The 1,153,433-nt window shown below is 42.6% G+C and overlaps 2 protein-coding genes across 6 annotated transcripts; one reads left to right on the top strand and one right to left on the bottom strand.

Moving 5' to 3' along the window:
• Positions 1-248,019: 248,019 nt before the first annotated feature.
• On the bottom strand, positions 248,020-726,103 carry SUPT3H (SPT3 homolog, SAGA and STAGA complex component). Of its 5 annotated transcripts, none has more exons than XM_070418486.1 (13): positions 725,827-726,103; positions 710,336-710,436; positions 501,205-501,289; positions 415,649-415,735; positions 412,568-412,658; positions 400,730-400,869; positions 365,893-365,968; positions 360,261-360,373; positions 359,151-359,258; positions 355,498-355,604; positions 343,553-343,663; positions 268,457-268,541; positions 248,020-248,967 (listed from the first exon to the last, which is right to left on the bottom strand). In XM_070418486.1, exons 2-13 carry the CDS (start codon positions 710,434-710,436, stop codon positions 248,875-248,877), a joined length of 1,197 nt encoding a protein of 398 aa, XP_070274587.1. In that variant the 5' UTR covers positions 725,827-726,103; the 3' UTR covers positions 248,020-248,874. The 5 variants fall into 5 exon arrangements, with proteins under 5 accessions (XP_070274587.1, XP_070274590.1, XP_070274592.1 ...); XM_070418489.1 differs by having other exon boundaries at positions 248,916-248,967; positions 355,498-355,665; XM_070418491.1 differs by lacking the exon at positions 248,020-248,967 and adding an exon at positions 266,634-266,667 and having other exon boundaries at positions 355,498-355,665.
• Positions 665,282-889,290, top strand: RUNX2 (RUNX family transcription factor 2). The gene is made up of 9 exons (XM_070418485.1): positions 665,282-665,419; positions 665,622-665,745; positions 766,594-766,943; positions 775,388-775,544; positions 781,264-781,368; positions 836,728-836,901; positions 854,560-854,721; positions 883,245-883,310; positions 885,029-889,290. Exons 1-9 carry the CDS (start codon positions 665,282-665,284, stop codon positions 885,505-885,507), a joined length of 1,755 nt encoding a protein of 584 aa, XP_070274586.1. The 3' UTR covers positions 885,508-889,290.
• The last annotated feature ends 264,143 nt before the right edge of the window (positions 889,291-1,153,433 follow it).

Below are 1,153,433 nucleotides of genomic sequence, written 5' to 3'. Positions count from 1 at the left end.
AGACGGAGGGAGGACAGGAACTCCTAACGTGCCGCACATCTGACTCTGGCGCTGGAGCATTTTTATTGTTCACCGGGGAGCGCACACGCGTGGAGAGCCGTTCCCTGGCTTGCTGTAAAGCTTGACCACGGAGCGCAGTGGCTGGTCATGAGTCCCTCAGGGGGCTGTGCCCTTACCACCCTGGAGCAGCCGGGGTCTTTCTGACACGCGCTGGAGCTGGCACTCAGTGACAATCGGTGGGGACGCTGTGCCCTGTGGGCTGTTTAATGTCACCGGGCACATCTCCTTGCCCTTGGTTACTCTCCCTTCTCTGGGCCTTGGCGCTGGCTCTGCAGGAAATGGCCTTTTAAGCTGTAACTGGTCAGGCCCACTCATCAGGGCTTGTTCCCCATCGACAGGTGACTAGATAGCATCTCAGAAGAAGACACACCCAGGTGTAGCTCCCCAGGTCTGAGTAGTTGGATGACCACCTTGCTGGGTGCTGATGCTAACAGCTACCCTTCACTGATCACTGCCTGTTGCAAAATCTCATTCTACCCCTAACAAGAACCCATGCGGCCCTAAAGGTCTGCCCGGCTCACTGCGTGGGCTCAGTCCATATTTGTGGTTTAGGGAAGGTGGGGTTCAAACCTGGCTCTTCCTGTGCCATGAGGCAGGCTCTGCCCTCTGCCATGCCCACCCTGCATGGGGTTTGTTTCACCCACTGCAAACAGCACCAAAAGGCAGGGCTCCGAGCCTTTCAGGTCGGGTCAAGTGTGGGCAGGAGAAGCAGGCAAATGAGTGAGGAGACGTCATCCGTGTGTCCGTGTGTCCGTGTGTCCGTGTGTCCGTGTGTGCTGTTTCTCACGCCCTACAAACAGCAGCAGAGCTGGGGAGTTCCTCTTGCCAGGTGTTGGGGCCACATCGGTCTGGGCTGATATTCTCTTTAATAAACTTGACAAAAGACAGCGTGAGACGGCGAGGAAACCAGCCTCCAAAAAGTCACCCCGCTCCCCGGGCGTTAAGGAGGAGACTGTGCCCACCGTCCCCTCCTTTTGGGCTCCCCCAAATCTCAGTACTGCCGACTGCCCTCTTTTACACTCTGGTCAGCGATGTTCAACCTTTTTCATCTCGTGGCACACGCAAACTCATTACTACAATTCTGCAGCGCACCAAAAATATGATTTTTGTCAATCTGACAAAAAGTAGATATAATTATGATTCATTTACACCAGACAGCTATTGCTGTGTTAGCTGTTGTGATTTTTTTACTTAACAATCTAAGGCAGCGCTTCTCAACCTGTGGGTCGCGACCCCTTCACAGGGGTTGCCTAAGACCATCGGAAAACACATATATAATTACATAGTGTTTTTGTGATTAATCACTATGCTTTAATTATGCTTAATTTATAACAATGAAATTGGGGGTCACCACAACATGAGGAACTGTATTAAAGGGTCGCGGCATTAGGAAGGTTGAGAACCACTGCTCTAAGGGAAAAGAGGTCAGTGCCCCTGACTAAATAGTCAAGTATTGCGTGTTTTATAAATTCTTGCGACACACGGGTTGAAAATCACTGCTCTAGATTTAAGCTTGTGGAAAAAAATCCCCTTTCTCTTTCCTCTTCAGTAAGGCCAAGAGAGCCGACATCTCTGGAGGAACTTTACTAAGAATCCGGGGATAGAGCACACGCCTTTGCAGGGTAATAATAAAAACAGTCAGCACCTACGGGCCCTCTCCTAAGCTTTTCACCATATTATCTCATTTAAGCCTCACAAAAGCCTAGGATGAAGTGATCAGGGATTTCCCGTTTGTAGATGAGGAAAATGAGGCTCAGAGCGGTTATGTAGACATGGCCAAGGTCACACAGCTAGTCAGCGGGGAGCCGGGATTTGCAACCAGGCAGCCTGGCTCCTGCATGTGGTAACCCCCCCCCCCCCACCCCCCCCACCCCCGCTTTTCCAGCCTCCTCGCTTCCACCAAGCTCCCTAGACTCTACACCCAGCATCTATTTCCCTTTTCTGAAGACCCCAGGCTTTTTTCGCTTCCTGACTTTTGCATGTTTGGGCCATTCTGCTGGTGGGGGATCTTGCTGGCTTTGGTGTCCACTCACCTTTTGGGACCAATAGAAATGTCTCCTTTGGCCACAGCCTTTCCAGCCCCCAGTGGGAGGAGTCATTCTACTGTCCCCTGGCTTCTGGCGGCCGTTCCACCCACTAATGGTACGTTCAGGAGTGGCTGTTGGCTTGTCTGTCTCCCCTAACAGCCTATGAGGCCTGAGGGCAGAGGCCAAGGCTGGACAACCTGACTCCCAGGCCTGAACTTGTATCGTGTTTGGTTCTCTTCTCCTAGTAACCACCGTCTCTGTGGCAGAGAAGGCTAATTGTCCCCTAATATCCACCTCTCCCCCACCCCTTCTTCCCCCTCCTGCCTGCCTTTTTACACTGTTAGAGGCTTTTGGATGCCACTTCCCTGTCTTCTCTATAGCCAGGTGCACCCATGTGCCAAGTTCTGGCCAATGGAATATGGGAAAGCAATTTCCAGGCCGTGCCTGTAGAGGGAAGTGAGGGCATGCCCTCCTGCTTCCGGCCGGCTGCATTGTGGACAAGGTGGGGGCCATGTGGCTGGTGGCCACACTCTATAGATGACAGAATGACAGGATGGGAGGAGGCTGGGTCCTGAGGCGCACAGCCACCACCCTAGCTCAAACTTCTACTTCAGAGAGAAGTGGACATCTACCGTGGTGTTTAGCGCTGCGAGGTGAGGTCTCTGTCAGTCGTGGCCATGTCTACATCCCAAATAACATAACTACTTGCCCATGAGGAGAATCATCTTCAACCTTCTCCAACTGTTGGAGGTCAGATGAAGGCCATCTCCTTGCTGCTGTGTGAACATGCCATGAGTTCACATTGGAGGGACACGGTCAGACCCTGACCAGAGCCAGAGCAGTGGCTCTCAAAGCTGGTCAAGCTCTAGCACACAGCGGTTTGGTCCCTACCCAATGCCCAAATCTGGCAGTGGGGGGTCGGGAGGAGAGAGCACAGGACCCAGAACTTGTGCTTTCAATAATGGTGACATGGCCCCCTGAGATTTACAGATCAGTCTGTTAAGTTCATTTCTGCGTCAGGATTGCCCAGCTTGGGTTCCCAACATGGCCCACTGTATTTATTCAGTAAGTATTTATTGAGCAAGTGTCCATTGTGTGCTGGGGACTGTGGAAATATAGCAAAGTCCCCGCCTCCGTGGAGCTCCCCTAGTAATGGAGAAAGACAATGAACAGCTTACACATGTGTGTGTAATTTCAGATAGGGGCACGTGCTTCAAAGCAAAAGAAAACAAGGTAACGTGATAAAGAGTGAGGAGGGGCCAACTTAGATGGACTGCAAGGGAGGGCTTCTCCAGCAAGTGCCATTGGAACAGGTCTGAATGATGTGAAGGGAAGAGCAATGTGGATTGTATTAGTTATATGTTGAATTGACATAATAAATAGACCCTCAAAATCAAATGGTTTAAATATCAAAAAGTTTATTTATTTTTAAAAAATATATTTTTGTTGATTTTTAGAGAGAGCGGAAGGGAGAGGCATATATATATAGAGAGAAACATGGATGAAAGAGAAACAACATTGATCAGCTGCTTCCTGCATGCCTCCTGCTGGCGGTTGATCCCACAACCCAGACATGTGCCCTGACCAGGAATCTAACCAGTGTCTTCTCGGTGCCGGAAGCCGGTCCATCCTTGCTGCTTGACACGGTCGCTGCAGGAAAGAAACATCTGCAAAGCATATGTTTCAAGGGACCTGGCATATATAGCATACTGTTCTTAATGTGTTTGCTCCCCTTAGCACTATGTGTTTTGGCCAAGATCACCTCTCCGAGAAAGGTTGTTTCCTCAGGTGGGGATTTTCCCCTGAAGTTAGGGAGGGAGTGAAACCCCTTAAGTAAGTGCCAGGTGGGTAGTTAATCACTTTAACTACGAACAATCACGCTTAAGCTACATAATCTTTTACTCCCTGGAATGGAGATAAGAAACGCCCTAACCTTTGGAATAGAAATTGATAGGATTAAAATCAACTGGTATAAATACAGATGTAACAAGACAGCAGAAGACAGAACCTAGCAAGAAAATGGCAAGAGAACCAACACACAGAACCTAGAGACAGGACTTGGCTGGAGATCCTATACAGAACCTGGACAGAACCTAGAAACAGAACCTAGCGAGAGAACCTAGAGAGAGAACCAAGAGACAGGACTTGGCTGGAGATTCTAGACAGAACCTAGAGACAGAACCTAGCCAGAGAACATGGCAAAAGATCCTGGACAGAACCTGGCTACAGAACTTCAGGGGAGAACCTAGACAGAACATGGCAAAAGAACCTGGATAGAACCTGGCTAAAGAACCTGGTGACTGAACCTGGCTGGAGAACCTGGAGAACCTAGCGAGAGAACATGGCACCAGAACTTGGTTGGAGATCCTGACCAGAACTTGGTTGGAGTTCCGAACCAGAACTTCGCTGGAGATCCTGGAGGGAGAACCTCGCTATGCCGATGAACTGAAACCAGTTTCCATGTCATTCATTCTTCGCCGACTCCGTCCACACCTTTGGGGACCCCTGGACCTGCTGGGGTTGGACCCTAGCATCTCGGTTCATGGGTTGATGCTCACCAGCTGGGCTCTTTCTTTCATGCATAATCCTTCAGGGTGGGTGTTCAGGATGGTGAGATGGCTCTCCTTTGTACAGTCATCCAAGGACCCAGGGGGGTGATAGCTGCTCTATTGTCTTCACATTTTGACTTCCAAGGTCTTCCTGACATTATCATCTCGATTGGCTGGAAGGGCAAAAACCTTGGAGGAACATATTGGGAGTTTTCTATGGGCCAGTCTGAATGACAGATATAACTTATGCTCATGTTCCACTGGAGTGAATTTGATCACATGGTCACCCAACTGCAAGGGAGCCTGGGAATTGTAGTCTAGTCATGTGCCTAGGAACAAAGGGACGATGGATTTTGGTGGATAGCTTAGTGGTCTCTGCCAGAAGCAGGGGGAATAGCAAGTGCAAAGCCTCAGATGGGCAAGTGAGTTTGGTGTGTTCAAGGAACAGTGAGGAAGCTAGTATGGCTGGGGCAGAGTGAGACTGGAGTAGGGGGGGTAGCAAGTAAAGGTGGAGAGGCAGGCAAGATCTACTGCCTAGGCGTTCGCTTGTTCCCACTCACTTTATTTTTATTAAACATTTATTTTTCAATTACAGTTTACATTCAATATTATTTGTGTTGGTACAGCATGGTGGTTAGATAATCATATACTTTATAAAACGTTACCCCCGATATCCCACTCACCTTAGCAAAGGTTTGACAATTACATTTTTTTGAGCATAGCATTCTTCCAATGTACACACACACACACACACACACAAAGAGAGAATAACACAATAAACTTCCAGGTACCCATCAGCTTATCAATGTTTGGCCATACCTATTATAATTTTAAAATAATATACAAATTTCTCAGGTAGCAAGAAAAGGGGTAAGTCTCTCATAGTCTCCTACTTACCCCACACACTCTCTCAGGGAACATTGTGACAGATATGTGAAAGCATTTGGACCTCTACAATAGCTCAATCATTACAGTTCTTTTGTCTAATTGGTCAGAGGAAGTGGGTCAAATGCCATCCTAAGGTACTAAAAGGGAAGTTCCAGGGAGCCATCCAAGAGGTGTCTATGGTGCTCCACCAGCAAGGCTTAACCTTGAATAGTGTACAAGGTCATTCCTACCCCCGTGCTACACAGGAAACCAACATCCTTAACACCGCTATGAACTCACTTGTTTTTACTTCTTTTGAGCTTGGAGCTTTGGGACTCCGGCCAATACCTTTCCCTTCTTGGGATTTAGCTTCTCATCTGTAGAGGGAGGGGATTGTCCCTTCAAGTTCTAATATAGCCTGCTGACTGTGGCAGCGCAGTAGCCCCCTTCTCCTGCCCTGGCTGGGCCTCACACTGGGCATGTAAACACATGCAAATATATGTGTGTGAAAAATGGCCTCCAGGAGGGTATCATCCACACTGTGTACTCAGGCACCTTCTAAACTGCAGGGGTGTATATGCTTTTCCCCAGAAAGGACCAGGTGCCGGTTGAGCTGGTCATGTGTTGAGAGAGAATCATCTGAATAAATTTTCCAAGCAGAAAATTCAAGGGCTGGTGTATCTCTCCTGACAATATATAATTGTTGGTGTAATTTAGGCTAGAATTGGAATTAGAGCTTTTTCCAGGGATTGACTGATAGGAACTACAGCAATAAATGGGGGATGGGAAGAGATAGGTGGGTTTGGGGTAGAGAGGGAATAGGTGACTGAGAGGGAGACTTCATTAAGTCTCAGAGGCCCCTTAAGGGTCAGTCGGTTCATGGACTTAGATGAATGAATAAAGTCTGCGAGAGGCTTGTAGGAACCCTCCAATCATCAACAATTGGGAAAATTCAAATCTACCTTATGATTCATCTAGGACTGTGACGGTGGTGATGGAAAGGTAGGTGAGGCATGTGCCAATGAAAAGGACCCGCCCCAAGCTGGGAAGCAGCTGTCACCAGATTCTCAAACATGACCCCAAGTTGGTCATTCACAATGTGAAGTCCAAATAAAAAAAATGGGGCCTGAACCGTTCCAATTTTTCCTTAGGATCCCAAGTCAACATCTTGGATTTAGACCATGACGACCAGACAGTCCTTAGAGAGAAAAAAACTTGATCTCAACACTTTCTCCCCAGGTTCTCCTCAACTTTCCAAGTTGTGTCTTTGGCAGGTCCTCACTTTATTCTTTGTGGTCAACTAGTTTTTCACCCTATTGGCTGCTGCAGAAACAAGCATCTCACCCTCATACAACCCACCACATTCAGAGCACATCGCTTTTATCATGAGATAGAATCTTTCCCAAACCCCCAACAGACTTTTTATTTTGTCTAATTGGTAAGAGGAAGTGGGTCAAATGCCACCCTAAAGCCAACCATTGTCAAGGAATACTCCATTGTCACTCCCACCTCAGATTAATCCTGCTTCATCCTCTGGGGATGGCGGTTGGCAGCTTTCCCCAAGGCCATGGCTGCCCACCATATGTGTATACAGCACTATGGTGAGTAGATGTGTGCAAGGTGGAACACAGGAGTGGGGGGCAGTGGCTGACATGAGATGGCACCCAGGTTCGCCATCTCATCCATCCTTGGACTCCTGAGTGGCCTGCCTGTGATTGCAAGTACGGTTTTAAAAAGCATTTATTTGTGTGTGTGTGTGTGTGTGTGTGTGTGTGTGTGTGTGTGTGTAGCAGACGTGTGCATATGTGACAGAAAGAGAGTTATGACCCAAGGCCTTATAATGTTCCTTCCTTAATTAGACGTGCGGAAATGCACCATTTTTGCTTTAAAAGAAGTGTAATGAAGATGGATTATAGTTCAGACTCTGATTGGAAAGAGCCAGGAACTAAGATTAATTAGCGGCAGCATGTGGTTTATTTTCAAGGTTTTTACTTGGCTTCCAGAAATCCTGGCGTAAGATCTTCAAACTCTCACTGAACCTTTCGTGCTCAATGGGGTGGAGGATTTTGTTCTTGTTTGATGGGGAGCATTGGCCCTCCCGTAATACTCTCTGGGCGGCCAGCCCCTGTCACTTGCCATGTCGGATGTCTGTGGATGGCCACCCCAAGCTAAGCCAGCCCCTCCCACTCCTACCCAGTATGACTTCAGTAGGAACTGCTTTCCAGCTGACATTTATCAGGAGGTGTGTGGGCGTTGGACTTGAGGGTGGTTTTTTAATGGTGCAAGCTGTTGAAAGTCTCCTAAAATTCCTCAGCATCTTTTCTTTTTATTAGTACTTACAATTTCCAAGGATTTTTTGGGAGACAGAGAGATCTTTAAAATAGCTCAATCATCACAGTGCCTGTGCCCTTCAGAGGGCTTAAGCACATTATGACTAATTCCTTGGTTAGCATTTGGAGACCGCCCCACCTAGCCTTTTGGCCTCTATTTTCTCCCATGGCAGCTTTGCCTTCTCTTGAAAGGCTACCTCTTCTCCTACCCAAGGACTAGCTGTCACCACCTGGTAGACCCATTAGTAGATTCTCACTGCTCTTGGGATAAAAGCTAAACTCCTCACCATGGTCCACAGGGCCCGGCCTGTTCTGGCTTTCAGCTTTCTCCCTTCCTCCCTGTGCTCCAGGCACACTGATTTTCTTTGGATTCCTTAAATAACTGAATCTTTTTCCTGGTTCAGAACTTTTTTTTTTTTTTTTTTTTTTTTTTTTTTATATATATTTTATTGATTTTTTACAGAGAGGAAGGGAGAGAGATAGAGAGTTAGAAACATCGATGAGAGAGAAACATCGATCAGCTGCCTCCTGCACACCTCCTACTGGGGATGTGCCCGCAACCCAGGTACATGCCCTTGACCGGAATCGAACCTGGGACCCTTCAGTCCGCAGGCCGACGCTCTATCCACTGAGCCAAACCGGTTACGGCGTGGTTCAGAACTTTTACACTTGCTGTTCCTTGAGCCCGGAACATGCTCCCCATTTGGTTGTTGGCTAATTCTCACATTCTCACCTTCCAGGTCTCAGTTTATTTATTTAATTTTAGGGAGAGAGAGAAATATCGATTGGTTGCCTCTTGCATGCACCCCCACTGGGGATCGAACACACAACCTGGGCATGTGCCCTGACCAGGAATCAAACCCACCACCTTTTGGTGCATGGGATGACGCTCAACCAACTGAGCCACACCGGCCAGGGCCCAGGTCTCAGTTTAAATGTGACCTCCTCACGGTGGCCTTCTTTGACTCTTCCTTCTTTAAGTCTTTACTGCAGCATCTTGCCAGCATGTTCAGCATTGTCTCCCCAGGGCAGAGCTCCGTGGGCTCTGGGTCAGAGCTGGTGTCAGGGAGTGAAATCCTGTCGCTGGGGAAGGGGCCACACATTTGGGATGGCTCCTCTTGCAGGATTGGCTCCTCTCCCAAACTGATCCCCGAGGTCCTCAGAAGTGGTGACCGGGTTTGACAGTTCTTTATGACCCTCCAAGGCTCTTGCCTCTTTTGACTCCTTCATAGATAGCTGTAGACTGATTAATTAAATGAACTCTGTTTCTAACAAGAATCTTCTGCCCAACTGACCACATGAAATGAACTCAAAAGTAATAGCTGTTAAGCATGTATGTCACTTAGGATACATTTGGCTGCAAATAATAGAAGTTGTAGTCGTTTAAATAATAAATATATTGAATGATCTCACATCACAAATGTAAACCCTTATGCAGTACTTTCTACCTGCCAACCTTTGTTCTATTCACTTTCTTCATACATTTCATCAGAACATCCTTCTTCTGAGGGAAGTGCTGTACTGCAGGTGAGGAACCTGAGCCTCAGAAAGGTTAAGCACTGTGCCCAAGTTCAAGTGAGTGGTAGAGCCAGGACTTGACTGGTGCCAAGGTGGTGTGGCTCCAGGGTCTGTGTTCTCCTGCTGCTTTATCATGCCGGGTCTTGAAGTAGGGGTTCTGGGTTAGACAGGAGCCCAGTGATGTCACAGTGTTGAGTCAGTGAGTCGGAGATTCCCTTGGCCTTCCACTTTTGGCTCCCACAGCTTAAGTGTCCCTCCCCCGCCTGACAGCTTCTAGAACAGAAAGCTGGGGGTGGGGCCACTAGCATTTTCCCTCACACTGCCCTTACCTTTTACCAGGGAGGAAAATCTGGCCCAGAAGCACCTGGAGAGCTCCTCTTATAGCTCATTGACCAGAAAGGGGGCCAGGGCATCCCCACTGCAGCCCTGGCAAAGGAAACTGGTCAGCCATAAACTGGTTTCAGTGGAACCAGAGTTCATCTCTGAGAACCAAACACACTGAACCAAACTGGGTTCCGTCAGCTCAAAGAATGGGGTGGATGGTGGGGAGACCCCACCAGGCCTGGCCCAGCATGTCTGCTTTATCAAGGGATGGGGAGAAGACTCAGGTCAGGACCCTATCCTTGACCCTTGGGTGGCACCCAAGGACCTCAATTCCCTTTGACTATTAACCACCAAAAAGTAAGTCCAGTGTTACTCCAGAAACATGTGCATGTATTTGTGAGTGTGTGTGTGTGTGCGTAAACGTGCTGGGGGGGGGGGGGGGGGAGAAGGGATTGGGCAGGGGACTGTGGTTGGAGGTGGGGAAGGGGCCCAGCATGTCCTCTCTCCCTTCCTTCTGGATGTGCAGCTTATCCTGGGAGTTCAGACTCAGCTGACAGTGTGTGGGTGTGGGGTAGGAGGGACATGAGAAGGGGTAGCATTTTCCTCCCAATACAGGCCCTTCACCCCTGCTTGGGCAACCTGAAAATGCATACTGAGCACTTGCCATGTGTCACAATTGCTAGTAGGTGCTTATACCTGTGTCTCAGTTAATCATCGCAACTGCCCTATGAGATCAATGCTATTATCACCATCCCCACTTTGTTTGATCACTTCTGGCTGTGTGACTTTGGGCAAGTTACTTAACCTTCCCGTGCCTTGGTTTCCTTCTCTGTAAAATGAGGATAGTAATAACTTACCTTACTTATGTAAAACATTTTAAAAAAGTCTTGACACATACTAACTAGTGAATAAATGTAGTATTATTATTAATGCTGTAGGTTTTCAGATTGGGAAAATGAGTTGGGTTAAATGAGTCACAAATGTCTAATCATGTTCTAAGAGGGGCTGAATCAAGCTCTCTTGCTGGTGATATGATGAGATGATGATGATGATGATGATGATGGAGAAGGAGGAGAAGAGAAAGAAAGAGAAGGAAGGAAAGGAGGAGGAAGAGAAGGAGGAAGGAAGATGGTATTAGTAATGACAATGATGTTAGTGATGATGTCAGTGGTGATGATGATGAAGGAGGAGGAGAGAAAAAAAATGAGAAAATAAGGTCAGTGATTATGATGATGGATGTGGTGAGAATGTTGGTGATGATAAAGATGATGATGTTGGTGAAGGTGAGAAAGACAAACAGGGTGAAAGCCAAAATTATTGAACATTCATTATATGCTAGGCACTGTGCAAAACATCTCACACTCATGAAGGAGGGATGGAATGCAAAGAGGATAAGGGCATAACAGCATCGCACAGGTGATAAGCGCTGAGCCAGGACTCAGGCCCAGGTCTGCTGACTCAACAGCTCATGCTCTTCACTCCTTATGGGCATCACAGTTTTGTGGAGGAACTGGATTGGAAGCTCAAAATAGTTCTCTTATTCTTCTCCATATGTCAGAATCAACTAAAGAGCTCTTTAAAAATACTGAGGCCTGAGCCCCAACTTTAGAGATTCAGGACCACTCTAGGGTGAAGCATGTTTTATTCAGGTAATTTTGAAAACCAAGTAGTCCAGAGGATCCCTAAGGTTTACCTGGCACTAATGTCTTAGGCATCTCTGACCATCCTCTCTTCTCCTGACCAAGGAGTCTGCAGGGTAGGCTGGCAGAACACCTCAGTAGGAAGTGAGGAGAGCTAAAATGGTTCAATGCAAGCCAGTCCTGGGGCAGGCCAGGCTGTGAACCAAGAAGGCTGGAGCCAGGAAAGCCTACTGAGAACTTGAGACTTGGGCCCTGACAATCATCACCATTTCCTTCCACTTTATGGCCATCTCTGCTGATAGTGGGGCATCTTAGAGATAAAAATAATATCCCCCACTGTTTCTCCCTTTAAAGCAAGGCAGTGTGATGTCCTGGGAGTGACTTTAGAAAGAATAGCATCCTTCTATTTTGAAACAGACACAACCTTAAAGCTCTTTAAAAAAATCTTCACCCGAGGGTATATTTCCATTGATTTTTTTAGAGATAGTGGAACAGAGAGGGATAGACAGAAAGAAATATCAGCGTGAGAGAAACACATTGATTGGTTGCCTCCTGCACATGCTCCAACCAGAGCCAGGCCGGGCAGGAGCCTGCAACCGAGGTACCTGACCTTGACTGGAATCAAACCCGGGACCCTTTGGTCCGCAGGCCAATGCTCTATGCACTGAGCCAAACTGGCTAGGGCTAATGCTCATTTTTATCCAAGCTTCCTATTTTATAGTGAGGAAACTGAGACCCAGACAAGGACAGTGGCGTGCTCAAGGCCATGTGACCAACTTGCTCATCACCCACAGGAAGCCCCTACCTGGGGAACGGGAGCACAGCAGGCTTCTTGCTCGGAAGGCTTCATAAAAAACCAAATCAATCCGCTCAACATCACCTTTGTGCATCTCTTTGAAAGATGCAATGTGGCAGTAAAGTCCACTGTCAATATTTTTATGAACTCTGTGGAAAATATGATGTTAAAGGCTTTTGGTAACCACTTCATTAAGCTTGGCTTTTCTAGGCCACCACAAAAGGTAAATAAACCCTAATGAGTAATATGCCCAGACTGAGATCCTGTAAGTTATACAAAGAGTCAGTGGCTTAAAACACACTCATCCCCCCGAACCAAACCCCAGGGGAGTCTGAGAAAGGTGATCCGCGCCCTGTGCTGTGCACAAAGACCTTCAGACAAAGACTTATTAACCCGCAAATTAGATACTAACTAAATAAAGCCAGAATTTCCATAGTCTGAAAAGAATTGCATAGCATCAGTGATACTGAAAGTGAGCATTCTGCCAGTTGGCCTCCCATCAAAGGAAAATTCCCTGGTAACCAGTACACAGAGATTAATGGGGGCTGCTGGGCCTAACAATGACCCCAAGCCTTATTCTTTCATTCCTCCCACAAATCCTATGCTTGTTGTTGGGGATTCAATAATGATTAAGGCGAAGTCGCAGCCCTCAAGGAAGTCATTGTCTTTTGGGGGAGGAATTGCAGTATAAGGAAACAGACTCTAATCCGCGTTGTACAGTGGACCTTGTAGAAGGAGTAACTGCTCCATATTGGGGGGGGGGGGGGGGGCAGGGCCAGGAATACTATCTTAGAAGGACTGTAGGGTTGAAGGAAAGAGTTCCTTTTTAACTTAAGATGAACTTGAGTGTGTTTACGAGATGATGGGAAGGAACCACCACAAAGAGAAAGGACTGAAATCAGTTATAGGCCTAGGTTTCTTGAGAAGGTGGAAGAGGATGGAGCCAGGTTGGGAGAGGAGCCAGAGGAACAAGAATCCTGCCTGTGAAACAGATGGGAAAGAGACAAGGGTGAACACAATGTGGATGAGCTGGCAGACAGGAGAAATGAGGAGACAAGACTGCGCTTTGTGAACTAGGAGGTGTGGGCATGTGCTGAGAGAGTGGGCATGGTGAGAAAGTGAAGGGCTTCATGAGAGGGGAAAGCTTGGTGAAGCTGCTGGGAACAACTGGCATGGAGGCTGACTGTGCCATAAAGAGTGTTCCCCATTCCCAGCCAGCGTGGCTCAGTGGTTGAGCATCGATCTATGAACCGGGAGGTCACGGTTTGATTCCCGGTCAGGGCACATGCCCGGGTTGCAGGGTCGATCTCTGGTGTGGGGCAGGCAGGAGGCAGCCGATCAATGACTCTCTCATCACTGATGTTTCTATCTCTCTCTCCCTCTCCCTTCCTCTCTGAAATCAATAAAAATATATTTAAAAAAGAATGTTCCCTGGGTGGTGATGGTCCCAGCTGTCAAGGACCATGAGAGAAGAGAGGCACCAAAGTGAGTGCTCGGTGCTTTCCTCCAGAGGTTAGCGGCGTGAGTACAATAGGAACAGGGAAGGCTGGTTCAATTTAGATTATGTTTTTCCAGGTAAATATGAGGGAAGAAAAACGGGGTAAAGGGATTAAGAGTTTTTGTAAGATGGAGGCTGGAGTGATGCATCATGGGGTATAAGAAGGGAGTGGAGAAAGAAGGGGTTGATAGATTGGGAGAAATGAAGTACCCAAGGGCCTGGAGGTTTTAATAAGTTTAAGTACAGATGCTGTGGGATTAGTGGAGGAAAAGTGCTGGAAGATACATGGAATTAAAAACAATCCTCATCACTTGAGGATATGCTTATTGATTTTATTTTTTGAGAGAGATAGAGATAGAGATAGATAAACATCTGACCAGGGATCAAACCCACAACCTATGCCTGTGCCCTGACCAGAAATTGAACCCACTACCTTTTGGTATATGGGACGATGCTCCAACCAACTGAGTCACATTAGCCAAGGCCATGTAATTGTTGATAGAGAATGGACTATTAGAACTTTGGTTCTAGGAAATGGTGAGTTAGGTTATTTGGACTAATTTGCCTGCTGTAAACAAACAAGGATGCTGAATAAAGTGTAAAAACATCATAAAAGTGAGACTTTACAAGATTTTAAGGCATCACCAGACCAACATTTAAAGAAAAAATAAACCAGAGAGGTAAGGAAGCACAGAATCTGCTTTTGCCTTGAAGAAATGTGGATTTTAGCAAATCTGAACTTTTGTTTTGTCTACCAAAATCAAAGTCAAACACCACCTCAAAGTGTAGCGTGTAGTACAGCCGTGGGCAAACTACGGCCCGCGGGCCGGATCCGGCCCGTTTGAAATGAATAAAACTAAAAAAAAAAAAAAGACCGTACCCTTTTATGTAATGATGTTTACTTTGAATTTATATTAGTTCACACAAACACTCCATCCATGCTTTTGTTCCGGCCCTCCGGTCCAGTTTAAGAACCCATTGTGGCCCTCGAGTCAAAAAGTTTGCCCACCCCTGGTCTAGTAGGAAGCTTTCCCTGTTATACACTGGGCTTCCTAAGAAGCCTTAAAGCAGGGTGAACTGAATTAAACCAGCTCCTACATGGTCTTGAAGCTCATATTTGCACAACCTGGGTGGTCCAGGGAAACTCAAGCCGTGATTTTGGATTAAAAGTGGGTTCTACGCTAAGGTTACCAGGCACATATCCTCTATAAATAATTTTTCAAGTGTAATGGCCAGTATACAGTCAAAGATAAGTAAATAGCATGGAAATAAGTTATCTTATGATCCCAGAGATGTAACAGACCCATAGATTTTAGATATTATTATTAGACACAGATTATGAAAAAAATGCTTATTATGTTTAAAGAAATAAAATTCAGCTTAAAATATCTGTGGGGAATAGGAAACTATAAAAATAGCACATCAGATTTGAAAATCAAATAGAATTCTTAGAATTGAGAATACAATAATCAAAATAGAGAATGATCTACCTTCAGAGTTAAAGCCATTACTGGGTAGGGTCTGGGATTGTCCAGAGTGTGGCCAGGAAGAGTTTGTGGCTAAGCTGGAGGGGAGGGTTCTTTCAGAGGAGCTGACACTATGAAGAAACTGAGAGGCCAAGGGGTTGGTCATGTGATCTGTGAAGTCATCCGAAGTTATGGCAGGACTTGGGGTGGGGAGGCAGGTACCAACAACATCACGGGATGGTTAGTAGATGACAGAGATGAAGAGTGGTCTTGCCAGGTAAGACCGAAACATCATGGAGCAGGAATTCTATTAGGAGTGGAGAAGAAATCATCTGGAAATGGCATGGGGAGTGAGGAGATGGATTCCTCCTCTTTGTCAAGAACTGGGGAGGGTCTGGGATTTAACCCCACTTACAAGCTACCAAGCTAGCCTGACACAGGTTCATGGGTGCTGGAGGAGACTTGAAACTCCTGGGTCAGAGGGCAAGGACAGGTGGTTACTCACTGGGCCGCGCCAGCACAGCCAAGGGTGATCCTGAGTGGGGGGGGGGGGGATGAAAGGACTGAGAAAAGATAGACAATAGAATGAAAGCTGGGTCTCGGTGGGACTCTGCTCCCTGATGAGAAGACAGCGCCCACAAGCCGTGTCTTTATTTTATAGCAGATGCCACGAGGCAAAGTAGGGGCGTGATCAAATTGTTTACAGCATTCTTGTGAGTTTCAACCTCACTTAACTACATGCACCTGAACTCTAGCTTAAGGCACTTGGGGCCACGTGTTCTGACCATAGGTTCAGGCTTACAACTATAGCTGTTGGCTATAATTGTGCTGGGAGGGCCCTGCCCTCTAGCTGGGACTTGCATGTGGCCATGAGAGGACTGTGCCCTCTCATCAGTCCGAGGCTTGAACCTGTCCAAAACACTGTAGCCGCACCCCATAACTCACAGTATTGGCACTTGCATTGACTCTTTGAGCCTTAATTCCTACAGGGTCATGTGAAGAGGGTCAAGTGATATAAGCACAGGAAGTCGGTTATGTTTCAGGAGAGGAACACTGAACTCAGGGACTCCGAATTGTTTATATTGGTCAATCAGCAGGCCTGCCCTTTGCTCCTGAGGGAGACATTGTCTATCTTCTCAGCTTGGGCACCATACAAGCACCTTGAAAAGCAAAGTTCAGAATGAAGGTAGTCAGGCCTCTGCTGGCCAGAGGAACAGAACTGGGAAGAGCCCATGAAGAACTGCTAACACTTTCAAGCCACAGGTCCACTGGGTGTGAGGATGAATGTTTTTTACTCTAAAAGGCTCAAAATAAGTGGTGTCCTCAGAGGCCAGCAGGAATTTAGGGGCAGCCAGGGATGAAGGACTTTTATGAGGAAGTGAAGAATTTAGGGAATTAGTTCCTACCTATTAAAAACAGAAGTGCTGCCCTAGCTGCTTTGGTGCAATGTTGACCCAAGGACTGAAGGGTCCTGGGTTCGATTTTGGTCAAGGGCATGTACCTCAGTTGCAGGCTCAATCTCTGGCCCTGGTCAGGGCACCTGTGGGAAGCAACCAATTGATGTGACTATGTCACATCAATGTTACTCTCTCTCTGTCTCTCCTCCTCCCTTCCACTCTCTCTGAAAATCAATGGGAAAATACCTTCAGGTGAGGATTAACAAAAAATAAAAACAGAAGTGTTTATCGGATCCTTAAAATAAAAGTTTGTACCAAAATTATGTTTTGTACAACATAATACAACGTTGTGTTGTAGTGCGTTTCCGAAAAGGCAGAGCTGGGGAGGGGCTGGGCACTGGCTCAGGAAGGAGGAGACGTGGATGGGGGTCCAGCTCTCCACCAGCTGACGGTGGGGACATCATTTCCTCATCGGTAAATAGAGGAAGATGGAGATATTTAATCATTTTGAAATCTCTCTCTCTCTCTCTCTCTCTCTGATAATTTGTTATTTATTTCTTAAAAAACTGGTAACCCCAAAATGTAATACTTAAAGAAATTCTCTATTAGCCAGAAAACCCTGTTTTCCAGAGAGGCTAAGGACATAATTTACTAAAAAGAGGATAAAAAAGAAAGTGGTGATGGGGGTGGTGATAACAATGACTATTAAGTAGAAAATGGAAAATACGCCTCCCTGTCTAGGGTTGTTCTTTAGCTGGCTCCTGATACCAGAAGTATTCCTAGACAAAACGTTTGTTTCAGCTTTCTGGAGAGGCTGACTGGCCAACTCTGCTTCCCTGACGCAGGAGTAGACATTTAGAGCCTCAGAGAGGCAGCATGTGTCAGAGAATCAATATAGGCTTTGGAGCCCCAAAGACCTGGGCATAAATCCAGATGGAACTGGACTGTGCTACTACTTGTGGCCTGCACCACACCGCTGTCTTTTGGGAGCTGTATACTCACTTTCTGGAGACTGCCCACACCTCTGTTCTCTCCATGCGGTTCTGTGGGAAGTTTCACATCTCACACGGCCACATCCCCCTGGCCATTGTTGATTGGTTAAGGGGTGGGTATCTGGTCCGAACTGAGCCAATCGGAGTCTTTCCCTGGGATTTCTGAAACTGAAACGGAGGACTGGAGATAGTTCTTTTCTTCTGGCAAAGGCTGTGGATGACAGGCATTTGGGAATGTAGGTAGACATACTTCCTATCACACGCAGAAAGCCGGTCTGCAGTGACAGCAAAGAGAATGATCTACCTTGAGAGTTAGAGCAGTTACTGGGTAGGGTCTGGGATTGTCCTGGGTAGAGAAAAGCCGGGTGGAATCTGAGCCATGATTCTAGTTGCTCAGAGGCCGGGTTGACCCATTATGGTTTGCTTCTTAAACACTTTGTTGTGCTTCCTGAAGCAGTGAGACCTTTTTGTGCAGGGTTGACCAAGTTGGCTCTGATTACTTGCAACCAAAAGAAGGTCTGATTCATTTAGAAATCCTGGGCAAGTCGCCGTCACAGTTCCTCAGTTTCCTGATTTATAAAATGATAAAAACTGGGATTAAAATGTATAGGTAGCCATAGGAGTGGCTGAGCAGATCAAGTGACATAACGTGGGAGGACACCAGGCACCATGCCTTGCCAATGAGGGAACTCAAGAAACACTATTTTCTTTCTTTTTGGCTTTATACAGGCATTCAGGGTGCTATTTTTAAAGCTAATATTTATTGTGCACTTGCTCTGAGCCAGGCATTGTACTTGGTACTTAGAATGCATACTCTCATTTAGCTCCCACAAAAATCCTAAGAGGTAGCTACCATTTTTTCTCTTTTTAAAAAAACTAAAGTATAGTTGACATACAATATTATATTAGTTTCAGATGTACAACATCATGATTTGACACCTCCATACCTCACGAAGTGGTCACCACAACTAGTCTAGTAACCTTCCGTCACTGTACAAAGCTATTACGATATTATCGACTGTATTCTCTATGCTGTGCATTACATTGTTAATTTATTAATAGTAGAACTAGCTAATATTTATTCCACTTTGCAGCTGTGGAAACCATCAGCAAGGAAATGGATAAGGGGCTATAAACTTATTCAGTGGAGTCAGATACCTCTTGCCCCACCCAAAGCCTGCATTGCCTGAGCCTCAGAGGAGGTGGGTGTGGACAGTGGAAACACAGACGTGAGAATAAATGTTGACAGCTTGCTACCTTGACAAGAGGTTTAGTCTGGAACCAGAGATGGATTCAGGAAGGCATGCTGAGACACCCACGGTCAGGGACAGCCTGGTCCCAGCTTGGGCGCAGGACAGGCGGGGCTGGGAGGAGGCTGGAGCTAGCATCGGAGGGAAATGGACAGCTGGGCTGGGGCAGCTACCAGGGTGGCGGTGGGGATGGGATGAGAGCTATTTTTAAAGATTTGTCTGGATTTGGTAAACAACCGGACACAGTAGGCTAAGGAACTCGAGACTCGCTGCAGTCATATCAGCTTTGAAATAAGGTCGTTTCCTGGAAAGACTGAGGAGGGTTGAGGAATTTTACTACCGTTAAAGAAATAAAGAACTAAACTGCAATGATCAGTTACTGGCATGGTTAAGAAATGATAGCCATTCTTGATTTTGGAGGCCCAGTGTACGTATACATGGGACCTGTCACCTGTCACATTGCTGGAGCTTACAGCTCGTTCTCTCTGGATGCTCTGTAGTTCTGAGACCCCAGGAACAGAGCATGGTGACCGCCTCTTCACTGGCCTGGTGTGGAGTTCGGGAGTTGGAGACAGAGTTTGGCGCTAGGATGTCTGAATCCTGGGTCTGTGTCTAGAGTCGCTGTTAACTGACTGCGTGATCACAGGCAACTCCCTGCTTCTCTCTGAGCTGAGCAAGGAACAGTTTCGCCATCCTCCTCACAGCTGTCTCCAGGCCTCCTGCGTGGGTGTGGGGCCCCCAACTCTGCCCCTTCTGACTTACACCCTGAGAGCTAGAAATAACATTTCTTTCTTTTTTTTTTAAACAAGGCTTTTCAAACCAGTGGATGAGACTATATACAGTCACATGCCTTACAGCAGCGTTTGGGTCCACGATGGACCGCATGTATGATGTTGGTCCCATAAGATTACAATGGAGCTGAAAAATTCCTGTCTCCTAGTGACGTAGCCTTCATAACATTGTAGCGCAACGCATTACTCACACGTTTGTGGTGATGCTCGTGTAAATAAACCTACGGCACTGCCAGTCATATAAAATTATAGCACGTGCAATTATGTGCAGTACATGTACTTGATAATGATTATAAATGACCATGCTACTGGTTGATGTATTTCTTAGACCTTACTTTTGTTATTTTAGAGCAGTGGTTCTCAACCTTCCTAATGCCGCGACCCTTTAATACAGTTCCTCATGTTGTGGTGATCCCCAACCATAAAATTATTTTCGTTGCTACTTCATAACTGTAATGTTGCTACTGTTATGAATCGTCATGTAAATATCTGATATGCAGGATGTATTTAGGCGACCCCTGTGAAAGGGTCGTTCGACCCCCAAAGGGGTCGCGACCCACAGGTTGAGAACCGCTGCTTTAGAGCGTACCCTTTCTATTGTAATAAAAAAGTTTGCTGTAAAACAGTAGCGTGTTAACCCTGCATTAGCCTCGTACATCCATCTCATGTTTACCACATCTCTTGATTGCATCAGATCCTCTTGTGCTCAATTTAATCTCTTGTTTTATAAACGTCGTGTAGCCTGAGTGTACATTGTTAATAAAGGCTACCGTTGTGTGACCTTGGCCTTCACATTCGCTCACCATTCACTCTGACTCACCCTGGGCAAATTCTAGTTCTGCAAGCTCCATTCCTGATAAGTGCCCCTGTAAAGATGTACCATTTTTTATCTTTCATATCATATTTTCACTGTATCTTCCCTATGCATAGACTTGTTTAGATACACAATACTTAGCATTGTGTTACAATTGCTCAGTGTATTCAGTACAGTAACATGCTGGGCAGGCTTGTAGCCTGGGAGCAATAGGTTGTAGCATATAGCCTCGGTGTGCGGTAGCTATACCACGGAGCTTTGTGCACTCTACGATGTTTACAGAGACAAAATCACCTAATGACGCCTTTCTCAGAACGCATCCTTGCTGTTAAACTGGTGCATGACTTGTACTTAAGGTTCTTCCAGCTCTCCCATTCATGGATTCTCTGACCAGGCCAGAGAATAGCAAGAGCTAAACATGACTTCACCAGGTGCTAAACTGGGGTGCTCCTCAAGCCCCAACGTTCTTTGTGTAAATTAAGAGCCCCAGTGCGTGCAGGTGGCCGGCAGTGCGGACAGGGCCTGGATGCCGCAGACTTGGGCAGGCTGAGCATTCGCACCTGCATCTGGTAGCCATTACCGCTCGCAGGGCGATGGCTCCCTGGGAAGCATTCGCCTGCTGCTAGAAAGGACTTGATTTTGCTTTCAGCATAATAATGTAGACGTCGTAAGGTTTAGAATTACCCAAAGGAGTAAAAGGGGAGGAATGCCATCTGAAATTGAGATTCTAAGAATCTTTGGTGGATTTTTGATATGCTGGTTGGATCCTGGCTGTTGGCCCAGCCAGAGCCCCTGGCGCGGGCCCTGCCCAGAGGGGTTGGGGAGCTAGAAGGAGTGGTTCGGGGCTCCTGGCTGGGCTGGAGAAATGGTTCCCTTCAGAGCGGGTCCTGTCTCAGTGAATCCTTCCAGCGCAGTCCCAGGACCTGCTGCTGAAACCCTCCCAGGGTCTGTACACTTTGACTTTCTTTTTCTTTTTTTAAATATATTTTTATTGATATCAGAGAGGAAGGGAGAGGGAGAGAGAGATAGAAATATCAATGATGAGAGAGAATCATTGATCAGCTGCCTCCTGCACGCCCCACACTGGTATCAAGTCTGCAACCTGGGCATGTGACCTTCTGGTTCGTAGGTCGACGCTCAACCACTGAGCCACGCTGGCTGGGCTACACTTTGACTTTCTTACCCCACGGGTGTGATGAGCTCTATTTCTGCACGCCACCTGCATCTTCTCTGGGATTCTCTGCCACATGGTGTCCTCTCCCACCTGAACTGCCTGCGAGGCGAAGACCTTCCCTGGTTGGCCTACCCTCCCTGGCCTGTGGCACCAGAGTGTGGCCATCTCCAGCTCTTCTCGTGTCCTCCTGCTCTGGTCTGGCCTCCACTGTTGATAAAACCACAGGGCCTCAAAGCATCGCTCACCTACTTACTCACATTGGCCAGATGAGTTGGAGATGAGGCCATATGAGAGCTAGAACTCCTGAGGGGTCTGTCACAGCAATTCCCCATGTCCACAGCTCTGAGCTTATTTCTTCTGTTTAAATAAAACTTTAAAAAATAGCCCTTTGCCAAGACCGGTTTGGCTCAGTGGATAGAGCGTCGGCCTGTGGACTGAAGGGTCCTGGGTTCGGTCCCGGTCAAGGGCATATACCAGTAGGAGATGTGCAGGAGGCAGCTGATCGATGTTTCTCTCTCATCAATGTTTCTAACTCTCTATCTCTCTCCCTTCCTCCCTGTAAAAAATCAATAAAACATATTTTTAAAAAATAGCCCTTTAACTTGTTCCTATTTTCTGATGAATTAAATACACACTTCTCAGTCTGGAATTTCAGACCTTTTGCAATCTGGTCCCAATCTACTTTGCCAAACTCTTCCCTCCTCCACTGTGACATGTGGCTTTGCTCCCACCTCTTTGCTTGGAGACCCCTTGCTGATTCCTGAAAGTGCCCTGAACCCCTGCTCAATTGCGTCATTCCTACTGCTCCCCTGTCTGAGCGGCCTCCCACCGCGTGTGCTGCGTGGGAACCACACTCCCAGTGCATCCCAAAGCTGCTCCCTCAGGTGCCCCCTGTGCCCTCTCTGGGTTGGTTGTACTCATTCTAGCCCGCATCCGGAGGGCGGGGCCTGCCTCTGCACTCCCCACGGCACCTGTGCATAGAAGGGGAACCTGCATTTAGCGACGACGTGGAAATGGGAGGACGGACCCCACACTCAGGCTGCCTGCAATCCCATGGTGTGAACCATTGGCTTGAATGCAGCACAGTCGTTCCCAAATTCGTTCCCACAGAGACCGCCGTTATTCAATTTTCTACCTCATAGACCATAGGATTGGGAATATTTTATCTGCCAAGCAAACTGCATGTATCTACTAATTTATTTTGTTGTCTTTAACACCCACAGGCCCGCGTGGCTGTCACTGGGAGCTTCAAAGCAGAAGGCTAGAGAGACTGCAGGGCACGCGCAGGCACCTCTGACGTTATCACAGACATAGAATGCCTCCACAGTTTTAGGAGGAGACGAAGGGCCTTCCTGAACGTTTCCTTGGAAATGTCTGGATTAAAGATTCTTGTTCTCTGTGAAAATGCAAGTCCCGTGGGAGGGAGGAACAATTTGACGTGATTACTTACACCTTAGTGAATGGGCTTTAGGGTCTTCCCACGAGCAGGTTTCCATGGGGACTGGGGAGGAGAGGACGCTGTGGGGAGACAGAGCAGCCCCGAGGCCAGTATTGGAGCTGTTTCCTCTCACCCTGCCTGACTGGGTCAGGTGCGCACCCCCAAACCGCGGTGTGAGGGACCTCTGCAGTCAGACCCCCTCCTGCTGCAGAACCCCATTTCACTCAGGACTGGGTGTGGGCATGTGATCAGTCTGGCTGATAGGATGTAGGGGATCGTACCATCCCTCCCTCCCTCATAAGAGAGGAGAAAAGTCCTTTCCCCCTGCAGCTGCCTCAGTACGCCGTGTGAAGGTGGAACATCCGGGCTGTGACAGCATCTATGACCACCAAGAAAAGCCAAGATGTGCCCCCAAACCCCTTGACCTCATTGAGGGGCTGAATGAGCCCACATGGGGCCGCCAACCTCTATACCTCTTGTCAGGAGAGACTGTGTATCCTACAATTGAAGCAACTATGGCCAGGGGTTTTGGTTCCCTTGGCTTCTAAAGGCATCGTTGGCGTCATGGAGGGGCCTAGTGGGGGTGGTGAGGGGAGAAAGCCACTCACCCAGTTTTCTCATGCACAGCCTTCTTATCCAGCAGGCAGCCCAGAGTGGGTGGGGCTGGGCCCTCCAGGAGTGGGGGCTCTCTGGCCTTTCTCAGCCCCAGGAACCGTGTCTGGGTCCACAGAGCAAAGCCTGGGGGCATCTGGCAGCATCCCTCTCACCCAGCCTTTCCTCCCACTTCGCATGAACCACAGATGGTCTTTTCTGTGACAATCTTGCACATTCCACCATTGGTCCAAGCCTTTTTAAAAAATGACTGTCATTCTTGTGTGGAATTTCCTCTCTTCCTTCCCGAATCTCCGAATTCTATGGATTTCCTCAGACAGCTCAGATTCCCTCCCCCACCCCCAGCCCCCTCACTACAGCGCTCATGGGACCGCCCGGGTGCCATGGTGGGAAGGAGAGCTGGATTTCCGCTTGGTCGCATCTGTAGGGACACAATGGGTGTCTTGCCCACAGCCCCCGGCACTCACCATTCCCACACGCTGGTGGTGGCTGCCTTCGCAGCACCTGTAACTCGGCCTGGGGGCTTGGCTGGAAATGACCAGGCACTTACACTCCATGGGTGCCGGTGGCATGTAAATACCCCTGCGCCCTCGCCTCTTAGGTGGGACAACTCTGAGGCAGGACCCGGTGGCATGGAGTCCCTGATGCCCTCAGTGATAACCTGCTCATAGACCACACCCCAAACGGGCCTCCTTCCCTTCCGTGTCTCACCTCCCTACTCTTTTCTGGGTGCTTTCTGGGGGTCACCTCCCCAGTAAACCATTTGTATCCAAACCCTCCTCTCAGGCCCAGCTTCCACCCAAGGCAGCATGTAATTCCCATGGCCCATGGGGCCAAGACCCCATCTTTCACAAGCCCCGCCTCCATTTCCAGCCCAGTGGTGGGCTTGGCTCCTTTTGAAGGGCAGACTGGCTAACATCTCTCTGTTCTAGCCTTTTCTCTGACCACCAGCCCACGGACATGTCATATCTATGAGAGCTGCTCCGTCTTCCGGGAACAAGGGCAGCCCCTCCCATTCCTCATTGGCCTGCACCTCCCACAGCACCCAGCACCGCCGGGAGGGCGCCCACTGCTCCAGTCAGAATCGGGGGTGTCCCTTCGCCCCTCAGGATGCATCGAGCCCCCACCACACAGCTGGTGACTGAGACGTGTTCCTTCTGTACCTGGTGTGTGAACAAGCAAATAGCTGCCCACCTTCGCCACAACCTTAGAGAGAGACGGGGCCCGGATCCCGAATTCTTTGTGTTCCCTGGAGGCACCGGCTCAACGAGAACAGATTGGGGTCCAGAAAATTCTCATCGATGACTCAGCATCCCCTGGACAAAGGGAGACAGGGTGAGGCTGGTCTCGAGGGGCGGTGGACTTCAGAGAATGAAGACCAGAATAGAGCAGGAAGGTGGGGGTGGGGAGAGAGGAAACCAAAAAATGTGCAAGTCCTCAAGCAGCAGGGAGTCCTGCAAACCATCAGATAATTAAGCCAAGTGAAAAATCAGAAAGCGGCGTTGGCGGCCGGTACTGGGCTGCAGCTGCTTTTGGAGTTTGATTGAAAAAGTATTTTTATTAACTTCACATTTTGCCTCTAATTTCTCCCCTTGTTCTTTCTCATCCTGGGGCCCTCATGTTCCTTGATTCCCAGACTTGCTGATAGGCAGTGGCAGGAGCGCCCGCCCCACTCCTCCGGCCTTCCCTCCCCGCCTCCCCCGCCCCATCCTCACTCTGGTTCAGCTTTCTCTGTGCTCTGAATACCTGTGCTCACAAACCCTCTCATCTCCCCCCTTCCCCCCGCCCCATTATGGCTTCCATTCAATATTATTTTGCGTTCATTTCGGGGGTACAGCTTAGTGAGTAGACAATCATATACTTTACACAGTGCCCCTCCCCCCACATTTCCGGGGCCCACCTGGCACCATGCATAGTTATTACCACATTATTGCCTATATTCCTTATGCTGTGCTTTACAGCCCTGTGACTATTTGGTGACCATCTTTGCACCTTTTTGGGCTACAGACCAGTCCAGAGGCAACTCCTGGGGTGTGACTGTTCTCCTCCCAAACTGAGTGTGTTCTGGAACCTCCAGAGCCCTGACCTCTGGCCCAGGCAGTGAGGGCGGGGTCCCCGTGGGCAGCGTGGGTAGGCCGGGAGCCTGGCTACTCAGGCTCCATACTGTCAAACCCAGCTTTCCCGGGGTCTCAGCTTCTTCCTCGGCAGCCTGGGATGACAGGAAACCCTCGTATGGAAAGTAAAGAAACACAAATGAGAGGAGCTGTGCATTTCCTGCCTGCCCACACTTAGGCACACACTGTGAGATTGCTCTCCCCACAGTGCTGTGTCAGGGGCATGTACTGATGAGGGAAAGAATGCAGGATCAGAGAGATCATCAGATGGCAAGTAGAACGATGAAACGTGGCAGGGCTCCCACCCTGGCTATGTGCATCGTTACAGATGCAGCGGAAGGAGGCCGCTGGAGGCCTGTCCGGGAAACGGTGAGAGATCAGGGAGATGTTCCCAGAAAGGCAGGCAGGACCAGACCGCGAGAGCTTTATTTGGACTTGAGTTTTTGGACAATAGGGAGGTTTGGAAGGGTTTTAAGCAGCGACCGTTAATATCAGGTTTGTTTTCTGGGGAGATAACCATGGATGGAAGGGGAGAGCCCAGCTGCGGGACCCGAGGGAGAGCCAGGGAGGCTGGGTTACTACAGTCTGTCCTTGAAGGGGGATGCAGATGGGACACGATAGTGCCCACCACAGAGGGGGTCCGAGCACCCCGGAGCATGCCCCACTCTGCTCTGCTCCTCCACACGTTGCACATGCTTGGATTCCAGCATCTGTGGCCCGGGCTGTGGGCCTGCCAGCCATGGCTGGGCAGAGATGGCGATGCCACAGCCGTGTGAATGTCTCCAGCACTGAGCCCAGGAGAGGGTCAGCGGATGCCCCTGTGCTTCATCCAGGTGTCCCCACCCCTGCAACGCGTGTAGAGCACCTGCCCTCCCCGCCCCCCCCCCCCCCCCCCCCCCCGAGCTGTTCCCTCCCCATGGCCCCGCTCCTTCCTCTGGGCCGTCCACTCAGCCCGTGGGGCACTCACACTTTGCCTGCCTTCGTTTTGGCCTCTGACCCTGTAATTTCAAGATCATATTCTTTTCTGGGCCTCGGACCCAGGGAACCCTCTGGGGTTTGGGAGTGATCTGGAGAAGGGGTGGGGGTTGCTTATGGGCACTCGGATGGGGAGGCTCCAGCCATGCAGGGCTGGAGTAATGGTGAGGGAATGTGGGCTCAGCCTGCGTCAGCGTTTCCTTCTGCAGGGAACAGGCTGTGGACAAGAATGCATTGTTCTGGGGGAGTCCCCTCACAGCCCCTCAGCCTCTGCCAGGGAAATGCGTTTGGTCCTGGAAAGCACCAGCGAGCCCTGTGGCTGTGCAGGTCGCTCAGGGCTGGTGCCCGGAGGGGCTTCGGGTCCTCGTGGGGAAGCTGCAGAGGCACCGGGTGGTGGCGGGAGGACCCTGGGCCAGGGGGAGCCCAGATCGCCTGCTCGGCACATCCTGGCAGAGCCCTGGGAGGAAGGCCCCTGCCTGGTTCTGACCTTGGACACATCTCAAAGCCACTCCAGTCTTGGTTTCCTCCACCTTCCCAGCCCACCTGGCTGTGGTGGGGGGTTAGTCGTGCACTTGGGGGCCCCAGTGTTCCGTGGCCATGGTGTCTGAGCCGCAGTCTGGGACCCATGGCCTGACAAAGACAAATATAATTTAATTAGGGGCCGTGCTGAGAAACCAAGGGCCGGAGTGGGCGGGCGTATCCATGTGGTGTTAATTGAGGGAAAATGAGAAAGTCCCCCCTTCTCTCCTGAGCACCTACAGGCATTAGGGCTCCCCCGGGCGTTACCCCCCTCGGAGCCTTGATGGGCCGTTAGCTAAGGAACTGTGGAGCAGTGCAAAGGGCCCAGTTTTTTTTTAAGAGCAGGTTCTCTTTGTCTGGTGAAGCGATAATCCTGTGGACCCTTTTAGGGCACTGTTTTCAAAGGTGTAAGATAGAAACAAAAGATTGCAAGGACACCAATGACATTGAACGAGTTATAAAAACTGTACGAGAGCACTACGCATGCTTCATCTCTAACACGCTCAGTGGGGAGACTAGCAGCATGCCCTAGCAGTGATGGCGAACCTATGACACGCGTGTCAGAGGTGACACGCGAACTCATTTTTTTGGTTGATTTTTCTTTGTTAAATGGCATTTAAATATATAAAATAAATATCAAAAATCTAAGTCTTTGTTTTACTATGGTTGCAAATATCAAAAATTTCTATATGTGACACGGCATCAGAGTTAAGTTAGGGTTTTTCAAAATGCTGACACGCCGAGCTCAAAAGGTTCGCCATCGCTGCCCTAATGCATCCCGAGGAGAGAAAGCAGCACCTGAGACCACCGTAGGGACTGTCCCCTGGGGTGACAGTAGGAGGGTGTCCACAGCCGACAACGTCCCAGGCGCCCCGAGCAGCGTGGGGTGCCACATGCTAACCTTCAGAAGGAGATGAGTGAGGAGGACGGTGTGCCTTTCGCACGCAGGGAGCCCAGCTGAAGAGGCCTGGTTCAGAGCCGTGGGCATGTGACTCACTGGTGAACCCGACAGGTAAGCCCGCCTTCCTGAGCCTTGTGTTTCTTCTGGAACGTGGGCATTACAGCCCCAACAGACTTAGTGTTTCATGAACGTTGAATGAGGGGCTGTGGGAGGCTTGAGCTTCTGGAAGCTCAGGCCAGAAACCTGGGTGTCACCCTGCCATGTAGTCTGCCTCACCCCCATCCAATCGCCCCTCAAGCCCTGTTACTTCCCCCTGGAAAATGTCTGTGCAAGTTCCCTTCCCTTCCCACGCTCACCGCAGCACCTGAGCTAGGCCCTGGCCCCGCCCCTTCAGCCGGCTCCCTCCAGATCCCGGCCTCTCAGTGTGGCCAGCGTGTGCTGCACACACAGGCACCCTGAGTCGCTCTTGCTTTAGACTTTCTGAGGCTCCCAGGAACCTTTGGGTTGGGGGCTCGATGCCACAGGAAGATTCCCTGGGTTGGATCTCCCCCTGCCTCCCCACCTCCCCAGGGACCACACCCTGCCTGGCATGTTGGGTTAAAGGCACCAGGCCTGCTCACCTCTGGCCCTCACGTGCTGCTCCTCGGCCCGGCACAGAGCCTCACTCTCTTCTCCTTGTTCCCCTGTCCTCTGGCAGCATGATCTCAGCTGTTGCCTCCTCCGAGAAGCCCTCATTGACCCCCAGCCCTGGGAGTCACCCTGACGACCACGCTTGTGGCATCTGTGACTATTTCTGTCATAGGCCTCACTGTGTTGTCTGTGCCTTCATCTGTTCTGTCCCAGACCTCAGGGGGCTCATCACTGCAGTCAACGTTCCCCAGGCCCCCTCACCAGTTATGGCTTCTGGTGAAGTCTGGTCGAGGGGCAAAGTCGGGTTGGAGGGAGCGGAGCGGAGGAGCCAGGCATTTTTTACCTTCTTTTCTGGTGGAGCCCAAAGTTCCTCCACGGCCTCATCTCCCCTGGGCGGCTCCGGTTTCCGATGTTGTGAATCAGGTGGCTTCCCTGTCCTCCCAGGGTCTCTGCTTCCCTGATTCCCCCAGACCATTCACTTCTCTTGCTCCCTCCGGACTACGTATCACTCACCTTTGAATCCTCAGGGCCAGCAAGGAGATGCTGCATCCATGTGGTGCCCCGGGCTCCTCTCTGTCCCATAAGCACCCCACACCCATTCCTGCCTTTGTGGTTTCATCTGAATGTTTTATGCCCCCTGCTTCCTCTCTTTACCAGGCTCATCCCAAGTCTGCCCTTCAAGGTCCTACTCAGATGCCACCTCCTGCATGAAGTCCACCTTGATTGCTCCAGCCCAGCCGGTCCTGGTTCTAGTGAATGCCAGTAGGGCAGAGCACATGATTTGCTTTGGTTTCAAGGCATGTTCATCCTTTTTCCCAGAGGTTGTAACTCTTGATGGCAAGAAATCACATGAGAATAAAGACAATAATAGCTAGTTGAGGCCCAGAGAGGTTAAATAACATGCCTAAGGTTGCACAGCTACAAAGCGGCAGAGCCGAGGCTGCACTGGAGCTGCCTGGTCTGAAGACTGTGCTCCTACCTGCTGTGCTTTCGCCCTGGGCCACTCGTACTGCATTAGGCCCCTGACAGAAACCACCCCCCAGGTGTTCAGGTTGGAGAGTTGGTGTGAGGGTAGGTGAAGGGATTTTAAAAGGTAGGCAAAGGGGCTTTCTGCCCATCACATCTCAGGTTCTCGTGCAAAGGAGACTTGGGCACCAGGCCCCCGAGGCCGGATGCACACCCCCTATTTTTTGCTTTCTTCCCTTTCGTTCTGCAACCCAAGAACTTGCTTCATAGCTTGTTCTCCGCTCAAACGTTCCTCCACCCGTTTCCAACAACTTGCTGCTTCACATGAAACCTCATCCAGGTAATTTTCCACTTCACACTGCAAAGACTAATAGCCAGGGGGCTATTTTTATAGGAAAAACTCCTCAAAGCAGAGCAGCCCTCCACTCCTGGACAGACAGCAGAAGCCTGCAGGCCCGCAGCGCCTGGCGGAGCTGGAAAACATTAACTCCGCGTATAGATTTCCACTCATCCCTGGCTACTCCTCGCCGTGCTGAGTTCCGATACTTCCTGGCCATCTGAATCCACTTCTGTCTCTTTAATCACAGGGCCGGGTGTCTCCTGCCTGGCCTCTCGGGGAACTCGGCATGTGGTGTTCTCAGGGCTCTCCTCCCCGGTGGGAGAGATTCAGCAGAAAGTGCCTCCACAGGGCCTTCCGTTCACGCCCATTGCTGGGCAAGGAGGGAGTGAGGTCTCTGAGCACCTACGGAGCTTTTGGGTCAGAAATGGTGATTCTCACAATCTCTGCGTGGCTTGGTTTCTCAGAAGTGGATGCTGAGATGGAGTTCGGGGCGCAGGTGTTTATCAGGATTAATACCTGGGAAGGGTGGGGAGGAAGCTGATGTGCTGAGGGTGACGTTGGGCTGTGACGCAGGAGTGGTGGGGAGCACAGAGCGAGATTTGCCCACCAACATGTCCAATGTTGGGCTGAAATGGCCAGGTTATATACGGCCACCTAGCTTTGTAACCCAATGCAGGCTGTGACCTTGGGGAAGGGGGTGACCTAGGGCCGTGGTCAGCAAACTGCGGCTCGCGAGCCACAAGCGGCTCTTTGGCCCCTTGAGTGTGGCTCTGCCACAAAATACCACGTGCGGGCGTGCACGTACAGTGCGATTGAAACTTCGTGGCCCATGCGCAGAAGTCGGTTTTCGGCCTGGGCGAGTCTATTTTGAAGAAGTACTGTTGATATTTGGCTCTGTTGACCAATGAGTTTGCCGACCACTGACCTAGGGGAAGGGGGCAGTTCTCTGCAGCATAGCCAGATCTTGAGAAGCCAGCTGCTGGAGGCTGCCTGCTGACTGCACCCACAGCCCAGGGCAGGGATGTGTCCTTGAAGGGGACCCGGGTGGCACATCTTTGTGTCTACCATATAGGACAGCCGTGGGCAAACTACGGCCCGCGGGCCGGATCTGGCCCGTTTGAAATGAATAAAACTAAAAAAAAAAGACAGTACCCTTTTATGTAATGATGTTTACTTTGAATTTACATTAGTTCACACAAACACTTCATCCATGCTTTTGTTCCGGCCCTCCGGTCTAGTTTAAGAACCCATTGTGGCCCTCGAGTCAAAAAGTTTGCCCACTCCTGATATAGGAAGTAGCCTTCATGTTCTAATTTTATGGATGAGGCTTGTCCCCTTGCTGCTTGGCACAATGCCCACTCGCACAGAGAGGGCATGACAATTGCCCGAGGTCACACAGCTAGTAAGCGAAGCCTGGATTTGAACTCAAGGCTGTTTGAAGCCAAACCTCATGCCTTTCCCCTGATCCTGTGCCACAGGGCCCCGGGGAGGAGTAAGGGAAAGAGGGATGTCTAACATTTGTCTCTAGGGTTGCAGGTGAAGGCGAGGACAGTGCCGGTGGTGACGAGAGTGGTAACAGGAGTGACAGAGCGGTGAGGGCAGGGGTGCCGTGGGAGGTGGTAGCAGTGATGGGGACTTCCCGAGAGTGATATGGACATCGGTGCCAGGGACTCGGGGAAGTGCTGTGGACCTCCCGCCTCCTTTCTCTCTAGGCAGGGCAGGCTCTTCGAGGTGCAAGCCGGCCTGAGAGGAACAAGACCTCGCCTCAGGAGGCATTTAATTGTCTCCTGTGTAGAAAGGCGGCCCTTCCATTTCTCCATAAATCAGCCCCGTAAACTTTCCGCTTTGCAATTTGCAGGTTGTCAGCCCCACAAGCCACTCCTGCCTGGAATAATAAGTAAATCACACTTATTATTCACGTCAGCAGCAATGTCATCATTGCGGGGAAGTCCGGACCTGGGCTGACCTGCCCAGGGGACACGGCCGCCCCCTCAGCATTGTTCAAGCCAAGTGCGCCATGATTCAACGCCGGATTCCTAGACAGAGGCCCTTATATCAAAGTGACATCGTTTACTAGCACTCTTCTCCCTCACGGAGCAGGCCTCACTGGGTGCAGGAGATATACGGCTTCACGGGGAGAGGGGGAAGGACTCTCAGAGGCAGGTTCATGCCCTTCCTCTATGAGAAGACCATTGTTGGGTCCCGGACCGATAATTCACTGGGCCCAGCCACTGACATGTTATTACACGTACCAGCACAGCACAGCGCAGCGCAGCTCCCCCTTCCTGCACGTGTCGACCCCACCGATTTGAAGGAGGAAAGATGGCTCAGCCTGGCCTGTGTCAGGGTGGCCCCCCCACCCTAAAGGTGGAGAGATGGGTGACGGCTGCTCCTAGGTAGATTCTCCCCCAAAAGTGTGTGTGTGTGTGTATATATATATATATATATATATATATATATATATATATATGTTTACATTCAATATTATTTTGTATTAGTTTCAGGTGTACAGCATAGTGGTTATACAATCATGTACTTTAAAAAGTGTTTCCGCTAACATTTCCAGCACCCACCTGGCCTCATACAGAGGTATGACGATAGTATTGACTATATTCCCTGTGATGTACTTTACGTCCTGTGGCTGTTCTGTACCTACCAGTGTGTACTTGTCTGTCCCTTTACCTTTTTCACTCATGCCCCCAGTCCCCCTCCCCTCTGGCAACCCTCAGTCTGTTCTCGGTGTCAATGAGTCTGTTTCTGTTTTGTTTGTTCATTTGTATTATTGTTTAGGTCCCACATAGAAATGAAACCATATGGTATTTGTCTTTCTGTGACTTATTTCACTTAGGACGATGCCCTCTGGGTCCATCCAGGCTTTCGAAAGTGGTAACATTTCATTCTTTTTTTATGGCCAAGTAATATTCCATTGCATGTATGTACCACAGCTTTTTTATCCACTTGTCTATTGCTGGGCGCTTGGGCTGCTTCCATATCTTGGCCATTGTAAACAGCGCTGCAATGAGCATTGTCTCTTGTGTAACACACTCTGGCAGGATCTGCACAGTTATGATCTCAGGCTTGTTATTTGTGGATGAGGGCTGTTCCTGGACGGAAATGCTCAGCCAGGCCCCCCGCCCCCCCTCCAATCCTTTGCATGGATAGAGTGATCACAGGCATCCACAGCTTTCTTGGCACGAGTCTGAAATCATGGCAGCAGTGTAAAGCCATGTCCTCTTGTTCCTTCATGTCGTTATGCACTGGGGCGAAGGGACAGTGGGGTGGCCCCTTTTGCTCTTCTCTGGAAGGAATTATTTGTTTTATTCTGTTTGGTGTTTTTCTAGGAGTGAAATAACTTCCCAGCAACCTCTGGGAAACATCCAAGCTGGTTAGCAGAGAGTTAAAGCAGGCGGAACGTCTCATTCGTAGACGTATCAGGTATTTTTCTATGACCCTAAGTGGTGCGCGGGGTCCTTTGGGATTCCAATTAGCTGGCGTGTGGGGCTGTGGGGGAGACAGCTTCTGTTTTCATGTTCTAGAAATGAAAGTCTTAGGGGAAATTTCTGTGGTTTAGTAAATTAAAAGTTCTAGAGCCTATTGGTTTAGATATTTTTGGGTTGGAGTATAAATGTGCAGCATAGGGAGAATTTATGTTTTGGGATCATTTTAGGTGTAATTCCAGAAGGCAGGGCCGGTGTGTGTCTGGGATCACAGCACAAGCGTTTCAATAAAGGAACAGGTGACACATGGGATACACCACTGTCCTCAGTGGTTAAATTCCAACGTGGCTATTGTTTTGAAATATGTCAAACAGTATACAGAGAGGTGACAAGATGATTTTTGTAAGTTCCCGTTGCAGGAACATTGTGGTTGACACCCCAGATGATTAAGCAGCCTAAGTCAGCCATGCTACCTCCACCCCCATTCCAGCGACTGGCTCAGTGCCAGGCAGGTGTAAACCAATTTGGGCGGATGAGACGGTGGGGAGCCTGGCTCAGGCTCCTGCGAAGGAGCAGCCAGGCCCATGTGCTTCTCCCACGAGGCGGCCACGAGGGTAAACGACATTAGGATGAAGCCAGCACAGCTGCTGATGGGGCAGAGAAACGAGAAGAACCTGGGCTGAGAGGCTGAATCTACCAACGCCGACCCCTGCCCTGCCTCTGGACTTCCATGAATGCCATGATTATTTAAACGAGTCTGAGAGAGCTTCTGTTCCCTGAGGGGAAAGCATTCTGGCACAGCTCCTTAATCATTGATGAGTATTCGTGATTAGTGGCATTGTGACAAGCAGCAAGGGGACACGATGGGACACAGGGCATGCACGGGCCCTGCTCCTAAGAGTTCTCGCATGTATAGTGGAGAGATGAGATATAATGCAGACAGGCACAAAGTCCTGGTGTTTACCTTGTGATGGGAGACACTCCATGGCAGGACGCAGACAGCTCTTCCCATAAAGGGGCAGATGGAAAATATTCTGGTCTCTGCTGTGAAGACTCAGCTCTGCCCCCGTGGCACAAAAGCAGCCCTAGACAAGATGTAAATGAACGGACATGGCTGTGTTCCCATAAAACTTTATTTCAAGGAAGGGATGGCAGGCCGGGTTTGGCCTATGGCCATTGTTGGAAAGGAGACATGTGTAGGGAGTGGGGCCATGGTGGAGTCCTGCAGGATGTGGGTGCTGGGCAGGCAGGGTGGACGTGGCTTGGCCACGCCTCTGCACGGGTGCCTGTAGAGACCATGCGATTCCACTGACTGATGTGACTGCGGAAAAGAAAGAGCCAGAGCACATATCATAACCACACCCGACAGGCCCCCTGGAGGCCCAGCCAATTCTGCAGTCCCTCTCCCTCCACTTCCTAGTGGATCAAATGTCAGGGTGAGGGGGCACACCCAGAAAGACCCCTGCCAGGTCCGCCCCCTACTTGGAGGGCCAGAGGTGGGGCTGGGCACGTACAAGCACACAGCAGGCAGTCCCAGCAGTATAGCCACGAGACTTCAAATCGGAGTGTGGAGACCACAGTCCACGTGGGGATCCCACGGGAGGTGAGCTCTGGTCCTTCCCAAAGCCAGAGGCTCCTGGGCCTCACCTCCGGGGGCAGGGTCTTGGGAGCTGGGGCCAAGTGGCTGGTGGAGACAGCTGCCTCCTATCACCCTGCCATAGAGTATCTCTCACCACAACGTGACCAGGACTTCGTGCCTGTCTGCGTGGTATCTCACCTCTCCGCTAAACACATGAGAACTCTCAGGTGCAGGGACTGTGCGTGGCCTGTGCCCTGTCATGCACAGGGTTTGAATAAGAGGCAGGTATGCATGGGTGGGTGGGAATAGTGCTGTGAGCAGAGACTTGGAGGGGACCCACTGAAAAATTTATAAATACCCCATATCCCCGCTTGGAGAAACACAAATAGAGTGTGTGAGGGAAGCTCATGAGTGACACCCACGCAGGCTATGCTGGAGGCCTGTTCTCTGGACACCTTGAGGCAGGAGGCTGAAGTTTCGTTTGAAGAAGTATCTAGGACAACAACACCCATCAGTATTGACCTACAGGCAGAGTCTGGGAGCTATTAAATATGAAAAACAGCAGTGGGGTTTACAGGGTTTGTGGATGAGGTAGATGGGAGCAAAAATCTACCTTTTCTTATTTTATTTCTTTTTATTGATTTCGGAGAGGAAGGGAGAGGGAGAGAGAGAGATAGAAACATCAATGATGAGCCAGAATCACTGATCGGCTGCCTCCTGCATGCCCCCTACTTGGAATCAAGCCTACAACCCAGGCATGTGCCCTCGACCTGAATTGAACCCAGGACTCTTCAGTCCGCAGGCTGACGCTCTATCCACTGAGCCAAACTAGCCAGGGCAATCTACCTTTCCCAAATGTGGAGCAAGAAGTATAATGAGAGCCCCACAGGAGGGTGGCAGGGAGTGGGCGGGCGGAGAAAGGCCCAGGGAAGGAGGGCAGGCGGCTTGTTCTCCAGGACTGAGTGCAAGGCCATCCTGAGAGCAGTCACGCTTCAGGGAGCTGGAGGGTGGATCTCATGGTAGAAAGAGATGCTTTTAAAAAAAACATTTTTTTTTATTGATTTCAGAGAGGAAATGAGAGAGAGAGAGATAGAAACATCAATGATGAGAGAGAATCTTTGATCAGCTGCCTCCTGCACGCCCCCTCCTGGGAACTAAGCCTGCAACCCGGGCACGTGCCTTGACTGGAAATCGAACTGTGATCTCCTGGTTCATAGGTCCATGCCCAACCACTGCGCCACACCAGCTGGGCGGAGAGGTGCTTTGAGGAGTCTGGAGTTTGCGGGGGAAGGATTAACTTTTCTGAGATGGACAGCATGCTCCCCACCCTCAAAGCCTACAATTTAGGGACTTAAAAATATTCCACTCGTGTTTTCTTACTTTGATGTGCAAACACGAGGCAGTGGAGTTGGAGAGAGGAGAGAAAGAAACCAAACTGCTGAGTAATATCCTTTTGAAAAGAAATCCGTATTTTGAAAAAGGACTGAAACAACTTGTGGACGCGTTAGCGGGCTGTTTTCTTTACTCATTTTTAAAGGCTCAAGGGTTTTGGGTGAAATCAGTGTTGTTTTCTCAGGCTCCAAAACACATGAACAGATGATGGCTCAGAGAGACAAAGGAAACCACGGAAATAGCTTTCTAATAATTGTCCCCAAACATAACTGTCGAGGGCTGGTTGGTGCCAATCACAATCGCTAATCACAACTCAGGCCGTGTGCCGCTCGCCTGCCCTGAGGTCCCCTCCAGGCCCCGGGTTTGCTCTCTTCCCGGCTCCAGCACCCCCTCCGGCCCTGCTGCCGGGCTTCAGCAAACCTTGCATCTGGTTTCCCTTTTCTTCCTTTTTGCTTTTGTCTTTGTTTACTTTCATGAGGAGACGGTTGCTTTTATTACCCCTCTTTTGTTTTCTTTCTGTTTTGCAGTTTCTTTCATCTCCTGTTTAACTGTCCTCCGGTCTGTCCATGTCCCTTCTTTCTGCAGGGCGGTCTGTGACTATCTGTCCACGTCTCTTCCTTCTGCAGGGCTGTCTGACCGGCTGTCTGACCGTCTGTCCACATCCGTTCCTTCTGCAGGGCTGTCTGTGACCGGGGCCAGTAAGGTACTGGCCTTTGTCTCAGCTGCTGTGCAAGCAGGACGGGGGCCCTCAGAGTTGTGTGGCTCCCATTTCTCACTGAGAGAAGGTCCCCCCACCCCACTCCCCAGTTGGTGTTGTTTTGTTTTTTCTTCTCTTCTATTTGTGTTTCTCCAAGCAGGGATATTGGGTATTTATAAACTTTTCAGGAGAGCTTACGTTTGAAATGAGAGAATTGCTTCTGAATTTCTCGGGCTGCCTGCTGAGATATATTATCTGTGAAATTCCTGCTGTAATGACCCGCAGAGTCTGAGCAGGGGGCTGCCTTTCAAACCTGGCCACTCCTTGTCCCGTGAGCTGTTAATGTCTGCAGGGCCTCTTTCTAGAGCAGGACAAGAGTTAAACACGAAGCAAGTCATCTGCACCACACCTTTCTCCTCAAACCTTCTTTAAACTGAAGTGATAACACAAAAGATCAAAAACAGGGAAGAACTAAAAAATCTCAATTATGTCACAAGCAATTCATAAAGTGGGTGAGATATTGCAGTTATGTGCTGTAGATGAACACTTATTACTCTTAATACTCGAAATCTTCGCTGTTCAAAATGCGGTCGTTGGCCGGGCAGCACCAGTGTCCCCTGGAAGCTGGTTAGAAATGGGCTGGGGGCCCCACTCCAACCTCCTGAGTCAGAATCTGCGTTTTAAAACGAGCCCTGGGTGACCCCTGTGCACATTAAAATGCGAGAAGTCCTGCTTTAATAACCTTTCAAAGACTTAAATGGAGCATTAAACCAAGTAAAAAAGAAAGCACCCAATTGCTTAATCACAACATAAAAACTGTGGTCAAATATCTAGTTTCAACCTCTACTCAGTTTGGATGTGACACGTAGGATGACAAGAATGCCTGCCCTGTTGACCTGTTAGGGTCCACGCAGGGAGTATTGTGGGTAAAGATGAACGAAAAACAATGGGCTAACGCAAGTTGTGAAGCATCATAAAACGTCAGCTGTTAGGGTTTACACACCGCTTCATGTCAATTTGGGAGCATCTTAGTTCTTCCTTTTCCAGAGCCTAAGGCAGATGTAAATCGTGAGGGCGCAAACACCAGGCGGGGAATATCAGACCAGCTCATCCATAAACGGGGACAGCAATACCTGCAGCGGTTCTCAACCTGTGGGTCACGAACAATGAAAATACATCCTGCATATCAGATATTTACATGACGATTCATAACAGTAGCAACATTACAGTTATGAAGTAGCAACGAAAATAATTTTATGGTTGGGGGTCACCACAACATGAGGAATTGTATTAAAGGGTCGCGGCATAAGGAAGGTTGAGAACCACTGTCTTAGAGGGTGCTTAGCAGGTTTTTGCCTTTGCCCAGCATCTGAAGGTGCTTCCTACGTTCCCTCCAGGTCCTGGGGTGGGGAACTTTGACCCATATGGGCCTGGGGGGTTAGGGAGGTGGGAGCAAGGCTTCAAAGTAACAAAGCCTGAAAGCAGACGCTTGCTTTTCCCTGCTGGCTGGGCTGCAGCCTCCCCTCTCCCTGCTGGCCCAGGACACCGGCACAAACCCTGGGCTCAAGGAACCTTCCTGCCCAGGACTCTGAATCTGGGACACGGCTGCAGAGAAAGGGATGGGGGAGGAGTTTTTAGCGGCAGCAGCTGCAGGGGTGGCAGTGGCAGCAGGCGTGTGGCCCACTGAGCGGTGGCATTAGCTGCTCATGATTTGAACCCATGTTCTGGTTTCCCCCGGCCGCTGACCATTTTCTGGTCATTCCCTGTGATTCTCTAGGATGCCCAGAATCTTTTTGTAAACTGCTTCTCTGCTAAAACAACCCAGAGTTGGTTTCTGTCACTTGCTGCCAAGAGGCCTGAGTGATAACCCCGCCTACCTGACTAGCTTGCTCTGGGAAGTGAGGAGACAGGGGTGGCCCCTGGAAGCACCCCTTTAATGACAGCAAAAATGAGCAATGCATCTACTCTCATTTCACTTTGATTAAGCCCCTTCCTTTGATTATTGAATTACAAGCTGTGGCTCCTACTCATTCATGGGCAGCTGGCCATCTTTACGTTACCATGGGAAGGAGCCCCGCCCCCTGGATGCCCTTGGTCAGAGGCTGACTGTGTGTCCTGATCCTGTTCTTCTAGGTCAATGCTAAGATCCACTCTTCTTCCTTATCAGCAAAACCAAGGAGGCCAGGTCCCCAGACCTCTCCACGCATTTCATCCAAATCTCCCATGAGCCATCGACTCCACAGCTGTTTGGACCATCTCTCGATTTTTTTCTTGACTTGTCAAGAGGTGGGTTACCACATTCCCTCTCTTGCCCCAAGACATTGAAAACAAACAGTTTTCATCAAGGCTATACTTTCTTGTTTCTGGTCGAAGCTAACATGAGGAATCCTGGTAGGAACCAGTAGGATAAATGACGTGATTAACATTATTCCTTCGTTAGCCTAGGTCAGACTCTGCCGCCAACAGCCTTATTTCCCCTGCTCCGTGCATTTCCTTCCAGGGCCATATGCTGGTGATTACCGATCTTTGGGGAGTTGAAATACCTTGTCATTATTTCTTTGATTCCAAGACATGCCTCCCTCCAGCAAAAAAGGAAAAAAGATCACAGTATGGCATTTATTTATTTTCAAAATGGAAGCAAATGAAAATTAACTTTGCACTGAAATGGTCTGAGGACCAGGTTGTCTCTTGAAATGGTGATATCTGCACATTGAGGAACATTGCCTTAGAAACTACAAAATACGTGAAAGGAACAGATAATTGGGTTCATCGTTTGTTTCTTCTTTGCAGATGTGCAGTTTTATGCAAAAACATTTAATCTCCGACTTTCTTCCTCAGTCCGACCTGCGCCTGGTTGAAGAATAGCATACAAACCTGTGATCGTTCTGCACCCTGGCATTTGCCGGCTTTCATTTGCCTTTTCTTTCTTTTAATCATGTCCCAACCTTCCTTTGCAAAACGGAAAAATGCCAACTCAACACCTCCCACTTTTTGCTTCTCTCTTTTTTTCTTTGCTCTCTCAATAAAAAAATTAGCTTTAAAGAATCTGAACAACACCTGTCAGACTGGCTATCATCAACAAATCAACAAACGACAAGTGCTGGAGAGGATGTGGAGAAAAAGGAACACTCGTGCACTGCTGGTGGGAATGCAGACTGGTGCAGCCACTATGGAAGACAGTATGGCGTTTCCTCAAAAAACTAAAAATGGAACTCCCATTTGACCCTGTGATCCCACTTCTAGGAATATATCCCAAGAAAACAGAAACACCAATCAGAAAGGATATATGCACCCCTATGTTCATAGCAGCACAATTCACCATAGCTAAGATCTGGAAACAGCCTAAGTGCCCATCAGTAGATGAATGGATTAGAAAACTTTGGTACATCTACACGATGGAATACTATGCTGCTGTAAAAAAGAAGGAATTCTTACCATTTGCAACAGCATGGATGGAACTGGAGAGCATTATGCTAAGTGAAATAAGCCAGTCAATGAAAGAAAAATATCACATGATCTCACTCATTTATGGATAATAAAGACGATTATAAACTTATGAACAAAAATAGAAACAGAGGTAGAGCTGCCTTGAACAGACTGTCAAACTACAGCGGGAGGGGAGGGGAGGGTTGGGGGGCAGGAGGGCGGGGGTAAGAGATCAACTGAAGGACTTGTATGCATGCATATAAGCATAACCAATGGACATAAGACACTGGGGGGTAGGGGAGGCCAGGGGATTGTCAAGGGCAGGGAAAAAAAGGAGATGTATGTAATACTCTTTGTAATATTTTAAGCAATAAATAATTAAAAAAAAGAATCTGAACAACCAGTGCCCTGGAGAGACTCCTAGACACGTGCACCAGCATACCTGTACCTGATAGCCCTGCTGGTCATAGGTAAAGCCTGGAAACACCAATGTCCCTCAATTGGAGAACAGGCTCAACATTGAGACATGTCACCCACACAATGGACTAATATATAATAGTGAAAATACAGCTCCTTACAATAACATGGAGAAATCTTAGAGACATGGCTGTGAGTGAGTGAGAAAAAGCAGGTTGCAGAGCATTGTATGATACTAGAGGCCCGGTGCATGAATTTGTGCACGGGTGGGGTCCTCTGGGTTGCCTGCAAGGATAGGGCTGAAACCTGCAGTCCAAGGCCGCCTGCAGCTCCTACCTGTTGCTCCTGCTCATCTCAGCCCCACTGTGCCCGCCGCAGGCTTGTGCCCAATCAGTCCCAATCGGGAGAGGCTTGTGCTGCTGCTGCAGTGCTCACCAGCCATGAGCCCTGCATCTGGCGCCCTCGCAAGGGGAGTGGCCTGTGGGATTGGGTTGAAACCGGCTCTCTGACATCCCCCGAGGGGTCCTGGATTGCAAGAGGGCACAGGCCAGGCTGAGGGACCCCACTGATGCATGATTGGGCCGGGGAGGGACCGTGGGAGGGCTCCAGGGCATGTCCGGCCCATCTCGCTCAGTCCCGATAGGCCTGACCCCAGTAGCAAGCTAACTGGTCAGAGCATCTGCCCCCTGGTGGTCAGTGCATGTCATAGTGAGCGGTTGAGCTGCCTTAGCATATCATTAGCATATTACTCTTTGATTGGTTGTTTGGTCTATTTGCATATTACCCTTTTATTATATAGGATATATATTTTATAAAGCTCACAAACTAAAGAAACCAGAGCAAAAGCTAACCATATGTTGCTTGGGGGTAACATAGGAGATTCCTAGTGTTCACTCCTATCCCATTCTCCTCTCCTCCTGGGCAGATGGAAGGATCCCTTTGCAGTGAGTGAGGCCATGTGACTAGCTCTGCCAATGGGCTGTGAGTAAAAGGGGCCTGGGCTACTCCTGCCTGTGCTGAAGCAGTCCCTTGCTGACGAGGTGATCTTGGGAGGCCTTATGCTTAGATGGTCACACCATAAAATCAAAGCAACCTGGACTGTGGAGTTGCTGCGTGGAGACAGCTGTCCTGGAGAGTCAGATGGACCTGAAGTAGGTTTTGCTTGAGCAAGAAGCAAACCTTTGATGATGAGGTAGGCTGCTGAGATTTTTAGGGTGCTTGCCTGTTACTGCAGCATGACCCAGCCTGCCCCGGCCAGTGCCGATGCACACGAAAACTGTGTGAAAGGTGAGGAGGAACAGTGCTTGACCCGCAGTTCAGGATCTGGCTACTCCTGGAGGAAGGCGAATGGGTGGGGAGCAGGACAGAGCGCCCAGGAAGATGTGAGACTGAGGGTGATGTCTGGTTCTTCAGTTGGGTGATGGGTTCCTAGGTCTTCATTTGTAATTAGGCTCATAATTTCCATATGTTAATGTAAGCACCAAATATTACATAATACAAAAGTTTAAATCATTTAAAAATAGTTTGGAAACTAAGCAGCGTTAGAGGCAGGTGAATGGGTGGTTACTGTAAAATTCTCTCAATTTGCTGTGTGTTTGAAAATTTTCATAATAAAATGTTGGGCCCTCGCTGGTGTGGCTGAGAAAGTTGGGCATCATCCTGTGCACCCAAACGTCACCAGTTTGATTCCTGGTCAGGGCCCAGGCTCGGGTTGCAGGCTCGATCCCCAGTGTGGAGCGTGCAAGAGGCAGCTGATCGATGTTTCATTCTCACATCAATGTTTCTCTCTCTCTCTAAAAATCAATTTAAAAAATCTTTTTTCTTTTTTAGAGAAAAGAGGTTGCTGGGAATACATTCATTAAAAAAAAAGTCGGTTAATGGAGAAAAAGAAGGACCTATGTAATACTTTCAACAATAAAGATTAAAAGAAAAAAAATAACATAAAAATGGATAAAAATCCTGAATGGCCAACAGTTACATTAAAAAAAGAAAAGCTTACCAATAATTTGACCACTTCAACACAACTATTTTACTTTTAATCCTTACCCGAGGATATGGTTGTTTTTTTTTATAAATATTTTAAATTTTCAAAAACCTTTATCACTAAGAATATGGTGTTTTCAAAGATGTGGTCATAGTACACATAGTACTTTATGGCTTGCTTTTTTTTTCATTTAATAATTTCTTATAAAAATTCCCCCAAAGTCATGGTTTTTGGTGAGTACATCCCCAGTTGGGGAACTCCTTCTAGCTCCTGCAAATGTGGGCATCCCCTTCAAAGCTCAGTCACACCCCAAAGCCAAAGACCAATGAACTCGGTGGCAGGAGTGACCAGAGCTCTAACACGCCACTCCCTCTACAGTTTCCGTAGGGGAGGCTGTGTCTGCCTGCCAACCACTGTTTTCTCGAGATAAAGGGAAGCTGACGGAGTTTAAGATATACTGGGCAAGTAATAGCATGCCCCACACCATTGTGCATCCTACTATGTGTTAGGTCCTTGCTAGGGAAGTCTGTTACCTTTCCTCCTGTCCTTTTCTCTTTTAGCCTCTAAGCTCCTTTCATCTCACAAAGAGCCCCGAGTGAAAGTCTCAGCAGGTATTAACTTACAACCTACTTTAAAAATGCACATGTGTTTGGAAGCATACATCATTAGTGTTTTCCTGGTTATAAAACCTATTCATGTTCCTGGTAGAGAACTTAGGAAATACATAGAAATAAAATCCACCCATCTTTCCACCCCCCCCCCCCCCCCCGCCACGACTAGACCGCTGCTAATATTTCAGTCTTTTAAAGAAAAGTTCACATTTTAACAGTCTCTCTGCCTGGAGGCAAAGTGTTAAAACTATTCTACTTGTTCAATCTCTCCCTGTTCAATTTCTCCCGTATGCCTGCGCATCCGTAGCCCAGATAAAATTAACACCAGTGCCATAGGACCCATCACTTTTTACCCACGCAGTAGCTGTAACAAGAAGTCTTCCCAGTCATCATTAAGACATGATTTAATATGTCGTCAAGTATATAAAAGGCTCCTCCACTCAGAATAGCAAACAGCTGTTCACCATCTCCAGCGAGCTCGCAGCCAGAGGAAGGAGACTATGTGATTGGAGCTCTGGGCAACTTCTGATCCTACCTGGGGAAGACAGGCAGTTCGTGGAGGGTCCTGGCCGAAACCCATTCCCTGTGCCACCGGGACTGTCCGTTTACCTGAGCTGTGGATAATTGGGCTTGAAACTATCGAACAATGACTTTCTCTCCGTCTCTGACTTTTCAGGACAACATGGTTGGTAGTTTATAGTGGGAGGGCCAGGAGTTGGCTAGTTCTTTGTAGGTCTTTAAAAGTTGCCTGTGTTGCCCAACTGGACATGGCTCAGTGGCTGACCATTGACCTATGAACCAGGAGGTCACCGTTCGATTCCCGGTCAGGGCACATGCCCAGGTTGTGGGCTCAGTCCCCAGTGTGGGGTGTGCAGGAGACAGCCCATCAATGATTCTCTCTCATCATTGATGTTTCTATCTCTCTTTCCCTCTCCCTTCCTCTCTGAAATCAATAAAATATATTTTTTAAAGATGTTGCCTCTGTTCTCATGGGAAGGGCTTAAGCGTGCTCTTCAGTGGGATGGATTTTGTGACCTCTGAGGGTTCTGGCCATGCAGGTCTGCCGGTACCATTTCTGCCCTCACCTTTCTTTCCCCAAATTCAATTCTCCTCTGTTCAGCTTCTGCTGACTGCCCTCTTGCCCGATAGGCCTCTCTGGGAAGAGGGCTGGGTCTCTTGATCGCCGAGCTGGGGGAGTGCATAGCGCCTCTGGGTGTCAGCCGTGCGCTCCACTTGGCTCCAGGGGCTTGAGAAGGTAGCACACAGCCCCAGAATCACAGGGCAGGGAACTCTGAGGCCGGCAGAGCAACCCTCTCAATGTTACAGCTGAAGAAGCCAAGGCCGAGAGGGCACACCACTCGCCCAAAGTCATGGAAAAAGAGAACCGTAAGAAAAGTTGCTGCTTTAAAGGATTTTGCCACCTGAGTTTGTATTGTGCATGTCTCAGTCATACTACTCATTTGGAGCTGGAAGATTTGAAAAGACTAGAAGGAGATATAGGCAGGAACTCCATGTAAACAGAGGCCCAAATCCATCCAAACCCAAGCTGAAATGCTGTGCTGAGAAGAAATTCCATGTAAAGGGATACACATGTGCTATTAGTACCCCATCCATGGCCTTTGGTCCTCCTTTCAAAATGTGCCGAGAGCATCCCACTGTTTCCAGCACAGGCGCCGGCAGCTCGGGGCCTGAGGCTCTTCCTTAGCCTGCTCGGCAGCAGATGGGAAATGCCTAGAAGTTCCCATGTGCGGGAGCACCCCCAGCCAAAGATAGGGGAGCTGGAGGATAGCGACCCCACTCCCTCAGCCCTAGGGTGGGTGACGAAGGTGTGTTCCACAGTCTCCCCAGATTCCCCTGTGGGACTGAGCCCCAGCTGCCCAGCTGCCCCTGTTAACATGCGTACCCACACGCCCTTCACTGGCTTCTTTCCCTCCCCTGCCCACGTCTACTGGGCTTACCTCCCAAACAACTCTGCAGGACTGGTTCCTCATTGCAGACCAGCCTCTTAGGGAACCCCAGCTAACTCAGGAGGGCTCGTCACTCACTGGTCCATTGAGTGTTTGCCCAAGACTGTGCCTCCAAGGAGAAATGGTTGTATCATACAAGGTTCAAAGTGGAAACCCACAGAAGGTGGTTTCCACGTCTACTCTGCGCCCATACAACTGGGCAAGTGACCGCAGTCTTCTGTGTGTACACAGCCTCATGCAGCTGTCCTTGCAAAGGGGCAGGAGTGGGTGGATAAGGAAGCACTTACTGAGCACCCATTCTCTGCCAGGCTGCATGAACCCTGTGAGGTTGAGACTCATTGCTCACCCCATTTTACAGATGGGAAAAGTGAGGCTAAGCTCCCTGCTGAACACTGCCGGAAACTGGCAGAGCTCACACGTGAATCCAGTGCTGTCTCACTCCAAATCCGGTGCTCTTCCATGCTGTCTTGTAGCAGCCTAGAGCTTAAAAATATGCCCACCAGCCACGACCCTGGACTGGCAGCGGCATTCTTTTTTGAATTTTTACTTTCCAGTTACAGTTTACATTCAACATTATTTTATATGAGTTTCAGGTGTACAGCATAGTGGTTAGGTAATCATTTACTTTACAAAGTGTTTCCCCCCATATTCCCAGCATCGACCTGGCACCATATTTAGTTATTACACTACTATTGACTGTATTCCCTATGCTGTATTTTACACCACTGCAACTATTTTGTAACTACCAATTTGTACTTCTTAATCCCTTCACCTTTTTCACCCAGCCCACCCCGCCAAGCCCCCTCCCTTCTGGCAACCATCAGTCTGTTCTCTCTATGAGTCTGTTTCAATTTTATTTGTTCGTTTACCTTGCTCTTTAGATTCCACATATAAATGAAGTCATATGGTACTTGTCTGCCTCTGACGGACTTATTTCACTCCACATAGAACCCTCTGGGTCCCTCCCCGCTGTTGTAGATGGCAGCGGCATTCTTAACCATACACACCGCTCCCCTGCCCCTTCCAGAACAGGTCCCCACAGAGGGGACCCCGCACTTTCCCTTCCACATGCGTGTGCCCCAGCTCCCCACAGGTCCCCCCTGCAGCCCAATCTGTCTTGTTTTGTGGCGATGTCGCCTGGGTCTCATTTCCACTCCTGCTTCTTGAGGACAGGGGCTTAGTTGACTTCACCATAGAATGGAGAACATTTCCCTAGCAACAGCAGACAGCTCCTCGATGAACAACGTGACTATTGTCCCAGAACTTAGCTTCATGGGCATGAGCTTTTTTAGGAATAAGCTCTAGATCGCGATTAAACTCTTTGACTATTTTTCATGAAAATGTTCAAACGATCAGAAAAGTATAAAGCACACTTTTGAATATAATGAGTAGTGTAATGAACGCCCCTACACCCATCGCCTGGATTGAACAAAGGGCATTGGCCATATCTCATGGAGCTCCCAGAACCAGGTTTCTCACCTGCTCTGGTGGCAGTGAGAGACCGTCTTGTGCAGGACATCCTGGCCGGCACTCACAGAGGTTGCATTTGCAGGAGCTGAGCCTCAGCACCTCCAGAGCTGGCCTTCACCGAACTCCGCACAGCTCCCCGAGGGCGCTCGATGTGCCAGGCCATGTGGAGGGCGCCGATGACCTTCTCTTTTTAGATGAAGAAGCCACGTCCCCATCCTGGAGACATTCACCTCCAGCCTGGAGTGCAAACAGTCAGATGTGTAAACCGATGATTGCATTATGATGGGCTAAGGCTAACGCTCCATTCTATAGATGGACAAACAGAGAACCCGAGAGGTCTGCAGCCTCATCTCCCGTGGACAGCACTAGTTCAAAGTTGAGACACTATGACCAGGACCTGGGCCCTGGCTCCAGCTTTGTTGTGACGTGGCTGTGGGACCCTTAGCCAGTCCCTGTCCCACTCCGGACCCTGGTTTTCTCATCTGTAAATGAAGAAGTCCGGCCGGACTATTTCAAAGGCCCCCTGCAGCTCCCCGTTTCCGGCATCTTCACGGGAAAGTGTTTACCCAGCCTCCTTCCTCCCTCTTACTTGCCTCTCCCCTCTCCTCCAAGCCAGGGCCTGCAGGGATTCCTACGACGGGTTCTAATTCCACTCCGCAGTCACCGTGCCAGGGGTAATTCTCCCCGTCAGGAGTTCCTCTGGTGGAACTAATTCGTGTGCCTATTGCTGCAGTTTCCATTAATTTCCTCTGACCTGTCCTTGGGGGAAGCTCATGATTACTGATAATTCTAGTTAATCCTTTAACTAGAAAAAGGAAACTAACCATCTAATAGGCAGAATGAGGGAACGACTTGGCACACCATCTGCCAAATAGAAACCTAAAATATTCCAGAGTGTTCTCTGGGAGGCCACAGCCATTAACGCCCGAGAGCCGGCTACTGCAAGACCTCGTCTCCTAGTGGCGGGCACACTGCTCAGCCGAGCCAGCGGCGGGCACAGGCGTTGGCAGCCCCGCCCCTGCTCCCTGCCTGCGTGCTGGTGGCAGAATCATTTCACTCGCTAAGGCAGAACAAGTCCGAGCTGTGAAGGGCTTTCTGACGTCTCTCGGAGCAGCTGGCCCTCCCCGCTGGCGGAAGATGTCATGGTTTATTAATTCTTCGCAGAAGCAATAAGAACTGGGTATTGGCTTAATTTGGGGGCAATTTACTGTTATGGTAGAAAAATTGGCTCTGTCTCCTTTTATTCAGCACAAGGGCCTGTAGTTCTTAACCCCTCCTGTACAGGGCTCGTCCCCTTCCCTGTATGACCTTGGGCCAATGATTTAACCTCCCAGTGACTCAATTTTCTCAGGATAATGTCAGGATAACCACAGCATATATTTCATAGGATTCTTTCGAGTGAATATTAAGTTATTGGGATCGTTTAGGATCTCTCTGCACCAAAGGCTTTATACTGACACACTATTTTTAATAATCTATAAATTTCACATAAATTACAGTGTTTCAGCTTCTTATGAAGCAGATCCCTCTACTAAGCAACGGGTGACTAGGAGCACTTCCCTGCCCCTCCCAGGGCCTCAGATGCTTCTTTGACACGTTGGGGAGGCCTCCAGTCCCCCTGCAGGGATCTCCAAGGCCCTTCCGGCCCTGACCACGGGGACACACCAGGCAGGACCCTGCAGGTGAGGCTGGCTCTGGTGGCACAGCTTTCGGAAGCCATGGCACCGGATGTCCACAGTCCCATGTGGCACTGTCTGGAGCTGAGCAGAGGTGACTCCCTTTAGAAAAGTTGTCCTGGGCTGCCCAGGTGCCGGGCCCGCCTATCCCATCTGCATGGGGCTGGGGCCTTCCTGTATGTCTGGCCCTGAGGGCTTGAGTCTGTGGTCTGGGTTCCCCAGGCTGGGCTGGGTAGAGAGCCACATACTAAGTTCTGTTCAAGAAAGGCTGCTGAGAGGTATAGTGTGGGTGCTCACCTGCCCAGAGAGCCTGCAGAGCAGATAGTCGCAACCACAGAGACATGCCCCAGGCACATCTGGCAATGCTTGGAGGCACCTTTGGTTGTCATGACTGGGGTCGGGGGCATATGACAGCCCCTCAACAAAGAATTAGCAAAACAAACTTTCAGTAGTGCTGAGGTTGAGAAAGCCTCTCGGAAAGCCAATTCAAGTCCAAGAGACTGGTTCTAAGATGGATTTGAGGGTCCCCAGAGCCTGAAGTACCATCTGTAATCATCTTGTCAGGCCTGAGCCCTGAGGCTTCCAGGAAATGTGGACATTATCTGGAGGCGGATTTATGAACAACAGAGAACGTCACGCTTGGAAGGGAGATTAAAGGTTATCTAAGCAAATCCCTCAGTTGTACTGATGAGGAAACTGAGGCCCAGAGGAGAAAGTGTCTTGCTAAGATGACAGTTCGCTCAACTAACAGGTCTGGCACTTCGCTTCTGAGGGGCTGGAGCGTAGGCATCAGATGCAACCCTGGCCAGGCGTAGGCATCATTCCAGGGGAATGCAGGTGCAGTATCTCCTCCACTGGCTCTCAGCTTCTCCATCTGTAACAGGAAGTGGAGGGGCACAGGCCTCGGAATTTCTAGGTCAGCATGGACACCGTCCAGGGCTGAGGTTCCTGATCTCCAGCAGGCGTCAACACCACTTGGAAGGTTTGTTCCAGCACAGCTGCCCTCCCCCTGCATTCCCAATCTAGTAGGTGTGGGGTGGCACCCAAGACCCTGAATTTCTAACCAGTTCCCAGGGGATGCTGATGCAGCTGATCCGGGGACCACACTTTGAGAACCGCAGTTCTGGGAGGATGGGTCAATTTGAGAGATGTCTATTACTTGAAAGGTAGAGGACCTTGCCTCAGACCAGGCAGCTGCAAATTAGATGGGGGATGTCAGAAGACCAACTTCTGTTCCTGGGAAGGCCACTCTGCCTAATGGGGAGAGTCACCATCTATCATCTTCCCAACAGGTCACACTTGAGCACGAAAGGAGGCGGTGCTACATGTATGTGGGGGACAAAAGGCACATTCTGGGCCTGTCTGTGGAGAGATGAGTCATGGGAGGTCAGCTGGGCAGCCTGGCCTCTGCGAAAACGGCTGGGCCCACATGGAGCCTTAAGCCTCCTTCCAAAGCCTTTTGATGTGGCTGCGTTGTTTCCACTGGAATCGTAGGAAGAGAGGGGACCACCCCAAAGGCTTCCAAAATACGCAGAGCAGAAGCCAGCAGAGCCGTGACCATGCAGGCAGCCCAGGGCCGGCTGGTGGGCGCCTCGGGGGCCAGCCGGGGCTCCTGCTCCGAGCCCTGGGGAAGCTGTGCTGCCACCTGCCCTGTGTGTCCCCATAGTCAGGGCTGGAGGGGCCTTGGAGATCCTGCAAGGAGGGCTGGGGGCCTCCCCACTTGTGGAGGAAGAACTTGAGGCTCTGAGAGGGGCAGGGCTGTGCTCCAAGTCACCAGTTGGTTAGCAGAGGACCCGAACCAGGCTTTCCAGGTCAGAGATCGTTTCATTTACCTCGATATGTACGCACACTGAATTGGGCACGTATGTAAATTCAGAGGGACGCTCTGCTAAATGTTTGGGGGCATGTTTCACCCCAGGGCAGGCATCACCTACTGCTCATCTGGATAAGGAAGACGGCGGCATGATGCCTTGTTGAAACTTTGAGGCAGTAGTTCAGAGAGGACCTGTGTGTTGTAGGTGAATGCCCATACTCCTCTGCCTTTGGTTCATATTTCCTTCAAATTGGGAATGTTTGGGTTCTTTCTTTTTTCAAATATATTTTTATTGACTTTAGAGAGGAAAGGAGAGGGAGAGAGAGACAGAGACATGAATGATGAGAGATAATTACTGATCGGCTGCCTCCTGCATGTCCCCCACTGGGGATTGAGCCTGCAACCTGGGCACGTGTTTTGACTGGGAATCAAACTGTGATTTCCTGGTTCATAGGTCGATGCTCAACCACTGAGCCACACCAGCTGGGCATGGGGTCTTTCTTATATGCTTTTCACCACTTTTATTCTTCATGGTGGGGTAGAGAGAGCAAGGAGGCCAGGAGGGGAGCACAGCCCCTCCCCTCACCCTCTGGAAAGTCTGTGTGTTCTGGACCCAGATCAGGGCCACACCAGGAAACCCAGCCATGCTACCCAGACACCGGCATGGACGAGCCAGGGTTGGGGGACAGGGGTGAACCCTAGGCCTGGTCAGCACACCATGGGAGATGGGGAACTCCGGGACAAGACCTGGGCAAGAGGGGGTTCGGATCACAGGACCACACAGACAAAGGGAGGCTTGGGAATCCAACATGTCAATCTCCTATTGTGCAGATGGGGAAACTGAGGCCCAGAGCGGGGAGGGATTTATGCATTCCCACAGAGTCACACTGCCAGGTCTGCAGCCCTGGCCCCCGGCTCTTTCCAGCATTGCATTGGCCAGACCGGAATTTGGGGTGGCTCTTCAGGTCCCCCACACTTTCTAGAACTATAAGGTGTGAAGAACATATGTGGCTTTGAAGCTGTGACTGTGGGTCAGGGACAGTGTTTTATTCATTTCCGAGTCACCGTGAGATGGCGCAATGCCTGCCACATGGGAGGGGCTCAGTCCATGTCTGCTAATCGAACCATGTCACAGTGTTGCTTCCAAAAGCATCTAGATGAACTTGTAATAACGTTAGCCTCCCTTGTAATGCACCCGAGAGCAAGGCAAGGGGTAGAAAGAGGGGTCTCGCGTGTCCTTGATGTGAACCTTCTTTTAAAGACATGTTAGTACTGCGTGCATTATATAAGTAGTACATATTTACTGTAGAAAAACTCTAAGTGAGCTCAAAACATTAGCACTTCAACAATGATGTAGCCGTGGGCCTCCGGAGAGCATGCTTGGGGCTGGGATAGTTTGGATCTCTCGGGTCTCTCCCTGCCGCGCCAGACCTCGCTTCTGTGTCCTGATGCCCCGTTCTCTGTGTCCTTGGCTTTAGCGTCTGTGAAGGAAGGAGCCCCATGAACAAACCCCGTCCCAGCATTTCATCTTGTTTCCGCAACAGGCCCAGCTCAGGGTGGGGCTGCAGCGAGCCTGGTGTTTAGCGCAAATGCACATTCCCATTTTCTGCAGGAGCAAAACGAACCTGTCCTGAGAGACCACTCCCCGCTTGGCATGCTCACAGACGTTGCCCAATGCCACCCTCCCCACCACGTGGAACCTGGGGCTTAAAAGAACTAACAGGTCCGCTGGGAGTGGAGAGTGCACCCAAACCATCCCAGGCACTGGCAGTCACTGCCCGGGACCCGTCCTAGGCCGAGGACACTGGAGCCACAGAAGTCAGAGCAGCTTCCATCCGTTTGTCACATGCTTTCTTGTGTGCCGTTCACCAGCAGTCCTGAAACGAGAAAACAGGCCGTCAGCCAGCCCTCGGCAGCTGTGTGCTCTGCTGGCACTGGCTGGCCCCATGTGTGATGAGAGCTTGGCGGACGTGGGCGGAGGACTGGCGGTGTGACCTGTGACCTTTCCTAGCTGAGCTCCTTCTGCAACTCGGGGCAATAACCCGGCCTTCCCTGTCCGCTCTCTGGGACGGGTGGGAACCAAGGGCATGAGAGTTGATGGTGCTTTGGAGGGAAAATGCCACCCAAGAGGCTGTTCTTTCCATGTGAGCAGAAACCTGACTTAGCTCGCGTTGTTCTAGGACGGACGGCTCTTTCTTTCCTTCCTTCGCCTCCGGTATCTCGCTCGGTTCCTCCCCCCAGTGCCGGCCTCGCTGGCTCTCCAGGAGCCCCCCTCACGGCTCCCGACTGCTAATGTGCACGTCTGTGGAAAATGATAGGTGACAAGTTGCTCCCCGAGACCCCCACCATCAGATAAGCCAGGAGGGAAAGTGAGTTCTTGTAGAAGAGAAACAGCCTGCACTTTGGAAATTAAATATTCCTTAGAGCGGAGCAGGAAACTTCAAATTCCAGCCACGGTTTCCGAGGAAGGCTCCCCGGAGAGACGGCGCGTTCCCGGGGCGCGGGCTGGAAGGGGGGAGTGTTGCTCCCCACATCTGCAACTGTCACCCACGCCACCCCACCCAACCCCACATGGGCAATGGGGTCAAGTCCTCGCTCTCTGTGGGCGCCCGGCCCCTTCCACTCACTGAACAGCCAGAGCGCCAGGCACTTTCTCAGAGGCTCGAGGTTGACAACAAGAGGGGATGTGACAGGCACATTCCCACCAGTCCCAAGCAGGGAAACGGAGGCACAAAAGGGTGAGCAGTTGTGTGATGCCACTCTAAACAGAGCTCCGAATGTGCTCTTTTCACACACACACACACACACACACACACACACACTCATGCGCACTGAGTTTTACAGCTCTCAAATTTATGAGGAAAGTCGAGTACCCTAGATCTCTTAATTATGCGGCCTTCCCCTAGGAGAAAGGAAGTGGGCTTCCATAGTCTTAGCACCGACATCGATTGCATGATTTACTGCCCAAGGCCTACATTCCCCCCCAAATCAACCCCTCTATAGTGCAAACATCTATCACTTTGAAGGCTGGTCAAACGCCACCTTCCCCCCACCCCTTCCTGGTGCCCTCCAGGCCTCAGCATTTCCTCTGATCTGCCCCCTTCCCCCAGAGGTCCAGGGTCAGGCAGAGCCCCGAACACACGCCCTACTGTAGCTGGGCTGGGAGAGAGGGGACGCCCTGAGCCCAGGGCTGGCACCGAGGGGCTGCCCTCACTGGTGTGGGCACAGGGGGGCCGGTGCCCGGGACTTCCCCGCAGCCCGCTATGGCTGCTGATGGCTGCCATGAAGATATATGATTTTAATCAGGCCCCTGACAGGTAAAGACCCTAACAACGAGGACAGTTTGTTCTCCCAAACTGTTGAGTATCTAAGCCAATGTTTACTTTGGAATTGAATGAATAACATTGTTCTGGGAAAGGAAATTTAAAAAAGCAGGCTTGTAATTTACAGTAGAGAGAACAGATCTGGAGGTCTTGTCCCCCCCCCCACCCCCCCCCCAGGCCCAGGCTCCCCTCCCGAAAACCCTCGCTCTGTCTTTTTGCTGTTTTAAACTTCTAAACACACCACAACCAACCAGCTCATCTTCTCAGCCCTGCCAGGAAAGGTCTCAGCATTGCCAGGCTTCCTAAAGCTGCCAAGAGAAATCATTGCTTCAAGGCAAAGGGGTTTTTTTTCTCTCTCCTTTTAAAAATCAAAACCAAATGCCACTGAAATTCCAAATGCTGAGACCCATTCAAAATGTGGAGGGGCGGGCAGGGGTGGGGTGGGCCAGAGATCACCTGCCCCCCCACCCACCAGGGCAGGAGTGGCTTTCTATCAGAAATAAGGGGGGAAGCCCACCAACCCCCCGCAAACCAAACCTCATACCCCTTCAAAGAAAGTCGATTTATTTTTAAATTCTTGGGACGAGATCGAGGGACAGTTCCTGTGTACCCCACATCTAGAAAACTCCAGAGACTTCCTCTGAAGAGAGACCAGCGCAGGCACTCTGCTAAGGCCTGGGGTGGTGGTAGTCAGCAGTGGATGCCCTGGCCAGCCAGAGGGTGCTGGAGACCAGCCTGTTTCCCTCAAACAGATGAAGCTCTCCTCTTCACAGATCCCAGCCCCAAGAATCCTAAAGCTCTCCCCGCACCTCCCCCTCTGGGGTCGCCCCCACATGGAAGTCAGGAGGAACTGGGCTGTGCACACAGATGGCTGAGCTGGGGAGGGGTCCCCTAGAAGGAACCCCCACCCCTGGGCCTGGCCACAGGCTGCAGCAGGGCCCTCGGGCTGGGACAGCTACCTCTCCAGTCCTCCTCCAGAAACCAGGCCTCGCTGCCCGCCGACCCACCTCCGATGCCTCAGATTAGCTAATTGATGGGGGGAGACGACTTTGAACATTTCAAGGCCTGGTCAGAGGCCAAGTCTCATTACTTAGCTTCAAAGTCAGAAACTCCATAAAAAGTTCATTGGTGGAGCCGATTGTTCCAGATTGTCCCAACGGAACTGAACCCACCACGGCACCCCGGGCCTCATGTCTTAAAGTGAGGCGAGAACACGTGTGTGGTACTGAGCCATGGAGGGGGTGGGTGGGGGGCAGGGGCCCCAGACCCAATTTGCATTATCTTTTCTCTTCTCAACCACTTAAAAATTACAAAAGAACTATAACTGCATTACGCAAAATTTGGAAAAAAGACAAGAGAAAAAGAAAATATTCCAGAAGCCCATGCCTTAATACAATAATATTTCTTTCTAAGCATTTTTCTTATGTGCAATTTTTATATACTATTAACCAGTAGTATATTTTCTTTATGCATTAAATTATAAGCATTTCCCAACCTCTTCAAAACTAGTATTTTAAGCACGATGTGATATTCTGTCCCTGGTAATGTGGAATAATCATTAACATTTAGGTTGTTTATAGTTTCAGATTTTTAAAAAAATATATTTTATTGATTTTTTACAGAGAGGAAGTGAGAGGGATAGAGAGTTAGAAACATCGATGAGAGAGAAACATCGATCAGCTGCCTCCTGCACACTCCCTACTGGGGATGTGCCCGCAACCAAGGTATATGCCCTTGACCGGAATCGAACCTGGGACCCTTCAGTTCACAGGCCGACGCTCTATCCACTGAGCCAAACCGGTTAGGGCTAGTTTCAGATTTTTATAAATAACACGAACATATTTATATTTCCCTATGATTGGTTCTTGAATTTTCTTTTTAAAAGATGTAACATTTTTCTGATTATGAAAGTCACTCATATATATTTTTTTTAAAGTGTGGAAAATCTGGGAAAGTATAAAGAAGTTAATAAACATCACCCATAATTGTTCTGTCCAGAGTCACTGTTAATCTTCGGGTGTATTTCCTTTATGTATACCTGTGTATGTATACACACACACACACACACACACACACACGAAACAGGATCCCGCTGCACAGAAGTTTTGTGGGTCCCTAGGGCCGGGAGAATAAAATTGGCAGAGGAAATATTATTTCCAGGAGGGATTCAGTGTGGGCTCCGTGCGGATTGGAAACAGGATGGCATTTTTATTCAGGACGTTCGAGGTGGTGCGGACGTGTGTCCAGCCCCGAGGGCGAGGGCGGCGCAGCTGCCCCCAGCGCTGTGGCCTGGCTCAGGTGTGGGGTCAACGGCAAGGCGTGAGCCAGCGCGCTTTCCTCGTTTCTTCTGACAAGCGCCGTGGAGCCCCTGATTTATGGCCACACTTCATGGGACAGTAGTAAATGTCCCATAGTATATTTTGTAAGAGTAATGAAGTCCCAGTAACCCCAGCCCTCCCGGCAACCTCTGCTAATAAATTTCTTTCTGGCAGAGGGCGAGCCTGCCAGGCGCTTGGCGAGAGCCCCGGGCTGCGGATTAGCAGAGGGGCACTAGGGCCCCCCAGGGCCGCTGCTCTCAGGGTCCAATCTTTCTGGAAGGAAGCGGAGGGCTTGGCTGTTCCCCCCATCTCCAGGCACCCCTAGAATGCAGGCCCGGTTTGCTCAATGCCCAGCTCTCAGAAGGCAGGAGAAAGATGAAAAGTGAGCCAGGGAGCTGGAAAAGAAGGGGGAGAACCCCAAACCATAATTACCCCTTTCCTCCTGCAGCTCGGGTTACTGGCCAGGGGCCTCAGGGCCTCGGAAGACTGTTTCTTTTTTGACTACTGTTTCCCTTGAGTTTGGAGATGAACTATGGGATGAAAGAAGATGCCAGGGGCGTTTGAGATGGGCTGAGTTGGGGGCCTCGGTTTCCTCAGGCAGCAGAAGTGGGGTGGGGCTGGGGGTGAGTGAGGCTGGGACATTATATTCCACTGCCATCCCATGCCAATCCAGATGCCTCAGAAGGCTGGGGACAGGGGATATAGTACTTGCCCCCACCCCGCACTTCCCCTTCCATATATTCGGTTAGGAGCTAGATATTTTTTTACTCATTGTTTTAGTTCCAGCAGCCCTGCCAGGGCCCACACCAGGTGCTGAGGGTACAAAGATGAGTAAAGACAACAACCCTTGTGGGCATAACCAAAGTCTGAATTAATACTTAGTGGGTGCTTAGGGCATGTGCTCCACTGTGCTAAGCACATGCGTATTCATTCATGTGCTCCTCACAAAATCCAAAGAACCAGGTGTTTTATTATCATCACTTCCTGTTACTCAGGCACCATGGGCTCTCTGGTTCCCGAGTCCAGGGCCTCAGGGACCCCTGGGACCTTATGCACCCCGAGCACGAAGGCCACCAGACTTCATGTCCAACGAGCAGGTGATTCTACGAACCAGGAAACTGAGGCCCAGAGAAAAGTAACTTGCCCAAGGCCACACGGCAAAGTGGCGAGGCTGGGATTAGAGTTCCCTCATTCATATTTGGAGAACTCAGTGAAGTGAGAACAGTTTTCTGATATCTGGGAACCTCCTCTGTGTGATGAACTCCACAGGGACCCACCCAACAGCCCTAGAAGGGACCATGAAGAGGGTTAAGGAAAGAAAAGGAACCCCAAACCAGCAAGCTGGGGGAGCATTCGAGAATCGGTGGGTGGGCATGAGTTTTTCCAAGTTACAGACATGTTTCAGTAAATAGGAATTTCCCATGTATGTCATATGGAGCTTCCCAATTCCCCCACCCAGATGTGAAGCCTGTGGCACGACCGCCGGGAGCAGGGCACCCCCGAGGAATGTCGGCCACCAGCAGACGCTCTGGTGCACCTGTGAGAAGCGCTGAGAGCCATCGGCTGGGTTCTCAGCCCGACTGCTGTGCACAGAGGAGCCTCGGCCCTGAGCTTCTTCTGGTGCCTCCGCAGGATTCCCAAGCCCTAAACGCAATCGCAAGTGCCCGGGACATGCTGCTTGGAGAAGCAAACCCCACAAATAAAATCTGGGGTTTCGAAGTATAATGCCTGGTCTAATTAGACGGTGGTTGCTTTCCAAGTTGGCTTGTGTCGGGGGACCGGGGCACCGGGGCCTGGAGCTCTGTTTCTCGTTAGAATTTCCCTGTGCTTCTCATTCAGGGAAAACCTGCACTGCAGGCTGGGCCCACCACAAAACAGGGAAAGGGCCCTCAGCTGGCAGTCAGGGACTTCTGTGTCACCGGCCAGCAGTGGCACGCCATGTCTCTGTGATTTGGGCAAGGAGATGTCTTGCAGCCTAGAAGTAGAGGGTGGGTGTTGCAAGACCCTGATGTCACTGATCCTCACAGCAACCCTGGGTGGCAAGGGTGGTCATGGCCACTTACAAATGAAGAGCAAGAGGCATTAAGGGGTTAGGAGACTCACCGAGCTTGGAGGGTGGGGGAGAATGACCCACAGATAGGAAAGGGCCATGCAAGGGTAGCGTGCAGAAGGCTGTAGTTATAAACCCTCTCCAGTAAATGGCCTGGCCCACAGCTGGCGTAGTCCATGTTAGTTCCTCTCTACACCAGAGGACAGACGAAGGGGCTATGTGGTGTGGTGATGGACCACTGGGTTCTGAAGATTTGGGGGACCTGGGCTCAAGTCTTGACTCTAGCATTAACCGGTTGACAGAGGCCTTTTCCTCTCTGGGAAATGAGAGGCCTCCCCAACTCTTCCAGACCCATAGCGAGAAGTCATGTAGCCACGTGGGCTGGCTCCCTTGGGCGTTGAGTGTCGTGCCTGGCTCACTAGCCTTCAGTGAGTATTTGTTGAATTAAGTTGGGCTCCTGCCGGGCTCACAGAGATATGACAAGGCTCACAGAAGATGAGGAGGATGGAAGTCATTCCGAATTCAGCGGGAGGACTCTTTGTTGCCTTCTTGAGAGAAGAGGGGGAAAGGAGACGCCGGCTCACCCTTCTTGTATTCTCTCTCCAAGGAAACGTGAGTGTGGGGAGCATGCCCCCAGCAGCAGCAGACACGTTTGTGAGGATTTCTCAGCCTTTCACACTTGGACCCCGTCATCACGAGCGTTAAAAAAATCTGTGCCCTCTCTTGATGTTTTTTGAAATTTCAAAATAAATGAAATAGTGACTTAAAAAACAAAATCAATGGTAATTTTAGAACATGCTTTTTCCAACTTCTCCTGTCCCCTGGAGAGTCTGATAAACATGAGGCAGGCACTGAAAAGTGTTATTTCTCATTCAAGGCAGTGGAAATTGAGTTTGTTGGGCATTGCCTGGGCTTTAGGTAAGAAGGAAGGCTCCTCTCCGGGTGACACCTCTCACTGTGAGACTTTTAGGGCCAGTGGAGTGAGTGTGGCCCCAGCCAGCTCCCAGGCCATGATGGAGAAGCTCTGTGACAAAATAGTGTGCCATGCAACGTGTGTTTTTTTGTAAAATATATTTTTATTGATTTCAGAGAGGAAAGGAGAAGGAGAGATAGAAACATCAAGGATGAGAGAGAATCATTGATTGACTGCCTCCTGCATGCCCCCTACTGGGGGTTGAGCCCTCAACCTGGCATGTACCCTTGACTGGAATCGAACGTGGGACCCTTCAGTCTGCAGGCCTATGCTCTATCCACTGAGCAAGATGGGCTAGGGCCCACATGTGTTTTCTGATATTGTTATTAATATGACTATAATTATTTATGGCTGTGCTTTTCCACTAGACCAAACTGCTTTTTAATTTTGGCTTTGACTTCTCAGCAGGAGTGACTGTAGACAACTTCAGCGGTGCCTCTTGGCTCATGGTTTATTCTCTTCATTGCCTAGGTTCTTCTTTCCCCTCTATTCGTCTATTTGAGCCAGCACTTCCTGGGTGTTCGTGACACAGAGGATCTCGGAAACAGCCATCCTTAAGGACCTTAGGATTGCCTAGAGGAAAACAGATGGAGACCAATGACGGGTAAGTGATTAGGTGCCATTGCATGCTTGAGTGCCTTGAAACACAGGCTTTCTGTCCAAGGTAACTATTTTTTCAACTTTCTCTTCCGTTCTCTAAGGCCAGAACAAATCTGGCTTAATTACGACCATGGGCAGTTCACCTAACCTCTTTGAACATCAGTTGACTTGAAACCAAGGTTGGGTGCGATGGTGTTTAAAACCCCTTCCAGGTCTGGCCCAGGGGACCTGGGGACACCTGTCAGCACAGGAGTGGGCCCACCGCCCGTGAGGTCTGAAGGTCCTTGTCCCGGAAGCCCTCTGGCCCCACCCTGTCTGGCTCCTCCCAATGGGGCCTCCCTGCTCACTACCTGGCTCTGTGTCTTTTTTTTTCCCCCTTCTGTCTTTAGGGAAAAAGTGAAAATAGAAGAGCTGGCATTTCTAGGACATTGTGGGTGGCCTGTAAGGGGATAATGAGGTAGAGGACTCGGGGGAGGGGCACTCAACTCACCAAACCATTTCACACCACCACAGCCCTGCCCACTGCCAACAGACAATCACCATATTTGCCATGGACTCGCTGCCAGCTGGCTGGGCCCAGCGCCCTGCAGGAGGCCTCCCAGGAGCTCAGAGTGATGCTGGCTGTAAGAGGCAGGAGGATGGGTAACCGATGAGGGCTGTGGAGACCCTTCATCGGGAAGACGATGAAGCGTTCTATGGGGCTGGGGTTCTCATCGGGTCCAGGCAACTAGCCAAGAAAGCCTCCTTTCTCCAGTTCCAACTCCCCCCACAGTGCCCCCCCCCCCTAACCCCCGGTCCTGCAGACCAAGAAGCCCCACGGGCCACACCCTGGCACGTATTGGGCACTCAGAGTAAATAGCTGCTGCTTAGCATGGCGCCAGGCCACATGGCTGGTAGGCGGCCAGTGAAGGTCAGTTTAATGAATGACTGCTTCAAACCTACAACGTATTAAGCTCAGATAGTTATTAAATGAATAACAATTGACAAAGCACTTTTTTACACGTCACTTATTTTCTTATTGAGATTGATTTATTGATTTTCCTGTCCAGCACTTGTTTCAAAGGCCCAAGGACGATGAGGTGCACTTGAACTGGGACCAAGAAAGCCTGGGACCAGTCACTGCACCTCCCTGTGCATCCGTTGCCCGACTGTGCAGCGGTGATGAAAACGGCACTGCGGTCTGGCTGGGGATCAAGCCCACGGGTGGGTAGGGGTGGCGGGGGACGGACCCTTACAGCGGCTGTGATAGGCGTGAGATGTTCCGCATGGACAATGACGTCCAAGAAGAATGTCTCCCATTCTCTCTGGCCTTCCTTTTGTCTGGCATCATCCAGCAAAGCTTTCACCCCACCTCACACCACCATTCCTGCTGCAGGCGATGGGATTCTGAAGGAGGGAGGCCCATTTCCCTAAGCCAGTGGTCGGCAAACTCATTAGTCAACAGAGCCAAATATCAACAGTACAATGATTGAAATTTCTTTTGAGAGCCAAATTTTTTAAACTGAAACTATATAGGTAGGTACATTGTTATTAACTTAATTAGGGTACTCGTAAGGCTTAGGAAGAGCCACACTCAAGGGGCCAAAGAGCCGCATGTGGCTCGCGAGCCGCCTTTTGCCGACCACGGCCCTAAGCCATCCAAGGTGCAACTTCCATGGTTTTCCTTAGGAGCCCAGCTCAAATGCCTCCCCCTCAGGAAGCCTTTTCTGAAAAGACTAAAAGGGTGAGTGGAGCAAACAGAGCACCCGCAGAAAGAGAACTCTAGACAGAGGGTTAGCAGGGCCTAAGTGAGAAGGGAGGGTGGGCAAACAGCTTAGTGGGCGGCCACAGCTGGTTGCACAGGGCCTCGTGGACCATGGGGGACCCTGGGTTTAATTCTAAGTGCAGTTAGAAGTCACTGGGGAGTTCTGCGTGGGAAGTGGCATGGCATGGCTGTTGTGTGGAGAGCAGTCCTGGGGGAGAGGAGAGAGAAGACAGAATTTTCTGGTGGATTGAGTGTGGGGGGCGAGGAAAGGAACAACCAATGACAAGTCTGAGGCTCTCAGTCTGAGTACTCAGAAGAGTGGTCAGTCTGGCTTGCTGGAACCCAAGTCCTGCCAACAGTACCTCACAAGATCTCTCATCCATTCCTTTCTGTCCCTTGCCACTGCCTTGTTGAGACTCCCATCACTCCTTGCTGGGGGGTCCTACAGAGGCCCCTCACTACCAGTCAACTGAATTGTTAAAGATTAGGTTTGATTATTTCACTTTCAGGCTTGAAAACTCTGAGGGCCACCTGTACTGTTTATCTACTGCTGAGTAACAAATTGCCCAGCAGCTTAAAGGGACACATATTTATATTCTCACAGCTTCTGAAGATCAGACATCAGGGTGCAACTTAGCTGGACCCTCCATCTCATGGTCACAGAATGCTGCAGTCATGGTGGCAGCTGGGCTGTGGTCTCATTTGAAGGCTCAACGGGAGGAGGACCCACTTCCAAGTTCATGCATGTGGTTGTTGTCAGGACTCCGCTCCTCATAGGCTGTTGGACTGAGGCCTCAGGTCCGCGCTGGCTATTGGCCAGAGATGTCAGTTTCTCCATCCAGCAGCTCACGACACAGCACTGGCTTCCCTTGGAGTGAGCCAGTGCGAGAGCAAGAGCGAGCACCCAAGAAGGACGTCCTGGTCTTTTCTGCAACCTCATCTTGGCAGTGAGATTTCCCACAGGTTCAGCTTGCTAAACCTCCCTCAGTATTTCTCTTCCCTGACCTGCTCCAGCCTTGAATAGGCCTCTGGCCCTGCCATTGCCCCTGGATGTTCCTACTCTGCTCTCCTGTGCTCCAGCTGTGCCCTTCCCTCATATTTCGGTCACACCCAGCTCAGTTCCACCTGTCGTAGGCATCTCACCCAATGAAGCGCTTTTAGGGAAAAACTCCAAGAGTTACAGTGGTTTCTAAGTTTTCTCCTCTGAATTCCCACCACCCCTCAGTCTGGGACCTCATGAGGCATCTGCTGTTATGGCGCTCTAGGAGCAGGTCTGCTCTCCCTAAGAGCGGGTGAACTCCTGGAAGGCGGTTTTGACCCTTCACCTCCTTCCAGTCTTGATGTCACCTTCTTAGCGAGGCCTTCCCTGATCACTCATGTAGACCTCACTTCTGCCTCCTACACACCCAGTCTCCCAAACTCTGCTCAGTCAGTCTCCCCCTTGGCACCCACTTCCTTCTATTCATGAAATCACTTACTCGTTCTCTTTCTCATCTCTCTCCTGACGATTGAGTATAAGCTCCCAAAGGGCAGAGTTTTGGGTTTCCTCTGTCCCTGGTGTCCCCCCAGGACCTAGCACAGAGCCTGACGCAAAGCAGGTGTTGCAGAAAGATGTGCCGAATGAATGACTTTCGAGCAGTGCCCTTGCATGCAGGGGTGCTCTCTACATGCTCTTTTCGTTGGTTGCTCGGTTAATTGAGAAAGCCTGCCAAATTCGAGCAAACCCGTCCCCTTGGACAGACAGCCGAGGCTTGGAGACTCCGATTTCTTCAGAGTGAGCCTTGTTGAGACTGTCACGGCCTTCCTCGCTGGGCTGAAAAATGCCTTTGGAATCAGCGCCGGGAGGCGATGGGCCAGCTCCAAGACTTCCCAAGGAGCCGGAGTCAGGCCTGGCTCCGCAGCCCGCTCGTCAGCCCCAGCACGCAGAGGAGAGGCCTCCAGCTGCCAAGGACTTTGTTTTATTGTCACTGCCGTTGGCTTCCCTCTGGACGGGAGCTGCCAGGGCAGCAGCCCTCAAGCCCTGGACACCGAGCTGGGGTAATAATAGCAATTCCATAATTCTCACCGGAGCCACGCTGAAAGGAGGAACTGCTGGAGGTGGCTGAGCAAACAGGGCCCAGCGGCAGCAGGAGGCGGAGCTGGTACTGGCTGTTCTCTCTCACTTCCTTGCAGACCTGGCCGTGGGACGTGGCTCCCAGACCTTCTTCCAGCCCCGTCTCAGCTCAGTTTTTTCCAAAGCTTGTCGCAGAAAGAGGGCTGGGATGTTATTCTTACGTCTTGGGGGACATAGCAGAGGACTCGCAGGTAGGAAATTCTGATACCATCTTGTAGATCCTGCCACAGACAGCCTGTCTCACAGGTGAGGGATTGCTGCGGAGATGATTTGAACTGCTACTACTGTTGTATGTGCCTCTGGCCACTGGGAGATGAGAAAGTACCCCAGAACTGTCTTGTCACCCACGGGCTATGAGGCCCCCACGTGTGTGGGACAGTAAAGCTTTGCACCAGCCTGGGCTGAGATAGCCCTGGCTTCTGGCCTTGGAATGGGCGGCCTATTACACACACGGCGTCTGGGAATCGCTGAGCCATTGCAGTGCACTCCTGTTCCGTATTCAGGGAGAGAAAATAACCGGTGTCCTAAGATCTGCCTTGTCAAAGAGCCTCCCTCTGGTGCCAGAAGGTAAAGCCAGATCTGAGAGCCCAGGAGATTCTCCAACCCAAGTATCCATCTCAGGCACTGAGCAGGGAGGCAATGCAGGTAGCTCATGCGAATATTAGACATATGATTGCACACAATCCCTCCCTCCAAGACCATATTTAAGGCTAAATAACATTCCAGTGCCCCGCCCCCCCCCGCTTCCCCCGCCTGCCCCCCCCCGCCCCCCCCCCCCCACACACACACTCTGGCATCACCTAGACCAGTGGTTGGCAAACTGTGGCTCGCGAGCCACATGCGGCTTTGGTCCCTTGAGTGTGGCTCTTCCACAAAATACCGACTTATGCACATGGGCCACGAAGTTTCAATCTCACTTTGTGGCCCATGTGCAGAAGTTGGTATTTTGTGGAAGAGCCACACTCAAGGGGCCAAAGAGCTGCATGTGGCTCGCAGGCTGCAGTTTGCTGCCCACTGACCTAGACCAATCTTTCATGAAAACCATTCCCTGGCACGTGAAGTCTATAAGATGCTTCATGAAAAAGGTCTCCGAGGTCCAAAATATATAGGAAACGCTGCCTGTCTTCTTGGAGATTGACAACATGCTAATCTATTCAATGCTCTGAGACGTTCTGCAATGAACTAATCTGTTTCATTTTACTTAATCCAATGCTTCCCACACTTAAACCCTTTCCCTTTATCATCTTTTATATTTCTATGTACTGGGGTTCCCCATATAGCTTATTGGGAGACACAGGTTTTGAGGATGAGCTTCCAGAAATGCTAAAGGTTGGTTGGGCCTACTTGGCACCACTAGTCCAAGGCCTGTGTGATGTTCATTCATGGCCACGCAGCCTCCCAGGGAAGCCCACTGGCCTGGGCCAGGAGCACCTGATGGCTCCAGCTTCCTGTAGGGCCAGCAGCACAGACTTGAAAACTAAGCCTCTGCTCTGAGCTGTTTTCAGGTGGAGTGTTTCCAACATCCATGCGGTCACACAGATGAGCCCAGACCCTAGTGATGTTGAAATGCGTATAGGTTTTGGCTTTAGGATACCATCATCCCTTCCCTTTTCAGCACTTTGTCTGGCCCTACTCTGGTGCTGCCATCTGCTCACCTTGCCAAGGAGAACCTGTGGCCCAGATTATGAATTCTGTTTCCCCTTTGTCCAGAAAGGCAACCAATTGACAAGTCACCCGGTGTTAGTAATATGACATGTCCTCCTTAGTGTTCTAATCTTATAGTTCAGTGAAGATAACAAATCATTATCATGTATGTTTGCTACCGGACCTTACTCGTTACAGAGACTTCCTGAGTTACCCGAGTACCCCTCATGTGTGTGGTGCTGCCTTTGGAGGTAATGGATGGTGCCAGGCCTCCTTCTGAGGCGGAAGAGATGTTTGTGCAAGGGATGGGGCAGTAAAATCATAGCCCCTCTACTCTAGGATAGGCTTGAATATGGCCGGTTGGGCAGGAAGTTATTATATTAACAGTTGCTACCAAGAAGGCAATAACCCTAAGATCTCAGAGGAAGGACTCATAGACATCGTCACAGATCTGAAACTCCAATCTCACCACTGGCTGACTCCATCTGACTCTGTGTTTACTCATTCACATCTTGGGCAGAGAACACTTGATCCCATCTGGGAGGTGACCAGAGGATGCCTGCTAGTTTCGGCAGCTTCTTCTGTCCATGGAATTGTCGTCTTTCCTCCTTGAAAGAATTTCATTTTTCAGATTTTTACTAATACCTCACCTTCTTTCCAGTGTTTCAGTTGGTATGTTTCAGTTTTCAGAGGTCCGATGGATACTCTGGCCTTGGTCTTATTTCATTGTCTTTACCCTTTAGACTTTCAGACATCTGATGATTTAAGTTCAAGAGAGGTTAGTATTTTAGGTTACTGGCTTAGTTTATTTCAGCTGCTTTTGGTAACACACACACACACACACACACACACACACACAGAAGCATTCATCCCCCAAAAGCTTTCAAGATGGCAGTTAGTTGAGTATAGTAGTCAAGAGAGGCCCCAGAGTACCCAAACTACTCAATGGAGAAGAAGAAATAGTCTTTTCAGCAAATGGTACTGGGACAACTGGATATCCACATGCAAACACATAAAGTTAGGCCTCTACCTCGCACCATATCAAGACCTAAATATAACCCTTACGGGTGGCTCAGTTGATTAGAGTGCTGTCCAGATATACCAAGTTTGCAGGTTCCATCTCTGGTGAGGACACATAGAAGAAGCAACCAATGAGTGCATAAACAAGTGGAACAACAAATTGATGCTTCTCTCTCCTCTGTTCTCCTCTTCCTCTTTCTCTAAAAAAATTAACAAATAAAAAGAACTAAATATAAAACCTAAAACTTTAAAATGCATAGAACAAAACATAGGAGCACATTTTCATGACCTTGGGTTGAGTAAAGCCTTTTAAAATATGACACCAAATGCATAAGCCACAAAAGAAAATGACAAATAGATAAATTGAACCTCATGAAAACTAAATATTTGTGCTTCAAAGCACATCATCAAGAAAGTGAAAAGGCAACCCACAGAATGGGAGAAAATATTTGCAAATTACTTATGTGATAAGAGACTTGTATCCAGAATATATAAAGAAATCTTACAAGTCAACCATAACGAGACAGATAAACATTTTTATGAGCAAAGTATTTGAACAGACATTTCTCCAAAGAAAAAAAAATACATGCAAATGGCCAATAAGCACATGAAAAGATGCTCTCATTAGGGAAATGCAAATCAAAACCACAATGAGATACCACTTCACATCCACTATGATGACTATAATCAAAACAATGAAAAATAATGTTAGTGAGGATATGGAGAAATTTGACCTCATACATAGCTGGTAAGAATGTGAAATGGTGTAGCTACTTTGGAAAACAGTTTTGCAGTTCCTCAAAAAGTTCAACATATAGTTAACACATGACTCAACAACTGCATTCCTAAGAAAAAAGAAAATATAGGCCTATAAAAAACTTGTACACAATGTTCACAGCAACGTTATTCATAATAGCTCCAAAGTGGCAACAACCCAATCCATCAATTGATGATTGAGTAAACAAAAATGGTATATCTATGCAATGGGATATTATTTAGTCATAAAAAGAAATGATGTATTGATAGATGATACAACACAGATGAATCCTGAAAACATTATGCTATGTTAAAAAAGCCAGTCACAAAAGTCTGTGTATTGCATGCTTCCATTTATATGAAATGTTCAGAACAGGCAAATCATGAAAGTAGACAGGCAGTAGATTAGTGATTGCCAGGGGCTGGAAGAAGCGGGGAATGGGGAGTGTCTGCTGAGTATAGGGTTCCTTTTGGAGGTGATAAAAATGATCTGGGATTAGATAGTGATGATAATTGCACAACTCCGTGAACATATGAAAAACCTCTGAATTGTACACCTGAAGAGGGTTGATTTTATGGTATGTAAATTATATTTATTTCAATAGAGCTGTTTAAAAAAGAGAAAGAGAGGAGGTGTCTGGAGCCAGACTGCTTGGCCTCAAACCCCAGCTCTTTTGGTTACTTTATCTTTTGATAACTGTATCACTATATAATCTTGGGCTAGTCGTTTACGCACTCTGTGCCTCAGTTTCCTCATGTGCAAAATGGAGATAATGGTAGTACCTTCTGCATAGGGCTGTAAAGATCACATACATTAATGCAATGGTTCTGGCACAGAGCAAGCATTGCATATAAATTTGCTGTTGTTTTAATTATTAATGACCTATGTCATGAGGAACAATGATCCCAGTCATCTGTACATAAATCAAGGGCCAAAGAAGACTTGTCGACAGGGAGGGCTTGGTCCCCGTTGATGTCCACAAGCAGGACCATGGCTTAGAGATCTGGGTAGCTCCCACGTTGAAAGAACCACTCACAAAACTTGTAGAGCACTTAGTACATCCAAACATACATAAATACAGAGTTTGGCTCAAGGTTTTTTGGCTGGAGTCCATCGAGAGTTATGAATTCCTCTTTGAACAATGGCAGCTATTATTAAAATCTAGAGACTTTGAGTTGGATGTTTTCTCCAGCCCAGACACTGATTCAGAGCTGCAGCATTCTAAATAGCAAGGCTAGAAATTGATGCCGTTTTGGAGTTGATTTATTGAGAGGTTTCTTGATTTGGGTCAGGTTCCTGCAACATTTGGAAAGTGACGACTATAGCATCACTATTTCCCCCAAATGACCAAAATTATAGCCGGTAACTTGAGGCCAGTAAATTTCCCTGCAGCAGATGTTAAACTCTTTTAAAAGATGATTAACAATGGGAGACTTGGGCTCTATGGCAGAGCAACCAATCGGGTGGTGTTGCTCTCAAGTCAACGTGTGAGGTATGGGGCACATCCGGCCCCCCAAAGCGTGATGGGGAGCCCAGGTTGGAGACTGTAAGAACCCACAGGTTGTGGTGTAAATCAAGCCTGTGGTCCTGGGTGGCTGGACAGGCGGTACTGTGACAAGAGACCTAGACTGGGAGTTTGGAGACCTGGGCTTGAAGCTTGCTTCTGCCGGCAGTGTGACTGAGGGCAAACTATTTCCCTTCTCTGGGATACAGTTTCCCCATCCTTTAAAACAAGAAGGAACCACATTTGGTGGTCTCCAAGGTAATTTGTGAGTTTTAGACTGATTTGTTCTATTACTTAAGAAGAATGAAAGTAAATCATTTGTTAACCTCCAAAGAATCTGTGATTCTTAGAGGAAGCAACCACAAAAGAACCAAGATGGGTTGTAAAATTATGATGATGCTCGATTCACAACACCACCGCCAAAAGTGTGGGAAGGAAAAGGCATGGAGATGGAGCCAGAGAGGCCGCTCCTGGGATACCCAAACCAGGTTGCTGGGACCAGATGCAAATGTTTGCTGGTTGGAAACAAGGCTCCATCGAAGTCCTCTTGAGAAATGCTAAGCAGCTTTTATTCATCTGTCCAGCAGTTAAGTTCTCCACCTATTCATTTCTCCTCCCCTTTCTTAAAGGTTTGTCATCCATTCATGAGATTTGTGGATCAGCTATTCCATGTGTATACTTACACAGATTCACATGTACACCCACGTGTACACAATTGTTAGGTAGAGTTGAATGGTGTTCTAATAAACTTCTCCAATACGGGTGTCTCAGGATCCATTCTTTATCAGTTCCAACCTTTCCAACCATGCTCCCAGCTCAAGGTGACTGGAGAGTGGAAAGGGACCACTGAGATCCTTTAGGAAAGTCCCAGAGGGTTTTTGACTTTTGCATTCCTCCATATCTTCCCCTCCACACTAAGGGGAGATGGCTCAGATTCTGCACCTCATAACACTTCAGTCATGGGGCTCTGGGAACTTGAGTTCTTCCAAACTCTATCTGCCATGTTGTAAGACAATGTAACACACTCCTCAGAAGAATCATCCATTCATCCACTCATTCAATCAATATTTATTGAGCACTTACTGTCAAGTTTGGTGTTAGTCCTGGAGACACAATGCTGAGCCAATAGTTAGGAAAGAGCTTAAGATATTCTAGGAGATGAAAGAAGACCAATGTGAGAAGTACCTTAGTTCATTCGTTCAGTCTATTATAACAACACTAGAGGCCCGGTGCATGAATTTGTGCACGGATGGGGTCCCTCAGGGTGGCCTGCGGAGATTGGGTCCCAGATCACCCCCACCAGCCTCGCAGCCCCAGCTCGTACCTCCAAGCCTCGCAGCCCCACCTGGCACCCCACCTTGGCCTGGCACTGCCCCCTCACCTGCTCCACCATCCTGTCTTGGTCCTGCTCTCGTCAGGGCCCATCGGGGCCGGCAGTGCCTCCACTGCCGCCTGCTGTCAGTGCCAAGTTGCCAACACCCGCCATGTTCTGTGCCGCCCCCTGGTGGTCAGCGCACGTCATAGTGAATAGTCAAACTCCTGGTCTCCAGGTTGAACTCCCAGTCAAACGACTGCCTGAGGGGACAATTTGCATATTAGGCTTTTATTGTATAGGATACCACAGACTGGACAGTTTATGAATAAAAAACATTCATTTCTCAGACTTCTAGAGGCTGGAAGTCCAAGATCAGGGTGTCAACATAGTCTGATGAGTGCCCTCTTTTGGGTTGTAGACTTCTTGTTGTGTCCTTGCCTGGTGGAAGGTCAAGGGAACTTTGTGTCTCTTTAATAAGAGCACAATCCCATTCATGAGGGCTGCACCCTAAAGACCTCAGCACCTCCCAAACACCCCACCTTCTAATACCATCACATTGGGCATGAAGATTTCAACAAATGAACTTGGGGGTACACCAACATTCTGACCACAGCAAGGAGCAATGTAAGTATGTGTGTGGGACAGTGATATAGAACAAGTCTGGAAAGGTTAGGTAGGGCTCAGGCCATGCAAGGTCTAGGCATCCCAGAGTTCAATTTACCAACCCACACTTCTGAGGGAAGTGGACACAGAAAAATATGTTGAGGGAAGCCATGTGGCATTGGGGTAACCCATGGTCATTTCTTGGATTCATCAGATTGAATTCTTAAATCAGTTTTAAACACAATAAAACAGCTTTTTAATAAAGTGAATTATTGAACTCACATGAGAAATATTGAGCAGAATACAGCATAAGCTTTATTTTTTTATTTTTTATTTTTTAAATGTTTTTATTAATTTTAGAGGGAGAGGGAGAGAAACATCAATGACGAGAGAGATTCATTGATCGGCTGCCTCCTGCATGCCCTCCGCTGGGAATCGAGCCTGAAACCCGGGCATGTGCCCTGACTGGGAATTGAACAATGACCTCCTGGTTCATGGGTCGATGCTCCACCATTGAGCCACACCACAGCATAAGCTTTAGATTCAGACTTGAATTTGAATCTGGGCTCTCCTAATTGCTGGGTGACTTTGGACAGGCTACCTAACTTCTCTGGTTTGAGTTTCTGTCATCTGTCCAGTGAGATCAGCAGGGCCTATCTCATGGGCTTCTTAGGAGGTGATACACAGGACCATGTCTGCACTATCTACAGTTCCCGATGCATGGTACTCCCTTTTCCACCAAGCTCCGCTCTATCACATAATCACCTACATATAATGGTCCTCGGTTGCAATAGACAGAGTCTAGTCTGGCCAGTTTGAGCAGAAAAGGATTGTAGTAAGAGATAGTGACTAACTCCCAGACTTGGTGGGAAAGCAGGAGAAACACACTCAGGACCACACTTCCCGGACACTCCCAGAACCATGCTGCAGAACTGACCCTAACTGGAAACTGCTTCCCTCACAAATGACCTGGAATCACTCCACCTCTGCCATCACCCATGCCAATGAGGGTGGAAATCCCCAGTCTACAGAAGTTTCTGGCCTTAACTGGTGATCCTTGGTTCTAGACAACATTCTGTTCACCAAGTAATAAATACCTAGAGGCCCCCTGCTATTTCTGGTCACAAAAACTTTGAGCTACCACTGTTAGCTCTTCTCAAGCTGTGTCGTCTGATTCTCCACAAACTGAGTTTGGGGTGGCACATTCTCTAACCAAAATTTTTATTTTTCTATACAACTTATTGATGTCAGTCTGTCTTAGAACTCCTAATAACCTCACTTTTTCAATCTCTAGTAGGAAATAAAGGTTAATTGTACTGAGGGCTGTTTTTTAAGCAGCTGTTCTCTCTTCTCCTCCTCTTTCTCTTCCTTTCCCTTCCCTTTCTCTCCCTCTCTCACCCCCCCACCTCCATACACATGCATACACACATCTTCTGTCTCTCACTCTTTATTATTTTTATCATTCTTTATTGCTTTAAAGCCAAATAAAATCACAGACTTTCACTTCTTGAGAAAACTTTCAGATCATGGAATCTAACCCTGTATCTAGCCCAGAGCAGGGCTGTGGGGCTGTGGCTTGTCTGAGATCACTCAGCAAGCTGAAGACCCTTGCGACCAGAGGAGATGGAATCAGAGGCTCTACATTCTTGTTTCAGCCTAGCTACTAAGAGGCTGAACCCTTGCCTGGTGGCATGGCTCAGTGGTTGAGCATTGACCTATGAACCAGGAGGTCACGGTTCGATTCTTGGTCGGGCATATGCCTGGGTTGTGGACTCAGGCTGCGGTGTGGGGCGTATGGGGGACAGTCGATCGATGATTCTCTCTCATCATTGATGTTTCTTCTCTCCCTTCCTCTCTGAAAAAAAAAAGAGGCTGAACCCTTGACAAGACACTTCCTGTGCTAGTCAGGACTCCAGGCTGTAAGTGAAGAAGCCTAACTGGAACTAACCATAGCAAAAAGGGACTTTAATCACTAGTGCACTCTGGAAATGCAGGGGTGGGGTTGGGGAAGGTAACAACCAGGGACTTGCAGTCACCAGAAGTCTCCTGTGTTTGCTCTACTTTTTCCTGCCTCAGTGAGATTTCCCACACACTGGGCCATGGCTGCCTGATCCTGACTCATATTTCCCACATTTTTCACTGAAAAGGAAAGGACTTCTTTCTTCTGCTTTAGCTTTAAAGGGCCTTTGGTCATGTGATTGCCCCCTTGGGCCCTCCTGGACTCCTCAGGCCCTCAAGTCTATTGTCTGATATTTAGTTTGCATTCCCAGCCATCTTTTGTCTTTTCTTCTCTCTTTTCTTTTCCTTTCTTTTCTTTTCCTTTCTTTTCTTTTCTTTTCTTTTCTTTTCTTTTCTTCTCTTCTCTTCTCTTCTCTTCTCTTCTCTTCTCTTCTCTTCTCTTCTCTTCTCTTTTCTTTTCTTTTCTTTTCTTTTCTTTTCTTTTCTTTTCTCCTTCCTTCCTTCCTTTCTTTCTTTCTTTGTACTTTGAACCTTTCTGTGACCTTATGTTTTGGGTGTACTTTTTTTATAAGCAGCATGTAGTTGATTTTAAAAAATTCCAATCTGATAATCTCTGCCTTTTAAGTGATGAGTTCAGTCTTTTTACATTTATTGTTAGTGCAGACTTTTTGGACTTGTTTCAGTACTTTTACTTGGAACTCTCTATTCGTCCTTTCTTTTCCTATGGTTCTTTGTTTTCCTTTTTTTTTCTCCCCTTTTTGGATTAAGTTTGTTTTCTTATTCCATTCCCCCAACCTCCCACTCGTTTGGATGTTGTACATGCCTTCTATTATTTCATTGATATTTTATAATGCATATTAAAAGATTTGAAGTTAATCGATATCTTAAGTCTCTACACAAATAATACAAGAACCTTGCATGTTATTAACGTTTTGTGCACACCTTCCAGACTTATATGCATTTATGTTCAGTATACAATTCTGTCTCTTTCTGTTCCTCCAATAGATACTATTACAATTTCTCTATAAAAGTGTTTGGTTGGATTTATGTACATGATTATTAATCTCTTTGTTCATCAATTCTTCTTTCATCCTAGACCTTTTACCTGGGATTATTTTTCTTCTTCCTAAAGTATGTTCTTTAGAAGTTTTTCTTTAAACTAATGGCTTGTTGGGTTTGCTATTTCTATATCAGAAAATATTTTTACTTCACCCTAGTTCTCAAAGATAATTTTTTCAAGTACACAAACCTAGGTAGACAATAATTTTGAAGATTATTTCTATATTTGCTCTTGAGAATTATGCTAATTTTTATGCCTTTTTTGATAATCAGTCTTCTCTTTAGCTGCTTTAATATGTTTAAATATCTTCAAATCTTATATTTCTTGTTGATGTTCTATGGTTCACTATCATATATCCAGGTGTGTGTGTGTGTGTGTGTGTGTGTGTGTTTAAACCTTGCTTGATATATTTTGTGCTTCTTGTATCTGTGAATTCAGACTTTTTATCAGTTCTAGAAAAAGTGAGGCCATTATCTCGTTGGAAATTGCCTCTTCCCCATTGTTTTTTTCTTCATTCTAGAACTCTGATTAGAAGTGTTAGCCGTCTTTATTCTTTTTATTTTATTTATTTATTTATTTATTTTTAAATTAAATCTTTATTGTTCAGATTATTACATTTGTTCCTCTTCCCCCCCCCCAACTCCTCTCCTCCCAGTTCCCACCCCACCCTCCGCCCTCACTCCCCACCCACTGTCCTCATCCATAGGTGCATGATTTTTGTCCAGTCTCTTCCCGCATCTCCCACACCCCTTCCCCCCCCCAAGAATAGTCAGTCCATTCCCTTTCTATGTCCCTGATTCTATTATAATCACCAGTTCATTCCGTTCATCAGATTGTTTATTCACTTGATTCTTAGATTCACTTGTTGATAGATGCATATTTGTTGTTCATAATTTGTATCTTTACCTTTTTCTTCTTCTTCCTCTTCTTAAAGGATACCTTTCAGCATTTCATATAATACTAGTTTCGTGGTGATGAACTCCTTTAGCTTTTTCTTATCTGTGAAGCTCTTTATCTGACCTTCCATTCTGAATGATAGCTTTGCTGGATAAAGTAGTCTTGGTTGTAGGTTCTTGGTATTCATCACTTTGAATATTTCTTGCCACTCCCTTCTGGCCTGCAAAGTTTCTGTTGAGAAATCAGCTGACAGTTGTATGGGTATTCCCTTGTAGGTAACTGCCTTTCTCTTGCTGCTTTTAAGATTCTCTCTTTGTCTTTTGCTCTTGGCATTTTAATTATGATGTGTCTTGGTGTGGTCCTCTTTGGATTCCTTTTGTTTGGGGTTCTCTGTGCTTCCTGGGCTTGGAAGTCTATTTCTTTCACCAGGTAGGGGAAGTTTTCTGTCATTATTTCTTCAAATAGGTTTTAAATATCTTGCTCTCTCTCATCTTCTGGCACCCCTATAATTCTGATGTTGGTACGCTTGAAGCTGTCCCAGAGGTTCCTTACACTATCTTCATATTTTTGGATTCTTTTTTCATTTTGCTTTTGCAGTTGGGTGTTTTTTGCTTCTTCGCATTTCAAATCTTTGACTTGATTCTTGCGCTCCTCTGGTCTGCTGTTGGGAGTCTGTATAATATTCTTTATTTCAGTCAGTGTATGCTTAATTTCTAGTTGGTTCTTTATCACAACATCGAGGGTTTCATTAGATTTCTTGTAGATCTCATTAAGTTTATCAGCAGTTTCTAGAAAATTATTGAAGGACCTTAAAAGTGGGGTTTTGAGCTCTATATCCTCCATTTCTGACATTTGTGTCCTGTTTCTTTGTCTCCACATTTTTTATGCTTTCTTGGTGCACCCCCTAGTGGTCTTTGTGTGCAGTCTTGTTGTAGTTAAGCCTTGATTGTTGTAGGTAGTACTGTGGGGATTTGACCTCCAGGCCAAGTGGCTGTGAGAATCAGCTGTGTCTGCAATGGGAGAACTTCTGCCTTCTAGGGAGGTGCTAATCTAGCCTTTGCCTGAGGCTATCCGGCAAATGCCTCTGTGCAGGGCTTGGGTGGGGCAGGTCCCAGGAGATCTACAAGGCTGGCGGAGCGAGCAGTTATGGCTGCTCTCAGGCCCATCCCCAAGGGCTCTGCCTCTCAGAGTCCCAGCAACCGCTGCAAACCCCAGAGAGAAAGCTGCCCTCGAGTTCTGACCGATGCCAGACAGTCCCACTTCTCCCGTTTGAGTCTGGGTCCCTAGAGACTAGCCCGGAACTGGAGCTCAGAGCCTGAGACTCCCTCCCGATTGAAACAGACAACCGCGCCCTCAGCCGCCAGCCCGCTCGGTGCGCACCTCCGCACCTTAGTATTTGACTTTTGCAGTGCACCTCCTCTGAGTCTCGGTATGCTTTCCTCTTTCCTCCTAGTTGTAGAATTTCCCCTCAGCCAGCCTTCCTGTGGTTCTGGGTGACGTCCATTCTGTCTTTTAGTTGTATTTTTGAAGTGGTTGTGCGAGGCAGCAATCTCCGGTGTTTACCTATGCCGCCATCTTGGTTCCTCCTCCGTCTTTATTCTTTCTTCCTCATCTTTTAACTGCTTCTGGTCCCTGTTGGACTTCCTTTGCTCTGTACTCTTGCACAACTTCTAATTTATGCTACAGAATTGAATACAAGCATTACTTCTGTTTTAGTCCTGTCTTCTTAACTAGACTGGAAGCCCTTTGAGGACAGTGTACCTGTCTTATGTGCCATTTGTATTCCCACAGCACTTGGTCCAGTGCTTGACATAATAAGTGCTCAATTAATACCTCATCACTACAGGCCTGTTCATTTATGCTCCCAAATTGCACCCTCACCTGAGTCTCATACATGTGGCCTCTGAGGAGCCAGATGAGTGCATTGGACCAGGGCACTTGGGAGGTACAGTGCTTGGCTCCATGGGCCTCGGCGGACTTCCTAGGATTTCACCTTTTACCTTCAAGGTCTTCCAGTCCCTGTGCCATTTGAACTCATGTCTTGTCACCTCTATCTGGTATTTTCAAGCCAGTCCTGTTTGGCTGCCACCCACAGTCCAGAAACACAATTCCAAGGGCAGACCTTGGAGCTGTGTGGGAAAGAGTGCAGTTTAAGTTGGGAATGTCAGGGCTATGTGGCCCTGGCTCTGAGCCTCAGTTTCCTTTCTGGAAAACGGGAATGATGTGGTGGTGAACAATAACGGAAATAACAAAGGTGAAAGTGCTTACCAAATGCTGGGTACTGTGATTGTCTGCAAAACAGCATTGAACAGTGGCCACAACCATTAGACACAGGAAATATGGAACATAGTCCATATATCAGCTTTGGGAAAAGTTAAATTATATTATTAAGTCTGGTTTTTAAAAGATTACTTTAAGAAACTCTATCAATCTGACTTTAATCAAAAAGTGCTGAAAGGAAAAAAATTCCCAGATCTTTTTTTTTTCTGGGTTGCAAAATAAAAATTAAAAAAAAGGGGGGGGGTTGAGTGGTTTATTTAAAACTCTGAGCACCTTGAAACTATTTGAAGTCCTGCTTCCCCTTTAAATCACGTTGCTCCTGAGTTAATAGGTGAGATTACAGTCAGGAAGAATAGGGTAACAGGAAATAAGGGGGAGGATTTAAAACATAAAAAGTGTCAGACTTCAGAACTCCAAGAATGCTGCATTTCTTCTCAGTCCCAGCATCCTGCCCCTTAAGCCTTTGGTGAGGCCACCCTGCATTTGCAAGGATCATCTTCTCTATTGCAAACTGTTGAAATCAAAGCCACATGAATGCCTTGCTGCTCCACCCCATGACCACCCTCCAGCTCTGTGCCTGCTCTCCCTGGGGTCTGGCAACACTGGAATCTGAAAGCCTTTGTAAGAAGCAGTTTCATCCTTAGGCATTCTTATGGCAGCAGAGATAGAAGGGGTGATGTCATTATAATAAATGTCTCTTGTCTTTTTTTTTTTTAATGAGTCATTGTTACAGATATGGGGTCATTTCTTCTCAACCCACCGAATGCTCTGGGGCGAAACTGGGAGTGACTACATTCCCATTTTATAGATAGGAAAACTGAGATTTGCTCAATGTCACACGGCTTGCAAATAGCTGATATGGAATGGCAGTTCAGGTTTCCGTCTCTATTATTCTCCCAGGAGCATGCAGGGCTGGGGCAGTTACAGCACCACTGCCCATGAAAAAGGACCCCAAGATCATGGGCCTCTCAAACATTAAAAAAATGCCTTTAAGAGAAGCCATTTCTTCAGCAAGAACACTGAGGCCCGAACACTTACCCATGGACCTACCCACAGGGGGTCGTTTCCAAGCCTGGGTTTTGTGACTTCTATTCTACATTCGAAATGAATTTAGTGTTGCAGATTCTGATTCTTTTAAAAAGCAGAAACCCATATTCGGTGTTTCTGTTAACTAGAGGATTTAATTAGCAATTGAAACTATATGTTCAGTCACTGAACTCTGTCCATTCTACAAAGCACTTTCACATCCTTTGTCTTATTATGTCCAGACACCCCAGTGCGGAGTGTGCCAATTACCAGGCTGTCACCCCTCCATGGAAGCCCGTGTTCCATGGGTATTACTACAAGCGCTCTCCTGTTACAGATGGAGAAATTGAATCACAGAAAGCAACTTTCCTAAATAGAGTTGACCCAGAAGTAGAGTTGCTCCTTTCTCGCTCTAAATCACTGCCCATATCCTGTGCCACTGGATTCTCTTGGTGGAAACACAGTTCATGAAAAGACCCTTGCTTTGGGATTCAGGAGACTTGGGTTCAAGTCCTGCTATTGATGCTAACTAGCTGAGTGACCCTGGTCAAGCCACTTTCCCTCTCTGAGCCACTTACTTTTCTCATCTATGAACGGGGGTGAGGGGAGTTGGAGTGGGTGGGATGAGGGGGGGGGGGTTGGTGGGGTTAGTATCTACCTGAGAAAATATGTGACTGTGCTCAGTTCAATGCCTGTCCTGTTCTATAAACATCAGCTTAATCTTTCTAAAAGTTAATTTTCTTATCCGTAAAAGAGGGATAGTAGTTTCTGCCTGCCTTCTTCATAGGGTGGTTAAGCACCTCAAATGGGATCGTGGATACAGGCTACCTTTGGGAAATAATGGGTAAAATGCTTAATTATGAGAGCTTTATTAGTTAAAACTGCAAGGAAATTGCTTATGTTCATTTATAAGTAGGATCCTGGACACCCGTTGGCTTTTGCTCATGCTCCTCTCAAACCAGAAGATGTAAAATTGGCCCCGTTCTGCAGACAGAGCCGTTGAGGGGTGGTTTGCGGGTGTCAGTGCAGAATGCAGACTTGGCGTCTTACACAAGTGCCCAAAGGCACGAGGAGGCAGGAGGGTGCACATTCTCCCCGTCAGGGAGCGTCCAAAGAAGGGCAGTGTGTGTGCTGGGTCTTGACAGGTCCGTAAGATGGGTACATGGGAACAGTGGAGGACAATGCCAGGCTGGGGAAACACCGGGGCACAGGCGAGGAGACGGGAGAGCAGGGGAACTCGGGAGAGACAGCGAGTCCTCTCATCGGGGAAAGTGAAATTCATCAGAAAGTGTCTGGACCAAAAGCCCAGCCTCTCTCCAGTGGTCGGCAAACTCATTAGTCAACAGAGCCAAATATCAACGATTGAAATTTCTTTTGAGAGCCAAATTTTTTAAACTTAAACTATATAGGTAGGTACATTGTTATTAACTTGATTAGGGTACTCCTATAGCTTAGGAAGAGCCACATTCAAGGGGCCAAAGAGCCACATGTGGCTCTCGAGCCTCAGTTTGCCGACCACGGCTCTAGACCATCAACAGAATGGACTAGAACAGGGGTGGGCAACCTTTTTGTGGTGCGTGCCAAAACCAGCAAAATCTCTGACTCAAAATTCTTCTGCGTGCCAACCCTAATTTTTTGAGAACATGTTACGCCTACTTGATAGCTCTTGAGGTGTACATATGTGAAGAACCTTGAAGAAATAATAAAATTCATTTGAGCTACAAAAACACAGTATATGAAGATGAAAAATACATTTATTTTTTAATGTATACGTATACACTGATAGTCCAACAGAAAACTTTATGACTCCGTTTGATATTATCAGTGGGACTTTTGCTGCTGCATCACTGATGACAGAGATTTGACATCAGGTTTATATTTTGTGACCTTCAGAGATATGCACGAGCTACTACTTTCATCCATCAGGCTACTCCTATTATGAGACTTAACAAAATTCATCACTGAGAACAAAGATTCACAAGCGTATGTGGATAAAAACATGGAGAGTAATGCTGTTGCAAAGTTTTTTAAACAGGAAAAATTTTCTGGAATGGCATTCCAAGCCCTCAATAGTTCGTTTTTGACACTATTGAAATTGCTCTTCCCCTCTCTCGTCAATCCATGTCTATGGTCTTTAAGATAACTTGTTATGTAAAATTATTTATTTATCTCAGATGCACCTACACTGAATTTATCTGAAAAATAAAAAAGTCGATATTAAGAAAAAAATTGTAAATGGAAGATTATAAGAGATGGTTTTGCGTGCCAGCAAAAGTTACTGGTGTGCCATGTTTGGCACGCGTGCCAGTGGTTGCCCACCCCTGGACTAGAAGGTTCTGTGAGTGTGACAGGAGGGAGAAGCTTAAGGATCAGATCTAAAAAGAATGTAATTTCAAAGGCTCAGGAGGCATCTTCATACCACTGAGGATGAAACTGGGTGACTGTCCCTTTGGTTTACCAAAACAGGTGGGTGAGTTTTCCCCCTAGAATTACTACTTTTAATAAAAAAGTAAGTTCAGATGACAATAAGTCCAATGCTAAGTCCAAAAATTAGGTACAGTCATAATAGTTGCTAACATTCATTGAACATTCCCTACATGGCGGGTGCTGTTTGAGTAGTTGTATTTATTTCCTAGCAACTGCCACAAACTGGGTGGCTTAACATAAGGGACATGTATTCTCTCACAGTTCTGGAGGCCAGGAGTCCAAATTGAAGGTGTCAGCTCTGAGGGGAGAGTCCTTGCCTGCTTCTTCCGCCTTCTGTGGCTTCACATGTGCCGTGGCTTAGGGATGCATCACTGTAGTCTCTGCCTCTGTCTTCACACGGCCTTTCCTGCGTGTCTTGTCATTGGATTTAGGGTCTGTTCAGGCAACCTGGGGTGACATCACCTTGAGATCCTTAACTTCATTCCATCTGCAATGACCTGTTTTCCAGATAAATTTATGTTTACAGATTCTGAGGGTTTGCATGTAGTCATATCTTTTGGGGACCTACCATTCAGTGATTTACATGAATCATGTAATCCTCAAAGGATTTTTCTCCTATGGGGTAAGTAATGTCATTATCCTGCTTTTATGCAAGAGGACATTGAGGCTCAGAGAGCTTAAATAACTTACTCAAACTCACATGGCCAGGAAGTGGCAGAGCTGGGAGGTGGACCCAGTGGTCTGGCTCAGCGCTCTGTGTACTTCTAACCATCATGTGATTCCACCTCTTCTTGATGTTGAGGAGAGAACTCACTCTGGGTGATAAAGAAACCTGGAGTTTGGAACCTTTCCTTAGTGGGTGGCGGGGGGGATGCTGGGTCCTAGAAAGGAGAGAAGATGTGACAAGAGGACAAGGCTCTGACAAGAGCAAGAACAGATGCAGCCAGGCCCAAGGAGAAGGGCACAGCCCACCAGAGACTGACCGTGCGTGTGCACGCTCGCGTGTGTGTGTATGCGTGTGCTGGGTGTCTGGGTTGTTATCTCATCAAGGCCCTCTGGAGCAGTGAGGTCTCATGCTGGCTAACACGTTGGGTCCTGAGTTGGTGTCTCTCCACTTCATCAGTCACACACGGCAGGTGTGGATCTGTGGTTCCTTGGGGAAAGGAGGAGGAGCCATGGGGGTCATATGGGGCTCAGGAAGAGGCCACAGGAGGGGTGACCCTGAGGGGTCTTGGGGACAAAGGTGCTGACCCACATTCACTTGTGATGAGACTGGAGTCACTTCGTTGGCTGTCAGAGGAAGGCCAGGGTGGCCCAGGCTGCAGGAAGTTGGAGAGGGAGGATGGCTTGGGATGTGGAGGGAGGGTGCTCCTCCCCAACGTGCTGAAAGAGTCAGCGCCCTCCCAGGAAGCGTGGTGGGGACTTGCCCACAGGAGAGGAAGCAGCCCCTCACAGCTGGCCATGGGGGCAGCAGGCAGCTGCTGGGAGTCGTGGTGGGGCACGGGGGGGGGGGGGGGTGTGGGGGGGGTGGGGTGGGGGAGGAGGGGACGGTGCCCTTCTCCACCCATTTCTTTCTTCTTCCCCAAGGCTATTCTGGGAAACAGACCAGTTCAGAGCCCTTTGGAGGCAAGGGGGGCCCTGTGTGAGGCCCCGAGCACCAGGGAGGTAGAACCAGAGAAATATGACCGTGGGGACTCTGTGCCTGATTCTAGGTGTGCGCTAGACAGCAGGGCGAGTGGCAATAAAGCCACCGAGACCCTGCACAAAGCTAAACATGGCAGAATAGAGACGTCCAAGGAAGGCTCTGCCCCAAAGCTGCCCATCATTCCAACCAGGCTGCTGTTTGGGGTGTGCCTGCCTGCTAGCCACATCCTTTATGGTTAAGCCACTTAAGTGCTGGTTCTGTTTGTTCCCTTTCTGTATTGTTTTCAATGTATTTTTAAATAGATGAGATATGTAGGATTCAGAGATTTAAAAACATTAAAGGTATACAGTAAAAGTGTGCTCTCCCACTCTCGTCCCCTCTGTTCAATTCCCATTCCACCTGACAGGGAACCCTGTGGCTAGTTCATTATGTCTGTTCATATTTTGTTTTGTTAATTTGCAAGATGATTGAGATGTGCCTTCTTTTTATCCCTATTTTTCTCATGGATTGTGTCACACTAGATAGCATCCTGCTTTTTTTACTTAATACAGCTTGGAAGTATTTCTATCTGATAATGAAGAGTATAAAGATTGCTTTCTCTTTTCAACAGATATATAGTATTCCATTAAAGGAAGTACCACCATTTATTTAACCAGTTCCCTATTAATAGACATAAGTTGTTTCCAACCTTTTGCTATTACACAGAATGATGCAATGAATATCTTCTACACATGCCATTTTGCATATTTTCAAGAGTACCCGAAAGATAAATTTCTTCAAGTGGAATTGCTGGGTCAAAGGGTACAACATTTTACACTTCGATAGGTGCCAAATTGCCCTCTATAGGGCTTTATTGTGACAATATTATTCCTATTAGCAGTATATAAGAGTGATATTTCCTGTACAGTTTTACCAACAGAATGCATGTTCAAACCTTCAGACTTTGTTATTCTGACAGAGAAAAGTAGAATTGTTTTAAGTTACATTTCACTTACTATAAGTGAGATTGCACGTATTTTTAATGCTTATGAGAGATTCGTAGTTCTTTTAAAAATATTTTTTATGATTTTTAGAGAGAGAGGAAGGGAGAGGGAGAGAGAGAGAAAGAAACATCAATGCATCAGTGTGAGAATGGAACGTCGATCGACTGCTTCCTGCACACCCCCTACCTGGGATTGGATCCCAAAATTTGGGTATATGTTCGCACCTGGAATTGAACTGTCAACTTTTTGGTTTACGGGACGACAACCAATCTGAAACACCCTGGCCAGGGTGATTTTTCTTTTCCTTTGCCAATTTTATACTGTTATTGGTCTATTAATTTGTAGGAGCTCTTTATTTATCATATAGATCAGCTTTTTGTCAATGAAATAAGTTGCAAATGTTTTCCCCCCGTTTGATATTTAAAATACAATTTTTGCTTAGGATGTTTGCTTTCTTTTTGTTTGTTTTGTTTGGTTGTCATGCAGAAGTTTTTGATTTTTATGTAATCAAATCAGCCTTTCATTTTAAAACATGAATATTTTGTTATAGTTAGAAAGGCCTTCTCTACTCCAAGGTTTTAAAATAATTCTTCAAAGTCTTTTTCTAACATTTTTATGGTTTTATTATGTTTTGTTTAAGTCTTTGATCAATTTTGAATGATCTAATTGAGGCCAAGTTTATTTTTATCTACTTGCTAGTCAGATATCTAATACCATTTCTTGAATAATCTATTTTTTCACCAATTATTTGAAATACCACCTTTATCATAACAAAATTCTATATTATTTGGACTCATGTCTGGTCTTTCTATTCTGTTCCATCGGATTATCTGTTTATATGCCGATATCACAGTTCTTTAAATTATTGTACATGTTTTATATCTGGTAGGGTAAGACCTTCTCATCTCATTTTTCAGAGTTGTCAGGGTTTTAAAAATTTGTTTATTTCTCTGTATAGAATTTAGAATCAGACAATCCAGTTCAAAATATATGTTAGCATTTTATTGGAATATCCTGAAGGGTAATTGAGGAAATATTGACCTCCTATTTTTACTTTGAATCTTCCTATCCAAGATTGTGGAGTCTCCCTTTTGCCTCTCCACCCGTTCTGGTCCCGCTAACAGCTGGGAGATGGAAACATTTCCAAATCCACACGTAAGCTTTAGCGTTCGCAATGACAGCAGCAACTAAGGGCCTGCTTGGCCTCCACTCACTCCCTCTGGGCCACCGCTCACTGGCCTCTCCCTCACTGGTGTTGGGTTGGAGGTTGAGGTGGTGGGGAGAGGGGAGGTTGTCACCAACAGATAGCGAGATAAGGGAGGGGGCTTGGACCTGTGGAGAGAGGCACCATCTGTGTATCCAGAACTGAAAGTCAGCAATCTCGGACAAAGATAGAAAGAAAGAGGCAGGCGTGGAGGACTGCGGGTAACTGGCGAGGTCTGCAGGAAGGCAGTGAGGAAGAGAAACCATAAGGGCGGGCAAGAGTGAATGTGGGTTTGGAGGAGGAGGAGGAGGAGGAAGAGCAGGAGAAGGAGGAGAGGGAGAGGGAGAAGGAGGAGGAGGAGGAGGAGGAAGAGCAGGAGAAGGAGGAGAGGGAGAGGGAGGAGGAGGAGGAGGAGAAGAAGGCATCTCAGCAAGTGTACGTTCTAGCAAGACTTTAAAGAGACAGCACTCTCTTCAAGAGCTGGGGCAATGTCTTCAGTGTCAACATCTTTCTTTTCTTTTCCTTTAAAAAATATTTTTTATTGATTTCAGAGAGGAAGGGAGCGGGAGAGAGAAACAGAAACATCAATGATGAGAGAGAATCATTGATTGGCTGCTTCCTACATGCCCCACGCTGGAGATCAAGCCTGCAACATGGGCACGTGCCCTGATTGGGAATCAAACCATGACCTCCAGTTCAATAGGTTGACGCTCAACCACTGAGCCATGCCGGCAGGACTCAACATCTTTTTTTTTTAAAATATATTTTATTGATTTTTTTACAGAGAGGAAGGGAAAGGGATAGAAAGTTAGAAACATCAATGAGAGAGAAACATCGATCAGCTGCCTCCTGCACACCCCCTACTGGGGATGTGCCTGCAACCAAGGTACATGCCCTTGGCCGGAATCGAACCTGGGACCCTTGAGTCCGTAGGCCGACGCTCTATCCACTGAGCCAAACCGGTCAGGGCTCAACATCTTTTTTTAAATGCAATATTTAGCATACATATAAAATGTACAAAATATATATGTGCTGCTTACTGAGTGGCTATGAAGTCAACTCCCTTTCAGCCACCACCAGGTCAAGAAGTGAAGCCCTTGTCAGCACCCCAGAAACTCCCTCTCAGGTGTCTCCTAGAGGTAACCAAGGTCCTGATTTTTTATCATCAGAAGACAATTGCTATTATAATAAAGAAAAAAAATTTGAGAAATGAGAGACCAGGATTGAAATGTGCTAGAAAGAGGACTGAAACCTAGGCCAAGAAAGGAGACCTGTAAGACAAATCAGGAAACGGAGGCAAAGGTGCAGGCCTGCAGACCAGGCCCCTGGAGCAGGGGTCCAGAGCAAGCCAATACCATGGGTATGTGGGTCATGGCAGCCCGAAGGCTCTCCATCTGCCTGGCTCCACGTGTGCAGCCCAGGCCAGCCCGACAGCTGGGAGCAGCAGGTGCGCACAAACATTCAGGGCTTGGGGGGCCAGCCTGAGTTGGGGGGTGGAGCTGTGCCTCCCAGCACTGAGGCCACCAGTGAAGCCCAGCTGGTCCCAGGTCTCCAAGGGGGAAGTTCAGAATGTGGATTTCTAGAACTCTGTGAGCCGCTGGTCTCCTTCTATGCTTCTGTAGGCTCCATTCCTCTCTTGCTTTTTGGGGGTACTTTGTCCTCTTGCCCAAGACCCAAGAGAACCCTTCTTTATGCACCAGGACATTTTTCAGTCCTGAATCTCCAGTGCCCTCCATGCCTTAGTTCCCTTCCCTAAAAGAAGAAATTTGAGAGCTCTCTCCATCAGTCCCACCTAGTTTAAGTGGGGTTCTTTCCACTCCTCAAAACGAAGATAATCCTGCACTGTGTCCCCACCCAGACCCAGAATGACTGTGCAGTGGAGAGTGGGGCCCAGATTCCGGGGGAGGGGAGCATGAGTAGGACTTCTGGCAAATTGTCCATCACAAGGGGTACCAGGCACTTGGTGTCCACGGACAGAGCATCTGTAGTTTCCAGGCTTGATTCCTCCCCGGGCCAGTAACCAGGAGATTTGCGGAGCCTCCATTTGAATGGCCTCTGCTTTCTCTTCGAAAGAGAAAGTGCTCCTAATAGTCTAAAAGGCGTTCCCCTGGAGTGGAAAGACAGATTCAGAAAACCCATGGTTCTCAATGCCTGGGGCCTGTAAAAACCCTTTGGAGTCTGAATATTTGCGAAGGTCAAGGGCATCTGTGCTGGACCAGCCAGGAGTAAAAAAGGGTATGGCCCATGTGAGGCTCAATCAGAGTGGAGCATGAAGCCAGAAAGTGGTGTCCGGGCAGGTCAAAGGTCAAGGCAACACAGGCTGAGGCTGCAGAGTGTGAAGTGGGCAAAGGTTTCTCTCTATTATGTTCATGGATACACCCCCAGTGCCTAGAAAAAGTGTCTGGCATGTGGCAGGCACCCAGCAAACATCTGTTGCATGAACTGAAGGTCTATAGCCTGAGGATGCTGACAGGCCAAGGCTGTCCTATGCCCGGGCGACAAGGCCATCTTCAGTGGCTCAGGGGATTAGGGGCAGGCATTTCCTGGTCCCTGGAAGCATCACCTCTGGGCAGAGACTGGGGTTCCTGGATGCATTTGCAGTGGGTGAGGGACACTGCAGGCCCTGCAAGTGGTGACCACGTGTTCCTTGCCAGGTGGTTGATGAGAGGCCGTCCCCTAATGAGAGTGTGAGAGAGAGTGCTGTTTGAAGCTCAAACAGAGACTCCAGTTCTAATCAGCACTTTAATTCCAGGACATTTGGCAAACTGAAAACAGCTGTGAAGCGGGCCAGTGGAACAGACGGGAGAGCCACATCCTTGCCTTTCAACCGCAGCTTTGGGAGACACTGGGCCATCTCAGCCACCGTTCCTCTCCCTCTTCTCTTTCAGGCTTGCCAGGGAGCATGGTACCTGCCAACAGGCGAGTGCCCCCACCCTCTGACCCTCCAGGTTCCGGGTGGGGCCCGTTCCCTTGCACTGCTGTGTATGGGTGTCTGTCCTTTCACATGGGCTCTGTGACCGGACAATCCCACAGATGCGATCCACAGGGATGACAGTGGGTCTATTTTCAAGACATGGGGCTTGCAAGCGAGTCCCAAACAAAACCAGAGAACACAGCCCATTGCCCCAGACACCACTTTTCAGCTACTGATGGGTTTGGCCTCAGTCCTCTTTTTTGTGGGTCAGCCGAGAAGTGTCCACTTACACAGGATGTAATTTTAAAGAGCTTTGAGATGTCCAACCATCCTTTGGCCTGAAATAGAAATTCTCCTCCTAGGAGACATGCCTTTGGGTTGAGAAGGCTCCTGCGAAAAAGAAACAGCTAACCAGAGCGGAGCAGCCTGCTTTACCCACTCGCAGGCACCAGCACCCGAGTAGGCTTTTATATTGTTGGAGGGGAAGGCCCATGTAAATGGCATGTAATATAAGACAGGTGCCTTTTGAAACAGTGGCAGGTATAGGAACATGTGGGTGGCCAGGGGAGGAAGTTTCTGGTGGGAGGAGCAGCATGGGGACCTGGCCTCTACAGAAGTTGTAGTGAGAAGTGCAGAGGCAAGAAGCCCTGGTTCCACTGACTTCACTGTCTTGGCGACTGACTGGATCCAGGACCACGTGGTTGGTCCAAAAGTTCATGGAGCTAATCGTTCGTTTATGACTCTACCAGTGCTCTCCTGTGATCCTTCTATGTTCTACAAGGGAAGCAAAATCCTGCTCCCACTTCCCCCAATTGAATCCAAACATCGGGAACAAGGCCTGGCAATCTTCTAGCTAGGCTCCAGGCTGGAGAGCAGGGCCATGACTTTGCTCATTTGAATATGCTGAGGGGGGTGGGAGGCGAGTCAGATGCAACCCGTGTGTCAGGCTCTCTGGTTGATGAAGGACCTGCAGCCCGGTTTTGCTCTGTCTACCAGGGACCCTAATTCAATGCAGACAGGCTACTGAAGAGGCTACTTCTTTGTTGCTGTAAAGTGAGACAATCTCAAAATGAAGGTTGTTTATGAACTTGGTTCAGCTGACAAGTGGGAAGAAAACCCAACAGGCAATAAAATACTTAATATTCTTCATGTTTTTTATGTGCCAAGTTCTGTGCTAGGTCCTGAGGGGATATAGCAGGGACGTAAGTGAGGGACCACACCTCTGGGGCAGTTCTGGCTGTTGTGATGTAATTCCTATAGCTCCCTCTCTGAATCTCAGGAGCCCTGGATTGGACAGTGCAGTGTATGTTCATCCTCAGAATAAAAGCTCTGCTGGAGATCTCACAATCTAGTTAGAAAAAGTAAGTAGCTCATGTGTTTGGGATGAGTGAGGTGGGATAAAGCTGGGCTGCAGATAGGGAGTTGCTTACTGGAATCCATGCATGTCCAAAGAGTGAGCTGACATTTTGCTTTCATCTGCTATTTAGGTTCCTGCAGTAGCTCCAGGTGGTATGGCTATGGGGCATCATATGCACCATTCCATGTAGAAACTTACTCGGGGGACATCCCTAAGGTCAACTTGGGAAGGATTGTGCATCACAGCTCCCTGGGTCTTGGGATTGGAGGGGCTGAGAGGTCATTGTCTTATTCCAGCTGTTCACGCTCAGCTGGAAGCCTGCCAGCACCCCAGGGAAATAGCTTTACCTTCTTCATCTTCACATGCCTTGACACAAGTTTATGCAACAGAGAAGTTCTCCAATACCTGTGGGTTGATCTGAGCCAGAGTTAGCCATCAACCCCTAACATGGGCCCCTGAAGACCTGCATGAAGATGGTCTGACCCAGTGGTTCTCAGCCTTGACTGGGGAGACCTTAAGATGACTTGGGTGCCTGAACCCCTCACAGGTGTATGGCATCGGCATCTCGGTGGTGGGGCCTGGCATGTGTGGGGTCTGACGTGTGGGCTGGGATCGGAACTTCTGGTCTCTCCTCTCTGTAGACCTGTGGTCAGGTGGGAGGCCAGAACCTTCTAAAGGGCCAGTGCCATGGTGGGTGGCTCTCACAGCCTATGGTTTATGATGTGCATTGGTTGGGTTCTCTTCAGAGGTGCCGATTCTGATATAGAGAATAAACCCAGGCTATGGGGCTTCTGCTGGGGGCAGGTTGCAATTCTTGGAGTTGCTAGTGAGAGGGGAGGGGCTTCTGATTGGGAGAAGAGATAGCTGGGAGCAGGATGGGATTGGGATGTGGCTGTATCACTCTGTTCGAGGACCTCACTACAGGCACTAACATCTGATTAAAATGTCCCCATCTCAAACTTCTCCAACAGCGCTGAGAGCAAGCAAGAGGGAAGAGGTGAGGGAGTGCATGTCACCAGCCTTGGTCTCATATCAGGCCTTCTGAGGGTTGATTGCAGAGTGTTAATCTTGGGATTGGCCAGGGTATTTCATCGGTTTAGAAAGAGAAGTGTGAGCTGGAGGCAGGGCTGGTGGGAGGATGGGAAACAGATAGGAGCATATCTCATCCCAGGACAGGTCGTGGGGACATGGCTACACGGAGGCTCCTTATATAAGGACAAGTGGTATTTGATAAAGTAGCCCCACACCCCAGCCTTCTGCCCAAGATGAGTCAGAGGACTCATGGGGTGGGGGTGGAGCGGGGCCTAGAGCAGCAGAGGAAACATAGGGCATCTCCTCAGACTGGGCAGAGGCGCCGTGTGGCCGGCCCGGGCTCCTGCTGACGGGATAGCTGCGTCTAGGACAGCAGAGCTTCTCCCCAGTGGGGATCCCCTGTGGTGGGGCCAGAAGGAGAATCTGGGAATCAGTTCTGATGTTTCGATCAGCTTTCAAAAAATTTATTGTTTTAATCCCCAAAGCGCTCTGGGAGGTGTTTCTATTTGCTCTGTATCATTTTACAGGTGGGGAGGCGAGAAATAGATGGTGAAAACAGATGAACTGGGACAGAGGGATTTCAGTTCCCCATAACCTGCCTCCCAAAGTGACCATAACATCGTGTGCCCTGGCTTCTGCTCTTGAGCCCGATAATAGAGGGTCCAATCCCAGCTCAGTCACTTTCTACCAGGATGGCCCTGAGCAAGTCATCCCACTTCTCTGAATCTTGTTTTTCTCAGCGATCGCATGGCGGGCTGTGTGAGGATCGAAGATAAGGGGTGTGGCCTGGCTCTGTGCTCAAGAAATGGTGGCTGTTCATGTGGGTCTGAGCAATAATAGGGAGCACTTACCAGGTGTCAGGAGTCCTGCTAAGCAATTTACACACCACAGCCCATTAGTGCCTTCAGCCCATTTCACAGATGAAGGAACTGACATACAGGGTGGCCCAATAGAGTACAGAGAGGTTCAATAGCTTGCTAATGTGTAGAGGGCTGGGATTTGACCCCACATGGGCTCCCGAGTCCACTCTTGTTCTGCTGCCTCTGTCCACTGGCAATTTATATCAAGGCCAGAAATAAACCCCATCCTTCCTGTCCTAGTAAACCTCATGGCATTGACACAATTTGCCATGGAGGAGTCCCATCCTCTCTCCCTGGGCTGTCCCTTTTTTTGTGGTGGTCCAGACACCTAGAACCCTTCAACCTTCCCATGTTCCTGCCCCTGGCTCCTGTGTGCCTGGTGTGGTTTGAGGTGCTCTGACTACATCTTCTCATCGCATCCTCCCTGCAGCTCTGGTGAGCATCCTTTCCCAATTTACAGACGGGAAATAGCACTCTCTGCACCCAATGTGCCCTCCCTTCCTCAAGAGTCCTGATTTCTGGGGGAGAATGTTCCAGCTGAGGGAACAGCATGGGAGGAAGCTCTGAGGCAGCACGGCCCTATGGGGAATTTACAAGTGTCTGCGTGGTTGGCATATGGTGAGAGGAGGATTCCAGGAGACGTGAGGCCTGGACTATCTTCTCTTTGCTGAGCCCAAGCATAGAAGACCGTGGTGACCCTGGTGGTCCTCATACCACTATCGTGACAGTATCTCACGCATCTGCTCCAGTTACGAAGCCTTTCCATTTACTTCTGAGTCTGCTGTCAGCGTGGGCTCAGGGAGACCAGTGGTCCCATGAGTGGGGGTATGGGAAGTCAATAACTTATTTTCCAGCTCCTCCTCTGAACTAGAGTGGATGTCACTCGATCTCTAGTGACACTGTGTCCCCAGCTATAAAGGAGGTATAGGTGTAAGGGTAGATGTGCTCTGCTTGATGGGGAGGGCCGCTGAGATTCAGGAAGGGGCTTCTTGGGAGAGAGGTGGTGTGTCTAGGTAGCTTCCAGGAGGAGGCTGGGCTCCCTGGGGGCAATAAAAAGGCAGCTGGAGTCATGATGAGGCACAAGAGGGCTGGTCTCTGAAGGGGAAGAGGAAGACACTGGCAGAGAAATGGAGGTGGTCGTGGCGCCCTCGCCACTCTTACTCCTGGGATCAACAGGCTGAGCGAGTTGAAACCAGCCAATCCATCCCCACTAGCTCCTGTTTGAACTCACCTCTGCGGGTTTCCTTCTTGGCTTTCCAGCGAGAACCTGTGTTGACATCCAATTCTCTGAGAATCTTAGCCTCAGTGGAGAAGGTTCAGGCCCATATTCTAGATTTGTGCTTCACAAACCCAAATTTTCCAGATTTCTGATTACTAGTCCTGCTCTGAGGCAGAAAAATCTATAGGTTCCAAATATCTATTATTTCCAAAATGCCCATAGCTCCCTTCCATCTTCTCAGTCCGGAATGAACACAAGAATCAGAGACAGTGACCTTTGTCCTGGTGTCTAAGCCGAATGAAGCCTGCATTTTCAATTGAGAGGGACCCCAGGGTAGCAACTCTGTGTCCCAGAATTTCTAAGAAAGTCTTGATTTCAAACAGCCTGCTGTGTTGGGAGGCCATGTGTCAGGCCAGTGCCAGATGAATGTGTCCTGATTTTTATTTCAGAAACTATGGTCAGCATAACCAGAGAAAGAAATTGGAAAGGACAGTAATTGGAGCCTGGTCCTGGGCATGAGATGGAAACCACAGAAAGGCTCCATTTCAGTTTGCTTAAGCAGCTGTAGCTATCACAGCCTATCAGGGTGGAGGGGCCCGTCAACGTCAAGGTCATCTGGTTCAGCCTCAGTCTTTCCATAAACATGTCCTGGTGGCTTTGAGTGTTGGCTCAAAGTCAGATATACGCAGGTTTGAATCCTGGCTGAGCTACTTCCTAATTGTGACCTTGAGCAAGATGCATAACTTCAATCTCCATAGTGTGCGAACCTGGAGGAATAATAGTTCCTCTGCTGCAGGGTTGTTTTTAGGGTTAAACAAACAAATGAATGGAAATTGATTAGCCCAGCCCCTGGCTCCATAGTTGTTACCATCCTCTTCTTCCTCATCATGTGCCTGGAGCTGTGTTGGGTATGGGGACTCTGGAGTGAACTACCCCTGGCCTGTGGGAGACACTGCGAATTGCCTGTTCTTTACCCATACTGTCCTCCACCCTGCCTCCTCTCTCTTTCCCTTTCTCTACTCTTCCTTCCACAATGAGCCCTGGTTTATTCATAGTGGCACAGCATCCCTCTATAAACAACCACATCCCATTTTTTTTCCTGATCTAGGTGGTCATGTGATGTGGTTTGAGCCAATGAGATGTAAGTGGGAGTGACTGGGTAGGATCTAGCAAGATGCTTTAAAAGAAGATGATGCTAAATGTGGGGTAGCCACTTCTGACAACGATGGGATAAGCATGATGACCGAAGCCACGTGTTAAGGCAGAGCAGGAAGAGAGAGAAAGAATTGAATCCTTAATGGCATAGTCAACAACATAGGACCCACAGGCCAAACCCAGCCTGCTGTCTTTGTCAATAAGCTTTTTTGGAACACAGGCCCGGCCCTTTCTTTATGCATTATCTGTGCCTGCTTTCACATTACAATGGTAGAATGGAGTAGTTTTGACAGAGACTGTGTGGCTCTATTTATGATCTGGCCTTCGAAAAGAAAAAGAAAAAAAAGAGAGAAATTATTCAACCCCTGCTTAATGGGATCCGTGTGTCCTGTACAACTCTGGATTGCTTACCCTTGAGTATCTTAGTGATGGCCATATAAATCCTTGCATAAATCATTTCATTTAGTGGGCAGTATGCTTTCTGACTCTCCAATGTAACACTAGAACATGCACGGTCCTACGACAGCATTGTTTCTGCTTCTTCCAAGATATTGCAACTTCTGCTGGAAGACTCAGGGACAGTGTATTATCTGTGAGGGGTCATGGGTTGTAAGCAATAGAAAACCCCTGTATTTCTGATCATCACAGAAAGGAAATTTTTGGAATGACAAGGAAAGGTTTGAGAACTGGTATGAGAAAGGGCAGGTACTAGGCATTTCCAGGGGTAATGGGGATCAGTCTTTCCCTGAGGCTGGAGGTAGAATGAATGATGGAGCTCTTGGCTATGGGAGAGCAGCATCTCCATTAGTAGTCTCTGCAGACAGTTCCGAGGGAGAGAGGTCCATCCCTGAATAGGAAATCAAGGTGCTATTGGAAAGCCAAAACAGTGAGGGTCCATCGCAGACAGGAAAATTCCTTTGTCCAAATTAACCAATCATCACTATGCAGAGCCTGCTAGTTGCCTCTCCCCCAGTCTCAATTCTCCCTTCTTCTTCCAGGGTAATGGAACTTCCAATTTTTTAGCAGGTCACATAGTCACCCAGAATAAGGATGAGTTTCCCAGTTTCCTTGGCAGCAAGGAGAGGGCATATCACTGTGTTGTCATTGGACTAAGAGCAAAAGTGATGTGCACTTTGGGATGTGAACTTAGAGGCTGTCCCCTTCCCCCTTACTGTTTCCTGGAATGTGGATGTGGTGTTTTCTGCCTCGGACCAAGTGGGCAAGAGCATCAAGCCAGGGAGGCAGGGCGTCAAGCGAGAAGGAGCCTGGGACCATGACATCGTAAAGCCATCAAACAGTCCTGCACTGCTCACCTCCAGAGGCATTTACCAGGATAGAAAAGACACTTCTCTCATTTAAACCACTGTTTGTTCTGGTCTCTGTTATTACTAATTGATACAATCATAGACTTCCAGGAAGGAATTACTCAGAGTGAGCTGAGTGTTGAGTTCCAGTAGATTTTACCCAATAGATTCACCCCTTGGGACTGTATACAACATTTCTAAGTTCTCTTTCAAAAGACAGCCCATCAAATATTTCCAAACAGCTCTATCCAATTCCCACATCACAACTGTCTTTTCAGCTCTAGATTCTCCACTGTTCTCTGTGGGACCTGCTAGTCTCCTTTGGAGCTGCCCGGTCTCCATGCTCCGTAGGCCTCACACCAGGCATGCTCAGGCCATGCGGGGTGGACAGAGGGGACTTTCACTCCATTTTAGATTTTCCACTTCACAGTTTTTCAATCAGCTTTTGTAAATGGTTAGTAAATCAATATATTTTAATCTTTCTCTTTAGTCCCAATAAAATACATATTATATTTATTTTCTATGGATGCTGTAACAAATTACTACCAAGATAATGGCCTAAAACAACACACATTTATTATTACAGTTCTGGAGTTCCAATGTCTGAAATGGGTCTCACTGGGCTAAAATCAAGGTGACAACAGGCCCCTGTCTGTGTGTGTGTGTGTGTGTGTGTGTGTGTGTGTTTCTGGAGGCTCCAGGGGAAAAATCTATTCCTTGCCCCATCCAGTTTGGCCACATTCCTTGCCACCCACATTCCTTGGCTCTTGGTCCTCTTCTTCCATTTTCAAAGCCAGCAATGTTGGGCCAAGTCTTTTAAATCCGCCATCTCTCTGGTTCTGAATCTTTTTCTTCCCTCTTTCCATCTTTGAAGGACTCTTATGATTATATAAGGAGCTGATCCACGATAAACTCTCTATTTTACAGCAACCTGATTCCATCCGTAACCTTTACAAATCCAGGGATATTCACAGGTTCCAAGGATACCTTCACGGCCCATTATTCTGCCTGTCACACATCCTATGACTTCTGCTCATTGAGGCTTCTGTGGGCCACGTGCAGGAGTCGGCACTTCACACACAGTGTCTTGTTTGATCCCGGAGCCCCAAGGCAGGTGGAGTTCTCAGATGGCCCCCGAGAGTCCTGCCCGCTGGTGTACAGGTCCTACATAATCCCCTCCTCCGGGGTGTGGGCAGGGCCTGTGAATGTCACTCTCGTGCTTGGGTTCTGTAATAAGGCAAAGGTGATGGGATCGTTAGCCCCATGAGTAGGTATAAAATGCCATCTTTTGCAGATGGAGAGAGATTCTCCTGTGGACCTTGAAGAAGTGCCTGCCCTGTTGGGGGGCTGCCAATGGAGGGGCCGTGGCAAGGAGTGCGGGGCAGCCTCTAGGAGCCAAGAGCTCTCCCGTCCAACAGCCAGCAGGACGAGGGGACCGCAATCACACAGCTGCTGGGAGCCGAGATCTGCCAACCCCTGAATGAGCTGGGAAGCAGATTCCTTCCCAGAGTCTCCAGATAGAATGTGCACCGTGATTTCAGCCTCAAGAACCTACAGAAACGATGAGAGGATGAATGGGTTTGTTTAAGGCCCACTGTTTGCGGGTAATTTGTGCTGCAGCAATAGAAAACAAATACACTTCAGTCTGAGAGAACTGAAGCTCGGAGAACCGAAGAAACCTGCCAAGGTCAGAGAGCTGGTATTCAAACTAAGGTCTGTCTCCAAATCTGAATTCTGAACCACTACTGCTTCCCCACTGACAAGCATGAATAATAGATTTGGTGCTGTTTTTATTTTATTTTATTGTTAGCTCTTCATTAGTTGTTTTTATTTTGTTTTATTGCTGATAGAAAAGAAATCTTTTCTGGCTCTGGAAAAAGAATGATGACTTTTCTCTTACCTGCACTGAGCTAGATACCTCACCTGCTCTGTGTCATTGGGGCATTTCTGTGCTTCTGCTGGGCTTCCCATTGTAAAGTGATGTCCTGTTTTTGAACACCGTGGCACCAAAATTTAAATTCTGAAATAAGCTGGATGTGTGACAAGATTTAAGGTAGAAACTTTCATCATTTCAACCAAACTTCTTTTTTAAAAAAAATATTTTTATTGATTTCAGAGAGGAAGGGAGAGGGAGAGAGAGAGAGAGAGAGAGAGAGAGAGAGAGAGAAACATTAATGATGAGAGAGAATCATTGATCGGCTGCCTTCTGCACGTCCCTTATTAGGGACCAAGCCCACAACTTGAGCATGTGCCCTTGACTGGAATTGATCCAGGGACCCTCCAGTCCGCAGGCCAATGATCTAACCACTGAGAAAAACCAGCTAGGGCTCAACCAAACTTCAAATTCAAAAGCTACCAAGCTGTGCCAGTGAGTTCGCCAGGTGAGTCAGGCCAGTGTTTGACACGGACTGGAGAAATATTGGTGTTGCTCACACACATGACAGACGCGGGTCCTGTTGTGAGGAGTGAAATGTAAATTAGTTGAAAAATGTTATGAATTTTTAGTGGTTTTTCATCTTTAGGAATTTTCTCTACCACAGATATAAAAGCATAACTACTTCCAACAACTTCTACATTAAAAAGGGGCCCTCCTGCCCTGGCCGGTGTGGCCCAGTGGCCCATGCACTGAAGGGTTATGGATTCGATTCCCGGTTAAGGGCACGTACCTGGGTTACTGGTTCGCTCCCTGCCCCTGGTTGGGCACATGTGGGAGGCAACCAATCAATGTTTCTCTTTCACAAAGATGTTTCTCTCTCCCTCCCTCCCTGCCTTTCACTCTCTCTCTGAAAAAGCAATGGAAAAAGGAGCCTCAGGTAAGGATTAACAAACAAACAAAAAAGAGGGGCCCTCCTACTTGAAAACTAGGGGCCTCACTTCTCAGGGAGTCGTGCAAGCTCGCCTCTGCTCCATAGCCCGGAGCTGCTCAGAAAAGCACAGGTGTTCTGGTTCCTCTGGGTTCCTTGCCTGCGCCATGTGCCCTTTCTCCATGTGGGATGCTCCCATAGCCCTGACACCAACACCATCTCAGTTTTCCAGAAGAGACATTGGAATGAAGTGATTGGGTCATCCTGACTGAGGTGTGGTTTACTTGTTGAGGCGACTAAGAAGCTATGGGTGGGGGTGGGGGCACAGCTCCCCAGCTACTGGCTGTGATGTTCCGTGGCCTAAATGTAGCTTCCCACTAACTTTCTTGGGCCTGAGGAGAGGGTGCCCTTTGGACCAGAGGTGGTTTAGTTGGGTCTTCTGTTCTCAGGGCACAGCAGGCGAAACATAGCGAAGGGCCCTGCCTGACAGGCGACAGTCCTTGATCAGATAATCCCAGTCTCCTCAGCAGAGAAGTGGACTCGCAGCACCGAGGCGGGGAGCTCACTGAGGAAGAAGGTGGGAAGGGTGCATTGTCAGCCTGGCTTGGACGCCAACAGCTGTTAGCTTTGGGCAAATCCTTCTACTTCAAGAGCCCAGTTTTCTGGTGCCCAATATGGGTAACATCTTCCTCACAAGCCTGTGGGGAGGACCTTGGAGAGCTAATGTGTTTAGTTTGCTGTTACCACATCACAGATCACCACACACACAGCTTAACAAAACAGTTTTCTTTAAAAAAAAAAAAAATACACATTTTTATTTATTGGCACTACCCTACAAAGCACAACGAAGAGCTTCTGACTTAATAAACGACGGCCGTGTTTTGCTCGGGATACTATTGCACACATGCCCTAGAGCAGCGATGGTGAACCTCTGACACGCGTGTCAGAGGTGACACGTGAAGTCATTTATTTGGTTGATTTTTCTTTGTTAAGTGGCATTTAAATATATAAAAATAAATATCAAAAATATAAGTCTTTGTTTTACTATGGTTGCAAATATCAAAAAATTTCTATATGTGACACGGCACCAGAGTTAAGTTAGGGTTTTTCAAAATGCTGACACGCCGAGCTCAAAAGGTTCGCCATCACTGGTCTAGAGGCTGTTTTGCAGCAGGTACTAACCTGCTGAACTTCAGACGGCAGGATGCTAAGCTATGGGTTTGATATTGTCCAGCCAGTTGTCTCCTGTCGCCCCGCAGAGTCTGGTGGTGTGTAAATGTTGAGAGACCACCTTGTCACCACCACTTCCTTTCCCACAGGTGACTCCACTGAGGTAGAATCTCAGATCCTTAAGATGCAAGGAGGCTCGCAGAAATCCACCGGCTATCACAAGGTTCTGTTTGACAGATTCTGATGCCTCTTCGATTATGTTGTTGATTTCAGGTGCTGCCTTCACAAAACACATTTCTTACCTCCGTTTCTGTGGGTCCGGAGTCTGGACATGGTGTGGCTGGGTCCTCAGCGTGGGGTCTCACAAGACTGCGACCCTGCAGTCAGCCAGGACCCAGAATTAAGTTCCTGGAGGCTGAAGGGCAGAAGGCTTCACTTTTTCTGTGGCTGTCAGCTCGAGTCCACCCTCAGCTCCCAGAGGCCGCCCTCAGGTCCTTGCCACAGTGGGACTTCCCACCAAGGCAACCACCACCTGGCATCCTGCCCCTTCTATGAGTTAGTGATTATGACTTGATTCCCCAGGGTTCATGTGCCCCTGAGTGAACCGAAAAATCAAGGTGTGAACCTGACTGAGCACCTTGGGGTGAACCTGACGGAGCTTGGGGCTCCCCTGGGAAGCAGCCTGCAACACAACAGCAGGAATGGGTCATGGGCCTTCAGCCTATTTCCAAATACTTAATCCATTTGGCTCCATTTTGTCTGCCCTTCCAGCCTCCTCGGTTTTACTTCCTTTGATTGCTTGGTGTGCCCCCCCCTCAGGATGCTGGAGTGGGGGTGGCACTGCTGATACCCATGGCAGCCTCAGAGGATCTTCTGGAGGACCCCATCCCGGTCTCACATTGCAGAGACATCACTTCTGAGGGTCAGGGAGGGCCTGGCAGAAGATTTCATCCATCACACACATGCACACAGAGGCACAGTCAGCATCTGAAATCTCTGAACAATCTCCCTGCAGCCAGGGGTGATCACAGCCCTCCCCTCCCACCCCAACGCCTCAATTTAGTGGGCTTGCCTGTGGGCTCCTTAGGGACAAGCCAACCTCACCATCCACCTCACCAGGACTGAGAATTAGAATGTCAGGGGTAACAGAACCTCCACAGAGCACGACCTCAATGGCCAGATTTTACTTTTAACTGCTAGAGACTTGAGCCTATGTGGGTAAATTGACAGCTGTGAGTGAAGGCAACGTATAGAAATTGTTGCCTTTGGTACCTTCTGTTTCTGGATTTCTGTTGACCCACTTTTGTGGCTCCATCCCACAGGGTGAACTTGTTGACTTTGCACCTGTACATGATTTAATCCCTGGGCTAAGGCCCCGGGTGGGGGGAGGGGTTAAGGCAGGCTATGGTGCAGGCCTCACAGGCAGCTCCCCTGAATGGAGCCCAGTGCCTGGCACACGGTAAGTGCTCAATGAACCCAGCCCGGGAGAGTGACAACAGAATGGAAAACCCATCTGAAGCACAGCAGCCTTCGTCTTTTACCCACAACGGGGAAAGGAGCAAGGCTGTTGTACACTAACGATAATTAAGGGACCCAACCCAGCTGACTTCCTTTGACTTTTGGTTCCTCTGTTTAGAAATGTCATGTTTGTGGCTTCCAATACATCAAGAGAATTGAACCTGAAAGATAGGCAATTTGGCCAGGTTTCAAACCCACTGAACACTCCAGCTCTAAATTTAGACGTGATCTGGAAACTTGAGTTTCAAGTTCCCCTTGACTTGGGCAAAGCCTGAATTTCAAGTTATTGCACTGTTTAATTTTTCTGTTCTCATCTTGATTTCCCCAAACGTCTTCCTCCCTTTTCCAAACCCGTTGCTCTGGTTGTCGTAGCTTCCATGTGGCCATTGCTGGACTTCTCTCACATGATTGGCTGTTACCGTTACTCTGACATTGCACTGTGCGTCTCCCTTTAATCTTCTTTCCTCTGCTGAACTGGAGGCCCCTTGTGGCAGGGGCTGTTCTCAGACCTCTTTCCTTTCCCTCAGGGAAACTAACCCAGGGTCCAGTAAGCCCTGGTCACAGTTGGGGCTTGAGGGCTGCTCTGTTGTAAAGCTAGAACCTGGGAGAAGATGCTTTCCAACCAGATTTCCAGAGCCTTGACTTTCTGATTTGGTTAGTTATTCATTGAAAATAAACAAGTAAATAGCAATGTAGATGCCTAGAGAACAGTGGTTTGAATGAAGAAGTTTACACAATTTAAGAAAAATTTGATAAGACCCACACCATGATGCTGGGCAAAATTCAATCAATTCAGAATAGCGTTCCCTTACCCCTGCCATGCGGGTACTGCCTGGCTTGTTTATCTCCATGTTGTGGGAGGACTAAAGGAATAAAGGGATAGAGTTTGGCACATGGGGCAGAACTAGGGTTCAGATGTCAAGTGTCTTTTCACCCCTATACTCTTCCTTTGGAGAAAGTGGGGGTATTAGTTTCCTAGTGCTGCCTTAACAAAGTGCCACAGACTGGGCGGCTTCCACTATAGAAGTTTATTGTCTCAGTTCTGGAGGCCAGACCTCTGATCAGGGGAAAAGCTGCTCCATGCCTCTCACCTAGCTTCTGGCGGTTTGCTGTACTCTTTGGGGTTTCTTGGCCTCTAGGGCTCTGCCTTCATCTTCAGATGGCATTCTCCGGGGCGGAGGGGAGAGAAGGTGTCTGTATCCACATCTCTCCCTTGTATAAGGACAACAGTCGTATTGGGGCAGGGCCCCACTCTACTCTAGGATGACCTCATCTTAAGTAACCATTTCTGCAGTAACCCATTTCCCAATAAGGTCACGTTCTGAGGTACTGGGGGTTAGGACTTCACATATGAATTTTTTTGTTGAGGGGCAGGGGATACAATTCAACTGATAACAGAGAACATAGTCTTATTTAAGTTTATTGTTCTCCAAATCAGGGTGTATCAATTTGATTCAGTCTGTGCTATGACTATGATGAATTTGGGTCGTAAGCATCTGGAAGAACTTAAAGATGGGTTCTTTTCTCTCCCCCTCCACCCAGTCATCCATCCATCCATCCATCCATCCATCCATCCATCCATCCATTCACCCACCCATCCAACTCTTGTTACACACACACACACACACACACACACACACACACACTTTATTTGGCTGGGACTTTGGGAGTTCCTACTTGGAGGTCCCTGCCATGCCAGGGCACTACTTGGAGTCCTCTCTGCATGTGTCCTATGAGCCACCTCAGAGGAGTGAAGTGGGGTTCAGAACTCAGCCTGTACTTACCCCCTTGGTGACCTCAGTGACCTCTTCCTCTTGGAGTCTTGGTTTCTTCATTTGCACACAGCAAACACTAGAGCAGAGCCTGGGGCTTAATAGCTGCTGGAAAAAAATGATGGCCATTATTAACATTATTACTGAATGGTGGTAGCTATTAATGCTATTACTGTTGAGTGAGGTGTGGAAAAAGGGAGAGAGAGTGGAAGCATGGTGTCTGCCAGCTTCCAGGAGCTCAACACAATACATTCCCCCAGACAGAATCCCAAGCTCTCTCACAGACCTTGTTTGGTTTATCCTTGCAACCATCCCAGAGCTGTGGTTCGTTACTGTTTTGGGAACTGGAGCCCTCTGAGAATCTGTGCACTCTCTTTCCCAGACAGCCGTGTGTGTGGACTGCCCACACGGATTTGTGTGTGATTTCAGGGGGCCATGGCTCCTCTTCAGTCCATCCGTGGAGGCTAAGAACCCTCACTCAGGAGGCAGCAACCTCTGAAATTCAATTGTTCACTCAGTGAACATTTATTGTGTGGCTGTCACATTCTGGGTGCTGCAAGGAAGGCCAGGGAGTCAGGGACAAGTCAGACAGGAGACCTTTCCCCAAGTGGCTCAAAAGCATCAAGAACCGTAATCAGAAGTAGAAATGGTTTAATCTTTCAGGAGAAGTACACACAGAGGAATCAAGAGGGGTTTGTGGAAGGAAGGACGTCTGAGCTGGAAAATGAAAGCTGAATGAAAGTTTGGCTTGAAACAACATGTTGGCATTCCCAAGTACCCTTCCTGACAGTTCACACGAGTGTGCATATGTCAATCTGCTGGCATTTGCCTTCACTTCAATGAAACCATTTGGTAGATTCCTAAAATGCTGCTCCACTGATAAGAAGCCAGATATAATTCATGTCCTGCTCTTCAGATGCGTTCTTCCTAGATCGATACACCTCTACAACACGATCACAGTGAACCATTTCTACAAAACACACAAGACGTTGACATGCTGCCTGTCTTCAGTCTTCACCTTTGTCATGAGGACTCCCTGAGGTCTCTGACCCTCATGGGGTCACTGCTACTGAGGCTGGGTGGAAGGTAGCTCAGCTTTCTGTCCTGCCGCATAAACAGGAGCCTCAGATGCCCGACTAGGGCGTGAAATGGGGAAGTTCACATTGTGGGTAGTTGGCCACTAACTTCTATTTTCTCTCTACCAGGAGAGAGTTTTCTCTCTGCCCCACTCCCTCTCTTTGTCCACAGCACTCTAATGGCCACAGGCTGGAACTTCCAGGGTCAGAAAGTCCTGAGGTTCCAGGCCCTGTTCTGCTTTGGCTGCGTTGAAAGCGAATCCATGTGGTTCTGGCTCACAAGGCTCCACTAGGAACCTTTCTGAGGGACTGGAGTTTCTTTTGTGGTTCAGTGAAAACACTGGTATTTGGGTTGGTGGCAGATTAGGGTTAGGCCAGGGGCGAGGTTCATTCTGGTTTGGGTTTTATAGGGTGATCATTTTTTAAAATTTAATATATGTTTATTTATTTCAAAGAGGAAGGGAAAGGGAGAGAGATAGAAACATCAATGAGAGAGAATCATTGACCGGCTGCTCCTGCATACCCCCTATTGGGGACCGAGCCCACAGCCCGAGCATGTGCCCTTGATTGGAATGAAACCCAAGGCCCTTCATTTCGAGGCTGACGCTCTATCCACTGAGCCAAACCAGCTAGGGCTACAGGATGATCACTTATGAGACCCTGTCTCAAGCCAGCCCAGCTGCAAAGGCAGTGGCGTGTGGCCTAGGAATCCACTTCAGGGAGCATCGTCCATAACTGCACCGAGAGCACAGCCTGTCCTCCCCTGCCCAGCAGCAGCCGGCAGCCTCCGAGGGGAAACCGGGCCTGCAGTAGAGCTTAAGGTTCCCAACGTCAAATGAGTTCAATGTAGCAAGAAGTCAGGAAAGTGATTTCTGCTTCAGGCTTGGGCACAAACTTGCCATGTGATCCCAGGTAAATCAATTCCCCTCTCTGGGACTCAGTTTTCTTATGTGTAAATAAGGAAATTGGACTGGAAACTAGAGGATGGTTGAGGCACCTTTCAGAGCTAAAATGTTATGATGCTATGAAAACAACTTTATTTTAAATTAACTATGCCTCTAAGGAGAAGACTCAAAGTCTCCTTTCCCCAGTCGAACACCCAGTTCTTCCTTCATTGAAATTTATCCCTCCCGCGTGCCACTCCCTAACACGATGCTCATTAGAGAGCTAATGTAATAGCTTAAGCAGCCTTCCTGGACACCATTTATATGTTAGCAGAGGCCTTGTTGTCATTAGCTGAGGCTCCCTCAGTGACAGGCTGTGTAATAATAGAATCGTGGGCCCACACATCACAGAGCCTTCCTGCCTCCCTTCTCCCCTCCCTCCCTGCACCCCACACCCTCTTTCCTTTCAGCAGACCTTGTGTTGGATGCTTCCCTGGCATGAGGCCCTGTATTGGGGCAACATCAGGCCTGATCCACACAGAAGGGAATGCACTGCGTCCAGGTGCTAGAAGGTCCTCCAACAGGGGAGGCAGAGCGTTCCCGTCCTGCTGTGACCCCTGCACCCTCAGGCCGAGGGCTGGATAAGTTCATGGCACCCGTCTTGTAGTCACCACCAAGCACTGCAAGGTGTTTCACACCTGAAACTCGTCCTTTAGATGAAAAAGCTCTCATTCATTTTAGCTATTTTACATGGAAATATGCCCACTTTGGGGTTCTTGCCTCTTGCTTTAGCTGGATATCATGAACAGAATGGAACCCTCACCCTAAGGAAAATCAATTGTCATGCTTCAGGTTTCCATGGGTAAGTTGAGGAAAAGCATACCATTTAAAGCCCAGAGATTTTCTAACGAAAGCACCTGCCTGGAAAGAGGTATGAGCTTAGTTACTAGTAATTATTATTCTAATCACCAGTTGAGTATCCTGTATAATAAAAGGGTAATATGCAAATTTTCCCCTCAACCCGGAGTTCGACCAGAGTTGGACTAGGGGGTGGGGCCAGCCAAGGGGGGGTGCCCTGGGCGGTTGGTGGGGCGGCCCAATCGGCCCTGATTGGGGCGGGCCAGCCAGACCCCACTCGTGCACAAATTCATGCACTGGGCCTCTAGTATGGTGATATATTCAAGACTGATTTATGTGGAGCCATTTGCCCTTCTAGGAAGTGGCTTCTAGACTGTCAGGCATTTTGAATTTTTGGATGTGAATTAAATAGTTTCTCTTCCTTTCCCCCATTACCCGTTACATGGCTTGCAGCTGCCTAACCTAACCTTCCTTTTCTTTCTCTCCCTTCCTCTTTCCTCATTTCTCTTTTTAAAAGTTCACTGGGAGTTCTTCATTATAAAAGGACTGCACACTCATTACAGAAAATTTGAAAATGGGAAACTATGACAAAAAAAGTAGAAAGGAAACAAAATCACCCATGGCATTCAGAGAAAACCACATTTGGGTATATTTCTACTTGATCTCTCTTTTCATAGTTTTGAGTTTTGTTTGCTTGTTTGCCATGTTGAAGTCCTACTGTAGATATAATTTTAACCTGCTTATTTTTATTTTTAATATATTTTTATTGGTTTTATAAAGGAAGTAGAGGGAGAGAGGGATAGAAACATCAGTGATGAGAGAGAATCATTGATCAACTGCCTCCTGCACTCCCCCCTGCCCCTCCCCCAGAGCCTGAAACTGGGGCATGTGCCCTGACCAGGAATGGAACAGTGACCTCCTGGTTCATAGGTTGATGCTCAACCACTGAGCCACACTGGCCAGGCTGTCCTGCTTGTTTTTAGTTATAACGATCATATAAGCACTTCCCTATGTTAACTTGAAATTCATCACTAACATCATCTATATTGACTGCACATGTGGCTGGGCACGATGCTATGTTTTGACTTCCACCTCCCTGCAAGGTTGATATTAACTTGGTTCTAATTTGTTGTTGCTAATGGGCTGTGGCTGGGAAACCACCCACCAAGCCTGTTAGAACTGTGTGTAAAATAAGAGTTAATCCGTTTTTTGTGATCTTTTGGGAAGGCCTGAGGGGCTTTCCTTGGGAGTCTTTGGATTTGAATTTTGTGACATAGTCTTTAGTCTCTCAAAGGCCCCTGTTTCTTACATTTTCAGTTCTTGATTGAGGCCTGAATGGTTGAGACTATCAAATAATTGACTTCTTTATAATGGAAAAACTACTGCACTAATAAAAATGATAAATCTGCTTTCCTCTCCATTTCAGAGGTAGAGAGGTAGAATCATGCAATTGTCGGAGCCCTAGTGTTCAAATCCCATCCTTCCATCCTGGCTGGGGGACCGCAGGCAAGTTTCAGCCTCTCTGTGCCTCAGTCTCCCGCAGAAGTGGATGATATAATATTCGCCTCAGGTTGTTGTGAGTAGGAAAGGAATGAATCTGTGTAAGGTCTCAGGACAGTGCCTGGTGCTTGAGACTCTCGCTCTAGTGAATGTTTGCTATTATTATGGCCTACTAGTATGGAGAGCATTTTAAAGTTTCTTTTAAACATTTTGACCTGCTCTTTAGGCCTTTTGTTTTTTTAAAGAGGCTCAGGAGTGAAGGAGGGAAAAGAGGAGTAGCAGGGACGAGAGCAGGGGAGGAGGGAGCCAGGCTGACCCCTGGGCACCTCAACCCCCCGAGGCTGGGGAGTGGGTGCTGGTCTCAGGGCTCCCTAGATACTGTGCAAACTGGGCCAGGTAGTGACAGAAGGGAGGGGAGGGCAGCAAAGCTACAAACTAGAACCTGAAGGAGAAAGGGGCTGGGGAGGGCCTCCCCCCAGGGCCACAGCCTAGCGGGCTTGCAGGGTCTGCAAAGAAAGCCCGAGTTGGGGGAGCGGCAGTGAGGGAGTCTAACTATAGAATTTGCAGTTTTCCTTACAAGAGGTGCAGCACAGTTACACTGTGGTAACGGAAGCGAAATTAAAAATATGAGCAGGAAATAAAATTAATTTAAAAATATCTGAAAACACATATTCTGTGGCTTGTCCAACTGGCTGAGCGTGGCTGGCTTGTTTCCCCTCAGCCTGACTGATTAATAGGACGGACATGAGGAGGTGTGAATTTATTTTGGACCTGGGTGGGGAGCCAGGGGGGTTGGCATCAACCCACTTAGGCTAAACCTGCGTTTTAAAGTCCAGGAGGGGTGCCCACCCACTGGAGAGCCTGAGGGGTGGGGGCGTTGGAAGGGAAGCGCCCGGGGCCTGAGCTCCTTCTTAGCAAACTTCTAGAAGCAGTTTGTTCTTCCCCATCTTTTGAAAGCACAGTCCTGCAGGCCCAGAGGCAGCCCTGTGACTAGTGGACGCTGGGGGCCTTTTCCTGGCCAGGCCCCAGGCCAAGGACACAGAGCTGCCCCTGGAGGGCAGAGAGCCCAGCAGGTTGTCCAGCCTGAGCTGCGCCCGGGGACGAGGTGGAGGACAAGCCGGCATTCAGGGAATAAATATAACATCCTGCGGGGCTGTCTTCTTCACTGAGCACGGAGAATCATTTAGCGGCATGAAAGGTGGTTGAGAAGCAATAAATAATCTACACATGGGGAAAGGCCTCATTTCAACTTTTTGCACGTATCTGTCTAATTTTTCCCAATGCCATTTATTGAATAGCCTATCTTTTCCCCATGGTAGGTCTATACCTCCTTGGTCAAATATTAATTGACCAAAAAGGTATGGGTTTCTTTCTGGGCTCTCTATTCTGTTCCATGGATCTGTATGCTTGTTCTTATGCCAGCGCCATGCTGTTTTGATTCCTATGGCCTTGTAGTATAGTTTGATATCAGGTAGCATCATTCCTCCAACTTTGTCCCTCTTTCTCAAGATTGCTGTGGCTATTCAGGGTCTTTTGTGGTTCCATATAAATTTTTGGAATATTTGTTCTAGTTTTATGAAATATGCCTTGGTATCTTGCTTGGAATTGCATTGGATCTATGGCTTGTTTTGGGTAGTATGGACATTTTGATGATGTTATTTTTCCTATCCATGAACACAGTATATGCTTCCACTTATTTGTCTTCATTTCAATTTCTTTCTTCAGTGTCTTATAATTTTCTGAAGACAGATTTTTTACATCCTTGGTTAAATTTATTCCAAGGTATTTTTTAAATGCAATTGTAAATGGCATTTTTTCCTTAGTTTCCTTTTCTGATAGTTCATTATTGGTGTATAAAAATGCAACTGATTTCTGGGTATTTATTTTGTGTCCTGCTACTTTACTGAATTCACTTATCAGTTCTAGCAGTGTTTTGGTGGAATCTTTAGGGTTCTCTATAAAGAGTATGTTATCTGCAAATGATGATAGCTTTACTTCCTTTCCAATTTGGATGCCTTTTATTTCTTTTTCTTGTCTAATTGCTGGGGCTAGGACTTCCAGTACTATGATGAATAAGAGTGATAAAAGTGGACATCCCTGTCTTGCTCCCAATCTTAAGGGAAACACTTTTAGTTTTTGCCCATATGATGTTGGCTGTGGATTTGTCATATATATGGCTTTTATTATGTTGAGGTATGTTACCTCTATTCCCACTTTGCTGAGAGAAGTGATTCCACTCCTGAGAATATGTTCGTAGAAACCTGAAACACTAATTCTAAAGACTATATGAGAATATATGCACCCCTATGTTCATTGCAGCATTATTTAGCCAAGATTTAGAAGCAGTCCAAGTGTCCATCAGCAATGAATAGATTTTAAAAAACCTGTGGTATTTACACAATGGAATACTACTCAGCTGTAAAAAAGAAGGAAATCTTACCCTTTTCGACTGCACGGGTGGATCTGGAGAGTATTATGATAAGTGAAATAAGCCAGCCAAAGAAAGAGAAGTACCATATGATTTCACTTACATGTGGAATTTAATGAACAAAACAAACTAACAAACACAATAGAGCAGACACATAGCTACAGACTGACAGCTGTCTGAGGGGAGGGACATCGGGGCGATGGGCGAAAAAGGTGACGGGATTAAGCAAAGAAAAGACTCATAGGCACAGATACCAGTAGGCTGATTACCAGAAGGAAAGGAGGGCGGGGCAGGGAGAAGAGGGTAAAGTGAGGCTAAATGATGATAGGAGACTTGACCTGGGGTGGTGGACACCCAAGACAATAAACAGATGATGTGTTATAGAATTGTACACCTGAAACCTATACAATTTTATTAACCAATGTCACTCCAATACATTCAATAAAAACTAAAAATTAAAAAACTAAAATTACAAAAATGGGGGAAGGCTGCCTTCTGGGAGGTAGAGAGAAGGCTGCCACGCAGAGCATTTTATCTGAGTTTAAACTCCAGAGAGAGGCTGATTTCACTGTGGCCCAAGATATGGATAATTAAAAAACAAAGACATCTTTAAGACGGATCTAAGGCAGCCCCCAAGTCCCGCCCACCCCCTTCTCCTTTTCCCGGAAAAGGCCGGGAACGCCCTCAGAAGTAAAATCATCCTAATGAGAGAAGACGTGTTCTTGAAGAAATTTTGACTTACAGTTTACAGCTTTATAAGCATCTCAGCAGAGAGATGTCCCGCACTTGGGCACTAAGTCAAGGGCGCATAGTTTCAATGCTAGGGAGTCTTCTGTGTGATTATTTTTACAACATTTGCAATGAAATGCAGATTTTCTGCTGCTAGATTCTGACTGCACAGGGGCTCTGGTGCTCCGAGGTCTCTCAGCACACACTCAGGCACACAGGCAAGGTCAACACCCACTCACAGCACACACAGGGCAACCTGCCCGGACACACACGTGCCCTCAGAAAAGCCCCTGTCTCCAAACCTTCTTCATTCGAAACAGATCTGCTCTGCTGCTCTGTTATTTCATTTTGATGATGGGAATGTTCCTCAATCAAAAGTGAAGGAACAATTTTGGTCTCAGGAGGAACTGGTGTGTGTGTGTGTGTGTGTGTGTGTGTGTGTGTGTCAGGAGGGGGGAGCCTGAGAAGAAAAAGGCGAGGAAGATTCTGCAGAGATGAGAACATGGTGGGTCTGACAGGAGGCGTAAGGAAGTAGTAGTTGCTACTGTAGAAGAGAAACAATGACAGGAGATGAAGTGTGGAAATCTGGGGTACTCCAACAAGTCCCTGTAAACTTGAGGACTTATTGGACTTCCAGAAAGTTCCATATTGTCTTTTCTTCTGGGATGGCCCATGCTGCCCAGTATCGATTGGGAGCAACTTGCAGGAAGAGAAAAGGTTGACGTTAGGTCTGCACAGCCCAGCCCCTGCCCAATCTGCATATTCTGGGTCCACCAGGGCGTTGTATTTTGCTTCCCAAGGTCAGTTTAGGGGAGGTCAGAGTCCACCTGACCTCTGAGGCAGGCAGGGTAGGTAGTGGAACAAGCCAGGCCTCAAGTGGCAGAAAGACCTAGAGCTGAATCCTGCTGCCCTGACTCTCTCAGCCTCAGCTTTCTCATCTGTAAATTGGGGCCAGTGATCACCATAATATGTGATTCTTGTGAGGCTGTGAGGCGATAGTGTAGGCATAGTGGCTGGTGCGGGGTGAGTGCTCAAGGGATAGAGGCCCTGCTCTCCGCTCCCACCAAGTCCTCCAGTCTGCTGTTGGAAACGGACTTGGCCGAAGGAGGCTTATTCCCTTTTAGAAAGCCCCACCCCATCTTCCTACACCCTGGCTGCCCCCTTGGGCGTCTCCTCAGCACTTGGAGCTGGTAGGTTTCAGTAAAGGGAGGAGGAGGAGTGGAAGGTGGGCACTGAGGCAGGAGGGGGTGGGCCAGGCTCAGGGGACAAACTCCCACCGGCTGCCCAGTTTTGCCCAGAGCCAGCCCTGGATACGTGGAGTTCACCCATTTCCAAAACAGCCAGTTCAGATGCCTTTGGCCCCCAACAAGCCCGTGTGCAGACTCCCTCTCTTCTCTGGACAGCTTCCTTTGTTTTCCTCTGATACCGTCTTTGACTGCCCTGAGCAGCGCCACAGTAGTTCTGACGCGGTCCCTTACCAGTCGGCATTTCGGGATGCCATCATTATTTGTGCCGGGGACTGCCTCTTTGCATCTCGCCTGATTTCTCCTGGAGCCCTGGGCATCTGCACCATGCCTGGCTGTGCTAGCCCCGGGAGCAGGAAGCCAGAGGGAAGAGTCCTTAGCCAGTTCAAGGGCAGAAAGCCACACCGGTGCTCAGGCGAGGTCTGTGAGGTTGACAGCACTGATTCAGGAGTTGAAAGCTGGACCTTTGGACATTGAAATGTAATCGATTGTCAAGTATGTTCAACCCACCTTTTTTTTCACAGGAAAATAACTGGATGGAAAACATCCCTCCCATCCCGCACCCGGAATTCTCCGAAGTTGGGCTTTTGACATGGATTTTCCCAGCTCCAGATCAAGGGTAGCATCACGGGAGATCACCAAACTGCTATTTAGACATTTTAAAGATGCAATTTGAGTTCCAGGCTGGGGAAGGGGGCGGATAAAAGAGATTATATGATAATGACATGGCGGTGGGAGCCTGTCAAATCCAGTGCCTTTCCTCCGCTGGGCTGGCTATTTCTGGAGCTGAGCATGGCTCGCCTCACTGAGGGATGTGTTTATCCTAATGGGAAGCAGGACCGAGCTCGGCCACAGATTCCGGCACAGCTTTTAAAGCCTTCAGATACCGCAAAGACATGTGTGGTGTCCAGAAGGCACGGTTGGCATGCCCTGGCCCCTCCGGTGTGTGCTGACTTGGCTCCGACAGGGCCAGGGGAGGGAAAGGAGGCGTCGAACAGTGGAAGTGGGGGAAAGTGTGTCCGTCCAGATGTGCCCATTAGGATGCTTTGGATAAAGGGAAAAGTCATTGTAAGCAACTTAAATAATAAGGAGTTTACTATACAATCTAACAAGTCACCCAGAGCCAGGTTACAGGTAGGGTATGATCAGGGAGCTAACTTTGTTTTCCTGTCATTCTTCCTGCTCTGCCTTCTAATTCTGTTCCTTAGGCTGACTTCCCTCAGGGCTGCAAAGTGGCTGCCTGCACCAGCTCTGACACTTGCTTCTGAGGTCCTGTCCAGGCAGGAAGAGGGGACCCCCCTTTTCCCTTCAGTCTAAACTGGTCAGTTTGAGCCACCACCACTAGGCTGACATCCTGGGCTGAGTGGCTAACTCAGGGTTAGGGGCCCAACACAAGCAAGGAGATTTGAGTCACTCTAACTGCTAGGATGAGATTCCCCAGAGACACAGGCATCACATGGGTGCGGGGGGCCGGTTTTACTTGGGCTTTGTAAGGAGAGCAATAAGGGAGTGAGTTGGAAATGAAACAGTCAAGCAACCAACAGGGTTCCGGGCCGGAAACAGAGGAACCGTGTGCTAGCAGAGCTATGCCGTGGGCTGAGAGGCGGTCAGCCTGGCCTTTTGACCTCCCAGAGCTGCTGGGGATCCAGAAAGGTGAAGGAAAAGAAAAATATGGGAAATAGGTGTAAACAGCATTGTATGTAATGTAAAATATATGTGCATGAATAGTATTAATACTGAAGCCGTGAACTTCACAGACGAACCTCATACCTCGGTTTTCCCTCCCGTAAAACGGACGCAGTAATTCTGACTTATCATCCTTGGCAGAGGCTATGGAAGCTTCATGCATTAACTCCAGTGCTCTTAGAGACCTGCTAGGCCCCGAGTGGGTTGCCCTCCTCCATGGTGGAATGGTGACAAGTCCAGTCTCCTGATACTGTCTCCCTGCCTCCCATTCACCTGAACCTATGAGGTTTCGGCAACATTCTCTCTGGAAAGTATGAAAAACGAACTTCCCCACAGTTGTCAGTCACTGCCCTGCTCAACATGGCGGGGCGGGGCCTCCTGGATCTAAAACACCTCGTCACAGGACTCCAAGGAGGAACCTGCCTCTTTCCATGAGTCCCGGGGTGGCTGATCGGGGACAGTCATAGAGAGAAAGCCTGGCTGTGAGCGTGAGATCGGATGGACAGGGATGGGGATGGAGCCTGTTGGCTGGTTCCCAGAACAAAGCAGCGCTGGTGACAGAGGGAGTAGGAGGGTATTCTAGGGTGATGAGGAGTGGGTAAGGAGAGTATTCTAGAGCAATGACACAGGGAGTAAGGGGGGTATTCTAGAGTGGTGAGAGAGGGAGTGAGAGGGGTATTCTGGAGTGGTGAGAGAGGGAGTAGGAGGGTATTTTAGAATGGTGATAGATGGAGTAGGAGCATATTCTAGAGCAATGACACAGGGAGTGAGGGGGGTATTCTAGAGGGTGACGGAGGGAACGAGAGGAGCACAGGAAGACACAGGGTGACATCTGCTCCTTTTGTCACAGACAATACAGTATCCAGAGCTGAAACAGTGGCTATGAAGGCTGCAGCGTCCAGCCCTGAGGACAGCCCCTGAGAAGTGGACTTGATTGCTTCCCCAGGCCCAGCCTGGATTTTCAGGAAGAAAAGCCAGGATTTGTTTCCCCGAGGCCAGGAGCTGCTCTGCACCCTCTGTCTTCCCTCAGGCCTTGTCTCTACTCCTATGGGAACAGACTCTGAAATATGCACCTGCAGGAACATGCACATGTTACAGGCGCATGGACACACAGGCACACACATGCACACACAGGCACACACATACACACATACGCACACATGGGCACACACACACTTTCTCTATGCCTTTTCCCAGGTCTGTCCCTCTGGCCACCAGACATGGAAAGGTTGTATTCCCTCTCTAAGTGCAGGGAAAGAAAGCACTTACTAAGTGCTTTTTCCTTACTTACTAAGAGGGACTGACTGGGGAATTCTTAAAGGAGAGCAGTAAAGGTCCCTACCACCTCAGGCCCGTTCGGGGCACAGTCTCTCAGCAGCCCCAACACGATGCTAAGAGCTATGAGGGGAGAAGTGGCTGCCATCACTTTCTGGGTCACCCACGGTGCCTTGTATAAAGCAGTGATGCAGTATAAACCGCATGTAAGAGCTGGAAGGGATCTTAGGGGCTTGCGATGCCAGGACAGCTTTACAGAGGAGGGATGGTCCCAGATAGGAGTCTCCTCCAGCACATGGCTGATCTCCTGGCTCCTGGTCCAGGCCCTGGGGTCAGAGGAGGTGTTGGGCAGCCAAGCCCGAGGGAAGGACTGCATTTCCAGGAACATGGGTAAGCCCCTGGGGAGCTTGTTACTTAAGAAGAGCCTGGAGAAGTCAGCGAGGACTCCGAGGCCCACCTCTGCTCACCACAAGATGGCAATAGCGCTTTGTATAATCCCTGGTGGGGGAAGGGTGTTCAGGGGGTGGGGGGGGGAAGCAGTATTCTCTGGGGACTCACACATCCCAACCCTGATGGCCTGAGTATTCCTTCCATGTGTTCACCTCAGGCTGAGAGCACATCTGCTGTGGGCCTGGGTATGGCTCCGCATGCTGCGTTGTGCCCTGGATCGCTGTTCTGACGCGCACCCACTGACCGGTTCTGATTGCTGTCCCTTAGCGCCTCTATAGCTCTGTGGCTGTGTGGGTGGCCGGATGGCAGTGTGGGTGGCAGGAGGACACAGTTTTACTCACAGGACTTTAAAAGGCCCTCGGGAAGACAAGCCAAAGGTTGAAAACCCCTTTAGACCATCGACAACTAGATATAATTTAATACCTTATGCAATGTGAATTTGCATTTTCCACTTTGGAGAAGAGATTTAAAGTGGCTTTTCCAGCTGGAAGCAATATTGCTCAACTTGTGCACCTCTTTCCAGCAGCCCCCCAGGCTCCCATTCACCTCTGCTCTAGCGCTCCTTCCCATTGGGCCACGTCTGGCGGCGGCAGGCACACTGGCTGGCAGCTCTGGGAGGAGGTTGGGAAGCTGGAGTGGGGGAGTGGATGAGCCACAACATCCCACCCAGGATCCCGCTCCATTGGTCCCTTCACTGCCAGGGGACTCTTGTGAGCTGGCCAACCAGGAGTCCATGGAGGAATCCATTCCCTTCATGCTGATCAGATAGTGCTTATCACTCCAACTTGGCCTTGGAAGGCTGGGTGCCGAGGGAACGGGGTGTGGGTGGGGGTACAAAACAGAACAAGACACTCTGCCCCAGATAAAGGTTTATGAAGTAGATGCAAATGCATGGTGTGAATAAATGCATGGTGTGAATAAATGAATGGTGAATAAACGGATGGTGTGAATAAATGAGTGAATGAAGACATGGAAGTCCTGGTGAGGAGAGACGATCTTCACCACAGGCCTGGCTTGCCCAATGGTGTGTGCTACCTGTGTTCTCGTGCCCTGGAGGAGGCATGCATCTTTGCCAGCCCCCAAGAAGCAGCTGTTTATAGACACCCAAGAAGTCAACCCTTTAACAATAAGAAAGGGTTGACATGTTCTCTGCTTTCTGCTGTCTCTGCCCTATTGGGGGTCTGATGAAAGATTGGCTCCTTTCTGTAAATATGAACATCTCTACCCATTAGAGGGCTGGTTAGAGACTCTGCATGCTGCCGAAAGGCAGGCTTTGGGGGCAACTCTGTGGTCAAGGGCAAACATTACACATATTCTTATTGATTGTTTAAGTAGAAAAACACTGCATATCTATAATAATAAAAGCACACTATGTTAATTAGACCAGACAACCAAACGACCTTCTGAACGTCATTCCAGACATCCTTCCAGACCAGTGATTCCCAAAGTGGGCGGTAGAGCTGCAGCGATCCAGGGGGGCGGTGATGGCCACAGGTGCATTTGGGGGCGATGAGTAAATGCTATTAAAATTTTTAAAAAATTAATTTCCAGGGGCTGAGTAATATTTTTTCTGGAAAGGGGTGGTAGGCCAAATAAGTTTGGGAACCACTGTTCCAGACAAAGCCGCGGTGGCAGGGGCTGAGGCAGAGGCGGTTAAGGGTGATCAGGCAGGCAGGTGAGCTGTTAGGAGCGAGCAGTCCTGGATTGCGAGAGGATGTCCAATTGCCAGTTTAGGCCCGATCTCACAAGGATCTGGCCTAAACCAGCAGTCGGACATCCCCCGAGGGGTCCCGGATTGCAAGAGGGTGCAGGCCGGGCTGAGGGACGCCCCTGTGCATGAAATTTGTGCACCAGGCCTCTAGTGTGTGTGTATATATATACTGGTATATATACACTAGAGGCCTGGTGCATGAAATTCATGCATGGTGGAGTCCCTTGGCCTGGCTGGTGACCGGGGCTGATCGGGGCCTGCAGGAGGGAGGGGCCGCCAGAGATTGGCTGGCTGTGGGAGGTTGGCTGTGGGAGTGCACTGACCACCAGGGAGCAGCTCCTGTGTTGAGCGCCTGCCCCCTGGTGGTCAGTGCACGTCATAGCGACTGGTCGACTGGTTGTTTGGTCGCTTAGGCTTTTATGTATAGAGGTATTTGATTATCCTTCTTCATCAATTCCATATTTACTAATTTACTGACTCACTAAAATTTGTTTGTAAACCACAAATCAATACATGTGGTGCTTCTGCAGCCCTCTGTGCACATGAGCAGATTGGCAAAAAATTTGATCCCAGCTGAGGTCAAACAAGGTTTCAGCTCTCATAGTTTAAACAAGTATCCCTTTCCCAATCTATTTAGTGCCATGTTTTTTGCATTTTTATGTTTTATGTTGGTGGTTTTGTTGTTTAAAATGCTCCCCAAGTGGCCCTGGCCACGAGGCTCACTTGATTGGAGCATTGTCTCATATACCAAAAGGTTGCAGGTTCAATTCCTGGTCAGGGCACATATCTAGGTTGTGGGTTTAATCACTAATCAGGGTGCATAATGGGAGGCAACCGATAGATAGCTTCTCTCACACAGCAATGTTTCTCTCTCTCTCTAAAATCAATAAAAAATACATATTTTTGGGTGAGGATTAAAAAAAAAAGAAATCACATTGATGGATCTTTTAGTTTTGCCTTTTCCAGAATGTCATGTAATAGGAATCATACTGTATGCAGCCTTTTCAGATTGGCCTCTTGCACTTAGTAATATGCATTTAAGGTTCCTCTATGTCTTTTCTTGGCTTGAGAGTTCATTTCTTTTCAGCATCAATAAAATTCCATTGCCCAGATGTGCCAATTTATTGATTCAGTCACCTACTGAAGGACATCTTGGTTGCTCCCAAGTCTTGGCAACTATGAATAAAGCTGCCTGTGTGCAGGTTTTGGTGTGGACGGAAGCTTTCAACTCCTTTGGGTAGAGAAATTTGTTCAGGAGCTGCACCTGAAGCAGGGGCGCTGAGTGTTGGCAGGGGGAAGCGAGGGACGAGAGGGCCTTCCAGGCTCAGGAAACAGCATGAGCGAAGGCGCAGGGGGAGGGGCAGCTGGGTGCCTGCTGGAGCCCACCCAGCAGGGTCCAGGGTGTGTGTGTGTGTGTGTGTGTGCACGCGCGCTCACTCGCAGGCTATGGAAGGTCTTGTTAAGGAATGTGGGCTTTTTCTTTATCTAGTGAGGAGCCATTTGAGGGTTTAAGGTGATCCACCATCCAGTTTTAACAGTAAAACCCTTGCATCCCAGGAAACCCCTCCATCCTGGGCAGACCGAGATGGTTGGTCACCCTAGGTTTAAGCAGGAGAGGGAGCAGCATGGAGGAGATGCTGGGGAAGAAAGAGTGTGGGGACCTCCTGAACTGGTGCAGGAAGGTTGTGGATGTAGACTCGATGGGGCTCCTAGATTGACACTGGCTGACGAATCAGTCTAATAGAGCGCACTCGAAATGCTCCATGTGTCACTTGCTCCTGCATTTTACCCAGCAGTCTGTGCAGCACCTACCAGGTGGCGGGCACTGATGTTCTCTGGACACATGGCTAGGGTTCCTCCTGCCACCCTCCCACCTCTCCAGCTCTCCCCTGCTTTTTTTCCTTTTCACAGCCCCCACTAACTTCCGCTGCCTGTGAATATGCTAACGCCAAACCCAGCTCCTTAAAAGAAGTTCAACCCTAAAAGAATTTCGCAGCCTGTCCTTACTGCTGCCAGAATATATATTCCCAATTTCCAGTGGGGGCTCAGTTGTCCCTCTGTACCAACCTGGCCACTGAGCACTGAGCGGAGGGGTCACCACAAGCTGGGACTACACCCAGGGCCCGCCTGCCATGCTGCCCAGCGAGAGGTGTGGAGGGAGGCAGGCGTGAGGTGGTGATGGGGGTGCTTGAGTTGCAGCCCAGAGTTCAGAAAATTCAGGGAAACCCTGGATGGCATGCTTGTAGCCCAGATGGGACAGAAAAGGGCAACCTGCTCATGGGTTCCAAAACCAACACAGGAGCAGTGCCTGCTGCCAGCACATTCCACGTGTGTTGGCACGTGCAGCAGAAGAGAAATGCATTCGCCCAGTTGGGAAGGGGAAGACAAGACGACGGACGGCTGTGGGGAGAAAGCAGGGTGCTCCTTCCAAATGACAGAGCAGGACTGGCGGGAGCCAGAGGAAGGGGCTCAGACAGCCAGGCGACAAGGCACCTCGAGATGGGGGGCTCTGCGGGGCTCGTGGCTCGTCAGCCTGACCCCCTCCCCTGTGTCTCAGCCACTCCTCGCCTTTCTGCACCAGTTAGGAGAGACGTCCAGTGTACACATTCTTTCTGGCCTGGCCCCTCCTGCATGCGGCTCGCTCTCCTGACAGGGCTCCTTCTCCTCCATCCTCGGCTTATTCACACGGGCCCCCTCTGTGGCAGGCGTTTGTCACCTCTCTGCATACTGCCCCCACAGTTTGGATAGCGCCTGCATTCCAAACACCACATTATGAAGGGAGAAGGGAGAAAACTTGCATCTCTAGATCCCTGTGCTCTGCATTGTGTCCACATGAGAGCTGGATTGGAGGCGGTGTCCCCGTAAAGGAGGTAGAGAGATACTTGGTTCCTGAGGATGTGGAAAGATTGAGCCTCCTGATTCCAGTGCAAAGGGTCCCAGGTGCCAAGGGGCTGTGAGGTCTTCCCAGAAAACCCCTTCGTGCACTTGGGCACGTTATGGCTAATGGCTTCAGAGATTGGCTCACCTGGACATTTTGTGGCCTTGCTTAAAGTCCTCATTAAATCCTCTTTTTTTTTTTTTCTTAAATGAACAAGAATGGCTTCTTTTGTTGGCAAGTAAGAATTGTGACTATGACACCATCTTAGTCATTTTGGGCTGCTATACAGGACACCATAGACTGGTGGCTTAAACAACAGACATTTATTTCTCAAAGTTCTGGGATGTCCCAGATTGGGGTGCCGGCAGGTCCATGTTGGGGAGGGCCTTCTTCCTGGTTTACAAAAGACCATCTTCTCCTTCTATCCTCACTTGGCGGCGAGAGGTCATCTCTGGGCTTCTAAGTGCACTAATCCCATTCACGGGGGCCCCACCCTATGACCTAATCACCTGCCAAAGGCCTTGCCTCCTAACACCATCACACTGGGGGTTGGGCTTTTAACATATGAATCTTGGTGGACACAAACATTCAGGCTATAGCACCATCCTTTAGGAGCAGCTGAAGATGATTTTTCCCTGTCTGGGCCTTAGATTCTGTAGATGTGGCTGTCTCCAAATACACCACTCCAATTGACACTATTGCTTGTTGTACTCCAGTGTTTGCAGGGTTGGGTCAGCCTCCTCATTGGTTTGGTAACTTCTGATGACAGTGAGTCTATCTCTTCTTGTCTTGTTAGCAGCATCCCACAGCTGGGAAGAGATGGAGAGCATGTGGGCCAATCCACTCATTGTATAGGCAGGGCGAGGTGACTGCCCAGGGGCTGGAGGGGCCAGAGAACCACAGCCGGGCCTTTCCCTCCCGTTGCCTTTGGGGAGCGCGCTGAGCTTACACAGGGTGTTTATGAGGAAGATGTGTTGGGACAGTACTTGCGTTTAAACAGGATCTTCTGTGGGATTCAAAGTGCTTTATCAACGTGCAAGTTCCAGGTTGTAGACTTTATACTCCTGGGAAGTACGAGGAGCAGAGAAAGGCTCTTCTATGTATAGTAGGTAAACCTGAGGTCCCAGAGAACTGAAGTGATTTGCCCAAGATCAGTATTAAAGTTAGGCGTCTCCAGCTCTTAGATTCCCGTATCTGTTTCAGAAAAACCACAGGATGTGGGTGCCAGTAATGGAAACACTTTCCAAGATGCATTTGGGCTTGTCCTCTGGGACCTCCTTGATTAATGTTCAGTCTTCAGGGGTTCCCTGGAGAGGAGAGGATAGAAAGCCCTGTATGCGGTATCTTTACTTCTTAACACACTGTCCCAATGCTTAGTGGCTTAGAATGACCCTGGCCATTTATGACCTCTCAGTGTGTGTGTCAGGGCTTTGGGAGCGTCAGTGCCTCTCGTGAGGTTGCAGTCACTGGACGCATGTGGCCGGGATCATCTTGAAGGCGCCTCACTAATGAGCCTGGGAAACTGGAATGGGTGGGGCCCTAGACATCTCTCACTATCTCTGTCTCCATGTGGCCCCTCCAGCAAGGAGGCTCCAGGCGGCTGAGCTCCAGAAGTGTGTGTCTTGAGAGAGCACCAGGCCTACCCTTGGAAGCCACCGCCCTTGTACGTCAATGAGTTAGAAATGAATTCGTTGAATTATTGCATTCAGAGGGAGAGGAATTAGGCAACATTTTTTAAATACACTTTTATTGATTTTTTAGAGAGAAAAGAAGGAAGAGGAAAAGAGAGAGAGACATCTATGAGAGAGAAACATCCATCGTCTGCCTCCTGCATGCCCCCCTACTGGGGATCGAGCTGGTCACCCGGGAATGTGCCCTGACGGGGAATCGAACCAGTGACTTCTCGGCGCATGGGTCGCTGCTCAATCCACTGAGCCACAACAGCAAAGCAGGCATCATCTCTTTATGGGAAGCATTTGTGGACCTGTTTTAAAACCGCTGCAGACCCCACGTTTCAGAGAGTGAAGTGATCTTCCCAAGTTACATGGTGAAGGGTGAGCAGGACCAGGATCCAGCTCCTTGTCTTTTAATGACCAGCATTTAAATATTGAGGGAGCCAGAGAAAGGGGTCTGGTTTGGGCAGCTTTCTTCAGGGTGTTACCTCATTTTTAAGCTGTTGCAAATCCTTTGAGGAACAAGATACCTGAGGGTAGCTAACACACAAACAAACAAGCCCACAGACAAAATCACCCGCTGGAATGACTGCTAGTAACAGCTGTAACACTGCCCCTTTACATTTACCGAACCCTTGGCCCGGACACACGTTGAAGGACTTGTCCAAGATCACACGGAAAGTCAGGTCTAAAACGGAAATGAGAACCCAAACCTCCGTCTTGATTTCTCTTGGCTCTGCCGTGTGGGCAAAACTCCCTGGAAAAGCTCCTACTTAATGAGAATACTCTCATTTCATCTTTCCTAGAAATAGCAGCCAGGAGACCATCACTGACTCGGGGCAGCGTGGCTCTGGCTGGTGCTGGGCAAGGTTTCGCCCAGTTAGGGGACCCGCAGGAGGCACTGGAGATAGCTCCCCGGTCACACAGCTTCAGAAGCCAGGGTGGGGTGGGCTGCTGGGGTATTGCTTATGTCCTTTGATGAGTCACACATGAGACGGGTGGCATTCAAATCCAGATCTCTTGACTGTAAAATCTAACTTGCCTTTCTCCCCCGACCCACACCCCTGCCACCTTGATTCTTGTGTTTCTGAAATGGAAAGCAACCTGGTTCTACAAAGTGGCTTGGATTTCATCACCCAGAGGTTTGCTCCTTGCCGGGGCCCTGGAAGAGTTCTTGCTATACTCCGGGCAACTTACAAAATAAATCTGTCCACGTGCAATTACTGAGCACTCTCTGTTTACCTAGCATTGGACTTGCTATGGCTGCTGCTGAATGTAAAGTCCTGGTGTATACTAAGTGTATGGTGATGGTTCCAGATGTCAAATAACTGTATGAACCGAACCCCATAGAACATGCTATTGAACCAAATATTGATCACGCGAGTGACCCAAAATGGTCAAATTTCACAGAACTAACCTTAACCAGTACTTTCTAGGAAAAACAAATAATTAATAGCCGTGTATTTTATTTTAAAAAACACACAAATATATGACGGCAGTGAACTTAAGCACTATTGGAAAATCCGAAATGTGTGGCAGCCTCCTAATTAAAAAGACTATTTCCTGCAAACTCAGATGGAATATCCGCCCCCTGCCTCTGTTCTTTTTTCCATAAAACAAACTCTTTGCAAGAAATGTGAAATTTATTAAGAGAGGGAACATGCTAACTTTCCAAACAGCCAGTCGGTCTGAGGGAACAAGACAATGATGGCTTGGAAAACGCCCCCTCTACGCACACAGCCCTTCACACGTGTCCAGGCACCGCCCGTTACTCGGCCCCAGTCGGCCCCCAGCAGTGGGGCTCTGACAGCAGGGGGCACATCCGGTGAATCAGAGCCCTGCCGATTAAAATCACCTAGTGGGCCTCCTGCTCCCGCCACCAGACTGATCCAAACTCCAGCTTTGTCTATTGTATATCCTCCGCGACTTTTCCCGGCTAAGGTTTAAATGACTCAAGTCCCACCACGTTCCCTGGAGGGCTGATATTGCAGCCAAACAGAACGAACTCACCATTTGGAAATGTTTCCCCCTTTTATTGAATCTAATTTTTCCTTCCTTCTTTTCCCACTGTCATGTTCTTGCTGGATCCCTTTGGACCACCCACGGTGCCTGCTCTTCAAACGTGTACAATGGAATTTCCCAACATGATTTGGTCTATGACACACTTTTGAATTGTCGGCAGTCTTGGCTGTGGCACTGGGGTCCCATTCCTTAGATTCAGATACACCCGAGGTCCCGCCATCTAACCACACTGCCGATTCTCTCATATGCACACATGAAAACTTCATCTCTATGTGCCAGGGTCCCATCACCTCACTCTCAACCCCTTGGGCCACATTTCGCACAGTGGGGCAAGAAAGTGGCAAAACAGGAAGGATGTGTTTGAGACCCAGAAAAAGGTTAGGCTGACCAGCTGAGAATCACCACTGAATACGAAGCTAGAGAAAGTAAAACTCTTAACTCACTCACTTTTCCCCACAGGCACGTTTACTCTTCCTTTTAACATTCTTGCCACTTGATTTTGAAATTCTATGACAAGTTTCTAAGTCCTCCTTCAAAACCTCAAGCCCAAAGCAACCATTTGTCTAATGATAGGCAAATAGAAACTCCTGGCTGTGTAATTCAATCACTATGTGGGAATACCAGAAATAAGCTTGATAATAATATATTTTTAAAAAATGTATTTTATTGATTTTTTACAGAGAGGAAGGGAGAGAGATAGTTAGAAACATCGATGAGAGAGAAACATTAATCAGCTGCCTCCTGCACACCTCCCACTGGGGATATGCCCGCAACCCAGGTACATGCCCTTGACCGGAATCGTACCCGGAACCCCTCAGTCCGCAGGCTGACGCTCCATCCACTGAGCCAAACCGGTTTTGGCAAGCCTGATAATAATATTTATCATTTATTGATAAATGTATAAAGACATATGCAGTCTCATTTAATTCCAACAGTTAGTTCAGAGCCCATTGTGTGGGTAAAAAAACTGAGGCTTGGAGATGCTAAGTAACTGTGACAATGATAGGCCTGGGATTGGACTTGAGATGAGCTGGAGAACACAACCAGGGCCAACAGTGTCTCCGGCTCTTTAAACGAAATCATCTTGGAGTGACCCGGGAGAAGGTAGAGGTGGAGGTGGAGGTGGGGTGGGAACTGACGCACCCACACAATCCAGCACCGCTGAGTTTCTCTTTCCCCTCACTGCACGCAGAGCAATATGCGTCAGACCCACTTTCAGTTCCCGGTGACAGCTGCTGTGCCCAGCTTTACTCGCCACTCACGTAGACGTCACCACGCGGCATGGGCGGGGCCTCCGTCATCAGGTGTAGATGGTCGTGGGTAATTGGGGCTTTGCTTGTGGAGAAGGAATCCAGACCTGGGCCCAGGAGAGACTGTTGCACCACAACATCCTTTTGTGGTTTAGTTTTACTTTTGAGAGTCCCATCGAGGCTCCATCCGTCACTGAGGCTCGTGTGCCAAACACAGTGAAGCAGAGTATCTGTGTGAACCACCTAGTGGCGCCTGCCCTGGAGAACAGCAGAAAGGCCAGGTCCCAGGGTGCCACCTAAATGCCCTTTGCGGCTCTGTTCTTCGTGCTTCAATTCCCCAATCCAAACAGCGGACATACACTCTCTCTTCTCTCTCTTTCTCAGAAGGATACTGCCCCCGAATGATAAAACAGAACCACCCTGCTGCTCCTGCCACCTCACCCCGGAGCAGGCCGTGTTTTCCCCGGGACCTCCACCAGGGGGAATGGCACCTCTCTGTGCTTCCCATCCTCCTCAAAGCCTCCTGGAGGCTGGGAGCCTCTGCCTGTTCATAGAAGGCTAGTTCCCAGGTGCTGTCCCATAGGCGTACTCTGAGGCCACCCTGCTTCCCACACGCCTCATCTCAGAGCAGCCGAATACCACGCTTTCTGTCTTGGCAACTCAGCTCAGATTGTGCACCTGCTGCTTGGTGTCAGCCACAGGTTCGGAGACATTTTCAGCCCTTGTGCCGTCAAATCGCCCTTTAAAACACCGGTTAGACATATCTTGGATCTTTTCATTCTGTACTCTATGGCTTTTATTTAATCTATTTTACATTTTCTGCCTCTTTATCACTCTGGGATGTATTCTGGATAATTCCTCCAGGTCTCAAAGTGTCTCTTCATATGGTATATAGTCTGCTGTTAAATATATCCATTGAGTTTTTAATTTCCATTTTATTTCCAGACTTTTATTTCCAAGAAGTTCTGTTTTATTCTTTTTACAAATCTGCTTATTCTTTCCTCGAGTTTTAAAGATTATCTTCCATTTATTGGAAAACATTTATATTCTGTTTGATAATTTCACAACCAGAAGTCATTGCAAGTTGGTTCTGCTGCCTGCCCCTTCCGCTGGCTCTTGCTCTTGGGGCCTTGTTTCCTTACATTGGTGGTGATTTTCAGCTGTGAGCTTCTCATCCTCCTAAGAACTTGCTGGAAATTTTTTGAGGCCTAGGGAAAAGGTGAATTTTTTTCAGAGAAGATTTCTGTTTGCCTCTTCGGGTGCCTATTAATAGTCTAATCCAGCGGTTCTCAACCTGTGGGTCGAGACCCCTTTGGCGGTCGAATGACCCTTTCACAGGGGTCGCCTAAGACCATCCTGCATATCAGATTTTACATGACGATTCATAACAGTAGCAACATTACAGTTATGAAGTAGCAACAAAATAATTTTATGGTTGGGTCACAACATGAGGAACTGTATTTAAAGGGCCAGAAGGTTGAGCCACTGGTCTAATCTGATATCATTTAATCTAAATTTTCTGCCTGCTTTTTTTTTTTTTTTCTGATGACCCATGTAGCGTGAATTCCAGTTACAATTTTATAAGAAGTCTTGGTTGTAGTTCTCAAGAAAGATATTTCTGCCTCCACTCCACTGCCAAGAATCCAGATAAGAAATTTGCCTTGCAGGTGCTACCTGCTCCCCAAATCTAAAACAGAGGTTGGGTTTATTTCTGGTCCTTTCTTACATGGGGGGTGGGTGGATAGCCCTTGGAGAATCTAATTTTATGAGACATCTTTTATTAGACAGACCTGGCTTTGGTTTCCTGTCCACAAAACCTAAAAAGGTTCCAAAAATATAAATTCTCAAGTTCACTAGATCCAGAAAATTCCTTCAAGTGCTTTGCAATGCTCTTCTTGCCTTCTGAGTTCTACCTTCATTTATTTCCTTGGCCAGAGTATTCAGTACTTTCTTGCTAATTCACGGAGCATTTGAAGATCATAAACATATTTCCCCTGCATTTGTAGTTGTTTCTAGCAGGGGGATATTCTGGACACCTGGTCTAACACATTCCTAGTAGCAGGAATCTCAGTTAGTGTTGACCTTTTCCAAGAAGCATTCTACAACCGTTTCATCTGACAGAGCTTCTTACTCCTCAGAGATGCGATAGAGCTAACTAAGGTGGTCATTTAGCATTAGAGACAGCTGGAGTCCATCTGAGCCTGAGGTTTTTTCACTTTCTGTCCTATCCAAGACCCAGAGCTGACCAATTGACACAGGATGCTGAGCCTCTCATTCTCCCTTCTGTCTCATGTGCTATAGTTTACATCTCCCTGTTCCTTCAGTTCCTCCCTGGGTGCTCCCCTCCAGGTAAGTGGGCATATGACTGTCGCTGAGCTAAAGTCATTCCCTCTATTTGGGTCTCAATGCAATACTTTCATTTGAGCCTGAGGAGAGCAAAAGCTCTTTTTTTCTGAACTGAAGGAAAGAGTTGGTCTGGGGTAGGAAGTACATTTAGATACTCACATGATTATCATTCATAGTCAGTGTGGAGACCTCTGTGTTAAAGTACAAAGTGATGTTTCAAATTCTAAATGTGAAGAAAAAAATTAATTCAACAAATATTAGTCCCCTAGTGACACTATCATGCTATGTGAAAAGTTGTCATTCAATTAGGAAAATGTAAGAGCCTTGCCTAAACTCTTTCCAAGATAGTCAACATTTATTCATTCAAAAAAATTCATGGTGCATCTACTACATGCCAGACCCTATGCTAGTCATGGTGTCTAGGGGTGAAGAAGACAGACATGGTCTTTGCTCTTTAGGGCATGCAGTGTGTGTGCATGTGATGAAGGTTGGAACATGAGGCTGGACCAGGATTGGGGGGTGAAAGGGGAATATTGTGTGGATGAGGCATCAGCAAAAACAGCAGGCTTTCCCCAAAATACCCACACCCAAGCCCCACTCCCAGGGAGTGTGTATGGCTTAAGCATAGGTATCTTTTAAAGCTCCCAGGTGATTCTAATGACTACCCAAGTTGGAAAGTACCGATTTAATCAACAACTTAAGACAGAATTTCCAAAAATAGGGTCTGGGGATGGGTCACGAAGTGTGGAAATCTTAGTCCATTCACCCCTCGCTGCTGAGCCAGATGTGGGGCTGCCAGAGCCCCCAGTCATGTCACACTTCCATAAACAGCAACATCTGTTTGCTGCCCCATGCCATACAAATGTTATGCTTCCTATGTGTGCCATGATATGGGTGGTCCTGAATTGGAATATCTGTACCATAGGATTTGGTTGGCAATGTGATTTAGTGAAAAAAACAAACAAAACCAAAACAGTTTTGGGTCAGGTAGACTTAATTTTATACCCCTTTCTCAACGACTGACTTACTGTGTGACCTTAAGCAAGTTTTTAAGCTTCTTTTGGCCTCAACTTCCACATCTATAAAGTGAGAATATCACCTATTCTGCATGGTTCTTATGAGGATAGAAATAACGCCTGTGAAGCAGTTAGCCTAGGAGCTGGTTTGTATGGACAGATGTTTAATAAGTGGTAGCCATTGTCATCGTCTAACACAGTGCTTACGATTGCTAGAGAGCTTCCCAAACCTCTACCAGGGCCAGGGCCAGAAAATTAAGAATGAAAGACAGAAAGGTAAACGTGGATGGGAGCTTGGGAAGTGGGTGACCTCGGATCTGTCAGCTAGAGGTTGTCTATGTATCTCCCTTTAGGGCCCTTGTGGTTTTCAAGATGGGTGAGGCAACATCAAGTCAAACCCACTGAGGAGCATTTGAGCATTTCTGCCCAAACATGCTGCTTCTGGCTCCTCCTGGGGCCCAGGCTCCCTGCACATTCTTGTTTCAAACACACTGGGGGATCTCAAAGGTCCTTTTCTTCTCTGGGCTGAGTCTGGGGGCTGTGGCCTGTCCTGAAGTCCCCTGGGATCTTCCAAGCCAGGCTCCTTGCGGTCAAGGGAGGATGGATGAGAAGCTGGGCAGGAGCTGCAGAAAGGGCCTGGTTCTCCTCCCTGGGACATGAGAAAAGACAGGAGACACAGCACAGCCTTGCCCCAGGCCTGCTCCAGGAAGCTGTCGGGTCCACTTCCGAGGAATGACCGCCCTGAGACAGCAGGCTTCCTGGGCCGTCAGGTCTCCTGCCCAGACTCCGACTGGAGGTGTCCTTAGGGTGATGAGGACCTGAGAAGTAGAGCGAAGCATGAATGCCAGGACACCTGCCCTATGCCTGAAAGGACTATTGGCTGTGTCCCCAGGGAGTGACCGCTGCCTACTTTGCAGAAGGAATTGTTCACATTACAACCGGATTGATGTCAACGGCGAGCTGACCCTCTGCAGCCCATTTAGGAAGTCATTCATGAGCTTGTCCTCTTTCCATTCCTCATGTCCCACCAACCCCTCTTGACACATCCTTGGTCAGTTCAACTGTATCATGAGGAAGATAATAATGACATCACCTATCAGATGCTAACACACACACCATAAATAGCCCAGCTGAGGCTCCAATCCACACTATTGGATGCCTCCCCACCCCCCGGGCTGTGCTATTTCCCAGGCAAGATTTATCTCTTCAGGAAGACGGTCAACTCATGGATGGCAGGGACCGTGTCTCCCTTGTCCTGTGCTGCCCTGGTACAAACTCCTATGGGAAACAGAATCAGCCATGAGCATTTCCTGTTCGCCTGCTCATGGCGACCTACCAGAGAGGACAACCTTCAGTCTCTCCCACCTTCACAGAACCCAAGGCATCTCGCAATAAGGCTGCCGGGCAGAGGAGGCCCCTTTGGCTGGGTTGGCCAGGTGGGTTCCGTCCTGTGGGGCACTGGTCAGGAGGGGGAGCCACACCTGGCCAAGTCAAGTGCTCAGGAGTATTCTTCCATTTACATGTCACCAACTGCGAGGTTTCAGGCGGTTGATCTATAGACACTCTATTTGCATCTCATCCATCTTCCTCTTCCTCTCTGATGGTCTGAGTCCCAAGGTTCACATATGGTTCATTTTGGTATTAAATGTCCTGGCCAGAGGATTCAGTTTCCAGGAAGGTTCTCCGTGGCCTGTGGGAGTCGGAAGCGGCCCGAGGGGCCTGCCTGTGGTCAGGCTGTCTGCTCTCTCTCCGCCTGGAGGCCATTCTCTTTGACTCACGTCTTCTTCCAGTGTGAGTTATTCTTGCCTTGACCAGCCAGACCACATGGGAAGAAGTCTTGGAGAAGCCCATGGCTTCCAGTTAGCTGGAAGGACACGTCCAGAGGACTTGGGTGTGCCCTTGGCCAAGCCTCCCTCCAAACCAGGCCTGTCCCGTCAGCTGCCCAAATCTGTGGGTCAGACTAGGCTGAGTTTCCATATTCCATTTATAACCCATTTCACCTTCTGATAAGTATTAAAATCATGGAACTTCTTCTGCTACCAAAGGATACACTGAACAGCTTCAAGTAAAAATAATTATTTTACGTACATTGACCTTGTAGATAGATTCTGGCTAGGCATATACTCACTAGCCAAGAAGATTTTGTATAACCGTCCTTTCTGTCTCTTAATTTGTGGAAACAATACTCTTTTGTTCTTCCCACAGGATGTCCAACAAGTGTTTGTGGGAGGACAGGTGCTCCTTCCTCACCCCATGCTCTGTCTTCCTGGAGAAATGCACATAAGGAGGCCAGGACAATGGGGCACTGGGTGATGTGACTCTAGGCCAGCGGTTCTCAACCTGTGGGTTGCGACCCCTTTGGGGGTCGAACGACACTTTCACAGGGGTCGCCTAAGACCATCGGAAAACACATATATAATTATATATTGTTTTTGTGATTAATCACTATGCTTTAATTATGTTCAATTTGTAACAATGAAATTGGGGGTCATCACAACATGAGGAACTGTATTAAAAGGTCGCGGCATTAGGAAGGTTGAGAACCATTGGTCTAGGCAGAGAGGATCCCCAGATCCTTATGCTCCAGCTGTGCTCGGAGAGGCCAGGTAGTCACGGGTCTGCTCACAGGATCTAGGGCCCACTCACCTCCTCTCCCCGCCTGCTCCCTGCCCTCAGACCAGTGGGCGGGGCCAGAATGAACAGAAAGCTTGAGACCCCGCATGGGAAGCCCAAGGGAAGGAAGAGACAGGATCTGGGGAAAGGAAAAAAGGGCCCAAAGCACCATGAAGCCACGGAGAGAGAAAAGAGGGCTGCCCACAGCTCTTTGCACTCCTTACAGGATGGAAGAGAAGCCTCAACCTGGAGTCAGGATTGCTGGGCACATCGGGGGACTCCCTGTTCAGGCCTCACTGATTGGTACCTCATCCCCATTAACGTCAGAGCCTGTGATGGCACAGTTTTACATCACATTTTGTTCTCCACCTCACACATGGGATTTCAACTTACCTGTGTTCCCCTCCCTGCAAATAACACGGGGCCCACAGCTTGAGAAAGACCTGGGCCTCCACAGCATCACTTTCCCAACCACATGATGGCCTTGGTGGCCCAGGATTTTACAGATGGGAAGCGCCTTGAAATCACACATCTAGGTCACCTTGTCCACATCCCTCACCCGTGGGGCCCCCCTTTCCTCCCCCTGCACGGGCAGTGGCTTTGCCACAAATCACATAGCCTCTGTTCTTTCTGCTTCCCACTGGCCATGGCCTTCATAGAGACCAACCCAAACCAAAGACCCCTCGATGTGTCTGTACCTCGTGATCCATGTCCCAGTTGGAGCCCCTGATCCACAAATCAACCCCCAGCTCCCATTCCAGAGCCGTTCCACTGATGAAAGCAAAGTGGGTATTTGAGCAACAAAATACATAACACACTGTTGTATTATAAGCCAAAGTCTAACATATATATCCATGAGTCCATCCTTGCAGATGGCTGAATAAGTAAGTAAGTGGTGGAAGAGAGGCTAATCTTTCCACAGAAGAAATCCAAATCATGTGTCCATACTCCCTCCTCCTTCAAAGGGGCTCCATCTCTCCCCACTTGGAGTCTGAGGGGCACATAGTGACTTGCTTCCAAAGAATAGAGTGTGGAAAGGGGTTCACTTTACATGGAAAAACCTGCAAACCCTCCCTTGGCCAGGTGGTCAAGGTCAACGTCACCAGTGATAGGTTGCTCCGACAGCATTGCCCCTGGTACGATGCAGTGAAAGGGCACTTCACCCTGTGGTTTTCTCCCAAACTCACAGCCCCCGTCTAGTCATGAGAAAACACCAGACAAGCCCAAATTCAGGGGATTTCTGTGAGATGCCTGCCCGGTACTCTTCAGCAGTGAGGAGGGCATGAGAAACAAAGGCAGACTGAGGAACTGTTACAGCCAGGGAGGCCCAGGAGACAGGATGACTAAATGCACTGCGGTGTCTCGGATGGGGTTCTGGAACAGAAAAAGGATATTGGAAAAAAATCCCAATGAAGCCTGGAGTTTAGTGACTCCTAATGCATCAGTGTTTCTTAGTTTTGACAACTGCACGATGGAAATGTAAAATGATAACATTAGTGGAAACTGGAACTAGGTGAGAGGCGTGAGGGAACACGCTGTGCTATTTTGCAACTTTTTTTGGGGGGGAGGGAGGTAAATCTAAATTTATTCCAAAATAAAAAGTTTATTTAAAAAGATGAGGTGGGCCCTGACCAGTTTGGCTCAGTGGATAGAGCATCGGTCTGCAGACCTAAGGGTCCCAGGTTCAATTCTGGTCAAGGGCATATACCTTGGTTGCAGGCACATCCCCAGTAGGGGGCGTGCAGGAGGCAGCTGATCGATGTTTCTCTCTCATCGATGTTTCTAACTCTCTATCCCTCTCCCTTCCTCTCTGTAAAAAAATCAATAAAATATATTTTAAAAAAATAAAAAGATGAGGTGGGCTGAACCAGAACATTTATTTCTTGTGTGTGTGTGCTTTATTATACAATTAATAAATAAGTAGTGTCTCATTATATAGGCTTTAAGTAAACAGGACTTTACAGAACAAAAGTTTCCCCTTCCTGAAAGTCTCCCTTCCACCCTATATCCCTGCCTTCCTCCTCGGAGCAAATAATGTCAGTGATGGCTCAAACCTGGCAACTGCTTACCACGTGCCAGGCTTGGCCAGAAATGCTTGATCTCTACTAAGTGATTGAACTTAATCTTCAAAACAACCCATTGAGGTCGGCACTGCAAATTCCATTTTACAGATGAAGAAACTGAGGCACATGGAGATTAAGGACACTGGCCAGGGTAGGTCATAAGTGGTAGAGCTGGGGTTGGGGTCCAGGTAATCGAATGCCAGCATCCAAGCTTTAACTGCTTAGAAAGGGGATACCACTTCCGCGGTTTTGTGTTACGAGGGCACACAACCCCCGTAAATACACACACACACACACACACACACACACACACACACGCCTTTTTATTGGGACTGATATCTCTGCCGTTGGCAACTTACTTTTCATTCTTAAACAACACATGTCCGTGTCCGGGCTTTCCACCCTCTTCCTTAATTGCTCTCTGCCGGTGGTTTTCAACCAGAAGTGCTTTTGTTTCCAGGGAACATTGGGCAAAGTCTGGAGGCATTGCTGGTTGCCCCAGTTGCGGGTGCGTGATACTGGCAGGCAGAGGCCAGGGATGTGGCGAAACACCCTACAATGCATAGGACAGCCCCCAAATTATTATTATCTTGGTGCTGAGGCTAAAAAACAATCCTGGTGCGTGGTATTCTGTGGAAAAACCAGAAGGTTCCCAGGTCCTTCCACCTCTAACACGTCACTCAGGCCTGCTCTCTCAGATCCAGCCCTTCCTGTGTCTCTCTCTGCTCAGTCCTGTCCCATCCCTTCCTGCTGGGGACTCACCCCCTCAGCTCCCCTCACAGGACACGGTCACTTCTCAACACCACGATGTGGACCCCCTTGGGAGGGCTACACAGAAGTGGTCATGGTGCCCATTTCTGTATCATGGCGACGCCCAGCACGCTGCACATGGTGGAGGAGTCAGAAAGCGACAGGACTCCCATTCCTAAAGCGGCCCATTTATGATGGCGATATTTTCTCCGGGGCCCAGTAGAATGACCGGGATAAGAAAATACCAAGGCCAGGGCCCCTCCCCAGACACCAGTTGAATCACAGTCTCGGGTTGGTCCCGCACATCCACTTTTTTTTTTTAAGTTCCCTTGGTGATTCTAACACAGCCAGGAAAGCAGTCCACTGGGCCGGGGAGTTACCCCTGCAGAGTGATCACAAACATCTGAACCGAATTCCTGCAGTTCTTAAGATAATGCCTGGTGATAAATTCGTGTCAGAGGAGGGGTCACGTCCAGTTTCTGTTCTCTAATCCAGGGCTTCTCAAATGGTGGTGTGCACATCGATCACCTGGGATCGTGTTAAAATGCAGATTTGGACGCAGGAGGTCGGAGTGGGGCCTGACACCCCACGTTTCCAGCGAGCTCCCCAGGGCCGATGCTGCCGCTGGCCCCGGGACCACACTCTGAGGAGCAAGGCTTGCCGTGCAGTTCAGAGGCTCAGGGTTTTCCGCTGCTCCCCACCCCCAGGCTCTGAACTGTTTGCCTGCTCCCTGGCCAACGTGTGCACCCAGCCACCCTCTGGGAAAACTCCACTCCAGCAAAGTTGAACTGAAACAAAGGCTCCTGGAGAAATGGCAGATGTTTACTGGGAGTCAGAGAATAAAATCCAGGAATAAAGTGAGAACGTGACAGCTCCTGAAGCTTAAAAACAACAACAAAAAACAACCAACCCCAAGCAACCCAATCAGGAACCCGGGCCCCTTCCCTTGTAGCAGCGCGATTTGATGACCATTAGCGTGTCAGCTAAGATCCATCAAGAGCGCCATTTCCTCCCGCAGACCAGGGGCCTGGCCGTGCTGCTCCAGCCGCACTCTGTTCTCCATCAGTGGGATTTACGCATATGGAACCGAGTGTGGAATTGGGCCCCATTACATTTAACTTCCTTTATCTGACATATTTAATACCTACTTTTCAAATAAATGAAATCCCCGTTTAGCGCCGGCCAGGAAAGGTGCCGTTGGTTGAAATTTTTCACGGCGGGTCTGTCAGCCCGCAGCCTCCGGAAGAGAGTGCAGAGACCGAGCCTCCTGAAAGCTGGGGGGTGGAGCGGGGGCAGGGTTACGGAGTAATAGACCAACTTTTATGACAAATGGGCTGATGCATTTTTTTTACAAAGTCTCCCTAAAAAAAGAGCTGCTTTGTGTCAGAATTACGATCACGCTTAGCAATGTATGTGTCTCAGACTCGGGGCGGGAGGCGCTTGCAGAAGGCACCGGATCTATGCACCTACCTCCATCAGGTGCGATCCAGGGAGCCTCGTGGGTCCTGAGTTGGGAAAGCATAACAGCAAAGTTACACGTGGGCCCGGCTGCGATGGATCCTCCGGGTCCTCATGAATGTTCTGAGCTGATCGCCGATGAATGATAGCGAAGAGATCGGGGCTCGTAAGTGAGGGGCTGAGACGAGAGGTCAGAACCCACACACAGGCTACTCTTACCCACCGGCTACCTGGCCCGCAGGTGTCGAGGTGGCTGTATCACAGGGTATCTGGGCTGGGCCAGCGCGGAGGGTCCAGAAACTGGAGCTTCTGGAGAGAAGGCACCCCCATACCTTGCTCTCCACCCCGAGGACCCATGGGCAAGAGCTCACTTGTGCAGGGTCTCTTGGTCTGGGCGGATAGGGAAGTGGCATGTGTGCAAGCGAAGGGATAGTTAGCGGGAAAATAAAGATAATGGAGGGGAGGCTGTGTGTTTTCTAGTCTTGATGGCGAGATGGAGAAAAGCTGAGAAGCTCTTTTGAAGACCTGCTTCGTGAGCGCCCACAGTGGGTGACCGGATGGCAGGGGCCGGGCTCAGCCATTCTCGGCCTTCATTTCCAAAACCCAGACTCTCTAGCCAGAGTCACCGGCCTGCGGCGGCAGAGGCTGCGACATGCCGAAGCCTCTGGGTAAACCCATTCTCTGGGTTTTGGTTCTGGAAGTGGCCAAGTAAAGGTCAGGCGAGGGTGGGGTGCCATTAGCGTGTGCAGGAGGAACTATGGTGAAGAATTTGGCTCTCTGCTTTACAGTTTTCCCTTTGGGCCACTCCTCTTAGCTTAGCACACAGCAGAGCTCCTAAGAGCAAAATACCTTAGAAAAGTAAAAAAGAGAACCTGGAGAAAAACCCACAGTTGTGATGTTCTCATTGCTGCAAATACTCTCCGGTCCTCAGTTCGAGGCCAGGGCTCAGCTCACCTGTCCTCCAGGCCGGCTCTCTCCCTCCACAAGGTTCTGTCAGGCCCCGGCCACCTGGGCGTCAGTATTGGGCTGGGGCTGGGCCTTTCCTGGCTCCTCCTGCTGTCGGAGGGGCAGGGGCCACGTGAGCGGCTCCCGCTGGAAGACAGATGGGTGGCGTGCTCCTCCCTACCCCCATCTCAGCCCCGACACAATAACAAACAGGCCTGTAAAAGGCACTTACGTTTATGAACTGTTTATAAATTTACCGACATTGATTTATGACCCTTGGCTGGACTTGACATTAGACTCTTAGGGGTATTTCGTTCTCTCTTCCTTTTTTTTTTTTTTTTTTGACTTTTTTAAGTGTTAATGTTACGGTTCACATTCTTAATATAGCCACACTCCAGGAGCTACGCGGAAGACAGCTGGGAGCCCAACCAATGACCCATGGGCAGGAACCAGGCTGTGATTTATGCCGGGGATGGGGCTGGTGGAGAGAGTAGTGTGGTTGGTGGAGGGACAGGCTGTCGCTCGGGGGGAAGGCCCCGAAGAGGCCGCTGGCTCTGAAGGGCAGTGGGGGAGAGGCAGGAAGAGAACACACTGGACCTGGGACTGTGCGGATGTGCGGACCCCACTGCTCCTAGATGTGGGTCCTCAGGCAAGTGACCTGATTGCCCTGAGTCCCATCGGTGTCATAGAACAGCAATCCCGACTTCAGGGGGTTGTAGACTACCTGGCCATGCTCCCCCAGGTAGGCGCTCAGTCAATGGTGACGGACATGAAGTGGATCTGCGCTGGGCACACTGGGCCCTGGAGAACGTTTCCCAACAAAGCTTAGCCAACAGTGACTGGTCTTGTTACTTATTAACCAGCCTCGTGTAAGGTTTGGAGCGGAAAGGAGCCCTTAGCTTCTTTGACGGAGCTGAGCACAGAGAAGCGGTCCGTTCAGACGCCCCTTCCCAGCCCTGCAGACCCAGGACCATCTACGGTGGTCCGTGCCCATGAGCTTTTGTTCATTTGTCTTGTCTGTTCATTTGTTGCTTTCAGTTTTATGTCCCACTTGAAATCTACATAGTTTCATGAACCAATGTCACCCCAATAAAATTCATTTTAAAAAGAGTTAAAGACTCTGGGTGTTGGAGGAAAGTGAGAATGCAGAGGTTCCCTCCATCCCCAATTGCTCTGCACGTTACCCCGCACACCCCGAGAAACAGATACTACTGTCACTGCGTCGCGAACTTTTATCATTACCCATATTTTTATTTACGTCTCCTTATGCCTGCGAAGAAAAGAAGATAGCAGCATGTATTGAGCAAGAACAAGCTGTCAAGAACCTGGGAGGACTTCTCTCATTTTAAATCTCACACAGCCCTCTGAAGTGGGTATTGTCCTTCCAATTTCACAGTTGGAGAAAGGGATGCTACGAGAGATTTGAATAACTTGCCCAAGATCACACAGCTTGTAAGTGGCTGAGATAAGGCAGAAACCCCACCTGGCACCCAACCAATCCCTTATCCTGGAATCCCTTCTCTCTCGTGCATAGTAAAAGCAAAACACACCTCTGGAACACCGACTGAGGGCCTCAGAGCTCCTGGTGAAAGCCGGCCCTGACCATGGCTAGTCCTTTAAGGCAGGAAATGTCCCTTCGTTAGCTTGTGCCTGCTCAGCTGCTGGAATCCGGACAGACCCCAGCGTTAACCACTGAGCTTTTCTGGGCCTGAAAGAAGAGCAGGAAAAACAAAGACAAATGCAAAAACCACTTGCGCTCTTGCCCTTAGGCCGGAGCCCACCCGCAGGGACCCTCTTGGACACCAGGTGGCGCCCGAGTAAGGCCAAATGGGGAGTTTCACGCCAGGCTGATTTCGGAGGGGAAGCGGTGCCTACATACTGTCAACTAGAGTGGGTTAGACTGACCACCAGCGAAAGAGGTTTCCCGCCTCTTGCCGGGTGGCATTTTGGAGAGAGACTACATGAGGGCACCCAGTCTCAACACTAAGCCATCCTGGCTGCGCTCCTGCTGCTATGACAGAGCGGCCCGGCAGGAGTTGTGGCACTGGGTTGGAGGGGCCTGCCAGGCAGGTGGAGGGACAGACCACGGAAGGTGTGTGGTGGTGGGGGCTGCTTCTGATTATGGAAGAAAGGCACCCTCAGCTCTGGGTGGCCCTAGAGAGCGCCCTGGGTGGGCACCAGCCGATGTATGTGGTCACATTGAGGAATCCCTAGACCCCCAGGGTCTGATGGCAGCGAGGGGAGGGGGGCTCTCTGACCTTGGGGCTGCCCACAAAGGCTGTGCCCTTCTACCCACGGCCCTGCCCCCTCCCCCGTGGTCCAAGGAGCCTTGCTTGATCTCAGTGTGTACAGTGTTTCTGTGAAAACACGATGCCTGGGGCCCAGGGACATGGACAAGCCCAAACCTCCGCATCGTAGCCCAAGAGGCCAAACGGATACGGGGTCTGTCACTATCATCACCCCCTTCTCATTACGGGCACTATCTCAGGCCTTCCAGAAATGTCCATCGCAGTTTTTCTCATCAAATAGCCTAGAAAGCCCCATAGTCCCCATGGCATTTCCCAAACAGCTTCTCTCGGCCAGAAGTGGGACGAGACATTTTGGGGGTTCGATGTTCGGGGTTTGGTTTAGATGATGAGGTCACCCGCGGTGCCTCTTAACCCCCTCGGGCTGCGGGCTGCTGGGCAGGGGCGATGGCTCTGTCCTGTGCGCGGAGTGCGGGCCAGGAAGGCCCCTGCCTCCCAAGCGTGGCGCCTGGGGCCCTGCGTTCTCCTCCATCTGTCTGCTGTGGGCTCCAGGGCCAGAGCCTAAGCTTCTGGCCTCGAAGACAGAGGTGGGGTTCATTTACCTACACGACCAAGGGAAGGAAGGGGAGGAAAAAAAACCCCATGAAAATGTTCATTTGAACTTAATTGCGGCCCATACTCTCACTAATTGAAGTAGCCCGGTTGGTTTTCACTTATGTACCTGTGTGTGTTTAAAATGCGATATTGTACAGAATAAACTAAGCCACATCACAGCCTAACGATCTGGAAAATCTCAGTTTAATAAACAAAGCTGGCTTTGAGTTACTCAGGAGAAGCGTACATTCGCTCACGCGTGCGTACACACACACACACACACACACGCACACACACGTGTGAGCACACACATGCACACATGCGCAGGCACACACACAGCACCGGATCTCAGACCTCCTGTTCATGCCTTTCCCTCCGTAGTTCAAATTAAACACAGTCTCAGTCCCTGGCGCTCTCTCTCCCTCTCTCTTTCTCTTATTAAAATTTATTTTTAACACACCTTAAAAAAATAAACACACCCCTCGGTGCCACTCCTATGCCAGGTGCAGCCAGGGGCACATTTTTACAGCTGAATTACATGACCTGAAAAAGACGGAGCACATAATGAGGACATTGAGAGGCACCCATCTCGAGCGCCGGCCACCGGCGGGTGCAATAACATTCCTGGAGAGAGCAGTAGCCGGGCAGCTCGGGAGTCAGGCCTGCAGCCCTTACTCAGCATGAGGGATTATATATATCTTGGAACTCTTTCTTGAACCTAAACATTATTGCTAAGAAAGGGATAACAGTGTGAGCGGCCCTCGCTCTGCAGCGGGGTGCACACAGGGGTGTGTGAGTTTCCACACAGGCTGGCGGGGAGCCACCAGACCAGCTCTGCCCGGGGTGGGGAGTCAGCTCTGGAGCAGCGCTGGCCCGGCCATGCCCGTGGGACGAAGCTTGGCACTCTGCAAGCCCAGGCGTCATCACCTGAGGGCCCCTAGAAGGTGTCATGGGTTTTTTTTAAGTCTCGGGGGCCCCTTCGGTGTAATAGCTGATGGCATCATCCTGGGGCCCCCAGGATCTGGAGCTGAGAGCCGAGCCTCCTCAGCCTCAGCTTCCACGACCACAGCATGAGCCAGGAGGGACGGCCGAGCTGCCAAGCTGCAGGGATTGCAGCAACAAAGATGGCTTTTAGACGGCGGCCCATCCTACATCACTTTCTTTTTTGAGGTAAAATCCACATAGCATGAAATTAACCATTAACCATTTTAAAGGGAACGGCTCAGTGGCATTCAGTACATTCCCAATGTTGTGTAAGCGCCACCTCTGTCCAGTTCCAAGACATTTCATCACCCCAGAAAGGAAACCTCCTACCCATTAAGCAGTCACTCCTCACCCTTCTAACCTCTGGCAGCTTCCAGTCTGCCGTCTGTCTCTTCGGATTTACCTATTCTGGGTGTTTTAACCATTGGGGAACTGTTAATGAAAGATAGAGATTTAAAGAACCTTTTATTGATGTATAATATGCATAAAGGACACAGACCCCAACCATACAGCTTGGCAAATTTTTCATAAACAGACCACACCCAAGTCGCCACCACCCAAATGAAGACCCAGAACATGGCCAGTCCCCAGAAGTCTCCTCATCCCACCTCCCAGCCCCGCTCTGCAGGGAGAACCACCTTCTTGCCTCTTGTGTTGTGGGTTACTTTTACCCGATTTCCTACAGTTGTGTGTGGTTTTCATGTGTCCCATCTTCATTGCTGTATAGTATTCCATTGTGTGCCTGCACCACAATTTTTATATCCATTCAATGGTTGGTGAACATTTGGGTAGTTTCCAGCTTTCAAGCTATATATTTTAATTGACATTCAAGCCCAACAAAGCTTTGGAGTGTATTTTTTATTATATATATCATAGCAGATAAAAGCATCAAAATAGAAGGTATGGGGACATATTGGGGCAGGGGGTTGCACTAAAGGGCCCCTGAGGTTTTCAATAGTTCAACATACTATGATTTGAGGCACAGTGAGGGAGGGTAGAATAGCAGCAAAGCACCCCTGAGTGTCCTCTCTCTAAATAACTGGAGAGCCCCAGCTGGTTTGGCTCAGTGGATAGAGTGTCAGCCTGTGGATTGAAGGGTCCCAGGTTCGATTCCAGTTAAGGGCACATGCCTGGGTTGTAGGCTTGATCCCCAGTTGGGGGTTATGGGGGCTCGTGCAGGAGGCAGCCAATCAATGATTTCTCTCATCATTGATGTTCTCTCTCTCCCTCTCCCGTCCTCTCTGAAAACAATAAAAATATGTTTAAAAATAAATAAACTTGAGATCTTCATGGGTAAAGGGTCATGGAGTCAGAAGAGACCAGACTAGCTTCCAAAATTCATAAACACCTGTCTTCTACCCCCATCTTGGACCCCAAATGGACAGCGGCTTCCTCTGCCCATAAGGGCACACCTCAAGGCCCACCTGACCATTTCTTCCTCTATAGTCTGTGTCATGCAGAAGTACAGAGAGCTGGGCACACAGCAGGGAGAAGGTCTGACTGGACGATGGTGGTCTGGGGGCTGCTCGAGGCAGTCCGTTATGGATCTGGGCTTATGCGGGGCTCACCGTCCTGGCACCCAGCAAGCTCCAGCTTCCCTCCAACCTGGCCACTGCCGTCAGTCTGTTGTCCAGCTGACCTGAGGCCAGACCCAGGAGAGAGGCACAGAAGGAGACCTCCAATACACCCATGTACCGCTTGGCCGAGGCGCATTCCCAGAGTGCTCCTCTTCAGAAATCAGCAGCAGATCAAAATATATTTCCCTTTGCACATATACTGAATTGTGCCTTTTCTTGTTCCACTGTCTGTCCTGCTACCCACTCCACTAAAGCAGATTTTTTTTCACTTGTTTTGCTCTATTTCTGGGATGAAGATTTGGGGCAGCCTCCTCGAAAACAAACAAAAGATTCAGGTAAAAGAAATGCAGCTTGCGGGCACCCAGACTTCTTACGTCCTGTGTTTGCGCAGTTAAAATTAAGGGGACACCCCGGTCCTTTCATTTCCATCTTCGGTGCTGAGCACGGCCCATGTGAGGAAATGGGTAAGACGCTCGCTCACCGGCACACTCCGTCCAGGGGCTGCCTTTGTAGGGAGAAAGGTGCCTGGGAAGGCTGATTTCTTCATTTCCTTTCCCAGTAAGGATGCTGTTAGGACAGCTTACCACCTATCGTCCCCATGGACATGCCATCGCTGGGGAAACGGGTTAGGAATCGAGCTCTCTGCAAAGCAACAGAGCTGAGGAGGCGGCTCACTGAGGAGACCCCTGAGAGCAGAGTGAGGGCCCCGAGCAGGGCCCCATTTCTGGGTGACCGTGGCTCTTCTCGCTGCTTTGTCTGCTCTGCTTATTCTTCAAGGTTCCACTCAAGTCTCCATTTCCTGGGAGACCTGTTCCAACTGCCCCCAGCCCCACACACACACACTCCCCCGTCACCTCTGCCTCCTGCAGCCCACTACCCGTGGTCGCTCCCCTGACCTTGGTGTTGCACTGTGGTTTGTCTTGCCTCTCTCATTTCTGTCTCCCTATCCAACCTATAAGCCCCATAAGGGAGGAGGGGGTGCACGGGCCAGGTCTTCTGTCGGCATCTCAGCTCCCATCTGGACACTCAGGGAGCCTCAGTGTCTCCATAACTTTTTGGTTGCCGACGTCAACGGTGCGAAGTCGTTGTCTGCTTGGCTTTCCTCTGTTGGCGTATTCTCGATCAGGGCTTTTTTACCCAGCATTCTGGGAAATGGGAGGTCAGAGATGACGAGGAGGTTTGAGGCAAGCATCAATTCCCCCCCATGGATGGTGGGTGCCTGGAATGCTCTGCAGAGTGCAGCAGCATGGCTGGCTCATGGGGAAGGGTGCTTCGATCAATTAGCAATGTCTGCTGCGGGCTCAGAGCAGGCAGGAGTAGCAAGTGTGCCACCGATTTGCCATGCTTCATCTCATCCAACCGCTTCGTCTTAGTAGAAGAGACTGAGGTGCAGAGAGGGGAAGTGACTTTATCCAAGGAAAATCAATTTCCTAAAAGGACTCCGCGCTCCCGGCGATGAGCTAACACATTGGCACCAGGCACATGCGGCCGCCTTGAGCGCGGTTGGTCTCCGGGAGGCCATCTTCCGCTTCCCTTTGTGGTGGTGGATTTTGACGGGGGAAGACACACTGTAGTAGGAAAAGGCATGACTCAGATCTTCTGAAGCCGCTAAAGAGCATATTAAGCCATCGACAGCTTTTTCTGATTTTCGGTTTTCTTGTAGTAATTGAACTGATTTTTTTTGCTTTTTAATGTAAACAGACTTTCCCCTCTGTAGCCAGCCAAGTCCCCCTGGCGAATCTGGTAGAGCACGGTGGCTTTTATGACTTCACAACTGCAAGAGTTGAAAAAAAAAGCAACCGATGTCATAAGAATTTGTGCTGCTTTTTCTGAGGTCAGTCCCCAAGGTTTTAGCTGGAACTTGGCTCTCCTAATTCCTAGGGATTGGCCATGGCCTGTCACATAGCATCTACTTAGCATTGACTCTATTCTGAATGGTTTCCACGTCAGTTGTTCAAACATCTCCAGCCCGTGTTCACAGTGAACTTCCCCAGGGCAGAGACCATGACTTACTTATGACTGTGCCCCTCCCACAGCCCAGCCAACACCTTGAACTCGGCCTTTCATACATAGTCCATTCATTCACGTGTGCCCGCATACAAACCTTTCGTGGAGTGCCCGCTCTGTACTGCAGGACTCCTTATGGGGAGAATGGCTCGGGCAAGGTGGGTCATGCAGACACCGGGGACCATTAGAATTCTCTTGGAGCAAGGACTCAGCCGGATGTGACTTTTCATTGCACAACTTGATGCCTTTAGGGTGGTGGACGCATGACACCGAGTTCCAGAGGGATCTGATTAAAGGGCAGCTTCGGAAAAGTTGGGGAGGAGGCGGTAGCTGTTCTTTGAGGAGGAAAAAAGTACCTCCAGCTTCAGAATCCTGGCCACCGTTTCCCTTCTTCAATTTGTTTTCTTTTTTTGTACATATTTTTTTATGTGAAAAACTTCACAAACACCAAAGTGAAGAGTGTAATGAACTCCTTGACCCCATCACGCACCTATAACCTTTAACTCACGACCAGTCTTTCATCTTTGTTTCACTCTCTGTCCCCACGTCTGGATTATTTTGAAGCCAAGCCCAGATGTCATACCATTTTATTCAGATGCTTCAGTATTTATTGCCAAGAGATAAGGGATTTGAAAAAGGTACCCAATTAGAGTTTTAAAAATTAATAATTCCTTAATAACATCAAATATACAGTTCTGCAATTGTCTCACGAATGTTTCTTTTTTATTTTAAAATATATATTTTTTTGATTTTAGAGAGAAAAGGAGAGGGAGAGAGAGAAAGAAACATCAATGATGAGAGAAAATCATTGACCAGCTGCCTCCTGCAGACCCCACATTGCGAATCGAGCCCAAAACCCGGGCATGTACCTGATCCGGAATCGAACCATGACCTCCTGGTTCATAGGTTGGTGGTCAACCACGGAGCCCAGGCCCTTTTTTATTTTTATTGTTAAACAGTTAAATTTTTACTTGTTTGGTTCAGTATCCAAATAAAGTCCATGAATGGTGACTGGTCGACGTGCTTCTTCAGCCTCTTTTAACTTGGGGCGGCAATGCTTGCCTCGGGGCAGTCTCGCTCCCGGGGGGCCTCGGCAGTGTCTGGGGACATATCTATTTGTCACGACTGGGTTGGGGGTGACACTGGCATGCGGGGGTGGAGGCCAGGGGTGTTGCTAACACCCTCCGTTGCCCAGGACAGCAATTGTGACAAAGAATTATCTGGTCCCCATATCAAGGGTGTTGGCACGGAGAAACCCTGACCTAGAGGTTCCACTTTGCTGTCCTTTTCTTTGTCGAGAAAACCAGAGCCTGTGGAGGCCCTGAGTGTCCCCCACTCGGGCCTGGGCTCCTCACACCTCGGTGCTTCATTTCAGCACGTCCCTGGCTCTGAATTTCCTGTAACTTGCTGGTTCAATCTCCCCACATTTCCTCAAGGCAGATCCTGTGTGTGGCCTCTCACACATGGGCATTTTCCTGAGAGGGTGCCCCCTGCCTTTTGCTGGGTCTTGTGTTGGCGGCTGACCTGCCCCACAGACAGGGCCGGCTGTGGGAAACGCTGCGTGAGGCCTGCTGTCCCCGGAGAGGCGTTGTCAAGGGCACGGACTGTCCTGGGGACCCCAGCTGGCCTCCTGGGCATCCTTCTCTCCCGAGGGCTAGTCATCCCTCCGCTTAAGCAAAACATCTCTCCTTTGTGGTTTTGAATTTGACACTAAGAAACTTGACATTTACACAGATGCAAGCTCTGAAAGCAGGTTCCAGGAATTAAAGTTATTCTTAATCAAATTAGCCCTGGAAGCCATACGGAAGCTCTGGTTTCTGCCGTTGGCATGCTGTCCACCACATTCCCCAAATCTACACGAGCTGAGGTATTGCACATGCCCACATTGCGCCCCCCGCCACTTGTCCAAAGGCCAGATTCCTGCCACGCCAAGGGCTGAGGGCAGAGCAGAGACAACGGTGAGGAATAAGACCCCTGCATGGTGGGGAAACAGCTCAGGGCCCTGCAATTTAATTTTTAAGACAGGCAAGGCCCTCGCCCAATAATTGTGCATGAACTTAGGTCCACCATCAGCAGCCAGAGCTGAGAACTGACAGCAGAAGAACAAACAGGAGTATTTAAAACCCCAGTGGCCTGGGCCCACTTAGGGTGGAGATACAGAGCTTCATTCAAGTAGCCCCTGGGGTGTAATCACCAGCACCACTCCCAGCCTTGGGGTCACAGTCTCAGGCAAAAGAGTAAGAAAGGAAGCAAGACGGAGCCTAAATGGGCCCAGGCTGGCTGTTCATCACCACCACTGTGGGCACTGGGAGCAGAGGGAAAGGACAGCCCAGCCTCTGGGAGCTTCATGTGGGCACACAGGCGGGTGTTAGTGGGGTGAGAAGAATTCCATGGACAAGGGAGCCCTACATAGGTGGGCCTAATGCCATCTGGGAAAGCTACTAGGATCGCTTAGAAGAGAAGTAGCCAAGCAGAAGGGGGATCAGAGGACCTGGATGCTCTGATCTGCGAGGACCGTGGCCTGGAGTGCAGTGCCCAGGGAGGGGGGGATGCCCTGGAGCAGTGCCCTGGGAGGGGGAGATGCCCTGGAGTTCAGTGCCCAGGGAGGGGAGGGATGCCTTGGAGTGCAGTGCCCTGGGAGGGGAGGGATGCCCCAGAGTGCAGTGCCCTGGGAGGGGAGGGATGCCCTGGAGTGCAGTGCCCTGGGAGGGGAGGGATGCCCTGGAGTTCAGTGCCCAGGGAGGGGAGGGATGCCTCGGAGTGCAGTGCCCTGGGAGGGGAGGGATGCCCCAGAGTGCAGTGCCCTGGGAGGGGAGGGATGCCCTGGAGTGCAGTGCCCTGGGAGGGGAGGGATGCCCTGGAGTGCAGTGCCCAGGGAGGGGAGAGATGCCCTGGAGTGCAGTGCCCTGGGAGGGGAGGGATGCCCTGGAGTGCAGTGCCCAGGAAGGGGAGGGATGCCCTGGAGTGCAGTGCCCAGGGAGGGGAGGAATGCCCTGGAGTGCAGTGCCCTGGGAGGGGAGGGATGCCCTGGAGTGCAGTGCCCAGGAAGGGGAGGGATGCCCTGGAGTGCAGTGCCCAGGGAGGGGAGGGATGCCCCAGAGTGCAGTGCCCAGGAAGGGGAGGGATGCCCTGGAGTGCAGTGCCCTGGGAAGGGAGGGATGCCCCAGAGTGCAGTGCCCTGGGAGGGGAGGGATGCCCTGGAGTGCAGTGCCCTGGGAGGGGAGGGATGCCCTGGAGTGCAGTGCCCAGGGAGGGGAGAGATGCCCTGGAGTGCAGTGCCCTGGGAGGGGAGGGATGCCCTGGAGTGCAGGGCCCAGGAAGGGGAGGGATGCCCTGGAGTGCAGTGCCCAGGGAGGGGAGGAATGCCCTGGAGTGCAGTGCCCTGGGAGGGGAGGGATGCCCTGGAGTGCAGTGCCCAGGAAGGGGAGGGATGCCCTGGAGTGCAGTGCCCAGGGAGGGGAGGGATGCCCCAGAGTGCAGTGCCCTGGGAGGGGAGGGATGCCCTGGAGTGCAGTGCCCTGGGAGGGGAGGGATGCCCTGGAGTGCAGTGCCCAGGGAGGGGAGGGATGCTCGGAGTGCAGTGCCCAGGGAGGGGCAGGCAGAGTGAGGGAGGCCCGGCTAGGACGCTCTGCAGCAAAAGAGGGGCTCAAATCAAGTTCTCAATGCTCTAGAGAATTCTGAAGGTTTTAAGCAGGAGGGAGACATAGTGTGATTTACATTTTGGAGAGGTTTTTTTGGTTGAAAGCATCAGGGAGAGGACAGGAGAGGAGAGGGGAGGGAAGGAGGAGAGGGGAGGGAAGAGAGAGGAGGGGAGGGGAGGAGAAGAGAGGAGGGAAGGGGAGGGAAGGGGATGGGAGGAGAGGGGGACAGAAGCTAAAACAAAGGTTTATTTAGTGGTTGGCAGTAACTCAGGCAAGCAAGGGGGAGTGGAATGTGCAGGAAGGTGGTGGAGACAAAGAGGAGGGAAAGGGGGTGATTAAAGGATTATCTCACTTAATCCTTCCCACACCCCCCAGAGGTCAAAATCCTCTCTTTGTTAAGAGGCTGTCTCCTGGACCTGTCAAGGTCATAGGTAGTAAGCGATGCCCTCTGGATCCGAACACAGCTCTGACTCCTGACTCTAAGCTTGGTCCCAGCTACCAGAGTCATCCGTCATTTTATGTCTTCTAGCGAAATAGTGCTCAACACAATGTGCATTGGTTTTTTTTTTTTTTTAGGTTGGAAAGCACAATAAGTTTTAGAAAGATTCCCTTAAAATATCAGAGTGCATTGTCTGGGGGAGAATCTGGTCACTCATGAAGCGGGTGTTCCCATGCTGAGTGGGGACTGTAAAAACTTGTCTCCCAGCCACTGGGGACCGGCTCTCAGAGAGGCCCATCATTCCCTGGGAAGAGGGGCGGCGCCAGGGCAGTGAGCTGGTCCCCTAGAAAAGTCGTGTCTGACCTAGAGACTCATGGGAAGGTGAACGGCCTTTGGGAGAGAAGGATGGTGGGCAGTGTAGACCCAGGGCCTGCTGCCATGAGCAAGGGACTTGCCCGGTGAAACTTGCCAACATCAGAGCCACCTACCATATGGCTCTTACTGAAAAGTGTGGTCTCCTTGCTGGGAGAAGAATGGTATATTTCAGTCTCTCTCTCTCTCTTTCTCTCTCTCTCTCTCTCTCTCTCTCTCTCACACACACACACACTCGTTTAAAATGTAAAGAGCAAGGGGAAAATGTCTATTTGCACCATCTGGCTTGTTCTTTAAATAGCTCATTCCAAGAAAGAAGTATGTTCTCCTTGCCTTAATTTATGTTTCTACCTTTTTCTTCCAACTGCCCTGCAGAAGGAACAAGGCGGGGTGGGGGCGGGGGAAGGGGCAGCTCTGATGCCTTGCAAGGATTCCGCAATGGCTTTGGTATGCTGCTGCCTACACAGCAGTATTTAACCCAATTACAGGATAATAAGGGCTCAGACAAATTATCTGCAAATAGATATGTCTATATGTAAACCCTCGCATTTGGAACATGCGTCTGGAGCCAAAGAAAAGTTAAGCGCTTAGCCAGAGAGAGGCTGAGCTCACAGTCCTGTGTGTGGAGAGTCTTGAGTCAGATAAATAAGAAATCCCAGGTACAGACGAGATGGTCCAGCCTCAAAGCTGAGCAAGTGAGCAGCGTGGCTCCGAGACCATCAGCCTCTGGGGTCTGTGGCTGCCCAGGGACCCGGGGACACTGGGGGGGCTCTGCGTGGTCCTCTGGGTCCTTCCCAGACCAGGGAGGACAGACCGCCCTAGAGAAGGGCTCCCAGCCTGGCCCGAGGCAGCTGCTTCCCGCCCAATAAGCAAAGGCTGAGGCGGGGCTGGAAGGGCATGGGGGGGGCGGGGGCGCGGGCAAAAGGGTAATTGCAAGGAACTGAAGCTTGCGTTTAATGGCCTAACCACCCACCAATGCTCACGCGCTGAAATTCCACTTTCCAGCAGAGCAGGAAACTGAGGTCCAGGGAGAGGGACTTGCCGTGAGGCCACCCAGCTGGCTGGCGGGGAGGCCAAGGCAGAGCCCAGGCGCCCGGCCCAGCTCGGGCCTCGCGGGCCAGCCTGCCCTCACAGCAAGGCTGCGGGGCTGCGGGTGTTGCCACGATTCTCAGCCATAGGACTCTTCCCTGAGAACACAACCTAAAAGAGAAAGTGGGATTCGTTTTCTTTCCCCCTAATAACTGGAAATTTAAAAAATCCCCACGATGCATAATGTGTACAATGAAAGTTATAGATCGCATGACGCAGAATTCCTTTGTTGCCAGGTGGGGGTACATTTGCACGTGTGTGTGCACCGGCTCTGTGTGTGGGTCTGTGTGTGTCTGAGCGGCGTCCCCTTCAGCCCAGCACTAGGATGCGCTAACCAGCCTGTGGGGTGACGGTTCCCACTTGGGGCCCGTGTCTCCATCACCCTCCCCCCCCACCCCCAGTGGCTTGCCCGTCCACAGTTTTCTCCCTGCTGGGTTGTGCTGCGCCTTAAACCCTGTCTGCTTCGGGCAGGGTGTTTGCTGTTTTATATGGGCATTGGCACTGGCCCAGATCTAGGCCTTGGAAAATAGTTTTGCTTCCCAGGGAGAGGGAGGTACACCAATCCCAGCGGCTGGGGGTTCTCTGCCAGGCCTGCCTGAGACACCTTGACAGTTTCCCTGTCACTCCCGGGAATGTCTGCCATCAGTCTGAACATCTGCGAGGCTTTGAGGACCATGTGGCAGGGTCTGGGTGAGGCTGTAGAAGGAGATGGGGGAGGGGAGGCCGGAGGAGGGAGACGGGTAGGGAACAAGCCCAGAGGCCCAGCCTCAAAAGTCCCCCCTCTGAACTCTTGCAGGGCACCCCCATCGGCCCGGCCCCCGCCTGCCTGCTTCCACCACCTGCGTTTAGTACCTGGGTTTTTCAGTTCCCAAAGATCAGGGGCAGCTGAGCATGGAGCAGGGCCGGGAGCGGGTGTTGTTTTTGTAGCCCGGAGGCCTGGTTTTCGTCGCTGTGAGGAGGTACCCAGGTGTTTTAACGAAGGCCCCAGTGCAGGCCTGGCCGGCTGGCTGGAGTGGATTTCGATTCTCATTTGCCCAACTACACTTTCAAGAGGTGTCAGATATCGAAAACCTTTCCCCCAGGAGCCAAAGCAAGCATCTGGGGGAGGAGAGGTAAGGAGGGGCTGGAGACGGTAGGAGAAGATGCAAGTTGAAAAAAAGGAAAAAGCCGAAACAACAAGAAACGTTCTTTCACATGGGGTTCCAAGTTGGCTGTTTCTTTTTAAAGTCACTGGGTAAGCTGTGCAGAAAGCCAGGTAAGTCTGTTCTGCATTGCAAAGGAGCCTGGGCAGAGACCGTGCTTCCTGGCACAGGTGGGATTTTGGGAACCAGGGCTTCGTAGGACAAAGGAAGGGGCTGTGTCCGGTGACCCAAAGTGACCTTTCCACTCAGGGACAGCGAGAGGGAGAGAAGTAGGAGAAAGGGTGTGAGGAAGGGAGGGAAGAGAAGGGGAGAGGGGATAAAGGAGGAGGGACAGGCCTCCTAACTGCCTGGTCTCAGGCCTTGCATGTCTGATGGGAACGGGTGGAAGGACCCCGGGGACCCTGGCTGGTGTTCTCCCATGTGGGTCTTCCTGCCTCAGTCCTTGCTGACGGCTGCTGCTTCCACGGGGTTTAGAATGCTTCTCTCCAATTACTCACGAAAGCCTAAAATGAAGACATTCTGGGAAGCCAGAGGAATCTGGTTTACAATGTGCGTTTGGGGAATGGAAGGCATTAGAAGAATGCTCGCGTCTGGCCTCTTCGGTTGTTTTCTTCCCGTTTCTCTTCACATTAATGAATGAGTCACGGTCGTCTCCAGGCCCGGAGAACGCTCCAGAGGGGGAGGCCGGGGGCTGACAATCTCATTTTCTCCGGCTTCTTGGACTGTTAGACTGCTGCTGGTTTTCTCCTCCTTTTCCTGTCTCTCTCCAGAGAAAGGCTCCTTCCCATTAATAAGCAACACGACTTGAACATCTTTTTCGTCCCTCCTCCCACTCCCAGGACAAGCCCACCGTGCCTCTCCTGGATACAATCCAGCCCAGTCCCAGGGGTGTGCACGGGGTGCTCCCAGGATCTGACCACGCACCTCTGATTCCTCCCAAAGCGCCTGCCTTCCGTCAGCTCCCCAAACCAAGGACCCCCCTCAGGATGAGTAGAACTAGCCCAACCATCACAGGATTAAAGAACAATCCTTTAGCTTCCAGAAAGCACAGAAGACCTCCATGTTGCTTCTGGTGCCTTCCCCTCTCTCCCTCCTGTACCTCCATGACCCACCGATCTGGGCCCACAGTCCAGTTCCCTTCTCCCTGCCCAGCAGGCCTGCCTTCTGCCCACCGGGCCTGACCCCTGCCCATCTGGCCTGCCTCCCTGCCCTCCAGGCCTGACCCCCTGCCCACCAGGCCGCCTGACACCCTGTCCACTGGGCCTGCCCCCCTGTCCACCAGGCCTGCCTCCCTGCCCACCAGGCCTGCCTCCCTGCCCACCGGGCCTGCCCCCCTGCCCAGGCCTGTCTCCCCTGCCCAGGCATCACTTAGCCACAGGACACCTCAGAAGTAGTTCTTGCTCCATAATTACCTCTTGAGGGAGCAGCCTCTTTCCTCTACTCCAACAAAAGCTCCTCTTCCCTTAACATCAGCCTCAGGAATTACTCTAACAGAAGGAGGAGCAGGAGGAGGGACTCCCATTTAAACAGCTCCTTAGAGGACCCCTCATTGGAGCCCCCTGAAGCCCAGACAGCTGCCGCTGATGGGTGGGGAACAGACATCCTGGACCTGTCTCCTTGTCTAGTGCTCATGGGCTTCTATGTCCTCCGAGGAGAGAGGGTGCCACAGACTTACTTTATGGAGCACCTGCTGTGCACCCAGAGACTCTGAGCTTGAATCATGAAGACTGCTGAGGCCTTTGCAGGCGAATATGCAGCCGAAGGTCACATGCCCAGCTCACACCGGACGCTTCAGTCTTCTGGGCAGGAGCCACCTGTCTCCTGGGGGCTCCAGCATCTGCCCAAGTTCTGACTTTGCTTTTTTTTCCAGGAGACAGAACTGGCAGCATCCACAGCCCGCTGTCCTCAGAGGCCCGGATCATAGGCTCCGCACTGGGGGGCGCATCTTAGCTTAGGACTGGACTGCCTCCTGTGTCCAGCTCAGAACTGGAGGGAGGCAGTGACAGGGAAGAGGGCTGGTGGGCCCAAACACTTCCCCATTCCAGCCTCCTCCCCTCCCAGCCGATCTCCAAAATGCTTGAAGTTGCTGTGCCCCGGTTAGGTGAAGAACACGCGTGCCTTATCACCAAGCCACACAGCAACAACCATGTCAATGATTGAACATGCGTCAGATGGACGTCCCTGTAAGTTTGATTTAATCGCAACACTAAAATTCTACATTTATTTATTCCGCTTCTATAGCTTCTTGCTTGTTGAGCATGGCCCTTTGCTCAAAATAAATGGAGGGAACACTGTTTATGTATGCCCGTTTCAGAGCCAGAGGAGAAAAGCTGGTGTGTGTGCAAGATGTGATTATAAAATAATGACTGTGTTTTTTCAGCAAACAGGCGAGGACTCCAGAGACATTCCACTGGAAAGCTCCAGCCCCTTCCAGAGACGCTGCCATCGCGCCGGGGCCTTGAGGCATCTCGTTTTGGAATCACCTTCAGAGTCCGTTTGTGTGGGCCACATGGAAAACAAAATAAACCACCCCACCCCACCTCGCTATTGACCGAAACATTCTATTACCCAGTTTGATTACTCACCTAATTCCCCAGGATTGGCCTCAGATGGCTTTCAATTACTTCTAAATATCAGACTGACCAACGTGAGAACTAGCAACCTCGGTGGGGCATTTCCAAGAATGCTGAGCAGGCTCTGGGAGCCCTTCCAAAAGAATGGAGGCCCGGGCGGGGCCGGAGGGTGAGGCCGGTGTGGAGGGTGTGGAGCTGAGCCTGGAAGGAGAGGAAGGCTCTGAGTAACGTTAGGATCACGCTGCAGTTTACCAAGTGCCTTTCCCACCGGCTCCTTTTTTGGAGCCTCACACCAGGGGCGGCATGATGATGACCACCAGGTTGGAAATCAGGCATGTGAAGCCCAGAGGAAACCGGGCGTCCTAGGCACACACCTGGCACACAAGCCCCAGTGTTGGGACTTGAAATCACGGCTTTGTGCTCCTGCGTGCACAGTGCCCACTGTCCCCTCAGGGCCATTGGTGTCTCAGGAGGTGGAGGCTGGGCTGCCTGGAGGAGAGGGCACCTGTAGAGAAGAGATGGAAGGCAAGGCCCACACAGTGGGTGGGGCTTGCTCCTGGAGGCTTTGGAGCAGGTCAACAGTATGGCAGGGCCTGAGGCTGGAGCTACTGGCTACAGACCAGTGGTCGGGACAGCGCGGGGCCCGCAGCACGACATCTTTCACCTGGACCTGCAGGCTGGGTCTCTAACGTCTGCCCCAACCAGTCTTCCCGGATTCCAGGGGCTGACCCCTTGCAGCCAGAGTCCTGCCAGGTGGTGGTCCCTCGTGAGGGTGGAAGGCAGCAGTGAGCAATGTGAGGTGGCTGCTGGTGGTGGGGACGGCAGAGCCCTCGGGGGAGGCATTTATTTGTTCTGCCGCCATCCCGACTGGCCCCCGCCGTCACAGGTGTGGAGTTGCTGCTGACATCGTCCCGTGGTGTGGTTGAGTGCCTGCTCGGTCTGCATCGTTCCCAGCGTGGTTCTTTGGCCTCCCGAGACATTTTACAAATTCCCCAAGGCTCTACTAAATCCCTTGCACCGATATATAGTCTTTTCTTCAAACAATTGATTCAGCATCTACCATGTGTCAGAATTTATGCTTTGATGCATTTTTCTTATCTCATCTGACAACTGCCTTGTGACATAGTTATACCAACTTAGAGAAGAATAAATCGAAGCTCAGAGGGGTTAGGGAACATAACTCAGGCCACACAGATAGATTTGGACACGATTTTTAAAAATGTGCCCACCCCTGCGTGACCTAAAACTTTCAGGATACTTTTGAAATAAGGGTGGACTGGTGTTGGGATGAAGGCTTGTGTGTCTTTAGAAAGTGAAGGACCAGCATGCCAGTCTGGGGCATTTTGGAGGCCCCGGCTGAACAACGTTTGGAAAGGTGAGATGCTGAGGTGCTGAGGAAGGGACTGGAGGGAAGGCCATTCTCCTGAGGAAGTCGCCAGGGCTCCCTGTTTTGGGGTGTGCCTTGCTTTCCAGCAGTGATGATTCTGTAACCCGGGGACCAGATTTCTGTAAATTGAAACTTATTTTAAAGACACTTACACGGCTCACTATTCACAGGACTACGATGCAGCCTGTTTTGTCACAGGAAAGGCCTTTTGTAATCATGCTGGATGCTCGGCTCTCCTTTGTCCTTCGAGATTTTCATAAAAGGCGTCTACAGGCAACGGGGCCATGTCTGCCCCTGGGACCCTCCCAAGCTCGTCCCCTGCGCACTCTGGACAAAAGGCTGAGGCAGGAGGGCTGGGAACATTTTAACTCCAAAGTTTTCTCTCTCCTTGAAGCAGGTGAATTCTTATCGTTAGTGCTCTGCCACAAGGATCTTAAAAACCTAGGTTTGCTTCCTCTAATTAAGTGACAAAGGCCTGAAATCACAGAAGGTGAAGATTTGGGTCAATGGGCTCTGGTCTGACCACCATCCCCAGAGAGGCAGGTTCCCCCTGCCCAGCAGACAGGGGTTGCTTCCAGCTGTCAGCTCACGGGAACAGTCCTTGGGAGGCACCACCTCACCCTCATCTCCCTCACTTCCTCTACTGCTTCAGTTTCTCACCCCCTTCACTCCCTTGCCCTCGGCCAACATCATAATCTTCACCTCTCTCACCCCCTCATTCTCTCATTCCTCACCTCCCTCATCTCTACCTCCACTCTCTATTCTCCGTCATCCCCCTCCCATTTCATACTTTTCTAATGTCTCCTACCCTTTTACTCCTTGGACCCCTCACCCCCTCAGTCCCATCAGCCTTCTCACCCTCACCTCCCTCATCCCTCACCTTCACCTCCTTCATTCCTCACCTGCTCATACCCTGCTCCCTTTGCTTCCCTGAAACTTGGGTGCCCCATATAGCTACTTCTCCACTCCTTCCAAAATCTTCTACTAGAAGTAACAAACTCAGGCCAACTTCTTGGAGATTCTGAGTGTGATAATTTCTACTGCAATTAATAGAAAACTCAGCTCAAAAATGACTTGAATGTAAGGAAATAATACATTAGGAAGGAGTGGTTCAACCTTCAGGAATGGTTTGATCAGGGCTCTGTCTCCATTTCTCTGTGATCCTCTAGTCTTTGCCCTTTACGGTGGCTTGGCTTCATAGCAGCCCGATTTCCCAGATGGTGGCAAAACAGCTGCAACTGTTCCAGGTCTCAAATCCACATACCACACCATGGAGAGAAAAAGAGAGAGCTCTCCACCCCACCCCCAAATATTCCAGGGGTCTCACATTTTTCTCTGATTGGGCCAGCCTGAGCCAATCACTATGGACTGGAGAAGGTTGAGCACCCATTGGCTTAGTCCTGGTTTACTGCCATTCTTGAACAAATCACCATGGCAAGGAGGATGAGACTATGCTGATGGGCTCATGAATCTGGGAAAAAGATTAATGCTCCCAAACAAGCACGCTGCCCCATTGGAGAGGGGCTGGAAGGCCATCACATTATCTGCCTCTGCAGGGAGCTGGTCTTGAGCCACAGGGCAACCTGGTAAGAGCGTGGGCTTTCGGTCCTGACAGACCCAAATCATTGGAGCTCAAAAAATTTGGTCAGCTACTTTCAGGTTAAGGAACCTTTAATACATTAATCTTAATGAGCCTCTGTTTTTCCAGCTGTAAAATGGACATAATTCTACCTGCTTCCAGAGGAGTAATATATGCAAAGAGTCTGCGTGATGCCTGGACACCATGGGCACTTTATAGGTGGCAGCAATGCTTAAGATATGAAAAGTTTTAAATTCCTGAGCTCAGGAGCAGGCTCTGTCTGTCCCCTGCCCACCCACCACTCCCCCTGCTGGGAGAAGGCAGCTCTTGGGTAGCATCTGAATCAGAGGCCAATACAAAAGCCTCAGGAGACCGTCAGAGCCTCCTCCCTGGCCCTCTGGTTGTCTGTGAGTCAGGACCCAGGGAGGTGCATCTGATGTCCCCAGCCACTGGCTCTGGGCAGCCAGGAGAGGTTGTGCCAGGTGACACACTCAGAACTGGCAGGCACAAGGCTTTGAAATCCTTCTTCCAAAGTTCCAAGCAAGATTCTGGGAAGAAATCAAAGACAGTGTTGACCCCGGACATTGGTGACAGGCTTTAGGGGATGAGATAGGCTTTGGAGTCAGACCGCCCTGTTCCAATCCCCATGCTGCCACGTAGGAGTGGTTGTATAATAAGGAAATAAGAATCGGGCTCACTTCATGGGTTTGTTGTAAGGATTGAGTACAATAAAGTGTGCAATCAGCCTAGGACTCTGTCATGGAGTAAAAGATTGTAGATAAACTAGAGGCCCAGCACACTAAATCGTGCACAGATAGGGTCCCTAGGCCTAGCCTGCGATCAGGCCCATCTTCCGCCTGCTCGCCAGTCCCCGGTCCTGCCCTGCCGCTGCCACCAGCCAGCTGGTTCCCCTCGCCGGCCCCCCACCTCATAGCGACTGGTCTAGCAGTTGTTCCAGTTGTTACGCTTATGGTCGCTGGCCTTTTATTATATAGGATATTATGACGATGATGATCAAATGCCAACAAAATATTTGTATTTGAAGAATCTCCCTTCATTATATCTCTAATGTTCAAGGGCCTTTTGATTATATCTGGGGTTCACTATGCTTTGTAGGATGTTCATGTTATCCTCTGTTAAAGTTGCATCAACATGTTTTCATTGAGCCCATATTTACTGATTGCCTACTAAGTGCCAGGCACTCTGCCAGGAGCAGAAACACTAGGGGCTGCCCTGCATGGCTGTACAGGTTATACACTGCACCATTCCAGGCATCCAATCACATCCCAATCACACCGGGTGCGGCACCACCTCCCTGCATGGCCACACAGAGCATCTATCTGCTCTCTGTAGTGCTCACACCATCCCCCTGTATATAATTGAAAACTCAGATTTGTGCAGTAAAGAAAAAGGAGTAGGATGAGATTTTTATCAAAGGAGGGCTTGGCAAACCGTGAGGGACCTCAATGGCTGGGTTAAAGAGTGGAATTTTATTCTTGAAGCAAAGAGAAGCCATTGAGAATCTTTAAAGGGAGCAACACGATCAGATTTGCATTTAAAAACATCCTCCGACTGCAGTGTAGAGAATGGGTTCTCGGGCAAGTGTGGGAGCAGGGAGTCCTCCAGGAGGCTTTTAGGGGAGAGGGATGGTCATGGCTTGGACCAGGGCGGCAGAAGAATAGAAAGGAGAGACAAAGTCAGGTGCTGGGGTGGGAGAGGACGGTCTCCATGGAGGCTGGTGAATTTTTCTGAGACCCGGGGGGAAGCTCATGCTTGCCCCAAACTTCCTAACAGAACCTGTGAAGGCCTTTCCGGAGAGCCTTGTCTTTCCATGCGTTGGGACACAGGCAAGAGCTGGGCTCTGAAGGGTAAGCAGACAAGGCAGCGTGGAGAAAGGGGCGTGGGGACAGAGCCCCAGCCCAGCGGCTCTACTCAGAAAGGTGCTGTGATCTCAGAGTCCAGGGCACGCCTCTGCCATGAACTTCCTGGGATCCTCAAAGCAGAGCAGCCATCCGCGCCCACAGGTGACAGCAAACCCAGCATTTGAATTCCACAAAGGAAGGTGCCTGTATGGAAAGCTGCCCCGGGGCCCTGGAGAGATGAGTCAATCCCAATCCCAGGCACCAGAAGCCTGGGTGGATTGAACTGGCCTCAGGAGTTTACCTGTTGGAAAGCCTATTATTAGACCTCCCAACTGCCTTAATCCACCCCAGAGGCACACCCTGCCTGCATGCAAATCTCCCTTCCACCCTTCAGTGGGGAGCCATTAGTCACCCGTGTCTCCTGGCTTCCAAACGTACTTCTGCTCCACAGAAGTGACCCAGGGTGGAGCTGGCGCCCCTGCGGCAAGGGTTCCACACAGACCAACTGCCCCTCTTCTCCACCACAAGGTTCGACAACGGGCCGCCGCCCCGGCCCCAGGCAGACAGGCCACCTTCCCCTGGAGGATAGCTGCACTCTGAGCACCTCTCTCCCCAGGGCTCGGCTATGGAGACACAGACCCAAGCCTAAGAGCTGTGCTTGGCGCTGAGGGACCTTCTGGATGCCAAATAACCCAAATGGGTAATATTTGCAAAATGGCTTGCACTCTGGTACCTCTGGGAAAAGAGAAATCTCCAGCAAACCAGAAGCAAGCTTTACCAACAAGTTCAATCTCTCAAAAAGAAAGACAGAAAGCCTGGACAGCTTAGCTCTGTGGTTGAGCATTGACCTATGAACCAGGAGGTCACAGTTGAATTCCTAGTCAGGGCACATGCCTAGGTTGTGGGCTTGATTCCCAGTGTGGGTCATGCAGTAGGTAGCTGATTCATGATTCTCTCTCATCATTGATGTTTCTATCTCTCCCTCCCAATCTCTCTGAAATCAATACAAGTATATTATAAAAAAAAAAAAAAGAATGACAAAAAAAAAAAGACAGAAAGATGTAGGTTTTCCATTGAAAGATTCCAAAGCACTTGTTTTTGTTGTGTACTATTTCTCAGTTCATTGGTTCATTCATTCATTCATTCATTCACCCATAAAATGTGAATTGAGCATTGGATTCATACTGAGGCGGCTCAACTCCAAAACCTGTGCCCTAACCACTGCACCCCTCTCCATCTGGTGAGAGCTTCCTGGGGAGGAGCCTGGCCCACGAGGAGCAAGTATGCCAGTCCATCCATGCTGCTTTCCTCAGGCAGGTTCCAGGACGAGAGCATCAGTGAAAGACGGTAGGACCTGTGTTTCTGCACAAGGCCGAGAACTCTGCCCACATGAAGACACAATTGGGTAGGAGGGTAACTGGCTGACCAACTGTATTCAAGGGGTGCAGACTGGGTGGGTGCCCCCCTGGAGGGCACTTTCCAGAGGAGAACCACATTCTAGAACGTTGGGGCCAAACATCTGAACAAAGCTGCCCTCAGCTTTGTCCTGTTGAGCGTTTTCCCCGGTGACTTGGATGAACAGTGAGTGGCTGTGCCAATGAACGGGCAGCAGCGGGATGGAGAGCCAGCGTGGCCCATGGTGGTCTTTCGAGAGGAGGTGATTAGAGGCTTTGATGAGACAACTTCCGGGAAACAACAGCAATGAGCACTAAGCAGAGGGAGGCTTTGCCTGCAGGTCGGCCCTGGCTGGATCCAGTGAGGATGCTGATTTTGTGGTCTCCTGTGCCCATCCTAGACACCCTGGAGCCTTGGGTTCAAATCCCATAAGACCCTGGCTGACTCAACCGGAAAGGGCTCCTCATCCCGCCTGTGGGCGGTTTCCTGCGACTGGATCCCTGGGAGGTGACGTCAGTTGGGAGATGTGTAAGCAGAACTGGAATCTGCTCTGCTGGCTGGCTCGCACCGTCACCCCGGACTCCCGTGAATGCCAAGACTGGATGTCTCCTACTCAATCCACTCCAAAGCTCAGCCAGGAGACATCCTGCCACCGCCATTTTCAGATCAGCAGGAATTGGTTTCTTGGTCCCCAGGCCAAGGACCAAGGAGTGTAGAAAGGAGAGCAGGTAGTATTTTTTTCCTAAGGGAGAGGAATAAGGAACCAGCCAGGAAATAGGCTGCATCCAGGGGCCGCAAAGGCAGGCGGGTGGATGTATCAGTTCTCATTGCAGCAGTGACAAGTCACACAAACTTCATTTATCATCTCCAGGTCTATGGGTCAGAAGTCCGGCGTGGTGTGGCTCAGCCTAGGCCAGTGATGGCGGACCTATGACACGCGTGTCAGGTGACACGCGAACTCATTTTTTTTGGTTGATTTTTCTTTGTTAAATGGCATTTAAATATATAAAATAAATATAAAAAATATGTCTTTGTTTTACTATGGTTGCAAATATCAAAAAATTTCTATATGTGACACGGCATCAGAGTTAAGTTAGGGTTTTTCAAAATGCTGACACGCCGAGATCAAAAGGTTCGCCATCACTGGCCTAGGGTCTCCAAGGCCAAACTCAAGGTGTCCACTGGTCTAGGCTCTTATCTGGACTCTCTGGGGGTGTTTCACTCATTTGGGTTGCTGGCGAAATCCAGTTCCTTGCTAGATCTCAGCCAAGAATCTCTCTCAGCTCCTTAAAGTCATCCACATTCCTCATCACCGTGCTCCCTCCACCTCCAATGGCAAGAGCAGATGGAGATCTTTTCTTTCTTTAGATCTCTCTGCCTTCCATCTCAAGCCCCACCTGCTTCATGCTGGCCTCTGGGCCTGCCCCCCTGAGCGTCACAGTCCCGACTGGTGATGCTGTGTGTCATGAACCTGCGGTTCTCTTTGTCAGAGTGACATTGCTGAAATAAATTGGCATTTCCACCTCAAATAATGTATGTGGCAGAAATACAGTGACTCGCCCACACATAGGTTAACTAACACAAATGATTCCACCACTGGAAAATGTAAAGTATCTGCCAGTGTGTTTCCATGTAATCAGTGGCAAGTATTTATTTTATTTTATTTTATTGGTTTTTTAAAAAAATAATATTTGTTGAGCTACAGCTAGAATTCCATGTGTGGGCTTAAAAAAAAAAAGAAGAAATTTATCAAAAGACAAAGGGTAGAGAAGAAGTAGTAACTGATTATAGCATCATTGCCTGTCCTACACACACACATACATACATGCACACATATACGCACATATACCTAAACACAAACACACGCACACTTTTGCACACACGTGCACATATATGTGCACACATGAATTTACACACATGCAAACACTGGGAGTCCACACGCACTATTTCTGGAATATAAAATGAGCTGAGTAGATAGCAGGGTTACCATCAGAACTCACACCAACCTAGGGTCCCCAATAATAGTGACGAAATAGCATTCCCTCACTCATGCAGTAACTGTGAGCAGTCTCTCCTCCTGAGGGGCCACTCACAACTTAGCAGATGAGACAAACAAGCAAACCCTGGAACACAGTGTGGGGAGGGGCACGACAGGAGTCAGAGGGGGTGTGCAGCCCCACCACAGAGGATTGAGGGGACGTCCCCAGTTGCCACAGGGTCTCTAGGCACACACACTTCTTGCATCTGACTCCAGCCACCCTCTCCACAACCCCTCTTCCCGGCTTCATCCCACTGGAGCTGCACTGTCCCCTCCCTCCCACGTGCCAGGCCACATCTCTATTTCCAAGATGCTGTATCATCCTTGCAAGAGACACATCAGGGCCTGATGCCCAGTTCCCTGTTGCCCTTGCTCTTCTCGCTTGTCCATCCCTCACTGGGCCAGCGCCCCTGGTCCTCACCCTCCATGGCTCACTTGTTTCAGAGAGAAAGAGTGAGACAGAGGCCTGCAGCCTCCGGTGAGTGGGTGGAGCTGCCTCATGCCCAGGTTCCCCATCACCCCCCTTCTCTCCTTCCTCATTCTCCTACCCAGTGGTAAAGGCTCCATCCAAGCCCAGTCCCTGCCTACCCAGAGGGGCCTAGCAATGCAAACCAGCAGCATGAAGAAGGCCCTCCTGAGTGTTAGAGGCATTTGATTCCACTTAATGGGATGCCCCCGTTACAAATGGTCTTGGCTATACATTATGACACCCAACTTTCAAACAGCTTCACCCCCAAAGACATCTAATTATCTCACAGAGCAAGAAGCCAAGACAGGGAGTCCCAGGGTAGAGCGGCTCAGTGGTGTCACTGAGACCCAGGGTCTCCCCAGCATCCTACCCTCAGCCTGACTTCACTGGGTCTCCACATTGTCACACAATGGCAGCCACAGCTCCAGACATCACATCCTCAGAGCATAGCATTCAAGGCAGATAGAAGGGTGTGATACAGGGGCTTTCTTTTCACGTTGTTCCTGTTTCAGGTCTGAGGTAGCTTCAGATCTGGCAAGCCAACGTAACCAAGAGGGATCGCTACAGCCCACAGTCTCACATGTCCTTGGCTCCTCTGTCCCTAATGTAAATAAGTTCAGAGTCAAGATTGAATGCGCTCGACTAATTTGCCAAGAAAGGTCCGTGTCCTTTTTCCTACTTGTTCTCATCAGTCGTGCCTGCTCCCTTTGCCTCTCTTACTCCTATTCCTATGAACCTTCTCTGCCCACATCTCTATGTGGCAGCCCGAGAGGTGGGAGTCAAGTTTACCCATAAGCAAATGAAGTGTTCAGCAAATACGGAATATTGGTTTGTGATTCCTTCATTGAACAATTGCATATTAGTCTTATATAAGTGCCAGGCACTGAGCTTGAGAACAGACGTAGCCCTGTCCTCATGAAACTTATCATCTAGTGGGAGGCAGATAATAACAGAATCACACAAATAAACATATCATCACACTTTGTGGTAGATGCTAGCCAGGACAATGACAGGGTTGCTGTGGGCTCTGAGAGCGTCTGGTCTGGTCTGGGGGTAGGGGGTGTGGGTGGAGGAGTGGTGAGGACAGGCCAGATTTGAGAGAGGGCTGGGAGTTAGCCAGGCCAGTGGGAAGGCCACAGGCAGAGAGTGCTGCAGTTGGCCGGGTGGGTAGAAGCTTGCTAGAGTCTATGGTGGGCATCTCTTTCCAAATCTGCTTTCGGTAGCTTCCCACCGGTGGCTTGAAATAAGCCGCAGTAGGAGTATTTACACTGCAGAAATTGGCAACTGCTACAGATCAGGGCTGCTTTTCCTGGAGAGCCAGGAGCATTTGCCAGCATGCCACTGGGAAAAAGGGCGACTTCTGGGCACATGCAGAGACCAGGTGCCCATAGTCATATTTAAAATCATTTCTTCAGCCGAAACCGGTTTGGCTCAGTGGATAGAGCGTTGGCCTGCGGACTGAAAGGTCCCAGGTTCGATTCCGGTCAAGGGCATGTACTTGGGTTGCGGGCACATCCCCGGTGGGAGATGTGCAGGAGGCGGCTGATCGATGTTTCTCTCTCATCGATGTTTCTAACTCTCTATCTCTCTCCCTTCTTCCCTGTAAAAAATCAATAAAATATATTTTTTAAAAAAATCAAAAAAATAAAATAAAATCATTTCTTCACACCAAGTTCTGCAGGCTCGTGCAGACGAGGCACAAATTCTCTCCTGTCAGATGCCTCATGAGCACAGTTCTGAACCACTCCACATTTAGGGCTGTGAGGCCGAGAGCACTGAGGTCTGATGAGAAAGAGTGAGTGGACATGTAATGCTGATTGGCCTGATGGCTTCAGCCCATCAGAGGATGGCCTTTGACCCACAGAGTGCTCTCCAGGTCTCCCCAAGACTCACAGCTCTCCTCCAAGTGCTACTGCAGTCTCCCCAAGCCCATTCCTGGTTATTTTCTTTGGCAGATCATCTGCTCAAAGTAAAGCTCAACAAATTCCTTCCTATTCAGCCCCTCCCCCTTACCCTGCTCCCCAGATCCTTCCTTCTTCTGTGACTAGCTCACACCTTCTCAGAATGTAGGCTTCTTACATCTCCAATAATTAGGCATATTGTAACCCCTAAAATGTCCTTTAAAACCCACCTCTTCCAGGAAGCCTTCCCTGATTGCCCCAACTCCACCTTGATGCTCTATTATTTGGTTTCCATTAGCAGATGTGCTTTTCATCCCTATCTGCAAGGTTGGTGGCTTTGTAACCAGCCTCAGGTTAATTCACAGGTGTGCAATCAGACTTCCTAATAGATTATAAGTTCCTCCAGGTCAGAGAGTACCAGTACATTTCAATATTACTATGATTATTATCGTGTGTAACTTGTAGAGAACACGAAAATGAGACTGGCGCTTGGAGACAAATCCCAAATGCTTAGTTACTTATTGTAAAAGTGTAAAAGAGAGTTCTAGAAAGTAGGTGAGAAGGCAGAAGAGGGATGGTGTGAGCCTGTTCTTTACCTTCCTATCCAATGTGAGATACGATGCTGGAGATGGACTTGTTAAACGAAGTCAAGCACAGGCCTCCCAGCCCCTCCAGTGACCAGCTGAGCATAGTATTCTAATCTCTCTCTCTCTCTCCCTCCCTCTGAGCCTCTCATTTTTCATCCCCAAAATGAGGACAACAAACTCACCTGAGAGGCAGGTGTGGTAGTTAAATGATAAAGAGTGCACGTAAGGGGCACAGAGCATCACAGAATCGTGCGCTTGGCCCTGATGTGTGGGTTGAAACGGGTCTGTTACCCACAAGACATTACATTGTTCATTCTTGGACTTCGTCTGCTTTGCTCGTTTTTGTTTCCCCAACACCTAGAACAGGCTCTGCACATAGTAGGTGCTTACTACTTCTGGAACGGAGACACCAGTTGTGGCGTATCCAGCTGTCCGAGAGCAGTTACTTACCTTCATGGGAAAGGGGAGATTTTCTGGTAGCTCCCCCTCCCCGACACTCACACCCCTCCTCTGCCTGCAGTAGCATATTCAGCTGGGTCCTGTTATTCACTCTCTGCTGTCCACAACCCAGGAGCTCCTGGGGTTCCTCGCTGCGATTTACACCCCCACGGCTGCCCCGGCCTGACTCCTGGCATGCAGTCCCCTTGCGACAGGAGGCTCTTCCAAGTCTACGCACATTCTCTGACCCTACTTGTCCCCACTCTCCAATCCCAGCCCTGTGGTCTCTGGGTCACCCTGAGGTTTGTGGAAGGTCAAACCAAATGAGTGCAAGCAGAATCCAAATGCTGCGGAAGGGGTGTGGGGGGGGGGGCGGGGGGAGGGGGTCAGTGAAGTATGCCGAGTGGGCCACCCCTCCCAAGCTCTGGCTCCTTCCTCCAATGGGGGCCCACCCTCACGCACATATGTAGGAGGCACCCTGTGTTGAAGGGTCCTTCTCCTTTTAGTGTTTTATGCTTCAGCTCAACTATGTATCAGCCAACATCTTGACGTGGGAGAAGCAGTCGGGGCCAGGAGACCTGGGTCCATTTCAAATCCCCATGTTTTTCCAGGCAGAGTCATAGGAGGCCCAGCGACCCCTGGTTCCCCAAAGGAAAGGGGGGCCAGCAGAGGTAGGCCATTTGCTCACAGACACTATGGCAAGCTCCTGGCTGCACTGTGGCCCTGTCTACCCTGAGGACATTACCTCCAGACACTCCTTGGCCAGGAGTCAGCGACCCTGGACCCCCAGGCCTAGGATTCCCTGTGGACCTGGGCCATCCTCTCCAGGGGACAGCTGTCGCCCCTCTAACCCCCTCAGCAGCAGGCTTCAGGGATGGGGGCCAGGACACCAGACCTCGGCGCCCGTGTTCCAATTCCTGCCGTGGCGTTGCTGCCCTGCGCCTCCTCCCTCCCCTCTCCGCTCTCCCTGTGGAAGCTGAGGCTGGACTCCAGCCACAGCTCAGAACTGTGACCAGATGACCATGTAGCTGAGGGGAGCTCCAGGCAGTTGTGACATCACCCTTGTTCTAAAACCTCCACTTTGGCTCCTCTGGTGAGTTCACATCCACTTTAGGGTTTGGCTCCCAAGTGGCGGGTCTTACTGCCTCCATGTTTCCTAAACCCTCCGCCCCAGCTCAGCTGCAGCCCGGAGCCCTGGTCCAGGGCTCCCAGGGTTCCAGGGAGGGACAGAGGCCAGGATGCTCTTGGCTCCCTGGAGTCCTGTGGAAATCCCTGCAACCTACAACCAAGTACCATATTTTTCTGTGTATAAGACATTGTTTTTTTCTAAAATTCTTAGACTGAAATTTGAGGGGCATCTTATGCATAGAAGTTAGCCGAGGAGGGAGCTGCATGGATGCATAACTGCCCATACCTTGTCAAACAGGCTTCCTCCAATCACGAGCCTTATTGTTACTGGCATAAGCTGCTGCTGTAATTGGAGGTGGAGAGTGCGCAAATACAACAGGGACAGGAGCATTCTGAGCCCATAAAGGTGTCAAAAAATAAAAAGATAAATACCAGTAAGTGATTGTCTTACTCTGCAAAATTCAAACTGAATGTAATCAGATATGCAAAAGAGCATAGGAATAGAGCTGCAGAGAGACCATTTGGACGTCCTCCCACTGAGTGTCTGATCAGACAGTGGAGAAAACAGGAAGAACAACTCCTTACGATGCCAAAAAAGAAGAAGGCCTTAAGAGGAAAACCAGCAAAATGATTAAAACATCGATTTCTTAATTTGGGGTTGGAAAAGTGGGTGGCATCTTATACATGGAGCGTCTTATACACAAAAAAATACGGCATTTCTCAAATCCCTTTTAAATATGCTCATGCTTTCAAAACATAGAGCAACAGCTGCTCATGGGCTCATCAGGGGACAGGGCAGGATGCACCCCTCGCCACGTACATCCCTCCCGTTTCTGCCAGGAACTAGATCGCTGTTCGTGTAGTAAGTGTCATATGGTGGGGTTCTTGGATGGTGAGGTTTGATCCTTGTCTTTGGGGTGGGGGCCATGAAGGCCACAGTCATAGTAATAACACCACATCTGTAGCACAGAACTGTGGCAGCCTTGCCCAGTTCCCTCCCCCAGCTCCTCAGTCTCAGGCCTGGCATCTTCTTGCGACTCTGCTGCTTCGGACGGAGCCTGCGGGACACAGTGGCTCTTTACTGAGGCCCCATCTCCTGACAGTGGCCTCTGGCGCCCACATCGCTGCAGCTTCCACACTCTCTCCAGCCTGTCTCAGTTCTGAGGGCTGATGGCCTGAAAACATCCTTCGCCCCTTCAACAGCCGAGGTGATCAGCCTCGAACCTGGTCACAGCCCTTTTCCTCTCCTAAAGTCCTTTCCTTGGAATGAACCCCAGCACCGGTCCAGGTCACTTGCGTTGGAGGGCTTTGGGGGCAGGAGCCTGCGATAGGAGAGGGTGATGAAGTGCACATATATGAATTGTTTAAGAATCTCGCTGTCCCTCTGGAGGCAAACCATGGCCCTTGCATCAAGCATGTGCCTTGCTACCTCTCTTCCCTCAGAGAAGTGAGTCTCAAAGGCGGCCCTGGGGGGATTTCCAGCCCTGTCTCTCACACTGAGATTCCGATGCCTCCACTGTGCATGGGTGTCGTGATAGCTGCCAGCTGCCTACTGTGCCATGTTGACTCTGCACCATTCAGGCCCCACCCTTTGTCATGCAGGGGCTGCACACCTGGGCACCGCATTCCCGGGAAGGCATTGCCAGAAGGCTTCCCGTTTAGACTCCCAGTGAGGGGCACTCATATGAGAATTGGAAGGCAGAGGGGAGCACAGGTCATGTTCTTTCCCAGCAGTGGTGGGAAGACACCTTGGTTTGGCAGGTGTGGGGTTGGCAGCCACCTCTGGTCCTTCCCGTGTGAATCACCTGCCTCAGGGCTACAGGCCGTTCTAGTAGCTGGCAGCTCTGGAGTTTGTGGTGGGCACTGTGGGCGTAGCCTCCTGATGTCCTGAAATCTAGCAGGAACCCTTAGAACCAGCACCGGCCTTCCTGCCTTTAGCCCTTTCAACACAATTCCCCGAATCAACTTCCTTTCTGCTGTAACTACATGAATTGGGTTCTGCTTTTCTAACTATCCTCTATACCATCTTCCTTATGAATAGAATCCTTGTTGTGACAGGGCAGCCATTCGCCTTGCTGCTAAAATGTCCAAATGTGATCATTCTGACTGATAAACCATAGCAAAAGTCAACTGGGCATTTGGGAAAAATACTTTGCTTTTCTGATACAGGTATTGCCCCCTTTTCTTTGCTTTTTCCCCCTATTCTCTACTTCCTGGTTAGAATTTGGAGTTCGTGGCTGGAAGTTCAGCAGCCATTTTGTGACCATGAGGAAAAGGCCAAGGAAATTGCAGAGACCGCAGCCTTGGAACCCTAAACCCCTGGACTAATACTAGGCATCGCTTCTTCTGGATTTCCTGCTTTGTGAGGGAAAAAATTCCCCTTAATCCATGTTAACCACTGTTCAGTTATGATTTCTGTTACTCTTAGCCAAGAGCAGTCCTAATTACTTTGGTAGAGGTACCTATGTACTTCACCTCTGGGGATCACTGTTATATGAGCCACCTACGTCAGGTGTGTTGAGATAGAACACTGGTTGCAGAGGTCTGTGTATGCAGAATTCCTTCCTTGCCTTCTCATGCAAATTCGGGGCTCTCGGGTTGCTTTGATAGCTTCTGAACATGTCCAGGCACATCTGCATCCACAGGATACAAACATCTTCGACAAACCTTCTAGCATTAAAGCATGCATGGGCTTTATCTAGAATCTCTTAATCAAACGAACTCAACTCTAAAATATAATGTGTTTCTTTTATCTTCATAAGGCCTACCTAAAACTCACAATAATCTATTATATGTAAACTAGGGTCATGAATTCACACACACACACACAAACACACACACACACACAGCCTTCCAGGTGTCACCATAGAACAGAACTGGCTTACTTTGGGAAAAGCTCTAACTAACATGGTGATAGAGACTATCCCACAGGTAATAGTGACAGAGAAGTAGTGAGTGGTGCTTTGCTAATTAAGGGGGGAAAGTAATTGTGTCCTAAAATAAAGAGTTTGATAGTTCCAGAATTCGAAGAGGATAAAACCTCTATGAATATAAGAAATAGTAGAACTTTGTGAAAATGGAATTTTATTTGCCTTAAATTATAATACCTACAATTAATGAATTTCAAAAAAGGCAATGCAATGTTAAATCTTGCCAAAGCTGGCCAAGTTTTTATGGGAACCCTTAATTCATAAGATTTTTAAGAAAATGAAATTGTTAAGCATTTATGCCAAATATATGAATGCAAAAGTCAGAATTTTGCTTTCTCTCTACTAAAGTGATAAATTAGTTTGCTCTTAACAACTAGAAATAAAGGATTTTTCTTTACTTGGACAGCAGAGGTTCCGTACTTTAGAGTGACTTTCTGTGCTTTCTGCTGTTTTATTTTTCAGCTTTTTATTATTATTATTGTATTCAAGTATAGTTGCCACACAATATTATATTAGTTTCAGGTGTACAACATAGTGAATCGACATTTATATACCTTACGATGTGATCACCCCGATAAGTCTGGTAACCATCTGTCACCGTATGAGGTTATTACAATATTACTATGTTCCTTGTGCTGTATGGCATATCCCGTGCCTTACTGATTTCATAACAGGACGTTAACATAGCAAACTACAGAACTTTCTTGCTTTTGAAAAAGCTGAGCTTCATTAAAAGAGTTGTTTTCAGGGTCTCAAGACCATCTTCAGGTTTGCTGATTTGCTAGGAAACTCACAAAACCTGATAGCAGGTTATAATCACAGCTAAGGGTTAGTTAGTACAAAGAAAGGACACAAAGCAAGCCGACAGGAACAAGGCTACATACTATTGATTTAGCATAGTTCGTGGTTCCCTAAAGATAGGTGCTAACATGTAGAAAACAGAGAATGTTGTAAATGAATCATGTCCAATCGCGATGTAAGTGAATTTGGTTAAAAGGATGGGCAATTATTTTTGTGAGGTAGAAAAGATAACTCTAAAGGTTACAGTGTTAGTTATTGTTCTGTGGAATATTAACCACTGATGTACCTAAATTAGCAACGATACGCAAACATTCTTTCTTTTAGTCAGTATGGTTTGTTCACTCCAATTTTCTTTGAATCAATCTTTCCATCTTGCTGGTTCCACTAATGATAACCTGCCCGCTCAAAAACAAACACTCAGAATGAAGAAACATCAACGTTGAGATAGGTTTTTAATATTCTTTTTAAAATATCATGAATGTTAATCTTCTGACTCTGCAGGAAAGCAAAGAAGATATGATATTACTCATCAGCTGTAGCCTGGAACTCCTCCCCACACCATGTCAGCAGCCCGTACAGCATGTCATGGGTCCATAGACGTACTGGTACAGAATAAACCAAGTAGGTCATATTTCTGGGATGAAAAACAGCTCACAGCTTGAATATTTCAACAAAAAATGAATAGTTTACTTTGCTAGTAATGGAAGTGCGGGATACAAATAATGCTCAAAATTGTATCATTAAAAGTTGAACGTGCAGCCAAAACCGGTTTGGCTCAGTGGATAGAGCGTCTGCCTGCGGACTCAAGGGTCCCGGGTTCGATTCCGGTCAAGGGCATGTACCTGGGTTGCGGGCACATCCCCAGTGGGAGATGTGCAGGAGGCAGCTGGTCGATGTTTCTCTCTCATCGATGTTTCTAACTCTCTCTCTCCCTTCCTCTCTGTAAAAAATCAATAAAATATATTAAAAAAAAAAAAAAAAAGTTGAACGTGCAAAGCACATGTTACCAGAGTGGCAACCCTGTTCCTGGGAAGCTCACAGTCCAAATCGTCAGTGAATAAAAAATTACTGTGAGTTAATTTTGCATAAAGTAGCATTTGAAATCATCGAAATGTCTGAGAACAAGTTCACCAACGGCCGTCCATAAAGACACCAAACATTTAGAAAGTACTACCAGGTTTCATAACAATATCAAGTGGTTAGTTAAAAACAACTGAGCATTCTCAGGTATAAAATCCTTAATAAACTACAAAAAAATAATAATTTCAATATGGATGTATTATTATAGATTTATGGTACTGCTTGTTATAAAACATTTATCCACTAACACAGGAAAACTGAATTTTGGAAAATTTATATACATCAAGGCAATAAGATGTCAACCATTACTGACAGAACCTAACTGTTTCACGTGGGAGTGAATAATTTACTTATGGGTGGAATTCAAGATTTTGAAACTATTTCAATAAATTTTGTTTATCTTATCGAACTGGAAGCAGTAACATTTGAGATAATAAGTTTATCATCAATGCTTGAGAAAAATAACTTCTCACTGAGCAATATAGGGTTCCCCCCCGAAAAATGTGAACATACTTTAACAGCTGATAGCTCAATTTTGAAAATGAAATGTATTTTAATAAACACTGCCTTCATAATTATTCAAAGTGTGTGTATACATCTTTTGGGGATACCCTTTATTTATATGAAAATCTCATTGGATTTTGAAAGTACCAGCATACTGGTAATGCTAGAAAGAATGTTTGAGATTTCAACCCAAATTTTAGAAAACTTTCTAGATGTTTTAATTTGATATTGTCTAAGTCACTGTGCTCTTTGAAAGATATGATGGAAGATATAATAAAATCAATTGCCTTAAATCTCTCTTCCATAAATTTTATATTTGCCACCATTCTTCAAGTAAAACGTTTTTAGGGATTAAATAATACATTGGAAGAGCTTTGAATTTAAATAATAAAAACTGGAAAGCTATTGAGACCTCAAGAGCAGCCTGCAGTGTAAAATTCCAAAAGCAGCTTGGAGATTGTGTCAAGGTTTGGATATTTGTTTTAACAGAAATTATGAATAGCACTGGTTGGACATTTTGAAAATATTTTTTAGGGATTCAGCTTTAATAAATGATATGCTAACAAAAATATCAGTTCTTTCTTGAGCTTCATAAGAAAAGAACATTTCTGTGACGGTGGGTTGGGGACAGCAGAGACGGAGGCAGAAGGTGTTACAGACCCCAGGCAGTGGGAACACCTGTCCGCCCCACAGACCCCTCTCCTTCCTGCTCGGCTCTGCTCTCTGGCCAGGCAAGGCTGACCAGGACGGGTTCACCAACGGGCTCCCAGGCTTGGCAAACTGGAGGATCGGCAAAGTCTGAGAACGGGAGGAATCTGAGGTCTGAGGGAGGTAGCCAGGCTTTCTCCCTCACTGCTTTCTAACAAGGGCCTCGGGCTGCCCTTCCCCACGGCTCTCTCTCTGAAGCTGGGAACCGCTCACTCCCCACCGCCCCAGGGCTGAGTGAGGACGCCCTACGTAGGCCAGCCCTTGTGCTGCACTGTCCCTGGCCACCCTTCATAAGAGTCCTTTTTATCAAACTCTCCTCAAATTACCAAATTCGACTGATTTACATCCCATTTGAAACAACAACAACAAAAGAATATCTAGGCCTGGCCGAGTAGCTCAGTTGGTTAGAGCGTTGTCCCCATATGCCAAGGTTTCGGGTTCCATCCCGGGTCAGGGCACATACAAGAATCAACCAATGAATGCATAAGTAAATTTGGCTACCTCTGTTGGCTAGCTCCCTTCTTGAAAATGCCATTTTTAAAAAGCAAGGTCTATATTTTTATAGTTGCTATGAATGTGTGTATTTAAATTTCTGAACTAAAATATAAGTTGATTTAAAGTAAAAAAAAAAAGTGGAACAAATCGATGTTTCTCCCTCTCAAATCAATTTTAAAAAGTTAAAAAAAAGAGTATCTACTCCGTGAAAAAAAAATTAGATTAAAAAAATGTTTATTTTTTGACAACAAAAAAATAAAAAAATATAATAAATTTTCATGTTTGTTTTTCAATTTATGGACTCCTGAAGTATGACTAAATGATATTTGGGTTAAATGTAAACAAAATTAATAAAGTTAGGCCAATTAATTAAATATGACATTCCAATAAACGATGCCAATAATGGAGATGTGGAATGTATAAAAGTCAATGTTTTAATTTGTAATATATAATGAGTGGTTGTATATTTTTAATAGTGGCCAAGCCATCTGCCACAATGGAGGGTGCGCCTCATATAAATAATGAACAGTAGAAGGTAGAAACCAATTTAACTAAGGGAGAACTTAAATTACATTAATACAATCCAGACCTTACTTATTTGTTTTTAACAAAACAATATTTTGATTTCCTTTGGTCATTATCTGGGGTTGAATCATAACCAGTTTTGTTTTTTTTCCATAAAACTTAGAAAACAGCAAAGGAAGAGGATTCACGCTTTTTCCCAGCTATTGCCTCCCTGGGACATCTTAGCGGGGACATCAGGACAGAGCCCTGGCCTCAGCCCAGAGCGCTGTGCCCAGTTACAAGGACACAGGGGTCTCTGGATGGCGGGCAGGACCCCGGAGAGCGCTCCTCCCGGCTCCCTGGGTCTCTGGGAAAGAAAAGCCGGTGTCATCCTCTTCACCACCCACCCGCTGAGAGACCCAGGCACAGGAGTCTGGGAGGGCGCACACGCCTCCTGAGGAGATAGTCTCCAGCCTCAGAGGTCTTGTCGGCAGCCCCACCGGACTCACAGGGGGACCCTGCTATCCGGAGTGAGACAGACATGGACACAGATCCCCACAGAGTGAACACCCAGAGTCGTTGCAGCCACTGCACGAGGCTCAGCAGGACCTGTCAGGTCTAAGAAGTTCCCAAGTGGGAGAGGGCTCCGACCCCAGGGCCTGACACACCCAGAGTGGGGGCCGCGGGCTGCGGGCAGGGCACAGGGCGGAATGCAGCATCCTGGGGTCAGTGGGGCCAGTGGGAGGCGGGCACACTGCTGCCAGCTAGGCCCAGCTGTGCCCGCCTTCAGGCCGTGGCTCGCCTGCAAGGCTGGGCTCCAGATGTGCCTTTGCCAACAGCCCCTCTTGGACCACGGGATTCCCTTCATGCCGAGGGCCTGGGGAGGACATTTTGAGAGAGAAAAAGTCCTCCGTGGCCAAGAAGTGGACAGGACCCTAAGGAGATTTCATTCACTGCTTCCACCCTTTCTTTCTCCCACCCCTGAAAACCCACCCCGGGAGATATATGTGCTATATTCATGGCTTAGAGCCTCTCTCTCTCTCTCTCTCTCTCTCTCTCTCACACACACACACACACACACACACACACACACACACCCACACATGCACACAATCAGTCACGCTCCAGGTTTGAAAGTGTCACTTGTAAGTGTTTTACAAGTGGCTGCGACAATGACATCCTGACGCACGAGAAAGGCATTCTCAGCGCAGAGGCAGCGGGGGAAGAGCACGCGGCAGACAGCTGTAATCCTCCGGACTCTCTGGCGTGCACAGGAGAATCCGTCAGCCATTTAGGAACCACAGTGTCAGGCCGTGGCTGCCCCAGCAGGAGGCTCAGAGACAGGTCACACCCGGAGGCTGAAGCCGTGGTTTGGAGATGTGTCCCGGCTAAGCCGGCTGTCGGCGCCCAGCCCTGAGCGTCAAGCCGCCTGGAAAGTGGGCCCGGGCCACGTGGGCTCCTCTTCTCAGGTTGCTAATTCTGACGTCAGCCCTGGAAAGAAAGACAGGCATGTACAGCCAGAGCAGTATGGTAAGAGCAGCGGGTTCCTGGGCGTGACTGCCGAGCCTGGTGTCGTCTCCCTCTTAGGTAAGGGGAGTTGGGAGGTAGACAAGGCAGCCAGCTGCCTCCACTCCTGGGTGATGACCATGAACGTGGTGCCCCGCCCAGTGGGCATACAGGACAGGCCTGGAGCAGAGAAATCCAACTGCCTTCCCCCACCTCGGCCAGGAAGGCTGGCCTTCCCCTTGGGGGCTGTGGTCGTCACCTCTAGGTTCTTCCCTAAGACCACAGTCTAAGCCACTACGTTCATGACCACAATTTACACCCATGGCACCATGGACCACCAATTCATGTTTCTCTCCTCTGCCTGGTCTACTTTCACTCTGCCCATTCATTTTCTCAGCACATTTATTGAGCATCTACTACATACCAGACCCGGGGCTAAGCCGGGAAAGTTAGACTAAATGATATCATGAAATCAGGCAGACCTAGGTCCCAATCCCAGTTTGGCCACTGACATCACTCAACCTTCCCGAGCCTCACATTTTGTAAAGGGGGACACTTGCACATGCCTTAGAACAGTGATGGCGAACCTTTTGAGCTCGGTGTGTCAGCATTTTGAAAAACCCTAACTTAACTCTGGTGCCGTGTCACACATAGAAATTTTTTGTTATTTGCAACCATAGTAAAACAAAGACTTATATTTTTGATATTTATTTTATATATTTAAATGCCATTTAACAAAGAAAAATCAACCAAAAAAATGAGTTCGCGTGTCAGAGGTATCATAGGTTCGCCATCACTGCCTTAGAATGCGGTTGTAAGAATTAACTGAGATCATAATTGTCAGGTGCTTAGCACAATAGGCAACAACTCTAAGTCTTCTCTCTACGTCTCTCTACCTTTTTAGAAGGTAGTGGGCTTGCTTTGTGCTCCCCCAATGGCCCAGCAGCACCTGGCAGACAGGGAGCTCTCCCCAAAGACGGGGAGAGATGCCAGACATTGCCTGGTGACGAGCTGGCACACAGGAATCACCCCGTGCCGTGTGCGGGGGTCTCACCGTGTCTTGCCCTCCTGGTACCAGTCTTCCAGCTGCAGATGCCTTAAAGACACTGTCATTGTTTCATTTTGTTTTAATTTTTCTCTTTTGTTAGCAAATGAGCAAACCAAGACCTGAGGAGGTGGCACCTGGCCAGCAGGGAAGCTGAGCAGAAGCGTGGGGAGCACGTTGGATGGGCCAGGAGATCTGGTTCAAATCATAGATTCATCGCGGACCACATGTGTGCTGCTCCGAGGCTCCTAAGCGCTCAGTGTCCAGCCCTGCCTCCTCCGAGGTCGTGGGGCGCATCCTTGCCCAGTCTGCTCTGTGAGGCTGTTGGCAAGGACTGGGGCCTCATACAGGCATGACTAGGATGACAGAGTTCACAGAGCTGGGACAATAGGGGCTGGCACCGTCACTGCTATTGCTCCTCAAACCACACACACATTTGTGCTAAACAAAACCGCTGTCATGTCGGAAAGAACAGGGCACGGGGGCAAGGTATTGGAGTCCCCAGTTTAAAACTGGGCATGGCTAGTAACCCGGTGTGTGACCTTGGGCATCTCCTGCCCACTCTGCAGACCTAGAGTCTGTGCTCGGTGACCTGTCACATCGCTTTGGGACTTGAAGGCTAATGACTGTGAACAGACACTAATGCCTTTGAAACGCAGCAAACTCACTCCAGCGCGTGATGCTTTGGAGAGTGACAATCTGTTGACAAAGCTCTAGTTGGCTGCTTTAGGCCAATGCTCTTGGCAGTCCGTCACCCTGGAGGTACCTGGAAGGAGTGGGGGGCTGCCCACGACATGGCTACGGCCCACGTGCAAGGCAGCTGTGGGGCTGCAAGCACATATTTGAGAGGGAAAATCATTTTCCTTCGGCAATAAATCTGGCAGCTGCAGGAGATGTGGATCCCGGCCCAGGGGTTTTCCAAGCCCTATCAGACTTCTGGCTCCTACCCAGGGTGCTTTTGTGCCAAAGATGCAGGAGGGAAACCTGATTCCCCCACTCCCAGGCCCGACAGGCCTCCGTGGGGACTCTCCACACACTGCCCCGCAGAGCCCACCTTGGACCTGCTGTTTGGTGCTGTGTTGCCTCTCAGCAGTTCCACATCATATACGAACCCCACAAGGCTTCACAGGGGACCAGGGAGCCACAGAGCCTCTGCACTGGAAGAATCTAGAGAAACTTGATTCCCCTGGTCTTCCAATCTTTTCAGTAGTTTCATTAAAAGAAAAGGAAATCACCGCAAATGGTAGTTTTAAAGTTCAGTTTTATAACATTGGCTTATTATAGAGCCAATAAATGAACACAGTGATGCAGTTTAGATGGACTTTAAAATGAAAAATTCAGGATTAGGGGTGACAGTTATAATCACATTAACATCAGCACACTATTTATTTCTGCATGTGGTGTATTTTGTTTTTGTTATTTAAAATGTATTTTTATTGATTTCAGAGAGGAAGGAAGAGGGAGAGAGAGAGAAATATCAATGATGAGAGAGAATCATTGATCGGCTGCCTCCTGCACATGTCCTACTGGGGATCGAGCCTGCAACCCGGCATGTGCCCTTGACCGGAATTGAACCTGGGACCCTTCAGTCCGCAGGCCGACGCTCTGCCCACTGAACAAAACCAGCTAGGGCTGCATGTGATGTTGTTGCAGATCATTAAGAAGATAAGCAGCTGAAAATGATAATATGTTTTAATTAGCCTGCAATCTTAGGATACCCTTCAATTAGAGATGGCTAAGAAGCATCATTTGAGTCTGCTTAAGAACGAGTTCACCTGTCTCTCTCTGGGAGTTGGGGTGGATTGGCAGGTTTAGGAACTACAGACTAAGTTACTCAGTCATGCAGCATGCTTTCCACATCTGTGTATCTCAGTGCCAGCACAGCACCTGGCTCATAATAGGAACTTGATAAATGTTTGTTGAATGAATGAATCAATGGTCAGTTTACCTGATGTTTTAATCTTGAACCTTCCTTCCTGCCAAACTTTCTAGCATATTCTCAGTGAAGACGGATGGATGGATGGATGGATGGATGGGTGGGTGGATGGATGGAAAGACAAGGCTCTAGTAGTGACTCAGAGTCATCATTCTAAACGGAAAGCCCGCGTTTATATTTTCATACAGAAAGATTGCCTCCTGCAGTGGCAGACGTTCACCTTGCTAGAACCGCATTGCTCAGTCTCCCTAGCAGCTATGTTTGGCTATTTAACTAGGTTCTCATGGATGGAACGTGAGCAGAACCAAGGCCTGTAACGTCTGCATCACTTGCTTATACAGTGCCCTCCTCTGCTCTGCCTTGCTCCCTATGAGCAGGGACGCTGGTGTGGTGGTGGCCCAGCTCTGACCACGTGGCTGAGGACGGCTCTCTAGAGGACAGCAGAGCAACAAGATAGAAGAAGCCTGGGTGCTGAGTGACCGTGTGGAGCAGAGCTTCCCGACTGGCCTTGGCATTCACCTCCAGACCATCATCCACAGAGAAATAGCGAGCAGTCTGACTAGGGTCTCTGTTCTAGCATCTTACACAGCCTGCGTCCTACCTACCACCTCAGTCTAGGATTTACTCCTCAATTATTGTCATTTTTTGCAGAGGATGTATTTTGCTAAAGCCATAAAAGGTCAAGCCAGGGTATGGTATGTGGAGACCTAAAAGGGAAAATTAGAACCATCTCCTCCAGCACCCTACCTTCCAGGGACACACGCAGCAAGGACCAGCGTGGTGAGACACCAGTGGGAGAGGGAGCAGTTCCCAGTGATGCCGAGGAGAGACACCAGGGCCTTCCATGTCCACAGCTCCGACCCTCACCCTCAGCTCCAACCAAGAGGAGCAGCCTTTCAAAGAAGCAGTGTCTTCAGGTCCTCATCATCCCACGACACACCTCTGACTGACAATTTCCATCTTCCTTCTTCAGGAAGAGTGTATGTGTGTGCATGTATGTGTGTGTGTGTGTGTACACGTGGGTGCATGCATGCATGGATGGATGTGTGTGGGGGTGCATGCATGCATGGATGTGTGTATGTAGGCATGTGTGGGTGCATGTGTGCATGGATGTGTGTGTGCGTGTGCATGCATGTGCAGTGGGCAAGTGTGGTGCTGTGAGGCCTAGACAGAGTGGGTGGACGCTGAAAAGTTAAACAAGGCCCCATCTGGAAGACATGCTCTAACTTCCATTCTGCATGTTGTGCCAACGGCCCAGCTGTGATGGATGTGACTCTCACACCAGAGTTAGCTTTTCACCTAGACCTCAGGGTACAGTCAGTACTGGCTTGTGCCCACCCCAGGGTGTAGGTCTCCTCTACCTGTGAGCAACCCCTCCTCGGCCTAAGCCTTCGGTCTCAGACTCCAACATGAATGCCACAGAGCCAGTAGCCCCGCTCGCTCGCAGTCCCTCGCTGCTGCTCACTGCCACGGGCCTCGGCTCTCTCCCTCTTGATCTTCCTGAAGCTGGCACCCAGCGCCAGGACTGCAGTGGGACTTTGATCCGAGTAATAGAACCAGGCAGAGGGAGACAGTAACATATGCTGAAAACCCTTTTCGGCTGGCTTTGGGCTTAGATGTTTAATGAGGGCAAATTCTGGAAAGCCCGGGAAATAAAAACTGAAAGATGTAAATAGGGAGAGATTATCACTGAATTCTTCCAACTGTCTTACAAGCCCCTCTGGAGGGTAGACAGTGACTAAGAGGGACTCTGCCATGGATGACGGTTAGGGCTTGGCAGGCAGAGGTGCGGTTTACAGCTGCTCCTGAATGGAGCTAAACGTTCCAATCCGGTTTTTTCTATCACTGGTTCTGTCAGCTTTCCTCCTCCCACCCCCGCCCCGCAAGCTTGTTAGGCTTGAGTCAGGGAGAGGATGCTGTTCCTGAGGAGCTGGGGAGGTGGGCTGCCTCCCCCTCCCGCCAGGAGCCCTGGGTCCTGCTGAGGCAGGGAGGCAGGAAGCTGTAAGAGCCACGCAGGACAGGCCAGGACTGCATGGTATTACTTATATATGGGATCTTTAAAAAATCAAACTTGTAGGAACAGAGAGTGGAAAAGGGGTGGCCAGGGGCTGGGGGCTGGGGGGAGGGGGGCACAACTGGGGAGAGGTTGGTAAAAGGGTACAGACTTGCAGCTGTAAGATGAATAAGGTCTGAGGATCGCAAGTATAACATGGGGACTGTAGTTGATGGCAGCGTATTGTATAATTGAAATTAGCTAAGCGAGTAGAACTTAAATGTTGTCATCCAAATATATGTAGTTTTATTTGTATCAAATCATCATGATGTACACTCACTTTGAATACCTCACAATTCTGTTTGTCAGTGATGCCTCAATAAAGCTGAAAAATGGGAGGTGGGAGGATTACATTAACAGTTTCTTGTAAAATGCTTGGTGACCCTAATGCTTTACCAGGTGAGCACTCAGTTCACATTTCCTACTACTACTCCCTCCCGACTTCCTCTCAGGCCAAGGTTCCCTGCTGCAATAGCCCCGGCCCCTGGTCCTTGGCTGCCCCATGGCCTCTGACTCTGAAATGCAGTGTTGACCTGAAAATGGTGAGACTTACCCATCTGCGGCGAAGGAGGCACATCTTTAAAAGACTTCTCTCCCGTCAACTGCCACCGGCACCGCCACTCCATTGTGCGTACTTATTTCCAATTCTCTTAGCACTCTTACGGGGAAGGCATCACGTTCTTCATTTTACAGAAAAGGAGGCCGAGTCTCAGTGAAAGTAACTGAATGGACCAAGTTCTGGAGCCAAGATTTGCACCAGTTGGGTCTGGTGTCAAAGCCCACAGAATCCCATGCCCACATGGGTACCAGATGGGCCCTCCCAACTTCACCTCACCCTCTGAGACCAAATGCCTCAGCCAAGTGGGCAGGACCAGACCTATGAGTGTGAGTGGACAGGGCAGCCAAATGGGCATCGTGCTCCCGACAATGGAGCCTCCTGAAAACACCTGGGGAAGAAATAAAGACCAATTGGAGACTCCCAGTCACAGTTATGAAAAAGCTGGATTTTAAAAAAATATATTTTTATTGACTTCAGAGAGGAAGGGAGAGGGAGAGAAAGAGAGAAACATCAATGATGAGAGAGAATCATTGATCTGCTGCCTCCTGCACACCCCACATTAGTGCTTGAGCCTGCAACCTTGACTGAGAATTGAACCGTGACCTCCTGGTTCATAGGTTGATACTCAACCACTGAGCCATGCCAGCTGGGCAAAAGGCAGAATTTTAAATTTGGACAGGGGCTGGAATGAGTCTTGTTGTTATCTAGAGAGAAAAAACTTGCCAAGCAAATTAATAATGTAAACAGGTCTTCCCAGAATCTTTAATCCATATAATCCTGTTCAAGTCAGTGAACATTTCGTAGAGAACTGAATGAATCAGTCCCTTTCAAAGGGAGCGCACAGGCCAGCCCAGAAGCAAGCTCTAAGTGCTCACATACACACCCAAAACAAATTTTAAAATTTTAATTTAAAAAAAAAAAGAAGTTCTGCATGAGCCCAGCAACAAGAGGGATGAATTGAGTTTGGGAAGGTCCAAGAAAGTATAAGACTCAACCAACTATTTTCAGAAACCCATTTCCTTCAGAAGTACCTTCAATTGGAAAGATTAACCTACTGATTAAAATGATTCTCTTCAAGTTATTAAAGCAGGATATCAAAGGGTTGATACCATCTCAACATTGGTAAGCCTAGTGGAAACTATTACAGAAGCTTTAAAATACTAAGATTTTACCTCTTCCAGAGACATTTTAGAATTTAGATATATGCTTAGTTCAGGTGTGTGTTCCTCTCAGTTCAAGTTAGTCCAGCTTCTCTGTGGGCTGTGTGTTGAAAGGTTATACATTCCATTTCTCAGGGGGGGTCCCAGCACGTTTTTGCAATGACATTTACCATAAAAAATGGGGAGAATGTGGTACAGAGGGATGCAGGGTTAAGATGAAAGGGAGGGCGCAGGCGATGGCACCAAAGGGAGGGAACCGGTGTCCATGCACTTGGCATTGAACCAGATTTCCTGGAGAGGCAGGGGCAGAGGGACCTAGTCAAAGAATGGCAACGTTCAGAGGCAGAACTGGCAAGCAACAAAAAAGATGGAGCAAGAAGGGCCTTGGCCTGGAAGGGTCTACCCTGGAAGGAGGTTGTGAGGCCATGAACCCACCATGGCAGGATGTTGGAGCCATGGGAGGTCAGCAGCAACCAGTAGGCGCCCCAGCGGTTACCCCACAGGGCTGCTGAGCCTGCGGAGGCCCGCTCCGCACACCCCTACTCAAAACCCAACAGGCCGCCCCGCAAGCTCACCCAACCCCAACTACACTGACTCAGCAGGCCCGGGAAGCACCGAGAAACCCTTTGGGGGAAATCCAAAGCCCAGATCTTCTTATTCTGAGAACCTTCCACCACCGGAAGGAAGAAAAGATCAGGAGAGTCAGCACTTTCCAGCTCGCCATCCCTCTCCACCGTGGGGGCACCAGCCAGGGGCTGGCGGCGCGGTAGCTATTTTTACCCTCAGATTTCCGGCATTGCAGACCAACCTTGGTTACAGGACACCACAGTCAACTCAGCTCCGTCCACAGCAATCACAAGAAGCTTAGCCACAATGCGCAGCTGTGCATGGCCACACTCATCCTTACACCAGACACCCGGGCCCCAGCTACTCAGCCAACGTCCAGGGCCCACCCTGGAGAAGCGAGGCGGCGGCTCCCTCGGGCTGTCCAGGCAGCGATCCTGTGAGGCCCGCTGTAGCCAGCAGCCTCTGCCTGTGGAGGGGGACGCCAGGCTCAGCGTTCCCGTTTGAATCCTTCAAAGGGCCTCTAAGTTGAATGTTCCCGTGGTTTGTGGCGGACCCGGTCCAGGAGAGTTCTTTATAGCCACAAGGAGCGACTTTGTTGAAAGCTGTCTTGCTGCAACCCTCTTTTGATGGTCACCCACTCAACATGGTTCCTTTCCTTCTCTTCTACACCTCTCACCTGGGAGCCTCCAGGCAGACTCACCTTTAGTTTTCCATCTCCCATGTGTCTCTCAGTCTATAGACTTCTTTCAGGGGTTCCAGGGGCTGGCATGTTTTGAGAAGGAAACACTTCCTCATAATGTAGACAAATAAGTAGTGTTGATGCCAGAGAGAAATTTTCAAACCGAGATAGGACTTCTCTTCTGCCTGGAAGACATGTGAGAGGATCCTGTGAAGTGTCAAGTCCCACCCAAGGCTTTTTCAGGCCACGGTGAGGAGGGCTTCGAAGGGTAAGGACATGATCACCACGTCCTCTATTCCAAAGACGGCCAAGGGCTTTGGGAGACACTGAGGTGATCTCTAGGAAACAGGAGAAGAAAAATCTCTTATAATTGTTGTTAAGCGATGGCACTTATGGTTGTTGTGACAAAGAGATTCCTGCCTACAGGCCAAAGGCTAGGCCCGCTGAGCTCCCAGGCTTCTCTCGGGAGAGGGCCTCACATTGAACATTTCTAACTCCTGTGATCAAAATGTTGTCAACTGAAAGCAACTGAATCCCCGAACTACCGTTTTCTTCTTCGTTATGGGCCAATATTTTTTAAGCCTCAAAACACCACTAAATTATGAGGCTTTTCCCCATCAGATTTCCTTCAGAAAATTAACTTGGATCAAGAAGGATTCAGTGTGGGTCGGACTCTAAGTCTGCCCGGCTCAGGGAGCTCAAGTGCTGGCCAAAGGCCCCTCCTTCGCAGGTCCGGCTTCCGGTGGCCATTCATCAGGGGATTTGCGGCAGCAGTATTTTCCATTTCGGTTACTGAGCGGTGACTCACCGGCTGCAGAATTACCCGCCCACCGGCAAGGGCACCGCAGGGTTTAGAAGGCCGGGCTGAGGGTGGGAGAGGGGTGAGCTGAGGTGGGAGGAAGGCTGAGAGAAAAGAAAGTTACAAAAATAACAGACTCCATAGGCCCACTATTTCATCATGCAATATTCAAATATTAGACCCTGGCCCAAAATAGCTGCTCCCTGACTGCCTTTCCCCTTTGTGTTGGCTCCAAGAAACACGGAGCGCGCGGTAGCTGAACAAAATGCCTCATTCATGAGAGTCTGGCGGATGCCGGTGAGTTCATGACTTGATAATCCCTGACAGCCCTCATTAAATCTGGGAGCTGCAGGTGTGAAGGCCGCTGGGGTGGGGGCTGTAATCCGGCCGAGGACTGGGGCTCTGTCAGTGGAGGGACCTTGTCAGGTGAGGGCAGCTGTCCAAGTCGATGAGGGAACAGTGCCAATTCAGCAGGAAGGCTCAGGCAGAAGTCTCTTTTCATGGCCAAACGTCAGGCTGTTCTCTGAGTTCCTTGTGTGTGTGTAGAAATGCTTGGTTTCTTCAACAAAATTGAGCTGCATGTACCCCAAAAGGGAAAAAATCTCCCAGTCTCGACTCTCATCTACCCGCCCCCCCCTCCCAAAGCTCTTACCTCCGTCTCAGGGATCAGTCCTAACTGCTGTTTCCTGTGGACCAACTTCAGGGGCTGGAGCACCTGGGAGATCCCCCCAGGGCCATCTCTGCTTGGGGAGGGGAGTTTCCCTGGAGAGCTCTCCCTCCTCGACCATCTCAGAGTTTTATAAGGGAAGTGAGTGCACCTCAGGGCATGTTTTTCTGACAAAGGAACAGGTTTAGGTTCGGGCAGGATCAGCTGCCACGCTGCAGTGTGATTTTAGAAGTGCCTTTAAGAAAGTTTGAACTCCAAAAAATTTCTCCCACACTGATCCCTGAAATCCCTCAGTTAGGAGTTTATGAATTTTGGTAAACATTTTATTCTATTGCAGGTACTATTGAGAGTCATAACGCATAATGTTGTTTCTGATATTACAAGGTACCGAGAGGGGACCTTAAGGAGAGAAATCACTCAGGTCCTGCTGCCAGTGGCTGCACCAGCAAACTCTTGATTGGCTGTCATGCAAGAGTACTGACAGGCATGGAAGCTTGTGATGATCTTTGACCCTCATCTTTCAATGGGAATGATAACAAAACCAGCACCTAACTCCAGAGGTTTGGTAGGAAAATGTAATGAAGTCCAGAAATCTGTATGAGCACCACAAAACTATAAAAACAGTCAAGTGGAAACTTCCTAAATGTAGCATTTGTCAGAGGATGGGGTCCAGGGAAGTGCAACTCTGTTAGACCCTTCTAGGTGGCTTTGGTCCTTGACCTAGCAGAGGACAGGCTCTCCAGGACGGAGGCCACAGTATGTGCCCCAAAGACTTGGCTCTGTGAGGTCTCAGAGTCCTTAGGTGCAGAGAGGCAATATTGGCCGCTGGGGCTCCTGGTAGACAAGTTGTCTTGTATCTACGGGAACATCTGTTTCTAACTTCAATACACACATTTAAATCTATGCTTCGTGGAAATACCTACGACTAATTCACTCATTCACCTGGTCACCTAGATAGCAACCAATATTTGAGGAATCGGGAACAAAAACACAGAAGTCATTCAAAACAATCCAAACCATTGAAATTCAACCACCGTGTCAACACACTTTGCAAGCAGACAAGAAAAATGTAAAACTGAAGCTATTTCAATGGCTTTAGCTAAGCAAAATAAACCTAGAGGGGAAAATAAAATTATTTCTTCCAACTGGAGTTTTTACAAGGGGAGAGAAATCAAATGCTTTCCTTAGACTCTACAAAGCAAACAAAGCCTTTCAAAAGTCCACGAGAAATGGCAGGTATTTAGGTGATTAAGTTTGAGTGGATATGCAAGAAATGGTTCTGGAAAACCGTGGGGCAAGCGTCGGGGACAGCACTCATCAGAGTTATGAGGATTTGACAGCGTTAGACATGCAAGCCTGGAGCTAAGAACTTGAAACCCAGGGCGTGGAAACTGAATCCGTTTCTGACTCCCCGCTACCCTCACCTCCCAACAGAATAGAACCCTAATGTCTTCAGAAAACTGTAGTTGTTGAGAAATCACAGGCAAAATATTTGAAATCATTAACATTTACTGGGGCCTTCCTTCTCTGTTTTTCTAATTGGCCTTTCTCTGTAGTTCGCTAGGGCTGCCATAACAGAATACCACAGACTGGGTTGCTTAAACAACAGGAATTTATTTTCTCACCATTCTGGAGGCTGGAAGTCCAAGATCAAGATGTTGGCAGGTCTGGTTTCTCCTGAGGCCTTGCTCCTTGGCTTGCAGACAGCTGCCTTCTCACATGATTGGGGTGTTGTGTGCTTGCATCCCTGATGTTTCTTTGTGTGTCCAATTTTTCTCCTCTTATAATGACACCGGTCAGCTTGGATGAACACCTACCCTAACTCATTTTAATTTAATTACGTTGTTAAAGGCCCTTCGTCACACTCTGAGGTACTGGGTTAGGACTTCAACGTGTGGATTGGAGTGGAGAGGGTGGGTGGGGGGGCACAATTCAGCTCATAACACTGTTCTTAATCTCTACACCTTCGCACTGGGAAGATTCTGCTATTAGCTCTCTTGTCTCTTGTCTAGTCTGCCTGTCTCATCTCTTTGTCTTTCTGATTCTCTATGTATCCTCAGTTCCTCTATGGGTGTTCTTCTTTGGGTATCTTCCACCCTTACCCCAGGCCCTCTCGCCTACCTCATTCTATTGGTCTTTCTTCAAATATCTTAAGAGTCATTCCGATGTGCCTGTTATGACTGATGGCAACAGAAAAATGCTGTCCCCGCTCTCAGGGAATTTTTATTCTAGAAATTGAGAGGAAATTTGACCTCAAATAACCATAATATCAAGACAGCCTGAGATGAACTCTATGAAAGGCTAGAGCAGAGTTTGGCAAACTGCAGTCATGAAGTTTTTATAGTTTCTTGCAACACAGCCATGCCCATATGCATGCCCATTTATTTATGTATTATTTATGGCTACTTTTGCAGATTTGTGTAATTGTGACAAAGACTGTATGGCCCACCAAGCCAAAGATATTTACTATCTGGCCCTTTAGAGTAAAAATTTTATGACCCCTGGACTAAAGTCAAATTACATAGGAGATAAGAGCCAGGAAGAAGCCCATCTGACTATTGTCTCCTGGGATATGTCACTGAGAACATGTGATTTAAGCTGGGCTTTTAGGGATAAATAAGAGTTCAACAGGGAGAGGTGGGAAAGGGGGTTGTAAGCAACATCAATATTATGAGCAAATGTGTGAGGCAGCAGGAATTCAAGGCACAGTTGGGGCTCTAAGCAAAGAAACCTCAGACAGCAAGATAGGGGCCTGGCCCTCAATGTGAAGGGTGGGGGAGCAGGGGTGGACATATAATCAGCAGATGCTGTGTGAGGGGCGCCGCATGGAATGCACAGATGATCAGACCCAATCCCTGCCATCAGGAAGTGTCTGACTCTAACAGAGGGAATAAGACAGGTACCCAAACAATTACGGTACAGGGTAGATTAATACCTTCATGGGGGAAATTTAAACCAGGAAAGTGATCAAAGAGAGGTTTGAGCAAAGTCAAAGTTGATGATCAGGTGGAGGATGGATTAATGATTGCGTCTCCTCTGATAAGTGCGTTACACACACCTCTCATTTAAGCTCATAACAATCCTGTGAGCAAATATTCATCCCAATTACCTGGTGAGGAAGTGGAGGCTCAGACTGAGCAGGGATTCAAACCCAAGTTAGACTCTCCCACACTCCAAACATACATCTTAGATTCTCCCATCCATGCTCTTCACCATCTGGCTGGGAGGCCTATTAAAGGACTTTTGCAAAAGTCTATCATTTCGAGAGAAGCAAACAGGAGGATTTAAGATGCACAGTTTATAGTTAGTATTTGAGGATGTTCCAATTTTTTAAAAACAATGTCGAAGTGTAGAAGAATGACTGCTCTGCCTCAGCATGTGTACTTGGCTCTGGTGTGTGGCTTGTGAAGGCACAGAGTCCCTGCAGCTCCTGAGTGCAACGTGTGCCTCTAATGCATGGACCGTGGGCCACAGTGCTCCCCAGAGAGGCGCAGAGATGAAGAGCTTGTCTTTCCAGGAGGGAGTCCAAAGAGGTGCTGTTCTCAGTACCAGGCCAATCATGGGTGCTCATACCATAATAATGAGTGCTTGCATTTAAATTCACCATAAACTACTCAAAGAAGAAGTCCCTCTGACCCACCCCACCCTCCCGGGGTGGTGGTGGTGGGGCACAGTGGATGCTGCAACAGCGCTAACAGGGCTCCTAGCGCTGGAGAGAGGCCGATGCTACTCAGAAGCACATCCAGAACCACGGCGGACAGGGGCCGGGGCATCAGCAGGAGCTCTCCTTGGGCAGCGAGTGTAAATAGATGCTGTACAGTCCTGACCACCGGCAGGAAGACAGCAGACTTCTTGCCTACACTGGGGTCCTGATGGGAGAGGTCGGGCGCTACCTCCCCGGGTCTGAGGGAACACAGAGTGGATTCAACACGGGAACTCAGTCGCTCTTGGGCACCCCCCTCCCTGCCTCCTGGGTTCCCCACATACCACTAGGCCCTAGCTGACAAGCTGCAATTACAGGAAAGTGCTAAAGTTACAAGTTGTTCTAAACAGCCTTCGACAAAGGCTACTCAGTGAAAAGGAACCCTGGGCGGTTAGAAATCTTTTTTGCTGGGGAGAAACCATAAGGTTTGCATCCAAGAATGTGTTGTCTGTTTGAGGCTGGCCTTTATTCTTTCCGTCGGGTGCCAGTGGCATGCATTTCAAATGAGCAGTTGTCTGTGGCCCGAGTCTGTGGCCGAGGCATATCTAATCAGGTTAACAGCCGTTCATCCCGGCTGTCAGCTCGCTGGAAATCAGGACATTATCTGCAACCACACGCAACTCAAATAGCAGGTTGGCACTCGGAGCCCTGCATCTCCAGCTCCCTCCTGACCTGGCTGTGGCGGCCCCTGGTTGTTTCTTTCCCTACACTACGGTAGAACAGTAGCAAAGCTATTTTAGGGATGAAAGCAGCTAATTGCAGATTTCCATCACGGCCAGCCACTCAGAACACAGGTTTGGAGAGCACGCTGGTGGTCTTTGACTGTGGGAGGGTTTTGGCTTGTTGGCCCGTGTAGTTGCTGGTCCACACCCTGGGCCCACAAAGCTGTTAATTGGAGGCTCTGCCATGTGGGCCACTTGGTTCTGGGTGTGAGGAATTTGGTGGGATTTCGTGTGAAATAGCATGCGATGTTTTCTTGGCCTTAAAAGCACGGCTAGAAGGGCCTCTGAGAGCCCTCTTCTCCTCCTGCCGACTGGATGGATGAAGAAGCTGTGGCTCAGGAAGTCCCCTAGCCAGTCGGGGGCCAGAAGTGGTGAGACCCTGTGTTTCCAGGCTTCCTTTCGGGGGCTCTCTTTTCTGAGATGTCTGCACAACTCCAATATGTTGCTTAAAAGCTTCAGGAAGGCAGTGACACAGGCTTCATTAAGGCCAGGTTCGTTCAAATCCAAGCGCCACCACACACAGAGGTATGATCTTGGGTGATAGTTGCCCCATCTGTATACAACGGGGATCATGAGGCCTGCCTCTCGGGTTGTTAGATAGGACAGGAGTCTCAAGGTCTGAGCCATTCCTACTGAATGCTATTCTTGATAAATGTTAATGTGTAGTACACTATTTTGCAGACCAGCTGTAAACAGGATGAGCTTGACAGGAACTGAACTGAATAAATGTAGCCAACTGCACAGAAGAAATCAACATGTAATTGACCAGATAAGCAATGGCCAAGCCTCCCTTGGTATCCTTTGGATAGAAATCTCACCTCTCCTTTGCCTGCTGCAGGTAAATAAAACTACCCCGGGACGACCACCTCTTATTTTTGAATAGAGCACCCCAAGCAGTGAACCCCTTGAGTTCAGTAACAGGTTGGTCAGTTCAATGAATGAGATCATGACTTGATCATGCCTGGAAGGTGATTTTCCTGTGTGACCCCCTCCAGCTTCCTAAGCACTTCCTGTCATTTCTCGGAGGTGGTGTCTGCAGGGTCAGTGGAACCTAGTACTGGAAAACATGGGGACTTGGGTGGGATCAGAAATTCGGTAGAAAAATACCTATTATTTCCCATAAATAACACTTTTATAAATATCCAATGGAAAATAAGACCTTTGATTATGGTTCTTCCTTCTCTTTAGAATGGAGTGAGGATGGCATGCTCACAACTGCTCAAGGTCCTTGGCCTCTCAGAAGAAGCTGTTTGCGTCTCTCCACCATTGGCCCCCAAGGATACACTGCAGGGAACAGCTGGCAACGGCCAGGGAGCGCTTCCCTCCTGCAGGGAAAGAGAGCGAATAGGACAGGCTTTGCTGGCTCCTTCCTCTCGCACTGACCTGGGGCCAGAGAAGAGTCAATAGGTCTGAGGAGCCTCGAAGGCCAGGGCAGGAGCCACACAGGGTGGACACTGCCAGGCTCCTGCAGATACTGGGGGTGCCGAGTTTATCTCTCTGCCGAACCAGACACCTGTCTGTGGAAATTGAAATTTCTTGGCAATCTTGCCACATCATTGAGAAAGATTTTAAAAAACGAAGCACTAAAAGAAAAAAAATGTTTGATTGGAAAATCATGAGACCGATTATTTAAAATCATAGCTGGAAAAAGAAAATTTGATGCTTTCAGAGATGAGCAGGGAAGAAATAGCTGTCCTTAACTGCAAATAAGAAAAATTTAAAAACCCCAAGTAACCAGCAGATTTACAGAACTGATAACGATCAGAACTGGTAAGGATAAGGACTGATAAGGATGTTTAGCAAGGTTGCTAGAGACAAGTTTAACTTCCAAAAAACTCAGCTAATAACATTTTTTTCTATCTTGGCAATAGAAAACTAAAATGTAATATAAAATGTTATTGTTACTAATAGATAAACTGAAGTATCCAGGATTTATTTTAAAGACTACACCATGGAAGCAAGTTAAAATTCTTCTACAGGATACCAAAGAAAATCTAAATAATTGGGAAAGATATTCCACACACTCAGATGGGATGGCACAACATTATAAGGTTGAAATAGCCCCTAAATGATCTACAAATGCAGTATAATCCTAATATAAAAATACACTGCATGTTTAGAAACTCAATATGTTTATTCTAAAATATTTATGGAAACATAGAAATCCACAAATAATTAGTCTATAAAAGATTTGTCTTACCGAACATCAATAGAAAGCCAAATAGAAAAAGATGGGCAAAGGATGTAAACAGGCAATTTACGGAAAAGGGAGACCCATCTAGCTAAAGAAGCATGTGGTGAGGTGCTCAGATGCTTCAGAAATGAGAGAATTCCAAGTGAATCAAGAATTCTGTATCACTTGACACACAATGGGATGTTGAAATTGAAAAGTTGGATAGAGCCAAGGTTGCATGGAAGTTTGCATGCTTCTGGTAGAAGCATCGTTGGGGGCACTCACACTGCAAAGCAACTGGCCACACTGTCAGTGAAGTGTGTCGGTGTGTTGGTGTCTCAGCAGTGCCGCTCCCGCACGCGCAGCTCCTCCAGATCTATAAGGGAATATGTGTGAGCAGGTTCACCGCAGATTGTTCATGGCAGCGGGAGGCGGAGGAAACCTCAGTGTAACAAGTAAAATGGAGTGGACGTGTGCTATGGAGTACCGAGAAGCAGAGATATATCATAAGAACATGGTGTGTACTGAGGGGGAAACTAAGAAACAGAATGAGGTTCATAGGACCATATATTTACACAAAGGAAATACTTGCACGCTTAATTATCATGCTAAGCATTGAAAAGTACGTGTAGAAATTCAAGGAAACATAGGAAACACATTAGAGAGGTAGCCTATGGGGAGAGAGGATGAGGCAGGCAATGGGCATCAATGGGACAAGGGCTAGACCTTGCAGACTGACAGGTGCTGTGAACTGAGTGTGATGCTCTCCACCTGTGACCCACATGCAGGTAAGAGAGGAAGAGAAACCTGTTGTGTGTAAAAGAAAGTTCCATGCTTGGCTTTTATTTTGAGACTAGAGGCCCGGTGCATGAATTCGTGGGGTCCCTGGTCTGGCTGGTAGGATCGGGCCAAAACCAGCTCTCCAACATCCCCCAAGGGGTCCCAGATTGCGAGAGGGTGCAGCCCAGGCCATGGGACCCGCCAGTGCACGATTGGGCCCGGAGGGATGTGGGAGATTGGCCAGCTGGGAAGGGACCGTGGGAGGGTTCCAGGGCATGTCTGGCCTGTCTCACTCAGTCCCGATTGACTGGACCCCAGCAGCAAGCTAACTTACTGGTGGGAGCGTCTGCCCCCTGGTGGTCAGTGTACGTCATAGCGAGCAGTTGAGTGGCCTTAGCATATCATTAGCATATTACACTTTGATTGAACAGCTGACCGGACGACCAGACACTTAGTATATTAGGCTTTTATTATATAGGATTACATGGAAGCAAATTTGGAGTGATTATCCTCCTAAGGAGATTCTGGTGAGTCCAGTGGGATTTAGTACATTAGACCATGATTCACTATGTCTTCAACATCTTGCCGTTTTCATTATGTCTTAGAAAACTAGGGCCTGAGGTTGTTTCAGGGTTGGATGTTGGAAAACAATGCTGCTAAGCATGAATATTTTAGCAAGAGTTGATCATTTTGAGAGGTTTTAACAACAAACAGGCAAATTGGAGAAATAACTCGAAGGCCTCACTTTAGAGATTGCTAAAAGGATAAGAGAGAGAAAAGAACAAAAAACAAAACATAATTTAGGATTGATGCAAATTTGTATTTTTAAAGTTTTATTCATCTTAAAATGTATCCTGGAGAAATATTATCCCAATATTTCTTTCTAGATCTTAAGTTCCTTTTCTGTGAAAAGAATGATAAAAAAAAATGATCCATGCATACACTGATTCATTTCATTCTCTAACAATCCTATGAATGAGATATCATAATCTCACTTTACAGAAGAAAAAAACTGAAGCTCATGAAGGTTAAGTCACTTTTCCCAGGCCATGAGAGCAGAAAGGAAAATGATTCAATGCAAATATGGCTGACTAATTCCAAAGCGCCTGCTCTTTCTTTTGCTGTCCACTAAAAGGTATTTGAGCTTAACTTTGCCTGTAAAGAGGCCTATTTTTGACATTTATATGGTATGCAGTACAGGAGAACAGAAACCACTCTGTATTTTAAGTGGAATGGCATTTGACAGCATGAAGTAGTTGCTTATGAAATCATTGGAAGAGTTGAAGGGGCAGGCTCTCATCTGAACCACCGTAAAATACTCCCAGAAGACTGCAGAGATGACCTACCAGTCAGGAAGGTGGGGAAGATAGGAGACCAGGAGATCAGGAACCCCTCAGTAACTAAAGCAGGAATCAGGAAACCAGTCCAAGAAGCTGTCATTCTGACCAATATTGCTCCCACACACCCAAGAAGCTGGTGATTGGACACTGGAGAGCTATGTTCAACTTCACCGTGCTTTAGCTGCCTTTCCGAGACCATGTAAATGGATGGGCCCTGCATCTTCACGACCTTGCTTACTAGCAGAAAAAAAGTCAAAAGCTCTGGAAGGAGGCTTCTATCTCATTTCTGCACCCAGGTGGCAAAATGTAACTGACATCCAACTCTGGCTGAAAGGGAGTCTGGGAAATGTAGTTTTTAGCCTCCCAGACTCTGTCGTATGGGGAGGCACACCAGAAAGGTGTGTTTATGGGCAGTGAGTCCACAGGTATAATTTTATTTGAAACTCTAAAGTCATACCACTAAACATAAGAAAGTCAATGAACTAACCTTTTTAAACTCAAGAATATCACACTCCCTGCCAGAATCCTGCATGACCACCATCATCTATTATTATCTGCTAGCAGCATATCAAAATATAAGACAGTGACTAAGAAAAAAATCACCCTCAGTGTTGATCCAAGTGAAACTTCTATAAATAAAATTTTTTTTAAAAAAAAAAAATCCAAAAAAGCCAATGTTCAGGTGAAACAGCAGATTAAATATAGTTGAAGAGAGAATTGGTGAACTAGGAAATAGTGTTGAGGAAATTACTCAGATTGAAGCGGAGAGAGACAAGGAGTTGGAAAATATTAAAAAGAGTGAAGAGTCATGGAAGATAGATACTGTACAGATTATAGGAGCTTCAGAGAAAGTCAACTCAGAAGGGAAGAAAATGTTTGGAGTTAATTGCTAAAGTATTTCTAGGATTTATTAAAGACATTTATGTTCAACTTCCAAGCAGACCAAATAAAAATAAACCCACCCCTAAGAACAACCAAAGTCAAAGAAAATTTAACAAAAACCAAAGAAAGGAAACATAGATCACCTTCAAAGGAATAACAGATTGAAGGTAGACTTCTAATCAGCCACAATGGAGGCCATAAAATATGCAATAATATTCTCAATGTGCTGAAGGGGAACAACTCCACCTAAAATTCTACGCATAAACTATCGTAAGGAAGTAAAAGAGAGATTTTTCTAGTATTGCAGAAACTAAGAGAATTTATAACTCACAGACCCTGACTCAACGATCTAAAGGACAAACTCCAGGAAATAGAAAATTGAATCTGAGGAAAGAAGAAGATGCAAGGAAAAATGGCAAGCAAAGAAACTGGTACATATTGATTAAGTCTAAATAATTACTGACTTTTAATATAGTAGTAATAACAAGCAGGGGGAATTAAAAACAAAAACATAATAGAAAATAATGACAGAGAAGATGAGAGTAGTAATCAGAGTTAAAGCCTTTCAAGGCCCTTGTTTTGTTTGGCAGGAGGGAAAGGATACTGATTAGCTTCAGGCTTTGCTAGGTCAGGATATGTTCTTGGCATGTTTAGAGCAGCTATTTAAGGGATAGAAAGAAAATGTGTAACAGGAAAACTAAGGCCTCCTCACCACTTGTCTCCAAGAGAAGAGGAAGGGTTCAACTGCAGCCTACATTTCAGTGTGAAGGACAAGTATTACACTTAAAAAATACTCTCCTGTTTTAGTCCTAAGTAAATACAAGACACAAGGAGGAAATCGACAGATTTCCTTGCTGAAGATGTGCTGATTCAACCTTTGTTCTATGTCACCCAGCAATTGGAAAGAGTCACATAGCAAGGGTGGCTCGGAACCCTGCCCTCAGCCTGGCCTCTCCTCCCCGGGCCCTGGCTGCCAGCTCAGCTCTAGCTCCTGTCTGTCTCCCACGCACCCCGCCCATCTGCATCCCAGTTCCGCCTTGCCTTGCCCTTCTTCCCTTCTAGAACCCTGAGCTCATCTCTGCCTCCTGCTCAGCTGTGGGAGCAGGGTCTGTCCCCCACCCCCAACCTCATCGCATGCTGCCTGCCACAGCCTGCCAGGTTCAGACAACATCTTGACATGGCAGGAAGTGCCCCTTACTGAGCATTTGTGAGCCATCCTCATGCTAGGCATCTCCGGACAAGTTACTGAACCTCTGGGACCTCAGTGTTCTCAGCTATGAATGGGAATAACAGTAGCGCCTACCTCGTAGTGTTGCTATGAGGCTCAATGAGTTACTGTATGCAGAGCACACAGAATGGTGCCTGGCATTAAGTAAGCACAATGTACGTGTTGATTAAACAGAAGGTAGTTCGTCTTAGTCCCCAGGTTACACGTGAGGAAACTGAGGCCTTGAGAAGCTCACGAACTAGCTTGTGCCCAAATGTTGTCCTGCTGGCTGAGGCCGGAGCCCATAAATGGACCAGTGACCCCTACAGATCAGCCCTGTCCCATGAGGGGGTCTCATTCCAGGTCCCAGGTCTTGGATCATGTCCCTGTAACTGACCAAACCACGCTTAGCCCTGGGCACAGTGGGTTGCGCCACCATAATGCAATGGGCTGAAAACCTGGAGAGGAGTGCTCCGCTCAGGCCAGAGCGCTCTCTCTCTCTGAGTGGCAGGAGGAAGAAGCTGTTTGGATGAGACTGCAAATGCAGGGGGCAGGTGGGGGGCCAGGTGACCAGCGGCAGCCAGCCCGGCGACAGGCCCCGGGTTTGGCTGTCTCCCAGAGAGGGAGCAGAGCCCACCACCCTGAGCAGCTCCCAGGGCCTGCAGACACCTCTGCGCTCTCCCTCAGCCCGTGGAGCCCACAGCTCACATCGCCACAGGTGCTCAGCTACTGCCGAAGAGGAAGCTTGACAAAGTGAGCCACGTGGCCACAAAGACGCAGCTCAGACGGGCTCTGAGGGTGGGTGCCAAGGGCGAAAGGGAGGGAGAACCAGGGCCATGAGCGCGTCTTGTTTAAACCGCCTTCTGCAGAAGAGCCTCGACAAGACCCTGTGGTGCCCCTTGGGTGCTGCTCAGGGTGGATCATCCTCGTTCTTCAGATAATCTGAGTGAAACATGGTTCATCCACACCTTAGGGTTCAGCATGGCGGTTGGTGTGTCCCCTCTGGTCCCACCCCTTCCTGGGAGTCGGTCTCAAAGGGCTTTGCGAAGGCTAAAGGGCTTACGCCACGTAAGACAGGGAAAGGTGTGCACGCTCAAGAAACATTTGCTCTTATTTCTGGGAGGTGCCAGGTAAAACAGCGGAGGTGATGAGCACTTGCTTTAGCATCAGGTGACCCGGGCTTGAATCCCAGGTTTTAATTCTCAAAAACCAATCTAGTCTCCCAGAGCCTCAGTGTCCTCATCTGCAAAATAGGGATAAAAACGCCCACCCCTTGGGGTGTTCTGAGGGTGAGTAAGGTAAGGTGAGTTGAGAGCTTAGCACGGAGTCGGCGCAGGCCAGCCTCCATACGAAGAAGGTATCACACTAGCGATAATGATGACGTTCTTTAAGGACGCTGAAGCTGCGGGCGGTAAGGTGACCTGTCCAAAGTCACCTGGGGGGTAAGGCAGGCCTGGGTCTAAGGCGGGTTTGCTGACCTCCTTCGGAGCTCTTCTCCCCGCTCCTGGCACCTGCCCTGGACACCACCATGTCCTGCGATGCCCAGCGTCCTGGAGTTTCGTTTTGTGGTGAAGTAGGATGTAGGACCTGTTTTGAATCCTGAAGACCTGATGCTTTTAGCCTGTAGAAGCCTTTCCAGCTCAGGAGGCCCCAATCTGAGCTGATTTCAGAAGCGTGAGTTTCCAGATTAGGGACAAAGGCAGACACCTTGCTGGAGAAGGGGGGTGGGGGGGGGGGGGGAACAAAGCAAGGCTTTGGGCAAGGACCTGACGGGGGGGGGTGGTGCTGAAGGAGAGGCCCCCCAGCACAGGCAGCGGGACCCAGGCCAGGGGCGGGCCGTGGGGCCGCCCTCAGAGTCTGCCCCTCGCTCTGGGAAGCCAGCGGAAGCGCTACCTGGTTTGTGCTCCTCGCATTTTTTCCAGTCGCCATGTGGACCTGCCAACATTTTCCACATTAAGAACAAATCAAAAGAAATGTTTCACTAGGCATGAGTTAGTGCAAGGGAAGGAGAGCAAATCAAATTCGTGCAAAAATAGAGGAAATTAATTTTTAAAAAGTCCAACCAAACACCCTGTAATTTTCAGTGATTTCCTTTCAGGGAAACTGACCACTGTCACTATAAACAAAGACGAGAATAAATAAATAAAAAGGGAAAGAAGGTTGTGTTTTTTCTCCGCGCCTCCCTGATGGATGGTTTATGGAGGCCTCAGGATAAAAGTCAGCCTCTAATTGTTCCCAGATGAGGCCGCCTCTGCCCGTGCTGTGGTGTTTCCCCGGCCTCAGCCGGGCCTGCCAGACGGGCTGCTGGTGACGGGAGCTGGACACTGGTCCCCGTGGCTCTGGCCACAGCCAGATGGAGAGGGGCAGCAGGAGGTCAGGGCCGTTGGTGGGAGGAGCAGACGGCCAGGAAATACCCATCACCGCCATGGAAATGAGGCTCTGCCCGAGCCAGCACCCATGCCCCCCTTCTTTCAGAGGGCTCCTGTGCCTCCTTTCTCTCGGGGTCACCTCTCTCACTATCTCACTGCCATGCTCTGGGGCCCACCAACGTCCCGTCACCGAGGAGGGCCTGGCTGGGCGGAGGTCCTCTCCTAACTCAGGAGGCCGTGGCCCCTCCAATGCGCAGCCAGCGTGGTTACTTATCCTCCGCAGCCTCCAACCCTCCTGAAAGGAGGCAGGTGCTCGTCATCATGAGAGAGCCTGCCTCATGCCATCTTTGTTCCTCTGGGGTCTCTGGATCGCCCTCAGCTGGCTTCGCTGCCCCATCTGCTGAGAGTCCCCTCACCTCGCGTTGCCATCCTCACTTCCTCTGCTGGTCTGGCTCCCTGAGCCGGGGACTCCAGGGACCACTTGGGAAGTGTCTTCTGTCTTCTTCCCCCTCCCCCACCTGCACCCCAGGAATGAAGCCTGAAACGCCCCATGAACGGGTCTTGTCCTCATTTCTCCACAAGAGGGATTTACCAAAAGTGGGGTCGGACATGTGGCCCGATTCCGAGCTTCTGTTCTCACCATCTTGGCGCCTCCACTGGCTCCGTTTCAGGGACCCCAGCACTTTCACAAGATCAGACATTCCCTTTGCACAAGAGAAGACATAAGGCTTTCTCTCCGAAGAACTTGAAAATAACTTTTCAGTTGTTGAATATCTCTGGCAAAACAAACATCGTGATGAGTTGGGGTAAATGAATCAGAAACAGATGGATAAAATTTATCTGAAACACAGAATTTCAACCCAGAGGAAGGGGTGGGGGGCGAGCTTGGGGTTTCCATGAGCCCAAAATATAAGGTAAGGGACTTGAGCCACGTGACTGATCCAACCAGCTAATCTGGGAGCGCCCAGTCCAGCCTCAGAGACGTGTGTGCGGCCGTCCAAGGAGCCCAGATATCAAGAACACAGAGCTGCTATCGGGTTTCCAAAATGTAGCTTCTGAAAATAAGCTGTTCTAATTTACAGTGTACCTTCTAACGTCTCCCCTGGAGCACATGGCTCCGTGGAAGATGGAAATTATTTTGGAGATAACCAGTTGCTGGGTTTGGCATCCATTCTGCAACAGTTACATGTGTGGAAAGAGGCCCTGATTGGTGGGGTGGGAGTGTGCTGGGGTGGGGGGGGTGCGGGGGTGGACACATCAGTGGTTTCAACAAGAATGCGAAAATACTGTATTCTGTGACACCGTGGCTCCAGGGTAGGCAGATTACTCACAAATCGGTTACAGATTTTCTTGAAATATGTAGGGCCTTCCATGCAGGAGAAAGGGAGTTGGGGCCCAGATGCCTTTGGAGTTTTGCTGACCTTCAAACATGGGGATGGAGCTGGAGAAGGTGATGGGCCCGGCAGTGGCTCCTGGGCAGGTCCTCGCCCTTCCAGGCACATGGCCACGCTAGTCGCACCTCCGAGGGTGGCTTTGCAGGATTCGCAAGAGAAGTTGCTACCCATGCGGTTCTCCGGCCTGCTTGCTTTGGTGTCAGTCTCTCCAAAACTGGTCTGTTCACAAGAGGAGTCTACTTCCCCGTCTGGGACCTGCTATCCGACACCAAAAGGAAGAGCAATTGGGGATCTGTCCTGAATTGAATGTTCCCCTGAAAAATTTAGACACTGCATCACAGGCCCAACTGCGGTCCTTCCCAGAGAACCCAAGGCACTCATTAATGTGCCAGTTCACACGCATCTAAAAGGGGACTCTGTTTCTATTACCATCTTGACATTCTTATTTCAGCCAAGGCAATGGCAGCCACATAAGCTGGAAATCTCAGGTTCTTCTTTGATTGTTCCCTCTTGTTCATCCTCAGACCCAGTCCATCAGGAAGCCCTGGAAGTGGAACTGCCAAGCCCAAAACATCCTCAGATCCATACAATGCCACTGTCCCCCTCGAGGCCACCAGCACTTCTGCTTGGACAACCTCAATCACCCCCAAGGTGGTCTCCACGGTCTCCACTCACTGTCCCTCCTGCCTTTCTGCCAATCCAGCCTCCGCTGCCTGCCCCAGCGGCGTTTTCTTCTCAAAACATAATTCAGATCATGATGCAATTTATACATTTCTCCAAAAAACTGCTTCATGGCTTCCCATTGTAGTTAGAATTAAATCCAAACATCTCACCGCAACCTTTAAGATCTTGCACGATCCAACCCCGGCTTCCCTCAATTCCCTCTTATTTTCCCCTCTGCATACCACACTGTCTTCCCTGGGGTTCTGCTATACCTGCCAACCCCTCTTCCCACCCCCCTCCCGCAGAGACCCACATCTATCTCAAGCCCTTCATAGACACAGATCACTGATTTTTTTCTCCTGCTTTAAGTCTTAGCTTAAATATCTTCTATTTGTTCACAGATAATAATACTGATCCAGGCACCAACACCTTAATGTAAGTCAGCCACTGATTAGAGTAGAAAATAGAAAAGTTTCCTGGCTGCACATCTGAATTTCTGTTCAGGCTTTGACACTTGTTAGCACAGGATGTACGTTTGCGTGCATGTACACATACATTCACACACAACACAAACATTAACACCGGACCCTGGCAAGGACTGCCCTGGTGAGGAGGGGCTGACAGGAGCAATGAAAGAGCAATGGTAACCCTGGACCCCCCCTCCCCCTCCCCCCCGCTCAGGTACCCCTGCCAAGGTGGTTCTGTTTCCCGGCAGCAGAAGATGACACTGCTGGGTCTGTGGTAAGTGAACTCGTAAGCAGTGCATCTGGGGTGTCAGGCAGATTGGCCTCTGGAGCAGGAAGGGGAGAAAGAAAGTGCAGGAGGAAGGTCTGATTTAGGACAAACAAGGGCTAGGCTCTTCTATAACCTATAACCATCACACAACAATGCATGCTCTCTTGGAAACTTTTAAACATTACAAAATAGCCTGGCTGGTGTGGCTCAGTGATTGAGTGTTGACCCATGAATCAGGAGGTCAGGGTTCAATTCCTGGTCAGGGCACATGCCCAGGTTGCAGGTTCCATCCGCAGAAGGGGGCGTGCAGGATGCAGTGGATCGATGGTTCTCTGGCTTCATTGACGTTTCTCTCTCTCTCATTCTCCCTTCCTCTTTCTGAAATCAATAAAAAATGTATATCTATAAACATTACAAAATATTAAGATCTAGGGGGAACAAATCTCCTAGGGTTCCCTTATTCAAAGATAACTATTGCTGTCATTTTGACGCATTTATTCCTGTCCTTTCTCTGTCTGGGTTTTTTGTCTTTTTTTAAATTGTTTTGCTTCTTCAGAGTTGCACAGCAGCCCTCATACTATATATACGTCTTCCTGTCCTGCTTTTTCTGTTTAACTTAAGTTTTGTTGTGTTGTTTTTTTAGGTTGTTACCTAGTCACAGAGAATATAATTTTTAAGGGGATGAATATACCCAAGATTCTGTTTATCTTTTCCCTATGAATGAGAATTTACTATCTTTAGTAGTCAATTATTGAACATAAAGCAGTGATTAACAACTTTCGCATGAAAGATTCAGAATGACTTCCTCGGGATAGATTGATGGATTCTTTAGGTTGGGCTAGTCGTTTTAACCTGTAACTTCAGATTTTCTTAGTTCATTCACTGTGACCAGTAATCATTTTAAAGTCTCTTTCTCTCTGGATCCCCTTTTGTTTTCCCTTAGACTCTTTACCAAGTAACTTCTAAATGGTTGTAGGAGGTCTCACCTATCTATAGGTGTCTGACAGCTGCTCAGCAAAGTCCTTCCCCCCCTTCCTCCTGGGCACACAGCTAGATCCAATCAGCAGCTTCTCTTGCTGCGAAGGTGTGTATCGTGGTTGAGTCTTAGCCAATGGAAGGTGAGAGGAAGTGAGACGTCTTGCTCTCAGGTCTCATCAAAACGTCTCTCATGTGTGATCCAACCACAGTTTTCCTTTTCCATTCACTGGATGCACACTGCCTTAGAGCAGCGGTTCTCAACCTGTGGGTCGCGACCCCTTTGGGGGTCGAACGACCCTTTCACAGGAGTCGCCTAAGACCATCGGAAAACACATCTATAATTACATATTGTTTTGTGATTAATCACTATGATTTAATTATCTTCAATTTGTAGCAATGAAAATACATCCTGCATATCAGATATTTACATGACGATTCATAACAGTAGCAACATTACAGTTATGAAGTAGCAACGAAAATAATTTTATGGTTGGGGGTCACCACCACATGAGGAACTGTATTAAAGGGTCGCGGCGTTAGGAAGGTTGAGAACCACTGCCCTGGAGAGGCAACCCACCCCGGAGGTTCCCGGGAGCTCTGGAGTAGGGCCCATGAGTTTTGAGTTTGCAAGACTGCCATGCAGGCCTTGCTCAAGGGAGCCTAGGGCCTTCCAAGGTGCCAAATCTGTTTAAACATGTGCCCCAAATTATAAGGTGCTATTTCCTGAGCTGCCTAATTTAAAATCCCACATCAATGACCGAGTAACAAAAATATCATTTCATATTCCACATACGATGAAAGCTTCCTCAGTGCTAATGTTTCCACGAAGGAGCCTCCTGCTCTTGAGATGGTCCCACTTGCATGTTTCAGAGTCTGCTCTGTCACGAGGGGAGGTGCCATGAAGTCATCAAACCCCAGCTCGGTGGCTCAGGGGGTCGAGGGCAAGTTCCTCACCTCCCTGTGCTTCCTCCTCGGCAAGGTGGGGACAAAGTGGGACCTGTCCCACAGGTAACCGAGTCACATGACTGCCTGGAAGAGAGGTTATTATAAGAAACGGCTTTCTCCGGCTGCATCTACAGCGTAACATGGAGAAGGACCTTCTATTTACCAGACACCTGAACTAAGTCAAATCACTATCCAATGTGGAGAGCACTTCCATGCTTTGTTTTTTGTTTCAGTTCAGGCTTTTTTGTTTGTTTGTTTGTTTTTTAATTTTTGTGAGTTTATTTGAGCCAAACTGTCAACAATTGCCGGGAAGCAGTGTCTCCACGGATTGGGACAATGCTCCAGAGCGGCAGTCGCCAACCGGTGGTCCAAAAGGTTGGCGACCGCTGCTCCAGAGAATGGCGGTTTTTTCATCTATTTTATACATTGCAATCAAAGGAAGGGACATAGGTGGGTTACATGAAACCCACTGGTGATAGATGAGAGAGGCGGGAGAGATCAAAGCGGGGAAACCTCTGGGATTGGATAAAAAGTAAAATGATAGACGCATACTTAGGTGGGTGCAGGATAGTTAACAGTCAACAATTAACATGATAACAATAACAATGAAGGAATTTGTATTGTCTGTCCTGGTGCCCAGGCACATTAGGTTGTGCCCCAAGGGGTCCGGGAAAAGGGAAGTTACAAGGTACCCTGATATTTCAAGGATGTGTTATCATAGATGCAAAAAGACAGATAGGCTCAGTTAAGGTAAAGGTTGACCATGTCAGTGAAGATACCAGCCTAGGAGGTGACTACCCACCATAACTGCTTTTAGTTAAAGTTTAATTTCAGACCATCCTTTGTAGTGACTTTAGGTCTCTGAGTTTGCAAGACTGCCATGCAGGCCTCCTCTGAGCTTGTCAGGTCAGCATGTGGCCCCTTTCGTCCACACATGCCCCTTTTGGTCATAAATCAATCCAAAGGATGCATGGAAGACCAACCTTTTGGTTGGATAATGGAGTCCCACGGAGCTAGGAAGGCTCATTCAGAGGATGTCTCAGTGTCAGCATTTCTTGCTGAACAGGGTAGACCACTAGAGTCAGGTTTTTTTGTTGTTATTTGTTAATTTAAAATTTTTTAAAATTTTTCTTTTTAAAAACTTATACAGGCCTAATTGTTTTTTCAAACTAGGTTTGCTGGGCTTCTGGAAAATCTTTGGCTTGGTTAGCGGCAAATGTTGAGAACTAGCATTTGGGTTTGGCTTGGCTTTTCGTGGAAGAGAGCAGCTTGGGCTGAGATGGGTGCACAGTTGGGCTCGGCTCCAAGACTGACCTTGGGATTTTTTGTTGACCTTCTAATAATCAATTTTTCCATTGATTATTAGAGAGAGTGGGAGGGAGGGGGAGAGGCACACAGAGAGAAACATCAATGTGAAAGAGGCATAGCGATTGGTTGTTTCCTGCCTGTACCCTGACCAGGGCCAGAGATTGAGCCTGCAACCGAGGTATGTGTCCCTGACTGGAATCTAACCCAGGACCTATCAGTCCACAGGCTGACGCTCTATCCACTGAGCGAAACTGGCCAGGGCAGACGGTGGGATTTTGATTCTCTTTCTCTGTTGCCCTCTGGGATGTGCATGAAAAGAGGTAGTGATGCCCGTGAGGTCAGCGCATTTGCACACTCTGCAGGGCGGTGGGTGGTGGGCACGGCATAAAAAGAAATTACTTGAAAAGAGTGGCTCAGGAGTGTCTTGAAACAGGACCATCCAGAGGTCTCAGAACCACGCTCCTCACAGTGCAGGACTATGGTGGAAACAGGTGTCTTTCTTTCTTTCTTTCTTTCTTTCTTTCTTTCTTTCTTTCTTTCTTTCTTTCTTTCTTTCTTTCTTTCTTTCTTTCTTTCTTTCTCTCTTATATGTAGCATAACAGCTTTACCCAAAATGCACAGGCAGTTGGAAGGGCCTGCAGCAGAATCAGGTCTTAACCTGAGAGTTCAGCAGATATTTGCACTGAGTTCCTGTCCCCTGATGAGTTTTGACTTCCGGCCTCACACTGTTTGAGAACCACTAAATTGGTAGGAGATGCTGGAGTCATCACTGAAAACTGCTTTTAGACTCACTCCCCAGCTACTTTCACAGAGAGGTCACGTGAACTTCCAAGTGGCCTGACGGCACAGGAGGGCCTGAGAAATGCCAGCGGGAGCCGCCGTCTGCTGACCGGCCCTGACCTCCAGGATTCCTCGTCTTCAGGAAGGCGGACACAGGTCTCAGTGGGACCCCTTAGTTCCCGGGTAAGTCTGTGCTCACCCATTGCTCAAGTAAATAGGGAGTTTTCTCACTTTCCCTTTGGGCAGTGGTCGGCAAACCACGGCCTGCGAGCCACATGTGGCTCTTTGGTCCCTTGAGTGTGGCTCTTCCACAAAATACTGGCTTTTCCACAAAATACAGACTTCTGTGCATGGGCCATGAAGTTTCAATCGCACTGTACGTACGCGCCCACACGTGGTATTTTGTGGAAGAGCCACACTCAAGGGGCCAAAGAGCCGCATGTAGCTCGCGGGCCGCGGTTTGCCGACCACGGCCTTTGGGTATCTCACAACCTGAACTTAGGTCCATAATGCAGAGCGACAATTATGAGTGACTGTGCCCTGCTTTTATTTACGGAGCTTTTCCAGAACTGATCATTTCCCCTGGGGTCCCAGTCTCCCCAGGCTCCAAGCTCATTAACGACAAGAACCGCATCTCACTGGCCCTCAACGCCCCCCCCCCCCCCAGGATTTCTTTGGTCATCCCTGTAGACTAGGGGTCCTCAAACATTTTAAACAGGGGGCCAGTTCACTGTCCCTCAGACCGTTGGAGGGCCGGACTATAGTTTAAAAAAATACTATGAACAAATTCCTATGCACACTGCACATATCTTATTTTGAAGTAAAAAAACAAAACGGGAACAAATACAATATTTTTATTTGCATGTGGCCCTCAGGCCGTAGTTTGAGGACCCCTGCTGTAGACACAGCTCCTGGGCTGTGGGGAAGCAGCCTTCCACTCAGCGCTGTCCTCCAGATCTTTCACTGAAACAGCGTGTTTGCCCTCAGCCTTCTATCTCCTTAGGTCTCAGACACGAATCCACGAGCGATTCAGAGACAGCACAGGTTCCAAGTAAAACTCTCCTCAGACCCAGGCTGCCCTGGGTGAGGCCTGTTTGCTTGGCTCGGTCACGTCGGTCCCTGGGGCTCCTGTCTCCAGGGCTGTGTTCTCTCTCCCAGGTGCGCCTTGCTCCTTTGGTCACAGGTGCTCCTAGTGACCCTGCCACGGCAGTTCCCGTGATGGCGAGAGAGGAGGCCTGAGGGCTCGCTCCCAGGTTATGGACCTGAGTTCAGGTTGTGACCCTGCCCCCGAGCGTCCCAGCCACACCCGGAGGAGTCCACTTTCCGGTGGAGGCCTTGTCTGCCGTCTCAGATAAACAGTGGCCGAGGGTGAATGAAAACGTCGTGAATTAGGGTTTGAGCTCTGGGTTGATAAGCTGGGTGAGTAAGTGACGGGAAAGCACACGACTCCACGTGCCCCGCGGACAGCAGGCAGCCTGCGTGCTGCCCATTCCCCGCGCCCGCCCTGCCTTTGGCCAGGCCCCACGACCTACTGACCAAGTGCTGTTTCTCTGAACTACTTTCGATGTTGATGGTGGTTCACACTGCGTGAGGCGGTTTCCACAGCCTCGGAGGGCATTTTCTTGTTTTAGTTCCAGTTTTGCTGAGGCTTCCCAAAGCCAGTCCCTGAGCCGGCGAGTGGAGAGGGTCCGGAGAGCTGCCTTTCAGAGCAACGCTGGTGCCCCCCCGAGCCACCTTGCCCCGCAGCTGCCCCTGTGCCCTGCCCTCAGAAACATCTGGGAGCGAGCCCTCATGGCCCCTCTCACGCCATCATGGGAACTGCCAGTTTGGACTGCAGCTGTCATTTCTGGAAGATTGTCCAGGGATAAGACTTATTCTAACTGGGGCAGACTGTCTGCAAACACCACCAGTCACAATTCTTCCCATCCCTTCGGGCATTGAATTGAAAGGTTGGGTGCATTCTGGGCTGACCAGTGGAAGGAACATTCTGGAACGCCTGAGCGCAGGCGTGAAGAGGCCTGGCAGCTTCTGAGACCTAAAACTCTGAGCTGCTCCAGGGGCAAAAGTCCCCCCAGCTCTGGGCTGGTCCAGCCACAGCCGCTGAAGGACCAGGCGTGCAAGCGTGGCTTTTTTGATTTATTCAGCCTCAACACAGCCTCCAAACTGTAGCATCCTGAGCAAATAAATGGTCGTTGTTTGAAGCCACGATGGGGTGGCTTGTTACCTAGCAAAGATAACCGGTACACCCTCTGCAGCAAGCTGATTACTTGGGCAGCTAGCGTATGACTGGCAGGAAACATTGGGAAGATGTGAGCAAATTTGCATAAGGGGCTCGGGTCTTCTGGGAGAAACCTCAGTCCCGCCTGGAGATTTCAAGCTGTGGACATGAGTCAGGAGGCATCTGAAGCCCAAACTCTAATCCTAAAATAAAACTGGGCGAGTGGCTGTGACCAGAGCTCAGGACCCTTGTTAATAGCCAGAAGTTCCTGTACTGAGTCAGGAGCCACAGGCAGAGGGACTCAAAATCCCTACAGAGCTGGGTTCATTGAGAACAGCCAGAGTGGAGTTTCTCTAAGAAGGGGGGGTAGTGGGGGGGGGGGGATGATGGGAAGGAACAGAGAGAGAGAGAAAGACAGAGAGAGAGAGAGAGAGAGAGAGAGACATTGCAGCCTCAAGCACTGCCCTTCAAGACATTTTGGGGATTATATTTTCACTCCCAAACTGTGAAGTCAGATAACCCAGGTGTATTAGGTGTATTGCTATTATAATTTTCAGCTTAATTTTTCCATCTTGAGGAAGAAAAAAAATTGTTGGAAAAAACACACCAGTAACAGGAGTTGTAAAGCAATATTATTCCTCCTGTTCAGTGTCGCTTTCCTTTCAAATACATACTGTGTGTAGCAGAACACAAAGAAATAATTTTTAGCATATGAGGAAAATTGTTCATAATATTCCCCAACCTAGTGTTTGAAAATAAGCTCTGACCCTCACTGAATATATGAATGGTTAAAATATTGATTTTTTTTTTTAAATAAAGGCTCCAAAAGATGACTGATTTGGTTTTTTTCTGTTCTTTCCTTTCGGTTTTCCTCCCCCAAATCAACAAATCAGTACACACCTCCACCTCGCTGAACTTGAACTCCAAGCCTGTGCTCAAGAGAGACAGGGCTGACAGCCCAGGGACTTGGGGTCCCATTAGCAGTCATCCACACCCCTTCCCCTGTCTCTCTGGATTTCCTTTCATGCCATGGTTCCAACACTCTCTGCAAAAGAGAACCGGCAGACAGATTGTGAAATTTGCATGCAGATCCTTCTTGATAGTAAAAATGCTTCAAGATGTGGCGGGGAGGGCTGGGTGGTTGACTTCTGGGCTCTGAAAGACCCTCTGGCTTCAGCCTCATTTCTCACAGTGGAGTGACCCTCTGGACAGAGCAACCCCTCACCTCCTCTGCAGCCAGGGGTTCCCAGGGGACCATGTGACCTGGAGGGTGACGTTCTCCATTCTCCAGAGCACTTGGAGGTCAAGGTTCAGAGTGGTGGGGAGGGGTAGCGAGGGGCTGTAGAGGGTAAGTGTGTGAATATGCTGGGTGTGCAAACCCTGTTCAGTGACTGTCCTCAGGGCTCGAGTTTACTCCTGGCCATGGGGGGAGGGGAAGACGTTTACCCAAGTTATGCTGCCAGGTCGTGGGGGGCTGGGGGCTGGGCTGCCACTCTAGCGGCTCTTTCCCTGTAGCTTCAACCCGTCAGGTTTCCGGATCCTCCCCCAGGAATCTCTCTAGCACACGTTTTCTTAACCTGGGGTTACGATTTGAAGCGACCCACGGATTTGGATGAAAAGAAATTACATTTTTACTTTGACTCTCTTCAAATTGAAATTCAGCATTCTCTGTGTGTGTTTATTCATCCTCACCCAAGCGTATTTTTTCCATTGATTTTTTAGAGAGAGTGGAAGGGAAGGAGGGAGAGAGAGAGAGAGAGAGAGAGAGAGAAATATTGATGTGAGAGAGACACATCAATTGGTTGCCTCCCATACATGCCCCGATTATGGCCAGGGATTGAACCTGCAACCCAGGTTTGAGGGCCAACGCTGTAACCACTGAGCAAACTGGCCAGGGCAGCATTCCATTTTTTAAAAAATTGAGATATAATTGAAATTTAACATTATATTAGTTACAGGTGTACAATATAATGATTCGATGTTCATACGTATAGCAAAATGATAGCCACAATAAGTCTAGTTAACATCCATCACCATAATTAAAATTCTTTTCCTGTGATAAGAACTTTTAAGATGTACTCTCTTAGCAACTTTCAAATATGCAGTACAGTATTGTTAGCCATAGCCCCAGTGCGGTACATGACATCCCCAGAACTTCCTTATCTCAGAACTGCCAATTTGTACCTTTTGCCCCCACTTCACCTGTTTTGCCCAACCCCCATGCTTTAGAGTTCGTTTTAAACATAGTCTCTATCATCAGCGAAAATCACAGGTACTTTTATATGACAGTTGTGTGTATCAAGAAATACTATTTACAGACCATCCACATAACTCAGTGGTTGAACATCGACCTATGAACCAGGAGGCTAGGGTTCGATTCCTGGTCAGGGCTTATGCTGGGTTGCGGGATGGATCCCCAATGTGTGGCATGCAGGAGGCAGCCGATTAATGATTCTCTCTCATCATTGATGTTTCTCTCCTTCCCTGAAATCAATAAAAACATATTTAAAAAATACTATTTACACCCATCAGTACTTCAGCATTATGGTCGTCATTAGGCCTACCACCAACGCTTGCTATTTAAGGTCTTAATGAAGAAGCACATATAAAACTATGCATCACACACCTCACACCCATTAGGATGGCTACTATTGAAACCCTGCCTGAGGACGCAGCCCCAGGTCCTGGATAAATAAGGACGGCCCTTCGAAGGTCAGTTTCATTCAAGTGTGGCACCTTTCCAACATTTTTCTGTGAAAGCAAATCTGATGCACTCTGGGGTGGAAAGCACACTTTTGGGGGACTTTGGGGGGTGAACCCTGACGTGTTGAAAGCATCTCCCGTGTGGCTGACTGTCTGGACGTGCCTCCACACCTTCAGAGGCCGCAATCAGCCTCCTCCCCATCTTAGGGACAGATGTGCTGCCCAGCGTGGCCCAGCCCTGAACGTGCCAGCCAAGCCCTGCTGTGAGGAAGGCCACAGGTCCCCTGCACAGAGTGGTTGAAAAAGAAAACATGTTTGCAGGAGATAAACTTGGGTTCAAACCCGAGCTCTGCCTGCAAGGAGCTGTGTGACGTGGGCACGTTCCTTACCCTCAGGGCTTCCCCATCTGTAAGCAGAGGTAGCAATGTCTACCTCATCAAGATATAAGACACCTGCTCCCTAGGGGGCTCAATACATCTGAGCTTCCAAAAAGCAAGGCCAAGTTCCTTTCTGCCTGTGGACCCACTCTGCTAGGGATTTCATGGCCCGGGCACCAGTTTTCATCTCACCTCCTCCCTCCAACCCCAGCCCCAGGGAGGGGTCCAAGGAACAGGGTTGGGAGAGGAGCCTGAGTTGCGTTTCCTTCTTTCTCAGTCAGACCTTGGGGCCCTCGGTCTTTTCTAGCTGCATCCTCTCAAGTGCTTCCAATTGGCTCACAAATCCAAACTGGCTGAGCACAGCCGCAGCGGAGCCATGGGAAGGCCGCAGAGCTGAGGGGGCCCCCATCAGCGCCCTGGAGAGGCCCAAGCGCCTGTGGCTTTTTACCGGGACAGAGATCAGCACCAAAAAACGTGTCAGCCGGTGAATGAGGCCACAGAAACCCCAACCCAGGCCAGAAAGAAGGCCCTCAGACAGGCCTAAAGCAGCGCACAGGTGTGGTGGGTGCCTGTTCGAGAGGCAGCAGCAGGTACCCCCTCTCTACACGTGGCAGCCCCTGGGGCCCAGGAGAAAAGCTAGGAGTAGGGACCTTGGACCAGGCCACAGGAGGAAGGACAAGATCAAGGAGCGGGGCGGGGGAGGGGGGGCAGAGAGTGGAAGGGAAACCAGCAGCCTGAGCAGCGGTGAGCCGGCTGCGTGCCTGGGGCAATGAGTGGTAGGAGCCCTGGAGGACTGCGGAGCAGATGAAGCAGCCCGTCTCCGCTCTGTTTCTCTTTGAGCTCCGAGGCCCTGCATCCTCTAGTCCCAGGGGCCTCTGTAGTCTTGTGTCTTACTCTCACTGTCACACTCAGCTCTAGACATCTCCCTGGGGTTGGGGAAGATTCCCCAGTACCTGCACCCCAGATCGAATGTCCTAGGCCTGGCTCCGCCCTCTGGAAAGGCTAAACCACCTGAGAAACTGGGAGTAGATGTAGGGTCACCTGACAACCCCCCCCCCCCCCCCCCCCCCCGGGATTCCCACTCCACTGTCAGCAGCGCCTCAGTCAGGGCAATCATCTGGAATTGTCTGGGAGAAGCTCTGTGCTCAGGGCAGAGAGCGCACCAGACAGGGGGTCAGCCTGGGTTCTCTCCTAGCTCTGCCCCTTCCTGGGGGTCATAAATCATTTCAGAACTCAGTTTTCTACCCTGTAAAATGGGTCTGATTTTATATCTGCCACCTCTCTACCAGGGCTGTAGTGAGAATTGTAAAAGGAAATAGAATCAAAGTCTTATACCCTGCAAAGCTGTATGAAAGCCATTGTCATTGTTTGGTATTTGGTTGCTGTGCCACCTTCTGGGGACCCCCTCCCTCATGTTCCAGAATAGCCAACTCCCCCTTCTGCTGGCGACCCGCCCAGGTTCCCACAGGTGGGGTGCGCCCCCTGCGGGCCAGCCCTGTGCCGGAGGAGAGCGCACAGGCCAGGTAAGGGGAGCTGGGCTTGTTCCCTGAGGCCAAAGGATGGGCTGTGGTCAGCACTGGTGGGATGTTTCTCAGATGTTCTTAGTGAACTAGTGTTAATACTGTAAAATAAAAGCGTAATAACACCCTAGATTTGTTATTTCATTTTTCATTTACAGTTGACATTCAATATTATTTCATAATAGCTCCCGGTGTACAGCATAGTGGTTAGACATTTACATACTTTTCGAAGTGATCCCCCTGATAAGTCTAGTACCCAGCCAGCACCATATAAAGTTTATTATAATATTATTGACTGTATTCCCTATGCTGCACTTCACATCCCCATGACTATTTTGTAACTACCCACTTGTACTTCTTAATCTCTTCACCTTTTTCACCCAGCTCCCCAGCCCTCCTATCTGACAACCATCAGCATGTTCTCTGTAGCTATGACTCTGTTTCTGTTTTGTTTGTTTATTTTGTTCTTTAAATTCCACATATAAGTGAAATCACATGGTATTGTCTTTCTCTATTTGATGTATTTCACTTAGCATCATCCCCTCTAGGTCAGTGGTTCTCAACCTTCTGGCCCTTTAAATACAGTTCCTCATGTTGTGACCCCAACCATAAAATTATTACTTCATAACTGTAATGTTGCTACTGTTATGAATCGTCATGTAAATATCTGATATGCAGGATGGTCTTAGGCGACCCCTGTGAAAGAGTCGTTCAACCACCAAAGGGGTCGCGACCCACAGGTTGAGAACCGCTGCTCTAGGTCCATCCATGCTGTTGCAAATGGTAAGATGTGATTCTTTTCTATGGCTGGGAAATAGTCCGCTGTATATATGTACCACAGCTTTTTTATCCATTTGTCTATTGATGAGCACTTGGTTTACTTCCAAATCTTGGCTATTGTAAACAGCGCTGCAAAGAACATAGGGGTGCAATGCCCTACATTTGTGCTTTCAAGTCTGAAAAGCCCTTTCATCACTATTATCTAATTCAATTCTCACAGCAATCTTATAAGGCTAATATTATCCCTATGATATTATTTCCATTACTGATGAGGAAAACGAGGCACAGAATTGTCCAGCAACTTGCCCAGGTCATGGGATCTTTTGTTTTGTTTTGTTTTCTGTTTAGGTTCCTGATTATAAGCCTTTGTGGTTAGACTGGGGGTAGAGGGTTAAAGAACAGTCACTGCAAGTATCACACATAGATACTGTCTGGTCCAAAAGTTCATCCCATGCAAGAGAAGGCTGCCCCTGGGCCCTCAGGGCTGCCACCAGCCTGGCTTATAAATGGATCGGAAGCTAAATGAGACCTGAGATGTTGGGGCTGGTGTAGAGGCGGAGACCGTGTGACAGACAAAGCTGGGGCTGGGGGTTGGTCAGGGGGAGTCCTTGGTGCTCCAACACGGGTACCGCCATGTCTGCTCCAGCCAACCAGAGTGATGTCCTGACTGATCCTATAGTCCAGCGTCCCCGCCTCCTGCCCCCAGAAGTCCCGGGCAGAGAGGAAACTCCAATTCAGCCATTCTGAACAGGGTGGTACCACCAGCCGGGGCCCCAGCTGGCATTTTAGTCAGTGGGCCAAAGGACACCATTGCTGAGACTGTCTTATAAAATAAATTATTCCGTGGCCTGCACAGCTGGCAAATGCCCAGCTTGAACAGTTGTTCCTGGAAGTGAAAAGCCTGCTTTTCTCACCTTATACCAGAACCCAATAAAATTATTTTCGCATGGTTTTAGAGAGCATTGACTTTCCCCAGGAAGGCAACATGTACATAAATTGAGATAAGATTACACTTCAACAATATACAGGATTTAGTTAAAATTTGTTGTCCACAGAAATGCTACAGATAGCTCTTTTCTTTCCTCTTCCCTTCCCTTCTCTTCCCTTCCGTTCTCTTCCTTTCCCTTCCCTTCCCTTCCCTTCCCTTCCCTTGCCTTCCCTTCCCTTCCCTTCCCTTCCCTTCCTCTTTCTTTCTTTCTTTCTTTCTTTCTTTCTTTCTTTCTTCTCTCTCTCTCTCTCTCTCTCTCTCTCTCTCTCTCTCTTTCTTTCTTTCTTTCTTTCTTTAAATAAATATATTTTTATTGATTTCAGAGAGGAAGGGAAAGGGAAATAGAAACATCAATGATGAGAGAATCCTTGATCGGCTGCCTCCTGCATGCCCCCTACTGGGGATCGAGCCCACAACCCAGGCATATGCCCTGACTGGGAATTGAACTGTGACCTCCTGGTTCATAGGTCGATGCCCAACCACTGAGCCACACCGGCCGGGCGCTGCTGGTGGTTTTTGAATCCCAGTATGACCTGCCTGCATCCCTGGGCATTGGTGGTGTAGCAGGCACAGGGGTCTACTCACCGGCCGCTGTGCTTTGCCAGGGCTCCAAGAGTAGTCGTTCTGGGTATTTGCACATGGAAGTACATATGAATGCATCTTAAATCGCTTTCTTTCTGTTAGTTATGATGTTGACCTTCTAAAATTTTGTGTGTAGATACATATTACCATTTCCTTTCATTTCAGAATAATAAAGGAGCATATGAAATACTAGTATTTGTAAGAGAGAAGGTTGAGTTTTCTTCTTTTCCTAAGAACCACTCAGGGTTGGAAAAGACCTTTAAGGTCACCCAGTTCTGCCCCTGCCTCCACTGTGCTCAAACTGTGCAGCTGGAGTAAGGATGCAGGGACTTCACACACCTCCTGCTTCCTTCATCCTATGATATGACCCCCTGTGCGGACTCAGGATGAGGCAGAACAAGAGATGGGCCCGGAGTGTGAAGGACCCAGACTCAGCAAGCCTTATGGGTCCAGACAGGAGGTGCTATAGATGCTGGGGTCCCCGAACCACTTAAGTTGTCCACTTAAAGCTCTGGGCATCAGCTCGGTGGGAAAACGTGGACCTGCATTCCAAGGAGGAATAGTCTCCTCGCAAAGTTCAGTCCGTACCAGGATCCCAGAAACGCCGAGCTGGGGGTACACGCACCGTGTCTCAGAACAGATGCTGGTGCCTGCGTTCTGAATGACACGGTGGACATCTGATTCTCATAGAGACCTGGGCTTGCGGAAATGAGAACACAGATGGCTGAGATCAGCCCAGACCTAGAGAACAACTAGGCAAATGTGTCCGCTCTTGGCAGGTCATTCCAGAGTCAAGCATCCGTGACTCCATATTTCGCTGATAAAGGGACTGTGTTAGAGGTGGGGCTTCCGCCAGCCCCAGCCCCAGGGTTTCTGCTGACTCAGTGTCCCCACAGCTGCTCCAACAGGAGTAAGACCCGAAGAGCAGACGCTGGGATAAACCAGCACCTTCTGCTTTCTGACCGTACCACACCCCATCCCACCCCCCATCCTTCCTCCCCACTGCACCTTCTACCCCACGGGTTTGCTCGTCCCTTGTCCTGCCCTTTGCCCCGTTCCCTCCCCACTGGGGGCTGGACAGCCTTCCTCCCCCTACTCCGCGGCCCCAGGCTGACACAGAGCCCTCTGTCTTCCTGTGGAATGCAGTAGCAGCGCTGAGCGCTGAGCGTGGTGTTGGACAAGGAGCCGGCTCCCCCTATAAACTTTTTATAGCTTAGGAAAACAAACATGTGGTTTAAGGTCTTTGCATAGGCAGTGCTTGCCGAGTTGGAGCTTGCTCTACAGATCTACGAAAGAAAATACTGGAAGCGCCAATAAATCTCCGAGCCAGCCAAGGGACAGTAGTCCAGAAATCTCAGGGAGGGTTTGATGGTTTAGGAGATAAAAGAGGAGTTATCACTGCGGCTGCCACTTCCCTCCCCTCCCTCTCAGAATCTGCCTGCCCGAGTTCCATCCCTGCGAAGGGATGGGGGAGTCGCAGCCTTTCCCTACTGTGGGGCCCCTGGAGATGACTTCACAGATGAGGAAGCAGGGCCCAGCGAGAGGAAGTGGAGGAAGTGACCTGCCGGGTCACACAGCTCATTAGAGCTGGAACAGGGGCTCTCTTCACTCAGGCGTGCTCCCTCCAGGCGTGTGCTGTGTGCTGTGTGCTGCGTGCTGTGTGCTGTGTGCTGAGTGCTGCGTGCTGTGTGCCGAGTGCTGTGTGCTGAGTGCTGAGTGCTGTGGGGTGGGATGCAGAAGCCCACTCATGCGGGCGTGCCTGGGGCAGGGCAGCCCGGAGGGCCTCAGGGGCCACTTCTGAGGTTTCACTTCTGGGTTTGGGAAGGAGCAGAGAGCCCAGAGGAGATGGAATGATGAAGAGGTTTCCAAATGGAACCCTGGGTAGTAACAGTAAAAAACAACAACATTGCTCTTGCTACCATTTATTAAGCATTGGCTCTGTGCCAGGATCTGGTCACCCCATTGAATCCTCACAGCCCCAAGAGGCCGGATGACAATCCTGTTCCTCAGCTGGGAAGAACCGCAGCCACTTGGCTGGAAAGTGGCAGAGCCAGAAGTCGAACCCAGGCTGCCCGAGCCCCGGAGCCCGTGCACCTGCCCAGGCAGCTGCTCCAGGAGCAGGTTATGGGGAAGGCAAGGAGGTTGGGTTAGGCCAGACGAGTCTGAGGACCTGGTGGGACAGTCAGGCAGACACACAGGTCCGGATCCGAGACAGGCATCATAGGGGGGCATGCGCATTGGGGGTCACCAGCTGGAGAGTCGATATCAAAGCCAGGGAAGTTCCTGCAGAGGGAGGGGTGCTGGAGGGTCCGGTGGAGACCTGAGCACATTAGGGGTTATGGCAGACGGAAGGTTCTGGAGGTGACTCCAGCCTTGTGTGCTGCCACGGGGAAGGCCAGGCCACAGCAGATGCCCCTGCTCAGGGTATCACGGCTCTTGAGGCGGGCCAATTGCTCTCCAGTGAGAAAGGCTGACCCCATGGCCAACAAGGACATGCGCATGTTCCTCGGCCGTGGTGTGCCTTCCGGAAGGGTCACACGCTCTCTCCAGGCCAGTCCCGCAGTATCTGAATCAAACAGCCCTACAGCGGGACATGCCCTTCACACCGAGTGTGTCCCCTCCTAGGAATTTATCTGAGGACATAGGGCCATATATGAGGATGTTCATCACAGCATCCTTTACATTTATTGTCTCACAGTAAGTGATTGGTTAAACCAGGGGGGTCCTCAAACTACGGCCCTCGGGCCACATGCAAACACAAATATTGTATTTGTTCCCGTTTTGTTTTTTTACTTCAAAATAAGATATGTGCAGTGTGCATAGGAATTTGTTCATAGTTTTTTTTTAAACTATAGTCCGGCCCTCCAACGGTCTGAGGGACAGTGAACTGACCCCCTGTTTAAAAAGTTTGAGGACCCCTGGGTTAAACAATGAAATGCAAGCAGTCAGTACTAGTAAGATCAAATCATAGAATAGCATTTATGGCCAATGTTTTTGACACATTGTTAAGTTTTAATTGACAGGCTATGAATGGTATGAGTAGCTAGGTACAATTTTTTTGTAAAGACAAGAATGGACATGTGTGTATATTTCAGCACACGTGCCGTGCAGTTGGTAGATCCTGGGATCGTGGTGGGGAGTTTGCTTTTTTTTCACTTTTCCAGACTCTGCAAGGATGGTTTGTTTCTTCTTATATCGAGCAGACAGGGGTGGGTGAAAGTAGGTTTACAGTTGTTCCTATGGAAAAAGGCATATGGTGATGATGATTACAATACCTTTATTAACTCTGTTCTGCATACTCACAACTGTACACCTACTCTTGCGCACCCCTGTATATAATTTTTGTGATTTGAAACAAAGTGCTTTCTGTAAGGATGCAACGTGAATATTAGCAACTACTTGCCTGGTGGTTATTTCGTGCCAGGTGCTGTTCTGAGCGCTTTACTGGAATTAAAGAATGAATCCTCAAGAGAATTCAGATGAGGGAACTGTGGCTCAGGAAGGTCAGGCAGGTTGCCCGAGTTCACAGAGCTGGGATGAGGCAGAGCTGGAACCTGAAGCCACGCCCTCTGCCTGCAGAGTCCATGCTCTGAACTACTGCAAGACACGACTGCTCCCCAGTGAGGAAAAAGGTGGTCCCGTGGCTCACAAGAACGTAGGATGGCATGCATGTGCTACTATTGGTAGCCAGGGCTGCCTTGATACCCCTTGACCTACTGAGTGTCCCTTAATGGCAGTGCGCAGGCTCTGTGAATGAATGAATGAGTTAAGGAATGAATGCATGCATGCACGTGACAGCCACTGCTTATCCTCCACGATCTGAAAAGGAATCCCAGCAAGAAGGAAGATGGCTCCGGGTGGCATGGCTCTGTCCGCACCAGGAGGGACTCGCCAGCTGTGGTAGATGATTGCATTGGTTGCCTCCAATGGACCACGTCTTCCAGAATTCACACTTTTGTGAGGTCCCACCCACATTGACTCTGGGGTTGGTCATCTGGTTTGCTTTGGCCCATGGGACATTAGCAAGTCTGAGGCAAGCAGAAGCTTGGTACAGTCCTTGCACAAGGGGCTTGTCTCCTCAGAATGATTCCTCTGGGAGCCCAGCCGCCATGCTGTAAGGAAGTCCAGGCTAGACCACCGAATAATGCGAGGCCATGGAGAGAGGCCCTGGAAAGTAAGAGGTCATCTTGGGCATTCCAGCCACAACCCAGTCCCAGGTGCCTGCAGCTGCTGAGTGAGCCCAGCTAAACCGCCCAGCTGAGCCCGGTCAACCGGCAGATTCATGAGAAAGAATAGATCGTTTTTACTTTAAGCCACTACATTGTGGGTGGTTTGTTTTGCAGCCACAGGTAAATGACATACTGGTTTTCCTTTCCTGGGACAACTCTTGGAAACAAAGTCACACACATTTATTAAAACCTACTCTGTGCCCAGCACTGTGGGTTAGTAATGAAAGGACTCTAAGACAGCTGCTTTCCCCACATTTCACCACACGGTAAAGCTGTTCTAGCCAATATATTTGGTGAACAGGGATGGAATCATTGGATGTATTGACCTTTGACTTCATTATAGCCACAGTCTTATTGGCAGTCCTGGATCCCTGCTTTGCTAAATGCTTTGATCCCCCGCCCCCCCCCCCCCCCCCCCCCCCCCGCACTTAGAAGGGTCCTGGGCCCTCAGAACAAAGAGGAGCGATGAGATGGGGAGCTAAGGGGTCTGCCCAGCTGTGTGTGGCCCACGACACCATCATTGCTCTACATAGAGCGGGTGGGTTGTGCTTCTTGGCTCTGGCTGGGTCTGGCCTACCCAGAGCTTCATGAATATGCAGCTGCTCCCTGAAGCCCATAACCTAGAACATGGAAGCTGGGGAGACTCAGAGATCACCTGGTCTGAGGTCCTCATTGTAGACAAGAGGAAACTGAGGCCCAGAGCTGAGAGGGGCGCACAGGGTTTCTTTTGTCTCGCTGGCCTTCCTCCTAGCCAGAGCTCAGCTGCAGCCCACTGGCCTCTGGGCTCTGCGCTCCCTGCTCTCTCTCTTCATGCCCCGCCCCCCTCCTGCTCAGGGCTTGCTTTGGTGGCCAAGCCAAGATGGGCTGAAGGGGACAGCTTCAAACAGGGGCTGAGAAAGTCCACCTTGTGAGCAAAGCTATAAATGTTAACCTCCACTTCAGACAATACCCTGAAACCGCACACGTGTGTGGAGAGAGAATCCCACTTAAGACAAACTCTGCAAAGGCACGGGGAGCAGCGGGGGGGGGGGGGGGGGGAGCAGCGGGGGGCGGGGGGGGGGAGTCCCGTTAGAAACCAGCCACAGCCATCATTTTGCTGTCCTTTGACTTTTAATCTGGGTGTTGCTTCCAGGGAGCCACACTTTGCATTGCACATTGGAGGGCAGGCCCGGTGTGCTTGGAATCCTGTGTTCCCGGGAGTCCTTGTTTCTTACTGACCCAGCCTAGAACGGTAGGGGCACCGGGCACCTCACTGCAGACATCGGCCTGTCGGGCCTCACTGAGCTGGTCACTTCTTTTCTGTTTCCCAGTTTCCTCCCTGGGACCAGGTGAGGAGAACTAGGACTGAAGGGAAATTCTGTGACTCCAACATCCATCTGGAAGGAGCTGGAGAGCCTGGGAGGCCAGTCCAGCCAAGTGTCATCATCTCGCAATCCCGGGAAGTGCAGGCGTGGATAGGCAGGGGGAGCCTCGAGGCCTGGGGCTGGTGGGCTCGACGCCAAGAAGAGACAGGGGGGCGATGCTCCCAGGCGGAGGGCAGGATGAGTCAGGCCCCGAGGTGTTTTCCTCACATGGTTTCAGTTCTCAGGTCAGGATCTTGGCACCCGCGGGGAAAGCCTGGTCCAGGCCTTGAGGAAATCCTGAGCGGTGCACCATCACGCTCGGATCAGGCGTGGCTGGGAGGCGAGCGGCTGCCAATAAGTGATTTACAGCATGTTCCTCATGTTTTACATTTTCATCATTTCATGTTGCAGCCCGATCTCCAGTAATGGGATCTGCAGAGGTGTCCGCTCGCAGATGGCTGCCCGCGGAAGGAGCCTGAGTGGGGAAGGCTGCCCAGTCTCGGGCCTTGGCCTTGATTTTCAATGCAGCTCTGTCATGTCTCAGAATTCTGTGTCTCAAAACCTTCCAAATGACCACCTTTCTAGTCCCCCTCCCTCCCTCCCTCGTTCTTCACGCCTCAGACCTGAGGGCCTTCTCTGAGTCCACACTGCTCTGGGTGCTGGGGGTGAGAGACTTGGGTGCCCTGGGAGCACCAGGAAGGAGCCCCCCATCTTAGCCTCCCCCACAAAATGTGAAACCACCAGGTGAATCTTCTACCACTTGCTGTCTGAGGATTCTCCACTGATAGGAATGTAAATGACACAGCCCCTGTGGAAAACAGGCGGTTCTTCAAAAAGTTAAACATAGAATTATTATATGACCCAATAATTCCACTCCAAGGTGTATACAAATTGAAAGCAGAGACTCAAGCAAATACTTGTGAATGCAGGTTCATAGCAGCTTTATTCAGAATAGCCAAAAGCTGGGGAAAATGTCCCACACCAGATGAATGGATAAACAAAATTTGGTATACACATAAAATGAAATATTATTCAGCCATAAAAAAGGAATGAGCTACAACATGGATGAATCTCAAAAACATTATGCTAAGTGAAAGAACCCACACTAGGAGTCAACATTGGGTGTGACTCTGTGAAAGTGAATAAGGGAACATCATTGAAAATGGAGTTGGGAATCATGAAAGGGGAGCTCTCACACGCCACCACTCACGGCACCCTGCGGACTCCAACAGAAAAAAGCTTACTGCACTACTCTAGCAGGAGAAAGGATGATTTTCTACTTGCCTAGCAACAGACCCAGCCAGTGAGAAACCGCCATGACTCAATCAATAGGAAGTGACTACACTTCGAACTGTGGTTTTCTCCAATGCACGTTTAATTGAGAACAGCTCCTCCCAACCCAACTCCCCTTTTTCTCCATAAAGTGATAGTCCCTCTTCTTTGTTCTTTGACTTGCTTGTGATTTGCCATCATTTCCAGGTCTCAAATTGCAATGCCTCTGCCATTCCCGAATAAAGCCATTTTGCTGGTAAAATAACTGGCTGTTTTATTTTTAAGGCCCACAACTGCATTTATTTGAAATGTCCAGAGGCAGAAAGCATATCAGTGATTGCCAGGGCTGGGGGTGGGGGTGGGGGTGAGGGGAATAAGGAGTGACTGCTTAATGGGTACGGGTTTCCTTTTGGGGTGATGAGAATGTTTTGGAACGAGATAGGAGTAGTAGATGTATCACATTGTGAAAGTCCTCCAACCTCCAGTGACCCCTCCCTCCCCCTCCCTCCTGAAGTAACTGTCCGGGCCTCTTCCTTGGAACTTACTCTACCCAGGTGTGGACAGAGGTCGGGCATGTGAAGCTGGTGTTTGGCAATTCAAAAAAACCCAGCATCAACCATGCTTTGCATTTGCTCTTTGAGCAAGTGACCTGCATCTTATGCATTGGTTTTTATCTTTTGCTCCTGGTCCATATTCAATAAATCATAGTTGCTGTTTAAACACAGACCTGCTGCACGTGGATCTTTCAAATTTGACACCAAGGACTTGACCAGTGTGTGAGTTGACCCTGGCTTGTCCCTGGACTGTGGAGGAGAGCAGCTGCCTGCGGGGCTGTGGTGACAGGCAAGGTGGAGCAGGGGCTCTGTGGATGGGGGAGGGAGGGTGCCAGAGGCACCCAGTGCCAGCCAGGGCAAGCCCTCTGGGCAGAGCTCCCACCTCCCCAGGCCAGACCAGCTTCTGGGACGGCTGAGAACCAAGCGCCCTGTCCTGACCCCTCCCAGGCTTCGGTAGAAGGTCCCCTTAGTTCCCTCTTTATATTGTTACTTATGCTTCTTAAGACTTGAGGCTTCGAGGCCTCAGGCTGAAGATGAACAGAAATGCAGATGGGGCCTGGCGGGAGGTGGCACATCCAGAGCGTTAGGATGAGCCCAACGCCTGGGCATCTTCCCTCTTGCCGTGGTTTTGAAATTGCTTTTCCATGAAGAAGAGAGCCCTTTGGATCCATTTGAAAATAACGCTGAGGAGGCACCTCATCAGGAGAAGGGTTAAGACAGGCTGCTCTGCCTCTCTTTGGCTCTGAGGATAGGGCTTGGGGCTGGGGAGGCAGAGAATGTCCATCCAGGTGTGGCGGCTGTCACTGGGAGGAGGGGCTCCCGCCTGGGGAGAAGATCATGGGGGTGCAGAGCACCAGGAGGTGGGTCGGCTCAAGAGCAGGGACAGAGAACAAAGAGAGTGAATACCCTCACGGAGAGAAAGGGAAAAGAATGGGGGGAGGGGACCAGAGCGCAGAGGAGGCCTCCCCCCTTCTCTGCCCCTCCAAACGCTGAGGTTCTCCGCTTCCCTCTCACATATGGGCCTAATTCAGGTGGAGTGAAATCTCGCATTGCTCTGGTTTAAAATTATTGCTTCGGATAATGAAATCTTTGTCATTGGAAACTCCAAAAGGAAAAAAAAGGGCCTTCAAGCCGTGACTTATGGGCAGTGTGGTGATGGAAATGAATTCATCATCCCATTTTCCTGCATCGTAACCGGAGGACAAGCTTGATTCATAACCGCCATGTGCCTGGGTCCCTGAGGGCAGGGTGGTGGCGGGGCCTGTGGAGCGGCCAGCGGGGAGCTCCTGGGACCGAGGGGGTGTGGGAAGTGAGCGATAAGCATCTCACTGGCACGCTCCGGCCTCAGGTTTTCCTGAGGATTTGCCTGAGCTGTCAAAACATTTCAGGGCTGCGCAGACTGTCTGCTCCTGCAGGGAAAGCCCGTAATAGCCTATGGAGCGAGCTGTGCTGTTCTCTTCAAGCCTTAAACTTCACAGCCACATAAAACCTCCAGACAAAGCCGTGGATGGCCGGGACTCTCTCTCTGATGGTGGTGCTTTTCATCTGAGAAGCGCAGGGCAGTTAAAGGAACAAGTGGCTGAATCTGTTTAATAGAAGAGGAATTTAATGGGGCCCAGGGAAGGCAAGCGTGTGGCACATGGAACCGGAGCCTCGGGGCCCAGGTGCAGGTCAGGGTCTCCTCCTCAGGCCACCAAGTGGCTCCCACTCTGGGCCCTGCATTCCTTCCGTCTCATGGTGAGGGTTTGGCCACCTGGAACCAGGGCCTCTGGGGCAGGGTTGGGATGACCCCACAGGGCGGGGTCAAAGCCTGGTCAGCCAGCACGGGGGCTACCAGGAGGGTCTTGGGTTCCTGGGTGACATCTGGTTGAGATGTGATTTCCCCCACAGCAATTTCCATGGGGAAATGGGGCGGAAAAGTGACCATTGAGGTGGTTGTGGCTGCAGAGACAGGAGCGCCGGGATGGACACTTGGCTGGTGTTCAGAGCCTGCCCCTCATTCATCCTTCACCGAACGTTTAGCGAGAGCCATGACCCAGGTGCTGGGGACGCAGAGAACAGCACAGGTTTGGCCACACTCTCACGCTTGGGGAGGGGGCAGATGATAAATAATAATTGAATAAAGGAAGGAAGGAATGACAGGAAGAGCCTTGGAGAATAGATGGCGGGTTGAGGAGGTAGAGAGGGCTGACAGGCTGCTTTGGGTTGGGAGGTCAGGACTCTCCAAGGAGGACCCACCCACCTGAACTGAAGCCCAAAAATGGGACGGAAACTGCCAGGTTGACATCTAGGGAGAATATTCCAGAACAGGGCAGAGTCCCGGAGGTGGGAATGGACAGACCCGATTTACCAACCACCGCCAGCAACTGAACATTTTCCTGGAGCCAAGGTGGCAGACCAGACACTGGTCAGCAGCAGCGGCCACCCCAGGCGAGGATTGGGCTCCAAGACCTGACCTGAGCTCTTCCTCCCGGCACCAAGGGCCCGATGAGCTCAGCCCCGTGCCCCTGTCTGGCTCGGGCGATGCCGAGAAGAGGACCAGTGGTAGACCTTAGGGGCAGACATTCCTGATGGGGGCCCAAGCTGGCTGTTCACTGGCCTTGGCTCTGAGCAAGTCACCGACCACTGTGAGCCTCAGTTTCCCTATCTGTAAACTGGGAGGATACCTGCCTCTCAGCTTGCTGTGCGATTAAGCAATGATGGCTGTAAAGGCTTGAGCATGGCTAACCCTCCCAGGCCTGCTGCTTTCTGGACCCTGCCTTCTGTGCCAGCCCTCACCCCACACTCTGGCCTGGTATAGGCCCAGCCACCCCACAGTCTCTCTGGCTCTCAGGACTCCAGGCACTGCTGCTGGAACTGTGACTAGGCGTAGCACCACTACTTCCTGCCTGGCCATGGGGACCCTTCTCAGAAGCACACGCTCCTCCCTCTGCAGACCCCTCCTGGAGGCCAAGGCCTCGGCCACGCCCACGGTCAGCCCAGGAGGAAATGCCACGTTGAGTGAAGACAGATCCCCGTGCCATCCCAGCTCTGATTCTTATCTTCTGTGTGACCTCGGCAGTTACTCAGCCTGTCTGAGCCCCAGCGTCCTCATCCCTAAGGAATGGTACTTTCAGAGGAAGAAAAGGACCGCTTCACCACAACCTGCACCAGTTTCAAGTAGGAAAAGAATGATCTTAGTTTAGGAAAAAGGGCAGGGAGGGCTGGAGCAACCGGACCTGAAGCTGAGGGAAGGAAACTGGAGCTTCTTGAGAACTTCAAAGCCCACTGTCTATTTCCTCTGCATCTCGGAGTAGAGGCTCGCTTCTTGCTGTGGCCCACGAACCTTCAGAAAAACCTCTCCACTAACTTCCCTGCCTGACTGAATACAGAGGGAAAGGGCCGTCCCACTCCGGGTCAGTGCTGGGGAGGTGTCAGAGGAAGAGCGACAAAATACAGAGAGGACAATTCAGCAGAAGCCGGGAATCGGAGCCCGAGGAAGCCAGAGAAAATTCGAACCTCCCTGAATTCCCAGGAGTCTTAGGCCAGGCACTGGACATGCCATCGGAGGGGGTCAAGCCTATCAGGTCTGCATCTTAAGGGGCAGGTGGCCCTGGGTGACAATGGGGTTATGCCACCTTGCAAGTCTTGGGGGAGATTCAGTGGCATCCGTGAAGGTTTGTATTTAAAGGACACAGGACACAGTCATGGTCCCAGCTGGCATTCTGGGGGCTGAGCCCCATCATGGTCTCCCTCACCGGGCCTGGCCAGGCAGAGGGGTCTGGTGAGTTCTGTGAAGGAGAACCAGCTGGGCAGCTTCCCCAGAGCTGGGGAGGCCTGGCTGGTGCCTTCATGTCACCGGACAGCTCAGCACCCCGCTGCGGGCCATGAGGGTCAGAGACCACGCCTCAGGAGATGAGCCGCGCACACGGCAGGGATTTCTGCTCCTTTCTGCTCGGAGCGCAGGCACTCTGCAGACCAGCCAGTTACCTGAGTGAGCCAGCGCTGCCAGAGCACTCCCTGCCTTTGCTCATCCTGTGCCCCTGAGCCACCAGGCATCTCACTTGGTCTAATGGGGACAGGAGAGAGGGAGGAGGAACAGGCAGACAGCTCTTGGCAGAGAAAACAAACCCACATCAAACTGCATTATCTGCTTTAAGTGAAATCAAGTCTGACCCTGACCCCCATTGCCAGTCGGGGGCCCTCTCCTGGGATGGCACAAGCATCAGGAAGTATGTGGGGCAGAAAACGGCAGCCTTACTCTCAGTTCCTCTTGGTCAAGGCTCTGGGCAGGGGCTCTCACACTGGGTTGGTGGGACCTCTGCTTACCCCCGGGGACCAGCCTGGCCTGGGTTGCTCAGGACTTTCTCGGCTGTAGCACCGAGAGTCCTTTGCTCTGGGAACCCTTCCGTTCTGGGCAACTGGGAGGGCAGGTCACCCTCTTCTCACCTGCATCACTCAGGTGCGCCAGGTGGCCACGCCCCGGGAGGCCTGTCACCTCCCTAGGGAGTGGGTTGCAGGTCCTACAGACCAGGGAACCCCATGGCTCCTCTGCGTGGGTCCCCTGCCCCCATCTTCTTGCCCTTGCCCCCACTGCATGATCCACTTAAGCTTCTCCAGCTTCCGGAAGGCAAAGGCCCGGAGAAGGGTGGTCCCAGTAGCTCTTCCCCCAGCCTGCACCAGGGGCCTCCCCAGTGGAGCAGGAGCACAGCGACTTCTAATGCCACAGAGACCTCAGCCTTCATGGACATCTCAGTGCTGTCGCCTGCAACAGTCTGCATGTGAAGGCCTTCAGGTGCGAGGACCAGGGGCCGCCAGTCTGTGCTGCCGCGGCAGGCTCCTCCCAGAGCTCTGGGAGCACAGCTCCTTGAACCCAGGGCTCAGAGAAGGACCTCAGGCTGTGAGAGTGCAGCCCCACGGACCGGACCACAGCCTTCCCCGCCCCCCCAGCACCTTCACCTGCAAAGGCTGCGGGCTCCCTTCAGAAAGGCTTTCTCCACCCCCGCCAGCTTTCCCCACAGGAAGAGTCTCTGCCCCCAGGCATGATGCTTTAAATTTGCTGAAAATCAAGACCAGGAGCCTCAGACATCTGTGTTTGCTGCTGATTACAGAAATGCTCTACAATTTAAGGCAGTTCTGGGCAAGGTACAAGAACCAGCCGGGAGAAAATGACGCTCATTAGCCGGGTAGCACCACGGCTGCGAGAACCACAGGCAGGGAAGGGGCAGTAACGGGCCAGCGGCCAGGCCTGAGCATATCTGTTTTACCAGCTGCAGAAAGACGTAAAAGAAAGAAAGAAAGAAAGAAAGAAAGGAAGGAAGGAAGGAAGGAAGGAAGGAAGGAAGGAAGGAAGGAAGGAAGGAAGGAAGGAAGGAAAGAAGAAAAGAAAGGAAGAAAAGAAGAAAGGAAGAAAGACAGAAAGGAGCTGTTTAACCCAGGTAAGAGAACAAATAGCTTTAAGCACTTCGGACATGCCGTCTACGTGTAACCAAGTGATGCACTAAGTCCACCTCATTCTTCATGTTGTACAGAGGACGCTCCAGAACTCCTGGCCAGTAGCCCTGTCAGGCTGTTTTCTGCCCTCGGAGGGAATGAACCGTATTTCTTTAGACAGTGTTCGATTTCTTTAAAACAGTCTATAGTTGGGAGTTTTAATACATTCTGTTAATTGCCAGTGCGTTCCCAAGCAGCAGGCCCGTAAGCATTGCCATCCAGGTCCCCACAGGTGTGTCTCTGACTTCCAGGGCCAAGGGCAGGGTGAGGGGGACATGGCTGAGGGAGGTGGTGACATCCCCCTTGGGAGATGAAGGACCTTTCTAAGCCTCTAGAGCAGCGGTTCTCAACCTGTAGGTCGCGACCCCTTTGGGGGTCAAACGACCCTTTCACAGGGGTCGCCTAAGACCATCGGAAAACGCATATATAATTACATATTGTTTTTGTGATTAATCACTGTGCTTTAATCGTGTTCAATTTGTAACAATGAAATTGGGGGTCACCACAACATGAGGAACTGTATTAAAGGGTCTCGGCACTAGGAAGGTTGAGAACCACTTCTCTAGAGCGTCCTGACTGCTGGGCCTCCCTCTGTCACCTAAGCAACGCTGTGTGCCTTATTGTTCAGCTGGGAGAACCCGGCCACACGTTCCCACCGACAAGATGCCTTCCTCTCGTTTTCCAGAGCTCAGCTCTGCAGCCTCACCTGGCAGGACTCTCCTGTCGGACTCATGGGGGTGGGGCCTGTGCTGGGGATCCAGGTCCTGGTCCATGCTCCCTGGATCTCAGCCTTCTGCCTTGTGGCCTGGGGACCGGGTCCCATGTTCAGGCTCCCTTTTCCTCTCCCTCCCCGCCCCCCACCCCCGCTTCCTCCCGGTTAAAGCTGCCCTTCGCTGCAGCTCCTCCAAGTGAACCAAATGCCATGTTTTGGAGGGCTGGCCTGACTTCCAGAACCAGAGGAAACTCACTCAGCACAAATGTCACTCACCCGGGATTTCCAATTCTACCTCCACACGGTATTATATTTCCCTGCCCCTTGGAACCAGGCTGGCTATGTGACATGCTCTGGCCAAAGCAATGTGAACCAAAGAGGCACCTGTCACTCACGGCTGGGCACATACATGAAGAGCCAGTGTATCCACTGTGTGGATATACCATTTTATTTAGCCAGTCCCCTTTAAAGGGGCACTTCTTACTATTTCAAACAATGCTGCAAAAAGTGGTCTTAAACATGGACCCATTACTGGGCCGAATGGAAATTAAAGTTGTAATTTAGTTAGATATTTAAATTGCCTTCACCAACTTCACTAACTTTATCAATTAAGGACCAGGGTGATCCTCCAAAGAACAGTAAATAAGCAGGAAGCGGACAGGAAGCAAAATCAGAAGCAGGGAGTTACTTCCCTCTCTTCCTACCTGCAGTCTCCTTCTAGCGCCCCCTAATGGCAGAGTCTGGTGGGGGGGCAGCTGGCAAAGCAGAATGGTTTGCTGCATCCCAACCAAAGGGTCACGAAGCAGAAGCGAGAAGGTGAGTTTGGAGCTGAGAGTGAATAACATTCATTGGAACACCTCAAGGTGTGTTGTCAAACATTTGCACTTTTGCCAACCTGACAGGTGAGGAATGGTACCTCGATGGAGTTTAAACATGCATTTCTCTTATTCTGAGTGCGGTGGACCAGTTCTTTACAAGTTTGGGGGCCATTTCTATTATCTTTCTGTGAACTTGCTGGTCATACCCTTTGGCCATTTTTTCCGTTGAGTTGTCGATCTTTTTCAGCAACATCTTAGTGCCAATGAGCAGTTAGCCGAGTGATTGTCTACCAGCGTAAGTTCATAGGTAGAGAGGAAGAGGAACCCAGGGGAATTAAGTTTCTGGGGGAATCTGGGGCACAGCAAAACCCAGCCTGGCTGACCATCAGGCCTCTGAGTGACCCTCACAGCACACTCTTTAGCTCTAAGCAATATCCCTGTGTCACTCGGGCCCTGATCTAGCAGCCACCTGGGACTCTGGCCACCTTGGACTGTGGCTTACACAGTTGTTTGTGCACCTGTGGTCTCCTTGATGGGCCCTTGGGCCTGCTGAGTCCTTATTTGTGCCTGAAATACAGGTGGTCACTGCCAATGCCACTTCCTCAACGGACTCACCCCAGGTGGGAAATGCTGTCACCGAGCAGTTTCTTCAAAACCTGGAAAGTACTGGAGAGTTGGCTTGCCTTCAGGGTATGTGACATTGGACGTGAAACACCCTTTCCCAGGGGAACAGGAACCTGCATAAAATGGGTCAGTCATGAAACGGGTTGGGAAGCCCCACAACTACGCACAGCTGAGAACCAGGGAGGAAGCAGAAAGTCCTGGAACCTCCCAGAGGTCATGCGCTGGGCTCACACGGCTGAGCTCCTCGGGCCTCCGCTCACAGCCTGCTCACGCCCCACAGGCAGGGGGAGTGAACCGCCCAGGGAAAGAGAGGTTTGGCTTTGACTCGTACTAGCTGCTTTTTAGTGAGTGACTGCTACTGAGCGGCACCTGCTTTGTGAGTTCTATGTATTTCTAATGCCTACAACAGCTGGCCAGGCAGTGTGATTATCCCCATTTTACAGATGAAAAATGGAGGCCCACAGGGATCAGGTAAATTGTGACAGGGTGCACGCGTGTAGTAAGCCTGGAGCCGGGTTTATTTACTGGGATGCAGGCTGAGGAGTTGAGTCGTGTCCTAAGGCAGGGGTGGGGTGGGAGAGACCAGAGTCAAGGCAGCCCGAGGAGACTTCTCGAAGACAGTGAGGCTTGAGCTGGGCCTGGAAGACTGCAAGGGGTGAGCAGTGGGGAGAGAAGGTGAAGGGCAGTGGCATTCCAGGGAGGGGAGCTCACTGGGGCGAAGGAACGTGGTGGCCCAGATACAGTGGGGACCTCTGGCTCCGTCGGCACTTCATTGCCACCTCTGCAGTGACAAGCCCGTCGCCTGCCCACAGGTGCTCCGGTGGAAAGAGTTCCTGCACAGCCTGTACTAAGAGACTGGGCCCCAGGCGCTTGTAGAACCAGAACAGGAACCCAGGGGGCATGGTGTCCTGAACCAGTCCTGATCGAAGCTGCAGCCAGGGGTCCACCCAGGTCCTTTTGGGTCTCTGTGTTTTCTATTTGAAATGAAAAGGTGGTGACACCCAGACCCCTTTCCAGGTCAGCAGGAGAGTCTGGGGCCCCCACTCCGAATCCCCCAAGGAAACGCCTCCTAATCAGCCCCAAGTGAAACCACTGTTCTTTGCTCACACTTTAGAGGATTCCCCCCTTTCTTGCAAATTGAAGTGCATTCACTGATTCTTTGAGGCTTATTTACAAATTCCACGCAGTATAGAAAGCACCCACTACATATTCTATAAAACAGGAGAAAGGAAAGAAAGAGTAAAAGGAAAACATTTTCACTCCTCAAAGCTGTAAAGGGATTTTCAGTCAAGGACACAGTGAACGGGTCCAGGTGGAAGCAGGATCCCTCCCTCCCCAGGGCAGCCACTGGGGATTTCCTGGCGCCTCCTCGGGAACTGGAATGTGGCTAAGGAAGTGAGGGTGGAAATGCAGTCAGAGAAGAAAGGGAAAAGCCAAGTTGTCTGTAAAGGATCCAAGCTATAGAAAATGCTGCGCGCTGCCTCCCCTGGCAGTCCAGATGTGGACAGCTGCAGAAATGACTGCGGCAGGGGCCCTGGCCGAATGCTGCAGCTCCTGCCTTGGCATCTTCTAGGGCAAAGCCAGTTTGGACGACAGAGCTGGCCCTGGTCGTGGATTCCTGACATGGTGCTAACACCCTCCAGCTGAAAAGCAGGCAGCCCGGTGGCACACGGGGGACAGGCTTCCCCGGACCTTTGCCTTCGCTCTGGGATGTTCAATGCATTTTGGGAAGCTTCTACGTCAGTATGACCCACCTCCAGCACCAGATCCTGGCCGGGGGCCCAGGGTAGCAAGGGCACAGGCAGTGAGCGAGTGGCCCCATGCATATGACTATAGGGGTGAATCCCCTCCAGGCCCCTGCCTTACTGCTGACCCAGCCATCTGGGAGCAACAGAGGCGTCTGCCAGCTGCTTTTAGTGAAGAATGTTGACAAGTGATTCCATCTAGTAATATTCCTGGCTCGGTGGACAAGAGTGTACGGTAGCTAAGAACCAGCCACATCACTCACCACCAGGGAGACCTTTGGCAAGTTACTTACATTCTCAAAATATCACTTCGTTCACTTGTAAAGTATGGATGATAAAGCATCCTGAATTAGACAGAGGGTGGCCCTCTCATCCCATGACTTCATTCCTCCACTTTGCTTCGATCAAAACCTTCTAGATCTTGACCCTTCTCTCAGACTCCTTATCCAATCCATCAGTCAATCTTATCAGCATTGCCTGCAAAATATAAACATAAATCCAGGATCTGAGCACCGGTTCTTTTCTGGTCCAAGCCATCGTCATCTTTCATCATTTTATTAGCTTCTTTATAAGTTCCCCATCTCTACCTGTGGCACCCTACAGCCTCGTCCCCTCACAGCCACCAGAATGATTCTTGTTAAAAAGTAAAGGTAGACTCTCCCTTGTATCACTTGCTCAGGAGGAAGCCAGCTGCCATGTCATGATGACACTTAAGCAGCCAATGAGGAGGGCCATATGGTGAGGAACGGGGCCTCCAGCCAACACCCCTGTGAGTGAGTCATCTTGGAACCTGGTCCTCCAATCCAGGCGAGCCTTCCAATGGCTTCGACTTCTGCTAATATTCTGACAATCACTACACGAGAGGCCCTAAGCCAGAACCTCTCAGCTAAACTGGTCCTGAATTCTTGAGTCCTAGAAACTGTGTGATAATAAATGTTTGTGGGGTAGTTTGTTCCATATCAATCAGTGACTAATTGATACAAGTTTTTGGTACCTGGAAGAGGAGAGCTGTCCTAACAAATACCTATAAATATGGCAGTGGCGTTGGAACCAGGAAGAGAGTAGAAGCTAGAAGGACATTGATGACAGGGCCAGTAAAAGCCGTAAGTGCCTTAAACAGTCTGGATGTGGAGGAGGCTGCTGGTGTGGGCTTAAAAGCAAATAAGAAATTTATTATTAGAAACTGGATATGTAATGGCTGAAAGCTTAGCAACAGTGCCGCCTGTAGTTATGTGGCAATAGAAAAGGCACCAGATAAATTGGGTCATCCGGCTAAGATATTTCCAGCCAACACGTTTACAGTCTCCCTGGTTCTTGCTACTTGTGCAACAGGAGGGAGATAAGCTAAAGGAAGCGCTGTTAAGCAAAAAGAAACCAAGACTTGCTGATTTAGAAGCTTTCCAGAAACTCCAGTGGCCAAATGATGATAAAATTTGGCCAACTAAAGCTGGGGCTATGGCTGTAGAATCCTTTGTTAAGATCCCAGAAAGTTTGGTCCATTAGAGGACCATTCGAGGACCACTCAGCTAGGTAAAAGGTGCTCTAAAGTGTCTAAGAGTATCTCAGAGATTCTCTTAATCAAACAATAGGGTTTCTGAGGAGCTTACAGGCAAGCTTAGCCATTGCAGTAGGCGCCCAAGGTTGGAGAAGGGCTTATCTCAAAGAGATTTATGTGTGGCTTTTGTCTAATGGAGAAAACCCCAGGAACATTCATAGGAAAACCACCAATTTTAAAAGATAATTAAATTCACACAAAAAAAATCTCCAGATTGGACTGAAAGAGACAGATACAGTACAAAATAAATAGAGGTTTGGACCTCCATGATTTTACTGGCAGGACCCAGACAAAGGGGGGGGGGGGGGGGGCGGGGGTAAAGGATGACTCAGGGAATGAAAGCAAGAGCCCCAGAGGCTAAAATGAAGAGCCCAGAGAGTAGAGTCAAAAGCCAAAGAAAATTATTTCCTGGCAGAAAGAGAACTAAGTCCTTACCCAGGAACTTACACAATTCCATTGGATTTCAGAACTGCTATGGGCCAGTGACTCCTTTGTACCTCCTGCCTTTTCATCCTTTGACTGCCTCGAGCAGTCAACCTAGCCATGCTCCAACAGCACAAGTTGGAGGGGATAATTTGTCTGTCTTGTTTGGAGCTTATCTAAGGAACTGCACTTGAGGAGCCTCATTTACACCTAGACAGGTGTAAATCTCCTAAATGAGGAGATTCTGGACTGTGAGCTGATGCTGTAATGGAATGAGATTTTGAGGGACCTTGGGAAGGGGGGAGGCAGAGGGAAGCCTGTGTGGTAGCTAGCCTCAAAGATGTCCCCCTATTAGGAGTTACCTTGGGAAATGCCTGGGAGTTTACACCTGCCCCTGGGTGTGACCTACAATACCCCCGACTGATACTGGGATGCATAAGGATAGTCTCTTTGCTTGTAAGAGGCATACCTTTTTGTTATCACTCATATTCCAGAACTCCCATGGGATCAGACTGAAGCTAGACTTCAGTTGAACCCATTTCCTTGCCAAGCTTCTCCCACTGTCCTATCATGCCTTCGTTACTCACTCCCTTAATAACATACTTACACATAGAATCCTTGTCTCATGTTCTGCTTCTAGGAAATTCAATCAAAAACACCTAATAATTATGAAGAGATATTCATTCAATATATGCTCACCTTATAACAGAAATCTGGGATGTTTTGTGAAATCATCATGGATACCAGGAAAAAGAAGAGTAAAATAGCCTTGAATGTCAAATTCAGGGACTCCTAGTTGAGGTAACACTGACAGCTTTTATTTGTTTTGTTTTCCAATAGTAGATTTTAAAAGCAGAACAGAGATATCATATGCACTAGTTCATAGTGCACTATCTTCACTAGCTTGAGCAAGATACTTCTTTCATTTTATTTTATTCCATTTTCTTCTTCTATCTGACTCACATTCTCATTTATTTCCAACTAGAGGCCAGATGCACGAAGTCTTGCATGGGTGGGGTTCAGCTGGCCCACCTCTATCGAGGTGATCAGGGCCGGGCCGGATGGGGGAAGGGGTCAAGGGAGGTTGGCTGCCGGCCCTGCCCTTACTCCCGGGCAGGTTGGCTGGCTGCAGTGCACATCATAGCAACTGGTCGTTCCGGTCGTTCCGGTTGCTTGGCTTTTATATACATATATATAGATAGATAGTCCTACCTTGGTCAGGATGTACTACATTTTAAAATATATTTTGGGACTTGATTACTAACTAACCTTTTATTCAGGATCTATGTATCTGTGTTCAGGAGTAAGCATGTCTTGTAACTTTCCTTTCTTGTACTATCCTATCTCGCCTTGGTGAAGAATTGAAGAGGAAGAAATAAATTTTTCTTATTTGTTCCTCAGTTTATATTGGAATTATTAATTCTTTAAATGAGTCATAGAACTCACTGTAAAGCCTTCTGGACTGATTTTTTTTAAAATGGTTTTAAACTTGTGATTTAATTTCATTAAATAGTTACAGGATTACCCAGATTCTTTATTTCCTCTTAGGTCATTTTTGTCAAGTTGTATTTTTCTAAAAATTTATCTATTTCTCTAAATTTTTAAATTTGCTGACATAAAGTTGTTCATAACATCCTCTTATCTGCTCAGTCTCTCCAGCACAGTCTATGTTGGTATGCTCTGGTTTTCATTCCTAAACGAGACCAGCTGAGTCTTCAGGTGGCATTGAATGCCTTCACAGGTTTCTTTCCACTACGCCAGCTGGTTGGCATCCCAGAGGAGACTCGCCACACACTGACTGCCAGCCCTCGGCAAAGGCTGTGATGGGGGAAGGGGCAGCAGAGCCAGTTTTAAAATCTGGAATCTTTGTGGAGGGCCCGATGCCTTGCTCGAGGGTGGAGAGGGCTGTGTCGGGGATGGAGCGGGAGCTCAGCACTGGCCACTTTCCTCTTGTCTGGTACATCCAAGGACTGGGTGACGGGCCGCATCTCCCCCTCATGGTCTCCTTGACACATCAGTGACCCTAAACTATCTCCTATGTCAATGGTTGGCAAACTGCGGCTCGGCAAACCGCGGCTCGCGAGCCACATGCAGCTCTTTGGCCCCTTGAGTGTGGCTCTTCCACAAAATACCGACTTCTGCGCTTGGGCCACGAAGTTTCAATCGCACTGTACGTGCGCGCCCGCACATGGTATTTTGTGGAAGAGCCACACTCAAGGGGCCAAAGAGCCGCATGTGGCTCACGAGCCGAGGTTTGCTGACCATGGTCCTATGTCACCCCACTCAGGCTCCCCCCAACTTCCCACTGTCACTGATGAGTTTGCACAGGCCCGATACCCACTGCGGGGCCACTGGAGGTCCAGCAGAGGGGCCGTGGAGATGACAGGGCTGCCCCTGGGCAGCTTCCTGGAAGATGTTTTAAAGACAGAGCCCGACTCCCAGGCCAGGCTCTTGCGATCCTAATTTGTGGCTTTGTCTGATGGGATTGGCTTCCCTCTGGCTGTTTATTTGGGTAAAGGATAGTCTTCTCCCTTTCATGTCTGAGCAGCTTCCTTCTGCGTTTGTTCTGTTCGCTGTGAGGTCTTGTGTGAGCCTGACCCGCAGGGAGGGGAGAGGGTGCTTCCCCTATGGAGGGAGCCCTGGGCAGGGAGGTCGGACTGACCCTCCCTGGGGCTGCCCCCAGGGGCCACCTCTGCCCGGTAGGCCATCCCTGCAGGTCCTTGCAGCCCTCACAGATTTCCTTGGACTTGGGCTAATAAGATCTTTCTTTTAAAAGGAACTTTCCATTGTTTGTTTTAAAAGTGAAATGAGCATTTTTTCCAACCACTGAGGCGATGCTGAAGGAGCCTGTAATTTCTAGGATCCAAGACGGGAACTTAAAAACAAGAAGAAGAAAAGGAAAATTTTAAAAAGCTTTCCAATTAAAACGGGCTCTCTCTTCCTCCCCTCAGGCATTCTCTCATCCTCGGTCTCCACTCTGGGCATCAGCAGGGCTCTTACTTTCCCCTCCTACCCCAGCTCTAATGAGCTGGTTCTTCCGTCCTCTTTGCCACAATAAAGAGCTACCTGGGTCGAATCTCAAACGGAAAATGGAATTTCAACGCCTCCCAGTTCGATGCACACCTACTGGGGAAATTTTGTAAAAATCATATTTGAAAAGAGTTCTTCTATTTTTACTTTGCAAAGAGTTGTTTTCCATTGTGAATTTTTAAATTTTACCTAATATTCTATAAGGAATTCAGTCGCCCACCCCCCTCTCTTCCCCGAATATTGCCCCACAGTGTGGCCCCTGCTCTTGGGGGATGCACAGGTGAATAGAAAAACTCCACTATCTTTTTTTTTTTTTTTTTCCTACAAGAGCGGTAGCAAATAACGGTAATACAGAGTGACGAGAGCCACAGATCGTGACGGGAAGGGGCAGAGGGAGCACGAGGAAGGCCTGATTAACTGTTGTTTGTCTTTCTTATTTTCTCCCGGAGCAAGCCAGTCGGTGAAGGAGCCAGGCTGAGGAAGATGGAATCCTGCTTTCAGGGGACCACAGCCTTTGGGGACAACAGGGCCACTCACAAGACCAGGACGAGGCAGCCAGCTAGGCAGTAAGTACCTGACCTAGTGAGGAGCCGGGGCCCCAAGGCCGAGGGCGGGGAGGGGTGAGTCTAGCCTGCGGAGGAGAAGGGCCCAGAGACTGGGTGACCCAGGAACCCCAATACCTTTAGGGGCAGAGATTTCTCTTCGATAAACCCCAGGGGAAGAGGGATTCTGGCCTGGGTGGGTAAGGAGGGTGCGGAGCGGCCGAGTGGCAGCGTTGGGAGGGAGGGATGCGAGGTCCCTCCCCGGCAGTGAGGGGGGCTGCCAATCAAAAGATCTGGGAGCTGACCTGGCCTGAGTGCTTAAGTTCATTACCAGCCTGGATTCCACCCGCCAACGTTTGCAGAGCTTGGCTGGAAAGTTTATGAGAACTGGCTTATTCTCTGGTGTCTTGGCACTTTCCCTTCATGTCCTGATTGGAACCAGGGAGGCTGTGAGTGCAAACGTTTCTGTACCTTAGAGTACATTAGATCTGCGTTCCCGGAGAAGCCGTGGTGAAAGTGTCTCTTGTTTCCAGTGGCCCCCCGCCTCCCCACCCCCACCCCCCCTCAGGAGACCTGAATTCCAAGCCGGCGCTACTATAAAGTTGATGAATGCGTGCCAGGCCCTAATCCAATATGCAATTGCCCTTCTTTTTCTCCTCTCCTTTCTGCAACGAAAGGAAGCTGGATTTTTTAATAAGGTAATAGCACCTCTTTTATATTTTCCTTCCATAAATTATAAGGAATTGAAAGCAGAATAAGGCAGCAGCTTGGCATAATGGAAAGATTACTGAGCCGGGTGGGAGTGTAAATTGGTACAACCACTTTTGGAGAGCAAATTGGCACCATCCAGTAACGCTGAGGCCATGCGTGTCCACAGCTCAGCTCCTCCTCTTGCGACGGCCGGAGACACCCTGGCCGCGTGTCCAGGAGATAATTCAGCACCGGTGGAGTCAGCACACGGGGAAGAGTGCTTCCCTGGGGAATGAAAAAACCATGTCCCGCAGTGCTTATGGCAACACGATTGGAAACAGTAAAAAAAAGTAAAAAGAGCTTATACATCCATCGATGAAAAGATAAGTAAATTATGGTATCTGAGTAGCTCAAATGAATGAACCGGCCCTCCATGTATCATCATGGTTATATCTCAAGAACATAATAGCAAGTTGCAGGACTTGTCCAGCATAATGCTGTTTATATCAAGTTCAAAAACATACAAAATGCTTCTATGTACTATTTATAGATATAGAGGGTGGAGCAATGGTAGGTTTACAGTTGTGAGTACGTGAAACACAGAATTTATTCTTGTGTTATTATTTATTCATTATTGTACTATTTTCCATATGAACAACTGTATACATATGTTGGGAAAGTATCAAAATGTGTGGGAATGATATGCACCAGATTCAGGTGGTGGTAACCTCTGGGGAGGAGGAGAGAGGAATGGAATCGGGGTAGGGTATGGGGGGAACTTCAACTCTGTCATAATATTTTATTTAAAAACAAAAACTGTTTTGCAAAATAGGAGAATTTGGCAGAGCTGGGACGGGGGTCCACTATTCACCTCGCTCTTCTGTCTGCCGAGGGCCTGGCTGCGCCCCAGCTCTGCGCTAACTCCCCGTGGGACTCTGGGCAAGTCGCATCCCTCTCCGGGTCTCGTGGCTTCATTTGCAGAATGAAAGGCTTGGGCCAGGTTATCTAATGTCCCCTTTGTGGCTCAAAGCTCCGATAGGAAGTTTGGGGTAATTATGCAATGAGATCCTGAGCAGGCGTCGCATGAGGCTGAGGACAGTCGCCATGGAAGGCCTCCAGCCGGAAGGAGGCCCGGGGGCCCCCTCCTAAGCTCGCCTGTGTCCTCAGACTGGGGAGCCACCCAGAGCGCGGGACACTCAGGTGGTTTACTGCTCAGCTTCCTCAGAGGCCCCAGAGTAGGACAGCATATGGGACGTGGTCGTGAAGGAGCACTGAACTGATCCTATTAATTGGCTGTGTGACCTCGGGAAATCACGTCACCCCTCCTGATCCTCTGATTGGTGGGAAAAAAAGAGAGAGGAAAATGAGGGATTACTGTTGTTCTCCCTTAGGATGGAGTTTGTGACAGCCAAATGAGCCAGTATCTGGAAAAATGCTATAGAATAAAGGGCACTGTTATTTTTGTCATTTTTCCCAGATCCTCGGATTTGATTTTTCTTCTATAAACACCCAGCCCGGACTAAAGATTCCTTCCGTGCTCTGCTTACTCTTGTTTTCTCCTTGTAAACCACACTTTCTTTCAAAACAGAGAAATTGACCCCGGCTATATATAAGTTTGTGGGCTCATTATTTCAATAAATATTTATTGAATGCCTGGTACTGTGCTAAGTGTTGGGGACACAAGGTCCCTGCTCTCATCGAATTTATATTCTGGTGAGAGGAGACAAAATAATCAAGTAAATTAACGAGCTAATGTTGAACGATATAAAGAAAGGAAATAGTGTGATGGTGCGATGGGGCAGAGCTTGAGTGTCAGTGAGGGGCAGCTACTAGAAGTCCAGTTAGGACTCTGAGGAGGTGACACTGAGATGAGGTAGAAATGACAGGAGGGAGCGGGCCACACTCTCTCTGTAGGTGCCGGAAGTCAGTGAGAGAATCCAGGAGCTCAGTTCGGAAGTAATGGGGTCTTGGATTAGGGCAGTTGCTGTGGAGATGGAGAGACGTGGATGAAGAGGGGGCATATTTTGGCTTGATGTATTGGATATGGGGCTTGGAGAAGAGAGGATGATTAAGGATGACCCATTACTTTGAGTTCAAGTACCTGGAAGATGTTGGGGCCATTTACTGAAATTGGGAAGAATGTGTTTCTGGCATACATTTGATAAAGAGTTATCTTTTGACCATGCAGAGTTCGAATTCAATATCCAAATGAAGACGTCATGTAAGCAGCTGGGTATATGGATTTGGTGCTCCTTGGAGAAGTGAGGGCCATGAATGTGGGAGTCCCTGGCCAAGAGATGGTGTTCAAAGCCAGAGGACCAGATGTAATCTTCTAGGGAGAGCCTGTGGGGAGAAAGACCTAGGGCCACTCTCAGGGCCTCTCAACATTAAATGTGTGATCAGAAGAGGAAAAGCCATCAAAGGAGACCAAGAAGGAACAGCAGCTGGTGTCGGGTGGGGTGGGGAACCAGACAACAGGGGGTCACTGACATCAAGAGACAAGAGTATGAAGAAGGGGGACTGGTCAGCTGTGCCACAAGCTGCTGAGAGGCCAAGAAAGGAGAAAAAGCGAGAGTGGCTTTGGTAGGGTCACCGATGACCTCAACAGCGGGGGCTGGGGTTTGGAGGAGGACAGATTTTGGAGCGGGAAGGAGTCAGAGCACGTGACCCAAACGCTTTAGGGAGGGGGCTGCGTGCCACGTGACTCCAGCCTCCTGGCCGCAGGCGAGAGGCACAGGAGTAGACTCTTGACCCACCTGAGCCAATTGGATTGGCTGAGACCTGGAGATGCAGTGACTGCAGTGGATAGATTGGTGCTCCCGGGTCTGGGGGGACTGTTTTTGTTGTAAGTATAAGAGAGCAAGTTTCACCATGGTCCTTGCTTAAGGAAAGATCCTAGGCCATTCAGTCCCCGCAAAGGAAGGTGCGGGAGGGCAGGGGCTTCACTTCCACACTAGGCCTCCTTCTGTGCATCACTTCACTTTCGTGTGAGGAACCATAGTTGATGCCATGAGAACGAGAATGAGCAGTGTCTTGGGTGCCAGAACAGTCACCAGGCCTCGTGCTGGCTCCACCAGTGGGAGACACATGTTGACTCAGTGAGACTCCCCACTGTGCTTCGAGTTGAGTGGAGAATGGGGCCCAGGAGGCTGTGGGTGCTGCCTTATCAGTCTCTAGGTAATGAGCCTCCTTCCAGCCTCTCCTCCGGACCCTGCCAGTCCCCCTTTGTCATGTCCCCTTTGTTTGACCCACCCATTCCCCGGCTTGTGGCACAGCTGATCTCTGGGATCTGGTGGTCTCTGCTTCTCCTAATCATCCAGGCCACCAATCTATGGCATACAAGGTCCTCAGGATTTTACCTCTGCGTTGCCATAATCTGGTGCTTAGAACTCAACAGACTCTTTGCTCCCACAATAGCTTGGCTTTTGCCAATCAAAAGCCCTGTCTTTCAAGACTACTGCTTTGGCTGGTCATGGCAGAAGTCTCTTTTTCAAAAATGGGCATTGGCGGTTTCTGTCTATTTCCCTTCGTTTGGGTTAATAGCCCCAGTGCTCCCTGAGACAATGGAGGCCACCGAATAAGTAGGATCAGGTCCAGAGAAAGCACACTGTTCAGGATGCTATCCCACCACGTCAGGGAGAGAATGCTGGTGGCCAGAACTGGCAGGGAGAGCGGTTCCCATGTTTCCTGTCGCTAGCCAGGTTCCAGGTGCAGTCCTTGTTAGACCTGCCCTATTTCCTGCCCTGACTCCTCACACCAAACCCCTCTTCCTTGAGGCAGTTGGGAGGGTGTTTATCTTTTCCCACCCGAGGAAGTGCGTAGGGTCCAGGGAGCTCATTTGGCTGGAATGTGTGCCAAGGAGGCTGCTGGCCACACGAAGACTTTTCATGAGTGCGGGCGCGGCCAGTGGTGAATGGACACGAGTTACTCTCACTCTTAGACACAAGAGGGACCTCACAATTACATCCACCGCCAAAGGAGTGTGTGATTTCAACGAATAGGCCTTGAATTCTCCCACCTCCCTGGTTTTCTTGGTTATTTCTTTTGTAGAAGCCAACCTCTTGGAGAGGCTTGTGATCAATGCCACAGTAGATGCTCAACAAACATCCAGTAAAGAAATGACATATAATTTATTTTTCTAGAGCAGTGATGGCGAACCTATGACACATGTGTCAGAGGTGACACGCGAACTCATTTTTTTGGTTGATTTTTCTTTGTTAAATGGCATTTAAATATATAAAATAAATATCAAAAATATAAGTCTTTGTTTTACTATGGTTACAAATATCAAAAAATTTCTATATGTGACACGGCACCAGAGTTAAGTTAGGGTTTTTCAAAATGCTGACACGCCGAGGTCAAAAGGTTTGCCATCACTGGCCTAGAGAGAGTCCTTTACGTCTGGCTCAGTCCCCATGGAGAGCATGCAGCACCAAGCTGGTGACTGGGAGCCACCCCTCCAGGCCACGCCACGTGTCACTCTTGAGCCCTCCACCTCAGGCTGCACCACAAAACCGGCCTCCCACCCTGTCCTTTAAACCCTCTCCTTCTCCCTTTGCCCACTCTCTCCTGACACCTGTAGTTTTTCAAAACCCCTTTATTAGGGAAATTTTCAAGCATAAGGGTAGACAGACTAGTATAATGAATCTCATAGTACCCATCTCCCAGTGTCCACATCTTTCATCTATCCTCCACCGCTGTTTTCCTAAAGCGTTTTAAAACAGATCCCATATGTATTAGTTTTTTTATAACGACTGTAACAAATTACCCAAACCTTAGTGACTTAAAAGAATATAAATTGACTATTTTATAGGTGTTGGCAGGGCTGGGTTCCTTTCTAAAGGCGCTAGGGGAATATCTGTTTCCTTGCCTTTTCCAGCTTTTAGAAGCTGCCCACATTCTTTGGGTCCTGGCCTCCTTCCTGCATCACGTGTGTGATTAGATTAGGCTCACCGGATGGTCTAGGCTATCCCTCCACCTGAAGATGCTTAACTGAATCACAGTGGCAAACTATATATCACAGTTTCTCTATCCATTCATCCATTGGTGGACACTTAGGTTGTTTCTCCTCCCCCCACCATTTTTAAAAAAATATATTTTATTGATTTTTTTTTTACAGAGAGGAAGGGAGAGGGATAGAGAGTTAGAAACATCAATGGGATAGAAACATCGATCAGCTGCCTCCTGCACACTCCCTACTGGGGATGTGCCCACAACCAAGGTACATGCCCTTGACCAGACTCGAACCTGGGACCCTTGAGTCCACAGGCTGATGCTCTATCCACTGAGCCAAACCGGTTAGGGTCCCCCCACCATTTTAATGCCATTGATTTGGTGGAGAAATCAGATTATTTGACCTGCAGGATGTCCCACATTTTTAACTTGACTGATTGCTTTCTCGTGGATTTGTTTGATTTCTTTCTCTACCCCTTGGATTTCCTGTATCTCGATAGTTAGAGCTACAGGATCAGTAGGATCAGATTCAAGTTTGTTGGGCTTTGTATTCAAGCTTTGTAGGAGCACATCACATGACACACGCCATGTTCACATGTCCCACCTTTAGCGAGGGTAGGGTTAATTGGGGGATTCAGGTGGTGCACCCTGACTCTTCCATCACAGAGTTCCCCATCAACCTTTTGCCCAGTGATTTTGGCACCTTTCAATGATTGTTGCTTAGATATATTATTTCATTAGGAGTTGTAACATGGTGACTTTTATACTGCTGTAAGTCTTTCTTGCATTTATTCCCTGGAATTCCTCCACAAAAAAAATTTTCCCCTAACAACAATTTGGTTAAAAATACAGTTCATGGCCTGGCCAGTGTGGCTCAGTTGGCACCAAAGGGTTGCTGGTTTGATTCCCCATAAGGGCGCTTGCCTGGGTTGAGGGCTCAATTCCCAGTAGGGGCCTGTGGGAGGCAGCCAATCAATGTTTCACTCATATCAATGTTTCTGTCTCTCTCCCTTTTCCTTCCTTTCTCTCTAAAATTCAGTTTGAAAAAACTCTTAAAATATATACAGTTTACATAGCAAAGATGGAATAAATGTTTAATTCTTCCCAATTTTAAAAATAAAATTTCAGAATAATAAATTGGTGGCTCAGTAACTTGCGAAAAGGTAACATGTGAATTTTCATTTTAGAATTGTTTTGAGCTCATGTATATGCTTAGATCTTTTTGATGTTCAAATTGTCCTCAGGCCAACAAGAGCCCCTTCAAGTAGTCTCTGTGTCTTATGTTCTACTGCGTGGACTCATTAAAATTCATCTTTAATGTTTACTTTCTTGTATAAGATATCCAAGCCTCATCCTGTATATCTCTTGTCCTAGACCTGGAATCAACCATTTCGTCATAAAATTTTGGTTCCTTTTGATAGAAAAATCACATTTAAAGTCCATAAAACTAGGAGTTTATTGCTAGTAGTTTGTCAGCTTCTAAGCCTTTTCAATGGATAGAGCTAGCAAATGTTACTTTTTAAAAGAAAAATGAATTATAAACTTATAGTGGTTTTCCAACATGAATTAAAAATGATAATAAGGCCACTGAATAAAATTTAAGTTTTTTTGTTTTGTTTTGTTTTTCTCCAGGGAATATATCTTACTAGCAATGTATAAATAAAAATACTGTAGTTGAAATGACCTGAAGTAATTATTTTTTCTGTGTATCTGTATCACCAACTTTATATACAATTAAGATTATTCGCTCAGTTTAAATAATTTTTTATACTCATGTATATGCTCAATCATCTATCCCCATAGCAGTCATTACTCTTCGGAACTTCTCTTGTTCATTATTATATTGTTTATTACCTACCTCCCCCTTTAGCAGGTAAGCTCCCCTCCTGTCTTTTTTTTTTTTTTAATATATTTTATTGATTTTTTTACAGAGAGGAAGGGAGAGAGATAGAGAGCCAGAAACATCGATGAGAGAGAAACATCGACCAGCTGCCTCCTGCACATCTCCCACTGGGGATGTGCCCGCAACCCAGATACATGCCCTCGACCGGAATCGAACCTGGGACCCTTCAGTCCGCAGGCCGACGCTCCATCCACTGAGCCAAACCGGTTTGGCACCCCCTCCTGTCTTATTTGCTGCTTAGCCCTAGCACCCAGACTAATTCCTGGCATATAATACACAAGATGCCCACACTATGGAAATACAGATGTATGAGAATTCATCATCCCAACAGTGAGCAGTAGGCATTATTATCTCCAATTAACAGATGAGGAGACTGGGGCTCAAACAGGGTAATTCCTCACCCAAGCCTTCACATGTGGGAACAATGGAGACTTGGGTGAGGGTGGCTGGTGGAGAAGACCCTGGACTTGCCAGGACTGCAGATTGGGACTAACCCCACTGCTGAGCATAGAAACAGAGGCCCCACCTCTGTGCCCCTGGAAGAGAAAGCCACAGGAAGAGTCTCCCAGCAAATACAGGAAGCAAGGCAGGCCGCGCCACCCTGACCCCACTCTCACACCCAGGGCCACAGTGAAAAGCCTTCCCTGCCTTCGATATTCACCAAGAGAAAAGGTTTCTCCCAGAAGAGACTCCTGGTGTTAGGAGCACTGACGTGGAGTCAGAGGCCTGCTGGCTTCACTTATCACTGGGCGCCCCCGGCAAGCCGCACAATCTCAGTGAGCCTCAGTTTCCCCATTTGTAAGACGGGCTGGCGGTGGGTCTCAGCTCTGACCACTCCTCAGGTTGCAGTGGCCGGGTCTCCGGCAGCAGAGAGGAAGCACTTGGTCTGTGAAGGGCTCTCCAGACAGAAGGTGTGTGGCTGCTCCTCCCTCCAACCTCCTTCCTGGTGGCGTTTGAGCAGAAGCGGCTGCTCTCTGCCCAGGCCCTGAGAGCTGGCCAGAACACACTCACCCGGGAGACAGGCAAATACTTTTCTGGAGGAAATCATCAGATGAAAAACAAAAAACAGGGAGCAGATGGAACATTTGGCTTTTGGTGACTACTCACTGTGGTAGGAAAAAAATCTTCAGCATAAACAAGAGAGTAAGAGATACGGTGCTGAGGACTGGAGGAGTAACAATGGGTGCATTCACGGGCCGGGCTCTGTGCCGCCGCCGGCACCGCCCCCGGGCCTGCCAGGTAGCAATGAGCACCTCCACGTTAGGGATGAGGAAACTGAGCTCCAAGAGGTCCGGTGACGTGCCCAGAAGCAGACATCTGACCGGGCCCAGAACCAGAGCTCTGAGCCGGGGAGGGGCTCGCTGGGTCTTCAGGCCTCCTCGCCCAGGGAGGGTCAGCGAACTCGACCGGGCAGTGGGGGGGAGAGAGTCGCACAGTTAATACTAACTCCATACCAGGTACAGCTTCACTCCACTCGCCTGCGAGGCCCTGAAACAGCTGCCCCTCCCTGTGCTGCTGTGTGGGGCACAGAGCTGGGCACCGGGGGCTCAAGGAGGAGAGAAAACAGGCTGTTCCAGAGGGTCTTAGCCGGTCGGCAGGGAGACGAGCAATCGCCACGTTTGGAGACGCTGGTAACAGCCACTGGATTAGGGCTGGGCCAGCGGCCGGCCGTGTCTGGCTTCGTGGCTCCGGGGAGAGAGGGGTCCCGGCAACTCCACGAAAGGCTACACGGGAGGGGCAGTGCCAAAGGCCAGCATGTACCTTCTCCGCCCCAGGGCCAGGTAAAAATGCTGGTGCTCCTCCTGGTTCCGTCACGTCGGTTTTACCAGAGCCGGCTCAGCCGGCGTGGGAGGCCTGCTCCCTCGCATGCTTCAGGTTTCTCCACGCCAATGGACAGAGAGGGACAGTCACCTCTGAGCACTCCCTGAGCCCCAAGAAACGGTCCAGAGTCTTGGCCCTGTTGGATTATTTTCTTGCCTTTTCGCCACCTGGTGAAAGTGCAGAGGTTCGCTCCTGCGATGTCACTGACCTCCGGCTTTGCCTCCCTAACGGCTCTGAGCCCCCTTTCCTGTCTAGAACCACGTGGGGATTCCCAATTCAGTCCATGGTCCCATCGGGCATCCTCAACCCCTCGGCACCCAAGATTTTCAGCTGAAAAATGATCACAGTATCCATGCCGTAGGGTTGTGGTAAAGATGACGTGAGGTCTAGATAAATATAGATGCATACGTATGTGTATTTCCGATAGCACTGAGTGCGATATCCTAAGCACTGTTAGACAGCCTATTCTCTTTTCAGTACAGGAAATTCTGTCCCGCTCTCTGGTTTCCTTCCCCGTCCCATCATCAGAACAAGATGACAGGAGTCCATGGAAACCTGGAACTTCTAATTCCGAAATCTTAACCTGAAACCACAGCAGGGGGAAGTGTTTTCCTCGGGTTTGAAAGAAAGTGCAAGAAGAGTTACGACTGCAAGTTGCCGGAGTTTAATTCTTACATATAATTATATATTTATTACATATAAATGCTTTTGTTACTTTTATTTTGCCCGAGAGGGAAATAAAAGACTTAATTCTCTTTCCGTTCTTTTCCTGATTGGAGTTTTTGCTCGCGGACTTCCCTGCCTGTTGATCCCTCATAAAACATATCTCAGGTGATGAAGGCCTGGAGCAGGATGAACAACCTGAGGGAGCCCGGCTTCTGCGGAAGGCAGCTCGCCGTTGCTAGGAGGGCCGCGGAGTGTTTGTTTAACATCCTTATTCCTGCCTTGTCGAGTCCAATGGCGTGTTATTTCCACTGGGTGGGAGCCAGCGCTGAGTTCCTCCCTGTTGTGTCCAACCTTGAACGTTTCTCTGCGATTAAGTTTCATCCGGGGATTAGCAAAATGCAGAGGGGAAAAAACCTGAGAAGGTGTCTGGCACGGGGCTCAGTGCTGCGTTAGCAGATTTCACACAATCCGCGGGCATTCTCGGCTAATTGGCGAGCAGCATCGCACAGAAGGGCTCAGAGCTCAGCTGCCTCTGAGGTTCCTGCACATGGTTTATTTATGGAGTGTCAAGCTTTTTGTGTGTTTTTGTTTGTTTGTTTTTTATCACCCCCAAGGAAATTCCAAATAAACAAGCAGTTCTCACTCCCTGGCGGGGCCTGGCTGTGTCCGCACCACCACTGAGCTACCAGAAAATCCGGGAGCAGCAAGTGAGAAGCTAAGCATTTTTCGCGTCAGACTTGCCAAGCGTTGTCATTCCCGAGCAAGTCTTGAAGATTCATTTTTGCTTTCATAAGGGGACATCCCTTACTTAGCTGTTAAAAGCAGAAGGCGTGGCCATTCCCAAAGATGCTCCCGAAAGAGAGAGTTCTGCTCCCCCCAAATCTGCTTTTTTTGCAACAAAAACCACACAAGTACACAGGGGGGCTTTCTGAGTCAGCCTCAGTCTGCACATGGTCACCCCAAGTCTTCAGGGCAGAGCTGGGAAGGCTGGTGGTGCCTGTGTGAGGGGAAGGGCAGCGTCCAGGGCAGCCCCGAGAACCCCGCCACCCCGCTCTCCACTCCCAGCCTGGCCGCCCTCTGTGCCACAGCTGGTCCTGAGCACAGAGCCCTCAGCACAGGGCCGGCAGAGCAGCCAGTGTGTGTGTGTGTGTGTGTGTGTGTGTGTGTGTGTGTGTGTGTGTATCGGGGGCAGGAGAGCGGCAGCCAGTCCTCTCTGGGCCCAGGAGCCCTGTGAACAGCCTCTGTCCAAACGCTCAGGGCCCTAACCTTTTACAATCCTTCTGCGGGGCCGGGGGAAGCAACACTTTAGCAGGTACGGAGCTGCCACCAAGTTGCTACAGAACCAGGAGCTCCAGGTCAAGTTTCTTAATAAAACTCCGGGGCCGGTGGTTGCGTTTAAAGAGTTTGCAGCGCAGTCGAGGAGCGTGTGAGGTCACCAGCCGGTCCCATAAAACCTGGATGAGGGCTGTAAGTCCTGGGGAAAAAACAGCAGCCCTGAGATAGGAAGTCATCAGAAGAGGGAGGAAAACGGACTCAGGGTGCAAGCGGCAGGTCCGAGGTGGGATACTCGGCCAGAGGTTGAAGTGGGAGGGTGGAAACGGACACCAGTCCTAAGGTAGGGCCAGCTGGGAGACCGGATTTAACAAGAAACAAGGACATTATTAGAGTGAGCCAGGTCATGGAATCACTTATCCTGGAGGGAAGAGTCTGAGGATGTGCAGAATACAGCCTCTTGCTGGGATTATTTGCTGAGGGGGTGCCAACACTGTCCCAAGGAGACACAGGGGCCAAAGCACAGGGCCAGGCTCTGTTGGGATCCGTGTGCCCCACCCGTACCCCATCCCATGGCCACAGATTGATTGTTCTCTTCTTCGGAGGAAACTATTTTGAAATGCATGCCATTAGGCCGAAGGGGACCATCTGAGGGGAGTGTCGGAAATGACTGAGCTCGACATCGGAGGCCCTGGCTGTAGTCCTGGGCAGCACTCACCCGATCTCGGCCGGCCACCCAGCCTCGCAGAGCCTCTGGTGTCCTCAGCCAGCAGGTTATGTAACGGAATGCAAGATTGAGAGCTTTAAAATTATAAAGACATGTTGTAGCTTAGATTTAGAGTAAAGAAAACAAAAGCTCTTCACGGAACCTGGGTAGTTTGATGCCAAATAGCCACACGTGGTCACTCTTCCCTGTCCACAGCCTTCCAAGTGACACTTTGCAGTTCCTCTCATAAAGAGCCGAGCCCTGAGTGGTGTGCTCAGTGGTTAGAGTGTCAGCCTGCACACTCAAGGGTCTCAATTTGATTCCTGATCAAGGGCACGTACTTGGGTTGCAGGTTCAATCACCGGGCTCCAGTCGGGACTCGTAAGGGAGGCAACCAATTGATGTGTCTCTCTCACAGTGATCTCTCTATCTCTCTCTCTTTCTCTCTCAAAGTCAATAGAAAAAATATCCTCGAGTGAGGATTAACAACAACAAAAAAAGGAGAGGTAGAGCCATGTTCTCACCCCTTGAGTCTTGTGATTTGTTTTGGCCAGTCGAATGTGGCAGAAATGACACTGTAATCAGGTCTGAGTCCAAGGTTCAAGAGACCTGGTGTGCTTCCTCTCGCTCATGGAACCCGGCCACATCTCTAGGATCAACCTCGGATGGAGGGTGAGAGGAGCCCAGTTGTTGCCACCATGATACAGGCACCTGACTACCAAGTGTCCAGACAGAAACAGCGGAGCTGCCTACCAACCCCCAGCTGACCACAGACGCATCTGTAAGCTGGCTGGGACTAGAACACCTCTGAACTCAGTAGTGATAGCAAGTGCTTTTTGGTTTAAGCTACTGAGTTTTGGAGTGTTTCTGGGGGAAAGCTAACTGATACAGAGCTTGTGGAGAACTTTGCACAAATAAATCAGACAGAACTAATCGTCAGGTTGAGGTCAACACCTCAGACAATGGCAGTGGCGTTGGCGATTGGTCGCAGAGAGGAGCAGTGTGGAGGCCAGCTCTCCTACCCCCCAGTCATACTCTTGGGCAGGAGGATGGAATGGCAACCTCAAATGATGTATTGTCAGGTCTCAGGGGGTTGGTGACATTGCAAGAATCATGGCATGTTAGTATGAGATGCAGTCTCTGAAAGGGAAACCAGTGTTTATTGAGGGTGTATAAAAGCAGGACTGTAACAAGTGAATGCTTTCTGTAGAATCGGTTGCACTAATATGCAGCATTGTAGATATAACAGTTCGAAGTCAGAAGCCCCATTCTTGATTTATAGATTTACCAAATTCACATCCTTCTTGCAAAGACAAAGAAGCTTCTGGGAGTGGGTTCGATCGCCACCGTCCTCTGCAGAGCAGCCCTGCTATGAGCATCGGGGACCTCAGGGGGGCTGCATGGGAAGAAGGAGCCCACAAGCACGTGCTGGAGTTTACAGAGAGTGCAGGGCTGTCCCGTGGAAGACAGGCACCAGGCCCTGTCACCCTCTGAGGAGCGTGGTAAACGGGGCTGCGGGCGGGGGTATCTGCACGCGTCTGGGCTGCTGAGGGAGCCAGCGGGGTCTTCACAGAGGCAACAGTCAGGAGCTGGCTCCAGGGGCCTCCTCTACCAGCGGGAGCTGGATCTCCCCAGGGAGACGGGGTAGGACACAAGGGTGACCTGGAGGAAGTGGGAGGCGGGCTTGAGAGGATGGGTCCCTATATCATCGCAGTGGCCTGGAAAGGCCCCCGGGGAAGCCAGGCAGTCACATAGGCCTTTGGCGCTGCTGAGAACGGCTGCCACGCAGGCTCGGTTGGGACGGGGGCAGGGCCTGGGCATGGCTGGAGGTTGATGACTCCGAGTTCCTTTGGAAGCCTGTGGCGATCATGGACGGCCAGGGAAGAGGGCTTGAGCCATCATGTCACTCTGTGTCATCAATGGCAGCGAGGCCTTTCCCCGAAGACTTGTAGAAGGAAGTGGGCACGAGGGGTTAATGGCCACGAATTGGAATCCTCTCCCCAAAGTAGAGCATCGGGCTGGGGAAGGAATGCATGTAGAGGGGGAGCAGGCTCCTGGGCGGAGAAGATACCACCTGTGGGTGAACGGGGGCCGTGCCTCCGCTCCTGGGCCATCCTGGAAAGTGCAGACTGGATCTCACTAGGTCCCAGGCTTCCTCAGCTCCGAAGTTCAGTGAGCCTGTGACTTTATGACAGATTCAGAGAGAACCGTCAGGCCACTGCGCACGCTCATTTCCCCCAGAACAGAACCAGACTGGCCCCTGATTTAAACGGAACACACCTCTCTCTGTCGACACCGGTCCCGCAGGCTTTGGGCTGAACCCAGTCATTCCTCCCGTAGCGATGGCGGGTCCTGAAATGCTGAGGGGCGCCAGACTCGCTGTCCAGGGGGAAATAACTTATCGGGGGGCACTCTTCCCATAGTAGCGGCGACACCATTTACACTCACGGCAGACTCAGCCAACTCTGCCCTGTCGGTGTGCAGCGTCCTGACCCTCCAGGGCCGGGCCCAGGCTCCTGTGAACGTTCACAGTGACTCTGTAAAACCCCCAAAATGTGTCCTCTCAGGGCAGAAGAATTACAAACTAGTGCCTCCTCTGGGTGGAGAAGTGAGAATCAGTGGTCCCTCTGAGTGACCTTGCTCTAGGCCAGTGATGGCGAACCTTTTGAGCTCGGCGTGTCAGCATTTTGAAAAACCCTAACTTAACTCTGGTGCCGTGTCACATATAGAAATTTTTTGATATTTGCAACCATAGTAAAACAAAGACTTATATTTCTGATATTTATTTTATATATTTAAATGCCATTTAACAAAGAAAAATCAACCAAAAAAATGAGTTCCCGTGTCACCTCTGACACGCGTGTCATAGGTTCGCCATCACTGCTCTAGGCTGACACATGTCCCCAAGCCGGACGCCAGGCTCAGCCCCCGCTGGTGAAGGCCCCACGAGGGCCCCCAGGCCTGCTTGTGCGCAGGGCACAGCCTGTGCAAGTCACCAGAACTGAACAGCCAGACGCCTCATTCCAATGGGGCCTGTGCCCACTGAGGACAGGACACGTAGGATTCAGATTGGGTGGTGAGGAGGCCGCAGGGACAGTGTGCGTGAGGACATGCGGACAGGCCTCCTTCAGGCTTCCCTTCCCCTGTCCTCAGAGTTTGAACTTCTGGTCCCTTGCCATTCAGTGCTACCAAGGGGACTCAGGTGAGCAGGAGGAAAGCCATGTCTTTCTCCAGCAGCTGGAACAGGTGGTTCTTCTCTGGAAGACAAATGCGGGTGACAAACAGAAAAAGGCCAGCGGGGGATCAGGTCCCGTAAAAGCACACACGGACAGCGTGCCCTTCTGTGACACAGGCTCGCAGAGATGGCAGACCCAGCGCGTGAGACGTGCCCTGGGCGGGGACACACGTGGCCCTCAGAGCTGTAGGGAAGGCGCAGGCCCGCAGACTTCTGGGGTCTCTCTGGAGCCTGCTGGCAAATGAGCGATTCTACTGTTTCTTGCTTCTCAGCACCACTGACATCACCACTATAAGTCGGGGAATCACAACCACATTTCAAAGAATCATTCAGTTTGCTCGTTAAGATTCTATAGGAATTTCCCCCCCACAGCAGCAGCCTTGCCAAAACAATGTTAAGCATAGGCCTGGTAATACTTTTCACATTTGTCAGCAGTCATGAGCGTTTAACAGGGTGTATGTCCAGCAGATGCACACAATTTCGGAATCAGGCACTGGATTTTACACAGTAACTCGGAGGATGTGTATTGGCCAAAAGAATTATTTAAAAAATGAAGCAAAACACACACCTTGGGCATGGGTTACCTGGGGGAAGAGAAACGTGTTCGCCACTTCATCTTCTTGTGGGAAAGTGTTCGATGCAGAGGATATCAAGAGTAAAATATGTGTGTGAAATTAAATTCAAAAGTGATTAAATCTGGACATTTTGCTTCCGTCAGCTCCTACGGTAAATTCCCCCAATTCAAGGGCCTGAATTCTAAGCATGGAATTATTTGTGACATGGCGGCGCCCTGTGCTTGTCTGGGCTGCAGCGGGTTGGAAAGGGTCCCGGTCTGGGTGCAGCTGGGACACAGTCAGGGTCAGAAGTCTCCTTGCTGAGCAAATGGACGGAGTCCGACAGCCTGGAAGTTTTCAGCCAGGTAAGATAAGGCCCGTGGAGAACGAGACGCTACCTAAAAAGAGGTAATGAAGTAAAACTTAATTATAATGATTAAAAAACCTAAGTACCACACATTAGTAACTTTATTTGGGGAGTGTCCGTAGCGAGTTCCAAATAAACCGCTGGCTGCCAGCGACCGGGCTGCGAGCACTGGCCTAATTGGCCTGTAAAGAATCCTTCCAGGCCGGGCCCTCGACGTCCTGGAAGCAGAGAAAATGGGCCTCGGTGCCTCTGGAGGCTGGAGACACGGATGTTTCCCGAGCCCCCAGCTCCACTCTTTGTTAGTAGTTGGAACTGACCAACGGATGATAAAGAATTGATGGCTCTTAACTGTAACCATAACGTTCTAATTTAGCCTCGGCTGGAACTTTTTAATCGCCAGAGGTACATCTACAAACGGAATTTTTCTTGCTTTTTGGGCAATCACGTAGATGGAGATTAACCCTCTTCTTCCCCCAGGCCCTAAACATTATTTTGACCGAAATGTTTAAGTCAGGGGTTTCGTGTAGACACAGCTTAAATGAGTCATTAAGAATTTTATTGGTTAGAGTAGGCATATTTTTTCCTAGTAGACATAATGACATAACAGTAATAAAAATGTAATATTCAAGTAATTGCTGTAATGTAATTATAGCTTGGTCATAAAGTAAGATTAGAGGTCTGGGATGGCTGTTCTGTGGGTGTGTGTTTTAACGTCTGAATGCAGTCTCCGAGGTGCCTGTCCCGTCTCCCGGGGCTGCTGGTGCAGTCAGTTCAGCACATACCCAGGTGGCCGGGAGCCCAGCTGAGCCAGCACTATCTGGGCGTCCTGTTTACCCGGTCTGCCCTCGCTGGACACTGGCATCCTGCCTGCCTCGGATACCTCATCATCGCAGTAACTGAACACAGTGTTTCTGGTCTACAGACAGCGAAAGGGGGCGGGGGTGGGACAAAGAAGGCCAGGTCCTCGCGGGGGGGGGGGGGGGGGTGTGGGGGGGCGCCCAGATGGGGCCCAGGTGCCAGCCGGGAGCAGCAGCATCTGCCCACAGGGCGCTGGGAGCTCTGCTCTCAGGACTGTGCCGGGCTGCCCGGCTCTGGCTCTCTGAGGGGAGGACAATTTCCAGATTGAGTCTGAACAAAAATAGCTGGATTAGGCATTTACCCCAAGTCTATTTTATCAAAGGGCTTGTCATCGCTGGAGATATTCTTTGAACTGTTATACATTTCTGTCTGTTGTTTTTTTTTTGTTTTTTTTTTTAAATCTAAACACAACATTTAAGCAAAAGAAGTGCTTAAACATTTGCAAACCAAAACAAAAACAATATGTTGATTAACAATATTTACAATGAATAATTAAAAGAGGATTAGGTTTGTGTCTGTGGTTTGTGGGGATGTGATGTGAGACTACGTGAATGTACACGCCTGTCCGTCTTTCCCCCGTTGATGGTCTTGCAGTGCCGTGATTCCGTCTGTTTGTTAGCTGTCGTTCTGTGTCAAAGAAGAGCTACCACTTTCTCCTCCATTTATCTACTTACTACACAGTGGGGACTCAAGGGTATTTATTTTATTCTGTGGGTGATAACCCGTTATTGTCATTTACGCTCAAATTGTTGCAGATTTGGCCAGTTGGGAGTCTCTACAACCTTCCATTTCTGACACGTACCCATGGCTCTTTGACCAGCTTCTTACTTTCTGGCGAGTTAAGATGTTCCAGGTTCATTTTCCCAGGCTCTTTCCCTGCCCTAGTCCTGGAATCAGCCGTTTCTCCAAGGAGCCTGAGTACCGGTGCAGAATGCTTAGAAGCTAAGATCTGGGTTCCAGGTAAGAACATCACTTTGTAAACGTGTAAAATTTACTTCCAGAGTGATTGGTCAGCTTTGGAAGGATGTAGGGGGTCTTATAAAGAGCCGGGCATGCACCAGAGGCGAAGGATCCTGAACGAGGTGGAAAGTGAAGAGGAAATCAGCCCCCTGGCCTCCAATAATACACACCTGTCACGCGGTTTCTGCTAATTGCTAAGATCCGTAGGCTTTTTCTCCCTCTAAGTCTAATCACATACTGTTCTCCAAGCCTCTGATAGCTCTTGACGTCTGCTGACCCGTGACTCAGTCACACATCAACTAGGCAGAATATTCCACAGACTTCACCTCTTGCCATTATCTGTAACCTTAAGTACCCATGGTCTCTGAGTGCAGGTGTGTAAACCACACACCTACAAAGGTCAGTCACGAACACAAGTGGCCACCTGCGGCATGTCTGTGCCACCTCGGCAGACTGTTTGTAGAGTCTCTTTCTGCGCCTTGAGTCTGTGGTCTTGTTTTCCACGATGGGGACAGCTGGGCTCAGGCCTCAGGGAACCGGGAGAGCCACTGAGTCAGCGGTGGCAACAGTGGCCGGAGCAAGGCTGGTCAGACAGTTCCTTCTTTTCCTTAATGCCTTTGAGCGAGGTCAAGGGAAAGCAAAGCTTGGGATTTGACGGATTCGGGAAAGTTGTTGGCTTTCACTTGGCATCTGCATTCCGACTGCTTGAGGAATGCTATTTCCCCCCTAAACGTCTATCTCATTAATCTTGTGTTAAGAGTGTTCTAACCCTATTAGTGGGGTAGGCTGCTTCTGTTCCAATCAGCGTATGTTTCCGTAAGTGTTGAGTTGGGGAAGGAGGCGGAAGAGGCAGAATTTCTAAACTTTGACCTGGAGGGACTTGTACGAAGGTGTGTCTGACATGAGTGTAATACAACTGAAAAGGCTCCGGTAAATGGCAAGCTGTGGTCGGCTCTGATGATTTATGCTAAGCAGAATAAACTCTGATGGAAACATAAAATATTTCTAAGCTTACATTTTAGTCACTCAATACACAGAAAACGCATTTTTCTTCCTTAAAAATAGATATTTAGAGCACTGAGAGTCTCAAGAAGAAATCAGGTTATTTACTATCTTTGTGGTCGCCCATGTTACACACTTCAAGTTTAAGAGTTGACAATGTTTTGATATTCTCAAATGAAAGGCACTGTATGATGCCCCGTTTAAATCCTATTACATTCAGGGACTCTCCTTTCCACTGACAATTGAAGGGGGGAAGGTTAGGACAAGGCTTCGATAGCCAAATTGTTTCATTGTTTAAATATCGTCAGGCTGGTTGCCTAACCAGAAAATGCAGACTTAAACCAAGGAAGCTTATTTTGCGAGCAGGCCTGTCACCATGTACAATATGTATTACCAGGAGGTAAACAGGAAGTGCTGAGCTGGCTTGGTTTACTCCTACAGGCACAGAGAGAAATAAAATCAGTGTTTACCAAATGGAAAAGCACAAAGTTGGTACAGGGAGAAATGCTATTTTCATGCTTCTAAAAAGGTATTACAAATAACAAAGTTTCGAACCTGTAATTAAAAACTATTTTAAAAATGCTTTGATTAGGTTCCCTTCAAAAATAGACATTCTTGGTTGAAATAAATTTCTTAAAGGTCTGACTTCCACTTAGGCTTGTTTCCCTAATCCATACCCTATAAACGTCCCTCTTAAATAAGAGTTCAAGAGTAAAAAGTGTGCCTTTGAGTCATTTAGCAGAAGCTCAATGCTCCCACTTAATGGGTGGAGAATCTAAGGCCCCAAAGTTAAAGCAACTTATCAAATGCCACCTAGCCAGTTGGGGCAGGGAGAATTTATGATCCAAGTTACTCATGAAGCAAAAGTCATAGATGAACTGAGTTTCTTAGTGCCAGGCCCAAGGACACAAACCTTGGGGTGAAGGGGTTAAATGCCTTGTTGGTGTAGTGTTGACCAGAAGCCAAAATCTTGGTCCTATGGGCCCAAAGCTAGTGGACTCTTCCACCTTCAGAAAGGACAAGACCCTTTCCTCTTTTGATGTCAATGGCTTCAACTGAAAAGTGAGGCGATTTGCAGTTCTAACATTGTGAATCTGAGAAAAGAAAGGACTGAAAATGGTGATATGATCTAGGGAAGTAAAGAATAAACGAATAGGAATGAGGATAGATTATTTTGGGCAAGGGTAATTCATAATATTTAAACCTAGTAGGGTTGTCTGAGGTCAATTAAACTTTAATAACCCAGATTTCAGACCAACATCAACACTCAAACTAGGAATAGCCCAAGACAAGAATGGGCAAAGGACAAGATTAGGCGATTCAAAAAAGAACATCTACGCATGGCCAATAAACACATGGAAATTGTTCAACCTCAACGGCATCCAAAAATGCAAATAAATTTTGCTTTAAACTGGAAAAAATAAAAAAGGGTAATGTTATCCAGTGTTGGGGAAGGCACAGAGGAACTGACTTTCAAACACTGCCGATGAGAACGCAAACTAGTAAAACCCAAACACAGGGCCTTTTGGGTATGTGTCAAATTTTTTAAATGAAAACTAACTTCGATTTAGCAATTCCGATTCTAGGAATTTATAGTAAAGGAAATAAACAGATTTCCACAACCAGTTCAGTGGATTACAAATGGGCACGAATTCTTTGCTGCCCTCCCCAGCTCCTCTTGGCTATGGTAGTTCCTCTGAGTTCCCCTGTTCCTTATCACCTGCACAGCTTGGAGCAGTACTGCTCAGGTATTTGGTAGAATGTCTCTCCATTGTGGCTTGTTTGATGCTTTTCTCATGATTAGACTGAGATAACGGTTTTTTAAGAAAGACCACAAAGACATTCATGCATCATGTTAGGTAGGAGCATTTTGCTATTGTCTTTCTTTGGAGGCGCCCTAAATACAGGTACAAAGGGTAGACTGTGGTTGTTGGTACTGTGTCACCGTGGTGAGACTGAAACTACTTTTCCACGATCCCCTGACCTCTATGGTTGGGCAAGAGAAAAATCTGTGCAAGATTTGGGGCTGGGAGTGAAGCAGGTACTTATTCATTGGGGTTGTGCAGACATGGAAGCGTTGGCAGTCCCAGCTTGTCCTCACCTTCCTCTACTCTATATCCTCTTCCTGGCTGAACACCCTGCTTACCCACAGTGGCTCCCACTCTCGACCAGCCACGTGGTAGACCCCAGGGTAGCAGGTACATGGAAGCATGGCTTCCTACGGGCCTTCCTATGCAGCCTCTTTTGCCAGGTGGTTGTGCTTTGCTTCTCAAATTGATGGGTTAGTGATGTTTTTCTGATGTTTTTCTTCTTAGGCCTTCACTTTCCCAGCTCCTCCAATAACTAGGTAAGATCTGTAATAAAATCTTTATCCCACAAAGGACAGTGATTCTGACTCCGTGACTGAACTCTCGACGTGTACAGTGAGCTACAAGAGGCTCATCTTTGACCTGAGAACAACTGTAAAAGCTGGACAACATACAGAACAATTGTGTAATAGTTTTCTATACTGCGGTGACAAATTACCACAAATTTGGCAGCTTACATAAAACAGGAAGGTAGGTCAGAAGTCTGGTGTGGGTCTCTTGGACTAAAACCAAGTCTTGTTTCCTGGAGGTTGTAGGAGAGAACGGTTTCCTGCTCATTCAGATCGTCAGGAGTATTCAGTTCCTTGTGGCTGTAGGACTGAGGTCCCATTTCTTGCTGGCTCTAAACTAATAGCCATTTCAGAGGCCACCACATTCCTTGGTTCGTGGGCCCCTTACTCCACCTTCAAAGCTGGCGATGTCAGGTCCTCATGCCACATCTCTCTTACCCACTGTTCTGCCCCCCTTTTCTGTTTTGAAGAGCTCATGTGAAGGGCCCAGCTGAATAATGTAGGGTCATCTCCCTATTGTAAAGTCACTTGATTAGCAACCTAATTCCATCTGCAACTTTAATTCCTATTTGTCGTGTGATGTAAAACATCCGCAGATGCTTGGGATTTGAGTGTGGATGTCTTTGGCGGGGCACACGGAATATGAGGCATCAGAAAAAAGCCAAGGTAGTCAGGTATTGGAGAAAAGGAATGCTCTTTTTTCCTCCTTCAGGGAATTTGCCAATAAAATGTGAGAGGAAGAGAAGCCAAGCAGAAAGAGGGGTCTGGAGCTTGCGGCAGCCTCGCTGGGCTGGGGAGGCAGAGGTGGGAGCTTGGGGCCGCCAGGGCAGCTGAGAGACTGCGATCTCAAAGAGGAGCAAACTGCAGGGATGTCAGCTTATAATTCTACATGCAATTTCCCCTTGAGTATATGTCAGCTCCAGGGCTGCACATGTGTGTGAGCAGCATCTGGGAGGTTAAAGTGAGAAGACATCTCATCAATCTTGAGGGGGTAGGGGAGTCAGAGGCTAGATTTTAAGGATCACCAAGATTAAAGGGGGTTGGTGAACCCCACAGGCTCTCAGCTCAAACCCTAGGGATACTTTCCAGGAATAAGGGCAAAACAGAAATATATCCACCTTTATCCGACTGTGGCCCCATCTGTCTGCCAGAGAATTAAATCCTCTTTGGAGGACATCATCAACCACTGCTTCTATATTTTTCCATGTACAATGTCTGGCCTTCAATAAAAACTCCTAAGTACAGCAAGATACAGAACCTAGTGGCTGTAAACCAAGAATGTTTCCCCATAAAACCAGGATGTTTGTTCTCACCACTCCGATTAAACAGCGTGGCAGTGAACTCTCACTTAACCGCATCTGTAAGTTCTGTGACTTTGAGCAAACCAAGGTATACCCAAACCAACTTTACCATCGGCTAACTGATACAAACAAGATTTAAGTTCCTACAGCACCTCATCAATGTTATCCTATATAATAAAGAGGGAATATGCAAATTGACTGTCATTCTGCCACAAAGATGGCAGCACCCATAGCGGAGGCGGGGTTTCCGTAACACAATATGGCTGCACCCACAGCGGAGGCCGAGTTCCCGTAACGAGACTTAAGGAGCAATCAGCAGGGACCTGAGGCTGCGCCCCCCTCCCCCGGCCCCCATGGGGCTTGACAGGGACCCTCAGGCCGCACCCCCCACCCTGGTGCCAGGCTGAGGAACCTCAGGCCACGCTCCCCACCCAGCAGAGATTGATGGGGGACCTCAGGCCACGCCCCCCCCCCCCCCCCCCGCCTTGCCACCAGGCCAGGGGACCACAGGCCATGCCCCCACCAGTAGGGCTTGACAGGGAACCTCAGGCCACGCCCCCTGCCTGGCAGGGCTTGATGGGGGAACTCAGGCCGTGCCCCCTGCCCCAGCCCCAGCACCAGGCCAGGGGACCTGAGGCTGCGCCCCCCGCCTGGTGGGGCTTGATGGGGGACCTCAAGGTGCGCCCCCCCACCCCGGTGTTGGGCTGGGGGATCTCAGGCTGCTCCCCCCGCCACAGCGCCAGGCCAGGGGACCTCAGGCTGTGCCCCCTGCCCCAGCATTGGGCCATGGGACCTGAGGCTGCACTCTCTGCCTGGCAGGGCTTGACAGGGGACCTCAGGCCACGCCCCTCAGCCAGCGGGGCTTGACGGGGGACCTCAAGGTGTGCCCCCCCATTCCCTGGGAGGGGGACCTCAGGCTGCTCCACTTGCCCTGGGCCAGGGGACCTCAGGCCGTGCTCCCCCCAGCAGGGCTTGACAGGGGACCTGAGGCTGCGCCCCCCTCCTGGGACTGAGCTGGGGGATATGAGGCTGTGCCCCCTGCCTGGTGGGGCTTTACGGGGGACCTCAAGGCATGCCCCCCACCCAGCAGGGCTTGACGGGGACCTTAGGCCACGCTTCCCACCTGGCAGGGCTTGACAGGGGATCTCAGGCCACCTGAAGCTGTACACCCCTGCCCGGCGGGGCTTGAAAAGGGTGGGACCGTCCAGGTCTGGATCTAGCCCAATGGGGGGTGGCTGGCCAGGTCTGGGTCTCGCACGATTTTGAGGCGCACATGGGTGGGCAGGGATTTGACTCTGGGTCCTGTGGTGCACCCCAGACTCTGACAGGAGGAAGATTTTCATATATATTTTACTAATTTTCTTTCATCTCTGACACTTCTATTATAGAGAAAGGGAAAATAGCAATATTAAAATATTTCCTCTAATTAATCCCCTTTTAATGTGCATGAATTTTGTGCACCGGGCCACTAGTAATGAAATAATGCTGAACAAAATGACATTATCCGAGGACATGCTGTACTGAAAATCCTAGTCAATGTACTGGGGCAAGAAGAAATAAAAAGCATAGTCCTGGCCAGGAGGCTCAGTTGGTTGGAGTATTGTCCTGTACACCAAAACGTTGCAGGTTTGATTTCTGAGCAGGGCACACACACAGGTTGTAGATTTGATCCCTAGTCAGGGCACATACAGGAGGCAACTAATCGATGTTTCTCTCTCTGTCTCTGAAATCAATAAAAACATATCCCCAGGTGAGGATTAAAAGAATAAAAAGCATATCTACACTAATAAAAGAGAAATAGCAAATTGACCATACCTTCATGATACCCACTAGCCAATCAGGAGTGAGTATGCAAATTAACCCAACAAAGATGGTGGGTTAATTTGCATACGCAGGCACCCAGCGGCTGGGGGTGGGGTGGGACGCTTGCGTTGTTGCCATGGTGATGACACAGGTGTTCCGCACTGCCCTAGCCTCTCTGGGCCTCTGGGCAGTGTGGGAAGGTGGAAAGGTGGCTCTGGGCCGGAGCAAAGGCAGTGCTGGCAGCCAGGGGAAGGAAGGCCCATTCTTGCACAAATCTTTGTGCATCGGGCCTCTAGTAGATTAGAAAGAAAGAACACTGTCTTCATTTGAAAAACATGATCATCTGTGTAGAAAGTCTCAAAGAATATACAGAACAAAGCAATAACAACAAAAAAAGCGTGAGATTGTCAAGATTGCAGGACAAAAGTTTCCTATACAATAGATTTTTTCCCTTTATATTAGCAATGAACTGAAAATGGAAAATAATTTTAAATCTTTCTTATAGTATCAAACATAAAATATCCATGGATAAATATAACAAAATATATACTAGATTTATATTCTGAAAATGATAAAACATTGATGAGGGAGATTAGAAAATACCTGAGTAAAGAACTATGCCATTCTCCTTGGTTAGAAGGCTTACTACTGCCAAGTTCTCCCCAAATTGAGCTATTGATTCAAAACAATTCCAATCAAAATCCCAGAAAGTGTTTTGCAGAAATATGGAGAAGCAAAGAATCTAGAATAAAAAATAATTTTGCAAAAGAAAAGCTGAAGTATTCATTAGGCTGATTTCATGATTTAATAATCAAGACAGTGAGGTACTAGCATAAGAATAAACATATAGGCCAATGGAACAAAATAGAACCCAAAATAGACCCACACATATACGGTCAATTATTGGTTTCAGAAAAAGGTGTCAATTTAATGAAGAGAGGAGATAATCTTCTCAACAAATGGTGTTGGGACAATCAGAAAACCATATATAGAAAAGGAACCTCAACCCTTACTTTGCACCATATATAAAAAATAAACTCAGAATAAATCAAAGACTTAAAAGTAAAAGTTAAAATTTAAAATAACAAGAGTAAAATATTGGAGAAAGCCCTTGTGGGCTTGGGTTAGATCAATATTTTTTAGCTAAGACACAAAAAGTATGAGCCATAAAAGAATAACAATTGATAAATTGGACTTCTTCAAAATTAAAAACTTCAACTTTCCCAAAGATACTTTAAGAAAAGTCAAACCTCAGACTTAGAAAAAATATGTGAAAAACACATTTCTGTCTCTAGAATATATGAAGAACTCTTATGTTGTAATAAGAAGACAAACAACCACTTTTTAAATAAATGGACAAAAGATTCAAACAAACACTTCAACAAGGAAACAATATAGAAAATGAACACATGAAAAATGCTTACTATCATTAGTCATCAGAGGAAAGCAAAGTAAAACCACTGTGAGATCCACTATCCACCTATGGGGATTGCTAAAATTAAAACTAAACCATCCAACCAACCAAACAAAAAAATAGGTTATACCAAATGCTGTCAAAAATATGGAGCAACTAGAAATATCACATTTCTGGTGGAATATCAAATGGTACAGCAATTTTGGCAATTAAATATTCACTTACCACATGACCCAGTCCATACAAAGCTCTGTCCATCCATGTTCATAGCAGCTTTCTTCTTCTTCTTTTATTTTATTTTATTGGGCCTTTATTCTTAACTAGAGGCCCAGTGCACTAAATTCATGCACAGGGGTGGGGGGACCCCTTAGCCTGGCCTGCATCCTCTTGCAATCCGGGACCCTCGGGGGATGTCCCGCTGCAGGTTTAGGCCTGATCTCTCAGGGATCCCTGCGGGATAGGGCCTAAACTGGCAGTCTGACATCCCTCTTGCAATCCAGGACCACTGGATCCTAACCGCTCGCCTGCCTGCCTGCCTGATCACCCCTAACCACTCACCTGCCTGCCTGATGCCCCTAACTGCTCGCCTGCCTGCCTGATTGCTCCTAACCACCTCTGCCTCGGCCCCCACTGCAGTGGCTTCATCCGGAAGGACGTCCAGAAGGTCATTCCACTGTCTGGTCTAATTAGCATATTAGATAGCCAGTCATCCAATGGAAAGGTCCATTAAATACTGAATGAGTAAACACACTATGGTACATCCATACAGGGCATACTCAGCAATGAAAGGGAATAAACTACTGATTCACACAGCACCTGCCAAATCTCAGAAGTATTCTGCTAAGTGAGAGAAGTCAGACAACAAAAAATCCTTGAAATCCAAATTCATGTAGAATTATTCCTTTTTATATGCTATTTTGGAAAAGGTAAAATTATAGAGACAGAAATCAGGTCAGTGGTTGCCAGGAGTTAGTGATACCATGGAGGGGGTGAGGAGGGGTCAATGACAAAGAAACAGGAAACAACTTTTTGGTGTTCATGTACCTTCACTGTGGTGGTGGTTACACAAATGTGTTTATTTGTCTAGAGCCTTGAATTGTACTGTACGTAAACTGATATCTAAAAAAATATATATTCTATGTGTCCTATCTAAAAAACACTATGGCCTGGCCAGGTAGCTCAGTTAGCTGGAGCAACATCCTGATACACCAAAGTTTCAGGTTCAATCCCCAATCAGGGCACATACCAGAATCAACCAATGAATGCAAAAATAACTGGAACAAAAGATAGATGTTTTTCTCTCTCTCTCTCAAATTAATAATTAAAAATAAAAATACTATTGTAATATATGAAGTCATAAATAAATGCACTAAAAACATTAACCTGGAGTTGCGGTAAAAGGAAAAGTTGAAGAAGTTGTGAAATAGATATATCAAAAATTCGCCATATCATTAAAGAAAACCTCACTGAATCATAACTCGCTCTTGCTTGTGGTGGCCAAATTTCTTACTCTGTTGAAGATGCACTGTGATTTAGAAAGTACTGGATGGAAAGCCGTTTAAACAGAGTGGTGTTGAGGAACACAGTTGAAGTTCAGAGGAATTAGGGAAAGCTCCCAGCTGAGGCCGGAGGAAAACAACAGCAGCCAGGACAGAAGTGAGAAGAAATGAAAGACCAGCATCATGGGTCCTGTGTTGTGAAAAATTGCAGATTAAGGACTGATCAATCCATGAGTCACCCAGTAAAATACTGACCAAGTGCACTATGTGTCAGGCCCAGTTCCAAGTGCTGGGCATGGGGCAGTGGGCAAAATAGGCCGCATCCTTAATCTTAGGCTACGTTCTAGAAGGAAGAGACAATAAACAAAATAAATAAGTATAGGAAATGGTATGCGTTCGAGTGAACAGCAACAACAAAAAGCAGGGAAGGGAAATAAGTGTGCTAAGGCAGAGGCTGGAGTTTCAATATTTAAAAGGGTGGCTAGCGAAGACTTCACTGAGAGAGTGACAGTTGTGAAAAGACGTGAAGAAGATGAGAGAGCCATGAGGGTAGGCATTTAAAGGGGGGTGCTTCTGAACACGCAGTAATCATGGGGTGCTCGGCTAATATCATCCACTTTGTTGAGACCCACTTAGTTCCCATAATAATCACATAAAAAGATACCACTTACTGTGATAACTGGTTATGAGAGCTTATAAACGTGATTTATAGAATACTTATAATCTTGATTTCAACTGAACAAGAAACATTTGAAATCCAGCTGAAAGAAAACCACACACCTCAATTTATTTTTAACTCCGACTAACCCTCCACTCTCTAACCTGCCCCTCTTTCAATTTTCATTATGCCTGATTCTGGAAAAGCTGAATGGCACAGTTTCATGTTAATACATTGTTGAGTATTATTAGTTGGGAAAGGGGTTTAGAAAAAACAGAGAGGAAATAACCTATCCATATGAAAACAATAATCACATAATATTTATTGTCTGGGATTGAAATGTTTCAAATACGCAAAGCAATAAAATGCCAGGAAACACAAAACTTCCTAATGTTAAAAAGATCATAAATTTTTCCAAAAATAAGATGACTGAAATAAGTTCAGGTGACATGTTATGCCGAAGGAAAAACACCCTGAATGCTGAGTGAAACGGCCCCAAACCTTCAGGAGGCACAGCCCCTCGCTGCTGAAGAGCTGAGGCGACTGGCTGTTACTGTCAAGCACAGAAAGCAATGGGGCCTGTGCTCTGAGCCCGACAGTCACTTTCTTTCTTTCTTTTTTTTTTTTTAAATATACTTTCTTAATTTTTTACAGAGAGGAAGGGATAGAGATAGAGAGTTAGAAACATTAATGAGAAACATCGATCAGCTGCCTCCTGCACACTCCCCACTGGGTATGTGCCCACAATCAATGTACATGTCCTTGACCGGAATCGAACCTGGGACCCTTGAGTCCGCAGGCCAACGCTCTATCCACTGAGCCAAACTGGTTAAGGCCCAAGAGTCACTTTCAACAGAAACGCACTCACTAACCCATGCATTCAATAACTTGCATTTTTTCCACCTTGTGAATTAAAAAAATGTGTAATGTTAAAAAGCTACCAGGATTCTATGATCACTTTTAAATGAACTTATATTTTACAAATCACAATGGTGCATATGTATTTAATGTATATTATACATCATATATATTATATATATTCAAATATATATATTGAAAGGCTGTTAAATCGCGTTGACTACCCATATCTTCAGAAAAAAATCACTTCTACTGTCATGGTAAACAACCTGCTTCCCTATTTATAATGGTCTGGCCCTCTAGCAACTTCAGCGCGAAATTATAGCTAATTTGCCTACAAACGTCAGGTGGTCATAATAATCTGGCCACTCTGTGTATGTTTGAAACAGAGTGGCACCTATGTGGGCAAAACATGTGTAGTTAATCTACACATAATTTAATCTAAGTAGCCTCTTGAGCCCCTTTGAAGATTTCCGAAGTTCCCCACAGGCCCTTGACTCATTGTTTGGGAATTTATAGACTCCATAGTGATTGCTTGGCTTTCATAGGTGCTAAAGTATTTTTTTTTAAATGAAAACAATGAATGAATGAATGAATGAATGAATGAAGAGATACAGAAAACAGACATTTTTATCGCAAGCTATTCTTGCGTTATAAACTGTTGCTTCCAGTTCACAAAAATTTCATTATTTTCAGTCTGAACAGATCATCGTATTTACTTTAAGGTTGGTGGAAATGTTATTTCCATTACCTTTAAGAAAATTTTATCCTAAAATGGTTCATTGTCTTTACAGGAAACAATGGGAGAGCTAGCAAATTTTCAAAGATTGTGCTATATACAAAAGTAGCGAGTGAGTCTATAATTCTTTTTTACCGTTTGTGTAGATTATGTTTGTATAGGACAGGATGGTTCCTTAAATCTTTAGCAGGATAAGTGAGATTGAGCCCTCTCTTCCTGAGACCATTAACTTAACAATGAAAAGGATTCTGTGCTTCTGTTTAAAAGAGTTTTTCTGTTAACCAACTAACAAATGTTTATTGAATAGTGTGTGCATGTGGTGATTACAAAGATGTGTAAATTCAGGACTTGCCCTCAGGAAACTCTTAGTCTGGGGCAGGCTGCAAAGCCCAGGGAGAGATGATCAGGACACTCAGGAAGGATGGAGACCAACAGGGACTAGAGTTGAGAGCAAGCAGCAGGTCTGTGCACTGAAGTGGGCAGGAGGTTTACTTATGGGAAGGGGATCACCATGGAAACCTAGGAAAGAGGAAGTGGGTTGATTTTTCATCCTGTTCACAGAAACTCGCACTACACATTACAGGGAAAAGGCGCCCAGTGATGTCGCACGTCCCCACACAGGCCGCCTGGGTAAGATCCCACGGCTCTGTGATCACTCGGGGAAGTGGCAAGCCAGCCAGTCTTGGGAGGAGCTGCCTGAGGTAGTTTCTTACCTGCCTCCTGGTTTGCGGGGATGGAGGGGAGGCATGGCACAGTCCATCGCCATCTCCTTTTGGGTATGGATGCAAACTAAACACTGCTTGGCTGCCATTCAGGACGGGAGCCTCCCTGAATCACGACTCCGACTCTGTCATCGGCCCCTCCGGCTGGGCTGGCATCTTCCCGTGAACTAGGAACATGGGAGACGCCATGCGGGTCTCGCTGATGTTGCTGCGCCATGTGGAAGTGTCGCTGCCACTGCCACGCAGGGTCTGCTTGACGGATGGGTACAAACAGGTCAGGGAGGAGGGACGAGGACTGGCCACTGCACTGCTAGGTGGACTTACTTCTCCCAAGGAAAGTGGCTGGAAGAAGTCAATCAAGGCCCCTCAGAAAAGACAGCTGCAGGCCCGCAGGCCCAGGGGCCGGAGCGCTGCTAGGGGAATCTCAACAGGCAGAAATCAGAAAATGACTTGTGCTGAGACAGCACAGACCTAGGGTTTGGAGGGAAAAGGCTGCCAACCTCTGATGAGAGGAACAAGGATCACTGCTAACTCAAGCTGTGCTCCACCGCCTTCTTCTTGACCTCTGCTCACTGCGCCCCTCCAGCACCCGGGCCTCCTGGGCCTGGAGAAACGATGACGTAAGTAATGAGCAAACACCCGCAAGGGGCTGTGGCTGGAGCTCCAAGCACATGCAAACAAGGTGGGGACTCATATAACACGAGCTACATACCTGCATGAAAGAATACAACAGCAGCCTAAGTAATGAGAACTTTCTGGAGAGATCTCATCTTCGCAAGGGGAGGCTTGATACACGTGGACCTTTGAGGACATTTCGTTCATAATCTGTATAATGATGCTTAGTATGTGCATTCATCATATTTATTTATCTTATGGCTTAAGACATGATAGAGGACTTGGCATCAGTCTATATAATTATATTCTATTATACATTATATGATATTCTATTATATACACAACACTTGGCCTTAAAGAAGGAAAGTTAAAATGGAATTCTCTTGTAATCAGTTTTTTTGTGCTGAGAAGTGCTTCCAGGTTTGGGAGCAATCCTCTCTGACAAGCCCCTAGAATTCTTTATTCGCGAAAACTCCATGCTGTGTCTTAGTGGTTATGAGCGTGAGCGTTGGGGTCAGCGTGCTGGGCATGGACGCCAACTCCACCGTGGGTACCTCCGCATAAGCACTGAGCCTTCTGTTCCTCAGTTTCCCCACTACTGCCCAAAGGCGACAGGGAGAGAATGTGTGTGTATTTAGTGAGACAACCCACACAAAGTGTTTGGCGCACAGGGTGGCATAGGGTGTGCCATAATTGTGTCAAACTTATTATTAAAATACTGATACAATATATCATCATTTTCAATAGCAAGTACAGTTGGTATAAGTGAAATTATGTAAGCAATCATCTTGATTATTAATTTTTCCTATATATTTTTCTATTTCTATTTTCCTTTGGAAAATAATGAGAGTAGCGGATATTGTTGGGTGGTGATGAGCAGAAAAGAGAACACGAATATAGCGCTCCATACAGAATCACCGTGGTTTCCAACAATGAAATACTGTATGTGGGCTTCTCGTGACTTTGTAAGAATTAATTGTTTTAAAATCAGCTTCAATTGTCAAAATTCCCATGACTTATGACAGCTTAAATATTTGCTATTTTGTTCCAAAACACAAATGCCAGTTTCTTTTTCTGGTTCTCTTTTTAAGTGCTATGATATCACTGTCCTATTCACAATACGAGAGACTTGCTTGAAGAGATATGACTTTTTAATATCCGAGCTTTTAAAGGCATCTGGCCCTTATTTAGCTGTCACATTTCCCTCCGGCTCCTGCAGGCACGGTTCTGTTGCTGAAGCTCGGCTGGCTGCCTTCTGCAGAGCCCCTGCTTGATGAACACAGCTCCCCTCAAACCGCCGGACCCCGCCCCTGCCACTGCACAATCAGAGCACACAGTTTCACCATGGCTTTCAAATAAGAAGATAAAAATAAGAAAATAAATTGCTGGACACTCAGCTTTAGTGGGGCCACTGCCATGACATGTTCAGTTTGATGCCTGATATTATTTGCAGAAGTGTTTATGTACTATGAAATGTTCAGCCAGAGCATACAGGAAACTGTAAAATATTTTATGAGATGTGTACATGGTTGATGGTAAAATTTTAAACGCAACCTGGGACAGTTCTATCTAAATTCCAGGAGGGCAGATGAGGGAATAGTTTCTCTGTAGTGACTCAGTTTTACACAAGGGTTTACATGAACTGGGAAGAAATATCTGATATGGGAACTATATAAATTCTTTTTCATAAAATTAAACTTTACAATTTCTAGACAAGTAAACATATTTTCTTTTAGAACAAGAATCACCAGTTATGTTTATTTGTCTTCTACATGGTAAAAGCATTAAATGTGAATTGTTTATTATTTTATAGAAACAAAGGACAAACAGTAATAAATGAAGAATGCTCCCCACATACAGAAAGTACATACATAATTTAAAAAATATTTGTGCTTTTTTTTTAATAAAAATTCTTAGTCCTAAAATTGGAACATTATTGTTTATTGATGTACGAGAGAAAAAGAGAGTAAGATCAATTTGGTTCCACTTATTGATGCACTCATTGGTTGATTCTTGTGCCCTGACCAGGGATGGAACCCAGAACCGTGGCATATAGGAGGATGCTCTAACCAACTGAGCAACCCGGCCAGAGCTGGAACATTATTGTTGGATCTCAACTATTGCAATGTGTGAAGACAGGAAGGTTAAAGACATAGCTTTAAAATGACATGTTCAGAAAGTGGAATTTTCAAATTGAGGTGAAGGGAGAAGTATTTCTATTTCCTTTACTCTCAAATCTATGAGGCAGTGTCAATCTCCCACTAGAGAGGCTATTCACTTATTTTCTGGTTTTATTTTCAAACTTCATCTCCAAAACACAGCCTACAAAAATAGAAACTATTTTGTGTATTCACATTTGATTTAGAGGTGAGCATGATTTTTGTGTTTATTTTTTGTTTTGTTTTATAGCATGTACCTCATTAGGTCATTGTGAAGACAGAAGAAATGCCAGAGGTCTACTTCCTGACACAAAGTAGGTCTCAAAGTAGGTTAATTCCCCTCTCCCTTGCTTGCAGACTTCTTTTAAAAAAAATTGTTGTGTAATTGACAGATTATTTAATGAATACCAGTCCCTTTGAAGAAAATTTTAATGTAACACGTCTAAGGCACACATGCCATAGAAGCAACGTGTCTTGGTAACATCATCGTAGCAAGCCCAGCATGGAGCACGCCGCTAGCCTGGGAACGTCGGTTTCCCTCCCTGGGCCATGTGTTTTTATCTGTGAAACTAGTGGTTATTTCAATGATCTTTAAGAGCATCTTCTGCTCTAACATTTATGAATCTACGTAACATTTTAATCTTTAGAGAGAAGTTTATTGAAGTCACATTTTCTGAAATGTTCCTTCTTTTTTTCTATATTCACTGCTTAAGGAAATTTTATTTCACTTCTAATTTAGTGTTGTGGAAAGAGTCAGAGAAAGAACCTATGGGTAGAAAAGAAAAAAAAAGAATTAAAAATATTAATATTGAGCAATTATGGGGACATGTAGGCTGGTTCAGGACAGACATAAATGATCTTGTTTTATTCTAAATTCAGCTCACTGGCTTATGATGGAAAGTGAAAGGTTATTATATGGACTTACTGGGCAAAACCAGATTTTATAAATAATTACCTGTCAGACTGTTCAAGATAGACAAACATACGCCAGACCAACAAAAACACAGACCTGTCATATTTCTGAGAGAAATGTACGTTGAGTCTTCCTTCTCTGGGAGTATAAGGAGATCAGGTAGAATAAAATGAAGGGAAAACCCTAAACCCTATATTTTCTGCCTTGTGCATACTTTAAAATGTATAATGTGGGAAGAGAAGGAATTTTGATGTAAAAAAATAGCCCCTGAAAATTTTATACATCAATAAGCCAGGCAGATCGAAACCAAATACAATAAATGCTGTAGTTTTAAAAGTTAGGATGTTTACTGCAAGCTTATAATTTTCTATGATTAGGGACGCCAAGAAAAATAAGAATGATGATAAAAAGAAAAGTTTAATCATACATTTTAACAACACAGATGGAACATCAAAACCCTTTGGAAATTTCTGATATTATATATCTGCACTTTCTGTCCTTGACATAAAGATTTTTTCCAGAAGGACTAACATAGAGCAGGTAAGTGATAGTTGACAAACGGGAATAACGTGGCCCAATCATACTAACTGGGCTGCACAATGATTTTGGTCACCAGACGAAACCTTTCATGTTTCTCATTTCTGTTTCTATTAATTCTTTACAAAGGCTGTCTCAGTGTGAGTAAAAGCCATGATAAAAGTAAAATTACACCAACTCCTACGAATTTAAAGGAATAACTTCCTGTGTTCTTTTGCAATTCAAGTCTAATCAGGAACCGGACAATTACGTCTGCTCTATTTTGATTTGTTCCCGAGGGTGCCAGTTCCTCGCTTACTGGAGAAAGTATAGATGCCAGAGGGTAGCTCAGCTGCTACCGGCAGTTCCTGTCCACATGTGCAGCCTCAGGGTGGCGGTGCAGGGAGAGCACCTCCTCGCTCCCCTGCTAAGACTCTGACCACTCTGTTCCTGAAGGGGAGGGTGCGTGTGAGAGCGGCGGCCTGGGACGACAGGGACAGGGAAGGAGAGAGCTGATGATGGGGAGAGGGTCTGGATGCGGAAAAACACACGCCAGGCAGATATGCAGAGAGCTGGGAAGAAGGCACGAACATGACATACACTGTAAGTGGGAGCAGGGAGGGGAGGACGGGAACAGAGTTCATCAGGTCCCCTCGATCTTTGATTCCTGTGAGTTTATAAAATAGACATTTGTCTCTAAAGTCCCCGTGGATGTAGTCAACAAAGTTGGAAAGTAAAGTGCAAGGGGAAAGCTGACTGTCCTTTTAATTTTGTTTCCTTTGTCCCAAACTTGGATTACTAAATGCATCAAGTAAAACATAGACTAAACACTGAAAAAAAAAAAAAAAGACACTGCTTTTAAGATATGTGAGCTGAGGGCAGTAAATCCATTCCAAATTAAAATTTCAAAATTGTGTGATCCGCATTCTTGTCCACCTACACACTCTCCCAAACATCCTGCCATTAATTAGCCAACAGCCCATCCAGTAAACAAGACTAGGCGTTGAGGGGGCTGGGGAAGGGCTGGAGTCAGCCCCTCAACAGTCACAACAAACCAGCCCACTCCTGAGGGTGCAGAGAAGGTCAACGTGTCTTTACTTAGTCCACACGGGGGAACAGACATCACCTTCACAGAGCAGCGCCTTTCCCGCGGTCCAGGCCCAGCCACGTCAGCAGGCCAGGAAAGCCATCCCGTTCCTGCGGTAGGCACTCTGCGGAGAAGAAGAAATCTGCAATGAATTATCACAAGTCGACCAGGAAAGGAGGCACGACGCAAGGAGAGCTTCGTCCTGGGCTGTGGCCGGCCGGCCGCACTGTAACAGGGGCTTAATCTGAACAGTTCTGGTGGCAAAGCTCTAGCAGCTGCTTTGTCTATTAAAAAGTCAATGTGGTTTAACAAGTGGCTAGGGATCCTATTTTGGGGGAGTGGGAGATAGGCAAAATAAGACATCTTGTGTTGTTAATTGCCTGGACTTGGTTAGGTTAAAAACATGTTGTGTTGAATCTGTTTGTCCTTTGTAAACATGTGTTCTCTATTGGACATGCTCAAGAATCATTTCTAACTAAGTATCTTAATAGTCTATAAATTACTGGCTCATTATAGCCTTCCAAGGCCTAATTTATAGTCTCCATGCAAAGCTCTGGGAACAGGCACTAATAGAGGCCGTTCCTCCCCCTGAAAACGGTCTCTAAGGAGTTCTGTACATTACAGATGTTATAGAAAGCTCGCATCTCACATAACTTCATATACACGCATGCACATGCAGTGTAGCTGTGGATATTCATGATTGGATAAACAGTCCCATGAAAGAAAATGGGAAAGTGGATACTAATCACAATATATTTCTTCAAAGTAAAACGCATGACTTTTCATCCCAAGAGCTGCCTGCCTCCGGAGCTGGAAGAGCTGGGCTACCCAGGCCTCTGTGACTCGCCCTGAGCCTCGCAGCGAGACCGGCGTGGAGCAGAACTGAAACCCACGGCGCAGGAGTAAAATGAGCCCTTTCACCACCACAGCGCTCAATATTTACACTATGAAGTCACATTCAGACAATTCATAACCCTCAATTAGATGCCACTTTTCTATAATGTTTTCAGAAAAGTGGAAACAATTACAAAATCTGTACCAGGGACTTTCCCCTCTAAGCTAATAGCTCTGGGCTATTCTGGAATCTGGACACTTTCAGTCCAATAAATGTACCTTCAACAGCATCTTGTCGGAAATGCAGAATGAGCTTTTACGATGAAGCTAATGCCATGGACGTACTGTACAGTTTAATTCTAAAAAAATGACTGAAATCCATTTTTAACTACATTGCAAAAAAGGTAAGTGAACCCCAAGCTTTTGAAGACTTCTACCAACACGAGGTGAAACAAAAATGCTTTTTTCAATAACTTTCTGTTAATCATAAAACCAGTTCACGGCACATGCATCCCTTCCAAACTGCCGGCGTGTACGGGATTTCCTGTGGGTGTCAGGTTGGAGCGGGGCTGCAGTTCCATCAGCCGCTGCCACACAGCTCACTCCAGAGCAGCGGCTCAAGGATGAGAAAACGGGCACATCCCCCGGCCACTCCTCAGGGCTCTCCGGTGAGTTCGTTCCTGACCCCAGGCTTTTTGTGCCAGAGGACACCTCTGGGCTGGAGCAAACATCCGAACAGGAACTAGAAAGTTCCACGTCCACCCCTGAGAGCCTGCGCTGAGAGCAGTGTTAACTGCACTCCTCAGGGAGCCACAAATAACTCGCAGCGATGGATAGAGTGTCTTCCCGCAACCACAGGCGGGAGCCTCCGGCCTCTGCACAGCCCACCACCAAGGCTGCCTGAGGCCTTCCGCCCAGTAACACTTTGTTTCTGGACCTTGATATTTTAAATTTTACAACCACAGCGACAACCTTTCACATAACATAATATTTAAGCACAGGGACGGTTTACATGGAGGTAAATGGACCTGGAGTGAAGCCGGATTTCTCTCCCAGGTAAATGGCTGAGTGAGCCCTGCTTGAGAATGAAGTTTGGCGCAGAAGAATCTTGGCTGAATGTACCTACGAATTTACCGAGTTTAATCTTTCCAGGGTGGGCCGTATGAAGTGGTTCTCCCTAGGGCTGAAAAGGTCACGTTTAAGAAAATCAATTCACCTTTGCAAACAGTGAAAAGATCGCAGGCTTATAGTCACAGATCCCCAGTAGCCAAGCTGACCCAGATTTCTGGACCAAGGTCTTCCTATTCTAATTCTAAAATAGAGGAGGAACAAACATGCCTGTGTAATTAGCGAAGGGCAATTTCAGCAAACCAATCCCCCAGGGTCCCTCACCCTGAGTCACTGCTGTTCCTTTTGATGTACAAAGGATGTGTGCTGTCTGTGTAGGGTGATTATGGGAACGTCGAAAATTTGGCATCTTTTCCAGAGTAAGCAACTTTAAAGGAAGATGGATGAAGACAACTCATCTTTGTGTCAACTGTGAATTTCTCTTTATTTGTGTTGCAAATGTTGAAACTAAATTTAAACATCGCTTGGTGTGAGGGCCTTCCAGAGGCCACATTCTCACGAAACACATTGTATCCCACTTACTCTCTACTGTCAGATCCTATGACTGATTCCCAGTTCTATGTCTTCACAGACACTCTGCAGACCCTGACCGGGAATGGCCAGGACCACACCTCACTACTGAAAAGAATAAATCAATCAATAACCAAATCGGGCTTCCCCAATAAACCAGCTTCTTCCGTATGCCACTTAAGACTTATTATTGGTTTAATAGAGGTCTGCACTCGACTACTAGCTGCTCCTGTGTGAATCTGTTGAATAGCTCAGGCATTTTAGCATGTTACCAGTAAAGTAGCAAAGATAATATTTGGGTTTCTTTTTTTAAAGGACCAATTGAAGTTACTATGCCTTTTTTTAAAAAATTGAGGATCAAGTGAGCTCCCAACTTTTACATTCATTTATTCACTCAGCACCAAATTATGACCTGTTACCAGAACCTCAATATACCTGGATAAGCAGACACAGATGCTATCTATTGCATGGGCATGGGTGGGGAAATTAACTCATGACTGTGCACTTTTAAAGTATGACTTTTTTTTGCTTATTTGAATATGGATTAACTAGAGAAAACATTTAAATCTCAAATTGGTTTACTTCTGCTTTGTTGTGGGTCACCATAAATTGCACATTTTAAAGAATACACATTACTATGACAGTAAAAGATTAATATTTATCTTAAGCAAAAGAAGACATTCTATAAAACATATCCTGTTATTCCAACTTGAATATACTTGCGTGTGTTGTTTATGCCACAGTCTAAACCTGTCCTCCACCCAGTTCAGATGTACATTTTATTCTCACTACCACCTTTCCTGACTCCTTCCTACTTTCTCAAACTTGAAATAAAACAAGAGTTTCATTGTAGGGACTGACCTCAGCAAGGCAGGCTAGAGAGTCCCAAAGCTCATCTCCCACAAAAACAATAAACAAACAACTACCAACATGCAGAAACAGCTCTGGGAAAGCTCGCAACTACAACAAAGAAGCAGAACCCTGTGGAGCTGAGGAACAAGCCTGGCCACTTAGAAGTGTGGGAAGCATTTTACCTGCGTCACCCCACCCCCAGGTCAAGCAGCTCAGTGCAGAGGGACTCCCTCAGGTGAACTTTTCCCCAGGGGAAAGGAGAGCAGGAGCACCTCAGAAAGTCTCATCACTGCCATGGCCATTTGCAGCCTCGGCCACAACACTGGGCCCTGCTGCTGGAGCTGCATGGATCCTCACTGCTGTCTCCTCATGGTGGCCAGGCTGCTGCTGCTGTGAGACCTGCCCCCGGGCCCACCTGATGCTGTGCCCACTCTCTGGGTTGGGACACCACAGCACCTCACCATCTATGGATGGGGAGTTGCTGCTGCTCTCTGGCCCGGTCTCTCAGATTCTAAGTCACAGCTTTGATCCAGCACCACTGGGCAGTGCTCCTGCAGCTGCTGCTCTCTGGCTCACTCTGTGAGTCTGACGTCATGGCACTCACTTGCCATCACTGGGCAGTACTGTCGCAGCTCTATGTCCCATCCTTGGGTCCTGAGTCATGGCTTTGACCTGGCATCACTGAGGCTGAGCTGCTGCTGCTCTGCCCCCTGCCCCCGAGGGCAGAGTCGGGACTTTGACCCACCATTCCAGGGCATCTGCTGCTGTACCCTAGCCACTGCTGGGGCCCCCACCCTCGGGCCCAAATACTGTGGTGAGTCTCAGAGACTCAGACCGGGGTTCCCCAGGAGACCTGCACATGTCTGCATCTAAGACACTAGCATTACCATTGCAGCAAGTGCACCTATGCCCTAGGACCCAGGCACTGCGGTAGTTCCACATGTACCTGACCTCAGCACCCCAGCTGCTCTGAGTGCCTGAAACCAAGTGGGATAGCCTTGTCTAGCACATCCTCCCACAGGCAGAAAAGGAGACCAGGAAGACCCCAGCAGCTCTGCCACTGAGGACCCCAAGAGTCCTAGGCACCACTGCCACTTGCAGGACCTCCACAGTCTTGGCCACCAAAGACAATGCAGTCTTGAACAAAGTTGACCTTGTTGATGGATGTATGGAAACTATGCCACTGTGCTCTCCCCAGAATCAGAGATGCTGCATCCACCCAGCCAAAGCCCTCATGGCCACCTTCAGAGAAAAGTCTTTCCTAACCAATGTTAGTCTTTAAAAACAGCAGAAGAGCTGACTGCTCCCTCAAAGGCACAGGCATCAATGTAAAGCCACTAGAAACATGAAAAAGTAAGGAAACATGATACCATCAATAATTTTCCAGTACCCAACGCCAAAGAAATAGAGATCTATGAGTCAACTGAAAAAGTATTAAAAATAATTATTTTAAGGTAGTGCAGTGAGATTCAAGAGACCATAGAGAACCCAATGAGCTTAGGAACTCAATGCATGAACAAGATGAAAAGTTCAACAAAGAGAGAGAAATCACAATGAACCAAACAGAAATTCTGGAGCTGAAGGACGCAATGAATAAAATGAAAAAAATGCAATAGAGAGCTTCAAAAAAGGCTTAATCAAGCAGAAGAATTAATCTGCAAACTTGAAGACAGGTCTTTAATATTACACTCAGAGGAGAAAAATAAATAAGAATGAAAAGGAGTGAAAAAAGCCTATGTGAATTCTGGGACAACATCAAGTGAAACAATATTTGCATTATGGGAGTCCTAGAAGAGAGAGAAAGGGTCTGAAAAGTTAACCAAAGAGAGATTTTGAAAGAATTGAGTTTAAAAAGAGTCATCACATAGAAGGAAACCCAGACAACATTCTCAGCAGGTTTCTCAGAAGAAACCTTGCAGGCTAGGAGGGAGTGGGATGATATATTCAAAGTGCTCAAAGAAAAAAAATCTGCCAATCTAGAATACTTTACCCAGGAAAGTAGTTCTTAGGTAGAGATATAGATAAAAACTAAGGGAATTTATCACCCCTAGGCCACCCTTAGAAGAAAGGCGAAAAGGAGTTCTTCAAGATGAAACAAAAAGGATGCTAATTAGTAAGATGAAAACATATGAAAAATATAAAATCCATTGATAAAGGTAAATACATAGATAAATTCAAAATAATACTGCAACGGTAGTATGTAAATCACTTTGGACTCTAGTGTATAGGTTGAAAGACAAAGGTGCTAAAAATAACTATAGCTAAAATATTTTGTTAGAGCATAGGGGATATGCTCCTTGATATTGGCCTTGGCAGTGGTTTCTTAGATAAGGCACCAAGAGCAAAGGCAAAAAAAAGCTAAAATACAATATAAAAAGATGAAAATGGTGAGATTGACAACATAAAGTGTGTGTAGGGAGAGCAAATAAATGTGTAGATCTTTTTAAGGAAACTGAAGTTAAGTTGTTATCCGCTTAAAATACACATATAAGATGTATTATAAAAGCCTCATTGTAAACACAAATTAAAAACCTATAATAAGTACACATATAATAAGAGAATAGAATCAAAGCATACCATTATCAAAAAATATCACCAATTCTCAAAGAAAGACAGCAACAGTGGAAGAAAGGAATGAAAAAAGTATAAAACAATCAGAAAACAAACATTTATAAAATGACAATAGTAAGTCCTTACATATCTAATATAAATGTTTTTAATTTCCAATTAAAAGACATTGAGTGCCTGGATGGATAAAAAAGAAAAAAAGAGACCCAAGTACATGTTGCCTACAGAGACTCACTTAAGCTTTAAAGACATTCACAGGCTGAAAGTGATGGGATGGGAAAATGCTAATGGAAACAAAAGAGAATAGAGGTAGCAATAAAATAATTAGAAAAAATTTAACCAAAGATGTGAAAAACCTGCACACTAGAAACTGTAAGACATTGGTGAAATAATTTAAAGAATACATAAGTAAATAGAAAGATATCCCATAGTCTTGGATTAGAAGAACTAATGTTGTTAAGAATATCAATACTACTCAAAGCAATCTACAGATTAAATTCAACCCTATAAAAATTCTAATGGCATTTTTCACAGAAATAGAAAATATAATCCTAAAATTTGTTTGGAACCACAAAAGACCCTGAGTAGCCAAAGCAATCTTGAGAAAGAACAAAGAAGAACGCAACACACTTTCTGCTTTCAAACTATATTATAAGGTTGTAGTAATTAAAACAGTATGGTATTGGCATAAAAACAGGCATAGATCCATGGAATAGAATAGAGAGCCCAGAAATTAACCCACATATATAGTCAATTTTTGACAAAGGAGCCAAGAATATATCAGGATAATCTCTTCAATAAATGGTACTGGGAAAACTGGGTAGCCACATGCAAAAGAATTAAACGGGACCCCTATTTTATACCATATAAAGAATCAACTCAAAATGGATGAAGGACTTCAATGTAAGACCTGCAGCTGTAAAACTCCTAGAAGTAAACATAGGGGATATGCTCCTTGATACTGGCCTTGGCAGTGGTTTCTTAGATAAGGCACCAAGAGCAAAGGCAAAAAAGCTAAAATAAATTAGCAGACTATATTAAACTAGAGAGCTTTTGCATAGTAAAGTCAATAATAAATTGAAAAGGCAACTACAGAATCAGAAAAAATCTTTGCAAACCATATATCTAGTAAGGGGTTAATATCTAAAATATATAAAGAACAAATGATTCAATAGCAAAAATGCAAATAATAAAATTTTAAAATTGGCAACAAAAACCGGATAGACATTTTCCTGAAGAAGAGATGGCCAATAGGTACATAAAAAAGGTGTTCAACATCACTAATCATCAAGAAAATCCAAATCAAAACCACAATGAGATATCACCTAACACCGGTTAGGATGGGTATTGCAAAAAAGACAAGAGATAACAAATGTGGAGAAAAGGAACTCCTTATGTGCTATTGGGGGGAATGTAAATTGGTACGGCCATTATGGAAAACAGTATGGTGGTTGCTCAAAAATTAAAAATAGATCTACAGTTGGACCCAGTAGTCTGACTCCTGGGTATGTATCAGAAGGAAATGAAATACATATCTCAAAGATATATCTGTACCATGTTCACTGCAACATTATTTACAATCACCAAGATACGGTAACAACTTAAATGTCTTTGGGTGAACCCGGAGGGCTTTAGGTTAAATGAAATAAGCCAGACAGAGAAATACAAGTACTGTTTGGTATCACTTGTATGTGGATTATAAACAAAATAAAAACTAAAATCAAAGCAAAACACACACACACACACACACACACACACACAAAAAAAAACCCACAAAAACAAAACAGAGTAGAATTGTGGTTGCTAGGGGCTATAGGGACAGAGAAATGGGCAGATGTAGGTCCAAGGGTACAAACTTTTGGTTACAAGTTCTGAGGATCTAATGCACAGCCTGGTGAGTTAGAAATATAGTACTGTACTGTATACTTGAAAGTTGCTGAGAGTAGATCTTAAGTGTTCTAAAACACACAAAACAAAACAAAGCAAAACAAAACAAAAAGAGTTAACGGTGAGGTGATGGATGTGTTAGTTATCTTGATCATGGTAGACATTCCCCAATGTAAATGTGTATCAAATCATCATTACATACATTAAATACATACAATTATATTTGTCAATTACTCCTCAAAGTTGGAAATAAAAAAATAATTTCATTGTAGCAGGTCCTAAATTCACTTACAAATATTTCCTTTCTCAAAGTCCTAAGACAGAAGATTTTGGTTCCATTGCCTGAAGTGCTATACATTTGTATGATTTGATTTTAGAAAATCTGAGTTCTTACTCTATGTAAACCACTCTGCTTGGTGTCTAAGAACAAAAGCTAAGTAACACAGTCCCTGCAGTCAGTAGACTTCCAATTTATAGTAATGTCAACAGCTTACGACAAGTAAAATGCAAAGAGAGTCATTCGCAACGGTGGGAGGAGGGAGAAAACATTAAAAAACTTATCTTTATTGTTGAAAGTGTTATTACAGATGTCTCCCTTCTTCCCCCATTGACCCCCTTCACCCTACCCCTGCCCCCCCCAGGCCTTCAATGCACTATTGTCTGTGTCCATGGGTTATGCATATATGCGTATAAATTTTTTGGTTAATCTCTTCCTGCCCCCCCCCCCACTTTAATCACAATATTTAATTTCAAATAACATTTAAAAGGGCACAAGATTTGTAGATTTCTTAAGGCAACGAGAGAGGGGCAAAGATTAAAAAACACTACATGGTTTTATGGGTGATAAGTACTTTCATGCCCATATCTAATTTACCCTTACCACAACTAGTAAAAAGGGTCTTATTATTCTCTTTTTTAAAGTGACATACTCCAGTGAATGGTAGATTTAGCATTAAAAACCCAGGGCCTGTATTCTTTTCATTATACCACATTGTCTTACACTAAACAAAAGGAAAAAAACCTCTGAAATCTGGCATAATTCATTCCGCCCGGATCACTGAAGACATACACAGTCTCCTAGTCCTGACAAACTCAATTCTTGCTAACTCAACATCACTTAAAGGCGAAATGAAAATTTAACTTCAAATTTAAACTAAATCAGCCTGGTCCGATACTTCAAAGTGAGGAGGGGGACTTAAATGTAAGTCATCTTCAGTTTGGAGGCATCTCAACTAGTGCCTATTTCCCAGGCTAATTTTAAGAATAGTATTTGGTAAAAAGCACTGTGCGACCCAATCGCCGAGGGGGCTTTGAAAAATCACAGATCCTCTGGCTCTGCGGCCTCTGGAATGTTTCCAAAGCCTCCAGGTGACTGGCTGCAGCGCGGGCCGAGAATGGTGGCAGAGAGGACGAGGACACCAACAGCAGGACCAGAGACGGTTTGTCAGTAAGGGGAACCATTTCAGTATATGTGCTGCCGAAGCGAGCACAAGGGGAACCATTTCAGAATCTGTCATGATTATACAGGAAACAACATCTCTTGGTGGAAATCAATACTGGCATTTAATTGAATACAGCAGAAAGAGAAATTAAGGTTTTCAGACCATGCCTTTCTACCCAGACAGCAAGTGGGTTACCTGTGTCTCTCACATTTCTCACCTGCAGTCCATCTGTAGAGTAGTCATTGTTCTTTTTCCTTCCTAGATGCTGGGATGCCACTCTTAGGGACATAGTCCTTCAGACTGTCTCACCATATTTAATTCCATCATGAAAAAGGAATTTGGAAACTGAGCCTATTAACCCAAGCTGAACCAAGCCTTTGCATATATCAAGGAATAGAGTTTGAAATTGGAAAGTGTCTTTGTGAACTCCTCAAGCCCAATTCCAAATTTAACAGAGAAAACGAATGCCCCGAGAGAGAGACCCATCCCTGGTCACGTGGGGGGAGAACCTGGGATTCCTGACTCAGTCTAGGGCTCTTTATGGATGGTTCTCATTCTGTCCAAAGCTATGTGTTTAGCGTCCCGGACCTTAATGGGGAAAACAGATGCAAAGGGAAAATTGTTTTTCCGGATTAAGAGCCCTTGGGAGCAGAACAAAAGTGAAGGGACTGGGGAAGGGAGAGACTTAACGATGTCCAAACAGCGCAGCTGAGGAGTCAGAACAAGGCAGACGGTTATGAGCTGCTAGCTCTACTTCTGGCTCTTCTGCTGCATGATTAGCTCTTCCTTGGAGAATCACTAATTTCCCCAAGTGCCCCAAATAATAACTTAGATAAATGGACGAAATATCAAAATAATTAAGATAAACCCGTCTGGAAAGTTCTGTGGCGAAAGCACACATCTTTAGGACCTTCAAGGGGCGACACACCATGTGTTCCCATTCAAGCCTTCCTAAGGCTGTGCTCCGTGTCTGACTGAGGGCTGAACAAATAATGTGGCCTGCCTGGATATGTTTGGAGTTGGCCATTTGGATGAAATCCAGTGAGAAACGGACAATAAAAAGATTTGGAGCATATATTCTCTCTCCCAAACTACTCTTAACTCCCAATTAACTAAGTGTAGGGCAGACTTTCTGCAGAGGATGACTTGTGGGCCACAGGACCCACCCTGGTTACCAAGGGCCCGGTGGTTTCCCAAACGTTCTCCACTCCACAGAGACTCGGAGGGCACGGAGGGCACAGAGGGCACACTGGGGCTCTCCTGGGAGAAAAGGCAGGGAGGCAGCAGAGTAGACTGAAAGCAACTGCCTTTCACTAGTCCTTACCAATCTAGTTAATCTAAGTGACTTACTGGAAGGTACATACATCTCTGAATTTCATGTATAAATGCTGTTTCACAAGCTACATGAGCCCTCCTCTCTGCCCCGCCTCATATCCAAGTTTTCCAGGAAAAGCCAGTTGTTCTTGTATCTGGCCTTTCCCTCCCTCTCTTCTGGCAGCCACACTGGAGACTGCATCAAGCTGTCCCACACGCCCCAATTCAGCCTTGCCCTCTATGGAGCCACTGGATTCAGAGACCAAGGCTCCCCTAGACCTTCAATTGCCTCAGGAGGTATCTATGCCCCAGAGACATACTGCTTTGCTTTCATACTGTACATCTCTGAGGCTCTGGATCTTCATATCAAAGCTGTGCAACAGCTTTTTAAAAGATAAAATATGACACCCCCCCTCCCCCAGGCCTTTGGCTGCCCTTGTGTCTGTGTGTGGGAAGAGATTTAATTATAATGAATAAATCTGAATGGTGGTCTAAGACTCTTAAAATCAAAGTGGGAATCATGGCTGAATTTCATTAGCAAACATAAATACAAATAGGCACATCTTGTTTGCACCAAAGCCATGTGACTTTTCCCCTTTTGATAATGTTATTCTAACTCTGATATTTCAGAGAATCTAAATTGAACCATATGATGAATAGCAATGCAACACGCAAAGCTCTTCATTAAACATCTTCCCTTTGTATACTCCCCAGTGTTAGAAACATCCTGTGAAAACCTGGAGGGCAGTTCGTTGGATGGCAGGGCACTGGTTTAAGAATAGGAACAGGGAGGGAGCCCTGCCCTTTCAATAAGAGGTCTTCCAGGGCGGCAGGTGGGAAAAAGACATAGCATTAACTGTCCTTCTAGTCCAAGTAATTGGGAGCCTATATAAATTTTAAGAAGTTGTCATTTTATGCATGTTTTCCTGTATGCCTCTGTTACATTCTTATTACCAAGTTATTCCAGCATTCTGAATACAAGACTCTCTAAATTAAAATTTAGTTATTAAAAATTGCCATTTCTAATTGTTCAAGACATCTCAATCAAATTATATGAGAGATGTGTTAATTCTGTTGTTAAGCAAAATCATTAAGTAGCTGATAAAAACAACATTGTGTTTTTAGAACAAAAGTTTTTTGTGAAAGTTATTTTTAGCAATTTTATATGAGACTAAAAGTATACCATTTCTATGCATAAATTATTCTTTCCATGATATCGTATGTACTTAAACACAACTATGGTTAATAATAATTTAATGCCAATAATGTTAAACTTTTCTTCAGCTACCTTATATTAAGAACAGTCAAAACACAGATGTCTGAAATTATTCCAAGCTGCAAACACATATAACTCTATATGAAAACAGTGCTAAATTGGCAGAATTATTAACTGAAATCTCCTCCTTGGGGGGTGGGGTGGGGAGGCGGGGCTAACAATAGTTAATTTCATTTCTCCATAGCCTTCAGAAGGCAGGGACCTTACTATTTTATCTATGTGTGCCCACAGTATTGCCCAATGCAGAGAAAATAAGTAGGTGCTCAATAAATAATCATCTTGGGAATGAATGCATTTGATTAGCAAGTAGGTTAGTTTCCTCTGGGCAACAATGAGAAATGCTAACATGTGTTCTCCACCAGAGCAGGGGCTGGGATAGTCTCAGCTCTTAAAAATTAGGCTTAGACCGCACACTTATCATTTTACAAGATAACCATCAGTAGCAATTGTTAAGAAAAATAAATTAGTGACCTTAATAATTCAACCATAAACATTGCTGCAAAAAAAAGTTACTGTGATATGAGTTCTCAGTTCCCACTGGGAGCATTTCTGGGCTTCTCCTGGCTGTTATCTGCTAGGAGTAAAAAAAAAAATTGGCTCCCAAATGCCTTGTTTGCCAGAAAAAGAGAGTCCAAGTTATCTAAAACAATACTGTTAATTATATTGTTGAGTCTAAACATTTGAAGTTCAAATATACTGCTATTAAAAATTATAATTAATAACGAATTTACAGTAGATAGTATAAAATAAAAGAGTAGAAAAATGGCTTACAATCTTGGTTATATGGCAGTGATACTTAATTGTGTTTATCTTCAACAATGATACAAGATAAAAATAAACATAAGATATTGCCTCAACAGCCTGTGCTACATCAAAAAAACACAACACAAAAAAATAACAGTGTGGGTAGCAATACCTGTTTACCAATGGTCAAGACACCAATTTAGGGTAGTAAATAAGTTATGATTAAGACAAAAAATTCTAAAAACTATGATACAAAACAGTCAGGACATAGTAGTTAATAATATCAATCATGTATGGTAGCTACTTGAGAAGGTGTATTTCTGTATGAACTGTCATTCATTCAACAATACAGACTACAAGGTTCAGTGGGTACAGCAGTGATCACAGCTCCTCATTTTCTTCTCCTTTCTAAAAAAAATCCTGAGGCTATGTTTTTACTGATTTTTAAAGAGAGAGGAAGGGAAAGAGAAACATCAATGAGAGTAACATCGATCAGTTGCCTCTAATATGCATCCAAACTGGGGATGGAACCCCAAACCTGCAACCAAGTTATGTGCCCTGCCCTGGAATTGAACCCTCAATCTTTTAGTGCATGAGACGCCGCTCTAACCAAATGAGCCACCGGGCCAGGGTCTGCCTTTCATATTCAACAGTCTAATAAAGAAGACATATTGAATGAGAAATGACAAAAGTGATACAAGTTTAAAAAATGAGTATAGCATATAATGGGACCATATAAGAAGGCAGTAGAGGTGGGTATTGGTGATCAAGGCACCTTCTTAAAGAAAAAGACACTCAGCTGAGGCCTGAGTTGGGGATGAGAGAAAAATGGTGAGCAGGATAGAGAGTGTTCTAGGTAAGATCCAAAGGAGGGAGAGCTTTAGCTTGTTTCTAAATGCCAGACTATAGGCTATGTCTGTCGCCATAATATTAAATCTGAGACACCAATCCATACTACCTACCACTAAAGGGTTTATCAAAATTCAGGTAAGGCCGAAACCGGTTTGGCTCAGTGGATAGAGCGTCGGCCTGGGGACTGAAGGGTCCCAGGTTCGATTCCGGTCAAGGGCATGTACCTGGGTTGCGGGCACATCCCCAGTAGGGGGTGTGCAGAAGGCAGCTGATTGATGTTTCTCTCTCATCGATGTTTCTAACTCTCTATCCCTCTCTCTTCCTCTCTGTAAAAAATCAATAAAATATATTTAAAAAAAAAAAAGAAAAAAAAATTCAGGTAAGAGCCCAGCTAGTGTGGCTCAGTGATTGAGCATCGGCCCATGAACCAGGAAGTCATGGTTACATTCCCGGCCAGGGCACATTCTTACCATATGATCCAGCATTTGCACTACTTGGTATTTACCTAAAGGAGTTGAAAACTTATGTCCACACGAATACCTGCATAGGGGTATTTATAGCTTTATTCATACTTGTCAAAACTTGGAAGCAACCAAGATGTCCTTCAGTAAGTGAAAGGATAAATAAACTATGGTAACATTCAGACAGTGGATTATTCAGGGCTCAAAAGAAATGAGATATTAAGCCATGAAAAGACACGGGAAAAACTTAAATGCTTATTACTCAGTGAAATAAGGCAACCTGAAAAAGTTACACAATTTATGACTCCATGTTTATGACATTCTGGAAAAGGCAAAACTTTGAAGCCAGTAAATTGTGGACTTAGGGTGAAAATGATGTGTCCTTGTAAGTTCATAAACTGTAACAAAAGCATGATTCTGATGGATGATATTGATAATGGGGGAGGCTGTGCATATGTGGGGCAGGGGATATATGGGAAATTTCTGTACCTTCCACCAACTTTTGCTGTGACTCTAAAACTAGTCTAAAAAATAAAGTATATACAAATTTGAAATACCCTCTCTTGGCATTTATTTCAAAATTAAACTGCTCTGTATTGACAATGACAGGGATGCCTCCTTCATACCTTTGTGTCTCCTCCCTAATAAGGTGTATTTGAGCTCCTGCGAACATATTCTTTTACCTTGTACACATAGAAACACCTGCATTTCTATAACAGAGTTGTGTTAATGGAATTTGCCACAGACATTTACAATCTGCCTTAACCATTTTGAAAATTTACCTCCAAAATAAAATAAACAACCAGAGTATGTTCACCAGTGTGAAAGATTAATTTGAACAGAATTATCATATTAAATGGCTAAACCTCCTGAGGTTATGAAACTATCCTGTCAGATATGATGTATTATTTATATAGCAGTGACAGTGCTCACTTTATTGGGTATTATCCTGATTAACCCTAAAAGGTTGGCTATTTGGGTCATAGTAACTGGGACGCTGAAGAGGCCAGATCACCCATCACACTACTGTTCAAGTTTACTGTTTACTGTCACATTGCCTCTCAAAGACAATCAGAAGGTTTAGGCTTAACACCTTAAAAAGAAATGTTCTTTTCACTTCTACTTTCTTTTCAAAATATTTTGTTTTATTATTCACCAATTTTTTTTAAATAGATCTTTCAAAGGCCTATAAAAAAATTAGCACCAATTCTAGACTAAAGAATTATGAAAGAAGGTGGCTGTTGTGTGTTTCAGTAACTCTTACCATGACTTCTTGAGGAAGGACTGAATGGATTCTGTCTTTATGTATTCTATTCATTTAGCACTCAAGGTAAGCAGGCCTCCTAGCCTCAGGATGTATAATCTTCCTGCTGAAAATAATTCCATGAATCATTTCAACTAGCCTTCAAGAGAGCCTTTGCTAATGAATCTTTCTCTGCCTGTCCAGTCCATGTGGTGGGGTTAGTGATGGAGTAGGCTGGTCCCATCACTCTCAGGGCCCCTAGGCCCCCTGTGCATGCAGCCAGCCCCTGCTTCAGCACAGGCCTGGGAGGTGAGAGGAGGTAAGCTAATGCATGAGTAGCTGCCAGGAGAAAAGATGGGAGGAAAAAAGCTAAAGAAATATACTATTTCAATCAAAGTCAGAAATTTGTAGAAGTGGTTTTGGTCTCCATATAGTAAAAATATTTATCCAAGAAACTCCTACTCGGGTGTGAACATCCTACTTCTAGTGGGATTTTGTTTGGCAAAGGGCTGTGAAAGAGTGGAAGCTAATACAGAACATGTCTATAAACAAATTTATTTAGTTAGTACAGATTGACACATTCACTAGAGGATTTCAGCAATTACATGTGTAAAACTATTTCCTACAGTGGTTTCCTTTTGTGATTTTGCTAATTTATTCAATCTAGGCCATTTTCATGCACTGACTGTTACAAGCCATTTAGCCACCCAGGCTAAAATGAACATATGGGGACTCCACACCTTCTTTCCAATGCTTCACGTAAACATAATTATATGGCGACATTAGAGAGTCACACTTCTAATGAAAGAAAGTCAAGCAAGGTTATAATACCTTAAAACATGATGCTATGATCTAACTTTGGAGAAAAGAGCTTTGGCTATGATGTACACGAAAGTTTTTGGTAAAATGCCAAGCGCTATATAAGTATAATGTGTTTATATTTGTATTCAAGATGTATTTGTAATCTAGTTATAAGTATAACAACATATAATCAAATCATATTCTTGGGAGAATTTTAACTTTTAGCAAATGTACGTTTATTGAAATTCATATTCTCAACTCCAGAAATATTTTGATTATAATTCTCTACTGATGCATACTTCTATTTGTAAATGTTAGTATAATTTATTACATTAATTAATAGCTTCTATCTCTTGAACTCTAAGCCATTATTATAGTTTGTATAAATGTCTTACTTTAAATGCTCAATAAATATTTGGTACATGAGTAAAGACTATTCAAGTTTGAATAGTCCTCATGTAAAGAAAACCAAGCCTAGCTAGTTTGGCTCAGGGGATAGAGTGTCAGACTGAAGGGTTCCAGGTTCAATTCGGTCAAGGGCACATGCTCGAGTTGCAAGCTCAATCCCTGGTAGGGGGCATGCAAGAGGCAGCTGATCAATGATTCTCTCTCATCATTGATGTTTCTATGTCTTTCTCCCTCTCCCTTCCTCTCTGAAATCAATATATATATCTGCAAAATAATTTATTTCATAAATTAAGAATTTTAATTTCTGAAGCATATATTATCTTCAAATATATTTGCAATTAATGAAACAAAATCCAGAGTAGCTTTACTTAGATAAAGGGTTGCACAACTGCTATCAGTAGGGAGAGGGTAGGTATCCCATAAAAATATTTATGTGAAATGGGGTCTTCATACTCAAAACAGTTGGGAATCACTGGCCTTGCCCCAGACCTTAGGTGGGTGGACCATCCAGGCAGGTATGGCAGGAAATGGCAGGGTCCTGGCAGTCAAGGGCAGAAGGAACTTGAAACACCTGGTCCCTTGAGTAGGCTGAGTGACAAGCTTCTAAACCACCCCCATCGGGATTCTCGGGTCCCTAGGCCACCGGAGAGCTCTCTCCATTGAGTGCAGAAATGAGAAGATCTCAAAGACCAACCTCTACCCCAAATGAGAAAGTGGAGGGGAGGTATTCTATTACTTATTGTTCTCGAGGTAACATTGAAATTATATTTTTCAAACATTTTGAACATCCTTACCAGTAGTGGAGAGATAATAATGGGATATTTGTTTACCCCTCACTTTGATGTGTCCTGTTGAATTTCTTTTGTTTCTCTTTCTTTTTTTGGTGATTTGTTTCACCATAAAAATTAGTAAGTCCATTTTTATGGGGTTTATGCTGGGGCTAGTTTTATTTACAATTACTATCTTGTTATAATAGTAATTAAATGATGTTATGGGTTGAACATGTCTTCCATAAAGCTAAGTTGAAGTCCTGATTCCTGGAAGAAGTGACTGTGCCCTGATTTAGAAATGGGGTCTTTGCAGACAGGATCAGGTTAAGACGAGGGCATTAAGGTGGGCAGTGGTCAAATATGAGTGGTGTCCTTGCATGAGGAGATAAGAGACACACAGGACAAAGACCACCCCTAGCTGGTTTTGCTCAGTGGATAGAGCATCAGCCTGTGGACTGAAGGGTCATGATTCCAGTCAAGGGCACATGCCTTGGTTGCGGGCTGGATCCCCAGTAGTGGATGTGCAGGAGGCAGCTGATCAATGATTCTATCATCAATGTTTCTATCTCTCCCTCTCCTTTCCTCTCTGAAATCAATAAAAAAAAAATATATATTTTTAAAAGAGCAGAGACTGGAGCGATGCATCTATAACCAAGGAGCGCCAGGCATGGCTGGTCATCATCAAAAGCTGGGAGAGACATGAATCAGATGCTCCCTCTAAGCCCTCCCAGGAACCAGCCCTGCACACACACCTTGATTTCGAACTTCTAGCCTCTGGAACTGTGAGATAATAAATCTGTGTTGTTTTAGGCCACCCTGTTTGTGGCACTCTGTACAGCAGTCTTAGGAAAGTAGTACAGGTGGTAACGCACCTACTTTCACTCTTTTCTTGTATGAATCTTTTTTCACCACATAGTCTGGAAACTAAGGCAGTGCTGAAGTCCTCTAAAACCGAATCAGTCCGTAAAGTAGAAATAGCTGCTTGGCAATGGTGCAATCACGGATTTTCTGGGCTGAGAGTGTCAAATGAGATCAGTTCTGCTTCCCCCCGGGCAGGAAATGTTCCCTTTCTGGCTTTTTCAGGAGGTACAGGGATGCACAGTACCTGAAACAAGGACTGGCCCCAAAGTGTACCATTAAGTAAGGCTTTTCTAAACCTGAAAAAAACCTAGAGGGGAAAAACTTAGGGTGCATTCTCGAGACTGTGGCGCTTTCATCTCAAACACTGTGTGAAAGTATAAGAGAAAATCAAGTACATTCGGCCTCCCATGTCCACGTATTAAAAAATAAAAAGGTTATGTTGCTGCTGACGTGTAGTATGTAGTTAGGCCTAAGGTGGCTGTATCTCTACTGAACATGTACAAATTTTTCTTTGGTTATTATTCCCTAAACTGTTTACACAGCATTTTACCTAGTATTGGGTATTTTAAGTTATCTAGAGATGACTTAAACAGGAGGATGTTCATAGGTCATATGCAAACACTGCATCATTTTATGTAAGAGAAGAGCATCTCTGAATGTTGGTATCCCTGAGGGCTCTCTCCCCTCTCCCGCCCCTCTAGCCCCCATACCAAGAGATGACTGCATTGGCCTTCAAAGGAAGGAGTCTGAGATACTTTAAAAGCTAAGTTCTTGATAATGGCATTCACACCACAGTCTTTTTGCTTTAAGGCAAACCTAAGTTACTAAGTTCAAGTTACTTTATATTTGGCCTAGTAAACCCTAAAAGTAGTAATCCCCATCTTTATAATGTATAAGGGAATGTTAAAAACATACATTATGGTGAAAAAAATCTGAGGATGAGGAAATATAAAAAAATGTAAAAGTACTCACATGGGAGTTATACTTCTGGTAGCCACTGACTGAGGAAATATGTAATGATAAAAAAATCCTTCAATGACGTATCTAAATGAATTTTATTAACACAACGGTATCTACATATAGTTGAAAATATATCAAGACATATTAATTATCTTCTCTACAGACAATGCTTAATGCACCTTTGGGCCTGGCAATGACCTATTCTTACTGTAAGGCTCCTGGCTAACTCAGATTCACAGGTTTGAAAATGGCTTGCATTTGTTTCTTCACTGATTTACATGTAGTTATTGAGTGCCTATGATGTGCCATGCAGTGTTTGAAATGTGGGGAATGCATCGTGAGTACATTAAATTGAACTTTTTAGTGGGGTGACACAGCCAATAAATAAGTACACAATCTGACAGCAGTGGAAGTGCAATGAAAACAACTAAGGCAGCGTAAGGGGACAGAGAGAGATGGGGTGGGAGTCCTGCCCTCCGATAAGGTGACATTCAGAGGCCTGTGTGAATGAGGCACACACACCTCCACAGGAAAAGACAGCCTGAAAACAGTGGTGCTCCTTAGTCTGAGAAAAGACACCTAAGAAAAACCCAATTATTAATCTTAATTGTGAAAATCTGAACACTTTCCCGATAAGATCAGAAGTAAAGCAAGATGTCCACTCTCACCATTCCTAGTCACCATCAATGATGAAGAAAACAGAAATACAAATTGGAAATGCTAAAATAAAGCTGCCTCTATTCACGGAAAACACAACTATCTACATAGAAACCAAAAAAGAATCTAAAAACATTATTAGAATTGAGTTTGGCAAGGTGTCAGCATATGAGGTCAACATAAAAATGAATTTTATTTATATATCCTAGCAATGAACAAGCAGAAACAGAAATTAAGAAATTACAAAGGCATGCAAAATATAATATACTTAAGGAAAATTTTAACAAAATATGTGCAAGATCTGCACAATGAAAATGACCAGATGTTGATGAGAAAAATTTTAAAAGATCTTAAAGAGAGATATACTGTGTTTATGGATTAGAAGACAATCTTGTTAAGATATTCTCTACAAATGTATCTATAGATTCAGTGCAATTACTTTCTCATCCCACCAAGCTTTTTTGTAAAAGGTGGCAGACTGATTCTAAATGAAAATGCAGAGGACCTTGAACAGCCAAAAAATTTTGAAAAGGAATGGAGGACATAACACCACCTGATTTCAAAGGTTAGTAGAAAGCTAAAGTCATCAAGTCAGTGTGGTAACAGCACACAGATAGAGATGCAGATCGATGGAATAGAAGTGAGAGCCCCTAAAGACACCCACATGTATGTGATGTATTTATTCTCAGCAAAGGTGCCCGGATAGTTCAGTGAAGGAAAGGAGAGTCTTGATAGTCTTTTCAACAGATGAAGCTGGGACAACTGAACATCCATATACAGAAAGGAAAGGAAAAGAATCCTTATCACACACCACATGCCAATATTAGTAATGAATGATGGACCCGAACATTAGAAACTATAAGACTTCTAGAAGAACAAGTAGAAAATCTTTCTGAACTTGTGATAAACAAAGATTTCTCAGCTCACACATTTATACAAACTAAAAAGAACTGAAAAATTGAACTTCTTCAGAATCACAAACTGAAGAGAAAAAAAATATGCCTATACAAAGACTTAAATGTGAATGTTAACATATTTTAAAAAGAACTGAAAAGTTGAACTTCTTCAAAATACAAACCTAAGAGAACTAAAACATGCCTATATAAAGACTTACATTTGAATGTTAACATACTTTGATGTAAACTCTATTCATAATTGTCCCCAACTAAAAATAATGCAAAATGTATATTAGCATAGATAAAGTATGAGCTATTGATGCCTGCATGGATCAATTTCAAATGTATTATGCTAAATGAAAGAGGTCAGACTCAAAGCAGTACATATGTATGATTTCCAATCACATGACATTCTAAAGGCAAAACTGTAAGGTCAGAAAATAGATCAGTGGTTGATAAGGCTGGTAATAGAGGAAGAAGATTGATTATAAAGGGCCATGATACTTTTTTTGCAGCAATGGAAATGCTAAATTTCAATTGTGATGGTAGTTATATGACTATATACATTTATCAAAATACATCAAATTATATACTTTAAAAGCATAAATTTTATTGTATGTAAATTATAATTCAGTATATCAAAACAAAAAACAATTATGCTTTTCTGGGGGTGGTCAGGATTTGTATATCACAGGCAGGAAGAATATCTGAATTGAACAATGCTAGGAAATGAAAAATAACACTTAGCAAGTTTCCAAGTTGTTGGTCTTCATTAGAAAGGTCTAGTTGAATACAAAAATTATATGGCTAGAATTATTTTGTTAAAACCAAAGTTAAAAGTGTACATATCTATAAAATCAATTTACTTTGGCACACATTTATTGAATGCCCTCTCAGTACCAGGCACTGGACTAGGCACCATGTGAGAGGAAAACAGATATATGAGACATAAAACAGTGTCTTCAGGGACTCACAATGTGGTAGATAGGGGCTATCCATTCATTCGCTATTACTGGAAGTGATCAGCAATCAATAAAAAGCTTTAAAATGGCATTTCTCGCAAAAAAGAAAATACAAATAAAAAATAAAATGGCATTTTTCTGTGGAGGGCCTGGAACAGAATTCTGCAGCACTGCCCTTTGATAAGGTGCATGAAGTAGCAGGCTTTGAAAAACTGTTCTGAGGCCATCTCTGACCCTTGGTGCCTTTCATCACTTTGCTTTTCCACTTGCTCCTTTTCTGCACTATAACTGTAGACCTGACAATCATGATATAAGCAGTTGGGTTCACTGATCTCTTCAAGAGCTAAACTTCTACCAATCTCAACAAGCTAACCACAGAGATAGCGACAAGTGGTTCCAGACTAGTAAAGACACCAGGAAGCCGTTGGGAGGAACTTCAGAGCCCTTTGATGAACCCTGTGAAGCAGACAACAAAACAAAGGGAACTTTGCGAAGGGAACAGTGGGAAAAGGAGCAGGGCTGAGACTGACATGTATGTTGCTGGGAAATGGACAAGGGTCTTTGGAGAGAACATGGGAGGCCTGACCTTTCTGAACATTTTTGTCTTTTCCAAATTGAAAATATTTCTGAAGAGTAAAGAATAACTTTCCACACCGGAAATAAAGTTTTTAGGATTACAGTTTCTTCAACTTTCTTGGCTCTTTCTGGGTTTAAAAACAGAACTTGAAACACACGTAAATGGCACTTTTTCTTGGTTTCTGACACTAGGATCCGATTGAACTCCTGTGCTTAAGCCAGAACAATGCTCTGGACCCTGTGCACGTGATGAAAGGCGAATACTTTGTTTCTTGCATTGGGACTGTGCTAACTACCATATACTTTTCCAATTGCTGATACAGTTATTTTGCTAAGCATAAAATGCCACTTTCTTTCTTACAGAAAGATTTTTTTTTTGGTATTTCTGTAAATGACCTGAGACTACAAGTCTAGTCACAATCAAAGTGTCTGCACATTAAAGGGAACCAGCCATGATTAGTTATAACAACTCAGATTAGCCATTATACAAATATTTACTACAGGGAACAAGAATTGTGAAAATAACACTTAATGCTCATGTTTACGTACACCTATTGCCACTCCACTCACTCTGTAGCTATCATATTACTGGCTGGAAACTCATTTTCAAATGGAAACTGTAACAGTTATGGAAAGCTTTCTATAACTGTCTTTTCCTCTGCTCTATTTTCTTTTACCTGGTGAGATGTTAGCCTAAGCTACTATATATAAGAGGCCTGCGGGTCCCACTAATTTTCTCTATCATTCATTAGACACATATATTCCTCCACTGTTGACAGTTATCTCTTTGTGTCCATAAATTCTATCGTTATGACTAGACTTCTGGAGGTCTTTCTGTGATTTCTAGCACAGTGATTTTTCTCAACACCGGCTGACTGTACATTAGAACCACCTGGGAATCTTAAAATACCTTGAGGCCAGACGGCACCCCCAGACCAATTAATTTCTGCAAGTGGGGCCCAGGCATCCATTCTAATGTTCAGTCAGAATGGAGAGCCACTCATATAGAAAAAAAATCCAACCTTCATTTGTCTCTCAGGTTCATTCTGAGTTTTAATTCCCTGTAGCCTTCATCCCTTGTGATGAGAAAAATGTTACAGTTATATTCTGTGTACATATGCTGTGTGGATCATTGCGACTGGCCTTTTCTAATCAGGATTTTTTTGTCGGCTTGCTTATACATTTACCTTTTCTATTAGACACTGATTGATATTACAGAAGTCCAAACTGCTTGCTCTTGATACATTGTCCTTGATTTGCCTTCATCATTTCCTTTCAGCTGGCATCAATAACAACATGTTGTATGTTTGCACGGTGGTTTATGGTTGACAATGTACTTCTGAAAGTATTATCTCATATGAATCTCATTACAATTCTGGACAGCAGGCAGGATTACTATGCCCATTTTAGATGAAAAACTGGTGCAGAGAGGTTAAATGACTTATCTAAATCTCAGAGTTCAGTGACAGAGGCAGGACTAGGAGCCAGGACATCTAACTATTTCAGCACACTTTCCACAATTGCACTCCGTCTGACTTCCCTTTATAGAAGAACAGAGAGGTGAGTGAAAGATGACTTCCTTGTTAACTTGTGAGTAATTTCAGTTCAAATGTGATATTAGAGACTACCTTATAGCTGAAGCTCTGGGTACCTTATCTGGAATCAGTTCAACACAATTTACTGAGGTGCCTGGAATATATAGTATATGATCATCAAATATCTGTTGAATGAATAAGTGTACATAACCCTATTTATTTGTGGCAACATATGTAGCCCTTCTATAGAGGATGATATAGAGAAAAGCACGCCAAATGAATCCCAATTTTCATCTTGGTCTGACCTGCCCATAATCGTAACAACCTGGAGTCCAGCAAAGTACTTCAGCATTTAGGCTGAACCAGTCTGGGAGGAAGAACGAAGCAGACTGATGGACAATAGGACTCACAAACACAGTCCTCTATTCTTCCTGTCTGGAAGAACAGTCTCAGAAAGTAACTAAATAGTGCAGGATAAAATATTAACTGACAATAGCTTATAAGACCTACACATTAAATGAAAATCTCTGTGCAGGAAGAATAAAGGTTAGCTATTCCAGTAGGTCAACCAGATGGATGCCCAGAAGTACAGCTATCGAGGTTGCATAGCTGTACATTTATAGAAGCTAATTCGCAGGTTTGGTGATGTATTTAGCTGGAGAGAAGACAGTTATTACGTTTTCGTAACAATGCTTCCCAACACCCCTGGCCCGAGGACCACCCCTGGTTGACATGGGAGTAATGCACAGACACCACTTCCTCCTTAGACGCTCAAGTCTGAGAAGCTGCAAGGTGGATGAAGCCAAGAATTGGTCAGAGATGATGACCAAACACTGAAAAACAAAATGCGGGCAACAATCAACACTTCTTAAAAATCACTAAAGTAAGAATGTATTAATAATGTTCAGATTAGATTTTAACAAAACAAAAGGTTTACAGAGGCCTAAGGGATAATCTCATTGCTGAAAAATAAAAACTTAAATAAAATTAGCAGAAAATCGTTTGACTCATAGTCTCTCCACTTCTCCTTGCTCTTTTTCCCCCCTTCTGTTCAGTCTCTTAGAAAGTCCCTAGTGGGGCTTTGAAGGGACACACACTTCTTGACATATATTAGGCAGGTCAAATCCAGATGTATGTTTTTTGAATTAAGATAGCTTATTTAAAGCAATAAGAAGCTGCCACAGAATAGCCAAAATTATAGATATTAGGAATGGAAAAGACCTATTAGATCATCAAGTCTGTCCCTCAGGGCCAGTGCCGGAGAAGCAATTGAACAAAAATGATCCACTCGCTCCAACTGTTCTCTGTGGTTAGCAAGACAAAACACTCAAACAGAAACAAGTCTTGGAAATTTATGACCGAAATACTGAACTCTTTCTTTCTCTCCAATTATTTCGCTCTTTGTCAAGAGTCTTGGGAAGCTGGGTTTATTTTGCTATTATTTTTACCCACCCACCCATCCATCCATCCATCCATCCATCCATCCATCCACTCACCCACCCACCCACACAGCCACCCACTCACACATCCACCCACCCACCCATCCATCCAAATCTATCTGTATTTGTGTGTATGTTCAAAATACATATTGTGCTGTGAAGCCACCACTATGGCTTTCAGTTACTTCCTGCACAGCCACATTTATCTTCTTAATCAACTACTGATTCAGCTAGCGGTACAGATTCAGATTATGTTCCAGATTTGCTAGTGTATGAATCGTGCCCACAGACTACATCTCCTCTTTTTTGGGAGTTTAATCTAATGAGGAGTCTGTGACCACTGACAGATGGTGGACATGGACAATGAATTTAGTTCAGGAGATGGAATTCTAGATGTAAGCTTCAAGGACTTGAGGATTTTTCCATATGCAGAGACCATAAGAAGGGAATAGGAGCTTTTAGCTTTCCTCATTGGAATGGTTTCAATAATTTTGAATAATACCTTCCATTAGACTGGTTAGATATATTTTGAAGTGTTCGTATATAAAATTTGCCTACGTACAGGAGTAGAATAAGGCCACATCAGTATATAAAGAACAAAAAGAGTTTTCCAAACTGGCTGGGATGGGTAGAATGTGGAGATACAAGGGCCTCTTTCCCAGGGAAACAGCAGTCTTGGAGGGACACAGGTGGGACTCAGTGACGAGCAAGCTTGTGCTTGGTGTCCATCTCAGTTAGGGCTGGCAGCACACCTTATAAGGCAGTTATGAGGGAATGAACCCAAACTCAAATTGATCAACCAAAACACTCATTCTCTAAAACTTGTGCTGGCTCTTAGTAAAATTAGCAATGAGGAAAAAGTGTGATTTCTTTCTTTATCAAAGAGTCATCATTGAATGGCCATACATTTCCTTGAAGAAACTTATTAAAATATTCCCCAAAGAGCCTTTTACATTTCCATACTAATATAGACAGGTTGTCGCCTTCTAGTTTCCTTAAAATAAAAATGTAATAGAAAAAATTTTTAAAAAAGATTCCATATGGTTTCTTATGCCCTGACAGTAAAAATACATAAAAGTCTTAACTTGTGAAATACTAGAGTGCCTTCTTTAATTGATTTAGTTGATGAAATCTTGGTGTCTGGAGTTATTTCTATAAAAAGCTGGGCATCAAGCCCTTGGTCAAGAATATAAACCCCTACTGAGAACTGTTTCTATGGGAAAACTGAAAACTGATTCACACCATTTTGACTTGTCAGGCCTTTTCCAGGAACTTAACCTGCCAAAGGGATGAAGATTGACTCCTTGTTTAAAAAAGAGGGACCCCTAAGGCATTTCCTATACATTTGGGTGCCAAAGGGAATGGAAAATCCATCATCCTTAGACATTTGAAGACCCGTTCATGGTAATGATACCAATATCTTCTATTTTCCAGCCTTGGGGAAATTCAAAAGACTTTGCTTCTAATTTTTACTGTATTCTAGTGAGGAAGGAAGAGCTTAGAATCAACTATTTTAAAAGTATTTAAGCCAGAATTAGGCAAATGGGCACCAGAGGGAAAGTGATTATTGGTGACACCAGACAAGCTCCCGACGGTAGTTACCTTTTCCCTTTGGCTTTCTTTACCTCTCAACTAATCCCACTCCTCCATGTTCCCCTAATTACACACTCTGCTTGGCTGTGACATGCTTGGACCTTGCTCGGCTTCATTAACTACGCCATCGAGCTGTGAACATATGATATGGCACCCACCTCGAGAGGTCAAATTTCAGCAAGGCTTCAAGTTTACATTTTTACTTAACATCTGATTGCAAGGCTGTTGAAGGACGTACTCCTCTGAAAACCCGAATGGAGCAGGAACCCTCTCATCTCCCATGCCTCTGCCTACTTTCCCTGCCCTCCCCTCAAACCCTCACACGAGAAACGGTGTTCATGAACATTAGAAGAAAATGAAAACATTAAAAATATTTCTGCTATATTTATCCACTCTCCTAATTTGGAGATTATTTTTTTTTTTAATAGAAAAACAGCTATGTTAAATTCTCTGTACTGTTTACCTTTTAGTGTTTTACGAATAAAATAGACTATCAACTCACACATACTCTTGTTCTCCCCAAAACTATAAGTTAATTTGCATAAAATGATGCTACTTCTTACATATTTGTCTTTGTGAGCTAACCTTGGGCAAGGCATAAGGAAGGTGTGTTCAGGCATAATCTCACTGGGCAACAATTTGATTTCACATTTCGTCTTTAGGAGGTTCTTCAGTGTAATTCAAAACAATTCTACTCTCCCTTCAAACCCCCTGAGAGTTTTAAATTGATATCTAAGATTTCTAAATAATATCCTAGCAGCTGTAGAAAGCATTTTACTTAATGCTGCCTTCCTTTTCTGGAGATGAAAGAGAAATAAGCTTTTGTTTCTTTATGACCATCACAGAGGCTCGCACACCACGACTACCCTGGGCCAGGCACTGTGCTAAGCACTGTACTTGCAGTGACACATCTACTTCTTGTAACAATTCTGTGAGGTGGGCGCTGTTAGAAAGGCTACGTAACTCCCAAGGTCACACTTCTAAGTGGTAGAGGCATGCTGTGAACCTAGCCGGTTGCTCCAGAGCCTACGTTCTCAAGCTCTGCATCAGACTGGCCTTGGACTCACTGATACCCTCAGGAAGTTCAAAGTCACCACAGAAAAACACACACTCAACGAACGGGTGCATTAATGAATACATGCTGCGTGTCTACGCTGTACCCAACCTTGGGCTGTGCACTGAGATGGAAGAATGAACAAGACACAGACATCACTGGCATGGCATGCAGTCATTTAAGCAAATGAATGGTTATACTGTGCTCGGGGCTTAGAAATAAAGGCACAGAAAGCAGAATTACAAAAGTGAAAACAGAGGTGGCCCCCAACAGGGGAATAAAAAGGAATGCAGGAATGGTGATAACAGGCAAAAAAGAACTGGTTGAAATCAACTTTCCCGAAGCAAAATACATTGTACGATCATCCCTCTGTGACCTCTTGTAATAACTGTCGTCTAACTGGCCTCCCAGCTTCTCCACCTGCCTATAGGACACTCTCGTCGATGCCGAGTGATCCTTTACTATCTACTTGGGAAAGAAGCAGTCAATCAATTGGGAAAAACTAATACCGAACAGTAGCTACTGTAAGTCATTCTGTTCCTCTGTTGAGCTCGGTTCTGGAGTGGGATAGCTTAGTGGGGTCAATGTCACTGAACAGCCTCCCTGTCCTGCGGCTCCTTTCCGTCCCCATTTGCTGCCTCCCCTGTCCAGTCTTTTTCCTTCTTCTTTTTTTTTTAAAAAAATCCTCACCAAGGGTATTTTTTCCATTGATTTTTAGGAAGAGTGGAAGAAAGAAGGAAAGACAGAGAGAAACATCGATGTGAGAAAAACACATCGACAGGTTGCCTCCTGCATGAGCCCCGACTAGGGCCCAGGCTGGGGAGGAACCTGCACCAAGGTACATGGCCTTGACTGGAATCGAACCTGGGACCGCCAACGCTCTATTCACTGAGCCAAACCGGCTAGGGCCTCTTTTCTTTTCTTTAAGCCTCTTGTAGACTCAGCTCCAATCAGCTTCCACTAGCCTCAGTCCCTGCTCAGCACCAGGAACACACTACAGTGACATGCAAGCATTCTAATATATCTAAAGTGTGATTAAAAAACATTATTCATATAAAAAATAAACAGAAACTTATTTACTATTTAGATAATTCTCTTTTCCTTTAAAGATTTTCTAACAGGATCTGGACACAGAATAGCTATATTCAAATACCTGAAGTCTCTCTTATGAAACAGGATTAGCTCTACCCCTTAAGTTCCAAGAAAACCCCCAGAGATAAAACACAGTATTTCCTTATCTAAAAGATAAAAATGAAAAGGAGGAAGCACAGAATGTGTTCTTGATGAGGTACGTATTAAAATGAAAACAACCACTGAGTTCATTTCTTTCCATTCAGTTCTGCAACTTGAACTTCTTGGGTTATCAAAGAACAGTCAGATCTGAATGAAGAACTTACATTTTCTGATTTGAAAGCTTAGGTTTTTCCCATCACAAGGAACTGTGTATAAACATGTTGCACTCTCTAAAGAGGGTCATGTAACACAGTGTGCTTAACTCTGCCCCTCCACCCGGGTCTCTCTGCCATGGAGGAGGGAGGTGCTCATGGGCTGGAGCCCCACTTCTGGGGCTGGCCAGTTTTGATTGGCAGATGCTTCTACTGAGGCAGCAGTTTTTCATCTCCCAGGCTTTATGGCCCACACTGTAACAGATAAGGGGTAGCAGACATCCTGTCTCTAGTGCACTCAGAAACGAATGCAAACTAATGCAAAACAGAATCAGAAGGCACAGTTTTCCCTACTTTGCTCTCCTAATGAAACTGTCATCTTTATTTGTAGAATGGTTTCTTCATATCTCTCCACTCCTCCTACTGTGCACCCACAGGTATCGACCTGAAATGTGTTGTATTTGACCCTTGATCAATGCCAGTTTTTCAAATATTGCAGGGAATCAAAAGTTAATATACAGCAAAGACTACTCTGACAGAGATGACATGAGCATGTATGTACAATGTAGATAAGTATCAGATACATTCTTGCATTATACACACTCATTATATGTGTGTTCACATTCTTTTTTCTATTTTGGTTCAAGGACAGCCTTTAATTTTTCCCCACTTCCTCTGATCAGGAACAGTTTTTGACTGTCTAGAAGGCAGCCAAGCATTTACACTCCCATTACTCTTATTTAATAACAAGAATGAAAAGCTTCGTAACTGCCTGCCACTGTGCCTATATAAGCTGATTGTCTTTTAATAGCTTCAGTGAAAGTTGGGCAGGAAAATAATATTCTTCAATCTCGGGTCTCCCGGGAAGAATATGGCCATTCCCAGAGGTGAGCGAGCCTTTGCTGAATCTGCTTCTTTGACTGAAACAGGAAGGTCAGTCCTCTTTTATTGTACCCTTTTCATTTTTGAAAAGCTGCCCAAATAGTTCCAAGTAGAGTCGAAGCAAAGTTATTAATGTCAAGAAGCCAAGATCTTTCTCCTTGGTTTGCTGAATGAGGAAGGAAGAAAACTGTTTGTACTCTGCTGTCCTTTGCTTCTTCTACTTGAGCCAAAGAAGCAGGAGGAGAGGGGATGAATAAGTGAAAGAGATGGTGTTTACCCTTTAACAAAATCACAACGTTCTGCAGCACTCAGCGCTGGCAGTCAAATGTGGTCATTGCACCTTTAAGACAGATAGTCTCTTCTCTGGGAGGCGACACACTAATTACAGTGCTCCTGCCAGAGGGAACTCACACATGCAAAGCATTATGTAAAATATAATTTCTTTTCCTCTAAGAATACTCAAGATCATTAGACATGGTTCCTTCAATGCTGGAAAGTCAGGCCCCAAATGAAAACAGTTTCAAGTATTTGCAATGTTGCATTTACGGAAATAGAGTAAAGTGCTCTAAAACATAGTTTGACATTTCATGCGACACTGTGCTTCTATTTTTCCAATTCTAACATGTGTCCTCTTATCCTGTATCACTGTAGTTCCCCTGTATTTCAAATATTCACACAGCAACAGCCACAGCTATTATCAAATAGCTGGGCTTTGAGGGAGCTAATGAATAACAGGACGAAGTCCAGAAGCTTGTTGTAAATTAAACAAACTCCTTATAAATTAAACATGGTAACATCTGAACACAAATGTAGGGCATGGCAACATGACATAACTTTTAAAAACAGCAATTAAATGTATAGCATTGCTTTCCCTAATGATGTGCTATGCTAATTTAAAGCTAAGGTGATGATTCCGTTGATTTAACAGTTTAACATGGAACTCATAAATGAGAATAAAATCTGTAATAAAGAAATCATGGGGATTTTAGCATTTATAAGCATAGAATTATAGGTATGTTATTAGATGGGTGAAAGATATACATTTCAATTCAATCAATTTTCTAAATCATAAACTAACCCAAACTTAGGCTGAAGAGTTAGCAATCTTTTTAGATTCAAAGAAATACACCCATTTATTAAATAGTCAGATTCTCAAAGGAATATTAATTGGTAAATTATTGTCTTCATTTTTGTTGTCTAGGTTTTGCTTCTTTTTTTCACACTGTTTACAGTTTTAATCTTTTTTTGGCAGATAATCTGAAAATAGAAATGTAAGGCATCACTTATAACACTTTTATCAAACATAAAGTAGCGTAATGGACATGTGAGTTCCATGTAAGAAGACAAAGGAGAAGAGCAAAACATATCTTCTGAACACATATGGGCTTGATGGAGCACGGGACGTTCTGTTTGGGGGGCAGCTTCCCTGGAAGGGCCTGACTGTTGCAGTCTTTCACGCTCACTTGTTTACTCTGCTTTAGAGAAAAAAAGATCCAGATCAATTAGGCAGATAGTTAATGTCTATGTTTAGCTCAATGTTAACTGGCTTTGCTTTTTAAAAAATGGACTTTTTTTCAGAGAAACAGGTAATTTAGCTTCTACAATCATATTACTGTTGCTATTATGGGGTGCTGTGAATAGATTTGTTTAAAAATACTTTTTTATTCTGGAGGCCAGATTGTTTTAGTCCATTTTTCCCATCTAGGACCTTTGCTATACAGAGATACCTGTATAGAAGAGCCACTTCCATATAGACAAAAAGCATTATGGTTAGTAAGCAACTCTCAAGCTATCCAAACTGGCAACTGGCAATAAGTTCATCACATCGGTAGAAATCACACACACTTCTGCTGTTGTGGCAGGCGAACTGCTGATTTATGGCGCAACAAATGCAAAGCAGGAGGAAAGTAGTGACTCCACTTTTGGTTCCCTGCTCCTGCCACATTCAACTACTTGCAGATCTCAGAACAAACCTATCACGCTCCCTCCTCCTCAGGCCTCTATACTCATGCTGATGAGACTGATCTTTCTGGTTCATTTGCTTAACTAACTTCCAGTCCTTTAGGTTTCAGTTTAGATGATACTTCCTGCAAGAAGCCTTCCCTGACTGTTACGACAAAGTTAGGCTTTACCTGTGTTTGTCCAGAGCACCTGTTGACCTAACAGTAGCATTTACTACATATTAGCTGCTATACACCTGCTTGTGCACTCCGTAGGGCAGGGAATACAGCCTGCTCAGAAATTTGGTCCCAGTGCCTGATACTCAGCCTACCATGTAGTCAGATGCCAATAAATATTTGTTGAACAAACAAGTAAAGGTGCTGACAATGATTACAATGCCAATAATGGCCCGATTTATTGAGTGCTTATTATGTGCCAAGCAATATGCTAAGACCTTCACATTTAATCTTCACAATAATCCTACAAGGCAGGTACCATTTTTATAGATGGAGAAACTGAGGCCCAGAGAACCTTCTGTATCTTTCTGAGTTGCTTTGTTTTGGAAAATGGCTTGCTAACTTAGGTGGATTTAATTTATGCAGGGAGCAAAGGTGAACTGAAGGGTCACTGGTAACTGATAACAGATAAAAATAATTACTAGATTGAATTATATGAAACAGTTGACATTCATTTGGTTTTGACTTACAATTATGGCAATTTCATATGGTTCAACCTCATAGAGTGAGTTCAGATATAGCTTAGTCTTAATCCATGTGCCCTACCTCACTTACCCCCAGCTGGAAAAACGCCACACTCCTACATATTGTTATGCCAGGCAGTGAGAGGTACATGCATAGGGACCAGAGAGAGCATTTATGTATTATGAATTCTTTTTAACTGTGTCAACAGAGCCTTGTTTCTATGGTTACCTGAGCCTGAAGGATCTCTCTGCATGTGTGACCCCTTTGTATACAGTGATGTTGGCTGCAATATATTCTGTCTATGTAGAGCAAGTCAAGGGTTCCAATGAGGCAAAATCAGTGATTACTTATTTTTCCATAGTTTTAACTCATATATGATGACATAAAGCCAAAGGTAAAAGAAAAAAAGAATTTGGAACTGAAAATGATTTAAATTTGCCAGTTCCCAGCACTTTCGGAATACTGTTGGGTTAATTTGGATCGGGCCTTTCAGAGTCTTCATCGCACTAACCTGATGTAGCCTAAAAAACAGACTTGATAGAAAGAGGTAAAAAAAGTGCACCTAACGCAACACAAGATAGTCTGTCCTCAAGTTTCCCTGAGCCAGAATGTTTTGTTTGCTTCACTCCAGAAGAGGGGGATGCTGTGTCTCTCCGTGAAAGGTATTTGTGATGAAAATAACTTATAGGCTCATCCAAAGCTATGCAAGGCAAATGCTCACAGGAGGGAATAGGGCCTGTTTTTAAGGTGGAAACATTTTTAGAGTTCACTGCAGATTTTTATTTCGAAATCTCCAAATTCAACAATTCTTTAGCCTCTGTAAACTTTCAAATGGAAAGCTCCAATATTTAGAGTAAATAATGTCCAAGCTTCCCCTTCATAGCAAGTTTTCTTTTTCTCCCCTGTCATAAGAGTGTTATATCCTGGCAAATGGAATACAGAACCCCTTTGTAGTACAGCTATCATACTATACTACTCAGAATGTGTTGCTAATGAGGTTATTGCTTAATAGAACCATAGAAGAACTTTGAAAAAAGAAAATACCCTGACAAATGTGTTGACCAAAGGATGCCAACAACTCTCCTAGGGTCCTGTCCGAAATTCAAGGATTTTCAAAAAAATAAAAATGAACTTTAGTGTATGTGAAAAATCATAACATTGAAACATAAGTCCATTTATCTTTTAAGTATTTTTCTAGTTCTCTTCCAAAATTTTACTGGTTATTAAAACACTGCTGTGTAAATAAAAATGTTCTGCTTTATAACTTACCCCCTATTTCTTGTCCTTACAATATAATAATGTCGTTGTTTATTATATCACACTTATTCTTAAAGTAATAGGCTAGATGCGAAGGACTTTCAACAGTACACTGAAGCAGGGCTTCTGCAGAAAAATATGGAATGGGGAGTTCAGAAAAGGACTCTGGACTTCTATGACTCTGAGGGCCCTTAAAGAGTTTATATAGCACAATGTTCACTGAGCTGAGCAGAGCTCTTCAGAAGCATCCTCCTACCTGCTAAGTGGGCTGTCCAAGGCTGGGCTGTACTGACGAGATTATGGGGAATGTATTACCCGAACTGCATTACCCAAAGCTACTCAAATGCCCAGATTGGAAATATAGTTGCAAATAAAGTCACACACTGCATCAGCACATATCTTTTGCACTGATGAGTAAATGAATAAACAACGACTTCTCTTTGCAGATATTCACAATTTACTGCTTCATGTACCCAACTATCTTGAATCATTAGGACCACCAAAAATGAGAGCTTATGACAGTCCATAAAATGTCAACACTTTCAAAGATAAAACACAACACATACTGTAACTAGAGTCTCAGCCTGGAGGAGCTGGAATGGACCTTTGAGGTAATTTAATTCAACCTTCTCACTGCACAGCTGAGCCTGAGTGACTTTTCCAAATGTTATTCAGCCAGTTAATGGCTGGCCTGGGAGTAGAACCAGGTCTCCTGACTCTTATTCTACTGCTTTAGCCATTAGAGCAGGTTTCAGCCAGGATATACTATTCAGACGAGGTCAGGCACTATCAAGACTTAATGGGAAGGTGTCCCATTGACAAGAGATCCTAACAGAAAACTCCCTATATCTAGTTCCTGTACATTTACATTGAGGAATAACTTGGCATTTTCTCAACATAAAAAAGCCAAGGGAACTGTATGAACTAGGACACAATTCTAAAAGAATCTAGTATATGTAAAAAACTGCATAATCTATAATAATAAAAGCATAACATGCTAATTAGACCAGACATCCTTCCTTCTGGACAAAGCCACAGCGGGGGGTGTGGGGGGGGGAGTGGGGGTGAGGGGGCACGGCAGAGGCACTGGCAACAGAGGCCCCCAGCCTTATCGGTGGCAGGCTGGGGTCGGGGCCAAGGCCCTTGCACGAATTTTGTGTATCAGGCCTCCAGTGATTAATAAACATGTACTACAGGCAGAATATTTACTCTAACTTGAACAAATTTTATCTCGTATGTTGCACCTGTGCAACAGGAGCAAGGAATTTCTATTGTATGAAATAGTAAATTTTTCTCCAATGACAGCATTTTAGACTAAGAAAAAGGGCACTAAATTAGGAACCAAGAGACTGGTTCTATTCTGGGCTCTTTCATTAATTCATTGAGACACTCTAACTTTCTGAGTCATAGTTTTCTAGTATAAATGGAAAGGGTTGTTGTTTAAAGTGTGTGCAGAGAAGCCCTGGAGGTTCTGGAAGGTGTCCTAAGAGTTGACAAAAGTGGCCAGGAGAAGAGTGATGGGGAGGCCAAGCTAGGATGTTCTGAGTTTTCCAGCCCAATCTCAACTGGGCAGCTCTGCTTTGATCTAATTTTGATATTAAGCTAATATGTAAGATTTTGTTTGAAGAACAAGTTATGTGGTAAAGTTTCAAAACCACTGAGAAGTTGAAAGCACTACAATATTCCTTCTAATTCTGATGTTTGCTTCCCAGCTTTAAGGCCCTCGAAAGACACCCACCAAGGATTAAGGCCAAGCTCCCAACTATGGCATCTCCGTGCCTGAACCCCCACCCTTTTCTTCTCATCTCCAGCCATTCCCCACCATGTACTTTATGCTTTAATAATTTTAAATTGTTGGTAGTTTCCCAACCATGCAATGCTGTTTCACACCTCCTGGGAACTCTACTTTTACTTAGGTTCCCTCTACAGCTCCTCCCCCTCTGCTTGGCTAAACTCTTCTTGTCCTTCAAAATGCAGCTCCGGCAACTCTTCCTCCATGAAGCCTTCTCTGAGCCCTAGAATGAAGTGAAGTACCCTGTACTTGCTTTCATGTCATCCTGTGAAGGATTATCACAGTAAATAAGTATTATAATAAAACTAGAGGCCCGGTGTACAAAATTCGTGCATGGTAGGGTCCCCAGGCCTGGAAGGTGATCAGGGCCGATCAGGGCCTTCCGGCTGCCAGCAGGGGCCTTCCTTCATTCTGCGCCACCCCATGGTGGTCAGCATATGTCATAGCAAGCAATGGAACTCCCAGTCTCCGGGTCGAACTCCCGTGGGGACAATTTGCATATTAGGCTTTTATGTATATACAGATAACACTATACTGTCTCTTTCAAGTGGGCTGTAAAGACTTATTGGAAGATGAAATTAAAAAAAAAGAAAATCTCAGACTTGACCAAATATTTTAATTAAAAAAATTCTGCCAACAAAACAAAAAGGCAACCAACTGAATGGTAGATGATATTTGCAAACAACAGGTCTGACAAGGGGATAATATCTAAAATATATAAAGAACTCAGACAACTTAACACCAACCAACCAACCAAACATCCAATTAAAAATGGGCAGAGGACCTGAACAGACACCTACCCCAAGAAGACATACAAATGGCCAACAGATATATGAAAAGATGCTCAACTTCACTACCTATTAGGGAACTTCAAATCAAAACTATAATGAGATACCACCTCACCCCTGTTTGAATGGCTATTACCAATAAGACAAGTAATAACAAGTGTTGGAGAAGTTATGGAGAAAAGGGAACCCTCATTCACTGCTGGTGGTAACAGCCACTGTGGAAAACAGTCTACCCCAAAAAACTCAAAAACATTTATTTGAAAAGGTATATATACCTCTATGTTCACTGAAGCATTATTCATGGTGGCTAAGATGTGTTCTGTGATAGAGGACTGGGTAAAGAAGATACAATGGAATACTACTCAGCCATAAGAAAAGATGAAATATTATCATTTGTGACAACATGGATGGACCTTGAGAATATTATGCTAAGCAAAATAAGTCAGCCAGAAAAAGCTAAGAACCATATGATTTCACTCATATGTAGGATATAAAACTGAAATTCATAGACACAGACACAGTACGATGGTTACCAGAGTAAAGGGGTGAGGGAACTAGTAACGGGTAAAGGGGGCCAAATATATGGTGATGGAAGATTTGACTTTGGGTGGTGAACACACAATACTATATACAGATGATTTATCATAGAATTGTACACTTGAAACTTATATGACCTTATTAACCACTATCATGCCAATAAATTTAATAAAAAAATTAAAAATTCTGAAAAAGCCCTTGACAATGCACAGCTTACCTCTTTGCAGGCTTATTTTCTTATTGTGAAAATCGTAACTCCAAGCTAAATGAAGAAATTAGTCTCAACAAGGATTTGACGGTATGAATTGGAGATAAAAATAATTCAGAAAGCCTTCATTAGACTTGGTATCTGTTTGCTATAAAGAAGTAAAAGGGTATAGCCAGAGAGAGCAGCACTCAGTTAAAAAAACTTTTAACAACTTCCTTCAAAGAGAAATCATTAATTAAACAAACAAACAAACAAACACCCAAGTTAACCAGAGAAAGGGTCAGTACATATTTTTAGGATATTTCTGTATATCTATACTATATCTTTCATGCAACCATTCATTAGTTATTTATCAAGTATCCAGTGCTTTTAATAGTCACTCTTCTAGATGCTGAGGATGCATCTGTGAGCAAAACAGGCAAAGTCCATACCCTCATGCGACATATTATAGTGGGAGACATATACGACAAACATACAAAGAAATATATAGCATGGTCGGGGTACACGTGCTGTGGGAAAAAGTTAGGCTGGGAAAAGCAATGGGGACCCAGCAGACGGGGTGGAGAGACTGTTAGAGTAAAGGTTCAGGAAGGCCTGTCAGCTGAGGTAACATCTGATCAGAGGCCTACGGGAACTGAGGGGTAAGCCATCCAGACTTATGCAAAAGAGCAAGTCAGGTACCAGAACTGCAAGTGGCCGGGCTTTGAGGCAAGAGCCTAAAGGAGTAGGTGAGGCTTAGGAGAGAGGCCAGAGTGGCTGCAGCAGAATGAGCAAGAGGATGAGGAGTGGGAGATGAGTTAGGAGAGGTTGTCAAAGTCAAGATCATGCAGGGCATTAGAGGTAAAGACTTGGAGTACATCACTTGTACGAGGTAGAATGTTCTCCAACCTTCTGAGGACTCTGATGTAAAAGGGCAGTTAGAGTAATTGTGAACTGAACTGTCAATGACAGGACTCAAGATGGCAAGACCTGAATCTGCTCATAGAGAGAGGAGGCAAGGAGCAGAGTGAGAGCTTGGGGTGAAAAAGTAAAGTTCAGGCACCTCGCTTGACAAAACAATGAGTACTTCCTCCTCAGAAACAGGTCTAAGAGAGGTCACTGTAATGACTGAATTGGGCCACACATAATTCAATCTTCAAAGGAGTTTTTGGATAGTTGCTTCTAAAGGAAGATGCAGCTTGCATTAATGATGTTTTTGTCACAACAAAGGGCTACTGGTCAATCTTCAATTCAGAATAATTGAAATTAAGTATCTTCTACTACAAGTAAGATTCACTAACATCTAAGGCAGGTTCAGCTAGTCAGAATTCCAACCTCCCTTGCTGACCTCTTCTAGCGGGTTCTTGATTGTTATTTTTTGTTTGTTTTTAGAAAGCAGTAATAAGCAATCCCATCCTCAATGCAGACTTACAGCCTGTATGTGCAAGCCCGTAACAAATGTGTATGACACATGGTAGAATCTCATTGATTCACACCCCTGCAAAAACCACAACCCCCCAACTTTCAATAAAGCGAAGGCCTCCTTACCTAAGTGCACATTAGCTGCTGGCTTCAGCAGGCTGTGACATGGCTGCCTCCCCAGCGGGCAGGCGCACCACAGCAAGGCACTCATTAAGCTATTGGGTTTCATTCCAGTAACCGTTCAAATACATTCTTCATTGTACCAGAAAGTATGTTTGTTTGATGCTGGAACTTTGATTTCCCTCTCCCACTCTCCCTCCATTCCTCTCATCCCCTCACCCGTTTTGGTATTTGTTCTCATGCTAAACATCCTCACAAATATTCAGTAATTCTCAATGGGTCTCTTGGTCATTAGTGCAAATTAGTGAGGTTTTACTGAGTATGGTCAGATTTGATTTGCCAAGTTCTTTTCCCTTAAGCCCATGTGTATTTCAAGGGAAATCTAATTTGTAGGTTTCAGATTCATTTACACTCAGCTCACAAGCCTGGTTCTGTGAGCGCCTCCATAGCTGGTGCACAAGAAGCCACAGGGGCTGGTTTCCCTTCCTTTTAACAAGTTCTTGGTGGAATGTTTGCTTTGAAGTAGGTATTTAGACCATGCTGGAAGCAAATATAACTTAAACCCCAGAAAAATGTAAAGTAAAATTTGAAAACCAAGTTCAAAACAGTTTTTCTTGCCCCAATAATTATACTTTTTAAAGAAAAAACTCTAAGCATGGAACCATCCATTTCAGCCTTTTAAAGATGATGTCACCACCCGCCTGCCTAGTTGAGGCTGCGTCTCACAATGCTTCTGCCTTGTAGAGTGTAAAACCACCTGTGAGTAGGTGGCTTTCTCTGCTGCGACCCTGCCCAGTCTACTTTGTCATTTCATTTCACTGACTCATTAACTGCCACCCCTCCCTCCTTCCCACTAGGACTCTGCTGCTGGGATTCCTTTCCCTTCAGGTGCCATTTCTGTCCATGGGCCCATCCCTACTGACTCTGGCCCGGCTCACCTTCTCTGAGCTCCTCAGTGCTTGTTGCCTGTTTCTTGTACTCCACCATAGCCATTGCTTCCTAAATTTCCTGATGTTTGCTCCAACCTCCTCCCAGGATGGACTGCCTCCTCATCACAAGTCATAGGTTTCAATGCTACTCTGTGGCTGGGGTCCACAACTGCAGATGACCGTTGCAATGCAATCGTAGCCCCTATGCTTTGCCTTCAGGCTGGGCTTCTGTGATCAAGACTTGCTTGGTATCTATCCTGCCCCAGATAGAAGACCTGCTGCTGATTCTGGCTCCTCTCTGTCACTGCATCGCTCTGAATAAATGGGCCAGGTCTCACTGATGAGTCCATCTATTGCCCGTTTCCATGGGGGACATCAGCAGTGGGACAGGAGACCACGTGACCTTGCAGATGGCATGCGCAGTGCTTAACAAGGCAGACCATCTGCAGCAGTACCAACCCTTGTCCAAACATCAAAAGCAAGTCACTCTCAATCTTGAGAATATGTTGGTTTGCCTTTCCCCGCCCCCCTTCAAGAGCGCCTGCTTGGAAAGACAAATAGCATATCACACCCCAAGGATGGGGCCAATACCAAAAAATATCCTTCTTGACCAACTGTCCCCTGCACAAACAATTCCTTCCAATGCTGGGAGCGCCCTGTAAGTGACTTTGGAGAAAAACAGCCATGGACACTGCTAAATGCTGGGATAACTGACTAGGACAGTGGTGACAGAAGAAAAAGCTGAGACATAAACCACAAAGAGCAACTACGGCTTCAGTGGATTCAGACAGACTTTAACTTGTACATTTTTGAGAAATTTACAACAAATTCAGAGACTGGCAAAAGAAGCTCAGTGACAAATATTCCAAGTAAGCTCAGATAACGTTGGTGTGTCTGTATATGTAAATACAAATGTGTATATGGCTCTAGTTCTATGTATTATATACGTATACATATGCAAAGACATCTAAATGGACTTTGCATTCCTATAAGTGAGAAAGGCCCGTCGTAAACTGCCTGGTATTTCTCCTTCTAACACTCTGGAGAGCACAGTGCTCCATCCATGGAGGATCTGTCAGAACAGTCTCCTAACCACCAATTACGGAGCCCCAGAGAGGACCCTCTGACTGCTGGAGTGGTCATTCATTTAAACCAGTGGTTCCCAAACTTATTTGGCCTACCGCCCCCTTTCCAGAAAAAATATTACTCAGCCCCTGGAAATTAATTTTTTAAAAATTTTAATAGCAGTTACTCATCGCCCCCAAATGCACCTGTGGCCATCACCGCCCCCCTGGATCGCTGCAGCGCCCACCGGGGGGCGGTAGCGCCCACTTTGGGAATCACTGATTTAAACTCATTCACTAACTAAACCATCCATTCTTAACAACCATGTGTCAGGAACCACCAGAGATTCTCTCCCTTTAGTGGAGAAAGAATTTCTAGGGATGAGAGCAGAGAGGAGAAACAGCATGTCTTTTTTTTTTTTTTTTCCCATTTCCCTGACCTTGAATTTACAAAGCAAAACAAAGGTAGAAAGCAAATTACTTATATATGTATGTATGAAGTATCCAGAGGCCTCTAACCACCTGTCAATTTGCCCTTAAAAAAAAAAAAAGAATTTTGAAAATTTTCTTCATGCTCCCACTTCGGAGCTCTGTCCTTTTAGCGATTTAAATAGTGGTGGTTTCAACAACTAGCATAAACTATAAATAGCTTCTACCCATGGAACAGAATTCCTTTTTTCACAACATAACTCTTTCAACTAACGTGTTAGAACATGGCAAGATTTAAAATGGTGATCTGAAAGAATTTCATCAGAATGATACACTTAAGATTTGTGCATTTCATTGTATAAAACTTTTATCTTAAAAGAAAAAAAATTTTAGTTAATATGCATGCTTAAGCATTGGTGTCTGCAACTTACTTTGAAATAGATTTTTAAAAAGATGGTTGATGGATGAATGGAGGATGAGTAGACAAAACAAGAATAAAATACTACTTGTGGATACAGGTGGTAGGTATATGGGTGTTCACTATAAACTTCTATCAGCTTTTCTGTAAGCCTTTGTGTTTTAGGTGACAAAGTTTCAATAATAAAGTGCTGAAGAAAAGTTTCATCAAAATGCCATTTCTACTTCTACTTCTTTCACACATTTGTTCGTAGTATATTTATTATTTCTCTAATTTTGGAAGCTCATGAAATTTTAGCTTTTTTCTTTTTATCTTAAAAAGGAGGATAATGAGTATGAGCCATCTGGAGTAAAAAGAGTGAAATATAAAGGGGAACTGCTGCAGCATATATTGTGTTTCCCCCACATTCATATGTCGAAGCCCTAACATCCAATGCGACTGTATTTGGAGGTAAAGCTTTAAGGAGATAATTAAGGTTAAATGAGGTCATAAAGGTGGGGTCCTAATCTGATAGGATTGCTGGCTTTATAAAAGGGAGAGAGAGATCTTTCTCTCTCTGCATTCTCACTGAGGAAAGACTGTAGTAGGAGACAGCAAGAAAGTGCCATTCGTGATCCAGGAAGAGAGCTCTCACCAGAAACCAAATTGACCAGCACCCAGATCTTGGACTCCCAGCCTCCAGAACTGTGAGAAAATAAAGTTTTGGTGTTTTGTTATGGAGCCTGAGCTGACTAATACAAATTCTCAAAATTAAATACCTGTGGATATTCAGGTAGTCTGCATGCGAGTAATACAGAGGAAAAAGACCTGAACCAGTACATTCAGAATTGGAATGACAGAATGTGAATGCTGGAAGGTGTTTTAGCAACCAAGTCATCCAAAGTCCTCATTGTGATGAGGAAGCCCACAGAGGTCAAGCAATCTGTCTTGGCCCTTCACAGAGATTACTGGTAGTGGCAGAGCCAGGGACTTTTAAGTCTAAGCCTCTTGACTTCTGCTCTTTTCACTGCACATTGTGGCCTCACTGAATCAAACCCCCTGAGTCAAGTGTCAGCAGCCAAAAATCTAATTCCTTTCCTTCCACTGCAATCTCTTTCAAGAATTCAACTCCATTTTTCTGACTCTGTACCCTTCACTCTCCTTTTATTTATTTTTATCACAAATCAATGTACCCATACAGGGTAAAAGCTAAAGAGAAGTCTTCTGAACAAAAACAAATGTGTATAAGTATACAAAAGAATGAGTACAAACACAAAAACTAACATTTAAATTTGGACAAATGTAGAATAAATTATGCATTTACAGAAGAGGCCTGTGTGCCCAAAGATAGCATATGTGCACATAGAAGGCATCTTACTTCCTAATAGTTGCCCATTATAACATATAAAGATATTCTAGAAAAAGAATAAAAATGTATTTGTTTTCAAATTAATAATTTATAGTCTAATTTAGCACAGTATTGCATCTTTATAACATTTAAAATATCCATTTTGATAAAACATTCCTATAAGTAGACCAAGAAAACCAGGTTAATAAGCTTGTGTGTTTTATAGGGCAATAAAATAATGTATTTATAATATTTAAAAATAATATAAAATATAAAAATTAAACTATATAATAACTAAACATTATTTTGTTTAAAAAGGTTCTTGTAGAACTTTTTATTTAACTTTTCCACTAGGTAAACTTAGAGTATATGAAGATAAATACTTTTTAAAAAATATGTTTTTATTGATTTAGAGGGAGAGAAACATCAATGAGAAACATTGATGAGCTGCCTCCTGTGCGCCCCCTACTGGGGAATCAAGCCTGAAACCTGGGCATATGCCCTTACCAGGAATCAAACAGGTGACCTCTCAGTGCATGGGACTACACCCAACTAACTGAGCCACACCAGCCAGGGCTGATGATAAATACTCTTAATGTTGGTGATACAATGTAAATGTGCCCAATGACATCCAGAAATGATAATTATCCATTATTACCAATCAATACTTAAATTTTTTCCTTTAACATTTCTTTAATTTTCTGCATTTAGTTTCATTATACATAGCCACTGAATTGAGCCACTACACACATTCTATAATTTTTCTTTTTATATTTATATCAGTAGTAGTTTGAATCTACAACTATCTGGTGTGTTAATAAAATAATGTGATTGATTTGTCACCCCTGAGTCTTCTCTAGAGAATGTGTTACAAGCTCTGAAGATAATTTCTAGAGAGTAAGTTCAAAAATATTTTGAAAAAAGGCAGCACTGTTTGAAATTGCAGAGCTATTCAAGGACATTTTGTTTTGAAAAAAACTCTGAGAAATAATGGTCTGGTTATATTTGAAAATAAAACGAACAACAAGAACAAAAAAAACTAGTAAAATTACTTTCTAGTCCCATCTGTCTTTTTAAAATGGCTACAATGGCGTTTGCATTGTCTGGGGCCATGGGCCACCCTGATGCAATAACTACATTGGAGACCATGAGATTTCACTTTTTGTGCATTCACCCAAAGCAGAATCACAATTAGTGGCAAAGATTGGAGAATTGGAGAGCAAAAATCCGTTTTAAAATCAAAGCATTAATTATTGCTATAGATTATAAAATAAAATTCATTTTCTTTATCCAAGTAAATGAGAAATGTGGAGACATAACTAAGGTAGGGTAAATAAATGATTATAGGCAGTGCCAGCAGAACTGAGACAGAGTCATTGGGAATGAGGTGGAGTTCTTTTCCACCTCCTTAGGTGGTGAGGACTTGGTGGGATTTCTAAGTTTTGAAGGAAGCATTCACCTGTGTCCCACAGATATCCAGAATCCTGAGAACAAACAATGCCACATCTTCTCATTTTGTATGTTTTCCTGTAAAATGACCTTGGCAGAGGGTGATTGGGGGGTCTAGCTGTTTTGATGCTGTGATAATCAATCAGATATTTCAAAAATAGATAAATAATAAAGTTTGAAAATATATCTATCTATCTATACATATATATATAAAAGCCAAGCGACCAGAATGACCAGAACAACTGGAATGACCGGTCATTATGACGTGCACTGTGGCTGGCCAACCAGCCGTCCAACCTCCCGCAGCCGCTCCCCCAGCCAGCCCCTCCCCCGATCAGCAAACCTCCTGCATCCCCTCCCCCCAGCTGGCTGGCCCTGATCGGCTCTGATCAGGGTGGGCCAGCCAGACCCCACCCATGCATGAATTCATGCACTGAGCCTCTAGTGTGCAAATAATGTGGATATTAGACCTGCATTCAAGTTCCAGCTCTACTACTATGTGACCTCAGGAAAAAAATAATTAACTTTCATGAATTTCAGCTTCCTCATCTGAAAAATCATCATTATGGTCACCGAGAACACTTAGAGCATGCTTACTACATTTCAGGCACTGTTCTAAGGGTTTCAGATATATTAATTAATTTAACCCTTAGAAAGCCCATGAAAAGGCATTATTACTAGTCTCATTTTCTACATGAAGAAACTGAGTTACAGAGAGGTTAAGTAACTTGCCCAAAGATAACATTCCATTGGGTTGTTGTGAGAAAAATACAAAATCAATGAGATGATTAGTGATAGAAGGAATCTTTAAGATCATCTAGTCTTAAACTATAGCTGTAAATGTGAGGCATCTAAGGTTCACAAAAGAGCTGGTTACTGAAGACAATGAATCTCTTTGAGATCTTACTCTAGTGGCCTTTTAAAAGAACCTCTTTCCTATTTTCTTTTCTCTAAGTAATTTTCATATGTTCTTCCACTTATATGTATAAAATTCTTCTAGGCTGTCTTTCCCATTTTTTAAAAATTATACTTCAAGGTTAGTGTGTAGTACAGCTAGACAGAAGGTCAAGGTCAACTGCATGACTGATGATGAAGATGATGAGATTAGGATGGCTGTGATGCCATCTCATTTATTGCATCCTGATTCTCTTTACAGCACTGTGCCAAAGAATCTTATATACATTACTAGAGGCCCGGTGCATGACATTCGTGCACTGGGGGTTCGTCCCTCAGCCTGGCCTGTGCCGTCTTGCAGTCCAGGACCCCTTGGAGTCCTTAGTGCTACCGAGGAAGTGGGAGAGGCTTCCTTCACCACCACTGCGCTCGCCAGCTGTGAGCCTGGCTTCTGGCTGAGGGGCCCTACCCCTGTGGGAGTGCACTGATTACCAGGAGGCAGCTCCTGTGTTGAGCATCTGCCTCCTGCTGGTCAGTGTGCGTCATAGCAACCTGTCGTTCCATGTTTGGTCGATTTGCATATTGGGTTTTATTACATAGGATCTCATCTAATGCTAAATCTACTTCTGAGCATATAACTTAAAATGTTACTAGTTTTAAAATCAGAGAATGGCTAAACCTGAGGTTTAAAAATGCAGACTTTCTGGAGTCCAGATTCCAAATCCCAGTTGTGTTGACTTAGCCTGAGGTCCTACTAAAGAGGATAAACTGAAGGCCAGGCTGATTAGTTAGTGTGAGTTTGGGCTAGAAATGGAGAATGGAAGCCTTCTCTTCACAGGGAGGACACACACAGGCCCCTCAGTACCTTTTTGAAAGAGTGGGCGTGAACCTCAACTCTTTCAGCAGAATCTCAGGTTTATTTGCCAAAATGGATTTTTAAAAACAATGGCTGAATTATCCTACAGTCCATTAGTCATCCTACAGAAATCTAATGTTAGATACATGTTCACTTAGGAGTTAGTGGGGGAAAAATCTGAAGTATGTTCAGCAGTTCTTGACTGTGGTCCCTTATTCAATAGAAATTTCCTCCTTTAAAATCATCAGTTATTGAATGTAATATAACTTAATCTTCAGTATTTGTGCTTATGGAGAAGAGATGAAGCTCTTGACTTTGCCCGCCCCCACCCCCTTTTCCTAAATTGCTCTTTTTCTAAAAACTAGATCCTGCTTTAGCTGCTATGGTAGCCAGCTTCCAAGCAGGTTCTCAATAATCCTTGCCTCCTGGTATCCACACCCTTGTCTAGTCCCTCCCACACTGAATCAGGGTTGGTGACAACAGCATGTGACCTTTGGGGCTAGGTCACAGAAGGCACTGAGGGTCCCACCTTGCTCTGGGATAAGCCAGCTGCCATGAAATATGAACACTAAGGAGTCCCATGGAGAACTGAGGTCCCTAGAGGCCAGAGCTAATCTCGTTAGTCATGTAGTGAGCCATTTAGAAGGGCATCATCTCGCCAAAATGAAGCCCTGGTTGACTTTCGACTGCAACTTCATGGAGAACCATAGCCAGATCTGCTAAAAAATTCCTAGCCTATAAAAATAATGATTACTGTTGTCTTAAGACACTAAGTCCTGAGGTTATTTGTTACAGATATAATAGATATGAAACAATAGACAATGAATACTGCTACTAACACTGAGAGCATGCAACAGCTTTCTGGAATCTCTTATAATTCCTAAACCACCTTCATTCCATCAGCTATTACAGACTATGTTGTTATTAATGATCATAGTGGGCTAAAGGCCAACAGTTATATTATATTCTGATTTATCTCTGATTGGTATAGGCATCATTGCTTTGGGGGGGGGCAATTTTTTAAGAATAATCATACAGTATTTATGACATGGCTGTTTCCACCGTGTGAGATGCTGACTTCATAGGCTTGCAAAATTCCTGATTTGATAAAATTATTGGTAATATATTTATCTTTTCTTCAATGTTACATTTAAAAAAGATAAAACTTGCTTAGTTTACTTTTTGAAGATAAGTTTTGATGTCGTGTCTCTGACTGTGGTGGAGTGATAAACTGTGGAGGATCAAAACAACAGGGAGGATTTGAAAGAGCAGCAAGAAACAAATCTCTCTGCTGAAATCAATCAAAGTGACTTTCCAACTGCAGGAAATTTTAACAACTCCTAATGTGTCCAAAGGAATTCATTTCAACCAGTGCAAAAATGTAGCCAGATTTCAGAAAGATAATTTTAAAAAATCGAGGCACTGGGCATTGGACCACAATTCTAAATAGAAAAGAAATGCTACACATGAATTCTTAAAACTTGCCTGGCTGCCAAAAGTATGATATTTCACACTGGAACTATGGGGAAAGTATTTAGGAGGACTGCCAACTATGCAATCCTGCTTCCTAAATTAGACCCATTCCATAGTAAAGGAAAGTTACCTGCACGCTCCAGAAAGTCTTTACTATAAGCCTACTCTGTGTCCAGGACTATCTAAAGAAGTGCAGAAAGGCAGGTTTATACAAATCCTGATATATTAGATACCAGGACACTAAAATAACGGAATGAAAAGTTAAAAAAAATAATTGACATACTTGGTTTGTAGAACTTCCTACTGGCCCTGCTTTAAAATGAGCTAATATTTTCTTTAAACAATTTTAAAATAGGTAATATTTAAAATTGGTTTAAGAGCTCCAAAATATAGCAAAGGGTAATATTAAATAGTAAGCCTCCCTCTCATCTCTAAACTCACTGACTGATAATTACTTTTACCAGTTTCATGTGTCCTTGGAGGTAATTCTTTGCATATAAAATACAAGCATAACATAAATGTGTGTTTAGACATGGATTATATGTATAGATAGGTGTTTTCCCCGATTATCCTCATAATGTAAATAATAACATAATATGCCTTTCTGTTACTATATATCATATTTTTTAAATTTTTTAAAATTTATTTATTTTTATTTTTTTTCTTCTTTTTTTTTATTGCTAAAAGTATTACAAAGGGTATTACATATGTGTCCTTCTTTTTCCCCCCCGCCCTTGACAATCCCCTGGCCTCCCTTACCCCCCAGTGTCTTATGTCCATTGGTTATGCTTATATGCATGCATACAAGTCCTTCGGTTGATCTCTTACCCCCCCCTCCCTCCTGCCCCCCCCCCACCCTCCCTGGCCTTCCCGCTGCAGTTTGACATTCAGTTTGAGGCAGCTCTGCCTCTGTATCTATTATTGTTCAAAAGTTTGTAATGGTCTTTATTATCCATGAATGAGTGAGATCATGTGGTATTTTTCCTTCATTGACTGGCTTATTTCACTTAGCATAATGCTCTCCAGTTCCATCCATGCTGTTGCAAATGGTAAGAGTTCCTTCTTTTTCACAGCAGCATAGTATTCCATCGTGTAGATGTACCACAGTTTTCTAATCCATTCATCTACGATGGGCACTTAGGCTGTTTCCAGATCTTAGCTATGGTGAATTGTGCTGCTATGAACATATGGGTGCACATATCCTTTCTGATTGGTGTTTCTGGTTTCTTGGGATATATTCCTAGAAGTGGGATCACAGGGTCAAATGGGAGTCCATTTCCAGTTTTTTGAGGCAACTCCATACTGTCTTCCATAGTGGCTGCACCAGTCTGCATTCCCACCAGCAGTGCACAAGTGTTCCTTTTTCTCCACATCCTCTCCAGCACTTGTCGTTTGTTGATGATAGCCAGTCTGACAGGTGTGAGATGGTACCTCATTGTTGTTTTGATTTGCATCTCTCGGATGATTAGTGACTTTGAGCATGTTTTCATATGTCTCTTGGCTTTCTGAATGTCCTCTTTTGAAAGGTGTCTATTTAGATCCTTTGCCCATTTTTTGGTTGGATTGTTTATCTTCTTTTTGTTAAGTTGTAAGAGTTCCCTATAAATTTTGGAGATTAGGCCCTTATCAGATATGACGTTGGCAAATATGTTTTCCCACACAGTGGGTTTTCTTGTTGTTTTGTTGATGGTTTCTTTTGCTGTGCAGAAGCTTTTTATTTTGATGTAGTGCCATTTGTTCATTTTCTCTTTAGTTTCAAGTGCCCTAGGAGCTGTATCAGTGAAGAAATTGCTTTGGCATATGTCTGAGATTTTGTTGCCTTTGTATTCTTCTAGAATTTTTATGGTTTCCTGTCGTACATTTAAGTCCTTTATCCATTTTGAGTTTATTCTTGTGTATGGTGTAAGTTGGTGGTCTAGTTTCATTTTCTTGCATATATCTGTCCAATTTTCCCAACACCATTTATTGAAGAGACTATCTTGGCTCCATTGTATGTTCTTGCCTCCTTTGTCAAATATTAATTGAGCATATTAGTTCGGGCTAATTTCTGGACTCTCTATTCTATTCCATTGATCTATATATCTGTTCTTGTGCCAGTACCAGGCAGTTTTGAGAACAGTGGCTTTGTAATACAGCTTGATATCTGGCATTGAGATCCCACCTACTTTGTTCTTTCTCAGGATCGCTGCAGCTATTCGGGGTCTTTTTTTATTCCAGATGAATTTTTGGAGAGTTCGTTCTAGATCTGTGAAGTAGGCCGTTGGTATTTTAATGGGAAGTGCGTTGAATTTATAGATTGCTTTGGATAGTATGGACATTTTAATGATGTTGATTCTACCAATCCAAGAACATGGTATGTTCTTCCATCTGTTTATGTCTTCCTCTATCTCTTTTTTCAATGTCCTGTAGTTTTCTGAGTAGAGGTCTTTTACCTCTTTAGTTAAGTTTATTCCTAGGTAGCTTAATTTTTTTGGTGCGATGGTAAATGGGATTGTTTTTATAATCTCTCTTTCTGAAAGTTCACTATTGGTGTATAGAAATGCCTCAGATTTTTTGGGGTTAATTTTGTATCCTGCTACATTGCCAAATTCATGTAGTAAGTCTAGTAGTTTTTTGATGGAGTCTCTAGGGTTTTGTATGTATAATATCATGTCCTCTGCAAATAAGGACAGTTTTACTTCCTCTTTTCCAATTTGGATGCCTTTTATTTCTTCTTCTTGTCTAATTGCAATGGCTAATACTTCCAGGACTATGTTGAACAGGAGTGGTGAGAGTGGGCATCCTTGTCTTGTTCCTGTTGTTAGGGGAAATGGTGTTAGTTTTTGTCCATTGAGTATGATGTTGGCTGTGGGCCTGTCATATATGGCTTTTATTATGTTGAGGTATGATCCTTCTATTCCCACCTTGCTGAGAGTTTTTATCAAAAATGGGTGTTGGATTTTGTCGAATGCTTTTTCTGCGTCAATTGATATGACCATGTGGTTTTTTTCTTTCAATCTGTTTATGTGATGTATCACGTTTATTGATTTACAGATATTGTACCATCCTTGCATCCCTGGGATAAATCCTACTTGGTCATGGTGTATGATCTTTCTGATGTACTGCTGGATCCGATTTGTAATGTAAATAATAACGTAATATGCCTTTCTGTTACTATATATCATATTTTTTTTATTTTTTGTTTTGTTTTGTTTTTTTGGTTACCAACATATTTTAGAGACTATTTTTATATCTTTGTTATATTTGAGTATATTTCTGGCCTTTCTTGGCTGCTCAATTATTCTATGTATCTAGAATTTTACTATTTATGAATGTTCACTTTTATCACCTCCTTTAATCTTCTTAACCACTCTGGGACTATGCTGGACATATATTGTGACTCTACCTTATAGAGGGAGAGAAGCTCATGGACTTGTCCTTAGGACTGGGAGGTAAGGGCTTCTCCCACCACATCAAAGGCAGAGAGCACTGGCAGTCTCCAAGGAACATTTTAAAAACAGGGATGGTTTTAGTTTTATTGCAACGCTATATTTTAGAAATGCTGGCAGACTATCAAATTATTAAAGTTCTAATGAAGTTTAAAACTTACAATACTATAGGCATGTACTCAGTGAAGTCTGAACTTCCACAGACTGTTGGTGGGAGAGTAAAGTGGCACAGCCCTGTGGAAAGTACTAGTATTTGGGCAACACACACCAAAGGGTTTTAGAGCAGGAAGAAAGCTGCTTCCAGGATTTCTGGGCTGCAGCCTCCAGTGCCCTCCACTCTGAACTCATAGCCTTTGCTCCAATGTCGTCCTGCAGTGCCTGTGATCATGCTCATCTTCCTGCCTGTCTGCAGATTGCTATTTCCCTTCCTTTCTCCTTCTTTCCCCTCCCTCTAAACCAGCGGTTCTCAACCTGTGGGTCGAGACCCCTTTGGCGGTTGAACCACCTTTTCACAGGGGTCACCTAAGACCATCCTGCATATCAGATATATACATGACGATTCATAACAGTAGCAACATTACAGTTATGAAGTAGCAACGAAAATAATTTTATGATTGGGTCACAATATGAGGAACTGTATTTAAAGGGCCAGAAGGTTGAGAACCACTGCTCTAAACCCTGAACCTTAGGGCTGACAAGGCCACACTGAAACCCTACCTCTCTTGATTCTCAACTTCTCCCATTAGCTTCTAATTCTTACTCCTCCCTTCCCAGTCTGAGATGTCCTCCTAAGTTTCTCTCTTCCACATAATCTGATGGAGCCAACTATTTATTTCATACTAGAGGCCTGAAGCACGAAATTCATGCAAGGGGTTTGGCCCTCGCAGCCGCGGTGGCTTTCCTCGGCCCTCGCAGCCCCAGCTTTGTATGGAAGATTGTATGGCTGTCCAGTTTAATAAGCATATTACACTTTTATTATTATAGATCATTTATATTTCATAATTAATTTTGTTCTCATTTTCCAAATTAAAATTAAATGATAAAGTAGAAACTTTTTCAAACAATGCATATCCCCTCACTCATCCCACAGCATTTAAGTAACTTTTCCAAAAATAACAACAAAACAAATAAATTAAGAGATTCATTGAAATGGTTTTCTTAGAATAATACACCTTAATCAGAACACATTCTCTATAGAAATTACCTTTAAGATTATTTGTTTGTGAAATTTCCCCTTCACAATTAAAAAATAGGCAAATGTTTTCATTTTCTTGTTCAAATTTTCCTGATTTAGAAAAACTATTTTCCCTTAAATTAAAAAAATGATAATTCCTTTTATAAGTGAAATAACCAAACTTATATTTGTATGCTTTTGCTAACACCATTTGTAACAAGCAATAGTTTATATCAAATAACTGGATAGCACAATTTAAAATTGATTTCATTTCCCTCCAAAGACTTTGGTTTATTCTTCATTTGAGAAATTTCTGTGGTTCTAATTTTTCTTTTGGTTCATCTTGTATCTTTTCAAAATTAAATATAATCACTTTAACTGTTTTCAGTCAGCAGCATTCCCAAGGTCAAATTTGATATCTATTCATCAAGATGATCTCCCTTAGGGCTGATGCAGAAAATAACATAAATAACCTTCAAATTGTTCCAAAGAATGTCATCGTTATTGGCAGAGCTGTGACCACAGCTTCTAGTAACAATTTCAAAAGAGTATGCATTGCTCAAAGCACAAAAAATACTTCTGGAATTTTGGCCAAAATTCTGGCAGGTATACCTTTTCCTCTGCCAGCACTGTTAACACCATTATGATGGTCTTGCCCTTAAGATGCTTTACAATTACTAAAAAGCTAAAATTTTTATTTTTTGAAAATTTAATGAAATTCTTAAATATTTATTAAAGTGTAATTGCAATTCTAATGCCCACGTAGTTGCCAACGTAAAGAATGACTATCCTACATCACATACTTTACATCCAGACCTACATATACACACATTTCAAAGGAAAATGAGTCGTCACTGGTTGTCAGCCTCCATGTGCAACTTTTGTAGGTATTGTGTCAACTCATGAGTAGATTAGAACATAGAGGATCTGATGAGGTAATTTGTCGTTTCTTTTATTTACAAGCTTCTGCAGCCCAATCCTCCCCTTACCCTCACTCCAGCAGTGTCCCTTCAGACTCTGGGGCAGCATAAGCCACAGACTTTCATAGGATCTGGCAGTGGTTGCCTTTATGGGGGTGGGCTGGGGAGAGTGTAAAAATATATATAACATAAAATTTGCCATTTTAACCATTATGGCATTAATGACATTCACAATATTGTGCAACTATCACCAGTATGTATTTCCAAAAATTTTTCATGACTCCAAACAAAAACTCTGTACCCATTAAGCAATAATTCCACCTTCCCCCCACCTGTGGATATTTCAAATATACTTTCTGTCTCTATAAATTTAACCATTTTAGATCTTTCACATCAAGAATTCCTAAAGCACCTGCAATCAATGAAGAAGAGTTTAACAATTACCTACAAAGTGAGCTGCTATCGCCGCCGCCACAATTAAATGTCAAGCTCCCTTTCTGTTCCCAGGTTTTGGTGCTGGTGGTTAATAGGGATGAACAGGAACACTGGCTGTGTGTGCCAATTGCTGTGATAGCCATGGAGCTCCACAGATGGTCACTACTACTTCCCCAGTGTCTATCATATACTAATCACATTACCGATTAACTGATTGGAAAATGAATTCTTCCTAACAAAATACGTGACTTACTCAAGACCTTTACTTTTCCTTGCCCATTAGGGGAACTAACTTCCCTGGTCAGTGAGAAGAAGTAAACCAATTATACACTCAGGGAAGGAGAACTGGGTTTCCTGATTGTACATGGGAGGTGATCTCTTCTCCTCTCCTTCCCAAGTCTTATCTCTGCCTGTGGAGCAGAATCACCATCCTGCCATCAGGACATACCCCATTGCACTATTTTCTCTTTGTTACAATCCTGAGAATTCTTCTATTTTCCGCCAAGGAAAGTAGAATCACAGCATCCCTGTAGATATCTGCTTTTCTTTGGCATAAAAAGAAAGATGAATTCTATAGCAAGGAAAGCCCCATCTTCAAACTGAAGCTGTCCAATGATTTTATTGGGCTATATAACACAGATATTATATGCTGGGAACTGATTTCTTAATGGAGCGAGAGAAAAGCTTCTCAGTCTGTGTGGGAGCCTGACATTTCACAGCAGCATGTGAGGTTGTTATAAAAAAAACAGTAGTTCTTCCAAATCTGAAAACAAGATGTCTAGACTCTTGTCCTAATTGATGGCCCTGCATAAAAATGTATCATAAAAATGTGTCTGAAACTATACAGGAGTATAGCACTAACAAAGGCACTTCTTTCAGAAAAACTGGAATACATAATCATCTAACAAAAAGATGTCCCATAATAGCCAAATAATTCTGTTATTTTGGGTTTTTCAAATCTTGTTTTCCCAATGGTTACTTCTGGTGCCTATTATTTTACAGACAAAAGCTTACTGAATGGATAGTGATGATTTGGTGCTATTTCTAGTCCTATATTTATAATTGTTGTCATTTTTAAAACAATTGCTTGTTAACTATCAACTTTAGTCCTCATTAAATGTTTTCAGTTCAATAGCTCATAAAATCATACTTCATCAAGTACCATCCTATCTAATAATAGACAAACATGGTAATTGACCTTACCTTTGCTATGCCGCCCATTGGCTAATCAGCGTGATATGCAAATTAACCAACAAAGACAGTGGTTAATTTGCATATACCAGCTGGGAGGGAAGCAAACCAGGCGGCCGAAAACAAGCCGGGCAGCGGAGGCGGGAGCAAAACAAGCCGGGCGGTGGAGGGAGGTGGGGGTGAAACAAGCCAGGTGGCAGAGACGGGAGTGAAACCTGCCTCAACGGGTTTCGCTCCCTTCTCTGCTTCGCTCCAGCTGTAGGAAGCCCTATTCTTGCAGGAATCTTCCTGCAACGGGCCTCTAGTCCTATCTAATAATACACAAACATGGTAATTGACCATACCTTCGCTACGCCTCCCATTGGCTAATCAGCGAGATATGCAAATTAATCAACAAAGATGGCGGTTAATTTGCATATATAGGCGCGAAGCGGCTGAGCGAAGACTGAAGGCGCCTCCGGCCGGAGCAGGGAAGGCTTGAAGGCGGCTCTGGCCGGAGCGAAGGCCTGGGTCCTGGGTGCTGGAGGAAAACTGGTGCCGGCAGCCAGGAGAAGGGAAGGCCTATTGCACGAATCTTTTCATGCAATAGGCCTCTAGTTATAAATAATACTTTTCTATAACAAGGCTAGTTCCAGAGTCCAATAGTTGGACATTGCTCTCCGGGATATGTGTGTGTGTGTGTGTGTGTGTGTGTGTGTATGTAACTTGTTATCAAGAGCAGTCTATATATATAAAAGGCTAAGTGACCAGCCATATGTCCATCCGACTGTCTGACTGGCTGGTACATATGACATGCACTGGCAATTTAAAAATAAACAGTGACTCACACTTGCGTGATACATATAAAGCTCACACTGGCGCCAAATGCATGTGACGCCAGAATGTATCTGAAGACCAACTATTGGCACAATGTACCAGGCTTTTTAATATGAAGCTGTATGCTCTTTTAAATGATATATATAAATTTGATTTATTTGGCAAACTAATAGCTAAAATTCATATCATCGAATTTCAGAAACGCTGACTGCCTCATGCATACATATTATTGATATTAGACAGTGAATCCAAATTATGAATGGAAGATGACATTGACCATATAGTTAAGGCAGAAATTCTGGATGAAGACCAGTGTCCTCAACTTTTTCAAATTGTAAAATCAAATATGGTACATGGACCATGTAGAATACAAAATCCAAATAGTTCATGTATGGAACATGGAAAATGTTCAAAGGGATTTTCACACCTATTTGAGTGATGATCCCATTGATTCAACGGATGATGCCGAAAAGGAAAATTTTCCCATCGAATTTCTTAATAGTGTTACTCCTTCGGGAATGCCGTGTCATAAATTAAAATTGAAAGTAGGTACGATCATCATGATACTGAGAAATCTTAATAGTAAATGGGGTCTTTGTAATGGTACTAGATTATCAAAAGATTGTGACCTAACATAATCGAAGCTGAAGTGTTAACAGGATCTGTGGAAGGAGAGGTTGTCCTGATTCTAAGAATTGATTTGTCCCTGTCTGACACTGGCCTCCCATTTAAATTAATTCGAAGACAGTTTCCCATGATGCCAGCATTTGCAATGACTATTAATAAATCACAAGGACAAACTCTAGACAGAGTAGGAATATTCCTACCTGAACCCATTTTTGGACATTGTCAGTTAAAGGTTGCTTTCTCTCGAGTTTGAAAAGCGTGTGACGTTAAAGTTAAAGTTGTAAATACTTCATCACAAGGGAAGTTAGTCAAGCACTCTGAAAGTGTTTTTACTCTTACTGTGTTGTACAGGTAGATTTTAAAATATGTTTAATCAATTTATCAGTCACTGTTTTTATCATTGTTGTTTTTATATCACATTTTTGTTGTTTTTATATCATGTTGTTATTGTTTATTTATTAATCAATTTATATGTTATTTTCATATACATTTTACTAATTTTCTTTCATTTCTGACACTTCTATTATAGAGAAAGGGTGAATAGCGATATTAAGATATTTTATATTTTATGACACTATATTATGTATACTATTTTGACATGTAATTTTTTGCAGTAATGTAATTACCACATGAATCTTTCTTCCAATTAATTTTCTTTCAATGTGCACAACTCCGTGCTTTGGCCACTAGTTATATAAATAAGATTGGTTTCTGTAATACAAATAACAGCTGTGAGGACTGGCTGTTTTATACACATGATCAAATTTGCTAAATACCACTGCAAAATAATTGAAGAGTGATGTAAAAATACTTGAAGCCTTATAACTGATAGCGAAGTTCCTTCTTATTGGTTGAGAATGTGAACCTTTGTTCCTCAGTACCTACTGGGGTGCTGAGTTCCAAGGTCAATCAATCAAACATATATATGTCAGCTCCAATTATGGTTCCAGCATGATGCTACAAGGTGAGCTTCATACTTTTCCCAATATGCTAAGGATTCAATATGGCAGATTTTCTAGAGGAATCAATGATTAATATTAGATAGTAAAAATGAAGCAACCATATCAATCTTTTTGCTGCCCTGCAGTGACACATAAACTAATCATAGGTAGGGAAGAGTCAATTTATATAGGGCATACTAAGTTCAGGAGGCCTAAAACTGATCAAGGAGATTGAACTTTGTCCACTGGAAGGTTGTTCTCTCTTTAGACCATCATTCCACCCATCTGTCCATCCATTCATCCATGGGCTTATTTGGAGCCCATCTTTTGTGTTGGGCTCCAAATAAACAAAGATCATTATATTTTGCTGAGGGGAACACTAAGAAAATTAAAGATGGTCCCTTGGTCTACCTGAGGATACATCCTTATTAGGTTTGGATCAGACCAGGAAGCACAAAGCATCTTGGAGGAAGTGGGTCAAAGTTTAGGACTTGGTTCAAAAGGAGAGAAAAATCAAAAGTAAGTCTGGGAAATAAGAGGTGGGATCTGGACTCCTCCATGCCTTCTATTACCAGGAACTTCCTGGGCTTAGATCTATCCAGTTTAATAAGGATTCTTTCTCTAGACCCTGACCTCTAAGAGAAGTGTAGTATTCAGAAGCTGTCTTGAGATTAAAATGGAGACACTGACAAAATTTTCCCAAGCAAGTATCTGAGAAATACTGTTACCAAAATTAGGAAGAGCCTTGGAGAGTTTGTTCATATAACATTATAGTATTTTTCTTTCCATTGAGGAGAAATAAAGAAAAAATTCAATTTAGGTTGGAAGAAAAGTGTGTAACTATTGGATACTGAAATAACTTGGGAATAGAGATTTCACAGTTAAATTCTTAGGAGATTTTTTGAAACACTATAAATTCTCATTTGTCTTGAATAACAAGTAAAATTCTGCTGAAATTGACCAAAGATCATACTAGTCACCAACTTAAATATCATCACCCAACAATCTTGTTGAATTATGGATCCTCTCATCTAGATATTTGAAACACTGAATTTTCATAAATATACTTAAGAGAGGACGATAACTCTCCACTAGTAGAAGTTTAGGAATCAGTGAAAGCAGGAGTAAAAATCTTTTCTGAGTAAGGGTCCTTCCCTGATCCTCAAGTTGGAAACTTATAATTAAAGCCAGTTTGCAATGGAGTACATGTTTCATTCTTTCCTTTTAATCTAAGGCTTCCAACTTCTCTAAGCTCTCATTCCTGGAAAAGCTTTTGGCAGTCAGTTGTTGTAACCCACAATCTCTGTAGCTTTTCATCTTTTTACCATACTCTTTCTGCATCTAAGCCTCACTTCCCATATGTGGTCAGTAATGCCACCACCACCGGAAGTAAACTGGTCCTCAGCATGGGCCTGTTTGCCCACACATGGGCAGAATGAGGGGCAGGAAAGGAGTCCAGTGTTCATGGATCTCAAGGTATCTGAAGCTATAAAGAACACATTATCACATTATTACTCATTTTATACACATGAAAACGGACACAGAAACATTAGGGAATTCTCTGAAGGTACAAAGCCCATCAGTGGGTCTGGGTTTCCATCCCACACTCAGACGTCACGCTGGGTTTCCCTGTGCAGTTCTCAGAAGGGCGCTGCTGGCCAACTAGCACTGTCATCTCTACTTTTGAACTCTATTAGGATGATGAGGATTTTAAAATAAAACATTCCACTTGCATTTTTTGAGCATGCTCTATATTTTAGGAACTCTGCTAGAAGCTTCCAAGTGATAGTACTAAATATTTACTAAAAATTGCTAATTTTTATAAGTGATTAAACTGGGGCTTAGGCCAGTCAGCTGATTCAGAAGGGCATTTTTGGCCAACTAGCTTTTTCATCTCTGCTTGTGAATTCTATTAGGATGCTAATGATTATATGTAACAGTATCAGTGAAATTTTGGTTTATAAGACAATCTTCCTTCCGTCCCTCCCTCCCTCCCTCCCTCCTTCCCTCCCTCCCTCCCTTCCTTCCTTCCTTCCTTCCTGATACTCATAATCATACTACTTTTTAGGTTGTTGTAGTAATTACATGATATCCTACTTTTAAAACCCTTAGAAGACAATCTTTTAAAATGAGACTATATACATATATGTATGTGTATGTGTGTAGTCACACACACACAATTATACCTCTCTAAAAGGTTATATGTACATGCATAGTTATTACCTTTAAATAAAAGTGACATCTCAATGGAAATACAGTGCTCACACCTCTGGTGCTGATTTTCTAACAACAGCAGTCCTCCACATGATGCTTTTCTGAAAAGCACTTCAGTACCATGACTGACTAAACCATGCAAATATGACTGCCACACTCCTGAGACATCTTTCACCTTGATAGAACACAGGGAGTTGCACATAAAAATTTTAAGAGTATAAATGAAGCCTCCTGAGTCTTTTGGAATAAATACCTCCAGGCGTAATGGGACCACAGCCAAGCAGCCTAGAAGTTGTATCCTTTGCTTCCAATAGTCTGTGAACTATGATACCAAGATCTGTGTAATCCAAGTATTTTAAATGCTTCCACACCATTTCAAGTACAATCATGAAACTTAAAAATACTCCTCTACCATTATATGGAACAGAAAAAGAGCAGTGCTTTGCAAAGCTCAAGTGAGATAATTTGAAACCTACTTTAAAATTACATCATTAATGCCATGATCTATCAGCACACTATTGGCTCTCTCATTAGCCAATTCACATGAAGTATGAAGGTTACCACCAGTGGTGAAAGCTGGTCACCTACAACATCGAGTTAAATGGCATACTTGATGGCAAATGAACTCCTAGAGAACCAGTTCAAACTGATGCATCATTTTGTCAGAATTAGCTCTTTAAGATCTCTCTTTAGAAATTAGAAACCACTATCACAACTAGCCAACATCTATATATATATAAGGCTAATATGCAAAGTGTCCCCTTGGGAGTTTGGGAGTTCGATTACTCGCTATGATGTGTGCGCAGAATGAAGGAAGGCCCCGTCTGGCAGCCAGCAGCCGGGGAAGGGAGGCCATGGCTGTCAGCCGGAAGAAAGGCCCTGGCTGGCAGCCAGAAGACCCCGATCGGCCCTGATCGCTGGCAGGCCTAGGGACCCTACCTGTGCATGAATTTCATGCACTGGGCCTCTAGTTTTAAATAACTGTTAACCCACCTGCTTTTCCCTAGGAAACATCAGAAAACTCACAAGTTAGTAAAGTTCTGTAAAGCCTACAAAGTCTCCATCTTTCTGATGAAATTTACTTATGTTGTTTGAGATACTTTATTCCCCCCTTTCTGAGAAATATAAAGTTCCCACATCAGATTCAGTTCAAGGGACAGGCTTATTTAAAAGAAGATCTAACAGAAGTGGGTGCCAGAGAACACTTCTCTGTCACTTTAGTTTTGACTTGGCATAGAGTTTCAGATGGTATTCATTTGGAATAAGGAGATCGATGACATAACATGGCCAATCTTCCTCTCTAACTGGCTCCACTAGAAGCGGGTAAGGGCAGAAAAATATAAATTCATCTGTCTATAGGCAACCAAAAACATACCAACTCATCTTGGAGCAATTTAACCAATAAGATGATTTAGAGGACAGTTCAGTGGCACCATTTTTGGAAGGTAAAAGCTTAGCAGAAGGAATATAAATCAAAGGTGACTGGCAGGTAAAGGATATATGCAGCAATCAGCCAAACCATGTGCACACTGGCACAAATTCAATGAGATCATTTATAAAATTTTTAAGGCAGGAGTACACAAAAGGGGGTCTGGTGCTAACTAAATCCACAGATAGCTTACATGCCACTGAAATAAACACTTCCAGATGCGGGTGTACAAAAACCTTTCACAGAAAGAAATGCTTTCTTTCATAAATCTGAAGGAGGGACTCTTAGCAGGGAAGGGCAAAAACTCTGAAACAGAGTTTCAGAGTTTCGAGTAGGCTGGAAGTGCTTGCTGAGGTGGAATAACTGTGCGGGAGCTGATGGACGGCATACGGAGTGTCTCCACTAGAAGCATCTCTACAACCAGGAAGAGTTCATTCCCCTTAGACCAGGGGAACATACTAACAACGTCTCAATACATCAGTCCTGGAAATGCGATGTCTGAGTCAGGGTTGCTCTCATTACTTTCCTTAGAGTTCCTGTTCCTGCAGGTTTATGTGGTGGCAGAGACAATGGATTCACACAGAGATGAAAGCCTCTACTCAAAGTTTAGGAAACTGATGCTTTGGAACTTACACTAGCACAAAGCTGTTGCAGGCGTGGCTTTTATGATGCAAACATTTTTAAAAATCTGGTTAGATTATAGTCATCTTTCAGGAATGCATGGCCAAGTTCATTAATGCTTTCGAAAGTCAATTTGTTCATCAACACAGCCTAATAATACCTGGGACTTTCTGGCCACAAATATAAACTCTCCCAGAAGTTCAAACAGAAAGCTAGAATGTCTTTTTTTTTTTTTTAAGTTCAGGTGATCTATCCATTGAGGTTCCTCCACCCCTACCCCCATCCCCTGGGAGATCCTTGAAAGTAGTTTCCTTGATGAATCTTTCAACTGCATGCAAATTCTTTGTAAGCATCTGAGCACTAAATTTATTCTTGAGACTATTTTTAATTGTTTCTTTTATGTACTGACCCAAATTATAAACTTGTCATCTTTTATTCTTCTTTCATTCAAGGTCTTATTTTATTTACTATTTATGCCAAATAGCTTTTGAATACATTCCATCTTCTCTATCCTCAATGCCATTGCTTTAGCAGAGGCTTTTCCGGCCTCTTGCCTGCAATATTGTGGTAGCCACCTAATTGGTCTCTCTGTCTATTATATGTCCTAACTCCAGTTTCTCCTCTACACCATCACTGAAATTATTTTTCTACAATACAGATCTGTTCATGTCAACTCCTTGTTCAAACACTCTAAAATAGCTCCTTGATGACCGTACTAGTTGCCTAAAAAGAAAATTTCCGAACAAAATCTTACCCAAACCCCAATATATATCAGAGAAAAAAATTTATCTGTATTATTTGCAGAACACCTGTAAAATACCTAAGGGGTTCTGAAGAGCAGTTAGATAACTGCAGGTCTACACCATAAAGTCTAGGTAAGCTGGCTTGGCATTCAAAGCCTTCTCCAAACACCATCACTCCACCTTTGATGCTTTCTTCATCTCCCTTCAATGTACTCTGGACTCAGTTCCTCACCTTGGCCTAACAGCCACAGTGCTTTCAGACATTTACCGCCCCCCCCCCCCATTTTATTCCAGCTTTTCTTTCTGCCTAAATTGTCTTTTAGAATTCCTATTCATTTCCCTCACCTCTGCCTCATAAACTCAGTTCCATGTTAATGACCTCCCAAAGCTTCTCTGATCCCGCTCCTTCTTCAGTGACAGCACCAATCACAGGGCACTGCTTACAGGTGCATCTCTTTTGTTACCTTGGAACATGCTGCTACTTATCTCCCCCACAGGCCATCCCCCCACTTCAACATATTTCTAACACATTGTTTGGAAAATGCTTATTGAATTAATAAATGGAGATATCAGAGCCATAAGGACCCTAGGACATGTTAGGGATGTTATTACTGGTCCTTCCACTTCTAAATCATGTGTAGTTCAATTGTACAAATATGGGTTCTGCCAAATGGACTGTTATTACCTAGTCCAAACTTGGAAAGCCAGTGCTGTCCTATGTCTGTGAAGTGTGCTTTCATCCTACCAGGAAGGCATGTGCTTTGAATTGTTTTTCCAGCAGTGGTGGGTGATAGATTGACTGTAGCAGTACAGTTTTGCCTGGCTTTCTTCTTCATTTTTTGTTTTAACCGTTTGTGAGCTGATTGTGTGGGTTAAAGATATTGCTTGCCACCTAAAACTGAAGTGAAGTTAGTTTACCCACATGAGGACCAACTCTAATATTGTCTTCTTTAGATAGTAGAAGAAACGCACAGTGCAGAGCCCAGCCTGGTTTTCTTTCCCTTCTCCTCTCTCCTCTCCCTTCTCCTCCCCAGCTCTGCCCTTTCTCCTCCACTCCCCTCCCTTGCTCTCCTTTCCTTTCCTCTCCCCTCTCTCTTTTTAAAAAATACCAACAGCTTGCTTGGATGAGGAATGCTTGTCAACTATAACTTATTTACTTATTAGGCGCTTACCTAATTAGTCTAGAATCCGGGAATGGGTGTTTTAGGTTAAATCAGGAATGTAGAATTAAATCAGAGCCAGAAATGTAGTCTCTAACTTCTCCACTGGAAACTATAAAATCTGCACAAGTGTTTAAATTGGAATTGACAGGGACTTGTAGGCCAGGCTGCAAACTTCTGGAGCCAGAGAGTCAACTCAAATACCCCCTCCCTGGTATTTCCACCAGGGGTGCAGCTGCCCAACTGTCACCTTGAATGCACCTGGGCAAATTCAGAGCCTGACATTGGGCTCTGCCCTCATGACCTTTGCCAACTAATCAACCAAAATATATCGAGATCTGGAGCGCCTACTCCACAATTTGGGTATATGCCCAGAACTGCAAGTGTACTCCAATCAGGTGGGAGAGCCTATCCAGGTGCCAGGGCAAGAATCACCATCTGACTGACATATGGGCTATGAATTCTCTTCTCACAGCGTGGGGTCACACACAGGCGCTGTGTAGGGGTGGAATATTTGATCTGTGCATACATAGGCAGGGGGTTTGGTTTAAATCAAATCATGACTAAAACACCAGGCAGGAAAACAATGCATAATAATTTTTTCCTGCATATTTTCCCCACCTTGAATATAGCCTTAAATATATAATAAGAGTAAGGTATCAGTTTCATTTTGGGAAGGTATAAATTTTCCACTTAAAACAATCCACTTATTATGTGGGGGGATTAACTTTGCAACTATATCAGTAAATTAAATGACAGTTCAATGATATTTGTGCAACTAAAGTACATAACACTATTTAAGAAATCATTAAAAAGTAAATCCTCACCAGTGTAAAAGGTTCTCGTCATGGTTGAGAAGGGATTTTTGTCACACTACCAATTAAAAAGTACGCAAATGTTTAACTTAAACCATGATTACAATGCTAGGTGTTTCTGGCAATGGTAAATAAAAACTCTATCTTAATAAAATTAATGAATTCTTTTCTAATATTTACGTAGTTTAGATATAAAATCTTAACAGAAAAATGTAAATAGTATGTTTGCTAGGTGAACATAAGCAATTTAATATATTGACTGAGTTATATGTCTAATTCAGTGATTTTCAACCTTTTTATCTCATGGCACACATAAACTAATTACTAAAATTCTGTGGCACACCAAAAAATATATATTTTGATGATCTGACAAAAAATAGGTATAATTTTGATTCATCCACACCAGACGGCTATTGTCATTTTTTAATTTGACAATCTAAGGGAAAAGAGGTAGTGCCCCTGACTAAATAGTCATGTACTGCATGTTTTAAAATTTCTTTCGGCACAACAGTTGAAAATTGTTAGTCTAATTCTGATACCATTGTAATTAGCTAGTTATTAATAACAGGAAAGGAGCAAATGGGAGGCTAGACATGATAAGCATGGCCATTTGAGCAGCTTCACCAGGGAGCTGCAACTTTGCACTCCCCAGGGAACCACTGGACCATTCCCTGTAGATCACTGAGGGCAAGGGTCCCACAAAGGGGAGATGGATGCACGCACAGTGAAGTTGGGATGACAGAGGGAAGGTACTTGTCTGTCAATCTAACCTGGGGAACCATGGATTGGCTAGAATGGGCATGGTCAATGCAAGTCAGAAAATTTGGGAATACATAACTTCCTAAACAAAGGAATTCTTCCTTGGCTCTTGGGGCTCTCTTGGCCCCGTTTCCTTGCATTTGCCCGATGGCCATGCAGCCCCTACAGGAAACGGACTGATGGATTACAGCAGGAAACATAAGCTAAGTGAGCCTGATGATGTACTGGACTGCTCCAACATGGAACTGTAACTCTGGTCACTGGCTTTTATTCTAGCCCTATTCAAGCCCCTACACTTCTTCCATGGCAGGAAGGAGGGAAAGAGGATCTTGGGAACTCAGGGGTTTGATTCCTGGGAAATAAAGCTTTCTACAACATTTCCTCCCCCCATGTGAATCTCAGAAAATTCTTTTTCTTGGGATATTATAAGAAACCCATTACCACAACAACAGTTGCAGACATGAACCTCTCCCCACTGGTAACAATTCAATACTTAAAATCTTCTTGTTTATTCATAGACTTTAAAAGGTTCCTTCCCATTTTTTGAGAACAATACTTAAATTTTGAGACATCTCAGGTTAGTGTAGTTCTCACAATTAATCCTTTTGCTGATTTCATGAATTTATGAGTTAAAAGAATCCTGTGATTTTTTTTTAAAGAAAAACTAATTTCATCTTGGGAGTCACTTAAAATATTTTCTATTCTGTCCCAATTCCTTCAGAAGATTGCAAAAACCTAGAAACTATAGTAACACTTTCAAATCTCAAGATTTGGATCTTTTAGAATAGTCTGCTAAAAAAGTTTGTCTTTGTTGCTAATTACTCCTCTTTCCTTGCTCTCATGTTCAAATTCTTCCTCCACTCTCCAAGATATCTAGCCTGCCTTTCACAATGAATGTTCACTAACTTATTGAACTACTTCAAATTTAAAAAGACTTTAAAGGATTCAAGCTTGGAGAGAATACACAGGGCTAATTAGGGTATCACCTTTCATTTCTATTCTGACTATCCTCCCATTAGAAAAGACTGCTTTTCTCCTTTTCAAAACATGTACCTGAAAATTCTAGGATTCTTTGCAGGATTTCTAGGGGCCTAAGAGATCTTTGCTTTGAAAGTCCATTTACAGTTTTTTTGCTACTCAACATAAAAGTTCTGTCATTTCATGTTTTACATTTAAACTTCTTGTAAAAGTTTTGCTGATTAGAAAGTTATGTTTTGGAATTTTGGGTTATTAATTTTTTTTACATAATTTAAGCAGTCCAAATAAAAGCTCTACATGACACTGTGCAGTGAGCACATCATCTTTGTATTAGACCCCACGCTGAACTAAACGTGAGGCCTTTACTACTGATATAAAAGTGAAAGCAGAGAACAGCAAAATATATTTGACTACTTACTGTGTACTGTAGAAACAAACCGCTTGTTAACAGTACCAGAATTTTTCAAAATGGAGCTGGATAATTCCTTATAAATAGTTCAATGATTGTGCCATTTTAAGGTATTGCTTCAGAGAATTCAAATGAGAGATCTCTCTTCACTTCTCCCCAACTCTGCCTGATAACTAAAAACAGTTTAACAATGAACTTAGGGGTGCTTTCAAATTAGTGCTTTCATTTTCTTTGCACAAACACCCAGAATCGTTGCTGAGTTATAAGGCATATCTACCTTGAGTAGTCTCCACACAGTTTTCTATAGGAGGTGCACCAGATTACAGTCCAACCAACAGTGCCCAAGGGTTCCCTTTTCTTCACATCCTTGACAACACATGTCAGTGGTAGACTTTTTTGGTAACAGTCATTCTGACTGGTATGAGGTGGTATCTCCTTGTGGTGTTGATGTGCAGCACCCTAGGTGCCCAATGATAGGTGAGTGAATAAATAAGATGTGGGGTGTGTGTGTGTGAGACAACATAAATGAATCTAAAGCAGTGGTTCTCAACCTTCCTAATGCTACGACCCTTTAATACAGTTCCTCATGTTGTGATGACCCCCAACCATAAAATTATTTTCGTTGCTACTTCATAACTGTAATTTTGCTATTGTTATGAATCATAATGTAAATATCTGATATGCAGGATGTATTTAGGCGACCCCTGTGAAAGGGTTGTTCGACCCCCAAAGGGGTCGCGACCTACAGGTTGAGAACCGCTGATCTAGGGGTATTCTGCTAAGTGAAATAAGTCAGAAGAAAGACAAATGTTGTATGATTTCACTTACATGTGAAATCTAACAAAACAAAAACAGACTCATTGAAACAGAGACCAATGGGACAGTTACCAGAAGGGAGGGGGTGGGTAGATGGACAGAAAGGGAAAGGGGAATATAGTCAATATTATTGTGATAAATTTACACAGTGACAGATGATTACTAGAATTAATGGGGTGATCACACCGTAAGGTATAAAAATGTTGAATCACTATATTGTATGCTTAAAACTAATATGACCAATATAAGATATATTTAAATAAAATAAATTTAAAAACTTAAAACATTTTGTAATATAACACGATTGTGCCATACAGACTCAAGATGCTATGCATACAATAGCAGTATCATAATGATGTTTACTAAATTTGGATTCCACAGGTAAAGGAAAATAAATTTAACCCAGAAACTTTAAGCAAGTATTTGTCACAGAAAAGTCTGCCGGAAACTGAGATTTTCTTTCTGACATCTTTGAGTAGCTTATAATGCTTCAAGGTACCTTAAAAATATTTTCCAGAAAACCATGAAGAGTTATCCTAGGTAAGGAATCCTATATTGATTTCCTATAAACATTCCCAGTTTTAAAATGTGAACATTTGTTAGATATTGTTAGTGAAACAACTTTTAAGCAAAAAATTTCTCTTTTGAGCCATGGGCATTGCGGCTTGGTTAGAACATTATTAAATACTGCTATATTTGTGACACAAAACTTCTCAATGCTGTGTAGGTAAAATAAAACATGGAAATAAAGTAGACACTGTGATGGTTATATTACAACTGTTCCCATAACTTTGTGAAACACTTTCACTTTCCTGCTGAATGACATTTTAAGAGATCTAGATATAACATCTAGATAGTCTGAAATATTTGATAAGGAAACCTTTCCTGGTAGAACATCTTTTAATACCTCTTGCGATACTTGTCTTCTATACAATGTAGTTTGGGAAATGCCACCTCACATTACAGGACAACACCACGCAAAGAGTTAAAAACAGGTCAGTCTGTAAAGAGGAAGTTTAATGAGTAAGTTAGTGAGAATTCACTGAAGCCCTAGTCCCAGGGAATCAGAGTATTTAGCTCCTGTTCACAGAAAGAGCTCTGGTTCTTACTAGGCAACCTTAAGCTAGTTACTTAACTTTCCTGTAAATCTTAGTTTTCTTATCTATAAAAAAGTGGGGATGATACCCGTTTTGCTGTGTTGTGAGAATAGATAATATAATGCAGGGGGAAAGTTTCTTTTAAAGTATTATATAAGTTATTATTGTCTCAGACTCTAATGATTTTCTCTCCCAAGCTCTTCCAACTTCTTTATTTTCACATTTCAAACATTCTCTCCCTAACTAATCCTAAACGGAACACTGTGTTAAGAAGACTCATGTAAAATTTCTGATATTCAACTGTTTTTGACCCATAGAAACTGTAATTTCATATAATATGACATTATAAATTGGTTCTCTCTTTTTTAAATATATTTTTATTGATTTCAGAGAGGAAGGGAGAGGGAGAGAAAGATAGAAAATTAATGATGAGAGAGGATCATTGATTGGATGCCTCCTGTATGACCTCCACTGGGGATGAGCCTGCAGCCCTTGACCGGAACCTGGGACTCAGTTTGCAGGCTAATGCTCTATCTACTGAGCCAAATAGGCTAGGTCTGACATTGTAAATTTTGTAACTGCAACCCTCCACCCTATATTATTTATTTTTTGTTAATCCTCACCGGAGGATATTTTTCCATTGATTTTTTAGAGAGAGTGGAAGGTAGGGGAAGAGACAGAGAGAAACTTCGATGTGAAAGAGACACATTGATTGGTTGCCTTCTGCAGACTCCCTGAACAGGGCCAGGGATCAAGCCTGCAACTGAGGTATATGCCCTTGACCGGAATCAAACCCTGGACCCTTCAGTCAGAGGGCTAATGCTCTATCCACTGAGCCAAACCGGCCAGCTCCCCCCCCGCCCCCCAACACACACACACACAATTTTAAAATTAAAAACAGCTAAATTAAAAGTTTCACATTTTTTTTCTAGAGAACACTCACTTTTAGGTTATTCTTATAAGTATGCTACATATTATTTTTTTTCCTGAGAATCAATAGCCCCAAACTATAAAAAGGTACTTGGCTCCAATCTATAATGATAGATTTATTACTTACAAAAAATTTGCTGAGAAAATTTTTATTCCCAGTAAAAACACAAATATTTAAGAATTCTTACCCTATTTCTAGTTGGTATTTACATTTGAAAAGTATTCTAATATTTTGTGACATTATATTTTCCAGGTTGAACACATAAGACACAAATGGTAATGTGCTCATGACATAAGAATTATTCATGAATGTGAAATTCTAAATCAAAACAGTCAAAGAAATCTGCTATGCCATTTTTGTTTTAACAGTTTAATGTGAGAGATTCTTAAGGAAACTTCCTATCTTTGATCTTATTTGTCTCTTGTGAGTACCTGAAGAACTGATGATCTAAGAGTATCCCTATGTAATAGATGTATACACATCAGTGAATGGCCGCAGTGGAAGAACAGTAACTGCGAGTCCGGACTAGGGTGCCCTGTCATCCCCTACAAGGTGCCTCTTGGTACAGTGCAAAGCTTCTCAGAAACCAAGACTAATTAGCTTCTTCAGGTCTTAGCCAGCTCCAAATACTAAGAATTTTAGATAGCTTAGTGGATATTGACCAACTCAGCTCGAGGGATGCACATAAGGTATTTAGGTTACTGACCATGCTTAAGTGAGCAATTTTATTCTCTTACTATTCCAGTTCAGTAGAAAGCACCTGATAATATGCAAGTTCATGGGGTTAACATATTTTTCTACTCTATCACTCAAGAGAAACAAAAATAGATGTAGGCATTACACATAGGGTTATGTCACTCAGTGAACACAGTTTCCTTTCTCTGGCTTTCAAAATTATAGACCTGGTTTAAATCAGCCATTCACAGCACTTCCCACTGAGAGCTGGGATTGAGCTTCGGAGTAGGTAACCATGGGCACCACCCACTGCTTGTAAATAGCAAGGATCTAGATAAAACATATGTCTCACCACCTTCCATCATGATAGACAACAAATATGGTGGGTTGCTCTGCAGGTATTTTCTCTAAGAGAAAAAACAAAATGCTCTAAACTATAAAAATCCACTTTATTCACAAAATTTTAAAATGCTTTTTACATCTATGAGAATACTATTTTTTAAAAGATTTCTTAAAAATAGATTTTTAGAAAGAAAAGAAAGGAGAGGGAGCAAGAGAGAGAAACATTGATGTGAAAGTGAAACATAGATTGGCTGCCTTCTGCACTCCCCGTACTGAGGACTGAGCCCTCAAGCCAGGCATGTGCCCTGATTGGGAATTGAACAGGCAAACTTTCAGTGCATGGGCCAATGTCCAACCAACTGAGCCACACTGGCCAGGGCTCTAGAATATTATTTTTAAAAGACAATTAGCAAAAGCACTTGAATTTTTAGGCTGCAAAAAGAAAATACTTTTCAAACAATTAAATATCAATTAATTTTCTAATAGAACAATTCACTTAAAGCTTTGGCCACACCTTGTTTTGAGTCCTGATGTTTTTCTTAATGTAAGTTTTTTGCCTTTACTTCTCCATATTTTATTAATTTTCTAGCATACTAACACTACTTTCATAAATAGTAAAATGAAGAAATTTTAAAAACTGAGGAAATTTTTATTTTTTTAAAAATTATTACCAACTTTGATTTAGTCATTGGTCTCTGAAAACCTTTTAAATTAACTTATATAAGTTATGAACAGATGAAAATGGAATTTTGATGAAGCTTCATAAATTTGAGACCATGCCATTTGTCCTTTAGATTTCTGCTGCATAAGAGCTAGTATACAAAATCTAGCTATGCAAAAATCTATTGGTAACTATATGCATTTAGTTACTGAGACCTCATTTTTTAAGGTGATAATCGTGATACAAAAATCATTAATGTTCTTCAACCATTATTAATCCCCAAAGTAAAAATGAATATTTATTCTCAGGAACAATAATCTTTAAATGGTATTTAAACTTTACTGGTATAAACGATTAGTCTGTAAGAAAAATCACATTATTATTCAGGTATTTTTCTATGACTACAAAGTGAGGCGTGTGTGTGTGTGTGTGTGTGTGTGTGTCTATGTGGTTGGGTGGTGGGAAGAACCGCTTCTACTTTCATCTGTATATTTATCTGATCCCTTTTAGAAAATATACTACAGCCACTAATGCTACTTCTACCACACATCAAGTTCATAGTACTCCTGAAACTCTATCATGAGGAATATTCTATTATTATACCCATTTTATAGATGGGGAAACTGAGACATAAAGAGGTTAAGAATCTTCCTTAAGGCTTCTTAACTAGTAGGTGGCAGAGCTAGTATATAAACCCTTGTCATTTATCTCTAGGATCAAATCAATCATCACACAATCTAAGCTCACCTAATATCAACTACTATGAGTAAAAGGACTATATAAGATGTCAAGCATCAAAATAACTTAGGACAATCTAGATCACATAAGTCCTCTGAAATAACTACTGTAAATTACAAACCCTGAAGTGATTTTCAGAATTACTAATCGCTTGCAATGTTCTTCAGCATGTGCATCCAGAATATCAGGCACATAGGGGTGAGGATAGCTGCAAAGATTTGTGTTTTAGGAGCAAGTTTTTGAAGCTAGGAGTTGGAAGCCTGAATTTTAGCTTTGATTCCATCACTTAATCTAATCAATAGCTTAACCTCAGGAAAATTACTTAAATCTTCTAGGTATGATACTTTCTTTGATCTTCTGCACAGAATTGAAAATAAATGGGAATAGTGCATGAGTGTTTCCTTTTCTCCGCATCCTCTCCAGCACTTGTCGTTTGTTGATTTGTTGATGATAGCCATTGTGACAGGTGTGAGATGGTACCTCATTGTTGTTTTGATTTGCATCTCTCAGATGATTAGTGACTTTGAGCATGTTTTCATATGTCTCTTGGCTTTCTGAATGTCCTCCTTTGAAAAGTGTCTATTTAGGTCCTTTGCCCATTTTTTGATTGGATCGTTTATCTTCCTTTTGTTAAGTTGTATAAGTTCCCTATAAATGTTGGAGATTAAACCCTTATCGGTGATAACATTGGCAAATGCAGACTGGTGCAGCCACAATGGAAGACAGTATGGAGTTTCCTCAAAAAGTTAAAAATGGAACTCCCATTTGACCCTGTGATCCCACTTCTAGGACTATATCCCAAGAAACCAGAAACACCAATCAGAAAGGATATATGCATCCCTATGTTCATAGCAGCACAATTTACCATAGCTAAGATTTGGAAACAGCCTAAGTGCCCATCAGTAGATGAATGGATTAGAAAACTGTGGTACATCTACACAATGGAATACTATGCTGCTGTAAAAAAGAAGGAATTCTTACCACTTGCAACAGCATGGATGGAACTGGAGAGCATTATGCTAAGTGAAATCAGCCAGTCAATGAAAGAAAAATATCACATGATCTCACTCATTTATGGATAATAAAGACCATTATAAACTGATGAACAAAAATAGATACAGAGGCAGAGCAGCATCGAATAGACTGTCAAACTACAGCGGGAAGGCCGGGGCGGGTTGGGGGGGTGGGGGCGGGTAAGAGATCAACCAAAGGACTTATATGCATGCATATAAGCATAACCAATGGACACAAGACACTGGGGGGTAGGGGAGGCCAGGGGAAGGTCAAGGGGGGGGGGGGGAAAGAGACATATGTAATACTCTTTGTAATACTTTAAGCAATAAACAAAATTAAAAAATAAATAAATGGGAATACAGGAAAGAAAGAACTAATCAATAAAAACCAATATGCCAAAAACAGTACAGGCATTCCTTGGAGCTATTTTGGGTTTGGTTCTAGACCACCACAGGAGAGCGAGTATCACCAAAAGTCAGTTGTAATTTTGCTGGTGGAGGGTCTTGCCTTCAATATGTACAAAACACATCTATGGAGTCCTTCAATATATAAAAAACACATCTATAAAGTACAATAAAGTAAGGGCAAGAAAATGAGGTATGCCTGTACTGTTACAATTGGTTGGGTAGGGATAGTTTACAAGGGTCTCTACTGTACTCACATGAGGGGCAGGCAACTGATGTTCACATTCCGCCCCTCCTTCTCTGCTCTAGCAGCTACACAGTGCAAAGCATTATTGCTACTTTCTCCTTTCCTCCAATTAACATGACTTTAATCATTGTTTCTTCTATCATTTCAACTAATTCCCAAGGTGAAGAACTCACAATTCTTTATACAATGAGTGGTATTCCCAAAGCAAATCATGTTGTGATTTTGTAGAGAATTATTTCCGAAGTCATACAGAGTACAGAATGATGCCTCACTAAAAGCATTTCATCAGTTTACTGATTAATGCTGGAGTTAAGTTTCTGTGTAACCTACTGTTATTTTACTTCTTCAAATCAATTTCAAATTATTGGCTTCATACGAGTCAAGTTATAGATACTCTACGTTAGATTATCACATTTATATGTACATCAGACAAGCATTCTAGATTCAGAATGACATGTTGCAAAGTCAAGATCTCTATGTTTTATAAATATAAACTAGTTGTTCATGGGCACTTTAGTTTACAAACGGAATTTTACATTGGAGGTAAGTTAGCTTAGCTATTCTGTATGAATATTTAGGTCTCACTCAATGTCTACTGTAGAGGCAGCTCATATGCCTCCTTTCCTCTTAGGAGCTGCAGCTTGCAGCCTAGGTAGCAGAATGTTCCTAGTGCTGTATAAAGTATCACCTCAGGAAGTGGCCTCAGGGACTGAGAATCAGCACTCCAACATCAGGGACTGAGCATCAGCACCCCCAACATCAGGGACTGAGCACCAGCACCCCAACATCAGGAGCACCTCCATTTGGTAGTGAAGGTATGTGAAAGCCAGGGCAGGGTGGCCACACTGTCAGCATAAATGGTCTGCAAAGCTATCCCACTTTAAAGAGAATTTTTAACTTAAAAAGGCAGATATATAGAAACTGTGTCTAAAATGGAATAGGCATACTTATTCTCTAAGGCCGGGAAAATTCTTATAGCTCTAGCCAACCTTTCAAGGTAGGTCCTTCCTGAGGAGTAATAACACTGGGTGCCCCTTCCTGGTGGAGTTCTTTACCCCGGGCTGTTGATTTAAGCCATCTGCTCTGGCAGTGGCCAAGTAAACCTTGTAGGTCATGGCTTATTTGTTCTGTTTTCCAGATCTATTTAAATTAAGCATTTACAAATGGTATCATTAGTTTTAAAAGCATATTGGTTATATATTTATTAAGTAAAAATTAGCTTAAACTCTATATATTATACTTATGTGTGTATGTATAATATTATACATAGATATTCTGCTTTAGTGTAATAAAGCAGAAGTACATAAAAAAAGGAAACGGTAAATTCTACTATTCCTCAGTCACAAATCAAACCTCACTTTCTGAAAATCAAATCGATTCCTTATAATAAGAGGATTTGGAGATAGTTCTATTAACATGAATAAAGATTTTTTTTTTAAAAAAAGGGCCACAAGATGAGCATTTAATTAACACACACACACACACACACACACACACACACACACACACACACACACACTTTAGGCTATTGAAATATAGTCTTTAATTCTCTATTTAAAAACAAACACAACACACACTGATTACAAGCTTTAAAACCATTTGAAGATGTGAAAGACTGTCTGCATTTCAGCCTACTTCAAAGCCAGTAAAGAAATCATTTCTTCTTCTTCCAACTCAAAGTATGTTTAGGAGCAGGAGGACATCTGATAGAAGTGGTATTGCCAATCTAACCAATTTTAAAATATAAAGTGCTTCTAGCAATATTTGGATACATATAATTTGACAAAAATGTTTTATAAACCTAAGCTTTGAAAAATAGAAAATATAAGCTCCAACAAAAAAGCATAATTTGTGATTGAAAGAAAATAATATTTTGTAGAAAAAAATTGTCCTTCCAAAAAGAGACAAAAATGACTAACTTTTATTTCCCAAGAGAATTATGCCACTTTTATACAACAAAATTACAGTCACCACAAATTGCTTTCAACAATTCCATTGCTTCTTCATTTGACCACTTGAAAATCAAAATTCTTTCAGATTATAAATATAACTTTTTATAACTCTGTTATTACGTACTGTGAATGGGGAAAGGGGGCCAATCTTGTGGCCGTAGCGCCGAATGGCCTCTCTGATGTGGCAGGGCTGGATGGCATCGCTGTGAGCCTCAACACCACAGGCCGCAGTGCTCTGCAACAGAAAAACACATAAATTGTTACTAAATCAAAAACACACAACAGAACTACAGTGTATAAAATATGAAAATAAACTTTTATAAAAATGGACATTTTTTTCCCTTAGGATGCACATCACTGCTGCCATACACTACATCTAAAAAAATTCCATGAACAAGTCAAAGATGACTTGCACATGACCCCTTCTGAGCAGACCTACCAAATGCAATAGCTATGCTCACGATATTTCGCCTAGGCCCACGTCAAGGTACAGGAGAATGCAGCCACTTGCGCGCACGTGGAGTCTCAGCGGCTTGCTGAAAGAACCACAGGAAGCTATTTTTTTTTTTTAACATTCAAACATATAAATGTTTCTCTGGAACTTGTGCATATTTCTGAAATAACTTAAAGTTCATCAATTTTAAAATGAAAAAATTGCTACATATTTATTTCTAATATGAGGACTGTCATAAAAGATCATTTCAACTTGGTGCTAATTTCTAGGTGTTCCTCGGGGCAAAAGCAAAATAAAATAAAAATATTCTATTTTAGTCTGTCTCAACTGTAAAAAATAGTACAAAAAGACGAGAGAAAGACTATTTGCAATGAGAATATGGATACCAAGTCAAGAAATGTATATAATATGATTAAAAAAATTTAAATGCACAATAGGGACATGATAGTCTCACGGTTCAGTCGCAGGCTCCAGCTTCCCAACCAGTTGGGTCTGTATCCTGTCAGTTACCAACTCTGTCAAGTTATGTAATATCTCTGCACTTCAGTTTCCTTGTTGCAAAACTGGGATAATTACTATAATTGTTTTATAGTATATTGGATACCAGATGTCATCAACATTAAAGAATCAAGAGAAGGAAGCGGTAGCTTGTATATTACTATAAATATGGTCTAGAAATCATTTGTAGTCACATAATGAAGAGTATTTGTTTTTCTGATAATTACTACAATTACCACTCTCATAACTCCTCGTAAGGATATAACTAATACCACCTCCATGTACAGTAATTTGGCAAAATCTTATCAGCCTGACCAGTGTGGCTCAATGGTTGAGCATCAAACCATGAACCAGGGGGTCATAGTTCGATTTCTGGTCAGGGTACATGCCCAGGTTGCAGGTTCGATCCCCAGTAGTGGGGGTGTAGGAGGCAGTGGATTGATGATTTTCTCCCATCACTGATGTTTCTATCTCTCTCTCCCTCTAAAATCAATTAAAACATATTCTTAAAAAAACCTTACCAAAATGAAAAAGCACAACTATTTTTGATCCAGTAATTTCACATATAAGAATTTATCCAACAGATATATCACACCAGTATAAAATAATATACATATGGTATAAGGATCTTCACTGGATTGATGAACTAAATCTTTATTAATGAGGAAACACTGAAATAAATTATATGTTTTCAATGAAACAGAAACCACCAAAAAGAATGAGGCAGTTGCAGACAGTTTCCTACAGAGCTCTGTACATATTCTATCTCTAAGATTTATTGTGTGAAACAATGCAACATATACAACTAGGTGGTACCATGTTACCAATTGTTTAAAAAAAAAAGCAAAACAGGGCTAAACATGATATAGTCATAAAAGCATAGAGCATTTCTGCAAGGGTACACCAAAACTCAGTAATAGCGCTTGACTCTTGGAGGGTAAATGTGTGGCTCGAGAACAGGGGTTAGAGGAGAAACTTTTCAGTGTATATCCTTCTGTACTTCAAAAACACACTTTCTGTACCTTGTGCATGCTTTTCCTATTACAAACTAGTAAAATAATTTAAAAATTCCTACAAAACGAGAGCATCTGCTAATTATCCAAGCTGAATCTGAAATAAGACTTAAAATTTCAAACAAAATACATCTTGATTATTTTTACTATTTTCACAAGATTTGAAATAAGCCAAATAGAAATTTACTCTAGGGTACCTTTCTCAATTTCAATCCAACAATATCCTAAATAACATATCTGCTATGCCCACAATAACATGGATTAAGTTATATAACAACACAGGTTAAACCCTCACTTTGGCACTGATATAGAAGTGCACAGGGTTTTTATTGAGTGCTTTCTCAATTCTTATTCCAAATACTTTGTTTCAGTTGGACTATATTAGAATAATGCAATTATCAGGTGCCTGACTAAAATAAAGACACTTTTGAGAGTTCATTTGGCTCCAAAATGTGAACAAGACTAATATTCAGAGGTGGAAAAAAGTAGATTTACAGTTGTAATTTAAATAAATAACACAATAATCACATCTAAGAAAAGACAAAAAGGGTAATTAACCGTACTTCCGATACGCTTCCCATTGGCTAATCAGGGCGATATGCAAATTAACTGCCAACAAAGATGGTGGCCAGCAGCCACACAGCTGAAGCAAACATGAGGCTTGCTTGCTCCAGTGATGGAGGAAGCCAAGGTTCCCCGCCTGCCATGGCCCGGCTCTGAGCTCCAGAAGCAACAATGTTTCAATTATAGAAGCTAAACAAACCCCAGATACCTGCTTTCAGCAGGCCGTGGCCTCAGAGTTGGGAGTGCCAGTGACGGCAACAATGTTTCAATTATAGAAGGTAAATAAATCCCAGAATAAAAAGAGAAAGAAAAAAAGGAGAGGCTGGGAGCTTCAGTCGCCCGCCAGCCTGAAAACGGCCCTCAGCCCCTCACCCAGACTGGCTAGGCACCCCAGTGGGGACCTGCACCCTAAAGGGGTTGTGGCCAGCCTGAAAACAGCCATTAGCCCCTCATCCAGGCTGGCCAGGTACCCCAGTGGGGACACCCACCCTGAAGGGGGTGTGACCAGCTGCAAACAGCCATCAGCCCCTCACCCAGGCTGGCCAGGCACCCAAGCGGGAGCCCCACCCTGATCCAGGACACCCTTCAAGGCAAACCAGCCGGCCCCAACTTTTGCACCAGGCCTCTATCCTATATAGTAAAAGGGTAATATGAAAACTGACCCTAACAGCAGAAAGACTGGGAATGACTGGTCACTATGACACACACTGACCACCACGGGGCAGACGCTCAATGCAGAAGCTGCCCTCTGGTGGTCAGTGCGCTCCCACATGGGGGAGCTCTGCTCAGCCACAAGCCAGGCTGATGGCTGCCAGTACATCGGGTGGTGGTGGGAGCCTCTCCTGCCTCCTCAGCAGCGCTAAGGATGTCTGACTGCAGCTTAGGTCTGCTCTCCACTGGCAAGTGGACATCCCCTGAGGGCTGCCGGGCTGCCAGAGGGATGTCTGACTGCCAGCTTAGGCCCAATCCCTTGGGGAGCAGGCCTAAGCCAGCAAGTGGTCATCCCCCGAGGGGTCCCAGACTGCAAGGGGGCACAGGCTGTGCACTGGGCTTCTAGTCCTATATAATAAAAACCTAATATGCAAATTGACTGAATGGTGGAATGACCAGTTGAGACATGAAAAGTGCCAACATCCTGCACATGAAGTGGGGTGGGAAGTCCTTCCTGTGCGTTCCTGTATGGCTTCTCCATTCTCCCTGCAAAGTGAATTTATTTTTCATTTCTTTTTTCCCGGGTCCATGGAGAGTTTACTCTTTCTATACTTTCCAAAACAAGTTTGGTTTTGGTATAGAGCACTTAGTCAAAATCTCTCAGAACCTCCGCATGGCAATCAGATAGAATTTGCGAAAAATGAAGTAGGAAGCATAATTAGAAACTACCTGTGACTCCTACATGTATGATATGAAGACAGTTATGTCAGCCTGGTTGAGTCATGTCATCTATGCTAAAAAGATGAAGTTGACTTATATAAAAATAAAAATACTGAGTTTTGTGAAAAATGTCTTTAGATTTCCATTTTGCCAATTTCAGGTTTACCTACTATACATCAGAAACTGCAAACATTAGCATAAAGTTACCATGTACACTTCTACATTATACTGACTTGCCCACTGGACTCTTTGGAAGGAAATCTTTAAATCACAAATGTTTATTCCCAGTATTGTTTCCACTTCAACACATATCTTTACATTTTCTGTCAACATCCAGTCTCTCACCAAGGTACTTATAACTGTTCAAATTCCAAATTCATACCAAGTTTAGAATTTTTAATTTAGAAGTGATTCTAGCACTTTTGCAATGTTCTTCAAAATGTTTTCAGAAGAACTAGCATTACATTTATATATTTATAAATAAATATTTTTAAAATCTTATATATGCTGAAAACACATATAAAGAGTATTAAATTTTTGCATCATGTTTTCTATTCAGATTGTGCCCATATTGTAGAATATTCTTTACATTTTCAAAACTGAACCCCTGTGTTTGACAAAATACTGATTGCCATAATCTCTGTGGGGACTAACTCTTTATTTCTTTGCGTAAAGTACAAGCTACTGGTAAAGTTCTTCATTAAGTCAGGTCCTCTTCCTCTTGGCTGCATTCCTAGTCTATTCTTGTATTCCTCTATTGCATTTCTATTTATGTCTCTTCATCCAGAAATTGATGCTGGGTAATGGAGGCTGAAGTCCTATATATTTCCTGGATTTTTTTTTTTTTTTTTAACAATAACCCACAACCGTCGGACCAACTATTTTCCTGGATTTGAGTATTGTCCTTTTACTGGTCCTTTCTGTCTTGCATCAAATAAAATCTCTTGCTGTTTGAACGCTCATTTGTGGTACAAGAAGTTATATTGAAATTTCTGTTGCCCCTGAATCTCTTTTAATGTCTATACCTGTCCTGACTCTTCTTTTCCAACTTAAAAGTTGTTGGCAAGGAAAAATATCCTATATATCCTATCCTTGTTCAGTCTTCCCCTTGCCAGAGTAATCCAATGTTTAAGAAGGACCTGGAATCTCAGATAATTGCCTCTTAGTCTTTCCCCACCCAAATGGTGGCTAGATCTTTTGTTACACTTGAAATATTAAGTCTTACAAGGGAGTAACACATATCTCAGATGAGAGCAAATGAAAGGTTAGTACTACTATTAATAATACTTCTGTCACTCACTGACCACAGAGGTTGACATATAATCTGACTGGCCAGGCGAGTCTTTCTCCTCAGATCTCTGTGCTTAGAGGGGATTTCTTTTCAGAGGAAAGTGGGCCATTCTTTGCTCAAAGGTTACAGTATATAATGTAGTTAATTTATTCTGTTCAACTGATTTTGGGTGGTGGGCACATGGTGAAATATAGAGATCTTATAACATAAAAACCCACACCTGAAACCTATATGATCATGTTGACCAATGTCACACCAATAAATTTATTATAAAATATAATAAGTTTAATTGAGATGTTAATTTTTTAAACTGCAGTTCTATATAACTAGGAAAAACTTTTCTTTAACAAAAGAAATTAAAAGAAGTAATGGGGAAGAGAAGAGAGCATCACTGAATTCGAGGATTTATACATTATTAAATCCGGAAGGAACACAAAATATCATCTATTCTAAACTTTCCCAACTTTTATCCCCTTTTATAGATGAGAGAGTGAAGATAAGGAATGTGCTCAAGATTATAATGATAGCCCTAGACGGTTGGCTCAGTGGATAGAGCGTCGGCCTGTGGACTGGAGGGTGCCAGGTTCGATTCCGGGCAAAGGCACATGCCTGGGTTGCAGACTTGATCCCCAGTAGGGGACAAGCAGGAGGCAGCCAATCAATGATTCTCATCATTGATGTTTCTATCTTTCTATCCCTCTCCCTTCCTCTCTAAAATCAATAAAAATATATATTAAAAAAAAGATTATAATGATAGAATCAGAATACAGCTATACATAAAATCTCTTGGCTTCTAGTACACAAAGTTGATATATAACAGAGGCTTTATTATTTTATGTACAATAAATTTTACCATGTTACCACCATAGCTGAAGTTTAGAGTGAGTTAAAATATAGCAACACTGTATACATGTAGAAAGATGTGAATGAGTAAATAGAGAAATAAAGAATAGCTTTGAAGTGAGACATTATTCATTTTGATGCCAGTAATTTTGAATTTAGGGAAATTTAGACATGCACTTGTCTAATACTTCATTCAGGAAACCTTTGCTGTAAAATAGCTCCAATTCAATAACTTGCAACAAGATTTGGAGTGAAATGTTTAAATATTTAAGAGAAAAAAAATTTCAAAAATATTCATACTTATAAAGAATTATTTTTTGTATATGTAATTACCAGGTTAATTACAACTTCTTACATACTTTTTAAAGTAAGTCAATGAAAGCGCCGAATCCTAGCCACTAGACCACCAGGAACTCTAAAGTAAGTCAATGAAAGAAGTTTTTTAGGGAACATTTTTTCAGATTTCCCCTTAATAAATAAGCAGTGAGCTGTGTCATTTTGCAAATGAAAGTGGAAACTGGATGAGGTGGAAATTTAAATTTACTTATTATCAATTATGAAATTACTAGAGGCCCGATGCACAAAATTCATGCACAGGTAGGGTCCCCAGGCGTGGCCAGCAATCAGGGCTGATCTGTGGGGTGACCGGGGGCAATTGGGGCTCCCTGCTGTCACCTGCCTTGGCCAGACTGGTGCCGCCACTTGCCGGCCCCGCCCCCCACCACTGCTGCCCCACTGCTGCTGGTTGGATCCCTCTGTGGGGCAACTGGCAGTGTGATCAGGGCCCCCCGCCTCACACCCACCTTGGCTGACCTGGGGCCTGTGGGCTGGGGGCAGCTCCTGCATTGAGCGTCGCCCCCTGGTGGTCAATGTGCGTCATAGCGACCAGTTGTTCCGCCTTTCGGTGGATTTGCATATTAGGCTTTTATTATATAGCATATTTTGGCCTGGTTCCACTACTTGCATTGGCAAATGGCTCTTATTGTACCAACCTAGTTGTAGATGAGAGTATAAACTTTGGACAAATTATAAAAAAACAAATACCTGAAAGTAATAGAGATTGATCAAAATTAGGTGGAAAGTGGAAAGGGTGTGTAAGAAGAATGAAATGGCAATGAGATGAGTTTTCTGTTTTTAATGTTTTAGCCTAAGGGCAGACTCCAGTCAGTATAGTGAGGCACACAAACTTAGCAGCTCAATACCTATAAAGTGAATAAGGAAATCCCAAAAAGGACAGAATCAAGAATCAGTGTATAAACTACCCAACTCTTCGACTAATCCCTAAACCATTCCTGTATGATACCGAATCCAAGAAACCCTGCTAAAGCTAAATGAAGAGAGATTCTAGCTGTTGCCATGGAAGAGGAATTTGAAGTTTAAGGAGCTGAATCTAGTAAATTGCCTGCTTAACACCCAGCAAGGAGAACTTTCTTCTTAGGAATATAACAGAATCTGAAATCTCTACAATGTTTTACTCATAATGTCCAGGATATAATTCAAAATTATTAAACATGCAACAATCTAAGAAAGTGTGACTTATTCACTGAAGACTAAAAGAATTCATATATTTAATTTATCATATAAGAATTTTAAAGCAGTTAATATAACTTCATTCAAGGATATAAAATAAAATAAACCTGTAACAAATGACAAATAAAACATAAGGCTAGATAAACAGAAACTATAAAAAACTCAAATGGAAAATATAAAACTATCAGAAATAAAACATTACTGGATGGATGTAACATCAGATTGGAGCTGACAGAAGAGTCAGGACATAAAGCAAGAACAATAGAATTTATCCAACTTAAAGAATAGAGAGAAAAGATTGAAAGAAAAATTAAACAGTCTCAGGTACCTGTGGAACAGTATCAAAGTAACAAATATGTACTTGGAGTCTCAAAAGTGAAGAATAGAAAGAATAAGGCAGAAAAAATATCTGAAGAAACAAATGCTGAAAATTCCCCTAAATTGGTTAAAGACATAAATCAATATTGAAGAAGCTCAGTGAACTCTAAGCAGGACAAATTCAAAGCAAACCATGTATATGTATATCACGGTCAAACTGCTAGAAACCAAATTTATAGATAAAATCCTGAAAGCATCCAAAGAAAAATAACACCTTACATACACAGAAGCACAGTACAAAATCTACAGGCATATAATTACACATAATAAATGCCAGAAAATAGTGGAATTATAGCATTAAAGGCCTCAAAATAAAACTGCCAATCCAGAATTCTATATCCAGTGAAAACATCTTCCAGGAATAAAAGAGAAGTAAAGATATTTCCAGAAAGATGAAAACTAAGAGAAACCATTACCAGCCAACCTGCACTATTAGAAATGCTAAATAAAATCTAGTAGAACAACAACAACAAAATGATATCAGAAGAAAATTCTGATAATAAAAAAGAAATGAAAAACAGTGGAAATGGTCGATGTTAAGGTCTCTTTTTCCTCTTAGTTTTACTGAAATACATTTGATTATTTAAGGCAAAAAATAGTATTATGGCTTATAACATATGTAGATGTAAGTTGTTTGACAATTATAGCTTAAAGAGCAAGAGTAAAGTAATGGACCTATACAAATAGTCTTATATTATACATGAGTAAAGTAGCACAATAACAATTCCAAGTACATGGAAAACTTAAGAATGTATACTAGAAAAAATGATGTAAGGAGACATCACTAAGACATCAGTAGATAAGTTCAAAAAATTTTTAAAAGAAGACACAATGAACCCAAAAGAAGATAGGAAAGGAAAACAGAGAAACAGAAACAGGGAGAACAAGCAGAAAAAAAAAGAGAAAAATAGTTGATCTCTATCCAACCATTTCAATAAATACATTAAATATCATGGAATTAAAGACTATAATTAAAAGATACACAAAGGAAAAATAAGAAAAAGCAAGACTCAATTATTTATTGTCTACAAGAGATGTATTTTAAATATTAAAGATAAAGCTATAATGAAAGGAAATGGATAGAAAAACATATCTATGTATATAAAAGGCTAAGCGACCATCTGACCAGCTGGTAGGTATGATGCACACTGACCACCTGGGGGCAGATGCTCAACGCAGGAGCTGCTGAGCTGTGGTGACTTGGCAGCGGTAGTTCTCAGGTGACATACCCCAGAGCCAGAGAGGAGGGAGCCCGATTCCTCACAGGGCTGTGCTATTCCACCTTCAGCCATGGGTTATGTTGTTGCTGGGGCACTGTTGGCCCCAAATCTGGTTTACTGCCAAGCTGCGGTGACCATAGACACCCTTTGAGCTGCAGTGCTGCCCCAGATGCGCTGGCCAGGTAGGGACCACAGGAGGTTGGCTCCAGGGTGTGTCCAGCCCATCTCACCCAGTCCCACCCCGCCAGCCACCTTCTAATTAATTTCCTTTCAATATGCACAAATGCATGCACTGGGCCACTAGTCTATATATATAAAAGGTTAATATGGAAAGTGTTCCTGTGGGAGTTCGACTGGGAGACCGGGAGTTCTATCGCTCGCTATGACGTGCGCTGACCACCAGGGGGTGGAGCGGAATGGAGGCCCCGATTGGCCCTGATCGCCAGCCAGGCCTAGGGACTCTACCCGTGCACGAATTTTGTGCACCCGGCCTCTAGTATCATATAAATAGCATAATAAGGCTGTAATGGCCAAAAACTGGAAACAGACTAAATGTTTACCAAAATAGAGTTCAGAATGAATAGTATTTATAAAAGAGAGATTTTATAAATATAAATAAGTGGGGAGATATGCCATGTTCATGGATTATAATACATACTTGGTATTGTTAAGACATTCAGATCCCCAAATTGAGTAAGCATTCAATCTAATCCCTTTCAATTATTTCATATTATATTTTATTTTTTTCTATCACCATTTATCCCTTCTATGCTCTCTCCCCCCTACATCTATTTGCCTCCCCTTTGCAAATACCACATTGTTGTCAATGTTCAGAGTTCTCTCTCCTTTTCTGCTCAATTCCTCTACCCCCCAACACCACCTCACAGCCTGCCACTGCCAACACCAGAGCTGTCTGCCTGCTCTCTATCCCTTTCAAAATCCCACTAGGCCTTTCTTTCTCTTTTCCCTTCCTGCCTTTGTCTCTCTCCCTCCCTTTCTCTCTCTCTCATTCTTTTTGATAGAAACTAACAAGTTGATTCTAAATTTACATTCATGCAAAGGGCACAGAAAATCAATATTAAACCTGAAAAACAAAGTTTGAGAACTTACACTACCAAACTTTAAGTCTTATTAAACAGCTATAGGAATCAAGAAAGATGATACTGACAAAAGGATTGACAAATCAATGAAACAAAACTGAAATTCTAGAAATAAATCCACATAGATAGGTAGTCATGGATTATCAACAAAGCTACCAAAGCAATCCAATGGGAGAGAAGTGTCTTCAACAAATGGTTCTGCAATAACTAGATATCCATATGTGAAAAAGCTAACTTGGCCTCAATTCATACAATATGCAAAAGTTAATCTGACTTGATTAATAGAACTAAATATAAAAATTAAGCTATAAAATTTCCAGAAGAAAACATAAGAGAACATCATCATGGTTTGGGAGTAGCTAAAGATTTCTTAGGACACAGAAAGCAATAAAAATAAAATAAAGAATTGGATAAATTAAACTTCATCAGAAGTTCAAAACTTCCGCTCATCAATATACACAAAGTCTTGTTACATAGGATACATAAAGAACTTCTACCAGTTGGTAATAAAAGATAACTCATCCTCAAAAATACTGTGTAAAGGATTTGAAGAGACTCTTCCCTGAGGAATGTGTATGAATGGCCAATCAGCACATGAAAAAAATGCTCACCATCATTACTCACTTGGGAAATGCAAATTCAAATTATAATGACATACTATTAAGTATCCATTAGAAAGGTTAAAAGTAAAAACAATGACAATGCCAAATGTTGATGAGCACATGGAGCAACTGGAACTCTCAGATATTGCTGGTAGAGGTAAAAATGATAGAACTATTTTGGAAAAAAAAGTCTTTCTTAAAAATTGAACATAAACCTACTCTGTGACCCAGTAATTTCATTCTTAGCTACTTACATAAGAGGAAAAAAAGCATTTTTCCATGAGGACTTGCACAATGTTCATTACAGGTTTATTCATAATACCTTAAAAACTGGAAACAGACTAAATGTTTACCAAAATGAGAATGAGTAGACTGATATATTCATACAAGGGGACATTACTCAACAATAAAGAGAAATACATTATACTTCTACTGAAAAATATAAATTTCAAAAATATCCTGAGTGAAAGAAATTTCACACAAAAGGTATACACACTATCTGAAGTTTAGAACAGAAAAAAATTCATCTGTGATGGAAAAAATCAATCAGACCAGTCATTCCCTTTTCGAGAAAGATGGCAAACACTGACTGGCAGGAGGCATGAAAAAATTTTCTGAACTGGTGGTACTGTTTTATACTGTTGAAAGGGCCTAGAAAACAACAGTCTTATATATTTGTCAAAATTCATCAAGTGGCATATTTAAGAACTAAGTGGTTCACTGTGTATATGTTTTACCTTTAAAAAAGAACCATAAACAAATTATACATAATGAAGTATTTAGGCATGAAGCGTATTGATGTCTGCAGCTGTCTTTGCAATGCATCAAAAAAATCGAACTGACGGATAGATAAAGGAACAATCAGATGCATAGATATAGTAATTGTAAATATATAGTTAACATAGTAAATATAGTAAAATATTAATTGTAGAATCTAGATGGCAGATATATGGTATTCATTCTACAAGTCTTTCAACTTTTGTATGTTTGAAAATTTTAAAATAAAATGTTAAAATTTCCAGTATCTTGCTTTATCCAGAAGAAAGCTGTTCAAGTTTGAGTAGAAGTCATTAAGTATGATTAAGTATAAATTGGCTGCTTCTGAAAATTTGAATTATGAGACAAACAGCACATTTTCCCTATCTCTGAAAAGACTCAACAAGGCTTTTCTCTCAAAAATAGAAAGAGAGAAAAAAATCACTGACCTTTTTTCTTTTTCTTTGCTTGGTTTTTGCTGAGTCTTGTCCAGCACTCCCATTCCCGAGGGATCCTGCTGTGGCTTTCCCTGCATGCTGTGGTCCAGAGGATGGAGCTGTTGGTGTAGGAGGAGGTGTATTCTCAGGGGAGTCTGGATAGGACTTCATGCAAGATCCCTGCCCAAAGAGATGTGGCTGTGAAATCAAGTGACCAGGACTTCTCCTAACATTTGATTTTGTTTAGTATCTCATGAATTTAACACTAGTTGAAGCTTACAAATATACAAACACAACTTACTATCACCAAGTTCACAGGAATGGTGCCTCCATCTTGCCCCTAAAGGGTCTAAATATCTTCATGTATAATTTGTCTAATCATTTAGATATAATCAGGAGTCCTCAGATACAGCTTCTAAACTTCCTGTGGACTTTGTCAGATATAGACATTTCTACCTGGAAGTTTTGTTAGCGTTTAAAACTTACATGTTTCAAAAGGAACCTCTAAACTTTCCCCCCAAAACTGGGCACCTTTCAGACATTTTTTTGTATCAGTGTTGACCAGCCCTGTCCCAGTGTCTCAGGGTCACTGTAGAGACCTCGCTGGTTCCTCCCACATCTAATTCCTTCCTTCTCTCAGAAACCCCTCATCTATCTGGTTTCATTGGCTATGACTGTAAGTCTATTCTCTCTGCTATGTAGAAGTACTTCAAACATTTAAAAATCATTATACTTCACAGCCTTTTCTACAGGTCAAACACCTCTGGTTCCTTCAACCACTGGCACATGTTTTCAGGTTCCTTCACTCCCTGTTCACTCTCCTTAGACATCCTCCACTGTGTGTCAACCTCCACCCTATAAGATGGTGCCTAAACACTAAATCCAAACAAAGCAAGCTTCCTTACTGTAACATCATAATATCGGCTCCTAAGAAATTTATAGGCAAATAAGAGTCTCTTTTTTACATATGGTATTAATAACCTGTCATTCTATCAACCATACATACTAACCATACTATCTACTCGCTACACTTCTCTATAATTTAAAAAAAATTACGCTAAACTTTGTAAAATGTTTTGCTGAAATTCAGATATTGGTTTCTTTGATCTGCATGCCTAGGAACATTACCAAACAGGAAGGATAAAGCTAATCTGGCATAAGGTGTCCTTAGGAAAAACAAGATAGCTCCTAAAAATCATTGCTTCCTGTGCATAAGCCATATGCTAGAAAAAAAATCTAGAAAATTAACTTGAATTACTATTAAACTTGCTAATTTAATATGAGAAACCCAAACTGAAATAGCTCAGTTCTTTATAACACTTAATGCTTAAGAAATGATAATCATTAAGATAGAATGCATTTTGTATTAACTTCATGCCTTAAGTTTCCAATTCCAATTCACTGTACATAGCACCTCCACTTGGATTTTCTTCAGACACCTATTTGAGCCAACAAATCTTCAACATTTCCTTCCTTAATAGCTAAGTGTCTAAGGCCTTAATTTTCTAATCTGACTTTCTACTACCCCTCCCCAGTGAGTCCTTTCCTTGAATATTTTAATCAGAGATTTTTCTTTCTTTGTACAATTATACTGATGCTGCCTCTGAGGCCGAGTATTCTCTCCACTTTTACTGTCTCATCAAAGTCCTATCTCTCCTTCAACACCCAGCTTCCTCTTTGAAGTCTTCTTTGATTATAATTAGGAAGTGATTTTTACCTTCACTCTGTCTATGCCACGCATTTGGAAATTAGTATATGCCATCTTGAACTGTGTGTGCTTGCTCATTTCTTTCCTTGTTTGTTTACCTCCCTGAATAGAGATCATATCAGTCTCCAGAGTTCCCGTTTGCATCCAAAGAGGTTAAGTCCTTAAAGCTGGCCCTGATATTGGTTGCTGATTTGTAATGGTGATGAGTAAGACTCTGACTTTGGAGTGGCCATTCTCTTTGCGTTTAGTGAGGTGACCAGCGCTCTGAATACTCCCAGTCCCCCTGAATGTTCATTTTGACTACCAGTCACCTAGGAGGATGGGTGTCTGATGGGCAAGAGGAAAGTTTGGGGTTTGTACTAACATATGTAGTCAGGATGCTTTCTGAAACTCCTGATTGCACCTCCCAGAGAGCCCAGGAGCCCAGCACACATAGACCATTTTTCTAACTGCTGGTAGCTGGGAACAGCGGCTGTGGTTGCTGAGCAGCTGCCCAGGGCTGCTCGGCCACCCTGGAGAACCAAGAAAGGGAAGAAATAGAGAACTTTCCTAGCCATGCAAGCAATCCTTGAATGTTAAGAGAAAACTAGGCTTGTTATGTTCACTGTACATTTCTTCAATTAGAAATGTTACAACAAATTTGTGTGATGTTAATGAAAAGCATACTTATATGCATATTCATAAAGGGAACATGTACCAAAGACCTTTTAAAGGGTGTTCTTTGACATCATAATTTGGGCTTGTAACATAAACAAATAGTGTTTAATCAACCGGGTAATCTTTAGGGACTTTAAAAGTATGTTGACTGATAATGATGTATGAACTTTCCCAAGAAAAAAAGGATTTTTAATAGGTGTAAACATTTTAATTTCTACTTGGATTCCAAGCCAATATGATTCTTTAAGGAGCATAAAAAGATGTCAAATTTTTGGCCTGTAATAATATGCTGTATAGACATATATAGTCATGGGCTTACTAAGTAACCTAGAGCAGGGTTACTTAAAGTTGGAGTCCCTAGGGTTCACAGATCCCTTAGATCCATAGAATGGTTTCAGAGGGTCTTTGAACACCCTGAAGTTGTATACAAAATCTGCAAATGTGTTTATGAGGAAAGGGTTTATAGTTTTCATCAAATTATCAAAGGGGCTTATCCATTTTTAGGTTATATGTTTCACCCAACTTAATCTACAGCTTACTTCACAATTATACTTGTAGATGTTAACCTAACTTCTGTGCTGCCTTCTCTATGGTTCTTAGATTGAATTATATGAAACTGCTAGTAGAAAAGGTCAAATATTAGTAAATTCATTCAATGGATGATACTACATTTCTGGTTTTTAGGCACAGGCTGCTTTACAGAGAATATTTTTTATACTGAAGTTATACAAAGCCTTAAAGTGGGCACGAAGACTGCAGTCCCCATAGGTGGGGATCTCAGCAAGAGAAACTGGGTCAGAAGAGATGTGATCCTCACAGGATAGGGCCAATCTACACCAAAGGATAAATGGAGCTGTGCTTCTATAAACCATGTTTAGAGATGGTTCAATAACTAGAATGTAAAATCATCAATAAATGTCAGGAACTAATATTATATGACTAATAATCCTCTCACCCGTGAGGCACAAAGAGATAGATAACTTTTTTCAATGGTATTCAATTACCAAAACCAGTGGTTCATCTCCCATGGAAATGAGAAATGCCCTGTAACAATCTCTCTTTAATTGAAGGGCTAGGAAAGTGAAATAAGACAAGGAAAAAGTTCATAGTATTAAGTGGATGTTAGGATCAGGCACATAGCAGGTTCTCAATAAATATTTGTTTGAATGTTGACTGAATTCAGATTCTTTGAGTAAAGGCCATAAATGCCAACATAACCTTTTCCAAAGAACTATTTGTATAAATATTGGAAATGAGGAAAAAATCCATAAAAGTGCCAGACAGATTTTTCGATACTTACCTCGGCAGAGCTGTGATACTGAATGAAGGCGGCCGAAATGGCGTGGCCGAACGGGTCTCCTGCCTTGGTTCCCATGTCCTGCCTCACAAGTAGAGCCAGATCCACTAACTAGGAGATCGGAGCAATGGAAACAAAGTCAGGTAACTGGGAACAATAACCTGTCACTGAAGTGGCAAACAAAACGCAGTCCATTCCAAATGTCATTGAGAATACTGTCTGCCTAAAAGTCTGTACTGTGGACATGAACGCATGCTTTCATTGACTGGTATACGGACTTCCCATGGACAGAAATGATATATGCTGACCTCCAGTGGAGTGGTTCACAAACTTTATTTCATAATCACTAGACCAGTGGTTCCCAAACTTGTTTGACCTACCGCCCCCTTTCCAGAAAAAATATTACTCAGCCCCTGGAAATTAATTTTTTTTAAAATTTTAATAGCAGTTACTCATCGCCCCAAATGCACCTGTGGCCATCACCGCCCCCCTGGATCACTGCAGCGCCCACTGGGGGGCAGTAGCGCCCACTTTGGGAATCACTGCACTAGACAATCATTTTAAAATAAAGATTTCTGGGCTTTAGGCATATGCTGCTTTACAGAGAATATTTTTACTACTGAAATTATACAAAGCCCTCATACTCTAATTCAGTAGGTCTGCTCTGGGGTGTCACCTAGGAAATTACATTTTAAACAAGAACCAAGGAGATTCTAATGCTTGTGGTCTAAAGACCATGTTAGAGAATGGAGTCTAGACTCAGATTTTTGCACCCATTCCAGTAGATTGAACATATTTAGAAAAGTATTTGGAGATCGAAAATAATCTCTAAACATGGCAGATGTGTGCTTGGAATTCAATATTGAGAAATACTATGTAGGGTTTTATTTCTGGTTAGAATAAAGTTGCAAGAAATAGTTACTTTTACCCTAACCACCAATAGAGCTGAGGAAACAAAGAAACACAATTGAACTAAATCTCCGAAAATGGTAAGATTGTCATAGCAGAACTCCTGGGTGTTCTCATCCCTGGTGGAGCAGCAGGTGGAGTCATGGACAGGGCTAAGGAGAAAGCAGCCATGTAAGGGCTGATATGACAGATTAGAATTCTTACCTGTGCCACAGTTTCATACGCTAAATATGCCAAAATTTCCATAGCGATAACATTGGGTTTTATCTCCATACTGCTACAGTCCAACCAATCTCGAAATTTGGAGGCTTTTTTGGCTAGTTAGTAAAAACAACAACAACAAAAATAAGTATAGAAAATTTAATTTTTGAAGTGCTTTTTTTTGTTTTGTTTTGTTAATCCTCACCCAAGAATATTTTTCTATTGACTTTTTAGAGAGAGTGAAAGAGAGAGGGAAAGACAGAAAGAAACATCGATGTGAGAGAAACACATTGATTGGTTGCCTCCTGCATGACCCGCTCCCCCCAGGGCTGGGGAGGAGCCTGCAACAAAGGTTTGTGCCCTTGATCAGAATCGAACCCAGGACCCTTTGGTCCTCAGGCCAATGCAATGTCCACTGTGCCAAACCAGCTAGGGCTTTAACTGTTTTAATACTGCAAATTACTATCACAAAGTGAAAAATGTCTCTTCAAAATTGCATATGAAAGATAATGCATACAATATACAATGTTTTTGAAGTTTTATTAATCTAGATATTCTAGCCCCAAGAAATTTCTTATGCATTGGGTCCTTTATTTTATATTCATGATACATAACATAGTATACAAAGCCACTTAATGTTTAGCACTTTTCCCAATATGTCAGAAAGTTTTCAGTTAACAGTGACCATAGCTTATGTTACAACAATAATCAAAAGAGTTACTTTCTTGCCAAAACTTTAATTTATTATTGTGGGGGGAAACCCTGCAAGAAAAAAAAAAACCTGTGATGAAAAAAGGAATGTACAGAAATTGTACTTATAATACCTTTCAACATGTGTCTCTTATTAGAATAGGCTTAAGGTAGCGAATTTAGAATTAAATAGAATAAACTGATACCTGGCCCGATCTAATACTGTGGTTACATTTTCCTTGTTACAAAGATGTCCAAATTCTTAAACCTGACTCTCAAAACCATTTGGACTAATCCAACCTGCCTTTATATTATTCCCTATGAAAATGTCACCTGGCCTTGAGTATAATCTTCTCTCTGTGTTCAACCCTGTTTCTTTCCCTCCATGGATTGCCCTCCTATCACTCTTTATTCATATGAATCCTGCCCATACTGACCAAAGATATAGTTCCCCACTCTACTGAAAACTTATCAGCTATCCTTTCCTGTCTGCTTATAGTTTCTCAAACCGTATTATAAGTTCTCTGTGGGCAAACACCATGGGTCTGTCTCTCAGTATATCTAACAATAAAGGGAATCTTCCATAAAATCTCTCTGAAGTGCCACAGTGCTAAGCAGAGTCTAACTAGATACAGAGCCTTCATTAGTTATTACTAATTTAACTATTAACCTAGAGGGAAAAGATTGATAATGAAGATTTTATCATGTCTGTAACATAATCGTCTTTAAAAAACCCCAACAATTACTCTTTTGATTAATCTGGTCCCACAGGTCTATAAAACACTTAACAGTAACTCAAAGCATGATGTTTTGATCCTCACAGATATAGTCTTCATGGATTCCACATACAGAAGAGTTTTTTCCTAAATAAATCACAGAAGACCTTCAGTCCTGCTATCGAAGCACATATCCAAAGTTGTCAACTGTGGCAGAATTATGGTAATCCCCCTTAAAGCTATCTCCCTAAAGTAACCAATCTTCCAAATGCTCTCTGACATGCAACATTCCATCTAACTAGTAAGCTGCAATAGCTCACAAACACTTGTTTAACATATGTGGAATACTTCTGAAGTTAACGTTAACAGGCAGCAATTTGGCAAGATCAATAAAATGTACCTTATTCATTTCTCCCTCTGACAGACTGTTCAAAACACAGAGACAGATATCTTGTGACTATGCTCTAAAAAATTTATTTTAAAAGTGAGAGAAAGAATAGTTCTTAGTATTCCATCAGACCTGTTCACCTAAGCAAGAGCATTAGAACTTTCTCTCTAGATTTTAAGCACTGAGAATACAGGGACAAGAATCATGTGTCCACCATTATATCCCAGCACCCAGAACAGTGCCTGGCATTAGCAGACTCACAGTAAATATTTCTAGGATAAATTAATTAAAGAATAAACAAACAAACAAATGAAAGATATTTTTCAATAGAAGGGTAGGCTGCAAACCTTTTTATACATCTAAAAAAGCCACAGGGGTCCCATACACCCACTTGGGTAACTGCTATTCCAGCAGGAGGTGAAGATGCTCTGAGCTAATTCCCTCCCTGTCACCCAGAGCAAAACTGCTCAGAGATGGACCCTCTCAGGGTATTGTTGGTTCTAGAAAAGGAGGCACAGATGCTCTGAGTCATGATAGTTTGTTTCCATCAAGAAGTGAGGGGGCATCAGAATGGACGAGTTCCTTCTCCTTCACCCCTCTTCTCAATATCTGAGGAGAAAGGGCAACCCTGGACACTGATCAACAATTTAAATAGAATCCTGAAAGGTTGAAAGTTCTTAGGATTATTAGCTTTCTCATACTACCTGGGTTTTCAGCCCATGCTGGACAACCATATATAATAATTTCACATAAAAATTTTAGTTACTTGAGAACAGTCTTCCTTAGAGGGCATGGTTTTCCCTAGGATCTTTTATAGTAGAAGTTCTTTCTTTCTTTCCTTCTATAAATATTCATTGGTCAGCTTCGGATTGCCAGCCTTTACATTTCCCCATATACCAGAGGGCCTGGAGGTCATATATCTTCATTCTCTTAGTTTCTCCGACAGGGAAAATATAGAACAAGTAGATAGAATTCTTACCAATAATACAGGCTACAAGACAATGGAATCATGTTTTAACAAATAACTACTAGTCTACAATTTTCTACCCAACTAAACTATCATTTTAATATGAGGAAAAGTTCAGCTGGTGTGGCTCAGTGTCTGACTATCAACCTATGAACCAAGAGATCACCAATTTGATTCCCAGTCAGGGCACATGCCCAGGTTGCAGGCTCGATCCCCAGAAAGAGGCGTGCAGGAGTCAGCTGATAGATGTTTTTCTCTCATCGATGTTTCTGTCTCTCTATCCCTCTTCCTTCCTCTCTCTCAAAAAAATTAAGAAAAATCAATAAATATGAAGGGAAAATAAAGCCATTTTAAGACAAAAATGAGTGCTTTAACAAGGCTGAGAAGGCAAGTTTACATACTTATCAACTTTAAAAAATTTATCTCAGGGATGTATATTAAAATATTAAAGGTGACAACTAAAATAATCAAATAGGATACATAATATCCAAATTGGTTAAGGAAAATGGAATGAAGAAAACTCAATTGGTCCAATAGAACAAAGAAAAGGAAGAAAAGTAAATTAAAAAAACACAGTAAATTTAAAAGAGAAAACAAGACAGCATATATAAACCCAGATTATAATTACATCTAAATTAAATTCATCAATTAAAATACAAAGAGACCCTTAGACTGACTAAAAAGAAAGCCTAGATATTTGTTTACAAAACCCACAAATTAAACAAAAGATTGAAAGGAAGGGATTGGAAAAAGATTTATAAAATTATAACTGAATTAAAGTTTTTTAATTAAAATTAATATCAGACTTTAAAACACTTTAAGGGAAACAACTATTGACATATAAATATAAAACAAAAGACTAGTGAATTTGACCAGTATCCCAATTCTACAACTTAACCTCATCCTATAAAGTTCTAGATTTGTTACCTTAAAATGCATCAGTAGCCCTGGCCGGTGTGGCTCAGTTGGCTGCAGCACTGTCCTGTACACCAGAATGTGGCAGGTTTGATTCCCGGTCAGGGCTCATACCCGTGTTGCGGGTAGCAGGCAACAGATCTATGTTTCTCTCTCACATCTCTCTCTCTCTCTCTCTCTCTCTCTCTCTCTCTCTCTTTCTCTCTCTCTCTCTCTCTCTCCCTCTCTCCCTTTCCCTCCTTGCCCTTTTTTCCCTTCCTCTCTCTAACATCAACTACAATTTTTTTAAAGAGAGAGAAAAAAAGATAAAACACACCAGTAGTCCCAATTCATGAATGCTATGACCAACTACTTCAGAGGACATATCTATCACAGTTCCTATATCCCAGTAGTTTATCAGAAGGGGAGGAAGGAAGAGAGCTCAACAGTCTGACCAGTGTGGGTATCAGCTCTGAATCTGCTGGCCCCCTTGGATTCAGCATTCCCAACCACAGCACTTTGGCATATAAAACAGATTCTCCCACTAAGGTTTCATAATGAAGCACCCATGGGTAACATATAAAGAAACATTTTTAAAGGCTCTAGTCTCTCTTCTCTAAATTAAAAAAAAATTAAGCATAATATACTGTTTATACTATAATTATTTTGTAAAGAAAGGAAAAATATTAACTTTTAACCCGATACAGTTTATTATTGAGTTACAAACAAGAAAATGGAGTTATTAAAACTCTAATTATCAAATAAAAGATGTATTAGAACACTTCAATGACTATATGTTTTAATGTGAAAATAGCACTTCTGTTCCTTTAAGTGAATTAAATTTAAAATATGATTTTAAAAAATAGTTCAATAGCACTAAATGTTACTTTATAAACTGGAAATTTATACTTATAAAAGACTTGAATGCCATTTTTAAACCTAAAAATTACAATACAAAAACCTTTCATTTGCTGAAATTGCCATGATCTGAAGTGTCATTTACTTAATGCTTCACAGATGTATGATGCCAAATTGTTAGTCAGACTGCAAAGTATATTTAGTTAGGAAAAAAATCTTCCAAAACATGTTTTCCTATATTTTACTGACATTTACATGCGGCACTATTTGAAATGTGTCATTTATTTGCACTTTATGATCTATAAATGAAGCTCTCATTTTCTTTTTCCAAATCAAACACGTTGTTATTGTGACCACATAACAGCTCTTTGTTTAAAGACACCATTGTGTGTATAATCCCTCAAACCAGGGTCATGTGCTACTTTGTCAGATTTTCAACTGGACTTCTCATCACACTTACTCTTTGACCTTTACCCCAAGAGTCTTAGTCATCACCGAACGGTTGCTGGGAGGATGTTTTGCTACACAATTGAGCCCCCTATTTATCACGAGCCTTAATGTGCTTGTAGTAAGCCTGGGTGCATTGTCGGGACAGCACTAATTTACCACCAGGTCAGTATTACAAGAGCACGAATAAAGAATTTGGCTAACAGTTCTTTGGTCTGCCTGTGGCAATATGAGTATGTGTAAATAAATGGAAAATTTGGTATCTATTAATATGTATAAAGGGCTTTTAAATGTCATGACTGTACCAAGAGAGTCCATTATGGATCAAGTACAATCAGCAATACTAGAGTAAATATGACTAAGAAACTGAAATGAAAATGGGAATATTAAGACAAAGGAATTTTTCTGACTAAAATCTATGTGAATAATTAACATAGCTCTCTGTGTATTACTCAGACCCTTTAAAATCTCTTACTACATTAATTGCAAAACAGTAGAGTGGGGTAAAACCTTTTATAGGCTCCCCAACAATGCAGAGGCTGTTTCTGTAGCAGTTATAACTATGCATATATTAAATTCACCAATTTCCAAGGAACAGATTGTGTCATACTTTGCTATATCTGTAACACACACTCTCTTAAACATATAATGAAGTAAAGTTAAAGGCTTACTTACAGAAACTCAATTGTCGACTTTCACAGAATTCTGCATATTGGGCTGAATCCATAATTCGAGTTTGTCTTTCTGCTCTCTAATAGACAAAAATAAAAAAAGCACAAAAACACTTTGAAAGCAACTAGACTATTGTATATGTTTTCACAGCTAAAACTTAGAACTGAAGTTCCATGTTCCTTGCCTTACTCTTGGCGAATAGATTAGCACTACCCAAAATACCATGACACATAAAATTAAAAGTAACCGTTTTGAAGCTTGTTTCTTTTGGAAATAAAGTTTAAAATACCATTTTCCACTCCTCTGTTATTGTCATTATAGTGGAAGAAGAAACCAAAGGACCTCACTTCTCAGATTGTGCGCTTCTAACTTTTCTAAACTGTACCATCCTTTAATTTAAAAAAAAAAGAAAAGAAAGAAAACTGTGAGAAGACAATAACCAGTCACATAGGAAAATTGTTATTAATGATTATGGTCCATCTGCCCTAAAGCTGGGATTTTTAAATATTAAATAGGAGTCAACAAATGGGATCCATAGATTTCCCTTCAGTTAGAACATGGAGCCAGAGCTAACAAATCCATATTTTAAATTGCAAAGAAAATAAAGAAAAAGGTAAACACAACACAAATCCTTTCATCTGAGTCCAGGTATGACTCACAGTTTGGTATAGCTTCACTCGTGGGTTTCTGATTCAGTAGAGCAGATGTTTGCTGCTTCATTGTCCCACACGAGGTAGGATAATTATAATTCACCCACAGTTTGGTGGGAAAGAATACGACCGCTTCCGCTTCCTTGGCAAGGGAAGCATTTTGAAATGAGACAGGCTGGTACTTCTTGGAATGAATTTCTGGCCAGTAAAGGAAAAAAATTCCCTGAGATTTTAATTTTTTTCTGCTTTGGAAGGACTTTCAGCAAGTTTTCTTTATCATAATTGTTGGACTACATAAGTACCACTTACAATGTCTGTGGATATTTTTATATTTTTTAAACTAAAATTATTCTGTTTTTCATTTCATTTGATTGGGGGGAGTGATCAACTTAACTCCAATGATATATCAGGTGATGGGATGAGCAATGGTACACTAGTTTCAGCCCAATACGGAAAAGATATAGACGGGGTGGTGGGAGGCAAGTTAACATTTACTAACTACTGTGGTTCCTTCTAAGACCACTGAGTACATTTTCCCTTCTTTCTCTTCCTTCCCTCCCTCCGTCTCTTTTTTTTCCTTTCTAATCTCCCACACACATACAAACACATATATGCACTGACACAAACCAAGACTTTTGTTTATTTACTCTATAGTTCAAGTATCCTTTCTGAGCACATGCATGTAAATATTACACACGTGTGTGTGTGTGTGTGTGTGTATGCATCCTTGTGTGTGGATACGAAACATCATGGTCCTTAAGGGTACGATACTTTGTGAATTTTATGTACTTAGAAGTATTTTTTGATATGTGAATGCATGACTTAGTTTTGTCCTTTTTAAACGTAACTGAAACAATTTTTTGCTACTGGGGAATAGGAAATAAGGATGGGATAATTTTTGTGTTTTGAACATAAATCAATTACTATTGTGCTTATTAAAACTTCTAAGACTGATAATACTCTATCATGTCTGTCTGTCTGAGTTTGACTATAGCAGGAACTTCTCAGGTTTGAATTTCTAGAAAATATCTGACATGGTAAATAAACAAACATTCACGAATGAACAAGTGCTACCATTTTAGTCTGAATCAGGGAAAATGGCTATCACCATAACGCGGCCAGTCTTTTAAATAGTGATTGTCTAGCATTACTATTTGTCTTCTTTGCTACTTTTCAGCGAGGCAGCCTCATCCACCCAACACATGCTGGACAGAAAGGGCTTAGATAAGCACGAAAAAGACAAAGTTCCGAACGGGATTCTTAAGATGAACTTTTCTTCTACCAAGTTGAATAATCAAGATTTGACTTATACATCTATGCTTAGGTCACTGATGTCCCAACAGTAAGCATTTCTAGAAATGGGAGTTGGGAGTACTTATCCTAAGAGGTTAAGGCTGCCAGGCTTCCAGCTATAATTGAGGTGTGTAGCTAGCTGGAAGATTCTGAGCCACGAAGCCTATCATCTGATTACATTTAAGAGACACTAAAAGCCTTTCAACGATTACAGCTAGCTTCATTCCTTCTCGACACTGTCTTCAGTGTCTGTTCTCTTTTCTTCATTCAGCATCTTAGTTTGATTTCAATTCCTCTGTCACCTAAGCAGTAACCTTAGATCTCGGGAGTGCCATGAAGCTGGCCCTTGGGCATGCATGGAACCATTCACTAAATGCCTAGCACACAGCAAACAGTGCAAAGCAGTTGACTCAACAGCAAAGATTTATAGGCATACAAAATGATGGCATGTTAGAGCTAGAGGGTGGCTTAACCTTCACCTCGTTCCATCCTCTCATTTTAAGGATAAGGAAATTGAGGTCCAGGGAGAATTCAGAAGTCTAGGCCTACTGATTCCTGAGCCACCTAGTTTCATTATAAAAAGCTGTCTCCAACCTGTAGTACTTTATACCTCCAATAATTTTCTTTGGAATTCTGTAAACTCTATACATTGTGTTACTAAAACATGTCCTGTAGCCCCTATAATTAACATGCCCAAACTATTCATGAGAAAATAAAATTAGTGGGGCCCTGGTTCAGCAAAGAAGGCACAGCCCAGGGAGTGCCGAGGGCACAGGTTGTGATGAACCTGACAGTGTACTGGATGCTGCAAAGGTGCCACAGGTGTGTGGAGTCACTGTTTCTCTTCCACCTTCTGGAAGCCACAAAAGGCGGGGGTGCAGGACCCCAGAGGTGGTATCTGGCTAAAAGTTGCCTTGTCCATTGACCTTGGTGGGGCATGAAAATATTACCATTTTCTATGTGAGCCGTGGCCTGGAAAAGCATGCACACTGCTCGGAGCATGGTGCAGTGAGCTCAACGTGAAATCAGACATAGCCGGGGAGGTGAGGATGATGAGGGCGACGCCTCTCTCTTCCCCATGAATTGTTTCAAATAACCAAAAAAGAGAGACCAATGTGCCTTATAAAACAATTACCGCCATTCAGCATCTGCTTATACTACCTCCTGTCCTTACACTATCACCTTAAGTCCTGGAGAAGAAAGGAAATACCTAACCTTCATGGACTCTGTGTTCTTTAAAAACAGTAACTATGTTTTGCTTCTATAATCAAGTATTGGCCAATGTTTAGCTTGGATTTACTGGGCCTCGGTAAATGTTTGCTGGCTCGCTGAATGACTGGGCAGATGGATTGACGGACTGAGGCAAAAGAAATGCATATAAATTCTTGCTGATCTAAAATCAGAAACTGTAATATCAGTAATCAAACTGTATGAATTCCAGAGAGGGTAGGTAGTCTTTTTAACCAAAGACCCATAAAAAATCAAGACACTGGCCAACGATTAAATAAGTTTGGCTTTTATTTTCTGTGTTGTCCTATTTCCACTTTCCCTCTGCTCTATGCAGATGACCTGTTCTAATCCCCACGGAAGCACACACTGGCCGTCCTGTTTTACTCCTGCCACAGTAAAAACATCTCTGGAAAAGATGCAAGAGGTAAAAATCACACACCTAGTAAAGCAGCAGGATCAGAATAACAATGCCTACTCTTTACATACAGTGACATCATAACCTTTAAGATAAACAGTTAATTTAAAGCATACAGTTCATAAAGTAAAACTTGGGTCCTAAATGACCTAGTCTGTGGTATATCACTGAATCATCAGAGTAGGTTTATCATAGTGTTTATTCATACTGAACATTCTCAAATTACTCAATGTTCTTCTGATCTCAGACTGCCACATGAATGTAAGGTCACTGCTGGGTTAGTCAGCTCTCGTATCTGCGAGACCAGTTGTCATCTGTCAGCTCCACCCACTCCGTGACTTCTTTAAGCATCAGCAGTGCTCTTTTTCTTTCTTTCTTTTTTAAAAAAATTAAATTTATTGGGGTGACACTGGTCAACATCAACATATAGGTTTCAGGTGTGCGTTTCTATGTTATAAGATCTGTATATTGTGCCGTGTGCCCACCACCCAAAGTAGCAGTGCTCGTGAACACTCAAAAATGTGCTACACGCTCAGAGGTTTTTCTGAAATGGAACTTCACTAGTGTTACCATACGGCAAAGGATTACCATATAGGGGCAGACATAGAAAAATTACTTTTGAAAGAATTACTCCTAAAATTTTCTAAACACTCAACAATATTTTTAACATGAATTGGAATGGCTCTTAAAAATATAAACCAGAATAAGTTATGTTGTTAATTGTTCACTCATCTCACTACCAAGAAGTTACAGCCTTTTCTGGTTATTGTAAAACAAACTGAGAAGGCGAATGCCATGCCAGATGAACTCGTCTCGGGGTCCTACCGAAATGAAAACAGGGAAGCAAATAGCTCTACGATGCAGTACCTACTACAATTTGTGTGTTTGTTTAATCTTGAACACAGCAGATGCTTAGTATGTATTTGTTAATTTAAATTTTTGGTTTAAAGTTTTTATTTCAATTAATGTGAAAGTGGTTGTGTCTTTGAATAAGCCTTTCAGCATGACAGGCAGCGTCTGCCCTGCCAGCACCAGTTTGTGTCCTCGCGTCTCAGGCTGGCGGACTTGCGCAGCACGCAGTTCACTTCCATCCTCCACAGGCTTTCAGTGAAGCGTATGAAAGGTTATAGAAGCTCTGTGCTGGCACATCTCTTGGCAGCTTTTCAAGACACATGACATTTATCTTTCCTCAGCAATACTGAATCAGAGAACATAACTTTAAACTGAGATGAAAGTTTCTCTGCTCTCACTTCCATCTCAGATTTTTTAAAAAATCTTATTTTGGTTACTCTTAGAAGTCTTACATTGGAAATGCAAAGTCTTTTCTGCACAAAAAAGGCAAAATGCCAATGTAACCTACCAGCTTCTTCATGTTAGACAGAAACTGGTTGCTGGACTTGAAAACTTCGGATGGAGTGGTGGGCAGCGGCAGCCAGCAACCTGGCAACATGAGAATTACGGCATGGCATGCGTGTTCATGTACGTTGTGGTCTATTGGCAGCAGATCAGTGAACATCACAGAACACTGAACAAACTGAGAAACCATATCCCCAACTCACAGTAAAGAAGAGAACTGAGGTGCAGGAAGGTTAAAGCGTTTACCTAGATTGTTGCAGAGGCAACCCAGTGCCCAGGAGGGTACTGGTCCTGCTGCTGGGTCAGTTCGTAACGGAAGATTCCCTTACTCAAGAGTCAAGTGAGTCTCCCTTGAAATATTCGGTGAACTTTCATTGCCGTTATGCCGATGCCCAGCTCATCATTTGGGCCTGGAGTGCTGCAACAGGTTCCTAGCTGGTTCTTTCCACATTTTTAAGCTCCCAGCCCACCTGGGCACAACAATGTTAAATAGAAACAGAGAAAAGGCCTCGGCACACAGCAGGCCCTCCCCCCCCACCCCCCGCTCCATCCCACACCATTCTCACTTTCTGCATCATAAACTGAAACAAATGGCTCTCACCATCAAATTCAAGTTCAAATGCTTGGTCTACAAATGCAGACATAATCTGACCCATTCTAGATAGGCAGACATTATTCTCACTAAAAGGTGACATTTTCTTTGCTTTCTCTCTGTCAAGCTTTGCCATATCCCTCATTACTGCCCCCTGCTCCTCCTTCATGACTGTGCTGGCCATTTCCTCTCCCACCCACATGGCAATTTAATGCCTTCCCTTCCAGGATAGGTACCACCTCCTCTAGACAGTTTTTCCTGAAGGTCCCAGGTGACATGATTTCTCTCTTCTGAAACATATTTGTTCTTCTAGATAGCATTATATGGACTTTTCATGTGTGCTACTTTTGTCTCTCCTAAAAAATTATACCTATAAGAATGTATTAATGGAAAAAGCAAGTTAATTAGAATGTAGGCACCTAGATCCAGTTTATGTTTAAATACACACCGACACACCACACACGAGTGTGCAAATGTTTAGAAGCATATACATTATACTTTTAATAGTATTTATCTCTGGGGGTAGTTCCAAGAAATTTACTTTTGCAGTTACACATTTCAGTACTGTTTTAATTTTTTTTCTTAAGTGAATTACAATCAGAAAATAACTTTAAATAAAGAATCTTTCCCCTTGAGTTAATTTTGCTTGACTTACAGAGGTCATTAAATAAATGTCCACACACAAAAATAATCAAGAGGCAGAAAATCACAGAGAAAAGCACATGCTTGGGTAGATGTTCAGAGAGACAATATGAATATGTTACTGCGATATTGAGTGAGTCAGCTAAGAATCCTGACTGATGTCATCTTCAAATCAAATGTTTAAGTTTGTCCCAGAATTTTCTCTGAATTATATAATTGAATAAACATATTTTGTAGTCTAAACAGTAAAAGTTTCCATTGGTGCTAATTTGTTCTCCCAGTGATTGTTATAATTTACCAATTTTGTGTGTCTAAGGCCGTGGTCAGCAAACTGCGGCTCGCGAGCCACATGCGGCTCTTTGGCACCTTGAGTGGCTCTTCCTAAGCCTTAGGAGTACCCTAATTAAGTTAATAACAATGTACCTACCTATATAGTTTAAGTTTAAAAAATTTGGCTCTCAAAGGAATTTCAATAATTGTACTGTTGATATTTGGCTCTACTGACTAATGACTTTGCCTACCTCTGGTCTAAGGTATTAAGAATGTATTAGAGTACTCATATGAAGTTTCCTAAAGAAATAACTGTGGAGTCTAGGAGGACATTGAAAGGATTTAAAAGGAATTTCATGCTAAAAATAAGTGAGTAATTCTCAGCAAGTACAAAGCATCAGTGATTAAGAAACACACAAAGGGATATTTGTGAAATTAGTTCATAACTGAGTTGTTTCAAAATATTGGATTTTGGGGTCTATATTAATCAATGTAACTATAAGAGTTTTTTCTTTTGTCTATATTTTAAACTATCAAGAGTGAGGATAAATTGGTTGCATAAGGAAAATACAGTTTTTATTAAAATAAAAATACATTTAAAATTGGCATAATGTCTGTTTAAAAATTTTAAATATGGATTTATTAAACTAGTAGAGGGGGAAATTATACGCAATAAAATATTTCCTGTCCTGGGATAGAATGTGTGCTAAGAAAAGTGTTGTTTTTTTTCAATAATCTAGTACCATACAACCCAATACCGAGTTTAGCTGTCAATCTTCATGTGGTGTTAGTACTAATTTTTACTAATGTTCTCCTAAAACTGTAAACATGCTCTATAATAACTAAGCTGGCAAATAATATGAAAAGCTATATGCATTTCTGCCCAAACTAGTTCTCAACGTAATAGAAGACTGACATCTTTTTTTATTTTCCTAATTGAGGACACTGTAACCCGTTCTTGTGGTTTTTACTTGGCTGTATCTCTAAAAGTGAACATGCTAGGTTAATATGTGTAAGCTCTTGAGGTATTCTGAACGACGTTCCTAAAAATCCTCATTGTTTATGTCATATCCGGATGAGCTGAGATGGCTTTAGAGTCTAGCAAATATACAAGGGTACAGTTAAATATTTTGGTCATTAGGGTAAAGCTTCACAACACTGCCTGAAAAATATGTATAGGAAGCTACTATTACACAAAATTCAGTTCATACTTTCTCTTTATTCTTGAGTTAGACTATAGACCGTTGCATTTTGATGTAGCCAAGATCACATTCTCAAGCCGTCTAAGACGCATACCGAGCGGAGGTTGTCTTCACTTAGGCACAGGGAAGGTCTGGCTCCTTTAAAATAAAATGCTGCTGAGGGGAAGCCTGTCAGTGCAGCCTGGAGGGCTCTCACCATCCTCCCCAGGGAGGCATGGAGCTCTGCACACAGCAAGAGAGGGCCCTGCTGAGTTTTTCCATAAGGATTTTTTTCCTTTGAAAATAAAGTTTCATCTTATATTACTTCATCAATTTAATTCCCTCTAAGCAAGTCCAACCAGCTGTACCTTTAAAATATATCTGGAATAAACCAAGTCATCTCCTTCCACCTTCACTGACTCTGCTCTGGTCCAGGCCATCACTGTCCTCTCTCCCCTGGATAACTGAATAATCTTCCAATGGACCCTCCTGCCTCCACTTGTCCTCTTCTGCTACCCAACACTGCACAACAGCCAGAGTAATCTTTTAAGAAATGAAAACTGGACCATACCATTTATGATATAAACTTCAATAGTTTCTCCTCGAACGTAGAATAAAACCCATCATCCTCAGAATGGCCTATGAAGTCTTATAGAATTTGGTGCCCAGTTTTCAATCTGATGTCATCTTCGTTCACTCTCTCATTCCATTCCAGCCACACTGGCCTATCCTGCTGTTTCATGAAAATGCTAAACACTTTCCTATCCTAAGACCTTTGCATTCCTCTCTCTGTTCAGAATCTTAATCCCACATCACTGTCTGTCTTGCTCCCTCACTTCCTTCAGGGCTCTGTTCAAAGATCACTTTTTCAGAGAAGCTTTATGGCCACTTTATATAAAATAGCAGCCCCCCCCCCCCCCCCCCAAGTCACTCTCTATCCATTCTCTGGGTTGTGAAAACCAGAATTGTCTTCAAACATTGCCAAATGTTCCCTGGGGGCAAAAATCACGCCCAATGAGAACCATGAGTCTAAGGGGCAGGGGACTAACACTGGGCAACTCTACCCTATGTGCCAGATGCCATGCATGGTCCGTTACATGACCTCTTCTAATTCTTCCAGATAGGACTGAATTGCAGGGAAATACTGCAGATATGATTCCTATTTTTATTTATTTTTTTATTTTATTATTATTTTTTAATTTCTTTATAGATTAAGGTATTACATATGTGTCCTTAACTCCCCACTGCCTCCCCCCCCCCCCCCACTCATGCCCTCACCCCCTTGTTGTCTGTGTCCATTGGTTGGGCTTATATGCATGCATACACGTCCTTTGGTTGATCTCTCCCTCTTACCCCCACCCTCCCCTACCTTCCCTCTGAGGTTTGACGGTCTGATCGATGCTTCTCTGACTCTGGATCTGTTTCTGTTCATCAGTTTATGTTGTTCATTATATTCCATAAATGAGTGAGATCATGTGATACTTATCTTTCTCTGACTGGCTTATTTCACTTAGCATAATGCTCTCCAGGTCCATCCATGTTGTTGTGAATGGTAATGATTCCTATTTTTAAAGTGAAGAAACTATGGCTCAGATATATTAGGTAACTTGGCTAAGGTTGCTAAGCAGGTAAGGTGTGCTGCAACTTGAAACCAGGTCTGTTTTACTCTAAAGTCTATGCTCTTTGTTCTGTGTGAACCTCATAAGTGAAAATGTCCAAAGCAGAGATACTCTGACAGAGGTGAGGGAAGGGGATTAGAGTCCTCCAATTTTCTTTCTCCTCTGACAGGTATTTCTCAATGAAACACCCAAAACTGTAGAACAGCATGAAAACCACTGGCGTCCTATGCTGCCTGCCCTTCAAGGAACCAGCACTGCCTGCCTCCCTGTATATCTGGTTTCAAAACAGAGGCCATTTCACAGGGGGGACGCACAGCATGAGATACTGAAGGAACAACTAATACCCACGCCTTAGAGTGATCTTTAAAATGTAATCATGCCCTATCATTTCTATCAACTCCCTCCTTGCTTCTGATATCATGGCCTGTTGCAACAATGACAGGCTTATCTGTGGAGCACGTACGAAGGAGTGCTCCTGACACATAGACCCGGACAAATGCTGCTACTTTCAACCTTCCTGAGCCAATATAGTAAGATGTGCCCTTACCTCTAATCATAATCCTGCCCCTGTGTGAAAGCTGCAATAGCGCTGCCAGAAATGTTTAGGGCTGTAGAGATAACTGGCTCAAGGAAGGATTACAATGACCAGTTATAGTCTTCATTACCTATAATGCATGTTGATAGTTTCACTCTCTCAGTTTATAAAATATTTTAAAAACTGGCTCTTCAGATATTGAACCTTAAGTATTCTAACTAAGAAGGTATTCATTTAGAAACTTTCCATTGCAGGAAAATACAGCTGTAAACAAACTCTAAAAGATGAAGATGTCAAAAAATGTTTAACAGTAAATCTGAATCACACATGTTTTAAAAAATTCAACAAGAAGAAAGATGACACTATGAAAAGATGAACAATGAAGTCCATTACATTACGCACCAGTGAAGAAATGAAGTCACCAGTCTAGAAAAATCCTCAAGGGAAGATATTATGAAGGAAAAATAGGCTTTTACAACTGGACACCATGTGAGTTAAGATTAGAAACCAAAGAAACCAAATGAAATTGTTTGTTCCCCCAAAGAGAATGTTCTTAATCATTTTAAAGCTGAAGTTTTTTTCTCATGATTAGCTGAGTTGTTTTCATGAGTCAGAAATGAGCAAGTTCATCAATAGAAATCTGCTACAGAGACTGATCTAGCTGAAAGCACGAGTTATCACAAAACAAAAGAACACGATTTCCTGAGTATGCCAAAGTTTAATCGCTGAACAACACACACAACAGAAACAGACTTGACCAAATATGACTATAGTGAGACTACAATAGAGAATAATGAGATACAACTGCTATTCTAATTGTGTTGCTTCAAATGTAATAAATGCAAATTCCTCAATACTTAACAGGAAGTAGCAGAAATGTCTACACATTCAGAAAATTAATGTCTACTTTCAATTCTTATCTTTAAAAGTCTACCTAATTAAAAATAAACAAAAACAGAAATCATCTTGAAAATAATTGTGGGTTCAAAATCCTTGAAAGATAAAGACCTGGGGAAACTTATCTCGCAGAGAAACCCTGGCTGCTCCTCAACTGGGTCTTTCAAAGTAGCCTGAATACTGGGGCAGCCTCTGGGGCTTCAAAGAATGCAGAATAGCAAAATCCCCTGGAATCACAAATGCAAAACCTGTAATTATGGTTATTTAACAAAATGGTTTCTGTTAAGATATTTGATGATGAAATTCCCTTCCTCAGATGTCAGTGCCCAAATGTTAATCAGCCTTTACTCATGAGTAAATGTATTCTAACTGTTATTTGATTAAATGTCAGTAGCCATTAGGCCCAGTTCTTAAGTAAGAAGGCTTAATGAAGGCATGACACAGAGGGTGTGGAGTGGATTACAAAGAAAGATGAAGAAAGGAGAATTGTTTCAGTAACTCGGTGCTGTGAGGCAGTGCTTCACCTTAAATAAAGTAACCACACAAACTTTAAAGAAGCAGAGGACAACTTTGGCAGCGAGAAGAAGGGAAGGTCAGAGGTGGTAAAAAGGGTGAAGTCAAGTGAGGAAGAATCACAGCACAGAAGTTTTGAGTTTGATGTATGTTGCCTTGTTGATCTTCTCAACAACTGTGTGTGGTAGAAAGAGCAGCTGTTATTATCTCAATTCCTCAGATGAAGAAACTGAAGCTCACTGACTCTTTGTGGTTTTTAAAAACTTATTTTAATTTATAGAAAATTTGTAAAAGCAGTATAGAGAGTTCCTGTGTACTCTTCACCCAGCCTCAGTACCCCAAACACTCCTCATCCTTCTGATCTCAGAGGCCAAGCAGGGTCAGGTGTGTTTAGTACAGGTGTGGCTTTGCATCAGGGTAAGATGTATTACTAGAAAGATTTAAGATTACTACTCCCAAACCACTGTATCACGGACTCCTGTAACAAAACTCCTTACTCAAATATAAAAATTTCTATGTGGATACAGATAGAATAACCCAAGTAAATTTTACCCAAATAGAACTAACTACCCAAAGAGTTCATTCAGGGGTGGGGAATGTCTGGCTTGCGGGTCTTATAAGGCCCAAGAAATCACTTGGTCTGGCCCTGCCATGGCATCAGGGGTGAGTTAATTAAATGCTTGACCAAATATAGCAGGCTCAGTTCTAACTTGATAATTTTGTATGGACTGTCAATTATCTTATAAATATCCAATTGGCCCTTGGCAGAAAAACGGTTCCTCAGCCTTGAATAATTTACTAGACATTGATACTTCATGTTACAGCTCTAGAGATCTATAAGACTGGCAATAATTCAAAAAATTCTACCTGTAGAAGATAAGAAACAGGCTTAGTTTTTACAGAACTCAAAATCCTAAAACTTTGAGCTTATATGCAGATTTAATAAGATTTAGAAATGTATTCTAATATGATTAAGTTATTTAATAAGATATAAGTGGACAAATGTTACAGAATTATCTTAAATAGTACCTTCTGAAGATACATACTACATTTTCTGAGCCTTTTTTTTAAAATTAGGGGATAGCAGTCAATGTTAGACAGATATTCCAATAACTTGATCTCTCATATATGCTATAATTTCTTTGACTAGCTCTGAGTGTATCTAAACTAAATTCCATTTGTATGTATATCTATTGGAATTCAGCCATACTGTACATTTAATAAAGAGTAGTTTTTCAAAGATAGCTACTATTTCTTAAAGACAAGTGTTGGCCATTGAGCTAGGTACATAACATATGTCATCACAAATCCTTCCCAACAGTTCTAAGATACTGATCCAATTAAGGAATCTGAGATTCAAAAACATGAAGTAACTTGTCTAAGGTAACAAGGATACTGTGAACAAGAAGAGGGATAGAACTGTGATTTTAGGTGTGCCAGTCTAATCCCAAATGATGCTCTGGTCATAATATCATGCAGTCTAAAGAGAATATCAGACAGAAGACAGGCACATCGAGCTTGGTAGAAGATAAAAAAAAAAAAATCATCATGCTATAATGAAGACTTGATACTCTTTTGTGATGAGTGACATTGATGATTAAGAAAATGATGCTAAGGGAACATATACATTGGCTAAACACTTTGAGAATATGTACAATGTGTGTTTGTTGTTAGTCTGTAGCTTTTACATGAGAGCACATTAGTGTGACATGAACATGCTCTCATATGTCTGGGAAGGCCATCTTCTTCCAAAGATGGTCATTGGGAGGAGCTGGTGAGGGTGAAAGTGGGAAGAGCAGAGTTTAGTTAGCCAGCCAGCCCAGTCCAATAACCCCGATGGTCACTGGGGCAACAGGTTTCACAACCAGATTCCTCCAATATTGCTGGTGAATTAAAAAAGAAAACATAAGCAACACTGAAATGAATGATAAAAGCCCACATGCCAGTAATGAAAATTTGACCTTGCCAAAATAATGAATCAAGATTCTGCATTGCACAAAAATAATCCTCCTGGAATTCTTTTATATTGATGCTCTCCTGGTACATTCATGACATAATGAAATAAACTATCATTTTATACAACTTTGAGCATACTACTGTACCACACCAGGTATTCCCTAAGTATAGCTAAAGGAAGCATGCCCTGATACTTTGCATACCCTCTTTGCATAGTGTTCTTCAGAGGAGGTGGAAAAACACACAACCCAGATGGTACTTATTTTCTATAGCACAGTATTTTAATTTCTTAAGTAGCAGGATGGATATTTTGATTAACAAAAAAAAAAAAATCAAATCCTTTCTTCTATTTTCCTCTGGACTTTAAGAGACAGGAAACATACTAATAAAAGCTGAATGATTTCTTTAACCTCCTGATGTTTATACATTTTGATAAACAAAACTCTTTAAATTAATATGAGACTTAGGCTGAAATACATTAAGACATTAACACTTGTCCTTTGGCTATGATAGTCCTTTGAAAATCATAGGCTGCGTGACAAAATTTTCCTTCAATATTTAAAAACCTTAATTTATCAATTATCTGGGAAAGAATTAACAAGGGGGGAGGGCGGGAATCAATGTTCTATGTTAAAGGGCTTATCCCTGTCCCAAGTGGAGCCTTGGAATGGACAGTGAGTCCACACAGAGCGTGTTAGAGAGCTAGGACAAGCCATCCCACAGCTTCCCTAACCTGTTAAACACGGTGAGTTCACATGACAGCTCAGAATGATCAACTCCACGATGCAGCACAAACAAAGTCTGTTTCATAACTTATGAGTTCATTGTAGTGGCATAAACTAAAAACAGACTGTATGTGAGCACCTAGATTTCTACCAGCACCAGGCAAAACAGACTCCAATCCCTGCAAATAGATTGGGACTATCAAATGTCTTCCACTTGTGACTGTTAACTAAAACAATTTTTACATCAGACTAGGTATACTCTAAGATACTAATTACTCTCTAGAAGTACATAGTGCCCACCCCCCACCCCCAGTGCATATACACTTTAATAGCTGATAGCTCAATTTTGAAAATGAAATCTATTTTAATAAACACTGCCTTTATAATTATTCAAAGTGTGTGTATATACTTTTTGTGTCACCCTATATTTTATCGACCTAGGAGGCTCATTTACAGGTTTTACTAATTAAAATATTTTGGTTACATACAATATGGCCCCAAATTACAGTTGCTTAAGCAAAACAGAAGTTTATTTTTCCTCATATAAATTAAGTCTGGGGACAAGTTATTTAGGCTTGACATAACCACTTGCTGAAGTCACGAGGGCCTCAGTCTCCTCCAGCACCTGCTCTGATATTTCTAGGCTGTTGCTTCCCTGCCTCCACTATTTTTAAAAGTTATTTAATTATTTCATGCGCCCCCCCCCCTTTATTGAGATATGACATATAACATTGTGTGACCTTTGTCTTGTCTTCATAATTCAGAATGGCTTTTAAAGCTCCACATCTGCATAAAGCAATCAAATGTAAGAAACTAGATGGCCCCAGCCAGTATGGCTCATGGATAGACTGAAGGGTCCTGGATTCGATTTCAATCAAGGCACATACCTAGGTTGCAGGCTCGATCCCCAGCCCCTGGGTGCGTGTGGGAGACAACCAATCAATGTATCTCTTTCACATCAATGTTTCTGTCTCTCTCCGTCCCTTCCACTCTTTCTAAAAATCAATGAAAAAATATCCTCGGGTGTGGATTAACAAACAAACAAACAAAAAGAAAGAAAGAAAATAGATGTACCCTTCTATTTTAAGAAAAATAATAGGAAGTTCAATTTAATATTTAGGCATTCATTTCACTGGCCACAACTCAGTCATATGATCAAACCTAGCTGCAAAATAAGAAGAGGAATGTGGCATTTTCTCTGGATGGCAATATTTCCAGTTAAATATCTGAGTTTTGTGACCAAGGAAGGAGAGGATGGATATTGTGTGGCAAGTAGCTGTTTCTATCAGTTGGTATATGGTTGAAGTAAAAAGTTGTTACATTTATGGGACCTATCACATTGATTTCCAGACCTGACTTTTATCTGTCATTACCTGGAATGTAATTAGAGTGAGAATTCTCTGCCATCACACTCACCAGCATTTTAAAAAATGCAATTTATATCTTTTACCTTCATGGAGTTATTTCAGGGGATAAGAGGACAACATTAAGTCAAATACTAGTAAATAACCAATAATATTATCCTAACTCCAATAAGACTGAGATAGCTGCATTTAATTTACTCATGTATTAGCTTAGCATAACCACAACTCAAGGAAGGTGAGTGTTATGAAAAAGGCTTGACAAATGATTCACTCCAATGTGTGCTTAAATCTATGCTTTTGCATAAATACTGGCTGGCAGGATGGGTACAGTGCCTTTGACATGTTTTAACCCTTTACTGGAATCCTAGATATACCCAATGAAAAGCCATCAATCCCAAACTTCATCAAAGACAGAAAAGATGATTGAAGCTGGCCGGGGGTGGTGAGGGCTGAAGTGATCCCTAGAACATTTAGGCACTACTTTATCTTGAAGAGAAAAATATAAACAAAAAGCACATAAGGTGGCATTCAAGATACATTTGAAGAGGAATGGATAGGGTACATTATAGGGTTCATACCATTCCAACCAATCATATATTCTAAATTAACAGTGTTGAACAGTAATAACCGTTTTCATCATAAGCTCTGAAATATTCTTATACCATTCTGAGAGACATTCTATGCTATCAGAAAAAGACTGGAGTGACTGGTGAAGAGATTGCTGACCGGGAATCAGATGATCTGCACATTAGGTCTTGTTTTGCCTTAAACACAGACGGGAACTCTAGATTAAGTTGCTTCAGCTCACTGTGACTGAGTTCTCTCTTCTTTAATACAGCATCATGTGCTGTGTTCTGCATATTACTGTATCTTAGGGAAGTCCTGAAATCTTTAGAAAGGTTTCAGTCATGGGAACTAAGATTTAAGAGATTAGACAACCTATTCAAGTTCACACTGGAAAATAGTCTTAGTCCATTTATGATTATTATATAGAAGAAATATCACTGGGAGATGCTATCAGTTCCTAACTTCTGGGAAACAGACATTTCAAAACTATAAAAGTGTGTGTGAGCCACCTCACCTGTAGCAGTGATACCGCTATTTAATCAACTGCATCTACTTTCTCTATGTCTCCCAAGCCTCACACCGAAGGGCACAGGAGCTAGGAAATCAGGAGGCCTTGTGATACTGGTAAAGAAAGAGAGACTGTGGCATTCATAAGAATCCGCAACTTCCATAATAGATGGAGAAAGAAAAAGAATTTCAGGTACTAATTTTCAGGGAAGTTAAAGGTCAGAAGATCACTGCCACTGTGACCTCAACTACCTCCTCCTCATGCTGTTCTTTCCTGCAGTAAACCAGGGCCAGCACCAGACACCTAAGTGCTACTGAACTTTACAAAAAGTATGAACCACTATGCAATTCCCATGAATGCTAAATATGAAATCCGTCTTTTAAAAATAAATGAGATATACTCTAAAAGCTATTAGCAGTTTTCTTTAGAGAAATATATCTAAGGGACTGTAATAGTCAAAGGCATGTAAATGTTCTTTAAAAGCAAGAACCTGAAATGGGTATTAGAGTCACAAAGACACAGACAAGCAGTAGAAAAGGGAAACCTCATAAACAAATAATGGCAGTTATTTGTAAATCACCATACCCTAGTGCTTTTTCATTGTCCTGGTCTATACAGAGTCACTGTTGGGTAGAACCAGATATTCTACAGTACACGAAAAGTCTCGGTATCCTGGTTTTAAGAAAATAATAGCAAGGCTTCAAAAATGTAGGTGCCATTTAGTGGACATGTTTTAAACCTCCTTCAAGAAAGTTAGTGTCTATTTTCCAATAGCTAACGAATGTAGTAGGCACCTTCGGTAGCTAGGGATTGTGAACATGCCTTTGCTTATTCCTTAAGAGAAGCACATCCTATACCATTAACTGGAGGAAAGAAAAAACCTGAGTATGTCCCTAATAAAAAGAAATCAGGTTTGGTATGCGTGTGACACTTCAAAGAGCACACTATGTGGAAAAACAAAATAAACATACAACCTGGCAAATGAAAATGGACCTGGCGCTTCAACATATTTGGCAGATGGGGAGAATTAAATTCAAGTCATGTATGCAGAGGGACTAATACAGTGTATAAATATTTGCTTAAGTGATATAGTATTTAAAATAACATATTTGGAGAAATGTTTTACAGTTTTAGTGAGGATATTTTTTAAGAGAAAAGGCTTCACTAAAGAGTATTTTACTTTCTTGGTTGTTCTGTGAACTTTATTGGGATATTTTGTATTTACTCTTTCATTAGCCATTCTCCTTTAAGTCTAAGATAACTGTATAGTATCCCATGTATCTTTTAAAAGGAAGTTAGTTTTAGATTATGAGATCATTTTTGGAGTAGAATGTTTTGAAGAAGATAGTCTCACAGTCAACTCCAGTACTGGATGGGTGGTCCCCTAGGACAGGCGGCTAATGGCTGTATCCCTCCTAGTGCTGCTCCCATCCCTGCAGCCACCCTCAAGTCGCCTCATTAGAGTGATACAGCGTGGCTCTGCCTTTTAGCCACACTGCCAGCTCCAGTCCTGGATGCCTGGTATGAACTGGGCCAATCAGAGGCCACTTTCTGAGATTTAAGGTTATAATGCAGAGCATTGGGTCTGCCTCCCTCCAGGTGATGGAGCACCTGCTGGTGGCACGTTATCTATTCATCAAGTAAGAAATGTAGCTTAATAGTAAGCCTATGTAGAGAGAGACACATAGATCAGAAACAGTGAACCAAAAATTGATTTCATTGGTGCCTGAGCTATAGTTCCATTCTTGAGCTCCTTAAAAGATAAACATACTTACATGAGGAATTTTTCAATATGTAAAGTATTTTTTAAATGACATATCTAACGGAGTATAGTGAATTTATAAATTTATCATGTTTGTCATGCCTAGTCTCTAAATGCATCCATGATCTTTATATGATCTGTGCACCAATCACAGAAAGAACAATGGGAACTCCCACTGAAATACAGCTCCTCTGAGAATTCTGTGTCATCATCCTGAAAAAAACGTGACCTCTTTCCCATATGGAAGCAACACTTCTTTTATTTAATATACATCTTTAATTTACCATCAGGATACTGTCAGTAGCTGGACATAAATTATATAAAAGCCTAAACAAAATCATTAAGTTCTTTACTCAGTAGGAAATATGTTCATCCTAAATAACCCTACAAGAAACCAGGCGAAGGTGTGGAATTTTTATTGAATACTGATCTCTAATACCAGTAGTTGTTTGTTTCCAGAGAAAATCAGCTTGATAAGAGTTTCTAGAGATGACAAACAGTTCTGCCTCACTTAAAATTTGTATAACTTGTAAAAAATTCACATTTAAAACTAAAATACAGAATCCTCCAACTTACAAATATACTATTATCCTAAAAATTTGTTTTAAATCCAGAATGCACCTTTTCATAGAAATAGTCTTAAATGGTGGTTAGGTTCCCAAGTATTCTGCAAAACCCTCTTTAACCCACTTGCAGCTGGATTATGCTCAGTTTATTTAGAGATCAGAAGGGGCATAATTAATTAAGAGAATTCTGTCCTCTTTCCACATGGACAAAACTATGCAAAATCAAGAAAACACAGTTGGTGTTTGACATCTCTCACTGAAATCTCAACTTCCTAGTACCTCTCTCTTGAGTTTTCTCTTTCTCACAAGCACATAATAGAGCACATCACTTAATGTTCTCCACTCTTCAAATTTCTCTAAGGTTTAAAATTACTTCACCTCTATTCCTTGCTGATCGAAATTCTTTAAACAAAGTTCCTTTTGGCTAATACTTAAAAGGTAAGCAATCTGATTCACCTCAATATGTAAATAACTGAGTGTCCTTGGCCCTTCAAGTGTTTTGTAAAAATTTTGAAAGCTACAGGAATCTCTTATCAAGGATGGTTTTGAAAATTGTGGATTTACGATAATGAGACTTCACATTTGTAAAACAAATATGATAAAGCTGTTATTATTTTAAATGTGTGATTCAATTCACAAAGGACGTGAAATGGCCAAAGAAAAGCAAAATATTTTTATCAGCTTTGAAGTAAGGGGCTCTGCTTTATTACTATTATGTCTATTTTTCTGGTATATTACACATTCTGTGGAGGAGAGAACTACTGCGAACACTACTCCGTGTTCCCGGATCTAGTACAGTAGCTGGCATCCAGTGGATGGTCAAAGCATATTTATCAAATGGGAAAAAACAAACAAACACTAATTCATTTTTAAAGTTGACAAATTGAGACATAGAGATTTAAGTTTCCTCAGAATTTGAAAATAACCACTGAAAGATTTAAATGCAGGTAGACACTGAGAAGCATAAAAAAACACACAGAAGAATAAGTAAGATAAAATATATGTGCTAGGTCAATAAAGGTAAATAGGGTAACCTCAGAATTTGAAAAACATTAAAGAAAAAGTATTAATATTTGGGGCAAAACACAAAACTCCATTGTATATGGTGTTAGCAATAGTTACATCTAAACCAACTAGCTCAGAAAGAGTAAAAGTAAATACAGGCAAAACTGTAAACAATAAATAAACATATAAAAGATTGATGTTAAATACTACGAACAAAAGATAGTAGAGTAAGTGAACAGAGAAGGATTGGGTAGGAGAGGTACTCCTTTTGTCTTAGTCTATTCAGGCTGTCCTAACAAGATACCACAGACTGGGTGGTTTAACAACAGAAATTAATTTCTCACAGTTCCAGAGGCTATAACTAGCAAGGTCAGGTTCTGGTGAGGGCTCTCTTCCCTGCTCACAGCCAGCCAGCTGCCTTCTATTGTGTTCTCACATGGCAAAAGTGCTCTGGTGTCTCTTCCTCTTCTCAGTCAAGACTACTCAGCTTGACTGTGTTTGTCTCTAGTCATGTTCTGTTACTGGGGGATAGACATTATGTAGCTATGAAATAAGCAACAAATTGGATTTAATCAGGATAAAGATTTTGCTAGGGCAGGTGTAAGTAGGAGCTCCCAAATTTTAATAATAAGGATCTGTAATTAAAAAAAGGATAGATTCATGATAACAAGGAAGTGAATACTATTAATAATCATGAGCTAATCTATATATATAAAGAGGTAATACGCTAATTGGTCCTAACGTTGTCACAGTCACACCCGCTAAGGAGGCTGCCTGTGAATGTGCGGTGGGGCGTTGCTACCAGAGACGGAGTGGAAGCGGGGGAGGCGCCCAGAGGAGGCCCATGCCTGGTGGGGTGGGGGTGAGAACCCGTAGCATCCCCCTCACCAGTCCTTTGCCACCCACTGCTCGCACTCAGAGCGCCCTGTCGCTCACCTGCCTGGGGAAGGAGCACAGCACAGCAGGCGGGAGGTTTCCACGCTCTCCTCCACCACCATGATGGGGTGAAGTTGCCACATTGCTCTGGAGATGGGGCAGAAGCAGGGACCAGCCAGAGGTGACTCAAGAAACTGAGGGCGGGGCTTGAAGCGGCCAGAGAAGGCCAGAGGGGTCAGGGGGCTGGGCCAGGCACCCTGGAGCTCTGCATGGAGAGGTTAGGGCAGGGGTGGGCAAACTTTTTGACTCGAGGGCCACAATGCGTTCTTAAACTGGACTGGAGGGCCGGAACAAAAGCATGGATGGAGTGTTTTTGTGAACTAATATAAATTCAAAGTAAACATCATTACATAACAGGGTACGGACTTTTTTTTTTTTTTAGTTTTATTCATTTCAAATGGGCCAGATCCTGCCCACAGGCCGTAGTTTGCCCACGGCTGGGTTAGGGTGTCAAGGCAGGGCGGCGGGTGGGTGGGCGGGCCGCGTGATTTTGCACACTGGGCTCCTAGTATATACATAAAAATCTCCCAACCCTGTTCATGAATAATTTATGAAAAGTCATCACATATTAGATCACTAAGTAAATTTTAATAAATTCCTAGCACTAAAAATAATATCTAACAATCTGACTACTATGCAATAAAGCAACTAAAACATCTAATAGAGGCAGAAACAAATGAAACATCCAGACACTGGGAAAACATATATGTATATACTAGAGGCCCGGTGCAAAAAAATTTGTGCACTCGGGGCGGGGGGTGGTGTCCTTCAGCCCGGCCTGTGCCCTCTCGCAGTCTGGGACCCCTCGGGGGATGACCACCTGCTGGCTTAGGCCTGCTCCCCAGGGGATTGGGCCTAAGCTGGCAGTCAGACATCACTCTGGCAGCCTGGGAGCCCTCAGGGGATGTCCAGTTGCCAGCGGGGAGCAGGCCTAAGCTGCAGTTGGACATCCTTAGTGCTGCTGAAGAGGCAGGAGAGACTCCCACCACCACCGCTGTACTGGCAGCCATCAGCCTGGCTTGTGGCTGAGCAGAGCTCCCCCATATGGGAGCGCACTGACCACCAGAGGGCAGCTCCTGCATTGAGCGTCTGCCCCTGGTGGTCAGTGTGTGTCATAGTGACCAGTCATTCCCAGTCTTTCTGCTGTTAGGGTCAGTTTTCATATTACCCTTTTACTATATAGAATAGAGGCCTGGTGCACAGGTGGGGGCCGGCTGGTTTGCCTTGAAGGGTGTCCTGGATCAGGGTGGGGCTCCCGCTTGGGTGCCTGGCCAGCCTGGGTGAGGGGCTGATGGCTGTTTGCTGCTGGCCACACCCCCTTCAGGGTGGGTGTCCCCACTGGGGTGCCTGGCCAGCCTGGATGAGGGGTTGATGGATGTTTTCAGGCTGGCCACACCCCCTTTAGGGTTGAGGTCTCCACTGGGGTGCCTAGCCAGTCTGGGTAAGGGGCTGAGGGCCGTTTTCAGGCTTGCCGGCGACTGAAGCTCCCAGCCTCTCCTTTTATTCCTTTTTTTTTTTTAATTCTGGGATTTATTTACCTTCTATAATTGAAACTTTGTTACCATCCTGCTCGCTCCAGCTCTGAGGCCACGGCCGGCTGAAAGCAGGTATCTGGGGTTTGTTTAGCTTCTATAATTGAAACTTTGTTGCTTTCGGAGCTCAGAGCCGGGCCGCGGCAGGCCGGGAACGTTGGCTTCCTCCATCACTGGAGCAAGCAAGCCTCCTGCTCGCTTCAGTTGCGTGGCTGTCGGCTGCCATCTTGGTTGGCAGTTAATTTGCATATCGCCCTGATTAGCCAATGGGAAGCGTAGCAAAGGTATGGTCAATTACCCTTTTTGTCTTTTATTAGATAGGATTTTAAATATTCTCCTACATAAATTAGGCCAAAGGGAAATTCAAACTTGCAATTAAAGAATATTTACAAAATAATTTTTAAATAATAGAAGTGTATCATATTTTAAAAACCCGTGTGCTATACCAAATCAAGGCTAAGAAGAAACTTTTCAATTTGAATATTTCCATTGTTTAAATAAAAATTTTCCTATTAAATATGAATACTTTTAATTTTTTAAAAAGTCACTGTTTAATTATTTCCTTAGGATAGTATCTAAAAATGCAATTTCTATCAAAGAACATAAAGTTTTTTTTCTTTTAAAAGAGATTGTAGATCTTGCTATACTTCTCTCCAGAAAGCTGTAACAACTTAAATTTCCACTAATACATGGCATAGTCTACTTCTCCACACCCAAGTAAACACTGAATAATTCTTGGTTAAATTTAAACAAAATACATTTTCTAGCTTAAATAAAATTATATTTTATTCCCGAGCATGGTTTGGTTTGGTTTCTGGGGGTAAATGGGATGGGGTAGGGATTGAGATTCAATATTATTAAAATGTATTATAAATGGTTTATAAATTTTCTTATAGTTGTGTTTTGAATCAGAGAATCTACAAGTTGTTGAATGACTCAAGCTGGACTGCAATCATTAAACTGTATGAAAGTACCCAGATCCCACAAAATTGGAATGGTTTAAAATAATGCCATGAGACACTAATAGAAGAATTTTTAGAAGAATTGATGAGTTTGAGATAGCAGATATCCCTAAGAAATAATATCCAGGCCACCAAGATAACTTATTATGCTTTGGTTACAATAAATTAAAAACAAAACCTTCATAATGACTTGCTGTGACTCAGGAAAAGTTTAAACAATACTTGAAAAAGTCTGCAAGTGGCAATGTGCATTATTTATTTTAAAAATAATGTACTACATTTTCTACTTAAAAATATGGTTCATTATCAATAAGAACTGCTTGAGATGATGGAAAATATTCCCCAAATTCCACTTGAAGCGTTTTGTTTTTTTCAAAAATGGAGAACGGTAACTGTCTTATTAGGCTATTATATTTTATTCTATTACTTGTACTGAACTCATTGTCAGGCCACACAAAAAAATTCTTCCAAGATTCTAATATCCCCCCTACCAAACCACTGGAAAACAGGAATTTTACACAGAGCTATTGTCTAGGGAAAAGGGTTTCAATCTTTCTCTGCCTTTCTCTTTTTTCCCCACTTTTCCCTCCCTCCTCTACTCTTCTCCTTCTAGTCCCCCCGACCCCCTCACTTAGAAAATATCTTCAGATTTAGTAAAGAATACAGTAGTATTTTTGGAGATATTTGTGTATGAACTGAATTTTGGTAAATAAAGCTTAATTTTAAATTATTTAAATGCTCTGGTACGACTTTTATATAATAAGACATTTAAAAAAATAAAAACAATTACCCCAATGATTTTGAATTTTTCTATAATGTGTTGTCTACAAATTTGGGATATTGCAAGTTAATTCTGAAGCACTGTGGTCAGAGGACTTCTATAGCTAGAACTGTGGAAAAGCCGTGACTATAATTTGAACAGGAAGTTATTCAAGCAACGAAAACCGTTAGCAAGTGGCAAGCACCTCTAAAAGATTTGTTGAAGAACTCCTAATACATACATTCATAAAGTACATAACCAAGTGCAATATCTCTTAGCATTTCTATGTGAGTCAGAAGAAATGACTGAAAATTCAAATCATCCAAAGGATAGATGAATAAATTCACATATAACAGCTATAAAATTATACCTATTTTATTCACCTTATTTGGACAAATATTTGATGAAAGTTTATACTGTTCAAGGAACTGTGCTAGGAACAGAAGATATAAAAGTAAATAAAATAATTCCAGGCTCTCAGGAGCTTATTTAGTAAGTTAAACTAAGCAAACACAACTAGTTATAAATTATCACATGCTAAAATATTTCAACTGAAATGTTGCCAAATGGTTCAGGGGAAAGGAAGAAAAGTGAATGCCTATTTAGGAAACTACAAATATATGATGGTTACTTAAGTAGTGTGCGTGTGTGTGTGTGTCTGTGTGTGTGTGTGTCTGTGTGTGTGTCCCGCATGGTTGGTGTTTTTGAAGGAAATATGGGAGAAGACGGAGAACAGGAATGGAGGAAGATGAGGATAAAAAGCCTGCTTGGGACCAGATTACAAAAGATGTATTACTGCCATGCTAAGGAGTTGAGACTCTTCTGTAAAAAATGGAGTCATGAAAAGCAGAAGCTTAGACTAACGCTTATGAAAAAGATAGTTCCCAACAAATATACAAACAATGGATTACATTGATCTCTAAGTATTATAGCTTAATCTAGAATTCTTATTTCTACATGAGAAATACAATGACCTAGAAATGAGCCTCACTGAATTACATAGCTTGCTTGCATGACTTACCATTAAGTGGTAGCAACAATAAGAACTGAACTAAAGGTAGCTCCTTAGCATGGATGAAACAAAGGAATAAAGGGACGTTATCTATACCAAACAAGCAATGATCTGTTAATAAACTAGAGCATTACAAAGACAAAAGTCTTGTCACAGAATACATTTACTTTCATATTTAGAAGTACTAACTTATTGCGATCAAACCAATTAAGATAAATAAAATTCAGACTATGTAACAACAATCTGCCCACCTACTGTGGGAAATGTGGGTGAAGGAGAAAGAATAGGGAAATATAATCCACAAAATATTCAGGGCAAAAATATTTTGGTTATTACAACAACCACAATTTGAGAACTATAAACATTAAATGTAAATTAGTGGTAAATCTTGTGGTGTTCTTAAATTCGATGATATTTTAAAACACTTCCCTGCCAAGGTGTTTTATAAACAAGTTAGTATACTGATCTCTAAGAAAACCTCTGAAATGTATCTTTTAAAAGAGAAAGATTTCATTTTAAAAAGAACAAATTAAAATTATTTGAGCAAGAAAATATTGGTTCTATAAAAAACTTAATTGAACAGTATAATCAGATGTGTTAGTCAAACATCCATTTATGCAAGACTAAACACTGCAGCCCAGGAAGGCCTGCAAGCATGCATTCCCGCTGGTAGTCACAAATGTTTAGTTAACTTACTTTCCATGTCATTAATTGAGAAATGTCTTTTCCAGAAGACACCTTTCCTAAGTTTAGACAAGTTTTTACAACAATGAAAATATACATGTTCACCACTACGTAATCGGAAGACAGCTACAGGTGTGGAGAAAAAGTAATTTGGTAGAGTGTATCCAGTCACAATGGAAATCAGGTTCAGAACTACACATTACTCCTACCTTTGGGTTCTCTGAAAGTCAGGTAATACTCCCTGTTCTGCAATTTCTAGGCCAAAAAGAACATATACTAAGTTACTTTAATTCTGCTTTGTATAGCTAAAAATGCACGGGTTTTTCCCTGAAGAATGATTTTAGAGTACTTTTAAATTATCCAAACAAAATTTACCCCCAAAAGAATAAAACAACAACATAGTAATGTTTTCTCCTGATGAAGCTCTTTCAGAAACTAACCCGGACACATTACACTGTTTCATGTTTTAAAATATACATTAATTCTGTTCTATTTTACATTGTATCCTCTTTAGCAAACCACACTGAAACTAATTATATGCCCCTATCTAAAGTTAATCCTAAAAAATTCTTTAAAAAGAACAAACTTTATTTCAAATAAGATAGCAAGTGAACTAGAAAATTTGTGGCTTCATCACACAACCAATAAACTACTAAGGAGATTCAAAATCAAGATAAAATATAATAATAAGAATAGCAATTATTTACTGAGCCTGCAGTTCCCTTACCAGAGTAATTAGTTATCTTTTGATTTGCCAGTTATGTCTATAGATTGTGAGGGCAGAAACCATATTTTTTGTGTCTTTTTATAGTCCTAACCTCAGGACCTAGTACACTGACTGCTTTACAAACAACTCTGATAAGTAAATGCTGAGTGAATTCAAGAGTAGAAAAGGCTGGTGGATGGATGACTGCTTGAATCCAAAGAAAATGATTTCCACTCATTCTACCATGCTGTCTCTTTGGGAAAACCTCCTAGAGCTCTGAGCAGAGTCAGTTATAATGCACCACTTTATTAACTCTCATGTCATAATGTGGAGGGCCTTGCACGTAAGGACCTTCATGGCTGACTTTCCAGCATCCACTCCTTCTTCCTAAGTAAGGCTCCAGGGATCCATGGTTCTGGGAGAGCATGCTGACTCCAGCCCTCAGCTTTAAGGATGGAGCATATGATTTAGGCTAAGACAATCAGAACACCTCATTTTACTAGCTACTGTGAGTGGGGGCTTCAGGAGATCCTGTTACCTAAGCATTTTCAGAGTAAAATCTTGGGACAAAGGCATTCTCCCTGTTTGGACCTGGAACTTTTATAGCATGAGTTCTCCTAGGAGGTTATTCAGTCTAAAGATTAGGCCAATAAAACAGAAAAGGGCAGGAAAAAAGAGAATTATAGGGAAATGAAGCTACAAATCCAATGAACCTCAATATCAAACCCTGTTTAAAGCTAAATCCACTTTTGGTTGTGTACCTGAACTTATACATTTCTCTGTTTAATTTAATTTCAAGAGGGCTCTTAGGTCATCGCAATAAAAAACGTCATATAAAATGCTCTTTTAAAGTTCTTACATCATTGTAAGAGCTCTGAATAGAGTCTGTTGACACTGTGCAAAGTTATACTCCTCTATTCCTTAATTGCATAACCCGAGTCTATTGAATTTGCTTCATAAAGCCTATCCTGCAGTGGTACATATAAACTAAATGCTTTGGGCAGGAAAAAAAAATGCAAAGGAAAACTACTGACTTTCAAACTAATAATATATTGTGTGTCAACTGTAATTGTAAAATAAATTAACCTTTAAAAATTAAAATAAGTAGGACAAACTAAAAAATAAACTTGAATAATGGAAATCAATTGAGAATTAAGAGAAATATAACATAAACAATAAATATGTAAAATCAAAACACCATTAATTTACATATTTAATTTACTTGTAATCTCATCATCTAATGACAACCACTGTTATTTAATAAGTTGGTATATTCTCCCTCAGTCTAAATTTCTATGTGTGAGGGAATATATACATTCCCTGACTATTGGGTAAACAGGGTTCTCTAGTCCCATTCCCACTATTATAAATAACACTGTGATGAAGAGTCTTGTGCACATGAATGAGCGTGTGAACAAAATTTCTGACTATATTCTTAAAGAAAAAATTACCAAATGTGGGTTGATTTGGTTGAAGTATATAAATACTTTAATGCTTCTATTTATACTTTAAGATAGTATGGTTTCTGCTTTTTATCAATCTTTATTTCTACAAACAGTTAAAGTGCATCCAATCCCACCTTACTCTTGACCATTTTATAAACAGAAATGGCAGTGGTTCATTACAGGTAAGCAGATATTTACTCTCTCCCCCCAAACTGGGCTCTGAGTATCCTTTCAGACATTTTAATAGATTCAATTTCCTCTCTTGAAAAAGTCACAATACACATTTACATACAAAAGCCTCTCAAGAAACCTCTTAAATTTCTTAATTCAGGATTTCACAAATCTATTTGAAAATAGATCACTGCTGCTCCCCCCTCCCTCCCCACCCTACAGTGCGCTATTAACATCTTGCTAGTATTTCTTGAAAAGCTTGTCTAGAAAGGAAAGCCTAGAAAAACTTTCCACATCCCCACATGGATTATTTACCTGTGTTTGTTTCTGTTTTATAAACGGTATTACTTTTTATACCTAATTCTTTCATCTATCTAGAATTTATTTTTATGCAAGTATAAGGTTAGAAGCAATCTTTATTTTTTTCTTTCCAAATAGTTATCTCACTATTTAGCATCTTTCTCTCACTGATCTATAATTCTACCTTTATTGTGACTAAATTATTCTTCACACTTAATTATGTTATTTATTTTCTTCATTGGGATGCTTGTTGGGTTTTACAGCAGTACTACACTATTTTTATGTTAGTAGTTTTATGGAATGCTATAACTGGTAGGATAAATTGAATGTTGCCCTCCACTCTTTATTAATAAAAATTTCTTGGTTATCCTTATCTTTTTATAATTTCAAATAAATTCTAACATCATTTTATAAATTTTTAAATTCTGCTGACATTTTTGTTAAAATTACATTAAACTAATATATTATTTTGGAAACTGAGACATTTACAATACTGTCTGTGTCCAGGAAAATAATGTTTCTTCACTTATACACTCTTCACATCTCAGTACATTATTAAATATTATTTCCATATTTCGCTTACATTTCTTAATATGTTTACCTCCAAATAATTTTTCTTTATTAATTTACTGAATTCTTTCTCCTTTTTATTTACTATTACTGAAATATGAGGAATACTATTGTTCTTTTAAGTATTTTATATGATTTAAGACTTTAATTGGTTCTAATAGTTTTTAGATTGATTCTCAATAATTACCTAATAAAAATACATTATCTGTATATAATGATAATTTTTGTCTCCTAACAATTGCTTCGCCTTTTATTTTACTGGCCAGTGCAACTTGAACTCTGGCAAATAAAGGTGATAACAGTAGGAATTTTAGAATTTAATGAAACTTAATATTTTTAAAACTACAATGATGTCTGTTCATTTGCATGAGATATTCTTTATCGAAATATGAGATACTTTTCTATTTCTAGTTTATTGAAAATTCTAAAAACAATAGGAAGTGAATTTTGTCCAATGCATTTTAATCATCTACTAACACACTCATAGCTATTCTCCTCTGACCTATTTATTATCTGGTATATAACAGTAATCTATTTTCTAATATTGCAGCATACTTAAACTCATGAAAAAAGTCTTGTTTGGTCTTGGTACATCACTCATTATATATGCAACCAAATGAAAATTGCTAATATTTAAAAATGTCTGCATCTATATTCATAAGCAAGATTATATTACATTACTTTGTAAAAATTAATGAGTTTTCCTTTTCTTCTGTGCTCTAAGATGGTTTACATAGCACAATATTTAACTGTTTTATAAATATTTAGAAGAGCGCTCCCATACCCTGGCTTGGATTCAGAAATTTTTGAAGAAACAATACTTCAAAAACATTTACCATTTCTTCCAAGGTTATTGATGTATCCAGGTTTTCTACTTCCCATTGAGTAAAACCAATCATTTATATTTTCTTTGAAAAAAAAACCCACAAACGCATTCCATCAAGATTTACAATATACTATTAGATAATTATATAAGAATTGATTTCTTAGTCTATGGCTATATTCTTACTCATTACTAATTTTTAGCAGCTACCTTTGTTGGCTTTTCTTACTTAGACTTGTCATAAATTCAAAGGATTTATTAAATTGGTAAGTTCAATAATTTGTTTTTTAACTCAATTTTCTTTTATTTTTATCTTTTTCCTTTTTATTTGGATGTAATATTTCTAATTTTAGTTGACTATTTTTTTTCATTTTCTCAATTTAATAATGAACAGCTTAAAAGCTAAAACGTTGCCTCTTTTAAATAAAGCTTTGTTCATACTTCTTAAATTTTATATGTATATTTTTATTACTATTATCATCTAAATAGTCTGTGGTAGTACTTTTTAATTTATTTGTTATTGGTCCATTAGTTGCTTATATGATGTTTGTTTTTCTTTGTAAATTTTCAATTTATTAGAATCCTGTTTTTTTTACCTCTGTTATTACTTTCTGGGTTTTTTGCTCTGGTAATATGCTCTATGAATTTGTACTTTTCTGGAATTTGTGTTTGTGTGAGAAATACTCCTCTTGGGCAGTTAAATAATGGTGTTTTGCAATGATTTTTAGTTAAAAAATAATGAAACCTTTCTTTATTGATGATATACAGATTCATTATATAAAATCAAAGTTCTTCTGGTTGAAGATGTAGGGGGAGGATAGAGGCTAGAGTCCTACCAAACCTCTCCTCACCTTCCCCGAAGAGCACCATGAAATCTTTGGAGTTACCTGGGTAAGATTTTAAAACTGCTGCTGCCCTGGCCAGAATTGCGCAGTGGTTGGAGCATTGGCCTGAGCACTGATGAGCCTCTGATTGAATTCCTGTTCAAGGGTATGTACCAGGGATGCAGGTTCCATACACAGGGGTGTGTGCGTGAGGCAACTGACCTTTCACATCTATGTTTCTCTGTCTCTCTGTCTCTCTCTCTCTCTAGCTATCTTTTTCTCTTTCTAAAAATCAATGAAAAAACTATCCTTGGGTGAGGATTAACAAAAAACAAAAGAAAAAAAAACTGCTGCTCATTTCTAAAATGTTTTATATGCATCTATTAGAAAAACATAAATCTTTATTATATTTTTCCCCAAGTCAATCTGTTAAATACTGAGAATGTGGTGTTCCAGTCTGTATAAACAAATGCATTTCTCTGACCTCTCCTGCATCAATCAAAGCTTTCTTTTGATTGGAATGTTTCAATTCTTGGAATTTGATGATTAACATTTTGTATTTACTATCTTCATTATAGGCAGCATCTCTTAGTAACATAAATTATCAACTTTGTTCCATTTTAAAGCTTTTCCCTTTTAATTCTTTTTTTCTGTAAACTAAATTACTACCACTAGTATTTGTGTTTGATATCCTTTGATTGCTCTTTTACTTTTACATTTAAAAAAATCTAGTAAAATCATATTTCTGTTCTTATAGATATAGGTCACATGCATATATAGGCAAAGTATGTGTATGTAAATGTATATGCATATTTGTGTATATAATGTATGTATCTTAAACTATAGTTTTCTAGTATATAAATTCTGTATATTTTAATCCTATATTCATTAAATTTAAACTTTTTAAGAACCTTTAAGTTTTTAACTCAAGCTTTTCAATTTCTTGGTAACTGAAGATTTATCTGACTGGGATTAGGCCTTTTTATGATAAATTTTATCTAAATAATACTTTTGAATTCTTACTCTTAAGGGAATATTATTTTACTTTACTTTATAATTTTAAAAGGTATCATTCTAGGCAGAAAAAAGGAATAGGAGAAATAACACACTTCAAAAACCGGGGATGTAGAACCTCTACGCAAGCATGTCAAACTCGTGGCCGGCAACCATTCACCTCTCTGGCTTCTTCAACTAGTTTTCCAATCTCTTTAGGTCCAAAAATTATAACAATGGGACTCAGAAACACCGGGGATCATCATAACCTCATTATATTGGGGCATAACTGAATGATATACCTCATTTCTCTGGTTATTCAACCTTTATGAGAAACTCTGTGTTTTTAAATCTATGGCCAGTCACTTCAGGTTAAATTCAGACGGCCACCTGGGATTTTATTCCATTTAAAAAAATTTTAAGCTGCCTTACATTTTACATATTTTATTCTGCTTTTTCTCTAGACTCCATACTAGGCCTCTGACTTGGAAACACAAGATGAACAGTCACTGGGGATTTTGGCACCACAATCTGTGTAAAGGCTGCTCTCTCTGGTGAGCTCCAATCTTGGTTCTCTTGTTTACTTTTACCGATGAAGGTTAGTCAGAAGGTAAGAGTTCACCCAAAATTTTAGGCATTTATTTTTATGTCCCCTTCACAAACCTAACGGTTTGTTAGACCAGATATTTAACTTGGTGAGTAATAAACTTGAGCTCCTGAGGTTCTTTAGCAGAAGAGCAGCTGGGTCTTAGGCAAAGCTCCTCTGTGAGTGACCACGGTTCCTCCGTTAAGAAAATCCAAATGCGGCTTTTAGCGATCCTTTCTTGGCCTCTGGTTGACACCGCTGATGTCAGTGGATCAGATCTCAAAATTTAGAATGTGAGAAACAGTAAACACACTTGTGTCATTCTGAGGTGGGTTTAAGTGAGGATGAGAGGTGGTTGGAGGGGAGTGTCTTTATATGTATTATTATGCCCACCATTTCCCTGCTTCTCTTTCCCAGTCTCTCAAATACTCTAAAGCAATTATGAATGCTATTTAACCTTTATTTGATAATTTAGAAGGATCTTCAGAGATCACGGATCATAGCTCTCTAGTAGACTTACACCCAAGTATTAAAAATTTGGTGCTGGAGAGAAAGAAAAAGTGTAAGAGTTAACTATCATGATATTGGACTAGCAAGTAATGGATATAAAAATTTAGACATTTTTATATTTAAAATCACATAATACTTAATATTAATGACATAAATTCTGAGTGGAATACAGAGCCAGATTAACACAGAAATCAGCTGAAAAAAAAAATAGAAAAGAACTTTGCTTTTTTGTATGCTTGCTCAATGTTTTAAGAAAAAGCTAGGGTCCCAAGTGAGTTTTTATGTATGTCTGTAAAATTTTTCTCTTTAAAATTACACTTAAGTGAAAATAAAAAGAAGAAAGAAAGAAAAACAATAATAAGCTTTGCTGGTAGGTCTCTACCATTTTCATACATCCTAGAAGAGAAGGTAGTAAACAAAGTTTCTGCAACCGTAAGTGATGCTTAGAGGAAAATTAAATCACTGAGTGATGCCAGGACTGATTATTCTACTGCACTTTAAAAGCAAGAGATTGCAGTCTGTGAGTCCAAAGTGGTTTCATATGGACTGCCACAGTTGTGGTTTACGCTTGAAACTATAACCTGTCAAATTAGAAGCAGGCAAGGCCTGTGCTCTTAACAGTTCCACTTTCTACTGTCTACAGTTATGTCTACAAGTTCAGCACTTTTATTCAGTACGACTGTGTTATTTGGAAGAGTAGAATCTCGAAACTGCTCTTTTTAAAAAACCTTGGTTAGAGAAGATTTCAGTTAGGATATAAAGCTTAGAGAAACTACCAATCTAATTTTTATTATATAGATAAAGCTGACTTTCATTGCAACTATTTTTATCAACTATTGATATTTTATTATCCTGGTTAATTCTAAGTAATGTATAATGCAACTACAGGTATGTAAACTGCATAAGTTCCCAAGTTTATTCAACCCAGCATTGACAGAAACGTTACTGACTCTAACTTGTGCCTTAATGACTCATCATCTTTCCGGGCCTACAGTAGCCTGCTATGATGCTCAGTGTTTCAACACGCTCCACTTCTCTTCTCCTTGATTGGGGAATGCCCTTCCAGGCAATGGGCTTAGTTCACAGAGATTTTCCCATCAAGAGTGAAAAGCTACTTGTTCAATTTTACTAATGTTTTATGTAGCATTCTTCCTTAATGAATCTTCCTTCATGCTCATTTGTATAATGTAAAAATGTTTTTAAAATAAAGCATAAACAATATTTGCTCTCTGTCATAAGTGAAACCATGCCACTAAACAATCATATCCTGTTTAGGCCATAATGACATCAGAAATATATGTTTATCATCTGCATGGGACAACTGAGCATGTTTTTGGCCCAAGGCAGAGTTGAACTAAAACCATTTGCAGTTGCCCCAAACCAAGATAACCACACATTTCTAAGGTAATTGATACCTAAGAAGAACACTGCTTTTAGATCACAGTTCCTGATCTAAGCATACTAATTCTTTAAAGAAGGCTGTTAAAGTTTATAAACCATGTATGTCTATTGGACTTCCTCCAAAATTTAACATGAAATAATTATATTCTTAGCATGCATAGAGACTATGATAAAGTGGGTACTTAGCGCGATCTTTTGGAGTTCTGAAATTACCTCTCTTGCCCAATTTAAAGAGAAAAGGGAAAATGGAAATTTTTTTTTTAACATGTAAAAGTATAATAATAATAAGTATCATAAGAATAATGCCTTGTATTTTGGATGGCATTCAAATGAAATCAATCATTACTTTTATTTTCCCAAAGTATTTAAGGAAACAATTTTATGAATAGATAAGCTGAGGTAAATAGAAGGCATACAATTTTCATATTCATTGTTAAAGCATATCCAGGGAATCCAAACACATGTCACTAACTTTGTGTTAGAGTGACATATAGCATGTAATTGCCCTGGATACTACCTTAGCTGGTGAGTCCAACCATAGCCTGGAACTACAGCCTGAAATGCTATATGCCAACACAAATGCAGTTAAGGATTACCTTTGCTCACAAAGCTAACTGGATATTTGGAACAAAAATAAATAAATATTTAATCATGAATTAGCTTTTAAAGAATAAAATATTATCAGTAAAACTAAACCCCCCGCCCCAAAAAAAGGAAGCTGAGGGAAATCTATCTATACTCAAAGAAGGAAACAGAGAAACAGGAAACTGAAGTCCTCTTTCCACATCAATTCTGAAAGCAGAGTCTGACATCCTCTCCAGGCTGCTCCACTGCACAATGCTGTCTTCAGACATGAAACCACTGATTGAGGCATTTCAGACGACACGTAAAGAACATAATAACAGAACCAAATAGCATAGGTAGGCACTGCGAACTGCAATGTTATTCTTTAATGTAAAAAGAGAAGAATGAACTATACCTCCATTCTTTCTTGTTTAACTTCATCAATTTCATCATCTTCAAACATCGCCAAGAGTTCTCCCGTTTGGTCAATAGAGTTGAGAAAGTCCTGTGCGGTTTTCTGTCTTTTGTTTGCATTATTACTGCCACTCAATTTGTCTTCATGGAGATAAAGGAAAGAAAAAAAATGTTTAAAAGGTTACATCAGTATTGAATACTGAATATGAAATTACATGTATTGAATACTGAATATGAAACTCAGAATTAAAATTCTCTCAAAATAATTTTTAAAAGAATCCTTGAAATAATTTATTCATCTCATGAGATTGAGAGAATAAAACCAAATTATCAATTACCACAATAAGTGTTAATGGATTGATTAAAATTCCACACCCCTCTCCCCCCAAAAGGGGGAAAGGCTCTCAGATTTGGAAAAAGAATCCTGTTATAGCAGGCCCTAGTTAAAAACAAAGACATTAAAAAACCCCATCTGAATTGAGACATTAAATTAAAAGAAGAGATTATTATACCCATTGCTGTGGCAAATATTTGAAACCGAAAGGGATGAGATTTTATTATTTTTCTTTTCAGAGATAAAAACTATCATACTTATTTAAAAGCAAAACATAAGTCTGAGAAAGTTATTACAATATTGCAATAGGTAATTAATAAAGTTTAATGCATTAAAGTATCAGTCTGAATTAGTGAGTAAATTAGTGAGAATGAACTAGATTATTTTTTAATGTGATAAAATATCTCTATTCCAAATAAAGATAACCCAACATCTTAGAATGAAAGCATCCATTTTTTTCACTGTTAATGATGATGTGAGCTGTGAGTTTTTCATAGATGGCTATATTGGTCACTTTGGCTGCTATAGTAAATATAGTATAGACTGGATGGCTAGAAAACAAATATTTATTTCTCATAGTTCTGAAGGCTGGGAAGGCCAAGACCAGGTGCTGGTAGATCTGGTGTCTGAGGAAGGCCTGCTACCTGGTTTGCAGGGGGCAGTCTTCTCATGTCCTCCCATGGCGGATTACCCAGACCCAAAAGTCTCTCATGAGAGGAACACCCAACAATCTAGGAAGAGAAGGGAACTTTCTCAACCTGACAGAGGTCATTGTTGTGAACTGAGTGTCCCCCCCTAAAATGCATATGTTGAAACCTAATCCCCAGTGTGATGGCATTTTGAGGTAAACACTTTCAAAGGTAATTAAGTCATGAGGGAGGAGCCTTCATGAATGGAATTAGTGCCTGTCTAAGAAGATACACAAGAGAGCTTTGAAAAAGGTGAAGGGATTGAGAAGTGCAGATCAGTAGTTACAAAATAGTCATGGGGATGTAAAGTACAGCATAGGAAATATAGTCAGTAATATTGTAATAACTATGTATAGAGCCAGTTGGGTACTGGAAATATCAGGGGGAACACTGGGTAAAGTATATGATTGTCTAACCACTATGCTGTACACCTGAAACTAACACAAAATAATATTAAATGTAAACTATAATTTAAAACATTTAAAAATTTGAAAAAAAGTAAAAAATTAAAACAAAGAAACCAAGACTCTTGGATTTTTTTCAAGTGATTTTTCCATATTTATTAAGATGATCATGTGATTTTTGACCTTTATGTTATTAATATGATGAATTACACAAATTGTTTTTTAAGTTTAAATCAATCTTCCATTTGTGAGATAAATCCCACTTGGTAATGGTGTATAACACTTTTTAGATGTTGCTGGATATGATTTACCAGTATTCTGTTGAGAATTCTTGCATCTATATTAAAAAAGACATTAGTCTGTAGTTTTTTTTTCCCCTTGTGATGTCTTTGCATGGATATCATATAAGGTAATACTGACCTTGTAGAGTGAGAAAGTATTGATATTATTGTTCTTTAAACATTTGTTGAAATTCATCAGTGAAATCATCTGGGCATGGGTTTTTCTTTGGAGGAAGTTTTTAAATGACTAATTCAAACTATTTATCATAGGTCTACTCAGATTTTATATTTCTTCTAGATGCAGTTTCAGTCTTTATAGGAAAGAAAGTAAATATATATTTATTAACCAAGTCTGTTTCTTTTTTTAAAATATATATTTTATTGATTTTTTACAGAGAAGGAAGAGGGATAGAGAGTCAGAAACATCGATGAGAGAGAAACATCGATCAGCTGCCTCTTGCACGCCCCACACTGGGGATACACCCGCAACCAAGGTACATGCCCTTGACTGGAATTGAAACCGGGACCCTTCAGTCCGCAGGCCGACGCTTTATCCACTGATCCAAACCGGTTAGGGCCCAAGCCTATTTCTTTTCACTTCTTGTTGCAATTTGAACAACCACCTTGTGTCATTCCTGACTCCAATATAGCTCTGTTACCACCCACTTCATTTATGTTAATATTAAATATGCTAGAGGCCCAGTACACAAATTCTTGCACAGGTGGAATCCGGCCTCCCGTCCCCAATCGGTGGATCGGGGCTGGACCTGTCAGGAGGAGGAGACTGCAGGAGGTTGGCCAGCCAGCCTGCCCTAATCGGGCTGATCAGGGTCAGGCTGGTTAGGGAGAGGGGCTGTGGGTGATTGGCTGGTTGGCCCCACCCCTGATTGTGGTGGGGGGCTGATGGGGGCGGGGCTGGCTGTGGGGAGGGGCTTTGGGTGGTGGGCCAGCTGGCCCCGCCCCAGAATGGGGTGGGGGGCCAATTGGGGGCCAGTGGCCTGGGGGAGGGGCCATGAGTGGTTGGTCAGATCAGAATGCAGGGGCTGAGCTGGCTGGGGGGAGGGGCCGCAGGCTGATCAGGAGAGGGGCTGCAGGAGGTTGGCTGCCAGCCCCACCCCTGTATCGAGGTGGGAGAGGCCAATCAGGGGTGGGGAAGCTGGTGGGAGGGGCCTTGGGAGGTTGGACAGCCGGTCCCACCCCCCGATCTGGTGGTTTGCTGACTGCAGTGGGTGTCATAGCGACCGGTCATTCCAGTCATTACAACATACCAGTCGCTGGCTTTTTATATATATAGATTACATACCTACATGTTACAGACCCAACATTATAAATATTGATATTGCTTTATATAATTGTTTTTAAATCAATTGAGAAGAAAAATAAATATGCAATTATATCTTCTCACATTTACCTACATAGTTATCTTTATTTTCTTGTGTATGGGTGTGTGGATTCAAATTGTCATCTGGTACAACTTGCTTTCAGCCTGAAGAACTTCCTTTAACAGTCTTCATATGAGTCCACTATCAAGAAATTCCTCCAGTTTTTGTTTATCTGGACATAGCTTTATTGTGCCTTCATTTTTGAAAGGTTTTGCTGAACATGTTTCTTGATTGACATTTTCTTTCAGTTCTTGAATATGAAACTCTACTATTATCTGACCTATCTATATATATATATAAAAAACCAGTGACCAGAATGCCGTAATGACCAGAACGACCATCGCTATGACACCCACTGTGGCCAGTGAACCGGCCCGATTGGGGGGGTGGGACCAGCCGGCCAACGCCCCCCTGCAGCCCATCCCCCCTGGCCCCACCCCCGATGAGCCCCCACCCCCCCAATCAGCCAGTGGCCTCTCCCCCAAGCCAGCTCCACCGCCGATCAGCCCCCCCCCCCCGACTCCAATAAGGAGCAGGGCCTGCTGGCCAACGACCTATGGCCCCTCCCCCAGGCTACTGGCCCCCGATCAGCCCCCCCCCCATTCAGGAGCAGGGTCAGCCGGCCCACCGCCCACAGGCCCTCCCCATGGCCGGTGCCACCCCCAGTCATCCTCCACCTTGGCCCACGGCCCCTTCCCCCAGCCAGCTCAACCCCTAACCGCCCCCCTCCACACCAATCAGGAGTGGGGCTGGCCGGCCAACCTCCTACGGCCCCTCCCCTGGCACCATTTGGGGGTGGGGTTGGCCAGCCCACTGTCCACAGCCCCTCCCCACGGCCAGCTCTGTTCCCAATCGGCCTCCCCACCCCAATTGAGGGTGGAGCCAGCCGCAATCACCTGCGGCCCCTCCCCGCAGCTGACCCAGCCTTGATCAGGCTCTGATCAGGACGGGTCTGCCAGTCAACCTCCTGCTGTCTTCTCCTCCTGACAGGCCTGACCCCGATCCGCTGATTGGGATTAGGCTGCCCAGACCCCACCGTGCAGGAATTCTTGCACTGGGCCTCTAGTATCTATACTAATAAAAGGGTAATATGCTAATTAGACTGGATGTCTTCTTGACTTCCTTCCGGACAAAGCCACAGTGGTGGTGGCCAAGGCAGAGGCGGTTAGGGGAGATCTGACCGACAAGGTAGAGCTGTTAGGGGTAATCAGGCTGGCAGGGGAGAGCAGTTAGGGGTGATCAGGCAGGTATGTAGAGTGGTTAGGGGTGATCAGGCAGGCAGGTGAGCGGTTAGGAGCCAGCAGTCCAAGATTGTGAGAGGGATGTCTGACTGCCGGTTTAGGCCCAATCCCACCGAGGGGTCCTGGATTGGAGAAGGTGCAGGCTGGGCTGAGGGACTCCCCCCCCCCTACCATGCACGAATTTCGTGCACCGGGCCACTCGTTGTCAATAAGAAGTCAGCTGTTAATAATATTGTTAGGGTTCTGTTGTATGATGAGGTGCTTTTTTCTTGTGGCTTTCATGATTTTCTCTTTGCCTTTTCTTTCAACACTTCTACTAAAATGTGTCTAAGTGTGGATTGCTATGTGTTTTTCCTACCTGGATATTGTTGAGATGTTTGGATGTATACATTAACAGTTTTCATCAAAGTTGGAAGCTTTTCCATCATTATTTCTTTGATTATTTTTTCCTGCTCTTTTTCTCTTTCTTTACCTTCTGATAGTCTTATTATGTATATGTTGGCTCACTTAATGGAGTCTCATAATTCTCTGAAGCTCTTTTGATTTTCTTTCATTCTTTTTTCTCTTGGTACTTCAGACTGCATAATCTTTAACAATCTGTTGTAGTTCACTGATTATTTTTCTTCAAATATTTTTCATTCAAAGTTACTGTGAGCCACTCTACTGAATTTTTCATTTGGGTTTTATACTTTTCAACTCCAGAATTTCCATTAGCTTCTTTTTAAAATTTCTAACTTTTAATTGATATTCTCTATTTTATAAAACACTGCAATCACACTTTCTTCTGTTCTTGAAACATGGTCTCCTTCAGTTCTTTGAACATAATTATAATATGTATTTTGAAGTGTTTGTCTCCAAGTCCAACATCTGGGCCTTTAGTGTTGTCTGCTCCCCCACCCCTTTCAGGGATCACACATACCTATTTCTTTGCATATCTAGTATTTTGTTATTACGGCTGTTGAAAATGGAGGAGTATACTACATTAAGGTAGTATATTGCAGCAACTTAGATAATAATTCCCTTCCCTGCCTGGGGCTTGTTGTCATCATTGGTTTGTTTATTTGCTCAGTGATGGCTGAACTAGTTCAATAGAACCTCTTTCCCTCCTAGTGTGCCGCCTCACAAGTTGCTCGTCAGAGGCACAGACTTGAGCATGCAAACAGTCTTCTCATTTACCAGGGATGACTGCTTTTAGTCAGTTTCTCTTTGGCATTCGCTTCTCCTGATCTCTCCACTAAGTTACTGACTAGTCCAGTGATGGCGAACCTATGACACGCGTGTCAGAGGTGACACGCGAACTCATTTTTTTGGTTGATTTTTCTTTGTTAAATGGCATTTAAATATATAAAATAAATATCAAAAATATAAATCTTTGTTTTACTATGGTTGCAAATATAAAAAAATTTCTATATGTGACACGGTACCAGAGTTAAGCTAGGGTTTTTCAAAATGCTGACACGCCGAGCTCAGAAGGTTCGCCATCACTGGACTAGACTGACTCTATTGGTTGATACCACATACAGCTGTTACTTCCACTAATTCCTGGCTGACTGCTCTATTGCTTTTGTTAATACTCTTGAGCATGGATTGCTCCACAGAATGATCTACATAATGCTGGGCCTCTTTGCAGAGTTAAGGTATCGTCAGCTTTTAAGTTTAGCTCTGACCCCAGGAGGTCACTTCTTATCTGTCTCTTTCCTATGTTTCCTCTGTTAAACTTTTAGCTTATGCACTGTTTATGCTTGTTGCAACTAGTATCAAGAAATTACCAGCTTCCTCTTAATTGCTCACCACAAGGATCTCCACTGTTTTTTACCTGCTCTGTTCCAAAAAGTCAGTCCCTTAGGGAGGGCTACAAAGCTATCCAGTTATTGTCCTGCCTTTCCCTCTGGGCAGAATCTTTAACCACTATACTGGAGCTGGGGGTGGAAACAGCCATCAGTGTGTCCTGGCAAAACTATCTTGGATTCAAGAATCGGGAGTTGAGGAATAACCAAGATGGCGGCATAGGTAAACACCGGAGACTGCTGCCGCAAACAACCACTTCAAAAATACAACTAAAAGACAGAACAGACATCACCCAGAACCACAGGAAAGCTGGCTGAGGAGAGACTCTTCAACTAGAAGGAAAGAGAACAGCATACTGAAGCTCAGAAGAGGAGCAGTGTGGAAAATATAAAGGTACTGAGGTGCGCGCGCAAAGCGGGCTGGTGGCTGAGGGCGCGGTTGTCGTTTTCAATCAGGAGGGAGTCTCAGACTCTGGGCTCCAGATCCGGGCAAGTCTCTAGGGACTCAGACTCAGACGGGAGAAGCGGAATTGTCCGGCATCAGTTGGAATCTGAGGGCAGCCTTCTCTCCAAGGTTTGCAGTGGCGGCCAGGGTTCTGCGAAGCAGAGCCTCTAGGACCGGGACTGAGAGCAGCCATAACTGCTCCCTCCACCCGCCCTGTTGATCCCGCCCCACCCAAGCCCTGCGCAGAGCCATTTGCTGGATCGCCTCAGGCAAAGGCTAGATTAGCACCTCCCCAGAGGACAGAAGTTTTCCACACAGCTGTTCTCACAGCCGGTCAGCCTGGTGGTCAAATCCCTCTAGTATTAACTACAACAATCAGGGCTTAACTACAACAAGACTGCGCACAAAGACTACTAGGTCTATATATATATATAAAAAACCAGTGACCAGAATGCCGTAATGACCAGAACGACCATCGCTATGACACCCACTGTGGCCAGTGAACCGGCCCGATTGGGGGGGTGGGACCAGCCGGCCAACGCCCCCCTGCAGCCCATCCCCCCTGGCCCCACCCCCGATGAGCCCCCACCCCCCCAATCAGCCAGTGGCCTCTCCCCCAAGCCAGCTCCACCGCCGATCAGCCCCCCCCGACTCCTTGGTACTAGGGGGTGTACCAAGAAAGCGTAAAAAATGCGGAGACAAAGAAACAGGACAAAACTATCAAGGGAGGATATTGAGTTCAGAACCACACTTTTGAGGTCTCTCAAGAGGCTTCTAGAGTCTGTCGATAAACTTGATGAGATGTACAGGAAATCTAATGAGACCCTCGATGGTGTGATAAAGGACCATCTAGAAAGTAAGCATACACTGACTGAAATAAAGAATATTATACAGACTCCCAACAGCAGACCAGAGGAGGGCAAGAATCAAGTCAAAGATTTGAAATGCGAAGAAGCAAAAAACACCCAACCAGAAAAGCAAAATGAAAAAAGAACCCAAAAATACGAAGATAGTGTAAGGAGCCTCTGGGACAGCTTCAAGCGTACAAATATCAGAATTATGGGGGTACCAGAAGATGAGAGACAGCAAGATATTGAAAACCTATTTGAAGAAATAATGACAGAAAACTTCCCCCACCTGGTGAAAGAAATAGACTTACAGGTCCTGGAAGCGCAGAGAACCCCAAACAAAAGGAATCCAAAGAGGACCACACCAAGACGCATCATAATTAAAATGCCAAGAGCAAAAGACAAAGAGAGAATCTTAAAAGCAGCAAGAGAAAGAAACTCAGTTACCTACAAGGGAATACTCATACGACTGTCAGCTGATTTCTCAACAGAAACTTTGCAGGCCAGAAGGGAGTGGCAAGAAATATTCAAAGTGATGAATAGCAAGAACCTACAACCAAGATTACTTTATCCAGCAAAGCTATCATTCAGAATTGAAGGTCAGATAAAGAACTTCACAGATAAGGAAAAGCTAAAGGAGTTCATCACCACTAAACCAGTATTATACGAAATGCTGAAAGGTATCCTTTAAGAAGAGGAAGAAGAAAAAGGTAAAGATACAAATAGTGAACAACAAACATGCATCTATCAACAAGTGAATCTAAGAATCAAGTGAATAAATAATCTGATGTACAGAATGAACTGGTGATTATAATGAATCAGGGACATAGAAAGGGAATGGACAGACTATTCTTGGGGGGGAAAGGGGAATGGGAGATGTGGGAAGAGACTGGACAAAAATCGTGCACCTATGGATGAGGACAGTGGGTGGGGAGTGAGGGCGGAGGGTGGGGCGGGAACTGGGAGGAGGGGAGTTATGGGGGGGAAAAAAAGAGGAACAAATGTAATCTGAACAATAAAGATTTAAAAAATAAAATAAAATAAAGTAAAAAAAAAATTAAAAAAAAAAAAAAAAAGAATCGGGAGTTGGTCAAAGATGGGAATTCTGTCTTTTAGGCTTATCCCTTCAGACATGGATCTTTACTCCCTATGAGAAAGCTAAGGTGGGGGCGATCAGGGCCCAGTATTCTCAGCCTGCTCTGTCTGGGGTGGAACTTCCCTATGAATAGAGGATGAGAAGCAGCTCCAGTCCATGTTATGCCTGCCTAGAATAGAGCTTCTGAACGTGGAGCCAGAGGAGATGAGCGATGCTGACCTCCTGCCCCTCCTGGGGTGAAACTGTTACCCTAGACTGGGAGCTGGAAAAGCAGGTGTCCCGTGTTCTTGGCCACACTTGCCCAGAGTAAAGCTTCTATCATACTGAGATGGGGTGGCAGGGTAGGCTGGGAGGAGAGGAATGTTGGGAGTAGGTCATGGCTCAAAAGCAACAGACTCACTGGTCTTAATGAGATTTAGTAGATTTTCTTGAACATGTGTTTCTTCATTTGCTGTATGCTCTTAGGACAATTTCTAAAAAAAAAACCCAACTTAAACTATAATTAAAAAAATTTTCACTAGGTAAATGTCTTTCACTAGGGAAGAGAACCACACTCTTCACATGGCCATTACACAAATCCCACCTCAGTAGATGTGTTTTACTTGAGTAAATAGTTTATTATATACATTATATCAACTTTTTAAAAATTTTATATAAGACACACAAAATTAGAAAATTTAAATGAGTATAAAGAGGAGATATTTGAAATTAATAAGAGAGGACAGAGAACTGATATGACGATGCTAGTGCAACTGATACTAGTCTTACCATTCTGAGCATCGTGGTGTTCAAAGCACCATATTGACAGCTATCATTTATTCAAAGCATGGTATTGACAGCTATCATTTATTCAGTGGCAGAAATGTATCAGGAGCTTTTCATACATTCGGTTGAAATTTCATAATAATTACACATGGTAATTGGTATAATTTCTGACTTATAAATAAGAAAACTGACCATAAGTGTCTTACAGAGAGAAAGCAGAGAACTGGGATTAATTGAAATTCAAATCTACTTTACTTCAAGTCTGTACTCTTTATGCTCTTCATAAAAGGGAGCATTTAATTTAATCTGGAGAACTATTTTCCAGGAATTAAATTCTATGAGAATTTCAGGAATATTAAATAGACAACACTGACTAAACATTTGATGAGAATATTTTTTTGCACGGCTATTACAATTGCTGATTTGTTGAGGTAAATGAAAGTAGTTTCTTTCAAAGTCTGTTAACTCTTCAGTTGGTTTTGAGTAGTTTTCTGGAATTCTTAATCCAGTAGAGTTTGTTTAGATACTTTATCAATATATACACTGAGTGGCCAGATTATTATGACCACCTGACGTTTGTAGGCAAATTAGCCGTACACTGCATCATATGGGATATGGAAGTCGAAGACCTGTTCGAACACCTTTGCTGTCTGCAGTTACCAAGATAAAATGTCTCCAATTCGCACAGGAACACAAGGATTGGACATTTGAGCATTTGAAAAAAGTCATGTGGTCTGATGAATCACATTTCCAGTTGCATCATGCAGATGGCAGAGTGAGAATTTGGCGGAAACAGCATGAAAGCATGCACCCCACATGCATGAGTACAACCCTTCCAGCTGGTGGGGGCAGTGTTATGGATTGGGGCATGTTTTCCTGACATGATTTGGGCCCTTTAATTCGTGTGGAATAACGTCTGAATAGCACAACATACCTAAGTATCGTTGCTGATCAAGTTCATCCTATCATGTTGATGGCGTATCCCAATGGAGATGGCTTCTTCCAACAAGACAATGCACCATGCCACAGTGCTCGTATTGTGCAGGAGTGGTTTCAAGAACATGAGGGAAACTTTACCTTGCTTAGGTGGCCCCCACAATCACCAGATCTCAATCCAATTGAGCATTTGTGGGACGAAGTTAAAAGAGCCATCAGGCAGCTGGTTCCACAACCATCAAATCTCACAGACTGGAGAGTATTATTCATCAGGCATGGTGTCAGATTCCTTGCATCACCTTTCAACATCTTATGGAGTCAACGTCAAGAAGAATCGCCGCAGTATTGAAGGCAAAAGGTGGCCCAACGAAGTACTGATGGGGTGGTCATAATAATCTGGCCACTCAGTGTATAATGTAGTGTATATATGCAGTGTATACATGCAGTGTTAAATCTCGTTGTTTACCCATATCTTCAGAAAAAAATCACTTCTACTGTCATGGTAAACAACCTGCTTCCCTATTTATAATGGTCTGGCCCTCTAGCAACTTCAGCGCAAAATTATAGCTAATTTGCCTACAAACGTCAGGTGATCATAATCATCTGGCCACTCAGTGTATATGTCGGCAATAAATACCACTATGCAGTCACTGTGTTAAATTCAAAATATATGTTATTTCTAAAAACATAATATACGTTGAACCTTGAACAATGTAAAGTTTAGATGTGCCAAACACAGTTCAGTCAAAAACTCACCTGTAACTTTTGACTCCCCCAGCACTTAACGATTAATAGCCTACTGTTTACTGGAAGCTATACTGATAACATACATTGTCATTAACACATATTTTTTATATTATATATATTATATACTTCATTCTTACAATAAAATAAACTAAAGAAAATGTTAAGAAAATCATACGAGAAAGTATTTATATTATTTATCAAAAAAATCTGCATATAAATGGACCCACAATTCAAATCCATGTTGTTCAAGGGTCAACTGTATTTATTTTAATTCAACAACATTGTTTAGTAATTATCTATTTTGGCTTAGCATTTTTAGATTCTGCAACATTAATACTTTTTCTAAATATTCCAGAATAGGGAATTGAATTGGAAAATCAGATAAGGAAATTTTTCTACTCTGCATTAGGTTTTTTTTTTTTTTTTTAGTGGATTTCAAACAGCATAGAAATACACACCAAAACAAGGTGATTTTATATCATAAGACATACTTTCTATAATAAATTAAGAAAAACCCATATGTATCAATTTCAAAGACATAATAGATCTGTCTGGTTCTCTACATCTATAAGAGAAAAATTATGCTTGCTAAAACAATGTTTTAAATCAACACAATTTTCTTAGTTTCATGATATTCTGATGTAAAGCAGGTTATACTATTAAAAGAAAGAATTTAAATACCAGATTACTATTAAGTCATATAAGTAGAAAATGATAAGAATTAGCTGTCAACTAAATAAAATTATTGTTAATTTCTAAACTACATTATTTAACAGAAGTACATATATTCTACTCTGACTGGAATATCTTCATTGACAGTGCATAAATGTGAGGTCCAGCATACCTGTGTCATTGTTCTTAGTTTAGTATTTTGTTTAGATTACCTTCAAGAAGATCATCCTCGTCTATGCCTTTGACAATCTTTGATTTGTAGTCTCGGAAAAACATGTATTTTAACAGTCTTCTAAGTTTTTTCTATTAAAAATATGAAATCAGTAAATAAGAAACCTTATACATATATTCACTTTACTGAGTAAAGACTATAATAACTAAATTTAATAAAGTAGTACCCTAGAATCACTGGGGGAAATACGCCAATTCTCAGCATAATATTATGTAATAAAAAGAAATGTAGTCACAAATTAAACATAAAAGTTGAAACACAAGTATTTTTAAAAGCACTTTTCATTTACAAGTATCCAGATGCTCCAGAATCACAATAATTACCTTTATATTTTGGTCTTATAAAGAGCCTTAAATTCTTTCTGAAGACTGTGAGAAATATCACACTCTCCATACTAAGCTATTTTATTTTTTTAAATGATTTATAAACAATCCAGACAACTGCTTTAAAAAGGCATGCACTCTCCTTTTATTGTTTTTTGTTCTCTGATACTTTTATTTTATTTAGAAGAGCTGGTTTATATTTCTGGAAAACATTCAGTAATATGAGAAACATATTTTTATGAAACTCAAAGCTGATTAATGATAGTTGGGTCTTAATGATGGCTTTCCTTAGGTTTATTAGAAAACCATAATACTGCTTAGCTTTAAAAGTAACTTATAAATACTTTGTAATTTGTTGTATCCTTACACTTGGAATGTATTATTACTGGTTCTTGACCTTTAAGTTTAAGATACCATATCAGCTGAAAACTATTGCATTTTACAAAGCTTTTTTACATGCATTTTATTTGATATTTTCAGTAGCCCTGAGATATAGACAACTATAATCATCTCCTCTTTATACATAGGGAAACTGAGGTTAAAATTAGTCTTGCAACTAGACCTTAGCAGGGTCACACGTAAAAGATAACCTCTGAACCTTAGTTTCTTTATTTACAAAGTAAGTAAAGTACCTACATTACAGGATTATTGTGAGGAATAAATAAACTGCCTAGAGCAATACGTAAAACATAGACAGTCAATAAATACAGCTTTATATAATCTGAAATTATGACAAGAAAAAAAACAGGTCTTTTGCTATCCTCTTCTCTTTGCTGATTCTGTTCAGTACTTTAGATTGTATTTTTGTCTTATATCACTCCTATGTAAACTACTTTAAACCCTGTTTAGAAAATATCATCATATAAAGAAAAGTATTATTTTGAGGAGAAAGATGATAACAATGGCAACTATAATATTATAGGTATGTTATCAGGTGCTAAAATGATTCTGATTAAGAGTCCCACTGGACAGTAAAGGGCATTGTCAATTAGTGTATGCTCCTGAAGTTTCAATAGGATTTTAAATTTTACTTTCCCCAAAGGCAGGAAAACGTACCAATATGGACTTTGTGTGTGTATGCTAGCCTCTTCACCTCTGTCAGTGAAAAGGAAAACTTGACTAGATACATTCCGCTAACTCCCTCTTCCCAGATGCCTTCATAGGGAATCTTAGCTCCAGGTCCTCATTTCTGCCAACAGCACCTTTCGGCTCCTTCCTCCCAGGACCACTGCTATGTAAGCCCATTTTTCCTTAGTCCTCCAAGTTTAATGGTCACCAAATCCTGCCTATTTTGACTCTTCACGATTTCTTTGAATTCTTCCTTCCTATCCAGTTCCAGAGCCATCACAATAATCAGATTTTGTCTAGATTACTCAACCAGAATCCTGGTGAGTTCTTCTGTGTTTGGTTCGGTTCTAGCTATACTTGCATGAGTCTTACCCCAGGCAGAAACCTCCACTGCAAAAAAATCCTACAGCTTCTACATCTAATCATATAATCTTAAAATTCTGTGAGTCTTTTTTTTTTTTAATTTTCTTTTTAAATATGTTTTTATTGATTTTTTACAGAGAGGAAGAGAGAGAGATAGAAAGTTAGAAACATCGATGAGAGAGAAACATCGACCAGCTGCCTCCTGCACACCTCCTACTGGGGATGTGCCCGCAACCCAGGTACATGCCCTTGACCGGAATCGAACCTGGGACCTTTCAGTCCTCTGGCCAACGCTCAATCCACTGAGCCAAACCGGTTCCGGCTTCTGTGAGTCTTAAAAATGCTTCTTTCAACTAAATCATACTGGTTTCCCAAATTAAAGTATATCTTCTTGAAAGTGAAGATATTTCTTTCTTTTCCTTTATATTCCTCAGACTACCGAAGAGGTAATGAGCCAAAAGTTTATCCAAAAGGTCAAATGGGAAGGCTTTTGATAAAAAATAGAGCCACAAGCATACAGAAATGGTGGCAGAGGAGTGGGTGAGTATAATAAAAGGCCAGGAAAAATCAGTGGAGAAATGAAAGATGGGACTGACATTGGGAACTAGGCATTGCTTGCTCATTTACAATAGTATCTGTCACAACACACTGTGATTATTTTTTACATGTAACTTTTACATGCAACTTATTAAAACATGTAAAATTTTATAAAATATTTTCAACTAGCTACTCATGGAAGAGAGTTATGACAAAATTAGACATGTAAATACCCGCTTAGATATTTTTATAACAGTGTTCAAAGAATAATAAAAGTAGATCTTTAAGTATAAAAAACCCTAGACATTATGGTATATATTTATCCTAATGGAACATACATTTTGATTGATTTTCTATTTCCTATAAACTAGTGTCACAGAATAAACTTTGTATTTCAAGGTAAAAAATTACTCTCTGAAAGCCTGTAATACTGTATAAAATTAGAAGAAAAGTAAATATGCTACTCACTTATCAGAACACTAAATATTTAATGACTATTATGTAGCAATGAACATGTCAAAATAGGTGTGTACAGATATGTGAGAATTAGTTGTCAACATAGTTTTACATACATGCCTTTGCCCATGTTAAAAAAAATAAATTATCTTATAGTAAGCCATTCTGTCATGCAAATTATGAAGACTAAAATATCAACTCAATAGTCATGATACCAATTTGAAAGCTTTGTGAAAAGGGTATTTAGTTTCTTCATATAAGTATAGTTAAGCACCAAATATGGCATTTTAATTCAGTAGAAAATTTTAGATTACCTTATCTTTGCGCATCAAAAACAGAAGATCTTCAGGAGATATTACCCTTGCTCCCCGGAGCTGAGAAACTTCAGCAGCTTGGTGTAACTGACAACAACAAAATTTAGGAATTTTTCTCAATATAAATTAAAGACATGACAGTCATGATGTCTCAAGAAAGAAAAATACATTAAATTAAACATTTTGGGGAACAATTCAGCCATCACATTACTATTTTTAAAAGTAAAATGTCTTATGTTTTAAGGCATAAAAAATGCAATTAAATTAACTTATAAGCCGATCTGTAACTGATACAATAAACAGAAATCCTTGATTTCTTTCATGCAAAAGAAAAATCATGTGCGGCTTCCAGAAATGCATTAATGCACCTGAAAATAATTTTATGAAATTGTATCCTCATATCCATGTGAGCAATGGTTTCACTCAGTATCACTAGTTGAATAAGTATATTATTAATCTGAGCTCCCATGCTGGTATGATTTGAAATAGGCCCATTCAGACCTTTAAAAGATCAACAAAAACAGTAGCTGTTTCTAATATCCAAAGGAAAAAAAATAGTTTTAGTTTTGGCAAGTCTTCAGTGGGCAAAGGATTCAGTCCATAAATCATAATACGGGACTGCATTAATTTCTTTCCACACTAATCACATGCACACAAAAAGTTAACTGTATCTGGAATGCACAACACAAAACACACTGCATGAAAAGTTAGAGTCCCCCTGAAATGTTCATCTGGGCCCTTATATCTACAAAGTCGGGAGTTTTCTGGAATTCAGAAGTCCTAGAAACACAATCTTACTTGAAAATGACCTGGAAAAGAAAAGAATGTGAAAAATGATAGTCCTATTTTTTGGCACAGGCAATCACTTTCTTATTTTGATTAGTTAGAAGGAACATAAAATACATCCAGCTGAAAAAAATAAAGATGCTGCAGAAAACTCTACAAAAATGTGCCTGTAACTTCTTTCAAACTTGATTAAACCATAGTGATTGCACCAAACCAACTTTATCCAATATTACAAAAATATTTACATATAAAAGCTATTTCTGAATGCACCGTTCTTTGAAAGGAATAAATCTAACACATATTACTGAGAACTAATCTTTATAAAGTGACACACTGTTATCTTAACAATTATAAGAAATCAAATAGAGCATTTGTACTAAAGAAATTCTGCTTGAATGTTTAAGCGATTTTGCTAGGTAAGCTTCAAACCTTGTTTAAATACACAGACTACAAAATAGACTACAAACTCCCTATGTGTCAACCTTACCACTGAACTTCCTGGATACTGGTGGTTGGTATATAAACATAATTCTACCTAAATATAGAAATTTAAATTTAACTGTGAACCATTTAAAAAGAAATCTTGGGGGAAGGTTTTTTAAAAAGATGATGTATTTATTCAGAAAGAATCTAAATGTTTTCAGCAGGAAAAATTTAAACATTTTTTCTAAAAACTGGAAAAGTACCAGGGAAATAGGTATACACATGTGTGTGTTTTCCAAATAAAAACATTTCTATCAGAGTCTAAAATACATGCAATCGGTGTGAAGAAGAATATGGACTCAATATCCATTCATCTGTACACATACAGAGAACAGGAGGCAGTGCTGTCAAGTACTACACAAATATTAGTAACTTAACTATGTTAAGAAAGGGTCAGGATAAGTATATATCCCTAAACAGCTTCCCATTAGTCAGTTATTTATCCACACTACATCTATATAATTTGTATTTATAACACTCTCAAAAACATTCATTTACAAACAGATTATGTGGGAAAAATGAGAAAATAAAGACGAAGAGTTAGACATTTAATTTTTTTATTTTTTAAATATATTTGTATTGATTTCAGAGGGGGAGAGGGAGAGAGATAAAAATATCATTGATGAAAGTGAATCATTGACCAGCTGCCTGCTGCACGCCCCACATTGGGGATGGAACCCACAACTCGGGAATATGCCCTGACTGGGAATTGAACTGTGACCTCCTGGTTCATGGGTCAATGTTCAACCACTGAGCCACACTGCTGGGCGAGTTAAACATTTTAAAACATCTTTTCAAAACCAGTACATAACTAGTGTAGGGATCAGAAATTTATGTCTTGGTTAATTAGCAGGAAATCTTTACCTTTAGTTTTCATTCACCCCATTTGCTAATTTCCCTCACCTAAGTAGAATCCTTACTAGCACTAGTACGCTAATTCTCACTAATATGCCTTGAACTCCTGTGAAGTGAATCCTCTGGACTGAAAGCTACCATTGTGTTACTCACCAAGCCTATCTGGCCCTCATGTGACCCTTGTCTCAAATTTACCTCTCCCAAACTCTTATTTTTTACTAAGTGAAGAGAGCAATTTAATTAGCTAATTACAGTGATCACACTAAAGTGTGTATTACCCATTAGCTTACTTCTAGAAATATTTCTCTACATCTACCAGAAAGAATAAAGAAACACCTCTTCAACAACACAAGCTTAAAACATGGGTGAGCAGCTTTGGAAATACCAAAACCAGAAAACCCAAAATAAAAAAAAACCCTCTTAATATCTTCAAGCGCTTAAAACAAAAGGTTGATTCTATATTCTAAAAAAAATCCCTCAAATTCTTAATCCTTGAAAATAAATAGAAGTTATACTTCCTTATTCACTGTAACAAGTCAGTCATTAAAATATGAAATAGTACATTCATACTTTTTATTATAATAAAAAATATACAATTAATTATAAAATATGCAAGAAATGATAGCGTACAGAAATACTTTAAGACCAATCTAACTTCAATGTGGTCTTTAAAGCATGACTGACTCACAGATTTCCCTATATGCCTTCATTCTCATTATGTTTTTTGTTTATCTCTTATTTTTCTACATTTAAGCTCCAGTAGTTTCAGTTTTATCTTTATGCCTTTGTGTGCTTGTGGTGGTTACTTCTGTCAACCAGACATTTAGTCAAACGTTATTCTGGGTGTTATTTTTGAGGGTATTTCTGGATAAGGTTATATTTGAATCAGTAGGATGGGTAAAGCATATTGCCCTCCCTAATGTAGCTGGGCCTCAACCAATCAGTTGAAGAACTGCATACAGTCATGCACTACTTAATGGCAGAGACATGTTCTAAAAAATGTATTGCTAGTAAATTTTGTTTTTGTGCAGATATTGAGTGCACTTACACAAACCTAGATGGTTTAGCCTAATACACACCTAGGCTATATGGTATAGCCTATTGCTCTTTGGCTACAAGTCTGTATAGCATATTACTGTACAGAACAACACAAGATTAAATCACCACGAGAGAAAATGATGCGACCAAGAGATTCAGTTAACACAAGATGTATGAGGCTGCTAGCTGGTTAATATGACTTGCTGTTTTACAGCAAAACTTTTAAAAATATATATATATATATATTTATTGATTTCAGAGAGGAAGGGAGAGGGAGAGACCGATGGAAACATCACTGATGAGAGAGAATCATTGCTCAGCTGTCTCCTGAATGCCCCCCTACTGGGCACCGAGCCTGCAACCCAGGCATGTGCCCTGACAGGGGATCAAACCATGCCCTCCAGGTTCTTAGGTTGATGCTCAACCACTGAGCTACACCGGCTGGACAGCAAAGCTTCTTCTTTTTTTTATTTTAAATAAGTAGAAAGAGTACACTTTAAAATAATGACAAAAAGGATAGTACAGTAAACACATAAACCAGTAACACAGTCATTCATTATCACCATCAAGTGTTTTGCACTGTATAATTGTATGCACTATGCTTCTGCACATCTGGCACCACAGCTTTATTTCCCCCAGCATCACCACAAACACATAATGTGTTATACTATGACATTAGAATGTCACTAGGTGATAGGAATTTTTCAGCTCCACTGTAATCTTACGGGACCACTATCATTGGTGGTCTGTCATTGACCAAAATGTCATTAGAACAAAAAGGCTAAAGAAGAGAGAACTTCCTTCTGCCTGTCTTGAAGTAGGGCATGGGTATTTTCCAGGCTTCTGACTTAAAATGAAACATCTCATTGTTCTCAGACCTTTGGACTGGATCTGGCACTAAACCTTGCCTCTCCTGGGTCTTCAGCTTGTCAACTACAGAACTTGGAACTTCTCAGCCTCCATAATTATATGAACTAATCCCATCTAGCTATCTAAATGTCTGTCCATCTATCATCTATCTATCTATCGATCGATCGATCTATCTATCTATCTATCCACACACATATAACCTATTGGTTTTGTTTTTCTGGAGCGTCTTAACTAATAAAGTAATTACTAAATAAATTATGAGAAATTCTTGATTCTTTCTTCTTTAAAATACAGGCTTCAAAATAGTTTTCTCAAAGAAAAAACATCTATAATTATCTTCATACAAAATAGTGTTTATGACCTAACTTAGGCATGGCAATCAGTTTACAATATCTTAACTGTAGTTGTCAATAAGTTTTTATCTTCCTCAACCAGTTACCTAACATTCTCACTTCCAAACTTCCTTTTGAATAATATCTCTAGGTCCAAGACCACCATTCCCAAAAGGCAGTTTATAAATCTTAAATGTTGACATTCTATTTCCCCTCGATGATTTTCAGTTTTACCAGCTATAATAAAAATGAATTGAGCTACGTGAAGTCAATAACCCCTGCATTTGGCTGTGGCCCACATAAATTCAGCAGGAAGATTTCTCTAAAGTTTCAAAAGGTTTTAAAAGTACAACAAAATAAAAAGAGAAAGAACTCATGGACATGAATAATAGTGTGGCGGTTGTGAGGTGGGAAGAAGTGGAAGAGGATATAGGGGAAGATAAATGGTGATGGAAAGAAGTAAAATAAAGAGAAAATAAGTAAATAAAAGTACAACAAAATTAATTTGATGATTTAATAATCATTAACAGCCTGAAAGTATTCCTTTTTAAACACGTTAAGTTGCACTTTCCCCCTGTGGTTTCTGGCTAGCTTCTTGGATCTTTCCTTTTTGAGGATAAATAATACATACATACATTCATACATACTAAGAGGCAGGAGTTGTTGAAAGTTGTGTCACAAAGTGGCAAAATCTTAGACTAGGTAGTCACTTGGCCTAAGATTTATTTGTTTGTCTTTCTACCCATTTGTCTATCACCCACTACTTACAAGACCAGATTCTAGGTTGGACTACGAAAGCACAGCTCTGTTTGCAACCCTACTTGACTATAGATAACCTCAAAGATCCTCTCTGAATCTTTCTTGTTGAGCCTGAAGCAACTTGTAGTTCAGAAATCTGGACTACAGTTCTAGCTCTACCACTAAGCAAGTGTATAACTTTAGATATACTAAATAACTTTTCTAGATTTATATGTTTCTTTTCCATTTGAAATGGATAACCAATGTTTTTACTGACTAGCAGAAGAGTTAATAATCTTAGTAGTAATAATAGCTATCATTTATTGAATATCTAAATTGTACCAGGCACTCTGCTATGTATGTTACAAATACGTAACTCTAATTTTAAAAAATTTTCTCTCAGAATGTATGCAAAGTGTTTACTTTCTTTAAATAACCAGCTCTGTAATAATTCTTTATGTTTCTAGAAGTCTGTGTAGGTTTCTCACGGTTCTGGGGTTTTCTTGTTTTTAGGGTGGTAAAGTTTCTTCTTTTATTTTTTTCTTCCCTAAAATCAATGCAGGTGAAAGAGTGGGTGGGGTCAGGGCTGTTGTTTTTATCTAGCATGTTAGATATACTCAGGTGGGTGGGAGGATTGTTAAGTTTTTGTTTGTTTGTTTGTTTTTAATGAATCTTGTTTAATACTGCCCATTAGCTGTCATGCCCGGTCAGCAAATGCTTTAAGTGTAGAACACATTACTCAGTTGAGTTTGAAGTTGTTTTTCTTTTGTGAGAAAGGTAAATGCAGAATTGGAGAAATTAACATGGGCATGTTGCTTGATATTAGACTAAGTATACTTTTTTTGTTTCCCCAAGGCAGACATGCGTAGGTAAGGAATATGCAACCCCAGCATATCTGTCCGGGCCACAGAAACTAACTCCAAGCCCATCATGGGGTGCTGTCTGCCTCTGGACATTTTTCAATGGGCGTCCCAGCAGTGGTGCAGATCCCATCAATGACTAGTAAGTGGAGAAGGGGGAACAAAAGTTTTCCCTCAAACCTTTCAAGTGGGTGTTTGCTTAGGGTGGGTGTTTTTGTTGCTTTGTTTTGATCCCCCCCCCCCCCCGCCCGACCCCCCGTGGATTTTAACTTTAAATCTTAAATGTTATACTGCAGACCCCAGGCATGACAGGCAATGAGCAGGTGAAGAACCAATAGATACGGGTTCAAAAACTCCTGTGTTGCCTAACGGGCTTCTGAATGTATTGCTGTGGTCCACAGAGAAGGCTGGAGAAGGTAGCAAGGAGATGCTGTATCAGCTGCTACAGCCTTAAAACAAAGTTGGTGTCTCTTTGGACTTTAAAATTGTTCCTATGCAGCTTATTTTATTTTTGTTTAATCAAATAAACAAGAGGGGTTTTTTTTCCCCATGGGAAAAATAAAACGTATGTGACATTAAAAATCAAATAATACTTTTATAATGATAGACCTTGACACATTTCTTTCTAATCTATAATTCTTCTTCCAGAGGCAACTCCTTTCAATTTTTTTTCAGCTTGTTCTTCTGTTATTTTCATCCATATTTGAATATGCTTATGACACTTGTTTTCTTTATTTTTCAGCTTTAAATCTAGCAGTTGACTTCTTACTGAATGAAAATTTAGTCTCATATACCTCATATTTAACCATTTCCTTCCTCCCTTTTGATCTTATTTATAAATTTCATTTTTTTTTTTGTTAAATTAGCATCCAGTTTACATTATTGTGACTGGTAAACACTCTTACAGTTTGGCCACTATGATCAAACTTCTTTTTACAAATAAAAAATTTTTTCCAGTAATAATTTCCTTGGTTTGATTTTTGCCTAATTTTATGTGAAAACTATTTGCATCCAAAACTCTATTTCATTGTTTTTGTTTTCCTTCAGAGACATCTCAATTGGAGCCCTCCAACTCTTCAACAATTACATTTTGGAGTCTTTATTTCTTGATTTCATTTCTTATCCCTTTTTACTTTACTTACTAATGTTGGTAAATCACATTCTGGAGAAGTTTCCTTTTTCATTCTTAAGCATAGTTATAACAGCTGCTTTAAGAATCCCTGCTGCTAATTTCAACAGCCTTGTTATCTTGGAGTAACTTCCATTTTGCACTTTCTCTTGAGTATTGGTCAAGTTTGCCTGTTCATCTTTTTAGGAATCTGGGATTTTTATCTGAGATATTGTGGATGATACATTGTAAGGACTCTGGATTCTGTTATATTCCTCTAAAGAATACTGATTTTTTGTTTTTAATAGGCTGTTTACTAAACTCCATCTCTATCCCCCAGTGGTAGGTTACAGCTAAAAATACCTCTGATAATTTTCTGAGAAATGGTGCCTGGGAAATAAATTTTTAAAGATCCTGTATGACTGAATATTCATTTTTGCTACTCTCTTATTCAAAGATAATCTGGTTAGGTATAGAATACGATTTTAAAATCATTTTCCCTCAAAATTTTAAAGGCATTCCTCCATTGTCTTCTAGCCTCGAATATTGCTATTAAGATGTCAGTTTTTGATTGTGGTTGCTGTTTTTATTCCTAAGCCTCTGTGAGACTCCTGCCCGCCCCCCCCCCCCCCCCCACATGAGGGACTGTTACTATTGCTCTCTTACTGGTATAAATGAAATTCTGAAATTTTATGGTAGTGTGCCTTGATGAGGGTTTTTCTTAATATATTTTCCTGATAGTTACAGAGATACTGTAACCTATATATTCTGTCCTTTACATCTGGGAAATTTTCTTAGCTTACTACAAAAATTTCAATCATGAGGAATGAGGAAAACTGATTTCTAATTTTATAGGTTCTCTCTAGAAAGTCTTTTAATTGAATATTGGTGGTCATTTTACCTGGGATCTTTAATAGCAGAGTCCCTTTTATTCAACCTTTCCACAGTATAAACTTATATACTATTTTGCCAGAATAGCCAAGGGGTAAGCTGGCTGCTTATATGGTTTTGATAGAGTACTGGGATGAAATTGCTCCTTTGCTTCTTACCAATCCTCCTATTTCTCATCCACCCAAAGACTTCTTTCTTTAGAGGAACTTTTAATTCTGATATTCAGGTTCCAATGCTTCATTTCTCTCAGATCTGTGAAACCTTTACCATTTCTATCCACTTTTAAGCTTCCATAATTTTTTTATATCTCTCATCTGATATTTTATCCTCTCTCACTTTGTCTTTGTAGGTTTATACCTTGTAAAATTATGTTGTCATTTAGTAGGGGTTTAAGAGAGTCTCAAGGTAAGGACATATCACTCATATTTAAACAGCAGCTGATACTCCTTTCATGCTAACATTTGTTGAATGTACTGTCCTATGCTTCATGATTTCTACATATTATCTCATTTAACCCTCACAGCAAACTATGAGAGATGTTTAGGTACAGAAACTGGAACTGAATAATAAATGCCTAAAACCAAGCCATTCGTCTTTCTCCCCAAGATTAATTTCTCATTCAGAATAGAGGAAAGTAAGATCACTAAATCAAGCATTACATCCCATAGAAAAGTCTAACCACAAAAACATTTATTTGCCTTTCAAAACATTTTCATTGCTGGCAAATAAATGGTTGCCAAAAAAGAAGGTTTGGATCAAAACAGTCAAGCCAATTGCTTCATGCAGATCCAGCTTAAGGACTGAGAACTAAACAAATGTTTGATGACGGGTCTTCTACTGTCTTAGACATTTGAAACATAAACAAGTATATAAATTGATAAAAGATGTGCCTAACTTTTTAGAGTTTCATTTTAACTCTTCTTTTTCAGAATAGTAAGTCAAACACAGTTAGGTCAAGTTTTAAAAAAATATGATAAGGCTATAATTATCAGTATCTCATGGCTCAAGAATCCATATGTATATAGAAAAGAATTACCAAGCCACAATCAATATAAGCCTGCGAAGCTTAAAAACTTCCAATAAACAATGACTGCATTTATTGTATGAGAACAACAACCTTGACAAGGAACTAATTCTTTGGTTACTCTTATTTAAATGTGAAATTAGTTGAACAGCAACCATTTGAAAGTTTTCTTTTAAAGTATTCTGCATATAAGTTATTCATAAGCAACTTTCAAATCCAAACACATCAAATTTTGAAAGCAAGCAAAAGGATAATTTGGAAAATTTTTAAAGTAATTTACTACATTATAGTTTAAATGACATACCTTAAATTATTTACTATACTAAACTATATTATAGTTTAAATACTGTTTAAATAAATTTAACTATTTACTATTTAACTATTAAAACTAAAATACTACTAACTATTTAAGCTAAAATATAATTAAAATTATAGAAAGATGGCAGCATATCTTGAATTTGTTCAACATTATATATAGCTACCTTTCTGTTACGTGTAACTAAAAATAATAGTTTGGAAGCCCAAGGATGTACATTTAAGGTGCATTTCTTAAAATTTTAGAAGCATAATTTTTTTTTCTTTTGAAGCATAACATTTTTAAGTAGCCTACAAAATGTGTACTTTCCTTGTCCATATTTAATAATACCTCTTTTTCCTCCTCTTATTTTTTGGCATCTTTGTGCCTCTAACCATGTTCTCTTCTGTTCACATTCTGTGAGAGTTGCAGCCATTACTTATTTCTCCACAGGACTAAAATCTAACAGGTAAAAGACTGAGCTGATTACTGTTCTTTGGAAGGCTGCCTAATTTTTCATATGATATTCTGACTTCATTTCATCCTAAAATGTTTAGGAATAAACATAGGTCTTACACTGCATTTTCATGGTTACATGAGGATATCAAAAGCGCTGAATTACACCAGATCACACACAGACCAATGTAATGATTAAAAAAATATCAAATACAAAGAATAGTAATTCTAAAGAATAATCATGAAGAATGAGGAAAACTGATTTCTAATTTTATCTCTATTACTATCACTCTTGTTTTGGCAAAAGCATTTTTATAAATTTTTTGTTTAGAAAATAGATGGAGAAAGTACCAACTTTAGAATTTTAGAATGGCAGCTTCCGATGCTGGGTCTTAGAGCTTGACCCACGCACAAGGAGGGCACGGGTCTGCTGTGACCTGCAGTTACGGGTCGTTTCTCCTATTAGTACTATGTATCCTGAGGTGTGTTCCAGAGCATTTAGATTACCTCCTCTTTATGGTAGAACTAACTCAGCAAATTATCTTCACATATAGCACTATACAAATTGATTTCATGAGTAGTTTAATAAAAAAGCTTTAAATGATCATTATTTGAAAAAGTTTCCAAAACCATCTTAACTTTTTTCCTCTCATAAACATTTTAAAAATGCCTATATATAGGGTGTCTCAAAAAATATAGACACACACTTTGAATAATTATAAAGGCATTGCTTGTTAAAATACATTTCATTTTCAAAATTGAGCTATCAGCTGTTAAAGTGAGTAAACATTTTTGGGGAACACCCTGTATATCTGTATTTATATATACACTCATACACGTGTATATATCACTAGAATCACTTCCTTACAAGTTTTAAGAAAGTTAGTGCTCACCTAAAATTAAAGGAAAAAGTATATGAGCTTCTTTTGATAAAGAACTAATAGCTTCTCTTATCATTTCTCATGTAGAATCACCTAAACATAAAGTATAACGCATGGCTTAGTGTGAATATATTTTTGAAGATATAGTTTTAAACAGAATAGTTTAGCTGGTATTTCTGGTCCTCAGTTTCTTTAAGTGGGAACTAAAGAAAGGTGGACATCAAATGAGCTCCAAAGGTCCTTTCGGAGCTTACATTCTGATTCCAGTATTTAACCCTAGAAATAGTTTACTTTAGGCTCCAAAATTAATCACTTACATCTATGAGAGAAGAAATAAAAAAGAAGAATCACAAGAAAAAATAGTACAACTTAGTGAGATGCAGATGGGAGTCAATTTTCAAAGGAAAATCTACTTAGCTATACCAGTGACAACAGCCATATGTTATTATACCCCAATGTTTACCATGGTACACAAGTCAGCAGGTGATGTAGTTATTTATTCCAGTATCCTACCAAACAGTTCCAGTTACATTTGAAAGCCAAAGATAGTTGCAAAATGGGATTAAAGTAATGCAATTACTAATGCACAGAAGAGATTGGTGCTTATCCATTTCCAATTTTCCCTATGCTTTTATCATCTGATGAACAGAGATAATTTGTATATACTTCCCCCTCAGTTGTCAGAGAAAGTTGCCCTTATTCAAATTTTGTATCCAAATCAATGCTCTATATAGTATTTGTCAAATTAGATGTAGTATATGTAAAGCTAAATGAAAAATCAGGTTTCCAAGGCTCACATGTCAGTCCTATATTCCATTTAAGAATTTAAAAGGTTACTAAACGGGTTCAAAAGGTGATACAAATCTGGTTACACTCACAGGTCTCTGTGAAGATCAAATGAAATAATGTGGTGCAGGCAGCTGGAAAATTAGAAAACACTGTAAAAGCACAAGGTATTGCTAGGGATGACTGACTCATTCTTGGTTAGAAATAGAATAAAATAGCAATCTATCCAAGAAAAGGGGCCCTGCCAGTGTGGCTCAGTGGTTGAGCGTCGACCTGTGAGCCAGGAGGTCACGGTTCGATTCCAGGTTAGGGCACATGCCCCAGTTGCAGGCTTGATCCCCAGTGTGGGGTGTGCAGGAGGCAGCCGATAAATGATTCTCTCTCATCATTGATGTTTCTATTTCTCTCTCCCTGTCCTTCCTTCTCTCTGAAATAAATAAAAACATATTTTAAGAAATTTAAAAAAAAGAAAAGGGGGAAAGAGTTTACTGATAATTTAGTAAACAGAGGAAATGTTTTAGATTTGTTACTAATGTCAAGACCAGGATATTCTTGAGATTCATTCACACCAGGATAAAATGGTACAACCATCCAACAACACTGACAGTCTCATTCTGAGAAAGAAGACAGATCCAATATCCTTCAAGAGTGCATCTGAGGTGCCATACTTCCCTGGGGTCTCCTCTAAATTAAGCTCAGACCAAATATCACCTCCTTTCCAAGTGTTTCCTGGGGACCTTGTATATAACTTCAGCCAGCTTACCACTTACCACCCTCTTTTGTTGTGCTTTTTAAAAATATATTTTTATTGATTTTAGAGAGGAAGGGAGAGGGAGGGAGAGAGAGAAAATCATTGGTTGGTTGCCTCCTGCACGCCCCCAACTGGGGATTGAGCCTGTAACCCGAGCATGTGCCCTTGACTGGAATCGAACCTGGGACCATTCAGTCCACAGGCTGATGCTCTATTTACTGAGCCAAATCAGCTAGGGCTTACCACCCCATTTAGTAAATATATCTTTACAATAAGGCTTCCATTCTAGAATGCAAACTCTCAATGTGTGCCAGAAAGAAGTGAAATGGTAGCTAAGCCATTTGGCAGGAGCCATGTAAGACAAGAAGCTGTATGACTGGTACATGGAAACAGGCCCAGAGACTAGAGGAGAAGGCTGAGGATTATTGGAGCCTAGTACGGGCTCTGTGTGAATGTGGCCAGTAACTAAACATACAGAGAAAGAAAGAAATACAGGAATTATAGCAGCTGTCTTGCAGGGATATAAAAGAAGAACTGAGGAAGAAAAAGTAAACAGAAAAGATGATGCCTAAAACATAATATCTGCCCAACAATATTGGTTTTTTTACTTCTTTGTGTGGATTTTCAGGGCAGTGATTTTGCTAAAAGGGAAGCTACATATGGCAAATCTTCAAATGACAGTCTTATAGGTGAGGCTAGAATGAAGCAAGCAAGCATGGTGGCTAAAAAATTACTATTTTTAATTGAACACTAGGCCCTGGTTTGTTCAATATATATTTATTGAGCACCTAGTAGAGATGAATCACTGGGCTTAATCTAGAAATTATGCTAATCAGAAGCAAAGCAAAGCAAGCAAAAAAGAGGAAGAAAATGAAAACAATTCCTAATCTCACAGAGTTTATACATTGTGCTTATTTTTTAGTTAAGATGTGCAATACATCAGTAGGTGTTATGATTATTATAAAAATTTTATTTTAATAAGTTAAACACATTTATGCTGAAAATCAAAGAAGTAAGGTTTATACTGAAATAGAAATAAATAGGAAATAAGCACTATAATTTATATTCTATGATGAAGAATATACTAAGCTAACACCTTTGCAAATGCTCCACAAGGAAGCCACAAACTACCTTACGGTTACTACCTGAAAAGGACCTCATAGACATTACTACAGATTATCTAAAATGCTTAATTAAAAGTATGCTGACTCATCTCATGCTAGTTCAATTGTATTTTAGCCATGATGAATTTCCAGCCTAAAGGTAAATCAAATTGTGCCTTCTAGTCTCTAATCAGGATTTAGGAAAAAACCCTCAATTTTTAGAATTTATCTGGTTGAATCTCAGCTGATATATGTATGTCTGGGGATGACCCAAACAGGATCACTGATATTTATTTAAATATGTATTTATCAGTCAGTGTCTTAGAAGGAAAAAATAGCATAGTTAAACTGGGTAATTAGAGAAGAGTTTACACATAAACTATTTACAAAGATGTAATGAGGGTTTAGGGATAGTGTGGTACCCTCCCTGATCTAACAACAAGAAAAAAACTATTAAAAAAAAAAAAAAAAAAAAGAATGACAACAGCCAACACAACAAAAGCCATCTGGTGTTAAGGCCCTGTAGAATCTTAAATATATAGGTCCTATCATAGAGCTGCATTTTATTGGTCAAGTCATATAATAAGGTTGCATCTGATTGGCTAATTCTTGGTACTAGAAATCCTCATATACTGCAGAATTTTAGTAACTAGATCATGTGTGCCATGAGATGAAAAAGGTTGAATATCACTGGCGTAGAGAGTTAAGGGGAAGGCAGCTGACCCCTGAACCTGAAAGCTGGAGAAGCCAACCTGGGCCTTTCATTTATCCCCTGCTCAGCTCTCCTGCTGGCACCTTGCACAAACTCAACACAAGTCAGAGGGCAAGAGAGATGCTGGAGATGAGCCTCCCAGGATACAGAAAAAGAGGAAGGTGAAAAGTGGATCTGGAGGTACAAACATTGCATATCCATTAACATAAGAGTCTAGAGACTTATCAAGGATAAGTTAACCAGGGCCACTTTTCCCCTAAACACCTAAAGTAGAATGTTTTTTATTCCCTTTTAAAACTATTTTTGTTTAGATAATTTAAAATAGAAATGGGTGAGAAGTGTCCTCCTCCAAGTAAATAATATGAGCCAGTGGTGGAACTTGTCATTCTAGATGCCAAAACTGAATTTACTAGTAAGAAAGGGTAACACAAATAATAAGAGTAACAAGAACATAAACTAGCATTTACTGAATACACTACAAGATATCTGAAATATTTTACATATTTTAAAAACTGTTAGTTTTTCTAATCTTGATAAAACTTCTATGGGTTAAGATATATTACTATTTTATAGATGTTTTTATAGATAAGGAAACAGCTGCTCAGAACATTTAAATGACTGAGATGGGATTTGAACAAGTCGGTCAGACAATAACTCCCTGTTTCCACTGTATCCCACATCCAGTAGAAAGCTAACTTCTCCATTTTCCTCACGTAAACTAATATTTAATAGTTTCCTCATATAAACTAATACTTAAATATGTAAAATTCAGTAACTTGACCAATAAACAGAAGTAGCAGTTTAATATAGTTTTATGGGGTTTTAACAGTCTGATAAATTTCTGTAAATATCCTTATGTAAGCGAGTTTTATTTTTTGAAGCAGGGGAAGAATTTTTCATATGGTCCATAACAGATCTACTCTTATACACATAGCAATTATTTTAGAAGTCTTAACATGCTATTAAGACTTTAATTAAATTCAAAGTTATCAGTTGATGTTTCAGATCTAACACTGGCTGTGTGAGCTTGTGCTAATTAATGCATCTTTGCTTCAACCCATTTTAACATGGATAAAATGACACTTGTATTTTAGAATTATGTAACAACCATATTAAATTACATGTACAAAGTGTCTGGCACAGTTTTTGATATCAGATTATTAAGAAAAATTAATTCCTGTCATACCCTTACCATTTTCTGTCGAAAAGGATGTATGTAGGAGTTAGTGAGAAAGGTATTAGCACAGAGCCTTACTAGAATCAGTGCTCTCACCTCCTTATAGGTAAGGGTACAGGTAGGAAAAGAAATTTGCACCAACTACCTGGATTCAGGTGTCATATATTTACGGATTCTGGTGTTTCTCCTGCCCCCCATAAATATTTATGCCATGTATTTGTTCAAATAATTTGTTTAGTTATGTATTGTCATTGGCATAGCTATGAATTAAAAGCAAAGAACTATGAAAAACAATGTACTTTTTTGGTACTGACAATCCTATATAATAAAGAGGTAATATGCAAATTGACCCTCACTCTTGCACACCGTCACAAGATGACTGTGCCCACAGCGGAGGCAGGGTTCCCATAACACAGTGGTTCTCAACCTTCCTAATGCCGTGACCCTTTAATACAGTTCCTCATGTTGTGGTGACCCCCAATTTCATTGTTACAAATTGAACATAATTAAAGCATAGTGATTAATCACAAAAACAATATGTAATTATATATGTGTTTTCCAATGGTCGTAGGCGACCCCTGTGAAAGGGTCATTCGACCCCAAAGGGGTCGTGACCCACAGGTTGAGAACCGCTGCCATAACACAAGATGGCTGCGCCCACAGCGGAGGCGGCGTTCCTGTAACGAGCCGTAACAAGCGATCAGCATGGACCTGAGGCTGCATGGCGCAGGACCGAGGCGGGGGACCTGAGGCTGAAACCCCCCCCTCCCCTCCCCTCCGCGGCGGGGCTTGATGAGGATGGGGCTGGCTGGGTCTGGATCTCACCCAATGGGGATAGGGCCGGTTGGTTCTGGGTCTCGCGCAATTTTGAGGTGCACGCGGGTGGGTGGGGACTTGACTCTGGGTCCCGTGCCCCAGACTCTGACAGGAGGAAGATTTTCATATACATTTTACTAATTTTCTTTCATCTCTGACACTTCTATTATAGAGAAAGGGCAAATAGCAATATTAAAATATTTCCTCTAATTCCCTTTTAATGTGCATGCATTTTTATGCACTAGGCCACTAGTTTGCAAATAAATGTCAATAATTACTACAGATTCACAAGAAACTATAGGTTGAGAATTTCACATTTTTATTTCTCCAAAGCACTTAAACCTAGTATATAGTATAAGTAATTAACTAAGACAAGAAATAAAAATAAGAAGGGATAAGTTGGAGAATTATTCATGTTCAACATCCCAAAATACAACTTTCTGAAAGAGGAAAAGGAGGTAAAGAAGTTATTAAAAAATAATTTAGGAAAATTTCTCCAAACTAAAGACCACAAGATTCAAAACTGAATCTAATTGCTGACATAATGGATGAACAAAAAGCATACCAAAGTCACATACACTTACTTATTCACTAACATTTATTGAGAACCAGGCACAATTCTCAACAATGGAGATACAACATTGAACAAAACAGACTAAGTCCATGCTGCCATGGAGCTTAACTTTTAATGGTCAGAAGACAAATGAATATATCATAATTATTCCTATGCTAAAATAAAAATAGTAAGCAGGATAAGGTGTGCTAGAGGGGTTGTGGTGGGTTATTATATATTTTTTATACAGGGTGTTCAGGGAAGTACTTATTATTAAAACTAATCACAAAACTAGTGATTGGAGCAGAAACCAGAAGGGGGTAAGCAATGGATATCTGGGAGAACATTGCATGCTGGGGAATAGGAAGCACAAAGGCTCTGTGCAAGACTATGCTTGAATATGATCAAGGAAAAGAAAGGAGGCTAAGCTAGCTACAGGGAAGAGAATGGTTAAGGATGAAATCAGAGAAGCAATCAAGGTGGGGTGCGTGTCACATAAAGCATCTTAGGTGTAACATTGTGAAATTTCAGAATTCTGAGAACAGACAGTAGATACCAAAAACTTATTGGAAAGAAAAAAAAAGCCATCTCAGTTGTAGCAGGTTTGGCTTAGTGGATAGAGCATTGGCCCACAGACTGAAGGGTCCCAAGTTTGATTCCTGTTAGGGGCACATCCCTCAGCTGCAGGCTCCATCCCTGACCTTGGTCAGGGTGCATGCTGGAGGCAACCAATCCATGTGTCTCTTTTACATTGATGTTGTTTTTTTCTCTCTCTCTCTTCCCTCTCCCCGTCACACCCTTCTACTCTCTTTAAAAATCAATAAATAAAATATCCTTGGGTAAAGATTAAATTAAATGTGTGTGTGTGTATCCTCATAAAAATTATTTACAAAAACTACTCAAGTTTTACTTATAATATGAACAGTCCAAAATTTTTCTTCCTGGGCTTGATAGAGAAAATGCTAGTTGGCTTATTCAGAAGGTACTTAAATTAATTGTTCAGTTATCTCCCTCAACAATCTATTTTTCATACAGGTTTTACTATTTCTAAAAACAAAGAAACCTATAAAACCAAAATGAAAGAGCTGTATGTATACTACCTACCAATAGCTCATACAAAGATGGATATGGGAACTGTTAGTGAAAACATCCAATGATTAGAATAGCTATACTATATAATAAAGGGGTAATATGCAAATTGACCATCACACCCTCGCACAAGATGGCCATCCCCATGTGGGCATAAGATGGCCGCCAAAAGATGGCTGGCAGGGGAGGGCAGTTGTGGGAGATCAGGCCAGCAGGGGAGGGCAGTTGTGGGTGACCATGCCTGCAGGGGAAGGCAATTGGGGGTGACCAGGCCTGCAGGGGAGGGCAGTTGCGGGGGGGACTAGGCCTGCAGGGGAGGGCAGTTGGGGGACACCAGGCCTGCAGGGGAAGGCAGTTGGGGGCGACCAGGCCATCAGGGGAGGGGAGTTGGGGGCGATCGGGCTGGCATGGGAGCAGTTAGGCATCGATCAGGCTGGCAGGGGAGTGGTTAGGGGGTGATCAGGCTGGTAGGCAGAAGTGGTTAGGGGCAATCAGGCAGGCAGGGGAGCGGTTGGGAGCCAGCAGTCCCGGATTGTGAGAGGGATGTCCAACTGCCAATCCCCTGTGGGATCGGACCTAAACCAGCAGTCAAACATTCCCTGTGGGGTTCCAGATTGGAGAGGGTGCAGGCTGGGCTGAGGAACACACACCCCCCTGCACAAATTTCGTGCACCAGGCCTCTAGTCTATATATACAAAAGCCTAATATGCTAAGTGTTCAGCTGACCATTTGACCAGTTGCTATGACACACACTGACCACCAGGGGGCAGATGCTCTGACTGGTAGGTTAGCTTGCTGCTGGGGTCCAGCTGATCGGGACTGGGCGAGATGGGCCAGACACACCCTGGAGCCCTCCCATGGTCCCTCCCCAGCCGGCCAACCTCCCATGGTCCCTCCCTGGCCAGCCAGCCCCGATCGGCCCCGTTCGGGACTGGGCGAGACGGGATGGACACACCCTGAAGCCTTCCCACGGTCCCTCTCCAGCCCCAATTGTGCAACAGTGGGTCCCCTAAGCCTGGCCTGTGCCCTCTCACAATCTGGGACCACTCGAGGGATGTCAGAGAGCCGGTTTCGGACCGATCCCTGCAGGCCAGGCTGAGGGACCCCACCGGTGCACAAATCCGTGCACCGGGACTGTAGTTTATATTATAAGGGTGCATTTTGCTTTTACATAATTTTTCATAATAATCAGAATTGAATATTTTATCAGAATAAAAAGTCAAACTTTAGAAATTTCCACCTCATTATATGTAAAATCGCTGAATTAAATTGGCTGGGAAAGTGCCTGAGTTTACTTTTGCCTTCAAAATATATAGAAAGAGCTAGCACATTCTATGCAAATATGAAAGAATAGCCTGGTTGTTATTTTGTTGAGACAACAGGACTTCTTTATTCTAATCCATAATTATTTTTATGATGCTAAAAGGAAATTATTTCTCGAGATAAATAAGTTAATTGAATATAGAAAACATATAAATACAATCTGAAGAGAAGGTATGATTTTTAAAAGGTTTAAACATTTAGCATGATATAAAAATCAAAACTTACTTGATAAGGACTAAGTTGTCAACTAGGTAAATTATACTTCACTGTGTATATATTTTATAATACTGATTTTTAGATGATTGAATAGTTATGAAAAATTTTGGTATTATTTTCAGAGCAGCATCTAATTTAGATTTAACCATCAGATATTTCCAGAGAAAAATTATGTTTCTGTTCTTTAAAGTGTATTTTTTAATTAACATTTATTTCCCCAGAACATTGATTTGAAAGGGCTATTTCACTTCCCTTAGTGCAGAAAGGATCCCATTTAAACTTTAGAAGGGCATGGAAAAAAATAAACAAGTCTGCTGAACATAATTTCCTCTTTATTCCTTCTGAGAAGTTATGAAATAAAATCTATTATTTAATTACATTGGATCAAGAAACAGGAAGAAAAAGATGCAGTTAAGTCACAATACCACTAAAAGGACCAATTACTATACTTCCTCTGGGAAGAAAAGTGTTTTAATATGTGGATGGACATTATCTAAATATTTCAAATCTACTTTTCTAGATGTGTGAAAGGCTTTAAACAAAAATCAACATTAAAATACCAAATGTCAAAATTGAAGGCAGAAATAAAATTTAAAAAAACTACTTGCTAAAATGTATATATGAGTATTTCTGTAATATTAAAAAAATTAGTTTCTGCTCTGAAATCTGTTTCCATCAATTAACTTTAAAAAAAATTCTGACATGCATAACTAAGAAAATTTTATTGGACAAGTAGGATTTATCTTTCGTATGCTTGAATAAAATTTACAAGATGTTCCAAATTTTAGTACAATGGCTATGGAAATAAAAATAAAGGCTTTCAGCTTTTTAACCTCCAGTAAGATTTAGAAGTTGGTCAGACTCCATCAGGCTACTAAGAGGCTGAAAAGTGATAAACAGATCAGACACAGTCACTGACTTCATATGGTCTGCAGCAGAGGTCAGCAAACTTTCTGTGTGAAGGGCTAAATGGCACATATTTTCAACTTTGTAGGCTAGACACCCTCTGTAGCATCTTCTCAGCTCTGTCACTATAGCATGAAAACAGCTATATATAACATATACTGGAAATGAATGAGCATGGCTATGTTCCAATAAAAATGTTTACAATAATAGGCAAAGGGCCAAATTTGGCCCATGGGCCATAGTTTACTGGCTCCTGACCTACAGTATCATGGGGAAAATATGACAACTATATTGTGTCAGGAAAAAAATACTATGCTATAAAGTAAAACAAGACAAGAAAAGAAGCCTCAAAACTCAACATAAATTTAAGAGTTTAAGTATGCAATCCATATACATGTACATGTAGATAAAGAATAGTTGGAAAACACATTAGTTATATTAACTGTTTAAAAGTTTTGATATGACTATAAACTCTTTTATTAAAACAGCATTCAGTACTTTGATAGTTACTTGCAAAGTATATACTTGCAAAGGCCTATTGCCTCCTAATACTTTGATTCTTACAATCACAGACTAATAGCTCTTAAAAGAAAGAACAACAAACAAACAAACAAAAAAACCACACACAAAACAACAACCATCTTCCTTGAATAGAAATTCATATCCTTGAGCAATACACTAAATATTGTATTTGCACTCTATTCTCAGGTGCTCTCAAATAATGAACTAGGTACTACTGATTCCCAACAATCCTGCTGAATGACAGAGAAGCCCCACAACTTTAAGGTGTATAATTAATTAAAGATATTGATAGTGCTAAGGAAATCCAGAATACAAATACACAATAAGCCCCACACTTTGAGTTTGTGATATATAAGTGAAATAATTTTCCCTTTCCTCTCCTGAGATATTTTTCCCTCCTTCGTATGTGTGATAAAAAAAAACTGGGTATAAATCTCTTGATATGCAATTTATTTTTTCCATTTCAAAAGAGGATTAGTATTGATTTTAGCACAGAAATCTCAAAAAGAACAGGTAGCTACTTTGATTCTTGTCCTACAAAAGCAAAGATAAAGCAAGTTTTGGCTTTCAATTTGTCTTCATTCATTCATTCATTCATTCAATAAATACTTCCTGGGTGCTTACTGTACAATATGCACTTTTCTAGGAGCTAGGGCATCACATTGAAAACAAACAAACAAACATTGTCTCTGCTTTCAAGGAGCTTTCCTTACAATAGAAAATAAATAAAGGGGTAGTGCTTGACAGCACTGGTAACAGAAAGTAGTAGCTGAATTTGAGATATACTTTGGAGGTAGATACAACAGAACTTCTTGATATCTCATTAATAAGTTTATTCATGGATAAAAGTGATAAAATGGAGGTAAAGTACTATTAATGGGGATGAAGTGTATGGGGTATAGTGATTTACTGTACAACATTTTAGAACTTTTTTAGATATGACTCCACAAAATACTACAAAACATTATTAAACTATAAACAAATATATACCTATTATCTTTAAGTTTTCCTTTTAACTAACCCATTCTGTACTCATCAAAAGTAAGTAAACATTTATACAAAGTAATAGTAAATGTTGATTTTTAAAACTAATAATGTATTTTAAAGAAAAGTGGTATCTACTTCCCTAGTTTACAGAGGCTCATATAATCAACAGATAAGGTTTTAACAGAGTTGCAATATTTTGTTAATTTACAAGTCTATAAATCCAAAGTTTAACTGAGAGGCATTTCTTTATAAAGCTTCAAAATTAATGAATAAAAAAATTAACGAATAATAAATGTTAAACTTTCCAAATCAGGAAATGATTACTTATAAAATGGAATTTCCAAGAACACAAAATGCAAAGAGAAAACATGCCCTTCTTCTTATCCCATACCTTTTCTAAAATTCTAAACATTTCCTCCTCAGTACTCAAAAGTCCTGAAATCAGGTAAAAGTGTCTTGTGCCAACAGGACATTCTAAAGATATTTGCATATTCTCAGGACTCAGTCTTTTTGGGCTCCAGTTTCCTCATTTAAAATGAGATAATAATAACTATTTCTCCTTAGGGTTATTATAAGATGATTATGGGCTTCTCTTACAAGTGTACACAGATACCACAGCATGCAGACCTATTCATTAAGGTAAGAAAAGCTAAAGAGTAAATGTACAACACATCTTCCTGAAGTGCTGACTGTATTAGGTAGAAAGCAGTTTATATCTGTTTTAAAATATACAAGATACATTTTGGTATAGAATACTAAATTTGAATAAAATTTTCTTAAGAGACTTTTTAAAAGGTCAAACTTACCTTTAAAACCATTTAGTCTAATCCCTCCTGTTTGAATGCATGCAAAGTGCAGGAACATGGAGAAGCTGCTTACTGTGTGTCTGGAACAGAGCAGGCACTACGTACATGGTATTATAGGGAAAACCAGGCCTATTCCTTTTTTTAAAAAGAATTATCTCTTTCTCAACATTATGATCAAAATAGAACTTTACAAAATTGTCATTATCATCCTGTAAGTGTGGTATATACAGCCCACATGAAAAGAATCTTTTCTGTCTTTTGGTTATTTGAATTGTCCCATAAAACACACACTTTCTCAGGAGCCTTACATCTAAAAACAAACAAACACAATGGAATACTATGCGACTGTAAAAAAAGAAGGATCTTTTACCCGTTGAGACAGCATAGAGGGACCTGGACAATATTATGCTAAGTAAATTAAGCCAATCAGAGAAAGACAAGTATCATATGATCTCACTCATATGTGGAATGTAATAAACAAAATGAACTGACAGACAAAATAGATCCAGAAACATGGAAGCATGACACAGACTGACAGATCTCAGAGGGAAGGGGGGAGATGGGGACGGGAAGAGATTAACTAAAGAACTTATATGCATATATGCATAACCCGTGGACATAGACAATAGTGCCATGAAGGCCTGGGGTGTGCAGTGGTCAATGGGGGGAAAAGGAGGATATCTGTAATACTTTCAACAATAAAGATTAATTTTTAAAATAATAAAGACAAACACACAAAACCCAGGCTGATTACAAAGAGAATGTAAAAATCTTTAACTCAATCAATTCCTATTTAATTTCCTTTTATTCCCCATCCATGACAATGAGACACAACAACACATGCACATGAACAGAAATAAGTACTTGCTATGTTGGTTCTTTTAACACAGGCCTTCTCCTCCAGCAAAACTCCCACAGGGAGCAATGACCAGACTTACATGGAAGCTAAAAATCCTTTTCTGACAAACTTCTGAATATTTGTTTCATTCTGTGTAGAACATTATGTTAGATGCTATTTAGAGTTACAAATACAATGATAAATGAGTGAAAAATGAAAAGCAAAAGTCCCAGCTTGCCTTTAAGGAGCCTATCTCAGTGTAGGAGACCATACCTGCATTTCAAAAGCTGAAAACAAACATATGGAAATTCATAAATAAGTGTGACCTGATCATAGCTACGAATAACTATCATTTGGTAAAATCAATTCATTCATCTTTCATTAATTTCAAATTTTTAATTACTGGGGCACACTGGGCATCATTGAAATCCAGTTTTTACTCATTGAAGAAAATGGATTTGCTGAATGTTGAAGCTACAGACAACTCTTACAAAGTGAAAGTGCTCTCAATAAGTACTCATTGCCTTTCTAAAAAAATGAGAAACTCAGAAATATGAAACTTAGAAACAGAATTTATTTTTTTCAGGAATGTGAGTTAAGAAAAAGATATTTCTTCTACTTTTATTTGCCAAGAAGTGAGGTAAATTATTTCATTCCTGTGCAGTTGCCATCTAAAATGACAATACTAACAGTAAAGAGTACTGATAATGAGAGAATCCATTTATTGATGTCTTAATCCTCTGTCAAAAACAAACCTTTATCTTCCTCTCCTACCCATCTCCCTGCTACCTGGCCAAAAGCTCTCCACACAAGTCCTGCTAGTCTGTCTTTGAATCTATTGTCCCATCAAGCTGAAATATTCTTCCCAATTTTGTCTAGCTAATTCCTACTCAATCCTCAAACACAGCTCAGATTTCATATCCTCTAAGAAACGTTTCCTATACCCTGTTCTCAGAATGCCCAGAGCACTACTGAATAAATGGCACTGAACCAGAAGGTTAGATTTCTTTTTCTATCTCTACCACCATCTGCAAAGTCATTTGAGGTCTGGAATCACATCTTATCCTATTATGTATCTCAAGCAGCCAGCATGAGAGTAGAAACATAAAATATTTTCTGTTGAATGTTGAATGAATGAATGTGTCAGGCAGTGTTCTAGGAATTTAACTATGGTATATGAATATCTTAAGATTTTACCAATTAGTTTCAGAAATGGAAAATAACCTGATAAGGCCTCACAGAATCAGGTGATGAAGTCAGGAATAAATCCAGGCCTGCTGGGTTCCAGGCCAGGTGACCCTATGCTGTTAACTGAAAGTATTATCTTAGAGGTTCTTAGATCTGAGGTTCTTGAACATTATCTGTCCCAGTATGAAAACAGAACCAGCCACCACCCTTTGGCGAACTGAAGAGTCATTTTAGAGCATGCAAACTGGGGTTTCAAATTAAAAAAAAGAAAAAATTAGTGCTTCCAACTGCCAGTGAAGGAATTCTCAAAGCTTTAATAATCATATAAACAGTCAATATCTCTAAGGTAACAGTTCTGAATTTCACATTGTGGACTCTTTTACCAGAGGAAAAAAAAAATGAGTGGACCACCAACTCCACCTATACCCACTTGCCACTAAAAAGAAACCTCATCATTACTCATGGGAAGAATGGCATGTGAGAAAATACTTTAGAAATGCCATTAAATTATTAATTCCTGCCACTGTCATATTATAAACCTTGGAAGAAAAGAGCTAGCAGACCACCCAGAGATGCCTAGTAGCCCATCAGCAGTCTGTGGGGACCACACTTTGAGAATTACTGTTAGAAGAAATCAAACTGCTTCCTCTTCAGTAATTCAGGACTCAACTTTTGTTGTTGAGGAATCACTGTCCTTGTAAGCCAAAAACATCAAAGTATTAAGACTTCTAAATTCTTCTAAAAACACCATCATAACCCCAAATTACTGTGTTTATGGGATGTAGTCAAGTAGTTTTATTCTAATATGAGTGAGTATTTATATGTGTATAGAATATATATACACCCTAACACAATTCATATTTAGCTTTTTTTCATTTCTTTCTTTTTAAACAATGGAGCCACCAATCATTTAGGGGAAACAAAGAACTTGCTACTTTTCTTCTTTAAGTTCTTACTTTAAATAAATTAATTTTATCAGATATACCTAATATCAGTATCTAAACTGAACCAAACCACTATGTCATTTAAAACAGTCTGCCTAGATGGTTATATCTTATATCTATCATCACTGAGAGCAATTGCAACTGCCTTCTCAATTAGTTCATGAGGCACAGAGGGAGCAGTCTTGATACTTTGCAGTAAGAATCCAAATACTTATTGGTAACTGGTTACATGCCAGGACATTTTAGAGAAACTGAGAATACAGGAGAGGGAAGGAAAACTATCTAAAATTGCCATTATCACCTTAGGACTTATATTATAGTAAGAAAGTCAGAAGAAGGAGATAAATCTATAATAATAAAAGCATAATATGCTAATTAGACCAGATGTCCTTCCGGATGACCTTCCAGACGAAGCTGGGGCTGCGAGGGAAGCCTGGGTCCCAAGTGCCTGCCAGTGGTCAGAGGGAAGCCCGGGTCCTGGGTGCCAGAGGGAAACCAGTGCCAGCAGCTGGGGGAAGGCCTACTCTTGCACGAATTTTGTGCATCAGGCCTCTAGTAAATAAAGACAGAAGTGTGAAGGTGATCATAAGAAGTGCCCGTGGGATGGAGGGATACTGACACTTTTGATAAAGTAGTCAAGGAATAATTCATTGAGAAGGTGCTCTGTAGAAAGTGAGGGAGCAAGACACGTGGCTATCTAGGGGAAGAATGTTGTAGGCAAAGGGGGTAACAAGTACAAAAGCTTAGAAACGAAAGCAGCATCAGGGAGGCCCATAGGCAGCAAGAGATAGGGTGGAAGATATGTGGGATACTAGATCTTGTAGGGCCTGACTAGTGACTAGGAGGACTCGGGCTTTTACAGTGAGGTGAGATCACGCTGAGGATTTTGAGCAGAAGAGTGGTGTTGTATGTCTTGTATCTAAGAGAATCATTCTCTCTGCTGGGTTGAGATTAAACTCTAGGGAAGACACATCAGAAGCAGAGACACTAGGCATCAAAGGGCATTATAAATGGGATATACAAGTTTGAAGGCCAGTTATTATGTCTAGGCTGGAGATATAAATTTGGGGCTTATCAGCACATATGTGGAAATTAAAGCCAGATCCTACAAAAGAGCACCCAGGAGGAAGTAGGGAAAAATCAAGAGCGCTAGGGACTGACTTCTGGGGAACTCCAGATTGAGCAGATCCGTATATTGCACTGTGTGCCCACCACCCAAAGTCAAATATTCTCCTGTCACCTTATATTAGGATCCCGTTCTCCCTCCACCCCCTTGCCTCTGGCAACAACCAAACTGCTGTTTGTGTTCATGAATTTCAGTTTTATATCCACATATGAAGGAAATCATATGGTTCTTAGCTTTTTCTGATTGACTTATTTCAGTTAGCATAATGTTCTCAAGGTCCATCCATGTTGTTGCAAATGGATGCAACAACATCCTTTTCAAACTTTCAACATCTATTTCAAACTTTCTTATGGCTGAGTAGTATTCCATTGTGTATGTATCACATCTTCCTTATCCAGTCCTCTATCATGGGGCACTTTGGTTGTTTCCATGTCTTTGGCCACTGTGAATAATGCTTCAATGAACATAGGGGTGCATATACCTTTGTGAATACATGATTTTGAGGTTTTCAGGTATATAGCCAGGAGAGGAATTGCTAGGTCATATGGTAGCTCTATTCTCAAATTTTTGAGGAATTGCCAGACTGCTTTCCATAGTGGTTGTACCAGTATACATTCCCACCAGCAGTGAATGAGGGTTCCCTTTTTTCACAACCTCTCCAACACTTGTTATTGCTTTGTTGATAATGGCCTCTCTAACAGGTGTAAGGTGGTATCTCATTGTAGCTTTGATTTGCATTTCCCTAACTACCAGTGAGGTTGAATATCTTTCCATATATCTATTGGCTATTCATATGTCTTCTTAGGAGAGTTGTATTTTCAGATCATCTGCCCACTTTTTGATTGGGTAGTTTGTTTGGTGTTGAGTTTTATTAGTTCTTTATATGTTTTTGGAGCTATTGTTTGCAAATATCATCTCCTCTTCCATCTGGTTGGCTGCTTCTTTGTGTTGTTGTCATTTTCTTTTGCTGTGCAGAAGCTTTTTAGTTTGATATAGTCCCATTCATTTATATTTGCCTTTACTTCCCTTGCCTTTGGGATCAAGTTCATAAAATGATCTCTACGACCAAGGTCCTTAAGTTTGGTATCTATATTTACTTTTGTGTAACTTGCTAGAGGCCCGTTGCATGAAGAGATTCGTGCAATAGGCCTTCCCTTTCCCTGGCTGCCAGCACTGGTTTTCCTCCAGCACCCGGGACCCTGGCTTTCGCTCAGGCCACAGCGGAGAAGCCAAGCCTCTTCAGTCTTCAGTCGTCTTCAGCCTTCAGTCTTTGCTCTGCTGGAGCCTTCAGTCTTCGCTCCGCGTCTGCATATGCAAATTAACCATCATCTTTGTTGGGTTAATTTGCATACTCATCTGATTGGCTGGTGGGTGTAGTGGAGTGACACCAATTTGCATGTTTCTCTTTTATTAGTGTAGATTGTTTTGGGCCTTATATTTAGGTCTTTGATCCATTTTGAATTAATTTTTGTACATGGGGACAAACTGTAATCCAGTTTCATTCATTTGCATGTGACTTCCCAGTTTTCCCAGCACCATTTATTGAAGAGCCATCTTTATTCCATTTCTGACTCCTTTGTCAAAAATATCTGTCCATATACATGTGGTTTTATAGCTGGGCTCTCTATTCTGTTCTTCATTTTCTTAAAGGTATATTTAAAAGAGTAGTGTTCAATGTTGAAGTTCAATTTATTATGTTTTTCTCTTATTGTTCTTGCTTTATGTGTTCTACTGAAGAAATTTCTGTCTAGCATGAAGGTTATGAAGTTTTTCCTACAACTTTTATAAAGTTAGATTTTATGTTATTGTTTATACAAGGCAAAAAAAAGGTAGGTTTACATTCATTATTTTTCTACATGGATATTTAGTTTTTTTCAGCACAATTTGTTAAAAACACTATCCTTTCTTCATTAGATTACCTACCCAGTTAATTTGCTGAAATTCAATTGAACATACATCTCACTCTATATCTGCACTTCTTATTCTGTTCCACTGATCTCTGTCTAACCTTGTGCTACACCACATTGCTTTGATTATTGTAATCTTAAAACAAAGTAAATCATCTAACTTGTTCCTCTGTTTCAAAGGTGTTTTGGCTATTCTAAGTCCTCTACATTTCCATATGAATTTCAGAATCAGCTTGTCAATCTCTAAAATAGCCTGCTGGGCTTTTAATTGGGGTTGCAATAAATCTATGGCTCAATCTGAATTAATTTGATTCTTCCAATGCATGAACAAATTTTATCTCTCAATATATTGAGGTCTGCTTTAACTTGGCAATGTTTTTGATATACAGGTCTTGAACAAATTTTGTTAAACTTATCCCTAGGTACTTTATGTCTTTTATGCTATTTAAAAGGTATGTGTGTGTTTTTAATTTATAATACTCTCAACAATAAAGATAAAAAATAATAATTACAAACTTTTAATTACATTGCTAGTGTGTAAAAATACAACCACTTTTTTAAAAAAACTGACATTGTGTCCTTGAGCTTGCTAAAATCACTTATTAATTCTAGAAACTTTTAAAAATAAATTTTATAGAAATTATTATGTACATAATTATGTTGTCTTTAAATATAGTTTTCCGTTTTTCTTTTTATTTGCAATGTCTTTTTTTTTTTTTTTATTTTACCTTATTGCAATGGCTAAAGCACCCTGTACACCACAGTCAAGATATACAATAAGAGAAGTACACTTGCCTTCATCTCATTCTTAAGGAGAAAGCATTCAGTCTTGAATGTTACTAAGGGGGTTTGTTTTGGAAGAGGTTCTGGCATAGCAAACCTGTAGCCATTTTTTTATGTATTAGAGGACTAGACAAATAAGTAAATATATTGAGGTTGTTGGTAAGCTGGTTCTTACTGTGAAATGAAGGAGAATAAAATATGAAATAAAAGAGCAAGAATTTCACTGTTAGATTATACTAAGTGAAATAAGCCAGTCAGAGAAAGATAAATATCACATGATCTCACTCATATGTGGGATATAATGATCAACATAATTTGATGAACAAAAATAGGTTCAGAGACAAATGGCAGGGAAGGTGGGGGGGTTAGAGAGCAACCAAAGGATGTGTATGCATACATATTAGCATAACCAATGGACACAGACACTGGGGTGGTGGGGCTTGCCCGGGGTGGGAATGGCTGGGGGGGAGGGGTCAATTGAGGAAAAAGGAGACATATGTAAAACTTAAGACAATAAAAAAATAAATAAAAAATTGTGCTGTTAGAAAGAGAAAACCGGGAAGAAGGAACTGCAGATGGCCTATATAAATAACTATTTTGAGGAGTTCTGCTGTTAAGGAAAGCAGCTTGAGAAAGAACATCAAAAAGAAAAGTGGGAGTTTTCAGATAGGAAAAACAGGAGCATGTTTTATGCTGATAAAAATAATTCATAAGATTATAATCTATACAACAGTGGAAACGTGATGAAATACAAGAAAGAAGTGCTAGTGATCTTGTGTGGGTGGGTGGGGCTGGGGGGCTGAAATTTAAAGCACCAGTGGTGAGGTTGGCTATAGCCTGGAGAATGGATAATTAAGCCACAGCAACAGGACAGAAAGCATATGAGAGTGTACAGCAGGAAAATGTACAAATGTGGCAGAAGAATGGGCCTGATTTACTTACATCAACTTTCTTAAAGAAGTAGGAAACATGCTGTAAATTGTGAATGGGAAAGGAAAAGAAATGGTTAGAGATTTTAAGAAAAAGGTATCATACGTCATCCAGGAGACTAGAAAAGTGAACGAATTAGGAAAAAAAATATCTACATTAATGTAATTAACAGTCAGCATAGTTGTACATTTTTCTCCAGTGATATTTACTTGCATGGGTGCAGAACGAGAGCTAGTGAAAAGCAAAAATTAAGTAGCGTTGGGTTTGTCAGGTGAACCGACAAAGGAGAAAAGGCTAAGGGAATTAAGCACATATACAGGGCAATAATTATAATTACTGACCATGAAATCCAAAATTTTGTGAAGGATAAGGGAAGGTGGTAGGTGACTGAAGAGAATACTTTAAAATGAAGTTGTGGAGGGGTTGCACTAATTAACAAGATCTTGGGTATTACTCTGGGAATTGATGGCTGAAACGAGCTGGGGAACAGTGTCATTGGAGGAGAGGAGGAAAAGACCATGAAAGACCAGGGTATTGGTGGGATCATTAAATAACTATTGAAATGACCGAGAAGTATAACATGAGTATGATTGAAAGAAGGAAAGTGAACCAGACGATAAGGTCTTTTGAGAAGCTAGAGGAAATGTCCTAGGCATTGTCTGATGAAATGATATTTTAGTTAAAACAGGGAAGTGAACAAAAAGCTCTTTTGAAGTGAGTCAGTGATAGAAGATTTAAAATATATTTTCTGAAATGGGATCATTAATGGGGTGGGAGAATTATGCCATTAGGGAGTTAGGAGTTTGCAAAAGCATACTTAAAGTACAATTGTTATGATTTCATTTGTCATATTTAATTCACTCTGAAATTTAAATTAATATTTAAAAGGTCATGAGACTTGTTTATCAGAGGTGACAGGAGCTAAGAAAGATACACACTTAACTCTGAAGTTTCACTGAAAGGCTCTATAGGAATGTGCTGAATATAATTTCCAAATGATGGCAGAAATAACTTTCAATGCTTTGCAAAAAATCCAATTACACAAATGGTAGAATTTTGTTCAAACTGCATTACTCAGTAGATGACGATTGTCAATATAATTAAATACCTTTGACTCAGACACTCTTATCTAACCAAATTTATAGCAATAGAAAAAATAATAATCCTCCAAACCACCACATAAATATAGCTCTTAGAAAATGCCCCCTTATTACTAACAGACATTACCTTAGTTCTACTGCCAAGAGAGACAAATACATAGACTTATAGCTCACCCCAAGCTCTTGAGAGGATGACCAGTGTACCAAACATTACACCAGAGTCTAGGAATACAAAAATGACTAAAGTGTGGTCCTCACCCTCAGGCAGGTCATATTTAAGAGGCAACTTAGACCATGAAAGGAGGGGTGGGGGAGAAGAGTATGAAAGAGAAAAAGGACATTTCAGGCAGAAGAAAGCATAGAAAGGCAGAAGGAGAGAAAAAGTGTGCATGAGTGAGTGTGAGAGGTAAGGGCAGAGGGAGTGGGGAGAAGGAGGAAGAGAGAGGGAGAGAAATTAAGAAAACAAGGATGGATTATGGTTTTTAGTTGTTTTTTGACTGGGTAGAAGGCACTATCCACACATGAGAAATAAAACATTGGCAGTTAAAGACAAATTTCAGGGATAAGCTAAGAGTTCGGTTCAGATGCATTGCTGAAACTAGAGGCCTGGTGCACAAAATTCATGTATGGGTGGGGTCCTTAGACCTGGCCAGTGATCAGAGCCAATCAGGTTCCCTGCCTCCTCCCCTCCTCCTTCCCTTGCTGCCCCTGTCCACTGCCACCCACCCCTGGTTCCCTGTCCCAGCCCAGGGACTGGCCCCAATCAGGCAATCAGGACCTGCTGGCTGGGGGGGGGGGGAGGGACTAGGAGGTTGGCCACCGGCCTGAAGGAGGGAACCAGCCTAAAGGAGGGAACCAGCCCTTGGCCCACCTGGGAAAGGGGCCGTGTCCACTGTCACCCACTCCTAGTTCCGCATTCCAGCCCTGGGGCCGGCCGGCCAGAGGGAGGGAGAGGGGAGGTTGGCCGGCAAGCCCCATCAGCGATCGGGGCCTGCGGGCTGGGGGCAGCTCCTGCGTTGAAAGCACCCATCCCAGGTGGTCAGTACATCTCATAGTGATAGGTCGTTCCAGTCATCCTGTTGTAAGGTTCACATGGGTTTTTATTTTTATAGACTAGTGGCCCGGTGCATAAAATTCATGCATGTGGGGGGGAGTTCCCTCAGCCCAGCCTGTACCCTCTCCAATCGGGGACCCGTTGGGGATGTCCGACTGCTGGTTTAGGACCGATCGCAATCTAATCTGGGACTGCTGGCTCCTAACCGCTCACCTGCCTGCCTGCCTGATCGCCCCTACTGCCTCTGCCTGCCTGCCTGATGGCCCCTAACTGCCCTCCCCTGCCAGCCTGATCTCGACCCCATCTGCCTCTGCCTGCCTGATCACCCCCAACTGCCCTCTCCTGCTGGCCTGGTTGCCCCCAACTGTCATCCCCTGCAGGACTGATCTTGCCCCCAACTGCCCTCTCTTGCTGGCCTGATCTCATACCCAACCACCCTTCCCTGCTGGCCTGGTTGCCCCCAAATGCCCTCCCCTGCTGGCCTGATCACCCCTAACCGCCTCTGCCCCCACCACCATGACTTTGTCTGGAAGGAAGTCGATGTCTGGTTGACCCGGTCTAATTAGCATATTACCCTTTTATTAGTATAGATTACATAGGATAGGATTGCTTAAATGGGGGGGGTGGGGGGGGTGGTCTTTTCCAGCAGGAGGAGATGCTCTTGGCAGACAAAAATACATAATCCCTATATCTGGACCGATAGTCAGCCATACGCACTATACTGCCAAACTGTCATTGAAAAATTGAACCGCTTTATTACATCTATACCTGTTGCCCTTAAAACCCCTCCTCAGCCCCCACCTTAGGTTCTGCCTTCCCAGTTCAGATTAGGTTCTGATTGGTCGGTTTCTATGCCAGTCAGTGTCAAAAGCTCCGCTTCCTAGGTAGCCATTGGCTCCTTGCAGTTCACCCAGATTTGGTTCTGATTGGTCAGTTTCTATGCCAGTCAGTGTCAAAAGCTCCACCTCCTAGGCAGCCATTGGCTCCTTGCAGTTCACCCAGATTTGGTTCTGATTAGTCCGTTTCTATGCCAGTCAGCATCTCTGTGGAGCCTGATCAGAGAGGCGGGGCTGATCAGCAGCCCCTGCGGAGGCCTGGAGAGAGAGAAAGAGGCGTGGCTGCTGGCCAGGTATGAAGAGCAAGTGAGAGGCAAGGGCTGATCAACAGCTGCCACGGAGGCTATGGATCACACCCTGCTTCTCTCTCCAAGCCTCTCTCGGGGCCTGATCCACAGCCCCCTCAGCAGTCAGTGCTGGGTCGCCACGGCAACCCACCACTGACTGCAGGACTGACTTCCGGTCGTTCAAACCTTTGGTTGTTTTGGACATTATGGACCCTGGGTTTTTATATATTAGGATGTCCATTAGTATCTAAGATTAAGGAGACAAACTCAGACCCCTCATAATACAGGTGGTGTTAAAAACATGAGCAAGGAATGCATAATGGCATCACTTGCTTCCAATCCAGCATCTGAATATTTTTTATTTGACCTGTATAGAATTGTTGAAATTTTTAATTGTTTTGCAACATTTAAAAATCAAGAAAGATTTCATATAAAAATCCAGACTTTCAATTTCTCTTGGGAAAAAAAAGATAATACTAGGTCTACTTGGCAAAATCCACTGCAGCTCAATAGCAGTGCTTACCACAATTCCTACTATTCAATCTTTTAACATGTTCCTGTTGCAATTACTTATTTAGATTACCTGATTGGATTCCAAGTGCTTCTGAATTTACACAAGGACTTGAATTTGCTTGAGTGACTACAGATTAGTAGTTAAAAACATGGATGCTGAAGTCAGTCTGCCTGAGTTGTTAATCTCAACTTTACCATTCACCAAAGTGTATGGTTTGAACAAATTATTAAATACATCTTTGCTTCAGTTTCTGTATCTATATATGAGTTAATATATATAAGATGTGTTAGGCCAGGACAGCGTGGCTTAGTGGTTGAGCGTCGACCTATGAACCAGAAGGTCTCAGTTTGATTCCTGGTCAGGGCACATGCCGGAGTTGTGGGCTCGATCGTCAGGGCGGGGGGGGGGGGGGGGGAGGAAGGCTTGTAGGAGGCAGCCGATCAATGATTCTTCCTCATGATTGATGTTTCTATCTTTATCTCTCCCTCTCCCTTCATCTCTGAAATCAATAAAAATATATTTTTAAAAAATGTAGTTATTCTACTAGAATGTAAGTTCCATGAAGGTGATAATTTCTATTTGTTTTCCATGAAATATCCTATGCACCTGAAATCTCAATAAATATTTGGTGAAAGAGTAAATGAATGGCAATTATTGTTGTTACTGATATTAAAATAATCAACCTTTCTTACATTACATATGAAAATAGCCTAGGCCCGTGGTTGCCAAACTGCAGCTCGCGAGCCACATGCGGCTCTTTGGCCCCTTGAGTGTGGCTCTTCCTAAGCCTTAGGAGTACCCTAATTAAGTTAATAACAATGTACCTACCTATATAGTTTAAGTTTAAAAAATTTGGCTCTCAAAAGAAATTTCAATTGTTGTACTGTTGATATTTGGCTTTGTTGACTAATGAGTTTGCCGACCACTGGCCTAGGCTCTCAAAATTTTCAGTGTGTATTATTTAACATTTTAGAGATCAAATATTTCATTCTTTAAAGGAAATCACATATATTTTCAAAGTACAGATAAATTTTGGTTATAGTTTATCCCTATATACATTTCTTGAGATGGCACTGGGACATATTTCTGGACAATCCTATATAATAAAGAGGGAATATGCAAATTGACCATCACTTGGCCACAAAGATGGCGGCACCCACAGCGTAGGCGGGGTTTCCGTAACACAACATGGCTGCACCCACAGCGAAGGCCTAGCTCCTGTAATGAACCTTAACGAGCAATCAGCAGGAACCTGAGGCTGTGCCCCCCCAGCCCCCATTGGGCTAGACAGGGGACCTCAGGCCATGCCCCTAACCTTGCACCAGGCCGGGGGACTTCAGGCCACGCCCCCCCCCCCCAGCAGGGCTTAATGGGGTCCTCAGGCCATGCCCCCCGCCGGCAGGGCTTGACGGGGGACCTCAAGGGGCACCCCTTGCCCCGGCCCAGGCTGTGGGACCTCAAGCCACGTCCCCCGCCCTAGCACCGGGCCAGGGGCCCTGAGGCTGCGCCCCCCGCCCAGCGGGGCTTGACAAGGGTGGGACTGGCCAGGTCTGGATCTAGCTCAATGCGGGGGTGGGCCAGCCAGGTCTGGGTCTTGCATAATTTTGAGGCACATGTGGGTGGGCAGGGACTTGCCTCTGGGTCCCATGGTGCACCCCAGACTCTAACAGGAGGAAGATTCATATACATTTTACTAATTTTCTTTCATCCCTGACACTTCTATTATAGAGAAAGGGCAAATAGCAATATTAAAATATTTCCTCTAATTAATCCCCTTTTAATGCGCACGAATTTCGTGCACTGGGCCACTAGTTTTCCTATAATCAGCATGCAACAATCAATGTTATTAGTTATTACTCTTTAGATTATAAAGATATTGTTGATGAGAGTCCCTCCTAAAAAAAATCTCAATAAGAAGAGTTGGCCATTCTCCAACACCTATCTCTGATCGCAATTTTTGTAAGAATTTCTACTGCAAATTAACTTTCTTAATGTTTATTTCACTCAAGAAGTTTTTAAAATTAACCTTTATGATATGAAGTGAAACTGGGGGTATAAAGTTTCACAACACTCTTATACAATATCATTCTAAGGTACCCTAATATTTCCTAATATTAAACATAATGAACAAGACCTGAGGAATGATGAGTGGAAACCTTGGCACACACCCTCTGTCTCTCCCTCTCAAAACAAACAAACAAACAAAGAATAAACAACCCTCCAGCAAAATTATTGAGAACAAACATTTCTGATCTCTGGAAGGATCCAAAGGTATACAACAAATTGAAAACATTTACCTAAGGAAAATGATTGAATTGTCCCAAGAACAACGGGATAGGTGGTATATTAATTTGGGGTGCAAACATCAACTGACACTCCGCCCCTGCCCCCACCAGTCCAAGGCATGGTTTAGCAGTATCCTTGCTGCTGCTAGAGAAGGGCCATCTATCTGATGTGGAGCTCTGTGGAAAAGACTCTTTCCCAGGATAGTGCTGTCAAAAACAAGAACAATTGGTGGCAAATACTCAGGAATACCAGCATCAGAGCTGTCTAAGGCAGCAAATGTGGCAAGCAAAAAAAACCCCCAGCCTTTAAAATGGCAATCCGCAGAACAAGACAGCCACAGGAACTGGAAAAGCATCAGCATATCCCAGGGGATCTGAAAGGCTGATATATGCACAGGATTGCTGCACGCTTTGAAAGCCAGAAAGGACCCCAGATATCCATCGTACACCATGAGGTCCTGTGCTTCTGCAGGTGACTGAGGAAATAAAAACAAATACAGACTTGTAAAGCATCTGATCACTACTCACAGAGCTCCCTCAATAAAGGTGGAAGCCTATTGGAAAACTGACCAATCACTGCCTGTCCACTCAGAGAAAAGCGCAGCCATCACACAGTAAAAAGAGCAATCAATAGAAAATGTCCCTGAGGGAACTCGGGTGTTGGACTTAGTAGACCACAATACAATAGTGTTGGATAAACTATTTAACATAGAACTAAATAATGTATTTGTAAGTATATTACTATACATATACCTTTATTTTCTATTCTTTTAAGAGTCTAAGCCTCTTCATTTAAGGTTTTACCCCTTCCCACTGTCATTGAGAAACACTGCTCTGTAGTATGACTCCAGCCGCCTATCTAGTTTCATTACCCTTTTGCCCCATCATTCTTAGTTCAGCAAAACTCATTATTCACTATTTACTACTTCGTGAAGTTGCCCAAGTGCATATGTTCACACTTATCTGCTCCTCTTGGCCTGGAATGACAGTCCTTTCCACTTACCCATCTTTCCACTTGAAATCCTATTTATCCTTCAAGACTCATCCAAAAATTCCAAGTGCTTTATGAAGCTGTGTTCGATCTATTAAGCAGATCTGATAATCTCCCTTGGTTGAATATCTAAGCACCTGGTATTTCTTTATGGCACTTATATTTATGAAGTGTCATAGATATGAGACAGGAAGCCTCAGAGGGGAGGGTCAGTGCTTTGCTCATCCTTGCTTTGGGATCTGTCAGCATTTAGCATAGTGTTTTTTACATGGTATGGAACCAATTTTTTATATAATGCATTGGAACACACCTTATTCAGAAATTAGAAATTGTTTATGCTTTTAAGACTAGAGTTTATTATAATGTAGATCCATAATTTTTATTATTTTAAGCTTTTGCCATGTTATATATGTATAGTAGTTTTAAAAACCCATTATATATAGGTATGTAAATCAACATTAGCCTAATATTTTAAACTAGAGGCCCAATGCATGAAATTCAAGAGAGGGGCTTGGCCCTTGCAGCCCGGCTTCATCCAGAAGGTCGTCTGGAAGGACGTCCAGAAGGTCATTTGGCTGTCTGGTTTAATTAGCATATTATGCTTTTATTATTATAGATGATATTCATCTCCAAAGAATTCTAGTCATGCTGTCTTTGAAAAGGCACCCACTGTTCTGAGTTATTAAATTCAGAGTTATGTTCCAAAATTGACTGCGGTAGTCAGCTTTTAATCCATGGGGTGTTTTTGTTTTTTTGGCAAAGATACAAATTCAAACTGGAGGCGATTCAATACAAAGTAAGCAAATTTTTATATGAATATTCATCTTATGTAATATTGACACTGGAGTCAGATATGGTAAAGAACACAGATGCCTCTTTTAATCTAATCATGTAATCCAACCCATGATAAACTCAAAGCTGTTGAAGCACTTTTGTGAAAAGGTAAACCATATATCTTACAAAGTAACTTACAAAGTAGTCATTACAAAGAGCCCTGGCCAGGTATCTCAGTTGGTTAGAGCATCATCTCGATGCCCGAAGGTTGTGGGTTGGATCCACAGTCAGGGTACATGCAAAAATCAACCAATGCATGCATAAATAAGTAGAACAACAAATTTACATTTCCCTCTCACTCTAAAAATCAATAATTAAAAAAAGTTACAAAGAAAAGTAACACACACATTGCAAAAATAAATACAAATTATGAATTTATACTGTAATAAATTCTATTTTTAAAAGCACAAATCAGAGCCTGATGATGAATATTATAAAATTATAATTTCTGGACAAATTCCTCAGCAGTATGATATGAGATACCAGCCAACAGTATAGCCAACAAACATTATACTGAACAGCAGAGTAGGTCAAGCTTCTAAGGAGTATTATTTTATAGCTTTATCTGTGATTTCTCAATTTTACAGAGTAGACTGTCAATAAATATAGAATTTTTAATTATAAAACACTAAACTAGAAGCTGGAGGAGAAAGAAAAACATGGTTTCTCTCACCAGTGTGTGTGTGTGTGTGTGTGTGTGTGTGTGTGTGTGTGTGTGTTAAAACAAAGTAGCTAATTGTGAATACCAAAATGACAGCGCCAATGAAAGGTATTAGAAGAACCAAAGTAGAAGGTGTTAAATAATTTCCCAGGATTCTGAGTTGTGTTTAGGAATTAACAGTATTGTTACAAGGGGAGGAGGCAGGAGAAACTGGTACTGAAACTCGGTATCACCACATGAACGAATTTTAGAGTTGTAGGAAGATAGTGAGAAAACAGGATGGATCTGTGGTCCTAATACTAGATTTGCAGCCCCCTATAAATTAGCACAGAATATTCCGCTTGGTTTAGAAAGTTTTACAGGGAAAAATGTAAGTATGATTCATGTATATACATGTAAACTAATGGAAGGAAACAGTATACTTGTAATTGTCTCCATATTTCTTCGAAAGTTCCTAAGAGTTTTAAAGATTAACTACTTCAGCATTATACCAAAAAATCTGAGATATACGAGTGGGAGGAAGCCAGCAAAAAATTGACAGTTTAATAAAATTACATTTTGTAGAAAACCCTGACTATAAAAGTCACTGAATTTGTTTTATTTTTTGAAATATATTTGAGTGGAAATATTAAGCTACTTTCTCCTTTCCAGGTCTTAATTTCTCTGATAAGAAGGAAAAACACCTTAACTCTATTCCATGGTCTAAATATGCCTAGAGAGGAGACTACCAGTAGCTACTATAGCAGCATTTATAACTCTGGGAGGGGAAATGGCTCTACTAACCAGCAAAGGTATGCAACAAAGTGGCTATCAGTGGCAGAGCCATCAGATTAATGCAATATATAAATACATTATGGTCATTCCCCAAAAAGGCTTCTAACAGAGCCTGCTTTGAAGCCTCCAAAGAGATAGAAGAAAATCTGTTTATTTTCATTGGCTATGAATCTAATAATAGCCTATCAATCATTTTTCACTTCATAGAATCTAAAAATTTAAGGGGGAAAAGACCATTGCTATCCAATAAACCCATGTTATCCAAAGAACATTCACTATCCAGTTTGGAGTTAAAACATTGAAATGTATGATAATTTATAAAGCATTTCAGGTCAAAACATAGAAATCTGATCTTTACAGACTACTACAAAGCCAGTCTGTAAACTATTCTTATTCAGTGTCCAGAGATACAAGTTTCTGCTGAAGGGGTTGCATGCATGGACAGCAGCTAGGAAAATGAAATCCTTTCATTTCAAAATGGAAGCAATTTCTTTTTACAAACTGGAGTGATAACATGAGGCAGCCGTCACTACCAATGTATAACAAGCTGCCCGTATCACCAATGAAATCATGAAAAATAAGGCAACAAACACCTGAGCCACAAAACAAATTTCCTGTTCCTTGTCTTTTTCTGCCATTTATTCCTAAAATAGCCAGTATCTTAACTATATTTAAATAAAGATAAATCTGTTTTTTCCATGTCTTGGCCACCATGAATAATGCTACAATTGACATAGGGGTGTATGTATCTTTGCAAATAAATGTTTTCCATGTTTTTTGGTAGATACCCAGAAGAAGGGTTGCTGGGACATATGGTAACTCTATTTGTAATTTTTTGAGGAACCTCCATACCAGCGGTTCTCAACCTGTGGGTCGAGACCCCTTTGGGGGTCGAAAGACCCTTTCACAGGGGTCATCTAAGACCATCGGAAAAAACATATATAATTACATATTGTTTTTGTGATTAATCACTATGCTTTAATTATGTTCAATTTGTAACAATGAAAATACATCCTGCATATCAAATATTTACATTATGATTCATAACAGTAGCAAAATTACAGCATGAAGTAGCAACGAAAGTAATTTTATGGTTGGGGGTCACCACAACATGAGGAACTGAATTAAAGGGTCACGGCATTAGGAAGGTTGAGAACCACTGCTCCATACTGTTTTCCATAATGGCTATACCTGTTTACATTCCCACCCGCAGATTACATTCTATAAGCTCTCCAACACTTGTTAGTACTTGTTTTGTTAATAATAGCCATTTTAATAGGTATGAGGTAGTATCACATTGCATTTTTAAAAAATATGTTATTAAACCTTTTATTGTTGAGAGTATTACAGATGTTCCTCTCTCCCCCACCCCCATTGACCCCTTCACCCCATTCCCATCTACCCCTAGGCCTTCACCATCCTACTGTCTGTGTCCATAGGAGATAATGCACATGTGCATTAAGTTCTTTGGTTTATGTCTTAAAAGCTCTCCCTCTCCCCTTCCCTCTGAGATTCGTTAGTTTGTGCCATGTTTCCATGCCTCTGGTTCTATTTTATTCATCAGTTTATTTTGTTCATTAGATTCCTTGTTCATTTATTGTGATTTTTAGATTCAATTGTTGATATGCATTTATTGACATTTTACTGTTCATATTTTATCTTTTATTTCTTCTTCTTCTTCTTCTTCCTCCTCCTCCTCCTCCTCCTCCTCCTCATCATCATCATCATCATCTCTTCCACCTCCTCCTCCTCCTCCTCCTTCTCCTGTCCTTCTTCTTCTTAAAGAAGATCATTTAACATTTCATGTAATACTGGTTTGGTGATGATGAACTCCTTTAGCTTTTTTTTTTTTTTTTTTTGTCTGAGAAGCTCTTTATCTGATCTTCAATTTTAAATGATAGCTTTGCTGGGTAGAGTAATCTTGGTTGCAGGCTCTCACTTTTCAACACCTTGAATATTTCTTTCCACTTCCTTATGGCCTACAAAGTTTCTGTTGAGAAATCAGCTGACAGTCATATGGGTGCTCTCTTGTAGGTGACTAACTGCTTTTCTCTTGCTGCTTTTAAGATTCTTTCTTTGTCTTTAACCTTTGGCATTTTAATTATGATGAGTCTTGGTGTGGGCCTCTTTGGGTTCATTTTGTTTGGGACTTTCTGTGCTTCCTAAACTTGTACATCTATTTCTTTCACTGAGAAAGGGAAGCTTTCAGTCATTATTTTTTCAAATAGGTTTTTGATTTACTGCTCCCTTTCTTCTCCTTTTGGTACCCCCATAGTGTGAATATTGGAACGCCTGCAGTTGTCCCAGAGGCTCCTTACACTATCTTCATATTTTTGGATTCTCATTGTAATTTTGACTTGCATTAATAGCTAGTGAAGTTGAGCACCTTTTCATATATCTGTTGTCCATTTGTATGATTTTTTGAGAGAAGTATGCATTCAGGTCCTCTGCTCATTTTTGGTGTTGACTTGTACGAGTTCTTTATATATTTTGGAAATTAACTCCTTGTTGGAGCTGTTGTTTGTACATATCTTCTCCCACTCAATTGCCATTTGTTTCTTTGGGTGGTAAACATACAATGCAAAATACAGATGATATATCATAGAATTGTATACTTGAAATTTATATAATTTTATTAACCAAAGTCACTCCAATAAATTTAATTTAAAAATCTATTAGAAGAGGGCCCTAGTTGGTTTGGCTTAGCGGATAGAGCGTTTGCCTGCAGACTGAAGGATCCTGGGTTTGATTCTGGTCAAGGGCACGTACCTCGGTTGCAGGTTCCACCCTGGCCCAGGCCCTGGTGAGGGCACATGCAGGAGGCAACCAATCAATGTGTTTCTCTCACATCGATATTTCTCTCTGTCCTTCCCTCTCTCATCTACTCTCTCTAAAAATCAATGAAAAAATGTTCTTGGGTGAGAATTTAAAAAAAAAAATCTATTAGAAGAGGAGTAACTACTTGACATGTTCTTCTTCCTTGAGAGCATCCTAATACCACTCTAGAAATTGAATATCTATACTAATAAAATCCTAGGTGGTCATCATGCACTCATGTTGTCACACCATCACAATCCATCACCAGGGTGGGCGGGGCTTGACGCTCCGTGCATGCCACGGGGGCAGGTCCTGGTGGCTGCTCCGCATGGCTTCTGCTGGGAGTCCCGCGGCCCCACGCCCACCACGGAGGCAGGACCTCTGGCTCAGGCCTCCCTCTGGGGGCGATTGATCGTGGGGCTGCCGCACTGTGAGAGGCACAGGCCAGGCTGGGGGACCCTCCCCCCGCCCCGAGTGCACGAATTCTGTGCACCGGGGCACTAGTCTCTATTATAAAAACCCCATGGCCGTGACACCGTCACTCCATAATGACCAAACACCAAAAGGCACCTGCTGAATGTCATATGATTTCTTCATGGGAACAAGTAAGTGTTGCTCTGTTCAATACTCATCTTCCAACGAAGGTCAATTTAAGTGCTCCTGAGAAGGAAAGGTTAGGGCAGGAAACTATTCTTATCTCAGTCCACAACTGTCTTCAGGTGGGCAGGGCTGCGTGCGCACACAGCCCCACCGACCTTGAAGACAGTTCAGGGACTTGACACTGGGTCCTGCAGTGCACCGGGCTGGGTTTCGCGCAGTTTTGCGCTGTGGGCCTCTAGTGATTATACAAATGAAGACATAATAGTTCTATAAAAAATCTGAAAAAGATTAATAAACCCTATACAGAAAAATAAATTTCTCAGTATTTGTCTCAGTTAGCATTCTGGAATATGTAATTGAAGACAAATGAATATAGTAGCAGAAAGATATGTATCTTCATTTTAGGCGGATTTCTGTTTGGCAAGACTTTGAAGTTTATTGAGAAAGGGAAACAATGAAGACATGGTTAAGAGGCCCAGAAAATCCAAATTTGTATTGATCCCATAGGACAGTGAACTGAGGATTCCCTAGACCAACATCAAAAAGATCTAATCAATATTTTAAAATTATTTGTTAGAAACATTTTTTAAAAGCTGCAAAGTCACATGTGAGAAACCTACCTAATCAAATAACTAATTTCAGGTACGGGTATTTCCTGTCTTTGTTTTGCTTTGTTATATCTGTCAAAAATTATTAACCTACAAACTCAGTCCTTCCTAGACATGGAGCCAATGAGCCAATGAAAATGAGTCCAAAGCCAAAAAGGACAAAAAAGGAATCTGTTATATAAGTCTGATTACCCAATGTGCCTGGTATCCAATATAAGTTCTTATACATTTATATGTCAGGTAAAACATGTTTCCCAGAACTCTGTCATGTAACATGATACCTTCTGACTGGGCACCTGGTTCTGGTTATTAGCTTATACTCCAGTTTTCTTTTCAGTCTCTCAAACTGAGTCCTGATGACCTCGCTTAGCTTTTATCTCCCTTTCCCTGAGAAGGCAGACTGTGATTTTTCTATCGATTGCTTACCAAAGACCTACTTCAACCCATACAGACTTCCCTCTGTCAATATGACAGAGATTCCTGCTGACTAGACCTATTCAAAAATACATAGGCAGTTAGTATTCCCTGAATTAAACCTGAGTTATTGGCCCTTGGTAGCCAGCTTATAAGGAGAAGTAATCTTCTGTGACCTTCCCCAAGTGACCTGTCATTGAGTTCCCAGAATAAAAATTCCCAGAATGACAACATGCATTAATATATATGACAGTCCTATTATGTCATGCCAAGCAATTCCCATTACTGTTTTTATTTAATTATTACAACAATGCGGTGTGGTAGGAACTAACATTAACCCCATTTTATAATGAGGAAACTGAGGATTAGAAAGGATTCAAGACTTGCCCCAAAGCTAACTAGGCAGTCTGACTCCAGAAATTCTGCTTGTAGAGAAATTAAGCAACATATTCCAAGTATTTCATCAAGCCTCTCACACCTTAGTGTAAGAGCACTAAGAGAAAAACAATACACTGCCAATTAAACTGATAAGAAACTTTCTTATCAGTGCCACTCAAAGTCTGGGCCCTGACCAGTGCCAGATCATAAACTGTTATGGGTCTATAGTAAGATAAGAACGGAATATGGGACTGTTTAGAAACTTTTATAACATTTTGATGTTGCTATAGTGGTTTTTTTAAAATTATATTTTATAAAAGTGGTGAAGGTAAAAAAGTAATAAACAAAACTAGATCTTACTTCAAATAGCATGAGAAGCACAACTTCTGACTCTTTGACACAGAGTCTGTGGTATTCATGCTCCTCTGTGTACTAAGGCTGTGCCATCAGCTCTTGGTGTTACTCCCAGAGATGGACAAGCACTCTTCCAACTCAGACACTGACCCTTTCTCTATTTTACCAGAAGGACTCAGGCAATAACAGCTGCATCACACTACACATTTAAACATTAGATAGTTAAAAAGTTGAGAGAAAAATCATTTTAGACTTCATAAAACAATAATAGTATGGTTTCTCGGTAATTTCTAAAATTTCTTGATGCTTTTTTCTATTTATTTGCCCAAGTATAAATTTGAAAGAAATTACTTTTTCTCTTATACTCTGATTTTTGTCCCTTATCTATCTATACCCCAAAAGACCATTTGGCTGATACTTTGGCACAAAGTCTCCATTATTTACACAGAAGATGTGAGGGTAGTCCACAAAGCAGTATTACTAAAAAATACAGATTTACATAGCCAAAACACATCAACTAAAAGCATTCTAGATGGTCCATTTTCTCCATATCTCTTTACATTAACTTAAAAATTCATTAAGCAAAAATACCCAATATCTAAATATGTCCTGTTAGTTGATTGGGCATTGCTAAAAGTTTAGAGAACATATTTGAACATTATCAATGGCTACTCTTTCTTTCCTGCTTATAAAAGTAATATATGTTTACCATGGAAAACTTAACAATAACAATAAAAATAACAGAAAAAAAAATAGGAGAGTATCTTCATGACTTTGGGATATGTAACAATTTATAGGACAAAACATGGAAAAGATCAATGACCCAATAAAAGCAGGCAAAAAAAACTGAAGACACATCACAAAGTCAGATATGTATATACATACACACACACACCCTATGTGAAGCTCATTAATCATTAAAGAAATAGAAATACAAATCACAGTGAGATTATACTATAAAACAAAAACACTAACAAATCCAAGGAAGCTAAGCACTGAAGAGTACACTCTATATGATTCCATTACAAATGGAATGAATCCAGGAACAGACAAGGAATCTATGGTGATAAAAATCACCTGGGGCAGGTGGGACTGGAAGAAGAATTGTGAGAGAAGAATTTTGTAAATTAATGGAAATGTTATTTCTTGTTTAGAGTGGTGGTTACATGGGAGTGTAGAATTGTCAAAGCTCCCTGAAATAACTAATATCTGTGGGGTTGTTTTTTGTGTACTGATTTTATATAAACAAATATGTCTATTTACATATATAACACATGTGTATTTATATATGTATTCTGTATATATATAGTCTAAGAAAAAGTGTGAAATTTAAAATAAGCCTTCTTTGTACAATGAGTAACTTAATATACATAATTTGAATTTGTAGCCTGTGCTATGTATTCTAAATTATTTGTTTTTGTGTTAAAAATGAACATATCTTAAATTGACTTAAATGTTTCAACACAAGCCCTGACCAGTTTGGCTCAGTGGATAGAGCATCGGCCTGCGGACTGAAGGGTCCCAGGTTCGGTTCCGGTCAAGGGCATGTACCTTGGTTGCGGGCACATCCCCAGTAGGGAGTGTGCAGGAGGCAGCTGATGGATGTTTCTCTCCCATCGATGTTTCTAACTTTCTTTCTCTCTCTCCCTTCCTCTCTGTAAAAGATCAATAAAATATATTTAAAAAAAAAAAAAAAAAAAATGTTTCAGCCGAAACCGGTTTGGCTCAGTGGATAGAGCGTCGGCCTGTGGACTTAAGGGTCCCAGGTTCGATTCCGGTCAAGGGCATGTACCTGGGTTGCGGGCGCATCCCCAGTGGGAGATGTGCAGGAGGCAGCTGATCGATGTTTCTCTCCCATCGATGTTTCTAGCTATCTGTCTCTCTCCCTTCCTCTCTGTAAAAAATCAATAAAATATATTTAAAAAAAAAAAAAAAATGTTTCAACACAAATACTACGATTAACACTATTATCCTAAGAAAGGGTAACTTGTCAATTCTTGCATGATAGTATGGTTTGGTGCCTTATCTTTTTAAAATAGAATATGCCATTATTTTCAGAAAAGAAATCTTTAATTACAATATTTTAAATTGCTATCAATTACTTTCTACTTGTGTGCTTGTACATTTTAGAATATATTCCTAAAGCTGGACGGTTAACCCAGGCCTGAGAAAAGTACCTGCACAACAGTGGCACTAATACCAGTATGGTCACACCTGATCTTATCCTATACTTAGTCTGAACTGTCCTTGGCTTCTCCACCCGCATGGTATTTGTGAGCAAGCCTTATGTCTCTCCAGACTAGAACATTTCCAAGAAAACAGTGTTAATCACTTGCAAAACAACCACTGAATTTCAAAATGTTTCTTTGGGACAGATGCTTACTGTCTTCTGCCTAGATTGTTATGCCTGAGTCATTACATTATCTGCTGCATTTCCTTATTACAAAACTCCAACTCATGATAGCAAATCCTCAATACTGTTGATACAGATCTTTGAAAAGTATGGGTTGTTATAAATTCACATGCTTCTTTCTGTGATTTCAAAATTGCTATTTATATTGGAACTGCAAGTTCTAGGCAGAGGAAACTATTATTATTTAACATACAAAATGTACCAACAGTTCACAGAACACTGCCCAGAATGTTCGGATTCTTCCAAATTCCAGAGTACTTCTAAATCCAATTAAGGGAAGAAAAAAACGTCTTCTTGATTTGAAATTCTTTGAGTCATTTCTTATCATAAATAATAATGGTCTAAAATTACTATGTTTGCATGTACCTAGGATTATAATAAATACCATGTGTCAAAGGGGGTATTACTAGAGTAATTTTCAATATCTATATAATTAGTTCACATAATATATTTAATGGCCTGTTACATGTTTAGCTGGCAAGTTTCTACATTTACTAACCCCATAATTTTAAATTAGAAAATTATATTTCAACCTACTGTTTTTATTTTGACTGCATCCAAAATATATTAATTGTGGAACATGTAGTCAATAAATGAGCCATTATTTCTCCAAGGTGTGTAAAATATATACATAGTGATGCCAATTGCATTCAATTTTCCTGCCAAACAGGGAAACAATTAAAGTTGTGTTAACTATAAAATCAGGATTACATTAATTTTAATAAAAGGAAAAGGTTTGCCTTATTATGTTTTTTAAACTTCAGACATATAGTCATGTGAATGGTAACCTAATGCTGACTGTATAAAATATGAACTATGCAAAGGTTTCACAGCTGGTTTTGATCAGCTTCCTTTGTTTAACATTAAAAGTTAACTTCCAGAAGACACATACAAGCTACAGGTAATGATTACCAGATGGAGATGTTCTTCCTGTTACTCTGTCTGATATCACACAAAAATATACTATAAGAAGGGGGAAAAACAACTTGAGCAGAGATTCTGATGTTTCCTATGATAAAGAGAAGGCTTTTCCCAACTTACACTAGCCAGCAAAGTCAAAGACTCTTTGGCATCAAAATGCTTTTATACTTTTATAATAGAAGGAAATAAGGTTAGAGTCAATATATATGGCCAAATATATTTTAAATTTCATTCAACACTTAATTATTAGCTCCTTTTTTCTGTCAAAATGATTAAGTTGCATCCTACTGAATAACATTAGTGACTTGCTACTCACAGTCAGCTCAAAAGAAAGGTTTGCTCCCCACTACATAGGCTACACTTCCACTCTTTGTCCCATAACCATACAGCCTTTTTTCATGCCCTGGGAGTTTAGATGCCCAGTCTCCTAGCAGGGCCCCTGGCAACGGTCTCTCTGCCCCAAACTATTCCATGTACTGACATCAGGTTATCACCTAAAAATAGCAAGTGAAAAATAAGCTCAAAACCTTAAAAGGCTCTCAATTTCTATTAAGTGTGATCTGGTAGTTTAGAAAAATTTTGTTTCTCCTTGTTTCTCTTCACGTATGCTGTATTCCCCTGAAAATGCACTGTTCATTTTTCTTGAACTGTTCTCTTACTACCTTCCACTACCTAATTCCATAATAAATTCCAATATTTACAAGACTAGACATCACTACTTCCAGCCCAGCATAAAGATTATTTCCTCCAGGATTCTTCCACTGATTCTTAGAGGAAGGACCACTCTGTCCCTAACTGAACTACTGTCATATCTCATACAACATTATATCTTCATTAATAGTACAGCTGACCTTTGAACAATGTGGGGGTAAGAGTTGCTGACCCCATGGTCAAAAATCCACATATAACTTTTGTTCCCTATAAGCTTAACTACAGTACCTCAGCATCCATGGGGGATTGGTTCCAGGACCTCCCATGAATACCAAAAGCTGTCGATGCTCAAGTCCCTTATGTTAGAAGTAGAGGTCCGATGAATTAAATTTGCGCAGTGGGGGGGACCCTCAGCCTGGCCTGTGCCCTCTCACAATCCGGGGAACCCTCAGGGGTTGTCCAACTGCCAGTTAGGCCCGAACCAGCAGTCGGACATCCCTCTCGCAATCCGGGACCCCTCACTCCTAACCACCCCCTTGCTCGCTCCTGACAGCTTGGCTCGCCACTCCTTAGCGCTGCAGTGGAGGCGGAAGAGGCTCCCGCCACCACTGCTGCACTTGAGCCCGGCTTCTGGGAGCACACTGACCACCAGGGGGCAGCTCCTGCAGTGAGCGTCTGCCCCCTGGTGGTCAGTGTGTGTCATAGTGACCAGTAGTTCTGGTCCTTCCACTGTAACAGTTGCTGGGCTTTTATTATACAGATACAGATGGCATAGAGCAATGCACCCATGGATCCCCAACCACAGACCAAAAATAATTTTCAATCTGCAGTTTGTGGATGCAAAACCTGGGGATACAAAGTGCCAACTGTATATTTAGTTTAAAACATTCACATATACGTGGACCCATGCAGTTCAAACCTTGTATTCATTTCAACATTTATTATATCCACTACTGGGCTGTTACCTCTTTGCCCTCCCTAGTACCTAATGTAGAATGTTGCTTATGGTAGGTACATAAGAAATGTTCACAGATTAAATGAATAAATGCCTAGATTTCTGCAGGGCCAAGTGCAATGTTGGTATGGAAGATGCTAAGAACAACACCCTCCCCCCAAAAACAAACAAACAAAAAAACCACACACAAAAAAACAATACCCACAAACATTTTTCACTTAATCAAATGTCATATTATCAGTAAAAAAAAAAAAAAAAATGCACTGAACACAAGCATAAAATAGGAAATTGAAATAAAAAATATCCATGCTGTAACTTTTCTTCTTGCCTAAAATTTCATGAAATTTTTCAAATGTATACTATATTTGGGGAAGGGGGGAGAAAACATCAAAAACATGACAAAAATAAATAATAACATCAATGGGCCAAAATTTTTAGGAAACTCCTAAAAGATATAAATTCAACAGAAATAGATGGGTGAAAGATTGGTCGAGAAACACCAAAATCCAAACATAAGAAATAGAGGTAGAAGAAATTCCTGGGAGGCTCCAAACTCAGAAAGAAAAGAGCAAGAGAGAGGCCTAAAGCAATCATCTTGTGATTAATGGAGGAGCAGTGGAGACTTATCAAGAAAAAGTAATCAGGATTTTCATCAGCAGAGCTAAGACGAATTCCATGGAGGGTAGAGTCCATGGGACAAGGAGGTAGGTAGGTCTATTTACAGCCTGTGCCCCACACCCTAGAACCCTACAATTCCCCGGTCAATTTCAAGCCTACAACTCTAAGATATGAGTGGACTCTCCACACACAAATATGACAGACCCTCCGACCCTCCATCATGGAGCTAGAGTTTAGGAAGAGAAGGGAGATGGGCTTGAGACTCTCATAGTTTTCAGATATGAAACCCTGTAAAGTCAGATATTTCTAAATTTGAACTGCCAGTTCAGGTTGTTAAAAAGATACCTGTCAAAATAGGGGGTGGAAGATACTTCATGTAATAATTAGATTGATTTTTAACTTAAGTATTTAGACATATAATATATGAAGATATATATTGATTCATTTTCAAAATCACAACTCTATTTTATTCTTCACAGAGTAAAGGAAAATATTCATAACATACAAAGTATGCAAATATAAAACTTGGAAATATAAAACTTTAGTCAAATAACAAATTATTTATAACAGAGATATCTGAGTTGAAGTAGAAAAAGAAAATAGGGCAACAAAAACTTTGCTAGAATTAATTAAATATGATTAAATAGAATTAGGTATTGATAAAGACTGTTAAAGATTCTTGAAGTAGAAGAAACATACTGCGAAGAATACTATGGATTTAAAAATATTTAACTAATTCAGTAAAATTTAGGAATTCAAGGAAACAAAGGAGGAAAAAAAATCAGTTAAACAAAAAGCTGGTTCCGTGAAAAGATCAATAAAACAATAGTATGCTAACCAGGATAACTAAGAAAAAAAGATAGAGAACACAAATGACAAAAATCAGAAAAAAAATTGCTACAGAATTAGAAATAAAAAAATTATTGTAACTGCATCTAATACTTGGTACAGTCTCCATAAAGCAAAGAAGAAATCTAACCTCTTACTGAAAATTACATGGATAGCAAATGAAAACAGGAAGCTATAGGTCAGAGTTAAAACTGTAATTAGGAGAAAATTAATAGCCATGAACCTAGTTACCAGTAAAAGATTGAAAATTAGTAAAGTTAGTTCTAATCTTAAGAAATTAGGAGGAAAAGAACAATAAACCAGAAAGAGGGACAAAGAGAAGAAATTAATCAAAGAGAACCAGAAAAAACAACATAGAACCAATAAAGTAATCCATGTGCTGATTCTTTTAGAAGACCCCTAATATAGGTAAACTCCCTTGGCAATTAACCAAGGAATAAAAGAAAGAGAATAAATATAGACAATATAAGGAATTATTCTTTAAACTTTCATACTCCAAACACAGAAATAAAATCCATTAGGATAAACTTTCTGATAAATCTCTCACTATCAGAAACCCAGAAGCAAGCAGAACTTCCTGTGAGAACCTGAATTATCTAAATTCAGGAACTGAACAGATTTGGGTAACAAAAAATATTCTTATTCTAAATGCAAACCTCTGGCTATTGCATTCTTCGTGACTAGGTTCCCCTGTACAAAAAGGACACGCCAGAATAACAGCATTTTAAATAGAACATAAGCTTATTTTCCTCTCATGCGAAGAAAAAGAGCCCAAAGTAGGTAGTCTAGTGCTGTTATGATAGCTTTGCAATGTCATCTACAACCTACTCTCTGCTCTGCCATCCTAGTGTGTGGCGTTCATCTTCAAATCATTTTTAAAACAGGGGGGCTGCTGGAGCTCCAGTAGCTCCTTTTAAGCAGGGTTCTCCCAAACCTCAAGGACCAGTCACAGGGAGCCTGGAAAATGAAGACTTCTGTTTAGGGCAGCACTGTGCAAAAATAAAACAGTTTTGTAGCTAGGAATGAAGATGAGAATGGATGTATGATTAAGCAACTATTAATTACTGCCACTGCAACAAATCTGAAAACCTAAAGAAAAATAAAAGTTTCTCTAGCAAACCATAAATTATAAGATTTAACCTTAAAAGTAAACATCATGACCAGACCAATTGCCTTAGAAGAACCCAAGAAATTTAAAAAGGTCAATCATTTAAAAACAACCCAATGTCAAGAAAATTTTTACATATTATTTCAATCTAACCTTTAAAGAACAGATAATTCAAATTTTAATTAAACTATTCCAGAATATATGGTTCATTTTATGAAATCAGGATAATCTTAAAAATTAATCTGATACAGATAGTAACTAGAAAAAAAATTGCAAAAATACTAATAACATAGAATGACAAATAGAATCCAACAATATAATGAAAGGATTACAAACTATGATCAAGTAGTTCTAGTAATACAAGAAAATTTCAATTTTTAAAATTTTCATTTCAAAAGTTCAACTTCAAAAATTTGAAAATTTCAAATCAGTTGTGGCAGTGAAGCATCTCTGTAAATAATCAGATAGGCAAACAATACCGGTGCGAATAAACTGTTAAAGCATCTCTGAAAAAGTACCTAGTAATGTCTATGAACACATATTTTGTTCAGCAACTCCAGTCTGGGGAATCTGCTACAAAAGGATGTGTTATATGAAGAACTGCTGCAGCAATGTTTATTTAAAGCAGCAAAAAATTAGAAGTAAATGTCCTTCAATAATGCAATAGTTTAATAAAATATAATCATTCCATACCTTGGAATGTCATAAAACAATGAAAAAAATGAGGGGTTGACCGAGTAAGTATAAAAAGTAAGCAGCAGAAAACTATATAAGTAATATAATTTCAACTGTTCAAAACAATGACAAAAGATCACTAGTATGGTTTTAACTTTTCTCTATATATTTATGAAGAAGGGGATGGAAAGTTATATAGCAGGTTGTAAACAGTAGGTACTTAATAGGAAGGAATGGGAGAGTCAGTTAAAAAAAAGTGGCCACAAGCTGCACATACAATTTATTTCTTAAAATTATAAATTTGCATGCATGCACATGGGGATATGAAGTGCAAAAGGATGATTATCAAAATGTTGATAATGATTATCTCAAAATGGATATCAGTTCGAATTCAGAAGATTTTTACTTTCCTCCTCACGTTTACATACTTTACAGTGAGCATGTGTAAAAACAAAATGAAGACAGGTGCCAGAGGAGACGACAGGCACCAATGTTTAACAATTTCAGTGAGAGAGAAAAAAATTACTAAACAAAACTTGATTAACATATATTAATAAAATTTAAATGTGTTGACTTCAAGTTTTCAATAAAATGACTTTTCCCATAAAATATATATAGTTTAAGTTCTAGCTCATGCATTTGTAAAAAAACAAAACAAAAAAAAAACACCAAGAAGCTCAAAGAGTCCCAAACAAAATGAACCCCAAAAGACCGACGCCAAGGCACATTATAATTAAATTGGCAAACACCAACGACAAAGCAAGAATCTTAAAAGCAGCCAGAGAGAGACAGAAAGTTACCTACAAAGGATCCCCCATCAGACTAGCGACTGATTTCTCAACACAAACACATCAGGCAAGGAGGGAATGGAATGAAATATACAAAGTCATGCAAGGGAAGGATCTGAATCCAAGAATACTGTACCCAGCAAGGCTATCAATCAAAATTGAGGGTGAAATCAGGAGCTTCACAGACAAAAAAGGACTACGGGAGTTTATTACCACCAAACCAGCAATGCAAGAAATGCTAAAGGGTCTGCTGTAAAAAGAAAAAATAGGAAACAAAGAAGGAACACAGAGGTAAAGAATAAAAATGGCGACAAACAAGTATCTATCAAGAATAACTTTAAATGTAAATGGATTAAATGCCCCAATCAAAAGACACAGGGTAACTGAGTGGATAAGAAAACATGACCCATATATCTGCTGTCTACAGGAAACCCACCTCAGAGAAAAAGACACACACAGACTGATGGTGAAGGGATGGAAAAAGGTTTTTCAGGCGAATGGAAACGGAAAAAAAGCCAGGGTAACAATACTTATATCTGACAAATTAGATCTCAAAGTGAAGGACATAAAAAGAGATAAGGAAGGCCACTTCATAATACTAAAGGGAGCAATCCAACAAGAAGAAATAACTCTGGTAAACATATACACACCCAATATAGGAGCACCCAAATACATAAGAAATCTTCTGGAGGAGATCAAGGGAGAGATTGACAGCAATACAATCATAGTAGGGGACTTTAACACCCCATTATCACCATCAGACAAATCCTCTAAACAAAAAACCAGCAAAGAAACATCAATCCTAAATGACTCACTAGATCAGATGGAAATAATTGACCTCTTCAGAACATTTCACCCCAAAGCCACAGAATATACATTCTTCTCAAGTGAACATGGGTCATTTTCAAAGATAGATCATATATTGACCATATATTGGGTCACAGGCAAAGTCTCTTCAAATTCAAGAAGATTGAAATCATATCAAGCATCTTCTCAGATCACAATGACATAAAACTGGAAATCAACTACAATAAAAACAATAAAAAAAAAATCAAACACATGGAGACGAAATAGCACGCTATTAAACAAAGACTGGGTTACCAGAGAGATCAAAGAAGAAATAAAAAACATCATGGCAACAAACGACAATGAAAACACAACAATCCAAAACCTATTGGACACAGTGAAAGCAGTCTTGAGAGGGAAGTTCATAGCTCTACAAGTCTACTGGAAGAAACAAGAAACAATGAGAATAAATTATCTAACCCTACAACTCAAAGAGTTAGAAAGAGAGCAACAAGAAAAGCCCAGTGTAAGCAGAAGGAAGGAAATAATAAAGATCAGAGCAGAGATAAACGACATAGAGACCAAAAAAAACAATACAAAAGATCAACAAAACCAAGAGCTGGTTCTTTGAAAGGATAAACAAGATTGATGAACCTCTAGCCAGGCTCACCAAGAAACAGAGAGAGAGGACCCAAATAAATAAAATCAGAAATGAAAGAGGAGAAATAACAACAGACCCCACAGAAATACAAAGGATTGTTAGAAAATACTATGAACGACTCTACTCCAACAAACTAGACAACCTGGAGGAAATGGACATATTCCTAGAAAAATACAACCTTCTAAAACTTAATCAGGAAGAATCTAAAAATCTCAATAGGCCAATAACTATGGAAGAAACTGAAGCAGTAATCAAAAAGCTTACAGCAAACAAAAGACCAGGGCCAGATGGCTTCACAGGGGAGTTTTACCAAACATTCAAGGAAGAACTAAAACCTATCCTCCTCAGACTACTACAAAAAATTCAAGAGGAAGGAACACTTCCAAGCTTGTTCTATGAAGCCAGCATCATCCTAATACCAAAACCAGATAAAGACAACACAATGAAAGAGAATTACAGGCCAATATCCCTCATGAACATAGTTGCCAAAATCCTCAACAAAATCCTAGCAAATTGGATCCAGCAGTACATCAGAGGGATCATACGCCATGACCAAGTAGGATTTATCCCAGGGATGCAAGGATGGTACAATATCCGCAAATCAATAAACGTAATACGTCACATAAACAAATTGAGAGATAAAAACCACATAGTCATATCAATTGATGCAGAAAAAGCGTTTGACAAAATCCAACACCCTTTCTTGATAAAAACTCTCAGCAAGATAGGAATAGAAGGATCATACCTCAACATAATAAAAGCCATATATGACAGGCCCACAGCCAACATCATAATCAATGGACAAAAACTAAAACCATTCCCCCTAAAAACAGGAACAAGACAGGGATGCCCCCTCTCACCACTCCTGTTCAACACAGTACTGGAAGTACTAGCCGCTGCGATCAGACAAGAAGAAATAAAAGGCATCCAAATTGGAAAAGAAGAAGTAAAACTGTCCTTATTTGCAGATGACATGATACTGTACATAGAGAATCCTAAAGACTCCATCAAAAAATTATTAGACTTAATAAATGAATTTGGCAATGTAGCAGGATACAAAATTAATACCAAGAAATCTATGGCATTTCTTTACACCAATAGTGAACTTACAGAAAGTGAGACTAAAAAACCAATCCCATTTACCATCACACCAAAAAAATTAAGATACCTAGGAATAAACTTAACTAAGGAGGTAAAAGACTTATATGTGAAAAATTACAGGACACTGAAAAAAGAGATAGAGGAAGACATAAACAGATGGAAGAACATACCGTGTTCATGGATTAGTAGAATCAACATCATCAAAATGTCCATACTACCCAAAGCTATCTATAGATTTAATGCAATCCCCATTAAATTACCAACGGCATATTTCACAGATCTAGAACGAACTCTCCAAAAATTCATCTGGAATAAAAAAAGACCTCGAATAGCTGCAGCAATCCTGAGAAAGAAGAACAAAGTAGGTGAGATCTCAATACCAGATATCAAACTGTATTACAAAGCCACTGTTCTTAAAACAGCTTGGTACTGGCACAAGAACAGACATATAGATCAATGGAATAGAATAGAGAACCCTGAAATCGACCCAAACCACTATGCCCAATTAATATTCGACAAAGGAGGCAAGAGCATACAATGGAGTCAAGACAGTCTCTTCAATAAATGGTGTTGGGAAAATTGGACAGATACATGCAAAAAGATGAAACTAGACCACCAACTCACACCATACACAAAAATTAACTCAAAATGGATAAAAGACTTAAACGTAAGACAGGAAACCATAAAAATACTAGAGGAATCCACGGGCAGCGAAATCACAAACATATGCCGAAGGAATTTCTTCTCTGATAATGCTCCTAGGGCAATGGAAACTAAAGAGAAAATAAACAAATGGGACGACATCAAAATAAAAAGCTTTTGCACAGCAAAGGAAACCATCAACAAAACAACAAGAAGACCCACTACATGGGAGAACATATTTGCCAATGATATGACTGATAAGGGTTTAATCTCCAACATTTACAGGGAACTCATGAAACTTAACAATAGGAAGATAAACAATCCAATCAAAAAATGGGCAACGGACCTAGATAGACACTTTTCGAAAGAGGACATACAGAAGGCCGAAAGACATATGAAAACATGCTCAAAGTCACTAATTATACGAGAGATGCAAATCAAAACGACAATGCAGTATCATCTCAAACCTTTCAGAAAGACTATCATCAACAAATCAACAAACAACAAGTGTTGGAGAGGATGTGGAGAAAAAGGAACCCTTCTGCACTGCTGGTGGGAATACAAACTGGTGCAGCCACTGTGGAGAACAGTATGGAGCTTCCACAAAAAACTAAAAATGAAACTCCCATTTGACCCAGTGATCCCACTTCTAGGAATATATCCCAAGAAGCCAGAAACACCAATCAGAAAGGATATATGCACCCTTATGTTCATAGCAGCACAATTCACCATAGCTAAGATTTGGAAACAGCCTAAGTGCCCATCAGCAGATGAGTGGATTAAAAAACTGTGGTACATCTACACAATGGAAATCTACGCTGCAGTAAAAAAGAAGGAACTCTTGCCTTTTGCAACAGCATGGATGGAACTGGAGAGCATTATGCTAAGTGAAATAAGCCAGTCAGAGAAAGATAAATACCACATGATCTCACTCATTTGTGGAATATAGAGAACAACATAGACTGATGAACAGGGACAGTTCCAAAGACAGAGAAACAGCGATCAGACTATTAATCCCCAGAGGGAAAGTAGGGGAGGGTGGGGGTAAGGGGAAGAAATCAACCAAAGGACTTGTATGCATGCATATAAGCCAGACCAATAGACATGGACAACAGGGGGATGAGAGCATGAGTTGGGGGGGGGGGGGGGGTTAATGGGGGGGATGAGGGCACATTTGTAATACCTTAACTAATAAAGAATTTAAAGATTAAAAAAAAAGACCAAATTACTGAGTTTGGCTAGATGAAGTTATGGGCCAGAAAGAAATAGAGAACCAAATAACTTTTAGCTTTTCCTGGGTCAGTCCTTACTAATTACTTCCATAACTTTGTTTTCAGAAGAAAAAAAAAACAAATAAAAGTATTACTATTGACACTGATGTCTAAAGTTGCTTTCCAAAATGAAATACAAGTGATTTTTTAGTTCCCTGCCATTTTGGATTAGCTTTATTTCTGGAGAATGAGATCTGTTATTAAATTTCTGATATAAAATAAACTCAGCAGCTAATTTTAAAACTATTCCTAGAAATAATACTGTACTGGTGTGAAAGAACAAATCGAGTATTTTATATATGACAGAGAGTCAGATAGTAAGTTCTGCCAATTTCTGGCATTTCCCCTTCTCTTTTATACTTCAATAAATATTTTATAAAAAGTTAATCTACTTTGACATAAACTTTAAGTGGAAATAGAGGTCATTGTTAAAAAAATAAAAGCTTATCCTTATCTCTACAGCAAGAAATAGATGTTTTCTGCTTCACCTGTCTATGCACTTGAGAAAAGAAACCAAGTCACAGACTATACGAGGTCGAAGGGATCTGTGATCTTGTTAAATATAACATATGCTGTAAGGTAAATTGCCCCCTCACATTGTAACTTCAAGTCTAAGCCTTCCAAGGTTGGCAAAAGAAAGTCTCTAGTTCAGTGGTTCTCAACCTTCCTAATGCCGTGACCCTTTAATACAGTTCCTCATGTTGTGGTGACCCCCAATTTCATTGTTACAAATTGAACATAATTAAAGCATAGTGATTAATCACAAAAACAATATGTAATTATATATGTGTTTTCCGATGGTCTTAGGCAACCCCTGTGAAAGGGCCATTCGACCCCAAAAGGGTCGAGACCCACAGGTTGAGAACTGCTGCTCTAGTTAATGAGGCTAAAGAGCTATAATTCTGGATCTCAGAATGCATCCTTCATTGTTAATACTGGAGGAGTTAGATGTGGCCTCATAAAGAAAATCATAAAATGTCCTACATATGAACTCATGTACACCGTGTGAAAGACATGAACATTTTTGTTTCGTTCATTCCCATAGTTGATAGAAAAAGTCGTCTTCTGCCCTGGCTGGTGTGCTCAGTTAGAGTGTCGGCCTATGCACTGAAGGGTCTTAGGTTTGATTCCCAGTCAAGGGCAGGTACTTTAGTTACAGGTTTGCTCCCAAACCCCAGTTGAGGCCCAAAAGGGAGGCAAACAGTTGATGTGTCTCTCACATCCATGTTTTTCTCTCTCTCTCTCCCCCACTTTCTCTCCCTCCTACTCCCTTTGTAAAGCAATGGGGAAAAAATATCCTCAGGTGAAGATTTTTTTAAAAAGGTCCTTTTCCTATAAATAATTATTAATGATTTAAAAACTATAAATTCAATTTTTAAAAATATATTTTATTGATTTTTTACAGAGAGGAAGGGAGAGGGATAGAGAGTTAGAAGCATCAATGAGAGAGAAACATCGATCAGCTGCCTCCTGAACACCCCCTACTGGGGATGTGCCCGCAACCAAGGTACATGCCCTTGACTGGAATCAAACCCAGGACCCGTCAGTCCACAGGCCGACATACTATCCACTGAGCCAAAGCGGTCAGGGCTAAATTCAATTTTGATAGAGTTGTTATTTTGGCAAATCAGATATCAGGTTTGAGTATAATGTAGATGGATAGTACTTCCAACTGCCTCTGAACCCAATGTGCATATGATAAAAAGGTATAACTTTGACTTTATATTTAAACATTTGAATTATAGAGAAATTACCTGTTTAACAGCATTGTAATAATCAGATTATTACAATGACCAACATCTCAAGCTGTCCTAGATATTATATTTCTGTACTTCAGGTTAAGTCCCATACTCTTGAAGGTTTATTTCATTTACGCAAATTTTAAGTCAAATTAATTTAAATAAAATCCCTGATCAAATATTCCACAGAAATTTATTCAGCAGTAAATACACTTAAAGAATTAATAATATATTAATGGCTTTTACAATTAAGTGAAACAAACTACCTGGTCTCTCTATAGCTATCATATTTTTAATTAAACATTGAAAATCAAAGTTCAGAAAGAATAATTTGCCTAATAAATATACATAGTGTAATACACAAAAGTAAATAATTATAGGGCCTGCTTTTGAGCATAAATGTCTGTTATTAAATATATTATATACACTATTACAATGATTATAATACAAATTAGACTATTATGGGATGTGAATTCTAAGAAGGTTTTAGCTATTATTGTATCCCTAATGTCCAATATTAAGGCAGTCAGTAGACCTTAAAATACGTGAATAAAATGAATGGCTTAAAATCAGGTTTTGTTTTGTTTTATGATAACCTCTAAATTATAAAATAACTTAATCATTTTGTATTAAACTAGCCTACCTTGTTAAAAGAGTATTAGAAAAGCAAATCCTACTGTATTAAATAATGCTAATGGAAAGCTAAATAATATTAATACACTGAATTATACATTTAAAAAAGAACATAAATTTTATGTTATGTATATTTTACCACAAAAAATACTGCAATAGACATACCCAACAGAACCACTGAAATAAAAAAAAGTCGGTATACCAAATGACAGCAAGGCTGTGGAGTAAATGGAAGTCTCATACACAACTGACAGGAATAAAAACTGACATAGCCACTGTGGAAAACTATGTCAATATTTGTTAAAGTTGGAATTTTAGACACTATATAACACTGCCCATAAAAATACCCCTAAATGTGTGCCTTATGTTCATCAAATACCTGTACAAGAATATTCATGGGAACATTATTAATAATAGGTCTAAATAGGAATAATCCAAATGTATATGGAAAGTGAAAAGGATAAATAAACTGTGGCAAAAGTATAGAATGAAATCAATCACTATTACACATAACAACATGATGAATCTCACAAACATGATGTTGAGTAAATGGAGCTGGACTCAGAAAAATATACGCTGTAAGATTTCATTTATATAAAGTTCAAACATGAGCAAGATTGTATTTATAGTGTTAGAAGTCAGAGTATTCTGTTCAGAGAACAAAGATAAAAGACACGGACTGGGATAAAACATTTGCAGATTACATATCCAAGAAAGACCTTGTATTCAGAACAAATAAAGAGCTCTCTAACCTCAGTAGTAAGAAAACAAACATTGCAATTAAAAATGGGCACCAGACTTAAAGCACTTCATCAAAGAGGACACACCTATGGCAAATAAGGAACAAAATTAGTTTAACATCAGCTATTTGGGAAATGCAAATTAAAATCATAAAGGGGTACTGCTACACACTGATAAGAATGACTAAAATAAAAAATACTGGCAATATCCAACGCTGATGAGGATATGGAAAGACTGGATCTTTCCTGCATTGCTAATGGGAATGCAAAGTATAGCCAATTTGGAAAGCAGTTTGGCAGTTTCTTTTTTTTTTTTTTTTTTTTTTGCCTTTGTCAATGAGGCTTTTTATTTTTTTTTCCTTTATTAAGGTATTACAGATGTGTCCTTATCCCCCCGCCCCCCCGCATAGCCCTCCCTCCCCCCGACTCATGCCCTCACTCCCCTGGTGTCTGTGTCCATTGGTTAGGCTTATATGCTTGCATACAAGTCCTAAAATTTTCAGGAGGGTTTTTGACTCTTGAATCTAAAATGCACTTCCCGTACAACCCAGGAACCACAATACCATGGCATTTATCCTAGAGAAGTGAAGACTATGTCCACACAAGACTTATACGTATACATAATAGCTTTATTTGTAATAGCTCAAAAGCAGAAACAATTCAATGTCTTTCAACAGGTGAATGAATAAACGAACTGTGGTACATCCATGAAAAGGAACACTGCTAAGATGTAAAAACAACATACTTTTGATACCCAAAACAACTTGGATGAATCTCAAGACCTTGATACTGAATTTAACAAGGCAACCTGAAAAGGATATATACTACATGATTCCATTTTAAAAATGAGAGAAATGACGAACATTAGTGGTTGCCAGGGTATGGGAAGAGGGGTGGATAGGGAGGAGTTGTGAAAATTTAAGGAGTAACATGAGTCTGTATCCTGACTGAGGTGATGGTCACACAGATCTCCACGTGACAAAGGGTCACAGACATACATACGTGTGTGCATAAGTTCATGTAAACACTGGAGAAATCCTAGTTAGTAATACTGTACTAATGTCAATTTCCTAGTTTTGATCATTTACTCTAGTTGTGTAAGATGTTACCATGGTGAGAAGCTGGATGAAGGGCTCATGGGAATTCTCCTTTTGCAACATTTTGTGAGTCTATAATTAATTCAAATTAAGGGTTCAAGTACTCTTTTTGCAATATTTTGTGAGTCCATAATTAATCCAAATTAAAAAGTAAACTACAACAACAAGTCATAAAAGTGGTTATGCACGGAAAGGTTGTTAGTATCCAGGAGGCATGAGAGGGGCTCCTGTGCGCTGGTCATTCTGTTTACTGGGTATGTGCTGTTTACCTAGGGGAGCTCACTTTGTGAACATTCACCCAGCTGCAAATACTTATGATTTATGTGCTCCTCTGTGTCCATGTTTCACTGAGGAAGTTTACTAAACATGAAAAAATAAGCGTAATCTTCATTAGCCTATAGTTGTTAACTTCATTAAAAACTTTCCTAAGGAAGTTCTAGTTAAAATACACATTTGAGTCCTAACTGGTTTGGCTCAGTGGCTAGAGCGTCCGCCTGCGGAGTGAAGGGTCCCAGGTTCAATTCCAGTCAAGGGCATGTACCTTGGTTGCGGACACATCCCCAGTAGGGGATGTGCAGGAGGCAGCTGATTGATGTTTCTCTCTCATCAATATTTCTGACTCTCTATTCCTCTCCCTTCCTCTCTGTAAAAAATCAATGAAATACATTTTTTTAAAAAATACACATTTGAAACAGTACATGTGTAAATCATGTTCAGACATAGTAAATATACAACAAAAGTATCTTAATTGGGGTACAGTTGCTTTGTCCTTTTAGAACCCTTCATATTCCCATAATTTAAAGTCTATGACATAACAATTGTGTTACTAGATTCATCAGAATACCACTCACTAGGGTCAGTGAAACCCTCTCATGGTACGCACCCTCCCTCTTTGACAGTAGAAGGAGAGCTGATGGTGATCATGCTGGGATGATAGGCACAAGCCAGGTTTTCCTGAGCAACCATGACATCTGTTGACACCACCCTCTGGAACAAAATTTCCCTAAAAAATTGACTATCATTTCTGCCTTCGTTTTCTCATCTCCAATTCTGTTATTAATTCTAAAAGACTTTTTGTCCCCACCACTGAAATAAAACTACTCTTGCCAAACCTCATTAATTGCAATTAATCAGCTCTCTATCCTCATTTTACTCAACCTCTCAACAGGATTTGAAACGCCCTCTTCATTTGGCTACCAGGATACCACTCCTCCTGTCACACCCCTCCTTGCCAGTGTTTTCTCTCCAACCTGTGAATGCTGGACTATCTCCAGTCTTCTGTCTTTTCCTTCTCTTCCCAGGTGACCCCTACCATCTTATGACTTTAAATCCCATTTGTATACCAATGACTTCAACATTTTTATCCTTATGACAACCTCTCTCATGAATTAAAATCATAAATTAAACTGTCTACTCGATTTCTCAGATGTCTTACAGGCTTCTCAACTTTAACACAATTAGTATCAAATGCTAAATATTTGCTGCAAACCATTATTCATCTAGCTGATCAGATAAAAAATATAGAGGTCATCCTTGATTTCTTCCATACCTTCACATTTCATATCCACTCTGTCAGAAAGTCCTGTTCCTGTAACCTCAAAAACAAACAAACAACAACAACAACAACAAACAACCCATATTGGACCACTTCTCTCCATCACAACAACAACAACAACAACAACAACAACAAACAACCCATATTGAACCACTTCTCTCCATCACCACACCAGTGTGAGCTACCACAATGCACTACAGAATCCCGTTAACTAGTCTACCTGCTTCCACCCTGAAACTTCTACAGCCTAATCACCTCAAAGCAGCTGGAGTGATCTTTTAAAAACCTTAAATCATGCAGGGGGGTCTGACGATCTATTACACAACCATGGGCATGTGGTTGAAAATACTGTATCATATACTCAGAAATTGTTGGCATCGTGAAAAAGAGCCTTCACTTGGACAGAGATACCATTGAAACTGATGTACTTTTACTTGAAAGTCAAATATATTTTTAAAAAACACACTTAAATCAGAGCACATATCACTCTCCTATTAAAAAACTTTAGTGGTTTTTCTATGAGACTTAATGAAATTCAACTCTTTAACATGGTTTATCTATCAATGTAAATCAAACCTTTTAAAAATGTCTGTCCTGTACAAAGTCAAACAGAGTGGAAGTGACACAGAGAGAAATACAATGCCTACATAATCTGACCCTTTTTCCCCTTTTACACTTCATCTCCTACCACTGGATCCATCACTCACTCCACGCCAACACACTGGTATTTCTCACTGTTTCTGAAGTACATTCCAGTCTCAGGGCCTTTACATTTCCTGTTCCCTTCTTCCCCTGGATCTTCTTAACACCATTTAATTTTCTGTGCAAAGATAATTTCCTCAAAAGTAATCTAATTTTATTTCTCCCTCTCCTCGTCCTGCATTATTTTCTTCACATCAGGTAACATAAGCTTCATGAGGGTAAGGACTATATGTTTCCATTATATCTGCTATGCCTAAAACAATGATTGGAACATTTACCAACAAAACTTTGATAAATGATGAATGAGTGAATAATGGAGCCCCTGTGTGGCTAAATAATCCAACTCTATCTCCTAAACATCCAGTATAATTGAGGAGACAGGATTTTACTTATATTAGAATCCACATAATTGTATACTATTTTTAACAGGGGTCTACATTAAGAGTAGCAATATAAAATTTCAGTAGTTGCCTATTTTACTCTTGGGACTGATAAAACATTAAACCAGAAACTATTCTAAAATAACTGCCTGGCCCAGCAGTTTCAGCCAATTTTTACACCTGGAACAAAGGGGGAACCAAAGATGAACTTCCACTAAGTTATATGTAAGTGTTATGCCTTCTTTAATATTATTTGGGCTTTTAAATGAAATAAGCAATTTTAATAAAATGAGAGCCAATGAACTTGTAAATTAAAAAAGTATAACATCTGCTCTAACCAGTTTGGCTCATGGATAGAGGGTCGCTTGTGGACTGAAAGGTCCCAGATATGATTCTGGTCAAGGGCATGTACCTTGGTTGAGGGCACATCCCCAGTAGGAGGTGTGCAAGAGGCAGCTGATCGATGTTTCTCTCTCATCAATGCTTCTAACTCTCTATCCCTCTCCCTTCCTCTCTGTAAAATATCAATAAAATATATTTATTAAAAAAGTATAACATCCATGCATTTTCATTAAGTACCTGAAAAAATATGTGATTTGAAATTTCACTCTGTTCTGTCTTATAAGGGGCAGAACTAAATATCTGACTAAATATCGATAAACATAGATTCATAGTACTTATGCACATTATTTACTACTGCTCCAATTTTAACTCAACATAACTATATGTTGATATTCTGAATTATAAGTTTCAAACCATTTATTTTTTTTTAATATATTTTATTGATTTTTTACAGAGAGGAAGGGAGAGAGACAGAGAGTTAGAAACATCGATGAGAGAGAAACATCGACCAGCTGCCTCCTGCACATCTCCCACCGGGGATGTGCCCACAACCCAGGTACATGCCCTTGACCGGAATCGAACCTGGGACCCTTCAGTCCGCAGGCCGACGCTCTATCCACTGAGCCAAACCGGTTTCGGCAAGTTTCAAACCATTTAAGCCAAGGAAAACCTATGTACTCCACAACTGTTACCTACTTTTTTCATTTTTGTTATATTTGACAAGTTCCTTTCAGACCTTTTATGTCACATGTGCTAGAGTAGAATTAAAGAGATTGAATGTGTGTGTATATGTATATATATATGTGGATATATATATATATATATATATATATATATATATAGAGAGAGAGAGAGAGAGAGAGAGAGAGAGAGATTGGCACTTCTTTTCTAGGAACTTGGTTGATTTGTGGGTGAATTTGAAAATCCTGAAGACATTAACTCAGAAATATACTGAACCAAAACAGGATCATGTGAGAAATATACTAGAATTATTAAAAATGAAGAAATGGTAATAAAAATTCTTTCTAATTGTTTACAACATTACTTTATTATTATCTTTTCTGTTAATGAAAATAGTATGAAAGATGACCTCATGAAAAACTTACCTCCTGCATCTAAAACAGTGAATATCAAATAGCAGATGATAAATACTAAATATATCAAAGGAAGGATGATAAAATGTTTGCTCATCTTGGGAAAAGTTATTACATGAATTATAAAACAACAGCTTATGAGATATTTCCCCCTTCAGAGTTCTTAGATCATAATTAGTATTAAACCTAATTAAATTATGACTTATCTTCCTACATTTATAATGCCTGATTTTAGGTATGTGAAAATCATACTCCATTGAAAGATACATTTGAATATTCAAATATTCTGAAGTTTGCAGCAATTCTATTGGAAATTTCTTGAAATTTAGCTTTGTCACTGATTTTATAAATACTTAAATTAAATGTTCAATCTAAAATAAATGGTGAGTGAATATACTGTACACCTGAAACTGACATAATATTGTATACCAACTATATTTAAATAAAAAAAATTATTTTCCACTTTAATGAAAGAAATAAAAATTGAAATAAATGAATTTTATATGTGTAACAGCCTCCTGGATTTTTGGTTCAACAATGGCTTACTGCATAAATAATTCTTTTCCAACTTATATATACATTTTCATTTAATTGCAGATAATCTCACTCTAATATAGATCTTTAAACTTGATTACTGGAAAAATTGGAGCACTTAAATCACCCTTAGGAATTCACAAGAAAATAGTAAACATATAACATCACAAGGTCACCCATTTCAAAAATTTGAAATGACTTAATCTTGCTTTATTCCCATACAAGCAGTAATATCAAACTCTCAATGCTAAGAGGACCAAATGTGATTTGTTATCTCTATCACCCAGGAGCCAGGCTCACAGAAAACAAAATCATCCACTTGGACTTGCAATTTGAAGGAACTGTGGACATGACTAAACACTGAGGTTTTAAGAATTTTAGTTTTGAGAACTCCCCCAAGTTCCTTCTACTTCTCAAATTCTATGCTTCCTGGAGTCCTGCTGAATCAATAGTCTCAGCAATTGATTCATAATGGTGTCACCTCTGTAACTAGAAAAACTTGGTCGAACGGGTATTGAAAATAGGAGTTATTTATCTGTTAACAGGTGCAATGCTAACAAATGTTTAATGTAAAGCTAGTTCCATAGCTATTAATAATTAAATTCAATATTTAAGATATCAGGAATAGTGAACACTAGGTGTCAGTGTAAGAAGTGGAAAAATATTTTTCAAAACTTGTTTCCTATCAGGTATATAACAAAGAAATCAAAAGCAGCTGTGACCACATCTACTCATAATTACATAATTCAGTTAACAAGCCAATCTTTCTTTCAAACAAAAATTCCTGTTCCAAAACCATCAAGAGTTTAAAATCAGATTAAGCTGATTATTAGAAGTTACAAGTCTTTTGTAAATTCAGCTGCATAATGCACAAAAAATAATTTTACTTTTAAGAATACATATTTTGAAAAATGCGGTTAAATGCAGGTATAAGTCTGAAAGTATTATGTTACATGATTTTAGCTGGTGGAAAATAATCATTTTAAAAATAGTAGTGCCGGATGATTAGTAAAGGATACTGAATTATAATCCACCCCCCCCCCTCCCCAGAACAGAAGTCTCCTACACAAATGTCAAGGTATGTTAAAGGGTTAGTTCACAAAAAAACAACAACAACAAAAAAACACAATCAAACACATGAACTCAGGAAGGGTAATTGACTCTCCCAAAATTCTGGTAGCTAGAGTCTTAAAAATATAATCATCATTAGCAATAACAATTATAAGGAAAGGGTAACATTAAATATTGACTCACATTTTAAAAGTGCATTCATAGGAAATACCTAATTTAGGCCCAATAATGACTTAATAAGTTTATACTCATTTTAGAACAGTGTTCATTAAGGGGGCTTGACTCTCTTCTATCTATTGAACCTTCTCTCACCTACTCATATATCCATTTCTCTGTTCCATCTCTTAAACTCCAAACCATTATTTGCTTATTAAATCTTTCCATGTGTTTTGCAAGAATATTGGGAAACTTTTTCATACAATATTCTGAAAGTCATTCATTCGTGAGAAAGTAACAAAACTAAATACAAAAATGCTGGGACTAAAAAAAAATTATTTAGGAGAACATTGAGGATTTGCTGGAGAAAAATAAATGTTTTAGTGTTCTCGTTTCACTGATAGTTAAGTTATATTCAAATTATAGTAATAATATAAAAAAGTATGAAGTTTATGAAAAAACTTTAAAAATCAGGATTGAAACAAATTAATGAAGGCAATTTAGACTGCTCTGTGTCTGCAGGTTTCTTAGGGACATAAAGCCTAAGGGGACAGTCAGTAGGGAATGGGGAAATTCACAGATAATAAATTATTTAAGCTGATATCTAAGAATTTTACATTCTACTCAAGTGCTCATGGGACAGATTCAAAAATAGACCACATATTGGGTCACAAGCAAAGTCTCCACAAATTCAAGAAGATTGAAATCATAAAAAGCATCTTCTCAGACCATGATGGCATAATGTTAGAAACAAACTACAATAAAAACAACCCAAAATACTCAAACACTTGGAAGCTGAATAGCATATTATTAAATATTGATTGGGTTACCAATGACATCAAAGAAGAAATTAAAAACATCCTGGACACTCATGACAATGAAAACACAACAATCCAAAACCTATGGGACACAATGAAAGCAGTCCTGAGAGGGAAGTTTATAGCTCTACAGGCCTATCTCAAAAAAACAAGAAAAAATGGTAGTAAATCATCTAACTCTACAACTCAAAGAATTAGAAAGAGAGCAACAAGAAAACCCCAGAGTGAGCAGAAGGAAGGAGATAATAAAGATTAGAGCAGAAATAAATGACATAGAGACCGAAAAAACAATACAGAAAATCAATGAAACCAAGAGCTGGTTCTTTGAAAGGATAAACAAGATTGACAAACTTCTAGCCAGGCTCACCAAGAAGCAGAGAGAGAGGTCCCAAATAAACCAAATCAGAAACGATAGAGGCAAAATAACAACAGACCCCACAGAAATACAAAGGATTGTTAGAAAATACTACGGACAACTCTACTCCAACAAACTAGACAACCTGGAGGAAATGGACAAATTCCTAGAAAAATACAACATTCCAAAACTCAATCAGGAAGAATCTAAAAATCTCAATAGGCCAATAACTATGGAAGAAATTGAAGCAGTCATCAGAAAGCTTCCAGCAAACAAAAGCCCAGGACCAGACGGCTTCTCAGGGGAGTTTTACAAACTTTCAAGGAAGAACTAAAACCTATCCTCCTCAGACTACTACAAAAAATTCAAGAGGAAGGAACACTTCCAAGCTCATTCTATGAAGCCAGCATCACCCTAATACCAAAACCAGGTAAAGACAACACAATGAAAGAGAATTACAGGCCAATATCCCTCATGAACATAGATGCCAAAATCCTCAACAAAATCTTAGCAAATCGGATCCAGTACTACATCAGAGGGATCATACGCCATGACCAAGTAGGATTTATCCCAGGGATGCAAGGATGGTACAACATCCGTAAATCAATAAACGTGATACATCACATAAACAAATTGAAAGAAAAAAACCACATGGTCATATCAATTGATGCAGAAAAAGCATTCGACAAAATCCAACACCCATTTTTGATAAAAACTCTCAGCAAAGTGGGAATAGAAGGATCATACCTCAACATAATAAAAGCCATATATGACAGGCCCACAGCCAACATCATACTCAATGGACAAAAACTAACACCATTTCCCCTAACAACAGGAACAAGACAGGGATGCCCACTCTCACCACTCCTGTTCAACATAGTCCTGGAAGTATTAGCCATTGCAATTAGATAAGAAGAAGAAATAAAAGGCATCCAAATTGGAAAAGAGGAAGTAAAACTGTCCTTATTTGCAGACGGCATGATATTATACATACAAAACCCTAGAGACTCCATCAAAAAACTACTAGACTTAATACATGAATTTGGCAATGTAGCAGGATACAAAATTAACCCCAAGAAATCTGAGGCATTTCTATACACCAATAGTGAACTTTCAGAAAGAGAGATTAGAAAAACAATCCCATTTACCATCGCACCAAAAAAATTAAGATACCTAGGAATAAACTTAACTAAAGAGGTAAAAGACCTCTACTCAGAAAACTACAGGACCTTGAAAAAAGAGATAGAGGAAGACATAAACAGATGGAAGAACATACCATGTTCTTGGATTAGTAGAATCAACATCATTAAAATGTCCATACTACCCAAAGCAATCTATAAATTCAATGCACTTCCCATTAAAATACCAATGGCCTACTTCAAAGATCTAGAACGAACTCTCCAAAAATTCATCTGGAATAAAAAAAGACCCCGAATAGCTGCAGTGATCCTGAGAAAGAACAAAGTAGGTGGGATCTCAATACCAGATATCAAGCTGTATTACAAAGCCACTGTTCTCAAAACTGCCTGGTACTGGCACAAGAACAGACATATAGATCAGTGGAATAGAATAGAGAGTCCAGAAATTAGCCCGAACCAATATGCTCAATTAATATTTGACAAAGGAGGCAAGAACATACAATGGAGCCAAGATAGTCTTCAATAAATGGTGTTGGGAAATTGGACAGATATATGCAAGAAAATGAAACTAGACCACCAACTTACACCATACACAAGAATAAACTCAAAATGGATAAAGGACTTAAATGTACGACAGGAAACCATAAAAATTCTAGAAGAATACAAAGGCAACAAAATCTCAGACATATGCCAAAACAATTTCTTCACTGATACAGCTCCTAGGGCACTTGAAACTAAAGAGAAAATGAACAAATGAGACTACATCAAAATAAAAAGCTTCTGCACAGCAAAAGAAACCATCAACAAAACAACAAGAAAACCCACTGCATGGGAAAACATATTTGCCAACGTCATATATGATAAGGGCCTAATCTCCAAAATTTATAGGGAACTCATACAACTTAACAAAAAGAAGATAAACAATCCAATCAAAAAATGGGCAAAGGATCTAAATAGACACCTTTCAAAAGAGGACATTCAGAAAGCCAAGAGACATATGAAAACATGCTCAAAGTCACTAATCATCCGAGAGATGCAAATCAAAACAACAATGAGGTACCATCTCACACCTGTCAGAATGGCCATCATCAACAAATCAACAAACGACAAGTGCTGGAGAGGATGTGGAGAAAAAGGAACACTTGTGCACTGCTGGTGGGAATGCAGACTGGTGCAGCCACTGTGGAGAACAGTATGGAGCTTCCTCAAAAAACTAAAAATGAAACTCCCATTTGACCTGTGATCCCACTTCTAGGAATATATCCCAAGAAACCAGAAATACCAATCAGAAAGGATATGTGCACCCATATGTTCATAGCAGCACAATTCACCATAGCTAAGATCTGGAAACAGCCTAAGTGCCCATCAGTAGATGAATGGATTAGAAAACTGTGGTACATCTACACGATGGAATATTATGCTGCTGTAAAAAAGAAGGAACTCTTACCATTTGCAACAGCATGGATGGAACTGGAGAGCTTTATGCTAAGTGAAACAAGCCAGTCAATGAAGGAAAAATACCTCATGATCTCACTCATTCATGGATAATAAAGACCATTACAAACTTTTGAACAATAATAGATACAGAGGCAGAGCTGCCTCAAACTGATTGTCAAACTGTAGTGGGAAGACCAGGGAGGGTTGGGGGGGGGCAGGAGGGAGGGGGGTAAGAGATCAACCGAAGGACTTGTATGCATGCATATAAGCATAACTAATGGACATAAGACACTGGGGGGTAAGGGAGGGCAGGGGATTGTCAAGGGCGGGGGAAAAAAAAGGACACATATGTAATAACCTTTGTAATACTTTTAGCAAAATATAAAAATTAAAAAATATATATATCTCTAATCATAGTAGTAATGAGAAGTAATAGAGATAGACTGTATATGCTGAGATATTCAAAGGCAGGAAAGAGGCCCCAGAAATACATATAGCTTATGGCTTTATTTTTTTAGGGATTTCTTTTTTTTTGCCTCTATATATTCTTTTTTTAATATTTAATTTTCAATTACAGTTGAAGTACAATATTACATTAGTTTTGGTGTACAAACATAGTGATTAGACATTTGCATACATCATAAAGTGATCACTCTGATAAGTCTAGTAACCATCTAACATCATACAAAGTTACTACAATATGATTGACTATATTCCCTGTGCTGTACTTTACATCCCCATGACTATTTTTATAACTGACTATTTGTACTTCTTAATCCCTTTCAACTTTTTCACCCATCCCCCCCCCCCCCATAAAGAAGTCAGACAGAGAAAGGTAAATGCCATATGTTTTCACTTATATTTAAAAAAAACCCAAACACACAAAATAAATAAACTTGTTAGAATGGCTATCAACAAATCAACAAATGACAAGTGCTAACAAGGATGTGGAGAAAAGGGAACTCTAGTATATCTCTGGTGGGAATGCAGACTGGTGCAGTCATTATGGAAAACAGTATGGAGTTTCCTCAAAAAATTAAATATGGAACTGCTGTTTGACCCAGTGATCCCACATCTAGAAATATATCTTAAGAAACCCAAAACACCAATCAGAAAGAATGTATGTACCCCTGTGTTCATAGCAGCACAATTACAATAGCTAAGATCTGGAAAAAGCCCAAGTGCCCATCAGTAGATGAGTGGATAAAAAAGCTGTGGTATATTTATACAATGGAATCCTATGCAGTAAAAGAAGGATCTCTTACCTTTGAGACAACATGGATGGACCTGGAGAGTATCATGCTAAGCAACATAAGCCAGTCAGAGAAAGACAAGTATCACATGATCTCACTTACATGTGGAATCTAATGAACAAAATAAACAGACTAACAAAATAGATCCAGAGTCACAGAAGCATGCAACAGACTAAGGAATCTCAGAGGGTGGAGTGGGGGAAGTGGAGGGGGTCGGGGTAGAGATTCATCAAAGAACTCATATGCATATATGCTTAGCCTATGGACAGACAATAGAGCTGTGAAGGCCTGGGGAGAGGGTGGAATCAGGGTGGAGGGGGTTAATGAGGTGGGGGGACGCATTTGTAATACTTTCAACAATAAAAATAATAAACTTTAAAAATTGGAATTCTATTCCTGACAACATCATTTAAATCCATTCTGAAATCCAAACATAGCTTTAGTTATTAATGATTACTAAGTGTCTTATCCAAGCATAAAGACTAAGTTAAAACAAAGCAACAATTGGCTGTAAAATTTAAGTGTAAATTTTTAAAAAGTATTAATTATCATTCCCTCTTTTGGAGAGAAGCCATTTGGTCTTTCATACTGACAGATAAATAAGTTCTTTCTTGCTTCCAAGGAACTTTCATTTCCTGAATAGCATTAAAAAACACCCACAAATAAATTAGATATGTTAGAGGGAAAAGGCTGAATTCTAGTATTTTATTTCCACAATCGAGACATTTAAAAATAGTAACTGTATCAATGCCTGATCTCTGATCTATATGAAAATTCAGTGGCTTTACTTTATATCCAACATGATAGAAAATACCAAAGTTATTTATAAAAAAAAGAAGAGTAAACAGTTTTGCTTTTAAATGAAAAACAAAAACAAAAAACCACAAACATTTAAAAATACTGAGTCCTACCATGGCTCGTGTTTTCCAGTGGTTAGAGTGTGGCCCCAGGTGCCAAGGTTAAGGGCAAATACCAGGGTTGCAGGTTTGATCCCAGGCCCTGTTTGGGCCATGTGTAGGAGGCAACCAATCAATGTGTTTCTCTCATTTCGATGTCTGTCAGTCTCTCAATCTCTCTTTCTCTTCCATCCCTCCCACTCTCTTTAAAAATCAATGGGAAAAATATCCTCAGGCGAGGGTTAACAACAACAAATTGAGTTCCTAGTAAATACAAGGTACCCATAACACCTTATTCTTTTTTTTCTTAATTTTTAAAAATTCTCACTCAAGGATGTTTATTGATTTATTGATTTTAGAAAGAGAAGAAGGGAGGGGGGAGGTAGAGAGGGGAGGGGAGGAGAGAGACAGAGAAAGAAAGAGAGAGAGGGGGAGAGAGAGAGAGAGAGAGAGAGAGAGAGAGAGAGAGAGATCAGTTACCTCCCATACACACCCTGAACTGGAGATCCAATCAGCAACCTGGGCATGTGCCCTGACGAGGAATCGAACCCTCAACTCTTTCGGTGTACAGTAAAATGCTCCAACCAACTGAGCCACCAAGCCAGGCACAATGTTATTCTTAACAATAAAATCAAATGCTTGTATATTTAGAAAAAAACACACAATTTTTTTAAAGCCACCACAGATAATATTATTGAACGGAATAAAGCTGAGACTTCTATGATGAAAGTAAAAGAAAATAGGAGAAGAAACTGAAAAAATTTTTTACTTTTTCTTTATGTGGACCATAATAAATTTGTTAGGAACACTATTTTACTTCTCATAAGATCATCAGGTCTTACTGAAGTCTAGTGATTGGACACAACAGTCTTCAGGAGGAAATTTTCAAGGAAAAAAGCATTACCAGAACTTTTCTTTTTGAAGCCTATTACCAGGGCAAGCAGAAATATGGTGAACTTCTAAACAAGTTCATTATTTTGACTATATTTTTCAACTAGTAGCTCTGTGCATGAATCCATGCTCAAGTAGCTTGCTGCCGCTTGCCTCAGCTGGCTACCCGCTGACTGCTGCTGGTAGCTCTCCACTGCTCATAGCTCACTGCCCCGCCCTCCTGGACCTTCCCCACCCACCTCCCCCCTCTCTCCCTCATAGCTTGCTAGCCTGCCCCCTCCTGCACCTCTCCGTGCCCGCCTGCTTGTACCTCATTGGCCCACCCTCCTGCTGATCCGTGATCTGGTTGTGACGCGCTTGGTCTTTACAGCTCAGTGTGTAATGGCTAATTAGCATATTCCTCTCTTATTATATAGGATTACGTTTAAACCTATTCTTTTTGATACATTTAATTACCTTGTCTGGAGGTCTATTAAATGATGCTTATTTTAATGTTATCAAATTACCCATTATGCCTAAGACATTTTGCTGGCAAAGACCATTTTCATATATAAGAATATAACTTTTTCTCTTTATAAACTTCAAGTCTGGTAAATCTCTATCAGAGACTTGAGATTGAATTTATATTTTCCATACCAAATGAAGATTCTGCTTCCCTTTCTTGGGATTTCTCTTTTTCTTTTCTTTTCTTCTTCTTCTTTTTTTTTTTTTTTTACTATTCTCCACAAAATATAAATCTTACTCGCAAAACAATACTCTTCACTTCAGAGGGCCACACAATACTCAAGTTTAGAAGGGATCTTAGAGGTGTGTACAGTCCATTCAGTCACATAAGTACCCATTAGTACCTATACACGAATAAGCATATTTCATTTTAAAAACTCTTCAGCTACATAAAGAAGAAATGACTTGAATTCCACATCCACTGCTTATAAGCTGTGTGATTTGGGGCAAGTTGCTTAATTTTTCTGTTCTTCAGTTTCCAAGTCTATAAATGAAGATATTGCCTTCTAACTCTCTAAGTTTACTGTAATATTAAGTAAAATGTTTGTTACAAGAAATGCCATTCTGTCAAAGTGTGTGCAGATTGAAAGTTTAAAAATCAAATATTTGTATTTTCTTAAGTGCATTTGCTAAATCAAGGAATCTTTACATAAAATTTTTTGGGAAAAAGTTTTTGGTTTCAAGAAATAATTGCTATACTGTATACATTTATATAAAAAGCAGACTTCATTATTGAGAGATATCTTTATAAGTTTATCATACACTATCTTTAGTTTCTAAAAAAATACCCTGAATATATCAACTTTTTCTAATGAAGCCTTCACTATGAATATGAATCATCATATTGTGTTATTTACGAGTGATGGTCTCTGCAACCAAAAAACTATATTAGGAGACTTTAGACATTACTGTATATACTTTCTGGAACATACTTTATAAATTTTTCTCCTAGACCACCTAGATACCTATGATTTTGTTTATTTGTATTTTTAAGCAATTATTTTCTCCTGGCTACTTGTGGTTTCTTATCAATGCCTCACTTAGTAAATAATCACCATTCTGCTGCTTCTACTCTATTGTGAAGAAGAAAAACAGATAAATTTTTAAATTAAACATACTGAATAATGAGCAGCATTTTTATAGTATCTATTTACTTTTATTGCTTACTGTCAATTCTTAGCTGGATTAGAATGGAAAGTCAGTATATTTTTACTGATAATAAAACATCATTTTAAAAATTAGTCTCAAAATATTCTTATGATTTTTTCTTAAGCCTTTTTTAATCGATACCCTTATTTAATAAACCTTATAGCTCCTTCCATTAACTTTAAAAAACTGAAGTCAAATTTATATCAGTGCTTCATTTAGAAATACCTTATGAATTTCAGATTATATACATTAGCATTTCAGAACAACTTACTCTAGAAAAGTATGTAAGGATAGTTAATATATTTGGGGGAAACTAAGAATATGATTTACACATTCATCAAGATATATAAAAATGACTAGAAATGAATAGCATAAACAAATTGGTCCCTATCCCAATATATTAAAATTATCTAATATAACATCAGGATGGATGCAAATATTTGAAGGGACTAAAAAATCACACCCATCTTTTAATAAAGAATTATGTATTCTTCAATTATAGAATACTATATAATACTGGGATCTGAGAAATAAAGTCTCTTAATTATATCTACACTAGAGGCCGGGTGCATGAAATTCATTCCCAGGGGTTGGGTGCAGGGGGGGGAGGTCCCTCAGCCCAGCCTGCACCCTCTCCAATCCAGGACCCCTTGGGGGATGTCTGACTGCCTCTCACAATCTGGGACTGCTGGCTCCTAACTGCTCACCTGCCTGCCTGTCTGATCGCCCCTAATCACCTCTGCCTGCCTGACTGATCATCCCTAACAGCTCCCCTGCCAGCTGATCTCCCCTAACCGCCTCTGCCTCGCCCTGTACCCGGGACCCAGGATTCCTTCCTCCAGCTGGTTGCAGGCACCTGGGACCCGGGCTTCCATCCCTCTGGCTGGTCGCAGGCACCCAGGATCTGGGCTGGTTCTGCCTGGGACAGCTGCAGCTCCAGGCACCCAGAACCATGGGGAGGCGGCTTGTCCCTCTCCTTTGCCGCAGGCGCAGGTGCAGGTGCCTGGGACCATGGGATGGGTGGCTTGTCCCTCTCCCGGGCCGCAGGCATAGCCATTGGTGCCCGAGACCATGGGGTAGGCGGCTTGTCCCTCTCCCGAGCCGCAGCTTGGCTGGTCCCCATTGCTCTTTTATGAGCTCATGTGTGCCTGGCTGGTCCCCATTCCTCTCTCCCCAGGGTTGAGTGTCTGAGTCATTACAGCATGACAGCATGACAGCATGAGGGAGTGATGACCATTTGCATATTAGCTCATTATTATATAGAATAACAAATAAGGCAATGTGAACTCGTTAAAATTTTGCAACTTAAATCGCTAATACAGAAATAGTAGTTATTTTTTAAAACCAGGAAAAGGCCTATATATGTACAATAAAAATATACATATAAAATTTTATAATTAAATCTAAAACAAAATGATTACAGAAAAAGAATCATATGTATACAGAGGGGGAGAGAGGAAACAAGAGAGATGGAGAATGGAGAGAGGGAGAAAGGGGGACAGGAGGAGAGAGTGAGGGAGAGAAAGAAAGATGGGAAGATACTGTCTTATACCCATGCTAAGATGTGAGAAGAGAAACACTGCTTGGTTGCCTTCTTACCTGCCCCAAGAGGGGATGGAACCCTCAGTTGAAACCCTCAGATGGAACCCTTTCAGTGCACAGGACTCACTCCTGCTGGATGACTTACAATTTTTGACTTTACAGTGGTGCAAAAGTGAATGCCTTTAGTAGAAACCATACTTCAGATTTAGAATCTTGATCTTTTTCTGGGCTAGCAATGTGTGATGTGATACATATATGATGCTGGGCAGAGGCGGAGGGGTGCAGCCCCAATCAGCCCCATGATCACAGTCATGGAGTAAACAATAGACATTCTACAAGGTATACTTTGCTGTTAGCAAATTTTGGTATTCTGTTTTGAGCTTTTGAATCCCATCACGTCTACAAAACACCCATCTGTGTCTTCTGCTTCTAGTGAGAGGAAGAACAGGAAGGCAATTACTCTTGAGATGAAACTCAAGGTAATTGTCCACCAAGGGGCAGCAAGTCATAATCACATAAATTACATGAAATATTCAACACTTCATTATAAAATGGACTTTGTGTTAAATGATTTTTCCCAATACAGGCTAAATGTAATTGTTCTGAGCACATTTGAGGTGGGCTAGGCAAAGCTATGATGTTTGATAGGCTAGGTGTACTAAATGCATTTTCGACTCAGGATATTTTCAGTTTACAATGGGTGTATCATGATGCAACGCCATCATAAGTTGAGGAGCATCTATAGTTCCTGCTAGACTCATATAGCAAAAATCCAATGATTTTAAATTAAATGGTAAATAATTATACTCTGTGTATAAAAAAGAGATTTTTCGCCGAAACCAGTTTGGCTCAGTGGATAGAGCGTCGGCCTGTGGACTGAAGGGTCCCGGGTTCGATTCCGGTCAAGGGCATGTACCTGGGTTGCGGGCACATCCCCAGTGGGAGATGTGCAGGAGGCAGCTGGTCAATGTTTCTCTCTCATTGATGTTTCTGACTTTCTATCTCTCTCCCTTCCTCTCTGTAAAAAATCAGTAAAATATATTTTTTAAAAAAAGAGAGAGATTTTTCTAATATTTAACTTTGAGTTAAATGGAGAAATAAAAATAGCCATAAAGCCATCAAAAATCATTATAATTTTTGAACTTCACTGCAAATGGATATTAGCAAAAAGGATATTATTCTCAGCATAATATCAATTCAGCCACATGATTTCCAATTGGTGCAATTCTCTACCTATTTTAAGTAATGCAACTCAATCTTGAGTGGGAATTTTATAAAAGGTTTGCATCTCTTTGGTAAATGCAAAATTCTTGGAAACTATACATTAGGTATTTATAAGATGTTTCAGCCAGAACTGAAACATTCAACACAGGTCAGAAGTCCAAGCATGATATAGGATCCCAGCAGCTAGTACAGTTTATTGAGGTGAAGGGAGTGTAGCAGACCAGCAAAGGGAAGGAAAAATAAAGAAGCCTAAAGAAATATCTTTGACACATGAAGAAAAATGGGAAGATACTGTTTTGTTTTGATACCCTTGCTAAGAAAAACCAAGTAACCTGAGACACTACATATAACTTATCAGTACTGTGAACAACTTGTGCTCTGAGATTTTCTTACCTTGAAGAGTTGAATAATTGACTATTAGTGAGATATTCTGCTGTAGGATAAAAAAGACATGCTAAGGGAGGGGGCAGCGTGGCGGTGGAGCCGGTGGGGGGTGGGGGGGGTGGGGATTAGAAATCCCTTCCTGGTTGATCCTCTAGGTTATGCTGTAGCAAATTACCCAGGGGAATTCAGAGAAAAAGTGGTTAACGAGGTTTTCTACTTCAAATATGCCCATACTGTGTCACAGATTAAAAACTACTTATCTGTTAACAACATTATGAACTTATTTCTTTTTCTAAAAGAGGAGATGCAATAGTATTTCTTGAGGCATGAGGTGGTAACATATGAAAGAAAACAAGATTAATTAAATAGAAAAATTTTTAAGGCCAATCAGAAATACATGCTATTCCAAATCAGTTAGAAAATTATCACAATACATTCACAAGAAAAGAAAAGAAAGTTATAAGTACAAACAAATAAAAGTCACCAGTGTTTAGTAACACAATGTTTTATATTTTGAACCACCCTATATGTGGACATGGGCACATGTGTGTTTTCCACAAAGTGGGTGTGTTTTCAGTCTGTTTATACTATATATATATATATATATAGTACTTCACTTACTACATAGTAGGACAGTGATGGGGAACCTTTTGAGCTCAGCGTGTCAGCATTTTGAAAAACCCTAACTTAACTCTGCTGCCGTGTCACATATAGAAATTTTTTGATGTTTGCAACCATAGTAAAACAAAGATTTATATTTTTTTATATTTATTTTATATATTTAAATGCCATTTAACAAAGAAAAATCAACCAAAAAAATGAGTTCGTGTGTCACCTCTGACACGCATGTCACAGGTTCACCATCATTGCAGTAGGACCAGACAAAACAGACCAAGAATTTTTTTTTCCCCAGATGGTATTTGTGAACTGTATCCCATGCACATATACACAGACTGTGTTCCGGTTTTCTGAGTTACATATACATTCTGTGACTCAGTACAAAGTCAGAATGTTTAGTTAGCTAGAAGTCTGCTTCCATTCTGTGATTCATGAGGTCCCCCTGGTACGGCTACTTCCTTTATTTTATGCAATCACAAATTATATTAGTTTGTCCTATTTTGATAACCCTTATAATTGAAGTTCTGCACAAGAAATTTTATGACTATTTTAAAACATACTCATAAACCATGACTGAGGTGGCATAAATGACGCCTCACAGAACTGATGATTAGGATTAAGCAGTGCCTTGCATGAGCTCCTTCTACCAGGTTAACTGCCAAGTTAAAAAGTATTAGAAGTAGAAGGGGGATGGGGGAGGGATAGACAACTCAGTGCATGCTGACAAAGATGGGAAATTTAAGCAATCAATTTTCACACATATAAATTTGTTACTAATTTTCACAATTAAAGATTATTACCATGACCCTGAAAAACTGGTTCTGATAAGAAAACACTACAACAGATTGAAGAACTTATTCATTACCTGGGAAACTAATATAGTGAAAATCTGATAGAATTTTGAAATGAAATGGTAATTATATTTTATGCATAAAATAAGACTCTCTGACAAGGAACTTTGAATGAATAGCAAATAAAAGCAGCTATATAGTCATCAGAAATCATGACAGCTTGGAATGTGAAAGGATATTATTACTGAGAGCATTATAAGAGCAATTTATTTATTGTTGCTGCAAAACTGAGTATAGTTCCCAGGAAGGAGCCTGGTATAGACACTCTCATTGCTCTGGGTACTGCTGCCACTATAATGGCTCAATACAAAACAAAACCTTAACACTATTTTCCCTTTTTGTCTTTTTTTGTAAAAGTCAAAATCCTCACCCTAACCGGTTTGGCTCAATGGATAGATCGTTGGCCTGCAGACTCAAGGGTCCCAGGTTTGATTCTGGTCAGGGGCATGTAACTTGGTTGCGGGGAACATACCCAGTGGGGAGTGTGCAGGAGGCAGCTGATCGATGTTTCTCTCTCATCAATGTTTCTAACTCTCTATCCCTCTTCCTTCCTCTCTGCAAAAAATCAATAAAATATATTTTTTTAAAAAGTCAAAATCCTCTTCAGATTCATCAGGTTAGTGAAAACAGGTACTGAGGTAGGTCTTTAGTAAAAGTGAAGTGGTAGAACACAAACTTTCAAAAAGCAGGGGATACCTATATGTACAAGGTGTCCCAAAAAATGTATACACACTTTGAATAATTAATTCAAATGGGTTAAATCTGAAAAGAAAGAAACATCAATTGAGCTATCAACTGTTAAAGTATATAGGCATTTTTTGGGGGACACCCTATCTTACATCACATATCAAAAATTAGCTCAAAATGTCTTAAAGACTTAACTGTAAGACCTGAAACAGTAAAATTCCCAGAAGAAAACAGGGGAAAAACTCCTTGACATTGGTCTTGCCCGTGATTTTTTTCTGGATATGATACTAAAAACACAAGTAACAAAAGCAAAAATAAACAACTAAAACTTTATCAAAACGAAAAGCTACTGCAAGCAAAAGTAAAATAAAATGAAAAGGCAACCTATAAAATGGGATAAAATATTAGTAAACCATATATCTGATAAGGGGTTGATATCTAAAATATATAGGGACCTCATACAACTCTACAGCAAAAGAAAATAAAAAAGAAATAACTTTAACAATTGCAAAGGATGGGTGTCAGGAAGCCCCAATTCTGGTTCCAACGCCACCACTTAATAAGTCTGTAACTTTGGGCAAATCATCTTTCTTCACTTGGCAATTCAAATTAGGAATAATAATATCCTCACTGAGATTTTATAATAACCAAATAAAACATACATGAAAGCATTGTTAAAGTTTAAAAAAATGAGAAAAGGGTCTAATAGACATTTTTCCTAAGAATTTATGCAACTGGCCAACAGGTATATGAAAAGATGCTGAATATCCCTTATCATCAGAGAAATGCAAATCAAAACCACAATGAGATATCAACCTCTGCCTGTCAGGTGGCTATTATAAAAAAAGACATAAGATAGCAAGTGTTGGTGGGATGTGGAGAAGAGAGAACCTTGTAGGCTGTTAGTAGAAATGTAAGTTGGAAAACAGTATGGAGGTTTTTCAAAATATTAAAGATAGAACTACCATTTCCCTATAGTCTCCATGTTTTCTAATGAGAATTCGGCTATGTTTCAAATCATTGTTGCCTTATAGTAAAAAATCTGGCTACTTTCAGTTTTATATTATGTCTTTAGTATTCAGTAGTTGGACATGCATTTTGGGGGGTTACCCTGTTTAGAGTGGGCTCAGCTTCTTGAATCTGTAGATTTATGTATTTCAGAAGTTTTCAGTCATGATATATTATTGAGAAAGCCCATTTACAATAGCACCAAAGAAGATTACACTTAGGAATAAATTTAACAAGAAATACATGAAGCCTATAGAAGAAAAATGTTAAAACACTCATGAAAGACACAAAAGTAGTCTTGAAAAAAAAAATGTTAAGACAGTCCCTATTCTTAAATTGATTCAATATTCAAAAGATGTAGTTCTCTCTAAATTTATGAATTCATGCAATCTCAATAAAAATACCAACAAGCTATTTTATGGAGCTACAAAATTTAATATTAACATTCACTTGGAAAAATAAACATACAAGAAATGCCAGGAGCACATTGAGAAAGAAAAATTACAAGGTAAGACTAGCTGTAACAATCTTTAAAATATACTATAAAAGCTGTATAATTAAAAATGTCATATTAGCACATGCATAGACAAATTAACCAATGTCATAGAATACAAAATTAGAAATGTACCCTAAAGCATATACTAATTTAGAGTATGATAAAGGAAATATCTCAAATGGATCAAAAAGATTAGATCCACAGTTTGCACAATAACAAAAATAATTTAGATGAATTAGAGATCTAATTATTAAAAAGGAAAGAAGGCAAGATTGGATGATTACCTCTTTAAACTTGGTATAAGGAAAAGCCTATGATTCTAAATCCAAAGGCAATAAATAATTAATTAATTTGAATCTGTTAAAATAACAAACAAGTAGAAAGAAAACTGACCCACTGCAAGGATATATTATTAACATATACCACAAACAAAGAACTAATATATCTAATATATATCGACAATAGGACCAAAAACCGGATAGAAAAATGGGGAAAGAACATGACAGTGTTTTTCATTGGTACAACTTGAGCAATAAAAATAACTAATATTACTGCATAATACCCTAAAAATAAAATTTAAATACACACACACACACACACACACACACATACACACACACACACACACATACATACACATTAAAATTAAATAAATATGTGGTGGTAAAGAATGGCTATTCCTTTAAGAATAATTGAAATTAAAAAATAGAAAAGGAAAGAAGGAAATAGAAAACCATTATTAGGTAAATATCTATATACACTGACTGGCCAGATTATTATGACCACCGCATCAGTATTTCATTGGGCCACCTTTTGCCTTCAATACTGTGGCGATTCTTCTTGGCATTGACTCCACAAGATGTTGAAAGGTGATGCGAGGAATCTGACACCATGCCTGATGAATAGCACTGTCCAGTTCTGTGAGATTTGATGGTTGTGGAACCAGCTGCCTGATGGCTCTTTTAATTTCGTCCCACAAATGCTCAATTGGATTGAGATCTGGTGATTGTGGGGGCCACCTAAGCAAGGTAAAGTCTCCCTCATGTTCTTGAAACCACTCCTGCACAATACGAGCACTGTGGCATGGTGCATTGTCTTGTTGGAAGAAGCCATCTCCATTGGGATACGCCATCAACATGATAGGATGAACTTGATCAGCAATGATACTTAGGTATCGTTGTGCTATTCAGACGTTTATAATGATCTGGCCCTCTAGCAACTTCAGCGCGAAATTATAGCTAATTTGCCTACAAATGTCAGGTGGTCATAATAATCTGGCCACTCAGTGTATATAAAAAGCTAATATGCAAAGTGTCCCCTTGGGAATTCGACAGGGCAACTGGGAGTCTGATCACTCTCTATGATGTGCGGTGACCACCACATGGAAAGAAGGAAGGCTCCAGCCAACAGCCAGCAGCTGGGGAAGGGAAGGCCCTGCCGGTAGCTGGAAGGCCCCGATAGGCCCTGATTGCCGGCCAGGCCTAGGGACCCTACCCATGCATGAATTTCATGCACCAGGCCTCTAGTACTGTAATAATTGTCTTAAAATACACTGATGAATGCTAAAATTTATGGACAAACATAAACCTGTTGATATGATACCCTAACTTCTATTAATAAGTTACTATTTTTTTTTTCATTTTGTTGTAAATAAGTATCTTAGGGAAAATATTTTGTGACCATGCAAATATTCTTTTTATCCTGAATTGGCTCCTGGAAGAGAATAGGGATATTAATGGGAAAAAAGATGAAATTCAAATACGGTTGATAATTGTATTAACAGTATTATACCCATATTACTTTCTGGTTTTGATAATTGTACTACAGTTATGTCAGATGTTAACAGATGGAATTGGAGACTATTTAGGAGTTTTCTGTACTATTTGTGCAATATTTTGATGTCTATTATTCAAAATGAAAAAAGTTTTAAAAAGAGTTGTGGAAAAACTATGCTTGTATAGTGATAGAATACAGACAAAAGCTATTACCAGGGGTCAAAGGGCAAGTGAAAAAACTGATTTATGCAGGAGACCCATGAGAACTTTTATGGATGATGAAAATGTCTATATATCATGATTGTGTTGGTAGTCATATGACAATAAGTCATCAAAACTGGTGAAATTTTGCTATATGTAATCTGTAACTCAATAAGACTGACAAAAATATTCCCAATGCAATCCCCACATAAGCAGAATGCAGAGGAGTGATACCAAATGAGATTATATATGTTCTTACCAGATTAATTAACTGAGTGTGTACCACATCTTCTACCAAAACTGCTGTTTCATGAAGAGGCTTCCTAGAATCACCTAAAGAAAACCTGCAAAAAAATAAAAAATTAATCACACCAATATCAAGAATTGCAAAGCTAAGAATGGAAAAGGTGAAAGATATTTACTACAATAATTTGTTTAATAAAGTACAAATTGTTCTCTCAAATAACAGAGTACAGGTACAGTCTCCTATGGATAATGAGTTGCACCTCTTTTACACAGGTGAAAAGCAGTGTTATCTATGCTATTTCTTGATTTGTGTAGTAATTTTTAGGGGTATTTACTTTTTCAAAATGTAAAATAATAACAACCATTTAACACTGATAATCAGAAAATCATATTACCACATCCAAATTGCCAATACAGTTCTATAGTAGCCATACAGAAAATTATAATAGCATATAATATAATTAAAATAAAAGCTGCTAAGAAAAATTTATGTAAATGCTATAAATCATCATTTTAAAGTATATACAAGCGGATTATCAAGAATGGATTATAAAACTGTTCTTAAAGTCCTATTCTCAACTTTGAAATGGTGGACCAGATGTACAGAGAGTCACTTCCTGGTAGAGAACATTTAAAAATGCACAATACTGTATTAAAAACTTATATTTCAGCAGTAGGGAAAATAAAACAGAAGTCAGACATAATGATAAAATACAGTTCCACAGGATAAGAGACCCTGCAGCAAAAATTTATTCCTAGCATCCTACAGCCTGGACTTCACCTAGCATGGTACTCAAGGTATAGGAGAGAATGCCAGGACCAAAAGCAAGGTAGGTCAGTTTGCAGAACCAAATATGGAGAAAAGTTGAGAAAACTAACACCCAGATGGTGATAACTTCCTGTGTGAACTAGGAAAATACCTATTCCACAGAAGGCACTTTGCCTAATATCACCCAAGGCTATCAATAAAGAGAAAAAATGTGGTACTCTCCTAACATAAAATGATGAAAAATAAATCCTTACATATATGTTCAATTGATTTTCCGTAAGAATGGAAAGAACACCTAATTTGGAAAGGACAGTCTTTTTGATAATTGGTGTGGGGGAATGAAATCAAAATAGATCAAAGACCTAAATTAAAGAGCTAAAACTATAAAACAGAATTTTTCATGACCTTAGATTTGGCAATGGTTTCTTAAGTATGGCACCAAAATCACAGGCAACAAAAGAAAAAAATACATTGGACTGCATCAAAATAAAATCCTTTTATATATCAGATACTATTCAGAGAACCTTCTGTTTTGTTCACTGATATATTCAGTATTGAATTCTTTGGACTCCATGAACAAAGTTTCCCTCCCATTTTTTTTTTAATTTACTTCAAATCTCACTATAGAATAAGTAAAAAATTATCGACTTGAAATAACTGACTAATCCAATTGACTAAAAGATAAAACATCAAATTCAATTAATAACTCTAGTAAAAAGAGCATTTTAAAAACATGTTAATTGGATTGTTTTTAACATATGTTTTTAAAATGTTCTTTTCACTAGAGATTTAAAGTTGTTGTTTTATCTTTTAGTCAATTGGATTGTTTTAGTCAAGTGAATTGTTACAACTTGAGCAATAAAAATAAATAATGAGGAGAAACCAAGATGGCGGCATAGGTAAACACCTGAAATTGCTGCCTCGCACAACCACTTCAAAAATACAACTAAAAGACAAAATGGACATCATCCAGAACCACAGGAAAGCTGGCTGAGTGGAAATTCTACAATTAGAAGGAAAGAGAAAAGCACACTGAGACTCAGAAGAGGTGTGGAAGTAAAGTGCAAAGGTATGGAGGCGCGCGTGGAAAGGGCTGGCAACTGAGGACGTGGTTGTCTTTTTCAATCGGTAGGGAGACACATGCTCCCACTGTGAACTCCAGTTCCGGGCTAGTCTCTGGGACCCAGACTCATACGGGGAGAAACTGGACTGTCTGGCAGCAGGCGGAACTCGAGGGCGGCTTTCTCTCAGAGGTGCTTGCAGCGATTACCGTGGGACACTGAGACCTGGGACCTCTTAGGGCAGGACTGAAGATCAGCCATAGCTGTTTGCTCTACCCTGTTGATTCCCTGCGACTCCGCCCCACCCAAGCTGTGCCCAGAGGTTTTGCATATGAATGACCTGGCCCTTTGCAATATAAAATTACCTAACAAACTGCAGCTGAGTCACAGAGACCCAGAACATCCAAAAGAAAGCCCAAGGCCTCACAGCAGCTTGCATTCTTCACAGCTGGGCGTCATCTGGGCATCTCCAAATCCCAAACAAAGAAGAGGAATCTCCAGATCTCTCCGTAGTTCCTGCTCAGTAGCTTCAGGCAGAGGCTAAATAAGCACCTCCTTAGAGACCCAAGTACCAGTGTACCCAGTGGTCAGAGTGGGACCATCCAGATTACAACTCCTCAGATCCATAAGGGACACACTCAGGGGGCAGACTCAGTGAGCACCAAAGCCCCACTGAAGCATGTCTTGCCACATAAGGGTGTCTCCAGCACAGAAGTTCTCCCACCATAGACACAGCTGATTCTCACAGCCAATTGGCCTGGAGGTCAATTCCTCCCAGTGATACCAACTACAATCAAGGCTTAACTACAACAAGACTGTGCACAAAGACCACAAGGGGGTGCACCAAGAGTGTCCACCTCAGGTAATTGGGGAGGCTGAGCCACTGGGCTCTATAGGACACCTAGCACAGAAAGCCACTCTACCAACACAGGGACGCAGCCAAAATGTGGAGACAAAGAAACAGGTCACAAATGACAGAAATGGAGGAAAGCAAACTACTGGATATAGAGTTCAAAACCACACTTTTAAGGTTTTTCAAGAATTTTCTAGAAACCGATGATAAATTTAGTGAGACCCTCAATAAATCTGGTGAGACCCTTGAGGATATGAAAAAGGACCAAATAGAAATTAAGCATACACTGGCTTAAATAAAGAATATTATACAGAGATCCAATAGCAGACTAGAGGATTGCAAGAATCAAGTCAAAGATTTGAAATACGAAGAAGTAAAAAACACCCAACCAGAAAAGCAAAAAGAAAAAAGAATCCAAAAATATGAAGATAGTGTAAGGAGCCTCTGGGACAACTTCAAGCAAACCAACATCCGAATTATGGGAGTGCCAGAAGAAGAGAGAGAGCAAGATATTGCAAACCTATTTGAAGAAATAATGACAGAAAACTTCCCCTACCTGGTGGAAGAAATAGACTTACAAGTCCAGGAAGCACAGAGAACCCCAAACAAAAGGAATCCAAAGAGGACCACACCAAGACACATCATCATTAAAATGCCAAGAGCAAAAGACAAAGAGAGAATCTTAAAAGCAGCAAGAGAAAGAGACTCAATTACCTACAAGGGAATACCCATACAACTGTCAGCTGATTTCTCAACAGAAACTTTGCAGGCCAGAAGGGAATGGCAAGAAATATTCAAAGTGATGAATACCAAGAACCTACATCCAAGATTACTTTATCCAGCAAAGCTATCATTCAGAATTGAAGGTCAGATAAAGAGCTTCACAGATAAGGAAAAGCTAAAGGATTTCATCACCACTAAACCAGTATTATACGAAATGCTGAACGGTATCCTTTAAGAAGAGGAAGAAGAAAAAGGTAAAGATACAAATTGTGAACAACAAACATGCATCTATCAACAAGTGAATCTAAGAATCAAGTGAATAAATAATCTGATGTACAGAATGAACTGGTGATTATAATGAATCAGGGACATAGAAAGGGAATGGACTGACAATTCTCAGGGGGAAAGGGGTGTGGGGGGTGCAGGAAGAGAATGGACAAAAATCATACACCTATGGATGAGGACAGTGGGGGAGGGTAAGGGCAGAGGGTGGGGTGGGAACTGGGTGGAGGGGAGCTATGGGGGGAAAAAGAGGAAAAACTGTAAAAATCTGAACAATAAAAATTTAATTTAAAAAATAATAATAAATAAATAATGATGTTACTACATAATATCCTAAAAATAAAACTTAAATATAAATTAGTCCATACATACACACACATAAAATACTATTCAGCTATAAAAAAGAATGAAATTTTGCCATTTGCAACAAAATGTTAGACCTTGAAGGTATTACTCTAAGTGAAACCAGAAAGAGAAAGACAAATACTATACGATCTCACTTATATTTGGAATCTGAAATACAAACAAAAAAACATAGTTGACAGATACAGAGAACAGATTGGTTGTTGGGTGTGTGTGTGCAAAATGTGTCTAGGGACTCCACAGGTACAAACTTCCAGCTATAAAATAAATAAGCCCTGGGATGTAATGTACAACATGATGACTATTACTAACTAAAGGCCTGGTGCAAGAAATTCTTGCATGGGTAGGGTCCCTAGGCTGGTGATCAGGGTCGATCTGCAGGGCAACTGGTGGGGCGATCAGGGGGCCCCCTCTGCGGGGCGACCAGCAGGGAGATTGGGGGGGGCCCGCTGGCACCTGCTTCCTGGTCAGTGCGCATCATCGTCACCGGTTGTTCTGCCGGTTGTTCCACCATTCAGTTGATTTGCATATTAGGTTTTTATTATGTAGAATAATACTGTATTGCTTATTTGAATTTTGCTAAGAGAGTAGATCTTAAAAGTCTTCATCACAAAGAAAATATTTTTTGTAACTATGTATGGTGACAGATAACTAGACTTGATGTGGTAATCATTTTTCAGTATACACAAATACTGAATCATTATTTTGTACACCTGAAACTAATAGTACGTCAATTTTACTTCAATTTAAACAAAAAACGTGCCTTTTCAGATAATCTTTAAATCCTAAAAGTTTCTGTCTTCAAGAATTATTTTAAAGTTGTATTTTACAAAAATCACTTTTATAAGAAATTTCTTGTAAGAAATTAAACTATACTAAATTGAGTAATTGGATACCAATTATGAAATTAAGAGGAAATGAATGTTTTTATATGTATAACATTGAAAAAATGAATAAAAATAAATGCAGGAAGGGTAATAAGGACACAAACTTATTTTTATTTCAATATGTGAAAATATTCCATTTCTCTTAAAGAATTTTTTTTTAAATGGTTGCACTTCTGGATTTTTTCACAGGATTTTATATTATTCTTTCTCAGTGTATTTAATAGGGTCCACTTTTGGGTTTAAAATAAGTCGTTTTTAAATTTTCAAGCCCTGTTTAAGATCAGAGTGAAGGACTGACTACGTTTAAATGAAAGGGACCCTATAATAAAGGAGATCCTTTCACAATGTATACACATACCAAGTCCACACATTGTACACTTTAAATAACTTAAAATTTTATTAGTCAATTATACCTCAATAAAGCTGATTGAGTTATGGAGGAAAATAGATTCTGAAAAAGAGGCCAAGAGGGTAATTTTGATAAAAATCTGTGACAAAGAACCTGCTAGGGCCGTCAGGGAGAACACAAGGACACAAGCAGACCTGCTCATAAAGCATCCATGAACCCACCAAAAAGAAAGGACAGAGAGACATTTCTTTATGGCCATGTATGCGTCTTCTTGGACGCTGAGCTGCTTTCAGTACTTACTACTGGCTACAAACTCTAATGTGGTTAACTTATTCTGGATGCTGCGGTTAAGTAATTGCTGTGGTCTTGGGAGTTACTTTTTTTTTTATTACTTCTGGTTTTTGGACATTTTTCTACCTCAGGTAACTGACATTACTTTGGAATGGACACCAAGTGACTACTGCTTGTTGTAAGAAGGTCCTGGGTGCCTTTCTGTCCCCAAAAGAAAGTTTCCTTTTCCCCTTCAAACTACTTATTTGATTATACTTTATAAACCAGGTATTACTATAATACCCAGGAATTTCTCCTAACTGGAATTAGAGTGAATAGCAGGCTACAGCCCTCACTACACTCTAGTCAGCTAACCTGGCACTAGACAGCACATGCAAACACAGACATCATACTGCTTATGTCATTCTTACCCAATATTTGTTGAGAATGATTTACCCACTGTTCAAAGGGCTGGTGGAGTGTATAAGTTTCCTATGATCATTTATTTAAGGCAATCAGACAGTTATAAACAATGCAAATTATCCTTGCTCTTCGATTTTTATTACCTCTAACTTTCATATACCTCTATGATTTTATCTGTTTTTCAAAGGAAGAAATTAATTCAATTAACATTGGTTCTGAAAAGGTCAAAGTGATAAGTAAATTAAAATATCAAATGAACACTAGGATAACAGTTTTTCTAGCAAGTATAAATATCGAAAAATATAAGAAAAGCAAGAGTATAAAATTATCAATCATGGTCTATAAAATTTATAATATACCAGTGTGAAAAACACATATATCTACACTAATAAAAGAGAAACATGGTAATTAGCGTACGACCGCTACCCTTCCCATTGGCTAATAAGCATATCCTTATGCAAATTAACTGTTAGCCAAGATGGCGGCCTGCAGCCAGGCAGCTGGAAGCGAACATGAGACTTGCTTGCTCCAGTGACTGCAGACTGCAACGTTCCCCACCTGACTTGACAGCCTCTGAGTTGCAACTCTAAGCAACTATGTACTATGTTGCAAATGTAGAAACCAGCTTTCAGCCTGCCGGGATCTCAGAGCTGAAGTTATACATTGTTTCAATTATAGAACGGCAAACAAACCAGATACGAAGCCTCAGAGCTAGAGCCAGAGCTAAAGCTGGCCCAGAATAAAATTTAAAAAAGAGAAAAAAAAAGGAGCGGTTGGGAGCGTCAGTCAACAATTGCCAGCCTGAAAGCAGCCCTCAGCCCCTCACCCAGACTGGCCAGGCACCCCAGTGGGGACCCCCACCCTGAAGGGTGTGTGACCAGCTGCTAACAGCCATCATCCCCTCATCCAGGCTGGCCAGGCACCCCAGTGGGGACCCCTACCCTGATCCAGGACACCCTTCAGGGCAAACCAGCCAGCCCCCAGGCCTCTATTCTAAATAGTAAAAGGGTAATATGCCTCCCAGCACCGGGATCAGCGGAGCCGCGAGGCCTCCTGGCACCGGATCAGTGTGACAGGGGGCAGCGCCCAAACCCCTTGATCGCCCTGCAGCTCTGTGCATGACAGGGGGCGGGGCCACAACCTCCCTATCCGCCCTGCTCTGTTCATGACAGGGGAAGGCGCCCCAACCCCCTGATGGGCCCTGCTCTGTGTGTGACAGGGTGCGGCGCCCCAACCCACCCACCCCCCCACCGGCCCTGCTCTGTGTGTGACGGAGTAGAGCCATAACCTCCCCATCGGCCCTGCCCTGAGTGTGACAGTGGTGGTGCCCCAACCCCCTGATCCGCCCTGCTCTGTGCGTGACAGGGGGGAGCTCCCCAACCCCCTGATGGGCCCTGCTCTGTGCGTGACAGGGGGTGGTGCCACAACCTCCCCATTGACCCTGCCTTGAGTGTGACAGGGGGCGGTGCCCCAACCCCCCAACCGGCCCAACCCTGAGCGTGACTGAGGTGGCATTGCAACCTCCCGATCCGCCCTGCTCTGTGCATGACATGGGGCAGCGCCCCAACTCCCCAATCAGCCCTGCTCTGAGCCCTACCAGGGGCTGCACCTAGGGATTGGGCCTGCCCTCTGCCACCCAGGAGCAGGTCTAAGCCAGCAGGTCGTTATCTCCTGAGGGGTCCCAGACTGCGAGAGGGCACAGGCCAAGCTGAGGGACTCCCCCCCCCTCCCCCCCCCCCAGTGCACAAATTTTTGTGCACTGGGCCTCTAGTATTTGTATAAAGTAAAATAAAAGTTAAGACAGGGTAAAACTTTGAAAAAAGTAAACACTTATATCACCTATGTGTATTAATTAAACAATCAATAATTGCTTACGGTCTACCTAGTATGTTTCAGGCACTGTTGTAGTTATTTATGATCATCAATGAACAAAACTCATTAAACAAAAGACAAAAATGAGTAGAATTTGCATTCCAATGAGGAAAAAATACAAAAATAAATATAAATAATATAATAAATTACTAAAGAAGTGATTTTTATGTTAAAAATATAACCTAAGATAAAGGAAAACATAGAACAGAATCAGGAGATGGGAAGTGTGGGATAGGGTAAGGGAGGCAGTGTGAAATATTAAAATAATCATGTATTAATCTTGATGTATGAGAGAAATAGCTTTTAAAAAATGAGAAGAAGAAAAAATAAATTAGACAATTTTGCAAAAACCAAAGACTTACCTAGGAAAGTTCACCTAGAATTATCACAGCACAAGGCATGAAAATGTGCATCTGAGGAAGTTTACACAAATGACATATGCATATGAATTTCATCTTACAATTCAGAGCAATTTCTTCTTATATCTTATATCCCCAAGAAGCAAATATCCCCATATTCAAGCTGTAATAAGTAATAGCATAAAGCAAATGATTCCTTATTAGAGGAATAAGAAAGATAATGGATGAATGGTAGGCCAGGGATAGAGCGAAAAGATTTACTCCATTTATCTTATTTTAATAAGAAAAAAAATGAAGGTCAGGGAAGTTAAATAACCATCTCATGGTCACTAATCTAGTTAAAGGCTTTTATTTCACCTAGAAATAATTTTCTGCAATTCTATGTTAAATGAGCAAAAACTGTAACAAACTAGACACATTATTCTTAAATGCTTATTTACCAAAGATTAACAAAATAATATAAAGAGAATCTGGTTCAACTACTTTGCAAAACTAATTTCTAAGCCTTGCAGTGCAGAAGCTTTTTAGTTTGGTGTAGTTACATTTGTTTATTTTTGCTTTTGTTTACTTTACCCTCGAAGACATACTTTAAAAAAAATTTAATATCAATGTCTAAGAGTTTATTGTCTACATTTTTTCTAGAAGTTTTATGGTTTCAGATCTTACATTTAAGAGTCTAACCCAGCCATGGGCAAACTATGGCCCGCGTTTGAAATGAATAAAACTAAAAAAAAAAATAAAAAAAAAAGACCGTACCCTTTTATGTAATGATGTTTACTTTGAATTTATATTAGTTCACACAAACACTCCATCCATGCTTTTGTTCCGGCCCTCCGGTCCAGTTTAAGAACCCATTGTGGCCCTCGAGTCAAAAAGTTTGCCCACCCCTGGTCTAACCCATTGAGTTTATTTATGTATACGGTGTAAGAAAGTAGTCTAATTTTTTTTTTTTTTGCATGCATGCATGCATCTGTCCAGCGTTTCTAACACCATTTATTAAAGAGACTGTGTTTTCCCCATTGTATATTCGTGCCTGTTTTGTTATATATTAACTGACCATATAGACATGGGTTTATTTCTGGGCTCTCTATTCTGTTCTACTGACCTATGTGTCTTCTTTTATGCCAGAACCCTGCTGTTTGATTACTATAACCTTATAGTATAGTTTGATATCAGGTCGCATGATACATCCAACTTTGTCCTTATTTCCCAATATTGATTTGGCTACTCGAGGCCTTTTGTAGTTTCATATAAACTTTTGCATTATTTGTTTCAGTTCTGTGAAAAATACAAGGAAACCATCAACAAAACCAAAAGATAACAAAATGAATAGAAGATAATTTGCAAATGATACATCTGATAAGGGATCCAAACTATATAAAGAAACACAAACACACAAAAAACACACACAATCCAATTAAACAGAAGACATGAATAGACATTTCTTCAAAGAGGATATACAAATGGCCAACAGACACATGAAAAAATGCTCAACATCACTAATCATCAGGGAAATGCAAATCTAAACCACAATGAGATATAACCTCACCCCTGTCAGAATAGCTATTATCTGCAAATCAATAAATAAACCTTGGAAAAGATGTGAAGAAAAGGGAACCTTCATGCACTGTTGGTGGGGTTGGAATTGGTGCAGCCACTATGAAAACAATAATAGAGGTTCCTCAAAAAAAATTGAAAATAGAACTATAATATGATGCCCAACAATTCCACTTACGCATTTATCTGAAGAAATCCAAACACTAATTCAGAAAAATATATGAATCCCTAAATTCACTGCAGCATTACTTATATAACCAAGGCATGGAAACAAACCAAGTTCCAAATGGATAAAGATGTGGTACATATATACAAGGCAATATTATGCAGCTATTAAAAAAGAATAAAATCCTAGCACTTGTGAGAATGGAAGGACCTAGAAGGGATTAGGCTAAGTGAAATAACTCAGACCGAGAACCACCAAAAACATATTGAATCTATAAAACAAAATAAATAAGCAAAGAAAACAAATTCAAAGATACAGAGAAGAAATTCAAGGTGTCTAGATTGGAGGAGTTTGGGGGAAGAAATGAAAAAGGTAAAAGGAATTGAGGAGTACCAATTGCCAATTATAGAAACTGTCACAGGGATATAAAATACAGAATACAGTCAATAATATTATAACTATATATGGTGCTAGATTATCAGTATGGTCACTTCATGTAAGATATATAAACGTCTACCAGCCGTGGGCAAACTACGGCCCGTTTGAAATGAATAAAACTAAAAAAAAAAAAAAAAAAGACCGTACCCTTTTATGTAATGATGTTTGTTATGCCCAGATTTCAAGATTCCCAAGAAACCACATCAGGGAGCCAGCCAATCCGATGCAAAAGCCTAAGAATCTGTATTTCAAGTTAGCTTGAGCTCTCCATCCACCAGACTCACTGCCACAACGGCAAACCAAGTGGCCGAGAGACCGAACCCCGCCTAGAGACGGGTTTAAAAGGGGGGGTTGGAGTAAGGGGAGGAGAAAGGACTGTGCTCTGCCGATTGGCCAGGCGCAAGTCGATGTCTTGTTCCTGGGTGTGGCTAGCAGAGTCTTAGACTTCCGGGAAGAAGCTCCTTGCCAAACAGGTGGCCAAGGTAAGATGGCCCTTACCCTGGGGCAAGGTGGAGGGTGTAGCCCTCGCCCTTTCAATGTTTACTTTGAATTTATATTAGTTCACACAAACACTCCATCCATGCTTTTGTTCCAGCCCTCCGGTCCAGTTTAAGAACCCATCCTGGCCCTCGAGTCAAAAAGTTTGCCCACCCCTAATCACTATGTTATATACCTGAAACTAATACAGGGTGGGGCAAAAGTAAGTTTATAGTTGTGAGTAGGTGAAAGAGTTCTCCCTGTATTATTATTTATTAATTGTTATATTATTTTCATACAAACAACTGTAAATCTACTTTTGCCCTACCCTGTATAATACTGTTTGTGAACGGTAACAAAAACATAAATTTAAAATTTTACAAATAAATAAATACAAAGCCCTGACTGGGGAGCTCAGTTGGTTAGAGCATTGTCCCGATACACCAAGGTTGTGGTTCTGATCCCCAGGGCAGGGCACATACAAGAATCAACCAATGAATGCATAAGTAAGTGAAACAAACAAATCAATGTTTCTCTCTCTCTCTCTCTCTCTCTCTCTCTCTCAAATCAACAAAATCAAGCAATCAATAAATACATTTAAAAAATCTTAAGCTTTTTAGAGAAATAAGAAATAATTTTCAAAAAGTTGTTTTAGTCCCTGTAGGCCCTACAAATATTTAATTACACAAGAATTTATCTTATTGTTGCTGAAAGTTAACAGTCAAAAATTAACTTCTATAACATTGGATATAGACACACTATAATCACAAATTTCACCCAAATTTTTAAGCACATTTCATGGACTGGGATTCAAAGACCCAAGAATGTTAAGAAATTTGCCCATGGCGTTAGCGAAAATAAGCTTATGAATTACATACAGTGAGAACGTCACTTAAAAATAGAATTTTGCATTATACAGATTATTTAGAAAATTAAAATGAATAAATGTGGCAAACTTTACAGAAAAATTGATCTTATCCAGAAAAAAAGTATTCTGTAGTTAAATGAGTTTAGGAAATGCCTTATATTTTAGTATTTCCTAGATTTGCAATGCATATTACCATATTAGACACTGAGTAGTTCTGAAGGAAAGAAACTTTTGGTTTTCAATGTATTTACTGTGTATGTAATTATTTTTCTAAGTCCACTTAGTTATGTAGCATTGAAAATCAATTTAGGCAACACTGACATAAGGAAAAGGATGCCAATATGACTTCAGACCTTTAGTGAGAGGAGCCAAAATAAGCGGCAGCCTCAGGTATTAGAAGTTTAAAGTTCTTCCGTCTTAAACAATGAGATGATAATGTGTAATAACAACAATTGTTTTTTTTAACTTAGTAATCATTGAACAAATATTTATTGTGGCCTATATATCAGGCACTAAATTTTACACTAGCTGAGCATTTTGAAAGTTGCACAAATGAGGGAGTTTTCAGTAGCTATGGTTAGCAGTCACCCTGCCGGTATTAAGCTGGCCCCTGGGCCACCTCACAATGGCAGCTCCTCACTGCTGGAAGCCAGTCAGGAACAGAATCATGCCAATAAACCTGCCTCTGAGTGCAGCGGTCTCATCTGAGTCCTCGCTTCGAGATGACATCCTCCTCCAGAACAACACCAACCCCTGAACGCCATGCTTCCCGCACTAGTACGATGAGTAGTTTTCCTGCTAACAGACTGTATGACCAGCATACATTTTTCTTTAATAAGAAACAATAAATTCATTTTTTTCTATTTCAGATAGTGAATGATGCTTTCATTAAGTTTCATAGGGTTTAAGAAAATCTGCTCTCACAGCCCTATCAACCTAACCACGACTCCTACCTTTTAATTTTTTATTTTGAAAGATTTCAAATCAACAGGAAAAAACAAAATAACGGTACAATGAAAATACACATTTTTCATATAGATGCACCAACTGTTATCATTTTGGAACATTTGCTCTCAAAATTATACATACACATTTATATACAGTATATATACAAACACATTACAAACATAAATACTTATATACTTGTACTTTATCTACATCTATTTTTCCTTGAAGAACAAACATTTATTGAGTGCTTTACATGTGCCTGGCATACTTAGGTAAATTGTCATTTAAACCTCTTAAAGAACCGCCCAGTCTCTCCCACTTTTGGAGAGCTATTCCTTAATAGTAAGTGTAATTATGTCTATCTGTTAACTTGCATACATGAGGCTTAGTTTTGTCACCTAGAACTAGATGAAATATCACATCTATCTTTTACATGTGACAGGTCTTAAAAAACAAAAAAAGCTGCTTAAAACTTTTTTAGGTAAAGTATCATTTTAAAGTTTTATTGAGATAGCACTTATCCTATACAATAAAAGGCTAATATGCAAATTGCCCCTCAACCAGGTGTTCAACTGGGAATTCGACCAGGGGGTGGGGCAGGCCCACCAACCTCCCGTGACTCCTCTCCCTGGCCGGCCCTGCCCCTGATCGCCCCCACACCCTCACCCTGATGGGGGGTGGGGCTGGCCAGCCAACCTCCAGTGTTCCTGGCCTGGCCCGATTGGCCCCAATGGGGGCAGGCCAGCCAGACCCCACCCGTGCATGAATTTGTGCACCGGGCCTCTAGTATACTATAAAATCACATGTATAAAGGGTTTAATTCAGTGACCTTTAGTAAATTTATACAGTTGTACCACCATCACTACAGTTCAGTTTTAGAATATTTCCATCATTCCAAAAAGACATCTCTCGCCCATTTACAGTTAATCCACATTCCCATCCCCAGCTCACGGCAATCGCTAATCTACCTGAAGAAACCATGCCTCCTCGCTAGTCTTCAAGGTTAGACTCTTCATTTCTTATCCTTTAATAAAGGGTACTTAAATGGCATACCCTTAGATAGGCCTTTTGCAACTATCACCATTTCTAATCCTCACTGAAACAGAACAGCTTAGCATTTATTTGGTTTATATATTGAGGTCCCACTCAAAATAATATCTAAAGAAAAAAGGTTCCAAAACTTTTAAATAAACAAAGGAAATGAAAACCTCTAATGTACTAGTAAGTGTTGAAGAAGTCACAAGCCCAATATGAAGCCCTGTAGCTAAGAGATAACCTTGAGACTACAGATCAACACTTCATGGGCTAGGAATTGGTGAACCAACTATCAAGGTACCTTTGTCTTTACTCCAGTTCTCAAACTCACTTGTAAGAACATCTCACTGAATTTTTGTACTATTCTGCCGTGGCATTACCCTATCATAAAGGGAAGTCATTTTACTCTGATACGTACTGTGAACTCATGCAATTTCCTTTAATTAAAAATGCCAGATTTATTTGTTGAGATTGATGTCAAGTTCACTAGAGTGCAAAGACTAGAATCCCCCTCCCCCCACCACTTTAAAATAAAGCAAACTCATGCCAAAATTATAATTTAATTACACTTCCTTAAATAGCCTTCTAGAAAAACCACCTGGTAATAATTAATACCACTGTTGTAACTATATTCTCTCCTAATGTACTTATGTTTCCAGGATTTAATTTGTCACCTAAAATGATAGTTTTAGTATCATATACTATAATACTAAATGAACCTATAAATTCAAAAATATGGAAAACAGTGCAAAGTTGTAATATTATCAATTAAGTAAATTAATTTTGCAAATATTCATGACTGCCAACAGGAAAATGCATAAATATTCCAGTTGTAGGATATAATACATTCCATTTGCTCCTTCACAAAGAGCTTCCATTTTAATCAGGAAATGTACAAGACAACTGTCTTTCTAGAATATATAAACTAGACAATGATCTGACACTTTTGTTCTGAGAACATTAAGAAAAAGTTTATCTCTAGTTCCCATAGTTTTCCTCAAATCAAAATAAAATTGAGTATTGCCAGAAGAAATGCATTTCAAGTCTGTTCTCCAGAAAATGGATAAAAAAGTGGTAACATGAGAAAGATGTTAAAAATTAATTATATACAACAATTCTACTAAAGAATAACATGTAGGATATATGAATGATCTTTTGGCTCTATTTTAGATTACCCTCTACAACTTTTAAAGTTTGGCATGAAATAAAACTCTTTTATTGCTGTTTACACACAGTGTCACTGAAACTCATATTAATCTTTAAATGAAAAGTTTAGTTTATATTTCTAGTAGCTTACAATGAATAACATGTGCAATCTTCTAAATGTACTAAAAATGTTCATAAAACATCTATGTACCTTCAAAACACCAGCCTATATATTATTAAATATATTCATAAGGACTGTGTTGAAGCAAATACAAATATTAATAATAATTAACATCAACCACCAACTTACACCATACACAAAAATAAACTCAAAATGGATAAAGGACTTAAACCTAAGACAGGAAACCATAAAAATATTAGCGGAATCCACAGGCAGCAAAATCTCAGACATATGCCGAAGCGATATCTTCACCGATACAGCTCCTAAGGCAATGGAAACTAAAGAGAAAATAAACAAATGGGACTATAACAAAATAAAGAGCTTCTGCATAGCAAAAGAAACCATCAACAAAACAAGAAAGCCCATGCCAAATATGGGAGAACATATTTGCCAATGTTATCACCAATAAGGGTTTAATCTCTAACATTTACAGGGAACTCATACAACTTAACAAAAGGAAGATAAACAACCCAATTAAAAAATGGGCAACGGATCTAAATAGATACTTTTCAAAAGAGGACATAAGGAAGGCCAAGAGACATACGAAAACATGCTCAAAGTCACTAATCAACCAAGAGATACAGATCAAAACGACAATGCGGTACCATCTCACACCTGTCAGAATGGCTATCATCAACAAATCAACAAACAACAAGTGCTGGAGAGGATGTGGGAAAAAAGGAACCCTTCTGCACTGCTGGTGGGAATGCAGACTGGTGCAGCCACTGTGGAGAACAGTATGGAGTTTCCTCAAAAAACCAAAAATGGAACTTCATTTGACCCAGTGATCCCACTTCTAGGAATACATCCCAAGAAACCAGAAACACCAATCAGAAAAGATATATGCACCCATATGTTCATAGCAGCACAATGTACCATAGCTAAGATTTGGAAACAGCCTAAGTGCCCATCAGCAGATGAGTGGATTAAAAAACTGTGGTACATCTACACAATGGAATACTACGCAGCTGTAAAAAAAGGAATTCTTTCCATTTGCAACAGCATGGATGGAACTGGAGAGCATTATGCTAAGTGAAATAAGCCAGTTAGAGAAAGATAAATATCACATGATCTCAATCATTTGTGGAATATAATGAAAAACATAAACTGATGAATAAAAACAGATCCAGAGACAGAGAAGCATTGATCAGACTGTCAAACCTCAGAGGAAAGGTAGGGGAGGAAGGGGGTAAGGGGGAGAGATCAACCAAAGGACTTGTATGCATGCATATAAGCATAACCAATGGACACAGACACCAGGGGGGTAAGGGCATGAGTGGGGGGGGGGGGGGGGGGGGGCAATGGTGGGATAAGGACACATATGTTATACCTTAATCAATAAGGGGAAAAAATTAAAATAGTAGCTAACACCTAGCCTTCGAACGGTCACAGAACCCTATAACTCTCTAGCTCCTTTGCTTATTATATGAACAGTCTTTGAAATCTGACTTCTGCCTTTGGTTCTGGACTTATTTCCAGCCAGACATGCTTCCTTCCTGCCTTACATATCAAACTACCTATAGACTGCTGACCATACAATGAGTTTCACATCTTGGGCCTTCGTATGTGATACTGTCCCTGACAAATATGTCTTTGTTTCTTCTTTCATTCAACTAATTCCTTCAAAATTTAGGTCAAGGGATACCACTCTTGGGAAATATTCCCTAATCCCCAGTTTAATTTAGATGTTCCTCTGCAGTATATTGCATTGAGAGCCCTACTTCTTCATCACACACTATATCAATTCCCATTGTCAAGTATCTTTAAATGCATCCACACTGTAATTCTGAGCTTAATCATGTTATATACTTTGGCCAATAAGATATTAGCAGAGGTCAGCTAGCAGAGGCTAAGAAGCACTTATATTTCAACTTTTGCTCTTGCACTGTGCCTCTGCCATGAAAACATGCCCAAACTAATCTGCTGGAAAACTACAGACACCTGGAGCAGAGCTGAGTCAGCTCAGTTCTCCAGCAGAGGCATCCCAGGATGGTTGAATAGGCTGATAGTCAGCTGACGCTCAGACAAAAGACAGAACTCAGTCAAGACTGGTGGGGCTGCCTAATCTACGATGCTAGACACATGAACATAATGCTGAGGTTTCACTACTAAAGATTTATGGCTTTTTCATATACAGCATTATTGTAGCAACAAATAACCGATTTATCCTCCTAGATGCTTCCATAGCAATTATCATAGAGGAAGGGAAGGATCAAAAGTAAAGTCTTGTGGAAGAAGAAAACATTCTTATGGAAAAGGATACAGGTGATGAAGAAGAACAGCCATTTAGATGGATTCACCTCCCACTGATTTCACTGGGATCTCAGATTCTAAGGAATTTTCCCCAGAGGGTGCAATTGAAGGGAGAATACACACTAAATACTGGTAGAGCAGATTAAAACCCTAAGGCATATAGGTAGCTGTGTATTAGATGAGAAAAATAAAACACCTACAATTCACGTGACTTGTGGATACAATGTTAGCAGAAAAGAGCCAATAATTGTAGTACTTTGGCTGACAACAATATGGGGTTATGCAGTAGAAGATAGCAGGGCAGAGAATCAAAGAGTGTATTCTTAAAAATCTTAACATTCTCATAGTAAGAGGTAATTGGCAGAACTTCAAAGATGGAAAAGAAAAAGGGCCCCCATTTTTTCTTTTATCCTGTAATCCCACATACATTTCCCATACTTCACTGCTTCTGCACCTTGGCCTCTCTACCTAGAAGGCTTTGTTGTACCCCTTAATCTGCCAGCACCTTTCATATCCTATTTAATACCATCATATCTCTTAAGATCTTGATCAAATGTTTCCCCTTCCAGAAATCATCTCTAACATCTGTCACAAGAACTAATTATACACCCTTAGAATTTGTACATGCATATGTATAACATAAAAAAACATTAGTGCTAATTAGGTGATGATAGAGACCTGACCTTTTTCATCTTTAAGAAATGAAATAGCATATAGTGCAAACCCAATAAATGCTTCCTGAATGAAATCACAGCATAAGGAAAAAATATTCAAAATCTTATTATATTTGGTATGCTTTTGTGAACAGTTAAAAATTATTCAAAAAGGTACCAAATTAATGCTATTTTTTTAACATCAGTAAATATAACAAAAGAAAAGAAATGAATCTGAAAGGACGTAAAATTTAGAATCAATATAACCAATAATAGTAATGAGGAAAATGATAATCAGTAGATGATGATATTTACATACTGAGTATTTACTATTTGCTAGATACTACTGAACTGATTTAAATGTCAAAATGACCCTCTGAGGTAGGTACTATTATTACAATTTAGAGCAGTGGATCTCAACCTTCTGGCCCTTTAAATACAGTTCCTCATGTTGTGACCCAACCATAAAATTATTTTCGTTCTACTTCATAACTGTAATGTTGTTACTGTTATGAATCGTAATGTAAATATCTAATATGCAGGATGGTCTTAGGCTACCCCTGTGAAAGGGTCGTTCAACCACCAAAGGGGTCGAGACCCACAGGTTGAGAACCACTGAAGAGGCATGGACAGGTCAACTAGATTACCCAAAGTCATATATTTAACTAGTGAAACAAATTGAATTCCACCTCTCACCAGTCTAACTGTAAACTCTAAATATCAAATCCTGACTACTCTATATTGTCTTTCAAAGAAACTGAAAGGGCCTCAAATGCAATTTATTTAAACTTCCACAATTAAAAATTAAATTAAAAATTTAAGACCACATAAGCATATATCCAACTAGCAGGTAGCTACAGTAGGTTATTGGATGACACTTAAATTACAAATTACCTTTTTTAAATTAAGTGTGGAACATGCAGAAAAGTAAACCAATGTTTAAAGGCTACAGTTGAATTTACAAGATTAAGAGGAAAAATCTGGAGAATTGAAACATCAAATGCTATCAGAAGGATAAAAAAAATCTTCCAAGTCAAATGTAAATAACTAGCTTTCTTTCTAATCATTCAAATAGCTGAGTTTACCACATGAAATTCATATTTTAAGTCTCAAGCATTAACTGTAAATATTAAAACTGCATAACTGGGAAAATCCATAGTATATTTATGTATAAATCAATGTAGTTCTGGAACAAAAGTCAGAAATCATTCCAGTAATTAATGTAAAACTTCCAAGGCTAAAACTTGGTCAAATTTATGCTATCCAATGTAGAAATACCAAAACAATAAGAATAGAATCTCATCACATATGATTAAAACTGATACTTGAGCACAGGCCAGTTAACTAGATACATAATTATTATATTCAGAGTGAAATTTTATTCCCAGTTTAAAGGCACCAATACCATGCATATACCATGCACAAAAAGTTTGATAAACAGAGAAAAATCACAGACCTGGAGTTCCCCAAATAACTTCAGGAATTTGGGATCTCTAATTTCCACAATCTTATGTTCCTATAGAATAAAAACTAGAACAAATTTCAAATCTCAAATCCCTTGGTGAATCTCCAGTATGAGGGAAAAAGGGGAAAGTGTGATGCCCTATGACATAGGGCCCAGAGGATACCAAGATTCAAACAAGTGTAATGTCTCCCTTAGTATTGATAAGAAGCTAGAATATTAGATTTACAACCTGCATTCTCTTAGCTTCAGGGAGTTCCCTCTCCATTCTTCCCTCTCATTCCAAAGAATCAAAAAGCTATGAAATTATATTCAGGTGATTGTCTAAATATATATTTCACAGCTGGATGACTCAAAATAATATTTAATACTTAAAATTAATTTGTTCAGATTGCACTATTCTTCATTAATTCAGCTAGCTAGTTTCTACTTATAGATGTGGTCCTAAAACCCTAAGTGAGAAAAGTTAAGTGAAAGAAAGACTATTGTTTAAAAACAAAAGAAGAGAATAGAGAGTGCCAGAGTGAGGAAATACTGTTGTTGTTTTGTTAATCTTGACCTGAGGATGTTTTTCCATTGATTTTTTAGAGAGAGTGGAAAGACTGGGGAGAGACAGAGAGAAACACTGATGTGAGAGAGACATATGGATTGGTTGCAGGGGATTGAGCCTGCAACCAAGGTACATTCCCTTTACTGGATTTGAACCCATGACCCTTCACTCAGAGGGCCAATGCTCTATCCACTGAGCCAAACCTGCTAGGGAGGAAATACTATTTTCTATACACTTACCCTTTAACTTTAACTAAAAAAGAAAGTGCCAAAGTAATCTGTTTACCCTCACTATTTTTTAAAAAATATATTTTATTGATTTTTTACAGAAGGAAGGGAGAAGGATAGAGAGTTAGAAACATAGATCAGTTGCCTCCTGAACACCCCCTACTGGGGATGTGCCCGCAACCAAGGTACATGCCCTTAACTGGAATCGAACCTGGGACCCTCCAGTCCGCAGGCCAACGCTCTATCCACTGAGCCAAACCAGGCAGGGCTACCCTCACTATATTTTTACACAGGTGTCATTTCAATTGTGCTGTTAACATGCAATAGCCTACAACAATCTATTCCAGACCTGGAGCAGAGTGGGGGTGAGGAATCTGTGAGGGAGAATAAGACTAACCAGGTTGTCTTAGCACTTTTAGTACATGTTATAAGAATAACAGAACAGAAAAACCTTGGTTCCATTCAGTATAACTACCTCAATTTTTTAAAAATCACATATACTTGAGAGCTAAGACCCCTATATATTTTCTCTCTAAAAAACTTAATTTTTGAACATTTGGCAGCACCTTTGGAATAAGAAAAATATTGATATTTATAAATATATACTTATATTTTTTAAATCATGAAACATTGATATTTATATCATCTAAATATTCTAGATTGCTATTAGTTAAGAGGTTATTGATATCCACCACATGCACATATGTATATATATATATACACACACACCTTAATTTAGATATAAATTCAATTATGTTTAACAATATTCACTGAACATCAAGATGTAAGCCCTCTCCTAAAAGCTAAGGAACACAAATATGAACAACATCAGTTCCTTGTGAACTCTAACAATAATATAGAGTATATTGGCAAATGAACATACCCATATACAAGTATAACTGTATCTTTTAGTAAAACATAAAATTATATTGATTATCTACTTTAAAAAAAATGTGTGAGGTAGTCTAACAGGTTGGGAATAAACTACTGGCATAGTCCAGGGTCAGCAAACATTTTCTTGAAAAGGTAAGATAGTAAATATTTTCACGTTTGTGCACCATAAGGTCTCTGCTGTAATTGCACAAATATACTTTAGCACCACAGCAACCATCAACAATCCATAAATGAACAAATGACCATGACTATGTTCCAGTGAAACTTTATTAATGATTATTAAAACGTGAATTTCACATAATGGTTCTGTCACAACGTATTATTACTCTTCTGATTTTCCCAACCATTTAAAAATGTAAAAACTGGGGAGAACCAAGATGGCGGCGTAAGGTACAGACCTGTGCGTGCTGCCTCCCACAACAACATTGAAACTACCAATTATAAGACAAACAGCTATCATTCAGAACCATGGGAAGCTGGCCCAGTGGAAGCTCTACAACTGGAAGGAAAGAAAGAAGAGCATTGAGACTGAGTAGGATGTACAGAGGTGCCAAAAACAGAGGTACGGAGTCGCACGCCAGGCGGGCTGCAACTGGATGCGCGGTTTTTTTCAATCGGAAGAGGTTACAAACTCTCCAATCCACTCAGCTTGTTTGGGGCGGGATTCTGAGGTCCCAGATCCCTACGGGGAGAGGCGGGACGGCCTTGCAGCGGGTCAGAGAGCGAGGGTGGTTTTCTCACAGAGCTGCTCGCCGGCACTTGGGGATGCAGAGACATGGAGTCGCGGAGAAGCCATTGCTCTTTGCTCCACCCTGGTGATTCCTGGAGACCCCGCCCTACTCAATTTACATCCCCGCCCAAGCTGTGCCAGTGGCACATAAGGAACCACCTGCGCTTTTGCAGCCTAACCCAACAAACTGTAGATTTCAACTCCTTGCATACATAAAGAACACACTCAAGAAGCAGAATCAGGTTCGGAGGAAGCTGGAGCCGGACCCGGCTGGGCCGGCGACATGGAACCGCTGTACCAGCAAATGCACAAGCAGGTCCACCAGACACAGTGTCACATGGGACACTGGGAGACGGCAGACAAGCAGTCTGTGCACTTAGTAGAAAACGAAATCCAAGCAAGCATACCAGATATTCAGCCACCAAGAACACCTGGAGATTTTGTCCAGCAAGGAGCCGCCCAACAAAAGACAGAATGCCAAACTTCATGTTGACCAGTTAAAGTATGATGTCCAGCATCTGCAGATTGCTCTCAGAAACTTCCAGCATCGGCGATATGCAAGGGAGCAGCAGGAGAGACAGCGAGAGGAGCTTCTAACTCACACCTTCACCCCCAACGTGGGATGTGGCGCCCCCTGCGAGGCTGTGACGGCCCCTGTGAGGCTGAGACGGCCCCAGTGAGGCTGAGACGGCCCCTGTGAGGCTGAAACGGCCCCAGTGAGGCTGCAACGGCCCCTGTGAGGTTGCGACGGCCCCTGTGAGGCTGCGCCAGCCTCTGGGAAGCTGAGAAAAATACCATATGATCTCACTCATTTATGGATAATAAAGACCATTATAAACTGATGAACAAAAACAGATGCAGAAGAAGAGCAGCATTGAACAGACTGTGAAACTACAGTGGGAAGCCTGGGGAGGGTTGGGGGGGTAAGAGATCAACTGAAGGACTTGTATGCATGCATATAAGAATAAACAATGGACACGAGACAATGGGGGGTAGGGGAGGCCGGGGGAATGTCAAGGGGGGGGGGGGAGAGACATATGTAATACTCTTTGTAATACTTTAAGAAATAAAAATTTTTAAAAAATGCAAAAACCATTCTTAGTTACCCATGTACAAAGCACAGGGCTGTCAGCATTTGGCCCTCAGGCCATAGTCTGTCAACCTCTAGTATAATCAAACACCAATACCAAATAATGCATGAACTTAGAGTGACTCCAGTAGGTACTGCTACAAGTATTCAGAGAAGAGAGAGGAAAACATGTTAGAATAATCAAGAAAGACTCTTTGAATAAGAAGTACTTGAGCCAGGATCTATGAATGATGAGAACTCCTACCGTAGTTACCATCTAATTAGTATATGCAAGAAAGCTGCTCCACTCTCTGAAAAAAAACCCAAAACCTGCTATTTTGTCAAAATATGTAGAAAACAGCATGCAATTAAGTGTATACTGTTGTTTAAGCTGCACAATACAGCTTACCAATTTTTGAAATATTGTATACTCTAATTTAAAATGGTAAAAAACAGTTACAGGTTATCAAAAATGAATGTGGAAGTCAACCCCCACTGTATTTACAGAGGCAATGGAGCTAAAACAAGTCATTAGGGTGAGCCCTAATTCAATATACCGACATCCTTATCAAAAGGAGAAATTTGGACACAGACAGACACACAGAAGGAAGACCATGTGAAGACACACAGGGAGAAGCAATGTGACTGAAGTGATGCATCTAAAAGCCAAGAAATTTCAAGGACTGCCTGCAAAGACCAGAAGCTAGAGCAGACAAGAAAGGATTCTCCCCTCGAGCTTTCATGGAGATTATGGCCCTGCTGACTCCTTCATTTTGGACTGCAGTCTCCAGAACTGTAGGAAAATATGTTTCTGCTGATTTACACCACCCAGTTTTGGGTACTTTGTTACAGAAGCCCCAAGAAACTGATACACACACATCAAGTACTAATGTTTTTCACTTTGTAAGACTATTACTATAGTACTCAAGTAACCATGTCACCATTTAATGAACAACAAAAATACGATGTCTGAAACAAAATGAACAATGAGTTAAAATTGTCATGTTAAAATGAAATTGATTTCTTTGCATGATATGGCTAGCAAACAAGTCATTTTTTGTCTTTTCCCCTCAGTACCTCAAACCAGATGTTCTTGGGCTGGATAGAAAGCTAACACGCAGAAGGAAAGATAGACTCATACTTATTTATCTGCTGCCACTTGGTGTCAGGGTGAGTTTCCTAAATAAAGCAGAGGAGTAATTAATTTGGTTGTTGCAATTAGGAACCCTGGTCTCCTCAATGTTCATATGGTATATCTCTTCTCATTACGCCTAGTGTGCTCCTCAGTAATTCAAGAAATGACCACTAAGCCCACCTTCTTTCCAAATGGAGGAAACATAAGCAACCAGGAAATTGATTTGGATCCATGTCAATTTTTCTTCTTTTTCAAGATGGAGCTTTACATTAAAGAATAAAAGAAACCATATTTTTCTTAAAGCAAATGAAAGCATAACTACCTTACTCAAGAGCTCTTTCTTACAGTTGTTATGCTTTAACATTTTCATTAAATGGTATGCTAATGGTTTAAATGTGAGCACAGTCTCACTTCTTTAGAAAAAAAAAAAAAGAATAATTGGGGCATTGTCTTGGATCAAGGCCATTCAGTAAAAATAAAGTAGGTCAGCAACATCAAGGCTACCACAGAATTGTTAGATTACCTTTTTATATATTGATCATTTATTAAACCATAATTCATACAATCTAGGATATTTTAAAAATATTTTAAAAAACTCAAATTATAGGATATCAATTATTATCTTCATTCTATGTTTTAATAGAACATCTCCGAAAATGTGAGTTTACTAGGAATATGAAAGAAAACTTAACCTTAATTTGAGTTTCTTTACATTTGCCTGGAGGAAGCTGATTGATCTAGGACATATTTAACTGTTACAACTCCTTATTTTGTTTTTCCTTCTAAGGCTTCCAATTTATACAAACACTTTATCTGGAATCCTTTCTAATCCTTTTCCCCAAAGTACTCTTTTGTATAATGTGTAGAATTAAAACAAGGTGGAGGTTCTAATTCAAGCCGTTAACCATAGTCCTAAGATTATAATGACCTATAATGTACTAATATACTAAAAACTTGTTTGGGCAAAAATTAGTTTGGAGTTAGGAAAACGTATTAAAAGATCCCTTTGGCCCTGGCCGGTGTAGCTCAGTTGGTTGGGCGATGTCCCTTGCACAGAGAGGCTGCTGGTTTGATTCCTGGTCAGGGCACATGCCAGGGTTGCAGGCTAGATCCCCAGTAGGAGGTGTGCAGGAGGGAGTCCATAAATGTTAAACACTCACACTGATGTTTCTCTCTTTTCCCTTTCTCTCTCTCTCTCTCTCTCTCTCTCTCAAAAATCAATTAACTATTCTTTAAAAAAAAAAAGACCCCTTTGGTAGTAAATTAGGAGAGGCATACTGGGTACCAATTTTGAGACATGGGTTCATTTTATTTATATTTAAAGCAGAACTTAAGATTTCTACAATCAATCAATTAAACTTATACTTGGTTTTAACACTATTACTTTAAGATGTGGTAAGAGAGAAATCTACCCTGAGCCTTGAATGTCACTAACATGACAACTTCAACACTCATCACTGGCACATAACTCATATCATCTGGGCCCTGGGGAGATACTTCTCCACATTTCTCAAAACAAAAGGCTACTGCATCAAAATGCCATGAAGGTTTGTAGGCTGTGTTACTACTGACCTGAGAAATGCACACTGCTCTAGGGAATTGGCAGGATTAGTGGTAGAAATGCAGAGGTTCTCAAATCCTCCTCTGAAATAGCATGTATGCAAAGGATTCTTGCATTACAAAGTACCATTTGCAAATACTGCCAAGGATCCATTTCCTTCCTTGTCTTCCAGTTATGACTGGTGATTTCAGGGATATTTATGATGACATCAATTGGTTGTCCACCTCTCTCCTGTGGGGAACCCTCCCCTACATGGGCTTTCATTTAAATTCTTGTTCTTTGCCCTGCAAATTTTGGGGGGCAGGCTTGAGCAAAACTGGATCAGACACACTAGGGTTCAAATAAAATATTTCTAACTCGTTTCTAGCACAGACTTATTTTTTTGTAATAGAAAAGAATAATGTATGTTTGGAAATTCTGGTTAAAATATTAAGAACTATTAACCCTAACCTATTCCAAAAAAGTGGACATCTTTTCTATTTTTAAAGCTTTACAGTAAAAGAAAGTCCAAAGCTATATTATTGTTTATGTTAAAGTTTCCATTTTCAGCTTATTTGTATTTTTATCCATTACAAACATGTTTTGAAAAAGCAGATTCGCATACAATGTCAGCCAACTTTTCAGAGACCCAAACACGATCTCTCAAAATATGAACTTACAAATTTCCTAATGTCTCTGAGCCCAGAGGTGTCAATGTCATCTAGGTGCCTAAAATTTAAATTTCAAGGCTGCTTATCAAGCACAGTAACTGAACACTTGAACTAAACCCGTAAGTGTGCAAAGAAGTAAATATCCATTGGGAAAAAAAAATCCTGATTTACAGGGTGGCCCATTTAAAACAGTTCCCATTTAATAATGTGGCTGTGTACAGGGCCTCTTTTAAATGGGCCACCCTGTATGAAGCTTAAGTCCAAGATAAAAAATGTCCTCCCTTGAGAATTTTTAAAAACCAGAAACACTGTAGGTTTAGTGGTTATTTTTAAGGTTTTAGATGGTTTCTTTGGACTCCTTTAGAACTGAAAAAAGATGGATACACATTTTAAAAATGAAATGTTACAACCACACATCTGTAATGAGAACCAGTGCCAGTGGATATTTTTAAAGCAAATTAAAACGGTCAACTTTTTTTTTTTTAACATAGCCAAACAGCTGCTATACACACAGTGCACAGTAACTACTTTTCAGCAAAAGTTCAGAAGGAATTTCCTAATGAAGATTTATGGGATGTTCTGGGATTGATAATTAAAGGTTCCCCTAAAAAGATATGAATGACAGCATCAAAGATGTGAGGGTTAAGGGCACTAAGCATGCCTGTGCTCTAAGGGAAGGGCCTGGAATTTAAAATAGAAAATAGACAAAGTAGTTACCACAAAGGGAAATGAGGATGAAACTGACACAGAGCAAACCTTTAATGTACGTCTTTTCCCTACTGACTTTAAAGTGTTTTGTAAAATTCCAAAGTGATTTCTAATGTTTAAATGCCTCTATTATTTAGTTCGGTTTTTGAAATCCTCACCCGAGGATATGCTTTCATTGATTTTTTTTTAATTTAATTTAATTTTTTTAGAGAGAGAGAGACAGACTTCGATGTGAAACATTGACAGATTGCCTCCTGTACAGACCCCGACCAGGGATGGAAACCCGCAACCCAGGTGTGTGTTCTGACCAGGAATAGAACCTGCAACCTTTTGGTGTATGGCATGATGCTCCAACCAACTGAGCCACCCAGCCAGGGCTAGTCCTTCTTTTATAAAGGGGAGGGGAGAAAAAGGGAAGGGGCTTGTCTAAAAAAAATTACACTGATAAAAGAGATTATAGGCTCTGAAGATATTTGACTTCCACTCTGTATCTGACTTGAATAATGCTATTTCTCCTCTAAAATCAATAATAATAATAATAATAACAACAACAACAACTATGAACCCTCCCATTATCCTATGTGCCAAGTACTCTTCCTAGACACCTGACATGATAAATTATTTAATCCCCACAATAATACAATGAGGTTGATAACCGTTATATCCATTTACAGGAAAAGAAAGTGAAACACTAACAAAGTAAACTGCTCAAGGTCTCAAACATAGTAAAATTGCCTGTTGTGATTCAACATATGACTCAGGTTCCAGGGTCAGTGCTCTAGATCTTCAGAAAGAACAAGAAACTGCATAGTTCCCCAAAAGTATCATTTAGTAAGGTCACATTCTGAATATTACATACCATCCCCCATCACAAGTGTAACAGCCACATTCAGCTTCATCCTCAGCAGTAGCTCATTCATTCTACAAATATTTATTGACCACCTTATTGGACAAGTATTGGTCTAGACACTGGGAATAAAGCAATGAATGAAATAGACACTTTACTGATAATCTGGCTACTGGGTCATAACAAACTGGGATGAGCATTTACTCTAAAGGCATATATTTATTGACAAGCCAATAGCTAATAACGTAGACCAACTAATAGCTTTGTTCTACAATACAGTGTAACAGATTATATTTATTTTCTTGGAAAATTGACATGAGTTAAAGAAAGTTTTTTAAAAATTTATAAGTACCACGAAAGAGCAGTGGACAGAATCAAGAATCTGAGTTATGTTTTCAATAACTAGATTTTCAGCTCCATGATCCTGATTACATTACTGTCCCTGAAAGGATCTCAGTTTCATCATCTGTGATTGAGGGATGCTGGGCTAACTAATAATAAATGTTATATTATGTTCTACACTATTATGATTTAAAGTTAAAGGTCTCATTGTAGCAGATATAGTGAACTAAGGCAACATAAAGGAAAGCTTTATATGATTTTCCCACTAATGTTATGCCTGATTAATGGCACAAAGTCTATAATAAAATAGAAACTTATTCTTTCTCTAATAACATATTTTACCCATAAAGCAAGAATAATTCCTCAGTATCATCAAATATCCCGTCCATATTTCACCACCCATACTACCAATGTCCTTTTTACTTCCCATCCCTTCCCTGGGCCCCTTTTACTGTCCTTTACTTGCTTTGTTTAACAGTTTGCATTGGGATTCAAACTACGGTATCACTCATATCTCTTAATCTACAGGGTCCTCCTCCATCCCTTCCTTTTCTCCTTCCTTGTAGTTTCTTGCTGATGATGAAGCCATGATATTTGACCTTTAGCAATTCCCCCAGTCTAGATGTTCTTGGTGAACTTCATAGTGTGATTCTACCGGTCCCTCCATTGCCAGTAGGTCCTGCTTGTTAGATCCAGAGGCTTCTAAGATTCAGGTGTGGCAAGACTCCTTCCTACGTGGATGAGACAGGAAATATGTCTTCCTAAAGGATCGATCAAGGCAGGGAGAATGTAATGCCACTGTCTCTCTTTGTGGTACGAGCAGCCTTTCATGCTCAAGGCCTGGGTTCATTCTTTCATAAGGCATTCATTCTTTCAAAACGATGGCATTCCTTCTGCATTTATTCATAGAACAGTTCTATTAAAAAGAACGACTTCTCTCTATGATGTAGTTACCCTGAGCTACATTTTTCATGACAGGCAAATACATAATTAATTCTTTTCCTTCATTAACTAGTTTTTTGTTAAAAAATGATTTGTTCCTTTATTATCCTTCAAAAATGATTGAGGGTTTCTTTTTTATTTTCTAAGTGTCATTATAAATTTATTACACATATTTGATGGTTTTAAACCAATTGTAATTTTGCTAGTGATGCTTACATTGTCCATCATTGGCTGGTGAGAGTCTAATAGGTTGGCTCTTATGTCTTTCTGACACAATCCCATGGTCCTTCTGGCATGACAAGGTGTCCCAGACTCATGTCCATTTCTAGCCCCAGATAAGGAATCAGACATTTCTCTAAAGAGCCTAGTTCCATTTAGTCAGTATTTCAACATGTTTTAATATCCTAATCTATATCCTATATAATAAAACTATAATATGCAAATACATTGGTGGAATGACTGGTCGCTATGATGCACACTGACCACCAGGGGACAGACGCTCAATGCAGGAGCTGCCTCCCACGTTGAGCATCTGCCCCCTACCCCAGGGAGGCGACCGGCAGAGGCAGTGGCAATTGGGGGGCAGGGCCGGCCAGTGGGCGGTGCCAGCAGGGGCCCCCGATCACCCCACCCACCAGTCGCCCCACAGATCGGCCCTGATCACCAGCCAGGCCTAGGGAACCTATCCTATATATTGGGAACAGTCTCCTAGATTTAAAAATTAAAACCTAGCAAGGCTACTCTAACACTTAAAAAACAGGATGATCCAGCGATGACATGCATGGACTCTGGCTTGCACATTTTGTGGTCAGCCCTGATTCTGACACTTATAACTTGTGACAAAGCCAATTACTTAATTTCTCTCTGCTTCAGTTTTTCTACCCATAAGATGGGGAAAATGGTACTACTGCCTCAGAAGGATCATGTTATGTACTGCTTTTTATAATCAGGGCAAAAAATGTAGCTGCCCATACAACAGCAAGATGCCTTTCACCTGTATGAAAAGTATGGTCACTGGTGCATACAGCGTTCTGGATTGCAAGAGGGATGTCCAACTGTCGGTTTAGGCCCAATCACAAGGACATCCCCTGAGGGCACAGGCTGGGCTGAGGGACACACACCCCCACCACCATGCACAAATTTTGTGCATCAGGCCTCTAGTATTGTAATAACCATCTATGGTGCTAGATGGCACTTGAATTATTGGAGGGAATACTTTGTAACCCTATATGAATGTCTATCCACTGTGCTACACATCTGAAACTAATACAAAACAGTATTAAATGCAAACTATAACTAAAAAATAAAATACAATAAAGTAATTGAATGGAAAAATAGTTCTATAACAATAGTAGAATTCAATATCCCTCCCACAATAATGTTTAGAACAACCACACAGAAGATAAGTAAGCAAATAGCAGACTTAAACAACATAAATTAGGAAACATCTAACAGACATTTACAGAACACTCTATCCAAGACTACACTATATACATTCCTGTCAGATACACATGGGGCATTTTCCAGGACAGATCATATGTTAGGCAACAAATTAGTGGATTTTTAAAAAGACAGGTATCATACAAAATATCTCCCCTAACAAAAAGATGAATTAGATAGCGATGACAAAACAAAAACAAAAATAAAAGCAAACAAAAAACACTGAAAAATTTACAAAATTATGCAAATTAAATAACCAATGGAAATAAAGAAATAATAAAGGACATTAGAAAATAATTAGGAAGTACTGAAAACAAAAACTCAGCATATCAAAACTTATGGGAAACAGCAAAGGCAATACTTAGAGGGACATTTATAGCTATGAAAGCTTACTTACATTAAAAACAAGCAAGATCTGCCTGGCTGCTGCAGCTCAGTGGTTGAGCATTGACCCAGAAACCAAGAGTTCGCCAGTTTGATTCACAGACACGGTACATGCAAGGGTTGTGGGATCCATCCCTGGTGGGGAGCGTGCAGGAGGAAACCAATCAATGTGTCTCTCTCACTCATGTTTCTATCTCTATATCCCTGTCCCTTCCTCTCTAAAATCAATAAAAATATTTTTAAAAAGAAAACAACCAAGATCTCAAATATACAACTTCCCTTTATAACTTAAGGAACTAGAAAAATAAGAACAAACTAATCCCAAAACTAGAAAGAAGGATATAATAATAATTAAAGCAGAGACAAATTAAACAGAAAACAAAAAGAATAGAGAAAAATTAATGAAACTAAAAGTTGGTTAATTGAAAAAAAACCCACAAAAAGTTGAAATTTTTTTAGGTAGAAGGACTCATTAAAAAAATGAGACACCACTGAAAATTACTAAAATCAGAAATGAAAATGTGGACATTGATGCAGATTCTACAAAAATAAAGATTTTAAGAGAGTAGTGTGAATAAATAGTATGCCAACAAATTCAATAACCAAGATCAAATATAAAACCTACCAAAACTACATCATGTAGAAAAAAATCTAAATAGACCTACAACTATTAAAAACATTGAATCAGTAATCTGAAACATCCCAACAAATAAAAGCCCTAGACCTGATGGCTTCCCTGATGAAGTCTATGAAACATATAAAGAACTAACAGAAATCCTTCTCAAACTTTACAAAAAAAATTGGAGAAGACACACTTCCTAAATTATTCTAGGAGGCCAGCATTACTCTGATACCAAAACCAAAGACACTACAAAAGAAGAAAATAATAGACCAATATCCTTTATAAACACCATTCCAAATAGTAGCAAACAGAATTCATTAGCATATTAAAGGATTATACCTCATGACCAAGTGGGATTTTTAGTGGAATGCAAGTGTGGTTCAACATATGAATATCAACCCATGTTATATGCCACATATATATCTAAAGAAAATGAAAATAAGACCTTGAAGAAATATTTTCACTCCCCTGTTTACATAGTATTATTCACAATAACTAAAATATATAAACAAACTAAATGTCCCTCAAAGAATTAATGAAAAAGATGTGGTGCGTATATACAATGGAATATTATTCAGCCATGAGAAAGAAGGAAATGCTGCCATTTGCAATAATGTGGATGAAGCTTGAGGGCATAATCCTATATAATAATAGAGGAATATGCAAATTGTCCGTTACACCGTAATGGCACAACCGGATCAGCAGGCTGCATCCCCGCCCTCTGCTCAGGCAGCTGCATGGCCCGGGGTAGGATGGGATATGATAGGAGGGGATAAGAAAGGAGAGGGAGAGGAAGGCAGGCCTGCACGCAGACAGGCCGAGAGGAGAAAGAGAAATACAGAAAGGGTACAAGAAAAGACGCAGGGATGGAAAAGGGAAGGAAACGCGGGGCTGCACGCAGGAGGGGGTGGCTACCGCGGGGGTCGGGGGCCGGAGCAGGTGCGCATGAAGAGGGGCGGGACACAGGCGGTACAGAGCGGGGAGCCCCACCCAGACGTGGGAGGAGGGTGGTGGCTCCTGGTGCTGGCCCTTGGCAGGTCCTGGGACGGCGGGATGGAGGGTCCGAGGCCTTCCGGGTGGAGGCACTCCTGCTTCATGGCAGCAGCGCCCGGGCCACGCGGGCCTTGGCCACCCTCACTGGGCCAGGCGTCCCGGGCAGGGAATGGGAGCAGGGAGGCCAGGGAAGGGGGGGGCGGTGAACACCTGGCTGGGGCTGAGCCCTGGGTTGGGGGTTAATATCCCCCACCCCCGAACGGAAGCTTTAACAAGGGAAGGAGGGAGGGAAGAACTTTATAAAGGAGTCAGTAGAGAGCAGAGTTAAAGAAGGAAAGAGGATGTATGAGTGAATTGTAGGAGCTATAATGAAAATCAAGTATAGTTGTGTACTAGGGACAGATTTTAAAAGTAGGAGTCAGAGAAGAAAAAAGATAAATAGTAGTGAATAATTAGGCAGGTAGATAGATATTAAAACAGTCTAAGTAAGTAGAGAAGAATGTATAGGAAAGGTAGGACCAGAGAGAAAGAGGGAGGGAAGAAAAGTTTTAAAGGGGAGCCGGTAGAGCTTAAAAGAAGGGAAGAAGGAAGAAATGGATGAGGGAGCAAAGCAGGTCCAAGGGAGGAAGTGAAAAAAAAACTTAAGGTGGGAAGGAAGGAAAAGGGGAGGCACGGGTAAAGATAAAGGAAAAAAGGAATGTGGGGAGGGAGAAAGATGGGAAGAAGGATGATGGAACAGAAGAGGAAATAAGGAGGAAAGAAAAGTTAATAAATGATGAGTCAGTAGGAAAAAGTGTTACATAAAGGAGAGAGAAAAATTGTGTGAGAGGGAGAAGCCAATAAGGAAGTCAAATACAATTGTGTGTGAAGGGGATAAGATTTAAAAAAAAAAAAAGTTAATAGGGGTGACCAGGCCGGTAGGGGAGGGCAGTTAGGGGTGACCAGGCTGGCAGGACAGGGCAGTTAGGGGGATCAAGCCAGCAGGGCAGGGCAGTTAGGGGGATCAAGCCAGAAGGGCAGGGCAGTTAGGGGGATCAGGCCAGCAGGGCAGGGCAGTTAGGGGGATCAGGCAGGCAGGCAGAGTGGTTAGGGCAGGCAGGCAGGTGAGTGGTTAGGAGGCAGAGGTCCTGGATTGCGAGAGGGATGTCCAACTGCCAGTTTAGGCCCGATCCCTAAACTGGCAGTTGGACATCTCCCGAGGGCTCCCGGATTGGAAAGGGTGCAGGTTGGGCTGAGGGACACCCCCCACCCCCATGCATGAATTTCGTGCAACGGGCTTCAAGTGTGAAATAAGCCAGAAAGAGTAATAAAAATACTGTATGATATGAACATGTGGAATTTAAAAAAGCCAAACTTGTACAGAGAGTAGAATGGTAGTTACTGGGGCTTAAGAATGGGGAAATCAGGGAGATATTTAAAAATACAGACTTGCAACTAGTAGGTAAGTCCTAGAGAACAAATTCACATCATAGTTATTATAGGCAACAATGCTGTATTATAGCCTTCAAAGCTTCTAACAGACTAGATCTTCACTGTTCTCACCATAAAAATGAAATAATAATTATTTGAGGTGATAGAGGTGTAGGTAACACTATAATGATAATCATTCCAATATGTAAATGTGTCAAATTAACATGTTGTACACCTTAAACCTATATAGTGTTATACATCAATATCTATTAATTAAAAGATCCAGATGTGTGTGTATGTGTGTGTGTATACACACACACACACACACACACACACACACATATATATATATATCAAAAAAGGGATGTGACTTTAGACAGTAAATCAAATCTATCAAAAGAAGAGTGTCAAATATAGTAAATATGTGGATAAATATAAAAGATCCTTTAAATATACTGTTTCTTATTTCTTCTCTAAATTTGTTTAAAAGACATGATTATAAAAAGCAACAATTATAACATTGTGTGCTAAGTTTACAATGTGTATCAATGCAGCCTACAGGACAAGAGAACAAAGGAGAGGAGGAAAAATGATATATAGAACAAACTTTATATTGTTCCAGAATTAAGGTGGTATTATTCTGAAGTAAACTGTAATTAGATGCATATTGTAATTCCAAGAATAATCACAAAATAACTATTTTTCGAAAATATTTAAAAAATAGAGAAATTAAAATGGTAAACTAAAAATATTTATTTAACAGAAAGGAAGACAGTAAAGGAGACACAGCAAAAAAGAGCAAGAGACAGAACAAATAACAAAATAGCAGGTATAAATCCACCCATAACTATAAAGCCAGCCGTGAACCTGGCTTCTGACTGAGTGGCGCTCCCCCTGTGGGAGCGCACTGACCACCAGGGGGCAGCTACAGTGTTGAGCGTCTGCCCCCTGGTGGTCAGTGCACGGCATAGTGACTGGTCAACCGGTCAACTGTCTGCCCCCTGGTGGTCAGTGCATGTCATAGCGAGGGGTTGAGCGGCCTTAACATATCATTAGCATATTACGCTTTGATTGGTTGAACGGACAACCAGATCTTAGCATATTAGGCTTTTATTATATAGGATGTGGATATATTAAGCACCTAAGTCCCAAGGCATCAGCAATAAAAGACAAAATTGATAAAATGGACTTGATGAAACTTAAAACTGGTTCATTTCAAGAGAAAATTAACAAAATTAAAAAAGCCACAGATAGGGAGAAATTATTTGCAAATCACCTATCTGATGAACTTGTATTCCGTATATATAAAGAACTCTTAAAACTCAGTAAGATAAATAATCCAATTGAAAAATGGGCACAGAATTTTAATAAATATCTCTTCAAAGATATACAAATGGACAATAAGATAATAGCATGATGTTCAATATCACTCATCATTACCAAAATGCAAATCAAACCCACATTGAGATACCACTTTACACACCTACTAGGATGACTATAATCATAAAGACAGACAATAACAAGTGCAGGCAATGATGTGGAAAAATGGGAATCCTAATATTTTGCAGGTGCAAATGTAAAATGAAACAACCAATATGCAAAAATGTATGAAACTTCCTTAAGAAGTTAAACATAAACTTACCACATAATCAGCAATTTTTCTCCTCGGAATCTATCCAGAGAAAACATATGTCCACTCAAAGACTTGTATGCAAATGTTCATATTGGCATTGCTCATAGGAGCCCAAAATGAACATAATCCAAATGTGTATCCAAATGAGGATAAACGATACGTGGTTATGTCTACACAATAGAAGACTGTTTACCAATAAACATTCAGGAAATACTAATCCATGCACAATCTGAATAGCCTCAAAAACATTATATTAAAGTGGCAAGATGGAAAATACTACAGGTAAATGATTTCATATGAAATATCAAGAAAATGCAAATCTATAGAGATGAAAAAAAACAGATTAATGAGGCTGGAAGTGCAAACAAGATCAAAATGTTAGAGGGGATTAGAAATGTTTAAATCTGGATTATAGTGGTAGTTATACAACCCTATATATTTAGTGAACTTAACACTTACAATACTGACTTTTATACTATGTAAAATATACTTCCATAAAGTCTGAAAAAGCTAAATAAAGAATACTGTCAACACTAACTTTTAAGTTCAACTCATGTCAGAGAATAACCCAATCTCTTAGTGATTGACATATTAGGCAGCAATTAAGTACTTATATTATTTGAATAAAGAAATTTATCATTAGAGAAAATTAAACAATAATCACATACCAACTTTGTACCCTGTAGTACCATAGTAAAGCAAGGAATTAGTGTTGGTAGCAACTGAATTACAGGCATAGTAAATCATGCTGGCAATAATTTAAATCACCCTAAATCATCTATAGAAAGCTAAATCATCTATAAAAAGCTCAAATCATCTATAAGAGCTAAATCGATATATCTGTGCCTAATTTGAGAAATAGATGTCACAAAAGCATATATTTTTACATTATTAATGTTGCTAAGGGCAATTTCTAAGTAGGGAAGTACTTAATTTAAAACTAATATATACCGTCTGGCCAGTGTTGCTCAGTAGTTAAGCATCCACCCATGAACCCAGGAGGTCGAGGTTTGATTCCTGTTCCAGGCACATGCCCAAGTTGTGGGCTTGGTCCCTAGTCAGGGTGTGCTGGAGACAGCCGATTTATGATTCTTTCTCATCATTATTGTTTCTATCTCTCTCTCCCTCTCCCTTCTTCTCTCCAAGTCAATAAAAACGTATTTTTAAAAACACATAAATATATGCCATATTCTAGCCTAAACTTGCAGTATACGGTATATTCACTGTAGGAAACCGTTTATTGTCTTCACTATCTGATAAGTGTAGACAGAGAACCCCTGCCCCCCGCCACCCCCCCCCCCCCCCCCCCCCAAGGCTGGGTGCCTTTGAAGCCCTAGCAAAGGTAGGAACTAGGCACCACCTCTGTTTGTCCAGACAGTGGTAGCTGAAGCAACTTCCCCATTTATTATTATGTAAATCCTTGCTGATGGGCTAGTCTGCCATTGCTGGGGGGTCGCCTGCCTAAGGGCTATGCTATGGGTGTATCCCAGATCAATAAAAGTTTGGTGAGGCCTGAGCACGAGTGGAAGTCCTTCCTCCTGAGTTGGACTTACCCGCCTGGTCCCCCAATATTTCCAAATTATCTCGTGTCTTTTCTCTTTCATTTGTGTGCAGCTCCTCTTCCAGACCCTGAACCCTGAACCACGTGGGACGTGGAGGGAAATACACTCAACAATTCACCTAATCTTTCCCCAATCCCTATGAGGTTAATAATTATGCTTTTTTTACACATGAGGACATCCAGGCTCTGAGAGGTTAAGTAGTGTGCCAAAGATGACTAGATGGCAGTTAGTTCTGCTTATTTAGAAAAGGTAAATTTATTCCAATGTAATTGATATATTAGGGAACAATGTGAGCATAATTCAAATTTTGTATTTGCTTATGAACAATTTCATTCACAACAAATATAAGGTGAATGCAGAAAACTTAACCCAGCTGAACTCTGCCATGTAAAAACACACAAAAAGCCCATATTTTGCCCTGGGCAGGTAGCTCAATTGGTTATGTAGTCCTAATATGCCACAGTTGCGGGTTCAATCCCCAGTCAGAGCATATACAAAAATCAACCAGTGAATGCATAAATAAGTGGAACAACAAAAATCGATGTTTCTCTCTCTCTCTCAAATCAATTTTCTTAAAAAAGCACACACCTCAAACATCTACCAGCTACCTCAATTCACCTCAGTTCACAATATGAGGTGTGCATCACATCCATTCACATCTGGTTTTTCCACAAGGGAATAATATATTTTGCAATATAAAGTGCCCAACAAATTACAGTCTTTATTAGCTAAGCATTTAACATTTATGATATTTTTTAATGTCACTGACAAGTTTTTTTAGTATTGTGCCATAATCTAATTTTCCCATAAATCCTGTGATTTTTTTTCACCGTATGATTTTGCATAGTACAGTGATATTTTAGCAATAAACATGTTGCATTATATCAAATCTAACTCTAAGTAGTAGAGTGATATCCAGGTTTGCTCATTTCATATCAATGCTCTTAAGTTACAAGGTCTCCCATCTTTATTTATGTAGTTATCCCAAACTGTTAGTACACTATTGTGTTTTTGGATACCTTACATTTCCAATTCTCTTTTACATGAACTACTGTGATTACATATATTTGCTCACTCAGTACTTTGGTCGAAAGCCTTTAGAATTCACTGACTTCTTTTTTTTTTCTTATGTTCCACATCTGATTTATGAGCAAACCTTGCCAGCTACCTTCAAAATATTTTAGAATTTGACTTTTCACATCTCCAACTGCTACTGCCCTAATCCAAGCTACCATCATCTCTAGCCTGAACTGTTATAATAACCTCCTATCTGGTTTTTCTGCTTAGATCTTTGTCCCATCTAACACCTTTTTTCCACACAGCAGCTTGAGTAAGCCTTTTAAATCTAACTGTGTCCCTCCCCTAATGAAAGTCCGCCAATTAAATATATAAATTTATTTAAATAAAAGCATAGCTCCTGACCTCAGCCTACAAAGTTTGGCTTCTGTGCCCTTATCTATCATGTTCCATCTAACCTTAGCAAACAGCCTTCATGCTATTCCTTGAACATACCAAATCTGCTCCCACCTAATGGCTTTCACATTCACTATTCCCTCAGCTGTGAAATGCTCTTTCCTCAGACATTGGCATAACTTCACTCAGATCTCAGCTCAAATAGCATCTTTCAGATTGGCCTTTCTTGGCCACCATATTGAAAATATCAGCTTTACGCTGATTTATTTGTCTCCCTAGGACTTACCACTATCAGACACATCATGTATTTATCTGTTATCTACTTCTGCCATGAGAATGTAAGCTTCATAAAGACAAAGTCCGTCTTATTCACAACAACATCAGTACTGGAACAATGCATCAGGCATGGCAGATATACAATACAATTAGTTGAAAGAATTAACTCTATAGGGACAATAGGAGTTAGTTACTTAATAGAAACAAAAGAGATATTACACTGTATTTCTCATGTTCATTAAACAACATCTAATAATAAAATAAAATGGATAATAGAACAATTAAAAGAAGATGATGACTAAATCTGCATAGGAACTATGATAAATTAAATATCAAATGGAAAATGACTCTGCATATTTGTGTTACCAGAGACAGGTCAAAAGTTATTGCTAAACATTTACAAAGGACTACATTGTTTGTGGTGCCAAGTCCCTAGTTTCATAAAATAGGATTCAAAAGCTCACATACTCTATTAGGTTTAGTTTTTTTCTTACTAATATAAAACGGGAATTTTTCTATACCTCTGTCTAACTATGTATTTCCATGAATCACCCTACACCATACAAAACATATTCATACAATTACTCGTAAACACAAAAATCCTTTATATAATTCATCTATTTGGTTTTTGTTAACATAAGAGTGTTTATCATATAATTTAAATTTCTATAATAATTCAATTTCATTTCATATCTACAATATCTCAGAATGAAAGAATTTTATTTTGAGGAAATAGTGAAGAAGGGAAGAAGAGACTTTAAAGATTATCAAGCCCACTGATTTAAAACTATATTTTTTCTTTTTTGTAAGCAGCTAGAATATTGTCCTTAAATGAAATTTACATGAAAGCCCAATACATACAACTTGAAATGAATCTACTTTAGGCATGAGGGTGGAGGGAAAAGTGTGGGTCTGGAAAGAAGAGGGACACTTAAATCTTGACTGCTTATTTGCCTAGGATTTAATATCCATCCTATTTATTTGAATATCTCTAGGAAACTCCAAAGGGGAAAATGCCACTTCTAATCAAAGAGCTAATTTACAGACAAGGAAGTGGGGTTCAAAGATGACTGGCTGTAGGAGTTAACTTTTAGTCAGTTAATAGTGAAGATTAAATTTAGTATAGTAATCAATTGCATTAAAGGCATTGTGTGCATTTTATAAAACAAATGAAATTTCCTGAACAAAATCATTTTCTAGGCTGAGAAGTAATCTTTTGTTCCTTATCTACAGAAAATTAAGTAGGACCTTTTATTTCACTTTGCCAGAGCTGAATATACCATAATACATTCTGGTGACAATATAGCCCACTTTTTCTATGTACATTTGTATTTGTCAAATATGTCCTGTTTTAGGTTTGTAAAACTGACCTCTTTATCTATAGGGATAGGGAAGCAGTTCCTTCCCTAGGTTAGAACTAATTTCAGATGAAGAAATCAGTAACACCTGTTGTCTTGCCTACTTGGTTCTTGATATCTGTATTGTTCATTCACTCAGATTATTTAATTCACACCTACTATATACAGCAAAGATTCCAGAAATATTAGAAACCCAGTGAGCAACAAGGTCTCTGCCTTAAAGAGATCATAATGAGCTCATAGTAAAAGTGATATTTAATTTCTTTTTCTCTGCATTTGGGCACATTTCACCTAGCCATTTGCAAATAGACAACTGATGTCAAAAGTTATGAGTACTGTAAAGACAACCTTTTCACAATAGGCAAATTTCATCTTAAGTATGTGACTATTTAACAGATACATAGTGGAAACTCCTTTATTATTTTTTTAATAATATTATTTTTATAAAGATTAGAGGCCAATCTGTATAAATGAAGGAATAAGTAAGCAATGGAAAAATAAAAGAAGGCTTACGAGAATGTCATCAGGATAAAGAAAGATAACATCGCAAAGTATGTGATATATGGACACTGAATATGACTTCTCTGGAGAAGGTAGTTTTGATCTACAATTTGGAGCTTGTAACTGATTATCTTATTAGAAGAAAGGTTTAAAAAGGATAACACACTAGAATTAGTGCAAAACAAAAGAAAACTAAAAGAAACTCACTTGGCTGATTAGAAGCTTGATTAAGTTGGTTCCTTCTAACTTCCTATCTATATATATACACAAAAGGATAATATGCAAAGTGTCCCCTCAGGAGTTCGACTGGGAGAGTGGGACTTCGATCGCTTGCTATGATGTGCGCTGACCATCAGCGGGCAGCGTGGAACATGGTAGGTGACCAGAGGCGGCGGCAGGAGCTGAGGGAGCAAGGGAAGGAGGAGGCAGGGATACCAGGGGGAAATGTGCGGTGGTGGCGAGGGAAGGAGGCGGGCCTACCCATGCACGAATTTTGTGCACCAGGCCTCTACTATATATATATATATATATATATATATTTTGAACCATACATTTTATCATAGATAGATTTTGCATTATAAACAAGTGATTGAGAATGTTGTTTTTAATGACTAGAACAAAGTAAGTAGGAAAAAAAAGAAAGACTAAGGGACTAAACTAAGAGATTCTAGGTCACTGTGTTGAGGAAAAAACCCATGGGTTAGGGCAATGGAATAACTAGAGGCTACTGTGAGGCATTCCACTGAAGAACATCAGTAAAAGTTCCCTTGTATACATCATAGGCCACTCTATCGAAAGGTAGGCAATTTTCATTAGTGAAACATATATGAGAGCAAATAATTTATCTGATACTCAAATACAATAAGAATAAAGCCAAAACCATTATTTCTATCTTATAGAAAACAATGTATTTGTAATTCCTCAGCATGATCCATCCACAGTAGATAATAAAACAAAACAGAAAAACAGCTTGTCATAAAATGGCCAATGGAACAGATTCCGTGACCAATAATTATGTTACCAAGCTACAGGGACTTAAAAAGTAGCTCGTTTTGCATATGTAACTTGTTTCCTCAATGTCTGAGACAAACAGAATCAAAGAAACCCACATCCTAAGCCACAGAATAGAGCCACCTGGCCTTATTCTTATCAAAGGATGACAAAATAATTTCTGCAGACATCCTCACATTTGTATAGTATTTTTTTTTTTTTTAACAAAACTGTTGCATCCTTCCTGAATTCTAGAATGGTCAAAAAGTTCAATGCAAACACTTTTTCAGATAACCTTTGCTACCACATTTAAAGGCATAGGGCTCAATGACTGGAATACATTTCAAAATACATCTCCCTTTTCTTTCCCATTTCTGTTCTAGAATCTTTGCTTCTAAAAATGTTTAAATCAATGCCAGCTATGCAGTATTCATCAATCCACCAAAAAAATTAACAATTTTATGATCTTGACAAGAGACAGTTAGTCTGAGTAGGAGCCCAGGCATCAATATTTTCAAAACAACATATTAGGTAATTCTAATACTCAATCAAGGGTAAAAATCATGTTCATATCATGATCAGCATTCTAGAAATTATATATCTAAAATTACAATGTTTGTAAACTAATATAAGTATTTTAGAAATTCAACTCTTAACCATACTTTTAACCCCAAACCCTGATCTACAGTATTTGTTATTAACCTATATATTTTTCTTGCTTTATCAATGATTATCAAATAAGAAATCCTCCAAGTATCCTTTCTCAATTACTTTCTACAGTGTACACGTTTATGTATCTAAGGTGGTTCCATAACTTTTATCTAAAATTCTTTTGAAATTCATTTGTCATAATACCATTAAAACTTGCCTCATTAAGAATTCTAATCCTACAAGAAATCTGAGGCATTTCTATACACCAATAGTGAACTTTCAGAAAGAGAGATTAGAAAAACAATCCCATTTACCATCGCACCAAAAAAATTAAGCTACCTAGGAATAAACTTAACTAAAGAGGTTAAAGACCTCTACTCAGAAAACTACAGGACCTTGAAAAAAGAGATAGAGGAAGACATAAACAGATGGAAGAACATACCATGTTCTTGGATTGGTAGAATCAACATCATTAAAATGTCCATACTACCCAAAGCAATCTATACATTCAACGCACTTCCCATTAAAATACCAATGGCCTTCTTCAAAGATCTAGAACGAACTCTCCAAAAATTCATCTGGAATAAAAAAAGACCCCGAATAGCTGCAGCGATCCTGAGAAAGAACAAAGTAGGTGGGATCTCAATGCCAGATATCAAACTGTATTACAAAGCCACTGTTCTCAAAACTGCCTGGTACTGGCACAAGAACAGACATATAGACCAGTGGAATAGAATAGAGAGTCCAGAAATTAGCCCGAACCAATATGCTCAATTAATTTTTGACAAAGGAGGCATGAACATACAATGGAGCCAAGATAGTCTCTTCAATAAATGGTGTTGGGAAAATTGGACAGATATATGCAAGAAAATGAAACTAGACCACCAACTTACACCATACACAAGAATAAACTCAAAATGGATAAAGGACTGAAATGTACGACAGGAAACCATAAAAATTCTAGAAGAATACAAAGGCAACAAAATCTCAGACTTATGCCAAAACAATTTCTTCACTGATACAGCTCCTAGGGCAGTTGAAACTAAAGAGAAACTGAACAAATGGGACTACATCAAAATAAAAAGCTTCTGCACAGCAAAAGAAACCATCAACAAAACAACAAGAAAACCCACCTCTTGGGAAAACATATTTGCCAACGTCATATCTGATAAGGGCTTAATCTCCAAAATTTATAGGGAACTCATACAACTTAACAAAAAGAAGAGAAACAATCCAATCAAAAAATGGGCAAAGGATCTAAATAGACACCTTTCAAAAGAGGACATTCAGAAAGCCAAGAGACATATGAAAACATGCTCAAAGTCACTAATCATCCGAGAGATGCAAATCAAAACAACAATGAGGTACCATCTCACACCTGTCAGAATGGCCATCATCAACAAATCAACAAACGACAAGTGCTGGAGAGGATGTGGAGAAAAAGGAACACTTGTGCACTGCTGGTGGGAATGCAGACTGGTGCAGCCACTATGGAAGGCAGTATGGAGGTTCCTCAAAAAATTGGAAATGGAACTCCCATTTGACCCTGTGATCCCACTTCTAGGAATATATCCCAAGAAACCAGAAACACCAATCAGAAAGGAGATATGCACCCAGATGTTCATAGCAGCACAATTCACCATAGCTAAGATCTGGAAACAGCCTAAGTGCCCATCAGTAGATGAATGGATTAGAAAACTGTGGTACATCTACACGATGGAATACTATGCTGCTGTTAAAAAGAAGGAACTCCTACCATTTGCAACATCATGGATGGAACTGGAGAGCATTATGCTAAGTGAAACAAGCCAGTCAATGAAGGAAAAATACCACATGATCTCACTCATTCATGGATAATAAAGACCTTTACAAACTTTTGAACAATAATAGATACAGAGGCAGAGCTGCCTCAAACTGATTGTCAAACTGCAGTGGGAAGGCCAGAGAGAGTTGGGGGGCAGGAGGGAGGGGAGTAAGAGATCAACGGAAGGACTTGTATGCATGCATATAAGCATAACTAATGGACATAAGACACTGGGGGGTAAGGGAGGGTAGGGGTTTGTCAAGGGCGGGGGGGAAAAAAGGACACTTATGTAATACCCTTTGTAATACTTTAAGCGAAAAATTAAAAAATAAAAAAAAAAAGAGAAAAAAAAAAAAAAAGAATTCTAATCCTAACCTATATGGAACACTTTAAAAAGGATTTTGCATTGAAATCAGCTCCTCCATAACTACATACCAATAAAGTTAAAGCCTCAATAAAATGAAAAGTGCTTCATGTTTCATAAGGAAAAACAAACTAAAAAAAAGTATTAACTTTTTTAAAATTATTTTTTTATTTTTAGAGAGAGGGGAAAAGAGGGTGAGAGAGAAACGAGCGGCACATCAATGGGCTGCCTCCTGCAAGCCCCCTACCAGGGTTTGAGCCTGCAACCTAGGTGTGCCCTGACCAGGAATTGAACCGGCAACCTCTTGGTGCACAGGACAAGGCTCCAAGCAACTGAGCCACACTGGCCACAGCAAGTAACATTTTTTTAAAAAATCTTTATTGTTTAAAGTATTACAGAGGTCCTCCTTTTTCCCCCCCATTAACCTCTTCCAGCCAGCTCCCTTCCCCCCGCCACTCCCCCCAACCTCGCAGCAAGTAACATTTTAAGAAGTATCATCTCACTTGGTTCTCAAAGGCACACCATCAGTTAGCAAGTGGTTAAATGCCTCACTGAAAATAGTATGGCTGCTGTGGCTAATGCAGAATTGCTTTTCTTTAATCTATTTATTGGCAGAATTTCAAAGAGGAAAATGAGATTTATCAAACAATGATAATCTGCCAAACAATGATAATCTTCCTCTATCACATTTCCCTCTTGTTGGGTGACTATAGTCCTAAACCCTAGTACCTCACAATGTAATCTTATTTAGAAAAAGGGTTATTATAGATGTAATAAGGTAAGAGAATGTCATACTGCAGTAGGATGTGCCCCAACCAAATCCAATATGACTGGAATCATAATATGGCCATGTGAAGGCATAAGGAAGACACCATGTGAAGATGAAACCGTTATTAACAGAAGATGACCATGTGAAGACAGATATAGGGAGAACACCATGTGAAGATGGAGGCAGAGATGGTGTGGTCTAAAATCAAACCTTTCCCAGCAATTGCCAGCAATCTTCAGAAGCTAGAAGAGAAGGAAGGGCCATTTTGCTCAGTGCACTCAGAAGGAACCAAGCCTGCTCACACCTTGATTTAGGACTTTTAGTCTCTAGAACTGAGACAAAAATATTCTCTTGCTTTAAGCCACTCAGTTTGTAGTGCTGTGTTGCCATGGCCATAGGAAACCACTTTACACTTTATGAAACACAGTATGATAAAAAGTGTTTCATTATTTACAAAAGAGGAAGAAAACTTCAAAATTTTAAAGAAAAAAGATAGTCTAGTGACACGGATCTTGATCCTAGCTCCAAGATTTATTGGCTAATTTTATTTCTGTAGCTATAAAATGATTTCTCTTGGGGGTAGTTCAGAGAGTTTTGAGGATAGCATGATTCTCATACACAATACATACACAGCTATTAGATATAACTATATTTATATTTATCTTACACATGCATATCTTAAATCATTTCATGTATGTATATCTGATTATCCCAACAAGATGTATGAACACCCTGCAGATATGAATTATAGTTGTAATTCCAATAGGGCCCAACATATGCCTGAGTGAAGATTAAACATACTAGGATTAAATTAAAAATCAGTACAGCCTGGCCGGCACAGCCCAGTGGTTGAGCGTCAACCTGTGAACCAGGATGTCGTAGTTCTATTCCCGGTCAGGGTGGTCAGTGCACATGCCCAGTTGAGGGATCAATCCCAGTGTGGGGCATGCAGGAGGAAGCCAAGCAGTGATTCTCTCTTACCACTGATATTTCTCTCTCTCCCCTCCTCCCTTCCTCTCTTAAATCAATAAAAAATATATATATATACTAGAGGCCCAGTGCACAAAAATTTGTGCACTGGGGGGGGGGGGGGGGGGGGGGCGGGTCCCCCAGCCCGGCCTGTGCCCTCTCGCAGTCTGGGACCCCTCAGGAGATAACGACCTGCTGGCTTAGGCCTGCTCCCGGGTGGCAGAGGGCAGGCCCAATCCCTAGGTGCAGCCCCTGGTCAGGCTCAGAGCAGGGCCGATTGGGGAGTTGGGGCGCCACCCCATCATGCATAGAGCAGGGCGGATCGGGAGGTTGCGATGCCACCCTCAGTCACGCTCAGGGTAGGGCCGATTGGGGGGTTGGGGCACCGCCCCCTGTCACACTCAAGGCAGGGTCGATGGGGAGGTTGCAGTGCCACCCCCTGTCACGCACAGAGCAGGGCCGATCAGGGGGTTGGGGCGCTGCCCCCTGTCACTCACAGAGCAGGGCCCATCAGGGGGGTTGGGGCTCCGTACCATGTCACACACAGAGCAGGGTCGATAAGGGGGTTGGGGAGCTCCCCCCTGTCACTCACAGAGTAGGGCTGATAGGGGAGCTGGAGCATCGCCCCCTGTCACACACAGAGCAGGGCGGATCAGGGGGTTGGGGTGCTGCACCCTGTCACACTCAGGGCAGGGCCAATGGGGAGGTTATGGCTCTACCCTGTCACACACAGAGCAAGGCCCGTGGAGGGGGGTTGGGGCGCCACCCTCTATCACCCACAGAGCAGGGCCAATCAGGGGGTTGGGGCACCGCACTGTGTCACACACAGAGCAGGGCCGATCGGGGGGTTGGTGTGCCGCACTCTGTCACACACAGAGCCGCAGGGCAATCAGGGGGTTGGGGAGCTCCCCCCTATCAGGCACAGAGCAGGGCTGATCAGGGGGTTGGGGCACCTTCCCCTGTCACGAACGGAGCAGGGCGGATAGGGAGGTTGTGGCTCCACCCCCTGTCACACACAGAGCCACAGGGCGATCAGGGGGTTTGGGCGCTGCCCCCTGTCATGCTGATCCTGTGCCAGGAGGCCTCGAGGCTCTGCTGATCCCAGTGCTGGGAGGCATATTACCCTTTTACTATTTAGAATAGAGGCCTGGGGGCCGGCTGGTTTGCCCTGAAGTGTGTCCTGGATCAGGGTGGGGGTCCCCACTGGGGTGCCTGGCCAGCCTGGATGAGGGGATGATGGCTGTTTGCAGCTGGTCACACACCCTTCAGGGTGGGGGTACCCACTGGGGTGCCTGGCCAGTCTGGGTGAGGGGCTGAGGGCTGCTTTCAGGCTGGCGGTTGTTGATTAAAGCTCCCAACCGCTCCTTTTTTTCTTTTTTTTTTTTTTATTCTGGGCCAGCTTTAGCTCTGGCTCTAGCTCTGAGGCTTCCGCTGGTTTGTTTGCGTTCTATAATCGAACAATGTATAACTTCAGCTCTGAGATCCCGGCAGTTTGTTTAGCTTCTATATTTGTTAGAATGTTTCAAACTGCCAGCTCAGAGGCCGGCAAGGCAGGCGGGGATGTTGGAGTCCTCCTTCACTGCAGCAAGCAAGCCTCATGTTCGCTTCCAGCTGCCTGGCTGCCAGCCGCCATCTTGGCTGACAGTTAATTTGCATATACTCACTGATTAGCCAATGAAAAGGGTAGAGGTCGTACGCTAATTACCATGTTTCTCTTTTATTAGTGTAGATTTTAAATCAATTCAGAGCCTTTACACATAGCTTATTCAGCAATCTATCTACACTAATAAAAGAGAAACATGGTAATTAGCGTACGACCGCTACCCTTCTCATTGGCTAATCAGCATATCCTTATGCAAATTAACTGTCAGCCAAGATGGCGGCCGGCAGCCAGGCAGCTGGAAGTGAACATGAGGCTTGCTTGCTCCAGGGACTGCAGACTGCAACATTCCTCACCTAACTTGCCGGCCTCTGAGTTGCAACTCTAAGCAACTATGTACTATGTTGCAAATAAGAAGCTAAACAAAACCCCAGAAACCAGCTTTCAGCCAGCCGGGATCTCAGAGCTGAAGTTATACATTGTTTCGATTATAGAACGGCAAACAAACCAGATACAAAGCCTCAGAGCTAGAGCCAGAGCTAAAGCTGGCCCAGAATAAAATAAAAAAAGAGAAAAAAAGGAGCGGTTGGGAGCTTCAGTCAACAACCGCCAGCCTGAAAGCAGCCCTCAGCCCCTCACCCAGACTGGCCAGGCACCCCAGTGGGGACCCCCACCCTGAAGGGTGTGTGACCAGCTGCAAACAGCCATCATCCCCTCATCCAGGCTGGCCAGGCACCCCAGTGGGGACCCCCACCCTGATCCAGGACACCCTTCAGGGCAAACCAGCCAGCCCCCAGGCCTCTATCGTATATAGTAAAAGGGTAATATGCCTCCCAGCACCGGGATCAGCATAGCCGCGAGGCCTCCTGGCACCGGGATCAGCGTGACAGGGGGCAGCGCCCAAACCCCCTGATCGCCCTGCAGCTCTGTGTGTGACAGGTGGCGGGGCCACAACCTCCCTATCTGCCCTGCTCTGTTCATGACAGGGGAAGGCGCCCCAACCCCATGATGGGCCCTGCTCTGTGTGTGGCAAGGTGCGGCGCACCACCCCCCTCCCCCCCACGGGCCCTGCTCTGTGTGTGACGGGGTAGAGCTATAACCTCCCCATCGGCCCTGCCCTGAGTGTGACAGTGGTGGCGCCCCAACCCCCTGATCCGCCCTGCTCTGTGTGTGACAGATGGTGGTGCCCTAACTCCCCTATTGGCCCTACTCTGTGCGTGACAGGGGGGAGCTCGCCAACCCCCTGATGGGCCCTGCTCTGTGCGTACCAGGGGGCAGCGCCCCAACCTCCTGATTGGCACTGCTCTGTGCGTGACAGGGGGTGGCGCCACAACATCCCCATCGACCCTGCCTTGAGTGTGACAGGGGGCGGTGCCCCAACCCCCCAATCGGCCCCACCCTGAGCGTGACTGAGGGTGGCATCACAACCTCCCAATCCGCCCTGCTCTGTGCATGACAGAGGGCGGCGCCCCAACTCCCCAATTGGCCCTGCTCTGAGCCCGACCAGGGGCTGCACCTAGGGATTGGGCCTGCCCTCTGCCACCCAGGATCAGGCCTAAGCCAGCAGGTCGTTATCTCCTGAGGGGTCCCAGACTGCAAGAGGGCACAGGCCGGGCTGAGGGACCCCCACCCCCAGTGCACAAATTTTTGTGCACCGGGCCTCTAGTATATACATAAATAACAGAAAGCAGCTCAATATTCACAATACTATACTGATAAACTCATATTGTTTTATCTGTCTGTATTGTTTTCTTGATCCTGTAATAATTCTGATGTTTATTTTACACATACTTTTAACAAACACATATAAGTGGATTTACCATGAAGTTAATGAGGTTAAGCTTCAGATCTCCTCATTTGGCCCTTTCCATGGCCCTGGAGAGATATAGGATACATGGTCACATAGTTTTATAAAAAAATCATCTAAAATAAAGTACTTTCATTACAGTCAGTGAAGAAAGCTGTCTTTTTCTATACGGAGTTCCCTCCATCACATTTCTCTCTTGTTGGGTGACTATAGTAACTGAAGGCAGTTTTGGAATACTGTTGAGAAAAGGATGAATTCAGGATACCTTTAGACTGAGGTTAATGTGATAAATTTAATGGTTAACTACCACTTTCTTAAATGGTTCTTGCTAGTTGTCATGGTATAGAAATGGCCTTCAGAAATATTCCTATTTCCCATTGTACCGACTCACCTGTTTTATGTTATATAGGTGCAAAACCAGAGGTCATATCCTGATACAAACACATTATACAGCTCTTGGCACTAAGAATATGTAGATAATAGGAAAACGACAACAGATATTCCACCACTACTATTCACTAGGAAAAGTGGTTAACTGATTAAAGAAACTAGAGAGAGCAAAAGAGCTCAAATGCTATGCCTCTCAATTCAACTGACTGCCCATCTCTATTGCTGTGTTCCATAATCTATATGGGTATGTCAAAAAATTTATGCAATTGTGTTGGGGTCCTGCCTCCACAGTCATACTCTCACACTCCCAATGAAGGGCATGAGCAAACTGTCCAGTTCTCCAGTTATCTTTACAGGTGGTCAAGCTCTATCATTCAAGGACAGTATGACAATATGCGAGATTGCTCCACTTGTTCGCAATGCAACAGGCCCATTTTCCTATGATGCAGAACAATACTAGATGCAGTGACTTTGAATCTACCTTTGCAGAGATGAAAGACTACTGGGCATGTTTGAATGCACCTGCTCAGACTACTCATGAAGTCATAATTCCAAATTATTTATCAGCTGCCTAACGAGGCGTCTAAGGCTCCGAAATAATGAAATCCATCAAATATCTGAAGTGCAGATCAAAGTTTCATCCCAAGGAAAGGATCATAGCTAGATCTGCTGCCATAATTAGCCTCACCCAATAGGTAAACATCACACTTTCTTCAGAGACAAGAGTCCTGGAGCCTAGTTAGACTGATGCAGACTCACCCATAAGCCACAACTAATCTACGAAGCTTCTGAACATTCAGTGTTTCCATGTTTCAAGCAGACAATAACTCTTTAGTTTCTACACAACTCTATCAAAAATTTGTAATTTTTTAGTTCAAGTATTTTAATTCTTTTTTTGTGTAGCACTGAGATCCATATTTACATAGATTTTTCTTAAGTTTTCTGTTTGTTGGTTGTTTTGTCTAGGTCTTATTTTATTTTCTGTTTGTTTCAGAAATATAAGAATAAAATATTAATACATATCATTTTTCTTAGAAATTTTCAAACAACATTTATTAAAGTTTTTTTTTTCTTTAAGTAGAAACCAGGAGCCACAGTTTAAACACACACACACACACACACACACACACACAATGGTCCAACATCCCAAAAATTAGTTCTAGGTTTTAACAATAGAAATTTGGGTCCAAGTGATTAATTTTTTAGTCATCAGATAAATAAAATATCACTTGAAATGTAGGTACCATAAGGGCAATTATAAAACACGGTAGTTAAAACCAAGATCACTAGTAAGTATGCCAATGTGTTTCTCTTAAACAGCCATTTGGCAGGCTGGGATGTGACTCATTTTATGTTCTTGTCAATTCAAATACAAACTCACTATATTGCTTATTTTAAAAAATTGTTAGTATGAGGCAGGTCTCCTAAAAAGGCAGTTAAATTTTTCTGGTATATTAAAAGAGAGTTTACAAAAAGATAGATCTGTGGCAAATATTCAGAGGAATCGCCCAACAACAGTAGGGCTTCGAAGCAGAAGAGAAAACATTTTAAATGCATGACCAAATGTTTTCTTGAAAATTACTCTAAAATTAGGTGACCAAAAATATAAGTACTATGTCTACAGTCTATAGATGTAAAGATTTTCCATAAAAATGAATGAGCACAACACACATAGATCCTGCAAGCATAGCAAAATCTGAAACTAAAAATATTGTTTTAGCTGGTAAAAACATTTTTTTATATGTAAGTGAATTATGGTGAGTTTCCTAACTGCCTGAAATGAATACTGAATTGAAACAAAAATCTGTAAAATTTGTATGTTTAAATGAGGCTAGAATAAGAAATAAGTACAAAGGAAAAAATAAATGAAACTGTAAACTATCAATAGAAACAAAGGAAGTATAATTGTAGGAGATATAATGCTTTCATTATAAAAGGAAAAATCTAGATACCAAAAGGTTCTATTCTAGGTCTTGATAAGAAGTTCCGTCTGTAACAGTCTTTAACCAGTCCATACATTTTCCTGCCTACAGAAAGGGTAATGGTGTAACTGACAAACTACAGTGTCCAGACAGAAGCATTACCTGGGCCCTGTTAGATTACTTGGGGTTGACTCCACCTCACTCCAGGAGACCCAAATTCTATTGCGGGGCAATACTCTTCCAGAACAGAAGTTTCTAAAAGTACAGGCAGAAGAGAAGTCTCCCTATTGTCTAAAATCCTATTGTATTTTCCCTTTTCTACAACAAAATGTGGGTGGGATCTTCAGAAACAACATTTTTAAAAGCACATTTGAAAGCATCATCCTGCCAAAGGCCAGGATACTTGATTGACAGAAGAATTCCATGAAGGCAGGAATTGTGTCTGGCTTGACTTAACCCTTCCTCTCCATTCAAAGCCTGTCTTGATGCCTTGATCACAACTGGCAATCACTAAATATTACAGCAATGAGGACCTAGCATACCTCTCGGGGCTTTTTCAACATCACACAAGTAGACACTTTATTTTAAAGTACTTAATTTAAGCTCAGTTTATTTACTATTTCACTAAAATGTCTTTATCACCCAACAAGATTGCAAAGCCAGCAAGGTTAAAAATGATGCCTTTTGTTTCTGGTTTGTTTGTTTTTTAACGTGAGCAAAACTTTACCTTTTTATTTGAAGACTTGCTGTGAAAAAAAAAAAAAAGTCTTTGTTTATTTTGTATCTCAGAGATTACCTTGAATAAAGGTTTAATAACAACCACAGTATCCCATGAAAATATATAGGAATGAGTGTAACTCTTCAGAATATGCTTTAAAAAAACAAAAAACAAAAAAGTAACACTATAGTTTACTTTTAAAGGGCATGGATATTTTTATTTTTCCCAACCCTACAGAAAACTAACAGGATCTTAATTCCACATATTTATAAACAATCATATAATTTTCCAAAATAACTTCATATTAAGTGACTTCACCATAAAATGAGACTTTTTAAAAATCAAAACAAAACATTAGATAATTCAATTCAACAAATGGCTATGAAACTATTTATAAGGCCCTGTGCTAGAGGTTGAGTAAGATATGACCTTTTGGGTTCACAATCTATCTGAAGACTTGACAGGTAGTTCAAAGGACAAATCCAGCAACAGCCCCAAGTCCCTTGATGCTTATTGAGGAGGCTTTTTCATAGTGATAAGTACTACACAAATTATTTTTATAACAAGAATAATGAAATACCTGTAATGAATAATCAAATAAGGGGAAACTATGGGCAGAAGAGATTTCACTCAAACATAAGATTACTTAATCACCTAGGAAGAAAAAGACTGGATGTATTCCAAAGACTGTCTTCATCATTGGAGATGTTTAGGTTATGAACTGGAAATTACTTTCTTATTTTGATACCTGCCTGAAAGTAGGGTACAGGAACAACTGATGTGTCAAGGTCTTTTGCTGACCTAAGAAATTACAGAATAATATTTATACTGGAAGAGAAGTGAGGAAGATTACATATCTAAACTGGTGATTAACAAAACTGTTGAGCACTACTCCCAATATTTCCAGTCTTTCTGGGTGAACTACAGACATAAGAAGAAACAGTAAGCTTTACACTGCATTATTAATAACTCAAAGTAATAATGCCACCCAAACCCAAGTTCAGGTTGGTACAATTCATGTCACTGCTAATTGCTTTGTAGTTTGTGATGATACAAAGACATGTGGTAAAATACTACACTAAACTTTAGGCAAGTATTATCTAAACCTGGCCATGAATAGAGCCAGGTAAAATAAATTTTTATCTAATACTATACACATAAATATCAAATACCTAAAGTGGTGAGCATAATTAACCACCAATAAGTACATTAAAATCCCATGTTTCAAAAAAGAAAAAAAAACTACATAAAAATTGAATTATTGCATGGCTCAGTGGTTGAGCATCGACCCAGGAACCAGGAGGTCATGGTTCAATTCCCAGTCAGGGCATATACCAGGGTTTGAGTTACCCAGGGTTGTGGGCTGAATCCCCAGTGTGGGGCATGTAGGAGACAGCTGATCAATGATTGATTCTCTCTCATCATTGATGTGTCTCTCTCTCTTTCTCTCTCCCTTTCTTTCTGAAATCAATAAAAATATATATTTTTAAAAATGGAATTATTGTCTATATCAATTAAGAATTCATTCTGTTCCAAATAATAAAAAGTCTAATCAACAGTGGATTAAATGGGCAGGGAGTTATTCTCCCTCAATTAAAATGATTGAAGGTACGTGACTGTTAGGATGGGGTTAGGTACTCATCAGGTACAATCAATGAGCACGATTTTTCCACCTTCCAGTTCTGCTTTACATCCTCATGCTTGTCACCTAGTTGTCAGAGGACTACTGCCATGCTTCCCAACTCATATCAACATTCAAATGAGAAAGAAAAGGTGATGCAGCACCTGTCATTTCACCTTTTATGGAAAAGTTATAATCCATAACAGTTTTACCTACTTCTCATTAGCTAGAACTCAGTTACCTTCCCAGCTCTATTAGGGAGACTGGAAAAGCAAATGCAGTTGAACCCCATTATTCACAAATTCTGTATTTATAAGTTCATCTACTCACTAAGATTTATTGGTAATCCCCAAAGCAATGTGTTTTCATGATCACTCATGGAATGTGCAGAGTGGCAAAAAATTTGAGTTACCCAACGGACATATTCTAACAAGGTGAGAATCTGCCTTCGAGTTTCAGCTCTCATACAGAGGTGACCAGAGGATGGACACTCCAGAGGACAGAACACTACAGTGCAAAAAGATCCTGCTCTAGGGCCGGTTGGATGGTGTTTGAGTCTCAACTCTGGGACCTGTTAGTGGGTGGTACCAGGCAAGTGAGTTCACATTTTAAACCTTGTTTTCTCTTCTGTAAAAAAAAAAACAAAAAACAACTACGATGTTTTTAGGATTTAAGATTATGTCCATGTGAGGTATCAGTGTGTGTGTGTGTGTGTGTGTTTACATATTTGCCCTACAACAATGGTACAGTGATTCTGGCAACTTTATAGGACCCAACTACTGTCAATAACAAGAGTCAACTGGATTTGCCTTTTCCAGGATTCTCTTTATAAAGGTAGACAAGAAAGGGGTTTGGTAATGAGTAGCCAACCTACAGGTGTCTATTTCATTGAAGATACACCATTGTTTTAAGGTGTGTGTTTTGGTCTTTGTTTTTTGCTTGGCCTAAGATTTAGTATTTCTCAAACTTTCCACAAAAGATCCCCCAGTGTCAGAGGAGCAGGGAGCGGGCCTAAGCCGCAGTCTGGCCTCACTCTGCAGGAGGTGACCAACAGGCCATTTGTGGGGGATGGCCCCTGCCAGCAAGCAGCCGGCCCCACACCTCATTACCCCTCCGCCCCCGCTGGTCGCCGCTTCCACCCCCCTCACCCCCCACGCTGATCGCCATCCCCTCCCTCTGCCCACTGACACCCACCTTGGCTGGCCTGGTGCTGCCTGCTCACTGGCCCAGCCCCACCCACCGGTCTTTATGCCATTCAGTCAATTTGCATATTAGGCTTGTACTATATAGGATTACACAGTCACTAATGTCTAGCATTTAAAAGAAACAATACCAAGCATTGGCAAAGTTTTGAAGTAACTAGAATTCTCATGCACTGCTGCTAGGTGAATGAGTTGTACAACCACTTTAAAAAATACTTTGACAGATTTTTTGGTGTGTGTTTTTTTTAATGTTTTTTTTAATTGAAAGACAGACAGAAAATTATCCATATGCCTCACTCCCTTGTTTTTTTTAATTTTTAGAGACAGAAAAGGAGAGGGAGGGAGAGAGCGAGAAATATCAATGTGGGAGAGAAACATAGGTTGCCTCCTGTAACCCACAACCTGCGTATGTGCCCTAACCAGGAAAATTATGACCTTATGGAAACAGGATGTTGCTCAACCAACTGAGCCACACTGGCCAGGGTAACAGGTTTGGGGGTGTTTGTTTGTTTGTTTGTTTTTATACAATTAAACAGTTTTTTAATATAATTAAACTGAGGAAATAGTTCCACTCCTAGGTTATTAACCCAGTACGGTAAACAAATAGTTAAAAAGCAGCCTTAAATTGAAAAGGCCAGTTTATTAGGATATCTACATATCCTAATACAACCATATAGTTTAAGACCGCTCCTAAGCAGGATTCTCAAACTGGGTTAAATGTTTTGTATGGATAGGAGTTGCAGACACTATAAAGCCTAGCCAAAGTCATTACCTTCTTTCCAACTTAATGCTATGGCAAGAAGAAGAAGAAAAGAAGTGATGGCAACGAAGTGTATATTTCAAGTATCCTGACATCTGGATCCACTGCTCTCAATGAGCTTACTAAGTGATAACTAAGCATCTGTCTTTCCTGTTAGAATCCTTAATGCTATTTGGAAGATAGTAACACAGTCATGTTAACAAATTTTTAAAGAGTAATTTTTGGTAATGCAGCCTATTAATAAAGGGTGATGGATATTTTTTCTATCTTTTCTGTCTTTCCTCATGTGCTAACTTAGCTAGGTTTTTTTGTTGTTGTTGTTGTTGTTTCTTCATTATTTTTAAGTCTTGAGCATCTGTATCTTTTTGTTAGACTTTCATTTATCACTTTAGGGATTTGGGCAAGGAAGAAACTGGTGATTTTCCCTTGCCGGTTGGAATAAAGAAAATTTAGATGATGATGAAAAGATGGAAAGAAAATAGTTACTGAACTTTTGATGAAATATGGCAATAGCTTGCTCAGGTTTAGTTTCTGACATTGACAGAGTTCAAGTTCACTTCTCACATCACATGAAACTGTACCCTGATCGTAGTAAATGATATATTTTGGTTTTAGTTTGTAATTAGAGCATTGTTTACCTGTGTTTCTCAAGGAACTATTGCTTTCAGGACTTCCACAATTTATGTTGGGAAACCTTTCTTTACAGCTGGAATTGTTCATAAATTAACTATCATAATTAGCATAATTAACTATCCTTGAGAATTTTCTTAGCCCCATGCTTCCCAAATAGGAACAGAGGTACTTCTGTCACCAAGGACAACAGAAAGTGACAAGACAGAATCAAAGGCCTATCTTCAATGGGTATCAGGTTTACTTTATATTACTTTAAATAAAGGATTTTTAAAATCCTATTTAATATTTAATGAGGTATAATTTCTTTTTTAATATATTTTATTGATTTTTTTTACAGAGAGGAAGGGAGAGGATAGAGAGTTAGAAACATCGATGAGAGAGAAACATCTATCAGCTGCCTCCTGCACACCCTCTACTGGGGATGTGCCCGCAACCAAGGTACATGTCCTTGACCGGCATCAAACCTGGGACCCTTCAGTCCGCAGGCCGACACTCTATCCACTGAGCCAAACCAGTTAGGGTGAGGTATAATTTCTATACAGTAAGTTTTACCCTATCTGAATGTAGAGTTTAAATTTTGACAAATGAATAAGTAACAGATGTGAAATACCAAGGAGAAGTGAAAGTCACAAGATAGAAACTAAGGTATATCTTCAATAGATATCAAGTTTACTTCATATTACATTTTTACAAAGGGTTTTTTAAAGCCTATTAAATATTTAAAGAAGTATAATATACATACAGTAAATATGAATGTATAGTTTGAATTTTGACAAATGAATAAGTCACAGATGTATAAATACCATCACAATTCAGATAGAGAACATTTCCATCACTCCCAAGTTTCTATGTGCCCTGTATAGAAAATACTCTCACCGGCCCCCCAACCATCCCCATCTCGACTGAGCTGTTCTGTTCTTTTTCTAGAATGTCAAAATAATGGAATCATAAAGAGTATTCTTTTACAGCTGGATTTTTTTTTTTCATGTAGCATAAAGCTTTTCAGATATACCTATGTTTTTTTGTATATCAGTAATTTGTTGCTATTTATTGCTGGCAAGTATTCTATTAAATACATGTACCATAAGTTATTTATTCATTTACCAGGTGATGGACATTTAGATTGCTTCCAATTTTGACTTATTATGAATAAAGCTGTTATAAACTTGCATTTCCCTCTGCCCCGAAGATATCCATATGACTCATTCCCTCAGTTTCTTCAGAACCCTGTCCCAATGTCATCTATTCAGAAAGGCCTTCCCAGACTACTCTCTATCTGAAATGGCACTTCCTATCACTCTCTAGTCACCTAGCTCCTGATTATTTCTTCATACCTCTTAGCGTTACCATCATTTACATTACATATTTCATAAGAAATAAAGACAAAAAGATTATATTAGTCAATGACCTTCAGAGAAACACAGCCAATTGGGTATATTCATAATTTTAGAGTTGAAATCTAGCCCAAATCAGTTATTTACAGATGGAGGAAAATAAGCCCAAGGTAGTGATGTAATTTGGTCTTACAATAAGTCCATTATTCTTTTTACTACTCAAACACAATCTTATTTTCAGAAGCTACTGTGCTTTGTAACACTAAAAAAATTATTCTGAAAAAATAAAAAGCATTCTAAATTATGAAAATTATACAGAAATTGTGAAAATGGAATTCCTACCTAAAATTATAAAGACTTCCTAAAGATTAACATTTACTCAATAAATGTTGAACATTGCTCATGAAGCAAGTGTGTGTGGCACTAGATCTACATTATTCCAAAATAGAATTACTCATTAAATAAATACTTATTGAGTGCTTATAATAAGAGTAAACATTGCTTGGGGGTTAAAAAAATTACTATGTTCAGTTCCCATTTTAAAGTTACTTACAAAATATTGCAGCTAGAATCTGTAAGCATTTCACATAACCACAATCTCACAATTTTGAAACAGGTCAGAAAAGAGGGCTTTCCAGTATTAGTGTAAACATGCAAATTAGGAGGAAACTTTGATAAAGTGGAAAAAGCCGTGGAACTGCAGGCTGGAGACGGGAATCTGTTCTGGGATCTGCCTTCAGCAGTGTCTGGGCAAACCAGTTCACGTCTTTGGGCCTCACTAGACACAGTAAGATGATGGGCTTCCATAGTTCTTCACTATGGATAGGGATCAGAATCACTGCCCAGGAACTTATGAAAACATGCCTAGATGCTGCCTCAAAACTATCCAATCAAATGGCCAGGAGAAATCTGTTGAAAAGTTCATCAGATTATAATGCTATTGCTCCTTGATCAGTCATCTCAGTGACCTAGGGTTCTTTCTAAGGACTCATTCTGTGAAATTTAGTTTTAATATTTTCTAGCCAGCACAAAAATTTAATTAGAATATCTTTACTACTTTTACAGTAAATAAGACTCAGTCTAGTACTTCAAGAACTGCCAAGTATATGGAAAGTAACAATTATCAGTTAAGAAGGATAAACTGCTTGCAATGTAATTTATTTTTAACTTCCAATTTTACGCTTCAAGCCAGTGTATAAAGAAGATGATAAATAAAATTATTTACTTTGGGTCTAGCAGCTCAAAATATACCCATGGGGCAAAACCCCAGGAGGCAGGAGTGGTTAACAAGAACCAAACCCCTGCAGCTTGCTTTAATACGCCCTACACCTATCTTTCAGCACAGGAAGTTAACAGTTGTCTCACTTTGATTTGGAAAACACCTCTTCGTAGACCTCTATGTAGGAAATTTACCTTTTTGAAGGGCATACTGGCAATATGTTTATTAGCTATGGATATGTAATTGTTCCTGTGACTGTTGGAAGCCAAAAAAAAAAAGTCATTTTTGAACAATGCTGTAGAAGCAGCGCTACATGGGTACACATGTGAGCCTTGTTGAGTTAATGGCCAGGAAGACTACAGGGAGTACTTTGTGTTTCCTTAAACTTTTTCTGATTTAGACAAAATCATATCATATGAAATGTTCCTCATTCTCCATATGTAGAGAATTTCCCCTCTGTTTCCTACAGAAAAACCTTTCTGCCATCTCAGCCAAATGAAATGTTTATGTTCACTGACTGCTGGCTATGTCCAAAAATCTCTGTTAGTGAAATGAGTTCAGGGAATTTGGAAAAAGCCCAAGTGCCCATCAGTAGATGAATGGATAAAAAAGCTGTGGTACATTTACACAATGGAATACTACTCAGCCATAAAAAGAAGAAAATGTTACCTTTTGTGACAGCATGGATGGACATGGAGAGTATAATGATAAGTGAAATAAGCCAGGCAGAGAAAGACAAGTACTATATGATTTCACTGATGTGTGAAATATAATGAACAATATAAACAAACAAAATAGAAACAGACTAATACATAGAGAACTGACTGACACCTGTTGGTGGGGGAGGGAGGTGCCTGACTGGGTAAAAAAGGTGAAGAAATATTAAGAAAACAAACAAACTCATAGACACAGACAACATTATGTTGATTACCAGAAGGAAAGGGGGTTGGAAGATGGTAGGAGAGGGGATAGAGGGGATAAATAGTAATGGAAGGAGACTTAACTTGAGGTGGTAAACACACAATCTATACATATAAAAGCCTAAGCAACTGAACGACTGGTCGACCGGTGGCTGTGATGCATAATGACCACCAGGGGGCAGACACTCATTGCAGGAGCTTCCCCCTGGTGGTCAGTGTGCTCCCACAGCCAACCTCCCATGGACCCTCCCTCCGGCCAGCTGGCCAACCTCCCACAGGCCTGCGCCCCTGCCAACCAACCTCCCGTGGCCCTGGCCAACCTCCCGCGGCCCAATTGGATCCCACCTGTGCACAAATTCATGCACCAGGCCTCTAGTACAATATACAGTTGGTGGATTACAGAATTGTATACCTGAAACCTATATAATTTTATTAACCAATGTCACTCCAATTAATTTTTTAAGTAAATAAAAAAAAAAATTCTGTGTAAGGGAACTAAAATACTTCTGTGCAGTTTATCATAAACTTTAAAAGGTATACCAGTACATCATCAGTACCTTTAAAAGGTGTTATTAGTACAGCATCACCACAAGAAAAACTGGTGTTTGGGTTAGTTTTCCTTTTGTTTTTACTTTATTGTCCTTTATAATTTGAACCTGGAATTCTTAACTTGGTTCTGTGTTCACAATGTGAATATAATTTTCTTTTACTTAATTTAGATCATACAATTACTTTCATTTCCATAGGGCCTAACATTTCCCTAGTAACTCTATAGTTGTCATTTCTGACTAGGAATATAAGAATGCTAGCTTAGGCAACTCACCCTCCCAGAAGCACCCCAGTGCCTTTCCCTCCTTTTCTCCCCCCCCCCCCCCGCCCCAAAAAGGTGCTTTACTTCAGCCATCTCTCTCCTAAGCTCCAAGGGTCCTTCTTTTGCTTCTGTAACTTGTTTCCTGAGCCCATTTCTTCTACAGCTCACTTCTATCTCTGTGACTTTCTAAATAAAATTTATCTTATAATTTGAAAAAAATAGAATGCTGGCTTAAACTGTTAATTTTTTTTTCCAAAATTCAATGGAAGATAATATAAAATAATTCGAAGACATTGTGAGTCCAATAATCATTAAGATTAATTTAGAATCAAGACATTTCCTTGGGGAATGTAGAAAAGGACATGGACTCTAGAGTCTAATATCTTGGTGTCACTATGTGTTATAATTATGGGAAAGTCAATTAAGTTCTCTGAGATAATAATGCCCCTTCAGCAAATGTACGGTAGGATCAAAGACACCCTGCACATACAAGGCTCAAGTATTACATACATGCTGGCTTCTGGGGGTGTTTTTTCCCTTTTAATTGAATTTATTGGGGTGTCACTTGTTAAAATTATACAAGTTTCAGATGCACAACTCCACAACACATCATCTGTGCACTGTATTGTGTTCCCCACCCCAAGTCAAGTCTCCTTCCATCACCATTTTCCCTCCTTCACCTCTTCCCCTCCCATAGCAATCCTCACACTGTTGTTCCTGTCCATTAGTTTTTTGTCTTTTTTTTTCTTTTATTGCTCAAACACTACATCACCCCCATCTAGTCCTTTCAATCCCACCCCACCCCACAGCTGTCAGCCTATGACCCTGTCTCTATTTTGCTTGTTAGTTCATAGTGTTCATTAGATTCCACATATGAGTGAAATCATATAGTACTTTTCTTTTCTCTGACTAGCTTATTTCACTTAGCTCCAAGTGTTTTTTAATTTATATTTCAAAGTACATCTACAAAAGTCTTTGTATTTAGCCAATGAAGACTATCAACAATAGGCTCTTCCAGATTTGCTTCAAATCTCAACGTTAGCCTAATGAATCCACTCCTGTCACATCTGAATGGATCGATTGTGAATGTTAAGTATTGAGATCTCCAACAGAACAGTTCATGTTTATAATAACTTTAAATTTCTAAAAAGTATTCATTTTTGTACCTATTTTAAGTATCAGCTTTAAGATGATGAAAACAGCATTAAGTTTTATTTAATCTTAGTGCTCTAATTTATCAAGAGAAAAGTACAGAAAGAGGCAAAGAAAAAAAGGCAACTTCTCTGATGTTATTTTCTAAAATGAATACCGTATTTAACATGTTATAAAATGTTTATAAATTTACACCTTTAGTTTTGCTTTTTCTATTTTATAACACAAACAAGACAAAAATACACTTAAATATTTGCTAGAAATAAAAGCAATACCAACATTGAGTAAATGTAAACAAAAATGGTAAGCACACCTACACAAAAATCAGCACACTCTATTTTTAATCAAAACCCCAAACCAACATGGCATTTTTACAGCTTATAACTAAAGAGGACCTTTCAAACCAGTATCCCCAACTCGAACAGTGAATCACTTCAAGATAGATAAAAATTAGATCATAATCTAATGTAAGACTACTACCTAGCTGTTATAAAATGTAGACAACTCTGAAATCATCCTCTCCTAGAAAGGCATTTACAAAAATTCCACACTTGCTTTTTTAAAAGTAGTGGAATGGGATTCCAATTGAATATGGTCATTTATTTTCTTATTTTTATTAAGTTACCCTGTATATATTTGTATTAACCTTCTCCATTTAAGATTTTAAATTCCTTGAAACTAGGCATCACAACTTTCTTATGATTAACAATTGAATGTAATATGTTCCAAAATAGAAGAAGAAAAAAAAATCAGAAGATATTAAAAAAAAAAAAAGAAAAACAATCAGTAGCTCAGCACATTGTACTGGCAATCCTTCAACAATGATAAAAGAAAAATCTAAAATTACTAATGAAACAAGAAATTTCCTAATCAAGAACTTCTTGGTCCAAAGATAGGATGAAATGAAGATGCACATAAAGCACATAGATTTCCAAGTACCACAGAAGATTCACATCAACAACCAACGCTGAACACCCTGACGCTACACACTGAGGAATTCAATGGGGCAATTCTTTGTGGTTTCCTTAGAAAAACACTGTTCATTATCTATTTACCAAAATAGGACTGCTCTTAATTCTCATTTCTTCACAGGTGTTTAAGTTTATGGTTATAACTAGAAATATTATTATAAGTTTACATAAGCTTAAATAAAACATTTTCTTAACTATTTTAAGCACGAATTTAGCACCAAAGTAGCATGTACTGACATTATATTTTTGCAAACAGTTAAGGCTCCTTTTTAACAAAAGCAGCTAAGGCAGTACTCAGTACATGCCAGGCCCTGTGCTATGAGTTTTGTGAATATAATCTCATTTGATCAATGAAACTGTAGAGTCCCTGTTTTATAGATACTATCCCCTTTATATGTGGACTAAAAACTGTAGGAACCAGATTTCACTCAAATTAGGCCTGCTAATTCCACAGCTGAGCTCCTATCTCCACAAACTAAGGTATTTTTTATTATTATTAAATGTCACTACCATGAACATCTCTTATTTACAGAAGTTTGGTTCTTTTTAATGGTTCAAAACCAACAACTATAAATTGTATTTTCTAATTTGGGGTTTACAATCTTAGTAGAATGGGGAATACTGTTGTCAGCATGCAACGGAGATATTTCAAAAACCTTTGACTTAGATACTTGAGACTTTAACACCACCTTAATGATGCCAATAGCAAAACTGAACTAAAATATCACTAGAAAATAGGATATTTGTACCATGTTATGATGCCAGTGGCTAGGCTGGGGATTTGACCACATAATTCTAGTATTCAGGAATAAATCTGGTCTACTGGGCTCTGATCCTTCATTCTAGATCACTTCAGCAACTGGACTTTAATATCAGGAAGGGAAGAAGTCCAGAAGAGCTCCCCATGTGCAGGCCTTCCTTCCTGAGTGGTGAAGAGTCCCCACTTTTAATCTGGATTCTGACAGGAACTTCCTGAGTGATCCTGGGCAAGATTAAGCATTTCTTTAACTCTCTAGTGCAGCAGTTCTCAACCTGTGGGTCGCGAACCCCTTTGGCGGTCGAACGACCCTTTCACAGGGGTCGCCTAAGACCATCCTGCATATCAGATATTTACATTACGATTCATAACAGTAGCAACATTACAGTTACGAAGTAGCAACAAAAATAATTTTATGGTTGGGTCACAACATGAGGAACTGTATTTAAAGGGCCAGAAGGTTGAGAACCACTGTCAATAGGTAAATATATGAAGAGTGGTTATAGTAACAAAGTAAGAGCCTAATACTCAGTTTTGCTTTTCTCTTAGCAAACAAAATAAGAAATTAACCTTGAGAAATTGACTACATGTCTAGAGTTTGGTTCCTCTTTTATAACATAAGGGTATTTAAATATGTTACCTTAAAGATTCTAACCCATTCTTTGTTAATCTATACTATATGCTACAAACTTAAGATAAACATCATGAGGCATTTTAAGAATCACTGGCCATAAAAATTGTGAATAGGAGGAAAACTGAACAAAAAGAACATCAACTGCCATAACAATGAATACTTATAACTGCTTAAATTGGCTTTAACTCTTATGAGTTATAAATCGAAATAGCACCTTTGCAAAATGCTCTAAAAGAATATATGAATGGTCTGTAGCAATAGGTTCTACTTAAAATGAACATTCATTAAAATGGTTTATACAATATATTTCACCTTACTAATGTATTTAAACAATTATATCCTCCAAATATTCTAACTTTTTAAAATGTATAGATATTTCATGATAGTGAATTTAGTAAAAAGATAAGTGGTTGCTAGGAGTTGTGGGAAAGCAGCAGGAAGGGATGAATGGGTGGAGCACAGAGGCTTTTTACAACAGTGAAACTATCTGTATGACAATGGAATGGTGGACACATGTTACTGTACATTTGTCAAAACCCACAGAATGTATGTGGGTCATCAATTGTAACAAATGTACCACACTAATGCAAGAAGCTAAGAATAGAGGAAAGAGGAATACAGGAAGAGAGTACATATAAACTTTCTACTATTCATTTTTCTATAAACCTAAAACTATGCAAAAAAGTAGTCAATTAATAAAAACAAACTTTTGGAAATAGATAATGATGACCATTACACAATACTGTGAATGTAATTAATGCCACTGAACTATACACTTTAACAATGGTTAAAATGGTAAATTTTATGTTATATATAATTTACTACCAATAAAAGGTCATAACACTCCTTGTTTAATTAGAAAATAATTCTGTGACCCCTGACTAGGTGACTCAGTTAGTTAGAGTGTCATTCCCTACAACAAAAGGTTGCAGGCTCGGGTCCTGGTCAGGGCACACACCTAGGTTGAGGGTTTGATCCCTGGTCCAGGTGCTTATGGAAGGCAACTGATCAATGTTTCTCTTTCTTTCTCCCTTACTCTCTCTAAACATATCCTAAGGTAAGGATTATAAAAAAGAAAGAAAAAGAAATCTAATATATCAGTTTTAAAACTGTAATAAGAACTTACCATATAATGTTTCCTTTTTTTTCTAGCTTCCTTAAGAGACATTCATGAAAAAAATTATTAGTGTTATTTTAGATAGGGCATTATTTTTATTCTTTTTCTCACTAAGAACAAAAGAAAAACCCACATTTTAAAAGAAAAAAGTAAGTTACAAACAGCCCAAAATCATGCACTTGTATATTGCTTTAAATTTTTCAAATGTAGGAAAAACATATAATCTTCACAAAGCTTTATCACAACATTTAGGTCTTTGAATTAAAAAGCTGATAATTTCATTTTCGCCTAAAAAATTAAAAGGAAGTTCAGCTACTTGGCCCACATAATAAAAGAAGATGGTGGCAAAGACAAAATCAAATTCAAAGTTTACTAGCAAGTCTATATCCAGTATTTTTCTACCACTTCACTTTCTTAGTCATAATTCAGAGGTAATATGGTTCCATAAAATATGTTTCAAGCTTATATTCTGTTAATAGTTAATTTAAAAAAAAAAAAAAAATGTTGCCCAGCCAGCATGGCTCAGGGATTGAGCATTGACCTATGAACCAGGAGGTCATAGTTCAATTCCTGGTCAGGGCACATACTGGGGTTGCAAGCTCAGTCCCCAGTGTGGGGAGTGCAGGAGGCAGCTGATCAATGATTCTCTCTCATCACTGATATTTCTAGCTCTTTCTCCCTTCTCCCTTCCTCTCTGAAATCAATAAAAATATATTTTTAAAATAATAAGAATTTAAAAAGAAGTGTCTGATTTATATTACCATTGTGTTCTCTATTATCATTGTGTGCTTTATTTTGTTGCGTTTAATTTATAAACATTACAAAAATTACTTAAGAGTACACAAAATGTAGAACTTTCTAACTAAACTTTAATATGGGATTTAAAAATTATTTTTTAAATAAACTCCCATAGAATAGGCAACTGCCATTACTCCTTAAATCTGAGATATTGAGTATAAGAAACCACTGATTAATAAAAGTTTAGGAGGAAAAACTATTGCTGTAAACATATTTATCAATTTAAAAAACATCCTACCTTTAAGAAGTTAAAATACAAATCTTAGAATCAAGATATCTCAGATAGCAAAATCCTATAAGTCTAGGATAGTTTTCAAAAAAACTATGATCTCTACTCTAGCCAAATGTGGACATGAGACTTAGATTATATCACTACCCAGTCACAGTTACAAATCAATTAAAAATTAGAATCTGAATCTCTTGATTCCCTGAGTTCAATGGAAATTTTTTTATGAAACAAATAATTTTAACGGTACACCTCAAAATGGTACAAGATAGCATTTTAAAGTACTTCCTAGAATATATTCTTAGTGACCAAGTTCTATTAAGTGTTCTAGGAGTTTCTAAACATATACACACACACACACACACACACACACACACACACACACTCTAAAGGCCCGGTGCACGGATTCGTGCACCAGTGGGGTCCCTCAGTCTGGCCTGCAGGGATTGGGCTGAAACTGACTCTTCCACATCCCCTGAGGGGTTCCGGATTTCAAGAGGGCAGTTCTCCGGTGACGCACCCTGGAATCAGGCTCTGGGTGCGTCACCTGAGAACCGCAGCTGCCAAGTCACCATGGCTCGGCAGTTCTGGTGGTCAGTGCGCATCATAGCTACTGGCTAGTTGGCCAGTCAGCTGGTCGCTTAGGCTTTTAGATAGATAGATGATAGATAGATAGATAGATAGATAGATAGATAGATAGATAGATATAGATATCGATATAGAGATATAGATATGTAGATATATTTAGATATAACACATCTTTTTTTTTTTAATCCTTACCCAAAGATATGCTTTTTCATTGATTTAGGAGAGAGGAAGGGAAAGAGAGAGAGAGAAAGAAACATCTATGTGAGAAATATCAATGTTGCCTCCCTCCCGCAACCCAACTGGGAATCAAACCCGCAACCCGGGTAATGCTGGTCTCCAAAAATGAGTTTGGAAGTGCTCCCTTCTCATGTATTTTTTTTAATAGTTTGAGAAGGACTAAAAATTCTTTTTTAAATATTTGGTAGAAATCTCCAGTGAAGCCATCTGACTATAATGTTCTTTGGTGGACAGTTTTTGAGTACCAATTCAATCTCTTATTATTGGTTTGTCTATGCATTCTATTTCTTCTTGATTCAGTTTTATGAAATTAAATGTGTTCAAATGTTATCCAACATCCCTGGATTGTGCAATTTGTGAGGATATAACTGATCATAAAAGTCTCTTATAGTTCTTTGCATTTTTAAGTTATTACTTTTAATGACTTTACTATCATCTTTCATTTTATATTTCTGTCCTATTTTGCTTGGTTAGCCTACCTAAAGGTCGGTCTATTTTATTTTCAAAACACAAGGTTCTTAGTTTCATTGACTTTTTTTTATTGTCTTTTAGTCTCTCTTCCATTTATTCCTATTCTGATCTTTGTTATTTCCTTCCTTCCACTAACTTTGTGCTTAGTTTGTTCTTTTTCTACTTCCTTCAGATATAAAGTTAGGTTTATTTGAGATCATTCTTAATTCCTAATGTAGGCATTTATTGCTATAAACTTCTCTCTTTGAATTGCTTTCATTGTATCCCATAAGTTTTGTTGTTGTTTCCATTTTCATTTGTCTCAAGATATTTTCTTATTTGCATTTTTATTTCTTTTTGACTCATTGGTTGTAGAGAATAATGTTACTTAATTTTCACATGTTTTCCAATTTTCTTCTTGTAACTGAATTCTACTTTCATACCATTGTGGTTAGAAAAGATATTTGATAAGATTTCAATCTTCCTAAATTTATTAAGATGTGTTTTGTGACATAATATATGATCTATCCTTAAGAATGCTTCATGTGCCCTAACTGGTTTGGCTCAGTGGATAGAGCATCAGCCTGAGGACTGAAAGGTCCCAGGTTCGATTCCGACCAAGGGCATGTATCTTGGTTGCAGGGACATCCCCAGTAGGGGGTGTGCAGGAGGCAGCTGATCGATGTTTCTCTCTCATCGATGTCTCTATCCCTCTCCCTTCCTCTCCGTAAAAAAATCAATAAAGTATATTTTAAAAAAAAAAGAATGCTTCATGTGTACTTGAGAATATGTATTCTGCTACTGTTGGGTGGAATGTTCTGTAAATATATGTTAAGCCATATGTTAAATTTCCTAATAGATTTTTCTGTCTGGACAATCCATTGCTCACAGTGAGGTATTGAAGTCTCCTACTATAATTATATTATTGCCTATTTCTCCCTAAAGATCTGCTAGTATTTTCTTTGTATACTATATTTAGGTGCTCCTACATTGGCTTCATCAATATTTACAAATATTATACCTTCAATGAATTGACCTCTTTATCATTATATAATGACATCTAGCTCTTGTTGCAGTATTTGGTTTTAAGTACAATTTTGTCTTATATAACTACCCACTTAATTTTAGTTTCTGTTTGCATGAAATATCTTTTTGCATCCCTTCACTTACAGTCTATGTGTGTCCTAAAAGGTAAAGTAATTCTCTTGTAGGCAGCATATAACAAGAAAAGAAAAGCTAGCATCGAACAGACTGTCCAACCTATGAGGGAAGGCGGGGGTGAGGGAGTAAGAGATCAACCAAAGGACTTGTATGCATGCATATGAGCATAACCAACGGACACAAACAATAGCGGGGTGAGGGCATGTGCTGGCGGGGGGAAGGTCACTGGGGGGAAAAGGAGCCTCGTGTAATACTTTAAACAATAAAGAATAAAAAATAAAAGCTACTTGTCCCTTCACATTCCAAAGAACATACATGCATAACCCATAGACACAGGCAACAGTATGGTGATAGCCAGAGGGTCAGGACCTGGGTGGAGGCAGGCAAAGGAGGGGGTGCGGGGAAGGGAGATGGAGACATCTGTAATAGTATCAACAATAAAAATAAAGAAAAGCTACTTATCCACAATCATATAACTAACTAATCAGGAATAATATTTGAACCTATGTGTGTCTGACATCAAAGCCCTTGCTCTAACCATTACATAACCAACCAGAAAACATTTTTGAATTTCTATACTAAAAGATTTAGAAGGAAAGTAAACTTTCAAAATGCTTTCTTTTTTTTTTTTTAATATATTTTATTGAGTTTTTACAGAGAGGAAGGGAGAGGGATAGAGAGTTAGAAACATCGATGAGAGAGAAACATCGATCAGCTGCCTCCTGCACACTCCCCACTGGGGATGTGCCCGCAACCAAGGTATATGCCCTTGACCGGAATCGAACGTGGGACCTTTGAGTCCGCAGGCGGACGCTCTATCCACTGAGCCAAACCGGTTAGGGCTCAAAATGCTTTCTTAAGAAAAATTTGCATGTGTGTTTATAGGTTAATATCAAATGTACTTTACTGTGCTGTAAATCTTTGAATATTAGATATTCAATGTATGTTAAATCTTTGTTAACCAGAATATTTAATCTATTGCTCTTGCCAGATAATGGGATCCATATGAAACAAAATATTCACACAATATGCAAGATTGCATACTGGATGCCAAAGAGAACAAGATGAGTAAAACACACGAGAGTAGCTTACAATATACTAGAGCAAAAGACATGCAAATTTAATCACAATGAAATAAATCACTTAGTGCCATAAAAATAAGTTACCAAATTGATGTATAGAAAAGAACAAAAGATTTCATACATGAAATGGAAGGGAACAGTGGAATTTGATCACATATTTCAGCCATATAAAAACAATAGCCTAAGAAGCTACAGGATTTACCAAAACTCATTAATCCCATTACTCAAAAATGTTTATGTATTAGGTAGGCAGCCTTCTAGGTAAGCCCTTAGGGATAAAGCAAAGGCAAAGAATGGCAGTGTACTCTTAGCTTACATTCTAACAGAGAAAACAAAAGAAGGAAAAAACAAATAAATGTACACTATAATGACAGGAAGAAGTGCAATGAAATAAAATAAGGCTGAGTAAAGAAGAGACTAAAGGATGATGAGTGCTACTTTAGATACTAGAAGCCCAGTGCACAAAATCTGTGCATAGGTAGGGTCCCTAGGCCTGGTCAGAGCTCAGGGCCAATCTGTGGGGGGGCCCCCCACTGGCATCCGCCTTGGCTGGCCTGGTGCCTCCCGCTTGCCGGCCCCGTCTCCACTGCTGCTGCCTGCCAGGGCCTGCAGGCTGGGGGCAGCTCCTGTGTTGAGCATCTGCCCCCTGGTGATCAGTGCACATCATAGCGACAGGTTGTTCCACCATTCGGTCGATTTGCATATTAGGCCTGCAGGATCGGGCTAAAACCGGTTCTCTGACATCCCCCGAGGGGTTCTAGATTGCAAGAGGGTGCAGGCCAGGCCGAGGGACCCCACTGGTGCATGATCGGGGCCGGGGAGGGTTGCGGGAGGGCTCCAGGGCCTGTCCAGCCAGTCTTGCTCAGTCCCAATCCACCGGACCCCAGCAGCAAGCTAACCTACCAGTCAGAGCATCTGCCCCCTGGTGGTCAGTGCACGTCAGAGTGACTGGTGAACCGGTCGACTGTCTGCCCTCTGGTGGTAAGTGCACGTCATAGCAAATGGTTGAGCGTCCTTAGCATATCATTAGCATATTTACGTTCTGATTGGTTGAATGGCCAATCACACAACTGGACACTTAGCTTATTAGGCTTTTATTATATAGGATGGTGGTGGCCAAGGTAATAATTTCAGATGGGGTAATATTAGAAGTGATCTGAGTAAAATGATGTAAATATTAGGAGGGGTAGGCTAGGAAGAGAAGTTTCGGAGAAAAATGTAGCAAGGGCAAAGGGTTATCTGATGAAGTAAAATAGATGTATTTGAGGATATAAAAAACAACTTACTTACATTTGGATTCATACTGCTTTCCACTGTAGCATATACTTCATACCTCAATGCTTACCACTATTAAACCATGTTATTTATTCTTACAAGTAATTTGAATTCATCTCATAGCAATCTTTCTATTCCACTATATGAGTAAATTATTCACTGTACAATAACTTCTCTTTATAGTGACAAATATCATTGGTACTTTCTTAGGAAGGAATTTTTTTTAAAATGTCAGAGATCATATGTCTTACTTTCCAAACAAATAAAATTAAATTGGGCAAAAGCAAATTTTGTATGTTAAAAACACTGAAGAAAAAAAAGAAAATTCTTCAGGTAATTACTGTATCCTCAAAACTCTTACATAATTATAATACCCATTCTCTGTTATAAAATAATTGGATTGAAATAGCTTTCTCCATTTCCTCCTTAATTTTAAGAAATAACAATTTTTAAAAGCCCATTACGAACCATCCTAAACTGTATCCTAGAACTTGAAAATAGCTAAGTACATAATGTATATACTAAAAAAATTGTATGCAGCAAATTCAAATATTCAAAGAAAGAAGCATATGATAAAATGCACAGAACGCTAGGTAGAAATTTAATCTGTAAGTTACAAAAGCCAAAAACAGTTTAAGAAATAATTAAAAGCTAAAAGGAAGATACTTTTTTTTCCTTCTTGCCATGCTCATAAATCATAAGTTGGCATTAAAACTCACATTTTTAAATCAGAAACAAAGCCTTTGAAATATCAGTCTCTAATATGAAAAACATATTTTTATATTTCAGTTCAACGAATAAAAATTGTTAATGTTCTCATCAGTCTAAAATGTCAGAGAAACATGGTTCCCTTCTGAAAAATAAGCTTTAGAAAAGCTCATGTGCCAGTCCTACTCTAGATCTATAGAGGAAACCATAAGAAGGTATTTGAATGAGAGCACTGCAGTGGTTATTTATCAGAAAAGGTAAATTAAGATTTTTTAAAATCAATTCCCAAGCTAAAAGACCACCAAAGACACTTGCAATGGTCCAGTCATACAAAATCAAAGAGGAAGTCCTCACCACCAATGAAAATAATATTCCTTCCAGGAGAATTTATTTGTGAGACAAAACAAACCCCTAAGTTTGAGACCCCTTTTTTCACACAGGAATAGCACAAAGTAATTTTATTTTGATTGGAAAGCCATTAGTAGTAACCCTATGTTCCTTGATGTCACAACTATATATAATACAATTGGCCAGTTTTAATAGGTAGAGGACTAGAAACACTTTTTGAAAAGTCATCACAGAAAGATCCCTTTATAATCATAGTAAAAATTATTATTTTAACTTTTTATCTTCCCTTTGGCACTAGGCCAAGGGAATTTCCCACTGTATGCAGCTTTAGGGCATCATTTTCCTAACTTTGGCTCTGCACAAAGGTATTCTGAAAGTTGTGGGTTCCACTATCAAAGACTTCTGTAACCATTACATTGAACATATAAAATAGGTTTCTTTAGTATAAAAATTTGAAAAGATGAAATCCTGCCATTTGAAACAGGGATGGATTTTGAGAATATCATGCCAGGTGAATAAGTCAGAAAATGTTAACAACCATATGATTTCACTAATATGTGGGATATGACTGAAATCAAGATATGAACAAATAGGAAAAACAAACAGCCCTAGCCGGCGTGTCTCAGTGGTCAGGACATCAAACTGTGCACAAAAGTGTCTTGGGTTCGATTCCCAGTCAAGGGCATGTACCTTGGGTTACAGTTTGCTCCCTGCCCCCGGTAGGAACATATGTGGGAGCCAACCAGTCAATGTGTCTTTCTCACATTGATGTTTCTCTCTCCCCCTCCCTCCCACTCTCTGAAAAGCAATGGAAAATAGATCCTCAGGTGAGGATTAACAAAACAAATAACTAAAAACTCATAGATACAGACATCAGTATGGTAGTTACCAGAGGGAAGGGAGTGGGAACAGTAAAGCATAAAAGGAGTCAAATATATGGTGATAGAAGATTTGACTTTGGACAGTGAGCACACAATGCAATATATAGATGATGCATCATAGAATTATGCAATTGAAACCTATATAATCTCATTAACAATTGTCTCATCATAAATTATTTTTTTTTAATTTGCTTTTAAAGCTTTAATATGCACTGCACAACTCCAACTGATGACATATAGTATGAAATAGTTCCCAAAATATCTTAAGAAATAAAATTGGTGGGTGAAGAAATCTACATACATCTTTAAAATTTTTCAAGCATTTAAGAAATGGTATTGGAAGTTCAAATTAAGATGAATGAAAAATTCTAATAGGCCCACAGAAATCAGTGGGTTCAATATAAAGCATCCCTAAGCAAGACAGAACACATGTCCCGTGCTTTCAAACCTGACATTAAACGTCAATGAATGTTTTTACTTATTTAAATTCCTTAAACAGAGCAATTCTTTGTGCTGAGACATTATGAAAAAATACATCCCTATTTAATTAAGTAGACGAATACTTAATAGACAGAATATATCAATATTGGCTTGTCAATTGTAACAGAATCAGGAGGAAGAGCAGTGATGGTAGGAGCATGTGGGAACCCCTGTACTTTCAGCTCAGTTTTTCTGTAAACCTAAAACTGCTCTTTAAAAAAAAAAGACTATAAACTTTAAAAGAAGACAATAAAATAAGGTAGGCATTTTAAGACAGAAAAAATTATCAAAAATCAAATTTTATGAAATTTTTGTTTTTATTAAATCACAATTTCCAGAGTATGACCAATTTAAAAATAATTATGTCATCTACTTTAGCAAAAGAGGAGAGAGTAATATATCAGGACTCCCAGTGTCCGTGGCTTAAGACAATGCAGGTCATGACTGTAAAAAATATTAATATACTCAGTGTCTTAATTGATGGCATCAAATTTTACACATGCTTCATGTCTAACATATTTTACTGCAGTCACCTCATATTCATTTATGTTACTAAGTAAACTGATGTCAGAGAGACTGTTGTCCAAGAGGCAACATTAGCTCATGGGAAAGCTATGAGAAGAAAATAAATTTCCTTAGTCCAGTACTCCTATTCTTCAAATCTCTTCAATTCCGATTTCTTAGAAAATTGCTATCCATCCCCAGGATATGCCTGATTATGTTTCAGAGGCAGTCACTTGAACTCTTAGTCAATTTAAATTCTTAGTTTTGTGATGAAAGAAGTCAAGGTTCTCATTCAGGTATTATAATCCTGATTCTGATAGTAAGTTTGGAGAGACAGAGAGAGAGAGAGAGAGAAAACACTAAAAAATAATCAAAATGAAACACATTAACAACATTTTAAACAAAAAATTGATTAAAATGCAAAAATATGACTAAAATTAAGAATCATTTGCTTTGAAATGAGAATGGAGCCCTGAAATCATATGAACTTTAGTTACTTCAAAAAAATAAGTTTAAATTTGTTTTTCAGCTTTAATTTTATTTTTTTACAAGAGGACACATTTAACTATATTCTAAATAAGAGTCTTACAAGAGCAAATAATTAGTCAATTTTTTGTATTTGTCATTTAGAGAGTTTATTAATAAACTAATACTATTTAAACGAGTGTTCTTGTCTCAGGAAAAGAATATTTTGAATATTTATAAGCTTTTAACACACAAGGATACAAAATTTATTCAATATTTTTCTGCTTTAATATTTCTAATCAAAGCAAAAGAGTTATTGGCCCTGAGAATAAAAGGTATAATGAACTGAACATCTTGATTATGACATCCCATTAAGTTAGATGTCTACTGCAGAAATTTTACATACAACACATGTGGTAAGTCAGAAATATAAAATTACATAAGGCTTAAGACAAAAATAAAACAAAAAAATTTAAAGCCCTCTTACTTCTAGTATCCTAGAATATAGGCAAATAAGAGCAATGTAAAACTTTAAGAAAATGTGTCCTATGTGTCCTATTCTTCCAAAGATTATTAGAATTTTTGGAGAAAGTGAGTCCTCATGCATATGTAAAGACTATGATAACCACTAAAGAAAATTAACTTTAGTTCTGTGAGTTAACATGTAGCTTTCGAAATTTTAAATAATTTATCTCTATGTATAAAATCTGTCTTGGTTTAAACAGACATTGAACAAATATCTCTTCCACATCAGAAATTTAAAATATCAACTATGTCACCTTCCTTTACTAGTTCATTCACACATTAGTTCTCCAAATCAGCATCAAAGCTACTATGAACATATATTTGGTTCTAGAGAAAATATACTATGGTTGTATGCAATAAAAAGAATTAAGTTGCAATAGAAAGTTTAAACTGAATCTGCTATACATTTTTTATTCCAATGAATTAATAAATCATCCCTATTTTAACCCAATCTCATCCAGACTATTCATCTAATCTCATACTGCTTAAAAATTTTAACTCCAAAAGAGGTTGGCTATGCCGAAACCGGTTTGGCTCAGTGGATAGAGCATCGGCCTGCGGACTGAAAGGTCCCAGGTTCGATTCCGGTCAAGGGCATGTACCTGGGTTGTGGGCACATCCCCAGTAGGAGATGTGCAGGAGGCAGCTGATCGATGTTTCTCTCTCATCGATGTTTCTAACTCTCTATCTCTCTCCCTTTCTCTCTGTAAAAAATCAATAAAATATATTTTTAAAAAAAAAGAGGTTGGCTATTCATTTAGCAAATTTATACAAATTTTCAGTAATAATTTTACAAGATTAAATTTTGTTGTCAAAAAAACAATGAAGTGGCAGCCAAAGTCTCTACAATTGTAACAGGATGATGGGGAGTCAGGGAAGAGGGAATCTACTTATATAATAATAGACAAACATGGTAATTGACCGTACCTTCGTTATGCCTCCCATTGGCTAATCAGAGATATGCAAATTAACCGCCAATAAAGATGGCGGTTAATTTGCATGCGCAGGCGCGAAGCGGCAAAGCAAAGACTGGAGGCGGCTCCGGCCGGAGCAGCAAAGGCTTGAAGGCGGCTCTGGCTGGAGCAAAGGCCTGGGTCCCGGGTGCCAGAGGAAAACCGGTGCTGGCAGCCAGGGGAAGGGAAGGCCTATTGCATGAATCTTTTCGTGCAACAGGCCTCTAGTCTACTTATATAAAAATCATGGGTAGTGTTCATCACAACCGGGGTCTGGCTGGCGACCAACCAGAAGGAAGTCAGTCCTGCAGGGGTTGTCTTGGCAACGGCTGCGCCCTCCCCTGAACTGTTTCCTGGAGCTGTTTCCAGCAAGGATGGGGTTTGAGGCAGGAACCCGCCCTCGGAGTGTGGACCACTGAATCCTGGGTTGCAGGAACCCGCCCTCGGAGCGGGAGCATGGACCACTGAATCCTGGGTCGCTTTGCCAAGGGCTGCACCCTCCCCAGCTGTTTCCCGTGTGGCCTGAGGGAAGAACCCACCCTCAGAGAACCAGGAGTGCCCAGCAGCAATCAGTCCTGGGTTGCTGAGGTGGAGGCCACGGCGTGGTAGAACTCTGGGTCTGGCCCAACAGGGGGCATGGCCAACCTTCAAACCAGACCCTGACAGTAGAAAGGAGGGAGCCCCATTCCTCACAGAATCCGCTGTTGGATAGCTTGCTGTCAGTGGCCTACCAGCCAGGAACCCCATTCTTCTGCACCCAAGACCCTGACAGGAGGGAGGAGGGAGCCCCTTTCCTCACGGAATTGACAGGTGGCCAGTTTGCTGTCAGGGGCATACCAGCTAGCAATCTTATTCACCTGCACCCTGGCCCCTGACAGCAGGGAGGAGAGAATATGTTTAAAGACCAACTATTGGAACAAAGTACCTCTGAAGCCAGAAGCCATTGTTGGTGACAGAATATATCTGAAGGCCAATTGTTGGCACAAGGTATCTCTGCAGCCAAAAGAAAGCATCATGTGACGTTAAAGTTCTAACTTCAGCACAAGGGAAATTAGTCAAGCACTCTGAAAGTGTTTTCACTCTTAATGTGGTGTACAATGAGATATTAGAATAAGTCTAATCCCTTTATCAGTCATTGTTTGCATCACTGTTGTTTTCATATCACGTTTTTGTTGTTTTCATATCATGTTTTTGTCGTTTTTATATCATGCCTCTGTTGTTATATCCTTTTGTTACTGTTTATTTATTAATAAATTTATATATTATTTTCATATACATTTTACTAATTTCCTTTCATCTCTCACACTTCTATTATAGAGAAAGGGGCAAATAGCAATATTAAAATATCTCCGCTAATTAATTCCCCTTTAAAAAAATATATATATTTTATTGATTTTTTACAGAGAGGAAGGGAGAGGGATAGAGAGTTAGAAACATCGATGAGAGAGAAACATCGATCAGCTGCCTCCTGCACACTCCCCACTGGGGATGTGCTCACAACCAAGGTACATGCCCTTGACCGGAATCGAACCCGGGACCCTTCAGTCCGCAGGCCGATGCTCTATCCACTGAGCCAAACCGGTTAGGGCAATTAATTCCCTTTTAATGTGCACAAATTTCATGCACCGGGCTACTAGTATGGAATAATGCTAACTAACTATAAAAATAACGGCCAAATAATGCCAGTATACACTATACATAGCTTTCATAGCTAGTATAGAGAAAAGCCACAGGTAATTGAATTATCACAAGGAAAAAGAGAGCAATGATCAGAGCTTTCCAACCCATGTTTCTCGGAAAAAGCCGCCAAGTAGGTACAGGTGCATAGATTTCAATCCCCTCAGCCTGTGGGCTGGCTGCTGGGGCTAAGGGTATTTTGGATGCCCCTAAACTATTGTCTCCTAAGAAGCAACCTAATGCTTTTAGAGCCTGTGGTCCTATGAATACTAATTGTTGCTTGTGCCCTGATGTGAAAAAAGATTGCAAACCACTAGAAAAACATTAACAAACTCTTATGTCACAGCAGTCACACTGAGGAAAAGGACTTATTTTCAGAGACTAAAGTCTATCAGATTAAATTAAGATCATTATTCTGTTATTGGTATTAAGGATTTGTTTTTAATTTCTAAATGTTTTGATTTTAGAATTTCATTAGATTTAAATGCAATAAAAAGTTGCTACCAAGGTTTTTATGTTTTTACATATTTCAGTAATGTTAGCATAACAGTGCTTTAAGTTAAAATGGATCTATAAGACTTTCTTTTCCCCTTTCAATGGGATCTGCACAAAACACAAGGTTGAAAAACCCTGGGATCAGTGGATCTGGAGCTCAAGTCTCGCTTGAATCAGGTCTACCACTGAGAAACTTTGTGATTCTGGGCAGTGACTGACCTTCTCTTGAAGCCTGTTTCCTCATTTGTAAGATAAGGATAGTTCCTGTCCACGGAGGGGTCTTTGTGAGGATTCAAGTCTATGAAGTGATTAAGCTCAGAACAGTAACAAACATTTGCAGGTTAGCAAAAAGAGTTGAATCTAAGGATGCTAAAACTATTTTTCATAGCTAACAAAAGCATACTTTTAATTTTGTTCATTTAATCATTCATAGATAAAAGACAATGGAAACCTAACTTTATATATGTGACCATATTCCATCTTTAAGGGGGGTGGGAGACGGTTCTATTGCCTTAGAAGGAGGACTCCTACCCTTCTAAAAATACTGTCCCGCAGCTGTTTAAAATTTATTTTTTTAGACCATAGCACCACTGTTTGGTTGTTTCCAATTTCTAAAACCACAAATAGTAAAAGTGTACTCAGTCTACTGCAAACATAAATAGCAAATGCACGCTTCAGCACTTTTTAAAGGATATGGAAATTGGCAACAAAAATGCAGTTCATGTCGAAAATTTATGACAGCCCTGCCATATTTCTTCAGAAATACAATCAGGTAAAAATTAGGAAGATCTCTACCAGCTGGGTGGTATTTTTATGTGTTTTTACTTATATTTTCACTAACTGAAAGACTTTCATTATGCAACTTCTGGCACTTGATAAAATAGAGCAATAGTACCTTTGCTAAAACCACAGTTTCTTTGGTTATGTTTAGCATTACACAAACATCTTTCACCTTAGATATCCTTTTGCATTAGAGTGTTTAATTTTAAATTGACTAAAGGGAATTTCTTTTTTCAGAATATTATGCTTTCTGGATATCATTAAGCACAAGAATTGTATTTTCATAACTTTTTAAAAGACTGTGTGGTGTGCTACAATTATTAGGCATTTGGTTCCATAAAAATATTTGTGAAGACTACTGCTTAAAAATGAGAATATGAAAGTGATTCAGGGAAACATAGAGAAGATTGATTTACTGTGATGCTATAAATCAAAATTTTAAAACGTCCTGTTTTTAAAAAATGTAAAAAGGAACAACATGGATTTAGTGTCTCTTCCCTGATGCAGTTTATCTAAAAGAACCCATCCTCAGAAACATCCTGGCAAAAAAAGGTAGAAATAAATAATATTGACTGTTAAACTTAACAATGGATAAAAAAAAGTTTTGTCATTAGGAATAATTCTTCAACACTCTATTTGTCATTACAGTGTTAGAATTCCTATTGCAACATATTTAAACTGGATTTTAAGAACCATTGCCAGAAATATTGAAAGATTGTTAATCTTTGATGAAATCAATTAAAAAGTTGTTGAATTAACACCAGAGTGAACAACAGATTAAATAAATGGGGGAGAAAATGGCACGTGGTCATTTCAGGCAATTTTTGCTTTTAATGAATGATTCAAAAGTTGATGAACAATTAGCCAGCACTATCTTCTAATTACTAAAATGATCTGAAAAGAAAATAAAACTACCAAGGAATTTTTAAATGGCTCCGGTTTTTCACAGTGGTACCTCTTTATATACATTTTTACTAAGCATGCTTAACTAATAAACATTTTCAAAGATTCACTAAATAGATGCTTATTGAATTGGATGAAAATTTTATATATCCCTTATATGGTTTTATAAACTAATAAAAATAATATAAGGAATTCATATTAAAATATGCAATGTAACAAAATTAAGGTATATTGAATAACAACAGTTCTAAGGTACTTGCAGAAAAACAAACTGGATGTTATTTTTTTTTAATTTACTGAACAGAGAAAAAAAAGTCAAGACTATAAAATTATTATGCTTTGTATTTTTAAGTCCCTATATACCTTAGGTAAGTAGTGGCTTTCTCGTATCTTTTCATAGACATTTGCTTTTTCCCAGATAACTGCTTTGCATTGAATTTACAAACTGAAAAGTGAACCTACTAAACAAAATCTATAAAATACCCAAATTACATGTTAAATTAAGAAATTTAAAGATGTATTTGTCTCATCTACATTTAACATCTATTCAGCCTGTGAACTTAGAAAAGCATTCAGACTTACATTCTCCCTACTATGAATGTTGTTTCAATCAAACTTGATAATCCTACACCACTGCATTTCTACAAATTATCTAAAAGTATCTCAAAGTTCTCAATTTATCTTTTATCTTGTCTGCTGACCAAGATCTCATCTGAAAAATTAGATATTCTGAATTGCCCATTATTACTTTAAAATGATACTTAATCTCATTTTCCTAAAATAAGAGATGATATAATCAATATGAAAGCTAGAAACAAAATATCTTTAAAGTAGCTTTCCAAAATAGGAACATATATTCTAGTGAGGCAGTTTTCTGATTTGAAATAGGATCACTTTTACAAAAATTGAGTGTTATTTTGTACTCAGCAAGAGTAGAAAAAAAAAAAGGAAAGTATAAATATCTGCCTCATTGGCCATAATCACAAGTTCTGAGATGGGAAGAAGTTAAGAATTGAACACTAGGCAGCTTTGGGGGCATATAAAACTTATGATTTTAAACTAGAAAGTTTCCTCCTAATACTTTATGATAGTTCAAGTTAAAATTAATTTTTTAAATTAACCATAAGAAAATGGAGAAAAAAAGAATCAGTCTCTAGTATATTACAATAGTTTACTGAAAATTTCACTTGTGAAAAAAAAAAATCAAGCTTCAGAATTTAGGAATAACCACAATATAATGAATCAATGTGCCATCTATAATAACATTGATATACTTAAAAGAACATCGATTTTAAGCTGCAAAAATAATTAATATTTTTTTAAAAATAGCTTGATCCTAAGTTAGTTATTAATAGCTGACAGGAATGATTTTTGACTAAGTGCTATAACTTTTTAATTCTATACACACAGTCTGTGAGTTCTGACTTAAGCCATGCTACCTGAAATTATAACACCAAGAACACTAATGTCTTAGTTGTTGAAACAGTTACCTATTGTGTTTGAGTAGACACATTAACTTCAAATTATATCTGTTATTTTAAGCTCTGAATAACATGAAACTAAATCATGTGATTGAGGGTATAGAAAATTGTAAGAGAATAGCTACAAACTCACCGATTATAACACTTTAGTTCCCCGTACTGTTACTTCCTTTACAAATATTTGTGTTATTTCATAAAATTTTTAAATCTTAAGAAAGAAATCATTACACTTTCTATTAGTGCCTATAAAGGCTGTTGTCATCCTCAAGGATAGAGTCTCCTTAAATTAGTAATACAATTTTATGTTTCAAAATTTATTAACCCAAGATAATAAGATACATTGATTTAAAAAAATACTTTTAAAATGTTATGCTGCATTAAATTATGTATACAGTTAATGAATACCTCTAATATAGAGGTAAGTCTGTTTTCCCTTGCCAGAAAATAAATCTGCTTAATTTTAAATTACTTTATCACACCATTACAAACTTAAATTATGTACAATTAATGTAACCTGAGACCTACTCTTGTCACCTGAGGAATTACCAATTAAAGCAGAATCTTCACAATTCAGCAGCACCTTAAATAATTTGATGAGAAAAATTATTTTTTGCATATTTATCCTTAACCACATGAAAATCATTTCCTTGGCTTCTGACAGTGAAAAAAAAAATCACTTGTTTTGGAGCAAAGTATACACCAAAATAACTCAATAGACTATTTTTCCTACATTATGGTCAGGCAACAAACCCTACCAAATACTGAAGATTGACATTTGTAGGTAATTCAATAGTAGAATGATGAGTCTTCAGTATTTTCACAGTAGCATAATTTTTCACATTACTTGAAACTACTGCTAAACCTGTAACACATTTTCTGTTTGCTATGGATATTTTTCTCTATCTTTAAGCCTAAAAGGAATATCTTTTATTTGCTTGCAGTACAAAAAGCATTAATATTTCATCAGTGTTTTCCATTTTTGCAATGCATGACTTTGAACTCTAGATTTTTCAAAGATCAGTTAAACATTGTTTCCTTAAGACCAGAACCTTACTTGAGTCTGCAGCTTGACTGACAAGAATTTTTCAGATTGTATCTTAAATACCATAATCTAGCTTCAATCCATGTAGACAACTACAAGGGGAGGCACTCAGTCATGTTACATCCCGCATCAACCAAACACCTATAAGAATCATTTCTCTATGCAACAAAGGAAAAAGAAAAAGAAAAATAATAGGAGGAAATAAAACACTAATTAGCAACAACACATCTCTATATTAACTTTTTTAATTCAATTCAGCAAATCCTATCTAATAACAGACAAACATGGTAATTAACCGTACCTTCGCTACTATCGCCATTGGCTGATCAGTGTGATATGCAAATTAACTGCCAACAAAGATGGCAGCTAATTTGCATACTGCAGGCAGGGCGGGACACCGGGAGCCGCCATCCTGGCCCCCGTGTGCGACCTGAGGAGCCGCCGGAAAGCCGGGCTGCAGGCAAGGCGGCCCCCCGGGACCCAGGAGCCACCTTGCCTGCGGCCAGTGATCATGATCATGATCGGAAAGCCGGGCTGCCGGCAAGGCGGACCCCCAGGACCCAGGAGCCCGTCAGCGGGGTCTGCAGGCAAAGCAGCGATCAAGCTATGAGGGGGAGAGTGGGGGGCAGAAGGAGCTACAGGAGCAGCTCTGGCCAGAGACTGAAGACTCCGGCGGAGCGAGGAGCAAAGACTGAAGGCTCCAGCCGCAGCGAAGACTGTGTCCAGAGCAAAGATGGAAGGCGGTGGCCAGAGTGAAGGTCTGGGTCCCGGGTGCCAGAGGAAAACTGGTGCTGGCAGCCAGGGGAAAGAAGGCCTATTGCACGAATCTTCGTGCAACGACCCTCTAGTATTTAATAAAATGTCAATATGTGAATGTAGCGAGTGCCATGTTTGATCAGATGCCAGGAGCCTCCAGATGATAAGCATTTAGAAATTTGTTCTCCAACTGTATTATTGTATGAAGTATTGTCCATATAATTGCCATGTAATTTTATTGTCTATTTCTAAATGGTTACCAGTATTAAATGACAGTAAAATTTTCTAATGTTAAATGCAAATAAGTATACATGAATACATTAATGAGAAATGAATGTATAATCAAAATGGCCAGTAAAATAGTTAAAGCACAAACCATTTTGACTGATTTTTTAATCAACAAACTTTCAAGATTTCAAAATCACGTATTTGTATAAGTCCAGCTAGTATAATAATCTCACATATATTATATGCTAATTATCACTTACTACATGGAATGTACTGTTGATAAGCACTTTATATTTTTGAACTTAATTAATGCTCAAAACTCCCTTCACTTTATAGGTGATGAAAATAATGCTCAGAGGGGTTAAGGAAGTTGCCAGAAGTCATAGTTATTAAGTGGTAGATAGTTGGTTCCAAAGTCCATACTCTTGTAGCATCAGAGTAAAATATGACTTTGTAAAATTTGAAAAAAAAAAAGTGTTACATTCACTGATATAATATCTGGATGAAATATGTACAAGATTATTATACTTTAAGCCTTATATAAAATTATTGAACTTGTAACAAATGGTCATTCTATAATTTATTTATCTTCTACTTTCAAAGGAACAAAATCAAATTCATATTTACCTATTTTAAAGTTTGAATACTCTTGATTTGATTTAAACAGTCATAAGCACATGCCTACAAGTCTCCTTATGGAAACAAGATGAGGAGTTCAAAGTAAGTGAACTCATTAAAAACACGTATTAAAAACAAGTTTTAAAAAAAGCACAATAAACTATATAATAAAATAATTAAATATATATTAAGCTGTATTTTTTACTGTAATTTTAACATTTAAATTTAAATAAATAATAATATAACATTTATTTTACCTTTAATGTGAACAAAAAGCTACCCGTTTAAACTGGCTCAATTATCTCTCATTTTAAAAACTGAATGTCATTCTAGAGTTTAATATAAGAATTAATAAATGCAAATAATCTTGTTAAGCAGCTTCCCAATTTAAAATGCAAGAATTAATTTCTAATTGCATGACTTATTGTTCACTCAGGCTAGTTTCTTAGTTCTTTTTCAGTGAGTAATGTTTCGTGCTTGGTCAAATACAGGAAGTTACACCATGAATAGAATGTAATTATCTGTAATGAGAGTAAGTTATTCCATATTCCCATTTTGAAAAATAAATTAATATATCAACACACTCTATAACATTTATATAAACATTAAAATACTAGCTAGCTGAGAGTGAAAAGAACATAATCAGGATAATTTCAGACCATGCATAATCATTCTTCACAGAATTTTTATTACACAGTATGGAATGGATTATAGTAAATGTATTTCACACATGCTATTTCTTATTCAAAGGGAAATAGAGAATAGGATATAGAAAAGTTTTAGCCAAATCTTTATTCATATCCACCATTCATGGACGCCACTGTAATTGAAAGACATTTCCAAACAGATAGCTGTGGACCTCATTTTCCTTTAAAATAATATGCCTTTCACATCTGTTCCAACTAAAACATTCATGTTCTTAAACTTTACCAAACTGCCTTATGCTTAGTTTTTAAAATATTGTAGTTTTATTTTGCTTTACTTTAACTTACAACTAGTTAAGCACATAAAATATAGTTCAAATTTTCAAATTATGTTAACATATTAAAAATAGTATAGTATGTATACTAATCAACATTTACATCAGTTATTTTCAAAGTTCCTGAAACTTCACGTTTTTAACTGATCTTCTTGCAACTTCTTAAATGGGATAAATTCTGTATTTTGTCATTTTAAGATTAATGTAAATTCATTTTTAATTTCATTTTGAATATATCTTACAAAATAGTCAAAGTTCTCAAACTCAGACATCAAAATGAATACTATTAAATGTTCAATATTTCACTTTTCTTTTGACCTACTTAAAAATTAAAAATATACACACGCTATTAAAATATGATGTAATAATCTTTGAATTAATGATGATACTCCTTGGAACGGCTACTAAGTTATAAGATTTCAGATAATTCTGAAATGAGCTAAAAGAAGTTTCAGATACAGGGCATATTAAAACAAAATAATTATAAAAGGATGAATAAATAGAGGAAAAAGAGAAGAAAGGAAAACAGTAAATTCCTTATGTGCTTCTCAATGAAATATATTTAAAAAGCAAAAATCTACAGTAATAAAAATTTAGGATTACTGTCAATCTAACAATAAATTCAAAGGTATTTACAAAGTTGATGCAAACAATCTAATGCTTTTAACCAATGATCTTTTGCATAAAGTAGTCAGATGTCCAGTTTAGAAAGAACTCCTGAATAATTTTATTCATGGGCTTTTCTTAACATCTAGCTTTAAAGATCTTGTAAACTATCACCACTCCTCTCATCAAAATTCCTATTTTGAAATATCTTTGCTATTCAATTTAGATTATTTATCTAGAACAGGCACTTAATATTTCTCAACAAAATAAACGTAACATTTTTAACAATGTAAAATTCTACTGAATGTACTGAAGAATGAAATAATACAACTGAGGGGGTACTCATACTTTTTACTCTGATTTTCAGGTGCAAACATTCATAACATAGAAGGAAATGACAGCATAAATTAGGAACATCTATAAATGTATGCACATGCATAAAAAAATAGCCTGAGAATAACTGCAAAGCAACACCAAATACAAAACAGGAAGGTACAGCCCTGGCTGGTTTGGCTCAGTGGATAGAGCATCGGCCTGCGGACTGAAGGGTCCCGGGTTCGATTCCGGTCAAGGGCATGTACCTTGGTTGCAGGCACATCCCCAGTGGGAGTTGTGCAGGAGGCAGCTGATTGATATTTCTAACTCTCTATCCCTCTCCCTTCCTCTCTGTAAAAAATCAATAAAATATATTAAAAAATTAAAAAAAAAAACACACACAAAAAACAGGAAGGTACAAACTACACACAAATAGTGATAAACTATAAAATAAAGATAACATAATCAAGGATGAGATTATTGATGGGAGTCTCCAAGGACAAAGTTTTGTACCATGGTTAGGAGGAAGGTTTGAGTTTGAATTTAAAAAAAAAAAACAGAAAGAGCAGTCATTTTAAATGTGTAGAGAGAACATGAAGGCATGGAGAAGATGGTGATGAACAAAGGCAATGAAGGGACAAAAGAAATAGAAAATGAGAAGTGAAGGCAACATGAAAAACTAAAATATAAAAGGTATAATCCATAACTTTAATAAATGGCATTAACATTTATACAAGTATTCAGATCAAAATCTCAGGTGTCATTAGTGACACTTTCTCTCCTTTATACTCTGGAGCTAAATAATCAACAATTCCTTTTACGCTACCTCCTAAATATATCTTGAATTAATTTCCTCTCTAGTTCCCCAGTAACATCATCCATTATTAAGACTAACCATCTTTCACCTGAACTACATCTGTGGTCTCCTACGTGGTCTCCCTGTATCCCCTTGCCCCCATCTCCACCTCACCCTCACTTGAAACCTACTCTCTACTAGGTTGATAGGTTTGAAATGTAAATGAGTTCCTTACTCCATTACTAAAAAGCCTTTCAGTGGTTTACCAATGATCTCAGAAAAAAGCCCAGAATCTTTCACAAGACATACACTGATTTGGTCCTTACCTGTGTTTCAGTTCACCTTGCCCTGGCCATGAAGGAACCTGTCCTCTCTCTCTCTTCAACATCAGGCAATCTCAATTGTAACTTTCCCAAGGAAGTCTTCCTTGAATTCTTCTCCTCAACCCCCTCAGGCTGTGTTCTAACAAACTCAGATCAATGGATATTTATCACAGCCCCGGATGGATTATACTTATAATTATTTGATGACTTTTAATTGTCTTTTAAATGGTGGCTTTCTACAAGGAGCTGTAAATTCCATAGGTGAGGGACAATATCTTTTGTGTATCCATTCTCCATAGTCCAGACAAGAAAATAATGGCTAAGCCAAGAAGACACAAATGTTGCCACCCAGAAATTTCACAGGATATAACAAACTCTCAGGTCACCAAATAGTCAATCTAGGAAAACACTTACACATGATCTGCTTCATTGATTCCTGACTATCCTCATCAGAGCCCTCAGATTCAAAGAAGTGCTTCAAAGAATAGGTGAAGGAACCAGCCAGCAAGATGTTGGTACCACCTACCACACACCTCTGCCCTTGTGCCAAACAAATAAGCTTCATTTTTTACTATTAATTTTTAATTAAATTTATTGGGGTGACACTGTTTAATAAGATTATATAGGCTTCAAGTGTACATTTCTATAATATGTGATCTATATATTGCATAGTGTGCCCACCACCCAAAGTCAGATCATCTTTCGTCACCATATATTTGACCCCCTTTACTCTTTATTACCCCCACCCCCTTCCGTCTGGTAACCACCATACCATTGCCTGTGTATGAGTTTCAGTTTTATACCCCACATATGAATGAAATAATACAGTTCTTGGCTAATACAGTTCTTGACTGATTTATTTTGCTTAGCATAATATTCTCAAGGTCCTGAAGTATCCTTCAAAAGATGATTGGATAAGTAAGATGTGGTACATATATACAATGGAATGCTACTCAGTCATACATAAAGATGAAATACTGCCATTTGCAACAACATGGATGGAGCCTGAGAATAAGCTTCATTGTTTTTATGTATTTTTACATATTGGATCTTCACATAACATTTCATTTAGAGAGAAAAAAAACGTTTTAAAACCTCTATGCTCAGTAATTTCCAAATCCTGACCTGCAGTCCATCTAGTCATATAAAATACTTTCCTCCAGCTATCACTCATAACATATGGATAAAAAAACACCCTACTAACCCTGGCTAAAACACAAAATCATCTTAATTCTTCAATTCCTTGATTCATCCCTTCTAACTTCTTTCTATCTCCCCTTCCCCCATTTCCATTGCTTTCAGGAAATAACAGATTCAGATCCTTTTTGTTCCTAGAATTATTATACCAGCTTCCCCCCCGCCCCCAATGATTTGAGAGACAGAGAGAGAGAGAGAGAGAGAGAGACAGACATTGATTTGTTGTTCCACTTATTTATGCATTCATTGATTGATTCTTTTATGTGCCCTGATGGGAGATTAAACCCACAGCCTTAGCCTGTTGGGATGATGCCAACTGAGGTATCTGACCATAGCAGCTTTTTCATTTGGCTTACTTAACTCCAATCTTTCCTTCCTTAAAAAACATCCATGTTGAACTCATCTTTTTCAGATGGTACTTTCATTTTACAGCAGTGAACAAAACTGACTAAAATATCCATCTGTGTAAAGAATATACTTTAATAGGTGAAAATGATAATATATGAATAAATAAATAAGTTAGGCATTTACAGTGTCAGTGAGGTGGTCTTTGGAGAAAAATAAGGTAGGGAAGGGATCTCTTATTCTTTAGAGATCCAGGAGATGAGAAGCAACCAGCATCTAAGGAGTGAGTGGATATAACTAATGAGGTAAAGAAAAACCAGAAGAGTGAGGTTCTAGTAGGCAAGTAAATAAAGTCTTTTATAAAAAGGAGGTGATCAACTGTGTCACATGCCAGTGATAGGTCAAGGATGATGAGCATTGAAAAATTACCAGTAGATTTAGCAATACATAGACGTCACTAGTGACCTGGAGAAGATCAGAAGTCTGAATGAAGTGGATTCAAGACAGAAGGGTATGAGAGCTGGAGAGAGAACAGACAACTCTTTTTGAGGAATGCTGCTTAAAAGAGAGCAGTGTAATGGGATGGTAAATGGAGAGTGATGGAGAATCAAGATGTGGTTGTTCCTGCTGTCTGTTGTTTTTGATGGGAAATTTTATGCAACTCTATATGCTGGATCAAGTAGAAACAGAAAACCATGGGTCCTCAAACTTTCTAAACAGGGGGCCAGTTCACTGTCCCTCAGACCGTTGGAGGGCCGGACTATAGTTTAAAAAAAAAACTATGAACAAATTCCTATGCACACAGCAGCAGCAAAAACACCCGGCGGGCCAGATAAATGTTTTTGGCGGGCCACATGTGGCCAGTGGGCCGTAGTTTGAGGACCCCTGCAGAAAACACAAAGAAATTCTGGAGTAACGTTCTTGAGGAGGTGAGACAAATCGAATCAAATGCACATGTACAAGGGCTGGCCTTATATACAAGGACAGGTAAGTTCATCCATAGTAACAGTTGGGAAGTAGGCATAGATTGATGCAGATGGGTATGTATATTTAGTGATGGAAACTTCAGTAAATTTTCTGTGACTAGTTATATCCTCTCAATGAAAAAGGGAGTAAAATCAGCAACTGAGTGAGGATATGGAAGAAGGTGCTGAAGGTTTAAGGAGAGAGGAGAACATGTGAGATGGCTGTCTAAAATAATGAAAGAGTAAATAGACTAAAAGAATGAAAGTTTACAAAAAAAAGTATAAGTAGCAGTCAGTGACCATGATTTAAACTAGAAAAGCATTATGTTTTTTCTTCAGACACATTGACTTGTGCCTATGCAAGCACAGAGTAGGCAGAAAGCTGAATTTAATCAAGGGAAGAAGAGAGAGAGAAGCAAAATAACTGAGGGAGAAAGGATAGAGAGAAAACGAAGCTAAACAGTTGAGGATATTTTTATTGTGATGATTATAATAACAAACTTCAGACTATAGATGAGTAAAGGAGGGAGGTAACAATTCCAGAATGGCAAGAAAATAAAAAAGGTCCAATCATTGGATTTGGAGTTGGAATAGCAAAGAGGTGTGCTATAAAAAGAAACAGTGGTGATCAAAAAGAGTGAAAGTCATAAAATTGAGATTATAAAGTGGTTGCTGGTATTGATAATAACAAAATTAAAAGTAGAATCAGGAGAATTCATACTTAAGGTATGGTGCAGAACAAGATGTTCCAACAAATATCCATTCTCCCTGAGAAAACCATCTATGAACATAGTTTCAACTGCCAGTCATTACGTTGCTAATTTTAAAACATCTATCTTCAGTCCCCAAATAATCTGGACCCATATTTGACTGACTACTGGATTATCAATTTATGAAATCCCAAAATGTATCAAATTTCACTTGCCTCAAACAAAAGACACCAAATCATGCCCCAAATCTGAAACTATTTTTACCATCTCCTAAGCCCAAAACTCATTCTAAACTTCTGAGTTCAGAACCTCTCATGTCCTATGAATTCTACTTCTTAAATATGTTTCCAATTTTTGTACTTTTCTTCAATCCCAGTGATGTCAACTTAGCACAACCCCTTAGCATGTCTCACCTTGACTATTGAGTACAGTCTCATGATTGGTCTTCCTGTCTCAAAAGGCAAATACTGCTGCCAAATCAATCATTCTGAAAACTCTGATTTTGAGCATTCCATTCCTCTAAGTAATAATTCTTCAATACTTCTTATCACCTATAGCAATACTTCCTAAAATTTATGTTTATTTCATGAACAGCAGACGTGACCAGTATTTTGGCACTACTGTTACTCTTTCACATGCGCCAGGATGATGGGGAATATTTATTGGGAAGCTCTGTCCTACAAATGAAGTCCAAATTCTATGAAGGTATTCCACATTTTGTCTCTGTTTACTGTACCAGTCTTATTTCTCCCTGCACTGTATATTTCAGCCTCTATCAAAAAAAATTAGTAATTCTCTCTCTTGCCTTCATATACACATTCTCAAGCCTTTACACATTTCCCTCTGTCTAAAATACCCCTCCTCACTATCTACAGAGCAAACATGGTAGACTTCTTTTGTCATCTAACATCACCATTTTGAATACATCTTCCTTATTTAATGCAGAGCCTTTTAAGGGAAGGATTATATTTCATTTTCCAGAACATAAGAGGATGTTAATTAACAACAGAAAAATAAAAATAAGAATGAAATTCTTGCTTCTTATATATTACTTCATGTAATCACAATACCAAAAAGCATTAATGAAAAATATTAAGAGTGAAAAGGGAAATGTAAGTATACATATGAAAAATGAAAACATATCTATTTATATATTACTCAACTATACATAGAATTATTATCTCACACGACTTTAAAATCCAAAGGAGAACAACAATTATCTTATTTTATTAGTGGAAAAAGTAACATTGAGGGAAATTAGGTAATTTGATAAGGTTACACTTGTGAATAAGTGGATAATATAAAAACCTCATTCTCCAATTGAAATGCAATTAATTTTGAAACAAAAATGTAATCCAAACTCTCAAATGTTGGGAAATTTAAAATATAATGCCATATAAACATCTCAAAGAAGAAATCAAAATATATTAGAAAATATTTAGAATTGGATGATAATGAAGGCTGATATACCAAATGTGATATTGTGATTTATAAGAAATATATATTTGATCTTAATCACAGTTCATGGCTCATTGCTCCTAAAACTCATAAAATTTCTTAAGTGATCACAGCAATAGTAATGTCTTTTGTTATGCTAATGAGGTGACTTTTGGAAAGTCCCTAGGTAATTAAGGACTGAAGATGGTTGCTAGGAAAACATCCTATCAGCTTATCCTCCTCCACCCCATCCCTCACCCCTGGTAGGGAAGAGGGCCTGAAGATTGAGTTCAATCCCCACTGACTAATGATTTCATTGCCTATGTAGTGAAGCCTCCAAAACATACACACACACACACACACACACACACACATGCACACACATGCACACACATGCACACACACTCTAAAAGGACAAGGTTCAGAGAGTCTCCTAGCTGGTGAACACATGCAGATTCAGGAAGAGGTGCCTATTCAGTGAACATGGAAACCTGCGCTTCCCACATACCTTGCCCTCTGCATTTGGCTGTTCCTAAATTATATGCTTTTATAAAAAAAACAGGCAATCTTGTAAGTAAAATGTTTCCTTGAGTTCAGTGAGCCACACTAATAATGGAATACAAGGAGGGGGAATTACTAGAACCATCTAACTGGTCATCAGAAGCATGGGTAACAACCTAGACTAGCCACTGTCAAGTGAGGTGAGGGTGGGGCCAGTCTTGTAGGACTGAGCCCTTAACCTATGGGATCTGGCTTGGTGGTGTGGGGAAAACCAACAAGCAAAACACACACACACACACACACACACACACACACACACACTGAAATTGGTGTTGATGCCCTTGTAATAACCTGGTTATCATTTAAAAGGAAAGGAATAAAGGGGAGACTAGATAATATAGGCATGCCATTTATAGGTTGGCTAATTTAACACTCTCCAGGTCTGTTCCCCACTGATCAATGGGGGGAAAGGACTGGACAAAGGCAGTTTGGACCCATGCTCAGTAAGGTCCCAGTGTGGAAAGGTGTTTGCCCATCAGTCACACCTGGAAGCAAGTCAGTGGCCAGAATAGGCCTGGACACTGCAAGGGCACAAAACCTGAATATTTGAACTTCTGAACAAAGGAGCACACTCCTTTGCTCTTGGCCTTTGGCCCTCTCACACACTCCCCTGCACTCACATGGCCCACACAATGGACTTTAACTACCCTGAATGCTGAACTACGCCTGGCTGCAACATGGAACAGAAGCTCTGGACACGGGCCTTGCTTTTGGCTCTGCTGAAACCCCACCTGCACCCCTTTCAGGACTGGTCTAAGGTGCATGGGACTTTGGAACCCAAGAAATGTAACTCCACACAAATAAAGCCTTTCCTACATCTCATTCTTCAGTGGGATCTTCTGAAAATTCTTATTTCAGCGGTACCTCAAGGACCCCACTCCCATTCGTGTCTGAGAAATCTGACCCATTAATTCTTTAGGCAACAGTGTCAGAATCATACCAAAACATGTGGGATACAGCTAAAGCTACAGGGTGGGAAGCATACATTGGAAGACAAAACATCAATGTGTTTATTGTTTAACTCAGATGTTGCAGAGGTAAAGAGTGAGTCCAAACAAAGGCAAAGAAACGAAACAGTAGTTATAAGAGCAGAAAACAATGTAAAAACAAAAAAGGAAAAGCTATTTCTTTTTAAAAGTTTACACAAGATTGATCAAGGACAAGAAATACACAATATTAGAAATGAAAAGGTCATTATAACCACACACAGAGAAAATATTATAAATACATTTATTGAGATAAATTTGAAAATGAGATTAATTAGACAGCTTCATAATATAATAAAATGAATTTAAAAATATAGCAAACCTAAATACACTGATGACTGTTAAACAAATTCAAAGTGTAGTTTTAAAAAAACCCCACTTCATTCCTCACCATGCACATACACGCACACACACATACATTCCCAGCCCGGCTAGATGATTTTACAGCTGAGTGAAATAAAACTATCTATAAACAGATATTCTTGTCCTAATATCAATGGTTCTACAAAAGAGATAAAGGTGGAAATTACTCTTATGTACTAGGAAATATAAATACCTGCCTATAACAGATCCAACAAGGAAGACTAAATACATAAGGATTTTGATTGGTTTGTTTTCATGTAATAAAAAGTCCAGACGTAGGTGATTGCTGATATTGGTTTAATGGTTTTATTAGTTTCCTATTGCTATTGAAATAAATTACCACAAACTGGGAGGCCTGAAGCAACACAACTGTGTTATCTTATAGTCCTAGAGGTTAGAAGTTGGAAATTGGTTTCACTGGGCTGCAATCAAGGTCTCCACAGGCCTGCATTTGAAGCTCGAGTTACCCTTTCCAGATTTTAAAGCTGCCTATGTGTAATAAAATGCTATAGAAAACAGAATACGGTTCCTCAAAAGATTAAAAATAAATTTATCACATGACACAGCAATTCTACTAAAATAAATTTATCACATGACAGAAAAATTCCACTAAGAAGATTGAAAGCAGGGTCTCAAACAGATATTTTACAGCCATGTTCATAGCTGCGTTATTCCTCATATCTAAAATGAGAAAGCAACCCAAGTATCCATCTAAGGATAGATGGATAAGCAAAATGTGAAACATACACATAATGATATATTATTCAGCCTTAAAAAGATGAAACTTTGAGGCAATTATGCTAAGTGAACTAAGCCAATCACAAAAAGACAAGTATGATTCTACTTACATAAAGTACTTAGAGGAGTTAAAACCATAAAGATAAAAAATAAAATAGTGACTGTCATGTGCTGGGAGAAAAGGTTAAAAATTACCTTTTAATGGTTACACAGTTTCAGTTTTATAAGATAAAAAAGGTTATAAAGATGGATGGTGGTGATAGTTATACAACACTAGAGGCCTGGTGCATGAAATTCGTGCACAGGGGGAGGGGGTGGACGGAAGGGGTGGGGGGAGGGTCCCCTCAGCCCAGCCTGCACCTTTCCAATCCAGGACCCCTCAGGGGATGTCTGACTGCTGATTTTGGCCCAATCCTCGGGGACTGGGTCTAAACTGGCAGTCGGACATCCCTTTCAAAATCCTGGACTGCTGGCTGCTAATTGCTCACCTGCCTGCCTGTCTGGTCACCCCCAAATGCCTCCCCCTGCCAGCCTGGTCACCCCTCATGGCCCCCCCGCCAGCCTGGTCACCCCACACAGCCTGCTGTTCAGTCGTTTGGTCGTCCCTCACTAACCCCCCTGCCAGCCTGGTTGCACCATGCAGCCTGCTTGTTCAGTCTTAGGGCCGTTCCCTCACTAACCTCCCTGCTGGCCTGGTCATTGGCAGCCATCTTGTGAGGATGTGAGAGTTAATTTGCATATTATCTCTTTATTATATAGGATTATGAATGTACTTAATACCACTGAACTGAACATTTAAAAATTAGTAAGACAGTAAATTTTATGCCATATATATTTTACCACCAAAAAATGGTGGGGGAGGGGGTGGTGGGATATAACCAGTTAACTGCCATGATATTTTGAATTTAATTTAAAAAGGTCCACCACTTGCATCTATAAACACTTATGGTGCACAAATGGTTAAAATATAGTGCGTCCCAAAAATGTATACATACATCTTGAATAATTGAAAAGGCAGTGTTTATTGAAATACATTTCATTTTTAAAATTGAGCTATCAGCTGTTAAAGTGTATATACATCTTTTTCGGATACCCTGTATATATATATACAGCTTAGATTATACAAGTGCTATTCTCCCTAATATTACAAAACAAGAATCAGAAACAGAAAATAATTCTTCTGGCCACACAATTCATATAGTATATGCCCTGAAGAGAGAAATATATCTATTTATTGCTTTAATCTAAGTTTCATTATGATTCCTTTAGCTTTTGTATCTCACCACACTTATCTTTCTAGAGGGTTTGGGTATCATTGTTCAATCACAGAACCCCTAAATATAAGCATTCTAGTGCTCAACTAAATCTAAAGCAAATTGCTGGATGAACAATACAACAAGCATCTGTTCTAAAATGGGTTAATATCTGTAATGTATAAAAAGCCATTTAAATGTAATATGAAAAGGTCAATGCCTCAAAAGAAGAATGACCTGTTTGTAACTCACAGAAGAACAAACACAAATGTCCAAAACCTTTGACAAAATGTTCAAGTTCACTAAGAGAAATGTAAATTAAATAAGCTATCATTCTACATTCGTAATGATAAAAGACATAAATACTAGTGCTGGTGAAGCTGTTGGAGAAATAAATATTCAAAGCCAATGTTGCAATGAGTATAAGTCAGTACACTCAACAATTTGGTGATATTAATCATAACATTAAATGATCAGTCCTACTGAAACAGTGGTTTCACTCTAGGTAGATATCCAATAATAAAAGACTGAACAAATGATTAAGAATAAAGATGTTCATTAAGTGTTCGCTAAATATATAAAAGCTGGAAACAATATAAATGTTTACCAACAGAAACTACCAGAATAAATAATAGGATTATGCAGATATAAAAATAACAAAGGAAACTGTAAGTACTGACATAGAAAGATGTCCATAACATATCACAAGGTTTACAAAAATTTTGTCTTTTGTTGCAAATTAAAATAGTTTGATTCATCTTTCTGATTATAAAGATAATTCTGAATCACATCAAGTATGTGTGTAATACAGAAAAGATTAAAAAAATCCTTTTAGCAAAAAAAAAAAAATCTTCCTATGTCACACTAGAAAGATTTTTAGGCTCAGTCATATAAACATTACTCCAAATTCACAATTAAAACAATAGTCTTTAGTACAAACTTTCTATCATTTTAACCTAAAGATCTCTTAAATTCTTATGCTATACCATGAAGAACACTGAAGTTGGCACTAAAGAGGATTTATTTAGAAGTTTCTAACTCATTTAAATTTACACAATATACCACTCAAAGGTGACAACCAAGTCAATAATGTAAACAATCTTGTCAAGATAATAACATTCAGAGGACTTAAGATTGTGGGGAAAAAAAAAAAAAAAAGGTCTATAGACTGAAAGCAATTAACTCTAGGAAGTAATTTTAAACAATAAAATAATGTACAAATGAGCAAGCATAGCTCACAGCTTATAGTATCAAACGATTCAGTGACCACCCAAGTACATAACAGCTCAGGAGGAAGAAATGGGTTTTCTACAACACCTTATGAAAAAAAATTAAATATCTGACCACACACATTCCAAATCCATGCAGTTATAGAGGAGTGAAAAAACAGGAAAAATGATATAAAAATGAAGAAAAAGTAAAAATTATGCCAAAAAAAGTGTTTTGATTGCCACATTGAAAAAAAACTAACTATAGTAAAAGCTAATAAAAGGAAATCAGCATTATAAGAAAGAAATACAGAAACTTTTGTCGTGATTAATTTACTCTATTAATTTAAAACACTAAAACTACATAAGCATTTAAATGTGCATCATAAAGAATAGACTATTTTAAAATAAAGACTAAATGTTATTCCATTGCAGATGTTTGTGAATATGCAGAAAAAAGAATAAAATACATTTATGAGAGCTAGGATAGTCAATAGTATCTGTTTACAAAACTGCTTGAGCCAGTATAGTAAGAAGCTAGGAAAATTCCTTGGCAAGTGGAATGGAGAAACTGAGATAGATAGCTGATTCAAACTGGCCCAATCCAGTATCCTGACTCACCTGCCTCCTTCTCCCTTGCAGGACCATTCCCTTAATCATTAATCCCTCAGGACAATGAGGTTTCCATCAGCATCAAATAATCTTAGAAACAAAGCCTCCAGTCTGTGGACCACAGAGTTTTGGTCAAAGTATAGATAACCTCTAGGCCTCAGTTGTATTTCAGCTCCAGGCCCAGAAAAACAGCAAAACCAGATGAAGCCATGCCTGGCTGGCATCAGGACCAGACACAATGACTGATGACCCCTTACCCTAGTGCCAACCAATCAGTAATGACCACGCCCCTGAAAGGACACACCTGGAAAGCTGATGAATATTCTATTGAGATCCTCTTCTGAGAGCTCCCCTAAAATTCCTGCCTTAAAAACAGATAAAATCCCGTTAGGCAAAGGACCCACCATTCTGGTTCTTTCTTTTTCTTTTTTTCTCTGCCTCTCTCTCCCTCTCACACCTATGCCTTCCTCCCACTTCTTTGCTAGGGCATGTATCTTTGCTTTCTTTCCCCAAGGACCTTTCTTTTGCCTCAGTAACTTGCTAATTTATTCTCACAATAACCCTACACATTATTTCTATAATTTCATACCAGATATAGCAAATCCAAACTATAATGATATATTTGAGTTGAGTGTATTAAAACCATAAATTTGTTTCAGAAAAAAAATAGTTATTTTAAGGCAGCAAAATTGTTTTAAATAGTTTTCTGCCACTATTGGGTATACACTATAAGTCTATAACACATCTCTCTATATTTATATAGAGAGATGTGTTATAGACTTATAGAATATACCTTGTTTACTCAAACACAGGGAAAAAATAAGAAAATTTCAGTTTCCATAATGACAAAATGTGCTGATAAAATACGCTTAATAAATTTTCATATTTTTAATATTTTTAATGATTTTTAGTTTATAAAATGAAAGAATACTGAAAATGCTCTCTATTTACACTACCATCAAGCCTATTTAATTAATTGAAAAGGAAACAGTGAAAAAAAATTATATTAAAAGTAGAGCGAACCTGGCTGGGTGGCTCAGTTGATTGGAGCATCTTCCAGTACACCAAGAGGTGGCAGGTTCAATTCCGAGTCAAGGCACATACCCAGGTTGAAGGTTCGATCCCTGGTCAGGGGCATACAGGAGGCAACTGATAGATGTTTCTCTCTCTCTCTCTCTATCTCTCCTTCTCTCTTAAAAAAATCAATAAAATATTTTAAAAAGTAGAGCAATCTGAGGACTAAGGACAGTTCAACAGTCTCTGTCCATATAGTTATTCCTAAAAGCCAAGTTCTAGCATCATAAAATATGTTCATACTGTAATTACATTTAAAAGGCAATGCAATGATTGGAGATTACAAAGATGTCTTTATAACAGAATTTCTAAAATTAAAATAGTTACAAACATTATTTGTATTACATATCCTAAGAAAAAAATCTATCCTCAGAAATTCAGCACTTGTAATATTAATTTAATGAATTTCTTAACCCTATCAAGTATGCATGTTTATCCCTTCACAACTGTGCTTAACTTAACACAATTCTACATCTCAGCCTTAAAAATACACAAATGATTAATTATAAGATACTTCTCATAAAAACATAAAATTCATCCAGTTTCAATGATTATCTTTTGCTGCTAGTTGTAGACTAGTAACAAGCTTCCCAAGTAAATGAGTATTTATACTTGGGTTTCATTTTCCATTTTATATTTCAGTTGCAAAACTTATCATTAGGTAAAAGAAAGATGGACCAATACCTGTTGCATTTCCAGAGATATAGGATACCCAGAGCCAACTGGCAGCTTTATGCTATGAATAGCGAGAAACAAAGGCAGGAAATAAAAAAAGGTAAAAACTTGAGTATGGCTACTTCACTGAGCAACTGAACAGTAGTACCTTGATTTAACATTTTGTCTGCCAAGACAAATTAAAAAACAAACTGAGGTTATAAAGCACTTTAAGGTAACACAGCTAATGTTTTTAAATGGGATGGTGGGAAGTTGGTGAGGAAGATAAATATATTCCAAATAATAAAAATAACAAATTTTTGTATCTCACTTTTCTCAAAATAAGGATAGGAAAGAAAAACTAAAACACAACTTCATATATACACTCAAAGTATATACTAAACATTTGACCATTTGAAATAGAGAATTTGAAACACAGGCTCTTCCAGCCTGAGAGCCTTCAAACTGAAACATCACCTGATTCTGATTCTACAGCAGCTTCTAGCCTTACTTGCCAACCTCCATAATCACATGAGCCCATTTCTTTATAATCTCTCCCTCTCTCTCTCTCTCTCTCTCTCTCTCTCTCTCCATACACACACACACACACACACACACCTAATGGTTCAATTTGACTGGCAAACCCTTCCTAAACATCTTCCAACACTAAATTCATTATGATCAATTTACACCAGGATTATTGCATATATGACATCATAGAGAAGAAATAATCCTACACAAAAGCATTTTATTTGAACAAATTAAAAAAACACTTTAAAATGTGCTAAAATGAATACTAACATTTTTGAAAATCACATGTAAAATCAAAATCATGGCCTTCTGTTTTATAAAAGTTATGAATTTTAAAAAGAGTAAGTAACTTTAAATGTTACTGGTTTCTGTTATTTATCATTTTCATTTTTTTACTTATTTTTATTATTTAATTTGCTATTATTGCAATAATCATATTCCTGAAGTTACTTTTCCTAATGAACTTCTTGGGACTGTGTATGTCCCAGCAGGACAAAAGCCTTTAAACGTATTATTTCCCCTAGGAGAACTATAAATCAGCTAACGTTGAAAAAACAGGTTTCTGAGTGAGCTGGATTTTTCATTCTGAGAGGTGATACTGTCTACTTAGCATGTAATACATGGAATGAAATATAAATATGAGCCATGAATTCTGCTATACCAAACACCATAACAAAAATAACAACATTTGACATGTACTGAGTATCACTATGTTCCAAACATAGATGGCACTCTAAATACTTTATATGTGTTATATGCCACTGCATCTTTCCAAACAGCCTCTTTTGTTGATATGTTCTCACCCACATTTTGGATATGAGAAAACTGAAGCCCAAACACCTCAAGTATTCCAAGAACGCACAAACTAGTAAGTGGCTAACCCTCCAACCAAGTCCAGAGTGACTTTAAACCCAAATTCTTCGCCACCACACTATCCAACAGCTACTCTAAAGGGAAATGGTTTACCTTCCAGTAGTAAATCTTTCGGAACAGTTTGACTGAATCTATAAGTTACATTCAAAATAGCTGCTTCATTGTGATACTGAATAAAATTATATGCACACAATCTCAAATTCTTATTGTTCAACAAAAAATGGTTGAGCAGTCCTTGAAAGATATTCACAGCAAATGTACCAAATTCTAAATCAACTATGATGTTCTAATAACTTCCCTTTTTAAAGTCATAAAAAGCCTAAACATTTTTTTAAATGTTACCTCTACTGATAAAGAGTGATATTTTGTTCAATTATTTAAAGTTCTCTAATCCTTTGCTAAGCCACATCAACATTACTGAATAGAAGCAGGAACAAGACTTCAAATTTCTAATTCCTATTTGGGATGAACAAATACTTATTTTTAAATTAAACTACTGAAATTTTTTAAATCTTTGGTAAAAATACTATATATTTTCTTCATTTACCTAATATAATCACTCTTCCTGCAGCATAACAACTTATAATTATTACACTTGAAGACTTTGAAAGTATAAAAATATGTAACTGGATATCAAGTTACTACCTTTATATCAATTTATAATTTTCTTTATTTAAGTAACAAATTTTCCAAGGAGCTCTCTGCTGATTGGAGGCTCCTCAGGGTACAATGGATTTGTACAAAACTGAATAGTCTCAGGTTCTTAAAACCCCTAGAAATAGTTCAATGTGATTCGATAGTTCAATAGTTCAATGTGTAATAAAATATAACCACCAAATAAACCTGACATTTTGCCAAATTCTGTCTAACCTCCCAAATGTGAAATTATCTCCTTTGGAAATTATTTTTAGATTTAAGAAAAAAGACACAAAAATTATCTTAGATTAGAAAGCAAAAATGGGAAGAAATTAAAATTAATCCTCAGAAGAAAACCCATTCCAAAGATCAACAAAGGCCTTATATAAAATTAAGAATTAAATGTTTTAATTGCTGTTAAAGGGGAAAATTAAGTTCAAACAGATTTTTCAGAGCCAATATAAAAATTGTAATGAGGCTACATTTTAAACTAATTAGTTAAAAATTAAAGACCCCTCCATATAGTTATAAATAGTTATATCTTAAAAGTTTACACTATTGGTAAACAACCAACTACATCCTCTTTATAAATGTCTTTCTTTTCACCAAAAGTATCAAAATCCAAAATAAATTCTCTTCGGAAATCTGGAAGGCTCAAGTAGCATTACTGAGAAATAAGTTTGCAGATACTAATCCAAATATTATTAGGGGAAAGAAGTAACTTCTTACCAACAGTAGTTTATTGTTAATGTTTGAGGAACTACCACACAGTTTTCCACAGCAACTGCATTATTTTACATTCCTATCCGCAATGCACAAGCATTCCAATTTTTCCACATCTCACCAAGGCTTGCTATTTTGTGTGATTTTTATTTTTTATAATAGACTTTTTAATGGGTGTGAAGTGCTAACTCATTGTGGTTTCGATTTGTATTTCTCTGAAAATTGGTGATGTTGAGCATCTTTTTGTATTCTTAATGGATACACACACACACACACACACTGAGTGTCCAGATTATTATGACCACCTGATGTTTGTAGGCAAATTAGCTATAATTTCGCACTGAAGTTGCTAGAGGGCCAGACCATTATAAATAGGGAAGCAGGTTGTTTACCACGACAGTAGAAGTGGTTTTTTTCTAAAAATGGGTAAACAACCCAATTTAACAGCCTATGAATGTGGGATACATATTATTATGACTGACCAGATTATTATGACCACCCCATCAGTACTTCATTGGGCCACCTTTTGCTTTCACTACTGCGGCGATTCTTCTTGGCATTGACTTCACGAGATGTTGAAAGGTGATGCGAGGATCTGACACAATGCCTGATGAATAGCACTGTCCAGTTCTGTGAGATTTGATGGTTGTGGAACCAGCTGCCCGATGGCTCTTTTAACTTCGTTCCACAAATGCTCAACTGGATTGAGATCTGGTGATTGTGGGGGCCACCTAAGCAAGGTAAAGTTTCCCTCATGTTCCTGAAACTACTCCTGCACAATACGAGCACCATGGCATGACGCATTGTCTTGTTAGAAGCCATCTCCATTGGGATATGCCATCAACATGATAGATGAACTTGAACAGCAACGATACTTAGGTATGTTGTGCTATTCAGACGTTGTTCCACACGAATTAAAGGGCCCAAATCATGCCAGGAAAACATGCCCAAACCATAACACTGCCCCCACCAGCTTGAAGGGTTGTACTCATGCATGTGGGGTGCATGCTTTCATGCTGTTTCCACCAAATTCTCACTCTGCCATCTGCATGATGCAACTGGAAATGTGATTCATCAGACCACATGATTTTTTTCCAATGCTCGACTGTCCAAGCCTTGTGTTCCTGTGAGAATTGGAGATGTTTTATCTTGGTAACTGCAGATAGCAAAGGTGTTCAAACAGGCCTTCGGCTTCCATATTCCATACGATGCAGTGTAGAATATTAAAGGATATTTTAAGTAGTTTGAATTTTACTGAGTGAAATAGAAGCCACTAAAATGTTTTCTGGGCATAGGGATGATAAAGAATGGAGTATATTTTTTTAAGTAAAATATGACTACACCTTAGAAAACAAACTGAGGGAGATATGCATATTTTTAACTATGCAAATATGTAACACTGTTCTAAGAATATTGTAAATATTATTAATTCTTTAATTCTCATGGCAACTCTATGAAATTAGTATAACATCCATATTTTGAAGTGAGGAAACTGAGACACACAGAGGTTAGAAAACATGCCAAAGATCACACAACTAAAATACTGTACCGCTAGAATTTTACCTTAAGTAGTTTGGTTTTCCTTGTCTAGGATCATAACCACTATCCTCTGCTGAATCTTAAAAAAGGTGGAAATATTTATAAGTAAAAGCTCTTGAGTTAAAGAATAGTAGCCTGATTTAAGCGTATCTTGAAGACACAGGTTAGAGGATTTGCTGATAAAGTAGATGTGGAATATAAGAGAAAAAGAACAATTAAGAATTATGCTAAGAAGTTTGACACCACACTGAGATGAAAAAAATGGGGGGGTGTAAAGAATGTTTGGTAGAGAGAACCAAAGATGTTTTAAAATATTAAACATCCAAATGAAGATGTCAAGCAGGCAACTGAATATAACAGTCTGGAAACCAGGAAAATAGTGTGGACTAAAGATATAAATTTGTCATCAGTATATCAATGGTATTTACAGCCATTTGAAAAAATGAGGAAATCTAAAGAAAGATTATACATAATTTACTTAAAGCCTTGATAAAGATTATAGACAAAGTAAAAACAAGGGAAATTATTTCTCTATATCATTAATGTACAAACATTGAGATTTGCCTTTGAAAACCTAAAGTTCCATTTTCAAAAAGAGAGGAATATTTTTATTACAATATACTATTGTGATTTGTGTGTGTATGCCCAGAAAAAATAATTCCTGGGATACTGAATGTTTGGGAGTGCAGATGGAAGAGAGTAGAAATAAAGGCAGACACAGGCTCTGAGCTAGAATTAATATGATTATTTTAATGGTAACGTAAAAGAAATTACAAATGACAGAGCATCAAGAGAAGAAGAAAAAGTCATCAGTTTCATGCAACTTTTATTTACTACCAAAAACCATACCCCTCCCCAAATATCTAGACATTATCCATCAAACTGTCAGTGATCCAAACAGTCCTGAACCTGAGAACTGACAGTGCTTATTGGATTAGGGATCCAAGGAATGAAGAGTGCTAAAAGGGGTTTTACCCCAAGCCTGTAACCAAGGCTCAGAACAGACAAGCTGGTAACTGCTCCCAGAGGAGTTTTTATTCTTTTTATTACTTTCCTGGGCACTGTGGTCCAGTGGTGCAATCCAATTACAACCACATATTAAAATAAAAATCTAGTAACAACCTCAATTCCTGGTTAATCCCAAAATATCTCTTTTTACTTCATTTATGGATACAAAAAGACAAGTTTACTCCTAATCCATTAAGAAGATGAAGGCATCAAAAATAAAGGCTTAAAACACCTTAACTGAAGTGACAGAGATAAGTTAAAAGTAAAAAGATGAAAGATATAACAGGAAAACATGGATAAAAAAAGGGAATAAATTAATATCATAGAAAGTAGACTCCAAAAGAAAATTACAAGGAATAAAGAACATTACTTCATCATGAAAACATAATTTCAAATGTGTAGGCACCTACCAACAAAGCATCAAAACACATAAAGCAAATACTGATTGAACAGATAAGAAAAATAGAAAAATCTACACAGACATGAACAATTCTACATACTTATCTCAAGTAATTAATACAAGAAATTGATAGAAAATCAGCCACATGTCTATGACCTAAACAATGCCACTTAACCTGACCTAAAGGACACTTACAGAATACTGAACTCAACAGCAAAATAAACATTTTTTTCAAGTGCACATGGAAGTTCACCAATACAGACCACATTCAAGGTCATAAAACAAAAGAGATATAAAACTGAAATCTTACAAAGTATGTTCTCTAATAAATTGAAGCAGAAATCGATAAAAGAAAGGTATCTGGAAAATCTTCTTAAGTAATAAGACATTATAAAACATAATTCTAAGCAATCCATAGGATGTCTTAAGGAAATTAAGAAATATTTTGACTATATAAAAATGTAAATACAACAAACCAAAGTTTGTTTGATACACCTAAAACAGCAATCAGAAGGGAATTTATGGCATTAAATGCAAATAGAGTCTTAAATCAATAATCTAAGCATCCCATCATAAGAAATGAGAAGTAAACCATAAGCCAGCAAATGAAATATATAATAAAGAGCAAAAATCAATGAAACTGAAAACAGAAAAGCAATAGAGAGAAATCAATGAAACTAAAAACTATTACTTTGAAAAGATCAATACAACTGATAATGCTCTAGCCAGTTCTTCAAGCAAGCAGAAATGCAAGAACTATCACAACAGATCTCACAGATACTGGATGATAAGGGAATATTACAAATAAATCCATGAACACAACTTTGACAAATTAGAAGAAATGGACCATTTCCTTAAAACATACAAACTACCAAAACTCACTCAACAGAAACAGATAACTAAAATAGTCCTATATTGTGCAGGAAAGAATTAATGTAGTGAGCCTGAAGCTTCTAGGGTTAGGAGGGCCTGACTGTGGACCTGGTCTTTGGCTAACATTAACAGAACTTTCCTTTTAGGATGATATCCATAGAGCAGGGCTGTTTTGCCTGCTTGTGGCACTGAGCCCTGCTATACCAGCCTGCATAGATTGTTTTACAATACTGCAATTTATGGTAAATATCTGCTTTCCTTCATGGGGTCTGAAAATTGGGTAGTTGTGGCTAATCAGGCAGACACAGGGTGTGCCTACATGACCAGCACTCAATAAAAACCCTGGACCTTGAATCTTAAACAGGCTTCTGTAGGTAGAAACACTGCACATTCATTACTGAAATTCACTGGTGGAAGAGTAGTTCTTTGTGCCCACTGCTCTCAATAGGGAAAACTTTGAAGCTTGAGTGTGGATGCTTCCAGATTCTCCTTGAATCATTTTCCCTTACTGACCTGTAATAAATCATAGCTGTGAGTACAATTACATGTTTAGTGCTATGAGTCTCAGTGAATCACTTAATGTATAGGTGGTCCCTGAAACCCTGGAATATAGTGCTATTAAATATATTACATGTGTATTTTAAAATCCCATCCCTCACACACCGCCAAAAAATTCCAAGCTCATATGGTTTTACTGGTGAAGTCTATCCAACATTTAAGGAAAGCATAACACCAAATCTACACAATTTCTCCCAAATAACAGAAGATAGTTTCCAGTTTATTTATGGGGTCAGCATTACACCAGAAAAGAACAATACAAAAAAGAAATTAATAAATCAATATCCCTCATGAACATAGGTGAAAAATCCTCAACAACATATCATCAAATTGAATCCAGCAATACACATAAAAAAATAATACATCTCAATCAAGTGTGATTTACCCCCCGGAATATAATGCTGGGGGTAAATCACATTTAAATATCAGTGAATATAATCTACCATGTTAATAACTAAGGAAAAAATACCACATGGTCTTCATCAGCTGATACCAAAAAAGTTTTACAAAATTCAACACTGTTTCATAATAAAAATTCTCAACAACCTAGAAATCAAAAGGAAAGTCCTCCATGAAATAAAGCACATCTACAAAAAAACCTATAGCTAACATCACATTTCAGTGCTTTCCATATAAAACGGGAAACAGGCAAAATGTCTCTTCTCCCCACTCATATTCAACACTGTACAAGAAATCCTAGACAATGCAAGAAGACTAAAGAGGAGGCAAGAGTACAAAAAGAAAGATCATACAATTGAAAAATAATAAAACTGTCCCTATTTGCAGACAATTGTCTACAAAGAAAATCACAAGATATCGATTAAAAAGCTCCTAAAATTAATGTGAGTTTAGCCAAGTCACAGGATACATCTCACCATACAAATAGCAATTGGATTTCTACCTATTAGCATTGAGCAATTGAACACAAAAAGTCTTTAAAACAGTACCATCTAAAATATCTCTACAAAAATAAAATATATAGGAATCAATTGAACAAAATATGTGAAAAACTGGTACACTGAGAACTGTAAATTTCCAAGGAGCTAAAAAATGAACTTTAAAAAAAAAGAAGAAACCATGTTCATGGTTTGGAAGATTCAGTATAGTTAAGATGGCAATTCTCCCAAATTGACTACAGATTTAAGTCAAATCAATCAAAATCAGAGCAGGATTTTTTTATACACATAGACAAACCAATTCTAAATTTCATACAGAAAGGTAAGGAACAGCCAAAACAATTTTGCAAAAGAACAAAGTTGTAAAAATCACCTTAAGAGATTTTCAGAATTATTTAAAGCTATCGTAAACAAGGCAGTAAGGTTATAGAAAAAGGCTGGACTCAAAGATCAATGGAAGAGAAAAAAGGGTCCAGAAATAATCCCAAACAAGAATGGTCAATTGTATTCACAAAGGTACAAAGTCAAGTCAATGGAAAAATGACAGACAAGTAAACAAATAGTGTTAAAACAATTGAACATCCAAACAGAAAAGAAGTGAATCTTAACCCACACTTCACAACTTATTCATTCAAAATAGACTTAAATGTAAAAAAAAAAAAACCAACCAACTCTCTGAACAAAACAAACGAAAAATCTGTGACTTTCAGATAGCCAGAGTTCTTAAATATAATACCAAACGCATGATATATAGAAGGGAAAAATTAATAGACCTTCATCAAAATTAAAAACTTTTGCCCTGCAAAAGATATTGAAAGAATGAAAAGACAAGCTATAGACTTAAAGAAAATATTTTCAAATCACACGCATCAGACACAAGATTGCCCAAGGACTAGTATCCAGAATATACATATAATTAACCACTAAAACTCAAAAATAAGAAAAAAATAATCCAGAAAAAAAAATGGGAAAACATCTGAACAAATATAACATTTATGATGACAAATGAGCATCTGAAAAGATGCTCAACATTATTAATCATTAGGGAAATGCAAAATAAAATCACAATGAGATACTACACACCCATTAGAATGGTAAAATTTAAAAAACACACCTAGCATGCCACATACCAATGAGGATGCACAAGAACTAGAATCCTAATACATTGCTAACAGGAATGTAAAGTACAGGACATCTACTCTGTAATACAATTTGGCAGTTTCTAATAAAACTATTTGATCTGACAATTCCACTCTTAGGCATTTACCACTTAGAAACCGTACAATATCCTTACAGCAATAAGAAATGAGAATCAAACAATGGTATTCTTTCCCAGTTGTAGGAATATTTAAATAACTGGTTTGTTGGACTAACATTCAAATATTATTTCCTCATTCTCCAATTTTACTAACTCATTCTTTAGAGATATTTATCTTTGCTTATTGTTCTTTTAATTTGCTTTTAATTTCTCCGTATTTCATTTTTCTCTATCATGTAGAGAAAACTATATGCAAACATTACATGTTCTACCCTAAAAAGTCAATGGAATGTCTACTTTAATATGACGTTTATCAGTGGTCAATCTTGAAAACTAAAGTGGTAAAAATGCCAGTCTTCTACTTTGGTAAAAATGCTAAAGCAAAACGAAATGGACAAAAGAAAAAGGAAAGGAGATGACAGCTGACAAGAATGTTAGTACTACTTTGGAAGCTAGAAAAGAGACAAAGTCTAGTCCTAAGCTATCCTAAGGATGTCAATAAAAATCAAAGAGTTTAGTGCGACAGAACATACAAAGTTTGGAAGCTGAAGGCAGGAATGCACAGTGGCACTGAAAACCAGAATACGCTGTAGTTTCTACAGGGAGCAATTAGAACTCCAGATCCCTTTCCAACCTCATTCAAGTCATGCCACCATTCATACACCATTCTTGCCGAAGAATGATTTCACTTTTAGGGAAACTACTTCAGAGAAATTCTGTGCTTCTGAACACCAAGTGTGGCGGGGAACAGGTGGGAGATTGTGGGGAATGTCAAATGCATCCTTCTGAAAAGAGAAAGATTAATGAAGAGTTTACAAACTAAATTACAAGAAACACACATACACACTCATCCCAGACTCCTCCTCCTGCTCAGCTAACAAAATCCTCACAGCCAGGTTTAAAAACCCTGGGCAGAAGACTAAAAGGTTTCTCTTTGGAGAAATTTTCAATCTAAAATTTTTGTGATGCTCCCACAAAAATGGCCAGAATAACATCTGATCATCATAAAATAAAAACCTTCCTAATATACATTTTGGTGCCTCAATCTTAATTTTTTTAAATCATCAGATAATAAGAAAAGCCTATAATATAAAAGATGGAAACCAAAACAAAGAGAATAAAAAGGAAACCAAATGAAGCAGAGAAAAGGGGAGTAAAAGAAAGCTTCATAGAATCATAAATATTCTGTGAGGATGAGAAATTATAGCCACAAAAGACACAGGAGGATTTTTTTAAAAATAAATAAATAAATAAGTAAAAGAAACATCCAGAGAATAATAACAACAAAAACAGCTTTGGAAATTAAAATTATGACTAGAAAAATAAAAAAATTAAATGAAAAGTTTAAAAGATGAAATTAAGAATAATCTACTAGAAATGAAACTAAAACCATAAAGGATAAAAAACGGGATAGAAAGGTAACAAATCTGAAGAACCATTTCAATAGTCCAACCAGCTAAAAGCTGAATAACAGCAATTTAAGCAAGAGAGAAGGAAGGAGGGAGGGAGGGAAGGAGAGGGGGAGGGAGGGGAAGACAAACAGAGGAAGAGACACAGGGAAAGACATGGAGAGGAAGAGAGACAGAGAAAGAGGGTGAAAGTAAGAATTATCAAAGAAATAATTCAAAAAAATTTCCAAGAACTGAAAACCAAAGTACACAGCATAAACCCAAATCATAAAATATCAGAACACACAGATAATAGATCCTAAAAGTGTCAAAAGTGTGTGTGTGTGGGGGGGGGGGGGGGGAGGGGGTAGAGATGGTCATATATAAAGAGTCATAGATAAGAATGGAATGGGACTGTCAACAGCAACAATGGTAGCTAGAAAATGTTAGAAAGGCTTCAGAATTTTAAGAGAAAATGACTCGAAACCCAAAAATCTGTTGTCAAAAGATATGCAATTCATACACGAACGGTCTGAAATGTATGCATATGTAATCCATTCATTGTGCTTGACTTTAGAATTCTTTCAAAAATAGTTAACATCTAAGTTATGTTTTTCTATAACCAATGATGAAATGCTTTTCTTTAAGAGCATTCTAAATGACTCTGAAGGAAAGTTACCAAGAAAAGTGCTCAATGCCAGCAGAAAGCAGAGTTAAAAATTCGCTGTGAGTAATCCCCGTGTACAGTTCACTAAAAGAAATTTATGCCTGTCAGTTTTAATAAGAACAAGCTAGCGACAGAATTTTCAAATCCTAAAATTCCTCTTAAAAAAGAGTAAACTAAAATAGAAAAATTAAAATGAAAAGATAGATGTGATAGAAAAGATTAACTTTTTAAGCAGAAAAGGATATGCCTCATTAAAATATCACTACTGCCTTGGCCAGTATGGCTCAGTTTGTTGAGCATCACCCTATGCACCAAAAGGTGACTGGTTCAACTCCGGGTCAGGGCATGTGCCAGGCTTGCACACTTGACCCCCAGTAGGGGGCATGTAAGAGGCAGCTGATTGGTATTTCTCTCTCCGTCTCCCTTCCTCTCTCTAAAATCAATACAAAAATATTATATATTTATATATATTTATTTATATATATTTACATATATATGTGTGTGTGTGTGTATATATATATATATATATCTACACTAATAAAAAAGAAACATGGTAATTAGCGTACGACCGCTACCCTTCCCATTGGCTAATCAGCATATCCTTATGCAAATTAACTGTCAGCCAAGATGGTGGCCAGCAGCCAGGCAGCTGAAAGCAAACATGAGGCTTGCTTGCTTCAGTGAAGGAGGACTCCAACGTTCCCCACCTGACTTGCCGGCCTCTGAGCTGGCAGTTTGAAACATTCTAACAAATATAGAAGCTAAACAAAACCCCAGAAACGAGCTTTCAGCCAGCCGGGATCTCAGAGCTGGAGTTATACATTGTTTCGATTATAGAACGCAAACAAACCAGATACCTGTTTTCAGCAGCGGAAGCCTCAGAGCTAGAGCCAGAGCTAAAGCTGGCCCAGAATAAGAAAAAGAAAAAAGAAAAAAAGGAACAGTTGGGAGCTTCAGTCAACAACCGCCAGCTTGAAAGCAGCCCTCAGCCCCTCACCCAAACTGGCCAGGCACCCCAGTGGGGACCCCCACCCTGAAGGGTGTGTGACCAGCTGCAAACAGCCATCATCCCCTCATCCAGGCTAGCCAGGCACCCCAGTGGGGACCCCCACCCTGATCCAGGACACCCTTCAGGGCAAACCAGCCGGCCCCCAGGCCTCTATCCTATATAGTAAAAGGGTAATATGCCTCCCAGCACCGGGATCAGCGGAGCTGCGAGGCCTCCTGGCACCGCATCAGCGTGACAGGGGGCAGCACCCAAACCCCCTGATCGCCCTGCGGGTCTGTGTGTAACAGGGGGCGGGGCCACAACCTCCCTATCTGCCCTGCTCTGTTCGTGACAGGGGAAGGCGCCCCAACCCCCTGATCAGCCCTGCTCTGTGCCTGATAGGGGGGAGCTCCCCAATCCTCTGATCGCCCTGTGGCTCTGTGTGTGACAGGGTGAGGCGTCCCAACCCCCTGATCGGCCCTGCTCTGTGTGTGACAGGGTGCAGCGCGCCCCCATAGGCCCTGCTCTGTGTGTGACAGGGTAGAGCCATAACCTCCCCATCGGCCCTGCCCTGAGTGTGACAATGGCAGCACCCCAACCCCTGATCGGCCCTGCTCTGTGGGTGATAGAGGGCGGCACCCCAACCCCCTCATCTGCCCTGCTCTGTGTGTGACAGGGGGCGGTGCCCTAATTCCCCTATCGGCCCTACTCTGTGCGTGACAGGGGGAAGCTCCCCAACCCCCTGATGGGCCCTGCTCTGTGCGTGACAGGGGGGAGCTCCTAAACCCCCTAATTGGCCCTGCTCTGTGCATGACATGGGGAGCTCCCCAACCCCCTGATGGGCCCTGCTCTGTGCATGACAGGGGGCAGTGCCCAACCCCCTGATTGGCCCTGCTCTGTGCGTAACAGGGGGCAGCGCCCCAATCCCGATTGGCCCTGCTCTGTGCGTGACAGGGTGTGGCGCCGCAACCTCCCCATCGACCCTGCCTTGAGTGTGACAGGGGGCGGTGCCCCAACCCCCCAATCGGCCCCACTCTGAGCGTGACTGAGGGTGGCATCACAACCTCCCGATCCGCCCTGCTCTGTGCATGACAGGGGGCGGCGCCCCAACTCCCCAGTCAGCCCTGCTCTGAGCCCGACCAGGGGCTGCACCTAGGGATTGGGCCTGCCCTCTGCCACCCAGGAGCAGGCCTAAGCCAGCAGGTCGTTATCTCCTGAGGGGTCCCAGACTGCGAGAGGGCACAGGCCGGGCTGAGGGACCCCCCCTTCCCCTCCGAGTGCACAAATTTTTGTGCACCGGGCCTCTAGTGTGTGTATATATATATATATATATATATATATATATAATCACTACCTGATATTTTTCTTTAAGAAAAGCAAAGTACTTTCACATAACTCACATACTGATATAATGAAGCCAATTCTCACTTCATTTTACCATTGACAAAAGCCAAGTGAAGTGAATGAATTACCCTGATAAAAAATTTTGTTCCTTCCACTAGATTATATGGTCTCCAAAGTTTTAGATATTAACTGTTCTTAAGTATAAAAGAACAGGGCCCCAAGATAATAAAGATTATCTAGAAAAGATCCTAATTCATACTGCTATCCCAAATACTCTACTTCATAAATTACATTTAAATTCAAAACAAGATTATATATATGGAAGAAGAGAATGGAAATGAGTAAACAACCCAGTTGACCTGAAGATAGAAGAAGGGGCATGTACAAATTTAGCTCTTCATCTCAAATTTTAAAAAGACTGGATGACAATATGTAAATATTTAATGATTCTCAACTATGTACCACATATCATATTACAGACATATCCTTTAATCCTCATCAACAATAGGCATTAATTCCATTTTATAGACAGGGAATTATGCTGAGAAAGGATAAATAATTTGCCCAAGATTACAGTGAATAGGGAGAGGAAGTGCGTGATTTAATTCTACAGTTGATGTTCTAGTCCAAAACTAAGTTATACACAATTTTAAAATTGAATTTTATATTTTTGCTTGAATATGTTTCTGATGCTATGAAGCCCATAATACTTCTACCAAAATAATGAAACAATACAGATTCAAGGAAAAAGGGTATTTGCCAGTTGTCTCTATGCTGTCCTGCTCAATTTACTTATTAATTCAGCTTAATAAAGGACACTGAAATTTAAAACATAGGAGAGAAAATGGCGGAGGCTTAGACGGACGTGTTGGTGCTTTGTCCCGGACCAGATAGGGGCGAGCAGCTGAAACGGGTAACAATCAGCCTGATCAAGCTGGGGAGGTTCAGCTGAGAGACAGTCTGCAGCCAGGAAAGACAGAAAACTCCTAAAAAATGCGGATGGTTAGAGATTGAGGCTGAAACCTCCCTCTGGGTGCCAGCGCAGCAGCGAGACCGCGCCATCTCAGGCAGCGTTTACCGGCATCCAGAGATCGGCTACTAACCCGGAGGCAACGATTCGCAAACAGCACGACTGCAAGAGCCAAGGGGAGACCTGCACCCCTCCACGGAAAGGTTAGACTTACCTCAAAGGTGCGGTTCGCAGTTCAGGTTGGAGCGAGGAACGCGCGCGCGGGCGCAGGGGGAAATCTGCGTCCGCCAAAATCTGCGCTCTCCAAAATCCGTGCCTATAGAGGCCAGCGTGTCTCGCAAGGGGGGAGGGCTCCCGCAGGGCTGCTGCCAGAAGGTAACACTATAAATGAGCCCATAGTTGGACTGGATGCAAAAGGGCTGCCTCAGAGTTTCCCTGATAGCCGGCTACTTGTTGGTGCCAGGGGCTTGAGCGCGCGCAGACACTCCGCGCGGTTCTGGAGGGTGGAACCCTGCGAGTTCGAACAGCTTCCCAGGCTCTTGTTTGCACACTTCCTCTTACTTCTGTGAGTTTGATTGTTGAGCCCAGTGCATGTGAGTGCCCAGTTGGGGTCACTAGCAGAGCTTGTAGGGGAAGATTGTTTTTGGGGAGCCTGGGAAACAGAGCTGGGAGTGGCGCCGGGGGAACCACCTCTGGGCGGAGCTGGTTCAGGTACAATAGAGGACTGGTCGGAGAGAACTTATAGCCTCGGAGGTCAACCCAGACACACTGCCACCCAGAGGCAGAGCCACGAACTGACTCCTCTGTAAATACAGATAAGGCAATAAGGACTGTGGCTTACAACAAGGAGGAACAGTGTATCAGAGGGAAAGTCAACATTCTCCTGAATTCCGGGCGTGCCAATAAGAAGAGTAGAAGATCTGAAGCACCTGCATTAATGCACATTTTTATTTTTATTTTTTTAAATTACTTTTTCTCCTTTTAACTAAGAAAACATTTTTCTTTTTTTTTTTTCTTTTTTTCATTTTTCTTTTTCTCCATCACCCGATTTTGCCCTTTCAGCTACTACATTTTTATTTTTAACTAGTATTATTACCGCTACCATTTTACCAGTTTTTAAAGTGTCATCTTATCTTGTCTTTATTTTATTTTGGGACTAATGTTCTCCATTCTATTTTCATCGTTCCTTTAGCAACATTTTTCTCTACCTCAATTTGCCTCTGTGCTAAACAATCTTCCCCACTTTTTCCCTTTTGCTGTCCTGTTTCTCTTACCCTACTCCAGCTTTAGATCTTCCCTATTCTTTTTACCCTCTGTCAAAATTTAACCCTGCTTAAATATCCTATGTCCAATCCCCTGTTCTAAATCCTTATACACCTTTCCCTTATCTTCCTTCACTATCCATTTTTTTTTCTCTCTCTTCTTCTTCTTTTCTCTCTCTATTGTTTTATCGTTGTTTGCCTGATTGACGAGTATATTGTTTTTCTTTTTTTTTTCTTTTTTTTGATTGTTTGTGAGGTGAGACTGCTTATTGTTTTTATTTTCCTGCCCCTCCCTCTCCCCCCCCCCCCCCGGTTATTTCTGCGCTTCTCTGTCCCCTTGCGTCGCTTGATATTATTGGTTGTTTGTAGTTTGTATTCATCTCCAGGAATCTGTTGCTGCAATTTGTTGGTATTAGTGGCGGACCTATAGGAGTTTTCTCCTCACATAAATAGTCTCTCCCCCTTTTACACTTCACTCTCTTTTCTCTCTTACTTTTTTTCTTCTTTCTTTTTTTTTTTTTTCTTTTTTTCCTCCTCTTTTTCCCCTCCCTTTTCCAATCTCATTTTTGCACTCCTTTTTTTCTTTCTTTCTTTTTTCTCTTCTACCTTTTTCTCTTCTTTCCCCCTTATCTCCCAACTCTCTTAGCTCGGGTGGCCACCTTTATTTGGGGTTAGTAATATCGTAAATACAATAGTGTTCACTGCCTGGTACGTTGTGCCTTGTTGTGTTGTATTTTGTGCCTCTAAATCAACGCAACAGATTCAAGCAACAGCGGCCTCCTGATCACCACACGCTCTGCCTGGGGAACAGTTGCTGCGTCTGAAGCCTCCCTCCACCAGCCAGAAGAGCCACCACAACTGTGAACAGCACCCATCAGAGGCCCTGCTATCAACAGAGGAGCCGCTGCTACCACAACCGCCCAAGGAGCAACCACAGCCCGAGGAGCCACTGCCACCCAGGGAGCAGCCACTGCCACCCAGGGTCCAGCCACTGAACGATTCAACAACTAGTAATGTCAGTGAGATCAAACATGGGTAGACAAAGAAACCCCCAAAGGAAAGAAAAGGAGGACTCGCCAGAAAAGCAGCTAAGTGAGACAGAGATATGCAACATGACGGAAAAAGAATTCAGAATAAGGTTCCTAGAGTACATGCACCGGATGTTCAAGAAGCAAGAAGAAACAGATGAAAAACTCAACTACGTATGCAAGAAGCTAGAAGAAACAGATGAAAAAATCAACAACTTAAGTAAGTCCCAGGAAGAAATGAAGAGCGACATAGCTGCAATAAAAAACACCATTGAAAGTATCAACAGTAGACTGGGAGAAGCGGAGGACCGAATCAGTGAATTAGAAGACAAGGAAGCAAAACACACTCAAACTGTACTGCAAATGGAGAAAAAAATTAAAAGACAGGAGGAGAGCCTAAGGGAACTTTGGGACAACATGAAACGAAGCAACATACGAATAATAGGGGTGCCAGAACAACAGAAAGATGAACATGGATTAGAAAACCTATTCGAAGAAATAATATCAGAAAACTTCCCTGAGGTGGGGAAGAAAAAAGTCACACAAGCCCAGAGAGTCCCAAACAAGGTGAACCCGAAAAGACCCACACCAAGACACATCATAATTACCATGGCAAATGTTCAGGATAAAGAGAGAATCTTACAGGCTGCAAGAGAGAGGCGGAAAGTAACATACAAGGGATCTCCCATTAGATTATCAAATGATTTCTCAACAGAAACACATCAGGCCAGAAAAGAATGGACGGAAATCTACAAAGTGATGCAAAGCAAAGGACTGAATCCAAGAATACTCTATCCAGCAAGGCTATCATTCAAAATTGAAGGGGAAATAAGAAGCTTCACAGACAAAAAAGGGCTAAGGGAGTTTATCACCACCAAGCGAGCCATGCAAGAAATGCTAAAGGGACTGGTGTAAAAGAAGAAATATCAAGCTCAGAAAGGAAACAGCCACACACACACACACAAAAGAAATGGCTACAAACAAGTACCTTTCAATAATAACTTTAAATGTAAATGGACTAAATGCTCCAAATAAAAGACATCGAGTGGCTGAATGGATAAAAAAACATGACCCATACATCTGCTGTCTACAAGAGACCCACCTCATTGGAAAGGACTCACACAGACTGAAAGTGAAGGGATGGAAAAATATCTTTCACGCAAATGGAAAGGAAAAGAAAGCTGGGGTAGCAATACTTATATCTGACAAAATACATCTCAAAGTGAAGGCCATAACCAGAGATAAGGAAGGCCACTTCATAATACTAAAGGGATCAATACAACAAGAAGATATAACCCTGGTAAACATATATGCACCCAATGCAGGAGCACCCACATACATAAGAAAACTTCTGGAAGATATCAGGGGAGATATCGACAATAACACAATCATAGTAGGGGACTTTAATACACCACTGACATCACTGGATAAATCCGCTAGACAAACAATCAGCAAAGAAACAGCAATCCTAAATGACTCACTAGATCATATGGACTTAATTGACATCTTCAGAACACTACACCCCACAGCTGCGGAATATACAATCCTCTCAGGTGCTCATGGGACATATTCAAAAATAGACCACATATTGGGTCACAAGCAAAGTCTCCACAAATTCAAGAAGATTGAGATCATAAAAAGCATCTTCTCAGACCACGATGGCATAATGTTAGAAATAAACTACAATAAAAACAACCCAAAATACTCAAACACTTGGAAGCTGAATAGCATGTTATTAAATATTGATTGGGTTACCGATGACATCAAAGAAGAAATTAAAAACATCCTGGACACTCATGACAATGAAAACACAACAATCCAAAACCTCTGGGACACAATGAAAGCAGTCCTGAGAGGGAAGTTTATAGCTCTACAGGCCTATGTCAAAAAACAAGAAAAAATGGTAGTTAATCATCTAACTCTACAACTCAAAGAATTAGAAAGAGAGCAACAAGAAAACCCCAGAGTGAGCAGAAGGAAGGAGATAATAAAGATTAGAGCAGAAATCAATGACATAGAGACCAAAAAAACAATACAGAAAATCAATGAAACCAAGAGCTGGTTCTTTGAAAGGATAAACAAGATTGACAAACCCCTCGCCAGGCTCACCAAGAAGCAAAGAGAAAGGTCCCAAATAAACCAAATCAGAAATGATAGAGGCGAAATAACAACAGACCCCACAGAAATACAAATAATTGTTAAACAATACTACGGGCAACTCTACTCCAACAAACTAGACAACCTGGAGGAAATGGACAAATTCCTAGAAAAATACAACATTCCAAAACTCAATCAGGAAGAATCTAAAAACCTCAATAGGCCAATAACTATGGAAGAAATTGAAGCAGTCATCAGAAAGCTTCCAGCAAACAAAAGCCCAGGGCCAGACGGCTTCACAGGGGAGTTCTACCAAACATTCAAGGAAGAACTAAAACCTACCCTCCTCAGACTACTACAAAAAATTCAAGAGGAAGGAACACTTCCAAGCTCATTCTATGAAGCCAGCATCACCCTAATACCAAAACAAGGTAAAGACATCACAATGAAAGAGAATTACAGGCCAATATCCCTCATGAACATAGATGCCAAAATCCTCAACAAAATCTTAGCAAATCGGATCCAGCAGTACATCAGAAGGATCATACACCATGACCAAGTAGGATTTATCCCAGAGATGCAAGGATGGTACAACATCCGTAAATCAATAAATGTGATACATCACATAAACAAATTGAAAGAAAAAAACCACATGGTCATATCAATTGATGCAGAAAAAGCATTTGACAAAATCCAACACCCATTTTTGATAAAAACTCTCAGCAAGGTGGGAATAGAAGGATCATACCTCAACATAATAAAAGCCATATATGACAGGCCCACAGCCAACATCATACTCAATGGTCAAAAACTAACACCATTTCCCCTAAGAACAGGAACAAGACAGGGATGCCCACTCTCACCACTCCCTGTTCAACATAGTACTGGAAGTATTAGCCATTGCAATTAGGCAAGAAGAAGAAATAAAAGGCATCCAAATTGGAAAAGAGGAAGTAAAACTGTCCTTATTTGCAGATGACATGATATTATACATACAAAACCCTAGAGACTCCATCAAAAAGCTACTAGACTTAATACATGAATTTGGCAATGTAGCAGGATACAAAATTAACCCCAAGAAATCTGAGGCATTTCTATACACCAATAGTGAACTTTCAGAAAGAGAGATTAGAAAAACAATCCCATTTATCATCGCACCAAAAAAATTAAGATACCTAGGAATAAACTTAACTAAAGAGGTTAAAGACCTCTACTCAGAAAACTACAGGACCTTGAAAAAAGAGATAGAGGAAGACATAAACAGATGGAAGAACATACCATGTTCTTGGATTGGTAGAATCAACATCATTAAAATGTCCATACTACCCAAAGCAATCTATACATTCAACGCACTTCCCATTAAAATACCAATGGCCTTCTTCAAAGATCTAGAACGAACTCTCCAAAAATTCATCTGGAATAAAAAAAGACCCCGAATAGCTGCAGCGATCCTGAGAAAGAACAAAGTAGGTGGGATCTCAATGACAGATATCAAACTGTATTACAAAGCCACTGTTCTCAAAACTGCCTGGTACTGGCACAAGAACAGACATATAGACCAGTGGAATAGAATAGAGAGTCCAGAAATTAGCCCGAACCAATATGCTCAATTAATTTTTGACAAAGGAGGCATGAACATACAATGGAGCCAAGATAGTCTCTTCAATAAATGGTGTTGGGAAATTGGACAGATATATGCAAGAAAATGAAACTAGACCACCAACTTACACCATACACAAGAATAAACTCAAAATGGATAAAGGACTGAAATGTACGACAGGAAACCATAAAAATTCTAGAAGAATACAAAGGCAACAAAATCTCAGACTTATGCCAAAACAATTTCTTCACTGATACAGCTCCTAGGGCAGTTGAAACTAAAGAGAAACTGAACAAATGGGACTACATCAAAATAAAAAGCTTCTGCACAGCAAAAGAAACCATCAACAAAACAACAAGAAAACCCACCTCTTGGGAAAACATATTTGCCAACGTCATATCTGATAAGGGCCTAATCTCCAAAATTTATAGGGAACTCATACAACTTAACATAAAGAAGATAAACAATCCAATCAAAAAATGGGCAAAGGATCTAAATAGACACCTTTCAAAAGAGGACATTCAGAAAGCCAAGAGACATATGAAAACATGCTCAAAGTCACTAATCATCCGAGAGATGCAAATCAAAACAACAATGAGGTACCATCTCACACCTGTCAGAATGGCCATCATCAACAAATCAACAAACGACAAGTGCTGGAGAGGATGTGGAGAAAAAGGAACACTTGTGCACTGCTGGTGGGAATGCAGACTGGTGCAGCCACTATGGAAGGCAGTATGGAGGTTCCTCAAAAAATTGGAAATGGAACTCCCATTTGACCCTGTGATCCCACTACTAGGAATATATCCCAAGAAACCAGAAACACCTATCAGAAAGGATATATGTAACCAGATGTTCATAGCAGCACAATTCACCATAGCTAAGATCTGGAAACAGCCTAAGTGCCCATCAGTAGATGAATGGATTAGAAAACTGTGGTACATCTACACGATGGAATACTATGCTGCTGTTAAAAAGAAGGAACTCCTACCATTTGCAACATCATGGATGGAACTGGAGAGCATTATGCTAAGTGAAACAAGCCAGTCAATGAAGGAAAAATACCACATGATCTCACTCATTCATGGATAATAAAGACCTTTACAAACTTTTGAACAATAATAGATACAGAGGCAGAGCTGCCTCAAACTGATTGTCAAACTGCAGTGGGAAGGCCAGAGAGAGTTGGGGGGCAGGAGGGAGGGGAGTAAGAGATCAACCGAAGGACTTGTATGCATGCATATAAGCATAACTAATGGACATAAGACACTGGGGGGTAAGGGAGGGTAGGGGTTTGTCAAGGGCGGGGGGGAAAAAAGGACACTTATGTAATACCCTTTGTAATACTTTAAGCGAAAAATTTAAAAAAAAAAATCAATAAAATATATTTAAAAAAAAAAAAAAAAAAAAAAAGAAATTTAAAACATAGCCCATGCCCTCAAAGAAGTTTTAATCTAGCAATGACATACAAGCTAAAAATAAACATACACTCTGGCTAGTGTGGCTCAGTTGGCTGGAGCATTGTCCCCTATACCAAAAGGTTATGGGTTCGATTCCCAGTCAGGACACATACCCAGGTTGTGGGTTCTGTCCACAGTCGGGCCCATATGGAAGGCAACCAATTGATGTTCTCTCTCACATCAATGTTTCTCTCTCTCTTCCCCTCCCTGTCTTCCTCTCTCTTTTCTCCCTCTCTTTTTCCCTCAATTCCCCCCTTCCCCTCTCTCTAAAATTAATAAGCATATCCTCGGGTGAGGATTAAAAAAAATAAAATAAAATAAAAATATCTATATATATAAAAGCCTAAGTGACTGTCCGACCATTCGACCATCTGATCAGTAGCTATGACATGCAATGACCACCAGGGGGCAGATGCGCAACACAGGAGCTGCCGAGCTGCGGTGACTTGGCAGCTGTGGTTCTCAGGTGATGTACCTAGAGCCTGATTCCAAGGTGTGTCACCCCAGAAGCACCCTCTTGCAATCCAGAACCCTTGGGGGATATAAGAGAGCTGGTTTCAGCCCAATCCCCACAGGCCAGGTGAGGGACCGCACCTGCCAGAGGGACCCAACTCACTCTGCAGATGACCTTCAAGCCACGGTGCCACCCCAGGTGCAGCAGGCCGGGGAGGGACTGTGGGAGGTTGGCTCCAGGGCGTGTCTGGCCCATCTTGCTCAGTCCCGCCCCGCCGGCGACCTTCTAATTAATTTCCTTTCAATGTGCACAAATCAGTGCACCAGGGCACTAGTTATTATATAAAAAGCCAAAAGTGAGATGCTTTCACAGCTACAAGAAACTAAGTCCTGAATCACACAGCTGATTTCATCCTATATAGGTAGTCCCAAAGCAAGGCAGACTGAGTCCTTTCCAACTCTAGACCTTGCTTCTTCTACATATTGTCTATTTACCTGATCAGCTCTTCTTGGGGCTATAATTAATTTTTAGCATGCTTACCATTATTTAAGTGTTTGCTGAGCCAAGACTATTCTAAGAACTTAACACTAATTAATTTATTTAATTCTTACAACCGACAAGTTAGATACTATTATTTTTAACAACTTTATTAAATACCAGGGGCCCAGTGCATGAATTCATGCACCTTGAAAGGAACTGTGGGCCATGAGGCTGTGGTGGGCACAGGGGCGGGTCTCGGCCCATCCTCCGCGCCCCTGCCTGGCCCCTCCCAACAGGCAACCCTGCTCTTGCCACTGATGCTTCCACGCAACTATTGGGGCCAGTGGTGGGCACCAGTAGCAGGTGCCCGATGGCTCCGGACCCAGCAGTATTGCAACCAGGGCCGGCGTCGGCAGCAGGTGCGAGCACCGTTGGGACTGTGGCACGTGAGAGCAAGGAATTTTCAGAACCACCAGAGGCTCACCCAGATGACAGCGACTGGCGCCCAACCTTGTCTGACATCCCTGCTCACCTGCTCCACCATCCAGATGCGGCTGATGCCCACCACGTTCCGTACATGCCCTCTGGTGGTCAGCGCACGCATAGCAACTGGTTGTTTGTTGTTCACTTATTGTGCCATTTGGTCTATTTGCATATTAGGGTTTTATATATATATAGATAACTCACATACTGTATAATTCACTCATTTAAAGTATACAATTCAATGGTTTATAGTATAGTCACAGACATGTGCAACCATCATTAGTCAATTTAGAACATTTTATCACCTGAAAAAGAAAACTAGTAACCTTAAGCTATCACTCTCCATCCCCCATAACTCTGAGCAACCACTAATTTATTTTCTGTCTCTATAAATGTCTCTTTTCCAAATGTTCATATGAGTGGAATAACATAGTGTGTGGTCATTTGTGACTGACTTCTTTCACTTACCATAATGTTTTCAAGGTTCATCCATGTTGTGGCATATGCAAGTATTTCATTCCTTTTGGTGGCCAAATAAATCCTATTGTATTGATATATTATATTTAGTTTACCTTTTCATCCATAAATGGACATTCAAGTTGTTTCCACCTTTTGGCTATTAGAATAATACTGCTATAAACATTTGTATACTAGTTTCTGTGTTGATTTATGCTTTCAGTCCTTTTGGGTTGATACCTAGGTTTGGAACTGCTGGGTCACAATGTTAGGGGCAAAAATAGAATATTGGGGACTAGCTATGGTTATGGGAAATATTAATCATGCTCTGTTAACCAAGATTGCCTTGTATTGGTTAGAGAAAGGACATTCTGACCTGGCTGGGAGTTGTGTGCCCCCAGGACCTGGGAGTCAAACTTGGACCTGGGAATCAACCTTGAAACCATTCTCATTCAAGAACTACTTCCCCGTGCCTGTAATACCTGCTTGCCCACATAATCTTTGTCCTACCCTATATAAGCAGCTGGTTTATGGGGGGTTGCAGAGCAGATTCTTGTGGATGACCTGCTGCTCTCCCATACTGCTGGCAGTATTGGAATAAATGCTCATATACTAGACCAGTGATGGGGAACCTTTTGAGCTCGGCGTGTCAGCATTTTGAAAAACCCGAACTTAACTCTGGTGCCATGTCACATATAGAAATTTTTTTTGATATTTGCAACCATAGTAAAACAAAGACTTATATTTTTGATATTTATTTTATATATTTAAATGCCATTTAACAAAGAAAAATCAACCAAAAAAACGAGTTCGCGTGTCACCTCTGACACGCATGTCATAGGTTCGCCATCACTGTGTATGATTCAACCCCGTCTCTGCTTAATTGGCTCAAGTAGTGACAGGCAGCACGGACCCATTGACTGTCCAGTTACATGACTAACTCTGTTTAATCATTTTAAGAACTACCATAGTTTCCAAAGCAGCTGGACCATTTTACATTCCCACCAGTAGTGGGATTTGATTCTAACCATCCTAATGGGTATAAAGTGGTATCTCATTGTGGTTTTGATCTGCATTTCCCTAATTACTAATGATTTTTCTCTAGTAACTAATGTTCCCTGTGTATATTAACCCCATTTTTATGAGAAAAACTGAGGTACAGAGAAATTAAATAACCTGCCTACTGCCACAAAGCTGGTAAGGGAAAAGCTGGGATTCTAACTCAGGCAGCCTGACTTGATAGCCCAGAATCTTACATTGTAATGAATGCTGCAGGAGGTAGTACTTGCATTTCACCCAGTGGAAGAGGACAAGCCTTTTCCAGATAATTTGTTTTATCAGTTAGAAAATCTTCCCAGAAGCCATTCAGACTTCTCTATCTCACAGACTAGGTTTGGGTCACATGACTCTTTCTAAACCAATTACTGATAAAAACAGGGACATCATAATTTGCTTATATTATTCAGGATTTCTATACAAAATCAGAGCTCTTCCAGAAAGAAAGGAGATAAGAATGGCTCTTAGTCAGTTGCATAATAAATGTCTGCCACAGGTGTATATGAAAACAAAACTTGATTTTCTTGGTTATACCATCCTAGAAATGAGAGAAATGATCAGATATAAAAAGTTATCATTTAGTGCTAGTGTTAGTCGTGTAAATATGAGTAAATGGATAATAATAATGTCAGTCAGTCAGTCAATCAGTGACTTAACAACAAAGAAAGCAACCATTTCAATAAAGCAAAGAAAATAAGACTTGATATAGGCTAAAGCAGGTGTGGGCAAACTTTTTGACTCGAGGGCCACAATGGGTTCTTAAACTGGACCGGAGGGCCGGAACAAAAGCATGGATGGAGTGTTTGTGTGAACTAATATAAATTCAAAGTAAACATCATTACATAAAAGGGTACGGTCTTTTTTTTTTTTTTAGTTTTATTCATTTCAAACGGGCCGGATCCGGCCCACGGGCCGTAGTTTGCCCACGGCTGGGCTAAAGTCTACCTCTGAGAAATTAAGCCTTGACTATAGGAGCAAAACATTAAATAAGGAACATTTACTTGCCCATTTCCAAATAGCCAAAATATAAATTAACTGCAGTTTAAAACTGAAAAATGGCAAATACTCATTAATTGAAATATAGCATTTTTAATTATAAGATTTCAAAATACCTCTTCCAATAAAATATCATTATAACAAACAAAATTTTCCATTCACTTTAAAGCTTTGTGAGGCTTAGCTAAGCTTTTCTGGAAAATGTAAAATTTAATTGAAAATAATTTTAAGTACACCCTAGCTGGTTTGGCTCAGTGGATAGAGCGTTGGCCTGTGGACTGAAGGGTCCTGGGGTTTGATTCTGGTCAAGGATACATGCCGGGTTGCGGGCTCCATCTCCAGTAGGGAGCATGCAGGAGGCAGCCAATCCATGATTCTCTGTCATCATTAATAGTTCTACCTCTCCCTCCCTCTCCCTTACTCTCTGAAATCAATAAAAATATATTTTAAAATAATAATAAGTTTAAGTTCTATTTTACATTATTTTTACAATTGTACTTGCAAAATACAATTAGATTTCACAAACCATATTTTAAGCACTGTACTCATTCATAATGAATAAATGGTTTTAATTTCCCATACTTTTAAAATATATTACTTATAAATTAGCATGTATGCTCCAAAAGTGATATAATACATATTAGTATTTGCTTCTTGTGGAGAGATTAGAAGATAAGTTTACCAGATCATTTAAGTGTGCATTAGAAACACTTTCAAAGTATCTATGCTGAACCCTAATTTAAAAAAAAAAATTTAATGATGAGGCTTGACTTGGGGTGGTAAACACACAATACAATATATTATAGAATTGTATACCTGAAATCTGTATAATTTTATTAACCAATATCACCCCCAATAAATTCAATAACAAAAATAAAGGAATAAAAATTTTTTAAATGTGGGGGAGCAATTAAACAAATAATTACAAACCAAGCCTGCCTTTAGGTATAGGGTTTATCATGTAATTATAATACTGATCATTTAAAATTATCCAAAATGTCTCCAGCATTTTAAAGAGCTAAGCAGAGTTATTTTTAAAATCAAACATATGTGCTTTTTCTGTTTATGTCTTTGGAAAGAACATTCTGTATAATGAAAAACACGACCAAATTTTTCACAGTACATAACTATAAAACCCTATAATTGACTTTTGGGGTTGGTTTACTCTATATCTATTTTTGACCATGTAGAAAACAGCAATGATGTGGTAAAAAGCCCAAAATGTAAGTCCCATTGCAGGATAAGACTCCATCCTGATTAGTATAGAAGTATCATGTTTATGCTGGGAAATGTGCCCATTTTCAAAGAGAAAATTTCAGTGCATAGGAGCCACCTCTTTTTTAATCAAGCCATGTGAAAACTAGTAACTCTGGTGCCTGGTCCAGACCTTGGATAGAACCTGGATGTTGTATGTGCTGATCCCCTCCAGTAAAGACAGCTTATGTTGATGTTCTAACTAGTTGTTTGAAATAACAGTTAATCTAATGGAAGGTAACACTGGATATTACAATTTAACACTATAAATTAACCTTTAAAAATACAAATTAACAGCCCGGTCAATGTGGCTCAGTGATTGAGCATCAACCCAGGAACCAAGAGATCACCTGTTCAATTTCTGGTCAGGGCACATGCTGGGGTTGTGGCTCAATCCCCAGTATGGGGCATACAGGAGGCAGCCAATCAATACTGTTTCTCTTTCACCAATGTTTCTATCTTTCTATCCCTCTCCCTTCCTCTCTACCCAAAAATCAACACAAACAAATTTGTAAAAAAAAAAAAAATACAAATTAACATTTTAAAGTTACTATTCTCATGTCTTAATAAAGATTACATTTTAAAACTTAATCTCCCTGTAAAAGCTATGAACTCAGTTATTCCGTGACAAAACTAATTTGTCATCCCTAACAAAAGGAATTTTTCTTCATTAAAAAGTCAAAAATATCTCTGAATGAGCCCTCCTGACTTCATTAATAAAATTTACATATTAGCAAGTAAAATAAACTAAAAGAGGGAGATGGTGTGTGGTTTAAAAATCAGCCCTGTAACACCTACCACAGATTTATCTCCTGTGAGTTGACTCAGCCATTCCTTTTTCTCAGTAAATAAACTAAATTCTAAGAAGGGTACTGCGGTAGTTTTTCAAGGGCCAAGTGAAGGAATATGTTTTAGATGGAATCTTTCAAATTGACAGCCTGCCCACTTTGGGTAGGTATTAAAGGGTCCACAGCACTTTATGAATTAGTTGTGGTTTACCTAAAAAAAAGTATGACCCAAGTTGCCACGGTCACTGCACCTTCAATTTATTCCTATCAGAAATCAATGTGCTTTTAAAAATTTTTAACATGTTTAAAAAAAAGACAAATTGACAGCTTTCTAGTAGCACTGTTGATTGAATGGCAGTCACAATATATCATTTTAAAACCTAAAAGTATATTTAATATGTCAATATTTTTATTACTATTTAGGTCTTTCATAATGCATTACCTTTTATCCCTATGTTTTAATTGAACCATTAAAACAATGAATTAGTATTAACTGCCTAAGACTGTTTAATAGTTTTGCCAACTTCCTGAGGAGCTGTGCTACAAAGATGTTCACAGAATCCTCACTACTTTATGGTAAACAAAAAACTCCTGAAAATCCTTATGTGGATTACCTATAAAAAAGATCAGCTGAGCAACAGAAGAATCCCATACCAAGCTGACTAGAGAAATAAAGTATCACAAACAGATATCTGCTCTCACAGTAAGAAATATGTGAAAGCCTTAGCTGAGCAACACTGGAAGTCAGCAAGATCAGAATTAGTGGCAAAGGCTTGACCCAGATGTGTCACCGTCCTAGTACAGTATCTGGCAATAAATTTCTCATCCAAACAGATGAAACTGTCCAAAGTATTTTACCTGCATCTCTACATGAGACAGCTTTTAGACACTATTAAATTGTTATGGCAAAGGTAAACAAGAAAAAGTTTCCCAGCCAACTTTTTCTTTCATTGGCTAACTTTCTCAAGAAAATTAAGCCTATGTTAAGGGAGGGAAAAGGAATTACCTTCTCATTAAGTCACCTAAGAAGAGTAATAAGTGGGCCTAAATAGTTTCTTCAAAATCATTGCACTGATCCTTTTACTGGAAATGTTTCCCAACCACATTAATCGTCTGTTTGATAACTAAAATTTGATTATTAAGCTCAAATTATTAAGGCAGTAGTAAGCCTTAAATTAGAGGCCTGAAAATGTCTAAATTTCAAGTGAAAAAAAAAACCCACACAAATCTAACTGCTGCAACTTGCAATGATACCAAGATATTGTTACTTTCTCCAATACCTCTTATATAAGTTCAAAAGTACTCACATGGTAGACTGAACCAGCATAATCTGGCTCGGAAGTCCTCCCCGTCATCTCCAGTTAACTGGATATTATCTACAGTTACTATCTCCGGTGGAACACAGGGGATACACTTGGCATCCAGCCTCTGATGTTTACCAAATGTGAGACTTTAAATAAGTAACTCCACACCAGACTTCTTCCCTTATCTCTAAAATAGGGACTATGATATTAAGCCCAGAGGAATGTAGTAATGCTATAATTAAATAATTCAATTCATTGAATAAACTTTTATTAAGAACCTACCATTTGCCAAACACTGAAGATGAGAGTCCCTATATCCTCACGTTGTAGTATGCATGCCACAGACTAAAAGTCAAAAAGAATACCTTCTCAAGACTCAAAATCCTTACAATAGGGCAGAGACAATATCTATAATTAATTGATAGGCAATGTTATAAGTGGTACAACGGCTCCAGATGTAAGAATGTGGGAAGGTATTTAGGAGGGATGATGATTGACTAAAGTTTTGAAAGTAAAAATGTTAACTCTTTTTTTTCTTTTTAAATATTTTTATTGATTTCAGAGAGGAAGGGAGAGGAAGAGAGAGATAGAAACATCAATGATGAGAGAGAATTGTTGATTGGCTGCCTCCTGCACACCCCACATTAGGGAACGAGCCTGCAACCCAGGCATGTGCCCTGACCGAGAATCGAATCATGGCCTCCTGGTTCACAGGTCGATGCTCAACCACTGAGCCATGCTGGCCGGGCAAGATGTTAATTCTTAAAAGAACAAAATAATTTTGATAGCTGGAGCAATGAGTACATGTTGGGAAGTAGATGATAAAACGAAAGGGGATATATAGGAATAAAAACGTTAACATACTCTGCAAGCTGTAATAAAAAATAACTTATACAGAGTATCGGAGGAGGAGACCAAGATGGCGGCGTAGGTAAACACCGGAGACCGCTGCCGCAAACAACCATTTCAAAAATACAACTAAAAGACTGAACGGACATCACCCAGAACCACAGGAAGGCTGGCTGAAGAGAGACTCTACAACTAGAAGGAAAGAGAACAGCAAATCGAGGCTCAGAGGCGGCGCAGTGTGGAAAATACAAAGGTACCGAGGTGCGCGCGCAAAGCGGGCTGGTGGCTGAGGGCGCGGTTGTCGTTTTCTGTCGGGAGTGAGTCTCAGACTCTGGGCTCCACATCCGGGTGAGTCTCTAGGGACCCAGACTCAAACGGGAGAAGCGGGATTATCCGGCATCAGTTGGAACCTGGGGCAGCTTTCTCTCCGAAGTTTGCAGCGGCCACCGGGGTTCTGAGAAGCAGAGCCTCTGGGAACGGGACTGAGCGTGGCCATAACTGCTCCCTCCGCCCGCCCTGTTGAGCCCGCCCCGCCCAAACCCTGCGCACAGCCATTTGCCGATCGCCTCAGGCAAAGGCTGGATTAGCGCCTCCCCAGAAGGCAGATGTTTTCCATACAGCTGATTCCTATAGCCAGTCGTCCTGGTGGTCAAACCCCTCTAGTGTTAACTACAACAATTAAGGCTTGGCTAGAACAAGACTGCGCACAGAGACCACAAGGGGGTGCACCAAGAAAGCATAAAAGATGCGGAGACAAAAAAACATGACAGAAATGGAGGATATGGAGCTAAGAATCGCAATTTTGAGGGCTTGCCATAAATTTGTGCAAAACCTCACGAAAACTAATGAGACCCTCGATGCTACGATAAAGAAATTAGAAAGTAAGCATACACGGACTGAAATAAAGAATATTATACCCAATAGCAGACCAGAGGAGCACAATAATCAAACCAAAGATTCGGCAAAAAACACCCAATTGGAAAAGCAAAATGAAAAAAGAATCCGAAAGTGTGAAGATAGTGTAAGGAGCCTCTGGGACAGCTTTAAGCGGTCTAATATCAGAATTATTGGAGTGCCAGAAGATGAGAGACAGCAAGATATTGAAAACCTATTTCAAGAAATAATGGCAGAAAACTTCCCCCATCTGGAGAAAGAAATGGACTTACAGGTCCAAGAAGCGCAGAGAACCCCAAACAAAAGGAATCCAAAGAGGACCACACCAAGACACATCATCATTAAAATGCCAAGAGCAAAAGACAAAGAGAAAATCTTAAAAGCAGCAAGAGAAAGAGGCTCAATTACCTACAAGGGAATACCCATACGACTGTCAGCTGATTTCTCAACAGAAACTTTGCAGGCCAGAAGGGAATGGCAAGAAATATTCAAAGTGCTGAATACCAAGAACCTACAACCAAGATTACTTTATCCAGCAAAGCTATCATTCAAAATTGAAGGTCAGATAAAGAGCTTCACAGATAAGGAAAAGCTAAAGGAGTTCATCACCGCCAAACCAGTATTATATGAAATGCTGAAAGGTATCCTTTAAGAAGAGGAAGAAGAAGAAAAAGGTAAAGATACAAATTATGAACAACAAACATGCATCTATCAACAAATGAATCTAAGAATCAAGTGAATAAATAACCTGATGTACAGAATGAACTGGTGATTATAATAGAATCAGGGACATAGAAAGGGAATAGACTGACTATTCTTGGGGGAAAAAGGGGTGTGGGAGATGCGGGAAGTGACTGGACAAAAATCATGCACCTATGGATGAACACAGTGGGTGGGGAGTGAGGGTGGAGGGTGGGGTGGGAGCTGGAAGGAGGGGAGTTATGGGGGGGAAAAAAGAGGAACAATTGTAATAATCTGAACAATAAAGATTTAATTAAAAAAAAAAACAGTATCGGAAAAAAAAACTAATAACTTATACAAATATAAGGTACTATTTTATCTCAACTAAACGATTCCTTATGCCATATTACAAAGATATATTTCTATATCTGTTTCCTGAACAGTGAGCTCAGAGGTAGAGGTGGTAGTAAGGTGATCCATGCAGTACTTGTCTCTGTATCTCTGATCCTTTACTATCCTCAAATAAGTACATTTTTTTAATTTAATGACATTCTTAAAACAAAATCTATCATAATACATTTCACTGCAAAGTAACCACATGGAAACCTACTTTTCAGCACATTTCACTTATTCTTTCTTTCATTCTTACTTTTCAGATTGGGTCTAAATCACTATCTGCTCTTTCCTAAACTTGAAAATCAGAAGACCTCAGTGTGGATTCAGGGTTTAACAGTAAAAACACACTGAACAAAGTACTAAATCTTTATTGAACATCAATTGTTATATTCCATTACATGTATTTATTACCATCTACTGTGTCTGTCTCATGGGGTTTTAATAAGGTTCAAATTAAAAATTGAGTTAGACATGTACATAAATACTTAGTTCATAAACTATAAAGGACTTTGCCAATATAAGATGTATTCTCCAGAATGATGCCTCTGGAGTTTCTCCTCTTCTACACTCTAGATTTTAAAAGATAACCAAATATTTCCCCTTTCCCAGCTAACCCTAATCTCCCTAATGCAGTGGTCAGCAAACCGCGGCTCGCAAGCCACATGCGGCTCTTTGGCCCCTTGAGTGTGGCTCTTCCACAAAATACCACATGCGGGCACGCACGTACAGTGCGAAGTTGACTTAAAACTTTAAGTAAAGTTTATTAAGTTAATCTTAGGGAACGTTGTGGAGTGAAAGAAGATGTAGTGTCAAGGATTGAGAAAGGTATGTTGAGATGGTTTGGACATACAGAGAGGATGAATGAAAGGAGATAGACGAAACAAGTATACAAGACGAGTGTGGATGGGAGAGTTGGAAGGGGTCGACCTCAGCGAATGTACCTCAATCAGATTGAGGACGTTTTTAGCAAAGGCCAGCTTAGGAGTACCCTAATTAAGTTAATAACAATGTACCTACCTATATAGTTTAAGTTTAAAAAATTTGGCTCTCAAAAGAAATTTCAATCGTTGTACTGTTGATACTTGGCTCTGTTGATGAATGAGTTTGCCGACCACTGCCCTAACGAAATGAATATAAATACCAATGTGGCAACCCAGGGGACAATCTGTGCTCCACTGGAAACATAAAGTTCAAAGTCTTTCACAGCATCATGGTAGACAAAATTATATCATCTCTCACTTGAACTACTCCAAGAGCTTTCTAAAATGCATTGTCCTGCAGTTTCCCTAATCTGCCTCAACTTCCATCTGCCCAAATAGTTTTCTTCCAAAAACATAAAACTCAATCAGTCACCTGTTTAAGATCCATGTTGGCTCAATAAAGTCTATGCTCCTCAATATGGTACCCACAATCCTTAATTACATGACCCCTAACTACTACTAATATCTTCTTATATACTCCCACTTCCTACTCAATGTCGCCCACAATAAAATCAGCATTTCTTGGACATAGACACTTTCACAATTCTTTCCTTGTCTCCCTTTACCTCCCAGGTTTCTACTACTCTCTTGCCTACCTCAAAGGTCTCTTCCTGAATAAAATATTTCTAGACTTCTACAAGCAAAATTAAGCCAAACTCATCCTTGAAAACACAACATTATGCATGCATCTCTAGTACTGCATTTTCCACATTGTAATGATCTCTGATTCTGGGTTGCTACATGCAGAAGAGAATATAGGGAGAGCAAGAATAAAAACTGGGAGAGGGGTTAGGAAATGTATAAAAAGACCAGGCAAGAGATAGAGACCAGAAGTTCACATTAGACATGAGAGTGAGGTCAATAAGTCCTCTTGTGAACTAGACAAAACTGTCAAAAAAAAAAACACCATTTCAGCACTGTGGAAATCAAGCAAAAGAATACAACAAACTGAGAAGCATTTATTTGTGAATAGTATAGAACTCTAATGGGCAATATCATGTGTCCATGGTATTTTACTAGATATGCTTCCATTTACCAAAGCCCTATCAGCAGAATAAAGCAGGGCCAAAGAGGCTGTAAAAACCACCAGCTTTTCTGCTATTGCTAAAGTGAGTTTACAGTGACTCTGGTGGTAGGCACATAATGCAATCTACAGATCATGTACCATAGAAATGTGCACTTAAAATCTATATAATCTTTTTTGGGAATTTTTGTCACTTTATTTTGTACAGAGTTTAATTTATGCATTTATATCCTTTCATTATTTTTTATTGTTGACAGTATCACAGATGTCTCTCATTTTCTCCCTTTATGCCTCCTCCACCCAACCCCGACCCCACCCACGCCTTCCCCATACTATTATCTGTGTCCGTGGAGTATACACATATGCATATATGTTCTTTGGTTAATCTCTTCCTGTTCCCCCACTCCAGTGAGATGTTATTCTGTTCCATACATCCATACTTGTGGATCTATTTTGTTAATCAGTTTTTTTTGTTCATTAGATTCCACATGAGTGAGATCATGTGATCCTTGTCTTTCTCTGACTGGCTTATTTCACTTAGCATAATAGTCTCCAGGTCCCTCCATGCTGTCTCAAAGGGTAAGAGCTCCTTCTTTCTTACAGCCACATAGTATTCTATTGCGTAAATATACCACAGCTTTTTTATCCACTCATCTACTGATGGGCACTTGTGCTGTTTCGAGATCTTAGCTATTGTAAATAATGCTGCTATGAACAAATAGGTGCATACATTCTTTCTGATTGGTGTTTCGGAATTCTTAGGATATATTCCCAGAAGTAGATCAAATGGCAGTTCCATTTTTAACTTTCTGAGCAACCTCCATACTGTTTTCAATAGTGGCTGCACCCATCCACATTCCCACCAGCAGTGCACTAGGGTTCCCATTTCTCCACATCCTTGCCAGCACTTGTTGATTTATTGATGGTAACCATTCTGACAGGTGTAAGGTGATACCTCACTATAGTTTTAATTTACATCTGCCTGCTGATTAGTGACAATGAACATTTTTTCACATGTCTATTGGCCATCTGTATGTCCTCTTTGGAGAAGTGTCTATTCAGGCCCTTTGCCCATGTTTTAATTGGATTGTTTATCCTCCTGGTATTGAGTTGTATGAGTTGTTTATATACTTTGGAAATTAACCCCTTAGCAGATGTACTAGTATCATTGGCGAATATGTTTTCCCACAGAGTAGATTCCCTTTTCATTTTGTTGATGGTTTCTTTTGGTGTCTAGGAGTTTTTTTTAGTTTGACGTAGCCCCATTAGTTAACTTTTTCCCTTACCCTAAGTGATGTATTGGTGACAATACTACTACATGAGATGTCTGAGATTTTACTGCCTATAATTTTCTTCTAGGATTTTTATGGTCTCACGACTTCCATTTAAGTCTAAAATCTTATATAATCTTATTAAACAATGTCACCCAATAAATTTAATTAAAAAATAGAAATTAAAAAATAAAGTAGGTTCACTTAATTTGGAGCATTGTCAGCAAAGTGGCAATCCCAGTGAGGCTAGAAAAGGAATGACCAGAAGCTCACCACATCTCAGGCTATGATCATGTTTAAAACAAGCAATAGACAGAGGGACTAGTGAGGGGTTTAACAGAAAGTTCCAGAAGGTGAGACTGACAAATAGGGGCTGACAAGCTCTTCACATATCCTAGGCTGACCAGAGATTGTGTACATGCATAATAGAAACTGAAGTAGAAACAAGTTATCTACACATCCATAACCTATAGTGCCTACATACATGCAAAAAAGAGACACAAGACAGAACAAAAGAAAAAACAAGGCAGACTTAAAAAGAGCCAGAATAGGGAATGCTCTCCAGCCCACAGATCCATCAGCAATGAGCAGAAGCTTTACTACCTCAAAATGTTTGAGTATGACCGCGATCCAAATACTGACGGAACAATAAATGAGTAATGTAGATAAAGAGATGATATCTCATCTTTTACTTAAAAGCAAGAAAAAATGAGAAGAGATATAAGCATTCCCATATTTTGAGGGAAACAGACTTCACAAACAAAGACATTTTTTATGGGGAAAACATCAGAATGCAGACTTGCTCTATTACCTTAAATGTCCAGTATTCAAAAAACAAGTACTAGACATGTAAAGAATGAGAACAAATGACCAATACAAAAGAAAAGGGGAGTGGGGGGGGAGGGGGGGGGGAGCGCAGTCAATAGTAACTATCTCTCAGTGTGCCAGATATTAGATTTAGCAGGCAAAGACTTAAAATTAGCAATAAAAATACATCTAAGGAACTAAAAGAAACCATATTTTAAAAATTAAAGCCCTCAGTGTGGCTCAATTGGTTAAGTGTCATCCCATGCACTGAACCGAAAGGTCACCAATTTGATTCCCAGTCAGGGCACATACTTAGCTTGAGGGTTCAATCCCCAGTTGGGGTGCATACAGGAGGCAACTGATCGATGTTTCTCTCACAGCAATGTTTCTCTCTCCTGCTCTCTCTCTAAAATCAATTAAAAAAACATTTAAAAATATGCTAATAATTCAATGAAGATAGAACATCAATAAAGAGGTAAAATTTTTAAAAATGTAAATACTTGAGTTTCAAAGCACAATAATTGAAATGAAAATTTCACTAGAGGCACTTAACAACAGATCTGAGATGGCAGGATAAAAATTTACTAAAATTGAAGACAGTGAAAGTAAAAATTACTCAATCTGAAGAAAAGGGGGAAAAATGAACAAAGCCCCAGAGATATGTGGGACAAAAACAAATATACAAAATGCATGTGATAGGAGTCTCAGAAATAAATAAGAGTAAAAAAAGGGAAGGACAGATATTTGAAGAAATGGCTAAAACTTCTTAAGACAATATACAAACCAAAGGACATCAATGAATGCAGACAGACATTATTTAACATTTATTTTTGTTTTGTGAACCTTAAATTCTAAAATGCAATTTGGTCTAGTTTGTGGCTCTCCAATTTATCCCATTGATCTCAAATCAATTATCATCTTAAAGATAAATTCTAATAGCTCACAGAAATAGTTCTATTTTATTTTTAAGAGAATATATCTTATTGATTTTTTACAGAGAGGAAGGGAGAGGGATAGAGAGTTAGAAACATCAATGAGTGAGAAACATCGACCAGCTGCCTCCTGCACACCCCCCACTGGGAATGTGCCCGCAACCAAGGTACATGCCCTTGACTGGAATTGAACCCGGGACCCTTCAGTCCACAGGCCGATGCTCTATCCACGGAGTCAAACCGGTCAGGGCCTCACTATTTTAGAGGTGTCTTTCTAAATGACATATAACTGTTTCTATAATATTGTATAACACAACACTAGCTATTTTCTTTTACAAAGAAAAGGACAATTGAATGAGATAATTATTAAGTATCTACTATTAGCTCTTGTGATATGTCTGGAATCCTGGAACTAAAATGTACAGGTTATATGGGCTATAACTCATAGGAAAAGATAATTCAGGTACTGGTAAAAAACATAGATGGAAGTGATTATGGTACGATCTCTACTACCCATAAAGTTTCAATCACAAGTGGGTGTGGAGGGCAAAGGACCAAAAGAGAATACATAGTAATATATGGTAAAGCAACAGAAATTCAAGCAGATAGAGACTACATGGCTCTGATTACATCATCAGCCTACAGGGTCTCAGTAGAACACAATTCTTGGTAGAATTCATATTCTGTGTGTTGAAATTCACACATATATAGCGCACACTACTTGGCTTTCCCATTAGGAAATATTAATTAATATATCAAGTCTACAGAGGTCTTTTTCTAACTATGGTATAAAATACAAATTACATACTGACAATGTTAAGTAGAAACCGTTGCCTTTAAAAATTCCATCACTATCTTACTTCATAATATTATAACTATGAAAATAAGTGTGTGTGTGTGGGGGGGGGGATAATTTGAAAATATTTGGTCAAAGAAAAAGCCCACTATGACTAAAATAAGATGGCTAATGATTTCATCTTCTTTTGGAAAATGACCTCATCATGACAATTAGCTTACCAACTAGCTTCCAAAGCCACTAACAGTAGCTTACAAAGTCACAGCTGTTACTTTTTCTAACAACTAGAAGTTGATTTCATTTTAAATGTCATTCCACAAAATCTGAATGATTTCTTCAAAGTATTACATCTTATGAGCAAGAATTACATTGAGGAGAGTACAATGATAAGTCTGTGACTTGCTTAATAAAGATAATTATAAAGAATGACAGAACAATCAGTTAAAAACACTCTACTGCAGCATTCTTGTCCAACAAGCAGACATATTTAAGAGAACTGTGCATCATTCATGAGTAAAAGCTAACATAAAAAGTGCTTACTTTAACCTTTAGGCAATATAAAAATCATTTAATTGATAGAGAAAGTAGGATGTAAATTTTTGATAACTAGTTTATGTCAAAGGAAAAGCAGGTGAGTATTTGAATCATGTTTCTGGAAAAAATATTCAAATAATTCATGAAATTGAAAACTTTCAGATACCAACTATAATGAAAAAACTGTCACTAATGAAAATTCTTGTGGAATTCCTGTTCTTCAAGTTTATTACCACATCTTATTAAAAGCTCTACATGAGGAAGCCCCTAATCTGTCTTTGAATTCTGACTTCTATCTACTACACTCCCCAGCCCACCTCTACTCACTCCATTCAAGTAGATGTAAACGAAGGTAGATGTGGGTTCTCTAAGATACTCTTAAAACCTACCCCTTAATAAAGACTCATAAGAAAGAGCACAACTTTTTGCCCATCCTCTATTCATCAACCCATCTTATATCTGTCATTCCTCTCCTCCACAGAACTGCACTTTGGTGTGACAATATCAAGCACTGTGACAATCCTATATAATAAAAGGCTAATATGCAAATAAACCGAACTGTGGAACGACCTGTCGCTATGACGTGCACTGACCACCAGGGGGCAGACACGCAATGCAGGAGCTGCCCCTTGGTGGTCAGTGTGCTCCCACAGGGAGAGCGCCACTCAGCCAGAAGCCGAGCTCACAGCTGGCAAGCGCAACAGCAGTGGCGGGAGCCGCTCCGGCCTCTGGCAGCACTAATGATGTCCTACTGCCAGCTCCCCACAGGGAGCAGGCCTAAGCCATCAGTTGGACATCCCCTGAGAACTCCTGACTGTGAGAGGGTACAAGCCAGGCTGAGGGACACCCCCTGAGTGCACAAATTTCGTGCACCAGGCCTCTAGTCCCTACATATGCATTCTGTACTTATGATATAGATAATGCACATTAAAATTATGTACTTTCCTCCCTATAGGATCCATAAAAGAAAGTTCTAGTCTCAAAAGAGGAAAGAATGAATAACACACTTATTTAACCTTGTAGGAAACCTTGGTGCTTTCTAATGTGTTTTTCATATTCCATCTTCAACATACTTTTGCACTTCCATTTACTTAACATTTTCTTCAAAAACCTTAAACCCTTTCTTACTTAAATTTAAAGGGGATCTTTTAATTCACTATCATAAATAAAAATCCAGAATCATTTACTATAAAGAAAAGAGAACCATAAAAATTAAAACAAAACTGTCATTAAATCCTGATGATATATTGCTACTTGCTTTTTGCTAAAACTTTTCATGTTACCATTTTTAAATTATGAATTACTTTGATAGAACATGACTGAGAATATAATAAAAGTCACCATTTCTTTTTCAAATATATTATTTGATATAGTTGAAATGCCTTTTGTACTATATTCCCTCATTGTACTTCCCTTCTCAGAAATAACTTCTATTCTATAGTTGGTGCGCATCCATCTCACCACGTTTTGTATTCTTATGCACAATATATAATATGGTTTTGTTTTCAAAATCTGCATCAGCAAAGTCATTACTGTACATGTCCCTCAAGTTTGCTTTTGGCACTCAACTTTGTTTTCAGAATGTATCCATTCATATTGACTTCGTTCATTTAAACAACTCAATAGCCACCACTCTGTGTACAGTGGGGCCTTGACTTACGAGTTTAATTCGTTCTGAGGAGCTCGTTAAGGAGCTAGTTAACTCAAATTACTCTATCAACTCAATGCAAAAAATCGGCCGAGAGACAGCTGGTATCTCAAAAAACTCGTTAGTCAGGACACTCATAAGTCAAGGCCCCACTGTATTTGTTTCCACTTAACCATTCTCTATTTGATATTTGGATTTCTTTTTATTTTTTATATTAAAAGCAATGCTAAAATGAATACTTTATGCATATTTCTTTGTGCTCAGTTTCCTTGCCCTATGTATGAGGGTCTCAGGGAATTTATTATTTTAGAGTGGAGGTGGGAGTTCACTAGCTGACAACACAAATTTACATCTAAGCTTTAACAAGAGTATTAAATAGAACGATGAATTTTTCATACAAACCTGACCCCTGGACATCATCCTATTTTCTTACCTTTATATCTCATCTATCTCATTTTATTACTCATTCTTAATTTATTTTATCTTGCAATGCTGTTGCCACTTTTATTAAAGTATAGTTGACACATAATAATACATTAGTTTCAGATGTACAACATAAGTGTTTTAACATTTACATACCTCACAATGTGATCACTACGGTAAGTCTAGTAACCATCTATCACCGTACAAAGTCATTAGAATATTCCTGCTGTTTCCACTTTTAAAATTTATTTTGCATTCTTTTTTGAATGAGGAAGAGTATAAATAATGCAGTTTTCATGAAAAGATCATCTTGGACCAGAGATCCAGTCCTAGCTCTGGGAATTACTTACACAATGGGACCTGATCACTTAAGCCTGGGGTCTTAGTGAGCCTCAAGAATCTCATAATACAGAGGAGGAGGGGTGTGTAACAATTTGCTCTCACAAATAGCATGTAAATTTTAAGAATGTGAACTATTAAATACTATGTAATCATTAGTGGTATAATATTTAAAAGATATCAAAATAGTAATTTATTGATAAGTCAGATAATATATTAACATAGATTTTTAGAAAACATTTATGCATAACTATCTGTATTTCCTGAAAAAGAGACAAATATAAGAAAACATCCATCAACATCAATCATACCTGCATTATGTCATGCGTATTAAGGTTCATCGCTAAGGATGAGATAGTTACTGAATATGCTTGCTGAAAGGTTTCGAAAAAAACCTGTATTAGTAAGCTATTAACACCAGTACAAGGAAGACTCAAGTATAAATTATTTAACAGCAATAATTTTTCATGCAAATATTAAAACACTAGAGGCCTGGTGCATGAAATACATGCACAGGGGGGGCGGGGGGGGATCCCTCAGCCCAGTCTGCACCCTCTCCAATCCGGGACCCCTTGGGGGATGTCCGACTGCCGGTTTAGGCCCGATCCCACAGGGGATCAGACATCCCTCTCACAATCCGGGACTGTTGGCTCCAAACCGCTTGCCTGCCTGCCTGCCTGCCTGATTGCCCCTAACTGCTTCTGCCTGCCAGCCTGATCACCCCCTAACCACTCCCCTGCCAGCCTGATCAACGCCAACGCCTGACTGCTTCCCTGCCGGCCTGGTCGCCCCCAACTACCCTCCCCTACAGGCCCAGTCGCCCCCAACTGCCTTCCCCTGCCAGCCTGGTTGCCCCTAACTGCCCTCCCCTGCTGCCTGGTCGCCCCCAACTGCCCTCCCCTGCAGGCCTGGTCACCCCCAACTGCCCTCCCCTTCCAGCCATCTTGTGGTGGCCATCTTGTGTGAGGGTGTGAAGGTCAATTTGCCTCTTTATTATATAGGATTTCTCCTTTGAATAAATTCAATCTAAATTTAAAAATTATTTGTGACATGAAAAGACTATGGTATTACTATAGTATCCTAGTTAGCAATGACAGTAAAACCATCTGGATTCAAATCTTACATCCACTGCTTATTAACTGTGTGTACTTGTCAATTCACATAACCTTTCACCAGGCTTCTATTTCCTCATATGAAATGAAGATAAAAACGGAACCTCCACAGCTAACAATTAAGATAATGCAAGAATGTCCCATTTACTATGAACTAAGCATTATGCTAGAAGGAATTAAACTTAATCTCATTTTTGAGTGACAATAATCTTTCAAGATATAGTGTTATCACTTGTAATGATTAAGGATAGCTTCTCAAGAGGTTATGTAGTCATAGTTATTAAATGACAGAAGAATTTGAATTATGCCCTTCAAATTCTGAAGATAATGTATCTTTCCCCTTATATCAATGGTATCACCAAATAGAATAAAGAGTTCTCAAAAAGAATATTTGTCCTCTTAGTTAATCTGAACCACAATGAGATTATGAATTCACATAACCTTTCAGCCATCTAATAGCAAATCAAGACATATAGTGTTTCTCCAGATTCTCTAGACTCTTTACCAGCAGCAAATACTATTGATATGCAACTTGCCATCAACCAGAACAGCCAAGGAAAATACACCCTGATTCTCTCCCCTTGTCTGTGCAACAAAGATCTTCATTAAAAAAACATGGTCAAAACCTTGGTGATACCACAGACCACAAAGTCACAGAGAAGAATGAGAAAAGTAGATGGAAGTGGCAGCTGATTTTGCTGCCATTACTATTAACAGCAAGACTACAAATAAGTTACTTAGCCTTTCTGTCCTTCCATTTCCTTATCACTTAATGGAAAAGTAATAGTATTTTGTGAGAATTAGCAAGAAGCACTGCGCTAATTTGTTTATATACATTATCTAGTCTGATCCATATAAAAGTCCAAGGGGCAGAGGAGGGGTGGGTACACTCCTAATCCTATCTGGATGAAGACAATGAGGTGGAGGTTTACCCCAAATCACATCATCCTAAAGCTGCATTAGGCAGAACAGATGTAAAGATGAGTGCATAAACATTTAATATACAGTCTCTTAAGTTGTAGTATTATACCTAGGAGTAGGCCCTCTTGCCCCTCAAGCATAGGGATTTTTGCTCTTATCCTATATAATAAAAGCCTAATATGCTAAGTGCCCAGTCGGCCATTCAACCAATCAGAGCATAATATGCTAATGATCTGCTAATGCCGCTCAACTGCTCCCTATGATATGTACTGACCACCAGGGGGAAGACGCTCCAACCATATATATATGAAATAAGACACACACACACACACACACACACACACACACACACACACACATATATATGTATATGAAATAAGAGAACAGAAAATAGACATCCAGTATGTCTTTACTAAATGAATGATTCATCAATTGCTTACCAGCTCCTTGTATTAGGTATTTTACTAACGCTATCTAGTTGAATACTCACAATATCTACAAAATGACTATTATGCCCACATTAGAGATGAAGAAGCAGAAAATCATAGAAGCTGAATAACTTGCTTTGGGTTACAGGGTTGATAATTTGCAGAGTCAGGGCTGCAACATAGCTGACAAACTCCAAAGCTATTACATTTTTACAGCCTCATGGTATTCTCATTCTAAAGTTAAATAAAAAGTTTTATGGAAAGTAGCACTTGCAATAATTTGAAGAATTATCAGGACCTCAGAAAGTGGAGACAAGGCAACCATTACAAAGGATTGAACAGAAGCAAAACACAGCCCTAACCGTTTGGCTCAGTGGATAGAGCATCGGCCTACGGACTCAAGGGTCCCAGGTTCAATTCTGGTCAAAGGCATGTACCTTGGTTGCGGGCACATCCCCAATGAGGGGTGTGCAGGAAGCAGCTGATCAGTGTTTCTCTCTCATTGATGTTTCTAACTCTCTATCCCTCTCCCTTCCTCTCTGTAAAAAATCAATAAAATATATTTTTAAAAAAAGAAGCAAAACACAGAAGGCAGACAGCAAGACATTTGTTATCTAGTATACTTACCTAAAACAAGCATTTAACATAAGAGAAGGTATATAAGAATATAAGAGGTTTGAAAAGATTAATATAGTAGCAAAAATAAAAATTAAAAGTATTAGAGTGGATAAAACTTGAGACAGAAGCTAAGTATGAATTCACATGTGAAGGGGTAGTAAAGTTTAGGTTATAAGCCAAGATGGAAAAATCGAAGGGAAAGACAGGATATAGGAAAACAAAGAACTGACAAGAATCTACCTATATAAAAAGTTAAGTGACCGGCTGACCATACATATGACGTGCACTGACCACCAGGGGGCAGACGTTCAACTCAGGAGCTACCAAGCTGCGGTGACTTGGCAGCGGCGGTTCTTGGGTGACCCACCCCAGAACCATAGAGGAGGGAGCCCGATTCATCGCAGGGCTATGCTATTCCACCTTCAGTCATGGGTTATGTTGTCGCTGGGGCACTGTAGCCCCCGAATCTGGTTTATTGCTGAGCTGTGGTGACCTGGCAGCAGAGGTTCTTGGGTCATGCACCCCGGAACCAAAGATAAGGGAGCCTGATTCCTTTCAATGTGCACGAATCCATGCACCGGGCCACTAGTCTACTATAATAATGGAGTCAAAAAACAAAATTGCAAATCTGATGAATGGAAAAATGATGGTGTCATTAAGAAATAAAAGTGTCACCCTGGTCAGTATAGCTCATTTGACTGGGCATCATCCAGTGCACCAAAAAGTTGCTGGCTCAATTCCTGGTCTGGGCACATGCCCAGGTTGCAGTCTCCATCCACAGTAGGGGGCATGCAGGAGGCAGCTAATTGATGTTTGAGTTGCTTTCACACTTGATGTTTCTCTCTATCCCTAACCCTTCCTCTTACTCTAAAAAAATCAATAAAAGTGTTTCTAAAAGAAAAAGAGAAATAACAGTGTCATTAATGACTGTAAATTGGTGTGGCCCCTGTGGAAAACAGGATGGAGATTCCTCAGATAATTAAAAATCCAACTACCATATGACCCAGCAATCCCACTTCTAGGTATTTATCCAAAGAAATCCAAAGCACTAATTTGAAAAGATATATGCATCCCTATGATCACTGCAGCATTATTTAAAATAGCCAAGATATGAAAGCAACCTAAGTGTCCATTGATAGACGATTGGATAAAGAAAGTGTCGTACATATACAAAATGGAATATTACTTGAGCATTAAAATAAAGAAAAGTCTTACAATTTGCAATGACATGGTGGACCTAGAGGGCAGAGATTTTGAAATTATCATACTGGAATTTAAAATAACTATGACTAGTATGCTAAGGGAGCTAATGAAACAAGTGAACAACATGTCAGAACAGATCAATAATATCAGCAAAAAGATGAAAATGCTAAAAAGAAATGGTAAAAAAGGAAATGATTAAAAAAAAAAAAAAAAGCCAAACCACTGTAAAAGAAATAATTTTTTTTGGTTTTCGTTTTTGTTTTTGTTTTTGTTTTTTTTTGGGGGGGGGGGGGGGGCGGGTAGAAAAAAGAATCACCAAGAATGAAGATATGTTACAAGCTTCTATAACTGAAAGGTAAGAAGAAAAAAATGATAAATGCAAAAAAAACATATTCCAGTACTATGGAAAAATTGAACAAAAGTAATACACATGTAATGGTCATACCAAACAGAGAAGAAAAAAAAAAGATTTATTTGAAGTGACATTGGCTGGGAATTTTCCAAAATGAATGACAGACACCAAGAGATCCAGAAATCTCAGAGAACACCTAGCAGAATAAGTATCAAAATACTGACACCTTAGGCACATAATTACCAAACTATGGAAAATCAAAGACAAATAGAAAATCTTGAAAGCAGCCAGAAAAAGCAACAACACAAAAGAGCTTACCTATGAGGTCAAGAAATTACATTCAGAAACTATGCAAACAAGAAGATAAATAAATGAAATATTTAAAGTGTTGAAAGAAGCAACATATACACACCAACATAGAATTCTATCCAGCAAAACTATCCTTCAAAACTGAAGGAGAAATAAAGACTTTCTCATGAAAAGAAGAAAAAACAAACTTACAAAACTTGAAGAAATTCATTACCAGTAAACCTGTCTTGAAAGAAATGTTGGAAGAAATTATTCAAAGAGAAAGAAAATTATATAAGTCAGAACATAGACTTATATAAAGAAAGGAACAGCATTAGAGAAGTTCTTGTCTAATAAAATAACACTTGTGTTATTTCTTCTTAAATAATACTAGCAATGATATAGTCAGTGATTATAGCTTTTAGATAAGTGATATGAATGTCAGCAATGCCATAAAGAGGGCATACTCTTTTATAAGATACTTGAAGTACCCGTGAAGCCATATGGTATATTGCAAAGCAGGCTTGAATTAATTTTAAGTGTTTATTCCAAACTTTATAATAACTACTTTTTTTTAAAAGAAGGAAAAAAAGTATAATTGACATGGAAAGGGAGAAAAGAAAATGGGATAATATAAAATGCTCAATTAAAACCAGGAAAGGCATAAAAAGGTGGAAGGCGAAAAAAAGAAATAAGAAGGGCACTGACAAAAAGACAAAAGTTACAAAGTTACAAATATGAGAGATGTTTAAGTGGTAAAAATAAAATGAAATAAGCATTGCTAAGAGTGTCACTTAAAATGGAAATGGTAGAGAAAACAATCAATGCTGGGAAGACATTGAAGATTTGGGGCCTGTGCACATCTCATGTCACAGTCTCAGAACAGCTACTAAATTGCTGACCTGTTGCCTAACTCAGTTAAAGGACAAATCATAAACATCTTGCATCAAGGATTGCTACATGGAAATATATGGTCATTACTTCCTCCTTACCATGGCAACCAGATTTATTATTCCTCACCTTGAAAGGACCCAATCCCTGTTAAGTGAGCCACATAATTTATTTGCATAAATAATTTAAATAAAAACTGTGCCAGTGTTTTGCTTTTATATATCTTGCTTTTCTTTGTTCTCTCTGGAGCACATTTTAGGTTGCTACCTGAATCTGTGTGTCCTGGATTACAATTCCCCAACCCCTTTTTTCCTGTTCATATAAAAGCTTTTTACTTTTTATTACAATCTGAACCTTTGTTTTTCTTATTTTTAATTAACAATATTGATCCAACTATATCAAGAAACACACTGTTGGGAGACCACCAAGATGGTGGCATAGGTAAACACCGGAGACTGCTGCCGCAAACAACCACTTCAAAAATACAACTAAAAGACGGAACGGACATCACCCAGAACCACAGGAAGGCTGGCTGAGGAGAGACTCTTCAACTAGAAGGAAAGACAACAGCATTCCGAGGCTCAGAGGAGGCTCAGTGTGGAAAATTTAAAGGTACGAAGGTGCGCGCGCAAAGCGGGCTGGTGGCTGAGGGCGCGGTGGTCGTTTTCAATCAGGAGGGAGTCTCAGACTCTGAGCTCCAGATCCGGGCGAGTCTCTAGGGACCCAGACTCAAACGGGAGAAGCGGGACTGTCTGGCTACGGTCCCTCCGAGGTTTGCAGCGGTTGCTGGGACAGAGAGGCAGAGCCCTAGGGACGGACTGAGAGCAGCCATAACTGCTCCCTCCGCCCGCCCTGTTGAGCCCACGCCGCCCAAGCCCTGCCGCAGAGCCATTTGCCGGATCACCTCAGGCAAAGGCTAGATTAGCACCTCCCCAGAGGACAGAAGTTTTCCCACAGCTGATTCCCACAGCCAGTCGGCCTGGTGGTCAAATCCCTCTAGTATTAACTACAAAAATCAAGGCTTAACAAGAACAAGACTGCGCACAAAGACCACAAGGGGGTGCACCAAGAAAGCACAAAAAATGCGGAGACAAAAAAACATGACAGAAATGGAGGATATAGAGCTAAAAAAGGCAATTTTGAGGGCTTGCAATAAACTTGAGGAGAGCCTCACGAAAACTAATGAGACCCTCGATGCTATGATAAAGAAACTAGAAATTAAGCATACACGGACTGAAATAAAGAATATTATACCCAATAGCAGACCAGAGGAGCACAAGAATCAAGCCAAAGATTTGAAATGTGAAGAAGCAAAAAACACCCAACTGGAAAAGCAAAATGAAAAAAGAATCCGAAAGTGTGAAGATAGTGTAAGGAGCCTCTGGGACAGCTTCAAGCGCACTAATATCAGAATTATAGGAGTGCCAGAAGATGAGAGACAGCAAGATATTGAAAACCTATTTGAAGAAATAATGGCAGAAAACTTCCCCCACCTGGTGAAAGAAATGGACTTACAGGTCCAAGAAGCGCAGAGAACCCCAAACAAAAGGAATCCAAATAGGATCACACCAAGACACATCATCATTAAAATGCCAAGAGCAAAAGACAAAGAGAGAATCTTAAAAGCAGCAAGAGAAAGAAACTCAGTTACCTACAAGGGAATACCCATACGACTGTCAGCTGATTTCTCAACAGAAACTTTGCAGGCCAGAAGGGAATGGCAAGAAATATTCAAAGTGCTGAATACCAAGAACCTACAACCAAGATTACTTTATCCAGCAAAGCTATCATTCAGAATTGAAGGTCAGATAAAGAGCTTCACAGACAAGGAAAAGCTAAAGGAGTTCATCACCACTAAACCAGTAGTATACGAAATGCTGAAAGGTATCCTTTAAGAAGAGGAAGAAGAAAAAGGTAAAGATACAAATTGTGAACAACAAACATGCATCTATCAACAAGTGAATCTAAGAATCAAGTGAATAAATAATCTGATGTACAGAATGAACTGGTGATTATAATGAATCAGGGACATAGAAAGGGAATGAACTGACTATTCTTGGGGGGGAAAGGGGAATGGGAGATTCGGGAAGAGACTGGACAAAAATCGTGCACCTATGGATGAGGACAGTGGGTGGGGAGTGAGGGCGGAGGGTGGGGCAGGAACTGGAAGGAGGGGAGTTATGGGGGGGGGGGGCGGAGAGGAACAAATGTAATCTGAACAATAAAGACTTAATAAAAATAAAAAAAGAAACACACTGTTGAAAAAAATTCACAAGTTTAACAAAATTTCAAACTAAATGAAAAGGAAAATACAACCCATCAAAATTTGCACGTGCAGAAAAAGAAGTGTTTAAAAAGAGAGTTGTAGCATTATATGCATTTACTAGAAAAAAGTTCCAAAATTAATCATCTAAGCTTCCATTTAGGAAATAGAAAAACAAAATTAAATCGAAAGTGGGCAGAATATATAAAATTTAGAGCAGAAATCAAATAAACTGAAAATAGGAAATCAATAGAAAAAATTAATGAAACCAGAAACTGATTCTTTGAGAAAAAATGAAATGTACAAATCTCTACCCAGGTTATAAAACAAAACAACAACAAAAAAACATGAGAACACAAATTACTAATATGAGGAATGAAAGAAGAGGACATCATTACTTATCTCATGGACTTTTAAAAGATAATAAAGGAATAGTACGAACAATTGTATGCCCCAAAATTTAATACCATAGATAAAATGAACCAATTCCCGAAATACACGTTACCAAAACTCAGACAAGAGAAATAAATTATCTGAATAGGCCGATATCTAATTTTTCAATTGAATCAATAATTAATAACCTTCCAGAACAGGAAGCACTAGTCCTACTCACTGGTGAATTCTAGCAAATATTTAAGGAAGAAATTCTCTACAACCTAATCCAGAGGAAACATGTCCTAACTCATTCTATGTGGCCAGCATTACTTAATACTAAAAGCAGACAAAAACATTGCAAGTAGGAAAAAATACAGAACAATATTTTCCATGAACATAGGTGCAAAAAATCCTCCACAAAGTATGATCAAATCATATCCAATAATATATAGAAAGAATTATACACCACAGCCAAGTGGGATTTAGTCCAGGTATACAAGGCTGGTTCAACATTTCAAAATCAATTGCTAAAATCCATCATATCAACAGGTTAAGAAGAAAGACCATATGTTCCTAAGCAATACATAAAGAAGAACTAGCTGAAAAATCCAACACCCATTCATGATAAAAATTCTCAGCAAACCAGAAATAGAAGGGAACATCCTCAAATTGAAAAAGAACATCTGCAAAAAATGTACAGCAAACATCATACTTATTGGAAAGAAACTAGATGTGTTCCTCCCTAAGATCAGTAATAAGACAAGGATATTCTCTTTCACCACTTCTATTCAACTTCATCCTGGAAGTTCTGGCTAATGTAATAACAACAAGAAAACAAACAACAACAAAAACTAAAAATAAGGTGAGAGAGCTGAACACCTCCCAAAGAAGATCTATAGATAGCAAATAGGCATAAGAAAAGATGCTCAACATCATTTATCATGAAGCAATTGCAAATTAAAATGACAAGGTGCCACTCTACACCTATTGGAATGGCTGAAATCCAAAACACTGAGAAAAGCAAATGCTGACAACTATGTGGAGCAACAAGGGCTCTCATTCATTACTGGTGTGAATGCAAAATCATACAACCACTATGGACATTTGAGCAGTTTCTTACAAAGTTAAACATAGTGTTACCTAACAATCTAACTAATACTCTTAAATATTTACCCAAATGAGTGAAAAACTTAGGTCCACATAAAAACCTGCATTCATATTTACAGTAGCTTTATTTATAATTGCCAGAAACTGGAAGTAACTGAGATGTCCTTCAATAGGTAAACATATAAACAAACTGTGGTACATCCACACAACGAAATATTATTTAGCAGTAAAAAAAGAAATTAGTAATTAAGCAACAAAGAGACATGGAGGAGCCATAAGTGAATACTGCTAACGAAGGAATACAGTCTGAAAAGGCTGTATTTTGTATGATTCCAACTAACTGACATCCTAAAAGAAATACAATACTATATACAGAGTAAAAAGACCAGTTGCTAAAATAGTTGAGATCCTAAATTTTATGTTATGTTTAATTAAACAAAATTTTATGAGGGTGTTTAGAAAAAACTATTCTGAATGATACTACAATAGAGGATGTATAAAATTATGCATTTGATACAACCTACAGAACTACACAACATAAAGAATGACTCCTAATATAAACTAATGACATTAGTTAACAACAATGTATCAATATTGCATCATCAATTAAGGGAGGACACCAGTGCAAGATGTTGAGAATAAGGAAACTGAGGGCTGGGGTATAATAAAACTCTTTACATCCTGCACAATTTTTCTATAAAATTATATCTGCTAAAAATAAAACCTATAAATTTTTTAAAATGGGTTCTTTTTGATATCTTCAGTATTAAACTTTATTATGATTTCATGCAGTAAAATACTACCTAACAATTCTGCTGTATTTATCAACTATCTCGATAATGCATAACTTTTTCCAGAAATATGCAATCTTTAGAATTCTTAATTTTAAAAAATGGATTGATAGGTACAAAGGACAATAGTCCTATAAATTTAAACAATACAGAGGTAGCAAAATAATACTTATCCATTAGTTTGGGGGCCAGATTCTATTGTCAATGGTTAATTTTCCTACTAAATGAACATTAAAATTTTAAATGCCAAAACTTTTTAATTTTGGATGAAAATATTTCCTACATTAATATTAAATATTTCCTTATCTTTTTAAGTAAAGTATGTTTAGTATCATATTTCTCCTGTCAACTAGTTTATTAAATTGCTACAGTACAGTGGTACTTTTTAAATCTATTAAGGTAGGTAGGGCAGGCTTAATTTACATTAAATAACCCTAGATGATGCTTTTTGAGTTTCTATGTTAGTTGTTTGTGTGTTGCCTTCCCAGGAAGGCTGTTACTTACAGCGATTTATGTTTCTGTTCTATAACTAAATATTAAAGAAGAGAGGTGTAAAAACAATCATGTTAGAACTTTATCATTTATGAAGGTAAACAATAACCAGTGCTTCTAGGGGAGAAACAGGAGGAGGATTGCTCTTTTGTGATGAAATTATGAGTTATATATTTTTTTAATTTTTTATTGATTAAGTTATTACATATGTGTCCTTATACCCACATTATCCCCCACCCCCCCAATCATGCCCTCACCCCCCTGTTGTCTGTGTCCATTGGTTAGGCCTATATGCTAGCATATAAGTTCTTTGGTGGATCGCTCTCCTGTCTGATCCTTAGCTGTGTATGTAATAACTGGAATTGCCTAAAATGACCATAGATAATATATAGAAATTATTTCAAAATAAGGTGCTCAACAATATAAACTATAAATTTCTGCTTGAAGTCATCTCATTTACCTGTAGCTCAACCTAAAACCTTAAGTATCCTATCTAATAAAAGACAAAAAGGGTAACTGACCGTACCTTTGCTACACCTCCCATTGGCTAATCAGGGTGATATGCATATTAACTGTCAACCAAGATGGCAGCTGGCAGCCACACAGCTGAAGTGAGCAGGAGGCTTGCTTGCTCCAGTGATAGAGGAAGCCAAGGTTCCCCGCCTGCCGCGGCCCGGCTCTAAGCTCCAAAAGCAACAAAGTTTCAATTATAGAAGCTAAACAAACCCCAGATACCTGCTTTCAGCCTGCGATGGCCACGGAGCTGGAGCTGGCTCTCAGCTCCGGTGACATCAAAAAAGTTTCAATTATAGAAGCTAAACAAACCCCAGATACCTGCTTTCAGCAGGTCATGGCCTCAGAGCTGAAGCCAGCTCTCAGCTCCAGTGACACCAACAAAGTTTCAATTATAGAAGGTAAATAAATCCCAGAATTTAAAAAAAAAAGAAAAAAAGGAGAGGCTGGGAGCTTCAGTCACCGGCCAGCCTGAAAACAGCCCTCAGCCCCTCACGCAGGCTGGCCAGGCAGCCCAGTGGGGACCCCCACCCTAAATGGGGTGTGGCCAGCCTGAAAACAGCCATCAACCCCTCATCCAAGCTGGCCAGGCACCCCAGTGGGGACCCCCACCTTGAAGGGGGTATGACCAGCTGCACACAGCCATCAGCCCTTCACCCAGGCTGGCCAGGCACCCAAGCGGGACCCCCACCTGATCCGGAACACCCTTCAAGGCAAACCAGCCGGCCCCCACCCGTGCACCAGACCTCTATCCTATATAGTAAAATGGTAATATGAAAACTGACCCTAACAGCAGAAAGACTGGGAATGACTGGTCACTATGACACACACTGACTACCAGGGGGCAGACACTCAATGCAGGAGCTGCCCTCTGGTGGTCAGTGCGCTCCCACATGGGGGAGCTCTGCTCAGCCACAAGCCAGGCTGATGGCTGCCAGTACAGCGGTGGGGGTGGGAGCCTCTCCTGCCTCCTCAGCAGCGCTAAGGATGTCTGACTGCAGCTTTGGTCTGCTCCCCGCTGGCAAGTGGACATCCCCCAAGGGCTGCCGGGCTGCCAGAGGGATGTCTGATTGCCATCTTAGGCCCAATCCCTCAGGGAGCAGGCCTAAGCCAGCAGGTGGTCATCCCCCGAGGGGTCCCAGACTGCGAGAGGGCACAGGCCGGGCTGAGGGCCCCCCACCCCCGAGTGCACAAATTTCTGTGCACTGGGCCTATAGTCCTATATAATAAAAGCCTAATATGCTAAGTTTCCAGACATCTGGTCGGCTGTTCAACCAATCAAAGTGTAATATGCTAATGATATGCTAAGGCCACTCAACAACTCCCTATGACGTGCACTAACCACCAGAGGGCAGACAGTTGACCAGCCAACTAGTTGCTATGATGTGCACTGACCACCAGGGGACAGAGAGTCGATTGGTCGTCCAGTTGCTATGATATGTAAGCACTGACCACCAGGGGAAAGACACTACGACCGGTAGGTGAGCTTGCTGCTGGGGTTCAGCCCATCATGTCTGAGCGAGATGGGCCAGATACGCCCTGGAGCCCTCCCGCGGTCCCGCCCTGGCTGGCCAACCTCCTGTGTCCCTTCCTAGCCTCAATCATGCACAGTGGTATCCCTCAGCCTGGTCTGCGCACTCTTGCAATCCTGGACCCCTTAGGGGATGTTGGAGAGCTGGTTTCAGCCCAATCCTGCAGGCCAGGCAGAGGGACCCCACTGGTGCACTTATTCGTGCACCGGACCTCTAGTTAATACATAAAGGTCTCAAATTCAGATCAGGATATGAGTTCATTTGCTCCTTGCTAATATTAAAAAAAAAAAAAAAAAAAAGGTTATTTTCCTGCTAACTTGATGTAACCATCACCATCATCCAATAAATAGTACTCAGTCTACCTAATGTAGGTGAATCCTCAGAAAATTAATTTATTTTGGATATTATGTCCAATGGTGAGTACAATGAATGTTCTGGAGATTAAGTAATACCAAAAATAATTCCTTTTCTACTCAAATTTAAATTCAAATATAAATGTAAAAGAGGGGAAATAGCTCATCACAATCACTATGAAGTATTTTATGCTTGAGCATTAAACCAAGTTTATTGAAAAAGAAAACATTTCTGTGGATGAAAGGAATTTTAGCATATTTATTGATAATAATGAACAACTAGGTAAATTCTCAGATTTAAGATAACCTGGAAATACACTATAATCAAGATTATTTATTCCTTATATCCCAAGAAACCAGAAACACCAATCAGAAAGGATATATGCACCCATATGTTCATAGCAGCACAATTCACCATAGCTAAGATCTGGAAACAGCCTAAGTGCCCATCAGTAGATGAATGGATTAGAAAACTGTGGTACATCTACACGATGGAATACTATACTGCTGTAAAAAAGAAGGAACTCTTACCATTTGCAACGGCATGGATGGAACTGGAGAGCATTATGCTAAGTGAAATAAGCCAGTCAATGAAGGAAAAATATCACATGATCTCACTCATTCATGGATAATAAAGACCATTACAAACTTTTGAACAATAATAGATACAGAGGCAGAGCTGCCTCAAACTGACTGTCAAACTGCAGTGGGAAGGCCAGAGAGGGTTGGGGGGCAGAAGGGGGGGAGTAAGCAATCAACCGAAGGACTTGTATGCATGCATATAAGCATAACTAATGGACATAAGTCACTGGGGGGTAAGGGAGGGCAGGGGCTTGTCAAGGGCAGCGGGGGGGGGGGGGGGGGGGGGGGAGGACACATATGTAATACCATTTGTAATACTTATTATAATATTTTTTTTAAAAGAAGTAAAAAGAAAAAAAAGATTATTTATTCCAACCTTATCTCTAAAAGAATTTTAGAGTTACATAAAGCTATTCACAATCCTATATAATAAAGAGGTAATATGCAAATTAACCCTCACACCCTCACAAGATGGCTGCCTACAACCAGGCCGGCAGGGGGGTTAATAAGGGACAACCAAACAACTGAACAAGCAGGCTGCATGGGGCGACCAGGCTGGCAGGGGGGTTAGTGAGGGACAACCAAATGACTGAACAGCAGGCTGTGTGGGGTGACCAAGCCAGAGGGGGCGTCGTGAGGGACGACCAGGCCGGCGGGGGGAGGGGGATTGGGGGTGATGAGGCCGGCATGCGGGGGGGGCGGGGGAGTTGGGGTGACCAGGCCGGCAGAGAGGGGCAGTTGGGAGCGACCAGGCCAGCAGGGGGGTGGGGGCAGTAAGAGGCGACCAGGCCGGCGGGTAGGGGCAGTTAGGGGTGACCAGGTCTGCAGGGGGGGTCAGTTGGGGCAATTAGGCTGGCAGGGGGGACAGTGAGGGGCAACTAGGCTGGCGAGGGGAGCAGTTGGGGTGACCAGGCCGGCGGGGGGTGGGGGCAGTTGGGAGTGACCAGGCCAGCAGGGGGAGGTGGGGGCAGTAAGAGGCGACCAGGCCGACGGGTCGGGGCAGTTAGGGGTGACCAGGCTGGCGGGGGGGGTGCAGTTGGGGGCGACCAGGTCTGCAGGGGGGGGCAGTTGGGGCAATTAGGCTGGCAGGGGGGACAGTGAGGGGCAACTAAGCTGGTAAGGGGAGCAGTTGGGGGTGACCAGGCGGGCGGAAGGGGGGGCAGTTAGGAGCAATCAGGCCATCAGGGAGGGAGCAGTTGGGGGTAACCTGGCTGGCAGCTGGGGGCAATTAGGGGCAATCAGGCCAGCACACAGAAGCAGTGAGGAGTGATCAGGTCATCGGGGGGGGGGGGGGGGGCAGTTAGGGGTAATCAGACAGGCAGGCAGGTGAGCGATTAGGAGCCAGCAGTCCAGGATTGTGAGAGGGATGTCTGACTACCGGTTTAGGCCCGATCCCCAGGATTGGGCCTAAACAGGCAGTCGGACACCCCGAGGAGTCCCAGATTAGAGAGGGTGCAGGCTGGGCTGAGGGGACCCCCCCCCCCCCACCATGCACGAATTTTGTGCACCTGGCCTCTAGAATTTAATAATTACATGATCAAGATGAAATAGCACTATTCAATTCAAAAAAAAGTTATGAAGGACCACGGATGTCATCTTTCACATAAAAATAAACAAACAAAACAGATTTTCTAAATACTTTAAGAAAAAATTCCATTATAATATGTAAAAGTTTGATCATTTTTCAAACTATTCATGCCTTTTCTATAAAAGAAGATGTCCACTGGGCCACACATTTCTATACATGAAGTACAGGTGGCAGGAGTGGGCAAAGTACAGCAGGCCAGCTGCCTGTTTATAAAGTTTTACTTATTGTCTAACGTACTGCTTTCAGACACAATGGCAGAGTAGAGCAGTGAACAGAAACTCTATGTCTCATAAAACCAAAAATATTTACTATTTCTCCCTCTAGAGAAAAAAATGTACAGACCTCCATAGGATATTAACTAGCATAATACAAATTCAGAATTAATAATTTGCATAGAGAATATAGGCTCCTGCCCATTAAAATACTTCTTCAAAGAGTACAATTGAAGTGAATAGTATATAAACAATTTAGTAGCAGTAATATTCAGTAGTATGAATTTAATGTGAATGAACTTTTTAAGGTACTTTTATATAGAGGGTAAGGCAAAAGTAGGTATACAGTTGTGAGTACATGAAACACAGTGTATTATTATTAATTATTGTATTATTTTCCATACAAACAACTGTAAACCTATTTTTGCCCTGCCCTCTATTTTAAAAGCATCCAGTTCAGAATAAATAAATGACAATATCATAATTGTTTTGGTCCTCTAGAAACCTCTAGCATACTGGTCTAGCTCTGAGGTACTGTTACACAAATGTAAAATTTTAAAAGTTGGTATTTTCAAAAATATTATACTATTTATTTTTGCCATGTATAAATTTGTGAAAATTAGATTTTTTTATGGTGAATAGAACAAAAATGTAAAAAGTAAAACTATAAAATCTAAAAATGTTATGCACAACCCATCATATTCACTTAATTTTTAAAAACTATACAAAAAAATGAATTTCCCCTATCTGATTTCACTTTGAAATAAAATAAATCTCTATACACCTTCTCCACAAAATGCTTCACCTTTCAGAAGTCACTGTTTAAGGTGAAAAATAGTAAAATGAATGTCTGTATACCCTTTACCTGGACTCACTAATTGTTTATTTATGCCATATTTGTTTTATGTATATTTTTGTTTAATCATGGTATTAACTTCTTAAAAATATCTCATCATTCACCTTTTTTAATAAGGATATTTTCCTATTATATACATGCAACATTATTATCACACTCAATAAATATGCCATAGTATCACTAATAGCCATTTTCCTCAAATATCCTAAAAATAACTTATAAAACTTTTTTAAAAATATAGCATCCAATCAAGGTTGCCATACACGACCAATTTCTGAAAGTTAAGAGCCAAACTTTTCTTTAGACAACCTTTTTGTATATACTTTCTCTCTTCTTTCCACAACTTGTGCTCTTGAAAAAGCTGTAGGAACACAATTTCCCCAGTAGTTTCCTGCCAGACCACTCAGCAATGGAAGGGTACTGCAATAATAGTAGAGAGAAAACTGAATTTCCAATTATCTCCATAGATTCTGTTTTCCCTATAAGAATATCTACAATGAAACTGTAATCTTATCTTAGCTGCTTACAATATTTTATAAATACATAACTAACCAACATGCATTGATCATCAAGTGAAAAGTCTTGTAACTAATTACCTGCCAAGGCTCAAGAAGTTAAGCTGCTTAAGCTTAAGCTTCTTATCACTAATAACTTAAGAATCATAAATAATTATACAAATGTATTTTATAAAAGGAAACATTTTATAGAAGTCCAAAGAGAGATCTTGACTAAAATAGCCAGTTTTAGAAGACTAAACATACTTTTTTTAAACATACAATTTCACAGTTCACTAAGTTGAATAAAGTTTTAATCATCCCATAAAAAGACTAGATGGCTTGCATTTTATGATTATGCATTAAGAAATTGACTTCTCTGGCCATTTGTTTCGATGTTTCAAGCTTTTACTAATGTGTAAAACTTACATTTTGAACAATACGTTATTGTATCAATATTATAAAAGCTGTACTTCTGAATAACAAGAACCATAAATTTTTTACTATTAATGTAATTGAAGTAATATGAATATTTTAACATTCTCTCCTAACTTATTTGATCTAAAAGTTCAAATTGGAGCAATTTTTGACTACTAAACTATCTTGAAAATTGAGATTTCCAAAGGGAATACTGTCAAATTTATAAAAGCAAAAAGACCAGTATTCTAGTGATTCATTTTCAATATATTTTCTATATTGTTAATTATGTCTGAATTCAAGAGTATTTTCCAGTGTAAATTATACACAAGGCTTAACAAATAGAGACTAAATGTGCAATCGCCTTTACTAAGACCAATGAAAAATCTATACACAGCAATGAAATTGGCATGCAAATAAAAGAACTGTCAAGACATGTAACCCTAAAAATAAGCCTACAATAACTATTTTAAAGGCTGTGTGTGGTCTCACCCATATATTTTGGCAAGATGCACTCTCTCCAACCACAGCTAGATTCATCCAAAAGCAGTGGCACTGGAGAGCCTCTGTCTCACCTGTCAAAGTTGAAGAACGTTGTTCCAAAGACCACCATGAGTCCATGGAGAAAAGCCACAGTGCCACAGCTGGTATTGATAAGCAGTCTCTGAAGGAGAAACTACTTCAAACAATTAAGCAAATCATCCTTAATAGAGATATAGACAGAGAGATAATATATTAATCTTTAAATAATGAGATGACAATTACCATGCCAGATCTGACACAGTGGTAATTTATATGCCGGAATACTAAGAGGGGATCTTTCACAACTAACACTAATTTAATAGTCTTTTCTATTTTTCCTCTGATAAAATTTCTATACATTTATCAATCCAAAACTCCGCTATGTTCCCTTTTTAAATTTTTAAAACCTCCCTTTAAAGCCGCATAATTCATCTAAATTACTAAGGTACTAAATTCATCAAAATTGCTATAGTCTGACAGCTAAGAGCACAGAAGATTAAGATTTATAAACAGAAACCCTAAGTATATTAAAATCTGACCTTTTCAGAAGATACCATAATATCTTTTTCAACCACATTATAAAAGCAGTTTACATTTTGCTTTAGGCTAACCCTCTTTAGAGTAAAGCATATGGGTTGATCAGGTAAGCCATAGGTAGGTTAACGTAAATAAAAAGACCAAGAAAAACAATTACTCTGAAAAGAAATATGCTTCAGTGGACAATTCAAGCCCCACCTCAAACCTGGCAATAAAAGACAACATAAAACAAAATGGAAAGAAATATACCTGGGCTAGATAAAACATTTAACTAATCATGAATGTCTCATTAATTTAACTTATTTTACCTACCAAATGACAATGTCCTCTAACTATATTTCATACTGCAACAATTCAATTAAAAAAGAAAGGGGGTGCCGTTTTGTGCCTTTCCCTGGAAAGTTAATATCCAAAAGGTTGTCATTATAGACAGTTTTCCTACAACCAAGTCCCACAGCACAAAGTTACCACAGAGCTCCAATGTACTATGATGCCCGGTTTCATTTACTATATTCTCTAAATACAAAGTTCCAAAAAGATTAGTTTCATTTTTCCCTAGATAGATTTAGTATGTTAACTAGCATAGTTGGGATATTATTTTTCTTTGGTTTTGTCAGTAGCATGTTTGATATAAATTTTATTAAGTGGTAGTATATGTAACATTGCATTGTGGGTAGTAGTTTCCTGCTTTAGCCTAGCCACATCCTCAGCTGTCATATGAGCATGTTTCCCATATTTTCTACAAGTTCTCGCCTTTTTTTTTTCTTCTTAGAAAAATGACAGCATTAGAAGATGAATTGTTCTAATAATTATAAGAAACATGAGTTATTTATACAGCTACATTACACAAGTATGGATCACTCTGCACTTTGAAGAACAGTCAAAGGTGGAAAAACAAATCCTCATAATTAAAGTGCCAATGTCATGTGAAACAATATGTTAAAGTAAATTAACATAGAGGAAGGAATTAAAAACTGTTAAAAAGGAAGAAAATCACTGTAATCAGATGCCAATACCATCTAACAAATGAGGTGTACATATAACAGTGTAGACATAACTATGATTCGCCTTGAAATCTTAGGTGCCTCAAACCTGCCAGGTATTCATTAGTGAGAATTAATGTCAATATCTACTACTAGAACCTTAAGAATCTACTTTGAGACACTATAGAATTATCAAAACAGTGATAAAGAAACTGAAAAGGCCTGGAGGAGAGAGGGAGGAAAAGAGGGAAGAAAAAAGGGGGAAAAGAGAGGGGGAGTACGAGGGAGATAGAAAAGTTAAGTATTTTCTCTTTTGGCATCTCATTTCCACATAATCTCACATTTAGACAGATAGCTGCTAATACTAACCAAATGAACTTGTTCAAACAATCATGGACATGGTGGTGCTTTGGGTTTTTACATAATTTAATTAAAACAAACTGAGGAGCCAAAACCGGTTTGGCTCAGTGGATAGAGCGTCGGCCTGCGGACTGAAGGGTCCCGGGTTTGATTCCGGTCAAGGCATGTACTTGGGTTGCGGGCACATCCCCAGTGGGAGCTGTGCAGGAGGCAGCTGATCGATGTTTCTCTCTCATCGATGTTTCTAACTCTCTATTTCTCTCCCTTCCTCTCTGTAAAAAATCAATAAAAATATATTTAAAAAAAAAAAACAAACTGAGGAAAAAAAAGAATACTCATTACAAAAAATAACACAAAATAATCCCTGAACACACGATCACAGAAATATGCATGCAGTTGTGTACACAGACATAATACCCCATTAAAATAAGAAAGTAAAATTAATATCTCATAATCATCGTAATCTAAAATACTAATAATGTATTTAACTAATATAAAAACTTTTCAAATCATCAATATAAGGCCCAATAAATGCTATATCAGCTTAAATAGCTATACATCAAATCCAAAAAAAAGTCAAAAAATAAATTGTCATATACCAAGCTAAAACAATAAATTAAGTGTCTTCCTAAAAACCTCATTATCAGTGAGAAAAATTTAAGCCAAATTAGAATGTCTACAATTAATAAAAAACCTACATCAAATCATTTGGCCTTGTTGTTTTCAATTAAGAGAAAAACAGAACAGCACCAAATAGAAGTTAAAACAATAGAAAACAAACATAGAAATAAGCACAATATTGACACTGATAAAACTATTGAATCTAAATAGGATCATTAGTTCAGAAAATAAAAAAAAATAATGAATATACGTAACATTTAAAAAACTAGTATACTGTTATATAGTCTAACAGCATACAATATAAAAAGTTTGACCAATGTTGACAAATTTAGTCAATACAAGGTAATGGGGGGAGCAAGATAACTAATGTCTTTACTTATTGAAATTGATTTCAAGTTCAAAGGAGTATTTCACATCTATGGCAATAAAGTACATAATTTATACAACAGACCTAAATTTGTTACTTACGTCAACATAGAAAATACTAACATAATCCCCAAAAATGAAGTTTTGAGGGTCTTTGAAAAACAACAACCAAAAAACTCTGTGGTTTCCATTTTTCATTTTAAGCATCGTATAAATCCATAATCAAGAGCTTTATTTGCAGTGACTTTTCTGAGTCAATCTCTCTTTATTACATGTGGTAAGTTACTTCTAATTAAACTCTCAATTATCACATATGTACCTTGATCACTTGTTTTTTAATTTTTATCACAAAGTAATATTTGCTCCAAAGTGGATATATTTTCAATTTAGAAAAAGAATGTGTGGATAATGAATATACAATCTTTAATGACTTCACTGTCTTCTGCCAGAATTTGACGGGTCTCACACAAAACATAAAAGTCCTATTTAACAATATCTACTAAACTCTTACATAACATGAGTGATTATCCTGACCCAAAAATTATGTGCAGGAGGGCTACCCGCAAATAGAGAAAAAATGGGTAATAGATACATAGATGTTGAAAATTATTCAAATGCTTACAAAGTTAGGTTAGAGGGCCAACGTGCACACATTTTTTAAAAAACATTAAAGAGAGAAAATATTTAGCTAATAGTTAGGGTTGTAAGATGTCAGAGAATCCTCACACAGACACTAAAAAAGCATTTATTTACCACACTACAGCGGCTACCTAAATTTTTTCAACTGCCTGATTCTGCTGCTATTGTAAGTGCATATGGAACTACGTTTGGAAATTCCACAAATTATATAAACAAAGACCTCCTTTAGATATAGATCATACCAGTACACCATAGTCATTTAAAACTGTAACTAAATAACTTTTCTCTTTTGTATGAATGATTACATTAAATGAAACCTTTTACTTTTCAATGTAAAATGTTTACATACACAATGAGGCATAAATATATATTTAAAGTAAAACACTAAAGTGCATGTTTAGTGTTTTATCACTAAAAGTTTGTTATGGGAAAGTTCTGGACATGTGAATAATAAAGGATTAAAATCATGCCCATGTCTTCCTGGTGCATTTTGGGCAAATCAAATATTTTGTGAAGAAACTTATGAACATGTCTGCACATTTATCTTTATCTAATATAAACCAAAAGCAGATAATGAACTGTGCTGGAAGTCCATAGGCAAGGATATTTTGGCTCTAACACCCTCCTTAGTGTTTCCCAGCCCTTACCCCATTATCTACCCTAAATAATGTTTTGTAATTCACTGTCTCCGCCCACCCTCCTAGTCATTTACTCTATGCCACTCCTAGTTACTATCACACTAGGAAGAAGTCTAACATGCAAATTCAGAGTGGCTGATAAATGGGAAAAAATGCCTAGAAGATTGGTCTGTTCAGCTTTATAATTTTTGTTGAAAAATACCCCATCGCTCCCAACTGATGAAAACAGGAAGCTCTATTCATAAATATGAAATTCTCTGCCTATGATATATAATCATCCTAATAAGAAAATGAGTTCTATACATACATGTCCAAAGGGGTAAAAAAGGAGATAGTTTCCCAAAGATGTTTCCAATTTTCTTCTGAATCAGAATTAGCAAATCGAGACGACTAACATACTCTGTCTGTGTGCATTATTTCTTGCTACACACAGCATTTTGCAATTTATTTCAAAGCTTTCATTATAAACAAAAAATACAGCTTCTGTTAACCCACTCTATTCTGAGTTTATAAAACCTAATATTGAACAATCTAAATTACGACATAAGAATTTTACTTTATACATGTATACGATTTGCTAGCAAAGCCTCTGTTGTTAAAGTTAAAATCCAAATAAACCAAAGAATTATGCAAAATGAATACAATTCCTTGAAAAATAAAAATCATTACAAGCATAAAGAAAACTAAAATTCAGCCAATAATCTGTTACAATTCTTATCATTGATTTTTATAAATCCTTAAACTAGTCATAAAAGAAAGGTATAAATAATATAAACGATACTAATTACATTTAATCCATACTGTAGGAGCCGGCATCTAATATTGATCATACATAAACTAGACAGACATGATTTAACATTTGTAAAAGGAATCCCCAGACTAACACTTTCATGACAGCCAATTACAGTCAAGCCCAGCAAGCAGTTTGCAACCAGACCTTAAGAAAGGTAAACTTTTTTACAATGAGTTACAGATTCACAAGTTTAAGAAGACAGGAAAAAGAAAAACAGAAGGACTCCAATCACCCAGCAAATATGAAGCAGACCCCAGAATGTGATACAATCCAAAGATGTAAATTATTGTAAATCATCACTGTTGTTCAGAATTTCACAGAGCCTCTTGAGCCAATTTTGCTCACTTTTCCACAGACACAATAATGAACTAAATAAAAGGAGGAGGCAAAAAAAAAAAAAGTGGGGGTGGGAGGAATAGAAAGGAAAGCCCTTAACTGCAGAGTTCTGCTCTACAAATGCTTAACCTTACAGGAGTTTGAGCTCCTTCAGCATTTGTATTCTATCCAAATCCTCATGAGTCACAAAAATTAAATAGCTATATCCTTCTGGATGCCAGGAAGGGCCTTACCACAAGCCTTTTGTCAGAGAGAGAGAGAGAAAGAGAGAGCAAGAGCAAGGGGGGAAAAAAGCCACAGTGGTAGGCAGTCCCACTTCACTTTGAGCACTGTGAGGTCACAAACCACATGATTCTGTCTCTCCAGTAATAGTGCTTGCAAAAAAAAGGAGTTTTAAAGCTTTTGCTTTTTTGGATTGTGTGAATGCTTCATTCGCCTCACAAACAACCACAGAACCACAAGTGCGGTGCAAACTTTCTCCAGGAGGACAGCAAGAAGTCTCTGGTTTTTAAATGGTTAATCTCCGCAGGTCACTACCAGCCACCGAGACCAACAGAGTCAGTGAGTGCTCTCTAACCACAGTCTATGCAGTAATAGTAGGTCCTTCAAATATTTGCTCATTCTCTTTTTGTTTTGTTTCCTTGCTTTTCACATGTTACCAGCTACATAATTTCTTGACAGAAAAAAATATAAATATAAAGTCTATGTACTCCAGGCATACTGCAAAACTAAAACAAGGTTTGGGTATGGTTTGTATTTTCAGTTTAAGGCTGCAAGCAGAATTTACAACAGAGGGTACAAGTTCTATCTGAAAAAAAAAGGAGGGACTATGGCATCAAACAGCCTCTTCAGCACAGTGACACCATGTCAGCAAAACTTCTTTTGGGGTAAGTGTTACCATATTTTAAAATCCTATAAGAGATGAACCTGTTAAACATAAAGGTATGTTTCTTGGATAAAGTAACTGCTAGCTTTCCGGATGACATTATATTAATGAAAATAATAATAATGCTATTTTGTTGCACTAAAACTTGAAAAATGAAATTGCTGTACATATTTGCATTTGGCATCTGTAACTTATCTACTTCTCAGAGTAATGACCTGAAATAGAAAAAAATTAAATTATCTCATATGAGTCAAAATGTTTTTCAGAAGTATAGAAATGAGGTAGTTAAAACAATAAAAAGGTTTAATATTCTCATTATCCCTTACTGAAATAAAATTAGATACTAAATTAATCAAAGTATTATGAAGTATTCACTCCGGCAGCTCCCAATATTTGAGCAAACTTCAAAAAGGAAGTAATTTTACAAAATAACAGACCGCAGAATTATCTCAACATTATGCTCTCCCATGTAAAACAGAGAAATAAACCTGCAGTGCAGCTAACATTTTAACAGTCCGACTACAAGAAATCTATTTATAATTTGAAACTGCATCATATCATAAGCTATCTGTATAACTTTGTTTCTTAGCAACTTTTTATAATTGAAGCATATGTTCATCTGAAATAAAATTATATTAAGTATGTAATAGCCATTTTTAATAGATCTTTATAGTTAAGCAGGATAGCCAGGATATTTAAAAGTTTACAGAAATCTTTAAAAATTCCATGTAACTGTGCTTTTCCATATAATTTTAACTTCACATCTACACACTATTACCCATGTGTAGAACCTGTTATAAAAACAGAGCAAACATTGAGACGACTAGGATTCTTTTAATCATATTCTTGGACCTACCAAAATGAATACCATTTAGTTTCATGAAAAATAAAACTCCGTAAGGATACCCTGCATGATTTAAAAGAGCTATACCTACTAAATCATGCTGGACTTTTAAAGAAAAACAGCCATAATATAGTCCCTTAATATTTAATTTCAAATTAATGTTGATACACAAAAATAAACTACTTCAACATTCATCTGCTGACATGGTATTATAGCAAAATATCTAAACACTTACAAGATTTTCTTTATGATGTCCAACATGTCCCAACTACAAGGCAAGTTTATAAAGTTTTCTTTTATCCTTTAAAATAAATCTTTTGCTGTGTATACCTATATTAACTTTGCTTTATAACTTACAACTAACGATTGGAGTTTCGTTTACTCCTCCTACTTCACACATTTTAACTGGCTATCAGAGGATCAGTCTTAGTTTAGGTCAAAGAGAAATAAACCTGCAGGGGAGAAAAAGGTTTCTCTTAAAAGGGTGAGGAAATGTACTTTGTATTTTACCAACAAAATGTAAAACTGCTGTAGTGATTCCTTCAATAGTTGTAGTGGGTGCCCTCAGTTATAACACATACAATATAATAATCACAGATTTTTTTTTTTAATTTAATGGTAGTCAACAAGAGTTACTCTAAATTTTTCTGCATTAAGGAAGCAGAACATAGAATTAGACTGCATTATAGATCATATCATAATTATAGCTTATAAGTGAGAACTTTTGCTGTTTCTATCCAAAAGATGAGAAAAAAAATGGCTAAAACTATTGTTATATGGAGGGATAACTTAAAACAGGCATCGCAAGCAGTTAAGTTACTCTTTCACAATATTATTCTGTTTAAAAATAAAATATATTTTTCTAACCAGATTGGGAACAACACAAGTTTCAAGGATTATTTCATCATTACAACTCAAGTTATTGATATTATCACAAAGAATATGTTAAAATGCTCTTTATTCCTATCATATGTGTGGTCTTATATTTCTGTGACACCCTTAATAACTATTTCTATAGTAAAATTTCTAAAACTTCACCATCTTCTAACACAACAAGGCACCATAGTGAACTAAACAAAGATCTTCTTCTATCAAATATCATATATTTTTAGACAACATAACAATTATTTTCTGAAAAGTGGAATTTATCCTCTCCCAACCCCAAATAGTATTTTAGAGCCTGGATAGAGATTTAAGATGAACCCACTACACTGAACTAATTACAGGTGAGTGGGTAGTGGACCTTATGTATAGGTTATCATCACACTGCAAACATTTCACAAATCTATAATCTATTTGAAGTTGAAAATCTCATTTAGGGCTTTAACTTCTTATATGATGATTATCAAAACAACCTCCTGAAATGAAAGTATGTGTTCTCATTTGATCAATTTGTTTTTAAAAGTTTAGGCTTTTCCTAGGTGAGGGACAAAGCACACACCGGCCCATTGCCTCAGCCACATATAATGAGTGAAAAGGGTGTGTGTGAGAGACAGACAGAGACAGAGAATGCATTTCAGTGTCCTAGCTATCCTAGCATATCATTTATCTTGAATTAACGAAGAATTTTCAATCTTCACTACTCGAAATAAGCCCATTATTTATCATAAAGTCTGTTGAAAGTGATAGATGTGACTCACAGAGTATATTACAATTAAGAATTTATGAAAATATATCAGTTGACTAAATAAAATTTCTACATAAAACCTTTTTAACTGACCCTAGTGACTGACTGCAAATGATGTGTGAACACTGATTTCCAAAATAATAGTTGTGGTCCATACTAGTAATGATAATTTTAGTTTCAAGGTTTAATAGTGACAAAGTATCACAACTTACTTCCAAAATAATTCCAAAATCCAGAGAGAGAATTTTAAAAGTCAAGAACAAACACAGAAGACCACTCCAACACAAATTAAGCTAAAAATATCTATGCGATTCCCAAAGACTCGTATTATAAATTATTTTAAATTGTAAAAAAAAATCCTAATTTTGCATGAAAAATTGTTAGATTTCACTTTTAAATATTAGAACTCTATTAAAATGTTAAATATTTCAAAGAAATTGCATAAAAATATTTTGGTAGTCTATATGACCTCTTAGTCTCTAAATTACAAGGAAAGCATGAAATATATATGATTACATTATTATTTTAGTTATTTTTTAAAAATTAAAAATTAATATATTCAATTACACCCTTCAAACTAATCACTGATAGTTTGACTTGTTTAAATCAGTCATGCTAAAGTTAAATTCAGTAAGATAGAAATGTTCCAGTTTGTTAAAACAACACTGAAATATTTGATGGTTAAATAAACTGCAGAGGGGGTAAAGCTAACTCATTGAAAGCACTAAGATTTTATCAAACACACAGAATTAATCCTTATTGAATAGAACCATTCACAAATCAAAACTCACTGTTCTTCAATACTTTCAACCAGCACTAATCAATTACAAACCTTTTCTAGTGCTTCAAAAATCATATGCTTTCAATTTTATCCACTGGTGGTCCTCAAGTACTGTATTGGGGCTGAGTTAAGACATTCTGTATCACAACTGTTTTTTTCAACAAGTATTCATCTAGAGAGCTTTTTCTTCTTTCTCAAGAGCTGCTCACATGAAAACTGTGGTAATATTTTTATACTGTACTTCTTTGTTGAAGCAAAAGGTTAGGGGTTACCCAAATACCTCAACTGTATATACAAAAAAAAAGGGAAAAGGTAAGTATTCATATAAAAAATCCAATTGGACTGAATCATTATTTATTTTTGCATTTCCTATGATTAATGATGCACCCATGCATACTTGAAAATTGATGGCAAAACAGGGTAGCATCTCAATACCGCTCCAAAGCATACAAATACCAACCTCCCATGCTGCTCTAAGCTTTGTCCAAGGATACTAATATGTGACAATTCTGAGTCAATAGAGAGGTCATACCAAAAGCTCCTCAAAAAGCATTAGGAGTGCAAATGCTATTAGCTAAGAAAAGGTTCACTGGAACAGTCAGTCTACCTATATAGTGTCTCTTTAAAAATATTATATATATGGTCAAATAGACAAATACCTTCAATATGAAAAAATCCTTCCTTTGAATAATAAAACTGTAAATGTGACAAAGCAAAACTATTTTTTCTAGTCATATACCATGTAAGGCCTTATTAAATGGGTGCTAACTTCACAATGTTACCTTAATGCACTATTTTTTTCTCCTAACAACTGAATTTCACTAAAGATAAAATTCTACAAAAAAAAAAAACCACGTCATTAAACTCCCATAATAAGGATAACGATAAACACCAATACTTAATATTTTCAAAGAGTAAATACTGTAAGATAATTGTCTAAAGTGTATGAAAAACCTTCATGAAATCTGCAGTGTTTAATATTTTAAAACAAATCTTGAGAAAAGTCTCACATAATGAAAATATACACCTGAATACAAGCTATTGCTATTATAAATATTATGAAATTCATTGGACGTGTATTTTGATTAATGTGCTATAATTCAAAACAATAATAAGGAAATTCTACACCTTATTCAAAGGGAACTTCCTTACAATTTCAACAACAGTTGACCACAAACTTGTCCACTCAAGAGCAAACACACATAAAACAGGCCTTATATCCCCACATAACTTTTTAAAGACCTGTATAGCAACTGAGATTAGGTGCTCTTTAATTACAGTGAATATAATATACTCATCTAATGTTGAATTCTTAAAAACTTCCTCCCCCGTATACTATTTATTAAGGACATAGGGTTCAAGGTTTGGAAAAGGGTTAGATGGATATAAGCAATACCATATTAACCATTTTACGTGTTTATAGTGTTATTGAATAGGATGTTAACTCTGAAATATATTTCTTCATAAATATGCTTTCTTCTACTAATAAATAAAAAGCTTATCATTTTCCTGATGTATAAAACAGTTCCCAAATAAGATGAGCTGCAGAATTAAGAGTTCTTTAAAAGCTAGTTGCTACATAAGCATTTAATACTACTTGCAGTGAAAAAAAAATTCATTATTCATTCTATTCCCTATATTCCTATTAATACTCATAAACATAATATCTAATATACAGTCTAGTAGCAAAAATCAAACCAAGTGCGATTTTGGCTATAATAAAAAGAACATAAATGTTACATTTATCTTGATTAAATGATTTTCATTTCTTAAATAAATTGCCCACAAAACAAGGAATTCCTCACCATATAAACATAGTAAGCAAATGCAATTTTTTAAAAATGTTTAAGATATTTTAAAATGATTATATTGATGTCAGAATATGTATAAAGTTAACAGTATTCTAAAACATGTATTTAAGATTATTGTAGTAACGGTTAACACTCTAATATCTGCATTATTTCTATGCCATCCCTTAAGAAATTAGAAGAGTTACAATGGAGAAGTGACTTTCCTAACAAGATACATCTAAATATCCTTTGCAAGACAAATAATTTTACAACAACATCAAATAAGTTAATTTTCAGTAAAACTGGCATTTTTTAATTTTTTTTTTTACAGCAATGGTGGTCTACTGAAATCATTATACCACCAACTATAAAAATATATTTATATAAAAGACTTTTAAAATTCAAAAATTAAAATACACATTTATAGGTTCCTCTAAAATTATATGAACCATGAGTCTGCCAAACCATTGTTTACATATTCCTTATAATCAAATATCTTACAACTAAGTCCATTTTGTGGTTCAGTAAAAAAAAAAAAAAAAAAAAAAGCAAATAAAGGAAAAATATTAGCTAACTCACAATGACAGGCATCAGAAAGGTTTTAAAAACATATACAGTTATATGCAGTATTTCTTTGAAAAATGAATAATGATGCTATAGAACTATATATGAACATGGACATATTTTTATATAGAAACAAAGTATTTGCCACATAAATATAATTTTAATTTCTTTCAAATATCAGTCCAGATCAAAATTTTAATTCATAGTATATGCTTTGGCATGTGCATATGCATACGAATGCATACACATAAGTGACGACCGCACTTGGGATAATGACTGCAAATCAGGGAAAAACAGTCGTAAATTATTGAACCCAGGTATTGTTTGTAGCTCTTTTCTGAAAGATAATTACTTTTTTGCATGTATACTAACAGAGAAATGTCAATCTGTAAAACCAATAACAGAGATCCAGCATCTATTGGGAAATTCAAGATAAAAACAACCAAAAACTATGTCTGTAAAACTCAAGACTTTATTTTCCACGTGTAAACTAAAAAATTTAAAAACTGATATCAGTTAAACAAATTATTACAGTTCACAAGAACAAATATGAATGTAATTACTCTGCTAACAAATAGCTATTTATGGACATGACTTCAAAGACCAACTCTAGTCTGGAGTTAAACAGTATATTTTCTATATGTTTACTCATTGCCCATGTAACCTGAGTAAATAATTTAAATTAGGCATTGTGATTTTAATTTTGTTATTTTGTTTCATTAGCAATAATAATTAATTTTATATTTAAATTTCTCTACTGACTGCAATTTAAATTTCAAATTTCAGGATAAGTGAAAATGTAGCATTATTTCTACCAAATGATTAAAAATTATTTAAATGAATCTCAACAAAATAAATTCATTATGAAGTTGAAAAGAAAAAAATAAAGTGCTACATTTTACAATTAATATTTTAACCCATTGGCTTAACTTGTATAACTTGATCCTAGAAAACAGACACATAAGTATCCAAAAGACAAAAGGTGCAGATTTCCTTTAATCAACAATAATTTTATTGTAAGACTTTTCTGTATATACAGCTCAAAGAAAAACTATTTTTTAGAAAAAAGTGAATTCTCACTTTATTTCATACATTTACAACAGATTAAAGAAATCTGCAATAATATAATAGCATAGAAAAACTTCTTTACACTGATAATCTACCTTATATCAATTACTGAGTTTTCTATAAAATGGATATAAAAGTATATAGTTTCACCCAAAGGATCTTACCACCCAATTCAGAAACATTAAGACATTATAAGATGATACAAGAAAACTTCCATCAGAACAGTAGCATCTTAACATTAGGTAAAATAATTGGTTACAAAAGGTAATCTAGTGAGATTAATTTTTACCTGTCATGAAATTGGAAAAGCTTTTAAGTAATTCAACTTTTGACAAAATGCAGAAAAAATTGCTCTGCTCTTACAAATATAGAGTTCAAAACTAAAAATGAACATATTATAAAAAACAGTCCACAATGCAGATACTACTTATAAAGTCAATGTACTATAGTACATTTGTAAAGCAATATAAACTTAAAGTCAATGAAATCCAAACCTTTGATCATTAACTTCTCTCTATAGTAGAAACTCCTCTTTTTCATATTATTAAAACTCCAATGTTCACACAGAATTCTTAACATTCCCCCAGTTGTTAAAACTAAATACAATAATGTGTGCTCTCTCCCTGTCTTTCTCCCTTTCTTTCTCTCTCTCTCTCATGAATTTTAGGAGAAAAACTTAAATAACATTTTCAAAACTATTTGCCACTAGTAGGCACCTCATTTTAAAAAGGTTATTATCTAAGCTAGATAGGAGCAATCACTATTGTCAGAGGTATATCATTCTTGATTTAGTAATAAAGGTTTAACAGTATATTTCCTTTACAAAATGCTTAAGCATACTACAGAATACTTTCGTACACCAGTAAAACCAGAGAAAACATATGAAGAGATTTTTTTAAAATTATCATTCACAAGTATCCAGGAAAAAAATTGAGTCATATGCTAATTATTAGGCTTATTTTTACTTTTATAAATATTACTTTTAAAAATATAATGATAAACCATAATATATCAGGACACACAACACTTTTTAAGAGAGCAAAATATTTGGTATCTAAATTGTTTAATTATTAAATGGTTAAACTACTCTATGTGTTTACAGATGGGAAAATTTTTTTTGCTGAGACATGTTCAAACCATTTTCTTATCTATGAAATAAAATCATGTGTTCCAACAAATAACATAAATATTTTCAATAAAGTATTTATTTACAAGGTAATTATATATTACACATATAAAATGATAGGAAGAAATTTTCTATAATGAAGCTACATTACTATATGTAACTCAAATTTCCCACTTTTATTTAAACCTATTCAACCAAATGCATTGTCAATTCACTGCTTTTCCATGATCCAAAAACATCTAATACTCTCAATGCTATTTTTAGGAAACATTTAAGAAAAATCATATTATTATAAGCTGACAAAAAATTTTTTGAAAAGTAGCTGTGAAAACTTACATATGCACTTAAAACTTGCCTACTCAAATATATGAAAACAGCAAACAAATGCATAAAATAAAACTCTACCTAGCAACAATACCATACTAAGAAGTTCAACCCTGAGCACAGAAGAATACATTATGTTTTTTAAAATAAATGCTAAAATTAAAGCTTGCCTTTTGAACTGCTCAAAGGAATATATAACATACCAGTGACTACAGAATTTTCTTCTAAACTGGCAAGGCTAAAAAGAACCACATCTAATTCCTGAATTTGCAATTATAATTTGTGATACTTTCTTTATTCATAAGACTATCATTTATTCTAAACTGGCTGGAAAGGCTTGCCCATTGCATTTTTCCTGTACGTACCTCTTCCTTATCAATTATGGTTTATCTTCAGCATTCGGAGGGAAAAAAGCTTCAAAACTTTAACTGAGTTTATAACACATCATTAAATCAATACACATAGGGCTACTTTAAAAATATTCATTTCTAAAAGACCAGAAAATCTTACTTTTTAAAGCTGATGCGTCTACACATAGAAAGCAACTTTTAGTAAGTTCTTTGCTACGCCATAATGATCTGCTCCAGAAACTCAAGGGTACCTAAAACAACGGGCTACCTGTTCTAGCCATGCTTAGGAATGTGTCCAAATCATTTTTATTGATTTAACCTTTATAGGAATGCTACATATCCTCAGAGCAAAACATTTTGAATGTATTTATAATATGATACACTTCTGAGAAACCATGAAAAAGAAAGCTAAAAACAAATCTAGAGACTTCTTCACCCTTGGTTGTTATGGGTTTATTTTTGTTTACTTTAAACACTATCAACAGAACTAAATATTAAATAATTCTATTTAGGCAAACTTACTTTGGCACCACTATAAGTAGAAATAAAATTTGTTTGGGGGGAAAAAGGGCATTTAAATAAATTCTAACTTTAAGAAATAAAATGCCTGACTTGACAATGATATCACATCTACAAATTTTAATGGATTCTAAATACTCCTTTCATACTATGTTACACATTAATCATGGAATCTACAAACATATCAAACTTTAAAACTTTAGTCCTTATTGAATAAACTAAGTTGTACTCTAGTTCACATTCTGAGAATTTACAGAGAAAGTTCTGTGTTGCCTATCTCTAGCTTTCTGCAAGTGGCAGTTTATTAATGGCTTCAGCAGCTAATGCCTGCATTAGTTATGTTTGCCAAATAATAATTCACAATATTATGCTTCCTCACATTATGGTTCATCATTCGTTAACTTGAACCTCACCTCTAAAGAACTTATACTTTCACTGCAAACTGTTCCTTTAAAAAGGCAAACAACATTTGAGCATTTCCAGATGTAGCACTCAAAAAAAAGAAAAACCATAGGCAAATTCTGAAAGAATTCTAAAACTATTAATAAAAATGTAGTAAAACTGGAGTCACTACTTATTATTTCAATAATCATCCATAATTGTAAGAGTTGAATATACTATATGTTAAATTAAGAAGCTTATGGTAGAGAGCACTAATGATTTCAGGTAACTGCCAATAGATAAAACAATCCAGCATATTTCAGTGAGACAAAATTATACTAAACTTAAATTTCTGAAGCTCTGACAATTACTGAACATGCAAGAATAAAATCATAGCCCTAGATGGTCTGGCTCAGTGCATAGAGTGTCATCCTGCAGACTGAAGGGTCTCAGGTTCGATTCTGGTTAAGGGCACATGCCCGGGTTGCGGGCATGATCCCAAATGGGAGGCACATAGGAGGCAGCAGATCAATGATTCTCTCTCTCATCATTGATGTTTCTATCTCTCTCTCCCTCTCCCTTCCTCTCTGAAATCAATAAAAAATATATTTTTTAAAGCATAAAATCATAATGTTATCTTTTTAAGTCGTTAACTGATTTTTTTCTAGAAAACATAAATTTGAGTTTGGCTACATTATTTTCATCTTGTCATTAATCCTATATAATAAAAGGCTAATATGCAAATCAACCGAACTGCAAAACGACCCATCACTATGATGCGCACTGACCACCAGGGGACAGATGCTCCATGCAGGAGCTGCCCCCTGGTGGTCAGTGTGCTCCCACAGGGGGAGCACCGGTCAGCCAGAAGCCAGGCTCATGGCTGGCAAGCACAGCGTGGTGGTAGGAGCCTCTCCCACCTCCACAGGAGCACTAAGGATGTCCAACTGCCAGCTTAGGGGAGCAGGTCTAAGCTGGCAGTCGGACATACCCCGAGGGTTCCAAACTGCGAGAGGGCGCAGGCCAGGCTAAGGGACACCCCCGAGTGTATGAATTTCGTGCACCGGGCCTCTAGTTCTGTATAAAACAAAACATCTAAGCATGCATGAGATTATGCTAAACTAAAATTAAAATAATTTATATGCAGCCTACTTCTCTGGGGCAGGGTTGGGGCTAGAATGAGGCAAGCAGACATCTAGGGCACAAAATTTAAGGAGGCACTGACTCCTACACAACAGTGGAAGTAAGTGCCTACCTAAATGTTGTGCCCTAGGCACTTTGCTTGCCTCACCCTGGGCCCAGGTCCTGTTCTGGAAGCACATTAGTGTAAACCATTTCATGAGACATATTCTAAGCAGGATATCATAAACCATAGAAATATGGTAATATAAAAATAATACAATAAAAACAAGAATTTTGTACATTTAATGTCCTATCTTATTTAAAAAAGTACTCACTCTAACTTAAATGTAAATAAACATTTAAAATATTCTAATCGGTTTGAGTTCTGAGATGTTACAAATAGTTGACAAAGTTTCTTTAAAGGAGATTTACATTTGTTATAAATATAAGTAAACTAAGTGGCTTTGTTATTTGACCATAAGACTTTAAAAAAAAGGACTGAGCAAGTATGTTCCATTAAAGGGTTCAGAGGGCTACCTACCCATGACTTGTTATAGCCCAATTGTATACAAACCTGGTTGATCAACAGAATCACCCAGGAAGAAGTCTTGGGGAGGGAGGGAGGAAGAAGAGAAGGCCTTGGAAAATTTTTTGAGCAAAGCTCTCTAGGTAAATTAGCCAAGTTTAGCAGCCAGTAGATAGCCAACTTTAAAACACCTAGAAATTAAGCTAAAGTTAAGATGCACAAACAAAAATACATAAATTTCCAAATGATCTTCCCTTAAACATGTATAAAGCCAATTCACAAGAAATAAAATATTAACATTTTAGTTCCTTTTCTTCCTTTTCTTCTAGTAGAGATGTTAGCCAATGCTGATGTGTCCACAAGTAATAGTAATAGAGAAAATAAAGTCAGAAGCATAGATAATTCAGTACGATGATTATAGCCAAAAATATTAGTACTTTTCATTTTCGTTTTTATTTAAATCGCTACTATAAATGTATACTCAGCCTATTCTAACACCTCAGTATTTTAAGCTTTAAATTCATTTAATTAAGCTCATAATAACATTCCAAGAAAATAAAGTGGAGCAAAAGTAGGTTTACAATTGTTGGTATGGACAATAAATAATTAATAAATAATAATACAAGCATAAACTGTGTTTTGCGTACTCACAACTATAAACCTACTTTTGCCCCACCCTGTATATGTGCCTAACAACATACCTCCATGATTTTCAGAATATACCTTAACTGAAACAGTACTTTGTTTTTGCTAGCTTTTCTTTGTAGACTGTTTATTGTGCCAGGTACTGTGCACAATAAGTATATCTTTAAGTAATACTGATCCTTGAGAACTAAAGAGATTAAGAAAAAAATAAAACCTAAGAGTATACCAAAAGATAAGATTTAGATCACGATTGATCAGAAAATTAATTTCCAAGGAATTAAATACTTCTTAGCCAATCATACATCAATAATCCTATTCAATGTCCATATCACATAATATATACTTCATGTGATATGAAAATACCATTTTAGGAGTAAAAATTAAACTCTTAAATTAAAAACAAGGGTTTTATAATCCTCATTATTTATAAAATAAAAATATTAATAGTGTCAATGATTGGCTTTGGTGTCAGAGCTAAAGTCAAATCCTAGTTCCTATAATTATCTATAACACTCCCTTTACCATGGTCTCACTGTCTTTACCTAAAAGGGCCTAAATGTCCACACTTACGCTAAGTGACCAAGACAACCCTAATTTCTTAATCTTAATTTCTGTATTTCTTAAATCCTTATTCTCTTAAATATTTGATGTTTCCAAAGATCCACTGCTAAGGATACATTTTTCTTATGCTACCAAAAAGATTATGTACATGATTCTATAAAGTAAATCTCTGACATGCACTACTGTTCCAATTTCATCCACAACCATTTCTACATTATTATTCAAAACAAAACTCTCAGAGAAGCCACAAGAGCTCTAGATCCTTTTTTTTTTCTGGCAGAATGTAAGAATAAAGCTGAGATTATATTTCTCACTCTATATGGATCCACTGGGCTGACCAGAAGCCATAGAATAAAGAACTGAGAAGAGAAAGTTGAGTATCTACAGATGTCAGCAGACCAAGCCTGTCATTCTGTGTGAATATTTAATTTTATAAGTAATGTCTTAATGCTCAAACCAACAACTTTAAAAAGCCTAAATAAAGTAGAATCACTCATTAAAGTTAAATATATATGCAAATATAAAATCTCAGATACGACATTTTAGAAAAGGAAACATGCAAACTGGCACCGTATCTGGCAATGGAGTCAAGTGGTTAGAAAAAGAAGCTGATAGGGTAAGATACTTCCCTGACATAAGTTTATACTCCGTAAGTGTTCACACTTTTTTCATCAGAAGTCAATGAAAAAGGTGAGGAAAGAAAGACAAAAGGTTTTGTGTGCAACCAGAACAGTCAACCAATGAAGCAGAGAACTTTAAGAATGACATGGTGATTCAGGAGTCATTAATCTCATAGGAAAAAACAAGCCTGAAGGTGAAAAATATGGGCAAATTGAAGAGATAGTACAAAGAAACAAGCAGAAGAATCTGGCAGCAGTAATTGGAAAAGGCAAAGAATAGGGAAAATGAGATTGCAGCCTAGAAGAGAATGGTGATATTGCCAATAAGGGTGAAGTACAAGAGTTCTATTTAGTCATTATTAAAGTTGTGTTTAGTGGGAAAAAAGGATACTAATTATATACAACACAATCTCTTTTTTTTTTTATTAGACAGAAGTATAAGTGTGTACCAGTGGAACTTGAAATAATGATCATTATGTTCAGATAATATAATTCTGAAAGACTGTTTTTTTAAGCTTGTCAATATTTTTCAACTAAAAAATAAATAAACGACAATTTTTAAAATTTAGTTAATAGCCTTGGTTGGTTGAAACCCTATGTTCATAGCAGCAAAATTTGCAATAGCTAAGATTTGGAAACAGCCTAAATGCCCATCAGCAAATGAGTGGATTAGAAAACTATGGTACATCTACCCAATGGAATACTAAGCTGCTATAAAAAAGAAGGAATTCTTACCATTTGCAACAGCATGGATGGATCTGAAGAGCATTATGCTAAGTGAAATAAGCCAGGCAGTGAAAGAAAAATACCACATGATCTCACTCACTTATGGATAATAAAGAACATTATAACCTAATGAACAAAAAGATAGATACAGAGGCAGAGAAGCATCGAAAAGACTGTCAAATTACAGCAGGAAGGCTGGGGAGTGTTGGGGGGGTGAGGGGATAAGAGATCAATCGAAGGACTTATATGCATGCATATAAACATAACCAATGGACACAAGACACTGGGGTGGTGGGGTAAGGGCATGTGCCGGGGAGTAGGGGAGGCCAGGGGAGGGTCAATGGGGAAAAAAAGGAGACATATGTACTACTATTTGTAATACTTTAAACAAGAAAATAAAATTTAAAAAATTTTTAAAAAAATTTAGTTAATAGCCCTGGTTGGTTGCACAGTGGTTAGAGCATCAGCCCGTGGACCAAAGGGTCTCAGGTTCAATTCCAAGTCAAGGGCACATACCTCATTGTAAGCTCAATCCCCAGCCCCAGTCGGAGTGCATGAGGAAGGCAACCAATTGATGTGTATCTCTCACATCAATGTTTCTCTCTCTCTCTCTCTTTCTCCCTCCTCCACCCCCATCGCCCTCATCTTCACTCTCTCTAAAAAAAGAATCAATTGAAAAAATATCCTCTGATAGGGATTAAAAAAATAGTTAATAGTATGCTTTAATGTTTATAAAACTTATTTTTCCGGAACTCACACAACAAATTTGGTATTGGGAACTAACAATTTTGTGTCCCCCGCCACCTCCCCCCCCGCCATGCTCAAGTTGTAAAAAATAGAGCAAATTCCTGCAATTACAAACTATTTTTATGTGGGAAAATCAGTTTCACACACAAAAAAAAGAAAAAAAAAACAGAATCAACATAGAAAAGGTTTATGTGTCCTTTAAGTTTAAATCCCAATTATATCAATTATTATAAAACCTTAAGCAAGCTCCTTGTGTCTCCACTTGTAAATATATTATCACCTATAAAAGAATGACTACATGCCTTATAAGTTTTCTAAGAAAATTAAATAACACATGTAAAGTGCCTATACCCAATCTGAAAAAAAAAAAATCATTGCAGCTACTACATATAATAAACTTTCCAATCCTAAATCCTCTTAAGAGTTTAAATCTGACTACTCATAGTGTGGCTCAGACAAGTAACTTCAGCATTACCTGAAAGCACGTATATAAATGCAGAACCTCAGGCCCCACCCCAGACCTTCTGAATCTGAATCCGAATTTTCACAAGACCCCCAGGGAAAACAATGTTTGAGAAGCCTGTTCAAAACAACATTTCATTAAGACAGCGTCCGACTTGCTTATGGATAGTATAACCAGCTCCCTGAAGTTGTCTACTTCATCTCTGCTCCAGAGTTCTTTCTGATGCTGAAGGAGAAGCACCTGACAGTTTACTTCTAATTCTGAATTCTGAGAGATTTTTAAGAAACTGACAGAAAGTGTAATCCACTTTCACTCCAAAAGACAACTTAAAACCTAAAGAGAACTCTCCTGTTCACCCCTCAATTTATCCACACAAGTGAACAAGAAAGAGGGTCCTTTGGTGCATAACTCTGTCTTGTAAAACAATGTCTTCAGCAATTTGAGACATTTTGTAAATCATTAAGCTGCACAACTGCATTAACTAGCTACCAGTTTACATTTACCCATGTTGTCACTGATGTCTCACCACAAACTTGTCAAATGCCTTATGAAGTCGAAAAGTATCTGCCCCATGTTCCTCAGAGAGTGATCCAGTAGCCCTGACAGCACAGATATTGTGAGACATGGCTACAGATGAGTAAAACCATTCGCTCCTAGTACTCACCACAAGTGATGGCTCATAAATCATGCCTTTAATAACCCACTTTAGAGTCTTAGCCGGCAGAGGCTTCCAGCTGACAGGTCTTCAGACTTTTCATTTTGCAACTAATTCCTCTTTTTGATATTTTATACTAATTGTTTACTGTTAAGTATTTTACAATTTCAGGTGCCTGTTTTTGTCTTTTTTCCATTTCACAACTACTGACTGAATAAAATGGGAAATATAGGAGACACTGTAGATAGGAAAAATCGTCAAGCCAAATAATTCAAATTTCCTAATTTAGAGAAATAAAAGGTGGTGTGAAGTAGATATGACAAAGAAAAGAACATCTGCTAGATTCCGAGGGATCTAAGAATCAGACTATTTCAGAGCTCCTAGACATTTATCTCCTCTGAAGGGATTTCTCAGACTGCTTTAAGCAGAACTTTCAACTTTTATTTCTTACACTATAGAGAACTCCCTCATTTACTTAGCCTAAATTTCCTCCTACCTATATTCTGACTCTCTGCCTTTAAAAAAGACATGCCTTTAGTTGCCCATTCATGCACTGCTTAATTCTTTCATTCTACTATTGAGCTTTCTTCTCATAGACAGAGGAGCACTCCCTTAGATTCCAAACCTCCAGTGGAGAAGTAGCTCTCCCTTTGAACACCTTCAATAGTAACATAACCAATTAAGTACTTAATTGCTTTATGATAAGCAAACCAATAATGATTAAGAGTACACAGAAACTTGCTTGCCACAAATTTAAAATCCATTAAAAATTACAAACAGAGAAAAAGCATGTCAACTTTTTGGATAAAGAGGTTGTATATGAACCAGCACTTTACTCTTGGCTGGGAAGTGTTAGAGATAAAAATCTGAATATAAAAAGTGAATTGGCCTCTAAGAAAAAAAAAGGGGGGGGCGCTATACTTGGTGAATAGAGAAAGAAAGGCCATTTAAGAAATAAAGAATGTGCTAAGCCAAGACTAAGAGCTAGGACACGGGAGATAATAAAACAAGAGGAAGGAGAGTGGTTTTAAGCAGAGTGATTTAGTAGTTACCATATACCATTCTCTAAAACAGGCTTCATTCCTGTGACTTCAAAATGTCTCCATTGAACCTAATTGAATCAAAATCTATCAAACTGATTTATGTTAACAAAAGAACTGTATATTAAATTATTCTTCATGGCCAATATCTACTTGCTCAGAGTACCCAAATAACTAATGGGTAGCCCTAGAAAAGAAAAAATCTTAAAAATAAAAAGCATGATAGCCAAGAAATCAAAAAGTCAAGTGACACATTAATTCTAGTCACAGGACATATTCTTAATAAATTATTCCTCTTGAATTTTACACATTTTATAGTTTCCTTGATTTTCACCAAGCTTTCCACCTCTCCCCAATTTTTCTAACATTTTATGACTTTTAAAAACTATGCTACAAGTCAGGAGAAATAAGACCTAGTTACATAGGTATCTACAATAAAAGGGTAATAAGCTAATTAGACAGGACGTCATTCTAGACATCCTTTTGGACGAAGCTGGGGCCAGAGCAAAGCCCAGGTCCCGGGTGCCAGAAGGAAGCCGGTGCCGGCAGCTGGGGGAAGGAAGGCCTACACTTGCACGAATTTCATGCATTGGGCCTCTAGTCATGAGATAGAAGACAAAACTCTACGTTTTTCTGAGCTTCAGGTTCATCACTTACAACTACTGAACTATATGTACGCTCTAAGCCTTTTTTAAATTCTGTGTTTCTGCCGTATTGATTATGTTCTAGATAAAAAATCATTTCCAATAGTATCTCCGTAAGACCACCAATAGCAGACATCATGGTGCAAGGCATTTTTTCCCACTGAGACCCTGCATAGCCATAATTCTCAACTCAGGTCTTCAGGGAGCACTAACAATAGGAATATGCAGGCAGAAAGGTTTTTGTCATCCATGTCTGAGGGTGTATATTTCCAATCAAATTTCTTCTTCCTGGCTTTCATCTATAAGCTTATTTCTATAGAATCCTTGACATCTTTTACTTTGGGTCTTTGCCTCTGCAGCCCTTGATTCATGTTTTCAGAAGGCACTAACAGGGTGTGAGAAAAGGTAGAAAAAGCAATTTTAAAAAGACCAAAAAATGGAAGACCTTTCTGCATAGCTTTATTTAAAAAATAATAACAATAAATATCTTGTGCCTTAGTTTCCTCATCTGTGAAACAGGAAGAAAAACTGCGCGCCTACCTGCCATGCTTCACATGGATATTTTGAGATTTAGATAATCTAAAATATGTTAAAGCACTAATAAAAATGTCGAGTGTATCAAGTGTAAGTTATTACATTTTAGTACTATTAAACAAAAAAACAAGTTGAAACTTCTATTCACTCGACTAAAGAACATGCTTGCACCTTTAAATGAAAATCCAGGATAAGGGTCGGCCGATTTGTTTTTCCAGAGAATAAAACTTTAAAGTCTTTAGCAAACCAAATAGCTTTGAATGCTAAACTTTGTGAAGCAATATTTATTACAAATTATCTCAAAGTACTGTCTATGCATTCCTCTAGTTCACTGGGGCTCACCTTTTGGACAATATAGCCCATTAGTAAAATACACACGTAATGATGAATGCTGTTTATTGTTTATAAATTATATACATTTGTTACCTTTCTAACACATTATTTACCTTATAAATTATTCATAAAAATAGAAATTTTAAGGTATAAAAAAGACATATAAATAGAAGTCTTAGTATTTTTTTCACTGAACTCTACTAGAGAATACTGCTGTAAGTCAGTGGTTTCAAATCTTTTCAAGCTGTGGCACTCTATTCAAACAATAAATTTTAAAATGTTAGCCCAATCTGTAAAACAAATAAAGACAGACCTGCTCAGATTACAATGGGAATAAGAGATCATGAACCTGATGGTCCATGATGAAATTGCTATGGTTCCAATAAGCACAATTAGAAACCACTAATCTTGAGGTCAGACTTTCCATTTACTTATAGTAGTGCTGTTTCCTTAGCTTGAAGTCAAAGGTGTTATAAGATTCAACTGAATACTCGATGTTATATTTACTTTAGAAATACAGTTAAGGATGCTGTTGATTACACAATAAAGTGTCCCCAGAGACTTACATGGCAGAAAATCCTCTCAGGCCTCAGCACCATAAATTATTATACTCCTAACAATTGCTACGTGATAGATCACAGACTGTGAATGCAGCTTCTTTTGAAACAGTATAGTATACAATGCTATGTTTTTCCATTTGCTACGAAGTTTTACAGTAAAACTTTTGCCCCATTTCAGCAACCAGAGTGGGAGTTTATATGTGCATCTCTGTGCACTTTTATCTCCTGGATTAATTTTGTATCTCTATTCCTTTTAGGCTTCACCTTCATTTTCTGTTTTTCCTATCCTATTTTATTATAAACACTTATGATAAACTCTTCATTGAAATCTTTTTGAAATCAGCTAAGATACAAAAGATCAAACTCAAACTTGCCACTTGGCACCATTAATTACCCATTCCTACAAGATAGAAACCTTGGAATTATTTTTGGTAACTAATTTGCCAATTCCATCAGTCCTCAATACCTAATAAGCTAGCGGCCTTTGTATTATGCTTGTTTCCCATTCTTCATTCCACTGCCATTACCTCTCACCTAGACTACTACAATAGGTCTTACCACAGCCAATCCATTTTGTATGCCACTTATGATCAATTCTCCATAATCATGTATCACACCTTTAAATTTTCAAACACCTCTTAAAGAATTCCCAAACCTATGGAAAGGACCTAACTCCTGTTAGTCTGGTATTCAACACTTGCCATTCTGATAACAATCAACAGCTTTGGCTGTACTTCCCACAATCGAGTTTCTCTGTAGACACACTAAATTATTTGCCCTATATGCCTCATCTTTGCCTCTAGGTCTCCAATCATGGTTTTCCCCTTTGTTTCCTTGTTTTCTTTTCCTTTGTTTCCCTTTCTTGCAGTGTTCCTTACCTATCCTCACTACCACCCTCCTCTCAAATTTTTCTTTTTTTTTAAATATGTTTTTATTGATTTCAGAGAGGAAGGAAGAGGGAGAGAGAGAGAGAAACATCAATGATGAAAGAGAATCATTGTTCAGCTGCCTCCTACATGCTCCCTTACTGGGGATCCAGCCTGCAACCCAGGCATGTGCCCTTGACTGGAATCGAACCCAGGACCCTTCCGAAGCTCTACCCACTGAGCTAAACTAGCTAGGGCTCCTCCCCTCAAATTTCTACAATGCCAAATATTACCTATTCTTGAAGGCAGCTCAAGGAGCATTATTTTCACAAGTTCTCATCAAACTGAAAATTCTCTTACCTTCCCATAATAGTATATCTGTAACTCTTTTCACATATTTATCACCATCATTCTCTCATTCATCTCCTATCATTCTGTCTCAGTGTCTGGCTGTGTATAAGAACATCTATCTACTTATGCATATATATAAACATATATTAATTCGTCTAGCCAGTGACTCTGAAGAATTTTTCTTTTTAACTACAAAATCTATTTTTTACATAAAATACTATGAGAAAGCCCAACAAATAAAATGGATTTTTAAAAGGAGCCTCTCTGGCTCCAAGGGAGAAGGCTAGCTAGCACCTCATGCCCTCAGAGAGACGGTACACTACACCACACACTCTATCCACATAAGAAGTGTATTTACTTTATTTACCTGTCTTCCATGTAGGAAGGCAATATTAAAATCAGATATTATTAGAATCAAATCATAGCTCTGTTGTTTATAAACTATGTTCTCTATGCAAATCCTTAATCTCTCCAACCCTAAATCCTCATCTGTACAATGAAAATGGTAAAATCTACATGTGATGACCATATAAGAGATCATCAGAAACATAAAAGTGATAGTTCATAGTATTGATAGTTTAAATACAAATGAATTCCTATTCCCTCTCTCCTCCCTTACTTTCCACATGATGTAGCAAATGCCTAGAATATAATAGGAATTCAATAAACATTTATTTTTATTTATTTATTGGTTTCAGGTATACAGCTTAACGGTTCGACAATCATATACTTTACATAGTGTTCCCCTCGATATTTCCAGCACCCAACTAGTACTACACAGATCACCATATTTCAATAAACATTTATTGAATTAATTAATGAATAAGTGGATGGACAGATGAATGAATGAGCAACAATGTGTAAACAAAAAATAAAAAGTCTCAGAGAAGGGATCTGATAACAGATCCCAAAAAAAAGACATGCTAAAGAAACACTATGTAAGAAAAAAGAAAAAAACACTTTAAAAATAACTTCTATGGCTGGAAAAGAATGAAGGTGGTACTTTATATATATAAAAACTGAAGTTCATTTCAATAAAAATTTACTACCAAAGAAAGAAGCAAAGGTGAAAGGAGTATTTACACACATCATTTTAAGGCTTATGTGTGAATAATATGATATCTGGCTAATATATCAACTCAGTTTACTTCCACAGCTTAGAAATAAGAGTTATAGTAAATTAAACTATAGTGAATGATTATCATGCTTTTTAAAATAAATTTTATTTCACTGATTTATGTATGACTTATGGAAAGGTGCTCTGATTTTCTTTTTTAAATGTGTTTCCTTGTTTCTCAAGTTACAAATGTAAAGTTCTGCAATTGTATTTAAAATCTTCTGGTGGTAGATGTGCACAAAAGAAATACCTCAACACAAATCACTATGACACATAATGAACCCAAAAGGAATAGGCATGTATCATTAAAGGCAAGATGTTAAGTTTGATAAAAAGAAAATCTGACCCTTAGTATTTTTAAAAATTGGTTAATAAACAAAAAATGGGGCAAGGATAACGCTCCACATGTTTTTAAACTCTTCTGGCATCCTTGGGGTCTGTCTACAAATGCAAAGGGGTATGTAGAGATAAAGTATGTCAAGTAAAAGAAACAGAATCCTATGGGACTGTCCTTTATATAGAGGCTGAAATCTACTAGTAAATGGTTTTTTTTCTATACTCACAAAACAAACTTCCTTCATGAAATGGATGAAAATCAGTGTGAAAAATCTACTTATATAAAAACCATGGGTGGTGTTCATCACGACCACAACCACCGTGACCAAGTGGAAGGAGTCAGTCCTGCAAGGGTTGTCTTGGCAACAGCTGTGCCCTCCCCCCAAGCTGTTTCCTGTAAGGGCGGGGTTTGAGGCAGGAACCCGCCCAGGGAGGTGGAGGCATATCTTTCTAAAGTGTGCCGCGCCAGCACGGCCAGGGGTGAACCTTGGTGGGGGCGGCTGAAAGGCTTAGAAAAGACAGACAAGAGAATGAAAGCTGGGTCTCGGTGGGATGCTACTTCTCTGAGAGACAGCAACCACGCCCACAGCCATGCCTTTATTTTATAGCAGATGCTACAAGGCAAAGTAAGGGCATGACCAAGATGTTTACAACATTCTCCTGGGTTTCAATCTTACTCAACTACATGCACCTGAACTCTATCAAGCCTACATCACTCAGGCACATGGGGCCACGTGTTCGGACGATTGGTTCAAGCTTACAACTACAGCTGTTGGCTATAATTGTGCTGGGAGGGCCCTCCTGCCCTCCAAGCTGGGACTTGCACATAGCAATGAGAGGAATGTGCCCTCTCATCAGTCCAAGGCTTGAACCTGTCCAAAACACTGTAGCGGCTCCCCACAATAAAGTTTTAATTCTGTTTCTTCGTTACTAATGTTGTGGCCCCACCCAATAACAAAGAAACAATTTCCGGAGGATGAGGCCCAGGAATCAGGATTTTAAAAAGATTCACAGGTGATTCTAATGTGCAGCCAAGGTTGAGAACCACTGCTATGGATAATATTAAAAATATATCTAAACGTGCAATTCTTTGTCCAAAAAATGAGCATGTTCAAAAATTAAATGAAGAAAATTTGGATATACTCAATGGAGATTTTCACACATATTTGAGTGATGATTCCATTGATTCCACAGATGATGCTGAAAAGGAAAATTTTCCTATCGAATTTCTTAATTGTATTACTCCTTCGGGAATGCCATGTCATAAATTAAAATTGAAAGTGGGTGCAATCATCATGCTATTGAGAAATCTCAATAGTAAATGGGGTCTTTGTAATGGTACCAGATTTATTATCAAAAAATTATGACCTAACATTATCAAAGCTGAAGTATTAACAGGATCTGCAGAGGGAGAGGCTGTTCTGATTCCAAGAATTAATTTGTCCCCATCTGACACTGGCCTCCCATTTAAATTGATTCGACGACGGTTTCCCGTGATGCCAGCATTTGTGATGGCTATTAATAAATCGCAAGGACAAACTCTAGACAAAGTAGGCATATTCCTATCTGAACCCGTTTTTGCACATGGTCAGTTATATGTTGCTTTCTCTCGAATCTGAAGAGCATGTGATGTTACAGTTAAAGTTCTAAGTACTTCATCACAAGGGAAATTAGTCAAGCACTCTGAAAGTGTTTTCACTCTTAATGTGGTGTACAGGGTGATATTAGAATAAGTTTAATCACTTTATCAGTCATTGTTTGCATCACTGTTGTTTTTATATCATGTTTTTGTTGTTTTCATATCATGTTTTTGTTGTTTTTATATCATGTTTTTGTCGTTTTTATATCATGCCTCTGTTGTTATAAACTTTTGTAACTGTTTATTTATTAATAAATTTATATGATTTTCATATACATTTTACTAATTTCCTTTCATCTCTCACACTTCTATAATAGAGAAAGGCAAATAGCAATATTAAAATATCTCTAATTAATTTCATTTTTTAAAAAAATATATTTGATTGATTTTTTACAGAGAGGAAGGGAGAGGGATAGAGAGCTAGAAACATCAATGAGAGAGAAACATCGATCAGCTGCCTCCTGCACACTCCCCACTGGGGATGTGCCCACAACCAAGGTACATGCCCTTGACCGGAATCGAACCTGGGACCCTTGAGTCCGCAGGCCGATGCTCTATCCACTGAGCCAAACCGGTTAGGGCAATTAATTCCCTTTTAATGTGCATGAATTTCGTGCACCGGGCTAATAGTAATACTATAAAAAAATTAGTGACACTATTAGCACAATATGCTTTAAAGTAAATGGCAAACTACAGGTCAAAACTAGGTCATATTCATTTATGGTCCCTCAAATTGAGAAAAACAGAACAGAAATTAGATTATAAATACTTCTTATAAAAACTTCACTCAATTAGAGAAACAAGCTTAAAGAAAGATTTCCCACTTTTGACTCCTAAAGATGACTATTACAGAATGCTTTTCATCTGACTTCATGAAATATGTGAAACCTCTTCCTTCTTACTACATACAGAAGACTCAAGTCAACATATTATGAAACTATTAAAAGTATTAGTATTCCAAAAAACAGTTGTATATTTCATTTGAACACTGTAAGTCTATTTATTTGTAAATAATTTTGTATATGTGGTCTGATTACAATTTAAAAAAAATAAATGACCAAATACTGAAATAATGAAATATAATGTCAATATGGTTATCTCAGGGTGATGACATTATTTCTCTTGTTGTTCTATAGAGTCCAAAAATTTCTCAAACATGTTACTTTTACAATCAGAAAAAGTTAGTTATACAAATATAAAAAAATATATATATATATAAACATGCATGTATGTGCATATGTGTATTTAAATATATATGTGTGTATGCTCCTAACCTGCCTACTTATGTCTAGTTTCCTAAAACTCTTGTGTAGCCAAAATTCCTGCTTCCTTAGAGAGGCTTTCCATAAATTAAGTTCCCACATTCCACTATTTCCGTGTTCCCTGCACATTGTCGTTCATAGTCCTTATCACAATTCATAATCATTTACTTATGCAAATGTGTGTCCACAGTGCATAGCACATCATATGTACCTAGTTTTATGAATAAAGATGTTTGTATTTAGCCCTGGCCTGTGTGCTCAACGGTTAGAGCATCAGCCCAAGCACCAAAGGGTCTCGGGTTCAATTCCTAGTCAAGGGCATGTACTAAGGTTGCAGGTTTGCTCACTAACCCCAGTATCTCTCTCACATGGAAGTTTCCTCTCTCTCTCTCTCTCTCCCCCTTCCTCTTTCCCTTCCACTCTCCCTGAAAAGCAATGGAAAAAATATCCTCAGGTAAGAATTAACTACAACAAAAGTTGTTTGTATTTATAATCTCCCCACTGATATAAAATTTTGTCTCTACTTTATAAGTGGCATCATAATTATAAATGTTATTGACTGTAATATGAATGGAGTATCTAAATTTCCATTGAGTACTTCTGGGGACAACTGTTCTGGGGAGAAAAGAACATCACTAGTATTTCAGTATCCTCTACAAATTTAAAGTCAATAATAGGTTCACAGTAATTCTCTACACTTTGTCCTTCAAACTTCTATTAATGAGTCTACTAAAAATAAGAATTAAGAAAAATGTTACGTTTCTTTCTTGGCTTTTAGATTACCTGCCAAGTTTTCTCTCAATCACCATCCAATGCAGATGTGATTAAATCAGGGGGGGCACTGCTCAATACTATTAGTGCACTGGCTCTCAAAGTGTCAGTCCCTGGACAATCAGCATCACCTGGGAATTTACCAGAAATGCAAGTGATTGAGCTCATCCTAGATTTACTGCACCAGAAAGCCTGTTGGTGAGGCCCAGCATTCTTAGAATTAGCAAGGCTCTCAGGGGATTCTAATGCACCCTAAAGTGTAAGAGTCATCATTTGGATTTATTTCTTATAAGCCATAGGTTGTTTCATTGGTTTTCATCAATTTAATCTGCCAGTATATTTCATCATTAAAATTCTACTACTACAGTGTAAAACACTATCTCAATGAAGGAAGCAGGGGGATTGGTTTATAATTGGGCTCAAACTACTTATCTCATAAAAGACCCATGACAAGCAAGTCACATACTGGCTATGATGGGTGGCACTGCTTTAGACTAAATGTTGGGAGTTGAAATGAGAGGGGAAAAATTAAGTACAAAGAATAATTTGTAAAACATAATGTCTGGCTGCTGAAATATGGTCAAAATTAAATCAATGTGTCTTTTAAAGGAAGTGTTGGAAACAAAACAAAACATTTTTTGAAAGATAAGCTCTTTTGTTAGCTAAATGTCAGGTTCTAATCAGGAAATTTAGACATTCCAGCAGTGTCTTAATAAATGAAATCTATACACTCAAAGGAGTCTATAATAGATGATCACAGATATTAAGGCACATAAATAAGCTATGCTCTAAATACACATTAACACTTCAAGTATATACATCAGTCATCACTTTAAAGTGGGTCCAACATTGTAGTAGCATCTCAAATATAAAAGTAAAACAAATAACTGAGTCAGGGGTGGTAGTTGAAAAATTTAGAAATAAGGAGAAATAGTCAATACAATACTTATAGCAGAGAGGCTCTAAAAAATGAACTGAGCTGATATTTTTTAAAAAGGTATATATCTACACTAATAAAAGAGAAAGTGCAAATTGACCGTACCTCTGCAACACCCACCAGCCAACCAGGAGTATGTAAATTAACCCAACAAAGATGGGGGCAGCCCCGCCCCCCCAGCCAATCTGGGCCTCTGGGCAGCACGCATGTAGGCGCGGAGCAGCCAGGCAGGGCAGGACGCCAGCTATGAGGGGGAGGGCGAGGGGCAGAGGGAGCTACAGGAGCGGTGCTCGGGCCGCAGCAAAAATGGAAGGCAGCAGCCAGAGCGAAGGCCTGGGTTCCGGGTGCCGGAGGAAAACCAGTGCCGGCAGCCAGGGGAAGGAAGGCCTATTGCACAAAATTCATGCACTGGGGGGAGGAGGTGGTGTCCCTCAACCCAGCCTGCACCCTCTCCAATCTGGGACCCCTCAGGGCCTAAACCGGCAGTCGGACATCCCTCTCACAATCTGGGACTGCTGGCTCCTAACTGCTTGCCTGCCTGCCTGCCTGCCTGATTGGCCCTAACCACTCCCCTGCTGGCCTGATTGATGCCTAACTGATCCCCTGCCAGCCTGATCACTCACTACTGCCCTCCCCTGCTATGATCCGCCTCCTCCACCGGGCCCCACCTCTGCTGTGCGTGTGGCCATCTTGTGATGGTCATCTAGTGACAGTCATCTAGTGACAGCCATCTTGTGACGACATTAGGCAGTGATGCATGAGGGCGTGATGCATGACAACCACCTAGGCTATTATTAGCATAGATATTCCTAAACCCAAAACTAACTTACTACACATCCTAGGGTAAATAACCTCTGCTCTTCAGATTTTTCATGAGTAAATAAAAGACTACCCTAAACAATTTCTAAAGACTCTCAGATTTTCCATTTAAAGTAATTAATACTACCAACAATCCTTTGTTTTTGAATGAAGGCAGATAGTTGGTCCTCTAAAAATATGTTTTGGTTTAATTCTATCTATAATCCTAAGAAGTCAAACTAATTTAATAAAGGTATAGACATTTATATAGATTTGCACCGAACACCTACCTATCTGCTATGTAAATGATTTACATCACCTCATTCAATCCTCACAAGATACCTAGGAGATGAATACGGCTAACTTTATAAACAATAAAGCCCTCACAGCAATATAAAAAAAGAGAATTAATGAGATTCACTCTTGTTTGTAATGCCTCCTTCCTTCCACAAAGCAGACACTGCATATACTAGTATATTACATTTTCTAAAAGCAATAGTTTATAAGTAAATCAGAGACACCCTAATAGAATGTTACACCTTAAAAGTGTTTTTCATGCCCTGACCAGTTTGGCTCAGTGGATGGAGCATTGGCCTGTGGACTGAAAGGTCCCAGGTGCGATTCCAGTCAGGGGCATGTACCTTGATTGCGGGCACATCCCAGTACGGGGTGTGCAGGAGGCAGCTGATCGATGTTTCTCTCTCATCCATGTTTCTAACTCTCTATCCCTCTCCCTTCCTCTCTGTAAAAAATCAATAAAATATATATTTTTTTAAAAAGTGTTTTTCATGCAGCAAAGATTAAGAAGAAACAATTGCAGAACTTTATATTTGTAACTTTACATTTGTAACATTCCTTGAGAAACAAGGAATCACATTTAATAATAGGAATAGAATGCCTTTAGTTCTCGCTCAAGTTATTAGTAAGTAAGCAAAATAAAAACCTGATGTGTGATATAAAAATGTTCAAAACCTTAACAAATCAGGAGATGACCAAAATAAAGCAGTAATCTGCACTTCTAATATGAATGTATAAAGATAGATTACCCAGCTCCTATTTCCTACCTTTTTCATTTTGAAGACTTCTGACCTCTTGTTTAATTTAACAATTCCTAAACTATACTATCATACTATAAGCACAACTTCCTATTCATTCTATTAAATTCAATACCTACTAGGTACCTAATAGATACTAGGGACTGTAAGATAAGAAAATTAAAAATCTCTGTACTCAAGAAGCTTATATTAAGGAATAGAGATACACAAGTAAATAGAACTCTGTAATGCGGTAAAATAGGAACTTTTATAAGAATACAGTACAAGGTGCCACAGGACAGAGAGGGAATAACCAAGACTGGAAAGGTCAGGGAAGTCTTCCAGGTGGATAACATGTCCTAGAGTCTAATAGACGATGCTTCTATTTTCTGTTACGTTTCCTATTCTTCCAGCTCTCCTAATTACACCTTCTACTCTTCTTAATTTTATCCTTCATTGAAATATCCAAACCTTCTCCTCCCATTTTTCTACAAAGTGATCAACTCCTTCATACTTTTTATTCCATTCCTCCCCACCAGCCTAGGCTCAAAGATCAGAAAATTTCAATATTCTTCTACTACATCTGTCCCTCAAATCCCTAAATCAGTCCAATCATCTTTCTTTTCCAGTCCTATACCCAGCAGAGCTGAGCACTGTTAAGAAAATTATACAACCTCTTGCTGTTAGAGTTCTTATAAATGCTGACTAAACTCAGCTGAGTCCTTGATAACTTAGGCAACACTAAGCATGTTCCTAATTAGCTTTGTCTCCCTAACTCCACTATTGCCACCACAAAAAACCTTGACCACTCTCTTCAAGCTTCCCTACCTCCCATCCTTGCCAACCCCAGCTGGTGGCCTTGCCTACTTCTTCAAAATGGTATAAATGATCACTAGGCATAGCTAAAAATATTACTTCAAACTTTTTTTATGAGAAAAAACGTTATGTGTTTGTACTGAACCCAGCAACTGAACTACAATTCCTAACACTGTTTTGTTGAGAAAACAGATGCGGTCCCAGACAAGAACTTACAAATAAACTTTGACCTGTTTGCTACCTGACAATTTCAGCTATTAAAAATACAGGCAAAAACCAGAACTAAGAAGTAAACTCAGCTCTCAAAACTGATACTAAGTTTATGCACCAAAGATCACGTTATTTTTCTATGACTTGGGAAAGTGTGTCAGGCTTTTCTAGCTTTTGAACTCCTATTTTAGATACAAATCTAATAACTTTGATTACTGGCCTATCATTGACTGGAAGCAGCATTTAAAAAAGGGGGAATATGAAACACTGCCAAAGTATGACACAATGACAACAAAACTATCAGTTGCAAAGGAGAGAGAAAACATAAAAATTCTACAATATATATATAAATTATGACAGCAAAGAAAAGAACAATTTACCACAGTAGTTTAAAATATACTGCATGCCTCTATGATGCCCTAGGGCAGTGGTTCTCAACCTTCCTAATGCCGCGACCCTTTAATACAGTTCCTCATATTGTGGTGACCCCCAATTTCATTGTTACAAATTGAACATAATTAAAGCATAGTGATTAATCACAAAAATAATATGTAATTATATATGTGTTTTCCAATGGTCTTAGGCGACCCCTGTGAAAGGGTTGTTCGACCCCCAAAGGAGAACCGCTGCCCTAGGGCATCACTATAGCACAAGTGGATTGCAACACCTAATATATACAACAAATTTTCAGTTAAAAAAAAGATGAGCCCTAGCCAGTTTGGCTCAGTGGATAGAGCATTGGCCTGTGGACCAAAGGGTCGGTCCAGGGTTCAATTCCTGTCAAGGGCGCGTACCTTGGTTGCAGGCTCCTCCCCAGCCCAGGCCCTGTTTGGGGATCATGCTGGAGGCAACCAATCAATGTTTCTCTCTCACATCAATGTTTCTCTCTGTCTTTCCCACTCTCTCCCACTCTCCCTAAAAATCAATGGAAAAATATCCTTGGATGAGGATTAACAAAAAAAAAAAAAGATGAAATTATACCTGGTAATCTGTTCATACATAGTCATAATTGTGCATAATCTACTATAGAAATGTTTTCATTAAAATGGTCAAAATAAGATCCATTCGATCACTCAGATTAGCTCATATGCTTATAAAATGAAAATATATATATTCCTAGCCCGAGCTAGTTTTGGTCAGTGGTTAGAGCATCAACCCTTGCACCAAAGGGTCTCAATTGCAATTTCTAGTCAAGGGCATGTACCTGTGTTGCAGGTTCACTCCCTGCCCCCAGTGGGGGTGCATAAGGGAGGCAACCAGTGGATCGATGTGTCTTTCTTATATCGATGTTTCTTTCTCTCTCTCTCTCTCTCTCTCTCTCTCTCTCCCCCCCATTACCTCCACTCCCTCCCTCTCTCTGAAAATCAATGGAAAAAATATCCTTGGGGGAGGATTAAAAATATTTTTAATATATATAAAAATATATTTATTCTCTATGATTTATATTGCATAAACACCCTTGTATATAATCCCATTAGTCAGGATACAGTTTAACATACATATAAAAATTAAACTAGTTTTTTGTTTCTAATCATGCTCACCATTCAATCATAAGACAATAACTACATAATTTAAAGTTGAGAGGATAGTTTGGTTGATTTTTACATGCTGTGGACACAGCACAATTCTACACTTAAGCAAGAAAAACAAATATTAAAGAAAACTGAGAAGTTCTTCAGAGTCTCTAATCATATACTAGTTAACCAACTCACTCATTAATCAGTATCTATCCAGTGTTGTTTCAAATAAACTTTCTAAATGTAAAATTATTTCATTAATCAACTTTAAAAGTAAAATGAGTTGCACAAACCAATGTCTGAAATCTGAGAATAGAGCAAAAATCAGAAAAAGAAAAATAAAACTGCTTAAAATTTGCACTTAGAATTTGTTTTGGAGCTTGTTAAAATGATTCCTAAAAATTCATCTGGAAGAACAAAAATAGGAAAAAAGAGAAGAAATATTTTAAAAAGCAAAGTTATGCAGACGACCTTGAACTATAATACCAAATACTAAAACATATTAAGAAGCTATAATAACTAAAGTAATGCAGCACTGGCAAAGGAATAGACAATTCAATGGGACAGAGAAGAAAGTCAAAAATAATAATTTATTATCTCATGAAGGCAGCATTTCAATTATGATAGGAAAGGAAGGCTTATATAACTGTCGTATTGATACCACTGGTAAACCAATTCAAAGTAAAACTGACACCATACAACAAAATAATGGATTAAATATTAAACTGTAGAAAATAAAAGCCTGAAATATAAGAAGTACACATTATGATGTATAAAATTGAAGGTAGGTCTTTCTGTGGAGGCAATAAAGAAGTATAAGTCTAATTTAACTCTACATTACAAATGAAAACTCACATATTTTAAAAAAAAAAGAATTATAAACAAACCGTAAGAAAACCAAAAGATGGAGGGAAGAGGTGTAGAAAGACTGCCAAACATGATCAACAAAGGATCAATGTCTTAAATATATTAAAAACCCTTAATAAACAATAGGAAAAAACAAGAACTCGGTAAAATTGTGCCAAGAATATGAACAAACACCCACAAATGGAGAAATATAAATACTTTCAAACTCAGTAGTCAAAGAAGAGCTATAACACAACATAATGTTTCTATATCAGAGAGAGATGGAGAGGGATGCTCTCATAACTGTTGACAGAAATGTAAATCAGTCCAACTTTCCTGGAGGAAAAATTAGAAAGAACTATCAAAAAAGCTTTTAGACTCAAAAATTCTTCTTCTAAGACTTCAATATAGGGTAACAGGTATCAAGATTTCATTACATCATCTTTTAATAATAGCAGAAAAACTGGAAAAACAATATGCTTCAATAACAGGGGATTAATAACATATTGATACCCATAAAATAAAATAATTTTCTAATAACATAGAAAATTGTTCACAGTATATTAAGTGGGGTAAGAAGAAGGCAGCGCACAAAAAAACACACACACAACAATGGTTAAACATTACTAAGAACTTAAAAAAAAGATTGTCAGACACAAGGACACCTACCCCAAAGTATAAGACTCACTGTTAGTAAGGGATTACAGATAGCTTTTATTTTCTTCTTTTTGCTTCTGTGTGTGAGGATCATATTACCTCTCCTGACTTAAGGAACTCATAAACAAGTTGCCTTAGTTTCTTTGAATAATAAAGTCCTCCCTTGTGTTTATTTAGGTTCCAACGTTCATCAAACAGAAAACTCAACTACAAAATGCTATAAAGACTTTAAATTAAACACATACATATATTCTTTCTCTTTCTCCCTTCACAAGTATAAGTTTTTTACATGTAAATAATATACACTGAGTGGCCAGATTATTATGACCACCTGACATTTGTAGGCAAATTAGCTATAATTTCCCGCTGAAGTTGCTAGAGGACCAGATCATTATAAACGTCTGAATAGCACAACATACCTAAGTATCGTTGCTGATCAAGTTCATCCTATCATGTTGATGGAGTATCCCAATGGAGATGGCTTCTTCCAACAAGACAATGTGCCATGCCACGGTGCTCGTATTGTGCAGGAGTGGTTTCAAGAACATGAGGGAGACTTTACCTTGCTTAGGTGGCCCTACAATCACCAGATCTCAATGCAATTGAGCATTTGTGGGACAAAGTTAAAAGAGCCATCAGGCAGCTGGTTCCACAACCATCAAATCTCAGGACAGTGCTATTCATCAGGCATGGTGTCAGATTCCTCACATCACCTTTCAACATCTCGTGAAGTCAATGCCAAGAAGAATTGCCGCAGTATTGAAGGCAAAAGGTGGCCCAACGAAGTACTGATGGGGTGGTCATAATAATCTGGCCGGTCATAATAATCTGACCACTCAGTGTATATTATATATGTCACATTACTCAATATTGGCAAGGCATACATACAGTATACTGTTGGTGGAATTATAACACATTAAAACCTTCATGGAAGGTCATCAAAAACCTTTACGGAATTAGTTCTAATACTTAAAGACGGGAAGGAAAGAGGGACTGTAGCTAAGTATGAAGTCCATTGCAATCATATATGTAACACTGAAAAATGAGAAAAAACCTAATATATTTAACAAGACTGCTTAAAGACATCATAATGGAATACAAACTGTTGCAGCTATAAAGATAATGCCACATATTTATCAACATGGAAAGGGCTTTTGATATAATAAGCAAAAACCCAAGTTATACAATAGCAGGCTTCTGATATATATTTTTATATGCATTTGAAAGGAACTGGAAAGAGAAATCCAAAAGCATTAACAATCCTTTAACTCAGTCAGTTTAAAGTGTTCATGATCTTTCTCTATTTTCTCATTTTTCCTTTTCAGGAAATAATATGAACTGCTTCTATATAAGGAAATATAAAAAACTCTTCATTTGAGAAAACTAATGATATAACATTTCTCCTTCCCATAACATTTCCCTGTGTTGTTTTTGTTGTTTTTTAGAAGGGGGGATGGGGGGACATTTTGTTCTAGACATATAAAATCCACCATTACAGAAATGACTAAGATCTTCTGACTTTGAATTTATAATCCTTTGCACTGTATCATGCTATCTTAATCATTTACTCACGTATATATATATATATATAGCTTTATTGTCCTTTACATTAACTTATCCTTTAAAATACCTACCTTTAATTACAAATTCTAGATACATGAAGTTTATTGTACATTAAAAACAACCATCCGCTCTGTTCACATCCTTCTAAAGAATTAGAGGGCACTGTTAATAATCCTATATAATAAAAGCCTAATATGCTAAGTGTCTGGTCATCTGGTCAGCCGTTCAACTAATCAAAGTGTAATATGCTAATGATATGCTTACGCCGCTCAACCACTTGTTATGATGTGCACTGACCACCAGGAGGCAGTCAACTGGTTGACCAGTCGCTATGATGTGCACTGACCACCAGGGGGCAGACAGTTGACCAGTCACTATGACATGCACTGACCACCAGAGGGAGACACTCCGACTGGTAGGTTAGCTTGCTGCTGAGGTCGGCCAATCGGGACTGAGCGAGATGGGCCAGACATGCCCTGGAGCACTCCCGCGGTCCCTCTCCAACCGGCCAACCTCCCATGTCCCTCACCGGCCTCAACTGTGCACCAGTGGGGTCCCTCGGCCTGGCTTGCGCCCTCTCCCAATCCAGGACCCCTCAGGGGATGTCAGAGAGCCAGTTTTGGCCTGATCCCACAAGCAAGGCCGAAGGATCCCACAGGTGCACAAATTCATGCACCAGACCTCTAGTAAATAATAATAAAGGACACAGTTAAACCTAAATTCCAGGTTGGAAGAGGCATAATACAATCAGTGGTTTACTTAAAAATGGTTGTACTCCAAGTTTGACTGTTTAGAAGTAATTCTACACAAGAAGAAAATTATTTTTGTTATAGATATAAGTACGTATTAATTGCCAGGCCAGTAAAAAAGTTTAACCCATAATTGGCAAAAACATATTACTAGTACTAGAGGCCCGATGTGTAAAATTCGTACAAGGGGCTCAGCCCTCGCAGCCCTTCCTGGCTTCGTCCGGAAGGTCGTCCTGAAGGACGTCTGGAAGGTCGTTCAGCTCTCCTGCCTAATTAGCATATTACACTTTTATTATTATAGATATTGTTATCCATATTAAACACACATTACCAACCAATGTAATAAAGGGATAGAGAGAAAGCCACAAAAGGCTAGTAACACTCTACCAGCCATGGCAAAAACTGGTCATAACATGGTTCTTTCAAGATAGAAAAACCTATGAAAAGTAAAAGAGGAAGAAAGCAGTCAGTCAAAGATAACAGATTAAAGGCTAGATCTCACTACTCTTCACTAAAAAAGTGGTTTGTGAACCCTATGCATTCTGTCTTGGGAAAAAAATGTTATGCCAATCAGAAAACCTAATGACTATAGTATTTTTAAAAAGGTTTATGGAGTTTTGCTTAAGATGAAATCTATGCAGAGATATAAGAAAATTATATTTTCCAAAGGTGACATAATCATACCAATATATAGTTTTTGTAATGTATTTTCATATGTTAAAAACATACACACATATTAATATATATTATGCTAACATATTAATGCATATCATAGAATAAGACAATTCCAATTGTTTTCAATGTAATGTAAAACTGCATGTGAATCTCACATGTAGAGAGAATTAAAACTGTGCCTTGGCAAATTTAAAAACGGTCATGGACCCTTAGACTCCACAAATAGTCAAAATCAAAGCGATGCATCCCTCTATATAAAGAACCTACTAAAGGTGTAAAATTATACCTTTTTAATTTTAGTTGCTTACATTCTATGTCAATAGAATTTATTGTAATCAACACATAATCAGATATCAAATTTAATTTTTTACCCAAATTTACTAAATGCTTTTTAATATATTTTCTATATAGAATAATCTATTTTTATCTAATACTTTTTTTAAAGATTAATTTTGAACTTATACATTTAAAAATAATTAGTTTTCAAAATCTCAGTATATTAAAAATGAAATTTTGAATTAAGAAAATACTGCCTAACATGCTACTAACTTCATAGTTCCTGGAAACTTTGCAAATCTTGCTGCATAAAATTGAGGACACAAAACTTGCAATCCTATATAATAAAAACCTAATATGCTAAGTGTCCGGTTGTCCGCTCGTCTGTTCAACCAATCAAAGCATAATATGCTAATGATATACTAAGGCTGCTCAAACGCTCACTATGACATGCACTGACCACCAGGAGGCAGACGCTCCAACTGGTAGGTTAGCTTGCTGCTGGGGTCCGTCCAATCAGGACTGAGCTAGACAGGCCAGACACATCCTGGAGCCCCCCCATGGCCCCTCCCCGGCTGGCCTATCTCCCATGCCCCTCCCCGGCCCTTGATCGTGCACCAGTGGGGTCCCTCAGCCTGGCCTGCACCCTCTCACAATTCAGGACCCTTCAGGGGATGTCAGAGAGCCGGTTTTGGCCTGATCCCACAGGCCAGGCTGAGGAACCCCACTGGTGCACGAATTCATGCATCAGGCTTCTAGTATTACATATTCAATTACACATGCTGGCATGATAATCAAGTGCAATACAAAATATTCAGAAGTATAGTCATAGAAATTTCAGAAAGACTAAATATCAATATACCATGTAAATGCACAAGTGTTTTTAAAAAAGTAACACATTTCAATATTACCCAGATTTTCCAGAGAATAGAACATGAATGCAGTATTAAACTTACCATTCATCTCTAAACTGCCAAAGTAACCACAAATAAACACCCCCAAATCTTTAAAGAACTGTGGAACAGCCTGGCCGGTGTGGCTCAATGATTGAATATTGACCTATGACCCAGGAGGTTGAGATTAGGTTCCCAGTCAGGGCATATGCCTACGTTGCAGGCTTGATCCCTGGTGTGGGGCATGCAGAAGGCAGTCGATCAATGATTCTCTCATCATTGATGTTTCTATCACTCTCTCCCTCTCCTTTCATCTCTGAAATCAATAAAAATACATTTTTAAAAATTTCAAAAAACAAACAAACTGTGGGACAATGACAACCAAAAAAAGAGGAAGTAAAAAGTAAGTCTATGACTGTTAAAATTAAATCTATAAATATAAAAGCCTAAGTGACCAAATGACCGAACAAAATAAATGTTTGTCTCACATTAATATTTCTCTCTGTCTTTCATTCTCCCTTCCACTCTCTCTAAAAATCAATGGAAAAATATCCTCGGGTGAGGATAAAATAAAAATTAAAAATCACACAACATGTAAAATATATTCTCCCCAATTTCAATAAAAATATAACATAAGCCCTAACCGGTTTGGCTCAGTGGACAGAGCATCAGCCTGCGGACTGAAGGGTCCCGGGTTCAATTTCGGTCAAGGGCATGTACCTTGGTTGCGGCCACATCCCCAGTGGGAGGTGTGCAGGAGGCAGCACACCTCGATGTTTCTCTCTCATTGATGTTTCTAACTATCTCTCTCCCTTCCTCTCTGTAAAAAAATCAATAAAATATATTTTAAAGTATATATATATGTATCACATAAATGGATGGAACTGGAGAGCATTATGCTAAGCGAAATAAGCCAGTCAGAGAAAGATAAATATCACATGATCTCACTCATTTGTGGAATATAATGAACAACATATACTGATGAACAAAAACAGATGCAGAGATAGAGAAGCATCGATTAGACCGTCAAACCTCAGAGGGAAGGTAGGGGAGGGTGGGGGTAAGGGGGAGAGATCAACCAAAGGACTTGTATGCATGCATATAAGCCTAACCAATGGACACAGACACCAGGGGGGTGAGGGCATGAGTGTGGGGGTAGGGTGCAAGGGGGGATAAGGACACATATGTAATACCTTAATCAATAAAGAAAAAAAAATTATATATATATATATATATATATATATATATATATATATATCATAAGCAACCCGAAAAGAAATATTCCTTGTATGTTATATTTTCAATATTTATTCTGTTGTCCAATATGGTATCCACTTAGTATGTATGCCTATTTAAATTTAAATTAAACTAAAATTTAAAATCCAATTGTTTAGTTGCCCATCTCATTTAATGTGCTCAATAAGTACACAGGGTTAGTGGCTATCATACTACAAAATACAGAAATTTCTATCACGCAGAGAGTTCTACTAGATAGAATGCTATGATGTAGACAAATAATTTTATCATTATAGGTAATTATAAAAGTTCTTCCCATAAAACTGCAAACATTTCTCCCTGCACTTGACACATTCTTTCCAAACTTCCTATGTTAATGATGACAATTACTTTTTTAAAAAAGGTAACAACTAAAAGAATAGTGTTTACTATGTGTGGGGAACAATACGATATGCTTTGATTCAATATCTCATTTCATCCTCATAAACCCTATGAGGTAGAAACAAGTTCACAATCCCTTATCTGAAAGATGTATTTCAGAATTCAGAGGTTTTCAGGTTTTATAAAGTTAATACTGTACATAAACCATAAGCTACATAACATCCTCAGTAGGGTCTAGGAAAGCACTTAGCAACGCAGTGGAATGAATGAGTATTAACACTAAAGTGAAGACAAACATAACTGCATATCACTTAGGTCCTGGTTCTGCCATCATATCAGTTCAGAACAGATAGTCCCATCCTCCAATGTGCTAATTTGCAACTACATTGCAATTTTAGAATGACAGATCTGTGCATTTTTACCTATTTTTCATCACAGAACCACTAAAATGACTCCATCTCCCTGAATTTCAAGAAATTACTTCTAAGATTGAACAACTGTTTTTCCCCGTGGTAATTAATTATGTACACTGTATCCTTAAATAAAGGTCCCATTTATTTTCTTTACATGAGAGAACTGATAGAGATATTTAAGTACAAATTCAAAACTATATTTCGTCACATTTACCAAATGACACATTTCTTTTCAATGCAGGCCATTAATTCAGTTGACTCTAGCAACTTAAACATTTCCTTATTCCATTTCTGAAAGGAAAAAAAGTATAACCAACTTTCAGTTACACAGCACTTTTATGTTCTCAATCAACTTTTACATACATTTTCTCACTGTCAGGAAAGATTGTGACCAATTTAGTATTATAATTTGAAAATCTTCCTCAATCGTGTTATATTTATAAACCAGTGTATATCTTAAAATATTATACATAGATGCCTCTCACAGAAAGTAAAAGGATAAATTTATCCACATATTTTTAGTGTAATGTAAATATCAGGAATTAAAATAAAATATTTAATAGTGACATAATATAAATATAAGATAAACACTTAAATATTCAATAATAATGTGGCCATATTTATATCTAAAATTATGAAATATTGCAAATATAAGCAACCAATATGGAGTATATTGAGCACATCATTTCTAAGAAAAATTATGTTTTCTCTTGGTTACTGATATGGCCTTGCTTAAAGATTTGGTGATTAGGAATAAGACATTGAAAAAAATGCTATGATAATATGAAAATAACAACTTAATTCAATACTTCTTATAAAATTAGACCTCATTTCTAATAACAGTAATTAAGTGAACAATTATTTCACTTTCACATTATTACTTCATTATTGCACACTAGTCAAACATAAACTAGTAAAAGTTCATTTGTTCACTAATTTTATACATAAAAATAAAAGTTTTATTGATTAAAATGTAGCTTAGCATAATTTGTCAAGAGCACTGACTCTGGAGTTAGACTTCATGGATTCAATCCAGGTCTTGCCAATTTGTATCTCCATTTTCTCATCCATTAAAGGGAAATAACAGAATTTACCTCATAGGGTTATATAAGGATTAAGTGATATGGTATATGGAAATACTCAGGTATATGGTACACATTATGTTTTATACAAGCATTCACTATTATCAATAGAATTGTTAAAGCATCTTTGAAATTATAATGTATTAATGTTAGCACTTTTTACCTTTAATAATTTTTCTTTGCTCCAATTTTCTGAAAAACTTAAATGTACTATGTAAACTCAATAACTGAAGGGACCTTGTGTCAGTTTAGTAACTTTCTACTACTAACTCATATATTTAAATTTTTCTATTGACTGATTTTAGAGGGAGAGGAAGGGAGAGAGAGAAACATTAATTTGTTGTTCCACTTATTTATGCATTCATTGGTTGCTTCTTGTATGTGCCCTGACCAGAGACTGAATTAGCAACTTGGGAGTACGGGGACAACACCTCAACCAACTGAGTTACCCGGCCAGGGCTATTAACTCATATATTTAAATATTAAATCTCTTTAAAGTTAGACTGAGGTAAGGGTAGAACTGGGAATATATTCTTACACAACTCATAACTTCAAAATGCTAAAAGGCCAAATTATACCATTTCACATATACAATTATGCACTAGTCTAGTGCACAATAAATAAATGGCTGTTGCTAATTATCCCAAAAATTCCCAAGAGAAGAAGCAAATCTTACTGAGAAAATTATTAGTTCAGTTTTGGACATACCAAGGTTGAGGTGCTCATGGGCATTCCAGGAAGCAATCAGAATTAGACCTAAAGTTAGCAAGCTTACCCTCAGAAGTTCATCACTTCCTCCTGTGTACTGCTATGGAATTTATCACATCCTACCACACGACAATTATGTCTCCATGACCCTCCTCTACTGACAGACTACCTTAAAGGCACTTAGGTCCTGCCATGTATGGGAGGACCTACATGCAGAATTTTCAGAACCGTACAATTAAAAGACTAAATTTTATCGTATATAAATAAAGGTCTAATTTTTAAAAATTATTTTTCATCTGTGGATTTTAAATAAGGCTGAAATTTTCATTTGGCAGAGTTCTTACAAAATACAGGTAACATGTAAACAAAATCTTTTTTTTTTTTTTTTATTTCACCACATGAAAATTACTAAATGTTACCAAGCAGTGAAACTCTGGCATCATTACTGGGTCTATAAGCCTGAAAAAGAGTAAGATAAGTCCAGAAGCATATAAATAAGGAAGAGTGAATCCAATGAAGACTTCTTGAAGGGCATTTAAATTAAAATTCTTACGAAGTTTGTTAAAATAACTGCAATGTGAATTGAAAAGATTTCACTTTTTAATTTAAAGGTTACCTGAGTTCAGTAACTTAAAATGAAAGGCCTCTGGACCCTGCCAGCACACGTTATTAAAAAAGCGGTGATAAGTAGCATCTAGCAAATGTGCACAGTTGTAAGTTGCTGCCATCCCCAACCCACTAGCGTTAGTTTGACTGCTAATCCTTTCACTTAAAATTTGTCAAAGCACTTCCTAAAGAATGCTTCACTGGCAGTATTTACCACCTACACTTTAAATATGGTCAATTCTATCAAGGCTCCAACAGCAGAACAGACTGGCTGCCAGTTCTATATTTAAAAGCAAATCATGACAATTTCATTTGTGCTTGACAACTAGATACCTGAAACCATTCCCTGGAAATGTCACTATAATATTGTTACTTATTTGGAGGGATAGGACCCAAGAGAAAAACAGGTCATTAGTGGTGAATGGGTGAAGAAGACAGTAGCATTAGGGATGGAAAAATAGCAATACAACACAAACATACTTAAGAGAACTGTGAAACTGCAGCATTCACGGAATGAAATTCCTACAACACAAAATAAACACAGAGATGTAAGCCTACACTTTCTCATTTGAAATCACATAAGCAAAGATCAAATGTATATTGATTCTAAGTTAAATAACAAAAGCCTGAAAACTTTATACCAATAGAAAATATTGTTAAATTAAAAAATATTCCCCCAATTTTGGCCCTACTTTTTTTGCTCTATGAAGCAATTCATAAGGGAAAAAAAATAACTTCAGACTATAAATGATGAATGTAACTATTAGGAGTAGCCTCTCTATGAGGTCTGAAATAGAAGGAAAATGTATATTTCTTCCAAAGCTGTAGCCAACAATAACTTTTGCATTCTGAATCCAGCTTAAGCACATTAGTAGGGAAGATGTTTGCAAAAGTATTTAATAAGAAAGTGCTGAATTTAGCTTTTATTTTATTTTTTTCTCAGTTTTCTTAAGTGGCCTGCAGTCTATCAAATGCATTAAGCAGAACCTCTCCTAAGCATAAATGATAAAAAGGAAAAAAAGCTTTATTATTATAGAGACCTGTTTCTATAGATAAAGGGTCATCAAACTTTTTCTGTAAAGGGCCAGATAGTAAATACTTTCAGCTTTACTGGCCATGTGGTCTCTATCACAAATACTCAACTCTGCCATGAAGCATGAAGGCAGAGATATATAATAGATAAATGAGTAAAACCTTATTTTCAAAAACAGGCAGCCAGTCTATGAGCACATGGCCATAGTTTGTTGATCACTGCTGTAGAGCATATTAATTATGTACCAACAAATATATTGCTTTAATAAATAACACCAAATTTAACACATGATGTCTGAAATTTGCTTTAAACTGTTGCATTAAAAACAAGTGGAAAGTAGGGAAAAAGGTTAAATAAGACTGGCAAAACACAGTTATTGTTAAAGCCAGATGATGGATGCATTGGGTTCATTATACTCTTCTCTATAATATATACTAGTGGCCTGGTGCACGAATTCATGCACAATGAAAGGAAATTAATTGGAAGGAATAGTTTAATATCGCTATTCGCACTTTCTCTATAATAGAAGTGTCATCCAAATTCACAATCGACAATGACAAATCGAAACACATGTGTGCGATTGGCACCAGCGAGAGCTTTATATGTATCATGCATACGTGAGTCCACTTAGCCTTTTATATATGCAGAATAAACTTGCTTAATTAGACCTGCTTTCTGATTTAGCTAAACTTTTTCCAGCCCAGTAAAGCACCCCAACTTCCCTTTCAGGTAACTGTCAGCAACACAGTAGTAAATATCAACATGAAGCAGATTATTATTGTAGATCACTCAGGGAGAAAAAAGGGTAAAATATTTAACTGCTGCAGTGTTTTACTATATTCTGCACAGTGAGAAAACCTGAAGTCGTTTTCAAAGTCCACCATTTCTTACTTCTTTTCAGTCGGGTCAAGTATCTACGCTTTCTAAATCTCCGTTTTCCAGCTAATGAAAAGAAAATAGGATTCCACTGAGTCTCCTATCCACCTACTCCAGGACTTCTGTGAGGATCAAATGAGATGAGGCACGAGAAAACATTTCACAGATATTTGGTTACAGTGTGAAATGTTTGCACCTGTCTATAAAGCAAGTCATGTTCCTGGACTGAAGAAACTACAAGGAGGCTAGTTGTTACTAGGGAGAGGAAGCCGGGCATTGCTATGTGCTGTCATTACCCGGATGGACACTTAGCATATTAGCTTTTAATATATGTAGATTATATATAATATGTTTTAAAACACAAAGTAAATCGGTGGACTGGCTCTCTACAGGAAAATAAATTTCCGCACTTTACTATAAACCTTCTAAAACACATTTGACGTTTTTAAACATAATTAACATAATACAACATAAAAGATTCTGTTTTGTTTTGTTTTGTTAATCCTCACCCCACCCAAGTATATTTTTCCATTGATTTTTTTATGGAGAGTATAAGAGAGAGGGAAAGACAGAGAGAAACATCGATGTAAGAGAAACACATTGATTGGTTGCCTCCTGCACAAGCCCTGACCAGGATCTGGACCAGGGAGGAGCCTGCAACCAAGTACATACCATTGGCCGGAATCGAACCTGGGACCCTTTCGTCCTCAGGCTGACGCTCTATCCACTGAGCAAAACCGGCTAGGGCAACATAAAAGATTCTTAACATAAAGCTACTAAACTGTAATGAAAAAACTTAAACCAATAAACTATATATACTAAAAGTGTATAAAGCGTAAACCCTTAACATTTTCCATAATTTAAAACACAAGGCCCTGGCCAGGTAGCTCAGTTGGCTAGAGCACTGTCCTGATATTCCAAAGTTACGTGTTCAACCTCTGGTCAGGGCACATATAAGAATCATACAATGAATGCATAAATAAATGGAACAACAAATCAATGTTTCTCTCTTTCTCTCTCTCTTTCTTCTTCTCTCTAAAATCAGTAAATTAGAAAAAAAACCTGACTCACCTCATACAACTCCTAAGTTAGTACATTTATTTTATTCTCATCTCATCCAATCTCTGGTTTTTTAATATAATTACTAGAGGCCCAATGCACAAAATTCGTGCAAGGGCTCGGCCCCCACAGCCCTGGCTTCGTCCAGAAGGTTGTCCGGAAGGACATCCGGAAAGTTGTCTGGTTGTCCGGTCTAATTAGCATATTATACTTTTATCATTATAGATTTTAGGGCATACATATATTATTTATGTTAACATATAATAGGTTTAATTTTCAAATGAACTAAATAATTTTTTCTCAGTTTTAAACTCTAGGCAATAAATATTAATAGATACAACCCACATAAACAGACGCTGATCAAGGTCTCCAATAATAGAGTGTAAAGGAAGCCTGAAACCAAAAAGTTTAATAACCTATGACCTAAATGTCTTCAATGTGGTTTAAGGTATGTTCACGAAAAAGTATTAGATATATGCTCAAACGCATTTTTTCTTGGGACAATAAATACCACACAGTGGAGTCCATCCATTATGAAGGCTATCAATACACACCCACAGGAGGAAGACACTTAGACCTTCAAAAGAAACATTCTTTTAAAATTGCTGGACATGTCAGGAATAATGCATCCATGTCAGGAAAAGAAGAGTTCTAATGTGTTGTCCCTCATGCAGATAATTGTCTCCTGAACCAATAATAAAGAAAAACTAGTATGTGCCAACTGACATTTCCAATAAATATGCTATTAAATCAAGATACGCAGTCTCACTCAATGCAGGAAGCCAGAAATCAAGCAGAGAAGAGCCTTAGGCAAGAAATCTTAATGACTGTGCAACTTTTCAAAAACTGAGTGTGTTTTTTAAATATTCTAATTTTTTCCTCAATCTTCCGAAATACAGTGATTTCAAATATTATCAAAACTAAAAAGTAAATTACATTAGGCAAATAGAATTATTGTGACATTTGAGAATAATTGAGAACTCTGAAAACACTGCAACTACGCTAGGATATAATCTATATCAAAATTTTCTAAATCTAAAATGGCAATAAACAATTTATAACAGATAATTAGAGCAAAAAGATTTACATAAATGTTCATTCTTTTATAAATATAAACCAATACTTATTTTCCTAATACAGTACAATTGTAGCATTTTTAACTAATGCTGCCCCTTTTGTCTGCATATTGTTATTGAAAATGTTATCAGACAATTTCATTTTTACTTTAAGTACAAGTTTCCCAGTTAAGTTTTATAAATGTTGTTATTTCTATTGTCTTTTATCAACATGAATAACTTAACATAGTAATAAGTAAGATGCAGAGACATACTTACATCATACTCTGCAATTCTGAGGCAAAGCTTGCAGACTTTCCTGTACTTCTTCCACTACTTGAAGTGGCAGTAGACATTGGGCTGGCTGCAGTATTATTCATCTAAATAGAAAAGAGAAATAACACAAAATGTATTTAATTATAAATAAATGCAAGGAAAACAAAAGCAATTATAAATTATATCAAAAAGTATAGAAAATTTTAAATTTCTGATTTTTTGTGTGTAAATCTGATTTTTTTATACTTAATGTTCTTTATTAAAATGAAATAGTAAGCCCAGCTGGTGTAGCTCCGTAGTTGAGCATCAACCCATGAACCAGGAGGTCACAGTTTGATTCTCGGTCAGGGTACATGCCTGGGTTGTGGGCTTGATTCCCAGTAGGGGGCATGCAGGGGACAGCCCATCGATGATTCTCTCTCATTGATGTTTCTATCTCTCTCTCTCTATCCCTCTCCCTTTCTCTCTCTATAGTCAATAAAAGTGTATTTTTTAAAAAAGGAATAGTCAGGTGGGAAAAAATTGCTTAGTCATGTACGATATAAAGAATTACTCCCTTGAGTGATAAAACATTTCAGTACATATTTTATAAGTAATGGAAGAAAAGTAGTCATTAAAATATTTTAATAGAGCTCAGTGGTTTTCAAAATGTGTTCCAGGGAGCCCTAAGACTCACTGGCACTATTTCAGGGAGCTCCCAGTGGCCCCCAAGCATATAGCTCATCAGTTCCATCCAGAACACCAGAACAACTCAACATATAAATAGAGTTCCAAGTGAGATTTCATTTAAAGAATAAAATTGTACAACTGTAAGACACAAAATTAGAAAATGCCAGCACAATCTAATCCCTATATGAACCAAAGCCTTAATACAAATAATATAAAGTCAATCAGTAGATCAGAAGAAAGCATTGTGATACTTTATAATCTTACTAGAGTCCCAGCGCAGGAATTCATGCACAGGTGGAATCCCTCAGCCTGGCCAGCGATCGGGGCTGATCAGGGCCAATCGGGGCCAGTTGGCCAGGGGGAGGGACCGCAGGAGGTTGGCCAGCCAAGGGAGGTTGGCTATCGGAGTGCACTGACCACCAGGGAGCAGCTCCTGCATTGAACATCTGTCCCCTTGTGGTCAGTGCACATCATAGTGGCCAGTCAACTGGTTGTTCAATCACTTAGACTTTTATATATATAGACTAGAGGTCCGATGCAAGAATTCATGCATGAGTAGGGTCCCTTGGACTGCCCAGAGATCGGGGCCGATCGGGGCCATCTTGCCCAGTCCTGATCGGGCTGATTGGGGCCAGCTGGCCAGGTGGAGGGACCACAGGAGGTTGGCCGGCCATGGGAGGTTGGCTGTGGGAGCACACTGACCACCAGGGGGCAGCTCCTGCATTGAGCATCTGCCCCCTGGTGGCCAGTGTGTGTCATAGTGACTGGTCATTTGGTCGTTCGGTCACTTAGGCTTTTACACACACACACACACACACACACACACACACATATATATACACACACTAGAGGCCCGATGCACAAAGATTCGTGCAAGAATGGGCCTTTCTTCCCCTGGTTGCCAGCACCGCTTTCACTCCGACCCAGAGCCGCCTTTCTGCCTTCACTCCGACCCGGAGCCACCTTTTCGCCTTCTCACGCTGCCCAGAGGCCCTGAGCGGCTGGGGCGGTGTGGAACGCCTGTGTCAATGCAAGCATCCCGCCCCCGGCCGCTCAGCGCCTGAGTATGCAAATTAACCCGCTATCTTTGTTGGGTTGATTTGCATACTCACTCCTGATTGGCTGGTGGGCGTCGTGAAGGTACGGTCCATTTGCATCTTTCTCTTTTATTAGTGTAGATCGATATATAGAGATGGTTAAGTAACTCATCAATTTTAAATTGTGTGACTTTTTTCCCAATAAAATTAAGCTGACACTAATGGGAAACTAGATGCTAATCCTAATATATCCCATTTTATTTAATAACTGTCCCATGAATAAGGATTAATAAAATAATATTAAAATAATGCAAGTAGATAAAAGCCTTATTACACAGTAAGTGCTCAATAAATGTTAGCTATTAATTCATGGTCATATAAACCTTGCAATACTATAACTTTCTTTAAAATAAAAATACTTTGCAAATTCTAAAGAAGAATTACATTTAGAACAAATGATAAAATAAAGCAGTGCTAAGAACTTTAATTATAGTAAACTAATTAGGAAGAGTCCAGAGTCAGACTGCCCAGGTTTGAATCCCATCTTTGCTACTTGGCTATACTTTAGGCAAGTTACTTAACTTCCCTGTGCTTCAGTTTCCTCATCTGTAAAAAGGGAATAATAATTTCACCCTCTTAGTGTTGTTGTGAGGCTTAAATGGACTAATATGTTTACAGTTCTAAGCACACAATGTTTGCTTTGTTATAAATAGAAAGATCTTAAAAAGTCTCTTTCTTGATTTGCTAACAGCTTTTTTATGACAAATTTAGATTACTCTTATTTGATAATCACAAAAATTTAAGAAACTTGAATATTTTCACTGAAAGAACTTAATGCAATTCAACAAATAATAAGTAATTTCCTTATAAGTTCTGTTTTCACTACAGACATCACTACTGTTACCGGTCACCCTATCTCAAAAATCTGTCATTTATCTTTGACTCCTTCTCCAGCACCCATAATCTATTGAAAGCTAAATAAAGTCTACTTTATGTTCTTAGAGGTCAAGTAAATTCTACTTTATGTTCTTACATTCTTCCTCTCTTTTTCTACCCTATGGCCCTTTATAAGCTCTATTTATAGCTTCTCTCTTTCCATCTCAATTCATTCTCCCCATTGCTGCCAAATTTATCTCCTGATACATTCTCTAATATGACCACTTCTATGGGTAATGTTGGCTAAAATTGATAAAGGAAACCTGAACCAGGGCCATTCACCAGGAGCTGGGATGGTAGGGCAGGGCCTTATGAAAGGCGGCTGGGGGAAAAAAACCTACTACCAACCACTGCCTACATAGGCCATATATAAAGCTTTTGAGAAGGCAACAGGACAGGGATCTACAACAAGAGCACACTAGCTGAGTGGCTAGATGGGAAATATCTGAAATAACCTTCTGTGGCAGAACCAGCTATCTGCCAACATAAGCCCTGGCCTAGTCCAAAGGCTGTAAGGGCCAGGCCAAAACCACCAGACAGAGAATGCAAGAACAGAGAAAGAGAAGGAAAAAAGTTTCACTTAAATTGAGCCTGAAAACCAAAATTCTAAAACAAATAAAGAAGCTAATGCTATGAAACACCACCATTATTTTTTTTAAGTCTAAATTTGCTTTATTTTCAAAAAGCCTTTTGGAATAAGTAATTTTCTACAAATAATATGGGAACTCAGCTTTAAATAAAAAATCACATCACCAATCCGAGATTGGGAAAATAGACAAGAAACCAAGAACTTCCAGGAACAGTCCTGAAGAATCAAGACAAAGTGCTAACAAAGAAACCTGGCTTCCTCAAAGACCTTAGAAAATGTTTCCCTTATTGTCCCAACAGAAGACTGACAGAGAGGTATGATATCCCAGAGAAAAAGTTAAACTCAAAGATTGTGTATTAACGCCAGGCTCCAAAAACAGTTATGACTTAGTTCACTCGTGTTGGATTTAAAGACATGCCATTCTGTGGATTTTCCTGTGGCCAAACGTCCTGAGACATTGTTGAAGGAATCTGCCCTTTTTTCATTTTACAAATCCAGTCACCCTGCTTTAACACTTTCTAAAGGGAGACATTTCAGAAAGTAAATTCATATTAAAACCACAGCTTTCTTCAGTTGTCCTCCTACTGCAAATGTTTCACATCAAGAGTATTTATTGGTAAGAGGTAAAAGGTCCCAATCCTAGTTTATTATAACCACGATCATCCTTTCCCAGTCAAGTTATTTAACTTTTAAATCAAACAGGTGAATAAGATTTTTCTTGACATGATGAGTTGATAGCTCATTAGAATCTTTAAAATAATTATTTCCCATACCCATTTTGTTTGATGATTTAGATAATTAACTTCTTTCAACATTAACTTCTTTACACATCAAAGTCCTATCATTCCAGTGCTTTATTTCCTTTCTCCCAGACATTTAAAAAAAAAAATGTCGGTTAAAAGCAGAAGCACTCAAGTCAATTTTCTCTAATAAATACAGTTAACATGGAACTGAAAACCTACTGTAATCTTCTCAATGGGTTAATGTCCTACAGTTGTTTTAGCTTTCCATTGAAATGCAGCTGTTTGCCATATTTTACAAAATGAATTCAGATGTGCAGATGGAGACCTAGATTATTTCAACATGCCACAGTTTAAATGTGAACCCAAGGAATAAGTTCATCTCTGATTAATACTTATATTTAAACCTGAACACTAAGCCAATAGCCGATACTATGTTACACCTGTAAAATCCTGTTCCAGAATAGAAAATTTGGCATCTTTTAATTTAACATAGTGAGATTTAAGGATATACTCCTTTCCTCAGAAAATACTGCAACAACAACAAAAATTAACTACGGTAAATCACAAATGTAAATTTTAAAAAAAGGAATGGGCATGTTCTCTTTATAGCTCATATTTTTGATGATTAAATGACCAAAAAAGAAATACCATGAAACATCTTTAGCTTAAAATAACTCAGAGACTTGGAAGTATATTACTAGTTTCAGCACTCTCAAAACATCAAAATCTGAATTGTGAAATCCATCACTCTACCCATTCATTAAAAGACAGTAGAAATTTTTTATCATTTCTACTATCTCATGCTGAGGAAAATCAATTCAGCAGGCCTATATACCGATTCTGAGCACCCGAGTCTCAATTTCAATCATTCATAACTTGAACATTTCACATAATATAAATAGAAAACTGTTATACTCAGAACATTTTCATTTTCATAAAACTCCAAAGGCAGGAAGCAATTATGGTTAGGCCAACATTACTATATACTACATTTTAGTTTTGTAAAAAAAAAAATTCAAGTTACATTATGATCTTAATTTCTCCTGTTGTAAAAAAAAAAAATACCAAATGACCACTCAATCACTGAGAATTCAAAGAAAAATAAATTAAAATGTACAAATTTTAAAACTCCTATACCTAGTATTTGGGATAACAATATGGTAATCTAATATATTTATATATGACCCATTTCAAGTGAACTTGGAAGGTATAAAACTCAAATGTCCATTCAATTATCTGCTAAAAGAGAAGTACCATGAATAATCCAAAGAACAGATGATTCACATATAATTTATAACTTTTTTGAAAATAATCGCAATTTTTATGAAACAGCTTCTAGTTGCATTTTCATAACTAAAACATCCATCATCTGTATTCACCTACCATACAAAAAAAATGAGCTCAGATCCTGAAATAAGATGTATCTATCATAGCACTTCTTATACTGCTTAAAAACAGGAACAGGAACATTGTAATTTCGATAACTAATAAACTGCCTGACATAGCTGATGTTCAATAAATGGTAGGTAAATTAAAAAATGACTGAAAGATATAACAAAGAATACAAAGATAAGAAAAACACACCCCCGCCATTTAGTAGCTTATAACCTACTGAAGTTAACAGATATATATACCCAATGCAATGAGCTTAGAGATACTGTAATGCACAAGATACTATGAGAGAACAGGAGGAACATCAGAACCAATTATTATTGGATAATTGTACTGAAATTTAACACTTCCTATAATCTGAAAATAAACCAAACTTAACTGTACTTAAAAAAAAAAACACACAGAGATAAGTGAATAGCAAATCCAAACTACCCATATCTCAGAAGTGAAAGTACTTTCAAAATTGTGATGCACCATAGACAGCAATATATGATCTAAGGAAATATTCTGCCTTACCAGTCATTAATTATTTTTCTTAGAATCTAATGGAACAGGAATAAGTCTTCCCAATCCAAATCAGTTTGATTCTAATTAATATGTGTAAGAAGCTATAAATATTCATAAGAAACACCTAATGATCAAAATGACAAGTTACTAGGAGTAATATAAGTAAAGAACCACAATTTGAAAACAATTATCAAAGACTTCATATTTAGAGACAGAAAAACCCTTCTCTGTAATATCGGATACTACCACCACACCTGTTTCCATGTCCAGCAGTTCTATAAGAACACGACTAGTCTTCAGTCACACAAGGTCAAAAACTCCAAGACATTTAAATTGTTCAGCTCCTTCCCTGCCTCCAACCAGGAACTCTGGTCCTGACATTTTTTCTTATAAAAAAGCAACTCTAAATCAATCCCTTCCTTTTCAATTTTACCTTAATGCCTTTACTGCATTATCTTTTAAACCTCCCATCTTTCTAATTAATTCTGCAAAATATCTCCAGAGCACTCATTCTAAATATGTTCCTCCTCTACTCAGAAGCCTCCAATGGCTCCCCTTTGCCTGGAAAACAAAACTTGTCACTGGACCTCTCCAGCTTCCTTTTCTATAGCAGTCAAACCAAACATTCGATATCTCCCAAACCATCCCAGGTTCTTTTGAATCTTTATTGTTTTTCCTGCTTGCAATACCTTGTTACCTCTCCACCTATCCAAGTCCTAGTGGTCTAGAAAAGCCTGACCTAAACTCATTATCACCAAGAAGCCTTCCCAGTGACACAACCATCAAGAATTATTTCTCTGACATCTAATTGTTTCAGCTTACTAATTCTTTTGGTTTAACATTAAATATTTGAGTACATACTAATTATTTTAATTTATTAATAAACCTCTGCCCCATAACCTCTCCAACTACTGGCAGGTGAATATACCTCCTACTTCATAGAGAAGTAAAAAGCCTTTATTTAGTAACTTTCTCCATTCTCCTCTAATAAAGCTAATACATCCTTTCTTGATTCCCTCCTCTTACAATAAAGGCACCCTCTCATTTAAAGCCAGTGTATCACCTGTACTTTGGTTTATTCATTTATAATTATTTACTGGGTACCTACTACAGGCCAAACACTGTTAAAAGAGCTAGGGCTAGAGTAGTGATTAAGCTAGACAGAAGAGATACAACATAATGCAGGAGAAAAGCACAAAAATATACTCTGAGGTAGTGACAAATGCTTTGAAAACTAATTAAACAAGTTGACTTCAACCAGAATATAAAATCTTAACAAAAACCAAGTGACTTGAAATGTTTTAGGTTTTAAAAAGTTAACTCCAGATGCTGTGAGGATATACTATAAGGAGGCACTAGTATAGGCAAGGTAATCAGCTAGAAAGTTATTGAAATTATATAGACAAACAATAACAGAGGCTTGAATTAGTGAAACAAGTAAAGATGATGATAAGTGGTCAGATTTCTGGAATATATTTTGAAAGCAGAGCTGACTTACTGATGGATTAGACATGGGTGTGAGAGAAGAGCAGTCAAGGATGACTCTGAAGTTTGGGACCTGAGCAACTGGTTGATGGTGATACCATTTACTGAGATCAGGAAGATTGGAAAGGATAAAAAAAGAAATTGAGTTGGGGCCAAGTTAAGTTTGAGACAGCTATTAGATATTCAAGTGGAGATGAAATCCTACAGATGTTATAAGGCAGAAAACTGAAATAAAAGTCATGATCATAGAGTTTTTGTTAAGGAGAATAATTAATTTAGTAGAACCTGGTAATAAGGATCAACTAATCTCTCAAGTTCAGTTTCTCCACCTGTCAATAATTTTTGCCTGTCTCAGAGGGGTGTTATAAAGACAACAGACCCAACCAGCATGGCTCAAAGGTTGAACATGGACCTATGAACCAGGAGATCATGGTTTGCTTCCTGGTCAAGAGAACATGCCCTGGTTGCAGGCTTGATCTCCAGTGTGAGGCGTGCAGGAGGCAGCCAATCAATGATTCTCTCTCATCATTGATGTTTCTATCTCTCCCTCTCCCTTCCTCTCTGAAATCAATAAAAAAATACATATATATATTTGTTTAAAAAAAACAATGGCCACCACATAATGAGCACTCAAAAAATATATCTGAAATGAAAAGAATACCACCTGTAAACTATAAAATTCCCAATAGACAAACAGACATATAAACTGTGTTTCTACATACACTAGTTGGCTTTATAGGCAATTTTTTTTAACCTACAAATAACAGGATCTTAGTGACAGACTGCTCAGAGAAGTTGTATTATATTTTCCTTTAGTCTCACATTAATGTAAGTTTCTATTCCATGTGCTTTCATATCCAGTACTCTTATGAAACTACTAGAAGCCCAGTGCACGAAATTCATGCACTCTGGGGCGAGGAGGTCCTTCAGCCTGACCTGCGCCCTCTTGAAGTCCAGAAGCCCTAGGGCAGTGATGACGAACCTTTTGAGCTCGGCGCATCAGCATTTTGAAAAACCCTAACTTAACTCTGGTGCCATGTCACATATAGAAATTTTTTGATATTTGCAACCATAGTAAAACAAAGACTTATATTTTGGATATTTATTTTATATATTTAAATGCCATTTAACAAAGAAAAATCAACCAAAAAATTGAGTTCGCATGTCACCTCTGACACACGTGTCATAGGTTCGCCATCACTGCCCTAGGGGGAGACTGCCGCAAAGGCCGGAGAGGCTCCCGCCACCGCCGCTGAGCTCGCCAGCCGTGAGCCTGACTTCTGACTGAGCAGCACTCCCCCTGTGGGAGCACACTGACCACCAGGGGGCAGCTCCTGCGTTGAGCATCTGCCCCCTGGTGGTCAGTGTGCGTCATAGTGACTGGTCGTTCCACTGTTTGGTTGATTTGTACATTAGCCTTTTATTATATAGGATTGAGTTATTTAAAAATTTTCTTTTGAAAATAGTTCTTAAATGTATCTACCAGATCATCCTAAAATACATAAACAACCAAACCCTAACAAAATGGCAAGTTTATTTTCCCAATATTGTAACAGTTTTTACATAAAATCTATAATAATAAAAGCATAATATGCTAATTAGACCGGACGTCCATCCGGACCTTACGGACAAAGCCAGGGCTGCAAGGGAAGCCCAGGTCCCAGGTGCCAGAGGGAAGCCAGTGCTGGCAGCCAGGGAAGGAAGGTCTACTCTTGCACGAATTTTGTGCACCAGGCCTCTGGTATTACATAATTGAATGACCTAATAGCTAACTTTTCAGATATGTGCAAAATTTTGGAATCAATTATACTTCTAGTAGTAAAAGGTAAGTATATTTGACAAGAATCTCAAAGAAGGAGATCTTTTAACCATCAAAATTCTCTTCTAATCTAGACTCACATCTTAGAAATATTAAACTTATGAGAAGTCTATATTAAATATAAACAGTAAAATCTGATGTGATTAAAAACATAGTTCATCAGAGGGGGTGGGAGACAGATGGAGGAAGGCACAGGGAGAGAAATGGGGGACATCGGTAATACTCTCAATAAAAATAAAACATAGTTCATAGAACTAAAAATTAAAAGGGATATTTACTCCCATGTAGGCATGTAAAATATAGATGAATTTGTATAAGCGTTTCAGAGTTTATAAAGGGTCTTTAACTTGTATTAACTCACATTTTTTCATAATCACCTTATCAGGCAACAAATACTTCTCCCCTGTTAATGAGGAAGCTAAAAGTAAAAATACTGGGTGAAGGTCACAAATCTAACAAAAAACAGGCTTTGATTCTGGTAGCTGATAACTTGAAATATCTAGTCCATGTACATACATATTTTAATAAAAATTCGCCAACCTTTTTGCATTTTAGTATCTTTATTTACAAAAGATGCTTATCTCCTTTAGCAACTAAAATAATGTGAAATTACTGAGAAGTTGTACACATAGTGGTCACTGGACTTGTCATTAAGTTACCTTAGAGGCTGATGACTTTAAAATAGGGGTGGGGAACCTTTTTTCTACCAAATAGATATTTATAATATCATTCTCGGGCCATACAAAATTATCAACTTAAAAGTTAGCCTGCTATATTTCATCAAACATTTAATTAATGCACCCCTAATGCCTTGGCAGAGCCAGATCAGATGAGGTTCTCCACCCCTGCTAAAAGCAAGTTCATAAATTCCTTGCTTAAAAGTAAAGCTCAGCCCTGGCTGGTTTGGCTCAGTGGACAGAGCATCAGCCTGAGGACTGAAGGGTCCCAGGTTTGATTCTGGTCAAGGGCACAGTGGGGGTGTGCAGGAGGCAGCCGCTCCATGACTCTCTCTCATCATTGATGTTTCTCTCTCTCTCTCTCCCTCTCTCTTACTCTCTGAAATCAATAAAAAAAAAATTTTTTTTTTAAGTAAAGCTTAGACAGATGGATAAACAGCTATAACAGACAAAAGCATAACTATGCAAATTGTCGGGAGGGGGACCTAAGACATCTGAAATTCAGAACTACAGTTTGAAAATCACTAATTTCATCCAAATCCCTCATTTTTCAGGTGAGGAAACTGAAGTCCAGAGGGGTTTCTTGAACTGCCCAAGGACACATCACTATTTAGTGATACAGCCGGGACTAAAACTGAGGTCCCCTGACACCTGGTCCAGAATTCTTTCTACTATCCCACAAGGAACATACAAATAAAAGTTGATCATAATTAACTCAGAAGACCTCCACAATGTGTTTGTCATAGTGAACTTTGTTGTGAAATACCTGCCTATGCTGACTCAGTTTAGCAGTGAAGAGCTGGGCTCTGGAGTTCAAATACAGGCTCTAACATTTACCATGTGACCTTGGGCAAGTCGCATCACCTCCCTGTCTCAGTTCCCTCATCTTTAAAGTAGAAATTAAAAATACTCTTCTCATAGTTTACATGAAATAATGTCTATAAAGCACTTAGGACAGTGCCTGTATATGGAAAGCTCTCAATTCATGATGATGATGAATAAGCAGAAGAATCATCATCCAACCAAAAGTATAGCTTCTTGGAAACATGTCACAAAGTATTATCATTAAACATGTATATTCTCCAAGAAAGAATGGTATGATTAGTAGTAGCTGTCTTTTAAAGATTCAGAAACAAATATGAAAAAAGTAAAATACTAGTAGACAGGATTCAGTCATAAAAAACCTCTACAGCATTTAAAATAGCAAAAGTGCACTTCGAGATTTTAAAATAATTTATATTTGTATTGTACTTACAATTTATAAAGTACATTCACATTTCAACTTATTGTCCCATGAATTCAACAAACACAGCAATTTTTTCAACTACTACATATGCCAGATAGCATGCAATTTACATATTCATTATCCTCCTAACATTCAATAACCACTAGCTGTTATTAGAGGCAGTAGTATAATGTAAAAAAATAACCTGATATCAGTTCCAGAAAGAGCCTCATCAGTACCACCTATTAAGTGGGAATGTCTTAATAGTTTGGATAAATAAATAAGATGTAGCATTTAGCACAACGAAAGGAACACCTCAAGTGTCTGTGAAAATGTGGGTTCTCTCTTAGCAGTAGAAAGGAATTGTTTTGTGTAGAGAATATTTTGTAACCAGATCAAGAAAGCACCATTACTGTTACTTACAGTACGGTTGGTTAAAGAAAATAATTTTGGGTAGTGGTGCCTATTATACTCTATGTGCTGTTTCACAAATTAAAATTTACAACAATTTTTGCAGATATAGCGTCAGTCTTTACTGGAGGTAGTAGGTAGACAAGTTGAAACAAAACCACTTAAATATAAAATATGTGTAACACACGACAATTTATATAATTCTCATCTGAGGCCTCCGACTACCCTGTGAGGACGTAAGATTAGGTACTAATTCCATTTCACTGATGAGGTAACTGAGCCTCAGAGAAGTAAACAGTTAAAATCACAAAGAGAAATTATAGAAGAAAAGGACTAAACCTTGGTTTTCAGAATTAGTTTTAAGTGCTCTTTTGAACCCATCCACAATGCATTTCAGAACATTAATATCTTTTCCAGATCCATTATTCAATACCCTTAAGAGTAGAGCAAGTGACCACTGGCCGGTGTGGCTCAGTTGGTTGGGTGTCATCCCATGCATCAGGAGGTTGCCGGTTCAATTCTGGTCAAGGGCACATGACCAGGTTGGGGGTTCTATCCGGGTGTGCAGGAGTGCAGGAGGCAGCCAATAGATGTTGCACTCTCACATTAATGTTTCTCTCTCTTCTCCCTCTCCCTTCTTCTCTAAAAATCAATAGGTATTCTAAAAAAAAAAGGACTATAGAGATGGTGATATTTATGTCACTATACCCAACACATCACATGAGTTACTTCTTTATCCATCAGAGAAATGAGGGCTCAAGCAAAGTGTGTCTCTCAATAAAATATTGTATTCACTATAGTATAAATTCAAATCCTATATAATAAAAGGCTAATATGCAAATTGTCCCCTCGACCAGGGGGCGGAGCCAGCCGGCCAACTGCCCATGGCCCCTTCCCCCAGCTGGCCCCGCCCCTGAATGCCCCCACCCCCACCCCAATCAGGGACAGGGCTGGCCGGCCAACCTCCTGCATCCCCTCCCCCTGGCTGGCCCAGTCCGATTGGACCAATGGGGGCGGGCAGGCCAGATCCCACCCATGCACGAATTCGTGCATCAGGCCTCTATTAATATAATAATGCATTTGGCTTACTATTTAAGTGAACTTTAAGCAAAATTTTTCTTTAACATTCTAATACATAAGCAGATTTCTGACTGATTTCACTATTCAACCTCACTGTAAAATAAAAACAGGCATTATTTTCAACAACAAAACTCAATCTTCTGATTTAACTGACATGGCCTAACTCTTTGCAACCTCCCACACCACAGATCACTTTTTTAGAGAGAACCAAAAATCAAGCTGCCCAAGATTTAAGGAGAAAAGCAAAATCTTTAAATTACCAGTGGCTTAAATGGACAGGTCACTTGCTAGTCCTATTCTAGGTATCTCATCTATTATTTAAGCTCATAAGCAATAACTTTGTCACTACTTAAAAGCAAGTACATTTCTAAGACTGCAATATAGTTAATCCTCCTAAAATTACATATTACAATTTTCAACAAACCTAAAAGTATAGAAACCATATTATTATGTGGTTCCAATTGGGGCATTTTTTATAGTAAAAGGAACTCTATTAATAACTATGCTGGGACAAATGGGCTCAAACATGGCTGTCCCAGAAAAAGTGGGGTATAAGTCACCCTACATAAGAGCAACTATTTTGAATTGTATGTAATGACTTATTCTCTGTATATGCTTAATTCATGAGCTTTAAGTTTTGTTCCAGATCTAATGATTATCTTCAACCTTGAAACAAAGGTCACCATTTTACAGACCTCGGGCCACAGTTAAGTTTTATTTTCAAATAAACATTTGCTTGAAGAAAAAAACAGATCTACATATTTCAAAGAAAATAATCTTGCAAAATATCACCAAATTTCAGACTTATCTCTTTAAAAGTTCTGAATACTTATAAACTGATAACCACAGAACTACTTCTAAGATGGCCCAATGCTCAAATGTTAAAAAAAAAAAAGACACTGTCTTTCAAACGAAAAACACTTCAAGAATAAAAGTGTTGAAAAGTTTTTGCTAAAAACTAACCAAAATGATAAAAGATAAGAGGAAACCATGGTCACAACATAGTACAATAATGATTAAAGGAAACTCCGGTTAGTACTGTTATGGCTCTCCAAATGAATCTGGCACTAGCTGTACAACCTAGGAGACAAAAGAATGCTTTGTTTTAATTTGTCAAGCTGTAAATAACTACTAACAGATCCATGCTTTGAACTAGAGTACTTTAATGAAAGGCATTATTTGAATATAATTATGATTCCCTAAGGCAGCGATTTTCAACCTTTTTCATCTAGTGGCACACATAAACTAATTACTAAAATACTGTGGCACACCAAAAAATACATTGCATTTTTGCTGAGCTGACAAAATAAATAGGTATAACTTTGATTCATTCACACCAGACAGCTATTATTGTGTTGGCTGTTGTCATTTTTTTATTTGACAATCTAAGGGGAAAAGAGGTCAGTGCCCCTGACTAAAGAGTCAGGTATTGCGGATTTTAAAAATTCTTGCGGCACACCTGTGTGCCTGCGGCAGGCAGCACACCCACTGAAAATCGCTGCCCTAAGGCAACAGGTGTTCCAAGAGTTGGCTTCTCTGATCTAAACTCAACCAAATCACAAAGTGGAAGGGGTCTCAGAGTCTAGAGATTCTTGACCTTCTGCTGTCCAATAAGGCAGCCACTCACCACATGGGGCTATTTGTATGTTAATTCATGTAAAATTAACAAGTTCAGTTCCTCAGCACCCCAGTCACATCTCCAGTGTGTAAGAGCCACCTGTGTCCAGCGGGTACCACAAATCATTACAGAGTATTTCCATCGTGGCAGAAAGTGATGCTCTCTAGAGTCTACCTAGGCTGCTCTGGATCTCTGCTTGAACATTCCCAGAGGGCAGGAACGTGCAATGGCACAATAACACGCATTCTGCTTTTGCAAGTGCGGTTAGAAATGTTTCCTCACCCTCAGTCAAATCCGGCTTCTATGGCACATCCACCACACCTCCCCCAAATCCCGTCTATCTGGTCTTCAAGTCAACCTTTGCAGAGCTAACTTCATTCCGCGCACATAGACTAAGCCCCGAGGTCCTCCCCATCAACGATCCACTTTCCAGGGAATTAGCTCAAAGCTTCCACCAGCCTCGTGCTGCTATAACCCACGTGCACATGAATAAGGGATGTTCAGAGCGGCCTCTCGGTGTCGGTGCTGCATCCCACCGTCCCTGCAAACCCACCCCGTGGCTTGTCAGACCACGTGTCTTGATTTTCCATTTAAAAAAACAAGCTCACCGTCACTCTGAATTATCTGAAAACGCGGAGACGGAAATTAATTACACTTCACGTGTAACTGACCAGTGCCTGGTGCTGTTCTGAGCAATTTCACGCGGATCACCGCGTACAGTCCTCACGAGGCCGAGCTACCCTGTTACTGTCCCCATTTCACGGGCCAGAAACACCCAAAGACATGCGACAAGAGTTCCCTGGGGGGTCACAGCTGGGGCTTCACCCCACAGAGAAGAGCCCCTCTTTTCCTTTTTTTTTTTTTTCGGATGTTACACTTCTAACGCCACCTAACTCTTCTTCCACCCCGCTCATACAGCAAAAAAATCCCTTCTTTAAGGATTCCTCCTCCCAAAACACTGCCTAGGTGACCCCAGGAGGTGCTGCTTCCACCCCAGCACACCCCGCTCCGCTCGCCGCGCGCTCCCCTCGCCCCACGCCCACCCGCCCGCCCGCGGGGAGGAGCCAAGAGCCAGCTGCACACCCGCGGGAGAACCCGGGCCGCGCCGGGCGGCCTCTCCCTCTCCCTCACCCTCTCCCCACCGTCCTCCCTCACCCTCCAGGGCGGCCGCCCTCGGTCAGAGGCCAGGGCGGAGCTGGCGCCGCGGCCCCGACACTGGGCTCGCAGCGCGGTGTCCGCCCCCCCCCCGCCCCCCAGGTTCCCAGTCTCGCCCCCGCCCGCCCCGCCCCCCCACGCCACCAACAACCTCTGCTTTAAGAACACTTGTCGGCACGGCTGCGCGTCCCGCGTGGAGAATGTGGGGATGCAGACGGTGCGGTTTCTGCTGCTGCGGCCCGCCACACGCTGGGATAGGGGCGGGGTGGGGGTGGGGCCGAGAGTGTAGAAGGGGGAAAAGTGGTTCAGCGGGAGCGGGGGTCGCGGCGGGGGTGGGGGCAGTAGCGTGAGTCCGACTCTCTCTGTGGGGCGTGGGTGGCGGAGACCCAGGAAAGAGCCCTACAGACGCCCCCACATAGGCGGCCGGGGCGCTGGCGTTGGCGCATGCGCGCTCAGCCAGGTGGCGCGCGGTCTCCTTCCCTCCCCCCTAACTCCCCCACGAGCCACTTCCGCCACGCTCTCTGGGGGCGGGGCGTCGTGGAGGGGGCGGGGCGTCGTGGAGCGCGCGAGCTGCGCTCTCCCAGCGCAGTGGGCGTGGCCGCTGGGCCCCGGGCGGGCGACCTTGAACCTAGAGTCAGGTCTACAGCGGGGGCTTCTGGGAGAGGAGTGGGTCTGAGTTAAGAACCAAAGGGCGCTCCAGGGCCAGGCTTGGATTCTGTAAGAGTGGAGCTGAGAGGGAATCAGTGGCCGACTCCTGGAAGTTTGTTTTCAAGTTCAGGTCAGAGATCGGCCCCTGTAACTTTGTCTTCAGGAAAGGAGCCGGAGAGGGCTTTTAGAATGGTGAATTGAGGCCAAGGGATGAGACAAGACCTGCCGCCCCCTCAGCAAAGCAGTGCCTGGGGTGCACTGGAACCCTCTCTGGGAACTTGAAACACCAGCTTCTTCGCTGCACCACTGCCCACCCTGCCCCTGCACAGGCATTAGAGAGGCAGGATGGGGGGGGGGGGGGGGGGCGGGGAGATGGTCCACAAAGAAGTCTTTCACTCTATTCATGTTACCAACTCGGGCATTTAAGGACCCACGTTTTTATGATTGAAACTTTTTTTCTGTATTTTTCCTTAATTTTGGCCTGTTCCTTCTTATTTTTAAGTCTTGCACCCCTCCCCCGCCCCCCACTATTAAACTGTACACCCTGTTCGCTCGCATTTGATTGATACAGTGTAGTTCTTTAAATTTTATAGGATCGTAAGACAATGATTTTTGGTTACTTTATTCTTTATATTGTATGGTCTTGCTAGTTATATTAACATTCTTTTCAGCTGCTTAGGGAAGACGAATAAGCATGCTTATGTCTACTCCTATGATGTCAAATAGTATAACATACTTCATAGAGATTCAACTAACCTTCAGGACTTTTTAAGCGTTACTGCTTCAGTTTTTTTTCTTGCCTATAAATATTTGTGTTCTAAAATAACCCCTTCCTTCCCTTATTTGCTTACAATGTTTAAAATAGCAGTTTATTTGGTTATCTCCTCTGTGGTTGTAGCTCTGTGTCGTTGTGTTGTAGTAGCTGCCTAGTTTTTGTGTTTAGTTTACACTCATATACCTAACATTTCAATATTTGTTAAATACTTCAAGTTCCAAAAGAACCAATATATTTAGGATGTGAAAGCTCACTATAATGTATAAATCAGCTCAATTCGATGCTGTGCGAAGTGTAGAACATAGGGAAAAGTAACAGAATTGTCGTTAATTTCTTACAAAGGAAGACTGCTTTATACAATAGTTGAAAAGCCCTTTCAAATACATTACCAAGAAAATAGAAAATTATTACATCTAAGGAAATATCCAAAGCAGATCATTTCAGTTAAAATTATGTTCAATTAATGTTGCCATAGTAGTTCTTGCACAGGAGTTCTACCTGCATCGCATGGAGGCCAGACTTGACCTAGTTTTTCAGAATCGAACGCAGATTTTCTTACTCTCAGGCTTCTGGTGTCTAACCAACATACAATCACACACAACAGGAGTTAATGAAAGTGAGCCATGGAGAAAGGAAACTGAGTTAAATAAGACTCTGGTTGAAGGAGCTAAAAAAATCACTCTTAGGAAATTGTAAATTGTGCTGTTGGCAGAGATCTTAGCTTTGAAGTCGCATGCGTTATTCTAATGTTCCTACCTCCTGGAATCTATTAAAATTCATTTTTAAGATTTTGATGTAGCCATCACTTTGTAGTTTGTGAGCACTGCTGTACACAAAAGGTCAAAAATATTTTCCATTAAAAAATAGTTTCCATTAGATTAATATCAACTATCCTGAACTATCAATGCTATTAGTGTATCTTAATCATAACAAAGCTAAAACAAGCTGTGGCTGAAATTAAGACATTGAGGACTGCCACCTCTCAGAAAAATATGTGATTTCCAAAGCTTGTGGAGGAAACACATCAGGAGACCAAGTGAATAGATTATACCACAAGGATGCCTCCATCCCTTGAACAAAGCTGTTAAAGGAAAACGAAGCATTGTTACTGTAGACTTTTACATTCCCCTGACATAATAACCTTCCCATAGATTCACTAGTGCAAAGAGAGAGTAAACATACCTAAGTAAAAATGCCCCTTGGCATCTTAAAAGAATGGCCAGATTAGGTAATAAAAGAAGCCCTAATTCTCCAAAGAACAGCAGAAGTCATGCCTAATATGGAACCATTCTTGTGATAAAGTGGTTTCTTCTCCCCATGTAATTGCCATAGGGATAGTTCACCTGCAAATTTTAACTCTTGTGGTCCATAACTCTTATTAGGATACGTGTAGAGGCATTTTCTTTCCTACATATCAATTATTTTACCCTTTTTTATATTTGCCTTAGATTTATAATGCTTATATAGTAACCATGGCTAGAGCTGCATATTGTTTAGACTTGCATATTGCATTGTTGCTATATTCAGTTAGTTTCCTGATTTAAGAACTATTTTTCTTGCCATCTCAAAGGTGCCTTATTTTAGTTTTAGAACAAGTTGTTTCAACAAAAAAGATTACTGAGTTCTGTGGTACCTGGATAAGTCACTTAACATTGTTGGGCTTCAGTTTCCATATCTGTAAAATGAGGTGATCAAACCAGATAACTAAAACCTTGCAGCCCTAACAGTCTATGCTCCTTTAAAACAAGAATGACCAAAGTTGTACAGAATAATTTCAGCATTCATATTTGTGCTACCAAAAATTACATGAATATATATGCAGGGCTCTTGCTTTAGGCTGATTATAAGTGTTCAACTAGTAATATGCATTTCAAAAGAAAGACCATGTGAAAAAATATGTACTAATCAAATACACTGATATGTGGGAGGGTACATTACGTAATTATTCAGAGTGTAATCAAATCTGCTACTCATGCCCTGGCCAGTGTGCTCAGTGGTCAGAGCATCTGCCCTTGCATGAAGGGTGGTGGGTTCGATTCTGGTCAAGGGCACATACCTGGGTTGCAGGTTCAATCCCTGGCCCTGGTCCAGACATGTGTGGGAGGCAACCAATCAATGTGTCTCACATCAATATTTTTCTCTCTCTCCCCCACGCCCCACCTCCCTTTCACTCTCTCTAAAAAAAGTCAATGGAATAAATATCCTCATCCGCTGGTAAGGATTAAAAATAATAATTAGCTTCCCATACCTTCCAATTACATTTATATATTTCAAAGTAGGAAGAGCAAAACATGATGAGAGAAGAAATGTTAAGAATTGCAGTACTGCCCTAGTTGGTTTGACTCAGTGGATAGAGCGTCGGCCTGGGGACTAAAGGGTCCCAGGTTCAAGTCCGGCTAAGGGCACATGCCCGGGTTGTGGGCTCAATCTCCCCAGTGGGGGTCGTGCAGGAGGCAGCCAATCGGTGGGTCTCTCTCATCATTGATGTTTCTATGTCTCTCCCTTCCTCTCTGAAATCATTTTTTAAAAAAGAATTGCAGTACTGAGCAGCTTGTAGAACTATAATCATGATCCATCCTCTTAGGAACCCCTCATTGTAGGTTTAATACTCTGGGGTCTTTTAAAATTAGTGCTTAGCTGCTGAGATTCAGAGTAAGAAAGGAATCTTAGAATATCAAGGTTTCAAAGGGCCCTGAACTCTCTAAATATGTGGAAACTTTGTTGCTCCCATTTCCATGAAATCCAATATGTAATATACTTCTGTGCTAAAAACAAACAACTTTTACTTCCCCCCAACTCCCGAAGATAAGGTCTACTCACTGAGTATGAGTGATGGGTGCTCATTATTTCATTCATTCAACAAATATTCATTGTAGGTCCACCGTATGTCTGAGATCATGCTAGGAGTTGCAGATATAACAGTGAACCAAACAAAAATCCATGTCAGCATGAAACTCATATTCTAGTAGGAAAAGTTGGACAATAAACAAAATAAATACCTAAATTATATGAGTGTTACAGGGGGGAAAAATGATACAATGGGGAAGGGATATAGAATGAGATGAAGCACAGGAGAGTTGGAGGATTGTGGATTTTAAATTGAGGAAGGGGTGTTAGAATAGTGACTTAAAGAAGATGAAGGAGACAGCTGCAGATAGCTAAAGAAAGAGCATCCCAGGCAATGAAAATGACCCATGCCAAGGCCCAGAAGTGGAAACAGGCCTAAAAAGTTGCAATAATGGCCAGGGGTCATGTTAGCTGAAGAAGAGTGACCCAGGGAGAAAATAGTGTAATGTAAGGTTACAAAGATATTAGGGGGGCAGATGGCAGAAGGCCTGTATGCCTGGGACTGGGAGCCTACTAGCAGAGGATTGACATGATTTTATTTTGGCTTTAAAATAACCTGTAGAGTTACGGGTCCTATTGCAGTAACTCAGGCAAGAGATGATGATAGCCTGTATGTGGGTTGTTAAAGTAGATGCCAGAGACATGGTTGGATTCTGGAAGCATTTTGAAAATCAATACTATTTACTGACAGATCAGAATCAAGGTTCTTGAGAAAGAGAGGAATCAAGGAAAACTAAGTCTGAGAAACTGGAAAGATGAATTTATGTGAACTCAGATGAGAAAGACTGAGGATGGAGTGTGTTGGGTGGGTGTAAGAGATCAAGAATTCAGTTGTAGGCACCAATAAATAAGTTCAGTGTTCATATTATCTGTAATGTTTTTATCATGATAAGTGGGTTCTCATAGAAATGAAGGAAAGCCTGGTCGGCATGGCTCAGTGGTTGAGCATCGACCTATGATCCAGGAGGTCATGATTCAATTCCCAGTCAGGTCACATGACTGGGTTGCCGACCCAATCCCCAGTGTGGGGTGTGCAGGAGGCAGCCAATCAATGATTCTCTCTTATCATTGATGTTTCTATCTCTCTCTTTCCTTCTTCCTTCCTCTCTGAAATCAATAAAAATATTTTTTTAAAAGAAATGAAAAGTTTGTATTTGTAACTTTTTATAATAATAATTTAATTATATTCTAATCCTGCTCCCAGAGTAGAGGTCTGTCTAGACCTGTATAACACATGTCAAGAAATAATTTACTTTTGTTGTAAGAAGACATGAAGAAAGTAGAACATCCCCTGTAAAAAAAATAAATAAATAACTTTTGGGGGGTAAGTCAGTCAGTCAATAACTGGAAGTAAAGGAGAGACAAAGATGTAGAAACATCCAGTCCCCCAAAGTATTTTCATTGAAATATTTGGATGTAAAACTGAATATATTTAGTGATTTTTTTTAAATTACTGCCTCCATTTTATTGCATATGCATTTTTTTATTGCGCATGGGAACAGGGCCAAAAATTAATCAGTGCCAGGAGTGAAATAAACCGCAGTATGGTTAATGCAACCTGTTATTCCTAGTTCACACTCTGAAGCTGGATGCAATAAACCTATTTTGATTAAGGAGTGCTCAGATCAATTGTTAAATAGTGATCAGGGAACTATATCCCCATAGTTGACCAAGTCATTTTTATTTTTAGCTTTTTATAGATGCAGCATAAGCTGTATTTTCCCTTTTCTGAATATATTTTAAAAAACCATATTAATTTAGTCAGATATAGTGAAGAAAATATGGGCTTGGGTGCCACTAACTAGCAATAATACCCTCGACAAATTATTCAACCTGTCAGAAAATATTAACTATTACACTGTAAAATACGAACAAGAACACCTATGTGGGAGAGTTGTTATCAGGATTTAAATGAAAAGTTCCTGACACATTGGAAATGTTCAGTAATTTATAGTTAACATTTTCCAGTTTTTACTTAGTTATTGAATAATTTTATGATGTTTGTATTTTTGAGGTATTAGACATCAAAATATATTAAATACAAGATCCCATATCAAGTTTCAGGGTTTTATGTCGAGTAACACTCCCTCCACGTTCTGCGTGGAGTAGGGTTCGGTATCTGAAAGTGGAGCCGCACAACAAATGAAAGAAAAAGACACGAGATAATTTTGCAATATTGGGGGACCAGGCGGGCAAGTCCCGAAGGACTTCCTCCTCTGTGCTTAGGTCTCACCAAGCTTTTATTGATCTGCGATGCACTCATAGCATAGCCCTTAGGCAGGTGACCTCATTAACAGGCAGACTAGCCCATCAGCAAGGATTTACATAATAATAAATGGGAATTAAGGGAACTAAGGTGGGGATGCTTCAGCTATTATTACCTAAATTAACTGGGTGGTTCCTAGATTAACTGGGTGGTGCAGTTCTGACCTTTGCTAGGACTTCAAAGGTTACTAGCTTTTGGGGGTCTCTGTTTAAACTCAGCTAGTGAAGACAATGAATGGACTCCGGCAGTTTTATATTTTCTGAATTCAATAAATATATGTCAATATGACAATTATTTTTTTAACAAACATTTATTGAGGACGCTTTAAGCACATCAGTCATTCCTAGGCCTTGGAGAAATAATGATAAATAATACAGAGTTTCTGCCCTCAAAAAGACTTCTTACTGATAAATTTAGGAGTGAAAAAGGTATATAAATGAGAGCACTGGTGCTATGATAATACAGAGTGGCCAAAAGTAGGTTTACAGTTGTCCATATGGAAAATAATATAATAACTCATAAATAATGCAAGAATAAACCCTGTTTCATGTACTCACAACTGTAAACCTACTTTTGCCCACCCCTGTATGTACCCAAGACTCAGCTGAGATCTCTGTGACTTCTCAGTTCTAGGTTGAGATTGGCTCGCCTCCATTCCTCCTCATTTGCAGGCCCGATGCCCAAATCAAGATATCTGGGGAGCTAATGTTCACACAGTCCCCCTCTGGCTCTGAACTTCCACTTGTGCTAAATTCATCAAGTTGTGGGTGACCTGCCAACTGTCCTTGTTCCACAAACATTCACTCCTATGTGGAACTTAGACCTGTTTCTAGATTTCACCCCAACGCCTTTTCACAGAGCTCTGTATGGGGAGAGCTGATTTTACTAACATTTTGAAAAGATGAAAAGTGGTTTACATCACAGAAGCACAATATAATGTAAATGCCTATTGTAAAAAGTCGCTTGCCACACACTATGTTTCTCTACAGCACCCCCCTTTCTTTCCATTCTCTTTTCCTGCTCTTCGCCACCCGCAAATTCTTAGTCATTTCTAGTGCTGAGTAGTTCGGTTATCTTTTTTACTTTTCTTAGATTCCAGCAGCCCAGACCTTTGAAGGCTTACTAATATTTTTTTCATACAATTTGGAGATCATTTCCTTCAAAACTATCATCTGTAATATAAATGATCTCACTTCCTTATGTGTAGATTATAACACAGACACAGAGTAAGGAGTAATTATTTGAAGGCATTACGTGTTGACTGAAAAGAAAAGGTGCCAAGACAGGCAACCTCTCTGAGCCTCACTTGCTTCATTCATGAAATGAGGACGATACAAACTTCCAAGTCTTATTGTGAGGATTATGTGAAAATATAAAGAACCTGACACATAATATGCACTTAGTAAATGTTGGTTTTCATTATTACTACTGTCAGGAAGATGGCTCAAAAGCTGAGTCTTGAAAGATGAGTAACAGTTGAGCACAATGAGGAAGGATAATTTAGGCAGAGGGAGCAGCATGAGCAAAGCCACAGTGTGTTAGAGGGAATTTCATGTTACTCAGCATGATAGGATCATAGCATCTAAGAAGGGAAGGCAGAAACTTGGTAGAAGCCAGATCAAAGAAAGTCTTATGCATTATGTTAAAAAATTATACTTTAATTTTTTAAAATGTGGGACCTTGGAAATAGGTTTTTTTTTTAATGCAATGACATGATTAAATTTACTTGATAGTAAGTTGGCAGTAACGTGCAACAAAGGGTGGAAGGGTAAAAAATTGGAAAGAGCTAACAATTCAGGAAAGAGATGATATGGGCTGGTGCTATGTCAATGCAGTAGGAAATGATAGAAGATGACAGGAAAAATACTAAGTTGGAAAAATACTAAGGAAGTAGAATTTATAGGACTTAGCCATTGCTATGGAAGTAAGACAAAGAGAGCAAACGCCAGGATGATTCTAAGGTTTCTCAACTTACTGAGTGGCAGGTTAGACATTTTGAGGTTAAGCTGGCCACACAAAATGTCAGGTGGCTATAACCAGGAGCAAAATGGACTAGCAGACAGAATGGTAGAGATGGAAGCTAAAATGATGTCTGGAGCCCAAGAGAGTAGCTGGACATCTAGATTTGGGAACTAGCAGCATATAGCATACAGCACACAGCATTCTACACACATCACTTAGATATGGAATTTAGCCCTGTTCCTAGATTTGGAACTAAAAATATTCTCACAGAATCTGTGTGGTCACAACTGAAGCCAATAGGAGGCAATGAAATGCCCAAGAGAGCGTGCTTTGAACAAAGAGAAGTGAATGAAAGGTTGGGTTCTAGACATCCATATTCTATGGGAGAGGGGAAGGAAGAGTCTTACAAAGAACACTGAGAAAGTGGTAGTGCAGTGATGGCAAAACTTTTGGGCTTGGCGTGTCAGCATTTTGAAAAACCCTAACTTAACTCTGGTGCCGTGTCACATATAGAAATTTTTTGATATTTGTAACCATAGTCAAACAAAGACTTAACATTTTTGATATTTATTTTATATATTTAAATGCCATTTAACCAAAAAAATGAGTTCGCGTGTCACCTCTGACACGCGTGTCATAGGTTTGCCATCACTGTGGTAGTGTCACAGAAACCAGGAGAGCAGAGAGATTCAGAGTGAATGGTACTCAAATGAGAATTAGGGTTAATTGGACTTAGCCGGTTCAAAATAACCTTTGGCAAAGCAGCCTCAATAGAGAGATTAGAAACTTGGTTGTAGTGATTTGGAGAGAGAAAAGTGAATAAGGGAGTTGAGAAATCAACTGAGTTATTCTTTCCAAGAAAGTGGCCTGTGAAAATAAAGAGAGTAGCTAGAGAAATATTCAGGATCACAGGACAGATTTCCAAGATCAAGGACTTGATCTTACTTACAAGCTTTGGAGAAGAAACTGGTAAAGAGGGAAAAATTGAATGAACACTTGAGAAAGAAGAGGGCCAATGACAAAATCTCTAGGATATAAAGGGAATTAGATACTGGAAGACATGGGAAGGTTTTTGATCAAGAGACTGGGAAGTAAGATGAGCCTTAAAATGGAAATGGGATAGACTGGAGAAAGGAATAAGAACTTGAGGCAGTTCATATCCAATGACTCCAATTTTTCCTGTAGGAAAGTGGGGATGCTGAAAAAGTAGGAATGATATAGTAAAATGAATATGAGGTGATAAAGTTTTGTTGAACCACTGGGTTATGGGAGAGAGATAACCAAGGACTTCGAAGTTGAACATAGTCAGTCCAGGGAGTAGAGCAGTGGTCCTCAAAGTGTGGTTGCAATATCTACATCTTGTTAGTGAAAATTTCAGGCCCTACCCCACACCTATAGGATCAGAAACTCTGAAGACTGACTTAAAAAATCTGCTTTAACAAGCTCTCCAGTTGAATTTGAATTTCACTAATGTTTGAGAACAGCTTCTCTAGGGCTTGTGACTTCCCCAACTAGCAAGTAAATGATAAAGCATAAACTATGCCACTCAATCATAGTCTCATCATCTTTAGTATCATTTTCCATATTATAGTAAAATACATTTATTCAGAAAAATATCCTTAAGGATTTAAAAAACTTTGCTGGTTTCTCTCTGAAAATGGATGCCATATAAGGTTTAAAAATCTAAGCAAAAAGAATCCTTTCTTCCAAATTTTACAAAGCAGATATGTACTATAAAATATTTTTGCTTCTCTACTCAATTTGTACATTTATAATAGAGAAAAATAAAATTATTGTTCACTGCATCAAAAGTATTCAGTAATTCACTGTACAGTAGCAGTTCTCAAATTATACTCCTGCATTCGTACTATCCCATTGTAACTAAATAGTAGTGGTCATTTCTCAATTCATGGGGAGAGTGTTTAATAATTTTCTCAATTTTAAGTGTTCTCCCATGAATTTTTCTTAAACTTTTGGCCCTTGCAACTGATTATCTTGCAACAAGTGCTAATAGATTACAGAATAAATGTACAAATAGTAAGTGAATATTAATGAAACGTGAAGGGAGCCAGTCAAGCTTAGTTTGACAGTTTTTCTGTAATTGTTCATGGCTGTGATTTTTATATTACCTACTAATAATACAGTCATTTTCTACTACCATTATCCCATTAATGTTGCCTTTGCACAAATATTGGGAGCTTAACTTGGAACTATTTTCAGGATCTGAGCAATGTTATTTTTATTACCCTAAACAATGGACAAGCTAACAGTCATAGTCTGGAAGTATCTTAAAGACTTATGTTATAGCCAAATATGTAGGTGGGTGATTAAGAGGAGAGGTTAGTTAGTCACAAAGCCTAGAAAAAGCAGAATTAGAACAACTTGGCACGACAGGTTCCTATACTGTGGAGAAGAGTGGGAAAAGATAGATGGGTCAGGCTACTAGAGTCCTAATAGTATTCAAGAATTCAAATTAGGTACCTAACTCCCTTTATTTTGATAGTCTGGCTTCCGTGAAACTTCCTCAATGATATGATGATCAGGCTGATAGGAAGATTCCTTTTGCCCAACAGTTATGTTTCCTCATGCCAATCAATAACTCAGCATTTGGGATTTTATGTTGGGTCTCTTATGAGTTAGAGTGAGTCAGCTCTGGAACAGTGATAATGTTGCCTGGCGACTGGGGAGCCAAACCCCAAACTCCAACTTTACCATTAGAGGCTCAGACAGCCCTCCTTGGCAGCACCCTAACCTGGAAACCTGTCTGTCTTACAGGAAACAGATAAATTAGCGTGTATTTATTCACTTCATAAAGGATCATTTGCTTTATGAAAGTATTTTAAAACACAAGGAACTTAAAGTGGATGAGAAACTGAGAAATGACTTTTGAATTGAGTCAGAAATTCACTCCTGTGTAGTAACGTTGACATAACGAGGTCTTGATGATGTAGTGGGGTTGTAATTGTGAATGTATTGAACAATCGTGCGCTTGAGTTTAGCAGTTAGAGGAAGGAAGAAAACAAGATGGAAGATGGGAAAGGTAATTGGATAAATAGAAAGAGGTTTGGTTGTTTTGTTTTGAGATTCTCCCCTCCATCCCCTCCATCCCCGCCCGTGAAAAGGACACTAGATCAAAAGAAGCCAATGGAAACAGAGATATGGAAGTCATGTGGTAGAAGGGGGATGAGAGGCATCCAGACTCCCCAAGAAGATTGGATTATAGGGCAAAGGAGCAGGTTTTGTTTGTTTGTTTGTTTTTTCTGGGGAAGGCTCCTTCTCTTTGTTTTTCAGTTTTGAAAGTTTCTACTGACATATTTTCAAGCTCATTGATTTTTTCTTTGTCCATGTTATTTCTACTGCTGGACCCATCAAAGGCATTTTTTATTTCTGTTACAGTGTTTTTTTATTTCTAGCATCTTTTTTATTTTATTTTTTAGCATTCCCATCTCTCTGCTTACAGTACCATCTGTTCTTGAATTGTAGTTCACTTTTTCTATTAGAGCCCTTAACATACTAATCATAGTTATTTTAAATTCCCAGTCTGATAATTTCAAAAACGCTGCCATATCTTAGTCTGATTCTGATGCTTGCTTGTCTCTTTGCATTGTGTTTTTTGTTTTGTTTTTGCCTTTTAGCATGTCTTGTAATTTTTTGTTGAATGTCAGACATGATTTATTGGGTAAAAGAAACTGAGGCCTTCCGTGTGAGGTTTTGTTTGTCTGTCTAGTTAGGCTGTGTTTACTGTTAATGTAGTCATAGTGTCAGAGGTAAATTTCCTCTAATGTCCTTTTTGTCTCCCCTAGAGATTCCTTCCTAAGTCTGGTCTGAGGCTTGCAGCGTTTTTTGTGTTGTTTTTTTTTAGCTGTCATCCTTATACAGGAATCTGACTGATGTGGTGATAAAGTTAGGGGCAGGGAAGTGTTCTATAATCCAATGATTAAGTTTTAGTTTTTTAGTGAGCCCGGGTCCTTTTCCTCCCCATTCCCCCTTTCCTCTATTAAATTGGATGCAAAGGCTAGAGGGGGCTAGGATTGGGTATTTCCCTTCCCCCAGACCAGTTGGGCTCTGGTAAAATAGTTCCTCCTGAGGGCAGGTAAAGGCAGAGCAGAATAAAGCTGAATAGAGTGCTCTGGGTGTATTTCAAAAACGTCTGCTTTTCCCTTTTTTCTGTGGGAAGTCCAGGGTAATTTTCCCTGATCTTCACCTGAGAACCTAATGGGTCTCCTGGAGGTAAAACTGGTGAATGTAGCGGGTCCTCCTTTGGGTGGGTCCTAGGAGTTTTTATTTCTCAAGCTGGTCCACAAGCTTGGTCCCCAGCAATTACAGATACCCTTGAAGTGCTGCTCCCGGGCTCCATGGTGGTTTCTGTTCCTGGTGCGCTATGATTTCCTATACTTTTCTGTCGCTCCAGTGTTTGGGGCAGTAGTTTGCCCTGTAATCTCAATTCTCTGATGGATCTAAGAAGAGCTGTTGATTTTTAGTTTGTTCAGCTTTTTTCTTATTGTGAGGATGGAAGGGACAACGTCTAAGCTTTTGGACTGGAAACTGGAAGTCTACTTCACTTTCATATAGAAATAATCTGTGAATATTAGAACTCTAATACCTAGCAGTTGAAGCCACTCTAGTGTTCAATGGTAGAACGACACGCTGTTTAATGTCAGATATAGTTGTTAACCCCCCTGGGTGTTAGGTTATTTTAGCTGAATCACCCACCCATCTGAGTTCATACTTACTCATCTGTAAAATAAGAGTAATACCCCATCCTTCTTAAACCATAGGCTTAGTGGGAGGTAAACTACAAATACACGAAAAAACATTGGACAAGAAACAAGTGTCACAAAAACTCAATGAACAATGAAGCAATTTCTGTGCTTCTTTTCCTCATACTGTAGCCTATTAAGTAAACATTTCAAATGAGTCATGCACTGTTCAATCCAAAACCTTTTTAAACCACTGTATTAATTACAAAAATATTCTTTGCTTTTAAAATATATTTCTTAACTGAGTAATTGCTTTAAAACTAAGGTCGAGTTTAAATCTGAATAGGTATGATCTAATGACAGGCAATTGTAAAACTTTAGTGTAGAAAACTAATATTATATTATATATTATTGAGTGCATTTGTTAAAATAAATATTATATAAAACAGAAAGAGATTCCATATGAATAATGAAAATACCAGATTTTTAGTCATATAATTGTCTAGGATTTTTAAAAACTTTATTGAGGTATAATTTATACATTACAACATTCACTTCTTTTTATTATATGGTTTTAGTGAGTTCACTGAATTGTGTAACTATCACCATAATCTAGTTTTAGAATGTTTTCATCATCCCCCCAAAAATTCTTTTTTTAAAAAAATTCTTTATTGTTGAAAGTATTACAAATGTCCTATTTTCCCCCATTGACTCTCTCCAGCCTGTTTCCCCACCCCTCACTCCCCACCCAAGCCTCCAGCCCCCTATTGTCTGTGTCCATGGGTTATGCATATACATACAAGGTCTTTGGTTGATTACCTCCCACCCACCCTCCCCCACCTTCCCTCTGAGATTCCACACTCTGTTCCATGCTTCCATGTCTCTGGATCCACTCCTTTCATCAGTTTATTTTGTTACTTAGATTCCACATGTGAGTGCAATCATGTGATACTTGTCTTTCTCTGACTGACTTATTTCACTTAGCATGATACTTTCCCAGTCCCTCAAAATTTCAAGTTATACTACAAAGCCACTATAATCAAAACAGCCTGGTACTGGCACAAGAACAGGCATATGGATCAATGGAACAGAACAGAGAACCCAGAAATTTACCCAAGCCATTATGCTCAATTAATATTTAACAAAAGAGGCAAAAGCATACACTGGAGTCAAGAGCATCTCTTCAATAAATGGTGTTGGGAAAACTGGACAGATACACACAAAAAAAAATGAAACTAGACCACCAACTTACACCATACACAAGAATAAACTCAAAATGGATAAAAGACTTAAATGTAAGTCAGGAAACCATAAAAATCCTAGAATAAACCATAGGCAGCAAAATCTCAGAATAGGTTTACAGATACATCTCCTAGGGCAAAGGAAACTAAGGAGAAAATAAACAAATGGGACTACATTAAAATAAAAAGCTCTGCACAGCAAAAAACAAAAAACAAAAAAACAAACAAACCATCAACAAAATGAAAAGAGAGCCGACTGTATGGGAGCACATATTTGGCAATGATACATCAGATATAAGGAAGACAAACAATCCAATTAAAAATTCTTTATATTTATTTACAGTTAATCCCCACTCCATTTCTCAGCCCTAAATGAACACTAATTTACTTTCTCTTTATGTAGATTTGCTTATTCTGAACATTTCATATAAATAGAATCATATATTATGTGGTGGTTTGTGTCTGGATTCTTTCATTCAGCATAGTGCTTTCAAGGCTCACCTTCTAGCATGTTTTAGCATTTCATTTCTTTTTATTGCAGAACAGTTTTTATTGAATCGATATACCACATTTTGTTTATCTATCTACCAGTTGATAGATAGTTGAGTTATTTCCACTTTTTGACTATTTTGAGTAATGCTTCTATGAATAATACATATACACATATGAGTATAATTTTTGTGTAGATATGTGTTTTTATTTATCTTGGGATAATCCTAAGAGTAGAATTGCTGAGTCATATGGTAATTTTAAGAAACAGTCAAACTTTTTTCCAAAGTGGCTGAACCATTTAATATTCCTACCAGGACCCTGGCAGGGGTTTCTCAATGGTTAGAGCACCAACCTGACCACTGAAGGGTCATGGGTCTGATTCCAGGTCAAGGGCATATACCTCTGGGTTGCAGGTTTGATCCTGGCCCAGGTCAGGTTGCATGTGGAGGCAATCAAACAATGTGTGTCTCTCACATCAATGTTTCTCTTTCTCTCTCTCTCCCTCTGCCCCCAGTGAGGATTAACAAAAATTTAAAAAATAAAATAAAACATTCCTACCAGCAACATTTGAGGGTTCTGGTTTCTCCACATTCTATTTTCTGTCTGATTATAGGCATTTTAGTAGGTGTGAAATGATTTCTCATAGTACATTTAATTCATATTTTCCTAATGACTAATGATGCCAGACTTGTGATACTTGTTAATATTTCAAGAACGACATATAAAGCCACTTATACACCTTCTTTGGTGAAATGTGTATAACACCAAAATTAAAGAATTATAGATACATTATTTAGATTCAATTTGTTTTTATTAAAGAATTGCACATATACATTAAACAATTGTAGTATGCTGGGGTCCAACCCCAGCGGGTCCAGGGGTCCCCAAAGGTGTGGACGGAGTCGGTGAAGAAGGAATGACATGGAAACTGGTTTCAATTCATCAGCATAGCGAGGTTCTCCCTCCAGGATCTCCAGCGAAGTTCTGGCTAGGATCTCCAGCGAAGTTCTGGTCAGGATCTCCAACCAAGTTCTGGTGCCATGTTCTCTCACTAGGTTCTCCAGCCAGGTTTAGTCACCAGGTTCTTTAGCAAGGTTCTATCCAGGTTCTTTTGCCATGTTCTGTCTAGGTTCTCCAGTGAAGTTCTGTAGCCAGGTTCTGTCCAGGATCTTTTGCCATGTTCTCTGGCTAGGTTCTGGTTAGGATCTGATGAGGATCTGATGAGGATCTGATGAGGAGCTGATGAGGAGCTGATGTGGATCTGATGAGGATCTGATGTTTATTGTCTTGTTACATCCATATTTGTACCAGCCGATTTTAATCCTGTCAATTTCTATTACAAAGGTTAGGGCGTTTCTTATCTCCATTCCAGGGAGTAAAGATTATGTAGCTTAACTACCCGCCCGGCACTTAATTAAGGGGTTGTATCCCCTCCCTAACCTCAGGGAAAGATCCCCACCTGGGGAAACAACCTTTCTTGGAGAGGTGACCTTGGTTAAAACACATGGCGCTAAAGAGAGCAAACATATTAAGAACAATATGCTATATATGCCAGGTCCCTTGAAACATATGCTGTGCAGATGTTTCTTTCCTGCAGCGACTGTGTCAAGCAGCAAGGATGGACCGGATCCCGGCAGTAGTACAGTTGATTATATTTAAACTTATTAAATAACTAGAGGCCCAGTGCCCAAATTCGTGCACTGGGGGGGAGGGGCAGGGAGGTCCCTCAGCCTGGATTACGAGAGGGTGCAGGCCAGGCTGGGGGACCCCACTGGTGCATGATCAGGGCTGGGGAGAGACATGGGAGATGTCAGCTGGGGAGTGACCATGGGAGAGCTCCAGGACATGTCTGGCCTGTCTCACTCAGTCCCGATTGGCCAGACCCCAGCAGCAAGCTAACCTATTGGTCAGAGCATCTGCCCTCTGGTGGTCAGTGAGCATCATAGTAAGTGGTTGAGTGGCCTTAGCATATCATTAGCATATTATGCTTTGATTAGTTGAACGAATGACTTAGCATATTAGGCTTTTATTATATAGGATAACAACACAACAGAATATCAACATTGATCTGCTAAAGTCCTCACAGCAAGGATCCTGTCTCATCTTGGTATTCCCTGCATCTAACATTGAACCTAGCATTGTGCCTAAAACATTTCATGGGTTTAATGGATGTTTATTAAATGGTTTACATTCAAGTTTAAAAATCCAGACTGTGTGAAGTTGTTTGTTTGTTTGTTTCTTTAGCATTGCCAGGGGTTCCAGTGAGCTGACTCCTTGGCTTTGGGACACATGGCAATATAATACAGTAGTTAAGGGTGCAAGCTGTAGATTCAGGTTGCCTGGCTTCACTCCTCTCTGTGTGCACTTGAGAAGATTACTTAGCCTCTTATATTAGGCCCAGGTTCCTCACAGTAACCATACTTGCTGCACAGAGTTGTAATGAGAAGTAGATGGGGATATCCACGCAAAGCTCTTAGCATAGCGCCTGGTCACAATTAGAGCTATTGAACATTAGTTACTATCACTGTGATTGTCAGCGTCTGAACAGCCAGACTTCAGCTATAGCTTTGATTAACAGAGAGATAAGTTAGCTGCTTTCCCTCCTCAATTTCCCCTTAAAATATGTTTATATGTATATACTTTCTTTTGAAGCCAATACACATAACATTACAAATATTCAAAAGATGATATGTAAAGAGAAATGTTTTAAAGAGATTGCAACTAAATAAAATGTGGTATCTTTATCACGAATCCTTGCATATTAACACGTATTACTTTATTACGTTCTAGCATATAATCCCCGAGTATAACTTTTTTTCCCCTAACGCATCTTAAATCTTCATCTCAAAGTCAGGCAGTCCCTCAAAAGAGCTCCTCTAACTTTCACACCAATAGTCATCTAGAGTTCCAACTTAGTCTTTCCTCCTTGTATCATGAATAGCTATCTTTTATTGAGTGCTTATGAGGCATAACACACTTGATCCCTAATCCTTACAATGACTTAGAAAAGTGGGCATTATTTGCCCCATTTTACACACAAGGAATTTGAGACTCAAGGTGGTTGTATAATTTTCTCAAGTCACACAGCAGATAGAGCTTAGATTTAACCCAATGTTTGTGTGACTCAAGAGGTATCTTCTCTTGCAGAAAAGGCGTTTCAAGTTTTTGTTCACCAAAACACACTGTAAAGAAATTTCTAATTGGGCATAACAAGTCACTGAGATACCTGGACTGTGAGATGGAGTTTGGTGGACTGAATATGGGATTATGTGGATCGGAATGATGCTTAGAAAAATTAGTGATGTTCTTCACATGAGTTTTTCCTCCTCTTCCATTTTTCTGCGACTCCTCACCCCACAGTTTCCGCCTCTGTTTATCTTTATCTATGGTAGTGAGTGGTCCAAAGTAGGAGCAGAAATGAACAAGATCAGCATTGGAAGCAGAGAGAGGTGCCCAGATCCTAAAATTACTTCTTTTTCCTCTTCTCCTTTTCCCTTTCTCTTTTTCCTATTTCTATGTTCTTGTTCTTTCTCCTTTCTATGTCTCCTGCTTTCTTTCTTTCATCCTCCAAATAAAGGAGGTGAGAAAAGGAGATACACAGGAAGGGAGGGAGGGAGGAAAGAAGGAAAGAAAATATGGAGTTGGGAGGATGGAAAAAATGGGGAGAAATGCTGCCAGTGGTTAGGCCTTAGGGTACAAGTCAAGGTTTTCTTTCCTCTTTCTTTGCTGCTACCTTCCCATCACTGGTTATGTCTCTACTAATAGAACCTCTAGTCTCAGTAAATGGTAACCGAGAGAGTGGGTAAAGCTACTTGTCAACTGATGTTTGGTCATTAAAGGACCTAGATAAGATGGGCTCAAATCCCTACTCCCAAGCTTCTCTAAATCCCAAGGAGTTGATAGTCTTGTGGTTACCTCCAGTTCTAACTTCCTGATTCCACTCAATTTTTGCCTCTCCCCTCTGTCTTTTATGTTCTTCATCTCAGTTTCTGCATCTCTTTACACCTGGAACTCAGCCCCTTTCCTTGATGTTTATTATTTAAAAACACCATTCTCACAAGGCCTCTTTGTGTAGAGTGAGCTTTACGGAAGGTAAGGAGAAATGAAGAATTACAGGGCAGCACAAACAACTTAAAATTGAATACAATACATCCCTGTTTTTAAAATGCTTGCAGCTGTCCTAATTCTTGCAACCTTCTTTGAAATTCTTTTTTTTTTTTTTAAAGATGAATTTCTGGAGAGATAGGACAATGATAGATGTACAGTTATGTGATAAAGCAAGTGTAACAAAATATTAATGTAGAATATAGGTGGTAAGCAAATGGGTGTTCACTGTAAAAATTCTTTCAACACTGCTGTTTGTATGAAAAATTTTATAATAAAATATTGGGGCAGGGGGGAGAATCTCTTCTGTCTCTCTGCCAAGGCATTCAGTCATCTATCCTACATACACTCCCTCTCTTCAAGTCTGGATTTTCTCCACAGTAGGGAAACCCTGCCAAAATTTCTGTTCATTTCTAATGGAAAACAGTTCAACTCTCTTTGTTGCATTATCTCCTACTATTCAGACCTTTATTATCTTCTCACCCAAGCTGCTTAAAGTCTTCTCCTAAACAGAGATCTCCTTAAGAATTCTTTAAGAGCAGGAACTATCTCATATATATATGTATGTACTCTTTAATGCATTTAATAGTGCCTGTCCATAAGAGATACTGAATACATACAAGAGGGCATATGAAGCTGAGAAAAGTAGGTGTAAGTCCTGGATCTCTCACTAACTATGTGACCTTGGACTCACTGTAATAACTTCTCTGAGTCCATTTGCAAGTTTCCTAATCTGAAAAATACATATGTTTTTTTAAAAATGCCTACCTTACAGGATTGCCATGAGAATTAAATTGGATAGTGTGGGCTTTTTAAGATTATAACCAGTAATTGATCAATTGGATAATGAAAAGAGAGCAAAAACTGTTTATGTGACTGACCGTTGGGGGGTCCCTGCCCTTCTGGTTAATGAGCAACAGGCAGTGCAGCCCAGCCGGGGTGGCTCAGTGGTTGAGCATCAACCTATGAATCAGGAGGTCACGTTCCATTCCTGGTCAGGACACATGCCCAGGTTGTGGGCTGGATCCCCAGTGTGTGGCATGCAGGAGGCAGCCAATCAATTATTCTCTCTCATCATTGATGTTTCTATCTCTCTCTATCTCTCTGAAATCAACAAAAATATATTTTAAAAACCACCACCACAACAATAAAAAACAAAAGCTAGTGCAATTTTCTAATGTGGAAGCTCAGCTTCTCCCAATGGCCTTCATTCTCCCATTCCCAGTTTCTTCTTCTTTTTTTAAAAATATATTTTATTGATTTTTTACAGAGAGGAAGAGAGAGGGATAGAGAGTTAGAAACATCGATGAGAAAGAAACATCGATCAGTTGCCTCCTGCACACCCCCCACTGGGTATGTGCCCGCAATCAAGGTATATGCCCTTGACCGGAATCAAACCTGGGACCCTTGAGTCCGCAGGCCAACACTTCACCCACCGAGCCAAACCGGCTAGGGCTCCCATTCCCAGTTTCAGCCGTGGTGGCAGTCCTCTTAAATGAACCACAGTCCAGATGGCTTTAGTGCTGCTACTTTCTGTAGTGTCCGTGTGGCACAAATAAAATGCAGGCATCTTTGTCAATGCAAACAATAGTAATGTGGATACCCAACTTCTCTATGTCTTCAGCTTTGGGTCCTAGTGCCTTGAATTCTAGTAGTTACTTCTAGAACCTCAATAAATGTCCCATTCAACATCTGTTACACTATGAGAAATGAATTAGATAATTCAAGGGGGGTTGGTTAATTATATTCATAGAGTATATAATAGTATTTCACTGGGAATTTTTATCTTCCTCTCCACACATTTTCTTTACCCATTTTAAGAGTTTCTTTACCACTTCACTTTCTTGAAAACAATTTTTAAAAAAATATATTTTATTGATGTTTTACAGAGAGGAAGGGAGAGGGATAGAGAGTTAGAAACATAGATGAGAGAGAAACATCAATCAGCTGCCTCCTGCACACCCCCTACTGGGGATGTGTCCACAACCAAGGTACATGCCTTTGACCGGAATCGAACCTGGGACCCTTGAGTCTGCAGGCTGATGCTCTATCCACTGAGCCAAACCGGTTAGGGCTTGAAAACAATTTAAGCATTCCTTGTCCTCTTTTTTTCTTAAATCCTCACCAGGGGACATTTTTTCATTGATTTTTAGAGAGAATGGAAGGGAGGAGGAGAGACAGAGAAAGAAATATCAGTGTGAGAGAGACATTGATTAGTTGTCTCCTGCATGGGCTGATGCTCTATCCACTGAGTCAAAATGGCTAGGGCCCTTGTCCTCTTTTTACTTGTCTACTTCCTTAGTTGAAGGTGATATCAATGGGAATTTATTTAAATATATGTATTTTTACTGATTTCAGAGAGGAAGGGAAAGAAAGAGATAGAAACAGCAATGGTGAGAATTATTGATTGGCTGCCTCCTGCACGCCCCCTACCGGGGTCGAGCCGCAACCCATGCATGTGCCCTTGACTAGAATTGAACCTGGACCCTTCAGTCCCTAGGCCAAGGCTCTATTCACTCAGCCAAACCGGATAGGGCTATAAATAGGAATTTAAAAATAATCATTTCCTTAGCAACTGGCAAATTTTGCAAATTGCCTCTTACTGAGTTTGGAATTGCAAAAATCATATACCACAAGCTGAATTTTGAAAGATCAGTTAATATCAGGATGTCTTCCAGAGCAAGTCATTTGAAACCAGTATTTAAACAGAAGAATATAAAGGATTTTAAAGACCCCTATAATGGTTTGACCCATATTGATTAATTATTAACATTTTATTGGTTTTCAGTGAATATTTTAGGAATTTTTATAGAGATTCTTATAAAATGCCAAAAATAATAATCAGTTATATAAGAGATATTATATATATATATATTATATATATAATATTATATATATAATATATATATAATATTTTATTGATTTTTTTACAGAGAGGGAAAGGAGAGGGATAGAGAGTTAGAAACATCAATGAGAGAGAAACATTGATCAGCTGCCTCCTGCACACCTCCTACTGGAGATGTGCCCGCTACCAAGGTACATGCCCTTGGCTGTAATCAAACCTGGGACCCCTCAGTCCGCAGGCCGACGCTCTATCCATCTGAGCCAAACCAGTTAGGGCTGTATAAGGTATGTTTAAAAAATATTGGATATAGCCTGGCCAGCATGACTCAGTGGTTGAGCCTTGACCTATGAACTAGGAGGTCATGGTTCAATTCCCTGTCAGAGCATATGCCCAGATTGTGGGCTTGATCTTCAATGCTGCCCGCAGTTGATCAGTGATTCTTTCTCATCATTGATGTTTCTCTCTCTCCCCCTCTCTCTGCCTCTCTGAAATCAATAAAAAATATATTTTAAAAATATTGGGTATAATAATACTTAAATATTCATTTAATATTTAATGGTTCTTTTTAAAGAAAGACATAAACATAAATTTTTAAAAAAATACCTTGCCCTGACCGGTTTTGCTCAGTGGATAGAGTGTTGGGCAGTGGACTGAAAGGTCCTGGGTTCGATTCTGGTTGAGGGCATGGTACCTTGGTTGCAGGCTTGATCCCCAGTAGGGGGCGTCAGGAGGCAGCTGATCGATGTTTCTCTCTCATGAATGTTTTTAACTCTCTATGCCTCTCCCTTCCTCTCTGTAAAAAATCAATAAAAATATATTTAAGGAAAACTTTACTGCAATGTCTGCAAAACATCTGCAGTTTTAAAAAGTAATCCACACTCATAGGCTATTTTTCTTCTCTTGACTATAAAACACAAGTAGTTAAGCACAACAACCTTATAGTAAGGATCCAAGTTCATTGCATTAACTGTGTCATTAACACAAAATAGGATTTAAGGATTTCTTTTGTTTTCCTTCCATGGTTGGCAGTGGGCTTAAGCTGTCTTTTTCCATACTTAAACAATTTGATTTTTCCTTATAATCAACAGAGGTGGGTCAAATTTAGCTTACCAGTGTTGGAAATGTAGCCTAATCAAGGAACTAGAACAGCTCTGCTACCTTTGATCACCATTCTTCATTTATTGGTATTCAAACTCCTGTTTATTGAGTGCCTGCTGTAAGGTGCTGATGCAGGTGCTGGGATTAGCAGTAAGCAAAACGGAGAAGCTCTCATGGCTGATAACCTAATACACTGTATGTGTGAGTTGGGACAAGAAGGAAGACAGACTATGAGCAAATAAAAGGGTAAATATATACCAAATAGTAAATTACTAGAGAAATGGAGAATAATAAAGCAGAGGAGGAGACATAGGAAATTAGGGCCATTTGGGGGAGAATTGCTATTTCACATGCAACATCTGGGAAGACCTCACTGAGAAGGTGACATTTGAAAGGATATCGGAGTAGATATTCTGGAAAAAAAAGTGTTCCAGGCATAAGGAGCTGCTAGTGCATCTCCTTGAAGCCCTTTCCTACTCTGAAATGTCTCCATCCACAACCCCGCCTCTCCACTCCCCTGTCCTCGATGACCTTCTGTGGTGTTTCTCCTCTTCCTCCCTGGTGTGGAAACTGCTGCCTGCTTCTCTTTCTCTATAATAGCTCACCCATTCTTTTTGGTAGTGTTGTCAATTGACATTTATTAATTCATTCTTTAAAATATCCATGCAATTGAACAGAATTTACAATTCTCAGGAGGTCTGTGAGCAACATATTAGACATCAACATAGACTGACCTGTTTGATTTCTCGCAGTTTAGGGGCCGGGGGGGAAGGCTGTGAAATTCATATTTTAGCCAGAGGAAGATGTGCACCAGCCCAGAACCAGAATATCTCATTTTGAAGGATTAGATTTCAGTGCTCTCCTTATTAATACATTTCTGGAAAAGCAGCAACAGAGACTAAGATCAGGAAGGCTAGTGTGTTATAACTGTAAGAACTAGCAAATTTGGAAACGATTTCAAGAGGTCAAATGGTTCATCTTCTTGCCTCTTGTCAGATCAGTGTTGAAACTGATTCAGGTCCCTGGAAAAATTTCCATGAGTGAGATTCTACAATTTTTCTTTGTAGTCTGATTTAGTGAACTGAGCTGACTTCAAAGAAAATTAATTCACTTAAATAGCACTTTCTGTTCATGTTCTTACTCCCTGTTTCAGAACGCTTTCCTCCTCACCCATGCAAACTCTGCAATGACTTCGTAAGTTGTTAATGCTCCGTAAAACCTTACTTGTCCATAGATGCCACTGCTATTTTCCACCTCTAAATTAATATCTATAACATTTGGCAATTAAATGTGAATTTTCATTCCTCTTATAAAGTTGCATTATATGTTTTATTCAATATTTCATGACTGTAAATATTGTCTTTCCATTCATACCTTCACTTCCATAAGGCAAGAACTGGAGCTTAAACATATTTTTTTCTGCTTTAGCAAAGTACTTCTTATACATAGTAAGCACTGGTAGATCTTTGTTCAATTTTGCACAAAAGCTGGCTATTATCAGTTTGCTAGAACCCATTGTGCATATCTCTTCTCAACCCAGTGTTTGGTGGCATCATGCTGGTAGCTTAAAATCAACTGTAACAAGAATATTTACGCCATAGAAATTGGCAGATGCTACAAGTCAGTAGCCTGGGTTTACATCTGGTGTTACCATTTGGTGAAATACTATTCTGTCTCTCAGTTTCATCTGAAAATAAGGATATTAAATTAGCTACTTCATAAAGTTGTCATGAGGAGTATATAAGTTTATGCATGTAAACTACTTAGAAAAATGCTTAGTACATAGTAAATATTCAGTAACTGGTAGATTATTTCTTATTAAATCATCGCTCTACCTAAATCATAAATTCCAAACTGCTCTGTGAAGCTTTCAAGGAAGTCTACAGTGTGACTATGGTCAATATGTACATTATCTCCCACAACTGCTCTGCTGTACAGAGGAGCAGACATCCTTGTTGCCTCAGTGGATTCTTCTTCACCCACCCCTACAATAAAGAACCTGACTGTGGGATGGAAATCTCTTCCTCTATATTCTGCAGTAGAAGGACCACTGACTCTCTGAGAGGCTGGCGCTAAAGTCGTAGCTAGCATGTTCTGGTATTCTGACTTCTCAGTTAGAAGTTATGCCTCATTTTCCATAAAATCACAGAAGAATATAAGACTCTTACTATAGCAGTTAGTTATATTACACGTTAAATAGGCTTTCCTGGACCAGATGGGAGTTTGACCAATATTTATAATATTGTTTTATGGGGAAAAAAGTGTTCCAAACTCCCTCTACCCCCAACCAAATCCTTTTGCAAATAAAATTTAGGAATACAATTCTTCTGAATTGCTAACTGTTTGTACTTGGAAATTGACCAGTAGATTTTTTAAAATAAGTGATTCACATGGAATTTAACTAGAAACTTATGCTTATCTAATATCTTGATCCCAATAAGAGAATAAATAATAGTATTTAAAAATAAGCCAAGCTCAGCCAGCCTATGAACCAGAAAGTCATGGTTGGATTCCAAGGTCAGGGCACATGCCCAGGTTGCGGGCTCGATCCCAAGTGTGGGGTGTGTAGGAGGCAGCCGATCAATGATTCTCTCATCACTGATGTTTCTATCTCTCTCTCCCTCTCCCCTCCTCTCTGAAATCAGTAAAAATATATTTTTAAAAATACTAAAATGACATAGATTTTCTAAACCAATCTCCAGCCTAACTCAATACCAGGAAATATATGTGCTTTAAGTTATAGATTTTGGTATTCAGAACCATAGAGTTTTTAAAAATAGTTTTTATTAAATATTGAGTAGTATCAAAAGAATATTTGTAAAATATTGTTGAATATAAAGAATAGCAATACAATGAATATTTATATACCTACCAAAACCACATATGAAATAAAACATTATTAATACCTGTGAAACCCTGATCTGGTCTCTGATCTACTTCAGAGGTAACCGCAAGCTTGATTTTGGGGTTTATCGTTCCCTTGATTTTATTTATAATTTTACCAAATATTAGTTTCTCCAATATATTATTTAATTTTGCATGTGATTAAATTTCATATAAATGGTTTCATACTTTACTAATTCCTTAGCAACTGGTTGCGTTCTTTTTGAACTTTTATGTGATATATGAAATATATACAGAAAAGTGTACACACTATAAGTGTGCTACTTGGTAAATTTCCACAAGAGAAATGTGTGGTATGTGCTAGCGTCCTGACTTCTCAGGTAGAAGTTTAACCTGCACTGAGATAAACAGCATTATCAACATCCTAGAAGCCGCTGTTGGCCACCTTAGAGCCACTGCCCTTCTTTCTGCCTGGGGTAACCACTATCCTTACTTCTAACCTTACAGATTAGTTTTGTGTGGTTTTGAATTTATGTGAAGAGAATCATACAACACACACCCTCTCGCTTCTATCTTTTTCACTTAATATTATTTTTATGAGACTCATTCTTATTGTTACATGTAGCTGAATTCTACTCATTCCCATTGCTCATAGTGTTCTATTGTGTCAATAAAGCACTGTTTATCCATGCATTCTCTTGTTGTTGTTTTGGTAGTTTCCTTTCTGGTTATTATGAGGAACATTGCTATGATCATTCTCCTACATGTTTTTATATTCAACAGATTTGTTGCTTTAGCTCAATATTAGGTTCTTGAGATTCATCCATGATATCGTATGTACTATTGTCCACTCATTGTCACTGCTAGTAGTATTCCTTGGCATATAATATTCCATGACATATTTACCTTTTTACTATTGGTATTTTCCTAGAGTACACATGTACAGGTTTCTCTAGGAAATAATTTACAACGGAAGTCCTCCTTCTACCCAATAGAGCTCTGAAAAACAGTGGACCCATGCAGTCACTGAAAAAAATTTTAATTTAATTTTTAAAAATTGGGATATAATTTCCACACCTTTTAAAGTGTATAGTTTGATGGTTTGGTTTTTTTTTTTAGTATATTCACAAGGGTGTGCAGTGATCACCACTATCTAATCCCAGAACATTTTCATCACCCTATAAAGTAAGCCCATGCTCATTAGCAGTCTCTCCTTTTTACTTCTCCCACCAGGCCCTAGAAACACTAATCTACTTTCTTTGTGTCTGTATTCTGGACATTTCCTATAAATGAAACATGCAATATGTATGTAGTCTTTCGTGTCTGGCTTCCTTTACTTAGCATAATGTTTGCAATGTTCATCCATGTTGTTGCATGTGTCAGTACTTCTTTGCTTTTTAATCTATAATAATAAAAGCGTAATATGCTGATTAGACCAGACATCCTTCCTTCCAGACGAAGCCACAGCAGATGGGGGCTGAGGCAGAGGTGGCAGAAGCCCCTGGCTGTGGCAAGTGGGGGCCGGGGCTGCGGCCAAGACCCTTGCATGAATTTCATGCATCAGGCCTCTAGTGATTTAATAATATTCCACTGAATGGATATACCACATTTATTTCTCCATTCCAATTAATAGAAATTTGAGTGGTTTCCACATTTTGGATATTATGAACAATGCTGCTATGAATATCTGTGTATAAGTTTTTTGTGTGAACATCTGTTTTCTTTACTCTTGAGTTTAATTGCTGTGTTTTATGGGAATACCATATTCCGTTTAACTTTAAAGAAACCGTCAAGCTGGTTTCCACAGTGGCTACACCATTTTGCATTCACACTAGCAATCTCTCCATGTCTTCTCCAACACTTGTTATTGTTTATCTTTTTTATTATTGCCATTCTATTGGGTATGGAGTATTATCTCATTGTGGTTTTGATTGGTATTTTTCTAACGACTAATGATATTGAGCATCTTTTCATGTGCTTATTGGCCATTTACATTTCTTCTTTGGAGAAAAGTCTACTAGTATTAGGATCCTTTTCCTATTTTTAAATTAGATTGTTTGCCTTTATTTATATTTTTGGTGTTGTTGAGTTACAAGAGTTCTTTGTATATTTTGGATTTTAGATCCTTATCTAAAAACATACGACTTGCAAATGTTTGCTTCCATTTTTTAAGTTATATTTTTTTCTTAATAATGTTCTTTGAACACAGACATTTTAATTTTGATTAAGTCCAGTTTATCTAGTTTTTCTTGGTTGCTTGTCTCTTAGGTACCATATCTAAGAAACTACTGCCTAATAAACTACTATAATCCATAGTCACAAAGATTTAGACCTATGCTTTCTTATAAGAGATTTATAGTTTTAGCTTTTACATTTAAAACTTTGATCATTTTGAGTTACTTTTTGTATACGGTGTGAGGTAGAGATCTCACTTTATTCTTTTGTATATCGAATACCCAGTTTTAGGCTGGTCACTTGTCTCTTCTCCCTTACCATGTTCTGCTTGTGTATTTTAGGGAATTACTTTTCTCGGGCTTCCTTACCAACTGGCTCTCAGGTTGTGTGAGCCAACGGAGGCACTAATGGAAGATTAGAGGACAGATCTAGAGGGGAAGCCAGGAAATTTCTTTCCTTCTTATTCAGTCTCAGGTGGTGTCTTCAGCAGTTGCTGCATTGCCTCTGTGGCTCCATATTACACTAAATAACTCTCCTCTCTGTGGTTCCCAGATCCTCAGTGTGGTCCCACCATGCTTCTGGCTCCTAGGTGGTCCTCCCTGCTTTCTGAGTTATGATAAAGAAACAACCCTGCTGGTGGTGTTCCTATGGTTCTGGATGAAAGTAACTCCAGCTGTTGCTAACCTGTGAACTGCTTCATATCCCCTGTTGACTTCCTAGCTCTTCTACAGCCTGTAAATATGCTCTGTTAAATTCCCTCTGTTAAAAGAATAATACCTGGAAATGTTTTTGTTTTCTTCATTGGATTTGACTGATAAAACATCTAGCATTTTTTCATTGTATGTTAAAATACTTGCCAAAGATGTAATTTCTACTGTGTTGTAATTATTAACTTTTACAAATAAAACATATATCTCAGATGTATTCAGTTCAAGCTAACTACTCTAGTGATATGAGACCACCTTCATCCATTTAAAATATACATGATCAAAATCCTCATCAGTTAAAAGTTTTACATTGTTTTTTTAAAAATATATTTTATTGTTGGGTATGTGTGTGTATTTTTTTTGTTTGTTTTTTTGTTTTTTACAGAGAGGAAGGGAGAAGGATAGAGAGTTAGAAACATTGAACCTGGGACCCTTCAGTCCCTAGGCTGACGCTCTATCCACTGAGCCAAACCGGCCAGGGCAACATTGTTTTTTAAATTCCACTTCTATTCCACTTCCCCGCCCCCAAAGTATCTTAATATAATGTAATTTTATGCTTTAAAGTCTAGACTATTTCACAGTAGCAAAAATAGGTATATATAATTAGAAATGTTACATTTTCTAGGTCCATAAGTTTCTGTTAAAATGCCTCTTCTGGTTAGAGGTACTATAATTGCCATAGTCTATAATTTATGAAAATAATATAAATACATTATAATCTTTATTACCAATTATTGAATATAAAATTTAAACTTTTTTGGAAAATGTATCTAAGGATTTGAGTAAAGTGGTGCTTTTGGTGTCTTGATTAATGGAGGTCCTGTGTGGCAGCCAGATTTTTTTAATGACCTGGGTAGTGCACAGTAGGGAAAAAAGTTGGCCAGGAGGTATTATTTCTTTTGGTAAGTGGGAAAAGGGAAATATAAAGAGAGAAAATGACAAGCACAGGCAAGTTTGCAGGAAGATCACTTTTAGGAAGGAGTATATATGATTTTGAGGATTTGGAAATTAATTCTTAAAACTATCTGTGCTCCTGAAAGTTTTCATGTCCTGTTACAGATACATGCAACACAGATTTCTGTGGGAAATTACCTTGATGCAATGGTAGCCTCTAAGAACACCAAGGCAAGCTATTTGTCACTGAACCAAAAGGCTTACAGACCAAATTAGGATTCTCCAATAGAGCAATTTATTGAATTAATTGAAAACAGAAGGAGAAGCAAGGGGATATACACTTAAGTGTAGATTAATACACTTAGGATAGGGTGCAAGCAAGGTGGAAGGATTACACTACTTAAACTGTGGATTATGCCAAGTTCATAGGTTTCATCTCTTTCTCTGATGTATCAACCTTCCCCCAATAGCACAACTGTCGTTGAGGTTTCTGCAAGAGAGCTCTGTTGAAGACAGATGTCTAGAACCAATACACACTTACTTACGGCACTCTAGAACACAGTTGTAGCTTGCAAATTAGATAAATGAACAGCTACAGATCTTATTGAGCAGAACACACATGGGCCAGAATGTCATCAATGGGATGCCAATTTGAAGATCTTAGTAATATTGAGTCCCCCAGATGTGCTTAGTGTATTATGAATATTTGATGCTCTTAGCCCTCCTATGCCTTCCAATTGATGTTAGGCATACATATGCTCTGCTTCCTTTATGTCATGCATGTCTCACAAGCTACTTGCTTCTATATTTAGCTTTATTTATCTCCCTTATTTGTTTTTCTCATTTTCTAAAGTGGAATGAATATTCTTCAAAAAAATTTTAAATATGTTTTTATTGATTTCAGAAAGAGGAAGGGAGAGGGAGAGAGAGAGAGAAACATCAATGATGAGAGAGAGTCATCAATCAGCTGCCTCCTGGGTGCCCCCCTCCTGGGAGCCCTGACAGGGGAATCAGACATGACCTCCTGGTTCATGGGTCAATGCTGAACCACCGAGCAACACCAGCCAGGCTGGACTGAATATTCTCAAATAATACAGTAAACCACATTACACTGGGTTTGAAGACCACCACTATACCACAAATGCTGAGATATTGATCCCTGAGTGCTGAGGGCACAGTGTGGGCTGAGGTGGCTGGAGCAGGGCCCCCTTGCTTCCAAGTACAAGCCTCTCATTTCTCTAGTCCAGTATGACACAAAATATTGTCATTCTCCATGTCTTTCATAATTAGATAGTTACTTAGGTGTGAAATCGCAAAGTCACAGAGCATATGCAACTTCAACTTTACTAGATAATGTCAAACTATTATCCCAAGTCTTTCCCCCCCAATTCACATTTTCAATAAAATGCAAGAAAGTTCCCATGGCTCCACATACTCATCAATATTTGATAATTTCAGACAGAGCCATAAAATGTAATAACATGAAAAGTTTTACTTTAAAGGACAGAAAATTCAGGTCAAAATAGAATTTTAAGTAAGTTTATTTATTCATTGACTCATATAAACAAATATTTGTAAGCTCTTTTGTATTCTATACATTATGTTAAGTGCTGAGGATAAAAAAAGAAATAAAACCAATTACTGACCTCAAGGAACTTACACTCTATTTGGGCAAAGACATGAATTAATAGAAAAAGAACTGTATTGGCAGAGGAAAGAACACTGGCCAAGTAAAAGCTTTTTTCTTTTTCTCTCTTTTTACAATATCTTGTTTTCCCCCACTATGGTGTTAGTTCACCTTTACAGTGGCGCCAGTAGGGATTGTCTCTTACAAACCTCTTGTAAAGATTTGATAATAAAATCCATTAATTTTATTTAAAGAATCCAATTAATTTAACACCAAAGATATACTTGTGGAAATGAAAAATAACAAGCTTTAAATGTATTGTGCTTGCAACATACTTTATTTAAATAAAATTGAAGATCTAAAATGGAATCAAACAACAATGAAGGCACATCTTTGCCGTTTAAAAATGACATAATAAGAACCAGATGATCTGTATTTTTGTTGCCAAAGAGTGATAACCAGGCACACCCCCTCACACACACACACATGCACACACACACACACACACAATTACCCATACACATTATTGAAGGCCAAACTCTTCTGTTTTATCTGCTATTGAAATCTCAGTTAGGTACCAAAAGTTACGTGTTCTTTTGTGGAATAATATGGACTTATTTCAACTTGTGTTTACATTTAGTAATAGATTTTTAAAAAGTAAAAATAATCACGAAGCAAGGAGGCTAGGAATCACTCTGTAAATTCTGTGTATCCCCAGCACGAGGGCTGAGCCAGGAGTAGGATGAAATGAATTGAGGTACTGGCCTTGGGTGAGAAATTTAAAAGGGGTTCCAGGAAGCCCATTATTTAAGATAACATTTCAATGCAATATTCTCAAAAATCTAATTTTATATCAAAAGATCCCTGGTGAACAAAGTATCAAAACTTTAAATAAAGACAGGATGCGACCCTGTGCTTATACAATTCTTTTGCCTCACCTTTCTACTGGCTCTGCCCAGAGAAACTTCCATTCGACTCTGCTGTTCAGACCGAGGAGGGCAATGAGCTGGAACAGTGGGACAAGGCCCAAGAAGCAGCCTGAACATTCTCCCTCATGTGAATGTGTACAAAGTAGTAATCATCATACCAGGGCCCTCTGTGGCCCAGCTATAAGTAGTCTAGCCAACTTTATTTCCTGACTACATTAAAATATTCCCTTCCAGAAAGGATGGTCCCTTTAATGTTCCAACAAATTTTTTTCCACGTAGATAGCTCAGTATTTTCTAAAAATACTTCAAAGACTTTAAATATGGTCAAAGGCAATACTTAAATAAATTTAGGAGACAATGTATTCTAGGTTCTTTTTATGGAGACTCAAGATGCATCTAGCATATTAAAGGCTTGGAGAAAATTAGCAATGCTAAGTCTATTTATTTTGTTTAATCCAATATTTTACTGATTTATTTTACTGTAGAGCCATAGCATTGCCTGGTCTCTGAATTCAAGTTCAATAAGGCAGCATCATCTAATCCTGCTCTCCCCTCCTTTCCTGAGTGGTAGTAGCATTTTGCTTCTCTGATCCTGCAAGATAGCCATCTACTTCCCTGGCCCTGGCTTTTTATCAAATCTAGGCATGGATCAGCTCTGGAATTATTGCATATGATTTTATTTATATTTGTTTTAATAGAAGTTTTGACTATGAGTGTTCATGGAAGATGTCAAAAGGACTCGGGGTTTGGGGGTAATATTGACCAATTTTATCTCTAATCTCTGCCTACAACTTTTTCTCTTAAGAATATATGTCTTCTAAGTATATAGTTATTATATCTATCACATAGAGATAAATCATGTAATAGGTGTGATGTAGTTAGTGTTGGAAATGCTTACCTTATAGTGATCCAAATAAGGCGGCCTAACATGGAAACCAATGTGAATAAGAACATCTTAGCGGCCAGATCTCTGAAACCATAGCATTACCAGTTTGAGAACAATGAGGAAAAGGACCACACAGTAATTTGAACAAGGAAAGTTAATATAAAGAATTATTGATCATATCAAGGAATTGGAGTAGGAAAGAGTTGCTCAGGAAGAAGTAAAGAGGACTCTAAAGACTCCAGGAATAAGAGCATCCACTACTGACAGGGCTGAAATAGAGCCACCGAGGGATGAGAAACAGACCTTGTTGGGAGAGCACAGCCTCTGCTCTCCATGGCAGAAGTTGCATTGGTGGAACTTGCCAGATATCTGCCCTGTAGGGTGCTGGGGAAAGCTGGTCCCAAGTAGGTTTCTCACCAGAGACACACTGCTACCAAATAGCCAAAGGCAGGGTGAGGGTGCTGGGGGAAGCTGTGCACCGCAGGGCCTGGCACTAGTGAGGCTCCTGCTGCAGAGCTGGCTCTGGAGAAGCTACCCGTGCTGGGCTGTAGAAACCTGTTGCTTCTGAATAGAAGGGAACCAGGAAGCAAACCCCTTTCCTTCTGCAATGTTTCTCCTACGCCCCCTACTGACTAAATGTCAATGCCAACTGGTAAAGAGAAATACTTAAAGGGCCCAGATCCATTTTCTCAGAGCAGGTAAATAAGGTGAATTTGGATCCCAGAGGCAATTAGTTGGTAAATTGGAACACCTAGGAAAATGATCTGGAAGAGAAATAATGACTTACAGGAATATGATTTAGGATCAGATCCCGCCCAACAAAAAGATAAATCATTTGAAGTCAAAGAAGAGAAAAGAGTCATTGCTTCTAGAGCTTGATCATGGCTAGATGGGAAGAAGGAAGTGCTTTCTCTGAGAAAAGCTTAGAAGCTTGGTTCAGGTAAGCACAGGGCAGGGGGTGGGGTGTACCCTGGAGGAAGAGTTTCTGAATACGAAATGCAAAGGAGGGAAACACTTAGGATGGTTCCCTGGAACTACATCCCCTAGAACTAATAGGACCAAGCTGGATTCTTGGTATTTTTTTTCTCTTCTATTTTTCCTGCTTTTCTAGTTTGTAATTCAAATTTCTCATACTGTGCAAATTCTGATTCTGTCTTTGTTAGGTGAATTGAGAGTATTATGATTTACATTTCTCATCCTGATGGCAGGGTGTACGGTGGGATGAATAGTTCAGGCCACCATCCCAAAGTCTAAAGTGAAGCTTTAGAACTCTGAGTAGCGGGATTACAATTAGATAGCACCTTCCTTGATGCCTTATGAAAGCACATCCAAAAAGGGTGGTGAGATTACTGCAGGAGACCTATAATTTTAGGATATTCTTAAATGTTTCATCAAAATATATTAACTTCTGCATTTCATATCCCACTACCTCTCAAAGCTCATTGCTACCACCACAGGACAATTGCCAACACCAAAATACCAAAGTGCTGCTTTGGGAAAATTAGTCCTATTTCTCTGACCTGTGGGTAATAAATTAGAACCTTAAAAAAAGTCTTTCCATTAGCTTTGTTTTTTTCTTTTAAAATTTTATCTTTATTGTTTAAACTAAAGTATTACAGATGTCCCTTTTTTCTCCACATTGCTTGCCCCCCCCCCCCCCAAATTAGAGCCTTTTAAGAAGTTACATTGGTTTTTCAGGTAAATAGGATGTAATTTAGTAAGTTGGTCTTTTAGTCAAACACGGCATAAGTCATTTTAGTCGGTGCCATTCCTGAAGACCAGTTTGACAGGTGCTCCATAAACGTGGTTCTGAAAGATCACATGTTGAATGTCAGCCTTTTTATGACAATGCTGAGCTCTCTTATAAATGCCTGAAAATGGCCCATGGGGATGCTAACCAGAACAACAAGGCAAGGTTTACAATGCTAAGCCCTCCAATACAAACATTTCATCTCTTGTTACAGCCATGCAAATTATTATAGGTCCATTGACAAAGGGAAAAGTTTACTGAGCTTAAAACAAATCAGACAGTATTTAACTGTATAAAAAATTAAAATGGGAAACATGTCAGAAGGCTTTGGGATCACTTAGCTTATTAAGCTAACTGTCTGAAAAGTATATATAGGACTTGTGAAAATATTGTATTCCAGAAAATTCTTGGTAAGCTTGTTTATGCTGCTTGTGTAATCAATCTGTAAAACAGATGGAGTAAACCCATTAAAACTTTACCTGTTTTTTTCATGCTCAGACTACATGAAAGTTTTTTAGTCTTTTCTCAGCTATGTAGTTAATGTGCTCCCACTATGAAGGGCAAAGAAAATGCTGACATAGAGAGACCTATGTGACAACTGTTCTCCCCTCCCCCCCTACTTTTTATTTATTTATTTATTTATTTATTTATTTATTAAATTTTTCTTTATTGTTGAAGGTATTACAAATGTCCCCCTTCTTTTCTCCATTCCAGCGCTCCCACCCTCCCCTCCTTGGGCCTTCACCACACTATTGTCTGTGTCCATAGGTTGTAAGTTTTTTGGTTAATTAATCTCTTCCCGCCCACCCACCCACCCCAGCCTTCTTAAGGAGCGCATAAAAAAGCACGCCTCGTTCTTTTCTGTCTGTTTTGGCACATCCAAAATTATTAAGTGAAAAATATTAGTCTACGTGATTAATGTTTTACACAGAAAAGAATAAGTTAAATGATGTATTTTTAATTTTTTGAGAACTAATCTGGACCTCATACACACTCCATCCCAATATCTTCTCTTAATATCTACTCCTTTCTGCTGTCTTATTCTGCCCCATCCTTTCACTTTAGGGCATGGCTAACTTTTTCTATAAAAAAACAGATATCAAATATTTTAGGCTTTACAGGCCGTACAATCTTTGTCACACTATACAATTATGCTGTATTCGGTGAAGGCAGCTACAGACAATAGATAAACACATAAATATAGCTATGTTCCAAAAACACATTATTTATGGACATTGAAATATGAATTTTATATAATTTCAAGTCTCGTATTCTTCTTTTAATATTTCCCTAGTACTTTAAAATACAAAAATCATTCTTAACTAGTGTGCCAGACAAAATAGACTTTAGGCTAGATTTGGTCCATGAGCTGTATGCAGTATGACAACTCCTGGTGTGTTGGCAGTACTGCTTCTTCAAGGGTGAGGTATCCTTAATTCAATCACCGTCCAAAGGAAAACTCTCCAAAGATGGTTCTGTTTATAACGTTTTCCAATATTACACCGAAAAACTTTAGGGATCATCAATATGTCCATGATTTTCTATTGCACGTCTGAAAAGGTTATCCAACTTTAGCTGGTCCATTGAAAGCAATTTTAAGATTTTACAGTGACTTTTTCATTTTTCTTTTCTTTTATATCCTCACTGAGGATATGTTCTTTTCACTGATGAGAGAGAGAGAGAGAGAGAGAGGAACATCAATGTGTCGAGGTATGAGAGAGAAACATCCATCAGCTGCCTCCCATAAGCACCCCAACCGGGACGGAACCCACAACCTGGATATGTGCCCTGACCAGGAATCTAACCTGAGACCCTTCAATGCATGAGACTGCTTAGCAACACCAGCCAGGGCAACGTTTTCACTTTTCATCAAGAAAAAAGTATATATAAAATAATGAGTAGGGCTTAGAAGATGAAACCTGAATGAAAGAAGCATGGGTTTTGTTCCCAATTTAGGGATTCAGTTCTTTGACTGAATAGCTTGATCATTTCACATCTCATTTACCAAATGTTGTTACTAAACAGTGATATTAAGTGTTAAAGGACATGAAGGGAAAAATTATGTTTGTATCTTCTAAAGTAGCCACATTTTCAGAAAAATGTTTGTTCTTTTTTTTATGTCACAACATACAACAGAGAAGATAAATATTTCTGAAGAGGAATGTAGTGTTTGATTTGTTCCAAATACTTTGGTGTGAAGAAAATCTAAACCTGAGATCATGCAAACTACAGCACAAAATACTCAGATGTAAAATGTCCACGTTTTCCTATGTGCCTACTATTACCAGGAGAGGTTTGGTTTAGGGGGTCTGTAAAAATATTTTCTTCCTTTAAGTATAATGCTCTGAGCCAAGACATCGTCAGTTCCAGGCCCAGTCAATTCCAACTGAAAGCCTGAATGTTCAGCAAGTGGACATTTTGGAAGAAGGCTGAAAATCTGCTGCGCCAGATACCTGAAATGCTGTGAGGGTATTTGGTGGAAAATTTCATTTCCACATTATAAATAACTGTAGGATATTTTAAGGGATCCAAGACTAGTAACTTCCAAGAGCTGCTTATATTAGTTCCACTGAAATGTGAAGTGGGAGGGAGGATACCCAAGGAAGGCTTTAAAGGTGAATTACCAGATATGATTGGTTAAAATAAATAATTTACCATTGATTAAATTGCCCTAAAAATCCCTAGTCACAGTACTCCACCGCTGAGGCCTGCATATCTTGCTGTCCACCAAGTAAATCCAAGGACAAAACAGCAACTGAGCAAGAGGGTAAGCCCCCAAATGATGATTGAAATCCAAAGAGCTCTAGAATATCTCGTTCAAAAAAGCCTCGTTTGGTTGCCCATAACTAAAATATTGATTATTACTTAGCGTCTTCAAATTTTCTGGGAGTTCCCTGTTCTGTGGACTTCCTGGGATAAGGACAATCCCAGAGAAGGTGGCGTATCACCTACTATGGTAGTTACTAAATGTCTGTCTCCCTTTGACCACAGAAATAATACACTTCCTGTAACTTATTCCCTCCTTTGCAGCCGCCACACCTTTAAAAAAAAATACAGACCAAGTCAGAAATCTTGGTTAGACAGTGGTATAACGTGCCCCAAATAACGCGGCCCGGCTAAAAGGCAAAAAAAGGCGAAAAGGAAAAACAAAAATCCACGTGTATGAGTTGTGTGTGTATGTAAGAGTGCTAGTGCGTGGCTGTTGGGGAGTGTGTGTCTGAGTGCTGGATGCAGCCTCTTCTGTGCTATTCTCTTTGCGGGGTAAGCCGCTTCCCCTCGCAGGTTGGCTGCCTGCGGCTGGGGCACACGCTGCCCTGGTGCGCGCAGGCGGCGCGGTGCCCGGGGTTAGAGCTCTCCCCTGCGACGGAAAAGATAATTAAAAATCGCACGCGCTGCAGACAGCTCAGCTCCTCGCTGCGCAGGTTCGTTTCACGCCCCTGCGGCGGCCGGGAGGCCAGTAGACCCGGGCCGGTGTCACAGTGGGTGGCGCAGAATGCTTCTCAAAGTCTATGAGGGTGGCCGGCGGCTCTGGGAAGGCCGAGGTGTCTGGAGGAACGAGGCAAGGAGACTCGCGTCTGGGATGGGGGTATTTTGGGGAGAAGAGGAAGGGCAGAGTGGTGTCCCCTGAACCCCCACCCTAACCCCGCTGAGGATGCACGCCTAGCCACCCTCCCCTTTGCTCCCGTGGCTGAAAGCCCCTACATGGGAGGCGCATCTCTTTAGAGAGGCCAATGCCGGTGTCCAAGTCACGCAACGACAGCCCTCCAAGTCCATCTTGCGCTTGAAATGGGTTCTGAATCGGCGACAGGCTCCAGGTCCCCTCTTCCGTGCCCCCCCCCGCCCCCGCCCCGAAGCTCTTCCAGAACCCCTTCAAAGGCGCAGACCCCAGCGCAGGCTAAGCGCTTTAACAACCCAGAGGGAGGGTCGTGGCCGGTCGCTACCCGGGTGAGAGAGGCGTTTATGCTGAGCAATAAAAACACCAATTAATGGGTAGTCAATTGTTTTGAATAAGATGGGGGGGGGGGATATCTATCAACTACCTTGCTTCCTTAATACTCCGAGTTGGAGGCATTCTGATTTCTCATTTATTTATAAAACCACTTATTACTGTGTCAGCTCCCCTATTAGGAATCTCTGAAACTTTGACAACTGATGATTCTTTTTGCAAACACGTTTTCAAACAGCTTTGGGAGGTTTAAAGGAGTTTGACAGTAAGCAAGGAGCGTAGCACCGCGCAACGTGGAGGGCAGCCGGCCTGGTGCCCCCTTCTTAGGGGCGCAAAAGCCTCAAGCGGATTTCCAGGCTTTTGCGGGCGCCGCACATTGTTGTATTTGTTTTGAAGACTCAGAGCTTGAGGCTGGTCGGAGACACCCACGTGCTTCTGACTCTCATCAGCGTAATGATTGCCTCAGCCAGAGCCGTGTCTATATAAACCACAAAAACCTAATCATTAGAAATCCCAGCCTCCAAAAACCACATTTTAGGTAAAACTGCCGCTTTCCCCCCGTGCTCCTTCGTCCTTTCGACCACAACTTTTTGGGGGATCCAAAGTCGCTTTTTAAACCCACATTGGGAAATAAATACATAAATAAATAGCCATCGAAGCTTTTTGAATATTTTATTTTGCGTTTTTACTTTTTTTTTCTCCCTGGGAACGGTGGGAAAGAAAGTTAAGACATTCATTTTAGATGCAGAATCGACTTAATAAAAGATTGAAATTGATGGAAAACTGTTGGAGTTTCTCCCCAGCAAGGGTTTTTGCAACTTATTTTAATCACCAGGATGACAGTTTTCCAGTCCTTAAAAAAACTCATCCTTGTTCTCTAGGAACAAGTTTTAATATAGAAGAAAAAAAACGGTCCAGCCACCCACTTGAGTTTCTAAAACTATTTTGACGCGTGCACCCCCCGCCCCCATTTTTCGTGTCACTTAAAACAAAAAAACACCCAAACCCTGCAAAATCTTCTTCCCCCCCGGGAGCCACTCAGGCAGCGGTGGGGGTGGGGTGGGGGAAGGGTGACGAGTGCTGAGAAGTCAGCACAGACACTCAAGAATTTTCCTTCCTCCTCTCCTGAAGTTACAACGAAAAATACTGACAGTCAGATCAGCCGGCAGCTCTCTGGCGTCGCAGCTTCCACCTCGTCGGACCAAGAGGGGGTTCCTTGCCCTGAGGGGGGGAGGAGGCGGGGAGAAGCAAGAGGACGCGACCAGGCGAGATCCCCCAAGACCCGGGCGCCTCTGGGCTTCGGAAGCTGCGCTCGGCGTTCCGGGGGCTCCTTCTCGCGGCCGGCGGGCGGCGGCAGCGGCTGCGATTCGAACGCGAATGCTCCAGATCCGTTGCCCCGAGATCCGCTGCCCGAGACTTACCTCCTGGCACCTCGAAGCGCGAGGGTCAGGGGAGCTTTGCAAGTAGCAGGAGGGAGTGGACGCAAGGAGGTGGCGGTGAGAGGGAGAGAAGGGAAAGGAAGGAGCGGAGCCGGGGAGCCTGGCCGGCAGCCGCCGCGGGAGGACTCTGAGCGCGCAGCCGGCGCGGGGGGAGCAGCGGCCGCGCGGAGGCGGCGGCGGCGGCGGCAACAGCCCGAGCCCGCGGGCGGCGGCGCGGGCGCCTGCAGCTGGGGAGCTGCGCGCGGTGCGGCGCGGCGGTGGCGGGCAGCGCTCGACTATGCCGGTCCCGGGGCTGGATTGAAACCACTCGGCTCCACCGCTGGACTCAAGCTGGGAGGGGGCGCCAGCGCACCCAGGACGCTGTGCCCAAAGAGACCCTACTCTAAGCTGCAAACTAAAGCCCCCCCCCCCCCCTCCCCGGGTCAAACACATTCCCGCACCCGGTCGCAGCTGCCACCCCGGGTGTTCCAAAGGCTCTGGCAACGATCTGCGCCTCCCGGGTCTCCCCACCCGCCAACCTGATTGCACCGAATCGCTACCGCTGGCCCCCGTCAGACTTCGCCTGGCAGTCGGCTTCATCGAACTTGATTTCTCACCTCCTGAGCCCCATCACCTCCATCCTCATTCCCCCGTCTCGCCTCCACCCCCCCCAATTTCCTCCTCCTCGCCCCTCATTTCCACCCTCCTCCCCCTCCCCCGGCCACTTCGCTAACTTGTGGCTGTTGTGATGCGTATTCCCGTAGATCCGAGCACCAGCCGGCGCTTCAGCCCCCCCTCCAGCAGCCTGCAGCCCGGCAAGATGAGCGACGTGAGCCCGGTGGTGGCTGCGCAGCAGCAACAGCAGCAGCAGCAGCAACAGCAGCAGCAGCAGCAGCAACAGCAGCAGCAGCAGGAGGCGGCGGCGGCGGCGGCAGCGGCGGCGGCGGCGGCGGCGGCGGTGCCCCGGTTGCGGCCGCCGCACGACAACCGCACCATGGTGGAGATCATAGCTGACCTCCCGGCCGAGCTCGTCCGCACCGACAGCCCCAACTTCCTGTGCTCCGTGCTGCCCTCGCACTGGCGCTGCAACAAGACCCTGCCCGTGGCCTTCAAGGTAAGAAGCTGCGGCTGCTCCCCGCCCCCGGCCGGGCGCCGCGGGACCTGCCCGCCGGCGTCTCCTTGACCATTGGGGCCCGGGCCCGGATACGGTCTAAGGCCTCCTACCTTGGAGGCTCAGACCCGAGGGACCCCGGATGGCCCTCTTGCTCCGGATCTTCCAGCGGGCTTGGGCGCAAGGACCCCGCACAGATCCTTCTCTCTCCCACCTGTGCCCGCAGCCACCACCTCAGTCCTTGTCCCCCTCAAGCCTCCTGGGCAAAGTTCTAACCCACTCCTCTGAGCCGCCCCCCTCCCCCCAGAGCCTCCAGGTGCCCACTCTTGGCGTCGCCACCCCCGCCCCCATTCCCCAGGGGTGAGGATCCCCGGCATATTCCCCGGATCCCCGCGTTCTCCTCCCAGGGCATCCCGGCCGGCCCCTCCCCGGGATTCCTCGCGTCCGGCCGAACGCCCCTCCGCCGGTCTAGGAGTCCCAGATCGGATCCGCTAAGTCTCAGCGGCCCCGGCCCATCCCGGGCTCGGGAAGCGGTGTTCCTGGGGTGACGACTCCGGGAGTTTGCGCCCAGGGCGGGGCGCCCGCTGCGGCGCGTGGGCCGCATTACCGGTGCCCCCAGAGGGTCGCAGGCGAACCTCGGACTCCGGGAGCATGTGAGGTGGGAGGCAGGACGGGGGTATTCGCCCGGCTTGCAGACTCGCGCCAGTTCCCTTGACCGGGAGGAAGGCGGGGCCGCCGGGGTCGCAGCGCGCCCCGAGGCGGGGGAGCCCGGGAATCGCGGGCGCTGGACCCTCGAGTGCGGGAGGCGCGGGCCAGCTGAGGGGGCGGGGGCTCGGGCCGCCTCTTCCCGCCGGGACTGCGCTCCCGCCTCGCCCAGCCTGGCGGGGACCAGGGAAACCGGTGAGATGCCTTCCGTTTACCAGCCTTGAAATCGGAGGTGAAATTTTGCGGATTTGTCTTATTACTTCTAAAGGACTCAGATCCCGAAGCTCCCTCCGGTTTCTGTAAGGTCGCGGGAGGCTCGGGAGGGTGGCCTGGCCGCAGAGGGAGTGATCCCGGGGTTTGGGAGCGCCCTCCGCGGCCTCCTCCGCCGCCGGGCGGTTAGTTGGAGGGCGGGTGTCCGAAGCGGGTGTCGCCGGCCTGGGCTCGGCAGGTTGAGGGTTTAGGGTCCAGAACAGTAGCCTGATGGGTGTCAATAAAGCGACCCGGTTGGCTAAGGCAGCCCTCGCCTGGGGGAGACGCGGAGCCCCCAGGGCGGAGCTGGGTGGAAGGGAAGCGGGTTCCTGGGCAGTCGCGGGACTAGACGCCGGCATGGAGGGGACGGTGGAGCCATCCACGGAGAATAGCCTCCGAAAGCCGCTTCTGGCCGCATCTAGCCTGGACCCTTGGGCGCTGGGATCGAAGGAGAGCAGGGTAGCAAGGGCATGGGGTAAGGGGAAAAGAGGAGGAATCATGCCAGATTCTTCACTGTGGACCCTGGGGCCAAACTCCCAAGGGCCACTGACAGTTCCCCGTGGTTGATTCTCCCCCATCCTCCCCCGTCCCCCCAGGCATCCGTTCAGATTCCATGTGTGGGTGGGGTGGAAAGAGAGGAGTCCAGGTCAATTAGAGCTGGTTATCTCCCTAGGTCTTATATCAGAACAGAAATCAGAATGGACTGTGATGGAGAGGGGATGCTGCATTCTGGGGCAAGTTCCATTTTGCACTTGGCTCCAGAAATGTATGTGTGCGTTTTTTAACCGTCCCATTTCTCCTTTTATAAACCACCCATTTTTGTAGGTTGTTTTCTTCTTGAAACACGAAAAGCTCAGAATATTGTAGAAATTTAAATTTCTGTACAGGAGATATCTTCTACAATGTTCGTTGTCCAAGGGCCCAGAATTTTCTAATTAGCCTTTATTTCCAGCTCTCTTCCCGCAAAAAAAACCCCAAACACACACACAAAAACCTGTCTAATAAGCATATATATTGTTTCTACCATGCCACAAGTCAGGGTATGTGAAAATTTAAGGATAAATGCCTGCATTTTAAAAGATAACATTTAGATGTTTGATGGTCTGCATTCCGTTTGTTCTGCTAAACGTGCTTAAGTATAACTGTTTTGAAATATTCTTTCATATTTATGGTGCTGAATTGATTTTGAACTTTAGTATTTTAGATAAAAGGATGTTTTTGGCATACAGATAGGATGCAATTTAGTTTGACCTATTCTCAGATTTTGGTTGCACTTAGGGCTCTGTGCCACCACTTTTTAAAAATTACTTTTGAAAAGAAATTGCTTTCTTTGCTATTAATCATATTTATTGTCAATTAGGGTGATTTTACTTGTAACCAGCAAACAAAGCCATAGTTAACACATGACCATACTAAAGTAAATATTAAATACATGTTAACTGAAAAGGAAATTGAGTTAACCTAAAACGTGAACGCGCATACCTGTGCTTAACAGAATTCAAATAGCAGGTGACAGCTGAGATCCACTTAATATAGAAGTTTTGTCTCTGCTGAAAAGGAGGTGTAGATATTTGGAACATCCAGATATAGACAACAATTTCTGTTTCCATCAGAATGTTAGTAACAACAGACTCTCTTTACCTTTCTTTTGAGGTAAGAGCCTGTGAGCAGTAGACTTTCTACACTTGCAACAAAAGCAAATACATCTGTAATGAAGAAATAATATGAAGAAGTTTTAAAAGTGATGAGAACAATTTGGCTATGATAGAGCCATATACAAAGTAAATGATAGTGTTTTTGGGTAGATAACAGACAGGTAAATACTCTGTCTTAAAACACACAGAGAACTGAATTGTTGAGAAATCTGATATTCAAATTAATACAATATTTATTGAGCCTGTATTTTATGTCTGTGATACTGAGCTCACCACTGTAGAGAATCAGAAATGAATTCAATGAACTGTGTTTTGGTATGTCCATTTAAAATAGTGCTTCAAAGTGATATTAACAACGTATTGTATTAAGCCCTAAGTAACGTGTTAGTGTTGTCCATCTGATCTTGTTCAGGGATTATACAAGAATACTTCATTTGTTGATACTCAACTCCAGCATACTTTAAAATATGTCAAGTTGTTTATCAGCATTGTATTTTTAACAAAGTTCTGCAGTTTTGAAATGTTCAGTCCTCCCAGGTGTCAAGGAAATGGAAATAAATATTTTTAACATTTCTTTCAGGTGTATCTCACCGAAAGCTTAAAATAGTTAAGACATACTATTAGAGGATCCCAGGCCTTTCTGTCCTTGAAATTCTAGTGACAAAAAAGCAGTTTGCAAATTCATCACTTTAGTTAATGGTCAGATAGAAAAAGAGAGAGTACGTCAACCCTGCATCCAGTAGCACCCTTGTAGTTAGGGGTCTGTCAGCATTTCCACCATGAAGCCTGGTGTTCAGGGTTCATAACTCAGTTGCTTTAAATAGCTTCAAGCTGAAACACTATGCAGAAATTTTAAGTCCAGATGTATATTTTAAAACTATAGTAAGCGCACAGTTACTGCGCTGTTTTAAGTTAGAGAACATTGCACTATATATTTACCAGTATCAGATGTTTTTCTGGCAATGTTAAAACGCATTTTTAGATATATGATCTATTACTCATAGTTAATTCTGTATGCTTAATGATAGCTTTCAGTATTTGTCATAAGTAGGGTTTCAAAATGATGGAGCAATTTCTAGCTGAAAATAATTTTTTTGACATAATTGGCCTATTTTCAGAAACAAATATGCAACTAATAAACAGTTGACACTAGTGAGTTGTATTTTCCTTATATATTTAATGATCAGATTTTTATGTTTGTGTCTTTTTAATATAAATATACCTAAACAAAGAAAAACAGGTTATTAAACTGGTTAATACCTTATTAAGCCTACCATGAACCGTTATGCAAAATTATATAAATCACAATAGATTTCAAGTTGTGTGAAGATAGACACATTTTTGTGTTATGCCTTTAAATACAATCCAATTATTTAAAGTTAAAAATGTTAGGTTTGAATATATGAAACTTATTGGTAAAGTAATTGAAATAAAAACTTTCAGATGGAAACAAATATTAAAAAAATGTTAGAAAACTTACATTTGAAAACAGGCATGACAAGATATCTTTCATTATATTTTCCTTTTGTCATTGCTGTGTTTATATCCTTTCAAAAAATTTTCAGAATATCCATTGTTAGATGATCTAAACCAGCTTAAAACATGGCACATATATTCCTGGTTTAAATTGGAATAATTTTAATCAATTTCCTCTTTGACAAATATTTTAAAAATTATGAAATGATACTTTATATTGTATTTACTTTTTTTCTCTACAATTCAATGGTTGTTCCTAAATTCTAGGTTAAACTTGAAAAATTAACTTAATATTTGTGAAAGTTTTTGATAGTTTATTTAAAGTTATCTTTAGATAATTACCATAGGATTAAAATTTTTCTTGTTGCAACCATTTCCTTACCTTGCTTTTTATTCCAAAGAAAGATTTGATCAGATTCTATCTTGAAAAATAATTATATTTCAATTTTCCTGCAAGTACAACATGCCAGATCATATTGGTCTGTAAGAGTAATTGATTACTTAAGACTAGACTTCTGTTCATGGAAATGTAATGGGCAATTTTTATTTCCGTATAATAAGACCACAAAAACAATTTTAAGAGTCTGAGTTAATTCTCCATTGCTCCTCTTTCAGAGTAATTTACAGATTTAGTCATAAGGAATCTTATACAAAATTTCAGTAGTGTTTCTAGAGTTAAAGAAATACCCTTTATTTTGTACAAGCTGCATATCATGTGATTTAAATACTGGTTATAGTGAGGTGTGCTAAATAAAGGAACTTCTTTCTCAAGTCTGAAATGTCAGGACGTAAAATTACTTCTCTTTCCCATGAAGTTTCTTAAATTTGTAGAATTTATGTTTTAAAAACGCTTAAAAATGTAGTTGTTAAGGTTTCATCACAAATTATTCTTTGTAGAACAGAACTTTTGTATTGGGTAGCACGGAAACAAATTTTAATGTGTGCTTACTCCTAACTGGTTAAGGAGCAATTTTTGTCTGCTCTCTCTCTGCCCCTTAAAATGTTTTCCATTGCTTGGGTTTGGTACAGATGAAATGTGCAAAAATTTCTTGATTCTTTTGGTTTTCTTTTAGATAAACATAGTTGAAAATCTTCAAGGGAAACTTTTTAGCTTCAGAAATCTACTATAAAAAAATCTCAAACATATAATTTCGCTTCTGACTGATATAAACTCAAATACAGTACTCCCTTCCCCCTTTTCCCTCAGAAAAACATTAGCCAATGTGATTTGGTAGAGTATATAGCAGAAAAAAATAACCCAACATATTTAACCATTAAAATAGAGTTCAGCCATAACAGGAAAAGTTGTCACTATATCATTTTAGTTAGCATTTTTCTTTTTTTTAGGCCAAGTTCTAAGCCTCATAGAAGACTCATAATTTGTGATTACCTATTTGTTTTCTTATTAAATATAATGCGTAAGACATACCAGTATTTAATATGGCCATTATTATGCTGCTTAAGCAAAGTAAAATGGATTTATGTATTTCACTCTTAGGGATCTTTTCTTTCATATTTTCCCATATTGAATCAATTTTCCTTTTCTTCTAACTTAAAAAAAACACAAAACCCATTATGTTAAAAATATGCAGTAAAATAATAATGTCCCAGAGCTCTTGAAAATCTTCATATCGGGGCAGATTTCTTTACTTTCTTCTGAAATTTAGCCAGACTGGAGTGAAACCCATCAGCAGTTATCCTTTATCTTTCAACAGCAACAAAAAACATCCCAGGACATGAAGAATTACATATTCAATAGAATCCTTTAAGGATGCTCATAAGTAAAAGCCTGTATTTACCACATAGCAGACTTGGAATAGAAGTGAGCCTCCTCATCTTACAAAAAGTACATCATTATAATTACACTCTATACTTGTGTAGTTTCTTTTACATTTTACAGACTTAAAAAAGTTATTTCCAATTTATATTGGAAAACTGTGGTTCCTGGAGATGAAGTGACTTGTATGAGATCATAGCAGAGGTGGGAAAAAAGTGGGGCCTCTTGAGTTTTGGTGTATTCATTCTCTTCTAAACAGTACAACTTTTCTGCCTTCATTAATACACTTACTGGTTCCATATTTACGTTGACATAGAATGCCACACACACAGCAGGTGTTAAAACGCAATATGCTGAGTGTAAAAAATGTCAAACATCGAGATGAATCCTGGCAAACATAGTCAATTATTTCAGTATTTTCAAATTGTTCACATTTTTGGCATTGTGAGTTTGAAAAATTGAAAAGCACATTGCCCCCATCAGCAATACAGCATTACCTAGAGAGTCGGTAGCCACTTGAGGCACTAGATCAAGTATGCAGGGAGGAAGTCGTGTTCTCAAGGCATTTACCCTTGGTCAGGGACTCTTCTCAGGTTGAAGAGAGTAACCATATACTGTGAGTAAAGGATCTTTGGCATGATTCCCCCTCCTCTGGGATGGAAAAAGTTGTCAGAAAACTAGTTTGGAGCAAGGGCATATTGCCTCTAGTGAGGCTTGCTGACTCAACCTTTAACGGGGTCTCTCAGAGTTTTACCGGGTAGCCTCACAGACTATTGGCTGTGGGACATGATGCTTTTTTTGGTGCTCTTTAATTTGTTTATTTCAAAGATATTTATCAAACACTTACTATTTGCCAAGCAGCTTTGGGAATTGGGCATATAGTACTGAACAAGACAGATAAAGGCCCTTCCCTCTTGTAGTTTTCAAACTAATATAAATCTGGACTTCTAGGAGCGAGTCTCACAGTTTTGGGCTAGTGTATGAAAAGGAGTAGAAAAATTATTAATATGTGCACATTGAAATGAGGATCATTTGAGCACAGTGACATGCTGTGGAAGTGGGCTTTGTCATTTAAGGAAAGCTCTAGGATTTTAAACTGAATAACAAAGTGCTAAAGAAGGAATGGAATTGAAAAATAGCCTAAGAAAAAAGTATGCGTAAAAAAACATATTGACAAGTTCTTTTGTTTTGTTTTGTTTTGTCCCGCCCCCCCCCCCCCCCCCCCCCACCCCCTGGGCTGAAGCAGAGGGTAGAGTAAAGGAGTATTGGGTTAGGGTTCATGGGTAGGGGAAATTAAGCCCCAGAGTATAGTTACAGTGTCTGTTTTATCATAGTCTGAGAAATCTGCTTTGATGAGAGCAAGTACAAGTTGTATTGGGAGCAGGGAATTAAATGCTTAGGTTTGCCCTTACAGAAATCTTGACAAAAGAGGGAGTAGCTCTAAAAATAGGAGGATAGAGGAATGGGATATTTGCCAAAGAGGCAAGCACATATGGAGGTTAATGTCAGAGAGTGAGGAAGAGATGGAAATAATCTGAATATAGGATCCTGGAAGTTAGTTGAGAGAAAGGGCATTATCAAGGGTCAGTGTCCCAGTAATGGATTAAGAGTATTGTGTTTTATACATGACAGCAAGGGCTCTGCACCAGCATTCCCTTACCAGGCTCCGTGTTAATCCGAGGCCCCCATTTGGAAGTTAGCTGACCCTGGTTAAAAGTGGGATCCCTCGCCTTGGAGCAGTGAAAATGTTTATTAGCCTCAAAGACTGATTATGCTGGGTCCTTATTTGCCTGATTAATCTGCCAAAGGTTAACTGTTGAAGGTTAAGGAGGTGAATGTGTCATTCCAAGATGTCAGATGGGAAAAAGACAGAACAGAAGTGTCTTTTCTGTATATACCACTCATTTGTCAGTCATCGTTATCAGCCTGCTTTACTTCTTTATGCTGGACCTAGACTTCATGCTTCTTGGTGACTTTGTATATCCCACCGAATCCTAGCAGAGTGGACATTTAGTAGCTATTTGCAGTATGATTAACAGTAAGTACATCTAACCCAAAGTAAGGAGATGAAATGTAGTCCCGGATACCACACCATGTTTAGGCTCCCATATGGTCAGGAGCTCCAAGGTTTCACCTAAATGTCATCTCCCATAGAGCCGACTAGACTTTCCTTTCTAGCCTGTGACCGGGATGAGACCACACCTCAGGCTGCTCCTGGCTGCAGACAGGCGGTGCCTTAATATGCACAAAGCAATCTGCAGATGGGGCATCAGCCTGCCTTCTGTGGCATAATTCCTATGGACAACCTAACATGGGGATTCAATAAAAATGTACATATATTCGGTGAAGAATGCAACAACAAATGAAGGAAACCCTTGCCTGCCTTTGAAATGGGTGGACCCTGCAACATTGGTCTGTTTGAAGTGGCATCCTAACCCATATGCAGATGCTTCATTTCTGTCTGCCATTACTGGACAAGAGCACTAAGTCCTGATAAAACACATCATTCGCCATGAGCATATCTTCTCAGTTTTTAAGCTTTCCTGATGTGCCGTTATTGCTGCTGTGTTTTCTATTTTATGTAGGTGGTAGCCCTTGGAGAGGTACCAGATGGGACTGTGGTTACTGTCATGGCGGGTAACGATGAAAATTATTCTGCTGAACTCCGAAATGCCTCTGCTGTTATGAAAAACCAAGTAGCAAGGTTCAACGATCTGAGATTTGTGGGCCGGAGTGGACGAGGTAGGTCTCTGATTTTTAATATTAGTAAGGGAATAAACACGTTAGGATCCTCTGATGACATGTAGACTAGTCTGTATACAAATCAGCACCCTCTTCTACTGAACTGAGTTATTGAAGGTTTTACTTAAATATGTCCAGATGAAGTGGGGTGTTTTTCTGAGTACTCAGGCCTTTTTCATTTGTTTTATGATATTGAATATTCAAACAGGGTTTTCAGAGAACTCTTTCCTAATTTCATTGGGTGTGAGCGCATAAGGTGGAGAGAAGAATAGTTGGAGGTTCAAGCTATAAATTATGAGGAGCCAAATAACTGAGTAAATTTAGTGGCAAAGGGGAAAGAAAAAGGAATGCATTGGATCAATTTCCTCATAATATCACTTTTGCTCTAAGTGGTAGCAAGGACAGTTGGTATACTGCACTTCACTTATCACACATGTTACCTCTGTATGAGTTAATTTATTCTTATGATAAAACTCTTTAAAAATCATAGTTTTTTTTAAACAAAAGTCTTTTCATTTGAATAAATGAATAATGTGTTACTTGTGTTAGAATGACTATATCGTCGCCTAGACAGATGAATGATCAGGACTTGAAATATTTCCACATTATTTAAGGGTCTACAACACCATCTGAATGCTAATATTCAAATGTTAGGAATCCTTTAAAAAGATCATAAAACAGAAAATAATCCCTTTTAGGTTTTTTATAGCTATTTTATAGGAATGTTTTTAAAAAAGTCTCTAAGGAAACTGATTTTTGGCTTTATTTACTTATTGTATAGAGAGACTTTTAATAGTCATTCTTTAGAAGCATTATGTTCATTTATTTATTTATTGAATCTAATATTTCCATTTTAAATATTTCAATAATAAGAGAGAAAATAGACCACTTTAAGATTAAGGTGAAATAAATTATAAAGACCTATAGAGTTACTCCAACCCAGGTTTGAATTAGGAAATGAGAAGCATCAATTTTTTAAACCATGTTCAGTAATTGCTCTTTAGTTTGGATCAGATGTCAAATTATTACCATTGTAAAAACTTGATAAGGGAAATTCAAGCAAGACTGTTTCCGATGAGTAGTTTTAGTTTACTTTCTAGGAACAGGGCCAAGAAGTTGTACTTTTTAACTTAAAATAAAATGATGCATGCTAATGAGATACTGTCACTGAAAGTTTGAAATGAAATGAAGCTCAGGGCCTATGGTAGGTAGAATCAAAATTAAAGGGGTTATTTCTGCATCAGGGTTAGTTTACTTTCATAAAACAAAGACACTTCCGCTCTCACTATTGACTGATTAGGTGTGAAGTGTGTATGTGTATGTGTTCATTCTTTTTTTTCTCTCTCTCTTTCAGTTATTGGTGCAGGTCCATAGCACCATTAAGCTTTTTTTTTTTTTTTTTCCTAGTAGGAATCAAGAAAGATTTGAACATGATGATATACCTGTATGCTCTGAAGTACATTGTTCTTCTTATGTAATATTACTTTGTTGTTAACTAGAGTAATGAATTTTAGTATCTCAAAGCTTGGGCATTGTACTTTTTTTTACTTTACAGATTCAAGCTAGTGCTTTCATTTATCTTGCTTTTGTATTATGTAGATGCTGCATAACTTTTCTCTGATCAATTTGAGTAGAAACTATGGCAAAGTGATAGTGTACTTTGTAAACCCTCAACATATTTATTTAAGGAACTTCAAAGAGAAACAAAGGGTGTGCACTGTTTTACTATATTGGCTTTCTGAGTTTTGGCTGGTTTCCCAAATAGCAATTTTTATATTTAAAAAAAAAAAAGACAGACTTAACTGCTTGCAGACTTTTCACGCATGGAAGATGAAGAAAGCTTCTTTTGATGAAGTGTAATTATGTCCAAACAGAGCTGACCCCCTCCCCCTATATTTCTTATGATCTTAACTGAAGAAAGTAGGATTTTTCCTTTGAAGCAGCCGGGACTTGGTGGAGGATCTGAAATGCTACAGTCTGCTGCCAGAGGCAGGATGGAGAAATTGGTCCAGACTTGTCTTTGAGACTTAGATGGGGAGTGGGGGGAGCGGGTGGAGAGAGAAAGAAAAATTGATTTATCACTAATAATAGATTTTTATATCACTACATTAACATTATATGAAAGGAAACAGTAATATCAAGCTGAAATGAAGAGCGAAATAGGACAGAGAACATTGATAAGGGATACCACTCTTTGGGGAGAAAAAAAAAAGGTCAGTTTTTCGGTGGCAGGAAGCTCTTTAACCTGCCTGTGTACCTGACCTGCTTTCTAACAGACTCTTTCTAGCGTCCTCTTTGATTTTCACAGTTCTGTATTTCTCTTAAGTTATTAAGTCTGGATCAGCACGCTGCTACCACTGTTATTTTCCCCCAGCTATTTAAACATTTCTCTTTTCAGTAGCATTTGAAAAATAACACCAAGTTCCCCAAATCACTATAGTTTTTCTTTCCACTGGTAGAAATAAAAACTCTCAGAAATTGAAAACCAGTTTTGGATTTATCAAGGCGTCATATCACTACTTACTTTGGCTTTAGGGGTTATCTCCTGACCACAACTTCTGGAAGTGCTTTGGAATAGAAGTAGAACATCAGTGAAACAGCTAGGAGTGGCTTATGTGTTCTCCTTGTCTTTTGTATTTTAAACGGAAGAATGGAAAGTGCCTTGGGTCCTTAAGCTTTCTTGGTGTGCATCCTCACTTTGGACATCAAGCGTGCTGCTTTTAATTCACAAGCATTCTGAAAAGCACCTATGGTATACAGAGCCGGGGACTTTGTCAGTTTAGGCTGCAATCCCAGCTTACAGTCTTAGCCCTCCTGCTGACTGTTCCTGACAGCCCCTCAGGTTAGGTGGGAATTGACTTTTAATGGCAGTTCCTATGTTTATTTTAGAAAGAAATATATGAATGATACAGTAAGAGCCTGCATTTTAAAGTAGGAGCCTGAATTGTTATCATTTTATAGAAAGTGATAAAAAGTGGGATTTGGAAAAAGTTTTTTTTTAACATTAAGGAAATAATAAATACTCACATAAACAATTGACTTAGGAAATGTATTATTATGTATAAGGTGGAGAACCAATTACCTAGATGGGTGGTAGTTTCTGGAGCACTACCTTCATGTTCTTCCTGAAGGAGCACAAAGCAGGGGAAAGAACCTCCTTGATTTTTGTTTTAGTTGTTAAAGTACATCTTGATCCTTAGGATTTGATTTTAGAAGACTGTAGTCATTTCCTCCTTCCAAGCCCACTTCTCTTAAAAAGAGGTCTTCATAGAAAACTGGTTCCACTTTGAACACTTAGATGCTTTATCCTTACAGAGTGAATTCTGTATTTGGCTTTTGTCCCTCCATGAGGTGTTTCTCTGAATTTGGATCAGCATCAATGACGTTTAACATCCTATGTTAGTTCCAAAGGTCTCAAATGGAAATATTCTCAGAACCAGTTGAAATAAATTCATGGACAGTAGCTCTAGCAGGTTATTTACAGACGTTAAAGACACTTGGGATATATACTAGTACATCCTCGATATATTGAGATTAGCCAGGGATGACAACTACTTTCCAAGAGATGCAGTTCTGACTCACAACCATTGATATAACCCAGGATGGCATCTTTTTATGGTTTCATGTAAATTAACTTTCGGGCCTAGGGATTCCGCCTGTTCACTCCTCCAGACAGATCTCCGCATTGTGTTGAGGTCCTGACCTGGATCCAGTGGCTTTCTATTCAACTTTCTAATCTTGATTTCTGTGGGTTTTAAGTTTTCTGTAACTAGTTTAGACTCCTGGCTGTCTTATTCTTCTGGTTAGTTTTAATGTATATAATAAATCCTGTTCTCTAATGAGATAATTAAACCACTTACATCCATGTAACATCCAGTATATAATAATGAGCTATGATATATTAATGACACTAAGAATAAATGCTTTCATCATCTTGGCCAAGATAGGGTGTTAGTAGATTTATATTTACTGTTTCTTGGTCTTATAGAGTATATTGGGACACATGTAGAAATAAATTATCTATTAATTTTTTTAATGTTTTCTGGCAATGTTAAAAAGTAGAGCATTCATTGTGGGGTCTGGAAGAACTAGGTTCAGATTCTGACTTTATCCACTTATTAGCTGTGTGGGTAAATGACTAAAGCCTTTTCATATGTGAAAAGAAGGTGATAAACTTAACTGATAGGATCAAATGAGGTCGTGTGTATGAACCTGGCACTTCATAGGTTTCTAATCAATATTCATCTTCCCCTTCCTTGCATTCCTGTGTTTTCTTTCTTTTCCCCCCCCCTTCTCTTGGGTATAGAAAAGTATAGCTAAAGAGACTTAAAACTATATATCCTGAGTAACAAATGATGTGTGTCTTAAACATATTTTAGGAACTTATATGGTTTGGGTTGAAAAGAAAACCCATTCACTAGACTTGACAGTCAAAGACCTGTTCCACATTAAGCCTTGTATATAACCTGTTCCATATTAAGCTTTGAAAAGATTGCATTAAACTTTGCATTGATACATATTGTTTCAGATTTGTGTTTTGATTTAATACCCTCAGCTTTCAGTAAAGGGAAAAAACAGTCTCTGACCAAAAAACAAAGCAAAGCAAAATGAGCTTTTTAAAGGTCTGTTACAGACCAGGCTAAATGAGTACTCTGGCCTGAGATTGCTGAATGTTTTATTGAGTCACTGTTTCACGCCCACCTTTTCCTGTCTTGTAACAGTTTGCAGTTTTGACTATCTGACATGACTAACCGTTGCAAATCTAACTGATTACAACTGTCAGTGAGTCTGTGTAACAGAGTCTGGTATCCTCTGCTGGAGAAAGAAAGAAACCCTAATCTGCTACCAAACTTTTCCCTGTCTTTCCCCCTCCATTCATCACTTGTAGTTCATTAATGAGAAACATCAGATGTAATATTTCCATGAAGCACACCCTCTGCTAAAAGCAAAACTTCATATTTATATTGGGAGGTGTCCTGTACATTTAGCAAAAATAAGTCACTGTCAGGGAGTTATTTGAAGATTTAGCAGCAAGGATGTATGTTAGGGGAGGGGTGGGCAGGGAGGAGAAAATCTTTGTTCCAGTAATGATGAAATCATCATACCACAGGCACATTAAGGCCCGGACAGGAGACACTGGCTCCTGTTAAAATGATTCCCATAAGAACCTTCCTCTTTCATCTTCTTATTGTAGTGCAGTTGAGCAAATGAAATGCTAAAGCCATGTGAAGTAAATAACATAATCAACAGTGATTTACTATTGTTCTCTCAAGGGGTCATGACCTAATCCTAAATAAAGACTTCTAAAATTGTCTGTGCTTGGATGTGTTCCTGATGTTGGAGAAAACTGAAAGGAAGAGAACCTCTTCAAGTGGACCAGGGTTTTTGTTTTCATTACAACTATTGCTACTGAGCAGGTTTTCCTTTCCTTTTTTTTTCTTTCTTTTCTTTTCTTTCTTTCTTTCTTTTTTTTTTTTTAGATTGGAGCTGCCTTGTATGGTACTACAATGAAGATGAAGCTCTCAACACTCAATGAGTTCACTAACTTCCTAGAGTGGCCATCAAAGAGATTCTATCTTAGAATAAGGCGCCTTATTTGTCTTTGTTTCATTACCAACTCAGAGATAACTTAGATGAAGTTTGCAGATCTGTGCTGTTATATTGTCATCGGTATTATCTTTTTATACTCACCATGGATTTTTCTCTTTTACATCTGCAGGCAAGAGTTTCACCTTGACCATAACTGTCTTCACCAATCCTCCCCAAGTAGCCACCTATCACAGAGCTATTAAAGTTACAGTGGATGGACCCCGGGAACCCAGAAGTAAGTCCTTGCCTTCCTGTTGGAAATGGTAATAGAGTTTGCACAGACCCTTTGAGGAAATTATCCCAAATAAGGTAGTGCTACTTCCATGTAAACAGTTTCTTTGTGAAGTTTGCTATCTGCATGTATTTTTAGTGAGGGACAGTTAGTACAACTTCACAGATGGTAGAAAAAGAAATCATACTCTTAACCTTTGCCACAAAATTGCTAAGGCCTACATAACTTTGAGAAATGAGTAACTATTTTCTAAGAGATTCTACTCATCCACTGTACCCACTATTCAGGGCAGATCAGACCCATGAGAGCTGAGGAAGAAAATAATAAACTGAAAACTCTTGAGCTTAGTCAAAAAGCATCTGCGTATGTTTCCCATGGTCTAAGAATGTGTTTTAACTTTTTACCTCGCCCACTCAATTCCCTTTATAAAGAGCACACTGCTTAATTACAAAGAATGTATTTGCAAACGATAACTTGCTTGATTGTTACAACACTGTTGTTTGGTCATGTTCTAGTAATTGTTATAGATAGTTTCTTTTAACATATAGAGTCCAACCAGGTTTAAATCCATCTTGGTTTATTTGTCTGTCTGGGCATCCAGAAGGTTTAATTAACCAGCAGCAGTTTAAGGAAGTGCACATAATTCGTTTGGGCTAACATACATTTTCCTCCTAAATCTGAATTGAAACTGGTTTGGTTTCCCCCTCCCCCAAACTGATTTGAACAGACTTGACATAGCAGCATTTAAATGTATTTAGAGATTAACGATCATTTGCCATATACAACATTAAAAATTCTGTGCCAATGGAAACATCGCATAGGACTCTGCCTTTGATGAGTGAATACATCGGAGACCTAGCCATTGTGTTCAGAGTTTAGTTTGGTTTGTGTGGGGGTACACCTGGCAGAAATATTTGTTATATAACAATACACCTGCCTAGACAGGGAGCGTGGCATCTCCTTTCTTCCCCTAAAACCGAGAGAAAAGGGCTGGTGAATGGTGCCTCGGCCCAAGTGGGAGCATACGGTGCCTTCCGTTCCTCCTGCGGCTGTCTCTCTTCACAAAAGCTGACTGCTTGCCTGAACGAGGGAGGTTTCCTGCCTCAGAAGCCAGTCTTTGAGGTTTTTCTTTTCTCCTTTCATGTGTATGGCTTTCTTCCAGGTTACAATGTTGGGTCAGTGCTGGCCCTGTCTGTTCAGTTTGAGAAGGTCCGATTAGGCGCTAGCCATACACTTGTCTCCGGCTGCACCAAGTCTTCATGCCTAGGGGCCAGTGGTTACGCAGTGCAGGGGAACAGAACAGAGCAGGGCTGTCTTGCCCGGTTCGGGGACTTGCCTGACTTTTCTGGACTGCCATAAACCTGGGGTGATGCCTTACGATGGGAGACATCTTCTAACATTTGATCTAATTAGCCCTTGAGTTCCTGAAAAGGCAGGGACATCCATTTTAGTAAGGCACAAAGCAGGAGAGTAGTCTTTGAACATTTAGCCCTACGAATACTTATCTTTTAAAGATGTTTCCTGCCGATCTCAGCTGCTTTTCTTAGTTCTTGGAAAAACCATTATTGTGCATGTGTGTGCGTGTGTCTCTGTGTGTGTGTGTCTCTGGGTATGTATCTGTGTGTGTTCATACACTCAAGACTTGATGCTTAAAAGCTGATGAGTGGGAGAGGAAACAGGGAAGGGTGGGTGCTGCCACATTCTGAAAGATGTGACAGAAGGCAGCATTGGGAAAGTTACTTCTCTTTCAAGTGAGGATAACATGACTTTGTTCCAAAGAGGCTGTTGGCAGTATTAATTAGTGGATGGGCTCAATGCCCTGTAAAGGCAAACAAGTGAGGATTAGGGGTAGCAGCGGTAGATGGTATGTGTGTGACCTGAGATCAAGCTGTGGGTGCTGCTGAGGGTGTGAGGGGGAAGCAGATACAGATCTCGAGTGGCCGACTACTGCCCTAGATCAGCCTGAGTGACATTTCTCCAGAACCAAAAGTATCTGTGAAAATGTGACATCATTTCTCTGACATCATGAAGTGACTAAGTGTCCGGATATAGGGATGGGTCTGGTATCAGTAACATCTTAACCCTACAACCTGGACCTGCCGTGCTGGGTTATTTCCTTCTGCCCTGCTCTTGGCCACCCTGGGCACGAGATGTAGTGTTGCATGCTTCCCAATATCGTTCTTTAATTTTGAGACTCACAGATGTGGAAAATGCCCAAGATTTTCAATTTTTTCAACTGTGAGCATAGTAGGATTTTGATGGATTAGTGTGTGTATATAATGTTAAATGATAAAACTTCTAGAACAGCGGTTCTCAACCTGTGGGTTGCGACCCCTTTGGGGGCTGAACGACCCTTTCACAGGGGTCGCCTAAGACCATTGGAAAACACATATATAATTACATATTGTTTTTGTGATTAATCACTATGCTTTAATTATGTTCAATTTGTAACAATGAAAATACATCCTGCATATCAGATATTTACATTATGATTCATAACAGTAGCAAAATTACAGTTATGAAGTAGCAATGAAAATAATTTTATGGTTGGGGGTCACCACAACATGAGGAACTGTATTAAAGGGTCGCGGCATTAGGAAGGTTGAGAACCACTGTTCTAGAACATGGTTTGGCAAACTTTTTCTCTGAAGTGCCAGATAGTAAATACTTTCAGTTCTGCGGCCATATGATCTCTGCTACGAGTACTCCCTTCTGCCATTGTAGCTCAAAGGCAGCCTTAGCCAATACATAAATGAATGCTTGTAGCTGTGTTTCAATTAAACTTTATTTATAAAACCAAGCGATGGGTCAGACTTGGCACACAGGTTGTCGTTTGTCAACTCTTGCTCTAGATCAGCGATTTTCAAATAGCATGCTACAAGAATTTTTAAAACATGCAATACCTGACCTCTTTTCCCTTAGATTGTCAAATAAAAAAAATGACAACAGCCAACACAACAATAGCTGTCTGGCGTGAATGAATCAAAATTATACCTTTTTTTTTTGTCAGATTGGTAAAAACATAATCTATTTTTTGGTGTACCACAGAATTTTAGTAATGTGTGCCGTGAGATGAGAAAGGTTGAACATCGCTGCTCTAGATTTCAGAAAGGTTTATTTTATTGATTGTTAACCGAGAAGGGCTATAGAAAAAGGCTTTTATGAGGGGGGGAAAAAAAAGACAATTAATGCAATTGTTTTAGCTCCTCTCCCACAAAATTATAATTCTTTAAGTAATGGTTGTCATAGAAATAGTGTACATCTGTTTATTACTCTAATGGTTTGAAGTTGAGGATCCTGCACTATTGATTCCTGTAAAGGAATTTCACTCTTTGAAGAGACTCCTTCTGGTAGATCAGCCATTTGAACAAGGACAAGTTCTGGGTTAACTGGCTGGGTCTTTATTCGGCATAGCTTAGTGACTAAAGGTGTGGGCTTTGGTGTCCAGCTGTCTGGATTGAAATCCCAGCTCCACTTACTAGTAGTACGGTGGTAGGCAAGTGACCCAACTTCTCTTTGCCGCAGTTTGCTCATCTGTTCAAAGCAGAATACTAATAACAGTATCTTCTCCATCAGTTGCTGTAAAGATGTTAAATGCTGTGGTGCATGTGAGATGCGTAGGGCAGTGATGGTCATGGAGTGGGTGCTCACTACGTGTTGGCTTTTATTACAGCAGTTTCCTTCAGTGCCAGGCGCTTGTTGAGGGTTTTGCTTATAGCCTGCGTCCAGGAAATAGATACCATCTAAATTCAGTTCTCCAGTGAATTATTTTTTTTTTTCCCTTGCAGATGGCTTTACTAATTTCTGCTCATTAGTACATGACACTAATAAGTGTTATACATTGTGTCTTGAGCAGGGATCCATGCTGCCTGGAGACAGCTGTGCAGAGCTGATGACTTTGCAGCAAGGCAAAGTCCGAGAGAGGATGCTAGGGCCCCAATGCCCCCTCTGAGGCCCTGGTTATCAACACATCTGCCAAAACTTGCTTTTCACTCAAAAATCAGAATGGTTTTATCCTTCTGTGTTTTCTGTCTCTGGCAGCTGAACCGGCGCTGTCACATCACAAACAACTTCTCTTCTTAATATACACATCTGGCGTTGGCAGTTGGACTCACTTCATAAGAGCACATGATCATCACTCATTACAAGATTAAAAAGTACCCCATGGCATCATTGATGTTTTTTAACTTTGATCTTTCGCAGTTGTGATTCATCTCAGTTATAAAACTTCCCTTTAAAGGAACATAGCCGATGACTTATTAGAACCTTCATCTTAAGTAGCGTAAACATGAAAACGGTGCACATCTTTACAAAATGCCATTTATTTTCTTTGCCAGCTTATCATTTTAAGACATGACATCATACTTAAGATCCCAAATTTGTAAGTCTTGTGTTTAGGCAGGGGGTGTTGACCTCCTGTTGGCAAGTTAGCTCTGAGGAGCAACTGCCGTGTGTTCGCCAGCCGGAGAAGTGCGCGGAGCAGCGGCAGCAACAGTAATGCATTTGGAGACCTGACCCTTTTACACATCCGTTTCTATTAGGATCCTGTGTTGCATGGATGCACTGGCTTCCAACTGTGGTCTGATTGAAAGGATTTCTACCAGAAGGTGAAAACTGGGTTAGCAGTGTCCTATTCTATGTCGAGGGAAGAGGACTGATGGTAAAGGCGTTGTTGGCTGTGCAGGGGATGGAAAGATAAGCTGCCTTACACGGTCAGCATCCTTTTACCTCTCTTGCCTCTTTTCCAGTTATCTATTGCTAGATAACACCCATCCCAAGACCTAATGGCTTAAAACAACAACAACCATTTTACTATTTCTCATGATTCTGCGGGTTGACGGATTCATCTGGGTGGGCGTTCTGCAGTCTCGCTTGGGGTCTTTCATGTGGCTGCGGTAAGATGGTAGCTGATGCTGGAACATTCACGATGGCCTCGTTCACATGCCTGGTGCCTTGGTGGGGTGTCTTCAAGGATAGGCTTGGCTGGAATGATGGACAGCGGGGCCTTTCTCTTTCCACGTAGTCCTAGAGCCTTTCTCTCTCCACCTGCCTCTCATGTGGTCTCTCCATGAGGTATGTCCGGCAATGTCTGACTTCTTACATGGCAGCTCAGGGCTCCCTAAGGTGCAAAAGTGGGGAGATGTCAGGCCTTCCAAAGCCTTCTTAAGGCTCAGAACTGTCATGGAGTTACTGCCTTCAGACGCTGGGTAAAGCCAGATACAGGGGCAGCCTAGAGTCAAAGGGAAGAATCCCCACAAAGATGTGAATGATGGGGGTAGAGTTTCATTGAATCTCCAATAACAGCAACTTCCATAAGTGCTTCGATGGCAAATGTCATTGCTGCAACAGGAGAAATAATTGTTTTGAGGTGCCATTCTCTGAAAGGCCTCTTGACTTTTTAATCTGGGGGTCATTTAGAGTTCTACAAGGTGACTCCAAGTTTCCATTATAGCAGCTTCGTTCTTAATTTGGTAATTATCAGACAAATTACCTTGAGGTGCTTGGTATTAGCAGGTCAGTATCAAGCTGAGCCAGATCAATACTCGTGTGAGAGGAAAACATTAGACATTTGAACATAGGGAGGTTATTAGCTTGCCTGGCAACATGGAAAGCCTGTAGCAGAAGTATTTTAGGAATCCTCAAGTGGACAAGCCCGAGGTTTTATACTTTACTAGAGGCCCGGTGCAGGAAAATTCGTCCCTCAGCCCGGCCTGCACCCATGAGCCTGGCGTCTGGCTGAGTGGCGCTCTCCCTTTGGGAGCGCACTGACCACCAGGGGGCAGCTCCTGCACTGAGCGTCTGCCCCCTGGTGGTCAGTGCACGTCATAGCAACCGGTTGTTCTGCTGTTTGGTTGATTTGCATATTAGCCTTTTATTATATAGGATGTCACCCAGCTTTGAAAATTCTCACTTGCCAGCACACCTTCAAACTGGATACCTAACACAGGTGAGTGGGTTTCTAAGAAATTTGTGTCATGCCCCAAGGAAGGAATTCATAGTTACTGCCACAGAGAGACCAAAGCCAGCATCTGTGTACTTACTGCTGGGTTCCTGCTGTTCATCACTGACCAGCCATCCACTGGGACCTGGAGAAGCCCCGCCTTTTCTTTCCCAGGGACCTGGCTTCTTTACTGCAGGCGTAGAGTGCAGGGCTGCACTGCTGTTCTGCTTGGCCCCGCTGTGACTTCAGCAGGGCCGACACGTAGGTGAGTGAGCGGTTACCGGGAAGTGCGAGGTGATGTTTGTGTATCTAGGACAGCCTCAGCACCCGGCTTCACTCAGCTTGTTGGGCTGAAGGCCCTGCAGCCAGGCTGTGCTCTTTTCCTGTTTGCTTCTCCCCACCTGTGCCCAATTCATCAACGTATTTTTATTTTTATTTTTTTAGAGAACATTTTATTCTTCCCTATTCGCGAGGCACTTCCGCTTGCAGACATTTTACCGCCTCAGCTGAAGGTAGCAGACTTAAACAAAGCAGGGTGGTCTGGACACAGCATCGCCTCATTTTCTCTCATGCTGTTCCACCCAGCTCTGAGGCTGTTCTCCAGCCCAGTAAAGGGTGGGGAGAGTGAGGGCTGGGCATGCTCTCTTCCTCATTCCAGACGATGTCAGTGACAGCTCGCTTTCCTCCTGCACTGCTCTGCATCCCAGCTGGGTGAAGGCGAGGCTTCGCATGGTGGCTGGATACCTACCTCACGCCCTTTGTTTGTGCGCCCAGGGTGGGTGTGTGTGTAGAGGTTGGTCATGTGTAAAAGAAGGCAGAGACCATCTAAAATGTGTTGGATGGAGGGATAGCAGGAGAATATTTTTAAGGTTATTTGATACCTCCGGACACAGTTCTTACATTCACATTCTTGCTGTCTGTGAAGACAATTTGAGAAAAACTTGATAGGCCTTGTACCATACTTGTGATGCCACAGGCCTGAATTTTAGTCCTTAGCCTAAAATTGGAAAAAACCACAGAAAAAAAGCATTGGAAAAGCCCTGAACTTCTCGACTTGCAGACTCTGGTTCCATACTGTCTCTGTGCCCAAGGAATGGACATTGCGGGTAAAGGCTGTATGTTGATATTTACAGGACAGCAAATGTAAGCAGCAGCTTGATTGTCATCAATATTAATTATTTGGTCCCTAGTATAGAAAACATTGTTGAAAACCTTTGACTTGAGAGGCGAATAACAGTTAAAAAAAAACTGCCCCCCTTTCCCCTTTCTTTAAGGAGAATGGAGAAGGGGGGGTCAGAGCTCTGGTGGAGGTTAGGTCTGGTGGTCGGTGGAATGTGCTCTTGAGAAGAGCAGTTTTTAATCTCTTTCAGTACTTTTGGTTGTTGACTGCCTGTCAGGAGCTGGGAAGATGGCCAAGAAGGAAATGACACATCGAGAGGCATTTTTGTGTGTTGTGCAACAGTCTGGATCTGATGCAAGGATATATGGCCTGTTTACACATTCCTCCGCGAGCAGACTGCATGGCAGTAATTTAATTCAGCAGCACATGGCATGCTGTAGCAAGGAGCTGTGGCCCTCACATCCTTTCATGGCAAATTATCACAGCCGTTAAAACATGCTCGTGGCCCTCCTTTGCACTCTCCCCTGGCTCCCCGGTTCTGAATGTGCTTTCTCATTGTATTGGGCTTGTGTTAACAAGGAGCCCTGGCTTTTACAATAAGAGCACACTTTCCACATGCGTGCGTTCCAGCTGATAGATTTAGTCTAAATATAGCTCGGCAGCTTTTCCAGCGGTGTGTGTTCTCTGAAAACACACGTATACTCCATCCAAATGTGTCAGTAGTTTGTACCTTGGTGTAGTCAGAAAGCATTCATTCTTTTTTAAAAAAATATATTTTATTGATTTTTTACAGAGAGGAAGGGAGAGGGATAGAGAGTTAGAAACATCGATCAGCTGCCTCCCGCACACTCCCCACTGGGGATATGCCCGCAACCAAGGTACATGCCCTTGACCGGAATCGAACCTGGGACCCTTGAGTCCGCAGGCTGACGCTCTATCCACTGAGCCAAACCAGTCAGGGCGAAAGCATTCATCCTTAAAAGAGTGTTAGGGACTTGAGAGATTTGTTTGTTTGTTTACTTATTTATTCATTTGAAAATAAAATTTCCTTCCCCAAAGAGATCATTTCTGCTAGCTCACCGAACTACTTTGCTTCTATTTTGTTTGTCCTGAAGCATTTTCTTCAGGACTGGAGCAGAGGCGAATAGGATAAACTTAGAAATAACAGAGAAAAGGGATTCATTGCGTTGCTCTTCCTCTTTGCACTGTCCCTACCCAGCATATTTATGGGATACACGAGGATGTCAACGAAAGCACATCTTTGGTCTTCACATAAAATCGCAAAAGTTTTGTAGAAAATAATTGATCATGCTTTTCGAGTCACTTTTGAAAATTAAGAGAGTGCGTAGAAGCCATTTAGATGAAGGATATTAATTTAAGGTCATATGCAGCAGTTCGAGTAGGAGACTGCATTTGGGATGTGTGCTGAAATAGCAAAGGAAGGGCTCTCTGTTCCTCCCCAACTTTCCCTGCCACTGTGCAAGGGTGGCTACAATCTATGTGCTAGTAAACAAAAGCACAGCATTAAAATTTAGGATAAAGGCTTAAATCCAAGGACCCCTAGAAAAGCTAACTCAGACTTCAAGTCATAGTCAGGTAAAAATAAGTGACCTAGAATCCTTTGTTGGGGCCAGGTTTGGGGAGATAAAAGGAGAGGGAAGTCCTGGGCCCCAGAAGGTGAACAGTAGGTCAGGTGTGCAGGGAGGGCTCTTGACGGCCTTGAGGGCAGTCTTTGCCAACCGCGGGCATCACAGCGTTCCTGCAGGTCGGCCATAGCCGTGTGGGGTCCTGATGCTTTTCAGAGCTGGTGCGCTACTAAGAGCACAGGATGTAATTTCAAGTGTCAATTTTTGGTTTTCATATTCCTGTATTTCCCTCATTTTGCTAATAGTTTCTTTTTACTGAGTATTTCTTACCCAGCTTTGCTCTAGATACGGGCCAGCTTTCTTCTCTGCTGGTTTGAAAATTATTTATCGTAATAAAATTACTCACGATCTCTGCCCACCTCTGGAATAATTTAGCATCTTTTAAAGCATCGTCTAACCCTCTCTTCTAATGTTCTGGTCTTATATTGTCATCCTTTTTTTTTTTTACAGTCCCTGGGTTAGGCATCACCACTGTTCAAACTGTTTATTTGCTCTTTGTCTATATGCTGATTGAGTTGTTTGCTCACTGTTCCTTCTTGCACCTCAGTTCTTCCTTTAGGAGGCAGTTTTCTTTCTCTTGAGGTAGATCCTTCGGTGGTTCTCCAGTAAGAGCCTGTTAGTGTAGCCTCAGCGTTTGATCCTGCAAGTGTCAGCTCTGTGAAGACCAGCTGCCCGCCTGAGGGGAGTGGAGGGGCGCCCTGCTGCAAGCCTGTCTGCTCCGAGTGCCCGAGAACCACACTGCTGGTCATTCCTTTTGTGCTAACATTATCAGGCTCGTTGGAATGGTATTTAAGGGAATGGAACACAGGACAGATCTATTTTCATGGGAGATGGATGGAAGGAAATGTCTGCTCGCCTTTCACCCTGGGGAGCTCTGAAGAGTCCAGGGCCAGCTGGTGTACAGGTGGGAGGGAGTGTTCCCGCAGAGGGGGAGAAGGCAAAGAAAGGGGCGTACGCGGAGGAGATGAAATCCCCCACTTTACCGTTTTTCCTTTGGGCAAGCCCTAAGCCGCTTTGGAACTTTCTATCCAAATCTGTGTTAAAGAACTCCGTCGCCACGCTTGATCCTCAGAGGTCGCCTGCCTGTTGGTTGCTCATTGAACAACCAGAGCAGCATTTCTTAGAGGTTGGTATCCGCACATTTTCTGACATTATAGTGGGAGTACAGAGCTCAGAAACAAAAGGTACTTCTTTTATGTGGTAAGTGAATCACTGAATGAAGCAGAGAGAAGAAAATAGAGGTGTGGGCTGGAGGAGCAAGGTTTAAGAGAGTCGGAGGCCATGGTGAGGGTAGGACTGCGTCTGGGCACAGTGGATGGTGGCTCCCGAGTTGGCTGTCATTGGAGCTATGCAGAAGGGGGCAGGCGGGGAGGAGGTCAGCGGACACTAAACCCAGGTGGCACTCTCTGCCTTTCCTCTGACCCTCGCATTGCGTACGCACCCTCCGTGACATGCCTCTTCTCATTCTTCACCTACTTGGCATGAATTTTCATGAGCTACAACTTGGGTAAAAATGCTACCGTGTATTTTGGTGGTTTAACCTGGGCTCTATGCCTCCTTAGGATTGGCTCTGGAAATTAGTAGAAAAATATGGGCCCTTCAAGGACATTATGAAGACACCAAAATGCAGGCTACTGTACTGGAAGGGAGGTGAATTGTAGATGTGCAAGAAAGCGAGGTGATTGTGAAGACCAGGTTCCTAATTTTAGAGGTTTGGTTTCTGTTTCACCTCCTCACCATTCACTGTATCCTACAAAAACAATTCACAATGTGTTTTGTACCATGAAACATCACAGTAGCTTAACAGAGAATTCGTCTGTATGGGTCGTTTGTATGTTAAGATGGGGGTTCAGTTATGGTTAAAGGGATTGGAGGACTGGAAATTCCTCTCTTGAGACTCAAGTGCTATCTTAGTGATCTTAAACGAATCACTAGACTTCTCTCCAATACAATTTCTTCATCTTTTAAATGGAAATAGACATGAAGACAACTTCAGAGTAGCTGAGAGTAACTCCTAAGGAATGATCATAAAGTACTTGGCACACATGAAGGGCAACTTAAATACCAAATAGTAATTATGTAGCGCCTTTCTGCCAAGGACTTCCAAACACTTAGACATTACCTCACTGATTCTCTTTACATCCCTCTGAGGGATGCATTATGCATTTTACAGCTGGGTAAACCGAGGCACGGGCATTTGAAAACTCATGTTCTTTGTCACTCTGCAAGTCAGCACATGATTATGGGAGCGGGCAAGGAGCCCAGGTCTCTTTGTGTTCAGTTACTCACTACTCAAACTCCCTGATGCTTTGTCAGTAAAGTGTGGAAGCTCCTGGTGTTGGGCCCAGGATATTCCTGGTTGATGTTATGAAGTAGGGTTACCCAAGAAGCAAGTTTTACTATTGGTGATGTAGCAGTGTTATGACATAGCAGACTAGACGCCTGGTGCATGGATTCATGCACCAGTGGGGTCCCTCGGCCTGGCCTGTGTCCTCTCGCAATCCAGGACCCTTTGGGGGATGTCGGATAGCCAGTTTCAGCCAGATCCCTGCAGGCCTGATCCAGACAGGAGGGAGCACGATCCTGTGCGTTGCATCTGTCCCCTGGTGGTTAGAGCGCGTCATAGCGACTGGTTGACTGGTCGTTCGGTCATTCGGTCGTTTAGGCTTTTATATATAAGTTCCAAGGTATAAGACCTCAGACAGAGAAGGCATATACGTAGTTTGTGTGTGTGTGTGTGTGTGTGTGTGTGTGTGTGTGTGTGTATGTGTGTTTTTCTGTTTCATCTTCAATTCATTAAGGTGAAAGTTTAACAGAGCTGAAAACACTGCATTTTATGAGATGAAAATAAGTTGTGTAAGGTAACCGTCAATAGAATTTCATTTTGAATATCAGTGAAGTAAAGTTAGTACTTGAACACAAGTGTACTTTAAAAAAAATCACACAAGTAGAAAATGGAGGCAAGTACATGGTACAAAAATTAGAAAATAAAAATTAATCAAAAGAAGAAAATAAAAAAGTGTCCCTAATAGCATCTCCAAAGATGACCACTGCTAATATTTTGATGCATAATCTCCTGAACATTTTCTATGACAATGCTAGTATTTTTGTGAAGGGAACAGCAGTGAGGAAATAGCATCAGGAAAAGGATGGAAAGCTACAAGTGGCCTGATTACGTTGAATCTGAAAGGAGGGAGAATAACTGGAAATGAGATGAATTGCTTTAAGGAGCAGGAGGAAGAGAGTGGGATTCCCAGCATTTTGTGATGGGAGGGCTAGCCTTGCCCGAAGGCCCAGGACTAAATGGATCCGAAGGACCCCTTCCTCCCACTACCCCATTCTCCCCCACCCCGTCCTCCTTTATAATAGTTGACAGAGCCTTTTTAATGACAATTCAAGATATGCTTTAAAACACAAGTATTTCTGGCAGTGGGGACATTTATTCACTCAAAAATTATTTTTGAGTGTGTACTGTTAGCCAGGTGCCAGGCTCCAGATCAGAGCAGACATGATCCCGCCGTTGAGGAGCCTGCGTTCTGTGGAGAAGACAGACAAGAAACGAGTAAATGAACATTTATCTATAATTGCATCTAATTGCGAATTGTGGTAAGTGCTATAAAGCGCACTGATGTATTAATAAAGAATAATGGGGCATTAGGGGACAGATAGGAGCCGATTCCAAATGTGCAGGGAAAGGCCTGTTTGGGGAGGGAATGTTAGAGCGGAGGGAAAGCCAGCTCCACGGAGAACAGGGCAGAGGTTTCAGGCAGAGGGTACATATCTTATGCGGAGCCCTGATGCAATCGGTGTCAGAATAAAAAAATAATAATAATAATTTGGATAGAAGAGAGAGCATTAGAAATGCCCAAATGGTTAAGAAAAGGTTGCAGAAAGAGTTGAGTAGACTCAGCGCACCCAGAAGTTGCCTGTTGTATGATTGTAACCAAGGCTGGTGTGGCATGATTGAGGAGCACGGAATTCTCCATGTCCATCCCCACTGGCCCCACACCTCTCTCATTTGATTTTTACCAAGGCACCTGAGGTCCTCCTTGGAGTCAAGGCTTTGAGGACAGGGCCTTCATCGTGGTCTGCAAAGGATAAAGTGTTTTAAGGCATTGATGGCTCACCACTTGGTTTAAATAAGTGGGCCAGGTCAGATTAGCTAGTCAGCGGTTCTCAATCTATGGGTCGAGACCCCTTTGGTGGTCGAACGACCCTTTCACAGGGGTCACCTAAGACCATCCTGCATATCAGATATTTACATGACAATTCATAACAGTAGCAACATGACAGTTATGAAGTAGCAACGAAAATAATTTTGTGGTTGGGTCACAACATGAGGAACTGTATTTAAAGGGCCAGAAGGTTGAGAACCGCTGAGCTAGATACTCATTTTATAACAGATAGTTTAGGGAAAGTGGGTCGGGAAAGACCTTGAAGAGCTCTGGTGAGGAAGACCGCAGGGCATAGGTGGAGGGGGAATGGCTCCTCTGTTGCTCAGTAAGAATCCTGGGTTCCGAAGAACGTGTTTTTCTTGGAGAAGGAGCCATAGAAGCAGGTTTGTATTAGAAATAACCCAAACAAAGCAGCAGGTTACCTGCTGGAGGAGATTCTGTGGACTGTGTGAAATGCACCGAAGTAGTCTTGGGCTTTCATGGACGAGGAGCAATTGCAAAGGTGAGCAGGGTTTCGAAACATAAGAGCAACTTGGAAAACTGAAGAATGTTTAGCAAAGAGCATTGATGTTGATTAAAGGATTGTAAAATTGAACCTATAAGGATAAGTTGAAAGACTTGAGAGATTATTTAGCTTCAAGAAGAGGAGACTGAAAAATGACTTAATAACAGACTTCAAAATTATGAGGAGTTATTAAGGAGTGTATGGTGACCAGCTGTTCTGTCTCTGGCACCGTCAGAGAGAGAACAGGTTTTTAACTGAAGCATGATAGATTTAGGTTAGATTTCAAGAAGGACTTCTTGACTACAAGAATTGTTAATAAAAGGGGTTACTGAAGGCTGAGGGTGTGACGGGAGGGCTTTTCATTCAAATCCCTTCCTTGTACGCGATTCTGTGTGTGTTTATGAAGTTCAGCAAAGCCCCACCTTTCTGCTTTTTAAAATCAAAGGCACGATTTCTGTTTCCCATTATAATTCTGAAGCTCAGAGTCACAGAGGTTTGTAGACATAAATGATGAGGGTAATTTGTCTTACTTCAATGGCCATTAGAATCTTTAATTGAGAAAAATATGACCAAAAAGAGGAACAGATCTGCCACATGATCAAAAAACGTTGTTATTGATAATCAGAATAGATGCATTAGGAAGAATTTGGGTCTGAGTGAGGGTGAGACTGTTTCATTGTTAGAAAAGCTCAGGTTTATTTGACTTGAATATGCCAGATAGAAAAGGTAGGGCTTTATGAAGTTGGGTTCTTTTTCTCTGTTCTTTCTCTACCAGGAGGAATTGAAAACAGTTCCAGGTGACACCAGAGTTCATATAACCTGGGGCTGTCTAGGTGCAATCCAAAAATCACCCTCAAGGAATGTATCGGCCCAGAGAAGGAAGGAGAGGGGAAATGGGCCGGATTTATTTTTGAAAACAAACCTTTCATGCATTTAAAAGCAGGTAGAGCAGCGAAGAAGCTGAGCAGAGCAGATCTGAGAAAGGCTGGCTGCATGACTATCCATTCCTTTCGACTCCAGCCCTGCTTCCTGGGTTAACCTTTCTCAGTGAAGCCAGGCCTCAGAGGTTTTGTGTTTAAATTTATTCTTTAATCTTCTCTTTTGCTTATTAAATACCTGTCCGAGCGACTTTTGTAATAATCAATTAGCACACTTTGCAGATGGTTTGCTTTAAGTACTTACAGGTTCCTGATGAAACCAGGAAAAAACAAAGCACACACACACATGTCGTGTTCTCAGAGGGTTTTTTTTTTTTTTTGAACTGAGTGGATGTAATTTTCTCTAAAGGGAAAAAAATAATCAAAGAGACTAAAGAAGCAGACTTTGAAACAGGTGACACGACTGGGAAGGAGGCGACATGGGTGTGGTGCTAAGCGAGGGGAAAGGAAAAATACTCAGGAAACATATTTTTCTTTCCTCCCAAAATAACCTGGGCTCCTTGGTTCACTAAGCACATTTAGACCCTTGAGCCACTGCACTTGGTCTTTCCACAGCATCGGCTCCGTTGGAGAACCACCCACAGCCATGGCTGGGTCAGAAGTCACAACCCACTCCCTTCTACTGGCTTGCTTCCTTCCTTGTCTGGGCGCTTTTCTTGGTGGCCTTGGCACTTTGGGACCACATTTAGTTCCTTCATGGTTTCTACATTTGGGTGTCTCCCACCCCTTACCCCCGGATCATTTATTTTCAAAGCCCCCACTAAGGGATCTTAAAAATGACAGCTACCTTCTCCGTAGGGAAGGGGAACTTCAAGGGATGTGTGTCCTTTCTTTTCTGTTCTTGAGGCCAAAAGATTGCTACCTGGAAGAGAAACAACCAAACAGAGAGAGATGTGGCTCACTGCTCTCATGAAGAGGAGCCCTCCTCTGCAAACCTGGTTATGGGAAAGTCTCTTCATTACCCAGATGGGCACAGTGGAAAGGCATTTGTCCTTTATTGTCTGCAATCCCTTTGAGATACCGTGAACCGAGGCTATATTTCCCTGAGGAATAAGCTGTGACACTGATAATACTGGTTTATCCGAAGCGACAGAAGACCCATTGGTGTGGCCACAAAAACTGGTTGTCTGTTCTTTCCTGAGTTCTTTCCTTCCTTGAGGTCTTTACGTAAGACTTAGGAACCAAGTTCCCTTACCTTAGAGAAGCTGTGCTAGAGAGTGGAGCTTTCTGTGCTCAGGGCTTTCTAGAAGGTGGGACACATGGTCTGACCATGTCTAATGTGTGATCCCGAAGGACAGAGGTTTCATAAAGGCCTAAGAGTCCAGTGGTTCTCAACCTTCCTAATGCCGCGACTCTTTAATACAGTTCCTCATGTTGTGGTGACCCCCAACCATAAAATTATTTTCATTGCTACTTCATAACTGTAATTTTGCTACTGTTATGAATCATAATGTAAATATCTGATATGCTATATGTGTTTTCCGATGGTCGCGACCCACAGGTTGAGAACCGCTGCAAGACTTAAGGGAGCAGGAGGGGGCGATTTGGGTGGCCTGTCAGTGGAAGGCCCTGGGCTTTGATCAGTTCTCAGGGGATTCCCACAAGGACTCTCCGTGGGTATTTTTAGAACTCTACGTTGGTGGCACAGATCGGACGTAGCAAGGAAATTTGCTGGGGCCTGGGATGCAGAAGTTTTGGGATTCTATAATTAGGAAAGCATAGATGGACAAAATGTAGAATACAGGCCCATTTTATTATTTACAGACCATATTTTTGCCCCTTTTTAATATGATTTCTTGGTAGAGCCAAGTAGCTGGAATAACCCAAAAGGGAGCGATGCCTTTCTCTTTACTTTTCTCCAAGTTGTCTAGGATCTGTGCTGAGGTTTGATGGTAGTTCGTTGGTCACATACTAGTCCAGTGGTGGCATATGGATAGAAGTTGGTTAATAGGAAGGGACTTGATGAGATGGAACAGCACCAAGCATCCTTTTTTGTGGAGGGTTCATCTTTTATCATCAAGTGACAGCTAGGAGAAGCCCTCATGTACTATGGAGTCACCATGTCAATCTCTTTTCGTTAGGAGAACTCAACTATGAGTAAATAAAAATTTGCAACTGAACTGGAAAGACTCTGACACTGGAAGATGAAATGTAGCTTTTGCAGCGCGAGATTTGTGGCACACACTGACCAGAGGAAGGAAATCTGATGATCTAGATAGATGCCTCTGGTTATTACCACTGTGCTGTGTGCCTCTGTGCTAGGAACTCAACAGGATGAGTCAAATATAGCTGTAAATAAAAACTTTTATGGTGAAGGGAGAGATCCTTGTGTCTGAAGCAGTAGGTAGCATTTCTAACTAATAAAGGCCTCCTTTCATTCTTTTTTAAATGGAATACATTGCATAAAATGTCTATTGGACGAAAACCACCTCTTTTTTCTCTTCTCTTCTCTTCTCTTCTCTTCTCTTCTCTTCTCTTCTCTTCTCTTCTCTTCTCTTCTCTTCTCTTCCCTTCCCTTCCCTTCCCTTCCCTTCCCTTCCCTTCCCTTCCCTTCCCTCCTCTCCTCTCCTCTCCTCTCCTCTCCTCTCCTCTCCTCTCCTCTCCTCTCCTCTCCTCTCCTCTCCTCTCCTCTCCTCTCTCTTCTTTTTCTAATACTGCAAAGAGCTCCTGAAGCCGAGCCATATCTGAGTTCTGTCCCTAGTTCTATCCCTGGTACTATTTGGCCAGTTCTTAGAATGGATTTTGATAGTTTTTACATCAGGAAAATGTCACGCTGGCCTCTTGCACATTTAGCAAGGCTACTGGAAGACTCACGGTTTGTAAATTATTTAAAATAACTGCTTCAACAATATTCTTATTTATATTTTAGGGTCTTAAATTTTAAGACCTCTGCACATTGACAAAGTCCCTATAGTAACTGAGTGAAATTCTGATGTTGATACTTAGACCCTTTTATTCTCTGTGACTTTGGTAATTAAAATAAGCTAACCTGAGGAAGAAAAGTCAGTTTGCATGAAATAAATAAATAAAGCATACTTGTTTCTACATTGATTTCCACATTAGTTGGGTGAACATTTACAGCAAGCCTGCTCTGTGTCAGAGCCTTGGAGCGCTAGGTGTTGAGGAAATAACTTTGAGAACCTAACTTGAAAGAGCCACAGCAAAACTGGAATAAAGCCAAGGGTTGTACCCAGTTTTATTTTTAACATATCAGGAGATAAAGGGCTTATTTTATAGGGAAACGTGTAGAGCTCCAACTTTTATTTTAATAACTTACAAAAGTTTATGACTAATAAATTGTACGTGTCAGTTGTCAACTTTTTGGCCAAAAACCATGTCTCCTTACAGTTTTCAGTCCCCTTGTCTGCCCCACACCTGCTCTCTGCCCCCATGGAGAATCCATCCTGCAATCTCCTATTTATCTCAGTTTATCTTGTATTTCCCTTCTCTTCACTTTTTTGTCAACCACTAGATCTATTCTCTTTATGAAGCTGTCTTTCCCTCTTCCTTCTAGCAGACAAGGTGAGCACAGCTGCAGCACAAAATGGGCTTCCGAGTACATTTTGATTTGCAGGAAGGGTTCCAAAGCTAAATCGAGTGTAACAAACCTCATCCAATTTAAAGTGTGTGTGTGTGTGTGTGTGTGTGTGTGTGTGTTGTGGTGGTGTGTGTGTGTGGGGGGGGTAATAGGAGGTGTCAGAGAATAAAACTAAATTCTGAGTTCCTGAGGCTCTGCGCTGGATGTTATCTATCCATTAACTTCTCTTTTATAAATGAGCAAACTGAGGACTCAAGAGGTTGCATTACAATAGGGAGTCAACTCTGTTTTCTGACTTCACATGAGGAGTCAGTTCTTTTTCTGCTGCTTGATGACAAAGGCTTTGAATATCTGTGAGTAATTTTTAGGGGAAAACTTTATATCAGAGGTTTAGTCAAAAACTTTATATCAGAGGTTGAGTCAAATCTAAACTAACTTAGAGCCTCAAATATAATTTGTGGTCCTTTGGTTTGTCCTTAGCACAGTGTGCTAAGGTGAGGGGCCAGGGTTAAGAGGTCTCTTAGGACAATCAGCCATGTAACTCTGGGCTCCTCTGGGTCTTGTTCATCTTTACCTAAGTCATCTTTTCCTCTTAGAGAATTTAGAGTTACTATTAGTCACAAAAAAAATGAATATTCTTACCTACTATACAGGATTTGTTTTTTCCTGTCAGTCTTTAATGCCACCATGGGTAAATGCCCTGCCAGTGTAGAGAAGTAGTAATACTTTTAGTTTCAGTAGTTTGTGTGGAAAATACCCTGGTTTGGTGAAAATACATTTGTGGGACTAGTAACAAAGGCATATGTGATGTTCAGTACCGCTCCATTGTTCTTACATTTTCAGTAACATTTGTTTTTCAGATATAATATATTAAGAGCAGTTTTAGGTTCATAGAAAAATTAAGAAGGCACAGAGATTCCCTTGTCCTCCTCCACCCACCCCACGTGCACAGCCTCTCCATCATCAACATCCCCCACCAGAGTGGTACGTTTGTTACAGTTGATGAGCCTACATTGATTAACACATGCTTATCACCCAAAGTCTTTATTAGGGTTCACTTCTGGTGTTGTACATTCTATGGGTTTGGACAAATGTATGATGATTTGTATCTACCATGTTGGTAGTAGTTTTACTTCCCTAAAAATCCTTTGTGCTCTGCCTGTTCACCCCCTACTCCCTGGAATCCCCTGATATTTTTATTGTGTTCATAGTTCTGCCTTTTCCAGAACGTCATATAGTTGGATCCGTACATCTGTAGCCTTTTCAGATTGGCTTCTTTCACTTAGCAATGTGCATTTAAGGTGTCTCCATGTCTTTTCATGGCTTGATAGTGCATTTTCTTTTCTTTTCTTTTTTTGAGGGTTTATAACAAAATGTTATTGGTCTTTCATATTGGTGTTTATATTAATTGGCTTCTTACGAGTACCAATGCAATTTGGACAGCAAATGCTTTCTTTGGCTAAATTTTACACTGAATTTACTGAATATGTCTGTTGAACAGACAGTGCATTTCTTTTTAACACTGAATAATGTTCCGTTGTCTGGGTGTACCACAGCTCATTTATCCACTCACAGTAACATTTGTTTTAATTAATTACTACCTAAGAAATGCATTTGTTACAAAAGTTTCAGAAAATTTAGATAGCATAAAGAAGAAAGTAAAAGTCACTTGAAACTCAATACCAAAGATAACCCCAAGTAATATTTTGATGTATTTCCTTTTAGTATTTGTTGTAAGTGCATATTTGTGTGAATGCATGTATATTCATACATACTTTTTATTTGATAAATTTCAGCTCATAGCTTCTAAGCTGATTTTATTTTTTAATTATTAGAAGGAATCAGACTATACTCTAATTCTTAATCTCAAAATGGTAAATCTTCTATTTGGTAAAGGCAAACATTTTAAAAATCAGTTTATAAAAATTAGTATAAAATTTCCTATCTTAGTTTTTAAAAAATATCATAGCCTACAGGAGGACTTATTTTTTTTTTGTTATCAGAATATAACTTATGATTGATTGTACATTTTCCTCCTTGCTTTTCTTTTTGTTTCTTTCCCCTTTCATCTTTATTCTGTTTTGTAGCTGCTCATGTGATGTCTGGTGTGCTAAATGACCAAATATATGTTGTGCTGGGTGCCTTAATCTTGCTTTGAGGGTCCTCTGGGTCTCTTCTTCCAACCTCTCTGAGGCCCCATCTCTGCATGTCCTTCTTTGGAGTGGTTCTGTGTGCCTTAGCTTAGAATTTGCAGACCTGCCTTTGAGAAAACTATCATATTCTATATTTGTGTAGTTTATAAAATTTGTTAACTCTGTTGATTTCACAATAACCCTGTGAAATGGGCAGAAAAAATGCCATTTTGCAAGTGAGGAAGAAGTCTTGAGAAGTTAAGGGACTTGCCCAGCGTCACACATCTCTGTTGAACATTTCATATTTACAAATGGTTTAGTATGACTCAAACCAAATGCAAGAGAAAAGGTTCCAGATGAGGATTTAAAGGAAAGTGAGGAAAATATTCCTCTAGCCAAAATAATTTCAGGTTACTCTAACTAGAAAAGCTAACTGATTTTTATATACTGTGTGTGTGTATGTGTGTGTGTGTGTGTGTTTGTTTTTGTTTTTGTTTTTTGGCAAAGTTAGTAGGAATCAAGTACAAGTGAAGAAAAAAATTTAGGTCAATTAACATGGAAAAAAAGATGTAAGAAAAAAGATTGTCTCTTTAATGTAGCTGCTCGTCATTACCAGGAATGGAAGGAAAAGGTAGTTTTCACTTTTCCCAACAGAAAAAGGCTGTGGACCAGCAATAGCTGAATCAGTGGGCAGAGTAGTTCTTTCTGGTCCATCTCCATTGGAGTCAGTAGAAGGAAGATCCAAAATCAGACAATGGTTTTGCCTATTTCTGGAGTTCTAGAAACATAAAAGATGACAGAATGTAGATTCAAGATTCTTAAAGAATCCCGAAATCTACAATGTATCCTCAGTTCATAAGGAGATCTGGAAAATAAGAAGCATCTTGCTCAGCAGATACCTTGTTTTTTAAGCTACTTAGTCTACTTGGAAATGTAATCTGAATTACTATTATTTTTATTCAAAACTTGTGAAAAGGAAACCAGCCTTTCCTGTCTGACTTCTAATGCTGGGAGGAGGGGGAGGAGGGAGGACTAAGTGAAGTAGAGAAACAGAAGCAAGGACTCTGTGGGGAGTCTGCCCAACAGAACAAGGCAGAAGAAAGAAACCAGGGCAATGGTGACTTGGCTGAGGAAGGTCTGTGACCGAGAGGAAAAACTAGAGGCTCAGTCAGCCATTGGGGTCAAAAGCTCTGAATAGTCTGCAGAGGTGATTCTAAAGTGCGTTCTTCCCTGTTACAAGACAAGAGGCTTACAGGCATAGACTAGGACAAATGGAGATGCCCTGAGTACATGGGAGCTCAACAGAGGCAATGATATGTTCTGGGGTAGGAAATTAAAGCAACTTACAGGAGATGCAGAGTATTCGTTAAGCATCTTAATGTCTTGATGAAACTAGAGTTCATATTTCACTTTTGTAACAATGAAAAAAATCAGAAATACTGGGTCACTAAGGAACCAACTATGATTACTTAAATAAATTATACATTTATTCAGTGCCAAAAGGTGTTAACTGGCAAGTACAGCATGACCTTCTTTGGTTTCTAATCCTTCTTACCCTGTAAATAAATTAAGTCAACAAAAATAATTTCATGATTTTTTTCTCTCTGGTATAAAATTTCCATTAAAAATACATGAATAACAGACTGCTAACAGAATATTCCAGTTAGCTCAATGAACCTGTCAGGTTTCACATATTCATCTTATAAATAAAACCTATAGGTTGTAATCTGTGGCAGGAGAGAGAGATTTATTTTAAAAACTAGAGGCCCAGTGCACAAAATTTGTGCACTCCTTGGGGGGGGGGGGGTTCCCTCAGCCCGGCCCGTGCCCTCTCACAGTCGGACATTCCTAGCACTCCTGCCACCGCCGCTGCGCTCACCAGCTTCGAGCCCTGTGGGAGCCCACTGACCACCAGGGGGCAGCTCCTGCATTGAGCGTCTGTCCCCTGGTGGTCAGTGCATGTCATAGCAACTGGTTGTTCCGCGTTTGGTCAATTTGCATATTAGCCTTTTATTATATACGATGATTTGGACATATTACAAAACCTCCCAATACCCTGAAATTCCAGAGCTCTGCTACTTTTAATGTTTTTGATTTGAGATGTGGGTGCTACTGATGCAAAGTCTGAAGGTCCATATTCCATCCTTTCCGAACAGACTGTCAATAGAGACAGGTCGCTGTTCTTTGTTTCTAAAACCTGACAGAAACCTGTAGCTTTGAACCACTTCCTTCTTCTTTACCATTTCCTGATTATCCTTTCACCTTTTGTATGGAATATTTTTCAGTTCTTATTTCTATCTTCATTTCTTGAGTTAAAATGCCATATCCCCTCTTTGCTCTCAACCTTTACTCTTCTATCTTTTAGGTGAATTTACTTCAGCTTGGGTTCTTGGCATAGGCTTGACATGTTTTTATTTATTTTTATACCTTTTTATGTCTACATACATGACTTTCCATTTTTTTTTTTCATTGTAATTTTTTTTTTATTTTTTGCTTAAAGTATTACAAAGGGTATTACATAAGTGTCCTTTTTTCCCCCCCGCCCTTGACAAACCCCTACCCTCCCTTACCCCCCAGTGTCTTATGTCCATTAGTTATGCTTATATGCATGCATACAAGTCCTTCGGTTGATCTCTTACTCCCCTCCCTCCTGCCCCCCAACTCTCTCTGGCCTTCCCACTGCAGTTTGACAATCAGTTTGAGGCAGCTCTGCCTCTGTATCTATTATTGTTCAAAAGTTTGTAATGGTCTTTATTATCCATGAATGAGTGAGATCATGTGGTATTTTTCCTTCATTGACTGGCTTGTTTCACTTAGCATAATGCTCTCCAGTTCCATCCATGATGTTGCAAATGGTAGGAGTTCCTTCTTTTTAACAGCAGCATAGTATTCCATCATGTAGATGTACCACAGTTTTCTAATCCATTCATCTACTGATGGGCACTTAGGCTGTTTCCAGATCTTAGCTATGGTGAATTGTGCTGCTATGAACATCTGGGTGCATATATCCTTTCTGATTGGTGTTTCTGGTTTCTTGGGATATATTCCTAGAAGTGGGATCACAGGGTCAAATGGGAGTTCCATTTCCAATTTTTTGAGGAACCTCCATACTGCCTTCCATAGTGGCTGCACCAGTCTGCATTCCCACCAGCAGTGCACAAGTGTTCCTTTTTCTCCACATCCTCTCCAGCACTTGTCGTTTGTTGATTTGTTGATGATGGTGACTTTCCATTTTTAATAAGATAGAACTATATCCCCTCAGGGCAGCGACTATGTAAGTTAATTTTCTTTGGGGAAATCTGCATACATAGAATAACCTAAAAATAACTACTTGTTGAATATCCTTGAAATCCGGATCCCACTTTTCTTTGCATTGCTCAAATCAGTCAATCAGGCATCTACATTTTTTCTTGAGCATCTACTAGTACTGTGTGTCCATAACTCTGCCAACTACATACAAATTTGGAACACAAGGCACAAAGTTCTGCCCTTAAGGAGTTAAAATATGGTTCAGAAAATAACATTATAATTACCAAATAATTAAATAAATGGTATTATTTATTCAATTGTCTGATGCTATCACACATTCATTCCTTCAACAAGTATTTATTGAGTCCTGCTCTATGCTAGACATTCTTCTAGGTGTTAGGGATGTAACCTTTAATAAAACACACTTTTCCCTCCTCACGGAGCTTGCATTCTGTTGGAGGTGCAGTTAATGAGGAAACATAAATATATAACATTCAAATATGCAGGTAGTGATAAGTGCTTGAAAGACAAATGAAGCAGGATAAGGGGATAGAGATCATGGAGGGGAAGTAGATGCTCTTTTATATAAATTAGGTGGGCTTGCTGAGGGGCTGATATTTGAGCGGGGACCTGAATTAAGTTAGGAAGTGGGAAAGAATCCAGGCAGTGGAATGTCAAGGGCAAAGGCATTGAGGCCAGGCTCCTCAGTGTGCTTAAGGAGTAGCAGGTGTGGCCAGTGAGGCTGTAGCAGAGCAAGTGATTGGGCAAGTGGTAGGTGATGAGGCCACAGAGGGATTTGGTGGCAGGGAGTGGTGCCTGAAGGCCCAGATCGTGAAGGATCCAGAATGTGAGTCAGGTCAAGGCTGGAGTGGTATTTAAGCCGGGGGACTGGAAGAAATACCTTTTAGATAGAGAAGAGAAGAGGACCAAGGACAAAGTCCTGGGGTAATTCCCAACATTTGAACATTATAATTGAAAGGAGGAACCAGTGAGGGAAACTGAGCAGGTATAGTCCGTGAGTAGGAGGAGCCCAAAAGAACATGGTATCCAGGAAGCAAGGGACTCAGTGTTCAAGAATAATGACATCAGCTGAGTCAAATTCTTCTGACCAAGCGCTGCCCCTGGGTCTGGCAATGTGGAAGACATTGGCAATCTCCGCAAAAGAAATGTCAGTGAAAGGACAGGTTCAAAAGATCGTTTGGCACACACAATACCATACACAGATGATGCATTATAGAATTGTGCACCTGAAACCTATATAATTTTATTAACCAGTGTCACCACAATAAATTCAATAAAATTACAAAAGAAGATTGTTTGGTGAAAGTTTAAGAGAAAATGGAGGCTAGAAGGTGGGAAAAGGTATTTAGAAAAAACCCATTCAGTGTGTTTTCTATGAGGGGATTAGTGAATGGGGCAGAGACTGGAAGGGGAATGGCATAATGGAAAGACCAATTGTACTCAGTTGCAAAACTGGAGCCCTGGTGCTGACCCCTCATGAATGAGTGACCTTGGAAAACCATCTTGTCTCTCAGGGCCTTGGCATCTTTAACAGAAACATGGGAGTAATCAAACCTACCGGTAGAGAGAAAGGCCAGATTGGAACAGAGGGTGACTATTGGGAGAAGAGGACTTCAAGTCGAATTGGGCTGATGATGCAGGGCTGTGATGGTCATTCAAGAGGGTCTGAGTTCATGGGCCAGGTTGGAGGGTGGCCCTATTGGTTCTCCTGCAGTTTAGTTGAAAGTGGAGGGCTTTGGATTTCTATATGAGGTGGAATTGCAGGGATTAGAGAAAATTCTACCACTGTCTGCAGAAGACCTCCAGTGTTGGGATACAATTGGGATATTTTACTTTGGTGGGGGAAGCTGGAGGAACCAAAGGCAAGAAACAGGAGGTAAGGAGCCTATGGAGGCAAGGAAACCACCTGGAAAGGTACCTTCACAATCCACGTGTGATGAGAGTCAGGATTGAACCTTACTGTTAGGGAGTTCATGTGCCATTCAAGTAAGTGTTAACACCCCAGGGAAGGAAAGTGCACAGGGATGGAGTGTCTGAAGAAGGGGAAATATTCGTGAAGTGAGTCCTAGTCAGTCAGTTAACAAGTCTTTTTTGAGTACCTACTATGTGCCATGGCACTCCTCCGGGCACCCTTCCAAACTCTGTTCTAAGCGTGGACTGCAGCGCTCTTAATGGCAGGAAATGTGTGGGAGGAAGCCAGACTGTGACAAAACTAGGTTTATGTTTCTCTTTCTTTCTGTTTTGTGAGGGATTACAGCTTACTGGATTTTGTATGTTTTTCTGTGGCTATCACATAGTTTGCTAAATGAATTTGTAATATTTAGTAAATACATTAGCAATATTAATCTGTTGCTGCAGTTTCTATAAAAAACGTGATTTGTTTACACACATTTCTAGCCTTAAAAATATTCTCCCAGTACAGCTGTGGTTAGAATGCATGACCAGAATTGGCTTGCCCAACTGCAAAAGAATACTATCAAATTCGAGCTCTCCCCCACCTCCAGCCATTCATGTGACACTCATAAAAATGAATCATCAAAATAGAAGGTATTAAGATATAAGCAAAACAGGGATTAAGAATAAAGGGAAAGGGGGTTCCATTTCTGATCGTCTGTCTGGAGGAAATTGGTTTAAATACTCTGCAGGATTTATTGTTATGATCTACACTGCAAAGTTATTTATATCAGTGACAACTGCACTGTTTCTCCTTGGTACTGATGTTCTCCTGGGTCTGAGGTATATTTGGATGAGCAGTCCACCTAGCAATGCAGCTGGGGATAGACGGACCATGAGTGAAGGAGCTCTTGAGTTGGCTAAAATCTAACTTTAAGCGTGAGATAGCGAGTGCTCACTAATTTATGAACTATAGTTCTGAGTAATTAATTCATCAGGACTAAGGCTCTGGTTTTAATGGTTTGTGTGGTGACGATATGCCACTATTCACAATAGCGGTTTAAAAACAGTATGTTTTAATTGATGGCATTAGAATGATGGACTTGGGTTTGGGTTTTCAAGCAGATGTTCCGTGGTTACGATTAATTTCTAGCAATGGTTTTGGAGGTTGAAACCAAAATGTGTACAAAAGTAAACATTTCCCTTTCAGAGCAAGTGATTTGAACGAGAATGAAATGTAAGCAAGTGGGCACCCACTACAAGTTAATTTTGACATAGATGTCTGGAAAGCATCACCAATTAGCATACTTTTTTATGAGCCATATTGTCTCTCTGTGCTCATGTCAGAAAAGAAACAAGTTATTGTTTGAGCCCAGACGTGTACTGGCTGGCCAGGACCCGAGGCTGGAGGCATCCCCATCTGGACCTGCGTGAAGGATACAGGCGTTGGCACAGGCCGCTTCGCAGAGCGGCAGCCGCTTATATATGTGAAGTGGAACAGGCGCAGGCCACAGCCAGCTTCTCTGCACCAAATGCTGATCAGTGAGTTTTAAAGGGAAGGAGTCTAGCAAATATTTTGGTTTCTAGGTCACTTCTTTGTCTTTCCTTCTGCTCTTAGGCACACAGGAAATAAAATACACGCTGATACTTTCTAATGGAAATAAAATGCGTACCATTGCTTTCCAATAGAAATAAAAATTTTCCATAAAGAAACGAGGAAAAGCCTGTATGAGGAAGCATTTATCATCCTCAGGCAATATTACAGAGTGAGTGAGTTGACTAAGTAATAATAGTAAAGTAATGCTATAAGGTGGGCTGTATTGCTAAATAGGCTGACATTAAGGCATTTTAAGTTTCCTTATTATTCCAAAAGGATGGCGATATTTCCTTTCTAGCTGGGGAGGAAAAAACCCTTTCTCACATTAATCTTTATTTCTTTTGGTATATGTTGGGTTTTTTCCTTGTGTCTGGCCAGTAGAGTTAAGAGTGATGGATTCCCTCAGCATAAGTGTCCTATAGCAGTAAACCAAAGAAATGTATATCGTGATGCTCACATTTATTTAAATGCTTTTAAAAAAACCCACACATTAATTCTCTATCCTTTTATGTTTGTTCCCTTTTTCCTTTAGTTTAGTTTCCCTGGCAAGCACAGGGAACTCAGTTTATTTGTTCCTCTTCTTTCTCTGGATCACGCTGCTTTGAGACAATACACTGAAATATGTGCAGCCTGATCCTCACGTTATCCTGGAAATAAATTAATGGGAATGTTTTTATCTTATTAATTCGCAGGATAAGACCAATTAGACAATGAGTTGAACTCATGGATTGTGTTCAAAATTAGAACAATGTTCTCCACAGCGGAGGTGGTTGGGCTTCTCAATGAATATCAGGGTTCTGTGAGGCCCTCTCTTTCCCCCCTAAGAACCAGCACCCGGCTTGTGGTGTCTGTCGGGTTCACAGGGAGTAGAGTTCCAGGATGAGTAAGTGAACTGTTAAGTGATTGCTAAACCCAAGAAGCAATCACTAAATAAACACAAACATGTTTTTCCCTCCTTCCGTGGACTAAGATGATGACATGAGAATAATGTAAAAGGAAACACAAACCCTTGACTTCGTTTTGAGAAGTGCCAGCATCCTACAGCTGTGTCTGCCATGGCCCTTGGGTGGCATGAGCTGCCTGAAACCAGATTATTGTGTCTTTACTTTGTGCTCTACGGAGCTGGAAAAACCAGCTGGGACCTGTGTCACAGCATTTATCCAATACTTTCTTGCAGGAAATGGAAGAACTTCCTCCTTCAGAATCAGTGAATGATTGAGCCGAGAGATAGCCTGTTCATTCATTTTCTCATTTTACCCTGATGCATGTCCTCAGATCATTCGTTCCATCAGAAGGTGTTGCTTTGATAGCTGCAAGCACCTGTGTCTTAGTCCGATTTACAGTGTTTTTAAGTTCTCTGGACAAAGCCCCTGGGTGTGAATCACAGTACCTCTTGTTGCACAACGGGATCATGGCAGCTCCCTAACTATCTGGAACATTTATCTATCACGTGGCCGCAGCACTGCTGTAACCACAGGAGAGCTCTAAGGGGAGTGACAATGATACTTGAGTTTGCAAGATTTGCCATCTTTTGTGCCGCGTAAGATAAATGTTTGTAAACTGGAAGAAATGCTTTAGGGTTTATGGGTGGCTCTCTTTTGTCTCGACTGTAGTTCCTTATAATTCACCCGGTGGCTCTGGGAGGAGTAGCATGTTTCTGACATAAGGTGACCTGTGTTGTGACATGTTTATAAGGCTGGGCCAAGCCATTTCTTGTGGGCATTCCACAGATACTCGGAAAACTCCCAAGTTCCTATTATGATCGTAGGGGATCTTTCAGAAACATTGCTCAGTGAGGTTTCTCAGCCCCGAAAAAACACACTGGTCAAATGTCTATGACATCTTCAAGTGGACCCGGTGCCAGCCCGCTGGGCTCCTCCCTGGCACCAGATCCTGGGCGCCCTTTCATGCTCACACTCAGTGTTTGCCTGATGGGTAAGGCGGGTAAGGTTTCTGAAACCAAAAGAGGGCAGTGAAATGGAAACATCACGGCTTTTAATCCATTTCTCTGAAATGTTAGTGTTTCATGGTTCATTACATGATCTTTGGGGGTTTTGTATGATTTCTTTAGCAGCAGATGAATATGATGGGTCACAAGAATCTCATTCTTCAAGGTCTCTAATTTTAATACCTTGTATAGTGAATATTGACACTTAATTGATGGGAGCTGGTACAGATATTCGGTTAAAGAAACAGCCTGGGTCTGGTTGATATGGTCACGACGCTGTTAGCTTGGAAATTTGCCTTTGATTCTGTATCTGCAGCAACTTAGGAAAGCCACTTCACCTCTCCACACCTCAGTTACTGCAGCAGTAACTCTAATCTTGAGATAGTGAGATTACCATGAATAACAGCTCACATAATATAATGTTCATGACAAACTGAGGACACTGTAGTGACAATCATCTCAATTAAAATGTGATGAAGAAAAGGCTTGGAGAAGTTAAGTAATGTGCTCAAGTCCTCAAACTCTACTATTACCAGTTGCAAAGCCAGGGTGGGAACTGACGTCGGAGCCTGGGTTCTGGCCGGTGTCTGCGCCGTGTCTCTCAGGTGGTTGTGCAGTGGTCTCTGAGGTCTGCAAGCAGGGCGGCCAGTCTGGCTTCTGGCACCTCTCCATGGGTGGGCTGTGTGGGCCCTTCAGGTGGTCTAATGCCTGGTATTTTATAGGAGGAGCCTCGGAGGAGTGGGCAGTTTATCTCTTTCCCTCTTTAAATCTCACGGAGAGATAAGTCCTGTTTGCAGGAAGCATATTCTTGTTGGAATACTTTATTTCTTAACCATTATAATTTGCACATTCGAGCAGCTCAGCATAGACTCTTAGAGTTGTAACAAAGGCCACTTGGTCTCAGTTCATTTATTTGACATAAGGAAACGGACAAACAGTCCTTGCAACATGTTGTTATTTACTTGATCAGTTTATCATCCAAAAACGTCCCTCTTCTTTACCCCTCCTTTGAACAAACACCTTATTTCTAACCACCAAACTTCTTGTCACCTCCACTTCCTCACGCCCACTCACTCCCAGCCTCCTGCTGTCTGGCTTCCGCTCGGGGCTTGAAGGTTGCTAGCAACAGCCCACGCCTCCTCTGGGCAGCCTTTCTCTCAGCATCCGCCTTGACCCCTTGCAGCATGTAGCACTGGTGATTACCTCCTCTGCCTCTGCCTTTGGCTGCTGTCGTCTTGTCTTCTTATTTCCTCCTCTTTCTCTTTTGCTTTATGTTTTAAACTCCCACTTACCTCCTACAAGTAGACGCCACTAGAAGTTCTGTTCTTAGTGCTCCTCTCTCTGTTTCCTTGCTTGCTCATTTATGGCACCATCACAGAAGAAATCATCCCGATTTTATGAGTAACTCCCAAATCTTTATCTTACGTCCTATCTTCAATTTCCCCATCCCCCTTAGCCCTAGAGCTAGTGCCACGCAACCCGTTTGGTCTTTGATCTTTCAATAATGTTTCTCTGTAAAAGTTATCCCTTTCTTACCTTAAAATAAGGAACTGCAGTGACAAACCAGGGTTACTGACTGTTCTTCTAGCCACCCGTCTCTTTCCCCTTAAAGTTCTCTTTACACAGCACTGCAGCTCGGCCTTCTCAAGGCTCATCTTTGATCATGTTAACAGGAGGGCTTCATCGTGTGGAACCCACAGTGGTACCCTAGACGCTACCCAATCAATTACAGGCTTCCCAGGAGCCTCTCGGCCCTCCATCACTTGGCTCCTTCTTATCTTCCCATCTCCAATCACTTTCACATGAACTCTAGTCCAGTGGTTTTCTAATGCATTGGAGCCGACACCTTTTTTTATTTTTTATAACAAATAATAGTGTTCCTTTACTACTCTGAAAAGGAATCATAACTTTTCTATGTCTCTCTGTTTATCCACATAATTTCTAAAAGATTAATATAATGCCATGATTCTAGCATAACGGACAAATAAAGGAACTTCATTTAAAACATATAGCGACATATTTTAGTGTCTAAATACTTGGAGAAGAGAGTGCTAGAAAACATAATGGACTCTCCAGCTGCTTAGCCATGTGTAGACTCATCTTGAATGTGACAGCTGCAAATTGAGATTGATGCAGGTGTGCATTAGCGGCTCAAATGCCAAAAGTGATGTTACTGCAGGTGAATGCTCTTGGTAAAATTCCTAACAAAACAAACTATGCTCTTGTCCTGGTTTCTTGGTAGTTTTATTTTTAGACAATCCAATGTATTAAAACTGTAGGAAAAATACTTTCTGTTTATATTTAAGTAGAGTTTAGGTTCTAGGCTCAGGTAACTCCAACCAGATTTTTTTTTTTACCTACTTGAATGCCTGATGGGTTTTCCAAAAGTTGTGAGGGATGTGGAAAAACTTCTTTGTGTAGGACTGTCCATGCATCAGCGGGCTAGCATTGTTAGCCTCTGACCACCCAATCATAGTCCTGCACCTCCAATCATGTGACAATCAAAACCACCTGCACAAATTCCTGAAACTCGACCAGCGGTTGGTCCTATCTGTGTTGAGAATCACCGTTCTAGCCAAACAGTTCTCACTGCCTTGCCCTTCCCCAGCTGCGTGTCTCTTCTCACACTCTGCTTTTGCTTCGAATATGCTTCTTCCATCTTTTGAAACCTTGCCCACCTCTGTAGCTCAAATGGTATATATTCCATGAAGCTTTCCTTCAGGAGCGCGGTCTGCCCGTCTAAAATCTTGCAGCACTCCCCCTCTGACACTACAATTCTTAAAACATATTGCTCCATGTTAGTTATTTATGTATAGATATTATCTTTCAGCTTGTAAGAGCCTTGATGATATAGATCATGCATTATGGGAGGTTATATTCCCCAGTATTTCCAACAAAGTGCCTTGCACATAGTACATGCCCAGTGAATGTATACTGTGTAAATGAATGGGTAGCTTAAAAAGAATATTGGTAGAGAAAAACAAAAGGAAAGATTTCTTATGATTTTATCACTTAAACCTTACTTTTAAAGTGATATTTTCATTTTATCTTCATGTCATAAGCTTCTAATGATACCACTTCATATCAGAAAAGTTTATAAAAAGTCTATGGGTTTGGTCTGTATATATTTTTATATGTGTTTTTGTTGGAATTATTATTAAAGATAAGACCTTATTCACTATCCATAGCAAAAGTTTGGAACAAAATTAAATCAGCATTCAAACATAGTAAAGAATGTGTGATAAATGTGGCTACGTGCCTCTTTTCACTCAGTTCTGAAATGTACAGATAAAATAGACTTTTGAAGTCAATCAGGATTGCCTGTGCAATTTCCCTGTTTTCCCCCTTTATTCAAAAACCTCAAAACCACTGTGGGTAATTCCCTCAAGATCTACTTCTAACACATGCAGTCTAAAGAGTAAGCAGGATTTCCAAGAACTGAATGCTTTTAACTTTTACTCTTTATACTCCATTCTCGAGCATCTCCCTCCAATGACATGAGCGAGGAAAGCCCAGGGCTCCCTCCACCCACCTTTCATCTCTAACTAGAGGAGCATGGAGCATTTGTGCAGTCTTTCCTGCCATGGCTTCATTTTCTGTCATCTTAACTCCATCACCAGTCCTCCGCCTCCTAACAATATCCGTATGAAAGAAATCAGACCCCTTCAACAATGAAAAACACATTTAAGCTACTGCATACCACCATTGCCACTGGAAAAGTAGGCATTATTTTTTCTGTCAATCTAAACGCAGCACTCTGGCAGTGTGTAGTTTTGATGGTTGTGTTTTCATGTATTAAATAACCAGGCACGCCGTAGTTGCTACTCAACAAAAGTATTGTTTCTGTGAGAAACTTCACAGCGCTTTGTTTATCTGTATTTTTTGAAGTAGGAAGGATTTGTCTTTGAATGTAGAGACCATGGAAAGTGATCCAAGAAAATGATATGGCCAAATGACATGATTAATTTTCATTACTTTCTTTCCATCTCTTGCCTCAGATGCATTTGAGCCTTGCCCAGATTTGATCGAAAAAAAGCACAGACTTTGGACAAATCAGCCCTTCTTGTAGTTTGGGAGACAGTGGAGTATAAAGATGTGTTTTGCCTTCAGAGATTTTTTTTTTACATAGAGATGGGAAGTTTAGAAATACTAGTACCTGCCAGAGAAGATTACAAAGAAATATATGGTAGCCCTGGCCGGTTTGGCTCAGTGGTTAAAGTGTTGGCCTGAGGACCGTAGGGTCTTGGGTTCGATTCCCAGTCAAGGGCGTGCATCTCAGTTGTAGGTTTGATTTCTGGCCCCTGTCCGGGAGGCAACCAATCGATGTGTCCTTCTCTCTCCCTCTCTCTTTTCCCATCCTCCCTCCCTGCCACTCTCTCTAAAAATCAATGGAAGAATATCCTCTGGTGAGGATTTAAAAAAAAATGTCAGATGAGGAAACAGATAAGAGTACCGCAAAATTCTGGGACAAGATCATTGTGGACCCTGATTCTCAGAAAAAGCCTGCTGGCCCCTTCTGAGCCCAAGATTGTCTTTTGATCAGATTGTCCTTCTTTGGTGCCAGAATATCTTTTACTTCCCTTGCTTCTGTTTCATTAAAATGTTTCCTGTTTCCCTTTGTAATTCACATCTTTGAAGAAATGCCCCAAACTCCGTAGTTCTTTTTCTTTTTAATATGTATTTTTATTGATTTCAGAGAGGGAGAGAGTGATAGAAACATCAGTGGTGAGAGAGAATCGTTGATTGGCTGCCTCCTGCATGCCCCGCACTGGGATTGCGCCCTCAACCCGGGCATGTGCCCTGACTGGGAATCAACTGTGACCTCTTGATTCATAGGTTGACGCTTAACCACTGAGCCACGCCGGCTGGGCCATACTCTGTAGTTCTTATATTCGTTAGCTCAAGATTCTGGCAGGTACTGTGGCTTTGGGGAAGGCAGAAAGTTTCCATAGAAATGAAGCAGATTCATTTTAACTCACTCTTTTCACAACTCTGTCCTAGGGAACTTTTTGTAGGCTTTGTGAATTCATGTCCCCAAATTTGAGATTTAACAAAACTTACATAATAATGGCATTGTGATAATTAAAACACTATAGCTATTCAGTTTTGCCAATGAAAGCCAAGGATACTAGAAACCCAACCCAGGATCCATATGAAGCCAGGACACGGAGTGTTCCTAGTGGGAGTGGGGGATTACCATGTCTCCCCCTTCTTTTTAGCAGAAGCACCTCCACTTCTCAACTTGGTAAATGGATTCTCACGCATTGGCTTCACCAGATGTGTTACATCAAAGAGCAGGTTCAGACCGGAGGGTTTCCTGACTGGGAGGAGTATGCATGGCTTTCATACAGAATGCTAGTGTTTGGGTGATGTTTATGGATATAAATCAGAGAATTGTTCTATTTTTAAATTGCTAAAAAGCAGGTCTGTTTTGTGCGTGATTTTTTCCCTCTGGAAACTCAAGCAGTACCTCCATCCCTCACCCCAGGATAGATGTTGTCTGTTAACACTCACTCCGCCAGGCTCACCACCCTTCACTCAGTTGAGTTCTGACTTCTTGCTTTGGAGAGCGAACAACAGAGGCTAGTGTCTATATTTAATAGACGCCCTTGTTTTGTTGTCTTAGCCAGCATACCATCGAAGTGAAACTTTGGTACTGCTGGTCTTTCAAAGAAAAAAGGCCGATAAATGATGGTATGTAGAATTTTTTTTTTTTTAATTCGAGAAAATTCAACGGAAACCTGTTTAGCAACATTGTTCTCATGCATGGCCATGGCAAGGCCGTTGCCAGTTGTTTCTGTTTTTAAGAAATTTCAATATTTTCAGGTTTTTTTTTAAAATTTAAACTTTCTCCTGGATTGTCAGAAGCAAAAACGGCTTAGTGTTGACTGGTGCAAAAAGGAGATGGAAAGGTATGGAAGTGAAAGTGAGCAGAGAGATTGCTCGGCCCAATCAGTGTGGGCATCAGAAACATTTACAAAAGTGAGAAACCAAATTTAAGTCTGGAGTGGCAGCAACAAAGCCAAAATTTCGATCAGTTGGGTGAGATGTTGGAATTATTATTCCCCTCGCCCCCCCAAAAAGAACATCCTTAGGTTTTCTCCTGTTCTGCCAAGTCTTCCTTCCCAAGCTTTCGATATGTTCTACAGGCCACACACACAGGAGCAGGGCTGTCTGTCATAGAACCCAGATGCCCAGCTGTGGAAGATATTCTTTCAGCAGCATCCGTCTGTTTCTTGGCAAGACTTTTCGGCAGTCTAACGAAAACAGCCCCGGAGCAGCCTCTGGGCCTGCCTGTGGTTATGCTGTGCCGGCGGGTATCTGGTTCCTGCTCCGACCTTGAGGCCTGCACGCTTTCCCTCTCTCCTCCGTCTCTCTCTGTCTCTGTCTCTTTCTTCTCTCTTACTCTTTTTTCTCTCCTCTCTCTCTTTTCTCTCTCCTCCCTCTCTCCCTCCCTCCCTCCCTCTGTCTCTCTCCTCCCTCTGTTTTCTCTCTCTTCTCTCTCTCCTCTTTCTGCTTTCTCTCTCTCTTCTTTCTCCCCCTCTCTCTTCTCTCTTCTCTCTCTCTCTCTCTCTCTCTCTCTCTCTCTCTCTGTCTCTCTTCTCTCCCCACTCCTCTCCTCCTCTCCCTCCTCCCAAAGGATATTTGTGATTTTGGTGTGATTTTCTGAAATTCCTGTGGACATCTAGAGAAACTTTACTCTTTTTTGGGTTGTTTCTCTACTGATTCAAACAGAGGTGGGTAGGTATTAGAAGGCAAAGATCTTAGGGGAAGAAAGGAAGATCTTTCTGCCGGGCGCCAAGTACGCTGGCAAACTAAAAAGTAGCTTTCATGGGTTCACTTTCAAACCCAGTTAATAGTCTGAGAGGGAGAACTAGTTCATTTCATAGCCAACTGCTATAACGGAATTCAGATTCAGGGGCAAACTGGTGTAGATCAGCGTATTCTGTTCTTAAGGGAATATTCTTAGGCTTAAAGGGTGGTCTTCTTGAAAGCGCTGTTTAAGAGTTGTATTCTTTGGTTGAAATCTTTATTTTTACAGCATTTTTGTTGCTCCATTTTTGCGCTGAAAGGGTTTTATTTCCCCATTCTCTTGATTATTTTAAGGTTAGCAGTTTAATGTTGCTGAAATTTACACAAAGGAATGGTTCCCCCTACTCCCCCCCCCCAGCTCCAACCTCCCCTAGTCCTCCTACCTGCCAATTGTATCTGAAGTAATTTCCCAGCAGTGTTGTTGACTTTGGGTGATGCAGTATTTTTGGTTCGCTCGTGTGTGTGTGTGTGTGTGTGTGTGTGTGTGTGTGTGTGTGTGTTTGCCCTAATATCTGACTGGTAATTGATTGTTACGCAATTTGGAAGTTCTGTTCATCTCTCTCCTCTTTCCTGACCCACTCAGAGAATTAACATGTGATAGTCAGAGTGTGGGGGGTGCCATATGCGTGACGACAGGTGTTAATCTTCAAGGAAATTTACCTTGCATTCCACCCATTAAGGGTATGGTCTATAAAAATGGCTTAATGTCTCTTTGAAGGTGTCAGCAGGCATGTGTGGACCACACAGAATGGGTTTCACTGCAAGTAATAGAGTGAAATTGTCTGCATAATTATTTTCGTTGGATTGAGAATCAGCAGCCCTCTTTGGGTTCAGGAAATAAACCTCTGTTAAAACCATATGGCACTATTCTCAGAAGAGATGTTATTACAGGGCCACTTCCCTCTGAATTTTTGAGTCAGGAATTCTTGAAAGGAGTCACATATGTCTGAGAATGAATGTCAAGTTTTCTTCCTCTGGTGTAGTTGTGAAAGTCTGATGTTTTCGTGCCCTTTTCACAAATGCCACCACAGCCCGCAGGTATCAGGTCCCTGGGAGACTACCTGACCTGCACCAGCACGGCCACCTCAGGTGGACATGTTTGAATTATTAACTGGGCCAAGGGATTTTGTTCTCAAAAGAAAATACGAATTTCCCTTAATCCAGTGAACCATGTGATTTGTTAACACTGAAAACACATCTTAAGGTCAGCTTAATTACACTCTGTCTACCCAAGCCCTTAATGCAGATTTAGTTGGCTTTGCTATTTTTTTTTTCTCTTGCTCAGCTATAAAATTTTCCTCTGAACTACTGTCACTAGTAAGTGTGTTCCAGAGTAGAAGCTAAAGTGAGGAAGAGTGAAGTTTGCAATATTGGCTGGGTAATATTTTGCGTAAAACCAACTTAGGTAAATATATAAAACCAGAGGCCCGGTGCACGAATTCGTGCATGGGTGGGGTCCAGCCGGCCCGCCCTGATCAGGCTGATCTGGCTGGGCCTGCTGGGGGGAGGGGATGCAGGCGGTTGGCCAGCTGGCCCTGCCCCCTTGTTGAACTCCAGGTCAAGGGGACAATTAGCATATTAGCCTTTTATTATATAGGATAACACCCACAATATTTTTATGTGATATATATATATATATATATATATATATATATATATATATTGTGTGGGATATATTTTTATATAATATATATTAATTATGTGCTAAATATATATATATGTACACAATATAACATGTACATTGTGATGCAGTCTTCTGTTTAGTCTTTTCTATAGAAGGAATATAAGCAAAAGTTAATGTCTGTTCATTTCATTTAATAAGCCTGGAAAATTATTAGAATCTATAAAGCCTAGTCTGGTTATTGGTAAAGCTAGGAAGGTAAAATGCCTCCTGACTATCAGACTTCCAATGAGCACTTACTAGGTATTAATGTCCAGCTTTTCATTTCATATTCAGGAGAGGAAGAAGGTAAGATCCCTATGACTGAATGGTTAGAAAGCTTTTCTAATGCCTTACGTGTTTTCATAGTGAGAACTGTTTTGTTTTTTTTACTAGATAAGAAAGGTTGCTAACATTTAGATTTCTTCAGTCACTGATACATTCTGGATTCACTCATTTATTTATTCAACAAACACTTATTGGGTAGTTCCCATATGTACTTAAGAAAGGACTGTAAGAATTCAGAGATGTCTTAGTTGTCTATATGGTCCATTAGAAACTCAATCTAATAAAGAGATAAAGCATGGATGTTCATGATTGTGTGATAGAAGTGATGGAAAATGGGAAAGAGCCTGAAAAAGTGGCAGGTGAAGTGACGTGGATGTTTAGAAGCAGTCTTACTTCTGTTTGTGGGGAGGGATGTTGTATTGAATTGAAGCCATTTAAGCTGAATCTTGAATATCAGTAATTAAACTCACTGGAAGAAATTCTTGAATGTTAAATTCTAGATAGATAGATAGGGAGTTTCAGAAAACACCAAATCTCTTTTATTTTTATGATAAACTCCCCCAAACCCTCCATCTTAACCCTGGTTCCCTTGGCAGAGGTGCTGATGGAAATTCCAGCATGGCTCAGTGCTTTGGCTCAGGTGGTTCTTCTGACCTAAGCTCTCCTCTCTGTTAATCTGGGGCCTACTCAACATTTGCGGCTAAGTTCAAATGCTGCCTTCTCTAATACTCTAATGATTCAATCTTTTTTTAGTTCTGCATTTGTTGATCTCCTCCATTAGAGTTGTGTCAGGACCAATGTGACAATGTTTTGTTCATTATAGGTACCCAGTTGAATGTAATTCAGTTGAACAAAGTAGATCAGGTAATTGAATTAACTTTTCAAATACATATTGAAGTTTGTTTTCAATTAGAATTAAGGAATAAAAATGTATACTGTGACCTGGTACATAAAATTATAGACCAGCTTAGGGCATAATTTTGAATTAATAGAAAAGAAGCTCCCGTTACAAAATCAGTAGAGGTGATAATCGTATTTTTTTCAAGGGAAATCCTAAATTACTCTACAATGTAGCAACTTCTGGAGTTGAGTTTTCATACAGGGAAAAGGAAAAGATCTAGCAATTATCAGGCCAGGTTGGTGGTTTTCAAAAGTCCTTTTATATGTGTTTATAAGTCAAATTGCAGTTCTATAAATGATATCACTCTTACAGATGGATTCTTTTCTTCCATTCCATATACATTCTTCAGGGTTTGTTACTTTCTGATGGATTGGACTTGCAACTGGCAGGATAAGAAGTTAAATACACTGCTCCATGGGATTCAGAAACCTTTCTCAGAAGATAGGTTGGGAAAGATGGTTGATTTTAGAGATTGTCAACTGTTGTTTTATGTTTTCTTTTGCTCTCCCTCATCTTTATGCTAACTCCAATCTTGGCATCCCCAGTGTAATATTTAGACTAGAAAAAATGTTGCTTGCTCTCTGACCTGTGCAAGTGATAGGTACAGAGCCTCAGTCTGCCTTGTGACTTGACCCAGAAAGGGCTGGTTGCCACGAGGTGGGAGGCTTTGGGCCTGGTACTCTCCCATTCCTTTGAAATAGCATGACCACGCTTGAACTCAGAAGGTACTGTGCATGCTTATAAGCACCATTAAAGGTGTTCTTATTGAAAAGATGACCAGGAGGCACCTGGGCAGTTCAGGAGAGGCTGCGGATGCCTTTTTGGATAGTCACAGGAACTGGAAGCCATTGGTGTTGATGAGGTTGCTCAGGGAATGGGTACAGAACAAGTGGAAGAGAGTTATCCCTTTTTCCATTGCAGCTGAATTTACTCTGTGCCCTTGGCCCCAGAGTAGAAGGAGAGGCTGCTCTCTGCCCTCCCCCTCCCCCCCTGCCCCCTCACACACACACCTCAAGGCCCTACAGGAGCTGAGGAGCAGCATCAGGACTGACTGCTTCAGGGACCAGGGCTGTGTCACCCAGGAATGCTGGGCTCCCTGACACCAGGGGGTCCTCCTTCTCCGCCTTCCTACATCTCTTCCCTGGCTCCTCTTCCTTATTTACTCCTTATCTGTCTTAGGCTCTTTCACTCATTCTACATCCATTCTCTGAGTGACCATGTCATTCACACCAATGGCTGCCAGGTCCCTTGCCTCCTGAGAATGTTCTCCAGCCCCTCCTGGGACTCAGACTTATTTCTCTAGTTTGCTTTCTGGGTATCTCCACCTGAGAATGCCCCACGGGGACTTCACACTGATGTCCCGCACAGTATTCGGCTTTCCCATCTCCACTTCAACCAAACTTCCCTACCCAAATAGGAGCCTTCTCCAGTTTTATCCTTTTTATTGAATTTATTGGGTGCCACTGGTCAACACAATTATACAGGTTTCAGATGCACAATTCCACATCATCTGTACCTTGTATTGTGTGTTCACCACCCCAAGTCAAGTCTCCTTCCATCGCCATTTATCCTCCCCTACCTTCGTCCACCTCTTCTCCTCCCCTCTTCCCTCAGCAATTCCCACACTTGTGTCCATGAGTTTTTTCTTTTTTTTTCTCAACTCCTCCACTCTCTCCACCCAGCTCCCCCTGACAGGGCCCCACAGTTCACCCATTTGACCAAACCAGAAACCTCTCTACCTTACTTCTAATTATCCTGTTATACACTGTTGTGCAAACCTCTGCTCTGTGTCTCCAATGCATTCCCTTATACCCACCAGCACTGCTTTAGCTTAGTTCACACTCCCAGTGTTTATCTCCTGGCCTGTAATATAAAAATAATTTCCTAACTGGTTCCATGCCTCTGCATTTCCTTCTAGAACAGGGGTGGGGAACTTTTTTTTTTTTTTTTTTGCCAAGGGCCATTTGAATATTTATAACATCATTTGCAGGTCATACAAAATTATCAACTTAAAAATTAGCCTGCTGTATTTGGTCAAACATTTAAATAACTCACTCCTAATGCCTTGGCAGGGCCAGACCAGATGATTTCACAGGCCTTACATTCCCTACTCCTGTTCTAGAACACTTTTTCCCTGTAAGTACAGTGGTCCTCCTAAACTGTACGTCAGCTCATGGCATTCACTTGCTTAAAGTACCTCAGGGGTCCCTGTTTAGATGAAGGTCAGACTTTGTGGATGGTGGAGAAGGCCCTTCGGCCTCTGATCTGCCCCTGCCTCTTTCCCACACCCCACAGCTGAGCCCCAGCTGGGCCAAAGTGTTTCACTCTCTACACTTGTTAAATCTCTGTCTTTGCATGTGCTGTTCCTTCTACTTGGATTGCCTTTTTTCTTCTGAATGTGCTTGACTGAATTATATTCTTCTTTTAAGTTTACTTCTCCTCTGTAGCCCTTCCTGACTGCTCTTGGAAGTTAAGCATTTAATTCTTTGGTTCAGCTTTTCTTGATCAGACCTTGTCACACTGTTGTAATTATTTGTTTATATGCTGTGCCGGCCCCCCTCCTCCCCCCCCCTTGCCCCCCGCCGCCGCCAAGTATGCTCCAAGCCTCTTAGTTTAGCATATTTTATGGTACACAATAAGTACTTAGGAAGTTTTAATAGATAAATGACTATTGTATTCGAATAGTGGTTGTACCTGTGCAGGACATTTTCACTTCTAATACATTTCATCCCGATGACGTCCCTGTGATACAGATACTTTGATCCTCACTTGACAGATGAGGAAGCTGAGTCACAGGAGGAAATTGAGTCACAGAGGTGATAGTTTATTTGCCTGCAGCTCCACAACCAAGTTAGCAGCGAAACTAGGAACAGACTCCAGGATTTTTGCTCCTTGTATAGTCAGGCCCAGATTTAGATAGGGGATTCTCCTTTGTCAGACACTGGCTTGGCCTTTTAACTATTCCATTAAGTTCTGTGTGTGTGTGTGTGTGTGTGTGTATGTGTGTGTGTGTAACCCATAGTGACAGGTGAGGCTGATTTTTAGAATTGGAAGTTAAGTAGTCTATTGTTGTGCAGACAGGACAATTCTGTACCTGAGAAATTCACCACTTATCATTAGTGGCAAAACCCACATCTCCTGACTTACAGTGACACGCTATCTCTCTTACTACATGTTGGGCAACCATCAGTTCTATTGGACAGAGTTTTACTGTTGAATTTCAAGGGTTGTGAGTAGGGTTTGTTGAGCTTTTAGGCTGGTTAATGCTTGGGAAGAGACCACCCTTGTAGCAGAAAGTATCATTTCTGTGAACATTCTCAGTGAAGGTCCATGAAAGAGATAGGACCCAGAAGAGAATCAAATGATGATGTTCTTTCATTGGTTACCCCATTCGTCCAGATTGTATTACTTCTTTTCCAGTGAGTTTTGTAGATTCTTGAGCATATGCCATTTCAAAATAAAACAAAGGTATTTAATTAGGCTGACAGAGAAGAATTCCATATTGCAAGAAAAGGTGTGTTCAGTAGTGAGAAGGGTTGTGGTGTCACGGTGTAAGTCTGTTGGGCCTTGAGAGGACAGCATCCGAATTACCTGGAAAGCGATGTGGAACTCATTAGTAGTATTATGTTCCTTTGACTAGACTTTCCTCCTCTGCACAAATATATGCATGCATACAATAGAGATCCTATAAATTTATAACCATATATATTTGGTTATAACCAATTTTATTAAGAGGGTTGGTGTATGTATATATAGAAAAGCCAATCAATACTTTATACATTTCACATGGACAAAAGAAAAAAAATTTCACCAAACTATCCTTACTGATTAAATAAGTCAGCAGGAAGCCAGCAGATAAAAATATTCAAACCTTTACACTTGCTTTTGAAAACAAATTAGTTTTAATCATCTGAAGGGTTTCTTTGGAATATATATATTTTAAAGGCATTGAGCAGTTTCAACACTCTTCTTTAATTGAGGTAGCGGGTGTTGAACTCCGCAAAATGAGTGCCAACCCATGTCCTTCAGTTAGAAAAGAATGCACTTTCCTAACCTGCTGTGCCTTGAAAAAAAGGGGAAAACTTGCTATCTTCTAACTCCATTTAACACTGTTTTAGACTCCCTTTTACATAACAATAACTTGATCCTACTCAAAATACTTGGCACCTTTAGTGACAGAGTGGAATGTAGGAACACTTTAGCAGATCTGAAAGTGAGACAACTCCAGTAATTCTGGAATGAAGAGGTGGAGTTTTCAATTCCTTATTCAGAGTTCACAGAAGATAAGAATCCCGGGATTAACACAATAGACTCCCTTCATAACACATGGCTGAATAAAGCAATTATCTGTCTATCAAGACTATAGTAAATTGTGCAACAGCATTAGGGAGTGTGGATGGATAGGTGGATAAATGCTATTCCATCAGAAAAGGGTGCTGAAATATGAAGGAATCCTTTGAGTTTAACTTGTAAACTGTTTTATTTTGGAGTTTATATCATGTTACCGTTGCAGCTTGGAGTGAAATGATCTTTTTTAAAAAAATATACTGTTGACGGCATTTTTCAGTTCCTTACCCATCTGAATTTTATTAAGAGGGTTATTTCAAAGACATCTCCTGTTTAATCATGTTTAAACAATCTGTTTAAGACCTGTTGTGTAGATATAAACACAATAGCCCTTTAATGTCGGAAAACAGACTTCTGACAGACACAGCACCGAACAGACATCCATCCATTATTGCTTAAGCTGCTGTTCCTTCCATGCCTGACCCGAAAGGGTAACCACAGCTCAGCTGACAGAGTTCCCTGCACAGAGACACTGACAGGCGCCCTGTTACTGTCTAGCAAGCAGAGAACTGCAGAGAGGCAGACAATTGGAGAGGCCTTAGACTAGATTAGAACTAAGCACCTTAAATCTGTTTTAATGGCTGTGTTTACCTCTCCTTCTTCTTCATTCCTTTAAGAAAGTAATCAGGTTTCGCAAGCGTTAAGAAAACCACCTCTTCTTGCCAGCTGGACGAGGTCCAGTTTAAGCAAGAAATTTTCCCCCCTTTTTTTCCTTCTGTCTTTTTCTTTTTTTTCTTCCTGTATGATCGTCACTGCCATTCAGCACAGCAAGACCAGGCTGCGGGAGCTGGCTGACTTTTTTCTGGTTATTACTTTTTAACATTTTCTTCCTGTTACAGAAATGGGCAAATTGAAAATGATGTGCTGCTGCTGTAGCAGCAAATGTCAAGAGAGGAGTCCTTTGCACAGTTTAATCACCGCTGTGTAGTGTGTTTTTTCTCTGCCTAACACACACACACACACACACACACACACACACACACAGTCATATAACATATGCACAAGGCCACGATAACAGAGAAACAGAGAAGATCACATGGGAAGGAGATGCAGCCAGGATCCAGGAATTGCGTGACAGCGTGTAGGCTCGTTGTCACTGGACTCTTTGAAGAATAATGCCATCCATGTTTGGCTGGATTATTGGCAAATAAACAGTGATGCTTTTTGTTCAACCGTGGAAACTACCATTTCCATTGCTCAAAACGTGACCATTAAAGAATCTTTACATTTCTCAGTGGGGTCTCTATAAATGCTAGTAACACAACACTGCGTGAATATATCAGAATAAAGAAGGCAAAGGAAATGTTTCCAAAACTAAAACACTCAAGTGTTACTAAGTTTTGGGAGTAACGTGTAGATACAGAGAAAGAGATCTTTGTTCATTTCCCAGAAACTGAAGATGGAGAGTCAGATGGCCCAAGATGGTTGTGGATGTTGGGTTATAGATAAAGGAGACCAAGATGCATTGTGATAAAAATGGAGGCAGAATTGTCAACTATAATGTAATCAAACCTCAGAATTAGGCCTCTCTGCTTTTTCTTCTTCTGTCCTTTCTAGGTCTCTTTTCCTCCACATTTTTTTTTCTCCTTCGCTGGTCTGGTAGCCTGGTACACGAAAAAGAGGGCCGAGGCAGGTCAAGGGACTGGCTTCCAGTGTCGCTGCCTACTTCCATGATTTCAAACCAGATGTTTTTCTGGGCATCAGTTACTTTTCTAAAATGAGGAACATGGTCTGGTGTAATCCATCTTCCCTTCCAACTGAAAAATTCTAATTCATATAATTTTACTTTGAATGGGAGGAAAAGGGGAAAGAAGTGTCCCTTGGAAACAACAGGCAGGAAAAGTCAAGGGCAGCAGGACTGGAACTAGTAGGAAAGTGCCAGAGGATTTGGAGTTAAAGAGACAGAGTAGATTAGTGCTGTGTTAGGACCTGGGGGAGGCCCTACAGTGAAGTCAGCCAAGGCCCTGGTAGCACTTTTTCCCCCTGTCTGCAAAATGTGTTACATCTCCTCTGGTATATTTCCATTATGCTTTCATCTGGTCTTTCTTTAAAAATTTTAATCCTGTTTTTCTTCATACCTCCCATGAGTTGTGTTTTCTTCAGATGTCTCAAGCCTTTTTTTTAAAGTCCATTATTTCAAGAAAAGAATTATATTCTAAGATATGTTTAGTAGAAGTTCTCCCCTGATGTGTGACTGATTCAGGCATAGCCTGATAGCCCCATCCTTTCTTCCAGATACTTGGGTTGCTTGATTGTGGTGATTTGCCACAGACTAACATCTAAACGTTATAAAGGAACTTGCATTTATGTACATGCAAATGAAAATTTCCCAGTTCTATCATTTGTATATTTATTGAAAGATCTTGAATTCTTTAACCTTTAGAAGCCTAAATTGCGAAAGAGGCTGTCCTTTCAATGGTCTCTCTCATGCATCTAATTGTATCTTAAAAATGACTATGAGTTTGGGAGAGTGAACTTTTTACTCACTGATCTAAGCTGGCGCCTTTTATTATTAAAAGACAGCAAATTCAGCTTTCACCATTTCTTTTCTATGAACTGGAGTTCCTAGAATATTTCTATGGAGTCTATGGCTTAACTATGTAATTATGTCTCTTGAGTAGATTATGTTTTTCTTTCCATAATTATGTTTTTACCCGGGAGACTGGGAGGCTTCAGACCTCTCTTGGGTGAAATTGTTCTTCCTCTCTTCTTCCTTGTTAAGCTTTGCATTCTACATGCCCGACTGTGTTCAAGGGCTGAAAGGGGCTCTTGAAGATATGTGGGAGTGATTATGATTTTTTTCCCCTTGAAATTGGTTTATATATATTAAGAAGGGCCTTTAGTGAGAAGCTCTGTTAGTTCATTTTTGAAATGCCATCGGAGAAGAATCTCCTGGAAGGAGGTTTGTTTATGATCTGTGGTCCTCTGTCTGAGCCACACACTAACATTGCTCTAGGGCTGTCTCCTCTCACAGGCTGTCCTGTGTGAGCTCTGGGGCCCCATGCACACGTCATATTGCATGGTTGCTAATTTCCAGTGGCTCAGAGGAGCCAGAGGCCTCAAACATGAAGATAGTTTCTTAGTCTAGCTCAGTATTTTAGTCCAGAAATAGTTTTGACCTGAACCAGACAGAATACTCTTAGGAAAAAAGATGACTCAGCAGCCTTTCCCAGCAAAGATTATAGACTCATCAATTTTACTGTGGGAAATGTTTCCCAATAACCAGCCTTTCCCCCCCTTCCTCTCTGTCTTTTACTGCACAAAAGGAGAGATAATGTGAAATGGAACAATGTTCTTATTTGTCAATTCAACAAGCATGTGTTGTCTGCCTTCCCATTACCTAGGCTCTAAGTTATGTGCTAGACTTAAGACATGACACCCATCCTCAAGAGGTTCATAGTCAAGTCCAGGAGAATCTAAGATATTAGGGTTTGAAATTTTATAGAAAATTTCAATTCATAGTAAGTTAATGCTTACTGAGCGCGTACTATACTTAAGTAGAACCACATGTAGTAGACAAAAAACAGTTGTAGCTGCTCTCAGCTCGCTGAGATAGAAACCAGAGGGATCACTGAGGCCCTAGGGACAGGGAAGACCAGAACAATGTGATGACTCAGTTGAGTCTGGGAAGGGGTTTGGCCAAATGGAGGTGGTGGGGAGAGGGCCGTCTGTGTAGAGAAGACGGCTTGGGCTCTGAAGAACTCTGGATAGTCCAATGTGAGTAGACATGGGCTGGGAGCAATATAGTTGTAGCCATTGGAAATGAGAGTGACAGGGTTCAATTGAGACCATATTTTCCAGGCCCTTGTTTGCTAGGCTCCGGGGGGCTGTTTCATTCAATAGACAGCGCAACATAATTGATAGATTTTGAGAAGATAAGTTACATTAATGTTAGGATTTAGGAACTGAAAGGATTTTAAAAAGTATGGAAACTAGCCCTTCATTTTTGTTAGGTTCAGAGGGTTCCATTAAATCCTTTCTGTGCCCTTTCAAATATACGAGGCTGCTACTCCAGTGTATTAGCCACAGTGAGAGGTTAGGAGTGGTTCTAGTGGGAATGGAAAGCAGGGGCCCGTCCTTGTAGAAACTTTAGGAATGGGCTTCGCTGGGTGATGGGCTCTAGGAAAGGGAAGTGGAAAAGGTACACCTGAGCTGGGTTTTGAGCCTGGGAGACTAGAAAATGGTGATATTGAGCCCTAACCGGTTTGGCTCAGTGGATAGAGCATCAGCCTGCGGACTGAAAGGTTCCAGGTTCGATTCCGGTCAAGGGCATGTACCTTGGTTGCAGGCACATCCCCAGTAGGAGGTGTGCAGGAGGCAGCTGATCGATGTTTCTCTCTCATTGGTGTTTCTAACTCTCTATCCCTCTCCTTTCCTCTCTGTAAAAAATCAATAAAAAATATGTATTTTAAAAAAAATGGTGACATTAATGGAAATAAAGAAATTAGAGGGGAAGCTGATGAGACTGTTTGTAGTGGAGAGTATGGGTGTGTCAGGGAGAGGCAAAAAGGCTTAACTAAATAGTACAGGCTTTACAAGAGGGTAGGTCTTGGGTTTTTAGATTTTTACAACCCCCCAGTAAAATGTATCATCCAAATGTAACCAGAGAAGAGTTTCACTTTTGTCAGTAGTATTTCCATCCTCACACATATGTAGGAATGCAGAAAATCAAGGTTTTTAATCTAGCGCCTCCATAGTTATGAGTTATTTGGGTCCAAGGTTTGTATGGCTTCCCTAAGAGCTCGAGCCTGTAATCTTCTTTGTTATATTGCTTTTGCTGCAACCCATGGAAACTGAACTCTCTAAGATATTCCAAGGTTCCTCCTTTGTAGGAGAATCCAAGTCATTTCATTAGGAATTGAATTGCAGCTTTAAAATGAGTCAGCCTAGTCCCTTATCCCTTCCTGCAAACTCTCCTTCATGTACCACTTTCAGGGTAGAGAGATTAGAACTGAAGGCGTCATCTCCCCACCCCTGAGCTCCTATGGAATAAGCAGCTCTGTTTCTGTATTACCAATTTACTCTGAAAAATGGTCATTCGGATGCAGGCCCTTTCCTCTCTTCCTTTTTACTCCAAGGATTATTGTCACAACATTCTTAAATGGTTATATCCTGTGGCTTAGCCCCAGAGTATTGGACCAGATTTCATTCTTTCACATACTTGCTGACAGCAAAATTAGCTAATGTCTCCCTGGTCACCTCTCTCCTCCAGGGAAGCCCGAATTCATGGCAGAGGAGCGCATGGGTTGCCAAAGCAGAGTGTTATTGGCCTGGGAATAAAAAGATCTGCCTTCAAAGCACTTTTCCCATATATATTGCGTAATTTAAAAGAATTAACTCAGTTGTAAAACTAAAAGTATCAACTGATTTGAGAATCTCTTTAGATTAATTAGTAAATTTATGCAGCCACTATGAAAAATGGTATGGAGATTCCTCAAAAAATTAAAAGTAAAGCTGCCATATGATACAGCATTTCCACTTCTGGGTATTTATCTGAAGAAAACAAAAAGACTAATTGGAGAAGTTATATGCACTTCTGTATTCACTACAGCATTATTTACAATAGCCAAGATATGGAATTAACCTAGATATTCATCAGTGGATGAGCGGATAAAGAAGATGTGAGATACATAAAATGGAATATTGTTCCGCAATAATAAAGAATAAAATCTTGCCATTTGTAACAACCTGGGTGGACTGGAAAGTATTGTGCTAAATGAATTAATTCAGACAGAGAAAGATAAATACCATATGACTTCACTTATATGTGGAATCTAAAAAAAACCCCAAAGTAAGTGAATAAACAAAACCAAATAAAAAGAATAGCATACCTCTGTTTAGATTAATGCCACGTATATGTTTAGCACTATCTTGACTCACAAGATATTTATTACCATGTTTCTGTCACTTGTCCTCTAGCTAGCTTTTCTCCTTCCTTCTCTGCTTATCAAAATGCTACTCAATCTCCAAAGACATGGTGATCTCATTAGCGAAGGTCTCCTCTTTTAGTTGGCATCAGTTGCTCCCTATAGATAGCACTTTATTAATTTTAAATTTTTTTGTGATAAAAATTTCAAACATACATTAAGAGATTATATTTAATAAAACTCCATATGCTAACCTTACTTTATAATTAAAAACATTTTGCCGCATTTGCTCTATAGGTTATTATGCAGAAATATTTTAAAGCAAATGCTGGACATCATGACACGTAACCCTAAGCATATCAGCCCTTCTAAAAAATAAGGGCATATTTCTGCAGACTGAAGGGTCCCAGGTTCGATTCTGGTCAAGGGCATGTACCTTGGTTGCGGGCACATCCCCATTGGGGGGTGTGCAGGAGGCAGCTGATTGATGTTTCTCTCTCATCGATGTTTCTAACTCTCTATCCCTCTCCCTTCCTCTCTGTAAAAAATCAATACAATATACTTTTTTAAAAAAGGCATTTTTTTACATAATCACCAAAGCACCACTTCCTTAATGTTTTGAAGGAGTCATATTTACTCAGTTGATCACCAAACCATAGCAGTTTAGTGTTTGTACTCACGATAGTCTTTTTTAGTTATACTTAATTGCTTGCCTTTCTTCCCTACTAGATTGTGAACTGCTTGAGGATAAGGACATTATCATATATTTTCTTTCCCCTCCTCCTTACAATGCCTAGTGAGCCCTGCATGTGGTAGATGCTCAGTACACTAGCTGGATCAGCTGACCTGCGTATGGGCGTGTACTGATTCCTGATTGATGCTCTATTGCAGATCTGCCTTTTCACTTTTTATTTTAAAAAATGTGTCTTCATGATACCCAGGATACAAGTAGGAGCCTAGTAAAAACATGTGAGTGCTTAAATTCATTTAAAATACTACTGTAAAAAGATCAGCTGCTAAACATCATGCCCTAGTGAGTAACAGAGTGACCTTGCTGTGCCACATTCGGGTGGACTGGCCATGAACGTTACCCTGATGAGGTTTAGTGGTAGAGGGTCTTTTCAAATCTGCATAAAAAGTGCCTTATTTTTGAAAGGTGCACTCATATGTGGATGTAAAACTGAAACTCATCGACACAGACAAGATGGTGGTTGAAGGGTGTAGAGAGTTAGCAAAGGGTAAAGGGGGCCAAATATATGGTGACAGAAGATAATTTGACTTTGGGGGGTGGGGACGCAATGAAATATACAGATCATGGATCATAGAAATGTACACTTGAAACTTATATGACCCTACTGACCAGTGTCACCCCAATATATTTAGTCAAAAGAAGAAAACCAGACACTGGCAAAAAAAAAAGAAAGAAAGGAAGGAAGGAAGGAAGGAAGGAAGGAAGGAAGGAAGGGGTTCACTGGTTTGTATGTGCCTTTGGGCATCTGTCAGGAGGAGTGCCGTGACTGGTGTAGTGCATCCTGATGTGAATACAGTGCATAGGGAGTGAGATTGTGAGGTTCTGGCTGGAGACCTACCTAGATCTCCAAAGTTGTGAAGTTGTTCTCAATCAATTTTTACAAAAAATGGGCAAAATGGGTCACATTCAGCAGCAAGTGTATTTTCATAGTTCACACATCACAGTTTTCACGTACCAGTTTCAGGTGTGTGATATTTTTACGTGGACGTTCTAATGGCAGTATTACTCACTTACACTGTGAGGTAGTTGCCCTTGGACTAAAGAGCTGGGTGGGGAGCAATGGGACAATTAGATGGACTTTTGCTTCCTGGCTTAGCAGTCCCTCATAGGTCTTTGCTCTAAGGATATGTGAATGCTGTGACCTTTTTGATCATGCTTTCTTCTTGTGCCCCTGAATTTATTGCAACAAAAGTCACATTCAGTCAAACACACTCAACTTTTTTGAGGAACATTTGTTCTGAAAACTTTTTTTCCATTTTTAAATTCACTTGTGATCATGCTTTCCCCTGAATGACTGAGACTTCACTGTTAAAATCTAAAATAAGCTTGTTGGCAATGGGAGGGAAGAGGGCTAGACCAACAACCAGAAAACCCGAGTTCTCATCCTGCCATTAACTCTGTGACTTTGGGTAAGTCACTTCCCCTCTCAGGGACTCAGGGTCCTCATCCATAAAAGAAGTTCACTGCTCTAAGATTTAGAGTCTAAATTATTTCTGTTATCTTTTTTATCCCTCTGGTTCAAAATGACTTGCAACAATGCTTAAGAATTATTGAGAGGGCAAATGGGACTTTTTCAGAAAGAACACAAGTAAGCTTTCATTTGAATGTCTTTCAGGGAAATTTCTTAGGAAGCACTAATAAAGGCTGCTCTCTAAAGAATGGCTTTGCTCACTGGACCCCCTAGATTGCCAAATGAGAAGAGTGTTTTTTGGGGAGAGATAATGTTGTAATATGATATTCTGGGCCACAATATTTTCTCTCAACCAAGACATTCATCTAAAAGAAGAAAATATTTATTCATCCATTTATTACATAAATATTGAGTACCTGCTGTATGTGCAGGCACCGAACTGTTGGAGGATACAGCAGTAAACAAGACAGAGCACTCATTCTCATGGACTTACAGTCATGCAGGGGAGACAAATAAATGAAACAAGCTAATTATAAAGGAAATAAAGAGAGGGTGTGTTTGAGAAGGAGGAAATATACTCTGGGTGTAGTAGGCAGGCGAGACCTCTCAGAGGAGGTAGTGTTCACCCTAAGGCCTAAGGGATGAGAAGGAGAAGATTGTACAAAGAATCCGGGGAGAGCATTTCAGGAATATGGGAAGGTTCTCATAAGGATAAGAGAGGAAAAGGAGACAGTGTCGGATGACCAGAGAGAGATAATGGGTTCCTGGACTAGGGTGGTACCGTTGGAAATGAGAGGTTTGAGAAATGCTCTCAAGATGGAAATGACAAGGTTCGGTAATGGATTGAATGTGGGAGTGAGGGATAATTGATGAATGGTTGGTGCCACTTTTATTGAGATGGGGGGACTTTTAGGGAGAAACTGAGGTATTTTTTGGGATAGAAGAATAAATAATTTTATCTTAAATATACTGTATTTAAGATACCTTTGAGACATCACAGGGAAAAGTCAAGTAGGCAGTGAGATACGTAAACTTGGAACTTGGGGCCGAGGTCAGGGCTCACCCCAGAAATGGGGAGTCATTGGCGTGAATAGGTACATTGAGTGCATGGGACTGAGATCACAGTGGGCAATGGTTCTCTACCTCAGCTGGCCATTGGACTCACTCCCAGAGATTCTGACTTAATTGAGCTGATGTGGGGCCTGGACACTCATATTTTCAAAGATCCCTAGGGTTTTCTTATCCAGTTAGGGTGGAAGAGCCACTGCTCAAGGAAGAAAGTAGAGAGGATCCCATAAAAGAGGATCTAGGACCAAGGTTTTAAATAGTCTTAAAGAGTTTTCCATTCTTTATACCTTTATCAGATCCAGCCTTTGGCTATGTGGTTGAGATTAAGTTTTCCTTACACCATGGCAGAGCACCTGTCCCTGCTTACAGCCAGTGTGCTCTCTGTCTTCCGTGTCCTCCATTTCTGAGGGCATTGCTTGGGTGTTGAGGGTTTAAGTACATCTTCTCTCAACCAATGGTTCCAGTGTTACCCTGATGTGGTGTAGTGCTGGTGGGTATTTGTCACGCTTGAGAGACAGAGGATCTGTTCAGCGTTTGTTCTTCATTGTACTGTAAGGATTTGTTTTAGTTGTGGTGGCTGTGCAGGAGCAAACGTATACAAAGGAAAACGTGTGTTTTCTGTATATATGCAGCCACAGATAGATGGCCCCTGAGTTACTCTAGGGCATTGGTTCTCAACCTTCTGGCCCTTTAAATACAGTCCCTCATGTTGTGACCCAACCATAAAAGTATTTTCGTTGCTATTTCATAACTGTAATGTTGCTACTGTTATGAATCGTCATGTAAATATCTGATATGCAGGATGGTCTTAGGCGACCCCTGTGAAAGGGTCGTTCGACCGCCAAAGGGGTCTCGACCCACAGGTTGAGAACCGCTGCTCTAGGGTGTGTGTAGATACTTGGGAAGCTCGCCTTCAAAGATAATTTCCAAAAGGTCATTGAGGCTTTTAAAATTTCACCTGCTCTTAAATTTTTCACACTTGTAAGTGCTTCTCAAGTCCTTTATTTTTGTCTATGACTTCCAATTACTCCCCTGAAGCACTAGGCTAAGAGAAAATAAAAGTGTGCTCACACATCCATATACTGAGCTCAAATCTCATGCAGTCTCCATGAAAACCCAATGAAAAGGCTGTAGAAAGCAGAGGCAAAGCTTATTAAATTTTCTTGTGACCCATGGCCCACATAAAGTCCCACTGTATAAAGGAGCCATGCAAGATCATGTAGCCCTCCCCTTAGCCCTCAGGGAATCTGCCATTCCAAAAATATGGCCTATTAAAAAAAATAACTTCCAGGGACAATTCCATAAGCTTTCTTGTTAATGTTTACAGCTGTATCAACACCACACCAATACTTTTTTGTATGCGTGCAAGGAACAGAATCCACAGATTTAACTGTGACAAGTCCTATATAATTCCCTAATCGTGAAGCTAGTTAGAAACAGCAAGATGTATTGATGGAAGTTTGTTTAGGGTAATGGGTGTGCTATTAACTTTGTAATTGAATCCTTGCTGCTGCTTCTACTTGCTTTGAAAACCAGCCTTGACACTTCACAGGGCTTAGTTCTTAGGTGTCTCACTCTGCAGATCTGGATATTTTTCAGTCCTCCACAGCCGCTGGAAGAGGAAGGGAAGAAAAAAAACTAGAATGCCAACATTGGTAGAGCCACGTGATGAGTGGAAAACTTAGTCAACCAAGACAAGAACCATACCCTAGTTCAGGCCTCGCTAGTCAGTATCTGAGGACCATAGGGTAGTTGTTTTCCCTCTGTAGGGCTCAGTCACTTCATCTATGAATACCTTACTTGCTGGGGTCTAGGAGCTGTTTAATCTCTAAAAGCTCGTCAGAGTTCTAAAATCTATTTGTAAGCTGGATAAAAAGTCATAAATGGTGGGGAAAACAGCCATCAACAAACAATGTGAAGTCTCACATTCACATGATAACCCAAAGGGCAGTTTCCCTAGTATTTTTCTGATAATTTTTCTCCTAGTCTTAGTCCCTCTATTATAGCAGATGCCCCAAACTTGCACTGGCAGGAAATAGGGTGGTGGGTGCATTTCAGTTAATGGGTCTCGTTGGAACATGTTTGGCTGGGGAGACAGCTACACTCATATTACCAAGCCTTGGCTTCCTGTCTGTTTTCTTTGGGCTGGGTAGGCAATGAAAAAGGAGACAGGAAAATACATTTTGGGGCAAATAAAATAAGGAATTTGTCTTATGAAGACAGCTTATAGTTGGGAAATTCTAATGTTCAACTTAACCCTATCCTGATACAGTCCTCTTGTCCTGTACTAAGTGGAATTTGAGTTGTTCTTGCTGCCCACAGAATATACCTTCCTGTTCTTGAAGGTCCTTAATAATCCTCCTTCAAGGTTTTTTTTCTTTTCTTTTATGGATATTAAACTTCATTCCCTTAATCAAAGGGGAAAGACTTATTCCAGTCTTCTTAACGGCTCTTTAAATCAGCTTCAATTACTTAACATTTTACTAAAATGTTGGGGCAACATGCTAGGACCTCACTGGTATATGGAAAGAAGAATCCACAGTATATTTCTGTTTATGTATTAGGCATTATTGTACTTGTTCACCACAGCATCACTGTACAGGTCTACACTTTACTAATGTGGCAGCGAGACAGTACTGTACTCTTTAATAAGTATGATTTGATGTCTTTTTAAAGAAGTCTTAGAACCTTAGTTATCTTTTAATTTGTATATTTCCAATATTTTAGAATTTCCTTGGATTTTAGACTTGAATAAACTAGAAGAGAGACAAAATTTTTTATTTTTTAAATAATGGATTATCACATTCACATGGTAACCCAAAGGATATTTTTCGATCTTTTACAAAGCCACCGTTCTAGATTTAAAATAAAAAAAGCTGTGATTTAACACAAGTCGTAACATGCTTTCAGGCTTTGACATCTCACAAAGTATCCAGGTTCCTCTTGAGAGTTTGAGTTTCCTTATTTATATTTCTATTTTTTCCCCTTAAAGGGGTTCTAGGATTGAGTTTTAATTTTTCAGAAAAGAGTCTCAGTAGGGTATTAATTGTAACAGAAAAAAGAAAAAGTCACTATAGTCATCATGGAAATTTCCCTTTGACAAATGTGTGTGTCTCTGTTTCTGCCCCAACTTTGGGGTAGTAGCTGTCAGGGCACAGCCTCTCTGAATTTCAGGAAGGTCTTGTCCTTCATGAAACAAGAGGACACACCCCAGAGCATGTTCACCTTCCCCATCCTCTCTGAAGGGCTAGAGGAGGTACCCAGAGAGTCCCTCGTGAGCTCCAGTGTCCTGGCCTCACTCTGATGCTTGACTCTGAGTCACCCTCTGGGACCTCAGCTCTCCACTACAAGAACAGAACTAGCAATGATTGCCACTAGATGATGCTGATAAAGCAATTTGAAATGGAAGGCTTTATATAGACACTCCACTATGAGTATCAGTATTGATAATTCCTTGGCTTAAACCCTCAGTATGTATGTTCACATATCTATTTAGCATGGTCAATTGTTCAGCTAATTAATATGCTTTTATTTTATGATTTGCTGTTTCCAGGGCACAGACAGAAGCTTGATGACTCTAAACCTAGTTTGTTCTCTGACCGCCTCAGTGATTTAGGGCGCATTCCTCATCCCAGTATGAGAGTAGGTGTCCCGCCTCAGAACCCACGGCCCTCCCTGAACTCTGCACCAAGTCCTTTTAATCCACAAGGACAGAGTCAGATTACAGGTAAGACAGACTCATAGGTTCACTTGCGCAGACTCTGGCAGGCTGGGGGTGAGGGGCTACAGATGAGATGTGTTCACTTCAAAACTCCTGGAGCGATGAAATGGCTTACTATTCAAGAATCAAACTTGAAGGCGCTGACCTTGTTTTTTAAATTAAAAAAACAACAACAACCAGATTCCAGTCTTTACTAACTTTGGGATGAAATGTGGGTGAAGTTTCTGCTGTAGCCATGTCAGTCTGCACACTGGTGGAATGGTAATGACTGTCATCTCTGGGAGAATGTTTGTTACAAGTTTCTGTATTGTGTCCACGTGGTGCAGGGGATACCATCACACCCTCACTCTTAGAAAATTAGTTACTGTCTCAGGTTTGGGCTTAAATTTCTTGGATGTATAAGTATTTCATTAAGTTTTCTTGAAAATCGCCCAGGGCTAACAGGAAGCCTTGATTGGTGGTTATAAGGCAAGGTCAACGAGCAGCTCATTGGCACAGAATTTACTTCTGATTCACATTTAGCCCTGGTTCCTCCAGCGACATTTCTCTTTTACATTCTAGTAAGCTGCTTACTTCACCCTTATTCTTAAAAGTTAGCATCAGCATTGCATACAGACTAATTCACAGTTAGTGCATTAAGATACCCACCTTTTTTTGCCCCGGCCCCACTTAATGGTAGGACTATTCTGCTTGCTTTTAGGTCATGCTGACAAGAGAGTATGTCAACCATCGTAGAGCTTTCATTTGCAGCTCATAAGTATTGAGAGCTGAAAGCAAGTCTACATGTAATCTCATTGCTATTGTTGGCAGAGGTGGCCTAGAATATAGAGGGGGAAATAACTCAAAACAAAATATACAATAAACTCTCAATGGATATTTTTTAATGATTAGGTTTTTGTCTATCGTGGTTAGGTTTGAGTGGCTTAATGGTCTATAAACATAATTGTTTATAAATTAAATGACCTCCCTTCCCTTCTCTTCTGCTCATATTAAGTATATATTAGGTATCTATAAGGTATATGTCCCCTGGGATATTTACTTAGAGTACGTTACTGTGGGTATATGAATATTAGTCTGAATATATGAGGATGCCTGAGTATCTATTTTAAAAATAATATAGAATTATAAGGATGAAATGTCTGAACACTGGGGAGAACCAGGTATCCGCATCAGGGAAGAACATTAGAACGCTGTGAAGAATAGTCATGTCTTAACCTCATAAATCTCTAAGTGTTAGTATGCAGGATGGAAAAGTTAATGTGTTCACTAGCATGTGTCCTGGATAAAAATGCAGGGGTGAAATTTATACTTCATGAAACAAGAGGACACACCCCAGAGCAATGTGAATTTGAAGCTTATAGCTACAGGTGCTGCTGCATTTAAAGTAGTGAATTTTGGATCACTGATTAAGGTTCATGATACCTGTCCTTTTGTGTTTATAGTATTCCATAGACTCTGTGTGTGTGGGGTTGCAGCATAGTAGAATTGATTTATAGACAAGTCTTCCTCATTTTTTTAAACATCCACAAAGTATTGGGCCCAACAACTTTCTCAAACTTTCCAAATTTGAAGATTCACACACTTACCCACTCTCCTTAAATGCTCCCATATTGTTAATGAGACAATACAAGTATCTTCCCATAACCAAAGATTTCTACCATGAAGAGTTGTACCATGGCCCAAATTATTAGAAAAACCCAAGAACACCCATTGCAGAGGCCACTTTAAAGTAAATTGAATAGATTTCATTATTTTCTCTCTGGATTAACTTTTTAATTTATTGAATAAGTATGATTTAGAGCCTACCACACACATATTGAGAATTGGGTCTTAGGTAATATGAGGAAGAGAAGAAAATTAGAGTCCTAGACTTTATTGTTGTTGTTAATCCTCATCCAAGGATATTTTTCCATTGATTTTTAGAGAGAGTGTAAGGGAGGGAGGGAGACAGAGAGAGAGAAACATTGATGTGAGAGAGACACATCGATTGCAGGCACCCTGACCCTGGCCAGGGATTGAGCTTGCAACCAAGGTACATGCCCTCGCCAGGAATTGAACCCGGGATCCTTCAGTCTGTGGGCCAACACTGTATCCACTGAGCCAAACCAGCTAGGGCTAGAGATTAGACTTCAACTTTCTGTGCCCCAGACTATAAGATTGTTGTTTCTTGAGTCCACAGTCTTCTCTCTGTATCTCCTTGCTGAGGCTGTCCTATCTACGGTGGTCTCTGTGCTGGCAACATCCACCCATCTTCTAGGTCACTGTCATTTTCCTCAGTCCCGGAACTTCATCTAGAAGGCTGCCTATCCAGCCTCTAAGCTGAGATTGCCTTATTTCATAGCTTCTGTGAATTTGCTTTCTTCTACCCTGCTAGATTATAAATTCTTTGAGGGGTTTATTAGAGGGATTTATTTTCTGTTGTGCCTAGTGCAGTGGTAGCATCTCATTAAATAGTGAACGAAAAAAAGTTTAGATGAGAAGCAACCAGTGCAAGAAGGGCTGGACTATCATGCCTTGTTAGCATTAATTGTTCTTTCTAATTCCTATCCCAGGGTGTCACTGTTCCCTGGTGATGAACAGTAACGGGAAAAATCACATTTCAATGTAGCACTTACAGGGTTAAACCATTTGGTAGCATTCTACTTTGGGATCTACATAATTGCATGATTAAATTTAAGTTCTACCTAAGAGCCTTATCTATAATGGATTTTGTAACTTCTTTGTAATGTGCCACACCTGCATTTTAGTTCATGTAATCCTTTGGATAAAGACATTTGTAACAGAAAGGGCCCAGTTCGCTCTCAATGGCTTGGCTCTCTTGATATCTCAAGCTCTTACCCCAAAACTGAAGATAACGATCATGGTGGTATAGTCACCACTAGTTCTCGCACTTGCCAACATAAAGGGCAAGTCAAACTCCCAGAAGAGCGAAATGAAATTAGAAACCATAAACTGAGTCATAGGCACTTAGTGTTTCATATTAGTGTTCTCCAGTGCCTCTTGCAATTCTAGGGCCACGGGTCTAGCTGTGTGGTGGGCGGGCATCCTCACGGTGCTGGTCTGCTGGTGTCACTCTGCTGCGGTCTTCAGCTGCTGATGTTCTGCCTGAGGGCCCAGGGCCTCCTCACAGCTTCCTGAGGAAGTTGCTTCCTCTGTACCTTTTTTTTTTTAAATCTTTCAGACATCTGGTGCCTGTCTCTGGGTGCTAGGTAACACCTAGTCTGTCACAAATGTCTCCCTCTTTGGGTTCAGAATGTGGTTATGGCAGTAGAGCAGGGATAGTGTGCTAGAAGATACTGCTCAGGATAATCCCTGCTTCAAACTCAGTGCTGTCTGCATGGGCGAACTGCACCTAAAAGGAGAGGTGCCTCAGGCCGTTGGGTTTGGGGGATTGGGACAGTCATCTAACCTTTGGGCTGATCATTCTGCTATTCTGTTATTCAAGTGAACAAGATAGAGACAGTTTCTGCTCACCAGGAGCTTACATTTTAGTCAGATAGTCAGTAAATGGGCAAATAAGCGTACACACAAGACAATTTTAGATTATGGTGAATGCTTTGAGAAAATGAACGAGGGTAATGCGATATCAGTTTAGGAAGGGAAGAAGCTAATTTTGATTAGAAAGTTGGGAAAGGGATCTTTGAAGAGCTTTGAAGACCTGTGAGCACACACTTCAGGCAGTAAGAAGCTCGTGCAAAGCCTTTCGGGAAGGAATGAATGTGGCGTTCATGGGACAGGAAGGTCAATGTAGGGGGGAAGTAGCGAACAAGGGGAATGATACAGAAAGGCAGGCAGGAGCCAGATTATAGAGAGCTTTTAAGGCCCTGATAGAGAGCTTGGGTTGTCCTGATTACAGTGGGGTGCTATTGAAGGATGTGAAGCAAGAGAATATTATATGTTTTTTTTTTTTTTTAAAAAAAACCCGCCTTGGATGCTATGTGAAGAACAGATCACTAGGGGACAATGGTAGAAGCAGGGCCATCATGTGGACAGCTACTGCAGTAGCCCAGGAGATTGTTGAGGATGGTAGCATTTCTTTTCTTTCTTCAAAACTCAGATCAAATGCTGGCACCTCTGCCAGGCCTCTTCCAACCTGAGCTGAGTCTCAGTTTTCCATACCACTGTCTGCTGATGACAGTTATTTGTTTACACGTTTGTTTCCTCCATCAGACTTTGAACTTTCAAAGTCTAACGCCATGTTTTGTTTATCTCTGTATCTCCAGTGTCTCATATAGTGCCTCTGCTTGGTGACTTTGGTTTGGTGTTGAATGAATGAACAGGTCATTAACTTCTTCAGGAAGTGTGACTCATTATTATTGTAGCCCTAATATTTTTCTAGTACCTATTTGGTTGAATTACCATTAGCTAGCATTTACTGCATGTGTGCCTTGTGCCAGACATTGTTCTAATGGGGTTAACTGACATACCTCATAGCAGCTCTATGAGATGGGTGGCTTTGTGATGAAAACTGAGGCTCAGAGAAGCTAAAACACTTGCCCAAGGTTCCACTTACCTCTAGTAAGTGGTAATACAGGAATTAACTTCAGATCCACATAGTTCTTCACCACCATGCGCCCTTGGGAAGCTGAAACATATTTCTATCCAGACTCTGTGTCCTCCCACTTCAGTACCTAACAACTTTCATTTATGCAGCTCTTTACCGTTAATAACATGGTTTTACATGGAGTTTTTATTGAAGCCTTATTCTGAAAAGTACATATTTCGCAGGCGGGAGAAATTGTTTCTCTGAGAAATGTCTTGCTGAAGGCCTCTTACTGTTACACTTGACTGTGAGTTCCAGGTTCTTGGCAGGCAGTCACCCTCATCCAACAAGCCAGGCATGTTGCTAACAGTCTAAGTGACATGCGTCTTAAGGGACTAATTTCTTTTCCTTCTCTCCATTGAATATTACTTAGGATCCTTAGAGACAATATTTCTATTAAAAGAATGCATTAGGAGTATCTGAATTATACTTTAAAATGCAATCTAATCATTTTAATTATTATATATTTTTGAGTATATATATATATATATATATATATATATATATATTCAAGGTAACATTTTTAAGGAATATCTTGAAAAACAACTTGCTAGACATCATGTAGAATGACAATAATCTTATCAGCAGTCACCTGGCCAAATAGGGGTTCCCACCAGCTTCAGTCCTCCTCCAAACATTGAGAGGATCTCAGCCAGTTCGGCCTGGGCTGCACATGTGTCTCGCTGTCCTAGGCCTGAGCCCACTCTGCTTGCACGGATACATTTATTAGTGTAATCCTTTCAGAAGTAGGGAGGCACAGCTAAGTAGTATGTGTCTCAAATGACTGTTTTATTCAAGTGCCGAGTGGCCACATGATTCTTTAATGTGAAACAGGTTGGGAGGTGCAGTGGGCAGGGGCTGGGTGGTGTGGCTCTGAATGGGAAGGAGAAGGAACCCATCAGAGGCCCAGTGACTGTGAGCAGGAAGAGTGATTGCAGGTGCCGACAGTGCGGAGGATTGTAGGAGGTGGAGATGGGAATTAAGTGAGGTCTCATGCTTTATGACCACTGTGGTCCTACTCACCTGTAGCCATCTGTGTCTTAAGGAACTGAAATAGCCACACTCAAAGACAGGTTGTTAGAAGTACTCTTCTTCTATGTTGGTGGTGCTGTGTTTTAATTTCTGAAGTTACTGGAAAGTCTTGTCCTGTCTTCTTCCTTTCAGATCTCTTGGGCAGGATAGCCAAGTAAATTTGCTGCTGCCATGCACATGTGTGATCAGGCATTGTCTTTAGTGGAGATGCTGGTTATGATCTTTGTGAAAACATGGCGGAGATCCTGTGTGTAAACATTGTTTCACATCTGTGCAGCTGTGGCAGCCACCTTGGGAGAAAGAGCAGCGTTCATGTCCTGCCTGTGCTGGCTTTGAGGAATAAAGCTCAGTAAGACCCTGTGAAGGCCTGGTGATCACTTGTCATATTATTGCTTAACTGGTTAGCAGCATCGTAGATCAGTTTCTTATAGGTCTCTGTCTTCTGTCAGCTGGGATCTCCCTATTAATCAGAGATGCTTTGGTTTCATTGTGCTTTCAGAAGAAACAGAGGGGCCATGTTCCAAGAAAAATTAATTTCTTGAGTTCCAAAAACTTGCCTTTTTAATTTCCCCCTATCTGGAATAGGATATGCATAGTTAATATCTAATTGGGATAAGGCTCCATTTCCTACATAATGTCTCACTAATGTCTCCATTTCTAGCCTGCCCTTAGGTCTCTGCCCAGAGGACAGCTTCTTTCTCTCATTCTTTTCCAAAACATCGTCTTTCTCATTTTAGTTTTATATTTAGTTACAGCTTTACAAACATGTGTGTATATGTAAGTGTGTGCACACATGTATGCATATCTTTTTCCTTTATTAGTTGCCTAAGGACCTCTCTCACCCCTTTTGCCTTTTGCTTTGGACTGTGGGCACAGTGATCACAATAGGGGGCTGACTCTGAGTGAAATATTCCAGCTACAGGGCTAACCCAGGGGCAAGTTAGGCATGTGATTTGGTATAATAGACGCTCTGGTGGTATATTTTGATATTTAAACATGGGTGGGCACCCAGGGCTTCAAACAGAGAGCTGGTGTCTATTGTACTCTGCAGTATTAAAAGCAACAACAATATTTTACCTATAGTATCAGTTTAAAAAGTATTTTCATTCCTTTTTTTTTTTACACTTCAATTTATACAGAAATATTCCAGGGATATAATTGTGTAGCACTACTCCCAGTTAAGGCTATCAGATTCTTTCTAAGGCTTTGTTTATTTTGCTAAGGATTTGCTTTTTGACTGTTTAAAAACTGCTGGAAAAGACAGCCGTTACAGAAGAGTCAGTATTGCGAACACTGTTTAGTGAATAAGAAAACGGCACCAGGAGATTTCTGAAACCAGAGATCAGGGTCCCAGGAAAGTGAAACCTGACAGGGTGGGCCAGGTGAGGAGCTTTGGAGGATGTGGGGGGAAAGTTTGAGAATAATAACACGTTTGGAGCTGTCACCAAGGTGAACGGTGTGAAGGGAAAATGGCTCTGGTTGAGCAGCACTGAGGACCCAGCTGGAGAGAGAGAGAATTGGGGGAGCCAGTCAGCTCAGTTATGTGATATTCTCCTGTCGTGGTCACAGTCTGTGAACAGGAGTGGGCTCTGGTGTGGTGGGTCCTCAGTGGGAATGACAGTTTCTCCTGGGACTCAGTACAAGTCAGGGGAACCAGGAAGATGTTGAGCCAGGTACCAACATGAGGGAACGTTCTGGAAGTGCGTAGGTTATGAGAAAGATGGAAGAACTTTTGAAGAGAAGTTGGCTCATTCTGTGGCCTTGGAGGATGAGCAGCAGCCAAATGAAACGGTTAGGAGAAAAGAACTGGGCAAACCCAAGTTTCCGTTCAGGTGGGAAGTAGGAGCATCTGATGGAAAGGCTGAGGCTAGTGCTCTGTTAACGCATCCCAGGCTTCCCCCGTCCTGTCTGGGAGCTGACCAGATGCAGCTCTGTACTTTTGTTCTTACTCAGTTTCATTATGGCACTTTCACCTCCTCTTTCTACCTTGGAGGGTTATTTTGTGGCTCTGATTCTGCATCCAGAGTGCTGGCTAGTCCTTACCACTTTGTCTCATCTTGAAGCTTAGACAGGCTGCTTTTGTTCTTCAAGACTGTGATGAAGATGCTGGACATAATTAGGACTATAATATCCTTGGTATAGGATATTAATGAGGGCATTAATGAGGGAATGCCTGTGTACCTCTCTCAAAGCGGACCCCGATCCACATCAACGGCCACTTTCTGGGTGGCCTTTTAACTAGCTCTAAATCACATTAGAGATAAGGCATTATCTTGCTTGGGTCAACATGCACAATAGGCAGATGAGCTTGCTCTTAATCTATTGCCTTATTAATTCTAGGAAGCAAGTTTTAGTGAACCCCTTCTGCTTCCCAATAGTCACAAAAGGTAGGAGATGAAGGTGAAAAGTTCATTGTACACAGACTACTGAAATTGACTTGAGGATTGTTATGGGACTGCAAGCAAGTCAATAACAAAAATGGCTCCAAAACAACTGCAGATGGTCCTCAGCTTAGGCTGGTTCAACCTAAAATTTTTAAACTTTATGATGATTCGAAAGCAATATGCATCCAGTAGAAACCAGCTAGGCTGATGTTGACCGTACTCTGTCAACTAGAAACCATTTGCCGACTTGTTGCCACAAATTCTTGCAATACTATGGGGTATAATTCATCTTGGAGGAGAAACTTGAATGCATTTAAAGGAGTAAATTGCTCTCCTTTATCTCCTTACCTCTCTTGGGCCTTAATTTCCTCTTTAGCATGTTTGTTCTTCTTCTATTTGAAAAACATTCTTGATAGGGAAGATTACATCAAAAACAGTGTTGGGTAATTTTCCTTTATAACTGTCATCCGTAAAAATGATGTGCGTTGTTCTCAAACTTTGTTGCACATTAGTATCACCTGGGGAGCTCTTTAAATGTACAGGTGTCCAGGCGTTACCTCTGAACCAGAATGTACCAGGTGGAGCCTGCCTAATTCAGTGCTGCAGGCCCAAGGCCAATTACCCTAGGCTTACCTTGCTCATCCAGAGTCAACCCTGATCCAGCCAGGGGCGTCTCAGGAGCCTCATTTTCAAGGTCAGATGATGTGTGGGGGCAGGTAAGTGCCCTCAGCTGCTTCTTGGTTTCCTGAGGGCACCACCTTTGTGTTCATTTCAACTGCTGTTTTTCCTCCACGTCCTTCCCTGTGTGCCCAGTCTTGGACTGGACTTCTGCCCTGTTTCTATTATGATGCTGTCAGAGGGAGGTTTTAAACCTGCATGTCTGATTATGTCACACCATACTTAAAAACACCTCAGCGACCTTTCATTGCACCTCAGTGTGACCCAGCAGGTTCTGCATAGTCTGGCTCCTCTCTGCCTGCTCTCCCAGTCTCATGTCACACTATTTTGAACCTATGTCAGTAATCTAACCAAACTGGCTTTCTCAAACTATACTGCCTCGGTTCCAGGAACTTGATACATGCTCTTTGCTTTTCCTTAAGTTCTCCTATCCCTCATCTACTTGTCTACTAGACTTCAGCTTGCCATTCAGTTCTTGGCTTAATTGTTACATCTTTAGAGAAACCTTCCCTGACCCCCCAGACATGGTTGGAGTCCCCCACTGTACATTTTTACGGTGCCAAGGACATCTCATTTTCCCCATTTATCACAGTTGTATGATTAGTTGGTTGTCATCAGTCTCACCTGCCAAACTGAAAACTCTATGAGGGCATTAATATCCCTAGTGCCAAGCACAGTACCAGGTAGGCACACAATAAATTTCGTTTGAATGAATGGGTGAATGACTGGGAGACAATTCTTAGAACCATGGGCACCATCATCTATCCAATAGCAGGACTCACCATGCTTGGGACCTTCTTTAACACCTTGGATGTTGATATCAAACTGATTTGAACCAGAATTTATTATACCCATTTCAATACTGTGATTTGAACTAAGAGTCACTTCCATTGACCAGTTCCACATCCCAGTTGTATCTCAAGTTCTGGTTCTACCTGTGTGTAGCCTATTCCCCACTCGCTGGCTTTTCTTCTGAGATCCAGGGTAGGCCAAGGCTCAGACCAGGTTAAGTGTGACATGTGGTATAACCTCTTGTTTCTTCTATTAGGTTTTCCTTTTAAATTAAAAAAAAATCCCTTCATTTTCTGTAAGAGAGTTATGAGTTCCATTCAGCCAAAGGTTGGAGAAACTTAAAAGGCACTTCTCATTACCTTGTCCTAATAGTCCAACTTCCTTCTGGTTTTATTTTTAGCATTTTGTTACAGGCTATGATGTGTTAGGCTATACTTATCACTTCTCATTCTCTTCCCTGCGATTGTCTCCTAAATTTCTCTTCTCATAATCTGTTGTCATGCCTGGTATACCCTACATAGCATGCAATTTTACCCAGTTTGCTGCTTTCCCCCCTCAAATTTCAGTTTAACGTTCTGTGACTCAGTTGGGTTGGTTTTCTGCCAAATGATTCTGGCAGCCACCTTGGTCAGTTTGAGAAAGTTCATTGAAAAATCCAGTCTAGCTAAAAAGGATATTAGAGAAGACGTAGACTTTAACATTTAGTATTTAGTCTAAGTTGTTTTGAAATGGGAATTCATGTCCATGTGAATGTGAGTATATATTATGAATGACAGTAATATGACAGAAATAGTTGAGGATGGGAAACTGTAACTCTGCCTCTCTCTGTCAATAGCATTGACTTTACTTGACCTTGGTAGCATTGAGAGACATGATCTTAAACTAGTAGACTCTGTTCACTGTAAATACCCCAGTTTTCTCCAGAAATAGTTGAGGTCTACAGAGCCTGATTTGAGTGCTGATTAAGAGAAACACAGGGGTGGAGGATAAGAAGGGGAGATGTGGATCTCTCCAGTTGCGCCCTGCTCCCCAAGTGCAGCAGGAGCTCACTGTAGGCACACTGAGCTTGGGCAGAAATCACACTGCTCAGAAGCCTGCTGGCAGCACAAACAGGAAGCAGCCTCTGGTGCTGGTGCGGGCTCTGCCGTGTTGACTTGCTTCCTCCCGTCTCTGCATGGAGTTCAGCACCGGGTCTGCAGGGCCTCGCTGTGAGTGATCCTGAGGAAGGCAGGCCCTTCTTCATACCCACACACGTTTAACCGAAGTATTTTCAAAAGGGGGCTTGCTTGGATCCACCACCGAGTTTCTACACATACCTTTCAGTAGGCCTCTATAAAGCTCTCTGACTACTGTGCCCCCCGCTCCTACCCTTCAAACTTATTAAGAAAGTTTTCCCAGAGTCAATTCATTTCCTAGCGTGCCTTTTTTTCTAACCATCTGCCCTCCCCATTCCTCTCTTATTATGAGCCCAAGTGTTTGGAGTTCAATTATGCAGACATGAAATGTAGCTTTTCAGTTATTTGCAAGTATGGCTGCTCGTAGAGCCCATGACTCTTTGCATATCACTTCAGAAAATGCCCAGCCACTCCTTCCTTTTCCCCAGGCCAGTTATAATCTTCAGAAGCTCTAGTCCAACCCAGAGAAGAGAGCTTGCTCTCCTCATACCCACAGGAGGAAGTAAACGGTCGTCTCCATTTATGCAAAGACAACTTGAGAGGTGGGAACCCTCCCCCAATTAGCATCTTTGAGCAACCCCTGGGCGTGTTGCCTTCTGTGCTGTTATGCTTTGGAGGTTTAGAGAATGGAAAGCAGATGCAACCAATCTCCAGGCAGCCTAAGCCGAAGGAGCACCACCTTAGAGGGAGGACATACAAAGTCCACTCTGACATTGGTGTTCTGTGGTTCATCTCTATCTTCACAGCTTTTTTTAAAGACACAAGTAGATGCTTTGAAAGTTTTGAATTCGTTGTTTTACATCTATTAGTCTTACTTCCCCAACTGGTTGTGTGAGATTTTTTTTTCAAGGCAAGAAATATCTTCTGTTTCTTATCTGTCTCTTACACATCACACTGCCATGTGGGCATCCAGGAGCTGTTTATCTCAACAAAACTGAGAGATTTGCTGATTCACCAGAACAACATGCACAAAGTTTCCCCCTCAAAAGTCCTGTTTGTGCGGCAGTGGTGACCATTTGTACTTTGTAGATGAGACAGGGATAGCTCATCAGAGCCTTGCCCACCACTTAGCGAGTAGGGAAACTGCCAAGTGGGGGCAGACTCTGGACTTCGGTGTCCTTTCAGAATACAAGCCGTGTGGGGTGGTCCCATGCCGTTTTAGGAGTAGCAGTATCTCTGACAGGCTCTGCCTCAGTTGGAACGATTGCTGAAGGGATTCCTTATGTCAAATGACTGTTGGCTTTTTATTTAAGTTGAACTCTTAGTAGCTAGGTTTGGTCTGTTCTTACGGAGGAAGCCACGGTTTCTTTGGGAAGTGTGCTGTTGCAGATTTGAGGTGTCCAATTAAGTGCCTGCCCTTCTATGCCCAGTGGTAGTTCTTAGCATGAGTTCACAGGTAGAACTGGGGACTGTTTTCTCATTGGTTTTATCTCTAAGCTCCCTACTGCTTCTTTCTCTTCTTTCCCATTTAGTCATTTTGATTAGTCACATCCTGCCTGTGAGACAGCAGGCCCATAACATAGGAAAGACCTGATTTTTTCTCTGTTTGTTACAGTTCAACTTCCCCTTAAATCCCCCTTTTTAGGTGCTAGGAGAGAAGTTTGGGGAGAAATAGGGGTGGAGTCCTACTGAAATGCTCATGTGGCATTTAATATTGCAGATTTCCCAAGGACTAGTGTATGTGCACATAACACCAAGGGTTTTGTTTTTAAATTGTCATATTTGAATCTCTATAGGATAGTAATAAACATAGCATTGATACTGTTTCTGAAGATTGCCATGTAAAAACAGTGAGTTACAGTTAATAAAACACCATAAACATACTTAAAGTTTAACAGCAGTTTTCATCTCTTTTGAAAATTTCAGTTATCCTCTCAAAACGTATGGGTGCTTATAGTTAATGAAAGCTACCCAGGATGTACTAGTAGCATCAAGACTATGATTGGCCCCTCTATCCTCTGAGACACAAAAATTAAGAATATTCTTTTAGGTTGGAGCGGTAGGACATGGTGTGCCCTCCATATTTCTGCTGGCTGGAGAAGACAGGTTACTCAATGTAACTCTGGATGGGCAGAGTGAAAGAGTGGATTATACTGGCTCTGTGGGGCCTGAGGTTGAGATGAAGACAGTTGCTGGTTTGTTAGTGGTTAATCAGTAGGTTTTCCTCAGAGCTGGGCCCTGTACTCTTCCCTATTAATAACCTTGGGATTGACTGGTGATGCTTAAAAAACATCTGTCACCTGCTCTGACTCATCCAAGTTAAGAGTGAATCTCAGAAGTCTCAGGTTTCTTCAGGAAGTTGAGATCAGAAATCCTTTATGAGATCAGGTTGAGGTGAATTTTCTCTCTGTAAGCATGAATCATTGGTACAACAAAGCAAATGTGCTACAATCATATATTTATAATAGAATTCTACTTTCTTGGTGATTGGGCATTTGGAAGTCAAGGTATTTTAGAGCCATTTTTTCTCCCCTAACATTTTGAAAAAAGTTAAAGTGTACAGTCTTAGAAAATGCACTGAAAGAGATTAAGATTTCTTGGTTTTAGAGAAACCAAGACTAAGAAAGAAAGTGATTAAGGTTAAATGATTGCAGTGGGTACTGACGTGACTAACACAGATATATTCTCCAAATAGTGAACTTCAAAACTATAGGAAGCTTCCTAGTAATTGTCCTCTGCTAGAGTTAGAGTTCATGGGCTGGAAACCTAAATACAGAATGAAGGTTCAGTAAAGGCGTAAGTTTTAACAGTGGGGAACATTTATTGGGTTCCTTCCATGTGCTAAGTTTGTTATTACATTATCTCATTTACTCTTCATAGCAACCTTAGTGGGGAGGTCTATCTCCATTACACAGATTAGGAAGCTTGAAGCTCAGGTAGGTTATATAATTTGTCCAAGATCACCCAGGCCAGAAATGGTGGAGCTTGGATTGATGACTAATGGTTCCTTCACAGGATATTAGGGAAGGCCTAGGGTCTTTAGAGACCATTACGTGTTTGTTAAGATTGCCGTCCCACACAGGGAATATAGTCAATAATATTGTAATAACTGTATGTGGTGACAGTTGGATACTAGACTTATTGGGGGGATCACTTTGTAAGTGATCATAATGTCTAATCACTATATTGTACATCTGAAATGAATATAATATTTTATGTCAACTGTAATTGAAAAAAAATTTCTTTAAAAGATTGCTGTCCCTTTTAAAATTACTTATACTCAAATCTAGTGATCTCCACGTGGCAGTTCTTGTGTTCTATTTTTCTTTAGTAACTCTCTCTTCTTAAGTAGGTCATTATTATAGAATCTTAGGATGATGATGGTGGCTTTGAAAGAGATTGGCTGGACTGCAGCTTGCCCTCTGAGAGACAAAGCACCCCCAAAACGCAGCGAGATCTTCTCAGTTGTTCAGGGAGAGTGAGAAGTTATTTTGGCTAACCTTGGATATCTTCAGGAAGGACCCCCACTAAGTAAAACTATCCTTTAATAGACTGTTCTGACAGGAAGTTTATGTAGAAGCTAAAACCTCACTGACACAACTGCTTTTATAGGGGAAGTTAGAAAATGACTACTACTTCTTGTAAAATCCCATTATTCACTCTCAGGCCACCTTGGAAACTTCATTCATGGGAGGTTTATTGAGTCCCTACTGTGTGACAGGCATTATACTGAGTTATGCTGAATGTGTCCTTGGAAATCTTCACGAATAACACGAGGCAACCCAGCCACACTGCATAGTTTAGAGTCAGATTTTTAATTTTTTGAATAATAACGATGATTTGCACCCACTCTATATTATTTAATGCTCACACAACTCTCTGAGATAATATTATCAAACCTGCTTTACAGATGAGGAGATTAAAGCTCAGCAACATTAAGAAACATACCCCAAATCACACAGCGGGGCCTTGATGATGTGCGCTACTAAAAAGTATCAGTTTCAATATAGCACTTTCCAGCTACTCAAATGTTTTTACTTATATTATCTCATCTAATTTCTTAAACAGAATGATAGTAGTTATTATTATATTCATTTTTCAGAGAACAATAATCACTTCTAGATATTATATACTTAATATTGCCAGGAGTATCAGATGACTTATCATGTAAGGCCTCGTTCATGTACTGCTCACAGCAACCCTAATAAGTATCATTATTCTCATTTTCCAGGTGAGCCACTGAGGCACCCAAAGTTTAAGTGCCTTGGTTAGTGCAGTGGGGAGCTCTGCCCAGCCACGTACACGTAACTCCCCTTGCTGTATTCGCTCTACCATATTATGCTGCCTCGTTTTCCACGCGGGGAAACTGAGGTACAGAGAGCATGATAACACAGCTGAGGTCATATAGCTTATAATGAGGGTTTGCACCCACTCTATATTATTTAATGCTTACAATGCTCTGAGATAATATCATTAAACCTGCTGGACTCCAACTCGGATCCTCTCCTCACTTGTTTTCCTGGCACTGGGCTGCCTTTCTGCACGAGGAGAACTGGGTGATGTGGGAATAGCTTTAAACCTATAGCAAATGTATTAACTCCAATGCAGACTTGTTTTAACCAGGGAACTATCCCTGTGTCACCACGAGTTTTTTTGTTTTTTTTAAAGAGAAAGGCTATATCTTACATCCAAGTTAAGTTCCCCAATTTCTTTGTGATATGTTTAACTTTAATAATTTAAGTCACTCTTTACATTTCTTTGTATTTTTCCCCCATTTGGGGGCATGGAGCCCCAGTACTACCGGTGACAACATGTCATAGGAGAGGAATGGACATTCAGGCCACACTACTTTGCTCAGGAAGTCATCTGGTGACGTTAGAGTAGAACTCAGACCCAAATGGGAGTCCCTCTGTGCCCAACTCAGCTCTGTGGTTCCTGACCCTTGTGTCTATTGAAAATGTTGCTTCTGATGCTGTAAGGAATGTGTCTTTTCCCATCTGAAGATCATTTCCCATTTCTCTGAATAGTGAATTACATTAACGGTTAAAGCAAGGAAGTCAGTATCAGATATATAACAAGGACCACTCACTCAGATTTGAAATGCTGCCAATCTATACAATCTCAGCCTTGAACATTTTAAAGTACAAAGGTTCATTACTTTAACGATCAAGTATCCTTTAGATTTCTGAAGGAAAAGTTTATGGTCACCATTTACATTAATATACTTTTATTCAAATTGCAAACTCAGGTAAAAATGTTTCTTAAAATGGAATAGGATGAATTTTTCTATATATTTGTTGATAGAGTAAATATCAGATAAATATCCAGATGTGTTTAATTATTTTGACTCAAGGAAAGTATGTCCTATTTAGACAGTCTTTAAATAAATTGTTTCTGAATTGAACAAATAAACAAGAAATAGCTGAAACTAGATGACTTTGTAGAGAAAAACTTGAAGTATTTAAAAAGAGGAATCATCTCAGAAAAACCTATGTCTTGTTATTCTCATTTTTTTAAGAAATAAACTTTAATTGACTATCCAAATATTTAATAGTTTTTGAAAAATAAGTTTTTCATATTCAGAGGCTGACAGATGATATAGGCATAATTTTAAACCTATTGCAAATTTATTAACTCCAATGCAGAAGTGTTTTAACCATGGAACTACCCTAGTGTTACAAAGAGTTTTTTTTTAAAGAGAAGAATTAATACTTACTGAGTGCCTCCTATGCTAGTCCTCTATTCATAGTTTTCTCCTTTAATCATCACATCCCTGTGATTTAGATATTATTATTCCTCTACCCCTTTTACAGATGAGGAAACTGAGGCTCAGAGTCACTGAGTAATTAACCCAAGATTACAGTTAGAAAGTAGAAGTTTCAGAGCCTGAACCTAATTCTGAACATTCCAAAATCCATAGATATTCTAATATATAATGCTGTCTTGTGAATGGCCTGGTATATTAGAATTTTAAAAATTAACAAGCATTTTTAAAATTAACAAAAATGTTTGAAACTAGAGAAAAAAAATGTTAAGAGAAATGTGCTTGTGATTATGTTTGATTAGCCCTCAAGTAAGTACAAAACAGTTTGAAATATACACTTTTCCACCCTGGGAACATAGAGAAAATTTACATTTTTTTCATATGTAGACTGAAGCTCTTGACAAATCTGCTTGGCCTTGATTTGAGTTTGTTCCTCCAAGAAACTTCATAAAGATACCCCCCAAAATAGCGTTGATGGTCAGCAGTGAACCCAAACAAGTTGGCTGCCTGTTATTTTTATTATCACAGTGATTGTCGGTAACACTAGGTCACATTCCAAACACGTGACACCTTTTTAAAACAGATTCTAATAGGTTTGCAGACATGTCCCTGTTCTCCTGTTTTGGATCATTTTTCTTATTGTCTGGATGGTGATGAAGCTTTTCAGTTCTTCATAGTAGTTGACTTTGAAATTAAGTTTTGCCTTTTTGTAAAGATTATTTTCTGGAGTAATTTTGCCATGAGCTCCCCTCCATTCTGTTCTTCTCACATGCTGCCCACCCTGTTCTCATCTCTGCTCCCAACTCTGTGCTAGCAAGTGACATCCCACCGACCTGCCTGGGAAGAAAGTGAACCGTGCTAACATGGTGGCATCACACACGATGAAAGCCAAAAAGCACGCCTGAAAGAGTAGTTGGGTCTACCGCAGTAGAAAGCAGCAGTCTGCCTGTTCCTTCACTAAGTTCATTGTTCAAAGAATTTTTAAACGTTAAAAGAAAGAAGTAGTACATGTTCACTGGAGTAAATTAAGAAGTGCAGAAAGCAAATAAAATGGAATTCAGCTTTGCAAAGATAACTGAAGCAGATTGTTTTCTAATGACTATTAGACTTTCTAAGTAGACATGTTTATGTGAGAGACAAATAGTCCTTCCCTGTGATTCATGTTGTTACTTTTTTTGACACCTAAAGTCTCTCTAGCTTTGTGCTATATAGGGCCTGAGGGGATGGGGTTGTAGGGAATAAATAGACTGTGTGTGTGTGTGTGTGTGTGTGTGTGTGTGTGTTTTGTCCTGTTTGGGTTGTGTGTTCTAAGGTCACAGCAGCTGGTATACTAAAGATTTTTTTTCTTTTTCCCAGACCCCAGGCAGGCACAGTCTTCCCCACCGTGGTCCTATGACCAGTCTTACCCCTCCTACCTGAGCCAGATGACTTCCCCGTCCATTCACTCCACCACCCCGCTGTCTTCCACACGGGGCACCGGGCTCCCTGCCATCACCGACGTGCCCAGGCGTATTTCAGGTAAAGACCACACTTCAACTCAAAACTCACTCCGGTGCAGGGGTGGGCTTGGGCTTGCAGGATGGGCCACGTCTATCTTACCTGTGCTCACAGTAACTCTCTCTCAGATGCAAGTGGGCCAGGATTTGACAACTGGAAGACCGGGTCTTCCGAATTAGGGGGTTATAAATATTCTCCCAGTTTAAGTCAGAAATGCTCCAGAGATGGCATATTTCCTAAAGCGATAGTGCATGCCACCAGTTTGCGTCCTGCTGCATTGTACCCCGCGGTGGGCACAGCCCCTATCACCAGGGCCTTCTCCTGAGGGTCTCCTGCCAGGCCTTCCTCTGCTTGTTCCTTCCTTTTCCTCACACCTGCCTGCGAGCCAGATGACAGACAGAGTCATGGCACAGCCCCCCGTTTCTAAAGGCTTTTAAGTCCCAGGAGTCCAAGCTAACCAGCTTCAGGAGAGAGCACCTGCACATTTAAGATCCTTATCACAAACCTGAGGTGCAGTGAGGCCTGGAAGAGTCTTAAAAGGCCATGCGTGGCTTCCGAGAGGCCAGCTCAGCCCAGGGCAGCCTTTCTGTGTACCGCAGAGCGCACTGCTATCGCTCTCCGTGGGGCGGCCCCAGTGCTCACACGTCCACTCTGCCAAAGCCACCACTGAGACCTGTGGCTCGCGGTGGGAGTGCGTGGGGTAAACAGCCTCCCTGTCGTCCACCTAAAGGCTCTTTGGCCAACCACATGAGTCCTGTGAATAAGAAATAAATCTCTCAGCACACCCCCTGCACATACCACGGCATCACCCGCCCCAGAAATACAGTGGCCTCCAGGGGCACATAGTCAGACCCTGTATTGGTCAGACACTGCCCAGCGGTCGGGCTCCAGGCACCTGTGTGACTCCTGGCCAGGTTAATGCCTTTCTCTCTCTCTCTTTGTGTTTCTGTCTCTGTCTCTCTCCCGCTCTCCTTTTCTGCAAAGCTCGACGCCGTTACTCACTCCGCTGAGTTGCACCACTGCCACGCTGAAGCCCCACCAGCAGGCTTGCAGGCTTCGATTAGTTCAGTCTCCTTTCTTTCTTTCAACGGGGGAGGAGGGAAGGCTTTGCTTCTCCAGCAAATAGGCCAGGGCTCTCGGGTCCCAGTGCCGTCACATTTCCTGCCACAGATGGACTCCGTGGGGGTGAGTAGGCCAAGAAGGGATGGAGGGAGAACCGTGCCACCCTTTGCATTCTGACTGCCGGGTTCCTGAGTCACATGCTCTTGGTGGGGGAGTGGTGCCGCGTACAGAATCTTAGCTGTCGTTTCCCTTGATTGGAATGACGGGCTCCTCCAGGCAAGTGTCGATTAAAGACACAGGAAAGGACAGGGAAGGCACAGGGTTATGATAAGACAGGCTGGGGTGGAGCCAGAGGCAGTGTTGGATGGTGTCGAGTCCCTTCTGGTCCCCCCTCTTGTGTGTTATTCTGGGTGTTCTGTGTTGCACAGGACAACGTGACACTGTGTCAGGATGGATTTGCGCCAGCTTGTGTCTGCTTAGGGTCCTCTGGGTTCCAACGTGTGTGGCTGAGGCAGGTTTGCTCTTTGTCCTCTGGCAGCTCTGAGTGGAAAAGCCTCGGGGAGTGGTGGCAGCCTGAGGGACCCCCCTCGCCCCAAGCTCTTTCTTACTGAGTCTGCTTGTAGATGAATTCAGTGGGGAAGCCGTCAAAATGCCCCTGAGAAGTGTTTCTCATTTACACGTGTCGCATAGGACAGCCAGGTTATTCTGAGTCTATCTCCTGATCATTAGGTAAAACACGTCCATAAACAGAGGAGGTGGTAGGAGCAAAAACGGAGGCCAAAGGTAGGAATGAGCCTCTGCTTTAAACTGGTTGCAAACGAGTTCAGTCCAGCTTTTCCCTCCCTCCCCAAACATTTCTATGAGTTGTTACTGGCAAAGTTGCACAGTGCCAGGGTGGGAGGGTCTGTATAAACACTGAAGTGAGGAGAACAGAAAATCCCTTTGGTCAGCAGCACGGGGAAGCAGGAAGAAAGAGCTAGGTGCGGACTGTCACGGAACCGGAGGGACCCTGCTTCTCCTGCCCTTGCTCACCGTGCTCCCTGCAGGGCTCAGGGACCCAGTTGCCTGGGATGAGCACCATTTTCACTGCCTGTCTCATAGGTTCCCAGGTGCCAAGGTGCATGGTTTCTGTTGCATTATCTTTCCCCTCAATGTCTGCAGCGATCCCTAAGGTCCAGGCCTGCATGCATTCTCTGTGACACGGACGGCTACAATACTAACCTTCATCTCCATCGCTAAGCAGTCCTGTGTTCACCTCTTCCAGTGCTTTCCAGTTTCATATTTTCGTGTGGAGTAATCAGTTCTCATCCCCAAATAGGAAGGGATACATAAAATATTCTCGCACCATCACGGGTGAGAAAGAATAGGACTGGAGGTTCAGATTCAGGCTTGAATCCTCGCTCATACACATATAGGACACATTTCTTATGTCTCTGAAACCCAGTTTTACTGTTTGTAAAATAGGGATATAAGATTTCTCTTAGGGTTCCTGTGTGGATTAAATGAGGTGCTTTATGTAAAGTGCTTAGGACGGGCCTGACACACGTTATGTGCTAAATAGATTGTAGCTGATTTTCTGGAGCTAAAACTGTTTTGCAAGAATTGTATGTCTATATATAATTTGCAGGCGAGCCCTGGCTTAAATATATCAAGTAGATAACAATCTAAACTTTCAGAGGGTATTATTTACTTTATAAAATGGGTCACCACAAAGCATATTTAAAATAAAAACCTTTGAAATGAGTTAATACTCAAATACATTCATTAAGCACTTAATTCTGTGCTTGGCACATAGAAATACTCAGTAAATGTTTGTCATTATTACCATTATTATTCTGTAGATTTACCAGGAATATTTATAGAGCTAAAACAATTGGGAGCCATTCACATAAAGTCAGTAAAGACTAAAGAAAATAACTATTCAATCATATCTCAGAAAATAGAAAATGTTAAGTTATACTTACATGTCACTGGGCTCGATAATGTTTTTCTCTGAGAAAACATAGGAATAAAAGCAACCAGAAGGCTCTTTCAGAAAGACGTGTTCCTAAAGAAATGCTATTTCATCCTAAAAGACCTTGCCAAAGAAAGGCACAATTTTTTTTTTAATATATTTTATTGATTTTTTACAGAGAGGAAGGGAGAGAGATAGAGAGTTAGAAACATCGATGAGAGAGGAACATCGACCAGCTGCCTCCTGCACATCTCCCACTGGGGATGTGCCCGCAACCCAGGTACATGCCCTTGACCGGAATCGAACCTGGGACCTTTCAGTCCGCAGGCCGACGCTCCATCCACTGAGCCAAACCGGTTTTGGCAAGAAAGGCACAATTTAATCTATTTCATTACCTTCAGAGATCTGATTTTACAACTTGCTTTTTTGGTATCCTTTCTTATGAGTAATTTTTCAAGTATGGATACAAATTCTAGAACTTAATGAATGACAATAATGACAATGATATTATATTATATAGTTCCTTTAGTCTTCTACATATCCTTTATGGAAGCAAGGTGTAAGTAAAATAATATTATAGTGGTATGTTACCCATAATCTCTATTGCAAAGAATGATACACAACCAGATGTCTCGAAGCTCATAGTTACAATACAAACTTCAGGAAACATTTTCTTAACCTTGAATAGTATTATAACAAAAACAATAGCAGCATGTATAGGTTTATGACTGATCAATACATTATTGTCATGTAATTGACTAATAGCGTCTACCTTATCATAATGAGGCATTACAGCCCAGAAGCAGCCCCCCTTTCCCACCACACTTACTGTGATAATTGTGGCCTCATCACAAAGTAATCTGTATTTCAGTAACACCCCACCTAGTGATTTCATACATTATCTCATTTTATCTTATACGATCCTAAAAGAATATTCACTATGCAGAGGTAGGCGAAGTTAAAGAGCAAGTCTGACAGCCACCCTAACCACGGCCCGTCTTTATCATCGTAATCATGTTATCACCCATGGCATTTATGATGCTCAGAGCACTTGTAAGGCTTGACACGAAGATTGTAATTACTTTTCAGGAGGTCATTACCAAACACTGTGTAAATAAAAACTCACTGACTTTCAAAACGTATTTTAGGTAATTATCCTACTGTGAAAAGAAGCACAGCTGTGTATCGAGTCTGCTTTTTTGACTTGCAGGTCAGATGATGAGCTGTTGTCAGCCTTCGAAAGTTTATTCATTGCAAATAACTCCCCCCGCCCCCCCGCCCCACCTACCTGAGTGAAGTAGCTCAGATGAACCCCAGTCTGCATCATTTTTTGACATCTATGAGGTAGAAGGGATATACAGTGGTATTTTTTTCTGTGGTCTTGGTCACTGTGTTATGCACAGATGCTTTCTGGAGGTCTCTTAGAGACTTAGGATACAGGAATTAGATTCAAGGGAAGGGCCTATGTGTTCTCTGCCTGTATTACTTACTCTCAGAGGCCAATACATATATGGATGATTTTCCTCTGCATTTATAGGGCCTTTTTACACGAAACAGTTAAGAACTATAATCTTCCTGAAGGTTATTCGTTTTGTGTAAGCCAATAGTCTTGAATTTCTTTCAAGATATTTAAATATCAAAAAATTTCACTTAACTACACAGGACATTAAAGAGGTCTCTGTTTTTATGACTCTTAGTCGCTAAACTATAATATTTTCAAAGGTTAGCAGAATGGGCATTAGTGTAATAAATAAAATGACTAAAACTATTTTATTGCTACCACAAAATCTGGAAATTGCTAGTGGAAAAAAACTCCTTTTATCATTAAAGGTATATTGGAGTGATGGTTTCATGTAATTTAAAAACCAGTGGGGACTAATGCAGTTCAATTTTAAATGACCCTTATAACCGAGTTCCTATCAAGTCCCCTGAATCAAGGTTTGAAACCAGCCGCTTCAGTAATGTGCCATGTATATGTGGACATAGCCAGGACAAGAGAGGGAGTGGTGCCCTAAGAGAGGTTAAAAGGAAAACTCCTGCAATTCATACCAATACACCAGAAAGTTGAAGCCACTACAATAAAACAGTAGAGCATCTACTTGTTACTATAGGCCCTTCCTGTATTAAGAGCCACCTGTTTGATAGACACACCTCTGCCACAGCAGCCACGGGCGAGTGAATACATTTAACAGGATCCCCTTCTATTTTGAAGAAGTTGTCTGAAGCCACAGAAGGGGAAGATATTAAATGTAATGGACCCTAAACAAAGGCAAGTCCTGTGTTACCAACTGAATGTTCACTATTCCCTGTGCTATCGACTGTGCCTTGTTGGGCTACTTTTGCATTCTGTAAGGTGAACTTCATCTTGCTTTCTCTAAAAATGGGCTGTCTTCTGGCATGGGCAGAGGAAATCTTTATCTTATTGCCGCGGGCCCAGGTTCAGGGTGTACCTGGACCTCAGGTTATTATAACGTTTGAGTTACTGGTGCTGAGAACCCAAGAAGTGATTTCCATTCCGATTAGGTCAGTTGGGGATAGTTGGCCCAGCTCACAGAGCTGACTGACCTTGGCTGTGTGACCGGTTCCTGTTATTTGTAGCTAGACTGAGGGACCAAAGCTTGGAAGGAAATGTGTGTACATGGTTCGACGCTGATTTTCTGCGTGGTTCTTGTCAGATGTTTTTGGTGAGGATTTATCTTGGGTACGTGCATGAGCACCCACATGTGGAGAAAGGATTTAGTAGTGAAAGGAATCGTGCTGATGCAGGGAGGGCAAAGACCTGGTTAGGAACTGGATGGGAAGATTGGCTGCAGTTCCTCTCTTTCTTAAAAGGAAACTTGGGAGCTCGAACCTCACTTCACCGAAAGTATTAAAGTTACTTTTCTAATGACACGGTGGCTTCTGTGCTTCACTGGGACCCGAGAAGAGGGTGGAGGCAATGTCACCGAGGAAACCCGAGTTTTAGTTTCACTGTTCTCTGATGTGTCGGGTGTTTATTGTGCCTCAACGGTCTCATGTAAGTGATTACTCAGAATTGCCCGTGCACGCGCCTCAGAGGTTCTGCAAGGACCAAGATGATGTCTTTCCAGGCATTTGTTGATCTTAGGACTTTTAGGAAAGAAAGCTTTTCTTACCCAATAAGTGCCCGTGAGAAACTAAATTGTATCATTAACTTCAAAAGAGTAAAAGCATGCCATTATATACATTTGTTTTGAAATTAATATTTTATCGTTAGAGCCATTTTCGATTTACAGAAAAATTGAGCAGCATATGTGTACAGATTTCAAACTCGCCCTCCCTCCTACTTTCTTTTATTATTAACCTCTTGCATTTGTGTGATGCATTTGTTATAATTGACAACCCAATGTTGGTACATTATTATTAACTGTAGTTTGCATTAGGGTTCACTCAGCACTATGCACTTGTATGGGTTTTGCCAAATGCATCAAATGTCATGTACCCACCATTATAGAGTCATACAGAATAGTTTCATTGCCCTAAAAAATCCCCTGAGCTCCCCCTACTTATCTGTCCCTATCTGCCTCCTAGCCCCTGAAAACACTGGTCTTTTTCCGGACTCTCTATTTTTGCCTTTTCCAGAATGTTCTATCATTGGAATCATACAGTATGTAGACTTTTCAGTCTAGATCTTTTCACTTTGAAATGTGCATTTAAGCTTCCTCCTTATCTTCTCATGGCTTGATAGCTCATTTCTTGATATCACTGAATATCCCATTGTAGGGATGTTCTAATATTTTGGAAAATATCAAGACGGCTCTCCCCACACTGGGGATACCGCCTCACTATTTCCTTTTGTCCCTGACTTTGTCAGCGATGTTTCTTTTTAGCAAGTATTTCATGCATTCCTTCCTGGGAAACACTTTCTCCGCCCAGCAGTTGTCACCACATGGTCCAGATAATGGTTTTCCATATCATTGGTCCATTTTTTAATTAAATTGTTTCTTTAGTTTTGCCCATAAGACAAATTACTAAACCTTTACCTTTAGGTGGTCATTCATATCAATTCAAGTACAGAACAGACCCAGCTAAAAAGAACAATCCATTGATGTGGCTACTTAGCTGCCTCCCCAAATAATGTAGTCAACTCTCCTAGGTAGTGGACGCTCCTTTCTCTTAGGGAGGCCCGGCGTGCCTCAAGTGTGGGGAGCTGGTTCACTCTTCCATGCCAGTCCAGTGGCTGCATCTGGAGGCCGGGCCCTGTCGAGCCTTCTCAAACATCTCTTTCTCAGCCACCACTTTCCTCACAGCGAATCTCTCTCTCATCTCAGTATATCCATTTCTCACCTCTGTACGCTGGACACCTCTCATGTGTACATATCTTCCTTCAGTATCATAGTTTGACCACATGCCTTTCCCCTTTTAGGGGTACGCTTCTCAGGGACTGTGTCTGTGCCTTACCTGTTCTTGAATCCTTACACCCTAACACAGTTTCTAGCACATAGAAGGTGCTCAGTTAATGTTTAATGAAACAAATATAGTGGAAAAGAAGGTAGAAAAAAAAGGAAGATGAGCACATAGAATAGAGAGAGGAAAAAAAGGGAAAAATGAAGAAAGAGCAGTTTGTTCACCTGGAACTACAAAGAAAGAGCAAAACCAGAGGAACTTTGGTTGCTGATAAGGACAGGAAATAGCGCAGTTAGAGTGTGCATATGCAGTATGTATTTTTATCTCCAACCCTCTCTGCAATGTGTTTCATATTTAGAGCACATATCCAGCCTGCATCTGTTCCCAGAACTTGCTGCTAACAGTTAGTAATGATGCCAAAGCATACTTCAGGTCCAGCTTGCAACCAAGTGATCAAATAGAATTTTTTATTTCTAATTTAGAGTCTGACATTAATTATAGCCATCATGTAATAAAGTGTCAGAGTCTTTTCTGAGGAAACGATAGAAGTGATATCAACGGGGCTGTACACCGAAGCAAAACTCTTCCTCTAAAACAAAGCAAAATATCTGGTTTTAACAATGATCATTTCTCAAAAAGTCTTATCTTCAGGCTGATTTTTTTCCCCTAGACTCCCCCATCCTCTGCCCTTTCTAGATCCTTGCTGTGCGATAGGGTTTTATGTCACCTCACTGTCCTGCCCCGTGGTCTCTGGCGTACTGCAGTGTGTCAGTGTCCCTCTGAATGCCGGAACCCGGGACCAAGCTCCTTTCTTCCCGGCCTCTGTGAAGGCCCCTGAAGCAGCCTTAGCATTGGGTAACCACGTTGCCTTGTTTCTCACATCAGCCACTTATGTGAAGCTGCATGTCTTCCATTTTTTCACTTTTACTGATTTTTTAGTTCCAGGTAGGATCATTTATAGTTAATCCTGTTAACATTATCTTATTTAATTCAGGTAATAGTAGCTCGCTCTCCGGAACTTTGTGGATGTTTATAATGTCTCCCAATATATTAGTGGCTTCTCTCATTTCTTCTTACCTGGGAGGAATTATTTTAATTCACCTCAGTCATTTCAGATCAGCTCAACAAATACTAGGTTTATACCTGAAGGGTACCCAGGGAGGCAGTGAATAAAAGGGAACAGAAGACGTTGTCTCTGCCTTGAGGAAGCTTTTAGTCTCATGTAGGCAATGACATTTTGCATACATGACACAGTCACATGCCAGCATATGCAAACAGTGTTCCGATTTTAGTGAAAGGAGGTCTCTTTGCTCTGCTGCATAACCAACTTTATAAAGCCTTCTTCTTTAAGAAATTAAAAAAGAAATCAATTCCATTCTGCTCAGATTATACTGTCTGAGTTGCTCCAACAATTACATTTTTCAACTGAGAAAAAAAATTACACTTGTTGACATGTGTGGTTTAATAATGTTTCTTAAGATATGACAAGAATATGTCAGATCTTATCTTTTCCCAGTGAGATTGAAAGCCCCTCCAGGCTCAGGGCCTGGCCTTCTAATCCTTTGCTATGTGTCTGGGTGACTCCTAGTTTCAGGCTCTGCCTGTGGGTGCTCAGGGGAAATGCTTGCACGCAGAGAAAGGTCGCCTGATCGTCAGGGCTGCTTGCTTCAGGATTACTTAGGCCATGACCGTGGCGAGGAGTTGGCTCATAGATCTAGAAGTGGGACTGTGTAGGAGGCTAATGACAATGGCCATATACCTTACTTTCACATTCCATTACACAAATACATTCTTAGCAAGTTATTATATTGTAAAGTTCCCCATTCTCTTTAAAGGGGAGCAACACTGTTAGCTCTATGCTATAACACACACGCACATATGCATGCGTTCACCTCTTCACCACATTTAGAATGAGTGTACGTGTAACTATTCTGGCCAGTAGGAAGACATATATTATAAATTGAGTCAGAATTTAAGTGAGTTGTTCTGAGGCAAATCGAGGAACCCATCTGACATATTGTCTAAATTATTATTTTTAATGTGACGCTGAAGAAATTCCTATATCTCTAAGTCCATGAAAGTAATGTAAATTAAAATAAACTACTGCTCAGGCAACATTGTTCCTGAATATCTCAAAGGACAGTGTGACCAACTAGAAATAGGACAGCTAAGCACGGCAGACGAGAACAAGACCAGTGTTTCTGTATCCGAAGTTCGCTGCTCTCTTCCCAACCAACACAGTCACCATTCTAGCTCGTTTCCTATTATAATTAGTAATAATGCCGTAGTTAGTGGAATAATAGCAACAAATATAATGATGGTTATAAACACTCTACCCTGTGCCAAGTAGAGGAGTGATTCATGATAAATCAATAAGAAACCCATTGATGTGGTCACAATAAAGCCATGCATAATTAAGAAGAACCCTTTCTAAATAAAAACTACAAAGGAAATAAAAACAGGCTTGAAAAAGAGAAAAAAAAGTCTGATGATAATATTGTGGTGCTCATCCTTAAAAAAACACACAAACCTGTAAGTTCCCAAGCTACACCTTAGGAAAACAGTGTATTCTCAGTGTTGCTTAAAAGTGCTGTGGATTGTTGGCCAAAGGGCTCAGAAAAGGAGAGTTTGACCCCCTGACCAGTTGACAGAAAAAGTTAAAGTTGTTTTCTGCCCTTAGAAGTTGGTGGGTGTCACAGGCACGATACCTTTGGAACATTCGCTGAGTCTTGGCTTTTCTTGCATTCTGACAGTCTGTCTTTTGATTGGTGCATTTAGACCATTGACATTCAAAGTGCTATTGACTGGGTTGGATTAATATCTCGCATATTTGTTACTGATTTCTATTCGTTGCCCTTGTTATTCACCCTATTTGTCCTTCTACACTTTTGCTTCCTTTGTGGTTTTAATGCTTTCTTAGCATGTGAGTTATGCTTCTCTTTTATCCTTTTTTAGTGGTTGCCCTAGAGTTTGCGATATACATTTACAACTATTTCAAGTCTACTCTCAATAACACTACGTCTACCACATCATGGGTAGTATGGGTGCCTTATAAACATCTGTGCGTAGGTTTTTTGTGGACGTAAGTTTTCAACTCCTTTGGATAAATGCCAAGGAGTATACACTCACTGCATCACATGGTAAAAGGATATTTAGTTTTGTAAGAAACTGCCAAACTGTCTCCCAAAGTGGCTTCACCATTCTGCATTCCCACCAGCAATTAATGAGATTTCCCATTGCTCCGCATAGCCTATGTGTCTTTATATTTAATGTGGGTTTCTTGTAGACAACATACAGTTGGGTCTTGTGTAGTGATATGGTGAGGAAGAAGTATTTAAGATGAGTCCTAACAATCTGTCACTTAATTGGTGCATTTAGACCATTGATATTCAAAGTGATTAGTGATATAGTTGGATTGATATCCCTTTGAAGGGTTAATTAAACCTCAAATAACCTCTTTAGTCCAGCAAATGATTGAAGCATTTAAATCGGGACATGGATCTCAACGGAGAATTGAACCCAACACTGATAAAATAACAGTTGCTCAATAAACTTGTGTTGAATTAGTTTTGTTTATCAGAAAACCTTTCTTCTAAGACCCAGGCATATGGCACGGTGACTCAACACTCGTTGAATCATTGGCATTGTGTTGGAAATAGTGCTTGGTTGCAAATTGAGGAACCTGCCATCTAAGTTTGATGTTCTTGAGCAGGTCACTTGATAATTTCTATGGGTCTAGTTTCATTAGGTGTGAAATGAGTTAGTTGGGCTACATATTCTCCAAAGTACATCATAAGTGTTGAACATCCATGAATCTAAAATAAGGCCTGAAAGGGTAAGTTTTCTCACAGAAAGCTTCTGTAATCACCACATCAGAAAACCAAATACTTGTTCTCAATAAATTCTTATTTATAATAAGAATAAAGGCTATTATGAACTAATAGGAACAACTACTATCGATTTCAAGAAAAGCTTTGTCTTGTTTGCTTCAATTGGTTCTGACGAGAAGCAACCTAACTCAGATTAGTTAAAGCCTAAGAACCACACACTTAGACCTTGGCCACAGCTGAACTTCTGTCCAAGGTGAAGCCTTATGTATGTGCATGTGTGTCAGAGTCTGCAGACAGATTGGAGAATCCCAGCCTTATTTAATACGACGGAACTTTACTTACTGACATTTTACATGCCCTTGCATGGTTTTATGTAACTTATCTGTTACACCCCTTTTTACCTGAAAATGTTTATCATGGAGTGTAATTTCTCTAACTGGAGAAATGAGAATCTTATAAGCTAAATGTTACTAAAACAAAAGAACTGGTGATTTTTGTTAATAATAGAATAGATGGGATCAGAGGACCAGACTTTCTATATTCAATATATTTAGAGAAAATATGAGTGGAATTATAACAAAGTTCCTTTTAGTGAAACATTGTTGCCTTAGTATTTTATGACCACGTGATAAAGAATCTTTATTAATACAAATTATTACAAACATTAAGTCAGCTCATTTATTGAGGCTGTTTGAGCCACCGGAGAAACAGCAATGGAGGAGACAGAAAGGCCCAGAGGGCTTTTCCTACTGGCATATGGCATAGTTGTTGAACACAGTCTTTGCAGCCAGACTCCTTGGGTTTCAATCTAGGTTCCTTCACTCACTAGCTTTGTGATCTTGCATATTTTACTTAGCTTGTTTGTACCACAATTTCTTCACCTATAAAATGGGCTAATAATAATACCACCAACCTCAAAAGGTTGTTATGAGGACTAAGGGAGGGTTAATATACTTAAAGTCCTTAGACTAATGCCTGGTACTCAGTAAATGTTAGCTACTATTGAGGAAGGGTAGGCATTTGAAAATAAGAAAATATGATTTAGTAGGGATATGTACTGTGAAGAAAATTAAAACAGTGTGGTGTGATGAGGAAGAAACATTTTAGCTGAGATCTGAACAGCAGGGGGTTGGCCCTGTGGAGATCATTCTAGGCCGAGGGGAAGGCCAGTGCAAAGGCCCTGTGGTGCGAAGAAGGATGCCTAGGGGCTGGAGTGCACAGAGGATGAGAGGAAGCAGAGAAGTAGCCGGCTCTAGGTCACCTGGGGCCTCTACCGGTTAGGATTAGAAGTTTGGATTTGCTGGTGCATGCAGTGATAATTCATTGGCAGATTTTAAGCAGGGGCACGATATAAATGGATTTCTATTTTCAAAGGATGTCTCTGGCTGTTTGGGGGAGAATTGTGCAAGAGGGTGAGGGCGGAAGCAAGAATGTGGCTAGGTGTCTGTGGCGGTCACCCTGGGGAGAGGATGGTGCCTTGTGCTTGCCTGCGAGTGGGGGGTGGAGGCTCTGGATTGGAGAGGGTGTTTTGCCTGTATCATCAAAATGTTTTAGTAATGCTCTCCCCCAATGGTTAGTTTCCTTTAAAAGGAATAATATTGCATCTTATAAGTTTTTAGTTAATGTTTAGACATTGTTTATATGCCCCGTAATGAAGTGGCAATTCAGGAAGTGTTTGATTTATTAAGTGAATACAGAGCCACTAATCTGGAAAATTTGGGCCAGAAATCCATTTTGAGAGCTGAAGTGCTTGGCTTGGCTGTTTTCATTGACACATTAATCTGATTATTTCCAGTAGCGCCCCTTCCTTGGCCTTGTGCAAACCCAGGCTTCAGTGCAGTGAGGCGCAATGATGGGATTAATCTGGGTGATTGACCAGCGTTATATGCTCCTCTCATCCTCTCAAAATGTAGGTAGCTTGTTTTTATACCTTTCACACCCTGTGTACACATCCATTCGTTTTACTACTTTCAAGACGGAGATAAATGAAAATCACTAGATTGGTATGACCAAGCTGGCTACACAGGTGCTCGTTAGCTGATCAGACCTGCAAGTGTGTGGCAACAGCCTGGAAGTGTGAAGACTCCTGGGCCAGGGGCTGACGGTTAGTTACAAAGGGCTCATAAGCCCCCATCCTGCATTTGAGAAAAGTAAAGCCAGAAGAGACACCAGCCTCGACCGCCCTGTGAATGGAGTCCGCCCCCAGGACAGCTTCTTCCCAGAGGACTGAGAATTGGGGCATATCTTAAATTGGAAAGAACTTGAGTTGCTAAGGGATGAGGAGCTTGTTCTAAGCAGGATCTCATAAATACAAACCGAGGTTAAAGGAGGAAGCGTTAAATAGCTGAGGCTGTTGTATGACTATCACCCCTTTCTCAGATCCTTTATCTGTGCCTTAAAAAGAAATTTCCCCCCCTCCCCAAAACCTTCCATTTGTGGCTCTAGAAACCAGCTTCAAGATCTCCTGAAGCTATGAGCAGTTCTTATGTTTCCTGTTTGAAAGTCGCTAAAGCCCTGTTTCCCGTGGACACAGCTTCCCCTTTTCCCTGGTATCCCGAGATGCAGAGGTATCCATACTGCAAATAGTCACGAACATCTGTTTGTTTGTTTTCGGTCAGAGTCTGGGCGCACACCTCTCAGTAAGTGACCTACTTACTTTGTTTCATGGATTTATGTTGAGTTTGGAAGCTCAAGCAAAGAAGTCACAATGAAGTACCTTTCACAGGTGTCAGCATCTCCTAGGATGGGAAATCTAGAATGGTTCCAACGGCTCTGCACCCTCTGTAGACTGGAGTTCTGGATAATGGGTTGCTGTGTCTTTGGCTTTCAAACTAGTTTCCACCTTTCTCTCTGGCTTTGCCATTTAGAATGAAACAGGGATGGAGAATAGAGTCACCACCTTCCGTGTGAGTGGGATGCAAACTAGAGTGAGAAACAACAGATAACAGTCCACTGTAAAAAATAATAGTTGCCCTAATCAGTTTGGCTCAGTGGATAGAGCGTCGGCCTACGGACTCATGGGTCCCAGGTTCGATTCCGGTCAAGGGCATGTACCTTGGTTTCGGGCACATCCCCAGTAGGGAGTGTGCAGGAGGCAGCTGATCGATGTTTCTCTCTCATCGATGTTTCTAACTCTCTATCCCTCTCCCTTCCTCTCTGTAAAAAATCAATAAAATATATTAAAAAAAATAAGTCACCTGACAGGAATAAAATATAAAGATAGTGTATGTACTGGAAAGAGGGGTGTTTTCTCCCCAGGATCCCAGAGCCCTGCCTCCGGATGGGCCACATGTGTGTACTAATTTTCCTCCTCTTCACGTGAGGGTGGTCCTCATACTCAGGGTCCCCTCCAACACGAAGGCTTTGGTATGTCCTTTTTCACAACACCACTGCAGTAAGATACTGAAAGTCACCGCAAAAGTGGGTAAGGAAACAGATAACGAGGCCTATATTTAGGGACCTTAGAACTAGAAAACTGGGGATGTGGTTATGCTTCAGCCCGCGCACGCGCAGGCCCTCCAGGCTAGTGTTTGAAGCGCCAGCCTGGACGCAGAGCGGCTTCGAGCCAGGACCCTGCGATAGCCAAGCTGCGCCGGCGCCCTGCTCTCCTTTGCCATCTCCCTGGTGCCTGAAAGAGAAAAACGGATTTCACCAAAGTGTGAACCTCACCCTGCCAACATTTTCATAAAAAGTTCAAATTCCAAATGGCAAATAATAGAACTTCTAGATAAAAGTTTGAAAAGAATCTTTCTGAAAGTTTGTAAAAGTTGAATAAGCCAGCCCCACATTGGGGTTATGGAGAAGGCAAGTGGAGCCATTCAGAGTCAGGTTAGAGAAAAATATGGCAAGGAAGTCAGCTCTAGCAAACATAACAAACAGGTTAGCGCCGAGGGAAACAGAGGAAGGGAAAGAGACGTGGACAAGCAGCCTGTGAGTGAGGACTCTGGTCCCCACAGCCTCACACAGGATGTGAGGAGGCGCGGGGCCAGGGCAGGTAGATGGAGAGTGGGCGCCGGCAGGTCAGACGGCTGTCCTCATAGGACGTGGAGACTCGGCAGGGGCCACAGAACATGAGAAGGAAAACTGAAGACACCAGGAAGAAGAAGGCATCCTTGGGAGAACCTTGAACTCTTGTGCTGCTGTGAGTCAGGAGCTCCAGAGAGTGGGGATGGAGAAGACCCAGGACACTCCACTCATCTGTAACAGTGGCTTTTCCGACGGCAGAAATCACCGGAAGCTTCCAGATAAAGCACTCACGTAAGGACCGCCGACAAATTAGGAAAATGGGAAGAATGATAACAACTACGTCCAAAGGACATAGGAAATAAAAGCATAGCAAAACTTGGTATTAATAATTATATATCGATAATGATATTTAGGTAGTGTTCTAAGTGCACTAAAGACACTTTCGCAGGCATTATCTCATTGAATCATCACAACAGCTCACTGGAATGTAGATATTATTACAGTCCCTGTTTTCCTAGTAGGAAATTACGGCTCAGAGACTTGTTCTAGGTCACTTGGGGTGAGAGGGAGAGTAAAGGATCCACCCCAAGCCTTGCAGCCCCCACTCTGATCTCTCAGGGAAGTCTCCATACCACAACCAGACTCTCCTGGGGCGGCCTGTGGGTGTCGTCCTCCGAGGGACTTTTGTCACATTCATCTTCCCCGGGCTGCACTCGGGGACGGAACCCCAGCAGTCCTCATGAAGAAGCCAGTGTTCTTGCTTGATGCAGGTCAGAGTTCCACAAATAAGGTAACATTCACTTAATTTCTAGCAGAAATAATGGTGGAAAAAATCCACCTCCTAATTTTACAAAACAAAGTTTTATTCTAGAAGTTAAAAGTGCACATATGTATGAAATCTTAAAACCTCAGAGTATATATTTTTATACATAGGGCATGTATACTTACACTATGCATCACACTATAGCCTATCCTACGAGAGTTGGGAAGGTTGATATAAAATGTTATTAATTTTAACTTCAGATAGTTCAGCTCAGAACAGTTTGTTTAGAAGAATATAGAACAAATAAGTAGATCACATCATATCTCATATTTAATATGTGAGCCTAAAGCTAGTTTGAGCCCCCTTTACTGCTAAATTTAGTGATGAAAACCTTTTGAAAAAGCTAATAGTGTTTCTATTTTCTTTTGGCCTCTGTTTCGAACTCTTGTTAATGATTCTGTTTATTTTTATTCTGTGGAAAAGGTAATCTAAATGTTCTAATTGGTATTTTCTCTCTAGAGAGAAAACCTGGGTATATTTTGCAAAGTGGACATCCCTCCTTTTCGGAAACTATAATTACTGTATTTTAATGAATGGGCACCGTCCTTAAGAGGAACCGTATTTCTAGTAGAATTTTCGAAGGTGTATTGGGAATCCTCAAGGTTGTTGTATGTAGCAGAATCAGAACTTTAGAACCGGAAACCTGGGGAGATGATTTAGTCAGATTCCGACATTTTATACTGCAAAGGAGTGTGTGAGACAGGGACTGGAAGGGACCCGACCAAGACCGCCCTGCTTGTTGGGGGCAGCACGGTGACCAGATCCCACAGCCCCGACGGCCAGTCCAGTGCCTTCGGATCGTTTTCTCCTGCTGCAGTTCTAACAGGCTGCTGGCATTGTTGTTGTTGTCATTGTTATTGCTGTACATGCCATTGTCACCCGAAGAAGAAAAAGCTACCCCCAAATCACCTCCTCCTCCTCCTTCGTGCCTTTCCTCTCTTCATCCTAAAATCAAATCTTTAGGAAGAGACTGCACGGATGGTGCCCTGGATCTGTGACAGCACCATCTCTCCTGACCAGTCACCAGCTATTTGGTCCACACCTGGCGTGGACTCCGTGGACAGTATTCTCAGGCTGGGAAAATGGGGCTTGGGTTGTTCTGTGGCAAACAGAGAACTTACCTGCTACTGGCTGCTTGTCTCACAGCACACTCAGTCCTTCCCTTTTCGGTTTAGTTTTTTTTTTTTTTTTTGGTCATCAAAACAAGTAGTTCTTTTCAGACACCTTATACACAATTAGGTGTGTCTGTTTACACTGGGAGACAGGGCTTCATGTCCCAGAGACATACCAGGAGCCTGGGAGCAGCCACAAACAGATGTTGAAAATGTCCACTGTGGCCAGTTTATCACTCTAGCACCAGGGAACAGTGTTGAGGATGCAACCCCCTGAAGGGGTGAGTGTGTGTATTGAGAGGGGAATGTTACCGAGCAGAGTAGAAAGTGAAAGAAGGTCCTATTTTTTTTTTTTTTCTTCAGGTTTGCTCTAGTATTTATCTCCTTCAATGAGGAAAAGTTCACTATTTGGCTTTGGCTGTTTGAAGGCTTTTGCCAAATGCTTAACAATCTGTAGGGTTTGATTTCGCTCAAAAAAACTCACTTTGAGAACAAGGCTCTATGTAACTAAGATGTGTTTGTTTTTGTTTAAATCACTCAGAAAAGAAATCATCTCTTGTCCATTGTTAAAAGAGAGGTTTCAATCAAAGGAAAATTCTACATATTCTAAAATATACAAACAGTTCTTTGAAATCGATGCCAAATCAAACTCAGAAAGGGACATTCTCCCTGCAGAAGTTTTGAGTTAATTCCGTGTGCAAGGCTCGAGTGGAAAAACTTTGCAACTGTCAGAGGAACGAGTAACTACAACAGTGCGCTGGGACGCGGAAGTTACATAAGGAGAATTGTGTCAGGATAGTCCGAAGTCTCTTGTACATGGTTTCAGGCTAAATCCTAACCAGATAGAAAAATAAAGTGAGTCATTTTTTTCAGTTCACTAAAAGGTAGTAGATTGGTTTCTGATGTTACGGATCTAACCTCCAGTGTGAGAAGGCAAGCCAGTCATCACTGTCCTATTCAATGGAAATGTCCCCTGTTGTTAAAGAAATACCATCCTTTTCCCTAGCTAAACTTCTATTAGGATGAACAGTAGTAGATGCAAAGGAGAAAAGTCTAGTGGGGAAAAGGAGCACAAATTAGGAAACCCAGCAGTTTCATTTCAGCTCTGTCACTCATTGGCTGTGTCCCTTGAGTCAGCCATTCTTTCCTTGACCTGGCTACATTATCAGCTGGTACCCGTCGTGCCTACCTCACAGGCTTTTTGTGAAGGGAAAAACAGTGACAAAGTAAAAACCAATGTGTAAATTTGAGGCTTGAAATTCTATTATTATTCTCAAGGGTCCGTGTTGGTGTGGGACAGAATAGTTTGCTTGGGACTGAAAAAAAAAAGCCAGAAAAAGTTTTTGTTTATAGGATAAAGGAATAAACCAGGGAAGAGGGTAGAATAAGAGACACATCCAAGCCCGGCTGGCGTGACTCGGTGGTTGAGTGTCGACCTATGAACCAGGAGGTCAGGGTCGATTCCCAGTTGGGGCACATGCCTGGGTTGCGGGCTTGATCCCCAGTGGGGGTGTATTCAGGAGGCAGTCGATTAATGCTTTTCTCTCATTGTTGATGTTTCTATCTCTCTCCTTTACTCTCTGAAATCAATAAAAATATATTTTAAAAAGAGAGAGAGAGAGACATCCAAGAACTGGTGATCAGAGCAGAGCTGAACATCTGGAATTAACGTGAGCCCTTTCGGTCCAGGTAAACAGGGATGGTAGGTCAGGCAAAGCAGTTGGCTGAAGGTGAGACAGAGTTAGGGATTCCCATCCTTTTTCCTCACATACACACTTAAATACTTCCTGTATGTCCCTCTGAAAGGGGCTGCAGTGCATTTAAAGATGAGTAGGACAGAGTTCCTGTTGTCAAGGAAGTTGTAGGCTAGTAGACGTGATAAGGTGATGGTAACGTGTGCATGCCTGTGAGAGACACAAATGAAGAACTAATGCAGAGGAAGGAGAGGTGACTGAGGGCTAAAACTCTCAAGCAGAGTGAAGTCTATTTTAAAGGCTGCTTAGAGTTTCAAGGGCCGAGAGAAGACTACAAACCACCAAGGCATGAAGGTGGGAGCACAAAAAACGGAAAAGGGTCCAGTTTGACTGGACTATTAGGTTCATGAAGGAGTAGAGTGAGAAATGAGAATGGAAAGGTAAGTTGGGGCAAGAATTGTTCCAGCAAACATTTGTTGAGTGCCTAATAAAAGATGTAGAAATGTGCACATTCCTGAAAAATAGCATGACACACAGTCACAGAACAGGTAGGCAGTCACGAACAAGGAAATCCTGAGGATTCAGGAACCCAGATAAGCCATCTGGGCAGAAGACACATCACACAAACAAAAGTGTATCTTGATTCTAAGGCAACCTTCTGTCAAAACCAGGAAGCCTCTCATATTTTCCTCCTGGGCCAGGAACCAATCCCAGGTCATGAGCAGCCCAGGCCTACGTTGGGGAGCAGGTAAGTGGATACATCTGACCATAGAGGGAGAGAGGGCAAAGATAAGAATAGGAGCTGGCAGGATACAGTACGGAGGCTAAAGTCTGTGGCTTTGATCCTAGATTAATATGGATTGTTAGGACTGGGAGAGCCAAACCTCTTGGAGCTAGCTGACGTAGAGAGACGGAACAGCATTTTGGTAATCTTGTTCAAGTTCTGGGTCTTGGGGCATTGGGTGGTTTGAGTCACGTGCTTTAAGGCCCAGTATGGCCTCAGGGCTGTTGGACCACACCAGGGTGCTAAGCCTTTGGAGCAGGATTCTATTTGAAAACTGTCCCTCAAGCTTGCCAGGTTTTGAGTGATAGTGCCTTATGGGGCAGCTGCTGCCTGGATCCATTCCTCCTTTTCCTGGACCTCTCAGATTAGTGCTAGACTCCATCACAGGGATGGTCTGAGACTGGATTTGTGCTAGATTTAAAGGAGCAGATCTGTTCCTACTTTTAGACGTGGAGAATTGAGGCTCCATCAGGAAACAGCGTGCGCATTCACACTGTGTGGGACGTGGCCTCTGTGGGGATGGTTTGCTCCTTTTCCCGCCGCAGCAGGCAGAGTTTGGTTGGGCCTGGAACTGGGTGTGTGGGGCTAATTGGGAATCTCAGGATTCTGATTCTCCTGTCTTTTCTCGTTGGGACCCAATCTTTTCAGTTTCCTTCTTCTCAGGCTCTGCTAGTACCAGTAACAAGGAATGCCCTTTCGAGATGGAGGTGTTTGCTATTTTCTGCGTGCTTTTGCCAGCCCCTTACAAGATTTGCTCAAGATCACTCAGAACATCCGTGGTAAAGACAGGTTGCGAACTCCAGGGCGTGGCAGATACCTGTCAGTCAGCCTCCCCATTCCACAGCCCATCTCCATCTCCAGAGCTGTCATTGAGAAGTGACCAGAACCCTTTCATCATTGCCGCCGAGGTAGACATGGCCGGTCTGTTAGAATCTGCCAGAAAAGGGCACTGAGTCTGACATCGTGGAGCAGACTGTGGCCGTTGAGCCCTGCGCAGTGGGCCAGTGACACTGTCTACCTCACAAGGCTGTGATGAGGACTTAACGCTATAACGAAAGTGTTTGGATAAAGATCCTCTGTAGATGGGGGCCATTTCGTCTCAGTTGTTTGGTTCGACACTCTTTCCTCTTAGCAAACCTGTAACGTGCTGGGTTACTGTGAATATGAAAGCACTGCAGGAGCCCTATGCTTGGAGCAAAGCAAAAACCGGTCTGTTAAGCAATAGCCAGTACTGGTTCCCAGCCCATCATCAAGCAACCCTGAGTCAGAACATTCCTAAACAATGGGCTTAGGCTTGCTACCAAGCTTGAAAGAAAGCACTCCTCAGATTTTTCCACGGAAGAACCCCAAAGGCAGAGCGGACTCCACGGCTCCTTCACTGCTCCCGCTCTCCCAGTCTGCTGACATAACCCCAGACAACCCCAGCTCCCGCCTGGTGAGCATTTTCAAGCCTCAGGTTTTATCTTAAAATTCATGTGAATTTTTACCCCTTGATATGCCAGTATTTTGTATGTAATATAAAAACAGTGTTTTAACTTACTAATATCAGTTCAACATCCCTCTTAAAAAACCCTCCCCCATTTGTTCTCTTCCTGTATTTCATGCTTTCCTATCACCTAGGCTGCGGTGTCTAATATGTAACATACATCTCAACCAGTTCATAAATTTATGCTTTTAATATAGTCTGAGTTACCACTAGCGCAGGCCACAGGAACATACCAGGCTGTCCCTTCTGCATTCGAGCTTTTTTGAAAGATTTACTTAGGAACAATTTATCATTTAGTTGCAATTTTTAAAATAATCTTAATTGGCCACATATGTTATCAAATAAGAGCCGGTCCTCTAGCCTCCGCCTCCCTCCGCATTGCCCCCCCCCCCATGTGCGCATGCGTGCAACATTCTGCCAGATTGTCAGAAAATTCATCCACTCCAGGCAGATACCATCACAGGAGAGCCTCCTCCCGATTGAAGATGAGATTACTGATGTCGAAGCTGTTATTTTTAGGAGAGATAGACTGCTGCTTCTAAACATCTTTCCCTCCTTTTCCTAGTTCCTCCTTTCTTAATTGTGGCTCCATGTTTTGGTAGCCATAAGTCATTAGTGGTTTTTAATTTCTCTGAAACTGAAATAAGGTCTGAAAGGGTGGATTTGTCCCTTTTTTCTTCTTTTTTCCTCTTTTTTTTTTTTTTCCTGGCTAATCGGAGGAACGCAACCACATCTGAAGCCACTTGGCTCATTATGAATTTCATGGAAACTGATTCTCTGAAAGTGTTTCCATATGTGTGTTCCCAATATATCCCATCCTCTCTAAATGGGAGCACAGACGTGTGCATGGGCTGGAAATGGCTTCAGGATGTGACAGAGCAGTCATATGACCGCCGCGGCACCGTGGGTGGCCTCTTCTGAAAGACACGGTGTCCTGGGTGCTGGCCTCCTTCCTGCAGCGGATCTGGTTTCAAAGACTATCCACCCTTCCTAGCCTTTAAAAAGTTCTTAATCAAGGCCTAGCAAGAAGATCTCTCTCATTTTTCCTCCGTTTCTTCCCCCACCCCCAAACCTTGGTTTCTTCCTTCTCTCTTACTCTCTGAACACATACACACACACTCACACCTCTTCTACCGCCTGCCTCCTTTTCCTTCACAAAGAGGAAATATGTTATTCCAACAATATCCTCAAAATTTGGGTGACTTTAAGGAATGGTGGAAGTTTCTGAAAATTGCCAGGTTTTGGGTTCCCCCCGCCCCTTTCCCTCAGCATAGCATACTTTCTTAGCCTTGGGATCAGCTGGTCTTTCAGAATTTGTGAGCATGCAGTGGAAAAGTACAATTCATTACAACACGGAAAATAAATATTTATACTGGATAGTCGAGGCGCTTTTCCACTCTTTTGCAAAACGGCAAAACGATGGAGTTTGCTAGTCTGATCTTTCATTATCTTAAAAATCAATTTCAAATTCTCATTTTGCTGGTTTCTTCTCCATCAGCATGACCCATTACATTTCTCCCATATAAGATATATTTTCCAGTTATTATCTAGTGAAATTAAAAGTAAAATTAATTTAGTGATAGATACCTGATCATTTTAGTGTAAGGAGACAAATTCAGGGAAATGAAGGAAATCGATGTAAAATCTTCTAAAAACATCAATGTAGAAAATGCAAAATAATGGTCTGCATATAGTCTAAGATTGATTTGGGGTAATGTTTACATAGCATTTCTCCTCTGTCATGTTGCCTGCTTTGAGATTATGCTAGTAATTTATTCATTTAGGACTTTTTTTTGAAGAACCCATCTTTTCTCAGCATCAGGCTATGTACTAGGTAGGATCAAAAAGGACACGAGGTTCTTATTCTTTTTTTTTTAAAATATATTTTATTGATTTTTTACAGAGAGGAAGGAAGAGAGATAGAGAATAAGAAACATCGATGAGAGAGAAACATCGATCAGCTGCCTCCTGCACACCCCCACTGGGGATGTGCCCACAACCCAGGTACATGCCCTTGACCGGAATCAAACTTGGGACCTTTCAGTCCGCAGGCCGACGCTCAATCCACTGAGCCAAACCGGCTTCGGCAAGGTTCTTATTCTTCATTTGCTTTCCTTTAGTTGGAAAATGAAAATACTTACGTAAAACCAGTGACAACTCCTTAAAATGCACGGAGAGGTAAACTTTACATCCTAAATACTCAATATGCATATGATAAAGAAAAGATGGTGAGAATTTGTGTGGCTGGGAAGTCCCTGTGTAGTGGTGAGCTCTAAAGACCGGGCTTACTTACTTGGTATGAGAGAGAGAAGAGAGGTGGCAGGAGTCTGCGGAGAGCATGAACCCAGCTCCAGGGGAGTCCTGAGTACATGGCCTGCCATGAAGAGGGGGTTCACACTGAGGAGTAGTGGGACATGACCTTCGTAAAGGAGGACAGGGGACTCTGAATACGCCAATGGCCTCGTCTTTATTTTTGACAGAGTTGCTGAGTCATGCCTGTGAGAAGTGGCTGGCCTGTGCTGGTTGGGGGTGACACCCTCTGGTTTTAAGGCTCTGCCACCTGGAAAGGTAGCGTAAGTGGAAGATGCTCCCCTCCCAGGTGTGTTTTCACAAATGCAGATCTAAGGAAAGCCAGGGAGCTTCTCTTCCACCCTTCCCCGTCACGCTGTGGGCAGCAGCAGAGGTGGAGTAGAAGGCTCCCACCTGGGTAGAATCACGTTTTAATCTTGTGATGCCCCTCAGACCCGCCGTATCTCCGTTCCTTCATCTACAAAGGCCATCTATACTCCCTGACAACTCTGACACACCAGCTCTATATATTAGTCTAGAAATTCACGCAGCACGTGAGCTTCACCCTTGGTTATCTTTATCTCCTACTCCAAACATGAAATAACAGGACTGCAGGGGCAGCGGTTACCCTGGGGCCCTAGGGTGAGTGTGCTCACTAACTTGCCTGTGGGCCGGACACGCATGGCCCTCTTCCTCCTTCATGTCTTCTCCCCACGACTCCTCAGTGTAGACTTACACACAGATACAGTCTCTAAGGAGACTGGGGACAACACCGGTGACAAAACAGAGGCATCTGTCTGTTCACCAGTGGCAACTGCCATGTGCGGGCGCCCGTGTGAAACATGAGGTCAGGTGACGTAGTGATGCCTGGGAAGAGCTTTGAACACACTTTAGAGAGAATTTTATGGGTATGGAATGGCATTCAGATTACGTTTCAGGTCGGATGCCAGCATCGCTTAATTCTTACTATATTAATTTTTTTTAATGTGTCAAAAATATACCAGTTATCATACAGAGTTCCTGATCCCTAATTCACTTATTCATTCTTGTATCCCTCCACTCATACACCAAATTTTAAAAAAAAGTGTAAGCTCTTGGAGTATTGAAGATTCTGAGGGATAGGAGAGGAAAATGAATCATGACCTTGACCATCCAAAGCTTACTTTACAGTTGGAGAGAACAGGCTACGAAACAGCTAATAATTCAGTAAAGTATTGACTAAGAGCCCGAAAGAATGATATGGAAAGTAAATGCTATTGGAACGGGAGTGAAATAGGAAATCATATAATAGAGCAGTTGTGGAGGGGGCCGCCAAAAGGTGGTAGAGGGGAAGAAGATTCTTAGAGGAGAGCAGCCCTAGAGAGCTTGTGTATTATATGTTCCAGTAGGAAGAACACCGCAAGGGGGTTCATAAAAAGTACTTGGACTTTAAGTGAGATTTGTTGGAGCAATAACTCCTATCACTTAAAAGGCCCCAATGAAGCTTGGAAGTTCACACCTCACTGCTGAGAAGTATGATGGCTTTTCATGATGCACATTTGTACCCTTGCGTTAAAGAAGCAGGGCAGACAATTCTAAATATGCCGACGGATGTCCCGCCTGGATTGAGGCCCCTTTTTCTTTTCCTCGGCCCGACCTTCCTCCTCAGCTGGGATGTGTAATTCCACTGTTTACGGGGCACGAGACACGGCACAGTGTTTCCTAGCTGACAGCCTCAAATGGCGAGTACCCAGTCTGTTATTTTTTTAAAAAAAACACTACTACTTCCTTTCATTCTAGAGATCTCCTTGCTCATTTTCAACCAATCATTATTTATTGAGGACCTAAATGAGAAAATGTATGCTAAAGTACTAGGGAAAGGCTTGGACACATCAAGTATTGTTGTTATTGAGCACTGAAGGGGAGATAAACAAGTGTTCTACAGATCTCTGCCCTCAACAGCCCACTCTGTAGTTACGAGTTAAGCGTGACCCGGGCGGGATCGCTGGCATTAACAAGCACTGTGTGAAAGATGCTGAGTGGGGAGTTGCAGGCGATCAGTATTAAAGATCAGAGGTTCTCTTTTATCTTCCCTTATCTTGGTTTCCCTTTTTTCCACCACACTTTCTTGCTTTGAAGACCCAAGAAACCTGGTTGGGTAAAGAGAGGCCATTTCCTTTTTACCCGTAGATCTTGGGCGGAGGAAGGGGAAATAGATATTTTTTTTTATTTTTAACATTGATTTTATTTTTATTTGTGTGTCAAGGGCATCTTATTAAACTATTCTTCCCCATGTATATGAGGTTGTGAAAAGCTTTTGCTGCTGCTGCTGCTATTTGAATGAGCAAGGTTTTTGCATCTGTGTTTGTGATAGCTACATTCATTTGCAAGCTGTCTGACTGTAGCGAGGGGTGCAGATAGCAGGTCTGGAATGAAATGTATCTGTAGGAAGCCAGCAGGTCTTTAGGGAATAAAACCCTTGACCTTGGTCTCATTCACATTATGTCATAAGCAACCAAACTAATTGCTCACTATTGAGTAGGTTAGATCAACAACAGGACTTAAAAGAGTTCTTAATAGTATTCCAAAGACCGTAACTCTCATTGGGCCAATATGTAGGCACCAGAAGAGCCTACTTAACTATTTTCAGGCGAATGTACTTACGCAAATAGACTTTTAAGGCAGGAAATATATATGTATCTGTGATTGTGTCAACCAGATTCCTTCAGGACAAATGAGATTGCAAAGAGGTTAGAAGTCAAAGAGGTCTGGCTAGTTTGTGGCTCAATCTCTCTTAAACTGCTTGATTTTGTAGAATAAATGGCTCCTCTTCTCTAGACCTTCCCTTTCCTATTTATCAACGGGTTAGATTAGGATCTACCCAGTAGATGAGGGATTTGAGTTTTTCTATCTCAGTAGATGAGGGATTTGAGTTTTTCTTCCCCAGCAGGGGAAGGTAAGAGGGTGCTTTAGGGGATCTGGAGACATAGCCTAAACTAAAGCTTCACAAGTGCAAAGGGTTTTTTTTTGTTAAAATCACATTTTGTTTGTGGAAAAAATTCACCCAGGTGTTGCATTTAGCCCATATCATATCCATGTTTGTTGTACGGTCTACCCTGACTCCAGGTGGAGTAAAACCAGCCCATCGGGAAGATGTCCCATGTTTATCATGGGCTCCAAGTAACTTCTGGCAGCACCGGCTTAGTTTAATCAGGAGGTTGTAGTCAGGAGTTTAAACTTCTCTGGGGAGCTCAGAGGCTACAAGGCACAGCACTGAAGCAGTTACTGAACCTTGGCCTCACATTTATAAAATTAGACTCAGGTAACAGTACATCCCAAACTCTCCAGGCTTTCATCCTGACCCTTTAAAAAAATAGATTCATCTTTTCTTTACTTTCATTGATATAATATCTAGGGCTATTTTTAAAATTTGTAGTTGTAATGTGGCTAGTGACGCGGGAATGAATAATTCGGGACACAGTGTCAAAATAACCCAAGAAGGCTGTCTAACAGAACACCTGAGTTCATATACACAACAGAAATTAGAATTAGAGATTGAACACTATTCGATGAAAGAAAAACTAATTATACCATTTACTCCTGCAATGATTATTATAAACAAATTGAAGATGAGGAAAGGGTTTATGTTGTTAACATCACCTCATCATAGATTATTATAAAGCAGTGATTTTCAACCTTTTTCATCTCATGACACACACAAACTAATTACTAAAATTCTGTGGCACACCAAAAGTATATTTTTTGCTGATCTGACAAAAGAAAATAAGTATGATTTTGATTCATAAACACCAGACAGCTATTGCTATGTTGGCTGTTGTCATTTTTTTGACAGAATCACAGAAAAAAGGTCAGTGCCCCTGACTAAATAGTCAGGTATTGCATATTCTAAAAATTCTTGCGGCATACTGGGTGAAAATCGCTGATGTAAGAGATCTCATATGATACTGTGTTCTTCATACAGAACACATTGCAGTATGTTTCAGAAACATTTCTTGTAAACACAAAATGACTAAGCAACTTCCAGAAAGTTCTATTTTTTTGTAAGTTATAAAAATTACCGTGTAATTTATTTAATGTTCGCATTAGCTCTCTCTGCCCAGAAGGAGTTACTGCTCAAAACCTGACAGTCTCCAGGGACCCAAAATGATTGGTCAAAATTCTGTAAACCTAGCAGAAATTTGTTGCATTGTTTCCTATAAACCACAACCAGAGCTCATTAATTGAAAAATGAATGTCAATTTGCATTAGCTGGCAGCCATAAACTGAAAAAGTGCAGTGATCCTGGCATGCTACGGATAATAAAAACATCAGCAAAATGTATCAGGTAAAATAGAAAAGGTGGAGGGATAAATTCAAACCCATATTGGACTTTACTGGCGGGCCCCACATAAAGGGTTTTAATAAGGCTTCTGCATCAAAACAAGGGAAACCACATGGAATTTTAATTATGACTACAGTACATTTTAAGTACAGATGCCCACGAGAAGCAGTTTTTTACGTTGGCAAGCCTCTCTGTGTGAGCTCTCTGCCCCTGGGCCGGGGGGTGGGGGGCAGACGTTGATGTTTTAAGTGTGACTTCTGTTGGAAATTGCTCACATTATTCTGGTTTCTTTCACATGATCCGGGCATTGAGCTTAATGTGTACAGAAGTGGCCCGCCTGTAACTATTAGCTCTGCCAACTCAAGTTCACCTAGATGCTCTGCAGGGAAAGGGGGCCGAGGAACATCTGTGGCCTCGCGGTGTGCCTGTCTCCTGCACGGCATTCATGAGCGCGGGGCGGGGAGACGTTCCATATCGTCTGCTCCCGTTTGCGATTCTGTCATAATCGCTACTTCTCCGTGTTTCAGCTTGAGCTTGTCAGAATTTCGTACTTGGGGAGGGTTTAGGTAGAGGCCGGTGGAGGATGGAAGAATTTATAAAAAGCAGAGGGTAACTGCCCAGACGGTGTTAGTTTTGGTTTGTCATCTTGAAAGTGTTTGCTTCTGGTATTAGAAGCTGCTCACTAGCTTTCTACCCTCTGCTTCTGGGGCCTGTGGATTCCGGGAAAGTACTAATGAGGGGGTGGAAACTTCCCTGCCTCCCGCTCCTTTACGGCTGTTGCTTCTCCTTCTGTCTTGGAGTTCACGGCATAGAATGTAGATGGAAGGGAACTTAGAGCTCATCCCCCTCGTTTTACAGATGATGACACTGCCACCTCTGACTTCTGCCTCTGGCCTTCCCCTCTCAGTAAGAAGAGCCAGGCAGGTGAGACTTTTAACCATTGCTGGGCTGGGCCGGGTGGGCTGTCTGATGGCTACTGTCGGATTGGTGAGAAAGACTTTTGTGAACGACATATGGCTTTTAACAGTCACGTTTTTATTACAAATGCACACCGTGGCACAAAGTCCTGGCTTTTTATGAAGGTCACAGGCAGTGTGCCCTTTAACAAAAATGAACAACCCTCACTCAGCACCTTGAAAGAAAAGTATTAGAGTTATTCACTCAACAAGTATTGGAGCATCTAAGAACAAGTGCTAAATAAAAATGGGGCTGAAGAAGTATCTACTCCCCAAGGCTTCACAGGTTCCCAGGTGCTTCCCCTGAGAACAGCTATCAGAAAAGCAAATACACGAGATTCAAAGAATTGGAAGATTTCAGATGCGGTCAAAACCTTAAGAACACTGGTATCATAAAAGGGCTTGTCACAATTCTGTCAATTTTAGAAAATCATAACCCGATCTTTGAAAACTGATTTCCACATGAAGTGGTTTATAACTGCGGTTTCATATGCTCAGTACCAGAAACATCAGTTAAGGAAGCACACTGTTGGTTTTAGCAGCTAAGGACTTCGCATTTCAGGGGAAACCATCTTTGTCTCCCTGTTACCTGTTCAAAGTGGCCTGAAGCGAATTCTGTAGGATGTGGTACGGGGGCCTGCTACATGGATGGTGACGTGCCCTCCTCACGGGTCCCCTACCCAGAGAGCCTTTCACAAAAACTACTGTCAGCACCTGGCCTAAATCAGTCCTATGTCTACTACTGAGGCTTGAAATGCAATGATTTCTGGGTACTAAGCCCTCCTTTTATTTGTTTTCATTTTTAAATTGTTAATATGTTTTTATTAATTTCAGAGAGGAAGGGAGAGGGTGAGAGAGATAGAAACATCAGTGATGAGAATCACTGATCGGCTCTTTCCTGCATGCCCCCTACTGGGGATCGAGCCTGCAACTCAGGCATGTACCCTGACCAGGAATTGGTTCATAGGTCGATGCTCAACCTATGGTCAGGCATAAGCCCCATTTTTAAAGCTACTTATTTAGTTCTAAGGGCTAGACCCTCCTTATATATCCCCCGATAATTTAGTTGAGAATACATTGAAATCTTCTTAGATTGCAGTCTGGTTTGATTTTTGAAATCTGTTTCTAAGATAAAGAAGATTTTAAATTATTTCACAAGTTGAAAAGAAGTGATAGGAACATGTTAGGGTATCTTTTAAAAGTTCCTTCATTGATGAAGGGGGGCCAAGAGTACCAAGAGCAAAACTGATGGTTTTGGAATTCCTTTCCATTTGGTTGAGAGAATGAAGCTCGTATGCCTTAGTAAAAAAAATGTCACTTTCAAATATGTGAGGTGCAACGAGAAACAAAAAGAGAGAAAACAATCAATGAAGATTCAGTGTGAAAGTCTGGTGAGTGAATCCATATGATGAGTGTTGGGTTGGTTTACACCTAGGACCTAGCACACGTTTGGGCTTTTAAAGCCCTTTGATGTTCTCTGGGGGTGAGGAGCTTAAGGACAAAATGCCGCTAAGGGGGGGGAGGAAAAAAAAAAAGACTGCAGCGACCTGTGCATTTGAAGGTCTGTTTGTGACTTGCTGTTCCTGTGGGGGAAGCTAAAGTTTTCTTTTTTCTTGTAAAAAATTCTTTCATTATTTTAATTGATATTTACAGATTTTTTCCCCCATCTTCTGTTGTAATTTTTAGGTGCTTCAGAACTGGGCCCTTTTTCAGACCCCAGGCAGTTCCCAAGCATTTCATCCCTCACTGAGAGCCGCTTCTCCAACCCACGAATGCACTATCCAGCCACCTTTACTTACACCCCGCCAGTCACCTCAGGCATGTCCCTCGGTATGTCCGCCACCACCCACTACCACACCTACCTGCCACCACCCTACCCCGGCTCTTCCCAAAGCCAGAGCGGACCCTTCCAGGCCAGCAGCACTCCATATCTCTACTATGGCACTTCGTCAGGATCCTATCAGTTCCCCATGGTGCCGGGGGGAGACCGCTCTCCCTCCAGAATGCTCCCGCCATGCACCACCACCTCGAATGGCAGCACGCTATTAAACCCCAATTTGCCTAACCAGAATGATGGTGTTGACGCTGATGGAAGCCACAGCAGTTCCCCAACTGTCTTGAATTCTAGTGGCAGAATGGATGAATCCGTTTGGCGACCATATTGAAATTCCTCAGCCGTGGCCCAGCGGTATCTGGGAGCCACATTCCAAATGTCTCAATATATACATATATATAGAGAGAGTGCGTATATATGTATATCGATCAGCTATCTACAAAGTGCCTATTTCTTAGAAGATTTTTCACTCACTCGGTCATGCTCTTGCAACCGTAAGAGGGTAGCTGTTGAGAAGCAAAAGGCCCGAGAGAGACAATCATAATCAGGTTTCAGGTTGTTTTTGATCTATTTTTTTTTTAACTAGAAACACACCACACACACACACACACACAATTTTACAAACAAAAGAAAAAAGGTATTTTTGTCACTGTTGTTTGGCCTGTTACCAATAAACTGTTCATATGCCGATTCAGAGAGGTGGACTCCAGGTTCAGGAGGAAGAAGAGCAAAGCGCTTCCTCTCTGCTCAAACCACACGTCCTCACGGGCGCAGCCGCGTGGGGCCCGTGCACCTGCAGACCCGCTGGCAGAGCCAGTCGCGGTGCACGCAAAGGGAAGGAGGCAGCATGGATGCTTCCATGGCAGTGTAACTGTTCCCACCCTGGCCTTCAGACTTGCTGCAAGTACCCCTTTGAACTGGTCGGTTCGGTTTTTTTTCTTTTCTTTTTTTCCTACTTTAAGAAAGTGACTTCAAAAATACTGATCAGGAAAGGTTATTTTATTTTACTTTTTTGTACTTTTTCCTCCCCTTTTCCCATTTAACCAAAAAGAAATACCATCCTGAAACCCCTCTCCTCCTTTTATGCAAAACTGAAAATGGCAATACCTTATTATAGCCATAATGATATAGATAGTGTTTGTGTTGGCTGTGTGTTATTGTTTTTTTTTTTAAATTATGAATATGTGTAAAATCTGAGGTAACTTGCTAAGTGAATGGTCATATAACTTTAAAGATATATTTATAATTATTTAATGACATTTGGACCCTTGAAACATTTCTTAGTGTATTGATGTGTTGACTTCGGTCTCTAAAAAGTGCTCTTTATTAAATAACAAATTTCTTCGGGGCTAGAGCCATACCTGAAATATTGCTAAGCAATTTCAGTTCATCCGGGCACAATGTGATTTTTAAAAATACTTCCATCTCCAAATATTTTAGATGTAGCTTGTTTTTGTGATGTATGAAGGAAATGTTCTGTTTAGTTCTTTCAGATCTTTGATTGCCTCTGACACAGCTTTGCCTTTTAAAGCAATAATTAGGGATTTTAAAAGACAACTCTCAGCCCTTTATCACTTAGGTTGCCCTTTATCAGCATGAAATGCTGGAGTGATGTGGTTTTCTCATTTATTTCAAATAGCGATGACTCTTGTCCTATTAAAAAAAAAAAAAAAAAGACAAGCACAAAGAGTCCTTGAACTGCAGAAAACGTTCTGTGGTTTCCTAGCAGAACTCTAAATCGCCAGGCTGCATAGTGAAGACACAGTGAGCCTACAGCCACACCTGTGGCTAAGGGAGCAGTAATGATACACACAGCACAGGAACGCAGAACTGCACCAGCGCTCCCCAGCGCACCCGCCTTACCAAGCAGTAGGTCAGGGGAGCCCCTGGCACCTCTCCACAGAATTTGCATTTAAAGGAGCAGAATTAAGCCATTGCCTTATGGGAGCAGGGTCCTCTGAAGCAGCAGGCCAGTCCCAGCACAGGGCCGATCTGAGAGAACATACCAGCCTTCAGGGCCCCACATACAATCTCAGACATTCGGATTTCTCACAGTGGAGGGTAAAGGGAAAGCAAAACTATGTGGAGTCTGGTGTCTACTACTGTCTATGAACTTGAGCAAAAGCCCTCCGGTAGGATGGATGCACTTTGACCTCTCCTGGCAGCCACATGGCGAATTCTCAAGTGTGAATCCTTAATAATCCAAGCCAGGACCATGTCATGACACCACCAGGCCAATCCCCGCCCTCCTCCCCCACAGGGCAGGGCCCCCTCATTTGAATTCTGTGCCCCTGTTGGCAGAACTTGGTAGAGGTTTGCCTCCAGCCCCCAGGGGCCCCTTTCTCTCTCTAGTGGACTCTCAAGCCCGCCTTTCTAAGCCGCCAAGTGTTGCAGGACAGCTTGCCGGGCCGTGGGACCTGTGCCTCGCGCCTGGGAGTCCCCCTTGGAGTTCATCCCGATTCCTCCTAATAAAAATTGAGGGGAAACCAAACCAAAACAAAACACGTTGCCTTCTAAAGGTTGTATACCAAGTATGCTTAGATCAAGAAGCCACTTTTCTATTACTTAAGGAAGATGGAAGTAGTAACTGATACTATTTATTGTTTGTGTGTGGTAGCTTGAAGCACGCCACTGTCCATTTATTTGTAAGTGTAAAATGTGTATGTTTGTTTCAGCAGCACTTAAAGAAGCCAGTGTCTGGTTACACATTTCAACTTTAATTAATTGACATAAAAATGTTACCGCCAGTGCCAGCTGTACCCTATTTAATAAAAAAAAAAGGTACTATATTTGTACATTAGTTTCTAATGTAAAAAGGGCTTTTTTTAAGTTTACAGTACACATACCAAGTGACCTTAGGGATGCTTTTGTGTTGAAATGCTATTATAGTGGCTGCAGGCAGCAATCCAGGAACACAAACTTTTTTTTTTCTTCCATGGGAAACATTCAAGCACGTCATCCTTCCACCCTCACTCCAACCACTCCAATGGGGTAATTTACATTTTTAGATCAAATTCTGCCCTTTTTTTTTTGGCCTGGGGGTTAAAAATTTTTCTTTTACCTTTTTTTTTTTAATGAACCCTTCATTTGCACTGGGTCACGAGTATGATTGGTGATTTCAAGACCAAAGCACAGCCTTACTGCTGCTCTGGCACCACGCATGAGCCAACACTCTGTTTCCTTCAGGTTGAAAGAGCACACAGGTTGCTGGCGTTCCCAGCGTGGCCCACAGCCGCTCCTCTGTCCCCAGTGTAACCTGTCAGAGCTCCAGAGCAGGCACCACAGCTTTGGCATTAGATTGTGAAATCACATCCAGCCTGGAACTGGGAGACGCGACAGATTAGCTATTGTTTGCTCTTCAGACTGTCTTACCCCCGCCAGAGCCTTTGAAAAAATGAGCAGAGAAATCCCACGATCAGGGACCATCCATTGCAAATTCAGAGGGGAGTAGGGTTTTGCTTGCTGGCTTAGAGAGCTCCCTCCATTCCCAGGAAAGGGACTGACTCAGAGTCCAGGGTAATAGATGGAAACACAAAGCTTTAGCAAAAATATCGATGATATCCGAAAGAACGAGGACAAATAAAATAAAGGACGGCTCTTCCAAACCTTGATTTGTTATTCTTAAAAAAAAAAAAGATAATGCCTTTAAAAAATATTTTCTATGTGAGGAATTTTTAGATGTTTGTTTACTTCATGTTTACAAATAACTGTTCGCTTTTTACTGCAGTACTTTGAACTATATCAGCCAAAACCATAACTTACAGTAATTTCTTAGGTATTCTGAATAAAATTCCATTTTTTTGGATATGCTTTACCATTCTTAGATTTCTGTGGAACAAAAATATGTGTAGCATTTTGTGTAAATACAAGCTTTTCATTTTTATTTTTTTTCCAATCGCTATTGCCCAAGATTTGCTTCCCATGCACATATTGTACAAATTCTGCTTTGTGCCACAGGTCACGATTGTGGACGAGTTTACTCTGAACTTCAAAGGGACTATTTGTATTGTATGTTGCAACTGTAAATTGAATTATTTGGCATTTTTCTCATGATTGTAATATTAATTTGAAGTTTGAATTTAATTTTCAATAAAATGGCTTTTTTTGGTTTTGTTATGTGTGTACATTGGGTCTTTTCTCATCTGCGGTTTCTTCTCTAGTCTCACGCCTGCTCCTGCCTACACCTGGGCACTTACTGGTCATAGGCCTTGCCAGGGCTGCATGAGAGCAGAGAGCCTGTGTTACTGATGAGAGGGGAAAAAAACCTTGGTAAGCGCTGGGTTCCTGTCCTCCTCCTGAAGAGGGGTGGGCGAAGAATCTAGCAGCGAATTCACTTCCTTATCAGCCTGTGTCTGAAGGAAAGAATGCTCACCCCTTTGGCCAACTATGGACAGGTCAGCGTGTAAAGACAGCAGCCTCAATGGTTCCGTGATTCTAATCTCTGAGCACGTGAATGGGCCAGCAGGTACACCCCTGCCTGTAGTCAGATCACAGGCTGCCCAGCCACAGTGGGTCGTCTACTTGCCTCCCCACATCTCTTTTGGGTTCTTAAAAAGACAGTCAACCGAAGCCCAAGGATAAGTAAGAAAGGATTTGGGCCTGGAGAGCTCTAGCCTCAGAAAAATTCTACTCGTGAGCATAACTATAGTTTTCAGATTTTTTTTTTCTGGGCCATTGTTTGTTTTTGGTAAGTCCCTCCCCGGTGACGAGGCTGAGGGCCTGGGTAGAGTGGTGGCTTTTTCTACGTGTGTGCTGTCTGTAGGCCTTGGCTGACCACAGTTCTAAAACGGGGACCAGGAAACTAGTGTAGAGGAGCTCAAGAGCTGGCCAGTGGCACACGTCACGCTCTAGTTAGAGGCCTCCTGAAGATCTGCTCACTCTTAGCCCTCGGGCCCTGTTTTCTGAGAAACCGTGGAAACAGCTCATTTCTAAGACTAAGAGACATCCTAAAAGCACTTGAGTGGACTTAGGCCAGGGAACTTGTTTGCAACTCTCTGAGGATGTATACTTATTTATCCTTTTAAATTAAACATCTGTGTGACCTTAAAAGGCGTCGCATGGGAGGTGGGCACAGTGGCGTTCTCTCCCGCTCCAGCTAGGTCTCCTCTGGGGCTCAGGTTCTTGGTTTATGGAAAGGCGCTGAGCTAGACCATGGCACTAGGGACGTTTCCGGCTGGGTGGTGCTTTGGTGTGTGTGTATGGAGGGAGTGGGGCCCTGAGCACTGGGGGTTCAGCAGCAGCCCTGGCTTTCACCCACTAGATGCCAGTGGCACAGCCCCAGTCCTGACAAAGAAAAATGTCTCCAGACATCGCCAGATGTCCCCTGGGAGGAACAACTCTCCCCTCCCCCTCCCCCTCCCCTCCCACCCCCTCCCCCCAATTGAGAACCGCTGGGCTAGAGGCTCTCTCTAAATTCTCAGGCTAGGCTTACTGACCGATCTGGTGTACAGAAACATTGCTCATCGAAACATTACAGCCAGGGCCAGGGAGAAGACGGAGGGGCTTCCCAGTGGTGGGGGTACATCAGCCTGTTCCAGCCCATCTCCTGCTGGCACCCTAAGGTTTGGGTGTGCTGCGCGGGAGGCTCCTGGCCTTGCCGACCCCGTCCCTCCTCCTCTCTGCATTGCACGGTACAGCCACGATCAGCACAGCTGTGGGCTTTGTTAGGCCTGGATGCTTGGCCATGTTTATCATGGCTGCTTCTGTTTCTTATGGGAAACGACAGGAGGGAGAAGAAAGCAATTTCTGCAGTGTTTTTGACCCCTTGTGCCCCCTGCCCCCCAAATATTTAATCATCAGACATTTCTCCCAGAGTGGGTGTTTCCTGTTAACTCAATCCCAGCCGAGATGGCCCCATAAACACCTCAGCTCTCTGTCCCAGAGTTTATTTGGCCGGGAAATGGGTATCGCCATGTAAACAGGAAGCCCCCTGAAGTTATCTACAGATGCGGCTGAAGAGCCACGTGTTTATATTTATGGGATTTGAAAACGGCCTGAAAAGGCAAGGGAGGAGGTGGGGGAGCCCTCATTCACAGTCTGAGAGCAGGGCCTGGGGAGCTCCGTGGGCTCATTTCTCATTCCCTGTGGGAACCGGTGATTCACAATAACGACACATTGAAGAGCCACAGCAGAAATAGGCACGGGTGTCCGATTTAAGCAAACAACCCCACCTAGATTGTTAGGTAAACAGGCAGCCAGTCAGCTGGTCTCTGTGTCCCAATTATTTGAAAATCATTTTAGAGACTAGTCCTAGGAAACAAAGGTTTGGGAGCATCAAAAAAGGTTGGAGGCTTATGATAAGACTATCATAGTCACTATGTCTGTCTGGGGACAACTCAACTGACTGCCAAGATCTGTGAGATCACAGGCCAACTCATACATTTGCCCTTACAGTCAGCACGGAGGGGCGGGAAGGAAGCCTGTGGGGAGAGCTGCCCAGGGCTGGTGCAGAGACTGTGCAGGGTGTGGAGACAGCTGGCCTGCACACCAGGTCTACGTACACCGGCTACTCTAGTTTGTTTCCCACCCATCTCTGCTCTTCCTTCCTTGGCTCTCTCCTTGGGCCTGGAGAAGGTGCTTAAGGATGGCCATGTAGGAGCCAGTGCAGGGACAGCTGATGCTCTCTGTTTAAATTAGGAGCTCTGAGCAAAGGCCTAGGCATCCCCTCCTCCTGGCTACTCTTTCTGTGCACTCTGTGACTTCCCAGGGCTCTTCCATCGGTAGCTACTCAGTCAGGAGAGCTTGGAATTGAAGTTTTTAGAAATGTTATGAATTAAAATTCAGCAAAGAAAAGGCTCCACTGCAGGTGCTAAGGGTAATATATACAAGGTGTGTGTGTGTGTGTGTGTGTGTGTGCGCGTGCGCTCGCGTGTCTACATTCCCTAAAGGAGGCACCCTAGCAGACACTCAGGGGAAGATGAAGCTCACGGCGCACACACACATGCCTCTTGATACAGCATTCATTTGCCTCCGGTGTCTGTTATTCCTGCAAATGTAGAGCACCACCTTCACCCCACACGTGGTGAAGAAGCAATTACCCCTCTTCAAATAGTTTATTTGGAGGGGACCAGGGACACTGGGTGCCCCCCAAATGCCAGGAACATGGTGAAGCTGACATTTAAGAAGGGTTATTACTAATTTTTATAAAACTTTTATTCAAAAGCTTTCTATGATTCAACCAGCCCTGCTGTTCAGACATGCTCAAGCAGTTGGAAAAGCCAAGGACCAAGTTTTTGGGAACCCACTGAACCTTTACTAAAACTTATTTTAATTCTTGATCTTATAATCTTGGTGCAGCAATGTCTGGCCACTCTGTGGGGTTTCCTGGAAAACCTGCTTTCTGTTTGAGCATTGCATACATAACTCCTGGGTTGCTATCTTCATCCCAGGTCATTCTGTCCCACCCCAGAACCAACAGAAAGAATCTCCCCCCCCCCCCCCCCCACCTGTCATTCTCCTAAAGAAATCAAGGCCATATAGCAAAATGCTAAAATTCTTCCACAAAAGCCTCTCAAGACGTACTCTTGTCTCCATAACAAGAGACAGGCCACAGAATTGCAGCCAGGCCTCCTGTGGCCTGTACACTTCGGGCCTTGGGACATTTCTCCTGGGAGCCCGCGGTGCTGGATGAGCGGGTGTGGAGAACGGAAGTGGGATTACAGCACAGGCTCCGGGGAATTGGGAGACACAGGAGCCAGCGGCAGAGCGCTAGGGGGTTTTTGAGAGAGGAAGGTACCAGCAACTCCTAACACACAATGGGGTGATGGATTGATACCACTGTGCAAATTTATTATTTAAAAACAGCAAAGAGCAAACAGCATACTCATGTGACATGCCCAATGGTGTGGGAACGAATAACCATGACCTAAATCTCCTTTGACATCCTTTCCTTTTTAAATTAGGTCATTTATTTTTTTATGACTCCATCCATCCCAGACCGTTCAGCCAATCGGACCAGTTTCACTTTCATTTTCTCTGTGAGTCTCTCTTTATTCTTCTGCCCCTGAATGAGAGGAGCCATCTTTACATATTCCAGCGATGCCTCAGCCTGATTCTGTCTTCTCTAACAGCCACTTTATATTTCAATCTTGAAAACCACGGTGCCCTTCCTCCTTTTAGGCAGTGTGTTTAAACCGTCTTCTTGGCCCTGGCCGGTTGGCTCAGTGGATAGAGTGTTGGCCTTTGGATCGAAGGATCCCAGGTTCGATTCCAGTCAAGGGCACGTAGCTGGGTCCAGGCCAGTGTGGGAGGCAACCAATGGATGTCACATCGGATGTTTCTCTTTCACTGTCTCTCCCCTTCTCTCTAAAATCAATGGGAAAAAATATCCTTGGGTGAGGATTACCTCCTCCCACTCCCCCCCCCCCCCCCCAAAAGAGAGAGAGAGAAATCTTTTTTGTGTGTGGATTTGGAGGCATAAAAAAAAAAATCAGACTCCTTATTGCGATCATCTTCCTAGTGGCTTCACAGATGAGAAATGCAGAGGACATTATTGACTATGATTCTCAACCGCAGCTTCTGGAACACACACTGTGAGGGAAAGGCTGGTAGACCACCTTCCTTCGTGGTGGGCATGAGAGGGAGAGAAGGAGGTGAGAAGGAAGCAAGTGTGAGACTCTAGCAAGGAGTTAAGTGGTTAATAGGAACTGAGGTTTTTGTTTTTTTTTATTGGCTAATAAAACCTCTCAGGATTTTTCATATTATATGGTTCCTTCAGGCCCCTTGCTTAAAACAGAAAAAGACAAAAACAACAACAAAAAGCTGGAGCCTAAATACCGATGCAGTCCCAGTCTTGTTTACTTTTTCATTTCCGCAGTTGTAAAATTAAAAAAAAAAAAAAATCCTCTGGTAGTTCAACTTTATCACACTGCCAGAGCGGGCCAGCGTTTGAACGACTGGTGATCCCAGCCTCCCAGGGAAAGGCAAAAGGACGCCCTGTCTCTCTTGTTTCAGAAAAGGGAGCTGGCGATGTAAATGATAGATGCATCAGGAAATTTTGAAATGAATGCCGTGGGGCGGGTGGGGCAGGGGTGGGGGGGTGGGGGGGGGAGGAAGGGGGCAGGGAGCGAGCAGATATTGAAGGAAACACATCCCTGGACTCCTGCATGCAAATGATCTCGGGCCTTTTATTGCCAGTGGTGCTGTTCTCCCAACAGAGCAGGATGTTCTTGTTTTTAATAATAGCCAGACCAGATGCTAAATTCTCCCCGGCAACATGCTGTATAAGTGAGAAGGCAAACAGCTGATTCCTGTTAAGACGAACACCAGGAGAATAAGCCAGAAAGTATGAGAATTCTCTGGAGGTTTTTGCTTTGTAAACCCGTTTGGCAGGAGGATCACAGAATCCGAGCTGAAAACACAGTGTGTGCTCCGGCACCCGGTCCTCATCGGAGCTGCTCGCTGGGGGCCTGCGAGCCTCCTGCCTTCCCCATCCAGCCCTTTGCTCCTTCTCCAGAGAGAGGCCCTGCTCACAGGCTCCCCAAGGGCAGGTCGGAAGCCCTGCGCCCTTCGGCTTTCGATGACTGCAGAAAAAATACGCATCAACAGGAGGGATTTTTTGCTTGCTCCTCGCCATCAAAAATAGTGAAATCTTGAACCTGAGCCAATCCTTTAAAAATGGCATCTTTGTTCCATCTTTTTCACTCCCTTCTTCCCCCTGTCAGAGTCCATCAAATCTCTCAGTTATTATTTTGTTGTAGAATATGCCACATGGGCAAGACCCCTAGCTTCTGTCCCAGGCAGCTGCCAGAGCGCCATGGGCTCTGTGGGGCCAGGTGACCAGAGCAGCGGCCATGATCCGGGCTCCTGCCACCCCATAATGCTGCCAGAGTCGCCTCCCAGAAAGCAGGGGGCCCGGTGGGAAGGTCCACACACACTGGCTCTCTGATGCAGTGTCTCTTGGGCTGCGCTTGCTTCTCAGGCCTGCAGGAGAGTGAGTGAGAGAGGGGAGGGATGTTGGGAGCAGGGGGAGAGGTTCAGGTCAGTAGTCAGTTCCAACATAGGCCCCTTGTTTCCTTTCCTCTTCACACCATCCTGCTAAACCTTCCTAATTCTCTCCCCAATCATCACTCCCTTCCCTGCAGGGCACAGGGCATGCTAACTACCTTGCCTCCCTCTTTTCTTCCTCCATAGCTGTCCTTGAAGTTCGCTTGGTCTTGATCTCACAGGTAGGAGCATCCTGGGGAGAAAGAAATGGGGATCAAAGGTGATTGTCCTGCTTTCCCCGTAGGACGTAGGACGGCTCTGAAGGCCGTTTTAATGCCCTTGTGGGGGAAAAGTCCTGTTGGGTACAGCTGGCATGATCAAATAATCATATTTAATAATATTTAATTTATATTGCACACTTGACTTTGGGCCTGGCACTTTGCTTAATGTTTCACGTGGCTTATCTCCATCTTCCCAGCAACCGCTGGAGAAGTTAGGACTGGTTTTATCTCCATTTTACTGATGAGGACACTGAGGTTCAGGCTTGCCCAAGGTTACTCAGCTATTAAGACTCAAGCCTAGATCTGCCTGATTCCAAACATTATGTTCCTAAGCTAAACCTTGAGACAATCTCCTTTATCATCTACGGAATGGAGGTGATGAGAAGTAAATGAGTTAATGAGCAGTGAACGTGCCTAGCAAGCGGCCAGCACCTGATGGGCATAAAAGACATTGTACTTATTTTTACCCATAATAATTAAGATGATTATTTTTAAAAAGCACAAATAAAATTTTCAATTAGTTTGAGTCACAATAGATTTGCAGCCCCAAATAGAATGGTTTTTCAAAAAATACTAAACATTTTACAAAGTGTTGCTCTTTGAAAGAAATATTTTTTCTATATATTTTATAAACCATTTTCGACTGAACATCAAGGCTAACTTTGGCATGTGGCTTACCATGGGCTCCTTCCCTGAAGGAACTCAGAGACATCACATCACATAAACCGTAAATACCAAACACATGGACACATTCAGAACAGAAATGTTGACCCTGCCCCGACCTCAATCCCCAACTTATGGTCTTCCAGTGTTTGCCATCTTAGGTGTGATGAGTTTGGTGTCAGTGTTGCTACTAGGAAACGTGGTATTGAACTTTAAAAAATGGCAGCATTGCGCTCATCTAACAAGAGAAGACCCAACCCAATACATTGTTGTCAATTTCAATTCTTACCTTCCCAGGAGTGGCTCTGGGGTCCTTCTTGCCCCTTGAAAGAGGGCAACACCCAGATCCCCCATTACTGAACCGACATCTCTAAGAGGCAGCACTAAGCTGTGTAAAGAGGTGATCTGAGAGCCCCAAGGCCTGAGGAAACCTGCTGCGGGCCAGGCTTTTACACTTGTGCGTGGGTCTGGAGAAACCCAGGAATGGGCGTCTGTGTTCCCTTTCCTGAATCATTCACACCTGTCTAACCAAACAGGCAGGCTCCTCCTCAAGTATCTTAAAGCACTTTATAGATATTTTCTTAAATATACTATCATCTGTAGAATTAATATCCCATTTTACTGAAATCCCAGAGAACAGAAATGACTCTCTCTCTCTCTCTCTCTCTCTCTCTCTCTCTCTCTCTCTCTCCCTCTCTCTCATCCTGTCTGCCTTCTTTACTTTCTTCTTTCTGAAATATTTATTGAACACTTACTATAGGCAGAACAATATGCTGGAAGGCCTGCCACCATTAAAAAGCATATTAGAAAGCATCTCTGCTCAATTTAATCCATACCAATACAACACGTTTGTCATGCCATTCTTCATTTAAGCAAATAAGCGAATGCTTCATATCGCCAACAACAGAGGTTAATTAGCTTCTAGAGAGGATTCAGATACTGTTGATTTCTGCCTATAGCCAATTTCATTCCCATTTCTCATTTCCTAAAATACTCAAGTATTTGTAAGGTAGTTGACAGCCTATATTTAGTCATATAATCCTTTCATTTCACCACAATATTTAGGAGGCCTGGTGTTTAAAAAGTGGGCAACTGCCATATAGTCAAAGCGGGGGGAGGGGGCTGCTCTTCCATTTTCTCTTCCATGTTGTCACAGCCTTGCAGCCAACTCTGTCTGCATTCGGGGTCAAGTGGTATATTGAAAGGGGGAAGCAGAAAGTGGCAGAAAGATCTGGGTTCCAACCCTTAACTCCTACTACTATATGTGTGACCTTGAACAAGCCACTTGCCCTCTCTTGACCTCCTTAAATGTGGACAATAATATACTAGTATTACCTTCCGGATGGTGTGTTAAGGGTCTATGCAGTGATTCTTACCAATAGCTTTGAGATACCTTTAAGAATTGAGAAATTATAGGGAGTTTTAAGAGGTGCAGCTAGAGTCTGCCTACCATTAAGAGAGAGAATGAGGTCCATTGCTTTTCACAGAATTGGCAAAAATGCCATTTTGTGGAGGATGAGGAAATGCAATCCCAGAGCAGTCCGATCTCTTATGTAGGATTGCATGTAGGTAGATGAAGGGAGGTCAAGGGTTAGACATCTATTTCCAAGCAGCTCCCATCCTCATTCATCTGGAAGACACATTTCCTTCCTTTATGATAGTAGCATCTCTGCATTATCTTTCTATGAAGCACCTCCTAGACCTATTTCCTTTTCTAGTTTGCATGAACCTGTTAGCATTTGTTACAGATCTAGGCAAACTGATCCTGTAAGCAATTGCGTATATTCAAGAAAATTAATTTCCAACATGCTGATTCCATACCATGCTCCAGCTAACTTCATTGAAAAAGTCCCATTATATATTACTTCATTAAAAAACACACATCAAATTGTATAGCAGACCTGACTTAATGCGTAGCAATTCACTCTAAGAGTGACCTATCTGCAGGCAACATGCTTCAAGCAGATTGTCCTTCAGTGGACAAGAGACTCCCTTGCCCTCAATGCTAAGGGTCAAAGGTCTTTCTATTTGCTATTTCATTCTTTGGCTGTAGAGATGAGGCCACACTCCTGACTTCATCAACATGATATCCCAGCCACCTAAACAAATGAAAACATGACCGCTAATCTTGAAAAAAGATAGACTTTTCATCTTACTTTTACCTTTTGTATGCTTCTTATCTGAGTTTCTTATAGCCAACATCTCTTTAAGTTAAAAAATGCAAGAGGAAATCCGTGCTAATGGGGTAATGATGGAACACACAGGAATTGGGTCATAGTGTAAGTAGACAAAACTTAACAGACCCCTGTTTAATGATAGGCACGATCTTATTGGGCCAGGTGATTACCAGACACAGCACTAAGCCATTGGTAGGACCTAAGGAGGTCAAGGCTTAGATATCCCTTGAGAGGAGGAAGGAACTGTGGCTTCACCCTCTCCCTTGGTGAGAGAATAGCTGTTATTGCTTTGCTTCACGACCCCCAACTCTCATCTGACCTTAAGGGAGGGACAGTACTTTGACTCATTCAATAAATACTGATTGAATACTCATTAGAAACTATGGAAATGAAAATGAATGAGACTCATCCTTACCCTCAAGAAGCTCACCATCTGCTCCGAGAGACAGAAAAACAAACTTGTAGGTGACAACACAGTGCAGCAGGTGCCATAAGAGAGAAGTGAGCCCAGGGTAGAGGAGCCCCGGGAGGGAGCCCCTGCTGGCTCAGGCAGGAGGATGACATGGATCTGGGTCTGGAAGGATGAGTACTTCCCTATCATTCTGGGTCTGCAACGGAGCTAGTGGCAGCTCCACACCATCCCGCAGTGCATGACCTGGGAGTAGACAAATCTCCCACCAGGACGATGCCATGAACAGCTCTCAGAAGAAGAGAGGAAGATTCCTCCCAGACTGTGGCATTCTGTAGCACGCCAACCACACTTTGCCTCGGAGATGAGCGAGAGGGATTCTCACAAGGGTGCAGTGGCAGGGTGGGTGATCAGTATCAGAACCTCCATGGGATATGGCTCATGCTTCGGAAAATCATACTCAATATTAGAATAATTGAAAAAAAAAAAGAGATACCCATGTTATCAAAATACATAGCACAAAGGAAAAATGTGAGATCTTAATGTTTAACAAAAGAGGACATCAATATAAAAATGCTGAGAGATGGCAACACGAGATCCCACATTTCCAGCACAGTGGAGATAAATGTTACCCGATTGCTGGCTGAACACCTACCCACCAAGTGCACTGGAGTCCACGGAGTGTACAAGGCACTCAATAGGGAAGGGTGACAAGGATAAGTGGTTGGGAGACATTTATGCTCTGGATGTTGACATATTCAAAGAACTTACTGAGAGCTGTGCCCGTCGCTGACCCTAAGGAAAACTTTAAAGCAGGCACTTGGGTCTTCTCTACCCACACTTCCTGACCTCTCCTTTGGAGGCCCACCATGCCCCTCAAGGACCATACATACGTGGACTCTGCCTCTCTCCCCAAGCCCACAGCAGCCACCCCGCACTGTGAACCTCTCCTTTTATCCAACGAACCTGTCTTGACCCTCACCTTTGAGGAGTCTGTGTATTTGCATTTCCAGGAAGGTTTTTCTGAAACCACTAAAACCTCACTTCCAAAGCCACACACTCTGCTGCTGGGGCACGCCCTTCCTTGCCATACTCGCCTGACATCCCTCACATCCCATCCCGGGGCTGCTGCCTCCTTGCAGGCTGCTCTTCCTTGCCCAGGGGCTGCTGCCTCCTTGCAGGCTGCTCTTCCTTGCCCAGCGGAAAGCCAGTCCTCATTCTCCTCCCTCTCTCTTGCCGGAGCACCCCGCCCAGATCCCTTAAGGTAACGGGGGTCCGTGCCCTTAGCCACTGTGGGTAAGAGTGAAAATGAGGGAGAGCTCTGGTCCAACCTGAAGCTCACTTTAGGGGCCTTGCATTCATTTCAGTCTCTGCAAGAGACCGTTTATTGATTCATGGAAGCTTTATTAGAGTTATTAGAACAAATAAAACACACGCACACAGACATAAATCCATCTCTCCGCTCCTCCCAAGCCACCGGCCGCTGAAGCAGTCCATTTCCAGCCCTGACACCTTGCCAGTTTGTCATTCTCCTTCCTGGCCCCATCAAGTTCCATCGGGTTTGAGTTTATTGGCTACACGGTGAAGTTTATGTTGTCATAGAAATTAGCCTCGATGGACAGGGATACGGCCAGGGGATCAGGAGAGCGCGGCAGGCTCGTGGTGTTGGCATGGCTGAGATGTTGGGGTGCCGGGAGCCCTCTCCAAGAAAAATCAAAGCCGGCTCTTTGCTGCAGCAAGCGAGTGCAACGAGACCCTCCCCGGGGGACGGGGGCTGGGACGTGATTGTGAGCCGTCCAGTTCCCATTCCTCCCATCCGCCCTCCCCCTTCCTCCCCAGGCCTCCCGGTGCCCCCCGGTGCCAAAAATCCTTCCCCATGTGCAACGGAGGCAGGGCCAGGAGGCCCGAGGTTAAGCCACTCTCCTCTGCAGTTCGTGGTTAGCTTTCATAGGCTCTTGGCCGTTTGACAAAAGTTGGATAATAATTCAATATTTCTTACTGAAATACTTGACCTTATTGTTAGTTTTTGTGACAAGGGGAATTTAAAGGAGCTGCAAAAAAATGCAAGCAAGTGTGGCTGAGAAAGGCCAGGGTATGCCACTGCACACGGCACGGTTTCTTTTTCTGACATCTATAAAACTTAGGTGAAAACAGGTCAACATTGATGTTGGCAAATGAGAAGACCAGTTCTATTGTTAGCAAATGAACTTCAGATATAAATGCAAGTCTGGTTCAATCAAAACCACGTTTGGTTTTAGACACCAGCGATGTGCTTTCTATTAAAAAAGAAAAAAAGGCGTGTGTATATAGACACACAAAGTAAAAATATTCTTTGGCCACAAGGATCATTTTCTAAGTATCAAATCAACGTGTTGCAGCACAAGATGAGACCGCTATCATTTTCTTTTTAAATGTGTAGGGTACATTCTCCCAGAATCCTCTTTTCTCTCTACTTTAAATTGGCAAGGGCTGTTGAAAACTAAAATCATATATTAAGAAAAAATGTGCATCGCCTGCTGTAGGGACTTCTTGGAGACTGCTGGCTGGTGGCAGAGGAAGAAATGAAGTTCCAGGATTCAAGTCTATAGCTCCCCAGATTTGGCCCAAGTCTTATAATCACTTTTATGGGTTCCTCGCAGGAGTCTCATGAGACACATCTGAGCTCACAGAGGAGGAACATCAGAGAAGTGCCGTCACTGGCCAAGTCCAGCTCCTGGAGGGTCAGTTAATTTTAGCCGCCCGGGCAGCTGGCTGATCTCATTTTCTCTCTGTCCTGCGGTCATCTGAAGTCCCTGTCCTGCTAGGAACTGGGACAACCTCTGAATGTCGGAACTGCTTCTTCTCCCATCGACCTCCTGTTAGCAAGGAGGCCACTGAGGTCTACAGGCCAATGTGTGCTGGTTGATGGGATTTGAGGAGGGTTACTCTTTCTGGGGTGAGCCCTTTTTAAAAATTGAGGTGAAGTCACATAACATAAAATTAACCAGTTTAAAGTGGACGATTCATTGCCATTTAGTAGACTCTAGGTGTTGTACAAACACTACATTTTCATGGGCCCAAGCCGAAACCTGCACCCACTAAGCCGTTGCTTCCTAGTCCCACCTCTAGATTCGTTTGTGATGCAGTTGACGAGCTTGGGTTCCACGGGGTCGCTTCTCGATTTTCAGTAAGTCACAGCCATCTTGGCAGCTAGGACCGAGAGGAGAGTTTTCTGGTGGGAGCGCAAGGCCCTGGGCTGGGGTTGGGGGCGGGGGTGGGGGGGAGCACAGGAGAGGCAGCGCCTGGAATCACACAGGAACCCAGACCAGGAGACCTTGTGAACCGGAGGGGACCATCTGTTGGGGTAGCTGCTCTGTCTGAGGCTGGTTTTTGGTCTCCTGCTGAGGTGATGATCCCTTTAAAATTCTCAGCATTCTCACTCTCCCATGTCCTGCCTCCCGTCTGGGAGGCATTTTATTCCTTTAATTTGTGTTGGTCGGCATCCAAGTCTGGCACCAGGCAGTCCCTCCTTGAGGAGCTGGGGGTGGTGGAGGCTCACCCAGGTCTGGAAGGGGAGCCTCCCCGGGATGCTAACTGCTGGCTGTCTCCTTCAATACCCATCACCCCGCTGGTAATCACTTTCAAATGGCAAACAATAATAAAAGCTTTCCTCGGCTTGGCTTCCAAGTGTCAGCGTACCTACCCACGCGATGGGTGTGTGTGTGTTTGAATTGTTTTAGAAGAAGACGTTTGGGGAGCCCTCGCATACGCTGGGATGGGCAGGAATGGCCTGAGGTTCCTCTCCAAACACTCTCGGTGAGGCTGACCTGGAGTGGGTCAGAGGGAAGAACTAGACTGGCAGGTGGCTTTGGCTTTGCGTCTGAATCTGGAGGGAGTTGGCCCGGTCTCTCCTGATGGGGTCCCTTGTGAATCTAGGCATTGCTCAGAGCTGGGGATGAGACAGGAGGGGAGAACCCAGCCTTCAGAGTTGGCTGCCGAAGATGTGAAACTAGATTCCAAAGGAAAAATCCCAAGTGTCTGAGCTGGGAGGGAGGTGAGGCTGACCCCGCCCCAGGGTGTGTTCCAGGCCACACAGAGCCTCAGGGCTCACAGGGTTCCTCTCCCTGGAGGGTCTGTTTTCCACAGAGGGGCTGGGGGAGGGTAAGGCTGAGAATTTAACAGGCAGGCAATTTCAACCACGTCTCATATCAGAATTCAGATGCATAAACTGTGGCATGCAATGCAAAGTTCACAGGAGCTGTAAACTGTCTTCCTTACTGTGGGCCACACTGAGATGGGTGGCCCAGGGTTAAAGGGCTGCTCTCTGCAGGCAGGTGGCTGTGGTAGAAATAATTGGGAAGTCCTGGCAGTGGTCAGGGCATTTCCCCAGAGGCCTGCGGAAACTTTGGACCTTGTAGAAGTCCCCTCCTCGCACCCTTTCACTCACCCAGCTGCACCCCCTCCTGTAAACCTCTAGGTCCCCCTTCCCGCAAAGACTTCCTTTCCCGTGGACCCCATGGCCCAACACAGCCCCGGTCGTCTGCACTGGGCCTGCCCTCTGTCCTCTGACAGCCTTTCAGTGACCTATTTCTGCTTCACAAACTGCGCCGCCGCTTCGTGGTTTAGAGCCGAGGCCCTTTGCTTGCTCCTGACTCTGAGGTCAGGGAGGCAGGTGGGGCTCAGCAGGGAGTCCTGCAGGGCCCTGGGCCTCCCCACAGCATGCTGGTCCCAGGACCCTTTCACACAGGGGCTTCTCAGAGGCACGAGAGAGGCGGCTGCACCTCGTTTAAGGTCCACCTTGGGAGAGGAGATGGGCCGGGTCACCTCACGGTGTTCCGGTGGTCAAAGCTGGTCCCAGGGGCCACCAGCCCAGAGTCAAGGGCAGGAGACAGAGACGCCCAACTCTTCATAGGAGGAGAGGCGAAGGATCGACAGTTATTTTAAAACCACCCCCTGGAATAGTTTGGCTTTGAAGCTTCTGATCGGAACCACTCTTTCCATCCTTCCTCTCAGATATCACAGTTCCCCAGGACCCCTCCCTGTGTGGAAGGCAGGGGGACTTAGTCAACACTGGAAGATCATTTCAGGATTCAGGCGTCAGTGACAGGTGTGTGAGGAGGGGCTTTGGGCAGGAGGATCCCGCTACAGGCAGAACCCGCTTCATCAAAGCACTGGGGTCAGAAGCAGCCTGGTGATGAAGAAGGTGTGAGGGGGGCCGGGGAAGGTGTGTCCTGGATCAACCAGGCACCCAGGGACGCTGTGAAGGGGAAAGGAGAAGTGCACCCCCTTCACAGAGTTGAGATGTGCAGGGAAGATCTGGGGGGCAGGTTCCTCTGACACACGCCCCGGGGCACCTGGGCTGTAGGGCTGCCGGCTGCCCTGGTTGTCACTCAGAGAGTCTGCAGGGTCCCAGAGCCACCCTGCCGGGAAAGCAGAGAAAGAGGCTATTGTTTCTCCCCACTTGAAGTGGCTGATGACAGTGCAAAGGAATGTAGTCAGGACCCTCCCTCCTCGCCACGGAGGATTACAGGCTGGAGAACCAAGGGGCACAGGGTGTGGAAACCGCTGGGGTGGCAGAGAGGGGAGTGAGCGTTCCCTGGGGGCGCTGTGGAGATTCTGGAAGGAATTCCACCCTCCAGCTCCCAGCTACTGACACCTCCGGCTCACTGCGCAAAATGCAAACGCTGGTTCTTAGGACTTTTTTTTTTTCTTGAGGATTAAATAAAATAATCCAAAATAGAGGGCCTAGTACCATGTGTTGCCTCGGGGTAATAAGTGCTAAATAAATACTCACTTCTTCCTCTCCAAAATGTTAGAAAAGGGGCCTTAGAAATCCTTGAATCCCATGTGCAATGAGCATGCTGAGGCCTGGAGGCAGTAAATGACTTGCCCAAGGGTAAGCCCTGTGTTGGTGAATCCTCGCCTCCTCCTCTTGGCCGAGCTCTGCCTTCTGTGCTGCAGGCCTGTGCGTCTCTCTACGGACGTGAATGTTTCATTGCAGCCACACTGCAACTCAACATGTCCCTGAAGAACATGGGGGCCTGGACGAGAAAGTGCTAGCAAAGCATGAAAACAAAACCTGAAAAAAAACGCACAACAAAACCACATCTAAAATGCCAGCATATGTCAACATGAACATTTTTTAATAAAGCCATTCATTAGTAAGTCCTTCCTCCTTTATCCATTTCTTACTTATTTAAAAAAGAAAATTAAAGATCAGAGTTTAGAATGATACTAAAGTAAAAAGTAAAATGTCTCCCTCCTGCCTGTGTCCCCTCCCCCAGACCACACCGTCGTTGTCCAACAAGGCCTCCTGCTTATCCACGAGTAGCAGCGGGACCCACGTGGTCCCGCCAACACTCAGGGTGGTTCCGTTTATGGGATCCAGTTTTCCAGAGGAGCTGCCCATCAGGAAGCCTGGGTGCTATGAGACACTGTACTGGGCCCCATTATCGATGACTGAGCAGCCAATCACCCCTCACGTGGTGGTGCAAGAGGGCAGCGTTCTGTTCTGCTCACAGATTCTGTGGGTCAGGAGTTGACGCAGGCGCAGCAGGAATGGCTCACTGCACATGTCTGTGGCCTCAGCTGGAGAGACTGGACTGGCTAGGGGGCGGGGGAGGGGAGTGTCCTCACTCACATACCGGCACCCGGTACGGGCTGGGTGAAGGATGGTCTCAGCCAGGACTGCCTCCTGGAGGGCCGCAGGGTGGTTAGACGTCTTGCTCAGTGGCTTGGAGAACAAGTGTCCCAGCCAACCTGGTGGCAGCTGCATGGCGGTTACATGACAGCCTCAGATGCCACACGTTGCCACTTTCGCCATCCTCTATTGGTCGAAGCGGTCGCAAGCCCACCCAGATGCAAGGACAGGGCACCCCAGCTCTCACGGGAGGAGGGTCAAAGCATTGGCACCTGTGTTGTGGAGCCGCCAGGGGAAAGAGACAATTGAAGAGGGGAGATTCAGGCCTTTGGTCTCTGGGGCATGTGAAGGTTTGTGGAGACAGATTGTAAACAATGGGACTATCTTGGATAATCCTGGGGAAAGCATAGCTTTGAAGACTTTGCTCACAGTTTACTTGCCACATGTGAGAAGTGGGACCACCACACCTACCTGCTTTATCGCTGGAGTGAACTGCTGGGTGAACACCAAGGCCTTGACCGGAGCTGCTGTGGGGATGAGCTAGACTGCATTTTTCCACCAACAGGAGGAAGTGGCAGTGCAGGGGGCAGCTCCATGAGAGCCTGGCCGAGGGAGGTGTGGCCTCATTTTGAAAAGGGGTGGGCTCCACCCCCCACACACCCTCCAGCCTCCCCCCACCTGTGTACATACCCAGAAGGAACATCGTTTGTGTTGAATCCAAAGAGGAGTCTTTGAAGCCCTCAGAGATCTCCAGAGCAAAGCGCAGGGTGAGGTCAGGGCATTCAGGAGGCCTGAATGGAGGGAGGGAGGGGCATGTGCGCCAGCCCCAGCTGTGTTGAGGCTGGCTGTAGCACAAGCGATGCCCCCACTTGGGAGTCTGCAGCCCAGCAGCCATGTGGTTGGGGCAGGAAAGTGAATCATTGTGCTGTCCCCCATCTCTTTGTGCTCCAGGAGTGAAGGGAGAATGAGAGCTCTGGGCTCGCTCTGTGCTCGGCAGGCACTGTGTTAGGTACTTTGTATCATTAACCTATTTGATGCAGTGGTTCTCAACCTTCCTAATGCCGCGACCCTTTAATACAGTTCCTCATGTTGTGGTGACCCCCAATTTCATTGTTACAAATTGAACATAATTAAAACACAGTGATTAATCAAAAAACAATATGTAATTATATATGTGTTTTCCGATGGTCTTAGGCAACCCCTGTGAAAGGGTCTTTCGACCCCCAAAGGGGTCTCGACCCCTAGGTTGAGAACCGCTGGATTAAAGCCTCACAATAATCCTATGAGTCTTAGTTGATAGTTAAAAGACTGAGGCTCAGAGTAAAAGCCTTTTCTAAGGTCACCCTGGGGCAGGTTCTGTTGGCTTTTGCAGGGCAAGGAAGTCCCCCTCTCCTTTCCTTTTCTTCTAGTCCCCATTCCATTCCACACTTTTCCCTTTACTCTGAACCACACGATTCTGTCACCAGGCTTTTGGATGCTTGCAAAACCCAATCCCTTCATGGTTAGGGCCATGCAGGAGTTATCTGCAAAACATATTTGAAGAAATGATGCCTTAGACTAGCATGCTATCCAATACAGTAGCCATCTGTGACTGTTAAGATAAAACGGAATAAAATTAAAGAAATTGAAAGTGCAGTTCCCCAGTCATACTAGCCACATTTCAAGTGCTCAGCAGCCACACATGGCCGGGAGTGCCTGTATTAGATGGACAGGTCTACTAGTAGAATATTTGCATTGTTGTGGAAAGTTCTATCGAACACTGCGACTTTAGAGGATAAGTATAGGAAGAATCACATTTTTCTAAATTACTAGTACTATTGTCATTTTTACTAATACCTTTAATGGTAACTGAGGTATTTATTTTCTCCAAATCTTTCTCAGAGGTAAAATAATTGACTATATTTTTACAGTACTGAAAAGTTGACAAACTGTATCCACATACTTGATCTTATTTAATGCAACAGCCTTGCAAAGTATGGTAGGGAATGATGTTACAGGTAAAGCAATAAAGGTTCAGAGAGGTTAAGCAAGTTGGCCAAGATTCTGTAAACAGTAACGAGTAGAGCCAGGATTTCAACACAGGTCCTCTCTTTGTGCACTTTCTGCAGAGAGAATGTGTGTATACAAAGCCTGGAATTCTCCTTAGGCAAAATTATTAAATCGACAGTAACTTGCCAGGGTTCTTGTGTGGAGAACTGTGCTCGTCAGTTTTCTTGTTTAGACTGTCAGATTTTTCATTAGATCTTGCCACTAACAAATATCTTTGTTTTCCTTCCAAAGTTGTCGGCAGCTTTTATAATTATTTTATCATAGGAACACAGTTTACATAGGCATATATTTATTAATTGGGACATTACCGTTTCCAATTAGTTTATAATGAGAATAATTATGTTTACTGTCACTTAGACAAGTGGTAAATAAAAAAGAATCAGTTTTTTAAAATGTAACTTTCCAGAACTAGGAGTGATGTAAGATACATGTGCATGGAAAGGTATCCAGCAATACCTGGCCAGGCATCTATACTAATAATAGAGGAATATGCAAATTGCCTGGGATGCTATCACAATAACAGTAACAACCAAACAACAGGCTGTGTGGGGCAACTAGGTCAGCAGGGGGGTTAGTGAGGGACGACCAAACAACTGAACAGCAGGCTGCGTGGGGTGACCAGGCTGGCAAGGGGGGCAGTTGGGGGCAACCAGGCTGGCAGGGGAGGCAGTTAGGGGTGACCAGGCTGGCAGAGGGGGCCAGTAAGGGGAGACCAGGATGGCAGAGGGGCAGTTAAGGGCAACCAGGCTGGCAGAGGGGGACAGTAAGGGGAGACCAGGATGGCAGAGGGATAGTTAGGGGCGACCAGGTCGGAGGGGGCAAGCAATTGGGGGCAAGCAGGCTAGTGGGGGGCAGTTGGGGGCAACCAGGCCAGCAGGGGGCAATTGGGGGTGACCACGCCAGCAGAGGGGGGCAGTTGGGGGTGGCCAGGCCAGTAGGGGGTCAGTAAGGGGTGACCAGGCCGGCGGGGGCAGTTAGGGGTGACCAAGCTGGTGTGGGGGGGAAGTTGAGGGCAACCAGGCAGTCAGGGGGAGCAGTTAGAGGGATTGTGAGAGGGATGTCCGACTGCCGGTTTAGGCCCAATCCTTGGGATCGGGCCTAAACCAGCAGTCAGACATCCCCTAAGGGGTCCCAGATTGGAGAGGGTTCAGGCTGGGCTGAGGAGACCCCCCTCCCAATGTACAAATTTTGTGCACCAGGCCTCTAGTGATATATAAAGAACTATTCATTTATGCACTCATTTATTTAGTTAATATAAAATATTACCATCCACTGGTCTAGACACAGGAGATAATAACAAAGGCAGGTAAACAGTAAACCTATAATAACATAAACAACATCATGTCAGGCTGTGATAGTGCTTTGCATAAATAAAAAGCAAAGGAAGGGAATAGATGGTAGCAGAGTAGGTGGGGATACTGTTTTAGACAGGGTTGCTAGGAAAGATCTTTCTGAAGTTCACTTGAAGAGGAACCTGAAGAACGCGACTAAACAAGCTATAACCCCAGGGAAACTGTTCCAGCAATAGGCACCCTACGTGCAAAGGCCCTGAGGCGGGCACATGCTTTGTTTTACTTTTTGCACTAAATCACCACTGATCTTATATTTTCTACTTGATGGCATATTTCTTGTCTGTTTTCCTATGCATGATGCCTATGCTTGGCTCTAGGAGCAATGGGGAGGCTCCTGTGGTTGGAATGTAGTGACAGAGCTACGGAAGGTAGAAGCCAGGACCAGTTCCTGGACCACCAGTTGTAGGCTGTGAAGGCCTTTGGATTTTATGCTGAGGTGACTGGGGAAGCTGTCGGTGGTGGTGCATGGAGCACATAAGTTACTGCAGGCTTTATTGGTTAGGTTTTTTGTTTGTTGTTTGTTTTTTTGCTTGTTTTTGGTAAAAAATTTGATTATTCAAATGTATTACTTCAGTGGTCGGCAAACCGAGGCTCCTTGGCCCCTTGAGTGTGGCTCTTCCTCAAAATACCACGTGTGGGCGCGCACATACAGTGCGATTGAAACTTCGTGGCCCATGCGCAGAAGTCGGTTTTCGGCCTGGGCGAGTCTATTTTGAAGAAGTGGCGTTAGAAGAAGTGGGGGGTGTCCGTCGGTCGGGTGATGGGAGACACGGCGCAGGTGGGCCGCAGGATACACAGCGCGGGGGAGGCGCGTGCAATTCATGCACGAGTTGAGTGAGCCAGTCAGTCAGCAGTCTCATTGTGCAGTGGTTAGTGCTAGTTGCGTCCGCAAATCGTGGGCGGGTGACAAAAGTACCTACTCGAAGCATAAAGTTACTTGTATTTTTCCAACCAGCTGCAAATCCTACAGGTATTTTTGTCATCAATTTAAGAATTGTAATTCTTTTGTGTTGGTGGCTTTATTATTATAAAATGAAACATTTTTTTAGGTGCCCTGTTTGACATGGCTCCAAAGAAGAAGCAAAGAAAAACAGAAGACGAAAACCGTGAATTTAAAGTTGAATGGACCGAGACTTTCGCGTTTATTCAAAACTTAAATGGCCTTCCGACCTGTCTTATTTGTCAGGAAAAATTGGCGCATAACAAGAAATCAAATTTGGAGAGACACTTTACAACTAAACACATGTCATTTAGTACTAAATATCCTGTTGGCGATGCAAGGAAGAAAGCAGTTGAGGAACTTCAGAAGAGTCAAGAAAAATCAAGTTCTGTATTTAATTACTGGATGCAATCTTCCAACAATGTTAATATTGCAAGTTTTGTGGTTAGTCAAGAGATTGCTAAGAGAGGAAAACCAAATACAGACGGCGAATACATAAAAAGTTGTTTTATAAATGCATCCGAAGAGCTATTTCGGGATTTTAAGAACAAAGCAGATATTCTAAAAAAAATTAAAGAGTTACCATTGTCTGCTAAAACAGTGAAAGATAGAACAGTCAAAATGTCTTCGAATATAACCAACCAGCAAGTCGAAGATCTTAAACTGGTTTCAGCTTTATCAATAGCCGTTGACGAATCTTGTGACATAAATGATACAGCGCAAGTTTCACTTTTTGTACGATTTATTTCATCTACAGGTCCTAAAGAAGAACTTTTAGGATTATTGCCACTGAAAGGTCAAACACGTGGAGAAGATATAGCAAATGCTGTAATTGAGTGCATTGAAAAACATCATATTCCACTCGATAAAATTGTCTCAATTTCAACAGACGGGTCGAAAAGTATGACCGGCGTAAGAAACGGGTTTGTTGCTATTATGAAAGAAAAAATTAATCACGAGATACTTACTTACCATTGCATCATTCATCAAGAAGCGCTTTGTGCGCAGACATTTCCAGAAGAAATTTGCAAAGTTATGGAATTGGTGATTAAGATTATCAACTCCATTATAGCTAAAGCTCTTAATCATCGCCAATTTAAAGAATTTTTAGTTGAAATGGAGAGTGAGTATGCAGATCTTCTACTGCATAACAAGGTACGTTGGTTATCAAGAGGAAACGTTTTGAAACGTTTCGCTTCCTTATTAACAGAAATTAGAGCATTTCTCTTTGAGAAAGGTGTTCACTATCCAGAACTAACGAATGATCAGTGGATCCAAAAATTTTATTTCATGGTAGACATTACATCTCATATAAATCAGCTTAATCGTAAACTACAGGGGAAAGGAAACACAGTTTTTTCAATGTTAGAAGAAGTTATTTCATTTGAAAACAAATTATCTCTTTTTGCTCAAGATTTTGAAAGAGAAACTTTGATTCACTTTCCAAGCTTGTTGAAATATCGCCAAGAAAATAATTCTGATATTGACATTTGCTATTTCAAAACAACACTTTTAAATATGAGGGAAGCTTTTCTCAACAGGTTTCAGGAATTCAGAAACAGCAAAGCGACGTTAGCCTTTGTTAAAAAACCTCTCAATGCTACTGTAACAGAATTAAATTTTTCTCCCTTTAATATTGACATTGGCAACTTTGAAATGCAATTGCTGGATTTAAAAAACAAAGAACTGTGGAGCTCAAAATTTGAACGTCTTTGTGCTGATATAGAAATATTGGAGAAAAACAAATGTGAACTTAGTTCACAGCAAAAGTGGTCTGCTTTGAAAGACCTAGAGAAGGAAGATATGTTGATTTTTAACACCTGGAATAGTATTCCTGACTCATATAATCAACTGAAAAAACTAGCGTTTGCTGTTCTTTCCTTATTTGGGTCTACATATTTATGCGAACAATCATTTTCAAGCATGAACCTTATCAAGAGTAAATTGAGAAGTCGTCTTATTGATGAGAACCTGGAATCGTGCCTAAAATTAAAAACAACAACATACAAACCTGACTTACCCAAACTTTCCAAGGAGATGCAAGGCCATTGTTCACATTAGTGTTTGTCAGTCATTGTCATGATTTAATTTTATGGATATTGTAAGGTAAATTGTAAGGAATTTAATTGTATCAATAAATAATATCGTTATTAAGTATGATACCAAGTTTTATTCAATGTATCTATAGTTTAACTAAGACTTAAAACTTTAAGTAAAGTTTATTAAGTTAATTTTAGGGAACGTTGTGGAGTGAAAGAAGATATAGTGTCGAAGATTGAGAAAGGTATGTTGAGATGGTTTGGACATATAGAGAGGATGAACGAAAGGAGATAGACGAAACAAGTATACAGGACGAGTGTGGATGGGAGAGTTGGAAGGGGTCGACCTCAGCGAACATACCTCCATCAGATTGAGGACGTTTTTAGCAAAGGCCAGCTTAGGAGTACCCTAATTAAGTTAATAACAGTGTACCTACCTATATAGTTTAAGTTTAAAAAATTTGGCTCTCAAAAGAAATTTCAATCGTTGTACTGTTGATATTTGGCTCTGTTGACTAATGAGTTTGCTGACCACTGCCCTACCTGGTTTGGCTCAGTGTACAGAGCATTGGCCTGTGGACTGAAGGGTCCCTGGTTCGATTCAGGTCAAGGGCACATGCCTGGGTTGTAGGCTTGATCCCCAGTGTGGGGCATGCAGGAGGCAGCTGATCAATGATTCTCTCTTATCATTGATGTTTCTATCTCTCTCTCCTTCTCCCTTCCTATCTGAAATAAATAAAAATATTTTAAAAAAAGAGAACCCAAGAGGAGCCAGACTGGGAAGGGTGATGGAGGAAGATGCAGCATCACAAATGCTGGAAGGAAGGACAGAGGATGAGACAGAACAGTGAGTAAGTCCAGCAGCTGAGAGACCCCAACAGCCGTGAAATCAGGGCCTTATTAGTCACCACTGCTCCAGCTGGTGCCTTTGGCTTCCTTCTTAACCAAATGGTGGTGGTAGTAGCACCAGATGGTTGATTTCTGACGGGAAGTTGAGGAGGAAATCCCCATAAGTATTCCAAGCAAAATACAAATTAAGAACCTGCATATAGCATGGGCAATGAGCTGTAGATCCATTGGAGGGAATTTCCTACAATCTTAGAGTCTATAGAAGCGAATCGTGGCCCAGGCCCTCTCGTCGATATTCTATGACTGAAACTGAACTGATATAGGAGCAGCATGTTGGCTTAGAATGAGATATGACATTTCATAAGCCAAGCAAAACAAAAAGCAGATAAAGAACTAGAAGAAGCCAAAAAGGGTAAGGAAAACACCCTTGAACCGTGAGCCATGGAGGGTTAGGTCTGAAATGACAAAAAATCTGAGCTCCAGAGAGTCCAAGTGTTACGTTAGGAGCCAATTAACACAAGCAATGAGGCTGTGGTCCTGCTGAGGGACATTCGTGAATAATGGAAGCAGGTGGCCTAGAAACAAAACCACTTTCCTCCCAGTGTATTCCCAGGTAATCGAGTGTGTCTGGGATGAGGATGAACTTGAAGGTATCAGGACATGTCTCACAGTTCACCCCTCGGGGCGCGCCAGCGGGACACTGAGCAGGCACCGCTTCTTTGAGTGACAACATCCTGCTGGTTCACCCACCTCCACGTGGCCCTGGTACAACATGCTGCTCACGGAGCTTTGTTCCCTCGTCATGAAGGCTCTGGATCTGAAGGTGGGGGGGGGGGGGGGCATGGAGAAACCAAGTGTGTAGAAAAATATTCTCTTCTTCTTTTTATTTACAAAAAAAAATTTAATTGATTTTTTAGAGAGAGAGAAAGGGAGAGGGATAAAAACATCAATGAGAGAGAAACATTGATCTACCAGGAATTCAACAGGTGACCTCCTGGTTCATGGGTCAACACTCAACCATTGAGCCACACCAGCCGGGCCAAATAGCCTCTTCTTAATTCAGGTAGACTGGTGAGCCGCTGAGCACCAGCTGCAGACAAGTAATACGGAAGAGCCAGTGGATTAAGAAGGAAGAGAAGGCAGGCGGGTGCGTTAGAAAACCCGCTGGTCCAGGCTGGGAACATTCTCTCAAGGTCCTGGTTCTTAGCGCTGCTCTGCCCTGGCTCACCTTGCTGACTAGGACAAGTCCCTTCACAGTCCTGAGGCTTTAGCTTCCGTATCAGCGGAATGGTGATGGCGGTGTCCCCAAGGGGTTCCCAGGTCCTGTCTAGCCCCCTAGCTCTCTTATTTTACCGTGGCTGGTGCCAAGGCTGATGCAGGGCACGGGGCGGGGGGCCCTGGGGTCCAAAGCAGCCAATTGCTCATGCTGCTAGTGTCACCTCCCCCATCATCCAGTGTTTGCCATTCTCTTGTTAGATCCAGTGGAGAATGGCTCTAGTTTGGGACAGTTAACAGGTGGCATTCACATCCTGTCCACCGCACCACAAGCCAATGGCGTTATGTTGCTAAATGAGCCCTGTTTTCCATCGCATCTGGGTTAGGCATCAGGATGCTTAATTGCACTGCAGGCGGCACTGAGATGAGCACCGTGCCTGGACATGGTGGCCATGCTCTCATATTTGGACCAGACAAAGGGGACACGAGAAGAATTTAGCTTGGGAAGGACTCTTGGTGTTCAGAGGGCATCTAGGACCCCCCAGGACGGCTATTCATGCCCGCTAACCTGCTAACCGTATCCTTCTCATGAGACACTTACCTGCTTATCAACTGACTCCTTGCTCATGGGGCCAGTGAGTCCTGTTACAATGTTGCTTAACTCATAACATGGAAGTAATAATATCTGTCCTGCCTGCATATTAGGATTCCAGGGAAGTGCTTGGAAAAATACTAAGTGCCATGCGACTATCGGGTTATTAATAACATCGCTATTATGCCTTTTGATTGATGAGACTTTGATACAGGGAAAGGCTGCTCCCCTCCCTCCGCCACAAGACCTGTTCCCAAAAGTACATCTCAGTCCACACTCCAAAGACATTTCTTGCAACCACATCTTAGTGCGGTTCACCCAATAAAAAGCTCCTCTGGCTCCAAGTGGGCATGCAAGTTCATCACAACATTTGCCATCAATAAAAGCCAATTCTTTCCATATGAAAAGCATTACAGCTGTCGAACGGTTATTGAGTGATGATACCTGAATAATGGGGATACAGGCACAGGGAAATGTACAAAGGGAAACTTCACAGGGACGCCAATTGCAAAGATAGAAATGTCGGCATCAGAGGGAATTAGTTAAGCAGAGTGGAGCACTTTGGCCTCCACCAAGCAGGAAAGACGAGGAGCAGGGGCGGTGGGAGGTGGAGAGAAGCAGCAGGGAGCAGTGAGAGAATCAGTGCTACCTGGCAGAGGAGTCACAGATGAGGGCGGTGGAGAGTAGCCGTCACAGCCCACGCAGACCACAGCCCACTCGGACCACAGCTGCGCTAGGGCCAGCTCTCCCAGGCCAGGAATTTGTCAAAAATTATCTCCTGGAAAATTCTGTCACAATAGTCTTTGCATTTATAATTAGAGCCCTGTTTAATCCTCAAAAGTGTCCTGGTTTGGGCATTAACTGATATCCCCCTGGGCATTGTCGTTATTGACAGATGAGAATCTGGAGGGACTAACCGAGGCTGGGAACTCTGCCCAAAGACCCCAGGTCCTCACAATCCGTGTCCCTTCGTCTTCTGTTGCAGAGCACAACTTCATCTGACTCACTTCCAAAACAAAAATTCTTCAGTTAGTCCATTAAAAGAAATAACAGCCCTGTTTTAATCTCAGCAACGGCCTTGGGATGAAAAGACTACTAATTACTCTAATTAACCAAGCGCATTAAGTGCACATGTTCAAACGAACACGAAAATACCATCCGTCTTGGTCCTGAGGTTCTCGAGAGGCTGGGATCCATAACCATTTAGTGGCAGAAACTGACTTCAGAGAAAACACAACCAAAGCCGCCGGCTTGTTTGTGCGACTGCCGACTTGTGGAGGAGCAACCAAGAGACGTGGACAGGCAGGAGGGTGTCTCCCCAGTTCGTGTTTCCAATTACTGTCCAGAGGAGACAGAACAAAGATGCTCCTATTTATAGCCAAAGTCTAAAGAAGGGAAGCGGGGGGGGGGGGGGGGAGGGGGGGGTGTGTGAAGAAGCTTAATCATGAGAAAATACCATCCCTGTTGGCATTCAGAGTGGATAAAACTGTAGTTTATTGTAAGAACAAACTGTCTTCAGGGAAAAGAACTCCTTCCAAGTCTTGCCTCAATGTACAAGGTTCTCTGAAACCACTTCGCTGCCAGTGATGAGAGCAGGTGGGGCAGATGGGCATCGTGCTAGGAGCTGGGTCTGGAGCAGGCAGGCACCAAAGCTTCTGGGCGAGAACCTGCCTCTGAACCTGTACCTGGGAAGCAAATGGAGGTCACGTTTCTTCGTTTCTTTGAGTGTGCCAGTGACCCTGGGTCAGTTCTCAGGGTTCGGACCTCAGACAGTGCTATCAGGGAGCAGGGGTAATGGAGAGGAGCCGTTAGCTCCTTGGAGAGGATCTGGTTAATAATGCACAAATGGCCTCAAGGTACAGAATGCCGTCTTGTTTTGGAATAGGTCCAATGGTGGGGGAGGGATGCTGGGGTGGCACACAAGAGCTCTCTTTATCTCCTCTCCTTAAAAAATAGATTTAAAAAATACGTATTAAGTTAGTACATGGGCCAAGCACTGTGTAATTTCTATAGCATCATCCCATTCGACCCTCATGACAACCCTTTAGAAGTCTGTTATTGCCAACCCATTTTACAGATAAGGAAACCAGGGCTCAGAGAAACTGAGAACTTGCTTGCTCAGGTTCCGTACATGGAGTTCTAGGAGGCCTCTGAAGGGTCAGTGTGGCTACCATTCTGGTGGTGCCCAAAACGATGATGAAGGTGCTTCCATTTCCAGGTAATTGGTTCCTGCTTTTTGGAGCTCAGGATCTCCTATCCAACCACTAGATAGCGTAGCTCCAGAAAGAACCTGTCCGGGGCCCAGAAGTTGCACCTACCAACCCCATGTCACAGCCTGTGGCCTAATTAGGATACTGCCTTCTCCCTTCAATTTATCTGAAATTCCGAAGTAATTCCATTTCCTCTAGTATGGTGGACTAGGTTTAGGGAAGGTCCTTGTAGAGTGTACAAATGATGTGGGTTTTTTGTTGTTGTTTTTTTAAAATTTTTTCATTCTAATCAAATTGGCTTGTGCTATGGAGATGCCAAAGGCTATAGTGGTGCTGCATCCTCTGCTATGCCAAATCCCTCCCAAGAAAGATATAAAGGAGAGGACCACTGTTCTGTACAACCCTCTTGGATGTCTAATAAGTGAGTCTTTTGCTCTCCAAATAGAGACTCCCTGGAGTTCAGATTAGTAATGAATCCTTCTGCAGAAGCAGACTAGAGCGGGCATCATTGTTGTCATCACCATTTTTTAGATAATTTTTGCCTCTTGCTTCATATTTAAGAACTCAATTGCTCAAACCACTCCTGACCTGCAGGAACAGGAACAGTCAACAAATTCTGTCACTTCTTTCCTTTTAGATTTATCCTTTCCTTCCATCCTACATTTATCACACTGGTCCAGCCAGGCAGTCTCTTCTGTTGTTCAAACTTATTTCTTTAACTCTAGTCTTTGTGTCCTGATCTCGAAATTCATCCTGCAGGCTAACCCCTCTCCCTCAAATATTCCGTTCCCAAGTCCTTCTTTACTCGAAAATCCACAGTACCCCACTGCCAAGTTTTGAGCTTATTAAATCACAAAAATAACACTTAAATAATGCCCCAAATTTGAACAATATGGAAATGTATAGAGGAAAATCTCAGATCTATCTATCTGTCTATTATCTATCTATCCATCTTAAAACCAAAGGATTGTTCTTTATTTTGAGATTCTTTTCTTTTTTAATTTTTAAAATGCTTATCAATATAAGCTATGTATATGCTAGATAAAAATTCATTAAAAATAATAATAGAAGTCTTAAGAAAATAGTCTCCTGCCCCATGCTTCTCATTGTAGAGCCCAATCAAAGCCAAATGCCTTAGCTAAGCTGTTAAAACCTATGTGACATGGTACTGCTGGGGTTACCTTCTGAGCCTAGGTTCTACTCCCCCTCAACTTCGACCAATTTCTACTCCATCCAGGTCATGATCTATTCCCATAGTCTTTGTCTTTTAACTGGAGAGTTTAGTCCATTTACATTATTTGTAATAACTCTACCATTTGGATTTATTTCTACCATCTTGGTTTTGTACTTTCTAATAATATTTATCCTGTGTTTTATTATTCTGTTTCATTTTCTTTTTCTTCTTTTGCCTCCTTGTTTTGAATTTATTGGTTCTATTTCCTGAACCTCTAATTCTAATTTCCCTCCTGTATTCTAGTTCTTTTAATGGACATCCTAGAAACTTTAATATGCATAATTAACATAATAGAATTGAAATTTAATCAGTATATTTAAGCTTTTTTGAACAATAAAAGAAGCAAAGCACACTTGAATTCTAATTACTCCCCTCCGAATTTTATGTGCCATTTTCTAGAATTTCAATTCTCTTAATTTTTAAGAAGCCATAAATTAAACATTGTTGATGTTTTCTACCATCATTTTTTTATTTAGATTTAACCACATGTTTAACTTCATATTTGCTCATTGACCCTTTGCATTTCAAACCTGCCTTATGGGATCCTTTACTTGTTTCTAAAATGCATGTTGTTTAGAAGTTCCCACAATGGGAGTGTTTTGGTAGTAATTTCTCTTAGTTTGGCATAATCTGAAGTAGTTTTTTTGGCCCTCCCCCTTTGAAAGATAGCTTTTCTTGTTTAGAATTCAAAATTATTAGTTATTTGATGCCAGTTGATTTATATTAATGCTTGTCACTTTTTTCTAGATAATCTGCTTGTTCTCTCTGATTGCTATTAAGGTCTTCTCTCTGTTTGTTTTTCAAACATATAATACGTCTAGGAATGGACCTCTTTTGATATATCCTGCTTGGGATTCTCTGGGCTTTTTTAATCTATGCACTGATGTCTTTCACTAATTCTGGGGAATGTCAGCCATTATCTCTTTTAATATTGGTTCTTCCCATTCTCTTTATTGTTTTTATTGTTTTATATTGAATATTCTCATCCTAATCTCCAGGTTTCTTAAACATTTTCCTTTTTCCCATTGCTTTCCCCCCTCCTCATGAGTCTGTGTAATCTCTTCAATATTCTAGTTCATCTATTTTCTCTGATAGTCTAGTCATTGAAATTGAAATTTTATTTATCTTTTTTTATTTCTAGAATTTTTATTTGGTCATTTTTCTTTTTTAAAAAAAATATATTTTATTGATTTTTTACAGAGAGGAAGGGAGAGGGATAGAGAGTTAGAAACATCGATGAGAGAGAAACTTCGATTAGCTGCCTCCTGCACACCCCCTACTGAGGATGTGCCCGCAACCAAGGTACATGCCCTTGACCAAAAACGAACCTGGGATCCTTCAGTCCGCAGGCCGATGCTCTATCCACTGAGCCAAACCGGTTACGGCTTGGTCATTTTTCAAATCTGACCAGTTATAATAGTTTTAATTTAATACACTTTTAACCTCCTCTCATATATTTGAACATATTAATTATACTAATTTTATAATATATGTTTGATAAGTCCCAGTATTTGTGGTCTCTGAAGATCTGAATCTAGAGTTTCTTATTTCAGCTGACTCTCACTCAGGGTGGTTTATTTCCCTGTGTTTAATGACTTAAAAAAAAAAGAGTTTATTTTCCTTGTAACTTAATTTGCAGGAGTTCATTGAGGCCCATTTTGAAGTATTTTCTTCCAGAGAAGGTTGGAACTTGCTCTGTCAGGTGCCCAAGGGTTTCACCAAGTTGGAACCAACTTAAATTAAAAGTCAGGGTTTTCTTTCAGCCACAATAGTTGTGTATATTCAGGCCCCAAACTCAATAAAGGTTATATCTGTTAGACATGGGGAGGGGGAATTTTTCTTTTTCTCTTCCTGCTCCACGTAGAGCTGAGGCCAAGCTGGCCACGTGACTGCGTGTACTTGCTCTGTGGGGCAGGCGTTTTTCTGCTCACTCACTGAGGTGCTGCCCTTCCGTCTTCTTGGCTGTGTTTGTGGGTCTCTGTTCTGACCTTTTACTCATCTTGGGCTTTAGGTTTTGTCCCTTCTGCGTGGGAAATGCTGATCTGATGGCTCCTGCGCGGATTGGGGCTGTCTCATCATTTCTGGGCCCCAAGCAATCACTTCACTTTCTAGCCAAATCTGTCATAGGTTAAAAAAATTTTTTTATCTTTTACCAAGTGCTTTTAGGAATTCTTTACAAATCTAGTTCACCTATTCACAGAAAGGGAAGGCTTTACTTTTCTTGCATTTGGGCAAATTCTCTGAGCTTTAGTTTGTCTCATCACCAAGGTGGACGAATACCAATTATGATTTTTGTGAGGATTAAATAAGATGCTGGATATAAATGTCTCCTATGTAGAAGTTTAATAAATGATGGTAATTACTATTACTACTGCTACTGTTTTGCTACTAGTACAGTTAAAAGAAAGATAGCTAATTTTAAAAGCAGTTAAATTCTAGCTTTCTAAACATATTCATCATGTATATTATGTGTGAGGGCCTTTTTTTCTTTTCTTTTTTTTAACACCACCCTGAAGTAGCTAATAACAGCTCTCCCTGTAGGACTTGAGCCCTGTCCCTGAGCTGCACCTTTGATAGGGTCTGTGTGTGGGCTGGAAGCTAGGCTCCAGGCAGCAACCAATGTCAGAGTCCACCGTGGAAACACTTCCGCTCTGTGCAGCATGGGTGGGCAAGCTGAAAGAACACCATTTATTGGAAGAAAGGTGCTACACATATACAACGAGGTGTTATATTTATTATTATTTCTATTTTAAATTATCCATTGAAGAAAGACGACAGGGCAAGAATTTTAAAGGAGGCCCAGGGTCAAATTGGGTTCAGAAGCCCAAAGGGAAACGTGGTCATGTTCTGACCCAGATGCCCGTGACCTTGGGCAGGTCAAGTTACTTCTCAGCCTCATTCCCCTCGTGTGTGAAGCAGCAGAGTGTGGCTGTGTAGTTTTAGGAAACGTCTACATCTCAGCTTCTGTGATTCTCATCTCTTCCCAAACCACATCCCCTGGGCTCCCTCGTTCACTGACTTGTAAGACCCAGCACCACAGCTGTGCTAAAGAATACTGTTTATCCAACAATGTCTGCCCCAAGTCCCCGACCCCCCCACCGCCACCCCCACCCCCTTTCTCTAGCGTGAAAAACAAGAATCAGAGCCGCAGGAGACATAGAATCCTCCGTGTGGGTGTGGCTCTGGCTTCTTCTGCTTTATGAGGTGCTCACCTGTCTCAGATGTGTGGTTGGCACACGAGGAGCCACAGCAAGGTGCCACAATTGCCACCTAAGGAAGGAAGTAGTTGGAACTAATACCCGTGAGTGAGGTTAGCCGGGTGCAGAAGTGGGCCACACCTAGAGACGGTGTGTTTCTAAGGAGACTCCAAAAGCAGCTGGGTCCCTCCAAGGTGCTGGGCTCTACCCTCAGCCTGAGGGCAGCTCCAGGGAGTGAAAGGACAGCCACAGTGCTAGGCCTGTTGGACCAAGGGGGCGGCTGAAGTGCAGTGGTCTCTTTGGAGTCTGAAAGCGGGGTGGCTGGAAGGTGGAGGCCTCTTCCTGTTGATTCACATACTGGGAAAGGGCAGAGGTGTTAGGGGGAGGAAAAACCAGGTGCGAAGCTGGGCTGTGTCGCTGGGAAGGTGTTGAAGCCGCATCTCTATCTGAGGCTCGAAGCTGTGATGTGGGGTCTGCCCTGTAGTCGTTTCCCGAACTTTAGTCATCCGATGGCCGCCGTCCAGGGATTTGCTGTCCCCCTGCTCCCTGTCCCATTACTTCCTCAATATTTGCATCTAAGTTGATTTTTATGAGATTTGTTTATGTTAAAAGGAAGCTTTCTGTTACCATCACTTGCCACAGTTAGAAGTTAATCTCACACACATACACACACTACCACCACCACCACCATCACCACCATCACCACCACCACTACCATGAAAGCAACGTGTTAAGTCCTAGCTAGGTGTTATCACCTGGGCCTGAGGCTTGCTCTCTTTTTGTTAAAGGGCTGATTAGCAATACTAGGCTTACCAGCACACCGAACAGAGACTTCCTTGTTGCAGTAAAGAAGATTGACAGAGGATAAGAGTCACGGGGAAAATTTGTCGAGTCCCTCACTTGCATGTATTCCCACCCACACCTCCACCGTCATGAGACAGGGGCGCCTATGACTCCCATCCCTTTTCCAGCTGAAGGCCCCAGGCCAAGAGGAAATCCTGCACTTGCTCAGAGCACGCAGCTAGTTAGAAACACGGACACACTGGGGACCAAGGCGGGTTGTCCACCGAGCTGGAGTTCGTCACCATAGTGATTTCTCCTCTCGCCCACCGAGTCAGTGCTAGTTCCTGTTATGACTTCCTGATGACAGAGCATCTCAGGTGTTGCCCGAAAGCACCTCCTGCATCACGAGTCCTGGGGATCCTCCACACGAGAGGCATCGCCCTGCATGGAAACGAGCAACACTGTGGCTGATCCCTAGAAAGTGCTCCCTCAATAAGGCTTGGTCCATTGCATTGCGCTCCAACTCTCCCGAGTCCTGGTCCTAGTATTCAAAGACGTGTGCAGGGGCCCAGGCCGGGTGGCTCAGTTGGTTGGACATTGTTATACACCAAAAGGTTTCAGGTTCGTTTCCTGGCCAGGGCAGGTCAGAGAGGTAACTGAGCCATGTTTCTCTCTCTCTGTCTCTCTCTCTCTTCCTCCCTCCCTCCCTCTCAAAATCAATAAAACATATCCTTGGGTGAGGATTAAAATAAAAAAGGGGCTGGGGAGGAAGTGACCACGTGAAGTTGTCACAACTTGAGGACTCTTGTCATCATTCTCTGATGACTCTGAAACTCCCAGGCAGACGTCCAATAGCAGCTTGCTTTGCAGAGTTGACTTTGGGGAGAGCATGAGCGAACAGTGTGCTATCTTGCTTCCCCCCTGTACCTCCGTGACTGGTACAGGGCCCTCTGTGTATGTTCACAGAATGAGTGAGTGAATATGTGGTGGTTACATTTCTAATAATAAGAAAATGCCCACATTATGGAGCTCTTACATTAGCTCTGACTCTGTAGTAAGCGCTCCCCCTGTATTATCTTATTGCCTCCACAACCCTATGAAGCAGGCACCATTGTCCTCTTGTGCAGATGGGGAGGAAGTGGAAGTTTGAATAGTCAAGTAACCGACGCCGAGCCCGTGGGGCTCCTAGCCCTGCTTGTGCTGCTCCCACCAGAGTTGCTCATGTGGCTCTGATTTCGGGTGAATCTGGTGGATGATCACCAGGCACTCTGAACACCAAGTCTGACCTCACAGACAACTGGTCTCTTGCCTACACAGCTCTCCCCATGGTGTGGTGGTTGCAAGCTCTGGCTTTGGTCTCAGACAGGCCCGAGTCTAAACTGTTCTCTGCCAACCACCGGCCATGTGACCGAGGCAGGCTGCCTGGTGTCCCTGGGCCCCAGTTTCTTCATCTACGAACAGAGTATTACAGAGGCGAGCACATGAGAAGCACTCACACAACGGCTAGGTACCCGCTAGCACCACTGAAGGGCACTTAGTATTATACAGAGGAAGCAAAGAGGACCTGGGCTGGAAAGGTAGGTCATTTCAAGGGGACTATGGGAATGGAAGCAAAGTTATTTCTCTTTCTTCATAACTTTGGCGAAAGTCTCAGAGGCCTCGGAGTGCCGATTACTTCATTCCTCAGAAACACCCCGATGAGAGAAGGTTCCACCCCATATGCCCCCAGAAGGAGTGTGCGGCACCTCTAGTTGTTGGATACCCATTCTCCCGAGACACGAGCCCCTCCCGCTGCGGGTTCCCAGAACGGCCTGCTGAGGCTGTGGCATGTGAGGAAGTGCATTCCCTCACTGGCAGCCAGAGGCTCAGAACACCCAAGAAGCCCGGGCAGTGGCAGCAGCGATGATGAAGTGAGTGTGAGCCGGGCACAGGGAAGAAAAGGAAGTGTTGCCTGGAGCAGCCCAGGCTCTGCCCTCTGCGGCCTGGCACTGGCGGGCACCGGTCTTCTCCATGGCATTCGAAGCTCACGTCCACAGTGGAGTGTGGGTTCTGAACTTGAGAAAGACTCCGTCCATAAAATATGGCCTCTCTTCCTCCTCTAGCCTCTCCCCTCCCTCTCCCTCCCTCTCCCTCCCTCCCCTTTCTTTCCAATCACTGCATCAGCCCTCACTTGCCTGTTTACTTGGTTTTGTGGTTTCAGCTTAGATGTGGTTAGAGAGGTGGGGTCGGAGGACAGGCTCCCCACCCCACCCCTCCACCTCTCCCTGCCAGACAACTATCGTACTTGGTCTTAGAGACCAAACATGATACTCTTGATATGCAGATGGGGACATTCTGGTTCGGTTTCTGTGGGGTGGGGCCTAGGTACGGGTATTTGTTAAGGGCTCCCCGGTGGTGGAGAACCAGTGGTCTAGTTCTTGAAAGAACCAGCATGACTAACTGTGTTTCGAAGACAAGTCACTGGGGAAAATTGGGCCTCAGCCATAGTAAGAGTTAGCACCGCTTACTCCTGTGTAAACACTGGATAAAGATGGTTTGATTAGCCGGGGTCTTTGGACAAGCTTCTCAATAGCTAATCCCCAACATTTCATGGATGTGAACAAAGGGTACCAGCTCACTTCACTCCAAATGGCACACTCAGCAAACCTCTGGGAGAATTAGGAAGTTAGGTCACCAGTGGAATGGGTTAGCCCAGGTGCTGGTGGTGGTAAGAGGAGCCAGCCAAGACCTGAAGCCTCTGATGCTCAGATCATTCCAGATTTCTCCAGATGTTATTGAACTGGTAGACATGCCCTAGGATAATGTGCGCCACTCAGTACGGTCTGCTGGATCCTGGGAGCCAGCTTGGAGGGTGCAAATGTAACTTGAAGGAAAGAGGACGCAGCTGGGCTGCCTCTTACCAATGGGTTGATAGTGGACATCCCAGGCTCAGGGCCCCAGGGGGACCCTGCCGGGGGTTTTAAAGGGAAGAACGGGTTACTTGGTGGGTACGGCTGTGTGGTGAGGTTGGACAGTCAGTGTGGCAAGGGTGTGCGGTCAGGGAATGCCAGGCGCAGGCGTAGCAGACCCACAGAGGCCTCAGTGATGAAGAGCATGAAGCACATGGTGGTGACACAGACCCAGATGGCCCCCCCCCTCCCAACACTCCAGGCTTTGGACCTCAGGTGCAGACTCTGACGCCATGGTTTGTGGCTCGGGGTTCTGTCAGAGGCTCCTCTGTTGTTTTACTTACTTTTCCCTTCCCCAGCCAGGTTGCCATATTCAAGATTCATTATCCATCAGCAATAACCAACCAGAAAAGATGATAGAAAATGAGATCCCATTCACAGGAGCCACTAAATCCACAACAAACCTGGGAATTAACCCAACAGAAGATTGCCCAAAAGCTTTGGGGGATTTTTTAGTATAAAATTTAAAGAATGATATCATGTCAGAATATCTGTAATGCAAATTAAAACACACACTCCATATTTTAAAAGGATATAGTAGACATACTCAAGGATTGCCGGGATCTCCTGGGGGGAGGAATGAAAGAGGGATCACAGACACAGACACATGCACACCATCAATAACACTCGAACACATTTCCTCAGCAACGAATAGCTGCTGTCTGGGATACTCCGCCCAAACAGGCCAAACCTGCCTATGCTTACCATCATTACATGTGTCTTTAAAAAAACACACAACTACCAGATTTTAGATTTCCTTGAGGTCAAGGATTATTTTTAGTATATCTTTATATTCTCCATGGTGCTTAACTCAGTGCCTTGCATATGAAAGGCACTCAATACACATTTTTGTAAAATTCCCATTAAAAATAACATTTATACATTATGGAATGCTCAGTAGAGAAAATCTAGAATATGTACATTCCAGAGAGAATTTAGAAGATGTATATCATGAAAACTTAGAGAGTGTGGATAATCAAAATAGATTGAACTCATCCATAATATCACTACTTATGGATGACCAATATGTACATTCCGGGTTTTCTATTGCAATATTTTTTTATTGTTTGGCTTTCTAATTTTTTCAGTTAATAGTTTTGTCATTTTGTAGTTTGAATGAAAAGCATTTAGCAATGAGTTCAGTATACAAAATATTCGCTACACAACAAAGTCCAGGGTGTATAAGACCACTGGCCGGAGGGTGAGGCCACAGGACATGTGGAGGAGGCGGAGACGGCACCCCGTGTGGGTGTCTGAGGTTGATGAAGGGAATTCGTGCAGAGGTCAGCAAACTTCCGTACAGAGCCAGCTGGCACGTACCCGCGGGCCACACCATCTCTGTCACAACTGCTCAGCTGTTGTGAGCTAGTGAGCATGGCCATGTCCCAATAAAACTTCACTCACAGACATTCAAGTCTGAATTTCATATCATTTTCACAGTTTTCAGAGGGAGAAGACCAGAGGCAAGAGAAAAACCGAGCCAACCCAAAGAACTAACAGGAGGTTGTGATCAATCACCGAGTGGCCAGGAGGTCAGGGATGTGGCTGCAGAGGCCTCAGCCCCTGACAGCTTGGCTCCATGTGCCAGGGGAGGGTTTAACATCGCGGAGCCAGATCAGCTGGAGGGAGCGTTAGAAGTCCATGCGTTCCGGGATCACGCGGAGATTAGAACTATTGCTCAGAGTGCTTTAGGCCAGAAAGTCTGCTTGCAGATTCTTCTGCCCTCCCTCGAGCAGAAAAAGCAACACCCAGGAAAACAATGCCCCACAGGGGAACGCCCAGCATTCAATGCAACTAACCAACGTGGGGATGGTGGGCAGAAATCGCTACGCAAGCAGGGTGGACAGTCTGTGGGATCCTTGCGGAGTCAGCCCGGGGTATGTCTTGCCTCACTCTTGTTATGACACTCCTTGGTACACGCCTGTCATTTCCACTTCCCCGGTCCTTTGCTGCTGTTTCCCCATCAGCGCCACCCACCTCGTGCCCAACTCTCCTCCTGATTGTAAAATCAGATCACATTGTCTCATGGCCTGCTGCCTTCTCAAATCCAGCTCATCCTGATACCAATGCCGCTGGGAAGCCGTCATAAACACAGATCATTTCTTCCCTGCCTTCCCCCACCTCCGGACCACCCCAGGCTGCCCACACAGTGACCCAGACCAGGCAGAGGAAAGCTGATGTTTATTTCCATTTCATTACATTTCACTGAAATTAACTGCGCGCCTCAATGAAACATGACACATCACAAAACCTAAGCAGGTTGTTTTTCTACACCGAGGGCCTGATCTCGGTTCCTCACACCTTTGCCCAGGTTTCCTGGGCGTGGGGTCTTGGCGCGATCGCCTTTCCTACGGCAGGAGGCTCGCAGCACTTGGAGTCTGAGCTCTGATGGCTCAGCGGGGGTGACGCGCCCGAAGTGATCTCAGACGCATGATTTGCACCTTGCAGACGCGCTTAGAATTTTAAGCAGGGGATTTTCCAAGTGGACTCGCCTCACTGTCCTGGTTTGCAGGCCTAAATTATGAAGCAATTAATATACAGCACATAAAACTGTCCGGTCTGTTTGTTCTTGCTGTCATATCGTTGGTAATGATGGCAGGAACTGACTAATGAACCGGCCCAAGTATCTGTGTACACAGAGAACGAGAGAGGAAGGAAGGGGGGCAAGCAGGAGCGAGCACGCTCCGCAAATATAACTCATATTTCTCCAAGAGCGCGGCTCTTCCATTTCCTAATGCCTTTCTCATGAATAGTCCAGGTCTTAAAGCACACACACACACACACACACACACACACACACACACCAAAAAACCTTTATGTAATTTAAGCCCCGTTTCTCATTTCATTGAAAAACCTTTAAGAAAAGCCATTTTTCATACTTAAGACTTTTTCAAATCTCTCCTAACCAGTTACACTCTGTATTGTATCTTTCGGAGCTGGCCGCCATCCAGCGACAATCCTTAAAAATCCCTTTACAGTTTTAAAGGAAAATACAAGCTCTCATTTACCACTGGATGGAGTCAGAAAATAAAAGCTTAATGCCTTGACAGGCCTGGCTATTTTTTTGAGGCCTAAGTCTGATTTATGGCAGTAGCCGGCAAACCAGGCTGGTGAAATATTTGCTGCTGCTCCCAGGGATATGGAAAAATGAAGTGTGAAGTTCTGGGGAGAGCAGGCCACAGCCTTCCAGTCACTAAACACTCCCACCAAGTTGGCAGGGGAACAGAGCCCCGGGCTGCAAGATGAACCTCAAAGGACTCGGGGAGGAGAAAGGGACTGTGCACCGTGTCAAAATACTGCCCGGGCTTAGCGCTCGCCATACATTTTGTGATGTGGGGTGGGATGTTTGCGAGGGGGATTTAGGGAGGAAAGAGAAGAGAGACGTTGTCTTCCTTCTTTTCTTTACTTTCCTGCTTCCCTGTCGGGGTTTCAGTCCAAGCAGAAGAAATGGAGAGCAGCAACGGGAATGTAGGAAGTTGCTTAAGCCCCCACCATAAAGTCATTCAGACCGAAAAATAGGATCCGGTTAGAGAGAAGCACTGGCCTGCCCCAGGGCTGCTGCTCCCGGGCCAGAAGGCAGACCCACTCCCCGCACCACTGTCTCCGTCTGAGAGCGTGGGAGCCGCAGCTTCATTCCCATGAAAAGGGAATTTCCTAGAGGTAGCGGTGGGGCGGGTTTTCCCCCCCAGAATTTTCTCGAAGTGAGTCATCACAAACACACACCAGGTGAAGCACTTACAGGTTTTTCCCCCCTCTCCTTTATTGAAAAGTAAAAATAAATTAACAGCCACTCTTTAGATTTGCTTTCCATTTTAGGTCACTGAAGTGGCGCGTTGGACACCCAGGCTAGTCTCAGAGGTCTCCCTCAGCACTTGGCATTACTCACAGGGGACAGGGGTGGAGACCCCGGGGAAGCAAGCGTTCATTATCACTGTTTTCTGAACCGAGAGAGCCCTCTCCCAGGTGACATTTTCAATGAACAAAGGCAAACAGGCAAAGAGAGAAAATGGGCACCTCATTTTCTCCCCATGCACACTTATCTCTGGGAGATCAATGTCAAAATCCGATTCGCTTGGAAATTAAAATGTACCTTTTTATCATTATTATTATTAAATGTAATAACAGCATCTCTACCTGCCAGAAGGAGATTTATGTCACTGGATGTCTTCGGGTCAGTTAAAGCGGCTCAGTCATTACAGAAATGTTTACACCCATCCCTGCGTTCCTCTCTAAATCACTAATAAACACACCTACTCTCGTTGAAACAGACTTTCCCAGACTCACGTTAACACCCCCACAAAAACGGCCTCGCTCATTTACTCCCTTATCATAAAGCTAAACTTAGAGATAATTCAACTCAGTAAGCATCTATTGATGTCTACCATGTATACGGTGCTGTTGGGCAACATAGGGGGCAAGGGAGCCTGGGCTAGACTAGAAAACAAGATTCTGGACTTAGACCTCAAGACATTTGCAGGTTAATAGAGGGAGAAACTAGTCTTTGATCTAGTTGCCTTTTGTTACAATTTACACGTGGGCAGAAGAAGAGAAAGTGGAGACCTAGAGGGTGCCACCAACAGTGATGGCACAAACTATTGAGCCTGGGGTTCCTTGCTGGCCATTAGCCTAGCACTCCCCACGCTTTAGCTCCTTGAATCTTTGCCAACCTGCAGGCAGCCTCCTCATTCAACAGATGAGGAAACCGAGACAGAGGGTGGTTAAGTAACTTATCCAAGATCACATAGCACAGACGGCTGGAGGAACAGAGGCAGACGGTGGGACAGAAATGACAGCTTTCCCAGAGCCCCCTGAGCCCCTCCGCAGAGCCGAAATGAAAACTTTGGTCCACTGCTCTTCCTACTTGTCTCAAGCCCCCAAACCCATGATGATGAGGTGGAATTTCAAAGAACGTCATACAACACCTTACCTTTTTGTTTATTGGCAAGGGGCTGTGGATAAAGAGTTTGTGGAAGGCTTTACAAACTATTATTGTTTATTTGAAAGCACCTAGATTTCAGCCTAAGGAGGTTTGTAAATACTTGAAGAAAATTTGAATATGGTCATTGCTACCCGCCCCCCCTTTTTTTTTTGAAAACACTCTCTTTTGGGAAACTGAGAAATCCAGGGCATGTACGGGGTGACCAGACCTCCAGGGTGGCTGCTCTGGTGTTGGTAGTGATGCTGAAAGAGATCACAGAATGCTGACTTTGCTCAGTGGTGGCTACCACACACATGCAGGCCTTAAAGCACAAGCCCGTAGCTCACATACTTCAGCGAATGCCCTGGCTTTTCTCCACCACTAAAATGAAAGTGAAGGTGAAATCATTTGGGGGCCACTAGAGTAGAATTCTCACCCTTGATAGCTGCCCATAGATTTAAATGTCTCACAGGAGACCCAATTAAACATTAGTGAGATCCCAATTCACCGAAGGATCATATTTTCTGGCCATTTTCATCACTCACACTTCCCAGCAATTTAACAATGAGTTTAGGATATGACCTCTTCCCTCAGCACCCCTCCCACCTCTTTCATTTTATTTGGGATCTGGAATCTGGTTGGCTCAAGTGTCTGAAAATACTGTAGGCAGATTTTTTTTTTTTTTTAAACCAAGTAACCAGTTGCTCTCTCCACACGCACTGCCTGTTAGGATACGAAGTTGTCACAAATGAGGGCTGATAGGAATCTCCATATCTTGTTGATCATGATCATTCAAGGTGACCCCTGGGACACAATGCCAAGGGAGCATCAGAGCACTAGGGCTCACACAAAGATGTTTGTTGAATAAATAGAAGAGCAAGTGAAGGGGTGACGCCTCTTGCTGTGGCGGCTGGAGGAACAGAGGCAGATGGTGGTGCAGCAGATGCTGCTTGCCCCAGGATGACCCTGTCCTGTGTGCTCACACTGTGGCATGCGTCCTTCTGGGGGCGCCTGATGATGTTCTAGGCCAGTGATGGCGAACCTTTTGAGCTCGGCGTGTCAGCATTTTGAAAAACCCTAACTTAACTCTGGTGCCGTGTCACATATAGAAATGTTTTGATATTTGCAACCATAGTAAAACAAAGACTTATATTTTTGATATTTATTTTATATATTTAAATGCCATTTAACAAAGAAAAATCAACCAAAAAAATGAGTTCGCGTGTCACCTCTGACACGCGTGTCATAGGTTCGCCATCACTGTTCTAGGCAGTGGTTCTCAACCTTCCTAATGCCATGACCCTTTAATACAGTTCCTCATGTTGTGGTGACCCCCAATTTCATTGTTACAAATTGAACATAATTAAAGCATAGTGATTAATCACAAAAACAATATGTAATTATATATGTGTTTTCCGATGGTCTTAGGTGACCCCTGTGAAAGGGTCGTTCGACCCCCAAAGGGGTTGCGACCCACAGGTTGAGAACCGCTGTTCTAGGGATTCTGCTGGTGCCGATGGCTTTAATGACATTGATTTTTGGATCAACACCCACTGTACTCTTTTCTAAAACTCACAGGGCTGAGGATACACCTCTAGTTTTCCTTTCATCCCTTTACAATTGCCCTTGTCACACTTTTAAAATAAAGGCATCTTCTCATCCGTCCCAATCTCACGATAGAGCATCGCCCCAGGGTCTAAATATCCTCTGGGTCTCTAAATAATGAGATAATTTGAAGAGGCATTTCTCCCAAAGGAGAATCCCAGGAGAACAAAACAAAGAGCTTTGGAGAGAACTATTGAAAGGGGAATGAGCAAGTCTCCATGGATGTATGTATGTATCTGGCATAGCTGTCTATCTACCCCACTCATCTATTTATCTATTAGAATGCCAATTCAGAAATGACTTAGTTGCCATGGGAACACATATTAGCACACTTATTTGAATTGAAAAATGAAGTTAGAATTTCTCTGTGAGTCTGATTTGGTTAATTGGAGCAGCAGTGAGAACTGCTTTGTCATTTAGGTCATATATGGAAGACTTTTCCCACAAATGGAATAAGCCAGAATCTATTGCAATAAGGTTTTGATGAAATAAAGCTAAGGCACAAGTAGAGTACATAAATTTCCAGGTGGTACATTCTTTATAACTATCTAAATGTGTGATGATGAAATTTAGATGTCATCTTAAAAATGTAGCTTAAAAATTCTTTTGGCAGGTACAAAAAAAATGTCACTTGAAGACCCCTAGTTTACAAAAAGTTTGGGGACATAGGAAAGGAGAAAACTTATGAATAGGCAGGAAGGAGCCTTGGGATTAGAAAAATGCTCTCAAAATTGCAGAAATCTGAAAAGAGGTGGAAAAGGATGTGAATTCAGGACCACGGCCTGCACTTGGGAATGAATTTGACCTTGTGTGCTCTTGACGAGCTGTCTTACCTAGAATGAGAACACCTGTACCATCAGGTTTATTTGTTTTATTTATCAGATAATCTGGAATGTAGCTTCCTTCATACCACATTTTACCTCAAGGGAATCCGGTAATCAGAACATAGGTACAAAAATCATGAGCTTGTTAGGGTGTCCCCTACCACCCCGCCCCCCCAAGCTAGTTAGTGAGAATATTTCTAAGTCCTATTAAGAAGTCATTATTGTTACATATAGATTTGGCTGTTCATCCAATAATAAGCCATGAATATATATATCACATATTAAGTAGGGGATTCTGAAGTAGTTGGGGCAATGGAGTGGTGAATACCAGTAGACCAAATTCCCCACAAAAGTATCATTCCTGAGGTACCTTTAAGAGAAAACACATACACCTTTAAGAAACTGTGAGAAGTGGCCAATACTCTGCAAAAGGTGTGCACTTTAGTGCCGATGCGACGCCAGAGATAGCTGTGTTTAGCTGCCTAATTTACTTCTGTCCGCCTCTGCTACCCTCCCATTAATCTGTCAGCCGAATGAGCTCTAATTATGCCTCTTGTAAACTGGTGTGCGGCGGCACATTCTGTTCGAGTGGGGATAGATCCTCAAGATTTACTGCACGTGTGCTGATGATCTCCAACTCGGAGGTGGTGGGGAGGCCTGGCCTTTCCCAATTACTGAGGACGCCATGAGGGGCAAAGAAAAGCAGGAGGCATGGAGGAAGAAGCTAACATTTCGGCTGAGAGTCACTGTACTCTCTGCCTGACAAAATGCAGAACACATTTTAGCGTGGTGCTTGAATGTATATGGGCAACGCATAGCCTAAAATGTATCGTCTAGGTAACCAGTTTGTTTGAGGGGTTGTTGTCAGAAGCTCGCTCCTTCCACTGCCACTCTGGCTGCCTCCTTCTGTGGCTGCCCATTTTCCAGATGGATATAGCAGTGCAGGGGAGAAAGGGAAGGGCTTAAGGAGGGATTGGTTTTTATTATGGGTCCGTTTTTTTAATAATAGATTTTTATTGATATTTTTTAGAGAGAGAAAGGGAGAAGGCTAGGGAGACAGAAACATGGATGAGAGGGAAACATCAATCGGCTGTCTCCTACTGGGGATTGGGCCCACAACCTGGGCATGTGCCCTGACCAAGGTTGAACCATGACTTCCCGGTGGTTCATGGGCCGATGCTCAACCACTGAGCCACACCAGCCAGGCCTGGATCAGTTTTTATTACCTAGGTCATGTCCCCGATTCCTCATCAAAATCCTTTAAGGTAGACACCATGATCCCTATTTTAGAAGTGGACAAAACAGAGTCCCAGGGAGGCTCGGAGTGTGTGTGTGTGTGTGTGTGTGTGTGTGTGTGTAGGGGGAGGCAACTCGTTGGGAAAGCTGAGCGCCTCTGATTACTTTTCTCACCAGCTTGCTTTTGCTTGAGCAAGTCCCTTCCACTTGCTCTTCCTAAAATGGGCTTTGTGGATTTCCGATTGGTGTTTCAATCCACATTGCTGGCTTCCTCTCCTCGCCTCTCCCTCCCATCCACCAGAAGGCTGTGGGGATAAGTCAGATCATACTCACGAAAGGCGTTAACCCCCTGGGAGAAAGCTGTCCACACGCAAACACTGGGCACTAGAAAAGCTCCCTGTGTGTTCCTAGCCGCATCCATCCTCAAGGAGCCAGAGACAGTCCCAGAAGCAGAACGCCTGGGCTGCTGCTGTGTCCGCTCCTGCTCAGGTAGACGGTCGTGGCGGATTGAGTTGCACAGCCACGTCACCCCAAATGCCTTGGTGGGGAGCAAGAAAAAAATCTGTTTCCCAAACACTTTGACCCAATTTTCACATTTCTTTCTAGCTGTTGATCTCTATTTTAACCAGTGTCATGGCAGGGACTACAGATGTTGTGAGTCTGACTTTCAGAAAAGGCCACATGCAGGCTTGTTTTCAATTTTCATATTAAATCTCATTTGCTTTCAGTCTAATTTCTTTTAGGCTCATCTTGGCTGCACTGGCATAGAAAGCAAAAGAGAAGCAAAAATGAATTACTTCATTGCAATTCCGTGGACTAAATTAAAAAAATCTAAGACCCCAGAGTCTGGTTAAGATCCAGGACAGGCCCCCAACCACTGATGGAAAGGAATTTTTAAGTGACCCCAAACATACAGGACCTTGGGTTTTATGGGCTACCCTCGAATTCTTTGCCAGCAGCCCCTGAGCTCCTTTTGACCACATCGGAAACCCAGCTCTCTAAACAGAAAGTGTAACCACGCAAAGTTGTGTCACTTTGGTGATATATCTCCCAGAATATTATAAACCGGGTAGCTGAATTTTTCATTGCCTTAGAGATGTCCACAGCCCCAGATCTAAGGATCGAAAGTTCATGTCTCTCTCCATTAAGAAATTTAATTCACATTTTACTCGGTCTCAGCCTTTGATTAATACCCTGGATACATCATGCAGCAGTCCTTAGGATTATGAAAAGTGATTTGTCTAATCTGCGTGTCAGTCTCCTTTGGGGTCTACATAGGAAAAAAAGAAACAAAAAACCAACACTCTGTGGCGATTGATTTCATAGCATTTGCTTCGCGTTCGCCTTTACATTCCGGCCAAGTCAAGTGGATAAAGAGCAACTTGATCCATGGAGTGTGGCGCGAGTGTTGTCACCATCTACAGACCCAATTCATCTGGAGGATTTCATGTTGCGCATATCAACACTGGAAGTGGGTTTTAATGAAATCTCGGGCAAAACGAAGTTAATATAAAAGTGAATGCAAAAACATATGCTTCTGCTTCCAGCTGGCTGGTGGAGGTGCAGTCAAGGTTGCACTCAGACCCTTGGCCCCAAGGAATACATTTTGGACGATCCAGGTCAATGCTGGGCGGAAGGACAGTTGTGAAGGACAAAAGTGTGATGCTTGGCCTATACCGGTGTGCTCTGAATGTGAACTAGCCCTCCCCTCTCCTAGGCTTTTCCTCTCTCCGTACCCTTTGACTCACTTCTCCACCAATGCAAAAGTCTCAACCTCTCTGCCTTTTTGTCCACAAATCGAACGCCCCCGATCTCAGCTGGTATTCTCTCAGAACCACTCCTTCTTCCAACCTCAGAATGCCAACCTGATGTGCACATCTTTTTAAAGAGATGTGGCCAAGCTGATGCATATGCTCGATCAGTAACGTTCCAGAGACTCTGCCTTACCTCACAGTATCACATCAAGTGGGGGAATTTCATGGCAGTTGGCCAGGGAGATGCGCTGGTGGAAGTGGGGCGTTTACTTACCTCTGTGTTAGAACTCACACTGTAGTGGCCTGGTTCTTCTAAATGGGGATTTGGCCCTGCCTGGAAGGGTGTGTCATGCAAGAGTCTTGCTTTAATTAGTCACGTGAACCAGAGAGGGATTTGGAAACACCAGAGATGAGCAGTATATGGAGTTCAGGCACTGGTGGGATCAATGGGGAGCCTGTCATTCTAATTTGGGCCCTTGCCTTCACTTAAAATACACACACACACACACACACTGAGTGGCCAGATTAGTATGACCACCTGACGTTTGCAGGCCAATTAGCTGTCCACTGCATCATATGCGATATGGAAGCCAAAGGCCTGTTCGAACACCTTTGCCGGCCACTCGGTGTATATCTATATCCCATGTTCAAAGGCTGTTAAATTGCGTTGTTTACCCATATCTTCAGAAAAAATTCACTTCTACTGTCGTGGTAAAAAACCTGCTTCCCTATTTATAATGGTCTGGCCCTCTAGCAACTTCAGCGCAAAATTATAGCTAATTTGCCTACAAACGTCAGGTGGTCATAATAATCTGGCCACTCAGTGTGTGTGTGTGTGTGTGTGTGTGTGTGTGTGTGTGTGTGTGTGTGTATGACTTGAAAAACAATTAGTTTTTGCAGAATGAGATCACATAACCTTTGGGGCAACAAACTTTAATATCTCATGAATCCTTGAAAGAAGAAAGATTTTCCTGATGGACTAGAAATATGCTTTCTATTGTTTTGTTTTGCTTTTTTCCTCCAGCAAAAATAATAATCTAGTGCTTATGAGCAATCATTGATATCACTCTGTATACGAAGTATTATTATTTTAGCTCCTTTCTAGACTAAGTACTAACAAGCATTAAAGTTTTCTGTCTTGATTTAGATCTCTAAATCTTTCATTATTCTTATCTATTTTCTTGGGGTTCTCTCTATGTTCCCACTTTATTTTTGCTAGATGATATCCCAATTGAGGGAGAACATTGAATTATGTCTGACACTAGGCCTTAGAGTCTGAAGTTTGGGTTCCAAACCTACCTCCACCACTTACAAAGGAGATGTTTCTGAGTTGCAGCTTTCACAATCTCAGAATGAACATGGCTGGGCCTCCCTTCCTCCCTCCTAACACTCTATGAGGATTAACTTTGAACGATGGTAGCACATTGTATAGCACTTGGAATATAGGTAATATGTAATGAAAACAATTTGTATCTGTAGCATGACCAAAATAGACAGCATTACCTGAACTACCAAGACAATAGTGTTGATTCCTAATCTTTTTTTGTCAGGATGTATAGGGCTTTTCAAGATAACATCTCTATAAGAGTGTCTTTAAAGAGTTAGAAAAGATTCAGATGTAAAGCCCTCCAAACACAGCACCACCCTGGAGCAATATGAGCCATGACTTTCAGTGAGTTATTTAGCCTCTCTGAAACCCAGTTCCATCCTCAAGAAACTAGAAATAATAATAAATAATAGCATTACTTCATTGTATTGTGGAGATTAAATGAGATATAGTATGAAGGTTTATGGAACATTTGGAAGGGTGGGATGAGGAAGCTTGCCAAACACTTTCCCCAAATGCAATGATAAAATTGGGGAAAAAGGAAAGAAAAAAGACAACCATTTTAGGACTCTGAAAAATCAAAGACAAACAACAAATTGAGAAGTATTTATTCAATACAAAGTACTGAGCTGATTAAGAATAAAGGGAATCTTTGGCAGTTTAAATGGGGGCTGCTCCCATCCTCCACTCCAGTTCCATTAGCACAGTAGTTCCACAAGGAGGGCAAGCCACAAAGACCAGCAGGCTTGCTGCTGGAGGAGGCCAAATTATTTTGGAGTGGAGTGCAGAAAAACCGTATAAAAATGTATCATCTTGGTGGTAAATGAATAAGGAAGACCAACATCGTAGTTATCCTGAGGCTGCAATCCTGGTAGGGGCAAGCAACAGACAGGTAGACTTGCCAGAAATTAACAGGGAGATTCAAGGAGTGAGAAATTCATAGTGGAGATTGGTAACATCCTTGGAGGTCTGGAAGCCTACACACAAATGCAAGGCCGTGCATATACCCAGGAGTGACTATTCATACATCTCTGGCTGCACATGGAGTGTAGGAAGCCAGATGTTGAGAGAGAGAGAGAGAGAGAGAGAGAGAGAGAGAGAGAGAGAGAACAAACACCTGGGCAGATACATCAGTGGCTACACACTTCAGGAAGACATACTTTATAACTAGTCCAAGGAAGTCGCTAATGAAGTGAGCAAACAAACAAACAAAGCAGCCCTCTCTTGGGTTCTCTCTCCCAAGCTGATCAAGAGAAGAAGGAACACGGTTGCATCAAAAAGGGCTGCAGCCACATGCAGCCCACTGATGCACCAAAGCACCCGAGGCATGCCCAAGGATAAGACCATTAAGAAGTTTGTCATTCAAGCTCTAGCCAGTTTGGCTCAGTGGATAGAGGGTTGGTCTGTAGACTGAAGGGTCCCGGGTTCCATTCCAATCAAGGGCATGTACCTCAGTTGCAGGCTCCTGGCCCTGGTCTGGGGTATGCAGGAGGCAACCAATCGATGTGTCTCTCTCACATCGGTGTTTCTCTCAGTCTCTCCCTCTCCCTTCCACTCTCTCTAAAAATCAATGGGAAAAATATCCTTGAATGAGAATAGAAGAAGAAGAAGAAGAAGAAGAAGAAGAAGAAGAAGAAGAAGAAGAAGAAGTTGTTTGCCATTCAAAACATAGTAGAGGCCTAGCCATTAGCGAATATCTTTGATGCCTATGTTTTTCCTGAGATGTATGTGAAACTACATTACTGTGTGAATTGTGCCGTTCACAGCAAGGTAGTCAGGAATCATTCTCATGAAGCCTGGAAGGACCGAATACCCCCCACAATGAGTTAGACCTGCAGGTGCTGCCCCACAGCCACTGCCAAAGCCCATGGAGGGAGCAAAGTCCTTAAGGATTAAAGAAAAGTTCTCTGGAAAAAAATAAGATGGAAATTATACTTAAAAAAAAAAGAAAGAAAGCAGCAGCAACCACCCTTGGGGAGAGAAAATTAGAATTCAGAGTTGTTATAATATAGGAATTGAAATCTTCAGTTTTCAATAACAAAATTACAAGACATGCAAAGAAACAGGAAAACATGACTCCTACACAGAAAAAAATTAAAGCAGCCAAAACAAGCTGTCTTTGAGGAAACACAGGTTTTTGATTTAGCCAACAAAGACTTCAAAGCAGATATTGTAAATATGTTCACAGAACTAAAGGAAACCATGTTTAAATAATTAAAAGAAAAGTATGATGATGACACATCAAATTGAAAATTTTAATGAAGAACTAAATTCTATAAAAGAACCAAATTAAAATTCTGGAGGTGGGAAGTACAAAAAATTACAGCCCCTCAGAAGCAGATGAGAGATAGCAGTAGAAAGATCAAGCAAACTTGAAACTAGATCAACAGAAATAATCTATTCTGTAGAATGGAAAGCAAAGAGCATGAAGAGCCTCAGAGATCTATGGGAAATCATTCAGCATACTAACATAGGTGTAATGTGAGTCCTAGAAGAAGCAAGAGAAAAAATGCCAACAAAGCACTTAAAAAATAGTAGTTTAAAGTCCAAAAATTTTATTTAAAAGCTTAATTTAAAAATCCAAGAAGCTCAACAAACTCAAGTCTTATTAGAAAAAAATAGTTACCTAGACACATCATAGTCTAACTATTGAAAGATAAAGACAAAGAGAAAAACTTGAAAGCAATAAGAGAAAACAATACATCATGAACACAGGAACGATAAATGATTAAAGTTGAATTTCCATCAGAAACACTGAAAGTCAGAAGGCAATGGATGACATATTCAAAGCACCGAAAGGAAAAGAACTCAGCCAAGAATACTAGAGCCAACAAAACTGTTCTTCAAAAGTGAAGATGAATTAAATATCTTCCCAGGTAAACAAATATTGAGAGAGTTCATTGCTAGCAGACCTGCCTTACAAAAAATATTAAAGGAAGTCCTTTGGGCTGAAAGAAAATAACACCAGTATCCACATGAAGATATAAAGAATGTTGGAAAAGGTAATTGTGTAGGAAATTATAAAAGACCATATTATATATTTTCCTCTTTTCTTCTCATATCAGATTTAAAAACATAATTGCATAAAAGAACATTTACAAAACTGTATTTTGGGGCCTATAACATATAAATATATATATTAAGAATAGCAAAATATATATTAAGAAATATATATTAAGAAGAGCAAAAAGGAGGGAGATGTTATAGAGCTATATTGGAGTAAACTTTCAGTACTGTACTGGAATAAAATTACTATTAATCTAAGAGGATTTTGATAAATTTAGATATAGACTATAATCCCTAGAGTAACCACTAAATTAATTAAAAAACCCAACAAAGACATTAAAAGGGCACACTAGAAAATATCTATTTGACATAGAAGGTTGTGAAGAAGAAACAGATAAATTAAAAAGAGCATGAGACTTATAGAAAACAAAATAATATGGCAGACATAAACCCAAGTATCTCAGTAACTGCATTAAAGGTAAATGGATTAAACACTCTAGTCAAAAGGCACAGATTGTTGGACTGCATTAAAAAACAAGATTTAACTATGTGCTGTCCACAAGAGATGCACTTTAGGTTCAAAGACACAAATAGGTTGACTATAAAAGGATGGAATAAGATATAATATAGAAACAGTAATCTTAAGAGAGCTATAATAATGTCAGAAAAAATAGATTTTAAGACAAAACTCTTATTAGAGACACAGAGAGACATTTTATTATGATAACTAGGCCAATTTACCAGGAAGATATAAAAGTTATAAATTTATGCACACCTAAGAACAGAGTCTCAAATATATGAACAAAAATGACAGAATTGAATAGGTAATTTAACAAAAATAGTTGGAGGCCATTGATAGATAACTAGACAGAAAATTGGCAAGGTTCTAAAAAGGCTTGAATAACACTACCAACCAACATGGCCTACCTCACCTCTATAAAATGCACCACTCAACATCAGCAGAATGCCCATTCTTTTCAAGCATACATGGAACATTCTCCAGGGCAGACTGCATGCTGGGTCGACAAATTTAAAAGCATTTAAATAACACAAAGTATTTCTCTGAACACAGTGGCGTTACATTAGCAAATAACAACAGAAATAAATATGAGTAACCTCCAAATATTTGGAAATTAAACAACACATGTGTAAATAACCCATGGGCCAAACGAGAAATCACAAGGGAAATAGAAAATATTTTTAACTGAATAAAAACAAAAACACATCATCAAAATTTATATGATGCAGCCAAAGTGCTTAGAAGAAAATTTAAGTGGAGAGATTGAGATATACTTCATGTACCATAAAATTTACCCCTTGAAAGTGTACAATCCAGTGGTTTTTAGTATATTTACAGCTCTTTGCAACCCTCACTGCTAAGTGCAGAACATTTCATCATTCTAGAAGGAAACTTCACATCCATTACCAGTTACTCTGTATTGTTCTCTTTCCTCATTCCCTTGCCGACACTAGTATAATTTCTATGGATACATGGCCTTTTGTGCTTGCCTTCTTTCATTATGCATATTTTCAAGATTCATCCATGTTGTGGCATATATTAGTATTTCAATCCTTCTTATGGCTGAAGAATGCATTGTATGGATAGCCCACATTTTCTTTATCCATTTATCAGATGGTGGACGTGTGGGGTGTTTCCACATGTTGGCTTTTATGAATAATGCTGCTATGAACATTATTGTACAGGTTTTTGTGTGAACACATGTTTTCAATTATTTTGGGTATGTACCTAAGAGTGGAATTGCTGGGGCTATATAGTAACTCAATGTTTAACTTTTTGAAGAATTGTCAAACAGTTGCCCAGACCAGCTTCACCATTTTACTTTCACACCAGTGATAAAGGGCATCAATGGAAAACCTGGAGCTAAGAAAACTCAGTGGTGAAAGATTGAAAGCTTTATCCTGAAAGTCAGGAACAAGACAAGGATGTACCATCTCACTACTTCCATTCAGTATTGGACTGGAAGGTCTAGCCAGGAGAAATAGGTAAAAATATAAACAAAGACAAAAGAAAAGAAAATCAAACAACCAAACCACACCAAAACAAAACAAAAAAGGCAACTTTGGTGGAAATAAATAAATAAAATGGTCACTATTTGTAGCTAGAGATGACCTGCTCCTGGATAGAGAATCCACAGAAAACCTTTCAGGGGTAATAAACTTGTCCAGCAAGGTGAGAGGATACAATATCAATATGCAAAAATCAACTATATTTCTTTTCTCTTGAAAAGACAAATCTGTGGCAAAGCTAAGTAAGAAAGAACAGAAAGCATGAAAAAAACCAGGAAAAAAGGGATGCAATCTACACTAATAAAAGAGAAACATGGTAATTAGCGTACGACCACTACCCTTCCCCTTGGCTAATCAGCATATCCTTATGCAAATTAACTGTCAGACAAGATGGCGGCCGGCAGCCATGCACTGAAGCGAACAGGGAGGCTTGCTTGCTCCAGTGATGGCGGACTCCAACGTTCCCCGCCTGCCTTGCCGGCCTCTCAGCTGCAACTCTAAGCAACTATGTTGCAAATATAGAAGCTAAACAAAACCCCAGAAACCAGCTTTAGTCAGCCGCCAGCCTGAAAAAAGAAAAAAAGGAGCGGTTGGGAGCTTCAGTCACCCGCCAGCCTGAAAACGGCCCTCAGCCCCTCAGCCAGACTGGCCAGGCACCCCAGTGGGGACCCCCACCCTGATCCAGGATACCCTTCAGGGAAAACCAGCCGGCCTCCACCCGTGCACCAGGCTTCTATTCTATATAGTAAAAGGGTAATATGCCTCCTGGCACCGGGATCAGCGTGACAGGGGGCATTGCCCAAACCCCCTGATCGCCCTGCGGCTCTGTGTGTGACAGGGGGTGGGGCCACAACCTCCCTATCCACCCTGCTCTGTTCGTGACAGGGAAGGCGCCCCAACCCCCTGATCAGCCCTGCTCTGTGCCTGATAGGGGGGAGCTCCCCAACCCCCTGATCGCCCTACTGCTCTGTGTGTGACAGGGTGCAGCGCCCTAACCCCCTGATTGGCCCTGCTCTGTGTGTGACAGGGGGCAGTGCCCCAACTCCCCTATTGGCCCTACTCTGTGAGTGACAGGGGGGAGCTCCTCAACCCCCGATTGGCCCCACTCTGTGCATGACAGGGGGGAGCTCCTCAACCCCCTGATCTGCCCTGCTCTGTGCGTGACAGGGGGGAGCTCCTCAACCCCCTGATCTGCCCTGCTCTGTGCGTGACAGCGGTGGTGTCGCAACTTCCCTATCGACCCTGCCTTGAGTGTGACAGGGGGCGGTGCCCCAACCCCCCAATCGGCTGTACCCTGAGCATGACTAGGGGTGGCATCGCAAACGCCCGATCCGCCCTGCTCTGTGCATGACAGGGGGCAGTGCCCCAACTCCCCAATTGGCCCTGCTCTGAGCCTGACCAAGGGCTGCACCTAGGGATTGGGCCTGCCCTCTGCCACCCGGGAGCAGGCCTAAGCCAGCAGGTCATTGTCTCCTGAAGGGTCCCAGACTGCGAGAGGGCACAGGATGGGCTGAGGGACCCCCTCTCCCCCCCGAGTGCACAAATTTTTGTGCACCGGGCCTCTAGTCCTATATAATAAAAGCCTAATATGCAAATTGTCCCCTCAACTGGGAGTTCAACCAGGAGTTTGACCAGGAGGCCCCCGTTTGCCCCCCTCATCCCAATCAGGGGTGGGGCCAGCTGGCCAACTGCCCTCAGCCTCACCCCCTGGCTGCCCATCCTGATAGGCCCCAATCGGGCTGGGCTGGCCAGACCCCATCCATGCACAAATTCGTGCACCAGGCCTCTAGTTATAAATAAAAGACTATCTTGAAAAATTTTATGCTATAAATTTGAAAATTTAAATGGCCACTTTTATATTAAAGTATATTACCAAATTGACTCAGACTAAATTAAAAAATGAATAGGTCTATAACCATCAAAGAAATTTAAAAATAATTAGTGGCTTGGCTTGGCTTAATCTAAGGAGGTGACTTCCAACCCTGGTGGTCTATGAGAATTTCCCTCCTTCCATGTGTCTTTTCTCCCTTTCTTTGTCTCCCTCTCCCTCTTTTTCTCCCTCTCTCTTTGCATGAGTGTTTTGAATGGGCAGAATCAAAGCTAGAACTCTTTGAACTTGGTGTTATAACTTCTGGGTGGGCAAATGAGAAGATGTGTGTCCAATGGGAAGCTGTTGATCCAATGCCCTCTAAAAAGTTGGCATGGGCCCTGACTGGTTTGGCTCAGTGGATAGAGCTTTGGCCTGCGAACTGAAAGGTCCCAGGTCCGATTCCAGTCAAGGGCATGTACCTTGGTTGCGGGCACATCCCCAGTAGGAGGTGTGCAGGAGGCAGCTGATTGATGTTTCTCTCTCATCGATGTTTCTAACTCTCTGTCCCTCTCCCTTCCTCTCTGTAAAAAAATCAATAAAATATATTTAATAAAAAATAAAAGGTTGGTGTGGGAGCATTGATTCTCTTTTAAGGTTGGTGCTCTAGCTGGATGTGTGTGTGTGTAGGGGTCTGGCCACAGTTAGTTTTCACATGAGGGTTCGGGGTCCAGTTAGTTTCTAATTCCTGAGATGCGGGAAGAGAGGAGCGTGGGGAGGGGCTGTGGGCACAGGTTGTGTGTGCATCTCTCCATGATGTGCACATAGAGGCTCCTCAACCTCCACCCCGTGCTGCAGGCTCAGCAAGGGTGGATATGTATCCTGCACCTGGCCTTACACTATGTGGTCGTGGCCTCCTCCCAGGTCTTTCTGAGAGAGCCATTCATCCTTAGGGGAATTCTGTTTGGGGAGGATGTCACTGTGTGACCAAGAGGCCGTGGAGTAGGGCTAGTCTTTTGGAGACGTTCTGTTCTGTGCAGGAATGAAGCGGGGAGGTGGGAGGGAATCCCTTGATGTGCTGAAACGCAGACTCTTTCTGGAGGAGTTAGAGAGCATCTGAAACAAATCCCCTTCGCCTCTCCCTTTACCTCTCCTCACCCCTTCTCCAGGTGCTTCCAGGTGCCTGAAATGCTGAAATTAATACAGCTAAAGGTGTATCCCCTACTTTAAAAAAAGAGTGATTTTTTTGTTTGTTCTGAGAACATATTACAGGGGAGAAAGAAATTTAATTAACCAGGGGTCGGGCTCTGGGAGTGAGGGTGGCAGTGACTGGGAGGACAGCCACAAAAGGGGACGTGGGTTGCAGGTGGCAGGCGCACTTCCTCATTGAGGGCAGGGCTCTCTGCTCCCTGAAACGCACCCAGAAGGTGGCTGGCTGGACGTGGGGCGCAGACAATGTTCCCATCCAGCTGTCGTTTTTCAGGTTAGGCAGGGTAGATTTCATTTGATTGCTTTTTGCATTTTCTTTTTATCTTAGATAAAGGGTGTGCCTGGCTTCGCTGCCGTGAACAATGGCCCGATTGTTAGGAACCTTGCTTACATGTATATATGTGTGTGTGTTTTGCCATGACTCCCGTGTTTTGGAAGTCTTTGGGGACAGATGATATTTATGAACGATGTCCCGAGGGTATAATCAGGATGATTCATTCTTGGAACCAGTTTTATCCGTTAGGGATGCCGGCTGCACCCAGTTCACAACCGAACATACTTGAGACGTCTTCCCGCACCAACCTGCTCCCGGCGTGGGGTCAGAAGGGCATGCTGTCGGGGCCTTTCTATGCGTCCAAGGATTTCATTTCCCATGATGGAGCCCGGAGACTTCTGTTAAGTGTTTCGACAAGGTGAAGACTGTGACCTAGTTGAGAAAAAAATTGTTGCAGGATTTCAGAAAACATATCCCCATAGGCAGGTTTCTGAATTTCATCATAATAGCAATAACAAAGTTTCCTATTCATTCCCTGTCATTCTCGAGGTAATTGAGAAGAATTTCCTGATGTTATCGTCTCTGTATTCATAGGACATCAGTTAGGCGGGCGCGGTGGAGATTATTAATCACCTCCCTTATTCTGCCTCCTACCCTTCCCCCCCCCCTCCCCCCTCGCCCCAGCAGTCACCAGCAGAATGGGGAAATGGAGGTCTAGGTGGTTGCATAACGTTCAAAACCCCTCCAGGAGGCAGGGTCAGACTTGGGGACCACAATCTGGGGGTCTAGGTTAGGGAACTTTTATTACACGTCCTGCCCCAGATCCTTGATGGCATCCAAGACTTCACTCGAGTTGTTGAGGTGTGTCTCACACCTCCAAGAAACCCCTGTGACCTTTACAGAGGGCTGGCCTTCGAGTCCCACGGGCGTCACCTCATCTCAAAGGCCTTTTCATTCTTGAGGACTCACTCTTGTACTTGTGCTTCCCTGACTTTTCCTAGGGACGAGGGTCCCGGAGCACCTGGATGGGCCCATTCGTGGTTTCTGTCTCCTCTGCCGTGTTTTCCGGGGTCTTTATGCCCACAGATTAAGTTCCCCCGGGGAATTTCCCCGTTTTCGATTTTTCCACCCACTTTGCCAAATCAGACACGCTACCAGCATAAGGATTAGATAGGCTCCCCCTCCTTTTTTGACTCATCTTTCAAGTGGCTGTCTGATCTCGTCTCTCGGAGAGGAGACAAGCAGAGCATTGAAACCCCCTGCAACCTGCACATCTGGCTGGCGGGCGGGTGGGCGGGCAGGCGGACTAGAGTGGAATTCCTGGATCTGTGCCTTGGCTGTGGTCTCGGGATTGCTCGGTGAATAACTCCACATCACATCACTTCACAGATAAGGAAGATGTCATCCCCACGGCATCTCTGATTGCGGCACAAGCTGCAGAAAACCCCAAGCAGCTAATCTAGAACATGATGTTTTAAGCCACTATCATCGCCAGCCAACTTTGAACATGTGCCATGCACATGAGGGCCTCCTTTTCTCAACTGCAACCCTCAACCGTGGGACGACCTGGTGTGCTTTCTCCCCGGTTCCTGCAGAAGGTGATGGAGCTGGACACCAGGATCTTCCTAGTGGAGGTCAAGAGCCCTTGGTTCATTCCTTCCCCTGAACCAATAATCTATGAGATCTCAGCCAAGTGGCCTCTCTGGGAGTCAGTTTCCTTATCTGCTAAATGGAAACCGGTCTGACATGAGGTTGGGAGGGATCTTGACTATTTTGGGGCACAGAGCCAGGATCCCACTGAGGCGAGCTGACACAATGGATCAAACAAACTAACAAGATAAAATTTAATGGGAAGAGATTTAACATCCCAGATATGGGCTCAGAAAACAGCTGCACCAGCGAGGGATGGGTAAGAGCTGAGTAAGCAGAAGCACCTGGGGATTAACGTCGGCTGTTTCAGTTAATAGCCATAGAAAATGAGGATTCCAAAAGAGCAAGAGTGAACATGGGCAGTATTAGCAGAAATATAGTTCTCAAAACAAGGGAGGTGACCATCGTATTGGCCAGACCAGCGCCAGAGACCTGAGCTCTGTTTGGGGCCTCCCCCCGGAGAGGATAGTGGTATCTGGGTTGTATTTGGGGGAGACTGACCAGCATGAAGGATATGGAAACCCAGGACATCTAGGGATCAGCAGAGAGAATCAGGAATGTCCTTTTCCACTTAGCAGGACCTCGTAGTTACCCAAAGAACCAATCCTGACAAAAAGCAAAAAAAAAAAAAAAACTTGAGGGAAGCAGGATTTTTGCTCAGCTTAAGGAAGACCTTTCATTTCTCCTTTTTCTTTTCTCTTGGTTTTTCAAACTGTGCCTCCCGCTCCCCCCGAATCTAACACGCCTCCTCACAGCAGCTAGAGAAATTTTTAGTTAGTATATAATACACTTACACGGTTCAAAACCTAACTAACCAAATAAGTAAATGAATAAACAACCAACCAAACTAACAAAAATCATACTAACAAATACAAATACAGGGAAAAGGCTCCCTTGCATCCTGGCAGTCCGGTAGTGGCGGTCTGGCATGGCCCTTAAAAGCATAGTCTCTGACGCCATGCTGATGGGTTTTGTGTCCCAGTCCTGCTGATTACTGGCTGTGTGACCTTAGGCAAGTTACTTCACCTCTCTGAACCTCAGCGGTCTCCTCTGAAAGATGAGGATAATGATACAGAGTTCTTGTGAGCAGTAAAGGAGTCCATACATGGACTTAGACTATTTCTTGGCATGCAGTAAATTTCACATACAGGTTAGCTCTCTCTTCGCTCTGCTTCATTCTTCCCTTTCTTCTGTGAACAGCTAACACAGGGCGGGGCAAAAGTAGGTCTACAGTTGTTCATGTGGAAAGCCATACAAAAAATTAATAAATAATGCAAGAATAAACTTTTGCATACTCAGAACTATAAATCCCACCCTGTATTTTTAAAAGTTTCTTGTGTATTCTTTCAGAGTTCCTTAATGTGTATTTAAGCAGATAGGAATGTCAATTCTTAATTTTATCATTTAAAAAACACCCCCAAAGTACCCCTGGCCAGGTGACTTCACTGGTTTTAGTGTCATCCATGCATCGAAAAGTTGTGGGTTTGATTCCTGGTCAGGATACATACCTAGGCTGCAGGTTCCATCCCTGGTAAGGGGAGCGTACCGGAAGCAACTGATCAATGTTTCTCTCTGTCTCTTCATCTCTCTCTCTCTCTTTCTGTTCCTTCCTTCCTCTCTAAAATCAATAAACATATCCTTGCGTGAGGGTAAAAAAATCCCAAAGTAGTTAGTGTATTGTACACATTGTTCAGCACTATTATTATTTTTTACTGAATAGTATATCTTGGAGACTTTTCCGCATCAGTACAAAGAGAACTTCCTCATTCTTTTTCACAGCTGCACATATAAGGAAGAACTTTCTAACAATTAGACCTTGTTTGGAAATAAAACTGTCACTGGAAGCATTCAGGCGCAGACGAGACGGCTATTTCTCAGGGATGATGGAGCAGAGATTTGGGTCCGCGAAGTAGTCAGGCTAGAATACTTCTACTGTTCCTCCAACGGAGACTTCCTGAGCCTATGCTAAGTTTTCCAGAAAATTAAACACAGTCAGAACGACTCTAGAAATAGCCTTGTTGTTTGTCTCGGACAAGCTCTGACTTGGGGCTCAGCCAGCGCCCTGGGAGTCGGGCCTTCGGGAGGCTGGCTTGCAGGCCTCACCTGTGCCATCTCAAATCGCAGGCGTTCTCAGCCCAGGTCCCGGCTCACCCTCCGGCCCCATCTAGAGCTCACCTGGCCCCGTCAGTACCACCCGGAAGGAAGAAGGATTCCGTTCCAGGGAGATTCAAGCACCCTTTGGCAGGCATAGTCTCGCTGGAACATGTTCTTGATAAGACATTGGGTTTGCTCCGGATTCATCAGCCTGGAACTTACCATCCTCAGGGGCGGCCGGCACGACTGGGTTTCCAGCAGGCAGCCCAGACTCCAAGGATTGCCCACCACCGGCTCTTTCCTGAGGTTCAATTTGAAGGGAGGTACGAGGGGAGCTCAGCTTCCCTCTATCAAGAGGCCAACAATCAGGGAGCAAAGGTCTGTGACTTGTAGTTGCCAAGGTGATAGGTGATTGTCGGTGATTGTTCTTGTGGTCCCACAGACCTCAGTGGAGTCTTTAATGTCCCCTCTAGAAATGAATCCTTTTGAGTCTTTTTATTCTACGGATCTACAAAAATGCAGGCCCGAGTGAGGACAGCAGTTAGTTCCCTGGGTGCTCTGACAGGCAGCAGGAAGGAGTGCAGAGGGCACGGGCAGGGGGGGCGGGGGGGGGGGCGGCGGGAGGGGGCAGGAGAAGGTGCTAGAGAGGTGGGAGCTGGGGGCTGGCCGGGGTGCAGGCCAGATGGGACCAGGGAATCAATCTTGTTTACTCGCTGGGATTCTCAGCAGAGTGACCTGCAGCAGCAGAGAGGCAGGCACAGGGGCATTAGCTGCTCCCCCCCGCGCCCCCCCCACCCCCCGCGCCAATCTCCACAAAGCACCCAAATAAACAATAAAAAAATAGACATTTTCTATACAAACTCACCTCCAAGATGAGTTACCAAAAGCACCTGCACCATTTTCATCCCTGAGCCCCTTGTTCTATAGAAACTCTGGAGCCACCATCATTCATTGGTTTATAGGGAAATCCAGGGTGAATGTTAATGGTGCAGCTTCTATTGCAAGCTCCTCATGGGCAGGGAGAGTGCCTTATACAATGGCCACTGCTGCTGTCGCTGCCACTTGACCACCTCCTTTCCTCTTTCTCCCACCTCTCCTCCTCCTCCTTTTCTTCTTTTTAAAGGTATAAATGCACATTTTTAGTGCATACAATTTGATAAGTTTTGACACATGTATACACCCGTGAAACCATCACCACAATCAAGCTAATGAGTGTATCCATAACCCCAAAAGGATTCCTTGTTATCCCTCCCTCCTGGCCCTGTGACTCTCACATATTACATTTCAATGGTAGAAAGACACTAGGATGTTGTGCTCCAGAGCATCTCTTTCCAGCGCTGGGTCTTAGCTTGAAGTTGGTAGGAGTATTTACACCAGGGCAAATGGAAAAATGCTGCAAGTCATGGCTTAACCCCCACATTTATAAGTTGTTGAAACTTTATCAGTGCACCCTCAGAAGGCTCTGGAAGATGTCAACTCAATGAGATGAAAGATGCCTGGCACATGGTTCAGTGTTCCATAAATGGTAGCTATGATAATAACGACTGCAAGTCTGAATATTTAGGTCAAAAGGCCATTTCTGTCCTTTCTCCCTCCCCGACTCTTCCAGGAGGGGGATTATGTTTTTGTTTGAAACAGTTTGTATCATTTCTGTAAGCTTTTCCCATTCCCCCAACTCTTGGCTTTTCTATGGCGAGTGTTCAAGCGTGAGGTTAAGACTTAGAAGTTACAGCTGACTCTTGGTGGAGCCGTGGTAAAAAGTCATTCTCTAACTACCCTCTTTCCCCTTGAGAACCAAGAGGGAGAAAGAAGGCTTGAAATATTACAGACTAGATATCCATAGCACTTCTCTCCAGGAGGTGGGAGGTTTTCTTTTGCTTTACCTGCATTTTCTAATTTTTCTACAACGACACTCCCAGTTTTAAATAAGTTAATTTTAAAAACAACACGTAAGAATTAAACCATATCTTCAAAGCCCAAGTTAGGCATAACTGGCTGGGAAGAGGCGTTAAGCATGAAAGGGTTTCGGCTGGGAAGGCTGAGTCCCCCTGGCTGCCTGGCATTTGGGGATGAATCAATTAAAAGGAGGCGAAACAGGAAGGCAGCAGACAGGTCTCTGTAAAGCCTGGAGTTTTTCTGCTGAAGTTCCCTCCCTCCCACGTGAGAGCCCCCATTCATCCTGGCAGACGACATATGGGATGTCTATAATGAATATGGATTTGATGTGATTTCATCTCTCCGCCAAACTAACTCACAGAACCAATTCCACGTTAGACTTTGTTAAATGAGGTTTTAAAGAGTGTATTAGAGGATAACTTTTGAAGTCTCTAAGCAAGATCAAGAGGTGCATTTGGGAGGAAAGTTTGGGGACAACTCTTTCCCCGTGCCCACGGTTGGAGCCATGTTCTGATGTCTTTGATTTATAAGGGCGAGAGACCATGGGGATCTGTCTTGAGAGGGCTTTGACTTTTAAGGGATTCAACTAGTTGAAACCTTATGTGCCTTTTCAAATAAAGCTCTTTTATATCACAGACTCTAAAAGCTTGGAGGTGGGATGGGACCTCAAAGGTCGATATTCTAAACCTAAATGGAATGCCCGGATCCCTGCCTTTACATCCCAGTGTCCAGCTTTGCCTGACACACCACCACGGCAGCCCGGTCCATTTCAGGTGGAGCCCATATGAAAGCTCGGCCCATGTTGACCCTAAACTCACCTTCCTGTAATGCACACCCATTGTTGCTAGGCCTGGAAGACGGGGGCAGGGACACCCAGGGATACAAGCTAGTGAGATTTGTGTAAGGAAGAAAGACCATTTTTGTGATAATTCAATGTGACCAACACTGAGCCATCCTCTATGTGTAAGGCCCTGATCTGGGCACTGTGGGGGCATAAAAATAAATAAAGCAGAGGCTCTACTTTCAAGGCGTTTACGAGCCACTGTCGAATGTGTGCCTACAACCATCTCTAACACAAGGCAGAGGATGATCCAATAAAGCAAGTGGAACCGATGTTTGTCGCATAACTTCGATGTGCCAGGCCCTGCTTCCAATGTCAGGTCTCATGTAAGCCTTGTGGGATTGTGCAGTAAACTCTCTGAACCTCATTTTCCTTATTTGTGAAATTTGATGTTGCACTAGTTGCCCTCTGAAGTCCCTTCCAGCCCTCATATCCCATGATTCATCGCTCCTTTCCCGGTGGCCCCAGGCTTCCCTCTCCTGGGTTGGGCTGGCCAGGGAAATGGATGGGCAAGGGGCATTTCTGTTGTTGTTGTTCTTTTCTCCCCTCCCTGTGGGATGTACTGTTGACTTAAAACCAGTTTGAACAAAGCACTCAGGAGCAAAACCACGGAGAACCATCTAGAATTGGCAGAGGATAACCCTATGACCCCAGAGGCCTTTCCAGCTCTAATTTTTATGATTCACTAATTTGCCGCACCACACACAGCTCTGTCCGGGAATTCAGAGTTCAAAAAAGATGCAATGTAAATTGCTGGAGGTAATGAGAAGGCTGCAGGCGCAGTGGGGCCAGCAGCGTGGTTTTCAGTGAAATTAAATACAGGGGGATATTTAAAGAAGCCAGAGACTTTTTTTTTCCCTTCCAGAGAGACTCCCATTTTTAAGGGTAAATTTCAGGTTTTCATTTTTCAGTGGTATGACTAGGTTTTTGCGATGTTACGACTCCGCTAGAGCTGCTTATCTGTTCCATATAACCTCCCAAAGGGCTATTGGATGCAGACGTGGCTGCTTAGCAGTAAGTTCTGCCGCAATTTTAAAAAGCATGCTTGAAGTGGGAGATGCTGAAGGAAGAGCAGTGTTCTATAAATATGGATGAATTTTTTGAGGCAATGACTGTGAGCAAGCAGCAGAAACAGGGTAATGGATGAGTCTCATGGATTTTTAGTGCGGTGTGCACTTCCCAATTTTGGGGAGTCTTTTTGCCCCTGATGGCTTTGCAGCTTTGCATTGAAATGAAGATGAGATTCAGGCAGGATAATTGTCCCAGAACTACAGCAAGGCCGGGAGATAAGGAAGCCAGTAGCATTTGGGAGCGCAGGGAGGGTTGCTTCACTGGGGGAATGAAAGGAAAGGCCTGGAGAGCCAAGTGCGTGCCTGTGTGGGAGGCTAGTGACTAGTCAGCAGTGCAGTCACATCCCACCTGCGTATAAGGTGTACATCATGCATGCTTAAAATGAGTGGTGACCATCCCATAGGAAGGCCCCTTCTGGGGGCTGGCAAGCATTCAGGTGGTCTTTCTTCGGTGTTGGATCATATCGGTGGGTGCTTCCTGGTTGGGGACCAGATGAAGAAGTGGGCATGTGTTTAGGGACTATGCTCTATGAAAACCTTTGTCTTTAAATGTTGGACTTGCATTCAGCAGAAGCAGCCGAGGCCGAGACTGCAGAAGGAACAGCAGATTCATATCCTTCATCCCATATGCTCTCTGTGGCAAATGCCTATAATAACAGCACTATTTAAACAGTTCATTACCAGCGCTTTTTAAATAGTTATTTTTTTGTTATTACTTTCTTTCATTTTCTTCCCCCGCCAAATATGGAAAGTTCAGTTTGCAAGGTAAACAGGTACATGATGCAAACCAAACGGCATTAAGATTGATGTGTCTTATCTCCTTTGCTTTTCACACGAACCCTACATAGTGGGTGGCATTATCCCCATTTTGCAGATGTGAAAACTGAGGGAAGTTACATGACGAGCCTAAATTTTCTCAGCTAATGAGTAGTGGTGGTACTTGTACTGAGCATCCAAAGTCTGTGCTCCTTTTTCTATGCCTTACAGATTGGATATTTTTTCAAAGGAGGATGAGAAAATAGAAAGCATAAGAAGGAAGGAGAGGATGGAGAAAGGCGTGCAAACGAGGAATAAACATTGATTCAGTGTCTACTATGTAGCCATTTTCGTGTTCTGGACTGTGTTAGTTTCTAATGGCTGCTGTAATGAATTACCACCAGTTTAGTGGCTTAAACAGCAGACACTTACAAGCCATAGTTCTGGAGACCAGAAGTCTGAAATCAGTGTCACTGGGCAGAAGTCCAGGTGTAGGCAGGACCAGGCCCTCCACAGAGGCTCTCGGGAGGACTGCTCCCTGCCTCTTCTAGCTTCTGGTGGCTGCCCACACTCCTTGCTTTAACCGTATCTCTCCATTCGCTGCCTCTTTACCCTGTGTGGCAAATCCCCTTCCGCCTCTCTCTTTATAAAGACACTTGTTATTATAGTTAGGAGCCATTCAGATAATCCAGGAGAATCTCCCCATCTCAAAACTATTTAACATCTGTGAAGTCATTTCACCCGATAAAAGTTAATAGCACAGGTTTTGGAAACCAGGACATACATGCTGGTGTTTAGAGGCACTGTTATTCAGCCTACCATGCAGACTAATCCTAAATGTTATGGAATGGCTTAGGCCTGTGGTCGGCAAACTGCGGCTCGCGAGCCCCATGCGGCTCTTTGGCCCCTTGAGTGCGGCTCTTCCTAAGCCTTAGGAGTACCCTAGTTAAGTTAATAACAATGTACCTACCTATATAGTTTAAGTTTAAAAAATTTGGCTCTCAAAAGAAATTTCAGTCGTTGTACTGTTGATATTTGGCTCTGTTGACTAATGAGTTTGCCGACCACTGGCTTAGGCTAACAGCTCAGCCCTTTATATATTTTGTTATTGTTTTGTTTTTGCTTCTTTTTCTGACCCCAGATCCCACAGTCTCAATCATTGGCTATCTTCCTCACCTCTGGGGGTTACCTGTGCTGAGGAGAAGTCAGAATCATCCAGCAGCTTAAGTCACTTCACACATGCGTTGTTGCAGTAATTTTTAAAAAAATGTGTTTGTGGCATGTTGTTGACTTTTTATTGATATCTGAGCCTGAATTTTTGCTTCTGGCAGGAGGCTGACTTGCAGTTTGGATGCTTAGCAGTTATGGTTGCCCTTGGTCGGCATTTTTTTCAGAAGGCCACATCTTTATTTTTTATTGTTGACACTATTACAGATGTCCCTCATTTTCTCCCTTTGCCCAAACCCCATCCTCCACTCCCTTCACCACATTGTTGTCTGTGCCCATGGGCTATGCATATCTGCCTATATGTTCTTTGGCTAATCTCTTCTAGCCCCCACCCCCCTTCCCTGTGAGATCTGTCATTCTATTCCATGCATGCATGCCTCTGGACCTAATTTGTCTTGTCAGTTTATTTTGTTCATTAGATTCCACATTTAAGTGAGATCATATGGTGTTTATCTTTCTCTGACTGGCCCATCTTCTGAAACCACCTCAGCTCATGCCATAGCAAGAGAGATGTGGGTGAGATACGTAGAAGAGCTGATCACAGAGGCAAGTGAGAGCTTCCGGGACCACTGAATGCTTCTCACCTGAAGGGGGATGGAGTTAGAGAGCTTTGAGAGGCCCTGAGGCACTGAAGCTGCAGAACAGGAAGCGACTCTTTAGCATGTTCCTTGGCCTCTGCATGGAGGAGGGGTATGGAGGCATGCACCCCGGGAAGGGCTGAAGGCCCCTCACAACCCAAATGTGTCACGAGGACACCGGCCCCATGAGAGGGCAGGTGCCCTGTTCACAAGCTTCACTTACCTTCTAGGGACTAGGGAGTGTCCTTTGCACAAGAGGGCAGGTGCTGGTTCTGATCCAAAGATGTGCCAGCCCAAAGCCCAGCGATCTCTACCAGGGGTTTGGAGTTCTCTTTTAATTAGAAAATTAGTCACTTCGGTATCCCCCCCACATCACTTTAAATTCTGTGTTTTTTTTTCCCCACTTCCCTACTGCACAAACTACTTCCCTCTTCGTAGGTACCCATGCTGCACATCTGTACTAGCGTTCTCTCAGCCACTCAGGACTGAAGCCTCAGTGTCAGTACTGACTCCTCATTTCCTTAGCTTCCACCTCCCTCAGCCCCTAGAGGCGAGGCAGGGAGCCTGGGTCTAGGCCTGTAGGATCTGGAGCACACGGAGAAGTCAAGAATGCCAACTGGGATGGAACCAGGCTCTCCCGCCTGTTTGCAGTGTGACTTGCATTCAGCCTTTGAAAAGTCAGGAAGGATAGCACAATAATTACCTCGTAGGGTTATTTTGAGGATCACATGAGATAGTAACAATAATAATTATTGTTGTTGTTCTTTTTCTCATAGCTTCCACTTCTGTGCAGGACTTGATCATGAAAATCAGGACCATACTAAATTCTTCCAAATCAGTAATTTTCAAGGCTTTTAACAGTGACCACGGTGAAAATTTTGTTTTATATTGTTACATTACAAACACATCCACAAAATGAAAATATGAATATTACAAAAATATCCTATTTTCGATTCTTTTTTTCTTTTATTGAATAAAATTTTTGTTTTAATCTATCAAATTGATTTCATGACCCACTAATGAGTGAAGATCCATAGTTACAAAAACACTCTTCTAGAGATAGTCCTGAGTGTAGCCCCTTCATCCCACCAATTTATCGAATGTCAAATTTTTAAAAGAAGGCCACATTCCATGTTTTATAATATAGCACCCACACTCCATGTACATCTTACTTTGCAGGTGCGAGAGCTTTTGCATATAGCATCTCATTTAATGCCAACCACCCACACCCTTGAAGATGTTATCTCTAGCTCTACTTTAACGAGGAAATTCAGGTTGAGGGATGTCATGAGTCTTGTCCAAGATCATGTACTTGGAAGAGACTGAATCAGGATTAAATTTCACCATCCTCAGCTTGAGCCAGGGCTCTTTTAAAATGAGTTGGAAGAGGAATTCAGGTTTTCAGGACTAACTAAATATATCAATGGATTACCATTATGGCCAAATCTTCTATTTTATGCTCTTTTTCATGAAACAAAACTCATAGGATGGCAACCATGCAGCATTCTCTAAGAATCCCTTAAAGGTTCTGCCACCTTATTGCACATTCATTCATCCATTCATTCACCCACCCAGCAAATTCACGCATTGTTGTCTGTGTGTAGGTGAAATAGTTATGGAGTGCCTGCCAGGCACTGCCTATGGATACTATGGTAAGCAGAAGAACATTTTGTAAATGCCCACTCTCGAATCAGTATGTAAGGTGGTGCTGAGTACTATCAATAAAAATAGTGCAGAGAAAGGGAGAAAGATGGTTAGTAGTGCCTTTGTAAATTGCATCGTCAGGGAGAGTTTGTGGCTAAGGTAACATTTGGATTGAGACCTAAATGAAGTGATGGAGTCTCTCTGTGAAGAATTTTCCAAAAACAGGACGCAGCAAGTTAAAGGAGGGAGCTTGGTCATGATTGGGGACGAGCCAGGACAGGAGTGATGGGAGAGGAGGACAAAGAAGGGGCTCGATCATGTGGAGCATTGAAGCCATGAACAGGACTTTGGATTTTATTTGATTAGTTCTTCAGAAAAGAATTCGATGGCATATTAAAAAAACACAAAAAACTTTTGTTGAGTGTCAAAGCCCCTGAAACTTCTTTATGCTCTAGTAGCTCACTAAGTTGCTCTAGCTGTTAGTTCACATCCTTGCCTTTGATGATGAGAATCCCAAATGGTAGTTTGGGAAGAAAGCACCCGCACCCATCCCATCCTGATTGCCTCTGAACAGGGTGGTATCCCCAGGCCTCAACTGACCTTATCTCTAGATGGCAGTTTAACTTGTGAAGAGCTTTGCTCTATCCATTCTCAACTAAAAAAATAACTCATTGGTCAAGCACCATCCAATTTCAGAATGCAGCAGCATAGAGATGGCATCTCACCGGCAGGGATGAGTCCCAGCTATGAGTCTGACCTTTAGCAGGGGATGCGTGCAGAGCATTGGTAACCTGGCGCCTGTGGATTACTTGGGGTTTATAAATAGTTTTCATGCATGTCTTTAATGTAGTTCATCAAGCTGAGCTCATTTTCCCATCTTACATGGTGCCACTCAAGAGGCCTTGGCAACCCTCAGTACTCTTGTCCTCCCACTTAAAAAAATATTTCCCCCTCTAGATGCCAGCCCTGGAGTGCAGATCACCTGTGTTCCTCTCTGACATGAGCAACAGCCTGCACATTGTGAGTCTCTAGCGGGGAAGGCTTAGCATGCAGTACCAGGGCAGAGCTTCACTAGCTTTAGTTCTTTTAGTCCCCAAAGCACTCCATTGAGATAGGTACTAATGTTAACCTTCCTGTATAGGGAGGAAGTCAAGGCATTGAAAGGCTTACTTCTGTAAAATGAGAGATAGAGACTGGATTCAAATTCAGAATAGTCCTATCAGCTTGCTTCCCTGCTGGGCCACATGCCCTGTGGTATATTTTTTTTTACCAGGTTATGAGAAAGGGAAGAGCAATTGAGCACAATTGTGAAGGAGGCTCATTTTCACCTCAACACCACTGCCTTTGCTTTTCTTTTCTGTCTTTTTTCTCTTTCCTTGATGGCATGTTTCCTGTTCTGTCTCATTTTTAAAATATATATATTTTTTATTGATTTGAGAGAGAGAGGAAGGGAAAGGGAGAGAAATATCAATGATGAGAGAGAATCATCCATTGCTGCCTCTTGCATGCCCCACACTGGGGATCGAGCTCGCAACTCAGGCATGTGCCCTGCCCAGGAATTGAACTGTGACCTCCTGGTTCATAGGTAGATGCTCAACCACTGAGCCATGCCAGCCAGGCTCAGTGGTTGAGCATCTCTCTCTCTTTCTCTTATTTTCTCCCCCCTCCCCTAAATAAAACCCAATATAGGGAAAGAATCTGATGAATGTACAAGTATAAGTGATCATAAGATCTTAACTGTTCTGCAGGACAATTTATGGCAGGAACACATCTGTTCACCAAATATTTAGAGAGTACCCCCTACAGATAGTCCTCGGTCTGTGTAGCTTTATTGAATCAGTAAGTTGCCAATATTGCCTGGGACCTTCGTGAACTACTGGTGAAATGACTGCCTAGGACAGCCGTGGGCAAACTACAGCCCGTGGGCCGGATCCGGCCCGTTTGAAATGAATAAAACTAAAAAAAAAAAAAGACCGTACCCTTTTATGTAATGATGTTTACTTTGAATTTATATTAGTTCACACAAACACTCCATCCATGTTTTTGTTCCGGCCCTCCGGTCCAGTTTAAGAACCCATTGTGGCCCTCGAGTCAAAAAGTTTGCCCACCCCTGGCCTAGGATCACATCACCAGTGAATGGTAGAGTCAGGAGGGAGATAGAAGTCCCTGATTCTCAGTGGCATGTTCTGCCCATTGTATTACTGCTGCCTCTTCGGTTTGCTTTTTAACATACATCATAGTGAACCTCTAAGTGGCCTTGACTCAGAGGTGAAGAATTCTTGGGCCGAGGGAAGCAAACAACTGGCACTTTTAAATTCCAATCACATAGGAAATGACCTTCTCTAGTTACCTTTTTAAGGGTTGCCCTGGAAAACACATTAACGAGGATTATCGTCCTCTATTATCAGCAGAGAGACACAAGACAGACAAGTTTTGATGGGTCAGAAAAAGTCAGAGGTAAAAATCTGGGAAGGACAACATACCTCCCTATCGGCAAAGATGTTGCCTTGAGAATTCCCGGGCCTCTCACTCGCAGAGAGGGACAATAGAAGCTAGTGGGAGAGGAAGGTCTTAGAACAAGAGTGGAGAACAGCCCACTTCACGTCGCCCACACCACATCAATATTAACCGACCCTTCCATTATGGTCATCCTGAGAATCTCCCAGGGGCTAGCTCATCTCCAAGATCATAGGTTCCAGGGCTGAAGGGCTGAGCTCACTGACCCCTCAGATTCACATGTATGATCTCTGTCCCACCCCCAACTACCCAAGTGCTTTTAACTCTCCAGGCAAAATTCACTTTACTCTTGGGCTGAAGCATACTGGGCACATTCTTGAACAGAGTTCAAACTAACAGGATTTCCCTATAACAAGCAACTCCCTGGATGCCCTAGGAAGCACTGTGACTACTGGTGGTGGGGGGGGGGGGGGGGCGGGAGATTAACATAGCCAGAGCAACATGGCTCTGGTCCAGAAAGAAAATGTATGTGCTTTAAAAAAGAAGGCTGGCTCAGAGTCTTGGGAACCCCATAATCAGAAGCATACTCATTCTGACGGTTTCAAAAGACCCAACACCCACCTCAATGTGACCTGGCGAGGGTTCAGAGAAATCCACCCCCTCTTTTGTCTTTTGGATGGAATGCAAGAGCCATAGAAGACTTCCTGCCTAAGAGGCAAAGAGAGGGCAAACGTTTGCCACCCTGTCTCAGCAAAGTGGAGGGACAGTTGGAGGCCATCCTGTGGCTTGTTTTGGGCGCTGTGATTTCATCTTATGGAACAAGGCATTCTGTATTAATTCCGCATGGCATCCAAGTCACTGCAAATCTGCCATATCATCTTCAGCCAGGGTTTTTATTGGTTTATGTTTTGTTCTTTTTCCACCCCCCACCCCCACAGGGAGAGTTACTCGCAGCTAGGCGGTGTGGGTGGCTTTTGTCAGGACTGGACATGCAGAGGTGGAACAGGAGTTGAGGCTTGGGGTCTGCAGGCCAACAGTGATGAGCTTTATGCTCTCAGAGGTCAAAGGCAAGACTGAAGCCCAGCCAGGGGATTAGTCATGGCAGAACAGGACAAACATGACTTGGAGGTCAGGACCAGCAGGGTCAGGAACACTGATGGTTGGGCACCTCAGAACAACAGCACAGGTTGGTAGAAAAGTCACCCTGATTCTAAAGTAAGAGCTGAGTCACTTCTGGCTTCCTGATTGTTCTATTAGGCTGGCACAAGTATGGGCCTCAGGGGAGTCTACTTTCTATTTTTAATGAGCTAGAGAGCAAGGTTTGAGGTCTGAGAAAAGGGAGAGTCTTACAGCTATGAACAGACACTTTCTTGTGGTCTCTAACTTATACTCTGCTGAGGGCTTTGTCTGTGGGTGTTGGGTTTGCAGGCCACTTTGGCTAAGGAAAATGAAGGAGATGGCTGCCTGTAGTCTGTTGTGATCCACATTTTATGCAACTGGAAATGCCAGTGGAAGATTTTAAAATATTAGATCCATACTGAGCCAACTTCATGGGGGCACTCTGGAAAATAAATGCTTTAAATATTTCCTAAAAAAATCTTGATTTTCTAGAATTAGTTGAATCTTAGGACAAAACCAGTTTTGCAGGTCTGGTCACAGCAGCCAGTCTGCTGCTGCATACCCTGGTCCTGGTCTGTGCCCAGAGAGGGGGTTTCAGCATTACTCCTTGTAGGGCTTATTTCTGGCATACAGCCCCAATGATGATCAAAAGTGGATGTGTTACTACATTTAAAGTAAGATTTCTATACCAGTGTTTTTTAGACAGCTTGCTAACACATCAGTGGTTGCTGATCAGTTGTGCATCCATAGGATCATTCATTCAACAAGAAGACACTTATTGAGGGCCTTCAATTCATCAGAACCTATCAGGTGCTGAGCAAAAGTACACAGCTGATTAAGAAGGAAGAGGTGGAAAAATCATGGTCTGAAGGAAACCGAAGAACAACAGGGTCAGTGCCTGGCTTGGAGACAGAGGAAGAGAGAAGATAAGGTGTTTTGAACATGTAGGATAAGGCCACCCTTAAAGGCTTAGTAGATTCAGAGCACAGAGTGCAGTGAAATGAACGACCAGAATGTCCAACCCTGGAAGACACTAGGCTCTGAGCTTTGAGAGGGGGAATACCATCTCCTCCCTGGGGGTACATGTCACTGCCCTCCCTATCTGAATGATCTTAGTGATGGGTAATGCTGTCAGGATGAACCTGAAGAGCCTGCCTTTATGTTTATGAACGTCTTTACCCAAGTGACTTCAAAGGTTGTAGTCTATGATTAATTTATCTGGCTGGTTTGATTGTAGCAGGCCATTCTAAGCCAGTACCACAGATTCATGCCAGTGGGGCCAGTTAACTTCCCTGTGTTCTAATGGCAAGGGCTGATCCTAGAATAGGATCACATGATCACACTTGACTGCTAGACTGGAAGTTTTTTGAATAGGAGCATTTTTGTCCATCATATATTTCCAGGGTCTAGCACAGCGGTTCTCAACCTGTGGGTCGCGACCCCTTTGGAGGACGAACGACCCTTTCACAGGGATCGCCTAAGACCATTGGAAAACACATATATAATTACATATTTTTTTTGATTAATCACTATGCTTTAATTATGTTCAAATTGTAATAATGAAATTGGGGATCACCACAACATGAGGAACTGTATTAAAGGGTTGCGGCATTAGGAAGGTTGGGAACCACTGGTCTAGCAGATCATGTGCTGGTAAATATATAGAAGATGTGAAGTTGGGGTAAGACAGTGTGAAAATCCATCACTATGAGTGGAAACTGATTGCTATCACTTGAGAAACTTCTCTAGAACATGTCTGCTCTTGCTGGGTTAGTAGGAAGACTTGAATTAATTTGTACCCCACTGTCCCCAACCTCCAAAGGCTAGGTGCAGAGTTATCATTCAACTTTCCTCTTCTGCAACACTTTGTGTATTGTTGTCTACAAGTAATTTTAAAAAATGATGCTAGCTCAGGGAGCTTAGAAATCTTGGAAGGAAGTTGGTTTTGGCAAATTCTAATCTCCAGGGTTGAAAATATCTGTATCAGCCAGAGTCTTGCAAGAAAAAAACAAAACCCATGTGGAGTGATTTATTAGAAGAAATTTAATATGGGACATGAGTTACAAAGGTTTTTAGAAGGCAACCCCAAGATTAACAGTTGCAGAAAGCCATCACTCCTACTAGGACTAGAGGAACAGAGGCGTTACCCGAGCCCAACAGCCTGAGCTACCTGTTGGAATCTGGTTCTAGGAAAGTCCAGTTGGTGTTGTGTTGGCTGGAGAAGTCTTAGCCCAGCGGTTCTCAACCTGTGGGTCCCGACCCCTTTGGGGGTCGAACGACCCTTTCATAGGGGTCGCCTAAGCCCATTGGAAAACACATATATAATTACATATTGTTTTTGTGATTAATCACTATGCTTTAATTATGTTCAATTTGTAACAATTAAATATGGGGTCACCACAACATGAGGAACTGTATTAAAGGGTTGTGGCATTAGGAAGGTTGAGAACCACTGACTTAACCCATGTACAGGGTGGGGCAGCGGTGAACACTGGCTTCTCTTTCCCTCCCATTCTCCAATTTTCTGCCTGTGTTTCTCATTGGCCAAACCAAGCAGGAAGCAGTGGGCAAGGAAGCCTTGGTAGTTTTCTGGGGTCATCCCTTTTGAATACAGGAAATGGTGGGAACTGGATCTAAGGGCAAATGGGCAAATGACCAGTGCAGCATCCAGCCAGTCAGCCATAGACTCCCCCAACAGTCCTTATGGTGTGAGTTTGAGGGAGTATGGCTGCGCTCCCCTTAGATGAATGGTGGTTCCTTGGGAGGGTTGTGCTGAATCATTTCTCTCTTTCTTCCATATTGAGCCTTACTTGGAAAATACTAGTATCTAAACTGCTTAGTGAAGCCACTCTATCCCTAAACCTGGCTCACACTTGAGACTGAAATTTACGTGGGTGGAGCCCCTTTTATTTTTTTAAAAAAGTATATTTTATTGATTTTTTACAGAGAGGAAGGGAAAGAGATAGAGAGTTAGAAACATCGATGAGAGAGAAACATCGATCAGCTGCCTCCTGCACATCCCCCACTAGGGATGTGCCCGCAACCCAGGTACATGCCCTTGACCGGAATCGAACCTGGGACCCTTCAGTCTGCAGGCCAATGCTCTATCCACTGAGCCAAACCGGTTTTGGCTGAAGCCCCTTTTAGATAGCTCCTCTAAACAAACACTTGTCCTGTATGCACAGGCTGGTGCCCTGTGTTGTGCAGTCTTTGTATCTTCATCTGCTCCCACCATTGGGATGGAAGCAAGTAGCAGGGAAAAGACAGGACTGAAATGTGCTCTTGGGTTAGACTCCAGACTGACAGGTCTTCTGAGTCCTGGTTCACTGGGAATGTGGTCAAGCAAACCCACAGGAGAGAAATGGGGACAACTGGCAGCCCATCCAGATTGTGGAAGCCGTCTTACTTGCCTGGTCGGCTTCCAGGGGATGAGAGTCCTGGTTGGGGCCCATTTTGTTGGGAGGTCCTGTGATCACATAAGTAGTCAAGTGCTCTGTGTCAGGTAGGGTTTGATCAAGGAAGCCAAACCACTATGAGTGATGAGGTAAATAAGAGATTTTCCGTAGATATTATACCTTAGACATTTGTGGGAGCCGGTGAAGAAGCTTATGGAAGGCTCTTGCCTCTGTATCTGGTGGTGGGCCTGAAGTCACTGCAGGTCAGTGTTGCTAATTGGGCAGAAGAGCGTAGGTGTGAAGTGGTGGAGAGCCAGGATAAGTTGGAGCACACCTTTAAGAAGCCCATGAGAACACATGGGAACCTGTGTGTGCCACTCATCACCTTTCACCTAACGATATGGGTGACCTGCAGAAACAGGCGCCCTTCCTCATGGAACTGCATGCGTGCCTGGCCCAGGGCTCAGAGGAGCTGAAGGAGGAGATCCCGCAGGATCTGCAAGAGCCTCAGGCCCAGCTCTGCTCCCCTCCAGCAGGTGGGCTAGAGGACTAGGCCAGGTGCAAGGCCGGAGGTGCTTGGAGCCCTCCCCCATCTCCCCAGTGTAATGGAGGCTGCTTGGCTTCCACTTCCAAAATCCCACTCCAAGTTCCCTTGAGGTCAGCCCTACGCTGGAACCATAGAGGGAAGGACATTCTGGGAATCCCAGTCCACACTGGATAAAGTCAGTGCACGTTGCTGAACTGAGCTTGTATCATCCATGGGAAAGGAGCTGTGCCTCTCAGTTCTTAGGGAGCAGCAGCCATAGCTGGTGGCCTCCTCTCTGGATGGCTCCTTCACCCAGGGAGCCAGTTAGTCTGAAGTCTTTGCAGAGCTGGGCGAGCCTTAGCTGACCAGAGTTGGCCAAGGATGTGTGTCTCCAGGCCTCTCTCTCAGGCCTGGGAAAGTGAAGTCCTCCTTGGGCCACCCCGGACCCTCTCTCCAAGACAGACCTAGTCACACCTTCCCGGCAGTGTGCTGTGAGGATTCATTAGTTAATGGTGGGGAAAGGGCTTTGAAGGTGAAGAGTACATTGGGAATGCTGTCATAATTGCACACAGATGCCTGAATCCAGACTTCCAGGCACTTTGCTGACTAATAGTAGAATTTGCTGGAGTTGGTGATGACCTTTTCTCCCCATTACATTTCTAAATATTTTGGTTGTCAGTTGTAAACAAGCCCATTCCCAAACAAAAATCAGACTCCATTGGAGCTTTTAAAATTGTCCTTGTTCCACCGAGCATTTCCAGTTCCCTTCTTCCTCTCTCATTTCTCTCTTGTTAGGGAGGCTGAAAGAGCCCGACGGGCTTCTGCCTTCCCCTCGGAGGAGCTGGTGAGGGGACTTGAGTGCACTCATTCCCACCAGGGTGCCTTCACACCCATTGCTGGCCTGGTGGACAGGGTGTCGAAGCTTGCAGTCAATCTTCTTGGTATGACGAACATATTAGTCAAACATTTGGATTCTCTTATTTTTTAATGATGAGAAAGAATACTTTTCTATTAAACTTTTGACATCACGTAAGCAGGGCTGCTGTTTGCATTCTGTCTATTTGACCTTCATCCCTTTTGGTTTTGTTCCAGTTGCTTCTACGTTATAATCTTGAATATGAAACAAGGACAGCAGATTGCAACAATCCTATGGCCTCTCTCTCCATCTATCTCTTGGAGGAAGGCTTTTAATTTTCTGGAATCACTGATATTGGGTGGGATAAGATGAGAAAAGGAAAAGACAAATGGCTAGAGCAGCCAGGCAGGCCCAATAGACATCCATCATAAAGAGCCACAGCGGGGGGGTGGGAGGAGAGAAATGCAAACAGGGCATTCAGGAGAGTTTGAGGGCCATAGACGGAGAAGGAGTACATAGATTTTGGCGAGGGGGGGGGGGGGGGGGGAGGGGGGGGGGAGGGGTGGAGCCACTGATAAGTGGGGAGAATAAGGACAAAGATATCTAAAGAGGGGTGTATTAGTTTGCTAGGGCTGTCATAACAAATGCCACAGACTGGGTGGCTTTTAAACAAACACAATTTAGTTTATCACACTTCTGGAGGCTGGAAGGCCACGACCAAAGTGTTGGAAGGTTTGGTATCTCCTGAGGCCTCTCTCCTTGGCTCAGTGGCCATCTTCTTGCCGTGTCCTCACATGGCCTCTGTGTGCCTGCATCCCTGGTGCCTCATCTCTTCTTATAAGGACACCAATCATATTGGGTTAGGGCCCAACCTATGACCTTATTTAAACTTAATTGCTTTTTAAAGGCCCCATCTCCAAATACAGGCATACCTCAGAGATATTGTGGGTTTGGTTCCAAACCACCACAATAAAGTGAATATGGCAGTAAAGCGAATCACACACATTTTGCTTGGTTTCCCAGTGCACATAAAAGTTATGTTTACACTATACTGTAGTCTATTACGTGTGCAATAGCTTTATGTCTGGAAAAATACATACCTTAATTAAAAAATACTTCATTGCTAAAACATGTTTACCATCATCTGAGCCTTCAGCAAGTCATAATCTTTTTTTGCTGGTAGAGGGTCTTACCTTCAATTTACAAAAATAATAATAATAATAATAATAATACAGTATTTGCACAGCACACTAAAGAGAAGTGCAATAAAACAAGACCTGCCTGTGCAGTCACACTGGGGTTAGTCCTTCAGCATGCACATTTGGGAGGGATAGGATTCAGTTTGTAACGAGGGTTAGAAGTTTTTTTGTCATATTAAACATGTGCCCTCTGCCCCAATTTGGTGTTTTCTAAAAAGAACCAAAGAATGATTTAAATTCTTTTCAATTACATTATTTTTTTTTTTTCTGTTGCATTGCTTTTACTACACCAATGCACCAAGCCTGGGTTACAGGGACCCTCAGCTTACTAGGGTTATATACAGATTTAGGTAACTCTGTTACCCAATTTTCAAAGAATGAGAATATAATAAAATAGATTTGGATAAGAAAATCAGAAGGAACATAACCTAATCTCTCACTTGTAATTTGGAAGGCCACGTAGGAGTGAACCTACCCCCAGATGTGAAAATTGCATCCGTGGGAAATAGCTACACATAGTCATGTCGCTGAAACAACGAATGTCATATAACCTTTTCCATTTTTGTGGATATAAATATGTATAACCACACGTAGGTCCATATTGTTGTAATGCAGATTGTCTCTGGCGATTAAGAAAAAGATTTACAGCCTCGACTCTGCTAGTTTCATTTTCGATAATCATCCAGAGGAAACCTGTCATTTAGTGAGTGCCATTTGGAAGTATCAATAACTGTTTGAAAACAAGCAAACCACAATCTGGATGGAAAAAGAAGCCCGCCCTTCAATACCGCGTTCTGCTTCTCTGATTGCTGCTGGGAGCTGCCCCCCTTTGCATAAGGGCCCCTCATCCGGCGCTCCGTGCAGCCCTGTGAAACCTGGGCTGAGCTTAGCCGAGGCTGCAGGCACATGCTGGGTGTCAGACACACGCTGCTTGTCACGGTGCAGCTCGGAGGGCTGGTGGCCTCCGCTCTGCAATGAGATGTGTGTCCAGAGCATGGAGTGACATGGATGTGTGGCAGTCTGTCCTCACTGCACATGTCTGAGCTACTGTACTGCCTTGACATGGTTATTTGCTGGTCTAACTTTTGATCATTTTCTGGAGAATGCCACAGAGCAAATTTAGAGGTGGGGCTGGAGTGGTGGGGGTAGGAGGAGAAGGGTGGGACAATGGGGAGGGAGAGAGAGAGAGAGAGAGAGAGAGAGACCGACCTGAATCCTGAGATATAGATTGCTTACTTATTCAGGGGCAATTTCTAGGCCAATCAAATTAACACGGCAATAAGGCTAATCTCGTCCCTACTGTGCAAAAGGATGGCAACGAGATGCGGGTCCAGTGTGATGAATACCATCAAAGTCCATGTATGTTTCTCTGGTATAAGCCTAGTTGTTGTTTTTTCAAGTCATCCTTATTTATAATTCACTTATATATGGAAGATGATGGCTCTTTATGGTTCGGATGATTTAAATCTGGGCCTTTAAAGCCAGGCATGATTTATTTGCACAAGGAAATCATGTTTTCTTTGGAGCTTTTCAATGGAGGTATAATTACAGTGTTGCAAATACAGTGCCCTATTTAAGGGTCTGTCAGCATTTCCATAATAAACCTATTTTCAGAAGTCCAGAATATTGAGAGAGAAAGAGAGAGACAGAGATGGCAGGACAGACAGAAATCCTTCTAAAATAAAAGCTTGGTGGGTACATCTGATTCTTAGCTCCAATCGGCATCTGTATTTGCACCCACACATTCTTCTCTATGTGTGTGGTGGTGCCAGTGATGTACCCGCCATCCCCAGACCCTGCCCAGCAGGACGGTGCCTTCAGGTGAAACTTCCCGGAAAGCAGCAGCACGTTGGGTGGCTGGCTGGCTCCCTTCCCACACCCAGCCAACTGCCAAGGTGCATCTCAGCTTTAAGAAAAGAAAAAACATTTTTGTCCTTTCTCCGGGTTTGTTGGTTGTTTGGTTTAGGCATATGCCAACCTGGACTTTGATTCATATCATCATCATCATCATCATCATCATATTATGAGCAATATGAAGTACAATTTCAGTGCCTAGTATGTGCCTGGCACTTTACAAATATTTAAATTTTCACCATTGTCACAATTCTGCAAAGCAGAAATCATTATCCCTGATTTTCAGAGGTTGTAAACAAGCTGAGAGGAGGTACGTGCCTGGCAGAGAACGGGAGCAGAGTTCAGGATAACGGAGGCAGTGGCTGAGGTGGCCGGGTGCTGGGCTCCACAACTTAAACCCAGTAGAAGGCGTCTCTCAAGTGAGAAGAGCTGAGTTTAGAGAACGAGGCTGGGATTGTCCGGTGGACTTGGAAACAACACGGGCAGGACCAGCGAGGGCTGGGGGAGCGGGCCCATCCAGAGGGAAAGCCTCGAAGGTCATTTAGCAGCCCCTGGAGTGTGGTCTGATGGGTAAGCCTGAATCTGGTGGAGCCTGGATAAAAATACCTGGCTTGCCCGGCGGCTGCATGGCTCAGTGGTTGAGCATTGACCTATGAACCAGGAAGTCATGATTTGATTCCCCGGCAGGGCATGTGCCCGGGTTGTGAGCTCCATCCCCAGTGCGGGGTGTGTGGGAGGCAACTGATCAATGATTCTCTCTCCTCATTGATGTTTCTATCTCCCTCTCCCTCTCCCTTCCTCTCTCTAAAATCAGTAAAAAAAAATATTTTTTTAAAATATCGGGGTTTTTTGAAGCTTACTCTGTGGCAAGCTTGCCCTTTACATGGGTTATCTCACTGATTTCCAAACTTTAGCAATGCAGAGAGTGCGTTTTATGGAGATCGGGTGACATGCCAGGATTATATAACCGGGAAGTGGCAGAGTTCCCAGGTCTGGAAGCCTGGTTCTTGACCGCTGTGCTGTGCTTGCTGGCCCCAAGGGAGCCTGTCTCCCTCGGTTTGGAAGTACATTGTGAATGGAGACAGGAAGCTGAAACTCGGATCCTCCCGCCTTCTGTGGGAGAGCCTGTCTTTGGACTGCAGATGGACCTCTTCCAGGGGTTTGTGCGTTGGCATTTAACAGAGGGAGAGGTAATATACACCCCTTCGCACAGGGAGGACGAGGCACAGGCGATGGACGGAGAGACCACCCTCCACTCTGTGTTCGCAGCCAACCACGGGAAACTACTTTGTAAACTCCTGATCCGGGTGGGTGGTGTGATCCTTTTCCCTTCTCTTTCCTGGGACTGCTTTTGGGTTGCTAGTTCCAGCTGAGACTAGAAGTGGTCACACACAGCCCCGGGAGAGGCAAGGAGGAAGAGGGTTTTCACTAAGAAAATGCCTTTCCTTCTTCTTGAAACAAAATCAGGAAACTGTAGGGGGTATTTTGCTTATGGAGGTGTTTTCTCAAAGCTGGGCTTGAGGCTCACCATCAGGAGACAGGATTCAAATTGCCTTTTGAATGCAGAATACATGTATCTTATTGGAAACAGCTCTCAATTCTCGGAGGCTGCACATTCTGTTCAACAGGGACTGACTGAGGTCCTCTAATGGGTCCGTGTTGGGCGTTATTCTCCATGAGGGAGGCAGCTCTAGTAACCTGGAAAATTTGACTCCAGTTAGTAAAATGGTAGCGAGTCCACTCCATGTTGCCAGAACATAAACACTAATTTGAGTGATCACCTTATTAGTGCTCCTGTGAATAAGAATTGAGGTAACCAGTGTCGTCCATTCAGAGCAAGAGCTGTTCATTTAACCAACCACTATTTACTGAGCATCTACTACATGCTGGGCACTGTCCTTGGAGCTGGGGATTCCATGGTGAACCAGACAGATGTGGCTTCTGCCCTCATAGAACTTAAAATCTAGTTGGAAATGGACACATGAAACAGATAATTACACTAATAATTAAACATTTAAAGGTAATTACAACTGTGATAAGTTCATCAGAGAAAAATACAAGGTTCTATGAGAACAGTGGCTTCCATAAATAGGATTTACTTATGTTTTTCACATACCAACAAGTCCAAAAGCAGGTTGGCATTGGTTCAGTGACATGGTCAGGGATCCAGGCCCATTCTGTGCCTCCTCCCTGCCGTCCTCCACATATGAACCTTTCATTTTTGGGCTTATCGCCTAATGATTACAGAATGGCTGCCGTGGCTCCCATCCCAAAGACAGGACGCCCAGGGAAGGAGGGCGACCAGGGAGCTCTTTTCTCTGACGCAAGGGTATTTCATCAGCAGCAAAATTTCTTTCCCAGAAACTCTCAGCAGACTTTCCGTTAATTCATTAGCCAGACTGGGTTTATTAGTGAAACTATAGAAAAGACAAAGGAGGCAGCAAGCATACGTGAGTCGCTGTAAGGAACATGTGTGGAATGTCTGGCAGACTGCATTCATAAGTTCTGTGCTTCTCACGTCAATCCTGTGAGAAAGAGAGAGCAATTTCTCAGATGAAGACACTGAGGCTCAAGGGAGGGACCTGCCCTAGAACACCTGGTCAGTCCGCGGTCGGCCTGGGGCCTGCAGCTTGTTCCTGGGTGCTTGCACTGCACCCCATCTTCTGAGATTCGGAGAGTGGGACAATCCTGGGCCCTGAATGCACTGCATCCCAAAGGGACGCGTGAGTGTGTGCGGGTTTGCTTTCTAGGGTGTTTGCTTAGAGACCCAACATTTAGATGGCCCCTCTGATTTTTTTTAAAATGACTGTTCCTAGGGTTGTAAGTCTCACAGCAAGAAGGCAGGCTGGGAAGAAGGAGGCCTCCTGGTAACCAAGTCAGAATCTCACAGTGGACCCCTTGGGGTCCTCACTTGCCAACTGAGGGGACTCATTGCCAGAGGACTTTGGACATGTTAATTTTAAATGTTTTTGAGTACTGCTCCCCAACCCCTGGCACCCAGGCGACAGGAGGTATGTTTAACTTCTCGCATAAATGAATGAATATTAAAACCATGGGTTTTCATGGTATTTTAAAGCCCCCCCCCCAAAGTCAGCCTGCCAGTCACATGTAGCACCCGAGCCTGTGCCCCTCCCCCAGGCTCCCAGCCCTCAGTGTGTGCCTGTCACAGCCCAGTCCGCTCTCCCCACCCTTGGCCTCTTGGATTTGGGCTCTGAGGTTGTCTGTTGTCTATTGTTGGGCTGGTGGAAGGTGGAGACAGACCTTTTGGCTCGAGCCCATCCCATGAAAGTTGGGATGGGCAGGGTGCCCGGAGGCACACCAGCATCCTTGAGTTACACCAGTGGAAACAAGAGGCATGTACCCTGTGCTGGAGAACGTGTAAAACTGACACCGGTTACCAGATGTTCCCGGCTTTTATGAGCTTTACAAGGCCTTCTGTTAAGTAACACTTTGAAAAAGTAAGGCTTGCCTGCCCAGAGTGGAAAGTTTTTGTTTTTGGGTTTTTAAAAAATCTTTTGGGTGAACTCTGCAGCACCTGTTTTTACAGCGGAGCTCTGGCCTGCCAGGGCCCACTACTGGTGAGTGACAGGCAGGAGAGAGGTATGTGGCAGGCAACCTGGTCCTGATTTAAAAGGCCAGAGACCAGAGGCCCAGGCTCATGGCTGCAGAAACACACAGACAGGGACCCAGATGTGCCCCCCTCTGTTTAATGCAATAAATATGCTCCTGAAATGTTGGGTACAAATCCTATATTTTTGCAGCACAAAATAGGATATTCTTTTTTTTATGCAATGAATTGTTTTTTTAAACAAGTGATTACCATCTCATTCATCTCAGTGTGAGATAGGTTGATTAAAAGGGCATCCATCTTGGTCACATGCTGGGGTGTGCAGCAGCACAAACGAAGTGGTCATTTATCCTATTTGGTGCCTTAAGGATGTCATGCAAGATGGTGATGAGAGGCATGTATGCACAGGCGTGAGGGGTTCAATGCAGAACAAGGTGAATCCATTCGGGCTGGAGAACCAAGATCTTAAATAACTGGACAAGGAAGGAAGGAAATGCTGGGAGGGGGTGGGGAGCAGAGAAAAACTCCCTTTAGTAGGGTTGAGTGCTTTGCAACTGGGAAGATGTTTATGTGGGGTGAGTGGAGCCATGAAAGCTGGAAATCACCTGGTTGGGTACCTTCCTGCCCAAATTACTGCCACCCACAGAGCACTAACTGAAAGTACCACCTGAAGGAGCCACGAGTGTATAGAAATTCACACAGAACCATTCCCCTTATCCAACGTAGCTCTGGGGAGAGGAGGAGGATGCTCTGAGGCTGCCCCATCTGTCCTGCCAGAGTGTTTTGAGCAGAACTCAGTTACGGCCCAGCAACCGACTTTGACAATCTTTAAAATTATAGCACCACATCCAGCATCTATGGGTTAGAATCTTTGGACTTCCAATGCGAGATTCCTTCATTGCATATGTGGACCTTTGTCTTTGTGTGTCCCCAGGGTCCATTGTCAAAATCTAGGCCTTCATAGGACGAGGGCTTTCAATGAGCTCCATCACTGGGTGGAGAAAGCAGGCAGAGATCAGCCTGGGAGGAGGCACAATAGGGAGTGTGGGTTTCCCACAGGGGGTGTGTTGACGATGGGGAGGTGGGGCATAAGGCAAAAAAGTGCACACTCTGTAAAACACCAGCATGTATGGCCTCCCATATATATAGAAAGTGTATATATGTTCACATCTATATATATAAAAGGCTAAGTGACCATCTGACCTGCTAGTACATATGATGCGCACTGACCACTAGGAGGCAGACACTCAACGCAGTAGCTGCTGAACTGCAATGACTTAGCAGTGGTGGTTCTCAGGTGATGCACCCTGGAACCAGAGAGGAGGGAGCCTGATTCCTCATGGGCCCCGTGATTCCACCTTTGGCCAGGGGTGCACGAATTCATGCACTGGGCTACTAGGAGAGATATAAAAATGAATCACCAAAATGTTCATGGTGATTAGCAGGTTAGTGGATTTCAGATTAGCTTTAGTTTTCTTATTTTCCTAGAGTTTGAATGTTTTGTGCTATTTATTATTCTTAAATCAGAAAACAACAAGGCTATTTTCAATGTAAAAATAAAAAGTAGCATCCATATGACAAAGGCAAGTCCTGCAGTTCAGAGCTCAGGGTGTCCCTCTCCTCTTCTCTCCTTGTGGAACCCCGACTGCCCACAGGCCATGTGGCCTCCAGGAGAAATGGGAAGAAGCTTTGGGACTTGGGTCAGTCACCCATGGGTTGGGCCTGTGATCTCTCTTGGAATCCAGTTGCTGATGTCAGCAGAGCATCCGTATCATCCCTGATGGGAGCTGGGTGTGCAGAGGCTCCTGTGGTCAGAAGCAAGGCTCAGCCTCAGCTATTGCACCCACATGCCTCTCTCCAACAAGGACACCACCAAGAATCATCAGACAAAGTCAGGTTTATCAACTCGCTGCAGCAAGGGAGAACACCCCCAGAGAGCCACGGGCATCTCAGGAGGGCGGGAGGAGGACCAGGAAAAAGGCAGTCTCCTCTAGATTTCATGCCAACACGTATCGGGACTGTAACCAGGCCTTTTGGCAATCGCTGAGACAGGAGGGAAGAAGCAGAGCTGGGGACGTCATCGGGAAGCCCATCCCTGAAAGGAAGGCAGGTTGCTTTACAGCATGGCGTGGCCTTTGGAGAAACATTAGTTTTCGTTGGCTTTGTCACCTTGTGTGTGTCTTTTTGGGACGTCTCTGTCTAATGGTGAGCAGGGCTGGTTTCCATGTTTCACTCCTTGGGGCCCAGGGTAGCTGCCCGTCCTAGGAAGAGGAACTTGGAGTTCATGGAGTCTGTTCTGCCCATAGGCCTGGATCCAATGGGTGAGGATGGGATGCATGGTCCTGTAGACGCTGCCAGGATTTCCCCCTTTGTCATGTCCAGGATTTGGAAGCTTGAGGGCTCGTGGAGGAAACTGCTCATCGAGTCCCGTGGTTTAGTCTTGAACTCTGACATTGAGGCTTTTAGAGACAGGTGCTTAGCAAGCAGCCCAGATCCCCCCTGGCCTCCTGGAAGGCCCTCCCTTGGGGACACTGGACAGTGCTGGACGGCAGAGCCTTAGGCCCAGCCTGAGGAACTTGCCTCCATTCCTCCCACTGCACTTCCTTCTCTCTGCACCTCTGTTTTCTCATCTGTGGAGAGGGCAGATGTACCAACTTCTCCAAGGAAGGCTGCATGGCTGTGAGTGGAACCCACGTGTATTCTCTGAGAGCTTTTAACCCGAAGGGAAGAGCATGCAGATGTGTGTCAATGTCTTCACGTGGGCTGCAATCTTACTCCGCGGCCAGAAACAAACAGTGGCCGCGCTGACGATGGTGCCCACCTGCCCGAAGTCCCTGGGTACCTTGGGGAGTCACGACTGCGGCTGCCTCCTGCTTCTCTTCCCTCGTCTTGCTCACCCCGCATGGCCCCACTTCAGGCAAACCCTCGAGCCGTGGCTGCTGTCCCTGTCTCAGACACGCCTCTTCTTCCCACTTCTCCAGGCAGGAAGGTGCCGATGGGCTTGAGGGGGAGATCTGGGTCGTGGTCCTCTGACTCAGGCCATGAGGCTACCCCATGCTGCCCAACATGGCAGGCCCGGCCTCCATCCCGGTGGCTGGCCTGGACTCACTCTGTCTGGGGAGGGTCAGGACTGGCCTGGTAGTCTGCTCATGGCACCCGGCTGTCCCTCACAGACAACTCATCCTGACCGCGTCTGCGTCTGTGTGCATGGAAAACAACAGTCGCCACGTTAACAGCAAAAGCAACAACCACACACACCAAGCGGAGACCTCCGCTTCACTCACAGGCGGTGGTAGGCAGACTCGGAGGGGACGCATTTTCCTGGGATTTTAGAATAAGATGAGCAGCGGTTCCTTCGGGCCGAGCTCCAGCACACACTGGGGGAGCGCCTCCATGCTGCAGATGAAGCCCCAGGTGGATTTTATTGGGTGATTTCAGCACTGCCAAATATTTGTAGTGTAAAGAAATCATAAAACGCGCCGGTGGTCCAGGGGCTGGATGGAGTCCCCTCTGCACACACTTGAGATGACTCTGTGATTTGGTGACAGGCCTGTTTGATCCCCTCACCTAGAAATCAGTTAGGATCTGCCGGAGAAATAAATAAGTTTAATGTCGATGGCCCCAAATCCATTTATCCTGCTGGCCTCTTTCCCCCCTTATCTGGGGAGAGCAAGAATTTCGCTGGCCCCCGGCGCGATATGTATTTCATTATCACAGCTCGGATTTTCTCTACTGCCCTGGCAGCCTGGACCCGCTTCCTCTCCACCTCCCACCCCCACATCGCTCCCTGCTGATGATTATCCTCGACGTTCGGGTCCTCTGCAGCGAACGTCTGCAGCGTGCACAGTGCAAGGCTGGGCAGTTTGCTTTAATTAAGCTTCAAAGGGAAGCCGAGCCTCGGTCTTATCTCCAGTTTGCTCCTTAATTCCTTTTGCACGGTCCTGCAGTCGGTGGGAGGTGCAGCGTGGTCTCAGGTGGCCGGTCCCTCCTGTTCTGAGCCAGCCTTGCCCAACTTCTCTGAACCTCCTCCCGGGGCCTCCTCTCCACGGCCCCCATCTCCACAGGGAGCTGATTGCCAATGGCCTTTAAAAAAAAACCCCTTGGGTGTTCCCACTGCTACAAACTCAGGAGGAAGGAAAAGGGGGTGCCAGCAGGAAGAAGGGGACGTTGTGGCCGGCTGCGGCTGCTGCTGACCCCACCCCCTGAGAGCTCCCAGCAGCAGCCCTGTTCTCAGCAGACCCCCTGGACAGCTGCCTCACCCTAAATGAGGGACGGCCTGCTGAATGGGCCCCCCCCCCGTACTTTAGTAGAATTTTCCTTCTAAAACTAACACGGGGGCCACAGAGGCAGCTTTTTGTCCCAGGTAATCACCGGATGGAATTATTTTTTTTTATTTTATTTAACATCCAGCCACCAGCTTCTGTGGGCCTCAGAAAGAACATTTGTAACCATGCATTCTTTATGTGGTCTTCGATTAATAAACAGGAACCTACCTTTCTAGACGGACGGGGAAACAGTTTTTTTCTGTTTGCTGCTCCTGTGTGGAGGGTCCATGAATGGGGGCTTTGAGAGCTCGCCCTTTCATGGCCAGATATCAAAGTGCTGCTCACACATTCGATCGCCCGCCGCAAGGTGCAGCTCCGGGCCGCCGCCCATGTGGCCGCCCACCGCGGTTCCACGCTGGCCGCCTCGGCGGGCCGCAGGGCCAGCCCTGTGATGGCCCAGTTTTCCTCCCTGGGAGGGACGCCGACCCACCAGGAAGAAGGGGGAGACCACCAGCGTCCATTCTCCACCGAGTCCTAGAATAACTCTATTTGTATTGACTTGTATGTGCTCCCTTTGGTGGCATTCCTTCCCCAGTCACATCCCTCTGTTTGGGAAGAGAAAGTTCTTTTTTAAAGGCCTCCTGGCTTAAGATTCCTCTCTTCCTGTTCTTTGTTTATTTGTTCTCTCTTTTTCTTCCTCCCCTCCCCTCCCCTCCTCTCCTCTCCTCTCTTGTCTTCTCCTCTCCTCTCTTCTCCTCTTCTTCCTTTTTCTATAGCCCTTCTCTCTTGTCCTTGGACAATGTGCCTGACTTTTCGGGTTGGGGTTCTCCTGGCATCTCCCCTGTGCTGGGACTTTGGGGAAGGGGAGCAGGCAGTCCCAGGCCAAGGAACAACGACCACAGTCAGATCTCTGCAGAGAGAGGGTGTGTGAAGGGCCGGGACTTGGTCTACACACCCTGGTCTGAGATTGGGGTGGTGAAGGCTTTGCGAGTTACAATCCGGAGGATAAAGGGGCCACTGCCCAGGCCCAGGGAGCCTTGCGCTGAGCACGTTGGGTGCTCTGGAGGGCTCTTCTGTCCCGGGGATGATATCTAATCCTGAGCTTCCATTTGAGTTATGCCGGACGAAAGGCTGGGAGCTGACTGCAGAGTGTCTGAAACTGGAAGCCGTGTCCTGGAGATGGGCCTGAGGGAGTGAGGAAGAGGCAGAAAGGAGCCCATCCTGTCCTCTCCTCCACCCTGCCTTCCTGTGCTGGGCCTGCCCTCTCACTCCACATGCACCAGTTAGGAAGGGGGAGGAATGGTCACCTTGGGTTAAACCTCCACAGGGTCAGGGTACCATTTTCTCTGCCACAGCCTTGGAGAGCTTCCCAGGAAAGGACTTTGCAGAGGTGACAGGACACCCAGCACCATTATAGCAGGGCGCGTGGTGAGGGAGGGGTGCGTGGTGAGGGAGGGGGTCGGAGGTGCAGCGTGTCCCAGGTTAGGCAGCGCAGGGACTCCCGCCATGTAGCTTTGGAATTGGAATCTGAGGAGGGGGGGCCGTGGGGTCTCCTTCCCCTCATGTGTCGGCACAGGGGAGTCTGGATCTGATCTGCGTGGGGAAGAGATGCTGAGCAGCAAGATGGAAAGCTTTGGGACAGTGGGAGTGAGACTAGGCCTCAGATCTCTCAGGCCCCCTCTCCCCACCGTGAATCTCAGAAGGCCCCCAGGAGACAAGCCAGGAGGGGACCACTGTGCTCACATCGCAGACGAACACACCGAGGTTCCCCGCTGCTAAGTGACTACACTGAGGTCACTCAGAGGAGCGGTGCTTCCCTCGCTGTCTCATCGGGCGCGCATGCCCAGGGAGAGAAAGGAACATGCGTTGGCTTGCAGATGCTTGCTGTGATTCTTAGCAGCCCTGAAGGTTGTCCAGAGGATACTGTCTGCCTGGTTCTTGCCTAATTCCTACCCCTCTGTAGGGACATGCCAGGGGAAAGGAGGAGGAAACCATGGGCGTTAGTGCCCCATCAACAGCGCTGCCTCTGCCAAGGGCACTCTGTTCTTCAGAGCACCCGTGCTGGCGGGGCTCTGCAGGACCTGCCTGGCATCTCCAAACTCCCTGGCCTGTCCTCGGCTTGGCCCTGACGGTGCTGCTACATCCCAGCCCCCTAATCCCAGGAGGCTGGAGACCACTCCTCTTTTCCTTGGTTTGAAGGGGAAAAAAAAATTGGCCAATAGACATATGTCCAGGCTGGAGGGGGGTTTAGAGGCTTCCAGAACCAGGGCCCAGATCCCAGGTCCTTGTCTCATGGACCACCAAAGCGAGGCCTCTGGGAGCCAGGGTGTGAGAGTTGATGAATGAGGAACTCAAAAGAAGTTAGAGCAGGTCCAAGAAGGTGGGCAGTGGAGGGTAGAGTTGTAGTGAAAAGATTCCTCACAGCCCAGGGCCGGATCTGTACTGTTCTGGGCTTTGGTTGCCCTGATGCTGGCACTGCTGGTGGCAAACTAAGGGGTGTGGCTTTGTATGGGGGGCCTTCGTGTGGGCTTTGGGTATCCCTTGATTATCCCAGCTGAAGCACCCCTGAGCAAAGACCTGAGCTCTTCCCACTGGGGCAGTTATAGGTTCTGGAAGACGAGACTCTGTCTTTCTGGCTTGAAGTAAGGGGAGGTGCTGGTTTTTATTAAGTGTCGGCCTGCCCAGGGTCCTGTGCTGGTCGCTGTACAGAATTCAAGAGAGGAGCTGAGGTTTCTTGCCCCATTGACCACAGGGATATCAGTCCCTCAAAATATTCCTCCACAAAGGGGGCTTCGAGGTTAGGTGAGCTTGGAAATCCCTCTCTCTCATGGATGCCTGCCATGCCCTTTATCAAGTTAAGGTCCTGAAAAGTCTGCAGTGAGGAAACCATTTAACTTTGTTCAGCTCAGAATATGCCAGCATTCCTTGATCATGGAACTAAATTTTCATGGAACTCCATTTACAGTGAGTGGGAAATATAAAATAAAACACAGTAAAAAAAAATAAAGTAAAATACAGGTGATAACATAAAGTAAATACAGCTAAGAAAGACACAAATATAAGTTGCTTCCCAAAGTTTAAGACACTAGAGGCCCAGTGCATGAATTCATGCATGGGTGGGGTCTGGCTGGCCCTGGCCCCAATCAGGGTGGGGGGGAGCGATCTGGGGTGGGGCCGGCAGGGGGCAGGGCCAAGGGTGGTTGGCCAGCCCCACCCCCTGGTCAAGGGGACAATTTGCATATTAGCCTTTTATTATATAGGATTGGGATAGGAGATTTTTACGCACACACATTTAACATGTGATGTTTTTCTGATTTAGTTTTCATTTCTGCAGGGATGAGTATACCACTGTTGGGGGGGATCCCTTTTCTTATCTTACTGAGGAGGCAAAACACACACACACACACACACACCAAGGTAACTAACTGTCCCTGAGGGGAGGGCAGGCTGCATGGGATTGGAGGCCAGCAGGAGAGGGGGAAGAGGACATGGTGGGCTGGGAGGAGCAGGTGAAGGGCAGGAAGGCGGGAAGGAGGGGGCCAGGGGCCCTGGTTGGGTCCTGTCCCCAGGCTCAGACCCGCTTTCCCTCACTGGCTCTTCCAGTTTGTGGGAGCAGCGCAGTAGGGCCCTGGCAGAACTCTCAGGTGAGGCCAGCAGGGGGCTGGGTGCCCTGTGCAGAGCCAGCCAGTGAAGGAGCAGCTGTTCTCTTCCCTGGGGACGCTTCCTTTCCTGGGAGGCCAGGCAGGGAGGTCAGTTAGCCCCAAGCTGAGGCGAGAGGGTGGAGGAAACGTGGTTCTGGGTGCTTTTTGTCACCTGCGGACCATCTTGTGCTCACATCCCTGTGGCCTCTGGACTGGCCAGGGCGTGTGGCCCTGGTCAGGGATGTGCCCAAGGAGGATGTGACACATGCGTGAGCAGCCAGCAGCCAGGCAGCACCTGTTGAGGGTGCAGCTGTGCCAGGACGAGGGGCATTCTTGGCCGCTGGCTCACGCCGGCTCGGCAGCTGCCTGGGCGTTTGCCCACATTCCCCGTGTGAGCCGCTGCCGGGAAGCCCTGAGTGCGGAGAGCCTCCCGGGCAGCGGGGCGCTGAGCCATGGCCACGACAGTGACCCGCACCCCGGGCTGCACAGACTGGGTTCCAGTGAGCGGATTCAGTACCCGGTTTGGGCCGCCAGTCCAAGAGCAGAAGCAAATTCTATGGCCAAGGGCTCAGAGTCAACTTTGTCTTAAGTGATGAGAATGTGTGGCACGTTGCAAATGGGAGGTGCGGGGAGCAGCGGCCAAGGGGAAGCAGGGGCGAGAGAACGAGAGAAAACATGAGACAGGGAAGGTCCATCTCCAACCATCTGGCTCCTCTGCTGATGAGACTATGAGGAGGGAGAGGTTCGGCTGCACGAAGAAGGAGAAAAGAAGAGTAGTCCACGAGTTCGCTAAAAAAGTAAAGAAAAGCAAGGCAAGCGATCCGTGGTTCTCAACCTTCCTAATGCCGCGACCCTTTAATACAGTTCCTCATGTTGTGGTGACCCCCAACCATAAAATTATCTTCGTTGCTACTTCATAACTGTAATTTTGCTACCGTTATGAATCGTAATGTAAATATCTGATATGCTATATGTGTTTTCTGATGGTCGCGACCCACAGGTTGAGAACCGCTGAAGAGGCTTTCTGAAGACCTCATCACCGGGCACTCCTTCCAAGTCCTGTGGACAGGAGAGGAGGGGGGGAGGAGGGAGGGGGGAGGGGGGGGGAGGATGGAGGGGGGATGGCGCAGGTGGCCACAACTGAGCAGAAGTCCACTCTGGAATGATGTTTTCTTCCCATGTAATTCCTTTAATCCGAGGCCCTTAGAGCACTTCCCACATTTGCAATCACTGAACCTCATGGCGCACCTGTGGGAGGAGGAGTGTCATTCCGCTCATTTTATAGAGGTGAAGGCCGCACCGAGAGTCTGAGAGATGTTCCCAGAGCCTGTGGGTGGGAGAGGAGTCCCAGGCGGCCCAGCGCCCACTTCCCCGCCGGCGAAGTGGTGCGTGGTCGGCTGGGGAAAGGAAAGGTTCCATTAATGTTACAATAAATTAAACCTATAAGTTTACCTTAAAACTAAAATAAAATAATGTTAAAATAAGAAACATATAATAAAATACAAAATACATAGTACTTTTTTTTTTAATTTAAAAATCACAGTTCACTAGGATTTGGTTCCTTTTTGCCCAGTGGCCTCGTTTGATGCTCTTGTTTTGCCATCTCCACAGTAAGAGGCAGTAATTCAGAAAAATTGATTTTTTTTTCCCCAGAAGGAGAAGAAAACTGACGGTGTGCGCTGAGGGAAGGGAGGCAGGTAGGCCGGGGAGGAAGGGAGTGGAGAGGGGGAGAATCCCCCCCTCGGCTGGGCTGAAAGGGCCCAGAAAACGTTTCTCTTACCTTCACCTCAGAGGGCAGGCGGTGCTAAGAGCTCTGTGAGCGTTTGCTTCAAGTTGGGATTTTCCTTCCCAAGTTAGGCTTTCTTGTGCTCACAATCCCTGAGGTCCCGGCTCTTCCCAGGGCCTGGGTAGAGGGAGGTGAAGTGGGGTGGGGTGGGCATGGGTGCCTCATTTTCATGGGCGCCTGTGCACCTCACTCAGTGTCCACCCATCATTGTCTGCATCTGAAAGACAAGAATGAATGTATTGGCCCCTAACTCACGAGGACAGTACACATTCTAGGCTCTGTTTCTGCAAGGCCTGCATCTTCTTGGTCCTGCGCTGGCGTGTGAATGCACCCTAATGATGGGACTACCAAGAGTCCTAGCCGGCTGGGGAGCACTGACGGTTTGTAACATGCTCCCACCTAAGCTCCCAACAGCCCCGCTTGAGGCCAGGCTCCATAGATGTTCAGTGGTCCCCTTTCAACACTCCCTTCATTCCCACTCCCGGATCTTTGGAAGGATGTCACCGCTCCAAGCCCTTCCCTCCAAACCCTTGGGCTAATGGTAAACCGCCACCCCCCTGGCAAGTGCTGGTCAGTCCTGGTACTCGGACAATTTCCAAGTGAAATTATAGTGACTCCGCTTTGTCTGACTGTTTCAGGTTAGTTGCCACCCACAATAAAAAATGAACCGATAATTCTACCTACCCACCTGGTCTGCTTCACTGGACACAGGACATTGCAGATCTGAGCAGTGGGGCTCCTCTCTTCTCTCTTCCTCTTCTCCCCCTCCCTCCCGTTCTCTGAATACCCCACATATAAAGAGCAGCAAAATCACGCAAGAGAGCTTAATTTTGAAACTGTATAGAGATTTTTTCTGTACTTTTAGACAATATTAATGAGCTGCTTAAATAAAGCTTAATATATATAACTATATAATATAAATACATTATAACATTAGTATATATTATATATGTTATAATAAATTCGTAAATATGTAATATAAATCTATAATGATATAAATATAGATTCAGTGGTGTAAATATAGTTTCCTTAGCTCCTCCAATTTGGGGACAGTATGGAGGGAGAGTGGGGGGGACTGAGGGGTTTTCATCCTCAGTCACTCCACAGGGAGGTGCTTTTCAGGCCGGCCCAGAGGCAGGGGGTGGGAGAGGTGGGGCGAGGGGGCTACTGTAAACTGCACCGGCATCACAGTGCATCTCACTGCCTCACGGCCACATCTTGAAAGAACTTCACAGAGGTCAGGAAATTCCCGGCACGCGCTCTCATTCCTCCCTCTGCTGACCGCACAGCGAGAGCACAGGTGGAGCCAGGCTGAGCACATTCTTGAAAAATCGAAGCACTTCTGCCGCGTCTGCAGGCCCGTGGCAGGCGGGGTCGGTGCAGGCCTGGCCTGGGCTGCAGAGTAGGCCTCAAGCCCGGTGCCCGGGGCAGCAGCGCTGGTCTGCTGCTTCATTCTAGACTTTTATTTTGTAAAGTTGCCCCCCCTTGCTTTGTTTCCCCTTGGGGAGCAACATCTTTCCTCCTCGGCAAAGCAAGATGCCCCGACCTCTGCCTCCCATGGATAGGGCCTCGTTTAGGGTTGGGGTTGCTCACTGAAGCTTTGTGTATCACTGAGCCTGGCCCAAAGGGTCATCCTTAGGAGGACTGCCATGAAACGAAGAAAAGGGAAAGCGTGGACCCAAAGTAGGAAAGATACCCTGAGGAGAGACACAGTGGCGTGGCTGGGAGGTCTAATCTCCGAGGAATTCTCAGGAGAAAGGAAGGACTGGGTATTAAAAGTGCCTGGATGGGCAATTAGGGAACCTGCCAGGGCTCTGCAGGGGTCAGGGAGGCAGGGGGTGGTGGCAACAACGCTAGAGGCATCCGCTGTGAAGAGCAGGGCCTGCTGCCCGGGCCGCAGGGATGACTGATGGATCCAGTCCACTCACTGGATGTGCACCAGGCATCCAGGGCTGGGCACTGTCACTTGGTCCACGTGACAGTGGAGGGTCCTGGAGGATCCCGTTCCTCTGCCCTGCCACTGCCGTAGGGAACACCCTGGTCTAGAACCCGGCTGCGTGTCTAGAACCTCGGGCAATGGGCCATCATCCCGCCCTCCTCTGCAGGTGGTACCCCACTGCTTTCTCACTCTGGCTGGGGTGACAGCTTGGCAAGGGGGCTTCTTCCCTAAGATGCTGTCCCAGCCGAGCTGGTCAGTGCACACCTGTGTGCCCGCCTGCCACACCCCTGGGGTCCTGGAGCCCCTGGGTGTGAAGAGGGCCAAGGAGCCCTGGGTGGCCGGGCACAGCATGTTCCCGCCTTGCATCCTGCCGCCTGTGGACTGACCTCCGAGGCGCTGGCAGCACGGGCTCCAGTTGTTCCCCCGGCCCCGCCAGACTGTCTCCCCTCCCCACATTCCTGGTGGCGGCCGGCTCACCGTGACCCCAGGTTCTCATATCCTTGGGTTTGCTCAGACTACCCAGCTGGCTCTGCTCTGGGCTTCCCGGCCTTGTTAAAGCCAAAATGCCGACTTTACAACCGGCTCTTTCCATCCAGTGCATCAGGCAGCCCTGTTTTTACAAGTGAGATGGCCCCTTTGGTGCACTCTCTCTGGAGGGGGAGGGGCAGGGCGCATGGGCTTCTGCAGGTCTGGTCTGTGCCGTGTTATTTATATTTTTTAACGATCGTCTTTAAAAAGTGAAGTTCAAAGGTGAGTGACCGTCCAGGAGGAAGAATTAAATGGGTTGATTTGGAAACGCTTCAACCCTGGAGGCATAGCTGAGGAACATAATCTATTTTGAATTTTCCTTCATGAGCCCAAGTCGGTTATGGAGTGGGAATAGCTTTTTCACTCTTTCTCTTCCTGTCTCCATACTATACTATGGAAAGGCTCGTGCCATGGAAGATACAGGCTGTATAAACATCTCTTCAAAAAAAATCACAGAAAGATATTATATGTAGTTACCCATGTCTCCTTCCAAATGGATGTGTTCAGAGAGACGCATAGAGATATCCCTCACACCCTATGTGTGAGAAACAGCCAACTTAGAAATTGGCAGAGCAGCCCCGCCGAAGTGAGTGGAAAAGCCTGGCTCGGGGCTTAGCAAACAATCCCATAAAGCCCACACTTGCTTTTATTGAACGCTGATGCATGCAAGACCCAGGGTGGCCAACTCGAGCGAGGGCAGGAGCCAGCCTTCACCGGCAGGGTCGTAAAGGGCGGCAGGAAAGTTTCTTTTTGCTGAAATGCAATCTGTTCCTAGAAAAAAAAAAAAGCCAATTGCTTCCTATAGCGGTTGGCTGGACTTCACTCTTATGCTTTCTTCTGCTGTAATATCATGTTAGCTCCTTGAATGTGCAAGATGTTACTTTTACATTTGGTCTTCTCACCTCCAACCTCACCCCCTCCTGTTCAGCCTCCACACTGCTGGCTGCCAGGGTAATCTTTTAAAATTGCAAATCAACTCTATCACTCTCGGATTTAAATCCCCTCCTGGACTCCCCATGGCCTGCCAGAGTTCAAATTCCTTAGTTTCGCAGACAAGCTCCTCAGCTGTCTGCCCTTGTTATCTTTTAAGCCATTTCATGCGAGTCTCCCAGGCCTGTGCGCCCCACCCTCCAGCCATTTCAAACTGCCTTTCAGGCCACAGTCTGCCAAGCCTCATGCGTTTATTTGCACATGTAATTCCCTCCACCTGGAGTGCCCTGGGGATACAAGTGGGAGAGGGTCCTAAGCAACGGCTGAGCAGTGCAAGGGGGACCGAAAGCTGATGTGGTGGGGTGGGGGTGGCACTTTCAACTAGGTGTCCAGAAACAGTCCCTTGAGAAGGTGACTTTGAGCAAAGGTTGAAGGATGTGAGGGGTGAGCCATGCAGATACCCAAGGGAGCAGCATTCCAGGTAGAAAGAAAAGGACGTGCAAAGGCCCTGAGGTGGGAATGTGCCCAGTACCTTCAAGGAATGATTGAGCAGAGTGAAGAGGAAGCGATGGAGCAGCTATAACTCTGGCTCAGGACCATCGGCTCTTGAACTGGAACAACTCCCTCCTTTTTTCTGTGGCCAGTGGTGCTAATCAGAATATGTGACCCTGAGGAGCCAGAGGCTTGCTGTGGGATGCTTAAAGGGTTAAAATCACCTTGCTTGCTTGCCCTAGCTGGTTTGGCTCAGTGGATAGTGCGTCAGCCTGTGGACTGAAGGGTCCCAGATTTGATTCTAGTCAAGGGCACATGCCCGGGGTTGCCAGCTCGATCCCCAGTAAGGGGCGTGCAGAAGGCAGCCGATGAATGATTCCCTTTCATCATTGATGTTTCTATCTCTCTCCCCTCTCCCTTCCTCTCTGTAACCAATAAAAATATATTTTTAAAAAAGTCACCTTGCTTGTGAAAGCAGAATAGGTCTAAAAGTGGATCTAAGAGTGTTAGGCTCTGGACTGTACTTTCTCCCAGCCTTTGTCCACACAGTATCAACAAAGCTATTTTGGAGGCTTTCAAGCTGGTAACCAGAAAAGGAGACATCTTAGAATGTTTAGGTCCAGGACTGAGTAAGTGACCCTCATTCTTAGGGCTCCTTGGGGTGCTCAACCCTCATCCGACCTATAATATTCTCAGCAACAATTTATTTTATTAGTTCTTTTCTCTTCCTATTTTACAAAAGTCCCAGAAACGTTGTATATAGACCTTCTTTCAAGTGTTTGGATAAAATTGTGAATTTAGTTGTCATAGCTCGCCCCACCCATTTTATTACTGTGGTAAATTATACACAGCTTAACACTTATCATCTTAACCAGTTTTAAGTGTACAGTTCTGTGGCATTAAGTATCTTCACACTGTCGGGCAATTATCACCCTCATCATCTCTAGAAGTCCTCAGTCTCCCAACCAGAACTCTGCATCTATTAAACAGTAACTCTCCATCTACCCCCCGCCCCCCACACCCCGCCCCGCCCCGGTTCCTGGCAACCACTGTGCTCCTTTCTCCCTCTATGAATTTGACTATCTAGGGAGCTCACACAAGAGGGATCATACAATATTTTGTGTATTGGCTTTTGTGACGGGCTTATTTTATTTAGCATAATGTCTTCAAGGTTCATCCATGTAGCCTTTATGAAAATTTCCTTTCTTTCTAAGACTGAATGATAGTCCATTGTACATGTCACATTTTGTTTATTCATTCATTCATCCATGGACACTGGGGCAGCGTCCACCTTTTGGCTTTTGTGAAGGATGCTGCTATGAACATGGACGTACGGTACCTGCTTCCACTTCCTTTTCTCCCCTTCTTCAAAGGTGCTCTATGGGCAGGGGCACCTCTGGGCTGTTTGAGTCAGTCCCTGTGGCTGCCCTTCTCCCTTCCCAGCTACTTTGCTCTAGTAACTCACTTGATGATGAATACTCCTCATTAGCTCAACCCCCAGCCACTAGGAAATTAGAGGCTGGATACTTCACATTGAAATAAAGGGATAATGACTTTTCCTGTGTCGCACCTTGGGAAGTCACTAATGCTGCAAGAAATAGAGACTGAGGACTTCCCCAGGGCTGGGCCTTCTGATCCCAGAGGGTGGCCCCTCAGAGGCTGGCACTAGAGCAGATTGGCAGCATTCCTCCTGGGAAAGTCAGAGGGCACGTCCTGGGCATCACTTTGGAGGGTCTGGTCCATTGGCTGTAGGAGAGTCTGGATGAAGCCAAGGCCATGGTTTCAGTGACCCCTGGGCCAGCCCATCCTACTCAGTGGCTATAGACTGCACTGCTACTCTCAGGTAACTGGCTAAATAGCACTTGAACTTGAACCAAAAAAAAAAAAAAGAATGAAAATTGCAGAAGAGGTTTACATTTAAAAAATTCACACACTTTCAAAATAGAGGAGGCCCAGATATGAGAGAGAATGGGTCAACATGATGAGCACTGACTGGGGAGTCAGCCACCAACATTGGGACGTGGGTCTTGTCAGCCGTAGGCTTTGTCCAAACTCTGAGAGCCTCAATTTCTCCATTTGCAAATGAGTTGAGGGTCATTGTTGAGTAACCCTAGCTGGGTATCAGTATAATCACCTGGGTGCTTTTAAAATGCAGGATGCCTGGGCACCAGCCCTGGAGATCCTAATGCAACTGTTTGGGGGCATCAGTAATATTTACAAAGCTCTCCAGGTGATTTTAAATGCAGATCACAGGCCTTAAGTGTAGCAGACCCTCTACAGATGTTAGCCTCCTTCTCAGCCCTCCTTCCGTGCCTGCAAAAATCCCAGAAAGCACTTTCCCTCTTTCACAGGGACTGGCCTCTGGCATCAGCTGCCTTGATTCACACCCCAGCTCTGTGACGGTGAGCAGGGTTCTTAACACAGCAGAGCCTCAATTTTCCCAACAGTAAAATGGGACTGAGAACAGAACCTACTTCATAGTTTGCCACGCAGATGAGAAGAGATCATTTAACACGTAGCATGGAGACAGTGAGCACTCAGTAAATGTTGGCTCCTATTGTGGGAATGGTCAGTGTCAAGTCGGGAATCCCCTTGTCTCCAGGACAGCCAGCCCTCCTCAGCCCTCCTCTCCCCTGCTGGGGCTGCCCTCCTGCTGAGCCACGTTCCTGAGAGATGCCTGGTGAGAACTTGGGATCAGATTGAGTCAGAGGTATTTGTAGACTTGACTCATCAGGTCTTAAAACCAGAAGATTGCCCTGTGGTTCTCATGACGTTCCTGGAAAATAAAAGAAGCGAATATTATTGGGCTGAGTTCATCAGACACTCAAGCCTCCCTTTTGTGTGCCAGGCATCCTGAAAGGAGCAGGCAGCAACCCAGCCAAGTCTGAACCATCAAAGGCAGGGGCCCGGCCATCGTGCTGAGAGACGTCGCTTCTCCCGCAGACAGGTCTGGTCCTCTTCCCACAGACCTCTGCCTCTCTGCTTCCCCAAGGCTACCCAGTTTCTCCTCCCTCCAGGCTCCTGGGAAACTGTTCCCGAGGGCCGCCTCTGGTGAGGTGTGTCAGAGCTGAGCTATGCTGGAGGGCTGGGTGTGGGCTGGGAAGGGGCCACCCAGACTCCAGGGAACGCAAAAGGGAAAGTTCCCCTTCTGCAGCCAGAATTTCTGGGACCTTGCACTGAAACAGCAGCCAGCTAAGGTACCCATTTTTCTTTGCCTCCTTTTCCATGTCCCAGCTTTCTGTAGAATCTACTGCTCTGCATCCCCAGAGCTACAACTCTAGCAAAAGCCACTGTCATTCTGTAATTTCTCACCTGCACCTGGAGTCTCCCTACTGGTCTCCCTGCTCCTGTTCTGTCTACCCACTGTTCAGTGCTGCCAGGTGAACTTTTCAAAAAACAGGACTAATCATGTCACGCACACACCCTTATGCTTAAAACTTTTCCAAAGCTTTCCATTGCTTAGGATAATGACAAAACTCCTTAACAAGTTCAACAAGGCCACGTGTATCAGGATTTGGTTTGGCTATCACAGAAAACCCAATTTAACAGTGATTTGGACAGATAAGATTTTATTTTCTCACTATGGGCCCAGCACTCGAAATTGTGCAAGACCCAGGACCCAGAGTCCCGCGGCTCGGTGGGACCCAGAAAGAGTCCTGCGGCCGCCACTGCCATGGGAGGCGGGACCCAGAAACCCACCCCCACCTTCGGTCAAGTTCTCCAGAGTCAAGTCCCCACCCACCCCGTGCACACAGCCTCCTGCTGATTGGTCGTTATGGCATGATGGCGTGATGACCATAAGCTTTTTATATAATAGATATGAAGAACCTGCAGTTGAATAAGCAAGGATTGGTGGAGCAATTCCTCAAGGTTATCAAGGACTCAGTTCTCTGCTCTATCATGCTTAGCATATGGTTTTCACCTCATGGTCCAAGAGGGCTGCTTGAGCACCAGCCACTGCAAACAAATTCCAGGCACAGGAAGGAGGAATTGCACACAGCACTTCTACTGACATCCTTCTGCCCCAAATTTAACGACACGGCTACAGCTAGCTGGAAGAGAGGCTGGGAATGTAATCTTTATTCTAAGTGCTATGGTCCAGCTAAAAAGGAGGTGTAGGAGGAGAATGGATAACAACTGGCAGTGTATGTTATCTGCTGCATCTCCAGACCCCTGTTCACCTGTTGAACATCTTACCTCATGCTTCCTTTACCTTGCTCTCTACACTCCTGTCACTCTGGCTTTCTCTACAAGGCCCACATATTTGCAATATTCCTTCCTGCCACTGATCCTTGCTTACACTTCAATATTTCCCCCCCTCTTCCTGCTTAACTACTCATCCTTCGGGATTCTGCTCAATCAGCATTTCCTCATGGAATCTTCCTTCATTAGGTCAACCCCCTATTTCAGATGTTTATAGCATGTAGATTGTGTCACTGTTGTAATTACATATTTGTGCAATTATTTGATGATTTCACGCCCCCCCCCCCCCCATGAGATTTAAGTCTGGTTTTGCACACGATGGAGCATTCTGCTGGACATACTGTAGGTGCTCAATGAATATTTGTTGCACGAGTTAATGAATAAATTTAGCTGTTATCTAATAGCTAGACCTCAGCAGATGATTTTCCCGAACAAGTGGTGGAGGGTGGCCAGGAGGGCTGGGACATGCAGTGAGCAGGGGAGCATTCTAAAGGATTCATTCAGATCATGTGGGCTCTTGGGTGTGGAGAGGAAACATTGAACAGGAACTCAGGAGACCTGTTTTCTTGTCTCAGCTCAGCCCCCAGTCGTTGGGCCACTGCCTGGAGACAGTGAGAAGACAGTGAGAAATGGTCAGATGCTGGATATATTTGAAGGCAGAGCCTATAATCATTGCTGGCAGATGGGGGTGGGGTTAGGGAAAGAGAGGGGTCAAGGATTAGTCCTGGAGGCTTGGATGAACAAATGGAAGGTTATTTACTAAGAAGGTGAAGACAAGGAAAGGAACAGGATTTAGGGAGATGATCATAAGGGCACATTTGCAAATGAATGGCAGGTTCTCATAGCCCTCTGGCCTTACACTTCAACTCTTCCACAGGTCCCCCCCCCCCACCCCCCCATCACCAGAGAAAGCCATAAGCCCCAGGTTCGTGCCAGGTGGGTGTACAAAAGGTAGAACAATTGCCAGCCAAGAAAAGATTCAGCCTTACTCAGCAATCACATTGAACAGAAAGTGGTCAGAAAACCGTGCCCTGCAGGCTTGATAGGAAGTGGTCACATTCTGCTAAAGATCAGTGACAAGGGAAGGCATATCTGTGCGTCGTGGCTGCATAAATCTTTGAAAATTCAGAAAAGTATAATCTCATCACGTGCCTAACATCTGCATGTGTTTTCTCTCAATCGTTATTTTGCACAGTTTTCTACAGGCAGTTGAACGCATCCACATAACATGATGTGGCAATTTCCTTGTCTCACTAAGCAGTGGAGCACGTGTTTGTAAATTGCTTTCCGGAGAGGATGTACTGACCTACTCGACCACAAACAATATCTTAGAAAGAACGCGTCTTCCCTGCCTAGCTGGCCAGCAGTGAGCATCAGCGTGAGGATACTTTGAAAATTTTACAAGTGAAAAATAGCAACTCATTATTCATAGTTATTTCAATTCATAATCATTATTATTTTAATTTGCAATTCTTTCATTTCTAGAATGAACACTTCTCAAATGCTTATTAGTTATATATTTTCAACATGTATTTCAATATATTTTCTTATATATATTTTAAATATATCTTTCAATTCATAATTTATTATTTTGATTTGTAATTAAATATATATTTACCATATATTTAACATCTATGATATATAAATATATATTTAATATGTATAGGATATATATTTACATATATATTATTCACTTTTAAAACTGACTTTTGTGAAGATATTTGCAGGATAGTAACAGGAGCCAGAATCGCTGACATTTAGTTGAACTTCATCTTCCCCATCTCAAGAAGTAGCGTGTCCCCCAAGTGGTTGATTGTGTGTGAGTGAGATGGGATGGCAGTGGGGAGAAGAAGGAGTGCCAGAGCTGGGAAGCTTGGTCTCAGCTTTTCACACGCCAGCCTCAGATACACCCGAGAAAGGCCGAGGCTCCAAGCTTCCCGAGCAAGCCACTGCTGACTACTAGCTGGTGGCCATCTGCTGGGCAGCTTTTTTGGATTTCTGCCCCAGTCTGATCCGCCAGATGGCAACCTGAACGCTCCTTCAGGGTAGGGACACTGTCTGGTCCGGCTATGTTTACCAGGCCTGGTATAGCATCTAGCACATAGTAGGCCCTCAGTCCCTATTTGTTCTGTAACTGAATGATAGATGACAAGGAGAGAAGAGTCTGTTCTCAGTTGTGTCATGAAACAGCGAGTTCCTTGCTCTCACTGGCCTCCATCTCCAGGTCTTAAGTAATTAATCCAGTCACGTCAAAGATTCCTTCTAACTCTGAAATTCCGTGAAAACACCTCTTAAGTAATTAATCCAGTCACGTCAAAGATTTCTTCTAACTCTGAAGTTCTGTAAAATACCAAACCCATCTTTGCTTTCGTTTCCTCTTCTATGAGACAGGATGAAAAAATCAACTTCCCATAAGGTTGCCAGATAAAATATGGGACACCCAGTTAAATTAGAACGTCAGATAAACAAAGAATAAGTTTTTTTTTAGTATAAGTGTGTCCCAAATATTGTATAGACTCCATAAATAATTGAAGCACCGAATGAGTAAATGACATGCAGCTGGATCAGTTTATTGCATTTGGAGTTGTGTTTCTGGCCCGATGATGATTATATGGCATTCATTCAACAAGTATTTATTGAGCATCTATTCTATGCCAGACACAATTTCGGCCCTGGTGACGCAGCAGAGAATGAAATAAGCAGTATCTCTCATTTCATAGGGCTTGCATTCTAGTTAACAAAAAAATACATAAAATGTCAGGTGCTCATAATTCTCAGGAGACGAATAAAGCAGGATGAGGGTCAGAGACCAGGTGAGGGGGTGAAGGAAGGAACTAAGGAGTCTGATTAATCGACCCTCTGCACCTGAGAGCCCCCATCCTCCACAAAGAGCAGTGTCTGTAACAGCAAGATCCCGACATTATGTTGTAGCAATCACTACTAAGCTGCATAAAAATGATGTCACTGATTCAAAAGTTTATGTCCCAAATCAGGGATAAAATGATCAGTTGTGGATGGAAGAGACCTATAAATCATTTAGCCCAGATTTTTGCTGCCACCGGGTTTTCTGACAGCCAGGTGAAAGTTCTGGAAGGTGATGTACTTGCTCAAAAGTTGCTTCAGTTTTTAAATTCTATTTGCCATTCAGGTTGGGGTGAATCCTGACAACTTGAGGGTTTTTTTTTTGAAGTTTTAGCTGAAACAACAGTGAAGGGCTTTTCTCTTTAAGAATCTTCACACACACACACACACACACACACACACACACACACACGCCCCCCTCAAGCCAGTGTTCATGGTTTGAGTCTTTGCTGGAGGCTATTAAGCTAATGGCAGGTGAGGTCACCTCCCTATTCCCCTGGCAGCTGGTCATCAGCATCACACTATTACTATTTTCATGATCATATTAGGTTTCCAGGTTGCTCCTCTACACCTGGTTACTCTGATGTCTACAATCATGAATCCTAACCTTTATTTGCCAACTTGTCTCTTTGGCTTATACCTTTGCTACCCCAGGTATGGTCCCCACCGGCAGCATCTTCATCACCTGGGAGCTGGCTGGAAATGCAGGGTCCCAGGCCCCACCCCCACCCTGCTGAATCACCACCTGCCCTTTAACAATGTCCCCGGGGAATGGCATGCACAGTCAAGTTTAAGAAATGCTGCCCTAGAACATTCTGCGTGCTGGCCTCTAATCCATTTTACACACGAGACTTCGATTTGGTTTCGTATAAAGGGCTCTTGTCTGCTGCAAGAGCTGGATGTGTGAAGCTCATTAACATCTTTCTCAAGCAAAAGCAGATCCAACAGCTTGGAGAGCTTCTCCTTTATCCTTTCCAGCTCACAGGAGTTATGTGCTTAGAGGTGTGTGTGATTCTTGGTTTGCAACATAAGATCATCACAGAAACCCGAAGGGTTATGTTTTGGTGGAGGAGAGGCAGCTCTATGAAAGCCAACAGTAGAGAGTACTGGGCCATTTCTACCAGAGAGGTTTGCAGGCACGTGGGTGGCTTCTCCTCAAAGGTTGTTTCTCTGGGAACAATTGCCTCCCTGGTCCCATCAGACCTAACTCCCCACCACACACACTGGGCACCAGACATCTGGGGCCTGCGAGGACGTTGTTGGGAGCTGAGTCAGGACGGGTGAGGAAACAGCTCTCACCAGCTGATTAGGGCTCCTCTGAGGCTCTGCCAGACGCAGACGAAAGCACAGCTCACCCATGACGAGTGTTAAGAGCACACGTGTTCCCATGCAATGGGGGATGTGTCGACCCTAATCACGGCACTCTCCCCGGCATCATACACCGAGGCAACCAAGCAGGTTCTGCCCTTGAAAGGTGTAGAATCCCTGAAGGGCAGGGCATACAGGTGGGCACCCAAACAGACAATGCAGAACGGAAGGCAGAGGCCTCTGAGACGTGGCTCTGGTAAAACACAGAACAGCTTCTAGGGTGAGCGCGGACCGTGTGCCCACAGCAGCAAGCAGGGCGGCTGAGACGGCTGGGTTAGGTCATCGGCATCGATGTGGGTCCTTTGATCTGAGGTGGGTACGCCCAGTCACAAAATGCTGTCGCCCACTTTCTACCTGGAGGCAGGGGATTGGGAGAGAAGCAGCAAAGGTAGTTTGTCAAGTGCTTCCAGGTCTCAAGTGCTGCCCACTGTGCACTTAGATCAAGGCTTCAAGTTGAAGACCTCCGATGGCAGGTCCTGGGAGGGTCCCCAGGGGTCACTGGGTCCCGTCTTCCTGTACAGATGGGGAAATGAAATCACGTCTCTTAGAGAGAGAATCGGCACTAAGGTCTTCTGGGTCCTGGCCCCAAACCCTTTCCACTCCCCTCTGAGAGCTTGGATTTGCTGGGGCAGTGAGGGGCTGTCTGGTTAACCCACTTCTGCTTCTGAGAAGAGTGGAAGGGCCTTCCTCCCACTGTCTGCACCCACCGTCCCGGGCAAGATTGCCTCCAAATAGGTTGCAGCTCCAGCCTGTGCCTGGAACTCCCCGCTGTCTGCACAGGAGGGCGGCCTCTCCCGACCCCAGGGGAGCTCCTCACCCGCTGAGGTGCCACCGGGACCCCGCGGTTCTCCCGGCCTCTGCATTCCAGGGCTGGGCCACACCTGCCCCTGTTGTGCGTTAACCCGTCCTGTAACCCCCCCTTCTTTACTAGATTGCGTGTCTGGGGGCAGGACAGGCTCTCTCACCTTCTTCCTCAGTCCCTAGCGTGGAGCTGGGCATACAGCGGACCATAATGCCTGAGTGACCCTTTCTCGTTTCTTCCTTGGCAGATTCCGAGCCCAGTACCTTGGACTCCCAGTCTTCGACCTTGTTCCTTTCCTCTGAGGAGCCTGGGCCCTCCGCCACCGCCCTGCCTTCCCCTTCCTCCTCCTGCGAGCCTCAGGCGTTTTCTCCAGGCCCCTCCATGCTGCCCCCACTGCTGCCCCCTCAGTTCCCCACAGCCCCTGCACCTCCTGGCTCTGGTGCCCCCAGGCGCACCGGCCTCTACTCTGTAGTGGCCTCCTCTCCAGAGGCTGCTCCGCGCCTCCTTGACTGGCTGCCGGGCTGCCCCTCGACCACCCCTCCTGGCAGACGCGGGGAGGAGCGGGAGTGGCCGCTGCCCATCCAGGGCCCTGAGAGGGGCCGCGCCCAGCGCCCAGGAGCATCAGCCAGGGAGGAGGGCGCAGAGGATCCGGGGACCTCCCTGCCTCCCACCACCCCGCCCGTCACCGCCGCCCCTGCGAGCTTGGAAGCCAATGTGGGGGACATCCTGGTGGAGTTGCGGGCCATGAACGGCCACCTGGACGTCATAGCGAAGGCCCTCACCAAACTGGCCTCGTCCCTGGGGCCCCAGCCCCAGCCCCTGCCTGATGGGGCAGGTGACAACTAATGCAGTGGGCACCCGGCTGGGCATCTGAACCATGCTCAGGAAGGCACCTGGAGGGCACCCGGCACCCTGTCCGTCACCCAGGAGCCCAGCAAACCCAGCAGAAGAGGGAATCACTCTATCAACCTACTTAGGGGAATGGACCTCCACGCGCCTTTCCATCTGAAATGATGTCACTGCCCACACCTCTCCCATGTGAGGCTTTCTCAGCTCTCAGGCTGCCTGCCCCTCGCCTTTGGACTCTCCAGGCCCCTCACAGGTCCTTCTCTTATTCTGGAAAAGGCCTTGAACTCCCGGCAGGAAGAGCGCCCCAGTCGGCAGTGGGAGCGTGGGAAAGATGCTTAAAGAACCAGCCTTTCGCAGGCCGCGCCTGTGACTTCTGGGAAGTGTGGAGGGAGGGCAGGTTCGCAGCCGGTTACAGAAGCAGCCTTTCACAGCAGCCCCAGCCTTCCTCTCTCGAGTTGCTGATGGTGTATCCGATCTCTGGTAACGTTTACATGTTTCTTTAAAGAAAAAACAAGTTTGGGGAAAATTTATTTTTTTTTCCTCATTATAACCGCATTTCAAGACGTTTGGAAAATAGAGAAGTGAAAAAACTGATGTATTTGGAGAAGGGCAGGGTATTTAAGTCGTTCTTATGAACAAGAAAATATTTTGTGTAATAAAGTTTTTATATGTACTGCCTGGCAGTGGCCTCTCTCTGCCGCATTTCTTTCTCCTCAGGGCCCGCTCTTCCTGTTCTTAGTTGCTTGTCCAGCCTCCTTTCTCCTTCAGTCTCGGTCCAGCTTTTCCCATGCTTGTGAAGAAGAAGCTTCGAAAGGTTCTCATGATTCTTTCCTAAAACCCCCTGATAGCCCCGGTTTGGTAAACCCACCCCTTTTCTCTGGATGGAAGCCGAAACCCAGCCACGAGTGACTGGCATATGGAGGAAGCCGGCATCCCCCACCTTTGTTCACTGGATACCACCCTCCCCAACGGTGACAACCAGAAAACATTTCCAGATCCTGCCAGTGTCGCCGGGCTGAGACCTGGATGGAATTTCAGAAATCTGGAATAACCTGTTGCTTCCAGGATCTGACTTCCCACACCGAGCCAGGGCCCTCTCACCTTCCTCTTGGAATTAGAATTTTAATAAAGTCTAATCGTTTGCCCAAAGCAAACATACTGCTCTTCTTCCAGAAGCAAATCTGGGGGCAGAAACCCCATGGCACAGAGTACAATCCCACCCCTGAGCATTTGCAGGCTCCCAGCTGGTGCGCGAGGCGGGCTGTTTGTTTTCTGCGCGTAGGAACCGCGCAGAGCTTGTGGAGGTGCGGTTTGGGCCTCAGCGGCTCTGCGGCGAGGCCTGAGACTCAGCATTTCCACTCAGCTCCAGGGGTTGCTGAGTATACTGGCCCGAGAGGTGCTGAGTAGCAAGCGAGGAGGGAGGGTAGGGAGGGGCTGTCTGCTGTGGGATTCCTGCTGCTTCCAGCTGTTCCCCAGGAATGCCACTTGTCTCTGCACCCCACAGTGGCCTAGATGGCTCAACCTCTCGCCAAAACTTTCCCTGCAGCTCCTACTGCAGCTCCTTGGGGGAGATGTTATTTTGTTTTGTTTTTTTAAAGCCAGGATGTATTAGGTCTAGCCACCCACTTCCAACGAAGCTTCAACAAACCTTAACTGAGTGTCTACACTGCTGCTGACCCTGGGGACACATGGATGAATAGAATAAGGCTTCTTTCTGCCCGGAGCTCCAGGCTCACATGGGGGGTGGGTGTGGGGGGGGGGGGCGGATCAGGTTCCAGTGTGGCAACAATGTGAAGGGGTTGGGGAGAAGTAGCAGAGGGTGGCGGAAATGGCAGTCCCATTGAGGCCAGGCTTCCTGGGCTAGGCTTTGGGCCAGCCACTTCACCCCTCTCTTCATCTGTGCCTCAGTCTCTTCATCTGTGTCCAGTGGGGATGGCAGCCTCTGCACTGCCAGGGTCTATCAGGACCAGACATGGAGGTGATGTCTGCCCAATGCCCTTCTCTGGTTCGTGGGTATTGCTACTTCCCCTCTCCTGGTGCTGGGTCAGGAGGCCACGGGGAGTGAGAGTCACACACTCAGGTCTGAGCTGCCCTTTGGTCTCTGAGGGACAAAGCATCCCCCCTTCTTTTTTCAGGAAGAGGATCCATGGCCACAGTCACTGGCCTTCGTTCTGCTCTTCAGCTGAAGAAACAGCTACATTGGCAACAGGGAGCTTCAGCGGCAGGTTTCCACCCCTGGCGCCTTCACACAGCCTTTTGTTCTCATTTCAATGGACTTCTTTGGTCTGAGGTTGAAAATAAAAGTGCCGAGATGAAATCTTTCAGGAACAAAGAGGGGCTGACATATAAATCCCACGTTCAGAACCTGTGACTGAATCCTCCTATGGTCAGAATCCCACTGTGTGTATATATGTGAGATTCAGACTGAGGAGATCAGAGGAGAGAGCTTGTTCCATCCAGGAGAGCAGAGCGAGGTCCGAGCTCCTGTCCTGGGTGAGTAGGGCCTTAGACACTGGGCCTGGGCTGGGTGTTTGGAGATGGGGCTGAAGGGGATGGTAGGAGCAGGACTGGCCTTCACCTTGCAGAAGGTACAGCCAGGGAAAACCTACCAGTGCCCAGGAGCTTAGAGGGGAATGGAATTGAGTTTAAAAAAATAAAATAAAAATTTGAAGGGGCTCAGCAGAAAAAAAGGAACATTAGTTTTGTAGATTTTAGATTGAAACTTCCCTCTGAATGATGCTATACTGCCCTGATCTGGGTTTTTCCCAAGGCTTAGGGAGTTGTTAGGGTTGGCACAGCATAAGACAAGCACACAATGGTTCAAAGTGGCAAGCTAAACGTCCAATGGCATAAGTCCAATGGCAGAGAGTGGCACACCTGAACCAAGGGAGAATTTACGAGCAGTTACAGCAGCTCATCTTTGTGAGGTAGTGAGGGGCCTGTTTCTGAAGGCATTCAAGTAGAGACCAGATGGGGAGCTACTGATGCTGCAGCAGAAGGGATCCCATACTGGATGGAGCGGTGATTTAAGGACCCTTTCCCTCTTACTTTGAGGTAATCCTTGACTCTTCCCTATCTCTCATACCCACTCCAATCCAACAGCAAATCACATGGGTTCTACCTTCTAAAGAGGTCGATTGTCCACCACTTCTCACCACATCCTTTGCTACCATCTAGTCTAAGCCACTATCCTCTCTTACCTGAGTTACTGCAATAGCCTCCCCGCTGGCCTCCCTGCTCCTGCCATATTCTCACAGAGCAGCCAGAGTAGTCTTTTAAAATATTTATGATCAGCTTAGTCCTCTGCATAAGACTCTAGTAGCTTCTATCTCATTCACAGTAAGAGCCAGTATTTTACATAATCTGGTCTCCTATTATCTGCCTGACCTCATTTCTTAACACTTTCCTCCGCTGACTATTTCTGTAGCCTAGACTACTCTTCCCCCAGGTATATCACATGGCTTGCTCCCTTACCTCCTTCAGGCCTTCACTCAAACAGCACCATTCTCTCAATAGTTGTAACCCCTTCCCTAATCCTAACCGCTCATTTCTCAGGTGCATTTCTTACCCTCCTTTCTTACTTTTTTGCCTCCCACACACTATGTGTCTTACTTTATTTTTTTAACTGGACTATCAGCTCCACAAGGGGAGGAATTTTTGTCTGTTTTGTTCACTGCTGCTATCCCAGCATACTGCCTTTCCCAATAAAACAGTATTTTGTAAAAGGGACACATCAATTGTAACAATTAAGACAATACAGAGGAGAACAAAGAAGACTATAAAGCCCACCCAAAATTCCACACCCAAGAGATATTGGGCAATTGCTATTTGAAACATCTGTCTCTGCACAAATGCATCCATGTGTGTGCGGTTCTGCTTAACTGTGCTCATACTATGTCTGCTGTTCTGTAGCCTGTTTTGCTTTTTACCTTGATCATAGATTTGCCCATGTTAGATAGGAAGCGAAATTTTCATAACCAATTTCCTATTTGTGCTTCCAATTTTTCACGATGATAAGCAGGGCTGTAATGACTGTATCTGGGGCATGCATGTCTTTCTCTTCGGTAGTTATGTTTTAAGGTAAATTCCTAGAGGTGTGATTGCTGGGTCGGAGGGCGTGCTTCTTGTTTTAGGTTGCTGCTGTGGCTGCATTAGGTCCAGAAAGGGGAAGTGAATGACCGGTAGGAGAAGCACAGGGGCCTCGGGCGGTTCCATTGAAGAACCTGGAAAAAGGGGAAATAAGAACAAGCTTACCGTCTGAAGGCTAAACTTTAAACCAGCACACCCTGGGCCAGATCGGAGAGGCGCAAAGCCACCGTGAACAGTGAATCCTGGATGGCCACTCAAATGGTCCATCAGTCTGGGTTGGCGAGGACACAGAGGGTTATCACACAGAGGGGATGTCACTGAGCAATTGGAAGCCAGGCTGTTGGGAAGCTGGGGGAGCATGGAGAGAGATATGGAACCCCAAAATGAGAAACTGCGGGGAAGTGCTCCCAGCCCTGGGCTGCAGGAGCCAAGAGGGCACGGATGTGTGACTCGAAGCTCCTGCTCAGAGGTGCGTTGCTTCAGCAGGAACCCAGGAGCAACTCTGCCAGGCCACAGCCCCTGCCACTGCAGACACTGCCCCGTCACCCTCACACATCGCCAGCTCTGTTGCTGCCGCCTGGGGCCCCCACCAGAGATCTAGCTGCAAGCCTGATGGAGGGAGTCTGGGGAATGCAATTTGTGGGGCCCTGGCCCCTGCGACACCGAACAGAGCGAAGAAGGGTGGGAACGCAGCTGACAGCGAATAGGCAAATGACAAGCGGCAGCAGTGACTGGAGTCAAAGCAGTGGTCCAGCTAAAGATAGCAGCTGTCTGCCGGGGAGCAGGCTTGGCCAGCCATGAGCGCACCGAGCAGCAGACGCGTGGGCAGTCCTCACAGCTGCAGAGGAAGGCTCGCCCTCTGGGCCCCGCCGCAGGTGGGCTGGGGCACCTGGCTCTCTCATCTGCTATGGCTCAACAAACGAGTGCGTGGCAATGGGAGACTGTCCCTGTGGGATGTCTCCGCTGCAGAGTGCCCACGGGTTGGGTTTCTGAGCCTTCCTGGTGGGCTGTTAGGCCCTGGATAAGAACAGGTTAACGGTGTGTGTGGTCACCCTGGGAGACAGGAAGCCAGCCCTGGGACTCGCCCTCAGCCACGCCCATTAGCTAAAGGACATCTGCACTAACACCTCTGGGACTCCTGGGAGGTGTCTGGCCCTGTGCTGTGTGCTCCATATACAGGTTCTCCTTTACTTCTCATAGTAACCCTGTAGGCGAGGTTGGGAACAAGGGCTTATAAGCCCATTTCCTTGACCAGGAAATTGAGGCACAAAAGGATCCTGTGATTGGCCCATGGCCGCACAGCTGGTAACCGACAGAGCCTGGAATTGTCTGTCTCCGAGGCTCTGGCTGTGCCGCCACCTGGGGCTGCCTCTCGTGGAGGACTTCTCCTTCTCAGAAGTAGGTCAGAGACCTGGGGCTGCCCAGCTGCCTTGGGCTGGTGGCTCTTCCCGGGGTGGCAGCAGCATTGCTCTCTGGAAGTAACAGGTCTCTGAAGAACGAGAAAATGCCAGCAAACTGGAAGGGTAAACTGGAAAACAGGGGACCTTGCCCACCCCCTCCCTGCCTCTCCCGCACTGGCTCACAGCACCGATGAGGCTGTGCATATGGGGTGGGGGAGAGGAGACCATGGAGGAAAAGGCAAGGTATAGGGAAGAGTGGATGAGGAGAGAGGCCAGGAGGGTTGTGCCAACCTGGTGCCTCCAATGTACCAATAACCTCCGGGTCCTTTAAGGTCAATGTCATTAACCACATTGCTTGTACAGGTGACTTGGCCATAATCGTACTTCCCACCCCACTCTTGCTCCTTAGTCCCTTGGCTACCTGACTTAAACAACCAGCTCTGCTTAGAGAACCAGAAAATGCCAGAATTTCTGCCATTTCTGTGGCACCCACATTAGGATCCCGAGTCCCAGGGGTATTTGCTGAGCCTCCTGTGAAGCAAGGGCCCAGCAAGCAGCAAGCATGCTGACTCCAGCCGTGGCTTTCAGGGGTGAGGCTGGCTCAAACCATCTCCACAAAGCCAGTGTGCAAAGCCTCTGATGAGGGGCCACCAGGAGCGTCTTCTAAGGCTCTCGGCTCCAGCTTTTATCTTCAAAACGCACCAAGTGCTGTTCTATCGCCCGCGTGCTCTCTGGCCCAGCCACCCCTTCTGGAGGAGCAGGCATGGATCCTGTTTACCCGGTCGCTGTCCCTGCTATGCCAACACCATTCCTGCCTGGAGCTGGTGCAGAGTGAATGTTGATGGAGGGAGCAGCCCCGGGGGCCGCCCGGCAGTGGCGGGCTCTACCTCTAGCTTCCTGAGGGCCGCCTGGCTGCCTGCATGGAGATGAAGACCCGCCCGTCAACCAGTCTGGTGCTGGCGGGGAGGGAAGGTCACGATGACCTGCCTCCGCCACAGCTTTCAGGCCTCGCCTGTGCTTGTTTTCTGGGAGCCTCGGTGTCTGCCCACAATGGCATGGCTCACTCAGCTGCCCGGATTCTTGGCGAGGCACGGGCTGCATCCCTTGTTTCCATGGTGAGCAGGCCAGGGATGGCAGGCGCCCCCAGGCCGAGCATACCTCCCATGTCTCCCCAGGCAGGGTTTGCACCCAGCGGCTCCGGGGTTTTCTGATGGGGGGTGGTTGCCTCAAACTTGGCTGTGCTTTGAGCTGGAATGAACAGATCTAACAGACTTGATCCACTCCTCCCTTTTATGTCCTACTTTGTTCCAAAAAGCGTTTGAGATGGCTACATGGAGTTTCACATCTGGCCTGACCCCCTACACTGTGCCACCCTACAGGAGGGCTACCCAGGTTGAGGGACCTGCTCAGGGGGACCTGATAGATGTGGAGCTGAGCTGGTTTGGGAGCTCACATGTCCTGAGTCCTGTGTTCTTCCAACCGCAGCACGCGCTGGCTCCCTTTGTGTGAATGTTTCTCTGAGGACAGGACTGCCTGGAGCTGTCAGTCCACCTCCGTGGACACAGCCCGTGCCCCTGGCAGTGGACACACACATTCAACCTGTGCACACACACGGAGGATGTCCCAAAACTTTTTAATGAAAACAATCTTTTAAATAGTTTTCTAAACTGAGTCTGCAGACTATGGCCCTTAACCTGGTCTTATTCAGCGTGTGAACTAAGAAGGCCTTTTACATTTTTAAATCGCTGTGAAACAGAATAGGTGACAGAGACTGTAGGTAATCTGCAAAGCCAAAAGTATTTACTGTCTGACCCTTTGCAGAAAAAGTTTGCCCATCCCTGGTCTTGATGATCCTTTATTGTTCACCCCACAGTGACAGTAACCAATCTTCCCAGGATCCTGAAAAGGCCTCTTTCTGGATAGGCCTGGGCCTCTTTCTAGGGATCTGACCCAGGAATTCAGACTTCCCAGCTTTCATCCTTCATCCAGCAGACGCTCGTGACATTTCTGAGTGCTGTCTCTTCTCTGGGTAAAGCAAGTGGTGAACCCTTTGTCAGAAGACTTCCAAAGCTGAATTCGGGGAGTCGGGCACCCCTGCCCAGAGGCACCCTGCAAATGACTCGGTCAGGGCTGACTGGGGGTGGGGGCTGCGAACCAACTGCCAAAAGAGTGACAAGGGAACTTTCTTTCCCGTCAAAGACGCTTCTGATCTGAGTGCCTCTATTTCCTCCCCATCACGCAGGCTTCTCAACTAGTTCCTGTCTGTCCAGGCTGCTCATTTCTTTATAGTTACTGAACCAGAATAACCACAAGTAGAGCCGGAAGCACACGATAACCCGCTGAACTCTGCATGGCCTTGGCCCGGCTTCTCCGGACGCACGTTCAGAGGCTGCCCTGGCAGGGCAGCTGCGAAGTAGCCAGCGAGCGCCCAGCAGTGTCTGAAGCTCCGGCCGCGGCTGGTTACTCCCACAGTCCAAGAGAAGAGGGGAAAGAAATGACGGGCAGATGGAACCAGGAACGTTCAAAACTGTCGGAGCCGTTCACAGTTGTTAAAGATTTACGGGCCGGCAGCTTGGAGTTTAAACACGAGATGACACCAGAAGCCTTTAATGTACAGCCGAGCTTTAAGCATGATCTGGGAGGAGAAAATGGTCTGTGAACTCCCTCTCGGAGATCTTAGAAGTTCTGTTCTATTGTCTGCAGGCTGGGCTGCAGCCACGGTGCACTTCATGGGCTCATAAATATAACATTATTGGACCAAAAAAAACACAACAATCCTTCTCCAACTGATTAGGCCCAGATTGGTCAACCCATAAATCATTGCTGAACAAGAACTATAAAGTTGTGAATCAATGTGTCTGTCCCAGATCACCAAATCGGAATGAAAAAGCTGGAATTAAGTAGCTGGAGTTCTTCCAAGATCCTTCTTTTCATCCCCGCCTCCCGCCAGCTCCATATCCTAGTGCGCTAATTTTAAAAGGCCCTTTTTTTTTCTTTTTCTTGCTCCTGGGCCTGCCTGTGGACAGCATTTCAGAGCAGGAACTTTGTTAGAGAAGCAAAGCTGGGGAGACAAGAGGCCTGCCTGTTGCATTTCCGGTCAAGACTGATCTGCGGCTCCATCGAGTCTCCCTGGCCTGGGTCTCCACCTGTGGCGGAGAGGTGATGGCATTTGTCATCAGTGCCCTGAAGACAGGAAGGCAACAAGATGCCCCACTTGTGACTGGTGTCTAGTGGGTGATAAGATCGTATTTAGTCAATGAATGGATGCTTAGACCCAATTTATTTAAGGGCTCTGAATTACTAAATGCAATCATCCCTTCTCTTAGAACGGCACATCCGGTTCAAAAATGCCATCTGCTGTCCCTGTCAGACATGGTCACCCTTTGTGGATCCGGGAACCGAGGTTGTCTGCTGTGAATGCTCACATGTGCTCTGAGAGCATTCTGTGCCCCAGGGCCTCTGGGTCCTGAAGCAAAGCTTGTTTTCTGAATCCCCTTTTCCAAAATATACTCTCTCAGTACTCTTTCCCCCTCTCTTTGTCAGCCCCATTTTGGGGACACTCCACGTACCTCCTTTCTCCCACCCTCCAAGGGCTTCTTGTCCTACTGTCCCGGGCTGGGTGCTCTTACTCCTCCCCAGTCGTCTCAACGCCCAGCTGGCCTGTCATCTCCCATTTAGGATGGGGATGTACGCATGCTCCCACACAAATTCCTTGAGTTGGTGACCTCGGGGTTTTCTCTAAACACAGACTCCCAGGGTTGGAAGGAACTTCATTCCCACCCAGTTCCACCTGCTTGTTCGGGGAAACTGAGGCCCTGAGAGGAGTGCTCACTTATCTAAAGTAGAACTCAGGCCTCTCGAAGCCCGTTTTTCTTCCTCCCAGTGTGAGCCTTGTGCTGACTGCGTTCATGTTCGTCTCCCGTGGAGAAGGAAGGCCCTCGCCAGGTTCCCCTGAAGCCGTTCTTCAAGCCCCGTGTCTGTGCACTTGGCTGTTCCCTTTGGACACTTTCCTTTTCTCTCGTATGTTCTTCTCTCCTTGCTGTGACTTATATGACCAGGAACAGACAAGCCCAAGACGCCAGAGGAAACATCCTCCCTCCAGTGTGTGCCTCTAGGAGGAAGGAGGCTGAGTGACAGTGCGACTTGATGAATGAGCTCCATGTTGGTGTGTTCGCACCAGCGGTCAGAGAAACCCTGCAGGATGTGCCCAGGGAAATGGGTTCTGTGAGGCCAGCTAACTGTACAACCCTCCGCACAATAGCAGCACTGTGCAGAAAAGGCGGCTTTGAAACGGGTTTAGTTTTATGTTAGTTCCAAGTTTAGGTGAAGAGCCAAGTTCAAGTGAAGGGTCATTTCTGCAGCTGAAAGACTCGTATTCCTCCTCCTCACCCTGATGCAGCCTTTGCCACCCTGGCTCTTCTACCTCTTAAAAATTCTGACACTGTCGCTCTACTTTCTGGGAAAACATTCAAAACCCCAAATAAGAAATACTGTGATCATGCTGCTTGGACATAACTCTTTTTTTGCAGCAGACCTGTGAGTGAGTGTGAATGTAACGAATCCCACTCCCTAGAGAATCATTTTTAGCCACGTAATGCTTCTTTGAGCCCATAGATCTGAGGGCCCATGGAGAGGGGATGGCAAGATGGTAAAAATGACCCTAACACTTCATCCCTCCTGTATCCATGCCCTTTTCCATAACTCTGTATTGTCCCTTCCATGGCTGTCTCTGGGCTTAGTCATGAACTTGTTTTGGCCAACAGGATAAAGTGGAAATGATGTGTATCTGTTCTAAAGCTAGACCTCAAGAGGCCTTGCCTGTTTTCTCTTGCTTTCTTGTGCATCTCTCATTGCCATGACAACATGTTCGAGCTAGCCTGAGGAATAGACATTGTCCCCAGAGCTGATCGCCCCAGTTGTCCCAGCCAAAGCCAGTCTAGATCAGCCAAAAGCCAGCCAGCCCCAGACATGTGAGTAAGCCCGGCTAAGCTTAGCAGAGCCACATAGCTGACCCTGAGCTGAACTCAGGTGTTTATTGTTGCGTGTCACTGAGGTTTCCTGATGCTAAGACAGCATTATAATGGGAGTAGATGATTGATATGGGAAACTATACCATATCCTTTTTATCATGCCTTTATTCCTTGTCTCAATCAACTGATCAGATACACTATCTGGTCTACATTCTTAGGTGCCTACCCAATATTCATTCTTCCCTTCTTTCTTTCTTTTTTTTTTAAATTCTTACCTGAGGATATGTTTTTATTGATTTTAGAGAGAGGGAGGGAAAGAGAGAAACATTGATCAATTGCCTCCTATACACACCCTGACTGGGGATCCAACCCACAACTTATGTATATGCCTTGACTGGGAATTGAACCCACAACTTTTTGGTGTATGAGACGATGCTCCAACCAACTGAGCCACCCAGCCAGGGCACCATTCTTCCCTTTTTGCTACTAACAGAACCATGTGCCCAGCTAAAAACCTACATTTCCCAGCTTCCCTTGTAGAAAGGAGTTGTCATGTGACACTCCTTTGGCCAATGAGGAGCCAATACACTGAGTGGAGTTTCCTGAAGAGGAGTGGGGACTCCCTTCCCCACCTCTCCTTCTTCCTGTCTGGAATGAGACTGCAATGCTGGAGGGTATTACTCTGAGGTGACAGCAGAAGCTAAGAATGACTGAGAGAGAAGACAGAAAGAGCTTGGGCCTCTGATAGTATGGCCACAATACTAGCACTGTGCCAATCCCAGAAAGCCTTCTTTGTGGACTTCCAGTTACAAGAGAAAAAAATAAGACTTCTAAATTATTTATGCTACTTGTAACCTAGTGTAATTCTTAATAGCAAACTCTATCTCCCACTTTATCTTCATTTGAAGAAAGTGCTTAGAACAAACAAATTAAGGCACATTCTAAAGCTATCTCACAGAAAATATCACTGCTAATTACTGTAGAGGTTCATAAATTATACACATAAAGCAACAACAACCTCTTTGCATTTATATTTGTTAATAATTTTCAAAGTTCATGATGCTTTCACTTAATCCTTTTTAATATACTTGTGATTAGTATCCCATGCCCATTTTGTGCTAGGGGAAACTGAGACATGGGAAGTTGAATTCTCCCAAGCAAAACACCTGTTAGTAAAAGAACTGGAGAGAGACTTGAAAACAGGGTCCCAGGCTTTCTGAGGAAGGATAGTAGACCAAACTCGAGTGATTTAATTATGTATCTTGAGCTTCAACTGGACTCCATTTAGGGAGATGAAAGGCGCTGAATTCTTTTAACTGCATGAACCACCCCAGAATGACAGTCACTAAAGTCCAAGACAGGCTCATTTACAGGAAGAGAGAAGGAAGAAAGGGCAACTTGTTGCCTTTTGTGTCCTTAACATTATTTTCTTTCTTCTCTGCTCTACAGTGGAGTAGTGTTAATTGGTTGTGGATCTGTCTTCCCAGAGCTTCCTGGTGAGTCCCTCAAAGAGTAGGACTCGGTGTTCTTTCTTTATGCATCTCTGGCAGGGCTGCTGGGTAGAGTTGTGCAGGCTGGTCATAGCACAAGGGTGCCTGGCTGAGGAGTGACTAAAATACACACTCAGCAGGCGGTGGGCCCCATGGGATTGTCACACACTGAGAGAAAGTACTTTTTTAAAAATTTGCACACAGGTGCTCTATGGAATAGTAGGAGCCCTCGTCTTGGCACCTGGAACATAGTATAAGGTGCTTATTTGATAAATGAATGTCCCCCAGTTGATTGCTTCTTTCTGAAGGTCATTTTGATCAGTATTACCAGCGATAAAGTATTTCAAGGGTAGGAGTTGGCAAGTGCAACAGATGCTTTAGATTTTTCCTTCTCAAGTTGCTATAAATACTCACAGAAGTAGAGCAGCAGTTTCAAGGTTCAGAAAGTAGAGTAAAAACAAAATAAACAGCCATCTTTCTTAAACATGTAATATGTGTCAGATAGAAAGGTAGGTTCTATTAACACCCCCATTTTAAAGACGAGGAAACTGGGGTTCTGAAAAGTTAAGCAAACTACTCAAACAGCTAGTAAGCAACAAAGCTTGGATTTGAATCCAGGCTTGTCTGATTTCAAGATCTTTGTACTTTGTCCTGCATTTGCCTAACCATGTGAATTCTTTGTCATTAGTGCAGATGTAGCAAAGACAGTGGTATTCATAATTAGTCCATGGGCTCTCCTAAATTTCCCACCCTTGCTAACAGTAGGTTGGGCCACATGATTGGGTTCTACCCATCGGATGGAGGCAGAAGTGATGTACAACCAACTACAGGCATGACCTATAATAATATCCTGGGGGAACCACCATCCCTCTCTTCCTCTATCACAGTGACCCTGGAAGCCACATGTTGAGATATTAGCATCTCAAGATGGAGGGAGCCTGGGTCCCAGAATCACTGTATGGAGAGAATTGCCCTCAAGAGCCACCCAATCCACATCTGACCTTGTATAAACTGGAAATGACTTTCTGTTGTGTTCTTGGAGCACAGTGTAGCTGAAGCTAACGAATATAACAGAAATAGGAATTATTTTACACATTTATTTCATATAATTGTTTATACTGCACAAAATATTTTCTTGATCCTCATAATAACATTGAGAGATCAGCAGGAATCATGAGCCCCATTTTATAGGCCAGGAAACTGAGGCTTAGGGAAGTGAAATGATTTGCTCAAGACCACACAGTTGGTAGGTGGTCAAACCAAGGTTAGGCCCTTGGTATTTTTCCCACACTTTGCAATTTTATAACTTCCTAGCTTGATGTTATAAAAGCAAGCAATAACCTCAGAGGGAATGAGGGTCCCACTGTATAGAGTTCTGCAGATTAAATTAAACACCTTGAAGGACTAAAAGGCTAGGTAGCCAGTACAGACAGGTGTAGTACATTCCAATGGCTCATATTCTTAAGTCAACAAGCTGCAGGCGTCCTGTGGCTGCTCAGACTCCTGGGTGGTCCTGGAGGGGAGTCCAGAACCTAGCTCTTAAGCAGTCCAGTGTGCAGACCTCCAATCTGAATTGCAGGCTTGAATTAAAGAGAAAAAGTTGTATGCTCTAGGTGAAAATCCTCAGTATCTCCAGGAAAACTTGATCATGCACGTGTGTGTGTGTGTGTGTGTGAGAGAGAGAGAGAGAGAGAGAGAGAGAGAGAGAGAGAGGGAGAGAGAGGTGAAACTCAGAAAGGTTAATTTATTCTAAGATAATATCAGGGTTCTACCTCTGAGGATAAAATCTGACATTTATTGAACATATACTATTTGTATTATCTCACTCAATCCTACAACGGCCCTCCAAAGTTGGTGTTACTGTGCCTAATCTACAGTGAGGAACTGAAGAATCAGAGTGTAAAAACTCGTTCTAGGATACACATCTAGGAAGGCTCCCAGGGAAGCTCTATAAAGCCCATGTAGGAGTTCTCAACAAATACAAAAAAGGGAAGGGGTGAAGGGTAAAAGCACTCAATTTCCCTATCCTATACAAATAGCCAAGTAACTCTTAGGTTATTAACCATAGTCAATTTAACACTCTTTAAAATCTATTGGAGTCTTTGATCTTACTTCTTCTCAGTGGAAGAGGATCCACAATAGATGTTGTCCCTTTCATAGGAAGTATAGCTTCCATTTAGTTGACCTGTGTACTAAGAAGAGGGCTGGAACCTCCTTGTTCAGGTGACCTCTTAATGACTTTGTAAACACTGATTGTGTCCATGTTCAGTCTCTTTTGCTGCTAAAGTCTTCAAACCTTTTTCTCTTTCTCTAGGTCAAGCTCCTGGGATTTTTATCCCAGAGACTTGGTGAGCTGTCAGTAGCTTGAATGTGACAAAGATCCAAGTCACCTCCACTGTGGTTATTGGCATCCTCCGTTCCTTACTGTGGTTGAGTCTTCATTCAGCACTCCTGCCTGTGAAGCTCAGGCTACTGACAGAGGTCCATCCTCAAACTGAGAGTTTCCCTGTGGGGCATCCAGCTGCCCAACTCCAGGGCACCATTCAGCAATCAACTCTGCTTTCTGTGTAGATATCTCTTTAGAGTTGGACATTGAGACAAGACCTTGACCCTGTTCTTAACTCATTCATTCATTCATTCATTCATCATGCATGCATACATTCATTCATGAATTCTATTAAGCACTAGCTGTATTTTAGAATCTCAATTGGTCTCTGAGGATGAAGAAGTGAATAAATCAGGTCTGTTCCAGTTGAAGGGGGCATGCCTTCTGGACACAAGCCACTATGGAAACTCAAGAATCACTATTGACTCTTCCTCTCCCTTAACCTCCACATTGTAGTCAAACATCAAGTCTTACCAATTTTGTCTTTAAAATACTCATCATAATCTCTTCAGCATCCCAGCCACCGCTCTCGTAGTTTAGGTCTTTCATACCTCCTTTGTTGAGTGTTGCAATTCCCTTGTAACTACTCTGTCTTACCTGTTCTTATCCTCCTTAACCACTCTCCCGCACCATAGCACAAATGATTTGCCTAAAATACACATCTAAATGAGTCACTCACTCAAAGTTTCAAGTGGTTCCCTTCTGTCCACTTAACTTCGAGTGCAAAGTCCTGGGTGCTCTGGCTGGTACCTGCTGCTCCAGCTCTGTCCTTTGTGGATGCTCCTGGACACCAGACTGATTATCCAGCCCTATGGTATGGGCTGGCCTCCAGTCCTGCTGGTGGGCAGGTGTTTTGACTCTCCCCCAAACCCACTGCCTCTCTGCCTTTGGTCCCTGCTCCCTGCCTCCTTTGTAACTCCTGTACCTGGATAACTCCTATTCATTCTTCAAGGCTCATCTTTGGGCCCAATTCTCCCCAAAAGCTCTTATTAATCCCCAGTCTCTCCTTGACAAGCGCATTTACTTAGCAGGCCCAGGCTGGCTCTTGCACATCTCCATCATTGCTCTTAACTGATGGTTTTCTTCAGTGTCTTTTTGCTTCACTAGATGCTGGATTCCCAGGGTACACACAGTAGGCTCCCAAGAAACTAGCTGAATGAATAAACAAACAACTTCAATGCAATGGAAAACAAGGCATCCTCAGGGACTGACTGACTCCCACTGGGGAATCTGGAAGTGGCTTTAAACAAAGGATATGGGGCTGCGTGTGGAAGGAAGCATAGGAGCTTGTGGGAAGGGAGTAGGGAGAATACACCCTTAATGACCCACTAGCAAAAGTTTTGCTTCCTGTTCCTGTGACTTTATGCTCTGCTGGCCTAGTAGTCTTAGTTCCTTTCACCAGGATACAATAATGATTCCATTGAACTGAAAGTCTAGGCTGCCACTCAGCCACTTCCGGCTCCTCAACCTCTGAACCATCATGCAAAGAAGGGAGTGACTGTGATCCTGACGACCAAGGGGAAATTGGACTGGGACCCCATAGTGGAGGGAAGGAAGACAATGTCTGGAACACAGGAGATCTCTTGGGGCACCTCTTGGTATCACTACATTCTGTGATTAAGACCAATGGGAAACAGCATCCGTCCATTCCAGGCGGGACTCCTGGTGGCCCAGATCCTTCAGGAGTGAAGGCTTGAGTTGCTCCACCAGGTACAGAACCACAGCCAGCGGAGGTGCTTGCTGAAGGCACAGGGAATACAGAATGGGGAGCGGAAGAAGGTAGTAATACCAGCTACCACCCCAAGACCAGTTACAGGAACAAAGACTGTAATTGTCATGAGACTTCCTCCTCATTTTGTTATGAACATGTGTGTGTGTGACACGTAAAATTAACTGTCACCGCTCCTCTCATGTTCGTCTTCCTCAGAAGAACATATCCTATCTGATCATAGCAGGCCTGGGCCCTCAGCAATCCTCCTTGAGGTCATCTGATTTCTGTGTCCCTGTGTGGGCAGGAGCTTAGTGATTTCAAAGAAATTGTCGTCAACAGCCTTCTAGAAAAGCGTACTGAGAATTTACCAGAGTGAGAGGCTGTGTAGAATGGTGAGTCAGCGACAGACTTGACCCTCAAGTGGTTTTACAGTCTAGTAGCAAAGCAAATATAGGTGTTGTTTTGTTTTTTTGTGTTTTTTTTCGTTTGCTATTTTGCAGTTATGTTTGTCTGTATCAGTACAATGTTCATGCATAGGTATAGTGAGGGCAGACACACCTCGCACACACTAGCGTTGTGGTCTGAGTGCTCTGCTCATCAATGCCCGTGACTGCCAGTGACCGTAGCTGGTTAAGCAAAGGCTCCTTTGCCAGCTGAGCAGCCTCCAGGAAGATAGGGCCCTTCTGGGCTCAGAGGCCTGAGACGTGGACCACCAGGGCTGCCATGACCCCACTGCCACCCTCCCTGGCCCCTCTTCTCCTGTGTTCCTCTGGTTGCTTTCATTTTGTCCCCCAGGTCATCCGTGCTGGAGGCTGTGCCGCTCAGGAGGCAAAATGGTGCTCTCTGAACAGTGAAATTTCAATCCCAGCTTTTCGGGGCTGGTCAACCCCAAATCACTATACTCTAATGGCAAAGTGCCTCAAGAAGCCTCCACAGACAATTCAGCAGTGTGCCTCAGGAAGGCTTACAGTACATTTCTAGCCAGACAGTGGAATACTACTCAGCAACAAAAAGGAATGGATTATCGATGGATACAATAATGTGAGGGAATCTCACAATAATTATGCTAAGTCAAAGAAGTCAGAGGGAAAAGAGTGTATACTGCAGGAGCCTATTCATACAAAACTCTAGACAATGCTAGCTAATCTATAGTGACAGAAAGCAGACCCGTGGCTGGTTGGGGGGTGGAGAGTAGAGACGGGGAGAGGAGGAAGGAGTGCAGGAACTTATGAGGGTAATGGGCATTCATGATCTTGATTGTGGCAATGGTGCCACGCGTGTGTAGGTATGTCAGAAATGATGAAATCGGGCACCTTAAATATGTGCAATTTGTTGCATGTCAATTATACCTTAATGGGGCTGTTTGAATTTTTTTTTAATGCGTGTATATTTTTACCCAATAATTCCATTCTGGTCACCCTCCTAAGGGAATAATTGAGGTGCTCAATTTCTGTTCAAGATCTTTAACACATTGTTTAGAATAGTGAAAAAGTTCAATAAGAGGGCATAGTTAAAAAAAGTTAATGCTTAAATAAATTCCAGATGATGATGGAATATACTGTGTATGCTTTTAACACACTCTTATTTACTGTGATGACAAAAATGTTTGCCGTGTAGTGTTTGGTGAAAAACTCATTTACAAAACAGTACAAACTTTATGAGAGGAAGATGTTACAAAGTAGAGATATGTTAGAAGAAAGACTAGAGGGTTTGTACAAAATACCCCAAATGGGTAATGGTGGGGTCACAGGTAATTTAAATTTTCTTTTTAGTGCTTTTAACATATTATTCAAATTTTCTACTTTTGAAATGTATCACTTTTTAAGGTAGAGAACAACCTACAGCAATAGGTATGTGTGTGTGTGTGTGTGTGTGTGTGTGTGTGTGTGTGTGTGTAGGTGCCACAGCCCCTCTGTTCTCTGCGGAGGCTGCAGGGGAAGGGCCTGCTCCTCTGTTCTCCCTTCTCCCATTGCCAAATCGGTGCTGTCCCTTGACCACCGTGAGCTCCAGAGAGCTTGGGGACACCAGCGGCTTGGGACCCCCAATTCTTCTGGGGGCCCTGGCACTCGTCCCCGACCTGATTAGCCTGCACACGAGGCTACTTGCTCTCTGCGCTGTAAATGGCAATAGCTGAGCAAAGAACGGTTGTGGCCAGGTCATGGCAGAGCCTAAGTGACGGGGAAGGTGGCAGAACTTGGTCTTCCCAGCTCCTTCCCAGCTCTGTTTCCTCCGAGTAAGTACAGCTTTAAGAGCCACTCAAGCAGCAAAGCAGTCACCACTGCCCAGGCCAGAGGTCGATTACCTTCCAGCAAATACTGTCGCCACAGGGTGGGGAGGCTGAGTGCAGTTGGGGTGTGTAGGCCAGCCGCCTTTCCTGACCTCCTTCTTCGTTTTCTTCCCCAGCAGCGGAAGCTGAGGACTGCAAGAGGTGCTTTTAGCTTTCCACCTGGAGCCGGCTGGCTTCATGGGTCTGGTGTGCTGCTCTCTGGGTTGTGAGCTGACCCTGATCTGAACTGACAACTGAAGTTTCATGCAAAGGTCTGATGCACTTTGCAAACATAGTTGCTTGTGCTCCAGGGATAGCAGGGCTGGAAGAGCTAAGGGGCTGTGACTCAGGCAGCAGCAACTGAGAGGTTATTGCTGAATGAACAATGGAGGAATCAAGACCAGAAGCATCTGTGGCCTGAAAACTAGGTTTGTTTCACTGAGAGAGGAGGCCTGGGGCACAAACCCAGGAGTATACTGTGGGTGGCCTTGGATATGTGGAGGGATAGTAACATGATGGGTGGGCTGCCTAATCTCTGTGAGGCTCAGTTTGCTCATCTATAAAATGGGATGTGAATGCCCATCTTGTAGAATTCATTCATTCATTCATTCATTCATTCATTCATTCTCTAAACCAGCAGTTCTCAACCTGTGGGTCGCAACCACTTTGGCGGTCAAACGACCCTTTCACAGGGGTCGCGTAAGACCAACCTGCATATCAGATATTTACTTTACGATTCATAACAGTAGCAACATTACAGTTATGAAGTAGCAAAGAAAATAATTTTATGGTTGGGTCACAACATGAGGAACTGTATTTAAAGGGCCAGAAGGTTGAGAACCACTGCCTAAACACTGATTGAGCAACTACTATGTGCCAGGGGCTGAAAACACAGCAAATTAATTAGACATGGCTTCTAGTTCCTTATGGTTCTTTCCTGTTAGTTGCTGAGCGGTTGGGAGGTTATTTATACCTATGACCATGGTGACTGACATATAATAGATGCACAAGAAGTACTACTGTTGTCACTGAGGCAAGCTCCCTGCAAGGGAGTAATGCCGGGGCCAAGTCACTGGCCACAAGGCAGAAGCCTGGATACTAGCCCTGGTGCACTGACCAGAGCTAAGGGACCTGCAGAAGCCAGTAAAGGTTTAGCTAGAGATAAAGAAATGTGCGGGATCCAGGCTGCCATTGGAAACAGGTTTTAATTGGCTTCTGGAAACAATTCTTCTGAATATATGCTATTCATGTGACTGGATGTTCATTTTGTATATCATTCACTTATTTTGAAATCATCCATTTAGTTACAAAGCCTTTGTTCAGTCCTAGGCACTGTGCTTAGAGCTCAGGAAGAGACTAAAGAATCCCGGCATGTGGCACTCGAGGATCTTGCATTCTGGTGGGAAGAAAAAGAAATGCACATAAACAAGGCCGGTGGTAGCCCGCAGGGCCAACGGAGTGACACAGGTCAGTGTGGTGGGAGTTCAGCATGGGTGGGAGAGGCAGGAAACTGGAAAATATCTTAGAGCAGATGAATGGATAAGGGGCCTTAGCTAGACTCTGAGCCTCAGAGATGCTTGTGGGAGAGTGAGCAGACAGGCCCTGGTGAGTGGAGGGTGCTATAGGGACATTCATTCATTCACTAATGCATTCACTCAACAGATCTTTTCAGAGTGCCTACTGCCCAGCACTCTTCTAAGCTCTGGGAACTCAGCGGTAAGCAAGACAGAAAACCACCCCTGCCTTACTGTAGTTTGCATTCTAAAAGAGGAAGACAAAAAATAACTAATACGTTATGTATAGGCAGCAGTTCCCGAATGTTTTCGTTTCAGACCCTATATGTTCTTAAACATTATTGAGAACCTCAAAGAGCTTTTGTTTATGTAAATCAAAGCTGTCGATATTATAATACTAGAAATGAGGCTTAGAAATTAAAACTATGTATGAAATTTAAAAATAACAATATACTCCTAACATTTTTAGTACAAATAACATCTATTTAGTAAAAAATTACTATTTTTTTCCAGAACAATTTAGACAAGGGAGGGCTTTTTTTTTTTTTTTTTTGCAGTTTTTTTTGAAGATCTCTGTAATTTCTGACTAATGTAGGCGACAGCTGGGTTTTCATATCTGCTTCTGCATTCAATCGGTGCTGACGTTGTTCTGGCTGAAGTATATGGAGGAAATCTGGCCTCGCACGGATATGTAGTTGAAAAGGAAGGAGTCTTTTAACAGCCTTTTTAAAAATTGTGGATGTTCTTTTTTGATACTGCACCATAACCCAAGCAGCAGTTTCTTAAAGGTTAGTTGTAATGTTGAATTTGAAACTGTAACAGTGCTTTATTTCATTCAAATATGTTGGTCCATCCCACATTTTGAATGTCTTTTATCCATGCACCACGAATTGATCATCTGGAGAGCATGGGTTCACCCAGTTTTGTAGATATTCCAAATGTTAATCCATTTCATAATGTAATAACAGAAGTCACTGTTACTGTTATCAACACCAATTTCATTAGAAAGGTCTTTTCAGTATTGGGAAGTGGTAGAAATAAGTTTTCAAAATTTTTGATTTTTACTGGAAAGCCTGTGTTTTCCCTTTGGCAGTAAATACCACCAGTTATTTTCCAGAAAATATCAGTCAACTATCCAAGTCTGAGTGACCATAATTCGTCACTTGGTCATTTTTTTAAGTGAAAACGGATTTCTGAAAATATCAGCTTGTTCCGCCTGTAACTCAGTCTCACAAGTGCTTTCCTGAGACAATCATCATACTTTGGTAGGTGACTGGAGGGCTTTAGGCATATGCCTCAAGATATTAAGAAGATATGCACACAATGGTCAATATTTCAGAAAATTAATGATTTACATAGTTTCCTCAGGGACATTCTTAAGTGAAGCCAGCACCTTTTGGAATGGGGGTGTGTGGCAGGGAGGGTCACAATGGCCACTAGTACAGTTTGGTGCCACTGACTTGATTCACACAAAGGTGCCACCTGCTTACCTGCCATTGCCTTTGGATCACCAGTGCCAATGCCAACACAGTGAAAAGGGCAAAAAGCATCTTGGCATGATGATGAAATAGTGGGAATGTGTCTCGTGGGCCTTCAGGGCTTTGTGCACCACACTCTGAGAAACACTGATATAGACTATTATATACACGGGTGGGGAGGGCAACAGGTAATTCTAGCAGAGAAGAGGTTTTGGGAAGCAAGGGGGAGGTTGCAATTCAAACTGGTGGTCCAGGCAGGCTTCAATGAGGAGGTGACACTCAAGCAAAAGCTTAAAGGAGGGGAGGGAGGGAGCCCTGTGATATCCTGGGGAACAGCAGTCAAGGGAGAAAGAATGCCAAGTGCGAGGGCTCTGAGGCAGGAGCACACGTGGCATGTTCAGAGAACAGCAAGGCGGCCAGGGGGAGCTGTAGGTAATAGGAAAACGAGGTCACAGAGGAGACAAGAGCCAGACTCTGAGGGGCCCTCCAGGCCATTATAGAGGACTTGGGCTTTAATTTGGAGTCAGCTGGAGAACTATTGAAGGGTTCTGAGTAGGAGAGTTGCTTCTGCAGCAGGAGGGGTGAAAGCTAAAAGGTAGGTTGTGGTCAGATTCTATAGTTGTAAGATTTATACTTTTATCAGCACATAGTAGGTGTTTAAAAGAAATATGTTGGATGAAAGACGGTCCTGCATCGCTCTGTCTATCAAGGAGCAGGGCTGTGCTGGCCAGCTTTTGCTATCATAATCAACACCCTCAATAACCCAATGGTTGAAAACAACACCAAACATTTATTTCTTGCTTATATTACTTACATTTCTTGCTTATATGACATATCATTGGTGGAGTGGGCAGGGGAGAATGAGTATTTGGGAGCCATGATAAAATCTAGAAAGGCCCCTCCGAGGGTGAAATGTGGTCATCGTCAGCTAGATAAACTAATGATGCTTTTGACTACCTCTTTTGCTTATGGGGCCCAGCAAAGGCCATCTTACAAGAATGCTGCTGCCAGAATTGAGTCACTGGCTCGTGTACACAAAGAACCAATGCATAGTCCTCCTTCTGTGATTCATTCCAAGAGAAGGACCAAAAAACCATGGCCTTTTCACCCACGGAGCACAGAGCTACCGTAGGGTTGCTCAACCCCGACTACACGTGTTCTGATTGGGGCCCATGAGTGGGGCCAGGCTTGGTGCTCTGGGAGAGGGTCTCGGTCACTTCAGGGCCTTCAACCACAGCATTGGGATCACCTGGTGGGAAAGATTCTTGGACCTTAGGAAGCTTTGGTGATTGGGCCTGGGACTGTCTCCAGGCCTTTCTCTTGTACTCTAGCCCCAATTTGGCTCAGTGGATAGAACATTGGCCTGCGGACTGAAGGGTCTCGGGTTAGATTCCAGTCAAAGACACACATCTAGGTTGCAGGTTCCTCCCCAGCAACCAATCAATGTGTTTCTCTCACATCGATGTTTCTCTCTGTCTTCCCCTCTCTCTTCCACTCTCTCTAAAAAGAAATCAATGAAGAAATATCCTCAGGTGAGGATTTAAAAAAAAAAAAAGAGTAGGGGCATCTTAATGATATGAAATTGGAAAATGAGCGATATCACAAGAACCCGCTCCTGGCTGCTCTGCCATTGTCTTTGTTCTCTTTAGACAGTGGTCGGCAAACTGCAGCTCGCGAGCCACATGCGGCTCTTTGGCCCCTTGAGTGTGGCTCTTCCACAAAATACCGACTTCTGCACATGGGTCACGAAGTTTCAATCGCACTGTACGTGCGCCTGCACGTGGTATTTTGCGGAAGAGCCACACTCAAGGGGCCAAAGAGCCGCATGTGGCTTGCGAGCTGCAGTTTGCCGACCACTGATCTAGGACAGCGGTTCTCACAGGGGTCGCCTAAGACCATCCTGCATATCAGATATTTACATTATGATTCATAACAGTAGCAACATTACAGTTATGAAGTAGCAACGAAAATAATTTTATGGTTGGGTCACAACATGAGGAACTGTATTTAAAGGGCCAGAAGGTTGAGAACCACTGATCTAGGAGGACCTATAGCTTGGACTTTGGGGTGGGGTCCCAGCACCAGACCACACACCAAACTCTAGGGGACTTTCTTACTTTGCAGTTACATCCATTAGCTGGCCAGGTCACCTGTCACACTGGCCACGCTTTCACCTTTATCCCTTCCTCATCTGGACTCAGCTGCCTGCTTGTCTCATGTGAAAAGGAAGCCCCTCACAGGTAACTGAACGTTTCCCTTCCCTGACTCGGGCCCTTTAACCTTAAACTGTAGCCCCTGGGTTTCAACACGCCCTACTTTTGAGAAATGCTTCTTTAAAAATCCCTCCACTGCTGGGACCCCACACCTGCCAGGTTCCCTTTCGTTGGGTGATTTTGTGGGACCAGAGCCATGGCCTCTTAACCACTTCAGGTGATTAGAAGTGGCCCGGAGCCCGTCTCCCCCTCCTCCCGGGCGGGAGTGAAAGGGAGTTCCTTCTGTGCAGGTCTCACCAGGTTCCAGCAGCTCAGGGACACCTCCACGGAGGCCCTGTTTGCGACCTGGTGTGATTTATAGCCGCACTAAAACCTCTCACAACAGACAAATTAATACTCAGACGCCTTTTCAGCGCCTCCTTTGAGAACGAGGTTTTGACTTGGGGCCAAGGTGTGGGAGGTAAGGTGTTTCCCTCCAACTCCATTGGGTGGCAGCCTCTGGGATCACACCCAGCTCGGCCTCCAGGCCTGTGCGCTCCAAAATTCCTCTCTGCTTTGACTCCGTTTCTGTCGCTGTCTTTCTTTCTCGGTTTTGGTTTGTGTGACTTCATTGTTCCCTCAGAGGAGGAACTCCATGGGAACACGGTCGGGGGTGGGGAGACGGTCCGAGTCCTGAGTGTTTGCACATCCTGGGTTTGAGCCAGGCTCGCTCTCCTCCCCGGAGGACCCCGTCAGTGACGCCCAGACACTTGTCTTTTGGTGGAAGTGTAATATTATGTTACTAAAGTTCCAGCAAAGTCCTCCAGGTTTATAATTAGAACCGAGGAGGGAACTCTCCCAGCCCTTGAGTGAAGAGAACACAAAACTCTGGAGTCTGGGCAGAGAACATTGCAGATGGGGCTGAGCAAGGAAGCTCTGAGGAAAAAAATACAAATCCACACAGGAAGGGCTAACTTTCAAAGATCACGGAAGGTGAAGAAGGGCTTGTATTTATTTTTTTAATATATTTTTATTGATTTCAGAGAGGGAAGGAGAGGGACAGAGAGATAGAAACATCAATGATGAGAGAGAACCATTGATCGGCTGCCTCCTGAACACCACACACTGGGGATCGAGCCCGAAACCCAAGCATGTGTCCTGACCAGGAATCAAACTGTGACCTCCTGGTTCATAGGTCAACACTCAATCACTGAGCTATGCCAGCCAGGCAAGAAATTAAGCATTTTAATTGAATACTTCACCAAGAATCTAGGTAACGAACGCATTGCTGCTGTGATTCCCCCTTGCCAAGTGGCAGGGTTAGCAAGAAGCCTGTTTCCTGCAGTTTTAATAGCAACAGATAAACAGAGGGCTTATAAGGCATTCTCCACAATGTCCCCTGGAGGCCCTGTGCTTCAGAAGTGGACATCAGGCAGTCACCTCTGACTGTCACAGGCTCACAGGCCCAAGCGCAGTCCAGGGTCTTCTGATTCAATAAATCTGGGTGCTTCTTAGAAATCGGAGTTTTAAATAAATGCCCTGGCAATCCTTTTGTCATGGATCTTGTGTTTGGAAGCTGGAACACCAAGAAGGTCAAGATTATCTGCTCCTGAACTTGGCTCTGCTGATCCACCCTGAACCTCAGCTCCTCATCTTCATGGCACTGGACTCAGAAATTCCTCTTCTAATCTAAGGAGAGTGTCCCAGAATTGGGGTGTGTATGTGTGTGTGTGTGTGTGGGGGGGGGGGGGTCAAGCCTTTGCACACACAGTTATTTGCTGTCATAATTTAGGAAAATGGCTAACACTAGGAGCCAAATGTCTTTCCAAAGGAGGATGATTAGGTGAACATGGTAACTCCTCCCACAGAACACTCTGCAGATATTACAGATGGTGTTTGCTAAACTGTATTATTATAAGGGAAATGCTCATGATATGACAAAAAGCAAGATATCAATGATAACATGTTTATATCTAGGTGAAGGAGGAAAATCTCTGTGCCTAGAGAAATGGAAGGTAAGACATACAACAAATGTTAGCTGAGGTTGTCTTTGGATGGGGGTCTTTGGATGCTTTTGTTTACATAATTCTTAAAATATTTTCTTTATTATTCATTATCACTTTTATGTTATATTACATATACACATGAATCTATATCTATGTAGAGATATAGGTATATCTTCATCTTAAAAACAAAGAATTATGCAGATTTGGTTATGAAACAGGAGCCGGTGCCACAGGGTGGTGGTCGAGGCCAACCTGCCCCTTTCACTAGGAGTAAGTGGGTGAATGATTCAGTGGTGTGTGTCTGCAGGTCACATAGAAGCAATGATGTCCTTGACCAGGAAAGAGGTATGTTTATGTCACTGTCCTGTGATGAGGCTCTCCCCCTGCAGAGATAGGCAGAGGACATTTCTGAGCACAGTAGACTTCGGTGTGAGACCCTTGAGGTCTATGTTGCTGAGGTGGTTCTAGCTCCAAGGAATACCTTGGACAGAGATGCAGTGGGTGGGCTCCTTTTACCAAGCAGAACTGCCTCTGTGCCGCTCAGAAAGCCACCCCATCACCGCAGGACAGCGGTGAAAAAATAATGCTGCTGAGCCTTCAGACTTGTCTTATTGACTTATTTAGGGACTTGTTCAAAACCAGTGCGGTCCAGTATAGGGGCTACTTGCCACACATGGCTATTAAGATTAATTCTAATTAGATATAGTGTAAAATTTAGTTCCTTAGTTGAACTAGCCATATGTCAAGAATCTAAGAGTGGTAAGTAGACATTGCACAGGAAAACTCCCATCATTGCAGAAAGTTCTAAAAGTTTTGTTGTTATAATTTCCTCTATCTATCTATCTAGCTATCTATTTATCTATCTAACTATCTATCACTAGTTTCCCAACCCATTAAGGGCAAACCGAATGATGACAAGAAATGACCTGATATAAAAGGAGACAGTCACTCATTTATTCAATCACCAGACAAATGGTTATTGAGTGACCACATGTGGTGGGCACTGGTCAAGGTGCTTAAGCTACATTATTAAACAAAAGAGATGAAATCTCCACACTGAACTGTGCTACACACCACTTTGGGGATATTTAATGCAGCAGCCTTATTTCCTTCACTATTTTCCAAATTGGTCCATCAATTAACAATCCAATTCATTAACAGATGTTTATCTTGAATCATCAAGAATAATTAATATACTTCAAAAAGGCAACAAGTATATACATTTTAGACAGGTTATTGTTTAAGTAGCTAAAGGAGCTAGTTTAAATTATTTGAAAAAAATCTGGGATTGTTTACTCTTTTATTTCCCTAAGTTTGGATAACTGTCATTTTATGTGTTAAGGGTCAAAAAGCCCCACACCTGTAATTTCATGAGCTCTTTTTTTGCAGAGGAGTTTATACTGACCTTTCTTTCTATGCCTCTTCATGCTGATATAATTTGCTTTCCAGTTCTGTCCCTTGACACTGTGTGACTCTGGATTAGTCATTTGAACTTTTCTATGTCTCAGTCAGAAGGAGAAAAAGAAACAGAACTAACACAGACATAACCGTGGGTGGCATAAATTTTATCAACAAAGTGCCTGAGAATTAGTACAAAGGTTCTGAGAGCGCTTTCTGATGCAAGCCAGGACCACGCGGCATTTGATACATCCCTATTATCTCTCTCTCTCTCTCTCTCTCTCTCTCTCTCTCTCTCTCTCTTTTACTCTCTTTCCTGTCCTCCACTCAATACTCACAATGAATTCTCTTCTTACCCCTCATGACTGGTGAAAAACAGAAGCCAAGCCATAATAAGCTTAAATATTTCCTTAGAGAAAGAATTCAATTCTGGTAATAAAAAAATTGTGTCAAAACAGGTGAGGAAGAAATTAAGGTTTCTCAAGCACACTCCAGGGCTTGGAATGCATAATTCTTCCAGGTGGTAGAGGGGGTTCTGTGAAGGAAAGGGAAACATATATCTGAACTGCTTTTAAAAAGTATAGGTCAGAATCAGTGCAGAAACTCCTAAGTTAAAAATGATGTCAAAGACAGAGTCCAGGATCACTGACGGATGGGAGACAGGGTGATGTATTGGAGCAGAGAACTCTTCATCGTTTGGAGCCAGACAAACCTCGGCCAAACTCCACTTCCAACATTTGTTAGCTGTGCCCCCACCACGCCCCCGCCACCACCATTCAGGGCTGTTACAAGTGTTCAGTTGTGTGAAGCACCTGCATACAGTAGATACTTACATTAAGGTAACACTAGGTGTTTAACAGTTAAATGCCAATTTCCAGGGATTTGATAGTTTATTTCTTGCCCATGGAATAGAGTCAATGGAGAAAGGAGAAGACTTTCCTCCATGTGGTCATTCAGGGATTCAGGCTTTCACCCCCTGACTTCCCCACCCCCCGGAGCCTCAAAGACCTCTGCTTCCAGGCGGCAAAGGGAAATGAGAGAGTGAAGAAAAGCCCTGGCCTTAGCGGTGAGACTCATCCATGTCCATTCACATTACTTTGATGAGAACCAGTCATATGGTCTCACCGTGGTGCAAGGGCGTTTGGGAAATGTAGTCCCAGTTTAGCTGCCACCTCTTAGCAATAGCTCCACACTCTGAAAGGGGTGCCACAGGTTTTGACCAACAGCTAGCCATTTTGACACAATGCTCAATCAATGGTAGCCCTTCCTACATTATTTGGTATAACACACAGTCAAATGACAAGTGATTTTTGTTGTATAAGAAAACTTAAGTATGCTGTAAAATGCTGAAGGATAAGGCAGAACATTGAAAACCCAGATAATAAAGCTATACAAGTAAAGTAAAGATTCAATAGTATTTTGGACTATGTCTTATTTGCTCATATTGGAAACCAAACAGTATAATGTTTTTACTAATCCAGCAAGCAAATATTTGTTATACTGATTATATGCAAGACACTGGGCTCGGCATTGGGTGTGGACTGGGAAGAGGGTACAAAGATGAGTAAGACTTGGACTTGCCTTAAAAGAGTTTAGATTCTGGTAGGGGAGGGAAGATTTGCACAGCCTCGAAGAACCATAGCGACAGTGTGGGCAGTGCCCTGAGAAGTACAGAGTGCTATGGGATTTGAGAAGGGGTGGGATGGTTTCCATCCTGCATGATTCAGCAGCATGAGAACACACCAGCCACTCAGAGTATGTCTGTCCTTGTCCACTTGCCCCTTGATACCACCTCTACTTGCTCCACAAGAGCTCCCAATTTTTCTCTCAGATATCCTATCTGCTTCATTCCTGCTCTCCACAGCTCAGAGTCCTATTCTGCTTTGGATCCTTGACTTGTCTCTCCTCCCTGGCAGAGCCTGGGTCTCCAGACCCCAGTACCTGCACTGGGTCTCTTCTCATGGCAGTTCTTGAGAGCTCTGCTCCAGTGGGCTGTATCTCCCAGGTGAGGCCTGGTGTCCCAGACACCACTCAACCGCCTCAGCTCTTTCTTATCTTCACATTAGGGGGTTAAAATTGCATTTGAAGCAGGCCTTGCAGAATGCACACAATTTGCCCTAGCCAATTTGGCACAGTGGATAGAGCATCAGCCTGCAGACTGAAGGGTCCAGGGTTCGATTCCAGTCAAGGGCACGAACTTCGGTTGCAGGCTCGATCTCGGCCTTGGTCTAGGTGAGTGCAAGAGGCAACCAATCAATGTGTTACTCTCACATTGATGTTTCTCTCTCTTTCTGTCTCTCCCCCTCTCTTCCACTCTCTCTAAAAATCAACAAAACAATATCCTCAGGTGAGGATTAACAACAACAACAACAACAACAACAACAAAAGAATGCATAGAATTTTGTTAAGTAGAGATGAGGCTTTCATCTCCGTAATGCTTGACTCAAGACTACTTTCTCAATTTAATTACAATGTTTTCAGTTCCATCTATGGTTTTGGAAAGGCTGCTGTCTGTCGGGCATTGTGCTGATTGCCAAGGACACTGAGATAAGTAAGATACAGAAACTCCTGTGATGTAGGTAGGGCAGTTGGTATCATACCCATTTTATGGATCAGGCAGATTGAGGCTTGGAGAAGTCATCACCTTTCCTATGGTTAATCATACAGTAAGTGGAATAGATGGAATTCCTCTCCAGTTTTCTTTTGCCCTAGCCTAGTGCTCTTTTGCCACATCAGAAAATACCATGGGGTCTAAATAAAGGAACTGAATTTTACCAAATTGACGTCCATTCAATAAGATACAATATCTTGTAAGACTACGTGCAATGTAATAGGGCACTCTTGAAGATTAGACTGTAAAACCATCAGTAGTCAAAGGAATAAACTTCTCAAATACTATTTGCTACATAAACAAAAGACTGCATTAATGAATTAATGGGTGCGTGGAGCCCTGACAGTTCCTCTAATCCAGTGATTCCCAAAGTGGGCGCTACCGCTCCCCGGTGGGCGCTGCAGCGATCCAGGGGGGCGGTGATGGCCACAGGTGCATTTGGGGGCGATGAGTAACCGCTATTAAAATTTAAAAAAAAATTAATTTCCAGGGGCTGAGTAATATTTTTTCTGGAAAGGGGGTGGTAGGCCAAATAAGTTTGGGAACCACTGCTCTAATCAGAGGGGGCAGGCAAGTCCACACCTTGTCTGTTTATTCAGAAGCAGGTGTGAACCCAGGGGTAGGGGATAAAAGGTCCTCGCCCTTTGCTTTTGTGACCTTCCTCTGTCTCTGGAGGCAACATCTGAAACACCTGGTGAAAGTGTGCCTTGCTCAGTTTAGCTGAAACTGACATTTGATTTCAGTTCTAATATTACTCCTTCCTCTTCAGATTCTTGGGGCGGGGTGGCAGGAGGGAGGAGGCCTCCTTGTGAGACTGAAGCAGAAGGTTTCACTGCTGAGTGAAGAGGGATTTAAGAGGGAAGTAGATTCGAAAGCAGACTGGTTGGGTGGAGCTGAAGGAATCGGCTGTCCCGAGTACAAGGGGCGGCTTTGAAAACGACAGAGCTGTGAAGCTAGTGGGGGGGATGGAGAAGTAGGCTCAGCGCAGGGCGTGGGGATCGGGGAGGAAGCAGGCTTTGGGTATTTACTGTAAGATAACTACCAGGCCTTAAGCATGAGCAACATGTTTGGAGCAACTAACAGGAAAGCATAGCAGCCATGGGTTAGGGGAAGAATTCAGAGAGATGGTGTCGGAAATGCAAACATGACCAAGCTCACTGCCCTCCCAGGGCCCAGGACCTGTCCAACTCATGGAAACAGCCCCTGCCTGGTTTAAAAAACTGCTGTATTTTTCTATCTGGGATCAAGCTGCACCCCTTTCGCCCCTGGAGGTTGTGACCAGTAGGTATGAAAGAACCTCTCTCAGTTCTAACCAGGAGCACTGCTTTTCTTAAACGCCCTATATTTTGAAAGGTAACAAAATCTGTATTTGAGATTAGAAAAATAAATGAGCAGGGAAACAGTTCGACAGAAAGAAGCTAACATGGCCATTGGGAGTGGCTTTCTAACTCTGAGCTCCCCAAAGCGGGGCCTTCCGCACTCACATCATCTTTACCTGGGCTGGCCATGGCTAAAGCAGCCGTGGAATGAATGACTGATACCTAAGGAACCCCACTTTTCGGCCGACGCAAGAATTGCGAAATGGAAACAGGCCACCTGTTTTAGATCAGGCTTTGGGGGCCGTGCTGTGAACCCAGGAGGTCCAGAGGCCTGCATTTCTTTGTTCTCTTCTCTCCCACCCGACCAGAGTGGTGCAGGGGCAGCCCTGACAGAAGCAGGTGGCAAGGAAGGTGTTGGGTAACGCGTGCATCCCTGGGGATTAACCTAAGGATGAAATGAGAACATCGACTCACAGAGCGCCTGATTGTTGAGATCCTTGTAAGTGTCAGGCAGCGGGGCCCGGCCGTGAACAAATAGAAACCCCTGCCTTCACAGGGCTTCCTGTTTCAATGGTGTGAGGCAGATGATGAGTGACAGCGATAGGTAGCGTGTTAGACAGTGGTCCATGATGGAGAAAAATGCTGCAAGGAAGGGGCTGAGGGAGTGTGGGACTGCTGTCAGGGAAGGCGATATTTATTTATTCTTTATCTTTTTAGAGAAGGCGATTTTTATTTATTATTTAATCTTTTTAGGGAAGGTGATATTTATTAATTTTCTTTTTTTTCATATATTTTATAGATTTTTTACAGAGAGGAAGGGAGAGGGATAGAAAGCTAGAAACATCGATGAGAGAGAAACATTGATCAGCTGCCTCCTGCACACCCCCTACTGGGAATGTGCCCGCAACCAAGGTACATGCCCTTGACTGGAATCGAACCTGGGACCCTTCAGTCCGCAGGCCGATACTCTACCACTGAGCCAAACCAATTAGGGCAAGGTGATATTTATTTATTATTTATTTAATCTTTTTAGGGAAGGTGATATTTATTTATTATTTATTTTATCTTTTTAGGGAAGGCGATTTTTATTTATTATTTATTTTATTTTATTTTATATTATTTATTGTTTGTTTGTTTGTTTGTTTTAGGGAAGGTAACATCTAAAGCAGATGCTGGAGCGAGCGCTGTGGCTCTCTGGGGGAAGAGGGGTCCATGCAGAGGGAACAGTGGGCTGACAGGCCCGGAGGTTCATGCTTGGTGTGTTCTAGAAGCTGTAAGGAGCCCATATGGCTGGCTGAGTGAGAGGGGCAGAGACCGGTAGGAGGACAAGTCAGTGAGGAACCAATCCTCCGGGCCTCTAGGCCACGCCTAGAATGTGGGCTTTTGTTATAATTGAGGTGGATCCTCTGGAAGCGAACAGAGCGGGATGGGATCTGGATTAAGGGAAGTGGAATCACCCTGGACTTAGGTTGTATGGTGAGAACAGTTAGCTGGTGCCCCTTGTCAGCTTATGAAGACACGATGGGGGGAGGGGACCGCAGAGTGGCCCAGGCTTTCCTGTAACCTGTGTGCTCACCTTTGTTCCACCAGCTGCTCACACATTGGCTCTGATGGCATTCTGGGAGTCAGCTAGGACACGTGACTGGGGCCTTAGGTCTGAAACAGATCAGCGAGTGTCTGCATTGTAATTAATTGCCTGGTGAGGGGAACAGCATGTCTTGAGCATCTCATTTTCCTATGCTGGTATTTCAGGTGCTGAAGCAGACTCTGGGGTACCATCGTGAACAATAATGGGTTCCTGCTTCGCAGATGTCTATCGATCCAAACCTCCTCCTTTGGGTGGAGGGTAAGATGACATTAAACACAAGTGTGCAAATAACTACCCCATGTTAACAGTGATGAGTGAAGCGAAAGGTGAGTGCAAGGGACTCTGGAACGTACTGCAGAGGGTAGTTGGAGACCACAAGAAGCTTCTCTGAGCGAGGGACATTTAAGTTGAGGCACAAAGATGGGGAAGAAGGTGGCCTGGTGGAAAGCTAGGTGGGCCAGCGCGCTCAGGAAAAAGGGGGCAACACATGCAAGGCCCTGGGGCAGGAAGGAGGAAGTGCATGTCTGGTGCCTGGAGAGCAGACAGCAGGGGTGAAGGGTGAGATGAGCCTAAAGAAGTGGGCAAGGCCCTAGCTGGTTTGGTTCAGTGAATAGAGCGTTGGCCTACAGACCGGAGGGTCCCAGATTCAATTCCAGTCAAGGGCATATGCCCAGGTTGCGGGCTCATCTCCAGTAGGGGATATGTGGGAGGCAGACGATCAATGATTCTCATCATTCATGTTTCTATCTGTCTCTCTCTCTCCCCTTTCCTCTCTGAAATCAATAAAAATATATTTTTTTAAAAAGAAGTGTGCAAGGCTGGTCAGGCGGGACCTTCTGGCATGTGAGGATCGGGGTGTTTCTTCTGAGTTCAATGAGCAGTGCTAATGGGTGTTTAACAAGAGAGAGAACTCACCAGGCCTGCATCAATAGCGCTGGCTGAGTGTGGAGGGTGGCCTGCTGGGGGACCAGAGTGGACTCATAGCCTGTTGGGAAGCCCCTGCAGCATCCAGCTGGTCAAACTGCTGCACAGGGACAATTGAGGTGCAACAGGAGGGTCCCCCCAAGAATCACTCCCATTCACTGGCCTAAAAGCCCTCCGGGTTAGCATCCCTCATTTGGCTTTTAGCTTTGCTAAGGCCTCCATTTCTATTCATCCCTATGAGCACTAACGCTGTTGGACTCAGCCTGGCTCAGGATCCCAATTCTGCCATTTCTGTTTGTGGCTGGGACAAGTCTCTGACCATAATTCCTTACTCTGAAAATGGGCAAAATTGCACTTGGGAGGATGAAATGAAATAATAACAATTTTAAGGCTCTGTCCTGATGCCTGTATAGGTAGGTACCTCCACAAATGCCAGTTTCAGGCTATCTAAATGAATCATTTTCTAATGAGAACTAGTTTCTTGAAATCAGTTTTCTTTCTGTTACACAAAGAGCACTCGAGAGAGAGAGTGAAAAACATGATGGTGAGAGATATTGGAGACCATGACCTTCACCTTGGGCCTCAACAGCCCCCTGGGGCTCTGAGAACTGGAAATATGGCCAATATCAAGGGGTCTGATGAAAGGTGCTGAACAATGTGAGATCTAACCATTGGAGGATTAAAGTAGTTTCTCTTCCTGTATAAACTCATTTCCAAGGTTAATGAGCACATTTAAAAAGAAACAAACACCGTCAACATGTTGCTGACCCGAAGCTGGGTGCTATCTCCCGGTGACAGGAGCGGCCCTGTGTCTATTTCTTCCACAGACGTCCTGACTTGAGTCCTCATTTAGAAACCAAAGGGGAAAACTCTGGTTTTTCAGTTTCTCTGGGTGTTTTCATTGTTCCTCCAAAGCGTCAAGATTTAATTGTGTATCATCAGCTCCTAAATCCCATTATCTTGAAAGCTTCTACTCAAACCCCTACCACTTAAACATTAAAATTTTAAAACCTGTTTTAAAAAATGATGAAGCTCAAGTAATTGACCTCATAAAGTTACAGAGGATGGAAATGTGGCTCAGAGAGGACTAAAAAAGAGACAGAACGTATACACAGGTGGATATATCCAAGCTTGTAATGTCCTCCCCGGCCCATGGAGACCTGGAACCCACCTAAATCCTTGGCTTCTGCTGTTGAACATATGACATGAGGCGGGGGCAACGAGTGACCCTCCTTCACCCCCGTAACATACCCCTGTGCCAAATAGTCCACCTGGATGCCTCATCACCCCTGACAAACATGCAATTGTCAGAATTCTGGAAATACAGTAAATACGCCAGGCAAATTGTGAAATATGAGTCACGGTTCCATTTCTTTTGCAATTTTGAAAATAGCAAAATTTTTATCAAGATAGAAACTGAAAACTCTGAGTGTCACCTCCTGGGGAGCCCTGACACTCTCACGTCAGACTTGTTCTCACCCACTCCCACAGCTCTAGTCACGCTATGCCTCCCAGGGAGTTACCCTGCTGTTCAGCGCTCAGCACCCAGACAGCTGCCTGCCCCGAGGCCCTTTCAAATGGCCGCACAGGCACCTTGCTGCGGCCTGATCTCCAGCTCACATGCAGACATGCAGGCAGGCAGCTTGTTGTCCTGGGGTGTTGTTTCTTCTATCACCCTCCCCTCCTACTCTTCAGACTCTGGAGACCAGCCCTTCCTCTCCCCAGGTCCGCCCTGGTCAGCATCCCTGCCCTGCAGCTGGGATCTTACCTGTTCTAAGTCGTATTTTTCTCAAGTACCTGGTATTTGAAAACCGACTCCTACAACTGCACAAATTCATTACTCCCAGGAGGAAGGAAATGTTATCTTAAAGTGACCCTTAATAGACAGTGTCTTAACCCCGTGACTTTAGATTCAGGGGTTGACAAACTTTTTGACTTGAGGGCCACAATGGGTTCTTAAACTGGACCGGAGGGCTGGAACAAAAGCATGGGTGGAGTGTTTGTGTGAACTAATATAAATTCAAAGTAAACATCATTACATAAAAGGGTACGGTCTTTTATTTTATTTTTTTTAGTTTTATTCATTTCAAACGGGCCGGATCCAGCCAGAGGGCCGTAGTTTGCCCATGGCTGCTTTAGAATCTTATGCTTCCAGGGATGTGCCTGAGGGTCTTCCCCTGGAACCCAGAACCCGTTGCCTTCTCCCAGGGCTCCGACCAGGGCACACTGTATTTATATGCCTTCAACCTTGGGGCCACCCAGTGGGGTCAGTAAGAGGATGGGCTCCCAAGCCAGACCACCCAGGTTTGACTCCCCGCCCCCCCCCCCCCCCCCCCCCCGCCCCCAGCTCTACCATCTACCAGCTGTGTGATGGCGGGCAGGCCATTTAAGCTCTCTGTGGCTCAGCTGTGTCACCTGTAAAACATTAGCAATAACAGTACCTGTATCTGACAGGGTTGTTGTTGGACTAAGTGAGTTACAACATCTGGCACATAGGAAACACTAGGTCAGAATCTGCTATTATGGTTTATGTGGGGCAGTCTGCAAGATGCCACTTGAGAGACGTTTTCCACTGTTTAAGAAAACGGTGAAACAAACAGACATAACCCCACACTCCCACTACTTTCACTCAATATATGGATAACTAATTGGAATTCTGCCACCGAGGTTTTGGTGCCTCTCAAATCCTACCTAAGTGATGGGCTGAGCTGGCTTCAGGTCTGCCCTTGGACTCCGTCAACCAGCTCTCGGGGAGCATTTCCATTCTTGGATGCTGACTTGGGGAGAGGGCTTAAGTGCCATGTCTGGGGCATTTATTTATTCCATTATTCTATGAGGTGTGTTTTTTTAAGTTGCTATTATTAAGCTAATAATACTATCAGGCTCTTTATGATACGTGCCAAACAGGAGACCATTGGCTCACAGTGTGACAGGGTCCATGGGAAGACGTGTTGCCTGATTTTCTAGGAGAAAGGTCAGACACTATTATCAGAGTTTGCCATGGTGTGTACATAGTTAGAGCGCTTTGGAACCTGACATGTGGCTTCTGTGTTTGAAGGTCAAGGACATAACCTTTGTAGGACGCCTGCAGTTCTTTTCCACCTCCGGCATCTGAAGTCTGTTCTTTCAAGTTCAGCACAAATTATGCTACGGCTGTGTGCATTGTGAAACTCGGAGAAATCGTGGGTGTGGGGGAAGAATGTTGGCTTTGGAATTAGGCTCCCCACCCACTGGCTGCCATGCCCACTCAGCGGCTGCCACCTCTGTGTCTTTGCACCTGACCCCTGTGACCTTTGCTGGCCTCACTTGCTCTTACTGGCACCTGCCTCCTCCTCCATGTCCCCAGGAGCCCTCCTGTGCCCCAGACAGGCTGACTCTCCTATCTCAGGACCTTGGCCTCCTGGTTGTAGACAGAATTGTTCATCCTTGACTGTCTTCCCCCCGTGGGCTCCACAGTGCCCTGGTTGTGCCCTACACTGCACTGGTCACCCTGTGTTGTCTGTCTCCCCTGCATCCTTGTGAGGTCTTTAAAGGCTTTAAAGTCCAGTGTATTCTTCATTCTCCAAGGTCTGGCACAGAGCCTAGCATGTAGTAGGTGCTTAATACAAGTTTGTGAAATAAATGAATAAACCAGCCCACTGTTCAGTTAGGTGTGGCCACATGTTAATGATCACTTGAGACAATGGGTCATAAGATAATTTACCAAACTTGAAAACAATGCTTTTTTTTTCATTCTTTAAAAAATTTTTAATTTGTGTGGACTCAGGTTCTTATCACATAATAATGTCACTCTCACTTGCAGAAGCAGCTGACCTGGATTAGAACCCTCCAAAAGTGTGCTGTCACTGGGTTGCACAGAAAGCACCTCATTGACCATGGCCAAGGGACAAGGATGGGGACTGAAGCACATGCCACTTAACACCATCAGGGTCACGCCCTGCTCAGTGCATGGCTGTTGGCACAATGATAACACCCCAAATTCCACTATGATGCTCCAGTGGGGTCTGAAATGAAGGGTTATCGTATTACAGTGAGGGCTAGGATGAGGTGGAGGTGTGGTGTTTTCAGAGTTTATTGCCCTGGGATCTGAGAAATATTTGTTTTTTGGTTAATTGGCACTCTGCCATTTATACTGCCCATGTGGCTTCCTCTGAAGAATTCCAAACACAAGAGGGCTGTTGGGTAGACCGGGAAGCGCATATTAGGAAGCACCCATCAAACTCCCCCGTGACATTTCTGTGTGGGTCTGTCTGAAGTCACACAGGCCTCAGAATGTCAATCCTAAAGAAATCCCCACGGCCTATGCAAGAGAGTTTTCTTGTGCGTCTGTGTCTCTACATGCGGAACACTGACGTGTCATTTCATTCACAGAATAAAGGTAGCGGCTCACATCTAGTGAACACTCACTACACACCAGGTAGAGTGCTGAGAACCTTCACACAGATCATTTCATTGATTCCTTGCAGTAATCTATAATAATAAAAGTGTAATATGCTAATTAGACCAGACAGTCTAAAGACCTTCCGGATGAAGCTGGGGCTCGGCCGGGGGCAAGCCACCGTGGCTGCGAGGGCCAAGCCCCTTGCACGAATTTCATGCATTGGGCCTCTAGTAAATCCATAAAAGATGAGAAAATGAAAGTGCAGCAATTCTAGGTGACTTGTTTCAGGTTATCCAAGTAGAGGTCATGGGGCTGGGACCTGAAGCCGTATCTGGCCCCAAAGCCTGGAGGCCCCTTCCTCTCACCCCAGGCTCTTCTGGTGAACCCAGGGCCTTTACTTCTGTCTATACTGTGCCTTCATTCTCCAGGCAGTCCTGTGCCTTTGAAAATATTGTGGGAATCCTCACTCAGATAGACCAGCAGATCCTCCTTATTTGCTCAGCAATCTCCCCATTTCTTTTTTTTTTTTTAAATATATTTTATTGATTTTTTACAGAGAGGAAGAGAGAGAGATAGAGAGTTAGAAACATCGATGAGAGAGAAACATCGACCAGCTGCCTCCTGCACATCTCCCACTGGGGATGTGCCTGCAACCCAGGTACATGCCCTTGACTGGAATCGAACCTGGGACCCTTCAGTCCACAGGCCGACGCTCTATCCACTGAGCCAAACCGGTTTCGGCAATCTCCCCATTTCTTGCTCCTTTGTCTATTCAGCTTGGAGACCAACCGCCAGGGATGAAATTTCCCTCTGCCCACAACGCATGTTCTCTTAGATTGCTTGCAGACACCTGGCCAGCTGCCCTGCACAGCTTCAGGTACCAGGACAGGTGCCTCTGATTCAAAGAGAAGGTATCACTACCCAGGTCAAGGCTTTAGCACCCCTCCCCCTCTCCTCCCTGCTGGAAAGCCTGGGGCATTGGAGATGCTGGTGTGGCTGGATCCAGGCACCTTCTGAGCTTTAAGCCTTAAATGGGACATTTACAAGGAAAAGAGCCTTTCTGTGAAAATCTCCCTGGGAACTTGCAAATAACGTGTGCCCTGCTGCCCCCCCACCCCTACCACCTTGCCACCCCGCGGTGGGTGCTCACACAGAGTCAGGGGCTTTCTTGACAGTCTTTACTCTCATCTTTACCTCTGAAGACCTGAAGGGAGAAATCACCGGAGCTGGAAATTCCAACCAGCCTTTTGCTTTCAGTTGTGCCCAGGCCTGGTGAGTCTTGTTCTGAGACGATGGTGAGAGATTGTGGACGGCCTGCCAATCAACCTTTATCTGAGGAGGAGGTTGACGTCCCCTTGTCAACGTGGGAAGTTAAATGAGGCCTTTAGGAAAAAGTGAATGGTGAATGCCATTTTATTTCCTTAAGAGCATTCTTTATCGAAAGAGGCACACTGCCAGGGGCTTAAGCAACCTCGGCGGACAAGGAACAATTCTCTGAGGAAGGAGTGGAGGGCAGAGAGGGGAAAACCCATCCGGGACATCAGTGCATTTTAAGCTTTAAAACCCCGTTGTTCGTCTTGCCAAGTTCCAACTCTTGACAGCTGCTAAGGAAGGCACCTGGGAAAATGAGCTTCGATTTTATAATTTGGACATGGGAAGGGAAAACTCGTCAGGGCTAACGGCACAGAAAGAGCACGGGGCTTTCCTGGGCCTGCCCCGGAGCTTCTGGCTGTGACTCACTAAGCGCGGTGTGTGGAGAGATTTGGGGTCCTGCGAGGACGAACGAGACACATTTCCTGCCCTCTGCATCTGGGCGCTCACAGCCACAGGATCAAGTCAGGAACTGGCCTGTGAGGAACGGCCTCTATGCAATGTCCCCCTCTACTGGATTCCTGCGTGGAAAACACTACCCTACAGGCCCTCTGCTGCCTTAGAATCTCTTCAGAGGTTTTTCTCTACATTCGAGCATATGTCGGTGTTGGCCAAGGCGACTGCCTCTGCCCTCTCCACGGCTCCCTTGATTAAGATGAAAATCCCTCCAAATGCACGCACACCCAAGAAAGATAAGACAGGTCCCCTAGAGAGATGAGGGAAAGGATGACGGGTGGCATGGAATTTTAAGACTTGAGAAGACAGAGTTGTTTCTCTAGTGGGGGATTGAGGACCAGAGAGGGGGAGCTACTTGCTGAAGACACACAGCTGGTAACAGGCAATGGCGGGGGGGGGGGGGGGGGGGGCGGCGCTGAAACCCCCTTCTCCTGACTCTCACTTTGATGCTCCTCCTCTGGTGACAGAGTGACTTGTGAATACTGCATTCAGGGTGGCTGAGTCTCGCGAGAGGCTTCTGGTCATGGAAACCATAGGGCCAGTCTCAGAAGGAAGTGGTCCTTTAGGCTGTTTCTCTCTGGGATCCCCAGGTCCTTAGGGTTTGGGTCCCACAGACCCTAAGTCCAGGCCAACTGCAGGGTCCAGACACCTCCCTGTTAGAGTCACTACTTCCGGAGCAGTGCTGCCCAGTAGGACTCTCTGAAGTGATGGAAATGTCCATGTCCGCATTGCCCACTGTGGGCACCACTAGCCACGTGGGTCTACTGAGCATTTGGAACGTGGCTAGTCTGACCTGAATTATAAATTTTATTTGATTTTAATTAATTTTAAATTAAGAATCCATATCTATCCTGCCTAATGCACAGCACAATTCTGGGAGGATCTGTTGACATGTGTCCATCACTTGGCCAACCTTACTAGTTGTCACAGGGAAATTAGCAGGGCTGTGTGGAGAGGGTGGGACCCAGGATGTGGCAGAGCAACTTGACCAAAGAGCACTGGGAGGGAAATGCCGGGTAGTCACCTGTAATCCTGCTTCTGCCCCACTTGGGATTGGGAAAGACCTAACTTCTGGGACTCTATTTCTTCACCTGCAAGATGGGCGAGGTTGGTGGGTTTTATCCATGTGGCCACTAAGTCTTTTTATTATTTTCCCCCAATGGACTCCTTGGTTAGAAAAAGTTTGTGCTATAATAGCACTCATCAAGTAATCATGGCAGCCATTTTAAGTTACAAACTACTAGTCAGAAGTTTAAAAACAAGCAAACATATTTGTATTGAATTCAGAGAAGAAAGGAGAGAGAGATAGAAACATCAATGATGAGAGAGAACCATCAATCAGCTGCATCCTGCCTCCTCCCACTGGGGATGGAGCCTGCAACCCAGGCTTGCGCCCTGATGGGGAATCGAACCGTGGTTCATAGGTTGATGCTCAACCATTGAGCCACTGGGGCCGGGCCTGGTCTGAACTGTTGTCAGCACCAGCTAACCAGAGTGACCACATTGAATCAATACAGTTCCATCCAACAGAGGCCTAAGGCATCGTCAGCCCGTCTACTCTCACGTGAGGCATGTGCACTGTATGAATGGCTTTCCAAAATATTGAGACTCTCTCTAGTACCCCCATTACTCCTTGCTAGGATGTTTTCAAGGGGCTTAGGATGACAATCCAGATGAAATGATGCCCTGTCCCACTGGCTCTTACAGTCCTGAGTCTAAGGAGGCTTTGACAAGGGGGACCAGATTAGAGGGAGGGGGACAAGCTGGTGCAACGCTTCTTGGGGGGACCTGAGCTTTGTTGGGGGAGAGTGCTGGAATGCAGCTGGGAAACCATGCAGGAGGGTTTCGCTTGCTCCCCCCTTTTCCATAGGACCCTGTTTGGGGGCCGCTGGGAGACATTAGAGCCATTTGTCCAGACCTGCCCCCAGACCAGTCCCCTCGGGCACTGCTTCCACCAGCAGGAACACAGCATGAGGCAAAGGGCTGTTTGCTTCCCCCATTGCGACTCTCGAAGGCTCTGGAAGTGCCGCAGGGAGGGTGGTGGGAGGAAACCCAGAGCAAGGAGGCAGAACCCAAGACACACTTACACAGGAAGCTGCGAGGAAGCGCCTCTCCCCTCTGAGTGTTCTGAAAGTGGACCAGTTTCTTTGAAGGACCTACTTTCAGGCTGAGTTAACATGTGTGCGGCACCTCTGTGTGCACTCTGGTCTCGCCTACCTCCCTGGGCCCTGGCAGTGGTCCTCTGTGAGGGAGAAGACATGGGTCTACCTCTACAGAGAAGGCGATGGGCCCAGGAAGCTCCAGGTTGTGGAGCTGGTAGATGGCAGCTCTGCCATCCACTCCCAGGACAGCAAGGTTGTGAGCCTAGGCAACAGGACAGAGGCCTCCAATCAGCAAACACAACCTGTTAGTCTGAGCGTTCTTACTCCTGTTACCTCGGGCCACTTCGGCAAGGAATCCCTCTGTAGCTCAGTACCAAGAACCCTCTCTCCTGGGTTCTCATGGCATTTGTCCTTCACCCGCTGCTGCCGGTTTATGTTTCCATTCTCCAAACACCTTTCTCAGGCTGGGTAACTTTGCTCTCCCAAGAATCCTGGCAGGTAGATGGAAAGCAACCTCTTTGTTCCCATTTTCCATCTGCATAAACGGAGGCCCAGGGAATTACATGGCTTTGCCATTGATTTCAGGGTTGGATTGGCTAAATGAAATGGAACTTTTTGGGCTGGTATGTTTGCTTTTTTGACCTCCTCCGTTATCCATTCCTCAATATCAGTATCCTTCTGACATTTTTTTGTTGGTGGTGGTGATGAATCAGTGGTATTATTTACTCTGGTTTTGATAAAGCATCAGTGCTCACCACCTCAGCAACTTTTGTAGAGCTGACAGAGATTCCAAAATATTCACATGGTTCCAAAGTCTTGCGAGAACAGGATTCTCTCTGTGTGTAAGTGTGTCTGTGTGGGTGTCTGAGTTAACCTATTCTTTGAGGGACCTCAGGAAGGCCAGGTGCAAGCTTCCATATGCTGATTTGTCAAACTAGCTAATAAGAATGAAGGTGTTTTGAAAATCACAGCATCCTGACTTTGGTAACAAGAACCCATCTTGTCTGTTCAGGCTGGGCCTGTGCAGGCATGGTCCACAGGGCTGCTTGTATGTATGTACTTATTTTTTAAAAAATAAATATTAACTGAGCATCTACTATTTGCTAAACGTGTTATGCACTTTCACAGTCATCATCTGTTTTAATAGGCTCATGTTTGATTGGGTTTTGTTGGGGAGAGCACTTGAGCATCTGGAATAGGATTAAAATAATCATAGCCCTCTCTTTTCCCTTCTTAACTTTTCAGATTTTATTTCCCAGGAGATGGTGTTCAGTTGTTTGATTTTACGATTTATGATGATGGAGGATTTTTTTTTTACATTAAATGCTTGCCAAGGAGGTGTGTTCTACTGAGGGCATACATCAGACTGGAATGAGAGTCTGCGGTGAGGGCAGCTTAACCAGGGGGAGGGGACTGCAACATTAATAAACTGAGATCATAGAATCACGGGGGTGGGGGAGCCCAAGGCCTTTGTTGGAAAGATATTAATAGGGATCATGCTTACATTTTTAGCTGAAGAAACTATTTGATCTCCTGAGCATAGCTCTGATGTCTCCTATGATATGTATTAAATGTAAAACCCTTTTCCACTCAGAAAGTCATTTGTCAAATCAAGTGGTTAGATGTTTCTCTAAAGTCCTGGAGCCTTAGGAAGCAAGATAGGCATGGCCGGTCCATCAGTGCTGACCTGAGCCGGCGATGTGGGAAATGGGCTCCGGGAGGAGGGCCTTCACAGCCAGGTCACGGTGTTGGCATACGGTCTGGTTTTGGTGGGAAACCGTGAGGGATGGGGAAAACAACCTGACATGAGTAAAGTGCCAATTATGTGCCTGGCACAGAGCGAGGCACTTTTAAATCTATTTTCTCAGCTAATGTGGCCAATAGCCTCACCAACCCTGGCTCATGACGTTTTACCGCCCTTTGGGCCCACTCTAACCCAGGGCCAAAGACAGCAAATGGACAATTATCACTGTCATTTTGGCAGGGGAGGAGGGTGATTCTAAAAGGTATTCTGGTCAACACTATCTCCCCAATTGGATTAAAATTCCAAACCACTGATTTACTTGTGAGTCAGATTTGAAGCGTGAGGCATGGACTCCAGGAGCCTCCTGTTAAAATGTCCCTAAAATTCCCTGTGAGGAAAGAAAAAAGTCCTCCTGGCACCGGCACTTGTTGATTTCTCAAGTTAATAAAAACTTGGGTGTTGGTTTCATTGCAAGGGATGGAGACCCAAAGTTTTACATCGTTTCACCTCCCTCCCTCAGCATCCAGGTGTCAGCATAGGCTGTTTCCCCCGTGGAGCCTAAGATGTGTGTGTGGTTCTCACAGGTGAAGGCCAGGCAGCAGCTGACATTGCATGCCAGCAATGAAGGGCTCGGCGAGACTGATATTTGGTAGAATGCTGGTCTGGCCAGAGCTGTTGCCTGTGTCTGGGATGGCCTGGCAGTCAGAGGAGAGGGGAAGGGAGAGGAAGGAAGAAGGCCATTGCTCACTTACCTAATTCCCATAACCAACTGGGCAGCCAAGTTCCCCAAAGGGAATTTTAGGAAAAGCAGACAAGAATCAAGAAAGCAACAACCTCAGTTGGAATCTGCACGTTGGCGGTTCTTGCAGGGAAAGGCAAAAGGTGAGCAGTAATCTGATAAATGTGATCACGCACACGGGTTGAGGTTAACAGTCTCGGCCAAGATTTCTGAAGAATTTCTTGGGCATTGTGTGAAGTGTTTCATATGAAATGCCTGATTTCCTCTTCAAAACTGCCTCACGAAGGTGTGATGAGCACCCACATTTTACAACTGAGCAAACCGGGTGCCGAGGATTTTAATCTAGCTCTGGGAATGAAGCAAGAAATATGACCAGTTATGTGTTCACGTTTACCATACGATCTGAACAACCCAGTAGCTTAGGAGCTACATAAATATGTCTGCTATTGAAACCAGAGAAAAATGTATCTTGTGAAACATATGGATGATCCACTGTCATAAAGTAACACTATTTTTAAACCATATTGTACCTGAATCTATGCAATACAGATGAATGCTGGTTTGTCAAGATCCCCCTCCCCCATGTTACTGGCAATCCCTGGGGCCCTAGGAAGGAGGTGGCCCTCACGCCCACAGAAGGGAGCACTGGTGAGTGGATGAAAATCTGTCCTCCCTGGAGATGGCAGTTGACTTTTCCAGTGACGGAGCCACAGCTGGAGATGTGAATATCCTCAGTGGTGGCAGATTGTCATCCTGGGGACAAATGGTTCCAGTTTTTTGCAAGAAGAGTCAGGTCCGGTGAATAAAGTAAGAGTTTAAAGTGACCTTCTGAAGGAGTAATGACAAGGCCGGTTTTCTGGCAGGATCCATAAATCAGTCCAACTCCTAGAAAGGAATTCCAAAGATATTTTGGCAGCAGCCTCAGGATAAATGTATATGGCTTCCCGAGATGACAGCTTTGGGGATAGTGTTCATGTGCCGGAATAAGTTCTGATGTATCAGTAATTAATCAGTTGTGTTATCTTGTGTGTCTTGGTTTCATAAGTGAAATAAAAGATCCTGAAAGCTGGGGGCCAGAGCAGAGACATGGCTGAGCTGTGTTGGTGGAAGTATTACCTGATGTCATCCCTCCCCACCCCCGTTTCTCTCAGTCCTCCCCTCCAGCAAGCAACTCCATTCTCTGATGCTCTGACCAAAATCCTTGGAATCACCCCTCTTCTCTTCCTGTTGCCCTCCACGTCCACTTTATCAGGAGATCCTAATAGCTCTCCCTTTAAAATATGCCTACAATAGGACTGCCCCTCACAGCCTCCATGGTTTCTACCCACTTCCCCCTCCCCTCACACCTGGGAAGTTACCGTAATCCTCTCACTGGACTCTCTGCCTCACCTTTGCCTGCTATAGTCTGGTCTCTACCCAGCAGCCATTTAGAAAGCAGGTCACTTTTCTGCTCAGAACCTCCACTGAGTTTGGTGGTTGGCAGACTAATGATCCCCAAGATGTCCGTAGCCTAATGCCCACCGCCCGTGAGTGTGTCATCTCAGGTGGCTAAAGGGACTTTATAGATGTGATTAAGGGTATGGGTCTTGACTTGGGAAAAGTACCCTGGATCACCCAGATGGGCCCAACCTATTCCCGTGAGTCTATAAGAATAGAGAACCTGGCCACACTGTGGTCAGAGCTGGAGAGCTGTGGGAATGTATGGATGGTCAGGTGTGGGAATAGATGGATGTGAGAAGGGTCTGACCCCCTGTTGCTAGCATTGAAGCTCAAGAAAGAAGGCCACAAGCCAGAGAAGGAAGTCAGACTCTGGAAGCTAAAACACGTGAGGAGAGAGATTCTCCCTGGAGCCTCCAGAGAGTAACCCAGCCCCACTGACACCTTGAGCTCAGCCCAGCGAGATCCATGTGGACCTGTGACCTCCAGGACCGCAAGATGATGAATTGATGTCATATTAAACCACAGTGTTTGTTTGTTCACAGCTTGTGTTCTAGCCGCAACGGGACCTACTGGAGTTTCTCAGCCCACTTAGGTAAAACCCTAAAGGCCATGTGTGATCTCTCTGACTTTATCTCCTTCACTTCCCCTCAGCTGCTCACCCTGCTCGTCACACAGGCCTCCTTGCTCTTTCTCTGAACAGCAAGGGGGATCTTACTTCAGACGGTCACACTTGCTGCTTCCTCAGCCTGAAGGGCTCCTCCCCAAAACCACTCAGCCCCCTCCCTCACCATTCAGATAACAAGGTATTAATCATCATGTACTATCAACAAGCCTCTTGCTATAATATACTGGTAGTTGCTAGTTTCAGATTGACATAAAACTAGCTCTCAACAACAAATTCCCCAAGCAGCTAATTAATTTTGGACACTTTCATTTTATTTTAGTTTTTAGACTATGATGAGACTACCTGTTTGCATCCAAAACCCAGGCATGGACAGTATCACCCCTCTCTCTACAAATTGCCTGGACGGTAACTTCTGCCTGCAACACAGCTGCCCCCACTGGCTTGGTGGCCTTGGGCAAAAGCACTTTCCCCTCGGGGCCTTCATCTGCTCCTGTGTAAAGGGGGGCCAGATGCGATTCTCTGGACCTCTCCCACCACTAAGGTCTTCAGTGCCCGCTGGTTCTGTGTCAGTTGGGCAGGTTCGTGATGGTGAGCTGTGGGGAGGTTGGGCACCATTTCTCTGGGTGCCTTTGAGAGACAAATGATCCTTTGTACTCTGACCTTGGACGCACTCCAGATTCCCGGAGCACAGGTGGGGTGTGGGTGTGTGTCAGCCAGTGTCATCACCGGGAAGATGGGGAGAGGGGGGTGGGTGGGGAGGAAACAAACAAGGCAGGGTGGCCCAGGGAGGGGGCAAGAAAGACAAACAGGTCAGGACACATAAAAGATCCTTCAAGTTTTGGAGAGAAAACATTGTGAATCTGACTGAAGGATGCTAATGGCATGCATATTGAAGGAGGTGGGTGGGTGAGTTGGGAAGCCAGTCAGGAGCATGGGTTTTTTAATTGACTTCTTCAGACAACAGTTCAGCAATCGAGTTACCCCTTGATACCAGCAGAGGCTTGGTTCTACCCAACAGCCACTCAGAAAGCAGGTCACTTTTCTGCTCAATGCTCTCCACTGACTTTGGTGGTTGGCAGACTACTGGGCCCAAGATGCCCATGGCTTCATGCCTAAAGCCCATGAATGTGTCATGTCATGTGGCTAAGAGGACTTTGTAGATGTGATTAAGGATATGGGCCTTGATATAGGAAAAGTACCCCACATTATCCAGGGCACAACCTAATCATGTGAGTCCCACAGGACCCCTGTGTTTAGCAAAATGTGAGGATGCTCAAGTCCCTTATATAAAACTAGAAGCCTGGTGCACAAAAATTTGTGCACTGGCAGGGGGGCGTCCCTCAGCCCAAACTGTGCCCTCTCACAGTCTGGGACCCCTCAGGAGATAACCACCTGCTGGCTTAGGCCCGCTCCCCTGGTGGCAGATGGCACTCCGGATCCCGCGATGCCTGCCCTGTTTCCCCCGGTCGCAGAAGGCAGGCCCGGATCCCACGCTGGGGTGGGCGGCAGCTCGGGATCGCGCTGCCCCCTGCCCTCCCTCCCTGGGCTGCACACTGCAGGCTCGGATCCCGCGCTGGGGTGGGCCTGCCACCTGCCCACCTGGGGCGGGCGGAACAGCGGGAAATGCCTCAGTATGCAAATTTAACAGCCACCTTTGTTGGGTTAATTTGCATACTCTTCTGATTGGCTGATGAGCATAGCAAAGGTACAGTCAATTAGCATCTTTGTCTTTTATTAGTGTAGATGGCATAGTATTTGCTTATAACCTACGCTCATTATCCCATATACCTTAAGTCATCTCCAGACTCCTTATAATACCTAACACAATGAAAACACTATGTAAATAGTTGTTGCATTGTCATGTTTGGGTGTAAACTTTCTGGGATATTTTTTTCAAATATTTTTGATGCGTAGTAAGTTGAATCTGCAAATGCAGAATCTGTGGACACAAAGGACTAACTGTATCCAGTAAGTTGAAGATATGAGTAAACTATTACCCAGCAATTCCACTCTTCTATGGACAGAATGTGACCCCCTCCCCAGTTCATATTTTGAAGCCCTAACCCCAGTGTGATGAAATTCCGAGATGAGGCCTTCGAGAGCTAATTAGGTTTAGATGAGGCCATGCAAGTGAAGCCCTCATAATAGGTTTAGTGCCATATAAGAGAGCTTGCTGACTTGCTGGCATGTGAGGATACAGTGAGAAGGTGGCTTTTACAAGCCTGGAAGAGAGCGCTCACCGGGTACCAACCATGTTGGCACTTTGATTTTGGATTTTTAGTCTCCAGAACTGTGAGAAACAAATTTCTGTTGTTTCGCCTGCCCAGTCTAGAGTATTTTCTATGAAAGCCTAAGCTAACTAAGACACATTTCTAGTATTTATGCTCTAGAGAAACTTTTGCCTATGTACACCAAGAGTATTTACAGCACCATTGTTATAAGAAAAAGTAGGAACAAATTATATATCCACTATAGTAGAAGAAACTTAAAAATGATGATATAATCATATAGTGGAATGCTATACAGCAGTGAAAATGAATCTATTCCTCCAGTCTTTTCTATACAGGTAGATCTCCCAAGTTGCAGAAGAATACTGTGGTATGAACCTTAAATAAAGTTCAGAATTACAAACAAGTCAATAATTTATTGCTGCACATACTTATGTATATACATACATAATAAAACTTGATAAAAAGAACAAGGTGAAAAAAAAATGATAAAATTTAGGTGAGTAGTTACCCTGGAGAAGGGAGTGAAGGACATGAGAACAGAGTGGGCACGTGGGTGGCTGGAAAAGCATTCAACATGGACAATGTTTGAGGCTGTGTGGTGGGGACATGGGTTTTGCTTGTTTTTCTTTACACATTCTATATAGTGTTATGTTTATTATTATGTATATGTATGAAACATTTCATCATTAGAAAAACAATTTAAGCAATGAAACAAAACATAATAAAAACATGGGTTTTGGAGATAGGCCAACCTGGGCTCCGCTCCAGGCTCTGCCGCTTTATTAGCTTGGGGTCCAAGCAAGGCTCTTCCCTTTGTGACAAATGGCACCTCCTCATGGGCATCTGAGGGAAAACCCGGGGAAAATGAGAAGAGCTTGCACCCACTAGGTGTTCAGCAGTGGGAATGATGATGATGAAGGTGACAAGAAGGCACATAAAAGCTCTTAAGAACCCTTCTCAAGATGATGTGAGGTGTTGTGAACATTTTCAACAGTAACAATGAACCTTCACGTAATGTTCATCATTTGCAAGCCCTCTCTTCCTTGCAGCTGATAACTTTGAAGCAAGCCGGAGCAGATACGATTGTGGAGGCTCAGCAGACTAGAAGGATTGACTGAATCCCACCATCGAAGTGGGAGATGTTGAATACAATGCCAAGTAGACCAAGAGTTAATACAGCTGTAGAGGATTTGAACAGCTTACTGAACAAGCTGTGTTGGTGGACATATAGGGAGTCCCGCACCACACAATTGGGGCTTATGTGTTTTTTCCTGTGCAAATGTTCATAGAAATTGACCATACCCTAGGCAACAAGGAAAGGTTCCCAAATTAAAAAGAAAAATATCAGGAACACATAGATCATGTTTTCTGACTAAAACACAAGTTAGAAATTAACAACAAAAATATAATACACATTTGAAAACTTGAACATACTTTTAAATAACTTGGGGATTAAAATAAAATTATGTGAACTCGGGCAGAGAAGTTTTATTTTTAGTGCACTTATTCTTTTTTAATTGTTTATTTTTAAATGACAGTTTGCATTCAATCATATTTTGTATCGATTTCAGTGGTACAGCAACGTGGTCAGAAAGGTGTTAAAAGCCGTCAGTGGCTAGCTCTCTGCTAGGCTTGGGCTTGTCTGGAGAACATGACCAGGAAGGGGTGCCCGTCCTGAGTTCTTGCCTCCAATGATTGTTCTCCTTCATCCAGTCTTCAAGGGACAGCCTATTGTCTTCAGACCAATGAAAATGTATTTCCTGCTTTGACTCCGCTCCTCCCCATCACCCCTTCTCCCAAGTAAAAATCTCCCAGCTGACGGTCAGGGGTGGAAGAGAACACACGTGTGTTGAAGGCTGGCTATGTACCAGGTGCTGGGATTTGGGGCATACGGATGAATTAAACTCAGTCCTTGCCCACAGAGCTCACAGTGGAAAGGGGGAAAGGAATATTATTATATCCATTGTATTCACACGTATATAAGAAAGAATATAATATTCCTTTACATTCATCCATAATCACTGGCCCGTGTGATGAGTGTCTTTGTAGAGATCGCCATAAAGCATTTTGGGATGAAGAGAAAGGCAGGACGGAGAGTGCAGAGGGAGTGGGGTGGGATGTGGAAACACAGCACAATCAAGACAAAATTCCAGGTGGATCTCAAAGCTTGGGGAGGGGGAGGGGCGGAGGAAGGGCGGAGCAGTGTGGGAAAGAGAGGGGGAAAGAGCCTGGTTCCTCTGGGAAATGCTCAGGGTGCGGGGGCAGGGGAGGTGACAGGCTGCCATTCCCTTGCAGGGGCTAAAACATGTGAGGCCTTGAATTCTAAGGGCTTTGAGTCGTATTCTGTAAGCGAAGGGGAATTAACAAAGGTTTTGAGCCAGGGAAGCGACAAGGATGATTTTTTTTTTTTTAATAAAAAGCAATTGCTGGCAGAAGAGAAGAAGATGAACGGGAGGGAGGAGAGAACAGAGGCAGGGCAGCCAGCGAGGGGGCTGCTGCGATGGTCAGGGTGAGGGTGATGAAAACATGATAAATGGATTCTAAGATGCTGGAGACTGATACTCAGTGTGCTATCCTTTCCAGGAATTTTAGTATTTTGACAGGGGACACTATCTTAACCCAAAGGAATGGAACTTTAAGGATGGCAATTCCTTGGGTTGTGACAAGCCAGCCGGAGTGTGTGTGTGTGTGGGGTGGGGGTGGGGTGGGGGGTGTCCTAACAGGATCCTTTGGGGTCCTTTAAGTAGGTCCCATGTGAGGGGGGGGGTCATTACATGGTTTTCTATGAGGTTCTTGTTTGTGGGCAACGTGAATCTTCGTCCACGTTGCATTGCAGGTGTGACGAACATAGTTACAGCTGAAACTGTATAAGATGTAATTCTACCTGATTTGAAAGGGAAAGCTTTCTCCACCCGCATCCAAGGCCCAGACTAAACTCGAGCCCAGGGTCCTGAGAGCATTCACTTCCCACAGCTGGTCAGTGCAGTGGCATGATGGGTGGAAACCTGGGCCAGGACCAGCCAGAGGCAGGAGGTTCTTCTGCCAAATCAGTCCTGTCGCTGAAACTGCTGTAGGGCTGCCATCTAAGGAGCTGTAGGACCAGAAGGGGGAGGCCGGAGTGGGAGCTCTGGATGAGCAGGGGGGTGCCTGGACCTTGGGAAAAACCCTATGTTGTCCTCAGGTCAGGACCAGGACTCTGGCTGAAGTGGTTTCTCTAACCCTGAACAACGGTTACCATCCTGGCCACCACTGGAGTGGACAGGGAAGGATTTTGTACCCGCAGTGATGGAGCTGCTGCAAAAGGGGTTCTTTTCACATTTAAAGACAAGGCTAGTCCTATGGTCGGCAAACTTCGGCTCTTTGGCCCCTTGAGTATGGCTCTTCCACAAAATACCACAAAATACCACATGCGGGCGCGCACATACTGTGCGATTGAAACTTCATGGCCCATGCGCAGAAGTCGGTATTTTGTGGAAGAAGAGCCACACTCAAGGGGCCAAAGAGCCACATGTGGCTCATGAGCCGCAGTTTGCCAACCTCTGGGCTAGTCCATCTTCACCCCCTGGGTTGGGTTGGGTTCTTTCTGTGGTTGCAGGAAGGAGTTTCCCTGAGCCATCTGCACACTCACCTGTCTTCCTTGTTGTCTACACATAGGCATTATTAAGACAGCTGGCTCAGGCTGCAGGTAGAGGGCGGGTATGTCTATGGCTCAAGGCTATGACCTACCTGGGCCACACAATGTTCCCACACTGGGCCTTGGAGGAGTGTCTGACATCTACTTGGCACACTGTTTCCAGCTTCCTCCCCAGACTGGCCTGGGGCCTCTTTTCCTCATTCTCACATGCTTGTCTGAAGACACACACGTGAAGAGGACAGGTACTCCCAGAGTCAACACAGCTCCAAGGAGAAGAAAGTTCAGAGTTCCCTGGGGCCTAATTTCATTGGAGGCCGGCTGAGCTCTGGTGTCAGCCTCATGGATGCCCCACCAAAGTCTAGTCACTGCCAGGACCCCAGTGAACTGCTAGCTCAGGTGGTGATCCGCAAGCAATTTATCTTCTTCCTGCAGCAGTCTTGGCTTTGGCCTTAACCTACCTTTGCAAAAATGGGCCTGAAGTCAATTAGATAAGCAGCTGTGACAGGAGATGGATGCCCTGGGTAGGAGGAGGGAGGGCTGGGCCTGGCTGCTTCTCAGTCTCTGTAGCTTCTATGACATCGTAACCGAGATCAGGATGCCCCTCAGCAGTCCAGCCAGTGGAAGTGGTGGTGGCTGGACCTGGTTCTCCAGATGGCGAGAACTTGGTGTGAGGGATGTGGAAGCCACCCAGAATCCTCTGCGTGCTTGCTCAAGTGGGAGAGGAGATGGTAGGCAGAAGATGGGTCCTGAAATTTATAGCATGTACTCTGGAAGCAAAAGGTGGCCACATTTCCCTCCTTAAATGTTTGAGAGAGTGTTTTAGTTGGGCTGATGGCTTGAGAACTTCCATGAAGATTCTGGAGTGTTCTGGAACACTGATAGTCATTTGGACTCCAGAATTTAGCTTCTATTATAAAGGGTCTCACAGAAAACATTCAACTTTCTGAAATGTGCTATCCCCCATCTCCCCCTCCCCCCGCCCACACACACTCGAACACCCCCCCCCCCCCCCACCTTTAAATGCCTCCTCCTGTCCCATGATGGCCTGGGACAAGAGGCAGGCTTAGGCAAAATGTGTGAGGAAACCAGAGTCTGTGGCACTACTGGCACCCCAAACCCATTCAGGGTAAGATTCTCCCCCTGGCCCTGCTCAACTGAGACTTATAGTCTTTTAGCCAGAAGGACCCTGAGAAAACCCCTGAGTCCAAAGTTTTCAACCTTTAGTATTCTTGACCTCTATTGGTAAGTGTGACAAGTTCAAGCTGATCAAATCCTGACCCCTGCTATGGAGAGGCCTGGGCCTTCTTTTTCCCTTCCTACTGGCCAAGGTTTAGTTGAGCTTTATATCTTGTGGTGTGTATTATGAAAATAATTAAAAAATCAATTTCTGAGTTGAAAATGAAGTTACAGTAATACATATGTTTGTATTAAGATTCACAGGCATGGAGGGAGGGGTTTGCTCTCGATCCTGAAGGCAGTGGAGAGTCATTTATGTAGCTCAGAACAAAGGCCAAGTTCAGGGCTCCATGATTTACACATGGTAGTCCTCTCATTCACCCTATTGAGATAGATGTTGACAGTCCCATTTTACAGATAAATATCATTATCGCCATTTTGGAGACGAAGAAACCACGGCACAGACAAGTCAAGCAACTTTCCCAAGGTGACAGAGCTCATGAGTGAAGAGGTGGGATTTGAATCAGGATTCTTACATTCAAAGATTGAGTCAAACTGCTCCATTGAGGAGCAGGACGGAGTGAGGAAGCAGGCCCACAACACAGACCCTTCAGCGGTATTTGGAGGACCAATGTTTAATTTTGAGGAACTTAGCCAAAAGGTTAAAACTAGGATCTAGGTTCAGGATATACATCAAAAGAAACTGCACACAAACACCATTTAGCTTAAATAGCTTTACTTCGTTCCATCAACAAGCTAAGCAGCAACTATGGGCAAGCAAGAGGGATTGGGGGGGAGGGGGCCCTGGTGTCTTGTCTGGGACCAGCAGTTTCCTCTCACAGCCTCCACCGTCACTCATTCTCAGCCAGCATGGTTGCTGGCTACTGAGTTCCTCTCTCAGAATTCTCTGTCCTGACCTACACAAGGGTTGGGGTCACTGAATGGTCAGTGTGTGGTAGTCGGCTGCTAGTCCACTGTGCTCCAGGGAGATCCAAGGAGCTGATGTTCCACATCCTGGGAGGCTGGGCTGGGCACGATGAAATGAAATGCTGATGTAAAACTTATTTGATGGTTATGAGTCAGGCAAAGCCAAGGCATTGTTACTGAGGGATTGAGCATCATCTCTGTTGAAAATGAGTGACCTGAAGATCAGAGGTGCTAATTCTTGCTCAAGGTCACAGATGAGGTAAGTAGAACCAAGACTTGAGTCTTGGTCTCCTGACTCCTTGTCTTTCTCAGCTGGGGCTGGATTCTGAAATTCTTGACTCCAGACTGGGTTGAAAAATATGAATGCTTTAAAATGTATGGCTTTCCTTGTAAGGAACACAGCGTTAGTGAATTAGGGAAAATATAATTATTTCCATTATGTGCGTGGGAGCTGTATGCATCATATTCCAGAATGCAGGTCACGAGAATGGGTATTTGTTCCTACATGTAGAACTATTCCTGGCACATGGAAGGTGCTCGTTTCAGAGGCCCCCTGAAAGGAGTCACAACCTTTGTCATTTCCTATTCATACATTGTTCACTTAACCCACTTTCAAGCTGGTATTAAAGTGGCCTTAAAAAAGAACTCTTGTAAGTTTCACAAAAGAGTTTCTTCATGAGGGGTATTGTGAACAGAAAACTAGGAAACATAAACTAGTAGCAGGTGATATAAAAGAAGAGACAGGCATGAAACAAAAGGAAGGCAAAACAGTCAAGAACTAAATTTTCAAAAGATCTGTTTGTATGTTTATGTATTTATACTATACACCACCTTTCCAAAAGTATTTAAAATACATGAAATGCCTGGGGGATGTAGTGGAGATGTGGTGTGGAGAAAAAGGTATGGATTGAAGATAAGCAGACTCAAATTCTCTGTCTTTTACTAGGGCTATAGCCTTAGGCCATTTACTTAGCCAGCCTAAGCCTCAGTTTTCCTAACTATAATATAGGGATTGTCAAATATCAGGCACAGTGTATAGAAAGTGCCCATCATGATGACTTCCTGGCACACAATAGACCTCAAGAGGCTGAAATCTATTGTTATTGTTATTTTACCGAAAAGGAGGAGAGAGAAGCATCCTCACCATCACCACCCTTATCATCATCACCACCTTCATTGTTACTACCACCTTCATCACCAGCACCTTTTATCATCATCACCATCATCATCATCATCACCATCATTATTAACACCATCTTCATCATCAGCACCTTTATCATCATCACCATCATCATCATCATTTTCATGATCACTAACACTATTTAATGAGTTCTCATATAGTTTGGGTGCTACTCTAAGTTTTTTACATGCATTAACTCATTTAATCCTCACAAGTAGGGATCTGAGGAAAGAGATTAAGTAATCTGTCCAAGATCACATACCTGGCCCATGGCCTCAGGTAAGTAAGGCGATGGCTCCTGCCAGCATTGGGCTGTGCATGCAACCTGAGTATAGGCCCATCCTACACATATCCCAGGATGTAACCAGAGGACAAGACCAGTAGCTTTTCGGCTGCTCAGTGACTGACAGAATGTACTAGTATGTGAAAGAATTCTAATCCACCAAGCAATATTCAAACAGGAGGCATAACAATGATGGCTGGGATGAAATATACCATGAACAAGAACCCTGGACTTCAGAAGATTTTCCAACATCTTCTGCATAAGGTCAGTTTAGCCCCTTCCTTTCCCCCCTTGCTGAACAATAAAGAACAAAGGAACCCCACTGATTTCCAATTCACTCCTTGTAGCCCATCATTCAATGCCCTCAGGCAGGCCAGTCATCTTGTCCCAACAAGCAGAGATGAGATGCAGCAAACTTACCACCTTTTGGCACTGGTACTATTGGAAATAAACACACAGAGGAAATCTCTCGTTAAAATGCATGCAATGTGCCTTTAAAATACACAGCCACTTTCTAAGACAGCCATTTCGCTTGGCAGTTGGGCGCTCAAGGCTCCAAATTAAACAAGAGTGTTAGTGAATTGAGCCAATTCATCTGCTTCGTCCCAATGTAAATGTATACACTAGTGTGGCCATGGGTGTCTGTGTGCAGCCAGAGTGTTTACATGGTGAGAATCGAGCTTGGACAGTTAGGATTTGATCCCTCCTTCCCACTTTGCCTCTGGTGCTCCACAGATTCTTCCCTGTCCAGAGGTGGAGATTCTCTGCACGAGGTGAGCTCATGGCCTGGCCCTGGCCCCCAGCCCAGGAAATAATGTACCTTTTGTGATGTCCTTTTCCTTTGATATTTTGGGCCACAGCAACAGGTGTAGACGCCAGACCCCCAGGAACTGGAGGAAGATCAGGCTTAAATGCTCCTTTGAACAGAGCACAGGACTAGCCTTTAGAAAGTGCCATCTTTAAGTGGAAAGTGAAACTTCCAGTACGTGAGCAAAATGTTGTAGAGAATCATTACACTTTCATCCGCTTCTTCTCTTATTGCATCCCCATTTTACAGATGAGAAAGCTGAGGCACAGAGAGGTTAAAACACTTTCCTACCGTTGCTCAAGTTGCAGCGGCAGCTCTGGGATTCACACTTAGGGACCCTGACACCAGGTCCCATGTTCAAAATAGCTCTCCATTGCGTCACTGTCTGAGCACAGTCAGGATTTCAGCTTTTGAGGTGTCTGCTCTAAGAGTGACTCTTCATAGAGTAGGTGTGAACTTGGCCAAGTTACTTCAGGTGTCTGGGTCTCAGTTTCCTCCTCTGTACACTATCTGTGTGGCATCCTGTTGGGTTGTCATGAGGAAGAAATTATACAGAATATGTGTAAAAGAAGTGGAGATTATGAGTTAGAAGTTATGCATACTTGTAGTGTTTTTTTAGATTTATAATGTGTTTACTCATGCTGTTTACTCTTCATTCCAACTCTTTGATCCAAGTTTTATCGATCCCAACTCAAATATGAGAAAATTGATACTCAAAGAATGACTTTACCAAGGTCTTCTGAACAAACAGAAGACTCTTCTATGTGACCTTTTTATGCTAAGAGTTCACAGGTTGGGTGGGATAGGGCATGAACAATGTCATGGCCTTTATTTTGTTTTATTTTATTTCACCTTTAAGTCTCCCTGATCATGTAGCATGGTGACTTGAACATGGAAATGATTTAGTTAGTTTGTTCTTAACTCAATGAATCATGACTAAATAGAGAAGAAGTTTGATTAACCAGAAACTTGGGGAAATGCAAGTTCTCACTGGGTTTCAGATGAATCTTGAATCATTCTTAAACAAAGGCACTGATAACATATCTAAAAGGTTCCAGTTCACTCTCTTTGTCGCAGAAAGGGAAATGTTACACACATAAGTGAATCTTCATAGATTGACTAAGGATCTTACGTCTTCTAGCCATGCAATTATGGAACTTTTAAAATTAGAATGCATCTCAGAAATCACCTGTTCCAACTTTTTGCTCAATGGATTGAACCTTAGTTGGTAGCTGAAGACACAGGCCAACTCTTCCCTCTCCATCACTATTCAGAGTTGAAATCAGATCATTTGGATTCAACTATCAAACTATTTATAAGAAAACAACCTTGAGCAAGTTCTTTAACTACTTTATGCCTTAGTTTTCTGACTTGTAAAAACAAACTTTGACACCTTGCTTTTTTTACTTAACTACACACCTGAGAATCTGTTCCATATCAATATATAGAAAGCTGCATAATTATTTAACACACACACACACATATTCTTAATTATTTAATCAGTTCCCTCCAGTATAGTTTATGTGCTATTTTTTTGCTATTGCAAACATTCCTATGATAAATCTCCTTGAACAGGAAAAAATAGTACCTACTTTATAGGTTGTTGTGACAAATAAATTAACTCATATAAAACACTTAAAATATTGCCTGGCACATAACAAGCAATCTATAAATGCTAGCTATTACTATTTTCATTTTGGTAACTAAATAATTGGAATTATTGGAAGATGAAATATTGCAATAACTGGAAGAGGAAATAAAGTAAGAAGACATGCAGCCTATGAAGAAAATGTATCAGGTGTGAATCAGTTTAGCTATGAGCAGGGTATAAGGTTATTTACACCGTACAGTCAACAAGTTTGGAGCAGGCGGTCCAGGGCTACAGTGGCACTCACGATATTGGGGATTCAGGCATCTTTAATCTGCATCCTCCATCACAGTGGCCTCTCTCGGTTATCTCATGGTCTCAATTTGCTGCTGGAGCTCCAACCATTAAGCCACATTCTAGCCGATAGGAAGGGAAAAGGCAAGGAAGAAGGCAGGAACAAAGGGCACAATTTTGCTTTTAAATCCATCCCCAGCAAGTAACACACACCATGCTAACCCCATTGGCCAGGACTGAGTTCACATGGTCACACAACTGCAAGGAAGGCTGGGAAATGTAGTTTTTAATCTGACAGCCAGGTGCCCCATAACAATCATGGATCTAAGTACTGTAGAAGAAGAAGAGAATAGGTATTGGGGGACAATCAGTAATCATTGCTTCAGGGAGTTTGTGGAATTTGGGGAAAGTCAATCCTGCAGCCTTTGTTTTGGTAATAGGGTGTCTTTTGGTCCAAGCTAAAAGTTTTTTGATTCATGACTCAAGGATTTTCATCAAAATGACCTCCTTCTCTTCAAAATGTTGCTTCTCTGAATCATGTCTAGCAGGCTAGTGCAACAGGGTAGAGGCTCTCCTTCCCCACGGTGGGGGTGTATGCTTCGGTTGCTTAGCCCTTGAATGACTTTGCAGTAGCCTGAGACATGCCTATGAAGAGCTGCATATCATGTGTGGCTTATGGAATCAGCTCACCTGACTTACATTGTCAGAGATCCGCTTGTCTCAATACTGAGCCCAGGTCAGCCCTTGGAAGTTTGAGCTACACACATGGGATTCTATTCCATTCCTGATAGGGTTTCTCTAAGTCTCTTCTTTTAACCATGCAATGCAGACCTTCTGGTTACTTGAAACACCTAGTAAAGCCCATTCGCATTGATTGTGATTCTGCATTCATTAGAATTCCTCCTCTTATTCTGGGCCCGATCTCCTTCTCATTCCAGGAAGTGATCACTATCTAAAGTAGTCCCACCTGTGGCAGGAATTCGTCAGGATGCACACTAATTCATTTCTGGAAATCAAAGCAATCTTGAAAGCAGTTTTTCTCCCTCTATGGACATTATCTCTCTATTTTTCCTCTCTCTCTCTCTCTCTCCCTCTCTCTCTCTCTCCCTCTCCCTCGTTCCTTTTTTTTTGGAAATGTCATGTAACAACGGCAGGGGTACTGGCTGCCCTGTGACCCATTTTCACAGGCAGAGACCTCAGAGGGGACAGGGTGCAATCTGGAATGAGAGATGGCACATGTCATGCACAGGGCAGGACAGAGAGGGGCTGCTGCCATCACAGCCTCCGGGGAGGGGCCTTTTGCTTTTCCAGGGAGCTGAGCACCTTTGTGTGAGGGTATCTACCTGTGGCCAGATTGTGGGCTAGGTGGGGCTGGCTTTCACTTCCTCCAGCTCCACGTCATAAACCTCCTGCTCGCCCTCCTCAGCCCCCCAAACTCAGGGCTCTGGTTACTTCTTACTCTGCCCATCCTCATCCCTCTCGAGTGTCTACCAGTTTCCCATTCTCCTAAACATTTCTTCACTATTCCATTACTCAGTTCCCCAAAGCCACCTGACACTTTTGGGGGAGTGAACTATTAATAGATAAATTAGTACTAAATGTGTTGACTGACTCATCAAAGTTGGAGCAACAATGTGATTTGGGGGTAGTAAGACAAATGTTTGCATTTTAAAAAAATATTCATGTTTGCATCAAGAGTTTGGTGGTTAACCCACCAATAATACCATATAGATAGTAAATGATGGAGGCGGGTTCAAACCCAGATTCTCTATTGATTGCTGTCCCTGGCCCTAAGGGGAATTTCAGAAAGGTCAGCCAGATGACATTCGGGGGGCAGATGGGTCTTTCGGGGAAGCCTTGCCCCTCCCTAACAGACAGGGAGTGGGCTTCTAGGAGAAGTGAAATACATAGAAATTTGGGTTCACAGTTTAACTTGAGTGTAGCTGGGAGGGAAGTTAACCAGGAATCAGGACTCCAGAAGTGAGTCAGGGGCAGGCTTTTGGAGGAGAAATTGGAATGAGGCTGAGGCAACCTTTCCACCTCTTTCTTCTCCTCCACTCAACCTGAAAGTACGTCAAATGATGTGGTTTCAGCTCCATTTAGCTTCTTTCAACCTGAAAGTCAAAATTTTTCTCCCAAGGAGGGAAACCTGCAAGAACTGAAACTGAAGTTCGTGGACCCGAGGCCCTGGGAACAGAAACTGCCCGATTTCACACAGCTCCAGGTCGCTTTTCTCCTCTCCCATCCAGCCCCACCCCGCACGTTATATTCATTCAGGGAACAAGTCAGATTTAGATGTTTTTCCAATTGCCAGGCTCAGAAAATCATCTACACACCCAACCATATATTCTGCAGTGAGGATGGCTGGAGGCAACAATTAATGCTTGGTTTATCTACCACCTGGTCTGACATGGTGGGCTAATCAAAAGGATTATTCCATTGAGGGTAGAAGGCGCTTCACACAGAGATACCTCAGCTATGGGGAAGGCTTTCAAGGAAGGCAAGAAAATGCCTGCTTTTCTTCCTGCTCTCTCTCAATATTCTCTTCCCTCCCGTAAAAGACTGAAATGTCAGATTTACCCAAAGATGGCCACTCAGAAGGCCTGAGTCTTATGCAACTAAAGGAAGTGGCTGAGACAAGTAGGGCTCACCTAACACTGGGAAAACCAGTGGGTGACTGTGGAATATACTTGGAGGTTCCACTTCAGGGGTTGCCTCTGGAAGGTCTCTCCCATGGCCCCTGATGACTACCCTTGGGGGCACAGTGGTGGTCATGGACTCCAGGCAGCACTGAATGTAGAAGGCCTGCTGACCACATGAGCACTCTCTGTCTCCGCTGGGCTACCGGGATAGAAAACAATAAACTTTACAGCATGGAAAAGTGTGCCAAGTAGTAATTCCTTTGTCCTTTGGGTGGGTTTCTTAACATTTTGTGCTTTATCTGAGTCCTCTGTCAACTCAAGAAGGGGCCTGAGTGAGGAAGGGAACCAAATGGAATAAAAATGAACATGTACTTGTGTCTGTTTTGTAAAGATGCTTTCGTGGATGTCATCTCAACTCCTCTCCCTGGTGCCTGTTTGCCAATGGCTGTTCTGGAACTCCGAAACAGGCCCAAGGCCAACTATCTAGGAAATGGTTGAGCTGGAATTCCAACTCCCATCTCTCTGACTCCTTCCATAATGTCAGTGCTTGCTTTCTGAAGGAAGGGATTTTCAAGATCACTTAGGAAGATCTGCCCATGTCACTGAAGAGCAAGCTGAGGCCAGAAAGGTAAACAACTTACCTAAAATCAGACAGCTAGTTGGTGTCAGAGCGGTGGAGACCACGTTTCTTGACTCCTAGACCAGGATTCTTTCATTTACCATACAACTGCATCAAGGAGAACATAAGCCCCTTTGTAAAGGCCAATTAAAAATATCAGACTATGAGTATGGGGTGGACAGGAGAATAATTTACATTTCAGACAATATCAGGGGATCACTATATATAAGCCTTCTTGCCACAAGTTTTCATTCTTATGAGCAGACTGTTTCTTACTGTGGCTGAGTGAACCTAGCATATGAATGCAGCCATACTTTGTGAATAGATTCTATATGGAAATAGATTAAAAATAACATGGTCCAGCCCTAACTGGTTTGGCTCAGTGGATAGAGCGTCGGTCTGCAGACTGAAAGGTCCCAGGTTCGATTCCGGTCAAGGGCATGGACCTTGGGTGCGGGCACATCCCCAGTGGAAGGTGTGCAGGAGGCAGCCGATCAATGTTTCTCTCCCATCGATGTTTCTAACTCTCTATCCTTCTCCCTTCCTCTCTGTAAAAAATCAATAAAGTATATATTTTTTAAAAAATAACATGGTCCAGGTGGTTCTAATGTGTAGCCAGAGATGAGAACCACCGTTAAAACTCAGAGTCCTGCCCTGGCCAGTGTAGGTCAGCAGTTAATTCACAAAGAGCATCTAGCAACTCAGCTAGCTCTTCTGTCCGATTTCTAATCCTAACAGTTGAGACTAAAGGGCTTCACCAGAATAAATATGAGCAGCCAGATAGTGTGAGGTATCTCAGAGACCCTCATTAAGATCCTGCTCCCATGGCAGCCCACCAGGCCTGAAGCCCCCCTGTGGACAGGAGAATGATTTACATTTCAGACATTATCAGGGGATCACTATATATAAGCCTTCTTGCCACAAGTTTTCATTCTTATGAGCAGACTATTTCTTACTATGGCAGAGTGAACCTAGCATATGAATGCGGCCATACTTTTTGAATAGATTCTGTATAGGAATAGAATAGGGAAGGACTCTGAGTTTTAACGGTGGTTCTCATCTCTGGCTATACATTAGAATCACACCAAAGGGTCTTGGGTGTGATTCTGGTCAAAGGCATGTACCTGGGTTGCAGGTTCTATCTTCCTCCTGTGAGGATTAAAACAAACAAACTAACTAACTAACTAACTAAAAGAAAACTCAGAGCCCTTTTATTAAATTATTTGCCTTTAACCTCACTTTAAACAAAATAAAATTGTGTTTAAATGAACAGTATCATAATTTAGGCTGTGAATGAAGATCCTGGCTTTGTCAGGTGCTATCTGTAGAATTTCAGTAGGCTGGTTCAATGGCAGAGGATTAGAAATTGCTCCCTGGCTTGAATCTATGTTATATTTAATTCAGGAATAATTCAGAGTGCATTGCAGTGAGAAGGAATTCTACTATACTCGCCCTTCTGACCCTGAGATTCTAAGATTTAATGTGTGTATGTGTACCCTGTCACACACCCACACATACTTCTACATAAAATGGAGGTATCTGCATACTACCCAATGAAATGATTATAGGTTTTTACTTTTTATTTTTTCAGAGTCCATGATTTTGAAGAAATGTGACATTATTTCTGGGGGGAGCTTCCTTGCCTCTTGCCCTGCCCAGGTGAAAATCCGCTCGGAACAATACGTCTTCTGTGAGCACTCTCCCCAGAACGCTGTGGGAATAAATCTCCCCTCTCACCACTGGAGCCGAGGTCACCCCAAGCAGACACAGAGGCTGTGGAAGGGCTGACGCTCAGAGGAAGAGGGAAGAAGGTCTCGACAACGAAATAGGTTGGGGGAGGACCTGGCCTAGAATTCCTTTTGGCAACTGTTCTGTGGCACCAGGAGGGTGCGAGTTAAGGTAAAAAAGCATATAGAGCCTCCCCTTAATAAATCCTTGATTCTCCCCTTTCATGCCCCTTTAGTGGGGATTATAACAGTGTGAAAGGGGTCATGGGGCTCCATGTGTCTTTTTTTAAAATACATTTTTTATTGATTTCAGAGAGGAAGGAAGAGGGGGAGAGAGAGAGACAGAAACATCAATGACGAGAGAGAAAATTGATTGGCTGCCTCCTACTTAGCCCACACTAGGGATCAAGTCCGCAACCTGGGCATGTACCCTGACTGGAATCAAATCATAACCTTCTGGTTCATAGATCGATGCTCAACCACTGAGCCACCCCTCCAGGCAGGGGCTCCACAGTCTTAACCCCCTGCTGTGTGGGTGAGAGAAAACCCACAGGCCAGCTGGAGCCAGCATAGGCCTTGGCTCCAACCCCTTGAGCGGTCACAGGGGGGCTTCAGGCCTGGTGAGCTGCCATGGGGGCAGGATCTTAATGGGGGTCTCTGTGGTACCTCACACCATCTGGCTGCTCATATTCATTCTGGTGAAGCCGCTTGCTCTCAACTTGTGAGGACTAGAAATCAGACAGAAGCTAGCTGGGTTGCTAGATGCCCTTTGTGAATTAAGACAAGGCTGTAAGTAACACTGATTTTATTTAGTTAATTTTAAAGTCACCTTCTCCATGGAGACTGCCCTTAACACCATATTAAAATGTGCCCAGTCCCCTTTCCAGGATTTCCAGCCCCTTTCGCCCCAGCATGTGTCACCTTCACACACACAGAACCAAGAGCAGGATCTGAAATGTGGGTCTCTGACTGCCCCCGCCCCCTCGCCGCTCACCAGGGAAGGTGCATCATGCAACCAGGATTCTTTGTTTTGTTCGCAGATGTCCCTGAGCTTCTGGTACAGAGGGTGTGTAGTAGGTGCTCAGTTAATATTTCGGGGCCAGAATGAATCAAAGCCCTCACTGTGTGACAGGCACTGTGCTAAATGCTTTCCTGGTGAATCCATGAAATCCTGAAAACACCCCTGCAAGGCAGGTCCTGTTAATCCCCACTTCATACAGGAGGAAGCCAAAAAAAAAAAAAAAAGGCTTAACAAATTTTATTGACCGCCCGGAAGCTGTCTGAGCAGCTTGCTGGGTTAATCCCCCAAAGGTCAAGGCAAAGACGCACCAGGCAGGCGGTGGTCCCCTCGCTCCCATGTCTGCCCCCTCTGTGGTGAAGGCCTGGGCTTCCAGAAATTTCTGTGAAGGAGAAGCCTTGCAGGCTGCAGTTCTTGAGGCACTTCCTGGCCTTGCTGTGGGTTCCTACAACCTGCCCTTCCAAACACAGGCATTTGCTAATTTCCTGAAGAAAGTTCCAGGAAGTCTTGTCCTCTGGTAAAGGCTGTTCACAGTAGGTGAGAAAGAGGGAAGTTTTCAGACCACCACACGCTTGGAGGTTTCGTTTTCAGTGTTGTGTGGAGCTGACAAATAAACCTATCTGACTTGCCCCCCCTTCCCCTCCCGCCCTGCCCCGGGCCTCTCCTCTCTTCCAGTTCATGTGCATGTTTTGGTTAACTTCATGCCCTCCCGTGTTATTGTTGTTGTACCGAATATCAATGTGCTGCTTCTGTAGCCCAGAGGAGCACAGCTGAGTTACAGTGACAAGCTACAAGCAGAAGGAAAAAGCCACAGTGCTTGGCTGGTCTGGTCCCAGATCTGCACCCACACATCTGGACAAGAGATCATGTGACAGCTTGAAAAAGCCAGAAACTTACCCTGGATGCCGTAAAAAATGGTTCTGTTAAATTAAAAAGGCTTTAAATACTGGCTCAGCGGGTTCAGGCTCTGTATTTCTGTCTCTCTCTCTCTCTTTTTCATTGATCTGGAATGTGTTGGAAGATTTGTGATTGCTGAAGACTTAATTTAATATTGCAAACCCATCATCTTGTGAATTTGTTTGCAAGTTTTGCTGAGGTTCAGCCAGCTCTTCTCCACTTTCATAACTTTGGGCATGGCTTGTTGATTTGGGAATCAGGACTTGGTATCTTGGTAAAAAAAACACACACACAACGTTGTAGAATTGAGAGAGAGAGAGAGAGAGAGAGAGAGAGAGAGAGAGAGAGAGAGAAAGGAAAAAAGAAAGAAAGAAAGAAAGAAAGAAAGAAAGAAAGAAAGAAAGAAAGAAGAGAGAGAAAGAAAGAAAGAAAAGAAAAAGAAAAGAAAGAAAGAAAGAAAGAAAGAAAGAAAGAAAGAAAGAAAGAAAGAAAGAAAGAAAGAAAGAAGAAAGAAAGAACTCTTTCCTTGTCCACTTGCCAACCCCCTACTCCCCAAGAAAACGTTCTAAACCTTTGGTCAAAACCTGTCTCCTTTAAAAAAAAATTTTTTTATTGATATTTTACAGAGAGGAAGGGAGAAGGATAGAGAGTTAGAAACATCGATGAGAGAGAAACATCGATCAGCTGCCTCCTGCAAACCTCCCACTGGGGATGTGCCTGCAACCAAGGTACATGCCCTTGACCGGAATCGAACCTGGGACCTTTCAGTCCGCAGGCCGACGCTCCATCCACTGAGCCAAACCAGTCAGGGCAAAACCTGTCTCCTTTTACAATCTCTAAGAAAGATCCTGTAGGCTAGTATCTTTAAAATACTATTGATGAGGAGAAATGTCACCGTTCTCTTTGGATAGAATCCAAAACAAATTGGAAATAAAAAGCTTCTTGAGATGAACGGAGTTAAACACCAAAGTATGGTCAGGACTCTATTCCTGCCACTCAGAAAAAAATATTTATCTATTTTCTTTTTCTTACGCAAATAAAACATTTTTGTGTTGCCCACTGGACATATCTTTCTCCCTGATTTACCAAGATTGCAGAAACCAGGATTAAACAAGGCGCCCGTTTCCAAAACCCTAAATCTGTTTTCTCAAACTATCAAAGAGAGAACGACCTTGGAAGCGAGCATGTGATAGGAAAGTTGTTCCTCGTTTCTTTTTTAAGAACAAATAGCCAAGTAGGCAGAGTGCTCTCTCTCTCTTGGCATTTTATTATCTGCTGACGACGGTTCATCTTTTAGTTCAGGAAAAAGTAATTGAAAGGCTATTGGTAAAATACCACTAGCTTTGGGTTTTCTAAACGATGTGACATTACCTTATTTTAGCATATTAATTCAGTGGTTCTCTTCTCACCAGGAGACGGTCAGCTTCCTGGGGGCAAGGACCTGTCGGTCCCCCTCACTCTTGACTCCACAGTGTCTAGAACAAGGTCTCATGGGTGCTGCTGTCTAGTGTCCAGCTGGGTGTCTGCTTGCCCCTCCAGATGTACTTGGGACCCTCCTCACCCGGCTCTGCACACTGAACTGGTTTGTTTGAATCCTACCAATGGGCTCTGTGATGGCTAAGTTTATATGCCCACTTGACTGGGCCAAGGGATGTCCAGAGAGCTGGTCAAACATTATTTCTGAAGGTATCTCCAAGGGTTTCTCTGGACGAGATTAGCATTCGAGTCAATAAACTGAGCAATGTGGGAGGGCATCATTCAATCTATTAGGGGCCCACGTGGAACAGAAAAGCCAAGAAAGAGTGACTTCTCTCTCTCTCTCTCTCTCTCTCTCGCTCTATTCTAGAGCTGGGTGTCCACATGTTCGTGCCCTCAGACATCAGACCTCCTTGTCCTTGGGCCTTTGGACTCCAGGATTTACACCATTGGCCCCCAGGTCTCTGGCCTTGCTTGCTGACAGCAGATCATGGACTTCCTGACTTCCAAAACCATGTGAGCCAATCCCTATAATCCCTCTCCTCTCCCCTCCCCTCTTCTTCCATTCTCTCTCTCTCTCTCTCTCTCTCACACACACACACACAGTTTTTCTGGGGTGCCTTGGCCCTCCGGCTTCCCTTTGTGTACAGCCAGTGGAGGCAGCAGGGAACATCAGCTACAGCCTGGTTGAGTCTCTGAACTATAACCACAGCCCCCGTGAGGCCCATGGATGGTAATGACTGTCCTCCTCTATTGCCAGGGTCCTGCACTAACCCTTGTAATACAGGGTTAGTCTCTTCATACAGTTGTAATAAAATGACTCCATTTGAGGTTCTCTGTTTCCTCCATTCTCTATATAAGTGGTTCTCAACCTTCCTAATGCCGCGACCCTTTAATACAGTTCCTCATGTTGTGGTGACCCCCAACCATAAAATTATTTTCGTTGCTACTTCATAACTGTAATTTTGCTACTGTTATGAATTGTAATGTAAATATCTGATATGCAGGATGTATTTTCATTGTTACAAATTGAACATAATTAAAGCATAGTGATTAATCAAAAAAATATGTAATTATATATGTGTTTTCCGATGGTCTTAGGCGACCCCTGTGAAAGGGTCTTTCGACTCCCAAAGAGGTCGCGACCCACAGGTTGAGAACCACTGCTCTATATCCTGCTGGAGTCCTGACTGATGAAATTATGATTTACTGAATGAACAAATGAATGATGCTTCACCTTAGTGAGCCATGCTCTTGGATAATTGCAACAAGTTGGTCCTAAATTCAGTTTTTTAGAGATGTAGCTGTCACCATTAGTTTAAGGATGTGCTGGAGTTTTCTTCAGTAAAAACCCACAGTCTGCCCCAACCCTACCCTAACTTGGTTGCTCTTATGATCAGTGATAAGAACAAGGCAGTTTGCTGCATTTTGAAAGGTCTATTATTGAATCACCTACCTGTTCATCCACTCATTAATTCCTTTATGCATCATTCAATAGAAATTTAATAAGCACCTACTGTGTGCCATGCATCTAGGGACGGCAATTATATTTCATCTTACATGCCACCTGGCCGATTCCTAGAGCCTGGCATTGCAGAGATTCTGAAGCCGTCTGAGATCCTTGGGAAAGTGTGTCAAAATCAACAGAGGAGTTGAGCACATATCATCAGTATTTACAGGACCAGTATTTGCCATCCCTGTGTTAGATGCCACTGAGTGAGCAACAAAATAAAATAAAATAAAATAAAATAAGCCCTCGTAACAAGGTTATTTTTGTCTCCAGCTTTGCTGCTTAAGAGTTTCTGATGTACAATACTGCCACCCCTCAGTCACACTCAAATGCTGTCATTGATCAGACCTTTTTTCATTGCTTACATTGGGTTAAAAAATCCAAATTGAATGGAAAGTTTTTCCAGTCCACTTTCCTGAAATGTAAATCATAGACTGCAAGGACTAGACAGTCCCTAGCCTTAATTAAGATGAAGATTTGCCACCTGGTTTTTTTATTACTTTTCGGTAACTTGTCACAACCATCACCTGGCAGTCAAAGAAAGGCTTTCTTTCTGAAAAACTTTCGCTTTGGACCTTTTTTCCTGGCTTTTCTTAATTAGGGGACACACATGAGGCAAGTCGCTGTTCTTAGCTCTTTATTCTTGATTTACAGTCACTTCTGGTTCTATATCCAGCTCAACTCATAAGACACTGGACTTGACATGCAGATTTCCTTGACTTGAACTTCCTGTGTCCTGGGCAGGCATTTCTCTGGGGTCAGGTTTCCTGATAGCCCTGTTTGGCACCTAATTCTCTTTCTTGAACCCTATTTCTTTGCTATTACCTAGCTGAGCAGCCCTGGGCAAATCACTTACCCTCTCTGGGCCTTCATCTGACAGGAGGGAATTACATAGTAAGAACTAATATTTATTGAGCACTTGCATTGTGCCAGGCTGTGTCCTGAATGTATTTTATTAAATGTGCACACATTTTAATAAATGCTTCACACCAAGGATCCGTAAACACTATAACGGAAACATACAGGAAATATTTCAGCTTTGCAGGCCACACGGTCTGTGTTGCAGTCACTCAATGCTGCCACTGTAGTGTGAAAACAGCCACAGATATGTGACCAAATGGATGTGGCTGTGTTTCAGTAGGATTTATTTATGAAAACTGGCAGTGGAGTCAGTTTTGCCCAACTTAATTTGTGTAACAATCCCATGAAGTAGGTACTGATTTTTGGGGGTCTAACCTCACCCAAGGATATTTTTTCCATTGATTTTTCAGAGTCGAAGGGACAGAGGGGGAGAGAGAAAAGGAGAGAGAGAGAGAGAGAGAGAGAGAGAGAGAGAGAGGAGAGGGAGAGACTGGTTGCCTCCCTCACAGGGATTGAATCTGCAACCCAGGTATATGCCCTTGATTGAGAATCAAACCCGAGAACCTACAGTGAGTGGGCCAATGCTCTAACCACTGAGCACACCAGCTAGGGCTCTAATTTAGCTACATCACTTTTCTGAGGTCACCAACATAGGAAGAGCCAAAGCTCAAATGACCCATTTTTTTCTTTTTAATCCTCGCCCAAGAATATGTTTTTATTGATTTTAGAGGGAGAAGAAGGGAGGCAGAAAAGGAGAGAGAGAGAAACATCAATCGGCTGCCTCTCATAGGCACCATGACTGGGGATTGGACTCACAACCTAGATATGTGTCCTGACTAGGAATTGAACCCACAACCTCCTTTTGGTGTACAGGACAACACCCTAACCAACTGACCCCATTTTAAAAACCACCCTTCTGAGTTTCTAAAATTACTAGAGACTGACCCACTTCTCCCCACACAGGGGCCTCCTGGGGCTCCCAGTGTCCCAGCCTGAGTCCTACCAGCTCTCTCTTCTCCCCCTTCCCCTCTCTTAAAAAGGTTACCCTTCTTAGGCATTCATTATCTCTGAACGCACTGTCTGCCCTCAGCACTGAGTTGGGCATCAACCCAGCAAGTCCTAAATCCTCTTACATGCTGAGTTTTAAGCCCTCTGCCAGACTGGGGTTTCTCTAAGTCCACATTCAATTGGAATGAAATCACCAGATGAAACCAAAGAGCTCACATTTGAACAATGCCCCTTCAATAAATATGTTGACTATCCCGTGGTTTTGAGTTTGAACCCTTAGTTCCATTGTTAATGTGTCATGTGACCCTAGGCACATTGAAATCTCTAGGTTTCTTACCCATTAATGATGATTAAAAATAAAACTTATGTTTGTGGTGGGGACTTGCCAATAAAAGCATTATGCAGCCATTGAGCTATGGAGCACAGGGATGCCAGGCCAGGCCTGATTCCCTTTCCTTTGTTACTTCCTTGTTTTGAGGGATGGCTGTGAAAGTATTAACTCATAGTCAGTTAGCGGGTTTGCTTATCTCTGTGGGCCCCTGTGTCCCAGGTGGGTGAATGGAAAGCCACAGAGACATGGCTCTAATCTCATACTCTGCTACAGAACTCAGTCCAGGCTGAGTTGTAGAAGCACTATGTTCAAGCTTCAGTCCTTATCGTTTGTGTTGGGTGCCACTCCAGCTCAGGGTGAACCCGGGGATCCACCTCCTCACTGGGCCAATAGTTACTGCGTGACGGCTCTGCACCAGACATGACCCTGGACCTGGGGAACAACACAGACGAGGTCTTCTGTATTCTAGTTAGATGCACAGACACACACCAACTCCTTACCCAGGCTTGTAATGACATGATGTGATAAATGATATGAAGCAAGCAGGTGCCCTGAGTGTGATGACAAAGAAGGACCTCAAATGGAAACGAGGCGAGTTGAGGAAATCCTGCCTAGAATATGTCTTCACCCTCCTCCACCCACCAAGCCTAGCTGTGTAGAGGATCCGAGGACAGAAGGAGGTGGATGTTCTGAGGAAATAAGCTCAGAGTGCTATGCGTCATGGGGGTAGGAGCTGAGGCCAGGGAGATAGGCAGAGGCCAGATCAGGTGGTGCCTTGTGGATGATGGGGAGGAGTATTGATTTTATCTAAAATATAAGAGGAAACTATTAGTGGGTAATAAATAGAGAGTAACATGATCATGGATGGGCTAAGAACATAGGAGCTCACAAGAATATTGATGGATCTGAAATCTTTTGGTGTAAAATATTGGCCCAAACCAAATTTCTTATTCTTTTCTCCCTGTATTTCTTAATATTCTCCAACCCTTGTCTCTAACAGACAGGTCTTCTCGATGTCCCTTGAACATTGCCATGCCTCCATTGCCATACCTCTGGCACTCTGCTGTTCCCCATAGCTAGGTTCTCTCTGCTCCTTGGTACTTATCTAAGCCCGGTCCTCCTTCAGAATCAGGCCATGTCTCACCTCTTCCATGAAATCTTCTTTGGTAGCCCTTTATCAAATTACAAGATGTAGCTGGCCCCACAAGCAAAAAAAAAAAAAAAAAAGGGTGGGGGGAGCGGGGGAACAGGGGGAAGGTCAAAGTCCTTCTAATATTTCACTTCCATCTTTTCCTCTAAGGTCCCTTCCAATAGCTCCAGCTCTAGGCTTTCTCTCCAAACCAACTTATATTTTTTTCTCACCATGAAATTTTCTGCCGGTCATTAAACAGCTTTTTTGCTCATCCAACTCCTACTCATCCTTTAAGATGCACCTCAGAATCACTCCTCAGAGAAAACCTTTCTGATCACTGCCGAGGGATGACGTTGATCCATTCCTTCTCTCCAGTCACATCCACTTATTGATTATTCTAAGTTAATGAGACAAAATAAAGCAAAACAAACAAGCCTTTGTCTGCATACCCATCATTAACTGGTTTTCTGGGAGAAATAAGGTTCTACCCCTTTAATGATTCCCATTAAAGTCCACCTTGCTTAGCTGTCAAGGAGCTTCTCTTGGAGCAATGCATTACTGAACTTTCCCCTTGTTTGATTTCCTAGGAGCTTTTAATCATCAAGGTCATGCCCCAAAGCATGATGTGGAGGGACAAGAAACACACCATATTTTGTCAAGTAAGAAAATGGTGACTGTGAGAGGGACGTGAGGAGCAGACATGCAGGTGGAGGTGCTGGTTTATGAAGCATCTATGGATGAAGAAGGTCTAAAATATTCTCTTAAATTATTCTCCCCTGTGTACCCCCAGGTAAGTCTTTGGGCCCCATAGGGATACATACACCCAGTTGGAAGATTCTTTCTGGAAGATATGGGGTGAAGGTAAAGGTGAAAATAAAGGAAAGGCCTCAGTGAAATGAAGAGCCGGAGAGAAAAAAGTGGACATGAAGAGCTCAAAGCACATAGTAACAGTGTGAAAGCTGAGGAGTAAAAGCTCGCCCTGGCTGAAGCTGGCTGCGGAGATGACACAAATCCATCCCCCCCCCCCCCTCCCCCCGGCCCCCGTGCAGGAGAGGAGGGGAAACCAGCGCTGGGCTGGCTGAGGAAAGAGAACTGGGGAGTGCATACCGGAGTGAGGGGTAAGCACAGAGGAAGGCAGCCTGTGAAGGATGAACACATTGGTGCCAGTTTGAGGAAACATCACGTACGTGGTCTCTCCAGTTGATTCCAGAGGAAGTTTCAGGAATCATTGATTTCATCTGCTCGTCACCAGCATGATTAATACATGTTTCAGGACACACACACACACACACACACACACACACACACATTTTCTCATTAATGAAGCCCGTATGCCTTCCACCAGAAACACATCACAAAGCTCTGGAAATACTTTCTGAGGACATTTCCTGTCCCTGCCCCCACCGCTCCATCTCCCACCACCCACCACCCACCGCTTCTTTGCCTTCCCTTCTTCACCTTCTTTTCTTCTTTCTCCTCCTTTCCTTGTTTTCTGGCCCTCTCCCATGCTTCCCTTTGATTCCCATACTCATTTCCAAAGGCTTTCCCCTGCCTCAGTTGTTCAGTCAGCAATTGACACAGACTTAGAAAAAAAAATGAACATACTCTGGGCCTCCAGACTCTGGGCCACATCCCAGGGAAGCTGGGGAGGTTTTAACTTAGAAAGAGCCTCTTGGTTGGAAAATGAATCAGGAAGGTAAGAAGGTGCTGCTGAACGTCTCCAGCCAGGTACGACGTGGCCCGGCACCGAAGGGCTTACCTAGGATCTGTAACCAAATCTATGTTTATTATTTTTAAAAAATGCATATTTATATAGAATTGTGGGATGCCAGAAGGGGAAAGAAAAAGAAACTTAGAGACCATCTAATTCAAAATTTTACAAAAGAGGAAACTGAGGCCAGAGAGGGAAAAAGATTTGTCCAAAATCAGAGGACTGGTGACTTTCCACCTTCTAGTCCATTATATATGGGGAAAGTGAGGACCCATGTGTTCAAAGTCCAGAAGCAATGTATTTATTAACATGAACAGAATGGAGCAAATGCACATAGACGTATACCATATAGTAGTTCGCGCAAATATAATAGACATAGTGGGCACAGTCTCTTCCTTATCTCCTTTTTGTTGGGTTTTTAACTTAATATAGTCAGCTCCTATTTGTCTAAGAGTGGGATTCCTTTGATAACTCATTTGCCTATTTGTTGCCATGTGGCTATGGTTTAGGTCAAGCTAGAAGGGAATGGGCCTGCACACAGTGATGTATATCTGAGCCGACTTTAAGCTCTGAGGCTTGGATCTCAGCTTGAAGTCTGAAGGACCATAGGCCTCATATCAGGATTATCCAACATGATCTATTCTAGTAAGCATTTGGCTGGGAATTAGAATAGGTGGGTTCTGACCCAGCCCTGCCACTGGGTTTTCTCTGATTGACCTTGGGAAAGTCCTTTTCCCACCCCAAGACTCCATGTCAGCATCTTAAGTACAAATGGTACTTCATAGCATCGTGAGAAATGAAGGAAAGCGTAGTGGAAAGCACGCGATAATAGGTTACATGCTGTAATACTGCAAAGGACTTTAATTTTAATCACTACCTTCCATTTGATCACTACCTTTCATTGCCATGGAGAACGGAGAGGTTTTTGTTTTTGTATTTTTTGTTAATCCTCACCTGAGGATATTTTTTCAATTGATTTTTGTTTGTTTGTTTGTTTGTTTAGAGAGAGAATGGAAGAGAGGGGGAGAGACAGAGAGAAACATCAATGTGAGAGAGACCCATCAATTGGTTGCCTCCCACAGGCACCCCAACAGGGGCCGGGGATGGAGCTGGCCACCGAGGTACATGCCTTTGACCAGAGTCAAACCTGAGACTGTCCAGTACACAAGCCGACAGTCTAATCACTGAGCAAAACCAGCCAGGGCAGTTTTTGTTTTGTTTTGTAGATGAGATGTCCTCATGTATGTCTCTCATGACACCTCAGTCTCCAGGTCTAGCAGGTGTCTCCCTTTAGGGGGGCTTTTCTGACCATCCCCTTGCCATCTGCAGTGCTCCCCAACTCCCTTGGCCAGCTCCCCCTCCATCCTCTAAACCAGTTCCATCTTTCCCTTTGGCACTTATCTCCTCAGCCATATTTGGAAGCATTTACTATCTTTTGCCCGATCTGAGTGTGAGGGCCATGAGGGCAGGGACTTTGGCAGTTTTGCTGACTGCCTTATTCCCAGGCCCTAGAACACACAGGGCCTGGCATAGTACATGCTCAATAAACATTTGCTAAAGAATGCATGGACACTAGACCGCTTGAGGGAATTTGACACGGACAGTAGTAGCAGGAGATGATGGTGATAGCTCAGGTGATCCACAAACTTAAATTTTGTAGCCTGACCAGTTGGTTTGAATACCCAGAGATATTTGTGTACTTTTATCAGAATTTCTAAATTTCAGTGACAGAACAAGACCAGGAGGGTTAGGCATTAGCAACTCGCAGAGTGAGGTGTGCTCCTGCTGGCATCCACCTAGAGATGTGGGTGGAGCTGGGAAGTGGGGAGAAATCGCTCATTTTTAAAACACTCAGCCCGCAGGAGAGGTGAGATGGCAAGGTGAGGGTCAAGGAAGGGAGGCAGATGGGCTTAGGCCGCTTAGAGCTCTGACTTTTCCACCAGCTTCCGGTGTGAGCCGCCTCCACTAGATGCACGTCATGATCTGAGACCAACCTTTTGCAGACCTAGGAAGCCTGTCCCTGACGGCCTGTACACGTGACAGTCACGGAAGCTTCTGGATTTCTGAGTAGAAGAATCCACCTGCAAAGAGTATTCAGGACACTGGTCCTTCCGGCATCAATAGGGTAGGATATAACCAGGATGTATTATAGTGCAGGGGCAGAGGCCTCCAGGGACCCTCTGAGCTGGCTTTCAAAGTGCCCTTTGAAAAGTATGCTCAGTCAGCTTAGAGAAACTTAACTTGATCCAGAAAGTCAGTTTTGGGGTCTCCCCCTCTGTGCTGGTTCACAGGGCATATTATATTGTATCCTATTATATTATGTTCCATTTTGTAGATCATACAGGATTGTATATGTATACATGTGTGCATACACAGGCATTTTCTGAGAGAGAGAGAGAGAGAGAGAGAGAGAGAGAGAGCAGACGGGAAGAGGCAAGGAGAGAGGGAGGTGGGGATGTCCCGCATGCCACATGAGCCTGTGGACCGCGGGCAAGGGGCCCAGGTACTCCTGTCCTGGCTGAATTTGCGGCATCCCGATGCCCCTGCGGTGCTCACATCGACATGGGGCCCGGACTAAAGCGGTCCGAGCAGAACTTACACAGATGAGAGAAAATGGTTAAATGCAGCTCATCCTGGCTGCCACCTGGGGGTCCAGAAACCCGCTCTGGTAGCTGCCATGGTTTGTGTTTGCACATTTCCCCGCATCTGCACTCCAAGGACCCTGGGCTGCCTGTTAGCAATCTCTCTCCTGTTCTGGTTTCATGGCTGGGCCTCCCGAGACACCGGGCACATCCATGGGAGTCTGCCCTGGGCCTGACAGCTCAGGGGTGGGGAGTGAGCTGTGGGATCACCGGTCTTTGCCTGGGGCTGTGCCCTCCTAGGGAACAAATGGCTCTTCTGAGGGTGTCTCAGTGTGGCAGGTGGGAGCTGGGACAGGGACACCCCTCCCTGGTGCCCTCTCCGGGCCTGGGAAAGTGTGTGGAAGAGCCACCTCCTTCCCCACTCTCCCTCCCATGGCTCCTGTGTCCTCTGGTCAACAGCGGGTTTGAAGAGGCTCCTCTGGTGGGGCCATGGGACACCTGAGCTCCCCGAGTCCTCCCGCCTCAGAGCAGGGGGGCCCACCTTGGATCTTTCTGTTCCCCGGGACGATCTGGGCAAGCTGCTCTGCTCCTCAGGATGCTCCGTCCCGCCAGCCAAGTCATGTTCCGCTGAGGTCATGGGAGATGGATTATTTTACACAGGCATTTGCAAACGACGGCTCAAACTTGAATCTACAAGTAGGTGTTGATGGCAGAAACTCCCAGGCATCTGTTTCCATCTCTCTGGCCCCCCCCCCCACCCCCAGCATCTGCTCCACACCTTTGCAGCCTGCGGAACGTGTCTGGTCTCCTTTGAGTTTCTGTCTTCCCTGACATACGGTAGGAGCTATGACACGTGGAGCCCAGAGCAGGGGAGGCTGGGGGCCTCAGGGCGCTGTGGGTTCGTCTGCCGGAGACAGAGGTTCAAGGCTCAGGGCTGAGTGGCATAGGAAGTAGCCTGTGATACCCAAACTCACCCAACAATTGCCAGCGTCTGTGAGGGGACCACACAGCACTGTTTTCTCTTGTAATCCACTCCCTCCTGCCCCACCTCCTCTTAGACTCAATGTCGTGCCACAGCCAGGAGAGTTTTTCTTGGCACAATCATAGATCTGTCTCTATTTTTGACTTAAGTCACAGAACAATTGTTCTCAAAGGCAGGGAAAGGGAACATGGAGGGCCCGGGACCGAATCCTCTCTTCTACCTGCTCCTTCCTTTCCTGCCCTCTCCCCAGCCTCATAGCCTGCCCCTCCTTCCATAAACTCTGCAGACATCATGTTATTAAAGAGAAATTTAGAACAGCCTGCAGGAAAGTTTAGGCATTATTTTAGTCTGAGATATCCCACTCCCGCCCCTGCCCACGTCCCCCAGTCAGCTTAGAAAAACTGTTAACTTGAACCAACATTCCTTAAACTCTGAAGGTGCTAAGAGCCAGGGCTTTAAAACACCCAACTTGGTGCTCGGTTATCTCACTGAATTGGCGACTGCTTCCAAAAACTCTTCCAAGTGGGGCGCATTGTCCTCAACCTGCAGGATGAAGTCCGGAGAGTGAGCCAAGCTGCTGAGCACCGCTGTTCAGGCGGTACACTGTGCCACGTAAAGGTGTCCCATCCTCTGCGACCATCCTAAGACCCATCACAAGCCAAGCATCCAAAACCCTTCCCACTACATTCTCAAGCAACTTTTCTAACCTGATGTTCCCTAAGCCCGCAGGCGTACCGTGAACATTAGCCAATCTGGACTCGCTGCCCGTAAGCACACCTTGAACTCCCTACCTCTGGGCCTTTGCACAAACTCTTCCCTTGTCATGGGGAGCGCTGCTTCCTCGTCTGCACCTAGTGAGTCTTTCCAGTCCTTCCAAACCAACCTTAAGGTTTACCTTTCCTGTGGCGTTTTCCCTGCCCACACCACCTGGAAGCCACCGCTGTGTCTTCCGACCTTCGGTAGCACTTGGGGTCTGTAGACCCTTTGAGACACACTACACACAGCTGACATGTTAGTCTCCTTCCCATGAATGCTACATCTCCACCGAGATTAGGAGATTGAAGACAGAGCCACGTTCAACATTTCCCGGCTTTCCCACAGCACCAGGCCCAGCGCCTGACGCACACAGTGTGCTCAGTGCATTGTTGATCTACGGGCTGGTTGGTTCAAGTGGCTTTGTGAAGAACCCACTCGCCCTCTTGTTATTTTATTCTAGTTCCTGGAATTTCATAATAACAGAGATGGTTCCAGAAAGCTGATACAGGCCATTTCCTCCCAATAAACCCGTGTTTTCATATGACAGGCTGTGGAGCTTTCTGTAAAAGAAAGCCTTTGTTTGCGTTCCATCAAACACATGCCAAATAATAATGATGATGAAACAATATCCATTTATTGAGTGCTTACTCACTTTACAGACTAAATACTTTACATACATTATCTTATTTAACCCACAGCAAAACCATGAGATGCATACTTATATTTTCCCAGCTTTTCAGATGAATACACAAAGGCTTACATCCCTAAAGCCATTTGCCTTGATTCACAGAGCTAGCTAGTGACAGCCCCAGGATCTGAACCCAGTCCTTCTGAAGCTCAAGGGTCTGACCCCCGGGGCAGGTAACAAGGTTTCCCAGGTCTGATCTGCAACAGTCCGCGGCTTCAAGGCCGGCCTTGTTGCGCCCAGAGGCCTCGGTCCTCACAGGGTGTCTGCCTGAAACTAGATCATAGGCCTTATCTTTAACATGAAACAACTGGACTAGGCCCCTTCCTGTTCTAAGAATTTATGAAGCTACACCAAAGTAAAGACACGGCCCTTGTTCTCAGGAATTTACAGTCTTGTTGGGGAGGGGCCTAGGGACTTTAGTGGAGCAAAAGCCAGCAAAGGGAGAGTATGTTCCAGCCAGGTGAGTGGTGGCGATCAGCAGGGTTCAAGCGCCCAGGAGGATGAGAGAAGCCGGCGGTTTGCTCTGCAAGCAGAGTACCATCCCAGAGATGCCTTTTCTTGAAGGACAATGAGCTTGACCTTCCAGCAAGGCCCTGGGATCCCTGCCGGAGCAGTGGCACATGTCACAGCCCCTGGGCGTTTATCAGCCGGGCCATTGTGACCCTTCCACAAGATGTTCCTTGAGCAACATTTTTTTCTGGAATTTTGGTGGGCTCTGACCTGCAGTTTTCACTTCCAAAATAACTTGACTTTTCTAAAGTGGTAATTTCATTTTCATGATAATACTAAACTGAAGCCACATGATCTCTAATTGGAAGCAGGTCTCGGGCCGCAGAGTTGCCAAGAAGCAGTAAGAAACATGCTTATTCTACTACTTTGCTTGAGGCACTCAGCATTTTTGAATGCCTGGGCAGAAATATAGTTTTTTAAATAAAGCCAATCCCTGAGAGAGGAGGGGGCAAGGGGGCGAGGGGAGAGGAGAGCTGGGCAGGGGGTGGGAGGTGGTTAGAAATAGGAGAAGCATTTTTTTTTTTTTAAATGCAGAGCGAGGGAAATAATACTTTTTATTTTTGTATTTAAAAGTCCCTGTCTGCCTCTGCCATCTTTTAGCTAGATGCGGGGGGGGGGGGGGGAGGGGGATGTGCCGCGTGTTTTGGGAGGGGGTGGGAGTGTCGCTGGGGTTCTTTCAAGTTGGCTGCTGTGACTTCTCCAGCCCAGCAGAGTAGGGCTGGCTCCAGGCAGGACCTGGGAAGGTTCTTTCTTCTACTTTCTTGCCCACATCACTTCACTTGCTCTATTGACTGCATCCTGATGAGAGACGCAGAGGGCCTCCTCCAGGGGCAGTTGGAGGTTGTTGGACTGTCTCTCTGGAGGGAGACAAGACAGCAATCGTGGCCTCCCTCCTCCTTGACGGAGCGGCAGAGTGTCCCAGGGAAGGCTCCAGAAAACACAGGCACGTAGGAAACCTGTTAATGACATTTTTCAAAAGAAACCAAACAAACCCCTCTCGGAAAACAAAAATTGCACAACGGATCAAATGCATATCTGAGTTTTTCTGACGGAAGCCAAAAGCTGTTTTCTAAATACAGTCGGGAGCTTGGTAATCACATGGTGTTTTTTGGAGACTCGTCCCTTCCTGCTGCCCTCAGTGAACTGCAGGGCCCCATTTTAGACAAGTTCGCTGGAGGGGACTCCACGTTCTGTGGTTCTGTCCCATCCTGTTGGTTAATATCCTCCGAGGCTGCTCTGAGCCTCCGCCTGCTGGCAGCCCCGTGGGCCTCCTCCTGGCAGCAGCATCCCTGTCCCTTTCCCGCCTGCGTCCCTCCCACCTGCCCCGTCCCTTCTGGCCTCGTGTGTTTCTGCCAGGGCTGCCCATGGCCTGGGCTGCAACAGCAGAATCCCTGGCTCAACCTTATTCTCCCTCCCCCACTTTGCACGGCACAGGGAAGGAAAAATATAAAAAAGGAAGAAGGGAGCAAGGAAGGGACAAAGTGGCCACGGTGGGCAAGACAGAAAGTTCTAGATTTCAATTTTAGCTGTTGCCCATAAAAAAAAAAAACCCGCTGCACCCTGGGTTGGGGAAGGGTGGCCCAGAACTTGGGCTGAAAGAGAAAGTCTCCAGGGGGAGAATATTTAGAATGGCAACCACATGCCTCAAGATAGATGTGACTCAGTGACTTCCCAAAACATGGATTTCAGATAACTATCACGTTACATCCTCCTTGTACTTGTCCCTGAATTTTCCTAAGGCGGTCCTGGGCATTTTTAATTTCAACCCCGCTGTTACACACCCACTTCAGTTTCCAGGGAAGGCACGCAGGTGGTGACAGTCCAGTGGGGACGTTTGCTTTCTCCCGATGTCCCCAAGGATCCCCAGGCCCCGGGGCCCTCAGGAGCAGAAACATCTGGTCCATTTCAGCAGTTTATCCACAAGTTCAGCCCGTCATCGGGACGTTGGGTCTATGCAGTGCCAAACATCTGGGTTGGAATTTTTTAAACCAGACTGATTAGATGTTTTGGCATTGTGTAGACAGGAATTCAATTTATTAATAGCTATTCCCCTACTCATCTGAGATTCTTGGTAACCGGTGTTCTGGTTCAATGAAGAAGAGGTATAAAAAGTTTTTTAAATTGGGTTGCTTTAAATTTTGGAGGTACCTACATCAGTGGTTTGGCTGTGTTGCCTTTTCACTGGTTGAAAAAAAAATTGACCAAAATAAGTGGTTGTGTTGATCGTCACAAAACACAACCTTAGATGCCCCAAATTCATTTAAAAAGAATTAGAATTTTAATGTGTGTGTGTGTGTGTGTGTGTGTTGTTGTTGTTGTTGTTTTTAAAGCTTAATACAGATAATTGGGTGACTTCAAAATTACCTACAAGGATTAGGTTATCTCTGGATTTTTATACTTATTTTTTCACGTAAGATGAGGAGACCATGGAGGGCAGATATGATTTTTTAAAAAGCGTTATAATTGAATTGGTCGCGTTTTTTAAAGGGTGGAACTTAAACTTTATTTACAGGACACTGCAAGATACGAAATTCCACATGGAAATAAGAAGCCTGTTGTGAGGAGAAGCTTCATCTAGTCTGTACAGTTTGGAACTGTTCGAGTAGAGTTTCACTGCAAAATTGCTACTATAACAAACCACATTTAAAGGAGTTCTTAGTAGAGAAACAGTAAGACAAACGTATACCAAAGTAGAACACAACACACAACTTTATGCCCAGCTGTACAACCTTAAAGTTGAAGGTCCCAGGAGAGTCGTCCTGAACTTGGAGTGTGTAGCCATCACAGATAGTTTCTGGCACAACATTTTGATCTTCCTCTTCCTCAGAAGAGAAATATTTCTCAACCAAGTTTATGAAGCTCTGTATACAGACTCGTTTTCAAGGTTTTGTGGCGTTTCAATTTTAACTGGGCGCAGTTTTTGTTGAGGATGGTGGCAGCAGCAATATGATTATAGAGGCACATGGAATGTGCGTTTAATTTTTTTTTCATTTACTTAGGTGTTTTATGCTGTTTACCTTTCCCTTGTATATTCTAGACTGCAAGTAAATAAAAAATGTGTCATTTGCACTTGAAAACTCCTGGTGTTTAAAACACTAGTGAACTAGAGAGACTTTTTTTTCTCCCCAAACAGTAGGAAAAGTTAATAACTTGTTAAATTTTTTTTGTGTGTGTATGCGCGCTAAATTGCTTTAATCTTGAAGGTGGAAGGAACTAGATATCTGGAGAAAGCCTTGCCCTGATTCTGGATGCATTTTAACCACCAACTCTCTGTGTAAAAGCCTCGGCTGATTCCTTCTCAGTACATGAGCCCTGGTGGACGCAGGGGAGGCAGACAATGGTGTTGGTCTGACTGGGAGATCTATGAAGTCAGGGCCCTTCTCAGGTGAGATTTTCACAATGATGTCTTGTCTACAGAGAGCTGATAGTTGGTCTTCCTGTGAAGGGGACTGAAGTTAGTCACGTCCTATATCCCCAGCCAGATGACCCTGCTATTGTCCTTTTTGGAGTCCTCAGGAAGTTATCACACCTGGCGAAGCTGGCCTTCAGAAATGAAGGTGAAATAAAAACTTCCCCAAACAAACAAAACACTGGGAGGGGTTATCACCAATAGACTTGCCTTATAAGAAATACTAAAGAGCATTCCACAAGCGGAAATGAAAGAACGTTGTCCAATCATAAAAGCATATGAATGTGTAAAACTCATTAGTAAAGGTAAATAAAGCATCAAAGTTAGAATCTCTACTATTGTATTAGTGGTACATAAGTCACAATTCTAGTTTAAATGTTAAAAAACAAAACAAAAATAACTGTAACTATAATAGTTTAGATACACAATATAAAATATGTAACTTGTAACATTAAAAACCTAAAATGTAGGGGGGAAGACAATAAAAAATAATGATTCCATATGCTTTCAAAGTTATCAACTTGAAATAGGATATTATAATTATGATATTTTATGTAAGCTTCATGGCAACCACAAAGGGAAAACCTGTAGTAGATACACAAAAGATTATGGTCTATGAACAATTGTATACCAACTCATTGGACAGCCTAGGAAAAAGGATTGAATTATGAAGAAATAGAAAATCTGAATAGACCAATTACTAATAAGGAGATTGAATCAGTAATAATAAAAAAAAACCAGAAGTTCAGGACCAGAGGGATTCACATTTAAAGAATACTTCTCAAATTCTCCCCAAAAAATAAAAGGAAAAAGATCATATTCAAACACAATTTATCAGTATTACCTTGATAACAAAATCAGACAAGAACATTACAGGAAACGAAAATTATAGGCCAATAACCCTGATAGACATAGATGCAAAAATTCTCAAAAAATATTAGCAACTAAATTCCACAATGCATTAAAGGGATCACATACCTTCAGCAAACGGGATTCATTCCTGGAATACAAGGATAGTTCAACATCCACATTAGCATTTAACAAAATGAAAGATGAAATCTTATGATCATCTTAATAGGCGCAGAAAAAAACATTTAAAAAAAACATCATACTCAATGGTGAAAACCTGAAAGCTCGTCCTCTAAGGTCAGGGACAAAACAAAGATGTCCACTCTTGCCACTTGTATTCAGCATAGTACTAAAAGTCATAGCCAGAGTAATTATGCAAGAAAAATAAATGAAGGCATCCAAATCAGAATGGGAGAGGTAAAATTGTTTCATTTTCAGATGACATGATATTATATGTAAATAATTTTAAAGACTCCACCAAAAAACAAACAAACAACTGTTGGAACTAATTAATGAATTCAGTAAAGTTGCAGGATACAAAATCAATATACAAAAATCTGTACACTGGCAATGAGGTAACAATCTCATTCACAGTAGCATCAAAATAACAAAGTACTTAGGAATTGACTTAACCAAGGAGGTGAAACATCTGTACACTGTAAGCTATAAGGCATTGATGAAAAAAATTGAAGAAGACCTATAAATGGAAAGATATTTTATGTTTATGATTCAGAGGAATGAATAGTCTTGAAATGTCCATTCTACTCAAAGCCATCTAGAGATTTGATGCAATCCCTAGCAAATGCCCAATGACATTTTTTTTAATTGAAATAGGAAAAAAAAATCTTAAAACTTGCATGGAGCCATAAAAGACCCCAAATAACCAAACAACTCGACTATTCAAACTATATTTTGTTTTACTAAATAAAACAGTATGTATTGGCATAAAAATAGACACATAGATCAATGTAATAGAGAACCCAGAAATAAACGCACACATAGATATCATTAGAGAAATACAAATCAAAATCATCCTATTCTCTGCATTAAAATTGCTATTTGCTATTGAAATAATAAGGAACATTTTGAAAAGATCTTTAATTCTCTGAGGTCTGACCTCCACTTCCTTGTCTAGTGTCCTGTAGGATCTTCAATTAACTGAACTTTTCTATAGGCCTTTTCATACACATCAGGAATGCACACATGTGCCCTAGGCAACCAGGAATGAGAAGAGAGAAGAGCTAGAGAGCCCTCAAACTCAGGGAAAGGAGATAAATTCAGCCAGTCACCTGAATGAAAAAAGGCAAAAAAATCATTTCCTTTATCTCCGAGAATATCTTCAGCCTACAGTGGCTTGGACTGGCGAATTTCAGTCAATGTGTTGAACTAAACACTTGCTGTTAAACTCAGTTGAGTTATTTAAAAGGACAGCAGGGCTGTGCTGATTCACAGAGCCGCCATGCTGAGAATGTTGTGCTGTGTGTTTTTTTATGAACACCCAAGTCCAAGCATAAGTAGAACTAATTTCTCACTGTATAGCAACTTCAAAGTCATAAATAAGGGAATTACTTTTTTTCCCCCAAAATGTTATGTCCAGCAAAAGTATGAATTTCCTAATAAACTTAATAAGTGATTAAGTCTTTTAGGGAAAATGTTTGAATTCTCTCACAGTTAACTGGGCCACAGAATCTTAGAATTTAGGGGAATACAGGAGCATATCTACCTGACCCTTGTATTATGCTCAGAGCGGTATAGTGACTTGTACTAACACCGCCAGAAATTTCTTAGTTCTTCATTCTGTCCTTTTTTAAAAATCTTTACCTGAGGATATGTCTATTGATTTTAGAGAGGGGGGGGGGGGAGAGAGAGAGAGAGAGAGAGAGACATCGATTGGTTGAGCCCTAACTCGGGACCAAACCCACAACCTAGATATGTGCCCTGATGGGGAATTGAACCCACAGCCTTTTGGAGTATAGAATGACAAACACTCCAACCAACTGTGCCACCCACCAGGAGCATTCTGTCTTTCTTGTAGAGCACAGTCCTTTGCCTGTCACTGTGCCTCCTAAATGACCTAAAGTCATGGGAAGTCAATTGATCTGGAATAATTAATGTGGCTAATCAGACACTGTGAGCCTTTAAAGTCCATTCCGTTCAAAGGCTTTGTAAGAATTGGGGGAAAACAAGCTAAGGGAGAAACACAGCAGACCACCCCAAACCACACTCACCTGAGTTCAGTAGCCAGGGCTGTGTGAATATCAGTTCTGAAAAAAGTTTAAAAATAAAATTAATGTTAGGGAACAACACACTTTAGTAAGAAATGTCTCAAGCCTATGGTTTTATAAAGAGTAATCCAATCATCCTTGTTTGGGATAACTAGTATCCAAGTTTTAAGATCTGGCTCTTAGAAGCGTGGCCTCTGGCAAAGTCAGCAGAGTGGATGGGTACCACCCAGTGCTGCTCCTACATTGGTCAAAACACAGGCTGTTCAGTCAAGTGGGAGAACAGCAATGCCTTGAAACTTAAAAGTCAAATTATAGAAGACTCATTAGATTTCATGCTTTAACTCTCAATAGAAGAGTATGTAGCCATTTAAAATTATTCAGATATATGTCTGTTGACATGAAAAGTTTTTCACACCATGCAGCTAAGTGAAAAAAGTTGACAAAACAGAAGCCCTGTCCTTTTCATGTTTTTATGATTGATCAAATGGTATAGACACCCAATGAAGGAGTTCTAGTAAATAAGATCATTTTAGTTCAATTAAGCTGATTATTTTAGCTACAAAGAAATATGGAAATTTAGGAACAGAAGCTGTAAGATAGGAATAAAAAACACTCAGGTGTTACTTTAAATGGTTCATTCCAGAACTTTCTACCACTTAGTTTTTGTTTTGCAAAAAATTTTCAGGTTATAGGTTTCAATTAAAAAACAGTTTAAAAACTATAATACAGAATGGAAAAGAAAACCATAACTTAAAGTGAGAAATCTAATTAATGTCTGGATATAGGGATTTTGGTTGTTGTTGTTAATCCTCACCCAAGTATGTTTATTAATTTCAATGAAAATTGCCTTTTCAACAAATTGTGCTAGAATATATATGAAAAAAATTAACCATATTCTATACCTCACATCATACACATAAATTCATTTAAAATGGATCATAGACAACATGAAAATATAATTTCTAAAAGGTCTTTGGTCTAGGGACAGATTTCTTAGAGCATACACAGAAATTAATAGTGATTAAAATGATACATAATTTATTAAAATTAAAAATTTCTGCTCTTTAAAAGCTTACTGCAAAGGCAATAAATAAAAAAATCTTAGATTGGGAGAAACCGTTTGCAATCTATTACTTGTTTTAGTACTTGTGTACAGAATATGTAGAGAACTTCTACAACTCAATAAATAAAAAGACAAAACTTGAACAGGCACTTCTCAAAAGGAGATAAATGAATGGCCAATGAGTGCACAAAATTGTGCTATCACTTAGAAATGCAAATGAAAATTACAATAATATGTACTATTCACCCACTGGAATGGCTAAAAATAAGAATGCCGTCAACACTGAGTGTTGGCGAGGATGTGGAGCAAACAGAACTCACAGACATATAAAAAGGGAGTATAAAAATGGAATTAAATGTTTTAGTTGGCTGGCTAGGGCTACCATAACAAAGTACCAACAAATAGGTGACTTAAACCAGTGGTTGGGATCCAGTGGTCCCCGGACCACTGGTGGTCCGTGAGGTCTGAAAGGTTGGCGATCGCTGAAACAGTGGATTTTTTGTTTTTTCACAACTCTGGAGGCTAGAAGTCTAAGATCTCAAGGTGCTGACAGAGTTGGTTTGTCCTGAGGCCTCACTCCTTGGTTTATAGATGGCTGTCTTCTCCCCGTGCCTCCACATGGTCTTCCTTCCGTGTGTTTCTGCATCCTTAGCTCCTTTTCTTATAAGCGCTGCAATCATATTGGATTAGAGCCCATTCTAATGACTTCATTTTAACTTAATTACCTCTTTAAAAATTCTATCTCCAAACACAGTCACATTCTGAGGTACTGAGGATCAAGACTTTGACACGTGAATTTTGGAGGACACAACTCAGCCCATAACATCTCACTCTGAAAGATAGTTTGGAAGTTTCTAATGAAATTGAACATACCTCTATCTTATGACTCAGTCATTTTACTCTTAAGTATTTACCCAAGTGAAATCACATCCCCTCCACCAAATACCTTGTACAGAAATATTCACTAGAATACTACTCAGCATGAAAAGGAATGATCTACTGACACATGTAACAGCATGGGCAATCTTACAAATATTATGTTAAGTAAAAGAATACATATCACAAAAGGGTAAATACTGTATGATTTCATTTGCCCAGAGTTCTTGTATAGGCAAAGCAAATCTATTGCCAAAGAAATCAGAACAGTGGCTACTTCTGGTGGTGGTGATGGGGAGGGGTGTTGACTGGGAGGAAACTTTCTGGAATATTAGAAATATGCTACATCTTGATAGGGCATGTGTACATAAACTTATGTATTTATCTAATCATAGTTACACCTAAGATTCACAATATGTAAATTATATCTCCTTTAAAAGCATGTATATATTTGCATATTAAGCTTTTATATATATATATATATAAAAGCTTAATATGCAAATTGTCCACTCAGAAATTTGACTGGGAGACTGGGAGTTCAATCGCTCGCTATGACATGTGCTGACCACGAGGAGGTGGTGTGGAACAAAGGAAGGCCTCAGCTGGCAGCCAGAAGGCCCGATTGGTCCTGATCGCTGGCCAGGCCTAGGGACCCTACCTGTGCACGAATTTCATGCACCGGGCCTCTAGTAAATAAATTAAAAAATCTAAATACTTATAAAAATTACCTGAGAATTGTCACAAACTCAAGTATGTCTAATTATTTTGCTACCAGTTTTGTACAAAAAAGTATGGGCAGGCACTCTTGGAGCTTATCTGGTGGCCTGGCCCTCAGCTTCTCCAACTCCTGGGCCAGGTATGAACACAGCTCCAAGGGGAAGGGCACCCCCAACATCACCATTGGAAGTGGTGAGAGCTGCACTCTGCCTGTCCTGTTTGTTTTGGCATCTCCCACTTCACTTCTTCCTCTCCCAACTGCCCACCCAGACATCAGGCAAATGATTCATAGAAGCCACATAGTCGATGTCCATGACTGTGAGGCCTACCTACAGGACATAGCCTGCCTTCCATGTCACTCATAGGTTGTGCTTCTCTGACTGAACTTGGCATATTGGTACAGGTGCAGTGCTAGGTAATGTGAACCATGAGGAGACTCACCAACAGTGGGAGTCATTTCTAGGAAGAGAGTACAGCATGAGAGTACCTGCTTGTGTTTGGGCACCCCTTCTCCTTTCTGTGGGGCCTTGGCCAAGTTACCTAACCAGGGGAGTCTGCAAAATGTGGGCCATCACCCCTCCTTTCATGACCTTGATGAACTCCCACGGGTGATGCTAATTGTCCGCTGTGATAGAGACTATTTCCTTTGTTCCCTCTAGGAGTGTGGTCTTATTTAACCCGAGGCCAGGGAGTGGATGGTTGGGCCTTTCATGGTCTGTTTTTGGATCTTTCCAAGACATTTAAGTAAGAGGGAGGAAAAGTTAAAATAGGGGCTAAATGAAAAATGAGGATCTCAAGGAAACAGGAAACTTGATGTGCTGTGGGATTTCATTTCTCTTGTGCAAAGCACATTTTCTCCAACCGATCATTTCTGAAATAAATGATCCACAATCATTTAATGTGGATGCATCGCAGACCTGGGCTGGGCCCTGTAATTTGGAATAAAACATGATTGACAGGTTGACAGAAAAGTTCGGCCAATAAATTACATACATCCTGTTAGTACAGTCTCGTACCTAAAAATATCTTCAGAGGCTAAAGAGAAACTGGCAGTGGCTATGGATTGACTGAAAAAAAAATCATCCATAAAAACTAAGCAAAATTATATCCACACTCCCCAAGCTGTAGTTAAAATTAATTTGCTTTTAGACCAAAAATGTCACATATGCCAGTGCAACAGGTCGTTCGTTGAATTCATTCAGTAAAATGTTCATTCAGACTAGTTTGCTGGTGTTGTGTAGGCTCAGCAGGTAGGACTTACATTTTCTCTGAAACAGAACAACAGGATGTCACCCTCCTGTAGATGTGGGCTGCATGTCACTCCATGGAGTGTTTCTGTTTTAGGAAGAAAAGTGGGTGATAGCAATAAAGATGGCAGGATTCTAGTTCTGACCAATCAAATGTGCTCACTTGCTTCAGTTTCTCCATCCAAAAAGCAGAACCTTTAATTCCTGTAATACCAACACTTGCTGCCTTGTAGCTGGAAGTTGCTTCTACACAGTTTTGCGAAGTGCATTATGCCCACAGGAAGCAATTCCAGGCTTCAGATTTTCTCAGATAGCGCTCAGGAGTCGCCTTCCAGCTCCCTGGTGGAAGACCAGCATCTGGCTGCAAAGGAACTCCAGGTGAGCATAATCTGGGTTGGAATTGGGAAGGCGATTCCTCAGCTACTGCTCCCCATCACTGTTGCCAGTTCAGGTCAGAAAACCTAAATAATTTGTTTAACCTGATCCCCTTTCCCTACCTTGAGGGAAAACTCCTATAAGCTCACTGTAAACACAATTATGCCATGTGGGGCTTTCATTAATCTAGTACAAACCACAGCCTGACATACACTGGGCAGGATTTACTTTTTTTTTTTTCTTCACCCATTTTCAGTACCAGCTTATCCTCACACTTCCTACCCAGAGGTGGTGGTTTGTAGAGTGTGAATTGGGGGAAGAGAAAAGTTACCAGAGCCAATCTCTGCCATGGCAGAAGCATTCTCCAGGACCCAGAGATGGCCATGGATTCTTAGGGTAGAGTCTGAGGGGACTCCAAGTTCAGCAAGAAGTGCTGAAGAGCTCATTTTCTAAATAAGGAGATGAGTCCCAGAAGTCACCCAGCTTGTGAGTGGTTTTCATTCATTTAGCAAATGTTAATTAGACACCACTTTATGCAGATACTGAAGGTGGCACAAGGATGCAGAGATCAATAAGACAGATATGGTGTCTACCCTCAGAACCTCTCTTTCTCTTAGCCTGTAGGCTCAGATTTAGCTATGGACAGCCACAGCTTCGGGCTGGCGGAAAACTGTGTTTAGTAGACTCTTTGGACCAAAACCCACAATAACAAAGACACTTAACATTTCATTTCAGTGCATGAAGTATATTTATGTGTATAACTAAAAATTATTATTGTACATAAAATAGAAAACTTCCAGGAACCATCTTTATGTTTATTATGTATGATGAGCTCTAGTATTTTCTGTTTTGTTTTTCAGAAATCTGACTACGATCCCCTTGAGAAGGTGAAGGGCTGTTTTGTAGCTGAGCATTCCCTGAAGCCTAGGGGTGTGGTGATATTGGTGGAATTGTGATTTAATGAAGGCTTTTGAGTATTTGGGGGATTATGGTGTGGAGGATGAGGAACCAGCTGCTTTTGCTTGCTTGAGGCACTGGGGACTGAGCTGGAGGAAGTGGACTTAAATAGTAATGGCTGTGATTTAGAATAGACAGAGGCTAGCGGCAAAGGCTACTAGCAGGACCTTGAGAAGGCTTCTTCCTGGGAAAATGTCATGACGGGAATGGAAGCAGTGGGAGGATAACAGGTCCCATAGAACCTATAGCATGGAAGTTTGGGGATCAAGACTCATTGGAAAGTGGCCATGTGGTCTCGGCAGCAGCCCAGACAGAACCCCTCCCTCCTGTCCCCCTCACCCTCAGGTAGCATAGTACATACTCAAAAGTTCAGGGACTCATGACTCTAGCTTCTGGGAGACTGCCTCCTTCGAATCTATAATCCAACCCTTTTACACAGCCCATCTTTCCCAGTGAATTAAAAGAAAGAAAATTCAGAATTATTCACAATAGTGGGTTGGTTCCTTTGAGCTCTAGGAAGGAACTGGAGATGTTTATTTGGAGAGGAAAAGATTAAGTCCCAACAAATGTCTCCAAATAGTAAAAAAACGTGATGATGTGGAAGAATGAGTAGATTATTTATTTACTTATTTACTAGTATATCTTTATTTTTTGGATGACAGAACTAGAATTGATGGGTGATAGAAATAGGGAGACAGACTTTTCAACTCAAAGTCAGAAGGAACTTTCTAAAGAGTAAATGCTGCCTATCTCAGCAAGTGTGATCGCAATGACCAAGGTGAAGAAATGGTTGGGTTCATTTGCTCACTCACGAAGCTTTACTGAGTTCCCTTACATGTGGTGTACTGTGCCAGTACCAGGAATAGATTGCTCTTGAGGGTCTTTTAGAAAAAATTTCTGCATTGATTGAGAAATAGAATTTGGTACTTAGATTTCTTCCAATTCTAGGATCTTTTTCAAGGTTGCAAAGTTGCCTGTAAGTTAAGAAAAAGTGCTGTTAAAGCCCATGCAATGAGGGCACCTCTGAATAGCGCTATCATGGCTATTGGGAAAAAAGACTACCACAAACAGAAATGATTAGGGACTTTGGGATTATCGAGAGCCTATCTTACATTGTTTATCTTTAAAAGTTCCCTACTACCCATAGGATAAAGTTGGAGTTGTTTAGCCTGGCCAACTGATCTACCAAGTCATTGCAATGTCTTATCTTGCTGCCCCCAAATGGTGATTCTCCAGGCCAGCCTGTCTAAACTACTCATTCTCCTTTGATATTAGTGATGATACTCATTCTCCCAGCTTTCTGAATGTCTCTCCTTTCCTCTCCACTGTACTCCTCATGCCCACTAGTCAAAGCCCTTCTTGCTCTGGCCAGTGTGGCTCAATTGGTTGAGTATCATCCCTTGCACCAAAGATCTCTGGTTTGATTTCCAGTCAGGGCACATACCCAGCTTGTGGGTTTGATCCCCCGTCAAGGTGCATGTGGGAGACAACCAATCTATGTTTCTCTCTCACATTGATGTTTCTCTCTCTCTCTCTCTCTCTCCTCTCCCCCACTCTTTCTCCCTCCCTCCTCCCCTGTAAAATCAATAAAAACATATTTTTTTTTAAAAGCCCTTCTTTATGAAACCTTCCTTGACCTGCTTAGTCTCACTCTATCTTCTTGTTATTGCACATCCTGTCTGTATTAGTCTTTTGGCATCTCTTGGGTTTAACTTTGGGCACACGTCTAATTTACCTCACCAATTGGATTGTGATCTCCCTGTGGGCAGAGGCCACACATTCTACTTTGTTATATACTCTTTTGCCACAGGGAAAAGCATACCTTCAATTTATGTGGAATTGGCTGCAAATGAACAAGAGCTTTCATTATCCATTCTTGTTGCAACACAGTCACAGCTCAGGCCTATTGTTCATATGAATGGAGAAAGTCTTGTAGATAACAATGCTGAAAACATTTCAAGATGTCTGTAGTGGGTTCATATTTCACTTGTGTTTTGAACAACAAGGGTTTTTATTTTTATTTGTTTATCAAAAAAATCTTATAGCATTTACATGTGAGCCAAGAACTAGCCATTTTGGCCCATGAGCCTTCTTTGAAGAGCATGCCCTTTTTTGTTCTCATTTTCTTTGTCTTGGACAATTGGTATGGCTCTGCATGGTATGTCACTCACTGATTTCAATTCTACATGGCTGGTGGAAAAAAAAAGAAAAAGAAAAACTGGAATCTGGAAGAGTTTGTTGAATCTTTTGGGGCAGGCTTCTGTCTTCTTGCAGGTTTGCAGTCATCTAAAATGAGCCACACCTCTGACTTCTCTAGCAAGACTTATAGTATTTCTTCACAGCCCACTTCTTTTTTACAGCTCTGTTGATCCCATTCATTTCACACAGGTCTCTACTTTTCTGCTTCTTGAACCATTTCAGGACCATGGCATAAGATCTCTATGCTCCAGGAGGTTTTCATCCAATAGTGGAGTAGAGAATGGGCCATAAGAAGATTCTCAGAAGGAATATTTCTTCTTGGAGGGTTGTCTCATTGACCCATATAAGCATGGAAATGGGGTGTGAAGTGTGGTCACATCAGTTTTCTCCTAAAGGAAATCAGTTTTCTCCTAGAATAAGGAAAGTTTAAAGGGAGTTTATCATTAAACTTTTCCTTATACCACCCTCCTCACTTTCCTCACCCCGCCTCCTCGCCCCCCCCCCCGCCCCCCACACACACAGTCTTTTTCTGGGCTTCCAAATATCTTATGGAACTGTAGTTAAGTTAGAGTAAGTTAGAGATTTATCTTTTCAAATATAGTAATAAAACCTCATTTTCTGGAAACACAGTATTTTTCTTAACCAATAGATTTAAGAGAACAAATTCTGGGATTTGCATGCTAATGACCTTACTCAGTAACCTCTGCATTTTACAGATGAAGAAACTGAGGCCCAGAGAGGCTAAATCAGTCACCTGAGACCACATGGTGCTTCCTTGATAGACAGGACTTAGACTTTCCAATTCCTGCATCCTGGTTGGTTGCTGCTCAAAGAGGATGATGACAAATCCCAAGAGCTCATGAATATTCCTTTCCTTCATGGGCTCAGCACCAGCAGGCATGCTCTGAAGAAAATTGTTGTTTGACTGCTGTTTTATTTGGATGTACTAATGCTAGCATTTGTTTTGAAATTGATTGGCACTGTTTCCCATTATCACAATAGGTTAAGGCTGAATTTATTCTGCTGTTATTCAAATTGCATACTTTTCTAAAACTCTTATTAGATGAAAAACTTGGAAAACCAAATAGGTTGTATCTTTCAAAGAAGTTCTTAAAACACACACAAAAAGAATGTTTTCTAGATGATAAGAACTGTATTAATTATTGGGGATTGATCTTAAGGATCTAAGGGGAACATTGAAAGTACCAAGAGAGCTTATAGAAAGAGACTACATTTCCCAGCTCTTGCAATGCTTGATCAATACAATTCAGTTTGTTTCATCAGGCATGACTGACTGCTGAACATGTACTAGGCAGTGCACTAGATAGGAGCTTTAGATGCAGATAGAGGAGTGTAAGACCTGGTCCTTGCCTCCGGTTACAAGCAACCTAGTGGGGAAACGTGAAAGCATTTGAACAACCTCCAGAATCATGCTCCTGGTTGAAGAAGATAACTTTCCTATAAGAAACGGATAGTTCTTTGGTCAAAAATATATGAAGAGCTACATTGTCCTTAAATCAAGTTCTCACATTTGTCTGTAATATTTTCTAATATTTCTTTAATTATGTATAACTTTTGTTGGATTCTCCTGATGGAATAACAAGTTCCAAGCATTTCTCATGGATAAATGTGGACGCTATACCTGTGAGATATCCTTTAAATACATGATGCTGTATTGGATGGAGTATGCTCTTTGTTAGTCCCCCTGCTACCTGCTTTAAGCTCCCGAGTGGGGTGGGGGCGGGGGGGGGGGGGGGCGCGGAGGAAGCCATCAGGGAAAAACCTTGTTTTCTCCTTTGTAATTGCGTAGATATCTTGTAGATAATGGTAACATCCCTTCCAAGTTGTTCCTTGCTGAAGAATCTTCTATCAATCTTTTAAAAAATACTTCAGTCTGTCCTTCATTTCTCCCTTTCTCACTCTCTTCCTCTTGTTTCTTTTGCTCTATTTTCTCTGTGTGTTTTATGAGTTGCCTTGTGCAGCTCATTACAGCTTTCTGAGGCAGGAGAATGAGAACAATGCAAATGACCCTAGTTGTGTTACACCATGCCTTACATCAGGAGTTGGATAAGGTATCTATATATTTCTATAAAGCAATCATGCTGATGATGTGCCTGGACTTTTATGGGTCTTTTTGGCCTGGGCTACACATTGGGAAGATGTCTTCAGGGAATAGCCTAGAGAGTCTTCCGCATTCCTTTCTTGTAACCAGTTGCTTGTGGGACGCCAGTTGGGTTATGAATCGCCTGGGTGCCAAGTGTTTCTTTTTGTTGTTGTTAGACTTCCAGCATGCATGCAGAAATGCTTATGTACTTTGGCTTATTTTCCATCCACTTCCCACACCTGTTGCTTGTCTGATTAGGTGTGCACAGAAATTGTCCCAATTTCCCCTTATGTGAATGGATTCTCTCCAAATCTCTCTAATAAGACTCCTGAATCCAAGGCTTACATTCTTCTAGTTGGACTCCCATCCTGTTAGAGTGGAAGGCGCCCCAGCATCTACTCTAGTGGTACCTATTATTGTTCTTTTTAACTTCAGAAGCCTTTTTACAAACCAAAATTTAAAGCTTAAATGGAAGCTCATTTCAGTAGCATTAGTTTATGCATTTATTTAACTGTATGTGTGTGTGTGTGTGTGTGTGTGTGTGTGTGTGTGTGTGTGAGAGAGAGAGAGAGAGAGAGAGAGAGAGAGAGACACTAAGCTTGCCACTTGGCTCCATGATGGCACACTCCAGAGCATGTGTGAGATGGGAAGGGTGGCTCTGCTGTGCTTCCCAAGGTTTCAGTTCCTTTGAACTTTCACAGTATATAGTCAGGTGATTTAAGGGTTTTTAAAAAGTAATCTTGGCTCTATGAAGTTCTCCTTGATGTGCCAATCTTAGGACCTTAGAAATATAGCTACTTGGATTGAATTAGGGATGGAGACTCATATCCTTTCTCATCTCTATTTCTTTCCTCTTCTCTCCCGTATATAGGTCCCAAGAAGCATGGTTTGTAAGTTAGTGAAGTAGCTTAATTCCATTCTATGTGCAAAGAAAGCTAGACATACAAATAGGTTTGACTTGCTCAAGGTCACACATGCTAGTAAAAGATAGAAATTGAATTTTTCCTCCCTTGACTCAGGCCGTTTCTCTGGAAAGAGCGTATGGGCTTCCCCCTCCTTTTCATTTTTATTTAAAATCTCCTCTACCACCTTGTAAATATTTATTGCCCATGATCTGGTGCCACTTTAGTTCCAACTGAGATCACATTTCCCATTGATCTGTTGCCAAAGATCTCCCCTTAAACTCTACCCACTTCCAGTCTTCAGAACATCACTGCCACCCACAGCTTTTCACCATCATCTCAGGCAATGAAGCTCACACTGATCTTTGCCAGCCACTTACCTGGGCCCTGCTCACGACGTGAACAATGGCCTAGAACAGTGATCGATCGGCAAACTCATTAGTCAACAGAGCCAAATATCAACAGTACAACGATTGAAATTTCTTTTGAGAGCCAAATGTTTTAAACTTAAACTATATAGGTATGTACATTGTTATTAACTTAATTAGGGTACTCCTAAGGCTTAGGAAGAGCCACACTCAAGGGGCCAAAGAGACGCATGTGGCTCGCGAGCCGCAGTTTGCCGACCACTGGCCTAGAACACCTTGCACATTAAAGTCCACCTAGCGTCTCAGCACTCAGTAACCATCACCTTCCCACCACTGGATTTAGGGGGATTTGACAATGACCTGGCCCTAAGCTGGACACATTACAAAAATCATATCGGTCCACTCTTACAGCTTCTTGAGGTCAGCACTGTTTTCCATTTTCCAGTTGAGGAAATAAGGCTCCGAGAGACCGAACAGCGAGCGGCAGGGCTGGAATCTGAGCCCAGGTTTGTCTGACTCGAAAGCCTTAGACCTCCAGGCTCCCCTGCCTCTCAGTCATTTAGAGCCAGGACTTCCTTACACCATCCGTGCCCACATTTATTGTCTAAGTAACTGTAATGATTAAGGGAATCACGGGGAGGGGGGTGGCAGGGGAGGGACTGCTGCTTTATGGAGCAGTCCACGTTGATTTAAACTCCTGTTTGTAAAGCAAAGACGATGGAGGAACTTGGTCATCAGATTCTGAAATAAGAAGGCAAAGCAGGCCGTTTGGAAGCTTGAGGTAAGTTTAGGGCAAACAAGGAAATAATACTTCTCCTAGCACGTAATAAAGTTATGGAACTCATTACCCTGAGAGGCGGTACAGACAGGAAATGTAAATGGATTAAAAAAGAGTTTGGACAAATTTATGAATGACAGAGTCATAAAAGGCTTCTAACAGAAGCTGGAATATACGAGGTGTGACTATAAAGCAATGAAAATCTATTTTTTTTAACAAACACCAGGACTTGTATATCCAAATAAATATATTTTTCCTTCAAAGTAGTAGCCTTGGGAGAAGACGTGCGTATTCTAATACTGCTTGCCCGCTCAGAATGGATTTGGAAGCCGTGGAGAGTTAGAGGCTTAAGTTCACCCCCCGCCCCTTTTACAGATGAGAAAACTGACACCGAACATAATTAAATCACTTGCCCAGGGTCCCACAGAAGCGATTCTGGGGACAGAACCCTGATCAGCCAATTTCTGGTTTATTATTGCCCCTTTCAGGGCTGCATGCCGTGTCCAGCTACAGATTTCTCCAGCCTCTTCTCCGAATGCTTTAGGCTATCCTAATGGTGGTCAATCTTTATCCTCTGTGAATGGGTTTCTGGACCACTCAAAACGAATTTAGAGCTAAAGTTGATGATGAAGATGTATGTTCAAGCTGTATATTAATGTTATTTGTTCAAAACCTGAGAAGCGTTTGTTTTCTAAAGAAAGGGGCAATAACGGTGTTTCTTTTGCTATCTGTGAACTGGCTCCCTGCTAGCACCTTCAGCCGGTCCTGGATGGGTAGCGCACTGTCACTTCTCGGCCACTTTTCAGAAGCCACATCCTTCAGCTCCGCTGCTGTGGCACCTCCTTTCCCACAACAGGGAATGGGAGGGCAGCCAGGGGCGGTTGCTCCCTCAAGGCCAAAGGAAGTGAGCAGAGAAGCAGCCCTCTGGGGCAGGAGGAGATGGCTGTGGAGCTCCCAGAACTCCTGGAAGGGATCCTGTAGGGACCCGAGTCCTATCTCAAATTGACAAAGGTATTCTGAACAACAAAGGAGAGAGGAGACCTGACCAAGCAGGGTTAAAACCTGAGCATTGACCTCTGTTGTCATTGAAAAGATAGGAAGGAAGGAAGGAAGGAAGGAAGGAAGGAAGGAAGGAAGGAAGGAAGGAAGGAAGGAAGGAAGGAAGGAAGGAAGGAAGGGGAGAGAATTGCGCGTTCAGGTGAAAAGGAGACAGGGTTGTGATCCCCCAAACTCATCAAGAGCCAAACAAAGACAGTGGTCCTGGGAGCTCATGGGTTTGTGTTCGCTCCTGCCCTGCCAGTTAAATTCACTTTGATCACCAAATATCTCTTTCACTTGGACTTCTAAGAAAAATAAAGGGGGGCGAGTAGAGGGAGAGTGATGGAAGGAGGAGACAGGCATAGAGAAACCCCAAAGTCCATGAAGCATGACAGACTTTTGCTTACAATTGGAAACGTCGTTTCTCGAAATGGATTCACGGCCTTGAACCAAAGCTAACAAAGAAAAGACAAACATGTCACTGAAAGTAACATGTTGACATGTGTTGATGTCTCAGCCAAAATTTATAACATAACCCAGAAGGAGCATATGAGATGCCTGGCCATGCGTCCTGGTTGATGGCGTGTGTCTGGGGAATTCTGGCGGGAGATATCCCCGAGGGTCAAGGCCTGCCAGGCAAGCTGGCAACAGCGGCTCCATGTCCTGGGATTGTTAAAAGAATTAACCTTTGTTTTATGATGCTTGAAGCAGACACAACAGAAAACCTGGTTTGGATAGAAATGGAAAAGAAGGGCTTATCAGATTTGGGGGAAACTTTGGAAGAGAATCAGTAAAAAGAGAAAAGATATATATCTATATATGTTTACATGCACACGCACTCACACTGAAAACAGTGAAGTAAGGATATGACCAGGCAGTTCTTGTGTGTAGGTGCATATATACATACATGGCTTACTTCACACACATGCACATTCTTTGTCTCACACAACAGAAATTGTTATACATTCTTCTTGGCAAAGAAAAGGAGGGGGAGACATTGAGCCTCCGTTGTAGGCGAGAAGTTGCTAATAGTAGGAAACTGCTTATTGGGAACACTTCTACAATTCCACTTAATCCACCCTGGCTTCAACCCAACCCCTCGGAGCCTTGCCGCGTCAGTAGAGATGCAGAGGTTAAAAAGCACTTCAGAATGCTATTTGGGAAGAGCTCTGATTTGGGGGTGGGGGGGCTCCCACAGACTCCTGCAATGAGGCTTGTGGGGAGGCCGCTCCCCAGAGCAGCACTGTTCCTTTTGAGCACAGTTTGGGGGTGTGTGTGCTCGACTTACTCCCCAATGTGGGGATGCTGTAGATATGGCTGTTGGATATTTGTTGTCTTTATTTAGGAATGGAGCCATTTTATGGCTTAAGACCATTTTTGTGTGCTTTGTTTTTTGTTTTTTCCCCAAGCTTTGTTGCTGATCAGCAGGCTGGAGAAGAACTTCAGAGGGGGTCTCAGCCGGTCTATTCGCACCCCTCTCCATCCCAACCCCTGGCCACTGTGTCTCAGCCTGGGACGCAGTAGACCTCTTTAAATGCTGGTAAATATGATTTCTTTAATGAAGACCCATTCATTTTCAAATTAGGGGATGTATTTCAAGTTGAAAAACCATCTTCACAGACACTAAGAAATGAGAGACCACCAATGTTTGCCGGACATGAAGGGGCAGAGAAGATGCCAGAATCCCCGGGTCCACCAGTAACCTCGGGGCTGGAAAAGGAGACACCTGCCCATCCTGTTCCATCTCCCGCGTGTTTGTGAAATAGCCAAACGTGGCAGTGACTAACTTCGGAAGCTTGTTGTCCTTTGACAAAATAAAATACATTTTTGCCATCCCCTGCCCCCATTTCTAAAACGTTGAACAGAGAAAGTTAACTTCCGGTTCATTGTGGCACCTCTTTTGGGAATTAGATGGGATGATCTGTTGTTTTGTGTGTTCAGGTTTCAGAGGAAAATTTTGCCAATAAAAAGCAATAAAAACAAACAGCATTCAGCAGGAATCTTAGAGTTTCACAAGCCCGAGGGCAAACGTGTAGCCTGACAATATCCCTACCGTCCAGTTCCGGCCCTTCCCAGGGGCTCTCCTTGCTGCCCTGAGCGCAAGTGTTCCTCCCACCCTCTGAACAACTGACTGCTACTGACATCATTTAAGGAAATGGGAAATAGAAACTGGTATTATGGATCCATTTACCGGATCCTTGTGTGTGCTAAAAAAGGCAACATGCGGCCTACTTTAAATCCATGGGGGTTTGAGAAAAATGGCACCTATCAGAAAAGAAAGCTTTTTCTTATAGCATCTTTTTTTTTTTTTTTTTTTTTTTTACTTCTTCTTCTTCTTCTTTTTTTTCTTTTAATTTCACCAGAATCATTTTTTTCCCCTCCAGACATTTTTCAGACTAATTCCACACAAATAAGCAACTGGGACATTAATAGGGAAATTGAGGCATGAGGTGTTTAAGGACAGGTTCAAGCTGATCCATGATCCTGGGCACTCAGAGAAGATCTGAGTTCTATCCCAAGTGTGGGGTAGGGGGCTGAGTGAGTGGGTGACCGCTGGGCTGTGCCAAGCCACCCCGAGTCCTGTAGAAATGTGAGGCCGGGTCGGGGAGTGAAAACTGAGCACTCACACCAAACAACATGCATGGCTTGGAAGCCTTACTTAACTCCACTACCGTCTAGCTCTGCAAAGTGGGCCAGTTATTTAATCTCCGCACCCTCATCTATAAAACAGGGATGATAATGGTAATATGACCATTTGACTTGGCATTTTGGTAGTCAGGGTAGGATGTTGGCATTCACACGAAATTTTATGATGCTAAAAAGAAAACAATCAAGATGTCAGCCTTGGAAAAATGAGCAAATACCTTATAGGAAGACACATATCTGCCTCATACACATCCCTGAGCCTCACCTTAGGGATGAAAGGGGCTTTGAGGATGGACTAGGCTCAAGAATGGGGGTGGGGGTCAGAGATGGGTTGGAAGTTAAAGATAAATGAACATAAGCATATGACTTCTGAGTGCTGTCAAGAGGGCTCTCTTTAGCCGGAACCGGTTAGGCTCAGGGGATGGAGCATCGGCCTGCGGACTGAAGGGTCCCAGGTTCGATTCCGGTCAAGGGCATGTACCTGGGTTGCGAGCACATCCCCAGTGGGAGATGTGCAGGAGGCAGCTGATCGATGTTTCTCTCCCATCGATGTTTCTAGCTATCTATCTTTCTCCCTTCCTCTCTGTAAAAAAATCAATAAAATATATTTTTAAAAAAAGAGGGCTCTCTTTAAAATGCCCTTCTTTGGATGATAAATTCCACAGGCTTGGGAGGGGGCTTAAATGAGATGATGTGTGTAAAGAGTATAGCACATGGCAGGTTAGCAATCCTTCCCCATTCACCGCTCCCTTCATCCACCCTTCCATTCTCCTCCCTCCCTCCCTCTGGCTAGTTTCAGAACCAATGCTCTCAACTCCAAGCTACAGGAGTCTCTCCTTAGCTGCTCTTTCGCTTTCAGAGGTTTTCATTACCCACAGTCAACTGTGGTCCAAAAATATTAAATGAAAAATTCCAGAAACAAACAATTCATAAGTTTTAAATGGAGCATCATTCTGAGTCCTGTGATGAAACCTCACACCATCCTGCTCTGTCCAGCCTGGGACGGGAATCATCCCTCCGTCCAGCGTCTCCACACTGTAAACTAGTACACTCCCTGCTTGTTAGTCCCTTAGTAGCCGGCTCAGTCATCAGGTCGACCGTCAAGGTATCACAGTGCTTGGGTTCAAGTGACCCTTATTTTATTTAATAATGTCACATAACTTTGATTACAGTATATTATTGTGGTTGTTCTATTTTATTATTGGTTGTTGTTGCTTACTGTGCCTAATTTATATATTAAACTGTATCATAGGTGTATATGTACCGTTGAAAATATAGCATATACAGGGTTTGGTAATATCTCGGTTTCTGGCATCCACTGAAGGTCTTGGATCATATTCCTCATATAAGGGGATCTACTGTGTGCTGCCTCATAAACTTAATTACTCAAAAACTGAGTCCTGTCTTGGCACAGAGGGACTGCTACTAATTCTCTTGGTAGTCAAAGGTCAGGAAGCCACAGTTCTCAGTCAGTTGAAGATTGTGTTTGTTGAGTCCCTTCATCTCATCAAGCACCCTCTTTTCAAGAATCCTTTAGGTCTATTGATTCTCCCCCTGGCTGGGTCATTAGCTAATCATTTACTGTCCCCAGTTAGATGAAAGGAGGGCATGACACTGACCAGGGTTTCAGGAGCCCACCATGGAGATGAGCTGAGCTCACAAAGAAAAGCTGGCAAACAGTAGGGGCTTGAGGGCCACATTGTAAAGGGGGGGCCCAGGAAATCGGAAGTGGGAGCTGAGTAGACTGAGCATCCCACATCCATCAGCCTTGATCATCAGAACTCTCCCTTGGGCTCAAAACCACACTGCTCTGAGTCCGACCCCACACCCAGGAATGGGGTGTTGGGAGAAGGTCACATCCTGCGATTATTTTAAATTTCCCACGGGTAGCAGGGATTCCTCCTCACCCCCTACCCCAGCCTAATTTCCTGTGAGACCCCATCCTACTGGGGAAGAAATTCTATATAATAAAAGCTTAATATGCTAAGTGTTCGATTGTCTGGTAGGCCATTCAATCAATCAAAGCGTAATATGGTAATGATATGTTAAGGCCATTCAACCACTCACTATGACGTGCACTGACCACCAGGGGGCAGACAGTTGACCGGTTGACCAGTCGCTATGATGTACACTGACCATCAGGGGGCCAATGCTCTGACCAATAGGTTAGCTTACTGCTGGGCTCCAGCCAATCAGGACTGAGCGAGATGGGCCAAACATGCCCTGGAGCCCTCCCTTCCCCGGCTGGCCAACCTCCTGCATCCCTCCCTGACCCCAATCGTGCACTGGTGGGGTCCCTTGACCTGGCCTGCGCCCTCTCAGGCTGACCCCGCCCCCTCCAGTGCACAAATTTTGTGCACTGGGCCTCTAGTCTTTAATAAAGACATCCAAAGGGGCTTTTTTGTGTGTGTGAAAACACTTATCAAAGTTACACCTCTGAAGGAGGTTAGCATGGGTAACACTGTTGCTGGGTTTGTAGATGCCCCTTTCGGAGGATCCCAGGAACCTACAGCCATGCAGGGGTCTCAGAGTTCCCCCTGAGAGTGGGCTGGGCAGGGGCAGGCCGAGGGCTAGGCTGTGGAAGAGCTGGGCAACTACACCCACACTGACTTAGACCATCGTGTAAGTTTTCTTCTCAAGTAATTTTGATCACCTTCCTACATGCAGAAATATAGTTCTCCAGCATCTTCTTAAGGTTTGCAGTAGATCCTCCGAGATGAAGGCGCCTTTTAAATTTTTATTTTGAACTTCATAGCTTGTCTTCCTAAGTCACTTGCAAGGGAGTCCTTAGTGAGCTGGGGAAACATCTCCCCAGAGGGAAGCAGAGGCTGACTGGCTGACGTTAGGCGGCACTGCGGGGGTCCGTCTTGGCCTAAGCCCCCACTCCTCACAGTGGGCTGGGTCCCAGGCCCCGATGTCTGCAGCCAGGGCACACATGTGGCATTGCAGCCAACACACACAATTACGCTATCCCTTAATTAGAACCCTCTCTTTATACACAGGAAAGCCTCAGCTGCTTGTCAACGAAAACATATTTGTACCATGGACTTAAAAATACACACACACATGAATTGCCAATTATTCCCCATTCATAGACTCTGGCAAGACACAGGCTGAGAGCTGTTTGCTTTCCCTTAGGCCAAATTAAGACTTGCCTTTCATGGCAACTTATTTGCAGGAGTAATTTTCCACCTCATTTAATTAGACTAATTGATTCAGCAGTTTTATCAAGGGGTAGCACAGGCCGGGTGCTTGGGGCAAATTACTCTGTGCTCTTTGGACTCACTTTGAGCAAAGACCTGATTAACTTTACTGCTTTCAAACCGAGGTCGGCCCGACCCTGTGTGTCTGCCTCTGTGGGAAAGGGCACGCGGAGAGCCACTAATTTATTGAGCGCTTTGAAGAGAGCTGGGTGTTGAATCCAGGGGTGAGTCTGTCCAAGGCACAATTAGGCCACTGAAGCATGAAAGTGAGTTGTAACGACTGGTTCTGGGGCACCTAATGAATTGAGCAGGCTCCAGTGCAACTAGGTATTCCCGTTCTCGTCAACCATTAGTTTGCATTCTGCAGGAGCCGCACTGCAGACATGGCCATGTTCCAGTGCAGTGATGGCGAACCTTTTGAGCTCGGCGTGTCAGCATTTTGAAAAACCCTAACTTAACTCTGGTGCCGTGTCACATAAAGAAATTTTTTGATATTTGCAAACATAGTAAAACAAAGATTTATATTTTTGATATTTATTTTATACATTTAAATGCCATTTAACAAAAGAAAAATCAACCAAAAAAATGAGTTCGCGTGTCACCTCTGACACGCGTGTCATAGGTTCGCCATCACTGTAATCTAGTGCGTCCAGTGGATGGGCTGTCAGGAATGATTTTTAGGATCTTGCTAAATTGCAAATGGGTTTCTGCCCTATTTTCCATCTTCTTCTGACCCCTTTTCTGGTAAATGTGTGTTTCATGAAATGTTGGGTGTACAGCAGTGGTTCCCAACATGGGGCACATGCCCCACAGGGGGGCAATTTAAGTTTTAAGCGGGGGCGGGGGGCAATTCAAGAATGAGTTACTAACAGTGAATTTTTTTGCATTTCTTATGGCTCGAGGGGCCTCACATATAGCATATAAATATATATTGTGACATATTTATGCATTTCAGTTCTCTATTATATGTTTTGAAACTTTATTTGCTATTTTTTCATATCACTTCATATTATTATTATTTTTTAACAATTTCTTAGTGATTTCTTCCTCAGTGCTTCAACTGTCCTTTTGTTCTTTTATTTTTCCTCTTTCATGGATGCCATGTTCTTTAGAAGCTTGTTTAGACCAAGTTAATGGCCTTTTAGGCTCTCTCCATGTGAATAGGAGCTCTATTTTTGAATAAGAGTCATATGTCACAGGGAGGGCATCAGGATTTTAGAGATGCTTAGGTGGGGCATGGCCAGAAAAAGGTTGGGGACCACTGGTGTAGAGGAATGGCTATGTAAGGAAAAGGAATTACTTAGAAGCCAGTGTTCATTGAGGCCCCACTATGGCCAGGTATGTGCTGGATTCTTTATATGTGTTCATTCATTTAATTCTCATTACCACCTTGTGAGCTAGATACATACTTAGGAGGAGGCATGAGAGGTGAAGGGACTGGCCCAGAGTTACACAGCCAGCAGGACCCAAGCTCTCTGCTCCCTGTCACCACTCTGGAAAATGCTTGTGGATGGAGAAAAGCAATCTCCTTATAAGCTATGTGGAGGGCTATGTGTTCTACTTTTGTATTGATATATAAACGTCTTCCTGTTAAGTTAGTAAGGAAAGTGAGACTGGGTGTCAATGTTGGTTTAAAGCAGAAGTTGGCAAACTTTTTCCATAAAGGGCCAGACAGTAAATATTTTAGGTTTTGTGGGCCACATATGGTCTCTGTTACCACTACTCAACTCCTCCTTGTAGCACAAAAGTAGCCACAGACAATATGTAAACAAGTGAGTGTGACTGTGTTCCAATAAAACTTTATTTACAAAATCAGGTGGCTGGTCAGATTTGTCCCTCTGGCCATAGCTTGCCAACCAGTTGTCTAAACAAATGGCATTGATGGTATTACATGTGCTTAAACTGTCACAAAATGTTCTGAAACCTTAACAACAAATCAAAACCTATAACCCTTCAATTTTCTTTAAATATAAAAGCATTCACATTTTCAAGTGGGGACTTATTTCTTGAGGCTCATTCTCTCTCTCTCTCTCTCTCTCTCTCTCTCTCTCTCTCTCTCTCTCCTTTCTTCTTACAGGTAACAATTCAGTGAGTTGCATAAGTTGGCCCTGAGTTTGCTATTTTCCCAACCTATGAACAAGGGTGGTCAGGCCACCTGGCGCCCTAGTGAGCGGGGTGAGAGGCAGAGCCCCTCTGCAATGAACCACCTGACTGATTACTGGGCTTTTGAGGCAACTAGGCCTCAGGGAGATTCCAAGAGCCCGAGGTTGGCAGTGACATGTAGTGGGGTGCACCCTGTTGTCACTGACCAATGACAAATGTGTCTTCATTCTGCATGCCATCAGGAACACCTCTGTAATAACTTTTCTGTCTTCATTAAGTTCAAGTTTGCAAGGAGACTCTCTGAAGCCAAGTTAAATACTCTGAGGCTTTATGTCTGCGATTCAGGCAGCTGCCACCCAGAGAGGAGAAATGCGGGGCATTTGAGCTGCTCCCACAGAACAAGAAGGGGGGATGCTTTCCTCCCAGAGAAATTGACAGAATGCAGTCGATACTTTAATTAAAGTCATATAGTCTCAAGAAGAACGATAAAGCCACTTGAACGTTCATAACTACAAGAATGAACTGCAAAATATAATTTCTATGACAACTTAAAAAATGTAGCTTCAAAATGTTAAAAGAGGGATGGTGAGGAGGTGGTATATTTTTTCTTTACATATCTTTTCTTTTTCTCTTGTTATGGAAATAATATCTTGTTTTTGTAGAAAAGCATCAACTATAAAGCATTTAAAATAATAAATAGTAAATAATAAAGAATTGTCTCACCCTCTAAAATAAAGAAGGAGAATTTTCTTGAACAGTTTTAGTTTTTGTTATTGTATTTGGAGTCAGTGATACCTTCTAGATCAGAGCTGGAGGCTGGTGGCTCTATGAACAGAGCTATAAGAGAAATGACACACTGATATTGGAATGAGGAGAGGTGCTCCGCCCTGCTTGATGTGTGTGCCTCAGTTGGCTTCAGACGGGTATGTAGAAATGGCTTCAGATGCCTGAGAAAGGCTTGATTTGGAGCTGACCTTGGAGTCCTTGAGAAGGAGGGTAGCTGGGAGTCGGTGGCTTTCACGGGTGCTACGAGGTACCACATACCTGGTACCCCTCTGCCATGATGCCCCAAGGTTGTTCTTAGTTCTTATGCGGCTGTAGCCTTGCTGCCGCCTTTGGGGAGCTTCTTGCCTCTTCCTCTCTTTCTTCCTGTCTTCAATATCCCTGCTTCCCACCAGCTCCAACATAATCCCATTTGCTGCTCTGTGTTACCCTGCAGCTGAGGGTGTCCACCACCAGGGAGGGAGACTGCAATTTCAGCTTAAGTTCCTGACAAAGAATTGCCAACCTAACCCTGTGGATAATGGCTGAGGTTCTGAATAGAAATTTGAGAATCACCAGTGTTGCTTTGGTGCAGGTATGTTTTAGGCTAGATTATATGAAGGGCACTGTTCCAAGTCCAATGCACAATATCGGCAACTTGATTAACAAGACTACAAAAGCATCTTTCAGAGAGAATGATTTGAGCATTTTCCCTTCAATAGGAAAAATGTCTCCAGGTTCACATGTAAACATGAACTACATTTTCAACAAAATATTGGAGCTTGTTAAATTTCCATTAATTCAACAAATATTTATTAAGTCCCTCCTTTTTGACAGATATTATGTTACACTCAAAAATGGAAAGGTGTACAAGACACATTTCCTACCCTCAAGGAGATTCTCAACTACTTTTTGTTCTACTACATCACAAATGTACCTGGTACACCTGTCTAGTCACTCTTCCATTTGTGGAAGTTCCTCCACGTGGGATGAGTATACATCCTGGTTGGTTTAGGACAATCCCAATTTATGCCTATTGTCTCGGGGGAGTATTGGTCACTCCACCTTTTACTCTCCAAAATGCCTCAGTTGGGATGATATAATGATGCAGTAATCCTAATGATAGGCCCTGATATATGAGAGGGCCTAGGAAGACATGGTTTTACCCGGTGACCTGCTCTTTTGTTCACATCTGGTTGACCCTGTAGTAAACATCTGTTCAAAGAAAGCCAATCAGATTCCCTGTCTTGAAAATTTGCACTGAGACCCATGGAGTTGAAGTCAGATGGAGTAGCGGCCAGATCTGTTACTATAACAACCCAAAGCCATATTTGAAAGCTACCATTTTGGTGGAAAAGAAGCCAAGAGACTTAGGAAGAAGCCATGTAGTGGTGGTTGTGTGTGGGAGTGTGTATGAAAGCCTGTTTTTAGTCATTAATGGATCAAACACCACCTCCGGGCTTGCAAAGAAGTATGGCTTCTACTACTTTTCAACCCTTCTCCCACGAAATGCCAGAGGGCAACTGGCAGTGGAATGAGACTGCCTACTTGAGTAAGTGTCATGAGTGCCTCAAACCATTCTCTCTTCCTTTCCCAGGGGTCTTCTGCTCTCTGAAGCCAGAGGCTGGAGACCTCAAGAGAATCACTCATAACTTTTCATGTAGACCCTTGAACGTAAGTCCAGCAAATAGAAGTTAAACATTTTATTCCTTGGTTGTGACCTCAAGTCGGCAGGCGTGAGGACTCATACTAAGTGCTACTAGAGGGGCAGAGAGAATCCTTGGGAGATGGCACAGGGTGCCACCAGGCAGAGATAAAGACTTCTTTGTAAAGTTCCTGACAGCATGGAAGATAGATCCTCTACATGCCATGGACTCCAGATTTGGGACTAGGAAGGGTAACCGGAATTTGTGGCCATAGTCTTGGCAGAGGCCAAAGCCATTTTGGAACATCAAAACAAGTAGGTGAATTTATTGGCTGGAAGACAAGTAAAATAGGTGGCCTATGCCTAAGGGAGTGTCTCTAAATTGAGTCCTTTATCAGCAAGGCTGTTGGAACCACCACTTGACTGTTTTGAGTTCCTAGATAATGAGCCAAGTCAGCAATTATGACCAACCAAGGAGAAGTCTGAAAAAGTAGAAACTTGCTGTGAGCAGTTACATAAGAAGATATGTAACTTCTGTCCATCTGCTCTCCACCCCAACATGAGAGTGGAGATGAGTAAGGAGGCGTGTGAAAGCAGACTGTATCTCACTCTCTATCCGCTGGCCAAGCCAGGTCAGCTCCCAGTGTAGCCTGTGCAGAGGCTGAGAGGGAGAAAGGGAAGAGCTGCCCCTTAAATATGGAATTGGAGACTTAAAATTGACAGTGCTGGCTCTTACAGAATTACATTGAGACTGCTTTGGTAATAAAGGTGACAGAAAAGGTATGTTGTCATCTCAGCTATGGTTAAGAGTGCTGCGCCCAGGGAGAACAGGCAGTTCAGCAGAGCCTAGTTGGTGGCAGATACTAAATAAAGGAAACAGTTTCATATTTATTTCCCAATGAGTTGAGATTCCTCATTAAGCCAGTTTGTGGCTACAAAATGTTAGTGGCTCCCTCAAATTCAGCAGCTATCTTCCCTGGCAAACCTTTGTAGCCCAGCATGATCAGTACTCCAGCATTGATCAGTACTCCAGCATGATCAAGTACTCCAGCATGATCAGGTACCACAATATGATCAGCTGTTATCATGCAGATTCAGTTTCCCTGATACCTGACATCATGGTTATGGCTGTCCAAGTTCAATGGGAATTAATCAAAGAAGCCTCTATGTGAGTAAATCAGATGCCCGACTTGATTAACACACTGCAGTTGTCACCCTTGATAGTTATGTCACGGTTCATGTACCAAAACTCAGTTGGACTCTGAGCCCAAGACATAACACCAGGTTTTATACAAATTCTTAAATTAAGCTGTTCCACTTAAAAATGACAACTGAGTCCAGCCACCTAATATTGCCACAAACGGTGCCATATTAGTCACCCCCTGTGACTCTCCTTCCTTGTCACAACATTGCAAGGTTGTGTGGATGAGGGAGTTAGGTATTTGGATTTGTGTAGGAGACACACAGCACTGGGCAGAAGCAGGCGAGAGCCTTCACCTAGAACCCAGGTGAAACTGGAGATGAGCAGAACGTGGTAGCTGCCTAGTCATGACTTTCCAGGCCTTTCAAGACTTTCTGAAATGGGCTTCTCTGATATTTCCTTGATTGGAATGAACCACTTTTTACTTGATTCTAGACTGAAGAATGCCAATAGTTGTACCCAGATAAAAGAAGATAATTGTCATTGCAATTCTGAGGATAGGACATGGAAGCAACCTTAAAGGTTGTTTAAGATATTCATTTTTTTCTGCTTTTGTGAAGAACTTAGACACTCATTTTGCTAGGACATCCATTATTAATAGGGACAATGTTGCTCCCAAGGGAACAAAAATTGGTTGAGGAAGATTAGATATTGCAATGGTTTGTGATCCTCCAAAGCTCAACATTACCCATCAACATAAACAGTATATAATATATCTTTGGTATCCAAATTTTATAAGGGCAGGGAGATAACTTGGAAACAAATGTCTAAAAAGTTTCCTTGGAGGAGATATAATGATCTAGGGAGGAAACAAAGGACTGAAAATGGAGTCCTTTCAATTTAAAATGCTAGACAATGTTTTTCTACTTTTACTAGACATATATAAATTCCTCTCTAGATGACTCATGGGAGAGAATTAGTTTTATAGATGGTCTCTGCTTCTAAATGGATCTTTGCTTCTTTCCTGGCTTCCCTCGGGGTCTTAGGCACAGAGAGAACTCCTCCAGACACCAGATCCTGCCTTTTGTTTTGTTTTGTTTTTTGATTTCCAGGCATCCTAAGTGTTATACAGACTTTGGGCTAGAAAAAATAATTTCCAGGTTTCATCTCTCTGAGATGCATTACCCTAGCCTATGAGCAATATTTGAGGTCCATGGGTATTTTTATGACTTAGTACTAGATGAATGTGACAAAGTCTGGAATTTGTTGAGGACAATTTATTCCACGCAAATAAAAATGTAGAATGAATTCTTAGAGCGTAGCAAAGTACACTGCTGTAAGTTTCTATGCATGAGTACTACATTCCAACAAGACCTGGATGCAGTCTCCCTCTATGTTTTGCATTTTTATGAGCCAAGTTAGTCAGAATTAATCAGCCACATTGTTCTCAAATAGGAATTGTTAGCCAACTCAAGCTGGTACCCCAATGGGCCCTACAGGCAGCAAGCTTGGCATGGTGAACACAACTCTTTCCCCTCAGCCTGATGTACTCACAGCACTCTCTTTGGCATGCTGGCTGGCCTGTGATACTTGCCAGAACCACAGCCTGGTGATCTTTGCCTGGATCAGTGTCCACTGAAACCAGCCTTGGCAACCTCTCCAGCTCTTTCTGCCCTCTCTACTAGCAGGTGAGGAAGTGTGGTAAAGCTCAGAGAAAGGATGGTTTGAGTGAAGCTCAAAGATACCACGACCAATTTACATTAATAATTCTTGTCATGTGCACCTTCCAGGGATGCAAAGCTCTTTCAATATTCAGATATTCATCAATGTATTTCACCATATCAATAGGCTAAAGAAAAATCATATGATCATATCAACTGGTTTAGAAAAAGTATTTGACATCCATTCATGATAAAAATGCTCAGGAAAAAGGAATAGAGGAAACTTCTTCAAATTAATAAAAGCCACCTTCAAAAACCCTATAGTTGGCATTATACTTAATGGTGAAAGACTGAATGCTTTACCTCTAAGTGTGACAACAAGGCAAGAATGTCCATTCTTACTATTCATTCTACATGGTTTTAGAAGTGCTAGCTAGTGCAATAAGACAAGAAAATAAAATTAAAGGCATGCAGATTGGAAAGGAAGTAATAAATCTCTCCTTATTCTCTGATGATATGATTGTCTAGCAATCACCACATGGACACCAAAATAAAAAATATAGTATCACTTATAATCATGTTATCTAAATGAAATACTTAGATGTAAAACATGTTCAGGACTTGTATGTTGAAAACTAAAAAATACTAATTAAAGAAATAAAAAATTATCAAAATAAATGAAAAAATGCTCATGCATTATACAACTATATAATAAACATGTCAATTCTTTCCAAATTGATATGCAGGTTTAACTCAATCTCTATCAGAATTATAGGAAAGTGCTTTGTAGATACAGACAAGGTTATTCTAAGTTTTTGTTGTTGTTGTTGTTGTTGTTAATCCTCACCCAAGGATATTTTTCCATTGATTTTTTTTAGAGAGAGCGGAAGGGAGGGGGAGAGACAGAGAGAGAGAAACATCAATGTGAGAGAGACACATCATTGGTTGCCTCTCTCACATGCGCCCCAACCAGGGCCAGGGACGAAGGTTGCAACTGAGGTGTGTGGGCTTGATCAGAATTGAACCTAGGACCCTTCAGTCCAAAGGCTGATGCTCTATCCACAGAGCCAAATCAGCTAGGGCTATTTTAAAATTTATATGGAGTAGCTTCTCTGTCTTTGGCTAAGATTAAGTGTAAAATTTATATTGAAAGGCAATAATTTGCATTAATTTTATTATGAATTAAATATTTTTTATGTAAGGGTGATTTATTCTTTTTCCTGTGAACTGTTTTTATCTTTAGACTATTTTCCTATTTGAATCAAGTTTAAAAATTTTTTTTTTCATACCAATTTGTAAGGATTTCATTGTATATTTAGGAAATTAGCTTTTTATGATATGAGTTGCAATTACTTTTTTTTCACAGTTTGTCTTTAATTATTTGACTTTTTGTGCGGGTATTTTTCCCCATGCAGAAAATTTTAAATTTTAATTTGTCAAATTTATTAAGTTTTCTTTTTATGGCTTTGGCATTTTGTGGCATACTTTGAATGGCCCCTTCTCCTCTAAAATTATTTTTTTTTAAATTGCTCCACATTTCTTTGCGTACTTTCATGATTTTATTTTTAATCAGGCTCTTTCTGCCCTCTCTATTAGCATCCTTACTTTGTAGGCTTTGGTCCTTTGGGTCACGAGATGGTTGTGAGCCCCCAGGTATCAAGTGCACATTTTGAGAAGCAGGCAGCCAGAGTGAAGGGACAAAGGAATGAAAAAGTCAGACTGTTGAGTCTGTTCCTTTGAAAAAGCTTTCCAGGAAGTTCCAGTGATCAACTTCTGCTTACACTCCTTGGCTAGAATTGAGTCATGGCCACTCTGAACTTCACAGGAGCCTGCTGATGGGAATACTTTAAGCTGAATTGATATCCCCAGCCCAAGAATCTGGGGTTCTGTTGTAAAGAAAAAAATAATAGTGACATCGGGCAAATAACTAGCAGTGTCTGTCCCAGCTACTTGCATGGCACACAGGCCTGTTTCCTGGGTCCCTGCTTGTCTCCAAGTGTGTATATTTGCACTGCTTAACGGGCTTCTAGCATTTGCCAGGAGTCATCTGATGTCACTTAAAAACAACTTTTACTCTTTTTTTCCTTATATTTTAAAACTTCTGAAATCTATCCCACCCTTAGGTGGAATCTTTTAGGCATGCTGAGAGATTTCTTGGGCCCTTCCAATCTGAAGATTGTTATTCCTCAGCTCACGAAATCTGTATCCCTTCTTGCTTTGACTTTTCTCCTCTACCTTGTCTCTGTTCTCTCCTCCTAAAACTCTCATTAGATGTTAGATTTATCTTCCATGTCTCTTATCTTTCTTATCACACTCTTCATCTCTTTTTCTTATTGCTCTACATTATGAGATGTTGGCTCAATTATAGATCCCAGACAACCACCTTTGTCTTTAGCCTTCTCTGTTCTATTATTGATATGACTGCTTTATTTGGGAAACTATTACTTTTTCATTTCCAGCTACTCTTTCTTGTTCTTTGAAAGCTTCCTTTTTTTTTTTTTAATAGCAGCCTGCCCTTGATTTCTAAATTCATTATCTTCTTAAAACCTTCTCTGAACACCAATTCTACCTTTTAAAACTGCCACTTTTGTTCTTTGAATTACAATTCATCATTTATTTATCTGATTCTTCCCTTTTGTGGAATCAGCTTTTTTTCAATGTTGAGTGATCCTTGGTAGCAGGGTTCCCGTGCGTTTGCATGGGGCTCTGCCTACTAGAATCTGCCATAAGTAGGAGGGCAGACTGCCTCCTGTTTACACAGGATGGGCGCTGGCTTCCATGTCGGGTCCTTGTGCAGGGAGCAGACTGGAGAGCCCAGGGAGGGGCAAAATAAACAGGACTTTGGTTTGGGGCTATTGCCCTTCAGTGCATTTTACTCCTGGATGGAGCTGCCTTTTTGTTTCCCTGAGAATTTAATGGGAATGATGGCTAGAGCTACCAAAACAATTTATTCTAATGATCTGAATAACCCCACACCTGATCCTTCTCAGGAAGAACACTGTTGTCTTCAGAGATCAATTCTCAGGGTTGATTCTGGGGGTGAGAGTTGCCACCAGATGTAAGGTGCTGTAGGAAGGAGAGAGGTCTCACTGCCTCGACTGTTTGGATTGCAGTTTAAAAATAATAAATAGCCTGGTGATTGCCAAAAGATTGTCCCCGGGATCTGAGGGCCCAGGGAAATGACTGATGCTCTTAATTAGAACCATCACGACTCACTGTTTACAGTTCATATTATGTTGAGAATTTTCTGTTTAAGAAGTGAGAGTAGTGTGTATTTTCTTTTAGAAAGTTTTGTGATCCCAATTAAAATATATAACTTTGAATGGGTGAGCTTTATTTATTTGGGAAATGTAGTAACATTAATGTCAGATAAATGAGGCATTAATCTAACGACAGATGTGTGTGTGTGTGTGTGTGTGTGTGTGGTGTATGTGTGTGTGTGTGTGTGTGTGTGTGTGTGTGTGATGTACATGTGTATAGGAAACAAATACAGATAAAATCTTAAATTGGCTTAACTTAACTTGGTCAACAGTCAGACTTATTCTTCAATTACCTGTTAGGTGCTTAGCTCTGAGCTAAGTGCTGTGAGCAATTCCCAAGATATAGAAGAGGTGAGCAGAGGCCCTGGGACATGCTTTTTTAAAAAAAATCCTCGCCTGAGGAAAGGGTTTTACTAATTTTAGAGACGGGGGAGAGAGAAATAGAGAGAAACATTGATGCAAGAGAGAAACATTGATGATCTGCCTCCTGCACAATTGGAAATCGAACCCTCAACCCTTCAGTGCACAAGGCAATGCTCCAACCTGACAGGGCCATATGCTTTTTATAATGAGTTGCACATTTGTTATTCAGAGTTCTGTTTATATTTCTATTCTGAACTTCTTAGCTTAAGTAAGATTCTTTGTCCTAATAAGATATTCAAGATATTCACACACACTTAAGAAATACTGTGTAAATTGTTTTAAACTATTAAATCATTACTATCCAAAATATATGATTTTAATTATCAACAGAAATGCATCCATGAGTCTAATTAATTAAATGTTCAATGACATGTGCCTTAACACCATTAGTGTAAATAAAACTTGTTATAACATGCAAACAGATATCCTATCTAATAATAGAGAAACATGGTAATTAACCGTACCTCTGCTACCCTTCCCATTGGCTAATCAGGGTGATATGCAAATTAGCTGCCAACCAAGATGGCGGCCGGCAGCCAGGCAGCTTGAAGTGAACAGGAGGCTTGCTTGCTCCAGTGACGGAGGAAGCCAATGTTTCCCCACCTGCCTTGCCGGCCTCTGAACTTGCAGTTTAAGAAACATTGTTGCAATTATAGAAGCTGAAAAAACCCAGAATCCTGCTTTCAGCTGTCAGAGCTGGAGTGAGCAGGACCGAAACAATGTTACAATTATAGAACCCAAACAAACCCAGATCCCTGCTTTCAGCAGCCGAGGCCTCAAGCTGGAGCTGGCTCTCAGCTCCAGTGACAGCCATAGAAGGTAAATAAATCCCAGAATAAAAATTTTAAAAAAAGAGAGGTTGGGAGCTTCAGTTGCCTGCCAGCCTGAAAACGGCCCTCAGCCTCTCACCCAGACTGGCCAGGCACCCCAGTGGGGACCCCCACCCTGAAGGGGGTGTGACCAGTTGCAAACAGCCATCATCCCCTCATCCAGGCTGGCCAGGCACCCGAGCAGGACCCCCATCCTGATCCGGGACACCCTTCAGGGCAAACCAGCTGGCCCCCACCCGTGCACCAGGCCTCTATCCTATATAGTAAAAGGGTAATATGCCTCCCAGCACCGGGATCAGCGGAGCCGCATGGCCTCCTGAACCTGTGGTCAGCGGAGCCGCTAGGCCTCCTGGCACCGGGATCAGCCGAGCCGCGAGGCCTTATTGCCCCGGTGTCAAGCGGAGCCCCGAGACCTCCCGGCCTGGGATCAGCAGAGCCGCGAGGCCTCCTGGCCCCTGGAGCAGCGTGACAGGGGGCAGCATCCAAATCCCCTGATCGCCCTGCAGCTCTGTATGTGACAGGGGGTGGGGCCACAACCTCCCTATCCGCCCTGCTCTGTTCGTGACAGGGGAAGGTGCCCCAAACCCCTGATTGGCCCTGCTCTGTGCCTGATAGGGTGGAGCTCCCCAACCCCCCGATTGACCCTGCTCTGTGCCTGATAGGGGGGAGCTCCCCAACCCCCTGATCGGCCCTGCTCTGTGCCTGACAGTGGGTGGCGCCACAACCTCCCCATTGACCCTGCCTTGAGTGTGACAGGGGGCGGTGCCCCAACCCCCCAATTGTCCCTACCCTGAGTGTGACTGGGGGTGGCATCGCAACCTCCCAATCCTCCCTGCTCTGTGCATGACAGGGGGCGGCGCCCCAACTCCCCAATCAGCCCTGCTCTGAGCCGGACCAGGGGCTGCACCTAGGGATTGGGCCTGCCCTCTGCCACCCGGGAGCGGGCCTAAGCCAGCAGGTCGCTATCTCCCGAGGGGTCCCAGACTGTGAGAGGGAACAAGTGGGGCTGAGGGACACCCTCCCCTGTGCCAGTGCACAAATTTTTGTGCACTGGGCCTCTAGTATAGTATAAATTACCATATTTTTTTTATTTGGGGTGGACTTGTGTGTTTGTGTCTGAGAAGAGGTTCAGTATAGTGCCCTGGTTATGTGAATTATAGATCACAGGGAATATATAACTTTATAAGGATTCATGAGAGTTTATTGATAGGTTTCCATTCAAACTTTGCCCTGCGTTTTCTAGGGGTTTTAGGATTTTAGGTCTTCCACTTAAGTATTTAACCATTGGTTTCTAAAGCAATAAAAGCTCATCAATTTTTTTCTTTGTCACCAGCTTTGCAAGATGAAGTCTGAAAGTCTCTTCTGACTCTTTCACTATATAGGTTTCTATGGGGCCAGATGTTGCACTCCAGTTAGGATCATTCCATGAGGGTTTGCTTTCAAGGCTTAATTACAGAAGTTCAGGGGGCATGTAAAGGAGCCACAAGGAAGAGTGAAGGAATAAAGACTAGAAGAAACAGAGCCATTTCCACCCCTGGGCCTGGAGAGGGAGAGAGAGGGACAAAGGAACTTATCAGATCCAGAAAGGAGAGAGGTCTGAGAGGGCGGGAACTGTGGGATACATTTCTAGGGCACCTAGAGTGAATAGGCAGAACAAATATCCAGAACCCATTCTCCTTCTCTCTGGTCTCCTGTCAGGGCTCCCCACTGAGCCAGGGGGAAGTAGAAGACCCAGGAGTCTGCTGGTTGGGTCTGTGGAGACAGAGAACGGAGATGGACATGGAAGAGACAGTGCCTGGTCTATTTGAACAATAAAGATCTCAAAGATTATAAATATCTTATGGATGAGAAATCAATGCAGGGATCTTTAAAAGTTAGAGGTGGACAGAATCTTACAAGTTTTATAGGTTTTCCATTTCTTAGGTGGTTCTAAGGCCTAGATGGCAAGGTGGCTTCTGTGAGTGTATACCAGTAGAGGCCACTCTAGACTAGCACCCAGGCCTCCTGGCTTCCCAGCCTTCCTTCTTTCCATCTGAGGCAGCTGCCGTTCTTCTCTAAATTCTATGACTACCCCAAGCTCTGAATGCCATAGAACTGAGATAGTCAGCCTGTTAACACACACAGTCTGTATGCCCCTGCTCCCTGGGAAAGCCTCTGGTTTCATTCTCTGCCAATCTTGAACCAGATATAGCACTTTGTTAGATAGTCCTGCCAAGCGATCCACTCCACAGACCATCATTAAGGATGTGATGTTACTAGAAATTAGAGGGGAAACTAATAAAATCCTCATTAAGCCTCTTTATCTGCCCAAAAGTTACTCTTAAGCTATAGATGCCCCTCATCTCCTGACCCTCCCCAGATCTACTTCTATGTCCCCTTCTTTCAACTGCTTCTTCTTCTCTCTCTCTCTCTCTCTCTCTCTCTCTCTTTCTCTCTTACACACACACACACACACACACACACACACACACACACACACCCTGCCCAAATCCACTGTGTTTTGTTGATATATCAACACATATATATTTGGACATTTATTGTGTCCTAGTTATGGATGCCAGACTACACATTTGCTCCTTCACCAGAGAGAACTCATACACCATCTAGCTAGTGTTCCATGCATCCACTGGCCCCATCTGGACGCTGCCGAAAGAGAAACAAACATGGCGGATGATCAGAGTCTCTGTGCCTGTGAGCGCTGCTCAAGATTTGTCTTCATTCCAAATGGCAGGAACAAAATCCATCTGGGCAGGGTGTCTTAGGAAGCTACGATAAAATAGAAGTAGTCTGTTCATGTGGATTTTTATGGGATTCCAGAGCAAAACCATGAATGAGTGTTTATTTTTAATTCCCTGTACAAGGGTCATTTTAATTAAAGTCTTAAGTTAAAGGGAGTTGGTGAATGTATCAGCCTAACATCTGACCTAATGTATCTTCTGTTTCTTTGCAGGGCCATGAAATTCTTCATGCTCTGGGAGTTTTGTTTTCCTGAACCCTTTGACACAGAGCTTTCATTGAGAAGGGGAAATGGAGAAAGAAGTGGCAGTTCCAAGTACCATGAATAGCCCCACCCTAGCGGGGCAGGGGGGGCAGTTTGTGAGCACAAAAAGGACCCTGGGTGAGTTTAAGGAACCTCAGGTGAGTAAAGGAGCTGCCATTGAGCTGACAAGAGGCTTACTGTAAACCATGGAGGTAAGAAGGGAGGGGAAATGAACTGACAGAAAAACCTCCTTTCCCAGTGCATCCTATTTCCCAGCTCAACATGTCTCCAGAGCAATCCTGGACCAGCAGCCCTCCTAGCCCAAGCATTTTCATTCTGTCCATCACTGAAACAAGAGTTGAAAAATCACCTGGGTGAGAAAGGTTATTAGGAATGAGGAGAAAGCATCTGGCCCAATTTGGTCCAAACTTCATGATTTCTTAGTTTCAAGTCGAATTCAAACCTTTTGGGGATCAACTTTTTTTTTTCCTTTGGCAAACCACAACATCCTATTTCTAAGAAAGGAGCTTTAAGGAAGACTTAGTGGCCATCAAAAATAGCTGTTAGAAAACAATATTTTGATGAGTTAAGTGTAAATGAATCAGAAACATGTGGATTCGATTTACCTCAAAGTCCATGTGGGTTTGAAGGGAAAGGAGGAAAAGGCTTAGGCAGAATCACACTTGGGATTTTGCTGATCCTTGCATGAGAGAAAAATAGGTTTGAGGGCTCATCAACTGCCAACACTAGAAGGATGTGGTAGGTCCTATGTGTATTGTTGTCATTGGTATTGTCATTATTGTTATTGATTGCATATATGGGCATTTCAATATTTTAAACTGTTCCTTTTCTTTCTTATGCTCATAGCTCATACCACCTCTTTGAAATGAACTGCCCAGTGTGATAAAGGTTCAGTAGCAAGACTAGGCTTAGGACAGAACTTATAACTGCTTTATCACTAAATGATGGTTTGTCTCTCTAACTGTAGAAGAGAATATGAACAAGTTCTTAGATTACTTAAAAAGGTAGTTGTTGTGGATATTATGGGAGGCTTTCCAATGTAAAAACTACCTACCTTCTATATAGCATCCCAAAGTAGTGTGAAAGTACAGGGAAATTTCAAGGGAGAAGAGGTAGATTGATGAAAAGTTTAAGTAATGTACTCGTGGTTATACCAAATGGTTTTTCATCCTCCTCTCATCGTCTCTCCTCCATTTACCACCAAATTTCAAACCTTCCTGCATCTGTGTTTTTATTCCTTTCTATCTTTCAATGGAGAAAGTGTTCTTCCCTCCATCAAAGGTCAAGCCCTCTGCTTGTGCCCTAGACCTGCGTGTCCTATACGGTTGTCACCAGCCACAAGAGGCTGTTGAGTGCTTGAAATGCATCTGGTCTGAATTTAAATGTGCTGTAAGTGTAAAATACTGACTATAAAAAGGAATATAATCTCAATAATTACTTGTATTGATTGCACATTGAAATGATATTTTTATTATATTGTGTCAATTAAAGTATATTCTTGAAATTAATTTTACTTCTTTTTAAAAACTTTTCTGATGTGGTTACTAGGAAATTTAAAATTATGTACGTAGCTGGCATTATGGTCTAGACCAAACATTCCTCAGGGTCTCAAGAACATTAATCTCCTAATACTCTCATTTCTCTCCTGTATCTTCAACCTTTTTCTCTTGTCTGGATAATTCTGTTATCCTCCCACTTGTACAAATGGCTCCCCAAGTAACCACCACAACAAAACTAAAATCCTCCTTTGATACCATCATCCTTACTAGCTCCCACCCTGTCCCATTTCTCATCATAGCCAAGCTTCTTGAACGCATTGCCTACACTGTCTGCTGGCACTTCCTCATCCGCCATCCTAAGTCTATTTTCCCACCACTGGACAAAATTGGCTCTTGCTAGAGTCACAAATGACCTGCATGGTGCAAAATTCAAAGGGCACATCTTTCTCCACCACCACTGCAGCATTTAACATAATTGATCACTCCCTGCTTCTCAGAATTCTCTTTTTGTGGCCTTTTCCTAGGATGCTGGATTCCCTCCTCTCTCTGGCCATCCCCGCTCAATCTCTTTGGTTGGACTCAAGTTTTTCATATTACCTCCAAATGCTGGAGTGCCTTGGGTTTTTATCCTGGTCCTTTTCTCACCATATATTCTTTCTCTACATAACTTCCTCCATATTTTTGATTTAAAATACCATTTATGCTGACAACTCCTAACGTCAAGGCACCTACTACAGACCTGGATATGCCCAGACCTCTCTTCTGCACTCCAACCCCACATTTAAGTACCTTCCTTTTTTTTTAAAATTAAATCTTTATTGTTCAGATTATTACATTAGTTACTCTTTTTTCCCACCATAACTCCCCTCCACCCAGTTCCCACCCCACCCTCCGCCCTCACTCCCCACCCACTGTCCTCATCCATAGGTGCACGTTTATTGTCTAATCTCTTCACTCACCCCCACACCCCTTTCCCCAGCCCCAAGAATAGTCAGTCCCTTCCCATTCTATGTCTCTGATTCTATTACAATCACCAGTTCATACTGTTCATCAGATTATTTATTCACTTGATTTTTAGATTCACTTGTTGATAGATGTGTATTTGTTGTTCATAATTTGTATCTTTACCTTTTTCTTCTTCTTCCTCTTCTTAAAGGATACCTTTCAGCATTTCATATAATACTGGTTTGGTGGAGATGAACTCCTTTAGCTTTTTCTTATCTGTGAAGCTCTTTATCTGGCCTTCACTTCTGAATGATAGCTTTGCTGGATAAAGTAGTCTTGGTTGTAGGTTCTTGGTATTCATCACTTTGAATATTTCTTGCCACTCCCTTCTGGCCTGCAATGTTTCTGTTGAGAAATCAGCTGACAGTCGTATGGGTACTCCCTTGTAGGTAACTGATTTTCTTTCTCTTGCTGCTTTTAGGATTCTCTCTTTGTCTTTTGCTCTTGGCGTTTTAATTATGACGTGTCTTAGTGTGGTCCTCTTTGGGTTCCTTTTGTTTGGGGTTCCCTGTGCTTCCTGGACTTGGAAGTCTATTCCTTTCACCAGATAGGGGAAGTTTTCTGTCATTATTTCTTCAAATAGGTTTTCAATATCTTGCTCTCTCTCTTCTTCTGGCACCCCTATAATTCGGATGTTGGTATGCTTAAAGCTGTCCCAGAGGCTCCTTACACTATCTTCGTATTTTTGGATTCTTTTTTCATTTTGCTTTTCCAGTTGAGTATTTTTTGCTTCTTCATATTTCAAATCTTTGACTTGATTCTTGCGATCCTCTGGTCTGCTGTTGGGAGTCTGTATAATGTTCTTTATTTCAGTCAGTGTATGCTTAATTTCTAGTTGGTCCTTTATCACAACATCGAGGGTCTCATTAGATTTCTTGAGGATCTCACTACATTTATCGGCGGTCTCACCAGTCTTCTTGAAGATCTCACTACATTTATCGGCAGTCTCACCAGTCTTTTCGAGGGCCTTATTAAATTTATCGGCGGCTTCTAGACTGTTCTTTAGAGACCTTAAAAGTGTGATTTTGAACTCTATATCCAACAGTTTGCTTTCCTCCAATTCTGTCGTTTGTGTCCTGTTTCTTTGTCTCGGCATTTTTTATGCTTCTCTGTGTCGATAGAGTGCCTTTCTGTACTAAGTGTCCCAATTACCTGAGGTAGATACTCTTGGTGCACCCCCTTGTGGGCTTTGTGCACAGTCTTGTTGTAGTTAAGCCTTTATTGTTGTAGTTATCACTGTAAGGAATTGACCTCCAGGCCAATTGGCTGTGAGAATCAGCTGTGTCTGCAGTGGGAGAACTTCTGTGCTGGAGACACCCCTCTGGGGCTAGACTTGCTTCGATGGGGCTTTGGTGCTCACTGAGTCTGCCCCCTGAGTGTGTCTTTTATGGTTCCACGGAGCTGCAAACTGGATGGTCCCACTCTGACCTCTGGGCTTCCTGGCTCCTGGATCTCTAGGGAGGTGCTAATCTAGCCTTTGCCTGAGGCTATCCAGCAAAAGCCTCCCTGCAGGGCTTGGATGGGGCGGGTCCCACGGGATCAACAGGGCGGGGTTAGCAATTATGGCTGCTCTCAGTCTTGCCCTCAGAGGCTCTGCTTCTCTAGGGTTCTGAGCGATGCCAGACAGTCCCGCTTCTCCCGTATGAGTCTGGGTCCCTAGAGACTCGCCCGGAACTGGAGTTCAGAGCCTGAGACTCCCTCCCGATTGAAAACGACAACCGCGCCCTCAGCAGCCAGCCCACTCCGCATGCACTCCGAACCTTAGTATTTTACTTCAGCACTGCACCTCCTCTGAGCCTCGGTATGCTTTTCTCTTTCCTCCTAGTTGTAGAACTTCCACTCAGCCAGTCTTCCTGTGGTTCTGGATGATGTCCGTTCCGTCTTTTAGTTGTATTTTTGAAGTGGTTGTTCGAGGCAGCAAACTCCGGTGTTTACCTATGCCGCCATCTTTGTTTCTCCTAAGTACCTTCTTGATTCTTCATCTAGGTATCTCTCAGGCATTCCAAACCTATCATGTCCAAAAAGGAACTTTTAGCCTTCTCGAAATGTTATTCTTTCCCATCTCAATAAAAGACATTACTATCCATTCAAGTGGATAGTCAGAAACACCAGAGTTACCTTAAATTCCTTTCCTCATTCCTACATACAAATGTCATCAAATATTATCCATTATACCTCAGAATTCTTTCTGAAATGTATTCCCTTCTGTCCATACCCCTGGACCAAATGGCCATCATTTCTCCTGTATTACCACAATTATCTCCTAACTGGTTTCAGCATGTAGTATAGGAGCCAGAACTTAAACCTAAGGCCGTGTTAGTGTTCCACAATGTTCACACTTTGGCCTCCTACTCTCACCCTATATTGTTTTATTTTTACTGCTAGGAAGTGGGAGAGATAACAGTTTGAACTGTCTGCAGAGGTGACATATATGAAGAAACCAGACATAGACGATCAGAAGAAAGTGACTTCCAGGCAGAGAGAATAGCAAGAGCAAAGACCCTGGGATGGAGATGATCTTGGCATATTGAAAAACAGAAAGCCAGCAAATAAGGTTGGAGTAGGTGGAGAGAGTGTGATCCTGTCTGGGGGGTCACACTGGAATGAAAGCCCAGTTCGAGCCTCAACAATTGTTAGAAGCCTCTTGTGTTAAGTTGGTGGCTGAGCTAGGCCATGCCAATGGAAATGAAGAGATTGAGAGGTGGATTTATTTGATATATACTTTGGAGGTAGAATCAACAGGACTGGCCCGTGGATTGGCAGTCAGAAAGGGGTAGGCCTCATATTCTGAGATGGTGAGTACCCCAGAATTTAGATTTGGGACAGATAAGCTATGAATATGCTAGCTTGAATTTCAGAAAAGAAATCAGAAGCTAGAGTCATCAGTGTGTAGATGACATTTAAAGCCACCTAGGTAGATGAGAATTTCTAGGGAAGGGGGAAGAGAAAAATGAGGACAGGACACAAGGAAGAACGCTGACATTGGTAGGTAAGTAGAAGTACAACCAGCAAAGGAACATGGGAGGAATGACCAGGGAGGTAGGAGAGTACCAGGTGAGTGTGAGTTTCCAGGGATCCAGGAGAAAGCAGTGTTTCAGGAAGGAGGGACCGGGCCCCTTGTATCAAATACCACTACAAAGGTGATGAAGATGAACCCCAAAAAGTGTCTATTGAATCTGGCTCCATGGAAGGTTGTTGGGAACTGATATGAGAAGTTTGTGTTTTAAGACATAACAAAGAAACGGGTGCCAAGAGAGACACATTTTTTCTAAATGGGCGACAGTAGAGCCTGTTTGCTTGCTGGTGGGAATGGTCTAGAAGAGATAGAGATAAACGAGGGAGGAGAGTAAGACCCATGTCTGACCCGCCTCTAAAACCAGTGCTTTTAATATCTATGTGCAGAGTGACAGTCCTCGTGGTCATGGCCTGCTCCTCTTTCATCTTGAATCAGCTTGGAGGGTGTGCATTGATTTCTTCTGGTCGAATGAGCGTCTCTGTGTTTCTCCCTGTCTGGGCAGCTGAGTGACCTCCGCTGACAAGGGTCTGCTGTCGTTACCCAGAACCGGGCAGACACGCTTAGGTCTGATAAAACATCCTCCAAAAATGGGCTCAGGACCTGCAACTTTCCCTTTGAACACAATATAAATGCTACTGTGGACCTCAGAGGTTAATCCATTACAACCAAGCAATTAAATGTAGGGACTGTTTGGAAGATAAAAAGCAGCGAGTAATAACCAGTTCAGAAAACTCCGCGGTGATGGATTTCTATAATTTCCTCTGACTTCGCGGAGCCACGTCTGGTGACCCGAGGCAGGATGGTGTGACTGCCCGGCGGTGTCAGAAATGAGAGGGGGGGATTATTTTTATTAAACTAGTTACTTCTGAAGCCTTGGCCTCTCTTGTTTCCCCCTTCTCTCTCGAGAAGGTCATTTGCCAGCTGGTAATGCATTTAACCCTTGAGTATGCAGTCAACCTCATTTTAGCCAGAGGATCATTTTATAAAGGAAGTGACCTACGCTGCTTTTTCTCCCAGCTAACATTCTTAGTTACATTCTTAGTTATGAACTTGGACTGCTTCTCCTCTGTTGTGCCCCTCTCCTCCTCTGGTGGATGTTGTATAGATTATTAAGAATAAGAAGTTTGGTTTGTTTTCTTGGTCATTAGAGCACTTTATCCATGAGAAAGAAGAGTAAAATGTTCTGATGACAAGGCTGGCGCTGGGGTGAGAACCCTCAGACCCAAATTCACTGCCTCCAGTTCTGTACTCTGCACCTCGTTCCATCTTGCAAAGCCTGCAGCCATCCCGACCTGTTCATGCCAAACATTCCTGGCACCCACTCTGCCTGTGACACTAGGCTAGACACCGGGGAGCATGTAAGTGTTTCACCATGTGGCCCCGCCCTCTGGGGACCGGCCCCTGCTCTGTTTCAGCAGGAAGCATGCCGAGGTTGCTGACATAGTCATTTTAGGAGATGGTTTTCTCTGCGCCAAATTACCCTGTCTCATTAACGACAGGCTCAATTTCCATCAGGTTCTTTGATTTGTCTTGCAAAATGTCCAAGAGGGAGCTTCCTTTCAGCCCAGAACTGAAATTCCCTACAGATATGAGTTGGCACCCACTGACGGGAGCATAATGAAGCTACTTGTGAGAAAAAGCAAACACAAATGCAATGGTGATCAGGAGAGCGGACACAACTGCCTGAGCCATTTCTTCAATGGACAAATTAGCTCGTTAAGTAATTTGCGCTGCCCATTTTCCACAAAGGACTTAAAGAGACAGTGGTCTAGTTCAGAGGGCTGTGGTTCCTGGTCTGCAATTAGGAGACTCAGGCTGAGTCCCAGCTCTGCTTATTTGAGCTCTGCCCCTTCTCAGCCCAGAGGATCCAGGTGCTATTAAATCATGAGTCCTGCCTACTTCACAGGGCTGGAGTGAAAATGAAATGAGACAGGTTATATGAAAGGACTTTGTTAATGAATAAAGCACTGGTCGCATGTTAGTTATTGTTTCAGAAACCAAAGTTAAGTAGAGATACTAGTAAAAATCTTAATATGGGAGGAATTTTTCTACAGGGCGAGTGAGCAGGTCATTTCTTTTTCTCATTTCTTCTTTGTTTGCATCTCAGAGAATTAGTAACCAGATAGGAAGGAAATGCCATTATTAGACTATAGTCTATTGGGTGTGGTTTCCAGAACTCTGATTTGAATACTTGTAACTGTCTAGCCCACTGGTGACAAAAATACACACAAGTGATATCTCTATATTTAGTGTTTTGGTTTGCCGGGGTGTTTTCAATTTTTACCCAGAGGTTCATTCTTTTGGGTACCTGCATTGACTCCAAACAGTTAGCTCAGAGCAGTGCTCAGCACAATGGTCTTGAGAGAGTCTGGGCATCAGAGGACCAAGGTTGATCTTTGCCACAAGCAGCTGCATTGTTCTCCCTGAGCGGTATCATCCTGCACTGATAGGAACTGGCAAGTGGCTCATGAGGCTCTTAGGTTTTTTTGAGATCATCTTAGAAATCTCTTATTTGAAAAGTAAAATATGTGCACAGGCATACACACACATATATTTTTCTTCTTTGAATCTCTAATCTTTTTGTTTGATTATGTGGTTGGTCACCAATTGTTGGTACTGACCATTAGTTTGCTCACTAATTGGTTGTTTATCAACGTTCTTTAAAGAAATGTTTCTGAAAGCGTGGACCATAACAGTCCACCTTTATGAGAATGACTTGGAGTGTTTATTGATAATGCAAACCCTCATCTTGGAGACCTATCAAATAAGACTCAATGAGGGCAGGACCTGGGAATCTGCACTTTTCGGTAAATTTCCCAGAAGGCCATCAGGCACACTCAGAATTTTGAGAACTCTCCTGTCCACAGGGGTTTGGTAGTTTCTGCTGCCATTTCTCTCAGGTTGAAGGTTTCTGGGCTAGCACTCTTGATTTCATTTAGAGCAGCTGCATCAGCTCTTATTAGCTCTACATCCATCTTGAGTTTTGATAGAACCCTTAAGCAATTTTGATTTTATTCTTCTTGGCCTGAAGATCATTCTTCTTTCCAGACAGAACAAAAGAAAAATCGGGAGTTGGAGAGCTCTGATTTCATGATCTCATCTTTCAAATATACAGCCGTGAAACCAACCCCTAGGCCTCTCTCTAACTGCAGAATTAGCCCATGCCTACCATAAAAACAAAATACAAAGCACAAACCTGTTTTGACTCTTGCATTGTTGCTAGCCTCACTCACTGTGGATCAGGGATGCCAACTGCCCTGGTTTCCTGAGGACTCCCTCAGTTTTAGGCCTAAAAGTGCTATGCCCTAGAAGTCCCCTCAGTCCCAGGCAAACTGGAATGGCTGGTCACCCTATAAGGGCATTGGCCTCTTGGACACACCTCTTCCAGTTAAGAAACACTGTAAATGCGTATTTGATGTAGTGCTCATCTTTTCCCCCCTCTCTCTTAAATACTCTTCTGAGAGCCCCTGTGCAAGAATACTGCTTTAGTTAATTGCATTACCTTAAAAAAAAAAAACAGGTAGAGATGTCACTTGACTTCTGTTGAATGAAAGGACACTTCTGACTTCCCACATAAACACCCCAGGTGTGGAATCAGAGGTGCTCCAGGGCTTGACCGTGCTTTATCATCTGCCTTTCTGCAGGGAGCAACATTCGGCTGTCCTGCTGTCCTGATCTATTATGTAGGGTCATCCTTTTAGTGTCCTGGAATACTCTGTGCCTTTCTCTAAGTCAAAAGCAGGATGTGTATGGTTTAGGATTCATCTGCCAGTAGGAAGAAAGCATAAGTGTCAATCCAACTGGCACTTACAGTGGAGCTTAACAAGCCACAAGTACTCACAAGCATACCCAGATATCTCCAACTTGATCCCAGGCCTTCTGCTAATATCTATGTCCTTGTAAATATTGCCTCCACACTCTGATGTGGTGATTTTACTGTTATTTTGGGAAGGGGTTGAAACCACACGAAGACTGTGTTGTACTGAGTTAAGAGAGGGGATTACTTGAGATCTGTATTAGTCTTAGTTAGAATGCATGCATCTGCAAAGACTTTGGACATTATACTGCCTGTCTCCTCTGTGATTGTTTGCTTCAAGTGGCTAATAAAATTCTCAAAAATTACTTTGAGCCAGACCAACTTTTAATTTTCTTTAAAGTTACATCAGGTCCCCTACTCTTAAAAAGAGGTGCAGGAACCTGACCGGTGTGACTTAGTTGGTTGAGTGTCATCTCATGCATCAGGAGGTCACCAGTTTGATTCCCAGTCAAGGCACATGCCTGGGTTGGGGCTCTATCTTGATCCCCAGTAGGGGGCGTGCAGGAGGCAGCCAATCGATGTTTCTCTCTCATCCCTGTTTTTAGCTCTTTCTCTCTCTTCCTCTCCCTTCATCTCTATGAAGTCAATACATTTTTAAAAAAGAGGTTCCCATGGGCTATAAATAAATTTAAAATCCCAATAAACCCTTAGGCCTTCTTGAGGCATTTTCACCTTTTCTTTCACTTGGAGATTGACAGATAATTTTCCATCTCAGAACCGCCTTCCCACTTCTTTTTAAGAACTTCCCAACCCCTGTGAAACTCCTTCCCTTCCTGAGCCATGAGGCCATGGAATAATGCCTTCAGATTCTAGCATTTGCCAGGCGCTCTGCTCTTGGCATCACCCATCACCTGCCTCTGGGTGACATCAGCCCTGCCCTCCAGCCGACAGCAACCTTTCAGGATCAGGTCTGTGTCTTTAACATAGCTGCCTATCTCCACGACTTTGGTTATTCATTCTCCCTTTCTTTTGAATTCCCATTCTAAGACCCATCCCAATAAGATGAGGGGAAACCTAGGTTTCCCTGGTCCATAATGTCATACTAACTTCTCTTCATTTATTCATCAAACAAAAAACAATCTTAGTTTGGAAGTGAGGTCTTTACTTTCTCCTTCAGATAGGACACCTTTGAACTCCACCTGGAAATGTTTAAGAAAACAAAAGACTAAAAGGCCTCCATGGTGATTGGAATAAGTCCTGGGATTAACCTATCAAGGTGGAAACAAAGGAAAGAGGGGCTGCTTTCCAAGCTTATAATCATGCCATCTCCAGGAAGCAGGGCAGACCTCCTACCATGTAGGGAGCTGTTCTTTTTTAAAGAAAACACTTTAATGAGCCCTTAATTACATATCATGTTTTATGTGGATGCATTGGAGTCCAAGAAGTGCCTAAAATGGCTTTGCATAATTTTTTTGGAAGTTTTGATATCTTTTGGGTGAGCCCAAGGGCTCACTATTGGGGAAAGGGAGGTAGTGGCAATCAGAACTTTGGAGAGCAAATGTAATGGGAGAGGAACTCCGATTTGTGAAGGGTCTGGAGCCATGTGGCAGTCATCCAAGCCCCCATGAAGGGCTTTGATAAACAACATTATTAACATTAGTATCTGATAGTGGATTTTAATTTTTTACTGTCCTCTGTTGTAATAACCCCTCTGTGTTGTCCCAAAACTTCAAGGCCTGTTCCACACAAGGCAAGTGTCGGATCTGCCTGGAGGAATATAAGGAGGCTTCTCTGCATTTGGGGGCAGTGGTGTGGGTGAGAAGAGCACAGATTGAAATCAGAGATGATTGGGGGGAAACCAGGAACATGGGTTTAGAGCTGTTAGGTATAGACAAGCTCCAAAAGGCTGTAAATAGCTAATAGAAATCCCAAGAAATAGTGGAGAGTCACTGGATTCCTACAGTGACAGAGAATAAAGGCTTGAGTTCTTTCATATGAACAATAGACAGAAGATAACACCCAAAGTTGTTGACCTTGGGTCACGTGGGTTGTATTATTTATGAGAACCCTTCCTTCTCAATAGCAGACAATCTTAATTCTTCAAGGAGGATTTCAAGGCTCTCAACAGACTTTCCTAAACACTATTGTTTGAACCCCAGTCCTCGGAGAATTTAATTTGCATAATAATTTTCTCATGTTTTGCTACTTTCCTCTGAACCCATCACAGATATGTAGCAGTGTTCAGAGACAATTCAGTTTTGGACCTACATCAAACACTGCTGTCATCGTGTCTGCAAGGCAATCTGAAACTCCCAAGATAGGGCAGCAGCAGAGGAGAGCAAGTCAGCATGTGTGAAGCCGACTATAGGAGCGACCCTCAAGGAGGATCTCAGTGTATCATAGTGTCAGTGCCTGAACCTGGGTTGAATGTGTGTTTATGAACACATCCTAGGATGTCAATATGGTGCATGGGGCTCAGCAGCAAGAGCATTTGGACAGGGATGATATTCTTTGTCTATAGGGCGGGGGCCTTGAGCATCCAGGAACTTTCATCTGGTAGAAGCAGAACCCCAGCCAACGGGCAAGAAAACAGTGAATCGGCTTCTGAACCCAGGGAAAGAGTCCTGGCTAGAACTACCAGTATATGTTTGCTGAAAGGATTTGTCCAAGATTATTTAACCTGAACATTCAACCAGCTTCTTCTTATTGCCACAGGCTCCTGAGGGAGAGGGGCAAAGGGAACATGCTTTATTTTGAACTCACACTTTGGCTCATATTCTTATCTGCTGTCATCCCCGAGGCACTAGGATAGGTCCTATGGGAACTGTAAGAACCCCATTTCTCTCCTCCAATTAAAGACATAAAATCAGGTCCTTGGCCTCTTCCTCCCTGGTCCTATATATGGCTTTACTCTCACCACTCTGATAGTAAGGATGCACACAAAGAGAAGAACCTAGAGAAAGAGAACATTCATGCCCGTTTCATCCCCTCCCATCTGAAGCTTCACTGCTTGGAACCGAGATCTAACTCAAGACTCCTGGTGTCATCATTCTTCCTGTTGCAAGTGGCGGAGGGATGACAGGATTGTAGAAGCCAGCTGGGAAGAGGGGAAGCCTTAAGCTACTTCTAGAAGCGAGAAGGTGTCCCTGTACTGTGTTAGGGTAGAGAGTCCCCCCAGTGGGCTATGGTTCAGAGGAGGGCACCATACCTGTGGGAGTAATGGGCTATGGAAGGACCATGACTGAGAGGATGAGGTGAATACTAGAAGCTTGGTGGACACAGAATGCTCCCCTCATCACCCTTATGAGTCATCAGTTAGTATGACAAATTCCAAACGAATTCTAAACATGCCCTTTGATTGATATGGGACTTCTAACTGCTGCCTGGCTTCGTTAAGGCTTACTTGAGGCCAGAATGGGTTTGGGGTGATAATGGAAAGTATTCAAGTCCTGCAGGCCATGAGGCTGGGTCAGGAGGGAGAGAAAAACGTGGTCACCAGTAAGATGCTGCAGGCTCAGTCTTGGCCCACCAGGGAGACACACACCAGTTCTCTTCAGCTTACCTGCTCAGGCAGGATTGAAAACAGAACATTAATCTGTAGCAATTCTGCAATGACATCTCTGATACTCCTTGGAGAGGGTCATATTCTCACACAGTAGCAGGAAATTCTCAGATGAACTGCTCATTATAGACACAACCATGCCTTTGGCTAGGTGTCTCCCAGTTATTCTGATATACCGTTTGAACATATTGGTTTCCTGGCTAGATTGATTGCACTTAATGCATTTCCAGCATGCAGCAGTCACTGGCTCAAACCATTAGAAGGGATACCAAGATCAACTGGATGGTGCTGCATCCAATCAGAATGGTCAATCAAAATGGAAGCTGACCATAAGCGATCGATAGCGCCAGAGCAGTGAGACCAGCTGAGGAGCAGCCCCGGTCAGTGAATGCTTGGAATAATTCATTTCAATAGGAGCCTTCTACTAGTGAGAATTTTGGAAAGTGTGGTAGACTTGTTGAGTTTGTGGTTCTTTAAATCCTTGCAAGAGCTGCCTTGAGGCAAGCTGGTCTTAGTACATCGCAGGGCATAATGCAACGAAACATCTTCATGAGGGGAAGGAGGCAGCCAGGATTTGGCCATCGGCCACCACTCTTCTCCTGAGCACTTTCAGGCAAATGTGTGTGGAGGGTGGAGGCAGAAAGACACACGCCAACATTTAGCTTGAATTCCCTCGAGGTGGCTTAGGGGCCGATATGCACACTCACGCACATGGGCTGAGCTCACGTGTGTGCACTCACAAGGCACTCCATGCTGGCTAGAGCTGCCGGGGTTCAGGGGAGCTGGGCCCAGCAGAGCCAGCGGCTGGCAAAGACATTGTTCATTGTGCTGTGAGTGACATGAAATCCACCGTTTGACAGCCAGCCCACATAGCTGTGGTGATTTGAGAGGCGCACTTTAGATCACGCATTCCACTGCTGTGCATGGATTAATATGGCTTTGAAAGGGCTTTGCTTCCTTTCTTTCAAATTTAATATGAGACTCCATGAGGAAGAACATGGTAGCAATTAGCCACTGCCATGAATTTTATGAGCAGTTTGCTGGAAACCACATTAATGACTCCACGGGTAGTGCTCAGATCAGTGTTGCTATGTTATTTTTTCTGTCCTCCCCCCTCTCCCTCTTAAAAGGCCAGCCTGAAGCTCCAGAATGTTATCAGGTGGGTGGCCTTAGTAGCCCAGGTTCTGTGTTCCAAGACAGGCAGCCTAGCGCATCCCTACCTTGGATCCTGTACCCGAGTCTGCTGAGTGGGTCCAGCCTTGTTCCAAAGCCTAGAGTAGCTGTAGGCACAGAACATGGTCTGTCTGGCCTTGGTTCTCACAAGTGGAGAGAGATCCTTGGGAGTACTGTCCACAGTGAAGTTGCTACCAAAAAAGAAAAAGAAATCCTTATGTTTCTCAATATCAGCAAGGGGTAACCAGGATAAAATGTGGGCATTAGCTGGGAATGGAAGCGAATAATCTTTAGGAATTCTCAGGAAGCGTGGAGATGGTTTAAAAGCATCGGACCCAAAGCCAAGGGGAAGGGTTGGTATTGGATCAAGGGACTGGATGCAGGCAGCAAGCTCTGCACAGATTCTTGGGGATGTGTGATGAAGCCGGTTGAGGTCTGTGTTCAGAAACGGTTTCAATTTTTGGACCTGGAATCTTGAAAGAAACAAAAATACCTTTGTTATCAAGTCACAAACCTTGATGAAGTCATGAGAAGGGGACCTGTAACTACAAAACAAGTTAGTGACCCAGCCATGATAGTGAATCGGCTGGCATAGCAGTAAGTGATGATGATGATGATAATAATAATAATAATAATAAACAGCCAAAAGAAAACAACTAAAAAGCAAGCAGGAAATCTCTCAGTCCACTTAGGGCAAAATAGACACGAGGGTGGTGAGAGCGCAGCTTCTACTTCTGATTCTTCTCTGTGGCATGAAACCTTAGCCATAGAAAGCTCTGGAAGAAGTAGGGCCAAGAGGGCGAACTGAGGCTGCTTTTGGGGTTAGGGACAGGCATGAAAGAGGCAATCCTACCCACCCCTGGAGAACAAGCCCTATCTATCCTTTCATGTCACCTGACCTCAGAGTTGTGGCTTCATGTCTATCTGGGAAGCTTTTGGACTTTGGACAAGCAAAGATTTAGGTTGACTCTAAATGAAGAGTCCAGGATCGATGACAGAATAATACTTCATTAACACTTTTCCCCCTAAAATATTCATGTTTGTGAATATTTCTTAATCCCAATGATTTTATGAAGCAGCATTCTTTGGACTGCTGGGAAGTGGAAAATACATGATAATAGACCTGTGGGGGCTGAGTCTTTCAGTCCCTTGAATGCCGGGCACATCTGATTCTCAGCAGTTTGTTTGGATGTTGGAAACGAGACCATCGGCTATCATTTGATGGAAACATGATTAAGTGGCCTGTTTCCTGACATTTCCTGGTGAAAAATTGTATGCTCAGTCATGGATGTTTTAATAACAGAGAACTAGACTGTTAGTAAACTTGGCTCATCGCAAACATTCCTTTTTTTAAAGATTTTTTGACTTGGGTTCAGCTTTTTTTTTAGAATGAACCATCATATGAAACTTTTGATGCCTCCGCTAAATACTGTCAGGTTTGAAAGAAGCTATAACAAACATGTGTGTAAGAGCTGAAACAGCGTCATTGGTTTAGAATGTAGTCAGTGTGATTTAAATGTAAATGCAATTTAACATGCAATCAGCGGGGGAACGGCCCTCCGCCTCCTCCCAAATAAAGCAAAATCAAATACAAGGTCAGTGTTAATAGAAAAAATGGCTTAGCTGGGTGCGTGCGTTCTCGTTTTATTTTGTTTTTTAAATTCCGCATGTGTGTTATATAAACTCTTCTTGATATCTCTTACAATGAAAAGGTTTAAAATATTAACTTGTTGGAACTGTGAGCGAAACTTCCCTCCTACACATGTGCCTGCGTGCACACACAGGCACACACACCCATTTAGTTAGTCTTTGTCACATCCTCATACAAGGTCTCATTTGGGCCTCAACAATTGGAGTGACACGGAGAGTCGTGAAAATAATAAGGCTTAGAAGTCAGGAGGATGAGAAAAAGCTGCAGGCCTCGGCATCGTTTAACCCGGAGAAGACGAGAACCCGGCGGATTTAATCCTGGCCTCCCCGTGTATGGAGGGTTATTATACAGGAGATGGTGTCCAGCTGGTTTTCATTTCTAGTGAAGAGAGGAAAAAACGGAGAGGCTGAAATTGCATCAGGGGAGATTAGGGTTAGAGATGGAGAAGCGGGTCCTGGGTGAAGGGCTGTGAGATATTGGAATGAACACCAAGCAAGACTATGAACTCCCCGTCTTCAAAATTCTTAAATTAATGTGATCGGCCTGCATGGATGTGGTGGGGCGGCTTAGGGACCCGCCTGCCAGGCGGCAGAGGGATGCTGACGGGGGCTTTCTGTGGGCCCCGCGCCCCTGGTGCGCCATGCCTCTCTCTGTGTGTGGAGTGTATTGGCTGTGGCGGGAGTCCAGCTCCCAGAGCCAGGAGCCTGCTGCCTTGTGGCAAAACTGCTCGTCCCTGTGCTGGGGTAAGCTGACACCCCACCATCCTTTCGACTCAGATGGCTCCCAAATGGTTCGGGATCTTTGGGACTGCTAATTGCCACCTTGAAATAGGAAAAGTATTTTAAACAAATTCTACAGGACACCAGGGTGCATTTGCAGTGCTCACAATACATGGTCACTGGACCCCCCCACAGATGCAACTGAAAGCTATTAGCACAGTGGGAATGGCCACGGAAAAGAGAAGTGGGATCCCTTACCCTTTGAGACAGCATAGAGAGACCTGGAGAGTATTATGCTAAGTGAAATAAGCCAGCCAGAGAAAGACAAGTATCACATGACCTCACTTATATGTGGAATCTAATGAACAAAATAAATGATGAATAAAAAAGATCCAGAGACAGTGAAGCATGCAACAGACTGACATATTTCAGAGGGAGGGAGAGGGGGAGGGAGCGGTAAAGGATTAGTCAATGAACTTTATGCACATATGCATAGCCTATGGACAGACAACAGTCTGGGGAAGGGCTGGGGAGGGGACAGAGCAGGGTGGAGGAGGTCAATGGGGGAAAATAAATTTAAAAAAAAAAAAAAAGAAAAGAGATGCAAGAAATGGGAATATTTGGGTATTAAACTTTATCTCCTCTTTATTTTTTCAAAACATTATATTTTAACACAGAAGTTAAATTTTCTTGATGACCAGATTCCTCTCTCTCTCTCTCTCTCTCTCTCAATATATCTTTTTACTCTTGAATACTTGCAAGCTTTTTTTTTTAACTTAAAAACAAAATAGTTGAAGTATGACAATTGCATCTTATGAATGCTGAGAGGCAAAACCCAGAGAAATTGAAGGAGGCAATTAAGTTTTTTTGTTACAAAAATAAAAGCCTGGAGCTTTGCTTTACTTATAAACAGATACTCTTACTTGTGTCTGTTTTAAATATATTTCTTAAGGTGATGAAACATCCCAGGGAACGTAGCTGGATGTGAAGAGATTTGTGTGGAAAGGAGGATTTAAAAACCTTTTTTTCATCTTCCCAAAGCAGCCCAACCTCGTACTTCAAAGGAGCTGGACATGACTTCTCCCTCAGGGCGGCCTGGTCTCCCCACCCCCCACCCTCACCCCCGCCCTCCGTGGGCTTGGTTTCCATACCATGGTTTTTCTGGAAATGTCCTCTTTCCATATGCTACCCCCGAGTCACGCCTCGTTGAGAGTGATGATTATGGCCTCCTCTGGACGCTGGATGCTGCTGAGAATCCAGAGGATATTTTGAGCCCTGGAATTTGGACCCTGCCACATGTTTGGATTAACAACCAGTTAAACCTTGCTAAGGCAATATATTTCTATGCAGCTCGTTTTTATACCAAACAAGGTTTGTAGTAATTGGATGCCCTACTTGAGCAAAACTGTTTACCAGGAAATCAATCACTCCTGGCACTAGGCAAACACGAGCCCGGGGATTCGCCAGCACAGCATCATCCGTTCATTTCTCATCAACCTAGCCCCAAACATGTGCATGCTCATCTGCGATGACTTATGCTTTGAATTGTGGTCTCTTTATTTCCATGCCCATTATGGTGCTTACCTAAACATTTCCCTCTGTTTAGCTGCGGTGCTTCTGGTAATGACTTCTATTTTGGCTGCTGGGAAGCATTTGCCAGTCTTGAGCAAGCCCAATGGAAGAGGGAGGGAGAGGGAGAGGGAAAGGGAAAAGGAGAGGGAGAGGGAGAGGGAGAGGGAGAGGGAGAGGAAGAGAGAGAGAGAGAGAGAGAGAGAGGAAGAAGGAAGAATAGAAGAAAGGAGGCACATCTATACTAATAAAAGGGTAATATGCTAATTAGACTGGGTCAACTGGCCATCTTCTGGACGTCCAACTTCTTTCTGGACAAAGCCATGGTGGTAGGGGCCAAGGCAGAGAGGGCAGTTGGGGGCTAGATCAGGCAGGCAGAGGCAGTTAGGGCCTAAACTGGCAGTTAGACATCCCGCAAGGGGTCCCCAGTTGGAGAGGGTGCAGGCTGAGCTGAAGGAACCCCCACCCCTATGTACAAATTCCGTGCACGGAGCCACTAGTTTTTATCATAATGGCCATGGAATTTCAGAGAACAAAACTTACAGTAGTAACTTCAGGGTTAGCTAAGTTAGCCTCTGTGATTTGTAAATAAAAAGTGTGACTGTCGCCTGGCTCAGCAGGAGGCAGAAAACTGGGATGTGAACTCTAGTCCTCTGACCCCTGTTGACCTTTGCCCTGTACTGAAGTTCCTTCCATCCTCCAGCAGTCTTCTTTGTCTTCTGGAGATCTTGGATGACTAAAGGAAAAGTTAGCAAAACAAGACATGTCAGACAGGGTTCTCTAGGGAAGAGATAGTGACCTAAGCTGAAGTTACAGGTTTTTCCATCATGGTAACCAAGAGAGTCAGCAAGTTCCAGGGAGCAGGACCACAGGACACTGATATGTGGTTGTGTGTGCTATGAAGGGTCCTGCCCAATTTCTGGCAGTCATTTAACGCCTGTCAAAGCCATGTTGGAAAAAGCTATTAGTGATGCAAATGTCAGGGCAAAACAGGGAAATGATCAAAACATCTGAGGTTTTCAGACTTTGAGGATTTTGTTGAAATTCTTATAGAAAATGGAAGAACAGCCTCCCCGTGAGTAATGATTTATTTATGCTACTGACCTCAAGTCAGAGCTAGTAGCTCTAATCGTTTGGAATGAATCTAATTGGCTTGCCACCAATGGGAAGGCCCGATCCAAATGTTCTGCTCATAAATCATAACGGCTAGAAAAGGGAAAAGAACCCTCAAAATAATCAAAATAATTTAGAATTAGCACTCCCCCGCTCCCCATTACTTCAACCTGACAGTGGCATATTGGACTATTTTGCAGCATTTGCTAATAATGTGTATTTTTGACAATAAGGACAAACACATGGTTGTTGTTGTTTTTTTCCAGAATCCAAAAGTAAGTTGCTGAGCATGAGAAGATTTACTCATTAATGAAGAGTTAGTCATTAATAGCATATTTTGTTCTTCCCAGTAGACTTTTTCCTTCACTTTAGCTGAGTACTGTCTTTTGTCAGAGAGATGAGGGACCAGAACGTAGCTTCAAGGGAGTTCCCCTCTCTCACTTTTTTTCAGTGTTGAAGCCATTTGCATGGAACCACATTGCACTTGGATTCTAGTGTTGAAACCACATGCTTAGGCCTGATTTGCATAGGCTAGAAATATCTTGAGAGCTTGGACAAAGTTATTGAAACAACCACATTATCTAGCTTCCCCCCAAAAAAATACTAGATAATAAAAACACTTTGGATGAAGAAATCCATGAATGAACGAAGGTCAAAATGAATCATGGAAAGTGATTTTGGTGTTTCTAGGCATGTAACCATGCAACAGTGATGATTGGGTCCTTGCTGTGTGTAATGCAGTGTGAAAAGCACAGAGTGAAACATACAGAGGTGTATAGTAGCAGATGCATGGTTTTTGCCCTCAAGGAGCTTACACGCTGTATAGGAAAGAGCCATATATCAGCCTTTCCTTGTGATAATGCCATGGATCAAGTCAGCTGTAGGGTAACCATCACCCCATGGCCCCCCACTACTCATTTAGAGGCCAGGGTTCCTATGCTTTCTCCCTTCAAGCCTGAACTCTACCCCCTTCTCTCTTGAGCAAAAATGTTTACCTGCACCCACTTCCTTTATCAAGGCACCTGATGGGAGGACCAGGGTTGGTGGGTATGATTCTTCATTGATTGACAGTTAATGAATATCATTAGGGTAAAACCATATGGAATTGCACTTTTTGTAGGTGAGAAGTAGTCAGCTATGAACAATTTCACATGTTTCAATCAAATTTTAGCACATTTGCACAGAGTAGGTAATCCTTAAGCTTTTCAGAGTGTTTTAGATTTTTCAAAGAAGTTCATTTTCTACAACTCTCCCTCAGCCAGACAGGCCCAGAGGGTCATGGCTTTTGTTGACTGTAGCTCCGAAGGTGAGAGTTGATGAGGTTTTGTTAATTCCAGCTGACATACCCTGAAGTGGAGGGCTGCTTTTGGTGTGAAAAAATATTTGGAAAACTCCTGCTTATTTGCCAAAACAATCTAATTCGGGTAAGTACACCATAAAAATTTCAAAGTAAATGCAACCATATGAAAAGGCCTAATAGCTCAAAATAATATGAGTTAGTGAGATTGCAGTTTCTAGTGAAATCTCTCCTGTTTAAATTCATGTTCCCTAGTACTGGCTTGAAAATTTACTGACAAATTTAATTTGGATTGAAGAACATCCAGTCTTTTCCTTAATAACTCAGGCAATACATGATCAAACATATTGATATTAAACCAAAAGAACAAAGAGCAGAAAAAAAGAAGAGGAAGAGGTGGAAGAGGAGGAGGAAGAGGGAGAGGAGGAGGGGAAAGGAAGAGAGAAAAAGAAAAAAAGAAGAAAAAATCAAACTTCTACTACTACAATATAAAGAGAGCTTCTTGTAATATTTTGGTGATGATGTTTTCTAGACTTTTTTTTTTCCAAATAGGTAATACGTTGAAAATGCAAATATTTTGGGAGTTTGAAGGGAAACTATTAATCACTCAATTTGTTTGGGGGTTAATTTCTATTAAATGCTTTCAGAACTGGAAGTGGAGTAAATATTTTAGACTAGTCCTCAACCAGGGGTGATTCCCCACCCCCACTTCCCAGCCTAGGACATTGGGTAATGTCCAGAGACATGTTTGGTTGTCACAGCTTAGAAATGCTCCTGAAATCTAAAGGGTAGAGGCCCGGCATCCTACAATGTGATACATACGACTGCCCCACAACAAAGAATAACCAGCCCCATATGTTAGTAGTGTCAGTGGGATGAGGAGGCCTGTTCTAGACCAATCCCCTTATTTTCAGAGTAAGGGGTCCAGAGGTGGAAGATGATTTGCATAAAGTCACTCAGCCAGCTGGTGGCAGGAGAGGGACGAGAACCTTGGCCTCCAGCCTCTGGTCCAGGGCTCTTTCCACTGCACTGGAATGAAAGGCTTTTCTCCCAACATCTTGCTGAGACCAGGGGAGTGAATTGAGAAAATATAAATGTTGATAGCCAAAGGGAGACTCAGGAAAATGTGCGGGGATAATTTTTAAACAGAAGCCTGGGAGGAAAGACAGATGCAATTAGTAGGAGTGAGATCCCGCAAACAGAGGATGTGCAAAGTAGCCAGAGAGCATAGCGGGGCATTGGTAGCCAGTTCTAGAAGAGGCAAAAAGGAGCAGTGGGGATACATCCTCCCAAAATATAGTTTTATATGGAAATTTTTAGGGTGACCTAAAAATCTGGGTTTGCCTGGGACTGTCCCGGTTTTAAAACTTCATGTCTTATGTTCCAGGAGCTGCCTCAGTTCTGAGAAAACCAGGACAGCTGGTCACCCTATTCCCCATTTCCTCCCATAAACAAATGGGAGGAAAGATATTCTGCCCTACTGCACTCTAGGTTGGTGAAATGGAGGAATTTGGCAAAGGGTTAGTATATAATTTGTTCAAAATAAAAATTAAAAAATAGTTATGTGAATGTGATAGGAATGAATAACTACCTTTCTTTTTTTTAAAAAAAACATATTTTATTGATTTTTTACAGAGAGGAAGGGAGAGGGATAGAGAGCTAGAAACATCAATGCGAGAGAAACATCGATCAGCTGCCTCCTGCACAACCCCCACTGGGGATATGCCCGCAACCAAGGTACATGCCCTTGACCAGAATCGAACCTGGGACCCTTCAGTCCGCAGGCAGACACTCTATCCACTGAGCCAAACTGGTCAGGGCAAATAACTACCTTTCTTTTAACGGAGACTGTGGGTCCTGGGTAGGACTCGAGTGTCACTATATCCTTGAAGCTTCCCACATGAGAGCGGTAGTTGAGAACCACTATTTAGCATAACCCCCTGATGTTCACAGATGGGGAAATCAAGTCTCAGAGACATCAGGCACCTGACAGAGGTTCCCACAGCCAGACCCAGAGGTGGATCTAGCAAGGACTCCAGCTCCCCGTGTAATAATTTTCCAATAATGCATTTCGAACCTCCCATGTATAAAGTACAGCCCAGCCAGGCTATGGATATTAGGGAAGTACCCCTTCATTCCCTAAAGGACTTCTTTTTCTAAAACTCCTAACGTGGCGCCTGGCACATAGCAGCACTTAATAAATACTTGCTGAATGAAGGAGCATGACACGTGTTTAATTTTCTCCCCTACCCTACCAGAAACATTAAAATAACATGTTCTAAGGTGCTAAAGTGAAATGGAATGACTATGACATTCAGACCCTTTCCCAGGGTTTGTTACCTTTGTGTGACTCAACCTATGAGCCTATGATTGAGTAGATCATAGAATTCAAGGGGATTTCCATTAAAGTAATGAAGTAGCAGTTGGCTTTTCAGCTTCAAATTCTTTCCCTTGTTAAAGAAAGTGAAACATTATCTTGAGGATGGTTGGCTGTTTAAACCCCACTGAATGGTTTTTCAATAGAAGTGATTGAAAAAAGCCATTTTTTAATTTTTTTGGAGGAATTTGTTCCATTCTGTCTTGTGTTTCATTATAAACAGTTTTTTTAAGAAAAAAATATTCTCTGTGCCATAAATGTGTGGTGAATGCCTCCCAACCATATTTCCACACAGACCAGAGGTCTTTGCCAGTTTTCTTGTATGTAGAGCCCCCACTGATGATGGCTCAGAACTGAAACCTGATCTAATGCTACGAAACTCCTGGGCTGAGAAGATTCTTATAGTCATCTTTAGCGGTTTAGATAGAAGTTAACCTAGTGCCTCTGGTTTCTCTCCTTTTCTAGGATTGTTGGTGATGCAAGACAAAGCCTACCTCGTGTTGGACTGTAAGCTTTTGAGGGCAGGGATCAGGTATTTTTCCCCTTACCAGAATTTTTATATCTTTCACACTTCAGTGCTCTAACCATGCATTTCTCAACAGAGCTGACAATGCCCCAAGGTGCAAAAGTGATTCTTAGAAGAGGGGGCATGAGAAAGAATCTTATAAATGGTTTATAGCCCTTCAAAGGGCCATACTACATACATAGATATACAGTCCATCTGTGGCATTAAATTTACATGGGGATATTGGGTGAAAAATGCCCTTAAAATCCCCTTAAGAGAGTCATAATGAAAAAAAGCTTGAGAAACACTGCTCTAAACATTTTTATTGACTTACTATGATGTATGGCTACAGGCAATGGAATATCCCTGGATAATGGCTAAGAAATGGTGTTTGTGGCTTCATTTTCTAGAACTGGACAACTCACCTGAGCAAAGCCTCCTGTATTTAGGGATTTAGCCAACTGTCAGAACCTTCTGACTTCAGGTTGAACTGTTCTCTACATTTCCAATTACCATTCCAATTTGAGACTCAAAATTAAATCGGAGGCACCAGGAATGTATCCTTGGTCTTTTGCCTTTTGGGGTGTGAATATGGGAGAATGGTATCAGTGGGAATAAGCTGAAGGTAGTGAAGCCGAGTATGAGCACCATGGGAGCGGCAGTGGCGAGGAGCAAAGCAATGTCAGTGGAAACAACCCACCGGCTCTCTTACACAGCTTCCATTCAGCTGTGTGTGAGCCCCAAGTATGGCTCCAACACGTATCAGATTTTGATAAGACACGAATCTCAGTTCCCTCATTTCTTTTTAAAAATTCATTGACAGTATTACAGATGTCCCCCAATTTATCTCCCTTGGCTCCCCTTCTCCCAGCCCTTACCCCACCCCAGGCCTTCACCACACTATTGTCTGTGTCCATTGGCTATGTCAGTTTTCTCATTTCTAAAATGGGGACTATAGTATGTGCCATAGACACACCATACATGTGGACAGACATTCTAAACTGTTATTCATTATAGTGTCTTATTATCATCCTGATGATTGAAAGACTATCTGCAATAGATTCCCTATGAAGACGCAAAAAGGGGTTTGAAGGAATGTCTTTCCATGCCTGGGGCAGTCAGCAGGCTCCAAGACTCCACATGACATTCCACAGGGCCCTGCTTAGATGTAAGGCGAGTTATGAAACGAAGCCTCTGACTGTGTCGTTACTTCCCAGACACAATTTGGTACAATAGAAGGGGGCATAAGGACAGCTAACAGGCTCTGCCACAAAAGAAAACAACTTAAAACTAAATCTTCACTTCCTCCAACTTAGGATGGGTCCCTTGAAAGTGTTACCAGTTCTAAATCGCACCTCCCTATGTTCTTGGGTCTCTGTCTCTTTGAAAGAGTACCTCCTTTTCCCCACTTTCATTGTATAAGTTCTATAGTTTGAGAAGGGCCATTCCACTTACAGGAGTTTCTCTCACCATAGGATCTATCCAGCCTCCCCTAAGTCAGAGTCATTACATCTAGAATAATCTATAATTTGGGGAGGTTATTCAGGGGGAAATGGGACAGTGGAGCATTCTACAGTAGTCTTTGACATTCCAAGACCTTCGCACTAATCCACTGGGAATGTGGACACAATAACTCTGGTCTCTGTAGAGTTTTCCACATCAAGGTAAGGGGTCATAACACTTTCCTACTTTTCCAGTTTTCTGGAGTAATTTTTGGAACACACAAACACACACACACACACACACACACACAAACACACACACACACACATCTTCTGAGGACAGAGATTAGTTCAGAGAAACTCCAGTTTCCACCCACAAAGAGGAGCAGAAACACTTTCTTAATCACCCCATCATTTGGTAGATGACTTCTGCCACATTATTCAAGTATTACACAAAGTAGTGTTGGCCGGTTGAGGTTTTTCACTCATCTTTGACTTTTAAAAGCATTTTCAAACCTTCTGCGAATGAGGAAATTTGAAGCATTAGCATTATCATTTGTAATAGTCCAATTGAATATCTAGACTAATGCTGTCCCCCTGCACAATCCCGTAGGGGTGGCTTTTGTTTCATTCTTCCACCTAAGACTGACCTCCACTTCCTTGCAACAAGTTTTCTCCTGTCACATTTATTCCTCCCTCAATGCCCCTGCCTACCCTGTTCCCCCAACTAGAAAATCCCTTTGCATAGATATATTTTTTTTATCTTCTAAAACCTAATCCAAGTGTTAGTCTCTCTGTGAAACGTTCCCTGGCTTCTTTGGTCCTCACTGTCTTTCTCTCTTATCTTGCATATGTTCCACAAAGTGGAATAAATAGTTGTTGAATAGATTTTCTCTCTATTACCAGTGCTATATTTGCAAATTCACACATAGGAGCAGTGCTTTATATGTGTTCATTGGCTGAATGAATGTCAATGTATGGCTAGAAAAAAGAAAACATTACTGGATGCGTTGATGAGAGATGGTGTTTCTTAAAACTCTTGGGGAACAAGAAATATATCATACAGTTCTTTATTCTCACTAGTTGTGCAATTTTGAGCAACTTACTCAACTTCTTTAAGTCTGACTTTATATGTGTATAAGACAGAGGTAATAACCATTTTGTCCATTTTTAGGAGAATCAGATATAAGATAGTAAAAGTGGTTAGCTCAGTGTATTAATAACTGTCATGACTATTGTTGTTTTTATTATTGTTTCCTCCACAGTACCTGGTACAGTGCTAGGCATGTTGACGGACTGTTTAATCTTCAACAATGAGGTTATTCAATGTCTCGTAGTGTCCTTCCTTGGTCTGGCTGATTCTGGATGCCTAGTTCAGGGGACAAGAAATCTGTTAGAGAGAAACAAGAAGATCCCATAGAAATGCCATATCCAAGCACCGTGGCCTGAGCCAGGTAGAGTTGAAAACTTTCCCACTGAATTTCCTGGTCTGGCATGAGGTGTAATCCCCATACCTAAGCTCAGACAACGTGAGGAGTGTGATAAACCAGGACTCTGAATAGTGGCTTTCATGAAGTGGCTCCGATAAAAATCTTACCATTCAATTTCTTATTTACCATTTAGAAATTCTAGATCGGTTGACATTGGCTCCATGCTTTAAACCAACTGATGGGAAGAAAAATCTGTCATTGATTTACTGGACTTCTTTTTTTTTTCTCTTTCCTCTGAGCACTGACTAAAAATTTTCCAAAACAAGTATTGGGGGCCTCACAGTCCTCAGGGAACTGCTGGGGGTGGAGGGTATAAGATTCAAGGCATTTACATCTCTGCTGGCTTCTAGGGTTGTGTCCCTTCTTCAAACATTCACTTTCTGGCAAACTATTATTCTTTCCCATCCCCAGGGAGGCCCTTGCCCACAGAGGTTCCTATAAACAGGACTCAGCAAAACTTGGTTTTTGTTCTGGCTGGGATCCCTACACAGCCCCTCCCACCAACTAAACACATCTTAATAGACCTCTTCCCTGGACAGTCTCCTACCTTTGTAATCCTGTTCCAAATCAGGAGGGTCTAGAGGTGGAACACTCCAATCAAGTAGATAAATTCATAGGGAGAAAGGCCTTAATCCAGCCCTAGGAGGAGTCCCACATTCTGTTAGGGCTAAATCTATAGAACAAAAAAGAAATGATCATTAAATGAGTCATAACTGAGTGCCATATACAGTACTAGGTACTCAATGTGTATTCTCTTACTTATCTATACTAATAAAGGGTAATATGCAAGCAAATTGGTCGGGACGCCCTTATGCAACGACTGAACAGCAGGCTGCGTGGGGCAACCAGGCCGGCAGGGTGGGCAGTGAGGGGCAATCAGGCTGGCAGACAGAGGTGGTTTAGGGTGATCAGGCTGGCAGGGGAGGCAGTTAGGGGCAATCAGGCAGGCAGGCAGGTGAGTGGTTAGGAGCCAGCGGTTCTGGATTGTGTGATGTCCGACTGCCGGTTTAGGCCCAATCCCAGGCAGTTGGACATCCCCCGAGGTGTCCAGGATTGGAGAGGGTACAGGCTGGGCTGAGGGGAAGCCCCCATACACGAATTTTGTGCACCTGGCCTCTAGTTTTTCATAACAGTCCTGGATAGTGGAACCTATTATCCTAAATAAATTAGGCTCAGAAACCCCAAGCAACTTGCCCAATATCATATGGTTGGTAAGTGGTGCATCTGAGACACTTGCTTCCCCAGTGCTGCATCATTTCTCTTGCACAGGTGTTTCTTGGGCTCCCTGGCCTCAATGGGGACCCAGAGATCACAATAGAGAATTGTGAGCAGAGAAGCCAGTGGGAGAATACTGGCCCCAGAGGGGGAGCCCTGAGCCCTGTGCTCTCCTCCTGCATTTCCTGTCCTTTAAATAGCTGGTCACCACCCACCACATATTATTGTCTTATTGGATAAGTCCTTGCAAGACCAACAAGATTCAAGGAGGGGGGGACATAAGCTCCACCTTTCAATGGGGAACGTGACAATGAAAATTTGGTCATAGACAATCCATCATGTGAGGTGTTCAGAACAACATGTCCCCAGAGGGGCCTGGAGAACTGACTTTTTAGTATAATTCATTTTCATTTTGTGCTTTTCAAAACACCTTGGGAAACATTATTTTATTTGATTCTCCTCTCTAAACACAACAGCTGGAGATCCTTTTGAAACTCAAGGCAGCTTATGTCACTCTTCTGAAACCCTCCTAGAGGCTACCATCTCACTCAGAGTCAGTCAAAGGCCTTGCAAGGCCCTGCCTTGTCTAGTCCTGCTTCCCTGGGACCTTCTCCTAGCTGCTCTGCACCAGCTGCCCTGGCCTTGCTGGCCTGTGACAATGTGGGCTCACCCTTGCTCAGAGCCTTTGCACATGCTATTCCCACCAGCTGGAATGCTCTTCCCCCAAATGTTCTCTGGGCTTCAGTCCTTACATCCTTTGGGTCTAAGTCCGAACAGCACCCTGTTAGAGATGCCCTGTCTGATCACTCCTTAGCCCTCCCCATTCCACTTTCCTTCTTTACTTTCTACCAAAGTCCTTACCACCTCAAGAAATTCTGTATGTTTGGTGTATTCACTTATTTATCTGCTTCCCCCAGTGAGGGTCCAGGGATAGAGAGACTTTTGCCTGTTTTGTATATAAGTGCCGTAACTCCCAGGGACTATAATAGTAGCTGACGCTTAGCAATGATCCATAAATATTTAGAATGAAGTTTTTAAATAAAAGCAAAAATTCTTGCCCGGCCAGTGTGGCTCAATGGTTGAGTGTTGACGCATGAACTGATAGGTCACCTGTTCCATTTCTGGTCAGGGTACTTGCCTGTGTTGCAGGCTTGATCCCCAATAGGGGGCATGCAGGAGGTAGCCGGTTGATGTTTCTCTCATCCATGTTTCTATATCTCTCTCCCTCTCCTTTCCCCTCTCTCTAAAAATCAATAAAAACGTATTTTTTTTTAAAAAGTATGAATTCTCAAGGCAATGATATTTATTAGTCAAGGTAAGTATTGTGTTCTCAGCTTTATGGATGAAGAAGCAGATGCCCAGGAGGTTCTGTGACTGTTCTGAGGCCATGCAACTAGCGGCAGCTTTAGAACCCAGGTGCCAGGACCCGCAGCCTTAGGTCTGTCGAGTGACAACTTGCTGAGCTCCCGCGTGGCTATTTTCAGGTAGAGACATAAGTGGCTTTGATATGGGTTCAGGACAAGCCCAATACACAGACATGCAGGCTTTCACCGCAGTGGGGAGAGGGCAACACACTGCTGTCATTTCCTGGGCAGAGAAATATGCATCTCTGCCCGCTGGGTTCAGAGCAGTAGTAATTACGAGAGTCTGGAGGGAAGTGAGAAAAAGCATCAGGACATTTAACAACCTTCACTGACCTGCAAATTATTATTTACAGTAACACAGAGCATTTCCTCTGCGGAGGCAAAGACACAGAACATATTCTATTTTTTTTTTTTTTTTTTTAATAAGCCTGAATCCCTATAGGGCTCTCCGGAAGCAGACAGAGAAAAGAAAAGTGATTGGGTAGGTCAGATGGATTTACCTTTAGGAGATGAAAGAAATGAACCCTCACTGTTTTTTTATTAAATTCCTCCCAGAATCTCTGTGACGATGATATTAGAAAATCCGAGAATCACACAGGAAACTCTTGAGAGGCGGGGCCGGGTCTTAGTCAGCATGCACCTCCTGTCGGTTAGTGCCTGCTTTCGATGGCCGAGCTGGAGAGATGTGCTTGACTTGCCTGCCAGGGCAGGGAGGGGCTCTGATTCTCAGCTCTTCCATCCTTGTCTCCAGGGCAGAGACCATCCTGGCCTTCAGCTGCCCTGGCTGTAACACCTGCATGGACAGGGAGCTCATTACCTACCAGAGCAACCCTCTTTTTCTTATCGTACTGCTTGGTTTGAGTTACTGTCTGCCTTCTGTAGATTGCATTCTTCGGTTCTAGCTCTGTGCTCTGGAGTGACAGGGAATAAATCGACTATGTTGGTATCAGATAAGTGCTCTTACACACAGCAAACAAGCTCTTATGTTTCACTGGCACTAAAAGACAGAACTTGACAACTAGAAGTTTGTGTGTGGGGGGGGGTGGTTGGGGGACATTATCAGGTAGGGATTTGTTTCTTGTGTGATGGTGCAGAATATGACGTTGAAGTCAAGCTGCCTGGGTTCCTGGCTCTGTCACAGAGCCGTGTCACTTGGGTATGACAGTTCGTCTCTCCGTGCCTCAATGTCTCCATCTGTAAAATGGAAATAATACTTTAGCGACCCCCTGATGGGGGTGCTGTGGGAATTAAATGAGCTGATACCTGTGAAGCTTTAGCACAAGTCCTACCTAGCACAGCGCTGGTACTTGGTCCTGTGAGCTCCCATATGCTATTTATCCAGAATCCTTTGGGAGGAAGTGCTGCTTCTCCCCGGTTGCAATGGGCAGAAGAATCCTGGCAGGCTTGTGGGATTGTCCTCGGTGCCTTGCCCTTCAATGCGTCTCTGCTTCATTCCCTCTTTCTTCTCCATCTGCTTCTTGCCCTCTTTCTCTCCCAGGCCCTCCCCGGTGGTCTTAGTCCCAAGAGATTGTACTCTCAGCTGGACAGCCACCCCTTCCAGGTGGCCATGACCAGGCACTTGTAATTTCAAAGGGGACCAGAGAAATCCAAAATTCTCCAAGGTTCAAAAGAGTGACTCTGAAGGTGACATCTCAGGGTGGTCAATGAGGAAGGGATATTTGGGGGCATAGGGTAAAAGTGTTCCCAGTACCCCTTCCCATCACACACCCACAAACTCACATCCTTGGAACCCTGGCTAGATGTGCCAATGGAATCACCTCTTCCTGCCAGATGTTTTAATCTTGACATTCTCTACCTCTCTCAGTCATGACAAGCCCTTTGATATACCAGTAGATTGTCGAGCCCACACATGAGAACCAATCGCCAGATCCACTTAGTCAGAATTAGTGATAAATCACATAAAATAAGAAGGAGAAAACATGATCGACAAATAGTGTTATTGCTCCAAATGTTAGGTGGGTTATAAAAGAAATATAACTCAGGGAAGCTGACATTTTTGTGCCAGGCTGTGCCAGGTGATTAGCATGTGCCCTCCCCACAGCCCATGGGGTGATGGTCAGTCTCCCTATGTTTAGAAGTGAACAGTCAGCTGCCCGAAGTCCACTTCGGCGAGTCCAGGATTCCAACCCTAGTCCATCTGCAGGTGCAAGGAGAAGCCTGGGGAAATGGGGGGATTTGGAGACTGTCAGGGGACCTGCCTTCTATTCCCAAGGCTGTGACTGAGGAATGTATAAAATGGGAATGAGGATGTCTACCTTACATTTCTCCCAGGGTTTGGGATATTGTTGTTGTTGTTTTTATTATTATCTTATTTATTTATTTATATTTCTTTATATGCAGATAAGCAAAAACATCCCCCTCCCTTGAGAGGTATCAAGGGCTCTTGGAGAGCAAGTGTCTCCAGGCAGCCCCAGAGCCATATCCAGGATTTAACTCCTTGGCCATGTCAGTGTTTAGTTCTGGTGGTTCCCATCACAAACTAGTTCCCCATACATCTGTTTCTTGAATTTCTCCAATTTAAATTCTATCTATTCTCCTCCTGCTATGACAGGGATTTTAGCACCTTTACACTGTCTCTCCCCTTCTATGGAGTTTTGTACATAACATTATTATCTTCAATAATCTTGTGACTACTTCCATAGTTTTAAATAATGGACTTAAACCCTTATCTCATTATTCATCAACTGTTAGGCGGTGTCTGTTTATTTGAGACTAAACTAGGAGCACTATAGAGGTGAGACTGTCTGCCCCTTTGTCTTCTGATGCCTCCCGGGCCCAGGACAGTGCTGACACGGGGTGGGCACCTACTTCTGCCTTGTTGCTGGGCAACCAGAAGACTAACACACCTGAGAGCACACCCTCCCTACCTCCCTTCTCTGGGCTGTAGCATTCACTTTACCTTTCAAGGTGTATGAGATTTACATTCTAGCTCTTCCAAGTTTTTCTGAAAGTTGTTTTAAAAAACTGAAAAGTAATATGCAGAATGTAAAATATTGTGATTATGAACATCTTGTATGCTGCAGAACCAAGTAGCATCAAATGGCATCATTGAACACCCTCCACTTGGGGGAATGTTCCAGAAGCCAAGGCCAAAAAGATTCTCATGTGTTCACACAGGCAAAGGCCACTACAGCCAGTTGCTGTCTGTGGAGGAGAGTTGGTGGCTGTAGAATTCAGAAAGGCCTTTAATTAATGACCCCACAGCCCGCCCTGCTCTTTGTAGCTGAGGCTCTGATTTGAGACTCTCTGTAGGGCTTTGCTGCGAGGGGCACCTCTGCCTCCAGGCTAGTCCTCTTCCTGTAGGTTTTTTTGACTCAGCTCTTGACCTGCAACCCAGGTACACGCCCTTGACTGGGAATCAAACCCGAGACCCTTCGGTGTGGGGGCCAAAGCTCTAACCACATAACCACACCGGCCAGGGCACGATCCCATCTTTTGTGAAATGTTCTGGATCGCTGCTGGGACCCTTTCATGTTTGCTGACACTTTAGGTTTACTCTTTTGCATGTATATGCTGTTATTCCAATGGGATTTGGGAGGGAGCAGAGGTAAAGAAGGCCCAATCTACCATTTTGAACTTAAGGATTTATTTTGAAAAGTTTGAAATGAGCAAGTATTCCTTCGATGAACCAATATGAGACCTTATGCTTTAGACAAGGATGGTCATTACTGGTGGGGTTTTGATGGGGTCAGAAAACTTGCACTTGCACCCTAAAAAGCAACACTATTTCTGTCCTTAGAGATAAATGAACATTCTCACTTGAACTAACTTGACAAATTCATGGTCAATGAGATGAGAATTGAGAAGAGTGTGCAGAATGAGGTACTGGGATGGGGGAAAGAATGAAAGATGCATTTAAAAATTAATTATTAAGTATCAATTATTGTTATACTCATTTTGTAGACAAAAAATCAAGACCCTTTGAGATAACAGTGTTGGGTTGGTGATACACAGATCGAAGTTTGCAATCTAGGGCTGTCTCTTAAACATTCTGCGAAGTGGGTACAATAATATCTGCCTGGTGGGTGATGGCGAGGATTGAGCAAATTCATACGTGGAAAGCACCCCACACAGTGTGGCTTGGGGACTGGTCATCCCTAAACCTAGAGGCCAGGGATGGACCAACACAAAAGAAAGATCAAAGGTCTTAATGCCAACTCTGCGTAATTTACCGCAGTCAGTTCCACATCCTGATTCAGTCTTTGTGTCTGTTTTTGTCTACGTATCTCCCTGTGTCTTCTCTTACCCCAATCCCCAAAGCTAGTGAAATCTTTAAGCACCCTTTGAAAGAAAATTGCATGGTATCAGCCACAGGAATGCGCTACCCTTTCCCGGTGGCCGTCCGCAGCTCCCTCCCGGGACCCCAGACGGAGAATCCCAGCTGGGCAGAGGAGCCTGGCGGGGGTGTTTCCTGGATGCTAACCCTCAGCCATTTCCCTGCACACACAGTGACTCCATAACCATGGGACAGAGGAGGCCCTTGTCGAAGATCAATGCCATCCTTCCATGGTCAAGGGCTGCGGCATCTTTCTTCTGAGCTCCTCCGTCACTGGGCTCCGGGAAGTGCAGGCTGGAAAATTACTGTGTCAGGCTCAGGCTCGGATGGGACAAGCAGGACTTGGCAGAGGAGGATTTTAAAGGCACGTTGTTTTTCCTACAGCACCCCTTTCAGACCAATGTAAGTCAAATTGCTCTTCACTGTCTTGGGGCCAGTAACTGTTCACAGCACTACACGACCTCCAGGAAAACTGGTGTATTCCTAGCCCATCGGAGTCCCAGTTGGCCCTGTTCTGTGCCCAACGTCCTCTTGTCTCCAGACATTTTTCCCAGGGATGAGGCAGATGCCACCACGAGTTTTCCCACATCGCTGAGGTCCAGCGCCCTCTCCCACACTGGCTGTGTGGCGTTGAGCACATCGCCTAACCTCTCTGTCCTCAGTTTCCCCAGCTAAGAGTGGAGTTACCAACCTCAGAGTGTAGGACTGGGAATGCAATGAGTTTGTTTATACATGAAAAGCCCTTAGGATAATGGTTCTCAACTTCAGTGCACTCAGTACCACCTGGAGGGCTGGTTTTGGAATCCGGGAGCCCCACTGGCCCCCCCTCTGCTGCTGAATTCATGGGAACAAAATGAGAGGAGAGCTGAGGAGCCAGATAAGGCCTGCCTTGCCTCACTCCCCAAGTATTTTGGGCTCGGCATGGCAACAAGTTCTAAGGGAAGTAATGACACAACTAGTTGGTCCCCTGTCTTAAATGATCTCAGTTAAAGAGCAGAGCCCGCCCTAGCCGGTTTGGCTCAGTGGGTAGAGCATCAGCCTGTTCCGGTCAAGAGCATGTACCTCGGTTGCAGGTTCCTCCCTGGCCCGGACCCTGGTCAGGGCTCCTGCAGGAGGCAACCAATCGATGTGTTTCTCTCACATCAATGTTTCTCTCTGTCTTTCCCTCTCTCTTCCACTCTCCCTAAAAATCAATGGAAAAATATCCTCGGTTGAGGATTAACAAAAAACAAACAAACAAAAAATAAATAAATAAAGGTGATTAAAATATTTTTTTTTTTTTTAAAAAAAGCCCAACACACAGCAAACAATAAGAAAATATCACAGGCACTACAGACACGGCAGGAGGTGGCCTGTGGGTCACAGAGCTGGAGAGCAGGCATCACACTGCCCGGCGTCCAGAGCTTGCTCCGGGCCTTGGAGAAGATGCTCTGGCTGGCTGGGCCCCAGCTCACTCATCTAGAACAGACAGCACAGCCTCCTGCCAGGGTCCCTGTGAGGATATGACGCACAGTAGGAGGCAGAGGAGACTGGCCGATGGGGGGAGAACAGTGGATGATGCAGAGAGTGCTTCAGACCTGGAGGGCTGGAAGGGATGAGGGGGACGGAGAAGGAGGGCATTTTGGATGTGGCTGAGAGTGAAAGGAAGGTGGGGAAGCAAGAAGGAATGTGGCCTGGGGAAGTGAGGAGAGGAGAAGGGATGTTAGACTGCCAAGGGGATGGGGAGCCCAGCATCTGTGCTTTCACTCGTTCACCTTCCCGCCGGTCCTCCTCATCCTTCAAACACCCTGTCCACATAAAAAAGCAAGAGGCCAAGAGCGCAGGTTATAGTTTCTTCCTGTATCTTTTTAATATATATAATTTATTTCAGAGAGGAAGGAAGAGGGAGAGAGAGATAGAAACATCAGTGATGAGAGAGAATCATTGACTGGCTGCCTCCTGCATGCTCCCTACTGGGGATCAAGCCTACAACCCAAGCATGTGCCCTTGACAGAAATCAAACTTGGGACCCTTCAGCCCGCAGGCCGACGCCCTATTCACAGAGCCAAACCAGCCAGGGCTCTTCCCGTTTCTTTTTGAAGAGGCCAGTCATGTTGGTAAAGAAAATTAACCTGGGCATAAAGGAATAGTTCTTCAGGTTCTCAGAGCCGTTCTCCGTGTCGCAGACCATTTTACGCATAAAAACACAGCCTTGCCAAAACCGGTTTGGCTCAGTGGATAGAGCGTCGGCCTGCGGACTGAGAGGTCCCGGGTTCGATTCTGGTCAAGGGCATGTACCTGGGTTGCGGGCACATCCCCAGTAGGAGATGTGCAGGAGGCGGCTGATCGATGTTTCTCTCTCATTGATGTTTCTAACTCTCTATCTCTCTCTCTTCCTCTCTGTAAAAAATCAATAAAATATATTTTTTTTAAAAAATAAATAAATAGATAAAAATAAAAACACAGCCTGGGTCTCATGTCTAACTTACGTTGACATCTCAGCTATTAGAAAGATGGCCACAAAATAAACTGTTCCTTTGTCTTATTTTGTTCCACTGCTCCTCGACTCCCTAAAGCACAGGTGTGTCAGGAGGGGCCTTGTGCTAGACGCCACTCTAGTGTCTCATGTGTCCTTGGGATGAAGAGTCGGCGGAACCGGGAGCTCCTTGCAGGAGGCTCACTGTGCAAAGCTATCAGCAGCCTACGCCACGGACAAGAAAGGAGATGAGACAACGTGCAGAGAGAGGACAAGACCCATCCCCGCGTGCCAACTGGGCGGCGCTCGGCACCTGGGTGTAGTTAACTTTGACATTTTCTGGTTCCTGCCCGCACCCCATCCTCCACCTCTGCAATCTACTTTCCACACTGCCATAGGAAACTTTTAATAAAATGCATACCTGATTATTCTCTTGGCTTTTTAACTGCTGGCTGAGAAACCTCCCGGGGGCCCCCCAAACTACAAGGTTGAGTAGAGTTTGGCATGGGAAGCTTTTCACAATGTGGCTCCAATTTAACTTTCCAACTTTATTGCCTTTCACTTCTCCCCTCTTCACACACAGGACTGGGGTGGTTTCCAAAATTGATGTCCTACCTAGAAAACTCCTATTCATCCTTCAGAACCCAGTCAGTGCCTCCTCTCTACCTGGGCCTGATAAGAGGAAGGCCTTTCTGCTATAGCTCACAGTTCCCCAGCCTTTGGCCTGGGAGGTGGGGAGAAACACAGTACAACCCAGCTGAGTTCTCTAGCTCTGGCCCCACCTGTGACGAAGGGAATCTCAGCCTTCCTTCCAATGCCCCCTCCTCTATTTTCCTGTGAACCCCCAGAAGGTGTCATCTGTGTATCTGCGTGTTCCTGCGTGCAGCTCGCTCTCTCCCTCATGGCATTTGTCAGTTGCCTGTTCTATTGTAGAGGGCCGGCTGCCAGGCCCCCACAGCTGCTGTCAGCGTGCGCTGATGTTTCTGAGGCCACAGCGCCGTCTCCAGCCGTTGCCTGCAGATGGCTACGCTCTCTGTCCTGCAGTCCTGTGTGCGCTGGTCTGGCTCACAGCTCTGCGCTGCAGTTCAACTCTCCAGTGGGGACAATGAGAAAATAGTAATAGGAACAGGCTATGAATAGCTCACACTCGCCACGCCTTTCCTGTGCACCAGGAATGGGGCTAAACCCTTCTGTGGATTCTACGTGTTATCCTCACACTCCTCTCGGAGGCAAGGATGGGGAGCATTCCCATTCTACAAGTGGGGGCCACAGCCCCAGGGGCTCAGGGAGGTGAAGCGGTGTGCCTGGGCTCTCACAGCTGGGAAAGGGTGGCTGTGAGATTAAACCCTGGTCAGTACGGCTGAGTCCAGAGCCTTGACCTTCAGATGGTGCTGCCTCCCAGCCCTGGTATGCACAGTGGCTCCCGTGAGATGGAGTTATTACTTACTCAGCGTTGCCAGTTCCCTTGGCATCTATCAGCGAGAACTCTCTCCTTTACCCCACAGCAGTGCCTGGCACAGAGTAGAAGCTCAATAAGTATTTCATGAATCAAGAAATACATAAATAAGGAGAATCTCATTCTAATCTGACCCTCTCACCTCTAACAGGGTCTAGGGAGGGTCTCCATAGCTTTCCTCAACTATCAAAATCAGATAATAATATTGCTTTTTATAAACCAGGCTGAGGTGCTAATGTTCATGAAATGGAACTTGAATCTCCCCAGGATTTGATGGCAACAACACAGTCCTCACTGGGTTCTGTCCCCACCTGCTCCCAAGGGCCAGTCCTCTGCAGAGCTCTGGGTGCCTCACACTCCTCTCCACCCAGTGGGTCATTGTGGGAGTCCCGGGAGGATGTGTCACATGTCACGTGTGTCAGTGGTGGTCCCCATGTGGCATCCTCTGCTTTCTTCTCCCACTTAGGGGCTCCCAGTGAAGGCCCCCCACCGGCCCCTGCTGCCGGCACCCCTGCGGGAATGCCACTGTCCATGTTCAGATCTGTCTCCTCCAGGAGTGGTCAGCACAGGTGGCAAGCCATGCTGTGCTCTGTTCACATGTGAAAGGGCCGCTGCCCTGCTCCATGTCACACACTTCAGTCACCTGGGGCCTGACACGAGTCATGAGTACCCCATGACCTACCAAGTCTTTTAGAAATCCCCTCCTCCACCTTCACACTGCAGCGCCTGCCTCCACGGTGCCCAGACTCACATTTGGAACTGGCTGGTGTATGGCTCATGAGTGTGTGTGTGTGTGTGTGTGTGTGTGTGTGTGTGTGCGCGCGCATGTGTATGTGTGTGAGAGAGAGACTCCATACCTTCCCCCTGCCCCTTCTCACTTCCCACACTACATGCTGGCTCCTCCTTCCTCCCCAATGCTAATCAACCCATGAATATAGACATTTGCTAGTCTTGGTTCCTCACACTCCTCTCCACTCATCAGCCGAATCCAGCCACATATGGATTCGGATGATCTGGGACCTCCCCCCACCCCTGGCTACAGACCTCAAAAGATCAGCGCCTCAGCCCAGACACCAGGTGAGCCAGCCTACGGGGGGAATGGGTTTTAGCAGCACGTCTGGCATTTCCAGATTTAAGGCCTGGATTTACTATGAAGCTGATGAGGCTTAAGTTCAGGATCTCCCTCCGCCGTCTCCCCCGCGTGCATGGGAGAGGCCCTAGTGCTCATATGTCTTTGTAAACTTTGCAAAAGTAAGCTATTTTAATGCAGTCAGTTGGGACACATGTCTTCTCTCCCAACCTTCCCTCCAACGCCCCCGCTGCCTGTCAGGTGACACTAAAGGGGCCCTGGGTATTTGGGGGCTGTGCATAAAGGGCCATTGCATTCAGGTTTCTTGGGGTGTATTAGCATGGTTTGTTCACATTCCCATGTGTGGTTAGGTGACTACAAACCCTCCTGGTGGAGAAATGGCAGGGATACCCCAACTGCTCACTGGGTAGACTCGCCCACACCATGGCATAAGGTGTAGCATCAACATTATCACTCATCTTGACTGTGTCCTGAGGCACTGATAGTGTGAAAGTAGTGGAGGAGACACAAGATGTAAATGTGTGGAGCCAGAAGCTATGCTATGGAAAGTTCTCCCTCTCACCAGATATCTAAACTTGCAAGTGGAAATATAGGCACCAATCAATGCCTAGTCCGAACTGTTATCCCAAAATACCAAAAAACAAATTTTGACCTACAGTGCTAGAAGAAAGACTGACTTGCCTTTCCCCCTCTGCATAGAAAATAATACTGAAAAATCATTAACTAAAGAAGCGATGCATCAAAAAGAATATGCAGACAAAAATGTAGGGAAACCCCAAGAGTATAAAGGTGTGTCAAAATTAATTGATAAAAATATAGATATTTTTAAATTTTATGATGTTTATGGTATTTGATGGCTTTTTTAAACTTCTGTAATATCTTTTCTTATTCTAAATAAAAATTTAAACTGGTAACATAATTTGCAACAAAATTCATCGTTGTAACATAACTGTATTTTTCCTTCTTAAAAGCTAATTGTTCTAGCTTCAGGCCCCATATATCCTGGATGTGCCCTGGGCATGGAATTTAAAGTATTTGGACCTTTGCCCCCTTCTTATCTGCAGTGTCTAAAGTGCCCTCCCGGCTCCAGGTGCCCTCCCAGCCTCCACTTCCTGTCAGATTCAGCCATGGCAGCCAGTAGAAGGCTCCGACTTCCTGCACCCCATTGTCTCTGGGTGTCTCTCCAGGCTTTTTCTCCTCTGATATTCTCACCCCTCACTAGTTTTCTTGGATGTGGTGCCTCAGACCTTGCAGCCCAGCGCCTTCTCAGCTGAGACCCTGCAGCCAGTTTCCACTTGCCTTACGCTGAGCAGTCTCCCCTCCCGCTCCCAGGGTGACTCCTGCAGTCCACCTACTGGGAGTTGTTGGATCTTTCCCTCCTTTACTCTCCATTCTCTCTGTAGAAGGTCTCAAGATGTGCTCAGGGGAGACGAGGATCCATGACTAAACATGTATCTTGTTCTATGCTGTCATTGAACTCAGTCCTCAAGAGAGACCCAGAAACGTCATCCATCGCTTAAGCCTACAAAGAGAGGTTTACAGCGGTGATGGAAAGTTGTCTTTGATGCCTCTGAGCTGGTGGTATTTGCATTTGAGGTCTTGATAGAAAGGCATGAGAAGATGACAGCTTTCTAGGTCATGGTCAACTTCACTCCCACTGGGTGAAAAGATCATTCCATTTGGAGTTAGACGGTATGGTTTACATATTGGTTCTGCTACTCATGGATTGAACATCCTTAAGCAAGTCACTTTTCTCATAGTCTTCATTTTCTCATTTATAAAATGAGG

Source organism: Myotis yumanensis, unplaced genomic scaffold (genome assembly GCF_028538775.1).
Source record: "Myotis yumanensis isolate MYYU_CA2020_CCGP unplaced genomic scaffold, mMyoYum1.0.hap1 SCAF_6, whole genome shotgun sequence".
Classification (NCBI taxonomy): domain Eukaryota; kingdom Metazoa; phylum Chordata; class Mammalia; order Chiroptera; family Vespertilionidae; genus Myotis; species Myotis yumanensis.
This window is presented reverse-complemented; position numbering and strand designations above follow the sequence as displayed.

Bases quoted from the DNA above. Each gene is read 5' to 3' on its own strand.
- RUNX2 (XM_070418485.1), top strand. From the start codon at position 665,282: ATGCTTCATTCGCCTCACAAACAACCACAGAACCACAAGTGCGGTGCA. The intron at 854,722-883,244 runs GTAAAGACCACA...CTCGTTTTACAG, and splicing joins CGTGCCCAGGCGTATTTCAG to ATGATGACACTGCCACCTCT. The intron at 883,311-885,028 runs GTGAGACTTTTA...TGTAATTTTTAG, and splicing joins CAGTAAGAAGAGCCAGGCAG to GTGCTTCAGAACTGGGCCCT.
- SUPT3H (XM_070418486.1), bottom strand. From the start codon at position 710,436: ATGAATAATACTGCAGCCAGCCCAATGTCTACTGCCACTTCAAGTAGT. The intron at 400,870-412,567 runs GTAATCTAAACA...ATCTCCATGAAG, and splicing joins CGAGGATGATCTTCTTGAAG to ACAAATTGAGTGGCAGTAAT. The intron at 359,259-360,260 runs GTAAGAATTCTA...CCGATCTCCTAG, and splicing joins CGTATGAAACTGTGGCACAG to TTAGTGGATCTGGCTCTACT.